General features: G+C 48.1%; 7 protein-coding genes, 1 long non-coding RNA gene and 2 other non-coding genes across 20 annotated transcripts; 5 read left to right on the top strand and 5 right to left on the bottom strand.

The window, feature by feature from the left end:
- Positions 1–95,675: 95,675 nt before the first annotated feature.
- Positions 95,676–109,459, top strand: ERRFI1 (ERBB receptor feedback inhibitor 1). 2 transcript variants are annotated; one of them, XM_032495107.1, is made up of 4 exons: positions 95,676–95,852; positions 105,718–105,911; positions 106,025–106,098; positions 106,866–109,459. In XM_032495107.1, the coding sequence occupies exons 2-4, from the start codon at positions 105,790–105,792 to the stop codon at positions 108,038–108,040; spliced, it is 1,371 nt and encodes a 456-aa protein (XP_032350998.1). In that variant the 5' UTR covers positions 95,676–95,852; positions 105,718–105,789; the 3' UTR covers positions 108,041–109,459. The 2 variants fall into 2 exon arrangements, with proteins under 2 accessions (XP_032350998.1, XP_032350997.1); XM_032495106.1 differs by having other exon boundaries at positions 95,677–95,852; positions 106,022–106,098.
- Positions 109,460–130,268: 20,809 nt separating this feature from the next.
- On the bottom strand, positions 130,269–145,944 carry PARK7 (Parkinsonism associated deglycase). 2 transcript variants are annotated; one of them, XM_032495108.1, is made up of 7 exons: positions 145,797–145,944; positions 144,664–144,781; positions 143,266–143,367; positions 141,347–141,406; positions 140,239–140,308; positions 136,766–136,852; positions 130,269–130,847 (listed from the first exon to the last, which is right to left on the bottom strand). In XM_032495108.1, the coding sequence occupies exons 2-7, from the start codon at positions 144,751–144,753 to the stop codon at positions 130,687–130,689; spliced, it is 570 nt and encodes a 189-aa protein (XP_032350999.1). In that variant the 5' UTR covers positions 144,754–144,781; positions 145,797–145,944; the 3' UTR covers positions 130,269–130,686. The 2 variants fall into 2 exon arrangements, with proteins under 2 accessions (XP_032350999.1, XP_032351000.1); XM_032495109.1 differs by having other exon boundaries at positions 145,889–145,911.
- A 24,065-nt stretch (positions 145,945–170,009) lies between these two features.
- TNFRSF9 (TNF receptor superfamily member 9) lies at positions 170,010–187,215 on the top strand. Of its 2 annotated transcripts, none has more exons than XM_032495105.1 (8): positions 170,010–170,059; positions 170,806–170,986; positions 171,683–171,790; positions 172,178–172,315; positions 173,015–173,081; positions 174,408–174,496; positions 175,070–175,204; positions 185,643–187,215. In XM_032495105.1, exons 2-8 carry the CDS (start codon positions 170,872–170,874, stop codon positions 185,729–185,731), a joined length of 741 nt encoding a protein of 246 aa, XP_032350996.1. In that variant the 5' UTR covers positions 170,010–170,059; positions 170,806–170,871; the 3' UTR covers positions 185,732–187,215. The 2 variants fall into 2 exon arrangements, with proteins under 2 accessions (XP_032350996.1, XP_006194844.2); XM_006194782.3 differs by having other exon boundaries at positions 174,408–174,538.
- Positions 187,216–227,876: 40,661 nt separating this feature from the next.
- On the top strand, positions 227,877–232,738 carry UTS2 (urotensin 2). The gene is made up of 4 exons (XM_006194781.3): positions 227,877–228,079; positions 229,938–230,045; positions 230,890–230,948; positions 232,599–232,738. Exons 1-4 carry the CDS (start codon positions 227,977–227,979, stop codon positions 232,710–232,712), a joined length of 384 nt encoding a protein of 127 aa, XP_006194843.1. The 5' UTR covers positions 227,877–227,976; the 3' UTR covers positions 232,713–232,738.
- Positions 232,739–234,726: 1,988 nt separating this feature from the next.
- PER3 (period circadian regulator 3) lies at positions 234,727–274,401 on the bottom strand. The gene is given in 32 exon segments (XM_032494792.1): positions 234,727–236,425; positions 237,539–237,622; positions 238,799–238,949; positions 239,513–239,584; positions 239,586–239,660; positions 248,273–248,321; positions 248,324–248,410; positions 248,413–248,601; positions 248,604–248,753; positions 248,755–248,925; positions 249,542–249,597; positions 249,599–249,649; positions 249,651–249,800; positions 250,554–250,653; positions 253,603–253,706; positions 254,144–254,276; positions 257,517–257,815; positions 258,093–258,157; positions 259,610–259,715; positions 260,457–260,618; positions 260,875–260,979; positions 261,136–261,140; positions 262,549–262,616; positions 268,065–268,115; positions 269,655–269,732; positions 270,485–270,526; positions 270,529–270,673; positions 271,935–272,009; positions 272,011–272,047; positions 273,082–273,252; positions 273,644–274,036; positions 274,189–274,401. Coding segments are annotated over 31 exon segments (3,246 nt in total). The 5' UTR covers positions 273,697–274,036; positions 274,189–274,401; the 3' UTR covers positions 234,727–236,263.
- A 4,473-nt stretch (positions 274,402–278,874) lies between these two features.
- VAMP3 (vesicle associated membrane protein 3) lies at positions 278,875–288,024 on the bottom strand. Its single transcript, XM_032495104.1, has 5 exons — positions 287,887–288,024; positions 285,738–285,819; positions 282,308–282,466; positions 281,462–281,513; positions 278,875–280,635 (listed from the first exon to the last, which is right to left on the bottom strand). Coding segments are annotated over exons 1-5 (315 nt in total). The 5' UTR covers positions 287,889–288,024; the 3' UTR covers positions 278,875–280,615.
- A 1,448-nt stretch (positions 288,025–289,472) lies between these two features.
- CAMTA1 (calmodulin binding transcription activator 1) lies at positions 289,473–1,117,502 on the bottom strand. 8 transcript variants are annotated; one of them, XM_032495095.1, is made up of 24 exons: positions 1,094,676–1,095,111; positions 1,090,269–1,090,338; positions 1,085,246–1,085,364; positions 855,906–855,973; positions 722,078–722,213; positions 533,339–533,410; positions 397,277–397,430; positions 380,820–380,960; positions 377,370–379,216; positions 371,446–371,572; positions 365,623–365,757; positions 321,106–321,257; positions 317,893–318,089; positions 317,413–317,491; positions 316,817–317,132; positions 315,858–316,381; positions 311,129–311,316; positions 309,890–310,136; positions 308,973–309,044; positions 307,304–307,324; positions 305,698–305,891; positions 304,651–304,725; positions 301,948–301,978; positions 289,473–292,770 (listed from the first exon to the last, which is right to left on the bottom strand). In XM_032495095.1, the coding sequence occupies exons 1-24, from the start codon at positions 1,094,757–1,094,759 to the stop codon at positions 292,738–292,740; spliced, it is 5,082 nt and encodes a 1,693-aa protein (XP_032350986.1). In that variant the 5' UTR covers positions 1,094,760–1,095,111; the 3' UTR covers positions 289,473–292,737. The 8 variants fall into 8 exon arrangements, with proteins under 8 accessions (XP_032350986.1, XP_032350987.1, XP_032350988.1 ...); XM_032495096.1 differs by lacking the exons at positions 301,948–301,978; positions 1,094,676–1,095,111 and adding an exon at positions 1,117,277–1,117,488; XM_032495097.1 differs by lacking the exons at positions 301,948–301,978; positions 1,090,269–1,090,338; positions 1,094,676–1,095,111 and adding an exon at positions 1,117,277–1,117,502.
- Positions 453,513–477,468, top strand: LOC116668241. The gene is made up of 3 exons (XR_004325317.1): positions 453,513–453,614; positions 461,466–461,471; positions 477,459–477,468. It is a non-coding gene; the product is annotated as an uncharacterized LOC116668241 (long non-coding RNA).
- Positions 768,171–768,244, top strand: TRNAD-AUC. Its single transcript has one exon. It is a non-coding gene; the product is annotated as a tRNA-Asp (tRNA).
- On the bottom strand, positions 860,091–860,162 carry TRNAA-AGC. The gene has a single exon. It is a non-coding gene; the product is annotated as a tRNA-Ala (tRNA).
- Positions 1,117,503–1,145,641: the final 28,139 nt, after the last annotated feature.

Here is a 1,145,641-nt window from a genome sequence, read left to right as displayed (position 1 = left end):
GTGTTTGTGCCAATAAATAGATTTTTGTGTGTGTGGAAAACAGGCCCATGTGGATGATTCACCCTCAGCTGTCTCACACTTGGGGTTTATGAAATATGTCTCCAGTCGGCGGACAACCAATGGCCCAGAACCTCCCTTATCAACTTCTGATAGGAGTTTGCAGCCCATAAAACCCAGCTCGCACACTCCCTGCAGAGAAAACACCCGCACCTGGGCTTCTTGGCCCAGAAGGTTGTTATTTAGTCACTTGTGAGTAAACTGGACCATTGTTCCTCCTCCCTTTGTCACTGGAGGAAAACAATCCAGCTCCGGCAGCAGGCGGCCTGCGGGGGACCCTGGCCGGGTGTGTGTTTCTCTGATAAATCCTGCAGCCCACAAGTGAAACCGCAGCGATGGTTTTCCTGGACAAGCAGTGAGTGAGGACTAATCACAGTGTTTTTCTGAAATCCTATCAACACCTCCATCCCGACACAGTTTTGGTAAATTAACTCAGACCAGGACTAAAATAACTCCTGTCATTATTTCTGAAGCATGAGACAAATGAAGTTACAGAAAACAGTGACGGGTGACCTGTGGTGTGAAAGGAACACGGAGCGCTTTACAAACTTCTGTGAAGAGCTCCAGCCCGGCTTCACCGGCGACCACTTTGGCTTTTAGGCAGAATACTGACCATGAGCCGCCATCACCCAGGCTCGGGCGTGGTGCTTTGGACAAGAACACAATTCGCTGTGAGAGGTCCTGACCGTTGTTACGTGAGTTGTGCTGCAGGACACCTGCTGTTTCCTCTTCTTTCACCTGCACGCCAGCATTGGGTACTTTTGTGATGGAGAGAGAGCAGAAATATTTTACACGTGGTTGGATCTGCTACAAAGTAAAATAAGATGCAGAATGAAGGACCAACCTGTGTTCACCCAAGAAGTATAATAAAATGTGTAATAATGGGATCTCTTCCTAGGGGGTACGTGGAAGCAGCTCTACCCCTGGGAGGAAAACAGAGGGAGTGTGGTCTTTGCAAGTAGCGATCTCAGCTGAAACTTGCCAGGGGGCAGCACATTGCCTCCTCAGACCTGCTCTGACTCTCACCCCCTGGCCCTCTGCCCGTCCCGGCCTTACCTGTCCTTCAGGACCTCGGTCCACCCCGCCTCGGACAGCAGCCACTCCACATCCTCTCTCGGACTGATTCCTGGACATGGGGTTCATATTGGTTAGGATGAGGGCTAGGTCAAGCCACGGTCCTGTATGACCTCCAAGTCCTACGTGATGTGTCCATCGTGGTCTGGAAAATTCTGATCTGCAGAGTCACCCAGGCAGAAGGAGGCCCCATTGGTCATGTGCTCCCATGGTCAGCACAGCCTGGAGCAGGAAACAATGCCCACTAGTCCTTAATGTTTCCGTTCCCAGTGATTCACATTGCTCTGTCCACATTCCACGGAGTCAAATGGCCACCCCCGCCACACAGCGGGGTGGGAAGTGCCTTCCTACCAAGAGCTTAGAAAGAGAAGAGCCACAAGGTTCTGGTAAAACATATGATGCAGCAATCCCACTCCTGGGTGTATATCCGGAAGGAACTCTAACTAAAATATACGTGCACCCCAATGTTCACAGCAGCGCTATTTACAATAGCCAAGACACGGAGGCAGCCTAAACGTCCATCAACAGATGACTGGATAAAGAAGTTATAGTATATATGGAATACTACTCAGCCATAAAAAAGAGTGAAGTAATGCCATTTACAGCAACATGGATGGGCCTGGAGATGATCATACTAAGTGAAGTGAGTCAGACAAAGACAAATACCGTATGATACTACTTATATGGAGAATCTAAAAAAGTGACACAAATGAACTTGTTTACAAAACAAACAGACTCACAGACATAGAAAACACACATAGTTACTAAAGGGGAAAGGTGGGGGGAGGGATATAAATTAGGAGTTTGGGATTTGCAGGTACACATGACTATATACAAAATGGATAAACAACAAGGATGTATGTCTGAATCGCTTTGCTGTACACCAGAAACTGACCCAACATTGTAAGTCAACAATACTTCAATTAAAAAAAAAAGATTCTGGGGGGAAGGTGTAGCTCCGTGGTAGAGTGCATGCCTAGCATGCAGGAAGTCCTGGGTTCAATCCTCAGTACCTTCATTTTAAAAAAAAAGATTCTGGTGAGGAACCCTAGTGACTGCCGTGGGCCCGGATCGTCATATGCGGCGCCGGCTTTGCACAGGGGACACCGCTATGTGAGTGCCCTCACCCAGAGAGCCTGGCTGGAGGCCGTGTATTCACGGCTGAGGCCGCACCGGGTGTGTTCAGTTCCACTGGGACTTGAAGGTTTCTTTTCTGTCTATGGTTGTGCCCCTGCCACCAGCACGGGGCCGGGAACGAATAGGCACTCAACAAACGTTGTGCGAGGAATGAACGTCTTGGCAGTTCACCACCGTCTTGTGATGCAAGTGGTGTCGCCCTGATTAGATGTTCAGCTTTCTGAGAGTAAAGGGTTAGTCTTGCCCTTCTGGGCTTTTGTTAATTCAATAAGCCTACATGGTGCTCAGCCCTCAACTTGGGGACAGAGATGAAACCAATCAACCCACCCCGGCCTCCGGCCTCAAGGGGCTTAGACGGGCTTGGTGGTGAAAACCACAAGTGATGTGCCGGATGGCAGCGTCCTGCCTGAGACAGGTGTTCCCAGAACGCACCAGGGCAAATGGGGGCACGGGGGCGACCACGAGTTTTCCCTGGAAATGAGATCACCTCCAGCCTTCAGGGAGAAGGCATCTAACCGGTAGAAAGGGGATTCACAGCCTTCACACTCGTCAGATCAGTGAGCAGAAACAGAGCTGGAGCACTTTTCTTTCCCACTCTGGGCGAGAAGGCTGCAGGGATGGCCAAGGTTACAGGGCAGACAGTAAAAGTTTAATTATGGCTTTGGGGGTCACATACCATCTCTGTCACATTATCTTCCTCCGTGTGTGTGTTATAACCCTTTAAAAATATAAAAACTATTCTTAGCTTTCAGGCCACACAAAAAAGGAAACAGGCTAAGTCATGCCCACAGGATGGCTAAAATCCCAAAGAATAACACATGCTGGTGAGGATGTGGAGAAGTGCGAGCCTCACGCCCTGCTGGCGGGGACGCAAAACGGGGCAGCTGCAGTGGAAAACAGCCCGCAGTTCCTCAAAAGGTTAAATATAGAGTTACCACAGGACCCGGAGATTCCACTCCGAGGTGTCCACCCGGGAGGCGTGAAAACGTATGTCCACACAAAAACCTGCACGTAAGTGCTCACAGCAGCATGACTCAGTAGCCAAAAAGTGGAAACATCCCAGTGTCCATCAGCTGGTGAGTGGACAGGTCACGCGGACCCTCTCTGCACAAGGGACTATTCAGACACACGCGACAACATGGGTGAACTTTGAAAACGTTGTACAAAGTTAAAGAAGCCAGACGCACGAAACCACGTACTGGGTGATTCCATTTATATAAAATGTCCAGAACGGGCAAATCCACAGAAACAGAAAATAGATCAGTGGCCACCTTGGGCTGGAGGGGTAAGGGAAGCAGAGAGGCACTACTAGTGAGAGGAGGGCCAATAGTGCTCAGAAACTCTTTTTCTAGATTGATTCACATTAACAGAACTCACAGCAAACACGTTACAAATTAATAAACCAGAATAAATACAACAATATAATTGCCAAGTGAACCGTTTTTGTTCACATCACCTCTGACATCAATTGTGTGTTTTTTTTCCTCACACCAGTACCGCCTGGGTGTCCAGGAATTCAGTTCAGTTCTGACATCACCTGTCAGACCCCACAATTGAGGGCTTGGTGCCACGTGACCGGCCTCACTTCCGTTGCCAATCTCACATCCCCAGGCCACTCCAGCTTCTTCTGATGCAAACAAATCAGGGGTTCTCATAACTCCCTCCTCAGGTTTGATAATTTGCTAGAACTAGCTCAGAGCACTGAGGACAGAGCTTTCCCTACTATTGCTGTTTTAGTATAAAGGATACAATTCAGGAAGAGTCAAGTGGAAGAGATGCCCAGGGCACAGGATGTTGGACAGGTGTGGTTCTGTGCCCTCCCCGGGTACGCCTCCCTCCCAGAACCGGGGTGTGTGCACCAACCTGGAGGCTCCCAAACCCTGTCGTCGAGGGGCTGTATGGAGTCTCATTACATAAGCAGAATTCACCAAATCTTTGGCCGTTGGTGATTAACTCACTCTCCGGTCCCTCTTCCCTTTCCAGAAGCTGGGGTTGGGGGTGGTGCTGATGGAAGCCTCCCCCTCTAGTCATGCCTGGGTGACCAGCCCCCACCCTGAGCTATCTAAGGGCCCCAGCCACAGGCCGTCTCATAGCATTCAAGAGACACCCATCATTCGAGGCATTCCAAGGGTTTGAGAAGCTGTGTACCAAGGACCGAAGACGGAGACCACGTATCTGTTTCACATTGTACGACACCAAGTAACCGAATATTTGTGTCAACCCGCCTGCACCTCCCTTCCCAGCGGGGAAAGCTTGCTCGGTTCATAGAAGAAAAGTACGAGACTCATGGAATAACAGGTGAAACCCTCCTCCACCAGAGAGGAACCCAGCCTGCAGGTAACACACCTCCGTTATTAACCCCCCAGAGCTTCTTTACAATGAAGTCGATTGTGCTTAAACAAAATAAAACTGCATCCATTGTAGAGGCCTGGTTGTAAACAGCTGGGGCCAAGCAGGCCAGCCATGAGGAAGAGGAGGAGGGGCAGCTGGTCTGAAGGCCACGGGCTGGAGGCAGAGCAGAGCGACCGGGAAGAGGAGCAAGGAGAGATTCTGGCCCTTGGAGGACCAACCGCAGCGCAGCGCCGGCCTCCAGGGACCGCCTCCCTGTCTTCCCTGCTCCGCCACCGGCCGCGCTCCCAGAGAGGCAGAGGCTGAAGCCAAGTGCTCCTGTCAGGACTGGGCAGCCGTGGCCATCGCCTTCAGCTCCCGGTTCCTCCAAGGCTTCCAGGAACCACAAAGGTCTGGCTGGGTGAACAGAGCTGATGCAGAGAAGACCACAGAAGCAGCAACTCATGGCGGGAGAGCATAGCTCAGTGGTAGAGCGTGTGCTTGGCATGCGCGAGATCCTGGGTTCAATCCCCAGTGCCTCCATTAAAAAAAGAAGAAAAGGAAAGAAAAAGAAACAACTCGTGAGTTAATTATGCCTCAGTCTCATTGCCAAAACCACATTGCTTTCAAAAAACGGTAAACCACGTGAACATAGTAAATTCCACTGAGGGACACAGGGTGGGTTCTTTCAAGGGCAGAATGAGGACCCGTTGATACTTGTCAGTGCGTAGGGTGCGAACCTCTCTGAACCTTGCCTTCCTAGGACGAGGGTTAGGCAAATGAGGTGATTTCTCCCTTTCTAATAATCAAGGATTATGTTTACTGCTTTTTCTCTTTTTACTCTGTTTTCCTTTTTTAAAACTTACTATTATTTCAAAAGTATTTCCATTTTTCAATAAGTCTGTAACTTAAAAAAATCTGGACTGTGCACATAGCTTAATTACATCTTTCCTTTTAAGAAAACATATCCTCTTCCCCAGATGTAGTACAAGAAATGTCTTCCTTCCTCTTCTACGGAAATGGGAGATCTCAAAGGGCAAAAGCAGAATCACGTCCATCTTTGTTTTTTTTTTTAGATAAAAATGCAGTTGATATTTATCACTTCTGACAACGGAATTATTTCCTATGGAGTGTGGATTTAGTCTTCACAAGGTGACATGTGTATATATGTAAGGTGGGATTTACCCTGGGCTGTCTGACCTCAGACAGAGTCGGCCGCTCCATTAATAATTCCCACACGGAGTCCGCGGGGCGGTCGGGTGGAGAAAGGCTGTCCAGTCGGCCCCGGCAGCTCAGTCCAGCAGCGGCCGGAGATGCTCCTGAACAAGCTCTTTGTCTTCGAGGGAGGAAGAAAGTGCAGGCGTCCGTTTACCCTGGAGCTGCCATCGGCATCGGAGCCCGCGGTCCGCACACCAGGGCAGGAAACCTACTGATGGAGAATGGACACGCTCGATCGGCTTGCTCCACTAGCCTAAAGGGTCACGTGAACAGCTTCGTCTTTGCCGCCCCTTAGTTACCCGAATCAACATTTCGCAGCAACAGCAAACCAGACGTGCCTCCTGCAGGGGTTCTCCCCAACCGGGGAAAACAAACACACCCACCAGGAATGTCAGCACAGGCCACCGACAGCAAAGACCAGGGCACGGCCCCTGGGGCTCTGCCGACGGGGCCATGGCCCTTCCTCGAGGCGCCCTCACGGGCTTCGAGCAGCAGGAGTGGGACAAGCTTGTCCTTTTAGGCTGAGGGCAGCTGCAGTTGTTCTGGTGAGGGGTGAAAAGTGTTGAGAGGCCTCTGATTTCCTGATCAGCGTTTCCCAGGCCTGTTCGCTGCTGATCTGTCAGCCAGGACCCATCTCTCCACATCTGGGTCAGCGGCCATCGTGTGAAACCGAGCTTTCTACGTGGCCGCTGGAAACCCTGCAAGGTCAAACAGCACACATTTTCTGAGAGGTGGGCAGTTGGCTGGAGGGGGACGCCCTGGCGTGTCAGTGGCAATCAGGCCGCCTGCTTGAGGGCAGTCACGTGCTCTCCTCCTTCTGGGCGTGTCCCTGCCGACATCACGATGAATGCCCTAGAATGTGGCCTGACCCAGAACAGTAATTTTATGTTAGCGGAAGGGTCAGGAATATTACTTAACTGATACCAGCCCGGGTCCTGGAACCAGCTCTGCTGTTAACCAGTCATGTGCCAATGAGCAGATCATTTACATCTGCCTGGATCCCTGCATCTGGACACGAGCAGGACCCCCTGGCCATCAAAGTCTCTTCAATTCTAACATCGATGGTATCATAATTTCCTTGGTTAATGCAAGGAAAGGAACAGAGGATTATATCCTAAAACACCGAATCTATCATAATAAGAACACTGCTTGTGCACTGATTTTTAAAGCAGCCCTTGAAAAGAAATTGAGCAGATGAGGAGATGGATAAGCATATAAAGCATGTCTGACCCAGACTTGACTCAACTTAGAAGCCGAGGGACAAATCAACATTCCGAAAACTGGATCACGGTAAACGCTCACCCAGGAGGAGGTTCCCACCCCCCGCTCCCCACCCTCCCACGGGTCTGCCTTGATTAACGACAACGTAGCATCAGACACTCCGGGATTTTTTCAATCAGCAGGTTAACACGAAATACCTAGTGAAAGTCCAAACAAGGTCATCCTCCATCATGCTGGCTGTCTCTTAGGAACAAAAACCGCGGGACAAATCCATCCCTGAGTCGGCCTGTCTCACCTGACAAACTGGTCTGCTTCCTTTCGGTGGACGATACACCGTGCAATCCATGCTCCGCGGACCTGCCGGCGGGAGAACTCAGAATAAAGGCCTGTGCTCAGCTGAGTCCTTTTCCTTACCCTGAGTTCTCTGTTGTGACGGTACCTGTCACTTCATTCTTATTTTAATGGATTTTGGTTTCCTGGAGGTACGGATTTTTTTTTTTAATGAATTAATTCATTCATGCATTCATTCATTCATTCATTCAAGCAGTTTTAGATTTATGGAAAAACTGAACAGAAAGTACAGGGAACTCCCATATATCCCTTTCCCCTCCTTGTATACAGTTTCCCCTACTATTAACCTCATGCATCAGTGTGGTACACTTGCTATAGTTCATGAGCAAGTATTAATGCGTTACTATTGACTAAAGCCTGTAGCGGACCTTAGGGTTCAATCTGTGTTGTGTTCTAAGGTTTTATTTTTAACTGAGGTATAGTCAGTTACCATGTGTCAGTTTCTGGTGTACAGCACACTGCTTCAGTCATACAGACACTTACATATATTTGTCTTCGTCTCCTTTTTCATTATAGGTTACTACAAGACACTGAATATAGTTCCCTGTGCTCTACAGAATAAATTTGTTTTTAATCTATTTCCTGTATAGTTGTTACCAAGGGTTTTGATGAACACATGATGTCATGTGTCCACCATGATGCACAGTACCATCCTGAATAGCTTCACTGCCCTAAGCATTCCCTGGTGCCAGGTATCCATCTCTCCTTGCCCATGAACCCCTGCAACCCTGATCTTTCTGCTGTCTCCATAGTTTTGCTTTTTCCAGAAGGTCGTATAGCTGGAATCATACAGGGTGTACATAGCGTTTTCGCACTGGCTTCTTCCACTTAGTAATATGTGTTTGAGGCTCCATCCTGTCCTTCTGTGGCTTGAGAGCTCGTTTCTTTTTATGGCTGAGTACTATTCCATTGTCTGGATGTGCCACAATTTGTTTATCCATGCACCTACCAAAGAACACCTGGATTGCTTCTCATTTTTAGCAGTTATGACCCAAAGCTAGGATTTATACTGATTTTCATTACTATTATTTTACTGTAATCTGCCTCAAAATTCTTTTGGAAGTAGATGGGAACACAAGTTAGTATTGAAATATGCTTAAAAGATAGATATCAGTTTTTAAAACCCTGCAGGTCTGGCTAACAGAATCAAATGTGTGGGAGTACTCTGTTACCTCTAGCTCTGGAAGCCCCATGCTTTCCACGTGCTTTCTACCTATGATATGAACCAAGCATCGCTGTGTTAGGTAAAGAACTCAGCGGGGTTACCTCCACAAAAATTACAGACCCCCAGATTCTCCTGTTTCCTAGCTGGAATCACACTCAAATTGCTACTTATCAGAAACAAGCAGAAAGAAATGCACTTTCCGTTATTAACGACACTCTGGAATTCTCCATATGTAGCTAATTGTTTTTGTTCCCAATGATACGTTCTGATTATGCACTGAGAGTGTGCACAGCTTGGTGATCTGCCAGAGATTAAAAAAGAGGGGGCAGAAGTTCTTCATGGGGTATATATTGGGTTACACTTGCCTTCTGACAGATCTGGGTGGGAGCTGAGAACTGAATACAAACCCAAGCTGGTTTTTTTTTTTTACTTTAAATTTTTATCAAAGTGAAACATGGGTGACTGGTTCCTTTCGGGGTTTTGTTTCCCTTTTTTGGTCAAGTAGTGTTAAAAGGCTTATTACAAAGCCCAAACAAAACAACAGAGCGATCTCCTGTCCTACTCAATTTCACTGGATACTTCCAGCTCTTAGCAGTTCTTCTGATAGTTATTTCCATATTTTTAAGTACAGTTATACCACTCTGTCTGTCTGGATTAATCCGTTTTAGACATTACTGCCTTCCTATGCCTTCCTATGGTATAATGTCTTCCTACCATAATAGGAAGACAGTAGATAATGTCTACACTGCATCCTAACATAGTTAATCAGTATTCACATACTATCAGTACCATTAGGACCATGTGAAATATTGTTCACTGCTGAGTCAGGTCATAAATGATGACTGTAGTTCCTTTCTTTTGCAACTTTTTGTTTGTCTCCAAGTTAATAGTTGCCTGAAATTTGGATCTGCTTCACTTTATTGGTACCTGTGCCGTCTCCCTCCACCCCTTAACATCCTCTCATCCTATCTGATAATCAGTTGGTTCCATTTTCCTTTCCAGGAGACTCCTTCCTGGGCCCTGGGCTTCCTGATTCTGGGTTAACTTCATTCCCACAGCAGCTGCAGTAAATTTGTCTTCGGACTTCCTGTCACCATCACCCTGGAAATCCCCCATGCTCCTTGAAGCCCTCTTTCCTGGGATTTCCTGTCTTCCTTGTTCTTGGCTGTTCTTGTTACGCCCTCACCCTGATGGACCACATCGTCCACTAGCGCTCTGAGAAAGCAGGTGGAGCTAGCTGAAAGATGGGTTCTGGAGTCAGACAGACGGGGATCAAAAAACCCCACCAGCTTTCTCACTGCAAGGGCTGTTTGGAGGAGGCAGCTCCTTGCCTGCTGGCCAAGGGAGCACCCACCCGCTACGCCCTAGAATTAAGTGCACCCACTCAGCTGTGCCGGAAAACGGTGGCCTCCCCAGATGGGCGAGAAGGACGGGACACCTGCTCTCTGCAGGCGGGCAGAGTCCAAAGAGAAACGGGGAGGGGCACCGGGTGGAGTCCACATCGTTCTCCTCCACGTCCCCAGTCACGTAAGTCACAGCTCCGGGGAGGTGGCGTGAGTGGAGGAGCGTGGCTGGCCTGAACATCCTCGTTTTTAATCAGCCCCTTAGTGACTGCACGAAGCTAGGGCGAGATCCCTGCTCGGGGCCTGACTTAAGCAGGAGACGTGAGCAGCAGGTGCAAACTGCTCCTGTGATGGCCCGCTGTCGCCGGGGCCGGGCCGCTGCTCGCCTCCCTCCCTCCCCTCCACAGCCTCTGGGCTGCTCCTCACCTCTGTCCGCTCTCTTGATCACCAATGACAGCTCCACTGTGCGACCCTCTCCTGTTTCATCCAGGACTGAGTCTGTGTTTCCGTTTCTCATTCTTCCTGTCTTGAGAGAGATTTCCATGCATTGATGGAGGGGGAGGAAGGCATTCTCTGCCATCTCAAAAGCAAACTGTGGGTTCAAAAAAATTCTGTGAACTATGGACACAGCCAAATGGAACGGCTTCTTTTACCAAGAGTTTCTCATACACTTTTTAGAAATGCCCCAGAGAGATAACAAATGGATCTATTTCTTTGAAAATATTTCTTGTTTTCAAAGAGAATCACAGATAAAGGGTCATCAGAGTCTGGATCCAAGAGTGGCCGGCTGTCAGTTCACACGTGAGGGAGGTGAGTGGGACCCAGACCTGCCCGCCCTGGCCTGGTTTCTCTCCTTAAGGAGCCTTTTTAATTTACATGATATAAATCAGTTTATCGGGGTGATTTCCCCCATGTCCCCGTCAGTCAGCATCACACAGCATCACCATTTATCTTCCCTACGTGAGCAGGGCATCCAGGGTCTGGCGTTCACCAGCAGCTATGCGATCTTGGCCAAGGCATCTAACACCCCTGTGCCTCAGTTTTACCATCTCTGAAATAGACACACTGGTATGTGCACTCTATGCCTCACAGAGTTAATATGAGGCACCGAGGTGATGACATCTGAGTAAGTGTTTGTGAACCCGAGGGCATTCATCAGCGGTGTCACTATTTTCATCCACCCGATCCTTTTCCTCCAAGTCAAACGGGCAGTATCAACTGATGGGCAGCCTTCTCTCAGGGCACAGCCTTCTGCATGGCCTAGATAAATAAATAAAAAGGTCCATTCTACTTTCACGTTCAAATACAATGATCAGGGGAAAGGAAAAAGCCCGTAAGTCCAAACGTGAAGTATCGTATATGGTTTTTAAAAATTATTATTATTTTAAATTTGTACTTGTTCATTTATTTTTAATGGAGGTCCTGGGGGTTGAAGCTGGGGCCTCAAGCATGCTAAGCATGCACTCTACTGCTAAGCTATACCCTCCCCAGAAATATCCTATATTTTCAAACAAGTGGTCCATCCTTATACAACATCCTGGGAAGGAGAAGTCTAGGGAAGCATGGACCAGGTTTAGATGAGAAATGAGCTCCTACCGCAGTGGTCTGCTCAAGCTGCCATGATAAAACCCCACAGACAGCAACAGAAATTTATTTTCTCATAGTTCGGGAAGCTGAAGGTCCACGATCAAGATCCAGTATGGTCAGGTTCTGGTGAGAGCTCTCTTCCCGGCTTGCAGATGGCCACCTTTTGGCTGTGCGCTCACATTTTGTTGAACAGTTTGTTCGCTTGATGGATAATTTTTGAAATTTGGACACAATATGAGGCCCCATTTGTACTCTTGCCCAGGCCCCACAAAGGTTAGGACAGGCCTACCCTCTACCACATGCCATTCCAGACTCCTTTTATCTTTCTGCTCCACCACCCTTAGCTTGTGACTTTTAGCTTCTTCTTTTTTTTTTTTTTTATTTACCTCATGGTCTCAAGATAGCTGCTGAAGCTCCAGTTTCATGGCCATTTTCCAAGCAGGAAGATGAAGACAAAAAGAAAGAGGATATGGTTGATGTTACAACACAAAAGCAAAATATTTCCAGAAATCCCTGGCAGACTGCCCACACAACTCAAAACCATGTCACCTGGCTACCCTTAGTGGCAAAGGTGGATGTTTTAAGCAGGTAGAGTGTGACCCTAAACAAAAGTGGGCTTCTGATAATTAGGGAAAGGGGGAGGATGGTTATCAAGCAGACAAGTAGCAGTGTCTGCCACACACAGGGCCAAGAACAGTGACTCTTAAGGATGCCTGGTCTCAGGGTTCATGGGTCACTTGAAGTCACCTGGGTCACATGATGCCTGCCAGTCACACCTGCATGACTGTCCACACCAAATGCTACTGGAAGGTTGAGGTTCTGATGGCCCTGAACGTGGAACCTGGAGTAGGGCTGAGACCACAGACGAGGGACCATCAGGGAGCCCAGCCTGGAATAGCTGCCAAAGGAAGAGGCCCACGGAAGGAGGCACAAGACTCCCAGAACTGTTCTGGAAGGCAACCGGGAGACTCATATCAAAAGCTTTGACAAAATGGGAACTCCCACTTCTGAAGAGCCTGTTTGTCTGTTCCCGGTACCCAGGTCCCTGGAGCTGTTCTGAGACCAGGTGACTCAGCTTCCCCACCCCCGACTCCACTGAGCTCCCTCACAACCACTTCACTTGTTTTTTTGTGCCTCCATCAGCCAGAATTGGTTTTATTGGCAGCCCCAGATCTTCCATACCATGGGCCAAAGGGGCAGCATTCTGGTGGGGAGTGAGGTAAAGAGACGTGGCAAATGTTGCCAGGCAGGGTTTGCATAGCGAGATGCTGGCATTTACAGACTATGGTTTATTTAGGTTGTTGGGGTGGAAGTGGGCGGATTGATGGTAAGTTTCTACTGCCACCCCCAAATCCCAACTTATGTAAACATATTTATTTCAACTCTATCACACTTAAGGAGAGACATATCCTCTTTAATTTACTTTAAATTAATTACATTAGGAAAATTACAAATTTTAAAGCAATATATTTTGTGACAAATGTAGATTCAAAGTTAAGTGTGTATTATGGCATCAGAAAAAAAAAAGATAAAAGCTGATTCTATGAATGGTTTGGAATTTTTGCATTTTTTTTTAAACTAAGTTTTAGTAACTGAGGGTTTTATAGATAGATAAATCTCACCATTTTGCTTGTAAATGAAAAATAAAGAAGGTTCCAGACTGCCCCTCAGCCAAACACAATGGGGTGTGGGTAATCTATTCCCAGCAATTGACAAGCAAGATTGGCCATCCTTGTCATTCTATTTTTAGCTTTTAATTTTGGAGAAATTTAACTTTGGTCTGATGAACACAACTAAGAAATCTGGGAAAACCTGTCTTATGGCCAATTTGTGGAAATTTTATCATTCTATTTTAGCCTTTATTTTCATCATCAGTGTTTCTTAAACTTTCTTTCATCTGAGATGCATTATGGATATAAATTTTAAAATGAAAATGATTTCTGTGTGTATCAGTTAAGGATCCAGACTAACAATCCGGGGTGTTAATTCCACTCACTGCTCAGAAGCAACCAACTGTTCCACTTGGAAGTTTGAAAGAAGTTTAGCCATCATTTTACTTTGAAAAGCTAGAAATGGAAGCAGACATTTTTCTGTCTGCAAGGATGTGAACCTTCGGGTCCACCATCATAAACTTCCTCTCCTCCCCAATCTCTTGCTGACATCTCGGATCTCTGAGCTGAGGGGCCGTCGGGCTGTTCCTCCGTCTGCCTCTGGTCAGCTGTCCTGAGCAATGAAGGCTGTAATTTCTGTGACCAGAGAGAACCACTCAGCCCTGCTGTCCCTTGGCCAAGATGAACTAAGCCTGTGGTCCCCAGAGAGCTGGTGAGACAGCAGCTGTAGAAACACACAGTTCTGTGTTTCAAAATGCAAATGACCACATTTCCCTGACCCCGGGTGTCCTCGGAAACATTCCCTACCAATGATTATAAACCCCGCTCTTGGAATGTGGTAAATTGAGAAATTAAACACAAATACTCCAATCCGATAGCTTTCCTTCTGGCCTTTCATGGTATTGTTTATGCTACCAAGATTTCAGGGTTTTGTTTTTTTTTTAGCCCAGAAACTCTTTTTTTCCCTAATAAGAGGAAGCTGGTCGTGTTCCTCTTGCTTTACGTAAAGGGAACGTGGATAGTGTCAGGTTTCAGTTGCCTGGTAACCATTCCCCCCATCCTGATGGCACCTGAATTTCCTTTTATTGAATTGCCTCTCCCCTTTAGGGCAATCTGATGGAGCTGAAAATCCTGGCATGTGCTTCCCACTGAGGGCATGAAGGGGGCAGTGCTTCACTTCCATCTCCAAACTCAGTTCCTTAATCGCACATCCCTTCCAAGCCCCTGAGTCCCTAACCCTTTGCTGAAACTAGATTCTAACTGGTGGCCCCAGTCTAAACCATCAGAACCCCTCTGTATCTTCTCCGATCAGCTCCCTGGGCAGAACCTAGTTTTATCTCAAATACATATTCTTCCGTCAAAGCACATGCGTATCAGTTAGCTGTGGATGAGAGTTTCTCACACTTCATGGAACTCTGGCCCAGAGATGCACTCTCACAGGCCCACAGTTCTTTACAAAAGTATTTTGTTTTCTTTTCAATGAATATCTTCAAAGGATTTATACTGTCTTCTTGTGGAGGGATTATGGGCCTCACATCAAACTCTGAAACAAATATTCATATTAAAGAGCATTAATGCAAGGGGAGTGGGTATAGCTCAGTGGTAGAATGCATGCTTAGTATGCCTGAGGTTCTGGGTTCAATCCCCAGTATCTCCATTAAAAAAAAAAAAATCATTGGACAGTTGTGGGAAATCATCCCCAATAAAGAGCATTAATGCAGAGTCTTAGGGCCAACAACTGTGGGAAATGGACTTTCCAGAACATTGGGGATCTGGAAGCAGAGATGGAGATCAGGGAAACACAAGGAGTTCAGGGAAACCCAGGCACCAACTCCAATTTCTCTTCCTCAGTGAAGAAGTGAGCTTGCTTGAAACTGAGTTTGGGTCAAGAAACAAGAGGGTCCAACGGTGATAAACATTCCTTGAGCAAAAGCATGACTCCTAAAGCAAGTGCTTCTTCTTGAATTGGGATGATGAGCCCAGAGTATGAAAGTTCAAGATCACAGCAAAAATCACAGGCAGCATTGGTCGCCCCGTTTGAGTCCGTGGAGGCGTCCACTTCGGTCCCTTGAAAGCTGTGAAATGTGTTGAATCTGCTGCCACCCCGGTGGGGGAGGGGCACCCTACCTTCTGTAAGCATCAGTGACCTTGGTTCAATAAATAGGGAATTTAACCTTATCTTCTGGGAAGGGGGGTGTGCAGGCTCTCCTAATAGATGATGGTCCAGCTGACATACTACAGCTGGTGTCAAAAATGAAATTCGCACCACTGTGCTGACAATATTCAGCAGGCTGGAGGAAGAGCCAGTGGGCTGACTGTGGCCAGGGGGAGACAGACTAGCCCACGGTGTGAGGCCAGGGGTGGTTGAGGGAATCACACCCGCGGAACTGATCCAGTTCCCTAAGTAAGACCATTCGGGCTCAGTAATGATGCGAAAGATGCTGACCTGGGGCAGGGTAGCCAGCTGACTGTTTCCTGGCTTCTCCCAGCCACACCAGCCTGAGATGTGTGGACAGCTCAGGATCCCCAAGGGAGTCGAAACGCTAAGAAGCCTCAGGTATTCTTGCCAAAACAGAACGACGACAACGGACGTCTAATCAGGCTTCCAGAGTTCACTGCCCTTGTACCAGGAGGACACAACTGGCCAGATTCGAAGTGCGGGGAATTTCTACAGGACAGACAACCCAGGTTGTCCGACAAACAAATGCCACAGAAGAGAAGGAGAGGGAGACCTAACAGGCAAATGCAATGTGTGGTTCTTGTCTGGACCCCAATTTGAACAAATTGACTGTAAAAACCCATCATGGAGGCCCCGGGGGACATGTGAACTTGGACTGGGTATCAGATGGTTGAGGTGGTTTCTACCGTGTCTCCTTGGCTAAGCTGGAGCTAGATTCTCCGAAATCCCTTTCCCAGGGTAATTCTGGGTTAGAAGAGGCCAAGCGTGGAGTTCTCACGAGACTTGGGAGGCGGAGGGGTGAAGCCATTGCTCTCCGAGGTTGCTGTAATTCTGAGGCGGGAAGCCCCATAAAAAGACCGGCAGGACCCCCCCAAGCAGGGCCACTACTCTCTTGCCAGCACCACCCGGTTCCCTGGCCCAGAGGCTCTATCTCACTTTTTGCCTCTGAAACGGCTTACTTACCGTTAAAATTCTATTGGTTCCCTGAGTTCGCTTCTGATTGGTTACTTCCTTCACTCCTGATTGGTTATTACTCTCACTTCTGATTGGTCCATTTGTAGTACTTTATTTGCATGGAGCTCACTTCTGATTGGCCCATTCCCCTCACTCCTGATTGGTTATTTCTGTCACTCCTGATCGGTCTATTTCTACAAAGCTTGTTCCTAGTTGGTCAACTTCTGTTATACTTTATTTGCATATGATGTTGCAAAGTGTAAAACTGGCAGCCTATAAAGGCCTGTGTAAACCAGCAGACAGGATTCAGAGCTTGGAGTGTTAACTCTTCTGGGCTGGCTGGAGTAAAAAACTTGGGTTCTCCAACTCTCCAAGTGCAGCTTGGTTTTTCACCCGGATCCAGGTTGCTGTCACAACTGAGCTGTAACACCAAGCTATAACATATTTTTCTGCAACGATTCGATGTGTGACAAACAGATAGACAGATACAGAGGAATCAGTGGATTCGGGCATGTCCTCCTCCTCCTCCTCTGTCCCTACCCCAACCCTCCTGCCCGGCTACCAACTCTGCTGACCACCAGCGGCCCTGAGCCAATCCCCAGATGCTGCGCTGTGGTGCACTCTCAACCCAAGCGGTAACTATTAAAGGAGTTTTGTTAATTGTGTTAAGTTGATAATGGTGTTGCATTTAGGTTAGAAAAAAAGAAAAAGCCTTCACCTGTCCCAGGTACACACTGAGGTATTTTTGGGGAGAATTATGTCCTGTTTGGAAGATGAAACAATTGAGAAAAGATGATGATGATTAAAGCTGGATGGCGGACACTGAAAAGGTTTGAAATCTTCATGACAAGTAGTGGGACCTGGGTGGAGGGGTAAGGTGTTCAGAAAGTGGAAAGGACCCTGAAGACTCCCTCAAGGCCCCCTCCTTCAGATGAACAAAGGGTAAGATGGAGGGGTGGGAGGGGTTGGAGGGGTTAGGGGGTGGGAGGGTGGGGGAAAGCCGGAAAATTCTTCAATTCTTCTTGAGAATGTGAGTTACAAAGAAGGAGGGGAAACTAAGGGTGACAGGCATCTGATTAACACACCCCCAAAGAAAAAAAGAAAACTAATTAAGTTTTACTATTACTTTTAACCGTGAGTAATGCATTTTAACGTGTGTGAGCTGGTCTTGCTGTTCTTACAAACAAGATTAAAGAAATCTGTGCCCTTGGAAATCTGAGACGTGTGTAAATGATTGAATTTTTTAAAATGATGTTTGGAGGACAGGATTTCAGATCCAAGTTTGTCTTTTTTAAAAGTTTCCTTTCTAAATTGAAATTTTAAATATTTGAGATGTAGAATTTTTTTTTTTTTTAGACAAAATGTAAAAATCCTCATCATCTCAGACATTGTTTTGGTTAGGAGAGAAGCTGGCGGCCTGGGACAGGGGCCAACCCAAACAGGAGGGCGGAGGATGGCCGGGGGCCCGCGGTTTTGTTCACGAACGTTCTTCTCCAAGGCTGAACTTCTTGGAAAGGATTGGTTTTATTTCACTCTCCCCTAGTTCCACTTTTGGGCCATTTTCAGCTTTTGAGGTTTTTAAGCGAAGCCTCTTTGCCCTTCCTTTATTTACTTTTTTTTTTAAAGGGGGGCACATTATTTAAGTAAGAAGATGTTATTTGGACAATATTAAACAGAAGAAAATATTTTGTCTTGGAAGAAGAATTACCAGTGTTCATAAAATGTGTAAACTCAGGGAATTCAGACAAAATGTTAATCGGACAGAAACAAAGTCAAGAGGGAAAATCCTGCCTGGTGTTTCATGTACATATGTATGTATGTGTGTATTTTTGACTAGTGTTTTAAAAGTGATCAGAATCATCCCTGGTGCTCCAGCTCAGGCTTCGAGAGTGGAGAGGGAAGACGTCAGAAAGTCAGACACTGGGGGTGCCCGAGGCAAGAGGAGGACCAGACTCAGATACACAGACGAGGACATACTCAAGATGCAAAATGTCAGCCCCAAAGGTGGCACCAGCTCAGTCCTCAAGGCTGGCACGAGGCTCTGTTACCTCCCTGCCCCACGATCAAGTAACAATAAAACCGCTGGGGAGCCGAGGCACAAAGTCTTCAAAATGGTTCGGTTCCTGGTGGTTTTCCCTGGGAAGGGGATTAGAATCCACCACCCCCAAATATGTCTTTTTGGCAGAAGGACTATTTTGAATTGAAAACAACAGAGACAATTTCTTGTAATAACATGTAATGGAAAAGAATCTGAAAGTAAAAAAAATATATGTATGCATGCATATGTATAACTGAATTGCTTTCCTGTACACCTGAAACTGACATTGTAGATCAGCTACACCTCAATAAAAAATAAAATAAAAAGAATAGAAAACAATTAAGAATCAACAAATGCAGCTCTCTGCCCTCCCCTTAACTGCCTAAGAGCAGGGCACGAATTCCTTCTTGTAAAGATGTCCCCTGCCCCTACCCCCCATTCCCCAGGTCCCACCCTCCCACCCAGGCCTGTAGCAGAAAGACGAGAGAACTCTTCTGACCCGAGTGCAGAGTGACACCAGGACGAGCCTGCATAACCAGACCTGGGTAGAAGGGCCCTTATCTTGCATGAGTTCCCTTCTATGGCACCCAGTTCCTCCCCGCTGGTTTATCGTCTCTGAAAGTCCAAACCCCCTTTCCTTTGTTAAAATGATATTCAATCCCCCAAATCTACTGCCCCTTTTAGTTCTTCTTTTTTGTGAACCCTCCTGAATCCTCCATGCATGTGTGTGTGTGTGTGTTTTTTTTTAATTGCATACTTTTTCTCCCTTTACACTTGTCTTTTAGTTTAATTTGAATGCCCTTGGTACTGAACCTAAGAGGACAGAGGAAACTTGCTTCCCTGACACCTGCGTGCAAAGACTAATGAATATTAAGACACAAAATGAAGCCCTTGGTTAATTACCAGCCCCCGTGCAAACAATTCCTTGAAGGCAGTTAAGACCGTGAGGCCAATATGACCTGTCAATAGAATTTATTTCCACAATAAATTACTGCCCCAGTTCCAAGCAGAAAGCACAATAAGAGGTTGACCTGTTCAGATTGTGACACAGTCGGCAATGATAATACTGGTTTTACTATTATTGTACACCATATTTTTAAAAAGACCTTTATTAACACATCAAATGAAACAGACGTAAAATAAACTGCACATTTCGAAGTGTACAATTAGATAAGGTTTGACATATACACACATCCGGGAAACCGTCACCCCAAACAAGACAGTAAACACAGCCGTTACTCCCCCAAAACTTCCTCACGCCCTTTGATACCAAAGCATTTTTTAGGTACCAAAATAGAAATATGTTTGTGGATGTGACACCGTTATTTTAGACTTTTGTGGACAATTTGTTTAGATTGCTGGCTCTTTAATCCTTTTCCCCTCTGTACGTGCCCCCCCCCCCCCCACCGACGTCTCTCAGTCCTGACACCGTCACCCAAGACCTCCCAACCCTCATCACCACTCACCTCTGGCAACTCCCCACCAGATGCTCTTGCCTCCATTTCCGAAACAAGCACCCTGCTCCCCGACTCAGGGGCCATGAGCTCACACGACTCCAAGGGCGACTGGGGGCAGGGGTCTGAGGTGAAGGGGACAGCAAAGCCAGGACAAAGCCAGACTCTGAGAGATGTAATGTTTAGGGAGTTTCAGTTTTGAGCTTCGGTTTCACCATTTCATGAATTTGAAAAGTTTTGAATAAAACTGTGATGTCATTAAAAATGGCATTTTGATACTGCTTGAATTAAGCACTAAAATTCCAGTTTTGTCATTTGGCTGTGATACTGGCAAAAGCACCTGTCATGGGGACTGAGCCACCAGGTTCCCCTAAGTAAGACAACTTTGATCTCGGAGGTGTCTGATGCCTTGGGTGCTCCTACAACCCATGCAAGGAGCTGGACGTTCATATGCGAGCTTTCTATAGTTGCCCTGGTCTTGCTTCGATTAAAAACAACAAACAAACCCTAAGATGTACCACTTCCCAAGGTAAACACAATGTAAAATTAAATTTTCAGCTGAAATATGTGATAGCTCCAATTGTTCTCAGGGCTCTTTGTTTTTGTTTATTAATTCATCCTAATGGAACCAGACGATACTGGTTCAAGCTTCATTTTGAAATATTACACTTAAATTTAGGGGGTACCTTTACATTCAAAGTCTCTAATAATTCTTAGTATTTACTTGGTTGTATTTTTCTGACGTTCTTAGTTCGCTTTAGGAAAGTTGAACTGATATAATGCTGAGGTAAGGAATATCTGTACTTAGTTAACTGAGAAAACTATCTGAATATCAGATAAACAATGGTGCTAATTTGCATTTTATAAGTGGGAAAAAAGGATCTGTCCTTACAAGGATGTATTTATCTGTCTTTTCCTTTTCAGAGCTATGATCTCATAATTGCATGGAATTACATCTGAGATATCAGGTGTCCCGTGCCTTCATTCTGCTTGCTAAATTCTTCATCCTTTTCAAACAACTGGTTCTTCAATGACACGGACAAACTGGATGTGCCAGAACGACACATTCTGGAGCGGATTCCGAGGTGGCTGAGACCAGGATGGTTGGATTATTGGGCACAGATAGGGAGATTGAAAGAGGAGTGGAGAGATGGCTGAACCAGGGGCACCTGTGCAGAGACATCCTTCTGATGTGATGATAGATAATATGAAACTTCAAAGGTGCAACCAAGAAAACAGAAGCTGAACAGTGTTAATGGTCCTTCCTGTCCTCCTTCACATCTGTCTTCCATTTCCTATGCTTTTTCTTTCCCTTTCTCCCTTTCTCCTTCCCTTAGCTTTCTCTTCCTTCCTCAACAATTAAGTCCTTGAGTCATGAAGGGTGATAGGGCAAGTGAAGTGTCTGCAAGGAGAGGCGGCCAGTGGGGGAATTCAGAGCTCAGGCTTCGGTGCATGTGATGGACCCAGATGGGGTGTCAGAGCTGGGAGAGGAGAGAGTCCACACAGAGGCGGGGGTGGTGGCAGAGATTGATTCAACACCGGACATGGGTCAAATAAGTAAGTTAGTATCCTTCGAAAAATGGGATTCAGGTTTCTCACTGTCAGAAAAAGGAGTTAACAAACACGGAAAGGGAGAAAACTACAATGAGCCCTGTGGTGTTGGGCTGGAATTGAAGGTGTTGGTGTGGACTCAAGGGTTTCTTTAAAGATACACATAGAAACAAATATGTGTATTTACAAATAAATTTATTGTCTAGCTCTGTCACCCAGAGGCCCTTGGAGCAGCAATAGCCCAACAGCAGTGAGCACACCCAGTGCCCAGATCTTGGTTTCTAAATACCACGTTCCACTAAAATCTCCTTGGAGAAGTAGCTGAAGAGCTAGGATGGCAACATAGAAGTTGAACCTAGAACATGTATGTGTGTCAGAGAAAAACAGAAATGCTCAAGGGGTGACTGGGATGTGTCACAAGGACAGGCGTCAGCTTGAAAGGGCAAGCAAATACAGGACAATTTGAGCATAAAAAAAGATTGTACAGATTACACCCCATGGAATAAAATATGAAATCATGAACTCATACTAAATTAAGTGTTTGGTAAGAAATGGGATGTTTTTCAGTTCCTACTTCAAAAGACATATTAATTCCAGAGGGCAAAAGAATGACTTCACAGGGAAGAAGCTTAGCTGATGCCACTTTCTCTAGTGACCCGTGACGGGACAACTCAAAAGTCCTGCACTGCCAGTTTCGGTGCAGTGGGGAACGCAACACCTCCTCCGATATGTTTCTGCTAAAGACACACAGCATAAATCTGACCACGAGGAAAGAACAGACAAATGAAAATTGAGGGACAGTCTGCAAAGTCACTGTCCCATTCTCTTCAAAAGTAGCAAGGTCACAAAGGTCAAGGAAGAACTTAGGAAGGGGAGATGGCAACCCAATCACTGTGTGACTGCGAGCTGGATCCTTTCACCATAAAGGCCATTCTTGAGACAACTGGCAGAACTGGAGTGGGGTCTGAGGCTACGATGGTGGCCGTGAGTCACAGCTGACTTCCTGATGCTGACGGCCCCATGGCCGTGATGAAACAGAATGTCCCTGTCTGTAGAGACACACACTAAGCATTTGGTTTTGTTGGCTCTCCAGGTTGGCAACTTACTCTTCAATGGCTCAGGAGGGGAAAAAAAAAAAGGTTTTTGTACTGTATTTGCAACTTTTCTGTAGGTTTGTGGTTGTTAGTAAAAATACAACAAAAATATAAATAAATAAGGCATCATATTATTTTCTGTTAAATATATGTCTTAAAGGAGTTTATTCACCACCTCAAAGAAGTCGGTCTAGAAGGAAGCAGACAGAAAGAAGGAGACCTTCCCTGGCCTGGATGAATCATCCCCTCATCTTGCCTTTCCCCGAAAGTCAAGGGCGGAGCCCTCCTGAGGGATGTCTGCATGCCCCTCGACTTGGCCCATCACAGCGCTGTCATTGTAACTGCCTGTTTCCTTATACATTCTATGAGATCGGGGATACTGTCTGACTTGGTCACCACTCTGTTCCCAGAGATTAGGACAATCCCATGTCTCTTAGGAAAAACACATTGTTTTTCTCTATCTCAAGTCTTCACTTCTGACACCAGATGAGGGGGGCGGATTTCCCACACCAAACAATTCTCCAGCCCTCCTGCAGACACATCTACGTGTCCTACAGTTAAACTCAACACTGACACTCTCGACCTGGAGCTAGCAGCACGTCCCACAGGGCGAGGGCTACGTCCCACAAGACTGGCCCCATTCCAGATGCCACTTGCGAATCCAGGTTGCCACCTGTGCTTCTGACCGACTGGCTGTAAGTCAGGATTCCTACAACCCCCTCCTTGGGCTCGAGCATGAGCTACAATGACTCACAGAACTCGGGAAAATGCTCACTTACATTTACCAGCTTATTACACAATAAAAGACAACCAGCTGAAGATGTACACAGGGTCCCAAGGGTCCTAAGCCCAGGAGCTCCTGTCCCCATGGAGTTGGGCTGTGTCACTCTCCTGGGACGTAGATGTATTTGCCAACCAGAAACTCTCTGAATCCTGTACTTTGGGGATTTTTATGGAGACCTCATCATGCAGGCAAGATCGATCATTAACTCATTTTTCCAGCTCCTCTGCCTTCTCTGGAGAATGGGGAGCGAGGCTGAAAGTTCCAAGCTTCTAATCATGTTTTGGTTTTCTGGTGACCAGCCCCACCCAGGAGCCATCCAGGAGTCACCGCATTAGAACAGAAGATGCTCTTTTTGCCCAGGAGCTCTGTGTCGAGAACCAGGGCCAAAGACCAAATATCAGAACGTGGGGCAGAAACATGTATGTACATTTCTTACTACTTCACACGGGTACATGCTAGTTCCTGAATAAGCATGAGCTGAATGAACAAAAGAATAGCTCACGCTGATCCCAAAGAAGGCTTTCCCTGTAGTTACGAAAGTCTTTAAGTCAAATAATTAAAAGCTAAAGGTCAAGGGACACGGCTGAGTGAAGAGTGTGTTCCCCAGTTTTGATGGCACCCTTTCCCCTCCATCAGGGAACCATCCCGAGGTGCTGCTCTCGACAGTTGAGTCTTTGCCGAGGAGGCATGGAAAGGTCTGGCATGAGTCACGGCTGCAGATCAACATGACCGTGTTCTGTGCAGGGCTCGCAGCGGGGAACCTAAAAAGGAAGAAAGTCAGGGAGCTGCCAAGGCTTCTGAGCAAGGGGTCTCGGATTACAGCCCGAGCTGCGGACTCTCAGTAAATGAGGTTATCAAGTGACGCAAACCTTTCGTCCCTTCTCCAGCTGGAGAGTTGATGCTGGGCCTTCTGAAGTGCTCGGAGTGCCTTCCTTCCAGGACCACTGTTCTAAGGAACCCAAGGACATTTCAGCTGAACCCTTGACAGTCTACAAGCTGCCCACGAAGCAAATCTCGCTGGATTTTCTCACCACAAAGCCGGGCGACTTCGACGGCCCTTGGCAGAGCTGACTTCTTCTGTTCAGCCTCTCCGCTGGGTAGAGTTTGCGTGAAAAGGAACAGAAACCAGTATTCATTCCACAATAGGGGCAATTGTTCTGAGCTGCCACATTCCCTTAAATGTTTACCTTTTTGTTTCGCAATCTCACAGGAAATGAGGGGGTCAAGAACTTTTGAGTCTCCACTTCCCCTCTGGTCAAGACTAAAGGAGATCCCTGTTTTTACAGTTGTTCAAACCGGAAGTGGTAACAGGTAGGAAACTAATGTAGCCCAAGACCCCACATGACAACTTTGGGTTTCAACCAAATTCTCCAGCCACTGCATGAAGCGTTTCCTTGGAATGACAGAGCGGGGGCCTTGGTCAGCCTTTCCCTGCTTTCGATGTCCGTCCGGGACGTTGACAAATGGGGCTGAGCATCTTACCCCTCCTCTTTCTGATCCCTTGGACATCGCCGACAACCTGGATGGAAAGCTGGCCAGAGAGATTAGGCTCCTTACTAACCAAGTGCAAGCCGGATAGTGACACAAAGCTGTGAAGAACCGGGAAGCGGCACGAGGGCCTCGCAGCAGCCTCCTCCTCCATTTCAGACTCGGTCTTCACGACCAGATCACCACCAGCTTTGACTTCTAGGCCAAGTCAGTACTCGCGTACAGATTCGCTGGTAGAATGGTCTAGCTGGGATGGAGATCTGACACGAGAATTCTAGCACCAGCTGAAAAGCAAGGGAAATCCGTGGGCTAGAGACTCCTAATGTGTAAGTTCAAGTCATAGAGTAGAATACCTTTCAGGACATTTCTAACTTTTTAATTGCCTTGAAAAACCAGCAAAAAATGATTTCAAAAAATTAAAAACCTGTGATTCAGTTTTAAACAATATTGTCATAACTGAATAAAATGAGTGGTCTTCAGTATTTCCACATTAAAAGTTCAGTGTCTAAACTTACAAAGCTTGTGTTCGAATTTTGTCGCTGCCACTAAAGAGCTGGGTAACCTCAGGGGAACTGTTTAACCTTTCTGTGCCTCAGTTTCCACATCTGTAAAATGGGGAAATGACAATATGTATTTCATAGGTTTTTATGAGGATGGAAAGAGTTAATATAAATAAAGTAGTATCTGGCACATACTAACGCTCAATAAATGCTCACATTTATAACTGTTGTGTTTCTATAACACTGTAAGAAAAAATTTGGGGGGAGGGGAAGAGATAGCTCAACTAGTAGAGCGCATGTTTAGCATACACAAGGTTCTTCGTTCAATCCCCAGTACCTCCTCTAAAAACAAAATAAATTAAAAAAAAAAACAAAACAAGTTTGTGTTTGGAAAAGAATGTGAATGTTAAAAAAAAAAAAACAACCAAAAACCTAAAATGGACAGATTCGCACACAGACCACAGATTTGCACTTTCAAATTTCAAATAATTTTTTATGAATGTTGAAGCTTAACATGCATTTTCTGATCACAAGGGGGAGTCCACTGCTTCTTTCCTACTGGTGCACATATTATCCTTCAAGACTCCTTCCATTGTAAATGATGCAAACTGGATTCAAACTAGCTCAGGCAAGAGGCTATAGGTGTAGGCAGGCCCGCGCAAGTACACTGCAGGAAGGCAAGGACGGAGTTTGCCTTAGGAGACAAACGGGACCCACGTCTCTCCGTGTCCCCTGAATGTCCCCTCACTCTCACCTACTAGTGCATCAGTCTGACTGACTGGGTTTGAAGCCACTTAAATCTTACTTGTCTCCAGACCCCCTCTTACCACAGAATGGCTGCCAGCACCTTCAGGTCCCACATCCTAATAATTCCAAGAACACGGAGGAAAGTCGGTTTTGTCTCTCAGACCCAACTTGAAAAAATCTTGAGGAAGAAGTGGGATTGGTGTGCTTTGGGTCCCCTAAACCCTACACCAAGTCCTAGCACTGGGCTCCGGGAGAGAGGAGAGCGGGCAGAGGAGGGAGACTGATCAAAATGAGGACAGAGAAGGAGTTGCATTAGGTGTCCACTGTGACATCCACTACTCTCGGAGGACACCAGGCCCACTTTTATAAGTGCTTTATAAGTCGGAGTGCCTATGGATTAAAAGGATTTTACAGCGGGCAATCGCGGTCACGGTCTATAACATGTATGAGGCTGTCCTCCGGACAAACTCGTTCATGACCATCCATCCATCCATTCATCATTCTCGAGAGGTCCTCCAGGCGTAAAGTTCTGTTTATCCAATAATCAAGGATGCTGCCCTCCCACCAGCCCCCAGGGCGGGCACTGGACGCAAAGGACCAGCCATCAAGTCGTCCCCTCCCGGAAGGGAGTCTCAAGAGACAGGGATGTGCAGAGAAGGGACGGCTGGCCCAGTCCTAAGGGCATGACTTCATTGCCAAGCTGGAGATTGATGAAAACAAGTGTTTCAGATCCACTTCAAACCCCCGGATTTCAGCGGACTTTGTGAAATTTCCACTATCTAGTGCAGTTGTAAAGTTGGGTTAAATACGTTTTTTGGGTCCAGCTCTGTTCTCTGACTTCCTCACACTTTCAAGTTCATTTCTAGTCCCTCAGGTCTGTCTGGAAGTTCTAAGAAAGATCTTTTTTTTAAAATAAATTCTGCTCAACGTTGCAGAGGAACTGTTTGTTTTTATTCGTCATGTACTGACACAGGCCCACCTCCAGGTCTCTGGGGGAACCGTATGAGGCATTTTCCAGAGTTATTTCCAGAATAAACAAGGCTTGAAAGGCCGGCCTCGCTTAACCACGGCCGCAGCTCCAGGCGGGTGGAGAAACTCCTTGACCTTCTGTAAATATTTCAACACAGCCAGTTCTCGAAGGAATTAGAATTGGTATTTTTCAGTCCACTCTGTAACGCCCACGAAAAAGGCATCTTTTTTTTTTATTGCCATGGGCAACTTTATTGACATTGCAAAGTTCCAAAGTGATATATTTTTACAGTTATTAACAAAGAAATTTTTAAAAATAAAATTAAATTTAAAAAAGAAATAATTGAGAACCTACTTCATTCCAAGCACTAATAAATACAACTTTCTTATTGTATTAAATGATTTTAAACATCCCAAACTCTAGGGCAAAAAGTGGACAAAAGAAGTAGCAAGGTTGGAGGGGCCGCGTTACCCAGTGTGGCGATGCAAAATGCTCAGAAACATTCTCTGTGATTGAGAAATATTTCTGGCCAATGGTGCCACCTACTATAAAACACCCAATGCCCTGAAAATGGAACTTAAAAAAAGAAAACACAATGATGGTATGAGGACAGAATGTTGCAAACATATTAAAAGTATTTAAACTACCCAATTTGTCATTGTCGCGTATACTGGGGGAAGGTTGTGACCTGTCTTCCAAAAGGGACTCCTAGACCTTCCGCTGGCCCTCTCTGTCCACACACAGCGGGGAAGAAGTCTTTACATTGATTATTACAGGAAAGAAACACCAAGGTATTTTGAGACTAGCAGTTAGCTCTGTGTGTTGCGAAACATGAGAACTTGAACTCACCTTTGCCTTCGATGCTTCTCAGTTGTAGAAACACGACAAACCTAGAGTAACGCAAACAAAGACCACGTGCAGGTGGCGGTCCTCTCCTGGGGCCGGGAAGGCTGCGTGCGGGGCATGGGGGGGACTGCGTTGAGCTGGAGAGGACACATCTGCCCCCAGACACAGCCCTGTTCACCTCTGGACAGTTGGTGCCGATGCACCTTTACCATGGCCCCTTCTAATTTTTTTAAGAGAAACCAGAAATCTCCAAGTTTTTAATATTGAAAACTAATTAAAATGTAAAAGGATGTGAGCTAACACTGACAGATTCTCAAGGTAGTCAACAAAGATCTGATCCTCCCATGATGACTTCTTAACTTCCTTGTCTGAAATCTCAAATAAAAAGTTTCTCTAAAGGATGCTGTGGTACCCTGCCTGGGTGTCATCCTCATCATCCCACGTGGGGCTGGTCATGGAATAAGCAGAGGTTCCAGAAGGCGCCTGTGGTATAACATGAATATATGTGGTCTTTGCCCCTTTCCTGGCCACAGAGCTCCTAAAACCCTTGGAATTTCCTGAGTGATGGGACTGCCTTTTGTTATTCCATATGAGCCCCTTTTGACCACACCTGAGTTGATGCTAATGAGGTAACAGGGTGGGAGCCCTAGGTGACCCCTGATGGGGCTGGTCACCAGAGGACCAGATGGTTAGAGTGTTGGAAATTTCAACCCCACTCACCAACCTCCAAAAAAGCAGGGGGGAGGATGGAGCTGAAGACTAAACTCTAAAAACTCAGGCACAACAAGCTTTGATGTGCATCCGAGTCGGTGAACACGGGGAGGAGCTGGGAGAGTCCTGTGCCCAGAAACACACCCCACCGTCTCCCATGCCTGGCCCTGTACAGCTCTTGCTTTCAGCTGTTCTTGAGTTCTGTCCCTTATAATAAACCAGCAAGCATAAATACAGCGCCCTCCTGAATTCTGTGTGCCATGCTAGCAAACGGTCAAAACTTAGAAGGGGTTAATGGGACCCCAGGTTTATAGCCAGTTGGTCAGAAGTACAGTAGTAGGTGGCACCTGGTGTCTGAAGTGGGGACAGTTTTGTGGGACTGAACCCTTAAGCTGTGGGGTCCACACTAACTCTAGGCAGTTAATGTCCAAATGGGATTGACTTGTAGGACTTCCGGTTGGTGCTGGAGAGTTAGAGAATATGTGGTCAGTGTTCACTCCAGAACACTCCAGAACACCCAAATCTCAAGACACAGGCCTCGGGATTTACAAGTCAGTGTATCTGGCATCCAGTTTTAAGGTCCCTAGTGTCATCTGTCATATCACAGTTTCATTGAAAATAATAGCATGGCCTTTTCTAGCCCTGTGAGGAATTGCAGGGAGGGTCTAGAAAGTGAGGGAGGTGCCCAGCAGGACTCTAGCAGGTGAAGACTGGAATCATGGCCTGACGGCCAGCTCAGGTGGATTGGTACACAAGTAAGTGGCCTCGGGGAGAAGAACCAGGTGACAAACAGGACAAACAGAACTTCCTATAGTCGGGCAGGTGCTGTTACCAAACTCAGGTTCAGCTGCTCACTGCTTGAAAGCCAGTACTCCAGAGGCAAGTGTTGGCTGGAAAGGAAAGTTTGCTTTATTCAGGAGGCCAGCAACCTGAGGAGATGGCAGACTCATGTCCAAAAACCAACTCTGAAGATTCTTCTCGACCATGAAAGTTTTTAAAGGAAGAGTCATTTGGGAAGGGGGTCAGAGTGTTCGTCATTGCCACTATGTGCAGACTGCCTTCTGATTGGCTGGTTGTGAGATGACAGGGCAGAGTTCCAGGAATCTTGTGCTCAGCCTGAAGTTACCATCTTCCACCTGGGTGGGGCCTTAGTTCCTGTGAAAGAGCTCAAAGATATCGTTATATATTCCTTGAGGAGGAACCAGGACCCTGCCCCTTGGCTGCACTATTGTTTCTTGGCTGCTCCTCCTTTGTCTCTGCACCCCCCCCCCCCTTCCCTGATTAGCAACTGTTTGAATCTGCCCTTTGGAACTCAGGGAAGATCAAGGGGGCTGAATGAAGCCTATGTCCTACTAACAAGAAATGGGGGACATAGACAGGGTTTGTATCCAGGAGGGCTGCCCGGGGTCTTGCTCTGTTTCAGTAGAAACTAGGGTGACTATAATTCCAGCATTAAAGAAAGTGTGGTGTCACAGAGGAGTAAACTCGGAACATTTGGGTTACGTGAAAAACCTGAAGACACACCATGCCATGCCAGGCCCATAGGCCAGCTCGGTTGTCCCTGTTCCCTTCTCCACTGTCTGTGTCCTTCTCATTCCCAACCTTGTCTCACCTGCCAGGGTCTCGCTCACTCCATCATGCTCTGGAATAGTTAGACATGTTGATGAATGAAGAATGCCACCCAAAACATCCTTAGTGCCTAAATGTGTATACCTTTTACCATTTCTGTGCTGTTTTCATTTTTCATTTTTAAAAATGAATAGACTTTTTTTAAAAATCAGTTTGAGGTTTATGGGGAAAAACTGAGCCAAAAGTGCAGAGTTCCCACAAACCTTCTTGCTTCTTCCAATTTCTCTACTCTTAACATCTTGCTTTGGTGTGGTGTATTTGTTACAAGTGATGAGTCAATACAGATACATTGGTATTAACTAAAGTTTGAAGCTGGAAGTTCTAGCTTCCATTAGGGTTCACTCCTGATGTTGCACATTCTAAGGGTTTTGATGAATGGAATGGCATCCATCCACCACTGTAGTATCGTACAGAGTAGTTTCACTGCCCTAAAATTCCTCCTCTTCATCCCTGCCACCCCCCACCCTTGGTAACCACCGAGATTTTAACTATCTCCATCGTTTTGCCTTTTTCAGAACATCACATAGTTGGAATTACACAGTATGGATATTTTTCAGATTGGCTTCTTTCACTTAGTAAGATGCATTTTAAGGTTCCTCCATGTCTTTTTTTTGTTTGTTTGTTTCTTATTTTATTTTATTTTTATTGAAGTATAGTCAGTTACAATGTGTCAATTTCTGGTGTACAGCATAATATCTCAGTCATGCATATATACATATAGATATTCATTTTCATATTATTTTTCAAGAAGGTTATTACAAGATATTGAATATAGTACTCTGTGCTATACAGAAGAAATTTGATTTTATCCATTTTTATATATAGTGGTTATCATTTGCAAATCTCAAACTCCCACCTCCATGTCTTTTGGTGGCTGATAGCTCATTCCTTTTCACTGCTGAATAATATTCCACTGTATGCATATACCACAGTTTGTTTATCCATACACTTATTGAGGAACAACTTGGTTGTTTCAAAGTTTTGTTGATTATGAGTAAAGCTGCTATAAACACTTGTATGCAAGTTTTTGTGTGGACATAAGTTTTCATTTCCTTTGGGTAAATACCAAGAAGTACAATTGCTGGCTCATGTGGTAAGAGTATGTTTAGTTTAGGAAGAAACTGCCAAACTGTCCTCAAAGTGACTACACTTTTTGCATTGTTTCTGTGCATCTTTAAAGCATATTGTTTTTTGGATTTATAAAATCAGCAAATATCTATATGTGGGTCTTTTTCTAGGGTTTGCTTATGTATGTATTCTAAGATATGGGTTAAGCTGTCTTGCTTTAAAACTTTGATAACTTTAGGTAAATTTCATGGCATACCCTCTCAGTCATTAACCTTATAGACCAAGCCATTCTCCTGACCATCTGAGCTCCAGTGCTTCCCTCCAGTGTGGGGGCTGTGAAAGGATTTCTTTCCTCAGCACCACCAGGTCCATAAACCCACTGTCTCCTCCCTGCAGTATCAGCAGGAGAAGTGACCCTCCACTTCTAGATCCTGGTCTCCTCCCATCTTTGACCCTTTGGTTAGCCTGCCTCTTCAGACTCATGCTCTCTCCAGGATCACACTCATCAGTAGTCCAGCCTTCTCTATTATTTCCTATCCTAAAACAAGAAGAACAAATAATACAACAAGATATCCTGGACCCTGTATCCTCTTTCAATTATTTTCTGATTCTGCTCCCTTTCATAGTCAAACTCCTCAAGAGTGGTCTATACATCTTTACTTGATAACTTCTTATTCACTTTTTAATACTATTTTTCAGTCTTCCCCGTAAGTACTCAATGCACCTCCCTTCACCTCCAATGCAAGCTTCCAAATATTGTAGATGAGTTTTTAACAAACCTGCAGTGACAGAAAAATCTCTGTTATGCAAGTTGTTTCAGTAAAAAAGAAAAAAGAAAAAAGAGGAAAAGAATGAGAAAAAAATTGAGAAAAAATCTGCTCAACAGATTTAATGAGATAAATATAACTTTTTTTTTTTTTTTAATGGAGGTACTGGGGATAAAGCCCAGGATGTTGTGCATTCTAAGCATGTGCTCTACCACTGAGCTACACCCTCCCTCCGCCAAAGATTAATATAACTTTGATTCTGAAACTGAAAACTGGATGAGAACATTAAAAGAAAAAAAAATAAGCCAATTTCACTTACAAACTGAGATGAGAAATTTGGCATTGGCAATGAATAAGTGAATTACAGAAGGAGAGGTTTAAAAACAAATGAAAATTTACTCCAACTCATTAGCATTCACATAAACTGAAGAGCATGTTTAAATTTTATTTAATTTTTTAAAATATTTATATAAAAAAACACTGTGGCCCATGAACATAAAGATGGTTTAACATCAGAAAACCCACCAACGTAATTCACGATATTGATGGTTTAATGGCAAAAATAATACTATTATTTAAAAAGATACAGAGAGAACATTTGATAATATTCAACAATTTATGGTTCAAAAACAACTTATTTAATAAGGCTTTATACCAAGAGCATAAAACAAACATTATGCTTAATAAAGAAATTTTAAATACAAAAAAAGGCAACATTGAACAATTGTGAAATGTATAGAAGCACACATATGTATAAATCCACCATCTCACTGTGGTGGACAGAATTCTAAGATGCAACCCCCACTGAAATTCCAGCCTCCTGGAACACACATACCTTCTTCCAGTTATCCAGTCAAACACTAATCTAGGTCCTGCCAGGAAGAGGATTTACAGATGTAATTAAGATATCTGTAATCAATTGACCTCAAAATAAGGAAAATATTCAGGTGGGCCTGACCTAAACACATGAGCCCTTTAAAAGCAGGATTTTCTCTGACTGAGCACAGAAAAGGAAGTCAGAGATCTGAAGCATAAGAAGGGTTTGCTGCACTATTGCTGGCTTGAAGACGGAGTGAACCCCATGGCAGTGAATGTGGGCAGCTTATAAGTACTGAGAACAGTCTTCAACTGACAGTCAGCAAGGAAACAGGACCTCAGTCCTACAACCCCAAGGAGCTGAATTTTGCCAACAAGGAAGAGCTTAGAAGCAGATGTTCTCACTGAGCCTCCAAACAAGAACTCACCCCAATCCACATCTTGATATTAGCTTTGTGATTTCCTGAGCAGAAAACTCAGACGTACCATGCGAGACCTCTGTTCTACAGAACCATGAGTTAATAAGTAGATGTTGTCTTAGACGGCTAAATCTGTGCTAATTTGTAACACAGCAATAGAAAGCAAACATTCCCTCCACCTGAATTTTTTTCCAGAGCATTTATGCATGCAGTGAATGTGCACATTGTCCTTTTACAAAATGAAATTTTCTTGTATGTACTATTTTACAACCAGTATAAGGTTTAGTTTGCCAGATTCCCTCAAACAAGACAAAACAGTGTGTTGGAATTTTTGTTGGAATAACATTAAATCTGCAGGTCAGTTGGGGGAGAATTGGTTTGTTTAAGAGGTTATGGAAATAAGGCAGACAGAGAAAGACAGATGCTGTATGATATTACTTAGTTCTGGAATCTAAAAAAGCCAAATTCATGGAAACAAAACAGAATGGTGGTTACCAAGGGCCAGGGGGTGGGGGAAATGGGAAGATGTTGATCAAACAGTGCAAACTTTCACTTAGAAAATGAATAAGATCTGGAGATCTAATGTACAGCATTGTGATTATAGGTAACCATGCTGACTATACACTTGAAAGTTGCTAAGAGACTAGATCTTAAATGTTCTCACCACAAAAAAAGAAACGGTAATTATGTGACATGATGGAGGTGTGAGGTAAGGCTTCAGTGGTAACCACAGTGCACTACATACGTGTATCAAACCAGCATGTTGTAGTTACACAACGTTATACGTCAATTATATCTCAGTAAAGTTGGAGGAGAAAAAAAAGCGAGTTGATATCTTCGAAAGCATAATGTAACTCTCCTTTTGTTTAAGTCTTCTAAATCTGTTGGGCAAATTTTATAACACTGTCTACAAAAGCCTTATTCATTATTATTATTTTATTCCCAAGTAGTATTGCAAATGGTATTGTTTTTATTACCTATTCTTCACTGTTGGTGGTGGTGGGGCAACACTGTAGAAATGATCTTCGGATTGTGACTTTGTAGTCGCCTTTCTAAAACCCTTTATTAATGTGCCTGTTGATTCCTTAGGATTCTCCAAGAAGCCGGTCAAATAAATCCTGAATGGTTTCTGTTGCACTTCTTCCTTTCCAGTTCCATACTGTTTCTTTTCCCCCCCTTGTCTTGCTGCATTGGCTAGCATCTCCATCACCACCACAAGTGGACCAGAAGAGGTAGGATTTGGTGTCATTGAGTTGTTCCTAATTTTAAAGAGAATGTTTTAATCTTTCATCATTAAGTTTGAGTTTTACTGTAGTTTTGTTTTTTCTTTCTCTCTTTTCAATCGTCTTCATTAAGTTAAAGATATTCTCGTCTACTTGTAGTCCATTAAGATTTTTTAAAAATCATGGATGACTATTAAATTTTATAACTTGCTTTTCTATATTGATTGGGGGCAATCACATCATTTTTCTCCTTTAATAGACTGAAGGGGCAAATTACAATAGATTTTCCCAGGATAAACTTTATCTTTCTCGTATATTCCTTGATTCTGTTTGCTAATAGTTTGATTTTACAGCTATCTTCATGAGTGAAATTGGTCAGGAATTCTCCTTTCTTGTACTGTCTTTGTCTGGTTTTAGCATTATAGCTGTACAAAATGATTTGAGCATCAATAAATTAGGTAAGTCATGTTCCCTCCAACTCTATTAGCTGGAAGAGTTTGTGCAAAATTGAACTTACCTTTCCCTTGACTGTCTGGCAAAAGTTATCTGCAGAATCATTTGGGCTTGACATTTCCTCGAAGGAAGACTTTATCTTGTGTTTCAATTTCTTTAATGGGTTTAGAACCAATCAGGTTTACTATTGCTTCCTGAGTCTCTGCGGATAAGTTATATTTTTCAAGGAATTTATCAATTTGTAGTCCTAAAGATGTCTATAATATTTTCTTATCATGTTAAACTCCCCTCCATCTGTATTTATGTGCCCCAATTTAGTCTCAGTACGGTTTATTTGCACCTTCTCTCTTCCTGTCTTGGATCAGCTTTATTGGTAAGCACAGTGCTCGGAATGAATAATAAATGTTTCTCCTATCACAGCATGTCTGTAATCCTCATGTGTATATTATAGTTATATACATATGGTTAGCTATGTTATAAACAATATGGCTAAAGTATTATTACATATTGTGCCAGTCATTAAATGTCTTATTTTAATCTACTATGCTGTTTGGGTGGGAGGTGGGAGGCGGGTACAAGCTACAAAAGGACCATATCGGTGATATAGAGACTACAGACCAATTCTTGTCATCACACAGGCCAAGGTGTAATTTCCGGATAAAAGATTAGGGAAAAAAACTTCCATGTTACTACATACCAGATGTTTACAACAGAGTTTCACTTTTTGCAAGGACACCTGATTCCTGAATCAAGAGGATAATCTAAATTTTAAAAGTCTCTGTACAGACCATGGGTCTCAAATCTATTTTAATTTTAAATAGGGGGAAAATCCCCCCCCCAAATTATCCATTTTCCTGACTTAACCTCATGCAAAATAGGTTATCACCACTGGACTAGTTAATTCACCCATTAGTCAATAATGGCCTAGAAACCCAAATCAAGAAGAGAGACTACATGGTCTGAGGGTTGTTAGTCCAGGGAAAAAGGAAAGGTATGCATTTTAAACAGGAAGGCCATTTTTGTGTTTGTCCTGAGGGCCAAGAAGACAAGTCATTGGCTAAATTTGTTCATTAATTCATTCATCCACCAGGTATTGATGAAATGGCATGATGATACCATTGTCTGTCTTCAACATCCCTCCGCATGACCCACAGCTCTGTTTGACTTGGCAACTACGATTTATAGATCTCCTTCCTGGGTTATAATCAACACCTTGAACTGCATCTCCAGCCTAAAGACAGTTTACGGTCTATTTCTTTAAACAGATGTACCACATACTTATACAGGATGCTCATCTCCTATTTGTCCCATCACATGGGCTGCCCTTGCAACTGGTCCCCATCACCTTGAAACTTCAAGTCACCATGGCCACATCGCTTCCCTGTGCTGCTCTGTTATTTGGTGATCATAATAAATGCTTAGCACATTAAGGTCCTCTATAAACATTGAAGTAATGACAGATTCTATCCTTGATAACCATTGACTTCAAAAAATTAATGAGGCAGCTGCCTTTGTACCTCAATATGGTCAATACAAACTATCATTACTTGCTGCTATGGAATCTGTCTGCAGAACATGTGTCTTAGACGCATGTCAAGCTGTGACTTCAAGCGTGCTGAGGTGTGTCAGAAAAAACAGACCAACTGGACACAGGAAGTGAGGGTCATTGTGTTCTTGAGGGTCTCAGGCGATGCCCTACATCTGGTCTCCTCCCTTTTGACTTTTCCCTTAATAAAAGGACTTCTGTTTCCCCTTTCTGCCTAATGGGAATTCTCTTCGCTGAATATGCTCTTTCTTCCCAATCTGTGGGTTTCACTATTTTGTAGCCAGCTTTAAACCCTGGGGGGACAAGGAAATATCCCCACTACAAGACAGTGATGGTAAAGCAAGGGTTGTGATGGTGATCCCAAGAAATGACAGGAGTGACAGCCAGCACCACAAAGAGTGCTGTCAATGAGACACTGGGAAGTGTGCAATGAGACCCAGGGCAATATGGCAGAGGTTTTGCGTGCTATAGGAAGCCACTGTCATGGATCCTCAAAAAGTCTATGAATGTATAAAACTTGGGGACATTATGCTAAGTGAAATAAACCAATTACAGAAAGACGAATAGCTTATAATTCCACTTACAGGAGGTACCTAGACTAGTCCAATTCATAGAGACAGAAAGTAGAACGGTGGCTGCCAGAGGGTGGAGGAGGGGAAGCGAGGAGCTGTTGTTTAACGGTGTATAGTTTCCGTTTTGCAAGATGAAAAGAGTTCTGGAGACTGAAACTCAACTTTACTAAGAAAGAATTTACATAAAATAAAATACATACACTTGAAATGTACAATTTGATGAGTTTTGACAAATGTACACATACACCCATGGACCCACCATCACACCTAATATATAGAACATTTCCATCACCATTAAAGTTTTCCTTGTGCCCCTTCCCAGTAAATCTGGACTGGCCACACCTGGCCCACGTCAACTGGAGATCTGCTTTTTAGAATCTATTTGTCCTTCCTAGCCTTTCATATGAATCGAATCAGACAGTAGTTATTCTTTTATGTCTGTCTTCCTTCATCTAGCTCATTTTTAAAAATTCATCCATGTGAGTCACTAATTTGTTCCTTTGGATTGCAAAATAGTATTTCATTGTGTAGATATATCACTATTCATCCGTACACCCATGGATGGACATTTTGGTTGCTTCTGGTTCTTTGGCAATTATTATTAATAAATACGCTGTGAACATTTGTGTATGAACAAGTCTTTGTATAGACCTACGTTTTCATTTACCTTGGATAAGTAACCAGGAGTGGAACTGATTCATATATATAACTTTATAAGAAACTGCCAAGCTGTTTTCCAAAGTAGTTGTACTAGCAATGCATGAGAGTTCCAAGTGTTCCACATTCTCATCGACACTGGTATTGTCATGTTCTTAAATTTTAGCCATTCCAAGGGGTGTGTGTGTTTCCATGATGCCAAGCATCTTTTCTTGTGCCTATTGTATTGCAAATACTCTCCGAGTCTGTGACTTACTTTTTAATTTTCTTAACAGTGTCTTTACCAAGAGCAAAAGTTTTTAATGCTGATGGAGTCCATTTAAAACATCCTTTGCGGCTTTTGGTTTTGTGTCCTAGTGAAGAAATTTTTGCCTATCCCAAGGTTTCAAAGATTTTTCTCCTATATATTCATCCTCAAGTTTTATGTGAAGGAATGTGATCCATTTCAAGTTAATTTTGGGTAGGATGCTAGATAAACATCAAGTTTCTTATTTTCCATGTGGACATCCAGTTTTTCCTGCACAATGTGCTGAAAAGATCCTCTTTTCTCCCAACTGAATTATCCTGGCCACTTTGTCACAAACCAATTGACTGAATATACATGTGTCTATTCTTAGTACACTATACTGTTTCATCAATCTATATGTCTACCTTTACACCAATACCACAATGTCTTGATTACTGTAGCTGAATATTGCATCCTGAAAAGATAATGTGAGTCTCCCAACTTTGTTCCTCACTTTCAAAATTTTTTTGGCTATTTCAGGTTCTTTGCATCTCCATATAAATTTAGGATCAGTTTGCCAACTTCTACAAAAAGCCTGCTGGAATTTTGATTAGGATTACAATGAATCTCTACATTTTTTAAATTACATTTTTTTAAAATTGAGTTTCCCATCCATGCACATGGTCTACCTACCCATTTATTTATATTTTTAAAATTGCTCTTGGCAATTTTTGGAATTTTCTGTGTATAAGTCTCATACATATTTTGTTAAGATGATCCCTGAGTACTTCATAATTTCAGAATCTATCATAAATGGTATTTTTACTTGAATTTTTAATTGTATATTGTTAGTATATAGAAATCCAATTGATTTTTGTATATTGACTTAGTATCCTATAACTGTACTAAACTCAGTTATATCTAATAACATTTCTGTATATTCCTCAAGATTTTCTATGTGCAAGATTGTACTGTCCATGAATAAAAGTGGTCTACATCTTCCCAATATGTATACTTTTAATTTCTTTTTCTTACTTTATTGCACAGACCAGCATCTCTAGTACAGTGTTGAAGAGGAAAAGTGAGAGTGGACATCCCTGTCTTTTTCCCAATCTCAGGGAAAAAAAAGGTTTTTTGTAGATGTTCTTTATTACACTGAGGCCTTTCCATTCCCAATTTGCCAACAGTTATAAATAGGCACTAAATTTTGTCAAAAGATTTCCCTGAGTGTGTGTAGGGGGTACATCTTTAGAGATACTATGCAGATGAGAGTTACCATGGCAGGCCTGAGACTGTCTGTGGTCCTTTGAAAGGCCTACTTGCGAGGTTGGCCTTTGGCTGCATCTGGGAATGTAGGTTTTGGGAGGTTTCCCGCCATTCCCAGAACTGATGAGTGGCTCATTGTGCCTAAACTGTTTGTACAAGCAATGTGGTTTTGCTGAACACCTGCTTTTGTTCTGGAAGTCTGGAATTTTGGTATGTACCCAGAAGATTGCCCACGTGATCAGCCCGCCAAGAAAAACCCTGGGCAGAGTCTCTACTGAGCTTCTCTGGTAAAGAGCATTTCCTGCGTGTTGTGACAACACAGTGCTGTGGGAATTAAGCACAGGGAGAGGACTTTGGGTTTGGCCTGATTTCTTCCAGATTTCACCTCATTGCTGGTTTTGGTTTATATATTTTGGCTGCAATAAGTCTTGGCCATGAGTATGACTATATGGTGAACCCTATGAGTCTTCGAGTGGTTTGGGGACCACCGACATAGATATCACATCCTTTTCTCCTTTATCCTCTGAGTCATATTAGTTGATTTTGAAAATTAAACTAATCTTGAATTTCTGGAATAAAGCCCATTTGGTGTATATCCTCTCTCTATATTATCTTTTCTGTCTCTCTCTTTCTCTCAGTATATACTTATATATGTTGAAAGAGAGATTTGTTAATGTGTTGTTAAAGATTTTGCCTTTATGTTAATCAGGAACATTGGTCTATAGTTTTATTTGTAATAATTTTGTCTGGTTTAAGTACCAGGGCCATCCTAGCCTCATGAAATGAGTTGGACAATGTTACTTCTATTTTCCAAAAGCTTGTGTAGGATGGACATTATTTCTTTCTGAAATATTTGATAGAATTCTCTGATGAAGTCATCTGAGCCCAGTGTCTTCTTTGTCAGAAGTTTTAAAATTACAAATTGAATTTCTTTAGTAGATATAAGATTTTCTGTTTCTTCTTGAGTCAGTTTCAGTCATTTGTATGTTTCATTTAAGTTATCAAATTTATTGGCATTGCGTTGCTCAAAGTACTCCCTCATAATCCTTTTGTTGTCTGTGGGACCCATGGTGACGTCCTTCTTACACTAATTCCTGCTATTGGGAATTTCCCCCCCACTTTTTATCTTGGTCATTTTGTCCAGAGGTTTATCGACTTTATTCATCTTTTCAAAGAACTAGCTATTACCTCCATTGATTTCTCTCTATTATGTTATTATTTTGTATTATTTTAATGTTATACACTTTATATTGTATATTATTTTAGTATATTTGTGTATATTTTAATATTTTATTTATTTTTATTTAATATACATTATTTCCTGTTTCATTTAGTTTCCACTCTTCTCTTTACTTATGCTTATGTTTGGTTTAATTTGCTCTTCTTTTTCTAGTCTCTTAAGGTGGAAGCTTAGATCATTAATTTTAGACACTTCTTTTTTTTTCCTAACATATGCATTTAATGCTGTAAGCTTCCCGCTAAGCACTGCTTTAGCTGCATGACACAAGTTTTGATTTATTTGTGTTTTCATTTTCATTTAGTTCAAAATATTTTCTAATTCCCCTTATGATTGTTTCTTTGACTCATGGGTTATTTAGAAATGTGTGTAATTTAGAAATTTTATTTTTCTAATATTTGGATATTTTTCAGAGATTTTTCTGTCCTTTGTTACTGTTGTTTGTTTACTTAATTTTAGCTAAGTTCCAGTGGCAGGGGATTGGTAGTAGTTGGTGCTGTCCCTTGGCTGAAAGCTTCTCAGACACTTAAACTCTTTAATTTATTTAGCCAAGAGTTTTTTTTTAGATGTGATTAACATTGGCGGGGGTGGGGGGCTGGGGGGGGGTGATAAACAAACTTTATCCTGTAAAAGCAACTCATTGAGAGATAAAACTGTTTTTAAATTTACATATATATACTGTTCATTGTTTCTAAGAACAGTTTAGAGCTTTAGCTTTTAAACTTAAATAGTTATCAAAGGAATAAAGCCAACCACAAAATAAGAATCAAAATAAAAATACAGTAATCCAATCCAAGAGATTTTTTTTCATGGCTACTGCAAAGGTAAATTTCAGACACATGTCTGAAGTAACATAATCTTAATATGAATGTTGACATTTAACACTTAATATTACATACTTTTAGTAAAAATACTAATGATTTTTTAACAACCACTACATTTGAGTTAAACCCTTGGGTTCTTGTGCTTAAAAAAATTGTTGAATTTTAACCCATTTAGATCATTAAATTTGAAACTAAAGCTTGGGAGGGGTGTAGCTCAGTGGTAGAGCACATGTTTAACCATGCATGAGGTCCTGGGTTCAATCCCCAGTACCTCCGTTGGGGGTGAAAAGAAAAAAGGTAAGTTGAACTTCATCAAAGATAAAAAACTAAAACAATAAAATAATTATACGATCTCTGAGTAGGCAGAGCACAGAGGTTTTTAGGGCAGAAAAACTACTCTGTGGTCTACTAAAACGGTGAGTATGTGTCTTTGTACATTTGTCCAAACCCACAGAATGTACACCACCAAGAGTGAACTCTAGTGTAAACTATGGACTTTGGGTGATTAAGATTTGTCAGTGTGGATTCATCGATTGTAGCAAAGGTACCACTCGGGTGGGGGATGCTGATAGTGGAGGAGGCTGTACATGTGAGGGGGGCAGGGGGCATATGGACTTTCTGTACTTTCTGCTCAATTCTACTGTGAACCTAAAACTCATGTAACAATAAAGTCTACTTTTAAAAAGTAATCATCAGACGCTCTCGTGACATTACAAATGCTGGATTCATGGTTAATATTTTTGCTTTTTTTTTTTTTTTTTTTTGCTGCTACTAAATCATTTCAATTTCTCTAATCCCATGTGGTTTCAAATGTGACTTTTAAAAAAATCCCCCTTAAACTTCAGAAAGCTTTGCCAGGGGTGACAGCAAAATTAGATTAAGCCTATGTTCATTTGGAAATGAAGTATTTTGAGGACTCAATCAAGTCGCTGGGACGTGAGTCAGCTGTTCAGTTAATGTGATCTTCAGGAAGAAGTACCCCCTTGACGGCTCACTCACAGCCTTCCTCGCTGAGAGTGTCAGATTAGCCCTGAGTTACGTGTGTGTTGCTTCCTCTCTCTGGAGCTCCGTGGAGCTTGGTAAATAATATCAGAACTGAGTCATTTATGGTCGAATGACACAGAATGAAAAATAAATGCCTTTCAGGCAGTTCCTGTTGCCTAATATGGAGTAAGAAGTAGACACTTTAACTGAACTGCCCCACCTGTGACCAAGTGAACCTTTCCCTATAAGGGTGTTGATCTGATTTCCTGATCAAAAAAGGAATCCAGAAAATACTGTAAATGATCTGTCTGGGCCTGAAAGCAGGCTTATTTTCTTTCCTCAAGGGCCTTGTCATCGTAAGTCTGTTATTCCTTGCCTAGCCGAGGGTATTTTGGGGTTTTTCCTTTCCTGGAAGAATTTCAGTTAAAGCTGTGTCTTTCATTCTAGTGAAAGGGCATGGGACCCAGGGCTCTGCGTGTGGCCAGAATTTATGGCATGGAGAGGCAGAAACAAGATAACTGAAAACAGAGAATTCATGTTTAGAACCTGGAAAACCAGGACTGGTATTTTTATAAGGTTTTTTTTTTTCTCCCCCAAAACAACTATCCATTCGATTGTGACTTATGAGCCCAGAACAGGGATGTTTCAGGTAATATTCACCACTCGTCCCTAAGCCTTCATACCTGCTAATAAAGGTGAAATTTCTTCAAGCAGCAGGACAGTTGAGGTTAAATTGACAGCTTTCAGAAAACTGAATGAAGCTTTAAAAAGCTATAAGGAAAGGGAACCCTTTTCTAAGGAAGTGACAACAGATTCATAAACGGAGTGACTCATAAGCTGCTTTCAAATTGCAAAACCGATTATGAATCACTGAAGAAAAACTTAAAATCGCCCCAAATCTGAGTTCTTGTTTAAAAAATCAACAAACATAGACTCTGCTGTTCATTTACATATTCTTATTCACCGACCTGAAATAACCTCTTGGTGACACTAAATTAGGTCAGCTTTTACAAAACACTGCTTAGAAATATTTGTTTAAAAGGTGGATTTGGCTCTGGATTTCTTTTGAATGAATCATAAGAGTCTGGAAGATACAAAGAATTAGGTTCAGAAAAACTTATTTGAAAAGAGGCATTGGATAAAATAACAGAAATTTCTTTCAGTGGAAATCTGTGTATTTCTGAATCTTCCTTCAGAAGGTAGTTCCCTTGAAGTAAGACCCTGGTTCAACAACAATGTGGTAAAGGAGGAAGTGGCTTTGACCGTCACGACTACCAGTGAGGAGGGGAGATGTCCAAAAGTGGAGACCAACAGGACGGTTCATTAGATGAAAAACCATCAGAATGGCCACCATTTAAAAATCCACAAATGGTAAGTGCTGGAGAGGGTGTGGAGAAAAGGGAGCCCTGCTACACTGTTGGTGGGAATGTAGTTTGATGCAGCCACTATGGAAAACAGCATGGAGATTCCTCAAAAAACTAAAAATAGACGTCCTATATGATCCAGCAATCCCACTCCTGGGCCTATATCCAGAGGGGACTCTGATTTGAAAAGATACCTGCACCCCAACATTCATAGCAGCACTATTTACAATAGCCAAGACATGGAAACAGCCTAAATGTCCATTGACAGATGACTGGATAAAGAAGTTGTGGTATATTTATACAATGGAATACTATTCAGCCATAAAAATAATAAAATAATGCCATTTGCAGCAACATGGATGGACCTGGAGATTGTCATTCTAAGTGAAGTAAGCCAGAAAGAGAAAGAAAAATATCATATGATATCACTTATATGTGGAATCTAAAACAAAAGAAAAGGAAAAAGGACACTAATGAACTCATCTATAAAACAGAAACAGACTCACAGACATAGTAAGCAATCTTACTGTTACTGGGGGGAAGAGGGTGGGAAGGGATAAATTTGGGAGTTTGAGATTTGCAAATGTTAACCACTGTATATAAAAATAGATTTTAAAAAATTTCTGTATAGCATAAGGAACTGTATTCAATATCTTGTAATAACCTTTCATGAAAAAGAATATGAAAATGAATACATGTATACATACTCATGACTGGGACACTGTGCTGTACACCAGAAATTGACACATTGTAACTGACTGTGCTTCAATTAAAAAAAACAAACCATCAGCAACAGGTGGGATTCTCAAGAGATCAGAGTCTATATCATGCTGTTCGGGAATCTACACAATGCTTTTTCAGAACTGGAAACTAATGGATGACCCAAGAGGGCTCCCAAGAAATGATGAATCATGACCACGCGGAGAAGACTTTAATCATTAACTTCAGAGCAACCTTAGACTGGTGTCCAATTTCAGGAACAAGCGAGGAAAGACAGAGGGAGCAAAGACGACTTATTATTTAACAGACGGGAAAGCTTAGAGACAGCGAAGGCAGATAACAAAAATATTAAGTGTTGAGAATTTTTTTTCATGTTTATATAAGGGCAGTTTTACTACCAGTAGTTAGGAAACTGAAATATACATAAACAATAAAGATTTATCTAGACCATGTAAACATTATGGGTTTTACGATTTGGCCTGAAAAATCTCCCTTAGGTTTGCTTGTTGGATTTCCACGTGATAGCCTCATTGAATATTAACCCCCGAAATGGGAACATGGGTGAGACGGGATCCTGAAACCAAACAGCCCTCAGCTCAGAAGCCTATTCCTCAAGAGGATTTTAAATTCCCTTCACTTCAGGGTATAGGCAGATTTTTTCCATCAGTCTAGGGATGAATCTGTTCTCAGTGCTTTTTCTTCTGGGATGGCTGTGGTTGAGTGGGAGGGCAGAGAATTTACAACCTGAACACCTGGGTTTCAGTTCTTTTTCTGTTGTTTACTAGTATGAGGTTAGGGAACTTATGCAACCTCTCTGAGCCTCAGTTTCCTCCTCTCTAAAATGGGGGTGATAAAACTATCTCACAAGGTGTCCGTGGTCCCCGAATAAGGTAAGATCTGGGAAAGTCTGGGGTGGGCACCCCGTGAATGTTTAGCCAATGTGAATCTTAAACCAAACGGGAATCAGTTACCTTATACTGGTAGCACTTTGTGGTTTAAATTATTTTAAAAATCGTGATTACTCAGAGAGAAATACTTTTTTTTAATCTAATTTTTTTGTTTTTATTTTTTACCTTTTTTTTATTGAGTTATAGTCATTTTACAATGCTGTGTCAAAGAGAAATATTTTCAGTGTCATCACCGAGGATACCAGTTTCAAAGCTGGTATTTGTGAAGACTGCATTGTGCATCAATAAAGCGTTCTAAATACTCCTCAGCAAACCCTTGGAATTACGTTAGAAACTATTATATGAAAATAAATGAGGGCGTTGTGTGTACAGAGTAGAAACTGTGTCTCCTTCATGCTGAAAACAATCTTCTAACCATAGTAAACACTCCACAAGTACCTGGGGAGACAAGTGTTTACAAGGAATTTGAAGGGATTCTGATGTTTTCTTGCCACCTCCACTTCAGCTCCCTCCCCTGTGGAAAATGTCACTTGGGCTGACCCCGGGGGAGCTGCCCGCCCCTTCTGATTTATAGCCCTTTCCTGTGAGCCGCCTCTCTCTGAGGCTTCATCCTGAAAGCAGGATGTTATGTTCATGTTTGTTTCACTTCTCCCCTCTGGCCTGGCGTTTAAATCAACTTAGATTAAGGAGCCCAAATCTCCACTATGCTTTTTGATCTTTGGGTGAAGTTCAGTGGGATAACCATACTGCTAAGGGCACCTTGCCCTTCTCCTCACCTCCAGGGGCGATGTGGAGGGGACCCTGGGTCTCAGAGGACCAGCTCCTGTTTGGGGAATGGCCGTGTCTGCCTAGGAGTCCTTGGAGGCACTCATGAGAGTGTGGCATCCAAACTTTTGGATTCCTTTCAAAAAAAAGAAAAAAAAATCATTAAATCTCTGCCAAGATTGAAAAAGTAAAGTGGATGAAGTGACTTCATATTCGAATGAAAGAAGCAGTTCATTGGGTGGAGTTAATAGGGGCAGAGGTGAGTCATGGAGCCCGGAGTTGTGAATATAATTACAGCCCATTTAGCAACGAGCACGTATGTACATGACCTTTATTCTCCACCAAAGCTGCACGAACGTTCACTTCCAGGCTGACACAGACAACCCGTGGACAGAAATCCAAACAGCAGGAACCAGACATCTGATCACGTTCACGGAGATTAGAGGCTCGGAGCGGATGAGGCGTCGGGAAACACTGTGCTTCCTTGATCACACACCTAGAGGGCTCCCGAGCCCACCTGGCCGCGGGCCGGACTCCGCGTCGCAGGTGGTTTGAGTTGATGATAATTCCCCGGGTTGAGATTACATCTCTAAACTTCCCTAATCTGTGTCACCATTTTCCAGCCAGGTTTTTCTCCTGGAACTCCCTGGCTCCAGGCTATCTGACGGCCACCCCTCCGTAACACACCCTTCGGGTTTCAGGCCAGGGTCTTGGCCTGGAATATCCTCCTCCTGGCTCCTCTGTGCCCATGAAGTCCCACCTGGCAGGTGCACCCCTGTGGGAGAAGTGGTACCCGACCGTCACTTGGCTTCTTTCTCCCTTCAACTCGAATGCACTGCCAGCTGCCTGCTCAGACATCAGCTCCTCCATAAAGTGTCCCTGACACTCGGAGCCGGAGGGGTTCTCGCCACCCGACTGCTTATGACACGCACCACAAACTGCCTGACTTGATAGTGATTTCCTTGTTAGATTCTAAGCTCATTGGCCACAAGGACTGTGTCTCACTTATCTTTTTCATGCCCTACGGCACTCATCACAGTATATTACCAAAAAGTATCTGTTGAATGAATAGACTAAGCAGTTAAAGGGTGCTGTCAGGGCAACAGACGTCTTGACCCCAATTGAGAAGTCCTTTAGTGCCCTTCTCATAGACCACTTACCCTGTGTCTTTAAGGAAGATCTACCATCTCACAGAAACAGGGCAGACAAAATCAGCTGGGAACAGTAGAGGTAATCCTCCAGATTCTTTGGACAGATCATCTTGCTTTAAAAGATAACAAAACAGAGTAAAGGCTTTCTGAATTGGAAGAAAGAAAGAAAGAATGGAAGAAAGGGAATGAGGGAAGGAAGGAAGGAAAGAAAGAAGAAAAAGAGAAAAAAGGAAAAAGAAAGAAAGAGAGAAAGAAACGAAGACAGAAAAAAAGACAGACCTACCATGGTCCACCTCATTATTCATCAGAAGTTGTGGCAAATTATATGAGATTTTACGGTTTCGTTCGAGAAATTAATGTGTAATGAGGAAAATAATTAGCACATATTCCAGTATGCCTACAATCATCCTTGGCATATGTGACAGAGGTCAGCCTTGCTGGCTCTTTGAACACACTGCTCAAAAATACAAGGTACCCTCGTCATACACAACAACGAAGCATTAAGAAGGGAGGAAGGCGTCACGTGTACCGAGTGCTGTAAATTGCCGTAATTTAACACACTGTCTCTTTTTCCCTCATCCTCCTCACGGGTCCACGTCTGTATAAGCAGCATTGCAAAATCCCTGGTCACATACAGGAATTAAATGTCATTCTCCCTCCCTCTCATCTCTTTCCAGATACACAGCAGTCTCCTCCTGATCGCCCACAGCTTTTCCTGTCTGTGATCCGTTTGGGTGCTAAAATGCCATGTGTTTCTTATAATAACGACACTAATTGGTCACCAACACAGTTCTATGTCATGCCGATTTCAAAGACACTCGGAGTGTTTTATGACCATCAGATGATTAACATGTTATTAATTGACATGGTAGTTCCATAAAGTAATTACCAATTCTGCTCTCCACTGAGGAAACTAAAGCTCAGAAAGATTAAGTAATCCGCCCTGGGTTATGACAAGGTCAAAGTGAGACCAAGCCTGGACGCAAGGTCTCTGAATTCAGGGCTAGACTTGGAGGGCTCTGCTTCCTTATCTTTCTCCACCGTGTGCTCTAGAAGAGGCAACAAGAAACCAGCAGCAGGCCATTTTTTAAAAATGCGAGCTTCTAAAAATACCATCACCCATTTAATCCCCAAGGGCTCAGTTATCTGAACAATGGCTGTGCGTTACTTTTGCTTGTCTGGGGAGACCTGACCTGAATGGAAACACGGGGAACAGTCTTTCCTGTCTTCAGAAGAATTTTTGAGCTTCCTTCTCTGGTTCAGTTGAGCCTCTCAGCCGCTCTCTCTGCTTCAGGTGCTAAGAGACAATTCCAATCATGTCATTCTCAGCTCAAAACCCTCCAGTGGCTTCCCGCATCACTCAGAGTAAAAGCGCAAATGCTCACCATGAGGCCTTTTGGGATGTGTTCCCTCTCTGTCCTCATCCCCAAATACTCTCTCTCTCATTCAGTGCATTCCGGCCAAGCCCATTTGTTCCTCAGGTGCACTCCTGCCCCAGGGCCTTTGCACACACTCTCCCCTTCAGCTGGAATGTTCTTCCCCAGATGTCCATATGACTCACATACTACAGAGATCTTTACTCAAATGTCACCTCCTCAGTGACGCCTTCCCTGATCACTGATCTATCATCTCAGTGGCCTCCCTTCCCCCACCCCAGCATGCTCGGCATCCTGTCCCCCCCTAATTTTTTTCCTCTAGCACTTGATCCTCTCCAACACGTTTTAACACGTTTTGCTGATTTATCTTGTTTGCTGTCACAACCCGGTCCACCCACCCAGTGAACACAGTAGAAGAGAAACACACATCTTTGCGTGGGGGTTACTACGTGCAAATGTGACTAATGCTGTCATAAACTGCGCTCCAGCCCTTTTTATGCTGCTGCTAGGCACTGTAGCAAAGTCGCTTGCGGTTGGAATTACTCGGAACACTTCTAGTTTCCGGCGAACAATTCCAAGAACATGGTACTTGGGGAAGAATGAAAATGTTTTCAGAACAGGCACAGAGAGCTGCCTGCCGTGGATCTGGGGGGAAGGACCGTCCTGCTGAAGTCATTTTCCTGTTTAGGAAACCACAGCAGGCCGCTCCGTGGATATTTTGAGATTTACTGTACTCTGATTCATTCCAAATGAGATTCCACATGATAATATGTGTCTTTAAAGTGTTTTGGAAGAAAGTCATTTCCACTTCAGTTCGTACTTCATTTAAAAAAAAAAAAAATTACCATTTCCAAGTTTAGAAATGGCTGTGTTATACCGAAAAGTTTTCTTACAGGTTATTCAAAACAATTTTTAAGAGAAAGAGAGAGGTTTAAATGGGCACAGTTATTCAACCAAATTCAGTGTTCACTGAGTGCCTTCCATGGTATGGCCCCGAGCAAATTATTTAGCCGCCTTTTGGCCTTATTTTGTGCACGTCTAAGAGCTGGAAGGGGCCTGTCACCTTAGACAGCTGCTGACAGCGCAGCCCCCCTCGACCCCACAAAACCAAGGTGGGCACCGTGCTTGGCTGCCACTTCAGCCCCTGGATCTGCCCCCGGACGCGTCGGCTGCGTCCAGAGGTGAGCTGGCACCAGCCAGCTGGAGACGCTTCCTGACGCCGTCGTCCCGCCTCCCATTTGGCAGCGCAGCTCTGGCCCCCGTGCTGGCCTCCGCTTTGGTCTCACTCGTTCCCTGCGCCTGCCCATCCCTGTCCACAGCCCTGAGCTCACCCGACAAAGCCAATGCTCGGTCGGACCGTCAGAACTGATAAAGGGGAACATGGGGCGCGAGAGGGTGGCCGTGTCCCAGGTCTCAGTTGAGCCCCAGGGATGTGCCCCGCCAAGTGAGGGTCCTTGGCTTCGTGCAGGAAGGAGTTCAAGAGTGAGCCACCGGTGAGTAAAGGAAGACTTATTCGGAGAGCTGTACACTCTGTAGACGGAGGGCAGGCCATCTCAGAAGGCAAGGGAAGGGCCTAGGAGACACGCAGTCCGCAGGCAGAATGCGGCCCCCTTACTCGGAAGGGGGAGCGCGGCCTCAGGGCACGGGGTCAGCTGGGAAAATGAGGCCGGCCCCGAGGGGTGTTTGGGGGGGTCGTTTTTATGGGCTCGGTGACTTCACATGCTAAAAGTGGGAGGATTATTCCAGCTACTTTGGGGAAGGGGTGGGGACTCCCATGGACTGGGCCATCACCCACATTTTGACCTTTGATGGTCACCTCGGAGCCTTCGTGGCGCCTGTGGGAGGGCCGTGTAGCAGCTGCTGCGTTACACTGAGCGTATATGGAAGGCCAGGGTCTGGTGGGAGCGGGGTCTCCCGCCATCTTGGAGCTAATGGCTGTGTCTCTCTTTTAATGGCTGTGCCCTGCCCCCTTCCCGCCTGTCTCAAAACTACTGGTTTGGAAGATCGCCGCACTTCTCGTGAGATTGGGAGGAAACAGGTGAGAAGATTGAGACTGTCACAGAACATTCTCTCTCTGACGCCATCCTCATGTATCTCGAATGCGCTAAAACATCCACCAAACAACCCTCTGTCTTCCTCATGCCTGGGTTCCCAAATGCCCAACACAGTAACTGGCATATAATAAATGTTCAAGAAATATTTACTGAACCAGGTTTTTGATGGGTGAATTTTTCAACATTAAATATCTTAAGGGACATTTATTGGTCTATATAGAGAATCTAATCATGTTTTAACACTGAGTTTTTTGAAAGAAAAGCACTCGGCATTTATGTAAAAGGCTGTATGAATAAAGCTGAGTTATTTAAAATAATTTAAATGCTCGTAGCCTGGCTGTTGTAACACCAGAAGAATTTGAAGCATCAGATGAAAAAAGGCTAACTGCACATACACGGAAAACCTTCATTTTTTATCGCTGCATTTCAAAAACCGATTACCAACACACTGTGGTATGTTCATACAGTGAAACTCTACAGGCAGTAATAGCAACACTGACCGCGACATGGATGTATTTCAAACCCTTGTGCTGGGTGAAAGGCTTTACACAAAAGAGTCCAATTGTATGGTTCCATTTATACAAAGTTCTAGAACAGGCCAAACCAACCAAGAGGGGGGAAAAATGAGATTACCAGTTGTCTCACGGGCTGGAGCAGGAAGTAACTGGATGGGAGTCTGAGGGGACGTTATGAGGTCATAGTGACATTCTACATTCTGTTGGTGTTTGCATTAAACAAGTGTATATATTTGTCAAAACTTAACTGATGGTATATTCAAGAGTCATGAATTTTATTGCATGTGAATTTTACCATAAAAGAAATAAAGGTAACCATTCGCAAAAACAGAACTCTACTTAGAGACGATCATGCTGAAGAGTCTAGGGGCAAGGGGGGCTGAGAGCTGCAACTGACTGTGAAGTGCGCCGAAAAAGGAAGATGCAGTTACGTGAGAAAGGAAGAGATACATGGAAATGTCTGCAAATCTGCTCATTTGTGTAAAAGAAATAGAGGAAGGCTAAACCGGAAACAAACGAGGTTGGGTGCCTGCAAGGAGTAGATGGAATTCAGTGGAAAGAGTTGGGGAAAGCGACGCTCCTCCGAACGTACATGTCTTTGTAGTCCTGACTTTAGAATCAGGGCAACATTTCTCAAAATGCCCTCCCTCACAAATAATAAACGCAAATATTTAAAATCAGTCACGACATGGAGGAAACCCAAAATGGAGTACAAATGGTAACAAAAGAACCTTATTATAAAGAAGTAACACAACCCCATTGAAGAGGGTGGGGGGAAAAAAAGAGCTAAGTAAGTTTGGAAAACACTTATTTTGGCTAGAAACGATAATGCTAAAGAAAAAAGAACTGTATACAGATATCGTACGCTAGTTAGTAAATTTACCTTCTTACAGACGTATGGGCTGGCCACTCTGAAACTGCTTGACGTGTGTGCTGGGATTGAACAAGTAAGTACATACGTTGCAGACAATGAGAACCAAAATTTTCACTGCTGGACAGAGAAGTGACTAACAAGAGGAAGTCCAGAAGGAGCCTATGGTACTGAGTTGGACTAAGGCATTGCTATAAACACATGATGTCATATAGATATAAATGTGTATATGCCCATATATACTCACACAGACAGATGGAGAAATACAGAACTACAGATGCATGTATAGATCTGTGCAGGTGTTAATAAACATACATGTATGTCCTAGCTCCACCTGCTGAGAGGGCCTGGAAGCAACGACACCCCCATAACAGTGAGCACAGTTAGTGCCCAGATCTTGGTTTCTAAACACCATTCTCCAGTTAAGGTACCCAGAATGCCTTAGAAAAGAAGGAAAATGCAAAATGAGCCTCTCACACCTTGTGGTGCCAGAAAGTAGGAAAATGCTCCCCTACATGCTGGACCGTGTCAAAGGGACTCGGGAGTTAATCTGAAGGGAGCAGCCAATGATCAAACTGGGACAACTTGAGCAATAGAATAATGGTAATACTGGATGATAACCCAAAGAGTAAAATAAATATCCCTGACTCCATCCTGATAGAAAGAAAGAAAAGAAAGAAGGAAAGAAGGAAGGAAGAAGGTAAAAGAGAAAGAAAGAAAGAGAAAGAAAGAGAGAAAGAAAGAAAGAGAGAAAGAGAGAAAGAAAGAGAGGAAGGAAGGAAGGAAGGAAGGAAGGAAACCAAAGGAAGAAAGAACATCTCTTCCTTACACATGAATTCCAGCAAAACATGTAGATAGAATGAGGGACACAGAAAATTGCCATTTGAAAACCACAGAATAATTGTTGCAGGCAAAATCCTGCCATGCTTGCTAAAATGAGTAGGTGAAAATTTAAACAGAAGCAAGATATTTGCCTGGTCTCAAACTATCTCCTCCAAAACGCGTGTTATTTACAGAGTGAGAAATTGTAACTTGACAGTGGAGAGTGATGAAGGCAGCATCAGTGATCAATACCTTTAGAGGGTGACACGTACCACCCCTCCCTCCCACCAAATAACCATGGCCCGAGAAAGGCATCATCACACTTCTGTGGTACTATTGTAAAAAGTGCATAGTCTCAATCTTATCATGAGAAACCTTCAGACAAGCCACACTGAGGGACATTCAACAAAATAAATGGCCAGTACACTTCGAAAAGGTCAAGGTTATTAAAGACAAACACCGAGGAACTATTATAGTTGGCGGAGCCTAAGGAGACACAAAAACTGAATGCGGCGTGGGATGCTGGATGGAGTTCTGCACCAGAAAAAGGACGTTAGTGGGAAGCTGGATGAAATTCAAATAAGATCTGTAGATTCATGAAGAGTGTTGTGTTAATGTTAATTTTTTTAGCTTTGATCATTCGTCTTACGGTTCTGCGAGATGCTAACATTAAGGGAAACTGGTGAGGGGTATATGGGAACCCTCTATTATTTTTGCAACTTTTCTATCAGTCTAACATTATTTCAAAATGAAAAATTTTTTTAAATAAGATGGATTGATGGATGAATAGACAGTTAAATGACAAATAAATATATTAAAATGCTCATTATAGACTTCAAGTGATGGGTACAGAGGTGTTCACTGTGCGATTTTCTCAACTTTCCTGTATATGTGAAACTTGTGAAAATAAAATGTTGTGAACATCCAATTTTTAATAAACTAAGTATAACTTTGATTTCAATTTAAATTTATCTATTCTTAATGGAACATAAAGAGCTTCGGAATCAGTAATTTGACATAAGCACAGTGCAATTACAATGGACTTGTGTGGATCAGGAGAACACAGGACAGGAGACCCAGGTTCTGGAGTTAGGAACCCGGACAATCTAATCTCGACAACAAAGGACCTAGTAAGCAAAAGCAAGGGAACACTCAAAACCTTAAAAGTAAAAGTGGAATTATTTACGGGAGAGAATTGCCTGTATTTTCAGGTTCATAGAATCCTCTTGTCCTGGACGTCCCTTAGTGGAGACACGGCTCTGTTAAGAAGCTCATGTTCCATCTCCCAGTCAAGGTCTATCCCTGGGAGTACAGATCCACTTTATCAAACTACTGATTACAGGAGGGAGGAGGAGGTGGAGTCAGCTACTCCAGGGCTGGTGTAAGTTGGTACAGTTGCCTTATTTACTATTATTTAATTGCTAAATAAACGGATTCGGTGAATCAGCCCTGCAGTAAAATGATATAAGAGGCAATAAATCTGTCCTGGTAACCTTTGGTGTCCTGTGTGGACATACACGCTGTAACCCACATATTTATCATTGAATGTGGGAAACGGTGGAGCTGTAATGAAATACACACGTGTTCCTCGGAGACTGAGCATCGAGAGATGATGAAGGGAAAAACATGATCTTCATGCTCTAAAGATTCACAGATCAGGAAACGTCCTATGAGATAATTCAGAAAGCTTCTGGTTCCCAGCATCGAGCAGGAAACGCCAAAGGTCCAACTCAGCCCTAGGAGGGGGTCATTCAGGGAGAATTCCAAACCTCCTGGTCCTCCTGGGGACCCAGAAAGGAGTCAGACCCAGGAGGTGGAGAGCTTCTTCGGCTGCTAAATGTATCTGGTTCTACAAGTGAACTGTGAGAGTTTGAAAACGCTGTAATACACAAGTCAGTTTCAAAGCTGGAGTGGAACTGAAAACAAGCTCTTTCCCAGTGATGAATGGCTGTCTTTGAACGTGTGTAGCATAAAAGTTGAGTATCTCGGTCTAGAACTGACAGATCGTATGTGTAGAGAAGGGACTCTGCCTGTGATCATGACCCTTTCAGATACAGTGCTGACGACAATTTCTCTAAACCCTCCTCCTTTTTAGGTGCACGTCGGAATCTTTCTTACACAAGGTTTAGTGTTTCTGATTAAATCCTAGGAAGTTAATAATAATTCTGACCAATCATATTTTCTTAAGGTTTCACTTTCTTTAAAGTTATTTTTTAATGCTTTAAAATTTTTATTTCTTTATTGGAGGCGGTAATTAGATTTATTTCTTTATTTAATAGAGGTACTGGGGATTGAACCCAGGACCTCATGCATGCTAAGGGTGCACTCTACCACTGAGCTACACCCTCCCCCAACCAATAATTTTTTAAAACAGGAATAACTAACATTCATTAAATGCTTAGAATGTACCAGGCCCTATGCTCTGGAATTAGATGTAGTACCTCCTTTAATAACAATAATTTCTTCCCAGAGTGCTCACTGAACCTCAGCAGGACACAGAGCTGACCTACAGTTTACTGGCAATTCTAGGAGATACAGTGATGACTGAGCATAGTCTTTGAGCCTCCTCCACAGCTTGCCTGCTTTTCTTTTTTTTTTTTTTTCCCCTGTACACTGAAGGCTTGCCAGGGGTTGAATGGAAGATGACTCCAGCTGCATTTATTTCAAAATTGGCGAGCAGGGCCAGTCCTCCAGCCAGTACTGCACTCCTCATTTCCAATTCAAAATGGCACGTTCCTACCACACTGCTTCCCTCTGATCTTCAAAGAATATGCCTTTTATAGACAAGAGTCATTTTGTGACAAGCTGCATTCAAACCTGGAAAAGAATAGGAAACGTCACAGATAAATGCAGATTCACTCAGAGATTCTGCAATTAGAATCTATGTTAAAAAAAAAATCAGAGCATATGCCATTCTAAAAGGTATTCCATAAGTATAGTTTCACAAAAAAGTACATTAATCCCTTCAGATAATTATTTAAAAGGCCCCACTTAACTAATTCTTTTTCTGAATTAGAACAGTAAATAAGCACCTTTGGTTTGACAGGTCTGACACACGATTTCTCATAATATCTTTCATTAAACTTAAAAACAAATGTATCTAGGGGAAGGGTACAGCTCAGTAGTAGAACGTGTGCTTAGCACGAACGAGGTCCTAGGTTCAGTCCCCAGTACCTCCATTAAATAAACAAACCTAATTACCTCCCCTCCAAAAAAAGAAAAAGAAAGAGAAAAAGAAAACACGTGAATGTGTCTGTCTTTAAAGAACAATCCGTGTCAGGGGTTTTCCGGCAGCTGGACTACGTTGTGAGCATTAAGCGCAAATTAACATGCCGTTTGAAATACAGACGTCTGTAGGTGCCTAGCCTGTACGAAAGTGAAAACGGCCCAGTTCTTCCAAGTGATAAGTCCATTCTCTTCCTCACTTTACTGTAACCACCCGACCAACCCCGCTCCCAACAGCAGAGCCAACCACCTCGTGGATTCAGGGAAAAAAAAAAAAGATTGCTTAATAGAGCTCCAGACATCTGTTTGGACATTTGGACGTATAAAACTCCCGGACTGTTTCCAGTTACAGAATTTCAACATGGACTTTGCAGGGGACTGAGGAGGGCCAGGCAAGGTTCGCGCACAGACACAGAGGGCAGCCACGCCCCTTCCATGTGCCCGCTGGGAGTGCCTCCATACCCTGTTGTTTTGGTGGCCGCAGCCTCACCCCAAAACACATGGGAGCCCCTCTTTGTGGATCCAGCCTTCAAGCCCCAGCTTGCCTCCTTTCTACCTAGAAACCTACCTATATGGTCTCCTCACCTTACAGATCAGTGTTTCTTTTATTTATTTACTTATTTATTTAAGTTTATATTTTATTGAACTGTAGTTGATTTACAGTGTTAGTTTCAGGTGTACAGCAAAGTGATTCAGTTATGCATATATATACATATATATATATATATATATATGTCTCCCTTGCCAGGATGCTGCCATTCTTTCTCACCTGGGCTCTTCTTCTTTGTTTCAAAATGCAAAACTGATTATGTTCCGCCATCCACGCGTTAGCAATTTCCTGATGGTTCCTAGACTCCAGTCCTCCCTACCGTTTACCAGACGCAGCATGTTACCCACTATGCTCTCTCGACCCTCTTTCCCCATTGCGTGCAACATTCTGCTCTCTGCTGCCGCCCCCCAACTATTTCACTCCTATTCTTCCTTCAGGTCTGAGCTCACACATTCTCAGGGAGCCTTCTTTGACCTCAGATTAGGTCACGTTCCATGTGGGGCACCATGTTTCTTCCCACCAAACCGCTGACTCCATGCACTTACTTTGGGTCATTATTTGATTAACGCCTCTCTCTCCACAAGACCATAGGATCCACAGGAACAAAGCTTAGGTCACGTTGCTCATGTCTACAATGAATGGTACAAGTCCCAGCCCTTCTCAGGAACTCAGCAAATACTCGCTTTTATCAAATGTCAACTTTCCAGGGAGAGAAGGCTAGACTTACCGTCCCTGCTCCCCGATCCCTGCTCTCTGTTTATCACCACGCCTCTTCCATTCACACTGCCTTCCTGAAACTGCTCTCAGGAAAGTCACTGATGATTCCCCAATGGTCAGTCCAATGTGTTCTTTTCATCCTGCCCAACTTCAATACACCATGCTCTCTGTGGCCTCCTGACTGACGTACTCCTGACCTCTGGGATGGATTTCTGCCCTCCTTATCTCTTTGGCCTCTTTGCATGGTTTCTCTCTGCTTCCTCCTTAAACGCTGATTTCCTCTCAGAGTCTGACCCTTTTCTCTTATCTATGCTTATCTATTCCCTTCTACATCACTGATTCATTAACCTTTGGATACCTCCAAGAAGCTGATCAAATCTGTGGAATTGACACACTCCATCCCAGCATGCCAAGTGGAAACTCCTTGACAACATTGCTTATAATTTCTGATGGTTATGAGACAGGAAGAAAGGGGGCAGGGCACAGCCATTCAAGGAGTGACACAGTAATTAACACCAAGATGGCGGGAGATTCAACTCCCAGTAGACCTTGAACCTCATCATATGCTGATTGTAATATATTAGTCTGGTGACTGGCACACCCACAGGCGCCAGGACAGTTCCGAGGCTGACTGTAAAAGGTCAAAAAGTGGGCAGTGACCCAATTCCTGGGAATCTCCACCACTTTCCCAAAGTAGTTGGAATAATCCTCCCACTTGTTAGCATATGAAGTTACCGAGCCCATAAAACTAACCACCTCGCACCTTGTGGCCTCTCTCCTTTCTGAGTGAAACAGACTGCACTCTGTCTATGGAGTGTGTATCTACTTTTACTTTAAACTAAACACACACCCCCACGCCTCGTGGCCTCTCTGGCCTTCTGAAACAGCCTGCACTCTGTCTATGGAGTGTGCACCTCTCTGAATAAATCTACCTTTACTCAACTGTGGCTCACTCTTGAATTCTTTCATGCATGAAGCCAAGGACCCTCACTTGACAGGGCGCATCCCAGGGACTCATCTGAGACCTGGGACACGGCCATCCACTTGCGCCCCATTTCTTCCTGTATCAGTTCCAGAGCCTTGAGTCCTAATCACTGAGCCACCAGGGATCCCAGCGGAGAAGCCCTTCCCACCTGCTCGCCTGGCATCCTGTTCCACTTCTAACTACTACGTGTGTCGGCTGAATCTCTTTCAGCTCCGACTTCTCTTGAACTCAAGCCCTGATGTCAAATGGCCATTTCTATTACTTCTGAGATGCCCCACAAGCATCAACAGGAGTCAACAGGAAAACTCATTTCTTTCCCTCAAATCTGCTATTTTTCCTACCTTCCCTATCTCCAGCCGTTGCCCGAAGTTAAATCTCTTTCTGATTTTAAAGAATATCTTTTTTTTTCATCCATGGCATCTCTAACAAAGTCAGGCAGGATTCTTCCAGAAAAAAAAAAAGAAAAAAAAGTAGAAGAAGAAAGAAGAAACTTTACTTTTCTCAGTCCAATTTTCAAATCAGTTTTTGAAAAGGCACCCAGCCTCTTCCCCGAAAACAAACCAATTCCAAAACAAACTAATAAATAAACAAAACATACACATTCCAAGAATGGAAGGATGAAATCATATTAACAGACCCCACCCACCCCTCAACACCACCAAAAACATAATAAATGTACTAAGGAACAATTGAAGAAGAAGAGAGCGTTCTGGGCACAAAATAGGGGAAAGGAGAAATGCCATTAACGCTACACCCATCGCAACCACGGCAACTCTGGGAGGCCCTCCTGCTTTATGTAGCCACCCGAATGCTCCAGTCACTCTCCAGCACATCTTGGCTGGCCTCCTCTTTGATCCCTTATTTTGTCAAACAAACACTCAGCTCTGCTGTGGTCATTCCACCAACCTAGCGGGAGTCCCCACTCTGTTTCGACTTTTCAAATTCTTCTCAAGGTCCAGGACAAATGACTCATATGTGGGCGGTGTGTTACCATCCAACGGCCCCCTCTCTGTCTAAAGCATAGTCCAAGCTCCACGTTCTCGAGAAAGCCTTACCCAATACAATTATGTCAGCAACCACTATGTGTAACGAGCTGCATTCCATGGCCGGGGAGGGAGCTGTCGCTGAATGTACTGGAGAAGACAGGGGATTGAAAGATGAAAATAATGTAGCCTCCAACACAAGGTGTTTACCATCCAGGAGAACCATTTTTCAAAAACAACACCAAAACCAAGTGAACCGCCAAGCTGAAAGGTACAGGCACTAGGCTACCAGCTGGGGCAAAACCAATTTCTCCTTTCTCTGCAACTGCATCTTCCTGTCTTTCTTTTTTATTGAAGTAGAGTTGATTTACACTGCTGTGTTTCAGGTGTGCAGCAAAGTGATTCAGTTATACATACACCTATGTACCTGTATTCTTTTTCAGATTCTTTTCCATTACAGGTTATTAGAGGATATGGAATATAGTTCCCTGTGCTCTGCGGTAGGTCCTTGTGGTTGATCTATTTTATATAGAGTAGTTTGTATACAAAATTGAACTTGCATCTTACTTGCACTCCTTTGTGGTTCTCTGAGTCTCCTGTGTTAACCCATATCCACAACTGGTTTGGAAGCTTTCTGAGGGCAGGAACGACACTTTTCCTTCTCTAAAGAAGACTCGATGCCATTTGCAGTGACACGGAGGAAGCTGAGACCATCACACTAAGTGAAGTAAGTCAGACAGAGAAAGACGAATAGCACAGGATGTCACTTGTATGTGGAATCTAAAAAAATGACGCAATGAACTTACTGACAAAACCAAAACAGACTCACAGACGTAGAGCACAAACTTACGGTTACCAAAGGGGAAAAAGGGTGGGAAGGGATAAATTAGGAGTTTGGGATTAACAGATACACACTACTATATACAAAATAGATAAACAACAAGGTCCTACTGTAGAGCACAGGGAACTATATTCAATATCTTGTAATAACCTATAATGAAAAAGAATACATATGTATAACTGAATCACTATGCTGTACACCAGAAACTAACACAACATTGTAAATCAACTATACTTCAATTGAAAAAAGTAAATAAAGGCATTGGAGAAGCCTTAGAAAAGGGAGGGGAAAAAAAAAAAAGCAGCCCTAAGACCTGGTCTTTGAGCAGAGGAGAGGCAAGTTAGAGGCTGAAGAAGAGGCCAGAGACCATCCCATTCACAGAACGAGTGCTTGTGAAGGTAGCTGACCGCAGGCTTATGAAACAGCAGCAGATAATAACCAAGCCTCAGACTCCCCACCCCCTTTATTTTTCAAGGCATTCATCATTTACGCGCCAAAGGACACGCATCAGAATTTTCAACAACGACACTGTGAATTGTGTTGGCGGAAAAACATCCTCAGCTGGAAGTTCAGATAAAAACGTGTCTTCCAAGATCTTTCAGCTGCGATGGAGAAGTACATTTGAGAAAAGGCGAGTCCAAGTATCTGTGTCGAAGCCCCACCGTTACTAAGGTAATACCAGCGGTCCTCAACAAAGCGAGCCGGGTTAAGCCAAGCAGAAGCGGCCGCGGGCGGCCGGCCTGGTACGTGTCCAGCTGGTACAGTAGGTGGTTTGCGCTTGCCTGTGAGTCACTCATGACAGAAACTGCATCCTTGACCAGTCCTGGAGGCGCTAAGATCCGGTATTTGCTTTTCGACTGTGGGAGCAAAGACTAATAAGGAAAATACACCAGAACAGCTGGGAAACAAATTCCCTTCTGACTGCACAAAACGCGCTACTTGCCAAGTCATCTTCCGTCCCAGAGACAGGGGAGGTCTACGCGGATGTGTGCTTTCCTGTCCTTCGAATCCATTTCTTTTGCTCATTTATTGCTTTACACTGCCCCCTCCCACCCCAAATGATACTGAGCTTCGACTCGGTTTTGTAATACGGAGCACCACCAAAACATACCGTTGGACAAGTACCTAAGAACATTTTCATTTGAGTGTCTTTCTTTCATCCTTTTGAATGTTGCATATTCAGCAATTTTAAGATTCCAGATATGGAATCTGTCAGTGTTAGTTTGTCTTGTGGCGTGATGTGACTTCTTCCTGCCGAGACAGTTTCCTCACTTTTTATAGTCTTGTCGTCTGTGCCACCGAAATGAATATTTGGACCTCATGAAAACACTACTGGACGGAGAGAGAATTCTGTAAGCCTGAGAGAATGCAAATGAACACTCACCCGCTCTCTTGATTTCAAGAGAGGGCGAACAGTCTTGTCAGGAAACCGCCAATTCTCTTGGAAAACCACTTGGATTCCAGCAAAACCCCTGAACAATCGAAATAAACCAGCTGTTGGAAGAATTCACGCATTTTAGGAACTATGGTTTATCATTCAAAGCTTAGAATTAAAAGTAAGTTTTTGGCCAGGCAGGTTTTTTTTTTTTTTTTTAATTTAGCTCAGGGATAAATCCATTTTTTCTGGCTACAAAGATCTCTAGCAACAAGATCTTCCTTTTTTGACATTAATTTTTGGAGCATACACAATCTTGAAGTTTCAGCAACACTTCCTCTGAGCTGGTTCTTCCCAGTGAGATGTTAGTTATCAACAGCGCGTATTGCGGCGTTCCTATATAAAGACTGCTATTCTTGTAGAGAACGTGCAAAATTTATCATCTACTTGAGAAAAAGTACACAAACTAATTATGCCTACATGGAAGTTATTTTTCATTCGCCAGCTCCGGATCTGATCAACTTGTAGCTTTCCGGCCCCATCCTAGCCCTGTGGCTTCCTTGGCCTCCAGCGAGGCTGAAATGAAGGAGTAAAGTTGCAGGAGAGAAAATACGAAGTTAGTAATATCTCACTTAACAGTAACACAGAGGGGACAAAACCAGTGTCATCCACTTGGAGGAGCAGACATGGAAAACAAGTGGTAACTACCTGGGGAGGAAAGAAACCTACTGGAACTACTGCAGAACAAGCCAGTTTGGAGGCAAAAAGTGCTAACGTTCTCAAGAGGCCTCACACGCCTATCCCTGTAACGGGGTAGAAAAAGCTGCCAGCATGAGGCGATGCTAATCGGAAAAGACACCTGCACCCCAGAGTTCACAGCAGCCCTATTTACAATAGCCAAGACACAGGAAGCAACCTAAGTGTCCATTGACAGATGACGGGATAAAGAAGCTGTGGTGCAATTACACAATGCAATACTACTCAGTCATAAAAAAGAATAAAATAATATCATTTGCAGCAACATGGATGGACCTGGAGATCATCATTCTAATGAAATAGGCTGGAAAGAGAAAGATAAACATCATGTGATATCACTTATATGTGGAATCTAAAAAAGGGACACAAATGAACTTATTTATAAAACAGAAAGAGACTCACAGACACAGAAAACAAACTTACGGTTACCAAAGGGGAAGGTGGGGAGGGATAAATTAGGAGTTTGGGATCAGCACGTACAAACTACTCTATATAAAATAGATAAACAACAAGGTCCCACTGTAGAGCACAGGGAACTATATTCAGTATCTTGTAATAACCTATAATGAAAAAGAATATATATGTATAACTGAATCACTGTGCTGTACATCAGAAATTAACACAACATTGTAAATCAACTGTATTTCACGAATAATATAGCCCATACCCTGCTAATTCAAATCTGAACAATTTGCATATTTGTTTCAGACTTCTTTTAAAGTAAGAAAGCTTTCTAGATACAGACGCAAAAAAAAAAAATTAGCAACCAGCACATAGGAGGCCCTTAGGATGCACCCAGCACATAGTAGGCCCTCAGGGTGTATTCACTGATGAATAATGGACAACAGTTGTTCTAAAAGATGACCCAAGACCTCAGCAATTAGATCATTGTAAATATGATTGTACTTAGGTATGACTAGAATTAGAATAACAGCTTTATAATTTTTTTTTCAAAAAGCTTTTTATATAATAAAGCACACATCAGAAGTGGACAATGGTTCTATTGGTTCTAAAACAGAATCTGGGTAGTCATCTAAGAGAAATGGAGTTCTGTCATGCTCCAGCAGGGAATGGCCTGGTGTAGAATTCTGTACAAAAGGGCAACTTTAATTTCCATTCCTCTTGGGCAATGTATGGCATTTCTTTCCTACACATGTAGATTAAAGACAATTGCCCTAAAGTAATCTCTGTATCACTTCAGAGTTCACAAACACACAGGATAACTAATAGGCATGTCATTTTTATGGAAGCTGAGCCCCTCATCTGTCCCCCAAAACGCGCTCTCCCCAAAGTCTCCTCGCCTCCTTGTTGGCAACCCAATCCTCTGGCCACCCAGGCCAAAACCCCAGGAACCATCGCTTCCCCTCGCCTCTCACACCCAATCGATCCACCAGCAAATCCTCTTGGCCCTTCCTTCAGAATAGATCTGGAATCTAACTGCTTCTCAGCACGCCCACTACCAACACTCTGGGGCAAACCACCTCCATCTTCTGCCTAGATTATTGCAAAGCCTCTCCACTAGCCTCCCTGCTCTCTGTCTTGCCTCCTTTGACTCAATTTTCCATGCAGAGGTCGGAGAGATCCTTTTACAATGTAAGTCAGATGTACCCCTCTCCGTAGCTCAGACCCTTCAATGGCCTCCTTCTCACACAGAATAAAATTCAAAATCCTTAGTTCCGCCTCCTGTTTTCCCAGCTCACTCTGCTCCAGGCTACCAGCCCTCTGAGTGCTCCTTGAAAATGCCTGCTTGGCACCGCTGTTCCCTCTTCTGGGATGTTCTCCCCCAAATATCCGTCTAGCTCACGCCTCGCCTCCTGCAGGTTCAGTCGCCTCTTCCATGAAGCCTTCCCTACTAACCTATTAAAAACAAAAACATACCTGCTGCCACCTCCCCTAATGTGCCCCATCCTCCTCTCCTGCTTGCTTATTCTCCAGCACTTGCTACCAGCTAAGACACTCCATATCTGACTTCATTTGTCATCAGTCTCTCCCTACTAGGATATAAACCCCACAAGGGCAAGAATCTGTGGCTGCACAGTTCACTGCTGTGTCCCCAGCCCCCAGAACAGTGCCCAGCACAGGGTATGGGGTCAATAACTGAATGAGCTAGTACCACGAGAAGTTAAATGTTAGATCTTTGGCTGGGTGGCCATAACACTTCCGTTTAAATGAACACATACCTGGCACCTCCCGTGTGAGGCCCATCCCGTGCTCTGCGGGGTCTGGAGGTGTAGAGGCGAACGGCAGAGGCGTGCCCCTGCCTTCGTGGAGCGGACAGTCGGGTCTGGAGAAGGAGACATCAGAGCGTAGCAAGTGGTACAAAGGGAGATATTCAGGAGGCACGTCACAAGGACTCTAGGGGGTCAGGAAAGCCGCTCCCCGCCCCCACTGAAGAAGTGACATTGAAACTGAGACCTGGTTGATAGCACAGTTGGCCAGATGCAAAGAAAGGAGTGAGTATTCCAGGCAGAGGAAGGAGCAGGGCAAGGTCTGGGCTTGAGAACTGGCTCTGGCTCACTGGAGGACGATGAGAGAGGACAACGGCAGAGAGAGAGAGAGAGAGAGAGAGGCAGACGGAGAGATGCAATGTGAAGCAGCAGCTCCAGCAGGCAACGAGGGACAAGCCTGGACTTACTCCCGGTCAGCGAGAGGCCAGGCTTTAAGTCAGGAGTGATAGGGTCAGCTTTGCGTGTTTTTAGCATTTGCTCTATATTATGGAAAGTGAATTGAGAGACAGGCACAGATGGCTTTGGGGAGCTAAGTTAGGCGGCCAGAGCTGGTAGGGGGTTGTACGAGGCTCGTGGTCACAGGTGGTCCGTACCAGGAACACAGTACTGGGTTTATGTAAAACCATCATCCCTACTCAGGTACTCTGTCTGCCTCACACCTTCCTGATTCAAATCATCCAACGGCCTGAACCAAAAGAGAGGCGTCGAGACTTGCAGATGAGTTAAAAGCGATTCTATCATTACAATGCTTTGTCTTATCTTAGAAATATATTGCCAAGTATTTCAGTATTATTTTGTTATTTATTTCGCAGAAATAGTCAAAACAAAAGTATCTTAGAGCCTTTGCCAAATTAAATGTGCCGTTGACAAAGAACAAAAATGGCTTCTTAATGTTGCGGAGAACGACAAAAGCCCAAGGAGGTGTTTTATTCCAGTTTACAAATGAGGAAATTGAAGCTCAGAGAGGTTAAGTCACTTCCCCAAGGTAACACAGCTAAGATGTGAGAATGCTAGGACTCACAGCTAGTCTTTTGGACACCAAGCCTGGTTTCAATCCACTGATTTTTCTGTACAGCATTAAATGTCCATCAGAGTCCTTTGATGTATGACCTTGTCTGATGTAATGCCTCCCTCAGGATTTTACTTATGAGAAATAGTTTTCACTTGTTTCTTAAGTGTGCACAATGCCAGGCTCTGTGGACACAATGATGGATAAGACCAGGTCCTGATCTCAAGGGACTTGGAGCCTCGTAATCAGACCATGGTAACACCATCTGCAAAACACAAAGGGCACAAGAGTACCGGTTGGCAGGGGAGCACCTGAGGAGCACAGACCTGGGTGTGGGAAAGGGTGGGGGCAGGGGAACTTCCTAGAGGAACTGTCGCCTGAATTACCCAAGGAGGACTCTTCTCAGTGCCCCCCACAGCCTCCCTCCAGAATGAATTCCCAGTGCAGAGGCACCTTCCTGCCTGTCTCTTACATTTTCTTTCCAAGATAATAATGACATGTTACTTACAGAAAGAGCTTTAGAAAGTGATTTTTACAAAGTGATTCTGCAGACAGTGTCTCATTGGATTTCCATAGCCATCCTAGGGAAACAGGTCCCAGGGGGGTTATCACTTCTGTTTTATAAGCAAAGAAAATGGACGCGAGAGGTTAGATGACATCATGCAATTCCACACAACCAGGCAGAGGGCTCAGCCTGGAACTCAGGTTTCCAGCCTTCTGGTCTAACCGCTCTTTCCAGGAACTCCCACCTTCCCCAGTGTAGTTTGCACTCTCTCCTTCCTGACCAGTTTCTCCCCACCTGTTTTCTTCCCTTCAGGCTCTGTATACAAACTGGACATCTGGAGCCTGTGAGCTGGCTGGTGAGAACGTTTACAGAAAAATTCACAAGTGAATGGAAGATAAGTTAGTGCTTAGTAGGTAAATTCCGAAAGGAACCAATCAATTTAATTCAAAATAAACATACACCAGGCTCCCCACAATTAGTTAAGAACTTTCCATCATGACTTTTGATGATAATTTTGAAGGAAGGGGAGGGAGAAAAAAATGACAGGAATGAACAGTGTAATCGACTCCTTTTTATCAGGACTGGAACAAGATGTACTCCTAAATTCTAGGAGTACATGTTGTTTTTATTTAACTAATTAGTCACAGGTTAAGTGAAACAACCAAAAAAAAAAAATGTAGCAAGAAGGAATCTACACACAGATGCCGGTCATCTGAGAAATATAAATAAACGAATTGCCATCTGCGAAAGTGGGAAATCAAAGTCATCTGAAATCAAAATGACGATTTCAAAGTCACTGTTACTTAGGGGGTAATGTCACGCTGAATGAGAAAGGAATCAACAGCTCTGAAAAGAGAGAGACCGATTTGCAGACTAGATCCCAGGGGTTTCCAGTTCGCAGGGGTGTGCCGTCGGCCTAGGCCTCGCAGGGTCAGTTATCGTGAATAACCTGAGGAAGTCAGGGATGCTGTCTTGGGTTTATGGGGTCAAGTCTGTTCGAGGCACTGAGGGGCCCTGGCCTCCCTTTCTGTTACTAGAAAGCTCCCCCCCCGCCGGTGCATCTTCTCCGTGTCCCATCTCAGAAAACTGCCAGGCCCAAGCACTTCTCTCTGGAACAAAGGAGCAGCCATTCCCAAAGCCCTGTCCAACCTGAAATACCAGATTTCCTAATGAGAAGTCAGCCCTGAGGCCTGTCCCAGCAACTTCCTACCGTGATTAACCCCTTCCTTCCCTCCCGCAGGTCCCCAGGAGTCTACCTTCAAATACCACGGAGATTATTTGGATTTAAACTATGTGTATGTCTCTGAAAACCCTCACATCTGACTCCTTTTCAGATGTAAGTACGCATGGCATTCCTGTACACAGACATCACCATTCCCAGCAGTGCCCATGGAGAACCCTGCCGGAGGTCACACATGGAACCACCAGTCACCACCAAGTCAGGTACTCATCGTTCTCATTCATGGACACTTTTGGATTAAAAATCAAATTAAATGAATAGCTCTGATTATTTTTCAAACTCGGTCAGCATGAAATTCTGAGTTGGTTCCCAAACAATATAGCTCAGATGTCACTGAAATCACCCGAAGTCTATTACTAAACTTAATATGCTCCCATCCAAGTCAGTGAAGACACTAAGTTCCAAACTGAGTTTCTTCGACTCCAATTGTTCAGATTCCTGTTTTCCTTTTTAAAAGTCAGTCTTGAGCTCCTGGAGTTGAAAGTGTTGTGATCTTTCTTAATCTGACTTAATATATGTAATGGCAACACCTAACAAGCTGTTTCTCCTCTTGTGTTCAACTTACGTAGGTTTTTTGTTTTTCACTTATTAGATAGGAAAAGTTTTGGTTGTTACAAATCCTGTGAACAAGAAAACAGTGGAATGTGAAGCATACATTTTTCATTAGAAACTAATCAAGAAATGGAAACGAGAGTGATGGCTTTCCTCTCCCGCAGGAGCGAGCGGAGCCTTCTTCATTCTTCCTGTCCCTCCCTCTCCTCCTCCCCCTTCTTCTTCGTTTTAATTTTGCTTATGATGTTAAGAAAAATAAAAAAACAGACAAATACTCTCTGATAGCAGAGATATGGAGGAAATGAACACTTTCAAATACTTTTGGTAAGAGTATAAATGAGTAAAAACCTATGTGGAAGATAAGCTAGCAATTAGCACACACAAACTCAGTCATTTCCTTTGACCTGATGGTTCCGTTTTGATCCACTTATTCTAAGGGAATAATTAAAGATGCACAAAAGTTTTGGGTAAAATATGTTCCTTTTAGCATCATTTATAATGGTGAAAATTGGAGGCATCCATAGGAGAGCTGAAAAACTAAACTGCAGCCCACCCCCCCCGCCCCCCCCATTACAGTGGCCCAGGAGCCAGCGGCAGAAGACTCAGTCTCACTTCTGGTTCTGCGGATGCATTAAAGGAACTTAATCCATGCCCTGGAGTCTTCAAACCAAGTAAATGAGTTCAATAAATTGTAGCTCATCAGTCAAGGCTCCGGCTAAAATTACTAAAATTCAAGAACTGTGTTCAACTTTTCTGCCAGAGCATATACAATTCTTTTACTTTAAAAGTTTTTCATAGCAGTTTGCTGCAACTGATTTTTAACCTGATCCAACTCTTCATCTTACAAATGAATACAGTAATATTTATTCATCATTTAATGAACGTAATTCAATGAATCATTTAAAAATAAAACATGTTTAAAGTACTTTCTCCATAAGACCTGTGCAATTCACATAATGGATTCCTCACAGAATGAGCAACGTGACAATTAGCTTGTCACAGTCAGTGAGTGTTCCAAGAGTTGGACATGCATCTATTCACTGAATCTTCAATCCAGCCCTAGGAAGTGGGAGCTCTTATGATGCCCATTTTACAGAGGAGGAAAGTGAAGGACAAGAGCTTAAGTAATTTGCCCAACAACCCAGCTAGGAAATGGTGAGGCTGCAGTCAGAATCCAGGCAGTCAAGCAGGCAGAGCTCAAGGTCTGAGCAGCCTGCCACATTGCTATTAAAATAAAATAGATACAAATGAAATAATTAAAACTTCTGTAACCTAGATTAATACTGAAAACAATTTGAGGTGGGTGGGTAGAGCTCAGGGATACAGTGCCTGCTTAGCATGCATGAGGTCCTGGGTTCAATCCCCAGTCCCTCCATTAAAAATAAATAAATAAGCTTAATTACCACCCTCCAACCAAAAGTAAAACAAACCAAAAAAAATTTTTTTTAATTAAAAAAAATTTTAAGAAAGGAAACACCTTGGGCTTTTGGTTTAATAGAAGCAAAGGAGGGAGGGAAGAGATAATCAGGGAAGGGTTATCAAGGAGGTGATGATGCCAAAACCTTCAGTGGGCCTCAGGGAGGGGAGGCAGCCTGGAGAAGAACATTGCAGACCAACAGCACATTGTGATCAAAAGGACAGACCCAGGAGTAATTGGCTTGTCCCTGAGGCTGGAATACCAGCGGAGGAAAAAGGAAGGGGGGGGGGAGGGGGCGAGGATTAGCAGGCAGGGCCGTGTGTTCTATCTTGTCTCTATCTTTATTTTGTGTCTATTTGAGTATGTATTTATTAGTTCTTAATTTTATCAGTCTTTGACAATGATTTGGACAACTTACTGAGTTAGAACCGAATTGCAGTTCAGATAAGACAAAAGACACACTTACTATCGACAAAGACATTCAAACTGGTCGTCTAATTATCCTCCAGAAGCTAAAGTTGTCACTGTAGCCCTTTAGAGGCATTTTAGAGAACTGAACTGACAACTTCAAGGATGACACTGGAGAGAGGTGAAGTGGAGATTTTTAGGGTACGGGGATTTCTACGTCAGAATCAGATCTAGACATTAAAAACAACTTTTATGTTTGAGAAAAGCAAGGATGCTAGGCATTATCTATCCAACTCTAACCGAATTCCGTCTCTCGGTTGTTGGTTTTTGTTTTTGTTTTTTTCTGTGAGAAGTGGAGATGGGAGGATTTTAAGTGGCAGGTGACAGGACCAGGTACGTGTTCGGAGGAGCCATCACTCGGGCAGGCCTGTGAACGGCGGGTGGGAGAATGGAAGATTTTGGGGTCAAGAAGACCAATTAAAAGGGAAGAAGTAAGGTAGCTGCTGGGCAGTGGGATCGGAGAGGAAGGGACAGATTAAGAGCTTAATTTAGCAGATAGAATTCAGGGCTTTGATCACCAATTAGACATGAGGGATCAAAGCAACGTAATGGGACAGAGAACGCTGACTAAAGAAAAATTACTTAAACACATCTATATGCATCTATTTTAGAGATAATAGCGCTGAGTAAACTACTTTTCAGCAGCCACTTAAGTTCCAGAGAGGGGAATTTTCTTTCTTCCTTGTATTTCCCCCTCCTTAACATAACATCCTGAATCACAATTGCTCTGTTTTCACTTTTGGTTACTGAATCACCTCAAAATGAACAGAACATGAAAGACAGGATTGGTTTCTCAACCATCTTTCCATAATCAGACCTCTTTTGAATTTGTTAAGGACTCAAGAACGCACATTGATTACAGACAATTCCTAGTAACCTTGTTTTTTCAAAAATAAAAGTTGTTTTTGACGTCTAGACCTGATTCTGACATAGAAATCCCCGTACCCTAAACATCTCCACTTCACCTCTCTCCAGTGTCATCCTTGAAGTCGTCAGTTCAGTTCTCTAAAATACCTCTAAAGGGCTACAGGGATAAATTTGTGTTCTGGAGGATAATTAGAAGACCAGTTTGAATGTCTTTGTCGATAGTAAATGTGTCTTTTGTCTTATCTGAACTGCAATTCGGTTGTAACTCAGTAAGTTGTCCGAATCATTGTCAAAGACTGATTAAGAACTAACAAATACATATTTCAATAAAATAATAAAAGTCTTTGAGAATGACTAAAAACATCAAAAAACAGTTATCCGCGGGGAACCAGAGAGCGGCATCTGAAAACCCCATACGAGGAACAATAAGGCTGACGCACCAGGGAGGCATGTAACCAATCGACTGTTCTCGGAGACAGGACGCAGATCTCTGTGAAAGCTGCCTGTTCCGACCTCCACGGCCGGGGGCCTGAATCACAGCCTAATTAGAGCCAAAGAAGAAGGCTTTGTCTCTCTTCTCCCAAGAGATGCAAAGGTAAAGCTGGAATTGCCATTTGCTGGGCGGCCTGGACTAAGCACTGTTTTGCACCATCCTCTGAAGTCAAAGCTGAGTGTCGCAAGGAAAAGCTTTCATGGAACTATAAGACATCAGAACCGTTACAAAGAAAGCTATTTCAGAAAAACGACGGAGTACCCGTATTTTCTAAACCCAGTAGCACTCCTTTTTAGCAATAGATTCTGTTACTTGGTAATAATGAAAATAAGATGAAGTACACCGGCTTTGAAGTCGGACAGACCGCCACCACTGAGCAGCTGTGTGACCTTGGGCAAGTTACTCAACCTCTCTGACACCTCATTTCCTCCATCTGCAAAAGGGTGGTAATTATACCTAAGACTATAGAACCTTTCGAGAGCTGGCATAAAGATGGAATGAAATGATACATGTAAATAAATAAAGCGTCTAGTACAATGCCTGGCACATAACAGGTTCCCATTAATGGTCATTGCATTAGTGTGCCTGACGGTTCTTCATTTTTTTTTTTACACTTTAAATTGCTGAATTTTACTGTATACAAATTATACCTTGGTAAATAGAATTAAAAATCAAGATAGCAATTATTTCAGGGTGGGAAGGTAGTCATGAGAACAGAGTAAGTAGGACTTCACAGTAACAGCTTTGCTAATTCCACTGTTGATTTGAATAGGCAGATTGTGGGCGTTCATATAAGATTTATTTCTCTTTTTTAAAATTTACATATATGTACTATTCATTGTTTCTAAGAACAATTTAGAGCTTTTGCTTTTTAAACTTACGTAGTTATCTGAAGTTTCTTCCCTGACTTTGTATTTCTAAAATAAAAATTGTCAGAGATTTTTTTTTCCTTTTTGGCACCAAGTGAACCAAAGTTGCCTCTTCTCCTCCTGCGTCATGGCAAAAACAAAACCAGTAAAACTCGAGTACCTTCTACAGGTGGCCCGTACCCTGCCAAGTGCTGTGGTAGATATGAAAGAAGAGAAAAGACAGTCTCTGTCCTCGTGGATCCTGACACAAAAACAAGAAAGTGAAACCTCCAGAGATGAAGCACCTAGAATAAAACTCAAAAAGTTTAAGGTCCAGCGCGAGATCACAGGGTCCCGACTGAATCACCATGGCGAGTCAGGCGGGAAGAAGTGATACAGGTTAGAGCAGTGATGCTCAAACTCTCTGCGGTGAGGGACCACTTTCGTCACATCTTAATTTCCAGTCCACCATGCGGCTCACCTCACGCTACATTCTGCTCACCCTGTGCCTTACTCACCCTGTGCCTTCGACAGCGCTCAGGGCTGCCCTCCGCCCTGTCCCCAGGACAAACTCGTCAGTCACAGTGCTCAGATGCTGGGGTAATGCTAAAATGCCAAAAAGGCTTTAAATGCTAGGCCCAACTTCTCGGCTCATCTTGTGGCTGACCGTAATAAACAGATTTTGAACTAGTCTTGAACTGGTAGTCCGTGGGCCGGTCTCCAAGTTGTCCTGAGCTGGATCCAAGGGGCAGGGTTTCTACTGTTCCAGAAGGAACAGTAGCAGGCAGACAAAGCAGAAGTCTGGGGGCCGGAATGAGCCCTGTATGTACTGGGATCATAATTTTTATCACAACTTGAAACAAATCAGTGGAATTTGGGGCAGGGTCTAACAAAGTATAGCAAGTAACTCTAGATCTCATAACTCAAGGGAACAACTCAGTCAGCAGTGAGCCCAAGAACAAGAAAGAAGGGAGCGGGGAGGGTGTAGCTCAAGTGGCAGAGCGCATGCTCGGCACGCGTGAGGTCCTGGGTTCAGTCCCCAGCACCTCCTCTGAAGATAAATAAATAAATAAACCTAACTACCCCCCCTAGAAAAAATTAAGAGAATAATAAAAGAACAAGAAAAAGGGGCAGGCCCACCGGAAGGGCGTCCCCCAGCCGCCGTCCGGTTGGCTTCTCAGCTACAGAGGCGCAGAATCCAGAGCACATTCCTCGGTGGGGACAGCCAGCGGTCCGTGTGTCTGCGCACACCTCGGGAATCCTCTCAGCCGTCAGAGGGAAAGGGGCAGGAATGAGCTCAAGGTCTGGGTCAAGCTGGTGCCTGTTGTGCACCCGTGAGCTCGGCCCCTCAAGCCGCAGTCTCAGGGTTCAAGCCCTGGCTCTTCCACGTCCCAGCTGTGCGACCTTGGCCCAGGGGCTCGGTCTTTCTTCGCTTCGGTTTCTTCAGCTGTCAAGTGGGGGTAACAGTAGCTCCTTCCTCAGAGGGTCACGGTGAGCACCGAGGGACGGAATGCGTGTGGGCCCCTCAGGAGAGCGCGGGCCGCTGCGAGGGTCAGCTGCCAGGATTATTATTCCTCCCCCGCCTCCTCCTCTTACTACTATTGTGAGACTTTTCTCCTCCAACCGGTTCATTCCCAAGGCCAGTTCTAGCGGAGACGTCTCCAACACCCTTGAACGCAGACTGTGACCCCTCGGCATTAAAAAGACGCCCGTCCAAGCAGAGCACTCGGGAAGTGTTCTTTCCTTGGTCCCCCTTTCCAGTTAGTAGCTACTCACATCCTTCAACACGCAGTTGACATGTCGCGTCCTCACGTAAGCCGTACTCGTGAAAAATTGCTTCCAGCTGCGTGAAGTGGAAACCTGTCTGCTGCGGCATCATGAAATAGGGGCTAATTGTTAGTGCCAAACATGAGATCAGAGTGTGGGAAACCCAGGGCTGGAGGAGCAGGTCCTCAGCATCACCAAGGCCCTGGGTGGGTTTTTTTTTTTTTTTTTACATCTTTCAGCTTTACCATCTTTAGCATGTGACCTCAGTCTGCCCATCACTCCATGAACACCTCCATCAGGCCAGAAGTGGAAGGAAGAGCTGAGGGAGGAGAGGTGGGGCCCATCCCTGGGAGGCAGCAACCCACCCAGCACTCTCCAGGCCACTTCCACCATCTCGCTGGTGGAGGCTGGGACGGGTGGACACCCCAAGTTGCGAGGGACATTCAAAAATGGAGTTCTTAAAGCTGGAGAGTTTGCTGATCCAAAAAAAATCGAGGTTCTGTTCATCGCACAGGTGGGAAGGGATAAAATGGGGGCTCAAGATTGGCAGATACCAACTACTATATAAAAAAATAGATCAACAACAAGGTCCTCCCGCACAGCACACGGAACTGTATTCAATATCTCACGGCAACCCGCAGTGAAAAAGCACATGAGAAGGAGTACATGTGGACACGTGCACGACTGAAACAGTATGCTGTGCCCCGAAACTGACGCAGCATCGTAAACTGACTCTACTTCAATAAAAAAATTAAAATTAAAAAAATTAAAAATTAATTTAAAAAGGAAAGAATGGTTATTGAAAAGGCAACAACAGAGATACCTTCCTTGCTGCTGAAGACTTGCAAGATGCTTTCATATCATCACCTATTCCTTCTTTGCGAGTCACTCACATGTACGCTTGTGATTCAGTAACGTCTTATGTAAATAACTTCTAATGTCTTTCTCACAACAGAACATAAGCTTTGGGAAGGTAGGAACCCTGTGTCTCCTGCTCGGCTAAGCCCAGGACCCCCAGGGCCTAGCCCAACGCCTTGTATACAGCAAGCACACAATAAATAATGCAGAATTGGCCCCCAAAAACCCACTTAATAAAAGCTAACTGATATATTTCTTAGCTGTAGACAATTAACTTCACATTTTTCTTGTTAAAACTCAGACTAGAAATATTTATATGCCTTATAAGGTTAATGTTATAAAGAATAGGGAAAAGAAAATCAAGAAACACTGGGAAAATATGCTGGGTCAAAATCTGATATATGTGGTAAGGGGAGAAAAACAGAGCCTTCGTTTTCATAAGGTATACACTGTCAGGTTGTGGGAACAGAGCAATGCCACACAGGAGAACGCCAGGAACAGAACTATATTATTTGGCAGGAAGGATGGGAGGCAGAGACAGATTCACAGGGCTTCCCTTTCCTTTTCTTCTCTTTCTTTCCTCACAGTAAAAGACAGACTTTTTTTTTTTAAAAAGCTGAATTAGACTATTTAGGGAAACTGATTTACTGGTAGAAGTTTATCTTTGTTCACTCACTTAACCAACACTTGTGGGAACATGAACCGTGTTAGGTCCTAGGAGAGCAACAGTCATCCAACAAACACTGTCTTGACCTACATGGCTCTTACTTGCCAGTTGGGGTCATAGGGCAAGACAATAAAGAAGTAGATTTACTGCTGGTGATAAATGCTATGAGGTGCTGTGACCCAGAATACTGAGAGGGAGGTGACATTGAAGCCACGACCCAAGAATGAGAAGGCAACCATTAGAACAGCCAGGGAAAGAACACCAGGTGGCCAGAACATCACAGGCCAGGGGAGAGCGGCTTGATATGGTCCATTTCTCTGATGGCATCCTTCACCCCTCACCTTGACTCAGTGGCCAACCCTGCTGTTACTTGAACATGCCTGAGCACGCTCTTGCCTCAGGCCCTTTGCATGTACTGACCTCCCACACTCTCCTTAAACCCTCTTCCCTGGAACCATCTTACTGTTCACTGATTCAGAGCTCTGCTCAGGGAAGTAGTAGGGAAATAGATGATGCTACTATGACATTCATTCTTGCATTAATTCAACACATATTTATTGAGCGCCTACAGGGCACCTGGGATGACTCCAGGCCCTGGGGATGTCATGATCAGATGCAGGAGTAACTTCCTGCTCTCACAGATACTACCTTCTGGTTGGGGAAATGTACAGCAAACAAAATAATGTCAGACAGTGATCCTTGTGAGCCAATGGGAGTTTCCGTTTCAGACAGGGTGGTCACAGGAGGCCCCTTTGAAGAGATCAGGTATAAGCAGATGGATGAATGGTCTACACAAGTCATGAGAAGACCGAGGGGAAAGAAGATTGAAGCAGAGACCCAGCAAATGCAAAGCCCTAAGGCAGAAACTCTTTCAAAAAACCGCAAGAGGATATCTCAACAGAGCTGTTTTATACAAATTCTATTAAAATGTTGTGTGCCCCCAAAAACACATGTTGAAGTCCCAGCGGCCAAGTACCTTACAATGTGAACTTATTAGGGAAAAGGGTCTTACAGACGTCATTAGCTAAGATGAGATCGTACTGGGGGTGGTTGGCCCTTAATCCAATAATATGATGAGAATGTCCTTACGTGAAGGTCATCACGTGACAAGGGGGACAGGATTGGAGTGAATCAGCTGCAGGTCAAGGAGCACCAAGGAAGGGTGGTCACCAGCAGAAACCAGAAGAGGCAAGGAAGAATTGTACCTTGAGTCCCAGGGACGATGGCCCTGCCAACACCTTGATTTTAGACTTCCGGCCTCCAGAGCTATGTGACCACACAGATCTGTTGTTTTAAGCCACCTGGTTTGTGGTGTGTTGTCATGGCAACCCTGGGACCCTAACACAGATGCCTACTAGACATCCAAGGTCTGGAGTTGAGGGGAGAGTCTGGGGCTAAAGATGTAAATATGGAGATATAATTATAAAACAACGAGCAAGTAGACTAGACTCCATGGTGGAGCAAAATCCAACTGTCTGCTACATGCAGACTACAGGAGTACACCCGCACAGATGTCAGCCTTTGAAGTCACAAGATGGTCTACATTCCAAGACATCTGCACAAGTGTAAGAGGTGTGGAGCAATCACCATAGTGTTGGATTAAATTAATGCCACCGCAGGACGCACGTGCTGGGAGGGGAGGGTATAGCTCACTGGTATAGGGCGTGCTTAGCAGGCATGAGGTACTGGGTTCAATCCCCAGTACCGCCTCTAAAAATAAGTAAATAATAGTGGAGGGTATAGCTCAAGTGGCAGAGCGCATGCTTAGCAGGCATGAGGTCCTGGGTTCAATCCCCAGCACCTCCTCTAAAGATAAATAAGCCTAATTAACTCCCCCCCACCAAAAATTAAAAGATAATAAAATAATAAATAAACAAAATATTAAAAAATAAGTAAATAATAAATAAGCCTGGTTACCTCCCCTACCAAATAAAACCAACAACAAAAAAAGTAATAAAAATTTTTTAAAAGAAGCATTAGCAGATAAAATCATCATATAATGGTAAACCATTAGACAATAAAAACATAATACTAAATCTGTGCGCCAGTGAATAGAATAAAAATGTCTTAAAATGGAGAAGTGCGGCAAATATATTTATCTTATGGTACCTGGTGACCTCTATACTTACCCAAGCGACAAAATTAAATATCAAAGAAAGCAGCCGCGGAGGAGATAAATAAATGTGGTAGAACTAGCAGGTATAAATGGAGAAAAGCTGCAGGTAAGCAGCCAGCTTCCTTTACGAGTATACGGGTCTCTCTGATAAAAATGTTCCAAGTCCTAGAACAGAATTTGGTTATAGTCTTGGATCCAAACCGCAATTAAAAACCAAAAAAAAAAAGAAGAACAAAAAAAAAAGAGGTTCCTTAAAGTAATCTAAACCTACAAAGGATGAAACAGCAGTCTGGAATGGGATAAAATTTAGGACACGTCACACTGTTCTCCAGTGATTAAGACGAACGTCGCAGCGGGGAGGGTGTAGCTCGGCGGTAGCGCGAGTGCTTAGCGTGCACTGAGGTCCTGGGTTCAATTCCCAGCATCCCTACTAAGAATAAATAAATAAACCTAATTACCCCCCCCCCCCAATTAAAGACAAATATCACAGCTCAATTTAGGAGATGCTGTCTTAAAAGTCTTGTCCATTAGGCTCTTGGGTGTGGGAGGAGCAGGCCTGGGAGCTCCGTCACACAGCCCCGGGACCGCGGCGGCGGGCTGGTGGGTCGGGCCCAGTGCGCCCCTACTCGGGGCTCAGGCCCCATCCGTCCCGAGGGGACAGGCTGGGCTTTTCATGGAGAAGCCGTTTTTTCCCTTTACAGGAACTTTACCAATTTTTCTCTTTCCTTTTCTTTCTCTAAAAAGCCCCTTAAGAGGCTCATTGTTAAAGAAATCGCATTGCCTCTGAACTTCAGGTCCACGTCTCTGTCCCAGCAGGCCTGATAATCAAATTAAAAACTGTGCAGAATCCGTTTTAACAAACAATGATCCTCAGACTCCAGTCAGTTCAAGTGGGTGTCTGGCAGCGGTAGGGATTTCCTGCCTCCTGTTTGATGAAATCTCTAGTTGACATTGTTATGTCACCAAGACGCGGAGCTTGCCAAACCTCATCTTAGACATTTATGTGGGTTTTCCCGAATTCCCTTCAGCCACTTAAATCCTCGATGTGATTGCCAGCTACCAGGGAAATGAAACAGGGAATATTCAGGAAATAGAAAGTGACTAACAGTTCGGGGTTGCACAACTCGTTCTCACGGGCAATTTCCACGGCTGGGAAACAATCTTGAGGGTGCAGTGGAACACAGTCCAATGCTCGCAGACCCTGAGGGTCAGAGTCTACAGACGTAGGCAGGCGTTCCCAGTCCTGTTCCTGGAAGGACAGTTTTCGTCGTGAAGGTCTCTGCCTGGGGCTTGTTCAGTTACGTCTTAGCAGTCGTGATTAAACACAGTTGGAACCCTGCAGGTTAGCGAGGGTCAGCGTCTAAAAGTTTTATAATTATATGATCGCCTTTCCCTCTTAAAAATAAGGGATCCACACTCGTCTGAAATCAAGAAGAACCATCTAAAGAAGCAGGATTTAGACCCTCCTATTCAAACTTAACAATCCACAGTCATTTGAAATTGTGCCTTTATACCTTCATGACACAAAACCCAGAAAACACGGAGGTGGGTATAGTTCAGTGGCAGAGCGTGTGCTTAGCGTGCACAAGGTCCTGGGTTCAACCCTTAGTAACTCCATTAAAAAAAAAAAACCCGAAACAGAAAATCTGAATAATAAGTGCTAATTTCTTATACAGAATGGGGGAAATGTTAGGAGTTGGCTAAACATGGACATTACCTAACAGTACCACAAGCCTTCTAGAGGCGAGGACGCCCAGGAAGGAAGTGTAATTCTTAGGGAAGTAAAGGAATGAGGTCAACGCCAGCTGTCTGAGCTCATATTCAAATATATGCAAACAGAACTGAAACCGGAAAATACAACACACGTGCCTGCTTGAAACGGACTGAAAAGATTCCTTCCACAAAACGGAAAACAGAATTTTTTCACCAGGATCCATGATATGTCTGAAATCCCCCCTATTCTTAGACAAAACCGTCAGGGAAAAATTCACTTTTATAGTTTTTATAATTTCTTTTCTCTTAGGTTTTTCTATGGCAGTTCATTTACATTTCTATTTAAACTTAATTATATATAAAGGTGCTTATTTGTGAAACGAATGGCATGTGCCTCTTCTGTCCCCACGCATCCTGTAACTAACAAAAAGAGGCGGGGAAACGCCGGACCTCTAAAAGCCTGCTTGCGTGAAGTGTTTTTATACCTACTGACCCACCTCACAAACCGATCAACTGTTTGACTCTGTGCTAGTCTGCCCTCCAGGATACACCCTGGAGCCAGATGGAAATTCCACTGACTAAATTAAAACACACTAATTGGGCATCAAATTTCTCCCGAAAATGTTCCTCCCCAGCGTCACAGATGAGGTAGCGTGTGGGTGTCGGATGTAAGACCAAGAGGAAATTCATTCTTTCTGTACAAATAAATCATTCAGATTCACTTTCCTAAACTTTCTTATTGGCTCCTGGAAATGATGAAATGTAGAGTGTGGGGATTTAACTGCTCAAACGTTCAAGAGGGTTTATTCAGTGAATGGAAACAAGACAGCTAAACCGTTTCTAGATAAGATGTGTTCCTTTGCAAAACAATGCCAGAAGGTCAGATGCTACATCTGGGACACAGACCCGTACAGGCGTTCTTATCTTTCCACGGACGCACGCAAGTATTTTTGCAGTTCACATAATACGCCCAATGTTTTGAAGAACTGATCTTAAAACTTTCTGTTCTGACATGAATTCCCAGTTGGTAGTACCACCAAAAAACACACTGTATAACATTAACCTTATAGCTAAGGAATTTCCATCAATATATTATTCAGGCCCATGAACTGCAATGAGTAGAACAGTTCTCTAGCTATTGGACAGTCTTCATGATGATGAAAAGATAGCTTGAACCTCGAAGTTTTGTTCAGGATAGTTGACTTGACCCAAATACCACAGGTGGTGTTTGTGCAGACCTGGAAGTCTGTCTTCCCCAGCTCAAGGTCAGTATCACCAGTGACAAATCATGCTAATAGTACATGTCCTTGACATGAAGTGATGAAAATGGCCCTTTACTTCCGTGGTCTTCCTCCCCCAAAATCGGTAACATCATGAGAAAAACATCAGGTAAATTCCAATAGAGAGACATTCGACAAAATACCTGGCCTCAAAACTCTCAAGGTCTTCAAGATCAAGAAGAGTCTGAGAAACTGTCCAGCCGAGAGGAACCTGAAGAGATACGATGAACAAATGCCACGTGGTGTCCTGAATGGAAAAAACAGGAAAAGGACAGTGGGTAAAAAGTAAGGAAGTCTTAATAAGTGATGGACTTGAGCTGATAACAGTGTATCGGTGTTGGTTCATTAATTGTAAGTACGATGTGAATCACAGGGCAACCTGTTTGTGGGGTAAATGGGAACTCCAGACTAGCCTCTCAATTCTTCCGTAAGTCTAAAACTATCTTTAAAAAAAAAAAGTCCATTTTAAACATTGTTATGGTTATTTTTTAAATGCCATAGCTTCATGTCTATAACTTATGGCTTGTATAAAAGTTATATAGATAGAGAAAACAGAAAGAAGAGACTAAGATGAAGGTAATAAAATGTTAACATTTGAAGATTCTGTGTGAAGGTACTAGAGAATTCTTTGTAATCTTGCAACTTTCCTCTAAGTCTGAAATTAAGTCAAAACTTTAAATAATTGTCATAAATAAAAAGGAGAGACATATACTAAAATGTATATTCTATATTTTTAATATATGTGATAGACAATGAATTAATTCCTCAAGGTATATATTTTTATTTTCTAATTATTTTTTATTTTTATATTTTTTACTATTTTTTTAATTTTTAAATTGAAGTTCAATATATTAATCATAAGAAAAAAACAAATGCCACAGTAAAAAAGATAAATGAACAAATGAGTCACAAAAGATGTGTAAGAGCCAATCAACACGTGTGTATTTATATATGTGTACATATGTGTACAGATATATATTCAACTTCAGGACCGATAAGAGAAATGCACATTTTCATTAAACTATGATAAAATTTTGCCTAATAAATTGACCTTCAAAAACAAATAAACAAACTAAGAAAAAAAAGATCTGAAACTAGCATCAAACTCCAAAGTTGGAGCGTGTATCGTTAATTGAGCATTTTAGTGCAGGTAGGTGTCCCAACACTCTGGTGGCAATTTGGCAACTGAAAAAATTTTTAAAGATGATCAGTAGCCTTGATCCAACGTTTCCTTTCCTTGGTAGAATTAATCCTGAGGAAATAAGCAGTGAGGTGAAAAATTACATACAAGGCAGTTCATGATAACATTATTTATAATAATATTATGTTAAAAGTCTAGTAGTCAGGACCGGTCAGACGTGAATCGTGCTATATCCGTATGATGGATTACTAAGTAGCTATGAAAAAATCATTGTGAAAGAGTGCTTACTGACAGTGGGAACAATATTGTAATGTTAACAACATGTACACTGTTAACGGCAGTTATCTCTGGGTGGTGTCATTACTTTGCGGGCAGTAACTTTCAGACACCTGTGAAAAGAGATTCTACCTGGATTCGATTCCTGATGGAAGGCAATGGCTCTAAGGGAGGCTGAGGAGCCTGAGGAAGACCTGAAGATCCACCTTTGAGAAATGGCATGGGCTTTGCAACCAAGCACTGGGTTTTCCCCCACTTTAAAAAATTCTATATATTCATCCATTTTACAAATATTTGAGTACCTGCTATATTCAAAACATTATGCTGGGGCTCCGTGAAGGAAAGAGACAAGTCTACAGAGTCAGGTAAGGGATGTTCTCTGTCCTAAATGAGCTTATAGTTTGGCAGGGATGAGCAAAACAAGCTTACAGAGAACCAGAATACAAGGCGGAATGCTGGAGGAGGGAGACAGTATATCCAACTGAGATGAAAATAAAGGGGACGGTACCTGAACTGACATCTGAAAAGAGTCATCTTTTACCTGCCTGTGTTGCCATGGGAACACCACGAGTGAAACGCGTCAGGGTGGTACAGGGAACAGCATGGAATGGGAGAGAGATGGGGGAAAGGCTTATTCAAGAAAGCGTGAGTATTCTGATTTGGCTGAAAACATGGTAATTGTAAGGCAGTAGAGGGAGCTAAGAATAAAGGTTAAAGACAGAGAATAAAAAGCCTTAAATGCCCACCCGAGAAGTTTGGATTTAATATGCTAAGCAAGCGTGATTATTAAAGGTCTCCTAGCAGTTTGAAAGTTTGAGAAAATCTTCGCCGATGAGACGAATCTGACTCTCACTGCTGACTTCGATCCAGAGAAATCCTCCCAGCGCAGAACAACTGACCTGCAAACAAAATATTTTAAAACATCTTTATAAATACATTGCTGGACCGGCAAAACCATTTAAGGGAAATCTTCAGAGACCTCACAAAGGAAAAAAGCGTGACTCCCAGTAGGTAAGAAAATGATGAAGTTGGCATCTGTTCTGAGGGCATCTGGCAATTCCCGGTGGCCTAGAGCAGAGGTCAGAAAACTATGGCCCAGGGGCTACAACCAGCTTATTGCCTGTTTTTGTACATAAAGTTTTATTGGAGCACAGCCCCACCCATTCATTTATGTACTGTCTGCGGCTGCTTTCATGCCACAACAACAGGGATGAGTAGCTGCCACAGAAACCATATGGTCTGCAAAGCCAAATATATTTACTATCTGGCCCTTTAGAGAAAAATCTTTGCTAACTCCTGGCCTTGAGTTTTAGTGGGTTGAGTTTATGGGATTTGGGAGACAAAGCCAGGCACCTATCTAGAGTGGGATGTCTTATGAAAGACTGCACAAAATTGGGACCCTAAAAGGTGACGCCTTTAGTAGATGAATTAGGAAAATGTTTGTCCTGAAGGGGGAGATGGAAAGGTTACTTGCTTGTTCGTATCTTCACTGTGGTGGAAAGGAAAATGTTTCTCCTGAGAATTCTTATCATAAGCCCATCCTCACACAGGTCAGAACCCACATTCTCTATGCAGTGGCCCCAAAAAGTTCTTAGTCAAGACTTCAGTTTATTCAAATGACCCTGGCTCGGCAGTGCCTAGCATAAACAAACACTAAACGTTGAATTCTCATGAAGTTCCAAAAAATTAAAGCTTCAAATCAAAAAGGACAAAATGCATGGTAAACAAGTTACTAAAAGTAAAACTAAGCAGAAAAAAAACAACAACAAGAGTAGACCCACAAAGACTGCAGATATTTGAATTATTAGGTACCAAATATAAAACATTATGTTGACTATAATTAAAGAAATAAAAGAAAATATCAGAGAAAGAAAAAGAGATTAAAAATGACCAAGCAGATTTAAAATAGAACCAAATACAACATCTAAAAATGACAAATATAATAACTGATATTTTAAAGGCAATTGATGTTAAGTAGCAGATACAGTTAAAGTGAGTAATAACAGATTAGAAGATAGGTTTGAAGAAATTACACAAAATCCAGCACAGAGAGGCAGAAATGGAAAACACAAAAGAGTTAAGAGACACAAAGGACAGAGTAAGACGGTCTATTGCTCACCAAGGTTACAGGAGATAAAAAGAATGGGGACGAGGTAATAGAAATAATGCCTTAACATTTTTCCAGAACTGATGAAACACAACATTCCTGAAATATAGATGAAAGAACCTCCACAAACCAACTGTCAATAAACTGCAATGATCAGTAAAGAGAAAGTCTTTAAAGACAGAGATAAAAAATAATACCTACAAGAAAGGAAAATTAAACTGACAATTAACTTTTAATCGATAATGGTAATATTAAAAGACAGTGAAATAATACTTTCAAAGTTCTGAGGAAAAAATTGTCAACTTGGAGTTGTATATACATGAAACTCTCTCTTGAGAAGAAGGGTGAAAAAAAGACATCTTTAAGCAAACAAAAATTGATAGAGTTTTCAATCAATATGTCACCCCCAAAGGAACTTTTTAAAGAAATATATTTCAGGAAGATAGAAAACTAACCCTAAAATATCATCTGAAGGACAGAAAGAAATGATGAACAACAACAAAAAGAGATATATAGTTAAATCTAAATAAATATTGACTGTATAAGCAATAATGATAATGTCCAATTAGTGGTGCTAAAGAGAGAAAAAATAAAAATCTGGACAAGCAAATGAAAAGAGGGAGGCAGTGATGTGAATTAACATGTCCCTAAAGTGTTTCTTGTATGTTTTAGGAGGATAAAGATACTCTCTTTAGACTTTGCTATGTCAAGTGTGCATTTTACAATCTATATAACTACTAAAAACGAGAAATTGAGGATATAACTTCTAAACTTAGGATGAGAAAAAAATAGAATGAGCACAAACAAAGCAAGAAAGAAGAAGAAAGAAACTCCTTATAAAGCAAGACAAATAGAAAGTTCAGAATAATATGGTAAAAATGAATTCTAATTATCAGTAAATACATCGGTAATCACAATAATTATTAGTAACTAAACTCTCCATTTAAAAGACAGAGTTTTTTTTTTAATCTAACCCCATATTCTTTACAAGATATACCTAAAACTTAAGGGAACTCAAAGATTAAGAAGAAAATTTAAAAAAAAAAAAAAAGATTCACCAACATACTAAGTAAAAGAAAGCCAATGTAACAATAGTAATATCGAACAAAACGAACTTTAAAGCAAAAATTATTATTAGAGGTAGAGGTTCATTGCATGTTAACAAAATGTTCAATTTACCAACAGGTTTAACAATTCTAAACTTGTATGCACCTAATAACATAGTCTCAAAATATCTAAGTAAAAACATCAACAGAACTACTAGGAGAATAGAAAGAGGAAGGGTAGGCTAAGAGCAGGGAGAACAAAATGAAGCTACTTTGATGAGCTATCCAGATTTTCCTTGAGGACTGAAAGTCTTACTTCTAGGATTAGTTTCCATCTTTCTAGGATTAGTCCCCATCCTTCTAGGATTTCTGGCAGAGAATGGCCCTTAGCTGTCAACTCTCTTTGCAGACTGCCCTAGCTGAAGAAAAGTATCTTGCCCAAGGTTACTCCTGCCCCCAAGGTTAACCCACATCCAATGACGGGCTGATAAGGCTGGAAGGAAGACAGGCCCAGCTCCCTCACCCGAGCTGGGACAGCTCTGAAGGGCCAGGCTGGTTGCAGAGTTTTCCATAGGATCACCTGAGGCCTACATTGGACCTGTATCACAGCTCAGCCTCTTCTGCCCAAGTCTGCTTCCTCCTCCTCCCTTCAACAGATCCCAAGAGCACATTCTAATAAACGTCCTCAGTCTCAGAGTCTGCTTCTTAAGGAAAGCAGTCTGCAACAAGTATCCCAGGGAAAAGCCCTGGAAAGAAATTGAAGATATGGAATTAAAGGTCAGGAAGGAAGATAGGGCTACAATTAGACTTTGGTGCAATTCATATAGAGGTGATAATAAAAGTTCAGGAATCGAATGAGACGGCTAAATCATAAACAAAGATGGCTTTGGAGGATGACAGCTCAACACCCAGGGAGGAGAAGCATAGGAGACCGAGGAGAGGCATCAAAAAGGTGTGACTTCAAGGTCAAAGAGCAGACGACATGAAGAAATGTGTAAGTTAACGTTAAATGCTTAACTTATCGATAAGAAAATTGTTACGTGCACTTGATATACACTGAAAGCATCCATTCCTCTTTTCTCCTCGACCATTATTTAATTTTACTGCAGGAAACTACCGCCCCCTCTGCTCTTAGCTGATGTGCTTGGAATGGTGCTGATTCTCCCCTCGGCTCCAAAGGTGGGCTCACGCTCAGGCCTGGCCAGACAGAGCGTGGTATTCGCTGGCCTTCAGTTTGAACTAGTGACACTAAGGCCCAGGGGTTTTGTTAGAACCAGTAAGCGAGCTCTTTTTTTTTTTTTTTTTTTTTTGGCTGACCTTAGGGTTTGCTGGCTGCTGTCATGCCATTGAGGAACCTCAAGATGGGGTCAGTACAAAAGAGAACAAAGCCACGAGTAAGATAAAGTCTTAAGCTGGCTGACAGTATTTGAGCACCTGAATAAAACAGTGCATGTGGCTACACATCCTTAGACTTTTCCATTACCGAACCACTGAATTACCTTTTGTCTTTTTTTACTCCAGCTTGAGTTGGGTTTTCTTTCACTAGCAGGTAAAAAAATCCCACATAATACCATGAGGGTAGCTATTCCATAATCAATTTGCATTCCACTTTTTTCACTGAACATGAAAAATGGAAGAATTTTTAGTGGTTAAAAGTAAATTAGCAACAAGTTTCTTCCATATATCACAGGGAACTATATTCAATATCTTGCAGTAACGTATAATGAGAAAAGAATATGAAAACAAATAACTGTGTGTATACATATGACTGATACGTGATGCTGTATACCAGAAACTGACACAACATTGTAAACTGACTATAGTTCCATAAAAAACATTTAAATAAATAATATCTTTTAAAAAGTAAATTAACTGCCTAGGTTTGAATCCACAGTTGCAAGCTGTGCATCCTTGGGCAGGTTACTGACCCTCAGTCATAACCTGGGTATAGTAACAGCATGTACCTCACAGAGTTGTGAAGTTTAAATTAATAGACTGTAAAACCCTAAGACTGTGTCTAATTCTTAGTAAGTGGTATAAAACTGTTAGCTATCATTAGTTACTAGTATTTCTAATCACAAAATCTTCATAAGCATCATTTTAACAGATGATTAGATACTCCACACTTTACTTAGCCAGCTGTCCTACTAACAGACCTGATTTTTCGCTCTTATAAATAACAATGCACTGAACATCTTTGGGCACAATGCGTACTCTATTTATGATCATTTCCTTAGTTTAGAGTACCAGTGCAAATACCGATGCAAAGAGTCTGAGTCTCAAAGATTTTTTAGGGAGGTCGAATCTACAGCCTTGCTCCAAAGATGCTTCTTTTGCATTTTCATATCAATTAGGCTGTCTGCTGTCATCCAAACCTTCCTTCCTATAATGTAAGCTTCTACCTATGACCAAGTCTGTTGACCAAGAGTCAACAGCGGTGCTACGTACTACGGGAGATACCAAATTCAGGCATACCTCGTTTTATTGGGCTTCACTTTACTGCCCTTCACAGATACTGTGTTTTACGTAAATTGAAGGCCTGTGGCCACCTCACATCAAGCAAGTCTATCCAGTGCTGTTTCTCTGACAGCATTTGCTCACTTCTTGTCTCTGTGTCACAGTTCGGTAATTCTCACAATATTGCAGACATTTTCTTTATATTTGTTATGGTGATTTGTGATGAGTGATTTTTTATTATTACCACTGCAAAAAGATTATGACTCACTGAAGGCCCAGATGATGGTTAGCATTTTTTAGCAAGAAAGTATTCTTAATGAAGGTATGTACACTGTTTTTTTTTGTTTGTTTGTTTGTTTTAGATATAATGCTATTGCACAGAATAGACTACAATAGAACGCAGATATATTTTTATATGTCCTGGGAAACCAAAAACTTCACGTGACTTGCTTTACTGGGATGTTCACTTGATTGCAGTAGTCTGGAACCAAACCTGCAATATCTTTGAGGTCAGCCTGTAAATAAGAGTCTTTACTAGGATCAGAGACTCTAATGAGACAGAGCAAATGCATATAACATATTGAAAATACTTTGGAATAGAGACGATCAGAAAGCTCAAATGACTGGAAATTTTTCTGAATTTTACTTTGGGAAAGTAGAAACAGCAGAAGTATACATAGTGGACACTCAGTAAATATTTATGGAGTGGATGTAATGCTGACCCTAGGTGCCCTGCCGTGCCTTCTGATGGGGGCATATGATAGTATGGATTAATAGGCGGTAGATTTTATTATATTTCTCAACCAGTGAAAACTAAGTTTTTTGTCACATTTTCGCCCAGTTTCATCAATGACGAGTCCCTAAAGTTAATGATATAATCACATGTTTTACCACATAAGGAACTAAGGAAAGGAATGGTGACTTGAGTTAATTACAAACTCAAATATGCCTTTTTCTAAAAATTGAAGTATAGTTGTTTTACAATGTTGTGTTAGTTTCTGGTGTACAGCACAGTGATTCAGTCATAAATATACACACTTACATATATATTCCTTTTCATTACAGGTTATTACAAGATATTGAATACAGTTCTCTGTGCTCTACCATAAGACCTTGTGTATCTATTTTGTATTTAGTGGTTTGTATCTACTAATTCTCCTAGTTTATCCCTCCCCTCCTTTTCCCCTTCGGTATCCCTAAGCTTGTTTTCTGTCTGTGAATTTGTTTCTGACACAAATTCATTTGTCATTTCTTTTAGATTCCACATGTAAGTGATGTCATATGATATGTGTCTTTCTTTGTCTGGCTTACTTCACTCAGAACGATCATCTCTAGGTCCATCTATGTTTCTGCAAATGGCATGATTTCACTCTTTTTTGTGGCTGGGTAGTATTCCACTATATATATATCTAACAACTTCTTTATCCAGTCATCTGCCCATAAACATTTAGTTTGCTTCCATGTCTTGGCTATTGTAAATAGTGCTGTTGTGAACACTGGGGTGCATCTATCTTTTTGAGTTGGAGTTTTCTCTGGATATATGCCCAGGAGGTGGAATTGCTGGATCATATGGTAACTCTATTTTTAGTTTTCTAAGGAATCTCCATACTGTTTTCCATAGTGGCTGCACCAAATTACATTCCCACCAGCCATGAAGGAGGGTTCTCTTTTCTCTACATCCTCTCCAGCATTTATCGTTTGTGGACATTCTGACCAGTAAGAGGTGATACCTCATTATAGTTCTGATTTGCATTTCTCTGATAATTAGTGACACTGAGCATTTTTTCATGTGCCTGTTGTCAAATATGCCTTTTTACAGCAAAAAGAAAAAATGCTGCCACTTTTAAAATATCAGTCATTCACAATCATTATTTTAAGAAAAGAATAATCTGGAAAGAAGATGACTTTATTCCACAGTCTTAAATTGACTAAGGGAGAGATCAGAAATGACTCAGAAGAAATGACAGTGGCAAATGTATTGGCAAATTTAACTGAAGTGTCAACTAACATTCATCCCACCTTCACAATAGATGTGAAGTTCATAGCCTGTCTTATAAAAGAACCATTGAACCTAAAGTCCTTACCTCCACTACAAGTGTGTGACTTCTGTGACGTTATAGACGCCGATGGGTTTATTATAAAATACTACGAAACACCAACTTGTATTCCCCTAAAGGGGGCCCCAGCCACAGATGACAGTCCCGTCACCCCAAATGGCTGAAAACCAAGGAGCTGACCACAGATCTGTGTATTTGTCTCTTTCTCTCGGTCCCCTTTCTCGTTTTCCATCTGCTCCATCACTGCTGCCAAGAACTGGTGCGGGTCCCCATGTCCTGGGGCCAGAAGGACTGATGCCCTGGTCAGAAGTGATAACTCAGAACTAAGAAGAGAACTCAGCAGCCCCCATTGTAACTCTTTTGGTCACACGATGCCTATGGCAATGAGAGTGACATCTCTAACGTGCAAATGCAAACGTTTCACTGTGCACTTTAATTAAGCCTTTCAAACACCAACACCCCCCTCCGCCCCCCCCACACGCTTTTAGCACAGTCTGACTTTCTCAACATGTACCTACACAGTCGGGTGGAATCCAGCCTCTCCTTGGCCTCTCCAACCTCCTCTGTAACCGTCTTGTCATTGAGAAGGAACTTGACCTCCTCAAACAACAACATTCTGAACATTTGCTGTCTGCCCTGTTCTTCCCCCTTCGTTTTCCCACTGCTGAAGCAGCCTTCAGTTCTCATGGAAGAGCTCACTCGGTTGGAAAAGCTGCCCCGACTCCTCCAGGTCTGGGGGAGGGGGGCGCCTGTCCTGCTAGCCCCACGGCACCCTGCCGCCCGGCACATCACCAGGGCCCGCGCGCGCCGGCCTGTAACCTCTTGCTCATGGATGGGTACCTAGTGTGGCCCAGGACGTAGGGGTTCAACAGACATTTATCGATGGATGAGTGAATAAATGTCTGAAAGGACAAAATGAGAAATACCTAGAGGGGTTAGCATTCGTTCCATTCTTAAAGGATCTAGTTACCAGGTACATCCCATTGTGTCTGCATTCCAGAGAAAATGGTAAAATTGTTCATATTAAAAAGTTCTCTAGGGACTTGAAGTTTATAGACAAACCAAATCTATTCTTTTTAAAAGAAACATGCTGATAGATGTTTGCTTTTTTACCTTTTCTTTTTTGAAGTATAGTCAGTTTACAACGTTGTGTCAGTTTCTGGTGTACAGCATCATGTTCGGTCATATGTATACATACATATATTCATTTTCATATTCTTTTTCACCATAAGCTACAACAAGATATCAAATACAGTTCCCTGTGCTACACAGTATTAACTTGTTTATCTGTTTTATACAGTACCAGTCAGTATCTGCAAATCCCAATAGATATTTATGAATACGGGCTTACAAGGAACTTCTCCTAGACGTACGAGCACAGGTAACCTTTGCTTTAGAGAGTCAAGGAAGATTCTCCCTGCCTGTAGTTTATCTCCCCGAGAAAGGTTGGTGCCTGAAATTTCACTGTGACAGGTCCCTTTCTTTGGCCTAAGGTTTTATAGCCTCTTACATAGAAATACAGCAAATACTGCAAATAAAGTAAGACATTTTATCTTATGAATCATTTATGCTCCTGGAATTTAACAAAACCACCTCCTGGATAAATTAAATCATGCATACTAAGAAGCCATAGAGAATTTTGGAATCTTGCAATAAAAGGTGCTCAAAAATCTTTCTCAAAGAATATATAAGAATATTGATTTTTTAAAAATTAGCTAACATTTACTGAACCCCGAACGGGGCCAGGCTGTGATCTAAATACTTTAACGTGGACAACGTCATTTGTCTGTGCAGTGACCCTACGGAGTAGGAAGCACTGTTACCCTCATCTTACAAGGTGTCGGAGAGGTTAAGTAACGAGCCTGAGTCACAGCTCTGGTGACAGAGCTGGGATCCCAGCCCAAACCCTCCGACTGCAGAGCCCGAGATCGCCGCCACTGCATCGTCTTCCTTCTTCTTCTTTCATCCAGGATGAAAGAAAGCATCTACTACCAAGGGACCAATTTGGTAAAATAACACCAAGTTAGTTTAGAATTAAATCCAAAGAAGTAACATCTCAAAGTTTTCTTGTTTCCACAGAACCAGTTAACATTCCATTACGTCGTGTTTGCCGAACCGTCTGCTGTGTCTGTTTAAACACATCTCATCTGTGTCAGTGACAATGAAGGAGTGAAATATATTTCTGAAAGCTCTTAATAAAGAGTTTACATTAAAATTTTTAATTAATTAATTTATTTGGCAAGGGACGAGAGCACACCCTACTGGTCAGCAAATGGGAAATACAGCATTTACTTGGAAGAAAATGTCATGTTAAATTTTGCAGATAAAATCAGATGAATGCTTAAAAGGAACCTGAAAACACTGTCTTGTAAACATCTATATATTAAATTAATGTCTTTATAAGACATTAAAAGATTTTTTAAAGGCTATAAGTTCTAGAAATGGGATAAAAGTAGAAATACAGTAACTACCATTAGCATCAGATTTTCGTTAAGGAAGTATTAGGTAAATTAAAGAGTGGCTCAATTAAAAAACTGTACAAATAGTCCTTCAAAAGTCATACTAAGCAAAAGCAGGGAAGCCCTGGTCCTAACACTTAAAACAGCAGATAGAGAAATTAAATCCAACTTCTTCAGTCTTTTCCCAGGCTGAGTACACTGCATTTTTTTTTTTTTAAGGGGGAAAGCGGAGAAGACGGAGTAACATCCCTAACTACATACGGGGAAAATGGAAATTGTAAAGAAATCTTTTTCTGCACAACTTCTCAAACAGCTGCTAAATTGGAAAGCTCAATAGAAACTTTGATGTGAGGAGACACTCTCTGCGGATGAATCTCTGCTTTTATCAGCATGTGTGTTTTAAAATAATCCACCAAGTTTATCGGAAATACTGTATCAATATATATACATATATGACCTGATGTTTCCAAAACAGAAAGTGGCAAGTAAACAAATGACCTATATGAAATGCAATTCTTTCATTGTCGTGTTTTTTTTTTATTGTGCACACCTAGAAATTAGTTTTTAAAAATGTGCAACTACATATACCGTGAACACAAAAGGAAAGGCTCTAGGACCTGGAGGGTAATTCAGAAAGTGTCTCACTTTAAAATATGTCTTTATGGGCACTGGGATGTATAGCTCAGTGGTACAGTGCATGGCTAGCATATGCAAGGTCCTCGGTTCAATCCACATTACCTCCATCAAAATAAATAAACCTAATTACCCACCCACCCCCAAAAGAAAAGACAAAATAAAATAAAATATGTCTTGATGAACATAGCCGTAACACAGAAAACATCTATAATCAAGCTGAATAAACATCAAATTGTGTATCCTCTTCTTCTGGATTCACATAGTATCACAACACAAATCTGACAGAATCGTGAGCTTCTACGTGCCTTCTGGGGCTTCTGGGAGAGGAGAGAAAGGAACAGTGTCCTTAGGAGAGCAGAGGCTGTGATTCTAAGGTTTCTGAGCCAGAACCTCCCTCTGTTCTCACTCCAAGGACGGCCTCTTCTTCCTCTGAAAAAGGGCAAGGGCAGAGTGACACTCTGGGTCAGTGTGATGTGAGCCTAACATTTCAGATGTTATGTTGAGGGGTTTTTATGTTAAATAACCACCAGCTAATATAAATTCCTCGGGAACTGGCCTCAAAATGAAATGATTGGGAGAGAAGGAAAAAAACATTGTCTGACTGTACATTTCTTTCTTACCGGAGATAATTTAAAACATGTTAGATTCAGTTCGAAGAGAGTATTTTTTTCCCTAAACCTCTAGACTAGAGTTCCAGTTACAAGTCAATAGACAATCACTTGATAAACACAATATGCTAATTTCAAGTTGCTTAGCATTTTCCTTGTAAACTCTTCCCCAATATTCTACAATATTATTGACATGTCAGTGTTATTACAAAATAGCACTAATAGACTCTTAGATAAAAGATCTGTGGGGTGTTGTCTTCTCGTGTACTTTATCCACAGCTGAGAAAGTTGCATTGTACCAGTATAACTGTCAGCAAAATTCAATACGCTATCAGCTGTAACTGGTTTTCCCCCAATAGAAATAAATCAGGATGTTTATTTTGCAAGTTTTAACTAGATCAGAAGAAAAAAAAATCAGATTAATCAAGAATTACTCATGTGATTTTTTTTTTTAAATTGAAGTACCATCAGTTACAATGTGCCAATTTCTGGTGTACAGCACAACGTCCCAGACATGCATGTACATACATATATTCGTTTCCATATTTTTTTCATTAAAGGTTATTACAAGATATTGAACATAGTTCCCTGTGCTACACAGCAGAAACTTTTAAAAAATCTATTTTTATATATAGTGGCTAACATTTGTAAATCTCAAAATCCCAAATTTATCCCTTCCCACCCCTTTTCCCTGGTAACCGTAAGATTTTTGATAATTTACCGAAACATTAGCACATCACACAGCTCCCAACCATATAGTGAGTATCCTGTTGATCTTCTTTCTCTAAAGAAGGGGTGTGTTTGATGGTTGCTCTGGTGATTATCACTGTTTAATGAATAGGGGAATGTAAAAGCACGCCAATAAGGCCAAAGCACAAATTACAGCTGTATTGTGGTGACTTGAAATAGTGAGACCAGGGTTCCTTTTGGATGCCACCTGAGCTCATCTAGGTCCCCATTCAGTAAATGCTGTACTGTGAGGTCTGAAAAGGTGTTCTCTGGCAAATTCTCAGGCTGATCTTTTTTTACACTGATAACAGTGTATGGGTAAGCCGTAAACATAAATGAAACCAAAATGGGAAAAGAATCTAGATGGATTCTCTGTGACTCAAAAAACAGAGTTAGTTTGGTACGAAAACTAGCCATGAGTTGTCACTAATTTTCATCATTCTAAAATAATACTAAATGAATGGCAAGAAGTAAGAAAAGATAACAGAAGGATGGAATAACTGAGTTGCTGGTAAGCAGCGCAGGCATGAAGATGACCCAGCAACCCCGTAGTCCAGAGGATAGAGTTTTTTCTGCTGGACATTTGTTTGTCTTGCAAATAAAAGAGGGCAAAAGGATCTTTCAGTTTTTTTGAGGTTTGGGTTTTTTGTTTTTTTGTTTGTGTGTGTGTGGGTTTTTTTTTTGTTTTGTTTTGTTTTAATGTTTAAGGCCTTGAATTCAAAATTAGGCCTTTGAATTAAATTTAAAAGAAATGCAAGCAAATAAGAGGGGAGAAAAGGCAAATCACTTCATGCGGTGCAAAGTTAATAGTTAACCTGATAATGAAGTCGGAATCTCATTCCATATGTTAAACTACCCCAATTAGGTAGTGCTAAATGTCTAACTATCGGGGCATTACTGCTGAAATGCAAGAAGGGCCTCTGAGGAGACCAAAGAGGTCAGCTGGAGGTCTCTGGCCTCTACTCAATAGAGAGTACCATTCAGGGGATTTGTTCTAGTTAAAACTGGAGGGTTTCTGTCTATTTGCTTTTTTTCTTACTTTAGTTACTCTTGGTTTGTTATCATTTGTATTATTTATTTTACGGTTAAACTATAAGCCTAAGTTGCATCACCGGCGCCCTGAGAAACCTCCTCCCGCGGCGCCTGCTGGTGTTTTGTCCTTGGGCATCAGTGGCTGCCCTGATGCCAAGAGATGTTGAGGTCAGCGTGGGTCCATTAAGTAAACACGGGACTGGGGACTCGAGCGGACGCCAAGATGAGGGTGGGGGCTCCTTCTGGAAGCCCGTGGGCGGCCCTATCGGGTCCAACTGCCACCAGTGCCTGACCTCCATCTGCAAACACGTGGTCAGAGAGGTGGCTGGGCACTCTCGTGAAAGGCCCTCACCAGCATGGCCTTGCCGCCACTCACCGTCCCACGCTGCCCTTCCCTCTCCCGCGCTGTCTCCTGATGTCCCACACTGTCCCGCATGTCCCTCCCTCTCCCGCGCTTTCCTTTGATGTCCCACACTGTCCCTCCCTCTCTCGCGCAGTTTCTTGATGTCCCTGACGTCCCCCGCCGTCCCTCCCACGCCCGCGGGCCTCGTGGTGAGCGCGGGGCCTGCAGGCGGCACACGCGGCCCCACGGAGGCCGCCCCCGGACACTCCGCTCGCCTTCTCCCGGTGCCCTCGACCCGCTCGTGCGGCGGCCGGCGGACAGAGGGAAACAAAACCCACCCCGGGGCTGGAAACGACGGAAACTTTGGTTCGTGCAGGAACCGCGGCCGAGGCCGGGCGGCCCGCACACTTTGGAGGAAAATTCAGGGTAAGGGGTTCCCAGAGCTCGGCAGCGGCCGCCCGGATCCGTTGGAGGTGGGGCGCGAAGACTGCGGCCGCCCAGAAACACGTCCGTCGGGAGACAAAGGCGGCTTCACCGCAGGGCCGCGCGTCGCGGGTGGACCCGCCGCGAGCGCCTCGGCCGCGACATCGCCCCTTTAAGCGGCTTGCGGCCGGGATTGGCTGCGCGGGGGAGGTGGGGCGGTGAGCGGCGACGTCACGGCCCCGCCCACTCTCTATATAGTGAGGCGGCGGCGGCAGAGGCGACGGCGGCCGAGTGCGAGCAGGGAGCGCGAGCGGCAGCGAACGGCCGGCGAGCGGGGAGGCGCCTGCGCGGTGGCCGGGCCCCTGAGCCCGCGGCGCTGAGCCAGCCGGGACGGACATGCGCGGGAGGGCGCCGTGGGGCAGCGGCAGCTCCGCGGGGGTAAGGGGCCTGCGGTCCGGGGGCGGGGAGGGTGGCGCCGCGCCCCTCGGGGCTCGGGGCGGCTCCCGACGCGGGGCGGGTCCCCAGGGCGCGGGGAGGGTCTCCCGACGCCGAGTCTCCCCGGGACGGAGGGACGGACGGAGGGAGGGGCCGGCCCGGGGCGCCCGGGACGCGGCTCCGGCAGCGAAGAGCCGGGGTCCTGCGCCCGCGGGCTGGCGGCGGCCTCGGGCTGTCTCCTCCCCACGGGGGCTGCGCTGCCCGGTCCACACCGCGCGCCCACCAGCCCGGTCCTGGAAGCTGCAGGCGGCCCGGGATCGGCACCGGCTCCGACCCGCGCAGTCCCTCTGCTTGGTCTCGGCGGCCACGGTCATCCCCAGTCAGTGTTCCTAATTCATCCGAGCAGCTCCGTGCCCTCCTCCTCCTCCTCCTCCCAGGAACGTGATTCTTGCTCTGAATGTCTTAAATACGGCCTCAAAGGGAAAGGAACTGCAGAATTCAATGTCGGAGACGTGAACGCTTATTGGATAGTTCTCGTGTGTGTGTATTTATACCTACATCATAGCCTTGTACAAATTAGATGACTCCTTTACCATGATTGGTACTGCACTGGTGCTTGCGAAGTCTTTATTAGGATTTCGTCATTGCTTGAAAGAAACCAGCCTCTTACCTGATAAAAAACATGAATAGATTGTTAGTCATAAACTTAAGTGCAGTCAGAATAGAGACTGTAGCTTTAAAAGAGATGTGTTGGTGACTTTAGGTACACCTGCAACACAGGTAGGGCAGGACTGGTTTCTAGGCAACTGTCAGAGGTGAAGAAAGGTGAGGTTAAAATGCCTTTTTTTTTTTTTTCCTCCTGGAGAACAAGTGTTCTGCAAAGTTTTAAGCTTTTATAAATCTGTTAAGAATGCAGTGGGCATAGGTTTGTTGAGACAGAAACATGTAAGTTAACCATACCTAGTGTTGCCTTTTTTTAACCACATTTCTTTTTTTTCTAATCTTTGTTATTTTATAGTTGTAAGTGAAGTTTTAGTTAAACAAAGGCATTTTTTGTTGTCTGTTTCAATAAATGACCCGATTTTGCGAAGACCAAAATAAAAGAAGTCGGTTTCTTGTTAACGTGCTATGATTGGTTATCAGTATGTTATCAACCAAGCTCTTTTCCAGATATCAGCAAATTTGAAGAGAAGTACATACAGGTTTTAGTGCAGTTTGGACACTCTTTGTCATTGCCCTCACTTCACAGAGAGGTTCATTTTCAGCTGTGTGTTCCCATAGATACTTACGGATAGATGGGAGAGATCTGGGGCTAACAATTTATAACCCAACAGATATTAGATTGTAAACTCCTTACGGGCAGGAACTCTGCCTCATACAGCTTCTGTCTTACACAGTTGATAATTGATGATTGATAAATGCAGGAAAGCATGTTTTACATTGTAAAGCTGAGCAGGATTGGACCAGTCACTGATAAGGATCGGACAGCAAATCTGGTTTTGTTTTGTTTTTTCAATGGCTCTTAGGAAATGTCTGAATTATTCATATTTTTGATAGGTAAAAATCAGTGTTTTGATGCATTGGGTTTACTGCTTTCAGTTCACAATAGATACAAGTCGCTCTCTTTCTGTGAGATTTAATTATACTTTGGCCTTGAGTTTTTGTGTGAAAATGACTCTTCACTGCTGCTTCTCAGAAGTTGAACCAGATACTACTTCCTTTCTGCTAATACTAATGGTAGCTTTTAAAAGCAAGTCACCTAAATTACAGGCACAGTCGAACATGCTTGAAACTGACCTGAATGTCTGCATACCATCGGGTTGCTTTAGGAAGATGAGCAGAGGAGGGAAAAGGTGGTGCCGAGGGTAATTCCAGGAATTTGAATGTTGCAGGCTCCCTCTGCCAGAGAAACAACTCTGCTCTTAATCTAAATACATTTGAATTGGTGCCTCACCATCAGGATTCCTTTAGCATCCTTCAGTGCTGGTGTTTGGCCATGCTTTATGAAAGCTAATGTATAACTCACTAGATGAATGAAATCCATTTGTGGCCTTCTGGTATTATTTACACAGTATGAACACACGCTTTGTAAAGACGCTTTGGTGAGTTTCAGGGTTCTGTATGTGAGTTACTAGCTGAATACAGAAATTCATTTTAAGGTAAGGGAAAGTTAGTGTGGGATTCAGATTTCAGAAAAGAAAAAAGATCCTGCAATTTGGAGTCATTGTTGGTACTCCAGTCTAACTCCTTATGCCATAAAATAGGGCAGTATTACTCAAAGGCCGTTGAATATATTTTTAAAATACAGGAGTGTGGCTGCATGAATGAGCCCTTTTCAATGCCAAAGTGCCACAATTCAATAAAACATTACCGTTTAATAGAGGAAACATTCAGGAGGTAAGCTTTAGAAGACATTGTCCAAAAGCTCTTGTTAGACCCCCAGAATATGAAACCTGACTAGTTACAGATTGATTTTTTAAAAAATACTCTAACCCCTCTGCAAGGAACACGCTTCTCCTGACCCCTCTTAGCACTGCCTTTCTTTCATCCTTTAGACTTGAATTTTAAAAGTCACCTGAGAGCCTTCCCTAACCGCCTGTGTAAATAGGTTCTCGTGTCCTCTCGCTGTTCTCCGCCCGTTTCCTTGGAAGTGGCCACCGTCCACGGTTGCCTGCTTGCTTGTTACCTCTCTCCTCGCTGGACTGAGACTTCCTCAGGCAGCATCCCGTCCCTTTCCCTTTCCCCTGGTGCCATGTCTGGTGCACAATCAGCATTTAATAACCATTTGTGAACATAGTTAAGCCTTCCCCCCTAAGAACCCCTAAGAATGCATGAGCCAAACACCCCAGGCTGAGTTCGTTTTTCATCTCTGCCATTGATTAGCGCTTGGGTCCTGTCCTCTGGGTCACTTTCCCCATTTGTGAACAAGAATGTTAGGAGGAGGACTGGGGCTGTTGCCTAAAATGAAGCTACTCTAGAAAGGAGAGGCAGTGAGAGTGTGGCGGGGAAGATGCCAGGCTTACAGCGCAGGAGAGCTGCGCTGGCCTCTTGCTGACAAACCTCACTTCATTTCCTCCTCTGCAAAGTGGGGATTATAATCCCTGCCTCTTCTTACAGGGATGTTTTGGGGATCAAGGGACATAACATGTTAGAAAGTGCTTTGTAATTTGTGGAGTGTGTTCCAAATACAAGATATTCTATTATTAAATCCTGGATTTTACAATAGAGCCTGGTTATAACTCCACCATCAGGATCCACGCTGCAAATGTATTCAGAGGAGGCCCGTTGGGTATATGTAGTGACGCCATTCTATAGGTGAACACAGACCTGTGTTATATTGAATACTACGTTGTAATGGGTTCTAGGACGGTGGGGCATCAGTGTGTCACTAAAGGTTGAGGGTTTCAAAGTAGTCTTAGAACATAGAGCTGATACCTTAACCCACCCTTTTTAGAGGATACATAGTGCAAATCTGCAGGTAATGACTCTTACAGGGGAATTTGAGGACTTTCATAGGCTAAGAGTGACCCAAGAAAAAGTATTACCAGGCAGCAAATCCCCAGAAAAGTCTGTCTGAGCCACCCTTAAAGCTTGAGCCTTGCAGTGGTCAAATCCTACCCCAGTTTAAGAGCCTAGAGGCGTGGAGAGCAGCATGGTGTGTGGGGAGAGCCTGGCGTCGCCTCGGCCCCACCACTGGCCAGGCGTGACCTGGAGCAGGTTACTTAACTCTGCGCCTCCAGCTCCTCCTCTGTAAATGAGGGTAATAGGAGTCCCCCACCTCTCAGGGTTGTTGAGAGGATTAAATAAGTTAATACACGTAGAGCACTTAGAACAATGCCTGCCACGTAAGTGTCCGATGAAGCAGCTATTACTCTTGCCGGGTTTGTGTTCCTGGTAACAATCCAGAGTTACCCATCGGGTGACTTAAACGCTCATTAAATGAATTTGAAGTTTTAAAGACTCGCTTCCCATCATCAGACTGTTGTGTCCATTGTCATTAAGGTTGGAATAGAAATCACGTCTCTTTTACAACTAGAAATCTATTGTGTGCATGTGTAAAACGACTAATATTTTCCATCCTGTGTGTGTGTGTGTGTGTGTGTGTGTGTTTGTGATGCCCATGGGAGTTACTCCGTAGGAAAAGGACCAGGGAGGTTCTGCCGTCACTGAAGACCTCCAGGAGACCAGGGGATCCAGAGGCCGGTGATGACCGGGTAGTCAGAGGAGTAGGTTTTTTGTTAGCTTGCCGTTTCTTAAAGTACTTAGCTAAAAAATATTCCAAATTTTTCAAGTCATCATGTCACTTAGCTTTGAGCGTGACGGCGTGAAGTTAAAATATTTTCCTTGCTGCCTCAGTTTTTACCACCTACAAATGGGCCATCAGGTGCCAGGCGCGGGCAAGGGGAGGAAGGCCCGGAGCCCCGTCCCCGCTGCGCTGGACCACACGCTCCTCCTGACTGAGACCTTGAGCTTAGCTGCATATTATTAACTTAATATAACACATTTTTAAGTCACCTATGCTTTTTTTTTTTTTAAATTGAAGTGTAGTTGATTTACAGTGTTGTGTTAGTTTCTGGTGTACGGCACAGTGATTCAGTTAATACTTGTACATGTATCTACTTTCTCATCACAGGCTATTACAGGCCATTGAATCTAGTCCCCTGCGCTGTGCGGTAGGACCTCACTGTTCTTCTGCTGCGTACGTGGCAGTTTGTATCTGCTGATGCTCTGATGCTCCCGGTGGAGCAGGACACGGACGGGGCGGGGGGCCTCCCCTCCCTCGCCACCACCCCATTCCTTTCCCGCATCATAGCTGTTAAAATGGAATCGGAGAAAAACTCCGAATGAGGGCCTGTGCCTTTTGAAGACTCTTTAGTTTTCAGGGAATAAACTTGGGTCACATGGCACTGTAATTAATAACTGTCATAAACACTGACACTGTGAGGTGCGTGTCAAATCGGTAAGTTCTCTCATATTGTTAATAAAAGTTAAAGTTCCACGAAACAGCTGAACTGAATCCTCAAGGCGAGTAGCTCGGCTCCGAGTGCTGTGGACACGAGTCACAGTCAAAGTGGCGAGGCCTTGGCTTCTTTTTTTGTTCTCCCAAAGGTGATTATTTTAGACATTTTGAAAATGAAGATAAGTTGATGTGGGGAGGGTCTAAAGTCATGGTGTTCACCATGTTCTCGAGTCAGTTTCTTTTCACAAATTTGGGCTCTAAATATAGTTACCTCCTGTCTCCCTGGACATTGGAAATAGTTATGTAGGTAATTGTTAAATGCAGCTGAAAAGACTATTTATCACCCTGAATAAACAGAAATCAGGTTCTTAAACCAGATTGAAAGAAGGAAATTACATCACACTTAAATAAGGAAGCACTGGGCAGAACTGGATGAGTTGTATGACAAAAATGTGCCCCTCCTCCTTGAGTGGATTGGTCCTCGGCTTATTCATGAGGTCTGGTGGCAAGGTGAGCATATCTAGGTTGCTGTCTTAAGGGAGCCTAGTCTTTTCAAGAACAGTTTCAAAGAGGCCGTCCTCAAGCAAAAAGCATGTGATTTCACCTTAATACTAAGAATGTGCAGTGTGCTTTCTTATGTAACTTTTTTTTCTTAAGGAACATGGCCTTAAATTTAGCAGCGAAAACACACAGTAGGTGCCTTATAACCCGGAAGAGAAGAGAAGGTGAAATTCCTTGTTTCTAGAAAGCACCATTGCTCTAAGTAAACATTGAGTAGCAGAAGCCAGTTTAGAAAGTTGCCTTGTTACCCGTTTAAGCTTCTGATTTTTGCCCAGTCTCAGACTGCCCAGTTTGAATTTGGGGAGTGAATTTAATGAAAGTTCCCTGCCTGCTCCAAATCCTAGACTTACTCTATTATCCCGGGGCAGTGTCCGCACACAGGAAGGTTTTCCCTCCACTGATTTATACTCTACTGTGAATCTTCCGTGTAATTACTTTTTTTTTTTAATGAGATGAATATTTTCTCAAAATTCGCATAAGTATGTATCAGAAAAGAATGAAGCCAGGATCTGCGGAGGGCTGGGGCTGGGGGCCAGGGTTGGGGGCCAGGGAGCCACCCTGGGAAATCAGGATGATGGACAGGGAACGGGGTGCAGCACAAAATAATCCGAGACCATCGAGACACTGCCCTGGCCTCTCAGAAGGGCGCGGGTCTGTGGAGACAGTGGCATAAGGGATGGTCCCGAAGGCCTCACTGATCTCTGACAGCATAGAGGAGCAAGGGCAGGAAGAAGGTGGAGCCAGACCGGGCAGCTTTCCCTTAGAAGCCCTCCAGGACCCTGGAGCGGTGGACGATCTTAATTCGAGCTGTAGTTTGGGAATACTGATCCGGCCAGTCGGGTGGAAGGGGGATTTTCAGACCCCAGGCAGATGGGTACCAGTGAACAGGAGGAAGGTCCATTAGAGAAATGACGCAGAAATAGGCACCGGAACTTGGGAGCTGAACGCAGATCTCCCGTAACTCAGGTGAAGAATGGTGCCTTGAGGAGTAGCATGGTCCTCTCAGAACACAAACTGGTCCGGCAGGGGGAGGGGGTGAAGTAAGTGACAGGAGGAGTTTGGTTTGCAGAGTTGGAGATGCCAGAGGGCCATCCAAGTGGAAAGATAATCACCAGACAATAGGAAATGCAAAGTGGAGGCTCGAGCCAGGGCTGGAGTCAAGATTCGGGAGCCGTCAGAGCCAGGCTCAGAAGTCCCCGCGGGGCCGGGTGGGAGGCAAAGAAAGGCAGGACGGCCTGGGGAAACACAGGGTTCTAGGGTTTGTTGTTTTTTAATTCCCCTTGAATTAAACAAAACCAAGTAATGTTAATGGGAAGCAGTAGTTCCCATCTGGAATGAGTACTTAACCACATTTTTGACAGACTCGGAGGCTGAAGAGTAGGTCATGTATTTGAAGAGTTACTGTGTCCAAAGTTCCTTAGATCCCAGTCTAGACCATGCTGCCCGGATGAACACTAGCTGTCATCTTTTTGCAGTTCCTCCCAGAATGCCGTCTCCTCCTTGGAGCTACTGATTTTCCCACATAGATACCTCTTTGCAGTCGGTTCCCTAATGAATTGTGAGGCAGAGCTAGCTTTAGCCACAGGAAACCAAATTCGAAACACCGCAGCGTTAGTTACGTTTCACTTGAAGACTGTGTTTCTTTTGAACATGAACTTGACCAAATGGATTGATTCCCACCCCTGACTCCAGGGAGTGCGCGTGCGTGCGTGCGTGCGTGCGTGCGTGCGTGTGTGTGTGTGTGTGTGTGTAGTATAAATATATATGTAATAGTTGCAGAGTTTGGGGAGAGGTGTAGAAGGATTTCAGGTGGTTCCAAAACCCTCAGTTTATAGTCTGAGGGACACCCTCTCGAAGTTTGCTCCCAGGCCCCCTGCAGGCTTGCCCTTTTGCGTCTGCAGTTGGACATTACTTTCCGAAAGGAGAGAGCGCACAGCGACCCAGCCCCGGGAGCTCCGCGCAAGCCAGTAGGAAGTGCGGCCGGTTTCATAACACGGCCCATTCACAATTCCCCATTGAAAGTGGAGGCAGGTCACCTGCTCTGAATGCACAAAGACACTATTGTGGCCACAAGGGAGCTGCCTTGGTGAACACAATTCTTTTTATACTACAGGATTTTTTTCCTCCAGAAAGCTAACAAGTCGGTGATGGAAACAATGACTAAAAAAAATAACTTTTTCTAGAACGCACAAATAATGTTAAGGGGCCATTGAAATGGAAGTTTAGGATTCCGAGGCAATCTCAGCCCAGGCGATAGTTACACAATCATCCTGTTGAAAGCTGAGATTTAGATGGCATTAGGAGGCTGACACACAGTAATTACTGGTCGTTCTCGTCAGCTTGCAGACAGGTGGGGGTTGGGCCTCCAGAATCCCCCGCAGCGTTTCCCTGTAATCGGGACGGGTGATCTTCAAACGTGTGCTTTCAAACCACTTAAATGCCATATTCTCCTTCCTATCTGGCCTTCCATTTTTGCATCACCACACTCCCTGCAGCCCTCCTGCCGGTGCTTGTAGATTGCTTTGAAAAAGCACCACAAACTGCAGGGCAGGGACAGGGAGGGAGGGTCTAGCAATTTTTTCGAAAACTTGGTATTTTACATTTTTCTTACAGCTTCCACCTGATTCTGGTGACGTAAAAATACATTGGTTTTGCTTCTCATCTAAAAACCCAACAGTGAGGAAGACGTCCCAGTAATTTAGATCTGAATTGATGGATTCTTCCCCCCTTTTCTTAATCCCATGTCTTTAGAGACTGACTAAAGAAGGATAATGCTTGACCATTTGAAATAATATTTTAAAGCTGTTTAAATCTCTGCCTAGTATATTGAAATAGCTGACTTGGGGAAAGTAAAAAGCTGAGAGAATAGGTCATTGGGCCCCTTCCTCCTTACTTTGTCACTGAAACATTACTCTCTCTCCATTCCTTCTTATGTGAAAAAAATGAATATTGCAAGTAGTTTTTTAGAGCCTTAGCTACAGAAGCCCTGTGCCTTCAGTGCTGTTCACGCCCAGGCGACACTGACGATGATAATAATCAGGCGGTATTGTCCAGAGCTTCATCCCCAAACGCCCGCTTACTGAGCACCTGCCAGTGCTCCAGGTATTGACAATGAATGACTGGGACATGACCCCTTTCCTGGGCTCACAGTATTGTTCTGGCAACAAAACGATGCCCTGTATGCCCCTCCCCGTGTCCCAGCACACGTCCCACTCATCTGTGTCATCCTCTGTCCTCAGCCCAGGGCCCCCAGCTCTCAGTCTGTGCAAAAATATTTGTCAAGAGAACACGAAAGCGTCATAAAGCATATAGACACATCGCCAGAGGGGTCAGTGTGACTCGGAGAAGTTGACAGACGATGTCCTGAATTTACTCTAAGCAGACATGACTATCTGAGATGGCAAAGACGGATGCGAATGAACACCTCTGTAATGAATATGGAAAGTTCACCAGAGGCAGTGGCGATGGGGGACTCCAGAACACCTGATGAGGGCATGGAGGGGCCCAAAACTGAGGAACCACTGGCTTAAAAAAAGTTGTACTTACCTCGCCCCTGTAACCTGTGCCTCGCAGCTAGGCGGGACAGAAAAGACGAGGCACTTCACGAGGGGGAATGCGGGGAATGCACTCTTAAGTTTGCCTTTAAAAGGGGGGAGGACGCTGTCCAGGCCTCCGCTGAAGCAGTCATCCTGCAGAACTTGATTTTTACGGGAGGATGGAAATTAGTGTCTTTGTATATAACTCTTTCTTCATTCTCGAACAAGTGATAATTGGAGACCTTGTCTTCCCGTGGCCCACCCTGAAATACAGAATCCAAAGAAATGCTAGGCTCCCGGGTAATCTGGGGCCGTCCACAGACTCTTGCTTAATCAAAGCGTTGGGTTCAGTGACTCTTAGTGCTGCAGTATTGAATATGGTAATTTCCGAAATTACCTTTTTATCCTGGGGGAGAAGGAGCCCCACGCCCTGCACAGCCACACTGGAAGGTCGCTTTCCCGGGAGGCTGGAGGAATACTTGTTTGCTTTGGCAAGTGAGCCTGGTTGGCTGTACAGCTGGTCAGCTCTGCAGCAGGTCTGCCGTAGCTGGCGACGGATTATTTCTCATTTGCTGAACACGTTTCAAATCTTGGATCAGTATTTACCCCCTCCCCAATTAATTATTTTTAATGTCTGCTTTTAAATACCCTCATGAAAAGGAAGAATCAGTGAATGTAAAAGTGTCAGAATTGAGTGAGAGTCCACAATTGAATGTTTCTATTCAGCAGCCCCCAGAATTACTCCTCTTCACTAGTCCGGCGTGTTTCTGAATCATTTCCTTTACTCGCTCTTCCTTGTCACACCCTCTAGGGAATGAAAGCAACTGGCTGACTACACATCCCTGGGCTTCACCAGTTTGAAGACATCCCCGAGTAAGGCACCATGTCCACGGCAGGAGTGGCTGCTCAGGAGGTCAGAGTCCCATTAAAAACCGGATTTCTGCACCATGGCCAAGCCATGGGGAGTCTGAAGGCCTGCTGGGGCAGCCGCAGCGAGTTTGAAAAGTAAGCTGAAGACAGGACGCCCCTGGGATCCATGGACGGCGGTGCTGGAAGGAGGGAGAGGAGGTGGCTCCTGCCTGTTTCTGACCAAGATGTCTCTCTTTTTCTTTCAGTAGCTTTTTAAATATTGACCCAATAACCATGGCCTACAGTCTGAACTCTGCCACCCCAGGCCACCTGACGTCCATCGGTAGGTGTTCCAAAAACCCCGGCGGAGCTGGCGCTCAGAGCAGAAGCTGGCAGCCGAGGGTGCTGGTTTGTGCTCCAGTGTCACTTTCTGCCTGAGGAAGTGACTGCGCTGGCTCCAGGAGGAGTCTGACCCCTAGTGGCAGCAGACTCCGCAGATGACCACGTCTTTAGACTTGTCTGCCCGCTCCTGAGTCACCCATTCTTCATGCCACTCATCTGTGGACGCGTGATTTTCTAAAATTAAGAATGAAGTTCTCATTTCCGTTCTGATCTCTACTTTTAGAAGCCTTGGACAGGGCCTCTCATCTTTCTCACTAGCACTGAATGCTTGTTTGAAAGTGGGAAAGTAAATGAGTCCCTTATTGCCGGGGGCCGCGTGTCGGCCTGCAGGCGAGGCCACCGGCCGGCAGCCCGCGTGGGGCAGGGTGAGCCCGGGCCTTCTCTGTCCTGCCCTGAGCGCGGCGCGGCCGCCGCGTAAATTACACGCTGCACACCTTCTGCCGGTTCTGCGCACGTCACCCGACCTGTCTGAGGCGTGGGGGTGTGCGCGTGCACATGTCCAAGGCAGAGAGAGGAGATAATTTGTTCTTTGAACCAGATCATGTGCGTTCCCAACCTCTGGGCTCTAATTACCCCCGCGGTTGTTGCCTGGGTGTTCCCCGCGCTCCAGTCTCTGAGAGCCACCGGGGCCTCCGGCGGCCGGGGTCTGGCCCCACGGTGGGTAGAGGGGCACGGTCGATCTTTGCTAACCTGTCGTGTTCCTCGTAGGGTCCGCGTCCAGATCCGCCCCGATGCACAGCAGCCACTTTGCAGAAAGTGGCCCCTCGCGGAAGCCCAGCCTGCCCCCTCTCATCATCCCCCCGAGTGAGGGCTGGGGGCGCCAGGAGGAGGAGCCGGTGGTCTGTGGTTTTAAGAAGCTCTCAGTGAACGGGGTGTGCGCGGCGACGCCTCCGCTCACCCCCATCAAGAACTCCCCGGCCCTCTTCCCCTGCGCCGGCCCCTGCGAGCGGGGCTCCAGGCCCCTGCCGCCGCTGCCCATCTCCGAGGACCTCTCCCTGGACGAGACCGACTGCGAGGTGGAGTTCCTGACCAGCTCGGACACGGACTTCCTGCTGGAGGACTGTGCGCCGGGTGACTTCAGGTCCGACGGCCCGGGCCGGCGCAGCTTCCGTGGGTGCGGGCAGATCAACTACGCCTACTTCGACACCCCGGCCGTTTCCGCGGCCGACCTCACCCAGGCGCCCGACCACGCCGCGGGGGTGCCGGGGGCAGACCCCGCTCCGCCCCAGGCCCACCGGAGACTGAGAAGGTCGCACTCGGGGCCGGCGGGCTCCTTTAACAAGCCAGCCATCAGGGTTTCCAGCTACGTCCACAGAGCCTCCCCGACCTCCGACGAAGACAAGCCTGAGGTGCCCCCGCGGGTCCCCCTCCCTCCCCGGCCGGTGAAGCCCGACTACAGGAGGTGGTCGGCCGAAGTGACGTCCAGCACCTACAGCGACGAGGACAGGCCTCCCAAAGTCCCGCCGAGAGAGCCTCTGTCCCGGAGTAACTCCCGCACCCCGAGCCCCAAAAGCCTCCCGTCTTACCTCAATGGGGTCATGCCCCCCACGCAGAGCTTTGCCCCAGACCCCAAGTACGTCAGCAGCAAGGCCCTGCAGAGACAGCACAGCGAGGGAGCGGCCAGCAAGGTTCCCTGCATCCTGCCCATCATCGAAAATGGAAAGAAGGTGAGTTCGACGCATTATTACCTGCTGCCCGAGCGGCCGCCCTACCTGGACAGATACGAGAAGTTTTTTCAGGAAGCAGAAGAAACACACGCCATCCAGCCGCTGCCCGCCGACTGCGGGGTCGTGTCAGGCACGGAAAAGCCAGACTCGAAACTAAAGACGGACATGGGGGGCCACGGGAAGCGCAAACATTTATCCTACGTGGTTTCTCCTTAGACTCTGGGGTCCGGGCTCGGCAGAGCTGCCGTAGGAGCAGACGGTCCCCCAGCAGGTGTCCAGCAGGATCGAGGCCCACAGGAGGGAGGAAAGAGCTGAACTCTCCGCCTGAAAGACGAGGGCTGGGAGCGTCGTGAGGCGCTGTCGCGTGAGGACCACGCTCGGTCGTGTGAGCATCAAGTCTGTGACTTAAAGATGTGATTCAGGGAGAGCAGGAGGGGGACTTCTGTGCACGCACGTTATATACCTATGTATTCACTTGTGGTGTAATCATAGACACTAGTTGCAAGTTAACCCCTTAGTTACTATCTTAGAGTAATATATATTCAGAATGAGAAAAGCTCAAGCTGGAGGATGGCTCCCAAAAGACTGAAAATAGAGCAAAGGGAAGCAAATACAGTATTGTTTAGATCAGAAACATTAAAAAAAATTTTTTTTGTTTAGTGTGAAGATTTCTGAGTCTGAGGCCTGTTATATTTTTGTTTCATTTATTTTTTACAGACAGTTCTTCACGGAGGGCAGGCCGTCCATCCTGCCTGTGATTTAACCTGCCTTGTTTAAAAATCGTCCCAAGACCCAGAGGCTTTAGGTCCTGCTCTCTGTTTTGTTGAGGGGAGGGATGGCAGCATGTTTGGTACCATAGTCCCACCTGTCTATGTCTCACATCTTGAAAAATGGGACAAGATAGAATTAGTAAATCATTTTTCCTTACAGTCCCTGCTTTACTCCCCCCATGGAAACTGTGGGGCGCATGGATGCCCAGGGGAGAGCAGACTCTTCACCAGGGTTGAGGATGTCAGCTGAGGTGATGAGGAAGGTCAGCCACGTGACTGGGGAGTATCCATGTGGGGGTGTGTGTTGTGTTTTTGGCTCTGGGTTTTTTCTCCCCCCTTTTTTAGACTGTCTGAATAAACAAATACAACACAAGCTGGCCTTGTGTTGCTGGTTCCTTTTCAGTATTTCCTGGGGATTGTTTGGTTTTTAAGTAAAACACTTCTGATCAAGAGCCCAGTAGGTCACATCAGCACCTGCTTGCAAGGCCCACGGCCGCTGCTTCCCTCGGATTCGGTGAGACACAGCACGTGCGCTGGGATTCTCACACCTCAGCTGTGTTTATCTCGTGCGCAGAAGCACAGAGCAGAGGCGCGCGCTCGCTCCCGGAGTCGCGCGCCGCTACAGTGTTCACAGGTAAACGACCTGTTTACGGTTGAAACTGCTGAGCGATACTGTTTGAGCTATTTAAAGCTTTTATTTTAGTATGAACTAAATGAAGGTTAAAACATGCTTTAGAAAAATGCACTGATTTCTGCATTCTCTGTACAGTATTGGACAAAGGATTTTATTCATTTTTGTTGCATTATTTTGAATATTGTCTTTCCATTTTAATAAAGTTATAATACTTATTTATGACACCATTAACAACGTTTCTTGCCTAAACTCTTATAAAATTTGATGTCTTGAGTAATAATGACACTGGCCAGTTTTAAGCACCAGGGAAGGTTCTGTGCAGTTTAATATACACTTGAAATGTACCGTCATTCCCTAAGATGACAGATAACTTGAGCAGTTTGTATTGAAATACACAAACACACAGTGAAAACGAACTGTTTGTATTTGCCTTTAACAACTAAGAAGGTGAACTTGGACTGGTGCTGGTCTGTTACTCTCAAAATAGGGTCCACCTGGGGAGGGGCGTCCCACCCCAGCGGCTGTCACAGGAAGGCTCTGGTGAGGGCCTGATGTGACTCATTTTGAGTTTTAGGACTGGGTCCCAGTTGCTCTCGGCCCTTGGGGAGGCTCTGCTTCTTGCTTGATGTGAGGCCCCCAAAGGAAGCCCAGCCTCCCTGGCCGCTCATGGAGACAGCGAGTCACACCCCCAGAAGGCGGGAGTGAGCTGGGATGCTGTTTGCCAGGGCATTTGTCCCGTGTCACCAGGCCCTTTGCTTTATTCTCTTCCGTTTCCTCTGTCCTGTCACTGAAATCCAGCTGCCCTGCCTCCTGCTCTCAACACGCCCCCGGTTCTCTGCGATCTGAACCGCACACCTGCCTGGGCTCGGTTCCCTCCAGAGTCGAGAGTGAGGCCTCAGAAGAAGTGGAAGATGTGGGCTGAAAGTGCCACTCCGCCTCTTTCTAGTTCGGTGTCAGGCGGACCCTTCGAAGTCTCTACCTCAGTTCTCCCACTGATGTAAGGGGAGGGGGCTGATACCTGCGAGTGGGAATTACCTGTGACAGCTGCACACAGACCAGTGATCGGTACATAGTGAGGGCCCCGTACAGGAGCTACGTGATTGGTACCCACCAGCACCCCGACAGTTTGCATGATTTCTGGCGTTTCACAGACGAAGAAATGGGCTTGCGGGGGTTCATTCAACAGACATTTGTTGAATAACAGCCACACGCTAGATCGTGGGAAACACACGTGCCCTTCTGGAATAGAAAGCAACACGTAATTACAATTTGTGGTAAATGCTAAGGAGTGCACGGCGGTGGGGACAGTGACAGAGGGGCTCTCACCTCTCCGAGGCCATCAGCTCTGAAGGGCTGGAACCAGAGCTGAAGGAGGCAGGAAACCAGGGTGTGTGAGCCCGGAGGCTGGAGGAAAGCTGTGCGTGCTCCAGGGGCCGGGGGCTGGAGGTTGTGCGGTGAGATGGACAGTGGGAGACCTCAGCGGGGAATCAGTGGGGCAGGATTTGTTTCCAAAAAGACAAGTGCTGTTGAATGGAGACCAGGCGGGGAGACTTCAGGGCGGAGGCTGTCAGAACTGAGATCCGCACGTCAGGTGCTGAGAGGGAGAAAAACTGGCTTGGAAGATACTTCGAGGTAGAAACAGGAGGTTCGAGGCCTCAGGGGAGGCAGGCCCGGGGTGCACGTGCTCCCAGGGACTCCCGATGGCGGCACCGCCTCTGCTCCACCTGCATCTCGGGTCCGCGTCTGTCGCCGCTTCGTCACCTCAATGCCTTGTCTTCGCACGGTGGTCAAAACTCCATGTTTGCTTTCCTCTCACCTTCGTGTTTTCCCTTGATTTTCCGAGAATGTTGTCTTTTCCTTCCTTCTTCCTGGCCAGCGCCCCACGACTAGAATGCTGTCACAGCACCGTTGGGTAGCTCCGTCCTTGGCCAGCACGCGGAGCAGACTGAATTCCAGTTCCCCTGGGCTGGGTCAGCCCTGGCCGGGCTCTCAGTGCTGCTGAGACCGTTATCAGTGGGGAGACAGTGGCTCTCAGCTGCCCCTGGGTGCCCCGTTGGGTCCTCTCTCGAAGACAGGCATTACCTAGTGACAGGGATCTGGCCTCAAGTCAGGACCTGCGGCCTCCAGGTTCAGCCTCCCACCTCCTCCATAAAGGATGCCCTGAGCTTCCCGGAGCCTCCCTTCCCCGTTCATGTGAGGCCACGGCAGAGGAGGGCCCGGTCCTGTACAAATGGAAGGACTTTATTAGGGACTGTTTCATAACAGAAGAAAACAGAAGCTAACTAAATTCAAGAGGATGTTTTTGTAAGTCAACCCCAGCCTGGCTAATACCTAACTCCAGGTCCTCCTGGGCTGCAGTCGTCAAGTGTGCGCTGCGGGTCTGCTTAAATTTCACGTGCTGATGGGCGTTTGATCTTGTTTATATGCTTATTTCTCTTTAGGACTCAAAGGATGTCTTAACTATGTTACGAAAAGAACTCTCTTCAAGAGGATGTTTCTTCCATGCTAGGGGCCCTAGTTGAAACCAGAGCCACAGATTTTTCTAAAGCAGCTCATAGTCAGAGAGAAGAGAACTAAATATGTCTACCGATTCAAGAATCCAAATGTATATTGAGCTGTTCTCTATTTCAGCTCTTAATTTCATCATATAGTTTATCGTTTTAGGGCATATGGAGACTTTCTCTTGAAAATAAGCTCCCAGCGTGGTTATTTTATATGCAGCTTTTTTTTTTTCCACTTTATTTTGAGATTACTTGTAGATTCATAAGTTTCAAAGACAGTACAGAGAGGCCCCTTGTACCTGTCACCCGGATTCCCCCAGTGACAATCATATAATCATAGTCCATTTATCAAAATGGGGAAATTGACGTCACAATGCTCATAGTGTTTTCATTAGCAGCAGTTACTATCAAAATGGACTTGGGTCATACTTTTTAAAATTAACTCAAACATTCATTTTGGCATTCTGTTAGGCATTTTGTGAAAAGCTAATAAAGCTTCAAAAATATGCTGCCACATAAAAACGTCTACATTATGGTAATGGCAAGTGAGAAGACCACAATGACACACGCTAACTTCTGGCCTGCCAAGGTTTTCCGCACGATTCGTTTGCATCAGCTCTAGTGAGGATATTTCTTCACTCTGAGGATTCGTGAGTGATCTTTCCCTTCTTGACGTTCCACATCTTAAATCCAAAACGGAGGCAAACCATGAATTTCTAAACCAGTGCTAACCCTCGGGGTATTCTTGTTCTTAAGTAAGTTTGGATCAAAATAAAATCCCCTCAGACACTTGCCTGCTCTGCAGACTAGATCGTGTGACCAGTGTTCTGGCCCTTTTCCTCTCCACGTTTGAATCCTACAACTTTTAAGACAAGTTTGGGGGTTTTATCTGAGGAAGTCGAGAGAGGAGAGGATAGGGTAGAAGGTTCAAAGGTGTCTGAACTTGGTCAACCTCTCTTTTTACTTCTTGCAAATAAGTGAGATCATGTAATTCAAGCATGTCTAATGCAGTCGGAGGGTGTTAATGTGCTGCTTTCTTTTCACATGAATGTATCAAACTTCAAGATACTTCTGCCTAAGCGGCTGAGATCTGTTACTAGAACGTGTTTAGACAAGCTCACCTCAGCCTTCCTGGGATCTGCCCAGAATTCAGTGGCAAATATACATGGCGTGTGTGTTTTCCTGCACCTGCAGGAACGTTTCACATCAGAGCAGGCCTGCTGGCCCTCTGCGCCTCAGGTCCACCACCACCTGGCAGGGCAGCAGGTGGGGTTTGGGATGGGGAGGGGTTGGGGATGGTCAGAAAGGCCCGGAAAGACAGCTGCTAGCAGACCGTTGGGCTTCCACGTGCCTCTCCTATGCTGTCATCCCTCACCCTGTGATCCCACAAAACTGCCAGGAACCCCAAGCAAGCCCACCCGTAACAAGTTCACGAAAACAGCATCCTTGACAAATGTCCGTCTGCTCCTTCCTCTACCCTACCCTCACCCAAACTACAAAGCAGGCAGTGGGGGCGATGGCTGCTTATCACCAAGGGGGCCAGTCCTTGGGAATGTCCGTGCATGAGTCAACTTGGCAGCACCTTCATTCCTCGGAAATAATGTTGGATCCAAGTCAAATAAACCTCTTCATCGCATACTTCGTGCATGTTTCTTCACTTCACCGTCAGGAGGGAGGGGCCAGTGCCTCCCCCGGGACTGCGTGACTTCGGTACACTCCCCTCTTGGGTAAGGCAGGCTGAGTCTGTCTGGCCTGGGCCTTGAGCTGCCTCGGGCGCAGCACGCAGGCAGCTGCACGTGCCAGCTCCCAGGGTACTCGCGGGCCCGCATGTCCTGTACGCCGTTTTCTGTTTAGTGATGGATCACAGTTCTTGGATAAGCAGAAGCCAGGGCCAGATCCCAAGGTTGCGGGAGGCCCCGGAGCCCGGCTCCAAGGCTCCAGGCTGCAGAGGGAACTCGAGCACCCACAGCAGCCCAGACACATGATAAGACTTGTCTGTGCATCATCCTGGCCCGGGAGCCTCTAATTACACGTCTGGGGCTTGCAGGAGCCCAGGTGGCCCGGCTCACATGATCCCAGAACCGTGAAGATAGCGCGGGCACGGTTCTCACTGCCCGCGCAGCCGGGTGGGGGAGGCACCTCCAATGCCCCGTGCGTCATTTCAATACAAATTTAATAACCGCACGCCAAAGACAGCAGATGTCCATTTAACCAGGCAGCTCTTCTCCAAGCCCCGCTACAGTTTTATCTTCCCACCAAGGCTCCAAGTCCTACCTTTTTAGTCTTTCCTTCTCAACTTGCCACCTGCCCGCTTGACCCAGCACAGCAGAAACCTGCTGAGCATCGCAGCAGAGTTAGTGCAAAAACACACAATCTCGGGTCCCCAGGCAGCCATGTGTTCCTCCACACAGTGTAGCTCTGGCCAGCGAGGTGGCCCCTGTGATGGAATTTTAGCTGATTGAACCTGTTCCCAGGTTTCCTTGACAGTATTCACAGCCACCAGTCATCAGAAACTTGCTGCAGGGGGAGGGGATAGCTCAGTGGTAGAGCACAGTGCTTAGCATGCACGAGGTCTGGGTTCAATTCCCTGGGACCTCCATTAAAAGTAAAAATACATAAATAAGCATAATTACCCACCACCAGCCCCCCCGCCCCCCGCCAAAAATGAATACTTGCTCTTTGCCAAGTGCTGTGCTGGACACACTGATGCCATCATCTTAGAACCAAGTGACCTGGACCAAAATTTCTACAGGCACATGCCCGTGGGCGCCTTATTGAGGAGAACCGTGCTGTGGGGCAGGTAACCCAGCAGGCGTTGGTCCTGTTGTTAATCAGCTGCGTAGGAGGGTTCTGAGGACAGCAGCCCAAAATCTGTTTTTGTTTTTGTTTTCGAAGCTGCAGTTTTTTTTTTTCCTTCCAAGCCTAGAGGCTGCTGAATCAGTTCAATTGTTCCTTTTGCAAGAATCCACAAACTTTCAGGAGGCAGACCCTACTTATCTGGTCACTGATAAGGATCTCAGAATGAAACTGATTTACCAAACTGAAATCCTCACTTTAAATGTTTTCCTCCAAAACCCGGAGTCTCGGTCTATAGAGACAACTTCTATTCATGCCATTTTTCTTTCTTAAATCATATTCTTCACGATTCTGTGTCTTCAGGAATCCTAAAAAGACAGCTTTTTGGATTACAGAGTTTTCTCTGAGCAGCCTTATAGGCATAAGCAAGTGTTACCATCCCACCCGGAGTGCATTATAATTCTGCCCTTGCTTAATCCCCACCCAAATGCCCATTTCCAGCTATACAAACTCATATTATTCTCTCTGAATCATACATAAATACCACACCCTGAGTTGCACATAAAACTTTGCCATGTTATTTATAATCAGTGTTACTGACACAAGTTATGGTTGACTTCTAAGTCCGTTTATGTTTTTTTTTATGTTTTTGGAATTATTTATCCCCTCACCTCCCCATAACTGGTTCTAGGTGGGAATTTCACTGAAAGATTTTCTTATAAAATTTTGTAGCCTAAAAGTTAAAAAAAAAAAAAAAACTGTTTAAACAAAAACAAAACAAAAAAATTAGCCAGAAAAAAGTTTTTAAAAAAAGAAATTCTGGAGCCTAATTTTGAGGCTATGTTTTCAATTCCTTTTCTGGTTATAAATCCTGATGTGGCAGGTCTGTTTCCTTTAAGGTTGAACTTCAACCAGGACCGGCTACACTGTATTATTCGGGGTGGTGTTGAGGTCCTGTTCTGTTGTTCATAGCCAGAAACGTATTGTTGGAAAGTTGTGGGGAGGCCTCCACAGCCTAACTCGTGGGGGCCTCCTGCCTCCCTGCTAAACATCTCCTACAATCTCCTGAAATTAAGACTAAATCTATAAGTAAAAACCGAAAATGTCTATTGGCACACAGGGCTGTCTCAGGAATTCATGGAAGATAATAGAGCAGAGAGGTGTGGTTTGACAGAGAAATAGGATCAAAGGAAAAGGAGGCCTAAAATATTCATAGGCAATGACTTCTATGAAAGCAATTCCAAGAGTTCTGAGAAAGCTCTGTGTTTATGGAAACAGGGCAAGAAGGAGCCCCAGGGTAGTAGACAGGGTGATTATCTGGGGAACCGCTTTCCGAGCATCTGCGGGCCAGCGGCTCCCACCCTCCACCCTTGTGCAAATCCGTGCCAGTGGGTGTGTGCCTCCTGGTGAGAGCACTGGTGTCAGAGAGAGGCCCCAGGTAGCAGGACCTCTCCGGGGGGGCTGGAAGGCCCTCCCTGATGAAGAGCACCCCTCCCCACTGCACACCCTGTCCAGAGCACAGACCCTTCCTCTTCCAAGTGCAGGTGATCCTGGGTCCACAGACAGCAGAAAGGGGGCTTTCCAACACAAATACTACAATTAAAAATCGCTGAACATCTGAGGAAAAGTAGTATCAATAAAAGCACAAAGCTCAACAAACAGAGACCAGCACCCACACAAACGCTGCACAAAGTAAAGAGACGTGAAAGTAATCCTGAGAGATTGGACACAATATTACACCCACGACGCAAAAACAAGGTATTACGGGGAAAAAAATCTAAGGAACAGATTATAGGAAGAAAAGTGAAGAGGCATTTAGAGTCTGAAAGGACAGAAATAGAGAGTGGCATAAAAGGAATCATCAAATCATAATAGAAGATAAAAATAGATAAATTTCTTCTGGAAAGCACAGGGAACTATATTCAATATCTTGTAATAATCTTTAATGAAAAAAGAATAAGAAAAGGAATATATGTATATGTAAGCATGGCTGGGACATTGTGCTGTACACCAGAAACTGACATATTGTAACTGACTATACTTCAGTAAAAAAAAAAAATTTTTTTTTAAACATAACAGAAAACAAGTTTCCCAGATTGGAAGAAAGATACAGGTCTTCACGTGGAAAGGGCCCTCAGATGCCAAATTATTTAGTTGAAAATAAGACACACACGGGCACATTTCCCAAAACTTCAAAATACCAAGGATTTTAAAAATTAATAAATAAACCTTCCAAAAGGAAAAACAAACAGAAAATTGCCTACAAAGAAGGAAGAACTCCATGAGCCCCAGCAACCAACACAGGATGCTGGAAGAAAATGGCGCAAGGTCATCAAGGTTCAAAGGGAGGATGATTTTGAACCCAGAGTCCTGTATTCAGCCGCATCAGCATTCAAGTGAAAGGTCACATGGGAATATTTGGGGCATACAAACCTCAGGAAGTCTGTCATGCTCAGATTTGCTCTCGGAAAGAATTTCTCAAGGATTGCAACACGGTGAGACAAGAGGAATCCAAGAAGGAGGCGGCTGTGGTATCCAATGGATAGTAACCAACAGAGCCGTCATTATAACTCAGGGAAGTTTAAACAGTTTTTATGCATTTTTATGCACAACTGAAAAACAGTCATAATAGAGAACTAAGACCCCGGATTAATTCAAGAAAAAGGAGAATGAAGATGGAAATAAAACCAGACTAAGATTTCTGTCTTTTTGGAGGAGAGGCTAGACTTGATTAATTCTGAACATTATTCAATGCTGTTAAGTATACATTAAAAATCTAGAAGATAAATGCCACTTCAGGTCATAGCACAGAAGCTTGTATCAGATTAACCATCCTGCCGATGACAATGAGAAACTCAGGGAAAAATATAAAAAACAACAATGTGAAGGTACTGGAGAGCAACCAGGGATCCGGAAGGAAAGAAACAAGGGGAGATCTGCGTGTAACCAGCCTCCCCCACCCCAGAGAGTGGTCCTTAATGCTCTCAGCACACAAGAAATAGATTTCAAACGGAAGTGGCCGTCTTACTGGGCTGGAAAGACGGACGTTGGCTTTCGGGGCTGCTAGGGTAGCTGGGAATCGAGGGAGGGCAGAACCTGAAAGGAGAAAGCCCCCAAACCCGTGTTCAAACACCCCTTAGTCCTTGGCTGACACCGGAGCTGTGCGTGTGCAGGTCACGCCCCCCAGGAGCCCGGCTGAAAGCGACAACTGGGGCAGGGATCTCAGGGGCTGCCCCACTGCGGACACAAGTTTGGAACTCGAGCACAGCCGAGTTCGAGGCGCCTGGTAAACCCGCTGGGCTTTCCACTAAAACCCCAGAAGGGCCATGTTTTAGAGGTGAGGGCCACATCCCAGACTGAGGGCAAAACCGAAATAAACCTACCGTGACAGAGCCTAGAGCTAAGTGGCCACAGGATCAGGGTTACAGGCCAGTAATTCAACTGCCTCCTAGGACAAAGCTCATCACTTTCCGAGGAAGACAACAGCAACCACGTACTACAGCGGATCGCCCATCACGCTCAGTGTATGATCACCATTTATGAGACACACAGAGGAGAATACACCCAGTACAAGAGAAAAAAAAGCGTCAACTGAAGCAGAGCCACAGAAGTGCCAGATGCTGGAATTAATGAAGACTCAAAAAAAGTATTACGAATATGTTACAGATTTGACAGGAAAAGAGGGATATAATGGGCGGGAAGATTCGCAGTGATATAGAAACTCTAAAAACAATCAATAAAAACAAGCACGTACTGTATACACAAGGAACTATATTCAATATCTTGTAATAACCTACAGTTGAAAAGAATCTGAAAAAGTCACACATAACTGAATCACTTTGCTGTATACCTGAAACTAACACAACATCGTAAATCAACTATAGCTTAATAAAAAATTGCCATACCAAAAATAAAATAAAATTAAATTAAACTTAAAAAGAATCAAGTGGAAAACTTAGACCTGAAAAATGCTGTATCTGAAAAAAATTAGTTTTAGGAGATTGACAGCAGACTGGATAGTGCAGAAGAAAGTACCGTAATGTGAACATAAAACCAGATAAGTAGAAGGTATTCAGACTACAACACAGAAAGAAAAAAGACTGGAAAATTGTCTCAGGTGAGACGGCAGAAATTGGCCAGCTTCTGAATCACTTGAAGAAAAAGAAATGAAACTTTGAGAAAATGATCAATTCAACAAACAGTAAGAAGGAGGGGAAATTAAACATGAAGAACCACGGCAAAGCGCAAACATAAAATAGCAAGTCAAAACATTTCAGTAATTATAAAAGAAGAAAGCATTAATGCCCATTTAAAAAGACAGACTCTTAGATTAAGTTAACAACAGCAACTAAATCAGTATGTTATTCACAGAAGACATATGTAAGAAGAAAGTTATATGTTGGTTGGAGTAAAAATAACAGAAACACCAACTAACAGAGGCTAACAAAGTGGGTTTAATTTTCTTGTACAAGTTTGGAAATATGTGGCTGCTGGGGCTGGTTCAGCAGAGGAGGGATGGTATCTCAGCAATTCTCTTGGCCTTTCCCTCATGGTCACAGAATGGCTGCCAAGGCTTCAGGCATTGCATTCACAGAGAAGGCAGGAAGGGGAGAAAAGCAATACTGGTCACTTGGCTTCCTTTCTCAGGAAGAGCAAAAACTTTCCCAGAGTTCTCCACAGACTTCTGCTTGGGTTTCAGTAATCAAAAATATTGTCAGCTGGCAGGAGAAGAGGTCACCCCCATCTTATTTAGTAAAAGTAGACAAGAGAGAAGGGAATTTGAAATGAGTGTTCAGTAGCCAGTGGTTCCAAATAAGGGGATGGAAAAGATACACCAGGCAAATGCTGACAGGAAGGTAACAACACCTGAGCAGCTGGGGAATGATGAGAAGCTACCAGGAGCTGTGTGCAGGGCACCATCGACAGGACCCAGCACCCCTTCCCAACTCCTGTGTTGCAGAGGCTGGAATAGGAAAGATGCCCTTTTGCAGCTAGGTTTTAGATGTAAAGTAAGTTCTGCCAATTGCACGGACCTGCATGAGATCTGACAGACGGAACTGAGGCAGAGGCAACCAAGGTCATGGAGACGAGTATGAAAGATTGGCAGGGGCCAGACTCAGCGTTTCGGGGTTTGTCAGCAGCTCTGTGGGTAGAGACGGTCGTCATGGTAACAGCGGCGGCAGCAGCGGCCTCCTAACCCTGGCTTCCTTGTGCCTGAATCAAAACTACAGGGATGTGGTCAACTCGGTAGTTCCAGGGGAGGCCTCCTGATTACCATGACTCCAGGTCTTCCAGAGATTTCATAAGCAACCAATTCCCTGCTTTAAACCCCTTTCTGCGTAAAGTACACTGAGTGGTTTCTATTTCCTGCACCGAACTCTGAAACTGATCTCTCTCTGTCTCTCTCTCACACACACACACACTCTCTCTCTCTCTCTCTCTCTCTCTCTCTCTCTCTCTCTCAGGTCTTAGAATGATAGCAGCTGATGTAAACCCTCTCTGGGAAGAAGTCAATCTCAGCCTGAACTTCAAAGAATTCCTCCAGAATGAAAAAATAAAGGAAAACGAACACTTCCCAAGCAAACCCCACAAAACACACAGAGAAACAAAGCATCACAAATAAAAGCTGCAGGAACCACAGACAGCAGAGACACAGCCGTGGAGACTTCAGGTTTTTAGGATTATCAGACACAGAACGTGAAGCACACCTGTCTGGTGTGTTTAAATAACCAAATATGTGCGTAAAAGAAACAGATTCAAAAAAGAATAAAACACTTCAAAACAAAATTAATATGTAATAATCAAAACGAATAATTTAAAGGATGTGTCAACCACCAGACTGGACGCTGCTGAAGAATTAATAAACTAAAATGACGGATCTGAAGAAATTACACAGAATGCAGTGCCGAAAGTCAAAAAGATGGAAAAAGAGAGGTTAAGAGATAGGAAAGACAGAATGAAAGGAGGCAAGCTACATTATCTGGAAGGAGAGACCAGAGGGAACGAGGGAGAAGCCGTATTTGAAAAGATAATGGATGAGAATTTGCCAGAAATTTTTGAAATAGCCTCAAACCCAGAAATCCTAGTGAATCCCAACAGATTAAAAGGAAGAAAGGAAGGAAGGAGGGTGGAAAGAAAGGAAGATAAAGGAGGGAGGGAAGGAAGGAGGAGATAAATCCACAAATTGTGGATTGGCGGTGAGACTGCAAAACACCAAAGGAAAGCAAAAGTTTCAGAAGCAGCCAGAGCAGGGGGAAAATCACTGCAAAGGAGCAACAATCGGACGACTCAAGTCTCACCTGCAACAATGGGAGTCAGAGGAAAACTGCTAGCGGAAAGAAGACATCGCTGGGCCAGACTTTATAATCCCTTTACATGCCATTCACAGGAGGTGCTTCCGAAACATAAGGACACTAAAATTTTTAAATATAGAAAACGATAAACTGGAAAGTAGTGGTCGTAAGAAAGCTGGAATAGCTTATTAAACATCAGACAAAACAGATATGAAAGCAAAAAGCAATAAGGAGGAAGGAACACATTACTACACAATGATTTTCAAAAATTCAGTTTAGCAGGAAGCAAATCTCAAAATTAATGAACCAAGCATCCAACTGGAGAGGTTGAAAATTCTGGAAAGGAAAGGTTAAGAAATTTCTGAAAAGTAGGGAAAACAAAATAGTATTATCAAAGCCAGAAGTTGATTCTTTGACAAGACTAAAAATAAAATAGACAAATCCTTTGCATGATTATTAATCAAGAAAAAGAAAAGAAGAAGGCATAAATAAACAATACTAAGAATGAGAAGGACAAAATCACAGATGGTGGTCAAGGTTAAAACTGTTCGAAGAGATTATAAACCAGCTGCTGCCAATAAATTTGAAAACTTAGATAACGTAGAAAAATTCCTAGGAAAAGATACGACTTAACCAAAACCATCTCAGGAAGATAAAAGAACCTGCATAAGCCCACTGCCTGTAATAATCCAAACAGTGGCTCTGCAAAAAGTTAAAACACAGTATCACCGAACCCATAGAAAACCCAGCAATTCCATTCCTAGGTACACAAACAGAATAACTGAAAAGAGGTGCTCGCATGGCTGTGCCTGGACTCTCACAGCAGCACTATGCGCCACCAGAAGGTGGGAACAGCCCAAAGGCCCATCAGTGGATGAGTGGATGAATGAAATGTGGTCCATCCATGCAATGGAATAGTATTCAGCCTTCAAAAGGAATGAAATTCTGACACGTGCTACATCAGTGAACCTTGAAACAGTGTGTTAAGTGCAAGAAGCCAGACCTAAAAGGTCACATATTATGTAATCCCTTTTACATGAAGTATCCAGAATAGGCAAATCCACAGAGATGGGATGTGGAATGGAGGTTAACAGGGCTTGAGGGGGGAGAGAAAGGGAGTGGCTGTTAATTGGTACAGGGTCTCCTTTGAGGGTGATGAAATGTTTTGGAATTAGATAGAGGGGACGCTTGCACAACAGTGTGAATGTCCTAAACGCCCCTGGATTGTATGCTGTAAAATGGCTGGTTTCATGTTATATGAATTTCGGTTCAATTAAAACAAAAATCTCACCACAAAGGAAATACCAGGTCTTGCTGGATTTAGAGGGGAATTGCATCAGATATTCAAAGAATACATAATTTTCACCACTCACAAGTACAGAAAAGAAACAAAGGGATATTCCCCAACTCGTTACAACCAAGGCATAATAGCCTTGATACCAAAAGTCATACAAGAAAGGAAAATTCCAGTTCTGCCTTACACGAGATGCAAAAATTCCTAAATTAAATACTTACCCAACAGAATCTGGTAAAGTATGAAAAAGATACCACATGATGACCAAGCTGGGTTTATCTCAGGCACGCAAGAGATCAGTAGATTAGGAAATCTACTCATGTAACTCATCACATTAACAGATTAAAGGAGAAAAACCATATAATCTCAAGTGACATGGAAAAGCAGTTAATAAATTTCAACATCCATTCATGACAAAAATTCAGCACACAAAGAATGGAAGAGTGTTTCCTTAAGCTAACAGAGAAGATTACCGTAGGCAGACTAACCCTCCTGACCCCGAGATGCCCCTGCTCTAAACTCCAGAACCTGTATGTTACCTTTCATGGCAAAAGAGTCTCAAGATCTGATTAAGGTTCAGGACCTTGAAATAGGAGATGATTTGGAGTTATCCAGGTGGGCCCAAACTAGTCATGTGAATCCTTAAAAGGGGAGAAACCTTCCTGGCTGCAGTCAGTCAGAGAGGGAGATGTGACCACAGAGAACAGACAGAGAGACGCAACACTGCTGGCTCTGAGGGTGGAGGAAGGGGCCACGAGCCAAGGCTTGCAGAGGCCCCTGCGAGCTGGACAAGGCAAACAGCTGACAATAGAAACCTAACAATATAACACAAACAAACAAATTTAAAACTCTACAGCAAATGTTATATTTCTTTCTCTTTAAAACCCGGCACCACCTAGGATGTCCACTGTGACCCCTGAATTTGGAATTGTACTGAGATGCTAACCAGGATAGAACAGCAAGAAAAAGTAAAACATTTAAGGGTTGGAAAGAGAGAGAAATAGTCATTCTTTGCTGATGATACGAATGTCTACATAAAAATTTGGTACAATTTATAGCTACATTATATTAGAATAAGAGAGAGTAAAAAGGCTGAGTAAATGATCAATATATAAAAGTATTTGCAACAATCAGAAGACAATTTTTAAAAGCACAGTATCACAAGAAAAGAAGGAAGGAAGGAAGGAAGAAAAAGAAAGGAGGGAGGGAGAAAAACCAAATAATAATTCTAACAAAAGATGTGCCAGCCCTTGATGGAGAAATTAGAAAAGTTAGAAAAGTTTATTAAAGACAGATATTAAAGAAGAAAATAGACAGACAGTGTATACTATGTTCTTGGGTAGGATCAATATCAGAACAATGTCAACTTTCCCTAAATTGCTCTACAGATTCAATTGCAATCCCAATTTAAAAAAATCCCAACAGTATGTTTTATGAGATTGATAAGCTGATTGTAACATTTATCTGGAAGAGCTGAGGCTACAAGTAGCCAAGGTACTTCCGGAGAAGTCTGAGGAATCGCCTCCACCAGGTAAAGAAATCAGCCTGTGTGATATCAACGCAGACACAGACCAACAGACTGATGAAACAGAAGAGAGCCCAGAATCAAAGACAAACTCTTATGGAAATTTGATTTAGGACAGAACTGAAATTGCAGATTAGTGGGGAAAAAGATGGACCATTCACCGATTGGTGCTGGGACAACTAATGAACCATTTGGGAAAAAAATGAAATCAGATCTCTACCTCACACATACGCAAGATTAATTCCAGATGGATTAAAGGCTTACTGTAAATAATTCAGCAAACAATGTAAGTGGGCATCTTTACAATCTCGAGATAGAAAAGAACTTAGCACAAACTACAAAGACAAATGCTGAGATCTACTATATTAAAATGAAGAATTTCTCTTTCTCACAGAGGCCATGAAGAGTGAAAAGGCAAGCCACAACCCAGAAGAATGTATCTGCAAAACAAATAAACAACAGGGTTTCTTTTGTTTTGTTTTTTTCTTCTTTATTTAAGCTAAAACCCGGGGAGGGTATAGCTCAAGTGGTAGAGTGCATGCTCTGGTCCTCGAGGTCCTGGGTTCAATCCCCTGTGCCTCCTCTAAAAAGAAAGAAAGAAATAAACCTAATTACCCCCCCCAAAACTAAACAAACTAAAACCAAAAACAGTTCAATCACATCTCCCCATAAAAATAATTACACTGGAATTTGACACAACATTGTAAAATGATTATAAATCAATAAAAAAAATTAAGTAAATAAAAGTTAAAAAATTAAAAAAAAAAACTAATAGTGATTAACATCCAGGATGCATGAAGAATTCCTACAAATCAAATAGAAAAAGACAAGAACCCCAACAGGAAAATGAGCAAAAGACAGTCATTACACAGAAGAAACAGTAGGAAAAATGCTTGCTGAGTAATCAGGAAAATAAACGCACATTAGAGCCGCAAGGAGATACCGTTTCACACCCACTGAACTGGCAGTAACTTAAGAACCAGACAGCAGCTAGTCACCGGTGACCGGCTCTGAAGCAGCGGTCAGCCTCACTCACCGCTCACGAAGTATGAACTGTCAGAAGCGCTTGGGAAGTGGCTTAGCGTTTCCGGGCGCAGGGGTTCTTCACGTGGGGAAGGCGGTTAGCACTCAGGGGGCCTGTGCTTGAACGGGAAAAAAACTGTCTGTGTTTTCACTCATCTCTAACTAAAACGTCTATTTCCTTCTTTTAGGAACCAAATCAAATTAGTGTTAGTAAAACTATGATTACCAAAGGGGACAAGGGATAAATTAGGAGTTTGGGATTAACAGAAACACAGTGCTATATATAAAATAATAAACAACAAGGTCCTACTGTACCGCACAGGGAACTATATTCAGTACTGTGTAATAACCTATCATGGAAAAGAATCTGAAAAAAAAAATGTATGTATGTGTATAACTGGATCGTTCTGCTGTACACCTGAAACTAACATTGTAAATCAACTACACATCAATAAAAAATAAAATTAAAACAACAACAATTAAAAAAAGCAGTGTTAGTGGTACTGATGACTTCTACCAACCAAGAGAACACAGATTCTGTGCATCACGCTCTCAGTATTGCTTAAGCTCACCACAACTTCAAAATTACGGTCGTTATGAGACCGATTGCTAAATATTACCATGTAATGGTAGAAGGAAATGTATTGCTTCACCACAAATCTGTATTTTTAATATTTTGAAAACTCTATTCCAATCCAATGGGTTCCCCTTGCAGTCCAATGTATTTTATTCTGTGTTTTAAAATGCTGTTCTAAGAAGTCACTCAAGACTTCACTACTGTGCCAAACGGGTCCACAAAACATACAAGTGCTACTAAAATAAAACGCGAATCGTTCACAACAAAGTGTCCAACCTGGAGGGACTCTTGTCCTCATGTATCAAGAGATACATGCAAATCTTGGAAGCTTGGAAAGCAGCCCAAATACTCACCAACAGTACAATGGATAAATTGTGGAATATGCCTGCCGTATAATTACATTTTTTAAAAAGTGTTTTAAGACTCAAGTGGCACTGAGCTAGCTGCCTCACGGACTAATGACATGGTATTATCCACAGTCCGGAGGTAATTTACTCTGTCGTAAGCACGCGGAGTGCCCGTCATTCTTGGGTGAGGGATGTCAAAGCGTAACCAAGTATTAAAACAGGGTGAGTGCATTCCTGCTTGCACTCCCGTGCATTATTCGTGCTTGATTCATTGCTTAAGGCAAACTGAAGGGACGGTCCAAGGCTCTGCTAAGCCCTGACTATCAGTTTCTGAACCATCACCTTCTACCTGCCTCTCACCTGGCCAGTCGTCCCTAACAAGACTGCCACCTCGTCACCTGACACCCGAGCCAGTCACTCAGCAAGGCCGGACGGGAGAAGTCTGCTTCTGGTGAAACTGACCACATATCACGTCGGGGGCCTGAGACCTGCACCCTACAGGCGGGAGGGGGCGGGAGCCGCGGGGACAAACCCTCAGGATGCAAGGATTCAGGACTGACGCTGGCTACGTTCCATTTGTCTTTTAAAACCAAGCACAACTGTCTCTTCAGTTAACTCTGTGAAATATTATTCTCCCCCTGAAAGAAGAAACCTGAGCCATACACACTCTGTAATGGCACACCCACCTCCACTTGGCTTTTTGAAAAACCTCTCAAGCAAAGCTGGGGCATCTTACTGAGGTCTGGCGCCCCGACCCCGGCGGCTCTCTCCTGCGAGGCAGCGCCTTGGACTCTGTCACCGCCAGCCCGGGGTCTGTGCCTGCCGATGGTTGCTCTGTTGCCCACAGCCTTTTTATTTTATTTTTTTCTTTTTTAAGACAATGAACTTTCCACTCTAACGTTATTTTTAAGCCAAGGAAAAATATCTCCAAGAGCAGGCTGAATCCAAAAACCAAAACAAAAAAAAAAATTTTTTTTTTAAGAGAAAAGCTGAGAACATGATCACACGCAAAACCGAAAAGGCAAAATAAAGCAGCTGTGTTGTGAGGCCCGGAGGGGAGATCGCATCTGATTCCACGATGGATTGCAGCTGGCCCAGGACTTGTTTGGGAACCTGATATGGCCCCTGCGGGCTGCAGGAAGTGAAGATGGTGATGGTGATGGGCATAATGATGGCGGTGGGGATGCGGGTGACAGTGACGGGGACTCCTTCCTCGGGGCTCGGCCTCATGAGAGCCCTGGCCCTGGGGGCCTTGAGGCTGGAGCTTCTCCTGAGGGGGAAGGGCTGGCTCGAGAAGGACCCCACACTAGGAGCAAGCAGCGTGTGTCCGGCTCAGATGCAAACAGGATTTCCTGAGCCCCTTCCTGGGCACCTCACTGACTGGATCCCACCCATGGGAGGGAAGAGGCTGGGGCAGGTGTGTGAGCGGCCCTGATCCGCTACCGCTCCTCGTGTACCCAGGTCCCCATACCAAGGGCAAAGGCAGAGGATTTTCAAAAAGAAAAAAAAAGCACTGTGAGATGATTCCTCAGGAAAACGTAATGTTCTCCTCACTCCTTAGCGAAGGAACAGCCTAGAGCGTAGAACCCACAACCAGACTCTGAGATGAGAGTCGGCTATGCTGTTTTAGTCTGAGAAATGTACTTCCCCCTCTGTCGCTGCCTTTGATACTCTGACAATCCCAGAGCACAGGACAGAGATGGCGGTTTTGTCTTCTTTTTACCGCAAATGATGACGACAGCCTGGATGCGGGGAGAACTGAGCTGCGCGACGCACTAGCACGTAAATCTCCCCCTGCCGGGAGAAAGTTCTCTAAGGTATAATCAGTGAAAAAGCAGGGGCAGAACAGTGACATAGATAACATGACCCTTCTGTACAACGTGTGAAAGACATTGGTCGCCAGCTGGGTGACTAGTACCCGGCAGGCGCTCTGTATGCCCTGGGCCTTCCCTGTTCTGCTACTTAGCGCCCGGGAACCCCACCTGCCTCCACTTACTCACCGGGTTTTCGCCGCGACATCTAAGTCACAGGCAGTAGCCCCCTTTGGAAAGAGCAGTTTGGCAGTCACTTCCCTGGAGGAACACTGACCAGGGCCTCACGGATAGGAGCCGGGCCTCCCCTGTCCAGTGCCGGGAAAGCCACGACCAAGAGCCGCTCGGTCCTGGGCTCTGAGCCACATCCTGCAAGGGGGTTTGGTCCTTTCGGTCAAGAGGGCTGGGCTTCGGGCGAGACCTGATTTCTAGGCCCCATCTCTCGCTGACTCTCTAAGCGGCCTTGGGCAGACACTGGGGCCCCAGAAACCCCAGCTAAGGTGAGAGTGACGGAAGTGATGTCCAAAGCGGGGGTGACCCCGGCTGAGGAGGAGGCCCGGTCAAGCTGGACCGGCCACACACCTAAATTCAAGTCCAAGTCGCTCTGAGATGTAGATGGCGCCCCTTCCCTCCTCAGTTCCCGAGTTTTCTTTGTTTGCACCCCCCAGCCCTTCACCCCTTACTTCCTAGAAGGAAGAGAGCAGGTGTGTTTAGCTTTAAAAAGAAGCCAGCAGATAGAGAGGGTGGAGGCTTTGAAATGTTATCGATGTGCCTAAAGCCAGTCATTCTTGACCTGGCCAGAAAAGGCCCACGGTTTAGATAAAGCAGGTCCTGGAACCCCAACCCCGAAACACTGTCAGGGAAAAAAATCTTCACTACATCACCGGGGCTCTGATAAACTGAGCCTCTGAGAAATGCTCTTCCCTTCTGTCCATCTGGAACCACCTTTTCCTGCTGCCCCAGGGCCACAAAAATTCAAAGAGCTAATCTAGTGAACAGTTCCCTTCCTGCCGATCACTCAGACTCCAGGGAGCTTAATCAGAGGTAGGGGATGCTGGTGAGACACCACGGTAACTTGCGAGAGGTTTTAAGGTTCGCTACTAACAATGAATTAGTCTCACGTCTGTGATTTGTGACTTCTAAAGTAACAGGCTCCGAGTTTTCCTTCCTTTATTAAAGGTATACTTTATAGATACCTTGAATTTGTCAAACTGAGGCTCTGAACTCACTCCTCCTGCCCCCAAGGTCTCCTTCTCCAGCTCAGGACGTGAACCCCCATTTGACCTTGTGTTCAAGCGAGAAATGTGGACGTTGTTCTCGCTGATTCTTCCTCCCACACCCCCTGGGGTCCCCTCAATAGAGCGAGCCTCTGAACCAAGAACGATCAGGACCTCCTCCGGGGGTTCCCATCTCCGCGTCAATTCCAAAGTCTCCGCTCAGCTACCTCCCCAGCTCCAGCCCTGCAAGGGCCCTCTGCACCCAGTGCTCCTGCCTCAGGGCCTTTGCTCTTCCTCTTTCTTCCTGGAATGCTCTGAGCAGATACCCGCCTCACCCCCAGCCAGATCGCTCCAGATTTTCCCTCCGGTCCCTTTTCAAAGAGGCCTCCACTACACACCCTGCAGAAAACATCTCATCACTGCCCTCTTACTCCACTTCTCTTACTAGGACACGGATATTTTCGTTTTTCTCTCTCTGAATCCCACAACACAAGCTCTAGGAGGACAGACCGTGTCTCTCAAAGGCTTCTTCCCAGCACCAGCACAGGGCTCGGCACACAGACGGCTCCCGAGGAAATCTAGTCCCATTCTCACCTCCCAGAGTCTCTCCTGTTCGCCCCTGGCGTCCTCTTTTTACCATCAGCGTGCTTATCAAAACCTGCAGTTACACTTGCATTTTCAACCATTAACACCTGCCTTGCCTTCCAATTCAGGGGTCGGCAAACCACAGCCCAGGGCCCCGCCCCCACGCCACCGCCTGGCTCCATAAGGCTCTGTGGCTGCACACAGCCACCCTCACTGCCTGATGGGGCGCAAACTGTGGCCCAGGGCCCGTCCCCACGCTGCCTGGCTCTGAAAGGCTGTGGCTGGACACGGCCACCCTCACTGCCTGATGCTCTTGTGTCACCAGGGCAGAGCTGAGTGTTTGTGACACTTTACGGCCCCCATGTCTAAAATACTTACCACCTGGCCTTTTCAGAAAGTTTACTGACGCAGGTACAGTACCCCAGGAGGGGAGGGAGGGAGGAACAGGAGGAGGGCGAGGAAGGGCGGGCAGCGACGAGCCCGCACCGCAGAGGCGTCTTCCGCAGCAGCTCAGCCCGCCCTCCGCAGAAGCCTGCCCACTGCGTAGTCCCTCTGATTCTTACCGGTCACTCATAAATGATGAAAAAACAAAACGCCGAGGGGATCTGCCGGCTCCTGCTCACAAGTGCAGAAGCTGCTCTGCTTCAGGGGTAGAGGGACTGGGGTCAGGAAAGTTTTCCACCTCTCGTGCTGGAGCCAGCCCTCAGGCCGGGCCAGGCCTCCCCTCCCAGCGCTCAGGTGGCTGCCAGCAGCGCCAGGTTCACTGCAGGTCCTCCTGACCGCCCGCCGGCAGGCCCGGCAGAGGCCCCAGGGCTGGAGCGCATGGGCTGACTGGTCTCACCCAGGCATGAGGCTCTGCCTGGCCGGGCCGGGTTGCCTGCCAAGCCCCGGTGTGCGACCTAGCCCCTGCACGTGGGCGCTGGGTGGTCACAGGGTGAAACAGCGGGGCGCTGTTAGCCGAGGAAGGGAAACGGGCTGGGCCAACCTGGAGAGGTTTTCAATTCCATCTGAGGACTTCTGCTATAACGTGAAAAGAGGAATTAGCTTACAAAGATTCACAGTACAGCCAACTTCACTGGGTTTTTTTTAATAGCACATTAGAGATACAGGTAATGAGTGGGAGAGAAATCGCACTTTTAAATCTTTGTTCTACGCTTTTCCTCCTGGCCGTGTAAGATGTGTTTGCTGTAGCAATATCAACAGTAGCAATATCAACAGTTTAATGAAGCTGATAATTTGGCTTCACACCAAACAACGGAGACCAGAGGGAAAAGAAGGAACAATCAACAGTTTGCTAAATGCACTATTTATTCTGCAGTCAAGGTTTAGAAATGTGGGGTCACAACTGGGGACACAAATGTGGGGACGCACCGCTGGGCTGCTGGCGGTGACCCCTGCACGGGGGTGGGGGTGGGGCACACTGACCCCGCTTTGTGTTTGGAGTGAACACAGTGAGAATGATTACGGACGGCCTACCCCTCCAGCCCTGCTAATCTCTCAGAACGAGAGGTGCCTTCACCTGCGCTGCCACCTCCTTGCCGGCCAGGGCCTCCACGATGGCGAGGGCAAACTCGAAGCTGGTTCCAGGCCCCCGGCTGGTGAGGATCAGCCCGTCCCTCTCCACTCGACTCTCTGAGTAGCTGTAATGATCTTGGAAACAAACACAGAAAACCGTCAGGTCCTAATGGGCTCTGCTGGACAGCCATGGACTCCACCTAGCAACGCCATTCCGTGACAGCAGCGGCTGGTCTCTCGCAAATTAAAAACCAACCAACAAGCAAACTGCTCCCCCCCACCCCCGCCGACTCTGCAGCGGGTCATTCAAAAATGCACTTGGCTCTCGGAGGCCTTCCAAGCACACCGTGAGGATATTAAAGGCGCCTGTACAGCAAAGAGGGGGCCACCGACAACTGCTGAAATGAAACATATAAATACACGTATGTTCAGCGCAGCCGTGTGAGACCTCGTAAACGTGAGATGTTGGAGCGAATGCTGACTGCTCACTTTCCAGTATACAACAAGTGCTCAAGTGTCAATTTCATAACCTGGAGGGCAGAGAATCTGCCACCCCAAAATATGCCGCTTCGGAATACTGTTCTGAGCTGTAGGTACCTGAATAACAGCACATGCCATGAGAGGCTTTCTCTAAACTCCCCTTTCCTGCCTGAAGACAGAGCATCCAAAAGGAACTCAGCTGTCATCAATCCCCTTCCGGGAGTTTCAACAACCAGGAGAGAAAACTGGAGGCTGACACCGCACCAGACTCTGTCACAAGCGGTCACTCCTCCGCCCTACTCTTCTAAAGACCCTCCACCTTTCCTTTTTAAAAGCCAATGACTCTCCCCTAGGAGGCCGATCTCCCCCTCCCCTTTCCCTATTAAGATGGCATTTAAGGGGGGGAGGGTATAGCTCAAGTGGCAGAGTGCATGCTCAGCATGCATGAGGTCCTGGGTTCAATCCCCAGCACCTCCTCTAATAAGTAAACCTAATTGCCTCCCTCCCACACACACAAAGATGGCACTTAAGCCGGATTTCTCAGCCATCTCAGGGAGCTACTCATTTTTCCCTGGGCATCTCCCATGCGTACAGATTAACAAGCTTTTTTGTTTTTCTCTTGCTAATCTGTCTTCTATTACAGGGGTTTCAGCCAAGAACTCAGAAAGGTGGAGGGGAAATTATTTTTCCTTCCCTACAAACCACTGGCAGGAAGGGGGTGAGGGTGAAGCCGTGTTGAAGGCAGAACCCCCATCACACTGACCACCTGCGTTTTGCACACATTCTCTGCTGCCTCAAGACAAACACGCAAAAACGATACACAACATGTCGGGAGTGGGGAGAGATGGAGGGAGAAGCCACCCTCTCTTGTCAGGGGCTCCTTTTCTTCTGCGTCCCTAACTGGCTATATTTTTGCAAATGTAATAACTAGAAACGTGCTTCTATATTTGCATGAAGTACCTCTGGGCAATGATACCACCTCCAGGCAAGTTCCAGGCCACAATGCTGGGCTTCCTGGTACCGGCTCGCCAAGTTCTCGCCCTCCACACCAGCCGTCAGCAAAGCCTCCCACTGCACACAGAGCCAGGCTCCAACTCCCCAGGTGCAGCAGCACCCCCATGGCCTGGCCCCACTGCCCCCCCAACTCGTCCCATCGCCCACTCTCCCACCTGGAACTGTCACCGAGCACCCCACACTCTCTGGCCCCAGGAAGAGCTGCCGGGCTGCCCACTCTGCCCAGAGAGCTCCCACCTCCTCCCCCTCCCAGGGTCAGCATTGGCCTCTCAGGGAGGCCACCTCTCCACACCGGGTCCCTGGGACCCGTTAGAGCACCCACTCAGCACTGCCGGACCCCGGGAACAACCTGTTTCCTTGCTCGTGGTCTATTCTGAAAACCACTGAGCGCTCACCTGCCCCAGCCCAGCCTTGATATGAACGGCCCCAAGGAGGCGCCCCAAGTACCAGTGAACAGAAGAATGAACACCCCCCACCTCCCCTCTGTGGGCAGCCCTCCCCACACTGCCCTCCCTCCACACTCAGCACCCCACGAAGATGCTCTTTCCAAAGTGCAAGTCAGAGCACACCCACCTGTCTCCCCTATGACAAGTCTTCCCCAACTTTCTCCAGCACCTAGAGGTGACCCTGAACTCCACATCACAGTGCGCAAGCCCTCAGGCCTGGTCTGCATGCAGAGACTGGACCAGAAGGAGCCAGGACAGAGACAGAAAAGAACCTGCGTCCAGGTGGGAGCCAATGGTGACCTGGGTGGGGACAGTGGCAATGGAGAGGAAACAAAGGTCTAAGGTGTGTTCTGCAGATAACATGCCCGGAACCTGGTGAAGGACCGGACGTGGGGAGGCACGCAGAATGATTCCTAGCCGTTTGTCCCGGCAACTGGGCAGGTGGTGGCGCCACTCAGCAGCATGGAACCCAAAGGACACAAGATTCAGGGCGGGGATTAACAGCCCACGAGGGTCCTCTGTGAAATCCTGCCACACGCTGTCCCTGCAGGCAGAGCCAAGCATGCAGCACACACTCCACCTCTGACCACCTTACCCCCGGCCCCAGCCAGTGTGGACCCATCTCCCACCCACCCGAGAACATCTGAGGACACGACTTCATCTTGTTCCTTTTTCTGTTCCCAGAGCCTGAGGAAGAGCTCAGGAAGTACTTGTTCAATGAACACATACAGAGAAAACGTCGCCTAAAAAGATGCTCCTGCTGTATTATGAGCTTTAGAGACAAGGTACTGACGCCCAGGTCCCTTCAGAGTGGGTTAACAACACCTGCAGTAACTCCTGTCTTCCTAGGCTCGTTACAAATCAAGTCACCGCTCAAGTACCTGACCACAGCGCGTGGAAGATTCCCCAGTTATGTTACTACAGAAAAGAGGAGCCCTACTTTGAGGAAGAGGGGTTTTCATAATGCGACCTCAATGACTGGTGGTTAAGCCAGGCCAAGCGCACTTTAAATGCTCAACTAGGAAACCGGCTGGGCCGAGCCTCCCAGAGCTGAGACGGCTGTCTAGATGGGGCAGCGGGAAGCACGATTCGACACGCTTCACTCAACAATCTCTTTGTGGGTAAAATACTACAAATACAGCTTAAACTGGTTAAAGATGTTTACAGGTTCCATGGTTCTCAAAACCTCAACCAGGAGCACAGGTCTGCTTGTCCACTAGCCCCACCTAGCGGCGAGCACGCAGAAGCACAGCACGCCTGGCCCTCGCCTGCAAGGGCGCGGGTGCACCAGCCCACGGGCACAGGACACCACATGCTCAGTCTGGCACAAGGCACTCACTTCTTTTCAACTTTAAGCAAACACCCCAAAGCCTCTCTCAAAGCCCAGACATAAAGCAACTGGGGAGGCTGGGGGCGAAGCGGTCAGCAACTGATGGCTGCTTTTACAGGCGACACCTCACCCAGGTGGTCTCAGAGCCTCGGACGTGAAGTCCCAGAGAGCCGGAAATATTTACTACCGGCCCTTCAAGGAAAAGCCGCTGGCCCCTGCGCACAGCAGCCCTGGGTTCCAGTCCTGGGTCTGCGGTTTAGGAGCTGCCTGACCTCCCTGGGCCTCCCTTTCCTCTTCTGCAGAACGGGGGCGATACCGAGCTAACAGGACTACCTTGGGAATCCAGTCGAACCAAAGGCCAGCAGGAGGCGGCGCAGTTACCCCAGCCTGTTCCCGGCTCCGCTCCCAGCGCTCAGCCCTGGGCCAGGCCTTCAGATGCTCACCACAACAACGGGCAAGCAAACGGCGAGGCCGCACCTTCATTTCAAAGCTGAGAAGCAGACTCTGTCCTTCAGACTGGACTGCCCATCTGAGTAAAACATTTCATACTGATCTGAATGGCGAGGTCGCGATGAGGACAAGCAGGAGGGCCTCACTGCAGGAGACGCCCAGGAAGTGCCTGTAGCTCCACTTCTCAGAATGTTCTTAAAGCGCAGAATTGCAAACATTTTTTTCTTACAATGGAACTGACTAAACCCAGCGCCTGGTAACAAACGTGTGTGGGAGCCTCACAGGGACAGAGGCAGGGCCGGAGTTCCGGCCTGCCTGGCCATGTGGCCTCGCCTCCCCCAGCCTGTTTCCTCACCTGTGAGGTCAATGCCTGCCTGCCTGCCTGGCCCTGGGGGCTGCGAGTGTGCCTGGAAATGCCCAAGAGTTAACAGCCTAATCTTCTACGTCTGATGGACCTCAGGTCTTGAGGTCTCACAAGGAAGGAGACAGAAAGGATGCACCTTCAGGTAACGGAGACTGTCTGACTCGAGCCCTCCTTCTCATGTGTTGCAACTACTAAATGAAGCCTGATTCTGTTCTTTCTGACCCTCCAAAATCCCCCCACTGGCTCAAAGTAAGTTAAATCCCTACATTAAAAAAATGCCCAGAAGCCAGAGCCTTGAAAAAAAAATCAACTTTCACACAGAGGGTTTTAATGACAACTTACTGTCTTTCTATCAACTAAAGTAAAATTATAGGTTTTAAGAAAATACTACTCTAGATGAAATTAAAAAACATGCAGAATGTCCAACACCAAGAGCGAACCCTGACGTAAACCACGGCGCTGGGTGACGGCGACGAGGCAGCTCAGGCTCACCGCCTGGTGGGGAGGGGGGCTGTGCGTGGGCGGACGGGGGTTCGCGGGAACTCTGTACTTTTTGCTTCATTTTGCTGTGAACCTAACACTCTTCTGAAAAATAAGGTCTATTAATTTAGAAAAACAAAGGCAATAAAATGAAAACTGCATCACTTTACTTTTCTATGAAAAGGGACTATAAGAAATGATGCTAACTGCCCTTTTAGTTCACAGTAAGCCCAGGGCAGGACTGACAGGCGGAAAATGTATCAGCTGCACAGCCATCTTCAAACCCGCCTTTGATGGTATCAGTCTTTTCATTTAGCCACCGTGTTTTGGTTGGCTGGTGTCACTCAGTGTCCCACCTGGTTGAATGCCAGTCGGATCACCTTGGCTTCTAAGTGGGAATTCTGATTCTCTTGCATTTGTCCTCTCTCTCTGCATGTTCCAAGGTCCCTGCCTCCCTGTGACATGCACTGCAGGGACAGGTGGCCGAGGAAGACCCTTCCTGTCTGACAGAAGACACTACTGCTTGGTGCCCTGAAAGCCACACTGAGCAGCAGCAGCTGGTACCGGGGAAGCAGTGGCCCTGGCACAGCCGCACGTTCAGGAACTGGGTTAATCATATATGCCTCGCACTTTAAAACCTGACACACACGTCTCTGCAAGCTGTTAAGAGACAACAACAACCTTTTTTTTTTAAAAATAATCTCCAAATAACAAGCAATATAAGAGAATTTAAAATTTTTTGATACATTATGAAGAAAAAGCGTAACGTTACGTTAAAAAAGCAAGCTGCAGGATGTATTTACGAGATTTCACTGGAGTAAAAATATTAAACCACAAAGGATAAGGGGGGTGTACAGAGACAATTCTAGGGTTACACAAAAAACTTTTAACAGAAATTACCTCTGTGAATTAGAGAAAGGGGTGGGGAAGTCAGTGAGGAAAGGAACATCTCTTTTTACGTCATCTCTTTCTGTGCTGTTTGCATTTTTAAAAACATGAATAGAAACTGTTTTTATAAAAATAAGTTAACAAAAGTTAAATATCTACTTGATATTTATAAAAGAAATCTGTCAGCCGAGGAACAGGCTTGGACCCAGGCCTCCTCAGAAGGACGGCGGAGCAATGTGCACTTCACATTGGACTGTGGGCAAAAGGGCACATTCTAAAATTGCTATCAAAGATTAAAATTTACCTTCAGATCACTGGCAAAGTATTTGGTAAAAATACTAATTAAACTGGCATTTTGCAACCGCTTCAGTCTGTGACGCTGGCCTTTGGCTTAGCTCCCACCCCTCCGGGATATACAGAGACTCGTAAGGTGAGCCCACCTCTCGTGTTAAAACACTTGCAAAGAAAGCAAGGGACATGTCAAACCTCAACCCCCACCGGGAACCCCTATGTGTCAACTATGTAGACCTGTGGGAGACAATGCCACATGGCCGCTTTTGAGAAGGTCTTTTTGTACATTAAAATACAAGCATACACTTACTTCCATTCATCATTTTGTCTTTAGCAAGTGGGTGCGTTGTAACTTTGCTTCCAAAACCTATTTCGTGAGCCAACAGAGCCGTAGGGCCTAAAAAGATAAATAAAAAGATGTAAGTGGAGATATAGAAAGACCCATACTTTAAAAACTGCAGCAGGAATTCTTCAAAATCAGGAGGATCTTACCTAAAAATATACTTACGATTCTGAAATTAAACGCCTCTCAGTATGAGAGCTGAAGTGTGTTTATAATAAACCACCTGAGCTAAGCACATACGGCAAAAGCATACAAACTCAAGATAACCATTTCATCAAAAAGACGTACCCTGACACCTGAGGAGCAAACAGGTAAAAGACCGTGCCCCCAGGAGGGACGGGCTGCAAGTGTAACAGGGGCACAGAGGAGGGGGAGCCCCCGGGGGCGACTCACCTTGCCTTACTCTTTTGCAAATGAAAGGTTCAGTTACACATTAAAGGCAGCTGGTATCTTTTGAACCTCTGGGCTTAACTGCTATTTTCCGGACTAAATTTTTTTTAATTGAAAATGAAAAATTAGCGCTCATCTGCCTATCCAAATATATCAGGTGGTAAGAATGATTAAAATGAACACAACACTGTCCCAGCCCCAAAGGAGACACCTCCGTGTCTGAGACATAAAGGCCTTTCTTACAGCTACGCACCAAGAAGAACCTTGCACGAATGCCAGCTGTGGACCCTCTCTGGGCCTCCCCTCTTAAAACGGAGTTTTAAAAAAATACACAGGTGCTGAGTTGAGATTTTTACCCAAATGTATTCACTGAAAACAGTCAACTTCACTGATAATCACAAGCATATTTCGCAGGTAACACTCCCCAAGTAGGGGAATGGTTGTTATCTTACCTTAAAACTTTAAAGAAAGTAGTTATTCTATTTTTTTTTTTGTCTAAGCCACCAAAAAATAACAAAAACAAACAGAAACTTTCTAAGGCCTCGTGTCATACCTAGAGAAACTTTAAAAGAGCACCATGACCTTCTAAATGGTCAGGCCACGGTGGGTAAGATCTCAGGTCAGAATCTGTACACTTCAGCTTCAGCAAACCCAAGCACTTTCTTACTGCCCTTTCATTTTTCAACACGGTTCCAAGAAAAAAGTTGTTATGTAACAGACCCACAGGCTTCTTAGACCTCAGCTGCTACTAACAGGAAGCGCAAACAAGCAACACGCAATTACATAAGCTTTCTGCCCAACGGAAGGTGTCGGTTTCAGACCAAGTCCTCACTTATACCTTAGGTCAAAAGCCTTTTAAATACACTTGACGTCTCCCTCCTCCTACTTGTATTCTACCCGCGAGAGAACCGTGTGTGGTAGCAAATTGCAAATGTCTGTAAAAACTGAGGGATTATCACTCAATTTTTATTTGAATGGATTCATGAATTACCTTTAATGCTTATTTTGTAAGATTTTAAGTAAATAATTTGCTGCATTTTCTTGTAAAGCAAACCTCAAGCGATGACTGACCTACAGTGAGGAGAGTGGTCACACGGTGAGCTGGGACTTTACAGGCTGCTCCCTCCAGGTGATAAAATTACTGCTTACAGTAACGTTAACAAACGTGCTGTAAACTCATAATTACTGCTTTCTGGGGCTTTAGGATCCTATTTGGAAAATTAGAGGCGATATCTAGCTACTTCTATTACTTGTGCTTCTGATGGATGAAGTGTGGCCGAGTCAGCAGCAGGGATCCAGCCCTGAGCACGGAGCAGAGGGTACAGTGGACTGAGTTGCCTTGGGAGGCCCAGAGGATCCAGCCAACAGCGCCACCGTGTGGTGACTTACACAGAGAGCACCACCGCCACCTCCTGGCCCCTCCGGGTGCCCCTGAGCCTGGGCAGTACTTGGAGCCCCACGTGGGCCAAGTGCTGGCTCCTTCCCCTGGAGGATTCCTTCCCCTGGAGGATTCCTTCCCCACCCCACCGCGCCGAGTGAATCTCCTTTCATTTTCTTCTCAAGATAGTCTCCCTTCCAATTTCTGTCTCTCGCATTCACTCAGTATTAGGGTTAAGTTAATGTTCCTCCTGTTCAATAAACAGATCCCAGTTCCTGACTGCAACGCTTAGCAATCTTCTTGTTTCCATCCACCGATTTAAAACCTCAGAATCTCTTCCACGGTTCACACCAGCCACTCTCTCACACTCGAACTACTGCTACTGCAGTCTCCTTGACACACGGGCATGCGCCTTCCCGTTTTTTGCAGCCCCAGAAGAGCAGGGCAGGAGATTGATCGCAGACAGATCATTAGCGCTGTGTACCTTATGAAGTCCATTTAAATGATTATCAGGTCTGCGCTCCTAAGGAGCGTGGTACCCAGGCCTGCCTGAGCCCAAAACAGTGAGCCAGATGGACCAACAATTTCCGTCTCAATGACACAGAACAAAAATGGACACATGGTTTTGACTTTCAGCAGAGTCCTAAGAGGACAAAGCCAGCCCAGACCCTTCCATTCTTCCTTTGGTTAAAGCACCTAAGGGCGAGGCAGACGTGAGGGGTGAGCAGAGTGGGGAGGGGATGGGCTGGACTAGGTCCTTATACACATAATAGGCCCTACGTCCGCCTCCTCAAAGACAGGTGCAGCTGCCTGTGCCGCAGTGTCCTTCAGCAGAGACAAATCCTTGGGCCCTGAGGGCAAGTCAGAGGTCAATGTCGACCAGAGGTCAAGGATAGGGCCCATCAGGCGGTTGCCTCTGCAGTCCTGCTCTAATGCAAAATGCCCAGAGCCCTAGCCTATGGATTCTTTTAAAAAGTCTACTGTATTGAACAAAATAACGTGTCATTTTATCTAACCATCCATACATCCACTAATTTATATACTCGCTCTTTTGACAGACAATAAAGACCTATAAACAAGAAAGGCACCTGCCAAAATTAATCAGAATATCATCTGATAGTAGAGCAAAAAGAATGGATTTTTAAAGCACTGTCAGAAAACAAAGTATTTCTAGGTTTCAAAGATGTGAGGACATCTATAAAGCCCCAAAAACCTGCCTCTGAAGCAGTTGGAGGTAGCACAGTGCCCGAGACGCAGCACTGAGCACCGATGTCGGGCAGAGGGCGCCGTGGGGCAAGCCCGGGGCAGAGCCGTCCTGTTTCGTCTGCCCGGTTCTTGCTGACAGTGAGCTGGCACAAATACCTTCTGGCACCAGGATTTGCTGCAACAAGCTGTTTACTGAATTCCAGAGGGGCCAGACTTTCCTCTGAGGTCCACCAAGCACAGAAAACACAAGGTTTCACAGAATGTAGACCAAAGGCACGGAGAAGCAGAGAGCGGAACGGCTGTAGTCATTTCTGAAATGACACTAACTTCATGCCACCAAACTAAACACACCAATACAGACGCCTTTCCTGCTTTACTGAAGGGGAAGAAGTCTTTGGAACCAAATCTTATAATCACAGACCACCCTGGCGCGTGGGTTCTGAAGCTTCCACGTGTTACACGTCACCTGCACAGATGGCAGCAATGAGGCCCTTGCTCTTCTCTTGTTCCTTCAGAACCTCTTTCACAGCAGCGGACTATTCAAAGAAAAGCAAAAACACATCAAGTTATGATCAAGCCACAGCCAGTCTCTGGCTAGAATCTGATTTTAGCTTAAACCACGAGATCTTCAATCTGACTACTTTTCAACAATATTGCTAAATCATCAATATAAAAATGACCAAATCTGTAATGTTTCTACATTCTTAAACCCAAGCACGGCATTTATTATATGAAAAAGGCACTCTTTTCTTAAGACGTTTAAAGCTGAGATGAGAAAAGCAAGTTCCCCTGGGCATGCGAACCCTCGCCGTGCTGTACTCCAGGGAGAGACACGGCAGGGAGGAAACGCGGTTCTGGGGGTGTTTTCAGGCAGCAGAGTCGGGAACAGGGCCCCGCAGTCCCCAGTATCTGATTCAACCTGCTTCGTGAGCTCTTGTCTGCCAGCCGCTCCTACTGCTGTCTCCTTGCTGCAGGCTGACTCCTCGCACAAGACAAAATGAAGAAGCAGTGGCCCCCATTTGGCCATTTCTCATTCCAGCTGGCAGCTGGCGCCCTCTGCACCCACCTAAGCCCCGTGTTGAGGAGACAGCCAATCTCTTATCTTCCTATGCCTGAGCTGTCCTAAGCCCCAAAGGAGATCGTTCTGCTGCTGCTGAGGGAAGAAAATAAGCAGTCTCACATTTGGACGGGATTCACAGCCGCTGTCATAACTGTCCCACCAATTCTGCTTACTTCTATCGTGAATGCTATTAGAAATGCTTTTGAAAATTTAAGCTATGGGGGGAGGGTACAGCTCAGTGGCAGAGCGCCTGTTTAGCATGCATGAGGTCCTGGGTTCAATCCCCAGTACCTCCATTAAAAAGAAATAAGTAGACCTAATTACCCTCCTCCCAAAAAAAGCTAAAAAAGAAAAACCCTTAAGCTAGAAGACCATTTTGTTAATCTCATCTTTCCCTATTTTATTCACAACCTCCCTCCTGAAATATTATAACAACAAAATCAACAGACTCTTATCAGGAGATGTTGAAGTAGCACTTATACCCATTTTTTTTTCTTCTTTACCCACTTTTTACCTCAGATAAATTCTGTGCGCCCAGGTTACCTCCTGGTAGAACCACTACATCATACGGTCCCTGTAACAGTTTTTAAAAAAAAAAAAAGTGAGAATGTTTCATCTGAAAAGTGCATTAAACAATAAACACTTTCATATTTTAAATGTGGGTCATAAGCAAAACACCGTTCACAGAAGAACACTTAAATAGAGCAAGATGTTTCTCTACAATGGAACACTGTTGTAACTAGTAAAAAATAGAGAACATCTGTATATAATAAAATGAAAGGATGTCCTTGAGGCAGAATTGCAGGGGTAGCACGACCTCATTCTTGTACAAAATACATACACATGCATGTGCATGCAGATGTGTCTGTATACACACTTATACACACACACGCTCACATGGACAGTATACAGATACTCACAGACAAAGGAGTGGGCCAACTGATATGGGATGAGGGGAGAGGGGGAATGAGAAAGGACGTTTAACATCTGACGTTGTGTTGGTCTATACTGCATGAGTTGTTTTTCAGCAGGAATGTACGAAGTAATACATAATTAAAAGGAAAATGTTAAAACGCAGAAAAAAAATTTTTAACCTTATGAAAAATGAAACTTGGGGGATAAAAATAATGCAAAATTTTAGTATCCCAGACATCAAAACATCCTAGAAATCTAATGATTTCAAACTTGCTGAAACTACAGAATAGAAGGTTTAACAATACTTTAAAATGTTAAGAAAGTTTTAAAAATTCAGTCATTCAGCAAATTATCAAATGAGAATTCTGTACATATTTAGTGCGTCATATGCAATTTAGAATTACCTTTAAAGACTATAAATCTCCTATGTTGTTTTAAAATGAAACAAAACTAAAAACAAAATTTGTGACGTATAGACTTTCTTTCACTTCTTTTAGATACAGAACTAAACAATAAATGGACACAAAATGTAACTACTGTTCTAAAAAAACCCAAACACCACAGGACAAAAAAGATCAGGGAAGAAATATTTACTTATCCTCTCTCATTTTTAACCTGCTATTTATAAAGTTTCAACAATTTATATGTAAATACCAGTATTCTTACACTCCACAATCTAGCACTTAAATACTTGAATTTATGAAAAAGGAGTAAAGTTTTTTTCTATGCACTTGAGGACAGCTAAGCACAGGGAATCACGCTCCCAGGTTCCACGCCAGGGCACAGGTGGCCATCCATGAGCTGGCTCTGTGTCCTTCTCTGCCACGTCTCTGCTCCCAGAGGGTGCTGCCCACACCCCTGTCACGCTGGCCCCTTCAGCCTGAGCCCTGTGAGAGTGTCCGCAAGAGTCTGAGCCTGTGTGGGCAGGCATGCTTCTGAGGAAAGGAACTATAGCTCTTGACAGATTCCCAAAAGTGTCAGTCCCCCTCAAAAATAAGAACCGCAATGCTAAAGATACTGAAAAAGTGACACAATTTAAGTAGAACTCTTGCTCCTCCCTTAATCCAACCACGAATGAAGCATGAGTTGTTCCCTGTAAAATGAATCACACAACCACGTCTGTGTCATTGAAAGAGGAAAGGCAGTAAGTAGTTTTCGAATAAAGAGTAAGAAATGACTAGGAAATACGGGACTGATTGTCTGGTATCAAGTAACAGAATTATAACAAGAGGCAAGGCTGCCTGGATGAGCCAGGATACTGGTCCAAGTGTCCCATCCATCCACCCATGTTGAGCACATGCAGGGTCATGGACCTGCCAGGCTCCAGCGATACAGATACAGAGCAGAGCAAAGCAAAAGTCCCCCACTTCCCAGGGCTTAATTTAGTGGCAAAGACAACCAAGCAAAGTAACTTTCCTGAAATAAGTTTGTGCTAACAACAGCCTCACATGTACTCCAAACAGCTCAAGAAATTGATAAAGAAGCCGCAGAAAGTAATTCCAAGTATGGACAACAAACCTCTTTTTTTGCATCTTCCAGACTGGCATCAGGACAAATGACAACGTCTCGGCTACACTGTACCGGGTCCTTTCCAGCCAGACCTGCGACGGTGACCTTAATCTAAGAGAAAGACGTCATCGTGATATTTAAGAACACTGAAACATAAATTTAGAGTAACATTTTCACAGCTGTCCTGTGTTTTAAAATAACTTGGCAGGAAATCCCGCAACAAAACCATGCTGACTTTAGGCTCATTAAGCTGGCTAGCTATCTTTTATCACTAGGTCTGTCCCAGTTTGCCCAGGACAGTATGAATTAAAGATGCTGTCCCAGCATGCTGCCTGCTGAGTGTTCTTTCTCCCACAAGGGTTCTGGTTTGGGGGATAAGCCATACGACCATCCTATCAATAATCATTCTCGCAAAGTTACTGCTGCCATTTAAACCTCATGATATTTTATTAAGGTAGGCATGCAAGTTAAAATAATAAAATACTACTTCACCTTGCAAAAATTTACAAAGTTGACAATACTGAGAGCTAGTGCTGGGAAAACAGGAATTTTCCTCATTGCTGGTGGCCCACATCTTAGTACTCTGGAAAGTCATTTGACAACATCTAGTAACATTGACCACGCAACCAGCTATTCCTTTCAGGCATAGATCCTAGAGAAACTTCCACATCTTTGAGCAAGGAAACCCGTAAGAGAGTATTACAGTATTATGATGCTGTGAAACAAGGCAACAGAAGAACGGGTAGACTGGGCATATTCCTACAGTGCAACACAAAGCAGCAGTTTTAAATAAACTGGATCTTTATCTTTTCTACAATATGTGCACTTTATTTACTTAAATATTTTGATTGATCGATTGTCTCTGCACCTGTTTCTTCAACAGCAAAATGAGAATGGCAATAACTCAGTGGGTTGTTGTAACACATAAAAAGGTTTACCTAAGTGCTGAGAATGACACCTAGCCCTCAGTAAATGCTACGTAGGTATTCATGATGGCTATATAGACACATACAGATTTATAATACAGATATGCAGAATGAAAACTACAATCTAACGTTACTTTAAAGACATGCATGGGCTGGATATACATCCATGTGAGGGGAGCAGTTATCTCTGGGGCCAGAAAGGGCACAGATCTGGGAAATTTACAAAGACGGCTTTGCCATGTTTTATTCTTTTAAAGCATTTGTTCTCCAAGAAACAGATCTGAAAGAAATATGGCAAAACATTCACAAGTATTAAATGTGGACAGCGGATAAACAGGTAATTATTATTATATCGTGCCTGTACTGCTGTGTATGCTTGAAATGTTTCATAAAGGACACTGGATACGACTTTATTCAAAATTCAGAAAAATTCAAAAATGTTTCAAAAGGGAGGAGGGCTAAAAAACCTTGGGGGACTTACTCCAGCTCGTCTCATGACATCTACAGGGATGACCGTCTCCATCTCTTCTGCTCCTTTAGCCAGGATGACCAGAGCTCTTTTTGAAGCCATTTTTATGTTGTATTTTTTAAAGACTTAACTAAAAAAAAAAAAAAAAAAAAAAAATTCAAAACACTTTCACTGCAACCCTGGAAAAGCCCCAAATTTTAAATTTAGGAACATTTTTAAGTAGAGTAACTACGTGCCTCCTAGGGAAAAGGTTTTGATAAGACAAACAACTGAACATGAAAAAAGCATTCTAGGTTAACATGGGTTTACTTAGTAGAATTTCAATTGCTGTTCTTTTTGAGATGAAAACCCAGTAAGGTTGCCAACACGTTAGTTTCGTTTAGATTTTTATATTTTTTAAAATCCAATTTCTAGTAATAAATTGCAAATGAAATTTTCCAAGACACAAGTACGTGGGTCTTGCATTTCACACAATTTGGGGAGATAAAAGGTCTTCTTTTCTTGAAGAACTATTTCGCAGAGAAACGACTAAATTTAACTTCATGGGTAAAAAAACCCATGAAATACACAGTCTTTAGCAAGTAGCCCCTGAGATTTTTGGAGGGAATTTTTTTTCTTAGTTCCAATAACTGCACTAAAAATTCAGGGTGGGGGAGGTTAACAGTGTCAACTATTTGAAGACACTTTTTTTTTTTTAAATGACGGAGACACATGGGAATTTCCCCTTACTCAATCCAGCTAGAATCTCTCTTTGCACTTGGCTCTCTCGTTGTAAAGGACAGATGCTAAGCCAGGGCCTTGAGTTTTGAGCCTATTCTCCTTCCGGAGAGTTTGGTTCTCCGTGCAACATAGATTTTAACAAAACGATGTCGACAAACACAGTTAGGTGGCTCCAAACTGGTGGGAAACTATGTACACAAATTCTGGAAGCTTCAGCGCTGCGACTACGCTTGGCTGCAGAAAGGCGCCATCTGCTTAAACAGGGAGGGCGCGCTCCTCAGACGCGGCGAGACGCCGGCCGGGTCCGCGCGGGTTGGGGGAACCCCTCTGAGGGCGCTCCCTTCGAGCCTCGCGACTGTCCAGCGCGCGGCCCCGCGCCCCCTCGCCGCCCGCAGCGCCACCGCCGTGCTCCCCAGGGCCCCGACCTGAACCTCGCCTCTCCTCCCACGGACGCGGCGCCTCGGATCGTTCGGCGACACTTCAGCGCCGGGGACGACAGAGCCAGAACCTGACTAACCGGGGACGCTCGCCAGGACGCACGCGCGCCGCCCGGCTCCGTCCTCAGCGCCGCACTGCGCAGACGCGCGCCGCCTGGCGTCTCATCGCTCCGCACTGCGCAGCCGCGCGCTGCTCGGCCCCAGGCGCTCAGCCCCTCACTGCGCAGACGCGCGCCGTCTGTCGTCTCACTGCCCTGCACTGCGCAGACGCGCGCTGTCAGGACCCTGGCGCTCAGCATCGGACTGCGCAGACGCACGTCGCTCGCATCACGTTACGTCACATCCGGCCAAACCATCTCGGAGAACCGGGGGCCGGCCTGCCCTTCCGTATCGCGATTGTGCATCTCGGACGATTCTATTTGGAACAGCCAGCACCAGGAGAATCCTGCGGACTCACACATTCTCTTGCAAGCCCCCCACCCAAGATTTGGTCCGGCCTGCCCGCCGCGCGCTCTGAATTTAACCCGCTCTTTGCCAAAGCCCAGCCGTGCAAGGCTCGTCTGCTTGCTTTAAACTCGCATCTTCACAAAATAGAATTGGTCCTTCACGCTTCCTCTGTGCACTCAGGCCTCCTTTTCATTGTTCCTGTTTCCTTGAGCGCCTTCCTGCGTCACCTCAGCCTTCGAATTCTCCCCAGTGACTAATTTGGTTCCCATGGCCAATTTCATATATATTAGAGTCTGAAAAGTTTTTTTTTATTTTTTATTTTTTTGAAGTTTCCAATGCTGCTTTTGCATCCACAGGCTTAGCGAGATACCCGAACATATAAGCAGACACCTACAGGCAGACCTCCGAGATTCTGCAGATTTGGTTCCAGACAATTGCATTGAAGTGGCTAGGCAGTGAAAAGAGACACATGAATTTTTGGTTTTCCAGCGCATATAAAAGTTATAATTACACTCTACTGTAGTCTATTTAGTGTGCAATAGCATTACGTCTAAAAAAGTACATACTTTATTTTTAAAAATACTTTATTCTTAAAAAATGCTAGCCATCACCTGAGCCTTCAACAAGTCATAACTTTTTTGTTGATGAAAGGGTTTTGCTGGTGGAGTCTGGGATGCTGAAGATTGGGGTGGCTGCCGCAATTTCTGATGCTCTCTCTCTTTAAATGGAGGCACTGGGGATAGAACCCAGGACCTTGTGCGTGCTAAGCACACTCTACCACTGAGCTATTACCCCTCAACCGCGTGGCAATTTACTGAATGAAATGAAATTTTCTTCAATCAAGCATGTGATGCTGTTTTAGCATTTTACCTACAGTAGAAATTATAAAAATTGGAGTCATTCTTCTCAAACCCAGCTGCTGCTGCTTTGTCAGCTAAGTTTATGTCATATTCTAAATCTCTTATGTCATTTCAGCAATTTCACAGCATCTTCACCAGGAGTAGATTTCATCTCAAGAAACCATTTACTTTGCTCATCCATAAGTGACTCCTCCTCGCGTCATGATAAAATTTTATCATGAGATGGCAGCAACTGAGTCACATCTTCAGGCTCCACTTCTAATTCTGTGAGCAAATGCCATTGGAAGAATGGCGCCAGTAGATTTGCTTGACGCAGGGTTACCACAAACTTTCAATCTGTAAAACAAGAAATGCGAAACACAATAAAGTGAAGTATAATAAAACGAGGTGTGTCTATACTTAGTTAATTCATTTATTGAAATGATAATCTTTCAAAGAGGCACAAAGGAAACCTAAATCAAAATGGAGCAGGGAAGCCATGAAGGGAGGGCTCTAACACATACATCACCACAGCTTACAGACCATGGAGGAAGAAAGATTTCTTCCTGACACGGCAACAAACAAGCTGCCCACAATTGTGGTCAATTAAAAAACCACCCAGCCCTCTCCAATTTCCTTCTAAAATCTGATACATGCTGACCTTCCCTTTGTCTCCTTGGACTTGCCTGTGGCTCGCTATATAGCTTGTTGGCTTGTCTTGAATTGCAACTCCTTTGCTATTCCAAGTAAACTCATCTCAGCTAGCTAAAGATCTTGTTATTTTTAAGGTCAATAATCTCAAATTTTATTTCTAAAATCTTTGATTTGTGATACTTTTAACTAGTTTCAAAAGCCATAATGATAATGGTTGCATTGAACAGAAGGCTCCTATCCCTGACCCCATCCAGTTCTATTCCCCTCTCCTAAGTAAACACCTTATTAGTTTCTTGGGCAGCCATCCAGTATTTCTTTTATTTGCACAAGCAAATACAAATATATACTATTATTTTCCTTCTTTCTCATAAAAATGTAGCTGACTCTATACCTTGTTCTGTACTTCCCCTCTGGCTGCCATCACCTTATTAAGAATATCCTGGAGACATTCCATATCAAAAATAAGTTCCTCATTTTTTTTTTCTCAGATAGATAGTGTGCCATCGTGGGCATGTTCTATAGATGACTTACTGGTGCCCTACTGTTAACACTTAGGTTATTTCCAGTCGTTTTCTGCCAACAGCACTGCATTGAATGACTGTATTTATATGTCCCACTTGTGGAAGTATAACTGGAGGGTAAATTCCCACAAACGGGAAATACATTTGAGCAGCCCCATATAAGTTAGCATTCTCAACAGTAATATATAAGATCAAAGAGTATATTTCAATGGCAGTATTTAAAGTTTCAATTTAGATATCAAAAGCACGTTTATTTTCAAGAAATCACGTGTTACTTTTCTTTGCTGGTTTGCAAAGCACTTTCATATAGTTCATGTTATACAATGATGGTGAGAGTGGTTTTATTGAATTTTTAAAATGGTAAATAGATTAATGTATGCAACACTCTGCACTCATGCAAAAAATGTAAATATCTTCAATCACCTCGCATTTTAAGAAGGAAACCTTCTGGGGAGCTCTGGTGTTGCAGCAAAGTGTGTTACAGCTCAGTGTTACAGCTCAGTTGTGACAGCAACCTGGACTGGGTGAGAGACCAAGCAACACTTGGAGGGTTGGAGAACTCAGGTTTATTACACCAGCAGGCCCAGAGGAGTTAACACTTCAAGCTCTGGACCCCATCTGTAGGCTTACACAGGCTTTTATAGGCTACCAGTCTAGACTTTGCAACATTTTGTAACATCATATGCAAATAATGTATAACAAAGTTGACTAATTAGGAACAAGCTTTGTAGAAATGGACCGATCAGGACTAAGGGGGATGGGCCAATCAGGAGTTAGCTCAAGGTACCAACAGAATTTTAGAGGTAAGTTCCACTTTCTTAGAAGTAAGCTGTTTCAGAGAAAAAAGCAATATAATGCCACCAGGCCAAGGAACAAGATGGTGCTGGCAGGGGAGTAGTGACCCTGCATGGGGGTCCTGCTGGTCTTTTTCGTGGGGCTTCCCACCTCATTCCCCCCTTTTGATTTTCTCTTTAATATCTATAGAGAGCATCAACCTTTAGAGTGGTGACCCTTACTCACAATCAGGCTCTTCCTGGTCCAGGGACCTGTACTGAGTAACCAGTAGTTGTAGCCTTAGTGACTCTATTTGTGGACTGATAAAATGAGTAATGAGATTAAGGATGCAGGGACCAAACAGCAGTGCTAGAAGGATCATAAGGAGGGGGCCTATTAGGGGGAGGAGCCAGGAGGCCCAACTCCAGAGGTTATTTCATTGTGCCCAGGAATTTGCTAATTCCTGTGCCCTGCATTCAGCTCGATCTCGTAGTTGTCAGACCATATTTCTGACAATTCGTGATAGATTTACATAGAAATAGCATTCCTCATTTAGGAAGAGACAGAGTCCCCCCTTTTCGGCAGTAAGCAAGTCTAAACCCCTCCTGTTCTGTAGGACTATTGCCACTAGGGAGTCTAACTGGTTTTGTAGTGTCATTAAGGACTCAGCCACTTGTTTTAAGTCTTTAGATAACTGCTGGTAATAGTAGGATGATAAGGCTATTCCTCCTACACCTGTGCCCACTCCAGTTGCTATTCCCAGCCCAATGAGTAGTGGTCTCAGTTGAATGGCCCTTATTTATCGAGTATGGGCCATCAGTGGTATGGGAAAGCACTGGTCATTAGGTTATTATGTCCATCTGAGGGGTAAGGAAGGCCAATGTGCAAGTACCTGTCCAATTGGCTGGCAGGCACTGGTAGGCATGTGTCCCGCATACTGTTGTGGAAAAATGTGTTACAGCTCGGTGTTACAGTTCAGTTGTGACAGCAGCCTGGATCTGGGCGAGAGACCTAAGCAGCACTCGGAGAGTTCGAGAACTCAGGTTTATTACGCCAGCGGGCCCAAAGGAGTTAACATTCCAAGCTCTGAACCCCAGCTGTCGGTTTACACCAACTTTTATAGGCTGCCAGTTTACACTTTGCAACATCATATGCAAATGAGGTATAACGCAAGTTGACTAATTAGGAACAAGCTTCGTAGAAATGGACCAATCAGGAGGGAGAGAAATAACCAATCAGGAGTGAGCTCCATGCAAATGAAGTACTACAAATGGGCCAATCAGAAGTTAGGAAATGAACCAATCAGGAGTAAAGGAAATAACCAATCAGGGGTGAGCTCAGGGAACCAATAAAATTTTAGGGGTAAGTAAGCCATTTCAGAGGGAAAAAGTGAGATAGAGCCTCTGGGCCAGGAAACCGGATGGTGCTGGCAGGAAAGTAATGGCCCTGCCTGGGGGTCCTGCTGATCTTTTTATGGGGCTTCCCACCTCAATACGAAAAAGGTTCCTGGGCTCGGTGTGCACCAGGGCTTGACAGGCATACAATCATAAACAGTTTTGCAGTTATGGGTTTGGCTACACTGGGCAATGGATAGATTTCCCATAGAATGTTTTGTCCCCAGGTCGTAGATGCAGTCAGGAGCTCTATGGGCCAACTATACATTAACTGACTTGGAGCTTACATCTGTGGAGTCCAGGGACCACCCAGAGAGGCCATTAAACTTGGTTAGATCTGAGAGACCTATCGGGCTGTCTACATGCTGGAGGGGGCTGGGACACAGGCAAAGCCAGCAATCACTTGCTAGTTGTGGGTTAGTCGCATTAAGAAGGTGATGGACCTTGCTTAATAAGGGATTTAATTGGGGGTCCCAGTTATAAGGCGTGGGCCTAGGTCTATTTTTCCCCCAGTCCTTACCAGGTCTATAGAAGAGCCCTGAGCGTGCGGGCTGGAGTTGGGGTGGGGGTGGGGTTCCTGGGAAGATGGTCCTTGCCAAATGCAAATCAGTGAATGGGTCCCATTGGAACCCCCATCACTGAGAGAGATATGTCAGCAAATACTTTTACAAGCAGCAGAAGGGTTTGGGATTTCATTTTTTGTTAACAGGGAGTTATGGTTACTACAGCAGACGCTGACTGACCATTAGGCTTCCCATTGTAAAGTGATAGAGTACAGCTAGTATTAGTTCCTGGCCTATGTTCCAATCCTGGGGGGCAGTGGCTGTCAGTCCTACAGCTAGCAATACAGCAACAATACTGATTAATAAAAAAAAAAGTAGGGATGGTAGAGAAAGATCATTTATGTCCTGATCGGTGGTTCCTCAGGCTTCCACCATGTGTTGACTAGCCAGCTTCCGAGTGTGGCTAGATCAAGGCTTGGTGCTCTCTGGCAGGTGAGGTGGGCGTTTCTGGATCCTGATTTTTAGTGGTTCCTTGAGGTCCTGGTTGATTCTCCAGACGTCGTCGTCTGGCGGTGGCGCTTCTCCCTTTACTCTGGTGTGATGAATCCATGGGGTGATACCTGCAACTTTAAGAGCTGTTGGGATGGTTAATATAACTGTGTAGGGGCCCCTCCAAGTGGGTTCAAGGGGCTCCTTTTCCCAATTCTTTACCTAGACTTGATCTCGAGGCTCGTATGGGTGTAACACTGTTCCCAATGAGACAGAGATCCTGTCAGTTACCCACCTACGGACTTTTTGCAGTCTTTTTGAGGTCCTGTACTTGCTTGTAAAGTTCTAAGCTTCCCACTTTAAAAAATATTTTTCCAGTCTAATTAAAGGAGGGGGGTCTCCCATACAGGATTTCAAAAGGGGAGAATCCTATCTTGGACCGAGGGGCACAGTGTACTTGCCGAAGAGCCAAGGGTAAAATGTCAGTCCAAAGTAGTTGAGTTTGTTGACTGAGTTTTGCCATAACCTGCTTTAGGGTTTGGTTTATGCGCTCTACTTTCCCTGAGCTCTGGGGCCTGTAGCCACATGTAGATTCTAGTGGATGTTTAGTGCTTTTGCCACTTGTATTATTTCTGCCACAAATGCAGGTCCGTTTTCTGATCCTATGGCTAATGGCATCCCAAATCTGGGAATAATGTCTCTGAGTAAGGCCTTTGTTACTTCTCTTGCCGTCTCAGTCCGTGTTGGGTATGCTTCCACCCATGCTGAAAAGGTGCAGATAAAAACCAGTAAGTACTTGTATCCTCTGCTAGGCCCTATTTCTGTGAAATCTACTTCCATATCTTCAAAAGGAGCCTGGCCACAGCGCTGGATTCCCTTTGGTCCAGTTGGCCCTTGTTTTGCATTGTTCTGGGCACATAGAAGGCAGCGCTGTGAGACCGAGGCACAGAGGGATGGAAGTCAAGCGATCAGAAAGTATCAATCCAGCAGGGTCTCAATCTAACAGTTTTTCCCAAGTGAGTAAGCTCCTGCCGCTGAAGGACCACGTGATGGGCTAATTTTTCAGGTATGTATATCCACTTGTCAGGCATCACCCATCATCCTTCCTTTTCTTTGGTCCCCCTTCAGTTTTGGCCCATAAGTTTTCCTCTCGGCTGTATTCTGGAAGTGTTGGCAGTTCGGGTGCTAGCAGAACTTTTGCAATGGTCCCAGGATCTCTGGCGTGGCCCAACTGCCTTGCTGCCTTCTGCGCAGACTGATCTGCCAGTCTGTTTCCTCTGCTTACAGGGTCATCTCCCTTCTGGTGTCCCTTGCAGTGGATGATTGACATCTCTGTGGGCTCCCAAATTGCCTCTCATAGAAGTCCATGGGGGATTATCCGGCTTTTGGATCATGGTGGTCTTAGACATGTTGGTGGGTTTCTTTGCCCTGGCTTGTAACCCATGTAGGAGGGCTCTCCGATGTGTCTGCAGAGCCTCCCGTTCAGCCTATGAGTTAGAGTTCCATTCTGGTCTTGCATCTTGGGCTGCATTCTGGGCCCACTCCTCCACATCCACGGTTCCCTCTGAGGCCTGCTCTTACAGCCATTTTCTGGTTTCTGTTATGATCTGCTTGCTTTCTTCAGCATTGAAGAGTGGCAGGAGCAGCTGTTGAATGGTGTCCCAGGTCGGCTGGTGGGTCTGGAAGATGGGCTCTAGGAGGTCAATCATGGCCTGGGGTTTTTCTGAATATGGTGGAGTGTGGTGTCACCAGTTCAGGAGGTCCGTTGTACTGAAAGGCTGGTAGTACAGGATGGAGTGGCCAGGCTGTACGGAGCCATCATCGTTAACTTGTTGGGGCCTTTGGGTCTTCCGGAGAGGCATCCAGAGGGTGGCTGCTGGCTGGGCAGCCTGCAGGGCTGAATGGAGTTTCCTCCCCTTGGGCTCCCGGCCCAGAGCCCAGGGCCACCGTGGCGGTACAGGCAGCGGTGGACAGTCCGGTGGAAGCAGCTGTGGTGGAGTTGCAGAAGCAGGAGGAACACATGGCAGGGGCACCATGGGCAGTTCTTCAGGGTTCCCCCGCAGGACTGGCCTCATTGCATCTTTTCTACCTTCAATCTCGGGACCATGAGGATCTTATATTGTCCCTGGCCATTTGTGTAGACCCGGACCCATGGAGGCAAAGTTTTGGGCAATCGTTAGCCAAGAGTCAATATATGGGAATTGGTCGCGGTGCCCTGGGGTTGTGGTGATTATCCAGTGTGTGGCCCCGACAGCTGACAGGTTGAGTGTGCCTTCTGGGGGCCATCCCACTCCAAAGGTGGGCCACTCTAACTCACACAATGTGCGCAATTTTCCTGGCAACAACTTAATCCCATAGTTTCCTGAGAAACACTTTTTGAAATGTTTAATCACGGCAGTCCAGAACTGTCGGCTTTGATTTTGATGCTCCCATTATTATTAGTTGACAGATTTTACGGCCTATAGGTGTGGGTCTGCTTCTGGCACCGCAGACTGTGACTCCAGTCTGTGTTTTTCCACTCCTCAAAACAGTGGAGTTCTCAAAAACCCTGCTGCCTCATGGGCCTAATATCTATCTGTTTAGCTGCAAGGGCTCTCAGTGAGTAATCGTTTTACATTAGGCAGCTGCCCTTGATGCTCTTCCGGGCCTGGACAAGGGGTCCCTGCATAGTCTTTTTATAGCCTGAACTGACAAAATATGAGGCAGGGATGGCCGGCCAGTGGCAGAATAAATGGACCAAAACGGGACCTCAGAAGAGGGTTCCAGCCAGTCCTGGGGTGGCTCCCTCTGGCTCAGGTCTTGCAGTTTTAATTTTAGACAGAGGGGTAGTATTGAGGCTGGTTTATTACTCACAACAGGATATTCTGGGGCACTGATGACAAGGTTGCATCTGAAACTTTTTAAAGTAGTCTCATTTTAGTCCCCAAAGGCACGGGGGTCTTTTACTTATAGTCTGTTCTATGTTCCTTTTCCTCCCAGTATAGCTACCCTGTGCCGGTGTCACAAACAAGACAAATGGAGGGTTTTCACTGCAGTCCACCTGGCCACTCCCTCGCTGGGATGAAGGTGACTCTTAGCTTTAGCAGGTGAGTATAAGCCGCTGACTCCGATCAATACCCCAAGGGGCTGACACCGCCATGAGCTGTATGAGGTCACCATGGAACCACAGGTTGGGACTCACTCGACCTCCATAGCAGAATGCCGCAGAGCTACAAACTCGAACCTGATCGCATGCTTTTCAGGACACACACACACACACACACACACAGATTATTCGCACATTCTCCTCCATATCACTGGGGCATCCCTAATCCAACCTAATCTAACTTGATCTCCCCATCTGGAATACTGTCAGACGGGGAGCCTGGAGGAGGTGATCAGTCTCCCCTTCTGTCCACTTGGACAGACTCTGAATACCCTAACAAAAATATGGACGCTTCCCGGGGTTCCTACCTTGTTCGGCCGTGTTGCTTGGTGAGTTGATCCATCCCTCCACTGAGTCCGGTTGGGGCACAGCCGCCCAGAGGACTGAATCAGCCACAAAGGAGGACCCAGAATACTGTCAAGTGGTGTGCCTCCTCATTCGCTTTCGGAGTTCCCGACCTCCAGGCGGTTGCTCCACAGACCCGCCGGCTCAAGGGGCCAGTGTGGTTGGATTCTCACTGGGGCCTCCATAAATGTTGCAGCAAAGTGTGTTACAGCTCAGTGTTACAGCTCAGTTGTGACAGCACCCTGGATCCAGGTGAGAGATCAAGCAGCACTCAGAGGGTTGGAGAGTTCAGGTTTACTACACCAGCAGCCCCAGAGGAGTTAACACTCCAAGTTCTGGACCCCATCTGTAGCTTTACACAGGCTTTTATAGGCTACCAGTCTAGACTTTGCAACATTTTGTAACATCATATGCGAATAAGGCATATCAAAGGTGACTAATTAGGAACAAGCTTTGTAGAAATGGACCAATCAGGAGTGAGAGAAATGGACCAATCAGGAGTGAGGGAAATAGGCCAATTAGGAGTGAGGGAAATGGACTGATGAGGAGTGAGCTCCATGCAAATGAAGTGCTACAAATGGACCAATCAGGAGTTAGTTCAGGGAACCAATAGAATTTTAGGGGTAAGTTCCACTTTCTTAGAAGTAAGCCATTTCAGAGGCAAAAAGCGAGATAATGCCACTGGGCCAGGAAACTAGATGGTGCTGGCAAAAGAGTAGTGGTCCTTCCTGGGGGTCCTGCTGGTCTTTTTCATGGGGCTTCCCACCTCACTGGAATGACTTCATCTTTGGCTATTTGCAAAGAAAGCAGGCAAAAGTCACCCCCTTTTAATTTGAAGGGGTGTGGGAAATAGACGAGACAGTGAGGGAGAGGAGGCAAGCGGTCAGACATGCTTCAAGAACCAAGGAAGGATTTAGGTACGCAGAAGGAAAGCCAAGACAGGCTGTTGTGCCCTGGTGCCCATAGTGAACTCTTATAAGGAGACAACTTTGCTGGAGGCCTGCTGCAGCATGAAACAAACACGACAGAATAAAAATAACAAGACGATGGTTCAGTGAGAGAGAGAGAAAGAATCTGAGTTAATGCTCCTGGGACATCCCTGTCCCCATCAGGATCTGAAATGGACCTGAGTCAGCATGAATTGTTATCAAATGAGTATTTTACATACAGTTTATTGCTTAGGGTAGATCGGATGATTTTTCAGAAATATTTACTCTTTCCTCTTCCACCTGCAGCCCCTTGACTTTGGGTTTGCCCTTGTTTTGGCTAACAGAATGTTAACAGACATGACCTGATCAAAGACTTGAAAAGCAGTGACCTGACGATTAATCTTGCTCTCTTGTAATTCTGCATTGCCATAGGAAGAACTTTTCCCCAGAGAACTGAATGTAGTACCCATATTTTGTTACACAGCAATAGCTCCCTGATACAGCCTTAAAGGCTCCTCATAAAAAACAGCAGCCTTCTAACTCAGCCCTTCATACGTCTCAGCCCTGTTCTCCAGAGGCAAATATTTTCAGCCCTTTAAATTATTTCTTCTGTTAATTACCTCTATTTTAAAACAATATGGGTAATACTGTTATTTCTCATGTATTGCTTACAGACACTATATATTGACTTCCTGGAGGGTATTAACACAGTTTTCATTTCACAGATGCAGAGGCTGAGGTCCAGAGGGGTGAAATGACTGTATAAGGTCCTGTGGAGTGGTCAAATTCACATATTCTGATGCCAGATTTCACACTCTGCCCACCATAGCCTCTATTAATATTACTTATTAATAAGTCAGCAGCATTCGTGACACTCTTTCAACCCTGGAATTCATACATATTTCTCATCACACATTTACAAAACAAAGGCCAAAAACTTAAACCATTTACCAAAAAGCATTGCTCTAGTACTGGAAATGAAGACACCCCCTAGTTCAGTCCCTTATTTCCAGGTAGAACAACTCCACTCCATCCACTACATTTTTTTATTCAATGTTTGACAAGTCTTTATGCAAGTGGCAAGTACAAACTAAAAGACTCTGTTTTCAAAACTGTCCCTTTTTTGCAACAGTTGTAACATTTACTTAAGAAATATTGACTTGCCTTATGAAGCTCACAATCCAACAACGGAGAAATGGTGTTGCTAATGTTAGGGAAGGACTTCAAGACGTGCCACCTCCAAATATGCCACTTTAGCATATTGATTATTTTGAGTTAAAGGTATATGGAAAACAATGGGAGACAGAAAGGCACTCATTCCCATTTTTTCTTCCTGAAAGCAGAGGATACTCTTTACTGTGGGAACTGCCCTCCCTATAACACGAGGGAAAAAACCATTTTTATCACCAGAGAGGGAGTTGAGTCTCATAGAATTTGCACAAAGACACCTTGTTAAAATAACTCTTATCTATCTTTAACTTCTCTATTTTACTTTCCCACAATTCCCTCTTTTTGCTCAACCCGGCATATATGCGTTTAAGTGTTGCCTCTTCTTTGGGTCTTCAATTCTTTACGAAGGCTTCAAGGTCGTGGTAAAGTTTATAGTAAATAAATTTGTATGCTTTTTCTCCTGTTACGTCTTATGCCAGTTTAATTCTCAGGTCCAGCCAGAGACCTTAAGAAAGTAGTTTTTGCCTACCCAACAGTAGCAACAGCCAGCCATGGCCCTTCTGATTCTGGTTCTAAAAAGAAACTCCCTAGAATTAGCCTGATGCCAGTAAATAGCAAAGAAACTGTTCTCAGGTTATTATTTCTTCATGAGTCATTTGTATCTTGGAACTGTTATTTTCTGAGTACATTTTATTTCATTGATAGCACTTATTGTCTGTCTCCCCTTAATCCTGGGAACGCCAAGATGGGTCCTTCTTGATTTGGTCACTGCTGAATCCCTAGTATCTATTGCAGCTCCTGGCACATAGCAGGTGTCCAATAAACACCTACTAAGTGTTATCCTAATTTCATCCTATAAAACATTCTTTTCTTCGATTATGGCTACAGATTAATACTTTAACATCTGTGGAACATCAGTTTACGATGTGTGTTCAATCAACTGCTTATTCCTATTCCAATCTTATTTCCCAAGTCAAATTCATTTCATCAGGACAGTGAATGGGAAATTTCATTTTCATCTGTTTTCTATTCACTGAAAGGTGCAGGAGCCGGGGAGCGGGGTTCTAACTGCAGTTACTGGGCATGAGGAAGCCATTTGGGGTATTAAATAAATGCTATTTCTCAACATCCAGTAAAGGCTGAGCTCAGGGCACGCCCTACAGAGGTCCGGCAGAAATGGCGAATTTCCCCTCCGAGCCCCCAAAAGGTTAGGTTGACGAGACCGGAGAAGAGTGGGCGAGCCCTGACATTTGAGGCGGCGCTGGCGCAAGGGGGGAAATTCTGACAGCGAGGTCTACAAGGGGCCCGGAGCACGGCTTCTCCTCTACTCCCACCCGTGTGAAAAGCCCCCCGAGCGTGGGCCACCCAGCACAACTCCCACGGCCGGCCGGGCGCCGGAAACGGGCCGGCCGACCCGCAGTGACGTAAGACCCACTTCCGTCGACCCAGACGCGCGGCGACCGGATTGGTCCAGGCGCACCGCAGTGGGCGGGGCGGCGCGGCGCGGCGCGGCGCGCGAGGGGGCGGGGCGCCGCGTGTTCTCAGCCGCCCGCGCGCGGTCGGGGGCCCTGGGTCCTCGGCCTCTGTGTCCTTCCTCGCAGCTGGGGGCGGCGTCCGCCAGGCCCCGGGGCCGCTTCCTTGTGGACGGCGAGAAGCATTTGAACGACCCGGCCAGTCACGTTGGGGTGGCCGCTCCCATGGGGTCCTTGCCCCTTAGCGACCCCGCGGGCTTCCGGAGAAGGTTGCGGCCTGGGAGGGGGAGGCAGGAAATCCACGTCGAAGCTGTCCCCGGTCCCAGGAGCCATGGGTGTTTTGAAGAATCAAAATCCAGGCTCTGCTGCATGCAGCGTGCTAATCTTTTGATGGCTTACTGGAAAACCGGCAGAGCCCTGCAGGGAGGGAAACAAGGCTGTGCCCCGGGCACCGTTTTTTGTTTCTTACTTCTCTCAAAAAATAGCTGCTGCCGGTCTCTGCTGTGCCTGGCATCTTACTTGTGGAAGTAGAGTAATACCTGATTAGGGTTTCAATCCGGGGTTATCACAAGCTTTAAAAAACCATTTTCGTTTGTAAAATGTGAATAGTGATGCCTCCCCAGAGCTTGGAGAGGACCTAGATCTCTCTTACCTAAAACACTAAGGCTCAAAGGAGTTGAAATGTTGAGTCCCTCCTCGTCATTTCCTACTGTGGTTCTCTATTCTGATTCTGCTTCAGTGATGTTTTAAAATAATCCAGGAGCCACACCAATGTTTCTCTCAGGGCGCAAAGTAATCAGTATTCCACCCAGCAGTACACATTTGAATCTAGCAGACTTCCTGACTCCCTGCCCTTACCCGTTGCCAGCATCGTCTATCCCTTTCTTTACTTGAGACCCGCTTACTCCGCAGATTGTTACACTGTGGCTGCACTAGGTTGCGAACAGAACATTTGGGGGACCGTTTGCACGTCTGCATAGTTCTGAGGATCTGCTGACTTTGGCAGTGCACTGCCATGTAGGGGATTAAAATCAATAGGGTTTTGCGAAGGACCTTGGAATCCCTCCACACTGTGGTTCAACATCTTTTCTTCCTTATCGTCCATATTCTTACCTCTTAATCTCCTTCACTCATTTTCTCTGTTCCTTGAACATACCCGGTATTTTGCCTTCTTCGTACTTGGGCATAGCAGTTCCCTTTAACTGGAATGCCCCTCTGCTTCCGTGCCACACTTTCAATGTATTATCCATCAATCAAAACCCAACCACAGTGCCAGTCCCTCCAGGAAACTTTCTGTATGTTCCCATAGTAATTTGTCCTCTTAATTTAGACTCTGTAAGCTGTGTAGCCTTAGTTAATGATGCCTATAAACATCTTCGTTACTCTTTAGGTTGTGAATGCTGTTGGGATGGTGCCTTATCTGTATACAACTCACCAAAACAGCGAAATGCATTCAAGAAGCGTTTATTGAGTGCCTGGCATGTGCCCAGCTCTACCCAGCCAGGGTGCCATGGATGCAGCAATGGAAAGACAGTGTTCTCTCTCACAGAGTTTATGTTCTAGTGGGGAGAAAACAAACTGGAAACACAGCCACAAAGAGCTCTCTGTGCCAAGTAGTAATAGATCCTATGAAGGAAAATGAAGGCGGAAAAGGAGATGAAAGACTGTGGGGAGGAGGTGCCCTTTTAGAGAGTGGTCAAGGAAGGCTTTTTTCTGAGGAGGAAACCTGAATAAGATGAGGGAGCTGTAATAGAAAAAAACAAATCTGACTCCATATTAGATCTGTTTCTTTGGCTTTAACCCTGTTCCCTGTTTTCTAGGCTTAGTCCTGCTGGCTCTGCACCTTTTGTAAAAGAACGTTGTCTTTAGCCTGAAATATACAGGAGAACCTAGTCTCAAGGCTCTGACCTTTAAGGATATTAACACTTTTGCACTTACATAAAGATAACAGAATAGAAAATAACATTTGTTTTGTTGGAGTTTTTACAGGGATAGCATGACCTGACCCAAGTGGACAGCTACAAGAACAGAGAATTCCTACACCAAGAATTTTACGACAACCAACCACACCCCCTCCCCTTTTTAGTATAAAACAAGCCTAAATTCTGACTTGAGGAATATGGTTCTCCAGGACATTAGTCTGCCATCTTCTCAGTCTGCTGGCTTTCCGAATAAAATCGCTATTCCTTGCCCCAACACCTTGTCTCCCAATTTATTGGCCTGTTGTGCGGCGAGCAGGATGAGGTTGGACTCAGAAACAAAACCAGTCATGTAGAGAGCAGAGGGAGAGATTTTAGATGAGGGAGCAGCAAAGTAAAGGCCCTGAAACAGGGGTGTGTTTACTGCTTTTTTGGGTGGGGAGTAATTAGGTTTATTTATTTATTTTGTAATAGAGGTGCTGGCAATTGAACCCAGGACCTCGTGTGTGCTAAGCACGTGCTCTACACCGAGCTTTACCTTCCCCCAACAGTGATGTGTCTGGCATATTGAAAAGACAGCAGGGGAGTCAGGCCAGAGGGGAGTGGCTGACGCAGTGCAGAAGGTGTGGGTCAGGCTGTGGACGCACTTGCATTAGACAGTCAATAAATGCTTGTGGAATGAATTGACTTGATAAGGGATGGAGAGTGAAGCTAGTGACCATGAAACTTGGACATGGTGTGAGCGGTATAGACCCAGGAGGCATAGATAAAGTTTTCACAACTTGCTCGTTGGAACTCTTATTTAGTGTGGCAACATTTAATTGAAAAAAATCTTAATGAAAACCAGTGCTTTATGCAGTGATCTTCCATTCTAATGGAAACCCAGAGGACGAGGAGGCAGATTTCATGGAGGAAGAAATGGATTGAGGCCATTCCAGTGAGTGGAATTGTTTGGTAGATAATACCAATCACTAAAAGTTCAGAAGGGAACAGAACCCATCTCCTGACGTTGTCTTGCCTTTTACCTGCAGGAAACATACGTGAATGTTAGCTGACCAAAGTTGAGTTTATGAAATAATCAGATAAATTTTAAAACCCCTACCTTCCCCAAAGCTAAAGTTAATGTGAGGGGTGAGGAGCTAGTACCCTGTAGGCAGATCTTGGCCTTCAGCACAAAGTCATAAGCTTCAAGGTAACGTTGCTTGTTGGAGTGATGTTGCTGTGGTAACAGTCGTCACTTGTAGACCAAAGATTTTTCTCCCTAGTGGCTCATGGCAACTTACCTCTCGCCAGTAGATTTAAAAAATACAAAACACTTGTTTGCTTAATCGTTTTTGGTTACAAGCTCTTAATTTTTTTAATTTTTAAATTTTATTATTATTATTTTAAAAGTTAGTTTGGCTCCCTCCCAAAAGTGGCTCCTATAGGCTATTGATTTCGCTCTTCGTAACATTTCTCAAAGTTTAAATGAATGTCAGTTTCTTGGCAATCATTCACGTAGATGAGATCGATTGTGGTTTTTAACTCAGCTCGCAAACCACTGAGTTGACAGTCTCACTCTTGGTTGCTGAGTCAACACATCTTTTTATTCATTCACAGAAATGAGTAGCTCCTGAATTAGTCACAACGGGTAGCCAAATGTTAACGTAGCCTCGGAACGAGACCTGGGTTCCATCCCTGGCTTCTTCATTCCTTAAGTGTGGCAGTGTGTGTGGTAGGAAAGTATTTACTCTGAGTATAGCCCAGGTCTGCCCCACGCTAGCTCAGTGGTCCTTAGCAAATCACTTATCCTTCATGTCTTAGGTTCCCCATCTATAAAACAGGGTGACTTCTGAGGGTTCTTGTGTGGATTAAAGGACTTAACAGAGACAAAGCTAGAACACTGGCCTATAGTAAATACTCAAATGCTGCCATTAATACTTTTTAAAAATTATTATTGAAGTATAGTCAGTTTGCAATGTTGTGTCAATTTCTGGTGTACAGCATAATGCTTCAGTCATACACATACATACATAACTTCCTTTTCATATTCTTTTTCATTACAGGTTACTACAAGATATTGAATATAGTTCCCTGTGCGATACAGTAGGACCTTGTTGTTCATCTATTTTATACAGAGTAGTTAGTATCTGCAAATCTCAAACTCCCCATTTATCCCTTCCCATCTGCTTTACCCTCTGGTTACCATGAATTTATTTTCTATGTCTGTGAGTCTGTTTCTGTTTTGTAAATAAGTTCATTTGTGCCTTTTTTTTTTCTTTTTTAGATTCCACATATGAGTGATACCATATGGTATTTTTCTTTCTCTTTCTTTCTCTTACTTAGAATGACTATCTTCAGGTCCATCCATGTTGCTGCACATGGCATTATTTCATTCTTTTTATGTCTGAGTAGTATTCCATTGTATAAATATACCACAGCTTCTTTATCCAGTCATCTGTCAATGGACTTAGGTTGTTTCCATGTCTTGGCTATTGTGAATAGTGCTGCTGTGAACATTGGGACGCATGTGTCTTTTTGAATTAGAGTCCCTTCCAGATATATGCCTAGGAGTGGGATTGCTGGATCATATGGTAAGTCTATTATTTGTTTTTTGAGGAATCTCCATACTCTTTTCCATAGTGGCTGCACCAAACTACATTCCCACCAGCAGTGTAAGAGGAGTCCCTTTTCACCACACCCTCTCCAGCATTTATTGTTTGTCTGCCGTTAATGCTTGATTGTTAACTGAACTCTGTCAGCTTCTGTTTCTCTAGTGTTAGAAGAGGAACAATAGTTCTTACCTCGTAGAACTGGTGAGAGACTAAAATATTTAGTGTGCTGAAGCACAGCATCTTGCACTGCAGGAAGCAACCCAAAACTACTGCTATTATTATGATTTAGAAAACATTGATTTATCAATAGTTGCAATCTGTTTAAACTCAGTGATGGAGTACAGTCCATAGGAAAGAACATAGAAAGTGATATACCACAGAGATGTACCATCTTGGTGAAGATGACGAGAGGTAGAAATTTTACATGTAATATTTGCCTTAAGGTACAGTGACAGGGTCTTATGTAAGGATGTGAAAAAAAAAAAAAAGTAATAAAGTGAAAGGCACTCTTCTTGGAGTAAGAGCAAATTCCCGGGACTGAAACTATCCAAGTGCTGAGTACCTGCCTCAAACCAACACATTTATCTCTGCGTGAAAGTCCCCAAGAGACTCGGTACAGGGGTTGTGATTCTAGAGTCCACAGATGCCCAAGGGGCACAGATAAAGTTCAGTTTGAATGGGGAAAATTACACCTTTTGTTTTCACTAATCTCTAACAGAAGTCTAGCCTTTCCTTCAATTTTGAATTTAAAATTTCACAAAGCATAGCCAAAGGAACAGAACCTGTGGTGTTGCACCAATGAAATCAGTTATTGTTATGTCACATTACAGTCCTTGCAGAGATCCCCAAATACCATTTATGCTCCAGATTAATTTGCAGTTGTGACAGGTCTGTAATAATGAAGCAGTGCATATATTATCCCACCACAAATCAGTTTTTAAATATTTGGTAAGTATATTTCAATACAATCAGTTTCTATCATAATCCTTTGTATTTATTATATTTAGAAACTTAAGAACATCATTTTGTGGGGCCCCATAAGCGTCAAGTTTACAAGATGAAAGGGTCAAGGGTCCCGGGCACAGAAAGGTTTAGAGTCTTTGGGAAGGCATTTGGGCTCTGGCCAGACAGCAGAGTCGGAACACTTCCTCGGCTCCTTTCCAGCCAGGGGGCTCCGGGCAGGCTGCCCAGCTTCCTGCACTCCGGGGATGAAGGCTTGTGAAGTATCACTGAGGACACTGTGTAAACGGAGAATTGTGCCTTACAAGTGGTAAACCCTCAGTAAATGTTAGCCATTTGCGGAAAAGCATCTTATGGAAGAAAGGAAAACGGTACAGCTTAGGTTGGAGTTTACACACCAGAATGAACTCCCAAGCAAGTGGGAAAGAAGTAAAGCATTGGGTGGTGAAAAAGTAGGCAGATTGAGTGCGAGTCAGTCATTCATTCATTCATTCATTCATTCATTCATTCATTCAATAAAGGTTTTTGGATGCCTACCGCTGCCTCTCAGCACATTCAGTGGCACTTGTGGGCCTGGGGTAAGTGTAGGAATGGCGCTCACACACTGCATGTCTAAATATTGAAAAGTGGCAAAACCAGCGAAAGCATGTGTTCTGTTCTCCTATTTCAACAGAGAAATCTTCCAAGGAACAAAATTTTAAAAATTATTGTTTTTATGTGACAAAGTTAGGAAAATATCGAAGATGATTAAATTTAATTATTAAAGATGTTTGAATGTTCTTTGATGGCCTGGAGATGTCTGAATGGGTGGTGAAGTCACAAAATTCATAAATTTGTGTATACTTGCTGCTTAAAATTTATTTTTCTTGCCTTCACTTTATTATAATTGAGAATTTCACATCATTTGTGTTTTGTTGACAGTACTGACTTAAAAGGATTAAAAAATGGAGTATAATTGTACTCAAAGTATACAGAAATTTTATGTATGTAACTGAAAATATAAATGTAGGTATGGAGAATTTTTAAATTCAAAAGTTTTTCATGTTTGTTTTAAAGCCATTTTTCTTCCAAAAGTTTCAAAATTTTCTATTAAAATTAAAATACTGTACTTGATAAATATCAGATATCTAGAATGATTTAAATATATCTGACTTTATTTTGTGATATTTAATTAAATTTTATTAAATATTTTTATAAAAATTAAAACTTTGCCATTTTGGGGGGTGGGGTAAATGTCCTTCTAGTTAATTCCAGTAAAGAACCTGTGTTACAGTTCCTATGCCACTTACTACCATAGGCAGATTTCAGAGTAAAATGAATCGTTTGTCATTGCAAAGCATTCCTCAGACTTCTTGGGCAACTGTTTTTGAATTCCATGGTAATTTCACAAGAACTTTCAGAACCACTAACAGGAACATCAATAGGATCAAGATAATAGGCACTTGGCACTTTTGGGAAGCTATGCTTTCCATCATATTCTTGCAAAATAACAAGTTGTGCAAGAATCTATTGCATCCTAGGTCTCTGAGAAGGATTTGACTAATTGATTCGCCTTTTCCCAGCCCCAGTACTTCTGTGGCTCCCACTCCCCATGCTCTGAGGCGCTAGCATAGCACAGAGACCCTGTCACCTTGTGATTCAGGATGTAGGAAGAGCTGCAGGGAGGTGTTTACCTGGGGAGTGACAGTGTCAGCTCCGCTGACAGCAGAGCTATGCATTCTCTGTGCCAGCATGAAATGCTAGGTTCCCAGTCACAGAGCCACCATGTGTTAATTGTGTGTGTTTGTGATTTTGTGGGGCCCTGCTCTGGACAGAACGTATTTTATTCAACAGTGTGTCTAGCTTGGTGTGTAACTTCTGAATATCTGGCATCTGCCACGCTGGTCTTCATTTGTACTCGTGCCCCAGGCGCTGCACAGTGTTGAAGGAGGTCTGACATTGGAGGTACACATTTATGAGTCATTAACACAGACATGGCTGTCACACAGAGAAAGTGTGAACTGGGAGGAAAAGGGAGTGAATTGGACAGCTGCTAACATTCCACTTTTCCTTACGATCTATGCTTCCTTCTTTCCCCCACTCCACCTTTTTCCTCTTCTCTGATTCCCCACCCATTTTCTTTTTTCGCAATTCCTTTTTAGCTTACTCCTTCCCATGTGTCAGAACTCACGTTAACATCACAATCGGCTATCTCCAACAGCGTCTGCTTGCCTGGGCTGGATAGATGCTTGGAGTAGCGGGTGGGGACGCTGAATCTTGAAAGGATCCATCGTTGGGGAAATGACGTCTTGACAGTGAACATTGCCCGGATGAGGTGGCCTCTATGATGTGTGCTGGCAGGACAGGAGCATGTTGTAGAGGACGCTCATTTTGAGGAGCTGTTTATCTTCCTAAGTATCATCCTTCTCTTGTTTAGAGTAGTTGAACCTTCATGCTGTTTAACCTCAAAGTATACCCACTCGAGATATCTGACCTGAGAGCCACTGCCAATCAAATGACAACGAAATCTCTTCCTTGGCTTAGAATGAGGTGTTTAGAATGGGATGAAATACATATTATTACTGGTACTGTAAAAGTGCTGTTGTTTCATGGGGGGTCATCTCTGATTTCGTTTGGGAAGACTTTTTTGGAAGAGATGATTTTTTTCTTGCCTCTGAATGATTAGAAGGCTAAATTGGAGAAAGCAATTTGATACGTATTTTTTTTTTTTTAACATTTCAACTGTGAATCTTTATTAATCTTTTTAAATAATATTTTCCACCTTTGTTGTTCTATTTACAGTGGCTTTCCCCATCCAAAGACTGGCCAGTTCTTTTACTTTTTCACTTTGGATATTTAATTTAGTTGTAATTTATTTTGGATTACACTTTGAAGTAAAGATCGAACTTCATTTTTTTCTTCCCGAAGAGCCAGCCAGTGTTCCCAAGATGTGATATGTATTTTAAAGCAAATGAAAGTTGTACTAAAAGAGTATTATGCTTTTGGCTAGCTTAAGTGCTATGTGCATCTAGTGAACAGAAGCATTTACCTTAGCTTCCTAGGATGATTTTATCAAACAAGAATGCAGTCACATGAACGTTATAAAACTCTTTCCACACCTGAATGAAGCTGTGCATAGCCGCCGGTAGAATAGTCCTGAAGTGGTTGATTTTGCTTCACTGTAGGCTGCTCATACTAATCTTGAGAATCTTTTAGCTCAGTCAAGACTTTTATGTCACTGACCCCACTTCAAAAAGTGAGCTAATTGTGGTGCTAGGAAACCACACACGTCGCTTTCAGGGGAGGTTATAGCTCTGCCCACCGAATATCCAGAACGTAGGCAGTAAGTAGCATTTAGTTAAATGAAAATTTAGTCCAGTTAAATGTCCTGCTGTCAAGTCACACCCGGAGCACCACATGTAAATGAGGAAGCCACTCGGTTAGATTGTGACTTTGAGAATGTTAGGAGGTTATCAGCCGCAGGGCAGTTTTCATGGTACTCCTCTGCTCAGCCAGCTCTGCTGAAGTCGGTGGAGGGGATCCCACAATTATCACAGGTAAAATGACACTCAGATGAATTTCAGAATTTGGGAATAAATTCTATAGATAGCCCATGCCTTCTTCTCCTTCTATGTTGCTACTTCCCCGGTGGCTTTACTGATGATCAGTGCGGGAAGCTAAGGAAGGACATTTTTGGAAGGCAGCTATGCTCACCACTGTACCACCAAGGCGAGAGGGAAATTTTTGAAACAGTAAGTCTCATGATAACAGTTACTATTTTCTTGAGAACTACGTGCCAGGTGTTGAAATGAATACTTCACAGTCGTTGTTTCATTTAACCCTCACTAAGTGAGCATGAGGAAAAGTGTTACTGTACCTGTAAAGTATGGTTGGAAAAGTGGAGCCTCAAGGAGGTTGAGAAATTTTCCCAAGGTTGCACGACCATCAGTGGCAGAGTAGCTTTAGATCAAACCTAGGGATCTAAATCAGCCTGGGAGCAAAGCTGGGGCCCTTAACCACGTGCCGTACTCTCCAGTCCCCATTGCATGGGGTTGATAAAATCAGACATGGGAGCAAATCCAAACCACGACGAGATACTTCACACCTACTAGAATGGCTATAATAAACATTTTTGTTGTTGTTGAAAAAAAAAAAAACCACAGAAAACTAAGAAGTGGTAGCCAGGATGTGGAGAAACTGAAACCCTTACACGGCTGGTGGGAATGTAAAATGCTGTGAGCTACTGTGGAAAACGGTTTGGTGATCCCTCAAAAAGAGGGACCAAGTGACCACACAGCAGAGCATTTCCACTCCTAGGTGGACACTGGACAGAACTGAAAACATGTGTTTGTACAAAAACTTGCACACGAGTCTTCATAGCCATATCATTGTGATAGTCAAAAAGTGGAAACAACTCAAATGTCCGTCAACTGACGAATGGATAAACACAATGGGGTAAATGTACACAATGGAATATCATTCAGTCACAAAAAAGGAATGAGGTATGGATACATGCTTCATCGTGGAAGAACCTCGAGAATATTATAGTAAGTCAAAGAAGCCCAATACAAAAGGCCAGATGTTGTATGGCTCTGTGTATCTGAAATGTCCAGAACTGGCAAATTCATCAAGACAGAAAGCAGATTAATGGTCACCAGGGGCTTGGAGATGGGGGCAAGGATTGGAGAGTGACTGCTAACAGGTCTGGGGATTCTTTTTGGATCGATGAAAATATTCTGCAATTATATACTGGTGGGGATTGCACAACACTGGTGAATATACTAAAATCCAGTGAAATGTACACTTTAAAATTATGACCTTTATGTGAACTCTATCTTTTTTTTTTTTAAAGGCAATTTCAGGTCAGATCCAAGAGGTCCTTGAATACTGGACTCTAGGGTCCCGGCTTTCTTTGGTGGACAACAAGGAGCCCCTGAAAGTTTCTAAGGAGGATGGAGGCACAGCAGAGTCACGGAGACATGTAACAGGCTTAGCACGTAACAAGTGTTTAATAAACAGTACCTCCCTCCTCCCCATTCTTTATCCCCCAATTCAAGACCAAGCCCCCCTTGGAAAAATAACTTTTTCTGTTTGGATCTTAATGGGAAACCATCTGTTTTGGTCCAAATCCCTTTGCTCTTAGCAGCCCTGGTTGTCTTCTTGAGAGGCCTTTAGCCACTCACTGCAGGACGCGTTCTTAGCGTCTTGAAAGATTCCTCCTCCTCTTCCTCTTCTCTCTCCTCCTCCTGTTCCTCCTTTTCTTTCTTTCTTTCTTTCTTTCTTTTTTTTTTTAATTGGAAACAACGGTTTTCTAAAATGCCCTCAGAGATCTCAACTTTACCCAACGGCGTCACCCTGCCATATACAGTCTGTGCTTCCTTTGTCTCCACTTCCCTCCCTCCACATCTTCCTCCTCCTCCCCACCTCTCACCTGCTCAGCATGGAGCACAGTCAGAAGGAGCCAGGTCACAGCTGGTTCTAATCCCGGCTCCCGGTCCTGCTGATAATCTGGCTAGACTCATAGCTCAGTGTTCTTATTTGCATAATGTCTTCATCATCATCATCGTCATCATCGTCATCATCATTGTCATATCAACTCCTGGGGTTCTTTTGAGGCTAGGATTCACTAAAGTGCTTATCTGATGCCTGGTACCCCAGCAGCCCTCAATAAATTACAGCGAGCGCATCGCTACTGCGATAGGGTTAAGGGGTTGGGTGTGGCAAGAGCGCTGATGTTTCTTCAGAAGGGGGTTTCATCCCTCAAATCCCAAATATTTTAAGGGCGCGTTGAAAGCTTTGACATGGAGAACTATTTAAGTGACAAAACTTGTTTGCCAAAGTCATCTGAACAACGTCTTAACAGCAGAAGGCTGCTTTTCATTTGAAGTGCGTTATCAAGTGGCGACAGAGGCTCTGGGGGACTTTAAGGTCAGCAAAGTACCAAGTGAGCTACCTCACAGCGCTGTCTCTGGGGATTTCCCACGAGGTCCCGCCCCCGGCTGAGTCACCACGCTCCCCTCTTTGAGTCTTTGACCTGCAGCCCTCCTTCAGCTGCAGAACCTCACTGCTCTGAAGATCAAGGAGAGGAAAGTTCTCCACCAGCCCTGAGATCTCAAGGTTTGTCAATTTGGGGCAGACGAGATTGGGGGTAGGGGAGGGACTGAATAGGAGTGAGGATGGAACCTTTGGTCCCTTGGTACATTTCTAGATTTTTTTCCCCCTCTAATTTCTAATAACTTTTATTCTATAGCCCATTAAATAAAGATCAAGGACTTGGTCTAGAGAGATTGATTCCTTAGTTCTGTTACTACAGGAGCTTCAAATAAAATAGACAAATATGTGTCTTTTAAGAAAATGTGCGAATGAGTTGAACAGAGAGGTGTTTCAACATTTGGGCAATTAGGTGCTGAAATTCCACCTGCTGTTCAGACAGAAGAGGAGCAGTAGTGATGAGGTGCCTTCTCACTGAGCTGAACTGCTGGATGCCATGGATGGAGTCTCTTTTTAAGGACTGTATTTCCAGGCAGCAAGCAACTGGCGTTGCTGAAATCTGAAGGCTAATGCTAAACATCTATGAAAGTCCCCAAAAGTTCTTGCTATTGTTGTCTCTCCATTTTGGCAAAACATGTTGGAAAGCGCACTGTTAGACTTTGGCACGTCTGCCCAAAGCTATGTGTTTAGTCCTGCTTGTCTGATCATAGAGGTTTCCGTGAATTTGCTACCTTTTCCATGGTATTTCATCATTAATTGTTTCTGAAAAACCCTGAGTATGGTCGTGTGAAATGGTGCAGGTAGTGGCTGTAATGTAGATGATTCTGAAGGGAGAAACCACCTGACTGTTGGAAACGGCTTACCTTTTACAGAGTGGTATTTGTGAAACCAGCTATTTGCATTAAAATTCTTTTGGAGTCGGCGTGGCTAATATATCTATGCAAGATTTCATCATGGGAAGTGGTTACTACAACATAGTGGCTACTGTGCTGTTGGTGCTGAATTTTGAGAGGACAAGATCAACGCAGGATTTCTGTAGTAACTGTTCAGCGGGTAAGGACCAAATTAACATGTGTTGGACCTGTTCTGTTGAAAACATGGTCCAGTCATTCTAGCAGCTGGGGCCATGAGCTCTGTTTCACTGATCTTTTATTCATTCATTTACAAAGACTTCTTGGATGCTGCTTCTTAGCTGTGTGAGCACAGCGTTGACACTTACCCTCTTGTGCCCCAGCTTCATCATCTGGGAATGATATAAGAACCTATCTCATAGGATCGCTGGGAGAATCACGTGATGGATGGGCTTAGAACAGTGCACAGCACAGGGAAAGACGTCAGGAAACATTAGCTTTGTATGTAAGAACCAGCAGGGACTAAGGTGACAGGAGGCTTAACAGAGTGAGAAAAGGCAGACTCATTTAAATTTTCGTGTGCCAGTAAAGGACATCGACCTCCTGAATCCAGTCACATTCATCTCCCAGATCAATCAAGAGAAATCATTCTGTTTTCTTCAATAGATAAAGGAAACTATTTTCTCTCTGTTGATTTATTTGTTGCAATATCTATATTTTGTTATTCTTAGTTCTGTGATTATGCTTAGGGAAACCTTGTGAATGGGTAATTTTAAACGGTCAGTGAACAAAATAACGTCTACCGCTGTGGCACCTAGAAAACGGATCTTTGTTTCAAGTGCTGTGGGTAATGACTGTCCATCATCAAGCATGTAAAGGCCTTGCCTATCCTTCTTAGGCACCTTCTGTGGGAAGACCAAGCAGGAGCCCTGCATTCCTTGCCCTTCAAATAGTTTCTCCAGCACAAGTGGACAAAAGGGCTGCGACATATGCAGGAAGTGCGAAGGTAAGATTTAAAAGATGTGTTCTTCATCCAGATGTGTTGGGAAGATAAGCTTTTATTCCCTTGTGTGCTGGTCTCTACTGAGAGTCTTATGTGTCACAGATGCCGATTCCTCTGTCAATAGGCAGGTCCAGTAAAATAATTTATTGTAACAGCAATCAGTTGTGGATTGAGCTTTGTAAATATTAGAGGAAACATTCATTTGACAAGAGAGAATTTTTTAAGTAGCAAAATATAAAAATGTCTTCTGTAGTTATTTTGCAGTAAACTTTATACTGTGAGGTCATTAGGACCGGTAGAAGTAGAGTGAGAATTGTCTTTATTGCAGAATATAAATTTGCTTCCTGGATTTGGGGGTCAAGTGTAATGTAACCCTGGGGGACTTTGTAGGTATTTTCAGGACGAAGAAGGCGTGTTCCCCCACCAGCAATGCAGAGTGTGAGTGTGTGTCAGGATTCCACTGCCAGGGGGCAGGGTGCACCATGTGTGAAGAGGACTGTATTCAAGGTCAAGAATTAACAGAAGAGGGTAGGTTTGCTCTCCTTCAATCTAGTGCAAATTTGTTATCTAAACATACGTCATTAGCTTAGGTCTTGGTCCTTCAAATAGAAAATACAACATGGTAGGGGAGGGATAAATTAGGAGTTTGGGATTAGCAGATACAAACCACTATATATAAAATAGATAAGCAACAAGGCCTTACTGTATAGCACATGGAACTATATTCAATATCTTGTAATAACCTATAATGAAAAAGAATATATATGTACAACTGAATCACTGTGCTGTACACCAGAAACTAACACAACATTGTACAACCTTAAAGTAATAAGTAATGAACCACTGAGTCAAGTATATGATATTTACAAAATTATTAACTAGAAATCCCAGCATTTGTTATTCACCAGAACCATGCATTTTCATACATCCTATACAACACTACAATTAGAATAAAACCTTTAGTCGTATTAGGGTTGCATTTCAAGAAAAACTGTTGACCAATCTGCATAGATTGTATTAAGCTAATGACTTAGTTATGTGATTATGTTTATCACATAATATTCCAGAATTGTTCATCACTAATAAAGTTCACGAGGCATTGTTGAACAAGTGTATAGATTGTATTACATTAATGACTTTATTATTATGGGATCGTGTACATCACGGGGAAAGTTACAAAATTATAAAAATGCTTCCTTTTTATTATTCCTTTCATTTTTACAAAAGGTTGTAAAGATTGTTCTTTCGGGACATTTAATGATCAGAAACATGGCGCCTGTCAACCTTGGACTGAGTATGTATAATTTCTTTCCACTCACAAAGGGTTAACTTTTTTAAGGGCAAAGAATGTTATCATTGATACTGTTTTACACCTAGCAGGTGTAGACATAGAATAATATGCTTCTAGGCAGAATGGAAACGGTATGAGGCAATCATGACTGGATACCCAAAGGGAGCATTTTCTCCAGAAATAATGCCCCAAACAACGAGCTCCGCTTTGCCAGGGGAACTCAGTGACTGTCTGCCCCAGGCAGCCACCGAGCTCCTGCTCACCTTCAGTGCTCAGTGCCGGCACTGACTGTGACACAGAGGAAGGGTAAAACGTTTCCTTCCTTCAGAAATGATGACATGTACTTGGATGAACACGGCCACCATAGGTACTAAAACAGCCAACAGCGCATTTTGTACGCCTTTGTTCTTTTTTCATTTGATTTTCTTACTAGAAAATCACTTTTTTTTTAAATCTACAGGGGGAAGGTAGTTAGGTTTACTTATTTATTTTGATGGAGGTACTGGGGATTGAACCCAGGACCTTGTGCACACTAGGCATGCGCTCCACCCCTGAGCTGTACCCTCCCCCTAGAAAATCATTTTTATTACTATTTTACACTTACATTCTTATTATGTTTTACAAAAGTATTAGTTCATAACAGATTGGAAAGTTTTTGTTTTAAAGTCTTTCAACACAAATCGTGCAGAGCAGCGAAGTGAGTCTGCATGGAAAGTGGTATTGAGCTGGGCTACGGAGAATGGCTGTGTTTGGGTTAGGGAAAGGGGCAAGGGGCAAGGCCTAGAACAATGATGACGGCTACCCTGTTTTTTGGAAGTGAATCCAAGCACGGAGAGTCATTTCTCTTAACAACAGTCCTGGGACTTGTATATCTTGCTTTTCAGGTGAGAAAACGGAGGCTTAGAGAGGTTTCCTTACTTGCCCAAGGTCATTCTGCAAAGGGACAGACCCAGGGCTCAAACCCTGGTCTGTTAAATGCCAACACATGATAGGGTTAGGAATTCCCTAGGTTACTGGGAGACTAACCAGGCAACAGCCTAGTGAAATAAGCTGTGATGGGACAGGGCTCCCAGCCTGGGAAGAGAGAAGAGTCCAGGTAGGTAGGTAGTGTAGGAAGAATTGTGGAGAGCCGTGAGAGCCAAGTGAACACTGGAGAAAGCCAGCCAGTCAAGCGGAAGTTTTTCAGAGTACCTTTGCTTTGCCTATGAACTCAAATCCACACATCTTTGTCTCTAGGCTGCTTTACTGGGTGGAGAATGTCAGTCTTTTTAATGAGAATGATGTGTACCTGAATTAATTATTTGAACTCTTTTCATTGAACTGTCTAAGCTGCTCTTTGGATGGGAAGTTGGTACTTGTGAACGGGACGAAGGAAAGTGATGTAGTGTGTGGCCCAACGTCGGCTGACTTCTCTCCAGGTACCCCCTCCACCACCGTGCCTGCCCTTGGGAGAGAGCCAGGTAGCTGGTTTGTTGCTGTTAAATCAAAGTGAATGTATCAAGGCTGTTTTGATTGGTACCTAAATCACTCCAGTATCATGATGTTTTGCATCTCTGCCTACAACAGTCACCTTCAACACTCCTTCCTCATTTTACGCTGGCGTCAAGGGACCCATCCATTTCCCCAGGTGTTTGTTTTTCAGTCTGAGCTCCACAGGAGCAAGCAGAGCAGGGTGGGACTTGATCCAAACAGACGCTGCATCTTTGATTATGCCAAGTAAAGGCAATTATAGAGTCCCATTTCTATATGCTAGAAAGGCCAAACCACTTAATTTTTGGAGGCCCCTAGGAAAATTCTTAAGGTTTTTAAAAAAGGTTTTCTTAACAAGCAGCCAAGTTTACAAAGTGAGCTAACTGGAGATGCCCAAGGCGCCTCTTCTCATGGTTACGAGCTTACAAATGCAAATATAAACACACGCAAATATAAACATTTGCAAAAAATGTATTTTTGCCTGAATTTCTCCTTTTGCTCTTTTTTTTTTCTTTTTTAAGGTCACACCTCCCAGGTCATCATCTTCTTTCTCGCACTGACATCAGCTGCATTGCTGTTCCTGGTGTCCTTTCTGATGCTCCGTTTCTCGGCTGTTAAACAGGGCAGAAAGAAACTCCTGTATATATTCAAACAACGTAAGACAAACATAAACATTTTAGATGTGAGCTTTTTGAGGCTAGGCTTTTTACAGTAGAAAGGAAAAGATGATTTTTTTTTAAGTTACAGAAGCTAAGTTACATGGTGGTTATCAAGAGGGACAATTTTGCTCCCAAGGGGACATCTGGCAATGTCTGGAGACAGTTCTGGTGGTAACTGTCTAAGGGATGCGGAGGGAGTGCTCCTGGCATCTAGTGAGTGGAGGCCAGCGATGCTGTGAAATATCCTATAATGCACAGGACAGCCCCCTCAACAAGGAGTTATCCAGCCCCAAATGTCAGTAGTGCCGAAGGAGAGAAAGCCTGGTGACAGCAGGACATAATCCAAGGGTTCCAGAAAAATGGCCATTTAAGTGCACTGCAGCCTCGGACTGTGTGTGTGTGTGGTGGGGGTGTGACCAGTCAGTTGTGGATACAGGATATTGACAAAGAGGAACCAGAAGATCACGTCTGCCCCATCTAGCACTACGCCTCTGGCTAAGGAACAGCCTTAACCTGAGCTAGACCCACACACACAAGAAGACCTAGAGAACTTGGCGGGAGATGGATTATTCTGACACAGATCTGGATTAAATGAGAAATTTCAGTGATGGATTCCATTCATTAAACAAGATACTATTTCTATAAGGAACTCTGCAAGTGCCTGGCACAGAGTCAACACTCATTAAGCAAAGGCTATTCATATTTATTCGAAAAGGCTTAGATGGGGACAACCTGCATTATGTCTTCATGGAAGTCAGAACCGTAAGATAACAACTCAGCTTACTAAGAGGGGTTCATATATAGGAGGAGCACTCTGAGCGGTCTGTGATATAACCCAAAACACCGTAGGAAGACGGGAGAGTGTCTCCTGTTGGGCTTTTAAAACTATATGAAGATATAGTAAAGGATTAGTTAGTCTTGTCTACAGATGCAATACACTAACTTGTAGAAAGGTTCTTTTTGAAAACAGTATCTTTTAACATTGTGAAATATAACATACAGAAAAAAAAAAACGTATACATGTCAAGTGTAACAGATCTTAAAGTGAACACCTGTGTAACTCTACCCAGGTCAAGAAATAGAACAGTGTCTGCCCCCCCCGGAAGCCTTTCTTGTGCTCCTTCCAGATGAAAACCTCCCTCCCCACTCGTGCTAACCACATCTAGATTTTAATGGTGTTCACTTCCTTGCTCTTATTTATAGTTTTGCTGCCTAAGAACATGGTTTAATTTGGCTGCCTGTGAACTTCATACAAGTGGAATCACACTGTGTCTATTCTGTATTTTCCCTCCCTTTTTCACGCAACATTTGATCTTTGTGATTTACCCACATGTTGCATTTATCTTGTGTTGGATATTCTTCTGTTGAATGACTATATCATAGGTTTGTTTATCCATTCTAATATTCACAGACACTTGGGTTGTTTCCAGTTTGGGGCTGTTACAAACAAGGATATTTGAATATTTTTGTCTGTGTATCTCAGTACGTATAAGCACGTCTTTTCTTTTCCTCCCCTCCTCTCCCCTCCCCTCCCCTCCTCTCCCCTCCCCTCCTCTCTTTTCTTCTCTTCTTTTCTTTGTTACCTAGGAATAAAATTGCTGGAATATGAGGAATGTGTATCTTGGTTCTTAGTACTAGATACACCAAACTGTCTTCCAAATGGTAGGACCCCGTTTACCTTTTCCCAGCAGCAGATTAGAGTTCTTTTTGCTCCAATCCCTGCTGACACTAAGTATCGGACTTAATTTTCTATCTGTTTGGTGGATGTGTAAGTAGTATCTCATGGTTTTAATTTGCATGTCCCCGATCACTGGTGAGATTAGACATCTTTTCATGTTCTACTGGTCATTTGGATTTCTTCTTTTGCAAAGTGCCTGATCTTTTGAGCATTTTCCCATTGGGTTGTTTGTCCTTTCCTTATTAATCTATAGGAATTTTTTAGTCTACTCTTTATGTGCTGCAAATGTATTTTCCCACTCTGTGGTTTGTTCTTCGATTCTCTTTTTGAGGTCTAAACCTGTGATTTAAACCTCTAAGCGCTCACTAAAACCTCTGAGTTCAACAACTAACCTCCTGGCTTCACCCCGCACTACAATAAAGGTCTTTATAAGATGATTTACAAAGGCATTTATGAGTAATTAGTGAGTTTCAATGGAACTAAAGTCCATTTTAAAAATTTTAGGTTATTTTTCAATACTTTCTATTTTGAAATAATTGTAGACTCACAGGAAGTTGTAAAGACAGTACAGAAAATTCTCATGTGCCATTCATGAGGTTCTATTTTATACAACTGCAATACAGTATCAAAATCGGGCTATTGACAATGGCACATTGTGTGTATTTAATTGTACGTCATTTTGTCACGTGAGTAAATTGGTGTAAGCACCAACACAGTCAAAATACAGAACTATTCCATCACCTCAAAGATCTCCCTTCTGCTAGTCCTTTAGATTCTCATCCAGTCCCTCTCCCCCACCATTCCCAACCCCTGGTAACTATGGATCTGTTTGGGATGATAAACGTGCAACCTTTGAAGACTGGCTTTTTTGCTTAGCTTAATGCCACTGAGATCCATCTGAGTAGTTGTTGTTTCAATAGTTCACCTTTTTTTTTTTTTAATTATTAACTAGTATTTCGTGGTGTGGCTGTACCACATTTCGCTTGACCATTCACCTACTGAGAGATGTTTTGGTTGTTTCCAGTTTTTGACCATGACATTAGAGCTGCTATGAATAATCCTGTACAGGTCTTGGGTGGACATAAGTTTTTGTAGCTCTATGATAAATGCCCAGGAAGGCAGATACTGGGTTGTAAATATATGTTTAGTTTTTTTTTTTTTTTAAAGAAACTGCTAAATTATTTTCCAGAGGAGCTAACATTTCACCAGCAATGTATGAGAAATCCAGTTTCTCCTCATCCTTACCAGCATTTTGTATTGTCCCAATTTTAAGTTTCAGCTCTTCTAATAGTTGTGTGGTGATATCTCATTGTGGTCTTAAGTTGCCTTTCCCTAAAGGTTGATCATCTTTTCGGGGTCTCATTTTCTATGTGCATATCTTCTTCAGTGAAATGTTACTTCACATCTTTTGCCCATTTTCTGATTGAATGCTTTGTTTTACTGCTCACATTAGAATATTCTTTTTATCTCCCAGACACGAACCCTTTGTCAGATATGAAGTTTGTAAGTATTTTCTCCCAGTCTGTGGCTTGCATTTTCATTCTCTTCACATGGTCTTCTGCAGAGAAAAAGCCTGTAATTTTAATGAAGCCCAATTGGCCAATTTAAAAAATCTATGGAATCATATCTAAGAATTCTTCACCAAGTCCTAGGTCCCAAAGATTTAGGCTTTCTGCTACGTTATCTTCTAAATGTTTTACCTTTATCTATGTTTCATTTTTAGTTAAGTTTTGTATAAGATGTAAGAGGTTTAGATCAAGTTTTTTTTTTTTTTTTTTTTTTTTGGCTTATGAGTGTCCAATGGCTTCACCATCATAATATCGAAAAGATGATCCTTCCTCCAGTGAATTGCTTTTGCACTTTTGTCAAAAATCAGTTGGTCATACTTGCATGAGAGCTATTTTTGGTTTCTCTCTTCTGTTCCACTGATTGATATGTTTTTCCTTCTGCCAATACCACACAGTCTTGGTTATTGTAACTGTAAAACAAGTCTTGAAATTGGATAGAGGGTATTGTGTTTCCTTCCACTTTAGTTTTTTTTCAAAATTGTTTTAGCTATTATAGTTCCTTTGCGTTTCCATATAAATTTTAGGACAATTTTATCTCTATCTGTAAAAAGTCAGCTGGGATTCTGATAGAAATTGTGTTAAATCTACATATCAATTTGGGGAGAATTAAAATCTTTACTATGTTAAGTATTCTAATCCATGAACTCTAATCCATGAATACAGTATGTATCTGCATTTCTGTGTGTTTTCTTTGATTTATTTTATCAGCATTTTGTAGTTTTCAGCATTCAAGTCCTGCACATGTTTTATTAAATTTAGGCCTTAGTATTTAAATTTAACAATTGCAAGTAATATTGTATCTTAAATTTTGGTTTTGACATGTTCATTGCTAATATATAGAAATACAATTGGCTTTTGTAGATTGATTTTGTATATCCTGTGATTTTTCTGAACTCATTTACTAGTTCTAGGGTATTTTGTAGATTCCTTGGAATTTTCTACATAGACCATAGGGTCATCTGAAAATAGGGACAGTTTTATTTTTTCCTTTCCAATCTGTATGCCTTTTATTTCTTTTTCTTGTCTTATTGTGCTGGCTAGAATGTCCAGTACTATGTTGAATGCGAGTGGTGGGAGTGAATGTCCTTGCCTTGCTTCTGATCCTAGGGGGAAAGCGTTCAGTCTTTCGCCAGTAATGTGATGTGAGCTGGAGATTTTAGCAGATATTCTTTACCAACTTGAGAAAGTTCCTCTACTTCTAGTGTTCTAAAGATTTTTTTTTTTAACACGAATGAGTGTTACATTTTGTCAGATGCTTTTTCCACAGCAATTCATTTGATTCTGTGATTTTTATAATTTATAAATTATATAGATTATATAAATTATAATAGATTAAATTATATAGATTCATTTTTGAATGTCAAACTCACCTTGCATCCCTGGACTAAACTCCACTTGGTCACAGTATGTAATTATTTTTATATATTGCTCAGTTCTTTCTGCTAATATCTTGTTAAGAATTTTTGCAACTCTAATCATGAGGGATGTTAGTCTGTGGGTTCCTTTTTTAGTACTGTCTTTGGTTTTGGTATCAGGGTAATATTGAATCCCTCAAGTGAGCGGGGACATGTTCTGTCTTCTATTTTCTGGAGAAGATTGTGTAGAATTGGTGTTAATTCTCCTTTAAATAGCTTACAGAATGATCTAGTGAAATTATCTGGGCCTGGAGATTTCTTTTCGGAGCTCTTCAATCACAAATTCAATTTCCTTAATAATTATAGGAATATTCAAATTATTTGATTCATATTGAGTGAACTGTGGTAGTTCACATTTTTTGAGGACTTGGTCCATTTTAGCTAAGTCGTCAAATATATGTGTTTTTATTTATACTATTCCCTTAGTATCCTTTTATGCCTTTTGTTGTATGTAGGTCTGTAGTGATATCATCTACTGATGTTGGTAATGTGTGTCTTCTCTCTTTTTTTTTTTTTCTGAATCAGTCTTGGTAGAGATTTGTCAATTTTACTGATCTTTTCAAAGAACCAGCTCTTTGTTTCATTAATTTTCTCTATTGTTTTTCTGTTTTTGATTTCACTAATTTCTGCTTTTACCTTTATTATTTCCTTTCTTCTACTTGCTTTGGATTTATTTTGTTCTTTTTCTATTCTAGTGGAAGCTTATGTTATTGGTTTGAGACTTTTCCTTTTTCTAATGTAAGAATTTCACATTATAAATTTCCTTCTCAATACTGAATGTGTCCACATATTTTGATACGTTGTTTTTCCATTTTCATTCAGTTCAATGTATGTTTTTTGTATTTCCCTTGAGACTTCCTCTTTAAACCATTGATTATTTAAAAGACTTTTTTTAGTTTTAGTTTAGTGTTTTTAAGTTTTTAAGTATTTGGTTTCCAATATTTGATTTTCCTGTTTTCTTTCTGTTGTTGACATCTATTTTATTTTATTTTATTTTTTAATTTAATTGAAGTACAGTCAGTTACAATGTGTCAATTTCTAGCATACAACACAATGTCCCAGTCATGGGTATATATACATATATTTGTTTTCATATTTTATTTCATTAAAGGCTATTACAAGATACTGAATATGGTTCCCTGTGCTATACAGAAGAAACTGTTTTTAAAAATCTATTTTTATATATAGTGGCTAACATTTGCAAATCTCAAACTCCCAAATTTATCCCTTCCCACCCCCTTTCCCCCGGTAACCATAAGATTGTTTATTATGTCTGCAACTCTTTCTGTTTTGTAGATGAGTTCATTAGTGTCCTTTTTTCCTTCTTATTTAGATTTCACATATGAGTGATAAATGGTATTTTTATTTTCCTTTCTGGCTTACTTCACTTAGAATGATGGTCTCCAGGTCCATCCATGTTGCTGCAAATGGCTTTGTTTTATTTTTTTATGGCTGAGTAGTATTCTGTTGTATAAATACACCACAATTTCTTTATCCAGTCATCTGTGGATGGACATTTAGGTTACTTCCATGTCTTGGCTATTGTAAATAGTGCTGCTATGAACATTGGGGTGCATGTATCTTTTCAAATAGAGTTTCCTTTGGATATATGCCCAGGAGAAGAATTGCTGAATCATATGGTAAGTCTATTTTTAGTTTTTTTGAGGAATCCCCATACTATTTCCCATAATGCCTGCACCAAAGATGTCTATTTTAATTCCAGTATAGTAAGAGGACACACTAGGTATGATTTCAGTTCTTTTAAATTGGTTGAGGTTTGGTTCATGGTCCAAGTTATGATCTATCTTGGTCTATGTTCTATAGACACTTGAAAAGAATGTATATTCTTCTGATGGGTGGAGTGTTCTATAAATACTGATTTGATCCTGTTGATTGATGATGTTGTTGAGTTCTTCTAAATCTTTGCTGATTTCCTGTCAAGTTGTTCTATCTAGTCTTGGGAGATGGCCATTTAATTCTTCAGATATAATTGTGGCTTTATATATTTCCCTTTTCAGTTTTATCAGTTTTTGCTTCACCTATTTTGCAACTCTGTTGTTTGTTGTATACGTATTTAGTATTTCCATGTATTCTAGGTGACCTGACTCTTTTATAATTATGTCCCTCTCTGTGATAGGTAATTTCTTTTGCTCTGAAGTCTATTTGATAGTAATGTAGCCACTCTTCCTTTTTTTAAATTAATATTTATGTGGTATATCTTTTTGCATCCTTTTACTTTCAACCTTGCTACATTTTTATATTTGAATTGAATTTCTTATAGACAACATAGTGTGGTCACGCTACTAATCTCTGTCTTTTAATTGGTATATTTAATGTAATTATTTGTATGTTAGGGCTTAAGATGTTATTTTATTTTTTGTTTTCTGTTTGTTTTCTCTGGCTTTTAGTTCTCTGTTTTCTTTTTTCTGTGTTCCTGTGGATTACTTGAAGATTTTTTAAAATTTCATTTTTATTTGTCTATATATATTTTTTAGTGTATCTCTTTGTATAGCTCTTGTAGTGGTTGCTGTTAGTATTACACATAACTTATCAAGTCTACTGGTATCAACATTTTAACGATTTGAATGAAGTATAGAAATTTCACCTCCCTTTATATACTTTTAACCTCCTCAAATTTGTACTATACTTGTTTTAAATATTTCCACTACATATTTTGAGAACCATATTAGACAGTATATTTTTGCTTTGATCATCAAACATAATTTAAAAATGCAAAAGAAGGAAAGTCCATTGTATTTACCCATCTATTTGCTCATTCTGTTGTTCTTTCTTCTTTCTTGATGGTTCAAGATTCATTCTTTAATCATTTATCTTCTGTTTAGAGAACTTCCTCTAGTCATTCTTTTAGGGTAGCTTTTCTGGTGACAAAGTGTCTTAGTTTTCTTTTGTCTGAGAATTTCTTAATTTCCCCTCATTCCTAGAAGATATTTTCACTGGATGTAGAATTTGGGGTTGAGAGTTGTTTTCTTTCAGCACTTGAAACATGTTGTGCCACTTCTTCTGGCCTACATGGTTTCTGATAAGAAATTCCCTGTCATTCAATTTGTTTTTTCCCTGAAGTAATATGTTGCTTCTCTCTGTCTGCCTTCAAGATTTCTCTCTCTCTCTTTCTTTCTTTCCTTCCTTCCTTCCTTCCTCTCTTTCTTCCTCTTTCTTTCTTTCTTTCTTTCTTTCTTTCTTTCTTTCTTTCTTTCTTTCTTTCTTTCTTTCTTTCCTTCTTTCTTTCCTTCCTTCTTTCCTTCCTTCTTTCCTTCCTTCCTTCCTTCCTTCCTTCCTTCCTTCCTTCTTTCTTTCTTTCTTTCTTTCTTTCTTTCTTTCTTTCTTTCTTTCTTTCTTTCTTTCTTTCTTTCTTTCTTTCTTTCTTTCTTTCTTGCTTCTTTCCTTCCTTCCTTCTTCCTTCCTTCCTTCCTTCCTTCCCTTCCTTCCTTCCTTTCTTGCCTTTTATTTTCAGAACTTAAACTAAGATGTGTCCTTTTTTTTTTTTTTTTTTTTTTGTACTACAGTGTGTCTTGATGTGGATTTCTTAGGAGTATCCTGTTTAAGATTTACTCAGCTTCCTGAATCTCTAGGTTTATGCCTTTTTCCAAATTTGGGAAATTTTCAGCCATTATTTCTTCAAATACTTTTTCAGCCCTACTCTTTTTCTCTTCTTCTTTGCAGACTCCAATGACATGAATATTAGGTATTTTGCTGTAAGCCCACATGTCCCTGAGGTTTTGTTCAATTTTTTCCCCAGTATTTTCTCTCTGTTGTCCAGATTGGGTAAGAAGTCTTTCCTTTGTCCTCTCCACTCTTATGCTGAGCCCATTCACTTATTTTTAAACTTTTTCAGTTCTAAAATTGCAACCTGATTCTTTTATTTTTTAATCTCCTATTTATTTCTCATTTGTTTCAAATACGTTCCCAGTTGCTTAGTGAACCATCTTTATGGTGGCTGCTCTAAAGTCCTCGCCACATCATTACAACATTTGTATCATCTAGATGCCAGGATCTGCTGTCTTTTCATAGTCACATTGAGATCTTCCTGATTCTTAGAATGACAAATGATTTTTGATCGAAACCTAAACATTTTGGATATGATGTTATCAGACTTTGGATATAATTGACAGCTTGTATTTGTTCAGGCTCCCCCTAACACCACTCCAGCAAAGGAGGGAGGATGCTGCCAGATGAGGGTGGAAGTCCAGGTTCTGCACTAGACCCCCTGGGGGTGAGGGGTTCCTGTTATTGCTAGACATGTGTCGGATTTCAGGCTCCCCACTAAGCCTCCATTGATATTACCCTGGCTGGGTTGAGGAAACGTACTTTGTTACTGCTCTCCACGTGGTTTCCACTGACATCGACTAGGGGTGGGATGAGGGTGGTAGTGCTGAGTGGTGGTGAAGTCCTAGCCTTCCACTAGGCCTCCTCTGACTACCCTGGTGAGGATGGAGAGATGAACCTTGACAGAGCTTAAGGGTACAAGTCTAGGCTCTCTACTGCATCTTTAGTGGTGGGCTTCAGTGTGAGGCCACAATTTTTTCTGTGGTGTTTTGCTAGACTAGAGTGATGATTATCTAAACCTCTTCAGTCTTGTTACTGATCCTTTCCTGTTTTCACAGCTAGAGAAAGCTGGGGTTTCTTAGGGCATTTTTTAAAATTAGTCTACACCCCATTGGTATTTCTAGGTTGCTGACTTCTCCAGTTCCCAGTCTGAGGCATAGAAAGCAGAAAGAATACTCAGGGAATGCAAGGCCATGTTTTCCCTTGGGTTCCAAGATCCTTAGCTGGTCTGCTCTCTTGCCACCTTTCAGATTCTTCTTACGTTTGTTACATATACAATATCGAGAGTTTTCAGCAATACTTATCAGGAAGAATAGGAAAAAACGTGACTACTCTATCTTTCTTGAAGCAGACTTACATTTTAAAATTAAACTTTCATGCTATTTCAAAAGAGAAAAGACATCTCATCAGTAGTTCTGAATGTCTTGCCACTTTTTCATAAGTTCTTGGAGATGGTATGCTTCTTGGGTTTTGGTTATTTTTTGTTTTTTATAGTAACAAGCATGTAGAATTGGGGTAGGGATTTTTTCTTTCTCAGGCTATAAAATACATCTGATTAGTATATATACATATTTACTGGTGGGCTTGGATGTAGGGCCACAGTTATACCTGTGTGTGTATATATATATGTATCATTTAATATGCTTTTTAGGATTGAAAGTCTGTCAGCAGTAACACAAATACTTTACAATAACATGTAAACAAAACCCCAGGAGCTGGTGCTGTCCTTATGAATTGTCAGTTCTTTATTTCCTAGTTGATGGAAGTAGTGGGAGTATCTTTAACATCTCAGCGCCGGAAGCATTTCATTCAAAAGAAACCATCTGAAATGTAATCTATGTAATCCTCAAGACTCGAACACGTGCTGCTGGATTGAAACTACTGTTATGTTTGGCACATGACTAATTTTATGCTATAGTGATTCATGCTCAAGATTGTTTTCAGCCTTTGGAGAAGATCAAGAAACTAGTTTTTCAGGACCAACAAAAAAGTATTTGGTAAAAAGCAAAAAAAAAAAAAAAAAAAAAAAAAAACCCTTAAATAATCCTGAAAAAAAATTTTTGTACTTGCTGTTACCTCTCATGCTGATGAGTTTGTCGAAATTAAAGTTGAGAATATTAGAGATGTTCTGCAAATGTGACTTATGGAAAGTGATTGCTAAATGAGTAAATCAGACAACAAAAGATAACTGTCTTCTAATTACTTTTTAGCGTTTATGAGACCAGTACAAACAGCCCAAGAGGAAGATGCCTGCAGTTGCCGATTTCCAGAAGAAGAAGAAGGAGAATGTGAACTATGAAGTGGAAACCCAAGGAGGGGCTGGGACTCTCCTGAGAAAAGTCACAGGAGAAATACAAGGGCTCCCACTATCATATCTTTCTAGATTCAAAAACGTCATCCCAGATAATACCCGAGATTACCTCAACAGGTTTCTTCTAACTGCTCATGAGTTGGCCTTTAAAAATGTATCACTTTTAACAGAACGGAAGAATGGGACAGAACTGGTGGTTAAAGGTGCATTTTCTGGATACTGCTTAAGAGGTTTGCACTAGTTTTTTGAAATCCAAAGAAAAATTTATTTTAAATTTAATCACAGGCCAATGATGCAGCTAAAATTATAGTCAAAGTCAATTCTATTTGGGGGGGGGGTGCTAATATGATATAGGGCAGTGAGCCATAGTTGCAGGGAATATCCCCAACCGAATTTTCCATGGGTTCAGTCATTCAGCACAATGACACCCTCACACTGTCAGGGGACAATGAGGACAGTTGTCATCATCGTCCAGGTTTGGGGTCAAGAGCAAAAAACAAACAAACAAAAAAAACCAACAAAAACAAAAACAAAAACAAAACAAAACAAATGAACAAAAATCTCAGACCTTGAAGAAGAGTTTTGGGGAAAAAAGAGTCACATGTCCCCCCATATTTTGTGGTCCTCTCCACTCTCACATCTTTTGCCTTTGTCCTCCTCCCCTCTGAGCCAGGGCATGCTTTTTTATTCTTAAAAACTTTAACAATAACGTCTGATACACATAAATTAATACGTGAAACAGGAGTGAAGATCCACCAACTCAGAGCCCAACCGGAGCACTTACAGCAGGAGTCGCCAAACTCCCACAGGTCAAGTCTGAGCTGCCTTTGTGTGGCTGATGAGCTCAGAATGGTTTTACGCATTTTAAATAGTTAAAAATAAATCGAAATAAGAATAGTATCTCATGACACGAAAAATTCTATGAAACTCAAATTTTAGAGTCTATAAATAGTTTTTTTGGAGCACACAGCCACCCTCAGGCCGGCCTTGGCATTACAACGGTAGAGTTGAGCATCTGGGACAGACTATGTGGCCCACAAAGCCTAGAATATTTAGTAACTGACCCTTTATGGAGTCAAAGTCAGGGTCAGAGCAGCCGTCTGTGCACTGCTTCCCTCCCACATCTCCTGCCTACCTCCCCACCCCAAGCCCAGACAATGATTCTCAGGAATGTCGAGTCTATCAGTCCCTTGCTTAAAAAAAATCATTTATCCTATAGATATGTATGCCACAAAAAAACTTTTATTTAGTTTTGTTTGTTTCTGAGCTTTATGAAAACGGTTCTGTGCCTGTGGAGACTTATTGTGCTTTAATCGCTCAAAAGTATATTTATAAGAGTCATTTATGTTATTGTGTGTAGCTAGAATGCATTCATTTTGACTGCTGTATAGTTTTACAAATATACTATTTTTTTTTATTAAAGTATAGTTGATTTACAATGTTGTGTTAGTTTCCGGTGCACAACATAGTGATTCAGCTCTCCATGTGTATGTATATATTCTTTCTCAAATTCTTTTTCATTATAGGTTATTACAAGATATTGAATACAGTGCCCTGTGCTCTGCAGTAGGACTTTGCTTATCTATTTCAAAACACACCAAGTGTTATCAGTCCATTCGGAACCAGAGGACATTTCAGTTGCTTCCAAGTGCTTTGCAATTATGGACAATGTTGCTATGAATGTTCTTTTTTTTTTTATATGTTTCTCATTTAAGAGTGTTTCTAAGGAAACTTCTTTAGAGTGAAACTTCTAGATCTTAGGGTATGTGAATGCTCAAATTTATGAGCTAGTCCCCGTATCAGTAAGGATATATTAAATTATGCGGAAAACAAATGACACCCCGCCTCACCCTGAATCTTAATGGATGACAACAAAACAACAGAGGTGCATTTCTGGCTGTCACTGCATGCCCACTGCAGGCTGGCTGTGGCTCTGCCCTGTGTCACTCCACACTGGGATTTGGGTGGAGGGAGCAGCTTCTACTTGGTCATCTTGTTGCAAAGGACTACATACAGGTCACTTTGCTTGTAGTTGGTTAGATTCTAATTTTTGGAAAAAGTCACATAGCCAGGCTGAGCATCCATAAGGCAGACAGTCTAACTGTCACACAGGGAGGGGCCACAAATATCTCTGAACAACGAGAAGTCTACCACTGGGCTGAACTGTTTTTCAAAGTGGTTGTTCTATTTTATGCTCCTGTCGGCCGCGTGTAAGTGTCCCACAAAGTCCCATCCTTGCTACCGTTGGGTATTTTCAGACTTAATTTTGCCAGTCGAGTGGTTTTAAGACGGCATCTCGCCGTGGTCTTACTTTGCATTTCCATGATTACTAATGGGCATCTTGTCACGTTTTTGTACCATTTGTGTTTCTTTTTTGAGAAATGTTTGCTCATGATATTTGCTCATTTTTTAAAACTTGGTTGTCTTTTTCTTAGTGAGTCATAGTTATAGTCTTAGTCTATAAGTCATAGACTTATAGGGTCATTCTTTATATAGCCTAGATGATAATCTTTGGTTACGTGTATGTGTTATAAATGTCTGCTTTGTTTGCAGTTTGATTTTTCTCTTTTTAATTGTGCCTTTCTTTGTCTTTGTTGTAAGAGGAAAAGCTTTCAATGTAATTTGGTTAAATTTACAGCTCTTTTCTTATATGGTTAACGTTTTTTTTGGTTTCCTAGTTAAAGAGATCCTTCCCTGCCCCAATATCATAAAGATATTTCCTCACATTTTTTCCTAAAAGTTTTAAGTTTTGTCTTTTGTATTTAATTCTAGTCTATCAGGAGTATTTTTTGTGTATGTTATAAGGTAATGATCCAATTCTGGGTTTTGAATATGGATCACCACTAATCTCAGTACCATTTATTCAATGGTCCATCTTTTCCCTACAGATCTTCAATACACTGCTGTCATTTACCAGATTTCCATATATCCATGGGTGGTTTCTGGGCTTTCTATCCTGTTCCGTTGTTCAATTGTCTGTCCTTGTGCCAAGACGCACTATCTTTGTTACAGCTGCTCAATCATAGCTGATCGGACAAGTCTTTAATGTCCTTCAGTGAAGTTTCTCCAGACATTGTACATCTTTTGTTAGACTTATTTCTACGTGTGTTGTTTTGCTTCTTAAATGGTTTTCTTCATTGTTGGAGTACAGAAATGTAGTTGATTTGCTTATATTACTTTATAGCCCACCTTTCCCCTAAACTTTCCCATTATTTCTAATAGTATGTATGTAGATTCTTTTGGATTTTCTATGCAGACAACCACATTATTTGTGATAATAACTTTTTTTTTTTCATTTCTAGTCCTTTGTCTTTTATCTCTTTTTCTTGGTGTACTGCTTGACTTATTGCCAGGACCTCCAGGACAATGTGATAGGCTGTTTTTAATCTTATTTATAGAGGACTCTTTCGGGGTTATTTTTGTGAATATACTTGCTCAAGTTAAGGAAGTTACCTTCTTTCCCTGGTTTGTGAAGATGGCTAGTCTTCATTTTGTCATCATGAAAAGGTGTTGAATTATATCAAGTGACTTTTTTTCTGAAAGAAAAACAAAGCATTTGATTGCAGACGACTCAGCCGATGGTTCTATCACATTGATTTGGATTTAAACTTCAGCCACATGCCAAGTAAATTACTCCCTGAAAGAAATTTAATGCAATCACAGGTATAATAGTAGGTATTCCTCCCCCTGCCCTTAAAGGACGCTTTGGTGTATGATATAATAACACGATGTTCAGAAAACACTTGTTGTTCTAATTTAAATAGATGAAGTACTTTCGTTTGGCTCTTTACTATTTTGATCAGAGTTTGTTATTTACAGGAAAAGATGAAGATAGTATTTATGGAGGATTTTTTTTAAACGTTCTAAGAAATCTCACCAAATGCATGAAAACACTCGTGTTGGGAGTAAGAATGGGCATGATTACTCTTCCAGATCAGCAACACCTGAGAACTGATTTGAGCACGTTGACCTGCTCTGAGTGGCTCATACATGGTCTCTGGGTGCAGCCGGCTGATATTTTTGAGAGCCTGACGAGGAGGCTTTAGGCAAGAATCCTGTTAAGCCAGTATGCTGGCAAGACTAAGAGAAGAATCAGTGGTGGTGCAGTCCTTTTAAAATAGGAAGCCCAGCAGAGCTGAGGAAATTTACCAGTCAGTGCTGCTTCAGAGCAGAGTCCGGTGTAACTTTTTCCCTCTTCCGAATCACAACCCTGAATTCCAAAATGGCTTTCACTCTTGACTTTGGCCACTGGTGTTTAATTCTCTGTTGTCCATTACTCACAAACACAAAGGGACCGGTCATACTCCACAGGCTTGGGCCACCCAAGATAACTCAACTGAGCTCACTTGTCCCGCTGATAAACACAAAAAATCCACGGGTTAGCCTGCTTATCTGACACAGGCTGTTTCTTATACAGACTGTACCGTACTTTTATCGTTGTATATTTTGGTATGATGTGTCAACGTTATAAATGAAAAACACAGGAACTTGGGGTATGAGTCATCTTTCCCCCTAGATGACAGTTAACGAAGAATGAAAATCAAGACAGAATTAAATGATCCTCTTTGGGGATGAATTTAGGAAATCCAAGAATTAAGTTTAATTGAAATAAATGGAAATTTCTACGATCAAAATCAATGAACATGTAGGGATGTAAAAGCTGGAAACGGTTTTCTAAATGCTTCAAAGCAAGCTTAGGTTACTCCCGAAACAAATTTTGACTTTCTTCTCTGGTGGAATATATCACTCTGATGGAAACTTTTGATATGAGGGGCCGCCAAAGTGGGCATCTCCCTCCTCTGCAGAGCAGATGTTTCCACTGTGGGTGGGATGTGCTCACAGACTACAGCTTGCATGAGTTATGTGTGGTCTGTGTGTGGTGGGGTTAGCAGGGCGATCGTTACCTATTTTTTAAAAGGAACTCTATAATAAAACACATGTCTATCATTTTCACAGGGAAAAAAGAATAGTTAAGGAAAAAGATGGCTTATTTTTTTTTTAAGATCTATGACTATAGCAATGTCAGATCATAAAGGCTAATAAGGAAATAACGTGCTATTCTTGGTAAACAACGGAAACAGATTTTAGTGCCAAGGTATGTGATTTAGAGCTTGGGATTTCTTTTGTTCCCAACTGACTTTTTAATTACATATAAAAATGAATGCTATTTTTTATATCAAGATTGATTCAGATAGCTATATTTCAAATTAAGTCATTGAAGCCTTTCGAAAAACACATCTTTTACAAATTCATTGAAGAGGCTGATTCTGACAAACCTATTGAAGGAGACTCTGAAATACAGTAACCTCTTCACTGGACTTCCAGTGCGTTGATCAGGACAAGGGACCACCTCTCATTTGAGGGTTTTGAGTCCAGCGGACCGGCAAGTGCAACCTGAGAAGAGACACAATGTTACCAGGACCTGCTGTGCGCCAGGAGCAGACGGTGAACTAGGAGGCAAGAGGGCTCAAGGCTGGTAAAGAGACAGCTGTGCGTTAGGGAGCCTGTGTGCTTGGTGGGGTTGGTGGAAAAACACACACCAACAGGGGCGGAGGGAGGGCTCCCTGGGGATGGTGAGGACGAGTGGGATGAGTAGCTGATCTCTACTCAGACTGTGTGTTTTCCAGAAGGAGCAAGGGGCCCAGGCAAACGGGAGGGAGGGTTGGGGTCGGGGGATGAAGGGGAGATAAAGGGAACTGCAGGGTCAGCAGGGACCAGACAGCCAGATTTTATAAACTAAGTTAAAAGGCTCAGATTTTTTTAAAAAATGCTTTGTCATTCATCATATTTTATTGATTCTAAAACTGACTTTTTACTTTTCACCTTAACATTTTTGAAATTAGGAGATATCTTACATTTTATGACATAATTGTAATTAGCAGAGTTTCCCCTGCCTCAGTGGTGCATAACATAATGGTGCATCTTAAAATTAATAAGATATGGTTCACATATTCTGTTCATTTATATTGCCTGTTAGGTGCCTTGCTTTCTTATTCCTTGTATTGATTCTACCCAAGAAGCTCGGATTTTGAACAGTGGACATTGACTAGAGAGCCAGGTAAGGGATTTGATGTGATCTGCATTTTAGAAAGATCTCACTGACTCCAGTGAGAAAAATGGATTAAAGAGATTGAGGGCCCCTCCAGGAGGGAGACTGATTTGGGGATGGGGCCTGAGGCCCTGGTTCCTGGCTTAAGCAGTTGGGAAGACAGAGGTACGATCAAGCAGAGCCAAGAAACCTTGGAGGAAGAAGGGGTAGATCCAGTGTCAGTCTCTCTGAATGGAGGGGCCCCATGGTGCGGGGGAGGGGGACGGGGGGCCGTGGCATCCCAGAGGCCCAGGGCTAGGTCTCCAGAATCCAACAGATGAGAGTAGAGTGAGAACCATCGAAGGCCACCAAGATGCCAGCAGAAGTGACAATAAAACATACACTGGGTTTAGCAACAAGACATTGACCTTAATGGAGGCCCTTTCGGGGGAGGGATAACCCTGAAAGCCAGACCGTGGCAACCTGGGAATGCAGGGTGAGTGACAGCAGGGGAGCTCAAACCCTCCAAAATTTAGACAGTGAACGAAAGGAGGTGGCGTGGGATCTGGGGACACACCGGGGGCCTGGGGTCAGGTAGTAGGATAAAACATGGGATGTCACGTTAAATTTGAACCTCAGACAAACAGTGAATAATTTCTCAGTATAAATAAGGCCCATGCAATGCTTGCGACATGCTTTTACTAAAAACTGTCTGGCATCTATCTGAAATTCAAATTTACCTGGGCATCCTATATTTTTATTTGCTAAATTTGGCAAACCTAGGTAAGGAGGAGTATTGGCTTCTCTTTGTTTGGAGAGACTTGAGCAAGGTGAGATGCAGATGTTAAAGAAAGAGTCTAGAGTGGGAATCATGGGGAGGGGGGCGATCAGTGCCTGGCGCGGGGACAGGACGGGGCCGAGGTGCACAGTGCAGGGAATGAGGACGGAAGTATCCAGTGAGGCCAGATGAATGCAGATGCTGGTTGGTTCCCAGGCTTGATGGAGGAAGGGGCTGGGGTGTGCCTGCCAGAAGGTTCTCTGGGGTTCTCTGCCTGCGTGGGGGATGTGGAGGAGGCTGGAGGATGGGGGCTAAAGAATTCATTTAATTGGAGGCTTGGAGAACTCATTCAGTTAAGAGCTTCACCCTGCAGGGGCGGCGGTCCAGGTCCACCAGGGTGGAGGTTCCTGAAAGGGCTCGGAGGATGCAGAGAGGACTGCCCCGCGGCCGGGGTTTTCCAGGAGGAAGTGACAGAGGTCAGTGGGAGAAGGAAGCTGAAGGTACTGTCGGGATAATGGCCAAAAAAAACAAAAAAACAAAAAAACCTAAGTACAGGTTTTACTCATTAACCATGTACTTATTATAAAGGCCCTTATATGACACCATTCAATCTTTCTGAAGACAGGTTACCAAAAACACTTAAACTCATGGGGTGATATTAGGGCACCAGCAACAGCGCCCTGCAAAGCGGCCTCTTCTGGCGCATGAGAATTTCAAGGAGGAAGTGGGCATCAGCAAGGCCAAGGTGTCCGCTGAAAAATGCTCCCTGCCTCCCGCCAGCCCCCACCTCCCTCCCCCACCTGTCCACCCCTCTGCGGGACGAGAAGAGCTCAGAGCCTTTGATTCCAGAAAATGGCCTTGACAGTGACAGACTGACGTATACCCTGTGTCCTGGAGACAGCTCACCGTATCCAGGCATCCTCATCCCAACCTGATATCACGTTGTATGTTTCTTTCTCCTTTATTGTCTGCCGACCACTGACACCTGCTATGACACCTGGAAAGTGCCAGTGACTGGGGGTTGAATGAGCGAGTGAATGAATGAGATCAAGAAGGCACACTGCAAGCCATCCACTTACAGTGGACTTGGCAAATAAACATTCCTGCAACACCAACTCTTTTCTCTTATTGTCATAAGATCCTACCAAGTTCTTTTCTACCCTTTTCCCAGTGAAGACAGAGGCTGGTGAATTGCTCACGTTGGTTGCTGAGAGTTCTAAGATTGATAGTGGCTGATTTTCTCCCAGCTTTAATCATGATTGCTGGTCACTCCAGGGAGACAGACTTGAAGAAGGCAGAGCAGCATATAAGCCTTCTTTTCTTCTCTGGGTGTAATTGGGGTTGGGGGGGAGTTAAAGATTTTACTTCAGTTTGGAAAGCACCTCAGTCCCTTTGCACTTGTACTTTGCTTCTGTTTATAGGATCTGAAACTTGGATGGAATTTCAGTTTCTGCTCTTGGTGTTGGCAGTATCCTGTGACATGAACACTTTGCCCCAATGTGGAAGAGACAATTTAACTTGTCAGACACAGAGAGTAAGATAAGGTGGTATTTGACCAGTACATGATGGCATACTTAAGAAATTCTGGATTGTACTTTTTCAAGATTTCTTTTTGCTACTTTTTTTTTAATTAAAAGCATATTAAAAAATATGATCCAGCAGTCCCACTCCTGGGCAGTATATTCGGAGGAAACTCTAATTTGAAAAGATACATGCACCCCAGTGTTCACAGCAGCACTAATTACAATAGCCAAGACATGGAAGCAAACTAAATGTCCATTGGCAGATGACTGGATAAAGAAGTTATGGTAACATTATTACAACGGAATACTACTCAGCCATCAAAAGGAATGAAATAGTGCCATGTGCAGCAACATGGATGGACCTGGAGATGGTCATTCCAAGTGAAGTAAGCCAGAAAGAGAAAGAAAAATACCATATATCACTTATATGTGGAATCTTAAAAAAAAAAAAAGGCCCTAATGAACTTATCTACAAAATAGAAACAGACTCACAGACATAGAAAACAAACTTATGGTTACCAGGTGGGAAAGGGATAAATTGGGAGTTTGAGATTTGTAGATACACACTACTATATACATAAAATAGATAGCCAACAAGCTTCTACTGTATAGCACAGGGAACTATATTCAATATCTTGTAGTCACCTATAATGAAAAAGAATATGAAAAGGAATATACATATGTATGGGTATGAGTAAAACATGATGCTGTACACCAGAAATTGACACAATGTTGTAAACTGACCATACTTCAATAATAATAATTTTAAAATGTGAATCACAAGGCAGAATCTGTTGAGAACACATCCATCTGATACACCTAATAAGACAGTCTGAGGCCATACGGTATTTGGGTTAGGTTCATGGGCGTTGGACTCAACCAGTTTGAGGTTTGATTACTGTCATCACCTCTTGTGGCTGAGTTTGCATAATCCTTGAAGCCTTGGTTTCCTCCTTTGTAGAATGACACAGGCCATAGCAAAGATGACATAAATAAGGCATTTGGCACCATGCCCCTTCCAAATCAAGGACTCAAGAAACAATCTTATCATTTTTTTATTAAACAAGCATGAAAAGCACGTTTGGCTGTGCTCGGTGCCCTAACACTCTATTAAGCAATTAAACATTCTGATTGCAGCAAATCCCGATAACCCACTGTGAGTATAATCACCCACCTTGCAACTGTGTCTCCAAATTATAGACCCTAGGCTAGTCTGGTTCTAAGAGGCCCCAGTAAATCAGTCCTAGCAAAGCTGCCCGATGTGAGGATGCGTGCTCACCTATGGTGGGACTTTGCCGTCTGATAACCAATGCTGTGTTCCAATTCTTCCTAACTTCACCGAGAAAATACAGGAAGTTGAAATAGCATGAGCTTCCCCTTAATGTAAAACATTCCATGTATTAAACTTTACAACTTAATTCTGCATATATGATTGACAGTGAAACAGTGTTCCCTTATTGTACAAGACAAATTCCGCATGGCTTGTGTAATGTTAACAAGTAAATGTGTTTGGCACGTGAAATTACACTGTACCATGTTTATTTCTGTGCCACAGAAGCACAGTTTGAAGAACATCTTTTTTTTAAATAGAATTCTTCTCTGGCCTAGAGATCTCAAATATGTGGCATTCTTAAAATAAATAAATGTAAATGTTCATAAAGAATACCATGGAAAAATAATGCTTTGTTAGAATTTTTTAGAATTTATATACTTAAATTGCTATAGATAATTAATAAACAATGTTTTCAATGATGTATTTGCAATGATATTTTAAAATTAGGCCATACCACACTTCTATATACACTATTAACTTTTAAATTGAATATTAATACAGCAATGAGTTTCTTCTTTCTTACTTATGAATAATTTTATAGAGCCCTGGAAGTGAAACTGCTGGACCGCAGGGTATGTGAATTTAAAATATTTATAGGTGTTGCAAAATTGTCCTTTGACAGAAGCTGAGGGGAAGGATAATAAAAAGGTTCTGGAAATAGTCATGATGGTTATGCAACAGTGAATTTTTTTCCCCTAAAGTTTTCTAATGACGAGTTTATAATACAGTATTCTATAATTCAGTAATATTCTTTTTTTCAATTGAAATATAGTTGACATACAATATTACGTTAGTTTCAGGTGCACTCCATAATGATTTGACATTTGCATACATTATGAAACGATCACCACAAGATGTCTAGTAACCGTCTGTCCCCATACAAAGTTATTACAGTATCACTGAGCATATTCCTTATGTTGTATGTTACAGCCTTGTTGCTTTATTATATAACAATCAGAAAGGTTTGTACCTCTTAATCCTCTTCACCTATTTTGCACCCCTACCCCTCTCCCTTCTGACAACCATCCATTTGTTCTCTGTATCTGTGAGTCTGTTTTGTTTTGTTTTGTTGTTTTAGATTCCACGTATAAGTGAGATCATGTGGTATTTGTCTTTGTCTGACTTATTTAACTTAGCATAGTACCCTCTGGATTCATCCATGTTGTTGCAAACGGCAACATTTTATTCTTTTTTATGGCTGAATAGTATTCCATTGTGTGTATGTATGTATGTGTATATATATATACACATGTATATATATATATTTACCACATCTTCATTGTTCTTTCATTTGTTGAAGAACACTCGGGTTGCTTCCATATCTTGGCAATTATGCTGCAATGAACATTGAGGGTGCTTATATCTTTTCAAATTAGTATTTTTGGGGTTTTTTTGGATATATATGCAAGAGTGGAATTGCTGGGTCATATGGTAGTTTTATTTTTAATTTTTTGAGAAACTTCCATACTGTTTTCCACAGTGGCTGCACCAATGTACCTTTCTACCAACAGTGCACAAGGGAGCCCTTTTCTCCACATACTTGCCAAGACTTGTTATTCGTTGTCTTTTTGATGATACCCATTCTGACAGGTGTAATGTGATATTTCATTTTGGTTTTGATTTGCATTTCCCTGATAATAGTGATGTTGATTGTCTTTTCATGTGTCTGTTGGACATCTGTATGTCTGCTTTGGAAAAAAAAGTCTATTCAGATCCTTTTAAGTTGGGTTTTTGTTGTTATTTTTGATGTTAAGTTGTATGAGCTCCTTGTATATTTTGGATATTAACCCCTTATCAGATATACTGTTTGCAAATATCTTCTCCAGTTCAATAAGCTGCCTTTTCCTTTTGTTGATAGTTTCTTTTGCTGTGTAAAGACTTTCTAGTTTGATGCAGTCTCATTTGTTTATATTTGCTTTTGTTTCCCTTGCCTGAGAGACATAACCAAAAAAACATTGTTAAGAAGAGACTGATGTCAAAGAGTGTTCTGCCTATGTTTTCTTCTAAGAGTTTTATGGTTTCAGGTCTATTTCTTCCTGATTCAGTCTTTGGATATCGCACATTTCTGGGAATTTACCCATTTCTCTAGGTTGTTCATTTTATTGGTGTATAATAGTAATCTCTTAATGATTCTTTGTATTTCTGTGGTATAATTATAACATCTCCTCTTTTGTTTCTTAATTTATTTAATTGGGGCTTATCTCTCTCTCTCTCTTTTTGATGAGTCTGACTAAGGGTTTACCAATGTTGTTTGTATTGTAAAGAATATCAGCTCTTAGTTTCATTAATCTTTTTCATTTCTTATCTCTATTTTATTTATCTGCTCTGGTCATTATTTTTTTCCTTCTATTAATTTGGAGTTTTGTTTTTTCTTCTTATTCTAGTTCCCTCAGGCCTAATGGTAGATTGTTTGAGCTTTTTCTTGAAGCTTTTTCTGAAGTAGATCTGTATAGCTATGAACTTCTCTCTCAGCACTGCTTTTGCTGTGTCCCATAGATTTTGGATGGTTGTGTTTCTGTTTTCATTTTTCTCAAGGCATTTTTTGATTTCCTCAGAGACCCACTGGCCATTTAATAGCATATTGTTCAGCCTCCATGTATTTGTGTTTTTTGCAGCTGTTCTCTTATAGTTGATTCCTGGTCTCATACCGTTGAGGTTGGAAAAGATGCTTGATGTGGTTTCAACGTTATTACATTTATTGAGATTTGTTTTGTGACCTAACATGTAGTTTAGCCTGGAGAATGTTCCATGTGCACTTGAAAACAAAGTGAATTCTGCTGCTTTTGCATGGAATATTCTGTTTATTACATCCATTAAGTATATCTGGTCTCATGTGTCATTTAAGGCCAGTGTTTCTTTATTCATTTTCTGTCTGGATGATCTGTCATTGATGTAAGTGGGGTGTTAAGTCCCCTACTGTTGTTGTGTTACTGTCAGTCTCTCCCTTTATGTCTGTTAACATTTGCTTTATGTTTTTAGGTGTTTCTATGTTGGGTGCATATATATTTACAATTGTTATGTCTTCTTCTTGACTTGATCCCTTGATCATTATGTAATGTTCTCCATTGTCTTTTGTTACAATCTTTGTTTGAAAGTCTATTTTGTCTGATAGAAATATTGTTACCCCAGCTTTCTTTTTGTTTCCATTGTATGGAATATGTTTTTCCATCCCCTCACTTTAAGTCTGTGTGTCTCTTTAGATCTGAAGTAAGACTCTTGAGGCAGCATATATATGGGTTTAGATATTTTTATGCATTCAACCATTCTGTATCTTTTGATTGGAGCATGTTTTCCATTCACATTTAAAATAATTATCAATAGGGTTGTTCTTCTTGCCATTTTATTAATTGTCTTTGTAATTCTTTTTTTTCCTTTCTTCTTTTGCTTCCTTCCCTTGTGATTTGATGACTGTCTTTAGTGTTGTGTTTGGATTCCTTTCTTGTTTGTGTTTGTGTATTTATTATAGAGTTTTGGCTTGTAGTTACCATGAATCCATATATATAATTATTTTATATTTATATATTCATATATATATATATATAATTATTTTATGTTGATGATCTGAAATTTGAACACAACCCGTATTTACTTCACTTTTCACATTTAATGTTTTTGACAGAGTATTTTACGTTTTTTGTTTTGTATATCCTTAACTACTTATTGCAGATATAGGTGATTTTTACTACTTTTATCTTTTAATTTTCCTACTAGCTATATAAGTTGTTGATCTTTACTATATGTTTGCCCTTACCAATGAGATTTTTTTCCTTTCATAGTTTTCATAATTCTAGTTGTGGTTTTCCACTTAGAGGAGTCCCTCTAACATTTCTTGTAAAGCCAGTTTAGTGGTGCTGAGCTTTTTTAGATTTCGCTTGTCTGTTAATCTCTTTATCTCTTCTTCAAATCTGGATGGCAGTCTTGCTGAGCTTAGTATTCTTGGTTGTAGGTTTTTCCCTTTCATCACTTTGAGTATATCGTGGCACTTTCTTCTTGCCTGCAGTTTCTTCCCTTGATTGTAACTAGTTGCTTTTCTCTTGCCGCTTTTAAGATTCTTCCTTCATCTTTAATTTTTGACATTTTAATTATAATGTGTCTTGGTGTGGACCTCTTTGGGTTCGTCGTGTTTGGGACTCTGTGTTTTCTGGACCTGGATGTCTGTTTTCTTTCCCAGGTTAGGGAAGTTTTCAGCTATTATTTCTTCAGATAAGTTCTTTGCCCTTTTCTCTCTTCTTTTTCTAGAATCCCTGTAATGTGAATGTTACTATGCTTGATGTTGTCCCAGAGGTCCCTTAAACCACCCTCATTTTTAAAAATTCTTTTTTCTGTTCAGCTTGAGTGATTTCCACCGCTCTGTCTTCCAGTTTGTTGATCTGTTCCTCTGTATCATCTAATCTACTGTTGATTCCTTCTAGTATATTTTTTATTTCAGTTATTATAGTCTTCAGCTCTGTTTGGTTCTTCTTTACATTTTCTAACCCTTTGTTAAACTTCTCCCTGTGTTCATCCACTCCTCTCCCAAGTTCATTGAGCATCTTTATGACCATTATCTTGAACTCTTTATCAGGTAGATTGCTTATCTCCACTTTGCTCAGTTCTTCTTCTCAGTTTTTGTCTTGTTCCTGTATTTGGAACATATTCCTGTGTCTTTTTTATTTTGCCTATTTGTCTGTGTTTATGTCTATGTTTTAGGTAGGTTGTTTACATTTCCCTGTCTTGGGTAAGTGGCTTCATGTAGGAGACAAGCTATGGGGCCCAGCAGCACACTCCTCTCTGGTCCCCAGAGCTACATGCTCCAGGGGTGCCCCTATGTGGTTGTGTGGGCCCTTCTGTTGTAGTGGAGTCAACAGCTGTGGGCGTGCTGGTATGTGGGGCTGGCCCGCAGGCTGATTGGCAGCTAGGCCCTGCCTCATGCAGTAGCTGCCGGTCCACTGGTGGCTGTGGCCACATCCAGGGGTAGCTAGCTGCAGGGTTTGGGAAGACTCAGGGCTGGTGCTGGCCTGCTGGTGGGCAGATAAGGCCCTGGCACTAAGAGGCTAGAAGGAGGATCCCAAAATGACATTTGCCAGAATCATTGTCCACGTGGTAGAATGAGTTCCAAAAAACAGCTGCCACCAGTGTCTGTGTCCCCGGGGGTGGGGGGGGTGTCTCAGTTACCTCCTGCCTCTCTGGACGCTCTCCAAGGTCAGCAAGTGGGTCTGGCCCAGTCTCCTTCCAAATTACTGCCTCTGCACTGGGACTGGAGTGCATGAGACTTCGCACACACCCTCTAAGGAGGCTCTCCTGTATGCAAGCCTGCTTTGGCCTTCAAAGCCAGATGTTGTGGGGGCTCAGCTTCCCGGTGCAGGATCCCCAGACTGGGGAGCTCAATGTGGGGCTCAGACCTCTCACTCCTTGGGAAGCACCTCTGCAGTTATGATCAGCCTCCCCTGTGTCAGTCACCTACCTGGGGGTGTGGTAATATTAAGTAAACTGTTTCCCTGAGTTCTATGAGGTTGTATAGCAGATTGGTGAACCTGGGGGGGGGGGTCACGGGGATCCCCTCAACTTCTAGCCCATCAGTCAGAAGTACTGGAGGCCTGGACCTGTGATGGGCATCTGAAGAGGGGGCAGCCTTGTGGGACTGAGCCCTTCGCCTGCAGTACTACTAACCCCAGAAATTTGGTGGCAGAACTGAACTGAATTGTAGGACCTCAGATGGTGTTTAGGGGGCTAGAGAATTGGCTGGTGGGGGAAAAAAAATCCTACAGATCTGGTGTCATAAGTATTCAAGTCCAGAGGAAAATGGCATTCTCCTTCACCTCCTGTCTTAGCTCTTCCTCAGACCCTTACGCTCCATGGCCTGTGTATCAGGCCTCAATCAGACCCAGGCTCCTAAAAATCACGAAACCCTAAAATTCTAACTGCAGCAGTTGCGGGCAACAAATTTCTCTTACCTAATCCTTGTGTGAAAAGTATATCAAAGAGGTGACAAAACACATGAAGTTCACTTTTCAAATCCAAATTTTGGGTACTAGTTCGGGAGAACACGGTATCCATGTGTAGATTTTTTTGAATCAGAGATTAAACCTGCTCAGATTCTATCAGGCTTGTTGGCTCTTTCTCTCTCCCTTCCTCCCTTCCTCCCTCTTTCCTTCCTCCTTCTCTTTTCTTTCTCCCTCCCTCCTGCCCTTTCTCTCCCTCCCTTCTCCCTTTTCTCTGGCTATGCTAAGCATGTCACTCCAATATAAATACATTAACACTTGTGCAGGTGTTTACTCTTGCAAAACTTCCGTCTTTTAGGTTTCATTAGAAACTTTTAAGTCAGACAGTAAACTGGAATGAACAAAAACCCTCTACCACCAGAGGGCAGTAATGACCACTCCTTGCAGACATCTGGCACGTGATCAAAGAGAAAGCAAGGGGTGGGGAAGGAACCATGAGATTACTGGATACTTGCCTCTCCTATGGTTGGGAAGAGGTTCATCAACTTGTCTGACATCATGGGACCAGTTGCCAGAGTCTGTTATCCTTAAAGGTTACCATGTCCCCAAATGAAAGAATGAAATAGAAGGTAACTTATTAAGGATGCCCTTCTTCAATAATTCAGTCTAAAGATAATGTACTACTCACTAGAAGAGAGAAAATACATGCTTATGGGCAGGAAATAAGAATAGGGGAAAAGCAACGAACCAAGGTCATTTTTAGGGCACATATGACATAATGTTAATGTAAATGATTCTCCAGGGTCTTTACCAAAATGGTAAAATTGTTGGGACTCACCCTGACTTACCCCTAACCCCAGAGGACAGTCCCTTCCCTATTAGCTGGCTGGACCCCTTGAGGAGACGGGCATCCTGCCTGGAGCCCGGAAGATAGTGTTTAACTTTCATTTGAAAAACACTGGTGGGACTGGAGTGGAGGCACATATTGGTTCCATCAGGACAGAACTCTACTTAAAGGAGTCAAGTCTTAACAACTGCATGTGGAGGGAGAAGCGAGTCTGAGGCACAAAGTCTCCCAGGCTGATCCCGGCCACTGCCACCTGCAGTGCTCTCTACCTGGAGGGCAGAGCCACCCATGGCCTTGGTCCCTCCACCCCATCCCACCTGCCGGTCTCTCCCATCTCACCTCTCACCTCTCCTTCTCATCCACTCTGCTCTGATATAACTGGCTTTCTATTCCTTGAACCCACTAAACTCTTTCCTGCTTTAGGGCACTTGAATTTGCTGTTCCTTCTGCCTGGAATGCCTTCCCCGAGACCTCACCCCCAAGCTCAGCCTCGTACAATCGATTAATCTGCGGGATGCATCCGCATGGGTCCTCACAGACATCTCACGCTCAAGACATTCCAAACTCGCCACGTGTTCTTTCTTTGAGTTTGACAGCACTGCCTTGACCCTGGTTCTTCCGCTAGGATGGCTGAATGGTCACCGCACCTCTCCGGCTCTGCTTCCTCGCTTGTAAAACGAAGACAGTAACAGCTACATTCCAGGTTTTTTGTGAGGGTTAAATGAGATTTTCTATCTATATCATGTGGCACAGTGCCTGATCCACAGACTATCCCACAGCGAATGGCAGCCTTCACAGCAAGTGACAGTGTCTTCCTCCCGGACCAGCTCCTCTCGCTTCCTCTCTCGAGGGAGGAAAGAGCCGAGCAGCCCTAGACTTGACTTCTCTTTCTGCATCTGCTTTAATAATCAGCAAATCCCAGTGTGTGTTCCGGAATCCAGTCCCTTCTTTCAGTCCCGACAACCACTATCCTAATTCATACCTTCGTTTTTTTTTTGCTTTTTTTTTTCCACTTGGATCACTGCCACAGCCTCCCAACAGCCTGCCCCTCATCCGTGGTCCACGCGACATCGAGAGTAATCTGTGTGACTTGGTCAGATGCAGGCGCACTCGTTTTATTGTGCTTTACATTATTGCGCTTTGCTGAAACTGGTTTTTACAAATTTGTTTGGTTGTAACCCTGCCTCAAGCAAGTCGATCAGACCTATTTTTCCCAAAAGTATTTGCGCACTTTGTGCCTTTGTGTCACATTTTGGTAATTCTGGCAATATTTCAAACTTCTTATTATTGTTTATTGTTGTGTTTGTTGTGATCTGTGATGCGTGGTCTTGGATGTTGCCATTGTGAAAAGATTATGACTTGCTGAAGGCTCAGATGATGGTTAGCACTTTTTAGCAAGAAAGTATTTCTTAAAGAATACGCATTATTTTTTTTAGACATAATGCTATTACACACTTGATAGACTGCAGTATAGTGTAAACATGACTTTTATATGCACTGGGAGACAAAGATATTCGTGAGACTAATTTTATTTGGATGTTTACTTTATTGCAGTGATCTGGAACTGAACCCGCAGTAAATCCAAAGTATGACTGTAATATGGATGGATTCCAAATTCTGTGGAACTGGGTTGTATAAGAGACTACTACGACAGCCTTACACCAGCACACCCAGCTGGATTTAGGGTCTAATGTGATGAAGTTTTTACCTCTGTTTCAATCAGTTCATCTAGAACTGACTTCTATGTTTGGTGTGAGGTAAGGGTTCCATTTCATTTTTTCTTTTACGTGGTTAACCAACCTTTCCCCACTTACCTGCAAGGTCACTTTTGAAAACTCAAGTATCTAATTGCAGGTGAAGTGCAAACACGGTTGGGGGGCTTAATTAACACGTTAAAGTTCAAATAAAGCCGAGACGAAGATTCCACTCGGCGCTCGGGATACTTCCCTTGGAAGGTGTGTTCAGAATGGACTGAAATTCGGACAGTGGCCTCCACGCCCCACTCTCCACCTCTTGTCTTGTCTGGATCACAGAGACTCAGAGTGTCATTTATTTTTAATTTTTTAATGTTTAATTTTTTATTTAGTTATGGTCAGTTTACACTGTTGTGTTAATTTCTCAGGTACAGCATAGTGATTCAGTTATTTGTATTTTTATATATATATTCCTTTTCATATTCTTTTTAATTATAGGCTATAACAAGGTATTGAATATAGTTCCAAGTGTGATACAGTAAGACCTTGTTGTTTATCTATTTTATATATAGTAGTGTGTACCTGCAAATCCTGAACTCCCAATTTATCCCTATACCCCCTCCTTCCCCCCAAGGTAACCGTAAGTTTGTTTTCTATGTCTGTGAGTCTGTTTCTGTTTTGTAAATAAGTTCATTCTATCATTTTTTTGATTCCATATGTAAGTGATATCATATGATATTTTTCTTTCTCTTTCTGACTTACTTCACCTAGAATGACAATCTCCAGGTCCATTCACGTTGCTGCAAATGACATTATTTCATTCTTTTTTATGGCTGAGTAGTATTCCATTATTTATATATGTATTACACAGTATATATACACACACACACACACACAAACACTATATCACAACTTCTTTATCCAGTCATCTGTTGATGGACATTTAGGTTGCTTCCATGTCTTGGCTATTGCAAATAGTGCTGCTGTGAGCATTGGGGTGCATGTATCTTTTCAAATTAGAGTTTCCTTCAGATATATGCCCAGGAGTGGGATGCCTGGATCACATGGTAACCCTATTTTTAGTTTTTAAGGAACCTCCATACTGTCCTCCACAGTGGCTGCACCAAGTTACATTCCCACCAACAGGGTAGGAGGCTTCCTCTTTCTCCACACCCTCTTGGGGAGCAATTTGAGGGTATTTAAAAAAATTTTCTTGTGGTTGGTTTTGTCTCTTTTCTTGCACTCTTAACAAAGTGCAGTGGGGGAGGTTGGGGAGAGGGGCTCTATGTTTAAAGACTGTATTTAATGGAGGATCTTTTGTATATTGAATTGAAACCTGCTTTCCTATGCCTTCCACTCATTGGACCCATTTGTGTTAGGATCTCTGGATCCGCTTTATAATCAAAAAGCCCATCGCCACCACCGCCACCATCACAGCTGTCACTTGTTGGGCCCTTCACTGTATTAACACCTTGAATCCCCACACCAGCCCTAGATGTGAGCACGGTTCTCATCACCGGGCTGTGCATGAAGGAACAGAGAAACAGAAGGAAGTAATGTGGCCAGAGGCAGGCAGGATTTCCACCCCAAAAGTCTGCCCCATGCCTCATGGATTAAACTCAGGCTGTTAGTAAATAGCCCTATGTCCCTTCAACCTTCCCACAGCCAACTGTCATCTCAATTATTTCTCAGCCCAAGAAGTGGTTTCCAGACACCCAGCCATCATCTGGACACAATTTCGTTTGTCAAAATTCATGCCTAAACCTCACCCTTCATGCGCGGTCTGATGGGGCCGGAGCTCAGCACTTTGACCTCCTTTGTTTTAGACATCATGTCTTGGAGGCGATGGCCAGGGGATTTTCAGCAGCCAGGCCCTCTGTTTGGGCCCTGCAGCTGATAGAGTCCTTGGAGTAGACACAGCTCTGAAAAGGGAGAAGAACTTAAGAGGAGAGTACAGATGTTTTTCGGGAAGAGCTGCCTCATCCTTGTTATTGAACGTGTTAGGCAGTCAGATAGAAATGAGCACTGGGCAGGGGGAGAGGAAGGGGAAGGAGCAACCCAGAAAATAATAGTACGTCTGCACTCAGGATAAGGGACTCCAGAAAGTTTTACTTTCTCTAAGTGAGGGCCGGCAAAAGAAGCCAGCTGAAACCAAAATGCTGCAGCTGTGTATACGCTTGGGTCAGCGTAACTTGACCCAGGGCTCATTATAATGTAATTACCATTGCAGTGTGAGCCGCCTCCCTAGGTTCTCTGTGTGGTTCCTGGGTAAGAACCTGCCCAAAGGGGGTGGTCGTGCCAGAGCACAAGGAGCTGTCAATCAGTCTGATCACTCAAAGAACCTGAGCCGTTAATCAATCAATCACAAACACGCCCCTCAGCCAGGATATAAGATGGAAAAACAAAGGAGAAGCGCCATCTTTCCTCTCTTGAATTGGCCGGCTCCCAGTTCTCAGGAGTGTACCATCTTTTCCTACCTTTTTACTTTACTAATAAAAATCTTGCTTTTATCACACTTTCTGTCTCTTGTTAAAAATTCTTTTTTTTTGGGTGACTAAGAACTGAAGTAATTCTTATTTCTCTTTTCCTGGTGACAAATGGATGCTGGCTCTGAAGAAGAGCAGTGACTCACAGAGGACACATCACAGGCCAACGCTGGCCCCTCTGGGTCGGGGTGGGGCTCGGGTGAGGGCACGAGGCCGAGCCGCCCGAGGCGTTGGGAGGAGAGAGCTGGAAGTGCTGCGTGCTCTGCTGCAAATTGCTGCCCTTCAGGGGAAATTGCCGCCTGCTCGGAAAGGAGCTGTGGGCTGGAAACACAGCTCAGGTGCGGAAAGGGATTAAAGAGACAGATGTGGATCATAAACACAGAGGGGTTAAACTTCTAGTCCTTCACGGCAATGAGTGACTCCAGGACGGGGCTGCTTTGGTCTCTTCACTTGATAGAGAGAAGCAAGTGTTTAACATTGGAAGCCCTTAAATCTGCTATTTCCTTGTTGATGCCGTAAAGTCCCAGGCCGTTATTGCGCTCGAGCCAGGGCCAGAAGTCTTAGCATCTTCTCCACACCCACTTTAGGGGGCTCCTGTGGAAGGTCACTTCTGCCTTTGGCCTTAACTGAACATCAACCATATAAAACATCAAAGTGACTTCATTTTACAATAACGATCACTGATGACGATCCCAATGTCACTTATAATCTGTTTTAAATTTCAGGTATTTTATAAATAATGCATTTATAAACCCAAAGTACAGTGAGGTACCACCTCACACTGGTCAGAATGGCCATCATTGAGAAACCTACAAACAATACATGTTGGAGGAAAGGAAACTCACTTGCACTGTTGGTGGGAATGTAAACTGGTGCAGGCCCCATGGAGAGCAGTATGGAGATTCCTTACAAAACTAAAAATAGGCGTATTATATGATCCAGCAGTCCCACTCCTGGGCATGTATCTGGAGAAACCTTTAACATGAAAAGACACCTGCACCCCAAGTTTCACGGCAGCACTATTTACTATAGCCAAGACATGGAAGCAACCTAAATGTCCATCAGCAGATGACTGGATAAAGAAGATGTGGTATATATACAATGGAATACTACTCAGCCATAACAAACAATGCCCTAATGCCATTTGCAGCAACATGAATGGACCCAGAGATCATCACAGTAAGTAAAGTAAGTAGACAGAGAAAGACAAATATCGTATGATATCACTCACATGTGGAACCTTAAAAAATGACACAAATGAACTTGTTTACAAAACAGAAACAGACTCATAGACATAGAAAACAAACTTATGGTTACCAAAGGGGAAAGGAAAGGGGTGGGGAGGGATAAAATGGGAGTTCAAGATTTGTAGATACTAACTACTATACATAAAATAGATAAATAAAAACGTCCTACTGTAGAGCACAGGGACTTGTATTCAGTATCTTGTAACAACCTATATTGAAAAGAATATGAAAAGGAAAATGTATGTATGTATAACTGAATCAGTATTCTGTACACCAGAAATTAACACAACATTGTAAATTGACTATACTGCACTTTTTAAAAAAATAATGCATTTATTGCTGCAGATAAATTTAATACTTAAATGATGCTATGTGTGATCATTGTTAGGAAGAAGAATTTCATTCTTCTGCTTTCTTAATCTCTGCTGTAGCCTCCAGATTTTAAATATGTCCCCAAGTCCAAATGTAATGTAGGGGTCCCTCTGGACATGGACACCATGCTGTGTGAGACCCTGTGCTTTGGAGAGAGACACACTGTGGGGTGTTGCCTGCCTGAAGGGCCACTGCAGTGTACCCCAAATGGAAAAGGCCACTCCAGCCCCTTAATGCCATATTGGAATCTCTCAAGAACTGGAAAAAACCAGACTGACGATTTTTGTGATATTGCCACGATCATGTTGACAGAATCCTCCCACCTGCTTCTCGGCAGAAAAGAACAGGAATAGCACAGAGAGAAAGAAATACAGGTCGTCAGCCTACAAGAATGGCCACACTTGAACTTTTAAAGCCGCAGAAGGGTTACTGTATAATGGGATGGCTGTATTGATGTATGGAACTGAAGCCCAAAGTGAGAGAAGCACTGAAGAGCCAGAAAAATGATGCTCTAGGGTTAGTGCCAAAGTCTTGAAGTCTTAATTCAGTATTTGGCAGCTGCGAGTAGCTCCTTTGTGAGACGTCAGTTCCTCTGCCCCTGGCAGGACCTGCTCCCAAGTCCATCAGTAAGTCCTGCCTTTGGATGGAGATGTGTAACTCTCCACTGCCGCCTGTAACTCCCAGATGCACCTGTCTCTTAAGGCACGCACTACCCTGCACGTGGAGCTCTGTCCATGCATGTGACTTCCCCATCAGGATGTGCTGCGGGGATTGTGTCTTATTCTGCCCGCTGATGCCAGAGCACTGCCTGTCCATAGACAGTGATGATGGTGAAGATCTGCACATCTAGGGGACAACACTAAGAGCTGACATTTGCCTGGTGCTCGCCACCTGCTACACACGGTGCTAAGCACTCTTCCACATCATCTCTCTTAATCCTTACCATGACGAGGATGCCTGCAATGAGAAGACTGGCACAGAGAGATTAAGAAATTGTCCATGTTACCTAGGTAGTGAAAGGGACACCTACCCACTCACAACACTCATCAGACCCCAGAACCTGAGCTTCTATCACAGTTCTATATTGAATTCTGTATGTTCAATCCAAACAAAATAAGTTCTAACAGTCAAGATTCTTAGAAAGAGATAATGCTTAAAGAAATAATGTCTCTAGGAATATAAATGATATTTTATTAATGTGTGCCATACTATTAAGTGGTAAAGAAGAGGACAGAAGAGAATAAAGCACAATGGAGTGATTTTTCATAACAGGTTTAGCTCATCTTAGGTAAAATGTTTGTACAAAAATTCAGCTGGAGATCAGTTTGGGAAACATTCTTTGAATGGTAAGACCTACTTACACTGAGAAACATACAGGCTCAATGAGTAGAAAAGAAACCATCAAATTCCCTCAGCTACAATCTGACACTTCTCATTTTCAAACCAGTGACTCTGTTTTTCCTGTTACAAAAGTTGGCCTCCAACCCTAACACTCGCACTGGAAAGACGTTAATACAGATCTCACATAATAGCAGGAGCTGTATTTAATGAAAATGGAATCTCCCATTGTAATGTAATTAACTACTGCCGGCAAAACGCTATTCTCTAAAATTCAATTCAATTCACATCGATTAAGTTATACTGCCCCATATATTTAGGCCAACAAAATGAGGAGGTATAAGATGCAGAATTAACGTGAGATTGATCTTGCAAAGGTCAAAAGAGCAGCAGGTTCTTTCTCCAGGCTTAATTGTTAAACAAACAAACAACAACAACAAAAAACCCCCCAGTTCACGTAAGGAAAGTTTTTCCTTGAGCATCCCTACTCAGGGGCTGAATCTGGTCTACACAATGGACAAAAGAGGTTAAGGACGTGTGTGGTGTACTCATTTGTGTTCTGAATGCAAATGTTACTATTTGAGGATTTGCACAGAATGTGACATTGAGACATCTATGAAGAAACAGGGGGAAAAAGATCAGTGTTCAGCCGAACAGGGCTGTTATTGAGAGTCTCAACCCCAGTGAATGTGATGCCCTCTTAACAAGCAGCCCATCTTGAAGGGAAGAAATCAACATCTGAAGAGCAACTCTTTGAGACTCAAAAATAAATGAAATAGTGGCTCACATTTGCAGATCTCAGACTCCCAAATGTATCCCTTCCCACCCCCTTCCCCACCGGTAGCCATAAGATTATTTTTTATGTCTGAGAGTCTGTTTCTCTTTTGTAGATGAGTTCATTAGTGTCCTCTTTTCTTCTTTTTTTGGATTCCACTGCATGAATGATATCATATGGTATTCTGCTTTCTCTTTTCAGCTTACTTCACTTAGAATGGCAGTCTCTAGGTCCATCCATGTTGCTGCAAATGGCATTATTTTATTCTTTTTAATGGCTGAGTAGCATTCCATTGTATAAATATGCCACAATTTCCTTATCCAGGCATCTATGGATGGGCATTTAGGTTGTTTCCATGTCTTGGCTATTGTAAATAGTGCTGCTATGAACATTGGGGTGCATGTATCTTTTCATGTTCAAGTTTTCTCCAGATATATGCCCAGGAGTGGGATTGCTGGATCTTATGGTAAGTCTATTTTTAGATTAAAAAAAACCCCAGCAAATTTCTTCTGTATAGCACCGGGAACTACAGTCAGTACCTTGTAATAACTTTTAATGAAAAAGAATATGTATGTACATGCATGACTGGGACACTGTGCTGTACACCAGAAATTGACACATTATAACTGACTGTACTTCAATTTAAAAAAATAATAAATGACAGTAGGTGGACTGGTAGGGAAGTCAAACTTGAAGGAGGGATGGGCAAGTGTCCAGTTGTTCTTCTTCTTTTCTTTCCTGGCTTTGGCCTGAAGGAAGCCCCCATCATCAAACAGTGCAGCTCTTTTCTGAGGGCCAGAGAACAGGAAAAGAGGGGAGCCCCGCAAACCAGAAAGTGTGGAGAATCATTGTTTGTTTTTCCTTTCTTCTCTCTCTTTTTTTTTTTTTTTCTCTCCAGGTCCTCCCCTAAGAGCACCCCCAGGTGCAGATCTACAAGAAAAGCAGCTACAACTTGGAGAGAAATTGTGGATTTCTGGCCAGAGGACTGGGAAAGGGGCCCACGGGAGCCATAGAATGTTCAAAGAATCATCACAGAGAGGAGAGAGCTGGAGAGGGGAGCTCCTCATTCTCTGTGTGAATGTGCTCAAGTCCTCAGCTTGCCCTTGAACTGTGTGTGCAGGAAAGACCTAGAGCAATGTAGCAAAGGCTTTGAGAACTGAGCTACAAACATAAACCAATGCCCGCATCTCAGGCTAAGCTCTGGATGGTACATGCGTGGGACAGACCCAAAGGAATACAGCAAAGATTTTGAAAACTGAAGTAACACTGGAACCATCTCTTATAGAAGGAAAAATAGAATTTGTAGTATGAACTTAACCAGGCGATTGCCTGCTAAACAAAACAACAACAACAAATTAACATTCCTTGGAGGATTTTAACAGGAGACAGAGTCTCATAAAAACATCATCAAAATGTCAAAAAGTGTTCAGCACAAAGAACCAGGAAAATGTGAACAATTCTCCGGGGAAAAGAAAACCAGCAGATACCAACCCTGAGCTGGTCCAGATACTGGAATTAACAAAGGCTTTAATTTGGATATTATAACTATGCTCCACAAGGTAAAAGTAATGAACTCCAAATGAATGGAAAAATACAGGTTCTCAGCAGAAAAGTAGAAACTATAAAAAAAGAAATGAGAACCAAATGGGAACTTTGAACTAAAAACACAATGCCTGATTATATCTTTATAAAGTTTGTAACTTTTACTTGAGTTGGTAAAACATTAAATCTGAGCAGACTGTGAAAAGTGAGGTATGTGTGTTATGATCGCTAGAGCAACTACTGAAAATTAATACTAAGAAATACGGACCAAAAATCAATAGATAAATTAAAATAAAGTATAAAAACATCAAATAACCCAAAAGGATGTTGGAAAGGGAGAGCAAAGAAATGAAAAACAGTAGGAACAAGCAAAAAACAAATTATAAAATGGGGGTGCCTAAATCCAACCACGTTGCTAGGCAGTTAGATAGAAATGAGCACTGGGCAGGGGGAGAGGAAGGGGAAGGAGCAACCCAGAAAATAATAGTATGTCTGCACTCAGGATAAGGGACTCCAGAAAGTTTTACTTTCTCTAAATGAGGGCCGGCAAAAGAAGCCAGCTGAAACCAAAATGCTGCAGCTGCCTCTAAGAGAAGGACCCGGCGTAACTTGACCCAGTGCTCATTGTAATGTAATTAACATTGCAGTGTGAGCCGCCTCCCTAGGTTCTCTGTGTGCTTCATGGGTAAGAATCCTGCCCAAAAGGGGATGGGCGTGCCAGAGCACAAGGAACCTGAGCTGTCAATCAGCCTGATCACTCAAAGAACCTGAGCCGTTAATCAATCAATCAATCACAAACACACACACACACACACGCACAAATGCCCCTAAGCCAGGATATAAGACAGAAAAACAAAGGAGCAATGCCATCTTTCCTCTCTTGGATTGGCCGGCTCCCAGTTCTCGGGATTGTACCATCTTTTCCTACCTTTTTACTTTACTAGTAAACATCTTGCTTATATCACACTTTCTGTCTCTTGTTAAAAATTCTTTTTTTGGGGGGTGACTAAGAACTGAGGTAATTCTTATTTCCCATTTCCCAGTAACAATATCAACAAATACATTAAATGTAAACAGTCTAAAAACACACAAGTTAGAAGAGATTGTCAGATATGGTTAAAAATACAAGACCCAAATGTATGTTATATTTAAAGAAATCCAGTTTAAACATGACAGAGATAGGTTAAAAGCAGGATGAAAATGCTAGTTAAAAAAAAGTGGAGTAGTGATATTAACACAGACAAAATAGATTTCAGAACAAGAAATAGAACCAAAGATGAAAAAGGACATTGCATAATAATAAAAGGGTCAATTTACCAAGAAGACACCCCATTCCTCAATGTACATGCACAGCAAAAGAGCTTCAAAATACATGAGGCAAAACATGATAGAAGTAAAAGGACAAATTCACAATTATTCCTGGAGGTTTCAACACTCCTCCCTCAATAATCAATAACAGAAAAATGCATAAAATCAGTAAAATCTACAAAGCTTGAACACTATCAATCAACTTGGTCTAACTGAGATTTATAAAATATTCCACCCCAAAACAATAGAATGCATATTCTTTCCAAATGCACATGGAACATTAATCAAAATAGACCATATTTTGGGTCATTAAACAGACATTAACAAGCTTAAAATAATTAAAATTATGCAAAGTACATTTCTGCACATAATGAAATTAAATTAGTAATTAATTATAGAAAGATACCTGGAAAATACCAAAAAATATTTTGAAATAAAAAATATACTTCTAAATAATGTATGAGTCCAAGAAAAATTCACAAGGAAAATCTGAAAACATTTTCAACTGAATGAAAAAAATACATAACATATCAAAATTTGTGGATTCCAGCGAGAGCAGTGCTTAGAAGTTATCTACAAGAGAGTTCTCAGAACTCACAAGTAAATTTGGTCAGGTCACAGAATATGAAGCAGTATAAAAAAAAAGCAAATTCATTTTGATATACTAGCAGTGGACAATTAGAAATAGGAATTACATAGACAGTGCCATTTCTAATAGCACCAAAAATATAATCCTACTCCCAAGTTAAAAAAACCAAAATTTAGACTGACAGAAAATCTGTAGGTTGGCATTTATAGTGGTATTACTCATAATTGCCAGAGATTGCCCTTCAAATGGTGCATGAATAAACGAATTTTGGCACACCAGGAAATGGAACGCTACAAAGTAAAAACAAGAACTGAAATATTAATTCAAATGACTCTCAAGTGCATTATGCTGAATGAAAGAAGCCAGGCTCAAAAGGTTATGTACTATATAATTCGTTTTATATGATACTCAGGCAAAGGCAAATTTTAGGGATGGAGAAACGATGTCAAGAATGTGGGTGGGGAGAAGCACTGACACAAAGGTTCAGCATGAAGGAATTTGGGGGGATGAGGATTGAACTATTCTGGATCTTGATTGTGGTGGTGGCTATACAGCTATCGACTTGTCAAAGCTCAATTTAGCAAAAGTGTACATTTCACTGCATGTTAATTTCAAATCAGATAAATGAAAAAAGGTTCAAATAAAGAAATCCACATTCATCTGAGTCCAATCTGAACTATCAGTCCAGTTCAAAAATGGTAAGATTGCAAAATAAAAGTTCTAAATCAACGAGGACACGAGAGGAATTTTGCTTTGGTTGCTGCTTTATTCTGATAAAATAGAATAAAAAGAGAAATGAACATGCTGTATCGTGTTACTAAAATAATAACATAGCCAACAACTCTCAATGGATATTTTTTTAAGCAGGAAGAATTTCCCTTCCGAAGAAAAATATTGGTGAGCTCAGTAAGTGACATTAGGCTTCCCATATTACATGCATAACCAATTTCTTCCTCCAGAATGCTCCCATCTTTGGATTATTCTCCCTATTTTTGGTTTATTCCAGGAGGCCTACTGAAATCCCTACATTCATTCCCTGTGCCTGAAATAAAAATATAAAGAGTAAAACGGAGGTCATGTGCAGAAATAAGATTTCCATATTGTCAGACAACTCCATCTTCAGCAGGCGATGACAATCACATCAAAGCATATTTCAGTTTTTTCTTTGAATGCCACACTGTTGGTAGATCGTCATTTTGTTCTGGAAGTTGTAGATTAGATGGATGTACATTTATTCGGGGGAGCATTGTGTATATAAGGCTTCCCAGCAGGGATGACCATTAATTGGCCTGCAGCTGTGTCCAACTGTGAGTGAAGACATAAGTCCATTGAATGGCATAGAACGTTAAGAACAAATATTTCTGTAAACGGGAATTTTTTTAAGTACCGTATATGTTTAAGTTATGTTATAACAATGCCCTTTACCAAAAAGTAAAACCATACAGTTTTCTTTAGCAATTTATCAAAAAGAATTTTTGTTCCCATGTGGTGACTCAAAAAATCTTAATTAGGTGCAAAAATACAACTAAATATCAATAAAAATTCTTTAATAAGGTAAAAGTACACCCCCCTGTAATTCTGACTTGAATTGATCCATTTTTGTTTACCTTTGATTATAGGAGCCATAGAGTACAATTATGACAATTCTTACCTTCTATTATAAAATGCAGAAATGGGCTTCAGAATTAGTTTCCTAAATAATATTGATTTAATTCCTTTTAAAAAGTGTATTTAAACTTTTGCTTAAAATCTGATGTAAGGAAATCCTATTAGAACCCATTTCTTTTGTTTTGGGTATTCTGGTATACGGCAGGTCATTTCGCAGCCCAAGATCTGATCCTAGCATTGACTGAGCCAGCGTGGGTCTGCATCCTATGAATTAACATTGAAAATAATTTCTGTTACATTTATTTAAATTTAATACTAGCCTGAAACTATCTTGAGCGTCCCCGTCTGAGTTGGAAAGGAATGGAAAAATACTTTGCTCCAATTTGGTAAATATTAGTCATTTGCGTCACTTGGGGCAAATCATCATCTGTTCCTTTGGCCGAGATGGGTCTGGAGTGAGTGATAGTAGTGGCAGGAAAGGGAAGGTCCAGGAGACTCGATGTGAGCAAGCACTTCCTGTCAGACCTGCGCGGGGTGGAGCGGGGTGGGTGGGGGGAGAACTTGCACCTGTGTACCTGGGATAGCTTATACCTGGGAACACATGCGGTGCAGGTGACTCCTCATGGGTAGAGAGACTAGATCCCTTGATCTCAGGGATGGAGCAAGAAACAGGGGCCAGCCCAGCCCCATCAGTCAGGGGCTTCAACCCCCCCCCCCCTACATCGCCCCGGAGCTCTGGCCAGACTAGCCCCTCCTTGCCTGGCCACGACGCCTGACTTCCCCATCCCACAGGTCAGGCTCCGCCGGCACAGTCCGGGGAGGCTTTGTCCTGCCTGGTCTAGGCATGCCTAGCTCCACCCCGCCCACCAAGACCACGCCCCTAACCAGCCCATTGTCCCTGCTTTGGCCCCGCCTCTTCCACACAGGCCACGCCCTCTCGCCACGCCACACCACTACTAATCGACCCAGCCTAGCCTTGGCCCCACCCCGTTTCTGCTCTCTGCTCCCCACCACTCCCAATGTCACCTAGACTGGGCTGCGCCTCGCCAGGCTCTGCCACGCCCAGCCGCCTCGACAGGCCCCCTGGACTCGCCCACCACAGGCCCCGCCCTTACTGTCACCGAGGAAAACCCGCGGTGGCGGGTGGCCAGGAGGTGGCGCCCATGCAGGCTCCAAGTCGCTCCTACCCGCTCTGTCCCCAAGGTCACCCTATGCCGGGCCTTCTCCTGCGCCTCCAGGGTGGCAGGACCTTGTACTTAGCGAAGGCCTGAGTGAAATCCAGTGTCGGGCCATCCGTGTCTGCTTCCCAGACCCACCTGCCCAACCCAGATGTTAGGCTGACAAAGCGGCTCTATGGACACACGGACCGCCAAGGCTGCGGACACACGGACAAAGAAGAAACAAGAAAGGAAAACTTAGCTTTGGGAAACTTTCCAAAGATGTTCACTTTCTGAATAAGAGTGATGTGCAAATCCAGAAAAGTTGCCAGTGAATGGATGGATGGGTGGATGTGTCAACCTTAAGTAAAATAATTGACGATTTATAGAAATAGAGTTGAGTTAATTCGGGAATAGCGGGGGAATTACAACTCGGACAAACAAGCTATGGTGAGCCATAGGCCAGTCCAGAGAGACAAAGGGAAGATTAGCTTTTATTAGGTTCTAAGGGGAAATAGTGGAGGGTTGCTTTGAACAAAAATTCATTGGTGATAAACAACAGTTCGAGGTTGTGGCAGTTTCTCACTTGCTACAGTCGGGCTGGAGCAGGGAGAGATCTCCCTTCCTTTGCTTAAAAGCAGATGAAATTCTTATGTGAAAAAATGTCCTTCTTTGTCAAAATAATTCTCATCTTCCTTTTCCTGCTAGTTATGTAGTTTGCCACGTGTGTAACTCTGTGAGAGCTCCCCATTCAAGACTTCCTGACTCCATCTTAAATGAGATTTCTCTTATTTTCACAGATGGATGGGGGAACTGATGGATGAATGGATGGTGGATGGATGGATGGGTAGGTGGATGGATGGGTGAGTGGATTGGTGCATGGGTGGGTGGAAAGTGGGTGGGTAAATGAATGAATGGATGGTGGGTGGGTGGATAGATGGATTGTTGACTGGGTGAGTGGATGGATGGATGGTGGATGGATGGTGGATGAATGAAGGATAGTATTTGGTTGGAGTGTTGGATGAGTAGGTGAGTGGACAGATGGATAGATACGTGGATGGATGGGTGATGGGTGGATGGATGATGGATGGATGGATAGATGAAGAGTGGGTATGTGTTTAGATGTGTGGCTGGCTGGATGGGTGGTGGGTGAGTGGATTGAAATACTAATAGTCTTTTGAAGACTGGCTCCAGGGATTAGGACTTTGGAACATTCTACTAGAAAAAGCCAGGTGTGATTTGGCCAGGTATGTATTTATCATACAGACATGTTATTTAACCAATGGTCAACATTGTCAACAAATGTTTACCGAGCACCTACTGTGTTCCAGGCAATGAGGATACAGCGATGGACAAAACAGAGAGCCCTGGCAGCCCTTATGGAGCTTACAGACACCAAGTAAACTACAGGTAAATGAACCTACAGCGTGTCAGAGGGCGGTGGAGAAGAGCTATAGCCGGGTGAGGGGCATGGGGGGTGAGGGAGGGTCCTAAGGCAGCATTTGATAAAGTGAGTTCCTGCCTGTTAATCACTGTGTCTCTGTCACAGAGACAGCAGACCGTATTATATGTTTGAGAAATGAGTCCATGGATGAATGGCAAGGGGAAAGCAGGTGGTGACAGTGGGGCTGGCCTGGCGCTCACAGCTGGGCCTTGGGGTTCTGCTGAACGTCGATGATTTCACGGAACACAATCAGGTGAGGGCATCCTGTGTCTATGCTGGACCAACACAAAAACCAGAGCACCTGGAAGTCACGTCTGCTCAGACAAAAGCAAGAACATTGTTCAAACCGCAAAAATGATCCAGCATCTCCTATCCTGGTTAATATGATAGACAGCTGGTTTTTCTTTTTTTCCCAGTTATGGGTTTAACCTCCCATGGCTCTTCTGATCTTCTGGATAAGAATGAGTGAGACAGCCAAGCACTGAGTGATCCCTGCTTCCTGACAGCATCCAATCCAGAGCAAAGCCCTGCTTCCTTGGACACCCCTCCACCTCTGTCACCCAACTCAAATCCTTAAAGTCCTTTCCAGTTCCCCAGGGTTCTCATGGTGTAGGGTTCTGTGAAATGAATCAAAACCCCAACGTCTTCTGGCTGCAGGTGTGTTCTTGGTTGTTGGCAAGAAGACACTGACAATAAAGAAGTAATAAAAATTAAATGATTAGAACAGAAACAATCGTTTGATATACTGTGTTTCATAAAACTTGAGGAGAGATCCTGTCCTGCTGTCTTTACACAGGAGGACTCAGGTAAACTGAATTCTGATCTTAGGACAGGCCTCCGGGAAACTTCAGGAGACCTTTGGAAATAAAACCTAGTGAATGTTCCAGGGAACAGGAGCGTTTTCTCTCCTGAAAAGGCTGGTACCTCTGCGAATCAGGGGCTCTGATGCACATGGAGAATTCGGTTTTGATGATTAGATTTGAAATACAGTGAAAATATCAAGGGTGTAGCCTGTCTTCCGTTACAGATAGAGTTAAAGATGGAAAGCAGAAATAGTAGCCATTAAATAAAATCGCCCAGTTGGCTCAGTCCCTCTCAGCACCAATTCTCCACGTAGACCCATCTGTCACCTGTGGCACCACTGTTTCTAAACTTTACATTTCCACTTAACTTCACCCCCAGCTCTCAGTCACAATTAACATTCTCTAGCTGAAAGTCTCCTCTCATATCAGAAATATGACCAAAATGCTGGCCGAAGCCCTTTGGGCATCATTCAGGTGACATTTGAGTCATTCCCTTGAACTTCTTCTAAATGAGCTTCCTGTGTAATTGGATGAATCAAATCAATAAATAGAGGGCATATTTGCCCGTCACCCTTCCTCTCCCGCCATCACCCACGGGCGTGACGCATCCCCTGGTGGATGGAATCCAGACCCAGAGCATCATTACTTTGGCAGCTCATCCTTCTTTGAGAAATAGTTTTCTAGGTCACAAGGAGGGAGATGGGCATCTCTGCTAGAACAATGATACCTGAAAGGGAAACCTCAGCCAGCCAGTCGCGCTGCCCATGGGGCCCCACAGAAATGCAGCACCTTCGAGGCAAACGTGTGGACTTGTTTCTCAAAGTGCTTTATAAACAATCTGGGCCCGTTGAATAGTGCTCTTATCACTCGGAATGTAGCCATTTTCTCACGCAGTCATCCCCGTTTGAGGGAAAGGGTGGGCGAGCCACACTGGTCCAGTCCCACAAAGCCAGTCTTCTCGGGCCGCCTGCAGTGGAGGGGAGCCCTGAACATCCAGAGTTCTCCTTGGAAGGGATTGGCCACATACCACCCCCTCTCCAACAATGTCAAGGATGAGACATTCAAGGGATGTCAAACAAAATGGAACAGCCCAGCCAGACCCAGGCTGACCAGCCGTGGGGACTTGGGCAGCCTCACTTCCAACATCCGAAAAGCAGGGCTGTCACCGTCGCTCTGTACCTCCCTCCTGGAGACTTGGGCACGTGCTGCCCACAGTCCACAGAGCCCGGGACACCTGCGTAAGCCTTGGCGTCATTATCACTATTCCACTTACAGAGAAAGTGCTGAGCCGCCCTCGGCTGTCCGCAGACGCGTGGGCTGGCCGGCTCTCACTGGGGGACACAAGCTTGTGGACGCTGCTGGGCTGGCTGGTCCCTCACTGCCCCACTCACCCAGACCCCTCACTCAGAGCAATGTCCAAACTACCCAAATGATGGGGCCAGGCACTCACATGCTGCCTTAACAGATGCCGGTGGAAGGGTGGAAGGACGTGAAAATTGCCTCCTCTGAGTCTGAAGGGAAATTATAACTAAAAAGCTCAAGATAATCTCCTGTAACTAGTTGGGGCTTCATCCACCAGCCTGATAGAATGTGTGTCCACGAGGGAGAGCCAGCGCCCCATTTGCAGTAAATCAATGGAGGGTATTAACATACTGCTGTCAAAGTAGAGATGGTACACTTTAGAAGATGCTCAATCCGGAAGGTGCCTTTGCTAAAAGACTTGCTGGAGCACGGAAGTACACAGGGAAGACTTCTCCTGGGAGACTTACTGGCAGAACTATGCACTTGTTTTCAGGTTGTAGAAGCCATTGTGCTGGGATGAAGTGAAATTTTGAACAGTTGGGTTATATTGTGCTAATTTCTCTTCTAAATATTTTTTAAATTTTTTTCTGAGTTGGGTGTAATACATCTTTCCTCTAATCAACCAACATCTAATTGTGTAATGTTATTCATCTTTTGAGGGTCTCCCTTTTTTTCCCCAACAGGAATTGATAATGTGTTTTGAACTTAATCTAATCATCTTTGACAGAGCCCCAGTTCTGTGCCTGGTACTGTGTTCAGCCCTCGGGAATGAAAAGTAATTTGTGGGATTGGATGGGATGACATGTGAAAACTCTGGCAGGGTGCCTGGTGTGGTTGGCCACTGCCTTCCATGAATGTCTAGAGTACCCTGGACAGGGCTGTTTAAACAACAGGTGCTCAGTTCTCACAGTTCTGGAGGCTGGAAGTCTACGATCAGGGTGCCAGCACGGTCAGGTTCGGGTGTGGGACCCTCCTCCTAGTTTGCAGGTGGCCGCCTTCTCACTGTGTCCTACACGGTGAAGAGAGACATGCTCTGTTTCATGTTTCTTCCTATGAGGGCACTGATTGCATTCAGGAGGGCTCCACCCTCATGACTTAACTACCTCCCGCAAAGGAGGTAACCCACCTCCCAGCACCATGCCCTTGGGGGTTAGGGCTTCAACATATGAATCTGGGGGAACACAAGCACTCAGTCCACAGCAGTGGAGGACACAGGCAGGTGCACCACTCAGTAAGTCTCCTTCCCATGGGCTCCCTGAGGAGGGATCAAGCACGGGGGTGCCTTCAGGCTGGGTCTTAGGGATGAGGTTGATTTCTACAAGGCAAAGAGCATCTTGAGCAAAGAAGAAACTACAGAGGCAAGGACAGGTGTCCAGCCAGGGGCCAGTCCCGAGTGGCTGGCGCTGTGGGAGGCGATCCTGAAAGCTGGGGTGAAAGCAGCTTAGGAGAGGGCGGGAGCCTCCTTTGCAAGGGGTTGTGGAAAGGACTTTCTCCTGAGGGCCATAAGCCTCTGGCTTCCTGATTTTGTTTGGTTGCTCCGTGCTGATCTGAAGTCCCCCCGGAGGTGTGGAACGGCAATACTTCCAAACCAGCCCCAGGGCTGACTTCCTGTCTACTCTGGGCTGAGAAGAGGCCCAGGAGGCAGACTTCTTGCTACGTTGGGCAAGTGGATGGAGGCCAATTGGGTAAGAGGGCGAATCGCAACAGTTCCTCCACCAAGAAGTGGGGTTTCTCTCCCCACTTGTTATGGGCTGAATTGTGTCCCCCACAGTTATGTGTTGAGGTCCTAAACCCCATACCTTAGGATGTGATGGTGTTTGGACTCTACTTTTACTTCCTTGGTGATTCATGTAGTCACCTGCCCTTAGATACCATCTGATGCCTCCCAAGCTGTAGCTGCAGCCCAGGTCTTCCTCCTGGTCCCTGCATGTCTCCAGCTGCCCTCTTGACTTGTCCCCTGGGTGTCTCACAGGCACCCCAAAACAAACATGCCCAAACCACTCCTGACACCCCCTGCAGACCTGCTCTACCCACAACCGCTTGCATTTTAGTTGCAGGTAACGCCACCCTTCCAGGTTCTCCAGGGTCATCCTCGATGCATATCTTTCTCTCACTCCCAATTCACTGGCAACTCCTGCTGGCTCTTCCTTCAAAATAGTTGCAGAATCTGTCCCTTCTCACCGCCCCTAGTTCCTGCCTCCTGTCCCCAGAGGGTGGTCTCTTTGCTTTCACCCTGTCCCCCTTGCAGTCTCCTCCCCACACAGCGGCCAGAGTGAGGCTTTTGAAACCTAATTCACATTGTGCCATCCCTTCGCTCCAAGTGGGCTTCCTATCCTACTCGCTTAAACTGCAGAACCTAGGTCTGTCCCTGTACCATCGTTCTGTGTTCGACTCCTACTTTCTCCCCCTTGGTCACTCTGCTCGAGCCACGCTGCCCTCCTGGGTGTTGCTCAAAGAGGCATAGCCCAGTCCTACCCCAGGGCCTTGCCTTTGCACTCGCTTTCCCCACTGCCAGGATTGCTCTTTTCCTCAGTGGGCCACATGGCATGCTCCCCATTTCCTTTTATGCTGACCCCCTACATAGAATAGTGCCTCCAACCCCTCACCCTTCTAGGCCACTTACTTCTTCACGGGACTCCGCACCATCTGACGCATTAAACGTAAAGTCTGAAGCTCTGTTTGTTTACAGTTGTATCATCAGGATCTTGACCAGTACCAGGGGCTCAATAAATACTGTTGAATGACGAAGTGCATGACGTGACTCCCTTGTTTAAACCCTTCATTGTCTCCTCATGGCTATTAAAGGACAATCCAAGTTCCTTGGCTTAGTGATGTGGTCCAGTCCCTCTAATCTCTCTAGTGTCAGCCAGCTGTGTCCAGCCTTTTGCAAACTTGCTGGGCATGTCCTCTAGGCCTTGGTTCAGGCTGTTCCCTCATCTGTTCCTTGTTCACCTCTCCTGCAAAGCTCTCCCAGGAAGCCTTTGATTCCCACAGCTTATTGCTGTAGTGCAACGGGCAAGGGAGGCATTCAGTAACCATTTGTATGGAATGGTTACCTGAGCTATAAATTAATACAAATTAAACCTGTAACTAATATAGATAAGGCTAAATTTTACATTACTGTAAGTTAAATCTACACCTGAGAGCCTATAACCTATGACTTTTACATGAATAGAAATAAGAGAGGACCCCTATGGCATCTGAAACAGCCTCAACACCAGCTGAATGTGAGCTGTGCTGGTTTCAGAGATTCTAAATGTCCACAGAGCAGGGAACTGCCTAAAAAATGGCCTGATGTTACAGTGTTTGAAGGGCACGAACACATTCTTGACGGCTCATCCTGAATTATGAGAATCGGTCATCACCAAGAAAGTACTGAACAGGCTTTAAACACTTGGCAAAGTCACTTCCCATCAATTTCTCCTCATGGAGCCCTGACAACTGGTGACAATCAATATCAATACTATATTCAAAAGTTATGACCGCACTATAAAAGGGTAAAGATGGCGGCAGAGAAGGTGAACTTTGATCAGTTTCAAAATGAAGCCCAAACAACAACAACAACAACAACAAACAAAGCCTAAAAAGAGCTTTGTGACTTTTGTACTTACCCAGTAGACGCTGCTGCTCCGTGGGCACGTCACCCAAAATTTGTCTTGTTAACTATTTGCTTCTATGTGACACACACAGAAACACCCCCTTGGTTAAAAAAGGCACTTTGCAACAAATTAAAGGAATTTCTCTGCTTATGAAAGGCGGTCATCATTCACATGTGCTCATAAACTTGAAGTTGTAGTACTGAACACAAGGACCATTAGGACTGAATGACGTGCTCAGGACATTTCTGGGACAAGGTGACATTGGCATTGACAGCCTGTTGAAGGAAAGAAGCTAATTTTCTTTTAAGCTTAAAGCTTTCGTAGTAACTTAATTAGGCCATGCTGTAAAATCATTACTAATAACGGTCAGAAGTACCCCTGAGTCACCAGAGAATGACAAAGCTTGGCGGACAGCCTCTTCCCCAGGGGACAGGAGCAGTCTGGACTTCACCCCGCCTCCCTGGAAGTCTTCAAGGGGCACCCACAACCCCCGAATCTCAGCCTGCCTGCTTCCCCACCTCTCAGCAGGACTTTACTTCCTGGGTGCTTCCACATACATACACAAGCATGCACGCACACACACACATAATACGTATATATTAACTATAATGTGTATACCTTTACACATATATTTTTACATACACTTGCAAATTTTTAAGGAAAAAGTCCTTAAAAGCATTCTAAGAAAAGAAGACAAATCCTTTACATTAACACAACTACTTTCAATTTTGTATTACGTAACAGTTCTTGTCCAGGCTCAACCTTTTTACGTAGTCTCAATCACATTATATTCTAATTCTTTAACATTATTCTATTGCCCAAGTTTCTATAACCATTTAGTTACTATTTTTATGATGACTAAAATGACATGTTGATAACCTCTATAATCTAACTCAATCGCTTATGTTGGGCATTTGGGCCAGAATTGGGCACATGTAGGTTGAGTTATGCTGTGGAGGTGTTTAACCGGAAACACGCAGTGTAAGCACGGGACTTGGTTGTTGTTGTTGTCGTTCTTAGTTTGAATTAGTTGCCAAGGGAACTCATGGTTAATCCTTAAAATTCAGATTTATAACATTAAGCTTGGCAGCTTAGTAGCTGTAGACCTCCTTCAGAGACAGAATGTGTTTTCCACTTTGCTGCAGGCCCCACCACTCCCTATTGTGATTCACCAAGCCTGCCTCACTCATTGACATCCTCATCTCTTGGTTCCTATATGCACTTGACTTTGCATCCTTTGATTTAATGTCTTTCCCACTCTCGATAAGGCTTCAGAGGATGCCTTCTGGTAATTTTTTGCTTCTGTTGTATTATTTCTAGGGTATATTTCTGAAAGCAAGTTTAATGGGCAGAAATATATTTTGGCACTTGCCATAATGTACATCGATTTGGGATGTCTGTTAAGGCCACTATCCTCTCTTTTGTAAATAGCTGCCCTGCATACTCTCCTCCAAGGGAGTTCAGCAAAGGCCCAGCTTGCTTTCTTTTTTTTCCAGCAGAACCCCTGTGGGGTTCTGGTTCCCATGACTGCACAGTCTCAGATCTTGGAAGCTATCCCCTATCTTTCCAAAACACTTTATTTTCTTAAGCTGGGTCTAGGTGATTTCTGTTGGCCCCATCCCAGCTGTCAAGATCTTGAGGGCCATTCTCTTTCCTTTTGGTCCAGGCCTGTGTCCCCACCTGGCAGTGCTGGCACGTGGTAGGGGCTAAGTGTCTGTGGAATGCATAGACGAGCTTGAAGTAAGAAGATCACCTTCCACCCCACCAGACACATATATGAACCTGCCTTGTCATTTCCCGGTCGAGGCACCAGTGACCCCTGTGCTGCCCTTCCCAGGGGTCCACGCTGGACAGTTTCCTAGCCTATCAGCAGCACACCCACCCCTCCCCTCTGCCAGTGCTGGGACTCCTCTTTGAGTGCTCTTCCTGCTTGTCTGATCACCCCTCCTCTGTAGCATCCTCCAAACTTACCGCTCCCACATTCTTGAGGGTCTCTGCTCAAATGTCTGCTTCCTAGGTGCCTCCCGCATCCCCTGACTGAAGTAACTGTCCCCAACCACCCACCGCCCTGTGTTCTGTTCCACTTCATGGCAATAAAATGTTATCACAGTATATGTTTATTGCGCTGTCTGTCTCCTTCAGTTAGGGAAGGTCACAAGCATAGAAACTTCTTCTCTTTTTGTTCATCACTCTTTACCCTAATCAAATCCTGACACGTGGTTGGTGCCTCATTCACTGATTGGACAAATATTTACTGAGTGCCTACTATGTATAATAACCACATAAAATATGTAATGTGCCAGCAGGAGCTCAGTGCTGTGGAAAAACAGAGCAAGGCAGGAGTGATGAGTAATGCTGCGGGTGGGTAGGTTGTAACTTTTAAATAGCAGAGTTGGGGGATGCCTCATGTAGGAGGTGATACATTAGCAAACACTTGAAGGAGGTGAGGAAGAGAGCCAGGCACCCATCTGGGGAAAGGGCATCCCGGGCACTGCAAATGCCCCAAGGCAGGGATGTGTTCAGGGGGTGGTACAGAAGCAGAAGGAGTGGAGTTGTCAGGGGAGATCAGCACGGGAAGAAGTGAGAATTGAAATCAGGAGCCAGTGTAGTTTTGATAACCATCAACTTTACGTAGGCGTCATTTACATAAGATAAAACACACTCACTTTAAGTGTGATTTGATGAGTTTTGACCAACGTATATATCCATGTAACCACTGCCTTGATCAAGATATAGAACATTTTCATTTTCTCCAAAAGTTCCCTTGTCTTCCTGCAATCAACCATCCATCTCCCATCAACCTGCTTTTTGACATGTGCTTTTCTGGGTCTGGCTTGCTTGAAACAGTGTCAAGGTTTTGAGATCTGTTCGCACTGTGTATCAGTTTTCCTTTGCTTTGCTGAGTAGAATTCCATTGCATGATGTAGCACAGCTTATTTATCCAGTCACCTGTTGATGGACATAGGGGTTATTTACAGTTATTTACAGCAACAGACATTCAGGTACAAGTGTTTGTTGGATGTATATTTTCATTTCGCCTGGGTATGTACCAGGGAGAGGGCTTTTGGGGTTGCATAATTTACTGTATGTTTAATTTTACAAGAAAGTTTCAAGCTGTTTTCTAGAAAGGTTGTACCATTTTACATTCCCGCCCCTCTTCTGCGCGGCTGAGGTGTTGTGCACCTTTGTCAACACTTGTAATTGTCGGTCTTTCCGACTGCAGCCGATGTGGTAGGTAGTTTCACCTCATTGTGATTTTAATTTGCATTTCTCTGATGAACAATGATGTGGAGTATTTTTTCACGTCCTTATTAGCTGCTCGTATACCTTCTCATGTGAAGAATTTGCTTGAGCCTTTTGCTCATTCTTTTAATTGAGTTGTTGGCTTACTGAGTTGGGGTTCTTCACACGTGTCTTGGGGAAGCCTTTTGTCTGACGCAGGTTTTGTATGTATTTTCTCACAGTCGTGGCTGGCGTTTTCATTTTCTTAACAGCATCTTTCAAAGAGCAGGTGTTTCTAATTTCAATGAAGTCTGATTTATCCTTTTTTTTTCAATTGGTGTTGTGTCTACGAAATATTCGCCTACCTGCAAGTTATGAAGGTGTTCATTTTTTTCAGTAATTCTTTAGTTTTAACTTTTATGTTCAGATCAACACAGGGTTTTCAGCAAAGAGCTGATATGACCTACTGCATGTGCTTGTAACATCTCTGTGCTCATTTTTGAGATCAGACTGATTGGTAGAACCCAGCCTTGAGGACAAGGAGTCCGCTGCAGAGATCCGGGCTGGGACCAGCTGGGCAGAGTCGGGGTGGGGCAGAGCAGTGAAATTCTGGAAATGCTTACTGGCGAGGTTTTTGGGCTTGTTCTTTGTCCTTCCTTGAAGAGTAATATCCGACTTTAAGGAAAGCTGTCTCCTGTCTCTGAAGACCCCGTGCTCATAGTTTTATACGAGGCCAAGTGTATGCACAGAACTTGCCTTGAGCCTGAATGTTTGCTGTGCATTTAACTTTTCTTCACTTTTAAGAAAGTAAACAACTGGTTTTAAGTTTTGATCCACACACTGTCATTCTTTGAGCATGGCAGCCCCACAGACAGCGTGATGATTCACCTATTCACTCACAAAAGATTGAAAAAAGGAAGCCACGACACCTCTGTTAGGTGGGGCTCATAAATTCCCGTCTGCCTCGGCCACTTCAACTCGTGTCTGATCCTTTAACTCATGATTTATTGCTCTCAGTTACTCCTTCTTGCCAGATTTATCAACGTAACTGTTCTCTCTTTATACAACGCCTATTTTGTACACTAGGCAATAAGACAGTAAATTTATTACCTATGAGTTGCTACTTTGAAAAATTACATCAATGCAAAGTGATCTGCAATGCAAAGTGATAGCCAATGAATGTATTTTTTTATTTTTGGTAGGGGATGAGATGAGGTCATAGGATAATATATATAATCGCTGATCACAGAACGAGAGGGAGAAAGTTGCAAGTTCCGACAGACAGAAGCCAAGGAAGACTTCCGTCTCTTGCCAGCCATGTATAAGCTGGCCTCCTGCTGTTTGCTCTTCATAGGATGCCTCAGCCCTCTCTTCTCTCTTCCTGTCCTTGACTCCATGGAAGAGTCCCTGCAGCTCTCAGGTGAGATGATTTTTTCCTCTTATTGTTAGTCTTGAAAGAGTCTTCGAGGGTCTTAAATGCAATGCTAGAGATAAAAATGAAAATTCTTTCTTAAAGGAGGCTTGTTAATTAATAGTCCTGGCTGTGAAAAGAACGCGAGGGGATCCTCACAGCACATCTCAGAGCCAGTCATGCATGCAATTTTTCTTTCCTTTCTCGAATGTAAAGTAGCATTGTTTATTTAATGGCACTTCTATAATTCTAAGTCATTTTGGTCAGCTCTTTTCAATTTTGAAAATGACATTAAATTTGAAACATCATTGCATTTAGTTTTTATTTTAAATGAACCGGTCGAATGTAGAATTTGGCTGTTCCCATTATAGATTTAAAATATTTTTATTTTCTATTAAGTTAAAGAGTAATCATCTGACATGTGTTATAGGAAACAAAAATGTTTATTAAAAAAATCAGAAAGTGATCAGCTGGAGCACAGATTTCCAAGGACATTTGCCATTCAGCTCAAGTCTAAGTTGAATTTTAAAAAGTGTATCCATCAAGCAGATACTTACTGTGCTGTTAGCTCTTAATGTAGTTTAAGAAATAAAAGGTTAAGGCTTGAATATTGGGTTCATGCACATTTCTACTGGATTTTATCTTGTCTTTAATTTTTGGGTACTTTCAGGCAATTTTTTTTTTATGTAAAGAAAAAACCACTCTCCTAAGCCACTGATTTTCTAATTTCTAGGCTCTAACATTCCTCCCAAGCAGCTTTCTGGTAGCGGTCAAGCACTTTAGTCATTCACGTGCTGACAGTCAGGTTCAAGACTCCCTGAGCTCGTATGTGCTGGTCACCTTATTGGTCGAAAACGGGCATTAACTTTATTGAATCGCTGCTATTTAAAAAAATAACAGTGAAAAGCATAAGATGAAACCAGGAACGACTATTCAGACATTACTGTCATCTTCAAAAATTTACAGATCATTAGTATTTTTTTAAAACTTAGATGTGTGTAGCATCTCAAATTCTTAACAGGTGGCAGCTTACCTTTGCGTTTTTGCCTGAATTTCCCCCCAATTATTTGTTTCTCCATAGATGATCTTTCAGGACGTAAACATTTATATGTGGCCTGACCTTATAGATTTTCATTAATATTCTTCAGAAGTACTGTGAATGTGCCCTGAAGCCTTTACAAGGGCTTGCTCACTGTTTTCCAGTCAAGGGGGTCTCTGAGTAGGCGGCAGCCCTGAACACGCGGACTGACAGGACCCCCAGAGTCTCCGATCTCGGCACAGCAGCCCCCCCACCCCCACCGGCCACGCGTGCTCTCTGGGGGTCCAGCCGCCACGCACTAGACCTGGCGTACACTTTCTGCCCACCTCTCACCCACTTCCCATACATCCTACCTGCCACTAAGCTGACCGAACTTCACATCGCAAATACTCTTTAAAGAGTATTTTAAAGTTCTTTTCTAACAACTGTACCTAAATCTTGGAGGCCAGAAAGAGAAGAGGTGATGTCATCCTGTTTGCTCTTTATAGGAAGAACATAAACAATCCTGTCTTTCAGAAAACCACTCCTTTATTTTTCCTCTCACTCCAGTTTCATCTCCCAAATAGCTCAAAGCAAAGGCAAAAGGCAGTAGGGGATAGAGAGAAACGAGGAAGGATGACTTTGCAAGTGGAAACCTTTCCCGTCCGCTCCGGTGGCTCAGCCCTACCCTGTTATTCGTATTCGAGGCAGTGAGTGCCAGCAGTCACACGGGCAGCGAGGGGAGTCAGCGAGGTTCTGTTCTGTCCCTGGTACCCACCCCCCAAAGACAACAGAGAATGGAAGTGAGGAATGAACTGGGTCACTGATACCTGTTCCTCCCCTGTGCAGCACCCGAAGATGTCAGATCAGCTTTGGATGAGCTGGAGAGAGCATCCCTTCTGCAGGCGCTGCCAGAGATGTCCGGTGCGGAGACGGGAGACGGTCTTAGGAAAGCAGGTAAAATGACTCTTGTGTTTACAGGCTGTCTGATTTTATTACCACTGGATTTACTCTCTAGTCCCATCAATCGGGTGAGGTAAAACCCTGTGTTGGAATATAAAGATCAGCTGTATAAAATGAGTACATTAATTCCCTGACACTCCTCTCCCGGAGTCCAGGCTTCCTCTGCGGTCTTGTAACCTTTTTCTCAGCAGCTCCTTGCAAGCATCCTGCTCTTCTTGGCATCTTGACATATTCTCTCTCTGTATGGACTGTTATTTTGGGGGGAAGGAGGGCATTATCCCAGTTTTCAACAAGTGCAATTTAAAATCCTGCTTTCCTCAAGTCTTAAGCAAACTACTTAATTGATCTGTACCCCCAGTTTCTTAAACCAGTGATCAGAAATGATAAAAATGCCCACCCTTGGGGTTATGTGAAGAGTCAATGAGAAACTGCAAGCAAAATGTTCAGCACAGTCGCACACAAAGTCATCAATAAAACATCAGCTTTTACTATGTATTCCTCCCAGCACTCATACAAATGCTCAGAACAGTCTAGAAACAAACTGGAGTCTTTTAATAAACATAAATAAGTTCATCTGTCACAAAACATTCGTGATAAACTTGTGAACTTGCTAGCTCACTGAGGAAAATGCAGTGCCCTTTTGTGAATTCCATCGGCAAGAAAGCGCCAGGGTGCCTGCCCACCTTCCTTCAAGTAAACCTCACTGCAGTGCGAAAAACGGACAGCCAGGAGCTAGACATGGTTTAGTAATATTCTATTTCGTGTGCTTTAAATTAGGAAAGCATAAAATGAAAGCAATAGATCTGATGATGAATGGTTTCAAAATACTGTTTTCCAGATGCCAGTACCAACATTTTTTACCCAAGAGGAAGTGTGAGAAAGGTAAGTAGTTTCATGGTGAGAATTAGGTTTAAAAAGGTGAACATTCTATGCCTTGATTTCAGGGGGAGGGTATAGCTCAAGTGGTAGAGCGCATGCTCAGCACCCACGGGGCCCTGGGTTCAATCCCCAGTACCTCCTCCAAGCAGAAATCAATGAAGGAACCTAATTACCTCCTCCTCATAAAACAAACAAGCCAAAAACGCGTGCTTTCATTTGGTCTCTGCCTTGATTTTAGAGGAGCCTAAATTTGTGAACCAGACAAGCATTCTTGGTAGGTATCAAACCTTAAAATAATGGGTCGGTCAGTATTATTTCAAAGGATTATTTTTTTCCAAATTTTGATTCATATAAAATCTAGATACAGCAAGAACTTAGCCAGTGCCCGTTTTGGATAAATTATTGTAATGAGCTGGAGAGAGTGAAAAATAGATAAGGTCCCTGCTCTCAAGTCTGTCATCCCCTCATGCTGTCTCATCTCTCGCCTTCTCGTGGTCCACGGACCAGCAGTACTGGCATCACTTGGAAGCTTGTGAGAAATGCAGAATCTCAGACCCCCCTCAGCCCCTACCCTCAGCACCTACTGAGTGAGAATCTGCATCTTCACAAGATTCCCCTGGTGATTCGTATGCACAGTAAAGTCTGACAAGCGCTGCAGTGTAACGCCCAGTGGAAGAAAGACACGGTCAGAACACAGACGGAGGATGTGCGAGAGAGGGCAGGCTTTGAAGACAATCATCTTGGATAGACTGCGATAGGGGTGATGAATGACAATTCTGAACAGTGAGAAACGGTGCAGAGTTAGTGGAGGACCTTACATGCTGAAAGAAACATCTGCATGATCATCATCAGCGTCTCAAACTCCAAGTCAGTGCTTCCTAAGTCTCTTCTGGGTGGACCAGTCTCACTAGCCAGCCCGCAGCGCCGCACGTGTTCCGGCCCCTCTCCCGCCCTGGCAATTCTTTTGTACGTGGTTAGCACCTTAAAGCCTCCAGGAAATGAGACAAACATACTTAACTTTAACCAAGCATTTCCCAAATATTTTGACCACAGACATCTTTTTTTTTTTTTTTTTTTTTTTTTCTGGTGTAGCGCCCATTCAGAGTTCTGTAAAAACATACCCTGGAAATCCTCAATCCTGAAGATGCCAGGCACTGCCTGAGGCCCCACGTGGGATAAACCCCCAGAAGGGGATGGGGTAGCTTCTACATTAAAAGTTATCATTCAGATGCTTATAGTCTTCTGAATAGAAAGATTACAGTGAAAGACTAAAATCATACAGGTGATTAGTAGGACTGGCTCATGAAATCCTAGAATAAAAAGAAAACTAAGGGTCCACACCTAAGGGAGTTAATTTCAAGACAAATAAAAAGCCTGCTTTACACAGGAGACAGCAAATGTATGGATTATTTGAATAGAAATAGGTCAAGGAGGGTTTGGGAAAATTCATGGCAGAGGGCGAAGAGCCTGGGAGGACTGTGGTTCAGGCACAAGGAGCCCTTACAGAGCCCACACGCCGGGCTCTCACTGCAGTTCTATCCCGCAGAACAGCAAGTGAACACTTTTTAAAGGTCCTACATCTTAACAGCTAAGGTTCTTTTTTTGTGTATGTAGGACTCAATTCATTGATAACTTGTTTTTTGTTTGTTTGGATTGTTTTAATTTCAGGCTTTCTCTGGACAAGATCCTACCGATTTACTGGGTCACCTTCTGGCCAGAATCAGGAAACAACATAAGAAGCGTGGACCTCCCTCTGAATGTTTCTGGAAATACTGTGTCTGAAGCGAAATGAACATCTACTGGTCAACTCAAAAGCCACCACCGTAGAAAATTTTAAACAAAGATGATTGATTTGAAAGCAGTATAGACGAAAAACTAGGCAAACTCTACCCTGTTCATTATTACTTGGAAAATAAATCCTCTATGTTTTGCAAATATCATGAGTGGTTATTTTACTTACAAACATATCCTGAAAATCTATACATTTTCTTTCCATCAATTTACCCTTAAAGAATGACCTGAAAGTTTAAAAGTAAACCTAATAAATAAACAAAAGCAGATACACAGGAGAAAAAGTCATCAAGTAAGGTTTAGTTAAAATACTTACAGCACAAATCAGTTCAACTACGTTATCTGAGTTACTACTTTTAAAAAATCAGTAGTCTTAGCTTGGAAAAATGTCTAAAGTGAAAGATGCCTGAGGAGGGTGGGACAGCCTGGATCCTTAGTGTCTGACGGAGAGGTTCACACACTCAGGTCCCCTCCCCCTCAGCTTGAAAACTTCAATCTCTTAACGCTGACGCTGGTTTGATCTCAGGTTCCGTGAACTCTAGGATCACAATACTAGAAAACCACCTTCATAATCTCAGAGAAGAAAGCTGAGGTGGCATTTAAGATTGTGGAACGGGAGAAACAGCCCGGTTTGCTCATTTTTAAAAACCGCGTGCGTGTGCACGTACAGGCTCACGTGTTCTACACGTATGTCCGCATCACCGCAGCTTAGCCGTCGCGGAGCGTGGAGCCCGAGGTCCCCGGAGCTCTGCGCGGCTTCCAGCATGGACCGCGCGCGCGGGAGAGCTGCGCTTCCAACGAGGAGCCCCAACTCCACTTCTTGGCTCCGCCGCCAAGCACTCCGCCTCGCCTCTCTGGAGGAACGAAGTGTCAGATCTGCCCCAAACAGCCACAGGATTGGAGCTGATCTTGTCAACAGACATCCAAAATCTCTTTAGAGCAGAGGTTAGATGCATCTTTCCTTTGCCTTATCTAAGACATCAAGAACAAATCAGGAGGGGTGTGTGTAGCTCAGTGCTAGGGTGTGTGCTAAGCAGGCACGAGGGCCTGGGTTCCATCCTCAGCACCTCTGCTAAAAAAAAGTAATAATAAAACCTAATTATCTTAACCCCTCAAAAAAAAAAAAACCTTGAAGCACAGATGCGTCATCTCGGGAACAGGTTGACAGCACACGAGCTAAGAGGATGCTGCGGCATGTCTCGCTGCGGAAGTTAAACTGATACCAGGTCTCCGACTTGATCTCTGGCACCACACACGACAGCAGAAAGGGTTAAGGTGGGGTTCCAACGCAGTACAGTCCCAATCCCGCCCTCGTTTTACTGACATTAGGCGACTGCTCGTATGGACGGGGCTCTGGGGTCAGGTCACCGTGTCCACTCCCTGCTCCCGCACAGCTGAGCCCTCGGCCAGGCCATTCGACCCCCTCCAGCCCCGTGTCCTTCTCCATAAAATGCGGGCAGTGCCACTGCTCACTTCGTGGGTGACTGCGAGCCAACACTGAAGGAGACGGCAGGCACCGGACAGTCCCTGCTGGAGGGGTCCACCCTCAGTCGACACTCAGCTGTCCTCCCTTCCCGTGCTGTGGTTTTGTCCCAGGAAGTGCCGACGGTGTGGCAGGTGTAGCGCTGAACCGGTCCTGCTGGCTTCAGGACCCCGTTCCGCGCTTTCATTCTGAGCGTCTCTTGTAGGTGCACGCTACAGAATCTGAAACTCTCATAACTCAATTTCATAAGTTAGGCATTAAAAATAGTGTTAAAAAATACCTATGTATGTTCAGAACCCATAAGCCCCCCTGCCAGTGCTGAGGGAGGACACCACCAGGGAGGGAAGCTGGAAAGGCCGTGTGCTCAGCAGGAGCTTGGGCACAGTGACAACGCAGAGTGACTCTAACCTGAGCACCTTTCTGTGTATGTCAATCTCAGCAAATATTTCTAAACGGTATAAAATATGCATTCAGGGCAAAGGTTTGTTGACTCACTGCAAGAAAATTTCTCAAGTTTTACATGCACACTGTTTATTGTTTTTGCTTAAAAACACACCAGATTAAAATAGTAATAACCATTAAAAACAAGTACATTCACACAGTTAATTATCAATTCAGTTGAAACAAAAATTTCAGCTGGGATTAAATTTCCCTTGTGAGTTATAATGAAGTTGCACTTGGTTGTAAAACGGTTCCATCCACACGGCGCTGTTCATAACCCCTGACCTCTTATCCAAGAAAATACAGCCTTTTGGGGTAACATTTATTTCAACACTGAAGCCAATAACATACATTTTTATTATCAACTTCTATAGTCATCAATACAAAGTTGATAAACTTGAACAACAGTTTACAATTGGGTAGAGCCCCCTGGGGGGCAGAGGGCGCCACTGCTAAGCCACCTCCGTCCGCCCTTGGCGGTGGAAGCATCCCCGTCCAACCTCTAAAATCACCAGCTCGGCCACTTGCCAGAACAAAAAACTATACATGAGCTTACAGACGGGCTCGCAACAAGCACCGGCTTTAAATCAAGCCTAAGTGTGCGGTAAGGCAAAGAAATAAGCAAAAGTCTCTGAAACAAATATCCATAAAGGATGGAAAGGGGGCTTATGTCGGAGAAGACAGGTTTACAACACGCAGACACAAGCGCAGCAATGCTCTGACGGCTCTGTGTCATTTCTGGTTCACGCAAATTAAAGACGTTATCGCTACAGAAGGTCACACCCAGTACCTCGATGCACAATATCCAGGCTGGTTAATTTTTTTTAATTTGTTTTTTCACCAATGGTAAAAATACCACCCAGCTTGGCCAACCACAATGAGGACTTCAGAGATCACTGAACAATTGAGATGGAGCAGAAGGGGAGAGTTCTCCGCTCTTAAGCCAGGAACGTGTACACGGAACGCTTAATGCCAGAAGTCCCAGGGAATGTCACGGACAGCACGTGGAAATGGTTCTGACACCTCAACAAGGAATCACCTTTCAGGAAACCACAGTCAGCCCTCCACACCGGCGGTGGGTAAAATCCGAGGACGCAGAAGCCGCAGGTAGAGGACTGACTCGACCACCATTTTGTGTGAGAGGCCTGAGCGCCGTGGAGTTCTGTAACTGCAGGGGGGGGGGCCTGGAACCAACCCCTGTGGACACCGAGCGCCGACTGTTCTACTTCAGAAAGTAAATCTGAGCTGCAGGGCTTGAGAACCAGGGTCCGGCAGCATCGTGGGTTAAGAAGGTCGGTTGCCCTTATTATGTTCAGGATGCATTTGATAAAAAGCTATAAAACTAGAAAGGAAGAAGTGTTTTCCTGGAACGAAACCCAGAAAAACACAACGACAACAATAAAAGTCAGCCAGTTTGCTGCACATTACGTGAAAAAGGAAGGGCTCCGCAGCCCGCACCTCCTCCCCTTCCCTGTCCTGATCTGCACAGACGTGAACTGCGCCTCCTTCCAAGTCTGAGGAGGAATCAGCCCTCCTCAAGGAGAGGGCGCTCACGCGCCACGTCAACAACCCACTCACTTTTATTTTTAACCCACTCACCTCTTAAAAGACACAGCTGTCACAGGCTTAGGAAGCCCTGATTAACAGCAGGCTCTGGATCCCCCTGGGCTAGGGGCCTCCCCGGGACCCCTTCCCCAGCCCCTTGGCAACACTTACCCCCATTTAAGGGCAAACAGAAGGCAGTGCCAATCAGACCTCCTGGGAGGCATGAAGAGACCTTCTTTTATGTCAATTGGGTGGAAAGAAAGAGTTAACTGTCAGCTTTGATAAGATGGCATTTAAACACATACCTATATAAGAATATTAATTTTTACATAACTTTTAAAACTTTTCACAATCATTATTTGAAAAGTTAAAGAGATGAGTCAGAAAATGGTTGAGCTAGAAGCTCTTTTGTTTTTTGGGAGGGAGGTAATTAGGTTTCTTTATGTATTTTTAAATTAATATTTTATTATTATTTTTTTTTCACTGGAGGTGCTGGGGATTGAACCCAGGACCTTGCGAATGCTAAGCACATGCTCTGCTGCTAAGCTATATATATACCCTCGCCCAAAGTTCCTTTGTTTTAACATCATACATGCAAAAGCTAATTCAAACCCTGCAGAGAACGAGCTCATTGTAAGCTGACTGATATGTAAGCTAAGACGTTCAGAATTTCAGTGGAAGGCAGAAAATCAAAAGGAAGAGCACCTTAAGAATAAAGGTCAAAATTCAACCCGAAAAACTAGGAATTTCCAGTATGCCCATGGGCGTTCTATTTTCATACTGGTAACACCAAAGTGACTTGTGTTATGACAAAATTGGAACATGGACCTTAACCGTGGAGGGACGTGTCTCTGTGCAAAGACCAGGTGAGGGCGCTGCGTTTAGGGAGACCGTTAGGAAAAGCACGTGGCCCGCAGGTGGGGCTTCTTCAAGAATCTAGCGGGGGAAAACATGTTCTGTAACAACAGAACAAAACAGACGAGGCCAAGGTTTGGGGCTTTTTCTAGCTATACTTGTAACTACAATTTATTTTGGGTGACACCTGAAATGAAGTTACTGCACACATACCTTGTCAGAGCACATCCAAACGCATCAGAACACGGTTAAACTAGAAAAAAGAAGTCTATCTGCCAGTTTCAATACATCAGGCAAAAAGAGAAGTAAAAGAGTCTCTGTACAATGTCTGCTTCAGAAAAGTGATGGCTATTAAAAAATCAAGGAGGGAAAACCTTAACATCTAATGAGAACGTCACAGCCAATTAAGACTCGGGGGTTTAGAGAAGTACAGAGAGGCCCAGCCACCCACAGGTGTGGACACGGGGGCCCGTTCCTCTTCGGAGCCACTCGCCTGCTGTCTGTCTCCGGCTGGACCCTGACCACAGCATCCGGCAGCATCACCAACCGCATCTTCGTTTCCACAAGTGACACAGCCCTCCGAAAAGGAACAAGCACAGGCAGGTTATTTAATGTAAAGTCACCTGAAAAGCTCTGAGCTCAGTAAAACGCTGGCCAAGTAACCAACTGCCCCGTTCATTCATGTCTGAGAATACCCGCTGACAGTCCGCTCCCGATGACCGGAAGGTAAGCGATGGCACCTGTTCGAACACCTTTGTGTGCGCTGTTTGGGGCTTCTGCTTCACGCGCTCTTCCCACAGACCCCCTGCTCTGCACGAATCCCACCTCTGGTGCGAACTTTACACACTGAGTTTTCACTCTTTCCAAGCATGCGTGTGTATTTACAATGCAACCCTTATACCTCTCCTCCCCCGCCAATCATACATCAAAGAAGATCTCTCTACTCCTAAATTGCCCCATAACATTCCAACTGGTAGAAGGAAAAAAAAAAAAAACACACTTGGCATCAAAAAGTCCTGCATTCAGGTCTGATCTGATGAACTGTGTGAACTTACACAGTTGTCCCTCAGTGTTGGCAGGGGGATCAGTTCCAGAACCCCAAGGACACCCAAATCTATGGATGCTCAAGTCCCTCATATAAAAAGACCTGGTACAGTCACCCTTCCGTAGCTGGGGGCCGTGCAGCCTTAGAGCCAATCAACCACAGGCTGACATCTGATCCGCGGTACGGAGGGCTGACCGCACAAAGTATTCAGTATCTGCGTGCCTTCCTTTGCCATGTGTCGGCGAGGCAGGGATAGTAACACCTACCACGGAAGCAGCTGTGAGGGTGAAACTTCAGTGGGATCGTGCAAAGCACAGTTGGCCCTCGGTGTCTGCAGGTTCCACCTCCACAGATTCAACCAACCACAGATCAAAAGTATCTGGGGAAGAACCATTCCAGAAAGTTCTAAAATGCAAAACTTGAGTTTGCCATGCACCAGCAACTACTGACATAGCGTGGACGCTGAAATGACAACTATTTAAACAGCATTTACACTGGAGATGATTTAAGGTGCACGGGCGGGGGTGCATAGGTAATATGCAAATACTAACTCCATTTCACGCAAGGGACTTGAGCATCCGTGATTCTGGCATCCGCGAGGCGTCCTGGAACTAACCCCCCGCAGAGGGACGACTGCACACTAAGCACCTAGAACACTACGTGGCACCAAGAACCTCGATCCATGACAGTGGTAAGCACTGTGCTTACTTGGACGTCTACTTCTTTAGGGACAGTCTGGCTCTGAATCCAAGAAGGCACGTTGGCCAGCTCCTCCCTTTGTCCCTGAGAAAACTGTGGCTGCCGCCACCTCATGCTCTCAAGCTTTGCGAGGGCTTCTTTCAGTACAATTTCTTTATCCCTGAAAACAAACAAACAAAGACCTTCCCAGTCTGAATAAGGCACAGGGTTCTTACCATATCTACTAAGAAAAGCACTTCTTTTGGGTTTGTAATACACTTTATGGCTCTTGCTGATATAGGACATACACATTAAACAAAACCAACTCATCTCTTTGTTAAGTTGGTAAAGCTACGCCTCCTTTTCCTGATGGGAAATATCTGCATAGAGTTTTAATGAGGCATATGGAAAAAACAGATTTCCTTTAATTCTTTTATTCTTTTAGAATGAGACAAAAAAAAAAAAAAAAAAAAGTCCAGACTCTGGAACATCTTGTCCCTGTGGGCCATCTTGGAAAGCACGGCCTGTCTTTGTTCCCTTGTTTCGTGACACGTGACGTATCTGTGTAGTTACTACCACCACAACCATTGTTTTAAGAAACACTTGACTTCAAATGAATGAATCTGAAAATACATTTCTCTAAGGATATGTATAAAGATATTAAAAAATCACTTTGTATTTAAAAGTACACTTAAGAAACCATAAGAACGCACATAAAAGTGGGTCTCCCCAGTGCCGTCTCACCCCTCAGGCACCCGATACGTCATGAGAACGCGCTCGGCCGTCTGCTCTGTCATCTTCCAGATGGACTCTTCCAGACTGCTGCCCATTTTGGGGGATTTCAGAAGAATGATCGCTGCTAGCAAAGTATATGGCCAAACCGGCCCTCGTTCTTCAGAGGCTTTGGCAACGAGCCGAGTCTCCTTCACCGCCCAGCCCAGCCGTCACCCCAGGTACCCACATCCCAGGTCCTTCACCTTCCCCAAATCTCCTTCTCAATCCCCCTGAGCTACCTGCCCCTCAAGGCCACACCTCGTGGCCACCCAGAACTGCTCCATCTCCAAGACCACCACCATCTCAGCTTCCCTTTCTTGTCTGCTTGTTCAGCTGCTCCAATGGCAAGTCAGGAACAGAGCCTCAGCAGTTCTGCTCGGAGCCTACTCTGCACCACCCGAGACTTCTTCTTCCCTCTAATTAATTGTTCAATTGTCAAAATGTCAACTCTGACAAAGCCACTTAGCAACTCCATTCTTATCTAAACCCAAGTAGCCAAAGTCAGAGAGAAAGGCAGATGTGACAGGGTCCATTGGTTCTACAGTAAATTCACCATCACCAAAGGATGTCTGTCTAACCATTTCTATTCAATACTGCGTTGGGGGTCCTAGCCAGTCCAACAAGGCAAGACAAATAAAGGAAGGAAGGAAGAAGTAAAACTATATTCACAGCCAACAAGACTGTCTATGTAGAAAGTCCTAGAGTCTATGAAAGAATTACTAAAACTAATAAATGAGCTTAGCAAGATTTCAGAATACAAGTTCAAATTACAAAATCTGATTGGCTTTCTGCATGCTAATAACACACCACTGGAAACTGAAATTTTAAAAGGCCGTTTACAACAGCATCAAAAATATGAAACCCTTAGTGATAAATTTAGCAAAGTAAGTATAAGATCTGTACACTGAAAGCGACAAAACATTGCTGAGAAAAATTAAGACCTTCATATACAGAGAAACATACCACATGCCTGCATCAGAAGACTTGTACTGTTAGGATAATAATTCTTCCCAACTTGGACTATAGATTCAACACGATGTCAATCAAAGTCCCAGCAGGCTTTTTTTTGCAGAAACTGAAACACTGATTCTACAATTTACTTATTTTTAAATCTTTTTTTTACTGAGCTAACACTGGTTTATAACATGTATAAGTTTCATGTGTACATTGTATTTCCACTTCTGTATACAATACAGCACTCTCACCACCAAAAATTTAGTTTCTGTTACCATACACTTGAGCTCCTTTATGCATTTAGCACCACTGCCCTTCCCTCTGGTAGCTGCTGCTCTATTCTCTGATTATCTTCAGAGTGGTTTTTTTTTCATGTTTTTGTCTCTTTGTTTTTTATGCTCCACATATGGATGAAATCATACACTATTTGTCTTTCTCCATCTGCCTTATTTCACCTAGGATAATACCGTCAAGGGCCATCCACCTTGTTGCAAATGACAAGATTTCGTCTTTTTCATGGCTGAGTATGTATTCCAATGCGCGCACGCAGACACGTATTTACTATGTACACATCCTCTGTATCCATCCACCTGCTGATGGGCACTTAGGTTGTTTCCGTATCTTGATCACTATAAATAATGTGTGATGAACAGAGGGATGTATGTGTCTTTCTGAATTAATGTTTTCATTTTCTTTGGATAAACACTCAGAAGTGAAGTAGCTGGACCATACAGCAGTTCTATTAATTTTTTGAGGAATCTCCACATTTTCCACAGTGGCAACACCAATTTACATTCCCACCAACAGCCTGTGAAGGTTTTCTTTTCTCCACATCCTTGTGAATATTTGCTGTTTCTTGACTTTTTGATACTAGCCATTCTAACAGGTATGAAGCGATAATCTCATGGTGGTTTTGATTTGCAGTTCCCATTAATTAGTGATGTTAAATATTTTTTCATGTGTTTGTTGGCCAACCATATACCTTCTTTGAAAAATGGTCTATTCAGCTCCTCTGCCCACTTTTTTAATCATCGGAGGTATGTTCCTTCTATCCTCATTTAATAGAGTTTTTACCATAAAAAGATGTTGAATCTTGTCAAACACTTTATCTGCATCTATTGAGATGATCATATGATCTTTCCCCTTCATTCTGTTAACATTGTTTCACATAGATTTGTGGATTGTTTCACACTGATTGATCTGTGGATGTTGAACCATCCTTGTATCAATGGAATAAACCCCACTTGATCATGATGTATGATCCTTTAAAGGTATTGTTATTATTTTTTGAGAAGTTTTGCACTTACGTTCATCAGAGATATTGGCCAGTAATTTTTTTTCTTTCTTTTTTTGTTAACCTTGTCTGATTTTGGCATCAGGGTAATGATGGCCTTGTAAAATGAGTTGGAAAGTGTTTTCCCCCATTCAGTTTTTTGAAAGAGTTTGAAAAGTATAGGTATTAAACCTTCTTCGAATGTTTGGTAGAATTCACCTGTGAAGCTGTGTGGTCCTGGACTTTCGTTCTGGGGAAGGTTTTGATTACTGCTTCATTCTCTCTACTAGTGACTGGTCTAATCAGATTTTCTATTTCTTCATGATTCAGTCTTAGTAGGCTGTGTGTGATTCTAAGAATCTGTCTACTTCTTCTGGGTTGTCCAGGTAGTTGGTATATGGCTGTTCATAATATTCTAATTCTTTGTATTTCTGTGGTATCATGTTATTTCCCCTATTTTGTTTCTGGTTTTATTTATCAGAGCTCTGTCTTCCTCTTACTCAATGAGTCTCGCTGAAGGTCTGTCAATTTTGTTCATCTTTTCTAAGAACCAGCTCTTAGTTTCATTGATGTTATCTACTGTCTTATTAGCCTCTATTTCCTTTACTCCCACTCTGATCTCTCTTACATCCTTCTTTCAACTGACTTTGGGCTTCATTTGTTCTTCCTTTCCTAGCTCCTTTAGGTGTAAAATTAGACTCACATTTTTCTTGTTTCTTGAGGCAGGCCTTGACTGCTACAATCGTTTCCCTTACTGTTTTTCTGCATCCCATAGATTCTGATGTCGTATTTTCATTTTCATTTGTCTTCAGGTATTTTTTAATTTTTCCTTTGATTTCTTCATTGACTCAGTATTTGTTCAGTAGCATGTTGTTCAGTCTCCACATATTTGTGAGTTTTCCAGCTTTCTTCCCATAGTTGATTTCTAGTTTCACATCACTGTGATCAGAAAACAATGCATGATATGGTTTCCATTTTCTTCAATGCACTGAGGCTTGTTTTGTGCCCCAACATATGATCTATCCCTGAGAAAGTTCTATATGAGCTTGAGAATATGTATTCTGCTGCATCTGGATAGACTGTTGTGTACAAATCTATAAATCCCTCTGGTCTAACATTTCATTTAAGGCCACTGTTTCCTTGCTGACTGTCTGGATGATCTATTCACTGATGTAAGTGAAGTTTTAAAGTCCCCTACTATCATTGTGTTGCCACAAATTTCTCTTTTTAGGTCTGTTAATAATTGCTTTATGTATTTTAGTTCTCCTATGCTAGGTGAATATATATTAATAACTATTATGTCTCCCTAATGTCTTGTCCCCCTTTATCATTATATAATGTCCATTTTTGTCTCTTGTTACCTTATTTGGCTTGAAGTCCATTTTGTCTGATAAAAGCATGGCTATACCACTCTTTCTGGTTACCATTTGCTTAGAGCATTGTCTTCAATCCTTTCTTTGAGTCTTATGTCTATTGAGCTGAGCTGAGTCTCCTGGAGGCAGCATGTAGTTGGGTCTTGTTTTGTAATCCAGCCAGCCACTCTGCGTCTTTTGCCAGTCAGCGAATTCATTTATACTTAGGGTGATCCTTGGCAAATGAGGACTTAATGCTGCCTTTTTGTCTTTTGTTTTCTGGTTGCTCTATTTCTCCACTGTTTCTTTTTCCTTGTGTTTCTGTCTGCCATTTTGGTTTGGTGGTTTTCTATGATGTTTTCTCAAGTTTCCTCTTTTTTTTTTTTTTTTTGTATTTCATGTCTCTGCTCTAGATTAAAGTTTGGTGGTTCCCATGAGTTTATATCAAGTATCTCATAGATAAAATCGTTCTTTTATGATGATAGCATCTTATCTTCACTTACCTATGCAAGTTCTGTTCTCTTCCTCTCCCCCCACCTTTTGTTTTGTCTCAAATTATCTCATTTTATGTTGTGAGTTTGCTACTGAATTGAAGTAGCTATTGTTATTCTACTGCTTTCCTTCCCTTCAATGTTTATGCTATAATAATGTGTTTACAAACCTATTCTGATTGAGTTGTGATTCTCTGATTCTGTCTGTCACAACCAATTCAAAGTTTTGTGTGCTTCTGCCTTTTTGTTTCTGGTAGAAGAGCTCCTTCCAACATTTCTTGTTAAGACAGGTCTAGTGTTGATGAACTCCCTCAGCTTTTGTTTGTCCAAGAAAGCCTTTATTTCTCCTTCATTTCTCAATGATAATTTTACTGGATAGAGTATTTCTGGCTGACAGTTTTTATCTTTGAGTATTTTGAGAATGTCATCCCACTCTTTCCTTGTCTGTAGAGTTCCTGTTGAGACATCTATGGATAGCATAATGAGGGTTTCTTTGTAGGTTACCATCCTTTTTCCCCTGGCTGTTGTTAAAATTCTTTGTCATTTACTCTTGACAGATTTAATACAGTGTGACTTGGAGAAGGCCTTTTTGCCTTAAGGTAATTAGGTGTTCTCTTAGTTTCATGAACTTGTGTATCCAAATCCTTCCCCATGTTTGAGAACTTCTTAGCTATTATTTCTTTATATTCTCTCATTACCTTTAATCTTTGCCACTTTAACTGCAATGTGCCTTGGCGTGGTCCTCTTTGGGTTGATCCTGTTTGGGACTCTCTGTTTTTCCTGGACTTGGATATGTTTCCTTTCCCAAGTTAGGGGTATTTTCAGCTATTATATCTTCAGATATGTTCTCTGCCCCTTTCTCTCTCCCTTCATTTTCTGGGACCCCTATAATGCAAACGTTAGTATGCTTGATATTGTCCCAGCTGTCTCAAACTGTCTTCACATCTTTTACTCCTTTTTCTGTTCTTCTCCGGTGATTTTTAGACTCCATCTTCCAGCTCACTGGCCCATTCCTCTGTATCACTGAGTCCACTGCTGACTCCTCGTGCATATCTCATTCCAGTTATTGTATGCCTCGTCTCTGTTTGGTTGAACTTTGTATTTTCTAACTCTTTTAAAAATATTTTAACCTCTATCCCTGTTCATCCAATATTCTCCCAAGTTCTTTGATCATCTTTATGATCACTACCTTGAACTCTTTCTTGGGTAGATTGCCTACCTCCACGTCACTCAGTTCTTCTGGGGTTTAATCTTGTTTCTTCATTGGGAACATCTTCCTCTATCCCCTAATTTTGCCCAACTTGCTGTTTTTATTTCTATGTACCTGGTAGGTTGGTGACATTTCCCAACCCTGGAGAAGTGGCTGCTGCGAGAGCACACTCCCTTCTGGTCACTAAGGCTGTATGCTCCAGGGGTGCCCCATGTGGGCTGTGGGGTCCTCCTGCTGCGGCAGACTGACCACGTGGGAGGTCTGATAGGCTTGGCAGGACCCCTAGTCTGGTTGGTTGTCAGGCCTGCCTTTTGTGGAGGCTGCAGGCTGCCGCTTGGCAGGGTGGATCACAAGGTGGCTGGCTGCAGAACCTGGGGGCCCGGGGTCAGGGCTGGCCCACTGGTGGGTGGATATTCTCCCATTTGTGGGTCACCCACTCGGGGGTGCGGGTGGTGGCTAAACTGTGGACTCTGCCCTCTCCTACTGGTCTCATGATTCCTTCTTTGTTGTCTCTGGTTGTAGAAGATCTTTTGTGGTCATTTCTGGCCTTTTTCACCGATAGATATTCTGTCTGTAAACAGCTATAATTCTGGTGTGCCTGTGAAAGGAGGTGAGTTCACACCATATATAAAAATTAACTAAAAGTGGATCACAGACTTAGCTAGAAAAGCTTAACCTCTAAAATTTCTAAGAGAAAATGGGAGACCATCTTAGCGACTTCTAGTTAGGCAAGTATTTCTTTAAAAAGTACAACCTATAAAAGAAAAAAATTGAGAAACTGAACTTCATCAAAATGTAAAAACATTTGCTCCTCAAAAAGTAGCCAAAAATAAAAAGATAAAATAAAAAGGTGAGACACACAGAGGCCAGAAATTTTTGCAAGACAAATATCTGATAACAGACTTGTATCCAGAATATACAGAGAACTCTTACAACTCAAGAAGAAAACTAACACCGCCACACCCCCCCCAAAAAACGGGCAACAGATGTGAACACACAGATGGCAAATAAGTACCTGAGAAGATAGTCAACACCATTCATCAATAGTCAAATGAAAAGTAAAACCACAATGAGGTATCACTACGTATCCACTGGAATAGCTAAAACTAAATGGTGGACAACACCGTGTTGGCCGGGGAGTGTTGCAAATCGGAGCTCTCATATGTTGCTGACAGGAAGGCAAACGGTACAGCCACTTTGGAAAACAGTTTGGCAATTCCTTACAAAGTTAGTCATATACCTACCACGTGACTTAGCAATTTCATTCCCAGTATTTACCCGAGAAGAATGAGAACATATGTTCACAGACTCCCACTCAAGTGTTCACAGCAGCATTATCCATAATATCCCCAAACTGGACACAACCAAATAACCATCAGCTGATGAATGGATAACGTAATTCCATTCAGCAATGAAAGGGAAAAAACTGTTGATACACACAATAAGGATGAATCTCACCACCACTATGCTAACTCAAAGGATCCTGACCCGAAGACTGCACGCTGGGTGATTAATTTCTATGAAATGACAGACAGAGCAGCAGTAAAGTGACAGCCAGCAGCTCAGCGCCTGCCGGGAGTGAGGACCAGGGCGAAGACTGACGGCAAAGGGTCACGGAAGAGCGCTTCTGGGTGACAGAAATGTTCTACATGGTGGCTGTGGTGGCGGTTATGCTGATGTATATGTTTGTCAGAATTCTTGTTTTTACACCTAAATTTGGTGAATTTATTGTATGCAAACATGCCCCAAGAGAGCTTACAAGAAGGAAGAAACACTTTACTTCCACACCAGTGCCCAAGCCAGACAGCCCACTGCGCCTGATCTCCTGACAACAGAGTTTGAAGGATCTGTCATTTCAAGCCACTAACTGCTGGCGCAGAACCAGTCCCAGGTGGAGACGCCCAGTGAGGTGACACTGTGGACAGTTCGCTGGCAGTAAAATGATTGTTCTTATTCCCACTGTTGCCTCCAACACACTGCGAGGAAGTCAGGACCCGAGACGAGACTTGAACATCTCAAGCATCATGTTACAAAATCACTGGCAGCTCTTCAAATTCACACATTAAACAGGGGAAAAATAAAAGCACGTATATAACTAAGAAGGAAAACATTTTCAAGTGAGAGGGGATGGCTCAAGCGGCAGAGGGCGTGCTTAGCATGCAGGGGTCCTGGGTTCAAGCCCCAGTACGTCCTCCGGAAATAGACTTAATTACCTTACCCACCTCGCCAAAAAAATAAAACAAATGAAATAAAAAACACTTTTCAGCCTTTCCCCAACAAGCAGTCAAAGCTCCTCTGTCCATAACATTGAAGACACTACTGCTTTTTGAGCACCCACTACATTCCAAGAATCAGAGGTACCTGCCCTATCATTACTTTTTGTCACTCAAAATACATGTATTGAATATTCCCAGCACTGTTCAAAACACTAGTAATATAATACTGAACAAAACAATGTCCCAGCTGCCCTGAGCTTACACTGCATGGGGAGGACTGTGTAAATACTGCGTAAATTAATCCGCAGAGAAAGCTACGAGGTATTAACCTTTTCATTCTTCAAATAAGGACACAAAGGCGAAGAAGGCATGTAACTCGTCCACACTAACCCACCTAACAGGGCACGGAGCCGGGCCTGGAAGCCAGGCCTGATTCCATGGCCCAGGCTTCGTATTAGGTTTCGAGCAAGTGTACTAACATCAAGCTTTCAAAACTGAGCATATTTTCTTGATCTGGGTCATCACACTTTGAACACTGGTTAAAAATGGGTATCATACTTTGAAGGGAAGACTGAAGAGAAACTGTGTAAATATTCACCCGTGTCTTGGATCCTGTACCTAAATATAGGAAAGTTTTATCCCAAAGTTTAACCTGACAAACAAATCTGAGAATGCCTTTTAAGGTAAAGACATGAAAAGTTAAAGGAAAGTGATCAAAAATTTTTCATTTCAAAAAATGACATGTGTAAGATGCAAATCTACACACCGCCTACTTCACTGATGAGTAATGACAGAGAGCGACTCCTACCCCGATGCATACACCTCTGCTGTCCTGCCACTGCACCCGAAAAAGTAAAACTGCCCGATTCAGGTCTTGTCAGTATGGCTTGTTCCTGACCAACTAGACCATGACCCCAGCTGTAAGCAAGAGAATGCATTTCACAGGCACGTTTCACATTTCAAGGCAGTGGGGAGACCCCCGTTCACGCTTTGGGAAAACGTCACAAAGTATCTAAGAACTCGGGACATAGCGGATTCTTTCACTCCAGCTTTTTAAGTGGAGTCAGGAGGATACGGTGCATGTTTCTGGAGAACAAAGTCTCAACTCAGCTGTAATGCAGATTGCCCACCGAGGCCATCAGTGCTGAGCCCCAGTGCAAAAACCGTAATTTTAACAAAAAGATGCCTATTTATTTTCCCACCCGTGTGTTGAAAGTCAGCATCACTTACATACTCGGCTTCTGGGCGGAGACCCCTTCTCATCTGCTCCGAGGAGTCACAGCACTGGGCACGTCTTCCGGCAGCAAGCTTAGCAGCAGCGGAGAGCTGCTCCTTGAGTTAATGAACGGGTGGTCCTCACTCTGCGTCTCCCCTTCGCCTCTCCTTCCCTGTGGTTGGTGACTGAAGACGGTGGTTCCAGGGTGGGAGTCATCGCTGATCCTGGGGGTGCTATTTCAGGAGAGTCTGTGGCTCCCCAGAACGGACATGGGGAGAATGATGGTGACAAGAGAGGACAGATGATGGGGTCATGCAGGAAAATGTTCACCAAAGTGTCTCTGTAAGCAGAGGGAGGGCTGGGAAAGACCGCAAGCCAGTGGACGCAGGCGGCTCAGGCGGACCCTGCAGAGCGGTGACTGAGGTGGCACCTTCCCTCCCCAGAGGGGGCACCGTCGGGCGGGGAGGGGCTGGAATGAGACGCGGGGCCTGGCCGGGAGCGACAGGCCAGAGGCGGGCGGCGAGGAGGAGAGCGAGGGCACCAGGGCCGTGCACTCTGGACCACCCCCCCCCGCCCCCGCCGCAGGCGGGGACAGGAGTGGCCCTTGGAGCTCGTGCTCTCCCACGACTCGAGCAGCTTCTTCCGCTTGTTTCCCCTCCTCCTGCAGCCAGCTGGCCTGGGGGCTCAGAGGGAGAGCCTCCTGACAGTTACGGAGCAAAACCCAGGAAAGAAGAGAAAGACGCCATTTATCGGTAATTATGATAGAAAACACCGAAGTCCTCCTGCACAGCGTGGGGAACCATGTCAGATACCTTACGCCAGCCCATACGGAAAGAGAGTCTGAAAAGGAGCATATGTGTGTATGGCTGAGTCACTGCGCTGTGCACCAGGAGCCAACACAGCCTGTAAACTGACTGGACTTCAGTCAAAAACAAGTAGACTACAAGGCAACAGACGTCCGCCAGTAAGCAAGTGGCTACTGCAGGGCTGACAAAAAGCAGCTCAACAAAGACGGGTAAGATCCTGGGTAAAAGCTGTTGCTATTAAATGCATTTATATCAGCATCTCTCAATTAGTTCCTCAGAAAATCAGCTTCTCAGATCCAGGGATCTTAGAAGGAGCCCAGATAGCAAATTATCGATACAAATTTATTTCAGCATCTCTCAATCACTTTCTTACAAGCAAAACTCCTCTAGTCTTCACTCCTCGTTGCCCAGTACTTACATATGATCTATAAATTTGAGGACTATGTTGATAAACGGAATATATTTGTGACAGTGTAACTACCGTGAACAGATGAATACTGAGCTTTGTGTCTGCTTTCCTGCTGAAGACAGGAGCGGTGACAGAATCTTGTTCCGGAATTTGTCAGCGTCACTCCGTTCTTCCTTCTGTGTGGGCTGACAGCACAGCACTGTGAGTCCTGCCTGTGCATATAAACTCTTCCGAGGGCGGCGGAGCTGGGTGTGGGCTTAGGGTCCAGGGCTCACAGGCTCGGGTGGCATCCTCTGCTGGAGTCAGTTCTGCGGGAGTGGAAGACGACAGACTTCACTTTAACTCCCACCAGCGATTTTGCATTTATTCATTTTCACTAATTTAACTGCCTTTCAATAAACTTTTACAATAATTATAGTAGCTGAACCATAAAAATTTCAATATATTTCAATAGTTAATTTATTAAATTTCAGTAAATTTTTACAATCATTACAATAGCTTCATCAGCCTAGCATATACATTTTTAATTTTTCTGCCTTTCTTCACACCCTTCATACACTTGGATATACATTTTACAGAGTTGTAATACTCAATGCGTATACTTATCTATTTATATCTTGATTTTACTGTAAATATTTTTCTATCTCTATCAGAATTGTTCAAAAAAATTTTATCTTTGAATTAATTTTTTTAAAATATATAATCTATACAGGTGGTTCAAAAAGCAACATGTATCAGAGAAAGACATTTAGTAGATTCTCCCCACCCCTGTCCACTATATGCCATTTATTCTCCCCACAGAAAACCACTCCTTTCATTTTCTTATGTATCTGTCTACTTTCTTTTTGCATCTACAAATAAGCATGAATGTAGATTCTTATTCTTCATCTCCACTTTTACCCAAAAGGCATATAATCTTGTATTCTAGCCTGTAATGTTTTTCCCATTTAATAATATCCCTCTCATCAGTACATCACACAGGATTCCATTTCATGGACATACCACAGTTTATTACATACAGTAAGCGTGTGTAGATGGACGCTGAGCTGCTTCTAAAACGTTACTTCTCCCAGGTACATGAGACTTTCCGGAGGACGCTGAGGGGTCCGTCCACTCCCTCTCCCCTGCTGTGGGGATGGAGCTGGCGTCGATGGGCTCGGCCCCACTCCACTCCCGGAAGTGGGCTGTGATTAAGTCAACACAAAGGACGGAGGGCTTCGGATTTTTTCATCTCTCCAGAGAAGCGACTTTTAGCTTTAATTTTCTCTATTGTCTGTTTCCTATTTTGTTGACGCCTGCTTTTCTCTCTGTTATTTCCCTCCTTCTGCCTGGGCTTACTTTGCTTTTTCTGGCTAGCTTCTTAAAGCAGGACTGTAGATGCCCATTTGAGGCTTTTTAATATTAGCATTTCAAGTTATTAATCGTTTCATAAACATCTCACTTTTATTGATTTCTAACTGAATGAACTCTAGCCAGAGTGTGGTTTGTACAACATCAATCATTTCAAACGTGAGACTTACCCAGCGGCCCAACCTGTCTCACGCCTCAGTGACCGCGCCACGCGCACCTGGAAGGGACGTGCACAATGAAGCTGTCGTGTGCTGTGCTCTCTAAGTATCAACCGGGTCAAGGCGGCTCACAGCCTTGGTCAGATCACCTACTTCTTGACTCATTTTTTGCCTAGATGTTTTATCATCTGCAGAGAGAGGGTGTTAAATTCTTCAACTCTGATTACATTAAGACTTTTCTTTGACTCTGTCAATTTTGCTTCGTACCTTTGAAGCTCTGTTATGAGTGAACACACACTGATGGCTGTTACATTGTCCCGATGACCTGACTGTTTCGTCTCAATGAAACATCTCTGGCGGGGCTCTGGGTTGAGGTCTGTTATCCGTACAGGCACTCAGCCTTCCTACATTCGTTGTTTGGGTTGTGCATTTTTCCCCATCCAATTCTTCTCAACCCATTTGAGAACTTATATTTAAATTGCACGTTGTAGAGAGCATACAGTTGGGTCTTGATTTATTCTTATCTGTTCTGACAACTTCTGCCTCCTAATTGGGATGTTTAGTCCATTTTATGTAATTACTGATTTAGTTGGATTTAGAGCTATTACTTTATCAGTCTGATAGGCCCCCTGCTTTCTTGTTGTTGTCGCTCTATTCCTCCTTTCCTGCCCTTCTTTTGGATTATTTGAGTATTTTTTAAAATTACATTTTAACTTTTCTCTTGGCTTTTTAGCTAATCTTTGTATCTCACGCTCCATCTTAATCAGACCCTGTTATCGATTCAAAAATATCAGTGATGGCAGTGGTTTCTGGAGACTCACGTCAGTGTCTGATTCCCTGCTCCACCGCTCGCTCCCCGTGTCACTCTGGGCAAGCTGTTACATAATCTGTTTGTCCCTTAACTGTTCCATTTATGAAATGGAAGAAATAACTTGTAGGAAAATGCATTTGTGGTCATGGTCCTCAGGCCCAACTCACTACTAGAATCAGGCTGTAAACAGCAGGAACACGGACTTTCCAAAGGCCGATGCAGGTCAAGAGCGTCTGGGCTCCGACTCTGCTTCCTCTCCTTCGGAGAGAGATGTGGACCTGCCGCCGCTCAGCTGCTTTGAGAGCAGGAGAAATGGCTATCAGTAAATGTTCCTTATACCTTAAACGAAAGCACACAGATTTTAAGTATAAATCCTTTCAAAAAAGCAGTATAAGATCACAGTATACAAAGTATAGTGGCATAGTCAAAAAAAAATAATAAAAGACCTTTCCATATTGGGTGAGACCCAACTTTGCATGGATGGTGTCGGTGACAGCTACAAGCACACACAGGTATCCCAAGTATTAAAAACAGGTAAAAACTAAAAAAAGCAACTGCTCCTATCCTGAGGGACGAGCTGAATCCCAACAACTCTATCTTTGGCTAATTAGAAGTATAATCTAATTTCACAGCAGTTGTGTCTCTGGATTTTCGTACCACCCCAGAGTCCACCAGTCAACAGAACACTCTCCACCTCAAAGGTGGTTCTGAGGATGAAATGAATTAATTTGTATGAAGAATTTAACAGCAGTGGAACATAGTAACAGCCCAACACATATTCACCTATACACCTCTGAAGACTAGCGAAGCTAAATTAGACACAATCTGAAAATCTGACTGAGCACATTTGTCACCATTTCTTCACTTATCAAATCCTTGTGAATAACGCAGAAGTCAAAGGGATGGGAGAGAGTGAAAAAGGAATAAAAAGAAGACATCAGAATAATTCACTAAATCATTATGTGAAAGGAAGAGTTTCAGATTCATTGTTATCAGACCAGCACAAAAATGTGTACTTACATATGATCCACCTCGTCACAACCACAGTCCAAGTTTGAAACCTTCTTTCAAGGTCAGCAACAAAGTGACCCAAGGTGGTCCCATCAATGACTGCATTAATGCCGGCTAACACTGATCGAGGGTTCACACGGATCACTACCAGGTACCAGGTACCGTTCTAGGTGCCGTGTGTGTGTCAAAAGAGTTGACTGGCAAATGACACGACCAAGAAATACAGTCCAAAACATGTAATCAACATACATATGATATTTCCAAAAATACTTTGACTGAATTAAAGAAAGAAAAAAGTATTTATAATTTAGAAGTCATTACTAAGTAAACGGCATTAATGGCTCGTTTTCTCACAGCGGCACATTTAACACTGAGAATATTTTAAAGCAGAGGGTAACGGGGTACCTGACTCTGGCGGTGGGACGTGAATGATGGAGCCCTGGCTCAGTGTCCAGGCTCAGGGCCGCCGTGCTCGGGGTCTGGGGGCTTCAGCGTCTGCAGACCGTCCGTTAGCTGACATTCCTGACGTAGGTACAGCTGGGGACATAAGAGTAACTGACAGTGAAGAGAAAACTTACCGACAGGAAACTCCTATTAAAAAGCCAAACGGCTTACGGGCATTTATAACTGACGAGTTAAAACCTACCGGCCGTAAAGAGGCATTGTGAAACTAGGATTATTTGTGATCACAAGAAAGTAATTAAAGGCAAAAAGTCAAAGAGATGACAGAGGGCGGCTCTGTGCTAATGCTTCTGATCTAGCTGTGAAAGGCGTCCTGTTGCCTGGCAGGGCTCGGCCGTCACCTGCTTTGTGGCTCTGGCTGCCTTCTTCGGAGGACGAGGAAGTTGTATCTGAACGGGATACACACTTCCTTTTCAAAGCTGGAAAGCTGCAGCTCTTCAGCTACCTGCGGCAACACAGTTTGGTCCCGTTTTCCCACCTGCCCCCCAACCGTGCCAGCCCCACCTTTCTGCTTTTCTCACGCCACGGCTCTTCGGGATGCTTCACTTTCTCCCTGGGGGATGTCTTCCCTGACCCTCCCAGCCTTCATCACGGGGCTGTTACATGTCCCTCACTATGGTCTTGAACTGATCTTCAAATCTTAATGTTTACGAGCACAGGTCTCGTCAACTACACCATAACTCCTTCAAAGAAAGGATGCACATTTTAACTTTTACATCCCCCAGAATTGTTCAGTTTATTATGAATTGTATATAGTAGATGCCGACTTTTTTATAGTGAAAAATCAAGACAACAGCTATTTTAAAATGATATAAAGGCTCCATGGTGACCAGTGTATGCTTTTGGAAAAGCTAACATGTTATCAAAACCCGTGTCTCATACCTGAGAATGCTATCAGTACAGTTTATCTGCTGACAGGCTGGGCTGGGCTGATCTTTTCTCAAATCCCCACAAGACTCAGTGTATATACTATTATTTTTCAGTGTCTGGAAGGAAGAGAAAGCCTTCTGCTCATCTGAAAGAGAATGAAAGGACGTGTAATTTAAAATATCATACACTTGAGAGCATGTATTTATTCAGCAGAATTAAATCATGGCACTTCAGGATATATACATTCAGTATTAGGTAGCTATTAAAAATGAGCTCAGATCTAAATGCACTGATACATTTGAAAGAGAAAGATCACATAGAGCAATCACATGAATAATTACATTTGTATTTTTCTAAAAACGGACTGGAACAAATGTTTCAGGCAAAGATTATCAAGGAATAAAACCATCCGATGAAAGGTTGATGGGGAATGTTACACTGACACTACCTGTACAACTGGTGGCTTCTGGCATCACTAAAAGGGGGACCAGAACACTGCTTCTTACGTGTTGTGATGGGAAGTGCACAGCACTGCTCGTGTTGAACTGGTGTCCAAGAGAAGTTTCTATGACAACAGAATTGTTCTTTCTCTGTGCTGCCAACAAGGTACCCACTAACACCACACAGACTAACTAAGCACTTGAAGTGTGAATAGAAGTGATTTTCAAATATCAAACCAGCCTTGCATTCCTATGATAAATAGTACTTGGCTGTGATATACTTGTCCTTCTTATACATGGCTGGATTCAATTTGCTAGTATACAATTGAGGATTTGGCAAACTTGTTTCTTTAAAATGTATGCTTATCTTGTTTCAGTATTAGGGTAATAATAAGCTCATAAAATGAGTTTGAAAGTTTCCTTTCCTCTTCAATTTTCTGCAAAAAGATTACGTAGAACTGGTATTATTACTTCTTAAATGTTTGAAAGAATTCTCTAGTGAAACCCTCTGAGCCTGGAGTTTTCTTTTTGGCAGGTTTTTAACTTCAAATTCAGTTTTTATGATAAATATAAGTCCATTCTAGTTACCTATTTTTTCTTCATTGAGTTCTGATAGTTTTTTTCTTTCAAGTGATTGCTTTATTTCTTCCAAGTTGTCAAACTTATGGTCACAGAGTTGTTTGTAGTCCCTTTAACATCTGTTGGGGTCTATCTTCCATTCCCAATACTGGCAATTTTTGTTCCCTTTTTGTTCAGTATAGCTAAAGGTTTGTTAATTTTATTAGCTCTTGATTTCATTAAGTTTTCTCTATTTTCTTCCTTTTTCAAATTCCACTGATATCTGATCTTTATTATTTCTTTCCTTCTGCTTACTTTGGATTTTATTTTCTCTTATTTCTCTAGATTCTTAAGGGGGAAGAGTAGATGACTAATTTGAGACTTTTTTTTTCTTTTTCCTATATAAATGCTGAATGCTCTACATTTCCCTTTAAGCACTGCTTTATCTGCATCCCACAAATTTTATGTTGTCTTTTCAGTTCATTTGATTCAAAATGTTTTTATTTTCTTTGAGAGTTCCTCTTTGATCTGTGGGTTATTTACAGGTGTGTTATTTAAGTTCCAAACGTCTGAGGACTTTCCAGATCCCTTTCTGTTGTTGATTTCTAGTTTAACCCATTAGGTTAGAGAATATACTTTGTATGATTTCCATCCTTTAAAAATTTTAAGGTTGTATTATGGCCCAGAACATGGTCTATCTTGATGGATGTTCCATGTGCCCTTGAAAAAAAAAAACACACATACTATGTTGTTGTTGGTTGGAATGTTCCATGAATGTTAATGATGATAGCTTTGTTTAGGTCTTCTCTATCTTTACTTTTTTTCTGTCCACTTGTTTTATCAATTATAGAAAGAGGTGTGCTGCAGTCTCCAGCTATCCCTGTGGATTTGTTTATTTCTCGTTGAAGTTTTTATCAGTTTTTGCTTCATATATGTTGAAGCTCCGATGTCAGATGCATAAATATTTAGGATTGTTACATGTTCTCAGAGAATCAAGCCTCTGTTCTTTATGCAATATATCTCTGAAATGCTGATAATGTCCTTGTTCTAAAGTCTACTGTGTCTGATCTTAATATTTCCAGCTTTCTTTTGATTCCTGTTAGCATGGCATATCTTTTCCAACCTTTTACTTTTAACCTATGTTTTCATTTTCAAAGTGGGTTTTTATAGATAATACATAGCTACATCTTGTTTTTTCATCCAGTTGGACAACTTGAGTCTTTTAACTGGTATACTGGGATCATTCACATTTAATGTGACTGATATCGTTGGATTAAAATGTACCTTGCTAGCTGTTTTCCATTTGTTCCATCTGGGTTTTTTTGTTTGTTTCTTTTTTTCCTCCTTTTCTGCCTCATTTTGGGTTAAGTGTTTTAAATTACAGCTTATTGCCTCTACTGACATTATTCATATTTCTTTAAAAACTTTCTCTAGTAATTATCCTAAAGTTTACAATATATCTTTTTTTTTACAATACACATATTTATGGAATTAGTTTCTATATCCAAATAAAATACTAGTTCAAGAACCATGTAAGGAATTTACAACAGTATTTTCCCAATACCTCACTCCCATCCTTTGCAGTATTTTTACATATGTTATAAACGCAGAATACTATTTTTGCTTTAGACAGTTATCTTTTAGAGTAATAAAAATAAGCAAAAAAAATTATTTTATCTTCATATATCCCATTTCCAGTGTTCCTCATTTCTTCGTATAGATACAAGTTTTACATCTGGCATCATACTCCTTCTACCTTTACAAATTCCTTTAGGATTCTGATAGAACACAACTGCTGGCAATAAATTCCTATAGTTTTTGTTAAAATCTTTTCATCTCCTTTATTTCTGAAAGGTATTTCCCCCTACGTGTATAATTCTGCATTGACAGTTTTTTTTATTTGAAGACTTTACTGTCTTCTAATGTTCATGGTTTCTGAAGAAACGTCTCTTGTAATTCTTATTCTTATCTTTGTCTCTCTGTTTGTAATCTGTCTTTTTTACCTCTGGCTTTCTTCAAGATATTCTCTCTGGTTTTATTTTAGTTTGAATACGATATGCCCAAGTGTGTGGTGTTTTTATTTTGTGATTTTTTTTTTCCCTTTCATCCTTAAGTATTTCTGGATTACCTACTGAGTCAGGCATTGTGCTCGACCCTGAGAATGAAGTTGGAGACAGAGCAGACATTCTCTTTGCCACTGTGACACTCACAGTGTATGGGAGAACGGAAAACACAAAGGCCCGGTGACCATGATTGTTATTATTACTATTACTTTGATCATCAGACATGTTAACCTGCAGGGCAGCGGCCCAGGCTCAGGGCTTCGTGCTCACACAGGCAGAAGAAGGCTGCACCTGCGAGAGGACAGGGCTGCCCTGCCGACTCACCCCCAGGCTGTCCAGTGAGGGTCTCTGTCACATGCCTGTCTGGAGATTTGGTCCTTGACTCGATGTAGAGCTGCTGACTGAGATTCTTGATTTTGTTTACACTGGCACAGACCTGCTGCAAAGTCAACTTAGGGAAAAGAATGATAAAACATGTTTCAAAAATTGTGAGAGTGTAAATTACAAGATACCCAAACAACATATGTGACTTCCGGTTCCCTGAAGACACAAGGACTGACAGCACAGCACTGACTCGGGCTCCCGCTGCCCCGCGGCACCCGGGCACGGACGGTGCTTCACGTCTACCTGTTCACAGCATGCTAATCTCCAGAAAGAACACAATTAGCCCAAATGTCCCCTTCTAGAGGTGATATTCTCTTTTTCTAGACATTTCCCCAAACTAACACGATGAGTGACCGGACCGGGTCTTCAAGTCAAGACAAGATACTGAGAAGCCACACGTGTTGGAGGATGGAACCAGCACCGACACACACGGAACACAGCAGGTGCACAGAAGCCCGCCCGCTTGCCGGGGACCTCTGCCCTTCCTCCAGGCCTCATGGAAGAGGCCGCGCTGACCGGCGCTCCTGGGACCCGCTGCTCCCCAGGCTCCCGCAGCCACTGGAAGCATCCACGCGGACCGGCTGCGGGACAGAGGGGCCACTTTAGTCACAGGCGGTGTGGCAGCTGGAGGAGAGGCCCAGCGTCACCGACCTCAGAGCCCACCTAGAATCACCACCAAAGGAAGACAGAAAGGTCTGAACTCCCAACGCAGGCGTGCGAAGGCTGTTCCTTTAACCCTGCTGCTGACGTGAAAGGCATTCCTCTCTCGTTTCAGTAATTCTCAAGGGCACAGCCTGCTTTTCTAGTCTAGGTGGGTATTTCTAGAACAGCACATTTTTAAAAAAGCCACTGTACATAAATTTAACAAAACATGAAAATAAACTCTACCTCTTCATGCCGAGTTTAGAACAGACAGAACAAATTAAATATATTCCCTACTTTCCCCCGAGAACGCGACAGGTATTTTTTGAACCCTAGAGATTTTATGAAAGACATTTTGAAAACTACTGGCCAACACTTTTCCCTGTGGCACCATCAGTAAATACTTAACAAGTTTACTGACTGAATCTCTTGGAGAAATCATTTTGGCATTTGTTTTCGACAGGTGGTTTTTCCTGCTTCTGCCTTATAATAACCAGACATGCTGAGACCTGCCACCCCGTTCCCGTTTTTAAAATTGGAATTATCTTAAAACTACCGAAGCCAAAACACTTGTATTTGGAATGCAAGGAGGATTCTCTCATTTAGAAATAGCTTCTCTGTCCTCCTTGGTTAACTTTATTTCTAGGTATTGTTTTTGGTGCAATGGAAATGTTTATGCCAGTTACAAAATTCTGATTTTTGAAGTGAAAAAAAAAAAGTGAATGAAGGGCTGTAAATGGCAAAATAGGTTTCTTTCTTATGAGTTTTATTCCATTACATATATACGCTGCATCTGCTTCATCCATTCATCCACTGATGTGCCTTTAGGATGCTTCCATATCTTGGCAATTATAAATAATTTTGCTGCTAATAGTGGGGTGTATACATTTTTTTGAATTCTTATTTTGTGTTTGGCTTTATTCCTTTGATAACTATGTAAGTTTAAAAAGCTAAAGCTCTAAATGTTCTTAGAAACAATGAACAGTACATATATGTAAATTAAAAAAAATAAGTGTAGTATATCGTGTATATGTATTTACATGCAATATATTGTTTATGTACAGTCAAACTGTAACAATTCTACCTAATAAAACTGAAAAATGAAAAAAAAAAAAAGTAACTTCTCTGTCTTACTGCTTCCTGTGACTCAGTTTGTTGTCTTAACATGGGTTCTTACAAAAATTTTCTTTGTATTTAACACAGAAAAAAGAACACAGGATTAATGAAACTTAATTTAAAATAAAGAGAAGAAGACAAAAATTCCTGGAGTGCAGAAGGTAAAGATTTCTCTCTCCTCACAGTTTAGTTTTGTGAAGTGACTTTACTAGGACTGAATGTTAAAACACAATTATGGGCATTTTGTGTTTGTTTTTAAAAACCTCTCACTTTACCTGCAAGAGAAGCTTCTGAATTTGTTCTTGCAATTCTGTTACGTCTTTGTCATTACGGTTCATCTTTTTTATTCTGGTGGCAAACACATCCTCCTTCAGTGGGTTCCTACAAAATGCCACGTGGAAGACTGAGTCAAGCAATTTAAAATCCATTTACAATGAAGTTCAAAGTGCTTTTTAATAGAATATTCAAACAATAAACCTATGTTTTCACGAAGCAACTCATCAACTCCAGATACAAAAAAAAACTAAGTGCAAATGCTCTTCAGGGAGGCCGAGGGGGTCTGAAGAAACAGATGTCAGCGGGCGACTTTGGTTTCTGTGTGGCTCTAATCTTCTCCAGTTGTCTCAGCACTAGATTTGGATAAACTTAAAATCAGTGACACGGGACCTCCTTAGCTGCTAAAATAGCCTCAACAACCACTGGTCCCAGAATTTCACGTTAGCTGAGGAGCTACTGTTAGCGAGAAATTTTAAGACCTTAAGTTTGCCAAACAACACTTAATGCTTAATGTACCTGATCACTCGAGAGAGTGAACTTCATAAACATGATGCTGCGACCCACCCCAGAGGTGAAAATGTGGCTGTCACAGCACCCCCAATTCCAGAGCATCTGACACCGACCCCCTGAACGCAGTGACAGGCAGGCGCGTGTACAGAAAGGGTGGCAAGGAGAGGACGCTGACATTTATCTAGGACCCTCTACGTGATAGCGATCTAACATACGTCAGGAATAACTGACGTTTCCTAAACCCTGTCCTTTGTTTAGTTCACATGTCAACTGACTCAAAGGGGAGTCAATGGGCTGGAAAAAAGATTTTTTTAGGCAACATGAGAGCTGACGGACTCACGTGCGAAATTCACGCTGGCGATGATGACGGAGACCTCCTGGCCCCAGGGGCTCACGAGGCTGGACCAGCTGGAATCCAGTATGAGGTAATCTCCGTTCTGAGAACAGAAACTCACGGGGGAGTGTGCGAAGGGAGGGTGGCCTGCGTACTTCAAGACCGTGTGAAATGATAAGACAAAGTCAGAATTTATTTAACACAGACATTTATTATGAGCATCCGTTTTTAGGCATGTATTTTTAAATGTTTCAGAAGGTCAAAATAGGAAAAAAAAACTGTTTTTAAAGTTTCAATACATTGCTCACCTGGTTAAAGGTTAAGCTCTCATGATTTAAGCTCTAGTAAGAAATGAAATGAAAAAAAATTTTAAAAACCAATGAAAAAAATTTACTCTTAGCAAGAAGTCAGTCCTCACCTTTCTGGTGTCTGGCAACCATCAGAGATTGATCCTCTGGGTGCAGATACGTCAGGACGGACGTTCCAATCAGGTCCTGAGGGAGATGCCCCAGCAGAGGCACTGCCCTGAGCGGGGACACAGCACAGGCAACGTGTCACACGCCTTGAGTGGTTGTCACATCTTACGTACCTTTAAAAATACTTTTTGACTTTAAATGTGAAAAAAGGGATGCAAAAGACGTTTGTTACAGCATTTATAAAAACCACAAGCATCCTAAACACCTGTACTGTGGGGAAACAGCCGCACACTCTAAGAAGTGTCGGTCACCTGGCACGTTGCATCAGAACCGTCTACGGAACTTCTGAACAGCGGACTCGCGGGGCTCACCGTAAGCTTACTAAATCAGAATTGTGCGGTCAGGCGAGGAGTCTGTATTTTTAACAAGCTCCTTGGGGGTCTCCCATGCCCTGCGTTTTGCTGTCTTTTAAAAAGTCTTTTAAAAAGCCCACAAAGATCACATTTTAACATAGAAGAATGTTTATGCTGTTAAATGACTTGCAGACTACAAACGTATACAGAATAATTGAAAGTATACAAAAATAATGTCTCCCAAAAGGTAATATCAAATACACAGACAACCAGTCACAAAGACATCTGCAGGATAAAGGTTAACAGGAAAATTATAATGACCGGACAAGACACTCAGGATTATTTGAAAGAACTGACTCTAAACATTTTCTATGTTTACATAGAAATACTTTCTAATGCAATAAATTTAAGCTATTTTCAGAGTATCTTCAGCTAAACTTTCTTACTTCCTACAGATTATATTATACAAAGTATCTCATCAATTACTATTCTGTTTCAAGGTAATTAAATGGCAATAAATGGGTAATAAACCCATTTTCAGATGTTAAGATTTTCTAAAATCAAAATCAATACCTATCGTTAACTGTGCCAGGTTTTTGACATTTTTGCTTTATGCTTGTGTGTGCTGTAAGGTGACTGGTTTTCAGATTGTCAGATTTCACAAATAAGTAAAACTTTTAAATAAATGTGGGGGGAAATAGAAGATACCGGTCAGGCGGAAAACAATGTTTTATTTTTCCAAATAAAGATATTAAAGAACAATAGTAAGCAACAACTACTATCACTACTCTTTAAATAAGAAAGATTAATAACCAAAAAAAAAGCAGGAAAGATGTAAGTTTAAAATAAGCAACAATTCTTTAAATGAAACAAAATGAGCTTTACCAAAAATAAATTTGCTTTGTTTTTCTTTCTCTCCCTGCCTGCCCCTCACTTCAGGTTAATAAAAATGTCACCATAAACTGTTTCAGAAGCACCTGTCAAACGGGAATAACACTGGATTAGGGCTAGGAGGCCAGTCTCGGCTTCATGCTGACCACATTCATATACTTTATGGCCCACTGTCCTCCTGCGCAAAATGGAACAATTCCTGACTTACCTAAAGTTGTGAAATCAAATATGACAACTTGTAAATCTTAGAAGCATAACATGCAAGATATTTATATTAAAAATTCAGACAACTCAAATAAATTTCAAACCAACAAAAATCAAATGGGTAAATGGGTCGATGTCAGTTATATAACGTGGAAGTATTAAACCGTTCAATATTTTTATTTATTTTCAGAAACAAATTTCTTTTAAAGAAGTACTTATCTTTCACCTACCTCAAGAAAAACACACCTGGGTGTGTGTGTTGCGGTAAAAATTATTTTATCCACTAGGATTTGAGGAGCTATGGAAAACAAACACCTGCTTAAAGGTAAATATCTAATTAAACATCCACTTAACTAACCGCTGATCATTATCAAAAAGGGAACAAACTCTCTATATGAAATGACAGAAATCTCACTTGGGGCCTGGCCTTTGTTAATTTTCATAATTAACTACATTTTAATTAGGTCAAAAACGTGATACCTACTAAAGATAACTTTAAACCAAAAGAGAACGTCTGTCTACGCTGAAGAGCTTACTCACCACAAATAATCTAACAGTCAAAGCTGGAGTGATTCAGAGCTCAGGGCAAAAACGTCTGCTCTATCTAGCGGCCTATGCAAACAGGATCTGAGATGTCAGTAGGATACGGGCATTTTTAATCTGTGCAGTAAAACTGGGATGGTCAGTGCTGGGGCAGCTTGCTTGAAAATGCAGCGATGAACACAGTCGGGACCATTTGGGCGCGATGCTAACTTCGCACTTGCTCATGCACGATCTCATTTGCAAGAGGCGTAAGATGAATGCAGAAAATAGCATCGAGTTGATGGGGTCACTGATGAGACTGGAGAAACACGCCCACTCCTGCAGCACGGACCTGCTGCCTCAATGCACCAGTGCGCTTTCTGAGCCACGCCCGGCCAACCTTCCTTCCCCTCCCACCGCAGCTCACCACTGCGGCCCTCCCAGCGCCCACGGCCACAGCAAACTGAGGCCCTTTCCACGGACCGGAGCTGTTATTTCTTGCTATCTTTTGTGCGTCTATGAACCCTTTAATGTGTGAAACTGTGTTATCATTTCTATCAGATTCCTGTCTTACTATGAGCATATGGTTACTTGAGTGCTGTTTCCCTAAACTCATTTTTCCCATGAGCCCTGTGGTTCTTTATTTTTTTTTTCACTTGAATCATCTGGATTTATTTTTAGGATGACGTTCTGACAGAAAGTGTTACTGAACTGGGATTTCACAGTACGTTATTTTATTCAACTGTACAAAAAGATGAGATACAAAATCGAGAGAAGGAAAACATCGTTTTTAAAATTTCTAACAAAATAACTGTTTAATATCTATTTTCTCAGCAATGTGGGGATACTGGTGATAGCATTTGTAAAACGTATTTTTTTTTTTCAATTTTAGGCCATTATATACTTTTTTTGTTTGAAACATTCTGGAAAAAGATGATACAAAATGATGACATAGAGAAGAAAAGTGAGTTATTTTCAAAGATAAAATTACTTTTAAATTTGAATTAAGTATAGAAAATCAAAAGAGCTAAATATTCTAATTTTTCAATAGTCAGTATAAAATACCTTATAAAATAAACTGGTAAAAACATATAATGAAATTGTGTTTTAGGATCTTTCCCTACCACTGGGTTAAATGTGAATCAATTATTTTGATTTTAATAGGCCCATTATCTAAAGGACAAGATCAGCCATTTGTTAAAAATATATTTAATTTTTTTAGAAACAATGAAATTAACAATGAGAAATAATTTTGTCCATAAGAGATAGGAAAATACAGTAAGTGTCTGTGCTTCTGTGCTCTATTCAGATCTTTGGAGAAAGCTTTTGAGGAGCGGTTACCAAAACTATTTACGCAATTGAAGCTTCCCGTGGTTTTCATTGTGCGAATTTTTTTGCATTGGATGGTAGTTTTTAGGAAAGTACTTGTCACATTACAGCAGAACTGACTGTAATTTCAAATAATAAATGGAAGCGGCTTCCATACGGAAGGTGGAAACTATACTTCTTATTCAGGGGCTCTCAAAACACTTTAGAAACAAAAATTCATCCTTGTGACCTCTCTGTGCAACCGCGTCAACGCTCTTACGTCACACGAGGCAGAAGCAAAGGCCGAAGGATGGTCACCGGTAGAGAAAGGACGGGAAGACCGCCTGTGCTCAGACCCCGAGGCTGCGTTGCCCCTGAAGGAGGCCACTGCACAAGAAGTCAAGCTCAGCAGACAGAGACGTCAGGGAAACCAGCTCAGGGCCAAGCTGGACTCGAGCATCCTTTTCTGGTCCTGCCCCTGCAGTAAACGGGCTTTCTCGGGCCCCTTTCTGATGTGCTGACATGTGACCCTCCATCTAAAAGCAGACGCTCCTGACTCACCTTCATAACCAGAATGAGTCTCCTCCACCAGACCAGACAGCAGGGCTCGGCCTCAGGGCAGGTGAGGCTGAGCACGAGAATCAAACGGGAAAATCCGGAAGGGGCGGGAAGGCTGCCCGCGCACCCTGGCTTCAGCTCCACTGCAGAGCACAGACACCATTAGTCCTGATGCGATGCGCTCACTGGGTCCACCACGAAGCAAGGCCTGGAAACGTGTTTTATAGCTGATTTCCAAGGGAGGCGTATCCAAGTCCAAAATGTTTAAACATACTGACTCTTAAAAGAAAGGAAATGTTGGTTTATGTTTTCAATACCCAAGGGCAATTATACTCGTTTGTTATTCAACGAGAGAGAGGTTTTCTGCAGAACTGGCTTACCACTGAGTGGAAGACGGAACAGGTCACCCAAATTCCCAGGCAACTTTCTGCTTCTACTGCGCAGAGGCACCGGCACTACCTGTCCTGTCCCGTGCATCTAAACCAAGCACCAAGTGACAGAAAACAGCGTCCCCTGTGACTGTGCTCCCAAAGCCAGCTCTCCGTCAGTCCTTCCTCCACCCTGTTTCAAAGGACTGCCTCAGTCCCACGGCTTCAGGTCTCCATCCTGTGCGATACCCGCGGCTGCCCGGAGGGTGGTTCTGCTCAGATGTGTGGTTATTCCCTTAACGTTCATACTCCCCAACCCTGCCGGCCACGCCCCTCCTCTCCCAGCAACGTTTAAACTCCTGCGCGCTGAGGGCCCATGGCCACTCTCGTTCCCACTCCCCGTGGCCTGAATTCCTGGCTCTAGCCAGGACTTCTCCCCTGAACCCCAGGCTCAGCACCAGCGCCCCATCAACGCCACGCTGTGGATTTCTAATCGACACTGCACACCTGCCTCACCTAAGACTAAGCAGCATGGCCTTTCCTCCGCGCTCCCCTATAATCTCCTGCACCCCAATAAAAGGCAAAGACTCGCCTGTCACCCGACCCTCTTCCTACTTCACAGCCCATACTAACCCATTAACATATCCTGGTAACTGTCCCTTACAAAAATATGCAGAGTATCCAGAATGTCCCCTGTCCACCACTTGGCCTGGTCCAGGCCCGGTCACCTCCCCACTGTCCTGCAAAACCCGTCTCCCTGCTTCCTTCCCCTCCTTCTGCAGGACCCTCAGCACAGCACCTAACACGAGCCTTTGATCATGTCAGTGATTTCTCCTTCTGAAAAATGAAAAAAATGCCCTATCTCTATCCCCTGAAACTTCCCACAGCAACCACCACCCGACAGCCCGGATTCGGCCTCCGGATGCGCAGTGCTGTTTCCCAGCACCAGGAGCGAGGGAGCCGCGAAGGAAGGACTGACCGGTCGTGGGTAGGAAACGTCGGGGCTGAGCCTGGGGTGGCAAGTCTGAAAGCACCCCGGGGTGCTCTCACTGGAAAGGACAGGAGCTAACCTAGTTAGCTAGTTAACCTAGTTAACCAGCAGCTCCTGCTGGCCAAAGAGGGATGGCTGGAGCATCACGGGGCGCACTGAGAACCTTATCTTTAGGATGACATCCTGAAATAGTGACGGAGATCTGAGATTTGTTTCAAAATAACGGGGGGTGGGGGGTGGGCGAGGAGTACGTGGTGGTGCAGATGGTACAAGACTGGCCACAGATGAGAGTTATCAATGCAGAATGATCACTACATATCAGTTTACTGTACTATCTTCTCTACTTTTACACTATTTTGAAAATCTCCAAAGCAAAGTCTTAAAAATAATTAAGCGGTTAACCTGAACAGAACATTTCATCAGAAGTCTAAGCTCCCTGTGGTTTGGGCCCTGCTTCCTCATCTTCTTCCACCCTCCCCTCTCCTTCCTCCCACAGGCCAGGCAGGCTCTGCCCCAGGGCCTTTGCACCTGCCTGAAGCCACTCTTCTCTCTGATAGGCATGTGTATGGCTTACTCCCTCACCTCCTTCAGGGCTTTGGTCCTAATTAGGCTTCTAATTGGAGAAGAGTTCCTTGGCCACCCTGAATTCACCAGCAATCTCTCCACTGCCCAGAATCCGCTGACTCTGCTTTACTGCTTTACCCAGAATGCAGCGCAAGCTACCCCACATATATTTAGATAGCCGTTTATTACTGGTCTCCCCCACTACACGTAAGGTCCATGAGGGCAGAACTTCGTTTTGATCCCAGCACCTATAACAGCACCTAGAAAGGTACCCCAAAACATTTACTAACGTGACAAACACACACAGCACTTACCACACGGCAGGCACTGCTCTCAGTAAACAACAGCTCATCTTTGAATGACTGAAAAAAGCAACAGCCTCCCACCCGCCCCGCCCGCCTCTCTGCAGAGGCTTCTTCCCCAGGCATTTACGTACTGTGAGCTCGAGCCCCCCGGCCCACGGGGTGTCTGAATAGTCCGTTACAAGGCTTTCTCTCCCCCAGATACCGCGGGCATTTAGTAACTCCAATACTGATGTTGCCCATCATGGCATTTAAAAAATATTTTTCTTTTTACTGTGAAAGTAACATTAACGTATCACAGTAAATTTTAGAAGAGAAAAAAAACACTAATAAATCTACCAGAAACCAACTACTGTTAAAATTTTGATCTCTTTTCTTCTATTTCTCTATCTCTGGACCTTTTCAGTCCTTCTCACAAAATATACCTATCTTGCTTTCTTTGAGGTTGTTCGAAATTTCAGAAATTAACTTTAAACGTGACTGAAAAACAAAAACAAAAGAGCCAAAGACAACGGTCATCTGAAAGTATACTTAGCGTCCAGTGACTCTAACATGCCCCTGGGTTAAGAAAGATCCTTCTGGTCTCTTCTCCTAGTGCACGGTTACCTTTTTTTCTCATGAGAACAGGTATCCTCTCCTCCATCAAAGTACAAACTTTTGTTTTAGCAAGAACCAAGTCTTGTCTTTCATGATCTCCCCGGATCTAGCTGAATACAAAAGAATCAAAACAAGTGCAAAATAAAACCAGAGCCTCATCCACCATGTCTGGCTTTCACGAGCCTCCAAACTCACCGGATTCTGCAGAAAAAGGATTTCACTGGAGCGAACTCGTACTGTGACGCTGCTGAAAACAAAGACAGGCGTCGGTGTCCTGCACCGCCCAGCGCCCCGCAAACGGCGTCCACCATCGCCCCCATTGCCGACTCTTTTCAGAGGGAGCTACTCGCGATCGAAGTCGGACTCTCGCCCTCACTCTGAGATCCAGTCGCATCCAGTGTCTCCCAAGGGCTTTCCTGTCCAAGCAACAACCCTCATCTGACTCGGGTTTTTCCCGACGACCGCCCACCATCCTTCCAGTACTGCCTCACCTGCCCGTACTCACTACTGCAGATATCAGGTGATAACCCTGCGACACAATCCTTTCGGTGCTGATTTTCTATTCCATCGCAGCACTCTGGGCGTGCCTTAAAAATTGGGAATCAGACTACTTGAGAACTTTGGGCCACAGGACATATACATTTCTTTCATGGTTTTTTCTTTCCCTGGATAAATTCCCCAAAGTTGTGTTTCTAGATTAGATAATACGATCGCCTCCTGACACTCATCACATATTGGCAAATTAATCTCCAGAAGATCGTACCAGTTCACGGTGTCACGGGTAACACTTTCTCACAAAGCCTCCATGCCAATAGTCTGCTTCAGGTTTGTTGACTTTTGCATTTATTTTATTGATCTGGGAGGTGGTAATTCAGAAACGTTTAAATTTGCCTATCTTAAGGGAAACCAGGAAATGGAACCAATCCCACATCTTTGCCGACTCCTTTTATCTCCCGGTAGAGCTCCCGGAATATGTATCTTTTGGGCACTTGCTCCCTGAAGTGAAAAGTCCTCAGTTATGGAAACCCAGGAAATGTTTAAAGTCAAGAAGATGTTTTTAGAAGAATACACTGAAGAAGCATAAACAACAGGAATTCTAAAGAAGCAGAACACTGAATGCGGTCCAGGTCTGTACTCCCAAGGACAGGATCACAGGAAGAATCAGACAATGTGCCTTGAACGATCAAGAAAAACATACATGATGTAAAAAGAAACCCCTCCACTCTGAAAGTGAAGTGAAAGAAGCAACTCCAGTTCAAACTCTCATATTTATAAAACTATGAAGGTCACCGCCCCAGAATTCTGAAACCAGAAGTCCTTACGGAATGTCTGCGAGAAATAAAGGACAGCACTTGATAAAGTAAGCTTAAGAAATGAATTACTCTAAGACATGCTCAAGTCTTAACACAGAAACTGCTTCAGGAAAGGCTTAGATAAATTCACGGAGGAATTAAGGCAAGATAAGGATGTTTCAAAAACACCCTTAGATTTTCTGAGATGATTTGTGCAGACGGGAACTGGACCCTGGTGCCACTTTCAAAGGCACGCCTTGGTCTGATGACAGCTCTCCTGCTTTAAGTTACAGCCCCAGCAGCCCTGCAGTCAGAGGGGCTCTGCATTCCCACTGCCACTTCCTGCCAGTGTCACCTTGGGCAAATCACTTAGCCCGGCGCCTCTGTGACTGGCAGCTAAGACAGGGCACAGCCCCAGGCTTCGGGGGACCTGACTGTGCACAGAGTGGGTCCCGAGGCAGGACCGTTCCGCAGAGATACTGGGCTCCCCCAGCACGCGGTGGGGCCGGGACTCCCCTCCGGCTGCCCGGCCCAGCTGCTCTCTGAGCTGCGCTGCAGGCCGAGACCCCTGCCCCCCACCATCCTCGCTCCTTCCAGCCAGACCAGCACTGGGAGTGCTCCCCTCACCACCCGCTCCCCAGTAAGTCTCTCGGGAGCTAACCCCGTCTTGGCACCTGCATCTCAGCACTCCCCCACTAACAGTTTCTGTATCTGTCCGCTGGAGATAATGACACTATCTATTGCTCACAAGGTTTTCATGAAGATTAACTTTGTTAATCCACTGAGGCATTAAGAAGGGTCCCTGGCAAACAGTGACCAGCCAGTAGAAGATACCAGTTAGGCGGAGCCTCCGTGCTGCAGAAGGCCTCGAGCGTCTCCAGTGCTCTCCTCGCCCGCAGCGCTGCGGTGAGCCTGTGTGAACAGGGGCGTCAGAAACGATGGCTCTTGCTTTACAGTGAGAAGCTAAGTGGCCTCCAAGGTTCGTGAAGGGACGGAATTCAATGGAAAACGCAGACTTTCAGCCCCCTAGCTTAAACTCAGCATGAAAACAACACCGCGACTCGACTGTAAGGGGGACTTGCCCGCACCACTTTTACATTACACCAGCCGCCTGAACTCCACGGCAGTCACCCGGGGGCCTGGAGCACGGGAAGCCCACCTGCGCCCCAGCGGGAGACCTGAGCCCTTCGCCACCTCCACGCAGCAGTTCAGAAGGAAAACAAAGCGATGAGATTCAAAACTTTCAGGGAGAAGAAAAACTGGAAAAGGGATCTAACCTAGAGAAGTTTACCTCCAGAGCAAAGCAGAGAAATAACAAAGACAGTGTAAGAGAGAAAACATCTAATTTTATTAACTTGAAAGAAACAGCCTTTGGAGCAATTAACTGCTGCGCAGCATGCTGTAATCAAACCATATTTACATACGTAGATCACATATGTAAACTCTGCAGCACTAACTTGACTGAATGAAAGCAAATTTGTTGGATCTTTATGTTACTAGAAGCCCTTAAAGTGCTATTTTCTCAGTCTGTCTTTTTAAATAAATAAGACAAATCATATCATCTGCACGTTCTTAATAATGCATTAATTTTTGGCACTATTTCTGGAAGAATGAAACCGATCTTTACCAGGCAAGATAAACAGCCGAAATATTGGTCTCATTACCTCTTTGGGTCCAGTTGTTCCAGAAAGGAAGCCGTGCGTGTCGAACACCTTCACATCTTGAGGGGCAAGCAGTTCCACAAAGCGACAGGACTCCAAGAAAGCCCCCTTACAGTTCAGGACCGCAGGAGGCTGTTCAGACGTGCGCACTAACCGTCCAGACAGAAACGAAAGAACTGCCACTAAGGTATCCTATGAAAAACACTTACAATAAATGCAAATATTAAGATACTTACTGGCAACGTTCCCTGAATAAATTTCCTCTAGACTTCTACCACGATCAATAGCTTAAAACACACACACAGTCACTAATATACACACTCACACACACACACACACACACACACACACACACATCCTTGCAAAGGCAACAAAACTCTCCAACATACTTCTTAGTTACCACTGTAAAACTACGTTTCCTCCCGAAGGTTTAAGTTCTATGCCAATAAATACACCAGCTCATTCCATACCCACTAAACACACAGACCTGGTGTCCACTTGGGATACCTTCTCCTTTGCAAACTGTGCCCTTCACCCGGAAGGCCTGTCTTCTCTTCACTAGTGCATCACCTAGGGTGCAAGACCAAGTTTAGGATTCACCTCCTTCAAGATGTTCTTTGACAGACCTCGTTACGTAAGAATCAGTTCTCTAATTTGTTCCATTAGAAACAAACATAACTGATGTGTAATCAGCCACTGTTTGTACCTGCTACCATTGACCTGTTTTCCTCTCTAGCTTTATTTTGAAGATCTTACAGGGAAAACGTTTTCTTAAACCTCCAGAGCAGCTGCTGCAGGACCATGAACACAGCTGTTAGTATCGTAAGTGCTGAAACATTAGGGGACAGCTCGTTACAAAATCTGTAAGTTACAATTACGTCGAGGTCTGAACATAAAGGAAGTCATCTCCACCACCTCAGCAATACATGCGGCTTCAATATTCTGTCAACATGAAGATTTGAAAAAGATACACTAAACGTCTCTTCCAAAATTTTACAAAAAAAAACGGCAGCATCTCAACTCACCTGTTCTATAAAATCCAGTTGTCACGACTTGAAGTTGTGGGTACTGGAACTAAGAAAGATATAAATCAAGACGAACAATTTGGAGATTAGAATCAGATGCAGGAAATGACTCTGCAGTGTCATTTTTTTTCCTTAGTTTGGGAGAACTCAGGGATGCTAAGGAGACGAGGCACTCCACGACGGAAGCAAAGCCAACTGGTACTAAAGCAAAGCAAACTGCTACTCATGTGTTGCTTCCTGTTTTTCGACATCTTCTTGGGCAAGGGCAGGAGAACCCCCACAATGCCTTGTGAGCAGTTTCCCCCTATCGGTTACCTCAAATAATGGTTACTGAAACACTCAGTGATTAACTTTAAAAAAATGCATGTCTCGATAAGGTCATTAGGAAAAGTCACCAGGCTGATACAGCAAAACTTGTGAAATCTTACTGAGTTTTTGGAAGTGTGTTCTGAAGCAATAGAGGCCAGCTCCTCAAGACTGAACCTGCTCACATCTGCCTGAGGGTGCTCCATTCTCACTGAGAATCTGGAAAAGCTCACTGCTTGGCTAAGAAACATAGAAAAATACATTGGTGACAACAATATCTTTAGGAAATAATTTTTATCACTATTCAAGTTGGCTTCTTTCTTAGGATGAGGACACCTCAGCACGTCTCCCTTAAAACCAGATCATTTTCTTCTTTCACCTAAAATACTGAGAGTCGTACAACTTAAGATTTCGAATTTTATGAATTCTGCGTGTTCTAGATCACAAGAACAAGATACATTTAAGGTACTGAAACAAAACAAAATTCCAAACACACACACACAGGAAAATTTTTTTTGATGGGGAGAGTAATTAGGTTTATTTATCTGTATATATATACTTTAAATTTTTAAAAAAAAATTTGGGAGGGGGAAGGTAAATAGGTATATTTATTTTTATTTATTTATTTTTTAACGAAGGTACCTGGGATTGAACCTAGGGCCTCGTGCATGCAAAGCACGTGCTCTACCACTGAACTATATCCTCCCCCTTACACAGGAAATTTTTATGGCAAAGGGCTCCAGTATTCAGGAACTAAATATCATATATGAAGCCAGAAAGGTTTGTGCTAGAGAATGCGCACTTTTAAAATCCCTCGAGAAGAAGTCAAAAAATTCTTAAGAAGAAGAAAGTGTTTAAAATCATTCGTTTTTAATTTGGTAAATTCCTGATACATCATGACTACATTTTAGAAGTACAACTGTGACAGGGAAAGATAAATGTATTTTTCCCCTAATAGTCACAAAAGACAATATACCTTCAAAAAGTGAATCTTCAAAATGGGCTTATGCCAAATTCTACACTCCTGAAACAAACCAGCAAAATCCTGCAGTTACTAAACTGTCACACATCACACCAATAAAGGCTCTCTGAGCGCTCATTTGCAAAACTCAGATGCTAACGGCATCAGTGCAGTTCTGCTCACCTTACATAAAGCAGCATTAAAAACTCAAAGCTTGTCTGAAACTAAAAACACGCGGACACCTCTGGCCTGGCTGGGGTTTATGGGCGGTGCTGTCCAAGCAGGGCTGGATTCTCTCTCCAGGTCGTTTACCTTGCTCGCTGTGTACACAAGGAAGGGCGCAGTTGAGGGCATCCAGAATGCTCAGTTTACTTTGACAGCGTCTCTCTGACCAGAAATAGTTTTTCATTTCTTGGACAACTGTTATAAGTTCTTCAGAAACTCTGTTTGGATCCTGCTGTTTCCTGCAAGATAAAAAACTACACATCCCCACTTGCTTGCAACTGTAATAAGTTAACTTTCACTGAACAGTGCTTTCGAGGTTTCTGCCTGCTTGTGAATTTGCCCATTTAATTCATAGATTTATTATCCCTGCTTTACAGGTGGGAATCCCAGGCACAGAAATTGGTCAACAGCAAACATCCTGCCACCTTCTCGCTCCCACTTCAGCCCGGAGTCAGCTAAAGCCCTCCACCACTTTTTATCTACTTTCCGTACTCTTGAGAAATTTTTTCAGTTTCTGCAATGTGTTTCATTCTAAGTTGTCTGAGTCTCCCCTTCAACTCTTTCCTAGGCGTACCAACAAAACATAAAATGATTTAAGCCCTCCTTTCCCTTCTGCTGCTCCAGCAAAGAACCAGATTATATCACCTGTTGCTGCTCCCCTTGTGTTTGCTCTGCAGTTGGGATTTCTGGCTCCACATCTCAGCAGATTCTTTCTCCAGGGCCTCGGTTCCGCTGGCCTGGGGTCCTTACAGTTCATGACGCTGGTTCCTTCTGGAGTCCTGAGATTCACCACGGGACATTTCCAGATCTTCACAAGGTTCCATCTTTCACCTGGCAGCCCTCCGTCTCTTGCCTGCTTCTTTTTTACTTTGCTACCAGTGACGGAAATTTATTTCTCATTTTGGTCCATGTCATCGCGTTAGAGAAAACTATCAGTCCTCACGAGCCAGCAATTCCTGATCCCTGCTCATCTGGAGGCACTTTTCTCCCCGGTATTTCCATACAGTCTTAGATTTCTCCGCTCCCAGGGGGTCCACCCTAGATAGAGGGGAGGGTGGATACAAAGGTGACTAGTGTCAAGAGAAGCACGGTTTTATGCCGGAGACTCAGCCCTGAGGGGGCACCCCGCCCCAGTCGTCGCAAAGCCAGGCTCGGACCCCCAACCCGCCCGCCCGCCGCTCGGCGCGCACCCAGAAACCGGACCGGGGAAGGGGCAACTTGCAGCGCAAAGTTCCAGGAACCCCGGGTTCCCGGCCCCACAGCGCAGGGCAGGCTCGGGGCGATCGCGGCTGGCGGGCTCCATGGCCTCCCCGCCGGGGCGAGAGTAAACACCTGCGGCCGCTCGCCCAGCCGTCGCCGCCCCTGCAATCTGGAGGCTCGTGGCTGGCCGGGCGGCCGCCGGCGCCGCGCCCCCAGCACGCCGTGTGTCGAGGCCCCGCCCCCGGGCTGCGCGATTGGTTGCCGCCGTGGGCTCTGCGGGCCCCATTGGCTCGGGGGCGGGGCTCGTGCCAGGGCGACAGGGTTACGTAATCGAAGGCGAGTGCGCTGGGGCGTAGGCTCCGGAGCACTTTACGTAACGCTGGCGGGGGTCGGCCGCAGGACGGCGCCTGGCCAATCCCGGCAGGCTGGCGCGTAGGCAGGGGGCGGAGGAGCCCTGAGGAGGCTCCGGCGCCAGCCACCAGCGTCAAGGGCCCCGCCCCTGTCACGGTGCCGTGGGGATGAGCCCCGGGAACCGCTGGAGCCAGCGGGGCAGTGATAGGGCGCTGGAGCCGCCAGTCATGAGGAGGCGGGACCTTGGTAGGGTGGGCGGGGCCCGGGCGGGCGGGGCCGGCGCGGCCTCCACGTGAGAGGCAGCTGCTCCCCGGAGCGCCGAGCAGGTGTCCTCCGCTGCCCCGCACGAGTTGCGCAGAGCCGTGGCAAGCGGCGGGCGGGGGACTCAGGTCGGGGTCCCGCTGAGCAGCAGGAGGAAGGTGCTGGATATCCTAGCGCTTTCTCTGCGTGTTCTCGGGTTCCTGTCATTTCCATCTTTCTTAACGACCTTCTTGCTCTCACTCCCGCGGACTCAGGTGAGGGGCTCGGAGGCCCCGGGCAGTATAACAGCGCTGTAAAAATCAAACCTGGCTTTCAGAAGCGGCATTCTGACGGGGAACTTAAACATGTCCCTGGTCGTCCCAGAGTTAAAGATTCATGTGTAACTGGAGGAAGACAAGTGTTTGTGAAAGACACTATTTCGGGAAAGGAAGGTGTAGGGAAGCCCTTAAAAAAAACACCAGTCTGGAGGCTGTCTAAAAATTGTATTTTCACTCATCCGAAATGGAAGGTACCGTGCAGAACTCCGCCCCTGTCCAGTGACGGGTACATCAGATATCTTCGCCATTAGTTTTATGAATGAAAAGAATTGTAAATAAAAGGGGGAGGGGGAGTGAAGTGTGGCAACTGTTCATATTACATATTGGATACAGCACCTTATTTTTCCAAATGAGATCTTACTATCCTCTGAAGCTCTGTTTTGTTAGACTGCATTCATTCAACAAATATTTATTGAGTGCCTATCTGGGCAGGGACGATTGTGGTCCCTGGTGACAGAATAGTGGCAAAAGCCCCCTGCCACTCAGGGAGTCTGCATTTGATTAAGGGGTAAAACACGAACGTCTCCGTAAAGTTCAGAAAGGAGAAAGAACCGTGTGGAACGTGAAACACCCTAACGTGGAGGGTGAAGGAGGCAAGAGGCGCATGGCCTCTTGGTGGCCAGGGAAGTTCTCTCTGAAAAGGTGAAGTTGAAACTCGGGTGAGGGGGGCTGGGGAAGCGCACCCATGGAGGGAACAGCACCTGCAGAGGCCCTGAAGCAGGGCAGCTTTATTGATGAGAAACAGAAAGGTGGGAGGAGGAAAGTGAGATGAGGTCAGGAAGTTCGGAAGGACCTGGTCACAGGTCACAGGTCACAGGTCACAGGTCACAGTGGGCCTTGTAATTGGGGAAAGCGATTTGGATTTTTTCCTAATGGTAGTGGAAAGAGGAGGGTTTTCAGCAAGATAGTGATCTGTACCTGTCAGATTGCTGCACAGGAAACAGGTTAAGTCAGGAGGCTGCTAATTACAAGAAGAGAGCTGAGGATAGCTTAGGCCAGAGTGATGCCAGTAAAGATGGTGAGAGAAGAGACTGGACTTGGGATACATTTGGGGGACACAGAGCATGGGGGATGAATTCAATATAAGGTGTGAGAAGAAGAGTGTGACCCAGGGGGACTCCTGGGGCACTGGTTTAAGCAGAGCTGCGTACGAGGGGATGGGCACTCAGACAGGCAAGTCTGGGGGTGGCAGGTTTTGGTGAAGAGAGAATAGAGAGTGGTTTTCTGCAATGTTATGTTTAAGACGTGCATTACACATCCAAGTAGGCAACTGGATTTGCCGGCTGGGAACTTAGAGAAGCCAGGGGTGGAGATACAGCTTACATCTGGGAGTCGTCAGAGTCTCCACGGAGTTTGCAGTGATGGGGGAAATGGTGTCAGTGAGAGAGTGCAGATGGAGAAAAAGGGCCAAAGGCCAAGATTTGGGGCACACGGAGATTCGGAGGTCAGGCAGAGAAGCAAGCGACAAGTAAGGAGCAGTAGCTGAGGCTGAAGGGAAGCCAGAGGAGTGTGGGGTCGGGGAAGCTAAATCATGAACTTATTTCAGGGAGGGCGCTGGCAACTGTATCAAATGCTGGTGACAAGCAGAGAGAAACTGTGGCGGAGGATTTCCTGTTGGTCTGCACCAAGATGGTGACCTTGGTTGGTCCTTGGTGACTTTGGTTAACGATGTCTCAGTGGCATGGACTGAAGAAAAAGTGGATGTGAGGCAGTGACTGCAGGGACCTGGAGGGAGGAATTTTTCTTTGAAGGGCTATAGACAAGTATTCGTTAGCTGAAGGGAGGGATGTGGACATCACTATTAAGGGACCAGGTGATCCAATAAGAAGGGAGAAGTGAATGATGTAGGAGGGAGGAGCTGCAGATGAGAGGCAGGTGCGGAGAGAAGCCCTTTGTCAGGCTGGGGACCCAGAGCCTTGGCCAGAGGCAGGTGCTTCTGCCAGCAGGGGACCGTCTGCAGTCTTGGCAGGATAAAGACAAGTAGATTTTTACATGCACTTAGCTTGCTATTTAAAGGATGAGAAAAAAATTATTATTTTCTAGTAAGTATGCCATAATTGGCTTATTTAGTAAATTCTAGTTTTACAGATTGAGTTTTCTGGTAGTATGAAAAGCAGCTTAGCTGTAAATATAAGGATGCTTCCTTTTAAATGCACTAAGCAGTCTGGTCAATTTGAAAGCAAATCATTAATCTTCATCCAAAAGCAATAAAAAAATTACCATACTTTAAAAAAGTTAATTGGTGATGCAAATATAAAAGTATCACACAATAATAATAGTAAGTTATAGGAAACACAACTTACTAGGAAAAACTTAACAAGACAACGGGACTCTGCCTCCCTTCTTTGACTAAAGTTGCTGACGCAAAGGAAGGTATTCACAAACATTTCATTTCTCCTTTGGGTGACGGACAGGATCCCCTTCCACCTCTGAGGTTAGCCACAGTCACCTGACTTGCTCTGGCTGATGAGATGTGAGCAGAGCTGCTGGCCCCACGTCGAGGTGGACGCTTGGAGGCCAGCGCACAACTCCTGATCTTCCTTTCCTTCTGCAGCCATAACCTGAGGCAGATGTTTACGGGAAGCTCCTCCTGGAGGGACTGAGGATAGAGCCTCCCTGCTGACTGACGGCGCTCGAGCCAGGACGGACTTGAAGCCACTGAGACTAGGGGGTGTTCGGTATGCAGCGTCCCTCCAGCATATCCCGAGTGATGCTTGTGGTGACGACAAGCGTCAGCAAGTCCGTGCACTTGTCTAGTGCCTAGCGTGGTCCCTGGGGGATGAGGCTGCCGTTCTCTGAACAGACGCTGTTTATGAGAGGGAGGGCAGAGGGAGAATGTTTCATTCTGTTTGGTGAACGCGAGTTTGAGAGGCTTCTGTCCAACAAGCCAGGAGTTATCAGTGGATTCATGAATAGAGATATCACGGGAATGGATCAGGCTGCCTGGGGAAAGAGAAGTCAGCGGGGGACGCAGCCCTGAGGAATCCTGACATTTAAGGGAAGAAAGAGGAGACTGTTTATGGTAATTTTCATCTAAAATCTTGAAAATGGCACCAAAAGTTCATACGTATTTCATTATATGAAGGTCCTGAACGAAAGGCACAATTCTAGTTAGTGCTCGTCCAGGGCACGGTCGTCTGCCGGACATGAGAAGCAGCGACCGTCTATTTGAGGCAATGGGAAAAGGTCAAGCTTTCTCCCACCAGGATTCTATTAACTGGCATTTTACTGTAAACACAAGCAAGTCTGCTTCCGCCCATTTCATACTGCTCCCCCGGGGTCGTGGAGTAAGAGGCGAGGTACATCCCAGGGGAAAGGGATGCAGCCTCGAAACAAGAGCCACGTGTCTGGAGGTGTCCCTCCCCCGCCCAAGTCAGCTTCCCCAGGCCCCGCACGGGCAGCCATCTGTTCTACCACAGAGGGGCCAGCTCCGCTCAACTCTTTTGAAAGACCATGTATTTAAGAAACTCAAACGCCACATCCTGAACATTTTGGTAATCACAAGCAAGCCAGTTCCCCACTCACCTCCTCTACTGAAAAAGCACTTTCCACGGGGGGAGCGGCATGCTTCTGCTCAGTAGGGTGTGCGAGGACATCGGAGTACTCAGGGAGGGGACCAGTGAGAAAGGAGAAGAGAGGGAGGAGTTTGGGGGTTTATAAGGGAGAGGTGGGGGAGTAGCAAGGAAGGCTGCTTGAGGACTAGGACCAGGTACAACCATTCCTCTACATGCGACACAGGTACCAGAGTTACGTTTACAAACACTTTATTCAGTTCATTATAGTGGGCAAGTTCCCAACTAAATGCACAGATACAAGCAGAGTATTCCTGGGTTAATGCAGGCATCAGGGGGTTACATGGGACGGAGCATCGAGGCCGAGGGGAGAGCACCAAGGTTACAGTCAGACCCGGCTGGGGACCCGAGCCGGGGTGAGCCAACGTCCCGACGCGGACGCTGCTCCTGTCTGGGCCGGGCACGCTGCGAGGCACGTCTTCAACGTCCCATCACTTCACTCACGTCAGGGGAACAGATACTACAGACAGGGAACCCGTGTCCCGGGGCACCTAACTGCTGTTGCTGTGTAAGCCATAAACTAGCATGTGAACAAGGCCATTTGTGTAACTTCTATCTCCCTCAGTGCCTCCTTGCCTGTTTCATTCCTGCCTGAATTCCTGCCCTTAACTCACACTCCCTGGTGTTGAATGTCTCATGTACACAACCAAAGTCTCTCAGATGACAACAGCTATTCCCAGCGTCTTATGCAGACTGTGACATCAAAGAAAGACGGTGGCTCTGGTTAGCTATCCTCTGTGAAAAAGTCAACCACCCGACCAATGCCTAATTGAAAGCGTAAGTTAGAAGACAGATTTAGGAAGTGGAATGTGGACAAAAATAGGAAACAAATTCCAAAAAGCTATAGTCCAGGGGCCTGGGCCAGAAAATGACCAGTTCACAGGTGGTCTCACTTGCAGGCTACAAAATTGTTGTTCACATAATTATTAGAAGCGTCCTGGCTCTACAGCTGATAATCTGCAAACTGCTGGGTGAAACTCTGCAAAGGATGAGACGGTCAGAGTGTAGCTCAAACGTTCTCTAGCCCCCAGGAAAAACGCGGAATTGGAACGGGAGTCGCAAGACCTATAGCATTTAAAGGGCAAGAAAGGCCTGTTGGGATGTTCACACACAGAGTTACAATTTTAATTCTGAAGGGCACCTTGAGTTCTACTGGTCACTTTTTTGAATTTATCTGATAGGAACAGACTTGACATTTGACTGGGATTTAACTTTTTGGCAAAACAGAAACTTTGGTCATAGCCACAGTTCTATAAAAATGTTTTAAAGAAATTATTATTTCTGATTAAAACAGTATTTTTAGAAAGTGATACATAACAGTAACAAGAAAGTAAACACCTTCATATCTAATGTAAGAGCAAAACCTCTTCCCCAGCATCTTATTTTACACACAGCGGGAGTGTCAGTAGTGTTTATGACCAGGAGAGAGTCCTCTTACAGGGAATCAGAAAAATAGCAAAACAAGGCACAGTCGGTTTTAGTCAGATTTGGGGCAGGCAGTAGTGTTCGTTCTGGAAGGCACACGCTGGAATCTGATTACCCAAAGGCTTAAATAAGGGTAACGTCGTATGACGAGGATAGCTACCTTGGAACAAACGTCCTTAGCTGGAATCAATGGCGATTAATCAGAGAATGTTGCGTCCAGGTTCTAACAGCCTGGAAGTCCAGAAGCCCCCCGCACCAGCCCACGTGCAAACCTGGGGAGGCACCGTGCAAAGCGGGGGCCGAGCTGGCTGCACTTCCAGTTTGGAGTGCATATTAAACAACAAAGGCACATTTCCTAGAAATCAAACTTTACATTAACTAACAGAAAATAATCATTTTAGACATAACAGTAGGTGAGCTTGAATCTAGCAGGTTCTAAGTCAAGAGTGTTGAAGAGGTTTCTCGAACAGCAGGCTGGGGTCTCAGGCTCTTCAGGAGGAAACACTCCACACTAGGGAGCAGGGGGATGAGAAAAAGCGGGGAAACAGCAGTTTAGTCTTTCAGTGCAAAGACAGAACTGACACTAAACACTGCAGCCTAACTGTGAACAGAAATTCAACTTCTGGCCAATTTCCTACTAGCGGCTTCTCTACGTTTTGTGGATGGCTGCAGGAGGCTGTCAGAAAAGAGGATCCAAGACGTGTTTCTTCAAATATTCACGTACTGGGCTAAAAATGGCACTGGTCATTCCAGGGTTACACATAATAATATACACATAGATGCTAAGATAGTAATGACAGCAACAATAGTTGTGTGTGCACACATACTTATTCATGTCATGATTATTATAAAATGCCAGGCACCATCCTAAACACTTTTTATACATTAAACAGTTTTGTCCTCATAACAAACACAGGAGGTAGGTATTGTTATTACCCCCATTTCATAAATGGGGAGACTGAGGTTCAGCGGTGTTAAATGACTTGCCCAGAGCCACACAGCTGGACGGCGGAGCTGGGTGGATCACAGGTGGTCCACTTTTAATCACTAGACTATATGATTTCTCATAAAAGGAAGTATCTGATGAAAATATATTGAGAGAAAACTTACAGGTCAGTGGAAACGAACAAAGTTTCTCTCATTTCAAAGGATTAATGTTTACATCAAAAATCTTATACTTTATTCATACAATACCCACGTATTTAAAATAATAAAACAAAAATGTTTGGCATAAACCAACACCTCTGAGGGAATTTTTATTCTGCGTTCTCACGTATGAAATCAAGTGTGAGCGGACAGAGAAGACCTTCCCATGAGTGTGGAGCAGGAGGACTCACCAATGATGATGATGACGATGATGACCACGATGGCAATCCCTATGGCCCACATCTGCAATGACACAGAGCCCCACCTCACACCTCAGAAACAGAGATTAACGTGCTTGCTGAAGAGCATCACATAATACCATTCTAGTCACAGAGAGAGAAATTAAGGTGCACTACAATCTGAAATACTCGTAATTTTTAAAGCCTAAATTTAATGTTCTCAGTGAGGGCCTGAAGATTACTTATCTGCTTTTTCAAACATGTGCAAATGACCTGTGGTCTCTAGAAAGGCATGTGTCTTTGTATACACATTTTCCACATAAGGAGGGGCTACTCAGCCTGTCCCACATACGAGAAAGTGCCACTTCCAGCCCAGGAAGGGGCGGGATGCAGCTGGGATCTGAAGGCAGCACTTCTCTCTGGGAGCTGCAGACATCTGCCTTGGGCCGTGCTCCTGCGGCTGCTTCCTGCTCTCTATGGAGCACACTGTGGCTTTCCAGTGGCTCTTTCCTTGGCTGCTGGAGCCATTCACAGCCACATGCAAACCGACTACCAGTTTCAGCCCACGCCTGTCAGTCTGTGTTCAGGACTCTGGAGGGCTGGAAGGGGCCGTGATTGATTTTGGACACTCCTGCTCTACATGCTTCTTAAGGTCAGCCACAGAGCATGGAGAATTTCTGGTTGTGGAGACAGGAAAAGGGTATGCAGTAGGGTACTGGATTCAGTCAATCCAAATTCCCACGTGTAGGAAGTTAAACTCACCTCCAAGATTCATGAAAGTCCAACATTTGCAGCCTTTGTCTGTCTGCTGAGAATACAGAGGGTGACCTCCTGTAAAGATGGTTAAAAGAGCATTACCTTGCAATTCTTCCACCAGTATTTTCTCTTCAACTTGGCAGCACTCGTTTCAAATTGGGAGGCTCCGGCCTGCAGTGCGTCTGCACGGTCGTCTAACTCAGAGAGCTTCTGATCTCTCTCCAGCACCTTATCCACGTTGACTCTCATGATGTCCACCACCTGATGAATGTGATCACACTAAGTTACACACAAAGGAACAAAAGAACAAAACTTCCCAATGAAGTTTACTGGCACATTTTTTTTTCAGGTTAGCACTTTACTACTCTGAGCCAAGCTTTCATTAAAAAAAAAACAACAAAAAAACCTCACCCTTTCATGATAAATACAGTCAGCAAACTAGGAACAGACGGGAACGTCCTTAACATGCTGAAGGGCGTCTATGGAAAAACCCACGACTAACATCCGTGCTCAGTGATGAAGGACCAGGAGGCCCGCCTTCACGACTGCTGTGTGGCCCGGCACCTGAAGTTCTGGCCGGAGGAGTCAGGGAAGTGAGAGAAGCAAAAGGCATCCAGATTGGAAAAGAAGTAAAATGATCTCTATTTGCAGATAATTCCATATACAGAAAATCCCGAAGAATCCATCAAAAAATCCTACTAGAGTTAGCAAACAAACTCAGTAGTTTTAAGGTACAAGATCAGCACCCGTAAGTCAGTGTGTTTCCACACACTAGCAGTGAAAAGGAAATGAAGAAAAGAATTCCATACAGTAGCATCCAAAAGAATAAAACACCCAGGAACAAATTAAACCAAGGAGGCTGAAGACTTGCACGATGACAACTACAAATCCCTGCTGAAAGGAGTTAAAGACCAACAGAACGAGAAGACACCTCATGTTCACACACTGAAAGGCTCAGTACGGTTAGGATCTGCCAGGATGGCAGTACTCAAAATGACGCACATATCTACAGATTCAACATAGTCTCTTTCTAAATTCCAAGGGCCTTTTTTGTTTGTCATTGTAGAAATGGAAAAGGCAAAACTCAAATTCATATGGGATTCCAAGGGGCCTGGAATACCCAAAACAATATTGAAAAAGAAAAACAAGACTAGAGGAGCCACACTTTCCAATTTCAAAACTTTTCACAAAGCTACAGTAATCAGAATAGTGCGGTTCTGGCCTCAGGACAGACATACAGACCAACGGAATAGAACTGAGAGTCCAGAAACCAACCTGAACATCTATAGCCAACTGATTTTTGGCAAGATTGCCAAGATCATCCTGTGGGGGAAAGAATAATCTCTTCAACAAATGGTGCTGGGACAACTGGATAACCACATGCAAAAGAATGAGGTTGGACCCTTACCTTACCCCTTATACAAAAATTAACTCAAAACGGATCAATGACCCAAGTATAAGAGCTAAAAGTATAAAACTCTTAGAAGTAAACATAAGAATAAACCTTTATAACTTCAGATTTGGCTGTGGATTTGACACCAAAAGAGCAACAAGAGAAAAAATAAATTGGATTTCATAAAAATTAAAACCTTTTTGCATCAAAAGACATTACGATGGATGTGAAAAGACAATCCACAAAATGGAAGAAAATATTTGCAAATCACATATCCAACAAGGATTTAAGATCTGGAATATATAAAGAATGCTTATCAATCACCATGAGAAATGAAGAGTACTCAAATTTAAAAAATGGGCAATGGACTTAAGTAGACATTTCTACAAAGAACATATACAAATGGCCAACAAGTGCATAAAAAGATATTCAGCATCATTGGTCATTAAGGAAATGCAAATCAAAACCACAATGATACTAACACATACTCATTAGGATGGCTATAACTGAAAAAAAAAAAAAAAAAAAGGAAAATAACCAGTGTTAGTGAGGGTGTGGAAAAACTTGGACATTGTGAGTAGTATGTAAAATGGTGCAGCCACTGTGGAAAAGTCTGGTAGTTACTCAAAAGGTTAAACATAGAATTACTGTGTGATCCAGCAATTCTACTCCTAGATGCATAACCAGGAGAAACGGAAACAGATGTCCACGGAGAAGCCTGTATGCTAATGTTTACAGCATCACTATTCATAATAGTCAAAAGGTGGAAACAACTCAAAAAATCCATGTACAGATGAATGGATAAACAAGTTAAGGTATACATATGCGACTGAATACAACTCAGCCATAAAAAGGAATGAGTTACTTATAGACACTACGACTTAGATGAATGTTGAACACATGATGCTAAGTGAAAGAAGCCAGACACAAAAGACCACATATTGTATGACCCCTTTTCTATGACACATACAGAAGAGGCAAAACCATAGAAACAGAGACAATTAGAGGTTACCAGGGAATGGGAGAAAGGGCGATGGGGAGTGATTACTGAATGCATAAGGGTGTTCCTCAGGGGTGGTGAAAAAACTGAAACTAGACAGAGGTAATAGTTGTACAACACTGTGAATACACCAAACACCATTGACTTGTACATTTTAAGATGGTTAATTGTATGTTATGTGAATTTCAGCTCAATTAAAAAAAAAAAAACACTCTCCTGAAAACTCCTTTGGTTAAGAAAAGGATCCAATTTGACTTTGTAAGTAAACAAAAGTTTCATGGAGGATGGAATTAGAATGGGACTCTTAGCATGAAAATATAAGAATTTCAGAATTAAGTTCAAAAAGAGACCCATCAGACCAAAATATTACCATATGATTTAACAGCTGAAGCAAACGTTAGCTGAACTCTGCTTTTTAAGGCAGCCAAAGCAGAAAAACCAAGATATCCTTGTTCATCAGTGACAGTTTTTAATAAGACTATGGAAATACTAGTCTGAATTTCTCAAACAACCTTCTGTTGTAGGTCTGCATATATAGGGCAGAACAAAAGATGCTGTGAGGGTCTTCTAACTCAAGAATTCCACAAATACAGATGAGCTGGGCTACAGCCGTTTGCCAGCATCTGCCTTTTGTACATCAACTGTCAACAACTGGAGCTGAATTCTACAGACTTGCCAGGCTGGGTAACTAGTAAGCTGGGCTACTGGAAAAAGCACTGTGATGAAAAATCTGGTCAGAAGGATTGGTCCTGGCTTGAGTGAGCTATAGGCCTAATCCTTAAAACATTACCACCTTATTTTATAAAATGGTTCTTTTTTCTTTTCTGATTTCTCGTTTACTGTGGCAAAATATATATTATAAAGTGATTCTTGGAGAAGTGTTCTGAGGGAGGAAGAGTCTACACGTTAGGTATGTGATTCGGCCACAGGAAAACAAACTTGAAACCAGAAGAACGTGACTTCTCAGAGGCTTAGATAAGGGCTTTCAAAACAGCAGGGAACACATTTTTGTTACATTTATGATAGCTGAAGTTTACTTTACATTCACACTTTAATGAGACTTTTTTTTACACAGGACTATTTCCAGAGTGTTCCCATGTTGGCTTAAAATTCACGTTTTCTTCATTTCAGAGCAATACCTCATCCACTTGATTTTGCGTCTGCTGAAGTCTCCTGTTACTGCCAGAGGCAGCGCTTGAACCTGCAGGCGCACTTGCAGACCTGAAACATGTAAAAGCACAAGCATGAGTAAATTATGCCTCCAAATACATTTCTGTAAGTATAAGGACGTATTCCAGGGCCCTCAGGGTCAGGAATTTCAGAACCAAAGCAGAAAAAGACAATCCTCCCTGCAGTAATGAACAAAGGTTCTCATGACATTTCTTCTAATTCCTCTATAATTTCAAAGATTCACCCACGTGTTAGAAGTGATCAGGGTCTAAAGTGAAGGTTTAACAGGACCTATTCTGTATCAATGAAGCACCTGATCCTAAGATAGGTAAACTCTACTTTCCCATTTTTTGTTTTAAGGCAAAAATCTACTTAAAGGCACTCAATACTCTTTTGACCTTTTCCCTGCAGCAAGAATTGTCTTCATAGTTATGAACAATTATAGAATGCCCTTTTTCCAGTATGAAGAAAGAAACAGACTGAGCTTAGAGAACACCAGGAACAAGATGCAGGGAAGGGGGCAGTGTGAGTCATAAAGGTAAGATGAAACAATGCTTCCTCTCTTAAAAGATACTTCTTTTAAAATCCTCATTAAATGCTTTATTTTCCCCCAGGGTCTGAAGTTCTGTAATTGTTTCTATTACTTGGTTGGCAATGCTTTGATTTTTCAGATTATACACATACATACATACACACACACACCCACCCACACACACAGCCTTGTCTTCTCTAATAGATCACAGACACCTATGTCTTAGAGGTCTTGTCCTTGTACCCAAGACAGCACTGAGCATGTATCTATTATTATTATTATTATTATTATTATTATTATTATTATATTATTGAAGTATAGTCAGTTATAATATGTCAATTTCTGGTGTACAGCATAATGTCCCACTCATGCATATATATACATATATTCATTTTCATATTCTTTTCAGTAAAGATTATTACAAGATACTGAATATAGTTCCCTGTGCTATACAGAAGAAATCTGTTTTTTAATCTATTTTTATATATAGTGGTTAACATTCGAGTCTGTCTTGCATACAGCAGCCACAGAAACGTTGATCCAACAGTTACTTTATACCTACTATGTATCAAAGACCAGAGCTGCAGCAGATCCCATCCCTGCCCGCAGAGAGTTTATTTATTGCCTGATACATAATAGCGAAGGGCCATATATTGTGCGATTTTTCCAAGCACTTTCTCACTTATTCCTCATAACTCTTTGACGGGGACACTACTATTAGCCTCATTTTATAGATGAGTAAAGCAAGGCTTAGAAAGTCAACATCACATTATTGCAGTGGAGACTGTTTAGACCAGGTTCTGTATAATTCTACGGATCTAAACTTTGACCACTGATATCTACCAGCGGAGCAGTCTCAAGCAGGAACACTCCAGAGTGGCGTCCCCAGTTCCTAGAAGGAACCCAGGGAAAGCACCCATTCCTTTCTCCTCTGTAGATGAGCAATGAGCAGGCTGGAGGGGAGACAAGAGGGTCCTTGTGATTCTTGACACTTTGCTTTCTCTGAATGTTACCAAGACAAACCCCACGTTTTCAAGGGCCATTGCATGAATGCTTCTGCTTAAAAAGAGAGACGGCCCACAACTGTGTGTGCGAGTCTACTCTGCCCGCAGGTGCCTCCAGACAGGGCCGAGTCCTTTCCCTCGCAACTTCCGGAGCCCAGCCCAACACCAGGCAGTGAGCAGGCTCTCCAGGACGAGGGCAGTGGTCACAGGTCCTCTCAGTTAACTTGAGACGCCAGGGGGAAGGAGCAGGAGAAAGGGGAAGAGAGGCGGGGACACGGTGGGGGGCTCTCATCACCTCTGGGAAACTCCGGCCGCCCCGCCCTCGCCCCTTCCGCTTTCGCCCGACGGCTGCCGGGCCCTCCAGGGCGGCCGGCCGCGCCTCGGCGCCGACTTGGCCCTTCTGCTGCCTGCACCCCCGGGGCTGCCGCCCACCCCCAGGCCTCGGGAGCCCCCGGACACAGCCGCGAGGCTCTGGCCCGCGTCTGAGAGGCGGCGGACGGCAGCCGGGTCGGGCGGGGGTCCTAGCCGCAGGCTGTCGCCCCCAGGGCCCAACGCGGCTCCGCGTCGCGTCGTGTCACTCACATTTTGGCGGCGGCGGCAGCGGGCGAGGATTCGGCGGAGGGGCGCAGGGGCGCAGCGGCGCAGCGGGACCCGAGTCCGGGGACCTGGGCGGGGCGGCGGCGGCGCAGGGTCGATGACGTCACCAGCAAGGGCCGACGGAGTAGGCGGGGCGAGCCGGAAGGGGGCGGGGCGTTTCGGGGGCGAGGCCACTCGACAGCGCTGGGGCGGGTCAGGGGCGTGAGCTCCGCCTCCCCACCGCCGCGGGTGCTGGCGCCAGGCGACGTGGTGCGTTAGGCACTGGGAAGGGACTGTGCAGGTAAATGAGGGTGGGGGCGTTTTACGTTATTCTGGGCCCGTGGATCGTTTCTCTGGTTCTGACAATATTGGAGACAGCCCATGGGTTAACGTGCCACATTAACCCAGTGGTCCTGGAGACACCACATTTTATAAAGAAACTTGCTAAAATAAGGGGGGATGTTCGTTTGGGATATTTGTCACAGGCAGTGATGGGGTTAGGGTCCCTCTCTTCGTGTATTCGTGACCCAAATATTTGTTATTGCACAGACCATACTGGAACTGTACTTTATATGTTCCTGTATTTCCGGGCCCTAGCACAGAGCGGGTCCTCAACTTTTGATTTCGGGTTGAGGCCGAGGCACAAATCTGAATGAGTGAGTTACTCTGCGAGGTATTTGATGCTGAAAGTATTCCTACCAACAAAGGCAACTCCAACAAAAGACAAAATACCACAGAACTTCAGCAGGTCAACTGGCAGATTAGATGAGAAATGAAAAAAAATGAACACCAAACTGTCTTTTCCAGCTCTAAGTAGAATAATTTGAAAAGGAAGTGTTAGTGTATGTTAGAATAGACAAGAGGGTGTCACAGAGGAGATGGGATTTGAGTTGAGTAAAATAGCTAAAAAGAGAACTTTCTAGGCATGGGAGGTGCAAACATCATGAACAAAGAAACAGTAGAAATGGACATGGTTTGCACAGACCAACCAGAAGGCGCAGGTTGGGGCATGGTGAAAATAAAACTGAATAAAGAGTGAAGATAAACAAGAAAGGAAAATGTCGTTTAAATGCAGGAGGCACTAGAAACCACTGAGGCCTCATGGACTTGGGAGATCTATCACGGAAAACTTGGTTAGCAGCAGTGCTGGGATGGATCAGATGGAAGAGGGCCCACCAGGGAGACAAGATGAGGCTCTGCAGTGGAAGGGAATGAGGCTGATGCCCGAGTTCTCAGAAAGGAAGGCTGCCAGTAGTAGCCAGCTGAAAAATGCCTTTTAAAAAATTGCAGAGGATTTCAACTGAAAAGGTAGATTTAGATCGGTGTCTTTATCTTTCCAATAACTGCACTTAGATGATTGATAGATTGAGAGGCGCCTGAGAAGGTAACTGACAAGCAAGTGTTCTAGGAACAGTGGCTCTACTATGAAATGTTGTTCTTTCCTGGACAGATCTGAAACTATATAACGATTGATGTCAAAACACTGTATCTGGATAGGAGGAAGTATCTGAAATGAGCTCACAGGGTTTGAAACATGCTGATCACCGTGGGATTTCAATATTAGCTAAAGTTAAAGCAAAACACACATAGTATGGGGAAATTTTCTTCATTTTTAATTTACAGCAGAAAGAATATAAAGCATTCAGAAAACATTTTCCATATTTTAAGGGCAATTCAAAACATTTTGCATGGTTTCCAGCAGCTGAGTTCTTCAACAGATCCATTGATTCAATGATGCTTTACATGCACAATTACAAAAATAAAACTTACAAAAAAGAAGACATCTAGACTAGTTTTACATGCAAGTCTCAGGGACCCCCCATTGGGCGCCAACTACTGTGTGGAACTGCCATAAGCGACCGTGCAGCCAGAGAGGGGTTCGAATTATTGTCTTTATTTCGTTCACACAGTACAGCTGATTTCAAATGGGTAACAAGAATAGCAATTAAATCTTCAGGAGACAGAATAAGATTAGCTATTAATTTTATAATGAAATCCTACTCCTGGCACTTGGGAATTCAGATTATCCAAGAAAGCTGCGCTTACCTATCATCTTATATTCAAAAGGAAGATTCACAACCAAGAAAAAGCGGTCAGAAATGTTTCGTCCGTACCCCCCCCCCCCAGGATTCACAGTTGTACTGGTAGGTTACACCCATAGGTTTTGAACCTACTTCCTATTCCCTCTGTAAGAACGTTCCTTCCTCTACATCAGTCTTTATCTTCCAGATTTTCTAACTTCCTCAGCTAATAATGTAGCATGTGAAACATAAAAAATACAAATTTTAAAAAAAAAGTGAAGGTTAAAGCAAATCCACTGAGGTCATTTACTCTTATCAAGAGATCGGTTATTTGTACCACAAGAGATGGAACAAAAATATCTAAATTCGGTATTAATATAGGATACTCTGAAAGAGCTGGCTTTCACATTCTCTTCCCGTTTATGAATGCAATTGCGTGTGTGTGTAAATTACTCAGTGTCCTCCTCTAGGTCAAACTGTGTAAAGTAATAGGTATCTGGGGGACGGCAACAGCTGCAACGTAAACCCACACATTTAAAAACAAAATTGAGTCAGGTCCGTTTACAAATGTACAGGTGGCTACTAGTTGTGGGGCTGCCATTGTTGTCGAAGCTGATCACAAGCAGTAAGACATATACTGTACAGTAATTCGAGGTTGGCAGTGAAAGGACGTAATTAAAAAACAAGTACGATTATAGAAAAGGCACCAAGAGCCCCGACCCCGGTTGTTACCACAATCTCTCTGTATCTGCCTTCCTTCAAAGACGCCAGTTTAAAAGCTTTGTGAGTATTTTTAGGCTTCACAACAAGCCTTGAGTTTTAACTTACAGTTGGCAGCCAGAACCAAGGGAAAAGAAAAAAAAAATTATCTCAGCTTTACACCAACTGATCCTGAAACATCACCTGGGAATTTTAAACTGGCATCAGCAAATGCAAACTTTATTCTCTCAATTTAACATTAGTAGTTTTTTAATTGTTTAAAAGCATCAGATTTCTTTGGCTCCTCATTATGTGGAAATAGTAAGACTATGACATCCCTACAAGACCAGTTTGCATCCTTTATAATTTTTAGTTATTTTTCTGTGGAATTTTTATTACATGTTCTGATTTCCAGCAGGAGATATGAAAACGTGAGACATGGTTCTGCTTTGCATACTATTTCTTTTGTCAGGTTTTGATCGTTCTAAGTGATCTTTGTTGGCGTGAGTGGATGGTGTTAAGCTATTATACGGATTCACCTTATGATTATCTGTTTAGCAAAAGTAACTTAATTTTCTTAAGCAATTATCAGCATTCACATTACTTGGCACCATTGGCAAAAAAATTTTTTTAAATAAAATAAAATAAACTCCTGGTAGCCAAAATTAAATGTAAACATATCCTTTTTTTTTTTAAGTAATGTTACTCTGCCTTTTTTTCCTAAGTCTTAATACAGTAGCTCTTTTTTTTTTTTGCTGTTTAGTCATGCTTTAGCAAAATGTTCTTCTAAAGAACATTTAAAATAAAGTACTCTTATAGTGAAATAAAGTTTTTTTTTGTTTCATTTTACAGACCATAGCCACGAATGCTTTGCTGTTGTTCATTTCTTTTTTTCTTGAATCATGCACATCTTTGTTTTACTATATACAATATATACAAACAATACATCCACATTTTTCTCGCTCATTCAGACAAAACTATACAAATAATTTTATCTCGCCATGTTATTGACCTTTGTGAATAAAATATTTAGCAATTAATATAATCCCTTTCAAATATTTTCTCACTTTCCATTTCTACCTTCTATATATACACAGAAACTGCTCAGTTTGGGTGATATAGCCAAAAATATGGAATTTACTGGCCAGAACGCAGCACCACACTGATCTTTTAGGTGGCAAGTGTCCAGGCAAGGTTTATGATTCCTTAGAATGACTACAGTTTCCAAGGTTACTAAAAAAGCTACATGCTTTACCAATTCTCTAAGTAATTCTCATTGCACATGAAAGTAAGGCCAAAAAATTAAAGTGCTGAACATGAGAAAAGGGACAAGATGATTACTATCCTCGCAGGTGCTTGGGAGGTGGTGGGGACAAGAAAATAAATTTAAACTCTGTACGCCGTTCCTCATCATTTCCCATGCATTACCCGTTTACCACGCACCCGCCCCTCTGCAAATTTCCACAAGGCATTGAAAACCTGCAGATTTTAAAAGTTGCATTAAGTGTGCTGTAGAGGTCGAAACAAAAACAAACAAACATCATTAAGATAAAAGAAAAACAGTGAAGGAAATGAGAACACACGGACCCAATAAAGATTTGTATGATCTAAGCCCTCCACTGAGAATCAATCCCAAAGATTCAGCTTCTTGGAAATAACTGACAGGTGCAGGAACAGCATTCTCTTTGTCGCTAGTGCATCCGCACCTTTTCTTATCTATATTTTTGGTATAAATATTTGTACAGTTCCACACGATGTTTGAATACAGCCCTATATGAGAAGGAAGACGGCTTCTTCCTAAGAAGAGGAAGCCTCTTTCAAATCCTCGTGGTGTCTTGTTTTCCCATGATCCAACAGAAGATTGAGTTCCAAGATGTCTTGCTGAATCAAATTAAAAGTTGTCCATGAAAGTGCAAATGCAATGACCAAAACATTCCTGTTAAAATCCTGCAGCTGATCTCCCCAAAACTGCAGAGGGATTATGTGTATGTGTGTGTGTGTGTGTGTGTGTGTGTGTGTGTGTGTGCATGTGCGTGCGTGCGTGTGTGTTGTTATTGTTGCATGTCTCTGCTAAAAACAGAAATGAAAACAGTCTGAAAAGCAGTGTCACATTGCTAAGGGGTGCTGCTGTATGTCTTCAAGTTCCTTGGCCTTTCTCAATTCTTTCACTCTGGAAGAAAAACAAAACAGAACACCAGGTGATAACTATATTACAGTGAAACTGTCACCAGACAAAGGGCAGGGCACTGCCATCCCCCCTGGAGGGAAAGACCAAGACAGAGGCCCTTCTGAGGACTGATGGCAAAGGAAACACCTGCAGAACCGCTGGGGAAAATATTTGAAGACAGAGACCCAAGCCTCCCTGAAACTGCTCTCCGTCGAGAGCTCTGAACACGAAGCAAAACCGAAGGTGACCGCCTGAAATCCAGTGAGGCAGTAACATGCTCATCTTAGAAAACGTTAACTGCTCAAGTAACTTTCTTTTTTAGCCTGGTGGACCGCCACTAATGCCCTGTAATTCCATATGATGCAAGTTAGGGAAACTGCACACACATTTATTTAGCTCTTGATACACCTAGGGAGTGAATTATTGCTTTGCTAATAGACTCAAGATGGGGATGAGCTATGTTGAATCTGCTCAGACAGTCTGCACAACTCTGATTTTGCTCATGTATCGTGCGGTCTTCTTGATTTTCCTAATTGCGTACTTTCCTCCCCATTCCACACTGTGGCTTTAAAAGATGCTCAGGTCATCCCCCCAGTGCTCCCGGATAGACAGGAGCCGGGGTGCAATACCAAGAAGGTACTTTGTTCTCAGACTCAAACATGTTGTAGTAAAGAGATTTAAACGCAACTGTTACAGAGTCAGGGAAACTTCACATCAGCAAATTCTTTGTTAGTGATCACTTTCAGTCTGTGTTTTTTGTAAAAATCGGCCTTGGATTTTGAATGTCACCACTGGGTACCCGGGAAGAAGGTGCAAGCTGTAAGAATATTTCTCTTTCTTGACAAATAATTCAGAGCTTGCCTAATGATCAGAATGATCAAATGCAAGTGTGACTTTAGGGTCTAACTTCTGAAGTCGTGTGTGGTATGTAAGTCACAGTTTGGAAGTACCACATACCATGTGATAACATTCATTTACTAAAAGTGGCTGTGCGACAATGACGTTAGCCAACAGAAGTGGCAGTTTCTCAGGAGGCATATACTCTACCTCGAGAGCATGACAAAACAAAACAAAACAAAACAAAAAAACTGACTTGTTTTCCTAACAAGGGCCTATACAGAGGGCAATAATCGCCAAATACAGTTTTCTGATTCTCTGAGAGCAGGGCCTCTCCTGTTACCTTAAGTTACACCAGTAAATTAAAATTTTATTTTAAAGCAAAAATGCTAGTCCACTTGCTAGATAACACTCAGGCAGAAAGAAAACATTTTGAAAAACCAGGAATAAGTCTTTGCCGTAGCACCTCAGCTGGCATTCAATGCAACGGCATATACGCTGTAATAGCAATTTAGGAAAGTTATATTTACCACCTCCGAGCAGAATCATTTCTGAGTATTCTGCAAAGTTGACACAATCTCTTCAAAGAGAAGATGCTCTCTTCCAGAAAAAAAAAAAAGCTTTATCATTTTATCATCAACACTAAAAAAAATGGTCATGTTTGAAAACGTTCTTATCTGTCTGATTTATTTACTAAATATACCAAGCCCATCGTGATCAAATAGTGTTACCTTCGAAACTATTAGATCCTTCTTTCTGAACAGGTGCATTCAGAATACACTGTTATATTCATAACTAGATCTAGGTTATTATTTAAACTCTATAGTTAAGTATACTACGGACTATTAAATTGGGGGGGGTAATTTGGATCATATTACAGTACATAATTGTGCATCATTATAGATCTCTAGTTTTGGACATGCATACTTGATAAATAAATGGCTTTTTAAAAATTGAAACATGCTATATTCTGTGTTCAATTTTTAAACATGCAACGTCTATACTAACAGCCCTCTGGCTGGAAGAATGCAAGGCATGCACTGATGCCACCTTTACCTCTGGGCATGCAACGTATCTGTGCTTGTGCAGACCTAGGTGCTGAATTGCTGCAAAGTGTGCATGCTACGTCAGGTACGGCACTTGATTTCTGCCCTAGTACAGGCCTCATTCACAGATGTGCAACAGAGACTCCATCGCTGACGAGACTGCTAGACTCTGAGGAATTCTGAACTCAAAATCTGACACCGTAAACACAAAGATATCCATTCACGATTTTTCTAGAGTGAACAGGAATGCTTTTAAAAAAAAAAATTAAGTTCATCATTGGGATGAAATAAAAAGGAGAAGGAATTACGAACCAGAAGTGTTTTATACGGTTTTATACCAAAGAATCTGCAATCAGCTGGTCACAGTGAATATAACTTAAAGTTGTCTGGGTTTTTTTTTTGTTGTTGTTGTTGTTAAAATGGTCACATTTGTTCCTACAGTTTTTTGAAGTTTCTTTCTGAACTGATTAAAAAGTCAACTAAGTTTTCATAAGGTTTAAAGTTCCCGTGTAAATAATCTGCTGTAAAACTAGTGAGAGCCTCACACACCACGAGGAGAGATGCTTGTTCACATACAGAATGACCACGACTGTCTTCGCGGGGAAGAATGAGACATTCCAATACTCAGATACCTTTGCCAGGCCTTTCATAACTCCTGAACTCAAGAATTTAGCTCTTAGTCTAATGATGAAGTTTTCAGTCTCTTAACATTATAATACAGTTTTGATAAATACATAATATTGGAATGAATCAAATGGCACAGGCTGGCTTGCTTTCTTTCTTTCTTTTTACAGAAAGTTGTTAAAGGAGAAGTTAGGGGGAAAAAGGAAGCGAACACATATTTCAATAGCTAGACAGGTGACTCAGGGTGTGTTACCTTACTTAGTCCTCACAAGATCACCATCATCTCCAATTTGTAAATGTGGACCTGAGATTCACAGGAATTGAGCAACCTACCACAAGTTATAGAGTTAATAAACAGCAGGGTGGGGATTTAAAGCCAGGTTTGTCTGACTTCACTACTCTCTGCTGCCTCTTCTGTCTGTCATCTCAAGACAACACCAACTGCAATTTTTTTAAACTCAATTCTTATTTTATTGGCTTTTCCCAAAGACCATAGAGAAAACATGTGTTTGGAAAGTGTTCATGGCATGAGATGAGTATGTTGTCGAAAACTGATGACCACTGACTACATTTTCTCAGTTCTAAGATGTCATTCTTCATAAGACCCAATGTTGATTTTTCTACAATGTTTTGGAGAAAAAAAATACCTCCACATAAAATGTGCTTAATGATTTTTAGGACTGAAACAGATGTGAAACGTGTGAAAAGAGAGTGTCTGAGAATCAAGGCAACAGAAGACGTTTAGCCTCATTCTCCAATTTTCAGGCCATGTTGATGTTAACTTACCTCTCAAAGTTTGGATGGAACTGAGAGACTTTTACTGTCGGCTCTGCTAAAATCACACATGGAGTCGTGTGTTACTCGAGGGCAGAGTATTAGGATAAGATAGAGGTGCCTAATTTTTTGTTTTGTTTTAAATCATGTCAACTGGATAAAATGTTTGATTGTTATACTGCCTCCAAAGAGAAAGAAAACAATTAATTATATTCATTGAAGTGAACTAGAATGACATCTGATACTAGAAATTTTGTTAATAAATTCTAAGAGGTAAACGTTTCAAACAGACACGGAAAGTTGTTGCTGCCTTGTCTCAGCCACTCAGGACATGGACGATCACTACAGGGCACAGGGTAACTAAAAACACCTCTGCCCTGAGAACCTGACACAACAAAAGTCTGCTATGATCTGCGGGTGATTTTCCTTGCTTATTTGTATTTCCAAAACGGACTACTACGAATATGTGCTTCTTACATAATAATCATTTCTGCTTGTCATTCTTTTAAAAAGTTTATGTTTTTCTATTCATCTGTTACTGCTACTGTGTCTCACAAATGTGGTATTCACATGACATATACACACACTGACAAAAGGCAGTAGAGGAAAAAAAAATCTGTGTTATAGACCAAAGCCAAACTCAACTGACCGAACTCGTTTCAGTGATATTACCTGTATTGTCAGCATATATTTTCAGTATGAAAACTTGGTAAATGTAGAGCAGAATTTTCGAAATCGGAATTATCCTTGAAAATTCAGTACCTGTCACTCACCTTATCTACGGAACTTAGAATACGGATGTCCAATCAACTTTTGTGACGTTATACACATACTCAGCTAAGGGTTACTGAGGTTTTGGTTCTCCTAAGGAATTGTAAGTATCAGACTCGTTTAGGGCTAAGACTGACTCTAAAAATGTCCAGGTTATCTATAAACAAGTCCCACGGTAATTACACTTCCTCTTGAATTTCATCACCCAGAAGACAGGCGTAGCCGTTCTCCTTGAGATTATAAAGACCATTAATACAAGATAGGAACTAGAGCCTCCGTGGGTACCAGGCGAGGGCCACCATGAGGAAAGCTGCAAGGACCGTGTTTCTGAACCTCGCATCAGTACCCTGGAGACCGGCACCCGTGTTACTGGCTTGGAGTTACGGGAATTGGAATAGTAAGACTTTGACCTGTGACCATCCAACTGTTGACATTAAAGATAATCCCAGGATTTCCGCCCCCTAAGCATTCTAGGCTGAAAACAATCACCACTCTGGGGTACCACTGCAGTCTTAACCAAAACCCAAAACAAAAAACACGTTGCATCAGAATGTACTGAAGTGATGTAATAAGCAACAGCACTGAAAGCCAGCAAAAGCCCACGGGGTTTATTTCCGTCAGACGTCCCATGATAACTTATGAATACATGAAGGAGGCCTGCTTCCGAAACTTGTAGCAAACAATGGCTCCATGGGAAAAGCATTAGGCAAAGCTGCTTCATTACATCTACTCAGTAATGCTCAGCCAGAGAAATGTGTCATGAGTCAGTGGATTTCAGCAGGTATAGTCTCGCGATGCTGGACGTCAGAAATGTACAGGGCAGCCAGACGCGGCTTTCTGATTAGTTACCTGTTGCTCTGAGAGCTGCAACAGCTCGTGGGGGGATTTAGGAAAAGAGAGGTCTTGCCATTTTCCAGAAATCTCATTTGGGTTGCAAAACAAAAAAGACAGAGAGGCCCAATAAGAATGACACAGAGCATGTTGTCTGCAATTTAACACACACCACTGTGTTCCAAAAATATTCATTTCCTAAAAGAGGCAAGTAAGACAGAGTTACTTTGGAGATTTAAATCACATCCACGATGACGCACCCCACATTCATTCCTCACTCCTCACTGAGCATACGGGGCCACTTGGAAACTAGACCTCAGGTCAGCTAAAGAAGTGTGACGTCCCGGTGGCTGACAGTGCACGGTTACTCCTCCCAGTTAAACAGGGCACTTGCAGGCATTGTTAGAGAACTGTCCCTCAGGTGGAAGCACACAGAACGATGCAGAAAGTCTAACTGTGACTTGCAGACTTTGCTAGCGACCCCCTGAAGATATTTTGCAGGGCTGCTCCCAAGAATCAGCGCTGTCATTGCTACTTACCAGATAACCGGCAGCATCTGACCAAGGTTAAGTGTTTAGAAACCCAGTTGTCAAATACAGACAAAATTCGTTGTTTAAAAATCTGTGACCAAAAAGTGTTTTCTTCCTCCCATCAGGGCTCTTTTATCTCGGTTGGATGGCTTCACCCACCTCTATCGAACAAGGGTAACTAGGCCAGCAATTTACAAGAAATAGATAATTTCTGGGGCAGAATTCCCACTGTTTACAATACCTGCAGTGACTGTTACAGGTTATAAAGCCCTCTCGCAAAAATCTGAGCTCATTAGGGTAAGAAGGAATTTGTCTAAGGCATTAGTCTCCATATCTTGAGGATAAATTTGTTAGGTAATTACTGACCATCTGAGGCATCTTGGTTTTCTGCTGTAAGACTGAACTAATGTCCTGTTCGCGATACTCAAAATCCAACTGGAAAGTAGTATTTCCAGCCCGTGCACTTGAAAAGTTTCTTTAACCTTAGAAACCCTTCAGTCATTTGCCAAAGTAGTGTAACACCTACATGATCTAAGAAAAACGGTCTCTCTCTGTGTACAATGTTTTAAATAGGCAGTTATTGTGTCCAAGACAAAACAAATCCCTCGGACAGCATTAGGAATCAGATAACTGTTTTGAGTTACTGGATAAATTAGAGGCTAAGTCTGGAGGCAAGAGTGAGTGAAAATCAGCTGGACTCAGTGAAGATTACTTGGTGCCTTTTCTTAACCTTTCCCCAAGTGAAGACTAAAAATCTGAAGACACAATTGTTATTTTCTGATTGCTGTGCTGCTGGAATTGGCCTACTGTGTCCTGATTCTGATGACAGACACCATCTACCTAAATAACCCTCTGCTTCTTTAACCTAGGAGTTGGGGTCAAATTGTGTTTTCCACACACTGTACCATAAAACTTAATTCTTTGAGTTTTCAAATATCTTTGGAAGTGTAAACCTTAAATATCTTAAATATGGTACACTTTATACACTAATAAAATAAGTATGTTATCATCTTTGACATAAATTCCAGGGATGTAAACCCTCCTCAGAGGATGCTCTGCCTCCCAAGAGTCACTTCAACTTGGGGACTATTAGTGGGAGTGCCACCGTGACTTCCCCGATGGACGAAGAGGAAGAGAGATCTTCCTGGGAATTAGACAAGACACAGATAAACTATTCTTCAATTCATATGTTAGAGAAATATGATCATCCTGGAAGGAACCTGAAAGCTGCTCAGTTCCTATCTTTCAAACTCCCTAAGGCTGAGAGGCATAAGAGATGTTATGAAATTCCAACCATGAGAAGTTTCAGGAACTCATAGCAGAATGCAGCAGGCACTCAAGAAACTAAGCTAGGGACTCTGACTGGCACTGAAAAGCACTTTTAGAAAATGTACTCCTGGAAATGATCATTAACATACCAGAAGCTGACAAGCTTGAAAAGTGCATAAGCAACCACTTTTACTAAAATGTTGGTTCCTTGCAGCAGACTATATAAATTGCATATAACATGCCAAGACACTACAACTTAAGATTAAACTGAATACTGAGGCATGCATCTGTTCTCTTGGAGGCTTCTGTTTTTAATGGGAAAAAAAAAAAATCTACGTATGCAGAGAGTGAGAGGGAATAGGGAGTCCCCACTTCCCTCTTTTTCTATTTATAGTTCTCTTTTTCTCTTGCATTTCAAACGCAGACATCTCTGAGCCAGCTCTACCACATGGGACCTGAAATATTTCAGTTGTAAACAACTGCCTAATTCTAGAGAGGTCTAACTAGTTAAATTTACCAAGGAGTGTAGCCGCATTATTATTTTTTTAAGCAAATCTCTCCTTCAGTGACTACTCAGTTTTAAATCGGTGAGACTTTAAATCTTTACAGGGATAAGGTCTTGATTTAGGAAGAACTTAGAAAAACTCAGTTCTCCTATCACACTAGGTTGACAAACTACGGCCCATGGACCAAACCTAGCATGATGCATTTCTGTGTAAATAAAGTTTTATTAGAACACAGCCGCAATCATTCGTTCACGGATTGCCTCTGGCTATTTTCAAGCTAGGATGGCAGAACTAAGTACGGTGGTCCCCTCTTATCCGTGGTTTTGCTTTCCAGGATTTCGGCTACCCACAATGAACTGAGGTCTGAAAATATTAACTGAAAAATTCCAGAAATAAACAATTCATAAGTTTTACAAAGTGTGTTATTCTGAATAGCATGATGAAATCTCGCCCTGTCCCACTCTGCCCTGCCCTGGAGGTTTCATCTTTGTCCAGCGCAGCATCCACGCTGTGTGTGCTACCTGTCTATCTATATAGGAGAAAATCTGGTATATACGTATATATAGGGTTCATTACAATCCACAGTTTCAGGCACCCACTGGGGGTCTCGGAACGTATCCCCCGTGGAGACAGGAGAACTTGCAACAGAGACCGCATGTCCCACAAAGCCTAAGACACTTAGGATCTGGCCTTTTAAGAAAACGTTTGTGGACCCTTGGCTTAAAATAGAGTGAATAAATATTAACATCAACATAAACGTAGTTAGGATGGGAGATAACACCTCCAGGGACATTAGAAGTTCTAGATTTTGTCAAGTATGGTCCTTCCCCAGCAATCCTGCAAATGGCTAGATCTGGTATGAGTGTAAGGTTAGGGACGGAGGTTGGTGGGCGTACTGATACAGGCAGCTGCCATGCTGTATCGTGAATGCAGCTTCCCTTAAGACTACCTATAGGACAGAAGTTGTCCAGTTCACCTAAATTCAAGTCTGATTTTGATGAATTCTATTCCTGGCCTAAAAAAAAAACAAACCAGTTTTCTGCTACTAAATCCTTTATTATATATTAAATATTTTATTATATATCCAATCCTGTATTACATATTACATCTTTTATTATATATTAAATCCTTTATTATATATTATGTATTTTATAACTTAAGATATGTGATCGTTGTGTCTGCATAGTTACAAATCAGCATCATATTCTAAAATCTCACAAACATTAACAGTGTCCATGGAACACCCATTCATTACCATTTCTTTAAAATACAAACTACTGGGAACATCCACTCTTAACTGCGAAATAGCATATACAGATTTAAGACACTCTGCACCACAATTTCCTTATCCGGCCCTGTCATTCAGTGCTGGAGGTCAGGCTTGCCCACTATTTGAAAATGAATGTCCTGGGTTGGTTCTGAAAGGGCAGCTCTGGGTACTGACTTACCTCAAAGCACTGGGGGGAAGGGAGATTTAGAAAATGAAACCACATAATTCTATGCAAGAGATACGTTAATAAAAAAAAAAAAGTCGGCAGCACCCAGTGAGCCTTCTTGCTTTAGAAGTTTCGACACCGCAACCGTTGAGACTTTCGGGTGGCAAATTATTTCCATTGCAAATAACCCCTTGCTTCGTGTTTTGTTTTAGTGCAGCCTCGTTTAGATTTAAAGTTGCACCACCAGCATTTTTTTTTTTTTAACGCCAAAGGCGTCTCCCACCAAGTTCTAAGCACGCCCTGTGGCCGTGTCAAAGGGCCTCCCTTTCACTTTCTCATGCACTAACAGGTCTGCTGTTGAACGTGACTGTTTTCACCTCTCATATAAAGTAGCAGTGTTAGTAATTCGGGTTAGTTTTTATTTTCTCTCATTTCATTCAAAATGGATGTGAAACTTACTGGCACACCTAGACTGCAGCCCCATGCAAGCAAGCAAAAAGCAAAATATTGAAAACGGAAGATAAAGATAAACTGGCTAGCAGGCAGCTAAACTCACCCTTTTGTACAGCCTATGGTCCACCAGGGGGCTTTAGACAGTAAAACAACACCAAAGAGCTATTAGCATGTGAGGGTCACGACAGAAATCTTATAAATAGCTTTATTTCAACCAAAAAGAAAAAGATCAAGTGGTTTCTTTTCTTTTCTTTGGAAAGAAAGGGAGGGTGGTGGTAGGGATGTGAAATGAGCAGGTAGAAAACTCACCAGCTTACTTTTAAGCTGGGGTCACATGACTCAGCAAAATCCTTAAGAAATGGGACCCTTCGTATTGATTCCTGAAGCCACTACCTACCTACCTTTTCTGAGAGGGTGTCCTGTGAGGTTTTCTATTTTTCTCTCTGCTTCTGAGGGACAATACAAATGGCAGTTTCTCTTAAAAGGATATTCAACAACCCAGGATGGCAACGGGGTTACCCTCGTCCTAGGGGAAATGAGTTCACACTTCCAGGATAGCCTGTTTCTTAACTGAACATACAGGAGCGGAAGTGAGCAGGGATCTCACGCGGTCGGCAGACAAAGGGTATTAAAGTCTGCCTGCATGGTTTTCTAACATCCGGGACATAAAAGGGCAAACACGGAAAAAAGCCAATAGGGGTGGTTGTTTAATCCCAAGTAACGAGCAGAACTTCAGACTCCATCATCTGACGCTCTCTTCCTAGCGAACCTCCTGGTTAGCCTTCTGAGGTTAATGCTCGTGAAAATGTAGACCTAAGGAAGGCACAGTCTTCATGAAATTCTTCTGCACCAGTTTACGACGGGACAATTCTAAAAGCACGAGTGAGATGATTCCTTTGTTCAGCTTCCTGGGGGAGCAGCATTCTATGCATCTATTTTTTGTTGAAATATCTTACCCTCTCAATTAATCCAGTGTCAGCAGGGTAGGGCTTTGGCCTCACCGCGCCCCCCCCCCAAAAGGAAATGAGCATAGGAACTGATACAGGTTTGCTCATAATCCCCAAGGTATCAGGATCTATACATGTGTTCAGAGTTTGAGAATAAGACCAGAAGAACCAAGGAAAATTTCACTTGTGAACATTCTGGTTTGTTCGAAGCGGCCTAAGAACAGTAACGGTAGGCAATTTCCTTGAGAATAAATCTGTTGGTAAGTGTTAACGACAGCTCAGCCGTGCTGGGCAGGGTCCTCCTGGGGTTTACATTTTGCACGTGGGAGAGGAAAAGGGGGAAGGGGTGTGAGCCCATGTGAGGATGTGCGGAAAAGGGCCCAGGTAAGTCCTGGATCTTTTGGTCAAAATGGGGAAAAATCAACTACTCTCTTGGGTCGCAGGTCCCCTAATGCTAAGTCAAAGGTGTGACTGCATAAGAATAGAGACTGACTTTGGTAAGGGTGGAGGCTTAATTTCTTTAGGTCACAGCCATGCCCCACATTTTGGTGTGCATTCCCTAACAAGACTTCCTATTTCAGAGTGTTGGTATTGAAATCTTGTTGGTTAACTAATCATGGGGAGAGCTCTGATCCCTGCGCGGTGGAGAGCAAATGAGTTTCTGAGAAATACGGTAAGGGGTACATTCTAGCTAGAGAACACCGTATATATATATACGGAAGGTTCCTTTCAAAGCTTTTATCTCTGTGCCCAAGTGGCTCTGTCCACGTTCTCTTCCACTGTCATGTAAATGAATTATTTTGTTAATTTAAGTAAAAGCACACACAAGTAGCCAGCTAAAGCCTATTGAGTCAAAACACTTTCAAAGTTAGCAAGCAGGCAATTTGAGGAAGAAGAAAAACTAAAGCGAAACCTCTGGGGAATCCAACTGAATCTGGACCCTCGGGCTTCAATTGGGCACAATTAAACATAAGACGTTAGAGAGCTTGCTTTTAAGTTCGGCTCTGTAAACTGCACATCTCCTGCTGCACAGGAAACCAACAAAACCACATGGAAAGTCATCTAAACACAGCTCAGATGGCCACTGTCACAAAGGTCAGGCTGGAATATTAACCCAAATAAAGAAAACCAAACGCTGCTCACCAGCCCCCCAAATCTAAGTAGAGGACCTCATCTTCACAAAGACATCTCAAACGTTGAGAAAACAAAGAGAAACTCCTCTGGATTAGCTCCAGGGAAGATGCGGGGGTCACTGGAGCCCACTTCTGGCTCCCAATGCCCCTACAATCGCAGAGTCCCTTCCTTCCCTGCACAGTTTCCACCCGATTCTCTCTCCTGGTCCTCACCGCAGACCAGCAGCAATGGGTCCTCTGACAGGGTGTGCTGGCTAGCGCGTGGCCAGCAGAGGGCGTCAGCTACTTAGTGGAAAACTTGGGCGGGCTGAGCGGTTTTCTGTCCTTTCCTTTGGAATAGTAACTTGTTTCTCTTCTGTTTGGACACACAGTAGCACAGTGATGGTGCAGAGTGAGGAATATATTGCAATGTGGCATGTCAATAACAGGTTAAAGAAAAATCTGGGATTAAGAGCTAGTCCAACTAAACTGTCTTTGCACCTGAATTGAAACAAATTCACTGGCCTGAGTCCCCATGATTCAACACATGTACAGTGTAGTCTGGGACAGGCACCAGGACTGTCACAGTCCCTAGTTAAAGAGTTCTGTGAGGCTAGTGTCCTTGGGGACGCTTACCCTGATTATTTGCGGGGGGTTAGCTTCACCTAGGAACTCAGGAGTGGTTAAGGAGACGAGGGTGGTTTTCTTACTCTGGATGAGTAAAGTGTAGAGAGAGGGTTAATGTACCTGTGGCGACAGCGGCGTAGAAACCTCATTATTTTTCGAGCAGCCTGGTCCTGCTTTTTGGTTAGCAAACTGCTCCTGGAAAAGCAGGAATATGAATTATTGTCACAAGAAGGGCGCTGTGTAGCTTAATGCGCACAGTTCAGCCAGCAAAGCCAACGGCAAAAGCGTACGCGTCTCATGGTACTGAGTCCGGGTGTCGCGGGGGGACAGGGAAGGACAGGGCACGTAAGCAGTTTCACCTTGCCTGAAGGGCGACAACATAAAGACCGAAAATAACACGTCCCAGAACTGTTCTTCCACGTCTTTTTTTTTTTTTAAGAATTTATTTCTTAAATTTATTTTTTCCTTTTTAAAAAAATTTGATGCAGAGGTGCTTTCTTTTTTATAACTTATTTTTTTTTAATCTTGAGGGTAATTAGGTTCATTTGTTTATTTACTTTTCTATTTAATGGAGGGACTGGGGGTCGAAGCCAGGGCCTCCTGCATGCTAGGCGTGCACTCTGCCACTGAGCCACGCCCTCCCCCGGCTGCCACCAAGCTCATTTTGCTGAAAAAGGCACTCTGGCACTAGACAGGCTTTCTCAGTTTTGAAGTCGATTCGCCTAGGTCTGCTGCTCAATCTGGGCTGTTGTTTGCTACACGTCTTTTGTCAGTGTGTTTTACTGTGTGAAAAGTTTTTATGACACTCCCCAGAATGGAACTGGCTGGTTTCTGCTTCCTCTTTCGGGGTCTTGTGTGTTGTGATTTCAATGACTCCATGAGAGTGCCACATTTTTTAGCAGAAACTGTGGTCCTGCCAAATTCTGATACAAGTTGAAACTGGGTGGTGACAGCCAAATAATTGGGTGGGTGGGGGGGGACAGGCAGGAGCAAGGAGACAAATGCTGGCAGCGAGTGCAGGTGCGACCACACGAAGCCCGACGTCTAGAGTGGTCTGGGAAGATGGTAGCTCCCAAGCGCTCCAGTCCCTGTGCAGACCCCCTGCCGGCACAGGGCAACTTCTTCAGCGAAGCTGGGGCTCTCGGGACCACCAGTGTCCCAACCCACCTGAGTTTCTGCTGGACGATGACAGCCGTCCGGCGCGCCTGCCGTCTCTTGCCGCACTTTTTATAACTCCGGTAGTACTTCTGGATCAGCACAGCAGCCCGCCGGCTCTGCTGAAACTTCTTTTGTTCATAGTAACTTCGGAATTTGCTCTGGATAAGGATGGCGGCCTGTGTCATCTTTTTATAAAGTGCGTACTGCAGGGGAGACAGGAAGAGGCAAGACAGTAACAACGGAGCCCCGGGGCCGGCATGAGCCCTGAGCCTACGGGCCGGGAGGGGAAGGAGGCAAACCGCTTTTTCCCTTTATGTCATTTTCTCAGCATCTGTTCACCTACCTTTCCAGAATGCAAAAGGTTACTTTAAGGGTCCCCTTCAAACAAAGTATTGCTTTCAATGTGATTTCCCCTCCCCATCAAAAAAAAAAAAAAAAAAATCAAACTCTTTTGCCCTTCTTGAAGAAAAGATTTTAAAAACCATCAAGGGAGGCACTTAAGACTCTAAAAAAAAAGTGCTTAGGAAGTAAGATTTTAAATGTTTAAGATTCATATTTCCTATCCAATTTGGAAACATTCTGAATCAACCTTTTCCACGCCTCCCAGTCCCTGCCAAACACAAGTCTACTCTGCAGTCAGCATCTGATTTCTAACTTTCCTTCCACGTGACACATTTCTGAGTTGCAAGGTCCCAAATACAAGGCTTATCGTGAAACGCTGACACCTTTAAGCTGCTTTAACCTGCAGAAGATTAACACTCATCAGACTGACACAAGGGTGAAGCCATGAAACTTGGGAAGCAGTCACAGAGCCAGGACCGCTGGCAGGCGGGACCGGCACCCCCGCCCAGCCGGCAGCAGAGCTGGGAGGTGAGGTGTGAGGCGGGGGGCGGTCTGGGCAGGATGCGTTCTCTTCCCTATCAGTCTCCAGGCACAAAAAAATGCAGCGCTCTCCAGATTTTTAAAAATGCTAGGTCCAGATTGCTCATGAAATAGAATATGACTCTGGGGACAAGATGTCACAATGAAGCACTTGGCTTACAAGAAGGGAACTTACCATCACGGGGACAAGTATTCCTCAGAGCCCTGGACCTAAGCGTCCCTCTGCTTCTACAAAGCAGAGTGAGGGAAGGGAACTGACTTCTCGGAAGGTTCAAGACACAGGGCCATTTGCAAGAATCCTCTTTAATCTTATCTGCCTCGCTTAACGTTTTCATCTGTCCCAAAGTCTTCTAAGACAAGCACGCTGCATCCTTCAGTGCTTCTGTGGTTGTTATTACATCGGTCTGTGCCCTCCGTACATTCAGAACCTACTGGGCCACAGCGAAGCGTATCGGGAAAAAGGTAAATTTATTTAGTGGCTCCCAGGTTCACGGTAATTGTCCTGGATGGGTTGTTTAGGCTGACCAATGACTGTTACTGCCAAAACCCACTCCAACGGCATAACCACACGGTCCCCAGAGGAGAGATGTGCTGTGGTTAGGTGGCCTGGCGAGGGGGGTATGCCTACTGAATGACCGTGCCATCTTAATGGCCCCTTCTTGCAGCTGGCGATGGGTGTGAAGTTTGTGACTCTGGTGGAATGGTTTGTGAGAGGACTTGGGTGCACCATTACCTTCAAGGCTATCCATGTCAGCTTGGGGGAGAAACAGAAAATACAAGATTAATGTTAGATTGCTGAATACAATGAAGCGAAAAGCCAGAACCAGAACCAATAAAACTCCCAACCAAAAAAAACCAAAAACCAAAAACCAAAAACCAAAAACCAAAAGGAAAAAAAAGGCAACCTGGCTATCTTCATGCCTTCCATCTTCCAAAATACTTGTCTTATATTTGTCAGTACTTAAAAAAAAAAAAAAAAAAAGCCTTCCATCTTCCTGGTTGTAGGCAACACTTCTTTGGGAGGGGGTTTAAAGAAAAAACAACAAAAAATCAAACTCACATTTTGGAATAAATACCTGTTATAACCACAGACTTGAAACTTTGATTCTGAGCATTGCCGTGCTCACAAGAAGCCTGCTCTCCAAACAGAGGCTGGGATGGTTCCCTGCCATGGGGCTACAGGGACCATGGTGTCAGCGTTTACACAGTAAACCTTCATTTTCTGGGATCATGAACTCAACTGGCTACAAGCTGAAGGCACCCTACCAACCCCCGCCACCCTCATCAGTAGGGCTTAATCCTAGAGAAACTTGAGAAAATGGCAACCCGTATCAGAAATCAAAGTGAGTCCTAGCTCAGATCAACAGGGCAGAACCCCGAATTTCTAAGTGGCTATTATACATCTCAGCATTTATTATTCCTTTAGTAAAAACTTAAGACCTACTGAAAGTACCACCTAATAAAAGGTTCGAGAATCTACTGACAGGTTATCATAGGATCGTACGAATCAGTCAAAACTCAGATCCACAATTTTTAACATTTGCCAACCACACCACCGGGGTGGTTAGAAAAGGTCTGGTGTGTACTGACTCTCTCTGAGCCTCAGCTTCTTCGTCTGTAAAATGGAACTGGAACTGTTCACTTCAAATATCTGCTAAGGAGGAATGAGATGGTAAGCCTAGAAGATGCAGGACATGCCAGGTGCTCCCCAACAGTTCCCTGTCCTGCCTGATGGAAGCCATGCAACCCTCTGGTCATCTGGGAAACAGTAACACCGCGTGGAAGAGTTCTCAGGTACTCCCCCCACCCCCCCCACTTGAAGCTCTTAACTAAGGAGAGCAAAACACTTTAAGATGCTCTGGGCTTCTCTAGAGTTTCGAAGATTTTCACAATTCTTCATTTTAAATTGGAGAAGAAGCTGAAAGGAAAAATGGCTGCTGACTGTGTAACTTATGTACCTCGAGGGCAAAGACGCCAGCCGGCCCTGTCACCGCATCAGTCTCTCCGATCACCGTAGCTAACCCCCTAGACGTTCTTTCATTGCTATTGAGTTTGCAGGTGAAACTGCTGGCACATCAATCCTCACTCCAAACACAAGTAAGTTCCTCTGTGCCAGACCGAGAGGCTGGGGATGCCACACAGAGGCCAACATTGTGCACAAACATTATTTTGTGGCGTATGTTTAGTTGCAGATGGCATTGTTTTGTTTCGTTTTGCTTCCCTCCTGCTCGGGAACACTTCCCTCCGGTTTTTAATCAAGGCGACTCCAAGTCAGTCTTTGAATCAGGTGTGGGGTGCTGTGCTCTTTGCCCAAACCCCGCCCGGGAATTCTCGGCAGTGGGGCCTGTCTGGATGCTGTGTGAATGAGGCGCGTTCCCATGGCGACCCAGAACGTGGCTCACCTGTTTATATTTTCTGTAGCAACGCTGAATGACAGCCGCAGCCACCTCCTGCTGTTCCCGCAAGGGTCGGCCCTGAATGGGCAAGCGAGCAAAGAAAAGGAAAAGCAATCCAGTGTAAGAAAGGTCGCTTTCCTAAGACTTAAATGAAATCACTGCTCGTTTCATTAACTTTCTCAGAACTGAGCCCTGACGTTTATCAAAACACAGTGATAGCTAATATCAGGATAAACCAAGAAAAGTGAATCTACAGAATCAGTCTCTGACTATTCTTGCTTCTAAACAGAACCATCACATTTGGATGTTAGGAGACCTAAAAAAATCTTCATTTTCAAAGAATTTAAAGAATTAGGTATTGTACTATTTGTCCCTATAAATTGCCACTCTCCACTGTCTTTCTTGGGAAACCTCAAGTCTTCTACTTGCGGATCAATGATTTACAGCTTTTAACACTCTTCAGGGAGGTCAAGACTCCTCGGAGAAAGTGTGCAAGGCCGTGGAGCCTCTCCCACCAAAGACACACATACAGACGTTTTACTATAAAATTTTAGGAGTTCATGGGCTGCCTACAGTCAGTCCCCAGGCCTCCAGCTAGAAACCCTTGCTCCAGGTCCCCAGTCCCTTGCAGCAGAAGTGTCAACATACTTCATGTTAACTAAACAGTAAATACCCATCGTTATCACCAACAGTAGGTTCCGATGGTGACGACCAGTGCACTGCTTGTTTTATTTCACTAAAGCTTCTGACAGTTCTTAATCATTTCATGTGACACAATTAACCATTTCAAATAAAAATGCTATCAACTCAGAGAAAAAAAAAAAAAAAAGAAGAAAGAAATGGCGTATGTCTTTAGCCAGAATGACTCCGGCTTTTCCCGGATTGTACGCACGTCACGACCTCAGGGCTCTGCTCGACTGTACCTTGTATTTCCGGAAAGCTGTCTGAACAAGCCTGGCAGCTTCATAGAGCTCTCTCTGTTCGTGATCGGACAGGGTGAGCTGAGCAAATTCATTCTCTACTTTCTCGCTGGAGGACGCGCTCAGGAATTCAGACCAGTCTGCTGCGGAGGGAAGGCTGGGTTTCTCGAAAGCTATTTCACTGACTGGTGAGCCTACAGGGCTCAAGCTGGTATTAGAAGAAGGGGTGAGAGGCTCGTTATATGTACTTCTGAAACAAGAGGAGACACAGGGAGAGAGACTGGTGATCGATTCGCATGATCCACCACACACCGATCAATGACACACGGCGGTATCCACCAGAAGCCACTGTGGACCGTGAAGAATATGCCTTCACTCAGTCAGGTGAGGTGCCAAGCGGACTCCCTAGGTCCTCTGGTTTGGAACCTCATACTGAGCACAGTAATACGCTAAGTACTTGTGGATGAAAAGCACTGCCAGCCATGTCAGTAAACAAAGGATGCTGTGGCCATAGAGTCATCAGTTGCTACGGGCACCATCCCCCGCCCAGACAGTGAGCAGAGGAACTCAGGATGCAGACGAGCAGGCAGCCTGGCCCCTGGAGCCACCCCGAACTGTGCTCCCTGAGGGACCTCAGACGGGAAGGAACAGAATACCAGCTATAGGTGCACATCAAAGCAATGACTTCAGTGAGCCCAGACCTGTGTACTTTCTCTCATACCTAGAAAAGAGCTAGATCCCTTAACTTGAGACATCTGCTTTTCTTAAATTAATAATAATCCTTTGATGTTCCCACCATCTGGTCTTTGTTGCAAAAATTCACATATCCTGGCTTCTACCTCGCCACTTTGGGACAGCCTCTTAGAGTGATCCGAGATGCTGCGTCCCGGGCTCAAGTCCCACGGAAATCCGCTGAATAAAACATTGCTCTCGACTTTTAGGCCATGCATTTTATTCCAGTTGACATACTAAACCCATGAAATACACGATCCTCCCTTCAATTGAATCTGAGGGAAAACATTCTGATAGGTTATCTCACACGCTCTGATATGGGGAGAAAAATCACAGAGAGGTGAGGACACAGGAGGACCTGGAGGTTGGCTGTGGAACTCGTGCTAATGCTTCCTTCTTTCCGGGATAAGGTCTTCCATTGCACAGAACTCCTCAGATCCAATGAGCCTCCCGTGCCTCCAGGGAAATCCAGGGACTTACCCTGGGTGGTGGCCCACAGACTTCACTGACCTGATCTGGGCAGCATTTGGCAGGTGGTCTACGTCAGCTAGGTAACCGGCCAGCCAGCTCATTGTGCTGCTGATGGTGGCAGCATCTGTCCTTTCCAAAGCTGGGGACTCCATGGGCACAAAATTCTCCTGCTTGATTCGGTCAGGGGTGGCTTCGATGATGTGTTCTGCCAAGGTCATCATGTTCACCTGGAACCCGGAGTTCCCAGAACACTCAGGTTAGAGTGGAACCTTGGAAAGTTATCACTTCCACACCCCCGCCCCTACCACCAACCTTAGAAAGAAAGAAAGTAGAGAGGGTGGGCTGACACCTCAATCCCGCGCACTACAGTATCGTAAGGTTTTACGCCATCACCTGAAGATGCGAAGATCCCAGGCCTGATTATCTCCAAGCCATAGTTCGGTCCCAAACCTTAAGTCTTTGAGAATGTCTGGTTTGTGCCTACTTTCCACTCTCAGCTAGGATCAACCAATTAATGATACAAGGACTGGGCAGTTCCACTGTATGGTGTCTTACTAATGCAGTGACACTGCTGGTTACCCCCACCCCATTTTGCCTTGCCTAGAGAACCCCAGTTTTGTAGAGAGCAGCAATGAGCCAAACCCCTGGGGCAGCCCATGACTGATAGAAGCCAACTGTCACAATCGTCTTCTTGGTGTCTCACCTTCCCGTGTACTGAGCGGAGGATCTGTGACCCACTTCTGGACAATGAGACTATACAGAAGTCTGCTGGGAGGGCCTGGGGCAAGGCTTTTGCTTTCCTGATGAAAGGTATCAATGCACCTGGCCCTTTCTCCTCTTGTTCCTGCTTTGACCACAGACAAGCTCAAGAAACCACATTATGACCATAAAGCAACCAACACAAAGAGGAAAGCCAAAGGAATAGAAAATGCAGGAAAAATCTCGGTCCCTGATGGCATTACTGAGCAACTGGCCTTTTGGACTTCTACAAGAGAAATGAATCATGTTCTCATTAAACCACTGTCGCTAGATTGAGGATACTTGCACCCAAAGTACGCTCCTAATGGATACATTTAGGAATCCTCAAAACTAGTCTAGGGTAGATATATTTCGTCAGAATCAGAGGTATGATCCTATTCTTAAAATTCTTCTTGCACGTCTCTTGAAAATAGAAGTTGAAATACAGCTATTTATGTTTTTAAGTGAATTGACAATGTTCTGAAAGGATCTATTCAAAAATGACAAAATGCTTATCTTACAATGAACATGAACCTCAAAAACATTATGCGAAGTGAAAGAAGCCAGACAGAGAATATGACAGTTTATGATTCCATTTATGTAAAATTTCTAGAAAAAGCAAAACTCTGGGGGAGAGAAATCAGATCAGTCACTGGTTGCCTAGGGCTGGGATGGGAACAGAGACTGAGTGGAAACGGGCACAGGGAACTTTTGAGGAGTGACGGAAGTGTTCTAAATTGGACTGTGATGATGGCACAGCTGGATAAATTAACAAAAGTTCATTGCACTGAACACTTAAAACGAGTGAATTGATGTATGTAAATTACATCTCAATAAAACTGTTAAAAACCCCTATCTTGGGTAATTTTCTAAATTTTCAACAAAGAACAAGAATTATTATTGTAATAGGAATGAAAATGAAAACATTTAGGGGGAAAAAAACCACAATTTTTTTATTGTGATAGCTACAGAAAGCAACGAAATTTAAATGACTTTTGGATATTTATTCATTTACTTCACGTAGGTTCTGGGGATGGAACCCAGGACCTCGTGCATGCTAAGCACACGCTCTGCCACTGAGCTACACTGACCCACACCACCCCCTCGGTTTTTTATTTAAATGATGCTGGGTTTTTATTCAAATTCTCTTTGAGTCCTAGTATATGGGCAGTTTTCATAAATGTGCTTGGATATCTAAAAAGAATACGGACATGGATGTTTCCTATGAGTATTCATACATCTGCATAGTTATATACAAGTATAGCATATATTAAATGCATATACTAAGTCAAACTTTCTAACTGTACTGTCAGTTTGCCCATATCCTTCTCATATCCACTTCAGCTGACAGATTCTTAGATAGCTGTTGTTACTCTCACACTATGATCATGGTTATGGTTCCACATTTCTTTGTATTTACTTGCTATACTATTTAGAAGCTATGTTGTTAGGTGCACAGTGGTTCATTACAATCATGCCTTCTTGATAAATTTTATGCACACACACACACACACAATTTGCTTTAAACTGTACTTTTTATCTCTTTTCTTTTTATATTCATTTGTCCAATCTATCCTTACCCATGACTTCCTTTTCATTTCATTTTAATTTTGCCTTTTACAAGCAGTAAATGGTATATTTTGCTTCCTTTGCTACCCAATCTGAGAATCTTTCCATAGAATTACCAGTTACCAAAGTGCACATGAGTCGTGTTTGAAAATATTTCTATAATGTTATGTCACTGCGTATTATTTCTGCTGTTGCTTTTTCCTTTGTTACCATTCCTGAACTGTTCCCACGTGGGCCAAGTTTTCTCTTTCCCCTTCAAAGGACTTAGAAATTCTGTAGTCTGTTTTTATGCTACCTACTGACATTTCTAACAAGCATATTTCTCCTCTACCTATCCATCAATATCACGATTGGAACAAACTGATTTTCCCTGAACAGAAGGGCTGCTTTAGTACACCTTTACCTTCAATCCACTACCTTCCTGAGTTTGTTAAAACAATTGAGAATCTTAGTTCTACGTTATTTTGAAACATTATTCCTCTTCTGTTTAAAGAACTGCTGAACATGCAACCACACTATCAATAACTACACAGAGATATCAGTATTACTGGTGTGGCTGTTCATTCCTCCATGGACTCTGCCTTTCCATTTCCTGAACTCTTTCATTAATTTTAACTGTTATTTTCTCATTTGGCTAAAATATTTCTTTAGACTGCTGCTTTTTCCATATGTATGTGCTCTTTATTTACCAAAATATTTATTTTCCAAAGGCTCAGTGAAAATATAAAGTAGATTTTTTTTCAGGTTATTTTCTATTTCCTGCATCAACTCCAAGTAAGGTCCAGCTGTTCTAAAGCTGTGCTACCCAATGGGTATTTAAACTTAAATAAAATTAGAAATTCAGTTCCTGAGTGACACCAGATACATTTCCAGTGCTCAGTACCACATGTGGCCACCAGCTACCATGCTGGGCAGTGCAGACACACAACATTTCCATCACCGCAGAAAGTTCTAGTGGACAGCACTGTTCTAGATGTTCAACTTGGTTCCCCTCTTTTGAGCTGATTTTCATAGTCTGGTGCTTTATTATTACACATTTATACTTATAAATATTATTCCAGATGGCTTAGTATTCGTATCTAGTATGGGTTCCATCGGAAATTGCTTAAAACGGGGTTTCGCAAACTATGGAGGGCCAAATCCAGCCAGTGACCTGCTTGTGTAAATCAAGTGTTACTGGCACCCATCCGTTTAATACTGTCTAAGGCTGCTTTTGTGCTTGAAAGGCAGACTGAACAGTCACGATGATGCCCCCAAAGCCTAAAATACTTACTATTTGGCCCTTTACAGGAAAAATTTGCCAACCTCTCATCTCAAATATTGTTTGATTTCCCGGGCAGGCCTCCCCACAACTGCAGAGGTCGGTAGATCAGTGGTGGAGTCCCCCACCGCCCACAAGGCGGGAAGCACACTGGTAAGCAGGCATGGTTCTCACGCTGCACTAGGAGGCGAGGGGGCTGCTAGGAAGGGTACCCTGGAGCGCAACGGACAGGAGTGCTTTTGCAATCAGACCTCTCCCTAGGAAGGCCGTCTGGGACACGAGAGCGCCATCCTTTCTACAGGCCTACTCAATTGCTTGCGGGAGTTTTATCCTTTTATATTTGTTTTGGGTTCTATCAGTGGGAAGGTGGAGAGAGAGGCAGTCAAACACGTGTTCTGAGGATGCTCACCTGGTCCTTCCCATGGAGTCCACTGTAACTAATGGAATGTGCTGGTTTAATAGCCTAACCTCGTTTACTTCAGTACGCATTCTCCTGATCTATAACAAGTTCATTGCACTAAAACGATCCTGAATTTTCTAGATTTAAGAGCAGTCACGTATCACCTTTAGGAATATCTCACTGCACCTCATGAGAGCCTCACACCCTTTACAATGACCTGGTGACAGTTGCGCTGATCAAATCACTTAGGTCGTTCGAAGCCTACCCGCAGGCCTCCTGTTCTCACTGTTATCCGCCTGTGACTCTATCATTGCCAGTACTGCAAACAGGGCGCTCAGTCCCCCTGGATGCAAGGAGGAGGCAGCAGTCTCCCTAGCGGTTCTGAGGAGCTGGTACAAGACAGAAGGCTCTGCTGAGACCTGGGTCCCTGGGGCTCAGGCCTGTCCCCAGGGCCGGATTTATGAATGCAAGCGTGGCCCAAGGAAAGAGGACAGCCTGACACCCTTATACATCAGCCCAGACTTCTTTTCTTTTAAATATTTTCTTTCCTTGTGGGGGGAGATAATTAGGTTTACTTATTTATTATTATCATTATTTTAACGGAGGTGCTGGGGATCGAACCCATGACCTCATGCGTGCTAAGCATGCGCTCTACCACTGAGCTCTCCCCGCACCCCTAGTCCAGACTTCTAACCCTCCGCTGGCGAGAGAATTGCGTGACCTCTGGAAATTGATGGTAAAGATCCAGGGAGCTGTGGTGGACGTAGCAGCCTCTGCGGGCTTACCTCCTCCGAGCTTACCTGTATGTCATCCATGGACTGCGAGCACTCCTCACTTTCTGCACTGTCCCGGAAGGACCCCAGCTCTGTATTCACCACCTCTCTGTTAGCCATCATCAGGACGCTCATTGGCTCCCGTGGACGCACCTGTGAAAGTGCTGTCTCCTTTCCTACACTGGTCCCCTTCGGGTTTCCCGTCACCTGTACTGTAGACACACCAATGTAAAGATCTTTGGAATTCCACTTTACTACAGGCTGAGATCCAGAGGCTTGGAATCCTGCAGTCTCTGGAGCGGGAGGGGAGGTGTCCGGGCTGTAGCCCCTCACGCCTTCACTGGGGCTGATTGTCTCGGGGACACACTGCTTAGAACTAGGGCTCTGCTTCCTGATATTTGGCTGTTCCAGACTCAGTGCAGTGGAAAGCAGCTTCTCCTGCCTTGCCTGGAAGTACTCAGGGTTCAATTTATGCTTTTTGGGAGCTGGATAATCTTTGTGGCTCTCACTGCTGTAGTAATTAGAGGGTTCAGACCGAGGTCTTCTCAGCTCTGAAAAGTACAGTAGAAAGGAGAGTCAGGAAAGGCGATAAGATTAGGAACCCTAAAGAATTAACACTTGCTCTATGCCTGAGAGACACGAAGTGCAAAGCCAGAACTCAAGACGCGTCCCTAACATTTAAATATTCCCCGGCAGCATATATTGTATTCAGATTATCCTCCTCCAAAATTTGCAGTTCTCTCTTGCATGAACACAGATATATATTTTCGCTACTTCCTGCAGTTTTGGGGGCGGGATGGGGGTGGGGGAAGCACTAGGCATTCTAACAGCTAAAAGGAAAATAAGAAACATTAAAAAAAAAAAAACAAAAAAAAACCAAACCCTTAAACATATGTGAATATCCTACGGACTTTTCTGAGGACAGCTGCACGAAAGCAAATGGGAAATCTGCCAAGCTCCGAGACATAGTAACTTTGGATTTTTACCTGGGTTGGTACTTGCAATAACGGTGACTCCTTTGGGTATTTCTGGGGAGCTGATGGCTTCGCTGTGCCACTGGGTCATCCAGCTCTCTGTACCAGGCTCTTCGCTCGGAGGACAGTGGATTCTGGGGTTCTGTCCAAGCTGAGCCTGCTCATCCCTCTGCAGGTGCTCCAGACACTCTGCTAATTTCACGTGACCCCGTGACCTGGCAATTCCCAAAGGCAGCCTTCCTAGAGAGTCAGGAATCGAGATGGCCCGACGGTCCCACTTGTACAGCACGACAGCGGCTTCTAAGTGTCCCAGAGCGCACGCCCACATCTAAGAGACAGAGAGACAAAGCAAGCTTTCTCAATATTGTTGTGTTTATATATATATATATGTATATGTATATATATATATATTTTTTTTACTTTTGCCATTGCTGCCAGTGGACAAATTAGTCCTTGACAGCAATCTCAATGGGGCTATAAAACATTACTGTTACAAGGTCGCTCGGATAAATGTCGTACATCAAGGAGGGATAATACAAAGGGAAGCAGGCAGACCCCGAGGCCAACCTAGAAAACCAGTACGAGGGATAGGTGAACCCATTTCTTACCAGCGGAGTACAGGAGAAGTGGTCCACATTCAAGGGGTCGACCTCCAGTTCCAAGTCAATGCTATCTGCATGCTTTGTGCTGGAAGGGACAGCACCAGAAATTACTGCGCAATTAATCAATGTTAAAAAAAAATAAAACAAAACATTATAAAACCCACAAAGATGAAACCACACTGGGCATCTAACATCCCTGATGTGAAGAAATGGAGGCCCAGATCTCACAGGGTGGATTGGATTCTCCGTTCTGCCAGGAGCCCGGAGGAAACAGAAAGTCCAACATTAGGTGAGCATCTCACTCAGCACTTCTTGGGCAGAAGATCACGGAACTCCTTAGACCCATCCTCCGAGAAAGCCCTCTGCTCTCAGGCCACCACACTCCCGGAATGGCCAGGTTTCTCTACACTAGTGGACAGGCTCGCGGGGGGTCCCTGTTGGGGTGTGAGGGAGCCCACCAGCCACCTGCATGTGCCGCGGCCTTACCGCCATTTGATGAGGGTCTGGATGAGGGTGGCGTAACCCTGGGCTGCAGCCAGGTGGAGGAGGGTCATTCCACGGAAAGTCTTGGAGTGGATCAGATGCTTCGACTTTGCCCAGCAGGCCCTGCTCATCATCTTCTCACACACGACAACCACGCGGCTCTCAAAGCAGCTCCCCAGTGTCCCGGGGCTAGACGCACACTAGGACGAAACGGCACGCGTTACCGCCCGGAGGGCCAGGTCAGCCTTCGGAAGTCGGGACAGGGGACAAGGGCTTATGATTAGCAGCTCAGAACGGGAAACACGAAACTGGACATCAGGAGACATCCTGAAACGAAGACCCGCGTGCCGTGTTCAGCTCAGCAATGCGCGTCCGCAGCCGGGCGCAAGGTCACTTTCCATCACGCCAAGGAAATGCCCATCTGTCTATTACAGCTGACACTCCGATGGTGGACTTCATGCTGGTCCATCTCGGGGACTGCTTTAAAGAAAAAAAAAAGTGGCCCCAGCCTCCCAGCTGAAGTGAGCACTGTGGGTAGAAAAGTGTGAGCAGGGAGCAAAGCTGGGTAACTTTTCCTGTAGCTTCCACCAGGGGCCGCCTGGACCACTGACGCCCCTGCTCCTTCTGAAGAAGAATTAAGTCGCTTCAGTGGGGGGTTTTCTCCCTTAAGAAGCACTTAAAAACATCCAGTAACACATCTGCCGCACATGGATGGATTCTGAGGGCATTATGTTAAGTGATGTAAGTCAGACAGAGAATCTTAAACAAAACCCAAAACACACACACACACACAAAACCCTGTATTCATAGATGCAGAGAACAGACTGGTGGCTGCCAGGGGCAAGGGGTAGGAGGTGGGAAAAATGGGTGAAAGGGGTCGAAAAGGCACAAACTTTCAGTTATAAAATAAGTCCCATGGGTGTAACACACAGCATGGTGACTGCGGTTACCTGTGCTGCGTTGTGCATTGGAAAGGGGTTAACACAATGGATCTTAAAAGCTCTCATCACAAGGAAAAAAAAGTTGTAACTCCGTGTGAAGATGGATGTTAACCAGACTTACTGCGGTGATCATTTCACAATGTGTACAAGTATCAAATCATGCTATACACCTGAAGCTAATGTAATGTTGTATGTCAATTACATCTCAATTGAAAAAAAATTTTAAAAATCCAGTGATAATCCAAAAATAAAGCAAAAAGGATACTAGGGAAAGCATTGGAGATCTTGAAATGAAGTGTTATTACTAACAACAGAGGCACACAGGAAAGAGAAATTCACAGATTTTAACCATGTGGCTTTCTTTCCTCTGTTGTAAGGAGGTTGTAAAGGAAGAAAAATGAAATCAAAGTTAGTAACCTCCTCAGCTCATCTGAGTCTCTGTGATGACAGTTTTATGTTTAATATTCTCCCCAAATAAATGGCCCTTCTAGTCTCATTCTCATCTCTGGTGTTATTGTAAAAGTATTTTGTTCAGCAACAAACCTCATGAAATTCAATTACAACAGAAATTCTGCTGCTCCTCATTTTTTTGTTGTTGTTTGCTTTTAAATTTAGAAAGAAAAATGCCTGCAAAAAATAAAAGGCAGATGATGGATATAATGTCATCCTCACTAGAACTGTCCTAACACCTGAAAGGAGCACCGTTGGACATTCCCGGCCTGCAGCGGGATGACCTTGACTCAGGAGGCCCAGGAGAGCCGCTCCGTCACCCCAGACATGTTCAGGGGCACATGGGAATCACCGGGTAGTGAACAAAGAGGGAATTTGTTTCTTACATTGACAAAAACAAGCACATCTCAATCCCATAAGGCAGACACAGATATTTATTGAAACCAACTTAAACTCGTTAAGAGTATTCAATAGCAGTTAATAGGGGACCAGATGATGACACACCAGTTGCCAAATGGTCGAGCTATAAAATGACATTATACTCCACTCTCTTCATGCAAACCTTGTTGGTGAAAGAAAAAGGATTTCATGGGAGTCTCTTATTTTAGCCGTGAGATACAGTAAGTAATGTTCGCTTCCTCTTATAAAATACAGTAGTATCAGGTGAACAGGAAGACTGCCTTGGCCTCAGTGATATTTCACTGTGTGTCACGTCTTTCTTCTTCCACTGATTTCTGAAGACAGGTGAGAAATAAGGAGAAAATTCGCCAAAAAAGGAGGGGAGTTTTGGGGGTGTGGTATATACAATTCTTTGCTTTCATCTATTATTAAAAATATTACTAACACTTGATATTTACAAGAATCATAAAACTCCAAATGTTCACTTAAGAATGTAATTGTTCAGAGGGAATCATCATTCATCTTGAAGAGAAAGGGGGGAATTATTTGAGGTTTTTAGGTAACTCAGTAGTGGAAGTAAGGAACACTAACAGTCCCTTTAAAATTTTTTTTTAATTTTAATTATAATTTTTGGTGGGGGAGGTAATTAGGTTTTATACATATATATACACACATATATGAAGGTACTGGAATTGAACCCAGGACCTCATGCATGCTAAGCATGCACTCTACCTTTAGTCCCTTTAAATTTACTCTAGAGCCTCCTGAAAAATAATTTCTGCCTAGGAGACTTTCCCAAAATGAAGCTCCTGAGTGAAATTTATATAAAGCCTTCAAAACTAATGGGACTCTAAAACAACATTTGGTAATGTCCCCGCACTTGACAATAATATTGCATTCTTCACTGAACTGATGAAAAAGCAATCTGTGATGATGGCAGGATGTACAACACTGTCCTCCACTGAAAAACCACAGAAACTGCTTCTCTGGGCTCCTGTCATATTGATCCTCTTGAGTTTATAAAAGGCTCATGAATGACTGAATTCAATTATGTTTTCTATTTATACTTAAAACAGAAATAGAATACAAAATACAAAAGAATTCTAACTGAACTCTGAGCCAAGCACATCTGAGTCATCACTTGGCCTCTGTGTTTTCACTGGATGCCCTCCCTCCCGCTGGCAGGTAACTGTAGTGCATTCTGAGATCAGCAACTGTGATTTCAGGCTTAAGGAGGTGAACACTGGAGAAGCCGGAGAATCCAAGGCTCCTCCCATATCTCACAGATTTCAATCCTCAGAAGCACAGGAACCACGACGCACGCCCTCCGCCTTTTGCCTCATCCAGGAACGGCACCAGCAGCAGCAGCGAGGGATCCATGAAACATGCAACCCCACCAAAGGCAATGGTCAGCCCAGACCCGTACCTGAGCTTGACTTCCTCCGTTCCCACTCCCGGCGCCCCCGCCACTGCTGCCTCCTCCGCTGCCCTGTTTGTGCTGCTGGGACCCCGTCATCTCAGCCATCCTCCTTTCCATCTGCTCCAGTCGCTCTAGGATGGACATCCTGAACTGGTTATCTAAGGCAGAACAAGGAAGAGTGATGCTGTGTTAGGTCAATTGCAAGATGAGCAATTAACATGTGGCCCAGTCAGGCCTGCAGGATGGGGGTCCAAAAGACAGTCACCGACTTAACCAGATCACAGAGGTTTGTCCAGACTGGATTTCTCCAGTGTGGTACTAACACTGACACCTCACACAAGACGGCAGCCTCCAGGGCAGCCCCAAGTTCTCAGCTAAAGCAACAGAAAACCTCTTTGTCAAAGTCCTGGTTTCAGGTTCCTGGACCCCATCTCTGTCAAATTCCCCAGTGGGAACTTTGAAGGGAGATCTGATTGACAGGCCCCTAGTGTAAATAAATGAAATGAATACAATTTAAATCAGTGGAAGAAAGCAATCGTTGTGGCAAAGAAAAATGCACACACACAAAGAGACATAGATTTTTTTTTTAAGTAGTATCTGTTTTACCCAAACACTGAAAAAAAATAAAATGATTTTATTTTCTGATCCAGGTTCTAGCCACATGCACGTACATATATTAGAGGTGGGGTGAGGTAGGAGCAAGTGCAAAGGCCCTGAGGCAGAACATTCAGGAGCAGAAGCCATGTGACTGGACCACAGCAGAGAGGAGAGAAGAAGATGGAGTTGGAGAGGTGAGTGAGGACCAGACAGCATACAGTGAAGCCCCCTGGCAGTGCCTCAAAATAGTCGTGGAACTTTGAATGAAATCTTGGTGTCTCAACTCTTAAATGGGGATGATAGTTGTGCTTGCCTCAGGGGGCTGTTGAGAGGATGTAGTGAATTAATGTTTGTAAATGCTCAGAACATGTAAGTTGCAAGTAAGTGTGCAAGTCACCTACATCATCCTCTTGAGGCAGATGAATGAAATGTCTTTGGAAATTGATCAAACCGCTGTGACAACATATTTCTCCCTCAAATTGCCAATGGCATAACTACTTTCAAAATACAGCCATCCTGATCATGAGAAAGAACAACCCGGAAAAGAAATGTTTCATCAGTGTTCCTTGCCATCCTGTAAAACGGTAAATCCTGACACTAGCGAATCAAGTGTGTCAGTTCTATGTGAGATAAAACCGTGGGCAGAGCTATCACAGACAGAACGCTCCCTATGTGCAGCCACTGTTTTTGTAACTTTACAGATATTAACTCATTGGCTCTCACAGTCATCATGTGAGGTGGGTGCTGTGGCTGTCCTCATTTTACAGATGAGGAAACTGAGGCACGAGAAGGTAACTAAAGCATCTGGCTCTGGGACCCGGAGCTCAGCCACCACGTGATAACAACCGAAAGGAAAAGTTATGAGAGGAGAAGATACACAAGAATTAGACAGTCCTACCTACGGGAACAGAACTTTCTTCCTCCAAGTAAAAAATGATAGTAAATATCTGTTTCACGGGGACATTTTCAATACTGAATGTCTGATTTCATTTTGCGAAACCACAAAAGCAAGAGGAGGAAGACTGCTTTTCAAGAATTGTGGTTTTATTTTCTCAGTAAGCTATTTCCAGGCACAACACTAAAGGAAAAAGCCTTCCTCTTTAAAGGGGAGAGGTAACATCCCTGCTCCAATTTTATCCACAGACCTGACAAAGTCTGGGGACCCTGCTAAGCACGGCACAGTCACCGACGTGGGAGCAACCCTGAATGAACCTGCCCGTGACGCACTGGACGTGGCCGCGGGCATCCAAAACAGAACGACGTGGGAGGTGTTTGAGAACTGCTGCTCCATGCCCTCTCCAGCAGAAAACGGAAGTTTTGCAGGACGCAAGGCTCCTCCATGTGGAGCCAACTGAAGGCTAAGAATGTTACCTTTCAGTTGGAGTGTGACCCCAAGGAGAACGGCAGTTATTTCTGGTGCTTTTATAAACTCTCCTCCGTTCATTCCTCACCACGCCAGCCAGACGGCCACTCATCTCTGAACCCACCCAGAGATCCTCGTGCATCCCACTCAAGCAGCTTAAGCCTCTGTGGCCACAGACTGATGACTTCCTCTGCAAGCCTACAGATCTTGCATCTTGTACAGGGAGCATCTGTAATCCGGTTCACTTGTCTTGGAGCCGGTTTGCACTTGTGTGGAGAGCAGTGGCCAAGACGAAGGTGCCCGGTGACCCCAGGGGGCAGGTGGGCACTGAGAGTGCCATGGCCGTCTTGTCCCCGCTCAGTCCCCTGCCGAGTGTGGACACTGCAGACAGCCCCACCCTGACATCACGGAGCCCATCTCCATGTTGACACTAAGGCCCCGTGACTCTGGGTCTGCCACCCAGGTCCCGGCTTCTGTTCCCAGGCTGTGTGAACACAGCTTGAATGTGCAATCAGCTCCTGCACCACATTCAGCTGCCTGGAGGAGCACTTTATGAAGACACTCAGAAACAGTTATTTGCCTCTTAAGAAAATTATATCCCACACAATGGCATCTCTGAGCCTCCCCCACAGAGGGAGGAGAGAGCGATGATTCAAATAAGGAATGGTCTCAGGTGGGAATGACTGAGCTGGCGTCCCAGAGAGTCAGGTCTGCGGTTGGTACCACGGGGACCACGTATCGGAGCCATCCTGCTGACCCTTCCTTTCCTCTCCGGGGCTACTCAGACGGGTGAGACCACCGTCTTCACGTCACCACGACTGGCATGTCAAAAGCAACTTTATGCTTGTTTTGGCTTTCCAGCTTTATTGGGATAATTAAAACATTACCATCAGATACTTGGCAAATTCAGAGCCCTGTCACCTTAACTGTATATTGTGTTTGATTACAGGTTAAAGAGAATATAATTACTTGGAAGCAAAAACCTTTTTTTCTGTTTTTACAAGAAGTTGAATATAGTTCCCTGTTATATATAGTACAGGTAGAGGTCCTTGTTGTTTATCTATTTTAAATATAGTAATGTGTAATTTTATATATAAGATCATGGAAAAGAACCTTAAAATATATACATATGTATATATGTATAATAGAATCACTTCGCTGTACACTTGGAACTAACACTGTAAATCAACTACACGTCAATTAAAAAAAATAAACCTTATTTCTGATCAGAGTGAAAAAAGTACACTTAAAGATTCATTTATTCATGCACAAGTATTTATTGAGCACCTACTGTGTGCCAGCACACAGTAGGAGGCGGGCAGGGAGGGGTTCCCTGAACACAGTGAAAAGACCTCCGTCCTCATCTGTTGGCCAACAAATTAATTTCCGCAGCCTGAATGAACCTGGGTTGTTAGACATGGGGAGGGGGGTTGGAGAGAGAAAATGCAGATACAGATAGAAGGGGCTGATGAATTTGGCTCCAGTCTCACCCAATGATGTTCAGACAGAGCCAACAGTGATTCAGCTTTGAGGGACAGCAAGTCCCTGACCTTAGGACAGTCTGAGTGAAAAGATGGACCGCTCCCTCGTGAGAACCTGGCTGCCCCGAAAGCCAGCCCAGAGGACACGTTTCCGCAAGCACGGGCACCTGCAGGCTCCCAGCAGAGGAAGCCGGCTGCTCTGCTCTCGCTCCCTCCTGGGGGTTCCGAGCCCCTAGTCCTTGTCTGGAAGCGCTTGGCTCCGTCCGGCTCACGGAGAGAACAAGTTACTGCTTGTGCAGAAAGGCTCTCCAACCCTTAAAGGCCCCTGGGTAAGTCACATTATAACTCACGAGGCACAGTGTGGTCCGATCGCTGCTTCCTTCTGGAGCAGAACCTGGGCGCGCACTGGGGCTCTCTCCCGTGGCGGTGTCTGCGTGCTCCCCCCGAGTGCTCGTGCCTGCTGCGGGCCCCGTGCCACCCGGAGCGGAGGCGTCTGCGCGTCCCAGGGGTTCTCAGGTGCTGGTGGGCATCAGAATCACCTGGGGGCATCTTCCACCACACTGGCGGGCTCGATGCCCAGGGTTTTTTGGTTCTGCTTTCGGTAGGCTTGAGTAAGCCCACAAGTTGCATTTCGAGTAAGTCCTCAGGTGATGCTGACGCTTCTGGTCCGGGGCCACATTTAAAGAACCACTGCTCTAAGGCCCCAGCCTCCTTCCACAAGAGGGAGCGCTCTCTCCACCCCAGTGTTTGTTAAACAATGACGCAGAGGCTCCTACCAGACGTGGACACCCTGAGACGTTACCTCCTGTGAATCACGCCAGGCCCCCCGACACTGGCCCTGCCAACAACACGGGGCTGCACATCCTCTCAAGCACATGACCAATTCAGACCTGATGACAGTCAGAAGCTATTTAAAACCCACCTCCTCGCACGGCTCTCCACAACTCACCAGGCACTACTCTCTCGTTCCCACCAGGTCTTACCTCTTTCGCTTTCTTCTTCTCTAACTGGGAACGTCTTTCCAGGTGTCTGTCTTTGCCTCCTGTTTTTGTCTAAAGCAGTTTATTTACCTGCACGATTTCAGGGAAAGAGATCTTTCAACTATCACGCGGCAATTTCCTCCCACGACACTGAAGGCACGTGCACACATGTACCTGACCCCAGACATAAGGTAAAGGACGCTGGTGGCTTTGCAGCAACAGTGATTAACCATTCCAAGCCTGCCTTACTCACACCCCTTCAGAAGCAGCATTTTGGGACGAGGCAGTGAAGAAAACAGTGGAAAGAACACCAGAGTTGAGGAAAAAGCTCCACGTTTAATCCTGACTCTAGAAAGATAACGACCACTTTGCACCTCAGTTTTCTCATCTGTAAAATGGGAATATCACCCTCTACCTTATTGTTGCCTGTGAGGATGAAATAAACTAATACGTGACGTTTTTTAAAGTGGTAAGACTCTCTTAAGTCTGAACTATTATTGGACTGGGACCTTCCACCCAGTCATACCTACGGGAGCATTTTTTTAAGAGTAAATTTTAAATAATTTAGATTTACAGATGAGCTATCACGATAGTAGAGTTCCCACATATCCTCCACCCAGTTTTCTCTAATATTAACATCTTACATAATCAGGGTGCATTTCTCAAAACTCAGAAACTAACATTAGTATATCACTACCAGTCACTAAATACCAGACCTGAGTTAGATTAGAAGTGAATTAGAATCAACGTGGGGTTTTTTTGGTTCCAGGACCCAACCAAGAAACCCATGTTGCATTTAGCTATTAAATCTCCTTTCTCTCCTCTGATGTGTGAGAGTCTTCAGTACCCCCTTATTTTTCACATCTTGAGCAGTTCTGAAGAATACTGGCCAGGCACTTTGCCGATGCCCCTGCGTTTAAGTTTGTCTGATGTGTTTTGTAAGGATTAGCCTGGGGCTGTGAGCTTTTAGGAAAAGTATCACAGAGCTGCCGTGCCGTGCCCTGCCCAGCACACAACTGGGGGTCAGCTGTGAGGTGCTGCTGACGGGGACCCTGACCATCTGCTCCATAAATCTAGACTGCTCGAGGACAAGTCACTACTTTCCTCTTTTCATAGTCTCTTCTTTCAAAGAGAGTCACTAAGTCTGGCCCGCCAAGGGGGAAGAGAGCTAAGCTCTACCTCATGGATGTAGGAATACCCACATTTATTATTTGAAGTTAACCTACAAGGAAGATTTGTTCTTCTTGTTTATTTACTTGGTCACTTATTTATATCAGTAGGAACTCATGTATATTTATTTTACACTTTGGTCATAATCCGATACTATGTTAATTGCTCAAACTGGCCCAGCTTGGGCCCTGGGAGCTCTTTTAAGCTGGAGCCTGTGTCCCTTGGACACACTCTCAGCCTCTTCCCTTCTTTTTCAAGCACTTCCTTACTTCCTGGCATTACAGGATGCTCCAGGCTCAACTTGTACTTCCCCTGTCCCAGACCTAGAGGCAGCAACTTCTCTAGGGAGCCCCGGTTTCATTTACAGGAGGATGGCATCTAGAAACCCAGATTGGGTGCTGGTTGTGCTCGCGGCTGCCAGAGGGTCGCTGCTCCCAGGCCCCCACAGTGCGCAGAGCTGGGTCCCAGTTGCAAGTGTAACCACCCACGTGTGCACACGTGTCTATCATTTAAATTCTCTAGGTTAATATAAACATGAGTTCACACTGATGTCTCCAACTCAAACCCAGCACTGCAGTGTTCATCCTGCCCTTCTAGGGAGCATTTTATTTATTCAGTTTTTTGCTTTTGGGGGGAGGGGCGGGGAATTAGGTTTATTTATTTACTTATTTACTTTGAAAGGAGGTACTGGGGATTGAACCCAGGACCTTGTGTGTGCTAAGCACGCGCTCTACTGCTTGAGCTATACCCACCCGCATCTAGGAGGCATTTTAAACACAGATAAAATGGTGAAAGTAACTGTGTTACCTGGATATAATAAATTGATATATTAAATGCTGAAAAGACATCTTACTGATGTATTAAAGTACAAAAAGAGAAGCCTAGTTTCTGTATCTCAAAAGTGCAGGTGGAGGAGACACCATGTGTATCCAACCACTCTGAAATACTCCAGTTCTAGAGTTTTCCAACAATATTAGAAAACATACAGAAAATAACACTCAGAGCCCTAAAACAGCCCTGAGCACTGTGGAGATCGAGAAGATGAAAAACACGTCCAGCCGTCAATGGCGGAAGAGTCAACGAACCTGGCTGGGGCTCACGTCCCCCCTTCTCTTGCTGGGCTCCCCATGCCCAAGCTTCCCCCTAGGGCTGTCACACAGCACAGCGGCAGTCCAGAGTCGTCTCTGCACCTCTCTCTGACAGGGATTCCTAAGCCCCAGAGGGACTCATTCAAAGAAAATGTCCCAAGTTAATATTTATCTCTAATTCCTGAGCAACACCAAGGTTTTAAACTCGGAGAAGATTTCATGAAGTCAGATGCCCACGGTATGTTCTAGGCAGGTCTGGGATTTGCTGCTGTGAAACAGGAGAGAATCCCAAGTGTTTGGGCATCTGATGAAAGGTGTGTGTGTCAGGAACCAGCGACCAGCCAGGCGTCGCAGGCCCCCGGGGTCCTGCTGCACCCAGCGTCTCCTCTACGTGACGTACAACTCGCTTTGTCTTGGAACCGGATTTTCATGGCCGTAGTGAGCAATACGATGTGAAGCAGTTCCTGACATTGTATCAGATAACCTAGTTTCAAAAACCCTTGACTCTCTCCCCCATGACCTACAAAATAAAAAGTATTAAGTGTTTGCTGTGGCCTGGAGTGCTTTAGCCAACAGCCTCGGGCTCCTTTTTGGGGGTCCTCTCCCATCTGCTGCTCTCCAAAGCCACCAGGAGTTTGACGTGCCTTTGGGCCTTGGGTCAGGCCAGCCTTTCCCCGTGTCCACCTTCTTCTCGTCAGTGTGGCTTGCACAGTATTATTACTCGCAGCTGTGCTGAGCCTCCAAGCAGGCGAGACGTTTCACGGCTTTTATTTCTAATCCTGAAAACAACTCTGATTTTCCTCTTCCTTTTCCAGACGAGGAAGCTGAGGCTCCGAAAACGTGCGACTTACCTGAGGTCCTAGGTACTGGGATGGGGGTTTGAGCCCAGGTTCGACTCCGGTGCACCTGGTAAACCTTCACGTCTTGCTCTGGGTCCTAACAGCACTAAGCAAACACATGCAGAGTCGTTCTCTTCCATGTGTCGTTTCTACCAGAGTGAGTTTCGGAAAGCAGGGACCCTGTCTTATGTCCCCCGTAAGGACAGAGTGGGTGCTCGGTCGATGAAAAGGAACATTGTTTTCTAATTCAAGCTTTTTCCGGAGCCAATTCATTTTTTATTTATTATTATTCACTGGATTGATGAGGTCATCCAAATGCTGGGGCAAGGGCTCTGAGTGACCTCTGCTCTCCACTGTGGGATCCACGTGGCTCCACACCATTTAGCCCGTTTCATCACTTGCTTGCCAAGGAGAGAAGAGTGGTCCACGTGATCAGGACCCAGGGGAGCCGAACTGAAAGCACGTGAGAAAGCTCCAGGAGTTTACCTGGCCAGCTGCCTTTTCCTCTGGGCTCAGGTAAGAAGATGATGGACCTACCAGGTACTGGTGCGAGACTCTGGCAGGAGAGCTGAGGGAGATCTGACTTCTTCAGAGGCAGGAGCTGGAATTTCACTGCAACGTCACTTTCCTTCATCCACTGAGCTTTGTATTAAAAATCTGGAACCTTCTCTTTTAAAGATTCCCACCTTCCCCTGGTGAAATGGGGTATTTGGAACCCAGGGGCTGGCGGCACACCTTTAAGTAAAGGAGTGCCTGTAACCAGTTACAAAAGTGCTTAATATGGGTAAGGGGTTAGCTTAGCGGTACAGCGTGTACTTAGCGTGCACAAGGTCCTGGGTTCAATCCCCAGTACCTCCATTTAAAAATATAAATAAACCTAATTACCTTCTCTCCCCACTAAAAGAACTTAAACAATAAAATAAACAAGTAAACAAAAAGTGCTTAATGAGTCAGCCAGGCTAAGCTGCTGTGGAAAAGCGACATTCTTGTGGCATTAGACACAAGAAAACACGTTCCCGAGCAGCCTCCGAAAATGTGCCTGGATTTGAACGGCCCGAAAACTGGCCAAGGAATCATTATCTGCAAACCCGGGCGCTTGTGGTTACAATCGCTTGACTTGAGCCACCTCGGCCTTGCTGCCAGAGCAGAAGAAACGGTTCTGCCCTGGCAGGTAAATGAATGAAGGAGCCGTCGTCAAATACCATCTGCTATTTTAAAACGTGTTATTTGGGGCTCGAGTGCACATGTGCACTCCTGTTGCTACTTGGATGGGGGACGAGAGGCCAGCTCTTGCTCCGTTTACAGCCCTTGGCCGCCCCGGCAGGAAGAGCTGACGAGGCAAAAGGAGGCATGACTCGAACTATTTCTGTAGAACACTGGAACTGGTCCCCAGGAGGTCTCCTGAATTTTTCAGGAAGCCCAGAAAGACAGGGAAAATGAAGTCACTTAATTCCTTCCTGGAATAAACGGGGCCGCCGGAGCGCACTTAGCTGCCGGCCGCTGAAGATGTCCAAGTGCCGAGGAGAGGCCAGGGCCGGCTGGAGATAAGTCACAAGCCGTGCCACCCTGATTTTCCAAAGCAATGGCTAAATTTAGCCTTCAGAAAAACTGCCCCACTCCACTTTTTAAAAACTCCCCCACTCCGTGGACCAAAACGCTAGAAATGGCCAGGAGTAGTGCTTTCTGAGAATTTCTTCACTGGCAAGGATTCTGGATTCGTGTTTCTTCTTGGTCTGTCTTGCACGCTATTCACAAATGAGTCTTAGGCAGGTTAGGAAAGAACATTTAAGCGGATGAACTGCGATGGGGGTGGGGGTGGGGGACAAAATGTTACCAGGGCTGCAAAGCAAACCTACACTGATTTCTCATGTGAAATCTTCCCATGCTAGAGCTTGAGGCACGTGGGGGCAAAAGTGTCCCACCTCTTCTCCGAGGACACGGAGGCTGAGGGGAGCCCAAGGAGCTGGACGGTGTGTCATAGCCCGGATTATGCAGGCGCCCGCTCCACTGTCAAGAAAGTGGTCACAAAGTAACTGCAGTTAAAACGAGTTAAAGTGCAGCTAATTATTGTGAGAGCAAAGGAAATGAGGAACGCCGACACGGATGCGACACCTACCTTCATCTCGTCTGCAAAAGAGGAGCCTGTTTTTAAGTCTGACAACTTTTCAAAAAGCAACAGCTTTGGAAGACAAGCCTCAGAAACCAGTGAGAACGAGAAATTCTGTTAGACGGAGCGAGCTGCTTCAGAGTTGCGGCAGTGAAGTGAGTAAAGCCCGCCCTGGGACCGACGGGGTCTCTGAAGGGGAAAAGTGGAGGTGAACCGACCGTCTAACCTGGATGTGAGCGTGGGATGATGGGAGGAAGTTTAAATGCCTGGCCCAGAGGAGAGGGAAAACAAAAACCCCGACTTTCAGAACTAAAGCTGCGAAGATGGAAACTACAGAACGCGCGGGAATTGTCAAGAGGCAGGAACGCGTTAATTAACGGCCCGCAGGTTGTTCTGGGAGGAACGAGGGAGAATCGGGGCCAGAACACACTCGTTCTGTGCCCATGAACTGCATGCCCACTGCTGGGACAGCGCTGCCTGGGGCTCCGGGGACGGACGGGGAACAGGACAGCTCATGCCGTGGAAGGAGCCGCTAGGAACACGAGACTCAGAGAAGGGAAGGTTCCAAGAACCTCAGCCTAATGTCAGTAAAGGTGAGAGGTCTTAGCTCCGTGGGGCAAGCATGTCTTCGCTCCAGCTCACTGCTACCTTCCTGAGGCCTGGCTCTTAGTAGGGCTTCAATAAATACTTACCCAACAAGGGGTTTAATCTGTTCAAAACAAAAAATGTGGATGTCAAGGAGGACAGGGTAGAGGAGACTGCATAGGACAGAATACTCATTTCCATTAGTCATTTCTATGATGCCCTCCAGCCAAGCTATTAAAGGCCATTCCCTTCCCTTCCCTTCTTGCCAGGCCACTCTCTTAATCCCATCAAATGGATGAGGGCGGGTGGGGGTGGGGGATGGACCAGGACCAGTTTGAAAACAACCAGTTGTGACTGGTGCGTGATGACTCTTCGACCTTAGAAGCTGGGCTCCACGAGGTTTGGGCAGAGACAACGAGGAGAAAAATCAAACACACGATGAAAAATTCTGCTGGTAAGATGTGTTCCAAGCTACGTGGGGCAAAGGTGTCCAAACAAACAAACAAATCCTGGCCGCTTCCAGCAAACACTTCTAATCACAGTTACGTTACTGGCCCTGAGCTCCCAGTGGTTTTCAGCATCTGCTGGGAAGCCGTGTGTTCGGGATGCTAGTTCAGAGAGCGCTTCTCCTGGCCGTTTCCGGCTCACCCTCCGCACATGACTGAGAGGCCTGCCGCTGGCCGCGCTGCTCTCCCAGGGCGAAGTGTCGGGGCGCCATCTGCGCAGGCGCTCCCGGCCCTCCTGCTACCTTGTGAGAGTTTAAGTCCAAGATGATCCATGAACGTGTATTTTGTAAACACTGCACTCCACATAGAACGCAAATGTTTACTAACTACAACACCATTTCTCACAGTGCCATAAGATTTTGAAAAAATCTGGAATAAATATGGGTGAAGAAATCCTTTCTGACTTACCAGACTGCAACGTGTATCTTTTCAAAGAAATAGTGGTATTACTTCCAAATACTGGACGTATTATAAAGGAGATCAAAACTGATAAAGTGATTTAAAGATACTATTTTACAATTTGTCATAAGCCTTCCTGACAAATTACAGACAAATATTCTTTTAAAAAAATCTAAGTTATACTACTTTAACCACTTTTTTCAGAAATAAAATATTTCTCCAAGGGAATTACCAGAATTTTAGAAAAATTTTAACCCTTAAGCCCCTTTTCAGTAGCGTCATGAACCCTGTGAGGACGATTTAGTGTCCCGGCTCCAGACGTCCCATCAAGGGCTGCCCTCCTGTGCCTGCAGGCCACTCACTCCCACACTGTGAGTTTGGGAGGCTGTAACTTGGTCCTGCATCTACCATTAGCACTCTACCCCAGGATCAGAGTAATCTTCAAATTCTTGAAAATTCCAAATCACTGAGGCCTGAATGAATGCATTAGCGAGGCTGCTATTACACACATCCACTGGATGAAGTGAAAAAGCTTCGGTGCTTTTCACTCCATGGGGATGTGATCTGATCTCATACAGCTGTGCGGCTGTCCTGTCTTGCTATCTTCACGGAAGTCTCCAAACTGGGCTTCTCTAATCATCCCACCCGGAGTGTGGTTGGTCTAAAGGTTCAGGAGGCCGTTAAATGATGGAATGAAAGGTCAATAACCAACGCAAACCGCAGCGGGCACTAACCCTGGGGGAAGCGTCCACCGCAAATCCCTGACACAGCCCCGGGTCCCTTTCTCGCCTCTTCCTCACTTCCCTCCATTTCCCTTCCCAGCCCTAATCCAGTCCCCGTCAACCCCTCTGCTTCACTCCCTTCCTTCATTTATTTAGCTGCTACCAACCCTGGATCCAGTATCTGTTTGAGGCGGCCGATAAAAACATTTAGGATTGGTAAGAGATCGGGTGAGATGGAGGTTCAAAAAAGGAGAAAGATAAAGCTGAGGTAACGCTGTCGTGCAGAGAATGCACACTAAGTCCTCCGAAATGGTTAACTGTGAGCTCCAGCTTTGGCTGCACTTAGCAAACAAAGCAAAAAGGGACGCAAGCAGCTTCGAGAGCTCTGTCAGCAGCTGGGGCAGCATGACTCTTCCAGGTACCGAGATCTGAAAGCAGTTTCTCCCACAGATGCTAATAAGGCTGTGACGTAATGGACTTCAGCATCCTCAGGATACAGGCAATACTGGGTTTCAAAAGACTGTGTAACTATGTAGGATCAGAGAACGCCAAAGCACCATTTCCTACTAGCAAGGCAACCAAGGTCCAACGTGGTCCAGCGTCTTACCCGCTGATGATTTAAGTCAAGGGCAAATTAGACTATTCAGAGGAATGTATATCTGTTCTTGACTGCTTACTCTTTATTGAACAGTATTTCATGACCCTGGTTTTTAAATCTAAAAGTAGGTCAGTTGAACGTTTTACATTTCTTGAAGGAAACATTTTCTCCATTTAGTTGGTTCTTAGCTGTTTATCATTAAGTCACTCAATGGAGTTCTCTTCCGCAGGCCCTTAACTTTTAACAAGTCTCTTTGCTGCAATGAAATAATGTTTTCTTCTTCTTTGTTTGGGAATAAATACATCTGGAGTGTCCTGTATAGGTAATTTCTTTCCACAATTCTAGATGGAAAGAGAGAAGTCATCAATGTTTTAATCTATTGATAAAAAACACAATAATCAAGTGGCCAGTCAGTGCTCTGTTTACAGCGTGGCCCCTCCCACGTCTCTGAGCACTCCTGAGTGACAGCCTGTCCCTCCACTGAAACAAAACAAACAGATGAGGGAGATTTAAGAGAAACCGGACTTGGACTTTCCTTGTTAGAAAAGAACCCATAACAAGCACTTACCCTTTGTGTCCGAGGGCTCTTGTGACAGTGATGAAAGCTACAAACGCTTTCCCAGAGAAATACACCCTATAGGGAGGGAGGGGTAGAGCTCAGTGGTAAAGCGTGTGCTTACCATGCATGATGAGGTCCCAGGTTCAATCCCCAGTACTTCCATTAAAAAAAAAAAAATCTTAAAATCCTGCATTTAATTTCAGGGGACTCAGATGCATAGGGCGTTCGTGAATTCCGGGATCAGGACCGTTCGTGGAGCAATCTCTCAGCAGACCACAGAAGCAAAATGTTGGGTCAAAGGTGTTTTGGAAACACTAGGTTCAACACAACCAAATCCACGTGCATTTCTTTAACATACTCTTCTAGATCCTATTATGCTAATGTGCACCACAAATTGCTGGTGGAGAGCTAATGGTAGGCGAGTTTCCTAAACTTTAATCTTTTTTTTTTTTTTTTTTTTGGTTGGGGGAGCTTCTTATAAGCAAGTTCTGTAACTAACTCCCACAGAAGAGTTTAGGAACTAAAATGGGTCCTAAAGGAAACCCTGATATTCAGTCTTGGAGGTGGGGAGTTCCTGGTCCGCTTCTGTATACCACAGACCTCAGCAAGGCTGCGTGGTTTGTAGCGAATGTCACCTAGGGACTAGTACGGGAGCCGTCCCAGCCCACGTCCCTTCTGACCGGCTTCTTTCTTCCTCGCGGGAAACTCCTCCTCTTGCTGCTCATGGTTCAGCCAAGTCCATTTCAGACAAACTCTGACATGTGCAACCCCCTCTTTAACCTACACTTTCCTTCCCTTCCCATTGTTTTAGCTCTTCACAACACCTCAGAAGGGTTCCTCTCATTCTCCTTTCTTTGTTCAACTTTAGAATAAAAATATGATTGTAATCATAACTGATAATAATAATGGCAGGGTTATGTTATCAGGAAACTGAAAGTTTCTGCTCTCTCTAGGTTCACTCTTCTTCTACAAAGTCTAGGTAGAGACTTTGTAATTTCAGAGAATCATTTTGAGTTCTATCCTATAAATTCAGAACCTTCACCAACAAGTTTCACCGACTGAAGTTATTTTATATGTACATTTATTTATTCAAGCAACATCACTTGATATTCAAACGTGAAGTTCACTTTTTCCATTTGCTTTGGAATATGTAAGTGTAAGCTGTGTATCTGTATATTAATGTAGGTAGGTTGTTCAATGTTTTACAGTATCTATGTGCTATATGCATGCAGACACATTACTTTAATTATTTTTCTCCTGTAAATTCAGGGTATCTATTATGGATTCAAAAGGTTTTTGTTCAGTCTCGCCTGGGAACCTACTTACCATTTGTTGCACTGCTTAGTTGGGAAATATTCTTCTACTGACCTATAAGTTTTCAGAACATCATTGGTTCTAGGCTGGGCACTTCCTGTTTTTTACATTATTAGGTAAAACATCCTTCACACACACACACACACACATGCCAGGGGCATTGATTCTGGCTAGAATGGGATGAATGGTCTCTTTCACTAGAAAAGACAAAAGGGTATTTAAATAAATTCTCTGTGGATGAATCCAAACCACAGAGTGTGCTATTAAGGACTTGAATCATATGTTCTGAAAATGGTCCTAGGAATTGTTAGTCAGCACCTATTTGAAGGTCTACTGAAAGGGGATGATTCTGCTGTCTCTTCCGTTAAAATGAGACCATGAAAATAAAATCATGGGGCGAGCCTTGTTGTGAGTGCCTGCTCATAAGAGAATTTCAGAACAAATGGTGCTTTCTCTGGGAGTATGACAGCCACGGGTGGAGCTCTGCAGAGCAGGTCTGCTAGTGGCCCCTCCCCGTCCCTGGCTGCGGCACCGCTTCTCCTTTGGGAGCTACTCCTGCCCTACGCTCAGCTCGGGTAGTTTGAATCTCGATTCCTGTCTGCAGGGGCGGGTGGGCTGGGCCTTGCTAGTGAGTGTGCTACCTCTCCTTATTCAAGAGAGTGGACACATGAGCCAAGCTGAGCCAGAAGAACAGAACATTTCCTGGAACTCTGGGGAAAGAAGTCTTGTCCTCCCAGACATATCTGCTAAACTGGCAAAAGGTAAGCCTGGAGCTTTGAGTGGGCCATCTCACTACCACTTTGGGACCCTCTGCCTGAGAATAAAATCAGCACAGAGGAGAGCAGAGCCAAGAGAGGGAGAGAGTTTCCTAGTGATATTACTTTGAGCATCTGGAACCAGCTATACCTGAGGACAACTCCAAACTTGGACTTCATAAGTATCAATAAATTCCCTTTTTCACAGAAGTCAGTTGGAGTTGGAGTTCTGTTACCTAAAGCTAAAAGAGGGGCCGAAGGTGAATCTATCAACTGAAATGTGGAGCCTTTCACTAAATAAATACTGGGAAAGATATGCTTTTACTTACAAATTAAAAAAATAAAATAAAATCATTCAATATACCTTAGAGGCAGTACGTAAGAACCATTCGAAGTTATCTACAAAATGTGGGACAGATACAGCAGAAATAAGCTGTCATGCTCATTTGAATCATTTTGATTACTCGAATAAATCAGGAAAACAGGGACAGGTACCCTGAGCTCCCTCCTAGCTGGTGACCTTCTGTTGTTGAATTACACACCTGTGGAAATATCTGGGCTCACTCAGGCCTTACGTTACTGGCAAGCTGATCGTAGTAACAATAGCCACATCCCACAGAAGAGTCACACCACAGAACACTCAGATTTAAAGAGAACTTAGGAATTATCTGGTCCAGGGGCTTTCAAAGGGTTTTGACTGTGGCCCACAGAAAAGAACAGAACCCAGCACACACACACACATACCCCTGAAACAAAAACTTCCCAAGCGGATACTTACTTGCACTATGGACAATGTATTCTGATTTAAAAAACTGATGACGCTGGCCGCTGAATTCATTTCCTGAACTGCTAGGAACAGGTTTAGAAAACAGGGCAGGCACTGATCCAGAGATGGAAGGTAACCTCTCTGAGATTTCTCATTTACTTACAGGCGGAGCTAAAACAGAACCACGTGCTCATCCTCCTACATGCCATTAAAGCAAACAGCTGTCCCCACTGCACTCTTAGACAGTAAGCTTCTGGCCAGTCTTAAGAAAGCCCGAAAGATGCCTTAGGTGTTAGACCCACCTACTTTGCACCAGCACAGGCCACGACTTTGAGGGCCACTTCAAGACCACTTAAATGGAAACCCACATCCACCGGGGACCTGGAACTGACCTGAGTGGGAGGGTCTGTGTGTGGACCATGTGCCTGAATTACCAACAGGCAAGACAGAACTGAATGCAGGAAATCCGATCAGAGTCAGGTTTCTTTCAGGCTTGAAGAAACACACTCTTGTTACAGGCTTATCACTCTATCCGAGGAGTCACAGCACGCATTTAATTTTTTTGGTCAACTAACAGTATTTAAGAAACTCCACTTCCCAGCTGTCACTACATCAGGTGCAGAAGGGGACGGTCTAGCCTCAGGGCCACCTTGCCCTGCAAAGAGCCGCTAGTCTAATCTGGGAGAGGAGGGGAGGGGGTTCATTAATGAGATGAGACTTGACCTAGGCTTGAGAATAAGGAGGCAGGATTTTAAATGGAGTGTGAGCAGTGGGGAAGAGCAACCCGCCTGCCATAGAGGGTTCATGCTGGGTGGCTGCTGGGGTCGGGGGAGGCTGGCTCACGGAGTGAGGTCTGATTTAGAGGGCGGGGGAAGTCAGAAGAAGAAGAAAAGTGAAAAAAAAATAGAGGGACTGGTTAATTTTGGTAGTTGATAAATGTTACTGTAATATATGGGGAGGAAGTTAGAGCAAAGAAAAGTTGGTCATTTGACTTCAGGGCAGTTTGCTCAGGAAGGATTAAGACCATGGTCTTAAGGGTAATCCTCATGGTCCCAGGCTCCAATATCCTTACGCAAGGTGTCATCCAGCAGGTTCCTAAGCACCTTCTAAATGTTAACAGTGACTAATATTAACATGCAGACTTTCATGTAATTCAGTGCATCTCACCTAGACTTCTCCCATCATCGCTCCAAGTTCTTCGATGGCTATCAGAATTTGCATGGAATATAAAAAATGTATTACATGTGAGGTGTAAGAAAGGCAGAATTCACCCTGTATCACTTCTTCTACAGTTGCCAGAAAGCCTAGAATGCCGTTTACATCCTGCCTCTAGAAAGTGCATGACTTCACGGAATGAATGTCGTTTGCTAACTTTGTCAGAACCCCCATCTCACCTTCCTGTACCTTCTCTTTCCTTTTGCCTCTTCCCTCTCTTTTTCGCCTTTTTTTTTTTTTTTTAATCTTGCTTCACTGTGTCCTGTGTATCTCTGGAAGCTCCCTTAAATCACTTTTGTAAAAAAAAAAAAAAAGGTGAGGTGTACACAAATAAGCCATGTCATGTGCAGATGCCAAATGCTTTTTGGCAAAGAAATACATCACTGAAATAAACTCCCAAATATTCGGCTTATATACTGTGACAGGATGCCACGGCTGATATTTAACAATGAAGACTTGGCACCACTCAGAGAGTCTTCTTTGGAACAGATCGATGGGATACAAATATTAAACCACTTGAAGTCAGTGAGAGCTAAGTCCTTTAAATGTGAGAGGATCCAGCAGGCACACAAAAACAAGCAGGGGTGGGGAAGCACGCGCTGCTGAGAGAGAACAAAGGGCCTCCAGGCACCACCGCACCGGCTAAAGAATGGTGCCAGTTTAACAAAACGGTTTTTGTTGAAGTTGAGTTTTAAATAAATGTATAAATGTAAAAATAAAACAGAAATAAAGTTTTCCTTAAACATTTTAAAAAAGGCAGCCTACAAGCACAGTACTGCAACTTCGGAAGTTCACAACAGCAAGGAGCAAAAACATCAGAAGAATCATGACGGTTCCCAAAGGAAATTCTAGATTACCAAACTGTCCATTTCCTGAGCTGTCAGAAGGCAAAGGGTCTTGAGCTGAGCATCTGAATCTCTGTCATCAGTAAGGGCTCCAGACCTTTCACTCGGGAAACTTTCAAGGTCAACTGATTCTCTAACTACACCATCTTTCCCACATGAAGTAAAAACCTCTCAGTTCCACCTGACTGCCACATTCTCTAGGACAGTCCAACAGGAAGACACTACAGCAGGGCCTGCTGCTGGAACCTACAGGGAGGCCCAGTGGAGCCCCAAATAGAGGACTGAAGAAAATAACGTGTCTGTGTGTGTTTATGATGAGAGCAGAAGAGTTAACAAGAATCCTTAAAGAATACAATGTTGTTATTAACTATTGCATTAAAAACTATGTTTCCACTTAGCTTATTTGGAATATAATTAATTAGAATGCCTGGATCGAGGTCCCTTAGGAATTCGAGGCTGTCCTCTGCTGGTTTTCCCCACTAAGCTGAATTTATTTGGAAACACATATCCTGTAATTAAATGCTATTTTTTTTAAACATTATTACTCCCTAAATTTAATACCAAAAAAAAAAAAAAGAGAGAGAGAGAGAGAGAGAAACATAAACTTCTTTGCTATTTCCTAATTCTGTTCTTAAAAGAATATTTTTCTATAAACATACGCCATGGAAAGTCCTACTGCTTAATGTGTTTCTCTTTATCAGGTTCCCAGACAAGTTTCTTCAGCGGACACAGATTCTGTAGGGAAACTCTCTGAACAATTCCTTTAAGCTGAGAGAGAAAAGGACTCCTTTATATACAGCCAGCCATTTTACCATATGTGACGAAACTTTAGGGGAACACAATTTTTAAATTTCAGGTTTTGGCCTCACTGATGGAAGAAATATAACGCATTCAAACAAATACAAGAGGCATTTGGTAATTATCTGAAAGCACCGCTCATGTTTACTGTACTGTACTGTTGCCAATTAGATCCTTCATGTCAACTAGCAGAAATCTTACCAAGCAATAGTGGACAAAATATACAACGGGCTTTAAAGCTGTCATCATTCCCTGTGGAAGCAATTGATTACGAAAATAAATTGCAGGAGGATTATATTCTCAAAAATTTGTTTTGATGCCTGCAGATGTCTACGGAGATTGCAAAAATAGTCTCAAACATGTGAACACCATCAAGGCCGCCTCAGACATTGTGCAATACCTAGGAAATCAAAGCAGGAGAGATCTCATAAATGCAAGAAGGCCACGCAGAGCATCTCTTCCAGCCCATGTGAGCCTGGCTGGGGAAGCAAGGGTCAGGGTGCCTCTCCAGCCCCTGGTCTGCAGGAGAGCAAAGCTCTCAGAAGTTCTTTCAAACCTTTAGTCTGAACTCACCCAACTTTCCCCGCCGCGTTCTACGCACGGATTAATAAAACGTTCATTCACTCCATTGGCCTGCGAGGAAAAGGCTGCCTCCAACCGCCTTGCCCCGCAGAGGCGCCTGCGGCCGAGCGCCAGGCCATCCCTGCCTCTCTTCCCACGGAGCGGGGCAAGACTCTCTCCCTCCTCCCCGCCGACCGAGCACCTGTGCCCGCCCCTCTGCCCGCGCCCCAGCGAGGGGGCACCTGTCCCCGCCCCTCTCCCGGCGCCCGGCCTCGAGAGCGAGCGCTCGATCCGAAAAGCCCGCCGCCGAGACGCGCCTCGCAAACAAAAACCAGCCAGCGGCTGCACGGGCGCCTGCGCCGCTCGCGCCCCGCCGCCCCCCGCGCCCGCCCCGCCGCGGCCACTCCCCGCACGCGCGTCCTCCGACCGCCACTCACCCAAACACTCCCACTCCGTCGCGCACACACGCGTGTTCTCACCCTCACCGCCCTGCAGCAACACGCACGCGCGCTCCGGCGCCGATCCTCCGGCTCCTGCACCCCACTCGCTCCACGAACACGCGTGGTCCCACCCCGAAACACTCGCTCGGTAAACAGACACCAGGCTCCACGCACACTCACGCGTCAAAACACTCTCCGTTCCCCCTCGCTCTCTCCATCAGCACGCGCGCCCCCTCCCTCGCCCACTCGCTCCGTAAACACTCGTGTTCGCACCCCCGCTCCTCAAACATGAGCACGACCCCGCCCTCGCTCCATCGACACGCGCCCCGCACACTCATCCAAAAACCCCCCTCCCTCACGCTCGCCCCGTAAACACGCACCGTGACCCACGCGCGCTCGCGTGTCCAAACACACTCCTCGCTCCCTCGCGTGAACATGCTTGCTCCCTCCCACTCGCCCCCCTGCAAACGAGCGCGTCCTCGCGCCCGCTCCTCCAACACACCCCTCCCCCCTCGAGTAAACACGCGCGCCCCCGCCGCGACCCGCGCCACGAGCACGCGTGCTCCCCACGCCCCGGCCGCAGCGCGCGCTCGCCCCCGGCCCCGCCCCCGCGCGCCCGGTGGCCCCGCGCGCCCCCGCCGGCCGCCGCCCTCGCCCCGCACGCGCCCGGCCGACTCTCCACTCGGCCGCACGCATACTCACTCGGCCTTGGTGAGCACGGCCACCGCTCGGTCGGGCTGGCGCCGAGCCGCCTCTGTCTTCCTCCTCCCGCGCGGCCCCGCCCGGCCCGGCCCGGCCCCGACAGCCCAGCCCTGCCCCGACCCGCTCAGCTCCGCACGCCGCAGCTGGAACGACTCGGGCTCCGGGTACCGCTGTCTCCCCGCCACAGCCCGAGTGCGCTGCCCGGGCCAATGGCGGGGCGCGGCGGTGAGCTCACCGGCTTTGGCCCCGCCCTCAGGGCCGCGCGGGCCAATCGGAGGGCGCTACGTCACCCGGAGCTGGGCAGAGGCAGGTGTGGGGCGCGGAGCCGCTCGGCGCGGGGACTGCGCCGGAACTGCGCCCGAGCCGCGCGGCGCCGCGCTGGACGGCGGCGGGCCCGGCCCGGAGGGTGCGGGCGGAGCGCGGCCCCGCGGCCCCCGGCGCGCCACGGCCCCTCGCGACGCCGCCGCCCGCCCCCCCGCCCAGATTCTGAGGGGCCTGCCAGTCCGGTGGCCGCGGTCCACTCGAGGGCAGGGACGACTCAGAGCCCGACGGCCGCGCCCGCTCCCCCGGGCCCACAGTCCCAGGCGACCTCCTCGGGGGCCCGCGGCGGGGGCGCTCCGGCCTCGTGTTCCCCGCCGGCGGAGCCGCCCCGCTCCCGACCTGCCGCCGACTCCCGGCCCCGCGGCGCCGTCGGGTCCGCCCGGGAGTCCCACACCCCGGGGCCCCACGTACCCCAGCCCGGGCTCCCGGCGCAGCCCCGGCGCACCCTGCGGCGGCGGCGTCTGCAATGCAGCCGCGGGAGGAGCCGGCGCTGCGCTGCGCCGCGAGCTGGGGAGCGCAGAGGGCTGGGCGGGAAGGAGGGGCGCGGGGCGCGGCGAGCCGGCCGACGGCTGCGGACGGGGCCAGCGCCCAGGAGGCCGCCAGAGCCCTGTGCGGGTCCCGGGACCGGAGTGCCTAGGGGTCTGGGGTGTCGGCCGGGGCGGAGCCCAGGATGTCTGGGAAGGGACGGTGAATGCCGGCTCCCGTGGGAGTTCGGGAGCATCCAAGCCGCCCATTCCGGCGGCGCAGGGCCCGACCTCCTTAGCTGGAATGCCAAGGCCTCCGCCCATTCCTAGGGTCCAATCCTGGTGTCCGAAAGTTCTGGCTTGGCCTTTCTCTCTTGCATACTTCTGCATAATATCCTCTGCCTCCCGCCTCAAGCGCAGGTCACACCTCTCCATCAAGACTCGTGTCTCCAAGCATCTTTCCCAGGCATCCCAAATGGACACCTACACCCCGTCTCCCTTCCCTGTAAACTTCCATAGTCCAGTGGTTCTTCAGTTGCCCCCCATCCCCATGGCCTCGCACATGGAGAGTGCTTGAGCCACTCAGACCTGTGATGAGCCCAGCTTCTCCTTTTCCTTCATATTGTCAATTATTTTAACAATTGGTCAAGTCTCCTTTCTGCCATCTGGGTTTAAGAGTCTCAAAAAATGGGGGCAGAGTCTCTATTTTTACCAAAACACAAACACAACCACAGAATTCTGCACAGACCTTAAGACTATACGACCAAAAGTGAATCGTTGTGTAGAGGCCAAGCCAAGGACGTCCCTGGTGAGGCTGGGTCCCATTCTGTGCCACCTCTGAGCCAGGAAAGCAAGCAAGTCGAGTATAGTCCCAGTCCTGGGGGCTGACCACTGATTCTAAACCTCAGCAAGTCCCTCACCTGCCTGGGCAAAGCCGGGCACTCAACACACAATCCTGCTCCAGCAAGTCCTTCCTACTCCCACCCCCACACCTTGCCTCTACCCTGTTTTCACCACCCTGGACCCCCGCAGGTCCCCACTCTGCTTAAGCACTGTCTCCCCTTTATCTGCTAGGGGCACTTTCATCCATTCATTAAAGCCTGGCTCAAATCCCCAGGCTGCTCTCGGCAGAGCAGACCTGGGAGCATCATTATACATTACCATTACAGCACACAGGGAACAGGTTCTATTTGTTTCCAAGGGAGACAATGTAAGGGTTGCACTCGGGGACAGTGTTAGATTCTCCCACTTGTTAGCTATGTGCCCCGGTCACTGTCCTTTCATATCTATGGGTGAGAATGAAATGAGCCAATAGATAAAAGTTGCTTATACCAGTGCCTGCGGCATAAGGTACACTCAACACAAGTTAGCTCCCACTGTTACTAGAATCAGGGTATCTTGGGTGGTGGCTAGTGACTGGAAAGGGGGATGGTTCTGGGTTTCTGGTAATGTTCTGTTCTTGACCTGGACACTGGTTTTACTTTGTGAAAACTCACTGAGCTGAGTTTCACATACTTCTGATACACGCAATTTCCATATGTATATTGCACGTTAATAAGAAGTGTCTTTAAAAAGTTAGTTGTTACTAGCTAAGACGGAGACACCTCTAATCTCCTCGAGAACAGCTACGGAGTCTTAATTTATCCTGTCACCTTGCACAATGCTGGGAGCACCGGAGGTTCCTGGCTAATGGTTGTTGAATTGCTCTGAGTGGATTGTGAGCAGCAGAGACCAGCTGGGGAGATGGGTATCACGAGGGGAAATGCCTGCCTTTAGACTCCGAACTGCTAGGAACTCAGGGTGACTGGGCCCACAGTCAACCACCTGGACTCCAGCTAAAGAGACGGAGCCTCCAGTTTTTTTCTATCTTTCACATGGGGGAAGTTCGGGTTTTTATTTCTTGGATTTGCTTTAAAAAGGCAGTTTAGTCTTGGGTTCAGACCTGGCCATCCCAGCTGCCTGGGGAGGGTTCTCAGGGGAACTCACAACCCTTCGGGGCACTGGCTGTACCCTGGTGGCAGAATTGGGGTCAACAGCCTGGCGCTCTCCTTTCAGGCTTCCTCAGGTGACATTTCTGCAGTAGGAAAGCCCTCTTACTGGTCCTCAGCTGGGGCCCTTCCCCTCCCGGAAGACCTGCCACTCTCATTCCCCACTGCACATTTGTCTTGGGGTAGAGGCCACGAGAGCAAGGGCCCTCCGGGAGCCCATGCATGGAAAGTCAGACGGAGTCGGGGTGGGGTGAGCTGGATGCTTCTGAAGCCAGTGCCGAGCTCGGGCGGCACGCTGGAACCACATAAGCCCGGGTTGTCTTTCCTCGTGGGTATTTGTGTTCCGCTCTTCCAGGTTAGGAAACGACAAGGTAAGGCAGGCATGTGCTTCAAGCAAATCCTTCCACTGGGTTTTTATGGGGCTTTGAGTCTACCTGGGTCATTTTTTAAAATAGCAAAGAAGAAAATTTGCTCAGTGATGCGTCCACTTGGCAGCCCCCAGACCAAGTGCAACTGTTGCACTTAAAGTGAGTCCTTATCCCAGCCCTAACCCCTGGCTGAGGGCCTCAGGATGAGCCAAGGGGGTGCATCTGGTTGCAGATGAGGACAAAGGGAACTGTGGTTTGTTGGGTACCTGACATCTGCCTTCTGCTGTGCTCAACACTCACATACACTGCTGCTGTCTCTCCTGCAAGTTGGATATCATAGAGACGAAAAAATGAGATGGGAAGTGGCTGCTCTGGGTTTCAAGTTCCCAACCTCAATCTGCCCCTAGAATGGTTCTCCAAGTGCCTAAAAACTCTTACCATCACTTAGATTTCAATTGTTAAAGAAAGCAAGCTGGGAGATTTTTAAGAACCAGGACTTGTCCACCATATTCTTTTCCTCAGCCCCAGCCACTGCGAAAATCTTGTTTATGGAAAGATGTAGACTCCACCAGGTCAGGTCCCTGAGTGGCTGTGATGAGTGGGGACCTCCCTATCAGCTGGCATTGGACTTGAGTGGGAGAGAGTAAGAAGTCATTGATACTGGGTTGTTTGCTACAGCAGCATAACCTCGCCTCTCCTATCTCATAAGAAATCAATTATGTTTCTGCATTTATCAACTTCTAACAAAACAATAATCAAATAGAAGTCCTCTCCAACTAAGTGGCAAGTTAAAAATAAGTGCAAGATGCATATTCAGTGTATCTTTAAGGCGTTAGGAAGTAAACGTGCTTTTAGAAACCACAGGTAAGAGTGACAAAATAATTCAATGGAGAACCAATAGTCTTTTCAACAAAGGACCGGGACAACCGAATAGCACCATGTAAAAGAGTGAAGCTGGGCCCTTACCTCACACCACATGCAACAGTTAACTCCAAATGGATCAAAGACGTAAATGTAAGGGCCAAATGATGAAACTCTTAGAAGAAAAACGTAGAGGTAAATCTTCACATCCTTGGATTTAGCAATGGTTTCTTAGATACGGCATCAAAACCTTAAGCAATCAATAAAAAAGAAAAGATACACTGGGCTTTATCAAAACTAAAAACACTTGTGCTTCAAAGGACACCATCAAGAAAGTGAAAAAGAATTCACTGAGTGGGAAAAGTATTTGTAAATCATATATGTGATAAGGAACTTGTGTCTCAAATATAAAAAGAATTCTTACAACTCAAGAATGAAATGACAACCTAATTAAAAAAAAAAAATGGGCAAAGGATCTGAAGAGATCGTTCTCCAAAGAAGATAAACAAATGGCCAATAGCCCATGAAGAGCAAGTGAAGCGACGCCCAGCATTATTAGCCACCGGGGAAGTGCAAATCAAAACCACAGCGAGGTACCGCTTCACATCCACCGGGATGTCTGCGATCAAGAAGATGGACAGTAGCAAGTGTTGGTGAGGGTGTGGAGAAGTTGAAACCCTCATACTCTGCTGGTGGGAATGGAAAATGGTGCAACCACTTTAGAAAAGATTCTGGAAGTGCCCCATGAGGCTAATCACAGAGTTACCACATGCCCCCACAATTCCACTCCCAGCTATATACCCAAAGACATGACAACGTATGTCCATACATATGGACATTTGCTTGGCAGTAAAAAGGGATAAAGGACTGACTACCTGCTACCCCATGGACGGACCTTGAAGACATTATGGCGAGTGAGAGAAGCCAGTCAGAAAGACCACAGATGGAATGATTCCAGGATAGGCAGATTTATAGAGATTGAAAGTAGATGAACTGTCGCCTTGGGTTCTGGGGAGGGAGCCTGGGACAAAGAGGGCACGACTGTTGCTGGGTAAAGGGAGGAATTTTTTTTTTTGAGGGATGAAAATGTTCAAAAATTGAGTTGTGGTAATGACCGCACAACCCTGTGAATATACTAAAAACTTTGAATTGTACACTTTAAATGGATGAAATCCATGGTATGTCAATTACATCTTCATAGACCTGTAAAACACACGCAATGAGAGGAAGACAAAAAGAACGAAGCCTCAAAGGTATCAATGGCTTTAGTTCAGAAAAGAAGCCCGAGTGGTAGGAAAAGGAAAGCCAAGGTCAGGAGGGTCTGACGGCTGGGCTTGGGCCGGTGGGCCCACCCACGCTCGCTCACGGAGCCCCCGCCTCGCGTGGGACATGGTGGCGGCCGGTGGAGAATGTGGATAGACAGGCCCTGCCGGGTGACCGCTCAGTAAGGAGACAGGACAGACGCGGGGGTGGGGGGAGGCGCCAAACCTGGTGATGCTGAGCCCCTGCGTACGAGGTCAGAAGAGGGCTCATTTCTAATTGTGCTTCTGGAGGATTGTGAAAAGGCCAGGGGGGAGTCTGACAATTCCTCCTTGCTGTGATCACCTCCTTGACAGCCAGGGATCCTGGCGAGAACAGTGTCCTGAACTTGGGCTTCCCCTTGGAGAGCTCCCTGATAGGCTGGGGTTCTCCATCACGTGGTTGGCTGATTTCAGAGGTGAGGGTGAGCTTTGCAGAGTGCCTCAGCCACCTCAGCTGAGCTGCAGATATCCTGATCGTGCCCTGAGCCTTCCACATGCAGGAGGTGCAGGGGTGGGGCCTGGGCTCGGCAGCCCGATTCCATCCAGTTCCAGCTCCACCGCTAACTACCTGTGCCAAGCTCCTCTCTCTTCCTGTGCCTCAGATTCCTCTTCTGCAAAATGAGGTCTCGGGCCACGGCGATGTGGTCCTGATGCAGGTCCAGTGTGACCTGACAGAGCAACCATCCCTGTGCTTTGGCTGCAGGGACCCTGGACTTGAAAGGATCAGCCCCGTGAATGCAAGCTGCGTGGGTGAGCCCAGGAAACCCACCACCTCAAGAGAACTCATGCATGCTTGGTGTTTTGAGCCATTAAGCTTTGGGGTGGCTTGTTACACAGCAATAGGTAACTGTAGGGGACAGTGGTGTAGGAGAAAAGGCGTTTGCTGCCAGGGCAAACTGTGCTGCAACAACTCATATCAGCCCAGGAAGGCTGTCAGCTCTAATGTGGAGGAGGAAGAGATACATTAGCCATCAGCCTGAGAACTTGGGGGTGTCTCTTAAGGACCATAATGCGGAAAGAGAATCCAAAGAAACTGGGTGAAAGAAACCATCTTCACTCACTCCCTCTGGTGGCTTACATAGGCCCAGCCATTCCCTCGGCCCACCCCCACCGCCCACCCCCAGGATTATACACATGCCAGCTGATAAAATACATGGCTAGTCACCTATTAGAGTCAAAGTTGAGATAATCCAAGATACACTTAGGAAGTGGTAATGTAAGTTGATAAAACACCCAGTGGGCTTTAGGGTCCGACAGCCCAGAGCTGTGTGACACAGGACAAGTCCCCTGATGAGATTCGGCTTCCTTGTCAGTAGAAGGGGGATGGAAGCATTTCCTGGAAGCAGGGAGAGGATGAAACTGGATAACGAATGTAAGGTGGGAGCTTGGGACCTGGCGTGGGGATCAGGACCAAGGCAAGGACGAGGGCTAGGATGGTCTTCATTGTAGTCTCCAAGGCCTTTTGTTTTGGCAGTTTCTCTCCCTCCACAGTTAACTTTCTCTGCTATTAAAATGAGCTGGCCATCCCCGAGTGCACGGTCACTGTGTGAGGGGGCTGGTCTGGATGCCTTAGGCACGGCCAGGAATCACACACAGATGGAGGAGAAGGTCCTCCAACCAAACCCTATATTCTAGTCATTTGGGAGAAACTGGGAGCAAGAGGACCCAGAGCCCTGAGTACATGTCAGTGTAGCTTATGGTCCCACCCAGGCCTGCCCCAGTCTATACGTCTTTCTACTTCACTGGGTCCCCTCTGCTCTAGGTCTCTGGGAAAAATGGTCCTCATGGACAAGGAGGTGCAACCTCCACAGACAGAAGGGTGAAGACAGCTCAATAAGTAGATGCCACCTGGAGAGGGAGAGACCTGGTTCTTCCTCTGAGGGTGGAGCTACCATCATCATCATCATCACCATCATCATCATCACCACTATCACCATGATCATCACCATCATCTCCATCATCACCATCATCACCACCACCATCATCCCCATCATCATCCGCATCATCACCACCATCACCATCATCTCCATCATCATCATCATCATTATTACCATAATAATCACCATCATCATCGAGATAATATTTTCTGAGTACAAACTATATTCTTTACACATGTTCATTTTTTTCATCCTCCCACCAAGCTTGTGCAGTGGGTATTCCTATAACTGTGGTTTTACAGAGGAGGAGACTGAGGCAAAGTAGGTTAAGTCCCTTGCCCTGGACTCTGCACTGGGGAGTAGCAGACCGCCGATATCCCACACGCCAGAGCTGGAGCTCTTGGCAGCTTTGCTCGGCCTCATGTGGGAGCTAGAGAAACACAGCTTCAGTGATGGTACAACCAGGTGAAGGGCCCCTCCTTGGCCAAAGGACAGGCCTGGCGGCTTGGCTGGCAGGGCCACTGCCCCTTCCTCCCCCAGCATTCTTCCTGAAGCTGTGCCTGTTAATGAATGCAAGGCCACCCTTTGGTACCAGGAGTCTGGGTGCCAGACTGCAGACGTACTCAGGGAGACAGGGTCATGTCTGGCCCGGCGCCCCTCTAGTCTGGGCTAGCCAAGCTAGTCTGTGCCTGGGCTTCCTTTGAATCAAAAGCCTAAATCCCCTAGAAGGCAGAGTAGCCAAGTGGGAAGCACCCTGCTCAGGCGTCCGAGGGCCTGGGCGCTGTTTCCAGCCCTGACACCTTGGGAAGGCTCTGTTCTCTGGGTCTCAGTGTACTTATCTGTAAAAGAGGCACGCATCACAGGGTCATCACAAAGACTCAGTGAGATGTTTGTGAAGCCTGCTGCCCAAAAGGTGTTAGCACCTCGTCTTAGCTAAACAGTAAGGCAAGGTGACTGGTCCACACCTTGGCCAAGATCACCAGAAAACTCAGACACAGATCAGCACAACTCCAGCTGAAGCCTCTAGTCTGGGGGTCTGAGTTGCAGGCCCTCCCTGGGGCCTCAGAGGGCAGGTCTGGGGTCTTGGCAAAGCCCTCTGGACAGTGAGGAAGTCCCCTTCGTACAGGACGCCTCATTTTGGGAGAATGGTCTGTTACGGACTGACAGCAAACTGATATATTGAAGCCGTAACCCTCACTACATCAGCATGTGGCTGTATTTGGAATCAGGGCCTTTAGAGAAGAGGTTAAATTAAAATGAGTCTGTTGGGGTGGACCCTGACCCAGTTTGACTGGTGTCTTTATACGAGGAGGAAACTCGGACACACAGAGACACACAGAGACCGTGCCCGCACCCGGAGGAAAGGCGCCGTCTGCAAGCCACGGAGAGACGCCTCGGGAGAAACCAGACCTGCCCACACCGTGGTCTCAAGCCAAACCTCTAGCCTGCGGAACTGGGAGGACATAAATGTCTGCTGTTTCAGCCGCCCGGTCTGTGGACTTTGTCATGGCGGCTCGAGCGTCTAAGCCTGGGTCCCCACACCTGCATGCAGCTCTTTACCCAGCTGAGGGCTCACACCTCCAAGGGCAGAACCTGATGGCTCATTGTTCGGGGCCACTCTTGCCAAATCCGAGCCCAACTTCCCTGTGCATCATTCCAGAAAGGATCTCAGGAAGCTCTAGTCTTGGGCATCTGAGGGGGCATCACAGGTACCCACTGGGCCTCTGTTGGCCTCTCCACGAGGCGGGAAAACCCAGTGAGCCTTCAAACAGGCTGCCGTGTGCCCTGTGGCCCAGGGGAGTCACGATCAAGAGCAAGCGTGTTTACCCAAAAGGTACACTGAAAATGCACTTACTACGCCTGCCGCGGTGTGCTTTCTGACGAAGTGGATACATTCATTTTTTTCTTTCTTGGGAATCTGACCAAAGAGAAATGGGTCTGCTCCCTTGAAGGTGGCCAGGAGCCAGAAGACCACTTTGATATCACCATCATGACTGTTACTCTGTCCACAGCCTGAAGCTTGCGCACTGGTGGAAACAAGCATGGAAATTGGCCTTTGTAGGGAAGCAGCCAGCAGCTTTATGGGAATGACCACTGTGAGGTCACGAGGGGAGGGGCTGTGCTGGCCTGTTGACTCTTGCTCTGCGTTACTGAAAGGAAAAATAAAGTGATCCAAAGGGAAGGCACAATTAGAGGCCGGTGCATTTTAAACTACAACCATCTCGTGGGCCTTGGAGAAGCTGAGCTGACATATTTAGTTCAGGAAGACACCTTAGGTGCTAAACGCCGTTACTGAGAAAAACAAAACAGTGGCCAAGGAAAAGCTTGGATGTGTTACGCACACACGTGAACCCCCACCCCCCGCTGGTCTCACTTTGACACCCTAGGTCTTGTATCCACGGTGGCCCCTGTCAGTGCAGCCTCATCCCCATCCAGGCCTGCAGCTCACGGGTTCTGGACCAGTGACGTCGAGTCAGCCCCTTGCCTCGGGCCTGGGAGCACCATCCAGTTCAAGGTGAAATTCCCAGGGATGCTCTCACAAGAAACGCAGCCCCACCCCAGCATCCTCTGGGCTTTAACTCTCTTTCAGTTCCCTTAAAACAAAGCCAGGGCCCTTCACCAAGTATAAAATAAGCCTCTGCTCACTTTCTTACTGGGAATTAGAACCCAGAACGCCGGGGGTAGGATGATGGCTGGAAGTGCAGTCCGGGGACCTAGCGTTTCATGCATCCCGCTGCACGACCGCTCTCTGCCCAGAGCTCGTTTTTCCCTGCTGCTTTCCCAGGAGCGGGCACGCAGACCCGTGACAAATGCATCAGCCATCTCCAGGTTCCAGAGCACCGAGGGCTTCCAGTGCATCAGGCCCAACCTCGTGGGGCCACGCTTGCAGCACTTCTGGGCAGGCCTTGCCCAGAGTTACGCACTGGAGCCTCTCCTGGCTTTAGCTATTCCCGGGGGGGCCCTGGCCAGGCCTTCTGATGTCATAAGAAACATCATTGGAGCTTATAAAATCAGAGCATTGATGCATTTTTTATGTCTTAGAATCACACCGTGTTGTTCACATCGCAGAGGATGGCAGAGTGCTGCGTCTGTGTCTCCCCTTTCTCTTAAAGGTGAATTATGAGCAGGGATGCTCTTTGCCCAGGCCCCCAGCCTGTCTCTGAGAGTCCCATCTGCACGCAGCTGATCACCATGTGCAAGGTCGGCTCCCTTCCCATCCATGTGGGGGGAAGGCAGAGGAGCACCGTAGGAGGAGGAGGCATGGGTGCTGGGGCTTCCTCTAGGCGCCCAGCCCCCAGCAGTGGAGAGGGAGACTGGGAAGAGAGGGTGGGAGGCAGGAGACTGAGAGGCAGCTCCAAACGGAGTTGCTCATAACCCTTCAGCAGCAAATGGAGCCATCAGGAGAACACTTTAGTGAGGAAAGAACACTGCGGGAGCCAGGGGTGCTGTCTGCGGGATGCAAACGAGATGCAGGTTCATTTATAGAGCATCATGGGCTGTGGCACAGGTGAGTAATTTAAAAGGGTAATTGCAATAATATGTTAGAATAATAACCCTTCGCTGTCAAAGGCTCTGAGAATTTCTCATTTGATTTCACATTTAGGTGGACCGATCTGTAATCTAGTTAATTTCACATCCCTGCCCAGGAAATCTTGAGCTTTGTACGGTAATCTCTGCAGAAGACAAAGGAGTCGCCCAAATCATTTTTCATAATAAAATATGTTCTCTGGCCCCAAAGAACTGCTGAGCACTACACATCTGTGTAGGGGTGACACGTTAAAAACAACAGAAATGCCAACAGCAAAAACCACATCAGGCACTCACCGTTTCCTCCCTCAACAAGAACAGCAAAAAGAAATCGGTCTGCTGGGGTGAGGAGTCGGGGAGACAGGGCAGGGCAGGTGGGAGTGGAGGAGGGCAGGTACAGTTCTGCACAGTAGAGAATTTAACCCAAAGAGAGGTCTGGCCTTTGTCCTTGCCTCCTGGGAGGTGATTGCTAAGTCCTTGCAATGTCATGCCTGATGGGAGTGGCTTAGCTCACCTGAGACACTAGATGTCCTCCAATAGGATTTAGGGTAGGGGCTGGGTACACTGGACAACAGGGATCTGCAGCCTAAAGCTAGGGTCTGTCAGCAGCGAGGATGATGGTCACGAAGACACCACTGCCCATCCCTCCATCCATAAATCCATCCATCCATTCATCTATCTCTTGAAGAAATATTTATTCAGCACCTACTATATTCCTGGCTCTTGGAGCATGACGATAATTAAGACAAAAGTCCTTGGCCTCAGGACTCAGCTATATTCTCACCTTGGTCAATTTCGTCCACACCTCTTGACCCATTTCTTCCAATGCCACCTCCATGCAGGCATGTCACAGACTTCTCTCTTCTCTTTCTTCCCTGAGCTCTGGAGCCTAATTCTATTCACTTGCTTTTAACTTTTCACGTGGATGTCCCAAAGGCCCTACAAATTCAGCCCAATTCGTGTCCAGTCCTCCTCCAGGATGAATGACACGGAGCCCTCCATGCTTAATCTGTCTACAAGTTCTTTGATGCTACCTCCTTATTATGTCTTGACTGTCCCCTTCTTTTCAGAACCACCAAGCCCAGCATCAGCTTGAGGCTGGAGGAGTAACTGGTCTACCCTGACCCTCTCTGGCCCCCTTTCAACCCGTCCTCGTTGCAGCAGCCAAGAGCACATCTCAAAATGCGAACCTGGTCATGTCACCGCCTCTCAAACCCTCAGTAGCTTTCCTGTCCTTGGGGATAAAGCCAGCACTCCTCAGCCTGACCTGTGCCTGGGTGCCCCTCTATCCTGTCTGGTCTGATCCCCACTTCCCTCTCCACCTCCCCAGCCTTCACATGCTCCCTTATATTCACGAGGCTCCCTCCCACCATGGGGCTTTCTGTGCATGCTCTTCCCCATGCTGTTCCTTCCCCTCTTCATGGAGTTAACTTCTGCTCCTCCTTCAGATCTCAGCTCAAGGGCCACTTCTTCAAGAAATCCCTCCCAGATCTCCTCCCTTTCATTACAAGCTCCCCAAACACTTGTTTGTGGAAAGGCTTGGTGGTCAGGCCTGATTTTTCCTCTACTGGGTGGTAAGCTGGGTGAGCCTAGGGACCGCATCTGGTTTTACTTGTCCATTTCTTTTGGTTCTAGCACTGGGCCCATTGCCTGGCACCTAAAGGGAGCTCCATTACCAGTTAGTGAATAAAAGATTACAAAGAAAGAACAGCTAACGGAGGAATTTACAAAGCATGATGGGAAAGCCAAAAAAAAAAAAAAAAAAAGGAAGTATCCTGTGTGTGTGTGGGAATGGGACGGGGTGGGAAGTCAGCTTTTATGCAGAGGGGCCTTAGAGTAGAAATTTTCAATACAGCAGGAGTTCTCTAAACTGACCACAGAGAAAAAACCCAAGGGGCGAGAAGGAACAGCATGTGGAAGGCTCAGAGGTGAGAAACAATATAGGGCGTTTGGGGAAATCTGGATATTGTGGTAGAGTAGAGGGTAAAGCATTGTGCAGGGACAGAGAGAGGGCTGCAGGTGAGCTGAGACAGGCAGACTGAGGTCAGCTTGTAAAGGGTTTTGTATTCATTCCACGCTGCAGAGCCAGAGTTGATCCTGACCTTCCCAAGGGACAGGTGACCCCTCCCAGCAAGCGCTCCTGGCAGGCAGCCCCGCCTCCCTCCCTAACACACAGTCCTGCACTGGGTTACAGTTGCTGCTCTTCTGGTCTGCCTCTCCCCTGGACGGCACCCTGTGCAGAGCCTGGCACCCAGTGCGTGCTCTGTCAGCCCTCTCTGAAGGCACCTGTGATACACGGAGTGGATGGGAGGGAAAGGAAGTGGCAGCGGGAAGGCTAGTTAGGAGGCTCCAGCCCCGGCACCTGATACTAAAGGCCTGAGATGGGAGATGGGAGAATGGCAGAGGATCCGGAGGAGGAAGCCCTGTGGGTTTTGAAGGTCCTAATTTGCAAACTGCTTGGCCGTGGGGAGAGGATGCTGGGGAAGGGAGAAGCAGGGACGAAGGCTACTTCTAGCTCTGAAGCCTCTGTCAGATGCAGCCCAAGCGCAGCAGAGAAACGAGGCTCAGAGGGAGACTCTCACTGTGTGGAGGTCAAGAACGGGCGATGGGGTCAGACCACCTGTGAATGACGCTCTCTGCGTCACCTGCTCACTGCTGTGTCTGGGTGTCCTCGTCTGTAGAAAGGGGACCTTGTGGGTCATTGGGAAGTTTGAGTGAGTCAATACACGTAAACGCTTCACGAACAGAGCCTGGCAGGCGGCGAGCAAGTGGATGTCAGCTGCTGTAACCCCTGGGTGGAGAGCTCTGTGCCAGGAGGCAGGTTATGCAGAAAGAGATAATGACGGTGGCTCAGAGGTCTGCCAGCTCTCCCTCGTTCTCAAGACCAAGGGATGCAGCTCTGGTGCCACTGGGGTGACACAAGACAACAGCAGCTCTTCTAAAAGTGGGTGTCGCCAAATGGGGTCAGGGCTGGCATAGATTCCCTGTTCACATCCCAGCACATCTTGGACTTGGACAGGAGAAAGGACACTTGGGGGACCTTCCCATCTGCTGGTGTCGGAACCGGTCCCTCAGCACCAGGGGCCTGGAGCACAGCGTGAGCCACGGGCTGTTCCCTCTCTTGCCAGTGGGGATGCTGGGAACGGTCACCTGCTCATTCCTCCAGGACACCTGGGGCGAACATCAACCTCGGTGAGGAAACCACGGTTCCCCACGTCGCCCAGGTTTCTCACCCGTCCTGTGTCCTGGCTTCCAGAGCCCGTGAGTCTGGCTGTGGGATGGCGAAGGGGAGGTGGGTGGAGGGAGGAGGGCACGCTGAAGTCATGAGAGGCTCTGTCTTGCTCCAGCAGTGGTTTGGAGAGAGGTCGCTGCTCTTCTGGGGACCCAGATTCGTCCCACAAGGACAAGAAGGTTGGATGACGTGACAACTGAGTTTCCTTCAAGTCCTAACCCTCTGAGACCCTCTGTTTCTGGCGTGTTGACTGTTTCCACTCTGCCACTGATGTTTTTAAATGTCTCCCATTGTTAAGTGTAGAGCTTCTGACACACACCTGCCTGTCACCTTTCTTCCCCTCAAACAAAGGACTCGGGGGTCACAAGTGGACGTGTCAGCAGGTTACCGCGTGGAGGGAGCTGCTTTTCAGCCTGAATGTTTTGAATGTCTTGTTGTCACAGAGGCAAGAGACAAGGTCGCCAGGCTGCTTGGAAGGGCTCAGACACATGTGTATTTTTAGGAGTTTTTAAAAGGAGAGGCCTTGGGCTTGGCCCCAGCCAGAGGCTGTTTTCCATCTGTGTCCTGTGAGGCGCTGGATTATTGGTGGGGGAGGTGGAGGCCCCCTCTCCCCTAGCTTGGGGACCTGCAGGACCTCGCTTCCTCCTGGACGCCACACCAGCCCCTACTCTGCCCCCAGCCCTCCTCCTCGCTCGCTCGCTGGTGATGTCCTGAGTCCCACAGCCTCAGGACCATTGTTCCCATGGCTGGGCAACAGAGCAGCACCTCCATTCTTTTCCAGGGAGGTGCATTCTGGAGGGTCCTAGGGAAGGCCAAGGTATCCCCACGCCTGCTGATCTTTCTGGGTCCCAGCCTTGTCAAGAGGCCTTTCTTCGAGGCCATGCCCCCTGGAGCACAGCTGAACAGCATCCAGATGACGTGGCAGGGTCACGGGAGTCCGATGTCATTGCTTTAGGAGCCGTCGGGTCTATCTGCAGGATCCTGCGTTCCAGCCACAGCCAGCACTAGGTGTGAGAGCCGTTCACAGGGTCTGACAACCACGCACCATGTGCAGGGGTGAGTCACAGTTTGTGCATGTTTTGGGGCTCGCCTCCAGACCCTGCACCCCAGTGGGGGACAACTGGGAGGGAGCCTGTCCCTGGGATCAGAGCAGGTGCAGGCTCTCCCCCAGAGCCCAGGGACGGGGAAGCCACCTCCCTGGGGCCGGCAGACCCTTCAGATGGTTTGCTGGACCAACATCCAAGGGCAAGGCAGGAAAAGCAGGGCTGGGTCCTTTACTCCCGCTGCACATGGAAGGATGGAGGCGCAGATCTCCTGGGCCAGGTGCATCTGAGAGGCTCCTGGTCCTTCCTTTCTTGTCCCAGACAGGGGAAGGTCGGGGCTCTGAGCTCAGAGACAGGCTGCTGGAGTTTCAGCCACTTCCCTGGGTCCTTTAAATTTACGGAGCTCCGTCTTGCCTTTGGGTCTTCCTACACGTGGCTTCCTCTGCCTAGAACGCTCTGCTCCCCTCCTCCGGGTGTTGACACGGCTGCCACATCCTTTTTCTTGAGTCACCCTTTTCTCCTGGCCTCCCTGTGATCACCTCCTCTCTGCCTTCCTCCTCTCGCTGGGCACTCCTTCTCATCTCTGTGCCAGGGGCTTTTCCGCTTGACATGCAAAACCCTGGGGGAGCCCCGGGCTGACCCTGTGCCCTCGCCTGTCCTTCACCTACACTCTTTCAGGGAGCAGCCGCATCTAGACCCACGACTTTAAAGTCCGTCGATGTGCTGATGACACTGAAATTTTACCTCCATTCTGGACCTCTCCTTGGCCTGCAAACTTTCAACCCAGTGGTCTACTCGGTGACTCTAAGAAGGCTGCCCACCATAATGGGATCAAAACCAACGCTAGATTCCCCTCTCTCCCACCTTGCTGCTTCTTCCGACTCCTCCATCTCAGGAAGTGGTCCCCTGCCCCCGAGTTGCTCAAGACCCACGTCTGGGCATTACCCAGCATTCTCTCTCTCATCCTTGGTCTTCAGACCATCAGCAGGACCCTTGATTCTACCCCCAAACGTTCCCAAACTGTGTCTCTTGGGATTCATCAGCACCAGCCTCGTCGGAGTCACCACCATCTCTTGCCCGCACTGACGCAGCATCACTCTGGGTGGTCCTCCTGCAGGTGAAGACATACTTCATGCCCCATGCACCAGTGGCGGGGAGTGGGCTCATGGAAACATAACGGAGTGTAGTCACTTCAGCTGCTTAAAACCCTCCCACTGTCCTCAGAATAAGATCCAGCTCCCAGCCTTGGCTGCTGGGCACCCCTGTGGCCCAGCCCCTTCCTATTCTGCTGCTTGCTACCGTGGCCTCCTCGATCCTCCAACACACTGGGCTTGCTCTGTCCCAGGGGACTTTGTTCCTGTGATCGCGCTGTCTGGAATGTGCTTCCAAGGACCCTAGCTTGGCTGGTTCCCTCCCGTCCTGTCACCTTCCCATAGAGGACCCCACTGACCCCCAACCTAAAGCAGCCACTCAGGCACCCTCTACCAGGCCGCCCGTTGTAAGGGCCCTGACCGTTCCTTTGTGATCTGTCCACTGTCTTTCTCCCCAACTAGAATATAAACACCATGAAAACGAAGGCTCCCCAGAGCCTAGAGCAGTGTCTGGTGAGGGAAGAAAGAATGACCCTAGCGGAAGGAGGCAAGATTAGAGGCCAGACGCCTGGTTAGGATGTGTGAGAACATTAGGGCTGAGTTCAGGTGGTGGTGGAGCAGACCAAGAGAAGGGAGAGCAGCGAGGGAGAGGAAGCCGCCAGGATGGCGATGGGCTGGGGGGCGGGGGGGGGCAGGAAGTCTCAGGGAGGACTTCCGGTTTCCTGGGGCGGACTGCCCACTGAGGTTGTAGGAGACCTAGGGTGGGGAAGGAGTGGGTCAAAAGAATAGTCGTGAGTAGCATTTGGGACACGTTGACTTGCCCAGGAAAATCGGAGCAGAGCTGTCCTCGGGGCAGCTAGATGGATGGTTCTGGATCTGGATCCGAGAAGAGGTACAAAGGAGGACACATCAGTGCACTTTTACCTTTGTGACCAGTAAAGAGAGTCCTGGGTGGGGCTGAGCCCTCAGGGAGAGTGGGCGGTGGAGGGGGGAGGGAGGGGCCCAGGAGAGAGCACCCGTGGCCTGTCTGGTCCTTAATCCACGTGAGGACTTTCAGCCCCTCTGACCTCGCCAGCCACACCCTTCTCCTCGGGGAGTCCTCTGACTCTAGGCTCTGAGGACCCCCGTCTTCTGTGTCCCTCCGACTCCCCAAGTGCTCCTTCTCAGTCTCCATCACTGGCTTCTCCTGGAATGTTCTGTTAACGTCCCTGTAGCCTGCTTTCTCCCGGGCCACTCTCTTCTCCCTCTGCCTTATCTGGCGAGCAGAATAAGGGATGGTGCAGTGGCATGAGGAGGGGCCAGGCGGCGGGGGGCCCGTCAGCCAAGGCAGGGGGCTGGATTTTATCCCGGGAACAGTGGGAGGGTTTTAAGCAGTTCGTGGTGACAGGTTCGGTTATGTTTCCAAGACCCCCAGCTGCTGTATGGAGAATGAATCGTGCCTCTGCCTGCAGGGGGACCACCCTGGATGCTCTTGCATGACTTGCAGACAAGAGGTGATGGCGGCTCTGACGAGGCTGGTGATGATGGATGTGACCTTATTAGGAAATAGGGTCTTTGTAATTAGTGAATTACAGACGTAACTAGTTAAGACAAGTTCATGGGTTCGGGTGGGCCCTAATCCAACGAGTGGCATCCTGGTAAGAAGAGAAGAGACAGGTGCAGAGACACACACAGAGGCAAGACTCCACATCGTCTTCCCTGCATTATGACAGAGGCAGAGGCTGGAGTTATGTTGCCACCAGCCAAGGAATGCCAAGGATCAGAAGCTGGGAGAGGTGGGAAGGATTCTCCCCAAGAGCCTCCGGAGGGAGTGTGGCCCTGCCTATACCCTGATTATGAATTTCCCGCCTCTAGACCTGGAAGAGGAGACATTTCTGTCTCAAGCCCCCGAGACTGTGGTCACTTGTATGGTAGCTGAGGAGACTGAGGCACGGTCAAGGGCAAGTCGGTTGACACGGACCATCGGAGGGTCTGAGCCTCTCCTCGTCCTGTCTCCAGCTGAGCTGCCTGCCCCCAGGTGGCCGGGAAGCTGACCCTGCAGGAACAGCCATGCTGCCCGGCGCTCCGGGGCTCCACCCTTGGGTTTTACTTTGCTTCCTGCCCCGACGGCCAGGACGCGGATGCGGAGGCTGCCTCCTCGGCCTCTGCGGGTGCTGGGCTTGCCGTTTCTCTGCAGGGCCCCATTTGTCACTGCTGCAGGGAGGCGGATGAGGCCAGCCCCAAGGTGACCCCCTCCTGCCAGACAGAGCACTCCACACAGATCCATTTGGTGTGGCCCCAGCTGCTAAGAGCAGGAGATCACGTCCACAGGAGGCATCTGAGGACCAGGTCCCTTGGTTTCTGCCTAAGGAGGGCTAAGGACAGACACTCACCCCAGCTGGTAATGATGCGGACCCTGCAGAGAACAGAGATGCCGAATGATGCCCGGGAAGCCTGTGCTTTGGGGCAAGGCTCTAGCTGGACAGCTGCGGCGCGGAGAGAAGGCCCTTCCTGCCGCTCAGCTTCAAGTCCCGAGTGTAAGACTGGCTCAAGCCTTATCTCCCAGGTCCCCACTATGCAAAGAAATACCCAGAGACCCGTGAGCCAACCGGCTTCAGCGTGCCCCAGACCCCACTTGAGGTGAAGGCCAGAAGGTTCTTGGCAGTGCCCCCTTTTACTTACAGGGCAAACCCCCGTGCCAGAGCTTCTGAAGCTCCTCCAAAGTGCTCCCAGAGGCAGGAGGGTGTGGGCCCCGGGCACTGACGATGCCTGTCATTCAAGGCAGCTCTCCAAAGGTCAAGACAATTCACTGATGCTGTCTGTCCGATCTGAAAAAACTCTCGTGAATTCTGTAGTCTATGCCATAAAACAAACCAAACTGTTTCAGCAAAACAGTGACGTTTAAAATGATTTACAGTAAAATTACTTAACCATTGCTCCTCCCCCCACATTATTTGGTAAAAGTGATGCCGTTGGTTGTTCCCACTTTCTGTCTGGCTCTGTGCACATGTTCTCTCATGTGGACAGTTTGCCACACAGTAGGCCCAGAGGAGGGTGACTGGAAGGCGGGCTGGGAGGAGGGGGTCTGCGGGAGGGAGGGAGCCAGGCCAGGAGGAGCCAGCAAGGTACACTCATCAGAATGCCCCAGACTGTCACCGTGGGAGGGAGAGACCATCCAGAAGCTTCCCAGGGGCGGGGCCAGCCTTACAGCTGGAATGGCCTCTCCTGCGGCCACGGCCACAGGGCTGCACCCGTGGCCTCTGGGTCAGTGTGTGGTCTCTCACTCCTGGTGGGTGGAGGCTGCTATTAAAAACCAGCCAGCAGGGGAGAGGCTGGCAGGAGCATGGCCACATACCAGGAACAGGCAGCGTGGAGGTGGGGGGAGGGGGACAGAGCTGGGACCATCCCAGCTTCAGGGCTTCCGTCTGTGAGCACAGAGGGTTTGGTCAGAGCAGAAGGCCAAGCCGGAGGCCAAATCTTGCTTTTCCTTCTCTCCACCCCCTTAGAGGGGAGCAAGGGTCTCAGTTTTCCGACACCTCTAACCTGGGGCCAGGCTGCCCCAGAGGCTGGCTTACCGGATACCCTCCTCTGGCTCTGGTGACCCAGAGGGTAGGCTGCCAGGGGTGTCCGACCTGCCCTGAGGCTCCCTACACCGAAGTAGGCACCTACGTGATGAGGGGAAGCTCCAGTCCCGGCTCCCCTCTTAGGCCTGCAATGACGAGGTCTCTCCCCCACCCAAGGGTCGGGAGGAGACCTGCCCAGGTGGCCAGCTGGCTGAGCCCAGGAAAGCTGCATCCACCGTCCCTCCAACCCTCCCACCCAAGTAGGAGGCTCAGCTGCCTGAGAGGCAATTCAAAATAGTCTAAGAATAAGCGGCTTAGCGGGGTTCGGAGAGGGGGCAGTGGGTGGGGGTGGGGCCAGGGGCCAGGGGAGCATCAGATGGCTTCAAGAGAAAGAACAGAACGGGCCACCTGGAAGTTCCACTCCTCTTCTCTTCCAGGGACAGGGGTCATTTAAAGGTGTCCCAGTGCCCTTGCCCAGATGTGAGCCCCACCCTGTGGGCTGCCACAGTGTCAAACGGCCTAGGTTTATTCTCTGCAAACGCAGGCCCGGGCCAGACTGGCTAAACACAGCACATCCTCTCCACGCTCAGCACAGCCCTGGGTGTTTGCATCCAGGGACTCAGAGCAGGCAGAAGTGACATACCCCAGAGGCCCTCAGAAAACGGTCTCGGGGGTAAACTGGCTGCTTTGACTGCCTCTTGCCCGGAAGAGGTCCCATTGCACCCCAAACGCACGGCTGGCCTGCCCCAGACCACTCGGGGGTCCTTGTGCAAACAGCCTGGGGAAGTATGTTTTGAACCTGGGCCTTTGAGGGGGCAGAAACGGTGAAAATGGGAGTTCCCAGAGTGCCCTGGCCAAAGGCCTGGCAGTTCCGCCACCTGGCGCCCCTACTGCTGCCTCTCCCTGGGCTACTTCTCATCCCTCTTAGCTTGGCTGTTGCCTGCCCAGGCTGGAGGTCTCAGCAGAGGGGGTCACCTCCTCCAGGAAGCCTTCCTGAACACTGGGCTGAATTAAGCTCTCTTGATGTGTCCCGTGAGAATTTATTCATTCATGCAATCATTCATAAAACAATTAGGTACAATGACCAGCAACCTGCCAGCTTGCTCTAGGCAGTGGGGGTCCAAGCAGACAGGGCCTGTGACCCCAAGACTTCACAATAGGGTGGGGTTGGCGAGGGGTGCCCCCTAGGTCTGGGGGAAGCGCTGCAGCTTCAGAGACCCAGAGAGCTGCGCTCCCCGAAGTCGGCCGGAGTGGGTAGACGGTGGCCGCAGCGCCCCCTCTTCTCTGCTCTCCCTCCTTCCCCCCATTTTCATGCTGCATCTCCGCCCGGATGGCTGTGTCCAGCTGAGATTTAGGGGACGTGGGGCGCCTGCGCCGATGTCTCTCCGCGGGGACGATCGCCTCCCACCCGGCGGGGCTGCTCAGACAAAGGCGGCGCCCAGGACAAAGGCAGCGCCACCTCTGCTGCAGCTACGCGCGCTCGCGCGGATTCGATGCCCGCATCCCCCACCCAGCCTGTAGTTTCGCAAACAAATTCGTTTTAAAAAAAAAAATGAAAGCAGAGAATTTCTCCCCAAACATTTCCCCCTGCTCTGGGATGGGGGAGGGGCAAGGAACGCCCCTAAGACTGCGAACTGGGCGACGGGTGGAGGCACAGGAACCGCGCACAGCGGGAGTCGGCCGCCGGCACGCGAGCGCGTAGCCCCGGCTGCGCGTCCCCGTCCTGTCCCCCGGGGCTGCCGGGGGCCGGCCTTCGGTGCGCGGAGCCCTGCCGCGGCCCATCCCGGCGGACGCGGGCGCGGGGCCCCCTGCATTGCAGCTGCGCCCAGCGTGCAAGCGTGCGTGTGTGCAGGCGTGTGTGTCCGTGCCCGGGTGTGTCTGTGCACGCGCGCCGCCGGGCCGCCGCGCCCCAGTTTGCTCGGCGCCGCAGTCCCCTCGCCCCCTCCCGTTCCACCGCCGCCCCTCCACCTCCCCGCAGCTCGAATTGAGAATTTGCCCGGTAACCGTGGGGGCGGGAGGGGCGGAGGTGAGGAGCTGCGGAGACGCGAGGGGAGAGGAGCGGAGAGGAAAGGAGGGCTTCTTACAGCCTGGCCACTGCAGCATCTTCTCCGACACACTTCTTCACTGCCAGACCACAGGGACGGCCAGAGCCCGGGGGACGCCCCCCCCCCCCGCCCGCCCCGGGCTGTCCCAGCTGCCTCCTCTGCACCGGGAGGACTGTGCTCCTGGCGCTGCGGCTGCAGTCCTGCTCCCCTCCCCCCACCGCTATTATTTATCAGGCTGGTGAAATGCTGCGAAAAGGATCCTTAGGTGAATAAGTCGCTTGTATTCGGTTCAGGATGGGGGCGCGGTGAGGGGCGAGAACTAGGAGAGAGGAAGTTTCCCCTCTACCCTGGAAGGGTGGGGCCTCACAGTTCCTCCGCCCTGGCCCCCTGTTCCCCTCCCACTACTTGAAAGGACATCTGGTCAAGCTCCTAGGGCAAGAGGTGCCTGGGCTCCTTCCCAGCCCCCATCTGCTCTCTGTAGGGGTAGCCCTGCCTCCTCTCCCCAACTCCTGTCATCTCTCTGGTGTATTCCGCCAGGGGCTGCGGGGCGGGTGGCGGGGGGAGCTTATTTCAGGGGGAGGCCTGTGGAGGGCAGAGCCCCCAGTCCCTGCGGAGGAGGCCGCTGCAGAGCATGCGTCCTGCCTGGCAGCAGGCCCACTGCCCGAAGGGCCTCATGTGGCCAGGGCCTCAGGGATGGGCTTGTCATGAAGCAGTTAAGGTGGCTTGCCTTCCCCAGGATCTCCATCACAGCATCCTCCCCTGCCGGCCACCACCTCCTGGTACAGCCTGCTCTCCAGGCTTCGGGGGGTGGGGTGGGGGTGGGGGGGCGCCGGCTGATGTTTCCTGTGCTCCCAGGCACTGCGGGGCTGGACTTGGCTCTCTGAAAGGCTGCACCTCCCCAGCAGGTCCTACACTGACTGGTCTCAGCATCCTTCAGTCCACCCTGCAGAGGTGACCTGGTCACTCAGGGAGAGCCGGGGCTCTGCAGAGTTCCCTGTTTCCTTTCCTATTTGTTCTGCAAAACGGAAACAGGATTTCCTGAACGGGAGCCCCTGGTCACCCTGCCCTTGTCTGTTACATCCTGTAGGTCATCATTACAGCTCTGGCTGGCTTCAGCCATGGTTGGGGTGGCTGCCAAGACCAGCCTGGTGCTCCCGGGCAACAACTGCCAGGGTGCGGATGCCTGTTGAGCCAGAGCCACTTCTGGGAATAGCTCAGAGGGTTTAGTGGCCAGGGTGGCTGCCAGGCACCCTGTCATTGCTGGGGCCGGGGCTGGGACGAGACCGACGTTTGCACCCTGGGTGGTTCAGGAAAGCTGCCCAGGGCATGTACCCAAGCCCAGAAATGGCCCGGCAGCCAGCAGCCAGGGGAAAGCTGAGAGGTGGGAAGGCAAAGGGCTGCTGTGGATGAGGGAGGGGAGCTTAAGTAAGTGAGCCCCACAGAGGGCCCAGGGTCAGCTTAGCCAAGACCCAACGCCTCGGGCTGACAAGATCTCCGGCGAGGTGTCCCACAGAGAGGCCCCTCTGCAGCTGCCCTGATGCTAAGGCCGTGTGTAGCCTCCCCTCCCACTCTGGCCCAGTGCAGAGAGCAGACTGATAGCTCAGCACCCTTCCCCTCCAGGCCAAGTCCAGGGCTCCCCTTAGGCGTGCCCAGGCCTGCAAGGGCAGCCTTGGACCATGGCACCCCCCGCCTGTCTTTGGCAGCTTCTCTTTGTAGAGCCTCTGGTTCCCCAAGGGGAGCAGCCAGCACTCAGCACCCCATGGACGAGGCCGGCTGCTCTCAGGGATGCATCCTTGGCTGGTACGTCCTGCCTCCTCCCTTGGAGCATGCAGGGACTCCTTGGCCCTCCACCCTCAGCCACGATCACAAGCCTGGGCTTGTGTCAGACGCTCTATAGGGCAGAGGCCAAAGGAAAAGCAGCCTAGAAGCAGAGGGTGGCGGCTGTTGGATGGCTTCCGGGAGAAGGTCTGACTTATTGTCCCTAACTGGCAGAAGCCCTCAACACAAAGTCCAGGTCTTGGAATCTGAAAGAAGCCCACTCTGCCCTTCTCCACTCCCCCACCCCCTCCCCTGCCCCAGAGGCTCAGGGCTTGATCATGGCCTCTAGGAAGTCCTCCTGCTTTGAGAAGCTGAGCCCCCGGGGGTGGGGGGTGGGGGCCAGGAAGCTGAGGATGCTTGGACCCTGCTCCTCCAGGTCTATCGAGAGAGCGGGTCCTCTCAGCAACTTGGGGGCTTGCCTGGCCCCTCAGAGCCCCCCAGCAGGCCCTGGACCCAAGCTCACATACTCACTCTGTCCCAGGGAGAGACAGAGATGAAGGATGGGGACCCAGTCTGTCCTCCTGAGGTGGAGACTTGTGCCTGGAGTGCAAGTTAGGAGACCTGGATGTGTCCTTTTTCACACCTTGTGCATAGGATTCCCAAGTAGTCCCTCTAGCGTAGGGCCTGGCAAGGTGACCCGAGCGCTGTTCTTACCGTCCAGTGACAGCCAGTCGTGCTGGGAGGAGGGGAGCGTGGGCAGGGCCCGAGCTTTGTACTCAAACACCACTGAGTTGGAGATGATCTGGTTGTTGAAGGCAACTTGCAGGGTCACAAGACCAGTGTCATGAGCTGAAAGCAAAAGGAAGAGGGGTCAGGGTAGGGGTGGGGGGCACCCTTTAGCTTGGGTACCACCCAACAGCCTGGAGTACACTGGCCTCTCCCCACGGCCCTTCGGGGTTGGCTCCTCTGCTCTGTGGTGAGGACAGGGACTGGGAGCCCTGTGTTGATCGGCCGAATGAATGGATGGGAGGCTGGTCCACCACCCTGCCCCGTGGCTGGCTGGCTCCTCGCCCTCCAGTCCATCCGAGCCAGGGTTCAGGCACAGCATTTGCGCTGGACCCCTTTGTGCTCATTTCTCTTTCACCTTTTCCTACGAGCCTATCCTGACTCTTAGCATGGCTCTCTGTGTATTTTTAGAAGCTCTTCTGCCTCCCTGGTGAGGGCAAGAGTTTCGGCTGTGCCCGCAACTCTGAGCCCAGTGGGGCTGGGCCGGGGGCTGGCATGAAACCTGCTCGTCCCTCTGATGCTTGAATGCGAAGCTTCAGGAAGACAGACCCTTGTGGGCCTCATGAGCTGCTCTGGCCCGCAATGTGGGGCTCAGCGAAAAGTATCGGTTGAATAAACGAATGGGGCATCCTCACTGTCAGCAAGAGGGAAGCCCGCCCCTGGCGGGGACCTGCTCACTTCTGAGCTTGAGGCGGATATTGAAGTCTTGGGGGCCGGTGCCGGTGGGGGTAGGCAGGCTGCTCCGCCCTGCCCGGCCTCGGACCCCGCAGACATCAGGGTTATGTGCTCTCTGCCCTGCTTTTCTGGAACACCAGACACCAGTGCTAGGGCCTCCCCGGGACAGATTTCCAGGGAGGACACACACAGGATCCTGTTACTGTTTGGGCTCTTGGTTTTCAGCAGCTTAGCCTCGAGGAAGCGGTCCAAGTCAGCTGCTCTCCGGGGCCGAGGAAAACTCTGGCTTCCCTCTGAGGATGTCTGATGGGAAAACCGACTCATTGACTCATGGCCTCTGTCCATCCCAGGTGGATGGGTTATGCCATTGTCCCCAGAGCAGGAGGTTGTTGTCCCAGGATGACCTGTGGTTTTTTGCCCTGTGCTTCCCCCTCGGTGGGGTCCCTCAGCACCAGATCACAAGCTGGCTCCATGGTGGGTGGGTCCCGTGGGAATTCCGGCAGCGCCTCTCTGGGCAGGGAGCCCCAGCCAAGTCCAGACCTCCCTGGGCTCTGACAGCATCCCTGGGCAGATCTCCAAGCTCGCGGTCACTTGCTTTCCCTGGAGACTTGCCTGGTTTACCAACAGGAAGGAAGGGCATCAGCGTGTGCCCCGTCTGAGCCCGCTCTGCTCTGCGCCTCTGAGCAAGCCTCTGCCTCTTGCTGGCCCCTGGGGCGCTCAAGGCTTCTCCGTACCAGATGTTCCAGCTGGAGGGTCCTCCTCACTGGCTGCTCGTCATGTATCACCTCCTGGCATGTGCGTAACTGGCGGTGATGCTGGAATGGTGGCAGATGCAAAGCCATCTCATCCTTCCCCAGGTGACGGAGCAGAGAGGACCTGTCACAGTCTACTGGGTCCCAGCCCAGCAGCTTGGTGCACGCAGGCCCAGGAAGTTTCCTGGAATCTCTTTTCCTCCCTGTGTTTAATTGATCAGCAAGTCCAGGTCCATGTACCTCTCTCCATCCCAATGACCAACACTCTGGCCCAAACTGCCATCATTTCTTGCCTAGATGCCTGGACTCCTGCACTAGCCTCCTGCTGAGGGCTATCCCAGCACACCCTGAGACCTACCTGTTCCTGCTGGGATGGGTCAGAAGGGCCACACCCCATGAAACCCGTGGAAGTGTGTTGCCCAAGGGAGCCCTTCTCCTTGAGTCGGGAAAGATCACTGCTCAGCTCCTTCCTATGGTTTCCCTGCTTTGTTCTTCCCTCCTACAATCCATTCTCCCACACACCCAGAATCGTCTTCTAGAGGCATAATTTAGATCAAATCACTCCCCACTAAAAACGAATGGCTTCCATAGCAAGTAAAACCAAATCAAACTCTTTCTTAAGATTTAGAAGGATGCACATGATTTGGTCCCTGCTGTCTTCTCCAACCTAGCCACGTTCCACTCCCCCACCACCCTTATATTTCTCCAACTTACCAAACCTGTTCCTGCCTCAGGGCCTTTGCACTTCCTTTGCCCTCTGCCTGGAGGCATTCCTCCCACTCTTCCCATGACTAGCTCCATTTCATCATTCAGGTTCCAGCCTAATATCCCAGACTGCCAGAGGCTTTCCCTCATCAGTCTGTCCACAGGAACCTCCCTTTTCCCAAGTGAGTTTATCACATCACCATATTCTAGTGTCTCGACGTGGTTCCCCCAGTTATCAGTGGTTATCTTTTTCTTTCCTTGTTTGTTTTTTGCCTCCTGCAGTAGAAGGTAAGCTCCGTGAGAGCAGGGAGACGGTCTGTCCTGGTCACCTCTTCATGCCCAGTACCAAGACCAATGCCTGGCCTGTTATGGCCTCTTAATACCTGTTTGTTGAGCAAATTGATTCAAAACACAGCACACCTGCCCATCTCATTTTGAATTGCATCATTTGCATGGGGGGCCTCAAGGGATCCAGCGTGGGGCTGCTTCTAGCAAAATCTTCCCATTGGGGGAATTCTTCCATCTTCTTCTGAGCTCAGGTTGCCTTTCCTAAGTCCAAAGTCCTCCACCGCTGCGCCGCCCGAGCTCAGTGGTCCGGCGTGGCCGTCCCCCTCCCGATCTTGCAGCACTTCTGGAATCTTGCAGGAGACAGATTCCATGACTCTGTGTCCTCTGTGGCCAGCGACAGAGGCGGAGCTGCCCAGAAGAACCATCTACTTGGCCAGGGTCAAGTCTCCCCATCTGTTTTGCCTGGGCAGGTGCACCAGGCCGGTGGGCGGTGGCCATTTTCACCCTCTGTGCCCCCTCCCATGTCATTCTAGCTCCTAATGTGTCCTGCCCTGTGCTCACAGACCTCCAAGGCCTCCTTTTTGGCACAGCTTGTTTGGTTCTGGCTTCAAGTGTTCTTTCTTTTAGATCAGCTCCAGTTTCCCTGAGCCTTTGGGAAACCCAGGGGAGATGTCCTTGAGCAGCCAGCCTCACCCCCTAGGATGTTGCTCATGTGCATGACCAACTCCTTCCTGGACTGAAAGCTCCCTGGGGTCAAGGGCAGTGTTAAGGGCTGGGATGTAGCTCCATTCCAGGTGCCTGGCAAACTGTTTGCTGAATGAAGAAATGAATGAGTGCCTGCTGTTCCACCCAGTGCCCCCTGCCAGAATGACATGTTTCAGTCAGGGCGTCAAAACATGGATAGTCCATAAGGGACCCGCATTTGCAGTTAGTGGTAGAACAGAGCAGAGCCCTGGTTCTCAACCTGCTGAGCCTCCCTGGGTCCAAAATGCAGGATGTTAGGGGAGCCTGAAGGGCTGGGAGATACAGTGACCTGGGCAGACTCTCCTGCCAGCTCTGGGGACCCAGAGATGCTCTGGGACCAGGAGACCCACCTGCTGAGATCTGAACAGCCCAGGGCCCCTCTTCCGGCTCCCCTCCAGGACAGGAGGGCAAGGCCCCACATGCCCAGTAGCTTCAAGAATTGAGCCTGCGAGCCAGGAGCTTCCTGGACCTTCCTCTTCTCAGCCTCCTGCCCATCTGGCAGGTGGTTTTGAAAGATGTAGAAACGGAAGCCCAGAGAGGTCAACCACCGGGCCCAAGTTGCCAGATGGTAACCGGCTGATGTGGGATGGGCGCGGTGTGACTGATCCAGCCCCCGGGATCTGCCAGGTCCTGGCCTGGGACACCATCCAGAGGGCACGCAAAGGCCGGTCTTTTTTTTTTTTTTTTTTGAGGGTTCAGATAACTCAGGACAGGCAAGGTCTGGGTCCTCAGCCAGGCCAGAACCAGGTACAGGAAGTGCATCTATTTATAGGCAAGGCGAGTCCTGTTCCAGCAGCAGGTGATAAGCGGACACTTTAATAACACGTTGCCCTCTCCCCCAGCTCACCCGCAGAGGTGGGCGGAGGGCTGCATTAGCCACACACAGCCCTGAGCTGGGATAGGCTGGCCCAGCCTGGCTGTCATCCATCCGGGGTGGCTGTGGTCCAGGCCCAGCAGGGCTGCTGGGAGCCAGGGAGCAGAGGGTGCTGAGTGGGTCCGGTGCAGCCAGCCAGGCGGCCAGTGGGGGCAGGACCAGCAGCCCTGGCTCCCTGGGCTGTTTGTGGGGACGTGGCTACTGGGATGAAGTGGAGGCCAAGCAGGTGAGCCCAGCCCTGGAGCAGAGGCATTCTGCTCCGGTGGGCTGCGTGGGGAGATGGAGGGAGAGAGAGAATGTTCCATGTCAGCTCAGGAGCCCCGGGCTGGGTGGACGCAGACAGCGGGGGCAGCCCTGGGTTCAAGCTGGATCACCCCGGGTGGAACCAGGCCCCTGGCACTGACTGGCTCTACTCTTGCCCCAGGACCCCTGCCCCCACTTCTCCTCCCTATCCTTGGCCCTCCACAGGGGGCTCTCTTTCTCACCTTTTGTAGATGCCCTAGCTTCAGATAACATGGACTGGGGCCCTCTGCTACCTGCCTCCTCGCCTGCCTCTCTGCTCACTGCCTGGGCAAGCTGGACGGGCCAAGCCTGGAGCTAACGATGCCCATGAGATGTCAGTCAAGGGGCCTTCCCAGCACCAGCCCCAGAAACAGAAAACATGTGCCCTAGAAACAGACTCCTTCACAAATATCCTCTCCCTTCTCATGACATGCCAGGCGCTTTTAAACTGTAATGGGTTTACAATGTGTTTCTGGGGTACAGCATAGTGATTCAGTCATACATATATATTCATATATTCTTTTTCATTATAGGTTATTACAAGCTACTGAATACAGTTCCCTGTGCTGTACAGGAGGTCCTTGTTGTTTATCTAGCCAGGCACTTTCTGAGCCCTGGGGACACAATGGTGACCTGAGAAAGACACAGTCCCTGTCCTCATGGAGCCAACATGCCACTGGCAGGTGGTAATGGCCAGAGGTCAAGGACAAGTTGACCAGATAAGGACGTGAAGCTACATGGATGACAATGATGAGTCTCAGTGGGAGGGAGAAGGCCAGAGCCACAGGGCAGCACTCAGGGGGCCCCTGTCCCTGAAAGTGGAGGCGGACGAGGAGCTGGTGCCTTTTTCTGGCCACGGGGTGGACGGCTTCACCAAATTCTCAAAGGAGGTTGTGCAGATATTCTCAATTTGACACCCCTTCTCCTCCAGACCTTCTCCATCCCCCTCTGACCTGCTCTGTGCCCCGGGGGACTGGTCCCATGAGCTCTCTTGTTCTTGTGGCTTCTGCTTGGCTTGGGCCGTGGGAGGCACGGGCCAGCGGAGAGAGGGAGGCCTCATGGCCCCGATGCCAGGCCCAGCTGGCAGCCCTCCGCCCGCCTGGCTCTCACCAGCTCTGGTCATCTTCAGGCGGAGGGTGGTCAGATCTTCCTGCTGCGGCCCGTCTTGGGTGTGTCAACCTGGCTCACTGGATACCTGAACAGTCCCCCATCAGGTTCTCTGCAAAATCCCAGCTGAGCACACCTGTGTCCCGCCTGCTAAGGGGGTCCACCAGCCCAGAACAGATGGCATCGTAATAGCGAATCCCTCACATCAGGGGATGCCGAGGCCCAGAGTAATGACCCAACTTCCCAGGGTCACCCCCTCCCCCAGGGTGACTGGCATCTGGTGCTCCGGAGCCCCACGCCTCTGCTGGGACACAGCCTTCTCACCTGGGCAGTAGCAGCGCAGCACCCCGGGCTGAATCAAGGACGCAGGCACTGAGATCTGGTCGAACAGGCAGCTGTAGTTATTGCTGGCTTCTTGCCACGGGCCTGTGATGAGAACCTTCACTCCTCCCTGGAGGGAACAGAGGCGAGCAGAGGGGGTCAGTCACACAGGGAGGGCGGAGGGACACGCCCTCCTTGGCGGCACCGCTCGGACAGTGGTCTGCACTCCCAGCCCTCGTGCAGATTCCCAGCTGCGGTACGTCCTGACTTTTGAGAACCGCTGTTTCAGGACTGCAGCAGGAGGAGGGACCCTAGCTGCCACCCCTGTCCCCAAGTCCCTGGTGGGGGAGGATCCCCCCCCAGATGCTCCTTGCCTTCCTCAGCTGGCATCCAACACAGGGCTAGCAGTCCTGACCCCTGACCCCCTTATGGAATCGGAACATCAAGTTCCAAGCAGCAGGGAGCACAGAGCTTTCCAAACCCTTCAGCCCATGATGCCCCTGCAAACCGGCCGGTGGGACCCCTGGAAGGAAATGGAGGGGGGGAGGGGGCTTTCTCTCTCATTGGCTGGTGGACAGATTGTGGGAACTCTGAGCTGTGGAAATAGGCCTGAGCATCTTGGTGGTCCCCCAGGGACTGGAAGTCCTGGTGAGGAGATGAGGGGAGACCCAGGATCCCAAGGGTGTGGTGAGGACAGCCAGGACATGGATGAAGCCAGGACATGGATGAAGAAGGCGAGAGAAAGACAGCAGAACAGAAAATTGGAAGGCCGGCTCAGAGCTGGAGGGGCTCGGAGGTTGCCTGGATTGGAGAGGGGCTCCCTGTTGGGCGCTGGGGATGGGGTGGGGCTGAACATCACCTCCTGGACTCTGTGCCGAGCCACAGAGGGCAACTGTCTGTGCCACTGCCCACACAGCCTGCTAGCCCCCTCGCTCTGCACACACGGTCCACTGACGTGCTTGCAGCCTGGCTGTGCGGGGCAGCTGCTCCCGTAGGCTGCGGAGTTGGGGTGGAGGGAGGGGACGGAGGAGAGGGGCTCAGATGACCTTGCTTAGCTGGAGGGGAGAGGGCCCTGCCCCCAAGGATCCCAGGAGATCCTGCCCAGGAGCAGTGGAGCAGAGGAAAAGGATGGGCACTCCCCGAACTCCCCCTGGAACCAGCCAGGGCAGCCACAGAGCAAAGAGGTAGCCTTATGTCTCAGTGCCCCGGGCAGTCCTGCTCTCAGGTCACTGTGCCCGCTTGGTGATGAACAGCACCCTGTCTTGCCTGATGTGGGCAATGAGGTGTAGGTGCCCTGCTCAGGGCTCAGACAGCCGAGGGGAAGGCTGGGTTACCGAGTTGTGGGAGAGCCTGCTCTGGGAATGCAGGGGGTAGGGTTGCTGGCCTCTGGCTCTCCTGGGGTGGGCTGACCTCAGGTTCCACTCACCTTTCCCAGCGAGGGGCCAAGAACGGCCCAGGACCGGGTGGAGAGCACCACCTAGTGTCCAGGCGGGAGAAGGTCGAGAGGTGCACCTGCTGGAGGCTGGGGTGACAGAAGGGTGCGGAGTGCGGCCTGAGACCCTCCTTCCTCCACCTCTCCAGGCCAGGAGACCAGACCCCAGCCCTCTCATTGTGGCCTAATGCCAGGAAGACGCTCATTCTTGGGTGACCCATCCTGGGCACTGGCCCATCCATGACCCGGAGGGACCCCAGCCTCAACCCGGGACTTGCTCCTGAGGCTCCCCGCGGTGTTCCTGGCAGCCTGGCCTGGCCCAGGGCTGCCTTGGGTATCAGCAGCAGGAGGGTGTGTTTCCAGGGATGAGGTGGAGGTGGGCCCCCCAGAGCCCAGCACAGAAGAGAGGTTCCACCACGGAAGGGGCTCTCCCGGACGGGAAGGTACAGCCCCTGTGCCCTTGGATGGGCCTACCTTCCTCTGGCTGCAGTGCCTGGAGAAGTCACTTTGCTGCTAGACAACCAGTGTTTGGAAGACACTGGAGAGAGCTCGGGACCAGGAGCCAAAGCAGGAAGTCTGCCCCTTAGAAGCTGTGTGTCCTCAGGCAAGTGGCCCAACCTCTCTGGGTGGCATATGAACCCTAGGGCCCACCTGGCCTCAACATTCTTCAATTCAGATATACAGCTACATAGAGAGATTTGGAGTTCTGCCTGCATGGCGGGACTGGGGCCAGCAACTTTGGGCCCACGGGCTGGGAGTGGGGGCTTGGCTGGGAGGTGTGCACACGTGGAACCTGACTTTGGGATTCCTGGGAGCACCAGAAGCCAGTTCAGGGCATGATCATCCCTGGATCCTGGGCAGTGGAAGAGCAGTGGCTTCAAAAGGCCACAGACAGTCACCATGTGAGAAGGAAAGAAAAATAAATAACCCCAATCAACAGCAGCTGGCATGACGCTGGAGCTGCTGTGAGGAACAAAGGGCTGCGGAAGTTACTGGAGCACATCAGGACCTTCTCCATGGAAACTGCTGTGGGAGGGGCTGGGCATCCATCAGTTCAGGCGATGGTCTCCATGGCAACACCGGCCTGACTGGGCTGAACCGCTGTGACGCGGGCACCTGACAGCTCTAATTGCAGCCTCCTGGGCCTGGTGTGGCAGGAGTTCAGTGGAGGGAGATGACGCAGAAGGCTTGGGGGAGGAGATCTGAGCTGTCTGAGGTCTCTGTGCCCTGGGAGCCCTGAGATAAAGGACCCGGACTTCTGATGCACCTAGGGCGGCCCTGGCCCAGGGACACCTCCCACGTGTGTGTGTGTGTGTGTGTGTGTGTGTGTGTGTGTGTGTGTTGGTGACCAGCTGCAGCTGGAGGTGAAGAGGTGGACAGAACTAAGGAGACATGGGAGCATCCTGTGGGAGGGAGGGATGCTCCAAGAAGAGACAGCAAGACCTTAGCATTCCTGCGAAAGTGGGTGCCGGGGCACCATCGAATTTCAGAGCTTGGTGGGGGCACTGGGTGACCGACCCCATATTTTCAGACTAGGAAGAGCCCCTGGGGCCTACGTGTCTTGCCACAGAGCCCTCCACCAGCTTGGCAGAGCCTGGCTAGAACCGGGCTCCTGTCAGAGGCAGCAAGGCAGGCTTCTTCTTGGCAGAGAAGGGGAGAGGGTGAGGGGGCACCACGCCCACCTAGGGGCTGTGAGGGGAGGGGCGGGGCAGGGGAGAGATGCCCTCTCCTGCAGAACTGGGAGTGGGGTGGCCCCTGCTGCTGGACTGGGAACAGTGGCCCGGGTAGGGGAGGACGGTGGGGAGCAAGGGGCGGGCAGAGGCCTCACTGAGCAGCCACGTTGGGCCCCAGGCCAGCATTTTCCAAATCAAACTGAATTTGACCTGCTCTTGTTCCTGGGTGGCTGGAAGCATGGGGAGCTTCTGGAAGAGCCGGGCTGTCCTGCTCCCTGCGCTCCCTCCCATTCCTTTCCCGTTCCCGTGCCGCCCTCGCGTGGCCAGCTGCTGAACTGACTTTCTCCGAGGTTCAGGTTAGGGACCCGACAGCCACTCCTTGGGTACAGGACCGAGAGGTCCAGGACTGCTCAGGGCCCCTGACTGGAGCCCGTAGGTCCCAGGGGCCGGAGTGAAGGCCTGGACCAGCCCAGGGATGGGCAGTCACAGCTCAAGGCTGAGCCCAGGGGAAAGAAACTCCTCTTCCCACAGGACTCGGGCTCCAGGGAGCCTCAGAGCATCCCGGGGACACAATCTCCAAGGTCCGAGGACTTGGCGGGCCTTGAGGCCACCCCTCTCAGCCACGTACAGATCAGGAAACCGAGGTCCAGAGAGGCAGGTCTCAGAGCCTGGCCAGAGAGGCAGAGCCCCAACCCCCAGCTCTGACCTCCCTGCACCCGAGTCCCAGGCCTCCCTTCAGACCCCTCTGAATTGCTTTCTTAAGCCCCATGGGGGTTAAGCTGCTGAGCTGAGCTGACCTTTCACCCCAGGGGGACAGGGTCATGCCAAGCCACACCAAGAGAAAACTGAGTCAGAATTTTCTGGAGTCTTGGGGGGCTGTGGGGGCTGGGGACCCTGTGGAGGTGGATGGAAGAGGCAGACACTTCGCTCAGTCCTCACAGCAACCCCGCGAGGAAATCATCGCCCTGATCTTAGATGCAGGAAGGCAGCGACCCTGCCCAAAGTCACCGGCTAGTCAGTGTGGGGCCAGGGTTTGAATCCAGATTGTCCAGTCTCAGCCCCGTGCTCCTTACCACGCAGGGCAGCCGCCCGTGGACACCCGAGGCTTTGACGAGCACGCTGCCTGCAGGCACTCACGCAGCGCGCGGGCGGAGCTGCCCTTCTGACTCCTGCCATAGTTCTAAGATGCTCCTGTCTGAGGGCGGGGCTGCTACCTGGGCTGAGAGCCAGGGACATCTGTATGCTGACTGTATCTCGGCCTTGCCGTAAAGGAAGGCGGCAGGGGAGGTGTGAGCCTCCTGGTCAAGACTGGGATGCTGAGATCCCCAGTATAGGTGACCCCTCTGAGGCCACCACGATCAACCAGTGAGCAGCCTCTTTGCCACGGCCACGGCAGGGGGACACAAAAAGGAGAACAGTGGGCCACGAGCTGTGATGCTCACAGAATAGTCACCAATGATATACTCATAAACTATTGATGACTTACTATGGGCCAAAGGCTTTACAAGCACTCCTGGCACCACACCTCGTGTGGAGGCGGGTGCCGGTGTCACAGGCAGGTGAAGTCACGGCACAGCCACGCTTGACGCCCAGGAGTGCCCCCCGAGACATGCCCTTCACCCTGGGCCTTGCTGTCCCCTTCACCAGGGCCTGGGGGAGACTCTGAAGCGGAGATGGGCTCTCAGAAATGCTTCACTTCTCACAGAACCCCATAACCACGTCCTGACTCAGGCACTGCCCTGGGAGCGCCTGCTAGCGCCTGGGTCTGTAATGTGCACGGGTTTCTGCGAGCATCCCTGCACCGCCCACGCTGAAAGAAAGTACCCCATGAGCTTCCAGGTCTTTCAGGAGCACCCCTCCCTTGGTGTCCTGGGTATCAGCCCCTGCCCTAGCGTCCAGGGAAGGTGGCAGTTCAAGTGGGCGCAAGGGAGCCGTGGGCAGCCAGCTCCTGGGGAGAGAGTGCCGATCTGGGCCCGGCAGTGAATATTCTCTCCCTGAGCACCTGGCAGGCAGGCTGGGAGGGGTCAGGGAGCCTGTCCTAGTGGGCAACCTGGGATTAGAGGAAGCTCAGGCCACGCTGTCCCCTCCTCACGCCACTCTATTTCGGAGGAAAAGGAAAGCTTCCTTCCTTAAACACTTGTGCCACCTTGGCAAGACTTGGGTTTTCCTGCGGGTCCTGGGCTTTGGAGCTCTGATTCTCAACGTCAGATCTCAGCCCCCCGGGAACTGAGGCAGGTGGGGGCTCGCGGGGGAGGAGGCCACAGGTGGGATCGTGTAAGATCCTGGGTCATATAACATGCCTTTGCTTTTAAAGAGGCTGGATATACCCCCCGAATCTCACAGATCACTATTTGGAAGCTGTACCCTCCCTCTCAATTTGATGGGAATTATTTGTTTTTGTTTTGTTTTGTGAAATAAATCAAGGGTAATGGATCCAGATGGTCTCTGGAGGTGATTTTTGAAATTTTTTTCAGCAGCCTTAGGACCCTCCCTCCCTCAAAAAAAAAGAAGCAAAGCAAAATATGAGTGGAATCTTAACACATAAGCCAGGTGACAGCAAACACTGTTCTGGCAGAGCTTGGAGGGGCCCTGGCCTCCAAGGGAGACCCCTGACTTTAAATCTACTTGCTCCAGTGAGGACAGAACACTGCTTGAGAGAGGACGGGGTAATCTGAGCACCTTGGGGACAGAGGGAGGGGACAGCTTGGTCTGCCTGGCCCAGAGCTTCCCAGAAAGGGCAGAGCCATGCAAACGAACTTCCCCTGGCTGTGTGCTGGCTGGTGGTGGGCAGGTGAGGCGGGCAGGGGAGGCGATGGTCTTACCTCCGGGTAAGACCACTCCGGGGAGTAGTCGGTCACCATGAACACCCGTCCGCTCTGCTGCAGCATGCCCAGGGTGCCCGGGCCCGAGGCGGCCGAGACCACCTCGGCGACGTGCATGTAGGCCATGGTGCTGGCCCCGGCCTCAGCACTGCTCAGCTGCAGGCTCCCCTGCTGGGGGCTGCAGCAGGGGATGCACATCTCTGCCTGGGTGAAGGGGGCACGGGCCCCGTCTTCCGACTGTGAGAGCGCCGCACTGTCCCCCGACACCAGCTGGTGCCCGTAGATGGTGCCGCTTCCCCCCTCCACGGAGATGAAGTCGTTGATCAGGTCGGAGAACTGGTTGCTGAAGGAGATGTCGAAGTGGTCCAGGCTGAGCTCCATGTTGGAGGCGTTGCCGAGGCCGGGCTGGGCCACGGGGTAGAGTCCCTGCACCACGTTGCCCGGGAGGATGGGGACGCCGCTGGCGCTGCGGATGACCCCGGTGGGCTCGGGTTGCAGGTAGTGCTCGGAGCTACAGGCCTGCAGCTCCCCAGACTTGATCAGGCCCTCGCCCCCTTCGGCCACCTGTGAGGTCTCCATGGTGACCTCCCCTTCCGCTGCCATGGCCTGGAAATTGGCCTGGAACTGCATGAGGTGGAGGGAGGAAGTGGACTCTATCCGCGTCTCCACGTGGCCGCTGCAGGAGCTGGTTTGGGATGAAGCCTCCGTTTTCACCGTGGGCATCACAAAGGTGCCCCCAGAGTCACTCAGGCTGCTGTGGGCATTCTGCTCGATGGGGAGGGGCTTGCTGGCGTCCTGCAGGAAGAAGCTCGGGGAAGGGGTCTGGTGGACATGGGGGCTGCGGCCCGTCTGGCTGAAGCTGGACGTGTAGTCCTTGTTGGAGTCTATTGCACTGAAGTCCATCTGCTCCAGGGTGGTGCTGGGGCTCAGGCCGCCGCCCGATGGCAGGAGGCTGGAGCCTGCGGTCAGCGTGAGGGAGCTGGACGCCGCGGCCGCTGCGGAGGAGGAGTACGCGTCTTTGGCCATCTGCTGCTCGAAGGAGGTGTCCTCGGTCTTGATCTCCTTGGTCAGGACGGTGGCGAAGCTGAAGCCCCTCTCCACTGGTGGCGAGTGCCGGACATTGGTGCTGACCATCTCGGCTTTCAGGCCCCCGCCCCCGTACGTCTGGCCCTGCTTTGGGTTGTTGAGGAAACAGTCGGGGTCAAAGTTCATGGTGGTTTCTGGAATCTTCCGGCCCCCGTCGAGGGTGGTGGAGAGGACCAGCTCTTCGGACACATTGGTGGGCAGCATCGCCAGGCTTTCCGAGCTGCCCGAGGTGGGGAAGGCGAACTTGTGGCCGTCGGAGCTCACGGCCAGGACGAGGCTCTGAGAGGCATCGGGGGAGAGGAGGTGGGGGTTGGGGCCGGTGGTGGGGGACATGGTGTACACGGCCTCGTTGGTGACCTCGGACATGAACACCGTGGCGCTCTGGGACAAGCTCCCCATCACAGAGGCCACCGCCATGCTGGATACACCTGTGACCACGGGGCTGTCCACCATGTCCGGGTCGCTGTTGAGCCCGCTGCTGATGGACACGGGGGAGCTCTGGGTGGTGTCGGGGACCTCCACCTGGTTGGTGGAGGAGACCTCGGTGCTGTTCTGGTGCAGGAGCACGGGCTTGGCCACCTTGCCATTCCTCTTCTCGCGGCTCGAGCCCTTGCCGTGGCTGTGCTCGTGTTTGCCCTCAGACACGTCGTTGTGCTGCACCTCCGAGTGGCCCCCGTACCCCCCGGTCCGCGGCTCCACCTTCGGCGAGATGATCCGGTGTTTGGCACTGTTACACTTGTGGTGCACGCTGCTGCCCGCTCCTGCGGAGATCGGAAGCCCAACACGCACCCGCGCACACACACGCCACACGGGCACACACGCGCGCACGCACACACGCAGAGAGTCAGAGCTGGGACCGCGGTGGACCCTGTCCCTGTGCGCTGGGGTCTGGCAAAGCCCAGCCTGGGAGTCCAGGCAGGCACCTGCCCACCGGGGCTGGCGTGGGACAGACACTCAGGGTCTCGGGTCCACTTATCCCACTCCGAGTTCTCATGTGTCCTATGGGGCTTTTCCCCTGAGGCCCTCTCCAAACAGTGATGGGCATGTCCCAGTGCACAGGAGGTGGGGAAGGAGAGGACGAGGAGAATGTTATCCTCCAGGAAAATCCTTCCCACCTCGGGAGGCAGACACCACTCACTGCAATGGCTCTCGCAGGCCAGAGGGGCTCAGTTTGGGATGGTGGCTAGAGCCCTCTCCCCTCCCATGAAACTTTCCACACCTGCTCAGGCCATAGCCGTACCCTTTCAAGAAGGCCCTTTAGGACTGGAAGTCAAAAGCTGACAGTTGAGGGGCAGGTATAGCTCAGTGGCAGAGCGCGTGCTTAGCATGCATGAGGTCCGGGGTTCACCCCCTCAGTACTTCCATTAGAAAAAGAAAAACAGCTCCTGGCAGAAGCTGACGGTGGGGTGGATGTTGAGTTTGGGGTGTGTGTGTGGGTGGAGAACAGTGCATCTCTCTGGATTAGCTCTTAGGCCCAGGACCAAAGGGGGTTCTAGACATTTCCTTTGCAGAAAGGTACCTGGGGTCACCACCCCGTGTTTAGCTAGGCCCAGCCTGTCCTTGGCTGGGCAAGGAGCTGAGCAAAGACAGAGCCCTAACCCCCAGTTCAGTGGCAGAGAAGAAAGAGCCTCAGGCTCTGAGTTTCTGAGCAAGTCTCCCTCAGGGCCCTGCCTCCAGGCCTCCGCTCCGAAGTAATTTTCATTCCATCTGATAAGGGTGACTTCTGCTTTTGATAAAAGGGTGAATTCTCCCCAGATCCTTTTACAGCCTCACCGAGATTCCTCTATGCATGAAGACTTTGCAGACAAGTGACATGACCCTCTAATGGAAATATCTAATTAAGGCAGCAGAAGGAGCGAAGATCCACATTTCAAAGAGCAAATACCATTATCAGAAGTGTAGACACATCAGGACAGAGGGTGCGGGGCACGGTACATTCTTGGAGACAGAGGTTAAAGCAAGAGGTTTAGCTTGAGTGGCCCCATTGACTCAGGGCTCATCTCCTGGAAAAGCCCATGTCTGCCCAGCGCCTGGGGATCTGGGCTCCGGCTGGGCTGATGATGCCCAGGATCCCGGGGCCTGGAGGGCACCGCTGTGGGTGGATGTGGATGTGTGCCCTGGAGGCCGCCTCCCAGCTATGCTGCCCAAATTCCTAGAGGGAGCCTGCCTGCCTGCCTCTCTGGAAACCACTCTTTCCTGCCCAAACCGGGCCTCACCACCAGCCCCGCCAGCCCCGCCAGCCCCACGGGGCAGGATCAGGGAGAGCCGCCCTGGCCCCGGGCCGACCCCCTGCCCTTAGTGCCCTCACACCTGCTGCCGGGAAGAGCCCTCTCTGCCCGCATGCCCGCCGGGGACCCCGCTCACCCAGGCCGCCGGTGCAGAGGCAGTTGTGGGTCCGAGGCTGCGGTTTGGCCTGGTGGCTGTCGAGGATCTGCTGCACCAGCTGCTCCACCGAGAAGCCCGAGCTGCTGCTGCCGTTGCTGCACGTCCACTTGATGCCGTGGACTGCGGGAGAGAGGCAGGCGGCGGTTAGGCGCCGCGGGAGTAGGGGGAGGCCCCGGGAGGGGCGGGGCCGGGGCCCCCCGGAGCACAGCCCCCTCTCCGCATCCGCAGAGTGATGCCTGTAAGGAGGGGAGGAAGGAGAAAAGAGAGGGGAGGAAGGAGGCCCAGGCTGTCCCACCAGAGCCCGCTCCTCGGGGGGCCTCTGCGCTCCCCCTCTGCCTCTCGTCCTCTTTTTCTATAGCACAGCATGGGGAGGGGCCGCCAAGAGACTTGCTTTTATTTTCCCAAAGTCCAAGTGCATCGGGCGGTGTTTCGAGGGGTTCTGGAGTGGAGTGGAAAGAGAGTGAGGACAGGGAAGGAGGGGCGCTGGATGCCGAGGGGCCTCCCCAGACCGCAGGTCATGGAGACTTGGAGAAGAGAAGGAGAAGGCGGAAGGGGTCGGCTCCGAGCAGGATGGACGCCCAAGCCTGGGTGGGGAAGGGCGGGGCGGGAACGATTCCGCTCCCCGCTCTCATCAGACTTCTTGGCCTCAAGGGGTTGCAGGTTAGGCCGGAGGAGAAGGGGACAGACTAAAGGGCCCACGTGGCCTGGACAGTGGGTGCCCCCTGATGACCGGCCACCTGCACAGCTGCCCTGGGGCTCTGGCTCGAGCCTCCTTGACCCTGGGCCTTGGCTCTTCCTGGTGTTGGAGTAGGGGGCCCCAGAATTGCTGAGGGTGGGCTCCTCGCCTGCCTGGCAGGATGGGGCTGGAAGTCTAAAATAAACGACTTGCCTGGCTGAGGGTGTAGACTGATGAGTTTTAGGCCTCTCACCCTGCTGTCTTTTCTCAGCTGGAGCAGACCTGGCCGAAAGGTGGCCAAGCCTGGGCTGGCCTGTCAGGCGCCTGGCACAGCCCAGCTCTTTCTGGTGGCTCTGGTGGGGCTGGGTCCAGAGGCAGTGTGTCCACAGCCCCGGGGCCGGAGCTGGTGCCCGGGGCTCCAGGAGGAACCCAGGTCCCTGTGAACAGGGGACAGTGGGAGCTGATGGTCTGGAAGGAGGAGCAGGGCACAGGGTTGGGATAGGGAGAGGCCGGGCACTTTGCAAATGCAAGAATTCCCTTTCCCCTTTGGCTGAGCTCATCTGGCGTGGACTCCAGGGGAAGAGCTGTCAAACCCTCAGGGCCTGCCTTTACTGTGAGGGGCACACGAGGACACACAAGGAGAGTCTACACAGCAGGTAGGAGGGGGGTTGGATTCAGACCTAGATTGGAGTCCAGGTTTTCATCTTTACTTGTGTGAATTTGGGCAAATCGCTAAGCCTCTCTGAGCCTCAGTGTTCTCGTCTGCAAAATGGGAAGATAACAGCAAGTGCCTCACAGTGGCCAGGAGGGACCCGGTCTCCTGTCTGGCACTTTGTGCTGAGCCAAGCGAGCATAGTGGTGGTCATAACTGCTAATGGTGACGATGGTGATGACAGCAGCGACGGCGATGGTGGCGGCACATGGCATGCGATGCTGGCCTTGCCCTGCAGCTTGGCTGATGCTATGGGAACAGGGCTTGGAGAACGGGGCTTCTTGCTGTGAAATCCACGGATGGGGTCAGCCTTGGAGCGTTCTGTGGCGCCATCTGTCTCACACCGCTGTTCCTTGTCAGCACCTTCGTGGAGAACTTCGGTGGTTTTCCCAAGAAAACTCCGGCGAGGGTTACAATCTGCTGGGAATCCCTCGAGGCTGCCGCTTCTCCTCTCGGTGCCCCTGCCCCAGGTGTTCATCCACCACCCTCGCCCTCCACTCCATTCTGATGAGGCTTCGGCTCCTCCGGAGGTCTTCCCGGCTCTGCCTCCTGTGCCTTGGGCAACACTGGGGCCATGGCCCCGCTCCCGGTGGGTCCTGAATTCTGGCGGGTCATTGAGAGGGGATGGCAGCTGAGTGACTTCTGCCCCAAACTAGCTCAGCTGCCTGATTTGAAGTCACGGGGGCCTGTTTGGGGCAGAGGTGATGGGCATGTGCAGGGGTGGGGGTGTGGGTGGGGTTTACAGACCCCCTTTCCACCAGCGGACAGCGCCACCTTGAGATACCTGGAAATTCTCCGGCAGCCCCCAGAGGCCTGGGCTCTTGCTGGCTCAAGCCTACCACCTGCCCGGCAGCTAGAAGGGAAGGCTCAGGCCAGGGGTCTGCAAGCCTCACCAAAGCCCTGGAGTACTTCTACCTGGAAATCCGACAGTGAAGACGGATAGCAGGGGATACCCGGCCCAGGTAGGAGTCGGGGTCAGGCCCTGTCCTCACACCCGGGCCCTCCTTGGCTGGGGACCTTTTCCAAATTCTTCATTTCAGAGATGAGAAAACAGAGGCTGGGGGGCGGGGCCGAGAGCAGGGCTCCAGGACCCCTTCTCTGAAACTGCTGTACACACAGATGGCCTGTCCCAGCCGGCCATCCCTCAGAGGTTCTGATGTCCTTGATAGGGAGGAGCGCATGTTTTAAAAACAGCCCCGCAGAAGTTCCTCATACGCAGTCAGGATGGTACACACGCAGCTCGTCCTGAGCCCAAAGTCGCGGGTACTGCACGTCCGGGAGCAGCAGCACCTCCAGGGCTCAACGTCAGTGCTCACTGCAAAACCAGACCAGACGTTCTCAGGGAAGACCTCACTGAGTCTGGACGCGGGTCTCTGGACAGGTGAGCTGGGCTCAGGCAGCCCCACCTCTGGCCACTTGGCCACACCCCGCGCAGAGGTCTGGGCTCCTGAGACCGGGCAGGGTTGCTGATGCCTGGACAGGCAGTCACCTCTGCCAGAGCATCCCGGCGTTTCTGACCAGGGACCCCCTGTGCTCGCCGCTGCCCCCCAGCCAGTCTCCTCCAGCCCCCATCGGGGGTGCGGCCCCTGCGTTCTTTCTGCCTCTTGCTCCTCAGCTTACGCCGTGAAGGTTATAAAATAAAAACCCAGCGAAGGGTGACAGATTGCAAGCAGAGAATTTCTGGGTGCTTAATGCAAATTACCTACTGTCTTAGCACATCCCGTATGCAGATTGTCTCCCTCTCCCTCTGGAGGGGGTGGGAGAGAAGCCCCCTCCTCTGAGGTGGTGAGCTGTTAGTACTGAATATCAAATACTATCAAGACGGCTTTTAACACGTCACGCTCTGCTTCTCGACACGTAATGAATCAGCGGGAAAGGAGATTTCTATGGGGAAAAGAGCGCTTCGTGAAGGAAGGCTCATAAACACGCACTGGCCTCCTCGCTCCCCTGCCCCGCCCTCTTTGTAAAAGCAGCAAAAAGGAAATGGCATGAAAAGTACACTTGATGAAACGCAGGGTCATGACCTGGGGTGGGGCACAGGAAGACAAAAGCGAATTCCCCCCCAAATAACCTCCCGGTGGCGCTGGGCCACGCAGTCGTCCCCTCTGCTCTCGTCCCGGTGGACGGCACCGGCCCTCTCGTTCCCAGGCCTCCGTCGGCGGCCTCGCCCGGGGTCAGGCGGCGTCCTGAGTGTTTTGTACAGAGTCACAGGCAGGGGACCCTCTACAGCTCCCCATGCACAGCGCCTGGACAGTGGTTCCAGGCTCCTTAGGTGATGGAGAGGGGCCTGTGTGCCCAGGAAGGCTGGGACAGGGTAGCAGAGTGGGAGCAGGTGGGCAAGGGTGGGCCAAGCTGGCTCCTGTCAGGCCTGCACAGGACAGGAGTGGCCAGGGGACCACGCTGACCACCGGAAAGTGGGGTGCCGAGGGGTCCTCCTGTGGCTCTGACCACAGTCCTGCTGCTACCCGGGGATCCCCGCTCCTGGGCTGGACACTGGCCCTGTGGGAGGACTGGTCTGCGGAGCCGAGGCCCGGGTGGTGCTGCAGGACCCCAGCCGCCCGCTCTGGTGCTGACCTGGCCTGTACGCGACGCTCACCCTAATGACCTCCTGCAGTCGGGCGGCCGCGCTGCCACTAATCTGAATAATCAAAACGAAATCAGTGACAACAGCATGGGGCCATGCTTTGGAGAGCATCTTCTGATGAACAATTCACCCAAGAGGCAGCCAACTGCCGGGAAGGGAGTAATTGAGATCCGGGGGAGGGGGCCGGGGAAGGTGTGGGGGGAGCACCCCCGGGGGCCGGCTGCCAGCCGAGCGCCTCTTCAGTTACGGCTGCTCCAACCCAGCCTTGCAGGGGAGGCGGAGAGCTTGGGCCCGGCAGGCTTAGCTTGACCCCAGGTCAGGCTGCCCTATCACCCTGTTATGGACAGAACTGTGGCCCCGCCCCCCTAAACTCTGAGGTTGAAGCCCTAGCCTCCAATGTGAGTCTGTTTGGAGGTGGGGCCTTTCAGGAGGTAATTAAGGTTAAGTGAGGTCATAAGGGTGGGTCCTAAACCAACAGGACTGGTGTCCTTTTAAGATGAGAAGGAGACACCAGGAGTGGGCACACAGAGAAGGGCCGTGTGCAGACACAGGGAGAAGGTAGTCATCTGCAAGCCAGGAGGAGAGGCCTCCCCGGAAACCAGCCCTGCCCACAGCTTGATCTTGGACTTCAGCCTCCAGAACTGTGAGAAATCAACCCCTATGGTTTAAGCCGCCCAGTCTGTGTACTCTGCTGTGGCAGCCCCAGCTGACTAATTAATATGGCCGCCAACAGGGTCAGGCCTCCCCCTCCCCAGGCTGCCTGGCTGGAGCCCTACGAGCCCCTGGGAGAGACCCCCTCTGCCCTTGGCACTGCACATGTGTGTGTGTTTGAGGGGCCTTGAGATCTTTCCAGAATGCCTCCCTCTCCTGCTGCTTTAAATCTCACCCTTCATCCAGCACACAGCATGGAGCCTCTCTTCCCCTGGGAAGACTTCCTGATTACCCCAGTTATTGTCCCCACTGGAGCCACAGTCTGAATCACAAGGACAGGATGTTGGGGAGGGGGTCCCTGCGCTCTGCCCCCATGCTTCCAGCGCTGCCTGGCTCCCAGCAGATGCTCAGTCAGGACTGCTGGAGGGAGCAAATGAACGGGCAGTTTCTCAGGCATCACACCCTCTCTAGCATCGCTCTCTTTCTGTTTCATCCATTCATGATTTTCCCCAGTGAGCTGTGAGCAGAGCTCACATCTCAGTAATAATAGCAAAAATAACATTTACTGCCCTTACACTGTGAGCCAGGCACTGTGCTAGGTTCTCTACATGTTGACTCCCTTATAAAAAGAAATAAATCACAACCCTCTCCAGCCCTGGTTGGGCGCCCACTGTGGAGGGGCCCTGGGCAGTGGCTCTCAAAGTGTGGTTCCAGCTGCAGTATAATCACCCGCAAATATGCTAGAAATGCGCATCCCCAGGCCCCGCCTGGCCTGGGGTGAATCAGAAGCTTTGGGGGTGGGCTCAGATCTGTGCCCTGCCCTCCAAGGGATTTGATGCTAGCTCAGATTTGAGACCCAAGGGCCTAGAGATTCCATCTCTCATCTCTCAGTGATCCTTTGAGACAGAATTTTTGTCCCATTTTATTCACCTGAGGACCAAGACTCAGGAAAGTCCTGTGACTCGCCCATGGTCACACGGCAGGTAAGTGGAGGTGGGGAGGGGTGGCCGTTTCCCACTGAGCCACCTGCCTCTCGGTCTCCCCAGCCTCTGTCCCTCCCAGGCTGATCAATGGCTCGACTGTTCATTAGGGCGGAGGAGGGAGAGCTACCCCACCAGGAGCTAGACTCCTTCCGTTCACTTTGCTTTCTCAAGCGGGTGATTCCAATTTCCTGGGGGGCTGGTGGCTGGGCAGGAAGCCCAGACCCCCTCCCCCCTAGGGCTGGCCCAGGTGCTGTTCCCCTGGCCTGCAGTGCCTCCACTGTCTCCTGCCCTCTCTGAGGATGGGGGTTGCCAGCTGCCTCAGAAGGGCCAGGTGGGCTCGGGGAGGGGAGGGGGCAGAAGTTCTAAAGTCCCTGGACCCTCCCTCATGACCTTCCTCAGCCGGGGCCGGGCCAGGTGGGCAGCCAGGACAGCCGTCTTGGGCCTCCCAGGGGCAGGACAGGAAGTGGGGGGCCGGGTCTGTTGTGGACCTGCTCTTGGAAGACCAGGAGTGAGAGAGGGAGGAAGGTCCCTGCAAGGAGTCTCAGCATCTCACCTGGGCTGCTGGGGTTCCTGGAGGGGTGCTGGCCTCCTTCATCATGGCCAACTGGGGTGAGGTTAGGGGAAATTTCCATAAAAGACAGGGAACCCGAAGAAAGACTCTTCCCGGAGAACGTGGGATTTGTGGGAGTAGCGTCTGGCCCCTCGCCTAGGTTGCTAGGCATTGGGGGTGCGGGGGGGTGGGGACAGGACCCACTTATTCACAGGCGGAGGTGCAGGGGTGGGAGGGGCCCAGAGGCAACCTTCTTGGTTGTCTGCAGAAGCCACAAATGTTTGTTCCCAATGTGGCTGCTTGAGGCCACGGTGGAACTTTCCCAAAGGGTAGGGAGAACCTCTGAGCTCAATGCCAGAGCCGGCTCCACAGGAAGGAGGGGCTGGGATTCAGAAACGTCCAGAGTCTGTGGGAGACAGACTGGTAGGACCACCCTGGCCGGGGGTCGCGGCTCCGGTGGCCACAGCTCTTTTCCTTGCACACGTGTGATCTTGGGAAGATCTTTGATTCCTCTTGGCCTCCGTTTCCTCACCTGTAAAATGGGTGCCTCCCACTGATTCATCTGACTACACGTCACTCTTCCTTAAGGTACTAGAAAGACACATGTGGGTCCTACACCCAGAACTCTGACTCGGTGGCGTCACAGGAGATCTGAGGCCAGACGGGGTCCAGGGCCCCAGGGGAGACGACCCTTTCTGCTCTGAAACATCATTCCTGGAACCCTTTGGCAAGGAATTAAAGTCAGAAGGGTATGATCTGGAAGGCCCCTCACCCTGCAGTGCCCTGGTTGCTGGTGAGGGCAAGCAGCTGACCCTTCTTTGCTCTGTGGGGCAGTGACTTCTGGAAAGATGACAGGGCACCTCTGGCTGGAGCTAGGGTCACAGCACGGGCGGCGCTGCTGGGATGGACGCTTGACGTCCTTTGCACAGGAAGAGATTTCTTGACGCCGTGGTGAGCAGGTGACAAGTGGCTTGCTGGTAACAAAGAAAATCCCTCCCACCTCCCAGCAGAGGTCTGTGGCAGGGGGCAGGGGGCGATTTCTCTTGACCCGTCAGCCTCGGCTCATCCAGGGCTCCCACTCGGGGACTCAGCTCTCTGTGAAGACCCAGACAGAGGTGACTGTTTAACTGCTGCCCCGACAGGTCACCTTGGAGACCAAGACGGCGCTGTGATGGTTTGTCTGGACAAGGGTGTCGCCCAGAGCCTTCCTAGGTAGCCCTGCAGTGCGGTCACCCTACTCAAGAGCCACATGACAGAGGCGGGCGGGAGAGGGGTCGCCGCGTGCCTCGCAGGGCCTGGATGAGCCCACTTGGCGTCTTCCCACTAGTGGACCCTCGAAGGCTGTCTCCATGGCAACAAGGTCAATGGGAAATGGCAGCTGCATTGGTTTAATTTTCGCTGTATTCTTGTTGACAGGAATAAAGGCCCTGCTTCTGGTTTCTTGGCTCAGCTGGATGGAATTTTCATTAGGTTTAACTTCTCATATCCAGACACCCACAGACTATTCAATCTCCCCGTCTCACCCTCGGCTCGCATTCTCCTGCTGGTCCTGAGGACAACGTACTCAGAAATCTCATTTCGAGGCGCACAGAGGCTGGGTGGTGACAGGGTGGCGCGCGTGTGTGGGGACACACAGGCTGTCCCGAGTGGGCCTGTAATTCCTGCTTCAGGATGTCTGGCGATGTGGGGCCCAAGACCCTCCTTTCCATCTGCTACCAGGAGGCACAGGCTTCATTCCATCCATGAACCAGCCCAGGAAAAGGCAAAGGACCTGAGGACTTCTTCCAGGAGGGAGGGACCTAGCACCTCAGAGGTGAGCAGCAGGGAGCGGGGCTTCCCAGTCAGGAGCTGATTTGGGCCGCTCAGGCCAGCACAGCTGCCGGGGCAGGAAATCCAGGCCATGTGGGGACGGTGCTCCCCGCTCCTCCGCGCTTGGCCTCACAGGCATCTCCTAGGGGCCCTGTGACATAAGAATTGGCCTTGGATGAGTGTTTCCTCTCCGGCTCTGCTAACTGGGCCAAGGACGTGGCATTGTGGAGCCATTCCGAGGCTCTCAGAATCTCCTCCTGATTTGCTAAGTGGCATTGTTACCGAGGCCGGGAATTCTCCGCGCCGTAGTAAGAGCGTGAACGTGCTTGAAGTTCTCTGATTGTCTAGTAATGTCGGAAGCCCAATTTGGCAGGGAGAGAAGCTTCAGCTGTTATCCCACATCCAAGGAACCATGTCGGCTCTGGAATCCTCTTCCCTTTGGGGCTTGATGGCAGCCTTTGCTCTCAGGCTCCGCCCAGGGGCAGGGATGGCAGCCCCTCCAGGTGGTGACTGCAGGGAGGCAGGTGCCCTTGAAAGGGGTAGCTGCCTCTTGGCTCCCAACTATGTGGGCCAGAACCTTTGATTTTCAAGGAAAAGCTGCAAATTTGGAGATTAAAATGTCAACAACACATTCTAAGTTCAAGAAAACCACTCCCCAGCGTGAGCAGGGCTGTGTTAGCCCTGGGAGGCAGTCGGGCACAGGCTGTGGTTGGCGGGGCTGCCGTGCCGGCAACACCAGCAGACGGGCGCTCTGTCAAAGCTCCCGGACGGAGCAGGGGATTCTGTGACTGCAGCCCTGAGTGGCAAGTAGCCAGCCGAGAGACAGGAAATCAAAAAAAGTATTTCTCTGTTAGTTCTCCTATTTGGGAGCCAAACCCGCTAAATAAGGTTTAGCCTGAGGGAGAAAGGCACACTTGCAAAACCAACCTGGATCCTCCCAGCAGAGCAGGGAAGGAAGTAAGCCTGGATTTCACATCAGACTTGCCTCTCTCTTGCCTCTGCTGGGAGATCCCGCAGGGCTGGGAGGAGCCGGCGGGGCGTTCTGGCAGGAGTGGGGACATGAGGAGACCCAGCCTGGCCGCTCCTCGTCTCAGCAGTTCCTCACCAAAGGGACAAGCAAGATGGGCAGGGAATTCCTCTCCAGGCCTGTCTACACTGAACCACCTCCCCCAGTGACTCCAAATCCAGCCGACACAGGCAGGGAGCAGGGACAGGACCTCTGGGCTTGGCAGGCCCCGTCCACTGATGAGTCCCTCTGCACTTAGGGACAGAGCTGTGGTCCTGGGGACACAGATGTGCTTCCATTTTTTTGCAGTCCAGGGTTTCTCATGACTTCAAGTCAATAAGTGTCTGGAAGACCCCGTTCTGTGTCTGGCACTAACATCGAACTTTCAACCCAAGGAAACTTCTAGGGTAGTGTGTCTCAGCCCAGAGTCTATGGGAAGAATTCATGGGGTCCTGAAACACCCAGAAATGATGTCCCGATTTTCTGTGCATGCTTGAGATCAGCACTGCCTCTGTGACCTGTCTCCCTTCTCAGATCTGAGAATCAGCTGATGCCCAAAGAGGCCTGTGGCCCCCCAAAAGGGCCAATCCTGATCTCCACGACAGGGATCCTTGGCCGGCCTCTCGCTGGAAACTGCATTAAGCTGGGATCTCTCAAAAAGTACAAGAATCTTGCTTGATAAAAAATTCAGTTTCCCAGGGCCCACTTCAGACCTGTGGAATCACGATGTCTTGAGGGGCAGGGTGGGGCCGGAGACAGGCGCCTGCCTGGTATCAACCTGCCCCGGAGGTTCCGACGTGGACCACAGCTTCCGGCACCGAGCAGACGTCTGTGCCCAGGCTCTGTGGGCCTTGGAGGACTGGCGGGGGGCCTGGGGGTGGGGTGGGGGAGGAACTGCAGCTTCTCTGCCTCCCCCGAGCCCTAGTGGTGGGTGGCCGGGATGTGTGCAAGCTCATTCCTGACTCCTGGTCCCTCACTCCTGTCCTGAGAGTCTAACTTCAGAGATGAGGACAATGGAAAATGCTGCCAATCAAACATTTCTGGCCAAAAAGAAATCCTCCGGCCCTTTGTAACAGCAGGGCGAAGCTGCCAGCCCCTCTACCTGCGCTGGCCAGATGCTGTCAGACCAGGTAGACCCAGGGCGAGAGGAGGCTCCTGAGGGCCCCCTTCGGTCTCTTCCAGCCCCACGCCAATCCCCACCGCTCCAGAATCACAGAGCAGGTCTCAGGCACCAGGTCCCCAGGCAGGGGCTGGACGTGCTCCCTGTGGGGTCGCCCCAGGCTGGGGAGTGGGGCTCCCCGCAGGGCTCGCGTGTCGGAGCCGCTCTGCTGCTGTGGGCCACAGGGTGGCGCTAATGGACCAGGAACGAGTTCGTGCAGGGCCCGGAAAGGAAGGCCTTTGTTGATTTTACTTCTTGATGTTCTATAATCACCAGGATTACAATCTAAGCAAAAAAGCAAAACAAATAAACACAGCCCCTCTTACTGGCTCTTTGGTCTTTGTCTGGAAAATCACGCGAAAACAACAGACGCACCGACTACACACCCCAAGGCTTGAGTGCTGCAACAGGGAGGTTGTGCCAGGCAGGTGGGGGGGGGGCCTCCGGAGACTGAAGGCTCTGTTGGCCTAACGTGTGGGGTGAGCAGCTCCTGGTAGAGGCACCTGTGACCCAGCCTCCTTCCTTCCAGTCTCTGCCGCATCAGCCTCGTCTCAGCCTAGATGGGGCTCCTGTCTCCAGCCACCCTGTCTTTGCCGGGTGCCGGGTGCCTTGCTGGCCCGTCCTGGTCATTGCTCAGAGGTTAGGAGCGCGCTTGTCCAGAGAGCACGTGGTGAGGGGCCGAGGTCCTGGCTCCTGGAAACACCAGCGGGCTGCAGGTGTCCAGGGGCCACAGGTGACTGGGGTAACTGAGGATTGCTGGGAGCTAGGAGAGCACCCTTGAACCCACCCGTGAAGCCCCAACGTGGGCTCCACCCCACTATCAACATGGTCTTCATCATCTCAAGCCTAGCATGGCCTCTGCCTGCCCCACCTACACTCAACATGGCCTCCATTCTCATACAGAATATGGACGGCCTCTACCCTATCAGCACAGCCTCCACCCGCCTCCACGCTCAACAGGGCCTCCATCCCACCATCAACGTGGACTTGATTACTTCATACTTGGCGTAACTTCCTCCCTCACACTCAACACGGCTTCCTTGACACAGCCTCCACTCAGCATGACTTCTGCCTCTTCCGCATCAACGTGACCTTTATTACTTCGCACTCAGCAGTGGCCTCTGTCCTCACTCTTTGCAGGGCTCGGCGCCCTCGGACTCACATGACCTTTGCCACCTCACGCTCCTCACCGACTCCATCACTTCGTATTCAACGTGGCTTTTAAGCCTCAGACGTGACACCACCTCAGGGCCACACCTGTGCTGGCCTCTGCCTGCTTCCTCCTCTGCGCGGCCCCACCCAGCCTGCCTGGGAGCACCTCTCTGCCTCCTGCCTGTTTCCGAGCCCCACACGTTGGTCCAGTCCAGGGCACTCTCAGGCCAGCTGCCTTGGCCTCCTCAGCGGCTACGGCCTCTTTGGTCTGTCTTCCTGAGGGCAGGGCCTGTGCTTTCTCCTACCGTGCAGCCTCCCCAGGGCTCTAGGAGCTTGTCCTGGTCCAGTGATGCTGGTCCAGAGTCCCCAAAGGGCCATCCAGCTGGCCTTGGCTGACCACCCTTAGCCCAGCGCTTGGCAGGGGCTGAGCGCTCCAACCTGGGAAAGAGGACTGACTTCCTGGCTCCGGAACCACCAGCTGGTCAGAGGAGGAGCCGGGCTCCCCCCATGTCTGTGCCTCCCTCACCAACATTCCTGGCAGCTCCTGGAAGTCCTTCTGCACATGCCTCCTCGCCCTCACTGCTGCTTGTACCCAGCTGGGGACCCCTGGGGGAAAGGCTATGAACATAGCTTAAAGCTCACTCCCTCATCCCTCACTCTGGATGGTCAACCTCACCAACTGCTAGCTGGGAAGCGGCTGGCACACCCGTCCCCTCCCGGGCTGCCACAGGGCAGAAAGCCACAGTGCTCTGAGTTGGTGATCCAATCCCAGGGAACTGGCTCCATCTGGCTCTCCGAGGGTGGAGAGTCTGGGCCACTGTGGTTCTGGGCGGCCAAGGATCACCGAGCAGGCTTGCCCGCCAGGTTGGCATGACCAAGGCTCAGGGCTCATCTGACCCATCATTCGTCCCACTCAAGGCTGACCCGGGAGGAGCAGATCCCCCGCCAGCCCCTGCAGACACCGTGGTGGTTTGCCGGGTCCAAAGCTGTGCTCTCTCAGACCAGCTGCATTGGAACAGACCCCAGAGTTTCCAGGATGAGACACGCTGATCTTTAGATCATGTTCTCTTGAGCTCTATAAACTCCAACCCTCTGACAGCCGGGACCTGAGGCAATCACCTTCAGGCCTTGAGCTGAGCTGAGCTGAACAATTCTCAGCTGAGGCCTTCCTGGAGGCCCCCAGGCTGAGAGCTCAGCTCTACTCAGCCTTGAGTAGGACTCACTTGAAGAACCCTATTCCCCAGAGTAAAAGTTAGGATGGTAGTCCTTAGCAAAAGACTACACTTCCCAGACTCCCTTGCAATGAGGGGGTGCCCTTATGACCAAATTCTGGCCAATGACATATGAGTGGAAGTATTGTGTGCAACTTCTCGGCCCTGTCCTTAAAGGGAAGAAGCTTGCCCTCCATTTCCTCTTCTCCCTTTCCCACTGGTTGGAATGCAGTTACGATGGCAGGAGCTGGAGCAGCCATCTTGGCCCACATAAAAGAGGACAATGCCCTAGGAATGGCAGAGCAGCCAGCTGGGAAGCACCTGGGTGGCTGATCCAATCCCTGACACCCTGAGGCTGCCCTTTCAACCCTGTATTGCTATGTGAAAGAGAAAGAAACGTTAAGTCACTGTTTCTTTTGTGTTATAGCAGTAGGACCCATATTCTAAATACCACAGAAGGGATTGCAAAAGTCACGAAGCATCGTGGGAAACATACTGGGAATTCCTAACAAACATCTTAATTTTTTCCCCTTGGTTTTTTGTTTTGTTTTATTTTGTTTTGTTTTGTTTGGTTTTGTTTTGTTTTAATCTGGAGGAGGCGTCCCTCAGTTTGCAGGTTGCGGGAAGACCCCATGGGACTAAAGGGCACAGCTGCAAGAATCAAGCTGGTGTTCTTGCAGTCGGTCTGGCACAGAAGCCGGGGTCTGTGAGATTCCTAAGGCTCCGAACAACTGAGCTCCCCGCCCGCCCTCCGCCCTACCCCGCCCTCCCCCCATCTTCAACAGGTGAGGCGAAGGCTGAGGAGCAGAGTTTCACTTCACCACCGATAAGCACAACATTTTGATTAAACCACTGACAACTCTGCTGCAGGGCAGAGGAATTTGGAAATATCAGGAAATCAAACTGTGAAGTCTTTGAAGGAATGTGATTTATGTGAAAATGTGATGAAGCTAATGTGTTTGGCTCCAGCACTGGGTGGCATGCCTGATGCTGGAACCACATCTGATGCCTTCCTGGCTCCCAGCGCATCCCTGCTTTCCCCGAACACGGTGAGCTGGTGCCCGGTGTGTGTTCCAAGCCTGATCGGCATCGAAAGCTTTTATTGGAGCCATATTTCCCGGGCTGTGTTTCCAGCCTGTGCGTCTGTAACCAGAACCCTGCACACACATGCACACTCTGAGCAACTGCACGGCTCTGCTCCCGCCCCCAGACACCAGAGAGCCAAATGTGATTAGATTTATGGGGAGTTTGGTGTAGTTTTACATAATGTTCTCGATGCGCTGCAGACTTTGGAACAGGCATTCACAGTTCCCTCTGGTTAAGCATCTGAGGCTGACCCAGGTCTGCTTTCCACCCACTGGAGTTCGTGAAGCTTCATCCCCTTGGTGGCCGTTGGGAGGTGACACTCCTGGCTGACTCTGACAGGCCCCTGTAGGGAAGGGTGACTTTTCCAGGATGGGGGCCCCTTCTGAGGATGGGGGGTGTGGTGAGGAGGTGAAGGCAACGAGGAGAGGAAAGGTAACGGGCTCAAATCAAAGAACGGGGAAGGTATGGGGAAGATGGCCATGGGGTGGCTTGCGGGAAAAGGGCTGTCTGTGTGTGTGAGAGGCATTGAGAGGGCCCAGGCCTGAGGCCTCTGGCCATGGTGGCCGCCCTGAAGGGTATCTCTTCCCTCGGGAGCATCCCCTTGGCTAATCTCTGGCTAACTAGGTCTCTGGAACCTTCCAGGAAATGGGATGAAACAGTGGCCTCGGCACCTTGGACCTGGGTCGACAGAGGCCCGGGAGCCAAGCCGGGCCCCGCGGAGCTGGCTGGATGTTTCTGATCTCGGAGCAAAGAGCTGCGAGATTCTTTTTCTTGCTTTACAGAGAGGGAACTAGGGAGCAGAGAGGGTGGGTGATTGGCCTGAGGTCACACAGTGGAGCAGTCACAGAGTCAGGACGTGTGTCCACCTCCTGGCTCCCCAGACCTGGCTTGGCTGGCCTGGCCGGGTGGCGTCAGCGCCCATGGTTACATCAGGGCTATTGCTCCAGCCCAGCCAAGGCTCTGCCAGAGAGGAAGTGCGGGCAGTCCTGGGGGAGGGAACCCAAGGTGACGTACAAACCCTGCACGTTTAGACACCACTGGATGGAAGGGGTGGGCAGGCGGGACTGAGAGCAGGGCCCCTGGCACCTTTGCCCCGCTCCCCGGTCCCCAGGCCTGGCCTTGGTGTGGGGGGCACCGGGCAGCTCCAGCTCCCAGGGCCTGGACACTGGGGGCCTTTGTCAGGGGCTCAGGCCCCTGTGGGCAGTGGGTCAAAGCGGGGCCCGGTCACTCTCCACTCAGCCGTGCCTCAGGTATTTACAGAGAGCCCTCCTGGAGCCCAGCACTGGGCGGGGCCCACGGCCCGGCAAACGGGAAAGATTGACGGGAATTAGCTGTGACATCTCCCAGTCTCCGGTGCTCTTTGGAGTTTTGAAGAGGTTTGTGTGGTCCCTTCTGGTTAAGTATGGGAGGCTGACTTCAGTCTGATGTCTCCCTGGGGGTCTTGAGAGGCCTGGGGGGCTGGGGGTGTGACGTCCCGGCTGGGAGGTCTGGGAGGGCCAGCGGAAGAGGCACTATTTCGGCTGAGGGGGAAGGGTGAGGTGGGTGAGCAGATGAGGGTTGGGGAGAGAGGCAGGCAGAGGAAAGAGAGACAGTGGCTCCGGCTGGGGGACTACACAGCGTGGAGCCCCGGGGGCAGGGGCAGCGGCCTGGGGCCCAAGCATGGAGGCCCTGCAGGCACACCCAGGCACGTGCTCCATCCTGAGGGCCCCAGGTGGCTTCAACAGGAGGACGTGGTCAGGGACGTGGCTAAGGAGGATTCCACTGGGCGCAGCCTGAGCCTGGACTGGCAGCAGCAGCAAGGCCAAGCTGGCCAGAGCCTCCCCGCGGGCACACGCCCATGTGCACGGGGCAGGGACGACCTCAGCCTTGGGGTCCCGCCCCTGGGCAGGCTGGACCATTGGCCTAGTGGGGGCTCTACCTCCCTGCACGGAAGCCTGGCCCTCCTGACCCCTCTCCAACCTTGTGGCTGGGGGCAGGAACCCTCTAATCTGAGCACTGAGGATTAGCTGGTCACTGCAGGTGTCCCCCAAGCCTCAGCTTGGACACTCAGTGACCGCACTGCTGCTGTCCCCTGCCACCCCCAGGAAAGGACATTCAGCTACTCCCTGTCTGTGGCGCCCAGCTCATCTTCCCCAAAGCCCTGCTTCCTAGGGTGGCACAGAGTCTGAGGGACCCGCTGACCGGCTCTCTGAGGTCCTGTATGACATCAGATTTTTGCTCTGAGCCTCAGAGATCAGCGCTCTGGGCCCTGTGCTCTGGGTGGCTCTTCTCAGGCCTGTCCTCCCTGAGCCCAGCCGCCCAGGCAGCAGGAGAGGCCACGGAGAGTCCCCTCCGGCGGCTGCCCATGGAAACCAGGCACCAGCCATGCCTGCCTCGTTCTGGACTCACTCGGTGTTTTGTATTCAGTGGTCTGCACCTGACAGATGCTTTGGAAAGAGTTGCTTTGCTGACAAAATGAAATCCAGCTCAATTGCCATCATCTGTGGGCCGCCCCGGCTGGGAGCGGAGGCAGGCCCCGTGTCCAGGAGCAGATGGGCTGAGGGCAGGAGGAGGCCAGCTCCGGCTAGCCTGTCCTCTCCCACCACCTCCCTCCCTGGACTGACACCGGGCTCCTGTCTACACCCGCAAGCACTCTTGGGTCTGCTCCTTATTGACGTGTTTTGTGCCTCTGAACCCACTTTTCTCATCTGTAATGTGGGCTGACATCCAGGTCCCGGCAGGTGTGTAGGGAGCGCGTGAGGACCGGGTGGGCGGGGTCCTTGTGAGAGCTAAGTTCACTGTCATCCGAGCGGGAAGGGGCTCCCTACCCGGGTCCCCAGGCTGCGAGGACCTGGGCCGGCCGGCCGAGCCTACTCACACATGGGCTTCAGCTGCCCGATGAGCTCCTCCTTCGTCCATTTGGCCCACTCCTTCTTGTCAGTGTTGATGGAGCAGAGGATGGGGCCGCAGGGCTTGCCGCAGTCCTCGATGGCGGGGACGTTCAGGTAGTGCACCAGGACGATGTCGGGGTTCTGGGGGGAGAGCACAGACACTGGCAGCGTGAGGCCGGCACGGGGCCCACCCAAGGTCGCCCCAGCAGTACACACGGGCTGCTGTCCCCACGCCGGACTTTCTCAGCCTTGGCACCACCGACCCCGGGAACCAGGTGCTTGTCAGTGGTGGGGCCGCCTGTGCACGGCGGGATGCTCAGCCGCGTCCCCGGCCTCCACCTGCTAGGTGCCATTAGTCCCCGCCCCTCCCCACTGGGACAACCAGACATGTCTCCTGACTTTGCTCATTCTCCCCCGGGGGACCACATTGCCCCCAGCTGAGACCCACTGCTGTACACGTGGACTGATTCTTGTGTCACCAAGGACCACGCAACAGGTCAAACATATCTCTGTCCCCACATCGCGGCCCTGCATCCACAGCTGCCCAGGAGCACCGGCCCCTGCTCCCTGCTTTACACGCATTTCCCCATTGCAGCTGGTTGGACGTCCCCACACAGGCGCCACTGCCACCCTCTTCCCAAGGGGACATGGACTTCCCAGAGTTTGAGGCACCCGCTGCTAAGGGCTGGACACCCCTGCCCTTCGGCTGGTGGTCTTCCTCCCACACAGGCAGCCCCTTCAGTACGCTCTAAGCATCACCCAGGAGGCAGCTGCCACTCAGAACCTCTGGAAACGCCTCCCTAGAAATCTCTTTGGAACTCAAGGATGGAAAGAACTCTCTGCTTGAAGACGTTGAAGGCACAGCTTTGTCCCCAAACGGTTTAATTGAACTGAGTCAGCCTCCTCCCATCAGAGTCCATTCAAAATGCCCTCTGTCACTCTCCGCTCACCACCAGCTCTGAGAGCGACACGCCCGGGGCAGCAGCTCCCTGCAAAGAGCCCAGGCCCTCCCGTGGCTTTCCGTGACCCCCCCCCGGAGGGTGAGAGATTGTTTATTGGGTCATGTCGGGCCTGACAAATTTGTTTTTTAAAAAAAGCAACCATGTCACTTTATAATGCACCTGAGTAATCCCAGAAAAACCTTCTCCCCCAGTCAGAAGTTATTTCGTGAACCATAAGGAAACATATGGTGACATATCAAGGTGCTGCAGGAGACAACGGGAAAACCACTCAGAAGGTCCCGTCCTGGGCGATTTCCCAGATCCGTCCCCTTGGCTTTTCCCACTTGGTACCGACCCCAAGTCCTGGGTGGCCAGGAGGACCCTGGGCACGGAGGAGGTGGCACTGGGTCTGCGATCACCTCTCTGCATGTGGTCAGAGCGAGAGTAATAAATGAATGTGCGACTCAATCAATGCATTCATAAAGAAAGACTCCAGGCTAAACCACGAACAGTGCAAGAAAGTACACTGGCATCATTTTAAAAGATTTTCAATCAGGGTGGAAACAGAGAGTTTTTTTTCTCGCCAACGCTTAGTTAACCAGGAAATTAAATCAACACGAACGGGAGCCTTCTCGTTAATGGCAGCTTTTCCGGATTGCGGTAATCACGCTCCTTAATAATAATGGTAATCCCTGACATCGGCGGCACCTTATTCTTCCCCAAGCACTTTCTAGCCATTATCTCACGTGGTACCCACGCGAGCCGGGGAAGCGGGCCGGGCCGGGCAGGATACCCTCCTCTGACAATGAGGCACAGTGAAGTTGTGACGCGCCCAAAGCCGGGTGCCTGGCGAGGCCCAGAGCTGGGGCCAGAAGCCAGGGTTCTGACTCTGCTTTTAGGTCCTGCCAAGACATCTGGTGGCCTCTTTTTGTTCGGTCTAAGTGCTTTCCCATCTCATATTTCACTTCCTCCTTGCGAGATGCCCAAGAGGCAGGTGGGTTGGGTAGATGTACTATGGTCATTGCCTGGGTGGGGTAGCCCAGGAGAGGTGGGTACGTACACCCGATTCCCAGCCTTGTGTTCCTTCTCAGCGACAGGCACACTGGCCTCCCTGAGAGGGAGCTCCTGCCTGAGCCTGTGGCAGTGCCAGCCACTGAGCAAGACAGAGTAAGAATCAAAGGCATGCAGGGACCAGCAGGCCACCCAGGGCTTCCTCTGATCCCAGCCCCAGGAGCTGGAGCCTGGCCCTGTGGCAGGGAGCCAGGATGTCAGCTGTCTGGGAGATGAAAGGTCTTCCGCGTCCGGCCCTACTGCCCCACAGAGCGCAGCCTGGGTGCCTGGGAAAGCTGTGGGAGGCCAGGGCAGTGGGAGGGCAGGTGGGGACCTGGGGAGCAGAGGGCAGCCCTCACCACGTACCAATACCTCCAGAACCTGAGTTCCTGCACCACAGCATCCGGACTGTCTGGTCTCAGGAAGCCCCATCCCTTCCTTCAGCTCCATTTCTGCATAACCAGCCTCCACCTACTCTTTCAGGACAGGCAAGAAGACAGGCACAAGGCTCGCCTCCTCCTCCAGGAAGCCTTTCTGGATACCTCACCCTCTATACCTCCACCACAGCAGGGTGGAGATTGGGTTTGTGTCTTAATAGTACGCCTCCTTTATCTGCTCATCCATGGGGGACAGAGCCCCGGAGCTATCACAGTGTCCGGCAATGCCTGCTGCTCATTCCTTGTCTGTAGAACTGAATTAGGTGGGCTTCAGATCTCCTGTCCTTACTCTTCCTAGACTTGTGCTGACCTGACAGCTGGTCTCCACTTTCCGTGCCTTTGAAGGGCAGGGCAGCTTCTTGGATCATGGGGTGTTCCTACGAGGCTAAGAGGCAAGACAGCTTCTTAACCTTTTCCGGGTCTAAGGCCTCTGAGAATTTGATGAAGGCTGTGACTTCTCCACTCCAAGCCCCCCAGATGCCCCAAGGCACATCAACGCCGCATTTCAGGACTTCACAGATCCAGCGCACATCTGCAGCCACTGACTTAGGGATTTGAGATCTACCGCTGCCCCCTTCAACTCAGGGTACGTGCCCGACATGTACATCCCCTTCCCGGGAGCCTCTGTTCCGGGCCTCGTGTTTTTGGTGGTCTTGTTACGATTAGGAGAAAGCCCCAGTCCCTGGTGGCCTCCAGGAGGCTGGGCTTGGGGTTAGGGAGTGCAGAAGCAGGCTGCATCATGGTTTATACCTGTAACGCAGATTATATCCCAAGGCTTGGAGTTCCTGCAGCTGAAACCCCTGAGGTGAATTTCAAGGAACAATTTCCTGGCTTGGGGCTGGTTTTAAGACACAGAGTGATTGAGGTATTTTTGGCAATTGGGGGAACCCATCACTTCTTGGCAACGTTGCAGTTTTATTCATTTGTTGTACATTTTATTGGGTGTTTCTGGCAGAAAAATATATTAGCCGGAGAGTCCCAATGTACCAGTTTCACGGAGCGCTCAGATCCTCAGGGAGCGCTGGGCTGCTGGCCGGGTGGGGCCGCCGGCTCCAGGGGACTCCACTGAGGACACGCTGTTCTGGACGTTGTCTGGAGCCAGCCTGCCTTCAGTGACCCTGGGCTGACATCCTCTGATGTTTCCCTGCGGTTTCCCACCCAGGTCAGACCTTGCGGGCTGTGGGGGTCTCATCCAGAATTTCCATGAGGACGCTAGAGGCCACCCCCTCGAAGAAAGCATGACTTTTGACATGACCACTCCCCACCTCCGAGTGTCCAGGAGGCCTGCCTAGTGTCCGGGAGGCCTGGGGGAACATCATGGGGTGGCTGTGGAGGGGAAGCTGAGGATAGATACATGCCTCAGAGAAGTTCCAGAACTTTCTAGAAAGAGCCATGAACTAGGAGACCCCCTCCTTTCCTTTTGCTGCTTTAAGCTCTTCATCTACAGATGGACACAGAGCCCCCGCCCTCCTCACCAGGCTGCCGCAGGGGCCACGACGGGGCCTTTGGGAGGTGCAAAGTCCTATGTGCACAGGGTCCTCTTCTAACCACCAGCTGCCACCAAACCCCACACCAGACAAAACCCTGGTGTTTTTCCGGAGAGAGTGGCCAGAGTTAGCTTCTAGTGGGCAGTATACCCACTGAAAACACACGCTTTCTCCGCTGACAGCCCTGTCTGTCCTGATTTTCTTCTTACTGCCGAAGGTACCCCTTCCTCTATAAACTTCGTGGCTGGGTCTTGGTCCCCCACCCGCTTGGGGCTTCATTCAGCCTCTAGGCCGTCAGCCCACCATGGTCCAAGGATTCCTCGATTTCTCTCTCCAGCCCCACCTCTCCGCTCTGCTCCCAGCTCAAGGGTCCCACTGCCCTCTGACAGCTCTCACTGGGGTCATGAAATGCCCCCCCGCTCACATGGCCAAGATTGATGTCCCCCCCGATGACCACCCCTCCACCCGGCCCACTGCAGGCTTTCCCCCAATGACAAAGGGCACCACCTCCTGCAGCAATCTGGGTCAAAGCCTTTCTTCTCTCTCTGTCTCCCTCCAATCCATCCATCACCAAGCTCCATCAGATCTCCCCACCAAGTAAGCCGGCCACCCCTCCCCTGCCCGCCCCAGACCACCCAGCCCGCGCCCCGTCCCCTGCCCTGTGGACCCTCACCTGGGTCTCCTTACTTCTTGTCTTCCCTCCCTCCCTGTCCATCTCCCAACACCAGCAGAAGTGACGCCATGGTTCCAGCAACGGCTCCCTGGCCTGCAGAGTTAAACCCACACTCCTGATGTGGCTGCAGGACCTGCCATCTGTTTCCCTCCAGTCACTCACACTCCCCTTGGCTCACCCAGCTCCAGCCACCCCCATTTCCCAAATCTGCCGTGTGCGTTCTCTCCTGAGCCGTTGTGCTCTGTGCCACCGGTTGGTGTGAGTCTCAATGCCACCCCCTCACAGACTGGGTGTTGAGAGACCCCTCAGACATGGTGCCTCCCTGCCCCCCTGCCCAGGCCCTACTGCCTTTCCATCCTTTATTTTATCTACAGCAAGCACTCACCCCCAGTTCTCACTTCTGAGCAGTTGCTAGATTTGGCCTGTTTGCCCACCCAGGACTGAGAGCTCCAGTGACCAGGTTCTGTCTTGTTCGGGGCTGGCTCTGCCCACCTGCTGAGTGCTGAGGGTGGTGACAGCTGAGCTGCCCCCAGGGCACAGGCCAATGAGCCTCCCTGGGGCACTGGCCTGGCTGGGGAGGTGGTTGGGGCAGCTGTCTCCTCTCTGGAGAACCCCCCTCCCCATCCCCAGGTGTCCTTCCTGAGGGACAGAGGGACTTGAGAGGAGAAGACCAGTGGCTGGGGGAGGAGGGGGTGTCCGCCCCCTCAGAAAGAGGGCCCAGGAGCCCTCGGTCCCTTTGTGGGAGGCTCAGCTGTTCCCTAACCCAGCTCGTCCTCAGGTCTCACCTGGCAATGTGAGGTTACATTTGCCCACCTAGTTTCAGGCCGCTGGGCCTGCCGGGCAGAGGACTGCGGGCCGGAGCTGGCGGGAGGGCATCTCCTGGAGCCTGAGTTAGAACCTGTCTCCTGAGACACCTTTTCTAGTCGGTGCTTTTCACCAGAGCCTCAGGGACAAACGGGATCCTGGGGAGCAAATGGGGGAACTTTATGTCCAGCAGCTCAGGAGGGGCTGAGAATGCTCACAGAGAGAGCGCCGGGCTGGAGTGAGACTGGCCGCCCGGCTGCAGGGCTCGGCAGGCGTGGCGGCGCCCCGCGCAGGAGGGCCTCTCAGTGCTTACCTGACCGTGAGTCTGAGCACCTCCTGGGACCTCAGTTATTCCCTGGAACACAGTTTGGGAACCACTGATAGAGCCAAGGGAAACCACCTCCCGCAGTTGCTGGAGGACAGGGGCCCACAAAGCTCCTGGGGCTCTGGGGCAGCAGGGCTCCCGGTGCCCAGGAACTGTGTCCCTTCCCCCTGGGGACCATCCCTGGCCTGGCCTGAGGCCCACTGGACGTAGAGCTGTTTACAGTGATCAGATTTGTACAGAAACCCCTGTGTTGATCAGATCCCCTGCCCCCAGGGCCCCCCCACCGAGTTTCCCTCTCCTAGCCCTGTGACCCATCCAGGGGTTGGTGGGGGGTCTTCCTTGAGGAAAGACTGGGGCTGAGGCTGAGAGGCCAGGGTGGGGGACTCTGTCTCCCCTTCCGGTGTGGGCTGTCCCTCCTGACCGGGTACCCCACGCTGCCGGGGCCCCCGTGGGAAGGCCTGGGCCCCAGGCAGCTTCCTGGTTCTGGGGCTGAGCTCGTGAAGGTGGGGGAGAGGCAGGCGGGCATGAGCGCTGGCGCTGGGGGGAGGGCAGAGGGTTTAATCTTCTTAATGACAGTGACAGGGATTTCAGGAGTGGGGACTGCTTTGAACAAGAAGCACCCCCGTTCTGCTCCTCCGCCCAGCGGTGGCGACTGTGTAGCGTCAGTGGCTGGGAAGGCAGCAGAGGAGGCGGCCGCTGCGAGGGAGAACCGATCTCAGCTCTCTGGGGGGTTAGAACCTGGGCCTGGAGGGCTGGGCCTCAGCGCAGGGCCAGGGCAGGCAGAGAGGTGGACGAAGAGCTGGAGGAGGGAGAGAAACAGACCAAGGGCTTCAGCAGAGAGACGTGGGAAGCCCAAGGGTGGGTGGGGGTGTTGCAGAGACTGGGGAGCAGTGGTGCCAAGATTGCCCCCAGGGGGCTCTGACTTCCAGCCTGAGGAGACGCCTGCGGGCCCTGTGGCTTTGGGCTCTGAGAGCTGAGGGCTGGGGTACAGGGGAGCTCACTGTGGGCAAACACCTGATCTGGCTGGGCCTCAGCGCCTTTAGGATGGGGAGACGAGGGCAAATGGCCTTAACCTTGTTGGGAGGGAGACGAGGCAGGTAAGGGGCTCGGGATGGGCCTGACCCACGGCCCACGCCCACGAGCAAGGCCACCGACATTGCCAAATTGAATGGGTCTTCACAAATTCATTTCTGGTTTGAGGATGGAGGCAGGGAGGCAGCCCAGCCTGCAGAGGGGGGAGCCGAGCACGCACCTCCCGCGAGTCAATCCCACTCCAAGGTTTGTCTGCAGAAGGTGTGGCAGTGTCACCAGAGGCCCAAGTGGCCCGGAGCAAGAGCCCTGGGACCCCATGTCCTCTTGGCCACTGCCAGCACCGGGTGCCAGGCAGCTGCATGCCGGGGGGCCCCACCGCCCCGGCCCCGGCTTCACCCCTCCATGTGGAAGGAGGGGGCGGCCCCCTTTTCTGTAGATTAAGCAGGACAGTGCCCCCAGAAGTGGCTAAAAATGCAAAAAGCTGTTGGTTTTGATAAAGAAAAATGCAGCTGCAACATCTGTTTGACTCTTGTTTGCAGCTTCATCAACGCTAAGTGTTCAATAAATCAGGGTGGCATGGCGCTCCGTTTCTTCCGTGGCTCAGTCATTAATCTCATGCCAGTTCTCATGAAAAATGAAGGAGAGAGGCTGTGTGATAGTGAAAATGTGTACATTACCCAGAAAGTCATAATAGCATGTAACAGTGCCACACACCTCCCCGCTTGCCACTGCAGGGCCCGGGGGCGGTCCTGCGCACCACCGGCCCGGGGGAGGGAGACCGAGTGGAAATCGGCATTGTTCGAGCCACAGGCCCATTCTGTGATTGCATTTGTTATATTAGCACCATTGATGCTGATCCTGAAAGCCCCACAAGCCTGAGCTTCGGAGGCAGAGCCGTCCCTGTACCTGGGTGCTTAATAAACGAGGGTAGGCACCTATAAAACAGGAGTGCAAGGCCGGCAGGAAGAAGGGCGGGATTATTAGGGAATGAATAAATGAGGAAGCCAGGCAGCTCAGGGCCGAGGGTGTCACCACACTGCAAGGCCGAGAAAAATCCTCTCGCGCGAGCTCCAGCCGCCCTGGGCGGCCTGGCACCTGTCTGTTGCCTTGGATAAAGGCATCCTGCAGGCTGCCGCCCACCTCCTGGTTTGCTCTTCCCCACCACAGACAGGAAGGGGGAACTCAGGTGCTCCCATGACCAACTGCTGCGTTTTGCCACCGTATCTGGGTGTGTGCTGGGGCTCCTGGGGCAGGGGCAGGGGCAGGACAGTGCCTGTACCCCCAGCACGCACCTCCCAGTGGGCCCTCTATTTGCAGAGGTCGCTCTCTGAGCATCAGCTGTGTGTGGGCCCCAGCTTCACGCCCCATGAAGGTTTCCTTATTTACTCCCTTCAACAACCCACGGACACAGGTGCTACTGTTACGCGTCCGAGGGATGCAGACTCACTGCTCAGGGCGCCACGGTTCAACCCAGCCCTGCGCACTAAGCCTGTGTCACCACGCCTCCCCTCCACTGGGGCCCTGGGGTCCAACGGCGGATGGGGGGTTGTGTGCCCAGTCTCGGTGCTCTGGGCAGTAGGGACCCAGAGCATCTGTGCCAGAAGGAAAACGGGTCTAGGGAGACTGGCCGGGTCATGTGGGGTGCAGGAGCTGATGGGAAGAGGGATGGGGCTGGCCTGTGATGTCCCTGTCCCCACATCTAGGGTCTGCGGTGGTCAGGACTCCCTCAGTGGTCAGGTGGGTCTGGGGGTGGGGGGTGGGGCAGCTGAGAGCTGAGCACCTGGCAATGCGGGCAGGGGATGGACCCAGGTCCCCAAAGTTGGGGACAGTTAAAGAAGCAAGAAGAGAGAGAAAGGAGGGAGAGTAGGAAGTTGAACGAGGGGCCCTGCGGCCCCCAGGATCAGGCAAAGCCAGCTGTCAGCTGCAAGCTTCCCGGCCGCCAGGCCCTGCATCACAGGCTGGGCACCCGATGCCCGCTGCAGTCCTGGGGGCAGGGGACCAGACAACCTCCCTGCTCCCTTGCCAGTGCTCAGCAGGGCAGGGAAACTGGGGTGATGCCAGGGAAAGGCTTGGGGGGCCCACGTGGGTACTCCCCTCCTGCTCCAAGGTGAGCAGATGCCGGCAGCCCTGGGGGAGCTCCCGCGGCCCCTTCAGCCGGGGGCCCTCATTAAGCCAGCGGTGGCTGGAGGGCGGCTGGGAGACTTAATTAGTTAATGTGGGTAAAGTGGTCTGAAGATGAAAAAGCCCGGGTACCTGCTGAGTGCTGCTGCTGCTGCTGTTACATAATTACCAGAATTTCCCCGTCCTGGGAATAGAGTTAAACAATTTCCACCTGGTGTGGGCTTCTGGGAACCTCCGGGAACCCCGCCGGCTTCGGGGCTGGCCTGCTCGGCCCTCTTTGGCCTACGGGTGATGAAAGGAAAACATACTAATTGCAGGGAATCATGCCCGGCACAGTCCTGGTCACCTGGGGACCGCTGAAGTGGTGGAGAATTTACTACTCTTTCCGAGCAGAGAAAGATGCCTGTGCTTAAAGAGACGCCAAGGATGCCCTTCATCCAGACTCTCTAGAAGCCTCCGAGCACATTCTCCCCAAAGGCCCCTGGCAGGCTGGGCCATCCCGGATGGATGCCGCTGGGGAGAATGTTTAATCCTGCAGCAAGACCCTGTGGCCCCAGCGCACCTGTGGGGCAGGTGTACAGACACGTTTCTGGACGGATACGTGGAAGCCATGAGATTCATGCAGGCTCAGGGCCAGGCCTTGCCTGACTTAAAACTGTTATAAATGATCTGGGGGAAGAAATGCACAATAAAATCTCCACGTTTGCAGAGGACACTAAACTTCCGTGGGCGACGAAGCGCCAAGTCATTTGTGATCAGTCTTGAGAGGATCTCGTGAGGTCGTATTTAGTGGGTGCAAAGTGACAGATGGAGCCCAGGGTGGGTGAGGCACAGAGCAAGGCGCTCGGGAAAAGTAAAACAAATTGCTCGTGGAGGCTGGCGGGCTTGAGTTGCCCCTGGTTAACTCAGGGAGCCCCCTGGGTTTCCCGGAAGCCACTGTCCAAAGTTGTTGCTGGGGCCAGGAAGCACCATGCCTGGAGACGGGGCACACTGACGGGAGGTGGAGGTGCGCTGCAGGGTGGGGGCGGCGGGGGGCTCTTCATCACAAATCTTGATCTGGCCTAGTGAGTGCCGGGGCAAGGCTGGGATCCGAGGAGGAGGGCTGGGTGGCCCTGGGGGAAAGTGTGATAAGGATTTTTCTGTCCAGAAAGACAAAGCTGGGAAGAAACGTGATTCAAGTCTTTCAAGTCAGAAAAAGGAGAAGGTGAATGGATGGTTTTTTTCTCTCCAGATCCCCGAATATTGAGACTGTGGGTCCCCACCTGGAGCTCAGGGAAGTAATTTTAGCACAAACTCTGAACAGCAGGCCGTTAACATATGAGATTCATTATCCCCAGGGAGACATGTGCTGAAAAATAGAAATCGTTTCTTTAAATGGGCGACATTAGTTCCCGGATGGCTGATGTGTAAGGAGTTACGGAAGGAGGTCAGGATGTCGGGGGCCATCTCTCTCTGGTACCCAGACCCAGGAGGGACCATGAATCTCAGTGCCCCTACTGGGCCAGCTCCAGGCTGGGAGTGTCGACGTGGGGTTCATTGCCTGTGTTACCTGCTTGCCAGGCACTTGCCAGGGATACAGGGGGCTGTCGCCCTGCTGTTGGCGGAGACTGAGCAGGGATGAGATCGCTGGTTTGTCTCCTGTTTGTCGTCTGCTCTCACCTTGAACTCATTTTTGACGTTAGAAATCACGGCAAGAGTGCTCAAAACAGCCCTGGGATGAGAAGCCTTGGACCTTCTGCTGGGACACAGCGCTCGGGATGGAATGAACTGTGCTGGGGGTGTACAGCCCTGGCCCCGCAGGATGGGGGGAGGCAGCTAGGGCTGGCGGCAAGGCACCTGGTGATTAGCTGTCAGAGGGCTGCAGCCCCACTCCCCATCCTCCTCTCCTCTCCTCTCCCAGGAGCCAAATCCACGGGCCACACCACGCCCTCTCACCAGCCTCAGAGAGGCCCTGCCTGTGGCTTAGACTGGCCATGTCCTCCTGGGAGGCTGGAGGCCAAGCCGCTGCCCTCCCGTCCCTGCCCCTCCCTCTCCAAGGATGGGCACCTTCGTCTTGCTCCCGGGCGGCTGTGCCTGTTCAGAGCCCTGCCCCATTAGGCAGTGAGTCAGCCCCATCAGATGCCAATGGCCCCAAACAGTCATCCAGGCGTCTCCAGAGTGACTGATGTGCTCTGGAACCTTTCCTGTCCATCTGCTCCTCACAACAGCTCTGGAGGAAGCTGGACCAGCACCCCCACCGGCCACACGAGCCCCCTCTGACTGGGGTGCCATGTGATCTGCTCTCTGCCACCCGGTTAACGGGAGGCAGAGCTGGATGTGACTCCAGTGCATTTGGTGCTCTTATGGTAAGAGGATCCAAACGTTCTTTAGGGAACAAACCAGTCCTCCTCGACTAGGTCCAAAGACGGAGCATGTGACTCAGGCTGGCCAATCAGGGCCCTCCGTTCTCTGGGCTATGGTGATTGGCTACGAGCCCCAACCAGAGGCAATCAGAGTTAATCCCTGGACTTGGCTGGAGACCCTGGGGGGCAGGGACGCTGTTTCCTGCTGGACCTGAATCTGGGATGGTGAAGCCTAGAGCTCTTGGAAGCCACCTCTTGCCAGCACATGGAGCCCAGCAAGGGAGCCACATGGAGGAGGCAGAGCTGAGGGAAGGAAGCCATAAGCCGCCACACCATTGGTTGAACCCCTGGATCCAGACACGCCTGAAGCCAGATACCTCGAGACTTTTCAGTAACTCGAACCCCCAAATCTCCTCGTATCCTGAAGCCAGTTCAAGTTGAATTTTCTGTTGCATCAACCAAGAGCCCTAACTCCTAAACGGACCATCTGTCTTCCTTTTGCTAAGCCAGTACTGTCTCCACGACATGATTCAGACTGTCCTCTGGTTACCACAACAACCACTATCACCATGGTTACTGAGAGCTACCATCTATTCAGCACCTGTGTGTTCTGGTGCTGGGTGCTGAGTGCTTCACAGACCTCAGCACATTTGACCCCCACGAGGTGGGACTGGTTGTCATCATCTCTACTTTCCACCTAAGGAACATAAAGTGAGAATTAAGCAGCCCGCACAGCCCCCTCCTGAGCCTAGGTCTGTCTGATGAGGAAAGTGATGGGGAGCAGGGTGGTCCAGAGCTGTGCTCTGGATTCAGCCATCTGGGCTTGAGTCTGGGTTCCACTGCTTCCCAGCTGCTGAGCCTCAGGCAAGCACACCTCTGTGCCTCAGTTTTCTCATCTGTAAAATGGAGAGAATAATAATACCCACCCAAGGAAGCTCTTGTGAAGACCGAATGAGATAAGGCGTTTGAACAGTGCCTGGCACATAGTAAACCTTCAGACCTGCCAGGGTTTACTCACGACTGACCTCTCAAACCAACGTTACTTTGTCTCACAACTTTGCTACAGATAAAGTTTCTCTAAGACCTCACAGAACTTGGGACAAAATCAAATTAATTCAGACATTGCTTATTTGGGAAGTATAATTTTTGCTGGGAGCCCACCGAGGCAAAGTTGAGGAATTCTTTTCAAACATTGAAGAAGCATCTTTACAACACTCAAGCCATCGGCAGGGGTTTGGATGCATGAACCCTAGTCATTCTTGTCCAGATCTCTGAGACAATTCTCACCTATCTTCTAAGTGCTGGAAGGAAACAAAACCACACCTCTCGACAAATATTTTGTCATGTAAGTGTCCATGAATTCAAAGAGATACCTGCCCCACCCCCATCCTGCCACATCGCTGGACTGTGTGGGATTCGCCTGGACCACCGGGGTCACGTCTAGTCCTCAGGCGCATGGTACAGGTGTCAGGTGACTGGCAGGTCCTTGGGGAGCCCCGGGCCTCTCAAACTCTTCCCTAATAATCACCGCTCACCTCCTCATCTGGATGCTGTACGTATTTTAATCTGTGCAGGAAAGATCCTCAAGGGTCCTGCAAATCATAGGCCTCCTAAGCTTGCCTGCATAGTCCTCTTAGAACAGGGGGTGATAGAGGTCGGGGGAACTTGGGGGTCATCCCGGCCAACTTATCCACCTACTTCCATTTCCAACTGGGAAAACTGAGCCAAAAGAGGACATAGCTTGTCTAGTGTCTCCCAGGGGACAGGGAAAAAGTGAGGTCAGGGAGCCCCACTCCCCCACTCTGCCGGCATCCCAGCTCTGCCCACTTCCAGGGGTTCAGATGCTCCTGAAGCATTCCCTTGCTGTGCAGAGAGGATGTGCAGAGGGGCAGAGTGGGCTGCTGTTCACCAGCGTGGCCCTCACAGTCAGGCTGGCTTCCGGCCACCGTCCCCTTTTGCAACCGCGAAGTGACTAGGCTCCCGAGATCTCAGTGGGCTCATTCAGCGTCCTCCTGGTGGTAGTGGGGGCGGGGCAAGTGCTCTAAGCAGGGAAGTCCAGGCCGCTGGGACCTGGGCCACCCTCCCGTGTTGTGCGGGAGCATCTGGGGAGCCCCTCCACTAAATCCTGGTAAAGACATAAACCCCAAAGCTCTCCCTTGACTGATGCACGGGCCACCGTGGGGGCAGCGGGGGACGACTGGCGCCTGGCCCTTCAAGCATCTATGGGATTTTCATGCCCTGGCAACTGTGACGGGGAGATTCGGGCAATTGTTTTAGAGGGAATCATGATTAAATTGGGCCGTATGTTTTTTTAATGTGTTCCCCAGTTCCTCTTTAATACCTTGGTGGGACAAGATAAAGTGTAATCACTGAAGTAATTGTGGCACTCAACAGTTTATGTCTTGAAAGAGTGACTGGGGGTTAACAAAGCCACGGCAGGGCGAGGTTTGGATTAGAAATTACAGTTTTTCTTTTTGTTATTTTCTTTTTAGAGTCCTCTTTATCTTCCTTCTTTCTCCAGTGGCTCCTGGAGCTCGCTGATAACCTGTGAGCCTCCTGGGGTGATAACTGGGCCTGCCGTATTAAGGACAGAGGCGAACTGCGGCCACCTTCTCTGCAGAGCTGCTGCGGCGGGGCACCCCGCTCTCCAGAGATGCCAACTTGTCCCTTGCAAGCAATGCCAACTTGTCCCCCAAACCCGCAGGGCCCCGGCACCCTGAATCCCAGCATCCATTAGGACCTGATCTCTGCAGCCGCGTCCTGAGACCACCGGCGGCAGCCAGGCGGTGGGCCTGACCAATGGTGCTGGCCCCTGGCACACAGCACAGGAATGTGAGCGCATCCCCTCCACAGCTCCTGGAATCGTCCCCTCTCCTGGCAGATGCTAAAGGCACCTTGAGGCAGAGGGCTGTGGCCCACAGGGTGCTGAGGACCCCCGTCCCTCTTTGGATGGCTTGATAGAGAGTCCTGGGGCCCTCCAGCTTCCTCTGGGCATCCCTACGCATCGTCCTTAGAGACCAGGACGCACATCTGTCAGTGGAGGCAGAATGGAACCACAGACCTGGGAAACACGAGCATGATGGCAGGTCCACGGCTCCCAGGGTGCTCCAGTCTGAGGCACCGCTAATGCCGGTGGAGCAGAGGGAAGGCAGAAACGTGGGCAGGGCGAGGCTTTTCTCTCTGCCCCCGAGACCCCTGCCCTGCTCTGGTCCTCATCGCCTGACCCATGCAACCTGGCAAAGCCTTCCAGCTGTCTCCGTGCCTCAGAGCCAGTCCCCCCCATCTGACTCTCAGAGCCATTTCCCCAAAACCCAGCTCTGATGGCGCCGTCCGCTGCTAAGCTGCATTGGCTCCTCATTTCCCGTGAATTCAACTCACTCCGGACAACAAGGCCTCCACCATCGGCCAGATCTCCCGAGTACCATCCTCACATCCTCTGGGTCAGTCCTCGGGCCCGCTCTGCCCACTCTGCTCCCGAGGAACAGGGTTCCCGCCCATCTCAGCAAGTTCCCACTCCACCCACTGGTGACCCTGCACTGACGCCACACTGTCCTTGAAGCTTCCCCTAAACCTTCCAACCAAAAATAACTCTGGACTCCCAGAGCAGCCCTCTACCTCTTTTTGGGGGGAGGGGGAGGTAACTAGGTTTATCTTATTTATTTATGTTTGGAGGTGGTACTGGGAATCGAACCCAGGACCTCATGCATGCTGAGCATGCGCTCTACCACTTGAGCTACACCCTCCCCATGGCCCCCTGCCTCTTGCAGCTGGTCCTGCCCCCTCTCTCTGATCTTCAGGCTGAGTCTACACTCTGGACACCAGGCTTATCTGCACCAACATGGATGGGCTTGGAGGGCATTCTGCTCAGTGAAATAAGTCAGACGGAGAAAGACAAACACTGCATGTTCTCACTTATACGTGAAACCTAAAACACCAACAAACTAGCGACTGTACCAAAAAAGCACCAGACTCACAGATACAGAGGACAAGCTAGTGGTTATTGGTGGGGGGAGGAGTGGGGGCAAAATAGGGGGAGGGGATTAAGAGGTACCAACTACTATGATAAAAATAAATAAGTTACAAGAATATATTGTTCAGCACAGGGAATACAGCCAGTATTTTACAATAACTATAAATGGAGTATAATCTTTAAAAATTGTGAATCACTATGTTGTACACCTGAAACTTATATAATATTATAAATCAACTATACCTCAGTTTAAAGCAAATAAACACCAGGCTTCCTGAGAGCAGAGTCTGCGACAGAAGGAAAGTCAGCCCCTGGTGGGCGGCCAACAGGTGTTGACTGACTCAACGGCTGGTTGACCACATCTGCCCCTGGGGTGGTGGCGGGTGGGGATGCGCAGCCTGGGCTGGTTGGGGGCGGGAGAGCCCCGTGTGCTGGGGCCGGCTGCGCCCTCGGGGCAGAGCGAGCACGTCAGTGGTGTGGCTCAGGCACCCACCGCCGCCGCTACCCTGTCCCTCATCGCTCCTGCCATTGCTGGGGCAGGTGCCGGCCTTCTGGCTACTTCTGCATGTGAGCGGATTTGCCTCTTCCTTTCAACGTGAAAGCAGAGCCACACCTGCCGACTTGTGCCCACCTCTACACAACCCCCCACCCCACCTTGGCCTTTGGACTGTCACACTAAACCGTGGTCACCCTCTCCCTATCAGCTCAGGGGGTCCCAGAAATCTAGAAGCAGAGTTCTGGGTCACCATTGCCAATGGACAAACAAGGCCATCACCTCTGGGGGTGCACACACACCCCCATACACACCACACACTACATACACCCCCACCCGCACACCCCCCCATCACACATATATACACACACCACACACACATATCACATACCACACACACACACACACACACACACACACACACACAGAGTCAGTTGTGAGGCCCGCGGCTCCCTCTCCTCGTTTGTTTTTAGGACTCACGGCTTCCTTGAAGCTGAGAAGACAGACGCTGGGCTGAGGAACCTGGCACCCGCCCAGGGAGACTGGGACGCCCATGTTTGCAAAGAAAGCAGTTTGTGAAGTGTGAAGAAATCAGAACAGCGCGGTTCAAAAACTGTGTTTAAATTTCACTCAAAATGTTCTATTTTGCGTGAGGGATGGAGTCCCTTTAGAAAAACACTGGCTGGCGTCCGTGAACACCGTTGCTATGGAGCCATTAAGAGGCGTTAGCTGCCCAGGGACGGCAATTAATTCTGGTGGTTGCAGGTAAGCCAAGCCAGTGGCTCCTTACGAAGAAAGCTGCCGGGAGGGGGAGGCTACAAGGCAAAAGCTGAAAAAGTGCCTCTTCTGATCCAGGGTTTCCGACTTACAGGAGCAAGTTGCCTTTCTTAGCAGTTTATTCAGGCTTCCTTGCTGTCTAGGGCAAAGGATGCACGTCCTTGGAGCCCACAGAAGACACGGCTCCTCTCCAGTTACTGTGAGAGGAGGAGGCCCCAGCTCCCCCAGGCCCCAGCTGGGTGCCCCAGGGGAGTTCCATCCCGAGAGGAACAGCTTCTCTCTCTACAGAATGGGGTGACCTCAGTGCTTACTTCAGTGTGTTCACGCCTTCATTTACTCACTCCTTCAACATATGTTTAACAAGAGTCATGACCTGCCCGGAGCTGGTCCTGGTTCGGAGTCCACGGGAGACAAGACTAAGTGTCTTGCTCTCAAAAAGCACGGGAAAGATAAACTAGAAATATTCGAAGAAAGGAGCGGTGCCTTTGAAGAGTGCCGGGTGCTATGCGCATAAAAAAAGACCCAGTGATGCGTGAGGGTGGCTGGTGGATGGGTGAGGGTGGCTGGGGAATTTGACCAGGAAACTCCCTCTGAGGAGTTGACCTGGGGCTGGGCCAGAAATGCTGAGAATCTAGCCATCAGAAGGTCTGGGGAAGCAAGGATTTAGGCACAGGGAGGTGTGGAAGGAAGAGCCTAGGGCAGCTCAGGCCCTTGGGGAGCAGTCAGGAAGAAAGCCTCTAGAAGATGAAATGGAAGTTCAGCCTGAGAGCAGAGCGTTGGACCCGGGGAGGGCCACCTTCCACGAGGGCGGCTCTGGGTCTGTCTGCTCCCCCGGGGTCCAGCCGGTGCCTGGCCCCGAGCTGGGCTTGGTTAATATCTGCTGATAAGCAACGCAGTCCAGGAGCATCCTAATGCTGAAGGAGCCTCCACCTTGAACTTAAGATTCAGTCTCTCAGTGAAAGAAAAACCTTCACATTTTGAGATCAAATCACCTGGAAAGGCTTATACCGGCAGCCAAGACTCAGCACAGGTGAAACATACCATTTTCCCCATTAGTAAGAAAGTTACCAAAGTTTACCTTGCTCAAGTCTTGTTCTGATAAAAATTTTGTTTTGTTGGCTATTTGTTGACTGAAGACATAAAAGATGGGTTATAATTAAGTCAGCTGGTTTCAGTAGCAGGTTATTAATTTTGGAGTTAAATTAAGATAGAAAAAGTGCAATCTGTTATCTTGCCGTCAGCCAGATGATAGAAGGAACTTGGATTTGGAATCAGATCTTGGCTCAAACCCCACCTGGGCCACTTTAAATGCTGTGTGATCCTGGGCAAGTTGCTTAACCTCTCTCAGCCTCATATCCCTCACCTGCAAAACAGCAATCACCCCGCCTTCCTGACAGGGTCGTGGTGGGAATCCAATGAGAAAATAACAAAGGGACCCCCACCTCAGTTCCCAGCAAGTAGAAGCCACTCAGTCACTGACGAACCAATCACAAGGAAACCAGTCTCCGCCCCTCTGCCTCCCACACCTCCAGGGTCATAACTGAAAGAGGCAGGTCTTTGCAGTGCGTCTTCAGAGGCAAATAACTTCCTATTTGACAGCTGCTTCTGTAAAACCAAAGCTTTACGTGACTCTAATGTCACACGAAGTCACCCCGCAGAAGGTGCCTTGCTTTGTCCTTAGCATATTCCCTCTAGAGGCGCAGAGGCGCCAAGATGTGGCAGAGCTGAACTGGTGCCTGGAATTTTGCAACAAACCGCGGCCAAGTGAAAAATCAAAGTGACCTTCTCAGAAGTGACGGTCCCATGCACGGCCAGCTTCCTGCCCGCTCCCCATTACTTAATGGCACAGACATCCCCTGCCTTTTCCAGGAGGCTTCCAGAAGGGCCAGCACAGCACGTGGCACCCCCACCCCACCCCCTCTCCCCTTGTTAAATACATTCCTGTGGATGGAGGGTGTGGAGCTGTCACTACTGGGCAGAGGCACCTGACAGGAAATTAATCTCTTAGTTTCTTATCCTCTTTGAGGAGAGCATCTCTACTCAGCAGTGTTGCCACAAGGTTGACCCGGGCTTCTAGCAATTTTAATACAGGAGATTGGCCCCAAAGCCTGATGCACCGTCTCTCTCGCCACCTTCTCAAGCTGCCACCTGGCTCAGCAAGTGTCTCTGGAGCGACTGAAAAATTCCTGGCACCCAAGACCGCAGCCCCCGATGAAGATTCTGATGCTGACAGGTGACAGTGACAAGAGATTCTGGCTGTGGTCTGTCACTCGGAAATGAAAGGGCCCTGGGGCTCTCCAGGGCCCGCCGTGGTGGTCCTCGCAGAGCCCTTGGCTGCTCTTGGACCGGCAGCCCCTCTCCTCATGGCCATCTCCCTCTGGCCGCCCCTGTAGAGAGCCTCGTTCCCTTGGTCGGCCCCTGCCCTGCCCCGTCGGTCCTCCAGCCCGAGTCAGGGCTCCACTGCCTCTTGTGGATTTTTGCTTCCTCCACTGGTCCTGCTCTTCCCATCATGAGACGGAACTTGACAGAATCCATTTCTGACCCTGACCTTTCTCTGGCTGCTTCGCTTCCCTCCCGCTCCACCTTCTCCAGCCCCATTCATCTTGCATCTGTCCTCAGGGTGCCTCCTCTGACCTTCCCACCTCCGCATCTCTCCTTCCCACCTTCTCTTGTCCAGGGACACTTTGGCTTGGTCTGTACAGTCAGGTTCAATTTCTTAAGCAAAACCTTTGAATCTCTCTGACCAGCTCTTGAATGTCTTTGTTCCCTGGCCGAGAATGAGCTGATCTCAGCCCCAGCCAAGGTTTGCCTGGAGGGCCTCAGGCTCTAAATCATCTTCTCTTCTCAGTCCCAGACCTTCCCTCCCACCCCCTCTCTCCTCGCTTTTACCTCTCTCCTTCCATTTATGGAGTACCTACCAGGTGAGGGCTGGGCATGGCTACAGGGAGGCTAAACAGGGCCCTGCTCTCCAAATGTTTATAGTCTCCCAGGGAGATACTCATGTGAAACAAGGCTGAGTGAAATATATTCTTTTTTTTTTTTTTTTTTTGCCAGAGGCAAGAGAAAGGTCTGTGGGAGAAGGGGAAAGAGAGGGTGATGACTGGTTCTGTGTTTCCCAGCTTCCTGTCATGTCTAGTTGGGAAGCCATCCTCCTTTCTCCCTTCCCCCAGGGAGCAAAGCAGCATGGGAATATCTGGATGCAAGCCGTATTTAAATACAGTTTCTCAACCTCACAAGTGGAGACATCGGGGACTGGAGAATTCTTTGTTATGGAGAGCTGTCCTGTGCACTGGAAAATATTTTAGCAGCATCCCTGGCCTCCAAGACTCAAGTCAGGAGCATCTCAGAATGGTGACAACCAAAAATGTCTCCAGACATTGCCAAATGTCCCCTGGAGAGCAAAACTGGCCCTGACTGAGAGTCCCTGGGCTACACAGTGACCCCAGGTCCAGCCCACTCTCCAGGTGCCACGTTGTTCAACTTTCAAGACTCCAAAAGGGATGCGGGAGAGTCAGACTTCCTTAGAGGGAACTTAGCAGTGTTAGGGCTAGTTCTGGTCTGTTCTGGGGTTTGTTTGAGTGTTACTTTTGGTTTCTTACACGTACATTTCCTTGTGTTTAACGGTTAATGAGTGTTAAGGAGCTTTACAGTGGATGCTGCTGGGTTATCGACTGGCATTTATTCCCCACCAAAATCCATTCCTCCCCAGCATAGCCAGCCACCATGAGCCTGGGGGAGGGGCCAAAGTGGGGGCAGGATGGGCCCTACCAGCCAAGTGCTTTCCCACTCCCCTCAATGCGGATTGTTATGAATGAGTATATGACCCAGTTCCAGCTAACAAGGCAAGAGGAGTGTGAGAGTTTCCAGGAGAGGGTTTCTCACCGGCAGCTGCTGCAGGAGACCCCATCCTTTTTTCCCTTCCAGCACATTTGTGGGTAGACGTGAACTTGAACTTGCTGCAGTCATCCTGCTGCCAGCAGGAGCACGATGCTAACCCTAAGCCCACACTCTCTCCGACCTTCCTTGTAGGTGACATCAGATTCCTTATTGCTGGCAGATTCCTCAAGCCAGTCTGAGCTGGGGCAATATCCCTGGGGTGGGAATATCTTGCTTGGCATCATTTGGTAGAGATGATAGAAGGCTGGGCGGAGGGGAGAGGCTGAATTGTGGCTTTCCTCCCAGAGAACCAGCTCTCACAGCCCACCTCTTCATGCAGCGAAGCCCGCTGCTTTGGGGGGCTGGGGAGGGTTGCAGCACACAGCCTCAGTTGCTCCCTCAGCTCCAGGCTCCCTAAAATCCGCTGCCACTGTCTGCATCAGCTTGAGATGCAAATTTCCTAAGCAAATTTGACTGAATCCTTTATTTCTCTTCCTGATGCCTAATCCAGGATCAGGTGAAGAGACAGGAAAATAAAACCCTTTCTAGAAGAAATGGATGGCTCTAAATTGGAGCCCAAATAACATAATAGCTTTTGAACCGACATTTGCAATTGGGCTGAGCAAATCTAATTCAGTATCAAAGGAAGAAGGAAGTATTTTAATTATCTCATTCTCATAATGGGAGAAGAAACTGGTTCCGTGGGAGGTAAACACCCTAAGCCACAAGGTTTCCCCGTAAATTACGATGCCCAACTTGAGCTGACAAGGAGAGGAGACGCTTCTTCCTGTTTGATGGCGTTCCCTGACGTGTGGCCTTTTACTATAGCCATAAAAAGGCAGTAAATTAGGAAGGCGCTATAAAATATCATCGGAACCAACTGGGATCAACCATGAGAAGCCAAATTTCCAGCCAAAGCCTTGAAAATGAGGGGAACATGAACAGCATAAAGCCAGGTCCCAGGGCAGAGAGAAAGCCGGACGTCACTTCCAAAGGCGCGGAGCTCTGAGTCTGGAGCCACACACAGAGCAGGATGAGAGGGGGTCACAGAACTGGGAGGAGAGGGCTACCCCCACCACCAGAAATGGTCCTCTCTGGGCGGGGGGAGCTGCTTAGGACTGAGAGGCAACTTGGGCTGAGATGCCATCTTCCTATTTACTGCTCAGCTAATGCTTTCCTGAGTTACTATGTGCCAGGTGCTGAAAGTGTTGAGATAGAAAAGAGAGTCCCTGTGCCCCACAGGGTCCAGTGGGGCAGATGGATGATGTGTCAACTGTACAGTCTGATAAGATGAAGGTTAGCTTAGAAGACAGTGAGGGATGATGGTGCTGATCCCGTTGGTGCTACAATGGAGCAATGCCTGGCTGCTCGGGGAGCCCCACATCTTGCAAGCAGCCTCAGGTCCATCTGAACAATTCAGGAACACCTACTCTGTAGCATGGGGTAGGGCTGAGTTCTTGCCTGGCCAGTGCTAGTGAGAGCGAATGTTTATCTGGGCCAGGCTCTGGGCTGCAGGCTTCATATGCCTTCCTGCACTGAACTCCACTTCACAGCTGAGGAGATGGGCTCAGGGAACCGAGGCAACCTGCTTCTGGTCACAGTTTCATGTTAGAGATACAAGACCTTGAACTCAGAGCAACCTTGTTTCGCTCTGACCAGCTGGGCTCCTACGCTGGGTGGGAGAATGGTGGAAACTCTTGGCTCTCCTCTTGTTGGACTATTTCACAATTAAGAAGACTTCAGACCTAAGAGTAAATTTCTCTGAGGAACACAGATTTTGGTTCTTTGGAAATAAGTGCCTTAGACATCTTAAATAGTGTGTGTGTGTGTGCGCGCGCGTGCATGCACGTACTGACCGACATTTTCAGGATGAACACTACCAGGGGGACAGTCACCACCCCTGCCTGTGTCCTCCTGGGTCTCTGAGTGCCTGATCAGCAGGGGAAGGTGCCACCCCAAGATCTGACAACCAGTCAGCTTTGAGGCCTTACTTGCTCTGCTGATAGGCTGGACTGAGGAGCTGAGGGTGGACTCAGGTCCTCCCAGGAATTTCCCCAAGCTCCTGATGTCTCCCCACCCTTCCCGAGGTTCCAGAAAGGATTGCCTTGATCCTCATCAGGGAGAAGGATGCCTATACTTTCAAAAGTCTATAAAGAGGAGGTTGATAACCCCTTGAAGTTTTCCTCTTGCATCAGTTGACTGCTGCCACACTTTTGTGTTGTCACCTCCTCGCCCATCGGAGGCGGAGAGGGTCCAAGTAGACACCCCTTCTGGATATTTAAAGACAGAATCTAGAGACTCCACAGCCAAGGCGGGCCCTCCATGACCCATGTTCTCGGTCGCCTGGATTCCAGGTCACCACACAGACCCATCAGCCTTCTGGCTGGAAACAGAGGTCAAGGCCACCAAAGCAGCCCACAGCTGAGCCCGCAGGAAGCCCGGGCCTCATGCCTGCCCCTTCTCCTGGCTCCTAACAGCCACACTTCCCCGTGGGAAGGACTATTTATAAAACAGAAAGAGCAGTTGCAGCCACATTTACCCTGAGAGCTCAATCCTCTGTGCCTTAGAGGGAAAACTTCACTGCTGCTGACACCTGTGGGATGGCAAGACTTATTCGAGAGACAGATTTATAATAAACAGCCTCATTTTATAGAGCCCCAAATATTTGCACAAAAATGAACCCTTTGTATAACTTGCTCCATTTATCTCCCCGCTGTCACCGGGTATATCTCTCTATTTTATTACTTTATTTTCCAGTTCCTCCAGCTTCTGCACTCACCTCCCTCTTCTTATTTCTACTGCAGCTGTCACTCTGGTGGCCCCGTCTCCCCTCCCCTTCATGCTTCTCCCCCTGCCAGCTAGTGCCCCACCCCCACCAGCTTAAGGGGCTTGGCCTCCCCAGGGCCACCCCTCCCTTCCTCCAGGATTCTAAGGAGCAACAAGGACTCCCTCCCATCACAGCCTGGGGCCATGCCTTCATTTTCAGCACTAAGGACAGCACCCCCAGAGGTTGTCCCTTTAACAGCCTGGAACTGGGCTGACCCCTTATGCAACCATTTGAGACACCTCCCTGCCTCATCTCTTAGCATTTCTAACATTATAATGTAAACCCAAATGGTTTCTGACCTCCTATTACCTGAAGACACAGGCTCAATAACAGAGTGAGAAGTGTATGAAAAAAAGAGCAATTTTAATTTCAAAGTTCTGCTGACATCCTAGTGCTCTCCAGGTTTATATAAACAGAACGCCCCGCTTGAAATATCACTTCGAATTCTGCTTGTGCAGGCGCGCCTCTCATGTGCTGCTGTTTGGGTTTCTCGCGGCAATGGGAGCCTTTGTGTTTTAATATTCAGAGGCACAAGGAAGCAGGAAAATTATAGCTGGGGATGCCCGGGCTTGGCTCTTCATTATCCAAGTTAAATTTGGCTGAATTGAAGGAAAACATCCCTTTAAAAGGGTGGTAAATGGGAATAATAATCTCCTACATTTACAAAACACTGGGTATTTTCAAAGCCCTCTCACATTCATTATCTTGCTAGATATTTTCCCAGCAATCCTGTTCCAATAGCTGTCAAATCCCATCCCACAAATACCTCTTGTAGGTGCCAGAGGGGAGGGACAAACTGAGGAGGCCTGCTTGGCAAAATGGAGAAACCAAGGCTGAGGATGTGCAAATGACTGGCCTGAGGCTACTGCCTGGTGGCCAAACTGGGCAGGGCTGGCCATGGCCAGGAGGCGGCAATGCCACCCGCCCCTTTGAGCAGGCTGCCTCCTCCCTGTGTCTCTCCCTTCTCCAAAGTGACCTTTCATCTCTTCTCTCGTCAAACACAGTCTCTCCAAATGGTGATGCCACTCCAACCCCTCACAGGGGCTTCTGTCTTTCTAGGAAGACTAAAGTCCAAATGCAGATGGAGAAAAATCCCTAAAATTAGTGATGATCTTTGTCTACTGAGAATTTACTTTGAGCCAAGAAATGTACTGCATCCTTGACAGGCATTATTCCATCTGACCTCATTAACAACTCTGAGAATGTTTTTAGTCCCATTGCACAGCTAAGAAAACTGATGTTCAGAAGATTGTGGCTAGTCAGTGTTTGGTCATATCCACACCCAGGCAGACTGTTCCAAAGCCTGAGCTCACCGTCTTCACACCATATGCTCCCTGTTTGTCTCTGGGGGCAGTTTATAGCACCAGCCACTGGGAGGACTTTGGTGGCGTAGAAGGTCTGCTTTGCCATTCCTGGGAGAGGCCAGCTTCTTTGACTCCCACAAGCCGCTCCCGGAGTGGGGACTGGAACGCCATGGGCTCTGACATCCCAGGTTCTGAGGCTGCCTCTCTGCCTGGCATTGCTCACATCCTTCAGGATGGGAAGTCACTGGACCACATCCTGGGCATGGCATGGTCAGACATGCAGCACTGCAATCATTTCAGAAAACAACTTGCCGCATGGGTGGATGAGTGAATGAGTGAATGAATGAGGAAGAGGGTCTGATCTTTGCAGGTGTGCAGAGTGGGGCTATGCAGTGGAAAGACAGTAGCAGTCAGGAAGTGTAACACCTGCGCTGGCTCAGAGCCCTCATCCTGAATGGAAGACCCACTGCCTCCCCTCCTCCCCCCAGTATCCTCCAGCAGTGTCAATAGCACCTGACGGCCCAGGGGAAGCAAATGCAGCCGGGCCTAGGCTTCCAGGGTTCAAGGTGAGTGAGGAGGGTGTGAGATCGGGTGGCAGTGGGGCCCGTCAGATAAGCCTGATGTGATGGTCACGGTCTAGCCGGGAACGGGCAGGTTGATGGCAGATTGTTCCGGGGCTGTCTCTGGGGGTGGTGTCATTTATAGTTCTGGAAATTTGTTACCGTTGATAACAGTGATGAGCCATAAACATCTCCAAGTGAGGAATGTTAATAACACGGGAGGCATTTTTTAAGTGGTGGCTTTGGGGAGCCTTCGATGTGTCAGCGCCAATGGGCGGCTGTTGTCACTGTCATATATCTGGGAAGTTACTCCGGGAAGGTCGTGCTGTGCCTCCATTGTCATTACGTGCAAAATATTTCAATTTTCCAGAACGGAGTCGGTTCTGGCGTCAATGAATCTTCATCTTTTCTCCTTTTTATGTCTCCCTGTTTGTCTCTGGGGTCTGGTTTTGTGTGAGCAGGAGAAAACAGGCATGAATAGGTGACTTCGGCTAGAAGGGGGTGCTCACAGCAGAGCTATGAAGGGAGGGGTCGGGGAAGCAGGATGAGCCCTCAAGGCCCTCTGGGAGGACTGGAGGGGGCAGATGGGCCAGCTCAGGGCTGGAAAGGCGCTTCCACCCCCCAGCTCATCCCTTCCAGCCAGACTGCTCGCCCACGTGGCCTGAACCTTCTGGCCTCGGGCTCTTGCTTCTGTGGCCACTTCTGCTAATGTGGCCTCTCTGTCCACCCACCTCCAGGTCCAGCCTGCCCCTGCCATCTGCTGCTCCCCTGCCAGCTGAAAGCCAGCGCGCTGGGTATGATTCATCGAGCACTAAATCACGTGCTTTCTGGTGCTGGGCTCCCATTAACTGCTTGGCAACGGAGCTCCACTTTGTTCTATTTAACTTGTCCCCAGTTTGTCACCACCTCTTTCTGGGCAAGGACCATATCATACAAGCCTCCAGTTCTCTAAATCGCCACTCTGGCTGGACCAGCTCCAGGGGTCACCCTGGGCTGGGCTGGGGCCCCTCCTGTGTGCTTTGGGACCAGCCAGGGCTGACTGTCTTTCAGCCCACACTCACTGCTCGGGACCCTTCTGCCTTCTGGTCTGTCCATCCCAGCACGGTGCTGTGCACACAGAGGGTCTTGACTAAATGAGCAGAGTAACGAGACGTTTGCAGAGCATCAGCTAGAACTCTGGGGCTGGGCTCTGTTTTCCAGTTCTGAGGGGGAAAAGCTGGCTGCATGGCTAGACACCAGAGTCCACACCCGGCCCCCCAGGTTATCCGTGGATTAGACACAGTTGCCCAGTGTCTTCATGCCCCTTCTCTCCTAGGTCATGGGTCTGGGTGGGCACCTGCCGACGCCATGGCGGGGAGGGGGACATAAAGATTTCTCAGCTGGGGTTCCCTTCTTCAGGAAACATACACTTGGAGGGGGAGACAAGGCTGGTGCTTGTGGAATGATCAACAAAAATTACAGGCTGTTTGGGGGAACAGAGCAGTCCGGGGACAAGGAGCTGGGAATCTCTGCTTCTGCAGGCCCAGATATCACTCCCACCGCCTTCCACTCTTCCTGAACTTTGACTTTGAAACGCCTTAAGCCACAAAGGATGGTCATATCCCCCAAGGGTCCCAGCAGGATGGCTCCAGCCCTTTTAGCGCTGGCCTGGCTCGGAGTCCAGCCTCCACATGGTCCACGGTCTCCAGAAATGTCAGAATGGCCGTGCCTGGCAGGCACCCCTCCACGAGCCCCCAGTGAGCTCTGAGCGGTGCAGGTCAGCATGGTCACAGGCTAAGGCAGAGCCATGAGGACCAGGCGGACACGCCAGGGCCAGCGTGGGGAGAGGCAGGGGCAAGGGGCAGCCCGAGGTGATAGTACCCCTGGCTCTGCCCCGGCGCCCGGTGCAGCAGGGAAGGAAAGGGGCCTGACAGGTGAGGCTGGAGCCAGCCTTCAGGCACACACGGCTCCTGTCAGGCTCTCGTTTGTGAGCTGAACACGTCTGTGGCCGGGCTGCCCCTGGGCCGCCTGTCACGTTCCACTGCCAGGCACAGCCAGCCTCCTTGCTCACAGTCACCCTGGACAGGCTCAGGCACCTGGGCTGGGCGGTCTTCCTGGTCCCCTGGACACCTGGGTCCGCAAGGGGACCAAAGCCCACTTTTGGCATCCTGCTCCCACGTCGCTTAGGGAGAAAGTAAAAACCCGCAGGCTTTCCACGCTGGGCCTGAATCCTGCTTCCAGGAGCAGAGGCCAGTTCTTGTCCGAGCAGGGGCTGTGGCTCCGAGTGCCTCCCCTCCTCGAGGTCTGGGTCTGTCCCTCTGCTCCCTGTGACCACTGCTGCCAGGCTCCCTGGGCGGGGCGGGGCGGGGGAGGGGGCGCTCAGCATCACTTTTGAACAGCAGAAAACAGAATGCTGGCCATGTTCAAGACCTAATCAGCTGGTGTACAGCCCTTCAGTCTACAGGAGAAACCAAGGCTGGGTGGGAGGCCTTAGCTAACTGTGCCAGAGCAGTCTGTTCACGGTTGTATCCCTGGAACTCAATACATAGCTGTAAATTCCGTTTGTTTGACCAATACTTATTAAGCGTGAATTTGGCGTCTGGAACCAGGTGTTCACGAGTGGCTGACCCCCCTCCTCCTGAGGGAGCCCTCCATGGGGAAGGGCAGATGGGACGGTGGCAGAGGAGGACCGGCTTCTGCTCGGAGCCCCTGCCTTTTAAGTTCTCTGTGCTGAACTAGCTCTGTGGGCATCGGGCAAGCCCTCCTGCTGCCTGTGGATGCTGTGTGTGTGCTGTGTGCATGTGCGTGTGTGTGTGTGCACGCGCGCTGTGTGTGTATACACAACTGTTCTCCCGGCTGTGCACTCCGGGAGGGCGGGGCTGGGTCTGTGCCTCCACCCCGACCCCTAGGCTCTCCATTGTGGTGTTTGTTAAGAAATGTCCCTGAGAATCTGCTTAGCAGAGTGAGGCCACCCTCCTCCCTTCTGTAACTCACTCACAGAACAAGCACAGACCTGTGTCATACTGGGGGGGGGGGGACAAGGGGGCGTCGGGACCACCTAGCTCAAGTCTCTCATTTTATAGCTAAGAGAAGAAAGGCAGGAGAGGCGAGGTAAATGTAGTGAATAATAATCACTACCATAGCAGCCTAAGTGTCCATCTACAGAGAACTGGATAAAGAAGCTGTGGTATATGTATACAACGGAATACTACTCAGCCATAAAAAAGAATGAAATAATGCCACGTGCAGCAACATGGATGGACCTAGAGATCATCATTCTAAGTGAAGTAACCCAGAAAGAGAAAGAAAAATACCACAGGATATCACTTATACATGGAATCTAGAAAAATGACACAAATGAACTTATTTATAAAATAAACGCAGACTCACAGATACAGAAAACAAACTTATGGTTCCCAGAGGGGATGGGCTGGGGGAAGGGATGAATTAGGAGCTTGGGATTAGCAGATACAAACTACTATACAAAACAGATTAACAATAAGGTCATACTGTGTGCCACATGGAACTATATTCAATAACCTATATTGAAAAAGAATATGGAAAGGAATATATATATATATATGAATGTATAACTGAATCACTATGCTGTAACCAGAAACTAACACAACATTGTAAATCAACTGTACTTCAATTAAAAAAACAATAGCCACCATGTTTTGAATTCGCACATGCCAGGAACCACATCCCCAGGAGTTCACTCAAGTTCACTGCCGCCCTGTGGGGGAGCCAGCTCCACTTGGCTTCATGGACAGGAGAGCGAGGCTTGGAGAAGCAAGTGACCTGCTCAAGGTCACAGAGGCTGTTGGTGGTGGAGGTCTGGCAGGAACTCGGAGCTTCAGCTCTGACATTCTCCACAAGGTTACTGGGCACAGGGTGACAGCAGGGTCCCAATCCCAGACCCCACTCCTAGAACCCTGCTCGTTTCCCTGCTGGTGCCATGGCCTGCTGGGTGGCAAGCTGGCTCCCGCAGGGCTGGGCGGGGGCTGGGGGAGAGGAGTCCTGAGGATAGGCCAGAGGGCCCTGAGCATCCCTGAGAGGCCTGGAGGCCACAGCCAGGGTGCCCTTCCCGCTGCCACCCGGCTCCCATGCTGAAGGGCTTTGATTCGCTGTTAACACCAAAAGTTGAGTGGAGCCTCATGAATCATTCATGAAGGTGCTCCGACGAGATCATTATTTTGAGTGCTGAGTGTCAGGAAAACAGTGTCTGACGGGTAAACATGAGGTCTGATGACAGAACAGCCGATGGGGTGACCTGGCAGCCGGGCACCTGCCATGCTGTTGGGAATGTTTAAACATTAAAAAAAAAAAAAAATCCGAGCCAGGCTCAGGGAAGAGCAGCAGACTCATCAGAAAGCTCTCGTCTGTCGCCGCCCAGGCCAGGAGAAGGGGGCGCGGGCTGGGCTGGGGAGGCCCCCGACATCCTCCGATAGGAAGTGACTCAGCCAGGCCCCCAGCCCTGCGGGGCCTCCTCTCCAAGACAGAAGGCAGGCTTCTTGTTCAAGCAGCTCCTGCCCTTACTTTCTCTTAGGATTCCCAACAGACTGTCCTTCCGGAAAAGGCCAGGGAGACCTCAGCTCCCCCCCGTCCACCTTGGACCAGGCCCCAGGCCCGGCCTCTGCTTGAAGGCCACTCAGCCACCTGGCTGGACTGGTGCTGGCAGAGGCCCTGGGGGCCTCCCAGGCATCTGGCCATGTCGGAGCCACTTTCTAGCAGATGACAGGTTGTCAATAGCCTCACTACCTGCATTATTTAAGCAGAACAAGGTGAACCTCGGCTGCACCCTTGAGCGCAGATCAAATTGATGGTCGGAGTGGAAGCTACAGGCAATTAGGTTTTCTAAAGAGAAAGAGACGCTGGGGGGACCAACACAGGCCGAGGGAATCTGCTGGCTCCCTTCCCCACTGCCAGCCTCTCCTGGAACCCTCTGCCCTCTGCCCGCCCCTGCCTTCCAGTCGTGTCCCCAGCTGCTCTCTCAAGTCCTCTCATCTCCTGCTCCTTTACCCTGGATTTTATGAGGGGAAAGGGAACATGTACATGCCTCTGGAAGAGGGCCCCCTGGACACTGAGAATTCCCCAGGAAGCAGGTCCAGGAGATGCTGCCCTCAGCCCATTCCTCCTGCCATCTTTGCAGGGGCCTCTGGCAGCCTCCTCCTTTCTCCCCCTCCATCTGCTGTACCTCACCTGTCTCAGGACCAGGCCTGCCTGACCATTCCATTATTAGAGCAGGCAGATAACTAGATCTAAGCAGAGAAAGGGGGATGTAGGCCAAAGGGCAGGAATTGAGCAAAAAGGAGGGGCACAGACGAAACGGAGGGAAACATACATCATGTAAACAACAGGGGTCCCTGGGCAGAGACAGAAAAGCAGGAACCTCTGGGCTGATAAGTGGTCACACATTTTGGGGTGACAAGTGGCCTAAAGGCTGACAAAGAAAGGTGGGAAAATGCAGGAAGCTCCAATGTTGAAATGTAACCTTATGCTCATTATGCCCTCATTTCAATAAAATTAGCCTTGCAGATTAGAAGACCCCATCATGCACTGATGCCACATCACTTCCAATCCAGACTAAATAAGGACAGAAATCCCTCCTCCCTTCAGGGAGATGGAGTTGGGATGAAAATCAGGAAGTACGACCCCAAACCCTTCCCTCCCCAGTGAATATTCCACCCATTCATTTTTACACCCTATGTAACCAACTTGCCAAAGAAACTCAGGGCAGCTGCTCACCTGAGTCTGCCCGCTCTCCCCTTGAGAGTGTATGGTCTATCACTTTGTAAATCCCCACTTTACTTAAACTGTGCATCTTGTCTCTGAATTCTTTCTGCGATGGGATAAGAACCTAGTCACTGGAAACACCATGCTTTCTCTTCTCTCTGTGGACCCCCTTTGACCAGGCCCGCTGAGGCAAGCACCAGGTGCAGCATCTGAGGAGCTGCTGGTGTGAGAGGAGCGGGCAGGAGCGCCGGCGCTGCAGCCGGGAGACAGCACCCCTGCCGTGGGGCAGCAGCAGCAAAGGCAAAGCACGGGCCCCTGCAGGGGCCACAGCCTGAGCCAGAAAAATCGGCTTTTTGATCCAGATAGAACTCGGGTTTAAGAGGAGTCATAGCACCTCGGAGCCGGAAAGGCCCCCAGAGGTCATCCCTCCCTGCCTCCCGCCGGCACAAAGCCACCTTCTCCTCTCCCGACAGGCTCCTTCTTCAGCACCTCCAGGGGCAGAGCTTTCTCCCGCTCCATGCCACCTACTCTACCAAAAGCAGTCTGAATCTTTATGAAGTTCTTCTTAACCTGAGGCCAACTCTGCTGCCCTAGGGAATCTGGGATGATTTTTGTCTTCTGGAACCACAGAGAATAGGAATACCACTCCTCAGAATGTGATGATCCTTCAAAGATTTGAAGAAGATTCATGTGACTCATCCATCGACACATCCATCCCACCCCCCCCCCCATCCACTCACCTATCCATCTACACATTTACCTACTACCCTGCCAGGAATTCATCTGTCCACCCATCTACCTACTCATCCATCCATCCATCCATCTATCCACCAACATACCCACGCACCATCCACTCACCTACTCACCCATCCACTCACCTATCCATCCATACATACACCTCGCCATCTACCGACTCACCCACCCTTCTTCCATCCATCCATCTACTCATCCATCCACCCATCTATTCATCCATCCACTTGTCCATCCACACATCCACTCACCCATCCCTTCTTCCATTTAACATGCATTGAGGACATGCTGATACCACTCTGGGTATTGAAAGATGCAGTCTCAGGCCTCATGGAGCTTACTGTCCTGGTGCTGAGGCAGAATCAGACACCTGAGTGCCTGAATAGAGGAACAAAACCAGCATTTAAGGCTTCTATAGCTCAACATTTCCAGTTTCCTCCCCCAATCATTTTGAGGACTTCAGACACCTCCTCACCCTGATCAACCTTCTCTTGTGACTCCTGGTCTAGACACAATAATCTTCAAGTCCAACACCTAGAATTGTGTGGGGCCTTGTCTGGTCTAGACCCGGCTCTCTCCCACTCGTTGTGGGCAGTCCAGGTCTGAGTCCAGGGAGTGGCTCTGCAGCTCGGAGGGTCTGGCTGGGCAGAGTCTGATGGTTTGAGCGTAGGGGTGGAACCCACCCTTGCACATTCTCATCCCCAGGAGAGGAGGAAATGTTTATGCCATTAACACGACACTCTCTTCCAGACTCCTTCATAGATCGCGTCTGGTTGCTTTCCGATGCACCAAAGAACATTTCAGATGAGTCCTTGGCGGGCTCAATTGGAAAGTTCTTTCAGCCACTTAAAATCTCAGCCTCTGAATGTAAGGCACGCTGGTGGTAATTGTTCAAGAAAATCAAATGAAAGCAGCTACAGCAAGTTTCTGGTTATTTATCAGCCATAGATACAGGCCACTTTTCATCATGCTGAGCCTCAAGAAAAGATAAAAGCAAGAGAATTGATCTGAACTTCTATTGTGGAAGTGTCGGGCACTGCTGGCGCCCAAGTTCTGTCTTAAAGGAACCATTTCCTGGCCTGTGATGTGTCTTGGGCAGCAGCTGTCTGGTCTCAGACCCTTCCCCAACCATTCCTCGGGAGAGGGCGCGATAGACTTTGACCTGTGGCATCCTTTTTGCTGCTTCCTAAGGGCCCCACAGAGGCACCAGTCAGCCTCAGCCCGGCTGGAGGGGCTGGGGGTCTGGACCTAAATGAGATCTTGCTTCAGGACCAAGCTTGGTGGGGGGCTGTCCCCTGCTCCACCGACAACGCTGGCATCTCCTCTCCCAGACCAGCCAGGGAAGCCTCCTTACTCTCTGCCCAGGGGCCTTGCCTGATCGCATGGCTCCGAGGGCACTGGGCTTCTGACGTGGTGCCTGTCCTTTCCGGAAGCCCTTGAACAAGCCACCCTGAGGACAGGAAGTCAGGGGTGGGAGAGTTGCAGACCAGGCAGGGGCCACCAGGGCTACCATGCGTGAGAGACCGCGGTGTCGGCAGAGGACGGCCCAGGGCACTTGGCTGTTTCCCGCTGCGATGGTTAATTTCATCCATCAACTTGTCGAGGTCACGGGACCGAGATATTTGGCCAAATACCAGCCTAGATATAACCGGGAATGTATTCCTTAGATCCTTTGGGTAAGCAGATTACCTCCATAATGTGAGTAGGAGGCCTCATCCAATCAGTTAAAGACCTTACGAGGAAAAGTCTCAGGGTCCCCAGGAAAAGGAAGAAGAAATCTGCCTTCAGACTTAAGACAGCAACATCAGCTCTTCCCTAAGCCTGCAGCCTGCCGTTCTGCCTTGCAGAAGTCAGACTCGGCAGCCCCACAATCGTGCGAACTAATTTCATAAGATAAATCTTCTCTCTCTCTCTCTCCGTATATATATTGTTTCTTCGGAGGACCCACCCACCCAGGAGGAAACTCATACTCTACCCCACTGACTCCATCAGAAGCTCAGGCCATGATCTCTCTTCTTCCCCCTGCAGCTCTTGGGACCGGAGTTAGCAATCAGTCAGCCGGTCAACAGGAAGAGAAAAATCGCGGTGCTTCCTGCTACTCACTGAGCACTTGTTCTGTGCTCAACCCAGCGCTAACCCGCCACGCCCACCACCTCGTGTCCTCCCACTAATCTAGGAGGCAGGACCCACCATCGCTCCCATCTGGGAGCAGAAGAAACGGAAGCTCAGAGAGGTCAAGCATCTTGCCCGAGGCCCAGTGCAGCCGGTAGCGGGAGCCCAGACTTGGACCCTGCTTTGTCCAAGGCCCTGGCCTGTGCGATGGGTCCTGGCAATGGTTATTTGTTGGGGTTGGTGGTGTGATGAACAAGCAGGCCAGCATCCCAGGGCCACGAAGAGGGAGATGGCAGCAAAGAAAGACACCTGGGGCTCCTGGGTCACGGGGGAACACGACCTACCCCAGGGGCATCAGCTCCGCTCGGAGTTGCTGAGGGCTGTCTCCACGTCACTCTCTCCTGCAGAGACAGACCTGCGTGGGGAGCGGGCGGGGGGAAATGAAATCTCAAAAGCCGTGGCATCTTGAGGGATTGTCCAGCAGCTGACTGCCCAAGAGAGGCAATAAAGCCAGAAGAACCTGTCAAAGCAGTGGCCTGGGGCTTGACAGATCTGGCCACCTGGCATGGCCCCACCCTCTCTGAACCCTCCTTTATGGACATCCAGACTCTGGTCACAGGCTTGGCTGTGACAGGGCAGGCCAGCCCCTCCATGCTGAGTTGACGCAGCAGCCAGCGGCTCCAGGCCCAGTCTCGGGTGGATGGTGGGACGGGGGCCACCAGCCTCCGTGGACTCAGCTCGCCCTCCTGCTTCCCTGCCCAGTGGCTCTGAGTGCCGTCAGCTCCATCTGCACTATCCGCTCAGCTCCGTCCCTTCCATCCCCACCTGCAGGCCTCCAGGCCTTATCACTTATTACAGTGGCCTGTCACAGACTTCCCGCCCATCTCTAGGGACAGAGGGAGGAGAGAGGGGCTGGGACAACATAGCTCTGAAACCCAGTGATGGCACGTGTGGAGGGGCAGGGTGGCAGGGCATCCCAAACTCCACTGAGTGTCAGAATCACCCAGGGAGTGCCCCAAGGATCTGCTCCCCTAAACCCCAGTTAGCTTAATGGCATGCTTACCAGGCACCCCGAGATACTGACCCTAACCCGTCTGAGCATCAGTGCAGTGAGGCTCCTGCGATGCGTCCAAACCTGACTGCACATCAGGCCCCACTATGAGTGAGTGTGAAATCAGAGCCGGGGGTCTCCTTGGGGGAATAAAAGCACAAGCTTTCAGGGTACAACAGGTCCCACTGATGCCTCCCAGCCCTAAGCTTCCTTCCTTTTCCTCATCTCTGAAGAACCTACTTACCTTCTTATTAAACAGTCTGGGCCTCAGTTTCCCCATCTCTAAAATGGGGGCACACACACCACTGGTTTCCCCTCATGGGGATGTTGTGAAGATGAAATGACTTAATGATGTAAAGTGTTGGCAGCTGCACCTTGCACAGGGCATCCCTGGAAATGTCCAGGCTCCATGGTGCCAAACCTCGAGAACCAGCCTCTCGATTCAGCAGAACCGAGGGAGGAAACTGCTTCCCACCTTTTTTTTGATGTTGTTTAAAGATGAGCCAAATTAAGGCACTACATTTATACATTAATTTTGCTACAGACGGGAGAATTTAAATAGCTTTCTAAAAGGTATTTTTAAAAACTGCTTTTCAATGCTTCATTAAAAGATTCTCTGCCTTGCCTTGGCATCTCTAGAGCTGCCAAAAATACTATGAAAATTACTAAAATGTAGTCTGCTTCGGACGGCTCTAAAGGAGTTTGCCAACTGGCTTCAAATAATCTAAAATCCGATCCCACTTGATCTGAAACACAGGCACTCGTTTTGCTCAATGTGATGATCCGGGAGCCTCACGGAAGCACTGTCCTTATTTAGAGACTTGCCCTGGACCCTGGGGGTCCCCTTCCTGAAAGACTCACTTCTTGGCTAATGGAACTCACACCAAACAGTTCTCTCCTGTGACCTCCAAATGTTGGGGCGTCTCCAGCCTCAGTCTCTGGCCCCGCTCTTTTCTTCCTGGGTTACCTGCCACAGCCTGACCCTTGACTCTCTTTCCTAATGCCTGGCTCAGGTTCTGACTTCTCCACCCAATTCCAAACCCACAGCATCCTCTGCCTATTTGAAATGTGCTATGGACTGAATGCTTGTGTCTCCCCGAAGTCCATGTGTTAAAGCCCCAACCCCAGCGTGATGGTATAGGAGGCGAGGTCTTTGGGGGTGATTAGGTTTAGATGAGGTCATGAGGGTGGGGCCCCCTAATGATGGGATTAGTGTCCTTAGAGGAAGATGATGAGACCAGAGCTCTCTCTCTGCCACTGGAGGACACAGGGAGAAGACAGCCCTCGGAACGAGGAAGCAGGTCCTCAGCAGACATCAAATCTCCCGGAGCCTTGATCCTGGAGTTCTAGTCTCCAGAACCGGGAGAAAGAAATATTTATTGTGTCAGCCGCCCTGGTCTGCGGTCCTCTGTGGTCGCAGCCCGACAGCATGCCTAGCAGGTGTCCACAGCCTCCTTGATCGCAATACGGCCAAAGTGGCCCTTGGGGTCCCCCCGGTCTTCTCTCCTGAGTCCACAGCACCACCACCCACTCAGCTCTTCCAGCCCTGAGTCCATCCGCCATCCTGTTCCTCTCTGCCTCAAACCTTACATCCAAACCATTGGCATGTTTTGTCGACCTCACCTCCAAATGGACCGCAGACCTCTGCCCTTCTCCCTTCCCCTCTCCTCCCATCCCCACCGCTCCTGTTCTGCCTCGCCTTGCCACCCTCGCACCTGGACCCGGCCAGGCCCTTCCGGCTGGTCTGTACGCCTCCACCCTGGACTCTTACAAACATCCATGTAGCCCTTCCCAGCCAGAGGAAGCTTTTAAAACACGTCAGTCAGGCCTTGTCACCACTCTGCCTGAAAGGCTTCAAAGGCTTCGTGGCAGTTGAGTGAAATCCACACTCCACCCTTCCTCTGGGCCCTTCTTTCTCCCTGTCCCCCGATTCTTTCTTTCCCCTCCTCTCAGCCCAGGTGCCTATGCACTGACTGGCTGCTCCCTCTGCCCGGATCCTTCTGTCACAGCCCAGGTGCCACCTCCTCAGAGTCCTTTCCTGACCCTGCTCAGCGAGACCAGACCTTACACACTAAGGTCCAGACTTCCTTGTTCACTTGCTCACTGTCTCTGCTGTTTCCCCGGCTCCGTGGGAGCAGGGACCCCAGGACTCCAAACCCCCAACCCCCGGGCACCGCACTCTTCCTGAGTGAACCCATGACAGGGGGGAAGCTGTGCCGAGCCACCTGCTGCCCACCCTCTGTGTGCTGGATGCCCACCACTTCTCTGCCTCCTGGTGGGGCCGGGGACCCAGGCCCCAGGCCTTCGCTGAGGGGCTGCTAGAGCAGGCGTTGGCTAGACGCCGCTGGCCCAGAGGCCGAGGGGCATTAAGGAGCCGTTAGAAGGGGCGGACTGCGGGACAGCCGGATGGATTCTGGGATGCAGCACCCACAGCCTAGCCCCACCACTTAGGTGCCGCCTGATTCAGACAAGTTCCTTACCCGCTGAGCGTCAGTCTGCGCCTGGGCCCCGCGGTCCCTACCTCATGGCCTATTGAGATCTAAAGGCAATACCACATTTCCTGGTGCTCTGCCCAGTGCTTCACAACAGTTGTACTATTATCTCGCTGTTACTATTGACCAGAGGCTGAGGTGTTCAGGATTGGGAGAGAACTCATGGAGAACCCTCATCCTCCAAGGAAAAGGCCCCAGGAGATGCTGGCTGGCCTCACGGAGGGCTCTCTGGGCCCTACAGAAAAGGCACAGACAAGAACCCTTCTGACCGGATTCAAAGCCCCCAAAAGCAGTCTGCCCTGCAACGCCCGGATGCCCACTGCCCATCCTGCACTGGACAGCGGCCCGCAGGACAGCCAGACCGCTTACCTGGTGGGTCCTGTGTCCTTAAGAGTCCCTGCCCTGGGCACCAGGGGCGACCCCCCACCCCAGGAGGGGGCCTGGCCTATTCCAATGGGATACTGCCCTTGTCTCCTGCCTGGAGCCTTTACCAATGCAATCACTCATCAAACATTCATGTTCCTGTTAGGAAGCGGGCACGCCCTTGTGCACTGTAGGGTACCGGGTGCCCAGGGGATGTGCCGCGGCGGGTCCATGGGCAAGAGAGGGCTGACTAAGGAAGGCTAGAGCTGCAGCTGGGCCTGCAGGCCGGAGTCAGCGGCGCTGGAGCTCGGGGACCAAAGGCAGAGAAGCAACGGAGGGGCTGGTGGAAGTCCGGTGTGCGGGGCGAATTGTGGCCAGAGTAGTAATTTGGATTTTTCCCCATGAGCAGAAGTCACAGGAGGGATTCCAGTGGCCACTGGCCCCTCGGACATCATAGCTGGGCCCCAGGTTCCCCCCTATTGTCAGCAGCCCTTTCCTGCCATGTGACTGCCTTAAACAATGAAGAACTGATTAGAAGTTTTAATTGCTTCTGGAAACTTTGAGGCCTTGGAGCTGTGTGAAAGGCCTACTTTAAATGTTTTACACTAACGGTCTGTTAACAAATTCCAGACTTAATTTATCCAAGAACTTGTTAAAATTCCCTCTGCGCTACCGCCAAAGGAATGCGCTTTTGAAGTCATTTACTTAACAATAAATTACAATGGTCTGAAATCATTAGCAGCAAAGTAAATTGTTTTAATTGATCTGAACTTCCTGACGACCCAGGGACTCCGTTTCTGTGCAGCTGCACTTTCTAAAGGTCTGAAATAACAAATTAATCTCTCTTGAATCTTGTCATCTCTGGAGTGGAACCTTCTCTCAGAGACCAGGAAGGGGGTGAGGAACTGACAGGGAGAGCAGGGTTTGCTGCAGGGCCCCGGGACCGCCCAGGTCTACTGCAGCCTTGGGGGAGCCCTAGTCCCGGGGGCAGCTTTCTGCTGTGGGGAAGGGGCCAGGCTCAGAGAACCAGCTGTGTGTATGTTCTCTCTCGTGTCCTGGGTTCTGGTCACGTGCTCTCCGATTATTGCTCCAGTGGTTTGCTTTTGTTTCCTGCGGTTTTCTGTGTGTACAGTAAGCATGGCAGTAAAAACAAAAGCAAACGCAGAAGTGAAAATATGAAAAGGCTTCGAAGTCCGCATCCAAGACCCAATTCCCAGACAGCTTCTGGGGAAGCCCTGGTGTGTGCGCTGAGCGCTCAGCACCGTGTACGCCCCTCTCTGGCCGCTTCCCCAGTGTGCCAGAGCCTGACCCCAGCGCCCACTCACTCGGTGTGGGTAAAGTTGCCGGCCGCTTCCAAAGCAGGACCGTAAGGTAAGCGGAGCTGTGTTTCAAAACTCCTCTGGGTCCTCTCCAAAATTCTCCCCGGCTGGTTGAGGGGAGGGCAGGGGGGATGCTCCGCGGCTGTCTGTCAGCTTCCCACCCCAAGGGTGGCCAGTGTGTGGGGTCACCTCTAGCCACAGCCCTCATAAATCCACCTCCAAGGCCAGACTGTCCCAGATCACGGTCCTGTGTGCAGAGACACCAGCTCTGGGGGCTGCTGCAGGGGTCCTGGGCTCCCTGGCCCTTAATTCTCCAGAAATAGGGATTATACTGGGGGGCCAGCGGCAGGGGTCCCAGCATGCATCCAAGCTGCCTCCTGCCTGTGCTCCAGCCCCTGCTCTGTCCTTGTGGAATATGCTGTTCTTTCTGCCTGGAATTTTCCTTTCTCTTAACTCACTGCTCCCATGTAAGGGGCTCAGGATGGGCCCTGGCCAGGCACCCACAGGGACGGCTGGGCTTGAGGACACCCAGCTGTGCGTGAGCCTACCCAGAGGCACCTCAGTTCCCAGAGCAGCAGTGGTGGCTTCTGTTGCAGAGAACCTCCCCCTTGTCCCTGCTCCCCAGGGAAGTGGGAGCCCTTGCACGGGCGCATGAGGATCTTAGGGTTCTGGGTGGAGACCTCCAGGACCAGAGTCCAAACTCAGTTGCTGTTTCCAGGGCAGGCACGGCGCTATCCCGCCCAGTGAGGTGTGCGGAGGGCTGGCAAATCCCATCTGCACACAGCCCGGCGTTGTGCAGCCAGCGACGGGGGAGGCAGATCAAACAAGATGAGGCCAGGGCTGAAACCACACGCTGGAGCCCCGGGCTCTGAGACTATCACAACAGTTTATCTTGCCGCATTGACTGATGGAGGGGCCTTGGGAGGTAACTGTTAAGTTTAAAGCAGAGAACCATTTACATCTCAGCAGCCACTCTCCTCCACTTACCATCCCTGGGATAAAAGCAGAGGCCAGGCCAGGGCTTTGGGGTCTGTCCCGAGGCCTCGCCTGCTTCCCCGTTGTCAACACCACCAGAGCAGAGATTTCTTTCCTACAATTCTGAGCAATCGTGACAGGACTAACCCGGTCGGTACTGAGCAGCGGGGCTGGCAGGGTGTCTGGGAGCTGGGCAGAGAGCCAGCACCAGCACCAGGGCACCAGGGGCCTGCCCACGAGCCTGGCCCCCCGATGACCGACAGAACGTGTCCCAGGCAGCTCCCCTCTGTCAAACCCATGAGCACTGACTCTGCACCCGTCAAGGTCCCTGCCTTCTCCTGGTCCCCAAGCATCCCCAAGTCAACCTCTCTTCCTCCACGGGAAGTGAATCAGAAAAGTCCCTGCACTGGAGAACCCCTGCCCCTCAAAGCCTGAACAAATGTGGGGGGTTGCAGGGAGCCCTGCGAGCTGGTGGGAGGTGCAAAGCCTGGGCACCCTCTCCCTGCTACATCTGAGGGCAGGGCTAGGTCCCCACCTCTGCAGGCACAGTGCTCAGGCCAGTGCCCGACTGGCTGACAAAGCCGGTGACCCAGGGATGAGCGGAAACGACGCAGGTGGCAGCTTTGCCAGGAGGAAGGGAGGTGACCCGGACACTCTTAACCTTAGCGGCCCTCAAAAAAGAGGCACCCGGAGGCAGGTCTTCTTTGTCCAGGGAGACGAGAACAAGATACCATCACTGCCAACACCTTCCTCCCGGAGCCAAACCCCAATCTCAGGCAGGAAACAAATGTCAATGGGAAGCACTTAAAATGGAAAGGGAGTCTATTTCTCCTTAACTGTCTCTGGCTGCACGAAATTCTGAGCAGCGATTGAAGGTAAATTGCTTGGTTTTCAATTTTAAGCTGCACTTATCCAAGCACGATCAGTCTTCCCTGATAGTGGCAGAAAATAATAAGTGTCTGATGCAGAGTTGCCCTGGTGCCCAATAACACGGGGGCATCGCATCCCCATTTCATTACGGGGAGACAGAGTGTGCCTTAAGCAAGTTTATTGAGATGATAAATTGGCCCGTCACTTCCCTTTGGGTGAATCTCCCGCCTAGAGGCTGTCGGTCTGGCTCTGGGGCAGCATCCAGTGGCCAGCCCGGGGGGGGGGGGCCCAGGTCACAGCAGCAGCGGCCAGGGGCTCCCTGAGGGGGAGTAAAGCACAGCTTTGACCAGGGCGGGCTCAGACCTGCCTGGCTGTGTGCCTGGGCTCAGACCCTGGCCCCACCCTGCGCTCTGATATGTGCCCTCGGGCGCAACCACCCTTTAACGCCCTCAACTGTAAAGTGCAGGTAGAGGAGGCGGCGGGGAGGGCTGTATAAAATACCAGTGCCGAGCCGCTCACGTAGCTCAGCGCCTGAACTCTGGAAGCCAGAAGGATTATGAAGCCGTCAGCCCTTCTTGGCTGGCAGCCGTTCCTCCTTCTGAGCCACAGAGCAGAGGGCTTAAACCCGACAGAGGCTCCTGTCCCCAAACCTATCAGAGCCTGGGTCCTATCGCAGGACCCGGCCAGCTGGGGATGCTGAGGGCAGCAGAGCTGGGGTGGGGCTGCCAGGCTGGTCCCTCCTTGCTCTGCCTCCTAGCCTGTGGCTTGATTTGGGGCTTGTCTGGGGTGAGGTTCCTCCTGGCTCAGAGGACAAGGCTCCCTTGCCAACAACAGAGCCCCAAATGGGCTGAGGCTGCGCCCTTCTAGGGGATCCCAGCCCCAGGGGCTACTCCCGATGCCCCAGGGCTCAGGGCAGCATCCTTGGCTATTGGCAGGCTGATCTAGGCCAACCTAGCACCTGTTACCCCTGGAGCTACAGATCCTGGGGCCGAGGGAGGATGCGTGCTGTGGGAGGGGCTGGTGCATTTTATGTTCTTTCCAGAAATAGTAAACATTTTAAATCTCTGAGCCTGACCTTCCGGCTCTGCTCTGTCTGAGGGCCTCTCTGCCCCCCACGACCCTTCCCTGGGGTGGGGGCATCTCCAGGTCCCAGCCAGCCTGGGATGTGACCCTGGCCAGACCTGCAGAAGCCGAGGGCTCGGGGATCCCAGGTGTCTGGAACCTGTCTGAGGTTCTCATCTCTAAACACTTAATGTGAAGATGAATGGAACTGAGAGAAGCATTTCCCCCTCAACCATGTAAACACGGAGCGGCAGACGAGGAAGTCACATTAGGTCTGACACGGGGAAGCTGTGCGGTATTACTCACCCTGATAAGTTTAATGTATAATTTAGAAACATATCATCAAAATGGGAAAAAAAGGGAAGAACCTCTTAAATAACTCTGAAAGATATTCAGCTCTGAAATCACGGGCGGTTAGAGTCGAGGGTGGGAGGCCGCCTCCCCGGCAGACGCGCCCCGCGCTTGGAGTAATTGGATTGAGATGGATCCCAGAGCAGAGCGCTTGAGGGAGGAAAGAGCCACCCTTTCCAGAAGTGGGGAGCAGGGCGGGGCTCCCCTGAGCCCCAGGGCTCTGCCCAGCACAGCAGGACTGCCTGCAGGGCTGAAAACTCCCGGGGGGGGGGTCACCGTGGCCCCAAGTTCAGAGCTCCAGCCTGGAGGCCGCCCAGAGCCCCTGGCCTGCAGGGCAGGGCGGGCTTCTTCTCAGGCCCCCGAAAGTCCAGATAAAGCTCCTTTTACAGCGAAGGGGAGGACCTGGAGTCTGAACAAAGGGTGCTTCCCTAGTTTCTGGGGTTTTATCTGCAGAGCATGTCACAGGCCGCACCTGCTCTGTTTGAACACAAGCAGCTGACACCTGCCGCTCGGGCCTTGGATGCTGCTACAGGAAAGAGCTGTCCATGCTGGGGGGGGGGGGGTCCAAGGGATGCGGGAGCCCCCCCCACCGAACGTCCCCCTTCACCTTCCAGACACCTCGGTCCTCATGCGGCTCCTTCGTTCAGGGCCCCGCTGTCTCCCTGGGAACTGCCTGACCACCCCTGCCTTTTCCAAGTGTCTTGAGGGTTTCTTGGCATGAACTCCATCCTGTCCTTGTGAGCACTTCTGAGGAGCAATGGCTGGGGCACTGGGAGATACAGGATTAAAGCTCAGCTCAGCTCGCCAGGCAGCTGCAGCCCAGCTGGGGAACTGCGCACATTTCCATCGGCAGATCTGGCTCACACAGGTGGTCCTACGGGGGTGGGGGCGGGGGCGGGGGGGGGAGAATGTTGGGGGTTAGATGGGGGCTGCCCTGAGCTTGGGCCTGGAGGCAGGAGGCCAGTGCTGATGAGAGCCCTGGGAGCTGGGGCTCCTGGCTTGTCTGAGGTTCAACACCGATCTGCTTCCCTCTTCCTCCCAGTGTGAGCCTCACACCAGGATTAATAAAACGGGGCCCCCACAGTTCTGGCGATCCCTGCTTTGTCCTTGGAGGGCACCTGCTCTTGCCTTCCTACAGCCCAGTCTCCACCCACAGCCAGCACGACCCCAAGTTCATACCCCTCCACTGGCCTCCCTCCTTGCTTACAGGGGAACCTTATGTCCTTCAAGGGCTGCAGTCTCGGGCCATCCACCTCTGCAGCCCCATGGCCTGCTTGTCTTCTCCTTGAATGTCTGATGGAGGTGCACGGGCCTCCTGGCTGTTCTCAAACACTGCAAGCTCACTCCCACCACAGGGCCTTTGCACATGCTCTTCTCTCTGCTGGGACTCAGGGTCCATTTCTCTGCTTCACGCACGTCCCCGCTCACATGTCACTTCCACCGAGGCCCCATCTTGGCCACTCTCTTTAAAACTCTGTTCTACTTCTTCTTTACCCTCCTTTGTTTTCATCACAGAATTTATCACGATCTGAAACTATATTACAGGCCCACAATCGAATCCCAAAATCCATAAAGCTCTGAAAACCAAAAGCTTGTTCATAGCTCATTTGGTGGCAAGACGTGATCTGAACTGACGTGAGGCTATTTATAGTCATGGTTCACCCCTCTTAGTGTGAATATTCATATATTTTGCTGCAGAAATATTAATACTTTTGATTACGGGGAGTTACTCCACACCCCACTGGGGACGTTACATAATATATGGTCTACGCACCATATCATGTTTCTCAAATGCAAAGTCTGAACGCCCAAGCCAGGCTTCTAAACCTCGGCGCTGTCGGCATCCTGTCCCTGATGATGTTTTGCTGTCGGGGCTGCCCTGCTCAGTGTAGGGTGCTGAGTGGCACCCCGGCCTCCAGCCACTGGATGCCAGCGCATCCCTCCCCTCCCAGAGCTGTGACCACCACGAACGTCTCTAGAAGTTGCCACATCGCCCCCAGTCAAGGACCACTGGCCAAAGTGCATCTGGCCCTTGGATTTTCAAGTGAGGGATTTCAGATCTCTCTCTACTGATTTGTTTACTTGCTTGGAATGTAAATTCCACAGGGGTGGAGATTATACCTGTTCTGTTCTCTGCTGTATCCATAGCACCTGGAGTGACGTCTATCGCAGAGCTGGCCCTTAATAAATAATTGTTGCCTAAAGGAATAAAGGATTCTGTGGTCCTCCCAGCGGGCTCGTGGGGTCCTCATCCCATGAGTTTATCAGAATGCCCTTCAAATGCCCCCCTCCTCAGGCAGAGAGCAGTGCACACACCCTGCCCTCCATCCCAACTCATCTCCAGGGAGGCATTAATACCCTGAAGGGTGTGGGGCCCTGGGCAGCTGCCCAGCTCCCTCATCTGACCCCACTGCCACTAGGAAGTCTGGACGTCGCTGACCTCAGCCTGCCCCTTTCTAGAGTGGGGACAACGACCCTTGCCCACTTCTCAGGAAATGAAGTCTTACAAATGACTACACACTCATTCACCACATGGAGTTGAACTTCCCTTATCTTCTTGTGCACCTGACACAGGTCTGGGTGCGTGGACGGGCCTTGTAGACAGGGGCTGACTTATGAAGGGACGGAGCCTTCGGATGACCCTGAGTGTGATCATGGACATGCTGAGTGGGGAGCGAGGGTCTGGGATGGAGGTCTTTGTTAAGCCTTGTTTTTTTATTTTTGCCCCAATAAAACGTGCTCAGGAAAGATTACAGGAGGTGGGAAAAGGTGCTAGGTCCCACACACATCTCTTCCAGTGATGCTTGCTTACGCATCTCTGCTTGCTTACTCCCAGGGGCGGGGCGCTCATCCCCACAGGTGGCAGCTCAGTCTACCAGAGGACAGCTCTAACAGTTAAAAACACCTTCCTTCCATCGAGCTGAAATCTGGTAGCTCCACCTTTTAGTCCCACCCCACTCTCTAGAGCTCAGAGCCCCAGCCCAATGCCCCTGGCACACCTCTGTGTTTCCGGCACCCCCAGGCTCCCTCATTTCAATACACATAGGGAGGCTGATGTTCTTGGTGTTCCCAGGCCAGGTGACTAAGCTCTGGCCAATGGGATATAAGTGAAAGGGGTGGGTACAAATTCCAGGAAGAGCTGTGCCTCTTTCCTTCCTGGCAGCTGGAATGCAGACACGATGGCTGGAGTTAGAGCAGCCATACTGGACCAGGAGCTGCTGGAGTGAATGGCAGAGCAACAGGATAGAAGGAGCCTGGGTCCCATGGAATTGTGGAGCTACCACACTAGCCCTCAACCACCTCTATTTACAGAGAGATCAGCCTTTATGCTCTGAGCCTCTGTTAGTTTAGGTTTTCTGTCCCTCCAGCTGAATCCAGAGCCCAGGCAGATCTTTCTGCTGGAGGTAATCACGGAAGACTCACTCATGGCCACACCCAAAGGTGTAGGACCAGGGGCTCGAGAAGGTCAGAGTGGTGAGGCCCTCAGGCGTGGGCTGGGGAGAGGATTCAGGAGATCAGGACTCCAGTTAGAGCACTGAATTATCGGAAGGACAGATAGCTTCTGACAGACCCACAGGAGGCAGTTCCTTCTCCGGCCGAGCAGCTGCCGCGTGGGCTGTCATTTATGGGAGTCGCCAGTTCCTTGTAAAGGAGGCCTCCGCTCTCTTTGGAGACAGACTCCTTGAGTAGGGGCTCCGATTTTGCGGGGAATCACAGCCAGCCCCTCCCAACGCTGAGAGTCACAGAAGCAACAGAGGTTGCCCTGGGTCCTCCAGGAGAAAGCATGGCCAGAAAGGCGGCAGTCACCGAGAGCCAAGGCGGCTGAGAGGAAGCCTGCCGGCAGGTGTGCTTGTCAGGGTGCTGACGCAGTCCCGAGCAGCACGCGGTCCAGCGAGGGTGGGAGCCGTCCCTGGGGCGCAGGGCGCTGGGAAGCCCATCCCTTCGGGACTTGTGGCCTTGCTTGCCTGTCCTGTCCCCAAGGGGCTGGCCCCTGGCCTGGCAGAGGACATGGGACCCTTTCTGCGGCCATCCCAGCATCAGCCTCGCCTAATGTTTTCTGGCGTCTGGCCCGGCCATTGTTTTCTGTACTTTCTCCAAATTAAAAAACCATCGCTGCCCCTTTCCTAGGTAAAAAGAGTGAATTTTCAATTGGAGTGTGTGGGAGGGTGTCCCTGGGGAACAGAGTAATGAAGCCGCTAGTGCTGGTTGCAAAACAAATAGATAAATCAATGTTTCAATTTTCTCCATGTGAGAGAGATGGCTGCGTTGCTTAGCAATTCAAAGAACATTACTGCCGGCTCTCTCGGAGGCAGCCGAGAACGCTACAAAAGTTGCTGGGGTTTGAGTCATCTTAGAACAACCAAACTTACATTCTCAGCACTGAAGCCAGTTGGAGCCAAGGATACAGGCTGCTTCCGGGAGAAACCCCTTCATACCCATCCTCTAGCTTCACAGCACCCAGCGGGGTGAAGGCAGAGCCCCCAGCTGCAGGCAGGCGAGGCTGACCCCGAGTCCCCACTGGACCAGCAGCACCAACAACACCCAGGTGAGGCCCCTCTGAACCTTCTGCGCCACCAGGGTGCCCCAGAGAAAGAAGGGAGCGCCTGCCCTTCTGGGACCCAGAAACCCCAGCCCAGCACAGTCCTGCCAAGGAGGGTGCTTCCATCCTCAGTCCTGCACAGGGAAACATAGCAAACTGCCTCCATCAGGCCCCTCCATCTGCTCCCACACCTCCCATGGCTCCCCAGCACCCTGAGCACAGAGGCACTGAGAACCACGTTCTGTGCGGTTGTACAAACACTGCACAGCATCCCATTTTCTCCACGACCTTTTGAGATAGCTTCCATTATCATCCCCATTTTATAGGTGAAGAAACTGAGGCTCCGCAAAGTTATGCGGCTGTCCTGGGGCCACATGGCCAGGACACAGGACTTCAAACTGCATCTCACTGAGCATCTCCATGCATGAGGCTCCACACGAAGGGCATGGGGTGGGGGAGATCTTGTTTGGGGAGGGGATACCTGGGCCCTCCCAAAGCCAAACCCCAAGTTTGCCTCTGACCAGCTGCCTAACCCAGGGACACAAAGCACAAGAGGGGCTTTGCCCCGTGCCTGGCAGAGTGAGTCCTCAGGCCTGGGTGCGGGGGACCTCGGACCTGCCGGCCGTGTAGACTTTGTGTCACGGAGAAGGAGTGACAGCATCGGTCCCCGACACGACTGTCCTAAAGCTAGTGTGAGGCTGCCTCCCGCCCCCGCCAGACCCAGCGTCAGCACAACGTGTGTTGAGGGCACTTTGGAGGCTGCTGGGTCCATGATGAATGGGGCAGAAAGCAGGGTCAAGAGACGAAGCCCAGATCCCTCAGCCTGGCACCTGGCTCCCCCTGTGGCCTGGGCCCCCATCTCTCCCTTCCCCTCCCTTGAACCCCTTCTCTCCTCATTCCCATCTCTGCTCACACTGTCCCATCCCTGCATATCCCCCAGCCTGGGCCTTCTGAGGTCCACCAGGAGCCCGTGTGACTCCCAAAGGCTTTTCTCACCAGCCAGCCAGGCTGTGTGACCCTCGTGGGCGGCTCCACGTGTGGGTGTCCTGTCTGCCACCTGGCCCACAGGAAGAGAGCCACGTGTCCCTTGTGGCATCTGCCCTTTCCAAGATGGGCCACACTTCCCATGGGACCCCACTGGGCTCCCCACGCCGATAAATCCGCTGCCATCAGCCCCTTTGCTGCCTCGCCCCCTCCTCCATTCCCGGGGCTCTCCATCTGGAAGGCTCCTCCCTCTTCCCCACACACGCCACCTCCAAAGCTCCCAAGGTCTAGCCCAATGTCACCTCCTGGCTCACACTCCCCCAGGCAGCCCCTGGGGGAAACATCCCTGTCCAGATGGAACAGACACACTTCTGCCGGAAATCCTCCTGCTGTCTCCGATCACACAGTTTCCTCTCTCAGACTGTCAGCCCCCTGAGGGCAGGGACAGTCTCTCCTGACTCCCAGCCCTGTGCCTGGCTTGGACATGAGCTGACTGGACACAGGTCGGATTTAGCTAAGCCACCCAAAGCTTGTGGTGCTGCAGCTTCTCACAGTAAATGCCACTTCTTGGGGTCACCGCCCAGACCCCCTAAACTGCACTACAGCAAGTAACACAAGAGAAGCCATATTTTTCCAAAGCTCTGTCCAGAAATGTGACAACAGACTTTGTAGTTAAACCAGCTAGAACTGAGGTCTTAGCTCCGCTACTGTGAGTGCTGAAGGCTTGGAAAATTCCTGAACCCTCCGTCCTCATTCCCCTGGTACACAATGGCAGGGAGTGACCACGCCTCCTCTGGGGCTGTCGGGAGGGCACGTGAATGCACGCCGGGACATCCAGGGTCCCCTTGATGCCACCATCACAATTACCATTGTGTGGTGCTGGCAAGATCCTCGTCCTTTCTGGAAGCCAGGCTGACTTCTCCAGGTCAGGAGAGGATCTCAACCATGTCACCGGTCTGAGGGCCCAAAGACTTGGGCCAGCTGCCTCGTCCCTGTCCTGTGGACCTGGAGGACTGACGGTCAGCCCGGGTGCCCCCGGCACATGCCCAGCTACCCCAGGGAAAGTCCCCTCTCAAGTCTTGCCCCAGGCCCTGCCCTCTCCTCCATGCAGCACCAGGTCTCAAGCTGGCCCTTCGATGGCAGAGGACAGCCCTTTCTCCCTGTCACTTCTTTCAGGAAACGAAGACTCTGAGTTCACAGAAGCGGGGAGGTTGGGCTAAATCTGCTGGCTGCGCTACAAGGGCAGGGGTGGTGGTGGGCGAGCCCGCACCGTGGAGATGGTCTGAACACCTCAGCCCCATCCCCTGGGGGCGTGGCCACCTGTTGCCATGGAAACGGGAGCAACTTGAGTCCCTGAGTCTGCGCTGGGTGCCTTGTCAGTGATGGTGTAGGACACGTGGATGGCCTTTCCCAGCAGTGGCTGTGGGACCCCAGGGCGTGGGCCAAGGAGCCTCCCTGAGACAGGCCACTGGGAGGGCCTGGGGCTGGGGACGCCGGGAGGCAGGCATGCTGGGCTCAGTTCCTGGTGTGCCCGGCTCCTTGGAGGACCCAGGGCCTTGGTTTTCTCTGTGAGAGAGGGAGTCACGGGATCGCCGACACACACAGCTCTGCAGCAGGCCACGCTGCAGGCCCCTTGTCACCCCCTCCTACAGGACTGGGGCTGGACAGCATCTGCGTGTGGCCACCTAGAACCTGCTAGTGATGTCTCCTCACCTGTTTCGAGAGAGATGTCGCAGCTGTGTGTGTAGGGAGATGAAAAAAAAAGTTGCCAGGTCTTTTTGGAAACAAGGGTTCCACAGTCAAGTGAGTTTGGGAAGCATGCCTACTACTTGCGTTTGAGATTCTCAACGTGATGTTAGCACATTTATAGGAAAATCCGTCATACTTTGTTTTATCCAGTGTTTCCCAAAGTCACCTGATCATGGAACCCTGTTTTGGTGGGACAGCAAACAACAGCGACCTTGAAACACAACAGTTGGAAATGATGGTCTGGACCAGGGGTTGGCGAACTACAGCCTCCAGGCCAAATCCGGCCCACCACCTGCTTTTCTAAATAAAGTTTTGTTGGAACGCAGCCAGCCCATCCACATAGGTGTCTACAGCCGGCATTCCCGCTGCAGCGTAGGGTGGAGTGGTTGTGACGGAGATCACCAGGCAGAAACTACTTACTATCTGACCCTTTATGAAAAGCCTTGATGACCTTTGCTTTATACCAAGGCCTTATGAGAGTATTTTAAAGAAATGAGGCTGGTGTGAGTATAAAGAATATAAACCTATTTTTATATTACCAGAAGCATCTCCAGCTAGGAAGGAAATCAGATGTTTAAAAAAAAAAAAGCATATTCCAAACAAAATCCTGGGGCCAACAGTGAGATCTCGCCGGAGCAGCCATCCTGCTGTGTCACAGCCGACCATTAGGGGGCGCCCTGGTCTGTGTCAGCGACAAGGCTCTGGGATGTAATGGCTGTGCTTGCTGGTGTCCCCCTAGGGGAGGCTGGTCAAGCTGAGTACAGGCTGGGTGAGGCTGAGGCTTCTCCTCAAAGTTCATAAATCTACAAATAAATAACAAACACCTACTGAAGGCACCTGGGAGCCTTTGGGCACACCTCACTCTATACACCAGTGTGCTCTGGGACACCTTGGGAGGCCACGGTCCTGGTCGGCCAGAGGGCCATCTCCTCCAGGCCTCTAAGCTCGCTGCCAAGGACACAGGGGATGGATGGCCCTGTTGATCATTCACGTTGATCGGTCCCGGAGCTGCTGCATTCTTGGTGCCCCTTAAATTCAGCCCCAGCCTCCACTTCCAGACCCTGATCAGCGAGTGCCCAATATTTGCACTGATAATCTTGCATCTACCTACCTCTATGCTCTGATGGGAGCTTACCTGCCCACACACCCCTGCCAGACCAACTCTACAATGTGACTCTCAAGGTGCCATGCTCCTTCTCAAGGACTATCGCTGGCTCCCCAGTGCAGCTCCTCTAAACTGCAGTGCCTGCTTTGAGTACTCTCCATAATACGGCCCCATTCTGCACCGTAAGGTGTGTAATGTACCACCGGACCCCAATGCTGAGCCTCCCTGAAGTTGGCCCCATCTCCTTGCTCCATTGCCTTGATATTTCTCCTCTGTCACCTACCACCCTGAAGTATTCAGGGAGGCAGGAGCTGGAAGGGCCCTTAGCAATCGTGGAGAATGGTCACGACAAATACTTGACAAGTGCGTCTCATCTTCCCCTGCCTACAACTGTGCCAGACATTGTTAATTGAACACAGTACTCTTTTTTTCTGAGCCAGAACTCAGACTCTTCCATTACAAATGTTATCAAAAGTGATGAATCCTATTTGTCATCATTTTGCTGGGGTGGAAGAATGAGGCTCTAGCAGGGGAGGTGACTGGCCCGGGATCACACGGCCATTTGAGGCAGGGCCAGGCTCAGACCTCTCCGTTCCCTCCTCCTGGTCCAGTGCTCTACACACGACAGGCCATCGGCAAACTCGAGATCCACATTCTGTAAACTGGATCCTGCTTCAGACCAGCAGGAGGTACTTAGCCCAGTACGGAGCCCGTGCGCCTGGGAGGAGACCCGCCTCACCTCCCTCCCTGTCTGCTTGGTGGGTGCAGCTTGAATGCACTAGGACTAGGGAGGTTGTTGGGGGCAGCGTGGGATGGAGGAGCCAAGTGCAGAAGCACAGCCCAGCTCCTGAGTCAGGCCACCTTGGGCCTGACTCTCAGCTCCCGAGGTTGTGAAGCTGCGCAAAGAATAACCGAAAGCGAGCTGGCACTTCCTGAGCACCTGCCCCTGAGAACGCCAAACCCTGCAGGCAAGTGATTTCCTGTGTTCCTCCCTGCCCACTGAGACAGCAAGGTGAGCCCATTTTACAGATGAGAATGTGGAGGCACACAGAGAGCAGAATCTTGCTGGCTGAGAGAGGCAGGGGATGTCCATGGAGCGGCAGCCAGCGAGAAGCACCTGGGGGCTGCTGGTGATATTATTAAGAGCTGGGTCTGCACTTACATCCCTCTCAGCGGCCCCAAAGCCCAGGCCTCAGGGTGAGGCAAGAGCTGGTGAGCCTGCGTTTGCGAAATGACACTGGCAGCCGGACACCAAGTTGGTTGGCGTGGGGGAGCCTGGAACTCCTGCCCCATTTCAGCCAAGCTGACCCGGAGCTCTCTCTGCTGACCCCCGAGAGTCTGCCAACCATTCCCAGGAAGGGGGAGAGGCCGAGGTGGGTGGGGTGGCTCGGGGAGAGGGGCAGAGCTGGTCGGGGAGGCTCATCCGCAGGGAGAGGGAGCTGAGTAAACCTCCCTTTCTGGAAAATGACCCTGCTGATCCCAGAGTTAAAAATAGCAGCAAGTATTGACCGGGGCCATGCCCAGCCCAAGTTATCAGAGCTTCATTGGCAAAATGACTGGCTTGAGTCAACCCCTCAGGCGATTTATTTTTCCACTCAGCTGCCCAGGGAGCACCCCACGCACATCCTGGGTGGCACACAGGAGGTCCGCGTGTGCCCGGCACCATGGCTCACGCACCAGGAGCCCCAGTGGGGAGGGGGCTGTCACTCCCTTCCGGTTCTGTTCAGACACAGCACTGATTCCGCTGTTATGAACCACACCTGGAAACATCTGCTTTGAAGGCTCCGTTCACAGGATCATGGGACCAGCTCTCAGCCCCCAGCCGGCGGCTCAAAGCCCGCCAGCAGCATTGCCTCCTGTCCTGTCATCACCTGCATGGCCCGCTCCTGCCTCCCGGGTGGACACGCGCACGGGCCCCCCGAGCCCTCTCTGGGCCCTGGCAGAGGTCGGACCTGGGCCCTGGCCTGGGTGGGCTCCCAGACCACGGGGATGGGTGTGGAGACACACCAGTGGCTCATCCACTGAAGTCACTTGGAATTACGTGGTTTCCCATCCTCAGGCAGCACCAGCCTTTTAGGGCCAAGTTCCCTCGCCAGGCCAATTCTCTTCAGCCTTCCTCATTCCCTGGTCTCTCCCCAACGGGAAGCCGATGTTAGCCGCAGGGGCAGGTTGAACAGCGTCCCCACAAGACTCACATCCACCTGGAACCTCAAGACACGATGGTTTTTTGGAAATAGGGTCTTTGCCAAAGTACTTAAGGTGAGGTCATTCTGGATTAGAGCGAGTCCTGGATCCAACGACTGGCGAACGTGTAAGAAGAGGGGAGACACACGGGGAGGGGGCCTTGTGAAGACTGGGGCCGAGCTGAGACAGAGGCACCAACAAGCCAAGTCACGCCGAGCAACGCCCGGCGCCACGGGAAGCCGGGACAGGCCTGGGAGGGACTCCCCCTCGGAGCTTCCGGAAGGAACCGACCCTGGCGACAACTCGATTTCAGACTTCTGGACTCCCGAACTGTGAAACAACGAGTTTTTGTTGTTTTAAACAAAAGAAACCACTCCTGCAGGGACTGCCAGCCTCCAGAAATGTGAAAAAATAAAATTTTGTGGTTTCAGCCGCCCTCTCCGCGGTATGTTGTCGCGGCAGTCTGCGAGGACTGAGACACATCCAGTGTGGTGTGGGGGCTGCCCTGCTCTGCAGCGGAGGAAAGTGAGGCTCCAGCGAAGGGTAGGGGCCTCCCTAAGTCCATGGGGAGCTGGGGCTGAACCCTCTTTTCTGCCTCCCAAGCTCTCTCTGCTCTCTGTACCCTGTGGCCTCCCCATCACAACAACGTTGATTTCCCTGCCCGGCAGGGGGTGGTGAGAACACAGGCACGGCCATCAAACCCGCTGACGACTGTGCCTGGGGATGTGGGGTCCCAGGCAGCGTCTGCACTGACCCTGACTTGGCATTGGTGAGTGGGGCAGTGCCAGGCTCAGAGGACAGACTGGATTAACCTATCATTAAAGGGCCCCCGCCTTTCATGCTCAGGACAAAGTTTAATGGTACTAAACAAATCTCCTTAACTAATAACTGATATCGGAACAGTTTCCAGGGCCCTGGCTGAGGCCCCTTGCAGCCAGGCTCCCACCACTACTGGTGACTTCCAGCATTCCGGGCCAGCCCTCAGCACGTGTGTGGACTGGCAAGTTTGCCCCCAGCTTCCCCTTCTCTGTGCTGCCCCTCTTCACCCTCCAGCCCCTAAGTACTAAGTTCTTCCAACACTCTCCAAAAGGGCCCTAACTCTTACTACAGTGTAAATGACCTGCGGTGGAATGTGGAAGCACTGTTAAGGAGGGTTACAGCTCACCAAGGATCAAAACCAGAAGCTGAGGGAAGGAAGCTCTCCTGGATGGATTTTAGGACTGAGTCAGAGGAAGGAGCCAGAGTGAGGGGCATCTAGTCCTGCAGGGAGCCTCAGAATCCACGTGGTGCTCCCTAGTGGAACCCTGTTCTCCCATCCAAGGGCTCAACAGGATTAAGCAAGGTGGCCCTGAGGCCTCCCAGGATCTCTAGTTACCAAAGCAAAAGCCATTTTTAATTGATATACTGCTTTTAATAAGGTAGAGAAATAGCCACATAATTTTAGAGACTTTTCCACTGAGTTAAAAAGATTAGGCCGGGCAGTTAGCTGAGTGGTAGAGCTCACTTCTGAGTGTTTCCTGACTGAGGGGACCTGGTCGTGGTGGCTGCAGGCACTGGGATCTGGGGCACATTGTCTGCACCTGGAAGGCACAATGGTGATGATGGTGGTGGTGATGATGATGGTGAAGATGGTGGTGGTGATGATAGTGAAGATGGTGGTGGTGGTGATGATGGTGAAGATGGTGGTGGTGGTGGTGATGATGGTGAAGTTGGTGGTGGTGGTGATGATGATGGTGAAGATTGGTGGTGGTGGTGATGATGATGGTGAAGAAGATGGTGGTGGTGATGATGATGGTGAAGATGATGGTGGTGGTGGTGACGATGATGGTGAAGATGGTGGTGGTGGTGATGATGATAGTGAAGATGGTGGTGGTGATGATGGTGATGATGAAGATGATAATGGTTGTGCTGATGATGGTGATGACAGTGGTAGTGGTGATGGCAGTGTTGATGGCAGTGATGATGCTGGTGGTGATGATGAGGATGGTGATGATGATGACGATGAGCATTTACTGATCACCTTTTATCTGACAGGCCATACTCTAAGAACTTTTCATATATTAATTCACTTCATCCTCGCAACAACACTATTAGGGCGATAATAGTATGTTCCCATTTTACAGATGTGGAAACAGACACTGAGAGGTTAGCAGTTGTACCTGAGGCTACATAGGGAAGGGTGACAGAGGTTGGCTATGATCCCAGATGGTTTGTTTGGGGCTGGATTCCTCCTCGTCACCTTTCAGTGGGTGTTGAGTGAGTCAGGGAAAATGCACGGCCCAGACTTGAGGCTCACAGACCTGACTGCCCACGGGAATCACCCAAGCAGCTTGTGAGAATACAGATTCCAAGGCCCCCACCAGTCTCTCTGGGGATGGGGCTGGGGATATGCATTTGTCATTAATTCCTTGGGTGATTCTGATGCAGCCAGCTCATGACCCTGGTGGGGAACCACGGGTGCCAACAACCCACTGGGACATCTAGTGGGGAGGTGTGGGGGCAGGGGGGCTATCAGTATATCTTCACAGCCCGTCTCCCATCCACCCTCTCCTTCCCTCTCATCCACCCCTGCTGTGTCCAGCTCTGCGGGGAGCTCTCGGCCCCAGTCCCCTGTCACAGCTTCTGCCTGGCACTCAGCAGCCGGCATGAGCTTTTGAAATTGCCCATCTAATTAGGTGACCCCCCCTTGTCCTTCTCACGCTGCCCACAGTCCTGCAGGTTCCCCCTGGGAGCTGGGCCTGTCGCCTCCATCCTCATTCCAGCCACGTCCCCTGTGGCCATCGCCATGCAGTTTCTGGAAGGTTCCAGCTTCCCGACCTCAGAGCCTGTCCCTTGGTGCTTCCAGCATGCGTGCCCTTCCCCAGTCAGTGCTGGCTGGCTCCTTGTCCTCCATCAGGTCACCTGGAATGTCACCTCCTCAGAGGGCCTTCTGTGACCACACAACCAGAAGGGGCCTCCGCCTCCTGCGTATCCGGTGCCCTCATGGGCCCCAGCAAACGGTCACTAGGCCGGCCTCATCCACTTGCTAACAGCTGTCTGCTCGGTGCCTCTTCTGTTCTGAGCCTGTCCTGGAACTGGACGGATATGGGGGTCACTTGATGGTTTCCAGTCTTTCCTGCCACACGTGAGATCCACGAAGACAGGCCCATTTTGACATCCCCAGTGCCAGGTCGCTGTGAGCAAGAGGGGCCCCGGAGACTCTGTCTGGGGGATGTCTGGGCATGTGAAGTGTTCCCCATAGCAACCATGCAGATCTGGGGCTTAGACTGATCTCACGTGCCCCCCCCCCAGCCTAGAGCAGAGCCCGCTGGACATGGAAGGACAAGTGTGTAGGTCGGAGGACAGGCTGAGAGAGGGGAAGAGACTGACTAAGAGTGACGCAGCCGGGGGCCTGGGGCGCCCATGGACGGCTCTGAGGCCGGGCTAGGCCGAGGTCTGGGGGTCACGCCGGTTTGACCAGGTGTGCAGAGCCGTGACCCTGAGCTCTTCCCGGAGCTGGGCCTGCCTGGTTGCTGTGCAGGCCTTGCCCTCTGCATGGGGAGGGAGGGTGGTAACGAGGGGGCTGGTGGGAAGCCTGGCGGGAGCCGGGCACGGGGCTCCGGCGCTCTGAGTGGCGCCTGGAACTCGGTGGCCGCTTAGGAAATGTTCACTCTTAATAAAACCAGCCTTATTTACACTAGGCTTGTCTCCAAAGACCACTTTACATATTTGGAAATAAACTTGATTGCTCTCCCAACATCCTCTGGAGGCAGGATTGACTCTTCTTGGTTTATAAATGGAAAGAAAGGCCCAGAGAGGGACAGCGAATGCCTGAGGTCACACAGAGGCCCAGCCAGTTTTGCCCCAGAGCCCCTGATCCAGCCTTGAGGGAGCACAGGATACAGGAAAACCTCCGTCTTTCTTGTAACAGTGATTTCAAGGGCAAAGAAAGGCCTAGAAAATACCCAGGAGCCCTTTACGGGAGGAGCTTCAGACCGTGGCTGAGGCCCCCGCGGCCGTCCCTGTGGCCACAGCACGCTGCTTTCCTGGGTCTCAGCCCAGAGGGTCCAAAGAACGTTTGAGGGAGAAGCTGGGTCCCCCGCTCTGCCGGCCTGCCCGGTCCCTACCACGATGGCGGTTTCTGCGCAGGTCCGGGCACCTCCTGGGGCAGCTCCAGTGCCCCGATGACGACGCCCAGCCCGGCCCTCTGCTCCTGGCCTCGTGATGCTCTGCCAGACGGCCTGGGAAGCAGGCTGTCCGAGGCAGGCCCCCCACCCCCAGCCTGGAGCCTCACTCCCACTGTCCCAAAGTGTCTTCACTCCACCCTGCAGGGCTCTGTGTGGTGGGTGAGGACAGACAGAAGGATGTCTCCTCCTTGTGTCCCAGTGATGTCCCTACTAGTCGGGGGAGGGGGGCAGGCCCCTGCCAACTAAAAACTGTCACTTGTCATCTGGTTCTTCGGGAATGAGTTCACTGGCCACTGTAGTCACTGACCTTCAACACTGCCTGAAAGGCGTTCAGGGCGGAGATCAGGAGTGAGGCGCTCTGTGCTCTGGCATAAACTGGCAGGACAGGCCTCTGGATAGCTAGAAATTCTCAGGAGAAAATTTGATGAAGCCAGTTTCTTGCATCTTCCCATACCTAGAAAAGCGCTAGAGTCCTTAACAGAGACGCCTGCTCCTCGTGACTAGCAGCGACCCTCTGCCAAAACGTGTGCGTGCACCCCGTTCACTAAAATCACATATGTACTGACCTCGCCTCCCACCCCTGCCCCGTCACCTCTTCAGAGCAGCTCCTCTGAGCCATCCGAGAGCCTGTCTCCTGGGCTAGTCCTCATTTTGTCCCAAATAAAACTTTACTACAACTCTCATGTCGTGCATTTTTTTCAGTCGACGCCTCCATCCCGGCGGCCCGGGGTCACCCTGCTCAGAGACTCGCCCTCCCTGAGACCCTGGCCCCCTGTGCTCCACAGGCGCCCACAGCCCCATCCTTCCCGGCCCTCCTCTTCCTCCATTTTCCTCTCCCCGTGTTTTAACCCCTGTCTCTGTCCTTGGCCACATCATTTTTCTTTGCTCCTTGTCTCCTGCTTGCTCCCTCTCCCAATTCTCCTTCTTACTGCCTCGGCCTCTTTTTCCTTCCCCTTCCTCCTTCTCGGCTCCTTGGACCTTCTGAGATTCCCTTGTCCTGGCCCCGTCCCTAAGCTCTCCCTCCACAGGAGACACAAAGGGCAGAGGGTCTGGAGAGCTGGCTGGGCACGGAGACCACACACACAGGCAGCTGTGTGCGCACACACACGCATGTGCGAACACCCCCGTGACTCGTGTATCTGCTCCATCTCACGTTTGGTGCGTGGGGCCCTCCCAGGAAACAGACAAAGAAGGACACTCCTCAGCTTGGCTGGGCGTCTAAAGAGTGTCTGAGTAAACAAGCTCGCCACCGCCTGCCCAGTGAAGACGCCACCCTCTCTGATTACTTTCCTGGAGTCCACGGTCAACCGTGGAATGGAAAACCCTAAAACTGGAGGCAGCTGTCCCCCCCCACCCCCCGGCCTCTAGGTGCCCCTACAAATCCCCGCAGGGTGCTGTCACTGGGAAGAGGACGATTAGAGCTGAGTTAGCCTCTCTGGCCTCGGAAGCTGGCCTGGCAGGGGGAGTGATGAAGGACGACCCTGCCCAGCACCCGGGCTCCCCTCTCCAGGAGGGCCCGGGAGGACCAGAGGGGAGGAACGCGCCCCGCGGGGAAGACGGGGCCAGGCCACCCTGAGAAGCCTCCGGGGCCAGCTGCCCGCCCACAGATAGAAGACATTCCTGCAGAGTAGGACCTAACTTCTTTCTGATTTTCCTCATTTGAATTCTAAACACTGCAAACTGAAAGGGACCGTGCCGGTCAGTCACGTGGCCCAGCGCCTCCCTCCTCACTGCTGCCTGCCCTCCCGCTTCCTTCTCCCTGGGCGCTCACCACCACCTGAGGTTCTTTCTCTGGAATGTCAGCTCCGTGGGGCAGGGGCTTGGGTCTGCTTTCTTCTCAGCGTCAAACACAATAAATATTTGTCGAGTGAGTGAGTGAGCCCCCATCTTTCAGAGCTATGGCATTTGGCGGGTCCCGGAATCTCTCTGCGCCTGTTTCCCTTGTGGGCATGATGAGGTGTGTGGTCCCAGGGTGCTGTGGTCTCTCCACGTGGGAGTGGCACGGCCACCCTGTAAACTCAGGTGACTTGGGGTGGCAGTGCCCTGGCTGCTGTCCACTCTCAGGATGGACTCTGAGCTAAACCCAGGCCAGCAGCTTTGACATCCTCTGTGGGGAAGACATAACCTGCTACAACCATCAGGGCCGGGCGCCTCCCCGTGTGAGGAGGCTGACTGGCCCTGGGTCCGGACAGCAAGCTGTCACGGGCCGGAGTGGGGACACAAGGCAGAGGGAGAAGGCACTGGCCGGCCCCTCGAGCTTGGCTGATCTCCTGGGTCCTGCCACCCTGCTGGCTTCAGTCCTGATCATTGCTTAGAACAGGCTTCTGAGGGAACAGCCCGGCCACCTGAACCAGCCCCCTCCCCTGAGCCTTGGTAAAGAGAGGCTGGAATGGGTTTGTTTCTAGCAGCCCAGGGGAAGGTCCCATGACAGGCTGTTTTGCACGGACTCAGCAGCCTGCTGGGTTCTGCCAGGCTCAGCGGCCGTCAGCGCACCTTCCCAGCCCCCACGTGCGAGGAAACGTCCAAGAGGGACAGCGGCTGCGTGTGCCCAGCTAGGCGGGGCAGGAACACTCCTGGGAGGTGACAGAGACACTCCAGCTGGGGGCTGGGGTCACGCTGGGCTGCGTCAGGGGTTGGGGGGGAGACAGGACATATTCAAAGGTCACAGCAGGACAGTGGGGGGGGGCACTCAGAAAATGTTCCTGCGATGGCCTGACAGCCTCAGAATCAGGATCTGAGTCCCAGCAGGGTGGGTGGTCCCTGAGTTCTGGCTAAGCGGGGACCCAGAGGCCCCCGGGAGATTTGGGAGGTGGATGTTCGAGCCTTCAAGTAAGTGGAAGGAAGGACCAGCCACTGCCTCGCTCAGACACGCAGGGGGACAGAAGACAAGAGCCAGGCGGGCAACTGGCTGGCCTGGAGAGGGTTAACGGCAGATGTAGAAAACACCTGCCCCTTCTCCGCATGAGGGGCCTGGTGCCAGCCTGAGCCAGATAAGCCATCTGAGCAACGTCGTGCGACAAGTCGCGTATCTTTTCAAACGGCACTGGGTGACATCCCTGAAAAAGAGGAGATAGCACTTCTGGGAAGCGCTGGGAGCCTGACAGCGGAGTCACGACAACCTGTCAGGGGGCCCAGGTAGCTGGGAAGCGGGGTAGGAGGGGCCCGGAGCAGAGGGGGCCGGCGGAGCAATTCAGCCCACGGGGATGCACTCAGAGAGGAAGGCAGAAGTTCCGCGTCGGTGGCGAACGAAGCTTAAATTACCCAAACTGCCTCGGCCCTTCCAGGCTGCTGCTTGGAGCCTCTGGTATCAAACTGAGTTATGCCGCCAAACTGTGCAGGAAAGCGCTGAATTAAACAGCTTAGCGCTCTTACATATTCAAACTGAGGCAAAACACCATAAAATATGCTGAGTAACAGTTGTCTAATGCACATTCTTTAAAGGTTTTTTCTTTTTGTTTTTGTTATAATAGCAGGATTTGGAGGGGCCGAAAGCCCTCCAAAGGACCTAAGGCCTAAGACCTGCTCATCTTAGCTTGGACAGCCAGGCTGGAGGCAGGCCGGCGTGTGGCGGGCAAGGTGACCTCCGGCGGCCTTTCCTGGGGCGCAAAAGCTTCCTCTGAGCCCCATTTCCGAGTCACCGTCTTGGCCATGACCCTTTGATGGGGGAAATCTAAATAGCCCTTCCCAGGGGCCGTCTCCAGAGACTCTTTGCAGCCTGTACACAGCACAGATGGGACGGAGAAGCCACGGAGCCTAGGGAGGTGGGAGGCTGACGACAGGTTCACCGACGGGGAACCCTCTGCCAGGCCGGGGCGGGCAGGGCTTGAGCGTATTCCCTCTGACCCGCAGCCATTTCTGCCCCGGGAAGCGGAGAGGAGTCGTCCCAGGACGGGGGCCTGGGGCTCCTGGGAAGGGGGCAGGTGGCCTTTGACGGGCAGCGACATCTGTGGGGCCCTGCGCGCAGCGCCAATGCCCCGTGGCGTCAGCTCTGCTTTCTAGAACATTCTGTGCCCGTGGGCTTGCTGTCTCAGTGCCCATGAATCATCCCCTCCCTGGGCCTGAGGGAGGGGCTTTGCTTCGCCTTCCAGATGCCCAGTGAGGTCCTGCCATTGGTGTGTGCCTGGCAGGGACTGGGACCCCAGCGCCTTCTGGTGCCAAGTGACTCCCAAGAGGAGGCCTCCTGCCCATCCGGCCTGCTGCCCGCCGGCCTTGCTGCCCGTCCCTCTGTCCCTCCATCACTCCAAAGGGCCTCTGGAGGCTCCTCTGACAGCCCCCAGTGGCTGAGCAGAAAGCAGAGGGGCCCGAGTGGATCACTAATCAGAAGCTGCTGGTGAAAGCGGGCTGGGCTCTTCCTGCCTGGGGTGGGGGCATGGGGGAGGGAGGCCCTTCACCCACCCACCCACCTGGCTCCTCTAGACCAGCACCTGGCTGTGCCTGACGTGTGCCTGGAAGGCACAGAGGTGAGGATCCTGCTGAAATACGAAACGCCTTGCCCAGTCACACCCCGAAAGTGGAGGGTGGGACTTTCAATGCCAATTCTGCCTCTCACAGCTTCCATTAGCCACAGTCCTGCCCCCGGGGCCTCTTGGGTAGCGCTGCTGCGATCAACACCCCAGCTTTCCTTCCAGCCACTTCCAGCCCCGCCTGGCTCTGCTTCTCCAGGCCCCTGACCCCAGACTCCCCTGTCCTCTCTTTCCAGCAAACTGCCCATCCTGGGTCCCACTCTCTCCTGACCTCTGGCTGCGGGCCCCGAGAGGCTGATCGGATGAAGCAATCCGAGTTCGTTTCGTGAGGGAGCTGACGGTTACCATGCGGTTGTCACTGGGTCTTAAACCAGCTGAAATGCGTGTCTGCCCTGCTGACCTTCAAATACGATCCATCAGGTCACACTCCTGCTTGCGGACCTCGGTCCAGCTAGCCCTGTGCGTCCAGAGAGACCTAATGGCTGTTTTCGGGGGCTCCCTGCCCACATCACCATGGTGACCTGCAGGCCTCCCCCCCGCCCCCGGGCTCAGTGCCAGGAGGCAGGGCTGTGCGCACCGTAACCCCATAGATGGCGAGGAAGAACCGCCCCCTGCCGCCGGACATCAGACCCTTACTCGGAGCCCCCTTCGGCCTGGGCCTCGGACCCCCAGTGTCACTGGTGACGCTGAAGGGAGTGTGCATTTATCTTACAACGAATCCCCCCAAGGACAGAAAAATCATGCTTGCCTGAGAAGAGCAGAGAACTGATCTCTCACCCAAGACCCCCAGCGTATTCCAAACCTCACTGGAGTCTGATTTGTGCTTCCTTCTAGAACTCTCTTCCAGCCAGGACCCCAGCCCCTGTCTGTCCCTTGACCTCCTGGGGGCTGGAGGCTCAGCCTAGACCCGGGGCAGGGTGCTTACCCTCTGGCCAGGGCCCTGAGCCCACAGACCCCTGCTCTGGACCCCCAGGGGGCTGGGGGTGCTCCTACACCCACATGTGGGAAGAGGCAGGCTCGCCCCCCTGACATCTCAGGAACACCCCAGCCCAGACCCCCGGTCTCCCCACACTGGTCTGTGGCTTTAACAGGCCCTTCTATGTAGCTCCAGGCTTTGCTCCGTGCAAAAATATGAATGCCAGCAGCTGGGCTCCCTGACTCCCTCTGCTCTCTGATCCTTTAATCTGAGACTATTAAAACTTCATTCCACTCCTATTGGTAAACCATCAATCACCGTCACCAAGCAGCCTCTGGCTTCGGGAGCGTGGCAGGGGAGGGCAGCAGGGGGAGGGGGACAGACAGCCACTGAGGGCTGGGAGGCAGGAGGGATGCCCCGCAAGTCCCCGCCCCTGGGCGCAGCCTCTGGCTCCAGAGCTGGTGTGACCTTGGGAAGGACAGGGCTGCTGGGCGATAGGAGGGAGGCAGGGGGCTGTGCCCGGGGGTGGAGAATGGCCCACGGCCCTCAAGATCTGGCGCTCAGGGCAGCTGGCGGTGGGGTGGTGGTAGTGCCCACGTCCGGCCTCCCAGGGCAGAAGGTGCCATCAGCACAGCTGCCTCCTCGTTTCTGAGCTGCAGAGGCGCCAGGAACCTCGGCCCTTCTCTCCAAGCGGTCTCCCAGCTCCTTTCCCAGATCCTGGGCCCCCTGGTGACCCTCTTCCCAAAGTGACCCTGGCCTCAGGCAGGAGGGATGGGGGTTCTGGGGCTCAGCCCATAAAGGTTAACTTCTGAAAAGGCAGCAGCAGCCCAGTGCTTAGAGGATTACGGGTCTTTTTCTTAATTAAAAAAAATCCAATTAAATTAAGATATCAGAACTAAATAACGCTCGAGTCATTACAGCGACTTTTATCTTAACGACTGCAGCTGCTGGCGCCCTTCTTCCTGACAGCCTCCTGCCAGAGCGGCGGGAAGGGCTCTTCCCGGGAGAGCGGCTGGCCTGCAGGTGCAGGCGGGCTGGGCGGTCCCGGGGCCCCTGCTTCCCCTCCGGGCCCCCACAGAGGGGCGTGGACGGGGGCTGGGGCGTCCCTCCCCATCTCAGGGGCTATGTTCGCTGCCGCTCAGCCTGGAGCACGTAAGGCCGTGCGGGCGGCTTTGGAGGGAGCAACCGTGGGCCCCTAAATACGTGTTGATAACTGTCCCCCAGGAAGGAGCAGGGTCCCCCCACGCTGTTCTGGGCCAGGGAGCAGCTGCCCAGACGCTGCGGGGTCTCCTGCTCTGGGTGGATGGACAGGGCTGGAGGGCTCCCTCCCGGGCCTCCCGGGCTTCCCTGGGGACAGCCCCATACAGGCGCTCCTGCCTGTCCCCCTCTTAACCCCCGGGGCCTCGGTGCCCCCTTCCTGCCACGTCCTAAGGGAAGTGCCGGCCATTCCAGCAGTGACCCCAGCCCTGGCTGGGACAGGAGCATCAGGCAGTGCCCAGGGACAGAGACCAGCCCAGCACAGGCCCCACGCGGCCCCCGGGGGAAGCAAGGTGAGGCTGGGCCAGCAGGGTTCAGGGAAGCCGGAGATAAGAGGCTGCTGGAGCCCGCTGGAGGGGGTCCGAGCTGCAGGAAGGTGGCCGGGGGAACGCAGGGAGCCCAGCACGGAGGAATCCTGGTTATCACTTTGCCCCAGGAATCCCCCTAAAGACAGGGAGGAGGATGGAGAGTCTGAGAGCTGGACACCCCATTGACACTGCGGCTCTGCCAGGGAGAAACACTCGTGGGGACGCTGATCAGGTCCGCACCCCCCGCCCTGCACTGCAGCCCCAGACGGTTCTGTCTCCTCCTTTCAGACGTTCACAGATAGAGAAGGCCCTTGCTGGCACCCCAGACTACCTCTTCCCTCCGTAACGATGTCAGAGTCTGTGGCTGCCAGCCCCCTAGGGCAGGGGCAGTGTTCATCTCATCTCCCCCATTCTTCCATGTCTAGGACAGAGTCCAGCACGTAGTAGGTGCTCAAGAGATGTGTGGCAAGACTGTGACTGAGCAGCCACAGTGAGAAATGGACCGAGTCTCCCTGCTGAGTTCTACCATCTTTCCAGAATGTGTATTACTGCCCTGATAATTTTAAGGAGCAATGACAATTACAGCTTTCATTTGCTTTTCCATTAAAAAGTAAAGACCTATAAAGAAAGAGGCTATTCTGGATCCTACAACATCACAGCTGGGAAAGCACGTGGTCCAGTCTTCACTGTTCACTGAGGAAGTGGAAGCTCAGGGAGCAGGGAGAGAGCTGGCCCTGCGTCTTATCAGGGCTCCGGACCCCTCCAGGCCGTTTACATGCTCTTACTTTCCTGTTTCGCACATGGTGGGATCTGATGGGGCCGCGTCAAGACCATTCAGGGTCCTGGGTCTTAGGGCACATTCTGGAGACAGGACATAAGGAGGAGAAACTCTCCCTGCATTGGCTGGAATTGTGTCCCCCCAAAATTCATGCCCACCTCAGAATGTGACTTTATTTGGAAATAAGATCTTTGCAGGTCTGATTGGTTAAACTGAGATGAGGTGATACTGAATCAGGGTGGGCCCTAAATTCGGTAGGAATTCTTCTTATAAGGTGTCCTTGTAAGAAGAAGGAAATTCGGATACGAACACAGACACACACACGGAGGCAGCCACATGCCGACAGAGGCAGCGACTGAAGTGACATGTCTACAAGCCAAGGAATTCCTGCAGCCGCCAGAGGCTGCAAGATGCAGCGAAACACCTGCCGTGGAGTCTTCGGAGGCAGCAGGGCCCTGCTGACCTTGCTTGAGAACTTTAAGCCTCCAGACTGGGAGACAATCCGTTTCTGTGGTTCTAGCCACTCAGTTCAAGGTACTTTGTTACAGCAGCGAGAAGATACTAACACACCCTTCAGCCAGCGTTGCAGCGGGAAAGCCTCTCCCCCCAGACCCCCCTCGCCGCCCCCCAGCTCGCCAACGTTGGTTCTCTTGCCCAAAATAGAGTACAGGAGGCCGGGAGGTGGGCTCAGTGCCAGCTAAGTCTCCGGGGGGCTGGGCCTTGATTGTCCCCTGAAAGGATGACTTCTGGGGGTGGGAGCAGCAGGGAGCAACTAACCTAGAGAGGTGCAGGCCTTTGGAGTAGCACCAGCCTCACTGGGGACGCTGGCTCTGTCCCTTTCTAACTGTGTCACCTGGAAGCCACTGAAATGCTCCAGACTTCACCTGTTCATCTGAAGAACGGGGATATGCAAGAATACGGGGCTCTTATGGTTGTCAAGAGGTTTAGAAACCCTTTTCCAAACCTTTACAGAGTGTCTGCTGCGAGCCGTGCCCTGTTATAAATGCTGGGGGTCCCCTGGTGAGTGCCGTCTGGTGGGGAGACGCTCAGGATCTGGGGCTCACACCAGCTGAGGACCACACTAAGAGAGGGAAGCCTGCTTTGGGGAGTATCCTTCTGCAGAGACTAGAAGGCTGGGCTGGTGGCCAGGCGGGATGCAGTGTATTTCCATGAAGCACGTGTGGATGTGCACCTCTCAGAGTGCATTTGAGAACCTGCAGGAGGCCAGGCTGTCTGGAGAGCAGGGAGGTGGTGCATGGGCCCAGATGAGGCTGAGACCAGGGAGGGCCCATGGTCTTCAGCCTTAGAAAAGATGAAAGCTTTTTTGTCATCAAGGAGGTTGTCTGTGTGTATTCCTGCATGAAATGATCAGATTAGCGTTTTTCTCCCCCCATTGTTGGCCATTGTGTGGGGAAGAGTTCAGAAGGGCCAGAGTTTAGCAAGTGTCTGGAGGAAGGTGTATTAATCATGCTTTTTTATTTTCAGTATTTCTGATGCTTTGACATCTGGGGCCTCGCGGACCCTGGAGCGAGAACTCCTCGCAGGGCCAGCCAGTTCCTGGTGATGGTAGGAGTCCGGCCTGGAGCACACCTTTCCTGTGCAAACCAACCACCGCCGAGCCCCCACGCACGCCCCCAGGCTCTCACACTCCAGCCACTAATCACCCAGGGCAGGTACCAGGCAACCAGGAACAGCCCCGATGCCCCGGAACCCGGTGAGGTCTTCCCAGCTAGCCGGCCCTTAGCCTGCTCACTCTGCCAGGGCTCGTCCTTCCCAAGGAACCTCAACAAAGGACTCTCGTCCATCTTCCCCTCAGCCTGCCCCCCGCCCTCTGCCTCCTGAATGGCCGTGGTACCTCCCGGTGTCCCTGTGCGCCATGCCTGTCCCCTGGCTGGGGAACTGTGAGCAACAAACTACCTTTACCATGGCAATCCTCTCCTGATCTGTTGGTCTCACCACTCCTGCCAAATGATAAAACCTACATTTTGAATTGGAAGGATCTCAGTGGCTTGGGTTGGGGCTGGCAGTGTCCAGGCGAGGGTGCTGGATTTGAGCTGTTAGGAGACAAGACGGACAGACCTGGCTGTGAGCTGCTGATGGGCAGTAAAGGAGGGGGTGGCCTGGTTTGGGGGGACACTTGCCAGGTGCTTGGCTGATGCACTGGGGCCCCGGCTCTGATCCCCTGAGGAAATGAGGAGGCGGTGAGCCTGCAGGAGGGTGCAGCCTGGGTCTCAGAAAGGAAAGAGCAGAAAGGCCACAGGCAGACAGAGGCCAGGGGGCCCCGCTGAGCCTGTGGAGCAGACGGGGTGGAGGCTCGGCTGGGTTCTGGTCCCAGCTGCCCTCCTGGGTCCAGCCCATGTGACTCCCAAGAAGCACGCCCCACTTCAAAAATGGAAACAAATGCTCCTTTGCTTTTGGGGGAAGTGTCTGTCAATCGAAGCTGTCAGTTTCCTCAGGCTTCTAAATAAGGGAAAGCTTCGTGGGTCCCATAAATAGATTTCCAAAGCCGCCTGCCAACCCAGCCCCCAGAACAGACCCTGCCCCACTGCGGGCCTCGCAGGCTGGGGTTGGGGGCTGCGGGCGCACAGCCCCCTTTGCTGGAGCCGGCAGGGCTGCAGGTGCTCAGGACTGTCTGGAGGCTCGCAGTTTACTGTGAGGTGCCAGCTTTCGCACCTCATTACCCAATGTTGACAGAGGCAGCTGATAACTGCGTGCCTCCTTCTCGCCTCCATTAGCAGATTGCTGGCACAAAAAAAAATCTGAAAAATTCAGCTCTCAGATGTAGGCCCCACCATCTGGCTTGGGAAGTCAGCTGGGTTTGGATTCTGCTTTGGGGGATGGAGCAAGCCAAGGAGAGGGGTCCCAGGAGCTGGGGTAACTCTGGAAGGTCATGGAAGCTTAAGTCCTGGGGGAGGAGGAAGACCCCAACTTGTGGTCAAAGGGGGCTGCCAACGAGGCGTTAGGAGGGACATGCTTGGCCTTTGTGTGAGGCTGAAAATGGGAGAAAGGGCAAAGGGCCAGAGGCTAGCAGGCTGGAGAGGGTGACCGGAGCAAGTGGGAGCAGGGAGGTCAATCGCTTCCATGTTACTGGCTGGCCTGGCAGCTGCAGGGCCAGGTTGCATGCAAGTTGAACAGCAAACAGTGCTGTGATCCATTAGTAATGTCTGCCCTGGGCTCGGTATGAGAAGGTGACAGCTGCTAGATTTGTCATCCCTGAGTTTAAGGCAAGTGGTTTAGAACTAAGATGAGGAAGAACCATGTCAACTTCTGGAGCATTCTTTCCAGGTGGCACCTGGAATGTGGGGCTGAAGTGACAGAAACTACTTGGAGAAACTATTGGGCTCTGAGTTTCTTCTTCAGAGCGTCCTCTCACCTCTGTGCCTAGGGGCTCCTGGAGGGCAGGCTATCTGCCCCGTTCACAGCGGTCTTAGCAGCACCTGGAACAGTGTCTGGCACATAACAGGTCTCCACGAATGGCTGTCACATCCCTGGCTGAGAGGGTGAGTGATGCAGGGTGGACAGGGTGTGGGTAGACCCCTCTGAGGAATTTCTGAGCCCCAGGCTAGCAACGGAGACACCATCTGGGCAGAGACGCGGTGTCCTTCTGTGGGATGAGATGGAGAGGTACGACTTCTGGCCCTTCCTTCTCTTAAGGTAATTTTTGGCTTCCAGCCCCAGGGCATCCCCCACATTTCCCTCTTTTCCTCCTCCCTGCAGTGTCTGAAGACAGAGCACATACCAGGGTGTGAGAGCGTGGAACCCACCACTGTGCACCTGGCAGTGGAGGGGGGGCCTGAGGATGCACCCCTACCCCAGACAGAGCACCAGGTGAGTCATGCTGGTCTCGGGGCTCACACAGGTCATGTCTAGGTTCAGCCCTGCCTCAGTGGCACTGGTTCAGACCTGGCTGTCACTCACCCATAACAGTGCCCTCCCCTCTCTGAATCCCACGCTCAGCTCTTGGTTGCAGGTGAGACTCTCTCCCTGGAGCCCTCCGGACCGGGGGTCCTGGCACTTTGCCCAGAGATTTCTGGGAAGCAGCCTTTCCCTTTCCTGGGGCTTAACCCAGGGAGGAAGGAGGAAAGGCCAGGTGGGAGAGGGTCAGGTGGGAGGGAGCCAGGTGGGGGGGGCCAGGTGGGAGGGGGTCAGGTGGGAGGGTCAGGTGGGAGGGGGCCAGGTGGGAGGGAGTCAGGAGGGAGGGGACCAGGTGGGAGGCACTGAGAATCCCCACTGAGTGTTCTAGGGCAGAGCCATGCTCTTAAGGTGAGAAGAATGAAGGAGGATCTTGGGGCTAACCCTCCCTCACCTGGAGTCCCAGGACCACTTCCTCTGCTCACAGCCCTGGGTCTCCTCAGAAGGATCTGCACTAACATCCTCCCCTGTGAACCCTTTGCCTCTGGCTTCTCTTCCTGTCACTCTGGATCTGTGAATTCAAAGTCAGCAGTAGGCTCAGTTCTCCTCCCCGGCCTCCAGGCACCCTCAGCCTCCCCTCAGCCCCCTCTGGAAGCTTATCCTCTTCTTGTTGACCAACACCATCTCTCCCTGATTCTCCTTCCCACACTCTCTTTCCCACCTTCAGTTTCCTCCGAGAGCCCTCTAGCTAGAAGGAACTCCTGCTCTTCTGAGCTCTGTGTCTGTCTTGTTCTTGTCTATCTCCCCCTAGTCTAGAAGCTGTGCCCCAAGATGGGGTGGTCCTTTCTCTGAGCCAGCCGAGGCTTCTCTTCACAGCACACATCATTTCTTGACGTGCTAGAGTTATTTATTTTTTGTTTTCTGATGCATTTGCTGACCACCATGTGTAGGGCTCAGGTTCTGAGGACAGCAACCTGGGGAATTAGGACAAGGGAGGTAGGCATGAGGGCTCTTTTTGGTGGCAGGAGATGGTCAAATACTGTCAGCTTCCTGTTGCCACCCAGGATCAACTCAGAAGGAAATAAAAAAGAACCCATGAACCCTGAGCAGAAGTCATAGCACCTTCATTCTTAAGGAGCCTTGTGAGGGACTTCCCCAGTCTACACCAGTGGGGCGGCAGGCCAGGAAGAAACTGGTGATGGAGCCACAGTGTGACCCTCTATAGAGCTATGAGTGTGACCCTGACGAAGAAGGACCAAGAGCACAAGAGCAGATCCAGAACTGTGCTCCCCCAGTGGCCAACACAGAGGATGACCAGATGACCTGGCTAGTGTCTGTTGTCCCAGTGTAATTATCATTCTTTATTCATTGTCATTGTTAATTATTATTTTTCTCTCTAAGTTATATGGCCATCTGATCAGTATAGATGATCCTACTGATTATCCTGACTCAGGGGGAGCGTATACATGGCAGGTTGTTCCACACTTCCTGTAACGCTCTCCATGGCAGACACTGCTAACCAATCACATTTCTCTTTCCTCTGATCCTGGAGACTCCCCCATGAGCTTCAGAATCCTTCTCGCAACAGTACTCAGGGCATATTGATGGGTGAAGACGGTACCCACGCTGGGGAGGGGATGGTGGCAGAAATGTGCGATTGGTTATATACAGGGAGATTGATCAAATGTGTAATTATATTTAAGGATAATGGGAGACAGGTTTCTCTTGGAGGAGACAGTTACACATGTGGAAAGGGAGAAAGTAAGAATGAATTCTCTGGAGGTGTATTGGTATTGGCTATATTGGGGTGAACTAATGGCTTTCAAAATATCTACCTCTCTATTGAGAAGTAAGATATAAATGTGTATCTCTATCTATCCATACACACACACTCTCTTACATATGATACATACATTCCCCAGCTCTACCCACTGAGAGGGCTTGGGAGCAGTGACATCCCAGTAACAGTGAGCACACTCACACCCAGATCTTGGCTTCTAAATACCATCCTCCACTAAGAGGAGCCAAGCTTCTTTGGAGAGATGGTTGATTCCAGGAAAGTACAAGATGTGCCTGGAACATCTTATTCAGGAAACAAGGGAGTGTTCAAAGATTGATGGGTCTTATACAATGTTGTACATCAACTACACTTCAATTAAAAAAAAAGAATGATGACCTTGTATGAAATGACATAGAAGCCAGCTTGAATGGACATTTACCAACAAAATCTGAGACCATCTGCATGTCAAAATAATGATAGCAAAGGACTATAACCCACTGAATAAGGAAATTATGAGTTCATCAAGTGATAAATGAATAAGTGAAAATTCTGAATGTTTGATGAAGAATAGTATATTTATATAGTCTTAACATATCTCCCCACAAAATACTTATTAACTACAAAAGGAAAAAAGAGTAACTTCATAGTGGAGAAGCCTTGTAGAAACCACCCTAATCAAGCAATCTGAGTGAACATCACCAGGACTGAAATTCCACACCACCTGACAGATCTTAGCATCTCGTCCGCGAGATTCCTGTCAAAGACGCACAACCTGAATCTAACCTTGTGAAACATCAGACAAATCCAAAGTGAGGGAAGTCTGTGAAATAACTGGACTGTACTTTTCAAAAGTGGCAAGATCACAGAAGTCAAGGACAGAGCCAAGAACTGCTCCAGACTGAAGTACATGACCATGAAAGGTGCCACGTGAGGCCAACGTGATCGGGGCAATTGGTAAAACTTACCGAGGATTAGGTGGTGATCATATATCAGTGTCAGTTGCCTGATTCTGAGATTTCTATGATGGTTATGTAGGAGAATATTCTTATTTAAAGGAAACACACAAAAAAGTATTTCAGGGTAAAAGGGCATCAGGTTGGTGACTTTCAAGCGGTTCAGAAAAAGTTTCTTATGACTGTACTTACAACTTTTTAGGTAGCTGGTGATTGTTCCCAACTTTTTTTTTTTAAAGATAATTTAGAAATTCCAAAAGACACAATCAAAATATCCCATAAGCAACTTATGGTTCAAATAAAAAGCAAGATAAAATGAAACACAGATGACCACAATAAGATGTACATTTTGGTGTTTCAAAGGTACACTTCAGCTCGGTGGAAATCTCGCTTTGTATGGCCATCCTCGGTCTTAGCAGAGCTGGGCATGTTTTCCCGGGAATGAAACAGTCAGAGCTGGCCTTGGCTCTTCCATGCCAGCAGGGAAGAGTGTTCCGTAACCCCGATTGGCTACATAATTTGTGGGGTCCTTTGTTAAAACATTATTATGAATGTTTAAAAAAGTATGAAGAAAATAAAGAGTGTAACAGCAGAGCCTGGAACCAGCGTGGGCCCCATGTGGCTGCATAGGTTACACACTTGAATTGGCCCCTGCAATCACTGGCCGTTGCTCAAAGAACTCGCTCTTCTGTAATGCCTGGCAATGAGATGAAAGATTTATGAATAAGGATGTTCACCAGAGTATTGTTTCTAATGCTGAACACCAGCAGCAGCATAAATGTCCAACAACAGGGAATGATCAAATAAATCACAGTGTATTTATAAGATGGAATATTATGCAGCCATTAAAAACTATGTTTTGAAGAATATTGAATGACAGGAGAAAATGACGTTACTATAACGGCAAGTGAAAAATACAAAACATTAAACTGCATATATGTCATATTACCAATTCTGTAAAAAAAAAATTATACACTTGAGTATAGCAAGAAAACTGGCAAGAAATAGACCCACATGTAAACAGGGGTTCTCTCTGGGTGATGAGCCCACAGGCGATTTTTATTATCTTTTTAATACCTTCCCACATCTTAGAAGTGTTCTACCCTGAGTATATCTAATTTTTATAACTAGAAAAAGATTTTTAATTATTTAAAAATAATATGCTCATTTGTTTGCTTTATAATTAAAAAATTTTAATAAAGATAAAAGTAAAATAATAAAAGGCCATTCATTCACATTTAACCAATAATTACGGAACATCTCTGGCCACACAGGATGCTTGATTCTAAAAAAACAGAGGAAATAGGAGAAGCACAGACTGTGTCTCATTCTACACATGAGCTTGTCATCTTGTTGGCGAGGAAAAATAGCAAACTAAAAAAGCACTCCCAGGCCTTCCACACACCTCTGCTCGGGACCCAGGAAGACCCGGAGGGGAGCAGGACCCCGGTGGGCATCCCCACACGCAGAGCCTGGAGGGGCAGGCACGTGCCCACGGGCCCCCCGGGACTCCCATGTGTTTCAATAGTGCACGTCAGGGAAGGTGTTTGCTAAGCACGTTTCCCTTTAATAAACTATAACTTTAAAAGCTATGGCAGGTTCTAAGTAATCAATACCACATTGTAATAATTTCAAGCAAACAGAGATTTACATTCTTTGCACCTTGGACAGCAGGCACTTTATTCTCCACGTATACCTGCGAACGCTGCTTTATTTTCACTGAAACCAATTTGCTTTATTGACCAAATCATGTCTGGTGCCCATAATGCCCACCTTTCTTCCATCCTCTAACTCAACGAACCCAGTTCGCATCAATAATTGTGACAAAGGTGGAGGTCCTTTCCTCCAGCGCCCAGGGCGCATCAGCGAGGTCTACCCAGAGGTTTCACTTTCCTGTGCAACCTTCTCCCAGCTGGGGAGGGATGGGCAGGGGGCTTGCCCACGTGGCAAGGCCAAGGGTCAGAAAGTACATTCCGAACTGTCAAGATGTGACGATGTGGAAAGGAAGGAGCAAGAAAACGAGGCAGGGAGGCAGGGAGGGAGGTGAGAGAAAGAACAGAAGAAAGAACGGGAGAAGAAAGAACAGAAAATCTGGATCACATGCAGCTGGGCAGCAAGGAGGTTCACCTTGTCCTTCAGCTCAGCCCCACGTCCTTTCTAGGTGACGGTCACTTTGTGGGGGGACCCTGCACCCCGCAGCTCTCCAGGTCGATGTGCCGGCGCGGTTGGAAGAGGCCCACTGGGGCATGTCATTAGCTAAAGACCAATGACCTCCTCCCTCCTTGTGGTGGCTAAGCAACTTAATGCAACTAATCAACTAATTCATTAAACTTCAGAGAGGTAGGTCAAAGCCTCTATGATTTAGTCGATTAATCAAGGACCAGAGTTGCACTTTGAGTTTGGTTCTTAGCAATAGTTTTCTTGACCTTTTTTTGACTGTATAACTATCCCTCAGAAGCCTTTAACTTACTGCATTTTTCATCCTCAACTGGCCCGTGGTTCCCACGCACACACTAAGAAGGGCCAGCAATTAGACCCCTGTATCCAGGTTGGTGACTGTGAGAAACAGAGGCAGGAGACAGGGGCTAGTCCAGCTGCCCTGCAATGACGAGGATGCACAGTATTTCCTGTATCAATTACACACGCCCCTGAGGAGTGGAAATTGGCCGAACTCACAGCTGGGGGACCAGGAAGCAAAGCAGGTGCTCGGGAGGCAGGACTGGTACCCTTCCAGCTGCTGGTCCCTCCAGTGGTGGAGACAAGAAACTCTCAGTCAGGAGCTCAGAGATTTAGTGGCAAGACTAGGGGTCAGTTCTGCTCTTACAGTGAAATCTGGTTCCAGAAATGAACTCAGCCCCATGAAGCCTGGCCTGCCCTCCAGTTCTAATGCTGGGCCCCAGCCTGAGCCTCAAGGCTGGAATTCCTGTATGTCCTCCCTACATCCATCCATCCATCCATCCACTTATTCATTTAATTATAATTATTCACTGAGTCTGGACGATGCACCAGGCAGTGTCCTAGGTGCTGGGAACATAATCGTGAACCCAGGAGATGAAACACACAGTGGGCCAGACCATGGTAACAATCACAGTGCCCAGAGTGACATGTATGATGTTCAGTGGGCGTGCACAGAGGAGCCCAGAGAAGGGCATGGCTAAAGATCTCTGGAAGGTAAAACTTCCTGGAGGAGGCGGCAGCCTCGCTGGGTTCTGTAGGAGGCACAGACGCTTGCCAGGCAGCCCAGGTCATAGTAAGGGTGCGCCCAGCACAGGGGGCTGCTTGGTTCCCTGCCCGGAATCTTGGCTCCAAGGTCAACCTTCTGCCAGCCTCCTAGGATTCCTCCGACACGGGTCTTGTCTACCAGGTCCTTCCCACGTGTCTGTGCAGGGATCTCCCACACTGGGGCCGTCGGTCTCTGGGCTCTGCCTTCCCATGTCCGCCCTCATCATGCCTTGTCAGAACTTCCCTGAGGCCTCGGAGGGTCTGCTCAGCCACTCAGACACACGCATGAGTGAAGTCGGCCCACGATGCGAACGAACAATAGCATTGTCTGCAGAATTACTTCAACACTGTTTCACTTTGCACATTAAGCACCTAAGAATCAGGCTGTGTAGACTGTGCAGGGCACAACTCCAGGAGGCGCCACTCCCACAAGCTGCGATGTGGGCGTGTCCCTGCAAATGGTGCAGCGCAGCAGCCCCAAGAGGAGTGCCCTTCATGCCCACAAAGAAATACCCTGTGCACAGGTATCTGAAACACATGGCCCGCTTGCCCTGGCTGCCATTCCCCACTTGTGAAAGCAACCTGGGGTAGAGGAAATATTTCTCTAAGAAAAGCCACAGCGCCGGCTCCGTGAGCGGTGACAAGGGCTCCTCGGCCCCGGCCTCGGGGGAGACCCCACAGAGGGCCGTGGCCTGGGGGCTGATGATCCCAGTCCTGTCTCGTGGAGCCGTGGCCATTCAGCAACTCCTGAATGGAGTTACCGGGGGGATTTAGGCCAAGGAAGCTAGGTCTTCTGGTTTCTCAAGAAAAGTCAGAAACCTGAATTTTTGTCTGAAATTTACAGAGATTTTTACGTTGGCTCAAATCTTTCTAAAATGCTGTGTCGGCTGAACACACTGGTGACCCTGGCCCCAGGCAGGTGCCGGCTCTGCGGGTTAGGAGGCTGTGATCCCCCAGAGGAGGTCTGAGCAGTGGGCAGGGGTGGGGGAAGGCGGGGGCCTAAGGCGGGCTGGGACCCAAGATTCAGGCTCCTCTAACTGGGACTTGCACGGAAGGGGTAGCAGTTCAGAGCTTTGGTATATTTGGGGGAGTTTCAAAAGACTAGAGGCCTGGGAACCCTGTTCTCCCCAAGTAGAGAAGAAAGCTGGGGTTCACCTGCACCGACAGCTCCGCGCTGCCTGGTCTGAGCCCCGCCTGGAGCCAGGGGGTCACACATCACGTCGTTAAGGAGCCTCAACTCTACATCGCGACCAGGGACAGACTCTGTTTCGGGGGTCTGAGGCTTACACAACTGGAGGGACCCTTGTTAAGGAAAAGAGCACATAATTTAGGATACAAAATACAGGTCCTGGGGGGACCTGTAACTGAGGAGGGCCGGTGTTGGCTTGGACAGACGCACGGGAGCCGATTACAAAGACCTCTTCCCAGCTCTGCTTCCAGTGACTTCATGGTGGGAGCTCGAAACGGGTCGCGGTGGGAGTGTTTACACCCACTGCAACTGGCAAATGTCACAAATCGGGCTCCCCCACCCACGGGAGCTGATGGTTAACCATTTACCAGCACACCACGGCACGTCCGAATCAGGACCCCTGCAGCGCAGGCCTCATTAGCTCCATGGAAATCTGCCTCTGATAAACATATATTTGTCAGGCAGGAATCCACTGAAGGAACAGAGGCGGGGAAAAGAAACAGAGCTGTGACACCTAGAAAGGAGGAAGGCCTTCTTCCCACAAAAGAAGGAAATTGGAAAAGAGTCTTCTGAGAGGAAGAGGTTTTCCCTTCTCAGTCTGAGCTGGGGGGGAGAAAAGAGAGAGAAGGAAAAAAAGTCTTTTTTCAATTCCCCAAACGCTCCACTGAACCTGGAGTTTCCCTTTGAAATGTACATGGTTTGGGGCATCGGCTGACTAAAAGCATCCCAAATTAAAATCTCATTTCTTTCAAGGGGCTGGAGAGTGTGTCTATTTGTCTGGGACTAAAGGATTTATTCGTTTTAAGGGAAGAGATTCATCACAGGGACAGGCTGCGAAGCTTCTGGGGAAAACGCTACTTGGCTCCCGAGCGCTTACGCATTTCAGCAGAGAGAGGGCCCCCCTGGGAAGCCAGGCTGGCGGCCAGCATGTCCCGACTGTGTCCCCAGCCTGGCTCCTGGGAGCCAGCCTTGCGGGCTCAGCCCTCTGTCCACGGCCCCTGACCCACGCCAGCTGGTGGAAGCCGATCTTGGACTAAGGAGTCGGGACGCCACGCTGCCTGCACAGGCGCCTTCGGGAAAAGGCTTGCTGGCATTGCTGCAGCCGGGGCTGGCTGCTCACCGCCAGGAGGGTCCCTCTGACCACGTCCGACCCTCCGAAGCCGAGGCTGAGGGGTTAGGCTTCAAAGCACCCTTCCACTGGGTGGTGGGAGGCAGTTCACTGGCTGCTGGGCTGGGGGCTCTGCTGGCCCCGGCCTGCTGCCCAACCAGCAAAGGGTCACAGGAAGAGTGTCCTCTCGAAGAGGGCCCCAGGCCCCTCCATCTCATCATGCTCCGCCCCACAAACCATGGGCGGCGTGTCCCTCCTGGTTAGGCCATGTGCCTCTGCGCTCCGAATGCTGCATTTCTCAGCCGGGGGGTGGCGTGGGGGAGGCGACGGCCACTGCAGACTGCAGCCGATGCTGGATGTCACCCCCTGCCTATTCCTGGGCACCTGTGGGCATCCGCTATCCTGCTGGATGAGGACCCTCTGCCCAAGCTGAGAGCCTGCAGGGAGGGAGGTCAGGGGCTGAGGGCCCCAACCCAGGTGTGGTCCTGGGGAGCTCCCTGGAGGAGGTGGTGTCTGAGATGACAGAGGAAACAAGAGGAACCCGGCAGGCAGAGGAGGGGTCAGAAGAGCACTGGGGTGGGCGTGGGGTTGAGGCCTGGGGTGAACAAGGCCCTGACGTGTGGGGGTCACTGGGAGTAGGTCAAGGGACCTTTAGGGATTTAGGGCTTCAAGCTGCAGGCCGAGGGGCAGCACCTGGGGGTTGAAGGCCTTGGGTGGACCTGCTGTTTAGAAAGAACATGTGGGCTGAGGCCCAGAAATCCGCACCTGGTGTGAGCACCACCCTGACACCCCACACCTGCCCTGCTGTCCCGTAGAGACCCCGTCACACATGCGGCTGGAGAAAAGCAAGACTAGGGGGACCAGGAACCTGCGTCCAGCCCACCCCCCCAACCCCAGCAGCCCTGCCCTCGGGGAACGTCGGGCCAGAGTCCCTCTCCGGGCCTGCCCAGCCCCAGAAAAAGCAGATCCTAATTCTGGCATCTCCAGCTGCATTTCTCTGGAACCGGATAGCCTCTGACGGAGAGTGAACGAGAAAGCAGAGGAACCAGAGCCGGAGCGAAGGCCTGGCCAGCGGGCATCGGAGCAAAGGGGCTCAGGAACCCTGACCTCTTCCCTCTCCTTCGATCGCGCCACAAAGCCCCTCCCCCCTCAAAGTGCTGAGTCAGATGCAGTTCTTTTTAATGAAAAGGCAGCACAATTTATTTTGCATGAGAATATCCAACGATCTGACCCATGGGAGCCAGGCTCCCTGTGGAGGGAGCCATGGGGTTTTACGAGTCCCGAACTCATCATTGAACACACAGATGTAATTGTTGGGGGCTGGAGGCTGAGCTCCAGGGCCGCCAGGGATGCTCAGCCCACCTCTGCCTTCGTCAGCGTTTACTTTCATACTGGGTGGAGGTTGTTCGCGGCCAAGTCTATAAATAAAGGATTTACGATTAAGGTTATTAGCATCAGGTGGAACTAAACTCAGTACCCCAGAGTAGTGTGTGCAGAAATCAAAGTGCGGCGCATTTTGTTCTGATTAAAAAAAAATAATGACCAGAGCAGGTGGGTGGCAAGCAGGTGGGCTTGCCAAGGAGTGGTGTTTGCACGTCTCCGGGCCTTGCCCGGGTTCCCAGGGGGGTAGTGCCTCTTTGAATGATGCCCCTGAGTCTCAAAGGACCAGTGGCTGGGGCGGTGGTGGGGAGCATCAGGTCCTGAGCCCAGGGCTGTGGCCAGAGGGAGGTGGCTGTGTCTAATCTCCAGGGTCAGTGTCCCCAGGCACTGTCTCCGGTCAGGCTCACACTTGTTTGCATCAACGACCCATCCTGAGGGGAGCCTGCAAACGGAGGCTCGCTGTACCCCAGGGAGCAGTGCTGCCCGCCTCTCGTGGATGACCGAGCCACCCCCAGATCCTAACTTTAGGATAACATCTCAGAGGCCCTGAGCCCGCACGCTCCTGGATGTAAAAATCAGCCTGCTGTTGCAAACCAGCAAGGACCGCAGTGGGGTGGGGGCGAGAGGTGGGGGCTGGCTCCTGCCAGAAGACAGTGCCAGCCAGCTAGAGCCCACTGTCACCCTGGCCATCCATTCACTTGTTCACTGAATTCAGGGAGCTCCTCCTTCGGACCCCGCCCCTGGCCCTGGCGTGGCCTGGAGGCCTAGGTGTCTTTAAGGCCTGAGCGGGCTGGCCTGTGGTCCCAGCCACCACCCTGTCACTTGACTCCCCCCTTTGGGTAGAATTTCCTCTCCTGCCTCCTCCCTTCTTTCTTTTATTCTCTCTCTCCCTCTCTCCCTCCCTCTCTCTGTCTCCTTGTCACTTTCTTCCCTCATCTTTTCCTAAACCGAGACAGAGCAGTTTGTAATGGGCAAGAGCAAGTCAGCTTTATGTGTCCCTGAGGCCACCACCAGGATGGGCTGTAAATAATACTTTCCGCTGACCTCTCTCTAAAGCTGAGGACTGTGGGAGCCCCAGGCGGGACCCCCTGACGCCCCAGCTCGGTGACCTGTGGCATCTGAGTCTTAGGGAGGTTGGAGGCGGAGGCCCCCGGGACCTCCACTCCTCTCTGCTGTTACTGGCCAGCTGCTGGCATTTTGCAGCCAGAGCTGGAAGCCGGGCATCCCTGGGTCAGCTCGGGGAGGGGCCGAGGGTGCCCGTGGGGCGAGGTGGGGGGTGCTGAGAGGGTGGGGAGCAGGCAGCAGCACCCCACGGGGCTGTGCCAGAGGTGGGCTTAGCTGCTTGGGGAGCTGGTGCCTGGAACTTGTTGAAGAGGAAATGGATTCTGCGTGAAACGTGACACAAATTTATTTGGACAATTAATACACCATGTTAAGCTGCTTCTCTTCCTGGGCGGCCTCCCCCTCCAGGGTCTGCAGCAAGCTCTCCTGATGTGGGCAGAGAAGGCACTGGGGTGTCAGGGAAGATTTAATTCCTCCCTCTCGAAAAGGAATGTTGGGAGCAGGATGTTGGTGCAGACTAAAAATAGCCCCGCAGCCCCCAGCCTCGGCCTCCAGCCAGCACGTGCTTTGCCCAAGATTATGATGATTCTCACGTAAAGGAAAGACTAATGGATTTCTTCCTTGAGGCAATTAAAAAGTGATTTGTCACACACCGAGATGTATGGCTTTGTATTGGCAGATGGGAGGCTGCGGGAGGGCGGGGTGTGGGGTGATGGGTGGTGGGGAGGGGTCCTCAGCCGCTGTGTGGCTGGGGGGTCCTGGGAGGGAGAGGCGCGGGGGTGGGCACAGGCTCCGGCCCAGCTCCGCTAGAGGCCCCTCCCCTGGCTTCAGACCGAGGGGGGTCTGAATGTTTTCCAGGTCCTCAGACCCTTGGAAAAGCCCAGGAGCCCAAGGCAGTGCCCCTATGCCTTCACACCCTCCCCATCTCTCTGGCCTCACCCACAGGCAGAAGGCTGGTCTCAGGCTGTTCCTGCCACCTCTGCACTCATTTTGGGGGGTCCTGGCTACCCCCTTGTGCTTTCTTTCTTGATGAGGAAGCTATAGAGGATGAAAGGGACCCTCAGGCCTCAGGAGGGAGTCCCCTGACTCTGTAGTCGGAGAGCAGTGCAGGTACACTCAGGTCACCCCCCCGCCCCACCCCCGCAGAGGGCTCGGCTGTCCTGCCTTCACCCCTGCCTGGAGCCGGGCGCGGGGCCTGTCCTGGAGGAAGGCTCGAAAGGGATCCATGGCAGCACAGGGAAGTCCTTCCCTGATTCTGGGGGCCTGGGTTGGAAGCCCACTGCTGCCCCATAACTGGGCCTTGCCCCTGCGTGGAGCCAGAGGGAGGCCCCCTGGGATGCAGCCTAGGGCTGGAGTAGGGTCCCCGCCAGTCACACTCCAGCACTTCAGTGAGGGCCCCCGAGCCTGCACTCTGCTGTCATGTGACCCCTTTTCCTCCACTCATGTCATTTCCTCTAGTTGCTTTCATGTCTTTCGTGGCACCAGGCATCTAAGAGAGTAGCATCATTTGAAGCCACATGAACGCCAGCAGTTTGGGGCATTTTGTAGTAGATTAAAAAAAAATTCCATCCATCCTGAAGCTAGCATCCAGTTCAACGTTTTGTGGCTGCCCTGGAGGGACACTCAGAAAAGAGGAGCAGGGACGGCTGATCGGCTCCCAGGGGACCCACCCCGTCAGGGACCACAGGCTCAGCGCGGAAGCACCGTGCTTATTCCAAGGAGCCCTTCGCTCTCAGAAGCAGCTCAGCTTCAGAACTTTCAGGAACACAGAGGGAGGCAGAGGGTGCTAGCATCAGAGTCTGTGTCCTGGGACCACTTCTGAGACCAGCTCTGGGGACCCGGACACGCCTCTGCCACACCCGCTTCTGGTCTGGAGCCCTGGTGGCCAGTGCTCATCCCCTGCCTGGACCTGTGGTTCCTCCCCCAGGGTCCCTGGACCGTGAGCCTCTGTGTGGATTTGCAGCATAGTGACGAGGGCTGCCATGATTGAGGGCTCGCTCCCCTGGCCCCACCCAGAGCACGTCTGCATGGATTGGCACACGGAGTCCTCCCAGCGGCCCTGTGAGGTGGGCGCTACAGTGACTCATCCCATTTTAAGGATGAGGAGTGTGAGGCATGGGGAGGTTGAAGAGCACAAAGACTTCGAGACTTTGGAAGACGCACAGAGGCATCAAGTCATAAAAGTGGATGAAGAAGATGTGGTAGATTTATACCATGGAATACCACTCAGCCATAAAAAAGAATAAAATGCCATTTGCGGCAACATGGATGGACCTAGAGATCGTCACTCTAAGTGAAGTAAGCCAGAAAGAGAAAGAAAAATACCATGTGATATCACTTATATGTGGACTCTAAAAAAAAAGGACACTATGAACTCATCTACAAAACAGACAGAGACTTGCAGACATAGTAAACAATCTTATGGTTGCCAGGGAAGGGGGGTGGAAAGGGATACATCTGGGAGTTTGAGATTTACAAATGTTAGCCGCTATATATAAAAATAGATTTAAAAAGTTTCTTCTGTACAGCACAGGGAACTATGTTCAATATCTTGTAATAACCTTTAATGAAAAAGATTATGAAAACGAATATATGTGTGTATATGCATGACTGGGACACAGTGCTGTACCCCAAAAACTGACACGTTGTAACTGACTGTACTTCAGTTAAAAAAAAAGACAGAAAAGTGATGACTCCCTTGTATCACACTATTCTTTGCTGGGTCCTTTGACAAGAAGTCCATCTCTCCCTCCCTCCCTCCCTCCTTCCTTCCTTTTTTCATTCATTCCATCCTTCCATCTAAATACTTACTGAGCATATTAAGAGTGCAGATTCTGCTGGAGATGCGTTAGTGAATTAACAAAACAGAACAAAACCCAAACCCATGTTTTGTTCTCATGGATACAGAGCTTACATTTGGGAGGAAATGATAATGCACATTTAACGAGTCCCTACTGCGTGCCCAGCACACAGCTTCAAAGACTTGACTCCAGTGGACCTGAGTTTGAATCCTGGTTTTGCAGCTTACCATCCGTATGGCCCTGGGCAATGTCCTTAACTTCTCCGACTCTCAAATGTTCATCTATAACATGCCCCCAGCACTGCTGGGAGGGTACCTGGGGACAGTAACAGCCGTGAGACCACAGAGCTCCCTGGAGCGGGCTCGGTTTCCATAAATCTGGGAAACGCACGCACGTCCCTAGCTGCTAGGGACCGTCCGGCGCGTGGCTCCACAGCAAATCAATAGACTTAATATATAATAATAATCCGCTGAAAGGCACTTCGGTCAGCTCACCGCATCAGTGCCACACTAATAACAAATTACTCCTTAAATTATTAGCCTTGGTTCCTTCATGAAGCTCTGGTTCGGTGTGTAACGGGGCGGGAGGAGGACAAGGGGGGCCCGCTACCGCCCAGGGGGCCGTGCCCGGATCTCTCTGCAGGCGGGCGGTGGCTGCAGGCGGGCAGGGGGCCGGGCAGAGCTGCTGAGCCCCCCGGCCCAGGAGAGTCCACCTCACTTCTGGGGTGGGTCCTGATCATAGCTGCCGTTTATCAAACACCCACTGTGCACCGGGCTCCATGTTGCGCCACTCCACGCAAACCTCTAACAGCATCTTCATGAAGGCATTGCTTCCCCGGCTTACAGAGACAGAAATTAAGGTTCCTCGTCTTAGGCCTATAGCTCGTAAGTAGCTGATCTGAGATTTACACCCAGGCTGGCAGGACCCACACGTGAACATCTGTCACCTTCGTGCAGAGGAAGTACTCAGAGCAGGGAGATCATGGACCCTGAACCCAGTCATACGGCTCCAATGCCAGCTCTTCCATGTACTCACTGTGTGATGTCAGGTACGTGACGTGAGTGCTCTGTGCTCTAAGTGCCTCATCTGTAAAATGGGGGTGACAGTGGTAGCACCTGCCTCAAAGAGTGCTGTGTGGACAGAGTGTGCGGACAGATCTAACCGGGCGGGCGCGAGGCCAGGATGAGCTGTCACAGCCCATCCAGGATGTGTGTCATGTACACACTTTCTGTCTCATGGCTTCCCAAGGAGACGGAGGGGACGGCTGCTGGACCTCGGCACACGCAGCTGAGGGAGGAGGGATCAGGCAGGGCCCCCCACACAGGGGAGCAGGTAGAGGCATGTCCAAGGTCACAGGTACCTTGGGCAGGACCATCCATGCTTATCCCAGCCCCCCACATCTCCACCAGGCTGGCTCCGGCCTGCCTGGTCCTCTCCGCCCCGAGTTCCAGAAGGCTTGGTGGAGGCTCTACGCATTCTGTGCCCACAACAATCCCAGGGCGGGCAGGACCTGGCACAGACGACCAGCAGGGAGGAAGCTGAGGCTTCGAGCTGACCTCCCTGCAGGTTACAGGTGCAACGGGGACCAGCCTTGTTCTCCTCCTATCCTGCACTCGGGGCGGGGAGCATGGGACATGCTCTCACAAGCACTGTCAGGTGTGTAGGGTGACGTGTGGTGCAGTCGGTCTCCATTTATTCACCCATTCGTTCCTCAGCCACCTGGTTTCTTAGGTCTGACTTCCGACCTGCTCACAAACCTGGTGCAAGTTTCCAGGCCTCAGTGTCCTCCTCTGTCAGTGGGGACAGGTGTGTCCTTGCCCCTTTCTGGGACCACTGTGAGGGCACCGGCCACATCCCACGCAAAAGCTCCTTGTCCAGACACGCAGGCGCTCGACGGCAAGACGTCAGATACAGATCAGACTCAGAGCTGAGCAACGGGGCTCTTGGAAAGGAAGCAAGCTCCCTGGGGCCCCAAGGGAGACCCTTCCTTGGACTTCTCTTTAGGAAGGAAGAATTTTTCCTGAAATATTAACTGTGACTACCTTTGAGCGCCAAGCTTTGAGACGACTGCAATTTAAAATTAGTTCTGCCTGTTCTAGTTGTAGTTTCTAAGTTTTCAGCAACGAGCATGGGTTACCACTGTCATGGAAGATACAACTCAGGGTGTGAAATATCTCCTGGCCATTTCCCTCGGGGGCGAAGCCCTAGACTTCTGCTTTGTGATGGCCAACAAGGAAGGAGACCCACGCGGAGATCCTTAGGAACCAGGCCAGTCTCCTGTGTAAATCCAAGGCGGAGTCCTGGATTCCTCCCTCCTTCCAGGTCAGGACCGTCCCTGCTGCGTCGTGGTGCCAGCAACTGGGAGGTTAGGGTGCGACTGTGTCCTACCCACTGTCCTCCGCCCCAGGGTGAGGCCAAGGGAGGGCGGGGAGACCTAGGCCAGGTCTTCTCTGGAGCTGGAAGAGTCGCCCTTGGCTCCGGGAAGCTCAGGGGTCCTGCTCTGCGCCCTGCAGTGCAGAGGGCTGGACAGCTCCCGCGAAACTTGGCAGCCACAGAGCAAGGGTTCCAGGAGGGGCGGAGACGCGGGCCACATATCTAGGGTGTGGGGTGCGTGGGTGGCGCTGCAGCAGGCGGTGGGCATGTGCCCGGCCTGGGCATTACCCTCTGGGGGCCGTATCTAGGGTAATAGTGTTGCTATTTGCCCCAGTCTCAGGCCATTTTCAGAAAGAAAGGGGTCTGGAGAGGAGTGGGTGAGATAAACAAGCACAGGCTGAAATCTGTGGGGCTGAGAAGCACCGTCAGCCGTGGGGCTCTCAAGTGAAGGGCCCTCTCCCCTCAGCTGACTGGCGCATGAAGCTCAGACCTGGACCCTCATCTCCTTGGTTCTGGGCCAAGATACCGTCTTCTAGTGATTTCTATGAGGAGTGCCTGGGCTGGACCAGATGAGCGTTCTGACTTCTTTTCTGCCCAAGAAAGCATCGCTCCAAGTCAACCATACTGTTCCCTTCTACCTCCCTCCCCCGTCTGGGGCGTCTCTCCAAGGTCATGCTCCAGGCTCTGCGGTGCCCTTGACTCTGGTCCCAGCACACTGTGTGGCTCCCCTGTCCCCAGAGTTTAGGTATCTCAGTGCCCCCAGCAGGGAAGCTTCTCTGTGTTGTGAGGCCAGAGGTTGACCTGGGGCCCATCTTGCAGCCCAAGGATGTACTGTTTGGGGGATGATGGCTCTTGGTTCCATTCAGATGCTGACACCTCCTTAACTGGCAAGTTAGGTCAACTTTCTGAGCCTCAGCCGCCTTCTCTGAAAACAGTCATACCGTCTTCACAGTGTTGCTGCGAGACTAACACGAGACCATCATCTACTGAGCTGATGTGGTGGCTGGAATCAGTGACGCAGGGTCAGGGCAGGCCTGGCACCCCGCTCCTCGCCGGAGGGAAGGGCTGGCTGGCCAGGGGCAGGAGGAGACAGGCCTGCCGGAGCCTGACGATAGTCTGGGGAGAGGACAAACTTTCCTGGCACTCAAAGTCCCTGTTTGAAAGGCTGGTTTCCGGGAAACAGAGGCCCCAGCAGCTGTGTGAGGTGGAAAGTGATTTGATGCCCAGTGATGCAAAAAGAGTCGATTATTCAAACAAAGCTCCTGGAGGCGGCTGGCTGAGGCTCCGGTGAGGCTGGAGCCCGGCCTCGCCTACTGTTGGAGTGCAGAGCCAGGAGAGCCAGAGCCCCCATTTGAGCTGGGCCCGAGGATGCCCAGATGGTCCACTTCCAGAACCCAGGCTGTTCTTTACAGTGAGTGGCTGATCCTGTCCTACCAGGCCAGGAAGCGTGTGGTCCTTGCTGCTGCAAATTGTACCCAGCGAGCCAGCCCAGGTGGAAAGGGCCCCCCAGCGGTCATGTGCTGGCCCTGTCCTGCCTCAGTTCATCGTATCTTGTCCAGCCCAGGGGCTTCCTCTTGGAAGCCACTAGAAGAAGGTATCTCCACTCAGAGCCAGGGTGCTGAGGCTCCCACTCCACTTTTGTATCCTAATCAGTTAAGGGGAGAAGGCTCTTTATTCGAGAATCCCCACAATTGGCTGGGGCTCCCAGGACACCTGGCCCAGGTGCTAGCTCCCTGGTTAGAAGAGTCAGGGAGGTGATGACTCAGATCTGGGGTGGAGTGGGGGGGCATTATTTGTCTCCATCCCAACCTTAACACTGAGTATGGCACCTCACACAGTAAAGGGGACAATGCAGATGGGATTACGTTAAGGACCTTGAGATGGGAGTTGATCCCAGACTATCCTGGGGGAGGGGCCCCTTGGAGTCACAAGGGTCCACACCAGAGGCAGCAGGAGGGTCAGGAGTGGAGAAGGTGATGCGACTGCAGACGCAGAGGTTGGAGTGAGGCGGAGCCACAAGCCGAGCAACGTGAGCGGTCTCTCTCTAGAGGCTGGAAGAGGCCAAGAAGCAGATTCTCCCTAGAACCTCCAGGAGGGGCGTGGACCTGCCCTCACCTTGCCCAGGCTGATTCGGGACTTCCGGCCTCCAGAGCTGTGAGATAACACAGGTGTGGTTTTTAAGTCACAGAATCCACGGTAGTTCGTTTCAACAGCCACAGGAAACTCAGAAGGGCACTTTCCTTGCAGGCATCACGTCTCAGGAGGCTGAGGAATCTGGAGGTTTTAGTTTCACTGCCACCGTGGGCTATTCTGACGACACTTTCAGCCGCTGCTGACGCGTGAATGTCTTGAGTCAGAGTCACACAGACATAGGCACTCAAACCACGGATGTCCCCATCTCTGTGACCTGGGACTGGAGTTGGGGCGGGAGGAGGCGATAACGGAAGAGGGGTGTCTGGCACACACACCACTCTTGTGAAATGCACCTGCCGGCCCCGCCCGGGCACCTTCATGAAGAATCGCAGGCGGCCTTGCCAGGACCTGGGGACAGGCGTCATCCGCTCCATTCACCAGATGAGCAAAGGCGTGTGAGAGACGCTGAGGGGCTTGCTCGGGTCAGGCAGCTGGGAAGCGCTGCAGGTGGGGCTCAGGGAGCCGCGCCTTTTCTAATCCCCCCGCCACCGGGTCCCACACGGTCTTGTGTATCAAGTTTGGCTTTGTGCAGACCAGGTACCAAAAGAGGCCCCGCTCACCTACACGGAGGACACAGGGACTCGTTTTTCAAGCATTCAAGTGCCCACTGAGGGCCAGGTGCCCTCCTGGGGCTCAGGGACAGGAGGGCTGGGACGGCAGAGGCGGAGGACCCAGAGTCTGCCGGGGGTCGGGCACATCCATCCAGAGCCGCCCTCCCATCTCTGGGCAGCCGGTGGGGGGAGGGTGAACCGGAGCCTGGGGTCACAGGTGGCTGTCACTCTTGTTCCTTCTCAAGCCTGTAGACGGAGCCCTGTGTGCTATGGTGGCCTCTGGACTTTCAGGACATGGCTCCCATAAGAAGAGTGAATAAGACATGGATAAGGTGTGAGCAGACGTCGAAAGCCGTGCCCTGGCGCAGGGGGCCTGTGCTGGCCGGCCAGCTCCATCTCCAGCTGAACGGTCCTCAGGCTCCAGGGAAGAGCAGGAGAGCCTAGTGCCTCAGCTAATGGCTTGAGGGCTTCCCTGCCGCCTGGCTCTCCAGATTCCTTTGGCAACTGGCCAAGCAGCAGGAGACCACACAGTCCAGGGCATCTTGTGTCTGGGGTCAGACAGACCAGGCTTGAATCTCGATTGTACACACACCCGCTGGGTAACCCAGGGCAAGTCCCTTCCCACCAGTTTCTCCCTCGGTAACATGGGCCTAGTGACACCCCCCCCCCCACCTCCACTAAGGGACTGCTGTACACACGACAGGACATCTCACCAGGCATTAGGTCCCTCCATGGATGGAGCCTGTTGGATGGAGCAGGACCTGGGGGCCAGGAGTTCCCCAGTGTAGGAGGGGGTTCCTCCCAGACTCTGCTTTACCCTCACTCCCTGAAGGGCCCAGACCTGACCCACACTGCCCTAGGGGCCCGCAGGAGCTCGGAATTTCACAAATCCCAGGAAAAAACGAGGTGTGGCCGCTGCTAGTCCAGGCTGGAACGGCGGGGGTATGGCCGTCGCTGACAGGGGTGGGGTGGATTCCGGTCTCTCTCCAGAGCATCCCCACCCCGACCAGTCCTTCCTGCTTTCTGACTGTGCCTTGGGCCATATCCAGTCTGAACGAAGCCACACTGACCTCTGTGTCCTCACAACCTCCCCTTTCCTCCTCCTCAGCACAGACATCAGGAGAATGAACCATAAACAGGCCCTTCCGGTGCAGGGCAGGCTCCTCCTGGGGCGTGGGGCCTTGGGACTGCTCCCTCACGGGGCTTCAGGGTGCCGAGCAGGGCTGGCCAGGGAAGCGGAAGAGGGTGGGGGCTAGTTCCCGCAGGGCCACTTCTTGGATGCAAACTCAGGCACTGGCTATTTCAGGCCATTGGGTCAGAAAGGGGTCTCCCGGGGCTGCCTGCTTGTCCCCTTCTCCTCCTCTGCCCCTTGTGACACTGGTCTCCCCAGGTGGCCAGGAGCCCTGGCAGGGTGAGGAACAAGGCAAGGCTGGCCCCTGTCCCCCCACTCCCCAGATCCTCTGCTGTCCCCTCTGCTCCGGGCCAGCCGCCCAGGGTTTCACCCCAGTCACCCTGGGCCTCCTCTGCCAGGGAACCCGGTCCTCACAGGCCCAGACGGGACACGCGCCTGCCCATCAGAGGCCCGGCGCTTCCCGCTGCCCCCGAAGCCCCTTCCTGTGTCTTTTCTCTCCTGTTTGTCCTTCTTCCGTTTTCAGGAGAGAATGTCTCTCCTCTGGGGAGCCTCCCCACAGAGTTCTGTCCGTACATAAACTCCTGATATTTGGTTCATCCTGGGTTTTCTGCCTTGATTTTGATTTTAAAAAATACTGTTTTGCCATATCACTTGGCCTGATCACTGAGGTTTCCTGCACCCCCTTAAATCTTGTACCCAAGGAGGGGCAAGTGCATGACCTTCTCTCACTCGAATCTGGGAGGGGGGACTCCCACAGGCCCTGGGCTGGTGGGGTGGTGGGACGGGCCATATGTCCTGCACTAGCCTGCCTGCCTCCCCTCTCAGACTGTGGCAGCCCCCACCATCCCTGCTGCGTCTCCCTGGCCTGGGCAGTAACTGGCCTGCAGGCAGTGGGTGCTCCGTAAGTTCTCGGGGGGGGGGGTGCCTGGCTCCGTCAGGGCCCTCCAAGCTTGACTGCAGCCTGAGCGGGAGGAGGGGCAGTGCGGGAGCAGGGGAGGGTGCTAGCCAGGTATCTCTGGGAATCTGCTCTCATCCTCCCGGCTGGGGCTGTTCAAGGGACAATGAGCCTCCCTCTGCTCCCAGGAGCCGGTGAGATGGTGCGCAGGACTGTGATGCTGAAAACCATGAACTCAGCCTCCTCCAATTTAGCCAGGCTTTGCCTGAGGCCACACTGATAATAATATTATTATTATTGAAGAAATTTGCATCTAGAGAAATTGTTCCCTTGATTAAAAAAAAAAAAAAAACAAGAACATCAGCAGCATTTCATCCTGCAGCTGCGGCTGCGGCTGCGGCTGCGCTGTGGCTGCGTCTGCGGCTGTGGCTACGGTTGCGGCTGTGGCTGTGGCTGTGGCTGTGGTTGCAGCTGTGGCTACGGGGAACGCAGCAGTTCACGGCTCTGGTGTCAGGCCTGGGACTGGGAGGGCATGAGGAGGTCGGTGGTACCGGGCTTGCCATGGGCTGCAGGCTCTGGTATGGGAGGGGGTGGTAAAACAGGGGCCGAGGGCCAGCTGGAGGGCAGCCAGTAGAGGGTGGGCTCTGGGAGGTTCTTTGTAAAACATGCTTCCTGGAAAAGAAGATGGTGGAGTGGTACCCAGGGCCCGGCCTGAAGGGATCAGGGCTTGCTGAATGAGCGAATGAACGAATGGGTCAATACGTGAATGAGGGTGTGGCCCGCACTGGTTCGCCAGAGCACATTTCCCTGGCTGTTGCTGGGAGTGTGACACAACAGAGGGGCCTCAGCAGAGGAGAGCAGGATGGATGGGAGAGAAGATAGGATTTTGAGTCCGAAACCTGAGCTGAGGGCCCTGGACGCCTCACCCGCCACTGTGGAACGCAGCCCTGGGGACAGGACAAACTGGTGATTCCCGAAGTTTCAGACTGTACGCACAGCAGAGTTTAACAAATGAGAGCGTCTCCGGCAAGTTAGAGACAGAGAGAAATGATCTCATCTCGATAAAAAGCACCTACAAAAAGCCTACAGCTAACATCACATTTAATGGTGAGACCGAATGCTTTTCCCCCAAAACAGGACGCTTGCTTTCTCAACTCTTCTGCAACATAGTGCAGTGAATTCAATCACAATCATAATAAGGCAAGAAAAAAAAGGCTTACAGATTGGCCAGAAGGAAATAAAACTGTCCCTATTTGCAGATACCATGATTGTCTACATAGAGAATCCCAAGGAACCTAAAAAATCTGCAAAAAAATAAAGTAGAGCTAATAAGTGAGTGCGTCCAAGTCACAGGCTGCAAGATCGACACAGAAGGAGCTACTGCATTTCTATATACGAATCACGAACATGTGGAAACTGAAATTAAAAGCACTATTTACAATAACTCCAAAGAAAATTAAAATTTTAAGTGTACAGTTCACACATGATCCATATGCTGAAAATTACAAAATGTTGATGGACGAAACCAAAGAAGACCCAATACGTGAGACACGTCTATACTTTGTTCATGGACTGTAAGACCCAACATAGTGAAGAGGTCAGTTATCTCCAAATTTATCGATACATTTAAGGCAATTTCTATTAAAATCACAGTAATATTTTTGATAGTCATAGACAAATGTATTCTATATTTTATAGGGAAAGACACGGGGTGTAGAATCACTAAAACAACACTGACAAATTAAAATAAAGTAGGAGAAACCACTTTACCTCATATTGGGGACTAACTACACACACACACACACACACACACACACATACACACACACACACACGGCAATCAGGACAGTTGGAAACACAGACACGTAGACTGATAGAACATAATGTGTAACCCAGACATGGCCCCAGACAAATAAACTCAAATTATTTTTGACCAAGTTACACAAACAATTCAGTGGAGGAAGAACACTCTTTTCCCCAAACGGTGCTAGAGTCATTGGACATCCAGAGGCAAAAAAAAAAAAAAACAAAAACCTGGACCTAAACCTCACACCTTATACAAAAAGTAACCGCACAGATATAATTGTAAAAAGTAAAACTACAAAACTTTTAGGAAAAAACATAGGAGAACATACTCAGGACCTAGGGCCGGGCAGAGCTCCCAGACAGGACATGGAAAGCCTGGTCCAAGAAGGGAAAGATGGATGCAGCGGACCTCATCAAAATGAGATTAAATTAATCTGTAAAAGCCCTTTGAAGGGGACGGAAAGGCAAGCTACAGTTTAGGAGGCAATGTCTGCGAACCACGTGTTCAACAGCGGACTAGCACTGAGGATGCATAAAGAAACTTTCAAAATGCAACAGTAAAAGCCAGCAAGCAATCCGATTAGAAAATGGGCAAAAGCCGTGAATAGAAGTTTCCTCGAAGCTGACACGCAGATGGTAAGTAAGCACATAAAAACATGTTCGCCATCATTAGCTTTCAAAGAAATGTAAATTAAAACCGTAATGAGACATTACAGCACACCCATCAGAAAGGCTCAGATTAAAGGTGGTGACGACCTCCGGCTCTGGTGAGGAGGTGGGAGAGGGAAGCCCACTCGCCCTGCTGGTGGGAAGGTCAAATGGCACAGCCCCTCCGGAGAAGAGTTTCTCACAAAGCTAAGCACGCAGCTATCTCTCACCCAGCAATCGTGCTCAGGCACTTATCACAGAGAAATAAGACTTAATTCACAAAATACCTGCACGTGATGTTCACAACAGCTTTATCTGCAGCCACAAAACGGAAACCCCAGAGATCTCTCACTGGGTGAATGGTTAAGCAACAGTGGTACCTCCACACCATGGAGCATTACTCAGCCACTGCAAAGAGCAAGCTATTGATACATGCAACAGCGTGAATGAACTTCCAGTCGACGTCTTGATTGCGGCGGTCGATACGCAAAAATGTACACATAATAAAACTGGACGGAAATAAACACACGCGTGGATGTGCAAATAAGAGCAAGTAGAAGTGGAGAGAGCCGTGCAGGATGGCTGATCGCCCCGGTGTCACTGTTCTCCTTGCGGCGCTGCAGCAGCGTCTTGCAAAACATTACCGTCGGAGGAAACTAGCTAAAGGGTAAATGGGATCTCTGCGCTCCTCCTTACAACTGCGTGTGAATCTACAATGATCTCAGTAAAAATTTTCAATTAAAGATGAGAGGGCTGCCAGGGATGTTGCCTTTTAATTGTGCCAAATAAGTCATTAAAAAATAATTACCCCATCTACTACTGCTGTCACCGCACTTTCATAAGAGAAAGGGCATTTTAAGCGTAAAAAAAAGAAGCAGGAAGGTCACAGTCTCAGAACAAAAGACGGTCTTTTAAAAAGGAACATTTAGCTTATGAAAAGCTCACCACATTTTTCGTATTTCTCTCATTTCTCCAAGGACTGATGAGAACTTGATCCTAAGCTAGAAAGGATTAAAGACAAGCGTTTGGGAGCCACTAATATTAAGTGCTGGCTCGTCAGGTGTTATTCGTGGGAAGGTGGTGAGTGTGTGTGTGTGCATTTGCCTGGAGGGGATTTGCAGGCTCCGGCTGTTCCCGGGATAGGCTGATCTGGATACAGGCCAGGATGCTCCAAAAGGCACCTGGGGGTCAGGAGTGAGGAAGGTGCCGGGGCTTTTCTTAGACTGGAGGCATGAGACAGGAATGTCCTCTTCCACATTCTGCAGCAAGATACAGAGGCTGCGTGGACCTTTGGGTCCTCAGTGTGGGAGCCCAGGATGGCTGGGAGCCCAGGACAGCTGGGACCAACCTCAGCAGCCAGAGCAGCCCGACACGGTGCCCGGTGAGATGCCCCTGCTGTCCTCTTGGGGGGCTGCCCCAGCCAGGCCGGCGGGCAGATCATGGGTCCCCACGGCTTCTATCCTGCCGCAGGGGGAGGCATCCCTTTCAGCTGGACCCTCTCGGGGGCAGGTCACCCCCTGACACTCGTGACTGATGGCTCGATGAGACTGGGATCCCAGGGGGTGCCCCGCTTGGCCCACCTCCCAGCCGAGAAGCTCCCACTCAGCACTTCTGAGAAGGGCCTCACCCCGGTGCCTGGCCACCAATTGAATAACTCTCAGCTTCAACTGATTCCATTTGGTCGGAAATTAGATTTCTCCCAGCCAGCTCCAGGCACTTCATGTAAGCAGAACTGCGCAGAGGAAAGTAAGTCCCCGGTGGAGGCCACTGTCAGCCTGTGTCTGCTCGAGGCGTGTGGGCAGACACCAGCCGCACACGCCGGCCACGCTCCCTTTGAACACAGAGAGTGCCTTTGCCGGAACTTTCCCTGAGTGGGCTGTTGCATGGTGGAGGGGCACCACAGGGGCTGAAATGACCGGAGAGGCCCACATCTCACCATCCTCAGGTGGGGTGATGGGAAAGCGGAGGACAGTGGTGGAGACTGAGGTGTCCAACCAGCAAGGGGCCTGCTTCCACACGCCCCTGTTAAAACAGCCATCGTGGAGGGGGTGATGTGTTTGGCCCAGAGCCCCAGACCCCCAGACCCAGAACTGGAGCTGGGCATGTTTCCTAAATGCAAACATGTGTTCCTCCATTCAAGCAAGTGGCCTTGCCATGAATTCATCCATCCATCCATCCAGGTATCCAGATGTCCATTCATCCATCGTCTACTGCATCCCAGGGCCTGGGAGGAATCCATCGGAATAGTTAAGAGCTCAGAGTTGGAACTACACTGTTTGGGTTCGAATCCCAGCTCCACCAGCTACTAGCTGTGAATTTACACAAGTCACTCAACTTCTCAGTGCCTCAGTTTCCTGAACCTCGACACAGAGATAGGAATAGCACGACCCTCTAGGGTGGTTTCCAAAGTGACATGATTCCACGCAGGTAAAGAGTTTAACACAATGCATGAGAGAAGAAGCCCTCAGAGGAGCTTAAACACACACACACACACCCTGCATCAGACGCTGGGACACCGAGAAGCCAAGGCGGCCTGCGGGCCCCAAAGAAATCTGTAGTCGATGCACATCCAGCAACAGCTTAGGACAGAGCTTTCTGAACTTGAATGTGGGGAGTGTTTGAAAGGCTGACCCCACAGGAACCAAGGTGGGCCCAGGACTCGGCGTCTCTAATAAGGTCCCGAGTGCTTCTGATGCAACGGTCCATGGGCCACGGGAGGCTGGGAGGGGTGGGTTCAGGGCTCCTTCCCAGAGTAGACTCTCAGTTTTGAGGTGATTTTTGAAAAAAAAAAAAAAAGGGAAGAGGAGGAGGTGGGCAGTCCAGGTGGGGGGCTGCAGCTGACAGGCAGCCTGGGGCTGTTGGGGAACCACAAGGTGGGTCTGTGAGCCCTGAGCCCCGTGTTCCTGGAGACAGAGCCGGGGTGCCCGCGCAGGGCAGTGGGAGTCCCCAGAGCGCGGGGGGCTCTGTGCAGGAGTTGCAAACCCCCACAGGGCAGATGAGGGTCCTTTGCAGGCTCCTGGGTGGGGAATGGCATGGAGTGGGACGGGTTGGAAAGATCACCGCTGTGGACTGTGGAGCAGAGAGGGACAAAGGACACTGATGTCCCCGAGACGAGCAGGACGTGAGGACAACAGCTGAGGGCAGAGGTGGCAAAGCGGGGAGGGCATGGCCTCACAGACAGAGGCGGGACGGACCGGGGAATGTTTAGGGTAGTACTGACAGGTGTGAGTGTCCAGGTTGGGGTGAAAGCAGTGGCAGAGGAGAGGCAGGTGGGAGGGGAGGGCGCGGATACCGAGCTCAGCGTCGCCCTCACCGAGTGGAGGGTCAGGGGCTGCCCGAGGGGCGTGTCCAACAGGTGCTGGATATGCAGGTCTGCAGAGTGGTGGTGGCTGGAGGCTGGACATGGAGGTGTGGGCATCATTGGCCCAGGTCCTGGGGGTGGTCCAGTGGCTCAAGTCAATATGCAGTGAGGCAGGGACAAGGAAGGTCCCGGCTGAGGAACATTCAAGAGAGACAGAGCTGGGAAGAAGCCTGTCTCCAGCTGCAAAGATCCCTGGACTGCTCGATGGGGCTTCTGGGCTGCCCTGCACACGAGGGCTCCGGGTGTGTGGGATTCCCTCCACAGGAGCCCCAGGGAGGCGCCTTCCCAACCTGACTGAAGACCTTACCTGCCCCTCCTGCCTCTCCCAGCTCCTGCCCACCTGCCGAGGCTGCAAGGAGACAGGTGGGTCCTCCCCCAAACTCCTCGCCCGCCAGCACAGAGCTCCACGCGGCACCCGCACAACTCTGATACCTCACCCTGCAAATGAGCTGTTGATGATTTGAAAAGACTTCTAATTAGAGCATCTGTTTATGATCTCAACTTCAGATGCATATTAGCATTTTCCTTCCTTCTCCTTTTTATCTGGAGCAGGGTGGCTGTGGTGGCGGGTGGGCAGGGAGGAAGGCCAGGAGATGTCCTTGGGGACTGTCTTCCTTTGGCAGCAGGGGGAGGGGGCTCTGCCCCCGCCCCTCCCCTCAGCGCCTGGGCCGCCATCCTCTCGCAGTGGCTGGCAGGCAAGCGGACATCCCAGGCAGTTTTTTCCAGAGAACTTAACAAGGGTGTTGCCAACTGTGACCTCAGAAGGGAGATTGGTATTCACCAGGCTCCCTCTGCCCACGGGATGTGTATTTTTGTTGTGTCCAAGGGTAGCCATGAGGTTTTGTTACATTTGGCTTCTGGAGAGCAGGCAGCAGAGAGTGGCGGGCACACCACGTTTCCGGAAGAGCTGACTAAGAGGGGCGTGAGGCTCGCCGTCCTCACCCAGCAGGGAGACCCTGGCTCCTTCACCAGAACCAGCTCTGGGTGGGCGAAGGGCCTGTCTCCTCTAGGGCCAGCGAGAGGCCCAGGCTCCCCGCCCACCAGGCTGGCCAGCCTTATGCTCTGTTCGCTTGGCTGACTTCTCTAAAGGGCAGGCTGGGGGTGCGTCACCTGCACGGACCCCTCACCTCTTGCATCCTGTCACCCAGCACTGGGGCTGTCACTCGGGCTCCTGATGAACTGGCGCAGGCGCAGATGAGGGTCCAGCCCAGGATGGAGGGGCCCACGGAGAGGGGAGAAGAGGCATGTAAGGAGCGGGGGTGGCTCAGCCTCTAGGAGGTCCAGCCCTGCCTCTGGAGGAGGATTCTAGAGGTCTGGGGCTCTAACTGCCAGCTCTGATTTACCAGGTGTTTCTTTCAAATTGCATAAGAAAGTCTGCAGCCAGCCCTGGGAAACGCTGCTAAGGTCCCCGCCCCAGACAGGTTCTTCCTAAACACGCCCCGCCACCCTGAGGCTGCCCAATGCCTTCCCACCCCCCCATCTCCGAAAAGCTTCTCTGTGGCCTGAGCCCTCTTCTCCAGGCCAGAAAATCAGGAATGTCTGATGGTTCTGTTGGTTGCTCAAGCTTCATAAGCAAGAGGCTTGACTTCAGAAACGGCTCCTGGGTCAGGCCAGAGTCACAGGCACTCAGAGCTGGGTGCAGAAGGTTTCCTCCAGGCCGCCTCGGGGGACCACCACCTACCACGACAGGACTTCTTTTTACGGGACCTCGGCTTGGACTTTGTTTGGCCCCCTTATCTGTTTCGGGATGGATCTCATCATCAGAAAGAAGGTCCCAGGACAGAAAAGACACCATACTTCTCTCTCTGCAGGCAGGAAGTGGGGCCGAGAGGGTGTATGGGAGCAGGGGTTGGTTGCCCTAGGCACCTCTGACCTTGAAGGTTCAAGGACAAACCCCATATATCACCCCCATCTCCCTACCAGCTCAGCTGGGGTTGCCCACCCAGGAATTTACAAGCCCTTCTGAAGCCTGCGTGTCCTTTTTACTTATTTTTCCCTTTGGAATAATATGAGTAGAGAAGATAATATGTTACCTCCACCCCCACCAAAAAAAAGAAGAGCTAATATGCACCAAAGAGCTTTGTAAGCTGAGAGTTAGCACAGACAACTGCAGAAAAGGAGGTGAGTTTTAGCAGCGCCCCCGAAGCGCCAGCCTCTGCGCCAGGTTCTGCCGCCCTCCCCACATCGCAGAAGAGCAGTATTACTACACCCATTTCACAGGTGGGGAACAGCTTCAGGGAAACCAAGACAGTTGGCCAAGTCACAGGCGGAACTGGACTCAAAGCTCCTCCTCCTACGAAGTCCCCCTGGGACCCAACAATTCCACCTCCAGGAATCTACCCTGTGGGTATAATCAGACATAAAAAGCATGTTCAGAAGAGTCCTGATAATTAGCTGTGAAGAATTATAAATAATCAAATGGCCAGCTACCGGAGGCTGGTTACGTAAATCATGGAGTATTTGTAGAAGGGAGTATAATGTGGCTCCTGAAAGAGAATGTGCGATCTACATCCCTTAGCCCGGAAAGATGCTCACGAGATGTTACGTAGTGAAAAAGAAAAAAAAAAGCAGTTTACAAGAGAGCAGGAAATTATATGAGTATATTTAAAGATAAAAGTCCACCTAGTTATGTGCCTAAAAATAGCCTGAAAGTTCATACACTAAAAATATTAAGAGTTATTATATCTGGAGGGCGGGATTTCATGTGATTTCTATTAGCTTTTTACTTTTCTGTATTGGATTTTAAAACATGGGCACAAGTGATTTTCATAATTAAAAAGGAATAATAGAGCAGTGTCCATTTCACAAAGAAGAGCTCACTAAATGCCCCGAGCATGGACTCCCTTCACTGCAGAGAGGACTTCCTTTCATTTCTCTAAAAATATGTGATCTCTCCCTCGGGGCCCCTTCCTGTGGACCCTGAGGAGGGAGCAGGTCTGTGACAATCAGTTGGTTTTCTGCCACGCCTTGGAGGGATCAAGGTCTTCCCAGCCTTGGTCCCTCCTCCCTTTCTATGTGGGGTTCTCCCTCCCATCTTGGGGTTAAAGAATGAGAAACACAAAATCCTGCAACATCTGAGCAGGAGGGAGCCTTGGGGAGCCATCTGGTCTACCCCTTACCCCAACTCCAGCTGCCCCTACCTTTAGCCTGGCCATTTTGGATGGTCCAGGTCTGCAGGGGCTGCATTGCAGCCACGAGGAAGCTTCTCCCAGGCCAGAGGAGGGCCGTATGGGCTCTGGACCCTGGCCAGCAAGCTGCCTAGCTGCCACTGGCCGCCCCTACGTCCCCTGCCTCTTCCCAGCCCCCATTCCACAGCATGACTCCAACAGGACAGCAGAACAATTTAATTCCTATTACAGTATAAAAATTAATAACATTAAAATGTCATGATCATCCCACACTAATTAAGCATCTAATGAATAATTAGCTGTGGACACATCTGACATTTTTGGTCATTAACTTGAGCAAGTGTTTAAAGTTCCCAACAAAACCCCTCTGTGGTGGAGCCTGTAACTCTGTGCTCAGCAGCAGAGACTACAGAAGCAACATGCATTTCCCAGTGTGCAGGGAGGCAGGGGTGCCAGGGGCTGGTCCCGGGGAGCCTGGTGCAGGGCCGGCCCTCTCTAACTTGGAAAGCTGTGCTGGGGAGAGCGTGACACAGGGTGGGGGCCCACGTCATGAAGCCTTGGGGGCCATCAGCAGCCTGAGCGCCTGGGTCTGGGCCACCAGGCGCCACAGTCCCTCGGCACCAGGCAGACTGTCTTACTGGGGCCTGTGCCCTCTGACCTGTCGCCCTCCTCACCTGTTAAAATTCAAGGAGAAGCAAGAACCTGGGGTCATCTAGCAGACCTGCCCATCCAGCAAAGTGAACTCTGGTGTCTGAGGCTTATGCAAGGTGTCTGCTGAGCAGGGGCTGAAGGGATAGTTGCCTGGGAGACCACTGGAGCCTGGACTCCCCTCCTGCCCTCTGGTGCCTCTCACTTCCAGATAAGCTGGGGCACAGGGGAGAAGTCACCCTGCCAAGGGACAGCCTGGCCTCCCAGCAAGAGCCCTGGACAGGGTTTAAACTGGAGGATGACAACCCCAGGTTGCAAGACCACTTTCGATCCAGCCCTTGAGATAGCTCTGTGCTCAGTACTCACATACTTAACCCCAGGAGAAAATGGGGCACAGAGAGGTTAAGTGACTCACCCAAAGTCACCCAGCAGGAAAGCACCAGTGCCTAGATAAGAATCAGGCCTTCTGGCGCCATAGTCTGCGATTTAGAGCCCTCTCTTTATGGTTCCTTTGTAACTTCTTAAGGAAGCCTCCCAAGGTTGCAAGAGCAAGGACCTGCCAGAGCCAGATGAAAATCGCCCCGAGGGAGTGATGCTGACAAGGGTTCACAATCTCAGGCGGAGGAAGACTTCACGGACCCCTCTGGGCTCTCAAGGCCAAGCAGAGAGCCACAGACACCTTGTCCTTTCGGTTTTCCTGGTTTTCCTCCAGGTCTGTCTTGAATCTCAGTCATACATCTCCGCTGGCGGGCTCTGCAGCTAATAAAGAGGGAGCCTCAGGGGTTCCGCGTGGAACAGCCTCAGCACCCCAGGATCACAGCTGTTGGATCTGCTCCCAAGGTGTCGCTGAGGGAGGATGGCGCCCCTCCCCCTGCCGTTCCTGGGTACCTCGGGGAACGTGACTGTCTTGGTCGGCTTGGGCTGCTAAGACAAAATATGGCAGGCTGGGCGGCTGAGACAACAGACGTTCACTTCTTAGAGTCTGGAGGCTGGAAGTCCGCGATCAAGGTGCTGGAGGACTTGGCTCCTGGTGAGGGCCCTCCTCCTGGGTTGCAGATGCCACGTCTCCCGTGGCAGTGACAGATCTCGGGTCTCCTCCTCTTCTTATGAGGACACATCCCATCCTGGGGGCCACTCTCATGACCTCATCTAACTCGAATCACTGGCAGAGGCCCCATTGGGAGCTAGGGCTTTAAGATATTTTGGGGGGGGGGACCAATCATTCAGTCCATGGCATAACCTTACTTGGAAATAGGGTCACTGCAGATGTAATGGGTTAAGATGAGGTCACACTGGAGTAGGGTGGCCCCTGCTCCAACATGACTGGTGTCCTTGTGAAAAGGGGAAATTTGGACACAGAGGCACATAGGGGGATGGGATGTGAAGAGGAAGGCAGAGGTGGGGGTGATCGTCACAAGCCCTGGAACCCCAGGATTATCAGCAAACCAGCAGCAGCTGGGAGAGACACCTGGACCAGGTCCTCCCTCAGCCCCATTTGGAACCAACCCTGCCATCACCTCGGTCTTGGTCTCCCAGTCTCCAGAACTGGGCGTCCGTAACTTTTGGTTGTTAAGCTGGGATGGGTGCCAGCAACTGTCATTTCTTTTATAGGCTCCCTGGCCTGAGGACTGCCAGTCTTCACTTTTCCACTTTCCAAAAAGGTGACTCTGACCAATGCTTTAATGAAAACAGGGAGCGTCATTTAAAGTCCTGTTGTGCCGAGCGTGGCAACTCTTTCTAGCGTGAGAATCGGTTGGAAAGGTGTGTCTGGTCCCTGGGCCCGTGTGCTTGGCCAAAGGGACCTATATTGCCTGGAGTGAAATGACTTAAGAATGACAGAGACTGTGGGCCGGGAGACTCACTGGTGAGCGGGGAGCCTTTTCCCCACTGGCGGCCCAGAGACCAGGAGGGGATCCAGGCAGCTTTGTGTGGTCCAGTCCTGGCCTCGGGCCTCAGTGCATTTTTTATGGCCAAGTTATAAACCTCTGAGAAATGGGGTTTATAATGGAAACTCTGACACCACCTAAGATATCGCAGCACTGCCGGGTGCGCGCGGAACACAGCCCTAATTCATACCCCACTCAGGGACCCCAGGCCATTCTGAAACTTACAGACAATAATCCAGAAAGAGAGTAAACCAGGAGGAGGAGAAACAGTGCCAGTGTCCGTGGACTATGAAGTCTGCTGAGGCCGACAGCTCAGAAATCAAGCCAGTGTAACAGGCTCTGGTCTCTACCCTGCGCTCTGGTGTCCCCCACCCACCCCCGCCGGGGACCTGGTGGAGACGTGCGGCCCCACCATCTGGCCAGATGCCACTCCGTTCATCTACCAGCTGTGTTCTTAGGGTGAGGACTGGAGAACGTGGAAGAGGGAAGAGAGGGGCCCAACCAGCTTTGATGGAACAGATGTGTTTATAAGAAGGTTCCAGATGGGGTGAAGGGGGCAAACCGTCTACTCACTGGAGACACAATTTATCCCTAAATGGGGGCAGAGGCAGCTGTGCCCACGCGGCTTGCCGCCCCCAGATCTTGGCTTTGCTGCCCCAGAGACAACCTTCCTTCCCAGGGGCCGCTCTCTTGCCCGCCTGCCTGGGAGGGATCGGCAGCAGCAGATGAGGGTGGGAGGCCCAGCCTGTCCTCCCTGCGTGGCAGGCAGGGCTTGGGGCACCTGTGATGGGCCGGGCACGGGCAGCCAGGCTCAGTCCCCACCCATTTAGCATTTAGCTCTGGGTCTCGGGCCACGGCCATCTTTTCACGTGTTTTCCAGCCCTCTGATGACCCTGACTTTCTTACTCCGTAGCTGAGTGTGTAGCAGAAACCAGGATGGAGACAAGGGCCCTGGAGGCAACTTCCTCCTCTCTCCTCAAGTGCTAGGTCTGGATATCCTTGGACACTCGCTCCCTGGTCCTGGGACCCTATCCCTCCTTCCACCCTTTCTTCCTTCTTCATTCATTCATTCCATTCAACAAATATTTTCTGGACATTTGCCGTGAGCTGGGCTCAGCGCTGGGTTCTGAGGATGCACAGAGGACTCGGGGAACCAAAGTTTGGTGGGGAGTCACTATGTTAGTGAACCCAGGCACTAAAGCAGGTCCCCATGCATTTTCATCCATGCCCCCATGTTCTGTTCTTCTTCACTGCTACGTGGAATTTCAAAGTGACTGTTACGACTAACAACAAGCAAAGCCACCAACACTTCGGGGAGGCTTTTTCAAAGCACACCAGCCCCACATCCAGCTTCCAGAGGACTCCTAACTGCCTCTTCTGCTGGAGAAGTAGTTCCCTCTCTTGGCCACTGGCATTCACAAGGGTCACCATGGCCAGGACAGGGTCTGCATAGCTGGTGACAGGGGACGGAAGCCATGGGCCTAACACGGTGTGGGCCACACGGCGGGCCCTGTGCTGCTGCAGAGCACGGGCTGAGTCAGAGACCAGGTCAAAGCCAGTTTCCCCACCTCTTAGATGAGTGGGGGGCCTCACTCCTCTGCGCTCCAGGTCCCCCAGCCGTACTCTACCTGGTAAGGGTGTTGGCAGGTTTTACAGGATAACAAGCAAAGGGCCGGCTCCCTGTCTGGAACACAGAGAGTGCTCAGTAAACCTCGCTGGTACTGGAACAATTTGTTGAAAGAACAAATGAGAGCGGGAACTGTGTGAGCAAAGGCCCTGAGGCAGGGTCCAGCATTCAGTCGACACACTCGTGTTGAATGGCTGCCGTGAGCTGGTGAAGGCGCCACCATGTGAACAGCAGGGAGACAATAACAGCCCTTCCTGGGGGGGTGGGGGGGTGGAGCTTGAGAGGAGGGGGCACACCTGCCGGTCAGGGCTCGGGGGCTCTTTGTAGGGTGTACATCAACGTTCTGAACTTGTCTGGGTGCAGCCGCCCCCGGGAGCCTTCTGGGGCCCGTGCCTCTGCAGCCGGGAACTCCGCGCCCACTCGGTGCTGGGCCTCGCGGCACGCCCAGCCCCTCCTCCCTCCCTCCTTCCTAGGAGCCAGGCTCTCTCAGCTCCTAGGAAAATGCAATTTGAGCCAAGCCACTTTCAATTACTGCGATGCCGTGCTCTGAGCCCACGAGGTAATCACAGGCCTGTTTTCGCTCCTGGGAATGTTTGGGGTTTTCCAGGAGCCAAAGGAGAGAGAAAAAGGAAGTGGAGCTAAGTGCTTCTTGGAGAAGCCAACGGCTCTGATAGACCCTGGGGCTGGGTTTGTACCCTGCAAGCTGCAGTCACCCCCACCCTCACGCAGGGACCGGCTCCCCAAAAGTGGAGAGGCCAGAGGGGTGTGACAGAGCTGGAGCCCTGGGGCCAGAGCAGGAGGCCCCCGAGAGCTGGGGATGATGGGGGTGTGAGTGTATGTGCAAGTCTGCGTGTGACCTGGGCAGGTGGGTGTGTGTGTGGGGTTGGGAGCGGGGTCGAGCGTGTGCAGACAGAGGCGGGTCTCTGCTGACGAGGCCCAGACCTCTGGCCTCACCCCTGGAGGCCTGGCTTGGCCTCTCAAGGCAGAGCTGGGAGCTCGGCGCTGCTGGGGGGCTTCCCTGCCCTCCTTGGGATGTTAGCTCAGGACCCTCATTCACCTGGACTCACCCCAGCCCCACTCTCCCTGGAAGCACCTGGAACATTCTTTGGTTTGGGGACATTCCTGCCCCAGATCTTGAAGCTGAAGCCTGATGGGTCCAGGGAGGCCGCAGCACACAGACGAGCCTCCCTCAGCTTCCTCTTCTGGGAATTGCTCCCCCTCCCTCCCTCCTGTGTGATCTCTTTTTCTCCCACTGACATGGACATGACTGGCCAGCCTCCTCCTCTGTTGGCAGGAGCACAGAGGCCGGCCAGGCCCCTGGCAGACCCTCTAAATCTCAGCTCACAGGTCATCTGAGAACCAGGCTAAGAAGCACCCTTCCTGGCTCAGGCGAAGTTGTGCCGGTGAGGCGCCCACGAGGTCCAGAGCGTCCGCTGGGACCTCAGCCTGCGTTTGATCCTGTCCTCCCAGCCGTCACCATCCTTATGCCCTGTCTCCTGCCTCCCACGGGGCCCTGGGGCTGGATGCCTGGTTCAGGATGCCTGGTTCAGGATGCTGCTGAGATATGCCTCCAGTCTGTTTTCGCCCCCGGAAACAGGTGTGGGGGCTGGTAGACAGAGCCATCCCCAGACCGAGAAGGAGGACTAGCTGGGCCCTACTCAGCAGGCTGTGGCATCCCCCTCGGGTACCCCAAGGACATTCCAAGGTTGTCTGTCAGCTTTCTCCTGGGCTTCATCCCAGGCCTGAATGTGCTGCCTTATTTTGGCTCCAGGTGGGCTGTCTTTTGGTCCAGCCCTCCCCCGCCAGGGCATCGTGGCTGCACCACAGCAGCCTGGCCCCTGGGCACAGCTGGTCCAGAGCAGATACAGCCCACGATGATGGGCGGTGGGCAATGACAGGCTTGCCTGGTTCCCTCCTGTCAATGGCAATGCCTGGGAAATGCCCCTTTCTTTACTACTTCCTTTATCAGGCAGCTCTGGGGCTGGGGACATGGAAAGGGGTCCACCCATCCATCACCCCTCCCCCAGAGTGTTATCCTTGGCCTGTCCTGGGGGTGACAAACCACCCTGGTTTGCTGCTCCTCAGGGAACTCAGGGACCACAGTATTCCCAGCAGCCCTCCGAGGCCAGACGGTGCCCCTACCTCTGCTAGGGTGGCCTGTGAGCCAAAGGACCCTGGACCACCCAGGGCTCCCTCACCTCCCACCAGCAGGCCCTGAGCTCCAGCAGCCCCAGGTGGACCAGGATGACAGAAGAGGCTGGGCTTCTGCTGCAGGGGAGGGCAGAGGCAGGTGTGAGCATCCGTCAGTGCAGGAGCCGTGTGTGGTTGCTGCGTGAGTGTGTGTGCACCGAGTGTGTCCCCATGTGTGTATCTGCTCTCCACGTGCATGTTATTGCAGCACGAGGTGCCCACAGGTGTGCACCCATGTGCACCAGTGACGGAGGCTGCGAACAACACTGACCCCCTGCCCTGGGGATTCTGATTCTGGGTGTGGGGGCAGGTGAGAAAGGCTGTCCATGTCCCTGGGGAGCACTTTTTGAAATGTGCACGTCCCCTAGGAGAGTCCAGCCTGTTCCCCGAAGTGACCAGTCTGGCTGTTCCTGCTGCCGCAGATCTCCTTCATTCTATGCGCTACTGCAGGAAAGAGATGAAGGACCAGTGCTCTGGAGTGTTCTTGGTGGTGCTCACCGTCTATTGCAGCAATGTGGACCGTCCTCCAGCGCATGCCCACTTCTCCCTCCTGCAGGTTGAGCGGGTGGTGGGGGGCCAGCCTCACACAACTCTGTGAAGAGCTGGAAGCCCAGGGCCTGTATCTCAGACAGACCAGGTGAATTTCTAAAGGAAACTGAAACTGCGGGGCCCAGGCTGTCTGACCATGGCTGAGCAGTCCTGTCTCGGCCCCTCCCTCCCTGACACACACCTGTCTGGCTGAGTCTGGGGATGCCGGGGGAAAGCAGAGCCCCATGCACCTGTGAACCCTACACCAAGCCCAGCTGACAAGGGTGCAGGACACCTGGGCACCAGGAGCCACCCCTGGTGGTTTCTCTCAGCCAAGACCGACTGTGGCCCCAGGGTCCTCGGCAGCGGAGCCTCGTGTGGGCCCCGGAGGCTGACAGCCTGGGCCCCTCGGGCAGCCTGTGCTGGTCTCTCTGTGGTTGGGTCCCTGGCGGCCATGTGTTTTGCCACCAAAAGTCCTGGGGTGGGGCTATTTCCCTAGCTTGCTGGATGGCAGTCCTGGCCGGATGTGGGTCTGGGGGAGCAGCTCTGTCCTGCCCAGAAGGTCCCCTCTGGCCATGCCTGGGAGTCCTCGAGCCCTCCGGGGTCAGGCCGTTCCTGTCACATCACCATCACCTGGTCATCTCCTTCCTGGCTCCCCAGCCCCTGCCTCCTCCCAGCCCCTTTCCCCAGATCATGACCCTGACCCGCTCCTGTCACAGTTCTGTCCCCACAGACACAAGGGGGCGCAGGCAGAGGTGCAAGGGGACATGAAAAGCTCCAGGTGGGTCACACCTGCGGGGAACGCAAACAGGAGGTGTTACCAGGACCGCAGCGAGCATCTTGTGTGATGCTCACCTGTGGGTTAACCAGGGAGAACTGCAGACGGGCTGGCCTCCCCAGCTTCTGAGGGCTGGGAGCCTCCTCTTGGAACGGGGAAAGCACCACGAGAGCAAGTTGGGACGGTTCCTCGGAGCCCACAGGGAAGCCTCAGAGGACCTACAGCTTTGGGTTTGGCCTCCCGCCCAGCACAGCTCACAGACCACAACCAGCAGGCACAGGAGCTATGCCGTGTGCCACGCCCCGGGTACGTCTTTATGAGCGCGATCCCACGGAATGTTTTCAGACGGGGAAATGGGCCACGGAAAGTCAGTTTCTTGCTGTGGGCTGCCCAGTGGACGCCGGATCTGAGACTGCAACCCATTTCCGCATCCTCACCACTGGTCGTCCTCAAGATCTGCCCGCTGGGACCAGTGGGTGAGGGTGGCGACCGTTCCCTCCCATGCAGTTAGGCATCTGCCAGCGGCCAGGCCAGAGGGAGACCCAGACCACCCCCCGGGCCTCTGCTGGGCCGGCGGTGCTTCTCCAGGACATGCAGGCTGGGCTCCGCAGGGAAGCGGTCGGTGCCCTGGGGCCTGGGAACTGTTTGGTGGGCACGCCCTCCCTTCCTATGCCCTGTCTCCAGCGACATCTTCTGCGTTTTCTGCAGCAGAGGCCCAGGCAGGGGGGCCCTCCACGCTGCAGACTTTTCTCGTGGTCCCAGCCCCGCCCTGCCGTCCACCAGAGGTCGGGGGCATTTTCCAATGACTGGGCATCACTTTATCAGAATGAAGGCCGGGGCTATGAGGATCTGGCATGGGGTTTCCTAATGAGCCAGAGGGTGATCAGCCAGCTCCCCGAACCTGTGGGGCCCACGGGTGGCCCTCCCTCCCCTCCTCCTCTGACACTCACTGGCCTCACCAGGCTTCAGCTAAGAGCCGAGAATAGAGGGGTGAGTGGAAGGCTGCCTCGCCTTCCAGCAGCTCAGCTTCCAGCATGACTTCCCCTCCAAGCTCATCCATGCCCAGTGTGACCCACAGGAGGCCGAGCAGGGACCATACACCTCTGCATTCCTGGAACTGCTTTTTTGAGTGCTGAGCTCCAAGAAGTGTTCAAAGATAAAAAACAAAAATTTATTACACTTCCCCACGATCCACAGTAAATTCATTTCTGTTCCTTCCCTGCCTTTCAGACCTTACACATCGGGTCCCCATGGAGTGTCCTGGGTCCTCATCTCGTTCTAAGGCCCCGGCTCCCTGAGCTCCCAGGGCCTGGGGCTTAGCTCCTCCTAGGAGAGGCTCCCCACATGCTGCCTCCCCAGAAGCATGCCTGCACCTCCTGGAGAAGCCAGGGGCTATGGGCCGGTCCCTGCTCCAAGGACCTCCAGCTAAAGAGGCCATTTGCAGACTGAGCTGGGCTCCCGCCCAAGCCCAGGACTGAGCAAATGCTTGGAATTCGTAAGGAGACTCTGCCGAGCTGCCGGAGCCCATCAAATTTTTATTGAATGCATTTCCTCTGGAGAACTTGTGTACTAAATCCTGCCGAGGCTGTGTTAGAGGAATAAAAATTCCACGCACAGACTCGACTGCAAATGTTTCTTCCCAGGGCAGAGGACACACTTTCTCAAAGGCTCTTTTTTTTTTTTGCACAAAGGCCGGGTTTGGGGTTGTCCTTGGCCAGGGCCTGGGGCCAGGGCCTGGGGGTAGCCTGAGAACCAGGGCTCCAGAAGGTTGGGCTTTCCCTGTCCACCTGGCAACGGGTAGGGTAGAGACCACCCTGGATCCAACCAAACCACACTGTAGGCTTCCGTGGACCTTGGACCCGTCCTGGCCACCTGCAGCCTGCTCACGGCCGCACCGCACGTCCCAGCCTGGAGTGAGACCCACCCGCCTCCTGCTGCTGCTCTTCTGCCAGGGGGCTGGGGATCACCCTCGTCCTCCTCCCAGCCCTCTCTGCGGCCTCCAGAGGCACAGGCTCGCTGCCAGCACAGGGGTCCAGATGCCCTTAACTGGAGGCCCTCGGGGCTCTGGGAAGATTCTGCGGAACATGAAGACCCCCATGGAGACACAGGCGACAGAGGAATTTGGGTACCTGTGGGTGTCCATTCATCTTATAATCATGGAACTCTATGCAGTGCTGAAACAGATGGGTAAGCAGGGAGAGGCAAAGAGAAAAGCCCCCACAGAGGGGTGGACAGCCAAGATAGAGAACGCCAGTTAAAGCTGAACTTCAGGCAGACGATGAACACATTTTAGCATAAGTATATCCCAAACATTGTGTGGGATATACTTATACTAATTTTAAAAAATTGGTTGTGTCCAAAATTCAAACTTATATTTGCTAAATCTGGCCACCCTACTCGCCAGCCTCCAGGGTTGACTGCACAATCTCCATTTCCTTGTCCCACCAAAACCCACACCCCACCAAGCACAAGGCCATAAAGGGATGTCTTCAGTGAGCCCTCTCTCTCCGGCGAGCTGAGAGGGCACCTCTGGTCTGGGGACGAATCACTGTTCCCAGGACTCTCCCTTTAGAGCCGAGGACCACACCTGTGATTTATCCCAGAAGACAATCTGTGTCCCCACCAGGCCTTCCGACAGGCTCTTTCTCAGACTGATGCCTGACTCTGGGACTAAGGGCTTTCCAGGGAGATCCTCTCTGGAGGGTCCCGGGAGGATGCTCTGGAATCTGCTAACTCAGTTGCCTCTCCCTTGGCTACAGGCCCAGCACACCAGCATCAAAGGCAAACACGGCGCATGTCGCAGGTGGGTGATACCCAGCTTCCTCCAGCAGTGTTCACTTTCCTGGGAGGCCTGGGTGAGGCAGTCCTGGCCCCGAGGCTCCTGCCGGCACCCCTGGGATGGCTCTGGATGGCTCTGGGTCTGGGCTATCGGTTTCCGGAATCTCCACCTGGGACTCCTCTTGTCAGCTAAGTCTGACCAGTGGAGTTGGGAGCCCTGATTCATCCTGGGGTCGGCAAAGACCCCGGACTCTCCGCTGGGCGGCAGCACCATCCAGACTGGCTGCTGTAAAGTGACAAAGAAAACAGATACCTGCTTCCTTCTCTCTGACGCTCACTGCAAACCCCAAGGGGAAGGGAAGCCAACAGGAGCCCTTGGTCTTCAGCGGAGCCGCTCTGACTCCAAGGCTGAGCTATCACGAGCATGAAGAAAGGCCCAGGAGGGGCTGCTGCCACGGCTGCTGCGGATGGAGGCCAGGGCCTGGGACGCCCACCCAGGGGACCAACCCACATCCTCCGGCTGGTGTGCCCGCCGGGGGGTGGGGGGTGGGCTGCTTTCAACCGTCTCTGCCTCAGCGTCTTGTCTGGGTACCTAAGGACTGACCCATTCTATGGAATGCTCTAGAATTAAAATGACCCCCCCCCCCATTAAGGTGTATTCCTGGCTATCTTCTGCCCTCATGGATGGGCTCTCTTAAAATTCTCTTCTGATTTTGTATGGCGATCTTCCCAAATAGATAAGTCCCTTGAGATAAGGTACATTTGGGAAAAATGAAGGAGCTGAAATTCATGGAAGTATTAGAAATACAGATGGCAGGCCGGCACCATGTGGGCGAGTGCTGGGCTGGCACCACACCGAGAACACGCTGGGATAACAGGCAAGGGGGATCTGCGGGCACCGTGCCGTGTGCCAGCAAGTGTGGAAGTTACGCAGGGCCGGGTTGTCATTCTTGTTCTCCGGATGGGCTGTGAGTGAGGATGGAGCAGTGGGTGGCTCAGAGGATCAGGGTGGGACCAGCCTGGGCTCTGGTCCCCATGTGAGCTGTTGACAGGCAGGGAGGGCTGGCTTCTAGCTCCAGGCCTCCTCGGGGACAAGGCAGTGCCCAGCATCATGGCTGGTGGGGTGGGGAGTGGGCCTGATGGAGGCTCCATATTTAGGGGGGCAGGGGTGCCAGAGCTATTCCAGCCTGGCAGTTCCCTCAGGCGCCCTCTAGGTGAGTGGCCTCGGGAGAAGCCGTGGCCACTTTTTTCTGTGTGTCTTGGGTGATGGATCTCACGTTTGGTGAGACTGAGAGGACAGTGGCCTTGGTGGGCTTGGCTCTTTGTCCGGGCCCCGCCTTCCCTGCGGGCGGCTCGACTTCTCATACTTTCTCCCCAGGCTGAGCCCAGGGAGCGAGCGTGTCTGTGTTTCTGCAGACCTCTGGGCTGAGCAGCCGACCACGTGGAAGACGGATGACGGGGGAGGGGTCGAGGCGGGAGGTGCCTCCTTCCGGCTGTGCTCGGGGCCAGTGTGCTGGGAGGAAGGCTGGCCCGCAGCCTTCTGGGAGGCAGAAGGACGGGTGGCATGACCTTTCAAGTGCCTGCCTCTAGCCAGGACGCCATACTCCCTCCGCCTTCGTTTCCTTAGGCACCCACATTGTAATCACAGCCCACACCAGGCAGGCAAGTCCTGACTTATAAGTTGATCAGTTCCCAGGGAAGTGTTGCAGTGGCCGTGACATTTCGGCACGGTGGCCATCACCAGGGTGTCAAGCAGATGCTGCCACCAGTGAGGCGCAACTCCCTGTCTGCTGCGCAGGGACACGGACGGACACAAACACATACGTGTAATCAAACGCACCGGAACTTGCAGGCTGTGATGGGTTCATGGTCACGGTCCCTGCACACGCCACCCCCACCCCTCCCCCCCGTCACCCCACACTCTTTGGGGCTGACACATCCCCACCCACGTGCTGGAGTCCCTGTCTGCCCGCCACCCCACACCCGGAAAGTCATGCATGTTCCACGTACAGTTCCATCCCAGACGGAGCCGGTGCCGGCTCACACACCCCTTTCTCTCTCCTATGTGCCTTCCCACATGTGGGCTGCTTTTCAAGTACAGAGAAGCCCCAGCCTATTCAGGCAGCCCGTCTGAGGCCGACCTCGTGCAAAGATGAGGTCATCGCGTTGCTCTGAGCTGTCCCTCTGGGTCCAGACAGTTCTGCTCGGGATGCTCCCCGCCGTTCCTGGGGGAAGCTCAGAGAACTGGCCCCAGCCCAGGGGAGAGAGAAAGTGCTTCCCCAGTTCTGAGGAGGAAGAAAGGAGCTTTCATCTACCTGAGATGAAATTATAGCCAGCAGGCACTTCTGAACCAGACCAAAATAGAAAACTGGAAACAAGCAGCCCGACTATAAATTCCCAGAATTTGTGATCTTTCCTGGGCTGGTTTCTCCTTGAGAAGCTCTGGGAGTAATTCTGTTTGAAAGAGATCTAGGGGGTTCCTCGTGCAAGAGTGTGGTCCTCGGGTTAACAGCAGCCGTGTTAGCAGAAACTTCCCCGACAGACACTCGAGCCTTCGCCTCGCACCTGCTGGGGGCTCATGGAGACTCCGGAGTGGATCCTACTTTGCTCGCTGGCCCTCGGAACGAGAAGCTGGCTGTCAAGGGCCAGACAGCCTTGGACTCGGGCCCTCCTTGTGCAGGCAAGGTGGACACTGGCTGGTTGTCAAAGCAAACCAGTTCCCTGAGGGGGAAACTGGGTCCCAAGACAAATGATCTTAGGAGGGGCTCTGACGTCCGAGGAATTCATTGCTCCCTCTCGCCTCCTCTCCCCACCTGTGTCCCGACTGGATCCTCCCTGGAAAGAACCCCGGGCACAGCTGCAGGGATCCAGGGAGTCCTAACAATGAGGACTGAGGAGTAACAGAGCCACGTGAGAAAGAGCGGCTGAGCAGCAGTTTGTAAGCACTGCAGCTCTCCCCTGTCCCCCGCCTCTCCCTAGGGTGCGGGCTTGCCGTCTGGGTGGAAACTATTAGATTTTCAATTATTTACGCGCTTGTGTCTCTTTCTCCTCTGCAGCAACCAGACTAGAGTCTGATAAGTTTAAAAGAGGGATGGCAGGTGGGGGAGCCCTTCTGGAGTGACAGTGTGCAGCTCAGCAGAAGCTGGGGTTCCTTCTCTCTGGTCAAGAAGCAGAAGTAGGGCTGGCCCGTCACCCACCATCCTTGGCCCCCCCGACCTGGCTCCAGGGGCACGCAAAGCAGGACAGGGTCATCGTTCTGCGTCCCAGGACTAAGTAAGCTCGATGGTCAAGGCTCCCGGGCCCTGGGACCCTCACCGTTGTCCTTTGTGGTTCCTGACTCCCTGGCTCCAGGGCCCCTAGACCCCTGGCCGGTACATCCGCAGACCCCAGCAGCCTCACTTGACCCCCTTCGCAGTTTCAATTCCCCAGAGACCTCCTGAGCGTGTTCCCCCGCCCCCTCCCCGCCCCTCAACCAATGACTTAGTCTTCCTGGCAGATGCCTGCAGCTCGAGAGATTGAATGCATTCTTATTTCCAGGTGCTATACATTCAGATGAAGTTCTTCTTTGGATCTTCTGCCCAGAAAAGGATAAATATTTCTGATCTATAGCAAATGTGTTTTCCTTTAGCTAACATCTTGGCAGGCAAGTACACTAATCTCCCAGGAAAATCTAGGGCCTGAATAGCAAGCAGATTTTTTTTTTCCCTGAGCAAATAGAAATTCTGAGTTGCTTTTTTAATGCTGCACTTTTTTTTTTTAAACAGCAGATCTGGAGAAAAATCACAGTCCATTAAATCTGCATCTCTTGAAAGAAAAACCCAGAAGGCCACCTCCCCATCAAAGGCAAAATGAACAGAGTTTGGAAGTGTGTTTAAAATGCACCAAGGGAGCAGCAGGCATCCTAAATTACCCCCGCTCAGCCTGTGGATAGAGGGGCTGGAGCCTCCCCTACGAGATGGGATGAGAGAGGCTGGGAGGCACTGCACGGCCTGGGAGATGGAAACCGGGCCCCCCTGCCCTGTGGAGGGCCCAGTAGCACCCACCCTGTGGGTGCCAGGTGACCCCGAAGCTGAGCGATGAACACATTCAGCAAGACCACAGACTCCCCCAAAATGTTCTCATTTCACATCCCTACGTTTTACGAGCCCCTCCTGCTGCCAGACTTAGGTCAGGAAGTGGCCCCCGACCTGCTCCCTGGGGGCGGGTAATAAAGGCAGGTCAGAGGAGGACCTAACACGTGCGGGTCCTGCCGTGCGCCGGGCACCAGCAGCGCCGAGGAGGAGGCCACTTCATCTCCGTTTTACTGTGGTGGAAACTCCTTTCCAAACCCACTTGGCTTCCTCCTGCCCTGCCTTGGGCGTCTGTGAGTGGGAGGCAGGTGGGTGGACCACTCCCGGCTCAGACGCGCGTCTGAACTGAGGATCTCCGGACTGCAAAAGGCTGACCCAGCTCTCCTGAGCCTCACGCCCGCTACCCACATAAGCCCTGCCTGGCCCAGGTTGAGGCAGAGCTTCTGGAACTTTCCCTTCATTCCTGCTCCCTGGACGGTTGGCTTGTCTGCCTCTTTCACTCTAAAAAGGGAGTCAGTTGCTCCAGCTCTACTCGCTTAGATGGCAGGAAACATCCCCACCCAGGAGGGAGCTTTGCACCTTCCCAACCGGGCGACGCACCACGTCGTCAGCGGGGTGGGCACCCCCCTGGCCAAGTGGGAGAGCACCCTCCCCCCCAGACAGAGTCCTGTGCAACCAGCTGGTTGCCTCTAGTTCAGAAGCTCAAACCAAGCTGGGGAAGGTCCAACCCCAACAAAGTCGACAGAGACTTCGCTGAAGACACGGGTTCGACCACAGCGTCCATCTGTTTGGTGGAAGCACTGAGCCCTCACAGCAGGGCGCGCGTTAAGCTGCATTTTCCATCGTGGAACCAGTAAACAAACCCCGAGGAAGTGCTGCCCATCACGGAGCTGGCTTCCCGACAGGAAATGGTATGAGTGACTTCGTTTTTAAACATTATTATCCTCTTGAAAGCAAAAGATAAAGGATGCCTTGAAGCAGCCAAATTGCTTTGGCTCAAAAATCATTTTAAATACCATTTCCTTTAACAAGCCTACTGCCTGGGCAACGGATCAACACTATTCATTTTAACCTTAGTCAGTAGGAAAAAAATCACTGAAGTGCTTGTAATTATTTAGCTCTCTCCCTTTCTCCCCACCCACATGTGTTAACTAATGACCAAAAGAACACACGCCCAGGTCCTGGTTTCAACAACTGAACCTGTCATGGGCCATTCAAGCCCGAACGTGGGGGAGTTGGGGCAATTTTTGGCCATTCCCAGAAAGTGCTAGAAATAGCCTTCACCTCTTGCTTGTTTGTGAAAGCACCAGGTTAGAGTCGGCGCTCACCTGTGCCCTGAAGGTGAGCGAGCACCAGGGAAGGCTCCCTGAGAAGTCCTCGTGAACAGAAGGGATGGCGGATGGAGCCAGGCTGCCTCTGCCTGGGGTGCGTCGGGTGTGGAACGACTCAAGCCAAGGCAGGGGCTGGACAGGGTGACCTCTCAGGATGCTGTGCAGATGGAAATGTCATTAAAAAAAAAAAAACTTGGAGGATTTCAGATGTGTGAGTGGAACATGGGCTATGGTCTCCTTTTTGTTTTGGAAAAAAAAAAAAAGGAGCTTCCATGAGGTTATTTGCAAACAAACAAGCAAAACACACAAAAGTTCAAAGCAAATGACAGTCACAGAGGAAAGGCTGGGTTGTGACATGGATCTGAGTTGATGGGTTCTCTCTTGTTTGAGTCAAGAGACACACGCACAGGAGGAAGTACCTTTGCTACTAAAACAGGAAGGCTTGACCTGCTCTGGGTCATGTCCTCGCCCGGAGGGGCTCAAGGTCTCCCCGGAGAAGTGTCCCACCTGGGCGGTGCCCTAGAAGTCTGTGTCCCTCTCCAAGGACCTGGCTCCGGATACTCTATCCTCACAACCAGATGGGAAGGCCCCTGGGGGAAGTAGCACCTTCCAGCACAGACTCCAACAGGAGATGGATGCACTTTGGTGCCAACGCCTGCAGTCCCGCTGGCCCCTCACCAGGTGGAGGGGCAGCTTTTAATCCTCTCTTGGTAATTACAGTCTTGGCTTCACTGAGGCCAAGTGTTGTGCTTCTCAGAGGATCGATGCCTGAAAGAGTGACGGCCCCTTATTAGCTGCATCTCTTACAGGAAATAAGCTCTCACAGCAGCCCGGGAAGCCCAGTGGGGGATGCTTGACGTCAGATTTAGGAGGAGAGTCTGACTCTGGGTCTGGGGGAAGAGCTGTTTACCACCACGACACTCTACGACATTAACCAGAACACCAGGTCCCTTGCAGAGGAGAAAGCAGCCCCCTGGGTGGAGAGGCCTGTGGGGCTGGCCCGTGAGGTCCAGCACGGACCATGTGAACACTTCCCCCGGGACCCCAGTGCCCTCCCCCAGCCGCTGAAAGTCACCCTGCGTGCTGAGCAGCCAGAAACCAGCTGATGTCGCCAATACCATCTTCCCTCCTGCTCAGGGGCCAGGCACGGAGGAGTGTGCAGGGACCTGTCCTCGTCTCTTCTAGGTCACAGATACCCAGTAAGGGTCCTTGGCGTGGAAGCTGCCCTATGTGGCTGTGCCTGGAGTGGAGAACCGAGCGGGTGGGGCAGGGGACCTGCCCCGCAGACACACCAGCCTCAGGGGATGCGTTCTGCTGCAGAGAGTCTCCATACATGAAAGGCCATGTCAGTGAAATGCACATCATCGAGGATGGGTCTTTGCCAATGGACTACCCCCGGGCTCCTGATAGCTTTGTGTGATCTGTGCTGGGCTGTGAGCATCCGAAGGCAGGGTAACGTCTGTCTGGTCATCCCTGTGTCCTCAGCACCTGGCACAGGGCACTGAGGCCTGAAGAGCGAGAGTCTCTGGTGCATTTAAAACAAGATCCCAGAGCCCAGCGGGCATCTTAGTGACCCTGTGCGGAGCTGACCTGCAGATTCTCCAGATACAGCCCTACCAGGCCCTGACAGCTCTGTCCTTCCCCCACAAAGACCTATGAAAAATCTCATGGCTGTGAGTTTGTCTGAGCCCTTCTGGAAAGTACTGGATCATGCATCATCTGGAGAGCTGAATAGGACAGATAGGAACCCAGCTGGAGGAATGGCAGGGTGCCATTGTCCCCCTCCCAGGCCAGATCTGCCGCTGAGGGGGGTCCCACAGAAAGGAGGGGACTTGCACAAGACCACACGGAAGGAGCCAATATGTACTATTGCCAAGCTTCACGTAGGCGGTTTCATGACATTTTTATAAGGTCCCTACAAAGCAAGTGCCCTAACACCGCTTATAGACACAGAAGCCAAAGGCCCAAGAGATCAAGAAACGTGCCCCAGGCCGTATGGCTGGGTGACCAGGGAGAAACATCAGTGATGGTGGAGCGAGGTTGGGAGCCCCCATGCGGCTTGGCACAGACGGCCACGCCCCCTACCTGCACCTGCAGTCTCCCGGCACCAGGGAAAGAAAGCAGCTCCTTGGCCAGCTCCACACCATGCAGACAGTGGGGAGCCCTCCGTCCTGTGCGCTCCGGGGGCACTTGGGGCAGGCAGACCAGCACTGGCAGGCAGAACACGGGCAGGTCTGATGTGTTTCCATGTGAGTGAAGGTGTGAATGAGTGAATGAATGAATGAGGCAGGTTTCCAGCTGGAGCCTCGGGAAAGCTCAGGCACCTTCTGGGCCTTTGCTGCTGGCCCGACCTGACTCCTCAAGTCCAGGGCTGCGAATACAGGGGATTTCCTAGGACAATTAATAAGTCCAAAGTGTGCACTTGGGCCTGATTTCCAGCAACCACAGGGGTGAGGAGAGCGGGCCATGTGTGTGAGGGACTGTCCAGGACCAACATTCCTGGGGGCCCTTTAGTCACTTATGAGGCTGCACACGCAGTGCTGGGTGAGTGTCAGGAAGGGGACAGCAGCACCGCAGGGCCCTGGGAGGCCCCCGCCCGGGGTCTGGGCCAGTGGGGTCTATTCCGGACCATGATTTCTAACCCCAGGGCCTCTGGCTTTAGGCTGTGAGTGTGGCCCTTGAGAGCGGCCATGCTCGGGGACGCAGCCTTGACAAGCACATGGAGCCCTTTGGTGTATGGACTGGAGAACTCACGCTCAACTGGGGAACGTCCTCTGGTTTTTGCAGCGGCATCGGCAGGAGGGGGCTTGGAGGGATTTGTGGCAGGACAGAGCAGAAGGCTGCTTAGGAAAACAAAAGCAGTCCGGACCCGGGAAGACGCCCCAGGCAGGCCCAGCGGGGATCGTGGCCTGGCCCGTTTTTCTTTTCCTGACCTCTTCCTGAGACAAGGCTCAGGACTTCACACGACCATGGCCAAGGGGGCTGGTCCACAGGACTGGGCACCAGACTGCGAGGCAGGCACTTGGGTCTAGACTTTGTCTGGCCGTGGGGAGGAGCTGTAGGAAGCTGGGCGGGTCCAGCCTCTCTGAGCCCCTGGTTTCCATCCCTCAGAGGGCAGGAAGGAGAAAAGGGGGGTGTCATTGCTTCTCCCAGGCTCCCCCGCAACAACTCGGCAGGCTCTGTGGCTCCTCCGTGAGACGCCCACAGATGATCTAGGGGGCTGGCAAGGAGGGGAGGCTTTCCTGCCCAAGCCAGACGCTCCCCACTGGCCGCGTCCTTCACCAGCCTCAGGCAGAGAGCTGAGCCGGGAGTCGGGTTAGGTGCCGGCATGATGCCCCCAAGGACCCTCTGCAGCCCTGGGGAGGCCCAGCTTCTCCGCAGCCGCCTGGCCTCTTCCTCCCCTGGGGCCCCCACACCGATTGTCTGCTGGCCACACCCCACCCCTCAGTCTGATTTTGCAAAGCTCGGTGGGCTTTCAACCCTTCAGAGCACCTTCCCTGCATCTGCACCTGCGGCTGGTGAATCTGTCTCCACCCTCAGGTGGCGGGAGCGCGCGGTGTGTCCTTTTGCTCGCAGCCACGTCTGTCTTCCACGGAGCAGCGCGCAGCCCACTATCAGCTCGGGTTCCCACGGAGAACCCGGCGGGGTCACGTTCATATGGAGCCACGGCCATGGCCCGCCTTACAACCTGCACCCCCCACCTGTACTAGCCTTTCGAGCCAGTTTCTGAGAGAAATGTAGCCTAAGTGTTAAAAAATAATGTACAAAAAACTCAGGGAGAAAACCCTCGTTCCGCGGAGCATTTTGGTCTTTGAGGCAGGAGATGCTGGATCAGCGGAGATGAGGTCGGGGCGATGCACCTGCAGCTGGTCCTTCGCAGGAGGAGAAGCTCCTCTGGGCGTGTGTGCGTGTGAGTGTATCTGTGTATGTGTGTGCATCTGTGTGTGTGTGTATGTGCATATCTGTGTGTCTGTATGTATATCTGTGCGTGTCCTTGTGTGTGTGTATATGTGTGAGTGTATCTGTGTGTATGTCTGTATGTGCGCGTGTATGTATGTATGTGTGTATCTGTGTATCAGAGTGTGTGTGTCTGTGTGATGAGATGGGCAGAAAGGCTGGGTGGACAAGGCTGAGTTGCAGTTTCTGGTTCCAACCCCCTCCCGCTCCCTTTGGTCCCCGAGGCTTGCAGAGCGAAGCTGGGTGTGATTGGAGCTCTCTGGAGGGGTTGCTGGAGACCAGGGTCTGCACTCTCCCCAGCTGCCCCTCCACCCTAGCTTGGCAGCGGCTCACCCAGCACCTGGGCCCAGTCTCTAGAGGGCTGCGGATCTCCAGATCTGCCTGCGGAAAGGCTCTGGTCACCTGGGCCAGGTTGAACTGTGGGGGTCTAGAGAGTCAGCCAGTGGATGGGCGGATCCCAGAACAAAAGGCAGGTTGTCATAGCACGACCTCCGTGGAGGAAGTGGGGGGAGGTGGCAGAAAGTGACCAGGGCTCTGGGAAATAGGTCAGAGACGGGTCTGCGGAACTGTGGTGTGTGGGCAGCTGAGAAGAGCCCAGCTGAATCTCAGCAAAGAACCCTGACAGGAGGGGAGCAGGAGTAACAGGGCTAGCACAGGCCAGGGGCCGGCGTCCCCATCCCGGGGGGCGGCTCTGAGTGTCCCAGAAAGCACAGCCTTTGGGACACTCTATAGCCCTTCGCTCCTTGACCCTCAGCTAGGGCTTGGACACCTGCCCTATCCTCTGGGCCACTCTGGGGCTGCTGTCTGAATGCGGTTCCTTTTCGAGCTTCCCCGAATCACCCCTTAGGAATGCTTGCGCTCACAGGCAGTCCTCAGTGGGCGCCCCCCACAGGGCTGGGACTAGGGTGAGGCCATGGTCGGGGCAGCGCCTCAGGTTGAAATGTAAGGAGGCGCCCCAAACACTCAAATGCTATTTTAATGCAACTTTTCAAAAAAAAATCAAAATTAATGCGAAAATCCTCAATGCACTGAATTCCAAAATTTTAAATAAAGACAGGATGAGCATCACTGATTTCTCCTTTTGCCTTAAAGCCTGGATATGGCTTAGCATGGCCCCCGAGCTGGGCGGCGGTGGCTCCACCCTGAGTGAAGGTTTATTACGCCAAGTGCTGGCCTCCTAGCTCCTCTTGGCGGCCACAAGCGCTTTGCTCCATGGGTTGACCCAGGAGATTACAGAGCCAATAATTGCTGAGGGGCCCTTGTGCACTTGCTACAGGAAGTGGGGAGGGCAGGAGGCGCAGGTGTCCATGCGTCAGAGCACAGTCATCAGCGGCACACGTTCCTGTTTACTGAGAATGTTCTACGTGCCACGCGGCTGCTGAGCGCTTCACACATGCTGGGGCTTTCCTTCCTCCCAACAACCTCCTGAAGTGGGTACTGTTATCATCTCCATTGTGCAAGTGAGGAAACCTGAGGCATGGAGAGGTTACGCTAGTTCCCAGGGGAGTAAGGGCAGGGCTGGGATTTGAACACAGAGCCTGGGTGTCCTGGGAAGGCAGGCAGGGAAGCCCCTGCTCCCGCCTCGGCTGAGAGAAGCAAAGGGATCTTGAGAGCAGGATGACGCCTGGGGAGGGGAGCCCCGGGGAGGGGGGGCCTTGGGGAGGATGGAACTTTGACCATCAAAGTGGAACCCAAAGGTGGCATTGCCTTCACTCTGATGAAAAGTACCTTCCAGGCATGGGAGACAGGGGGCTGGGGACAGGGTGGCCTGGAGTCTGGGGTTGGCATTCCTTTGGAAGGTCTGGGGAGCTGTGACAAACACGAAGGGGACAGAGACCACCTGGATGCAGGTCTCAGATGCCTGAAGTAGACCTCACTCGGCCTCAGAAATCTCTGTGGTGGCATCTTACTTGTCCCGGTGGGGACGCAAGCGGGAGCCCCTGCCTTCATTCCACAGGAGCCGGGAAGGGCTGGGGGCAAACAAGCCCTGGGGCGTGGGAGGTGGGCTCCTGTCTCCACGTCTGCTTCGCTGAGGGACAGGGCAGGGGTCGGGGAGCTGGCTTGTGAGAGCTGCTTGTTCAGTTTTCAAGAATGCTACAACCAGTGGACATCAAACTGGAATCCTGAAATCAGCTCTGGGGAAGTATTTACACCATGGAAACTGGCAAATGTTACCCATCAGGAGTCTGTCGTCCCCTCCAGCCCCAGAGAGCCGGCTGTCAGCCGTTTACCAGCACACCACTGCCCTATGGACAAACTCTCCACACTCACCGAAACCTGACCGTCTCTCAGTGGCCACACCAAGTGAGGGGCTTTTGCATGTCTCCTCCCAAAAGAGGCAATCATCGTGCCAAACATGTGGTTATGTTCCAACATCATTTCTGGGTCTGAAAACACGATCTGTTTCTGGCAACAGAATGTCTTTGATCTAATTAAGATCGACTTGGCCTGCCGCTGTGAGCGGCCTCCTCTGAGCAGGCACCAGCGGCGGAATCGCGTGCTGGGGCAGCCTGGGAGGCCGGCCTGGCCTCGCCGGTAGGATGCGGGGTTCTGGCCCAGCTCCTCCTCTAATTTGGGGTGCCCCAAGGTAGTCCCCCAACCTCCCTGGTGACCGCTTTCCCGAGCAAACAAGGGGTTGGGCCAGCTGGTCTCTGAGGCCCTCCGGCTCGGCTGCCGATGAAGCTGAAAGCTCCCAGGTCTGGGGGGCCTGGCCTGGTGCCAGGGGAGTAACTAGCTTGTGCCGAGGAACCTCTCCCACAGAGTCAAGGCTACTCCCCTGGACCCCTTTCCAGATGGCCACCCAGAGCCTCGCAGGGTCCAAGCAAAGCTGGATCCCGCCAGGATGCTGGCCAGAGACCTCAGGAGCCGGCCCGGCCTCCAGGCCCCCAGTTCCCGGGCCCCTCCCTCTGCTGCTGTTCTCTGCCCCCTGCCCCTACTGCTCCTCATTTCAGGAGCAGGGATTGGCTAACGAGGCGCCTGTGGATTCCCGGGCCTGGCTCCAACCCTCTCACCAACCCAGCCGCCGCCCAAGGCAGCTGCTCCCAGGAAGCAGAGAGCAGTGGTGTGTCAGGGAGCATCTCTGGGGCTGTCAGCACGGTGATGCCTGTCAGGAGGCGGGCCTCCTTCCCCCTCTCCCCTGGGGCAGTGGAGCTGACGGCTCTGACACACCCCGGAGAGAGGGAGTGTGGCGGAGACACAGGTGACACACCGCAGACTGCACCTGCCGGATGCATGCACACATGGCCTGGGGGTTGGGTTCCTGGGTCAGGGGACGCCAGGAAGAACTGGCCAGCAGAGGGTGGTGCCGAGCTGCAGGGGGCAGGACTCCTGAATCCTAGCCTCCTAGAGGCAACAGAAGGCTCTGGATCCAGGTCCAGGCAGCTCTGGGGACTTTGCTGCAACTGACTGGGCCAGCCAAGGGCTTCAGCTGTGAATGTCAGAAGCAGAGGGTGAAACTCTGGTGACGGTCAGGGAGGCAAGGACCCAAGCCCGGGGCTCTGTGGGGCCCAGCTGGGAGAGGGGGCCTCTGTCAGGCGAGTGCTGGGTTTGTAACAGTGGAACGGTCTGGGTAACAGTGGCCACCATTCTCGGAGTGCTGGCCTGTGATGGACCCGGTACAAAGCACTTTGGAATCTCTGCATCTTTACTGACAGCACGGCCTCACTCTGGGTGTAGAAACTGAGCCCCAGGTTCTGGGGTCATTGGCCCAAGGTGACAGCTCCATGCGGCTTCAGAAACGGGTAGAACCCAGGGCAGCAGGACCACCAAGCCCCCGGCCTTTAGAGCTGCTTCAGAGCTGGGCAACTGGCAGGCAGCCCCTTTCAGACCTCCCTGGGGCAGAGGCTTGGCCTCCTGGGGCTGTGGGCTGGCTCCAGTGAGCCTGGTGACTGGGGTCCCCCTGTGGGCAGGGCCTCTCCAGGGCTTCCCCACAACCATTAAAAGAATGACACAACAATTAGTACCAAGATGGCAGAAGATTCAATTCCTAGTGGACCTTGAACTTCAATACACACTCACTGAAATCTAATAGCACGCTAAGAGGCACTCCCGCAGGCGCCATGACAGTTTGAAGGCTGACCATAAAAGGTCAAAAAGTGGGTGATGGCCGGGTTCCTGGGAGTCCCCGCCCCTTCCCCAAAGTGGTTGGAATAATCCTCCCACTTGTTAGCATGTGAAGCTACCGAGCCCATAAAAATCAATAGCATGCCCCTCGTGGCCTCTCTGGCCTTCTAAGACAGGTCCGCACTCTCCGGGGTGTGTATCTCTGAATGAATCTACTTTTGCTCAGCTGTGGCTCATCTTGAATTCTTCCCTATGCGAAGTCAAGGACTCACTTGGCGGGGCGCATCCCAGGGACTCAGCTGAGACCTGGGACACGGTGCTCCTCTTGCCCCACGTTTTCCCGGGGCACTCGCCCTCCCTCTCACACAGGACCTGGTGTGGGACTGGGGACCCTGCGTGTCTCTCAGATGAGCATGGGGTGGCCCAGCACACCGGGCTCGGGGTCTTGGGGGGCTGGGCTTTCCCTCTCTTTACCTGCATCACATCTGAGATGTTTCGGCCCAGGAGTAGGCACCTACCACCCGTGAGGTGCTGGATCAGGCCTATCGGGAGCTGAGATGGGGCTCCCTGCCCCACCCCCCACCCCACCCTCTCTATCTGAGTGACTCCCCGGATAGGCGTGGTGACATCTTGCAGCTGCCGTGGGGTTGGCTCAACCTCAGAACAGAGAAGCCCTCTCAGGCTGTCCGAGGCCCCCCGATGGCCAGCAGGGCCTCTGTGCCCATCTTCCCCCCTAGGATGGCTGGAGTTGGGGCCCCTTATTTTTCCGATCAAATCACGCAGGTGACAGAGCAGCTCCCAGAGCAGCTGCATCCTGCCACTTGCCCTCAGGCTTTAACCTGAACTAGGGGCCTGAGCTGGACCCCACAGAGGCCTCCTGAAGCCCCCACCTCGCGCAGCAGAGAATCAGCACCAAGAGGGCAAATGAGCATTTCTTTGCAACTGACAGCGTTTTTCTAAGAACTTCGCCTCCAACTTATGAAATCTTTTAGGGGTACGGGACCAGCAAAACTTTCTACCCTGGATTTCCCTCTCAGACCTCCAGGCTAACGTCACGGAGAGTTCTCAAGCCTTGTGTCCCCAGGGTAACTTTCCTGCGCAAGCCAGAGGCCCTGTGCAGCCTCCTCTTCAAACTAAGACCATTCTGAAGAGCGAGCCTCCTCTCTCTTCAGGAGGGACGGGGGGAGGAGGGCTGAGGGGCATGCTGTAGGAAGAGCCCACTTCATGTCCTCACCCACTTCTGATGCTCACACTTGCGGGGTGCAGCTGGGGCCTGGGCACAGCCATAGGAGAGTCTGGGAGCATCCCCAGGAGGTGGGGACCCAGCCCCGCCCTCAGGAAGCCTGCCTTCCGGATGCAGAGAAACACTATTTGCACCCACCTGGCAAGTACAGACCCACACGCCAGGCATGGTTGGTTCTAGGCACCAAACACAACACGATGTCCCTGCCCTTGGGGAGGAAGCTTACTTCTGAAGGAGGGGGTGGGGTGGAAGGCTAGACCATTGCTGCAACAACGTGGATGAAGTACAGAGGTTTTGCTGAGTGAGAGTCCTCACCCAAGAGTCCACACTGTATGACAGCATTTCTATTAAGTTCTAGAACAGGAAGAACTAATCCACAGTGGAAAAACCAGAACAGTGGGAACCTCTAGGACGTGGATAAGGAGACAGACTGGGAAGGGCAGGAGGGGACTTTCTGGGATGATGATAATATTCCAGATCTCAATGTGGCCTTGGGTTCTGTTAGTGCATTTATCAATTAAAAGTCATCAGCTAGTACATCAACATTTGTGCGTTCGATTGTTCCACGGTGTGTGTAAGTTTTACTCCAAAGCAAAAAGAGAATTATATGTAAATATTGAACTCTGGTTACTGAAACGGGGGCTCCAGGAGTTGGGTGGGGAGGAGCACTGTTGTCTGCAACTTAATTTGAAATATAAGTAAGGCAGGTGCTGGAGAGATTGCCACGGAAAAAGGAAGATGTTAATGGTAGAGTCTGGGTGGTGGGGATAGGGGACTTGTGAAATTCTTTCAACTTGTCTGTATATCTTAGACACTTTGTAATAAAATGTTTGTTGGGGTTGGGCAGAGTGGTTTGCCAGAGAGTGAGGGCAAATTAGATGGGGCATCTGGAAGGCCTTACCTGAGATGCGCTCACAGAGGGAATCAAGACTTCTGCTTTGGCCAAGAGAAACCTGAGGGGCTGATTGCGGGTTCAGGGGGCACACTGTACAGACGGCTGGATTTAAGCACATGGTCCTGACTGGCTGGGTCAGGGTACAGGTAGGAACATGGCGTCATTAGCATGAGACTGGCACGTGAAGCCAGGGAACTGGGTGAGAGGACCCAGGGGCGACGTGGACAGAGAGGGAAGGTCTAGGGAACTCAGAGACCTTCCAAGGTCTAGGGCTCGAGGAAAAGGGGTGGGGTCTGCAGAGAATTGGCAGTGGGAAGAGAGACAGCAGCAGGAGAAGAGAACATTCTAGAAAGAGGGAAAGGCCAACCTTGGTAAATGCCACTCGGGGGGGGGGGTCAGGAAAAACAAGGATGGCAGTGAGGTGACCTTTGGGTTATTGCAATGCGGAGGTCACTGGTGAGATCCAGATGGCCCCGTCGTGGCGGAGGAGAAGGAAATCTGGAGGGTGAGGAAAGAAGCGGGGGTGTAAAGGGATGAAGACAACCAGATGCGTGTCTGAGGAGGAGCCTGGTGTGTCCGGAAAGGGGAGGAGAAGCTCCCAGGAAGTCCTGCCCACGGTGGGGGGTGGTGACAGGGGTGGCGAAAAGCCTTCTTTGGGACCCCGAGCCCTTTCCTGGGAAGAGAGCCGGAGAACTGAGAGGCCGAGAGAGGGAGCGATGTCTGTGTGCACCTGTGCTCACCTGCACACACCTGTGTGTACCTGTGTTTACCTGTATTCACTTCTGTATACTTTGCGTGCCTGTGTCTACCTGTGCACACCTGTGCACACCTGTGTATCCCTTGTGAATGAAACATCTTGCCAGCCACATCAGTATATAAAGAATGCTGTGGCCATCAAGTCATCAGCTGGTACCACCAACCCCTCCCTTCGCCCCAGCAGTGAGCGGAGGGAACTCAGGTTGCAGACAAGCAGGCAGCCCCCTCAGCAGCCACCCCGAACCGTGCCCCCCGAGGGGACCCAGGATGAGAAAGAACAGGACGCTGACCCTGGACAGCGAGGTGCACACCAAGGGAATGATTTCAATAAGCCCAGACCTTTGCACCTTCCCAGACATAGAAAAGCACTAAAGTCCTTAACCTGAGATACCTGGTTTCCTTTAATTCAGTAATCTTTTGATGTTATGACTACCTGGTCTTTGTTACAAAAAAACTCTCCTATATATCCTGGCTCCTCCCTTGCCTGGATGGAACAGACACTTAGGTGATCTGAGAGGCTGCCTCCCGGGCTCAAGTCCTCAGGCTCGAGTCCTCAGAAAGGCCACTTGATAAAACAGAACTCTCAGCTTTCAGGCTGTGCATTTCACGTCAGCATGATCACCTGTGTGTACCTGCGCGCCCCTGTGTTTGTCTGTGCGCATCTCTGCATACCTGTCCAGCTAAAAGCATTTGTCGTGAGTCTGGGGGGAGTGAAGTGTCTCACATGGGAACACCCGCGGCCTGGAGCCACAGGGACGTTAACGGTGGGAAAGCAGTCATGGCCCCGTGCGGTGGGCCCGGAGTCTCCAGCTCCCCCCAGGCAGACAGCTTCACGAGCCGGGTGCCGCCAGCAGGCCTGAGCGCGCAACCAGGTTCACTCAGGGAGCTCATCCCCAGACTCGCCTTCTCCGTGTCACTCCATCAAATTACATCTGAATCTCACTCTTGGCCCTTTGAGCTCTTTCAGAGGCAAAATAGAAAGTGTTTCCTTGAGGCAAACTTTTGTCTTTTGCTTTGGAAACCACACTTTCCCCTTTGCTCCAAAGAAGATTAGGATATTAGGGACAGGATGTCAGCTGAAGATTACATGAAAAGGATAATTAAACAAAAGCCCACATTATAAGCCATCTAGAAGGGAAATTAAGCCGCTTTTGCCTTCTCCCCATCTTTGAGGGATGTTCTGTTGAAGGGAAGCAGGAATTGTTTGGCTTGATAAATAAAGATAGTAACCAAACTGTATCGCCCATTGTTCTGCCTTTATATTAAAAGCAATCGCTTAGCCGAGCTGACAACACACACCACGGAGGCATAAAACCCTCTGCAGACGGAAGGATTAAGAGACTGACAAGTCCTGGATAATAAGACTAATTAATAATTTCCATCTCTAAGGAACTGCAGCTCTGGCAGCTTCATTCTTCCTCCGTCTCCCTGTCTGGCCCGGGACAGCTCCGTCCTCTAAGGAAAGGACAGAGGAGGCTTTGCAGGACAGGCCAGGATGGATGGCGCTCGGTCCCAGCGGGGCAGGGAGCCTAGGGGGCCCCAGGAGAGGGGCTGCAGCAGAGAGATGCTGGAACGTGGAGGTTCACTCACTCACTGAGCAGAGGTTACAGACTAAGTTAGCGAAGTGGGTTTGCCATCCCACAGTCGCATCTGATAGGCGGGTATTTTGCCATTTGAAAGGTGGTCTGAATGGGACCGTCTCAGGAGACCCTGCCTTTCCAACTACACCCATCCACCCAGTCCCCTGCAGCACAAACGGCCGGAAATAGTCACAGCAAAGGGATGAGCCAGCCACCCCTGCCTGGGGTCACCGTGTATTACCACGCCTGACACAAGACCTCCGTGGGCGCTGGCTCAATTCATCCTCCCAGTGACCCCACACCTCCCGGAGGGAGGTCTTTTATGCCTGTTGTACAAAGACACAAGATTCAAAGAGGTTAATGCACTTGCCAGAGTCACGTGGCTAGTATTCAAATTCAAACCACAGGGCCTGGAAGGACCATGGACCCAAAGGTCCCAGCAGGTGTCCAGCTGCTTCAAGGTCTCCCCCAATTCTGTACTTGGTACCCTCCTTGTCCACCAGGTGGGGGCAGGGGGTCCCGCTTCCCCTGGGGACTCCAGGAACACCGGCAGCTGCGATTTGCAAGGTGAAGTTCAAGCAGCTGAGACTTGATCACAGGAATGTCTCTGGGTTTCTCCCCCGGCTAGGTGACCAGGTAAAAACACCAGCCACCTGAGAGCGCCCCTGTCCCCAGAGAAGGGAACCAGGATGAAGGAATCTTCTGGAAATTCCCTGCGACTTTCCTTAGAGAGGATAAAGGCTGCTTTGGGAGGACGGCCGTATTTTCCCAGAGGCTTTAGGTGGTACAGCAGAGGCCTTGGCATCGTAAATTGCAATCAAGCAAAGATGTCTAAGAAGGAAATGATGTCGGCTCTGCCGCGCAGCCTTGGCACAGATCCTGAAATCTTAATGGAATTGAGCAGTTTTTTGCATAGCACCGTAAATTCCTCGTGTCTACCTTATCTTCTCATCACGTTATTCAAGGCACATTAAATGGAGAAAGAAGTGGAAGCCACTTGTCAGAATAAAACTGGAACAAGAAGGCAGCTCCAGAATGATCCGTCTGATACCGCAATTCATTCCCCAGCTCTCTGCCGACACCTGCACCTTCCCCGGTGGCCAAGGGCCTTCCCTGCTTACTGCCGGGCTGCTCCTGTCTCCCGGCTCAGAACCCTCCCGGTCGGTGGCTTATGCATCAGGGCTTGGGTCTAATTACCTGTCCCGCAGCCTTCCTCCACTTGCCCAGGTCTCTCCCCTGCAGGGGGCCGCCCTCCCCCCTCCTCCCCAACCTCAGCTCCACCCAGCTCCTGCCACTCCCAGACCCCATCCTCAGACCCCCAGCCCCTTATACATTTTTCCAGACCTGACTATCTCCGTAATTAACATTATTTTTTTTTAATTGAAGTACAGTCAGTTACAATGTGTCAATTTCTGGCGTGCAGCACAGTGTCCCAGTCACGCATACACACACATATATTGGTTTTTAACTTACGACACAACGGTTTATTGGAAGCGCCTCTTTCCTGCTTGACTGTAAGTGCCCTGAGGTCAGAGGCGGTGTCTGGGCCGGTAGTTCCTCGTGCATGTCATGTCACGGGCTGCTGACCGGATGGGGACCTGCTGACCTAAGGCACGTTCCCTAAGTGCCCCAGCCTCTGTTCCACATGGTGATAACAAAGTCCTGGGCTCACGAGGTATGCGCAGTGCTTTGTAGCACCTGGGGCGCAAGCCCTGACTAGGATGGTTATTGTTACTATTACTGATAATAATCATGATGATGATAAAAGGCCACTGCTCCACTTCAGCTTGGAGAGGCTTTCACAGCAGCATTGAATGTACAACCTCTGGTGGGCCAGGCCCCTCTCTCCTGCTCTCTTTCTCCTGGGCCCGGGCACATTCTCCCCTCGATGCTCCCTCCATGTCCCTTGACTGGCACCTGGGCCTGGGACACCTCTCCTGACAGCTTCTCCTGAGACAGAACTGTGCCTGGTCTGTGGAACCAGGGCCCATGGATCTGGGACCCCGCACATCCTTGTTCATCACCCAGTCACTGGACTCCATGGCCCAGGCCTGGCCTGTGTCAGAAAGAGCATGGAAGAATATTCCCCACCCTGTTCTTCTATCCTTGAGCTCACCTCCTCCTCCAGGAAGTCTTCCCTGACCACCAGCCCACTCTGCATCCCCGTCTCTGGACTCATCACATTCACACCTACCACGCACATAGATTCAGGGTCAGAAGTGACTTTGATGCTGCAGGGTCCTTCACCTGCCTCTCCACACAGGTGTTCTCCCCAAATGTTGGGGCCCAGCCGCTCCCTTCCCCACACTGCCCAGCCCCTGGAGGACTGGAGAGGGGTCATGGTCAGCTGGAGTCCGTCAGCCAAGGGTGTGGAACAGAGACGCGGCAGCAGACTCTCCTGCACTTCTTGCACTGAGACCCAATCCCTGGAGGTCGGTATGTCAAGACCTGTGAGCCACACTCCCTTCTCATCTCTGCTCACTGCCACTCCCATGCCCTCAGGCCTGGCCACCATGGCCTGTGGGCTCTGGAGGCTGGGACCCTGTGCCTTTAAAAGGTCTGGACCAAGCCCTGCTTGCCCTAGTCTTGGCGGGTCCCTTATTCTCCTAGACCCTTGTTTTCTTCTTCTGTGAAAATCAAGGCAAATTCACCCAGCCCTGACTCCCTCCCAGGGCAGCTGTGAGAACCCAAAGAGCTGGACCTGTGCTGAGGGCCACCCAGTACCAGGGCTGTGGTTTCCCTGAGCCATGCTCTCTCTGCCCCAGCCCAGCCCACACATAGCACCTGCCACGCCCTCCCCTCCCTGTGGCTGAGGGTCCAACACTGGGGCGGGGCCAAGCTGTTGCTTCTCCGTGGGGGAGTCTGCGGGATGGAGCACAGAGGGTCTGCCCTGGGCTGCCTTCCCCTCCCACCGACCTTAGGCACCAACTCACTTCTCTTCCCTGAACCAAGTGGGTCAGAAAGCCCCTTGGGGACAGAATCGGCCTGAAGGAAGCTCCTCCTGTTACACGAAGCCCCACCAGAGCCCCATCTGAGCCCCGTGTAGCACGAGCCTGTGGTGTGGTTCAAGGGCCCACGGACAGAGCGGGCTCTGGGATGCTTTATTTCCTGGCCACTTCGATTCACCCGAATGAAACATAAAAATGGTTACAGAGCAGGAAGCCTTGAGTACGTTTTATGAAGCTATAATATCTTCCATTAAAATAAAAAAAAGATGAAACAGGAAGAAGAAGGGAAGGGAAGGGAAGAAAGGAAGGAGGGAGGGGTGGAGGGAGGGGGCCTCTCTTCTGCAGGCCTGTCTCCTGCACCTCAGGGGACCTGCTGGCGGAGCCCAGCTGTCTGAGTGGAGACATCCCCACTGTTAGGATGAGCCTGGGGACCGAGGGTGAGCGCAGACGCCCTCTTCCAGCTGCCCCATGGGGGGTTCTGGTCCCACCTGCGACCTAGCTGCCCTGAGGGCCCCCTGAGGGCTGCAGGTTCCAGGGCAGGCCACGTTCCCAGGTAGGGGAGGAGAATGACGGGGGTTTGGGGGAGGCATTTGGGTTGCAAAAGAACTGATCGTTTCCCAGAAAGATTTCAAGTCACTTTTTGGGGGGAGGTTGGGGGAAGGGAGTCTAGGCTGTGACAGTGCCCCCACTGCAGAGGAGGGAGGTGGGAAGGGAGGAGGGGCGCCCTGGCCAGCTTGTCCTGAACAGCCTGTGCTTTGAGGGGCGCTGTGAGAGATGCAGGGTAGATGGGAGGTGAGGGAATCACAGAGCTTCCTGGGGCATCGGGATGCCCCCTTACAGGTCCAGCCTGGTGCTGGTCACCGTCTGTCCATTATCTGTGGAGTGCTTGCCACGGGCCAGGAGCTGGCCTACCATTTCATGTGCTCTGCGTTTCATCTCTAGGGAATTCTCGCAGCAGCCCTGAGCAGTCAATGCCCTCATCAACCCATTTTACTGAGGAGGAAATTGAGACTCAGAAATTAGATAAACTGTCCAGAGTCGCTAACGAGGGTTTCCCTGGGGGACCCCCTCCCTAAGCCCACAATTTTAAGAGACTAAAATAGACACCATGCCAAACATCCAACCACTCAGCACTCCAGGTGGGCACTAGACGGGCAGCCCCTGAGCCACGTGCAGAGGGCCAGGGCAGGCATTCCCCCCGCCTGAGCCCCCCATGCACCACAGATGAGCTCAGAGGACCCCTCTTGGAGAGCCAGAGGCAGTCAGCTCAGAGAGAGACCCTCACATTCCGCAGACAGGTCTGGTGTTGGTGGGCAGATGTATATACTGAAGCCCTGTGGGCGTGGTGTCGGACACGTCCCAGACCCCCTGGGGTGCCAGGCTGCTCCCTCCCTGCCCACTGCAGATGCCTGCAGCTTGACTGCCTTGTCAAAGGTGAGGCGGTCCCGGGGGCCTACGCAGGAGTGGGCCCCTGAAGGCAGGGCTCCCTTGGGACCTGCTGGGGTTGAGGCCTGTGTCTGGTGCATAGGCTGAAGCTGGGCCTTTCACTGCAGCTTCCTCAGAGGTGAGCAGAGGGGCTTCTCTGGGGCCCTGTCTGAGAAGGTCCAGAGCCCGGGCTCACCTGGGAGGCCACAGGCCACGACCCTTCTCAGCGGTGCCGTTTCAGCCCCCTCCTCCTGGCACGAGAAACGCCCTCCTCCCAGGGGCCCCACTCGGGGGTCCCCCGGAGTCCTGTCATTTCTGCCTCAGAGAAGCCTGCTCTCAGGACTGGGGTGGGCAGGAGTTGACCACGCTGAGGGTGAAATGCCCTTGGGGGGCTCACAATCCAGCAAAGAGATTTAGAGCCTCAGCTCGACCCCCGGGCCTCACCAGGCAGGTGGGGAAGCTGGATTCCCCTGGGCCCTCGTCAGGGGAGCCTTGGTGCTGCACCAGCAAGAACGGGCTCCCCCTCCTGTCCTGCAAGGCACTGAGTCTGTGGCTGAGGCCTCCCTCCAGTCCAGAGTGGGGGCCCTTGGGGGCCAGAACAGCCTGGAGTGAGCCCCCTTGGTGAGCCGGCACCACCACCCCTCCCCTGCACTCCTCTGGGCCGCCTCCGTGCTGCGGCATTTGGTGGAGATGAGGCCCCTGCACCCACTATTTCTAGGCGGCAGGGCTGGCCAAGTTCAAGGCCAATCAGGAAGCAGACAGCGTGGGGGCAAAGGGCAGGTGGCGCCTCTCTGGCCGCATGGCCTAGGATCAAGTACTCACTGCTGGCTGTCTCCAGCCCCTCCCTATAAGGAGAGTGACGATGGCTCCCTGGGGAGACAAAGGTGGGCGCCCTGGGAGCCTGGTCTTCTCCAGGGTGAAACGGGGGCCTGTGGTGAGGGTCCGGCGCACTGCCCGGCTGGGAGTCGGTACCCGTGGCGGCTGGCTGTGTGGTTACAGCTTCCAATGCTCATGGTCATGGGGGCAAAGCTAGAACCCAGCTCCTCGTAACCCAAATGTCCTAGAACTCAGAATCCAAGTGTCTGCCACTGTCAGTGCTCCAGGAGCCCCCAGTCCCGGGGTCCCTCCAAACCCCCAGGGTCCCTGTGTTTGCACAGTGGCACTCATGGGCCTGCAGGCCTCTGAGTGAGCAGCCCTGGTGGGCCGGGCAGGAGCCCCCTGCCACCTCTGCCCTGCGAGCGGTCTCAGCAGCCGAACAGCCCTGAAAGAACGGCGGTGGCAGACACACAGCAACACACCCCCTGCTTCACTTGAGCACAGAAAACATTCATTAAGCATTTTCGAGGACAAGGGCACAAAGAAAAACACTCATTAGAAGCAGAAATAGTTTCCAAATGAGCCAGACAGAATCTGCTGGTAAGTCTAGGCTGATGTGGGGGCCTGTCCTCAGGGAGTGGGCAGGGGGAGGGATGAACAAAAGTGGGAAATGGGAGGCCCAGGAAGGGGACGCAGAAGGAGGCAGAAGGCCTGAGCCAAAGCACTAGAAAATCCCAAATAGGAGAGACCACGGATGGAGGCCAAGGACCTTTGCCGTCCGGCCCCGCCTTGGAGCAGTCCAGCCAGCAGGAGGGGCTGCACCTCCTCCAGCCCCAGCAAGACCCAGGGCCTAGGTGCCTGCAGGTGCTCAGGCCGCAGGAAGCAGAGGCCAGAAGGAGCCAGGAGGCCTGATCCCAGCCCTGCTCCACTGCTGACCAGCTGGGTGACCGGGGGTATGGCCCTGCCCTCTCTGGGCCTCAGTGTCTATGGAGGAAATACAGCCGCTGAGCTGGGTGGAACCTCTAAGGGCCCTGTCTGCTAGGACGCATGGAGCTCTCCGCGGTGCTGATGCCGTGATGAGAGGCGGTGTGTGTGCTGGCCAGCAGCGGTGGCTTCTCAAGGTCCCAGGGCAGATAAGCTCGGGCCATCTGGGGTCTCGAGATGCTGCCCTGTGCAGGTGACCACATGGTGCCTGGGACATGACAATGATCTTATGTACCATGGCCTAAGCAGGCTGCAGTCCCCTCCACTTGAGGGGAAGGTTCTGGTTCCTCATTTGTCTCTGCTTACATCCTAGTAAAATATTTATTTGCAGTGGAGACAGAGAAAGAGAGAGAGGGGGGTAGGGTGGGGCGTGGGGGTAGCACCCTCTGCTGAAGCCAGGTCACTCGTAAACTCCAAGTGCCGCGCCAGCTCCTGCCCTCTCCTCCTCCCTGACCCTCTGCTTCAGCACAGCGGCCACCCCTGTGCTGGGTCTGACATGTCCTGGGCAGCAGAACAGGATCAGGAGAAGTGCTGGCCCCTCCCTCTCTTCCTGAGGCTCCAAGCTGGGTCTTGGGGAAGATCAAAGGGTGCAGGATGCTCCCTCAGGGAGATTACAGTCTGGTTAGAGAGGAAAATGAGGCCTGTATGGGCAGGGGTTCTGGCTGTGCTCAGCGGCCTTGGGTTCAGTTTGAGGATCTCAGAGGCAGGAGTGAGCTTGCTGGCTGGCAGGACACAGCCGCTCATCTGGGACAGAACCCCTCGCTCCTTCCCTCCTTCTTCCTCCAAGCCCTCTTACTTTCTAGGGTGGCTCCTCCTGCCCCATCCCATCCAGTCTGCTCACAGGACAGTGAGGTGTGAGGGGCATGGCCACCCACTGCACCCCCTGCTAGCAGTATGTCACATTTAGGGGACCGGTTGGCTTCTTTAGAGCCACGCTGGCACCTGAGTTGCCTCCCTTCTGAGCTCTCACCGCCATCACTGCCCCTGACACCTTCCCTCCCACCCCATCTTTTTGTCTCAGTAATTGGTGTCAGAGACAAACTTGGGCCAATTCCCATCTGGGCCAGTATCTCATGGCTTCCTTCCTATTTACTAACGGAGAAATTAAACCTGGCCACGCCGTCACTATACTGGTGTTGTAATTAGCACCAGAACAAATTGCCCCAAGTGGGGCAGTTGCTGGGCTCGCTCTGGGGCTCCGCGTGGGACGTGAACTGAGCTAATTGCTTTGGCCTTCGCTCCTTACCCTCTCACTGCCCAGGACTGACCGGGGAACAGGAACTCCTGCGCCCATGTACAACCCCACTTTGTCTTCTGCTCAGAGAAACAAGAAAACTGGAGGACACAGGGGAGGGGGTGTGGAGGGACCGAGGGAGGAAATGAAGACTCAGTTCAGCCCCCAAGAAGCCAGATCCTGTGATCCCAGCCTTTGGGGAGATTCAGGCTCCCCACCAGCTGGCAGGTAACAAACCCAGATGCACATGAGTCACCCCAGTTATGTCTCCAGCACACAGTGGCCAGGATCAGAGCACCAGGGAGGGGAGGGCTGGGGCAGAGGGGCAGGGCCCCTCCCACTCCTTGTGTGGCCCCAGAAACAAGGCGGTCAGGCTAAGTGGGACCTGGCTCAATGGGCCCAAGTGCGTGGCATCCAGTTTGGGGAGGAATTGGCTCAGACTCCAAAGCTGCCCGGTGGTGTCTGAGCCCAGGGAAGGAGATCTAATGAAATTAAAAAGCCACGGGAGCATGAGGGAATGAGAGGAGGCAGGCGGAGGCGTGGGTGCAGCAGAGCGGGCCTGGAGGAGAAGGAGCAGCCTTGAACGGCAGACAGCTGGGGCTGTGGGGAGGCTGGCTGGCAGGAGGCCAGGCTCCTGGGGAGCTGCTCCACCAGGGTGGCAGCGGCTGGGCTGGGCAGAGTGAGCAGAGGGAAGAGGTGTCCTGATGGGGCATGAAAGGCGAAAAACTCCAGCACAGGACCTGGGGGGCTGGAGGCCCAGGAGGGAGGTCACAAGGGCTAGGCGGGGTGAAAGTGGCCGCCAGAGTGCAGCCCTGGGGACACAGGGACATGCTCTAACTCCATGGCATCTCTGCTGTCAAGGAGGAGCCCACTCCCACCTCCTGCAGCCACATGGAGAGAAGGTCCTTCACCAAATGGCAAAATTCCTTGGATCCATTCTTACTAACAAAGCCTGGAAAGTATCACCCCAGAACCACACTGAAGGTCACCTTCACAAGGACACAGGGCCGAGCAACTAGAAAGCCAGGTGCTACCATGCCAGCCTCCGAGGGGGACAGACCCTCGGAGACTGACAATGGGCAGGGGATTGGGGAGCAGGGAGAAGCCACATCTTTGCAAATCAGCACCTCCTCAGACGGTCTCAGACCCCACCGCTGATAAACATGCTGAACCACAGACAATTAATTCAGGGAACTAAGAGAAAATGCAAAGGTCTTGGAGGTGCAGGGAGGAGGGCAGAGCTAATGGACAGAGGGCCTGGTCCAGGTGTGGATGCAGAGGCAGCTCTGTGCTCAGCAGGCACCTTCCAGGCACCCTTCCTGGGACCACTGGCCCTTCTGCAAAACATGGTGGGCGCAGCCCCGTTCTCTCAGAACCTGTGCCACGGGCACTGGGGTGGCTTGCTTTCCCATCGGCTGGGCCCCTCCAAACCACACCCCCAGGTCAGGGAGACGCCAAACCCCTGCAGCCCAGGCTAACTTCAACAACAGTGGATGCAGAAAGTGGGATTCACGGTGGGAAAGGCCAGAGGCAGCAACTGCTGGGCAGAGGCAGTAGGAAGAAGTTGGGGTGTTGCCGCTGGGCCTACCAGGTACAGGCTCTACAGAGAGTGGCTGCAAATCAGAGGACGAACTTTGGGAAGGACCCAGGTCCAGGCTGACTGGGCGGATCCCCCAGACCTCCCCACTCACACAGCAATACGTTCCACTAGGCAAGCGGACCACCAATAACCACCAATCGGCAAGAGGCTGAGTGGGCTCCAGGCAGAGCACCAGCACCATGGACAGAGATCCAGGCGCCAGGCCTCCCTGGGAGCTTTGGCAGCTGGGTGGCTCCCCCACCCCTTTCTCCATCCTCTGTGTCATCCACAGCAGACATCACAAATCGAATACAGAGCTCCTTTCCCGCTCTCCCAGCAACCATCCCAAGCCATTCGACTGCAACTGGCATGATTCCAGAAGCCGACTTTCCACACGTGCCAACACCAACCCGCGCGAGAAAGCAAATGTGTGGTTTTCAGCCAAAAGGCTTTTCTCAGTCAGGGGCAGAGTGCCCAGGCTTTTTTCCATCCTCACTCAGAGGAAACTGAGACACCCTGGAAGTACCTGGCGGGAGCTTATCCTCAGCAAGGACTCCCCCCGCCAGGCTTTCTCCCCTTCCTGGCACCTGACATCGCACCTGGCCAGCCACACAGCTGGCCTCAGTGCCACACGCCGACATCCCTAGGAAAGCTGGCCAGGGCGCCTTGGCCTGAGGCTGCCGCACGCAGGAGCCCCACCCCACTCAGCACCCTCCACAGACCCTTCCCCAGCACCGGAGACGGAAGAAGAATCCAGTTCCAGCCACCTACCTGAAGGAGCCAGTAGCACCTCCGGTGGAAGGTGGGGATGATGGAGGAATGGACATAGCAGCCGTACAAGCACTAGGGAGAGAGGAAAAACGAGAATTCAGTTGGAAAGAGGGAAGGAAGGGAGGAAGACGGCGCAACAGAGAAGGAGCAAGAAAGGGCCACGGACACTGCCACCACCCCGGGAGACAGAGGGGCAGCTGCCTCTGTGCCTGGCTCCAGGACCAGGGCTAGGGTCTGGGACACACCTGAGAAGCACAGTTGGGAAACGCCAGTGGGCAAACACAGATAGACAGCTGTGGGGCCATGGGGGCACGTGGGAACCCAGAAAAGCCAGGGACCACGGGAATGTACACATGGATACATTTTGCCTATAATTTTAGGGGCTGGGAATTACCCTGCAGTTCATTCATGGAACCTGGGTTAGGGCCCCTTGGTGTCGGGGGAGGAACTGACAGTTACAGAATTGATTCAAGCACACATACAACTCCAGACCTTTCTTGGCCAAGGAGAGTTGTCTGTGGCGGCCCTGGCTGTTAGGAGCTCTAAGGCTGGGGGGCCGGGGAGGGACATCTCGTCCTAGGACTGACCTCCAGAGCCTGGGACCCCGTGGGGACACCCCCACTTCCTGGTCCTCAGTTACAGTTTTCTATTCATATATGTGTTTGTTCCAAGTATAAACCTGCACTTTTGGCTGATGGATTTGGTTTTAGAAAACAGCCAGAGCCCAGTTGGAGAACAAGGTGGGTGGGGATTCAAGTTCAGGAACAGGATGTGGAGTGGACACGGGGGCGGGAAAGCTCTGGTGGAGCTTGTCACTTAGACCCAGGTGGGCGGAGCTGACGGGGGTGGGGGCCAAGTCAGGGCGGCACGTTGTGCTTCTGGGGCGCTGCCTGTGCACACAGCACCGCAGAGGTGGAGAAAGGGAGCTGATGAGAACTGTCAGGTCCCTCTTGAGACTGAATTCTGAAAGTCTGAGTGGCAGGAAACGTTGCCTTTTCTTTTGGAGCCTCCAATTCCAAATTAGAATGAGCTCCCTCTATTTCCTTCAGGGTCCCCAGCTTCCCAAAGCAAGCGTTCCAGAAGGGGTGGGGCAGAAAGAGAAGGCAGAGCCGCAGAGCCTCAGAGGATGAAGGACAGGCGAGGTCTCCCTTCCCTTCTCACTAGTCCCCCAACCGGACACCAGTTCTGCAGAGAGAAATGGCCAGCAGCACTGTGTTTACACCCCCGAAAAGACCAAGTGCAATTTGGTTCGACTAGGAGTCCATTTGAGCCCTGCCTGTCTGATTAGCAGCGTTGAAAGAGAAATCATTTTGGACTATGGGATTCTGGCTGCAAGAAAATCAGATTTCCAATATGTTAGAACTTTTACAGATTGCTGTCAGCTGGGACTTAAGCCCTGTACAAACCAAACAAACAAAGCGGAAATTAATTTAAACGGTTCCCTTGCAATTCTTGCCCACGAAATGTATTTATTATTAAGAAGGCAATATTCTACCCTGACTTTTCTGGTTTTCAATACACTGTGTCTGCCTATCTTTCTTTCTTTTTTAAATTTTTGATAGTGTAGTCCCTCCTGCCGAAGAAGACTGGTGTTTGGACGTTTTCTGTGAGCGTTTGGTTGCAATGGATGAGCAACCCACCTGCAACGTACATCAGCCCCTTTCCTTTGGAATTTGCATGTTCCCATGGGCAGCTTCATTGCTTTCACTTGTGCAGTGAGCCCAGTGCAGGAGACGTAAACTGTTAAGTCTTCCTTTGAAATAAAAGGCTTCTACCTGCACTTCCCTTCCCACTGTTCATCCCTCTTGAGGGTTTGCAATGACTCCCCCCCCCCCACTTCACCTGTCTCTTTCTCTCACCGCTGCTTTTTCCTGAACTTGAGAAGAATGTGGTTGACTTGCAGCACCTTTTCCCCTCCTCCACTCATGCTTGTCTGTCTGGGTGGGACTGCAGCATCCTTGAACCACGTGCTAAGGAATCACCGAGAACTTCCCGAACACCTACTGTGTGTCCCCTCCGTGAGCACCCAAGAGGACAGCACGGCCAGCTCTCCCCTGAGCCATCCCAGCACCCCTCTCTTGGGCACCCCTCCCTCCCCAGAACTGTCCAGAACCATCCAATAAACAGAATGATGTTAAAAAAGAAAACTCGCTGTTTCTACATCAAGGCTCATGCATTTTAATCAGAGGAACCCTCGGGGCCTCGCTCAGAACCTGGATACTCTATTTTTAGATATTACTCTAACCACCCTGGTGATCTGATGTCTCTGATCTCTGCAGATGAGAAGCATGATCTTCAGAAGGTGGGAGAGAGGGAAGCCCAACAAGAATGAGCCACGTCAAGCGGCGTCAGGGGAGGAAGCTCCCCAGGGAACCCCAAGGACTCGAGAAGCCCGAGGGCATGGGGCCCTCCCAGTGTTGCCTTGCCCAGCACACCGGTCACCTCATGGCTCATTTGTCCATCTCTATTCCCTGGACAGGGGCTCCTACAAGGCAGGACCTTAGAATGAAGATGGCCCACAGTCCCCCAACTCAGTATCCTCAGGACAATGGTCCCTACAGCCTGGTGCAGGGAAGGACTGGATATAGCACATGTTTAATTTCTGCTTGTGGAACTCTGAAGGCTCAGGTCTTCATAAAACAGACTGGGAAACCACACTGAAAAACAGCTCCACACTTAGCACTTAAAGGGTTAAATTTCAGTTTCAAAGAAAACTGGCAGTTGATGGGAGCTGGTTTTCCCTGTCTGGGAAGAGGCCTCTGCTATCCCCTCCAGGCAAGCTGGAGGCAGCAGGGGGCGGGGGCGGGTGGGATTTCTGAGCGGTAGATCCTGCTTGGGGTGAGAAGGCCCTTGTCCTGCCTGGTGCAAAATGGGCACCGTTTTCTGCCTTCTGGGTGGCTGTCAGGGTCAGGAACTGTGCTGGGCTAGTGAGAGAGGGGTTAGAGGAGGCTACGGGGGCATAAAGGGAGTCGGCCAAGGGAAGGGTGAAGGAGAGTGTTTCCAGCAGCAGGAAATACAGGCAGAGACGGGGCGGTGAGACAGGAGGGGCGGGGCTTGAGGAAGTGCGAGGACGCTGGGATGGGCTGGGGTGTCAAGTGAACAGCGGCGTGGGGAGAGGCAAGCTTCAGGGAGACACAGAGGGTTAGATCACGAAAGGCCATGGGTGTGACAGCAAGGAGCGTGGCTTCACCCTGGGGTGGCGGAGAGCAAAGGGAAGTCATGACCAGATCTGCATTCCGAAGCTCACTGCGGCGGCAGCCGGTGTGGCCAGGGAGCAGGGCGGAAGTGGGCTGGGGGCACCGGGACCAGTCCTGTGAGTCCAGGAGGCCCACTGGGATCGGACGGTGGCAGCAGCTGTGAGGGTGCAGAGAAATGGCTGTGTGGCCAGGTATAAGGATGACGCCCCCCCCCCCTTTCTGGCTGCATGGACAGGTACACGGTGGTCCCATCCACAGGAAACCCTGGGGGTGCAGCGGGCTGGTGGGCTGATTTCAGGTTTCTATTGGTGACATGTGAGGCACTTACAAGACCTCCACGTGGAGACACGCAGAGCACAGTAAGCTGCCGGATCTGGTGCTCAGTCTGGGCTGGCATTAGGAGTCGCCACGTCCCAGCAGAGGGGTGGCACTGGAGGCTAGCGGAGAGGGAGTGGGGTCCATCTACTCAGACTGGTTCCAGCCACAGGGAGCCACGCCTCTCAGGTGGACAGAGCAGGTGAGGAGTGAACTTGCCGGTGCTCCGAGCAGCAGGCACGTGGGGTGCCCGGTCTGCCTCACCATGTATCCCACCCCAGCCCTCCCCTTCCATATACCACACAACCCAAACCACCCCACGGCCCTGTCCTGATGCCAGGCTCTCTGGCCAGTTCCCCTTGTCACCACCGTCCTTACTCCGCAGCCTTTCCGCCCATTTCCAGGCCATACAACAGACAATGTCAACATCCAGCCAACTGGGGATTCATTGCACACGATTTCACGACGCAGCGTATCAAATCCATTCCCTTTACCCACTAATCAAAAAAGCAATCAAGTTTGTCTGTAGTGATCTGTGTTGTACAAACTCCTGGTGCTTTTTGATCAGTCTCTGGGGGTCCCCTGGGGGCTCTCTGGGTTGAGCTTTGCATCTGGGGGCCGTGATGTGCTGCGAGGAAGTCACACCCCCGGGCTGGCAGATAGAGCTCTGTGTGCACATGTGTAAGCGCGAGGTGTGCGTGCACGCCCGTGTAGGGGGTGTGCAAGGCAAAGCACGCCGTGGGTCCCTTGTTTCTGTGCATCACATAAAACGAAGAAAGGAAAGAAGAAAGCAACCAGCTATTTATAGGAAGCTGAGGAGAACTTCGCCTGCGGATGAAAGCAACGCGCAGATTAGTTGTATTCGGGACATCAAGGCCTGACAGCTTCCCTCTAACATGCCGGTTGAGCAAGGAAGATTTTTTTTTCTTAAATACTCAAAATTGCGTTTATGACACTATGGGGCTTTTTTTTTTTTCCTAAATAAAGAGGAAAGATAAAATTACACGGGAAACCAATAGCAAACAAGAGCTCCCTTCAGTTCAAAATATCTGCTTCCTACGAAGAAAGGGATGTTTCTGAAGAAAGCCTTGGCCTCAAACCTCCTCAAATGGATTTCTTCCCAACAGACTCGGCTGCCAGGGTCCCCCAGGTGCCAGAGGGCCCATCAGGGCTTGACATCCGATGGCCTCAGGGGGGCCAAGAAGGGGGAACCTCGGGTGGGGATGGCAGCTCATTGGTGGGATGTTGGGACTCAGTGGGGGGTGGTCTCCTCTCTGTCCAGCTCTCAGATGCTCTGTGAGATGCAGCTGCTTCTCCAGCTCAGTCTCTCTGTCCCTCTGTTTCTCTCTGGCATGAGCTCAGCCCTCCTGTCGTCCCTTCCACTCTTGGCTTCTGCTCTAGACAAGGCTGCCTCACTGTCCCCAGGCAGACCGGGTGCTTTGCACATCCATGATTTTCCTCATGGTGTCCCCTCCCCAGGGTGGGCTCCCATCCTCTCTGGTGCACATCCCCCCACCAGCCTGAGTCCATCACAGGTCCTTCCTCCTCCAAGAACCTGTCCTGGTCTGGCCAGTAGAAGGAGTCCCTGGAAATGACCCGTCCAGGGGGCCACAGGCCAGCACAGGAGGTGGACTCCACCTCGGGGTGTCATGCACACCGTCTGTGTCATTTACTTCCACATCCGCGGTCTTGCCCCACCTGTCACAGGGGCCGGCAGACTTTCTGTAAAGGGCCAGATGGTAGGAGTTTGGGGCCCTGTGGGTCAGACGGTCTCTGCTGTAACTGCTCAGCTCTGCCTTTGTGGGGCAAAAGCAGCTTCGAGGCCAGGTGACAAGTGGGCGTGGGTGGCCGTACCCCAGTAAGAATTCATTCATGGATGATGTAATTTGAATTTTGCCTGGTTTTCACCTATCACAGATATTTTTCTTCTTTTGATTTTCTTTCCCCCTCACCATCGAAAAAAAGGTAAAAACCATTCTGAGCTCACGAGCTTAGCTCAAAAACAGGCGGTGAGCCGGATCCGGCCCGTGGGCCAGAGTTTGCTAACCCTGACCCACTGGATTGGGAGGAATGGAAACTGTAGAGTCCTTTGTAACATTTCCCACAGCGATTTCCAAGTGGCAGATGCTCAGTAAACGCTGGTTGATCCCCACATGGAGTGAATACCTAACAGGGCAAGGAGGCAGCGGCCAAGGCTGACGCACACGCGAATCAGTAGCCGCGAGTTAACGAAAACACGTACGAGTGAGCACTGAGCACACGACATCCCACCACCGTCCACGGCAGCTTTCGGAGGACTTGGCTGTCGTTCGAATTGGACTTAGTGGTAAATGTTTGTTTTCTGGGCCTGAGTGTGACCCGCACCTTCCTAAATGCCTTGTGTGAGATTAGCGGACACTCGGGCCCCATCCTTGGGCTGGAGGACCTCCTGGCAAGTAGCAGGTGCTCAGCTTCCTCTTGCCAAGTGCCTCATTTTATTAAGTAAGTGGAATTCGGTGAGACAAGGTCAGGGCCGCGGACAGCAGCCTTGGGTGCAGGGCTGGGGCCATGAAGTCGCTTAACATCCCATGTCCCTGGTCGCCCGTGAAGTTTCTTCTCTAGGTAAGACCTTGCCATTCTGGTTTCTGGAGCCACCTCCCACAGGAGGCAGGGAGCCCCCAGAGCCAAGGTCTGCTGGTGCCCTCCTTCTCGGGAAAGCATGAGTCCAGCATCTCACTCCATGGACTGCGGGAACGGACAGCCCGAGTATTGCGGGACAGGCCTCTCTAGAGGAGGGACCAGCAACCACGAGCCACAGGAGGCTGCTCAGATTCAAACTCACATAATTCAAATTATGTAGAATGAAATAAAACAGAAATTTCAGGTCCTCGGTCACAGCAGGATCATTTCAAGGGCTCAACAGCCTCATGGGTCAGTTGCTACCCTGTTGCACAGTGTGGACCAACCCATCATCACGGAAAGGTCTACTGGACACTGTGACACCGGAGAACAAGAGTGGGGACCCAATTCAGAGATGTTCAGCTGGGCCTCTCGGAATCTGAGACCCCAGCGCCCAAGATTTGGGGAAGCTAGGGTTTGGGGGAAGAAGTGGAGGCTGGGACTTTTGGGCGGTGGCTCCACTGGGGGGAGTTAGAATGTCTGAAGGTTGGTACCTGTCATTCTGCCTGGGCCTGCTTGAGTCATTCTCCCCGAGTCTCCTGTTCTCTATAAACTCCCCCCTTCTCCCCACCAGAGCCTCCTTTAATGCGGGGATAAGACCTGCTCTATCCTCAGACTAGGTGTTTATAGCAAATCTCCATCCATAATCCTCTTTACGAGGGTCCCTCTGCTATGTCCTCTGCAAACAGATCTGCACCAGCCCCCGGAGCCAGGCCACCAGCGAGGACCGAGAGCTGGGTGGTGGCCCGCATGCTCCCTCAGTGGCCTGGCCCTGGCTCCTCCACTGGCCTCACCTCTCTCCCCCTGGGGAGGTGACTCTGCACAAAGGCAATCAGAGTGAAAATAGATTTTTTTTTTTTAGGATGCCTGGTTTATCTCACACACTTGAATCTGACGCACACACAGTAAAGATGAATAGGTTTTAAAATGTGTCATGGTATAAAGGTGACGAGAAAAAGAGATAACAGAAAGGAAGGGACAATCCACCGAGATGACGATTTAATCCTGCTCTGAAGTGATGGAGGGGCGGGGGCCATTTATTCCGAATACTCCAGGCAGGGCAGTTGAGAGCTAGTGCCAGGGTCAGATGGGGCAACAGCCACACTCTCCCAGGTAGGGCACCCTGGGTTGGGCTGGGTGCAAGGTGCCCCAGGAGGGGGTGTGATGCAGCCCCAAGAAGGGAAGAGTCCCCCTTTTCATCTGAAGGTCGGCAAAGTCACCTAAGAGGAAGTGGCTTTTGTGATGGGTCCACAAGGGTGGGCAGGAGTTGGCCAGGGGTCAACAGGTGGAAAAGGCCAGGCCAGGGGACCAGAAAGGGGTTTTAAGCAGAGGGATCAGCCTGGGCAAGGATGTCAGCCCTTCCCAGCTTCATCCTCTTTCCCATCCAAATCTCCCCCTGTGGGATGACACGGAGGGCCGCGTCCATGAATCCACCGAACGTTCTATCAAACCCCCGACGGGCCCCGATGAGGCGTGGCCAGCAGTCGGCTTTGCACTGGAAGCAAAGGCCCTTGGTTTTCATGGCTCTCCCTTCCCACCAGCCCAGGCCCTGCATGTTGAAGCAGATTTCCTAGGAGGACTGTGGGAAGCTCTGAGGGTTCAAGGAGTAAGTGTAGATGCGGGAATAGAACTCAGATCCGACCCCACGGCTTTCCCGCCTCCCTCCCTGCCTCCCTCCCTGTCCCCATCTCTGTCTGCATCTCCCACTTCTGTAGGTCCTCCCTGTGTTTCCTCCCTCTCACCACAGTCAAGCTGTCTCCACGTGGCAGGAAGCAGGAGCCCCCCCCCTTTCAGCTTTGTAGTGCCCCAACATTCCAGCCGTGACCCAAGAAGCAACAAAGCCCCTCCCTTTCAGCTTTGTGGGGACAACACCAGGGAGGGACCCTCACCCACTTGGGCTGTGAATCCAGCCCTGGGACCCTCAGTGGGGCAGGGCTGCAGGGCTCCCCCGCTGGGGTGAAGCACGGTTCCTTCCTGCCAAGGTTTGCCATCCCCTGGAGAAGCAGGTTCAGGGGGACGTGAAAACTCTCCAGCACCTTCCAGATACCCCCAAACCAGTGGCAGCTGCTGCAAGGGGCAGAAGTAGGGCCAAGCAGTCCTGTGGCGCCCCAGGCACCTGAAAGCCAGAGCAGATCGCATAGGTACTGAGAAGATCTCGCGCAGGGACGTGGTGGGGGTGGGGCACGGAGTTCCTCTTGCCTCTCCTGTCTAGCTCTACGTGCTTCCGGAACAGAGGCAACCACGGGCAAGGCCAAGGCTGAACAGCCTAGCAGTCTGTCCAAGGTCACGCGGCTAGGAAGAGGCAGAGGAGGACTCATATCCATCCTTCTCTGGCTCAAAGCCCTGGCTCCCTCTGCCCTGGCATGCCACACCCCTTACTCTGGCATCCACACCAATGGCCAAGGTCAGGCCATCTGCAAGGCCCGCCTTCATCAAAGACAGAGGGATAGAGTCCTAGGCTGCTTCCAGGACTGTCCTCAATGAAGGATTTGGTTCGTAATAATCTAAGATTAGACCAATGATTCCATTCGTGTGCTGCCTGCAAAAGCACTGGGGCCCAGAACCTGTTAAACAGTGAATTGCTTTAAAATTAGTTTGAGCCAAGTGGGCTGCAGTCTGATTCGGCCTCCGGGTTGGGTGACAGGTGAGACCTGGAATGTTAGATCTTCGGTGACCGGGCCTCCAGCCCCTCCTCTCTCCTGAGTCAGTCATGGACTGCATCTCCCAGAGCATGAACCCTTGTCTGCAGATGTGGGAGCAGGGGATCAGAGGTGTCAATACCTTGTCCCAGGTCACAGGGACGTGTCCTCAGAGCTGGAAGGACTGAGGGGCAGAGAGAAACCAACGTGGGGGCAGCAAACTTCCACCCTTCCCAGATGGGCAGCGTGCAAGGGGGGGGAGAGTCAGGAGAACAGGGCAGGGCCGGCAGGCCCAGGACACGTGTGTGCCCCCAACACTGTCTTGCAGGGAGTAGTTGTGGGTCACTAGCCTCTGGAGACAGCAGAGACGCCCCCACCTCAGCACCTACATTGGCAGGAGCTCAGAGGGGGGCACCCAGGCGTAGGGAGTGGCACCTTGGGAAAGCAGAAAGGGCCGGGGATACCCTCCAGGTGGGGGCTCTGTTGGTGGGGAAAGGAGGAGGAGGCACTGTCCCCGCACTCCACCAGGCTTCATGGCCCCTGGTCTGGGTGAGGAGTGGTAAGAAACACTGCAGGGTGGATCTTGGAGATGGATACTCTCAGTTCTTAGACTGGAGGTTCCCCCAACATCTCTATGGAAAATTCTAGGCCATCTTCAGAGCACAGGCCCTTTCAACAGCTTGAAAGGGACCTAGAGAGGGAATGAGGGGCAGAGGTAAGGGTCAAGGGGACAGTGTGAACTCGGAGAAGCCCCCTCCCTGCCAGCTCTGTCCAGGGACAGGGGAGGTGACAGTCCTGCCCCAGGGCCACTGCACAGCATCAAACCCACCTGGGTCTCAGCCCTAAGCAGATGCCCCCAGGGCCCCCACCTGCCTCCGCTCACCTGGGCCTCTTCCCAAGGGGGAGGCTGAGCATCTGCAGAAGCAGCACATCTAAGTAGGGCCGCTGCAGCCTAACCATGACGTGAGTGAGGAGGGCCATAAAAATTAAATGAATTTTTAGATAAAAAGGCATAAAAATCATGTTTAAAGATATAAATAAAATCCCTGGAGCTTCAGCTTTATTGTTTTTGGGGGGTTCCAGGATTAATAAATTAGCAGGCATAAAACGGAATAATAGCTAAAAATTGATAATAAGGTAAATTTAGATTTAGAGAGGGCGCTGATCCGAGTCATGAATCTCAAGCCAGAGGAGACCAGGGCCAGCGGGAGGGGCAGCGGGTTTAACCCTCTGTGCTCGCTCCCCGTGGCCGTTCCCATCCGCTCCGGCTCGGGCTCTGGCTCCGCGACCTCGGGGAGGAGGCCAGGTCCCTGGCCGCCCTCGCCTGCCCGCTTTCCCGTCACCTCGGGACCCTCAGCCAGGTCTATGTGGGCCTCTTTCCTTCTCCCCCGACCCCAGCATTTGCCAAACTGCTTTGGAGAACCAGGATGCTGGGTCATTTCTGAGCCTCAGAAATCTGTCCCAGGACCCAGCCCCTTGGGCCCCGCGAGGGCGCTCATTCACCTCTCCTCCTCTCTGCCCGGCGCGCAGGCAGCTCAGCCCAGCCTCGCGCGCCCCACCGCCGCTGCCGCCGCCGCCGCCGGCAGCAGGAGTTCCCCTCACCCCGCTACCCGCCCTCTCTCTCTGTATATGCTCTGATTCACTTGCCTCCCTACTCAGGTTCCTGTTCTTTTAGTCTATTTCAGTGTGTCTGGGCTGTTTATATCCCAGATAACTTCCTAAAAGTACTGGGCATAAATAATAAATAAATAAAGTGAAATTTCCTTTCTCTCATCAAAGCGTGTGGCTGAGACCTGTTTCCTGGAGTCCTGCCAAGTGGCTGGAGCTGATCTTGAAAGTGGTTTGTACCGATCGTGGCCTCCCTCTCCTGCTCTGTCACCCGCCCCCTTCCCCCTTCCTTCCACCAGTGGTTTCAGAGCCCCCGCGTGCTCCCCGGCCCCCTGCACCGAGGGCTCTGAGGAGGAAAACGGACCCCCACAGGTGCCTTTGATCTGTGTGGTTGGTGCTCCCCTTGCCAAGTGGCCTGTTTAGGCTGATGCACCGTAACAGGGCCTCGCACAGTTTAGCCTAAGTGGTGACTAACAGGGGGGACACTGAGCCTCTGTAGGCGGCTAGGGGCTGTGCCCTTGGGGCTAGGAGTTTTCGTGTACGTTCCCAGGTAGCGGCCTTGCCCTTCTCATCCTCTGTGCCTCGGTCCCCTGTTCCCAGAAGGGAGCAGGGGCTTGGAGATGTGGAAGATGCCAGAAACCCAGCCCAAAGTCCCCAAAGGCCATTCTGATGGCACGGAGGGCAAGTGCTGCCCAGAAGCTGGCTGGCTCTCTGATGGCTGCCCTGCTCAGCGCATGCGGGGCCGGCATTTCTGCCTGTAATTATTGCTTCGCTCCAGAGCCGGCTAGGACCCAGCTCCCAGCGCCGCCCCATCCAGGCACCCGTGACACCATGCAGGTGCCCACGGCACTCCTCAACTCACGCAGCTGCGAGCAGCAAGGGAGACCAGGAAAAGAATTCTTGCGTAAAACAGACGTTGGGTTTTGTTTATTAAGAAGCTGGAGGGAAACGCCGGGACCCGAGTCTGTGGCCATGTTAATGCAAGGCTGGGCTCCCGGCCAAGACATTAAGTGGAATCGAATTCCTGAAACCAGCTTTAATCAGCAGATTTTTAAGGTTAGAATTACTCTCTCCTCTCAAAGCCTTGCCAAGGTTAATTTGGGCCTGAGCATGCAGAATTAATGGGCTGGACAGAGGGAATCGGCCTTTTCCCGGTTTTTTCTCAAGTTCACGAAACATCCTTACAAAAGAGAGAGGGCAGTGGGGCAGAGCCAGCCTGTGAAAGGAGCGCCCGGTGTCAGGTGATCGATCGGAGGGCCATGTCAGAAACACACACAAATGGAATCACGCCGGCTCCGGCCCGAGAGAGACGTCAGGGTGGGCAGCAAGCCCGCTGCCCTGGGAAGCCGAGGGATGGACCAAGCGGTGTGTGCTCAGCCTCGCCCCAGCCCCTGAAGACAGGCATGCCGACACAGTGGACGTCCTGCCTCCGTGCCTCCTGGCGCATGAGCACCACCGGTCCTCCCCGCCCTGGTGGTATTTACAGACACATGAACCTTGAGTGAGTCACTGAGTCTCCCTGAGTCTCGGTTTTCCGATCTGATCCTGTCTTTCTAGGGCAGAGGGCCCGGTGCCCGGGGAGAGGGCGTGGGCATTGGAGCCGGACCTGGGATGGAAACCCGCCTGCACAACTGGAGTAGGAGCATGAAGACTCCGGGATGGGGGAGGTGGACTCGATGTCTTTGAATCTCAGCGTCCTAGTTAGGACGAGGCAGATGGACCATGGCCCCAGCCCTGCGGGGTTGTTGGACTAAAAGTGGATAAACTGAACGTGTTTTCGGGACTGGCATATAGGAATCCTTCCATAAACACAGGCTTCCTCAGAGCCCCCAGACACACCCTCCTCCTGGAATCGCAGGAGGCTATTCCACAGGGACACAACCTCACCTGCCCCCAACCCTGTGATCACGACGGTTTCCCTTCAGCCGCCCCTGACAGCTTGGTACAGCTGCCCATCCGGACCCCAGCTGTGTATGTGGCGCCTCTCCCACCCTTTCTCGGCAGCTTCCTCAAGTATCCAGGGCTCGTCTTCAAGTAAAAATAAGGAGCAGCTGCTGGGCTGCCTAGAACCCCACAGAATAGAGATGGAAGAGGGAGGGGAAGAGTCAGGAACCCCTGCTCCGACCTGGAGCCGGAAGTCCTCCGCCCGTGGAATGCGCTCAGGGACCCTCCTGTTGGGGGAAAAAGTCAGACCCTCCCGGATTCTGTCCCGGTTTCCCTTGAAGTTCCCAGCTTTCCTCTGGACCGGCCGGATTGATCTTGATTGAACAAACCTCACGCCAGGACACATTTGCTGGCCCCGGCCTGGCTGTGTGGGCCAGGTTGCAGGGTCGGGTGGAGGCCTGTAGGAGCAAAGGCCCCGCGGCAGTCCCTGGGTGAGGGAAAGCTCCTGTCCCCTCTCCTTCCCTCTTGCAAGGTGGGGGGCTTCTGTCTACCACAGTCAGCCCCTCTCTTCTGCATGGGAGTCTGCCCTGCAGGCATCGCCTCCTACTCTAGAGAGAGGAGGGAAGGCAGCCAGGTCCAGGCTGCTGGTCAGATCCCTGCCTGCAAATCCAGGACCACCTGTGGGGAAGAGGCAGTGCAGGGCCAGCGAGCCTCCAGGACATACCTGGAAATGGCCCCCACTGAAACCTCCTCACTCATCACTCTACCCTGAGAGCCTGCGAACAACCTCAGATCAACCCCTCTGCTCTGTCTGCTCTCCTCTCTTCACCTGGCTGGCTTCACGGCCCCCTGGCCCTGGCGTTCCCACTCAACAGCAAGGACGGTGTTTCACAGACAGGAGTCTGACCTCACCCCTTCCCCATCCTCGCGCCAGGATAAAGTGCCAACTCTCTGCCCGCTGTGGCCTGGCTCCCGCTTGCTCTGTCTCGTTCCTCAGGACAGAGCACCCCCACCCCACTCTGGCTCCTCAAATGGTGAGTGCCCTCTCTTTCCTCAGAACCTGGCAGTGCTGGGCAGTCAGAAGGCTATTCAAACATCTCTCTTGAACCCGGTAGGGAAACTGTGTGCCGTTCCTCAAGACCTAAAACGTAGAATTACCATGTGACCCAGCAGTTCCACTCATAGATACAAAGAATTCAAAAGGGACTCAAAAGAGCACAAATGCACTCACGTTCATGGCGACCCTCTTCACAAAAGATGGGAACAGCCACATGGCCCTCAACGAACCAACAGAAGAGCACAGTGGGGCCCAGCCACACAGAGGAATGACACATTCATACATGTTATGACTTGGATGAACCTGAAAACAGAGCTCTGAGTGAAAGAGACCAGACCCCAAAGGTCACATATCGTACGATTCCTTTTATATGAAAGGTCCAGAGTAGGCAAATCCATGGAGCCAGAAAGCAGACGGGTGTTTATCAGGGGCTGGGGAGAGCGGAACCGGGAGTGACTGCTAAAACTGCCAATGGGTAGGGGGTCTCCTTGGGGGCCGATGAAGATGTTTTGGAACTAGACAGAGGTGATGGCTGTATGACACTGTGAATATACTAGGTAACTTTGAACTGTTCACTTTAAAATGGTTAATTCTATGTTACATGGACTTCACCTCAATTAAAGAAACAAACCAAAACTGTGACCCAGGCACACACGAGGCACAGGCACCAGCTGCACCCAGTCCCCGGGGCAGCTGCCTTAGCTTTGGGACCTCGGAGGATGAGGGAAAACAGGTCCACCTGCGCAACCACCTGTTCAGTCAACACAGGAGCTCAGCACCTATGCGTGCTGGGCTCTTTTTACAAGGTGCTGGGAGTTCCCTGGGGGACCGGGCAAGGCTGACCCAGCCTCTGGGGCTCACGTCTAGGGGTGGGAGCCGGCCCGCCCTCCTTCCCTGGTTCCCTGCCCTGCGCCCGCTGCCCAGATCTCAGCCCTGAAGCTGGAGCTGTCCTGCCTCCCAGCTGCCCTTCTCCACCTGTTTCCAAGGGGCTCATCTTCTCAGTGAGGCTGTCCCCTCCTCCTGGGTGTGGTCTTGACCTCCCACTTCCCCTCTGCTGACCCCTCTCCCCCTGTGTCTGCACAGGCCTGGCACAGAGGAGCTACTGGGAACGGCTCGTTGCTGGGACCTTGCTGGGAGGAGAGCAGGGGTGCTGCGGGAGGGGCTGCGGGCCGTTCCGGTGGGCAGGCAGGCTCGGTGCCGCTGGGGCTCTGCGGGCAGAGGGTCTGCCCAGACTTAATCGTCTAGGCCAGGCCTTGCCAGGAACCTGCACAGAGAAGGAAGGACAGGAGGCCTTCCAACAGCTTCTCGAGGAGGTTTGGTCCCACGTTCCTCTACGCCTTCCAATCCTAGCACCGAATGTTCTGGAAAAGCTGTTGGGGCCAAGGACCAAAGGAGGAAATGTCACTCAGGAGAGACGGAGCCTGAGCTTCTGAGCCCAGAGAGGCTTACTGGTGTCTGCATCCCCAGGGCAGAGTCCAGACCCTGATGGGCAGCGCTGCGGTGCGGATGGCGGCCAGCTCATGCCAGTGGGGAAGGAGGCCCGGGCAGGGTGGAGTCCAGGGCTGAGCAGCTCTCGGGTGTCTGGGCAGCTGCCGCTGCTGCACACACTGTGCCCTGGAGCTCTGGATCTGGCCTCCCAAACCCACCTCTTAGACAGGTACAATCTGCAGAAGAGAAAATTCCATCGGTGGCTCTGCACTGGAGGTGGGCAGGGGGAGGGCGGTGGCTGGCTGGCTCCACGGTCCGAGGCAGGAGGGGTGGTCTCTCCAGAACCACGAGCCTGAGCATAGCGATGGGTGGGGGAGGCCTGGGGGCTCCGCAGTGTATATGTTAAGTCTAGCCGCGAATCCTACATCCATTAAAGCAGTGCCCTGCCTGGGCCTTTGTAATTACACCTGCCTCTCCCGGGCGAGTGAGAGCTGTCACCAGCCTCCCTGGGGAAATAACAGACTGTCCCACAGCCTGCAGGAGGGGAGCCTCCCTAGGGGTGGGGGCGGCGGGCTGGATTCCTCGTGGTGAGACGCAGACACCCTACATTTAACTGCTTCCTCTGGGCCCCACAGAGGGGGTCTCGTCCCCCTGGCCGTGCATCTTACCTGCCTTGTGATGGGGCTGCAGGTTCTAGAAAGACAGAATGCAATATTTTAAAGTGTGTAATGACATGCAGGCTGCATGTGGTACAGATTTCCTGGATGTATAAAATGGGAAAGGAGCAGGTTTTCTGTCGCCTGCAACTATTTGGCAGCGTTAAAATATGACTCTTCGGAATCCAATATTCTGCTAACCCGCGTGGGGCGGTACTGAATCCTGCAGGCAGAGCTGGGCAGGGGGAGGTGGGGAGGGGTGGGCTCGCAGCCCCGGGCCCCTGTGGATGATTCAATCCCACCTGTCCCCAGGTCTGCACCTGCGCTGCGTAGGAGGCCAGGGAGCTGCGGCAGCTCCCCTCCCCACCCCATCCTCACTCCTCCACACCAGAGGGGGGCTGAGGCCTGGGGGCCCTGCTTCCCCTCTTGCTGCTGCGGCCAACAGAAATCTCTTATGTGAAGTCACGCTTTCTGGGTTCTGTGTTCAGCTGGGTTCTGGGGTCATCTCCCTGGCCTTTTGTGTCTCTGGCTCCTGTTGCCAGAGAAAGTGTCCCTGCCTGCTGGCTGCCTGGCCCCCAGCCTCCCCCTGCGCTCACAACGGCCCCTCCGGGAGGGACTTAGCATCCCATTCAAAGGACAGCCCAAGCTTTAGAGAGGCCAGGACTTGTCAGGTTCCACAGGGATTCGGACCCGGGCATACTGGGTAGCCTCAAAGCTGGGGTCTGTGGCCCCTGGGCGGGCCGTATGCCCTCTGCATGGGATGGCAGGACGTCACCCTTATCCCCGTCTCCCCAGGCAGGACTCCGGCCTTAAGGGTAACGTGATGGCAAGGCCAGAACTTGGACCACTGCTCCATCTTACCCTCAAGACCTCCTCCATTTCAAAGGGCGGTGCTGGCGGCCTTTCTTGGCTGGGAGCTGCTTTGAGAGAGGAGCCCAGCTTTACCCAGGCCTGTTTTCTAGGAGAAGAAACTGCGGCCTCACAGTGAAGGGACAGGCTCAGGATCCCAGCGCTGAGTGGGGGCCTTGCCTGCCCCAGGAGTGCTCTGGCTGCATCCCTGCTCACCTCGGGTCGCCAGCCTGCCTCTCCGGGTGCTCCTGGGCTGTCTGACCTCCCCGCTGAGGGCCAGAGGCCTCCTGTCGGGGAAATGCCAGTGGGTCCCCACGCACACCGGCTGGGGTACAGTTTCAGGTTATGAAACCCGGGCCCCACCCTGACGAGGGATCCAGGTGTGTATCCCACCATTTCATCGTCCCCATGGCTTGTCCAGAGAACCCCCCATATCCCTGGGGTGACCTTCTTCACTGTTTTTCTTAAGAACCAGCCCGCCAGACATCCTCCCTGCTCTTCAGTGGCTTCCAGCAGCTGTCCTGAGCCTCCAGCCGAGCCCCCCCCACTGCCACCCACCCCCAGACAGGCCGCGCTGAGGTCAGCGTTGTTCACGGCGGGTTACTGTTTGCTTTGGGAAATCTTTTGATTCTCTACCTTAGAGCCATTTTCCACCCATGCGTGCAAAGCATCCCAGATGGGAGAGCAAGCAGGGCGGGCGAAGGCCTGCAAATGGCCCTGTCCCCACGTGGGACACAGAGCCCACTGCCTCTGCAGGGGACCTCAGCTGTGTGCCTGTCCCCCAGCCCCTGAAAGTCAGGCTCCCTCCCAGCATATGGTCCTCCCTCCAGGACATGGAGACTCAAGAACGTCCCAGACCCACTGAAGCATCAGCTCTTACACCTCCCTGTCTGTAGGCGGCAGGAGCTGGAGATGGGGTGCTCACAGCAGGAGTCCTGTATCAGCATTCTGCATAGGGGGGCCCAGCCCTGACCCCCACGCCAGCCGCTGGTGAGAAAGGCCCTTTAGTCCTTGCAGCCTCCTCCTCACCCTGAGTTTGCCCAGGGAAGGAGTGGCCTAGACTCCATGCAGACCCCACTCTGCACACGCCCGTGTGAGCAGGGGAGGGAGGAGAAGGCGGGTGGCACAGGCGGAGGTCTGCTCACCTGTTGGGGGACTTGGTGACCCAGGAAGTTGGTGGCGTATCTACTGAGAGCACGGGCTCTGGAGTCAGACTGGCCTGAGTGTGAACCTGGATTCACTGTGCCTGTGACCTTGGGACAATAGCTTAGCTTCTCTGAGCCCGAGTTTCTGTGTCGAGAGTCAGGGAGAGGGGTTGCTTCTACCTGGCACAGCGGTGCTCGCTGGTCTGGTGTCAGACGGCCGTCCCTCAAGTCTAGCACTGGGGTCCTGTATCAGCACCAGCCTTCGACCCGGGAGGCAGGAGATGGCGGACCCCTGCCCTCCAAGTGCTTCTTTCAAGTCAGAGAGGCTGCACGGACCCCAAACCACACAGGCGGCCGAGAGAACCTGGAGGCGAGCGGGCCCTTGGCACCTGCCAGGTGGGGGGGGGGGTCCTCGCTGTTCAGCTGAGGAGCGAGACCCAGGGCAGGGAAGGACCTGGCCTGTGTTCCTAGCGCGCCCGGTGGAGGTGAGCAGAGTCCAGGCCTCCAGGCCTCCAGCCCTTAGTCTGGCGCCCAGCCCACTGCTCTCATGCGTCTGGGAAGGGAGCTGGGGGGAGCCCAGGGCTGGGGAGGGGCTGCCGGGAGGCTGGGGAGCCTGGGAGCAGAGGGAGGCTCGACGTGGGCCTTGAGCGGGGGCACTGGCGGTGCTGGCAAGCAGTCGGGGCCCTGTGGCAGTGAGGTTGGGGCCGAGGCGGGGGGGCGTCCAGAGCGGGGCAGGGAGAGGGGCGGAGGCCCCCGGCCCCAAGGCCTGCAGGAAGGTACTGTGTGCGGAACCATGAGCACACACCCCCATTCAAAGACCCGCCCCACACCACGACTGGCGTGATTTCCCTCCCACCTCCACCGCTCCCTCCGGCCGGCAACCAGCCATCCATCCTCACGCAGCTCGCGTTCACTCAGTGCCCGCCTTGCAGAGCAAGAATCTCCACGGGGGCGCTTTGCGTCCTCAGGGACATTGGGTGATGTCTAGGGCCATTTTAGGTGGGCATGGCGGGTGGGGGGGGGGTGCTGCTTGTAGGTGGAGACCAGGGAAGCTGCTATACACGCTGCAGTGCTTGGAGGGGGGCACTACAAAGATGACACTATGATAGACCCCCCTGCAGACTGACACAGTGCCTGGGAGGCTGAAAACCAGGTGCTGCCCACAGAGAGCTGTTTATACCTGACTTGGGTAGACCAGATGCCCTTACAAGGAATGGCGGGGCCATGTGCACAGCTGGGGGATCCCTGGAGACATGTCCCCCCCCCCACAGTCCCCAGAAGGGACCCAAAGGGTTTTCCAGCCCAGCCACTGGCCTGACAAAGTGTTCCTTTTACAGCACCTCCCACAGTGGCTCACGCTGGGATCCCATTGCTGAAGGCAGACCCTTCTGTGGGAGAGTTTCTTTGGAACCTGCAAAGGCGCCCCCTAGAGGAGAGCCCCACCAACGTGGGCACAGAGCCCCCTGGACCACTAACCCTACAAGGCGTGGGACCCGTATGTCACTTCATCTCTCTCGGGCTCGTGCACCTCCCCAGCCAGCCTGCGTCACCCAGGCCCCTCCCTGCAGCGAGGCTCCTGCATCTGTCCCACTCCCCCAGCCTCCTCCCCGCGAGCAGGATTCCCGGGGCCCGTGGGAACCGAGCCCCAGACAGATTCTCACCCTTTCTGAGCCTCTGTCAGGCCATGCAGCTTTTGTGATCAAATATTGTTCTATTTACCTAAGGATCTGTTAGGAAGCAATTTTTGAGATGATGAATATTTAATATGATATTTAAATATTTAATAGGAACTTTTTCGAATCTGACTTAATAACCCATGTCATAGGGAGAGGAAAATGGGGGTTGTCTTTTAACATTTTCACTTTCTCTAGTACTCTCCATGTTTGCTGGGATTTTTTTTTTTTCATGGCAGAGTTTTAATTATACTCGATATTCCAGAGAGAAATTCTTTTCTCATTAAAACTTAACTCTCGCCGACAGCAAGGTGAGTGGGTGGGTGGAAGATGTATCGAGCTGGAAAACGTCTGGAGCTGAAAGGACTGGGGATTGTTGACTCACTAGCCCAGCTCGGTCATTTTCCAGATGTGGCCTCCAGTGGCCACAGCCAGATGGGAACCCAGGTCTTTGGAGCCCAGGATGCCAGGAGCCCCATTCATGACACAATCTTGATTCCTGAGTGTTTGCTCAAATCAATTCCGGGGGGCTGATGTCAGGTCACACCTTCCACCTTGGTCCCTCCACCCCTGGCAATCATTGTAGCAGCAGCAATTTGAGATATTGGTCACTACGAGGTAACTTAAGATCTCTTTGGAAGACTTGAAAAACTCAACCAAGTGCCAGACTCTTCTAACACAAGGTTGATGTGACCAAAGGCTGGGCCTTTGCTAAAGCCAAGTCCTTGCCGGGTCCGGAGCACCCCACCAGTGCCCTGGCTCCACCAGCATCAGGCAGACTTGGACTCACAGTCCAGAGAACAACTAAATCCTTCCACCATGTGGGGTCTTAGGCCTTGGGTCAAAGCCCTGACTCCAAGCAGAGCCTTTCCTGGGTCCAGGGTCACCTGGGCAGTTTGCTTTGTCTGGACACCCATAGCCTGCAGGCCACCTGGGCCAGCCTCCAGCTCCACCATGGGTGGTGGGTACCACTCTGCTGCCCAGCCCTTCAGACTGGGCTCCAACCCCAACTCCCGCCAGCTTCCTTCCATCAACTCTGCCACCATCTCATTTCTGGCCATCTCTTTCCAGAGCAGCAGCCCTCCCTGCATGGATCATTCCAAAAGGCTCCCTCTTTCCCCTGCACTCCTCAGCCCTTTCCCTGGATTCATTCAGTGAATTCCCCTCCACTCCACGTCTGTTTAGGTCAGACCAAGCTACACCACATTCTGAGTGAATTCAGGCATATCCCTCAAAACCTGCTCAGATGCTCCTACCTCCTGGAAGGTGTCCTTCCCACTTCCACCTGATGCACAGAAGTGATCGCTCCTCACTTTGTGCTACAGAGTTGGCCAGAACATGCTTTTATGAGGGCAGATTTTATTTCTAGTCTGTGTATTCTCAGGGGCTGGCATGGTTTCTAGCATACAGTAGGCGCTCATTTGTTTGTTGGTGGAATCTCTGAATGTGCTGTGTACTTCCAGCCCTCTGTGTCTTCGTACCTGCTTTGCTTTGCTTTTGAAGGGTTGGGGAAAGCCCTGTTTCTAGGCTCCATGAACTTGTATTTGTCCTTCAGGGTGCCATGCAAACACCTACTCCTCTGATCCAGCTCGGACTCCCAGGCAGAGCGAGGTGGTCCTTCCTGGGCACTCCCCGACCCCTGCGCTCACCGGCCATCACCGTGGGGCAGAGACCTAACTGCATCTCCAGTGGTCTACCCCTAACCTCCAGCCCCGTCTCCCTCCTCCCTAGCGAGGAGCTTCTCAGCAGCAGAAACTGGGCTCCTTAGCCTACCTGCCCCGTCCAGCCCGGTGCCCGGGGAGGAGGGAAGCAACACTGTCTGGAAAACAGATTACAGCCCACCCTGCTCCTCTGCTCTGTGTTTCCTGACACCAGCTCAGGCTGGCGGGGGCCTGATACGGGCAGAAACCGCCATAGCAGGAGAGACCTTGGCTGAGCTATCAGACGTCTACGTCTCTCCATTGCGGGGCCCACAGGGAGTCCTCAAAAATTTCTTAGGATGACCTTGGGTCCTGAGGCCAACGTTATCCTTGGCTGGGTGCTTGGACATGGCCCCAGGGCCGCACTCCAGAGGAAGGACATGACAGATGAAAAGCTGACATCTTTAAGATGGTAGCGCTTTTAATAAGGGGCCTTTAATTATTTAGCAAAACAGTGGAAGAGGCCAATTCAGCAAGGAGTGATAGTTTTAATCTCCCTGAGCACCAGTGGGTTTCCCTCCAAGAAGGAATCCGGCTTCTCCCTGCTCCACCTCCCCCCGCCAAACTCTTGCAGTCTGTTTGCGGAGGCCTGAAGGAGGGAGGGCTGAGTGGTTCACCAACTGATTGCCATGCATGAGTCCAGCCAGACCAAGAATGACGTTTCCTGGTCCTTGGGTCCAGGCAGAGGTGCAGGTGAGAGGCCGGGCCTCCTCCTTCTGGCCTGGGTACAGGGGCCCCTGCAGAGGCTGCCTTGAGACCCTGAACAAGATGTCCAGAGATGAAAGTAGACAGAAAGGGGGCAGGGACTTGAGGGGCAGGGGCAGTTTTATGTGCCCATCCCTCTGTCTGGAACTCCAGACCCCTTCTTTCCCAACTCCCACATCTCGTAAAAATCCAGCCCTGGAAATGGCTCATCCAGAAAGTTCCCCGACCCCTCCTCTGAGCTTCCATCTGCCTGGCACTGACCTCAGTGCATTGCAATGATCTCCTCATTCGCTCATCTCCCCTGTCCCACTGGAAGCCGCCAGAAGGCAAGAGCAGGTTCCAGTATCCTAGCACAGCCATGTGCCAAGCAGGAGCTTGGTCCCAATACCCAGAGGATGGGGATCTGGATGCCCGGAGCTGGGGCCTCTCTGCCCTGCCTGTTCCTTCCCTGCACAGCTACCACCATCTCTGTGATGCTTCCGAGCCTTCTCTACTCAGCATCCATGAACTCAACAAGTATTTGCTGAGGCTTGTCACGTGCCAGGCCCAACTTGGGGTCTGAGGATGCACTGGGGACCAGAAGAGACCTGGTTGCCTGCCTCCTGAGGCTACTTCCAGTGTGAGCAGGAAACAGGCGACAGGCAGACCATCACACGCATATCGAGGGCAAGCTGCATTGGCAGGTGGGTCATGAACAAGAGGCTGCAGTGCTCTGTGGGGCCGTCATGGTGAGGGTGGGCGAGGAGTGGGGAGAAGGCTTTGACCTGGGTGGGGAAGCAGTACACTTGAGCTGGAAGCTGACGTTCTATTGGCGTCAAGGAGGCCAGAAGTCAGGGGGAGTATGGGGTGGGGTGGAGGCAGGAACCACAGACAGGAAGAAGTGCTTCAAGACCAAGGACTGAACAGACATCATGTGTCTGGGTCCGGAAGGTCATCAGGGAACATGGCACCTGGGGAGGATGGGGTGGTGGGCAGGCCTGGGCTGGCAGGATGCTCCCTTCCAGTGCCTCAGTGGGGACATACTCCCCATTCCTGAGACACTCACAATCAAAGCTCCCACCTAGGCAGTGCTGATTCTTAAAACCCAGCTCCTCAGCGTGGCCAGAAGCCCCGAGGAACCTGGCTGCTGACACCTCCCAGCCTCGCCCAGGGATGCCGTCCTCCAGGCTTGCTTGTGTCGGGCCCTCCATGCCCTGCTCCTTACTCTTTCAGGGCCCCGTCCATGCCCCTCTCTCCCTCCGGATCAGTCCTTCAGCCTCCCCCCGCTGCCCCGCCTCCTTACATCGACTCAGCCCTAGGCTTTCCTAAGAGCTCAAACCAAATGTCCCTTCTTCCAGGAAGTCTCCCTGCCCCCGGAGGCCAGGCTCCTTGGCTACTACGCGCTCTCCCAGACCCTGTGCTTCCTTGCAGCCCCCTCCAGCACCGGGATCCGGCCATCAAGGAGGACCCGTGTTTAATGTCTGTTCTCCACTGAGGGGCAGAGACCACGCTCGCCTGATTCCTCGCAAATCTCTAAATACCAGCATGGTGCTGGCATACAGTAGGTGCTCAACAAGTATTTAAAGAGTGGATACAAAGTGCCTCACAGACATCACCTCATCTAATCTTAACGACCCTCTAACGAGGGAGGTGGCACTAACATCCATGTCTCACCAGGGGGGATGGAGGCTCGAGAGGCGAGCATCTTAGCCGAGGACCTAGTGTGTGAGGCACAGAGGCAGGAATTGAACCCAGGGCTGGACTGACTCCAAAACCCATATTGTCAACTGTGTACAGTTTCGACGTCCAGTCACTTCCCACTGGGAGCTGCTCCCCCCACCTCCGGGAACTCAGCCTGGACATTGGTATGCAGACCTGCACCCTTCCCCTCCCCAGGCTGCCTGCTCATCTATGCGTATTTCTTTATTAAAATAGGGATTCTTTAATCTCAGTCTAATTTTGTCTTCAGGGAAGCTGTGTCTCCAGGCTGCCTACGGCTCCTCGGGGGCAGGCGCCTACTTGTGATTCAGGCCGTCGCATCGATCTGTCAACACGTTGCCTCCTGTATCTGCCGTCTTTTATTTATAATCCCGCTCAGATTAATGAATGACAGTAGTTCTCATCACAGGAAATTTGATTAATCAATTTAAGTGCTTAATCACCCCAGCCCTGTTGAGTGCCGAACAGAAGGGTTCTCGCTTTGATGGAGATGAATTCCAGAAGGAGATGGGAGAGTGAAACTCCTCCGTGGAAACACAAGGGGTGAAGGCAGCTCTGGGGAAGTCCAGGGGGTCCCCAGGAGCCAGGGGCGGGGGGCTCTTGAGAAAGGACTGCTGGCTGACGCGGGCGTGAAGCAGCCCCTGAAACTTCTGGAATCGCGGTCCCCCGGGCCCTGATTCTGCTCAGAGTCTGCTCTTCCCTTTGGCTGGATGACAGACATGGGTGGGCAGTGCAGGCAGAAGCTGGGGAAGCGGGCACGGCCGGGCCACCACGCCTGGGGCAGAGGGGTCCTGCTGGCCACACCGCAGCACCTCATGGACTTAATGCCCAACGGATGAACAAGACGAGCACCAGCGTGGGCTCCTTCCTACCGGCCGCCCCTCAGCCAAGCTCGCCCCTACCTCGAGGCCTCGGTCGCAGTGTGACTCCACTTGCGAGGCTGCCCCTTCCTCTCAGCCAACCCTGATCCTGCCGTCTCGCGGCGCTCACCTCGGGATCCCGCCCTCCAGGGTGCTGAGTCGAACTACATCTTCCCTCTTCCAAGCTCCTGCGGCTCCTGGCCCACGGCCCGCCCGCATCAGTGCGTATGCCCTCTCTGCTGCACACTGGCCTTTGTCGTTTATCTCCTCCCCTCGAGACAGGGCTAAGGCGGCCCTGACCTTGCTCGTCAACCCTCCGCTGGCCCAGCTCGGGGCAGGGCACATGGCAGGCACTTCACGGAACACCAGCCGCTTTTACACGCACGGGTGGATTTTCGATTAGGAGTCAGGGCACACGGCCTTGGGGACGCAGATCAAGATGCAGGGCATGGCCCTAACCAAATGCAACACTACGCCAGGTATGATCTGGGGACATGCAGAAAGAACCTATTGTTCTGAATCACAAACAACAGAAATAGAAAACTCAACAACAGAAAATCTTGACGGGTAGGGAAACTCAGGAGCTCACGGATGGGGCCCCCAGGGGGGAACTTATTATGTTCATCCAAAAGGGACATGAGTTAAAAAAGCTTGGAAACCTGGCACCAACAGAACCAGTGAAACTGAGACAATCAGTTTCCAAAGCCGCCGGGAGGACATCTGAACGTTTACTGAATATCTACGTGTTCGAACTCTATTACCTATTTTAACCTCACAGAGCTCCATGAAATAATTATAACCACTGTCATTTTACAGCTGAGGAATCTGGGGTGCAGAGAGATGATGTCACCGGCCCCCACGCCTGGGGAGATGGGACACGAGGGGGCCCAGGGTCGGGCAGGCTGGGCCCCCTAAATCCCACCTGGCTAGGGAGCTCCAAGGTTGGGGGCAGATGCCCCCAGCTTCCTGGGCACTGGGACCCAGAGACCAGCCCCCTCATCAGCCTCTCTCTCAAAGGAAAACAAACATCTACCACTGCCAGGTAAAAAGAAAGATGCATCCTGTGCTGTATGTGATGACTGCTGTACAGAGAAAGGCTAACTTTAGAAACAGATTATTAAAAAATATATCCACTCTGAACGGCACAATCAATCAAAGCCTCAAGATGCAGATTCACTCCGTGCTCTGGGCCTTCCTGGCAACATATGGCTCCTTCCTGGATGAAGTCCAGTCTGGCCAGGCCTCCTTCCTGCTGGGGTCACCCTGGCTCTGTCCACCCCTCCCCAGACCTTTGCACCCGGCCTCCAGGCTCCAGTGACAACAGGGACTGGGACTCCCTTTGCTCACTCGTCTGGAGCGGCTGCGACGGTCAGGATTGAACCGCATCCCTGCTCCCCACCCCTGACAAGGCGGGGGGCTGCAGCGGCTCCCAGGCCTCGAGCTGCAAGCCTGTCTCTGCCAGGACGGGGGCTCAGAGAGTCTGAGATGTCCCGCAAGGGGTCTGGAGCCCGGTTCTCGCCTGTGCATCAGGAGCAGTGACTCCTGGGCTGGGCTGATGCTCAGGGTCCGTGCTGCACGTGCGGAGGCCCAGTGCGGGTGCCCACCTGCTTTCCTGGGCGCTGCCTCCCTCCCTCGCCACTGAGACCCGCCTGCTGGGCCCCACAAAGGCTCGTGGGGTACTAGAGATGATTCGGCCAAGGGACTTCGGAGTTCATTCAAGCCTCCTTGTTTTACAAATAGGGAAACCAAGGCCCAAGAGGGGAAGTGATTTGCCCACGCAGACAAGGCAGTGCACATGTCAGCTGCTCGGCACCTCGGAGACCCAAGACCCCCAGCCTTTGCCCCGTCAGTCTGGGTGCTCAGGGCTCTCCCTTCCTTCACCTGGCTCACCCACATCCTATGTGGGGGGGGGGGGTCAAGACCCCTGCGACCTGGAAGCCTCCCCATTCATGTTCCTGCCAGTACTCATGGTACGGGCAGTTCTAGCTGAAAACCAGGCTAGGGGGCGGCCCAGGTGAGGGCCTGGACTCAGGTGCCTAGCCCAGGAACGGGCCTCTGGATTCAGGGGGCTCTGCGAGATGGCTGGATGGGCCTGCGCCCCTAGGGCTGGCCGGGCCTGCGCACCAGCCCCCGGCGTGATGCAGAGGGGACTTCTGTGACACTTGCTCTGTGCGGGCACTGAGCTGAGGTTCCCACTGGGTCCAGACGAAAACACTGAGGCCGTCTCTGCATTTTCCAGATGAGGAAGTTGAGGCAGAGAGAAGGCCAGGACTTGTCCAAGCATCAGACCCTGGTCCGTGATAGGAATGACTCCAAAGTCCACGTTCTTTTGGCCCCACCAGGACATCTGGGGCCCTCTCAGTTTTAAAAGCTGTGGGACTCAGGGTGGCGGCCATATGCCAGGGATGGAGCCCACTCTCCTTGCTTCTGCCTGTCCCCTACCTTCCTTGGGGGTGAGCCAGAGGAAGCTGCAGGCCAGGCATTGACAAGACCTGAGGGGGGTGCCTGGCCGCCTCCCCGACAGTCTCCTCACAGGCTCCTGGGACACAGGGGCCAGTTGGGAACACTGGGACCGGGTTGACCAGGTTTAGGTCATTGGAGCAAGGTTGGGGACTCATGATCCCAGGCCCTAGGGGCACTCCTTCTGCCTCCACAGCCATGGTGGCCCAGAGGGACCAAGACAATCTCCTGTCACAGGTCTCCCAGCTCCGCATTCCCCGGTCACCCCACTGGCTCATCGCCTCTGCTTCTTTCCACATGTATTCGAAAGACTGCAAGGAAAGCTCCAGTAGGCTTTTCCCGGGAAAAAAGTCCTGCTCCACCATGACTCCATCGTCCAAACACGCCCCTTGGACAGTGTCTCACTGCCACAGAGTGTCCAGGGCTGCCCCTCGCCCAGAGCTGGAGGCCGCCGACCTGCCTAAGCCCCGCCCCCTGCCGGGCGGTGAGCTCCAAGGGCCACGCCCACGAGAGCTGGCGCCTCCTTCCTGTCCCCTCGCACCCTCTGCCCTGACGTCCCTCAAGGGCGTCGGCTCCCGCCTGGGCCTCTATCACCCCTGGGGTCTGTGACCCGCTTCTCATGGTTCTTTCTTCCAACTCTTCACTTGAACTTCAGCTCAGACATTCCGCTCTCAGCGAGGCCCTCCGCTATTTTCTGCCATCTCTCCATTTTATTTCATTCAAAGTTCTTATGCCCACTTGGGATTACTTTTCATACTTGTTGATTCTTTTTTTGGGTCTTACTCCACCTAGAAAGTAAGGCCCAGGGGCAGAACCTTGCCTGTCTCACTCCCTGCTGTGTGCCGAGGACAAGGACAGCGCCCTCTGGGGGTAGGTGCCGATGAATACTTGTTGAGTGAATGAATGAAAGGGTGGATACGTGAAAGAAGCCTGCTGGCCCCCCTGACTCACCCCACAGGGGTCCCTGGGGGTGCAGAGCCCCCTGTCAGGGCCCTGAAACCACCTACAGCCGCAACCAGAGGCTGAGATCTCCGAGGGGAAGGGTCTATTTGTTTGCCCAAAAGTCGGAGGTGCCCTCTTATGGGTGGAATTGTGCCCCTCCAAAATTCCTTAGGTTGAAGTCCCAACCTCTAGGACCTCAGAATGTGACCTTATTTGGAAGTAGGGTCATAGCAGACGTCACTGGTTGAGTTGTCGTGAAGGTGGGCTCGAATGCAGCGTGACTGGTGTCCTCACAAAAAGGGGAGATGTGGACACAGACACAGACACACACACACACAGGGAGAAGGCCACGTGAAGGGGAAGGCAGAGGTTGGGGTGATACTTCTAGAAGCCAAGATAGTTCTAGACCAAAGTCTCCAGCAAAACTCCAGAAGCTGGGGAGAAGCCTGCAACAGATTTCCCCTCAGGTCTCAGAAGGAACCAGTCCTGCCAACACCTTGATCTTGGACTTCCAGCCTCCAGAGCTGTGAGAGGTCACTCTGCTGTTCAAGGCCCCCTCCTCTGTGGTGCTTTGTCAGGCAGTCCAAGCTGACTGATACGTCCCTTTACATGGATAGATGGTGTCTGGAGGCTGCAGACCCGTGGCTTGCGAGGGGCCCCCTCTGCCCGGGCAGCCTCCCCTGCTCACCCGTAACTGCCTGCTTCCCCTTTCTGTTTGTGGCTCCACCTGGGCAAGCTGCCACCTGTGCCCCAGAGGGGCTGAGATTGGGATCCAGAGAGATGGTTCTAAATGCCATCTGTCCCGTCACTTCCCTGCCAGGAGGCAGGCTTCCCAGGCCGGTAGCGTGCACCCTGCCCTGAGGCTGGCATGTGGGGCCTCCAGCCTCCACCTTGTCCAGCTTCTGTGGCCTCTCTGTGTTCCCACCAAGACCCTCGGCTCCCTGCCACACTCTGCATCCCACACCACGTGTCTGCCCACAGGGATCCAGCCCCCGTGCCTTCCCAGCATCAAAACTGGGCTGTCTGCCCTGGAGTTAAGTCTTTATCATGTTGCAGGCCTGTGTGCAGAAGGACAAACCCCAGCAATTGGCACTAAACTGCCTGGACATTGGAGGGTATGGAGCTGGGGATACGGGGCCAGGCCCGGCCAGGAGGGCCCTGTGTCCTGCAGGTGAAGGAGGCCAGGAAGACACCAGCCTGCTGCCTGACAGCAAGTGTGTGCAGCCCAGGCCTCCACTAGGCCCATGAGATGGAACTTCAAGGCATCTTCAGGATGCTGTGGGATCCTGGGAGGGTTCCTACAGGTGGGCCCCAGAGAGAGGTCCTCACAACTGTGCACTAGCAATCAGCCTCCAGGCCATCATGTCATCTGGCCCTGAGGACAGGACTGCCTGGGTACCTCCAGCCCCAAGCACCCTCCTCTCCAAGGCATCTTCTCCCCTGTCTGGCCCCCTCACCTCTCTAACTGCTTGGAGGGCTCCCTGCAGGCCTGGGCCTGGGGGACGAAGGGAGGGCATTCCTCCAATCAGTATTCATATCAGGCTGCATCCTGAGCTGCTACAAAGCCAAGAATCTGCTCGATAAACAATGGGCTCAGAACCCCGAGCCTCCCTCTCCTGCCTGCAAACCCGCCAGTCTGCTGCGCGCTCCACTGCTGGGCCCCCCCCCCACTCACCCCCGCAGCTCCTTGTTGCCTTTGTGGGGTCTAGCACAGCCAGGACCCCAGCTGACCGCTGTGAGCATGGTTCCTTCCAGGAGCTATGGGGGCAGGAGGAGGGATGCAGCCCCTGAGGGAGGTCACCTGGGAGGGCTCCCGCGTGGCCCACCTCCACCCACCACAGGTCCGTCCCCAGGCCAGTCTGAGCATGCGCCCTGGGGGAGGGACAGCAGTCAGCGGCCCTGCGTTCACCAGGCTGGGTATGCTGCGGGCGTTCAGTCCACTGCTGGCTGCTTTCCCAGTGATGAGGGCTCCACTCTCGGGAAACCATAAACTTGTGCTCCAAACCATGAATGGCTGCAGGGCACAGGTCCAGCCGGGAGTCAGGGAGGGATCCTGTGGGGAGAGGCACTGCACCCCCAAATCTGGGGATTCTGGAACTTTGGGATTCTGAGCCTTAGATGTGCGGGATCCTGGCCTGAGCTGGTGCCTGACAGAGGAGGCCTAGGGCCTGGTCTCTCCACTAGACTCTCAGTTTCTTGGGCAGGCAAGCTGATGTCAGACTCACTTAGACCCCTGGTGCCTAGGGAGGGTCCTAGAACACAGTGGGGTCCAGGGGGCATTAGCCTCATGGATGAAAGGGTGAATGGTACCTTCCTCCCAGCCCCCCCCCCCCCCGGGGAGAGCGGTCCCCACACGTGGATCTGCCCGGCCGAGGCAGAGAAGGCAGATGTCCATGCCATGTGTCTGGGCTTAGCTGTGCTCCCATGGCTCCTGCATCCCTCCTGTCCTTTGAAGGGAGACAAGGTCACAGCTGCCACCGTGAGCCAGTCTCTGGGGCAAGAGCACAGAGCTCTGCAGATGCTCAGAGCTGTCCAGGGCAGGCTTCTCTGTTTTGAGAGCAAGTTTGTAAAGGAAAAGAGAGCAAGCAAGCTAAGGGTCAGGGACACTGGGGGAGGGGCAGGGAGGGGCCAGTCCACAGACTCCTGCGTCCCCTTCTGCCCGTGCCTTCGCTGTGAGGAGGGCTGCCTGCTGACCTGGGACCAGAGCCTCCCTTTGCTTCATAACCCAGACATTGACCTTGACATAGTCAAGACGCAGAACGCTCCCATCCCCACAAGGGTCCATCCTGGTGCCTTCTTTAGCCAACCCCTCCCCCCACCCCGCCCCCTTCTTAACAGCAGCCAGCCACTGATTCGTTCTACTTTTCTACAATTTTGTCATTTCAACAGTGTTAATAAGGAGGAGGAAGGGGTCTTGCTCAAGTGGCCAGAGGAAGGCTTGGGTGAAGTGGAAGGAGGAGGGGTGGGGGGCCTTCCTCCCACCCCTTCCTCCTTTTCTGACACAAACCCCGAGCCTGCTGGGGCAGCTACAAGCCTCAGGCTAGCCCGTGTCCTGGGGAGTTCCTCTTTCTAGGAGTTTAAGGGCAGGAGGAGGCAGCCTGGGGTCTCTGGGAGCATGGGAGCTGAGGGCTAGTACACGGCTCAGCCATTGGAGGGGCTTCATGCTCCTTTCTAGGGGGCTGATTTCCCCCAGGCTGGGGACCTGTTGGGTCTGGAGACCTTCTGGGGCTGGCCCTGGTGCAGAACCCTTAAACAACACATGGCAGGCCTGGTTGGGCCGCCCGCCCGCCCCACCACTACCTGTCTCCCCGTGGGGCCGGCCTGGACATTTCCTGCGGAGACTGAAATAAACAAGGCCATAAATAATTCTCTCCCAGTGAAGCTGGAAGACAGAAGGGCCCTGGATAGAGATAACAGGAGATGCAGGGCCACGAGGGGGACAGCAAATTTTGTTTGGCTGCTTGGAACTCAGACAACAGAAGCTGGCTGCTTTATGGAGAGGAGCCAGCTGCCCCTCCCAGGGCTGTGCTCAGGAGGGGCTGTCACTGCACCAAAGGGCTCCCTGCTCTTGACCCTGCAGCCTTGTCCTGGATGCAGGCAGAGCCGTGGCCCCAGCCCCCACCATCCTTGCCCAGTGGTGGCCCCACCAGGAGCCTTCCTCACCCAGGTGAGAGCCCTTGGCTGTCCTTCCCTGCTGGGAGTGGTCTGTGTGCCCCATCTCCTCCACCACTCCTGGGACTTGTTCCTTCCATCTCTGCTGGTCCTCCAGGTCATGTTAGACACAACCACAGAACTGCCCAAACTGAACTCCCTGGGACTCCAATTTGCAGTCAGGGTCCAAATCTTGGCTTCCATGCTCCTGGCTGTGTGAAGTTGGGGAGGTCTCTTTCCCTCTCTGGGCCTGTTTCGCAACTATGGATGTTAAGCTGAGCTCACAAGGTAAGGGTGAGGGTGGAAAGAGAGAGGAGACCCTTCTGGGGCCTGGCACATGCTCATCCAATAGTCGTTTCATGGTCCAGCTTTGCCCGGGGTCCCTTCGTCTCCCCACCGGTCAGCCTTCCTTCTGGTCTGGTAATGACGGCTATTCCATCATTTCCCCAGGTTTGCGTCTTGTTCTCCAGAACTGACTGCAGGCCTCTGAGGGCCAGGGGTGCCTTTGCCTGGCTCAGGGCTCAGGTATTTCCCTGACACCACCACCTGCAAATTGCCTAAATGCCCACTGCATGCTGGGTACTTTCTACCATCCATCCTGCCGTTGGAGGGAGATGGGCAACCAACACACAGGCACTGCCCACTGGGGTCTCAGAGTCTGGTGGGATGAAGAACGTGTGCTGAGGGGCCCTGCGCAGAAGACTCAGGGTTTTGGGGTGGGGGGTGGGGGTGGGCGAGGCGAGGGTGTCTCCAGGAGCTCAGCTATCAGGAAAGGCTCACAGAGTCGGGCCTCACAGATCAGGAGGGGCCAGCGCTATCCGAGGGGGAGGGAAGGGCATTCTGGGCAAGAGGGAGCTCTGCCCAGGGGCGCAGGGCTGGGAACTCACAGGGAGTCCTGGTCTGCTGGTGGGCTGGGGCCAGCTCGAGAGGTACCACGGCGGGGGGAAGTAGAGGCCACCAACAGACCGGACCAACTAGCAGCCACCCCAAAGTGGCCATCTGTCCAGCAAGAGCACTCGGGAAGGGCCCTTCCTCCATTTTCCCAGTGGGGCTGCCCAGCAGGGTGCCGAGTCCACTTCAGGGGCAGGCGAGGATCTAGGTCTCCCATGTGCCTGGGGCTGGAGCACTGTGGGGACTCGACTCCAGGTGGAAATGGAACTCTGTATGCCCAAGTGACTGGGCCCTCTGGGATCGGCTGTGATGGCCACCAGGGGACAGCCAGGCTCCATTAGAGGCCATGGCCAAGGGCTCCCACGTACCCGCTCTGGACCAAACTTCCTGACCAGGCTCCTCTTTGGGGACTCGGCTACTGACTGGTCCTGAAGGAGATGTCTGTGAGTTCTCAGAAATGGCCCAGGGGAAGGAGATCTCAGGTTATTGGAATGGTTCCCTCTCACCGGCTGAGATGGTACCTCTGAGTTGGCAGAAAGCTGCTCTCCCCGAATTCCCATAAAGTGTCCTGTGCTTCCACTAACTCATTGATCCACATGTTTTCCCAGGCCTGAAGATTTCTTAACTGTCATCACAAGGTTAGAAGAATTGTGCGTTGGAAAACCATGCAGCATATTAAAGTCAGGCTGAAATATTACCACAATACAGAGAAATATTTTATATTTATTCTGTTTTAGAAATTGTTATAAGGGAACATAATGAGAATGTTGCAGACGAGTGGAATATTTTCTTCTAACCTGACAATAAAAATATGTCAAAGGGATGCATGAAACTCTAATAGGAAATAGCTGATGGGCTCTGGAAGTGCAGGGTTTAGCAAAGATTTTACCTGGTGATTTACTGGCCCACAGGCCAGAAATAGAGGCTTCTAGAGCAGCTTATCCTGTGGGTAAATGCACAGAGGATGGGAGGGGAGAAGACAGGGTGTTCCATGTGCCTGATCAGGGCCTGGCACCGATCAAATATCAGACAGGCTTACAAAGACCTGAAGACATAGAGCCTTACTGAGCCTCAAAATGACAGAAGCATCACCACCACCCCCATCCCCAACATCCCCGTCCCCATCACCATCATCATCACCATCCCCTTCCTCCTTCTCATCCGCATCATTTCCACCATTCTTATCAAAATCACCAACAACTCCATCATTATCATCCCCATCCCCATCATCCCCATCTTAATCCCCACCATCATCATTACCATCACCATCATCAGTCACCATGACAACCAGCCTCATCACCACTATCACCACCATCATCACCATGCTAATAGTTCCAATCTGTTGAATGCTTATAATGTGCCATGCACTATGCTAAGGGCCTTACATAAATGATCACACTTCAACCTCACAACAACCACATGAACTACTCTCATGTTTACCAAATGTGGAAACCAATGTTCAGAGAGGTTTAGAACTTACTCAAGCTCATACACCTGTAGGTGGTGGAGGTCAAATTGGAACCTAGGTCATTCTGGCTCCAAAGTCTTCTCAAATGGAAGAGTCTTGCATGAAACCTGAAAGCAGTCCAGTAAGTCTCAGGACGGGGAGGAATCTTCTCCTCCAGAGGCCTCTGTGCTGGGTGTATATACACTACAGGCTGAGGTGACTCATGCCATCACTGTTGGCTACCAGGGGGAAGTCCATTTAGTAAACACCCATGAGTTCTTGCCATATGCCAGGCCCTGGGGCTAGCTGGGGAAATCAGACACACAGAGACAACCAGTTCTGAGTCAAAATGCAAAGGCCATGCACCACAAGACACAGACGAAGAGGATCATTCTGATTCAGCACAAGGGGGAGGGGAGTGGGGCAGCTTTTATGAAAAATGAGGCACGTGAACATGGTTTTGAAGGACCGATACAATTTTACCAGGTGAATATGGAAAAGGGAGACGTCATCTCAGTGTGGGAAAGCAGAGGACGAGACAAGAGCTCTGAGAGCCTTCAGAAAAGGATGAGGTGGAGACCCTGGGGGGAAGCGAGTCCAGGGGTTCCACTGCGGAGAGCCCTGACCTGTGCTATATGGGGAGGGGTGTGAGAATCACCCAAGGTGACTGAGCAGGCAGGGTCATAAGAGCCCCCCATTCCTTGGTTTTTGGTGATCTGCCCTTAGCAAAGTCCCAGCGGCAGCAAACTATGCCTTAAACACGCTTCTGCCTCCTCCCCTGTCTCTGAGTCCCACTCTGTAAAGAACCGGCTAACAGAACAGATGCTGCATCCGTGTGCCGCACTGGGCGCTGTCCGAGGTGCTGAAGTTGGAAGGGTGAAGAAGCCAGAAGAGGTTCTGCCTCCAGGGACCATCTCCCCCCACCCCTGCGCCCCCAGTGCAAGGGGACAACATTCCCAGGCCAGGCTGCCCTGATCCCCTGACCAGGGCCCTGCTCCCAGTCGTCCTTCCCAGTAGCACTGATGTCTCCACAACTCCCCAGCGTCTGATGGCTTCGCCGTCCCACCCTTTCCCCAGGTAGCAAACCTCTGTGCTAGTCAGAACTTTTCAGAGATGTGATTTTTTCCACAGACACAACTCTGATGCTGACTGTCTCAGGACCACGGCGAGTTGGAAAGGGAGGCTGTCTGTGATTGGGGGTGGGGTGCAGCATGACCCCCTCCCACGCTCTGCTTTGGATCCTTTCTCTAGGCCTCAGCTCATCTCCATAATGCCCGAGGAGGGTAGCCTCAGAAGAAAGGGCTGCACAGCAGAGAGCCTGGAGAATACTCAGGAGCCCAGAGCTAAAGTCAGCTAAGGGCTGATCTCAGAAGATGTGCAGTGTCCGAGGTGCTGACTGGCCAGCAGTAGCTCGCCCTCTCCCAGAGGATCTGCTGGGATTAGAACTCTTCTCTGGGTTGAGGAATGTGTGCAGAGGGCAGGAGGGGCCATCCTGGGGGAAGGCTTTCTCAAATTGACATTCAATTTCCCATTGCTAAAAATATATCTGAAGGCAAGCCACTCAGGATTACAAAAGAGACCCAAGATTGAACACTAAATACATATGCACTCAATGTTGGGAAGGGTTTGACCTTCAAAACTTCCTTTCAATGAATTCCCAAATAAAACACTATTTATACAGCTTAAAGCAAATGATTGTGTAGCCCGGCGCTCAATATTCACATTCTAATTTAGACTCCGCAGACCTTCCTGGAGCTCAGCTGTGAGGGCAGCACCACAACCAGTGAGGGCTTGAGAGGTCTTCCTTAACCCATTGCTGTAGAAATACTGAGTTTGGATCACTCACAATCAACTTATAAGTATTGCATTCATGTTTCCCAAACCCAAACAGGTGAGCATCCATCTCTTAAGTTTAGTGACTAAATGTGCACAAGCGGGAACGGAGCTTTTCTGACATTTGTGGGCCACTTCGGAAGCAGCCAAAAGGTTGACATTGTCCCAGTATTAATTTTTTATCAAAGATGGCCAAGCTCATTTTCTGGATTTTAATAAACAGCCTTCTTGGCTCAGACACCTTCTGTCCCCCATATGCTGGTGTCCTCCTTGTCCCTAGGGATGCGGATGCCACCTCCTCAAACCTCTAAATCACTGCTCTGCTTCTGGAAGATTCATCCAGAGCAGCTTATGAGGGGACGACAACTAAGAATGTTGAGTAAGGAAAACACGATCCTAAATGCCACCGCTGAGCAAAAAGGCCTTAGAGGTGCCCTGATAAATTACCAAAAACACAGGCCAGATTCAAGGAATAAATTTCATCTCAACCTGCCTCCAGGGAGGACAACTCCCAGGTCTTTCTGGTTTTGCAGCTTCATGATAACCCTTATTTTTAAGTCACGCAGAAGCAAATTCAGCACAAAATGATCCGACACAGAACTCCCACTTCTCTGAATCTCAGAACCCTCCTCCCCACATGTAGGTGAGTGAAGGAGTTTTTTCTACCCTTTTCACCGCCACCCACTTCTTTTTTGCAGACTTGTCACCAGTCCCCAATTACAGGAGCCCTGAGCCAGGCTGATTAATTATGGATTTGCCAAACCTTGAAGCTTTCACTAAAGTTAATCTTTTAAATGATCTCATGCAGATCAGGCCTTGCTCAGCCCCATCCAGGGCCCTCTGCTTTATCTAACAAACAGTATCAATCGAATCGATGTAGTTATTTAGCAGATAATGGGCTGCAGGCTGGAAAACCCAGGCTGGCAGTTCTTGGGGAAGACGGCTCCTGCTCATCGTGCATTAGCATGGAGACAGGGGTCCATGTGGGCCCCAGCCAACCTGCCCCTTCCTGGCCCCCTGCCCCCACCAGGCGAGGTACCCAGGGAACCTCTGAGTGGACAGAGCAAGGGAGCTGAGGGATGCCCAAGCTTTGGGCTGTGCAAATCTCTCGGGCCCCTGGGCACCGGAAATCAGTTAAAGGGCAAGGCCTACAGGAGATGCCTTCACCTTTTTCAACTTTTAAATGTCAGGCTAGAAAGGTGATCGACCTGTAGGTGCTTAGGGATGGGGCAGGGGGATGCGGGACTAGGGGAAGAAAGAAGTACTTTCCAGATGCCAAGAGCCCCCTTTCTCTGCTGTGTTTCCCCAGAGCCACAGCTTGCCCACGCTCCTGAGGACATGAAGGGACTTATATTCACCGCAGCCTCCCTCCCCATACCTGCCACCGTGCCCAGCCAGAGGGCACTCAGGACACAAATCCTTGTTGAATGACCTGAAGCAGAAGCACAAACCTTGGCTCTCCGTGAGTGCCCAAAGTTGCCCGCTCTGCCCAGAGGCTACCTGGGGTGGGGTGGGGTGGGGGTGCAGAGAGAAGATGGGGAACCTGCGGACACACTGTGGTACCTCTCACTGTAGAGTGAGACCGAAGGGCAAAGTGCTGGCGGCCATAGAGGGCAGGGGGGCCTGGTGCCCTCACTCAGGAGGCGAGCAGGCTGGATGGGACCCTGCCTGCCCCCGACCCTCCAGCAGAGTGAAGTGGGCAGGGACTGCCAGCCCCAGGGAGGCCCTTGGGCACATGGGAGCATCTTGGAGCGCAGAGGAGGGTGGCGGCGGGATGAGCTCTCAGCCCCGCTCTGTCCTTTCAAGCCTCTGCTCCTTTGATACCCGACCCATAGGCCACTGGCAGCTTCGGCCCACTCCCGGCTCTCCTGAGATCTTCAAGAATCAAAGGGCTGCTCCCTTTTCACCAAGATGCAGCCACTGGGGTGGCTCCCAAGGCCCCTGGCTGTGCGGTGTCCACACCAGAAAAGTCCCTCAGAGATCTGTCCTTACACCCACCACTAGGATTCACAGAGACGAGTGACTCAAGGTCAAGGAAGGCCATGGGCTCTCCCTGTGGTCAAGACGCCACCTCTGCATAATAACAACAATGCCAAGGGCCCTTCTCAGGCCCCTCGGAGCCCGTGCAGTCCCTCCTTAAGGTTCCTTGGAAGACCTAGCAGATGTGCCACCCGGCGAGTGAGTGGAGCCTCTGGCCAATCCCTCCAGTCGCCAGAGCCACAGGTCTGCACCCCTCGAGGCCCCATTCTTGTCTACTGCCATCTCTAGGGACTGGCTGGGCGCACAGAAGTCTGTTCAGCAAAAGTGGGCTGGAGGACTGGATGGCTCGGTGGGTTCCTGCTTCCAGGCTGTACCTCCCTCTTTGAGTAAAGTAGCACTTCCTTCTGATTACCTGGAGTTTCCTCTCCAAGTAGAAAGCCTTCTCCATGAGATATTCCGAAGGATCATTTTGTGCTTAGTTTCTGAAGCCTTGCAAACGTGTTTGTGCTGGGCTGGTGTGCATTTCTTTTTCCCTGGGGACCAGGTTTACGGCTTCAGCTCAGTTTTCAGATACATTCAAGTTCTCCCGGACGTAAACACACACTAAGGTCTCAGGGCTGAGATCTGATTCTCGAGCTCTCTTGGAAGTGACTCTGAAATAGGCTCCACTCTGTCCCCCACGCCTGTGCGGGGACACCCCTTCTTCTTTACCCCTGCCCCCACCCCACAGCTGGAACACAGCATCCCGAGGAAGATGCTACGGCCACATGCAGACCGACACATTCCTCTGTTCATTTCAGGGAAGAGCAGTTCATGGCTTCCCGTGGCAAGTCCCCAACAGTTGGGAGCTGACCACATGGCCATTCTGCTTCACCACCAGCTGCAACCTGACACCTCAGGCCATGATCCCTCAGTCCCTGAAGCCACCTCACACCTCCCAGGAGCCTGGACCATGACGCTGGAGAATTTAGCCCATGAGAAAGTCTTCACAGCACCCAGCAATGCCGATGGGGTCTGTTATCTCACCCCCAACTCGTCCGCTGCACCTGGAGGCCCAGCTTCAGGCCAGGACAAGGACAAGGCCGCCCAACCCCCACGCTGTGGGCTGTGCAATCACGCAGAGGCCCCTCAGGCCAGGGGAGCCCCACCTGTCTGCACTCCACACATCCTCCCAGCCCGTGCAGAAGCAGGACGTTGCTTCATGGAAGACTCCTCACCATGACTCACTATACAAAAAGTATGCTTTCAGAAAAGATCTGGCAAAGAGAATAAGAAAAATCAAAGTAGTTTAATTTACAGAGCAGGGGAAATGAGGGAGGGAGAGCTTTTCTTCTTGTTTCCTTCATAAGATTTCTATTAATGCTTACATGATAAATGACTGCTAAAAGTTTCTTCTTACAACAGGGACCTACTGTACAGCACAGGAAACTATATTCAATACCTTGTAATAACCTATAATGGAAAATAACCTGAAAAAGAATATATATATATATATATATGTATAACTGAATCACTTTGCTGTACACCTGAAACATTGTAAATCACCTATACTTCAATAAAAACAATTAAAAAATAAAAAATTTTAGAAGTCTCTTATCGATGCCAGAGAGAAGCTGCCTATGCACGGACAGTTGTCTCCGAGGGGTTGTCCCCTCCACCCCCCTGCACCATAGGGAGGAAGCGGACACCCAAGGGAGGGTGGCCACCACTGCTGAGAAGAGGGCCATTCAAGAGCCACCCAAGACCCCAAACCCCAAAGCCCAGTGAGGCTGCAGAGGTGAGGAGGGCAGAAAGGCACAGCCCTGGGCCGGGGCAGACGTGGTAACCCAACAGCACCGCGTACACCAAGTCTCTTCCATCACGATCTCCAGCACAGGGTTTTCAATTCATTTCATTTTTCTGTCTTTTTAAAGTGATGCTAGGGTAGAAAGCGCTATTTGCTCATTGTTTGAACTTACCTTTTATTGATTATAAGTGAAGTTGGATCTTTTCATACAATTGTTAACCAACCCCTTATTCTCCTTTTAAAAGAACAAATCATTTTCCTTTACCTATTTGTCTCCTGTCTTTAATTTTTCCTGTCCATTTGTAAAGCATTTTATATAGTATTTTAACAGAATTTATACCCTATGCTATTTTCCTTTAACTTTTCATTTGAATGTTTTTTGATAAATATACATTTTAAGACTTCTAAGTAGTCAAACCCATCAATACGGTTCACTTCCATTCTTTGTAAGCTGCTCCGTCAGAAATTTGAGAAACACCTACTTTTATATTTTTTAAAAATTTTTTATGGTTTAATTTTTAAAATTATTTTTTAATTGAAGTATGGTCAGTTTACAATGTTGTGTCAATTTCTGGTGTACAGCACAATGCTTCAGTCATACATGAATATACATATATTCTATGGTTTAATTTTTAATTAACTCGTCAATCCATCCAGAATTTATTTTGGATGTGGTAAAGATTTAGATTAACCTTCTCTAAATAGTTAACCATTGTTCCAAGACCACTTGTTGACTATATTAAATGTCTACATTTGCTGGAAGTATTTGGGATTACAAATTTACCTTGCAATATAGATTGTAGTTACATTATAATTTTTGAGATTTTTTCACTTTTGTTATTTCCTACAGAGTGTGTAATTATATTTTTAACTTCCTCTTTGACCAATAATTGCTTTAGGAGAATATTTTACAATTTCTACACATTTATAGTTTTTTGCATAAAACATCTTTTCTTACTGAGGTATAGTTGACATATAACATTATTTTCAGGTGTACAGCATAATGATTCAGTATTTGTATATATTGCAAAATGATCACCACAATAAATGTAGTTAATGTCCATCACCACATATAGCTGCAACTTTTTTTTTTTTTCATGTAATGAGAACTTTTAAGATTTACTCTCTTAGCAACTTTCAAATACAGAATGCAATACTGTTAACTAGAGTCACCGTGTTGTACATTATATCCCCGGCACTTAGTTTATAACTGGAAAGTTTGTACTTTTTGATCCCCTTCAACATATTTCACCTGCCTCCACCCCCACCTCTGGCAGCCACCAGTCTGTTCTCTGTATCTATGATCTTGTTTTGTTTTGTTTTTTAGATTCCACGTGTAAGTGAGATCTTATATTTGTCTTTCTCTGACTTTTTTCACTTAGCATAATGCCCTCAAGGTCCGTCAAGGATGGGGAACAAGGTCTTGAAGGATGAATAGGAGTTCACTTGGTGGGTAAAGATGAAATGCATCCAGAATTCCTTCCTTTCCTACCCTCATTACTTTCTCCCCACACACCTACTCTATTTTTATTCAGAATTCTTTTCTCCACCTGACATGTTATATATTGATTTGCCCAATACATGCATGAATGAAAAAAAGGGCACAAACAAAATCCTGAAGGCATAAAATACCTGGCTAAATAAAGCTCCCAACCCCATCAACACAGCTGACTCAAATCTTAGCCCTATGAAGTAGGCAAAGAAGGTAGCCGCTCATTTCATTGATAAGGAAATTGAGGCAGAGAGATTAAGACTTTGACCACTGTGGAATCCATGTTCACTGACAAAAGCGGGATAGAAAATTGAATACGCAGTGTCATCTCACAAAAAGAACAACAGGCACCAAATGAGGAAAATACCCCAAAATGGCAATGGCAGGCAGGCGAGCTCCTGGAGGGCGACTGTGGGTGTTTCCATGCGCCTTGCTACACTTCCAGGTGATTTCCACACAGCACATCAGCCGGGAGGGGGTGGGACCAGCCGGGAGAGGGTGGGTGTGTGTGGCCGGCACTCTTCTTGCACTGGCTCTAAACCTCTCAGGGAGGCTTGGTCCCTGGCCAGGTGCGATCCTGAGGCTCTTTCTCCCCGAGACTCTGCCTAAGTCACACTCTGTCATTAGCCTTATTGGCGGCCATTGGCTTCCAATCGAGATTAACAGAGAAAATATTTCTAAAACACTTAAACATGCACTTCCATTCATCTGTGTTCTGAAAATGAATCTTGTGGGGCAACCTGCGGAGAGGGTTAATTGCAGTTTCAGATGCAAATCCATGAAAAGCTTGCAGAGGGCCACTCACACCAGTTGGCCTGCCTCTGAGAGCCCCAGGGAACGTCTGCCCCCAGCTTGGCGCTGTGGACTCGGTGGCCCTGGCCTGGCAGGGTCAACGTGGGCGGCTGTGGGGGCTGCAGGCAGTGCTGACAGCCTGGTCTCGATCTTCCCCTCTCCAGCCCCGGCTTTCCTTGCCTATAAAAGGGGGATATTAAAACACTTATTTTCTTGTTTTTAATTGAACTACAGTCAATTACAATGTGTCCATTTCTGGTGTACAGCACAGTGTCCCAGTCACGCATAGACATACATATGCTTGTTTTCATATTCTTTTTCATTATAGGTTACTACAAGATATTGAATGTAGGTCCCTGTGCCATACAGAAGAAATTCGTAAAACACTCGTTTTTAAATTTTTTAATATTTTTTGTTCATTGTCTAAAAGACGTATCTGCATCGTGGCCACTGTGCCCTGCCTGCCTGCGGGGAGGAGCAGCACCGCCCACACGCAGAGGAGGTCAGCTGGCTGCGCTGTCGGCCCCCTTTGCCACGGTGCTCCTGCAGGTGGAAGCGTCCTTCCATCTGTCCTTAGAGGCAGCTGTGGACTTTCCGGAATTCCCGTCGAAGCCCCAGCCCTGGATGTGTGGTATTAGGAGGTGGGGCCTTCGGGAGCTGGTTAGGTTTAGGTGAGGGTGGGGGACCCCTACTGATGGATGAGTGCCCTTGGAAGAAGAGACACCAGAGCCCACCTCCAGCCCCCACGCAGCTCCACTTCAGAGAAGAGGCAGGCAGTAAACAGGCAAGCAGACGCAGAATACTCCAGACGACAACGAACGCCGTGGAGAAGACTGAGCCAGGGCAGGGGTGGGAAGCACGGATGGGCGGGTGGGGCGCTGGTCTGGCCCAGAGGCAGGAAGGTCTCTCCACTGAGGGGCTATCTGAGCAGGCCCAGGAAGGAAGAGGATGGGGGAAGAGCAGGCCTGGGACTCCAGACAGAGTAGCAAATGTGGAAGCCCCTAGGAGGGGTACGCCTGGGCAGTTCGCAGAGAAGACCAGACTGAAGACAGCAGGTGGGCCGGACGGTGGAGGGCCCCGCAGCCGCGGTGAAGGTCTGGGCCGGTGTTCTGAGCTGCCATCTCTGTTGGCTGTTGTATTACAACAGGCCGTGGGGGCCAGCAGTGGACACTGGAGCTGCTGTGAGGGTCCAGAGAAACCAGACAGTAGGGGGTTCCAGGGTGAAAAAAGTCATGGAGGTGGCGAGAAGTGGTGAGACTCTTTGAAGGAGCACCAGATTTGCTGATGGATTGGAGGCGGCGTGGAGAGGAAGAGCGGGTGTGAAGGATGGTACCTGTGTTTCTGGCCAAACAGCCGGATGATTACAGTGATCATTTCCTGATTCAGGGAAGACTGCGGTGGGCAGGGAGCTGGGGGTTCAGGGAGCGCTACGTTAGGTTTGATACACGGGTGTGCAGCAGGAAGGCTGAATGCACCCAGGTTTCTGAGTCTAGACTTTAGGGGTGGATCTCAGCCCTGCGTATAGGCTTGGGGGCCATCAGCTTACATGTGACGTTTAAACCCACGAGACTAAGTGAGCTGTCCCAGGGAGCGTGTGCAGATGGAGAGGAGGTCCGGGAGGGGGGCCCTGGGGGTCGAATGTTTACGAATCAAGAACAATTCGGTGAAACAAGCCAACAAGACTTAGAAGGGGTGACCAGCAGGGTAGGAGGACAGTCAGGACACCACGGAGTCAGGGAACCAAGTGAAGACAGCATTTCAAGGACGAGGACATGATGGGTCGTGTGGTGCGAAGCGGCAGATGGTGTGAGATGAGGGCTGCGGACTGAGTGCTGAGTGTGGGATCGGGGAGGCCACTGGGGACCGTGACAGGGGAGCCACTGCAGGGCTTCGAGCACAGCAGTGACCTAATCCGACCGACATTTGAAGATCAGTCTGGCTGCGGTGTTGAGAATTGTTGGGAGGGGCAGAGGACGGTGGGGCAGACCAGGTACCAGTGGCGGTGAAGAGCAGACAGGATTCACTGACACAGGGGAAGAGGGCGACAGAGGAGGGGAGTCAAGGATGGCGCCAAGATGCTTGGCCTGAGAGTCTGGGAGGATGGAGCCACCGCTGACCGAGATGGGAAGGCTGAGGCTGAGCAGGTGTGGAGGAGGGGAGGAGGACATACAGACACCTGAGACGTTTACTAGACAGCCAGGTGCAGCTGTGGAGCGAACAGCTGGATGATCAAATGGGCCTTCGGGAAAGAGGTCGGAGCGAGGGATTCAAAACTTGGGAGACGACAACACAGAGGTGGCGTTTCAAGTCCTGGGGCGGGAGGAGACCCCCAGGAAGTGAGTGTCGATGGAACCAGAAGTCTTTTAAGGCCAGGAAGTGGTCTCTGGGCATCCCGCCATCAAAGTGGGGAGAAAAACTCCTGAAAGAGAGCAGGCGGAGAGGCGGGAGCAAGGCCAGGAGAGGGCGGTGTCCTGGAGACCAAGTCAGGGCAGTGAGACAAGAGATGGGGGCAATGGACTGTGTCAGACTCCAAGATGGCTGAGAAACGACAAACGGCGCTGGGTGGGGGAGGGGCGCGAGGAAGGCCCTAGGTCTTCAGACTCGGTTTCCTAAACCGCAGTAAAAAGCTGGCTTTATTGTACGACAGTCTTCCACCGGGGTCTCTTCCTCTTCCCCTTCCCCTTTTCCTCTGTCTTCTTTCCCTTTGCAGAGAGTTTTTATGGTTCTTAAATGTCTGAAGACGGTGCTGGGCCTGCTCCAACACAAGGCCATCTGACCGCCTCTAAGGGTCACTCCACACCCCACGTGGACTCCTGGCCATCCAGAGGCTGGAGCCAGGGGGCTGTGGTGGCCACAACCCTCGCTCAGCGGCTGTCAGAGGCCACCTCCGCTGGCCACACGCCCCAGGGGTCTTCCAGGGGCCACTTCCGGGGGCTCTGTGTTCTCCCGTCCATTCTGTGCTGGGAAAAGAACCCCAGCCCTGTCCTGTCCTTGCCCGGCGCTGCCTGATGGAGGAAGCTGACTGTTTCCTGCTCACTTGAAAATCAATTGAAATGCATCTTTTCTACTCGCCTTCAAGGAGGAGAAAGCAGTGAGATAAAAAGCTCCAGCCACAGCCTCTGTCCTTTGTTGAGACACAAAGCTTCTAGTCACTGTCCCCTTCAAAGCTCCTTGTCCCGAGGCAGCGGCTGCGCTCCCACGGCGGGCGGCGGCTCCTTCCAGCTCAGGAGCCCACCCGTGCTGTTTCCCGCGGCCGGGCCCAGGCCTCAGCCCCGGATCCACAGGGACGCCTCCCTGAGCTTAGAATGCCAGGCAGTGATGTGTCTGATACCGAAAGGCTGGGGGGCCCCTCCCCAGGTGCTCTGGAGAGAAACCTGGGCAGGGGGCGTTGGGTGTCTTCCCTCTGAGAAGAAAACAAATGTATCTTCCATTTGAAGCTAAATGAGGTGTCCCGGTCTCCTGTTCCGGGCAAAATGCTTAACTGCTAGCTTTATACACTAGTGCATGATCTTGGGGAGCCCGTTTCTTCCCACAGAGACGGTAATCACTCTCCCCGACGGGATGGCTGGGAGGGCCGGTGCTGTCATGCCGAGCGCCGAGCACGCTACCTGGCACAGGTGACGGGCACGCGGTGTCAGCCTTCAGCATTACTGTGGCCTGGAGGTGCCTGGAACCCTGCGGGGGAGGGCCTCAGCAGATGAGGTCCTCATGCCAGTCCCTTCCCTCCAGGGAAGCCTGGGGTTCCTCCCCCAGCCTGTGGGGCTAAGAAACTAGGGGACTGCTGGCTGCAGGGTTAGGGCCGGCAGTCTTTCCCGAGGAAGGATGGGGAGGCCAGGCATCTCCAGATACCTTGGGCTGGTGGCTCTCTGCCCTGGAGGCAGAATCCCCCAGGGTCTTTGGCCCACTTCTAGTTGGTGTCACGATTTGTTAGGAACAGTGTGGTCCCCAGTGGGTAAGACAAGTCCTCCCCTAGGAGGTGGGGCCACCTGTCCTGAACACAGGGGGAGCCCAAGACAAAATGGGATGTGGACCAAGACAGCCCTGGCTCCCTCCCTCCTGTGGGTGCCGGCCCCTGTCCCCAATGGCCTCCCTACAAGGGCTCTGATGGCCCAGATCCGCACCTGCATCAGACTCCCTGGGGCCCCAGAGTCCAGCTCTGACGGCATCCGCTCCCTCTCCCAGAGCTACTGCCCCCGCAGCCCCGCCACTGACAGGTGCCCGAAGGGAACTAGGCAGAGTTCATCATTGAAAACCCACGCGCAGGACTGACTGCACAGCAATGTCACCAAAATCCATTTCAGAAGGGTTTGCTCGACCAGTCTGTCTTTAGTTACCAGATGGTGTTTGGTAACCATATAAAAACTGTCTCACTAAGCACCACTGCAGGCCCAGCTGGGCCGGGGCTCTTGGTTTAAAGTGTGACCACGTTCCCGTCCCAGGAGCGCCTGGTTGGGGTCTGAGATGTGGAACTGACAAGGGCTGCCCTCCCACGTGACACAGCCCAAACTTCCCCAATCTCGGGCCGGCGCACCTGCCTAGGGGGTAGTTTCTGCACGAATAACTCAGAAACTCAAGTGAGGTCGCCTGAAAGCCCAAAGACCTGCATCCGTCACCAGGCAGCAGCGGACATCCGGCTGCCCCCGTGTGGGTCTGGGCATGCGGCCGCACCGGCGAGCACCTGAAGGTGCAGAGGAGACGCAAAGCCAAAGGCACCGCTGGGACTCAAGGGCACCTGCCAAGGGCCCATTTTAAAGAGTCTTTCCGAACTCTCCCTGCTCCTGGGTGCCTGCCTCAGACTTGGAGAGTCGCCCTGCCTGATGGTGTCTGGCCTCACCAGCCGTCTCTTGGGAACACTCGGGGCTAGTTTGCTGCTGGGCAGACTGGCTCCACACACTCAGGGGTTTGGGGTTTGGGGAACCTGGTGCCCGGATGCCGTGGATGCTGGGCCACGCTCCTGGAGCCACTCTCGTCACGCCCCAGGTCTCTGCACGGACCCCTCCCTGGGGTCCCTCTTCCCATCCTCCTGGTCCAAAGGAATCTGGAGACTGGACAGGATCTACTCTTCATGGGAGGCAGAGGCACCACCGAGCCCAGGCGCCTGCAGAAGGCCCAGCTCCACCCTCAGGCAAGACCCGGACCCTACGGTTGCGCCTCTGTCCTGGTTGCTCTCCAAACCTCCCACCGCAGTTCTGGGGCCGGGGTGAGGAGGGCAGGTGGCAGAGATCACCATCAACCGCAAAGCACCCCCAACAGCAGGGAGCTGCGTACAGAACGATGCTCCCTCCCAGCCCCCACAGCTGGGATGTGCCGTCCCAGCCAGCACCCCGGTTCGCATCCACCCCGAGTCATGCTTGTTACGCCTCGGGGCCCCGGCTCCAGGGCTGGTGCCGCCCTGTGGTTCAAGGAAGCCCCGCATGTACCAAGTGTGGTGTCATCCCCGTTTACAGATCAGGAAATGGAGGCTCAGCAAAAATAAGTCACGCCTCCCAGGTCAGAGCTCTTTGTAAGGGAGGCACCAGGCTCCGCCTCCCAGGCTCCGCCTCCCAGGCTCCGAGGCTCATCTTGTGGACCCCAAGTCTGGTACTGTTCTGGGGACAACTGACTCCACTGTGGGGTCGGGAGATGGTGCTCACTGATGCAGAAGGAGGGCACCGCAGGAGGTGAGAGGAGAGGAGGACCCAGGGACTCCTTCTCCCGCAAAGACCGGCCCCCAACAGCAATTCTCCCCTCAGCCGCAGTGAGCACCAGGTCTGGCAGGTGCAAGGCCAGGGCCGCTCCATCTCCAGGACGTTTTTACCTGAGCTCAACTGTAAAATTAACGGATAACTTACTGTTACACTGAAAAGACTTTATTTTATGCTGCTCATTAACTAGGGAGGCCTCACGCTCCAGCCTGGTCACAGAGAGACCTGAAACTGCTTGTATCAGTCTCCTTGTTCTGCAGGGACTGACTTTCTCGAAATGTGTTTTAAATTGTTTTCCAGCTGCCCATTCAAAAGAAGGGAGGCCTGTGTAGGAAGGGGCCAGCAGCTGAGGGTGGCCCTCGATGTCTCAGAGCGTGGCTTCTGATGGGGAATCCTTGGCAAGATTCCCGGGAGACCTGGTGGGGAGCTGGGGCCCTCAGGCTAAGGATGGGGTCCCTGGAAATCCTGTGGCACAGACGTCTCCCCAACCAGACCACACAGAGGGTGCTGCCATCCCTCTGGCCCAAGAGGTCACGTTCTCGATCAGCTTCATGCTCAGCAACACGCTGACATGCTGCTGCTTCAGGGTGGCCACCATACTCTTGGGGAAACCCGAGTGTCATCAACACCAGGGGACTTTGGAAGCCAGTCTCTCATTCCACGTGGGATTGTTCGAAGTGCAGTGGGGGCACTGCAGGGGGGTTTGGAGAGGCACACGTGGAAGGGTGAGATCCACATGGCAAAAGTAAGAGAAGGGACTTCTGGGGACAGAAAGCAACCCAAGGATGGGCTCCGAAGTGGGACCAGAATGTGCTCACGGCCAGCAAGGCCACAGGCAGGATAAGGGCGCAGGGGGTGCAGGAAGAGGTAAAACACAACAGAGGTCAGAACTGCGACGTCAGGTAAGGCAGACGTCGGGTCACCAAGCAAGAAATGAGGCCAAGAAGACACTTCACGATGTTAAAGGGTGCAGTTCCCAGTGAAGATACAACTGTTAGAGACCAGATGAAAGAACAGCCTCCTTAACAAAGCAGAAATTAAAGAAGATGAGCAGAAAAGTAGAAGCATGCTGAAAGATAAAAGGCGTTAACTCCCCTTCGCAGTCCAAGATAGGTAAAGGAGCCGGAAACAGGTAAGGATACAGAAGACCTAAACAAGATAGGGCGTAAGTACTGAATAGAAAAATTACAAAGGCACAATTACCCCCTGACCCAGCAAGCCCGTTTCTGGAATTTATCCTACAGACATACTCACACAAGCACAGAGCGACGCACGCAGGAGGTTATTCCCCACAACAGATGTTTGCTACAGCAAAATGTTAGTATGGGAGTATGGAACACGTACACAGTGGAGTATTATGTGGTATTAGAATGAAAGGGGGAAAAAGAACAAGGAAGTTCTCTATGTACAATGGAGAACGTTTTCCGGGATATACCATTAAATGACAAAGCAGAGGTTTATCATTGTGACTAAACAAATAGGTAAGAAGTGGAGGAAAGGGGGGGTGTAAGAATAAGCACGGGCAGTCGTACCCGGAGATCCTGGGATGGCACAACGTGCACGGACGCAACCTCTGTCTTTTATAAAATACCACTTTGAACTTTGAACCATATGAATGTACTTACTGTGGTTGGCAGAACAATGACCATCCCCAAACACCCGTGTCCTAATCCCCAGACCCTGCGACTTCGTTACCTTCCTGGCAGAAGGGACTTTGCAGATGTGATTAGAGTTAAAGGCCTGGAAGTGGAAAGATTATCCCAGATTATCCAGGTGGGCCCCACGTGCATAACCTCACGCACCTTTACCTGGCTGTGGTGAGAAGGAGCGGCAACTACAGAGGAGACGTAACTCTGTTGGCTTTGAAGCTGCAGGATGGAGCCACCAGCCCCGGAATCCATGCCTCTAGAAGCTGGAAAAGGTAAGGCAACAGATTCTCTCCTAGAGCCTCCAGACGGAATGCAGCCCTGCCCACACCTGGCTCTTAGCCCATCAGATCCTTGTCAGACACCTGACCTCCAGAACTTTGGGTTAATAAGTGTAGGTGGCTGTAAGCCACTCCATTTTTGGTAATTTGTTACAGCAGCAATAAGAAACTAATATATACACAATGTTCACAGCAGCACTATTCACAATAGCCAGGACATGGAAACAACCTAAATGTCCACTGACAGATGACTGGGCAAAGAAGCTATGGTATGTTTATTCAATGGAATACTACTCAGTCACAAAAAAGAACACAATAATGCCATTTGCAGCAACATGGATGGACTTGGAGATTGTCATTCTAAGTTAAGTAGCCATAAAGTGAAAGAAAGATGCCATATGATATCACTTATATGTGTAATCTAAGGAAAAAAAACAAGCGAACTTATTTACAAAACAGAAGCAGACTCACAGACATAGAAAACAAACTTATGGTTACCAGTGGGGAAAGGGGGTGGGAAGGGATAAACTGGGAGTTTGAGATTTGCAGATACTAACTAATATATATATATAAAATAGATAAACAACAAGTTCGTACTGTATAGCACAGGGAACTATATTCAATATCTTATAGAAACTTATGGTTTAAAAGAACATGAAAACGAATATATGAATGTTCCTGTATGACTGAAGTATTGTGCTGTGCACCAGAAATTGACACAACATCGTAAACTGACTATACTTCAATAAAAATATATATATAAAAAAAGAAAAAAAGGAACTAATACAATTATCTTTTTTTAAGTTACACTGGAAACATCAAGAAGACATTGTGGGTTTGTCCTGCTGGTCTGGCTCGGACGTTGCTGATGGTAAGAGGTCCCTGGGTCAAGGCTGAGTAAGTCCACAGCCCGCTGGCATGTCCTCACCTCGCCAACCAGAAAGGCTCAACACGGGTCCACCCTAGGACCTGGGGACAGGTTGAGAGGGAGGGGTCCCGATACCCCTGCTAGGAGCTGCCCCTAGGCCCGGGAAACAACCTGGTCTTACTGACTGCTCTCAAACCCTCGGGCCACTGGGCAAGTGGGGCCAGACTTAATGGGGAGGCAAGTTTGTTTCTGCAGAGTTAGAAATGGTGCTTTGTTCAGCAAACAGCTTTTAAAAGTCTGCCTGGAGGGCCTGCTGACAACCAGGGACAGGATAGAGTAAGTGACTGACAGCCTGGCTGGGCCCAGAAGGTGCCCAGGGGGATGGTCCTGGCCAGACTCTCATTGGAAAAGCTGCAGTGGGAGAGTCACACAATGTGACCAGCCCTTCCAGGGAGGCTGGGACCCCAGGGGGGATGGGGCGCAGCCCTGGTCAGCACAGTGTCTGGAGTCAAGTCCATGGTTAGGGCAGGATGGCAACAGGCCCAGGTGAAGGGGTCAGCAGTGGAAGGGCCCAGGGCTGGGGAGGGATGTCAAAGCGCCCTGGCCGTGGGGAGGGGGGAAGAGCCTCACGGACTTCCAGGAAACCAGACCAATAAACACAATCATCCTCAGGGCTGACATGTGGCCCAGGTGGCAGCTCTGACAAAACACCATGACAAGGAGCCCTGGCCCCGCGGCCCTTACGTGATCGGGAGGTCACAGGCTGCATGTGACTGTGGACAGTCGTCCTCATGCAGAGGCCTTCTCTCTGTGAGCATAAGGGTCTGGCCAGATGACTTAGAGCTATGGGGTCATGATCAGCTCCTACTCATCCTTAAGGGCCTAATAATGTCACCTCCTCCAGGAAGCCTTCCCAGATACTTTCCTCTCTCCTATCCTCCTAGAGACATCTCTATCATTTGACTTATCCACATTGTTATTTTTATTTTTTCATCTGCCTCTCTCACTAGGTTGGGAGCTTCTGGAGGGTTAATACTATTTCCCATCCATCTTAGTATCCCAAATGCCTCGCATAGCACTGGGCACATAACACATAGTCATTCATTCATTTATTCAACAAATGTTCTTGAAGCACTTGCTCTGTGCCGGGGACTATTTTGTGAATGGAAGAATCATGAATGGGCACCCATTCGCTGCTCCATCCCCCTGGTGGACAACACTTTGAGAACAGCTCCTACTGACAGGATCTGCGCAAGGGTGCTGTCTGAGTGAGGGACCACTCACGAGGCTGGTGTGGTGTATTCTGGACTTTTTCTCTTCCAGTTTCAACAGTGACGTCCAGTGTGGTACCCCAACTCCCCCAGTTCCTGCTTCCCACCTCCCTGCAGGCTTTACCCACTGGTGCTCACTGCGCACCTGACCAAAGCGCCTCCCAAACCGACTGCAAACCTCAAAGAAAGGAGAAGAGGGAGGAGCTGGGGACCCTGAGGAAGGCAAGGCATCACTCAGCACAGGTGAGCCCTCCCCGTCGGCTGGGCATCTGGTGGGCCTGTGACCAGCCTCAGAAGGGAATTTGACCCCTCCTAATACCATGGTTTGGAGAATGGGACAATGGCCAACCCGAGTGAGGAGGGAGTACCAGCGGTCACCGCCGCAGGGAGGATGCCAGGTGCCAGGTGACGGTGCGCTGCAGCAGAGGGTGAGGAGGGAAGGCTCCCCAGGGTCTCCCAGGAGAGAAAGGTGAGGGGAGAGGGTGCTCTCAGGTGAGGGGCGGGGCACAAACAAGCGAAGTCCCTGGGGCCTGCTGAGCCCGTGTGAGGCGGGGTTGGGAGGCCCCGGGAGCCATGCGGAGGAAGACGAGCGGTCTCCTGATGCCACGGTCCACCCACCCACACCCGTTCTCCCCAAGATGCGAATGATACCGCCTGGATTGGAGACAAAAATAAAAATAACTGAATCTCAACCACGTCAGACCCCTTATGCCCGAGCGCTGAGGCCCCTGCCGCCTTAGTCACTCATCTTTACCGTTTCTGGGGGCGATGGGAGAGCAGGGGGCTTAATCCTGTTTTTAGGGAGAGGGAAATGACAGCCAGAGGGTGGTGACTCAGAGTCAGGCACTTGAATGAGAACCTAGTAACCCAGTTCCCAGACCCTGCTCCTCGTGCCAAGGAGACAAGGAGACAGCCTGGGGCGGGGCGGGGAGGGCTGCACATGGAGCCAAAAAGACCCAAACGCAGCTCAGTGCACAACAACCAGAAGTCAGTCACATTTCTGTGACCACAATGCACAATGGGAAATGGAAAAAACCCTAAACAGTATCACGTATGATAGCAACAAAAAATACCAAAAAAGTCAGCAGTAGATCTAACAACATAGTGTGTAACATCTGTGTGCTGAAAACTACACAACACTGGGGAAAGAAATAAAAAAAGATCTAAATAAATAAAGACATAGTCCATGTTGATGAATTGGAAGACGCAATAGTGTTTAAGATGTTAATTCTCCCCAAACGAATTTACAGATTCAACACAGTGTCCATCAAGATCCCAGGAGGATTTTTATTTTGGAGAAATCAACAAACTAATTCTAAAACTGCTATGGAAAGGCAAAAGAGGTGGAGTTGCTGAAACAATTCTGAAAAAGAACAAAGTTGGAAGACACTGCCTGATTTCAAGACTGACTATAAAGCTACAGGAATCAAGACAGCATGGAATTGGCAAAAGTACAGATATCAATAAATAGAGTCCAGAAATAGAACCATCCCTATGCGGTTAACTGATGTTCAACAAGAGTGCAGCCGCAATTCAGTGGGGAAAGGATAATCATTTCAATAAATGGGGCTGGAAAAATTGGATACCTATAAGCAAAAAAAAAAAAAAAGGAACTCTGATCCATACCTCGTACCATATACATATTTTAATGCAAAATAGATCATAGACATAAATGTAAAACCTCAAAGTAGAAAAACCACAAAAAATCCTTGTGATCTTGAGTTAGGCAAAGACTGCTTAGAAAAGATTTCAAAAGCATGATTCATAAAGGAACAAATTGATAAGTTTGACTTCATCAAAAATAAGAACGAACATCTGTTCTTTGAAAGATGCTGTTAAAAGAACAAAATGGCAGCCACAGGCTGCGGGAAAATATTTGCAAATCACATATATGATAAGCGAGGTGTATCTAGAAAACACAAAGAACTCTCAAAACTCAATAGTAAGAAATAACAGGAAAACAAACAACCCGATGAAAAATAGGTGATAAAACTTTGAAAAGCCGCCCCCCAAAGTAGGTACATGTACGGCCAATAAACACAAGAAAAAATGTCCAACATCACCACTCAGGAGGGACATGCAAATTAACATCGCAGTGAAATCCTACTAAACGCCTATCAGAGTATCTTAAAAAATGACAGAACCAAATGCTGGCAAGGATACGGAGCAGCCGGAACTCTGATACGCTGCTGATGGAGACGCGAAATGGTAGCCTTTTTGGAAAACAGTGGGCTGTTTCTTATAAAGTTAAACAAACTTACCAGATGACCCAGCAATCTCCCTCCTAGAAATTTGCCCAAGAGAAAGAAAAACTTACGTTTACACAGAAACCTGAATGCGGATGTCTATAGTCCTTTACCTGTTACAGCCCCAAACTGGGGACATCCTAGATGTCTTCCAACAGGCAGATGCGCTGCTGTGCACCCTCCATGCCACGGAACGCTGCTCACAGTAAAAGCAATCAGCTGCTGGTACGTGCAACCACATGCGTGAACGCACAACCGTTACGCTCAGCGAAAGAAGCCGGACCCTAAAGGCTACGCACTGGGTGGTTCCATGATGCTCTGGAAAAGGCAGAGCTATGGAGACTGGAAACAGATCAGGGGCTGGGATGTGGGGAGAGCTGGACTGCAAAGAGGTACAGGGACATTTCTGAGCTGGTGAAAAAGCCCTTTGTCTTGACTGTGGTGGTGATGCTACAACCGCATACATTTGCCAAAGCTCTCAGGACTGGACGCGGAAGAGGGGCTGGACTTTACTGTATGTTCATTGCTCCTCGAGAAGTCCTGGAGACCAAGCACTTCTCGGCCACATGACCTGGGGCAGGTGACTCCAGCCTCTCTGAGCAGCAATTTCCCTATCTGTAAAAAGGGGATAGTAGGAAAAAACTTAGGCTCTGCCAAGGATCAGCTGAAGGTGTGCCTGTGCTCCGTGTGAAGGGTCACACGGAACACCCAGATGCTTGGATGTAGGAAACTGTCCCAGCACTGGGGAACCAGCCAGACATGCCACCCAGCTGGTTCCCATGAGTGAGCACAGAAATGACCATCTTGAGAGCAATGGCCACCCTGTGCGGGCGCCCGGGCAGCGGCGAGATGCCCGGCCCAGGCCCAGGCAGAGGTTCTCATGTGCAGTGAGTGATGCCACAGGCTGCAGGCCACTCATTCCTTGTAGGAGCCCATGAGGCAGATCTGCTCTTTTTCTTTATAGAATTGGGGTGAGGTGTTCATTGGCATCTCTCATTCTTTCTTTGGTGCTGAGTGCTCACGCTAGCGTGGGGCTCCTGCCAGGAACTCGGCATGGACGGGTGTTTATAATAATCATGCTCTCTCATTTTCCATGTTCTTGAGGCTCTCACACCTGTGGCCTTGCTGATATGACCTGAGAGGGACCTTCCCCTCCAGGGCTAGCTAACTCGTAGACAGCATAAGACTTAGCCAGGAGTGCACCTCTCATGTGCAAACCACCCAATCCAGAGCCCACACTTAGAACCGCCTCCTCCATCTGGTTCCAGGAAGCAATATTCCTCTGCCCTAATCATCCCAGGGCCAGAGCCAGAAAGCCTGGACAGTTCCTACATCCCAGAGTCCTCTGAAATGATTCAAACTGGCCGATCCTATGCTTGCTTCTGTTGCCTTGCTGATTCCTTCTTGTGGAAACCACAATAAAGTTTCTTGCCCACATGTTCCTCCTGCTCCTTCCTCCTGACCAGCCCAGGTGCTTCCCCGCCTGGCCCCGCCCAGCATCCTGATTCCAGGGGTCTGCGAGGATGAGCTTCTCTGTGACATCGTTTCCGTGTCTGCGTGACTGCCATGCCTGATTCGAAAAGATCCAGGGGACACGTTCAAACAGAGTCTGAAAAATAACCTACCGACACTGGCATTCTCACTACCCCCATTTTACACCAGGGGAGACTGAGGCCCAGGGAGAAGAACTCCATGGCAGGGTCTCAGGGCTGGTAAGCAGCAGGGTCATTCTTGGAGCCTCGGTCTGTCTACTTCCCAGAGCTGGTACTGGCACTGGCAGCTACCCCCATGAGCAGCCGCAGCATGCATCATACGAGCTGTGCCCCCGCCACGTGGGTCCGGGTGGGTTCCCAGAAGGGGCTGCTCTGGAGTGTGGAGCTTGGGTCCCCAACCGCAGGGTCCCTGTGTGGTGCTGGATGCTCAGAGGAAGCAGACACCCGTGGCAGCTTCTGTCACTCTCCCACTCTGACCCAGTGAACCCTGACCTCCTGTTCTTAAGACACGGAAGACCAGTAGCTTCCAGAGGCCCAGGCCCTAGCCGAGTTTCTCCAGGGCCCTCAGAGTGTGCGCGGGGATGTGGCCAGACAGAAGTGGGAAGGGACCAGCCCTGCACTGTCCTCGGGCTCTTGGCTCTGCTCTGCCTCCTCTCCTGCACCCAGAGCTGCACCGCAGGTAAAGGCAGGTAAAGGTGGGTCACTAATTCAGGACTGCAGGCCAGGCAACAGGTAGGTCTACAAAGTTATGCCGATGCTAAAATAGCAGGTGGTGATAAAAAGTGCCCATGGGCTAAATCAGCTCCTCAGACTTGGAAAGCAAACCTCCCTGCAGCCATGGGGCCCGCAGCTGCAGCCTGGGCTGGCCCTGCCCTGACCACTCGCGTCTGGGCCAACCATCCTGTCTTCTCCTCCAAAGCCTGGGACGCTCCCAAGTCTCTCCTGTCTGCATCCTCCCTTCTCTTGGCCTCACCCCACTCCCTTGGGGACCCTAGGCTTAGATTCTACCCTTCCCTGCCTACACCACTGTGAGGGGCTTCCGTCAACTCCCAGAGAACAGGCTTTCTCACCCTGGGTCTCGCACCCCCGCACCGTGCTAACTCAGATAAATTACCCGCCCACAAGCCGCCCGCATGTATCTCACTGGAGCATCATTCAGCCTTGTGGCTGCCAATCTGTGTCTAAGAGACCAGTCAAGGGCAAATCAGAGAAGCCAGGACTGTGCTCAGCCAGAGGCACTCAGGTGGAGCCGCCCACCTGCCTTCCTGCTCAGCCTGGGACAGGTGGCGTCTGGAAGCCACTCCTTTCTGCCCTTCTCCCCAGTCTGGTCAGGAAGCCGGCTGCTTACAAGAGGTGCCAAGGGAACACATTGGATATGCTGGAGCAATGGTCTGGATACCCAACCCCTCCGGTGGCCAAAGAGACCTGGGGCTGCAAGAGGGAACGGGGGCAGAACCCAGAAGCAAAGGAAATGACCCTAAAGGGATAGGTTAGAAAGAGGGGAGCTGAGGAGCGACAGGTCAAAGGAGAGACCACTTGGGGCTGGGAGAGCATCTTCTTTGGGCATCTGAGGGACCATCTCATAACACAGAGTAGACGCCAGGGAAACTCTGAGAGACTGAGCCGGGCAACAAGGGGCAAGCATCCACACAGAGTTCCACCTTCCTGCCCCCGCATCGGGTCCTTCCCCCATTCTGTCTGCCCTCCCCTCCTTTTACCCAGGGAGCACCTGTCCAGCACCACGTGGCTCTGTGCCTGGCACTGGGCCCTGCCCTGGCCACACTTCTCCAGTGGGGAGACAGCCCCACGCAGAAAGAACAGCACGTGTCGAGGGCAGGCCTCCCGACCAAGGAAGAGGCAGGGCAGGAGCCCCGATCTGGCCGGAGTGGGGTGCGGACACTCGAGGCCCTCCAGCCCTGGTCCACGTGTCTGGTCCAGCCGAGGGACAGGCCTCTCTGGGTAGGAAAAGGGAGCTGCCAACAGAAGCAACTAAAGGCGCCACCGGCTGAACCCTGAGATGATCACACTAAGTGATGTAAGTCAGACAGAGAAAGACAAATGCCATATGACATCGCTTACACGTGGAATCTAAAATATGATACAAATGAACTTATTTACAAAACAGTAACAGACTTACAGATGTAGAAAACAATTTTATGGTTACCAAGTGGGAGAGGGGGTGGGAAGGGATAAATTAGGACTTTGAGATTTGCAAATACTAACTAGTATATATAAAACAGATAAACAACACGGTCCTACTATACAGCACAGGGAACTATATTTTTATCTCGTAATAACCTATAATAGAAAAGAATCTGAAAAAGAATCTGTATATGAATCACTTTGCTGTAGACCAGAAACTAGCACAACACTGTACATCAACTACGCTTCAATAAAGAAAAAACAAGAGAAAAAATGGCCCCACTAGACTCCCAGTTGTACCTGGAGAAGTGCTCCCAGCGGGCACATCCTCGCGGGGAGCCAGGTGCCCGCCTGAGCCCACGGCAGGGGGGGAGGCAGGCTGGGGCCAAGCCCGCTCCACCCAGAAGCCCAGGGCTGGGACATGCGGCAGGGTCCCCAAGGCAGTGGCTCCAACAAGTGCTAGACTCCTCGGCTGGGCCCCTGCCAGCTTCCCAGCAGCAACCCTCCCAGGACATTCCTTCCAGGAAGAGGGAGGCTGTTAACACTTCCCATCTGATTCCGTGAAAGCTCGAATTTTGAAAAGAGGGAGTCGGATGTGCGCATCCATCCCCGCCAGCCTGGTGCGCCCGAAGGCTGAGGGCCGGAGGGCTGCTCAGACTGACGCCAGGAGACGCCCTCTCCCGCTGGCCCCCCAAGGATGGAGATGTTCTCTGCCTCCTCCCCCAACAGCACCACAGCGATGGGGCTGGGTGAGCCCAGGGCGGCCCCCGACAGCATGGACCCAGAGTCGCTGAACCCTCGGCTCTGTGGCTCACGTTCGTGGTGACAGTGACAACAGGAGAAGCAGCAACATGAGATCCAGCACCTTCCAGAGCTACACGTTTCCTGCAGTCATTCTACCGAATTCTCACAACAACCTTATGGGAAAGGGATGAGATCCTCATTTTCCAGATGTGAGGACCTGATCCCCACAACGGCAAATTGTCCAAGGCCAGTGGTGGGGCTGGGGGCTGAACCCAGGCCCTCCAAGGTCAGCCGATCACAGACCAAGGCCGGCAGGTGCCCCCAGCCCGCAGGGGACAGAGGGGGCAGCACTGGGGGAGGAAACGGCAGGGACGCTGAAGGCCTCCCTCACAAATGGCTCCAACAACAGAAAACGGCTTTCCGTGCGTTATCTGCAAAAAAAAGCCAAGTGAGGGGAAGGGAGGAGAAAAGCAATAAAAGCAAAGATCAATTGTGTTGAAGACAATGTGGCAGGAAGACAGAGCTCGCTGGAAATTCCTTCTGACTGGACTCTGCCAGGATCAGGGTATTTTTCATTCCAAGATTAAGCAAAATTCTTTTCCGTCATAACCTCCTACCCATCTGTGTCCAATCTTCTGCTATCATTTTTATACTGTGCACATTTTAAAATCTATTTTGCAGCTTTCTCTCTGTGTGCGCTGGGTGAAGGACGCCGCCTCTAGCTTTAAGAGGAGCCAAGAAGCACAGAAGGACCCTGGAAGCAGGAGGGGAAACCTGGGCTGGACGGCGACAGGGGTCTGGGGTCAGGGGCGCTGGGACACTGCCTGCTGGCAGGGGGCGCTGCAGTCATGGAGTCCAGAGACCTCATGGCCTGGCTCAGGGGGAAACAGGGACCAGATGGGAGAGCAGAAGTGGGGGTTCGTAATAAAGGATTGGACTTGGGACATGGAGAGCAAGGAGAAATTAGGATTGTGAGGTCTCCTGGTTCGGGGCTGTGTGGATTGCTGTGTTACTGTAACTGTGCGAGAAAGAGAAGTCTTTCATTTGGTGGTGTTAGTGGTGGGGCTCGGGGATGAGAGGTAAGAGGCTCTGGTCTGAGCATGCTCAATGAGAGGGCCTGCAGCACACACCGGAGGCGGGGGGATGGAAGTCATGACAGTGGGTAAGGTCCCCCTGGAGGCAGGACATAGAGATGCTGGGAAGGAAGGAGACCGAGGGCAGGGCCCTAGGGGACTTGGATGTCCAGAAGATTCCAGAGAAGCCAGCAAAGGAGACTGGGAACCAAAAGGGTAGCAAGTTAAGAGGGACCCGAGAAGTAGCATCACGGAAACCATGGCAACGAGAGCTCCAGGCAGAAGTGCGCAGCACCAGCAAACATCTGGCGAGGACTGAAAAGCCACTGGGCGTGGCAGGAGGAACTTCTCAGAGCACCTGCAGTGGCCTGTGTGGGTTTGGAGAGGGAGGGAGGAGCCACATTAGCGGAAGCAGGGGTTTCAAACATTAGCTAATCGATTTCTCCACCTGATGCAACAGGGAACACTCTGTCCTGTTTCACTTGTTTTACTGGGGCCTTGGTGGAGGCTGGCTGAGATGGTTACCCGCTGCGGGGGGGAGCAGCTGGCAAGGGTGGGGCTGGGCCTCCAAACACGTCTCTCCCATGCCAACATGCACGCTCCTTGCAAGCAGGAGAGGGGCCGTCACTGAGCCGGAGGCTAGGGAGAATGGAGTCCAGGGAAGAGACGAGCAGGGGCCCGGGGAGCAGGGCTGAGGACCCAACCACAGGGGAAAACCACACAGCGGGGCTGGGCCCCGAGCAAGGCTGGCATCAGGGATGACTTAGAGGCTGCAGCCTCCCAGTCTTTGGATACTGCATCCCTCTCTCGTGCGGGGCAGCTCAGCCGGGTGGTGGCTGAGGTTCCTGAGTTCAAGGGTTCTGCATCTTGGGCCCGTGAAGTCAACTCAAAATCATTTGGGCGGATCAGGGCAGACTTGCCCCAGCTGGAAAGATGGGCTCAAAATCAGCTTCTGTGGCAACAGATCCTCTTCCAGCGTGCAGTGTGCCCCAGCCCATCCCGGGGCCGGCAGCAGCGTCTCTGCTTGATAACGGTCACTGTGAAACTAGCTTCCCCAAGGGGCCTGCCTTTAACTAGAACGCGGTGTGCAGGAGCCTTGGGGAGTGGGGACAGGCTCCTGAGGGGCTCTTCAGAGGGAACTGGGGTGCCCGGAGTCAGGAGTGGCCCAGAACCTTGGAGTGAATGAGGCTTGTGCATGTGGAAAGATGCTCAAACTGCATGGGATGCGGCAGAACTGCCAGCTAAGTGCTGGGTTTCCAGTCAGATGCTTGGAAAGCACCTGGAGCCAGAAGGGCCGGGTGTGGGTGGGAGTGGGGGGCAGGGTGGAGCCTGTGCTGAGCTCTGGGCTCGTTTTGGAAACCAGGCAGCACTGACTCCACAGGAGGCATGTGGCATCAGCCCCGCACATGTCCAAGTCACTGCCAGGCTAAGCTCCCTGGGAGGACACCTCCAGAAGCTGGCACGGCCTCACCAGCCCCTGCCCTCTGGTGTCTGCTGCACCCCCCGTAGGGCTGATTCTCCTCCCTGGCTCACTCAGGGGTGCAGAGGGACAGGTTCAGGAGCGTCCTCAGCCTGTCTGGTTCCCCTCACTGAAAGTACTGGCATGTGGGCAGGAAACTTAAACATCCCAGACATCCCCGCAGAGACGCGAGTCAAACAGCAAGGCTGAAATAAACATATTCAAGCTGAAACGTAAAACGCCTGGAGCAAACGTCTGCACAGCTTTATTTGTTCTGGAGATGCTGCTCGCTGCTGTCCAGCTAAAATCAAGTGTCCTGTTAACAGCAAACAGCCAAGACGGACAGAGGGACAGTAAGGGGATGGAGGGCAAGGCCTCACAGTCAGGGAGGCACTTGTGCCCTCTGACGCTGGGAGGCCCCGACGCTGGGTGGCGCACAGCCTCCTGCAGCCGGGGCTCATGGCTGGGGGTCCCGGGTGCATCCCCCCCAAGACCTGCAAGCCATCCCCAGACAGAGACCCCTGCTGGTGGCGGGAGGCAGACCCTGCCATGGCCTGGGAGGCGGTCAGGCGTATCCCTGGAGTCTTTTTACCTCTTGCCACTCATGTTGGGTCGTAAAAGATCCCGGCCCCACCTGCTCCATTCAGCCCCTTGAGATGCAACTTTAAGAGTCCAAGGACAGGTTCAGGACTCCGAGGAGGGTGTGGAGAAGGCTGGGGGCGGGCGGGCTGGAAGGGCTCCCATCGCAGGGCTGCGTGCGTGCGTGCTGTGGGCGTGCCCAGCCCCTTCTCCTTGGACCAAGAATTTTCTGTAGCTGGAGCTGGACTGGCAAACATCCCAGGGGCCGCCCTGTCCTGACAGCCCATGGACCGGTCTTCTGGCCAGCCTGCCTCACACGCAGGGCCTGGGGCAGCCCATCAGGCCCTGCGCTGGGAAGCAAGGCAGCAGCTTCTAAGGGAGGAGAGGCGGGTGGGGGGTCTGGAGCGTGAGGCCCCCGCACTGGGGAGGAAGCTCCCCTCCAACACAAAGGCTGCTTGGCCTCAGATCCCCTCGAGCCAGAACGGCTTTGAGAAGGGGACATTGCCACAGGACAGCAGGGGGCACTCCTTGGAGCACGGACAGCAGACGTCCTCAGAGGCCTGGGGCAGCAGAGAAGCTGCTCTCGAGGAGGCTGAGGCGGGGAGGGGAGGCAGGTGTGTGTCTGCTGGGGGCGGCTGGGAACTGGAGGACAGAGACTCGGCATCCCTGCCAGCAGCTGTCCCGAAGCCGCAGCCCCGCCCCGCCCGATGAACCGCGCCGCACACCCGCTCCATGCTGAAGTGATTTACGGAGTTTTCCGGGCTGTGATTTAGCACACCTAGACGCGACTGTCTCTATCCTAATTAAATTAACAAAAAATTAAGAGTGACAAAATGGCAAAGATCTGCTGATTTATCAAATATGTGCCCTTGCTGCCTAAATGGGCACAAACTCCTTTTAACTTTGAATGAAATAAAGAGAACTATCAGGTATTTGAGCAAATTGTTTGCTAAAAATTAACACTGGGTCAGGCAAGGCCTCCCACGGCCCACACCTGCACAGGGCTGGGGGCCGGGGTTGGGGGAGCTGCGCCACGGCGCAGAAGAACCAGACCTGGGCACTCGGGATGGGCAGCAGGTGAGGGTCTCAGCACCAGAGGACCCTGGCCACTTTCAAAGCTCCATGAGAAGCAATGAGTTCCCACTGTGTTGCAGGTGGGATTCTAGACTGCTGAATGGAGCCTGCCTGCCTTTCAATACATTGTCCCCTATGCCCACACACCTTGCATAGAAACCTTCCCGTGGAGGTTTCCAGAAAGGGAGACCACAGCTTCCCATGCCTCTTCTTCCTTTCCAGGCCCCATGTGGGGTGTGGGGGAGCAGACCAGCCCAGACCCCTTATGCTAATCCACTGCACTTACAATGCCCTGTGACACCCTTGGATGTGTTCACTCCCTGCTATACTGGGAGAATGGAGGCAGAGATTCTCTCTGCTCCTCTCTGCACGCCCAGCAGCTAGGATGGTGGCTGGCTCATGGTGGAGACTCAATAATCCTCTATATCCATCAGCATCACCATTCTCCCCCTCCTCCTCATCAGTGTCAGCACCACCATCTTCCTCCTTTTCCTCAATGTCATCATCACCACCACCATCACCACGCATCACCCTCATCATCATCATTCTTATCCTCTTCCTCCTCATAAATTTTATCATCATCAGCATCTTCATCGTCCTGAACCAGCACTTACACAGAGCTTACTCTGTGCCATATGTTATTTTTAGTGCTTTATATATAGTAACTTACTTTAATGCTCTCAACAACCCTATGAAGTAGATGTACTATTATTTACCCCCATTTTACAGATGGGAAGACTGAAGCACAAAGAAGTTAGCCCAAGTTGTACAGGATTAGTGACTGGGTTAGTAAGAGACAGAAGCAGGATTTTAACCAGTTTGCATTTGTCTCAAGGGTTCATGTCCTAGGTCACTATACTACACTGCGTTAAATGGGTGAGAAAGATTAAATGAATACGTAGGCATGTAAGTGCATGGGGGAATGTTCAGTGGAGGCCAAGGAGCCTTAGGGAATACAGGATGCTTTTCTCACTGTTTATATTTGGCAAAAAAAATGTCCTTCTTGGCCCTTCTTTTTCCTTTGCAGTGGCAAGGGTCTCAGTTTGTCAATGATGTAAGGTTGGGACCTATACTCTTGGGGCACCGTGCTCCTTCTGCCATGCCATTTATAAGTCAGCATGTCCTTGTTTTGTGATGATGTGGTGACCTTGCTTCTTTGCCCCAAAGGAAACGCCAAGCTCACACGAGCATAGAGATGGTCTGTGTGTTCATCCCTGTATCCCCCGTGCTTAGCACAATGCCGGGCACGTTGGAGGTGCTTGGTAAATAGAAACAGGTTGTATAAATAGACAAACTAACAGCCAAAAGAGAAGATTCACCTCAAATTTCTTACACTCAACCTTTGGAGATAGGGTCATTCCTATGTCCACGTGTCTGTCCTTGCCTCCGTGTGTGTGTGCGTGTGTCTGTGTGTGTGTGTGTGTCTTGGCTAATAAGTCACTGCAGCAAAGTGGCATATGCTTAATGTCTTACGTGAAATGTCATTTCCCTTTTACTCTCCCTGTGAGCTAAGAAGGGGCATCAGTGTAGGAGAAATGAAGGGAGCACTGGATTGGACATCAGAGGGAGGTCTTTGAGTTCTTGACCCAGCCTCTCTACTGTAGAGGCAAGAACACTAACACGCTGGGTTATTATGGAATTCAAATGCGGCCAGGTGTGTAGACATGCTGTGTAAACTACAAAGGGTAAAACAAGTTACACGGTTTACCAAGTCTCCTCCCTAGTGATGGAGCCTGGCCTCAGACTGAGGAGCCGGGGGCTGTGCTGGTCCTGGGAACGATGATGATTCTGCATGCCCAGCTTTTTTCTTGCTGCTGGAATGCAGGCACTATGGCTTGAGTTCAAGCAGCCACCTTGGGTCTGTATTAGAGCCGTGTATTAGAATGGGGATGCTGGGTTATGGGAAGCTGAGACTCTGATCAGCCACCAGCTGCCATGTTGGCTCTGGATTCCCTAACCAATCTTTTCCAAGGCAGGGAAATCAAACTATTCTGTTTAAGCCACTGCTGTATTGGGGTTTTGGTCACTTGCAGCTGAACTTATCCTGTCTAATGTGGTCTGTCTGACTCCAGGGCACATTTTCATAACCACTTTCTTTAGAAAGCAGCTTATCTTCATCACCCTGCCAAACCCTGGGACATTATGACAAACCTTTGGCACAGTGTCTGGCTCAGAGTGAGTGCCCGATAAATGCTAACTGGCCACTGTTCTCATTCCTCTGTGGCTACTGCTGCTGATATTTACAAACATGTCCCCCGACAGCTCTGCTTAGCAATCCAGACTACGCGGGCCAACTACGCGGGCAGGCAGGATAGTTGTCCTTAAGCCCAAAGTGCTCACCGCTGCCTGGCATCTGAACGGAGGAGTATCATTTCAGCTCCAGAAAGAGTCCTCAAACTCTCCGTACCAGTCATGAACTTATGCCAGAGTCTTACTTAGGCATTTTGGAATTAGGCTGTAAAGAGGGAGGATTTTTCAGCTCAGCAGCCCCAGTGGAAGTGTGGCCAGGAGTGGTGAAATCTGACCTAACTGGGTAATATTTTAAGGACATCCAAGGAGAGGGACATGCCAGGCAGATGGACAGTTACTTTTGAATCTGCAGGAAAACTAACCCAATGGTGTCTTGGGAAACCCTTTTGCAAAAGCCAGATTTGCATATAAATAATACACATGTCAGAACATATGATGTCTGGATTTTGGTATTTATCCTAAGAGTTGAATGTACACTCTGTAATAATTTCCTCAAATAGTAGAGTAGCTTCTGCAGACTCAGTCCTCAGCACCAGCATCGGGCGATTAATTAAATTGCCTTTTTATTTCCTGAAGTGGTGATGGCTGATCAAGAGTCATCCTCTCCCCCCTGCCCACTTTGATGGCTCTTTTTCAGCCTGGCCACAGCCTCATCAAGTCTCTGCGAGAGAACACAAGACAGACAGACGAGGATACACTCTCTCGGCTCCCAGATGCTATGCGGCTTGAACAGTGAAAACACCAGGAAAGATTTCCCGCGGAGGAGAGGTGAGGAGAGGCAAGCAGAAAAACTGAAGATCAAAGTGAAGACTCAGAAACAGAAAAAGTAAGAAGCTCGGTCCCTTTCAGTCCTGCCCGCGAGTGCAGACGGCCCCTGCCCCGCCTTCCAGGGGATTCTGCGGGTTGAAAGGTTCAGAAGCGCTCCAGAGCGCCGTGACACAGCCCAGCAGGAAGAGGACCACAGACAGAGGAAGTGCTTTGTTTTACAGGGTCCCGGGCACTGACACCTGCAGCCTCTTCTGCCACCAGCTCGAAATACGAGACGCCGCCGTTTGTCCGCGGCTCCTGAATTTACATGGCATCACCAAGGAAGAAACTTCCCAGAGGAAACGAATCTCTGTAGATAATGGTCCCTTACAATGGGCTTCAAATTTCATAAAAATATAACTTGAATGTTAAAGGTGAATTTCAATTAAGGATCCCATCACATGTTTTGCAGACCACAAGAAAACAACAACTTATTTCACTGCCAACAGCAAGTCTCCTGTGACATCTCTTTGAAAACCAACTATTTTTGAAAGCCAAGTTAGAAAAACACGTGTGCTCTAGGGTATAAAGAAAGCGGCATTGTGCATCAAATGTAACACTGAGAGGGAGATCTTAGTATATTGACATTATAAAAACCAGGGAGCAATGGGAAATAGTTTTACAAGGATGGCAAACATAAATGCCAAACCTGAAGGCAAATTTACAGACCCCGCCATGCATGGTGGCATTTCACCACCAGGGTGCTAAAGACGGGCAGGCGAGGAGGACGCCTGTGGTGACACCCGGGGCTGTAAGCCGTGAGCAGAGCACCTCTACGGGTCGGAGGCCAGGGCTGCCCGGGCACCAGGAACGCTGGCCAGGAGCCCGTGTGAGACGTGAGCCCAGGAAAAGTGGGAATGGAGTCCAGCCAGGAAGCCAGGTCTTGGCCCCGGGGCTCCTCCTCTGAACACCTACGGATCCACAAGCCTTCCCACCAGTTCAGTGCTGCCTCGGGCTCTGGTTTTATTTTTTCAATTGAGATCAAATTCACATAGCATAAAATTCACTGTTTTGAAGTGTGCGATTCACTGGCATTAAACACACTGGAATGGTGTGAAACCATTAGCCCTGTCTAGCTCCAAAACGGTTCCATCACCCACAAAGGGAACCCCGGAACTGTCTACCTGGCAGGCACCAGTCTGCCTTCCGTCTGTGAATGTCCCTATATCGGATACTTCATAGAAGTGGGACCATGTAATATACGACCTTTTGTGTCTGGCTTCTTGAGTCAGCATTGTGTGTTTGAGGCTCATCCACGTTGGAGCACATGTCAGTACCCCACTCCCTTGTGTGAGTGAATAATACTCCATTGTATGGATGGATCCCACTAATTTATCCCTTCTTCAGTTGAGGGACGTTTGGTTGCTTCCACTTTTAGGCTACTTCAGTTATTTAATGCAGCTTTTTTCTCTCTCCAAATCCAGCTCTCTCTGGCAGAGCAAAGGGAGTTAGTTCCATATAAGTCGACCAAATTTCATTTGCTGAATAAATAAATAAATAGAGGGTGACCTCCTTCCCAGCGTTTATGACACCCCCGCCCCACTGTGTCACAATCATAAGAGTTGGAGGGATTTCATAATATGGTCTTCCAGGATAGCCCCAGATGTATTCAAGCCAGGGATTGGTAAAAGCTAAGATAGTACATATTTTGAGTTTTGTGGGCAATACAGTCTCTGTTTACCTTCCTGATTCTCCAGTCATACATAATATGTCAACAAACAGACATGGCTGTATTCAATAAAATTTTATTTACAAAAAAAGAGGCAGGCTGGATTTGGTCCATGGGCCATGGTTTGTCAACCCTTTGTCTAAACCAGTTGCACCCTCTCAAACATAGGGATTGGTTGCAGGCGATCAGGTGACCTATACTGATCCAATCAGTCTGAAGCCCAGGACTTTTTGCTCAATGGTTTGCTCTTCTTTTGGACAGTGGAATGAGTGTTTGTGAGACCTGAAATGCCCACAGCCATTTTACTAATGTGAGGGAAGCCAGCCGAGGATACAGAAAACCCAAGGAAGAAGGAAGCATTGAGAGGATAACAGACAGCAGGACCAGAGTCTTGATCAAGCCATGCCTGAAGTCCTCTCTGTATCTGGACTTTCACTGCCTAACATAGTATTGCTTTTACACATTTATTACGTGTCTGTCTTCCTATCATGAGAATTTTCTTAATTGCTACATTCCCAATGCCTAGTACTTTTTAAATGCTTAGCAAAACTTTGCTGAATGAATGAATGCTTAGAGACTGGGTTAGAGGGTGACGGGGGGAAGGTAAATGAGCCAGAATAGCTCACATTGCCCTGTGAACCCGCCAGGTTGGTGCTCTCCACGTGCTGGGACAGGGGGCAGGGGCCTGCTGGAGCCGCCAGCAGAGCCCTTTCAGGATGGATGTGCAGCAGGGCTCGGCACCTCCAGATTGATGCCAACCTGTGATCCAACCTGTGACCGCATTCACAAGAACCGTCAGACTCAGGCTCAGGATCAAGCAGCCCCAGGGAGCAGCACCTGTCTGTGAGGTGGCTCCTTTCAAGTGGGCAGGTGGTAACTAAACCTGGGAAGACAGTGCATTGGCTTCCATCTCCAGGGCAAAAACAGGACCAGGTCTGGACAGCAGAGGACACCAACAGTCAGACGGACCTGGGGTCCAGTCCTAGCTCCACGGGGCTACAGTCCTCTCCTCTTCTCGCCCGTAGTATAAAGTGGGTCTGTTCATTCCTACATCTTGGAGGGGGGTCGTATCACCAAGAGTAGAGGTGGTGGGGGTGGGGGGTAGATTGAACCACAGCCCCCGTTCACCCCGTGTCCCCATGAGCTCACCGGCACGGGAGGGCCAGGGCGCCCCAGCATGCTGCCTGCCTCCCTCTGTTGGTCAGTACCTATGCCCCCGCTTGGTGGACTAGTTCCAGGTACCAGGCCAGGGCTGCCCAGTGGATGGCACACCCTGCCTCGCGCACTGGGCTCGTCACAGCACATGCTCCTCCTCAGCCCCTGGACCAGCTAGTTTGGTTCTCACAGGTGACGACGGAATGCAAAGCTCCCCAAGCAGGCAGGTGCTGACAAGACCGGACAAGCACACAGGACTGGCCAGAGCAGAGACACTTGCTGTCCAGTTATGCCCAAACCCAGGTGGGTGATGGAAGCCGCAAAAATAAATAAATTCATGATCAAAGAAATAAATAAAGGGCTGTGTTCTTGCCATTCACATGTCTGCAATTTGAAACATTTCTACACTGAGGTGGCCAGCATACTGTGAATAAACAAGACCCACGGGAGCCCTTGGATGACCTTGAAATATTTATTCAGTCTCCCCATGAGGGTTTTAAAAGCTAAGGGCTCATGGGATCTTGGTCCAAGGCAGGCAAGGGGGTGGTAGGGCTGCCCCCACAGGAGGGGCCCACCTGGGACAACAGAAGGTGGTCCCTGCCCTCGGTCCCTCCCCTCTATCCTACCTTTGCCTCCACCCAGTCTTTGCTGACAAAGCAGGGCTTAGAGGAAGCTGGCCCTATAAAGCTTTTCTATTTGCATTAAACAATTGAAAGGCCATAAGGATGGGAAATGTTTGAGTCACAAATTCACAAACCCAAGTCTCATGTCTGTTGCCTGGAACTGGGGCCCCAGCATTCATCACCATCCTCCAGTGCAGGTATGGTGACCATGGGGACAGGGGCTCCCTACCCGGAGGAACTGGAGCTGTGAACCGGGGCCTGGCCTGAGTGGGGAAAGGGCCCGGACACACCGGCTCGGGGAGGGGGAGAGGCACGGTGACGGCTCAACAGCTCAGCAAACTCGCCTGTCCTCCCCGGCATGCACTTCCCTTCTCCACCGGCACACTCGTTAGGTCCGTCTGCCTCAGACCCCCAGTGGCAACCAGGGAGTTCCCAGAGCCAGGTTGCCATAGCAACAGTTCCTCTCGGAAAGGGGATTTTGCCTCCGTTGGGTGAGGCGCCCCAGTGCCCAGCTGGGGTCAGCGGGATGTGGTCAATGGTGAGTGGAGGGCTGTGGGGGGCCCAGGACCGCACTGAGTGGCCCCTTGTTAGCTGGTTGGAGACCGAGGATCATGGCCCTGCTGGCCCCGATGTCCTCTCTGAATGTGCCCCAAAGTCCTCCTTGTCACAGGTCATCTCGGCTCTCTCAGCGCCCCCAGTGAAAATGACCCAGGCCACAAACTCACTAGTTCTCTGCTTCCAGAAACTTCCAGTCCCGCACAACTCCACCAAGGAGGCCCCTCCCTGAAAGCACCGTGTGGAAAACACGAGGAAGCAAGAAGGAAAGGAAACAGCTTCACGTCTCTGGTCCTCGCAGCTGGGCTGGCGGCTACCTGCCAGTTTCTCCGCATGAACGTGGGCGAGTGGCTGGGCCCAGAGAGCACCCTTCCCCTCCAAGAACCCTCAGTCGCCTGGCCTCGAGGGACATGCAGACGCACGGCTCAGGGACCCACATACACTCCCTCCCCTGCCGTTCGGCTCCTTCTAAAGGTTAACCTCGGAGCCATTGCACCCATATGCACAGAGCCTCTGTCCCAGAAATGCCCAAAGACTTCTGGAACCTTCCCCGCTCCGCCTGAGTGAGGCCGAGATGGAGCAAATTACTTCTGCGTTCGGGAGAAGCAGGCATCCAGGGTTTTCCCGTTGTCGTCCACGGCCTCTCCATCTCCCTCCATCCCCGCAGCCTCTGCTGAGCAGAGCCTCCTTCCCACTCTGCCCCGGGATTGCAACAATTCCCTTTTATGTTGAATGTGAAAATTCTACCATTTCCAGTTTGAGGCTATGACTCTGATTTCCCCTCTCTCAGCAGTCCATGAATTTTCTAATAGGAAGAAAACAAGGCGCTGGCACAAACACACACACGCACAGCCTGGCCCGGCCCCGGTGGTGGTACTGAATAGAGGCTCTGTTAGAACTGCATCTCCGAGCAGGAGCGAGCAGTTTGGACGGGTGCGCACTTGCTGTCTGTGCTGAGATGGGCGGTTTTCCATCAGGGACCCGGCTGCTTCCCGGGCAATTTGTCAATGCCACGTGCTAGCTCCGGGCTGCCACCAGAGGCCGCGGTTGCCGGCGCGGGCCGGGGCACGCTTGGACTGTCTCCCTTGCAGGGGCCACCGGTCGGGACCCCTTTCCGCTCTTCTTGACTTTGCCAGGCTCCGAGCAGCCAGTCACCCCTGTTCATCCCATCCGTGGGAGCATTCTTTATTACCCAAGGAAATTGAGGATGTCCAACAGTGAGGGAGGAATAAATCATTGTTCTCAGCTAAATAGAGTAGTGCGGATCTGCTGAAGATGCTGCCTTTTATCAACAGTGCAAATAATGAAGATTCCATGCGCTGAGGACAATGAAATGAGCCACCGCACTATTGATGGGCTATTTGTACAACTCTGTGAGTTATGTTTCAAAACCAGGCTCTATTAAAGATGCAGAACCCTTTTCAGAAGCAAAAAGACTAATATTGCTCTCCAAATAATTTATAAGTTTCCCCACAAGGCAGAAAAGCAAAGTTGTCTGGAAGCAGGCGATCGTTTTTTTGGGTTTCCTGCTGTCTTGGCTCCTGGGCCCTACTGGGCTTGGATGGAGTCTGGACGCAAGGCTCCCCACCCACGGTGCAGAGGGGAGGCGTGTGGCGCTGGGGAGGGGGGCGGATGGAGGCAGAGCACTCCCGGCTGCCTGCCTGCGCACCATGCCCACTCCGGGCCTCACTGTGGCCTACTGTGGCCGACTCGGGGGTCCGGGGGCGAGAACGAAATCCACAGCAATCAAATCCTGCCCCTGTCTCCTGCAAGATGGTCCTCAATCCCAGCAATTTTGCCCCCCAAGAACATCTGGAAAAGTCTAGAGACACTTCTGGTTGTCAGGACTTGGGGGGAGGGGAGTTGTCACCGGGTAGAAACACTCCAGTCGGTGGAGCCAGGCAGGAGGATGAACATCCTTCAACACACAGACAGCCTCCAATACAAAGAACCATCCTGCCCAAAAGGTTGAGTGTGCCAAGGTCGAGAAAGTCTAGACTAAAAGTCCCCGTTGTGTTTCCCCCTGCTGATCACATGTAGGGAGCCAGCAAGGACCCTCAGAGTGTCCACCTAGGATGCTAGGTTGGTTATGAAACCCTGGGGCCACCAAGGGCACTGCAGAAGAACCACCACGCTGGCCCAGGGCCACTTCAGTGGCATCTGGCCTCCTGGATACGAGGGGCCGCCACTGAAAACCAGAAGCCAGGAAGGGTGGTGGCCGAGAGGCCCGAATCTGGACGGCTACTCTGGTTCAGATCCTGGCCTGGCAGCCGACTGGCTCTGTGACCTAACGTCACCTGTTTCATCCCCCTGAGCTCCATCCCCACGCAGTGGGGGTGACACGCACACACCTGCCTTCCAGAGCAGCTGCGGGCGGTGAATTGGCTCCTACCCGCAAAGGGCTTACAAGAGGCGCGTGGAGGCGCCCAATAACTGTAGGTAGGGCCGTTATAATTATTAACATTGATGATGAGGAAGTTGATTGAGAAACACACAGACGAGTTCATGTTTAAGGCTAAGTAGGAAAATGAGACGTCAAATCATGTTCCCATTACTTCTGCAACTGCTCTGCCGTAAGCCTGCAGGAGACCCGGCCCAGGAAGGATGTGCACCCCACCCCTAGGTGGTGGGCCAGGGGTAGACTTCTGGATGTTCATTTTTGGAAAAAGAAATTAAATCCTAGTTAAATAAATAAAATAAAATGCCATAAGCACACCAACAGGAATCTTCATTTCCAAACCATCATTTTCAGCCCTAGAATGAGGTTTTGATTTTACCTGGCTGTGTGTTTATGGGCATAGAGCGGGTCAGCACATCCCCCTACAGAGCCTACAGTGGCCGGTGGATACCAGAAGGGAGGGCAGGGACGGACACAGGGAGAGGCCAGCACCCGGCAGAAACTGGCCCTGTGGGTGCTTAGGAATACAGGGCTGCTGAGAGGCATATAAGGTAGCAGAGAGCTGTGCGGCCAAACCGCATCATCAGCAGCAGAAACTTGGGGCCCCCAGAAAGAAGAGAGTTTCATGGTCAGCTCAGGATGTCCCCAGATTGGCAGCTCAGGTCTGGTCGAGATATGAAAACAACCCAGTAGACTCCAGGAGGTTCTTGTTTGCCTCCACCACTGGCTGGTTGTGTGATTGCAAAAGACGTGAAACCTTCCTGGATCTTAGATGCCACCAGATGCCAGGAACCCCTCCCCCCCCCAGGTGTGACAACCAGGAATGCTGGGACACGGCTAAGTGTCCCTAGGTGGGTAAAACCCCCTCCCCCCCACCCCTCAATGGAGAACCGCTGAACCAGTTACTCCATAGGATTTCTGCAGCCCTCAAATTTGAAGATCATGAAAACAGATCCACTTTTCAATTGCATTTCGATGACGTGAGCCGGTTTCTGCAAGTAACTGCTTTACGGCCAACAGAAGCAGGGCTGGTTCCCTGAGAATTCTTGGGCCATTTGCAGCTGCAGAAGCCATGAGCAGATTGAGTGAGGATGACCAGCGACATGAAAAGCCAGCGCAGTGCAAAATACGAAGTGGTACAGACCGTGGTACCCCGGGACTCAGAGCAAAGAAAACCGAGTGAGGCGGTGAGGACCACGATCCAGTGGGGCGGGGGGGGGGGGGGGGGAGACACATGTGAGCACCGGAACACGTTCTCGATGAAATGAATGGAAAACCGGCCTCATTTCTCAACTGATATGTTAATTTATGCGGCATGTGATTGAAAACACACGAGAAACACATTAATAAACAGCAAGAGGCTCAGCAAGGCTGAGGGGGAACCCCCCCGCCCCCCCTCGCTTGGCGGCGCATTAATCCTGGCGCAGTAACACGTGTCAATAAAGGACCGTCGGTGGGCCGGGAAATGTTAAAAGCATTTCCAGTAATGTGTGTCTTTCCTCGAATCCGACCTGGATCATAATGGATTATTTTACTCCATTTCGGGATATGTGTGTTTCTCAGGTATATTTTAAAACCCTTGGGTTCAAATGTACCTTATTACATTTTAAAGTCTTTGGGTTGTAGCAGAAAAATGTTCTGCGCGATAAAACATAGAGCATAGTTGAGGCTTGATGGGTTTGCTTCTATTTTCTACCCCACAAAACGCTTTCTAAATGCCATTAAAATTTAGCATACACCGTAATAACCAAGCTGCACTGGTTCCCTGTTTAAGTCAATGGGCTTCTGAGTTTTATTTCTTTCATATACATCAAACCAAATAAAGTTGTTGCCGCAGCCAGCGGTGAGGAGGACGATGCTGTTCCTGTGTAGACCAAGCCCCTACGCCCACACTGGGGGCTGAGTGGGTTTCAGAACCACTTATAGGGCACAGGATGGGCGGGGGGCTGCCACTGCCAGGAGCCCAGAAAAGAGAAGGGCTGTTACATAGAGTGTGCAGTTGGTGTTGGAAGTGATGGTGGTCTTGGGGAGGCTCCCGTAACTCTCACACATGGAAGCTGGGAAGTGGCGAGCACTAATTGGAAGTCTCAAGTTCAAGTCTCAACTCTGTCCCAGCCCTACCCAGTTAGGTAACTGTACACCCAGGGCTCAGATCGGCCGCAACTTAGTGCCATCCCAGCTTCCACCCAGGCCAGCATGACAAACAGGAGCCCCCTCTGTTCCTGCACCCCGGGTTAAGAGTCCAGTTCAGACCCCTCTCATGAAGGACATACCTCCCTACCTCCTCCGAGTCCCGGCGATGGGGGTGGAGGAGGGGCAGGAAGGAACTCGCCCAACCTGGGACCTGGCCAAACCTCCTTGGGCACCTGTGCCTCCAAACGTTCTCCCCTCTAGTCTTGGGAAACATGACAGGGTGGACCGAACCCCCCAAGCCAGAGGCAGAGGGCGAGGAGGTGAGGTACAGCGGGTGGAAATGCAGGGTGACAGTCATGGCGGGAGGGGAAGTGAGGTAACGCAGCGGGGCCTGCGCTTTGCCGTGGGACAGCGGGGCTCAAATCCAGCTGGGCCCCCGCGGGTAGGAATTCATCTCACTGCATCTCCATTCAATCATCGAACAAGAGCGCGTGGAGAGCCTGCCACGGGCTAGGTGCGGCGGCGGGCGCTGGGCTCCAGCGGCATTCTAGAAGAAACGGAGCTGCAGCTACTGAGGAGGGCAGCTGGGGAAAGGAGGACAGATGTACAGGTGACAAGTGCTACCCCAGGGGTAGATGGAGCCCCCGTCCTGGTGGAGGGAGGGGTTGGGGAAGGCTTCACCTGTAACCTTACTTTGCTTATCCATAAAATGGGCACACAGGGCTGCTTAGGGGCCCTGCTGTCTGGACCCAGTGAGACAATGGGTGCCAAGCACCTGTTCCAGGTCTGGGTCAGAGTGAGTGCTCAGTGAACAGAGTCCACTGCAGTGTTAGGTCCAAGGCTGCACACTCGGTCCACCCGCCCTCCTTGTAATGGCCCGGGAGACAGGGAGATGGCAGCTGGGGGCGGGGTGCACCAGACCTCTCCACGTTCCTCCAAAGGGGCCTCCCGGCCCCCACCCGGAGCCGAGGATGCAGAGGTGGTGTCGGCGGCGGGGCACTCAGCTCAATCTGCCAAGCCCGGCCTCGCCAAAGGAATGTGAAGCCGCCCTAATGTGTTATGACAGGCAGGAAGTACAAATAAACATAATAAATCTGGCGGGATGGTCGTTATGATGGAGAGTCTGAAGGGAAGCTGGGGACGGGGCAGTCGGGTCTCCTTTATGTCAAGGGAGCTTGCAGCCAGCTCTTCCGCTTTACCTGGGGCTCTGTTCTTTACAGCAAATTGGACCTTTCGCTCTGAAAGAAATAATTACTCTCCTAGGAGAAGAGCGCTGGCCGTGAATGCTGATATGACACAATGTCACCTTGCCAGTCAAAAGAGTTCCAACTCCTCAGCTTGGGTCCTGGCCAACAACCCGTTTCTTTCTCATAATGGAGGTCACCTCTCTATAGAATTTGTTGATGATCTCCAAAATGACAAGGAAGAAAGCTCCTGTCAGCAGGATTTTTTTCTAAGAGGAAAGAATAGAGCAGAGATGAAGGCAGCAGGCAGCGTGGGGTGAGGAGAAGGGAAAGGACCCAGAGACGGAGCCAAAGGTCAGGTTTTGCATCACCAGAAGGGAGACGTCGGTGGAGTTCCATCCAAAATTAACTCTGAGACTAGCGACCCAGACAGATGGGCTGTGTCAGAAATAGGGGGCTGCCCCTTCTCCATCCCAGGGAGGGAGGCTGCAGAGGGAGCTCGGGCAGCCCAGCCGGTGGGTCACTGCAGTCTTGTATCCACGCGGGAGGCTGGCGCTGGTGCCTCCAGCCCGTGGTCCGAGAGCCTTCATTGTAGATGCGGGTACTTGGGTGCCAACTCACCCAGGGAACTAAAAATATCCTCGGCCACGCCACTGAAGACACATCGGTGGGGAGGGCTTGCAGAATGTTATCATCAGCTCTCAGCAGGAGGAGAGGGTCTCCTTCACCTGCTGCACGTTGTCTGCAGAGCCAGGAAATCTCGGCCTTGGCGGTCGTAAATAATTCCATCTGCTGAGAGTCCAGAAAAGAATTCTTGCTGCGTGCGCACCCAGCCAGTGCCCGTGTGGGGCCGCAGAGCTGTTCTGAGTTCTCTCCAAGGCAGACCGTGGCCTTGGCGGGGCAGCCCCTGGGGAGGAAGGAGCCGCTTCCCCCTCCTCCTCCCTGGCTCCCCCCAGCCAGGGTCAAGCAGATCCTTTCTCGAGCGCAATCCCGGCCAGGGGGTCTCCGCCCCAAGCTGCATTGCTAGGACTTTGTACCCACGTGGAAACACACATCAAGGCTTAGATCAGTGGAGCCAGCCCAAAACAAATGGGAGCAATGAAGGAAGGAATTGACTGAGCAGGATGTCCTTGGCCGGGGGGACCCAACGTACAAAAAAAATCATCTCTGCCTGTCAGAATTCCTGAGGCCACTTCCCTCCCCAAACCCACTCGGCTTTCCGGATGCTGATGTTAATTCTGCTCCCGGTCAGACAAACATTTTCTGAGCACCACTGTGCCAGCAATGGTGTTGCATCCACCAGGCTCACAGCGAGAAGGCAGGGGCCAGAGGAGAAAGGATGCTGGGAGGTAAGCAGGTGATGGAGGCCTCTCGCACCCTGCAGGGCCTGGACCATCTCCCAGCTTGGAGACTCAGACCCAGGAAGCAGGACAGCTTTGTAGAGGTGGGAGCAATGGTTGGAGAGGAGAAGGAATCTTCTCAAGAGCTGCACTTTCCATCCTCCAGGGTGGACCTGACCTGACAGGGCCTGACCTCCCTCCGGGAGGCCAAGCAAGCTCCTCTGGGCTCATCAGTCAGTGGGAAGGCGAAACTCTGGACTGTACGGCCAGCTTTCCCAGAATTGCCTTGCTGGCAAATTACCCCAGAGCTGGCTCAAACCAAGTGGCCAGGGGAGCTATCATTTGGGCCAGAACTACAATGAGAATTTAGCATATAAATCGAATCTTAGCATATGATTATACAGTCTTATGAAGCAACCAAACCAGACGCAGGAACGGGGACCATCTTCAACAAGCAGGCGTCCTGGAAGGGGGCCCGCCATCCCATCCCAGCCCGGGTAGGGTGCTCTCTCTACCAGCCTACGCTGCTGAGGCCACACGCCAGCACGAGGCCCAGGCAGAGAGGCTTCATGCACGTTTACAATTTCAGGACCATAAAAAAAAAAGGAAGAAAGATCTGAAATTATTTTTTTAAATATGAACAGGAGGTTTTAATCAGAACAGGAGAGAGAAATTCCTTTCAAGTAATAGCTTGGTAATAGCACTTCCTAAAGTAATGAGATTTCAGTATTCAACAATAAAATGTGATCGACTCAGGATTTGAAGAAATAAAACTCGAAAGATAATTTTTAGGGTGATTTTCAGATGCCTGACTTGGTGTTACCGGTTCGGGTCATTAAGCCTCCCTGGGGGAGGGACACCAAGTGCGTGATGCTAGAGAGGCCTCTTCACAGAGCAGCGTCACCCCGAGACATCTGGGGACCACGACCCTGGGGTTAGTCCTCATGGGGCCTCAAGGCCAAGTGTGAGGCCAGCTAGACATCACAGCTGCTCCTTGAGGAGGTCAGTCTTTGGGCTGACCCCCAGTCGTTCGTCATCAGCCACCGAGACCAGAGGCCCTCCACCCTAGAGCCTACCACCGCCACCACCAGCCCTGACCCGCCTCATTGGAGAAGTCATGGTTGGCTCACTCACTCACTCAACCCACAGACGCACACTGAGCCTCTGCTTTGTGCTACAAGCTCCAGGGGCAATGTTTCCACTGGGCTTATCCACAGATAGGGGACCTCATCTCTGTCGCCTCAGCGCATGACCCACAGTGATGCCCTTGTCTCGTGGCCCCCAGAGCATCCTAATCTTGTTTGACGTCTCACTTCCAACATGCTGCCCTCGGGAGAGCCTCTCCCATAGCTGCCTGAGTGCCCTCCCCTCTCCCTTCATAGCACATATCAGAGCTGGGATGGTCACCAAATATTCTTTGGTCTAACAGGCATCGTCCTGGAGGGCAGGGACGCATATCTGCCTTGCTCTCTGCAGAGTCCCCAGGATGCTATGTAGCTCCTGCATCTGGTCAGTGCTCGATAAACACTGGTTTATGAACAAAAGAAGTGAATCTGGAGCTGTCGCATGATGGAGAGCACAGAAACAAAGGCCAGAGTTCAAGATCAAGTGGAAAGTCCGCTAGACCCCATGTGCGACCTTGGGAAAGGCCCTGGGCTTTTCTGAACTGGTTCCTCTCTGCAAACTGATCGGGCTGGACTAGAAAAACATCTTTTTTTTTTTTTTCCCTTTCTTTCTGATTTTAAACTTCAGTGACTTCACAGTTCGTGACTCTCCTCTGAGCTCTGGCCGCAGGTGTCAGGGTCCTTGTGATGCTCTGGCTTGCTTTGCCTTGGAGGGGGGCTAACAAGGTGCAGAAGCTTAGCAGAGAGACGCCCCCACCCAGCTGGCTGGCCGCATGGCTACCACGCTCCAGACACAGAGAGCACCTGCTGGGGTCAGTGGGGTCTCATTACCAACTTGGGGACACAGTCAAGAGACCTCCTCCCCCCGACTCTGGGTGGACCCCAAATAGACCTGCTCTCACAGGGCCTAAATCCTCCTAAGGTCCCAGAGAAAAACAATGTCCAGCGGCCCCCATCCTGTGGAAATACCACTCACCGGCAGGAAGCAAACTGCAAACTGCGTAGCCTGCAAGCCGGAGTCGGCATAAAAGAAAGGATAACGTGAAGTTTGGCTGACGGATGATGTTCTACAAAAGGTCACCCCCCAGATCATCCCTCCATTCATTATTTATTAACAAGCCCCAAGACGTGAGCATTACATCAAATGTCCAGCGTGGGGAAGATGATAAAGTAATATTTTATGGCTGGAGGCCTCTTAAAGGTGTTAACAGAAAGCTTACAAAGTGATTTCAATGTGCTACAAAATAATTTATTAAGAATTCACTGCAGCTGAACATTAAAAAAGGTATTAATCACCAAGTGAGACTGGAGATAAGAAAACAGCCCAGCCCACGTCCACGTGAGACACAATGACTGAACACCACGTCCGTGTTGATCTGACACTTGGGTCAGACAAGGGTGCGGTGCCTCCTACTCACAGCTCACACATTTTCCACTTGCCTTGTGTCTGCATTAAAGTTTCCCCCAAATCTTCCAACTTCTATAGACAGCCTCTCTCATCTGAGTGGGCTGTAAAATAGTCATGTTCTTCTAGTCATGTTCTATCAGGGGTCTTTGCCCCCAGGTACCCCAGTTCACCAAAACTACCCAAGCACACCAACTCCGCCCACACCCACCAACTCTACTCACACCCACCAACTCTACTCACACCCACCAACTCTATTCAAGCACCAACACCCACACCCAACGCGACTCACCACCCCAATCTACTCACCCCCCAACTCACCTAGCCACCAATCTACTACACCCCCAACACACCCACCCAACTCTACTCACCACCAACCACACCCAACTCTACTCACACCCCCCAACTCTACTCACAACCACCAAACTCCACCCACACCCCCTAACTCACGCACACCCACCAATCAGACCACACCACCAACGCCACCCAAGCCCACCAACTCCACCACACACCCACCAACTCTACTCACACCACCAACTCTACTCACACCACCAACTCCACCCAAGCCCACCAACTCCGCCGACACCACCCAACTCTACTCACACCCACCAACTCTACTCACACCACCAACTCTACTCACACCCCCCAACTCCACCCAAGCCCACCAACTCTACTCACACCCACCCACTCTACTCATACCCACAACTCTACCCAAGCCCACCAACTCTACTCACACCCACCAACTCTACCACACAACCACCAACTCTACTCACACCCACCAACTCTACTCACACCCACCAACTCCACCCAAGCCCACCAATTCTGCCCACACCCACCAACTCTACTCACACCCACCAACTCTACTCACACCCACACAACTCCACCCAAGCCCACCAATTCTGCGCACACCCACCAACTCTACTCACACCCACCAACTACTCACACCCACCAACTCCACCACACCACCAACTCTACTCATACCCACCAACTCCACCCAAGCCCACCAACTCTGCCCACACCCACCAACTCTACTCACACCCACCAACTCCACTCACACCCACCAACTCCACTCACACCCACCAACTCCACTCACACCCACCAACTCTACTCATACCCACCAACTCCACCCAAGCCCACCAACTCCACTCACACCCACCAACTCCACTCACACCCACCAACTCCACTCACACCCACCAACTCTACTCATACCCACCAACTCCACCCAAGCCCACCAACTCTACTCACACCACCACACCCACCAACTCTACCAACTCACACCACCCACCAACTCTACTCACACCCACCAACTCTACTCACACCCACCAACTCTACTCACACCCACCAACTCTACTCACACCCACCAACTCTACCCAAGCCCACCCACCAACTCTACTCACACCCACCAACTCCACCCAAGCCCACCAATTCTGCCCACACCCACCAACTCTACTCACACCCACCAACTCTACTCACACCCACCAACTCCACCCAAGCCCACCAACTCCGCCCACATCCACCAACTCTACCCAAGCCCACAAACTATAAGAAAAAGACCAAAACAGAATAAGTGTCTTAGTTCCAAAATCAGGTGTCTAGGATGCGAAGCAGGTCGGGGACAGGTGCTCTGGCTTTGTGAGTATGCTGAGTCATTTGGGAATAGCTGTGACTATTTGCAAGTGGGCCACCTGGCCCTGCCCAAATACAGAGAAATGTTTCACAGTTGATTTTCTAAGATAGATGGATTATGGTCTATTCATTTTAGGAATTTTCAACCCCTAGAGGGTAGATATCAAGGACTCTTCCTCAAAGAGGATCCAAGGCAGAGAGCAGCCCAGGCCACTGGGAATCAAGGCAGAGGTGCAGACAGGGAGGGGAGGCGATGGAGAATGAACGATGGTTCGTATGCTTGGGCCCTGCCCAGAGGAATGAGGAAGATGACTCTCACCAAAAGAGTTTTCACCCCAAACTCCTTTAACTAGTGGCAAGTCCTCTCTTGCATAAGAAATTGATTGTGATGTATAAAAGTTTAATGTACCCCAGCCTTCCAGGTTAATATTTATTGCATGAAATGAGATTCACCTTGACTTTTTAAAAAGTCAAGCTGTGGAAAAGTCACTTAGGTGACTGGATACATAGGACCTGAATATTCTGGTTCCTTCTATGCAGTAAACAAGAAGAATCACAGAAGTCCTTGAAGAAGGAGGATGCATTTCCTCAGGGGTCCCAGGCTCTGTGGCCTCCCTTTCTGGCCTGGCCAGCTCTGACTCACCTATCAAGTGTCAGCCAGAAGGCCACCTCCCCAGGGAAGCCTTTTCTGACTGCTCCCCTGACCCCAACCCCAAAGTTCTCTGCTTGACTTCAAGTTCCATGAAGCTGGGGACCAAATCTGCCCTGTTCTCCTTGGTATCCCCACTACCGGTGATGGGCTTGTCCCAAGCGAGGAGCTCAGGAGACACGCGTTGAACACATGAACGATCGTTCATTTGGAGAGAAACCAGAGGCCCAGCTGGTTTCTGTCAGCCCTGTGCTGGGCAGCTTGATAAGATGAGGGACCATTATTCTAAACAAACACGGCCTCCCTCCTATTTTTTGTCGAAGGCGACCCCTTGGCCAGGCTGGCAGGCAGCGCCTAAAAAGCCAAGCTGAGCTTCGATTACTGAATCTCCCCATGAGCTGTACCCCTTCCCTAGGAAGAAGCATCCAGAACGACACCCTAACACTCACAGCCCCGCTTTCCAGGGGCAAGTCCCATTAACAACGGCTGAGGCAGCAGCACGGGAGACCTCAGCCGAGCGCGGACAGATTTATGTGCTGCAGAAAATCACCCTATTAATTTCAGCAGTAAACTCCCTTCAGCCAAGCCGTGCTGTGCCCTGACTGCCAAGTGGCTGCAGACAGATCTGGTGGAGAGAAGGTGGCAGATGTGGCAGGAGGTGGGTGGCCTCTGACCTTCTTCCTTGCTGCAAATCCCCGCGTCTGCATTGGCCAACCCTGACCGACCAGGCCGTTCTAGGACATGGCGAAGGTGAATGGAAATACACAAAGCCCGCGAGCATTTAGCATGTCCCCAGCACAGGGTCAGTGCATGGACACTTTTCACCAGTTATTTCACTGGACCCCAGTTCCGCCTTCCAAGGTGAGTGTGGTACCGTTTACAAATAGGAAACTGAGCTTTGGAGAAGTGAAGTCATTGGACAGAGGTCACTCGCTGGTAAACAGTAGACCTGAGGTTTGAACCGAGGGCTAGGCAGCCTGTCTTCTCAGCCCCACTCTCCACCACCTCGGTGCCAGGGCCCCGTCCTGTCAGACACAGCCTTAGTGGGAGTCACCTCCTGAACCCACCTCTTCAGTGAATTCCAGCTTCGACGTCACTAGGCTGCACCTCTTCTTTCTGAGCGGGCATCAGTTAAGTTGTACCCCATCTAAAATCCGTATGTTAGGGCCCCAACCCCCAGTATCTCAGAATGTGATCTTTTTTGGAGAGAGGATCTTTTCAGAGGTGGTCAAGTTAAACTGAAGTCATTAGGGTGGGTCCTCACTTAATATGACTGGTATCCTTAGAAAAACAGTGAGATTTGGACACAGACATGCACGTGGGGAGAATGCCCAGCGAAGATGAAGGCAGACGTGGGGAGGATGAATCTACAGGCCAAGGGCCTCTGAGGATCGTCAGCAAAGCCCCAGAAGCCAGGAGAGAGTCACGGGCCAGGTTCCCCCTCAAAGACTCTGGAAGGAACAAACCCTGCCAGCTTCTTGATCGTGGACTTAAGACTCTGGAACTGGGAGAGGACAGAGGTCTGCTGTTTAAGCGCCCAGGCTGCGGTACTGGTACAGCCCTAGTCAGCTAGTACGCTAGCTCTGAAACACTCCGCCCAGACCCTGGTTCAGAAGAAGGCAGGTGTTTTATCTTCCCTGCTTACCTCAGCGGACGCCCTGCTCTCTCCCGCTTCAGAGTTCGTGCTCCAAGAACACAGCCGGAGCCCCTGCACCAGCTCTAAAGATGGCCCGGTGGTCCATCTGCAGGCCACTTCATCTCTGCACGTCACAGTGGTCAAAATGTTTCTTCCATCAATGAGCTAAAACTAACTGCCAAAGGACAGCAGGAAAGAGAAACGAATTCGAAGTAAAGTCTTCAAGAAGAGACGAACTTCGAGCTGAAGGGTGAGGATGGTTCTGACACTCACGGGGTCGGAGGACGGGCTGCCTGAGTCCTCCTCCCCCTGGTGGGAGGGACCGACTGCTGGGAGCACCGAGGGGGAGGGGGCTCCCCGGCCTCTTCCAGAGCACAGTTGGGTGAGGCCAGCCATGGTCTTCCCTGCCCTGGGAGCAGGGCCATCAGCTGCCCAGTCCTCTGTGAAGCACAAGACCCACCGTGGCCCCAACCCGGGGTGCCCTCCTTAGACCCCCCGGGCCCCCGCACACACATCACAGGAATGAGGAAAGGCTGGCCGCTCTCTGAGCCCCAGCGTCTCGTTGGAAAGCGGTCATCTGACCCCCACCACCGACAACAGGGCCGAACAGACGGAGCCAAGACGCTCTCAGCGAGCTCCCCTCGGGCCCACGGTGAGCCCACTCCACCCCAGGCCCCGCAGCGGGGCACGTCTCCCAGAGCTTTCTAGAAGAGAGGTTCCCAGTTCCCCATGTGCCTTCTGGGCTGCAGAAGGGCAAGACTTGACAGTGAAAGCCGCAGGGCTCCGGGTCCGGGGGGCGTGCCGTGCCCCCCTCTCTTTCCTGACTGTCAGCGCTGCCAATCAGAGACACGAGCTCTCGCCACGGGGCCGAGGGGACAAAGACGGGCGACCTGGCTGTCCACAAACAAGGCGCTGCACGGCCAGGAGCCCCGTTAACAAAGGCTCCGAGGCCTCATTTGGTCTGGAAACAGCAGCCCTTCCCCTGACCGTGCGCCTGCCGTGGTCCGCACGGTGCTGGCTAACCCAAGAAGGGACTGCACATCGCTTCCTCTTGTAGGAGGACGAAGGGAAGTACATCTACATTCAGCACCTAAGATTTATTTCTGCCTGAGGGGGCCAAGTCTGGAGAGGTGAGTCTGAGCGGGGAGGCGGAGGAGCAGCAGAGGCAAAGGGCAAGAGGGTGGCCCTGGGGTGCAGAGAGACCCCCCAGGTCCCCAGGAGTTAAAATAAAACCCCGTGCCATAAACGGCTGGCCGGAAGCGATGGCCACCTGAGCGTGACGACATCGATAAAAAATACAAACAGTGTAAAAAGTCATCAAGCGGAGATGAGCTTATTACTAATTATGAGGAGCTTGACATGCTCCGACTCCTCGTAAAATAAATGAAGTCTACTTTTAATCTCTGCTTCCATGACTCCCAGATAATAGGCAAATTTACTTCAAGGTCACGTCTCATTTATCAAGTCAAGGTTTTTAGCCACAGATTCAGAGAAGTAACTGGACGATCCCACCTCCTCCGCCAGAGGATAAGACCACCGGGCTTGTCGTTTCTTGGTCCCTGGGACCACTGACCACAGCCTTCCCGTCGCTGCTTTACTGACAAAGAGAGGAGCTCAGAGGAGCCTGGAAGAGGGGACATCTTCTGTGTCTATTAGTCCTTCAAACATCTGGGCTTGGACCTTCCTTTTGAAAATGAACCCAGACCCCCTTGCCCTCCAGCATACAGACAGCCTCAGCACAGCCCAGACCCCCTTCCCCTCCAGCACACAGACAGCCTCAGCACAGCCCAGACCCCCTGGGGCACTGTTTGCAGCCACCCAAAGCGTCGCCGAGGTGAGCACGGCCTTCCAGGGAAGACCGTGATGTCCCAGCTCCTTCCAAGGTGGGGAGGGGACCGGGGTTGGGGGTGGGTGAGGCATGCCAGGACACCTGTTCAGACTAAGTGGAAGCCTACCCAGGGGTTTCCCCAAATCAGAGGGAGCCACCACACAGAAAGGCCCAGGAGCGAAAGCTCACCACCTCCCAGGCGGCAGCACAGTCATCCAAAACAAAGCACGAGTCGCAGTTTGGCCATCAAGTGAAGCCACCAACAGAGGTGGGATAGAGACCCTCCCCGCTCCATGAAGCTACTTCTAAACAACAACATCTACCTTCACTGAGCAAGTGCCAGGTGCCAGACGTTTGACAGTGGATCCTCACGTCCAGAGGCAAATTCCCTCATTGTTACCATTTTCCGGGTGTGGAAAGCGATGGGTGCAGGTTACTTAACAGTAACGGGCCCAAAGTCACTGAGCTAACAGGTTGCAGAGTTGGAATTCAAGTAGGTCTAACCTGTGCATCATGCCTGAGCTGTTTCAGGGAGGGAGCGAGGGATGGAGAGACGGAGAGAGGGAGGGACAAAACAAAGTGAGAAACGAAGAGGAAAGGGAGGAAGGAGGGAGACAATGATTTTTTAAAAAGACAGAAAAGAAAAGAAAGCAGAAGGTTAGGAAGTAGCAGAAGATGGACAGATAGGAGGAGATAACACAAATGAGAGAATGATGACTTGCACCAAAAACAACTTTTTTTCAAAGTTTAGAAACAATGAGCTAAGAAATGAACCTAATAAATTTCAAATTCCCTTCCTGTGACTTCAAAATGCTCTAAGGTTGATTGTATTAAACTAAAACTGTAACGTACTGTATCTAAATACAATGAAAGTGCCAAGGATTGATTTTATTTTCTGAGCCCCGAGGCAGGCTTTCCTACCCTCAGGTAGATCAAGGCCTCCGAGCAGCTTTCAGGCCAGGATTGCCCCAGGATGCCTGTCCACCCGCTGCCAGGCACACACGGTCCCCAACCTCAGAGCAGCCCCACATTCCCCTCCACTCGACCAGGCACTGTTCCATGACACATCACTGGACCACAGTCCACTAGATAGAGGTGGCCCAAGGACCTACCATGGAAGATTCAGTCTATGTCCTTTTTTTTTTCCCCAAAACAAACAACTTTTCATTGAAGTGCAGTTGATTTGCAATGTTGTGTTAGGTTCTGGTGTACAGCAAAGTGATTCGGTCTTATATATTTTATATACATATTTGTTTTCAGATTCTTTTTCTTTATAGGTTATTACAAGGTATTGAATATAGTTCCCTGTGCTCTACAGTAGGTCCTTGTTGTTTATTTATTTTATATAAAGCAGTTTGTATCTGCTAATTCTAAACTTCTTATTTATCCCTCCTTCTCTTTCCCCTTTGGTAACCGTAAGTTTGTTTTCTATGTCTGTGAGTCTGCTTCTGGTTTGTAAATGAATTCATTTGTATTATTTTCTAGATTCCGTATATAAGTGACAGCATATGGTATTTGTCTTTCTCTTTCTGGCTGACTTCACTTAGAATGATGATCTCCATCCAGGTCCATCCATGTCGCTGCAAACATCAGCCCATGTCCTTTTATTTTAAATCATGCCTTGTTTTGTTTTGAAGAACACATGCATCTAATCTTTTTTTTTTTTTTAACATGACTTTCTTTTTCTTCTTTTTGCTGGTTTTTTTTTTTTTCTTTTTGGCAGGGAATGTAATTAGGTTAATTTATTTAATGGAGGTACTGGGGATTGAACCCAGGACCTCATGCATGCTAAGCGTGCACTCTACCACTGAGCTACACCCTCCCTACTGAGTCCACGTCCTCTGGAGCAGGGTTTCCTGAGCAGGTGCGCACAGCTCTCATTATGAAGAATGGCTGCTTGCCCAACCACCATCGCCATGGCGGATGTAACGGGAAGAGCTAGTGGTCCTGAGCACCTCCTATCCACCAGGCATGGAGCTGCCTGCTGTCCATGCATCTCACTTCATCCTCACAAATTTCAACTTCTTCCTCACCTGGAGTCAGCGCCGTCTTTTAAAAACACCAATTAATGATAGTCGCCTATTTAAAAATAATGCAAACAAACAAACCAACCCAAAACCCTTCTATGGCTTTCTTGAGCCCTTTAGATAAAGGATGAAGTCTTTAGGACTACGTGGACGACCCTGCACAAACCCATCCCTTTGAGCCACATCACTATCCCCCTCACACTTGTTAGAGCAATGAATGACTGAACAGCTCGGAGATGGGAATCATTCTCCCTGCTTTATCAACAAGGAAACAGGCCCAGAGAGGTTAAGCTACTGGCTGAAGGTTGCCCAGCTGAGAGGGGTAATGCCAGGGCTTGAGATCCTAGCATCTGGGCAGCTTAGTTCCTCTTCCTCACAGCTGCCCCTCCACTAGATCACTCCCTCCTCGCCAGGAGCCCTGGATGGCCCCTCATGAACCAAATGAACAAGGCTTAAGAAGGGGGCTTCGATCTTGGGTTCCTGGGAACCTGCAGCCTTAGGGAAGGTAGGAACAGTGGGGGCGAATCCATGGATGTGATCCCCCCTCCCTTGCTGGATGTTCCGTGACACAGGACAACGTCACAAGCCCCCTGTGAGTCAGAAAACCCCCCACAGCACCAATAGGGTCTGCCCAGAGCCACATCCTTCCCTGGACCCAGTACATGCTAGAACAGACGACTTCAGGGAGCCTCTGTGTCAACTGCGAGGTGGCTGCAGGCCCGTGCGGGGACAGGAGCAGGGAAGACTGTCACAGAGACCGTGGGTGATCACAGCAGCAGCTGCCGTGAGCTTGGGGCCCCGCTACGTCCTCAGCCCAGCCCCGGGGGGCTGGCACTGCTTTGCCCCGATCACAGAGGAGGAGACCGAGGGTCCGAGAAGTTAAGTAACTTGTTCTCAGTCACACAGTCAGTAGGTGGAAGAGGCAGGATTCGCAGCTGGGTCAACGTTACTCCAAAAGCCGCATTCTCAACCAGTATTATGTTTCCCTGTAAAAGCAGCCACTGGGAATGGGCTGGCCTCAATAAATGCAGAGCGGGGCCCGGGCACGCTGCAGGGACCCCCATGGACAAGCAGCCTGCTGGTAGCCCCCCCAGTTTAGAGCTCCCACTTCACCTAGACTTAGGGATTGGCAGAGGAGGAGGGAGAAGTCACTCCTGCACTTTTCCAAATCCCCTCCAACCAACCGTAGGTTCCACGTGCATCTCGGGGCAGAAGAGGCTCGGAGACTCTGAGAACGCATGTTTCAAGAGGCAGGTCTCACTCAAGATCTCTTAGTGTGGCTGCCTTAGGATGGAGCCAACATAGCCTCAGCAAAAGCCTGGAAAATGTCGCAGTGAGTGAGGGCTCGGGTGTGGGGCACACGTACCCCTGCCCAAAGACTCTACAGAGGCCCCGGGAACTGCCTGGAGGGTGCACCCACCTCTTTGGAGGCATGTCTACCCAGGATAGGGAAGCAGGGGAACTTGGGGCTCTGGGCATCCCCTAGTCCCGTGAGGACACCCCAACCAAAAAGAAAAAGCCTGCCGAAGTCAGATGCCCCTCGGGTCCTCAACCTGGCGGAGGATCCTGCCAACAGCAGCCCTGACGTGGAGTCTCCATTATTTCCATGGTCCCTGCTTCAGCTCTCTCCAGCCTTCTGGGTGAGGGGTGAAGTTTTCTGTCCCTATGCCATGCACAGTGATGCCACCCCCAAATCCTCCTGGGGAAGAAGATAGGACATTTGGGCCTAGCCCTGGATGAGTGGAGTCAGCTGTGCTTAATCTGGAATAAGAGTGTTCTAGGCAGTGGGGAGAGCACGTGCAAAGGCCCTGGGGTGTGGTCAGGTATGGCAACCCAGAGGGCTAGCAAGGGGGAGCCTGGTGTGAGACAAGGCTGGATGGCAGGCCTGACCAGGGATGGGTGGGAAGACCATGGTGTAGGGGAGTTTGGATTTCATTCTAGTCACAGTAGGATCCACTGGAGTATTTTAAGGAGGAAAATATGATTTGGTCCACATATTGGCTACTGAGTGGAAAATAAGTTGTGGGAGACTCAGAAGAGGGGCTCTGCCATTGAGGTGGAAAGAAGCTGATGGCCTTGAGCTGTATTTCAGGGATAGAGTTGTCAGGGTTGGCTGAGTGATTAAATGAAGGAGAGAGGGAAAGGCAGAAATTTAGGCTACCTCCTTGGCTTTTAGAGAAAAGGGATGGGTGGGTGGATGAGGAAGACGTGGGAGGAATGAGCTTGCTAGACATTTAGGCAGAGCTTCCATTTTGGTTGTATTAGGTTTGAGAGGCCTGTTAGACACCCAGGAGGAGACTCTGAGTAGGTACAGGAGTCTGGGGTTCAGGAGAGAGGTCAGAGTTGGAGAAATTAATTGGGGGATTATGGGCATAGAGAGAGCATTTAGTGCCTACTTTGGGCCAGGCACCATGCTAACAGTTGTGACCAGATGATGAAACTGTGGCTTTGAAAGGTTAGGTAACTTGACCAAGGTCACATCATGTCCCAGGCTGACCACCCAGGTTCCTGACCACTGAGTTCTCAATGTCACCAGGTGGTCAAGGATGGTGACCTCTGAGGGTCTCATACAGTGCCTGGAACTGACAGATGCTCTGTCCACATCTGTGCTCATATTGGCCTCCTGCATTGATCCCTAGGGGTGGAAGGGGTCCCTCTGGACCTCTCTCTCTGTGCCTTGGTGGGATGGCTTGCTTAGGGGGGAAGAGATTTTCACACGTTTCCTGGCTCAAGATTGGGTCTTTCCAAGAATCACAGGTCCAGCAGGGGAGGAGGGGGAGCTTTTGAAGGATCCAAGGTGAGGCACTTGGAAGGATGCTCCCTTCCCCAACGCTGGACCTTCTGTGCAGCCCCTCACTGAGACCCCAAAGCACTTCCCTCAAACCAGAAGGTCCACCGGCCTCCCAGGGCCCCCACAGGAGCTGGCCTGCCGGACCTGGGGCCAAGAGGCCCAGAAAGCATGAAGCTTGTTACAGGTTACTTTACAAATAACTTTCCTGGGAAGGGCTCCCTGGCCAATGTTCCAAGGACAGAAAATCAGGGAGTACAGATGTCTTCCAATACCAACACCACACACAACTCTTGGAGCCCAAAATAGTCTCCACCTTGGCCACTCTGTCCCCATTAACGATCCGGCAAGATGCTGACATCCCGGGGGCTTTTGCGAAGACACCAGGACCCATCTGTTTCTTGGAGTCCACAGCCTGAGGAAACTTCTCACTCATCCTTTTTAGGAGGTGTCAAGGCACACACTCCATCAAGACTCCTAGATGACAAAAGTAATGTCCCTTCCTGCGGAAGCAACGAACCAGGCAGCCCAGGTCGGCAGTAACTGGAGAGAAAAATCAACGCCGAGAGCAGTGACCACGGAAACCCTTTTCTCTGTCCGCCCTCTCCTCTGCTTTGGCCTCTTCTGAGTTTTTCCATCTTTCTCTCTCCTCCTTCTTGCTCTTCCTGCTTCCTGTCCCTTTGGTCCTCGTCTCCCTTCTCCCCTCCGCCTCCCCCTCTCCCAGAACCCCGCGATCCTGACCCTCGGAGGGGGCACTAGCCCCAGTTCCATCAGCATCGCCTCGTGTCTCGGCTGCCCCGGACCTGACACTTTCCTGACGGTTTCAATTTTCTGCTCTCCGCTTGCCTGCTTTATGGGGGAGTGTTAACAGCCGGAGCACATCACTTTGTTCTCTTTTGTATAAAAACTCCTCTCTGACTTGTGTACCCTCCACGCTCTGCCTTCGCCGAGCTCGGAGGCTCATGATCCGGTAGTAATAATGCTCTGTTTACACTTGCCATAAATGTCAACCAAATAATAAACTGCCCTCGCATCTTATCCTGCAACTCGGGGGCTCGGGCACAGCTTCACACGCAGTTAAAAGGCTTCCCAGATGACTCTCACTCCTTGAAGGCCCTCTGACCGACACACCCTGACCAGGGCAGGTTAGCAGAGATTCCTTCTTCAGCCCTGGACAGAAGATGGAACCCTCCCTGGTCTTGGTTTCTGAATTCACTTCCCTGACTGGCCTGCCTCCCCTGGAAGCCGGGCTCAGGGCACAGCCACGGGGCCGAACCATTGACCTGCAGACCAGGCAGAGGCCACGGTGATGTGCCTCTCCTGGGTGGCAGGACTTGCTCCCTCTCTGGCCAGACCTCTGAGTGTGGGGAGGTGCTGTGGCCCTTTCCACCAGAACAGTCTCATCGATCTATGTGCACTTCGGCCGGGGTGGGAGCCTGGAGGCGTTTCTGGCCTTCATCCTGCCAGAAGCTCCTACCTGGCTGTTTCCAGCTGCCCGCGCGCCTGGCGCTGCGCTAAGATTAGAAGGCAGCACGCTTCAGCAGCTCTGCGCCTTCCCCAAGTGAAAGTAATTCTTCAGCCATCAGGGTCGTGCCTGGGAAAAGCGCGAGGCCACTTGGACTCTTTCCCTGAGAAAATGCTCACTTTGGCAGGTGGCCCTGTCTGTGTCCAGTCCTGAGGTCACACTGCCCAGCCCCATGAGTCCGGGGTGTCTGAGACGGTGAGGTCCGCACTGCCAAAGTGCTCGTAGGGACCGCGGGGGACCACGGGGCTGGGGGGGAAGCCCTGCCCTCAGGCAGGCCTGGAGGACCCAGCCAGCGGCTTGGGCAGAGGGCACAAACAACACAGCAAACAGACTCACGTCTTCAAGCGGCAGCGGCTCCCTCCCCAACACCGAGAGAAAAGTCAGGCGCCTGGCAGGACTCGGTGGGACAGAGCCCAGTTCCAAGAAGTACTCTGTCTCGTACAACGTGCGTGTGTGCTGCAGACGCACCTGCACCCACATGTTCACACGTGCGCACTGCCACAGCACTAGGATTTGTTTGTATAAACCCCCCTATGATGCGCTTCTACACCAGCAGTTTAATATGCAGGCAGAAGTCCTGGGAGGTAGATTTGGGCTCAGTATAAAGAACAGAAATGAGAGCGTCTGACAGCTGGCACGCCCCACACAGGTGCAGGCGCAGTGGGCAAGGGGTCACAGGCATCTCATTACAGGAGGTTTCCAAAGGCCAAACCGCCGGCTTCCCTGGGTGACGCCACAGAGCCGACTGCACTGCGCCCGCCTCCAGGCCCCCCTCCTCCCAGGAACGGGAGAGGGTGAGAGGACCAACATAAAGGTAACATTTCAGGTGTCCCCCGAGCCTGGGAGTGTGGGCTTGGGCAGCTGGAGGGACTCGGGACCCGGGAGGGTCAGGAGGACCGGGTGTGGAAGAGCACTGTCCATTAACGCCCCTCAGGGTCCCTTGCCTGGGCTGCAGGATGCAGGCCGAGCAGGGCGCCCACAGCTCCTGAGGCCAGGTTGCACTCATTCTGGGGAGAGAGGTTGGGGGAGGAGGCTGGGCACCAGGACAGAGGGCATCAGGGAGCACCTGGGAGAGAGCTCCCCTCCCCAGGAGCTGGATGGGGCCTTGCCAAGGCACCTGTGTGCAGCCGGGGGGTTGGGGGGAGCTTCTGAAGGATCCACAGGTGAGGCACTTGGAAAGGTGTCCCCCCAGCCCCTGAGTCAGACCCCAGGGCAAGCCCCCGCTGAGACCTTACCGACTTCCCAGAAGGTCCACCTGCCCTCACAGGAGCGATCCTGCCTGCACTGAGGCCGGAAGACCTGGGAAGGGACGTGACTTATTACAGCTGGCTTTTCAGATGAGGTCCAGGTGCTGATACGTGGTGACTTTTGTCCCCCCCAAGACATGCTGAAGGCCTAACCTCCAGCATCTGTGAATGCGACCTTATTTGGGAATAAGGTCCTTGCCGACGACCCAGTTAAGGTGGCATCAGTAGGGCAGGCCTTAATCCAGCAAGGCCGGAAGCCTTACAAAAAGGGGGAATTTGGACACAGAAAGACACGCATAGGAAACACAACGTGAGGACACCAGGAGAGCACCCTCTGCAGCCAGGGAGCGTCTGAGGCACCAGAGGCGGGAGGGACAGGCTGCGGAAGGAGCCAATCCCACCGACACTCTGATTCAGACTTCCGGCCTCCAGGGCGGGGAGACAATAAATTCCTGTTGTTTAAGCCGCCCAAGTCATGGTGCTTGGTTACGGCAGCCCCAGGGGACTAAAAGAACCAGCATTACGAAGCGCCCGGCCTGACTCTGTCACCTTGGTTTGGTTTACGGGAAGGGAAGCCCAGGCGGCCTGGACAGGATAGTGGCTTTGTCTCAGGTTACTTAGGGGTCAGTGACGAATGTCGTGTGCTTTTGGAACTGAAAAACTCTGGGTTCAGATCCCACTTCGCCACAGCCAGCCTGTGTGACCTTAAGCGAGTTCCTCAACCCCTCTGAACTCTTGTTTCTACTTCGGAAAGAACAGTAATGGACACGGGGCCACCCTCCGGGTTGTGCAAGAACGCGTACATAAATGGTAGCACGGTGCCTGGCACATCACAGGGGGCCAGGTTTTCAGATTAAGAAAGAAATCTACTGCGCCCGGCTAGTGGCTGGCATGAAGTGCGGACACTCAACAGCCTCCCAAACCCCAGTGGCTTGGCCACTGCAGTGCCCCTGAGGGTTGGAAAAGTCACCTACAGGCCATCTGAGTCTCTCCAAACTCCACCCAAAAGGAGAAGGACCACGTGATGTATTATCCAAACCAGAGTACTTCTGACATGAAAGGCGGTGATCAGCAAGATGGAGGCACCCGACACAGACAACGGTGGCTCCACGGAGAATCTCAGTCGCTCAGAAAGGGCTGCTACCGGGCTCAGGGGAACTTGGTGTGTGTTACGGGCTGAACTGTCTCCCTCCCAAATGTGTATGTGGAAGTCCTAACCCCAAGTGCCACAGAGCATGGCTGTGTCTGGAGAGAGGGCCTTTAAAGAGGCAGCTAAGGCGAGGTCATTGGGGTGGGCTCTCTCCCAATATGACAGGTGTCTTTCTAAGAAGAGGAGCTTAGGATACAGACACAGACAGAGACAGCCATGGAAGGAGACAGGGTGTAGACGGCCGTCTGCAAACCAAGGAGAGAGGCCTCACGATGCCTCAGATATACTGTGTCCAGAACTGTGAGAAGATAAATTTCTGTGTTGAAGCCACCAAGGCCATGGTGCTTTGTTAGGGCAGCCCAAGCAGACAAATGCAGCCACTTCTGGTGACTGAGCAGAGGGCGAGCCACTGGGGTCCTGGGATGGGGGGGGGGGCAGAGAAAACAGACAGGAGGACCCCAGAAAGTGGCTGGAGGTGGAAGTGGGGACGAGCAAGCCCAAGAGGTGGCAATTAACAGTCGCAGGATGCTCCCTCGTCGGGCACTTTGGGATATTGCACAATTAACAGTCGCAGGATGCTCCCTCGTCAGGCACTTTGGGATATTGTACAAGTCTCCATTTTGCTGACTTTGGAGAAAGAAATGGCAATAAATAAATGTAAAGCACACTGGTGATGGTGTGAAATGATGCCTCATCTAATTATCACCATTCCGTGGTGTCATTAACATGTACTCGAGGAGAATGGTAATGACTTCTGCGTTTATATCGCAGCGCGGATTTGCCATCTTAAGCCCACAATCCAGGGACACGATATTCCCTAGGACGGAATCTCCTACGGACAAACGATAGGACTGTGCAACCAGGTGGGAGGAAGTGACTCACTGGCCGAACTGCAAGCGGCATCGTGATAACAGAGGAGTCCAGGAAAACCCACAGGAGACCCAGGACGTCGGGAAATGAGGCATGAGGAGCTTCGATGGTCACCCGGGGGTGTTGCTGGAGAATCTTCCCGCAGTCACAGATATCCTTTCCTGCCTAACAAGGGTCATGATACCGTGAATGTGGCTCCATCTTTCTCTGATGCTTAAAGGATCATGGCATCCCCGAAAGTCGCTGCTCTGAACCTCAGGGAAACGTGGACTGATGCTAGAACACTTCCCCGTGGTTGCTTTTTCCCAGGTTCCTATTATCTTTCTCTCTCTCCTCTCAAACAGGAATAAAACTGAAAATATTTCAGTTAGCTGACAATTGGACAATTCCACTCGGTTGGATCCTGGTCCCTTGGAGTTCTCCTGCGTGGAGCACATGGTCACCCTGTACTTGTGGGGGGAGGGGTCCTACCCTCCAGCACATGCCTGCTACCTTCCCGTCCCCTCCAAGGGGCAGGTGGAAATGCACACTTGGTACCACAGCCCCACCCTACATCAGCCTATGAGTGGACACACAACCCCATGACATCCAATTAGCATGCTGGCCTGGGAGGGGTCATCTGTGCGGCTGTGAAAAGATGGGTGTGGCGAATAGAATTTCCTCCCTTAGGAACCAGCCTGGGAAGCATCACAAGAATGAGGCAATTAGCAGCTAGCACTGGAGCAGAGATGTTGTTAGAAAAGCTGAAGTGGGACCATGAGGAATCAAGACAAGACATGAGGACGAGGAGGCAGACATCACAAGAGAAAACTGGGGGGAGAAAGCAGAGGCAGTGAAAAGACAGAGAAGCAGGCCTGCCAGGCAGAGGCACAGAGCTGGCCATGAGATGGGCTGAGTGAGCCAGCCTTCCCCATCCCTGGAGCTGCCTGTCCCCTGGTCTGGCCGTGAAGTCCAGCCCTCCATCCTGTTTGTCAAACCGCACTCCTCCTCAGGTGGTCGTGTGGGTTGAAAAAGATCCATCCATGTCCTGACTCTCAAAACCCTGACTGTGACCTTATTTGGAAATAGGGTCTTTGCAGATGTCATAAGGGGTCAAGATGGCGTCATACTGGACGAGGATAGTCCCTGATCCAATGAGAAGGTCCTACTGAGGGTCAGAAAAGGGTGCATGAAGACGCAGAGAAGTCAAGTGAAGATGGAGGCAGAGATTGGGGTGATGCACTTACAAGCCAAGGAACACCAGCCATTGCTGGCAGCCACCAGAAAGCCACGGACAGATTCTCCTTCAGAGCCTCTGGAAGGAAACCAACCCTTCTGGCCTCCTGAACTTCAAATGAATACACTTCTATTGTTTTAAATCACCCAGTTTGTGGAAATTTGTTATGGAAAATAATACAAGTTGTCTGAGCAAGTCCCAGTTCCTTGCAACCAAAAGGAGAACATTAAAAAAAATAATAACCAAAGCCATGCCCCGGGGCTTGGTGTGACAGCAGAGGGCTGTGGTGGCTTTGGGTGAGCCAGTCCCCTCAGTGGGGCTCGGGCTTCACTGTAGATTTCCATGGAAAAGGCAGAATGGGGACAGGTCACTGATTAGGGGACAAATCCTGAACTGTTTCTCAGAGCCGTTGGCCACTCTCCTCTCCAAGGACCGCTACTCGCACAGCAGGAGGGCGCGGTGGCTGACTACTTCCCTGCCCTAAATAGTCTGGAATCTCTTTAGCATCACGCAGCTGGAGAGGAGTGTGTGGGATCTTTCAGAGGCCGTCCCCACACAGCTGAGCTGCACGGGACAGGTCGCCCTGCAGAGCTGGAGGACAAACGCATCGATGCTGTCTGCCTGGTTCACTCTGTGCTTCAGTGCATGACTGGTCAGTGGGTGGAATCGGGACACAGGCTCTCAGCGGTTCCACTCGGCCTCACGGGGCTCCCAAGAAAACCTAGGGGGCAGGAGTCTGGCCTCCTCAGGTGAAGGGGTCTGGGGACCTGCCAGAGGTGCCTCACGCCTTCAGGCAAATTATCAACCCTCTTCAGACGTCAGAGCTCTGAGAAGCTGCCTCCTGCCCGGCCCCAGGGCTGGGAGGATGAGCTGCAACAGGGAAGAACAAACCTGACTCCACGTTAGATCTGTTCCTTTAGCTCTAACCCTGTGCTCTCTTTCCTGGGCTGAGTCACGCTGGTGCTGCACCTTTTGTAAAAGAATGTTGCCTCCAGCCTGAAATACACAGGACAGCCCGTTCTCAGGGCTCTGACCTTTAAGGGTGTAACACTTTTCCATTCATAGAGAGATAAAAAAGTTGCAGAGCAAGATTGTACTGTACAGCGCAGGGGAATATACACAAGATCTTATGGCCGCTCACAGAGGAAACAATGTGACAATGAGTATATGTATGCTCATGTGTAACTGAAAAATGGTGCTCTACACTGGAATCTGACACATTGTAAAATGATTATAAATCAATAAAAAAGGTTTTTAAAAAAGTTGCCGAACAGAGAACAATATTTATCTTGGAGGTCTTCAGGAACATCATGACCTGACCTACTGCTGACAGCTGCAAGAACAAAGGATTCCGACTCCAAGAAGTTTGCAACAACTAACCACTCCCCCCACCCCAGCCCCTTTAGTATAAAAGGAGCCTAAATTCTGACTTGGAGAAGATGGTTCTCCGGGACGTTGGTCTGCCGTCTTCTCAGTCTGCTGGCTTTCTGAATAAAGTCTTTGTTCCTTGCCCCAACACCTCATCTCCCAATTTATTGGCCTGTCGTGCGGCGAAGCAGAACGAGTCTGGACTCAGTAACAGAACCCTCCCCTGGAAGTGAGCCCACCTCCATTTCAGAGGCTCCAGCTTAACTTTCCATTCTCTTCTTCACCAGTTCATTTGAAAATAAATTAGGGTGGGGGAAACTGGGGAGATGCTGATCAAAGGGTACAAACTTTCAGTTATGAGATGAAAGTTCCAGGAATGTACCGCGTGGTGACTATGGTTAACAATGATGTATCCGTACGCTTGAAATTTGCTAAGAGTAGATCTGTAGTCTTCTCATCTTAAAAAAGTGATAATTATGTGAGTTGTTGAATGTGTTAATTAAATTGATTGTGGTAATCATGTCACAATAATATATACATATATCAAATCATGTTGTATCCTGTAAATATATACCATATTGATTTGTAAATGATACCTCAATAAAGCTGGGAAGAAATAAAAAATAAAAAACAACCCAAAACAAAGCACCCCAGATTTTCAAAATAATACAAGATGATTACTCTAATTCCTAAGGGAGGACATCTTATTGGCTGAGCCCATGTGTTCACATCAACCCACCCCCAGCCTGGTGATTTTAAACAATATGGAGGTATGCCATTATCTTTTGAAGTTTACCCAATTAAGAAGCAAGCTCCCAGCTGCTTACATTTAAAGCTAAATCTTGGGCTTTTCTTATTCCAGTTTCAATTCCTCAGCAGGAGGCAGGTCGGCATCATCAAATGCCATAGATCCGGAGATTATCAGCAAGAAGAGGGCGCTAAGAGACTGTCTAGGCCACTTACCGCCCTCCATTCTAAAGAAAACTAGCCTGAGGATCAGAGAGGGAGCGTGACCTGTCCAGGGTCACACAGCGAGCACAGGTGGAAGTGGGACAAGATCCAGGACTTTGGGGCCTGTTTGTCTTCTCAATCCCCAGTTTCCAAGGAAATATAGTCTGACTCTTGGATAAGAGATGGACTAACTCACCCCGGGGCTTTCAAACCCTAACACCGTTAACCTCAAAGCCAGCCCTGCGTTACCACTGCAAGCAGCCCTTCTTCAGCTTGACTCCCAATTGCAGCTGCCAGCTGGGCTGGTCCCTGGACTTTTCTGGCATTGAGGGATGCACCGTGGCTGACCACAAAAGGAAGGCCCCAGCAGGGAACCTCTCCGCACACCTGAAACGTCTGCTTAGGGTCCAGCAGTCCTGGAGTTTCCCACCCTACCCTCTGTCTTTCCACAGCTGTGCTGGGATTCTTTGTATATGTTTGGGAGCAGATGGCAGGTAGGTTCAGCTACAATATTTTAGCCACAATGACTGTAGCCCATGCTTTAAAAGTTAGCCTAGAGAGGACCCATCCCAGGCATTAAGCATTTGTCACAGGCCAGGCCCTGGACATAATGAACTGGATTTAATCTTCACAGTTGGGGACAGTGGGGCAAGCAGCTCACTCACACTGGGCATGGGCTTGAGCCAAGCCGTCGGACTGGGAAGACCTCATGGTGTGCCCTGCCCAGCTGGCTGACCACAGATCGAGCGAGGTGTAGAAAGTGAGTCTTGGGGTTTAAAAACAGTGTTCCCATGGCTGTGGCTCGGTCTTACCCAAATCACTCTTAAAAGCTTCTAGGCACAATGAAAGGACTTTCAGGATGTGCCCAACGTCGTCAACATCTCAGAAACAGCATGGCAGATCGTGGGAAAGGAGTTAGAAACACGGGTCATCCCCAAAGTGGAAAAAAATAAAAAGGAAATAAACTCCAGACAGATTCAGAATTAAACTGTTAACATCAAACTTTAAGAAAAATTGTGATGAGCCTCCTTCTGACTATGAGACAGGGAAGGATTTCTTAAAGAAGATTAAAAAGTGCTAAATGTAAAATAAGATATTGATAAATTTGCCTATATTAAAGTAAGAACTTCTGTTCATCAAAAGACATCTTAAGGAAAGTGAAAAGCTACAAACTAGAAAGTAAAAGATATCTGCAATATATAAAAGCGACAAAGGGTTGTATTAATAAAACATTTATAAAATTCTTACAATAAGAGACAACCAAATAGAAAAATGGACAAAAGACTGGAATGGGAGAAGAGGGAAGACATGGGTCTGATCACTGTATGAGGAGGTGCCCCACCTCCGCACGTTCAAGGAAATGCAAGTAAGACCGTGAACAGACCCCAGCTGACGCCCACTCCACTGACACCAACTAAGAACCTGACAGGGTCTGCAGAGGGCGGAGAACTTGGGAATCGCTTGTGTATTGCTAGGGGGCTATCGGTGATGCGGTCGCTTTGGAAGACAAGGTGGGCTGACTTGTAAAGCTGATGCAATCATCACCTTATGGGATCTAGTGAAGATAACTGCTTCTGCTACTCCTCTGAGGGATGAAATCCAGTCCCTCCACCCTTCAATCTGGTCTGCCCCTAGTGACCAGCTTCGTCAACAGAATGTGCTGGGAGTGACGTTCTGAGACTGTGGGGCTGACTGTAAGAAGCCTGCAGCTTCCACTGGCCATTAGGAAGACTCGCTCTGGGAGCCCTGAGTTGCCGTGCCGGGAAGGGCAAGGTATAAGGACCCTGTGGAGAGGTCTGGGAGAAGCAGCACCAGGCTGGCCCCAGTGTTCTGACCCCAACCACTCCAGCCATCCCCTATGAGCCCTGGGAGCAGAACCACAAGATGGGGTGGCATGTGTCACAGCAGAAGATGACCAGGCCCCCAGAAGGCCCACTCCCAGGAGAAACTCCCATCTAACTACACCAGGAGACACACAGATACACAAGGCAACTCTGGGCAATACTGTTCATAAAAGCAAAAAACTAGCTACAACTAAATGCCCACAGGCAGGAGAAGAGTTAACTGAACTGTGGCAAAGTGCCACACACAGTGGAATAGTACACAGCTCTGAACATGAGTGGACCATGGCTACACACCAACATAAATGGGTCTCAGTGACATGAAGTTCAAAAACGGGCAAAACCAAATGATGTATTACTGAGGGATACACGTATAAGTGATGACTGAAACAACAGGTCAGGAAATACAAGCATGCATTCAGGACTGTGATGATCTCCAGGAGATGGCAAGGAGAGGGAGGGACGGAGCATCCCCCGTGGAGCACAAAGGGAAGTGCATTAGCTGTCACAATGGTTGAAACAACCCTCTAAACTTAACAACACAGTATGTTGTGAATTAAAGATGATTACCAATCCAATGACTCTGATTCCCCGTCTGTTTTAAAAGCAAACTCCTCGCTGGACAGAGAACCAAGGCTCTCGTGGCCCACGACCGCAGGGGGACGGCCAACGTGACCCAGGCAGAAGCTTGCAGCTTTAGACTGGTAGAACATGATGTGTCATCAGTCACCCCACAGTCAGGCTGGGGCACAGGAAACATGCCACCAGGGGAGGCAGTCTTCCCTCACACACCCCGAGCCACTCGGAACCACCAGGCCTCAGTGCTTTATTTCACAATTGTGTGTCCTACCACTTGATGCAGAAAGATAGGACTTATAAAAGATGGCTCCTGGAAGGAGAGTTTGGGGTTTTATTATACCTCTGGGCTAGATTGGGCGATCTTGGAAGAAATAAGGTTGCACCCTTTTCATTTCCTCTCGGCAGGACAGTATTTTAGCAGCGCGCGGGGGTCAGGGAGAAGGAGCGGCGGAGGGCGCCGGCACCATGGAGCGCGGGGGCCTCAGGCCTTCACAGGAGAAGGAGACTGAGTCTGATCGATGATCCCAGGAAACACATCTCGAAGGACAGGCATGGGCTGGCGGGAAACCGTCAGGAAGGTGGACAGTCGGGCCTCTGGCCAGCCAGACCCGGGAGCGCTCAGGCTCTGGCCCAAGACGGCTCTGTGTTCAGCCGCTGGAGCTCCCAGTCCAGGCTGTGCAGGGACCTGCGGCAGGACTGAGACAGCATCTTCCCTTCCCTTTCCTTCCTCCCGAATCGCCTCCTGTGTCCAATACAGACGTCAAGCTGTGTGTTTCCTAAAGCGGCTCCAGCCCTACCTTCTAGGACTCCAAGGGCTGTAGGACTTTAAGAAGTGGGGGACATTCTCCCAGGCTTACCATGAACACCTGCTGTGAGCACCAGGGGTTGGGGGGTCATTTCTTCCCAACCCGAACCTCAGCGCCCTCCAGCCCCACCTCTTCCCCGGGCACAAGCTGAGCAGGAGACAAGTCAGTTCCCACGCAGGCAGGTCACCAGTTAGCAGAGAAAGAACTCAAATCCTGCCGCCCTGGCCGCGGGGAGGCTCACTAGGAGCCCCAGAACTGCAAGGGGAGTAGCCAGCGGGTTGGTGCCGGGAGAGTGGAGGGGGCCTGCCTCCCACCCCAGGAAGCCCACGTGGCCTCCTGGGCTCTGGATACGGCTCCGTGCCTCCAGACTGGCCGTAGGAGCCTGGATGACTTCTGAGGTCACTTGAGGGCGGCCCGCCCTGCCCTCTAGGCCATCTGAGACGTGCAGCCACTCCAGCGACAGCCCCAGTGTGGCTCGAAAAGCGCCTGGTGGGCAGATGTAGGATATTCCCTGCCCATTTTCCTGATGAAGGAACTGCTGTGCGCCTCAGTTTCCTCCTTCGTAAAACAGAGTTGATGGTGGTGTGTCTCCCAGGGTTAGTGAATGTGAAGATGAAACGGGATGTTGCGGGAACATGGCTCCCAGGACTGAGCAGCACGCGGGCAGCGAGGGCATCCCAGTAGCACGCAGCATCGCCCCTCCTGTGGCCCGCTGTCCAGCACTATGGCACCGTGGGCTGGAGGGAGCGCAGATGATGTCCAGGCTGGCCGCGCCTGCTCCCCCTTACAGCCCCCCGGGAGGCCAGCTCCGGAGCACCTTTGGAAATTTAATTCTGCCTCCCACCTGGGGTGGGCACACTGCATTTCATGTCTGCTGTGGAGACGAGACAGTCATGACTCTTGAGTTCCGGGGAGAGAGAAAGCGCTGGACCCTGGCCAAGCTGCCGCCCAGCCCGTCTGAAGAGAACGCACACACAGACGATGTTCACGGAGGAACAATCACGCAGACGTCAGGCTGGTGGCAGCCGCGGGAACCCCAGGCTGGTAAACACTTTCGTCATCATTTGCAGGGGAGCCAGCTCCAAACTGGGCAACAGCTCAATTCGGAGGGAGCCGTGGACCCCCCTAACGAGAGCTCAGCCTCATCTTCATGACCCAAATCAATCCCCAACCTGCTTTGTTTGCTCCCAGGTAACAAAGAGAAAGCAAATATTTTCAACTTGCTGGACATGAGGACGGCGGCTCCCCACCTCCTGGTGGGTGTCCTGCTCTGGTCAGTGTACCCAGGCTGGTCACCTGCTCTGTGGGCGGGAGGAGAGGTGATCTGGCTTTTCTTCCTCTCCTTTCCACCCCAAACCACAGGGCTGTGAAGGGCCTTGCACAGCTGAAAGGCAGGCCTCCACTTGCCCGGGACTGGGACCCAGAGCTAAGGGTGCAGGCTGGCCCGGAGCCCGATGGGAAAAGTTCCACCTCAGAGACCCTTTGAGCTCCAGGGGCTGGTGTCCTGAGAGAGCGTGATGGACAGCTGACAAGGGTGAGACCTGTCTTGGCCTAAGAAGGAAGGGCTTCCAGGGTGACAAGGACCCTGGCCGATGGCCCAGCCCACTCCTGCCATGTCTTCACCTCAGCATACTCCCTAGTTTATAGACTGTGTGTGGGATTGTTCATGGCAGGAGCTCCTTGAGAGCAGGGGCTGTGGACTGTTCCCCACCGAAGCCCTGTGGCTAATTCATGGCCTGGTGCAAAGTAGGACCTGAGAATGTTTGTGAATGAGGCAGTGCACAGACGGATGGATGGATGGATGGGAGACTGCATGTATGTTTACACGTATGTATGTATAGTTGGATGCATGGATGATGGACGGATGGACAGATGGATGGATGGACGGGTGACGGGTGGATGACAGCTCACTGGCTACCTATGGAAGAAAGTAACCGTCCATAAAGGGCTACTTCCAAGGTCTCTCCCTAGCCTTGGCCTCTCCACAGAGCTATGTCCTGTGTCTGGCAGGTCCTGCTTCATCCTGTCGCCCAGGGGAATCAAGCTGGTTGGAACACTTCATGTGCCTTCTCCTGGACACAGTTTAAGGGAGAGACAGGGGACACCAAGCCTCCCTCCAATCTCATCCTCTTTCAAAGGGATTTGCAGCAACATGGAGGGACCGAGAGATCATCACTGTAAGTGAAGTGAGCCAGAAAGAAAGAAAAATACCATATGACATCACTCATACGTGGAATCGAAAAGAAGAAAACAAGAGGACACTATGAACGCATCTACAAAACAGACACAGACTCGCAGACATAGTAAACAATCTATGGTTACTGGTGGGGGAGAGGGGTGGGAAGGGATAAATTTGGGAGTTTGAGATTTGCAAATGTTAGCCACTATATATAAAAATAGATTGAAAAACCAAATTTCTTCTATATAGCACAGGGAACTGTATTCAATATCTTGTAATAACTTTTAATGAAAAAGAGTATGAAAACAAATATATGTATGTATACACATGACTGGGACATTGTGCCATACACCAGAAATCAACACATTGTAACTGACTGTACTTCAATTAAAAAGGGAAAAAAAAAGGGGGGGGGAGTCTTTCCAGAGAAAAGAAAAGGACGAGCTAGAGCAAGAGTTGGCAAACTGTGGTCCCTGGGCCAAATCCAGCCTTCCGCCTGCTATTGTAAATAAAGTTTTATTGGAACACAGCCACTGCCATGTGTTTGCAATTCTGCTTTTGTGCCGTAACAGCAAAGCTGAAGAGTTGTAACAGAGCCCACCCAGCCCGCAGAGTCTGGAATATTTACTACCTGGCCCTTTGCAGAACAAGTGTGCTGACTCCCAGGGCAGAGCATTGTTTGGGGCCCTAGCACTGGCTTTGGGACCTGGGTCAGGCCCTGAACATCTGCTTCTCACAATGTCTGCTGGAAAAAGACATAAAATAGGAATGCCTGGAACAGAACCCAGTGAGATGATCAGTATGAAAGGCTCTGTGAAGGGGGAAAACAAAACAAAACTTGGAACAGGCAAACAGAGCCAGGCTGGGCTCGGGAGGCATCAGGCCAAGGCTTGTGTCTCAGACCTGTCACTGTGGGCAGGATGAAGCCACTCTGCAAGATGATGACAGCAATTCCCAACAAAGGCCACCTTCATGGACAGGTCTTCCCTGCCCGCTATTCTAGAATAGTCCACTCTCACCTGGCTCTATCACTCTTTCAAAACAACTTTATTGAAACAAACAACCCAATCCAAAAATGAGCAGAAGACCTAAATAGACATTCCTCCAGAAAAGATATACAGATGGCCAATAGGCACATGAAAAATGCTCAATATTGCTAATTATCAGAGAAATGCAAATAAAAACTACAATGAGGTGTCACCTCACACTGGTCAGAATGGCCATCATTAAAACGATAAATGCTGGAGAGGGTGTGGAGAAAAGGGAACCCTCCTACACTGCTGGTGGGAATGTAATTTGGTGCAGCCACTATGGAAAACGGTATGGAGGTTCCTTAAAAAAATAAAAATAGAGTTACCATATGATCCAGCAATCCCACTCCTGGGCATATATCCATAGAAAACTGTAATTTGAAAAGATGCGTGCACCCCAGTGTTCACAGCAGCACTATACACAATAGCCAAGACATGGAAACAGTCTAAATGTCCATCGACAGATGACTGGATGAAGAAGTTGTGGTATATGTATACAATGGAATACTACTTGGCCATAAAAAAGAATAAAACAATGCCATTTGCAGCAACATGGATGGACCTGGAGATGATCATACGAAGTGAAGTAAGTCAGACAGAGAAAGACAAATATCATATGATATTATATGCGGAATCTAAGAAAATGACACAAACAAACTTGTTTACAAAACAGAGACTCACAGACATTGAAAACAAACTTCTGGTTACCGGAGGGAAAGGAGGCAAGGATAAATTGGGAGTTTGGGACTAGCAGATACAACCTACTGTATATAAAATAAACATCAAAGTCTTACTGTATAGCACAGGGAACTATATTCAGTATCTTGTAATAACCTATCATGAAAAAGAATGTAAAAAAGAATATATGTGTATATATCTATAACTGAATCACTATGCTGTACACTAGAAACTAACATAACATTGTAAACCAACTATACTTCAATTAAAAAAAAAACAGTTTTATTGAAATACAGTTCACATACCACTCAACTCATCCATTTAAAACACAAAATTCAGTGGTTTGGGTTTATTCATAGCCTTGTGCAACCAACACTTTAGAACACTTTAAAAAGATTTTTTAAATTGTGGTAGAATGCACCTGCCATCAAATGTGCCGCCTTCTCCAGTTTAAATGTGCCGTCCAGGGGTATTAAGTACAGCCATGCTGTGTGAACCATCACCGCCACAGCACGTTTTGTCCAGCTTTATTTTTTTTTCCTCATGGCACTTACATCTACCCCCAAATACATCATTGCTTATGTTTCATTGTTTATTGTCTTTGCTGGGTAACCCCCATGAGGATGGGGCTGGGTCTTGTTGGAAGAGCATTAGGAATATGGCAGGTGCTCAACAGAGATTCAAGTACACGAATAAATAATGGGCCAGCTGAGCACGCTACTGTGCGCACAGCGTGCTTTATGTCAAGGCTTAGGGAGGTGCCTGGGCACAGTCCACACTCATGTAAAAGTAGCCGGTTCCAGACCCGCCAGACTTACACCGGTGCCTTTGTGCGGCATCCTTGGCCCCTGCGAGCAGCCTTCCTCACTTGTCACCCAGTGTGAACGGATAAGGAGTGTGGTCACTTACACACAATTGTTTCCACAGGATGGGGTGTGCTCTGTAGGTCTTCTGGGTCCTTCCTTCTGGGCCCTGACAGAGGGCTGGGGGCTGGCTGGGGGCTGGCTGGGTCTCAGAGCAGGAGGGTCTGGAGCAGAACCCCCCAAACTCCGGAGGAGACATGTCACTGTCATCTCTGTATTAGTCAGGGTTCTGCAGAGAAACAGAACGAGGATGGTATATATATAGAGAGAGATTTCTTTTAAGGAGTGGGGGCTGACAAGTCCAAAATTTGTAGGGCAGGCCAGGAGGCTAGAGATTCAGGTAAGAGTCGCTGTTGAGGTCTTGAGTCTGAATCCTTCAGGGCGCAGGCTCGAAGCTCAGCAGGGTTTGCATGTTGCCGTGTGGAGGCAGAATTCCTTCTTCTCCAGGAAACCTCAGTCTTTCTCCTAAAACCCTCAACTGACTAGATGAGGACCCCCCACGCTATGGAAGGGAGCTACTTTCCTCAAAGTCTCCTGATGTCAACATTTGTCACATCTGCAAAATACCTTCACAGCAACCGGTGTGCGACCCAAACCCGGGCACCACAGCCCAGCCGGGTTGACACACAAAATTAACCATCACGATCTCAATGCCACACACCCTGTCCCCACCGCGCAAGTCCTCAAATAAACAGCCCCTTGCAAACAAGGGGTAAAAACAGCCCCCTGCAAAGGAAAGAGGGCAATGTGCAGCCTGGGTGGACACCTGGTAAAGGCGCAGAGAGGACACAGGGCCACGGCGCCCACCCCGTCACAGGCCACAGGCGCCGGTCAGCCGCCGTAGGCCAGGCCTCCTGGAGCCGCCAGGTGACTGTGGGCTTGCCAACATTCTGCTCAAGAATCTGTCATCATCCACCTAGGCAGCTGCTCAGAGGTCAAACCCTTAGAAATTACATTCGAGTTATTCATTGGCTGTTGCTTCCACGGCCTCAAGAACATAAACCAAACAGAAACATGGCTTCTGGGCCCTGTTACCGCTGTTTCCTCTCTTCCTGGATGAGTCCCGGGAGCTATCACTCGAAGCAAGCTGTGAAAGGAGGCTTCTGTGTCCCCGGGACACACGTGAGGACTCAGGAGGATGGAAGGCAGGAGGATCCAGCTGACGCCTGCACTGTTCTGGGCGCTTCGTGAACCAGGCCCAGTGCTGAGCCTGGACGGACGTCCCCAGCCTCCCGGCTTTCCTCAGGACACGCAACGTGGAAACGTGATCCACCAAGGCCACCCATCAGGTGCCCAGCTCTGGCCGTGTTGATTGCAGTCTCTCTGCTGGTCACTTGTCAACGGAACCTCTTCACTGTTCCCAAGTGGTTTATGTCACGAGCCCTGTGCCCTTGAATTAACTAGCCTCTTCTATGTTCTGTGCTCATTCTAACAAGGCTGGCTCCCCCATGTCAGGAATCCAAGCCAGAGCCCCCCAGGCAGCTCTGGGCTGTGTGGACGGCCCACGCCTCTGGGCCCTGACACACACACACACACACACACACACACACACACACACACACACTCCTGTTCACAGTCCTGAGCTGCCAGCCGGCTGAGCTTCTCAGCCCCGCTTGGGGCTTCATGGAGGTAGGGCCAGCAAGGCTCACCCCCTTCCTGTGAACCAGATCATCCCAAGAATTCCAGCCCAACACCCAGTCCGGGTCGGCAATGGCCAGGCGATGGTGGGAGTGGCCACTGCAGGCGACCAGTCTGGGCCATTGTGTTGGGGGATCCCTTGGGAGAACCAATGAAGAGACATCACAGGCACTCACCAGAGGGCTGCTTCGAGGGCAAGAAAGCCCCGTTATCAGTCAGTGAACCAGTGGTTATGTTTTAATTAATTTGATAAATAATTATGCCCTTGAGACACCCAGTCTGCCTTACAGGCTCTCTTCTCCACCACACAGAGATTAATCTTATTTAACCACATTTTACTTTTTACGCAAACCCGGGTCTGCGTCTCAGCTACCAGGATGCAGAGGTCTTGTCTTCCACATTAGCTACGACCACACCTACTCGCACCGATTGGCAGAATTCCTGCACTGCGAGTCCACCAGGCAGCGCGCCCCCACCGCCCCGCTGCTGCCCTCTCGGGGAGGACACGCATCGCTAGCTGCCATCCTTTCTGAATCCAAACCCTGGCCTCTCTCTGCCTCTGTGTGAAAGCCAAGCCTTGGTTTGCTCCCCAGAGCGAGATGTTTATGACTCTCAGGTGCAGGGTCATCTTTTTATCCAAAGCACCAGGAAGCCTCAAGCTGGAGCCCAGCTCAGGGGCATCGGGCTGGTGATGAGCGGAGCTGAAAACGCTCAGCTGTGCTGATGGGCGTCTCGGGGACCGTCAGCATCCCGGGGAACTGACAGGTGGCTGCTGGGTAAACTGTGATTTAACCTACATGTTTACTTTGATAAATACGCCGATAGGAACGTGCTGCCTATAAATCTCAGTCCTCTGGAAAAGAGAGTCCTTCCCTTACCAACAATATGAATTCCTAGCACCACATTCCTTCTCTCTCAGCTCTGCAGGGCAAACCCAGACTGCACTAGGAGCCTGAGATCTCACTCACTTAGAACTGACTAGAAACTTCCACGGAGAAAAATCGAAACAAAACCCCAGAAGGGTGGCCGTGGGTCTGACTTGCCCCAGCCTCCCTGTGGGTCTCTTGTGCTGTGGGCACCTGACAATCCTTCTCGTCCACCGTGTTCAGGTCCAGTCACATCATGGCAGGTGCATCTCAGAGCCTGGATTCCATTTTTTGTTGTTTTTTTTAACGGTGTGTCCTAAAGGGAGCTGGACGCGCGTCAGCGAGCAGATTCATCAGTCTAAACTGTCTGCGGAGTGCAAAACTCAGAGCTTCCTCCTAAGCCACGCTAGGACATGTTCTAGTTAGGAGTGAGCCTCCTGCACTCCAGATGCCAGGTGATAAGAATTACTGATGCATTGCTTTCAAAGCAGTTGGTTTTATGGCTTGGAGGGGCTGGCTTGGAGATTCTGCCCGGCTTCATTTGCATACCGAATGACAGCGGAGGAGAAAGCTGCAGGGGGCCTCGCACGCGGTTAGCCTCTCCCATCTCTGCTGCCAGTTATAGGTCATTTTCAACTAACATCTGGTGAGTGTACTTTTAAACCGTATCTGTAGCTTTAATTAGGGATCTCCCGGGAATGTCAGGGGAGGAAAAAGAGAGACATCCCCAGGGGAAGATTAAGACCTCGCCACTTTCACTGATGCAAAGCCCGGAAACGGCCTTCGCCGGATTTCACTCGCCTGTGTGATCCACCGTGATAAGGGAGCCCTTTGCACAAGAGGATCTTAACATTGCCTCTACGCTGGGAGAAGCGGAAATTCTGTTTCCGCACCCAAAAACCCATGGCCTCCGGAAAGTGGCTTCTGTGCACCAAGATCCAAGAGGGGTTTCCCTTATGCAGTTGCAGAAACCAAATCTGTCCCTCAAATGCCCCCAAGCAGCTGAGGTCACTTCAGACTCTCTTGCCAAGACCATTTGCTACAAGGAACCAGTCAACAGGCTTCTCTGCCCTGCCAGGGAGGTTGTTTTTTTCCCCCTTTTTGGTGAAGACAATCTTAAATGGGACCTCATTCACTAAAACAGGTTTTACTTTCCACATTGGCCAATAAGATTTAATATTCTTTTTTTTTTTTAAATTGAAGTATGGTCAGTTACAATGTGTCAATTTCTGGTGTACAGCACCATGTCCCAGTCATATATATATACACACACACACATACTGAGATTTAATATTCTTAAGCATTTCACTTCTTTCAGCAATCTTTGAGATCTAAAGTACTATTTTAAAACTTTGCCAACTCTCAGGGATGTTTATTTTAAACCAAAATAAAAGTGGCTTTTCCCCTCCTTTCTGCTTGTCCAGCTAAATTGCACATTTCTCTCACATCAGGCTGTAGCCCACTGATGAAGACAGAAGCTGGTGGTCTGAAGAGAAGGCAGCCGCGCTGTTTGGCTGTTTCCATCCTCACCTTCTCTCCTGATAAATGTAAGTTATAAAAAAAAAATCCTCCATTTCACTGGAATGCCCATTAAAATGTAAACTCAGAGAGAGGATTTTGAGTAGGCTACAAAAATGCTTTATTCAAGAGACTGCAAAAGGCAAAGCAAATCTAAAGTTGATTTTTAAACCTAGTACATAGTATGTAAATATGCTGTGTGCCCTGTCCCTGAGAGGTACGCAGAGAATCTACGTTATTTATCGGAAAATCTGCACCATGGTGTTGGGGGGCTGTCAAGAACCCCTGCAGAGATGCAGGCCTGGCCTTCTCCCTTTGCAGTTGGCCTGTCTGAATCAGACACAAAGAATCTGACGCCCAGGGCTGCATGCAGCAAGGGCCCCAAGACATTTCTCACTGACAAAATATGGGCCCTCTGCCTAGAAACCTCCCATGAAAAGGGGGTTTCAGAGCAGAGAGAATAGCGTGTTCTTTCTGCATCCCCTCAGGATGCCTTTTTTCCAGGTGTGACCTTGGACAAAGGTGCGCCTCTGTGATGGACGAGGGCCACCCACAGGTCTGCTCCATCTACAGGACGGGCAAGTGGAGTCGGCTGGTGCCGATTTCCACGGCTCAGTAGTAACTGCCGGGAGCCCAGGCTCATCCGTGAAGCTCGTCATCCCGTTGAGCGGAATTCTGACACGCAGTTGCATCCCAGTCTGAAAACTGCGAAGGGGGCCACCCTGGAGTCTCCCATCAGTTCAGCTCCAGAAAGCCAATTAGCTGTTGGGTGCCCCACTGCTGGGACGAAGTGGGGTCCTGCTGCCAATACCATTTCGAACGAGCACAGGGAGGAGAGGTTGAGAAACGAGAGGGGCAGGCTGTCGAGGTCACCACACTGGCCTCCTCTCGTGGAATCGCCTGGTTCCCTCCAACTCTCCATAAGGGCGACACAGAGTCCACTGGAAACTTACAAAACACCGCGCCAGCTTTCCCAATTCATCGTGGAAGGGTAAGTTCATGTTCTGTGCAGTCAAGGGGGCGACAAGCTGCTAACAGGGTGCGTGTGCGTGTATCTACGGATTTGTGCCTATTTATATAATCTGTGAGCATATTCTTTATTTTTACTGCCTGCCTTGCTCAGACTGCAGACAGTACGAAGATCATCAGCGGCCTCCTAAATTATAGATTGGTGCACCAAGTACACTGTGTCACTCATTAGCTACATCATCTCGCAGCTCCGCACAACAATAAATTAAGTAACACCATCACTGCGGGGAAATTAGGTGAGTAATTCTCACATTAAACTAAAAAGTTTGGGAAGCCTTTCGTCTCTTCCGGGCTGCTCCTAAGACCATACAGCACCAAGAACAGACAAAAGACAGGACTCTAAATTCCAAGGGTGCCATTCTTCAGAGCAAGTTAGGTGTGGTTTACATTAAAAATAGAACAGGCTCCCGCAAACAGACTTGTATTTATATAGAATGTTGCGACAACTGTCATTTTACATTAGTCAGAGAAATCCCACAGGACCGGTGTAAGTATTAAATGTGGCAATTTTTTTTGTTTACCGACAAAACATAATAAAAAGAACACAGCCTCCTGGATGGCATTCTGGGTGATTTTTTTTTCCTCTTTCCCTGAAGTCATTCATAAAATAAACATGTGTTCCCAGTCCTGGCCGGGCTTCTTTATGAGCGCCTCCTGACAGTGAACTAGGAATGATGGGCAGAGTGGGCCCCCCGCCCCGAGACCCGAGACCAGCAGCTCCCACCCCAGGCTGTCTCGCTGCCTTTCCATTTGTCGTCCAAACAGCAACCACAAAGCACCGTTCCAGCATCTTCCTTGAATCATGTAGTAAGGACGGAGTTACGGGGTTTCGGAAGGGACATTTACAATGTGGGGAAAGCCAGGCTTTCTGCACAGATGAGTAGGGGAGAGGCATCTACATCATGAATCCCAGATAGCTCGCGATGTGCTTCTTGCTGAGTATGGAGACCTCCGAAAGCTCCCTGTGGAGCCACGCGGACAAGAGAAGGAAGGGCTGGGGGTGGGAAGCTGCTCGCGTGAAGCTGGACAGCCACCTGCCCAATCTGTTGCAGGTGAGAGGACCAAAGAGTGAGGAGGCTGGGAGGGACTGCTTACTGCCACGTGAGGTCACCTCTGGTCTTGCCGGGCACACGGTCAGCTCCCTCTGGCCGGTTCTCCAAGGGTGCGCTTAGCAGAGGTTCCCAAAGCATGGTCCGGGCTCCCACACTGTCCTCACAATCCCCCTGAGGCAAGATTCACCTCCAGTGGCAGCAGCGTTTTCCAGAGGCTGCATGACACAGTGATGAGGTGCTCTGACAGCTCATGGGATGGACAATGCTCTGGACCCTTCTATTTTAAAATTCCTCCAGTTTTAACTCAAAGACAGTGAATATTGATAGAAGTAACCCCCATAATCTAAAGCTCCCCGAGATCCTCGCTGAGTTCTAAGAGTGACATATGGATCAATGGATCAGAATAGAGAGCCCAGAAATGAACCCACAAACTTTTGTTCAATTAATCTTTGACAAAGGAGGCAAGAATTTACAATGGAATAAAGACAGTCTCTTCAGTAAATGGTGTTGGGAAAACTAAAGAGCTGCATGTAAATCAATAAAGCTAGAACACTCCCTCACAGCATACACAAAAATAAACTCAAAATGGATTAAAGACTTAAACATAAGACAAGACACAATAAACCTCCCAGAAGAAAACATAGGCAAAACATTATCTGACATACATCTCAGCAATGGTCTCCTAGGGCAGTCTACCCAAGAAATAGAAATAAAAGCAAAAATAAACAAATGGGACCTAATTAAACTTACAAGCTTTTGCACAGCAAAGGAAACCATAAGCAAAATAAAACAACAACCTACAGAATGGGAGAAAATATTTGCAAAAGATGAAACTGACAAAGGCTTGATCTCCAGAATATATGAACAGCTCATACAACAATAGGAAAAAAACAGATAACCCAGTCCAAAAATGGGCAGGAGACCTAAACAAGCAGTTCTCCAGGGAAGACATACAAATGACCAATAGGCACATGAAAATATGCTTAGTATCACTAATTATCAGAGAAATGCAAATCAAAACTACAATGAGGTATCAGCTCACACCAGTCAGAATGACCGTCATTCAAAAGTCCACAAATGATAAATGCTGGAGAGGGTACGGAGAAAAGGGAACCCTCCTACACCGCTGGTGGGAATGCAGTTTGGTGCAACCATTGTGGAAAACAGTATGGAGATTCCTCAGAAGACTGAAAAGAGACTTACCATATGACCCAGCAATTCCACACCTGGGCATATATCCAGAAGAAACCTTAATTCAAAAAGACACCTGCACCCCAATGTTCATAGCAGCACTATTTACAATAGCCAAGATATGGAAACAACTTAAATGTCCATCAACAAATGACTGGATAAAGAAGCTGTGGTGTATTTATACAGTGGAATACTATTCAGCCATAAAAACCTACAACATAACGCCATTTGCAGCAACATGGATGTCCTTGGAGAATGTCATTCTAAGTGAAGTTAGCCAGAAAGAGAAAGAAAAATACTATATGATATCACTCATACGTGGAATCAAAAAAAAAAAAAAAGAAGACAAATGAACTTAAACATAAAACAGAAACAGACTCACAGACATAGAATACAAACTTGTGATTGCCAGGGGGTAGGGGCTGGGAAGGGACAGACTGGGAGTTCGAGATTTGTAGATACTGACAGGCATATATAGTATAGATAAGCAAGTTTATACTGTATAGCACAGGGAAATATATTCGAGATCTTGTAGTAGCTCACGGTGAAAAAGAATATGAAAATGAACACATGTATATTCATGTATGACTGAAAAATTGTGCTGTGCACCAGAAATTGACACAACATTGGAAACCGACTATAACTCAACAACAACAAAAAAGAGGGAGCTGTTTGAGGACCACTGCTGTTGTCAGGGGGCACCGGCTGAACCAGCTTGGCTGGCATCGGGGGGCCTCGCAGAATTTTAACTCTGACCTCATGAGCCAAACGTGCTCTGCCTGCCAAATCCAAACCTGCCTTTGGCAGGTGCTTGTTTGCGTGACCACCCTGGCCTCTTCCCTCAGCCTCTGGCCGAGGGGACAAACACAGCCCCTGCCTGGCCAGCCTGGTCTGTACGGCCAAGTCCTTACATCAAAGAGAGAGAATAAACATAACGAAGCCTCTTGCTATTTAATATTTTTCTCTTTTAGCTTAACAGCCAATTAGTCCAAGTAAATGTGACTGAATCATTGCTTTGCACTTTCTACTGCATATTCACTTGTCCTGAGTGATGTCTTTGTTAGAATTCAGGTGCGCAAGATTGGGGTCATCTTAAATTTGCAAGGAAAGACCTGATTCAATGAGGCAAAATGCTCACCTCCTGTTGGGGTCACACGCAGGCACTACTGGTTGCACCTCAGGTGTCAACTCATGTCTGGGACCAGGGGGCCCTCAGAAGAGAGTGCACACCTCACCTCCCAGCCCAGGCGGAGGATGCCAAGGGACCAAGGGAGCTTGGGGCGGGGGGGCCTGCCTCTTCTGCACAGGCAGCTGCACCACGGGCCTCCTCCTGCAGGCATGGGTGTTCCTACTACCACCAGCCATGTGGCTGTGAGCTGGCCACCTGGTGTCTGGGGTCCTTGGTCATGTCACTGTAAAACGGGGATGAGACACCTACCTCTGGGGGCTGCTCTGAGGAGGAGAGGAGATCTCATGAGCCACCTCAGCCTCGCACCTGACAAACACTTGGTGCTCAGTCCACACGCGTCCCTCTCCTTCCCTCCCGGCAGTAATGGCCCAAGGCTGACCCTCATCACCTCCAGTCCTACCTCCCTGCCTGCCCCCTGCCTGGAAGCTGGAAGAGAAAGCATAGCGGGGAGGGGAGGGCAGGGCTGGGACACCCCCCACCAACAGCCTAAAACCATTCGTCATGACTGTCACCTCGGAGCATGATCACACATCCTTTTGTACTGCCTGTATTTTCATCAGGGGTGTGTGTAGTTTCACAATAATAAAAAGGAAAACTCACCTTCATATTGCAATAATCATCATTAAATGAGATTTCATTTCATTGTCTATTTAAAAAAATCTTTTTGTGGGGGAGGTTATTTATTTGTTTGTTTCTTTGTTTATTTTTAGAAGAGGTACTGGGGATTGAACCCAGGACCCCATGCATGCTAAGCACACGCTCTACCACTGAGCTGTATCCTCCCCACCATCATTGTCTATTAGAGGGATATTTCTGCAAGCCTTTGCCTTATAGAACTTCAGGAGCAATGAATTTGGGGTTGCACATGGAAGAGATGGTGCATCACTTCTGTAATCAAAGCCCCCCAACCCCGCATCCCAGTACCACCCCACACATACGGTGTATTTGTTAGAAAGACTTTTCCTGGATTTTGGTTCTCAGCTTTCAGGGCAAGATGGACGTCTCAGCCCCTTCATCTCTCAGGTTTATGATTCTAGAGAGATTAGCCAAGGTAGAAACATGAAAGGTGCTTTCCAACTGAGAAAATTAAAGCCTGAGAGCAAAACTTTATTGCTCAAAGGTAGAACAACTTGGCATAAAGTGGGAAAAAATTTTTTAAAGCAATCTGAGAATCTCTTGGTTCTAAATTTAGTTTAAAATTTTCAAAGTTCTTTCCATAAATGGAAACAGGTCTTACATGAAAGGGAAAAATAATTAATTATGAATGCAACTGCAATGTACTAACTATTAAAAATATTAGATTTAATTATTTAGACAACATTTAGTCACAGTTTATGTTCACCTAGGGAAAGAGATTTTAAAACCCCAATATAATTAGAAATTACATTAAGTTATTAATTTAGAGTTTGAGATTTTTTTCAAGATGTTACTTGAGCTTGTTGGATTTAATACCTCTGCAGCCTAGATTATGGGGAAGATAATCACACTGCTTGGATTTTAAGGGCATATTCGGAAAGGCTGGAGATGCATTAAGTGCAGTTAAGGGCACTTTGATTCTATCTCTGGTGCAGCTTTTGGAGCACAAGGTCATAAGAAAACATCACCAAGCACAAGAGGAAACAGTCTTCTATCAGCAAGAACCAGCATAGACCAAAAAAGTTAAGAATCAGAACTGCAAAGACTCAGATATTGTGATGATCAGAAATGGAATCTAAAATTAGTTTGTTTAATTTGTTTAAAAAAAGAGAAGGAAGAAAAGTAGGAGGAGGAAACAAGAGAATCTCAAAACTGACTAGGTGAATTTGAAGATAAAGGAAAACAGAACTTCTTGAAATAAAAATACAGTAATTAAAATTTTGAAACTCTATGTAAAGGAAATATTAGACAGTCACAGAGTGACGCTTGATATTACTAACAAGGCAAACAGTCAGGGAAAAATGTTGGAAAAGATGAATTAGAGGTAAAGATGGGGAGAGTAGGAGGCACTACACATGGTCTTGAGTTCAAGAGTGAGAAAGGAGGATAAGCCTGCAGGGATAACTCCATTTTTCTGAGTTTGCTTTTTTTTTAGAACTTGGAAGTTCTGAAAGGCATCAAGCCATCTATAGATTCAAGAAGCCCAATGAATCCCTATCAGAGGAAGCAAAAACAAGCCCTTGCCTGGTCCACTGTAGTGAAAACGCAGAACACAGAGATAAAGAAGCCACCTCAACTGCAGTCAGAAGGGAAATGACAATTAGAGCGAAAGCGGATTTCTCCACTGCAGCAATAAGTCCCAGGAGACGTTGGCTGAGATTTTCATGTGCTGAGAGAAAATAACTGTCAACCGAAGATCGCGTATCCAACAGAACAATCTTCCAAGAAGGAGGATGCAATGAAGATGTTTACAGCAATGGAGCAAAAACAAAACCTGAGCGTTCACTACCAATAAGGCTCTCTTAGGAAGCTTCTCAAGGATGTACTTCAGGAAGAGGGAAATGATCCCAAAAGGAAAGCGAAAGACTCGAGACTGAGCAGTGAGAAAGGAGGTGGTAAAATTGAGGGTAAATACAGGGGGTCCCTCCTCCCGTAAACAAGCCCTGCTCCTTCTCACCTACTCAGGGACATTCCTTCAGCAGTTCTCCCCCTCTGTCCCCCATGTTATCAATATTTCATTTCTTTGGGTGTTTTTAAATTAAAATTTTGTTTTTATCTTTTCCCTTAACAGAGGCACTGGGGATTGAACCTAGGACCTCAAGCATGCCAAGCACATGCTCTACCACTGAGCTATAGCCCCACCCCCCATTTTACCAATATTTCAGTGTCTACCAGATCACTCCCATTTGTATCCAAACATGCTGTTATTTCTTCCATTAAAAAAAAAATCTTGTCCCCATGTCTCCAACAGCTACGACCTCATTCTTTTGCTTTCCTTTGCAGTTATCCCTAAAAACAGCCACCTTCACTCCCTGCCTCCTGTTTCTCCCCTCCTAGTCTCTCTTCGATCAACTCCAAATAGCATTTCTCCCCCAACATCCCACCAAAGCTATTCTTGACAATGACCTCCTCAGAGCTGAACCCAGTGGTCAATGCTCAGTCCCCTGGAATGTGGCCTGGAAGTGGCATTTCACCCCTTCCTCCTTGATACTCTTAGTTCCTTGCCATCAGAACCCCACCCTCCTCTAGGTCCCTCCCCACTGTGTGGTCTTCTCCTCCTGCTCTCCTATAGCTGGTCTTCCCTGATGAGCCTCGGGGATGATCCTGCTGTTCTTTCTCATTCTCTCCCTCATTGAGTTAGTTTCCTAGGCTGATTGCATGGTTCTGGAGCCTACAAGTCTGAATTCAAGGTGTTGGCAGGGCCATGCTCTCTCTGAAGACTTAAGGGAGAATCCTTCCTTACTGCTTCTCAGTTTCTGGCAATTCTAGATGTACCTTTGCTTGAAGCTGCATCATTCCAAGCTTTGTCCCATCATGTCATGCCCTTCTCCCCTATGTGTCCATATCCAATTTTTCTTCTCTTATAAGGACAACAATCATATTGGCTTTAGGGCCCACCCTAATTCAATATGACCTCATCTTAATTTGATTATGTCTGAAAAGGCTCTATTTTCAAATAAGGACATGTTCATAGATGCTGGGGTTAGGACTTGAATGCGTACAATCTCATGACAAGAAATGCCACCTCTGTGCTGATGACACACACATTTATATTTCTGGCATGGACTTTTCCCCCAGCCCTCCCAAAGGCAGCTCTCTGGGCATCTCTTGTTACGTGATTTTTATGTAACCTTGCATTTTCTTCTTTAAAGAAGGCTCTTAAAATTGTATAAGCTTCAAGTCCACAGAACCTAGATCTACCTTTGAAACTCTAGACTTGGGTTTCCAACTGCCTATCTGAATTTTGACACAACTCAAATTCAGTGTACCTGAAACAGAACTGCCATTCTTCCCCCCAAACCTTCTCCTCCTCCAGCTTCCCCACCTCAGTTGATGGTCACTCCATTCTTCCAGTTGCTCAGGACAAGAACACTCAGGAACATGCTTGATTCTACCGAATACCTGATCCTTGAGGAAATCATTTGTGCCACCTTCAGACTACACCCAGCATTGGGCTCCTTATCACCATCTATCTACCTGGCTACATCTGGACCCAAGTCAGCATCACACCTTGCCTAGATTACTACATCAGCTTCCTAACTGGTCGCCCCATGCAATGGGATGGATGTTTATGTCCCCAACCCCTGCAAATTCATATACTGAAACCCTAAGCCCCAGTGTGATGGTGTTAGGAGGTAGGGCCTTTGGGAGGCGATTAGGTCATGAAGGTGGATCCCTCATGAACGGGACTGGTAAAGGGACCCCAGAGATCTCTCTCACTCTGTTTCCACCTTGTGATGATACAACAAGAAGTCAGCAGTGTGCAACCTGGAAGAGGAGTCCCACAGAACCCAACCATGATGATACCCTAATCTTGAACTTCCAGCCTCCAGAACGGCGAGAAAGAAACGTTTGTTGTTTAAAATCCAGCCAGTCCATGGTCTTTTGCTACAGCAGCTCTACTAACAAAGACACCCTATGTTGAGTCTCCTTTCTCCACCCGTGGTCTGTTCTCAACACAGCGGTGAGAGGGAGACTAAAAATATAAGGCAGATCCCATTGCTGTTATGCACAAAGCCCTCCAGCGCTCGCCACCACTCTCAGGGTGGAAGCAGAAGCCCTCACTAGACACAGCCTGCAGGCCCTTTGGAGCCTGGCCTCTACCCCCTCTCTGCTCTCATTCCCTCACCCAGTCTCCCCAGCCACACTGGCCTCTGTGCTGTCTTTGAACATGCCACGCATGCGCCCACCTTAACATTCTGCACGGCCGTCCCTCCTCCATGTTCCCGCCAGGTGGAAGTGGCCCCCTCCCCACTCCCTCTAGCCCTCACTCAGATCTCACCCCCTCACCCACAGAAAATTGCAACTTGCCCCCTCAGCCTCCCTCATCCTGTTCTACTATTTTCTCATAGTAGTCATCCCTTTCCAACATCTTACAAAATTTACTCATGGATTATGTTTCTTGTTTAGAACCTGTCACCCCTCCAGCAGAATACAAAGTCCACGAGGGTAGAGACCTTTGTCTGTCCCACTCATGGTGTATCCCAAGTGCCTACCACAGCACCTGGCACATCATAGTCAGTAAATACCTGTGGAAGGAAAGAATGAAACTACTAACTGTGAAAAAGATCAGGACAATGATATCTGTTTTGTAGGCTATAAAAAAATCAAGACACAATCAGCATCTTCACGGCAAGCACCTATTAGTCGGATGGGGAGGGTCTGGGTGGGGATTGGTCATGTTCAAGTTCCTTGTGTTGTCCCTTGTATTGTTTGAGGTGACGGTCAAACAGGTGATTACCTTTAGACTCTGTTAAGTTAAACATCTATGTCAAAACTTCTAAAGTAACCATAAAAAGATAGAAATAAGGGAGACAACTTCCAAACCATAGAAAAAAAATTTTAAATGGAAATGGGAAAAACACAAAGCTCAGGCAATTGAAAACGTGGCAAGAAAAGAGAAAAAACAGAAGAATCACACACAAAACCCCAGAACAGATGGACAGTATTAGATGGTAAAAATCAATTCAAACTGATCGATAATCATAGCCAATATAGACAGACTCAGTTCATAAGGTAAAGAAGAGATGGTCAGCCTGGGCTAAGAATACAGTCTTTCTACACACTCTTTAAACCTCGCATCACTAAAGCATAAGGAAATAAACTGCTGCGGGCAAAAGATGGAAAGAGATACACCAAGTGCTAATCAAGAAAACAGAAAAAATAGACTTTAAGGCCAAAGAATTACTAGAGATAAAGAGGATTGCTACATATTGATAAAATATTCAACTCAAGAGGGAGATTCAATTCCTGAGAAGGTGCACTTGGGGCAAAGCTCTGAAGGAGCAAACCATGTGGCTATCTGGAGTAAGAATTTTCTAGGATTTCTATTATGGAAGCCTTCACCCTCCCCATATATTTGGGAACTTAAGATACTCCAGACAAGCCATGAATTTTACAGAAGAAATAAAAGTGAAAATCAAACAATATGCTGAACTAAGTGGCAGTGGCAATGCTTCTGAGTAAAACCTACGGGTGCACCTAAAATAGCACTTAAAGAAAAAAAAATCATAGACCTCAAGGGCTGTTTTTTAAAAAAATTGAAGAAGGGCTGGAAAATAATAAGCTAATTAACGGAGAAAAATTAAAAAGTAAAATCAAAGAGAAAAATTGAATCATCACAAAGAAAGAAAAAATACAGACTAGAACTGAAATTAGGAAGTGGAAAATAAGCACACAATACAGAGGATCAATGAAGCCGAAAGTTGATTCTTTGAAAAATCTAATATTGACAAACCTCTGGCAATTTTTATCAAGAGAAAAGGAGGGAATACATTTAAGCGATATTAGGAGCAAAAAAGGGAAAAAAAGTTCAGATGAAACAAGGATTAAAGAGATAGGAGAATGTTATAAACACTTGTATGCCACCTAGTTTGAACTCAGGTGAAATGGATGAATCACTAGAAAAATGCAAATAACGAAGTGTGACTCAAAAAGAAACAGAAAGGGGCTCTACCATTTATATTCCCCCAGCAGTGTGCAAGTGGTCCAGTTGGGATGATGGGCTGGCATGGCTGTTGCCCCTGACGCTCTGCAGCTGGGACAGACAAACAACTGCCTGCAGGCAGCCTCCTGCATTTGTGAATAAAGTTTTATTGGCACACGGCCATACCCATTCACTTGCTCACATCTATGGCTGCTTTCACAAAGGGAGAGTTGAGGAGCTGCAGCGGAGACCGACTGTGTGGCCTGCAGGCTTAAAATATTTCCTATCTGTCCCTTTAAGGGAAAGTTTTCTGACCCCTGCTTTACAGGAAGGTAATGAAAAACTGAGGGCAAGCAATATGTGATTGAAAGCCAGATATGAAAGCCAGAGAGCCTTCCAGTTGCAGGGCAGACTGAACCTAGGATCTAACAGAGAAGTGACAAAACTGCAGACCAGGTTACGTGCCCAGCAATGCTCGCTCGTGCTACCAGGGCCAGGGACCAAGCAGGGAAAGTTGGAAACCCTGACACACGGAATGGAAGCATCCAGATGCCCCCAAAGATTTTGGTTCCCCAAGACAACTCGAAACCTTCCAAGCCTGCAGAAGTGCCCCCTCCTCCCTTCCCCCTGCCCCCTAGCTAGGGAAGAGCCAGCACCTCCTCTGTGCTGGAAACGAATGCAGAGGCCTCAACTCAGGAAACGTTCATCCCCACTTCCCCTACTAAATATCGGGGTAAGTAACAGCATAACCCAGGGGGCATGTGCTGGCCTGACAAGAAAGGAAAGAGGCTGCACCCCGAAGGAGCTGCACGTCCCGGGCAAAGGTACCAGCAGGATGGGGGAGAGATTTGCGGGATGGATTCTGAGGGTGCTTGATCAAGGGAACCTGACGTAGAACTAAACAGTAAATAATGCCACGGAGCAGAGGGGCTCTCTGTTGAGATCTAACACTCTGGCCCTGACCCGAGGAGCTGGTGGAAACCCTCTGCTGGGGTGACTCCTAGAAATATGCAAAAAGAGAAGTTTAAGTGCCAGGAATGCCCTGGCGGTGGCAGAGGAAGGAATGGAAGGGCCAGGGAAAGCAGCAGACTACGGCCAGAACACCTGCTGGTAAGGATGCTCTGTGGGAAGGACCAGAGGACACGCTGTTCTCTGAGGTCACAAGGAATGTGCCAGTGAAAGGGAGCCAGCATCACTGCAAGGTTCAGTGGTGGCCATGCCTCTGCTGTAGCCAGGGCTGGAAGGCTGACAGAAGGAGAGGCTGATGGAGAACCTGGCTTGGTGATAGGATGCCAAGGCAGTAGAGGTGATAACGCTTAACCACCAGAAGCAGGGGTCACAATTACTGAAACAAGCAGCAAAGCCAGAGTGGCAGCCAAGGACTGCAGAGAGTTACAGAGAAGGTCATTAGAACACAGGGCAAGAGAGAGGGGCAGCTGGCAAGCTTGCTCAGCAGAAGTCAAGGATGGACGCCTGGGAAGCTGTGGGTAGAGCAGTTACCCCAATAAACAGTCACAATCCCTTACCCAATTTCTGGACCTGAGCCAATTTTTATGCCTGGAACTCACGGGAAGAAGAGATGGCCAGGTGCCAGAGAAAAAGGACTCTATGATTCCACAGCAAGTGTATATGCTGGGATGATTTTCCAAGCTCTTCCTACTGCCATTTATTTAAGTATCTGTGCACATACTGTGTATACCCAGAAATTCTGAGGACTGTTAGACACAGAGATGACTTGAGATTCAGAGTTTCCTGAGTGTCACAAACATACCCCTGTTACAATGGAGGCCTGGTAATAAATGGAATTCTGCCCAAAGTCTATTTACAGTGGGTTGGCTGGATCTGTGGCCAACCATTCCATCTGATGATCGTTTTCCCCATCCTCAAATGTATAATTAGAATTAACCTACTTGGCAGTTGTCACGCCCCATATTGGGTCCTTGATCTACGTGGTAAAATGAGGGAAGACCAAGTGGAAATCTCTGAAATTACTCCCTTCCCCATGCTAAGACGGAACACTGAGAACAATGTCGCTTCCCAGGGGAGGCAGAGATGAGTGCATCTTTAAGGATCTAAAGGAAGCAGGGGTGGTGGCCCCCACTACGTTGTCACTCAATTCAGCAGTATAGATCGTGCAGAAAACAGATGGATCCTGAAGGACGAGTGTAGACTGCTGCAAACTCATCTGAGTGGCAACCTCAGCACCCCACAGCTTCCATGCCAGATGCCTTTCCTAGAGCAGACTTCTTCATCCTCAGGTACATGTCATAGGTGATCTATTTGATGACTGTGTTCTATTCTACCTCAGCCTGAAAGATCAGAAAAAGTTTTCATTCACATGGAACACATAACAATATTCACTGACAACAATCAGAAACCAAGCAAACTGGGAATAGAAGACACTCCCTTAATTTGATTTAAAAAATACAAACCTCAGAGCAAATATTATAATTAGACGACTTATTGAAAGTCTTCCCTCTGGTATCGGGAGCAAAACATAGATGCCTTCAATCACCATTCCTATTTAATATTGCACTGGAGGTCCTACCCAGTGTAACAAGGCAAGAAAAAGAAACCAAAGGTGTAAAGATTATAAAGAAAGGAATAAAACACTCATTATTTGCAGATGACATGACTATGTATGTAGAAATACAAAGGTTTCAGATTAGCTATTAGACTGAATAAAAGAATTTAGCAAAGATGCTGAATACAGAATCAACACACATAAATGAAATGTACTTCTCTACATGAGCAGCTGTAAAATACAAAACATAAATTTTGAAAGATAAGATTTAGTGTAGCATCAAGAATATCCACTCCCTAGGAATAAATCTAACAAAAGATGCAAAAAACCTTTTTATTTTGTGTTAAGATCATTGAGGGCAAGGACCATAGTTTGCTTACTGTTGAATTTCCCCAGCACTTGGAATATGCCTGGGACATAATGGGTGCTCAATAATTACTTGCTGAATGAATGAATGAACAAACAAATACATATGTATCCACATTAAATTTTCCCTCGTTACTATACAGTACTCATCATTCCTCTAGATCTTTGTGCAAATGTCACTTCCTCAGATAACCCTTCTATCATTCCTGTACCACATTAGGTCCCCATGTTTTCATGACTTCTCTTTTGAACTTTCCACCACAATTGCACTTCAGTAATTAATTGTATAAGTGCTCAATGTCTATCTTCTGCACTAAAATGTAGATTCCATGAGGACAGGAAATGTACCTGGTATAAGAAATTGCCCCCCAAATATTCTTTAACTAATTTAATGAATCAACATTGCCTGCAATTCAATGAGGTCTTTGAGGCTGTTTAATGGTCCCTTTCCACTCATCCAGCACACGTGACTTCATGCTGCCTCCACCTTCCCCTAGTTTTCCCTGCCAGGTGCATCCTCACCAGTCACTGCTCATTCATTCATTCAACAAGTGTATTCTGAGACAGCTGCATGTGCCAGGCTCTGTGCCAGGATCTAGGGATGCAGCAGGAAAGAAGACCTACCGTACTTGAGGGCTGGCCTTTGCTGTTAGCGGGTGGGGCCGCTGCACAGTAGGAAAGATCTTGGCTACAGAAGAGAAGGGTCCTCCCTTTTTACAACATTTTGTGTAACCCCCCAAAATAGCTCAGGAAAAACACTCCTCCTCTCCTATTTGTCACACCCAATAATCCTCTCCCATGGAATTCCAATTTGGTGGCTCTCTCGGCTGAGTAGTCATGGAAGGAAACCCCATTAATACAGTCAGAGCTCGTACTGGTTGTGATTCATTTAATGCCAAAATGGAGGAGAAAAATCAATAATACTTATCTCTGGTCACATTACATTTTTCTTTAACCAAGGTAAGTGTCTCTCATAAATATCTCCCCAAAATGGTAGTGAAACTCACCGCTCTCCCCTTCCCCATTAAGTTTGCCCAATGTTGCGTTTCATTCAGGCTATGCCAAAGACCCCTCAGGAGAGGCTCCCAGCCAAGTTGTCACGGATCAAGTTCACATCCCTCAGTGAAGACTTGCCTGACGCACTCAACATGACAAAGCCAGGAAACTACGGGGCCACCTGGTGCAGCGCTGTGCTTCCCTGTGTTGCTGCAGTGCAATTTCTGCCTCATTGGGAGGAACACAGCCTGTCTTTGAGTAGCAGTAAATTCTGAGCAGGGAAGGCACTCCCTGGCACTGCCTGGGAGCACTGGGCTCTGACATCGACTTTGCAATAGATCTTATTCTTTTTCCTTTCAACCACGCTAGCCCCACAAAACTTCCCATTTCCCCAAGGCTTCCTCCCACATTATGACAGGCATGTGGTGCATTAGTCAGCAGGACCTTGGTGGTAGGAAGGGCCTCCATGAGCAAAGCTCTTCCCAGGGCTCTAAAAGGATCAAGGAATATGCCGAAAGCAGGCAAAGACAGAGAAAAATCAGTGATACTTAGCTCTGGTCACATTACCTTCTCCTTTAAGCAAAGTAAGCATCTCTTTAAAATACCCCCCAAAGGGTTGTGAACCCATCTGCCTCTGCCTCCCTGTTCAGTCACCCAGTGTTGTGCTCCCTTCAGGACACACCAGTCAACCACCCAGAAGAGGCTCCCAGCCGACCATCCACTAACCAAGAGCATGAGCACGGGTACGACGTCTGCCCTATGGATGTCATTCAGCTCAACTGCTTCCAGGCCTTTGCTGTCTCCTCCACCTCCTGTGTTTGAAAGCATCCAAGCATGACGAAGACACACCATCAAAGAGTTGTTTCCAGCTGATTAAAAAACCCCTGTGATTGGGCAGTATGGTAGACAGCAATGTGAACAAACCCGTACCAGTTTACTATGTGTCAGATGTGTTCTAAGTGCTTACATGAATTAATTCATTCAACCGTCAGTGATGCTGCTGTCATCCCATTTTGCAGATGAGGACAGGCTGCTACAGAGAGGTTAAGTAACTTCCTCAAATTCACACAGACCAATCTGAGGTTATTCACCCTTTCAATAGGCACAGTCAACAGGTAACCCGGCATCTCCAAGGTTCTAGGCCCCAGGCTAAGAGATGGGGACAGCAGAGTGAACGGCCGCTCTGAGGTCAGCTTTCATGCGCCAAACACCTCCTCAGAACCCACCTTGGCTCCTTTTCTCCTCTCACAGGCCTGTTGTTGTCCTTTCCCCATCACAGACTTTTCTTCGCTGTGTCCCCTGGGCAAAGGGGTCCTTCCCTTCTCCCAGGATCAGTCCCTGGCAGTGGGGTTGGGGAAGAGGGCCATGCTCCCCGTGGAAGGATGTATGTTCAGTTCCAGGAATGTGGCCTACATCTTGGTCATTGGTTTCTCTACCACCTCTCTCACCCTCAGTGATGGCACAGAATCTGTCACAGAGTTGGGCCCCACACAGCAGGCAAGTGAACAAACAATGTTCTTTCCCTCCTCCCAGTTCTTTCACATGCTGCTACTCCCTCAGGTGTTTTGGGGTAACCCTTACTCTTCCTTGAGTCTCATCTGAGAAGCCACCTCCTCTGAGAATTTTCCTGGTTCCCCCAGGAGGCCTGAGAGCAGCGTCCCCACATGTCCTCCCCTTCCTCACTGCAGTTATCCTGTTACAGCATTATCAGTTATGTGCCTGCCTCTTCTCTAACTGTGTGCTCCTTGAGAACAAGAGGCCATGACTTTCAGCTCTGCATCCCCCAGCCTAGCAGAATGTCTGACATGTAAATGTCTGCAACTGAATGAATAAACAGAATTGTTATTAATATTTAGATGTAATAGTGAAACCACCTAGAAAGGGGTCTATAAAAGACCAAAGTAACAACAATAGATAACACTTATTGAGTACTCACTGTGTATTAGATCTTATGCTAAATACTTCTCGGTGTTATCTCATTTAATCTTCAGGCACCATACCCAGACAAGAGTCCTGAGCTGACAACAGAGATAAGATGACTGCAGCTCCACATCCTGGACGTCCCCCTCTTGGGTGGCTCAGAGTCCTAGGATGTGGGGGTAGATCCAACATGAACCTTGGCCCCAAAATGCTCTGTAAGGCAACAGCTGCCAATGGCTTTCCAGGAGAAGCAATGACACTGAACTTTTAAGCATCTTCTCATTCACTCCTTGTGCTCAATGACACCCATCACTGACCTACAGGTCCAAAACCCCTTCAACATCCTCACCCCGGCCTCTCTTTCTCTGAATCTAATCATTCCTGTTATAGATGCCTCAAAGGCGTGTTTGCCCTTCAGCTAGAGAGAGGCCCAAGATGATTAAAACTTAGAGATTCTCTGTGGGACCTGGAAGAAGGGTTAGATTCCTGGGGGTCAGAGGCTGATACTATCAGATCTCAGAAGTACAGCAAAGTACTGGGGGTGCACCTGAACCTCATCCCCATAAATTTAGAATTGGGGGTGGGTAGAACTAGTTATACCCCACAAGTAGAAATTTGTAACTGTCAGAAATGTGAAAGATTTGTCCATAACACATGGAATCAGTTACCTAAATTGTGAAACCTGTCACAAATTCATTTATTCTATGATAATTTAAAAGAACAACTCTGTTTCTCACTGTTCCCTTTTTACTCCCCTCACAGCCTATTCATTCATTTGGTTAAGAATTTTGGGGGGCTAACACCTAAAAGACACCTGGGTTCCATGATTAAAAGAAACAACAGTGCCCTATCTGGAAACTGTGGTTGAGAACCATGGACAGCGCCACAAATTGTGCTTGAGGACCATGGACAGCGCACAGTACTCTGTGCATAGGCCAATCTCCCAGTTCCCTGTCTCGTACTGGGAACCGTAATCTTTGACCCAGACAGGGTTCTGTCCAAAGCAGCACCAGCATCTGCCACCCTCTCCAGAGCTGGCACGTAAGGAGCTGCTGTTGGGAATGCCTTCTATTGAAACATTCTGGCTTCTAGTACAGGAACAGCTGCCATGCACGTGGAGAGAAAGATTCATGGGGCTCCCAACTAGAGAACAGCACCGGGGGACACAAGGAACTAGAAGGTAGATACCAGGTCTGTGTGAGACCTTGCCAGGAACCCCGCTGTCCAGCCCTGGGGATGGATCCCTCCCAAGGGAACAAAATTTCCGTCCTTACAATAATCCCCTCTCAGGAGTATTGGGGTCAGTTGCCCAGCCTGCCCTGAGTGGGAGTTCAGATTCCTGACCCAAAAATGCCTTCAGGACACAGAATACTTTAAGTGATCCTTGGATGCCTCCGACAGCTCTCTCCCCTCATATGACATGGTGCCCGGCTTCCTAACTGCCCATCCAAGGATGACGGATGGCTACAGCTAAGCAGCAAACTTTCCCAGCTTGCCTTCCTGCTCTTTCAAATTTACTGTCCCCCCACACATTTCTTCCCTAGTACATCAGGTTAAATTTATAAATAAAATTGTAAGGACATCTAAGACTCTTGAGGGCAATTTGATAATATGTATCAAAATTTGATACATATTTTGATAATATATACCCAAATGAGCCTACTCAAACTCTAGTTATAATCAGGTGGAGTAAATATGATGTCATCTCCTTCTTTTCTAGGAAATCATCCCCAAACACTAAGGAGAATAAGAGAAATACAAACTCTAAGCTTGATATCCAGAAAGTATCTCTACTCTCCTATAACAATGTCTCAAGAAGGGCTACCCAATGCAATAAGGTCCAACAGGGTTATGGGAAGATGCTTAAAGAGGATTAGGCAACGGCAGATCAGGCAAAGCCTGCAGAGCTCAGCTCATCACAGCAGAGAGCATATGCCCTCAGGTACAAAACCAGCACACTTGTGTTGGGACAATGGAAACAAGATACATACACAGACTGGCAGCAGAGAACTGCCAGCATTCAAGGCTGGTCCAGAGAATTAGATGTGAGAGAGGGTCACAGAAGAGGCTAGAAGAGACTGAATTGGTAGCATCCCTGCAGCTGCTTATTGCTTTTGGCTGCGAGAAGTAAATGTTCACAGAAACATTCAACTCCGTGTGGTAAGAACCTTGACTGTGATTCAAGGAAAATTCCTGCTAGCCAGAAACACGCCCAGGACCATTCTCCCTTGGAAAATGTCTTCAAAGAAAGACACGGAATAACAAGAAAGGGACCAAACTCAAACAATTACAAATATTTTTTTAAGTAGGAGCAAAATAGAAATAAATGAATTTAGAATATTCACCAGAAAACTGTCATGAAGCCACTAAAAATTGTTGAAAACATTACCACGAGCTCAAAAAAATTAATAAGACAAATGCCTCTTTAAAACAAAAACCCGAAGAAGAGATACAAAAGCTCAGGGAAGGTACAGCATGGCATCAAACAGGAATAAATCAGGAGTAGGCAGAGCTCAGGAAAGAAGTAGAAAAGCAAAATAGAGCCACTAAAGACATGAAGTTGTACTGGAAGCAGACCAAAGGAGAGCAGACCTGCTGAAAAGACAGTAAAGCACAAAAAAGATGGCCTCTGGAAAGTGAGCAAAAGGGAATGGAATTAGTTCTGGTTCTGGGCAAGATGGAATGACCACACAAGGAAGCTATAAAGCCCAGACAGATGCCGGACAGCAACTCGAGGACTCAGAAGAGGAAATAGTAGCAGACAGACTGGGGAGGAAGAACCAGAATTAGAAGTGCTACAGAAGCAGCCTGGACCTACCCATCTTTCCTCATGCTTGAGCCCGGACTCGGGGCAGCCTGAAACCAGGAATGGGGCACTACCACACGGAAAGAGAGAGCTCAGGAAAGCCTATCTAATTGGAGCTCAAGAAGGAAGCAAAGGGAGCCTCTGATACTCAGAGAGAGGAAAGGAAATGCCCCCCCCTTTCTTCTTCCTGTTCCCTTATACCCCAGCCTCTAGGCAATACTGTGGTAGTGATGGCAGCAAAGGCAGGGCCCATAGGTGCCTGAAACCATGAGGGAAGATAAACTTTATCACCAGTGGGAAGATCTGTGGTCCCATGAGGGTGAGGCAAACCCTTGGTGCTTTTTTTCTCTCTCTCTGACCTATGGCTGTAGCCTTTGATGTGGATGGCCATCAGAGCTGCACAACAGAGCAAGGTTAGGAAGGCCCCAGGTTTTGGGCCCAGGGAGATGGTGGAGATGGAGAATCCCATTAAGTTGTTCATGAATTCCTAGACTCACCCTCAAGCTCTGTACACATGGATCTCATCCAAAACAGCATGCCAAAGACTTTGAGAACTGAACTACTAGGTAGACTGTCCCACACTGACCACTGGACAGTGCACACACAGGACGGCTCCTGATAGGAAACAAAGTCAGTTCACAAAAAGTGGTTGGAACTTATAGCCTGAACCCAGCTGGGTTGATTGCCTGATAAAGCAAAAATATACAACATTCCCCTTGGGATTTAAACAAGATCCAGAGTCTTAAACCATAATAGTGGAAATGTACAAAATATAATCCAAAATTGACTGGTATAATAAGAACTAGAAAAATCTCAATTTTCATGGGAAAAGTTACATAGATGATGAAATTACCTGACAAAGACTTAAAAGAAGTTATTATAAAATTATACCTAGAAGTAAGGGTAAATGCTATTAAAATAAATAGAAGCATAGAAAGTACCAGAAAATAAATAGAGAATATGAAGAACTAAATTGAAATTTTAGAACTGAAAAGTAACATAAACCAGAACAGAAAACTCATTGGGTGGGTTAAATAGCAAAACAGAGGTTACAGAAAAAAAGAGTTAGTGATCTTGAAGATAGAAGAACTGGGATTATCTAATCTGAATGACAGAAAGGAAAAACATGAAAATAAACATAATCTCAGGGAACTGTAGGAAATACTAAAGGTCTACCTTTTGTGTCACTGAAGTCTCGGAACGAAATGAGAAAGACTGTGGTGCATAATATATGTATTTTAGTAAATAATGGCTGAAAATTCTCCAAATTTGGCAAAATCTATCAATGTACAGATTTGAGAAGCTGAATTAACTACAAACAGGATAAATCCAAGAGATTTATAATCAGACACACAATCAAACTGTTGACAAATAAAGACAAAGAAAAAAATATTGAAAGTGGCCAAATAAAAATGACAATTACTTATAGGGCAGGGGCCAGCAAAATCTGGCTCACTGTGGGTTTTGGTAAATAAAGTTTTATTGAAACATAACCATAACTAGCCCTTTATGTATTGTCTATAACTGCTTTAGTGTTACAACGGCAGACTTAAGTAGTTGTGCTATAAGCCATATGGTCAGCAAAGCCAAAAATATTTAATATCTGGCCCCTTGCAGAAAAAAAGTAGCTGACCCCTGTCATAGGAAACAGAAATTTGAATGATCCAGATTTCTCATCAGAAATCATGAAGACCTAAGTGAAATAACATGTTTTACATAATCAAATAAAGACCTAGCATCCCAATATTCTATATATAGCAAAAAAACACCCTTCAGGGATGAAGGAGAAATAAATTCAATATCAGATGAAGGAAAACCAGTTGAAGACAATTAGCTGCCAGCAGATCTGCTTTTAAAAAACTGCTTAAAAAAAAAAGTTCCTCAGATAGAAGGGAAATTATATACCAGGAGGAAATTTGAAACTTCAGTATTGAAGGGAGAGTAACAGTAATGGTAAACATCTGGGTAAATATAAAAGACCATTTTCCTCTTGAGTTCCTTAAAAATCTTTTGATGGTTGAAAGCAAAAATTATAATACTCTCTAGTGGGGTTTTCAATGTATGTAGATGTAGTACGTTAAAAAATTAAAATATAAAGAGAGGAGAAAAGGACCTATATGGTGGTAGGATTTTTATAGTCTACTTGAAATGGTAAAATATTGATTACAAGTAGATTGGTTCTAAGAAAGGTTAAAAATGTATATTGTGATCCACAGAGCAACCACTAAAAAACTATACAAAGAGACACAGTCAAAAAACACAACAGATAAAACAATATACAAAAAATTCAAATGACACAAAAGAAGGCAGGAAAAGGGAAACAAAAGGGCAAAATCATAAGAGACAAACAAAAATAATAATAAAACACATCAATAATTATATTAAATATGAATTGTTAAAATGGACAAATTTTAAAAAGGACATTGTCAGAATAGATAATAAAAAATAGGACCCACCAATATGTTGTTTACAAAAAACTCACTTCAGCTATAATGATATGGGCAGATTAAAAGTTAAAGGATGGACGAAGATATACTGTATATACACTAAGCAAAAGAAAGTTTGAGTGACTGTATTATATCAGAAAAAGTAGACTTCACAGCAAAGAGAATTATCAAGGATAAAGAGAAAGACTATGATAAAGGATCAATTCACCAAGAAGACATAAAAACCCCCAATGTGTATGCACCTAACAACAGAATGTCAAAATATATGAAGCAAAATCTGAAAGAACTGAAGGGGGAAATAGGCAAATAGACAACTCCAGTGGGAGACTTCAATACTTTTCTCTCACTAATAAACAGAATGAGCAGACAGAAAATCAACAAGAACATTAATAAAAACTAAATAACACATCAGCCAACTGAATCTAATTGATATTTAGAGAACATTCTACCCAACAACATCAGAACCTACATTCTGTTCAGGTGTACAGGGAATACTCACCAACAATGACCTCATGTTGGGTCATAAGACAAACCTTAAAAAGTAAAAGAACTGAAATAAAACTAAGTATGTTCCCTGATGGTAAGGGATTTAAGCCAGAAATCAATAAGAAACCGTAACAGGAACATCTCCAAATACTTGGAAGTTAAAAAGAAAACTCCTCTAAACAATCCACAGGTAAAGGGAAAGTCTCAAGAGGAATTAGAAAATATTTTCAATTAAATAAATGATTAAAACATAGCATATGAAAATCTGCAGGATGCCGCTAAAGCAGTACTTAAAGAGAAATATATAGCATTAAATAAATGCTTATAGTAGAAAAAAAGAAAGTTCTCAAATCAGTAATACAAGCTTCTACCTTAAGAAACCAGAAAAGTCAGAGCAAATTAAACCAAAGTAGGCCAAAAAAGGGAGATAATAAATATGAGCATGAATTACAAATGAAATTAAAAACAGGAAAACAATAGAGAAAATCAACTAAAGCAAAACCTGGTTTATTAAAAGATAAATAAAAGTAATAAAACTCTTGCAAACTTGACAAAGAAGGAAGATAAAAATTACCTATATCAGGAATGAGATAAGAAATAGATAACTTGAATAATTCTATATCTACTAAATAAATTGAATTGGTAGTTTAAAACCTCTGAAAAAGAACTCCCTAGGCCTAGATGGTTTCACTGGCAAATTCTACCACACATTTAAACATGAAATAATGTTGATTCTACACAATCTCCTCTTGAAAATAAAATAGGAGAGACCACTCCTCAACTCATTTTATAAGACCAGCACAGCACTACCTTGATAACAAAACCAGACAAAGGTAGTACAAGAAAGGAAACTTCTCATCAATGTCCCTTAGGAACACAGATGCAAAAACCCTCAATAGAATATTAGCAAATCAAATTCAGCAATGTGTAAAAAGGATAATATAACATGACCAGATGAATTTTATCCTGGGAATATAAAGCTGGTTCAATACCCATAAATCAATGTAATCCACTATATTAACAGTTTAAAGAAGAAAAGCCACATGATTATATCTATTGATGCAGAAATAACATTTGACAAAATTTAACATGCATTCATGAAAAAGGCTCAGCAAAACAGGAATAGAAAGGAACTTCCTCTCCTCAATGAAGGGCATTTATAAAAACCTACAACTAACATCATACTTAATGGTGAAAAACTGAAAGCTTTCCCTCTAAGACTGGGAACAACACAAGGATTCTCACAACTCTTACAACACCTATTCAGTATTATGTGAAAGTCCTAGCCAGTGCAATAAGGCAAAAAAAAAAAAAAAAAGTCATATAAATCAGAAAGGAAGAAGTAAAACTGTCACTATTTTCAAACAACCTTGTCACATAGAAAATCTCAGAAAAATACCCCCAAAATTAACACTCTTGGAGCTCAACTGAGCTAAACAAGCTCTCAGGTACAAGGTCAACACACAAAAATCAACTGTATTCCTATACACTAGCAATAAACAATTGGAAACCAAAACACAATTTTAAATATCATTTACAATAGTTCCAAACATTTGAAATACTTAGGTATAAATCTAACACATTTTTATAGGATCTGTATGTTGAAAACTACAAAATATTGGTGAAAGAAATCAAAGCAGGGGAGGGTATAGCCCAGTGGCAGAGTGTATGCCTAGCATGCACGAGGTTCTGGGCTCAATCCCCAGTAGCTCCATTAAAGATAAATAAATAAAACCTAATTAACGCCCTCCAAATTAAAAAAAATTTTTCATTAATTTAAAAAAGGAAATCAAAGCAGACTGAAATAAATGAAGATGTACCTCATAGTCACGGATTAGAAGAGTCAACATAGTAAAGATTTCAATTCTCCCCAAAAGGACGTAGAGATTGAATGAAATATCAATCAAAACCCAGCAGGAATTTTCATAGCTATAGACAAACTGATTCATAAACTTTTATCAAAGGCAAAGAGCTAGAATAAACAAAACAAGTTTGGAAAAGAAAAATCACATTGGAGAAATTTCATTATAGAATTTAAAAACTCATTTAAGCCTACAGTAATCAAGATAGTGTGGTATTGGTGAAATGATAGACATATGAATCAATGGGCAGAATATTAAGTCCAGAAATAGATCCTAATTGATTTTTGACAATGTGCAAATGCAATTCAATGGAGAAAGAATAGTTTTTTCAACAAGTGGTTTTGTAACAACTGGTAATCCATGTGAAAAAAAAAAGTGTCTTGACCTAAACCTTTATACAAAAATTAACTCAAAATGGATCCTAAATCTAGATGAAATATATAAAATCATATAATTTTAAGAAAGGAACATAGAGGGAAGTAATCGTGACCTAGGGCTAGGCAAAGATTTCCTAGACAAAACACCGAAAAGTAAGATGCACTTTAAAAATGATACATTGAATTTCATTGAAATTTAAAAACTTTTGTTCAGTGAAAGGCATTCTTAAGGTAATACAAAGTCAAGCTACAGGCTGGTTAAAAAAAATACTGGCAAATCACATTTCTGACTCAGAAAACACAATTAAAAATGGGCAAAAATCTTGAACAGAAGCCTCACTAAAGAGGCTATAGAAATGGAAAATACCATTTGAAAAGCTGTTCAACATCACCAGCCGTTAGAGAAGGGCAAATTAAAACTACAGTGAAGTACCAACATACATCTAGTAGAAGAACTGAAAAGAAAAAAAAAAAACAAGAAAAATGATTTCTCTGTTTCTTGTTAGATTAACCAAACATTTATCGTATCACACAACAATCTCACTCCTGGCTATTTACCCTAGAGAAATAAAAACATGTTCACACAAAAAACCTACACACAAAAGTTTGTGGCAGCTCTGTTCATAATCACCAAAAATGAGTTTATTCAGTGAATGGGTAAACAGCAGGGATACATCCACACAGTGGAATTCTACTGAGCATAATGACTTGGATGAATCATAGGGCATTAGGCAGAATGAAAGAAGCCAGTCTCAAAAGTTCCATCCTGTATAATTCCATCTATAAGACAGGGTTTCAGGGTGAGGTAAAGGTGTGACTCCAATGAAAATACCAGTCAGGGTTTGCTTTTAGGTCTGGATGCTCATTCTAAAGTTTATTAGAAAAATAAGCAAGCAAGAGTTGCCAAGAACATTTTGAAAGAGGTGAGTAATAATGGTGGACTTGTCCCATGAACATGGAAATGTATCGTACAAATACAATAATTAGGAATATAACTATAGCACATGAGTAAACAGACAAATGGTTGAAAAACTATAGACCATCCAAAAATAGACCCAAATACAATTGGAATTCCACCTATGACAGAGACAGCACATGCCCACCAGCAGATTAAAAACTGGATTAATCCAGTAAATAGTTTGGGGACACGAGTATCTCTCTCTAGGGGAGGAAAAACTGTATACTGACTTCGCTCCTTCTACCATAATAAATTTCAAATCAAAGATTTATATTAAGAGCAAGATAAAACCATTAAGTACTAGAATACATTTGGGGTGGGATTTTTTTTTTTTAATTTTGGAGTGAGAAAATGTTTTTTCACTCTGCCACTCACTTCTGGAATCCATCAAAGAAAAGACTAATAAATTGGACTACTTAAATTTTTTTTGAACAGGTAGGAAAAAAAGTTTTTAATCCAATAAAAACTTAGAAATTTAGAAAAAATGGACTTATTTCTATTACAGAAAAAGGACTAATTTCTGTAATATGTAGAGAACTTCTCTTCACCAATAAGAAAAAGACCAACAATCTAATACAGAATTTCATCTGTGAATACACAGACCACAGGAAAAGAAAGAATGCTCAACTTTCTTAGTAATAAGAGAAATACAAAGAAAAGCTGTAAGGTAACGACTTGTACACGCCAGAAACACACAAATGAAACAGTGAACACGATGTCTTGGTAAGACCGTGAGGAAACAAACCCTCTCATATGATGTTGCTCGGAATGTGATTTAAGTCAGCATCTATTCGTCGGCAGAGTGATGATTAAGTCAAGCGCGGTCCTTGCATTCTGTGGGATACCAGCTCCCAGCTCAAGGCCGTCTCCGTGCTGACGTAAAGGAAATCTTCTCCCCTGCAGTTCCACGGGGACCCCCGCTCTGTCAGCGCTTTGTTCTTGTGTCACCTTCTTAGTGGGTCTTTCCTGGTCTCCCATTTTAAAATTGCACCCACCTTCCTATGACTTTTTTCTGCTTTATTTTTCTTAATGATACACACCACCATCTGACACACTATAGATACTCTTCCATAATTTACTGTCTGTCTCTCCTCCCCAGGCTGTGTCAAAAGGGCTACTCCGCCGTCGGCACCCGGCACAACGCTAGGCACACAGTAGGTGCTCACAGCACTGCTTACTATGAATGAGGCGGCTCTATGTACTAACAGAAACCAGTCTGCAGGTTGTAGTGGGACACTGGACAAGCAGGACAACGGTGTGTGAAGTAGGCTACATTCGAGCAAGAGGAGAGAAAAGAAAAAATATCCTTTACCGGGAGGATCCGTGAAAACTGGTAACATGTGGGTGCCTGAGGAGCTGATGGAGGGCGGGGTGGGACGGTGGTTGGGGGAGGCACACATCTTCTACTGGGTAGTTTTTCACCTTTTCCATTCTTGTGTCATGTATTATTCCTCCAAAGTTTGCATGATTTATAGTTTAAAAATCCGTAACAATGTTAAAAATATGAACGTCCTCTAACCCACAACACCATCCCTAGAATTTAGTATCTTAAGTACATATAAAGATGTTCAAGGATAATCACAGAAGTGTGGACAGAAAAAATTCTGGAAACAACATTGCTATCCAATAGTCGGTTAAGTCTCTGCAACAAACCTGTATAGCTGTTAAAATGTATTTATTTGTGTTGATTTAAATAAAGCTCAAGGTATAGGGCTCGTTTAAAATGACCTTTTTTTTGAGTGTGTCTGAAACTGTGTGTTCACTGGATTAAGGAGGACTCTTTACTATCTATACATTTTTATACTGTTTGCATTTTTACAATAGATTACTTGTCGCATCAAAATCAAGACAATGAGAATATTTTCATGTTGGAGAAAATACAAGGTCTCTTTCATTCAAACCTTGCAGTGCTGAAGGCCCTGCTCTTCCACCAAGGAAGAAAGTGCTCTCACCATGATCTCAGCCATTAATTTGGGGCATAAGGCAGCAAGAAATCAAGTAATAATGAGTGTGGTTATAATAGTTAACATTTACTGCGTGCTTAATTTGTGCCAAGCCCGGCTCTAAATAAATGCGTTTATATACAGGCGCTCATAGAATTACCCCCAACAGCACCAAAAGGGAGGCGGGGATATGCCCCATTCACAGATGAGGAAGATGAGACACAGAGTTTGTTCAAAGTCATCCCAGCCCCCCCCCAACCCACCAGCCCCTGGGTCCCCTTCTCTCTGGGCATCACCACCCTGCACCACCACTACTTAATAATTTGTCTGTCTCCCCGAACAGACAATGCAAGTTTTCAAAGACTAACTCAACCGTGGATTTCCAGCTGATTGCCGCTCGGAAACACGGCAGGTGCAATTAAACCTATGTTTACTGAATCCATGTGAATGACAAACAAAGGAAAGGGCCCCAGCCAGGGCAGCCCAGCACCTGAGAGGGGGAAAGACCCTGAGGAAGGACTCCCGGGGGAGAAGCCCAACACGGACTCCAGGAAATAGCTGAAGTCCCCCTGCTCCCCCCAGTTTACGGCATGTGCCTACGGAACTACAAATCTTACAACTGCGGACATTATAGGTGCATACTTCATCGCTCTCAGCGTTGCGTATTTATAATTTAGCGGTGTGTAAAAATTTATAAAGGCACAACTAGTGGTTGGTTAATGACAGTCACTGTGGCAGCCCATATTTAGTGTATTTTTCATGTCACAAAAATCTGGCCTGGAACAGAATGCCACATGCATAAAACAGGTGATGGAAAGAGGGGGAAATGGGCTAGAGGCGTTATGACAAAAACGTTCCCAGACCCACAAAGGCTGCCCCCTCTGCTGTCAGTGGGAGGTGAGCTGCTCCAAAAAGGAGACGGAAGGGCAGATGCAGAGGGGGCCAGAATCTTCTCTCCATCAGTCTGACGCACGGAAGCCCACTGCCAGCCGGCTTCAAAGAGAAAAGCTTTCTGATTTCTGAGAATAATTAAGGTGCGAGACCCCAGAGGAAGCAGCCAATGCTGTTGCTGTATTGACAAATGCGTAATTTTATCTTGGACAGAGAAATCCCATGCCTTTCCAAAAGTGAGTCCTAAAATAGCTGCCTTTCAAGGACCAGCATCCTAATCGAGTTTTTATTCATCAGTGGCTGCGGATGAGTCAAAGCGAGTCCTGGAAGTTCACCCCCGAAGCCACGGCCCTCATCTCACAACTCATCAGTTCCAGGCATTGGACGACACAGGGCCGGGCCCAGGGGCTGGGAAAGCCTGCGGCCCAAGGTAGAGCTCAGAACAGCCCAGCTCCAATGGGGTGGGGATGGTGGAGGCCTGATGTCGCAGGAGATGAGAGCTGGCCCGGCAGCAGTGCTGCCCGGCTGTTCTCAGTAAAGAGGTCCAGAGGGAACGGTGTCTTTGCAGCAGACATCCCAGGAGCACGCCTCCCCGCCCCCAGTGCCCATCATCCCTGCCCTGCTCTCCAAAGATGATAAAAAGCTCTGGCATTTCCGGTCCTATCTACACTGTGGGGAAGAGGTGAGGGTTCTTCCAGGCAGATACCATTAAATCAATCCATCCGTGGGCTCCACACTGCCAGGCTCCTCTCAGGTCATCGGAGGGTCAGGCAGAGCCCAGCCTGCTGCCTGTCCAGGCTGAGAGGGACTCTCCCCAGACCCCACCTGGTGAACCCCCTACAGTTACCAACAAGGGCTGAGAAACCAGAAGACCCCCCCCCTCGTACTCCCCAAACACCAAGTCAAGGAATTTGATAAACACAGTCATCTATTTTCACTTAGCACAACAATTAAGGCAGATCCATATTTTTCAACCATCACCCTGAACAAGTCAAACCACACTACAAATCAAAAAAGAACAATTAAAACCTACACTTCACACAATACCACAGAGTAAGGCAATTACAAGGCACTTCTAATGAGCAATTTATGTAATTTTAAAAGTCAGACCCATAATATGCAAAGAACGCCTCAGTGAATTACTGCCAGCGACCAGCTGCACTTTGATCCTTGAGTCTGGCCCCTGCCCGCTGCGACTGCCCTGTCACCCTCTCCTCGTATTTCTGGGCCCTTGGATAATGGCCATGGAAGATTTTCTGCATAAGCTCAGACTGTGCCTCATACTTAGAAGGCACATTTAATACCGACTTGCATAAAGGATGGCGGGTAATTGCTGCTCGCATCCAGTGTGAGCACTGTAGCTCATCTATGATGTGCAATTTTGAAGCTATATTCTAGTAAGAGAACTTTACGACTTGCTGTCATGATAAATTAAAGTTTATGGCATAATGGAATTGATATTTACTTTGGGCGCAACACCGACCATTCAAATAAAGTTGCTCCCCAACCACTTCATACCAGGAGAGCTGGAAAATGTCGCCCACATTTGGGCATCGGATTCAAGACAACAGGACTTGAATTCATGCCTCCTTACTGTCTGCTGACGACGGACAACCTTTCACTTCTCCAGTTCAGTCTGTTTCTGTGCAGCTTTCTAGACAATTACTGCAGCTAAAAGCTCTGGCGTTGGGTGTGATGCGTTGGAAGGCGTCTGTTGAGCCGGCAGCACCAGCAGGGGTGGGGCGGGGGGGAGAGGAGGAGGAAGGGAGGGGGCTGATTCTGTGCCAGGGTCTGAGGGCGATGTCAGAGGCCTGAAGGCGGCCTCGGAAGAAGGAAAAGAACATTCTCTGAGTGAGTCCCTCTAATGCAGCTGTTCTCAGAAAGGCATTTGTGACTCATTGGACACTTGATCTGTCGCTTTAATGTGAAGGAAAAAATTTTTTTAAAAGAATACTATCTCAAATCTAAATTATGCAATGGCTGCTTGATACTAACATAAATATACAGCAAGCAATTCTCTTGATTTATTCTAAGTTAGAATTTACTGAAGGTGCAGGGGGCAGTTATCTCAGGTCTTAAGTGAGTGAGAACCACAGTCAGGTTTACCATGAAGCTCACAGCATTGAAGCTTCAGCTCCCCCCTAAACCATGCTGCACAGTCAGAGCCCTTCAAAGATGCCAGGCCTAACTTTGTGTTCATTATTTCGTATTTATACGGGATCCCCAAACTGTATCGGCTTCAGATCCCATAAAATTGGCAACTGCCCCGATCAGAAATAAAGTTACATTTCGAAGCAAAACAAAACAAACCCCTAAGAGGAGGGGGAAATCCTGTCCCCAGGTGGGGTTGGGACCTCTCAAGGTCCCTGGCACAGAATGTTCTGGATGGCGCACGTGGGGGCTGGGGTGGTGCTGCCTGAAGGTGATGGTGAGGGGTAGAGATGCAGGGCTTTATCTGAAGGATCCAGGCACCTGAGACACATGGGCAGCTTCTGAGTCAGGGGAGCCGCTGGCGAGGGTGAAATTGGAGGCTCTCCGAGCCTGAGTCATGCAGCAGCAGGAGGCAAGGTGCCCAGACTGTGAACAAGTGGAGAATTCCAGAGAAAGCGGGGATCAGTGCGGCGGGCCAGGCCACCCACCCTCCTCCCCTGCCTTAGTCCATATTGAGTCACAAGCAGGATTGTCATAAGTGGGGAGACCGCTGATAACGCTGTCATGGGAACAAAACGGAAGCTCTTGCCCAGAGGCTAAGATGATTTGAAGACTATTTCTAGATGTAAAAAGTGCCTTTAATAGAAAGTAATCAAGTCACTGTTTCATATACTGTTTTACTACAAAGAACAATTTTACTCTTGATTTTCTTAATGACCAATCCATGAACACACGGAATGGGCTGGATACATTCAGAACCCAAGTCTCTGTACCTCCAGCTCATATTTTGAAACAGAACTTTCAGATATTTTGAAGATGATGAACCAGGCCCAGAGAGGGGAAGGTACTTGCTTAAGGTCACACAGCAAGTCAGTGGAGAGGCAAGATGCAAACTCAAGACATCTGACTCTCTGACATTAGCCCCTTTGTTAAAGCCAGTGACCTCCTTCGGTCACTGCTGTAGGAGGATTACGCCAGCAGTGTATCCAGAACCCCTGAGCCTGGCTGGCAACGGAGCAGAGGGGAAGGGAGGCCCAAATACTAACTACTCAGGAGCGCCCGTCTTGAGTGCTTTGGTGTCCCTCAGCTCAGCACATTAGTCCAGACTCACCCATCTGTCTGCAGTGATCCCTGCGTGCATTTCTGAGGCCTTGGGTCAGGGATCTGGGAGCTTCAGAACCTAGCAAAAGGCCCAGCACATCTTAGGTGCTTAATAAAATTTTGCTAGATAAACAATTTGGTAAGTATCTATTACAGAACGTAGTGATAAATATATAAAAGATCCCCCAGATAGAAGTGATGAAATACACACAGACCCTGGTAACCCAGGGCGGGTCATTTGGGCACAAAGCTCTAAAACTTCTCCTGTAGCAAGTGACAGGAATCCTGAGCCTGCAGAGAAGGAATGCACCTGTGTAAACAGACTCCCAGGAGAGAGGGTGACATGCAGCAGGCCAGAGAGAGCTACAGGTTCTCGTTCAATTCGCAGTCAGAGAAAAGACAACTACTGTCCCCTCGTGCTGCAGGTCCATTCCTGGCAACCCCAGGGGCCCCGGGCAGAACCTGCCAGAGGCCTTTCTAGAGCGGAAAGTGTCCTTTATATAAGGAAGAGGGTAGCTGCCTTGCATGGGAGCACCCTGGGGAACCAGGCATCTCTGGGGAAGGCCGAAGAGGAACTCAGCCCCCATGGTTGCACCCAGGACCCTGCCATGCTTCCCTGGCTCTCGCCCTTCACTTCTCCTGCAGGAATTCCACCCAGCCCTCAGCTCTGGAGCTCTCTGTCCAACCACATCCCATTAAGTCTTCCCGGAGAACCCTTCCCTGGGAGTTCCCTGCAGACACCAGCCTAAAAGCACAACCACAGTCTTTATGATGGTCTTTGTTTATTTCAGATTACAAATTGTCTGACTTGATTTTATTTCAACAAAAGGACTGCTCTGTATCACACTACAAACACATAGAGAACTGTCACTGACAAGCTGATGATCTGGTGCAGGGGATGGGAAGAAACGGTCAACATTAAATCAAAGCAACTCGGCCTCCGGCCACAACGAAGTGACTGATGCTGGACCTGCCCCCCTGCTGGAAACAACCATAAAAAAAGATGAAAATATCTGAGGCTACTCTCTGCAGGCACTGGACAACAAGCAGTTCAGGACTGTGATCCTGTAAGAGGGAAAATACACAAGGTAAGCCCTTCATCTGCCAAGCTTTCTGGAACATTATGCAGGGAGATGGGGTCCAAGCTAGGCGTGACAGCATCCCTGATCAGGGAAGGCAAAAATCAGAGTTTGGGGCTGCTGAAGCAGATAGAATTTGCAGGTCTGGGCCCTGGAGAGAAGGAAGCTGTGTAGAAGGAAGTCTGAAGAAGTCTACTTGGAGGGTCCCTGGGGGCACCAGGTTGAAAGCAGAGCTGCCTGTAGGCAGGGCAAGACTCCAGTTGCTATAGCACTGAAAACTAGACAGAGATACTGGAGGCCATGCAGGGCTGGGGGACTTTCAAATTATGGCCCAGCTAGATGTGAGAACTCTCACTGGGTACCTGCAGCATTCACTTAAGACTCCAGAAAGTCCAGGTCTTTAGAGTAAGGACCGTGCCCTTGCATTAGTGGCAGAGCCTACAACAAAAGGCAAAACCAAAATACACCAACCCTAATAAACGAGTGAAACCAAGTCACCTGGCAGGACAAAAATCAACATGCTTTACAGAAAACAATACATTCCAGACTCTCTACAACATAAATTCTATAATGTCTAGAATATACCATGTTCATGGATTAAAATTGTTCTATGGATTTAATAATCATAACCTAAAAGAGCTTTTTTTATGCAAGGGGAATTGTTTTTTGCAAAATTAGGATCTTTCTGAATATATAGTTTTGCAATCTCTTTTCCCATTCGGTCCTCCATCCCCTCTCAGTCATATTCTCATCAGGCATTTGGCATAGCTCCCTCCTTCTTGGAAGTCCTCTTCACTTGGTCTCCAGGTCACCACACTTCCCTGGTTCTCCTCTGCCTCATGGGTACCTTAGTCTCCTTTTCTTCTGCAGGCTCTCCTTTTTCAGAGTGCTGGATGTTTCAAGTGTCATAGGCCTTCAGTCTTTGGCCATTTTCTCTTTTTCATACTCTCTTGATGGGTGGTAGGTAATTCATGGCTGATGCCTGCAAAAGTCTGTATCTCTAGTCTGACTCTGGACTTGTATATTCAGTAACCTGTCAACATTAACCCTTGGATGTTGTATTTTATGTGGCAAAACATACTTCTTGATTTTCTCCTGCAAACCTTCTCCTCTCCTATGATTCTCTATGTCAGTTATTGGCACCATGTTTCATCCAGTTTCTTAGGCTGTAAGTTGGGAAGTATCTTCATGTTTTTCTTTCCTGTTATCCTGCAACCAAGTTATCAAAGTGTTCTATCAACAACATCTTCAAAATGCATCCCATGTCAGCTCAATTCTCACCACCTCCACTGCTGCTAAAGTAAGTGAACCACCATCTCTCCTTGTCTGGAAGACTTAACAGTGGAGTGATGGTATAATGAGGTAGGTAAGGGGCAGAGGGACTGGAGCCAAACAGCACGAGCATCTGTAAACCCTGACACCCCCCCCCCCCCAGGCACTAGTTGCATAAACTTGGGCAAAATACTTACTCTCTCTGTGGCTCATTTTCCATCTGTAAGTGGAGTTCCTAAGAGGACCTACCTCACTCGGAAGACTGTACAAAAGACTTTGAGTCCAGCGTCCTAGAAGTCTCCCTCCCTTTGGCCCTTCTCACTTGCTCTGATGAAGCAGGCTGCTGTGTTGTGAGTGTGCTATGCAGAAGCCCACATGGCAGGGAACAGAGCTGCCAGCCAGCAAACAGCCAGTGAAGAATTGAAGCCCTTGGCCCAACAGCTCATGAGAAACTGAATTCTCCCAACAATCATGTGAGTGAGCTTGTAAGATCTGGGCCCGGTTAGACCTTAAGATGACCGCAGCCCTGGCCGTCACCCCGACTGCAGCCTTGGGAGAAATCCTAAGACGGAGGATCCAGCTAACCTGTGCCTGGACGCCCAGCCCACACACATGGTTAGGCAATAAACGTGGCTGTTGTAAGCCACTAAGTTCGGGAGTAATTTGTTACAGGAGATAGGTAACTAATACACCCCGCCTTCGCCAAGGCGCTGACCACCTCCTAGATTATATCTGTCCCTTGTCAGTCTCCCCTGCTGCCAGTAAGCTACACAAGAGCATGGATTTTATCTGACGATTCACTTCTGATTCTCTAGGAACTAGAACTGGGCCATGGCAAGCACTCAATAAATATTTGCTGAATAGATGAATAAATATCACACAGTGGGCCTTTTCCCGTGTGGCTGTGTGATGCTGAAATGACGAACACCTGGAAGTAATTTGGAATAGACTTCTTAATCTATACCAGCCAGATTCACACTATCACCAAGCATTCAGTGCGCCAGCGTGGATTCCCTGAGTCCTTGCAACGTGCCTAGGACTCTGCCAGGCGCCAGGCTGCAGTCCGGAAAGAAACACATAGCAAACCACCCCCTCAGGAGTTACAATCAGATTGAAACGAAAAAGTCAGTTCGTGAAAATGTTTAGCGGGATTTAGTTTTCAGTCCTGGGGCGCTGACGGAAAGATTTTACATGGAGATGTGTGGGTTCCCTGATGGTACTGAGCGCGCGCGTGAGCCACGAGCCGCTCCTCGCGTTGTACACATGCTGCCCCATCTGTGTAAACCTCCAACTCCCAGAAAGGTAGGTGCCACTAAGATCCCAATTTTACATATGGAAACCCAAAGCAGAAAGGGGTTAAATAGCTGCTCATGGTCACACGATGGGTAAATGCTGGTGTTGTGACACCAAAAGTCTGACTGCCCCAAGCACAAGCCGTAATTGGCCCATGCCCCGCCCACACCCGCTGATTGGCCTGTGCCCTGCGCACACCCGATGATTGGCCCATGACTCCGCCCATCAGCAATGATTGGCCTGTGCCTCTGCCCATTCATGAGCAGTGGCCAGGCAGCCAGGAGGAGGAGGGGTCTTCCTTCTGGGACCCCTTGCCGTGTTGGGGGAGGAAAGCGGACAGGAGAATGACCTTGGTGTCCGAGTCAAGGATGAAGGGAAGTTGTGGCCAAGCCTGTGACCTAAGCCTTGGCCTCAGAGGCCAATAGGGGAAGGACCCCCAGTCTCTGCCCAGCGACTTTACCCGGGCAGGGCTGTCCTCACCTGCAGAGTGTGATGGCAGAGACGGAGAGTGACCATCTTCCCTTTAATCAAGTTCATACGGCACAGGGATAAAATGAAAATACTCGTTTATTAATGTCTGACAAGAAATCACTACTCCGGGGACCAGAAAGTTGTATGATTTAGAGCACTGTCTCTGGGAAGCTGAAGGAGAACAGGTGGGTGGTTTCTATGTTTAAGGCTTGGGGCAGAAGAGGCCAAGGCAGCCCTTTCTCCACAGGGCTAGGTGCATCCCGGATCATGCCTGAGCTGGCTGCTGGCCAAGACTGCCTGTTCCTCTGACGCTCTCTCTTGTCCTGTGGACAGCTTCCATCAGACGCTGTCCAGTCCTGGGGGCCTGAGACCACTGTCCTTTAAAATGACTGCACATCTCTGCAGTTTCACAATGAATTATCAGACGTGTTGCATTTCCCTCCTTGCATGCTCTGGGGAGAAACTCAGTGTAGCCCCAAGTACTGACCTTCAGGAAGTGGTCAACAGTATAACCCCCTAGAGAGGTTAGACCTGGCTGAACAGCACAGCCCCATCCACAAACAGCCCCCCGCCACCTGGAATTCACCTCTGCCTGCCTCCCCAAGCACCCCAGGCACCTGCACGTCTGGGGAGAGCTTGTTCCAGGGTGGCCTCCTCTGGTGCCTCCTCCAACGGGCACCCAGGATTAATTGGTGCCCTCTGCACAGAAATGAGGGAAACCTGGATTGCTCTGGCCTTGTGGCACAACATATGTTTGCCCTGGGGAAACACCTGCTGATGGTGTCCTTGCAAGCTTTAACAGGTGGGAAGCGCAAGTCTGCTGGCATGGAGCAGAAAAAGAAATACAAAAGCCAAACAACCATTACTACTGAAATCTCCTGCAACTGGCTCCAAAGAGGCCCCCAGGGTGTTTCTGAGTTTTTGGAGAAAGGCGGGGGCTGAAAGAGCTGGGGGCCCTGCAGCAACATCACAAGCTATGCAAATTCCCCTCCCCCGGGAACCCCCATGCCTTGCGGCATTAAGCTGGGGCAACTCCTGCCCGGAGGGCCCCACTGAGAGTCCTGAGTGGCGTGAGATCCACTTCTACCCCGCTCCCCTTCAGTCGCATGGAAACAGGAGCGCTTCCTTGTAACAGATGAAAGCAGGCCACCGCATTATGAAAGCTGCAGCGATAAATACATTTCCCGGTGGATGGCGAGAAAGCAAATGACAAACACACCCAAACAGGAAGGCGCACATGGATCACAGAACAGCCTGGGCCCTCTCCCCACGACGCTCTGTGTGCTCTATAAATCGGCTCATCGTGACTCTTCTGTCTTGTCTGACAAACGACCGAATGGGCTCTGCTCACGCTGAGTGCCAGAGAAACGCCAGCCCAGGAACGGCCTCCAGGTGCAGGCCTGCATGATGCTCTCCGGCCGGCTGCCTGCCAGTGCATCATCCCCATCACAGCGGGCCTCAGGGCGGCAGCTTCTGGAGATGGGGGTCTCTGGTCACGGTGTTCTCCATCCTCTACCAGCTGCCACCCTCACCCTAGCTTCTCCAGCCCAGGCCCTTCCCTATCTGCTGGAAAGCAGTAAATAGATAGGATGCAGCCAAAAAATTACCATGGAAATCAGCTAGGACAGGAGAACTCCCAGCACCCAGTAGGAAGCAGGACACCATACCAAGCACTTGCTCCTTCTTAGGGTGGTTCTTCCCCAGGATTCCCAGGAGGGATGGGGTGAGGACTGGCTTTCCAAGAGATCACTCATGACATCTGTCTGTTTGGAGATGGGAGATGGGGCTGGGGTGGGAAATGCCCTGCAGGAACTCTTATGTAATTCCCAAAGGGGAAGCAAAACCACAGAAAACCCTTGGCTTTGAACTGGGAGTCCTCTGGAAGGGAGCTGGGGTCACAACAGCAGTCAGGCCACTCACTTGGGCAAAGTGGCTGAGCTTTACCCAGTCATCAGTAGAGCAGCTCAGCGCGCAAACGGCCACCAGGCTGCAGGCGCCCCGGGCAGGAGAAGGAAAGGACGCAGCCCTCAGGGGTTCTTAAGGGGTGGGAAGGAGTTTCTTCAGGAGGAATTCAATCAGGGATCAATTGGGATCAATCAGGGAGCGTGCGCATCTCTCTCCTGAGTATGAAGAACGGGGGACCTGGCATCCGGGCTGACAGGCCTAAGAGAAAGGCAGCACCTGTCTGTGTCACCTTTCAGAAGATAATCAGGTCCTCAGAACGGATGGCGAGGCTGGGGTAGCAGAGGTTGGGGGGTTTTAACAGCACCCCCCAGCCTCTCCAGTGTATTCAAGCTTCCCATCGAGATCCGAAAGAGACACGCGCTCGCTGGAGTGGGAACACGAGGTGGCTTCCACAAAACACGGAATATTGGGTCTGCCTGCTAAATAAGTTCTTGCAAATAACTTTTTTCCCTTTTCAAACCACCAGTTTGTAAGAGCAGTTCAGAACCGACCCCAGGAGAAGGCTCTGTCCAGCATAGCCGCCCTCCAGCCCACATCCCAGGAAGCCTCAAAACCGCCACCGCTTCAGCAATTCAATCTCCATATATTTTATTCTTAAAATATTTCATTGCTGGCCACCCGTCCTTAGATCTCCAATTTGATTTGGTTTCTATAAATGGATTTTTCCTAGTGTTGGTGGAAAGTAGATTTAATTTCAAATTTCTGCAAACTAAAATATTCAGTATAAGTATCAGAGGGTGTCTGCACGACGCATCCTCCCCGCGACGCACACGCCAGCTTTGAGACAAGCGTGCGCGCCCTTGGACTGCGTTCTCAGATGTTTCCATTTACAGAGCCCGGTCAAAACAGCGGGGGAGGCTGGCATCTGGTTTTCTTCCTTGCATCACTTTCTGTTTCCAGACAGTTGTTGGAAATGCGCCTCTACAGTTCCAACGAAGAAGCCGGATTTGGGCGACAACCAAAATCGTCTGACGCTAATGCCGCCGGTGGCACGCATCCAGGCTGCTGCCCCGCCCCTACTGGTTACCATTCCTGGGTCAAGTTCTCTGCTCTTCCACTTCTGCCAACACAGGAGAGCGAAGCAGAAAGCCCAGGGCAGGCTAGACCTGTTCAGGCAGCTGCAGCAGCCCCAGGAAGCATCCTTCCCGCGGCCGCTAATTCATCACTAGGAAATAACTCAGGTTCACACGACCAGGAGACCATTTGCTAGATGTGGCGGGGAGGGTGCACTTAGAGGAATGATCAGCCTACAGAGAGCAGGCACCTCACAAAAACCTTCTCTCAACAATTCCTAGGAGTCATGCATCGTTAACTCCATTTTAGAAGAGGAAACCGAGGTTCAGAGAGGCCCGCAGTTGTTGCATAACTACTCATGTCAGAATTGGGTTAGGCTGGCTCCATAGCCATGCTCTCCCAGCAGGGTGGCATTCTGTCAGGCACAGGTCTTCTGAGACTCCCCGTTCCAGGGCGAGGGGTGGTCCTGCCACAGCCCAGTTGCCCCTGTGTCTCTCTCCCTTTTTTCATCTCCACGTCTCCCAGCCGTGGGGTGCTGCTCCTAGAGGGAAGGCCCCCCGGGGCTTTCAGTGGGTGCAGACACCAAACCCTGCATTCCAAGCACCTTCCAGCACCTTCCATGGCCTGAGAACAGGAAAGTGGACATGGGAGCCTGTATCGTGCACTCAGCACCTGAGAACCAGGGGTCGCTTCCTGCCCTGCCATTGAGAGCTGAGCAATCCTGGGAGGCTCGTTCCACCTGTGAGCCTGTTGCCTCAGCTCCCAAATCAGAGGAAATTTCAGAACAGGAAGGTCACAAGGAGCCTCAGAGGACATGCCGGTAAAAGCACAAACTGAGGAAATGCTGGGGGTTTTCTAGTGAGTGGGGGTTTGATTCTACCGCTCAGGTCCGTCGGGAAGGGCAAGTGAGAGCCACTGGCCCCACCGCGCTGATGTCATCATGAAGAGGAAGATGATGACGATGACGATACGAAGTGCGCAAGAAGGACCTGCACTGACTCGAGTAAAGACGGGCTGTAGACGGCAGTCAGTTTAAATGTGGAGAAAATATTTCACACTGATCTCAACACGTATTGGGAGATTGAGGCAACAAGAGCTGTGGTGGTGGCTTCAGCAGGAGATGCAAAACGGCCCGACAGAGACCCCGGGCCTGGAACTTCCTCACAGACGCCCCGCGCCCCAGTCACCCTCGCCGAGGGAGGGCAGCCGAGGGGGTAACAGGCACCCCACCCCGGCTCTTCTGCCGTCCCACACCGAAGCTGATGAACTGCTCCTATGGAGACTGCAGGCCACCAGTAAGGGGGAAAAAACATGGGGTTTAAAAATCATCTAAAGCTGGAGAGTCTGCACATAATGCGGGAGAAAACCTCCAAGCCAAGGGAAAGCTCTTTCCTAGCTGGAAACTGAGCGCCTCGCATCCCGCCCTGCCCCCGCCAGCCCACGTCCGCGCCGCGCGGAGCCTTGGATGAAAGCGCAGCGCGCGCCGCAATCACTCACGCCTTTCCCGCTGCTTTCAAAGGCACCGGGTGTGCTCCCCGCTGCGTCGGCGTCCCGGGGCCCGCTGTACGAGGTACTGCGAACTGGGTGGCTGCGAACCACAGAAATGCACCCCCTCACAGCTCCGGAGGCCAGAAGTCCAAGGGCAAGGTGTCGGCAGGGCCAGCCCCTTGCCTGTCTCCACACCGTGCTTCCCTCTGCGTGTCTGTGTCCAAATGTCCCTCCTCTTATAAGGACACCAGTCACTGGGTTAGGGTCGCCCTCATCTAGCGTGACCTTGTCTTGACCTGACTGACCACATCTGCAAAGGCCCTGTTTCCAAGCAAGGTCACGTTCGGAGGTTCTGAGTGGAAATACCTCTGGGGGGAAGCTATATACCCCAGTACACCCGCGGTAACCCCGAAGGCTCGAGGTACAGGGAGAGGCTCCCTCGTTTCATGGCTGAGAGAACTGGGCTCGTGGTCCTCCTTTTCGCCCGTCTCAGGGGAAAGGGTGTTCCTTCCTCTGCAAGGTCAGCCCTCCACCTGTGACCTCAGCCTCTCGCTTTCCCCCGTCCTCTGGGACTGGTTCTCAGTACCAACCCCCTCCCCTGGCTCTTCACTCTTCACCACTTGTACTCACTTTCTCCCACACAGACACATGTAGGAGCCCCTCAGCCTCGCCCCAGCTTTGACTCTGCTGCCCCATCTCTCCCGTTAACACCCAGCATCTCATGAGAGCGGTCTGCTCTCACTGGCTCCACCTCCCCCCACTCCTCCCTCAGCCCCTGGCCTTCTGGCTTCTGTCCATCTTTGCTGGGCTTTCCAAGGTCACCAGGGACCTCTTGGTTACTGTTCTCTCCAATTTTCTTCCCCGCCACACTTCTGCTGCACGTAACGCTCTGAGCCAACTCCTCCTTCCCAAGCCTTGGGTGGCCCTTGGCCTTCCTGCACCAGCACATCGCCCTTCCTCTGGGTCTTCATCCAAATTCTTCTTTTCCTGCCTCTCTCTTCCATGCTCGTGACCCCAAACTCTCTGTTGGCTTAATGACCCACATCGTGGTTGTTCCATTCAGCTAGTGTTCGCTAAGTGCCTGTTAGGCTACGGACACCGCCGGGGTGCATACCTGACGTTGGTTCTGAAACTTAACGTCTAGTAGAGATGCTAAGCTGAATAACCACAGTGCAAAGCAAACGAGGGGGAGAGTGCTGTGTGGGGTTTCAGACAAAGAGCAACCCCTTCCTGCTGGAAGCACTTCAGGTGCGAAGCCCTGTGTGGGGGCCTCTCCCGTGTGGACCTGAGCGCCTGAAGCCCGGCTCCACCGCTTACCAGAGTGTCTCTCTGTCCTTCAGATTCCTCTTTCATAAACACGGATAACAAGAGCACCCAGTCCATGGGGTTCCCTAGGAGAGTAAGTGAGACCGTGCACACTCGGGAGGGGCTGGCCAGACGTCCACTGACGTCACTGTCTCCCCCGAGCAGGGAAAGACCAGGTTTCCCAGCCTCCCTTGCACGGAGATGGGCCACACGACTGAGTTCTGCCCAGTAAAGTGAGGGCACAGGTGACGCACAGCACCTCTGGGCCTGAGCTGTCTCACGTCCCTGTCCCCGGGGCTGTGAAGGAAGGACTCAGGGATGGTGGAGCCATACAGCGGCCGGACTGGGATCCGGGATCCCTGAGTCACTGCCTGGGGGAGAAGCACTCTGCACAGGTTCTACCAGGGTTGTAATTGTATTAAGCCTCCTGTATTACAGGGTTCATTTGTTACCAGTGTGTGGCCTACGCGATCCTGACCAATAAAACATGTGACATTGGCTATGACGATGACAAAGAAGGAGGGAATAAAGGAAGAGGGGGACCTTGGTGAGAAGGGCTCACCCCCGTTCTGTGCACACACATCAGAAATCTCATGAGACCAGGCCTGCCCAGAGGTCTCTGCCCCTAGACGACCACCCTGCCCCAAGTCCTCGCCATCACAATGAGGTAAGACCCCATTTGAATCCTAAAACAAATGAACAGGAATGATCATATCACTTACTCACAACAACGTGCATTCTGCAGACACACAGGTGCCCTTGCCAGGGTGCTGGGACCCCCACACGCAGGTGCCCTCGCCCTCCCCCAAGCGGCTCACTGAGCTGCAGCTGCTCCCGACTGCTGAAGTCCCCCTACTGGAGCGCCTCTCCCTGCACCCCAGGCCTGTTCTCCTCGCCAAGTGTTTTGTGGTGAAAGTCACTAACTTTCTCTCCTTCTCTGATCTCCCCCCGCCACCACCCCGCCCCCTCTCGAAGTGACTGTTTCTCAGGGCAGGCGGATCTCAGCCAGGTGGAATCCGATGGAGCTGATGTAACCTCACAGAGTGAGTCTCACAGGGATCCTCACAACCGTCTTGACACTTAGAGTAATAAGAACAAGACTAGCAGTTTCTTCTGACTGAGGGCCAGTCAGTGCCAAGCAGCAGGCTGAAGTCTACGCGCGCATCTGGGGTCCTGAGCGCGCCTCTGTCCCCAGGCTCAGAGGAGGAAACCGCCGCCAGCCTCAGGAAGGCTAGTGACCTCGCCCGCGGTCTCACTGCTGCTTGGAAACGCAGCCCCGGGGTTTTCACTCCCACCTATCCTCCTTCCATTCAGCCCCGAGAGCCCCCCGAATCTCTGACTTGTAGCCTGTCAGACAGAAATATTCGGGGTCACTTAAGACCCTTCGCACTCAGAGCCTCACATACTTGGAGGCTTGAGAGCCCGTCTCTAGTCTGATGGTTCCAGAAATCCTCACCCCATGTAGAAAAGCGTTGGCTACCAAAGCGCCACCACGATATACGATCACTTTCATCATCCAGCCGCCCTTCTCGGGATGACAGCGCTGTTACCGCTCCAAACGGGTGTAACTCTAGGCACAGAGAAGAGCTTGGACACTATGGCCGTGGCCACCCCTGATTACAGAAGGCCTCTGTTTGACCTTTTACAATGCTACAAACAGCTGCAGACCCCTATGATGATCTTCAGGGACCACCCAGAGCCCCCAGGTCTAGAATCACGAGGCACGCTCTGGCACACTCATCCCTACCCCTGGCCTGTCACCTCTGCCTGATGCCCGTCTCTGCTTGGCCCACTCCTCACCTCCAGAGCTCCAATCCCTGCTGATCTCCCTTGGGGGTCTCGGTTGTCCTTTCAAGTTCATCACCCCCTTACCACTCAGGCTGCAGGCGCCTGAGGGAGCAGACCAGGCGGCAGCGGTCCTCAGAGCCCAGGATGGCACTCGGTATGCAGTCGGTCCCATCGGCACGGTGGTGGGGACACCAGAAAGAGCCACTTGTGAGAACACATGATAAGAAGCAGGTCTCGTTCCCGGCCTTTCTGCTGTGAAAAGAGGACTCATGTGGCCTGTGAATTTGTAAAAGGTTTAGAAATGTGCATGGTCACCTGCTTCATGAGTCTCCTGCTGGTGCCAGTTTTTCATTGTATGGATCTCAGCCACCAGTGGGGCCTGGAACAACGGATGCACGGCTGTGGCAGCTGCCAGGTGCTGTAGTCACCAAGTGTCACTGGGGGGCTGTCGGAGCCTTTGGGGACCCTACTTTCACCCCAAAAGGAGGCTGTGTGAATCTCTGGTTTAGTTAAAAGAGATGGGGCCAATCTGGCAGCCAGTTCACTTGAGCACTGAGCTCCTTTCCTGTGATGTTTCAGGTTAGAGAGTTCTCTCGAACCAGATAAAATAACTCAGCTGTTCGTAAACTGTAGTACGTGTGGTCTGTGTTTCAGAAAGAAAACAAGCCTTTGGGTGTCTGTTCGGAAGAGCTGCTGTGATGTGGGCTAGGCGCTGGCGACTCCCCGCTAATGGCTCGGAGAGAACCATGGATGGTCCTTGAGTCCCAGGTCATAACACCACCAGCCAAAGCACTCCCGCAGGGCTGGGGTCAGCCCGCCAGTCACAGAGCTTCCCAAATCTGTATCAGAATAACCCACCACGGAACACGCTGTGAATCACAGCCTTGGCCAGAAAGTTACCCGACATGCTCCCCTCTGGGAGGTAATTATCTGACAAGGTCTGTCTGTCTTATCTCACATTAAAAGAAAACAAAGAATAGGAAATTGGCTCTTGCTGACCCCCATGGTCCATTTTCTCATCAGCAGCTGTGCCCACAGGGGATGGAGCTCACACAGAAGTGAGCTGCCTAAAAACTCCATCTGTCAGGTGCACTCATGGTGCACCCGGCTCAGGCCGGACAGCTCTTCTCCGGTACTCATGGCCACATGGGCCACCTGGCCAGAAGGAGCCTTGGGGTGGTGAGTCACCACCAGGGGCTACCAGGAACACTGGGAGAACTTTGCAGGCACAGTGAGTTTCCAAGAGGGCTGCTTGAGCTCTGTCTTTCCCCCACACCTGGGTCTAGAAAGCTGAGGGCTCCACTCCACTAAGCCATCCCTCCTTGGACAAGTTCCATGGATTCTTTAGGAAGGAGCACCCAACACCATGGAGATGTGGCCTAGTCAGCGAAGCCAGGAATTGGCGTTCAGCCAAGACCTGAGAACACATCAATTAGAGGAAGAGGAGAGGGAGTGTTCCAGGCAGAAGAATGGCATGTGCAAAGGCCCTGTGGTAGGTGGACACATGGGGAGCACAGGAACAGGAGCACATGGAGTGTGGGGACAGAAGCAGCGTTTGATGCAGGATGAGGCTGGAGGATCTGTAGAACCGTAAGCATTAACCAAGGGCTCACTCTGCTGTCAGGGATGGGATTAGAGATGATTTATTTTCTGTTTTGTCCTTCTTATGTTCTCCTATATAATCATCTATTCAAAAAATATTTGACCACCCTGATTTATTGAACTAGTTCCTATTGTCAGAAAGTTAGTTTCTTCCAAATTTCCTCTATTATCAATACTGTTGTAATGAACACCATTGTCCATCATTCTTGTGGACATGGGTCTTATTTCTATCCTGCTCAAAAACTTCACTGGTTCCCTACGGCCCAAGGCAACAAAACCAAACCACTCTGGGCCCCAGGATATCTAAACACCAGCCGAATCTTCCCTTCCTGTACCTCCTTCTCTAATTAGCCTTCAAGTAAAGTCAATCACTCTCAGACCAAAATCTGAATGAGAAAGGAGTGGTGAGAGAGGTCACCAAGCCCCAGATCCCTGGGTCGAGGACCCCAAGAAAAAAGGAGTTTCAAGAAGGGTGGGAGGAGTTGCTATCAAAAACTGCAGAGAATTCATCCGAGCTGAGGAATGATCAGCCTTCCATTGAGTGGAGGGGAGATCCCCGGTCACTGCTGGCCCCGCGGCTCTGGTCTCCCAGATCTCGGGGAAGGGATCGGGGAGGAAAGAGCCAGGGGGAACCAGGAGGAGGTTTTATGGGGGCTAGAGGAGGACAGACTCAGGCACAGGGGCAGGAGCTACGGGATGTGCAGAACAGAGCAGCCTCAGAGAGACTGGAGAGCCAGAAAAACGCTGTGTCAGGAGGCAAAGGGCGTTGGGACCAGAGGATCCTTGGAAAAGTATGCTGGACAACTACCATCTGGAGTTGCTCTCTAGTGCACTGCGTGTTTTATTGCCTCAGGGAATTCACAAGAAATGAGCCTCCCGGAAACTCCCTTCCTGTAATAATGGGGCAACTGTCTGCCCTGATTGCAACGTGCAGGGCGACCTGGATGCCTGCAAGGCCTTTCTGCTCCTAGACTTGCCCTCTGGAACTGCCCTGCCTCTTGTGAAACTGAGCGCTTCTCAAGAAGCCTCAGAGAGCTCCTTACTTGGAGACATGCTGATTCCTGGCACCACTGGCAAGAACGATGGATTGGTTCTTACCTGCTCTACAGAGTAGGAACTCGGCTTTAAACGCATCAAACACGCACACGCACACGCACACGCACACGCACACACACACACACACACACAAACGGACGTATTTCTCTCTTCCTCTTTGCATAAACAACAACAGAAACTACATGAATTCAGAAGATTTTGCAATGACAATTTAAAAGCCACTTAGTACCCCATGAAATTCAAGCTGGTAAATTGAATGGACAGCGTTATTAAAATATTTCATGAGATGCTTTTTATGCCAAATTAAGCTGCTGCAATTATATTGATATTCACAGTCTGCATTAATCTAAAACTATTTTAATACATTTTCTAATTTAGCATGATTAATTCTTTCACTTAAGAATACACTCATTTTCAAGTTTGTGATTGTTTTCCTATTTGGCTGCTTTGACTTCTCTTTGCTGGAATATTTAATCCATAGGGATTCATACTCAAGGGGCTGGAATCCAACTTTTCTGGGCATTTACTTACCTGGGAATGAGGTTTTACTCTTGTTTCTCCGACAATTATTTTCTCCGCGTGGCCAACCAGGCCTTTGACACGTTAACTGGAAAGCACTTCAGTTTATTAAATATATGTCTACAACCTTGAAGCCCAGAAGGCCATTTTTTAAAGAGATTCCTGAATTGGTTTGCAAGATTAATATTCTGCCTAGTTATAAATTAAAAAGTTACAAGTCTGTGTTTTAAGAACTGAACTAACGTCTTTAATATAATTTCTGCTGCCAGTAGGGGGCTAGAAATAGAGAAAACCTGTGTTCGGGGGAGAAACGGGTGATCAGGGGAGTGAAAAGAGAATGTCTCCATGTTTGCCAGTGCTAATAATTTTTCACTGGAAAGTTCATCAGTGGAATCATTAATTCTGTGTTTGTAAAGGATTTGGCTCTTTAAGTCAAAACAAATGTGTCACAATTTGGATTCTTGTTTACGAAATATTTGTTTTTGCTTTTCAGCAGTTCTCTCCTCATTTGGCTTTAATAATAATAATATAAAAAAAAGTGTACAAGTTACAGTGCCAATTTCTTTCTCCAAGATGCACCATGCCGTTGTATCAATTACTCAGACAATTTCAATCCACCCAGACACTAATGTCATTAGTCCATGGAGAACCTTTGGAAAGAATTTACATAGAAACTGCCTCTACATGCTCAATGAGAAGTGTGCAGCCACAGTCAGTGGAATTTGAATTACAATCCCACCACATGCAGGTCGGCTTCCTTCGTGCTATTTATTAAACAGGAAGAAGGTGATGCAGTCAATTACAAAGTAATTACCTGAACAGTTACCGCAAACCTGCACCACTCGGCAATTAGAGTGCGGCCTCCCCAAGAAGACTTTGCCCTTGATCACTCTTTTCGACGCACACCAGGCGCCCTGAGCTCAGCCTTACTGGGTGTGCTGCCGCCAAGAGTCCAGAGCCAGGCTGCTTCTGCAGAAACCCCCTCTTAAAGTCACAGACTTTGCTGACCCTGGCACTTCTGTCCTCAGGATGGAGGGTCTTATCACATAGGCAGAGAGGTTAGGAATCACTCCTGCACTCCTTCAAATGAAACCAGGGGAAGCTATTTTGATGAATCCTTCAGTTTTCTCCCCTGGTGGGGCCATTCAGAAAACCAGAGGGCTTCCAGCAGCCAGCCAGACAGACAGGGCGGAGGAAATTAGCAGGAGGCCCAGCGCGCAGATGGGCAAGAGGTTTGCCTCTGCCTGAAGCTGGGAGGAGCGTGGTTGCTGGTTTTGGTTTTGCTTTCCTTTTAAGGCCAGGCCGTTCTGACAGTTACAGGAATAGACAAATCCAAGGAGGGCTGAGTGGTCTCTGCAGGTGCTGCAAGGTCTCCACAGCAGCCAAGGCCCTCCTCCCCTGATGCAGGGCGCGCCTTCCCCTCTGGGCCCGCCTGCCACGGCGGGAAGGGCACTCCCTGCTCTCCCTTTCTGCGTGGGGGCTCTGGGATGATATGGACCCCGCTGGGCAAGTCCCTTCTCCCTGGGCCAGGACCCTCCATCAGTGACGGAGGCTGCGGCTCAGCCTTCCTCTCGTTGCTGTGAACAGATGCCCTGAGTCCTGCTCCTACCTTGGCCGGGATTTTAGCATGCAGGCTCTACAGCGTCCCCGAGCCCCACACTGAGGGCTTTGGAAGCACCAAAAACAGATGCTGGAAGAGAAATCCTGGCCCACGGTGGGGAAAAGTGGGGGTGGAGGGCAGGAGGTTATCTCTGCAGAAACCTGATCGTTTTGTTTATGGTGTTCTGACAACGCTCAGAGCCGCTCGGAGCAGCTGCTCCTCGTACCAAGCTGTTTGACATTCTGCCGGGAAGGTAGCTGCGGCTCTGGAAGGATGACTTGTATGACATATGACAGCTTTCGGGGCTGCCAGTCCCCTGGTCTCGCTGCTCTAAGACCTGAGCCATCTGTAGCCTCTCACTTCTGATGCTGGGGCCCAGAATGGGAAAACAGAAGCTGGAGAAGAAACTAACCAAAGGAGAAAGAGAAGAAGGAAGGAAAAAAGAAAGGAGGAGACAGACCCCCCACCCAGTTTTGAACAATGAGAAGAGTCCTTCCTATTTGACTCCTCATCCTACTCCTAGTCAACCCCCCTTATAGGAGCCTAAGTGATGTTGTTAAAACAAACAGAATAAATGATGCTACTCTCCTGTGTCAAATCTTGCAATGGTCCCTGTTGCTCCAAAGCTAAATTCTAAATGCCTTAACACAGCCCAGGAGCCTCTGCAGGGCTCAGTTTCGAGCCTCTGCAGGGCTCAGTTTCCAGCCTCTCCTCTCATTACCACCTGTTCATACTCTGCGCCCCAAGTACACCAACTGGCCTTTAAGCTTGTCCTCCAGCTCCCACCCTTCCTCATGCCTCAGGGCCTTTGCATATGCTTCCCCTTTGCCTGAATGCTTTTCCCCTTCTCATTGCCCTCCCCACCCCGCTCACTGGCAATCTCAGTGAAACATCACCTCTTCAGAGCTGCCTTTGCTGTTCCTCAGATTAGATCAGATCCTCCTGCCGTAAGATCTTAGAGTTCCGACATTTTTCCTTTACAGCATCAATCATAGTTCTTCTCACAACATTAGGTGATGAAATTATATCTCTACCAGACAGGAAGCTCCGTGGGGGTGGGGACCTTACCCACTATGTACTCTGCTGGTCCTTGGAAGGTGCTCAGTAAGTATTTCTGGAATGAATGACTGGATGGATGAACTCCAAAGCCAGGGCTATTAGGGAAAGGAAGACCCAAGTTAAAGTCAGAAATCCATGACTGGAGTTAGAGAATGGGTCTGCGTGTGGGAGTTAGGACATCTTGCTTATGAGTTAAACCCTGCTGCTCACTAGCTGAGCAACCTTGGCAATTATTCAACCTCCCTGAGCCTCAGTTTCCCATCTGTGAAACGTAGCAGGGTTGTTGTGAGATTAAGATAAGGAATGAAAAGCACTTAGCATAATCAATGGTAGCTTCCATGATTATTTGTATTATTGCTGTTATTATCACATTAAATGTCCGAATGGCAGGTTGGAAACCTTGCTCTGAACACTGAGCAGACACTGATGGCGGGCCCTTCCTTTCCCCTCTGTGAGCTGGAAGCATTACAAACACCCATAGCGATGCACCACAGATAGGCTTTGCTATACATTAGGTTTCACCCATTAATAAGTTAATAATATTAGGCACAGACTGTGTGCCCTGCCTTATGCCAAGCCGTGCGGGATGGGGCCTGTTTGCTAAGCAGCAGGATCTCAAAAACATTTAAAACCAACCCAGTCTTTCTACAGGACGATCTGGTCATATGTATCAAATTTGTAAGTGGACACACCCTTTGATCCAGCATTACTATTCCACTTCTAGGAATAAACTCAGGAAAAATCGGACAGCGGTAAAAATCCTGCCTCGTAGCAGTCCTTCAATATTTGTTGAAGGAATCCTGAGTATATGATTATATGTTAATATCCTTTGTTATTTTAATACGGTGAATAACACTGATTGGTCTTCAAATGTTAAGCCAAGCCTGCATATCAGCAATTAACCCCATTGATCATGGTATACTGTCCTTTTACACACAAGTGCATTCTGTTTGCTAATACTCTGTCAAGATTTGTACATCTGTGTCCATGAGAGCTACTGGTCTGTAGTTCTCTTTTCCTGTAATGTTTTTGTATAGTTTTGGTGCCAAAATAATATTTGTCTCATAAAGTTAACTGAGAAGTGTCCCACCTTCCTATATTTTCTGAAACTGTTTGGCAAGATTAGCATTATTTTTGTCCTTAAATGCTTGATAGCATTCACTATGAAGGAGTTTTCTTTATGGAAAGATTTTAAATTACAAATTCAATTTAGTAAACATAAAGCCATTCAGATTTTCCACTTTTTAATTGGGTCAATTTTAATAATTTTTGTCTTTCAAGAAATTTGTCCATTTCACCTAAGTTGCTAAACTTATTGCTGGAGAGTTGTTCACGGTACTCCTTTATTTTAACTTTCATGTGTGTAGTATCTGTAGTGATGCATCCTTTTTCACTCATGAGATTAATAATTTGTGTCTTTTCTCATTTGTTTCTTGATGACACTAGCTATGGGTTTATCATTTTATTGATCTTTGCAGGGAGCTAGCTTTTGTTTTGTTTGTCTATTTACAAATTGTCTATTAACTATTCCATTGATTTCACGTACTATAACATATTTCTACTTTGGTTTTCATTGGCTCTACTTCTTCCAGGTTCTTAATGTGAAAGCCTAGATCATTTTTTTAAACCTTTATTGATTTAAATTACATTTATTGATTTTAAATGTAAATATCATATAAGCAATTATTACAAGCATTTAAAACTGTAAATTTCCTTTTATGGTTTGCTTTAGCTGCATCACACAGATTTTATGTTATGTATAATCTTGATTTATTTAAAAATATTTTTAGTTTCCTCTGTGATTTTTAAAGTTTTACTCAGAGGTATATTGTTTAATTTTCAAATATTCGGAAATTTTTCAGATATAAAATTTATATCTGAAATTCTAAGTTAATTCAGTTACTGTCAGAGAAACAGGCAGTGATCCTCTTAGATATAATGAGACTTGTTTTACAGCATAGCACGAGGTCTAGATTAGCAAGCATTCTATGTGCAGTTGAAAAGGGGGTGTATTCTCCTATTGCTGGGTATTTTGTTTCAAAAATGCGAATTAGATCAAGTTGGTGGGTAGCGTTGTTCAAATTTTCCATGTCCTTACTAATTTCTTGTCTATTTTATTCATCCCTGAGAATGGAATGTTGATCTGTCCCACTATGATTGTGAATTTACCTGTTCCTCTTTTCAGTTCTGTCACTTCGGCATGTATTTTGAAGCTATGTAACTAAGTGCACACACATTTAGTAATGTTATGTCTTCTAGATGGACTGGGATTTTATCATTATGAAATGTCTCTCCTTATTTTTAGTAATAGTCCTTGTCTGGAAGTCTGCTTTGCTCAATAACATAATCATTTTAACTTTCTTATGGTTAGTGTTTACACACTATATCCTTTTTCTATCCTTTTACTTCTAAATCTAGCTGTGCCTTTATTATTAAAGTGTGTTTCTTATAGAAAGCATATAGTTGGTTTTTTCTATTTTTAAAAAAAATTGGGGGGGTGTTAATTAGGTTTATTTATTAAATTATTATTATTTTTTTTAGTAGAGGCGTGGGGATTGAACCCAGGACCTTGAGCATGCTAAGCAAACATTCTACCACAGAGCTATACTCTCCCCTGGATTTTGCTGTTTTTGTCCAGTCAGATGATCTCTAGTTTTTCATTGGAATATTTTAGCCATTTATGGTTGATGTAATTATTTATATAATCGGGTTTATCTTTATCATCGAACTACTTGTTCTCTATTTGTCTTGTTTTATTTTCCTCTTTTTCTGATCACATTTTTTTGAGTATTCCACTTTACCTCCACTATTGGCTAGCTGGCTATTTCTCTAATTTTTCAGTGGTTGCTCTAGGATTTGCAGTATGTATATTTAATCACAGTATTCCATCGTCAAATAATCATAGCACTTCATCAATGATGTAAGACTCTTTCAACAACCTAATTCCACTTCCCCATGCTTTCATTTGTATTTCTATTGTCGTGCATTCTGCTTCTACATATTGTTATTTTTGCTTTAGACAATCTTCTTCATATGTAATTTACATGCCATAAATTTCACCCATTTAAAGGGTACACTCAATATTTTTAGTATATTTACAGCCTTGTGCAACTGTCACCATAATCTAATTTTGGAACATTTGCATCACCCCAAAAAGAACCCAATTCCCATTAGCTGTCACTCTCCATCCAACACACACCCCTCCAGCCCTTGACAACTACTAATCTACTTTCTGTCTCTATAGATTGCCCTATTCTGGGCATTTAATATAAATGGTATCATGTAATATGCTGGCCTCTCTCACTTAGAATAATTTTAAGCAGTTCATCCATGTTGTAGCATGTGTTGGTGCCTCATTCTTTTTTATCACCAAAAACAGTTTCCTTGTATGTATATACCACATTTCGTTTGTCCGTTCATCAGTCAATCAACCTTTGAGTTGTTTCCACTTATTGGCTATTACGAATAATGCTGCTATGAGTTTTCATCTATTATCATTTTCCTTCAGCCTAAGGAACTTTCTTGAATACATCTTATATTTTTGTCTAAAAAGGTCTTTATTTCATCTTCAATTTTGAAGAATATGTTTACTGAATACAGAATTCTCGGTTGAGTCTTTCCTTTTAGCAATATAAAGATGTTTTATCGTCTTCTAGCTTGCCATGTTTATGATGAGAAATCAGTAAAAGCTCTTAATTTTGTGTCTTTTTTTCCCTCTGCCTGATTAAAAGATTTTCTCTTTGTTGCTGCTTTTCAATAATCTGATTATAGTGTTTCTTGACGTTCTTTTATTTATATGTATCCTGCTTGGTATTCAGGTTCACTGAACTTCGATCTTTTATAGTTTTCACCAAATTTGGAAAAATCTTAGCCATTGTTTCTTCCAATATTTCCTGCTAAGCCAGCCCATCCCTCCCCCCACCACGCCTGGGTCTCCACTTGATACTGCTTCACAGTCTGCTGTGCTTCTGTTGTTTTTCTTCTTTGGGTGCTTTAGTTTGAGCAGTTTCCATGGCTTATCTTCAAGCTCACTGATTTTTTTTTTCTGCTGTATCTAGTCTACTATTAAGCCCATTGTGATAGCTAGACTGTAAACATGACCCCAAGAATCTCAACCTCCCATTATTCATGCCCTTGTATGATCCCCACCTCTTCTTTGTGGGCATATTGGTGACTTGCTTCTAATCAAAAAGATACATCCAGATTTATGGAATGTCACTCTTGTGGTCAGGTTACAAGAGACTGTGAATTCTGTCTTTCTAGTAAACTCTCTCGATTGTCTTTTTGGCCCATATACTTTGATGAAACAAGCTTCCATTTTTGAGAGGCCAACATGGCAAGGATTTGAAGTGGCCTCTGGCTAAAAGCCAGCTAGAAACTGAAGCCCTCAGTCCACCATCTGCCAAGGAACTGAATTCTTACATAGCTCCTCCTCAGTTGAGCCTCCAGATGAGAACTCAGCCCTGCCTGACACATTGATTGCAGCCTGTGACAGACTCTGAAACAGAAGACCCAGTTGAACCACTTCTGTAGTCCTGACCCTCAGAAGCTGTGAGATCATAAGTGAGTGTTATTTTAAGCTGCTACATCTGTGGTAATTTTTTACACACCTGTCTTTACACATCTGTCTTTTACTCATGCACTCATCTGGTGAAATTTTCACTTTAGATATTGTATTTTCCAATTCTTAAAGTTCTCTTTGGTTCTCTTTTTCCCCTCTGATGGTTCTCTCCTCACACTGCCCCTCTCTTTTCCTTTAAATCATTAAGGATATTTATAACCATTTAAAAATCTTTGTCTTCTAATTCCATATCTGTGTTATTTGCAGCTGCATTTCCACTGACTGATTGTTACCCTGGATATGGGTCAGAATTTCCTGTTTCCTAACATATTTAATAATGTTTGATTGAATGCAGGGCATTGTGAATGATATTTTGTTGAGTGTGTATTTTGCTGTCTTACTTTAAAAAACACTAAATTACTTGCAGGTCAGCCTGATCATTTTGAAGTCTGTTTTTATGCTTTGCTAGGGTTGGTTTAGAGTAGTCTTAAATCCATGGAGAGTCTAGCCCTGTTATTAAGGTGTGAACCTTCTGGTGTCTCCATTGAATGCCCCAGGTGTTCAATAACATCTCTTTACACAGCCTCTTCCAAATTGAACATCTCCCAGTTCTCTGTGAGTTCTGAGAATTTTTAGTTTACAGCTTTCAGTGGTTTTCTTACCAACCTTGTGGAGTTTCACCTTATACACATTCAGCTTAATATTTAGCCAAAGACTCAAGGGGACCTACTATGCAGATTTCTGATCTCTTCCTCTGCTTACCTCCCTTCTTTCCAGTACGATGCTCTACAAATTCCAGTTGCCTTGGCCTCCCCAAGCTCTGGTCTCCATCTCCTCATCTCAGCTAGACCTCCGTGTTCTGCTTGCTCACCCCCAATCCCCATGCTGCTGGAAAAGGCTCCGGCCAGAAAGCCAGAGCTCCTCTTGTCTGTCCGCTCCCCTCAGGTATCCCAGTCCTGCACTGTCACCTGATGTTTGACAACCGTTGCTTCACATATTTCATCCAGGATTCTGGCTGAAAAGTTTGCTGCCAGGCTTTGTCACTGCCATTGGAGGTTTCTAGGCATTTTTAGAGATGAACAAGAGGAAATGGGATTGACACTTGGCTCCATCCTTGGGTTCTTAAGCTTTTTGCAGACACTCAACAGGCTTACTCATGGTGGGCAGGAGGATGAGGGCAGGAAGATGCATCAGAAATGCTCCTCACCGGCTGTGCCATAACCCCCAGATCCCAGATCCTCATTAGCAGCACTCCTGACAACCCATTCCTTTGCTTTCTCAGCAAATAACTTGTCAGTGTGAGACAAAAAAACTATCAGAAATGCCCTCAGTCCACCAGCCCATGGATTTGTTTATTCTGCAGGTTGCATCAGCTCCCCTTTGTAAAAAGTGATGTGATTATTTCTAAACTAAGGCCCTTGCTCTGATGGTAGCTCAAGGTATTTGAACTTGAGGGGGGCCAGGAGACCCTCTGTGTCTCAGGCACCTTGCTACAGGACCTCTCTCTGCCTCCTCACAGAGACCCAATCCCCAAGGGCTCTCCAAACAGGCTGACATGTGGAATCAAGCACTTGGGAAGCTTTTAAAAACGACAAATGCCCACGTTCCACCCCAGACTACAAATTAGAACCCTGGCAGCCCATGGCGATTCTGATGCATAGCCAAGGATCACTCTGTCTTCTTGTATCTTATGAAGCCAAAGAACTCACGAATATGAAAGCTGAAGACTTCACGGAAATGTCAGTGCCTGGCAAGCCATCCAGAGTCAGTCTGGCGGGGAACAAAGGTCACTCACTTGGCTTCAAGAAGGGGAAAGACTGATCTCCCTGAATCACAGCAACTTTAAGTAGGAAGGAAACTTCCTATTTGGAGGAGGTTCTGGCCAACTTCCCTTCCCCTCCCTCAGCCTTTCCATTTCATAGATGAAGAAACCAACACCCAGAGGGCTTAGGTGACATGCCCAGTGTTACTCGGCCCAGGGCCAAGTTACCCATCCAGGACTTTCCCCACTGCCTCCAGGACCCCTCCTAAAATCCCATGAGTGGCTTCTTAGGACCCTTTGGAAAAAATCCAGAATCCTCAGCACAGCTGAACCTCCACACAGCCTGGCTCCAGGCCCCTCCGGCTCATGCCCCCTCTCCTTGCCCCACTGCTCTCTGAGCACACTGGTCCCTTTCTCTCAGGAAAAAACCAAGCTCCTCCCAGCCTCGGGGTGTCGTGCTGTCCTATCAGGGAAAGCCCTGCCCCCAGCTCTTCACAGCGATGGCCCTTTGTGCCTGAAGTCACAGGCTGAATGTTCCTGCCTCATTTAGGGCCCTGGACCACCAAAGGCCAGTGCCTGGTGTCCTTCGTTATTCTCTGTCCAGCATGTGTCTGGTTTGTCGTCCCAACTCCTTCCTCAGGGGGTCCTGAGGTTCTTCCTGATTACCTCTGTTGTGTCTGTCCCACCCCCTGGGTTGGGAGCTCTCAGAAGGTAGAGGATGTCTCTGCTTTCCGCGTTACTGTGTCCCTAATCTTAGTCAACAGCCTGGCACGGTGGGCTTATAATAATGTTTCTTGAATGAATGGATGGGTGGAAGAATTATGCGATTACAACAACTGATGAGTGACAGAAATCACTTTGTCTCTAACCTCTCGAATGCTGTGAGGGCAAAGAGCACCACCTGGACCTGACAGGGCGTACCAAGGCTTCGGGGTCCCGGCTGTGCCTGCAGTGAACCCCGGGGGGCCTCTCTGCCAGAAGCCCTGCCAGTATTGGATTACCTTCTGAACGCACGGATGCCAAAAGTCCTGGTGCCTGGCAGGGCCCAGGTTTCCCCACGAATGAAACAATGTTTCCTCCCCTGGCAAGTGCACCTCAGTTCCACAGACGTCTGGGGGTGGGGGGCAGGCTCTTTCTCTTGCCATTCTAATGAGTCTGCACAAGCAAGGAAGGAGAATTTATGATTCGCCAGTTTCCACTCTGAAATAGTGTGGGAGTCGGACTCCTCCACTCACAGGCAAAGGCTTTAAGATTTAAGCTGGAAGCACCAGCCAAGCGCTACTGAAAGAAAACAGCTCAGTGTTCTTAGGTCTTGTTGTTCTTCTGTGTGCCCCTCAAATCTCCGGCCATGCCATCAAACAAGACCTACCCTTTCTCTTGCCTCGCATCCTAAGTTTCTGACTATGAGTCAGAGCCTGATGCAGGGCCTGCAGAAGAACTAGAATCAGAGTATAAATAATGAGCGTGCTTAAAAGGAGCCGAGGTCCCAGCCTCTTGGTTAGTGCAGCACCGTCCCAGCGCTGCCCAGTGGGAGTAAAATACGAGCACGTGTTAAACTTCCTACTAGCAATGACAGAGCAGTAAAAAGAAAGTGGTGAAACTAATTTTAATGATATATTTTATTTAGCCAATAGATTAAAAATACCACTTCAACATGTAATCAATAGAAATATTAATGGCTTATTTAACATGTTTTTTTTTAAATACTAAGTCTCAGAAATGCAGCATGTGTTTTACTCTTTCAGCAGATTGCAGGTGGGACCAGGCACATTTCAGGGGTTCAGGAGTGACACATGGCTCTTATTTTGGACAGCATACCTGGAAGGGTCTAACTGCTCACAGGTGGCGTGTTGGTACCTAACCCGAGGTGCCTGAGAACTTTCTCAGTGGAGAAGACAGGAAGGAGGCTTGGAAACCCTGCACCCTGGCCCCTGGTCCCCGAGCCCCTTCCCCACCCTGCAGAGGATCGGCACCCATGCAGGCAGCCAGCAAAGCCCGCAGAGGAAGCCGCATCTGCAGCTCAGGGCTCTCTCCGGATGCTTGGATTAATTCACTTGTGTTTATTTGGCTTTTTATAAACAAAAGTCAGACTTAATGCATTCCATTCATCATGAGGAAAGGGCAGTAATCCTAAAGGGATCTGTCAAACAGACGCTCTGTCTGTAAATAAATAAAAAGGTGACTATGCAGGAAAGGAAAATTACATTGAACTGAAATCTGGGAATTTTTCCCCCTTTTAGATCCATAAGTGAAAATATTGCTAAGGCTTTTTATAAACAAAGATAATGAGTTGTATAATTTATGTAAATTAACTAACGCTGCTGCATTTTCTAGAAGTAGAAACTGCATTATTTATTTGACGTGCCTTTTGGAGTAAAAATAATTCTAATTGGATATTATACCTAACAGGTTTCTCCCATTGTTTTCTTATTAGTATTTGTGGTTTTGAATGTAAAACATGGGATCGCTGAGTTCACCGCAGGTGTGGCTTTCCTTTTGCACGTATAAGACTAAGGATGATCTTTTGAAAAGACGGGAGTCAGGCCAGGGTCCTTGACCACAGCCCCTGTGCCAGGAGGAGGCTGCACGTGCCCTGTGCCCTGGGCGTGGCTCAGTCAGTAGGGGGCGGTTATTTTCAACTATGATGGTCCTAGATGGTCCTAGTTGATCAGCAGCTGGTGGGATATAGCCCATGTCATTTTCACTCCCTGATGTCTTTCCATCTTCACTCATCAAAGTATGATTTATCAAAACCACAGTGAGGAGTCATCCCACACCGGTCAGAATGGCCATCATTTTAAAAGTCCACAAAAAAATTAATGCTGGAGAGGGTGTGGAGAAAAGAGAACCCTCCTACACTGTTGGTGGGAATGTAGTTTGGTGCAGCCACTATGGAAAATTCCTCTGTATGGAGATTCCTCAAAAAACTAAGAATAGAGTTACGCTATGATCCAGCAATCCCACTCCTGGGCATATATCCGGAAGGAACTCTAATTCAAAAAGATATATGCACCCCAGTGTTCACAGCAGCACTGTTTACAATAGCCAGGACATGGAAGCAACCTAAATGTCCATCAACAGATAATTGGATAAAGAAGTTGTGGTGTATGTGTGTATATATATATACATACACACACACACAATGGAATACTAATGGGCCATAAAAAGAATAAAATAATGCCATTTGCAGCAACAAGGATGGACCTGGAGATGATCATACTAAGTGAAGTAAGTCAGACAGAGAAGAACAAATACCGTAGGATGTCACTTATATGTGGAATCTTAAAAAATCTTATTCACAAAACAGAAACAGGCTCACAAACATAGAAAACAAAACTATGGTTACCAGGGGAGTAAGGGGGGTGGGTGGACAGATAAATTAGGAGTTTGAGATTTGCAGATATTATTATATATAAAAAAGATAAACAAGAAGGTCCTACTGTATAGCACAGGGGACTATATTTGATACCTTATAACAGCCTATAATGAAAAAGAATATGAAAAGGAATATACATGTATGTGAATAACTGACTCACTATGCTATACACCAGAAACTAACACGACATTGCAAACCAACTAGACTTCTGTTAAAAAAAAGTATATTCATGACCAGCAGCATCAGCACCACCTGGGAACCTGCTCGGAATGCAGCATCTCAGGACCCGCCAAGAACAGCGGAATCAGAATCCCTGGGGCACGTGTACGCACATTAAAGTTTGAGAGACACTTTCCTCCATCATTTGCAGGGAAGACCCAGTCCCTTCCCAGACCCCTTCTGCAGGAGAAAGAGCTGCCCTCAGGAAGGCAGGGGGCTGGGTCCCCCAGTTCCATCTGCTCCTGTCATAAACCCCCATTCCCCCTCACATCTAGCATATATTAAAATGAGCAAGACATAATCACACACTGCAATTCTTAATATTATCATATTAGGAGCATTAAAAATGCAAGAAAGGATAATTAAGCAAAATAAATTAAACAAGGATCTTGAAATACACAGCCTTGGAAATACTTTTGCTGCCTAAATGCTGGCTCACAACTGTTAGCCTCTATTACGATCGCTAGCCTTTTCTGATATTCAAAGCACAAAACACAGTCGAATACCAAAAGTAAATCACGCTGATTCGCTGATTCGTAACCTTGTTTATGCAGCAAAAGGTGGCCCTAAGGCAGAGGAAGGAACTCTATGGAAAAGCCGTTGATCTTTGGAAGGACGATCTTGTTTGGGAACAGAGGTCAGGGGCCCGTGCTCCCCACACTGCCTGTGCCCCCTCATTCATTCAGCGCCAAGGGTGAGGAAAAACTAAACAAAAAGATCGCAGATCGAAAAGGGACGGAGGGTAATTTACTGAATTTATTTCATCTCATCTCCCTTAATCATGTAAAAACAAAACCCCAAAATGTTCTACATTCTGGTTTGTGTCCAACACAATGTGCAAACTAATTGAGTGTAAAAAGCGTGCCTTTGCATTCTATCGGTTAAAGTAAGTGTAACAATTGCTCTCCCTACCCTCAAGCTCTGTTTCATTTCTGTTTTTGTTATAATTCAGTCCATTCACAATATGTCATTGCAAGCACTATTTGCAAAAGAAAGTATAAAAAAAACAGATTCTTTATTTCTTAGCGCATTTATTTTCATTTCCCTTCTCGAGCTCTCCACATTTATCCCGCGCTTCCATCTGGAGGGCTTAAAAAAGTTATAGACGAAGTTACTATACATAATGAGGCACGCACTCATCTGGTATTTAGCCCGAACATTTTATTGCCAGGTGTTGCAAAAAGGAAAAAAAAAAAAAATACGGCCAAAATACCTCACCGCGTCCCGTTTTCAAACATATCATGTCTGAAAGTGTTCATTAATTTGGGAGGGAAGCTATTTCCTGGGGTTTATTTAACCACCGCCCAGGAAAAGGCAAGTGTGACGGGCTCCTCAAGCACCCGCACCTGACCCCCACCCCCTGCGAATGTCCGCATCGGCTCAGGCACCGGGGAGACCGCCGCCCGCACTGGGCACCTGAAACGGGTGGGCCCGCTCTCCCCGCATTCCTTCCGTGGCCCAGGAAGTATAAACGGAGCCCCCACAGTGCTCGGTGCTGGCGAGACAGAAGCCAGCAAGGCAAACAGGGGAAGGGGAGCATCGCCCACCGCGCCGTCCTCTTCAGGGCAGGAGACAGTTCAGTGTCCTGGGCCGCGCACCCGTGCGGACAGAGCGACCCAAGCCCAGCTCCCTGTGACGGCGCCGGGGGAGCCTCATTACGGCCACCCTGAGGCGGGGCTATAATTTAAGGCTCTCTCAACTATTTCACAGCAATTAAGGAATTAAAGGTCGGCAGCAAACCCACTTCCTCCTGGACTGATTAGTCCCGTGGAAAGCCAAGCAGATCCGCTTTGTGAGAAATAACTGCTGAACAGTTCAGTGTGGATTCTTTGGGGAAACTGAACTTAATACGGCATTATACTGACAATTAGGTCTAATTTTATGTAGAAAAACGCACAACAAAATGAGGGGGTTAACACTGTAGTTTTACCTGCTGATGCTGTCTGTTGGAGAATAAATTTTGAATCGTTCTTTTTCCCTCCCCCCCCCAAAAATGAAGGGGTTAAGTACAATATGAGAGTCTGGGTGTCACACCAGAGGAAGGGCTAGGCTGCCCTGCAGGACGTGGGCGTGTAGGGAAGGGGGGACGTGAGGAGTCTTAGGGTTTCCCAAGTTTGTTTCCCACAGGCTCCTGTGGAAAAGATGACGGTATTTAGCCGTCTGTCTCATATTTTGGAAAGAGGAAGAAGTCACGGAGCATTCTGAAACTCAAGCTAACAGACAATGCTAATACATCTGAAATGTCACCGTAAGGCACGTGGACGTGTCATTCGCTACACGTCCCCCGGGAGCTCCGCCGGCTGTGTCTGTCCCGCGGTGGCGGGCCGGACAGCCACACCTGCGCTGCCTTCAGCAGCAACTGCTAACCCTCCTGGCTCTCTGTCACCTGAGCAGGGGCCCAGCCCCAGAGCGGTCCTGCCTGCCGCCCTCTGGGCAGATGCAACTCACTGAATGAGCTTTGCTGCCTGTTGGCTTCTGCAAGAATGGGTTCAGGGTAACATCTCACATCCCATTGAAGTTCTGAGACTCAACAGTCATTCACAGCCCCCCCCCCAAGATTTAACAAATCTTTTAGAAAATTTCAAGCAAAAGGGATGCTATCCTGGTCTCCACCAGCATCCTAGGTGCTGAAATAACGTAGACCTCTGCCAAGCTTTGTAGCATTAAAAATTAGAAATGGGAAAACAAAGATATGGAGATTAAAGGACTGTGAACGCCAGACACAAAGTGACGGATAAAAGCGGCTCCTCCATAAGTAACGGATGTAAGAAGGCAAAGGGAGGGGAGACACCACAGCCGCTTGCTTAGAATTTGTTTCCATAAGTGGAACATAGGATTCTTGTACAGAGAAGAAATTATTGATACGTGTGTTCCCTTAAGGAAGGCTTCTCAAGAGGCCCATTCCGGATTTAATAATAATCCGTATTCTTCCCCTGAAATGGCAACCGAGTCTCTGATTTCCCTATCACCGCCGCAGATACATGAGTCATTAGGCTGCAGACCAGCGGCAGTTCACTTTATCACATGCCACCTCGAATATTTAATAAAATAAATTCTAAATAATCACTTCGTGAAGAGTCAACATTTCTCGCACTTTTGTAATAAATGTCTACCCCTTGCGTTCAAGATAAAACTGCACATAAATTGTGGCAGCAAAGATGAAGGGACAGTCCCCGGGTCTCTCGTGCTGTCGTGGGAAGACTTAAACGTGAACGAAGGACATCCGCACCCTCCCCACGGCCTCTGCCCTAGGGGAACACTGTCACATCAGACTCGTCCAGGCTGCTTTCAAAGCACTTCACGCCTTCAAGATGCACGTAGTTCTGCGTTCTCTCTTCCATGAGATCCTGATCCTTAACCCACCTGGTCTCAGCAAGGCCACGTGCCTTTGGCTCAGCTGTCCCTGGACAAGGGAGCTCAGGGCACACGATCAGGACTTGCCTGCACTCTTGGCAGAGCCAGGGCTCGTGGGAGAGACAGGTCGCTGCCCAGCTTCTACTTCAAAGCTTCTCTTTGCAAGAGACGTCGCCTAGTTTTTTGAGACAGAAGACAATTACCCTACACCACGTGGAATAACCTGTACTGCCACTAGAAGTCAAGAGAAAGAAGAGACCCTGTCCGTCAACAGATGACTGGATAAATAAGTTGTGATACACAGACACACAGACACACACACACACACACACACTGGAATAGTACTCAGCCGTAAGAAAGAATGAAATAATGCCATTAACTGCAACATGGTTGGACCTCGAGATGATCATACTAAGTGAAGTAAGTCAGACAAAGAAAGACAAATACCATATGATATCACTTATATGTGGAATCTAAAAAAAATGATACAGATTTTATTTACCAACCAAAAATATAGAAAAAAATATAGAAAAAAAACTATGATTACCACAGGGGAAAGGTGGGGGAGGGATAAATGAGGAGTTTGGGATTAACGGATACACACTACTATACATAAAATAGACAAACAACAAGGACCTATTTATAGCACAGGGAGCTGTATTCAATTTCTTGTAATAACCTATAATGAGAAATAATCCGAAAAAAGATATATGTGTTTGTATGTGTATAACTGAATTGCTTTGCTGTGCGCCTGAAACTAACATTGAAAACCAACTACACTTCAATAACAAATAAAATTTATCTAGGGAGAAGATGGCGGAGTAGAAGGACGCTCGCAGGTCACCCTCTCCCACAAATACACCAAGACCCACATCTACAGACCCACTCAGCCAACCAGAGCACCTGTGGAACTCCGACAGAACATCGCCCTCTTCAAAAGATAAGGACGCCAAAAATCTGGTAGGAGAAAAGGAAAAAAGAAAGAACAAAAGGCAAAGCAGCGCGGGACGGGTCCCGCGAGGAGGGAGCGGCAAAGGAGGACTGGCGCTCTCTTTCTGGGTCTCCCCTCTCCAACTGAGAGGCCAGCGGGACGGAGGGGGAGCCTCCGAGGCTCGGATCTGTACAGAGCAGCCCTTGACTAACAGAACTAAGTTAAACGGGCACAGAGCGTCCCCCCGACACCCAGCCTGAGACGCGGGCCGGCAGCCGCGGGCAGGGCCAGGCTGCCCAAGCCGGGCGGAGGACGAAGTGGCTGCACGGAGGCAGCCCCCGGGGAACGCAAGGGGCTGCGCGCCGTGGCTGTGGGTGCACAGGGCAGAACAACCTGGGCCCTCCATAAAACAGCAAGGTTGATGTGCTCTCGGGGGAAGGGTGCACACCCCCATCTCTGAAAACCCGCGGAAAGTTTTCGGGGGAAGAGAGGCGGGGCTCAGGCACAGCCGCCATATCCTCCGCGCTGAGCACTCAGGCGGGGGGGGGGGGGGGGGGGGGGGGGGGGACGAAACCTGCATCCGCACCGAAGGGCTTAGCAGCCTCAAAGGCCAGACTGAGACTGGCCTGCAGCCTGGGGCAGATAGGATCCTTCCATCCTGGTCCCTCAGAAAACTTGCTCCACAAAGACAAACAAGGAGCTGGGTTTTGGCTCGGAGCAGGGACAGGGCTGTCCCTCGGTCTTCCCCGAGCCCACCCGCGGAGCGCCGACCAGGGCGGAGCGCGCAGCCGCACAAAGAGAGCGGAACTACCGGCGGCGCAGGTAGAGCGAGAGCGCCCCCCCCCCCCCCCCCCGCCTTTCAGGCAGGAACACAGCCCCTGACCGAGGTGCTGGGAGGGGGCACGACCCGCCCTCCTACCCGGCCAGTCTGCAACGTCTGACTGCGGCATCCGGAGGGGCAGCGACCCGCCCGCCCACAGCAGAGAGCTGCACCTGACCCAGTGTTAGGAGGAGGCGCGATCGGCTTGCCGACAGGTGCTGGGAGCAGCACAGAAGAGGGCGCCAACGGAGGGCCTCTGAAAACAGCAAGCTGAGCTTCTAAAACAGGACGAAGACAGAAAGACTTCACATTAAAAGCACACAGACTCCAGGAGAACACCGACAAACCACCCCCCCCCTTTTTTTTAAATCTGTTTTTACCTGTTCTATTTTCTATTACTCTCTTAATCTTTACTTCTTAATTCATTTCTATTTCTCTTGGGTTTTGATGTCCTGCTATTGATTAGACACAGGTTTCAAATACATCTATTCATCTCCCCACCCCCTTTTTTTTGTAAAGGTTTTAAAAGGACGTCTCAACCCGATTAATACTCTGCTTCAACTCACTCTTCTATTATTCATTATACACTGTTTTCAAACCCTATTTCTCCCTTCTTTTAAAATTCTTTCTCTCTCTCTCTTATTTTTTTTTTCTTTTTTTCCTAAGTTCTATTCCTAAATAGGCATCAGATAGATAAAATCCTTAAGGACCAAAATAAACAACTGATACTCCATAAACCACAGTGCCAGAGAGGTATGAGCAAGATGAAGAAGCAGAAAAACCTTTCCCAATTAAAAGAACAAGAGAAATCCCCTGAAAGAAAGATCAACGAAATAGACATCGATAGCCTACTAGATCAAGATTTCAAAAAAGGAGTGATCGAATTGCTGAAGGAATTAAAAGAGATAGTGTTTAGAGATATAAAATATGTCAAAAATGAAATTGAAGCTATAAAGAAGAGCCAAGTAGAATGGGTAAACTCATTGACAGAGATGAGGAATGATCTAATAGCTGTGCAAAGCCGACTAGATAATGCAGAGGAACGAATTAGTGATCTAGAAGACAGGGCAATAGGAAAGCACCCATTCAGAAGAACTACAAGAGAAGCAAATAAAAAATAATGAAAATAGCATAAGGGACCTATGGGATAATATAAAGCGTCCCAATCTTTGCATAATAGGGGTCCCAGAAGGAGAAGAAAGATCAAAGGGGATTGAAAAGGTTTTTGAAGAAATCATGACTGAAAACTTCCCAAACTTAAAGAAGGAATCAGATATCCAAGTACAGGAAGCTCAGAGGGTCCCAAACAGGAAGAACCCAAATAGACCCACACCAAGACATCTCATAATCAAGATGGCCAGAGTCAAGGATAAAGAAATGATTCTAAAGGCAGCAAGAGAAAAGCAAAGAGTAAGTTACAAGGGAACCCCCATAAGGCTCTCAGCTGATTTCTCTACACAAACACTACAGGCCAGAAGGGAGTGGCAAGATATATTCAAAGCCCTGAATGAAAAAAAGATGCAGCCTAGGATCTTTTATCCAGCAAGGCTATCCTTGAGGATAGAAGGAGAAATAAAGAGTTTCACAGACAAAAAAAAGCTGCAGGAGTTTAGCAACACTAAACCCATGCTAAAAGAAATATTGAAAGGGCTATTCTAAATAGAAAAGCAGCAGGATGCTACAGAAATGAGAAACACACAACTGGAAAGGTGATAACTCATGAATTACAAATAAAGTAAACATGAAATTATAAAAGAAGACATACAAATCACTGAGAGTGGGAGAGGGAGGCAGGGAAATATAGAATATTTTTTCTTTCTTTTTTAAATTTTGTTAACAGTAGGATGGGTTTGAGATCATGTTACTATCAGTTTAATAAAAACAGTTATAGTAATGGGCTGATAGATTTACAAAAAAGGGTAACCACAAGCCAAAAATTTACAAAGGAGTCACAAAAATTAAATAAAATCCATGATAATACAAAGGAAAATTACCAAACCACAAAAGGAAGAAGAAAGGAACAAAGAGGATATACCAATTCAACTGCAAAGATAAGTTCAAAATGGCAATAAACACACATCTATCATTAATTACTGTAAATGTTAATGGACTAAATGCTCCAGTCAAAAGACACAGAGTGGCAGACTGGATAATAAAGCAAGAACCTTCAATATGCTGCATACAAGAGACCCACTTTAGGGAGAAGGACACATATAGATTGAGAGTGAAAGGATGGAAAAGGATATTCCATGCAAATGGAAAAGCCAAAAAAGCAGGTGTGGCAGTACTGATTTCAGACAAAATAGACTTTAAAACAAAGGCCATAAAGAAAGATAAAGAAGGACATTTTATAATGATTAAAGGAGTGATACAAGATGAGGATATTACACTCGTTAATATGTATGCACCAAATATAGGAGCACCTAAGTACATACAAGAATTACTAACAGAGATAAAGGGGGATATTGATGGGAATACAATCATAGTTGGAAATTTTAACACTGCATTAACATCACTAGACAGATCTTCCAGACAGAAAATAAACAAGGCAACAGAGAAATTAAATACTACAATAGGAAAACTAGATTTGGTGGGTATTTTCAGAGCATTACACCCCCCAAAAATAGGATATACATTCTTTTCAAGTGCACATGGAACATTTTCCAGGATTGATCATGTACTTGGGCACAAAAGAAACCTCAACAATTTTAAGAAGATAGAAATTATCTCAAGCATCTTTACTGACCACAATGCCATGAAACTGGAAATCAACAACAGAGAAACAAAGGAGAAAAAAAGGAAAGCATGGAGATTAAACAATATGTTATTGAAAAAACAATGGATCAATGAGGAAATCAAAGCTGAAATTACAAAATACCTTGAGACAAATGATAATGAAAGCACAACCACTCAAAACCTATGGGACACAGCAAAGGCAGTGCTAAGAGGGAAGTTTATAGCGATACAGGCCTTCCTCAAAAAAGAAGAACAATCTCAAATAAACAATTTAACCCACCACCTGAATGAATTAGAAAAAGAAGAACAAAAAGCCCCAAGAAGCAACAGAAGGAAGGAAATAATAAAGATCAGAGAAGAATTAAATACAATAGAGATTAACAAGACCATAGAAAAAATCAACCAAACCAAAAGCTGGTTTTTTGAAAAAGTAAATAAAATCGACAAACCTCTGGCCAAACTCACAAAGAAGAAAAAAGAGAGCACAAATTAGCAAAATAAGAAAGGAAAATGGAGAAATTACAACAAACAAAATAGAAATACAGAATATCATACAAGAATATTATGAAAAATTATATGGAACCAAACTGGATAACCTAGAGGAGATGGACAAGTTTCTGGAAACATACTGTCCACCAAAACTGAATCAAGAAGAATCTGAACACTTGAACAATCCGATCACTAGAAAGGAAATAGAAATAGCAATTAAAAACCTCCCTACAAATAAAAGTCCAGGACCGGACGGCTTCACCGGGGAATTCTACCAAACATACAAAGAAGAACTCATACCAGTCCTTCTCAAACTCTTCCAGACGATTGAAAAGGAGGGAATACTCCCAAACTCATTCTATGAAGCCACCATCACCCTGATACCAAAACCAGGCAAAGACACTACAAAAAAAGAGAATTATAGGCCAATATCACTGATGAACATAGACGCCAAAATCCTCACCAAAATTTTAGCAAATAGAATCCAACAACACATAAAAAAGATTATACATCATGACCAAGTGGGGTTCATCCCAGGGACACAAGGCTGGTTCAACATACACAAATCAATCAGTGTAATACATCACATCAACAAGAGAAAGGACAAAAACCACATGATCATCTCAATCGATGCAGAAAAAGCATTTGATAAAATTCAACACCCATTTATGATAAAAACTCTCGCCAAAGTGGGTATAGAGGGAACATATCTCAACATAATAAAAGCTATATATGACAAACCTACAGCCAGCATAGTACTCAACGGTGAAAAACTCAAAAGCTTCCCACTAAAATCTGGGACAAGACAAGGATGCCCACTATCACCACTCCTATTCAACATAGTCCTGGAAGTCCTAGCCACAGCAGTCAGGCAAGAGAAAGAAATAAAAGGGATCCAAATTGGAAAAGAAGAGGTAAAAGTGTCATTATATGCTGATGACATGTTACTATATATAGAAAACCCTAAAAGGTCCACACAAAAGCTACTAGAGCTGATCGAAGAATTCAGCAAGGTAGCAGGTTACAAAATTAACGTTCAAAAATCAGTTGCATTTCTTTACACTAACGATAAATCAACAGAAGAAGAAAGTAAAGAAACAATCCCCTTTAAAATAGCACCCAAAGTAATAAAATATCTGGGAATAAATCTAACCAAGGAGGTGAAAGAATTATACACAGAAAACTATAAACCATTGATGAAGGAAATTAAAGAAGACTTTAAAAAATGGAAAGATATTCCATGCTCTTGGATTGGAAGAATCAATATTGTTAAAATGGTCACACTGCCCAAGGCAATCTACAGATTTAATGCAATCCCTATCCAATTACCCAGGACATATTTCACAGAACTAGAACAAATCATAATAAAATTCATATGGAACCATCAAAGACCTAGAATTGCCAAAGAGTTACTGAAGAGAAAGAAAGAGGCTGGAGGAATAACTCTCCCAGACTTCAGACAATACTATAGAGCTACAGTCATCAAGACAGCATGGTATTGGTACCAAAACAGACATATAGACCAAAGGAACAGAATAGAGAGCCCAGAAATGAACCCACAAACTTTTGGTCAACTCATCTTTGACAAAGGAGGCAAGAATATACATTGGAATAAAGACAGTCTCTTCAGCAAATGGTGTTGGGAAAACTGGACAGCAGCATGTAAAACAATGAAGCTAGAACACTCCCTTACACCATATACAAAAATCAACTCAAAATGGATTAAAGACTTAAACATAAGACAAGATACAATAAACCTCCTAGAGGAAAACATAGGCAAAACATTATCTGACATACATCTCAAAAATTTTCTCCTAGAAGAAATAAAAGCAAGAATAAACAAATGGGACCTAATGAAACTTAGACAAGCTTCTGCACAGCAAAGGAAACCAGAAGTAAAACAAGAAGAAAACCTACGGAATGGGAGAAAATTTTTGCAAGTGAAACCGACAAAGGCTTGATCTCCAGAATATATAAGCAGCTCATACGACTCAATAAGAAAAAAATAAACAACCCAATCCAAAAATGGGCAGAAGACCTAAACAAGCAATTCTCCAAGGAAGACATACAAATGATCAAAAGCACATGAAAAAATGCTCAATATCACTAATTATCAGAGAAATGCAAATCAAAACTACAATGAGGTATCACCTCACACCAGTCAGAATGGCCGTCATTCAAAAATCCACAAATGACAAATGCTGGAGAGGCTGTGGAGAAAGGGGAACCCTCCTACACTGCTGGTGGGAATGCAGTTTGGTGCAGCCACTATGGAAAACAGTGTGGAGATTCCTCAAAAGACTAGGAATAGACTTACCATATGACCCAGGAATCCCACTCCTGGGCTTGTATCCAGAAGGAAATCTACTTCAGGATGACACCTGCACCCCAATGTTCATAGCAGCACTATTTACAATAGCCAAAACATGGAAACAGCCTAAATGTCCATCAACAGGTGACTGGATAAAGAAGATGTGGTATATTTATACAATGGAATACTACTCAGACATAAAAACCGACAACAGTAATGCCATTTGCAGCAACATGGATGCTCCTGGAGAATGTCATTCTAAGTGAAGTAAGCCAGAAAGAGAAAGAAAAATACCATATGAGATCGCTCATATGTGGAATCTAACAAACAAAAACAAAAACAAACAAACAAAAACAAAGCGTAAATAAAGGACAGAAATAGACTCACAGACAGAGAATACAGACTTGTGGTTACCAGCGGGGTGGAGGGTGGGAAGGGATAGACTGGGATTTCAAAATTGTAGAATAGACTACACTGTATAGCACAGGGAAATATACACAAAATGTTATGATAACTCACAGAAAAAAAAATGTGACAATGAGTGTGTATATGTCCATGAATAACTGAAAAATTGTGCTGAACACTGGAATTTGACACAACATTGTAAAATGATTATAAATCAATAAAAAATGTTAAAAAAATTTATCTAAAAAAAGAAGAGACTCTAACTTCACCAATACAAACACAGCTAACAACACTAATGTGACATTAGCATGTTGTGCAGAAAAGTGTTAATTCCTTGCAGAATTAGAGGCTGAGTGTAAACATCATCAGGTTGCAAACACGTGTTCCAGGACATACCGGTGCTCAGATTTAAGTCCGTAAGAGGGCAAGTCCTTGATCACCCCCCACCAATCTCTCACCAGTGCCCGTAACACCCTATTCCTTCTAGAACGTGCTCCATAACCTAGAACAGGGCAGGAAACTACATCCATGGTCCAAATCCGGCCCTTAGCTTGTCCTTGTCAATAAAGTTTTATTGGAACACAGTCACACTCATTCCTTCACTATAGTCTATGGCTGCTTTCGCACTGTAAGAGCTGTGATGGAGACCTCTGACTCACAAAACTGAAATTATTTACAGATTTCCCTGCTACCCGGAAGCAAAGCATTTCTGTGAAATCTTTCCTAAGTTGAAAAGGTGTAGAGAGAAGGAGCAATCACCTTAGACACATCTTGCTAACAGAGGCACAGAATAAACGGAGATAAAGCACAGGGGCCCACAGACACAGGTCACAGCTCTGGGGGCTGGATGCTGCGATGCTGAGTGTGGCTCCCGGGGAAGGAGCGTGGTGATGTCCCTCTCCCTGCTCGGCATGCTGCTGCCTCTGCCATGACGGCTGCAAAACAAACTATACAAATGCTATTTTCCCCTTTTTTCATAAAAGTGAAAATTGTCTTTGGATTCCTTTTGGTTAGCAAAAACAGGTGCTAACGTAGGTCTTTTTCGTAAAAGCGACAGGGTGTAAATCGAACTTTTGAAAAGAAAGGGACCCCTGTACTGTCCAGCCCTTCACAGAAGAAATCCATCATTTCATCCATTCATCCAAAAAGTGTTTATTGGGCCCCAGGTGTGGACCAGGGGCCACGCCAAGCGCTGGGCTACACTGAGGCCAGCGAAGCAACGCGAGGGTGGGGCTGCTTGTGCCGCTCGGTCGTCGCCAGCCAGTCCGCACGCTCTGCTTCCAGGAGCCTGCTGTTCTCTCCCCTCCACGGCCAAGGGAAGAACAAGGAACAACAGGCTCAAACCACAGCATCAGAGACTTCAGTGAGATATTTGTAAAAGATGCTAGAAGCCAAGTAATGAATTACTGGACTAACTTTGTAAAATTTTCCTTTGGACTTTTTAAAGATAAGATTAAAAAAAAACCCAACTGCCCAGGACGGAGCCACCAAGGGAGGACCCCACCAGCAGCAAGAGGATGGGGCGTGTCAGTCCTTTCCAAATGCATGTGCCTGTGAATCACAGGGGGTGGCGGGGTGGGGTCACACCAAAAGGCAGACCTGGATTCGGTAGATCCAGGGTGAGACTTGAGAGTGTGCCCTTCCAGTGGGCTCCCAGGTGGGCTGAGACTGCTGGCCAATGGACCACATGGCAGAGAGCAAGCAGCAATGTGACCACACGTGTCTGGTGGGTTTCAGCTTTTGCCAGAATGAGAAGTGAGTGTTTTGCAACAGGAAGTAAAGGCAGAGCCCGAAGGGCACAAAGCATTAACAAGTGTTGGAATTAAGATGAGCAAAAAGGAGATGCGAGGTCGTTTCATCTCTCCAGGAGGAAAACTCAAGAAGCAGGAAAGTGCTTTTTCAAGAAATCACCTGCTTCCTATCTATGGTTCCAGCGGGCAAGCGGCGGGCAAGCAGAGGGCAACTCAGCAGCCAGAAACCCCAACAGATGCGCACAAGACACCAGGCAACCAGAGCCAGGCGCCATCGAAGCGGCCCCTCCCCAGCAGCTGCATGAATAGCTCCATCTTTCATTGACGCGGTGGTACCTCCCTCTGCGCTCCTCCTGGGAGCACAAAAGCCCTTCATCTCACCTTTCTCCCACGGTTTTTGCTGGCCTGTGGGAAGCGGACAGACAAACTGATGTGGGTCTGGTTAGTCCGCAAGCCACATGCCTTCCCTGCATCAGGTGTCCACTCAAGAGGGCCAGGTGTGACTCTTCTGGGACAAGGCCCGAGAGTCACGCCCTCTGAGCACGGACAGCACACCCCCCGGAGACATGCCGTAGCCACCAATGACAAGAGTAAACTTCCCCAGCAATGTTAGGGAATTGAAAGATGGGGAAAAGATCAATAATTTACTATTCAGTCAAGCGAAGGCCAGAGATAGTCCCTACCCAATGCAAACGACCAGATCTGGCCACTTACCGGAGGTGGGGTGGCGGGCAGGCTATATTTTACTTTCTTAAAAGGCATCCCTGGCTTCCAGACCAGGCCGTAAATTATGTTCACAAGATCAAGGCTGGGTGGCCTGGTAACGCCTAGCTCTGGCCTGCTGTATGTTGAGGCCCAAGTAGAGAACGGCCCTTGGTGAATTTTGACAGAGGTGTTCAACGGTTTCCGCTGTAATTGAATACGCTAAAATTTCCATTCATGTCCTCGTGGGCTAATCTGCAATGATGTTAAGGGGCTGTTATGATAATAATGAAACACAAGCCCAGCATACCAAGTTGGCATTCTGCCGCTGCACCTTCACAGGGAGTTTCTAGCTCGATAAGGCTCAAATCAAGTTTAAAAAGGACAATTGCAAAATATTTTACATGCTGTAATCTACCAGAGATAGAAGGAAAGCAGAAACTGCAAACACTTTCCCTTCAGAGTCTTCCCGGCATCTCTCTCGCGAACAAGCTGCTTTCCAAACACCCTGGCAGGAGGCCTGGCTTCCTCGAGGTAGCAGCCTCTATCTAAGGGCATGGTCTACCTTCTAGTGTAGTCCTAGTGATGGGCACCCAGGACTCACTTCTCAGAATGAGATGATGCAGGGAGAGGGTTGGCGCAGGACCAGGTGCTCAGTAGCTGTTCACTAAATAACGCCGTCCTTCCTGTTGGCTGCGGCGGGGGTGGGGGTGCAGGGAGGGAGCCTTAAGAAGGAGAAGCAAGGGCAGAACCCTGCCCAGATCTCTGTGAGCTAGCAGAAGGTGAGGATAGTGCGGCTTGTGCCACACTTTCAAAACGTAGCTAGCTTACGTTATTTATTAGTTAAAAATTTAATTTCATGAATTGGGTAGGGATGTGTCACCAGGGATGCTGAGTAATTAGAAATTAAGGAAGGACTACGGATTTGAATTCCTGAATTGATTCCACCAAAACACATCCAGGTAACAGGAAATTAAGTTTTAACTTGTTTGCGTGCCAGCAGATCACTGCACAAAAATTCGGATGATTAAAAGTCAGAAGAGAGCACCGGGAGATGTGCTGTGCTGCCGCTAAACAGACCGGCTCCCTGCCCTGGAGACCATCGCGAGACCAGAGCACCTCGACCTCAGCACGCAGCACCAGACAGGAGGGGCGGCTAAGATCGGAGATGGAAGACCTGGGTTTAAGTCTCAGACGTGCAACCAGCGGGGATAAAAAATACCTGCCGTGGCCGAACAGCAGTGGGGGTGAGGCTCAGATGAGGGGGTGCCTGTGAAGGCAGGCGGTCCTGCAGCACGTCCCACTGCTCAGAACAAGTTCCCGTGGGTGACGGACCCAGACTCTGTCCTCGGAGAGGGAAACAAGTTTGTTCTGACACCCCACTCCTCTGTGGTGACCATATCAAAATGATCAATTTCACATTCCTGTCAGTTTCTCAAGCAGGATGCTCTGTCTTGCTTGCCTCTCTCTATCCTGAGCTTAACAGGTCACCTAGCATCTGGGTGCCACACAGAGGCTTTCTAGTATCTAGAAAATGCTAGGTACTTAATCTATGTTTATTGAACTGGAGAGAGCTCTTATGAAGTCCAAGAGAACACTCCCTCAACAAAGGTACAGACGGAGAGCTACAGCATTTAAAGACAGGGACTAACTTCTCCAAGCTGCAGAAGATGGGGCGAGATGCCCTGGAAGGTTCAGAAGTTACAAGGCTAACACAGTCTTGGCGTAGACGTGGGAAAGACAGGTTCTGAGCAAGGAACACCTTATACGGTGTAGACCAGTGGGTGCATGGAGAGTCTGAAGAGAGATGGGGTGATATAATCCATCCGCAGACCAAAGCCACACCATCGTTTACGAAGACCAAAAAATCTGTATTCTATTGAAAAACACAGAGTGGCGATGCGCAGACTCACTCACTGTCTTTCTGCCCCTCAGCTGTTTCATCAGCCGACTCGCTTCCTCCTTATCTATTCATTGCTGTTTTCCAAACTTGATTTGGGCACAATGCATGTTTGGGGCTGGCGATTTTAAATATTTCCCATCGGCTGCACGCAAGATACCTATTTATCTTACGGCTGCAAGCAGAGCTGAAATGATCTGGTATCGCCACGAGGCAGACAGCTATTTCATGCCCTGTTAATTCCTAATGCGGTAACTACAATATCGTTCCTACATTTAAAAGAGGTGTTTTTCTTCTTCTTCTTAATATGTGGCCTAAGTGTCCAAATAAAGAGCATCACTTCTAATGAGGCCAAGTCCAAAAACACAACCTTGCCCGCCGCTGCTGCCACGTTCAAGACGGGCTTCAGGTGTTCCAGCAGTTAGTGGAAAAGTCGAAGCAGCTTTTCATTCTCTTAGGCAGCACCAACAGGTCAGCAAAACTAAACTCTCTCTTCACTGCTGAAAATTCCAGTCAGAGGCGATGGCTGGCATTCCCACCGGGCAGATGGTCCAGGCCAGCAGGTACCCATCCACCTGGGAACAGGCACAGCAGGGAAGGATGCCTTTGCTCCTGCTGAGCCGACAGCCTCTGTGCAATGGCCACCCATTGGTTCCAAAGGCAGGATGTCCACGACAAGGCACGCCTTATGATCAGAGCAGGGAGAGCTTCATCCCCAGGGGGCTGAGGGTGGGGAGAAGGGAGAGCATCTGCTCTGCAAAGGGCTGGGAGAGATACCCACATGTCACAGTTCTGGCCACCTACTGCTTTAAATCATGTTAGCTCTTTTTCAGCAGCCTCTGTCTCTGCCCTTCACTAGCTCCCATCCTTGCTCAGGTACTGTCTAGTCCCCATCAGTATCTAGTTCTCAGTGCCTTTGTCATTTCTGAAGACCAAGTCTGCCTTAGGCACCCCTCCTATGTGTTCCACACGGGGCCGGGTAATGCTTCTCTCCCAGCCCCTACGACCGCACATGAGAGTTGCCTGCTTGATTTTTTGGTCTCTGCAAGATCGAGAGTGTTCTTTTTGGCATCAATGCATCCTCAGTACCTCTCGCAAGGCTGGTGGATAGAAAGCACTGAGAGCGGGCTGATGAATGAAGGGCACGTGGTGGACTTCATCTGAAAAACGACAAACCCTGCCTTATGCCCAGGACAGGTGCTCACACTGTAGAACCAGGCAGATCTAGGCTCACTTCCCAGCTCCACACTGATTTGTGGAGGGACATGGGGAAAGAGAAACCCTCTCAAGGCTCCATCTCTACCTGTGAAATGGGCACAACAATGTGTACCTGGCAAGGATGTTCTGAGAAGGATTGGATGAGACAGTGTACATGGTGCATAGGAGATTCGAAAGCCTATGGCTGCTGCTGTGGGAACGCAGCAGCGAAGGTGTCAGGAGGTAGACAGCCTGGATTCTGAGACACCCGGCACTTCCGGGAGAGCCAGCACGCGTGCGGACACAGCAGAAGACAGCCCTGCAAGTTCCTGGGGCCAGAGAAAAGCACCAGAAATTGAAAAGTACTCTGCCAGCTCAGCCCAAAGAACACCTTAGGCAGACTTCACCCCGCTCGTCCCCCCGCGGCTCGGCGATCCCGGAGGCACGGGGAGCTTAAGGTCTGCCTGCCTGCTCTCCCACCCCCAGGGCTCCTCTCCCCATTCCAGGCCCCAGGGAAGCAGGCGTAAATCTACCTGGGGGGCAGGACCCGCTCCAGGCCTGCTGAGATCTCATCTCATGAAATGTTGACACCACAACCACTTTCCTCTTCCTCTCTGCCAACCTTTGTCATCCCTGGAAACCTTATCGAGCTGCCTTCTCCTTGGCTTACAGACAAGACAACTAATCGTGGACCTAACAGCTCATCAGCTTCAAAAGCGGCCGCCCCCTTCCTGTGCCTGGATGAGAAAATCAATGTGTCTTTGAGAAGCTGTGTGTACCAAGGGCCCCAGCCTCCGAGAACAAAAGAAGCCAGACCGCTGAGCAGTCCCACGAACGGGCTGGAAGTCTTCCTGGCCTGAGGGAAGGCTTACAGCAAGTGATATGGTAAACGGCGGATCTTTACATGCCCTTGAACTGAGGAAACCGGAGTGGGCGGCAGAAAATCACAGCCCCAAGACCCTGAGCAGGACGCCCTGCCTCACCCCGCAGTTGGGGCGGCCGCTGGCACGTGCCTGGCATATCGGCACCGAGTCAGTGGGAACCACCTGACTGAATCTGCTGAAGGAGGAAGCAGGGTCCAAACTGGGAAGCCCCCTCCTCCTATGAGATGCAAAACCCCATAGGATATCTGCCTTGCAGTTTCCCAGAGGGGAAGGACGACCTGCCCACTGTCGCCTGCATGACCACTGGACTCCCCGCCACTGGTCCCATGTCAGTGACACCCACGATCCGACCCAAGTCTAAGAGCTCAGCTTGCAGCCCGTCTCAGCTAGGAGAAGCGTCATTGTTATTAGGTGTTTAGGTCACTCCCGCCCACTCTGAACTCCCAGCGCACGTCTTAAAAGCTCAGGCTTCTGTACATTGCAGCACGGCTAATGACTTTCAGATGTGAATCTGGCCACCTCCTCAGTTTAATGGTGAGTCCGTGGGGCAGAGAACTTGGCTCCTATTTTCTCTGTAGACACCACAGGGCCCTGCACAGAGTAGGGCCACAGTCAACGTTTGCTGATTGGCTCTACGGGACAACTCCCTAGGCTCAGTGCGAGAGGCCACCACACCTCACACCCACCGGAGGCGGAGGGGGCTCACTCTCACAGAACCTGGAAGCACACTCCTTGTGTTGCCGACAAGGCTTCTCTGAGCCCGCCTCCCGTTCCTACTGCCCCAGTGCCACTCATGCCCAGAAAGTTACGGAAACCCCTCACCACCTAAAGCACCCTCCTCCTTGGTGGTCTGAGGGTCCGGGCGGCCCCCGCACACGCGTCTACACAGGAGACTGCAAGAGAGCGAGCTGCAAATTACTCCTAACATAAATGTGGCCTAAAAATCACCATAAATCACTCTGACTCCATCCGGTGACATTTCTAATTTATAACACGAGGGGAAAGAATGAACACTGTGGCTTTTTTCCCTGGGCTTTGGCTGCCGCTAAGGGAGGATTCCACCCCGCTGTCACTTACAACCAGAAGTTCCTGATTTACACAGCACTGACATGAAGTGTACCAGAGGCTCGCGGGCACAGGGGCCAAGGGCCGTGGTCTGGGTGTGGCTCCCCACAGACCCTGGCAGTCCTGGTGTGAGTGTCCCCTCCCCTCTCCTCACTTTTGAACCATTCCTCCACTGAGGGAAGTAAGAACAAACCACACCTCCCTCAGGTCCCTGTAACGATGGCTAATCTGTTTGCACAAGCACTAGTCACCATCTGAGAGCTGGGTCCGGAGCAGCACATGCGGGGAATCTGCATTTAATGTCTTGTGTGGTCGCTCACACCGCGCTGTGCAAACACCGAGCACAGGAGAACGCAGGGGACTGGGGTTTTCTCCAATCTGGGCTTTTCTGTGTTCATCATCATAAAGCATTGTTATTAGGTGTTTAAAAAAAAAAAACGCAAAAGCATAAAACACAAGTTAGCTCTCTCCGGAGGGTAATATAGTAAAAGCCATTGGATGCTATTTTTAACAGCCATAAAAGCACGTGATTAATACAGAAAAAGTCATGATGACAAAGTGCGTCACAAAGCACGTCAGTGTGGAGGGTGAGCCGTTGAACTCGAGTGGGTCCTGGTGATCAATCCTGGCATGTTTGCTAGAGGACCGGACCCCGCACACCAGTGAACTCCAGGAGCCCCCTCTCTGACCAGTCTGAAATACCAGGTGGTCACAGCCAGCTTCTCCGCTCCTGGCCCATGACAGCGGCTGCCAGCAACCAGGGGAAGATCCCTTTCAAGGATCAGCCGGAAAAGCAGACGAGTGGGTGCTCACTGACCCAGAGTCCTCTCTCTACCACTGTGACAGCCGGCTCGGGCCTCAAGCAAGGGGAAGAGGAGAGGGGTGGGGGTGTGTGGGGATGTCTCCGTGGCTGCCCAAGGCTGAGAGCACGTGGCGTCACAGCAAAATAGCCAGGAAGCCAGACTGCACCCCGTCATCCCCCAGGACCCAAGCTGATGTCGGCACCACCTCTAGAGATGCTTCGTGCAGCGCCCACCTCCACCCCAGCCCCACAACACGCCTGGTTATCCTGAGGCTGCAGCATCCAGAGGGAAACGGAAGGGTTTGTCAGGAGAGGGTTCTGGTCGGGGCTCACCAGCCCCGACCACCCCAGGTGGGAGATGCCTTACACAGCTCCCCCTCTCCCCTCGCACCTGCAAACTCTCAAGGCACCAGAGGCTCCCTGTGACAAACACAGTGCGTGATTCTGCGGGAACCCTGCCAATCCCAGCTGTACACCAACGACCCCCGAGAAACGGGAGCGCTTTAGTCGGTAGAAAGAAAGAAAAAGAAAGAAAGAAAGAAAGAAAAACAACAGACAGGGTCTTGGCAACCAATAACACTTTTGACAGAGGCGACTGGCCTCAAATGACTCCAAAAGCAATTGCACCCTCCGCAGCCCGGAAACAACATTTGTGGAACACGAGCGTCTTTTCCGCTCTTTACCTCTACTCCCTGGACCTTCAGTTTCATGTGGTCCTCTCTGGTCGTTTTCCCATCTTTCCTCTTTTTCCAGCAATACCCATCTTTCCTGTATTTCACTTTCTTCCTGTTGTAGAGTATCATTGAGCCATTCTGTGGTCTGGAAACAACAAATGGTTAAGTTACCAAGAGAACCAAGCAGAAGAAAAAAATTTATGAAGAAAGATCGCGTAGCCCAGTAAAAGTCTCTACAGAAAAGCAATATTCCACATTTGCTGGAACATAATTTTTCACCTTTTATTGCAGCTCCCTGGATTAACCGTGTTTTATGGCCAGCCAAAATTTGCTTGTGGATTTGGTACCTAATGAATTAAATGTGTCAATGATAGTCTTAAAAAACATCCCTGTAGTAATATCCACCATCTAATCAGGATATACGACTGGGGGCCTGAGCTCCGCACCGAAAAGTAGGAAAAACAGAAAGGAAAGCAAAAGAGGCAGGGCCGGGGGTGGGGGTGGGGGGTTGTGGCAGGCTGCAGTATCTTATCTCTTGTAGAAAGATTTTCTACACATCTTTTAATCCATCACCCAACACTAGGAAATAAATAAGTTTAACGCAGACACTAGATGACTATGTTAAGAGCAGACCGATGGAGGAACTAGTCGCTGAGGCCAAACGTTCTTGATTCATTGCCTGTGTTTAGACGAGCGCGGGATACGGAGGAGCCGCTGTGGCCCTTCTTCTCCAGCAAGCTGAGGGCCTGATTCCCTCCCACCTGGGCTTCTGCTGTCAGAGGGCTCAGCACCGCCAGGTGAACTTGTTTATTCGGTCCACGACCACCGTACCTTAGGAAAACAGGTGCCTGTTTGCTACATGCTAAAGGTGGGGTGGCGGTCCTTGTGCCGCTTAGCAAAGAACAAGAGAACCTAGACTCTGCCTCAGAGACGCCGAGCGTCAACCGCAGAGCAGGAGGCTCGCGCTCGTCCCGGGAGCTGTTTCGCTCTGGAGAAAACAGGCGGACAAAGAGCTAAGCTCCTCTGGCAGCTGAGGGCGAGCGCTGAGGCGGGCTGCTTCCGGGATCAAGCCGCGGGAGGCGCGCGCGCGCAGCCCGGCCTTCAAGCAAGACCTCCCAGGCAGCTCCAGCCCGTGGCCCGCCCGGCCCGGCCCGGCCCGGCCCGGCCCGGCCGGCTCCGCGTCGCTGTGCGCCTGAAGGCTCGGCGCAGGAAAGGGAACGGCAAGGGGCCCGCGCCCCGCGAGGCCTGCCCCCGCAGGCTGTGCCAGCGCCCTCCCAGCCCGGCCGAGACAGCGCCTGACCCTGGCAAGGCAGAGCAAGTGGCCCTGCAAGGCCGCCGCAGAGCTGAGGGAGGAGGCAGCCCGCCTTCCCCGCGGCTGGGGCAGGAGCCTCCATCCTGTCCTCTTTCCCTTTGAACTGCGGGCCCTTTCACAACTGGGCACACAATGTCGCTGGCTATTGATGTCTTACTATTCTGGTGTCTGTAGGGGAAAGAAAATCACTCCGGGGTGACAGCAGCTAATTGTAGTCCCCACCCAGCCGGGCTGTGTCATTCAGCAGCAAGGTGGTGACTAAACAGCACTTCCGTTGGAAATTACAGACTTTCAACAGCGCCTCCCAACACTTCATTTTTTGCCGATCACGACGCAATTGGTTTGTGTCAGTGCTGGTTTCCTCCCTGAGTCTGCGTGACTAAAACAATCGGGAAACAGCTCCTGCGCTTGTCACAACCTGTCACCTGCCGGTATCTGTCTCTCGCACTTACAAGTCCGCGTTGGAAACCTCACCGTGCTCTTCCGTTTCTGAATGGCAGGTAGGCTCGAATACAGGCCCAGCTGTGCCAGCCTCTTTCCACTTCAGCCCCCGGTGCTCGCCCCCGATCTTCAGAGCACTGTGAGCCCTCGCACTTCCTGAAAGATCTACCAGAAGGGCCCCGAAGTCCAAGAGCTGCGCTTAAGCCACTGCCCAAGGAAAAAGCTAAGGAATACATCCGATCAAGCAGACGGGCTCTGGTTGACTCGCCTCCTCCAAACAGGAATGAAGACACAATGGGAGGGTAGCAGGGACCCCCTAGGTCCTAGAAAACTCATCTGTGAAAAGGACCCGACGTTAGCGCAGCCCTGCTTCTCATGAGCTAAGGCAGGAACAGTGATTTGCTCTTTCCCTTTCTAAACAGGATCCACGAACCCCAGCAGTGTCTCCAGGCCGACTTGTCCCCAGATTGTATCTGGTGTGACCCAGAGAGAACGGATCCCCCCCAGACACTGTCACGTCCACAGTCAGAATCACAGCTGCACCCACCGAAGGAAACCCGTCTTCCTCTGGTGACCGCCCTCTGCATTCTGGGAGTGCGGGACACCCTGTCATCCGACACTTTTAGCAGGACATAATCCCACAGGGACCCGAAGTGTCCAACTTAAATGGCTTTAATACACGGAGTCGTCATTTTAACTTGCAGTGATGAGCAACCTAGTAGTGTTTAATCCACTACTCTGATTTTCTTGTGACTTGCTCCGCTCTGCATGATGGTGGAAGGCCCCTCTCTCCATGGTCCATGGGTCCTAAGAATGGCCCAGGGAAAGCCAGATGGGCTGCAGAGGGGCCCACGTGCCCCACAGTCGAAGGAAGGGAGGCTGCAGTGCCATCCCAGGATACAACTGAGAGCAAGCAGAGCTGGTGGGAGGGCTCCGAGGAAGGTCGGGGGCGGGAGGGGTGCTGGAGCACTGCCCTGGGAAGAACGAGAGCGGGGTTAGACCCCCAGAGAGGGGGCCAGTCAGAGGAGAGCTTTAGTAAGTGTCACGACAGCACAAAAGGTAGCACCCATCTGAGAAAAGCAAAGAAGTGGGGAGTTGAGGACAGAGGGTGACAGTGACTGCAAGGAGGAGGCACGAAGTCCTGCTGTGTGACAGTGTCACCAACTCCCAGTTAGTGCCGGCGCTGGGAGGAGCACTCCACATGTAGCCTAAGTCTGCATCATCTCTGTCTGTCTATGCCTGTGTCTACATCGACATCTACATCTCTGTCCACATCTATGAATATTACCTATATACCTCCATCTATGTCTACGTCTACATCTGTATCTATACCTCCATCTGTGTCTACATCTACATCTGTACCTAGGTCTATATCTGCATCTACACCCACGTCTATACCTCCATCTATGTCTACATTTAAATCTATGTCTATGTCTCCCTCCGCGTCTGTGTCTGTGTCTCCCTCCACAGTCTGTGTCTGTGTCTCCCTCCACGTCTGTGTCTATGTCTACCTCTACGTCTTGGTCTACATCTCCATGTTCGTCTGGGTCTCATCTATGTCTCTATCTCCATCTGTGTCTATGTCTGCATCTACACCTATGTCTGTATCTTTATCTACATCTACCTCGACATCTCTATCTCTATCTGTCTCTTGTCTATCCTCTAAATCTTTTCATCCCCATGGCAACCCCAGGAGGTAGGTATTATTACCATCCCCAACATAAAGACGAGGCAATCAAGACTTTTGAGCCAGAAAGTGAGCAGAGTTCAGCCTTACTCCTGACTTCAGAGCCTCCTCCAAGGCACAGGCTGCGGGGCCAGTTCGGGTTTGAATCTCACTTCTGCTCTACTGGCTGAGTGGACTTTGACTCCCTGAAAGCACCCCTCACTCAGTGGACGGGGATTTGGTGGGTGGATTCCTAGCTTCCTTATGTCCTAGTCCAGCTGGGATACCACTGAGGCCATCCCAGACCGCCTTGCCCCAGTGGTTAGGATAACTGGGTGCTTTAGACGGTCTCCCGGAGCAGAAGGTGCAGGTGCCCACAGTGGTGACTTGCTGGGGGAAAGTACCCTTTATTTGTACTCCTCCCTTTCCTCTCTTGCTTTCATACTCCCCTGCTGGTGTCTCCTGGGACCACTTCTCAAATAAACTTCTTGTACTAAAATCCTCATCTCAGGCTCTCCTTCTGAGAGAAGCCAGGCTAAGGCTGACGGTCTAAGGAGCCTCAGGAAAATAATCTGAGACCTCCACTGCAGCAGTGAGAGGACCTTCGAGGCAAGAAGGTGAACAACCAGGGGCTTCATTCTACCCAGGGAAGTTTCTAGCCAAGACATCTTTTCATCTAAGAAACTAATAGCTAGCAAAACCAGTAACGCCCAGTGCAATGTGGTAAAAAAAGATCATGGATCAGTGGAAAATAGTGCTGCAAATTATAAAAGTAAAGAAACAGGTACAAAATTAAAACACATAATGAATAAAATATATATCCTTATATAATAGCTTATATGTGTGTGTGTGTCATATACACACACCCACATGTGCGCGCACACACACACACACAAAACAGACAGAAGGAATGATGGAAGACTTCACTCACTATAGAGAAAAAGAAAATTAAATACCTAGGCATAAATTTAAGAAGAAATTCCCAAAACCTAAGGAGAAAAATATCTAAAAGACACAGAAGTAGATTTCAATAAATGAAAAAGCATAACATGGTCTTGGTCAGGAAGAGTTAGGATCATAAAAACGTCAATCTTCCCAAAGCTAATTTATCAATGTAATGTAATGGCAACAAGAATCCCAACAGAATATTTTTTCTGCCTAGAAAAATTTATTATAAAATTTATTGAGAGGGATACAAACACCAAGGATAGCCAGAAAAACTCCAATAAAGAGGACCAAGTTGTAGAAGCTAGCCCTACCAGCTATCAACACGTTCTATAAGGTCTCTGTAGTTTTAAAGTATGGAACTGTCACACAGATAGCCCACGGAACAGAATAGGAAATCCAGAAATAGTCCCAATACAATAAAGGAGGTATCTCAAGTCAGTAGGGGACTGACTTTTCAATAAATGATTTTGGCCTGTGGAACAAGGACAAAACTGAATCTATCCTTCACGTCTTATAGAAGCATAAATTCCAAATGGACCAGAGATTTAAATGCAATAAATAAAATCATACATTACTCTGGAAGAAAATGCATATGAATTTCTCTAACCGGAAAGTGGAGAAAACTTTCCTAAACATGATCAAAAATCTAGCACCAGTGTGTGAAAGATAGGTACATCTGATTACATAAAAATAAAACTGCCAGACTGTTTTCCAAAATGGTTGCATGATTTTACATTCCCACTAGAAATATCTGAGGTTTGCAACGTTTCCACATCCTCCCCAACATTTGGCATTGTCTATCTCTTGGATTATTGCCATCCTAGTGGGTGTGTGGTAGGGTTTTAATTTGCATTTCCCTAATGACTAATGATGTTGAGCATCTTTTCATGTCCTTATTAGCAATTCATGTAATTTCTTTGGTGAAATGTCTATTTGAATCTTTTGCCCATTTTTAATTTAGTTGTTTGTCTTCTTCTTTTTGAGTTGTAAGAGTTATTTACATAAAATCTGGTTACAAGTTCTTTATCAGATACACGATTTGCAAATATTTTCTCTCAGTCCTCGACTTTTCTTTTTATTAATTGTTTCTTTTAAAGAGCAACAGGTTTCAATTTTAGTAAAGTTCAATTTCTCAATTTTTTTCTTTCGTGAATCATGCCTTTAGTGTCATTATCTAAGAATTTTTTGCCTAACCCAAGGTTGCAAAAATCTGCTCTTGCATTTTTTTCTAAGAAAACAATATTGACAATATTAATGATATTGAATCTTCCAATTGCTTCTGATCACAGAACATGGAATGTCTCTCCACTTATGTAAATCTTTAATTTCTCTCAGTAAGACTTTGTAGTACTGGTTTTACACTTTGTAAATTAAATTTATCTAAGTAATTTATTCTTTTTGGTGCTTTTGTGAATGAAACTGCTTTCTTAATTTCATTTTTGGATTGTTCATTTCCACTATATAGAAATACATTGATTTTTGTATATTGATCTTGTATCCTATGCCCTTGCTAAATTCATTTATGAGTTCTAGTAAATTTTTTTGCAGGTTCTTTAGGACTTCTACATATATAATCAAATCACTTGTGAATAAATATTGTTTTACTTCTTTGTTTCTATTCTAGACACTTTTCATTTCTTTTTCTTGCCTTATTGCACTGGCTAGAACCTCCAATACAATGTTGAATAGAAGTGGTAAGAATAAACATCCTTATCTTGTTCTTCATGTTGGGGGAAAACATTTAGTTTCACCATTAAGTATGAGGTGAACTGTATCAAAGACTTAAACATCATGTGTTTAAAAGGAACCAACTTGAAGAAGTTCCCACTAACCAAAGACGGGACAATTTGAACATCAATAAGAATAGTAACTGCAGTGGTTTAAAACACTAAATATGTTTAAATCCATATGTTCATAAATAATCATAAAGCACACAAACAAAAAACTAATTGATTATTGTTGGAGGATGCTAGTGACCCAATGCATTATTTTGAAAATGAAAGAAAGAAAGAAACAAACAAACAAACAAACAGGGTGGGAGGAAGAATCAGGCATTGATGCTACATTCCCTGTACAAACTAGTCCTTTGAGTTAACAAACAACAAAAGAAAGGACTTTCTCTGTAAAAGTATTCCAGCCAATAAAGGAAATGAGAGAATTAAAATATCACCATTTTGAAACCCCTAGTGAATTAATGGATTATTAACAGTGGCTGATATCACAGAAGAGAAAAAACCAGATAGTATGTGTCCCTGGTGGAAGGACATTTTGCTGGAACCAAACAAGGGAAGCCTGAAGTCATTCAGACCACTTGCTCTAACTGCCACTTTATACGATGCGCACAGGCGGAAGAACGCAGTACGAGGGACACCACGAGGACACAGACCGCAAAATTCAGACTGCAGGAAACTCTGCAGGACCAGTGACCTGGATTCTTCAACAAATTCAATGAGAAGGACAGAATAGAGTGGGAACAGTGGGAATACATAGATTAAAAGAGACAAAGATTTCTATCAACCCGTCACAACGTGTAAACCTTACTTGGATATTGGGTCAAACGAAGCATAAAAAAATATATATGTGGCATTTGTGAAACAATTGGAGTTTTGAACAGTGATTGGATATTTAATGATGTTTAGAATTATTAATTTTTAAGATACTTGTAGTGCAGAAGTATTTTTTAAAAGTGATCATATACATATATATAGAAAGAGAGAGATTGAGTTAAATGCATATATAAGATATATGCTGAAACATTCACCAATGAAATTATATAGTCTAAGGTGTACTTCAAAATAATGTGTGTAATAAAGTGTGATGTGTGGATATAAGACTGGCTGCCAACTGGCCACAGCTGAAAGTGAAGGGTGAGTATGTGGAGTTCCTTACACTAGCCGTTCTACATTTGTTAGTATTTGAAATTTTCCATAAGAAGCAGTTTTTAAACAGAAGATGAGATGGGATTTGGGGTGAGCTCTTGGTTACATCTTCAATCTGGACTCAGCTCATTATGAGCTGTGTGACCTTCAACAAACTGCCTGATCTCTCCGAGGCGGTAGACAATGTCTGCAAGGTGCCCAGCACGCTGCCTGCCATGTAATACATGTTCTCATGAGAATAATAAACTTGGCCCCCTTTTGTTGGGTTCCCTGTGGGAAACAATGATGGAAGCTCTTGGGAAGTAATGAAATGGCACATTGTCGGATGTAACTGCAAAACCCACCCATGGGACAGCCCACCCCCAAACCCTTGGGCTCATGCATACACATCCACCACTTCAGGGAGAGATGTATTTTTCAAATTAGGTAGATAGAGGACGATTAATAATGGAAAATCAGAGGAGTGATGTGTTGAGAGGTTTTGTGTGTGGATATTAAATAGGAATTTACAGCACCACTGGGGGTTGCATCCATGCATCCAAGACTAGGTTAATCCTACAAAAGAAATGATCTGGATACTCTTTCCAGGGCCTGAGTCTAACTTTAGATCAGTGTACCCCAAACAGCTCAGGTTCATGGTCCTTCCTCCTAGAACCCCTACTTTCCCTGTCACTAACCAATCACTTCCAGGACCTTGACAACCACCTCAAATTCCATGCAGACAACTGAGATCCCGCCCACCACTCCAGCAGTCCCTGGACTTCCTCAGGTGCTAGTCTGTTGTCTGTCTGTCATCAGTCCATCCTTCTGTCCTGGTCTAGACGCAGTGGGCTTTGTGCAGTAAATTCTGTTCTGGTGGACCAGCTATTGGTCCACTGAGTTCATAAGATCTGTTCCTTGTAGCTTCCCTTGGAGAACAGTGATGTCCTCGTTTCTAATAGGACTTCATGAACAATGTCTGGGAGGCTTCTAAACAGGGAACATCTCCAAAGAATTTCCCTTTTTCCAGCTGGAACCCAAGCCCTAGGCAAGCTCCTCTCTTTCCTTCCCTCCCACCATGGGTCATGGAAGGGCCCAGCGAGAGGAAAATGCTGTTCCTGCAGTTCCAGTGGCCTTCAAGCCCTGACCCCAAATGTGAAACAGGCCCCGATGACAAGGCACAAACCGCAGTGTCCTGGAGCTGTGGGTGCTGCTCCTGAGGCAGCGCTAAATCTCCGTTCCAGTGGGCAGCTGGGAAATGAGAAGTGCCACCCTTAATTGCAGCTCACATATTTATGTACCCACACCTTTCTCTCTGATCTCTCCAGCACGAAACGACCTGATTTAGATGCACCATTACAAGTACACAGCTTGGTTCAAAATGTCAACAATGAGCATGGCAACAATTACTATGACAACAACAAGAGGCCCCGTTTATCCAGCATTTACGGCGGCGCGGCAGACACAGGGGAGGGCCCTTTACACACTTGTCTCACCCTCACCCCACAGCATTGTCAGCAGGTGGGTACTGGATCCTCATTTTACAGAGAAGAAGGTCCGAGGCACAGAGAAGGGAATTCACTTTCCCAACGTCACACAGCTGCAAGCCACTCACTGCACCCCTTCCTGGCGCCTTGCTAGAAATCCCCCGCACATCCTGGGGACCCTTCACCTCTCACTAGCAACAGCCCAGGGCACTTTCAGAGCCCACGGGAACTGTTCATGTGGCAGAACGCTTCATATAAAGGAAGGATCACTGGAGCCTGATTTAAAGTGTTCTGATAGTTCTTCCCTTTGTTGCAAGGGGAGGAAAGAAATCTGGGGAAGGAATGTCTCCCCTGCTTATCTCCCTCACACACAAGCCCGGCAAGAGTGGTAATTGATGGCTAGAGCACAGCAAGGTTGTTGGGACACCAAACAGAGCCCCGTGACGCCCTGGCGACAGCCCAGATCTCGTGGGAAGGGGCTGGTTTATTAACTAGCCACCTGGTGTTTTCTTCTGCCTTGTTTAGAGGGTCTCCATGATTTGGGGGACAAGGAGCAAGGAAGTGGGTGGGGAGCACTCTGTGACCTCCCCTCTCCTCTGCCACCCGGGTCTGGCCACTCCGGGCTATTTATGGAATAATCGGGAAGTAAGGGCTGTCAGGCTGGGCCCGGGCTGCAATCTGCCAGATATGAAAACCAATTGCTTTTCATAATAAATTCCAGCTGGAGCCACAGGAATCATAAGGATGAGGAGAAGGTAACACCAATTTGCTTTATTTGATTAGCTCCGTCTTGGGCGGTCCAACCCTGGCTTCTTTTCATCAGAATAAGGGCAAATTGAAAATCATAAAAGAGCCTTTCTTATCTAGGAACAAACGACTGGGGAGATTCATATGCCTAAAAGCCCCCGCGAGCCACGCGGTGCGGGCCTGCCCGAGCTGTCTGCGGTGAGTAGGTCCCCAGGAGGCCCTCCCTGGAGCTCAGCGTGAGGACCCCCCGGCACCCACTGTCGCCTTCCCGACTCAACGCAGAGACGGCACCAGCCCATCCACGGCGAGGGCAGGTGTGGTCAGCCTTGTGCAGGCCTCCCCAGCCACTGCCCACTGCCCCGCAAGGGGATCCCACGGCGGGCAGCCCCCAGACCCTCGTCTCCACGGCCAGCGTGTCTTGCTGGAGGACTGAAAGCTCAGGCTTCCAGAACTCGGAGGCAGAAGCCAGTGTGTCTTTCCCAAGGATGATGACATGCAGGCTAGAACCGCCGTGCTGGTCATTTAAACTGTGGCCGGAGGTCACTGAAAAGAAAAGGCTGCCAGGCTGAGGGGACGGTCAGGACCAGGAATCACCCCTCCGGGACTCATTCATGGCTCCCGTACTAGAGCTCCCAGGGCACTCAGCTTGAAGTTCTATTATGACATTCGGTGATTTATTCAATTAATATTTATTGAGCAGCTATTATGGGCCAGGCATTCATGTAAGGCCACGCTAGGTGCTGGCGGGAGCAGAGGGGTACAAAGACCTGTCTTTGTAAAGCTCAGGGAGGAAGAGCTTGGAACTAGAGGAGGGACAGGAAACCCTCGGCGCTGCAGGAGCCCACGCTCTGGGGGGAGAGATGGGAGTCCTAGAACGGCTGGCGGTGACATGGTGACAGGCGGTGACATGGTGACAGACACCTCTCCCAGGATGGAGCATCAGAACCGAAGCCTGGATGGAGGCAGGGCCACAACTGGGAAGGCTCCCCAGGAAAGAGCTTTCTGGAGAGACAGCAGCAAAGCCAAGGTCGGGACCTGAGAAACACGCCTGGGGTGTAGCTGGAGGGCAGACAGCAAGTGTGGGGGCGTGATGCAGGCAGAAGATGAGGCCAGAGAGCTGGGCAGGCCTGCTTAGGGGTCTCGGGTGAGGATGGATTCTGTTCTAAGCGGGAGAAAGGCACAGGGGAAGCAGGTAACAACTGTGTTAACCACAGTGGAGAAGTGAGGAGTCTGGATTTTAATGCAGGGGTGACAACAAAACACAAGACGCCATGAACGGACTCTAGATATAATGCTGGTAAACGCAGGAAGGAAAAGCACAGGGTATCCTAAGCAGGTCTCGTCTAAGCTGGGGCAGGGGCTTGTGCCCCCTCCCCTTAGAATTCTGAGCTTCCCCCTCACGGGGTTGGAAAGCCACTGAAGGTGTTAAAGCAGAGAAGTGGGGTGATCATTTAGATCTGGCCGGTCTGCCTCACCCAGACTGCCTTATCCTTGTGCCTCTTCCCCTGTCATAAAAGACTTGTAAACAGCAAACACTCCATAAACACTCACCAAGTGAGGGAAGTAATCAAGCAACTCTGTGGCTGGAACAAAGGAAATCCTCTTACTTTTCTTGAAAGCCAGACAGAAAGCATCACTTACATTTAAAGTGTTTGGTCAATGAGGAAGCATAGAAAAAAGGTGAGTGAGAATAAAGGACATCACCTGTCTTTGGACCCAACAATATTGGGAAGAAAGCAGACCTTCCATTCCTGCTGCTGGCTGCAGCCCGGGTTCAGGAGCCTGAGCCCAGAGGAGCCAGAAGGACATCGCTCAAATGTCACTGAGCGTCTGGGTGACGTTCAACCCCACCGACATCTCATTTGGCCCTAAATAGAGCCCAGCACTTCCGTAGACCCTCACTGTCATATTCCAACACCGATATTTTATTAATAATCCAATGTAAATCTGAGGGAAAATTAATGTGTCACCTCCTAGCAGGAAGGACTGAACATCTCAATGTGATGGTCTGTTAGAGTTGTCATTTATCATTAGCATGCGATTCAAGGCAAGCTTCCCACATTCTGGTGGGAGCTTTCAAGACAATGAATCTCTGGGAATTAGCTTCTGGTCCAATTATTCCGGTTCCCCCACCCCCCACCTACCTCAGAGATAAATTCTGTCTCGGTGGGAGGAAAAAACAAGAAGAGGGAAAGGGGGAGGACGGAGTTCACTATTCTCCTTCTTGGCTGAAATCAATTTTTCTCAAGGAGACAAGGCAATATTCATTTTGTGAGAAGGGAATACAGCTATACGCTAAAGGCCAATAAATGGAGCCGTTCTGATGAAAACTTCCTCAAATCAAATGTAGGGGAACCTCTTAATGTGCTTTGTTCTTCTTTTCCATAATCCGTAACTATTAAGAGAAAGATGGGCAGAGAGGAGATACTGCCAAGGGGGAGCTGTGTAGACAGCAGGCAGGACCACCTTCCAGGACGACCCCGAGAGGTCACTGCAAACATTGGTCTCTCCATCCCATCTGCTCAGCACATCCTCCCTGCCGCTCCCTCCCCGCCAGGCGCCGCTGTGGGCTCCGGGGATGCAGCTCCTACAGGCAGGCACGTCGTGGCCCTTGGGGAGCTTAACGTCTAGCGAGGAAGTTTGTCAATAAAGAAACTAATAACAGATAAGTGCTATCAAGAAAATAAGCCAAGGTAGGAATTCTGTGCATTAAAATGGAACTGTTTTGTCTAGTAACTTTTTTTTTCTAAATCTTCAGTGAAAAACAGAAAAAGGGCAGTCTGGAGTAAATCCTGCTTCTGGTTCCAAAGCAAACAGGAGAGTCAAGATGAACAGTGGCCCCAGGGGCAGCTGCCTGTCCCTCCTGGCCGATGGGAACTGGCCTCGAGTACCTGGGAAGCCCAGGACGAGCCCTGCCCAGGCTCACCCCGCCGTCCACACAGACACAGCCAGGCCCGTGGGGGTCCGGGGGGCCTTCCACCACCGATGGAGCTCGGGGAGACCACCCTGCTGTGCAGAGGGCTGCAGGGCTCTGGGTCGGGGGCGGAGCACTGCAGCCCTGCTCCCTCTGCCGGGACCACCACCGTGCGGGAGGTGTCTCCCCTCGGTGCTGGACCCCACCACGTCCTCCGACGGCACCCAGTGCATCCCGCATCATGACACTTGGCCACTGAGCCGCCCCTGCTCCTGTAGCCTCGTGAGGGTGGGGACTCCGCTTGTTTTTTGGCACCAAAGGGATTTTCTCCTTCAACCCGCACCACCTCGTGAGATAGCTGCTGTTGGCTCCCATTTCACAGGGTGGGAAACGCATCTCAGAGGTGACAGGTGACTCAGAGTCACAGGGCTGCTGGGTGGAGCCTGAACTCAGCTCCCTGGCTGTCTGATGGGGAGGGGAGGGGAGGGATCCCTGCCTCCCCCACCCCCATCTCATGACTTCGGAGTCACACGGGCTTCCATTGAAAATCTCACAGCACGTGTGCCGTAGCCGAGTACCTGGAGAGCGCTGGGCCCCTCCCCGCCCGACGCACACCCCACCCAGCCAGCTTGTCCACCTCCTTCCTCTTCCTCCTTCTCCCGACATGGCCTAGGCGGCTTTTGGCTACTTCCTGACTTCAAACCACCATCACAGGGCAAAGACGTTGCCTAGGCAGAATCCTGAGGGCTCTGAGCCTGAGACCACTTGCCCAGCCCACCACGAGAGGCATCCACAGGCATTCTTATTTGACGTGCAGACTAAGGACTCCCCAAGTTGGGGGCCCCCCTTGCCATGTGAACAAATCTGCCTCCTTTTGCACACAAGTGCCTGGGGACACAGTGACGGCTCCTGTTCTGCCTGCCAGGTCCCGGGCACACAGAGGTCCCTCCTACTCTGGCTGCTGAAGGCTCCCACCAGCGGTGGGTGTGGAGCCGAGCTGTTCTGAGCTGGGGAGGGGGATGGACCCTCCAGAAGGAAACATGCTGTCTGCCCACAGTGGGACAGGCTTAACGGCCTAGGCCCTCAGCTCTTAGGGAAGCCAGGGCACCGGTTCCCTGTGCCCAACTGGCACGGTGCCCAGGGGCTGCAGGTTGTGTCCCTTCACCTGAGCCGAGAAATGATGCTTTCCCCCCAATCTCTTCGGGCTTGGGATCCTGGCAGGAAAGCCTGAGTGATCACCTCCACGGCCAGGACTTGCAGCCATCCCCTCCGACTTGACCTGAACAATGATTTTCTCCCAACAGAAGACTGCAAACCCCAGCAAACACTGCTGGGATTCTTAACAGGATCAGAGAAATGACCTTTGGTGCAGATGGAGGGGTGAAGAGGCAGAGAGATGCAGAGGGATGTTCCAGATGGCAGGAGACAGGGCAGAGGAGGAGTTTTACACGAGGAACGGCAGGCCTGGGGAGGGCGGTGGGGAAGCAGGGCAGCCTGGAGGAGGAGGCAGCCAGCAGGGCAGGCTGGGGGCGCTGAGGGGCCTTGGGAGCGTCGGGGCCAGAGAAACAGGGCAGAGAGCGCAGGGCCAGAGCTGAGAGCTGCCAGTCCCATCAAAGTCTTTTCTCTTCCCCCCAACTCCACATCCCCTGACTCCAACCTTCATTCCTGCTTCCTGGAAGGTCCCTTTCATTGCCAAGGGCTTGTTTACTTTTCCAGGAGAGTTTTGCAACCAAAGCCCAAAAGTATAGCTGTGAATCATTAAGCTGCTGCCTCAAACCCAGAGCTTTGGAGCCACGAGAGGACCAGGCGATGCTGTCCCTTGGCAGGGGGTGGGGACCTGGAACCCTCCTTTTTTGGTTCATAGCAGCAGCTCCAGAATCTTCCACCTTGGCCCCCTTGACCTGACCCAGGGACCATGTCTCCCACTGACACTGCCACTTGGTCCCCGAAGTTAAAGGACCCCTGGAAATTTTCACAAGGGTCTCAAAGTGCCATTCTTTGGGCTCAAACCAGACTTTCAAGACCCTCAAAGAAAACCTCTGGATGAGAGTAAGAAAAGAGTCCAGGCCCTGCGTCTTTGTCAATATTTCTCCTGGGACTTCTGGGTCTGTTTGCTTCCTCTTACCCACCTGGCTTCCAATTTTCTCTGATGAACATATACTATTTTATAAGAGGAAAGGGGAAGTTCTCTGCCATGGAAAAGCTGGATTCTCAGGGATGTGGAAGCTGATTCCCTGCCATCTGTACATGAGGTTTGCTCCCCTCCAGACCCAGCCCCCCACTCCTCCTCCTTACCCAGCCCCCTCCTCTGGTCCTCGCTCAGGGCTTGACAGACTGGCTCACCCTTCGTCACTTGAGGGTGTCACATGTCTAGTTCCTTGAGAACGGGGGCCAATGTCTTACAAGTCTCTGCAGACTTGCAAAAAAGTACTCCCATGCGAGTGTGAGGCCTTCAGGTGGTGATGGCGGCACGGACAGGGAGGTGACATTTTGATGGGACTGCTCAGAAAACCGCCCCAAGCGCCCGCCCCCTAGCCCGCATCTCCTGCCTCTGATCGGTCTTCCTTCTCCCCTAGACCCACGAGCTGCCTCACTCCCTCCTCCTGGACACTGAGAGCCCTGACATCATCTGCTCCAGGGTACAGTCCCCACAATCGGGGACACACTCAGGGACACACTTGGGGACACATGTCCCGACTCACACACTCTCAGTGCCACTGGGAACACAGCATTCCTTAGCCTGGCGCCCTAAGCCTTCCACCAGCTGGGCTCAGCCCACTCTGCCACCATTTTCCACATGGCCTTAAGTCCCAGTGACCCACTGGGTCACCAGCATAACCCATTCCCTCAGGCCTCCATATCTCTGTGCAGTGTGTCGCCTTAACCCAAAGTCCCTTTCTTCCTCCTCTGGCCAAAATCCAAAATCCTGTTTGGCTCTTCGGGGTCTGTTTCCTCCCTTCCCTTCACCAGCATGGGGTTAAATATGACTCCTCAACCCTCCCATAGGGTCTGGGCCCTCCCTGCACAGGCCCTTGTTTTATTCCAGCTAGTTCCACATGTCTGCCTCCCCAGGAGGCTGGGAACCCTTGGGTGAATGCCATATCCTTTTTGGGGGGGTCTTCTATAGACCTCAGTGATATCTTAACTATGGAAGTTCTCCAAAATATCTCCAATAGGTTCCTGACTGGGGCTGGGAGCAGAGGTGATCTGTAAGGACCCCCTCAAACCCCGACGGGAGGCAGTGTCTACCGAGCACTGAGTGAGTGTTGGGAACCGTGTGATGTACGTGCACCCCTTTGATTCAGGCGATGACCCTGTGTGGCAGGTAATACTGTCACCCATCTTCACAGACAGAGGCACCGAGGCTCATAGGAGGTCAGTCTGCCCAAGTCCACATGACAGTTGCAGGTGACACCAGGGCCCCGTACTCTGGGGATCCCAGTCCAGGCATACGTTTTGACCATTGTCCTGGGCTGTCTCCCTTGGAAGATAGTTACGATTTTCACGGAGACTCAAAATGCCCACCAGACCATCAGGGCGTTAGGAAAGGGTCTGGCCCACCCCGTCCCCGACCTGAATAGCACAAGTACCCTCAGTGCTAAGTCTCCCCACATCCAGTGCGCACTCCCTGAGATGAAACGCCCCGTCCAGACTCTTCAAAGATCCCTCAGCATCACCCTCGAGTTGCAGGGCTGCATTGTCAGAAAGGTGCGTCCCTGACTTTCCTTAATTACAACATGAATTGTATGAAGGTGTTTTGGTCAATAGAGACCTCTCTCCCCCTTCCTCCAGAGCTCGTAAATCAGAGCCCCATGGTCTAACAGCCATGATGTTCCCCTGATCATCTTACTGCAATATTAATAAGGCTGTTTAATGCAACCGGATCCTTCTAAATTGTCACATAAAAATTTGGTAAATGTCAGACACATCATTTGATAGAAAATGATGTTTTACTGCTGGGGGTGTGTGGAGGGGGTAGGTGGCTGAGAGGATGAGGTAAGAAGCCCTTAAGGTAAGAAGCAATGACCTTAAGGCAGGCTCAAGGCACAAAGCACTCTAGCCGGGGGCTCCTAACTTGGGTCCTTCCTGCCTGGCAGGCAGAAGTCGCCCTCAGAGTCCACTGTGTGCAGGACACTCGGCAAGGACTCGTGAAGGAGGGGCAGGGTTAGGGTTTGGCTCATAAAGAAACAGTACTTCCTGCGCCCGTGTGGCAGCCCATCTTGGTGGAGCCGAAGGGAAGTCCTCACCACCCCCAGCCCTAGCAGATGGTTACCCCCACTTTAGGAAGTTAAGGAAGTTCCCAGGGACACTGGCCCACATATCAGCAACTTGACATTTGCAAAAGGATGGGTTCCCAAAAGCAAATTGGCCACATGCCAACTGCTTATAAAGGGACGAGGAGTGGTCATACCACCTGGGGCAGACAGAGGCACAGCGATACACACACAGGGACGTTCGCCACAGCCTAGTTTATGTGGAGAAACTGCGGAAACCACCCATAAACTGCCTGTAGTGAACTGCCCTGGCAAGTAAATCACAGTATATTGGTATAAAGGAACGGTACGCAGTTATTAGAAAAGATGGTGTATACCTATATTTATTGATATGGAATGAGTTCTACGAGTTTAAGAAGAAAAAAAGCAAATTGCAAAACAACACGTATGGTTGGATCTCATTTATGTAAAACTACGCACCCAGCACCTGTATGTCCACACGCGCACACGGGGGAGCCAAGGGGTGAGTTTCTCCAAAAGGTCGAGCCTGGTTGTCCCCGGGGAACAGGGTAGCAGGAGGACTTGCGGGGGCTTTGTTATGCCTTTCCGTGGGGCATAGAATGCTCGCCAGTGAGCGATAAGAGGAAACTGCTCACCTAAATTAAGTGAAAGGAGAGGGATTACCACTGGCGGTAACAGAGCCCTCCCACCGCACCCGGTCTGAGCGACACAGAGATGGACGCAACTCCGTCTCTGCCCGGAAGGACGCACAGGCAAGTGGAATCACAAGCAACATGAAGATGGTTGAAATTCCTGCAGGGACAGGCGAGGACGGAGGACAGGACCCCATTACTGCAGGCGGAGGCAGTGAGCTCTGTGTCACCCCCCTTTCACGTGGAAGCCCACCCCGTGCAATCAGGTCCATAAGAGGTGGGTGTTTGGGCTGCAGGAAGGTTGTCATCGAGCGGTAATGTCAGGACAATGAGCTTTTTTGACGTCAGAGAAGGAAAGGTGCAGACGTTTACTGAGAGAGGGTCGCGGACTGGACTCGGGGTCGGGGGGCACCCCGTGCTCCTTATACTGTGCAATCCATCCCACAGACCCACGGTCAGGGGTGAGGACCCGGTTGTATTGCTGGCCACGGCTGTACAGGGGTGAGCGGTGGGGCCTCAGTCCAAAAGGTGAAGGAGCCCGTTTCTCCCCCAGCAGGGAACACGTGGCCTTCCTTGGGGAACGACGGACCCCAGACTCCTGTACTGACTGGAGAGGACTCTAGAGGGCCCACTCAAAGCCTGTGCGTCTGAGACTGGGACCTTTTCAGAGAGGAGACCCAGGCAGAGAAGTGAACCCCAGAAATCACGTTAACTGTCTCGGGGGTGCTCTGTGTTTTTCAAGGGTCTTTATCAGCCACCTGGCACATCATACTGGGGTGCCAACCTTGACACTCCCCCTGCATGGCCTGACTCCCCAGGAAGAGAAGTTCCAAACTCCAGAAATCCAATGCCACCGCTGTCAGAGAAGCTCCTGGGATATTGTTGGGGACATCGGAGGGCGATGGGGGAGGAGGGGACTACGTGGGGTCAAATACAAGATTTGACCTTTAGTGAGAACCTGCCCCAGTCTGGCGCGCCCGGTCCAGTGGGCACCCTTTGACGCCTTCCTGACACTTCTAGCCCCTCCTCCAACCTCCTCGAGGGTCATGGAGGTGGAGGCCCTTCCTGCAGTTCCGCTGGCCAAGGGCTGATGGAGGGGCTCCTGTGAATCAAGCTGTCACAGCAGCAGCCTGTGCAGAGATAGCCTGGTGGGCTCGGTGCCATCCATCCATCCAGAGGACGCGGGGTAGCTGTTACGCAGGGCCCAGGGCAGCTGGGCCAGCAGGAGAGGTACACCTGCCAAACACGCCCCTCCAGGAACCCAAAGGGTGCCTCAGCCAGTGCCTCCCCAGCCCTGGAGCCTTGCCCTTGACAGTCACCTGACACCTAGACAGAGGAGCTGTCCCTCTGTGCCTCCATCCTGCTTAGGGAGGCGTGGGGACCCCGCTGGAGCAGAGCAGGGAGGGGGCGGGAGAGCGCTCGAGTTCCCTGCCGCTGTCTGAGGTGATGATACTGTCTAACAATGAAACCAGTGCAGAGCAGGTTTCCTTCAACGCTCATTTTAGTAAGCGGCAATGGTTTTAGAAAACTGGCGCCCTGCGCCCCGCTGGCGGTGCAAACGCAGCCGCGGGGATTCCGCAGCACCTGGTTTCCCCCACCTGCTGGGCGGAAGCTCAGCCACCCCCGGCGATGCCCCTGCCCACAAGGGACGGGTCTTGCAGACAGGCGCAGTCAGGCCATTTAGGGGCAAGGTCACAAAGTGCCCCACCCCGGCTTACAGCCTGACCTTGAGCAGCTATTACATTTCCTAGTAAGCCGCAGTCTTTCCTGCTGTAAAATGAGGCCCGGAGACCTCAGGCCCCACCTGCAGGGAGCCTGCCTCTCTCCCACCAGGAGATATACAAGGAGTCTGAGCTCTCCGGCTTTACGTGAAGGTGTTGCACAAGTTAAGGAGCCACGCATGCAATCACACATCACGATGGTTTACGCTAGTGACCGTAATTATGGCTAGTCTGTGGTCATAAGAAGCCCAGCATCTCTCAGGTCAGTGGGGCTGATCAAGGTATTCAGGAATCTTCCACGCAGGACACCACCTGCTGGACCACCTGTCTACCCTCCACCCACCACACTGAAGATGGAATGATGCCTTTGTTAAATTTCTCAGAGATTCAAGTGAAAAACTGAGAGCTAATAAATAAATTAAAATATATCTAATAAAATAAAATTTGAGATTAAAAGGAAGCTTGCTTGCATATTCATGAACCAAGTGAATACTCAAATGAGCTCTTCTAAGCTCCTTATTCGTGGGGAGTCACAGATTTAACATGTGCTGAGAGTATTTCTTTGCAAATATAAGCCTGGCAAAGGCACATTCATCCATGAATTCATTGAGCAAGCATTTATTAACCAGTACTTTGCATCACTATTTACTGTGCATCTTCATCCTTCTTTGTAACCCTAGAAGCTCATAGAAATAGTAGGCACTCAACTGACTGAGTGCTGATGGCACTGGTTTTTCTCAGTCCCTGAGAAGCACAACCTCTGTCCTCAATTTGCTTGTATATAGTCAAAGAGGTAAGAGGCACGTCCTCCATGAAGTCCTCCTGACCCTGCTGGACCATGTTCGGTGACCCTGCAATGCACTTCCCAGCAGTTCTTACTCTCCCTGTTGAGCATCCACCCCCAGCACACACACACACATATGCACATGCACATGGACACACCTATTTCATTGTCTCTGTCCTCTCCTGGACTGCCAGCTTAGTGAAGGCAGAGACTCAATCGGCTTTGCTTCCCACAGCCTGTCATTTACATGGAGGAAGCATCTAATAAGTCACTGGAAGAATGAAGTTAGGCATGGACAGACGGATGGGGATAGACAGGTCAATGGGTGGTGGGTGAGTGAATGAGTGATTGATTCATCGATAGATGGATGGAGAAATAGATGGGTGGAGGGGTGGGGAGGTGGGTGGGTAGACGGATGACGGATGGGTGGGTGGATGGATGGATAAACAGGTAAAAGAAAAAAGGCAAGATAAAGGCCTAAGTTGTGGCCCATGATAAAATGTATTGAGGTGGTGGCCAGCAAGGCCAGGGAGGAGTGAGGATGTTGATTAGCAGGGAAAGATCTGGACGGAAATGACTCTGAGATCTTGGGAAAGTGAAAGATCTGGCTTCATCTGTTCCAGGTAGGGAGCTGGGCTTCTCATGAGCATCACTCTGCATCCTCATACCCCAGTGTGCAGCAGGAGTTCAGCCCACAGTGAGGAGGAAACTGGGTTCTGGGGATAAACCTGCACAACTGCAGAGCCAGCGTGTGGGTGGAGCCAAGACCAGAGACCGTGTGGTCTGCATGACATACAGGCAGTCCCAGTGGCTGGAAGACCAAAGGGCACTTCCTGGCCCTGCATGGGCCGGGGCCGGGAAGGAAGCGGTATCTGTAGGAACCTCTGCAGGTGGGCAGAGAAGAAGTTGCCAGAACGGCAGCCACGCTTCCCAGAACAAAGAGCAAGGACTCAGGCCTGTCCGGGGAGGGCCCGGGACGTGTGGCCCCTGCAGCCTACGGAAACTCACAAGCCCGTCTCCCTCCAGGCACAGCCACTGTGTCACGATGGGGGGTGGGGTCGGGTGGCCAGAGAGGCAATGCGACTGTCCCAAGTGATGTTCTGTAGTTGGCAGAGTCAGGAAACAGGAGGCAGAAAGGGAACGGGAGGGGTGGAAGGGGTCAGTGCGCAGAAAGGGTCAAGTGTTCCACACGGATCAGATCTCCGCTGCCCTCGCAAGTACGCTAAGATGTGACGGGCAGGTCCTCAGAGCCAGATGCGCCCAGGGAGCCAGCCCAGGCGATGCAGCAACCCCCGGGGTGAGGATGGAGGAAGACTGCCGCCCAGGGTCTCTCTGCCTGACATGACACTCAGGGATTTTCTCAAAAGCATCATCTATTTAGCTGATGGCCCTGAAGTGTTTCATTTAGCTGGAAACCATGCTTGGTCCATTTCCCAGATCTAACTGACATTATAAGAACCGTGCACATCGCATCTGGCAGGAAAGCAGTTGAATAACCCAGCGCGGTGAGTCAGAGTCCCTCCCAGTCCGAGGAGCCGACAGTGCAGACAACGTCTAGGAGGCAGAGCCACTGCGGCCTCCCAGCCAAGACCGTGGAAGCCCATGCTGTGTGTGTGTGTGCGTGTGTGCACCTGTGTGCATGCCTGGGACACTCTGAGGGGAGGCAGAGCTGCCCAGCACACAGCAGTCGCCGTCCCTCCTGCCCGTGGGTAAAACTTGCCAATTCCTTTACTTCTGTCATTCCTCGCACGGGGGCAGGAACCATAATCCCCAAACTACTTATGACAAAAGTGAAGCCAGTGAGGTTCAGGCAGCCCCGGTCCCAGAGCTGCGAGGAGCAGAGCTGGGCTTCTAACCCAGATCTGTCTGGACCCAAGTCCACACTCTTGCCTGTGACCCCGTGTTGTCCTGTTCATTGGACCGAAGAGGCGTTGCACAGCGTATTCGCGCTCTGCCCAGTACATGTAAGGGAGAAGAGAGTCCACGGTCAGAGAAATCTGCAAAATTTTCCGTTTTTCAAAATTGAACAGGCTGGATTCCGGGCGGACTCCCTTCTTCAAAGGCTAACACACACTGTACGTCCCCCAGGAGCCATGGAACCATGCTGCTCTTCAAAGCTCCCCGAGGGCCAGGGGCTCCAAGCCTCTCTCTGCCCCTCCGGGTCGAGCATTTCGGGGCACGCGGTAGAAGAACGAACTCTTAACCTGACCTGGCGTGCAGGATTCATGGGGACCCTGCCCAACTCAGCTTCAGATCGTCTCTTATGCTGCAAAGGCAGCTCCCTTCGGAGAGTCTGTCTGAGGCGCCCGGCCCTCCTCTGCAGCGGTCCGAAGCCATGGAGCTGGGGTGGCCCCTTTCCCTGGAACCCACAGAGAACAGAGAAGATGGGCAGCACCTTGAGGACACCAAGTGACCAAACCCACCAGCGGGTCCCCAGTGATGTGTGTGCTCTTTTGAACGCTCCCTGTGCCAGGAAGGAGGGTACTGACCCAGCGGGAAGACAGGCGGGCCAGGACCCATGAGCCCGCAGGAGAGTGAGGCAGCCCAACCCGCAGCAGAGCCGAAGCCCCCTTCGGAAGGTGGATCTGTAAATGGAGCTTTCCCACTGTGCTCTGCCTCTCTCTGCTGCTCCGGGGCCCGAAACAGATCCTCTGCAAGCTTCCCCTCTCCTTCCAGGGGCCTGGATTTTTCTACAATAACAGCTCATAGGTGGTCTATTTTAGGAACAAAGATGGTCAGTTCACTCCTTCCACAAACACTCTAAAGCTCCCGCAGTGGGTCAGGCACCGGGCCGCTTCTCCAGCCATGCGGAGCTGAAATCCAACTTCAGCTTTGGACCCTGCCTGAAAACGCTGTGAAAATATGATTGGATGGTGAGTAGTCCTTTCTTGATAAAAACCCACACACACGCATATGTCACAGCCACTAGATCACACGCTGGCCACAGAACAGCGCTGCTCCCACCAGTGTGCAGTGACAGCCTCATCGAGCCCAACCCTCCCCAAGAAACGCAGAGGTTGCCACTCTCCAGTATCCGCCTGAAGTATGAGAAAGGGCTGGCTATGTGAGAGTGCACGTGACCACCGGGGGGATACGCAGCCATTTTAAGAGAGCACACTTGTTCCACGTCTACCAAGTAACACTTGAGGAGAGAAAGTACTCGCCAACTGTCAACTATCCAGATTCCACCAGGGACACTTTTCGTTATTGAAAAACCACTCCTGGGTGGACATCCAAAAAAGGCAAAAACACTAATTCAAAAAGAGGTATGGACCCCAATGTTCATAGCAGCATTATTTACAATTGCTAAGATATGGAAGCAACCTAAGTGTCTATATATATATAATGGAATATTACTCAGCCATAAAAAAGAAAGAAATTTTGCCATTTGCAACAACATGGATGGACTTGAAGGGCATTATGTTAAGAGAAATAAGTCAGGCAGAAAAAGACAAATGCTGTATGATATCACTTACATGTGGAATCTAAAAAATACAGCAAATTATTTAATAGAGCAAGAAAGAAGCAGATCCACAGATGCAGAGAACAACCTAGTGGTTACCGGGGGGAGAGGGGAGGGAGAAGGGGAAAATAGGGGGGAGGGGCTTAAGAGGTAGAAACTCTTATGTATAAAATAAGCTGCAAGGATGTATTGTACAACACAGGGAATGTAGCCAATATTTCACAGCAACTATAAATGGAGTATAACTTTTAAAATTGTGAATCACTATATTGTACACTTGTAACTTATATAATATTGTACAGCAACTATATTTTAATTAAAAAAACAGTCAATAAAAAAAAAGAGAGCACACGTTTTCAAGGATGTCCTCAAGATTCATTTGTGTACAATTACATGAAAACACTTTGTTGATACCAGGCTTGAGGTACCTGGTACTTGAAACTGATGTAACTGTACGTCTCTCAGGGGTCCTCCCAGTAGCCATGGCATTGGTGGCCACAGAAATCCAAATCTCCCACCTTGTCCTCCAGAAACAACACAGAGCAACCAGAGAACAAATAAAACCACACGCAACCCACAACTTTAGCACAACTAGAAGACAGAGACGCTATAAATGTCAAATTACCTCTAAGTAGAAAAATAAACACCGGTTGCAGTGAAGCTACTTCTTGAACTCCCACCTAAAACCTTTGTAGAGAACAAAGGGGCAGGAAGGGATCCCAAAGCCACATTAAGAGAGGAACAGATGATGGAGAGCTTGGGAATAAGCCAAAATTACCTGGAGAAAGAGAAAGTACACCCTAAGTAGAAAAAAAAATGATAGAAAATGCAGATAGACCAGAACACTGACTAGAAGGAAGGGTTTTAATGGTGGATATGGGAAGAGGAGAAGGGCTGAGAGATGATAGGTGGGCACCATCCAGAAAGCGCATAATAAAGGGGGAGAAAGCAAGAGGTTGGCACTGACGAATCTGCAGAACCAAACTAATAAAATAAATCCAAGGACACACTCTTCTCCCCTCCCCCTCCCCCCACCAAAAGCCAACCATTGAAAACCTGCACTATGCTACACTGACAGAAGAGGGGGCTCTTGAACCAAAAATCACATGAACCGCTCAAAAAGTCTGTCACAGAGGCGGGAGCATTCTCTTCTGTATGCGGGCTACTCAGAGAAGGATGAAAAGAAGAATCCAAATGTCTCAGCTGATGAAAATTACTCCAAAGATTACAACAAGAAAGCAGGAGAAAAAAAAACTGAAACATAACACTGCAAAGGGAATTAAAAACCTCAAAGAAGCATTTGAGAAAATACTCTCACAGCCTGCAAACCGAAAGACCAAATAACTTACAAGGGCAGGGGATTCAGACTGTCATCAGGCTTCTCGACAGCAACCTACAAAGCAGAGCCGTGGTGGAGCAGCATTTTCATGAAACTCGAAGAAAGAAGGTGCGAATCGAAAAGTTTATATCCAGCAAAGCAGATCCTCAAAAATCAAAGGTATAAGAAAAGGGATTCAACCACACGAGGAGTGAGGAAATAACGTACCCGTGAACCAGCCCTTCTTAGAAATCTACTAGAGAATTAAATTCACCCAACTGGGAGACAGCAGGGGGACTCTTCAGCAAATGGACTTACAGGGACATTTAATATTTAGTTATAGATCTAAATTAAATATGGGAATAAGGGTAGAAGAATAATTTTACATGTTTGGTCTAAGTGAAAATAAGGCAACTACAAAATGGTAAACAGCAAAAGAAAGAAACACAAAACCAGAATGAGCTCAGTCCTGGTTGTATAGGAAATTAGATACAATATATACGCTGCACATACTGGTGGGTGTCTGGGGAGTCAAGGGATTCCTTCAGCAATGGAAAAACCAGGCAGCAAAAGTTTTCAGGGGACTGAAATATATTTTAAAGGTAGCAAGTACAAAGGTAATCATTAGAATAAAAACGAAAACCTTTTCTATATCAAAAGAAATTAAATAATAATCGAGCAAAGAAAATGTGTTATGGAGAGAAAGAAGGACCACGATGAGAACATAATACATAGTATTTATAACGTAAAATACTGTGGAAATGTTAAGACCAAGCATATCAGTCATATAAATATTGAACATCTAAGTAAATGTGAATAGCCCCATGAGAAGAAATAGATTTTTTTAATTTGGTTTAAAAAACAAGATCCAACTCATCTACAATACACTTTTAAAAAGGGGTTCAGAAGGCTGAAAATAAAAGGATAGTCCAAGATATATCAGGCAAATGGAAACAATAACGAAACAAGTATTGCAACCTTGACATTCAGGTAGAATGAGTAGAATTCAAGGAGAAAAGCGCTAACCGTGGCAGACACATTCTAGCACTAGAAAAAAAATCATGTCACAATGAAAACATAATAGAAATGAATATCAATGCACCAAACAAGAAACCCCTAAAACTACCTTTATTAGTAGAAACTGTAGGAAATGAAAGGAAAGACAGATGGTAACACGCTAATAATAGGACACTTTAAACAACCACTTTCGGCGCAGAAGAGATCAGGCAGACGAAAAGCAAGGATACAGAGTCCTAAACAATACAATCAACACAGTAGATCATACGGAGAGATTTATTTATCTGATTCTAGACAATACACCTTCTTATTAAGTGCACATAGAATATCCACAAAAATTGATAGTGTGTTAGGTGACAAATTAATAATAAGTCTGTCTCATAGTTTCAAAGATATGCAGAAGAAAATGGAAACAGAGATTGTTTGGTACAACTCTTTCATTTTACAAAGGAAAATTTGAGGCCCAGGGAAATAAAGCAACTTTTCTAAAGCCACACAACTCCAGAGGTAAATATAGTACCTTAACCAGGAAAAAAAATAATAAGTATGTCTCAAAAAGCAGAAAGATTTCAAAGAATATTTCCTGATCACAAATATATATGTAAATTCCAAATATATATAAGATAATTAAAACACTACATATCCGAGTTTATGGGATATGTTTAAAGCAGTGATCAGATAAAAATTCAAACTTTAAACACTTATTCCAATAAAAATGGAAGAATTAAAATCTTCTAAATGCCTCACTCAAAAATCTAGAAGAGGATGAAGAACAGCAAAAGCACAAGGAAGGGAAAACGTCAGACGTAGAAATTAAAGAGGTGGATCAAATTAATGTATCAAAACTCTGGATTTGTCCAATGAAATTAACAAATGGGATAACCATTAGCTAAACATACTCAAAGAATGAGAAAGTACAAATATACAAAATAAGGGTCACAACATGCATTGAAACAGGAGTCCTATAGCTACAGTTATCGAAACTGTGTGACAGTGTCAACAGAGGAAGGGACACAGACCAATGGAACAGAATTTAAAAAGTAGAGCTGCACAATCATGTCCAACTGATTTTTGGTAAAGGTACAAAATTAATTCAATGGAGGAAAGATAGCCTTTCAACAACTGGTGACAGAGCAATGGGACATCCATAAGGAAAAAAAAGAATGTCAACCTAAGTCCATTTAAAACCTACAAAAATTAACTCAGAATGGATGATGGACTTAAAACATAGAGGCAAATTTAGTATCTAAGGCTAGGCAAAGAATTCTTAAAATTAACACCAAAAGCACAATCCATAAAAGGAAAAATTAATAAACTGGACTTCATCAAAAGTAAAAACCTGTGTTCTGTGAAAGACTTTGCTAAGAGGATGAAAAGACAAGTTGCAGATTAGTTGTGGATACACATACACACACACATATATATGTAACTACATATAAAATATACAAATAATTAGCAATTATTTGTCAACCAGACAAATGAATAGTATCTAGAATATATAAAGAACTCACAAAACTCACCAGTAAAAAATAAAATGAAATAATCCAACTAGAAAATGGACAAAGGACGCAAACAAGATACTTCATCAAAGAGAAGACACAGATGGCAGACCAACACATGAAAAGGTGTTCAACTTCATTAACTATTATAGACATACAAATTAAAATCACAAGGAGATATCTTCACGCACCTATCAGGAAGGCTAAAATAAAAATTAGCTAAGACACCAAGTGCTGGTGAGGATATGGAGAAACTGGATCACTTGTGCATTGCTGGTGGAAATGTAAAGTATAGCTACTTTGAAAAATGCTTTGGCAGATTCTTCAAAAACTAAACATGTAACTACATATCACCCAGATATTAGACTCCTAGGCATTTATCCCAGAGAGGTAAAAATGTAAGGTCACATAAAAACCTATACACAAATGTTTATAGCAATTTTATACATAATAGCCCATAACTGGAAACACCCAGATGTCCTTCAACAAGTAAATGGCTGAGCAAACCATGGCCAACCCACACCGTGGAATAGTATGCGCCAATGAAAAGGAACAAATTCTTGCTCCACACAACAACCTGTGCAAGCCTCCAGGGACTTAAGCTGAGTGAAAATAGCCAGTCCCAAAAGCTTACTTACTGTATGGTCCCATTTATTTAACATTCTTGAAATAAGGTTACAGAAATGGAGACTAGCTTAATGGTTGCCAGGGGTTAAAAGGATTAGGAATGGGAAGGAAGTGGGTGTGGCTAAAAAAGGCCCCAGCGAGGATCTTTGTGGTGATAAAATGTTCTGTGTCTCGACTGTGTCAGTGCCAGCATCCTGGTTGAGATACTACACTTTTCAAGATGTTACCATTGGGGGAACTGTCTAAAGGGTACATGGGTTTGGATCATTCTGTATTATTTCTCACAACTATATGTGAATCAACAATTATCTCAAAATAAAGTAATAAGCAAAGGAGTATCTCCCTTTTGTGTAAGAGAAAAGGAGAGAATAAGAAAATATTAGCAAAAGAAACACAGGACAGATAAAGAGAAAATCATGAGATTGTTTACCTTCATGGTGGGAGGATGGAAGCAGGGGACACTTCTCTGGGTCTCCCTTTTTTGCATAGTTTTGACTTACGCAACATGTGAATGTTTTATGTACTGAAAAGAAGTCAACTAGGATAGGAAGGGACCATAAATTCGAACAGAAACAGACAAAAAAACCAAAAGAACCTGACAGTATTTTATTCCCAAGTATAATATAGCCAGAGTAAATGAGGGTGGGGAGGGAGAGTAACTCAAATAAATTTGAACAGAGTATTTCAACTACACGCCCTGAGACTAAAGACCAAAAGTGCTACAAGCAAATTTTGAACTCAAGTGCCGTGGAACGCATTCACTCTTATTTAACTACTTTATGTATGTTTTAGGATTTAGAAGATAAATATACTCAGGAAAATTTCTCCTTGTTGGAGAAGGCAGTTCCAGAAATGGAAGGATAAAAGGCTACAACGAACCCAAAGTAGGGGGTTATAATTGGTATCATTACAAACACGTGGTTTTACACACACACACACACACACACACACACACACAGACGCAAGCACGCACGCACACGCACGCATGAATGCATATGTATAGAAATAGGTGCAGGTGTATATGTGTGTTTGTGTCTTTGTGAGTGAGTGAATACCCACACAGATGTTTCTTAACTCTTTCTATTAAGAGAGAGCACCTAGAAGCAATGACATACCAGCAGCAATGAATACACCTAGAATCCAGAAATCATTCTCTACTGAAAGGAGCCAGGACTCCTTGAAGAGACAGCTAACCCCAGGACTGGCGCAAGGAATGTGCAAGGCACCCTTGGGACATTTCCTCGTGCCAGGAAATAAGGAAGTGCTCAAAAAATGAAAGGAATGAATGACTGATATCATCAACGGCATGAATGCATCTCAGAATCATTATGATGAGAAGAACTCTTACACAAAAGAATACATACTACACAAGCTCCATTTACATGAAATTCTGGAACAGGCAAAGCTAATCTTTGGTAGGAACAAAATCAGAGCAGCGGTGGCTCATGAGGAATATGGGGAGAAGGACTGATTGGAAAGGTTCAGGAATAAACTTTCTTGGGGGTGATAGCAATGCTTTATACCTTGATAAGGGTTTGACTTATGTAGGTGAATGCATTCACCAAAACACATCAAATGGTACCCTTACTATTTGTACATCACACTGTATGTAAGTTTCAGCTAATGAAAGAAACGTAAACAAATACTGAACTGTCGACAATATCATGTCTGCCAAGTGTTTAAGAATGAAGTGGACTGGTGTCTACAATTTACTTCAAAATGCAATTTAAAAATAAGATGGATTGCTGGATGGACAGGTGATAAGCAAGCATGGTAAAATGTTAAAGAATCCAGGTAATAGGTATACGGATGTCCACTGAAAAAAATCTATTAACTTTCTGTATGTCAGAAAATTTTCAAAATAAAATGTGAGAAATATTACAGGGATTTGTCAAAAGGACATAGTGGCCAAACTGAAGATGTTCCCACTGGCCAAATCTGTGACAATGTAACCATCAGAATAACTAGATTATAAACCATTGGACAAATATATAACCCACTGAATGTAACTTAGTCAATGTAACCCACTGAATGAAATCAGAATACGTGAATATGTGTGGGTATAAATAAATGAGTAAATAAATGTAAGAAAGCAAAAGCTCCTTGATACAGTAGAAGGAACTAAGCAATAACTAAATTTAGAAAAAAAAAAAAACACCATCTGGCAAACATTATAATTAATTCAGACAAGAATTATCAATGGATGCTGAAACAAGTGGGTAAAAGTCTAATGAAAACCAAGATATTTACATAGACCTAAACTATCTCCTCACAAAATACTAATTAATGACAAAGGGAAAAAAAGGAACTTAACACTGAGAAATGTAGCAGATACCATCTTAATCAACAGAGTTAACAACTCCAGTAACAGGACAGCTGGTAACACGTGCCTCTTAATAAGATACACTGGAAGGACCCAATATTACATCAGTGGTCTTCCTGCCTAAAATGCATATCCTGAATCTGATTATGAAGAAACATCAGGCAAACCCAAATTAAAGGACATTCTTCAAAATGACTGGCCTGTATTCTTTAAAACAATGCCAAGGTCATGAAAGACAAAGAAAGACTGAGGAACTGTCCTGGATTAATAGAGATTAAAGACACTGAAAACTAAATGTGTGAGATTTTAGATTGGATCTTGTACCAGATGATGATGGTGACGATGATGGTGATGATGGTGATGATGGTGATGATGATGGTGATGATGGTGATGATGATGATACTTTGCTAGAAAGGACTTAATTGGGACATAACTGATTACAGGGAAAAAAAAGTCTGAAGATTGGATAATGGTATTGTATCAATGCTATTTTCCTGACTTTGATCATTGTACTGGGTTACACAAGAGAATGCCCTAGTTCTTAGGAAATACACACTGAAGTTTTTAGGAGTAATGGGGCATCATGTCTGAAATTCACTTTCAAATGGTTCAGAAAAAATGCCTAGGCACACACGTGCAGAGAGAATGACAAGGCAAAATGATAACATGTTAACAATTGGAGAATATCGGTGAAAGTCATATAGGATTTCTTTGTACTCTTCCTATGACTTTTTAAAATTTCTTAAACTATTTCAAAGTTTAAAAGGTTTTACAATATAAAGTCAAAATAAAATGCTAGCTAATGTAGGTTATTCTCTAATTCTAACTAGTCTCTCCTGATCCAAAATGGTGAGGGGCCACTGATTCTAAAAGCTCTGAAGATGAGAGCTTCTGTGGCCATCCGAAACACCCTGAAGAGACACCATATTCAAGGCATGAACCAGAAGCTAACTAACCAGGGCGGCCTGTAGAGCAGATAGGCAATGCTCTAGGGTTGAAGAGTGGGGTTATTTCATCCATTACTCTGGCCAATTCCAACAGATTGTTGCTGACAGAGCCCTGAGTTCTCTCAGAGAGAGTGCCAAGGAACAGGCCTGACAGCTGCCCACCCTACCCACCCCACCCAGTTCTGGAACCACTATCAATGACGCAATTAATAATCCAAGGGCAAGGCTCCTCTATCTCATGCAGCCTCAGATACAAATCAACCCCAAAGTGTTAATAGATCAACAGTTATCTCTAATACCAAATACAATTTGCATTTGAGATGACATCTGCAATATTTTAAAAGCCAAAGCCTAAAACAACAAACTTGGCAGTTTTTTCTGAGTAGCAATTAACACAGTGACTAATCCTATCAAGGAGACAGTAATTGGCATGGAGATATCCTTCTCACACCAGCAGCAGGTTGAAAATCTTAATCCTAACCTCTTTTTAACAGCACAGACTCTAGAGCATCTCTGCTCATCCAGGAAACTAATGCAATTATTAAGGACAAGGGTAATTACCCAACAGCTTCAACAAAAACCAAAATAAAATAAAAGTGCTCAAACAGCAGCGACACGGGAGAAGAACGAGAGGCTTGACTCATGGTTGAAGGCTATTTCTGTGCCGTGGCCATCCCAAGGCTAGGCTATGCTACCTCCAGGCCCTGCCCAGGGCAGAGGGTCAACCACAGCCAGTCCTTCCCAGCACTGGCCAGCACTGGCCACCCCAGTACACCGCATCCTATAAAGGGGTCCCAAGTGCTAGTCTGCTGGGAGGTCCCAGGGATATGACATTTGAAACAGCTAACACGCACCATCAAAAGCTGGCCTTCTCTCTAGAATCCACTGTGCACATCCTGAGCCCTTAGTCGAGTTATTCTCCCCAAATGTGATGCCTTTCCCTGGAATCTGTCTAAAGTTTACCCATCCTTCAGAGCTCAGCTTAAGTTGAAGCAGTGCTAAACCACTCCAGCCCTCAGTGGACCCTGAGCAATTTAAGCCCCTCTTGTCCAAACCACCATAGCAAAAACAAACAGATGCAGTGTTCATTCATTACATCATGTGGGCTGGCTTGATTTGCACCCCCAAAAGATCCACATGATTTTCAAGAGTCAAGACCCTTCCCTATGCAGGGAACTAAATTCAATATCTTGTAATAATCTATAATGAAAAAGAATCTGAAAAAGAATAGATGATAGATAGATAGATAGATAGATAGATAGATAGATAGATAGATAGACAGACAGACAGATAGACAGACAGACAGATAGACAGATAGATAAATGAATCACTTTGCTGTACACCTGAAACTAATCCAATATTGTAAATCAACTATATTTCAATTTTTAAAACAATTTTAAAAGACTCTTCCCTGTGCAGTCTTTATGTCACCTAGCACAAGGCTAGAAAACAGGCAAAGTTCTGGCAACAAGCCCACAAACTCTCAGGTGCTCCGGCAGCCAATGCTCTGGGAGGAAAGAGAGAGGGAGGCTCGACAGGATAACTGTAGAACATTCGGTGAAGCCCACAATATGTATTTAATGTGTGATAAGGGAATCAAATGAACAAGTGAACAAACCAATAAGCCTGGGTCAATTTGCTTGGTAAGTTAGCAAGTGGACATGGTAAGGTCATGGCTGCAGACAAGATGTCTACACAAGCCACATGGCCTCCCTGAGAGCACTGCTTAGCCTAAGCCCCGTCCACCCCTGCAGTGCTACCCAGCTGCCTAGAGGGTCTGCTGTTGGCCACAAGAGGACCAGGAGACAGAGACACAGAGAGAGAGGCTTTCAAATCTGAAGGGACATGTCACCCTTATGTAAAGTGGAGGAGGTGGCATTTTATTGAGCATGGAAACCCTTACCCCTAAGCTATGACCAAACCGTACTCAACCCTGGTTCTGGCTGGTGGCAAATGAAGGAACTGGTAATTGAGGAACTACCTGGACTCCAGGTGCATGGGCACATGGCACTGAGAAGCCCAGGAGAAGTGGCAGGGCCACCAAGAGGAAGGAAAGAGCGCTGCTCTCAAGAAGGCTGGAGAGATTGAGGCGGGGCTCCATCCAACCTTGGAAGTACCAGGAGCTCAGTACAAACTATACGATTGGGAGAACCACAGGGCCAGCCAGCTGTGACCAGAAGCAAGGACGAAGCCCCTGGTGCTAGGTCACAGTTGGACCAGCCACCAGGTCTCATGACACAGGATCCTGAAATCTGCCCACTTCAGAATCAGGTTGATGAGGGGGAAAAGGGTGGGAAGGGATAGACTGGGGGTTCAAGATTTACAGATACTAACTACTATATACAAAACAGATAAACAACAAGTTCATACTGTATAGGCAAAGGGAACTATATTCAGTATCTTGTAGTAACTTATGGTGAAAAAGAATATGAAAACTAATACATGTATGTTCATGTATGACTGAAGCATTGTGCTGCACACCAGAAATTGGCACAACAGTGTAAACTGATAATACTCCAATAAAAATATATGTACGTATAAAAAAGAATAAGGCTGATTCTAGATTCACCCACCAGAGGTGAAACTCGGCTCAGAGGTGAGATTTAAGTTGCCAGTGATCGTACAGATTGGAAAGACTGAGGAGATGCTTTAGATGGTGTATACATTTTTACTAGGATAAATTTAGCCTGTTTAAAACAAGAAGAAAAAATTCATTGACAGATTTTCTTTCTGGATTTGTAATATGATATGAAGGTAGAGATACGCTCCTTTCTTTTTACATTCATTTTTACGTAGACTTTACTTCTGCATCAGTGACCTGGTGCTTTACATCCTCACAGGGTATCATTGGTGTCATCTCGCAGTATCTTCTAATATAAATTTATGTCTTCTCTCCCAATGAAGTTATAAGCCCCTTGAGGGTGGGAACTGGATCTAATTCATCACTAAATCTTGTGCGGAGCCTAGCAAAATGCCAGGTACCAGTTGTTAGTCAGTTAATGCTGATTGTTGGTAATTATATAGCAGTTACAGATGCAAGTAACTCAGCAAAGAAATTCCACTAGGAGGCCCAACCCGAGGCTGAACATTCCTCACCTAATAAAGGATACATTGAGTTTTTATAGAAGTGCTTTTCCCCCTCAGGGGTTAGGAGGCTTCACAGTTTCCAATTCCTATCAGCAGCCAAACATTTCTGAGAGAGCAGAGGGCACTTATAGGAAGAAGGTGTGGAGCTGTGCAACCCACAGAGACAGTCCTTATGGGAGGGATCACATGGTGCAGAATTTAGAACCAAGAACTTAAGAACAGTCATTTAAAACCACATTGCTCCACCATTTGCTACCCATCAGACTGACAAATTTTAAGGATTGACAGTAGCTAATGCTGGCAAAACTGTGAAGCAACAGGGAGTCCTAACTACAGATGGGAGTGTGAACTCATATAACCACTTTCAGAAACTACTTGGCAACTTTGATAAATAGGAAACAACCTAAATGACCATCCACATACAAACAGATAAATATACTGTGGTATATCACACAATGGAATACAATACAGTAGTTAAAATTAATAAACTAGAACTACAGGGATCCACATTGATGAATCTCATGAAAATATGTTAGAAAACTCCACATTTATAACTCAAATCCCCCCAAAAAGGAGGATTCGGTAAAGTAGCAGAATATAAAATTAACATCCAGAAATCAGTTCCAGAGAGAAACTCCCAACTTAGTAAGAGATGGACAAAACCACTTTGAGGAAATTTTAAAACACAAAACACAGAAGTATTCTTGAACAAATGGGAAGATGTAAGCTGATCTTGGGTGGGATGATTCAATAGTTATTAGGGTATAAGTTCTTCCAAAGCTAATTTGCAAAGTCAATGCCATTTGATGGAGCTAGACAAATTGATACTAAAGGTCATATGGAAAAATAAACTTTCAAGAACAACCAGACACTGAGAAAGAAAAGCCTCAATGGGAGAATAAGCCCTACAGGACATTAAAAATACTACAAAGCCCTCATAACTAAAACAGTGTGGTACGGGTGTATCAATAGACAGAGGCATAGAAGAAGAAGTTCAGATACAGAAGCAGCTGCATTTGGAAATTCTGCATATGGTAAAGATGATCTTTCAAATCACTGGGGCAAAAACTGACTTTTTGATAAACACCGCTGGGATAACCAGCTAACAATTTGGAAAAAGATAAAATTATATCCACACTTCACACCAAATACAAGAATAAGTTCAAAACGGATCAAAGATATAAATAAAAAGGCTAAAACCATACAAGTACTAAAAGGAAATGTAGATGATCTCTTTACAACCCGACTGTAGGTAAAGATTTTATCACTCTGATTCAAAAATACATAAGCAGTAAAAGATTGATAAATATGACTATATTATATAGTCTATATATAAAATAAAATTTTTATTATAAAATAAAAATATTTTGCACCTGAGACACATTTTCGATTCAAAGATATAAACAGATTGAAAAGAAAAGGATAGGCAAAGTATCATGCAAAGAGCAACCGCAAGAAAGCTGGAGTGGGAAATCTACACTAATATCAGACAAAATAGACTTTAAACAAAGACTGCTACTAAAGATAAAGAGGGACATTTCATAATGAAAAAAGTGTCAATGCATTGGGAAACAATTATAAACACATACGCACCCAACAACAGAGCACCAAAATAGATGAAGGAAATAATGGACAGAAATAACACAGAAATAAATAACTCTACAGTAGTATTCAGAGACTTCATATCCTACTTCCAATAATGGGTAGAAACACTGATAAAATATCAACAAGGAGATGGAAGACCTGAATAATGCCATAAACCAACTAACCTAACAGGCATCTTTAGAACACTCCACTCAACAACAGGATATATATTCTTCTCAAGGGCACACGGAATGGTCTCTAGAATAGATCATATTCTGGGCCATAAAACAAACCTCAGTAAATATAAAAGAATAGAAATAATGCAGAGTATGTTCTCCAAGCACAATAAAGTGAAATTATAAGAAAGTAGCAAAAAAGGGGAGAAACACACAAATATGTGTAAATTATAAAAGACACTGTTAAATAATCAATGAATTAAAGAATAATTTACATGGAAAATCAGATAATACAATGAGATAAGTGAAAATGAAAACAAGATACCAAAACTTACGGGAAACAGCAAAAACAGTGCTTAGAGGGAAACACACAGAGGGAAATATATAAAAGAAAAAAAAATCTCAAATCAATAACCTAATCTTCCACCTCAAGACTTGAAGAAGAAGAGCAAAGTAACCCTAAAGCAAACAGATGAAAAATATAATAAATAAGAAAGTGAAAATTAATAAAATAGAGAACAGAAAAACACAGAAAAAAAACAATGAAAAAAATCTAGTTTTTGAAAAGAGTAACAACATTGACAAATCATTAGCTTCATTGACCCAGGGAAAAAAGAGAGAAAAGTCAAAATGCTAGAGTCAGAAATGAAAGAGGGGACATTACCATGACCTTACAGAAATTAAAAAAAAAAAAAGATTATAAAGGAAAACACCAACAAATTAGATAACTTAGATGAAATGGACAAATTTTTAGAAAGGTACAAACTACTAACTAAAACTGACTCAAGAAGAAATAGACAATCTGAATGTACCTATAATAAGTAAAGAGATTGAATTAGTAATGAAAAACATACCCACAAAGGAAATCCCAGGCCTAGATGGCTTCACCACTGAATTCTACCAAACACTTAAAGAATAATTAATCTTTTACAATTCTTCACAAACTCTTCCAAAAATTGTAAGAGGCAAGAACATTTCCAAACTCACTTTATGATACCAGCATTACCCTGATACCAAAACCAGACAAAGGCATTACAAGAAAACTACTCACCAATGCCTCTTTGGAATATGCATGCAAAAATCCTCAACAAAGTATTAGCAAACTGAATCCAGCAACATATAAAAAGAATCATACACCATGACCAAGTGAAACTTACACCAGGAATTCAAGGTCAGTTCAGCATCTCAGTAATACATCAACTAAGTAATGCATTATATAAATAGACTAAAAAACAAAAATCACATGATCATCTCAATACACAGAAAAAGCATTTGACAAAATCCAACACCCTTCCATGATTTAAAAAAACATTCAACAAACTAGAAAGGAACTTCCTCAACCTGATAAAGGACATCTACAAAATATCTACAGTTAGCATCATACTTAATGGTAAAAGACTGGATACTTTCCCTCTAAGATCAAAAACAAAACAAGGACATCCACTATCATCACTTCTATTCAACACTGAACTGGAAGCTCTAGCCAGGGCACCTAGGCAAGGGAAAGAAACAAAAGGCATCTGGATTGGAAAGGAACAAAAAAAACTATACAGTATAATCTTGTTTATCTATTCTACAATTTTGAAATCCCAGTCTATCCCTTCCCACCCTCTGCCCCCTTGGCAACCACAAGTTTGTAGTCTATGTCTATGAGTCTATTTCTGTTTTGCATTTATGCTTTGTTTGTAGTTGTTTTTCTTTTTTTAGATTCCATATATGAGGGATCTCATATGGTATTTTTCTTTCTCTTTTGGGCTTACTTCACTTAGAATGACATTCTCCAGGAGCATCCATGTTGCTGCAAATGGCGTTATGTTGTCGGGTTTTATGGCTGAGTAGTATTCCATTGTATAAATATACCACATCTTCTTTATCCAGTCATCCGTTGATGGATATTTAGGCTGTCTCCATGTCCTTGGCTATTGTAAATAGTGCTGCTATGAACATTGGGGTGCAGGTGTCATCCTGAAGTAGGGTTCCTTCTGGATATATGCCCAGGAGCGGGATTCCTGGGTCACACAGTAAGTCTATTCCTAGTCTTTTGAGGAATCTCCATACTGTTTTCCACAGTGGCTGCACCAAACTGCATTCCCACCAGCAGTGTAGGAGGGCTCCCCTTTCTCCACAGCCTCTCCCGCATTTGTCATTTGTGTATTTTTGAATGATGGCCATTCTGACTGGTGTGAGGTGAAAAAAAACTATCACTATTTACAAAGGAGATGATCTTATATACAGAATATCCTAAAGAACCCACTAAAAGAACTTAATAGAACTAATGAACAACTTTAACAAAGTTGCAGGATACAAGGTCAATATACAAAAATCAATTGTATTTGTACATACTTGCAACAATCTGATAATAAAATTAAGAAAATAATTCCATTCACAATAACATCAAAAAGAATAAAGTACTTAGGAATAATTTTAGCAAGAAATACAAAACTATGAAAATTGGAAAACATCTTTGAAAGAAATTAAAGACCTAAATAATTGGAAAGACATTCATGTCTGTGAGTCAAAAAACTTAACATTAAGATGGCAATACTCTCTAAATTTCTGTACAGATTCAACAATCCCTATCAGAATTCTACCTTACTTCTTTGTAGACATTGACAACCTGTTTATAAAATTCATAAGGAATTGCAAGTGATGCAGAATAGCCAAAACAATCCTAAAAAAAAAAAAAAAAGAACAAAGTAAAAGGACTCATATCTCCCAAATAAAAAACTTACCACAAAGCAATGATAATCAAGACAGTGTAGTAACAGTCCAGGGATACACATACAGATCAATGGAGTAGAATTGAGAGTCCAGAAATAAATCCACACATCTATTGTCAATTTATTTTCAAAAAGAGTGCCAAGATCATTCAATCAGGGAAGAACAGTCTTTTCATCAAATGGTGCTAGGACAACTGGATAACTACATGCAAAAGAGTAAAACTGGACCCTTACCTCACACCACATACAAAAATTAACTCAAAATGAATGATTCAAAGACCTAAATGTAAGAGCTGAAACTATAAAACAGAAGTAAATCTTCATAACCTTGAATTCAGCAAAGCATTCTTAGATATGACACCAAAAGCATGAGCAACAAAAGAAAAAAATAAATCAGACTTCATCAAAATTTAAAACTTTTGTGACTTACATGACACCAAAACATACCCATGGAATGGGAAAAAATATTTGTAAACCACATATCTGGTAAGTGACTTGTATCTAGGATATATTAAGAACTCCTACAACTTAATAATAAAAAGACAAGGGGCTTAATTTTAAAATAGGCAAAGGATCTGAGTAGACATTTCCCCAAGGAAACTATACAAATGGAAGATACACAAATTTATACAACAACAGTAGTCAGGAATATGCACACCAAGACCACAATGAGATACCACTTCCCATCCACTATGATATCAAGAGTCAAAAAGTCAGCTATTAGCACGTGTTGCTGGAGAAATTGCTGCTGCTCGGAGTGTAAAATGGTGCTACCACTTTGGGAAAGTCTGTGTCTGACAGTTCCTTAAACAATTAAACATAGAGTTACCATATAATCCAGCAGTTTCTCTACTAGGTATACACCCAAGAGAAATGAAAAACATGTCTGCACAAAAATTGTATGCAAATGTTTATAGGATTGTTATTCATAAGAGCCGTAAGGTGGAAACAACTCAAATGTCCATCAATAGGTGAATGGATAAACAAAATGTATGGGGGAATGCCATCAGCCATAAAAAGAATGAAGTACTGACACTTGCTACAACTTGAATGAACTTTGAAAATATTACGCTAAGTCAAAGTCCACATGCTATGTGATTTCATTCACATAAAAGTCCAAAAGAGAGATAGGGAAAGACTGAAAGTAGATTCATGGTCACAAAAGACTGAGGGGTAAGGTGTGGGGGTGGAGAGGTAGTGGGCTAGTAGCTAAATGATATGGGTTTTCCTTTTGAGGTGATGAATATGTTTAAAATTACTATTGTGAATATACTAAAAGTCACTGAATTGTACACTTGAAATGGGTGATTTGTATGGTGTGTGAGTTATATCACAATAATGCTGTTGTTAAAATTTTTGTAATTGTAAGTTTGATGAAAAGATATTCACACAGTCTTCCAGTATTATCTCATGAGATACTTACTAATTACAAAAAGGAAAACCAGCAGACATCACCTTAGTCAAGTGATTAGGTAACACTGCCGTCAACGAGACAGACAGACACCGCGCACCTGGCAAGATGCCCTGAAAAGGACACGACATTACCTCTGTGGTATTTTGGACAGAACGGTGTAATCGAATCTAACCGTAAGCAAACATCAGACAAACCAGAACTAAAAGGGCATCTACAAACTATCATGTCAAACTCAAAAATGAAAGAAGAAAGACTGAGGAACAGTTCCAGATGAAGAGACTAAATGCCACTCATGACAGTTAAATGCAACCCGAGATCCTGGATTGGATCCTGAACCAAAATCAAACAACAACAACAACAACAATTTATCTTGCTTTTGCCATAACAAACATTCGTGGCACAATTGTTGAAATTTCTATAAGATCTGAGGATTAGATAATAGTATTGTATCAGAGCTAATTTCCTGATTTGGTAGCTGTCCTGTGCTGAGGCAGAAGAGCAGCCTTGGTCTTAGGAAACACACACTGCAGTGTTTGTAGGTGACAGAGCATCATGGCTACAACTTAAATGTTGCAGAAGAAAATTTAAATGTTACGTTTGGACACTATTCCATACGTGTGTGAACATATGTATGTACATATGTGCACACAGGGTGTGCATGTGTGTAGACAGAGAACGATTAAGCATATGTAGTAAAATAGTGACAATTGTGAAATTTGGTGAATGATATTTGTACTTTTTTTGCAATTTTTCAAAATTTGGAAATTGTTTTTAAAAGTTGTTAATTGAAAAAGTGTTTGCAACGGGTGGACCTAGAGATTATCATACTAAGTGAAGTCAGTCAGTCAAAGAAAGACAAATAGATGATATCACTTATATGTGGAGTCTGAAAAAATGATACCAACAAACTTATTTACCAAACAGAAAGAGATTCACAGACACAGATAACCACCTTATGGTTACAGCGGGGAGAGGGAAGGGGAGGGAGGGATAAATTGGGAGTTTGGGATTGGCAGACACAAACTGTTATGTACAGAATAGATAAACAACAGGGTTCTGCTACACAGCACAGAGAACCATATTCAATGACTTGTAGTAACCAGTAATGAAAAAGAACATGTATATATATCTATGTACGTATCACTGAATCACTGTGCTGTACACCAGAAACTAACACAACATTGTAAATCATCTATACTTCAATTTTTAAAAATGGGGGGAAATTTTTTAAAGTGTTTGCAGTACATGCAGTGATTTATATAAAGTTTAAAAACATACGAAAGGAAATTATTCATTGTTTAGGGACGCATATACATGTAGCCACAGTACAGAAATGCTCAGGATGATGGCTAGCCAGCCCTGGGAGGCTGGCGCAGAGCACAGTACCGTGTTTTATCCTCAAGCTCACAGTGGTGCAGGGCTAGGCATTTCATTATGATTTATATTTTTATATATCTGAAATACTGAAAAATATTTTTTAATTTAAAAAACTCCTCTTCTTTTATTAATTAATTTTTAATTTAACAAAAATGTGGTGTGAAGGTAATTAGGTTTTATCTATCTTTAATGGAGGTACTGGGGACTGAACCCAGGACCTCATGCATGCTAGGCACACTGCCCCATTGAGCTCTACCCTCCCCCCGTAAAATACTCCTCTTCTTTGTCCACCTCTCCCAGCTCCCCTTCCATCCACTTTCCCCGGCTCCTCCGATGATGCAGGATTTTATTCAGCAGCCAGTTCCCTCTCGCCCTCAGACATATTTCAACAGCATTGAGAAATTCTCAGTGCACACAGGGGATGGATTCCCTGGAGAAAGAGACTAAGGAGAGCGAGCACCACACACACATCGCTCTCCTGTGGAAAGGAAGACGTCTCGCCAGACAGCAGTTGGCTGCTTCTGCAAAGGACGGAGGAGGGGAAGGCTCTGCACCAAGACTGGGGGTGTCTGGGGCTGCAGAGGGAGGTGGCTTCCCAGTCTCAGGGGGGAGCTGGGCAGGGGGATACCCAGTACAGGGCAGAGGGGGGAATATCGGCTGGAACCCAAGGCCCAGGCTGGAGACGCGCCTCTGCCCGCCCTCTGAGCAGCACTGTGGAGAGCAGGGGCCAGTCAGCTGGTTGGAGAGGGCGCCTATGATGGGCTTTGCGGCACCCCCAGGCTTTAGGGAGAGAAGCAGAGAAAATCAACAGGAGTCCCCATCCTCCTGGGAGGACCGTGGAGCAAAGACGAGGCAATGAGGGAACCTGCCAGCACCTGAGAGTCCTGGCCAGGCCGGGAGTGCTGAGCAGGGGCCCTCGGGGGAAGTCCACACGCTCGAACAATTCTACCTCCCATGCCCGAGAAGAGCAAGGGCAGAAATTGGATTTCTGGGCTCCGGGGGAACCGGATCTCTCGCGTCCTGAAAAGGGGCGTGGCCTGGATGTCAACACTCTGTAACCTTCCTGCTGAGTGGGCTGGGGTGACATTTCCAACCTCTAGAATATGTCTTCTCACCCGTGAAAAGGGAGTCAAAAGTACCCTGGGGTGGGGAGGACTCAACAAAATAAGGAGCGCATGCCCAGGGTGTTCAGAAGCGACTGGACGCCACCATGAGTGTCCTTTGTCCCTGCCTCTCCTCCTCTCACCTCACCTCTCCCAGAAACATCCTAGAAAGACCAGTCATCTCTGAGTCCCAAGGAGCAGGAAGCTCACAGTTTCTCAGGAAATGGTGCTAAATCTTGGCATGAGAAATGCCCACGTGTGACAGAATCAGACATCTCCAGAACAGCCCAGCCTGGGCCCCTGGAGAGCCTCTCCTTGTCTTTGGGAGCTCTGAAAGTTCCTACCTGCATCCATCCACAGCTATCCCTCGTCCCCTTCTACCCATCCACAGCTACCTCCCCTTCCCCCGGCCAAGTCTGGCCAGAGCCTCCGGCCCCCACACCTCACCTCCTACCGGAAGCTATGTCAGAGTCTTCCAGCCCCCGGTGGCCCTCACACCCTCCCCTTTGGCAGGCGGTCACGTGCTGCTTGAGTTCTCAGTTTCATGGCTTAATCTTCCTGTGAAATTTACACTTCTGGAGTTCAAGAACCACATACATATTCTATTTTTTCCACATTCTCCAAGGCTGGCGGCACAAAGCCAGACTACCAGTATGTGAATAATAGGTACTTGTGGACTTGAGGTAATAAAACACATATTCATTTAAATTTTTTAATTGGAAGAAATGACTAAAATTAGATAATGAAAGTTCTGCCTCGTCTACCAAATTTGAACTTTTTCTAGAAACACTTTTTTTTATGGACTTTGCAGGGAACCAAGCAATTAATGCCTTTTCATTACAATTTAGGACTGAAACTGGAATATTAAAATTGCCATTCAGTGGGATGTGCATGAAATGCTAAAAGTCTCCTGGCGAATAATTCCTGGTTATAACAACATGCTGTATACTTAAATCTTACTCCTAGACATGAAAAAAGACAGTTAAATCAACTTTGTCCATTTAAATATCATTTTAAGATATCTAGAACCCATCTCTTTATTGCTCAACAACCCTTAGCAATTTCTTTTGCCCTCATTTATTTCTGGTTCCCAAGGGAATCCTGTCTGATTTATTGGAAATTAGTTCTTCCAGCTAGTTAATGCTTTAGATTGTTTTCATATAAATCACCCTGAAACCTGCTAGTGCACCAATGCCTGGTCACAGTGAACTCCTCCAGCAACGCTGAACACATCACATCCTCTGCCTTGTGAGAGGCACGTCTGCTCACTGGCAAGACGCTCCGGAAGCAGGTAGGCAGGTCTCTAAGGAAACTTGTGTTTTCTTCACACCACACGCACTACACCCTATGCACATACACACTTATCCTTTACCTCCTGCTTGTGGACAATGACTGGCTATCTGTCAGCAAGCCAGCTACTGCACGGAATCAGTTACCCCAGAACCGTCACAGTACGTGGATGAGTCACCGCTTAGGATGGAAGCACTCCCACCAGGGGGTTGTGTGTTTCAGTCCACCTGCGTCAGTCAGGGAAGGTTGGACCACACTGCAGTAACAGAGCAGGTCTATTTCCTGCCCACATCACATGGCTGTTATGGCCTAGCTGGGGTTCTGTCACACACGGTCCTCACCAGAGAACCCAGCTGATGGAAGCTCCTCTCCATGTGTCCTCCCAAAATTGCCATGGCAAAAAATGAATGTGGTGAACGGCTCTGGGCTGCTTAAAATGTGTGCCTTGATTTGCATTTCTCTGATAATTAGTGATAGACTTACCGTATGACCCAGGAATCCCGCTCCTGGGCATATATCCAGAAGGAACCCTACTTCAGGATGACACCTGCACCCCAATGTTCATAGCAGCACTATTTACAATAGCCAAGACATGGAGACAGCCTAAATGTCCATCAACGGATGACTGGATAAAGAAGATGTGGTATATTTATACAATGGAATACTACTCAGTCATAAAACCCGACAACATAACGCCATTTGCAGCAACATGGATGCTCCCGGAGAATGTCATTCTAAGTGAAGTAAGCCCAAAAGAGAAAGAAAAATACCATATGAGATCCCTCATATATGGAATCTAAAAAACAACAACAACAAAAAAGCATAAATACAAAACAGAAACAGACTCATAGGCATAGAATACAAACTTGTGGTTGCCAGGGGGGTGGAGGGTGGGAAGGGATAGACAGGATTTCAAAATTGTAGAATAGATAAACAAGATTGTACTGTATAGCACAGGGAAATATACACAAGATCTTATGGCAGCTCACAGAGAAAACAATGTGACAATGAATATATATATGTTCATGTATAACTGAAAATTTGTGTTCTACACTGGAATTTGACACAACATTGTAAAATGATTATAAATCAGTAAAAAATGTTATATTGTTGTTCAAAAAAAAGAAGTGTGCCTTGAAGGGACACGTGTCCTTTCCAATCACATTTCACTGGCCAAAGCAAGTGACATGATCACCCCAAACATCAAAAGCCCCGAGGAAAGGGAAGCTCACCATAAATGCCCCAAAAGTGGCCGGCACTAACGGCGGTCAAACTACCCAACTCTTCCTTCGCGTGCGCCAGACACGGCAATCCCTCCACCTTTTCTGTCTGTCTGTCTGTCTGTCTGTTTTCACCATAAAACCAGGAACCTTCAGCCTGGCCAGCAGGCCCCTTCCTACTCTAAAAAGTCTAACAGTCGGCCACATTTTAGCCCTTAAGAATCCTAATGTACTCTTTATAGGAATCAATTTTAAAAACAAATGGTTGTTATCTAGATAACAACTAGGCACAGAGAGAGAGCTCTTCAAATTGACAAAGAAGGAAGAGGGAGGGAGGGAGGGAGGCCTTGGAGGCATAAGTGGAAAATAAAAATCACAGGATTCTCAGGCTCTTCCGCAGAAGAGAAGAACCACTTCATTCTCATAGCCCGGAGCCGCTAGACAAGAGCTCAGGAAAGGCGGGGACGGGCTGGGGATGGCGTGGTCCCCGGCCCTCCTCCCCAGGCTTCCGGGAGATTAAACACATCCAGCTCCCCTTCCCTGCCCTCCCCCCTTTCAGCTTTCCACAAATACAGAGCTATTTTCAGAAGAAATCCTCCTGTAAAACGGCAGGATATAATGCTCACCACAATACAAATGTATGTAAAATATCATCTGCAGAAATCATTTCTAAGTTGAGATACCGTCCGAAGGCAAAGTGATCTATATGCGGGGAGACAGGGCTCGTGCATCTTTCGGAGAAATGATAGGGCCTTATTCGATGATTTAAAGAACAGCACCATAAAAAAAATTCCACATATTATAAATATTTAAATATAGTTTATTATACTCAATACCTGTCCCAATGCATCCTCCGTACAGATCTCTTCCAACTGCGCTCAAGGCGGAGAACTCAAAGAATGCTCGCAAGTATCCCCCCCAAAACCAAACCAACCATCAGCCAGAAAACTCTGCCATGCTTCTGGAAGACAGGGCTGACTCTTAAAACCGACTTACCAAAAAGCAGTAGCAGGAGTTTGACCGGATTTTGATGAGAGAACGGGGTTGCAAAGGCAAGGAACTGAGTGAAAGTATTTTTATTCATTTTCAGGTCATGCTTCTAAAGACCACATTTCATGAGCTAAAAATGCCTAATATTATTAGGTACAATTCTGTACTTTAAATGATTTTTTAAATTTAGGCCGCCCAAAGTGGGAGGGTACAGCTCAGTGGTAGAGTGCATGCCTATCATGCATGAGGTCCTGGGTTCAATCCCCAGCACCTCCATTAAAAAATAAATAAATAAATAAACCTAATTATCTTCCCACCCCCACGAAAAAAACCTTTAGGCCACCCATACTGGAACTCGTATGCATAAAATACTTCCATTCATGTGTATCCATCTCCGGATGATGAGATAGCATGCTAAGGGCAGGAAAGATTCTGAATAAAATATAGGTTCCCACTTGTTCTGTTGCTGTTTTCAAGGGTCCTGTCATTTCAGCATCAGAGATTGGGGAAATCGCTAATGGAAATCTGACAGCTGGTGACAACTTCAAACTGTGAGCCTCTCCTATAAAACCTACCCGAAAACCTGAAGAAGTGCCCAGAGAAAATCATTTTCCAAGCCTCGTATTCTTTTCCCACCGCCTGCTTATAGAAATCAGGTTGCCTGCAACACCCGCGTCCAGACAAGTGATGCGGTGTTCACCTGCGCGCTCTGCCCCGGGGCCCACGCTCATGCCCACTCTCCCTCACCCACCCGCACCCGCGGGTGTAATCCTGTGCCTCGGGGTCCACGTCCTTCACCCCCGCGCTCACATCCCATCTCCGGCAGCTCAACTTCAGTGGAACTTATCTCCTATTATCAGAAACGTCAACAGTTTTTGAGAAACAGATGCAGTTGGGCTGCAGTAACCTACTTAAGTGCCATAAATTCCAGAAGGCGTTTGGCTTTCGTTGCAGATGTGTGACTTGAAAAATGACGCTCTCTAGAGAGCAAATGACTATTTTTAAAGGGCCGGCAGAAGATGCTGGACTCCTCAAAAAGTTTTGGCACCTGTGGGGATCTATCATGTGATGTGGACTCTCTGCAAGATGAAATCAAGTGCCTTGGCTTTTAGTGTCTGATTTAGGATCTCAGTCCGGTGCTTACCCAACACAGATCACCCTCAGGCTCTCAGCTCCCTCTCCCTCTGCAGGTTCCACATTTACTGCCCACTCTTGGTTCAGATCCTAACCCTGCAAAGACTAGAGCTGTAACCCCACTAAGCCTCACTCCTCCATCTGTAGAACGGGGGTCATGTACCTCACCTGGAAGGGTCGTTAGAGGCCATAAGACCAGGGGGCTCGCAGCACCACGCCTGGCACGGAGCAAGTACTTGGACATGGTCTTTCCCACAGTCACCACCGCTCCAGCGCAGGGCACTCCATTCAGCGGTTAGCAATGGCCAAGAGCGCAGACGGTCCATCTGGGCTACCTCTGGCCCCGGTTCTAGCTCCACCTCAAGAATTCCGAATATGAGATCCGAGGGGCTCTTTCCTCCAATGACTGCATTTCCGCTGCCAGGCTCTTGGACCTCAGCCCCCTCTCACTTTGGGATTTGACCACAAAGGACTGGCACGTTCCTTGATGAGAAAATACACAAGCTCCTGGAGGATGCAGCCACTTGCGGTGAATCGAGCGGTGATGTCCCAGCTGAAGGCCAAGTGCCAAGGCCCCCGGCCAGGTTAGACACCCTCACAGCAAGGAGTGAGCTTCCAGGACTTGTCAAACCTTAGCCTCAAAGTGGAGAGGAGCAGGTGGAGGGGCTGGCTGCTAACACACTTCCAACATCACATCAGCATCAGGGTCTTACAGATCTCATCCTGCAACCCTACTAGAAAAGTGAGAGCGCCAGGAGGTTAGAAGCAAAGACACCAGACGCATATTGACATGTGATGATCCAGGTAACACCCCTTGGCTTTTTCTAACAGCTCCCAACAAAAGATGGCACTATTGCCCCCCGGCCCTGGAAACGTGCCGAAGGAACAGGACGTGGTGGATATCCACCCATTTCACAGATGAGAATGTCAAGGCACAGAGAAGCAGGAACATCTGTCCAAGGTGACACAGCGAGTACCCAGGCTTCTCAGGAAGTGAGCCCACCTGCCTGGACACCCAGCTGTTCGGTTATCACCCTTCTCACCGCAGGAAGAGAACGTTCTTGGAGAAATAACAAAGGGCCCAATGTTTCACCAGGAAGCTGATTCCTGGGGGTTTGCAAACTAGTGGTGCAGAGACCGTCAATAACAAAGTGCTTCCTCACCATCCGCTGCATTTGTTATCACTGCTTCTGTCCTCATCCCTTGTGCCTTGCAGCTGTACCAGATGTGGAGAAAATTACATGTTCCCTGAAATTTAATGACCAAATTTAAAGCAATTTCAAACTAATCAGGGTTCTGTTAAGCTGATTTTATTAATGTAACAGTTTTAAGAGTTTAACAAAATGAGGCACTTGGAAACCTTTGTTGTGGATGCTGCTCATTTAGGTGCAGAAGGCACAGTGCCACCCAAGAAATCCTCCTTCAAAAAGAAGGACGATGTGTGGGGCAATGGAATAAGGCTTCTCGAAAATACACGATTATCAATAACACCGTGCGTGGGAGGACCCCATACCCAGCACTTAGGCTATTAGGAGCAATTTATCCGTGGTGCTTCGGCAGAGGAAACTTCCTAAGACGCTTCTAGCCAGAACAGCAGGCTTCGGTAGTAACTTTAGAATCATCTGTCAAGTCTCCAGAACAAAGCTCTGAAGTGTCCTACCTACTAATTCTTTTTATTGAAAATAGAAGCATCGAACCTTTCGTTTCTCATGTAGACTGCGGACAAATTCCTGGCACCCTTCCCCTGATCAAGGGCGCTTATAAACGGAGCTGTATTCAAATGAAGCCAAACAACCACCACCACCACAAACCAGACCCTAATGGTCCTTGAATCTTGCAAGCACAATCTGCAGCATCTCATTATTTTTTAAAGATAAATCAGAAGCTAAAATCCAGATTTTAAAAAAATGACCTGTGCACCTGTCTAGAAGGAAGTTGTCTGGTCATTAAAGAACTAAATATGCACCCCTCACAAGCTGTGTGACTTTAAGTGAGTGATGTCACCTCTCTGAGCTTATTTCCTATCAGTAAAACATGGGTAGCCTCCTTCATCGTGAACTTTGGTGGAGGTAAATGAGTTAGTGCATTTGAAATAAATCGCCAGATCGGCTGATGCATCAGGGTTCACCAGACATGGCAGAGATCATAAAAACATTACCTCAGAAATACAGAAGGAAACTCATGTCTCAAAAGAAACAATTTACTCAATGTGAAAGTCCAGAATAATCACTGACAACTATTCTTCTGTCTGTTTGTTATCAGACAAAATAGTTTTTACAATAAGGAACTTCCAAAATGCCAAATGAGATGCTGTACATTTAACAACTTTAATAAATGTTTGATAAAAAATAAATAAAGTGCTTAAACCAGAGCCTGGCTCACAGAGAGCCCTTGAACCACACCCATCACCGCTCTGCGGATCTGAGGCACACGTGGTACCACATGGAAAGTCCATGCATCATGACAGACGCATCAGGTTTCCCGTGTTTGTTTTTTTCTTTGTTTCTATTTTTACCTTACAGAAGTGATACATTCTGGTAAAAAAAAAACAAAACAAAAAAACCCTCAAACAGTTGGACGCATCCCAAGTAAATAGTGAAGTTCCCCTCTCGCACTAACTTTATTGTCTTTCTCAGAAACAGTCACAGTCAACAGCCTCATGCACGGTTTTTCCAGAGCTTTCTATGCACGTGGCTGTAAAAGGTCTATACGTGTTTATATTACATGTCGTCTATGTTACGTATACATATATAGGAGTAATTTACATTACATGCAGTGCATCCCTCTGTACATTACATACAACCCCTGTGCACCTCCACACGTGTCTGTTCACACGGGTAGGTTTTACTATGTTATCCTCTGGCTTTCTCTTTTCACTTAACAATACATTATGGACCTCATCCTATGTCGGTACTTGCAGATATAACTCATTCTTTTTATTTTTTTTACTGTAATTTAATTTTATTTTTGATTGAAGTCTAGTCAGTTTCCACTATTGTGTCAATTTCTAGTGCACAGCATCGTGTTTCAGTCACACATACACACACGTATACTCCTTTTCATGTGTTTTTCCGCTACAGGTTACCGCAAGACATTGAATATAGTTTCCTGTGCTATACAGTAAAAACTTGTTGTTTATCAGTTTTATATATAGTAGTTAGTATCTGCAAATCTCGAACTACCAATTTATCCCTTCCCTCTCCCTTTCCCTCCGGTAACCATAAGTTTGTTTTCTATGTCTGTGAGTCTGTTTCTGTTTTGTAAATTAAGTTCATTTGTGTCTTTTTTTTTTTAGATTCCATATATAAGTGATATCATATGGTATTTTTCTTTCTCTTTCTGGCTTATTTCACTTAGAATGATGATCTTCAGGTCCATCCATGTTGCCGCAAATGACGTTATTTTATTCTTTTTTTCTGGCTGAGTAGTATTCCACTGTATAAATATACCACAGCTTTTTAGTCATCTGTTGATGGACATTTAGGTTGCTTCCATGTCTTGGCTATTGTAAACAGTCCTGCTATGAACATGGGGATGCATGCATCTTTTCGAATTAAAGTTCCCTGCAGATAAATGCCCAGGAGTGAGATTGCTGGATCATGTGGTATAGCTCATTCTTTTTAATTGCTGTGTGGTCATTCATGGTCTGCATGTGGTACACACCATTTAACCTTTCCTTTACTGTTGGCATTCAGGTTTTCTCCAGCGTTTCCCTATTAAAAAAAAAAAAACACCCTGCAGCAAGGACTAGTATCTTGTGTACAATTCTGCACACACAGCGACCCATGATGGGGAGAGATAAGGCCAAAAGAGGATGGCAGTCAGGGGTAGAGGATGGATGTCCAGTTTGCGTATCACTTGTTAATAAAAATACAGAGCTTAAAGGGTAATGCTTGATACTACTTTATACCCACCAGGTTGGCTATTATTTTTTAAAAATGGGAAAAAATAATTGGAGAATTAGAACTCTTGCTGTCAGTAGGAATATGAAATGGTACAGTCACTGTAGAAAACAGTGTGATGGTTCTTCAAAAAATTAAGTCTAGAATTACCATATGATTCAGGAATACCACTTCTGGGAATAGACCCAAGAGTACTAAAAACAGGCACTTGAACAAATATTTGTACAACCGTCTTCATGGCAGCATTATTCACAATAGCCAAAACTACCCAGACGTCTATAGACAGATGAATGGATAAACAGAATGTGGTGTGTGCATATAACAGAATATTATTCAGCCTTAAAAAGGAAAGAACTTCTGGCTTATGTTACAGCATGGAGGAACTTTGAAGACATTCTGCTAAATTAAATAAATCAGACACAAAAGGACAAACGCTGTATGATCCCACTTATGTGAGGTTCCTGGAATAGTCAAATTCCTAGAGACAGAACATACAAGAATGGGTGGCAGGGGCAGGGGGAGGGGAAGTAACCCGGCAGTATTTACTGGGGACAGAGCTTCATTTCGGGAAGATGAAAAAGTTCTGCAGATGGATGGTGGTGATGGTTGCACCACAGCGTGAATGTACTTAACGCCACTGAACCGTACACACAAAAGTGGTTAAAATGGCAAATGTTATATATATTTCACCACAATTTTTTTAAACATGTAATGTTTTGCTTTGTTGTAGGCTCAGCCCAAATGTCCCTGCATCCAAATAGCTGCCTCAAAGAAGCAGCTTCCAAAGAGCTCTAGGAAAAGAACTGTATTCATTATTATGTGTCTCAGAAGATCTGGCCCCTGCTTTCAAACGTGTTACACTAACAGGTTGCGTTAGGGAGGGGCAGGTAACCGAATCATCAATGACAGTAAAAATGCCAATAATCCTGCCCCTACCAAGGAGTGTGGGCTTTTCTGAAATCCAGAGGGCAGGCAAACCAATGTTCCTCTTCGTCTCTATAATTTTCTGCATGTTTAAAATATCTTATAATACTAATTTTTAAATAAATACTAACAATACTAACATTAAAAAAGACCTGAAAACGGCCATGAAATTCTATTCAGGAAGTCTAGAATGCCTGGGTTCCCAGATGTTTCAATTTTATGATCCAGCTTTTAAAAATGTAATGGAGACACAAATATAAAATTGACAACTTTTTATTTTGCTAAGCAAGGATGTTAAAAAAAAAAAAAAAGCCTGCCATCTGCTTTCAATATTATTAGTAAAAGAAGGTATATTTTATGTTAAAAAATGAACTTGGAGATACGAGACTGTCCTTCCCAAAAAAGAGGCGATGCATCCCTTCCCACCATGAGTGCTCAGATGCTTCACTGCCCCAGTTTCACACATTTTGCCAGAGATTAGGGTAAACTTCTCTGGAGGATGGCAATCCTTAGGGTTCCTGGATTTGGGACCCCCACCCCCAGCCGTCACCTGCAAACCCGGAGACATTTCCAATCTCAGCTCAAAGCCGCAAATGCTTCCCCTTGCCCCTGGTCACCCTGCCCTGTACTCCCCCTGCCCCCAGCTCCCCCTGCCCCAACCCTGTGCTCCCCCTGCCCTATTCTAGCCCCTCCCCCACACCGTTGCTGGTATAACTTCATCCCCTGACGTACATCCCTCTCTCACTGGGGACCATCGCCTGCCTCCTCCACACCCATGTGCATTACTCCTCTCCAGGGAGACTCTTGACTTACACCTGCTGGGAGACTCCTGAGCTACAGCCCCCAGGGAGACTCCTGACACCCACCAGAAAACTCTGAATTACACCCAGCAGGAAAATCCCAAATTACCCCACCAGGGGGATCCCAGATTATATCCACCAAGGGACCGTGAATACACCGGCCAGGAATATGCACCAGGAGGTGAATATTTCTCTACACTCTCTGTTCTGCATTTTTCTTTCCTTAAACGACTTTTTTCATTCCCTCAAAAGTGGTCTATTGTAAGGAATAGTGCCTGCTACCTCATTTCCAATAAATGATGTTTAATGAGTGAATAGATTAAATAATGAGTTACTAAGCCTCATACTAAGTAGGTCTAGCAAGATGATCACCTACAGAAAAATGATGGCTTGTGTGGGGACTGTATCGTCGTGCAGCGGGTGGGGTCAGAGCTGAGCCATACGTGAGGCTGCCATCTGTCAGCTCCCAACCGCAAAGGGACGTCTGACAGGTCAGCCTGTAAGCAGCGTCACCACACTGATAGCAGAGCTAACGTTTCCTCGGTGGTGCCCATGTCTGCGCCCCAGCACTATGCATTTGTACGCACCATCTCACTGTATCCTCCAGTGCGACTCGGGAGGGCACGTCACTAACCTTTTCTCATAGATGTTTACTTTGAAATACTTTAGGACTTCCAGAAAATTTGTAATAAAGAAATGGTGCAAATAGTTCTTGTAGATCCTTCATGCAGATTTCCCAATTGTTAACAGACCTCATTTGTGTTCTCTCTACACACACACACACACACACACACACACACGTTGTTTCTGAACCACGTGAGAGGGAGATGGAGCCGCAATGCCCCTTCATCTCTAAATATTGTGTATTCCCTGAAAATCAGATCCTTACCACTGACATAAAACTATTACCTAATGCATAGACCTTCACATTTCATCAACTGTCCTGTAATGTCCTTCAGAGCAAAGGAAAGAACCAAGGCTCACCTGGCCCAGGAGCCCACCCGGCACCACAGCCACGTCTAGTGTTTACATCTTAGTCTCCTTTAATCTGGAAGGGTTCCTCTGGGTTGTTTTGGGGTTTTTGTTTGTTTGTTTGTTTCGTGACCTTGACATTTTTCTTAGAGTACAGGCCAATGATTTTGTGGAAGTCCCTCAGTTTGGGTTTGTCTGATGCTTCCTCGTAATTAGGTTCAGGCTGTCCGTTTGGGCAGGAACGCCACAGAACTGGTGCCGCGCCCTCCTCAGTGCCCCGCGTCCGGAGGCACGGACGGCCACTGCCCTGTTAGTAGTGATGTTCCCTTGGTCACTTGATTAAGGTAGAGTTGGCCATATTTCTCCACTGTGAATTACAACTTCCCCCTTGAAATCTGAAGAATTTGGGGGGGAGTTATGCTGGGACTTTATAAATTCTTTCCACATTGGCAATCTACCACGGGGAAACCTTTCTTTCTTCCCCACTTATTTATGTTTCCTCACAGACGTGCAAATAGATGAGTTATCAAGCTTTTTAACTTTTGCCAATCGGACAGGTGAAAGACGATATCTCAGAGTCGTTTTAATTTGCATTTCTCTAATTATGAGTGAAGTTGAACATCTTTTCATATGTTTAAAGTCCATTTGTGTATCTTTTATGTGGATTACCTTTTCATGACTTCTGCACATTTTTCTATCTGGTTCCCCCTCTCCTCCAATTTCAACAGTTCTTCATAAATTAAGAATTTAATATGAAAAGGAATATATGTATGTATATGTATGACTGAAACATTATGCTGTGCACCAGAAATTGACACACTGTAAACTGACTATACTTCAATTTAAACAATGGTTAAAAATGTTTAAACATAGCACCCCACCAGAAAAAATTAACCCTTTATAGCTGATATATTTTGCGAATATTTTTTTCTCACTGTCAGTTGCATTTTTCGGTGGGGGTGGGGAGGTGAGAGAGGTAATTAGGTTTACTTATTTATGCATTTTGATTGTGCTAATGGTGGTGAGGTTTTTTTTGTTTGTATGTGTTTTTTGCCATGGCAAAAGTGTTTATGTAAAAGTGTTTAGTTTTATGTAATCAAATTAATCAATCTTTTCTTTTACTACATGTGGAGCCACAGTTAGAAAACTTCTCCTCACTCCCATGTTATAGGAAAACTCACCCACTTTTTCCTCTAGTCTTTTTATGATTTCATTTTTCATCTTTAGGTCTCAGATCCATTTGGAGTTTATTCTTATGCATGGTGTAAGATACACACCTAATTTTATCTTTTTTTCCCAAAGGGCCACCCAGGTGTCCCAGCACTGTGTACTGACAAGTTCATCTCTGCTCCCACGATTCGAGATGCCACCTTGATCTTATACTAAATTCCGTGTGTAGTTGGCTCTCCTGCTGCACTGTGTATTCAATTCCACTGCTCTTCTAGCTCCTCAACACCAATACTAGTTTAATTATAGAGGTTTAATTATATAATACTTCATTTTAAAGTCTGGCAGAGCTGTTCCCCCTAGTAACTTTATTTCTCAGGATTTTCCTGGTTATTTCATATTTGATTTTTCATAAGCACAAAAGTATCCGTTGTCTAGATCCACAAAAAACCTTATTGGTATTTTCACTGGGATCATGTTAGAGTCATAAATTAAATTTGGAAAAACTGGCTTTTTCCAAGGGATGTCTTTCTATTTGTTTGAGCCTACTTTTGTATCTTGTGGAAATCTTTTGAAGTCTTCCTCAGATAGGCTTTGCCCATTTCTTGCTGAGTTTATTATCTTGCTAAGTGTTTTCTCTTTGTTGGTGCTGTTGTGCTTTCTAATTGGTTTTTATTTGTGCAGAAGAAAGCTACTGACATCTATATGTCAGATTTTTATCCTGCTACTTTAATGATTTCTTTTATTGTTTGATTTAGTTTTATCATTGGTTATCTACAGTCTTCCATTTATTATTATTTATTATTTATTTATTATTCTAGTTTATTATCATGTCATGTGCAAATAAAGATAGTTTTGATTATTTTTTTCCTAGAATTCATGCTTCTAATTGATTTCTCTAATTGCTAATACCTCTAGTACAATTGTGGGATAGTAATGCTGACAGTGGGCATCCTTGTGCTGATCCTGATACTTGTGGAAATGCCTTCCCATCACGTAAGATGCTAACTTTAAGATTCAGGCATATAAAATATTTTATCATGTTAAGAAGTAACCATCCATTCCTGTTTACTTAACTGATAAATCAGGCATGGGTGTTGAATTCTATAAAAGGCCTTTCAGCATCTATGGAGATAACTATACGATTTTTTTCCCCTTAAGTGTATTATTATATTAATGGATTTTCTCATGTTGAACCAACCTTGCATTCCTGGGGAGAAACACCATTTGGCCATGGTGCATTGATTTCTTAATGTTGTATTGGATTCAGTTTATGAATAATTTATTTAGTACTTTTGCTTCAATATTTATAATTGATGTTGTTTTATAATTTCATTTTTTTGTACTTGCTTTGTGAGATTTAGATACCAATGTTATACTTACAAAAAGGAATTAGAATGTTCTCCTTTATTTTCAGCACTCTGAAACAATAAAGAAGGGAGACTAGCTGGTCTTTGAAAGTCTGATAGACTTCCCCTGTGAAACTACCCAGGCCTGATGCCTTTTTGTGGAGTAGCTCCTTCATGATTTTCTCTGGGCTTTTATGGAAATTGTTGCTTTAAGCTTCCTGTGTCAAACGCAGCTGATACCGGTCGTGTATTTCATCTAGGCTTTCATATCTATTTTCATGGAGGTCTCAAAATATCTCTTACGATTTATTCAGTTTTACCTGTTTCAATGGTTATGTTCCCCTCGTCATTTCTTATTTTATATATTTGTGCTTTCTCTTCACTTTTTATTATTAGCAAATGTTGTAGCCATATTGTTACTGTTTTAAAACCTATATCTTAGAGCTGTTAATTAGACCTATCACCCCTCTGTTCTCTTTCTGCTTTACCCCTCACTACTTTCTTCCTTGTGGTCTTTCAGTTTACTTTGTGGTTCTTTCCTGGCTTGCTGAGCTTGGAATTTAGTTTGTTTATTTTTATTTTTTTTAACATGTTTTATTGATTTATAATCATTTTACAATGTTGTGTCAAATTCCAGTGTTCAGCACAATTTTTCAGTCATTCATGGACATATACACACTCATTGGCACATTTTTTTCTCTGTGAGTTATCATAACATTTTGTGTATATTTCCCTGTGCTATACAGTGTAGTCTATTCTACAATTTTGAAATCCCAGTCTATCCCTTCCCACCCTCCACCCCCCTGGTAACCACAAGTCTGTATTCTCTGTCTGTGAGTCTATTTCTGTCCTGTATTTACGCTTTGTTTTTGTTTGTTTGTTTTTGTTTTTGTTTTTTAGATTCCACATATGAGCGATCTCATATGGTATTTTTCTTTCTCTTTCTGGCTTACTTCACTTAGAATGACATTCTCCAGGAGCATCCATGTTGCTGCAAATGGCATTATGTTGTCGGTTTTTATGGCTGAGTAGTATTCCATTGTATAAATATACCACATCTTCTTTATCCAGTAACCTGTTGATGGACTTTTTTTTATTTTTATTTTTACATTTATTTTTATCAGTATTGATTAAAGTGTTTAGGGATGTGTACTTCGCTCTGATCACTGCTTTAAATGTATCCTATAAATTCTGTTAGATAGTGTTCTCATTTAACTATCTCTTTTTCATTTTTAATTTGTTTGTTTTCTCCCTTTCATCCAAGGGTTGTTTAATAGAAGGTTCTTTAAATTTCCAGATGAAAAGGTCTTTTGTTGTTGTTTTTTTGTTTTCATTAATAATGTCCAGTCTTAGTACACTGCTATCAGAGTATTATTTATAATATTTCTACTTTATAGAACTTACTGAAGTTTTTCCTGTGACCTAATATATGATACATTTTTATAAATGTTCTATATGCACTTGAAAAGAAGGTAGATTCTATATTATTGTGACATAAATGTATACATATGTATTTAAATATATATCCATAATATCTACCTTGCTGATTTTGTTATGTTTTTGCCTGCTTGATTTGTCTTACACTGAGTGCAGTATCTCCCATTATTAGTGTGTTTCTATCTAAGTCTCCTCATTTCTTTATAGTTTCTGCTTTATAAAGGTGGCTCCCATGCTACTTAATACATAGCTATTCATAACTGTCCTTTAACTATTTTGGTTTGTTACTAGCCCCCCTTTTTTCCAAATGCATTAACTGAGCACTTCTATGTGCAAGGCAGTAGCCATAAACTGCCATTTATCCTTCCATGTATCTGGGAGCAGAGGCCACAGAGGGACACAGAGATGCCTTGCCTTGGTCATAGACACCTGTGGCTCTGGTACAAGTGTTGCTCACTTAGGGCACCAATTGTTCTAGAAAGAATTCATGACTCCTGGGATACTCCCATGTGTCCACCCTGCCAGCTTCCTAGAAAGCACCTCCAAGCCAAAGCCAAGCAACCTACTGCTGCTGAGAATAGATGCTTCCAATTCAATCATGTTTTTAAAAAACTTAACACAGCACAAACCAAGCAAATCCTCAAGGTTATGGATTCCTGACACAAAACCACGTTCTGTTTATCTGAATTATGCTGACTTCTTATGAGCAGACCGAGAAGGGCTTCATCTTGTATCCAGAATAACTGCAGGGAGCTCTCTGCACCCTGGTGATTCCACAGCACCCTTTCCCCACTGCCTCTTTATGGTACCCACTCCCAGCAACTCAGCGAGCCAGCAGAGAGGCACCCCTTTGAGCATTTTGGAACCAAAATCGGCATCCCTTGGCTAAGAGTCAAGTCAGGATGTAAATGCAAAGGGAGCCAGCTAGACTTCATTAATTAACAGAGTACCAGGTGGCCCCAAGTGAACTTGGGGTTAATCTGTAGGCTGGGGGAGGGGTGTGGCTTAGTTCAGTGCCATTAACACAAGCTCCCTCCTTGCCCCAACATACAGTCAAAAATATTATGTAAAATTCACCAGCCTAATTACAAATGCCGAGCTTTCATTTGGTAGGCAATTAATAATCACTAGAAACATAAATCAGGGCTGAGACACAAACTAGAGATAACTGTTCACAAATCTGTTAAAAATGTCAGCAGAGATACAGTCTGGCCAACTTTCACTTTATAAGGGCTGAAAACTTAGGGCCCAGAGTGATGAACGTATTTGCTATCTGGCCTTTTACAGAAAAATTTGTCAACCTCTGGACTAAGGAGCAAACAATATCTTTTTATTATGTGAAGCCCCTGATTTGGGGGTTGCTACCACAGTTAGCCTACCTATATTTACTCATTAATGTAATTTTCCTTTATAAAAAGTTTAAGAAAGAGTGGAAGCCACTTGGATCAGCTACCCAACAACAGTCCACCCAAGAGGGGTGGTAATATTACAGCCACTGTGATGGTTAAATTGGACTACGTGCACCCAGGTCTCAGTTTCTAATACTATTTTCCAAAAAAAGGAAACAGGGTTCCTTGGAGAAAAGGCTGATTTCTGCCTCAGAGTGTGGAAGATGAAGATGTTTGCCAGCTTCAGAATAACTCCAGATTCATAACTGTATATGTCATTCCTCAATTTGATTTTGAAGGGAAAAGTTGTCCCCTCCCCAAAAAATTGTTTAAATATTTTTCCTGCATTAAAAATAAAAATAATAGATAAAAATAATAAAAATAACAAAGAAATATTATGACAACAAAGTTGACAACCTAGATGAAACGGACCAGTTGCTTGAAAGACCCCGTCTGCCAAAAATCACACAAGAAGAAATAGATGCTCTGAATAGGATTTTAGCTATTAAAGACATTGAATCAAAAATTAATAACCTTTCAAAATGGAAAGCACCAGGCCCTGATGGGTTCACTGGTGAATTCTACCAAAAAGGGAGTCAGGAAATATACAAGATGAGCTAGGGCCTGTCACAAAGTAAAGAAGTACTAAAAAAAAAAAAAAATCCACACTGATGTAGCTATGTCAGTGTGGACACAGGGAACATCTGAAAGATGGCCCAAATTCAGGGAACATTTGAAAGAGCAATTTTAGCAATGAAAGGAAGAAAGTAGCATTGCAAGCTCAGTATCTAAGCATAAATATCCATCAATCCATATGTATATAAATAAATGACTGAATAAATAAATAGAGGAGAAGGGACAAATCTCCCACTCAGAAGAATTCTAGATAATTTATGTAGATACTCTGCCCTGAAGGGGTGGATCCTCCAATCTTCCAACAGGAGGATCCAGGACTTTAAGTGAGGGTTACCTAGTGACCTCCTTCCAAAAGGACAGTATGGAAGGAGGGCAGGAGACAAAGGGAACCCCTGGAGACACCTGGCAAACACTACCTCAGCCGGGTGACCTCGTCAACATCCACAACAGTAAGTCAGATGGACATCAGCTATCCTTGATATGATGAGAAGAGAATGGCACTGCACCTCTGTGGTCTTCCTTCCCCAAAATGCAGGAGCCCAGCCTAATCATGAGCAAAATAGCAGACAAATTCCAGCTGAGGGACAGTCAACAAAACACCTGACCAGTCCTCCTCAAAACTGTCAAGGTCATCAAAAACAAGGAAAATCTAAGAAACTGTAACAGCCTAGAGGAGCCTGAGGAAACATGGTGACTAAATGCCATGTGGAGTCCTGGATGAGATCTTGGAACAGAAAAATGACACTAGTTTTTCCTAAGGAAATCTGAATAAAGATTTTAGTTAATGATAATGTGTCAATATCGGTTCATTAATTGTAACAAATGTACCATTCTAATGCAAGATGTTAACAATGTGAGAAATGGAGTGGGTATATGCATGATCTTCACAACTCTTCTGTAAAGCTAAAACAGGTCTAAAAGTTTATTTCAAAAATTTTTTTCCTAAGTGCTCCATAGGCATCAGGCTCATGCTAAATACTGGACCCACAAATCTCACTCAACCCTGCAACCCTATGAGGTAAACACTTTTATGGAATGAGTTAGGAAGTGGTCCCACGGCTTCTATCTTTTGACAAGTATTGTAGAAAACTGGTATAATTTCTTCCTTAAATGTTTGGTAGAATTCACCAGTGAACCCATCTGGGCCTGGTGCCTTCTGTTTTGAAAGGTTATTAATATTTGATTCCATGTCTTTAATGGCTAAAAGCTTATTCAGAGTATCTCTTTCTTCTTGTGTGATTTTGGCAGACTGTCTTTCAAGGAAATGGTCCATTTCATCTATGTTGTCAACTTTGTGGTCATAATACTCCTTTATTATTCTTTTAATGTCCATAGAATCAATAGTGATGGCCCCTTTTTCTTTTCTGATATTAGTAATTTGAGTCATTTTTTCTTATTTTTTCTTAATCTGGACTAAGGTTTATCAATTCTATTGATCTCTTCAAGAACCAAGTTTTGATTTATTTGATTGTCTCTATTGATTTCCTGTTGTCAATTTCAGGTAAGAATTTTTATTATCTTCACCTTAAAGGTGAGGAGGCTAAGTCTGGGAGACCTCCAGGGAGATTCACGTTGGCCTGACCATCACTACAATTCACACTTTTTTCATTATACATGCTGCCTCCAGTTCATCTGCTCTTCCAAAACTTCTCGACTAAATAGTATATACCATGATCTGGTCTAGAAACCTACAATTGGGCCTAATACGCCAGAGCAGACACCCAGACAGGAGATCCCAGACAGTCAGCCTCTGGATCCATTTGTCCCCATCCCCAACCCAGGTGGAAGAGGAAGAAATACAAATGAGCTAGCAGGTCAGAAACAGCTGGAGCTGGTGCCCAGGACACTGGACTCGAGAGTACTTGGGCTCTACCATGCGTCCGCCCCCGTCCCTGAGGACACCCTCTAGACAACTGTGTGATGTTTCCAAAGGATTCCAGAAGGAGCACTTTGTCTCCTGATGCCACCCTAGCTCTTCCAGACACAAGAGCACCAACGCCTGGGAACAGGGCCCTCAAATAGACTCCAGGCAGGTGGCAGGTGTTAGCAGGCCCCCTCTGGGCTTCTCAGGGCTTTTGCAGACCCCAAAGTCCCCTGGGTGATCCCGGGAGCACACATCTGCCCCCCTGGCCAGGTAGAGATACTAAACTGCAGTGAGATGTCAAGGACATCTCACTTTAAGAGAATCCATGCTGCAAAAATGTCATCTTACAGAATGCAGCAGGGGTGGCTAACCATATTACAAAAGGATTCCAGACTTTAATAAGAATAGAAAGTTGTCCCCACCCCACTCCTGTGTCCAGTGGGGAGGAATCTGAGGTCAGAACGGACAAAGGAGGGTGTGCACTCAAGGCCAGGTGGAAGGGACCAAGGACCCAGGAGGCCAAGTGCAGGAGGCCCTGGAAGTGGCCTCTCAAGTCACTTCAGGGTTGGCCTAAAGAACATCAATTCCATATGACTGGGAGCAGAGAAACCAACACAAGGTGTGGGGAAGGGCTAACAAGATCATGAAAAGGGAAATAACATATCTGTGAAATCACAGTGTTTGTCGGCAGGAAAGAGCTTTCCCTGACACCCGGTCTTCTGAAACCATGTGGTCCAGAATGGCCAGAGGGACTCAAGGGGACCTCACCTGCTCCTCTCAGCTGGATGCTGCCAGAGCAAGCTCTGCACAAAGGTGGTGACAGACGGGTTTGCATTTTTGACTCTGAGCCCAGCCCGACTCCGGGACACATCCCTCACTTCTGGTGCCACAGGGTGGCTGGGACTTTCAAATTTCAGTTTAGCAATGGAGTCGCTTTTGCAGGCAAAAAAGAGAAATTCTCGAAAAGAGTATGAAAAAGAATATGTATCTATGTATAATGTATAACTGAATCACTATGCTGTACACCAGAAACTAACACAACATTGTAAATCAACCATACTTCAATTAAAAAAAAATAAATAAAATCTATGTAAGAAATTTAAAAACAGAAAAGAAGAGGAGGAGGAGGAGCCCTCTGGGCGGCACAGGGGCGGGCCCAGCGTCACGCCTCCGCCCCTCCCTTGCTCGGCGCCACACCAGCAGCACAGGGCGCGGCCGCCGAGCCCTGGCGGTCCTCAGACACCGAAACTACGGACTTGGTAGCAAGGGCACCTCTGACCAGGGAACGCGGGTCCGGGCCCAGCTTCTCCACTTACCAGTGTGAGCTTGAGAAACCTACTTCACCTGGGCAGGCTTCAGCTTTTTTCATGTTTAAAACCAGTGCCTCATACGTTTATATCCACCAACAAGGATTTATGAAGCGCCTACGATGTGATGAGCACCCTCCCCAAGCCAACACTGAGATGAATACATTGCAGACCAGGAAGTATCGACGACGACGAGAGGTCAGACAGCGGGAACCCAGGGAGGCAGGGCACCAGGGGTCAAGGAGCAGCAGGCCAGCGATGGTGGGGCCAGCGATGGTGGGGGGTGGGATCCAGGGCAGCGGGCAGGATTTTGCAGCAGCGAACCCTGCACACGCGCATGCGCGCACAGGCCCAGCGCTGAATCCTAGCTGGTGCTGAGGAGCAGGGGAACTGCAGCGTGGGAGGGGGTTCCCTCTTGAGGGGAGGGGGCCGCAGGTGGGCAGCAGGGCTCTGAGCAGCATCGTGGGCCCCGAGAGAAGAGCAGGGCAGCACCCCAGTGCACCCTACCTCGCACGCAGACGGACTGTGAGCACCCACGCGGGTAGGTCAGGCTGCCCGGCCCCACCCCGCCTCGGGCTTCCACGCCGTCCCTCCCCCAGCTGCTGCCCTCCACGCCTCCGACGCATTCAGCCTTGCAAAGGAAAGCACATTTTGGAAAGGTTGGGATTCCGCATTTTAATTCTGATTACGGCTTAATATGACACGTAGGCCATTTGGCTTTGTGCCTTTGTCCTGAATGCATGAACATTTTAATGGAATTGGGTTAGCATGCGAACGTGTGGCCAACTGTTCAAACAAGACACTCTATCTGGCTTTCTTGAAGAGCTAAAGCAGGTGATGGGAGAGCAGAAAACAGAAGAATAGTAATTCCAGAGCCAGACATTTATGCATCGAAAGGAATAGTCCCGTTGTTTTACTGACACGCACCTAATGTCTCCATCACATATTTCACCGCATTAAAACCGTCGCAAGCCTCACAGCCAGACGTCAACGACCCTGTCTGTTGTCCTTCCCAGAGTGTCCATGCGGACCAGAGGCGACACCTGGACACCTGAAAGGTGCCAACGGTTAGGCGTGTGCCTGTCTCATAATTTACGAAGTTTTTTTCCCTAAATTTCTACTTTTCTAACTAATCGTAGAGTTAGAATACTCAAAATTCTTTAGAATTTTCTAAATTATTTTCAAAAGGAATTTAGAAAAGCCCCCCCCCCCCACTAATCCTGGGGAGAGACAAGCTGGATGCCAGAGTCGGACAGAGGACACTGCCTGCCCACCATCCCTGGGGACTGCCCCTCCCCGGCGAGAAGAAGCTGTCCGCCCAAGACCTCCTGCTGCAAGGGCCCTGGAGGGCAGAGCTGCTCCCCCAGGGCTTCGCACCCAGCATCCCCAGCTTCTCCTGGCCTCCCAGGTCAGTGGGACACGCAGCAGAGAAACAGGCACAGAGGCCTAACTTCTCTCTGCTGGCCCCTGGCTGGGAGCAGAGGGAATCGTAAGCGGTGGGGTCCAAGGTCTTCCCCCCGCTTCCCCTAAGGCAGATTTCTTGGCATCTCCTTGGAAGTGGCCACCGGAGCTGGTGGCCAGGTGTCCTCACAGCTCCTGTATGGGCAGCACGTGCCCCTCACGCTCCAGTATGGGTGTAGGGAGCATGTTCTCAGCCTCGTCTCCTTCTGGAAACTTCCAGTCACACAAGAGCTCTTTGGGTTACTTCTTCCCTCATCCAAGGCACTTGTAAACAGTGACTTTTTGAAAAAGGGCTGTGTGTATTTTTATGCACCCACGATTTATGGAAATAATTAAGAAATTTGATTACAATTCCATTGTGGCTGTTTACTTGGAGAACAAACCTTTCATGTGAACACTTCCTTGCGCTGACTAATGCACGCGGGTTTCCTTTTATTTTTAAAGCATAAATTTTCCTTGTTGAGAGTGACTTGGTAGAGCGGCTGCAGCTGGGGCTGTTTCACTAAGTTTTTAATCTAAAAAGTCCTGCAGAAGAATAATACAGCCATTTTCTCTGCCTGGCAGAGCTGCTCATTCAGGGGACGGATGGCTTGGGGCGCTTTCTCTGCGCTGCTCCTTGCTTGGGTGGGGGCGGAGGGGAGGGGATGCCTCCAGTGTCAGGGGACGCAGGGTGTGACAGTTACGGGAACAAGGAAAGGGACAGGACAGAGCCTCCAGAGGCACTTTGGAGGGTAGGGATAGGGGAACCTCAGTGACAAGACGACCCACAGTAAATCCTGGGTCCTGATGGGCTCCACTGGGTCCCAATGGTTTCTGTTGGGCCCGACTGGGTTCTGCTAGGCTCCACTGGGGTCTGGTGGGCTTGGTGGGAAGGAAAGTCTGCTGTTGTCTTCCTCCTCACATCCTCCCCCAGCAAACCAAGGTATCACACAAAGATGTCTGGAGACAATTAGCTTTCAAAAACTCATTCTCTTGTTCCCTGCCCTGGTACAAAGATTTAAGAAGGGACCCAGCATTAATTAAGCACCTACAACTGCCAGGCGCTGAGCAGGTGCTGCTCCTTCTACATCTCATTTCATCTTCACGACTCCGCAAAGCAGGGACGTAACTCCTGGTTTGGGCAAACGTGCAGGACAGGGAAAGTGGAAGAACTGGGATTCAAACGCAGACATGTGGACCCTCAAGAGGCCGGAAGCAGCAAACTGCTGTTTCTGCAGCCTCTGAGAACGGCACGAGCTGGAGGGGACCTCGGGGGACCGGTGTCCAGAAGCCTGTGATGCTGAGTCTCGCCCCTGAGCCTCCACCCCCACAGACTGTCACCAGCCATGCTTTGGCACAGGATGGATGGACAGAGCTGGGCCCAGGGGAGGGAATCTAATTTTAGCTCGCAGAGACTCAAATTGCTGGTGCAGAAGAAGATCATTAAACACTTGGCTGTCCCCCACCGAGGGGCTCGCCGGCGGAGAGTCTGCAAAGACGCACGAGGTGAGGAGCCGCAGCGTCTGCGTCACCATCCCTCACGCCTCACTGCCCGGGGCCCCGGGGACGCCAGCCGCTTCCGGGCGCTGTCCCAGGAAGCAAATGTCCTTCCTGCTGCTGAGTACGTGTCCCCTGTCCCTCGCCCCCGCCCCTCCTCCCCCGCGCCTCCCAGGGGAAGGCCTGGCGGAGATGGAGACGTCGACGTCAGGCTGGCGGAGAGGCGGCAGCCTGGTGAGAAAGTGGCTTAAAAGTCAAGGAGCCTTCCTGAGGCTGGTTCTCACCGAAGGGACATGGGGAGAAATTCAGACTCCATGTGCTTACTCACTCCCTCGATGCCCTGCCGCCTGTGCGGGACACCGGGACAAGGCAAGTCCCGTGCTTCCTCCTCCCATGGGCCACTCAAGGACGCCCCGTACCCTGCCTCCCCAGAAGCTCTTCTGGATTGAGAAGCAGTGGGTGAAGATTTCCATTTCCACTGGCTTCAACCCAAACCTCCCTCCTGACAGTGAAAAACAAAATGTTGGGTGAGGGGCAGAGTGAGAGGGGAGAATTATGGGAAGGGAAACAACCCAAATGTCCATCAGCAGATTAACAGGTAAACAAAAGGTGGTCCATCCATCCAAAGGACTATCACTCAGTCTTAAAAAGGAAGGGAATTCTGACACATGCGACAACATGGATGACTTGAAAACGTGGTGGTAAGTGGAAGAAGTCAGACAGAAAAGGTCATGATTCCACTGATATGAACTGTTCAGAGAAGACAAATCCACAGAGACAGAAAAGAGATGAGTGTCTTCCAGGGGCTGGGGGGCGGGGACTCCTTAAAGTGCTCAGGGTTTTACTCTGGAGTCATGAAACTGCTTTGGAAGCAGATAGACATAGTTGCACAACATTGTGAATGCACTAAATGCCTCTGAATTATACACTTCAAATAAAAGGGCTAATTTTAGGTTATGTGAATTTCACCTCAATTTTTAAAAGTTTATAAGAGAAGGGTTTGGTTTGAGGGGAAATAATTCATAGGAGGGAGGTCCTTGAGGGCAGAAACTGTTTCAGTGCAGTCAATAATTGTTGACCACCTAGTCCTCATTGGTCCTGTGCTCCGTGGAGCTGACAGTGGAGCATGCGGAAGGAGAAAGAAATAATCATGATAGGAGGTAAGTGTTGAGCAGATCTTGGAAGATAAAAAGCTCACCAGGTAAACAAGGGGCAGAGAAAAGGGGACAGAGACGTTCTGGGGAGAGCGCACAGCACAGACAAAGGCACAGTTGTGAATGTGTGACCACATTTCTAGGTTGACACAACTGAACATATTCCTGACAGCTCACTGCTGCTGAAAAAGATAGATGTGACTCCAGCCTTCCCTAATCTGGCCACTGGACAAACGGAACCAGGAACAAGCTGTGTTTTCCTCCAGTTCCAGGAGAACAGGTCAAAAGCAAATTTATCAAGGAGTGAAGCAGTCAGGGAAGGAAAGCTGTGACAGAAAAGCATGGAGAGGCTGACAAACCCAGCACTATTAATGGGAGCATTTTTTAGCACAACTTTCTCGGTCATTTGTAGAACAAATAAAAACTAACATTGGTAAGGATAAATAAAATTTGAATGACACAATTAACAAGTTTGACCCAGAGAACACATTTAGAACATTGCACCCACCAAACTGAGGACACACATTCCATAGTCCACATGTACTGGAAACAATATTGGGTCTCAAAAATTTCAAAAGGACTAGCATCATACAGATCATGTTCTCCAAATAACTAATTATTAAACTAGAAATCAAAAATTAACTTAGAAACCAGTAACAAAAAGATGCTAGAAAAAGCCCTATTGAAGTGGAGCAGGACCCTACCGGGCCTTCCCAGAACAGACACCCACTCCCTTGCCCCAGCATGTCCTCCACCTGCCTCTTGTCTGTAGAAAACCGTTAGGCAGAGAATAAATTTAAACAGAGAAATAAGATACAGAAACAAAGGGAAATAGTCGAGGAAAACAAAGTAATAATAGTTAAGTCACTAAACAAAGTCAAGGACCTTTGGTTCCTCCTCAAGGGCTGTAGATAATATTCTAAGCCATGTCCTTTGATCCGTCTTGTAGATACTGAAACCCTCACCAGGTGGACAAAGTTAAGCACATGATGACCAGACTGTAGCCATGACATAAACTGCCACAATTCTGAGAACTGGCCTCAAAGAAATGGAAACAAACTGACCCCAGAACTGAAGATTAACTACACTTAAAGTAATCAAGATGACGCTGATCAGATCACCACATGACTAATTTCAAGATGACAGAGCTGACTGCTCTGCATGTAGTCCCCTCCCTCCAACTATATACCCAGAAATGCCCCTTTAAAAGCTCTTGCCCACTGATTGGCGGGGGCTGGTTGACCTCTGGACATGAGTCCACTCTCTTCCCCCAGCTGCTGGTCTCTGGGATTAAGCATACTTGCCTTTCCACCAACACTTGCCTCTCAAGTATTGGCTTTCAAGTGGCGAGTAGCCAGACTTGGAAATAGAAATTTCCAAAAGACTATATGTTTGGAAATTAAGAAATCAGTTTTAAACAACTCAAAAAATAGAATGGAAGTTATAAAATATTTAGAACTAAATGATGATCAAAATACTACATATTAAGAAACCTGGGACATAGCTAAAACATTTAGAGAGGAATTTATAAATTTAAATGCTTATCTGGAAAAGGGGGAAGGTTAAAAATCAATGTGGCAAGCTTCCAACTTAACACATTAGAGAAAGGAAAGCAGATAAACTCAAAGGATGAAGGAAGTAGGGAATGACTATAAAAGAGAAATTAATACAACAGGAAACAAACATGAATAGATATGAACAACAAGGCCAAAGGCAGCTCTGTGAGAATAACAATACAGTTGACAAAATTCTGATGAAAAAAGGGTAATGGTATCAGGACTGAAAAGAGCATAACCAGAGAAGCATCAAAAATTAAAACATTAACGGCGGGGGAGGGTGTAGCTCAGTCGTAAAGCACATGCCTAGCATGCATGAGGTCCTGGGTCCAATCCCCAGCACCTCCATTTAAATAAATGAATAAATAAATAAACCTAATTACCCCCTGAAAAAAAATTAAAGTTATTGAGTGGACATATGACAATAAACTGGAAACTAAAGTGAAATGGACAAATTCAAAGAAAAAAAAAGCTTATCAAAACTGCCCTAAGAAGATACAGACATCTGAATATTCTTAAGCAACCAAAAAAATTGAAGCAGTGAGTATCAGACTCAGATGGTTGTACTATGTAAATAGTTCTATGAAATATTAAGGTAACAAGTAATTCCGATCTTATGCAAATTATCCCAAAGCATAATTATTCCATAATCTCAGACTAACCCAGCCTCAGACTAACACCATGCCTGACAAGAACATCATAAGAAACACAAAGGCCAGCATTATTCATGAGCATCGACGCAAAGCTACACAAAATCTTAGAAAACCTAATCCAGCAATGTAGACAGCGAGGGCGTGCCATGAACAAGCTGGATTTGTTCTAGGATTAGCTAGCTTAACACTATAAAAGAAATAAATGTAACTCACCATGTTCACAGATTATAGGAGAAAAGTTATATGATCATTCTTAACAGCTGCATAAAGCATTCAGTAATATTCAACATCCATTTGTGATCAAAACTCTTAGCAAACCAGGAAGAGAAGACAACTTCCTTGACCTAACAAAGAGCTTATATCACACCAAAACCAAAACCAAAACCTACGGCAAATGGCACTCTTAATCGTGAAACATTAGCGGAATCACAGACATGGAATAGGAGTCCCTACCATTTCTGCTCAGCTTTGTACTGGAAATCCTAATCTGCCCAGTAATGCAAGAGCAAGGAATAAAAGATACAAGGTTTGAAAAGTAAGAAAGAATACTCAATTTTCACAGATGATGTGAATATCCACACAGAATCCAAAAGAATCTGTAGACAAAGAACTAAATTAACAAAAGATTTTATCAAAGTGGCTGAATATGATGTCAACATACAAAAGTAAATTTCATTTCTGCACAACAGCAACAAAAATATAATTTAAAAGATACCATTTGCAGTTGCCATTAAAAATATAAAGTTCCTAAGAATAAATGTATTCATAAAATATAAAACTGTATGGGAATTTGTTAAAGAAGGCTTACGTATGTGGAGAGGTATACTACTGAGATAGAGAACTCAGTATTATGAAGAGGTCAGTTATCACCAGGCTGATAAATAGATTCAATGTAATTCCAGTCAGAATCTCCATAGAAATTTGAGTATTTTGACAAGATTATCTTCCATAATGTTCATGAAACAGCAAAGGTTAAGAATAGGCAAGACACAGCTGATGAACATGTAACAGAGGAGGTGGGGGAGAACTTGACCTAACACTTACCAAGACATTTCAGTATGATCCAGCAATCCCACTCCTGGGCATATATCCAGAGGGAACCTTAATTCAAAAAGACACATGCACCCCAATGTTCATAGCAGCACCATTCACAATAGCCAAGACATGGAAACAACCTAAATGTCCATCGACAGATGACTGGATAAAGAAGTTGTGGTATATGTATACAATGGAATACTACTCGGCCATAAGAAGTATGAAATAATGCCATTTGCAGCCACATGGATGGACCCGGAGATTGTCATTCTAAGGGAAGTAAGCCAGAAAAATACCATATGATATCACTTATATGTGGAATCTAAAAAAAAGAGAGAGAGAGAGAGAGAAATGAACTTAATTACAAAACAGAAACAGACTCACAGACATGGAGAACAAACTTATGGTTACCCGGGGGCAAGGGGGTGGGAAGGGATAAATTGGGAGTTGGAGATTTGCAGATACTAACTACTACATATAAAATAGATAAGCAACAAGTTCATATTGTATAGCGCAGGGAACTATATTCAATATCTTGTAGTAACTTAGGGCAAAAAAGAATATGAAAAAGAATATGTGCATGTTCCTATATGACTGAAGTATTGTGCTGTACACCAGAAATTGGCACAACATTGTAAACTGACTGAACTTCAGTAAGAATATATATTTAAAAAGACATTTCAAGGCTTCAATAAACTATAGAAATTAAGACAATGATGTACTGTGACAGAAATAGACAAACTGACCACTGGAACGGAATAAGGAGTCTAAAGACAGACCTACCCACATAGGACTACTTGATCTAAGACAGAAGTCATACATGGAAACTTAATACATGCAGATCACAGGGGAAAGAACGAACCATTCAATAAATATGGGGACAACTGGTTTTCAACACAGAAAAAAATGAGAATTTTCCTACACGAAATGAACTTCAGATGGACTTAAAGTATAAAAGCCAAAAACACAAAACTTTTAGAAGATAATATCTATAGTCTGGGATAGGGGAAGAGTTATTAAACAAGAACAAAAAAGAAGCAACCACAAAATAAGATTGACAAAATTAAACTAGGCCAAAATTAAGAATTTCTAGCCACCAAAAGACATCATCAAAAATACTTTAAGTCTCAAAATAGAGACATTTGCCACACATACAGCTAACAAGGGGTCAGTACCTAGAAACTATAAAGAATCCTCAAAAAATCAACCGATTACTAAATGACAAACAATTCTCACTTATAATAATGTGGGATCTAAAAAGCCAAACACACGAATAACATAACAAAGCAGAAACAGACTCACAGATACAGAGAACAGATTAGTGGTTGCCCGAGGGGAGGAGAGGTGATGGGCTGGGCCAGATAGGTGAAGGGGATTAAGAAGTACAAACTTCCAGGTATAAAATAAATAAATCACAGGGATGGAGTGCACACACAGGGAATACAGTCAGTAACTGTAATAACTCTGTGTAGCGACAGACGGTCACTAGGCTTAGCACAGTGACCAGTCTGTAATGTACATAAATGTCATCACTGTGTCTTACACTCGAAACTAAAACAACGCTGTATATCAACTATACTCCAATAAAAAAAAGGAAAAAGAAAAGACAAACAGTTCAGTAGGGAAAACATAGGCAAAGAAAATGGATGGACAATTTACAGAAGAAGAAACCCAAATGGCCAATAATATATGCAGAGCAGCCCAACCTCCCGGGTAGTGTGGGAAATGGAAATTAAGACATAAGAGGATATTTCATGATCTTCAGGTTGGCAAAAATGTTGGAGTCTGCAATGGGAAAGCAGAGAAATGGGAACTCTCATACTGGTAGTTGGGAGTAAAAGTCAGTACCATCACTTTGGAGAGAAATTGGACAATCTCTGGCGCGTTGAAGATGTATGCAGTCTACCACCACGCAGTTCCAGCTTTAGGAACATGGGAACATCTGAAAACACACACACACAGTTTCTAGTTCACTTACCTTAACTGCTTTATGGAATGTCATTGCGTTAGCATATATGTGCTATGGTTTCTCTAAGGGGTGTGTGTGTGTCTGTAAGCAAGAGAGAGGAGGGGAAAGGATAAAACGAGAAAAATGTTGCAAGAGGGTGTTGGATGGAATATGAAAATGAATACATGTGTATGTATGCATAACTGGGACATTATGCTGTACACTAGAAATCAACATATTGTAACTGACTATATGCCAATTAAAAAATGAGGGTATTGGAATGGTCTCATTTATATCAAGTTATTAAATCTGCAAAACAATGCTATGTATTGTTAATGATGGCGTAAATATGTGAGAAAAGTATAAAAAATACATTGCAGTGAAAAATACGCATCAGAATAAACAATACTCTCCCTGGGGCAGGAGGGAGGGGAGTAGGACCAGGATGCCTATGTGTATGTTATGCTTTGTTTCTTTTAAAAAATATCAAATGAAAAGGGGCAAAGAGTAAGACTTGATTAAGCTGGGTGTTACATAAACAGGTGTAATTATAATATTCTCTATATTTGTCCATAGGTATCATTTTACAAAGTAATCAATAATCCATTTTCAATAAAGATCTCCAGCCACTAGTATATATATTGACCACTTTTGTCCAGCCCGGGGTGATTCTGTAATCTTAACCGATTTTAAGTGATTTGTCCAACTATGTTTTTGTTGTCTTTTTAAAAACTAGATCTTTTCTTTTAGCCAGCAATGTCTATTATTGTCATACGTTGAACATTTTTCAATTATGTTGTCTTTAAGCAGCTTTCCAAATGATTTTTCATAAAGACAAGTCATGGTTCCAAAAAGGTACGAAGGGACAACCAGTTTAATGTCGGACTGTCCTGAAAAGAACAATACCATTGCGGGTGATTCACCACTGACAAGGAGGGCGTGAGTGCTTGTCCGCGTCATTTCTCCTGGTGCTCCAGGAACCACAGGCACTACTGGCCCCTTTTCCCTAAATGCTCTCACACAATTAAACAGTGGAGCTAACTTCTATTAGCTCCATTAATCATCTTTTATAAAGCTGAAATAAACCTTACTGGCCAAAATGCTGCAGAAACAAGTAACAATTTTAATTTTCGAACAATCTGTCCATTTCCATTTCTCTCTGGCTTCCAAATGTGAGCTCAGCACTCCCCATGGGGCCTGACCTCCAGCCCAACCCAGCACGTGGCCGGACGGGCCAGTACTGGGCACGGGACCCGAGCGGATGCTACGCGTCACAGGCCCCACGGTTTTGGAATTAATAAAGCGCTAGGCGGCGTGAGGGGTGCCAGCTCAGACACAGGCCACGCTGGCAGCCAGCCGCCTGCCCATCAAAGCCCCAGCACTTCTCTAGAATCCTCAGATTAAATAAATATTTGGCAAAGCACCACTGGCGAAAAGGATAATAAATTCAACTCAATTCCCACCACCAACTGGCAAATTCCTTCCACAACCCAATCCAATCTGTCTGCCTCAACTTCCAAATAGCTGGTAATGGGGCCAGCTGGGGCCTGTGGGATCCTCGGAGCTCCGAGTCAGTGTCTTAGGCCTTGTTATTTGCCAAAAATTCTGAGATAAAATGCAGAACAGACTTGACTTCTACGCTAGGGTCATAATGAGGAGGAACTCAAGGAGTGGGGAACTGGAAAAGCTCTAACTTGAGGTACCCCTGGTCCGGGCCCCTCAGTGCTGCTCTGCGCACACAGTAACAGCATCGCAGGAAGAGTCTGGACTACCTCTCATTCATTCAACAGGCATCACCGAGCACACATGAGGTGCGAAGCCCAGTGCTAGAGACTGGAGATACGGCCGTGAATAATACAGACACGCTCCCTACAAAACAGAAAGTCCGGTCCAAGGGGAGGGCGGTTGTCCCAGCACCACCAGGTCTGGCCCCAGAGGAAACGCACACTCTCCCCAGGACCCTGTCTCCCTCTGTGGCCTTCCCAGATGCTACCCTTTCTCTAGTACCCCAAGTATCCCAGACCTTACATGTGAATGAAGCCGATGCCCTCCCTGTTCCCAGTTACCAGCTCCAAAACAGTTTTCCAGCTTCCTCCCCCAAACCCCAGTTCCTTTAAGGCTGGCGCCACTGCATGCTACGGCCGGTCCTCCCCTTCTCATTGCTGCCATTGCAGACAGACCTCCGGGCCACCCCGCTCACTCTGGTCTGTTATGCCCGGACCACTCTCCTCTTCTCCAGTCCTGTGTCCGCCGTCATTCTGGGTGAGCTGGACATCCATGTGGGGACCCTTCTCTCCCCCGGCCCCTCGGCTCCTCAACTTCCTTCTCCACCCCAACCCCGGCCACCCAGACACCAATAATGGCAACATCTCTGAAGCTGCCACACAAACTTTCTTTCTCTGACCAGTATCTCCTTCCCTCCAGTTCTCCAGTGTGAGGACTCACACCCAGTAATTCCTGGGTTAAGGAAGATTTCCAGCCTCACTGGTCCCCCACTCTCCATCACTAACCTCAGACTTTCACTGCTCTCTTCACCTGGATTTTAGGGTGTGCTGTTAAATTTCCTCCCAGACGTCATGTCCACCCTCCCCCTCTCCCTGCACTGAGAAGAGGAGGAGGAGGAGAAAAAGAAGAGGATGAAGAAGAGGAAAGAGAAGGAGGGGGAGGGTAGTGGGGGGGAGGCAGAGGGGAGAGAGAAAGAAGAAAAAGGAGGAGGAGAGGAAGGAAGGAAGGAAAGAAGGGAGGGAGGGAGGGAGGGGGCTGAGAGGGAGGGAGAGAGAAAGAACACACCAACCACTGGAACTCCGCTCCGTGTCCGGACAACGGCGCCTTGCTGCGAATGGTCCAGGCAACTCTGCTGATGAGTTTCAGGTAAAATCCAGGACCACCCACCCTCCTTCCTTTCTCTGTGAGTCCACTCAGATGACAATGTCACATGTCCTCACCCCTCAAACATCCAACATCACTTTTGTCCGCCACTGCCCATATGAGACTAGATTTGACATTTCTCCGAGAAAATAAGAAAATAACACTTCTCCATCGTGAACTCGCTCCCAGCACTGCGCCCCCTGCCCCCTAATCTTCTGTCCTGCCCACATCACCTGCCCTTCCCGGCCTTCTTTCTTGCCCCAGGAGGAACAGCATCCCTGCTCCTCTCAGAGGCTGCTGTCCTCTTGGGCTCTGCTCCAGCCCCTCCTCAAGGACTTTTCTTCTCCGACTGCCCTCTCTCTTCTGACTTCTCAGGTTCCATCTCTCTAATGAGTTCTTTCCATCAGTATTTACAGATTCTCTAGGGTCTCCATATTACTAAAAAAAAAAAAAAAAAAAGCCCTCCTTGACTTCATATCTCACTCCAGGTGCTGTCCCATTTCTCTGCTCACCTTCACCGCAGAACTGACCGAAGACGCTTCACTGTTACAACTGACTCCTCTTTCTGTCCTTCACTCACTCATGCCATTTCAACACGCTCTCCGTGCCACTGAAACTGGCATGTATGTGGCCACGTGTATGACCGCTTAGCCTTTAAATGACTGTGACTTTCAGTAGCATGTGACACTGGTGCCTAAGCCCTCCTCCTTAAAACATCTTCCTTTCCTGTTTCTGTGATGCTAGAGGTCACGTGTGGGCTCCTTTAGTGGATTCTTCTCCGCTTAACCCCTAAGTGTGGGAATACCCCATTGCTACAATCCTAGACCCACCTCTCTGCCTTCACCCCCTCCGTGGGTTAACCAACATCCTCTGACTTTAAATCTGTGTGTGTGCTGATGAGCCCAAATGTGGATCTCGCCCCCTGGCCTATAGACTCGTATATCAACTGCCTTCTTCCCATCGCTTCTTGGAAGGGCTAGGAGGCATCTGAAATTAATTTATCCCAGAGAGAGCACTTGCTTGAGTCCCAGCCCTCCCCACCTCACCAAATGGCACCATTCCCGCTGCACTACTCCAGGGAGAAGGCTTCCCGACTTCTCCTTCCCTCACTGTAATCCAGTCCCCCGGGAAGTCTGTCAGCTCTGCCGCCACGATGCCCCGCTCCCCATCCACCTCCCTCCGTCCTGGGGGCAGACCCCCCGCGCACGGCAGCGCCTCCTCCCGGAGTCCTGCCGCAGCCTCCCAGCACATCTCTTGCTTCTACTCTTGCCTCCTAAACTCCATTCTCTACAACCAAAACTTTTAAATGTTTAAAAGTAAATCTCTGGTGTGAAAACAAAATAGTGCAGCCCCTTTGGAAAACAGTCTGGCAGTTCCTCAAAAGACTGAGCGTAGAGTTTCCATCTGACCCAGGAACTCCACTCCGGCACTATGCCTACGAGAACTGAAACCGCGTGTCCGTGGAAACACTTGTACAGGAATGTTCACAGAGGCCAAAAGTGGAAACAACCCAAATGTCCATCAACTGATAAATGGATAAGCAAACTGGTCTATCCGTGCAACGGACTGTTACTCGGCCATAAAACAGAATGAAGTATCAACACATCAGTAAACCTTGAAAACATCATGCTAAGTAATAAAAAAAAAAAAAAAGCCACAAGAGACCACATGTTAGGTGATTCCATTTATATGAAATGTCCAGAACAAGAAGTAGATTCATGGTTATCTTGGGCTGGGTGGGTGGGGGGTTGTGGGAAAACAGGGAGTGACTGCTAATGGGAGGAGGGTTTCTTTTTAGGGTAATGAAAATTGATCGTGGTTCTAAAACTGATTGTGGTAATGGTTGCACGGCTCTGTGAATACACTAAAAAAATCATTAGAATGTGCACTTTACGTGAGTGAATGCACTGTATGTGAATTGTCTCAATAAAGCTGTTATATTTAAAAAAAAAAAAAAAACCTAAATCTGATTTTATCACTCCCTTGGTTAAAAACTTCCAATGGCTTCCACTGCACTAAAAATAAAACCTAGAACTCCTCACTGTGACCCACAATGAAATGTGTGGTCTTGCCCCAGCCAACCACTGGGATCCAAGATCTAACAACTCTCCCCAGGGCTTACTGTACGCCAGAAACCCTGGTCTTCTTTCTAGTCCTCAAACATATCAAGCATACCCCCCTTTGGGGCCTTTGGAGTTGTTCCTTCTGCCTGGGCTGTCCCTTCCCTCTGATCTTTGCTTGGCTGGTTTCTTCAGCTCCCTCAGGCAGAAGTTCAAAGCCACCAGCCGTGGGGTGGTCGATGCTCCAACACAGACACACACACCCGTGAACCGTATTGCATCACCTTGTTCTGTCTTCTTCACAACTATTGTTGCTGTTGGAACCTATCACATTAACCGTTTATTCACTTACTGTCTTTCCCGCAACAGAGGTCAGCTCTGTGAGTAAGAACCTTGCCTCTCTTCTCCGGCACTCCATCCTCAGCGCCTGGATGGAGGAAGCACTCAGTGAATAACTGCTGCGTGAACGAAGGAAAGAGATCAGAGGAGGCTTCCTAGGGGAGGTGACAGCGCAGCAGAGCGCCTGAGGATGAGTGGGAGTTACCCCAGAGGTCGGGTGGAGGAGTGCTGCAGGAAGTGCGAACAAGAAGTAAGAGCCCGCGGGGAGAGAGTGCATAGCGGTTAGAGGACCTGAAAGACGGACGGGATGGTCGGAGAAGGGCGGTCTGGGGCCAGACCAGGCACTGCCTCGTGAACCCAGTTCAGGAGGTTGGATCTTGTTAAAGAGTAGGGGGCAGGGACTATGACATGTTAAGTAGGGAATGACATCATTACAATGGAGCTTTAGAAAAATCATGCTGGTCTCAGTAGAGAGAATGAATTGAAGGTGGGCAGGAGAGGAGACAGGGAGACAAGGAAGAGGCTTTTGCACAATCCGGGAAGGAGATGACGGAAGCCTGAACTCGGGCGGGGCAGTAAGGGCAGAGAGAAGGAGTCTCAATCTGGGTATTTAGGAGGCAGGGTCGACAGGAGGGTGATGGACTGGGTGTGGGAGCTGAGAGACAGGAGAACTCAGATGGATGGAGCTGTGCACCGCGGAAGAGAACTCAGGCGAGCGCCCATGCGGGGCAGGGAGGAGTCCAAACAGAGCTGTCCAGCAGCTGAATTCCTGTTCTGAAACCTGGAGAGCTACCTGGGGTCATCATTAAAACGAAAGTCATAAAAACAGATGACACTTCCCAAGGGACGTTTTTAATGTGAGGAAACAGAGCCCGAGGCCACATCCTGCGGGCCACAGACATTTAAGGAATAAGCACAGAGGTGGGAGCTCGCTCGCCAAGAGAGAAAGAAGCCAGAAGTCAGAAGGAAAGACAGAGGGCGTGGTGTCGCAGAGGAGCCTGTTTGAGGAAGAAGCACCTGCTGAGATACACAGAGGGACGAGGACTGAGCAACGGTCTGATGGGGACCCGGAGGGCGCCGGTGAGAGCACTTCCAGGGCCAGGTTATAAGCTGGAGGAGACAGCCAGTGTGAGACAATGGCAAGACGTTTGGGGGAGGGGCAGAAGTGGAGGCAAGATTATACATACATTTTATAGAAAGATATAGAAAGGAGGTATAATGGGTGGAGCCAAGTCATTAAGAATCATAGCTAACAGAGAATAGTTGCTGAATTTGTATGGTGTGCCAGGCACCATCTAAGCACTTTAGAGATATTGATCATTTCACCTCTAGACAACACCACCATGGAGGAGGCACAGTGAGGCGAGGCCACGCCTCCATTTATCCAGTGATGGGGGGAGATGAGTGTGCAGAGCTCAGGGAGACGGAGATGCCCCGATTCTTAGATTTCCCAGGGGAGGCAGTCGGGAAGTTGAGGGTGGGGGCATAGCTGAGGACACCGGCTTCCTGTCTTCCGTCTCGGCCGGAGAAGCAGGGAGTGGGGTCGTTTGCTGAGAGTGAAGAGGGAAGGTTACTGGATTTGAGGCTTGCATTGCCAGAGTTTGAATTCCAGCTGTACTGGTTTATGTGTTTTCCTACTTACCTTTTAAAATAAGCATGTGGAAAATACCCATCACTTTTGCAACTAAGTAAAGCCAAAAGCTACAGAGCCACTTTCCAGAGTCATGAGAGCGTCACGTTTACCCCACGCTGGATCCCCACTGGTTCCCCGCCTGGACTCTGGCTCCCCCTGGAGATGAGGAGCAGCCCCTCCCAGACCCAAACTACGCAAATTCTATTTAAAACTGAATGGTCTCGTTATTTCCTCTAAAAAATATCTTCAGAGCCTTATCAATCCTTTAATATTTTTACTGCATAATATTTAACACATAGAAAGATATATACTCTGTATATGTAAATTACAAAGTTTAAACAAAAGACTCATTAACCCACCCAACTTGGAAACTAGAACATTCCACATAAAGCCTCTGTAGGCCTTTCTTTGGGATCAAAAGCCCAGAGAATCACTACCCTGATTTTTTTTAACCTTATTATTTTATTGTATTTTATTTAATTATTTGGGGGTGGTAATTAGGTATTTATTGATCTATTTATTTACTTATTTATTTAAATGGAAGTACTGGGGATTGAACCCAGGACCTCATGCCTGCTAAGCACGCACTCTACCACTGAGCTACACCCTCCCTGCCACCAGTCCTGATTTTTGTGTTTATAATTCCCTCAGATATTTTAATCTAGTTTTACCAGATACATATGAATCCATGAAAGATATATTGCTTAGTTTCTCTCCAACATTTTATTACGAAGACTATCAAACATACAGAGAAGCAGAAGAATTTCACAGAGAAAACCCTTGTTCCCACCGCCTAGATCCTACAGTTCACATTTTGCTATATTTGCTCTGTCTTGTAATTATCCATCCCTCTATGCATACATCAATCCTTTTTATTTTCTGATGCATTTCAAAGTAAACTGCAGACATTGCTACACTTCTGCAGGCGTATCATTAACTAGAGTTCAATATTAGTTTGCAGGGTTTTTTTTTTTAAGTAAAATTTACAGAGACTAAAATAAATGCACGGATCTTGAATATATCATGGGATGAATTTTGACAAATGCATGTATCTATGTAACCCCCAAATCTGTCAAGGTGTGGGGCATTGCAGTAATCCAAGAAAATGCTCTCACGTCTCCTCCCAGTAAATTGCAGACACCGTCATCCACGGTAGAGGCAACCACTGTCACGATTTCTATTCACCATAGATTAGTTTTGCCTAATCTAAAGGTTCATGTAAATGACGCATATGACATGTATTCTTTGCGTCTGGTTTCTTTCACCCACTGTAACGTCTTTGAGATTCACCTGTGTTGTGGTGTGGCTCGGTAACGTGTCCCTTTTAATGCTGAGTAGTATTCTCCTGTACAAATATACCTCTTTTTGTCCATTCATCTGTTGGTGGATACCTGAGCTGCCTTACGTATTTAGTTATTATGAATAAAATTGCCAAGAACATTCTTGTACAAGTGTTCTCGTGAACTTACACTTTCATTTCTCTTGGTAAATGTCCAAGAGTGAAACTGCTGAGTCATAGAGTAGATGTGTATTTAGTTGCGTTAATAAGCAGCCACAAGGCGGTCATAGCATTTTATATCTCCACCAATAATGTGTGAAACCCTCTACGATCCCACGATTTGCCAACATTGGTGTCCTCGGTCCGCTTACATTTTAACCAGTTGGTTAGGTGTGTTGTGTACCTCACTGTGGTCTCAATTTGCATTTTCCTCTCCTACAGATTTTGATACAGTTACCTTTCATCACACCAAGTAAAGGCCCTTCTATCCGTGACGTGTTGAGAGTTTTTATATTCATATGCGTTGATTTTTATCAAATACTCTTTTTTCTGCATAAGCACTCTTTCTGACTCATGATTTTCTCAGGGACAAGGGAGCTGATGGAGAATTTTTGCCTTAAACGCCTCTCACGGTCCCCGCTGCTCAGAAACTCGTGAATGGTGGTGGTGGTCTTATCGTAAAGGAATAGCACCAGCAATAAAGGAAATCGTGTCTAAAGTGTAGGAAGCATGACACGGTTCAGATAGTCGGAAATTGTAAATGATCTGCTTGTCATAAAATTATACACTGGCCTTGGGACCATGCAAAGGACAGACGTTACAGTCGCTGCCTGTACTTCTGAAGCCGTCTTGGTCTTGGTGTGAAAAATCTCAGTCAGGCGTAGCAAAGCTGCGGCAGTGTGTGTGTGGGGAAAAGCCTTACACTGTTTTATATTCATTCTGGGGCCTGCTCAGACTCTTGCCACATCTGTGGTACACCTGAGTGGTCAGTGTAGGCCCCAGGGAGCTCATCTGGAAGGGAATTCGGCTCAGATGTCCCCTCCCTGTTGAGATGCCCTCTCTGGCCATCGCAGGCCTGCTCAGCATCTTCCCTCTGTTCCCACATGTGTATTACTGTCAATATCCCTCCTGTATTACATTATATCCAGCCATTTACCTGTCTGCTTCCTCCACGAGACTCTGAGCTGTAAGACAGAGACAATCTCTTGTTTATCATTATGTCTCCTTTGGGGCACAGAGCTGGACCTGGAGGATGTGCCTGGCGCATGCGGAGCTGAGTGAACGGAGGAACTGCTGGAGAAACATGCGTCACCCACCCCCAGGCACATGCGGGGAAAATGACCCGGGAGACACGTGGGCTGGAGCTGGGGTCCACCAGGCTGTGGAACCGCAGCTCCTACAGATGAGAGTCTCAGTAGAGGGGTTACTCCCCAGGTTCAATCCATTTAACTTATGGCTCTAGGAAAGGATACCCCTACACTATGTTAGTGAGCAGACCCACTTCGGCATCTTCTGCATTTTCACTGCTCTCTCCTACAGGGACTTTTCAAAGTGCCTCCCAGAAGCCCAACCTAATTCTGTGTAGCGATGCTGCAGAGGAAACAAGGGCTGCTCACGGTGGGCAGAAGGCTCAGCATCCTGGTTAATGCTAGCCCAGCACCTCCAGGTACGCCTGGGGCACCTGGAACCCCAGGAGGGATCTGCTGGGTCCAGGATCATCTAGGAAGCCAGTGGCAGGATGGTGACAGAAGCCTAACCCTAGGGCTCCCGGTTCCTTCAGGCTTGTTCCATATCACCACCCCACACTTTAGGGGCTACCACTTACCTCCAGCCTTACAAAGGCACGTGCAGTGTCATCGATGAAGTGTACCCAGGATGCCTCCCTCTCCCCTGAGGGACCCCAAGACAAGGGGAGAGGAAGAGGGTCATGGAGCCCAGGCCCAAGAATGGACTGTCTTGTGCAGGGAGCCAGCAGGCTAAGGGGGACTCCAGTCCCCCCCCCCACCGCACACCTGACGTGGATGGTGCATTGGGAGGAAGAGGAGGCAGGCTGACCCCTCGCCATCTCCTACCCCTTCCCTCCCCTCCTGATCCAAGACCTTTCTCTTCACTCACTTGGCCCCTTTCCTTTGGTTTATGTTATTTCTTCAGAGGGTCACCTACAGCGGAGGGAAAACAGCCTCACTCCCCGATGGGCTGGGGGTCTGTCACTCCCCTCTCACCCCAGAAAATGATGCTTGTAAATGGGAAGTTCAAGTTGAACTGAGGTGTGTGCCTTTCACACAGGGGCCTAAAAGGCTTCCAATTCACTGTTGAATTTTTTTCCTTCCACCAAGTGACAGAGACCACGGCCCCTGATGTAGGTGCTGGGTTTTACACCGCAGCCAAGGTTCCTAAGTAGTGGGGATTTTGTCTTTTTCATGAATACAAAATATTTCCATTAAAATCTACCTTTTTTTTTTTCTCTCATTCCAAACACCGCAAGAGACAGGAGCGGGTTCAAGACATTCATTATGTGTCTCTCGTGGTACCTCCCACGGCAGAAGCCTGATGCACCACCGCGAGGCAATATCCCCGCATCCGCCTAACTTGCTTCAAGTGTCTGTGAAATGACCTGGAGGCACTTGCGGTTCCTGCTGCCGATGCAGTATGCAGATTTTACAAACAAGATTTAGGTTCACAGCTGGTTTTCAGAACAGCTTAGAGTCAAAGATTCAAGATACAGAATACGGCGAATGAGTTCTTATCAAAATGTCAAAATCAATTTTGCCTGAAACCTTGGCCTGAAACATCTGTGAAAGGTTAGGGGAGAGCCCCACTCCCTCTGGCTCCTCCAGACGCCAGATTAATCAGGGTGACTGGAACATGACAGAGCAGAGAGGGGGCTCCCGGGTTCTTCTGAGCCCACCCACCCTCTGTCCTGAGAGGGAGCTAGTCTCCGGCTTTGCAGCTCAAAGCGGCCCCCAGAGGCCCCCGGGGAGGCAGAGGAGCTGCTGGGGACTGAGCAGGGGGAGGACTCGAGCCCCGGGAGGGGCTTGGAAACCTCAGAGCAGGGACTGGACATCGCCACCCTTCTCAATTTTCCCCTTTTCCCCCATACAACTCAGGGATGGCCTCAACACAGGAAGAGGGGAAAAGTGAACATGCTTTAATGAAAAAGATTATGAAAACAAATATACGTTATATATGTGCATGACTGGGACACTGTGCTGTACACCAGAAATTGACACATTGTAACTGACTGTACTTCAATTAAAAAAAAAAAAAGTGGGTACACATTCTGCCAGCAAACACCATCATCTGTCAAAAAATACTGCTGGAGTCGAGGCTTCCGAGTGTCTGTTTGCATATGGGTGGAAATCACACCTGCCCTGTGTGTTTTCCTGGAGGGTTGCATGTATACATGAGACAGACGCTTTACATGGAGGGAACAGCTTTAAGCCCAGTCTAGGGAGAAGGGGAAAAATGAAGGTGCTGGAGAGAGAAATGCGCCACAGTCTGTCTCATTGCTGCTGAGACAAAGGCCTCACCGGAAGGTTCTTCAAATGCCAGGCGCTTTGAACCCGTAATCGGCATCATCTCCTGCACAGCGCAGGCTTGTGTTGAGGTCAGAGCTAATTACTGATTCTAATTTTTTTTTAACTTCAGACAGAATCATAACACTATTAAGACCTAATACATTTACGGCTGTGATTCTCAACCGGGCAGTATTAAAAACTTGTGAAAGTGACTTTGCAAATTACCAAACAGTCACCAAGCTAATGAAGCAGGGCTTTTAAAGTGACTGAGAAATAATTCCTATATTATAAAGACGGCAATCTGTGAAGGGAGATTTGGTTTAAAAAAAAACACATTATAACGTATAATGGAAAATGTTAATCTGGGGTGAATCCAATCAGAGCTGGTTGAAGAGAAAAACATAAGAAAAGCAAAAATACAAATGAAGTGTGTGCAGCTGAGCCCACAGGAGGAAAACTTCCCAGAAAGGAAGCCCCCCCCTGGGCCTCTCAGCAGTCACTGGGCACTGGACCAGCAGCCTGTGCCCTTCCCACTGGGAGACCCTCCTTAAAGCCAGAGGAGGAAGTGGAGGAGGCACCAGGGAGAAACACGGAGGTCCCTGTCTGTCTTGACCCCTGAGAAAATGCCCTGGACATGGCCAGGAATCGGCTATGCCTCCGTGGCTGTCTCTGTTGCTTGGCTTAGAGGCTCTGGCAAGAAAGAGGAGCTACATCCTGGAGGACGGTAACATCCTGAGATCTGTCCGAGCAGTGGACAGCAGGGACACGGCCAGAGTCAAGACAGGAGTCACCAGGAGGATCTCCCCCCCACCCCATCCAAGAACCAGGCAGGCTTCCTAGGCAACAGGGCTGCCCGCTGTAAAGAGAAGAACGGGAAGGGAGCAGGTGGACCCAGGCCGGCATCGGTGCTAATGATGAATAATTAAGCTGGGTGCTTCCTTTCAGAAGAAGTGCTCTCAATAATGAAAACACTTTAGAAGGTGCCCCATCAAAGCACAGGGCAGCGGAAAGCCAAGGAGACAGACGGGCGAGCGAACACTGGCCAGAAGGGAGAGAAGACCCGTGTTTCTTGTTAGCATTTGACAGCGAGCACCATGTGTTACTTAGTGAACCAAATCCTCCTTTATGCAAAAGTGTTTTTCTCATTCTTGGCCCAATGGTTTCAACAGTGGCTACCCCCACACCCTCCCCCCAACAGATTTCAAATCCTATTATACAGTAAACATCTGTGGCATTAATTTTCACCCTGTAAACAAATGCCGACAGCGAAGGCAGATCATTTGATGAGTCAATCAATATATGAACAGCACACAACGCCTGCTTTCTTCGCTCGGGCGAAATGAAATGCTTTCTAAGCCCGCCTGCAGCACCAGCCGGCAGCCGCCATATCGGGAGAGGAACAAACTTCCCACTTTTATGTCCAAACAGGACCCAGATCCTTTCCTTTCCCTCAGAGCATCCAGAAGGAATGAGCCCTGCCCCGGCTCAGGGCTCCATGCCCTGCCCTTTTGCACATGCCAGTATTCGATCCCCAAAGAACCTGTGTCTTCACACTGTACGGAGCACGGTCCTGCCATCCACAGAGAACACTGCACCCAGTGTGGTCTCCTGTTCTCAGTGGGCATCTGGGACCAGCCAGGGAATCTAGCCCAGTTTTCAGACTCAAACAAGAAGTAACTCACATTACTGACACTCTGCTTTCACAGACATTAACTCATTTGATCCTTAGATCAGCCCTAGGAGATGAATGTTATTATCCTAGGCTCAGAGAGGTTAAGGAACTGACCCAAGACCACACAGCAGTTAAGTAACCAAACTATCACCTGGACTGAAGTTGGTATTTCTACAACTGAAGGCTCTAGAAGGGAAAGCACATCTCTTGCTACATTCGATCACAATAGAGAGGCAGAAAATGAGCGAATTCCCTTAGGTGCGAGGCCCCTGGGTCTCAGGAGCTGTTTCCACAGTCAAGTTCTGCCTGGTTCCAGCTGCTGAGCCGCTGTTTGCCCTGTCAGAGACACTTCTGCAGCTCAGAAACAAAGGTCATGTGCTTAGACACACACGCTCCCCTCCTCCAGGGAGAAGCGCCCCCTGCCCCCTTCTGAGCCCAGAAGGAAGGCATCTGGGACCCCTGGTTCGCCCACAAGTCACCAGAGGAGCCCCTGCCCCCACCACTGCCACATCCCAGCCTCTGGGCAGCTGGTGGGGAGAGCATCATGTGAAGGTGCCAGGTCACTGGCTGAAGTGCCCGACAGCCCAGGCCACTTCCCTCCACCCTATTCCTCAGACGCGGGTCCGCAGGGTGGGAGGGCCCCACTACACCGGGCACACATGTCCTCTAGCATCTGCCAACAAGGCAACAGCATTTCTGTGCCCTTGTCTGTGCTGATGCTGGGGCCTAGGAACAAGCAAGCCAGGCTCTGACCACAGGGACCCTCAGTCAAGCTGGGCAGAGAAGCAAGTAAACAGACATCCTGACGGTGGGACAGGCAAGAGGGTGGCACTCATAGGGCAGCCGTGCAGGGGCCACCTTCTCAGTGCACTGGAAAGCAGCAGCCATGCTCAGAGGCCCCAGCCGCCCCCAGATAAAGGAGGGAGGACCTAGAGCCTGGTGGGTAGGGGACACACTGGACTCCTGGGTACTCCAGGACTGAATGGGCAGGCTGGCTGCATCCTAAACTTGAAAAGGAGAACCCTGGTTGTATACCCAGAAATGGGCAAAGCTGGGATTGGACCCACTCCACGCTCTGATGGGTAAAGATGCCCGGTGGTGAATGCTGGTGCCAGCCTATGGGAGGGGAGCTGAAAAGGCAGGGAAACACATCACTAGAGAAGACATGAAGACAGCAAGTGCACGCAAGATGCTCCACTCATAAGTCAGCAGGGAAATGCAAACTCAAACAACCATAAGAAGCCCCCATGCACCTATGAGAATGGCCAAAATCCAGACCACTGACAACACCAGATGCTGGTGGGATGTGGAGCAGCGGGAATTCCCATTCACGGCTGGTGGGAACACAACATGGTAGAGCCACTCCGGAAGATGGTTTGGCATTTTTGTACAAAACTAGACATACTCATACCATATGATCCAGAAATCAGAGTCCTAGGTATTTACTCAACGGAGTTAAAAATTTGCGTCCACACAAAAACCTTGCACATGGGTATTTTTAGCAGCAATATTCGTAATTGCCAAAATTTGGAAGCAACCAAGGTGTCCTTCAGTGGGCGAATGAATAAGTACACTGCGGCGCGTCCGAAAAGTGGGGCGCTATGCAGTGCTGAAAAGGAACCAGCGGTTAAGCCATGGCAAGACACGGAGGAAGCTTCAACACACATTACTCAGTGAAAGAACTCAATCTGAAAAGGCTACGTACTATATGATTTCAACTGTGTGACGTTCTAGAAAAGGCAGAACTATGGAGTCAGTGAAAAGATCGGTGGTTTCTAGGGGGTTGCAGGGACCGGGGGGATTAACAGGCCGAGCAGAGAGGACATTTAGGGCATGGCACGACAGTGATGGATACACGTCATTTCACGTGTGGCCAAACCCACGGAACACCCAACACAGAGAGTGAATCTGGTGTGAGCTACGGGCTTCGGGCGATTAGGTGTCAGTGCAGGTTCCTCGGTTCTAACAAAGGCCCCGCTCCAGTGAGGGTGAGGATAATGGAGGAGGCTGTGAGTTTGCGATGGCAGAGGGGATATGGGAATCTTTATACCTTCCCTTTACTTCTGCAGTGAAGCTAAATCTGCTCTAAAATAGTGATGTCTTAATTTTTCAACAAGTAGGGAAAGAAGCAGGATTGAGACGTGGAAGCCCCCAGGTCCCTGCTAGGAGCCCAGCAAAGCAGGAGAAGGCGCACCTGTGCGCGTGGGGGGGAGGGATGCCCCCGCGTGCCCTGCCCCTGCCCCTCCCCGCAGCGGCCCCCTGAGGACGCAGACCCGGGCAGGACAAGCCTTCACTCTGCAGGGACGGGTCTCCGGGACCTGCTCCGAGCTCCCTCCGGGAGGAGCCTTCAGGAAGCAGTGGGCTTCCCGCGTGGAGGGGAAGCAGCGCCAGGTGGGGGCCCGGCTCAGCAGCGCTCACACTGTGCAGAAGTCCAGCGGAGTTCCTTCTCATCAACCCGGTGCGATGATATTCCTAGACGAGAGTCCTGACAGGAAGAATTACTGCCTTTCTTAATTGAAAGATAACCTTCCTGCGCGTTCTTATCTCTCCACTTCTTTCATCCGTGCTTCCTCCCTGTGAAGATGGCCAAGGCAGGGACGCACTGGTGAGAGCTGGGGGCTGAGGGCCTGCCAAGCCTTGGTGCATGGGGCAGGCACCTCGGCGGGACGCGGGGCCCCTGGACCACTTCTGGAGTAACCTGCTGCCCAGGTCTAAGGGCAGGGAAGAAGGAACTGCCATGACTGCGGGTCCCCAGGTAAGATCCCCGCTGGGCCTTTAGAAACAGTGTCTCGTTGAAGACGAGGACCCAGTTCAAGCACTCGGCGCAGCACCAGGCACGGGCAAGTGCTCGGTAGGTGGAGGCGATGACTCACCCCCGCAGCAGCACCGAGAGAGGGTGCACACCCTCTCTGCCGAGAAGACCGACATTCAGGGCGATTCGCGAGCGGGCCAGAGGTCACACAGCTCGTGAACAGCAGAAGGCGGCTGAACCCAGGACTGTCCTAGTCCAGAGCTCTTTCCTCTTCACTGGAAGAACCCCCAGCCCTGCATCTCCCTCAAAGGCAGCCTCGCCCCGTGCGCAGGCAAAGGCTCCATCCACCCAGCCAGGAAGCCGCCGTTAAGCAGCTGACTGTGCGCAGACCATGGCACCTCAGGTGGCCCGGTGGCTGCACCGTCCTGGCCCCCGGGGGCTCACAGGCTCATAGGTTAACACTGCTCCGTCCTGTCAGCCCAAGCTCCGGGTCCGGCCACCAGCCAGGGCCACTGGATGCTCAGCTGCCATTTCCTGTGTCCTTCCTCCCCTAGGACCACCGTGGGCCTGAGGGGGCTTCACCAGGGCTCGGCTCCACCACGTCCCTGAATCGCCCTCCTCCAAGCCCAGTGGCTTCACTGCTCCTTCTCATCTCTATTTCCATTTACTCTTCAAGTTACAGAGCATCTCTGCTCCTCTGGTATTAAAAGCCCAATTTTCCCTGCACTATTAAACAAATTTCTTCAAAGATAGAACCTCACATTGAATTAAACCCTCTTTTGAAGTCTTTAGTGGTTTCCATAAATACAATAGATGAATAAGCTGGCAGCCCACTAAAACCCTTATTTAAGGCGAGATGAAGAGGGACCTGGAGTCCCTCAGAAGCCAGGAGCAGCTGAGGGGGCATCCTCACTGTCCCAGCCCAGGAAGGAGGAAGGCCAGACCTCAAGGGGTGGCCGCGGAAGAGAGGAGGCACCTCCGGCTCTTGGGGTTAATGTGGAGTTTCAGGAGTTGCAGTGGGAAAGGTCCTGGACACAGGACTCTCTCTGCTGAAAAATCTCGGCCGTGTCTTGGACCTCTCTTCCCTCCTGTTACTTGTCCCTGGAGCCTAGTGATGCAGCAAAAACAGAGACAGCTCTGGGAGAAAGACAAGCCATCCAGGTTCAAATGTGAGCCGGTGACTTGACCTGCCCGCATCTCCTTCTGCATCTGTGAGATGAGAGAATAACATGGCTTATTGGGAGGGACAAATGTCCAACTCGTTGCTGACTTCTTACAGTTGTTCCAATCATGGGGGACAGTCTCAACTGCTCTGCTTTGAATAATAAGACACTGTATGGCGAAGACACATTAGCTGAGACCTCATCAGTACTAATTTGGGATGCTTTTAGGGGTTACCCGACAGAACTGATAAAAGGAGGCAAATAAACTTGACACAGCTTTAGTAATGACTCTGAGTGTTCCAGCCTCACAATGCAAGCTCTGATGTCTGTCACAAGCCTTGCAAAGAGCTTGAAACAGGAGTAAGTCCTGACCATACGGAGATCACAAACATACACCTACAAAGCAAATTTTAAAACCCTGCCTAATGGTATATAGAATGAGCCTTGTGACATGACGCCACAGACTGAATTGTGTCCCCCTAAAATTTGTATCTTGAAGCTCTAACCCCCAGTGTGAGTATATGTGGAGACAGGGCTTTGAGCAGGTAATTAAGTTAAATGAGGTTGTGAGGTTAGGGTCCTTGGCCTTGTAAGAAGAGGGAGAGAGAGATCTTTCTTCCAAGAACTCATTGAGCACTCAGCAAGGAGGCAGCTGTCTGCAAGCCAGGAAGAGAGCTCTCATCAGAGCCTGACGCTTCCAGCTCCCTCCCAGAACTGTGAGAAATAAATCTCTGTTGTTTAAGCCACGCGGTCTACTGTATGTCACACGGCAGCCTGAGCTAAGACTCGTGGGATACAATTTCCGGTCTCCATCATACCTAGATTCAAAACACAGTGTATCTCAATCCACAGAGGGTCAAAATGTCCTGTGTCCAACAGCTTGCCGAGTGGTTCCACCAATGACAACGTGCACAAGAAGAATACAAATAAAAACTATTTCATAAAATGTCAGACTAGAAAAAAGCCACATTTCTACAAATAACTTAGTTAATACACGTCTGACTTTCTGCATGTCCGTACAATTAAATTAGTACAATGAGTAGTGTAAGTTGACATCTGACTACTTCATCTAAACCCCTAAAAGTCAATATTTCAAGTTAACCAAAAATGTGTTTTTTAATTCTGCCATGAGAACAAGGGGTGTTGCCTTACAGCTGGGGTCACCCACATTTAGGGATGTGCAGTAACTGCCCCGTGAGGACTCCTAGGGAAAGGTGAGGAGGAAGCATCTTGCTTCCTTTGGGAAAAGCTTCAGTGTCAGCTGTGGATGTGGGTTGTTGCCATGGAAACGGGCTGACACCTCCCTTCATAGGTGGTAACAGGAAAGCTCCCCCTAAGGCGCCAGTAGGAAATCCCACATTGACCAGAAAAATAATCAGACCAGAAAAGCCGGCTCCCTCCACAGACAGGAGGAAGCTGGCCGCTGGCACTGAGGGGCGGGATGAGGTGCGCTGAGTGCAGTTAACTTTGGCTTCACGCACATCTGAAGTGGCTCACAACAATGCTAGCTCTGCAACATCCAGAGATGTCTCCAGGAAGGTTTCTGCTTCTCGCGGTGACAAATCCTTGAGGATGGGATGGATATTCAAAATATGTAACAACCGATTAGAATGGAGACCGATGCCTGGGCACCATGTCTGACCATCCAGGGGCTCGGCCACCACCAACACCCCTCCCTGGAGCGGGTCTGAGACTTGGCCCAGCTCCCACCTGGAAGGTGTGGACCCTCAGAGCCAGCACCCCGGGCCCTTTTCTACATGGAAGCCTCTGGAAGGGTCAGCACATAGATCAGCAGCCTGTCTTCCTGTGCGGTCGCCTTGACAGGGAGAGGTCCAAGTCCAGTCCACCAAGTGGATCTTAGACTGGGAAACCAAGACCAGAGCAGATATGAAAACACCGGGTCAGAATGGACACTTGCAGCCTGAAAGCACCTGGAAAACCTGCTGGTCAGGGAAGGAACTCGAGGCCCAGGGAGGTGACGTCACCCACCCGGGATCACAGGCCGCGCTGGCCCCAGACCCTCTTCCCATCACCGCACACTGCCGGCCTTCATCATGCTGTCTCCCTAAAGTCATCCACCTCCCTACCGGGGATCTCTGCCCCCTCTTGACAAGGGTAACAACACAGCACCCTGATCGAAGTGACAGTGAGCATGAGAGGAGCCAGGAGGCCGCCCCCACCACGTCCCATCCTGACCGTGCATGGTCCTGACTCAAAGTGAGACATGAGCCTGTCACTGAAACTCAAACAGTATCACTTGTCCATTAACAGCCCGTCTGTCATCTTCCTCCTCCATCACTGTCTGCCTCACTCCCAGTTCCCAGTGCCCTGCGTGAGGCTGGGATACCACCCTGAACAGGCATGCCCACCCACCATCAGCCTTCCTGGGCCTCTCCCACCCTGACCTCAGGCTCGACCTCCTCCAGGAAGCCAGGCTGCTTCTGGAAGCATCCACAACACAATTTGGCCTGGGGTTACAGGCGATGCCTCACACCACCTGCCCTAGATTCATACACGTGCAGGCTGTTTCCCAGGCCACCAACTGCTAGTCCCTGGAGGGAGAGGACGCCTGGGGCCCCTGGGCCCCCTGAGCAAGTCACTTCAGGCTGAGCTCCAAGCAGAAGCCTTTTTCTCCCACAATCTGATCCCCTCCTGCAAACCTCCAGCGAACCTCCCGCAAACACCCTGTGTGTCTAGAGGGCTGGACCACTGCTTTCAAAGAGCATCATCAGCACCATGTTCCACCCGGAGCAGGGGAAGGACGCGGCACCACCTGGCGGGGGTGCGGACGGCACCGGACGCCCAGCGGGGCTGTGAGAGAGTAGAGTGGCTGCTGTTGAATAGGAAGATTCTTTACCGTTCGAGAAGCCCTCTGCGGTCAGCAGTCCTGCCCACAGCCTGGGAGAAGGGTGGCAGTGGGCAGGGCTCTCCATGACAGCAGGGGTCCCCAGGCATCATGCCAGCAAAGTAACTGAGCACCTTTTCCCGGGCTCTTCTTGGTACAAAGGAAGCTAAGGGGAAGCAGGCAAGCCAGAGGGAAGAACAGGGGACGTCAGGGACCCCGCCCCACCGCGGCTCACTGTGTGCACTGGGGGCGTCCCTTCTCCGCCCAGAGCGCTTGTCTCCTGTCCTGAAAGCACGGGGCCGGGTGACGTCCCCTCAGTTGCCGTCCACATCTGAGGGCCGACAGGTCCTCAGGGCCATGTAAGGAATGGCTTGTTTCCCTTCCTTCTACCCTTGGGCAGCTTCCAGAAAGATCCTAAAGAGGGCCTTCCAGGATCTGATTATAATTAGAACAATAAAATATTCATCATCTCAATAATAACCAATATTTATTTAGCAGCGTGTGCCGTGTGCCAGGCTCTGTCATAGATGCGTTCTGAGATTGATCTCATTTAAAAAGTAACACTGAATGTGTTTACAGCTGTTAATCAGCCCCAGCCAGAGCCAGGCTCGGGGAGGGCCCCAGTGCCCAGTCTGCCCTCTGTGTCCTCTGTCCTCTCCTCCCTGCAAAGGCCACTGCCTAGGCACCCATATCCCCTGTCTTCATGATTTTTCACAAAGGACCTGAGGACTTGAGCCTCAGCCAGGGGTCAGTGACTGGCGAGGAACCACTGCCTGCCAGCGCTCTCTATTTTAACAGAGAATGAAACATTACATTAAAGGGCTAATGATCCTTCCCCCCAAAATCAGAGACCAGAAAGTCAGTTAAAAAAAAAAAGATCTGGGGGGGAAACACAAGCAAAGGATCCTGTCCGTGCCAGTCTGAGGGCAGACACCTGAGCCACACTGGGCCGGGTCAGGAAGAGCCTGCAGGTGATGTCCCTCTGCCTTCCCAGGGTCCCGTCACCCTCTTCATTTCTGGAACCGTTTCTGGGAAGGTGTGACCAACCCAGATACTTGAGGGGCTGCCCTTTGGCCTGGAGAGGACCCAAGCCCAGCTGAAGAGCCACAAAAATTAATATTTAATTGCAAAGTGATTTCCTGCACAAACACCCCAAAGGCTCACAGAACAGTCATGCCCCTTCATCTTCTACCGGTACATTTTAAGAGAGAGGCGAAGAGGTAGCAGCGAGTGGGGATGGTGCAACTTTAAGGTACATTTTTAATTAAAAGAAAAAGATCAGAGCTGTGATGCGGCATCATATAGCAGATAATTTTACAGTTGGATGGGCTCCCTCTGATGTACTTGAAAACCATTTTCAAGCAACATAAAGTTTAACATACCGGTACATCTGCCTACCCACTAGATTCTACATGGAATTTAAAATTTAATTATATTAAAGCTTTGTTACAGTGTGCATTGCAAGCACACTAACCAAGTGGAACTTTAACAAAATCTCCGCAGACAGCTTTTTTTTTTTTTTAAACTAGGTTTTGTAGAACGCGGAGTTTGACAGACAGTTGATGATTCTGTCCGAAGCGTTTACTGCTTACATAACAAACCGCTTGGGACCTAAATGTTTATTCTCCTGGGTGAGAATTCATCTTCTCTTTGCTAAACAAGAAGCCGCCAAAGAAATTAAGCAGTCAGGGAGCCAGGGCTGACCCTCCAAAGCCGTGTAAGGTTCTGTTTTGTTCACTTTTTGGTGGGGAGAGGATGTTGGGAGAGAGTTACTCTGGAGAGAGACTTTCCACGACTAGTTTTATATGCAAATGAAAGGTTTCTGGGCTGGGGAGTGGGGAAGTTGGCCATATTGATCCATTCATCACAAGTTGGGTGCTTTCTGCAATTAAAAAGTGCAACCAGTTCCAACGGGAAGAAACAATTCCACGCAAACCTGGTTCTCATCAGAGAAGCGCAAGGTTGGGCTTACGAAGCTGGGCTGTGGATCAGGCAGCCGGCTCTGAGGCCCGGCCCTGCCCTGAGCCGGCTGTGTGTTCTCCAGCACTTCCTTGCCCTCCCCGCTACAGAGTGAAAATAATAATAGTATCTGATTCATATAGGTCGCTGGGAAATTAAAGAAGACAACGGACAGAAAGCACGTAAGCACCGGCCCCCACAGACAGAACACTCAGGTAGTGGTCCCCGGAAGTTTTACTGCTGTTACTGTTTCCGTTGTTATTTGTGTTAAAAAAGAAAATGCCGAAGCTAGCTCGTGGCTGAGCAAGGCAGCAGCTGCACCTGACAGGCTATGGACGAAAGCTCCTGCCCCGGCCAGCAGACCTGCACAGCTGACGCTCTGAAGCGTTTTGAGGTATCGCTTAGTCAGGGTTCAAAAAATGAAGATAAGTTGGTCTTTTCATTTTTTTCCCTTATCCATCCATCCATCCAAAAAGCATCCCACAACTATGGAAGACACAAAACCACAAAAGAGACACACTTCCTGGTCCCTAAGGAATCTGTAATCTAATGAATTAGACACAGAAGTAGCAACGCTCCAGGCAGAGAGAAGGCAGCAGAATCATGACGGGGCACCGTGCCCGGAGCTTCTGAAGCGGGAACAGTCACCCTTGAGTCAGAGAATCCAGGCTGGAGGGAGGGGGGAGGAGCAAATCGAGTCCCCAGGTGTCCCACTAGTCACCAAAGATGCAGAGGCACCCGCACAGAAAAATATCTTTGGTATATTTTTCAGCGGAAAGAAAAAGGTGAACTCTATAGTACAGAACAAGATACCATTTTTTTAAATGGCTGTGTGAGTGTGTATTATCTTTAGAGAGAAATGCTATGCACAGAACTGTCAGCAGAGGTGTACCACTGTGGGAAGTGTGACGGCAAGAAAGAGAGATGGGAGAAAAATGTGAAAGGGGCCATCTTTCACTTTTTATTATGCATTTCTGTACAGTTTGAATCTTTAAAAATTAGCATAAATTTTTTATAATAGTTATTAATGATAAAAATGCACATTCAAGTTTTAAGTGATTTTATTTCTTTTTGGTCATCATATTTAATTTCTGAAATTTAAATTCATATTAAAGGAGGGCATGGGATTTTTATGTTTATTAATTTAGGATCTGGATTGAAATTTATTCACTTTTAAAAATATCTGCTGAATCTCCATCATGAGTGGACTCTGGTCTAGGCACCAGGGAGCGCAGTGGATAAGGGGGTCGGAGTGCCTGCCCCTTGTGCCCAAGCAGGGGACACAGACAGTAACCAGTGTAATGCCAGGTGGTAGGAGAGAAAGGAGCCTGAGAGAAGGGATGGGGGTGGACAAGGAGAGCTTCCTTGAGAAGGGGACACTTGAGACAAGTGAGGGATATGAGGCCATCCAGGGAGAGTGCATTCCAAGCAGAGGAATAGAATGTGCAAAAGCTCTGAGGCAGGAATGTGCATTTAGGCAACGTGGCTGGAGCAGACCTGGGGACCAAGAGATGAGGTTGCAACACTGGCAAGAGCCAGATCCAGCAGGACTTTGTGTCCTTGGGTAGGACAGGAGCCACTGGGGGCTTTTGAGCAATGGGGTGACATGATTGAATTTCCTTTTAAAAGGAAACCCTGAAAGAGGGCTCTAGGGGTGGTACATGAGAAAGATGTGGGTGGTGTAGATGGCAATGAAAGTAGTGAGGGTGTTGAAGATGTCAATGGATTCAGCAGCGATTCTGAAGGTAGAGCCAACAGAATCTGGCTTGGATTGGATGCAGGAAGAGAGAGAAGACAGAGTCAAAGATGACTCACAGGCATTAGGGCAAGTTGGAGTTGCCATTTTCTGTGATGAGAAAGATCAGGGTGTGAGCATTTTAGGTGATAAATTGAGTCTTGTTTCAAACATTTTAAGTGTGAAACGCCTATATGACATCCAAGCAAACAGAGAAGTCTGAAGTTCATGGGACGGTCAGGGCTAGAATTATAAACTTGGGGTCATTCAGCATATAGATGGCGTGTAGAGCTAAGGACCTGGATGAGGTCGCTGGGGAGTGTTTGGTCAGAGACATGGAGCATGTGATAACAGAGCCCTGGGCCCCCCTAGCACTAACAGGGATAACGGAGCCCTGGGCCCCCCAGCACTGACAGGGATGACGGAGCCCTGGGCCCACCAGCACTGAGACTTGGGGGAGATAAGGAGACACTCAAGGGATACTGAAAAGGAGCAGAAGGAGAGAGCTGGGAAAGGGTGGTTTCATGAGGAACAGGTGACCAGTTATGTTAAATGCTAGTCAGAGGCCAGTGAGGTGAAGACAGAAACTTGACCTCTGGATTCAGTGTCCTTAATGAGAGCTTTTCCAGTGAAGTGGACAAGAGACTGGGAGAGCCGGGGGAGAGGAACTGGGAGAGAAGGAATAAGATGACCATCCAAGTCATTTTGCTGCAGAGCGAAGCCAAGGGAAGTTTCAGTAGTTTCAGAAGCTTGTGGTAGCTGCAAGGAGGCACTTTTTTTCTTTTAAGATAGGAGAGACTAGAGGCTGTTTTATGGTGATAAGGATGATCCCATAGGGAGGGGACGGTTGTAGGAACAACGTCCCTGAGTAGGTGAGTGGAATGGAATCGGCGCACAAGCAGAAGGCTGGCTGTGGCTGGCGGTGCAGGCTGGCCATCCACAGGAACAGGAGGGAAGGTTGCCCGTATGGATGTAGATACAGGTAGGTAGGTGGACAGGCTGATGGGAGCCTGCCAAAATTCCCTTCTGATTTGTTCTGTTCTTTTAGTGAAATAAGAACCAAGGCCAGGAGCTGAGACCGAGGAGGAGGAAGAGATGCTTTTGAGAGGGGAGAAGCTGGGACATGTTCTGCACAGGTGTGAACAGAGCAGTGTATCACATCTCTAGGTAGCACTGGGGCCTGGGGGGTGGCGGATTGCAAATTTTAAATGAAACCGTTAACATCAATATATATTTTTCTCCAGACTCTTTGGGCTGCTTGGATGCAAGTTTTCAGAAGGTACAAAGTTGTAATTAACCAGGCATGGGGTTTTCTCAGGTAAGTACCAAGGAAGTGTGATGGACTTGACATAAGCAAGAAATAACTTACTGGGTTAAGTAACTGAGATTTTGAGGTTTGTTGGTAACAGCAGAGAGCATTACTTATTGTAACCAATACTCCTGTGTTTTGAGAATATCTCCATGAGGATATTAAAAATCACCAAGAATTATTAAAAGTGGGATTTTGGAAAGAGACAGTGAGCAGGTCCTAAAACCTTCAAGGAATGAGAGAGACAGCCACTCAGGGAATCTGTAATAACTGCAGGAAGAAAGGATATTGGATGATAAGACCTTGAAGGCATGCGCTTCAAAGGTGAAGGAGGGTTTTCGGGGAAGATAGGATGACAATGGTCTGGGAGTGAAAATGAGGACCAGGGGAGACACCCATACAGCCTCCAGGTCCAGCAATACCAAGAGTGTGGGGGAGGGAACATCCACTGAAAGGCACGGATGGGGAGGAGTGACCTCAGACTAAACAACCAATACTCCTGTGAGAGCAGCCATTCTCCAGACTCCTTACCTCGGAACTCCTTTATACCCTTAAAAATTATTGATCACTTCTGCTGTCAGCCATGATGAAGTGACAAGAACTGCATTTACCCTCCCAACTTAAGAAATTTTTTAAAAGGACGTAATGTATAAGACAACACTTTTAAGATACTGACAGTGCAGGACAGTGATGCCAAGAAAAAAAAATCAATGGCTTTTTGAGAAGATCAATAAAATTGGCAAACCTCTAAACAAACCGATCCGGAGAAAAGAGACACAAATTACCAACATCAGGTATATGAGGGAGTACCCCACTACAGGTCCCATGGACATTATACACATTAAACGTATAATAAGGGAATACTATAATAATTTTATGACAATGAATTCAATAACTTGAATGAAATAAACAATTCCTTAAAAGACACAAAGTATCAAAGAAATAGATAGACCTTTACCTTTTAAATAAATAGACCTTTACCTATTAAAGAGATTAAATGTGTAGTTTGAAGTTTGCCCACAAAGAAAACTCCAGGCCCAGATGCCTCCATTGGTGAATACACAAAACAATTTTAAAAAGAAATATTACTAACTGAACATAAATTCTTCCAGAATATAAAACAGGGAACATTTCCTAACCAATTGTATGAATCTAGCATTACTCCAATAATAATACCAGAAAAAGACATTATAAGGAAAGATAACTATGACCAATATCCTTCATAACATATATGCTAGATACGTAAAAAAAAATGAACAAATGAAATCCAGCTGTATATAAAAACAGTGATACATTGTAGCGAAGTAAAAGTGTGGTTTCATATCTGAGAATCAATTAAATATTTGCCACACTAACAAACTAAAAGAGAAAAATCGTTAAGATCATCTTAATAGGTACCAAAACCACATTTGGCAAAATCCAAAATCCACTGATGATTAAAAACACACAACAGAAATACAAGGTCTGTAGTTTAGCTAATAGTATTGTTCCAATTTCAATTTTCTTGTTTTGATAACATCCTATAGCCCTATAGCTGTGTAATATGTTATCATTGGAGGAAGTTAGATAAAGAGTACAAGGAATCTCTTTGTACTATTTTTATTTCTTGGGAGTCTATAATTGTATCAAGATTCAAAGTCAATCTCCTCCCAAAAAAATACTCTCAGCAAACTAGAAATAGAAAGGAATTTCCTCAATCTAATAAAAGGCATCTATTTAAAAAAAAAAACAAACCATACAGTTAACATCATACTGAATGATAGAACACTGAATGCTTTCACCTCTAATATCAGAGGCAAGGAGTTCTGCTTCACTATTCCTTTTTCATATTGTTTTAGAGGGCCTAGCCAATGCAACAAAGCAAGAAAAAGAAATAAAAAGCATAAAGATTAGAATGGAAAAAAATAAAACTGTCTTTATTCACGGATGCATGATTCTTAGGTAGAAAATCCTGCGGAATTAACTAAAACTACAACTAATAAGTGAGTTTAGAAAGTTTAGGGATTACAAGGTCAATATACAAAAAAATCAATTATATTTCTGTATACTAGAATCAACAATAAATAGTTAAAAATTGAATGCCATTTGCAGTTGCATCAAAAAATATTAAATATTCAGGAATAAATTTGACCAAAATATGTACAAAACCTGTAGAATGAAAACAGTGAAACATTCCTAAAAGAAATTAAATAAAACATAAATAGAGAATACCATGTTCATGAAAAAGAATACTTAGTATGGTTAAGATGCCAATTCTCTCCAAATTTATCTACACATTCAGTGCAATCTTAATCAAAATCCAACCAGGCTTTTTGTAGAAGTTGAAAAGCCTATTCTAAAATGTGTATGGAAATTAAAATGACTTGGAAAAACCAAAATAAATTTTAAATGAACAAAATTGGAACATTTACACTACTTGATTTGGAGATATCATGCAAAGGTACATTAATAAAGTATGGTGTTGGTGCAAACACAAAGATACAGAAAAATGGAACAGGATAGAAAGTTTAGAAAATGACCCACATATTCATGGTCAATTGATTTTCAGCAAAGGGGCCAAGGCAATTCAATGAGAAAATGATCATCATTTTAAGAAACTGTACTAGGAGGGAAAAAAAGAATCTTGATCCTTATCTCACACTACATACAAAGACTAAGTGGAAAAGATGATAGACCTAAATATAAGGGGTAAGCTATAAAACTTCTAGAAGAAAACATAGGGGAAAATCTTAATGGTCTTGATTTTGACAAAGATTTCTTAAATATGACACAAAAGGCATGAACCATAAAAGAAAGTCAACAAATATGACTTCATCAAAATCAAAACCTTTTTATCTTCAAAAGATCCTGTTATGAAAATAAAAAGGTAAGTCACTAAGAAAATATTTTTAAGTGAAAATCCAGCAAAGAATCTGTATCTAGAATACACAAAAAACTCTTACAACTCAATAATAGGAACACTAGCCAATTTTAAATAGGCAAAATATTTGCATATAAAGTTCATCAGAGAAGATGTACAGATGGCAAATAGGAACATTTAAAGATTATCAATATTATTAGTCATTACAGATACAAATATACATCCAGTAGATTTGCTTTTAAAATGTCTAAATAAATAAATAAACTGACTATAACAAGGGTTGGCAAGGATGTGGAGCAACTGGAACTCACACACATCTGGTGGGATGCAAAATGATACAACCATTTTGGTGGTTTCCCATAAAGTCAAACACACACCTACCATACGATCCAACTGCTCCACTTCTAGCTTCTTAACTCAGAAGAAACAAAAGCATACGTCCACACAAAGAATTGTATATGAATGCTTATAGCAATTGTTTGTAAAAGCCCAAAGTTAGAAACAAGCCCATGCATCAACAGGTGACTAAATAGAAAAAAATAACTGAGGTAAAAAAAAGAAATGATACAAGTGGGCTTATTGACAAAACAGCAAGAGACTCACAGACACAGAAAACAAACTTACGGTTACCAAAGAGGAAAGGGGGCAGGGAGGGCTAAATAAGGAGCCTGGGATTTGCAGATACAAACTACTATGTGTAATAAAGATAAATAACAAGGTCCTAATGTATAGCACAAGGAACTACCTTCAATATCTTGTAATAACCTATAATAAAAAAGAATATACACACACAGCTGAATCACTACACTGTACACCAGAAACTAATCCAACACTGTAAATCAACTGTACTTCACACATACAAAAATACTGTGGCATATCTAGAAAATGGACTGCTACTCAGTAATTTAAAAAGACATGAATTATTGACCCACGCAACAACACGGGTGAATCTCAAAATAATTATGTTGAGTATAAAAAGACAGATCTAAAAGAGTAAGTACTGTATGACAATTCTTTTAAATTTCAGCTTTACTGAGGTAAATTGATATGTAAGACACAATTTGTACAAAATTCTAGAAAGTACAAACTAACGGATAGGGACAGAAAACAGATCAACGTTTGCCTCGCAATTGGAAACAGGCAGAAGAGATGGATTACAAAAGGGCACTGGGAAACTTTTTGAGTGATAACTATGTTCATTATCTTGATTTTTTTTTCATTTTCATTTCTTCTTTTCTTTTTTTTAAATGGAGGCACTGGGAATCAAACCAAGGACCTCGTGCACGCTCAGCATGCGCTCTACCGAGCTATGCCCTCCCCTCATTATCTTGATTATGACGATGGTTTAATGAGTGTATACACTTGTCAAAACCCAACCAGACTGCATGCTTTCGACGTGCAGAGTTAAATGTGTACAGTTACATGGACCTCAAACTCGAAATGAATAAGCCCAATGACTGAGCACTACTGTCCCCATTTTACAAATACAGAAACTGAGGCAAAAAGGAACGAAACACATTGCCTGAGGCAGAAGCCTCACGCAGCTGGGATCCAGCCCACATCAGCCTCACACAGGACTCTTCGTCTCACAGTTCTCCGCGCCCCCAGGGGTGGCCGTACACAGCACTCCTCTAAAGCAGTGAGCCCTGGAGAGGTGGCACGCCCCCAGCACCATTTCCCCCGTCAGCACGTTCAAGTCCTGCCCTCTCCTGTACCAAGGATCTGATGGAAAGAACCCAGGGTTTCTAGAAACCAACAACCTCAATTCACGGCAAGCTCTGTCTCATACCGGCTGGAGACTGGGCAAGTGACTTTATTTTCTTTCTCTTTAAAAATGGGGCTAATCTTTTCTAACCTGTTTCAGGTCCTACCTTAGGACCTTTGCACAGGCTCTTGGGTTTGCCTAGAGTGCTTTTCAACACACTTTGTCTCCTCTCTACAGTTCCTTAAGGCCTTGGCTAAATGTCACCTCATAAGGAGGCCTCCCCTGACTCCCTGTGTCAGGGGACTCCAAGACCACTCCCAGGTTGGGTGATTCCCTAACAGGACTCACAGGACACAACATACATGGTCATACTCATGGTTGAGATTTATTACAGCAAAAGGATACAGAGCAGAATCAGCAAAGGTGCATGGGGCGAAGATTAGGGGAAACGAGGTGCGAGCTTCCAAGAGTCCTCTCCCTGGGAATCCCACCGGACACACTCAGCTCCTCCAGGAACAGGGTGTGACAACCCATCCAAGTGCTGCTCACCAGGGCGGCTCATTAGAGCCCCACACCCAGGGCTATCACTGGGAGCTGCTCACACAGGCCCCCGCTGCTCAGCACGTATCAAAATTCCAGACGCCAAGAAGGAGCGTTGGCACACACCACGCTGTTTGTATAAACAGTTTAGACACCATGAGTCATTCTTAACTGTTTAGGGGAAGTTTAATATCAGAAGAGAGAACTGTTTACCAGTTAAGCCCCCAGACAGCAGCCAAGGGCTGACACTGCCAGCAGGCCTCTCCAAGGGCATGTTTGGTGACCTCTTTCCTGCACGCCGCCCCAGACGAGGCTCCCTCCCCTTGAACGTTTTCTGGGTAGCTTCTGTCACACTTGGAATGAACTGAGTCATGCATTAACTACTTGTGCAAATCACTTGTTTAATGTCTGCCTCCCTTCTAGGCTGGAAGTCCCATCAGAGCAGGTGTGGTGCCTGCTTGGCACAGAGCTGACATTTAATTAATACATGTTGAATGAATGAAGAATGAATGATCGTAAAGAGTCTAGCAAAGTGGCTGTCAGTAATGGACACGAGCACATGGCAGCTCTTCTCTCTTAAATGCTCGATTCTTGAGTATCTGGGTGGAAGATGGGTAGCCACGAGCAAAGAAAGTCAGAACTGTAGCCTGGTGGACATAGAGACAGCCTGGAAACGTTAAGACCTCATGGTCAAAAGCCTCAACAAGACGGACGAAGGTGAGTTCAAGGACTGGGAGCAGGGCTCCTGGACTCAATAGCAAAGATGAACCAGCTCGGACCCCAAGGGAACAATTTCAAGCTCAACACAATGAAAAACAAAACAACCCCATCCCTCTCTGGCCTGTCTTTTACCCCCAGATCCACGAGCACCCAAGAAAAGCTGAACCATCTAAGAATTCCCCTGGGGTGCCCACAGCATCCAGCTGCTGGGGTAACCCCACAAGCAAGAGGCTCCCACACACAAGGAAGCCACCTGTCTCCCAAGACCCCAGACTGCCAAGCCCCCCAAAAAGCAGCAGTCCTAAGGGACAACAGAAGGAAAGAGTGCAGATGGGCAGATATAAGAATTTCAAAAACTTGTTCCAAGTTATGGTTTGGTTGGATCTTCAGCCATTAGGAGAAACAAAATTTTTAAAGGATACTGAGGTGTAAGGATGACTCTATTATTTTAATACAGTCAGATACTTCATGGCCAATATGAATCCTTGTATTTTTAATGTGAATTATTATTCAAAATATGTCACTGCTCAATCAATACAAAAGTTAAAACTCATCAATATTTAAATTTTGCCAATTGACATCTTATCATTCTATCCAGGAAAGAGCTCGGCAGATCACAAAATCCATTATTTAATCTTTCAAGTTTGCAAAGTTCAGAATTAAACACCACAGCGTGTCATTAGCTGCCTGCACAGAGGCCAGGGGCAGAGCAAACTGGAAAGGGGGGCAGGGGGAGTGGGTGGGGAAACCTGCACCAGGGCCCTCAGTCTGATGTGGCCTCAGAAGATGGGAAGGCACTCGTCCAGCTTCTGTGGGTGGCTGGGCTTTGGGGAGGGCGCGGGGGCCTGAGGCCTCTGCCACGTGACCCAGCTTGGGGCCAAAGGCAAAATTACTCAGTTTGGGTGACAGATGAGGCCGTCTAGAGCCTATGTGCTCAACTTCCAGCCCCCTCCAACCCTACCCTCCCGTCCTACTGAACCCCACACCCTCCAACCACCCCAGGCCAGCTCTCTTGTCTCTAGATATCTCAATGCTATTTCAGCCCAAAGTGTGATTTGTCCTCCTCCCCTTCCCATTGGCCTGGCTAATTCCTCCTCCTGGTTGGGATTTCAACATCACTCCAGGAAGGCATCCGTCTGGGATGGGTAAGTGGCTGCCATATGCTCCACGCAGGACTCTGTGCTGACCTTGAACATAATACCAGTCTGGCTGTATCTCTGTCACTCTCAACTTTCCTGTCACAGAGACTGGTCCTACCTGGGAACACCCAGGATGGTGCCTGGGACACAGGTGGGGCTCAGTCAGCATCAGATTGATGGATGGATGGATGGATGGATGGATGGATGGGTGGATGGGTGAATGGTCAGCACCCTAGACCCAGCAGCTTTCCTCATGTCCCCGAGTCTGACTTGGAGGAGAGAGGCCTGGGGGAGGCGCAGGCCCTTGCAGGTGGTCAGAGGGTGACTCCCATACCTGGCTCAACCTTCTAAACAGGTATACACCTCCATCCTGAGGGAGTGTGGGAGCAGAGGAGTTGCGTCCTGGGGACTCCACCCAGGGGAGCTGGTGCAGTTTGGGGTGGAGAATGGAAGACCGATGGGGACTTTTCATTCTGAATCCAAGTATTCAATCTGATGAGAAGAACCAGGCTCAGAGCTCCTGAGGGCTCACGGGTAAGAGGACAAAGGTGCAGACAGCACTCTGAGTAGATTTAAGGGCACCAGGAAAACTCCCCACACAAAAATCTCCTCCCTTTTCCCTGGTCAACTGGTCGACCCCACTTCTCTAGGCTTCCACAAATAAAAAGTCATTTCTTTTGAGCCTGAGGGTCTTGGTTCTCTCAGAGTTCACCACTAAACTGCACAAAACCTGGGGAAGCAGACGTTACAACTTCTCAGATACAGATTCACTCATTCCACACACACCTGCAGAGCTCGCCACCCCTTCCAGTCATCATCATGCTCCCCGACAAGGACTCAAGGCTGAGATGCAGGGGATCTGCTTAACAACTTCTGCTGGCAAAGCCTGAAAAACCAGTCAGCAACTATTGGGAATCCCCCATTTGCCACATAAAGTATTGACTCACACATCATCCCTGCCTTCAAGGAATCTATAGTCAAGTTAGGGAGAGCTAGAGAATAAATGTCCACTGAACAAGTTACCACTGCTCAGGTGCCGTCCACACACCACATGAAGTTTTCTTAAAAGAAAGAGCGACTGAATGGCGCTGAGGATGTGGAAGAGGCACAGGGAGGAGGGGCATTCAAGCCAAGCCCAAAAGGATGAGTAGGACGTTCCAGGCGTGGAACTTGCACCAACAGGAGGGAGCAGGAGCTGGCCTCGTCACATGTCCCCGTGGTGGAGGGAAGATTGCAGCAGAGCAGAGGTGACCGGAGGGAGGGGGTCCATTCCAGGAGGAGGAAAAGGAGCACAGAAAGAGGGAGGAGGATTCTAGAACCTGTGTGAAGGCACATGTGCCACAGGGAAGAGCTTGGCCCACCCAAGGAACAGAGAGCGAATGGGCAGAGAATGGGGAGTTCACAGCACACACGGCATCTTCAGCAGGCTGAATTGTGTTGCCTGAAAGGTGCTGGCGTCCTAAACCCCAGTCCCTGTGAATGTGGTCTTATTTGGAAACTGAGTCTTTGCAGATGATCATTATAAGATGAGGTCATTCATAGAAGCAACTTAAATGTCCATCAACAGATGAATGGATAAAGATGTGGTATACATATATACACACTGGAATATTACTCAGCCATAAAAAAGAATGAAATAATGCCATTTGCAGCAACATGGATGGACTTAGAGATTATCATATTAAGTGAAGTAAGTCAGATGCAGAAAGACAAATATATGATATCACCTATATGTGGAATACAAGAAAAATGATACAAATAAACTTATTTACAAACTGGAAATAGACTCACAGATAGGAAACAAACCATGGCTACAAAAGGGGAAAGGGGTGGGGGGAAGGATAAATTAGGAGTTTGGGATTAACATATACACACTACTATATATAAAATAGATAAACAACAAGGCTCCACTGTATAGCACAGGGAACTCTATTCAATAGCTTGTAATAACCTATAATGGAAAAGAAGCTGAAAAGAATATATATGTGTGTGTATATGTATAATTAAATCACTTTGCTGTACGCCTGAAACTAACACATTTTCAATCAACTATACTTCAATAAAAAATTTTTTTTAAAAAAGATGAGGTCATTAGGGTGGGCCCCAATCCAAGATGACCAGCGTCCTGATAGACATGGGACAGACACTCTTAGAGGGAGAAGGTGGCCACCTGCAAGCCAAGGAGTCCTGAGGCCCCAGAAGCTACGAAAGAAGGAACAGCTCCTCCTGCACAGCCCTCAGGGGGAGCCAGGCCTCGAGACAATGAACCTCTCTTGTTTAAGCCGCCCAGTCTGTGCTGCTTTGGTTCAACTGCCCCAAGAAAGTAACTCAGTGTCTATCTCACCACACAGGGGGCGGGGGACCAGCTGGGGTCGAGCGATGCAGGGCTTGCTGGCCACATCAGGGTCTCCAGTTCTGTCCTGGGGAGACCTGGAAGCTATATGGGGTCTTGACAGAAAAGTGACCGTCAGACTTGAGCTTTTACATAGTCGCCCTGGCTTTCGTGGGGACAGGGGCCGGGGTGGGGTGGGGCAGAAGGCAGACCAGTAGGGGACCACTGCTGTGTCCAGTGGGGACAAGGGCAGGAGAGGGGTCTCAGGGAAGGGCCAGGCTCTGGCTTTAGCATCGGAAGGCGGTGGAGCTGAGGGTGGGCGAGCTGGGAAGTGTTGCTTTCAGCGTCAGCCTCGGAGCTGCTCGTCTCCAGCACAAAAGCCCCCGAGGGAGGAGCCCCCCAGCTCCTACCAGCCGCTCACTTCACACGCCTTCCTGAGAGCTGATGAGGACAGAAAACGAGTGGGAGCTTTCTGCACCCCTCGTGGTGAAGGGAGTGGTGTCTCCGCAGGAGTGTTAGATGGAGAGGAAGAAAGAAAGCTCCCGTCCCCTCTGTGCCTTGACAGGTGCTGTCCCTCGGCCACACGCGCCCTTCTACCACCCGCCGAGGAGCCTGGACAGATTCTGCAGGGATCATTCGAGCATCCTCTAAAGAGCACCTGCCGGCTCCCAGGCTGGTCCTTACAAGTATGCACCCCCTTCTTACATTCAGCCTCGCGAGGTCTGTTAGCTTTCATTCCATAGACCTTGAACCCCTTGGGGGGCGTGTGTCTGACTCATCTGTGGGTGTGGATCACTGGGTACACATAGTCTGGCACATTCTAGTGAACCCTAAGGTCAGGGAGCAAGGGGCAGGCAGGGACGACAGGGAGAGTTTTTATGGCCCTTAGGAGAGAGCAAGATGCAAGACTGGAGGAGGAGGAAGATACAAGGAATTCAGCTCCTTTAGGGGAAGCGGGCGGAGCCTGCATCCACTGCCCACATAGAGCCACTCTTTCAAAGCATTTCCCTCGAAGGGCCTCTTGGAGCTTCCTGCTCCGCTGGCCGCGTTCCCACCCGTCCTTCCTGGAGCAATCCTGAGGACGCAGGTGAATGCCTGGCAAGCCACAGAATAAGCCTTGTCGCCAGGAGAAGGCAACATCAGTGAGGGGACCAAAGGACCAAAGCAGCATCTTCCCTAGACAGAGCCTCTCACCCCATCAACCCCCCGCGAGACTCAGGGACACAGAGTGACTCCCAAAGGGCCACCAGGCATCCACCCCATGGCTCTCTTCCCTCCACTGGGGGTCACTCACCACACCTGAGACCAACAAACCAAGTACAAGGAGTCCGCCTGGAAAGGGGCTTCCAGAACCCAGTGTGCGGACTCTCCTGTCTCAGGCTGGGAACCCCAACCCCACGAGCAGAGAGGAGGAGCAGGATTGTGTCTTGCTCTTTCCAGCAGCCCCTTCAGGACGGAGTTGACCCAACATCCCAACACCCCCAGAGTGCACTTTCTCAAATCTTCAACAACGCAGCCCAGTGATCAGGGCCCGCCTACCAGTGCCCGTGCAGCAGCAGGGGGCAGTCAGTTCACCGTCGGCGGCTGTGGCTTTCATGTACCTTCTCACGCACGAGCGACACCCACAGCCTCAAGGACATCCTCGTTCTCTCAGCACTGACTGCTGCTCTGGGGGAATGCACGGCGCCTCCAGGCACCAGGACGCTCCATCACCAGGAGCATCTCGTTCCTGACCACCATGCAGCTTTATTTAATCCACCTTAACCACCTACTACATGTCGGAAATCGTGGCCTTTGTTTTATGCCTCCCTACGGTTTCTATCAGGATGTCCTACTGGTCCCCACTGGGTCTCTTTCAACACACACACACACACACACACACACACACACACACACACACAGAGCTCATCGTGTTCTTTTCCATTTAAACCCAGCCCTGGGCCAGCAGAGCCAGGGTGACTCAGTGGCACAGAAATGCATGGAGACCTTTGCTTCCCGCTTCACTCAATTCTCCAGTCACTATGCTCAACTCTTGGAAGACAGTTTATTCCTCCAGTTGTGGGCACCAGGCCCGTAGCAGGCCGTCTGGATGCTGACCACCCGGCAGAATCAAGGGTTTTTCTTAGCTGCCAAAAGTGAGTGAGCTTCTACAGAACAACACATGCCCTTGACATCTCTCCTGAAAGCAGGTTCACTTTCTTTGAAAGATAATTTTATGCAATGTGTATATTGCATCTCATATATTAATCAAAAGTGTGGTTCTGAGATTGTGATTCTGTCCTGGATAACATCAGAGATGTAGAAAACACTGTATCTGCTAAAAAAGACCATCCAAGTAAACCTGCGGGCCTGGGAAGGGTGTCTGCAAACCGTCACCAGGTCTGGCCTCCACTTTGCAAAGGGGCAGTGGGGCCTGGGCTGGCCTTTGGAGTCTGTGGTGGACAGATTCTAAGACGTCCGCAGTCACCCTCACTGCCTGGTGCTCAGACCCTCCTGGAATCCCCTCCCCTCAAGTGGGAGGAGAGCATGTGCTTTGCTCCTAACCAACAGAATACGGCAAAGGGGATGGGACAGCACTTCTGTGATTAATTTACTTAACTTTGGAATCTCTGCCTTGCTAGAAGACTCTCTGCTGCCTTCGTGATTGACAGGCTTTGAGGAACAAGCAGCGACGTGGGAGAGAACCAAGTGGCAAGGGGCCGAGCGCCTCCGGCCCACAGCCTGAGAGGAATCGAATCCCAACAACTACGTGAGCTTGGACGCAGGGCGTGCCCCAGCGGAGCCTTCATGTGAGACTGCAGCTCCTCGTGAAAGACCTTGAAACAGAGGAAGAACCCAAGCTGGCCCGGAACTGCTGACCCATAGAAACCAATGAATATGCTCACTTAAGCCGCAAGGTGTGTGGTAATTTTTTATGCAGCAGCAGAAAACTAACATCATCAGACAGGTCTGGGTCCAGTCCTCAGTCCACCATTTACCATCTGTGATCTTAAACTAGTCACTCAATCCCTGTGAGCCTCAGTTTCTTCATCTGTAAAATGGTGCTAATTGTACCTACCTCAGGGGATGGCTGTAAGGATTACATGGGAGAACGTATCAAAAAGGCTTAGAATTCCTTAAGTCAGATGTTCTCCGGGTTCCCCGAGGGAGCAAGCCTAATGCATACAGGGAGTGCATGAAATTAAACGCTCTCCTGGAATATGTGCATGCAGGTACGCACGACTGGGACACTGTGCTGTGCACCAGAAATCGACACATTGTAACTGACTACTCTTCAATAAAAAACACAAACAAAAGAAGAAAAATTAAGGTGAAAATTTAAAAAAATTTATCTCCTGGGAATCATAATGGTACCAGCTAGGTACCCTCCTTGAAAGAACTGAGAAAAATCCACACAGGGCACTCTCTGGATAGCTTAACCCTCTTGTGGACCCCAGGTAAGAAAGGCTGCAAGTAAGTATCAATGAACGGTCGCTGCATCTTTTATCACTGTTATGTGTTACACCAGCTGCCCTGATTCTCCAAAGGTAGAACAGTAACGTCTGTTCTAGAATCAAGGGGCCTCTTCTGAGCCCCCTTTCTTGTGCTACAGAAGCAGTTGCCTACTTTTTCCCCGAATTAGCCCAGAGGACCCCCAGAAGACAGACCTCAGAGTGAGTTAATGACAACAGCAGCTCTTGCCAATGAAGAGCATTCCTCACTATGTTTTGGGCCCAGGGGTTCTTCCCAGCTGACTCTCTAGGACCCAAATTTGGCAGGGCAGAAACAAAAATAAGCTGCTGTTGCCTCTGTTAACGGCAATGCTTTCTGAAGGATTACATTGGTTTGGATGGGAAAGCAGGAGTGGAGAGGCTCAGGGTTCCGGCGGTTTGTGGCGCCCAAGTTTAACGCTTTGAGTTTATGCGTGTGTGCTTCTGAGACATCTCACCGACACCTCCTGTGCTGGTTTTCATCTGGGGCTCAGCACAGATGACAGCTGGACCTAAAGGGAGGGGCAGGGGTCTCAGCAGTGCCACCGCGGCCCTTCATTGGTTTTGGGGGGGATTCACTGCACCCAAGGAGTCATTTTAATGAAAGAGATCAAGTGCTAGCCAGTCTTCAGAGAAAACAGAAAGCATTTAATCCTTTAATTTCTGAAATTTGAACTGACATCAGGGGTCCTTCAAGAGCTCTGTGAAGTAAGGCGATTTCCTGCGCTCTGGACCCCAGGCTGCGCGGGAACTGCACAGGAATCTGGGAAATACAGAAGTTCCCAGCTTAGCAAATTATGTCTCATTACACACCAAGATAAACTCTGTTCATTATACATGCCGCACTCTGCTCTCCAGCGTGAAAATCAGCTTCTGAAGTCAGCTCACCTTCCAACAAACACGGCTTGTTATACAAATGGGTCTGCATTCACCCAGTCTGAATAGCAGGCTCTGCATTATGTCAGCTCCTGCCGTCAAGGTCTCCCGCCTCAGACCCTGACACGCAGATGGTCCTGGTGCCGCCAAACCACAACCCCCGCTTCTGATGTTCAGTGCACGTTTGCAAAAGCCAACCAAGCGCCATTTATCTAACGCACGGGGACGTGCCTTCTTTCACAAGGAAAAATTTCCAACAGTGTGTGAAAACACAGTCATCAACATTTCTGACTCCAGTAAACCACATTTGGATTAGAGTCAAAAGCATCAAAGACCAAAGGGGGATGCTAAGAATTTGAAGGCTGACTCAGACCCATTACTCCTGGACAAGGAGAACCTGGTTCAGTCAGTACCCTCAGGTGACAGGAGGGACCCTGAACATGTGGCTCAGCCATCAGAGATGGCTGCATGCATCCACAGAGATGATCGCGGTCATGTGGCATTTGGAGCAACGCTCTGGGACCAGTCGGCTCTCGTCCAGGCATGGAAGCCCACGAAGCTAGTTAGGGCAACACCCGGGCTGAAAGTGCTGGTTAAATTAGCTGAATGCCTAGTGAGACCCTGAGGGGCTGGGATGCAGATGGAGACACCGAGACACTTAGCAGGAAGAGGAAAGAGCCACCTGAGGAGGGTACACCCAGCAGGGATGAGGACAGAAAGGCAGCGCGTGAAGGGCCTGGAGGACAGGACACAGGAAGGAGGCATGGCTGTGAAGAAGTGGGGAGGGTCTGGGATCAGGAGCAGGTGAAGATGAATGAGGGCAGAGATACGCAGATTTTTCAGTGCAGTTCAAGCCAGATGAAGCACCTCCCCCACTCCCTGTATTAAACCCAAAGCCTAAGGCCCACCCCTGCCCAGGACCGGAGGGCGGTCGGTCAGCAATGTGTGCCTGGGTCCATTAGCGCCTGCTCAGGAGAGCCAGCTGCCACTTTTTCAGGAAGTTTTTGAGCTGGTTGGGTTTTTTAACTGTTGGGAACTTGAAATCAGCCTGGGGAGTGTTTACACCATGGAAATTGGCAAATGCTACAAGCTGGCAACCCCGCCCCACCTCCACCCGTTGAGGATGTACCAGCACCTCGTCCTCAGGTAGTAACGACCCTAGGAGGGCATTGTGACCCTAGGAGGTTGTGACTGTGTGTGGACCAAGAGCCCAGTTATGCTTATTCTCAAACCTGTTTGGGCTGGCTGCGTTTTTTTCTTGTTATTCTGTAAGTAAATAATGTATAGAAAAATGAAAGATGAGTATAAAAGGAAGGCTGGTTACTTCTGTGAAAACGAAGTCCAGTACTTAGAAAGAGCCAATACAAGTGAGTTGCTTAAAGAATGCTGCCAAGCTGGGGGCTTGCTTCAACTCTAAAATATTGGTCAGAAAACTCTAGACGGATCCTGTGCTCAGACTGCTTCACAAGTGTCCTGAGGAGTCCCCTCCAGTGTGAAGATATCTAAATTGGAAACAGTCGACAGGGTATTATAAGGTGACCTGCGAAAAAAGATGGAACTCACCCTCAAACAACAGGCCTGCCCTCGGGGAAACCAAGAAAAAAAAAAAAAGAGCTTGGCCCCAAGTCAAAAGACACTAAGTCAATACCTATTCATAGGTTTTAAGTTAAAATTCTTAAGCCCTGCACCCAACCTGATTCTCTAAGTGATTCTTTTTTAACAAACTGATTAAAACCAGCTGAGTCAGTGGTCAAACACCGGACATGATGGAGGAAGGATGGGGGTGAGAGGCAAGAACGAGCCAGCAAGTGTGACCAGGGAAGAGGACTCTGGAAGCAGGAGGCTGTGATGGCTCCTTTTCTGTGTCAACTTAATCAGGCCATGGAGAGCCCAGAGATCTGGTCAAACATTCTGAGTGTGTCTGTGAGGGCATTTTTTTGGAATGAGATTAACACTTGAATTGCAGACCAAGTAAAGCAGATGGGTCCCCAGAGTGTGGGTGGGCCTCACCCAATCAGTCGAAGAATGAATGACTAGAATGAAAACCTGACCCTCCCACGAGTAAGGAGGAACTCCTCCCATCTGCCTGCCTGCCTTGATCGGGGGCACCAGTTGCTTCCTGGCTTCTCTCTTTCCTGGCTTCGCTTTTCCTGATGGCTTTCCAACTGGAACTTACGCCATCAGCTGTCCTGGGTCTCCAGCTGGCCGACTGCAGATCTTGGGACATGTCAGCCTCCGTAGTCACGTGAGCCAACTCCTTATAATAAATAAATTCATACACGCACACACACACACACACTGCTGGTTCTGCTTCTCTGGAGACCCCTGGGCCACAGCAGAGAAGCCTTCCCTGACAGCTCCCGGAGATGGCCACACTCCTTCTCCTATGACCCCCTCCCACCTTCAGCATGGCACTGTCCTGTCCCCTCTGTCACCGTGGTCTGTGTATCTGCAATTCCCACTAGACCTGGGCTCTATTCACAGAGCTGGGCCCCAGAGAACCAACGAGAGAGGACTTGACAAAGGGTCGATCAGTCTGTGGGGTCAAATATTGCACAGGTCCAGGGGAGTCAGGGCAGAGGGAAGGTCCCACCCTGGGCACTTGGCTTGGTTCTGGCCATGCTGGGCGGGGCTGGGAGGAGCGAGGCTCACGACTGATCAAAAGAAAGGCCCCTGCAGCCACCGGGCCAAGGTCTCCCGTGGTTCTGTCACTATTTCACCCTCCCAGACAGCCTCTGACCCAGAGTACAGAGAAGTAGAAACTGCATCAAAGTGACTTCACTTTTGCCAGGCATTTGGATGCAGAAAGCACTCACCTCTTTTTGTCTGTTACATTTTCGAAGCATAAAATATATTGCTAAAGCGAGAGAATATCATTAAAGGTTAATTATGAGATACTTAAAGGTTATTTTTGCATATCTCACCTCTTGGACAAAAGCTGCTTCCTCATTACCATGTTAGAATATAAATTAATCCGAAAAGCATTTAAAATGCCACAAACTCCCTAACTTTATCAGGATGTGAAATACCATGAATACGTATGTGAGGCCCTGGTCTGGCTGTAGTGGGAGGTCAGCTCGAGACCCTCCTTCCTCTCTCCACTCTGGGGTGCTCAGACCTGAAGCCACTCGGGCCCCAACCCTTCTCCACACCCAGAGAGTTGGGTCAGGATGGTCCTTCCGGAAGGGAGGGAGTGAGGGAGCGTCTCACGCTCCTCTCTCCAGCCAGCCCCGTCTGCTTAAAGGGGCCACGCAGGCTGGTTTGAGCCCAAGGCCAAGGGCACAGGTGGGACTCCCAGCCCGAGCCCCAAGCTGGTGCTCAGCCCTCGGCAGCCACAGTGCTCGGGCCCCAGGGCCTCCATCCATCCTGTCCCGTCTCTGGCTTCTGATAGAAAAGGATGGTTCCGGCTTTAATAAAGTGAGACTGAGTTTCACTGAATAATTTATCTGCACACATTGCATTTCAGAAGGTTGCTGCTTCTCTTGCTGATGCTACACTTTCCTGAACCGGGAGCCCCGTGGAAGGCCCAGGAGAGAGAGGGCTAGGGTACCCCAAGGGGAAGGCATGAGGCTCCCTGGAAAGGCTTAATGAATGCGGGCAAAGGGAGAAATACGCGGGAAATGGACCAATGCCTTCAACGGGGTGGCCACACGAGGGTAAGAGGTCTGAACCCAGGGTCCACTGCCCCTGCCAGGAAGTGAGTCCTGGGAAGTGGGAGAAATAACCAAATGGCCCCTGCGATCTAGCCCCACAGCCCGATCTTTCCAAGACAGCAAGGGGAAAAGGACCCTGGAGAAGTGGTCTCCCTGGGAAACACTGGGCCAAAGGGGACAATTCAGCTCCGTGCGCTCGCTGCCCTGCCCTTCATGTGTCAAGGACAAGAGTGGAAGGGTTGGGGAGAGGATACTCGGAGATGTGGGGAGACGCATGCTGGGAGCGGGTACGGATGCTCCACTGTCTCCCCGTGTCTTGCCCTGTGCTTCTCTTCCAACTGGCTGCTCCCAAGCTGTGTTTTTTTCAATAAGCTGATAATCTAGGAAGTTAAAAAAAAAATGAGAGTGAACTGGGGACTGTTGGCCCCCAAAATGTGCTGCCACAGAGGGAGACAGAAATGAGAGGGGGAGCGGGGGGGGCCCCAAAACTTATCAAGAGCAGCCAACATCTGCAGGCATATGAGGAGAGAAGGAACTAGAACCCAAAGGAACACCTGACCTTGATCAGAAGATCTTGGGGTAGCATAGGGCTGGTCAGCCAGCTGGCCTTGGGCAGCTGTGAAATGGAGGTGACAGCCTCTGCCTCCACCAGCCATCAGGAGGAGACACAAGCTGGTGGAGCTGCTCCTGGAAGGATCAGAGAACCAACCAAAAATGACTCTTAGGAAGATTATCAATAGGCACCTTGAGAGAGACAGAGGGAAAGGTCAGTCTGTGACTCTCAGGGGCACACAGTCCCGGCTCCTAAAAGTAAGAGGATGGGTTTGAATGAAGCCAGACGTGAGAGGTGACCAGAGGCACCAGCAATCCTGCAGCAAATGCACGGGTTCCCGAATCAGACAGAGGCCCCCAGAAACCCTGCCCAGCATCCCCTGCACAGAGCTCAGCTAACGAGTTAATGAGACACAAACACCTCCCGACAGAGAGATGCCCACACACTCAGCCCAAAAATGAAGGTACATGAGGATCGTAGATCACAGGACCCACTGCTGGCTTTGGAGGGCTCGGCCACATGGTGTCCCACTGAATCTTGGCAGCAGCCCTGGGAGATGGGTGCTCGTAAGTCAGTTTTACCGGAGCAGCGGGGTGGTGGCTGAGGGGAGGCGTGAGGTGGGACTCAGGGATGAAGCGACTTGCCCACTGGTCATCTGCTGCCACAGAACTGAGACGGGCCCAGGTCTGCCCGTCTCTAACACCCACGAGGCTGCCTGCCCAGGAAAGCTCTCAGAAGTCTTCTTCTCAATAAAAAGTTCCATCAAACCAGCAACAATGAAGCCAGGGCCACAGGAGGGGTGGGAGGCAGAATGATGCCCCACCAAAGACATCCACTTTCTGATGTCTGGAACCAGTGACTACATTAGGTCACACGGTAAAGGGGAGTTAGGTTGCTAATCGGCTGACTTTATTGGAAGAATAGTACTGTGGGTTATCTGGGTGGGCCCAGTGTAATCATAAGGACCCTTAAAAGTGGAAGAGGGAGGCAGGACAGGAGAGCAGAGACAGAGAGAGGGTCCTGGAGATGCTACCTTGCTGGCTCTTAAGATGAAGGAAGGAACCAGGAACCAAGGAGGGTGGCGCCCCTAGCGGCTGGAAAGGGCAAGGAAAGGGATTCCTCCCCAGAGCCTGCAGGAGGAGCCAGCCCGGCTGACACCTCGATGTTAGCCCTGCGAGCCCCGCGCCACGTGTCTAACCCGCAGACTGTAAGGTACCAGATGTGGGTCGTCTTAAGCTACGTTTGTGGCAACTGGTTACAGAGACAACAGGACACCACTGCAGTAGGGATGCAGGTGGGGGACAGGAGCCTCCCGAGAGGCCCCAGGCTGGGAGGGACCTGGGGTTACTTTCTGCTGGCATGGGAAGAGGACCGACCAAAAGGGAGCATGGACAAGCCCGAAGCTCAGTGCTGTCCCTCTGGGGTCAGAGGACAAACCAACCTCCTGGAAAAGGCAGAATCTGAGCCTTCTTCTAACAGCGCGCACTCACGGGCCCTAGGTGAGCAGCAGCTGTCTGTGAAAATGGCCTCCCAGGTTGCTGACTAGATATTACAACAAGAAGACCCGCTCACCCCTGCAGCAGGGCTGAATAATTCATAGCGGACTTATTTGAATGAAGCAGCAGAAGGCAAGATGCTGAACTGGGTCACGCCGGCCCAGCCTGCTTGAGCAATTCAGCTATTAGGTCATTTTAAAACAAAAGGGATGAGCTGTTGAAAGGATTAATTATTGGCTTCTCAAGTCTCCCGAAGCACAGTGGCGAAAAATCATTGCAAATCGATGTCTATTAAACTGCCTCTGAATATTCCAGCCCTTCAGGAAAAGAAACTTTTAAAAAGGAAGCGGGCCGGGGGTGTTGAAAATTCTAATGGGTGGGGATAAAGGGTTACTCGGTCCAGAAAATGCGCTCTGCTCCTTGTTAACAGAAGGCCCCAGTAGCTCCTGGAAGCAATGAACGCATGGTATCGAGACCTCAGAAGCAAATTAAGCCAAACCTGGAGCCCAGGAACATGACCCAGGAAGGAACGAAATGCATCACTTGAGAGTCAGATAAACTGGATGCAGGAACACCTCAGGCTGCCTCAAGCCCATTTCAGAGTGACTGAGGCTCCGTTTCCGGGCGGCCACAGGCGGAAGAGTCCCTGGAGCCCCCATGAGGAATCAGACAGAAGCCCACCCACCAGTGACAAGGCCAGGCCAAGCCAACCCCACGCTAGGCTTCAGACCCCACAGCGGCTCGGCCAGAGGCCCCTTGAATCACCCTATCTGGGGTCCGTATGAGGAGGGAGGGTAGGGCTGCAGTGCGGGGCCAGCTGGGATTCACACACACACACACACACACACACACACACACACACACACACACACACGAGGCAGTCAGCCTTCTCACTCTGACCAACAGGAGGGCCGTCGTCTGCCCTTTTTTACAGTAACATCTTTTTTTTTCTTTTTTGGTTTTTTTTTGGGGGGGGGGATGGCGGGGCAGGAGAGGTAATTCGATTTATTTAATTATTTTTAATGGAGGTACCGGGGATTGAACCCAGGACCTTGTGCACGCTAAGCAGGCACTCTACACTGAGCTGTACCCTCCCCTCCTTTACCGAAACATCTTGATTCTGGGGTGCCATGACCACAGAATGTCCCTTTGTCGAGATAGCTCAGAGAGAGCAAATTAGTGTCAAAGCAACTAGGAGTGGCCGCCTGGAACGAGCACCGTGTTAGGAAGGCTTCTGAGGCTGGATCCAGCTCTCAGGAATGCGGTATCATGATTTGTGATGTCTACCCTGAGCACTGATGGATTTTTTTTTTTTTTTTTTTTTTTTTTTTGCATCCGGGAATCCAACTCAGCCATTTAAGAAGAAGGAAACTTGAGTCCCAGAGAGGCAACGGTGCTTTGCCAAGGCCGAACAGAGTGGGTGTTGATGCCATGATTAGCTCTGCGGTTACACTTGGCCTGTCTCACCAGTCTCCTCGTGACACCTGAGTGTGCCAAGCAGCCTCCAGGTTGGCCCCCAGTGGCCCCTGCCTCCTGGAATTCACACCCTGGTGTGATCTCCTCCCCTCGGTGTCGGCTGGACCTAGTGCCTCACTTTTAAGAAAACAGATTTCAGCAAAAGCAATAGGATGTGATTTATGAGATCAGATTCCAAAAAGACTCCTGTCCTCTCCTGCTAACCTGCGCTCATGAAGTAGGCTGCCATACTGAAGAGGCCTGTGCAGTCAGGGGCCGGGGTGACCTCCGGCCAACAGCCAGGAGTTACTGAAACCTCCAACACCCCTGCACATTGGGTTGGAAGTGGGTCTTCAGATGCGTCTGCAAGAGACCCTAAGGCAGAGGCATCCAGCTGAGCGGTCCTGGATTCTCGACCCACAGAAACGGTGACATGATAAATACTTGTTATTGTAAACCACTAAATTTACAAGTAAATTGTTATACAGTGACAAATAACTAACACAGTGATCAATACGTCATTTTTGCGTGCATAAATTAGTGAGTTTGGGGCTCTGAGCTTGGCCTGGGCAATGTTTGACTATCTTGACAACCACCTCCTATTTGAAATCCTCTCCTCTGCTGCTTGTGGTGACGTGAGCTCCCATAGTTCTCTCTCCCCTTTCGTCTCTGAACTTGTTTAGCCCAAGGATCCTTTAGGTAGTTGAGAATGACATGAGACCTCAGGCCACCCCTCTGCACAACCGCAGAGACAGAAGTGGGGAAGCATCGGGCTGTGTGCGCACAGAGTCCAGGGACACCTGGGTCATCTGAATGGATTCCTGGTGAGAGAATCATAATAAGTTCACCAATAACACACTCCACTCATTTATTCCTCACAACAATAGGAGTTTCCCTATTATCATTCCTATTATACAGATGAGGAAACTGAGGCGCAGAGAGTAGGTAACTAGCTGCTAATAAACAGCAGAACTGGGATCCAAATCCAGCCTGGCTCATGACCACCGTGCACTTCAGCGTGGAATCTCTGAATTCCAGAGGCTGGAATGGGCTGGATGGGCTCTGCGTCCTCATCCAGCCTCTGCCGGCCCCGCGCGCTACGCACAGGCGAGGACATCCCCGGGGCGACGCTGTTCTCTCCGGGAGACTCCCTTCCTTGTGCATCCTGTGGCCTCCAGAGCCTTAGCATCATTTACGCCAAAGCCACCAATTAACTGCCCCTCCCTGATTTCAGGACAGGAAAAGTCCCAGTGTCATCTCCTCTGTCCCCATCAGGGTGCACCACCCCCCACCAAAGTTCACGGTTTTCTGATTGAAATTCACCCTTACAAATGCTGCTGTGCTGTTTTCCCCAATGAAATCAATTGAATCCAATTGATCTTGGCCCCGTTTTGCATTCTTCCTACAGCTCTGTGTGTGCGTGAGCACAGGCGTGCGCACTACATACACACACACACACACACACACACACACACACACACACCAGGCTCTCCTGTGCGCGGTCTGGGAATTACTCCCTAGTTATCTCAGATACACGTGACTTGTCTCTCCGATTGGATTAGGGGCCACGTTTTCCACTGCCTTTGCACCTGCACGGTGCCTAGTACAACCCGTGCTCGCAGAGGGCACGCAGTAGAGGCTGGTGGATGGATGCTAGACATCACGGAATTGCATTTCAACGCCCCCTCTCCTCGCCCCACCTGCCACCCAGCATCTGTGATGAGACAGGCCGTCCCTGGTGGCTTCCACGCCACCTCCCCTGAGGCAGCTCTTCAATCTGCGCGTGATAAGGATCCTGCCCTTGGAGTTAACAAGACCACTGTCCCAAACCAGATCAAACCCTGGTGCCTCCCTGCGTCACATCCAGAAAGTAGAAATATTAAGCCAGCTGTCTGTTGGAAGCCACTTTCCAAGCCAATTAGGGATAATTTTTGGAGAGCAGGTTCATGAGATGCAACGTTAAATGCTCTCCTCTGAAATGAAGGTTTACCATAGGATCAAATTCTTCAGAGCAAAAAATTTCCGTGGGAAATTGTAATGAACACTTGGCGGTGCAGTGAAAACTGCTCCACTGAGTTATAAATACTCCCAAGTGCCCGGCTACTCGGGGCGGTTAAAAAGTTATTTTAAAGCACTAAGATACCTAAGTGAGGAAGAGCACTCAAATGTGAGTCAGAAAGACCTGGGCGCTAGTCCCAGCTTCCGTGGCTAATTAGCTGAGCGACCTTGGGCAGGTAACAGAATGTCTTAGACTCAGTTTCCTCACCCTTGAGCGGAGGGAAGTGACTGGACGGCTGGACAGGAGAAAAAAGGCTGTTTAGTAACTCGCTCTCTCTCTCTGCCTCAGTATCCCACTGACTTTTGCCCACTTTGCAGAACTGTTATGAGGATTAAGATCCCAGATTTAAAGGGTTTTGCAAGTTATCTACAGCCTGTGAGGTACCAAGATACCTTCAGTACCAATTCATGAGTCAGCGCTCTAAGCAGTTTTACAAATTAACATGACATAAAAGGAATCAGATAGCTAGAAAATACAAATAAAAATTGAAGCTGCAGTTAACCCTTGGCTGAGATCATTTATAGATAGGAGATCAAGCATCTCCTAAAACTCCATGGGAAAACCCAAAGTGATTTTAAAATCGACTTTGAAGCACATGCATTTATCATTCTTTTACCAGGATGGATACCCTCATCACCTTTTGTGTGGGCTGATATTAAATCCTGAACAAACAACAAACAGCTCAGAGCCACAGCCCGAGCGTGAAAGGACCCCAGATGTGCCGTCCCTGCACGCCCAGTGCACCACTGGGAACCGGGAACGCCGTAGGAGAAATCCCTACGGATTCCCGTGGAATCTTCCTAAACTAATGGCAATGTGACTTCTGTGAATTCAGACACTTATCCGGATGATGAAGCCCTAACTTTCTGGTAGGGGGTAAATTCACAAAGCAATGACCTTAACTTAGTAAATTAATTCCAAAGCACAATTGTTTTCAATCTTCATTTAAAATCAGCCTTCGTTAATCTAGATTTAATGACATAGGAAATGGAAATTCCCTTAATAAAATAAGTTATGAATATTTATTATCCCATTTTACCTGAAAAATTGAATAATTCATCAATTAACTTTACTATTAATTATTTAACGCAAAATTAATAAACTGCAAAACTCTTACGCATCCTTGCAAACCCTCCGGCGCTGGGAAAGGAAATTAAGCACCAGAGAAATGGTGTAACTCTGGATAATTCCAGACACACTGCCGATGGGATACATGGGGTTAAGGGTGGCATTTTTCTTCAAGAGGCAGAACCAAACATCTCACTCATGAAGTGAAGGGAGAGATTTTTTTTCTCACCTTGGAATTTTGTACCACAGCCAAAAAAGAACTCAAAGTTTGGCAATGATGGCAAGAGAATATTTCATTCGTGCATCCTCCCTGTCATCCAGCCCCATCACCAGCATCCTCAACATTTTTCTCACACGTACATGGGCCATGATGGGAGGCGATCACGGCCAGCCGATCCCGCACCCTGGAGGTCACGTCCTTCCCAAAGGACCCCATGTGAAGGGGTGGACTGAGCACACAGACGTGAGAGCAGGAGCCAGCAGTGAGTGCAGGGGGGCAGAGGGGTGGGTGGCATGTGGCATCAGCCAAATGCTGAGCAGTTAACCTTCAGGGGAACCAAAGCCTTGAGCGCCGAGCCACAGAGCACCCAGTTCACCAGAGCGGAACTGTGAGTTCCTCAGACTCTGCAAACTCAGAAGTTCAGTCCTGCAGTAACAGCACGCAGACACCTTCAGACAAATGGTGCCTCAGTCTTTCCATCACTGAAGTGGGTATCTGCAGAGGCCAGCGAGAGCGCGCTCCTGTTCCTCTGTCCTTCCAGTTCATTCTCCACCTCCAGGGCCACCAGGACAAGGCTGTTCATCGCATCTGCTCATTTAACTGCCCACCTCAAAACCCTCCAGTGGGCGTCCCCTCATCCAGCACTATCCCTGAATCCTTGGCATGGTCTCCACGGCCTTCCCTAACCTCAGCCCTGCCTGCTTCTCTCCACTTGCACTGCCTCTGGCTGCCAGGACTTTGTCTGCTCCCACACTCTCCTGACGCCCTCCTGCCTCAGATCTGCACAGGCTCCCACAGCACAGCTGAGAACCACATGCTTTCCTCCCGCCTGGCTCATCCCACCCCCAACACACACTCACTCACACACACTCACTCACACACACACACGCACACACACTTGTCCTGCAGGTCTCTGTCCAAAGCTCAGCCCCTCAGGAAGGCAGCCTGATCGCCCCGCCTGCCCTGCCTGCTGAAGGCACAGCCCTCACCGCAGGGTCCCATGCAGCCCTCGGCAGTACCGCCATTCTTGTCAATTCTCTGTCTTGCTCACTGTGACATCCGCGAAGCCCAGCACAGCGCCTGGCAAGTCACGAGCAATCAACAAGTGTTCACTGAATAAACAGACCAACAGAAGCAGACTACCAACACAGGCAGGGACAATGTGGTTCGGGAGGAAAAGACACACACGTCACCCCTCCAGGAGAAGACGATGCGCCTTCCCCACACAGCGCCGCCAACCCCCAGATTCGGGGGCTGCATCTCCCAACGTCGGTGGAGCAAATTAATTACTGTGAGCCTGTGACTTGGGGGCAGGAGAGCCGTGGGTTTGTGTGTGTGTGAAAACGTATGGAAATGGCACATTTCACGGTGACACTGCGCTCCGGGGGAGAGGCAGACGTGGCTCATCCTCGTTTGCTCCTGAATCGTTGCACCTGTGTTGTGCTTTCCCTAATTTCTTCGCCTTCCTTTACAACTAGCCCCTTAAACTTGGCAGTGGTCTGATCTCCCTGACACCTCAGCCCAGGTGCCAGCTGCCCTTTTATGTACAAATCCAATGCCACCACAGACAGAAAGTTCTTGTGCCTAAAGAATTCTCCAAAAAAAAAAAAAAAAATTGGTCTCCAATTCCTACAGCCCTTGTTAGAGCAGTGGTGAGAATCACAAAGCAGCCAGCCCAGAAGCACCCCGGCGAGTCCCCTGCCCTCGGCACAGCCGGGACCCTCCCCCCGCCTGGTGTGCAGCTTCCGGGGCCCCAGACTCCGGCCCCACCCAGCCCCCCAGAGTCACCTCAAACGAAACAGCACAGTCAACCGTAAGTCCCCTACCGGACAGGGTTGGGGCTACAGGTATAGAAGGATTTGTCTCTTCCAGGAGAGCTCTTCCTCTACCCAAAATGTCCCAGCCTTCCTCCTTATTACATCATGGACTGAAAAGAAGGAAATTTTTCCCAGAAATTTTTTCTTAAAAAACAGGTATGACATGTAGTGTGGGGGGAATATAGTTGATAATTATTTGTCTTCGTATGAAGGCATATAGTAACTGGACTTACTGTGGTGATGAGTTTGAAATGGAGAGAAATCCTGAATCCTGCGTTGCTGTAGGTCAATTACACTCGGAAAACAAAGAAACAAACTTACAGAAAACGAGGTCAGATTTGTGGTCACCAGAAGCGGGGGCTTGGCCGGGGTGGGGGGTTGGATGAAGGCAGTCAAAGGTACCACCTTCCAGTCACCAGGTAAATAAGTACTAGGGACGCCGTGTACAAATGACAGAGTTAACACTGCTGCCTGTTATACGTGCAAATCGTTCAGAGGGGAAATCCTGAGTTAGCACAAGAAAAAAATTTTTTCCATTTCTTTAATTTTGTATCTCTTTGAGATGATGGATGTCCACTGAAGTGACCGTGATGATCACTTCATGATGTATGGACATCGAATCGTCCTGCCAGCACATGTTAAGCTCAACACGGTGCTGTGTGTCGACTGTACCTCAAAAAACTGGAAGAAAAAAAGGAAACAATGACTGAAGTGGCAGAGTACGTGTTGGGGGGGTGTTATGTATTTGTATCTGTTGTGTATTTCTGTATATGTGTAAAAGTGTACTTGAGTGTACCGTGTATTTCTGAATGTGTGTGAGCCCTGTGCACACACGTGTACGTCTGTACTTGTGTGCCATGTGTGTATGGTACGCGTGTCTGTGAGTGTGCCTGTATGTGCTTGTGTGGACGTGCACTTCTGTGGACGTGTGCCCATGTGTGTGTTGCGCACTTGTACCTGTGTGTGTGTGAACACACACCATACAAAGTAAATGCTCACCTGGCAAGTGAGAAATGCAGCAGAACTAGAGAACCAGGAGAGGTTTCATTCCTTTGTTTTTGGCTTATTTTGAATTTTTTAAGTCCCATAATAGAAGACTAGACAACCTAAGAATAGCAAACACTGCACTGCCTCTGAGCCAGACGGGGAACAGAATTTCCAGCTGATTTGAGAACTACTCATTTCACAGAAAAGTATGAAGTGCAGAAAGCGGTCTGTTCCGAGTTCCGAGAATGTGCCTTCAAGCCTCGCGACGCCACCAGGCACGCGGGCAGCCCTGCAGCGAGCACCGATTTATTAGAGCAGAATGGATCCAGAGGAAAGACCACAGATGCCAATCCGGACCAGCTACAGAAGTACCAGATGATCCTAATTTTCCAAATTCGGGAGAAGGGAGTGAAGACGCTAAGAATAAACCTGTCGGCAGGGGAACGGAAGTGAGATTACAGCCTGTGGACTCTGACAGGGGAGGTGCCCATCTACTGGGTGAGCACGATCGATGCCAGTGTGCTGTTTCATTCTCAGAAACGGTCTTTGCTGCCAGCAGGCGTCCCCCGGGCGAGCAGTCTCTGGTCGGCGTGCCTGTACCCCAGCCACACTGCAAGGTGCCCTGATGGGAAGCAGCCTGCCAGGAGACTTGAACGATCGTGGAACACACCTTTGTGGCCAGGCAGAGACAAAAGGCATCGAGGTACCCGTGTCAGGTGACGTGCCTGGCATACTGGATGGCCCTGGCAGCACCCCAGGACCCCCAAAATTCTGCCCAGGGAGAAGCCATGCCTCTTGCACCAATGCCAGGTAAAGCTCTGAGCCGGGGGTGCTGCACTGAAGAGGGCGGGGGCCCGGGGGCGTGGTGTCACCAGAGCTGCTCGCTTTTCGGGCCCCATCCCTACGTCCAAGAAGCGTCAGCATCCTGGCGACAGGGTTTCCTGGGCCCGGAGCTGCTGTGCGTTTAGAAACCTCAAAACTGCGTTGTGAAGCGTTTCTTTCTGCAGACTGAAAACAAGAGAAAGAGAAAAAGGCAAGAGAGTGAAACGGCAAGTAAGACTGAGAGTGAGCCTACGAAGAGGAGAGAGGAAGAGAAAACAGGGGAGGAGGTCCCAGCCGGCCTGGCTCCAGTGGTGGCCAGCGAGAGGACAGGGCCGCTTGGCGTGAAGCGCTGAGCCCCGGGCCTCCGGTCCAGTGACAGTAGAGGGATGACAACGGGTATAAACCCACAAGGACAGAGCAAGGGGAACAGATATGAGAGAGGGCCGAGGATGTCAGCACATTCTAGAGAGATGGAAGGCAGGCACCGTGCTGAGATGACAGAGTAGAAGCAGCTAAAACCCACGTGTCCTCGACGGGGCATCAGGGAAAACAAGCCAATTCGCCTGCAGATCCCCGGGAAGATCTGTGAATTGGAAGCCTCAGGTACCAGCAAAGCAGAGGCTTGGGAAGGGTGGGAGGCAGGGGAAGGCTGCAGGTCTGTGTAGGGAACAGTCAGACACTCCAAGGGCCCCACATACCTCCAGGCACTGGGCAACCACCCAGCCTCTGCCCCTACTGGATACACGTTTATTCTCTGGAGAAAGGGACCCCAAAAGACTCTGAACTTGGAGTCAGCAGAGAAGAGGCAGGAAACACGGATGCAAACCAGGAGGACCCACTAATTACTGGTGAAATTCCAGCCCCTCCCTGCCTGGCTCCCGACCGCCAGCAGCCAAGCCAGCCCCAACCACCAGGCAGCACTAGACACTCTTCTCTGAAAATCCGAACGGCATATCCAGACGTCAGCATCCAGAGATGCTGAATCTCAGACTCCCCCAACCAGACGCTGGCTACCTCCCCCAGGTAAGAGAAGCAGAGGAGATGGCAGAGTGAGAGAATAAAGCCTCATTTAGCACACAGGGATGGACGTCAAATGATAACATCTGAAATTGACAAATCAGGAAATAACAGAATAAACATACTGAGAAGTCTGGAGGTAAATATCAGACCTAAAAGAATTGACAGTGGGCACCCCCGAGAAATAGAATTGAGCTGTAGGGCAGAGGGCTGCTATTTCTTCTTACAAACCTTTTAGGACCATTTGACTGATTCAATCATGTGCACATATATTTTGGATAAAAATGAAAATAGTCAACAAAAGTGGAGCTTGGAGCCAGAAACCGGCAGCTGCCTAACCCAGTGAGATACGAGACACAAACATCCACTGCCCTCCCCTGGCTGCTTCCCAGGAGGGAGGCCCTGGACCGGCACTCCTGGCTCAGAGAAGTGCGGGGGATGTGATGAAAGCTGGCACGGCCAGCGGAGCCACTTCAGCAAGCGGCTGAGCACAGCAGAGGACACACAAAACCCGCAAGTGTGACAGTCTCCCCGTGCCCACTCACAAAGAGGCAGCCACTTACAGTCTGTGCAGCCCGAGACCTAAAGACAGCCCGGGTCTGCTCCCAGGGGCACGAGGGACAGCCAGTGCCTTCCTGCGCACAGAGGGGAACTGGTGAAGTGGCCTCCACCGTCTCCTCCGGCTGTGACACTCTGCATTCTCTGATTCTGGAAAATGAACTGGAATCTGGGACAGACCCACTTTGATACGGAGGCTGGGGATTTCCCCACCACCACAGAGACACCAGACGCTTTATCAGGATCTGGGTCACAGCTAACTCCCCACCTCACCCAGAAACATATCCCATCCACAGGACCCCCGAGGCAGATGTCCTCCGGGGTGGGGGGAGCCCAGGGCAGCTGGGGATCCTCGTGGGCCCTGAGCCAGCAGCCACCCCCCACCCCTGCTACCTTTGCTCTTTGGTTAATGATAATAGTATGGACTTCGTCAAGAATTTGCTCAACGCATTCAGAAATGCTGAAATGGATGTAACATGACACATCGTTTTGTTAATTTAATAGCAGGTCCCCAATTCAGCATAATGCAGAGGTCACCACGTTGAAATCATTGGTGACCTGGTTTATTTCTTCTTTTGCAGCGCCAAAGAACAGAGCCCCTGAGATGATCTTGGTAGAAAGCTGCCCTCCCAAACTCTGTCCCCCAATAGCACCCCCTGCACATATGCGTACGCGCGCGCACACACACACACACACATACACAGCATCCCCTCTGCCCTTGCTCTGCCCAGCTGCACATAGCTAGAGACAGCTCTGGGAATCTTTTTTTTTAATTGTTGTAAAATATATGTGACATATAAACTTTTCCAAGTGTGCTGTCCGCTGGTAATTCACATCGCTGCACAGCCATCACCAGCCCCGTCCATCTCTAGCACATCTTCATCTTCCCAAATCGAAATTCTGTCCCATCAAACATTCACTCCTCTCCCTTTCCCTCCAGCCCCTGGCAACCTCCACTTCACTCTCTGCCTCCGAGATTCTGACTGTTCTCAGTGCCTCATATAAATGGAATTGCACGGCATCTGTCCTCTTGTGACTGGCTTGTTTCACCCAGCACAGTGTCCTCAGAGTTCACCTATGTTGTGGCATGTGTTAGAACTTCATACCTTTTTAGTTCTGGGAACTTTTTAATCCTCCAAATGGGATCCCCACATGATTTGTGTCATTCTCTTCTGGCCACTCCAGCAGGCTCCCCAGGAATAGAGGCTTCCTTAGCAAAGTCCTGTAACTGTCCCAAGGAGCAGATGCCCTGGAGGTGGTCAGCAGGTCACTCCTGTGTGCCACTTACAGAGGACCTGCCCAGGGACCAGGCTGGTGCCCGACGAGGTTGGCTTCCTTGGGGGACCACTGTGCCCACACCCTGGCACCACCACCCGGCCCCTCTCCGCTGGTCTGTGCAGGTGTGAAACTGCCGCTCAGCCACAAGCCCGCACACCACCGTGCACCCCCATCAGCACTCCCCTTCCTCTGTGCACGAGACCGCCACGCCTGTGACCACTAAATCATCAGACGACTGACGGCAAAGAGCGTGGGCTGCGGAACCTGACAGTGAAGATGGCTCCCTGTCAGTCGGTCTGTCTGGGGGGCTCCCAGGAAGAGGTGAGATCCAACAGACGGGCAGATTGGGCTGGACAGGGGCATTCAAGGGGAAGTCAGTGGCTGAGTGAAAGAGGAAGTTGGGGACATGGGAGGTGTGTTTGGAGAGCAGTAAGCCGCCCCCTAAGAGTAGAAGCTACTTTGCAGTGGGGAGTCAAGGAAAAAGATCGAAAGGAGTGGGGGTGCTGAGTCAGAACAAGGGCCTGAACACAACACTAGACTTCATCTCGTAGGAAGTCTCAGAGCGTTTCAAAGAGAACAATGAGGTAACCAACGGAGCGTTTTAGGGAAACCAGCAGGAGGAAAGGAGCCCAGGCTGGAGAGTGGGGGGAAGCTGTCAGAACTGTTTCAGTAACTCAAGCACGAGGCAGGCGGTGAGGGCCAAAGCTGGGGGGGGGGGGGCAGGAAAGTAAGGATGTGAGTGACCGCTGGAAACACTGGCAGAACCAGTAACTAATTCCCTTCAGGGGACAAAAGTGAAAGAGGGGTCGTGAAGGATGCCAGGTGTGAGCTTCGGAGTCTTTAAAATGACGTGGCTCTTCTGAGAACCAGGGAAGTTAGAGGACAGGAACAGAGCAGAAGTGGGGGCAGGGGGACGAGGAAGCGTGATGCATTTGAGATAAGATGACATCCAGGTGCCCAGGAGAGAGGTTCCGAATTGGGGAAGGTCCCTAGAGAGTTAACAGTCAAACCCTGGAGTCCTTGGAGTCCTGGGAGGGAGCGCTTTGGAGGAAAGAGCAGAAGACCCAAGACCTGGTCTGGTCACCAGGGTGGGAAAGACCCAGCATGGAAGACACAATGGACCTGTGGGGTCCCGAGAGCCCGGAGAGCGAGGGTGGGGCTCTTGCTGAGTCTCCTTGAAACTCAGGCCTTGCTTTTCCTCTCCTTTCCTTCCAGACCCCTCCCTCTACTTGACTCTTACTGCTTACTGACCAAGAAGCATTTGATGATCATTACAGGAAAATTCTATCACTAGACCTGTAGTGTTTCAGCTTGAAGGTGCTACCTACATAAATTCAATTACTTAATTAGATAATTGACAGCATTTCCTGCCTCTTTGTAACTGACACACACAGGGCTCCTGGGAAGGAAGTGCTCCCAACTCCCTGCTGAGCATTGCCCTGCTCCCAGCTTCCAAGGAAGGCTGCACGTTTCCCAGGGGAGGAGAGAGAAATTACTGGAATTGCTACATTTTGCAGCCCACCTGCCTATGCTCTGCTGGACTCAGCTCTGCCCTGTGGGGGAGTGTGCAGCTCTCCAGACTGCCTGCAACTCGGGGGCTAAATCCAACTCAGGAGGCCAGCAAGGAACCCAGCCGGTTGACCTATTCAGGCCAAGCTCACCAGCAAAGGGAGGCTGGGTCTCCCAGGTGGCTCAGAATTCAGGGAGATGGGAGGTGGGAAAGCAGAGTGGAACGATCTATGGGGCCACTTTCAAATCTCACACCTGCTATGTGCAGGAGAGTTAGAGTATCAAAGCTAAGAATGTGTGCTTTGCAGTAAGACCTTCCTGTTCTGGGTTCAAATTCCAGTTCAAACACTGGCTGTACAATCTTAGACAGAGAACACACCCTCTCTGCATGTCAGTGCTGGCAGTGCTGTTGAAAGGACTGAAAAGCAGCGCCAGGCCCACAGAAGTGTCCCAGAGCCCAGCACTAGGCCAAGCCGTACAAGACAAAAATAAAGTAGAACAAACCCAGAGCTCTTTCTTCACAACCTTCAGGCTCACGTTTTCTACTGCTGACTCGTTTCACAAATACACACTGAGCACCTACTATGCATCCAGCAGGCACTGGGGACGCCCCAGGAACAAGCAGACCGAAACTCCCTCTCCTCGTGGTGCTTCCACTTCATGGGGGAGGAGGTCGGATAATGAAGAAGTGAATCGAACAGAATAAATAGGTGAGACACACCGTGTGTCCGAAGGAGCTAAGCGCTCTAGAGAAACAGGAAACAAGAAAAGAGGAAAGGGAGTCTGGCTGGCTGGGAGGCGTGCGATCTTCAGTTGTGTGTCCAGGGAAGGCCCCACAGAGAAAGTGACACCCAAATCCAGGCCAGAAGGAGGAGCTGGAAGAACATTCTAGACAGAGGGAGGAAGCTCTTAATTCCAAGTTTCTAAATTTACCCTGGAGGGGTCGGGAGCGGGGAGTTCCCCGGGGTCTCCAAATGTTGCGGTTCTAGTGCTGAGCACAAAGCAAGTGCCAAATAAAGACGTTCTGAAGGGTGATTTTTCAAGCTGCCATTTCCAGAAGGTCCCAGTTGCTGATAACACAACATGCGCTGTTTAAACATTCAGCCCTCAGCCCTGTCGTGGTGCCGCGCCGCCCCCGGGGCCCCCAACCCTGGGAGCCTCTGGGTAGCACACCTCATTATTAGACAGGTGAGCGGGGCTCCCGGGACCGTCTCTGTAATTAGGGCAGGATCTGAGCAAGGGCTCTATTTATAACCCCCAGCCATCAGCAAGCTGCGGAGACCAGGGGTAGGTCCCTCTGCAGCTCCTATACCAACATCTATATGTGAACTGATTACAACAATTAATTTAATAGGGATTCCTCCACACAAACAATGTATCATTTTATTAGGAAACTCTATAAATGTCAGTGGTGCAATTCATTTTTATTAATTTTCTAAAATGAAATTAACAGTGGCGGCGGCAGCGGCAAACAGAAGTTGTATTGCCTTCTTGTTCAGCGGAGTATTGGTGTCATTAATTCCTTAATACCAGGAGGCCGGTTTGTATGAACTCAGCAGTTAACCGCACCAATTAATTTCAATACAAGAGATGGAAGGGGGAGGGGGAGAGATCCGAATTCAACTCAACAACTAATTTAGGAAGGTCCTTGAACAACCACAGCAACTTTTCCTCCTCCTGGGACGAGAAGCTTTCAAGTGTAAACACGGGTTGGATATTATAATACTAACAGGAAACGTTCTGTCTTCACCCTCTGTCTTTAGGAAAGAAATTCGTCCTTTCGAAGCCTTGGAGATATTGTGGCAGGTGCCTCCAGCAGGCGAAGCTTCCTGCAGGCCCAGGGACTGCCCGTTGCAGACAAGAGGGACGATGACATCCCCGTGCGTGGACACAGACTCTCAGAGCATGCAAAGCGAGATCACAAACATTATCTCATTCAACCCCCAGAATGACCCTGTGAGGACAGGACGGGCATTGGTTCCGATTCGTGCATGAAGAAGACAAAGGGGAGCTTTTAAAGGGGCAAAAATGACTTGCTTAAGTCTCAGAGCTATGGGCCAAGGCTCAGACCTGAATTTGTCAATATGGAAACCCACGTGACTTCTCTTCTGCCAGGTGCACCCCTAGTGCCTTGGGACGGAAGCCTCTTGGCTCTATTTATACTCCAAGAAGGCGTGACCGTGAGTGACATTCACTTCTCGATGGAAACCTGAATTCAGACTGAACCACAAGGCAGAGTCCCCACCCTGAAATGTCCTTCCGTGGGTCGTGCAGTCAGAGGGCAGCTGGAGCAGGACATGTGCCTGCATATCTGAAATCAGATGTCTGGCCTGGGACGCGTTCCAGAGAATCTCACTCTCCGGCTAAAGAGAAGCTCTTTCTTTCCACTTATATTCAAGGAGTGTTTGGCTGAGGAGTGAAGGGCGTGTAGAGAGGCTGGAAGCTGCTTGAGATGAGAACCGCTTGTTGGGAGTCAGGAAATGGTGCCGAGGCAGAAATCAGACAGAGTCCCTCCGCCCAGAGAAACTAGGGCAGCCAGCGGTACCCAAAGTGAGGTCCCAGACCAGCCGCATCCCATCCCCTAGGAACTGGTGGGAAGTAACGGGGGCTCGGGTCCCGCAGCAGACACACTGAATCAGAAACGGGGGTGGGGCGCAGCAGACTACTTCAACAAGGCTTCCCGCTGACTCTGATGCCTGCTCAAGTCTGGGGATCCTGCCCTGGAAGATGCCCCCAGAAGAAAGGAGACAGGGGTGTGCCAGGCTTTCCATCATGCGGGGCAAAGCTGTGCTCGCCAAATAGTACACTGCACCCCATTCATTCTCGCCTCCCCCACTCCGACCCCACTCTAGTGAAGAATGTTCTTCTTGGTCTCATTCTCACCGGGCCTGGCCGGGGGAATTGCTTTGGCTAAAGGATTTGTGACCGGGTGTGACATAGGATGCCACATCCAGCATCCTATCAAGGGGGCTTCACTGTGCCTGCATGGAGTGCCTTGGGCTTTAAACCTCTAGGATCTGCCATGAGATGTCCCAGATGGGGAAGGGGAGTGGGCGGGGGGGGGGAGGGTTCTCAGCCTAGGTCCTACAACAGAAATTCACATTGAGTGGTCCTGAACCCAACTCAACACCGCAGCCAATCCATAGACCCATGAGCAGGAACTTATTGTTTGTTATAAGTCACTTAGTTTGGAGATTGTTTCTTACAAAGCATTGTCACATCAAAAGCTGACTGATACAAACCATTTGATTTTACAGCAAAGGAAATCATGGCCCCAGAAGGCTGAGGAGTTGAAGACATCCTACAGAGGGATTCAGGATGAAAGGTAAAAGGATCAGAGTCAAACTCTACTCCCACCTGGGGGTGCAAATCTCAGGAACTAATCTTTCTTTCCTCAGTATCCTCTGACTTCCTTCAGTATAGAAATTTTTGTTCTCATCTAATGAATGCTAACCAGTAAAAACCTAAGCCTTGTAAAGAAATATTTTAAAGAAACTTCTAGACCGAGTAAACATCTTTCCTCCATGGCTCAGGAAGGATGAACAGGTCACACTGATGGCCAAGGAGGCAGAGGACATACTCCCCACCCCTTTCCCTGCTCTCAGTGAACAAACTTGGAAAATTTGATGCTTCTGGCCAAAGTGCACAGACGGAGCTTTCTGCCTCTCAAATTCAAACCCGCAGCCCAGTGATCCCGGAAGCTGCACTCCGGCTAACCCTGCTCAGACTATTAAACACCTGGCCCCTTCATCACTGCTAACAGAAAAACTGTGGCAGTTGGAAGGGAGAGGCCATGTACTTCCAAAGCTCTAGGATATAACAAACCAAAAACGAACGAATGAGAGCTGAGGAGGAAAGAAGAGGTGCCTTTAAAATAAATGTTCAACCCCAACTTCACCATTCTTCATGAAATAGCATCGCTTGCTCTGGCAGACCGCAAGTCAGCTGACTCCTCACCAGGTTGCCCCGCTCCCAGTGGGGAGAGGAGTTCAGAGGCCATGGCGGTCGGCTGGCTCACAGACATTTACTGAATAACAAACTGCAGACTCAGCCAGTGCTTCTGATCTGGGAGCTCATACCACCGTCGAGAACGACTTTACTTTCAGTTTGGACAACAGGCAGCGATGCAAGTGGACAGTTTAGGTAGTTTCCCTATTTAGAAAGTAAGTTTCTGGAGAACACTGGTGACAGGTGGGCACTTTCCCAAAATAAACTCCCCCTGACCGTCCTGCCTGCTTGCCCAAGCCTTCCCAAGCCCCCCACTGAAGGACCCAGCGTTGAGCTAGCGGGTGGAAATGTCCAGGGTCCATGATGGCAGCTGAACTTTTAATCCATCCGACTGCATTCAGTACCACGGGCGTAGGTCAGTGAGTGAGACCTCAGTGTCACAAGCTATCAGGCACAACATGGCATTTTGAACTTGGTGGTGAATTGACTGGCCAAATCAGATCATCAATGAAAATCAATCCATTTACATATTTGAAAAACTATGAGAGCTGGGACATTACCTGGTCTTAGGGGATGTGGTTAGCCATTCTTCGTGTTTCTCAAATGTTATTAAATAAGCTGCAATTTCCTGAAACAGAAGAATAGAAAGATAATAGCAACAATTAGCTCACGTTGGCTCCTGAGAGGTCAGAAAGTCTTTTCGTTGTTTCCCAGCTGCTGCCCTCTTTCGAGAGGCTGGAACCCCATCCCTGGTGGAGAAACGCTTGACTTGGACTGTATTTCTATTCTTTTTTTTTTTTTTAAGACCTTGCCATTCAACCTGCCATACGATAATCATCAAAGTGTTGGGTTTCAAAAGATGAGTCAGTGGCAAGGACAAAGGGATTTCTCTGCGGGAAGAAAACATCAGACACCATTTCTGATTCTAAATGTCATTAATTCGGAGGAGGGGAAAACACACGCCAACACCAGTGCCCACTCGTGCAAGGTCACAATCGGAAAGTTTAGCCGGTCTTCTTCTGAAGCTGGACTCATCTTTCATCCTCGTCCCAAGAAACGCTGCATTCTCTCAGCTTGAGCCCCAATCCCCGAGCCAAATCGCACAAAGATTAAAAAGAAAAGAAAAAGGCCTATTACAGGGAGAGAGAGAGTGAACCTTTCCCACTACCGATCACTGCCAAGCAGAGCTTCAGAAAGAACAGCGGTGTCAGCAGAGTTTAAGGCAAAGATGGAGGAAATGTGGGCACCTGAAGGTAAATTAAATATTTATCAACACAACAACATCACTGCAGATGGAATTACTGATTTATTAATAATTTCCATAAAAAGCCAGCGGGTGACACCAATGTAAGTCATTGCTCCAGCTCTGAGGCAGGATACGGCCCATTACTTCCAGCTCCAACTGGATCTGCTAACATGAAATTGGCAGGGGTTTTAAGTTCAGTTAAGACGGGACTAGCACACGGTTCCCTGGATCTTGGTGACAATACAGCACCGATCTGCAGCCCTTGACGACCAGAGAAACGTGGAGAAGGGATCTCCCTGCTCAACCTCCTCAGCAGCTGGGGTCGCTGGAGGCTTCCGGTGATGAAGCGGCCCAGCCCCCTCGAGGCCTCGCAGCCTCCCTCTGCAGTTAGCCTCCTCTGGCCTTGGACAGAGCGGAGTGGACACCTGTGACCAGAGGTGCTAAACTGGGCCTTGAAGAAAAAGAAGGGACTGTCACCCAAACCTGGTAAGCAGAGCAGGTCAGGGTAGAAAACACCACCCAGGCCACATGGTATGAAGGCCACGGGTCCAGGTGGGGGTCGGGGGCCTCACATAACCACGGAAACCGGCCACCACCACGGGGCAGCCGGTGACTAGTAACCAGAGCCCAAGCCACCTCAGTGTGGAAGCCTGGACCTTCCACCAAGAACCTGGGAAGCAGAAACCTATGGCAAAAATAGAGCTGCCTCATTGTACGGATTTCTGTTGTTGGTGGCAGCTGAAGACGCTGATCAACTGGAACATCCCCGAGAGAGAACACATTCCATTTCCCTCTCCTTCCGAGATGTTTCCCCTAAGGTCTCACTGGAGACAGATGCCACCTCCTCTGGCTGGCCCTCCTAACTATTCACGGCAGAGTTGGTCGCCCATCCTCGGTGCTCCCATGGCACCTGGCACCTTCCTCCAAGTGTGTAGGATTGATCACTCTGCATCCTAATTGCTTGTCTACTTGGATAGCATCCCCACTGGTCCATGTACTCCTCAAGGGCAAGGAATATCTCATCACTGATGTATCCCCAGGACCTAACAGTGTCCTGATAAATGTTTGTGAGACAAATGAATGGGTGGGAGGGAGGGCCTTACAGAGAGAAAAGCACATATAAGTATGGGGGTCTGAGTGTGCGTCCTGAGAGGGTTGTGTGTTTGTATGTGTTTATTACTGAAGATAGTTCGAGCTAGTGCTTAAAATCGGCCAAACCCAGCAGCTCCTGGATAAACCTTTACCAGCGACTTAATCAACCCTGAGTCATTGTGGGGAGGTGACAGAGTGGCACAGCTGGGAGCACCTGCTTCGGAAGCAAACGGACCTGGCTTGGGGCGCTGGCTGTGCCACTCACGAGCTGCCTGGCCCTGAGCACATCGCCGGGCTGCCGAGACCTCGGTTCGCGGGCAGGTACAGGGAGCAAAACTTCTTAACACCCTGACTGGCGCGCAGCCACGACCGCGGTCACAGCCACCGTGACTACCGCTGCGAGGTCTCTGTGGTGCGAGCCGCCGGCAGCGAGGCCCCTGACGACACAGCAGGTACCAAACGGCCCAGCTCAGAACCTGCTGGCACTGCTGGGACCTGCCTTCATCTACTCCCGCCCTCCGCCCACTCTGCCCACGACAAACCATAACATCACAGCGACCCCTCAGGGTTAGAGGCAGTCAGCCCCTCCCTTTATCCATCGGTGCCCATTTGGTTGCACAAAGCACTGGGTGCAGACAGTGGCTGGAGGCAGTAAGTACATTAACTTTGCCACTAATTAGGTGCCTCAGCCCGTCTACCTGAACTTCAGGAGACCTGTCATCCAGAGGAACAGTCGATGCCAGTGGGAACCCCTCGCCTATGCCCTTGCCCAGGGTCATGCTGAGAGCCAAGTGACCCTGATGGCCCAGAAGGACTGGAGGCAGAGCATACCAGCCACCTCTGTGTGTACCACAGTGTTCCAAAGAGCCAGACTCCCAAAGAAGACCTTCATGAACATCCCCCGGGCAACACTTGCCCCAACCTCAGGGGGCCCCCTCTACAGCTACTGTCCTTCAAAGAGAAAAACTCCCTGGACCATGTATTGCATTCAGTATTTACTCTACAAATATGTATTGAGCACCTACTATGACCAGAGAATAAGACCACTAGGAAGCCTGCCCTTCACAAGGCAGAGTAGGGGACAGAGACAAGGTACCATAATAGTGCAACGTTGAAGCTATCCTATCACAGGGTCACCTGTCCCATCAGCTCTACAGCCAGACCCAGCAGGTCATCTCAGGCCTACTGAGCTCCATGCAAGCAACCAGAGGCCCCAGGAAACCATACTCATTTGGAAACTGAGCACCGGCTGCTCCCTTCTCCGCTCTCAAGGTAACGAGGACTCCTCCACCACACAGCCCCCTTGCTGGAGCGCCCACCCCACCTAAGAGCAGGCTTTCTGAGCAAAGGACATGGAATGCTCCCTTCTTTGTCACGTTCGAGTGGGCCAGGCCCCCGGAGCTGGACTGGACCACCCGGAAATGCCGCCATGCGGCCTGGCTCCCAGCCGGACTCGGAGTGTCTGGGGCACCTGTCTACTCCCAGACCCGTGCTCGCAGGCTGCCAGTCCATTTCCCTTAGGCAGGTCTTGGTGTGTCTCATCATCAGACCCTGCCAGGCCCTGCCTCCCCAAAGCTTCAGAACTTGCTGAGGAGATGGCTAGACACATACCAAAGAACTATATAGCATGGTAGCTGCTAAGCAGTGTGGTGCAAAGTGAGAACCATCAAAATTCAGAGGGAGGAGAGTCATCTGGGCTATGGGGGAAGAGGGACTTCACCACCTGTGTCATCGTTACCAGTCATAACGTTGGTGGAGTGAGGTCCAAGGCCAGCCGCTGCTCTGGGACTTCATGAGGGATAGTCTCACTTCATCTCCATCACAAACTAGGAGGTAGGAACCATGCCCACGGTACAGGTCGGGGAACTGAGGCACAGAGCATTTAAGTGGCTTGCCCAAGGTCACATGGCTAATCTCTGTAGAACCAGAAGCCAAACCCACGCAGAGTCCACACTCTCCACTATGGATCTGAATTTCTTAAAGAACTGCTACAATGTGCTCAGATGCAGAAAAGGAGAACCTGAGTGTGGACAACCATGCTTTCCCAACCCACTACCAGCCTCCTGCTCCCCGACCCTGATCCAGGGTCCCAGCATTGCCCTGCTTCCCTGCAGGGGACAAGGAGGAAGCCAGAGTGAGCATCTGTCAGCGGGAGTCCCTCCTTCCAGCAGGATCAAGCTCATCTCCACCCAAAAACCCTTGTATGAGTCATGGGGTCACCTACTTCAGTGATAGGAAAAATTTATTATATCCAGGAACCATTTGCTTTATTTTTTTAATTATTTTATTTGGACTTCTTTTTCTAATTTCTGTCCTTCCAGTTTCATTGAGATATAGTTGATGTATAGTACTACATACTTTTGGGGTGGGAGGTAATTAGGTTTTATTTATTTCTTTATTTATCTAATGCAGGTACTGGGGATTGAACCCAGGACCTTGTGCATGCTAGGCACACACTCTACCACTGAGCTATACCCCCCTACTCCCCAGGAACCATTTGCTTTAAGTGTCTTACAATGTAGACAAAACAGCAGAGAGAGAGCAATCTATAAAGAAAAAGAATATGAAAAGGAATATATATGTATAAATGAATCACTGTGCTCTACATGAGAAATTAACATAACATTGTAAGTCAAATATTCTTCAATTTTAAAAAAAGAAGAGGAGGAGAAAGAGAGAGAGCCGCTCAAGCTGAAGAGGGAAAGAGGTTTTGAAAAAAACATCTTCAGTCCAACTGTCTGTACTCCCCACCTCTTCCCCCGAAGCTCCACCAACCTAGGGCTCTGAGGAAGGCAGATGGAAACACAGATCGGGGCCACCTCAGTTTCACAGAGCAGGAAACTGAGGGACAGAGAAAGTGAGGGACTTGTCCAAGGTCACGGGCTTGCGGCTGAGCCAAGCTGGTACCTGGGACTCCGGACCCCCAGTGCGTGATGATCTTTCCCGCTGGCTTGTTGCCTCTCAAACTCAAGTCTGGCCCAGGAAGTTCACAGAGAGCTCAAACAAAAAGGGAAGTGAAAACTGGGACTCAACAAAAACCGTGACACGAATGTTCACAGCAGCGCTGTTCACCATCGCCACAAGGTAGAAGAACCCCAAGTGTTCGTCCACAGACGGAGAGATGGACAAACGGAGTGTGGCTTTCCACACAATAGACGGTTACTCAGCCACAGGAAAGGAATGAAGGTCTGACACAGGTTACAACACAGGTGAACCTTGCAAACATGCTGAGTGAGAGAAGCCAGGCACACGAGGCCGTTATAAGATCGGTATAAGATCTTATAACGTTATAAGATAAGGCCGTTATAAGATCTTATAACCTCGTGTTATAAGATCCCGTTCATGTGACATGTCCAGAACACATAAATCTGTAGAGATAGAAGGTAGACTGCTGGTTGCCCAGGGCTGGTGAAGGGGACCCCGGGGAGTGACTGCTAATGCATATGGAGTTTCCTTTCGAGGGGATGAAAACGTCTGGGAACTGGATCATGGTGACAGTTATACAACATCGAGGATGTATGAAGTGCCACTAATGGTAAGTTTTATGTTATGTGTATTTCACCATGATAAAGAACAAGAAGAGAGTGTAGACCTCCAGCTAGGTGCAGCACTGGGGTGAAGGAAACGCCAGCCTTCCCCTCCTACAAGGTTGGACCCTAAACCCAAAGGGCCACCCTGCGTGCCTGCAAGCCTCCTCCAGCTCCCTGGCACCCTTAGCATCTCTCTTTCTGGATCCTAAACACTACATCGATGCTGAGAGGAACGACTCGACTGTCAAGATGAAGGAATTCACTGCAGGATCCAAAGCAAAGACTGTCCAGCTTGCAGATTTTAGATGTTCAGTTTGCCCTTTGGATGTTCAAACAGAAAAACTGCCGCCAAGGTAGGATGTCTCTGTGTGGCAAGGGCTCGAGGCACAGAAGGTGAGAGAATCCCCCAGGCCCTTTGGATCTGCCTGGCATCGGGTTTGGGATCTGCAGGCCAGGGAGATGGGTGGGCCCCTCCCCGTGGGCCCTCCCCTCCCCAAGGCACTGACCCAGCCCCGCCTAGAAGGACAGAGCGGGCAGGGCTGTTGAGGGTCATTGCCCCCCCCTACGCTGTGTCCTCGTGCGTCTCTGCCGTCAAAGTCATGCCGACCATTCACCAGCCAATTACCAGGTGGGGCTGGCCCTGTCTGCTCCCAGGCGGATGGGGTCTGACAGAGGACCACAAAGCCCATCTCGGTGGTGAGCCAGTTTGGGTCAGTGAGGCTCAGGGTCATCCTGGGAAGGCTGCCCCCGGGAGTGGCGGGTGGGAATGCTCGTACCAACCTGGCTCTTCCTGCCTGTTCCCACTTCGGCCCCGATGCCCTGATACTCCCCATGTAACCTGCCTGGCCTTGTTCACAGTCCACCTCCTCCAAGGAGCCCTCCCTGCTGTCTCACTCCACCATGAACTGCAGCTTCCAGAACCTTCTCAGCAGTGGTTGCACCACTCCTGGACTAACAGCACGCAGTGCTTTCTGTTGCTAGCGCTTCTGTGCATGGTGGTTCTCCATTCCCAGTTTTGCAGTGTCTGGGGAGGGTCTGAGTCTCAGTTCCTACAGCCCTGTACAGCCCTGAGCGGTTCTGTATCCGGAGATGACTGTTGGCACAGTAGTGGCTGCGTGAACAAATACAAAGTTCTCTTCTAAAGGATGCAAACAGAAAGAGTCCACATCTGAGCCAACTCTTGCTACAAGCTGGGAGGTTGTTGAGGGGGGACACATATGGGTATAGTCGCCATTAAACCTCAATGCCCCATGTGAAGAGGCTCTTCAGAAATGTTCTGCTAAATGCTCCACATTCTGAAAGGCAGCCCCTGGCCAGCCCATCAGCACCAAGGCAGCGCTGTCCAGTAGAAACATACCATGAGCCACAAATACAAGCCACAGGGGTGATGGGCAAATTTCCAGGAGCTGTATTTTTTTAAAAAGTAGAAAGAAACAGGAGAAATCAATTTTAATAATAAATTTTCCAATATATTTTCTATTTTAACCCAATATGTCCAAAAGATTACAATGTCACTAATTTGTTAAAAAGTAGTCATGAGCATAGTAAACAGTCTCATGGTTACGGGGGGAAAGGGGGTGGGAAGGGATAAGTTTGGGAGTTTAAGATTTGCAAACATTAGCCACTATATATAAAAACAGATTTTAAAAAATTTTCTTCTGTATAGCACAGGGAACTATATTCAGTATCTTGTAATACACTTTAATGAGAAAGAATATGAAAACAAATATATGTATGTACATGCATGACTGGGACATTGTGCTGTACCCCAGAAACTGACACATTGTAATTGACTGCACTTCAATTTAAAAAAATAATAAGATAAAATAAATTTTAAAGCAGTCATGAGCTATTTCACATTCTTTTTCATACTCAGTTTTCAAACCCTAATGAGTATCTTCCGTGCCTGGACCACCCCTATTTTGAGCAGCCGTATTTCAGGAGCGGGACAGCCACCTGCAGCTGCCACAGCGGACAGCGCAGCTCCGGATACAGGCACCGCAGGAGCCTGCAGAACACAGCATGCCTGCGGGAGCCACGCCCTCTGCATCCTCAGGGCTGATGTGTGAGTGAGGATGTTGCTGCCGCAGACACTTCCTTTGAAGCAGGCCCACTGCCCCACAGGTCCACCCCCGAGGTGCGGAGCTGTGTCCTGCCTCTGCAGTGTGGACAGCTGTCCCCATTTGGAAGAGGATACAGGACTCTCAGAGGGCCGAATTCACCTCCATCTCTCAGCCCACGCTCACCGTCACTTCCATTCCCTTTCCAGAAGGAGCCCCCCACTGAGGACACCCCATAGAATCGTCCAGCCCGGAGAAACTGGCTTCCCCCTCAGCAATGTCCCCCGAAGTGGCCCTCAGAAAAAGGACAGGTCCCTCCCAGGCCTCCCGTTGGCTGCCCCTGGGACAGTCCATTCTTGATTTGGGAGTCCAATGTCAGTGAGACAGAAAGGTCAAACCCAAGTTTTTTAGTGCTTCTTGGGACAAATTAAACACACAAACAAAAACAACAACAAACTATATACAGACATGTTCTGTTTCTTATTCTCCCGAGTCCAAGAAATGAAAATATCTGTGGTCTATAATCTCAGATATTCTGCACACACACACAAAATAGATCTTTCAACCAAGGGGTAATTTTTTAAAGTTTGTTTTTTATGAGAGTTCTGCACAAGGGTTTTATCTGTAAGGGACCGAAGCTGAGCGGGGAAAAAAGAGCTAGGGCTCTCCCAGCAGCTGGCCCCAGCATCTGCTACAGCCGCAAAATGCAATTATATTACTCCCAAACGAGAAGTAAAAATATCTCGTTTCCAATACTCTTGGTTTTAAGACTCATACTTAATGTCCTCTGGGTATTTCAATGGTGCCAGATCCCTGTGTTATGTGCTTTATTAGCTATGTGTGAATGTCATATTAATGACTTCTAACCCGCATGTTTACAGTGGAAGCAAATTCTCCCAGAACCCACCACTCACTGCACTTTACAGAAAATAATTGGCCTTAATTTAAATAAATAAATAGCCATTTCATACCCTACTCCCGCGTCCCTCACCGGCTCTCTCCAAGGAACCCCATGTACGGAGCTGGTGGGTCTCCTGCCCCATGATGAATATTCCAGCCCTGGGTCCAAGAGCACCATGGCCCCTCTTTATACATCCTGTCTCCGTCCACTGACATACTTCCCGAGAGCCCAGCTGGCCAGGCCAACACCCTCTGCGGGATGTTCTGAGTCCCCACCCTCAGGTCTAAACAAACACCCCAAATCATGCCTTCCAAATGACCAGCTCTCGTTCTAAACAACAGCAGAGAGAATAAGGGTTTATGTTTTTTATTTATTAAGGGGTGGCACAGCCCCCGGCAATTTATAAGGGTGGTGGCAACTAAGATCTCAGGGAATCCAAGGGTGTCTGGAGGACTTTCTACGAAACATCGCGCAGCAATTCAGGAGAAGGTCCTAACAGCCCAGACTTGTGGAAGAAGGGCCGGCTCAGTTGGCTGTCAGTTATGTAAACGTGCTGAAGCATCCTCACGACCATCAAAGTGCCAGTCAGAGCAGAAACAACGAGCTCTCATAAAAACAGTCAGAGGAAGATTCAGTGAAGAAGTAATTAATCCAGTCCTCCCTTCATTTCATTATCCACTCATTGCTTCAGTCATTCGATGAATTATTGAGCACCTACTATACGCCAGGCACTACGCAGGGCCCTAATGATACAAAGACCTATGAGTAATGGCCCCAGGGAAGACAAGTGGGAAGACAGACAGAGATGCAGGATCCAGGGCTGTTGTGCTGGCTGCAAAACAGACGAGGGGCGGCGAATTAGCAGCACGAATACTGTGCTCAAGCCGGAAAGAGAAGGGAAGGTTTCGCCAAGGAGCCAACATTCAAACTGGGTCTTGAAGAAGGAGTAGGAGGTTGTCAGGCTGACAAATGGTAACGGCATTAGGGAAAGGAAACAGCAGGTGCAGAAACAGGGAAGTGGGGAAAGGAAATGTGTTTGGGAGGTTTTGAGTCGCATACAGTAGTGGAGTTGGCAGGGCACGGGGACAGCAGAGCCCAGCGATGGGAGGGTGGAGGGCACCAGACTGCGCAGGAGCTCGAACGCCAGGCAAGAAGAGCTTAATCCACAAGGGCCTGGGGAGCCCTGGGGACGCTTTTTGGTGGAGGAGAGTGTGCTTTAGAAACCACTCTGATGGTGCCCCGGCAGAGACGGCTGACCACAGACTATGATTACAGCCCAGAAGGAGAGGGTGAGATCCTGAACTACGACGGTGGGGCTGCATACGGTGGAACCAAGTTGAAGTTTTTCCAAACTGAGTAAGTAGGGCTTGAAAGTAACTGGCTGGAGAAAATGAGGGAGAATGAGGCAGCGAGGACGTCTACAAAGCAGAGGAAGCCCAGGGCCGGAACGTGCCCAGAGACGTGCCTGCTTGGTGAGCACGGCATGTGTTCCCATTTGGTTTATTTGCTAATATTTAAAGATTGGGAGATGAAGACTTGCAAAATGAAAAATGAGGTCTGGCCTCCAGCCTTGAAAAATAAGTTCTGGCCACTCTGGGCCCACATCCCTGGAGAGCATCCACGGGCTGAAGCTGAGGAACAGCTGCCCTTTGGATGACAATGAGCTCTCAGATGGTCGCTGTCCCCACCTGGCCAGCTGTCTTCACTCACAACACATGCCTGGACCTATCTGGGGCTCCCACTCTGATGTTCCTGACGTTGGAAGTTGAGTGGGTGGTAGGACCATGAACCTTATAGGCTACTCAGAAAGAAATACATTTAGAGCAATAGACTTTAGAAGAGAGATGGAGAGATGTGTTCATCAGAATACTCATTGCCTCTTAATACAGTGACTTCTGCTGATTAATCTGGACCCCAGACTGTCCCAACTTCTATTTCAATATTGTGCCAGTTGTCGATTTATTACCTCTTAGCTTCAGTCTCACCCTTATGTGTCCTGCTTTGTGACACTGAAGACGGGCCCTATAAACACGTTTCCCTGCGGGCTTGGCAGAATATTAAGCTTCCTTAATAGAGTAATGAAATAACCCTGCAGGAGGACAGTGGCAAGACATCCCCCTGGTTTCTGCCTGGGTCACTGTTATTATCAGATCATCATCACCACTCAGAGCGGGAGCACGCCCTGCAGGTGAGCTCCGGCTGCGCGCTCAGGGCACCCTCCCTCTGCCGGCAGGCTGCAGCTCTGGTCCACCCGACATCCTCAAGCGACAATGAGCCCCTCCCGCAGACCAGCCCTTTGGCAGCCGGCACGTCCCTGTGGTGGCCCCGTGCTCTGACGAGGTCCGGATGTCAGCATATAGCATGGGGGGACTCTTCGTGTCCTTGGTTTGTTTGCTGCCTTCTCTTCCTCAGCCTGCAGGCAGCAGCTGCCGTCCCGGAAGTACCTGGACCTTCCAGCGCCCTTACAAGTCTCTTTTATCCTTATTAGTAGTCTATCACCTTTTCCTAGTTAGCAATTCTTTATATTAAATTTTCTCTGTTCAAATAACCAACATGGCTTCTGTGTGCTGCCTAGACCCTGACTGATGCAAGAATCCCCCTCAGCCCTGAGGGTCCTTGTGATCTCACTGCTGGCCCGTCTTAGAAGGCGTACTGAAACGCACAGGGGAACAAAGAGATATGTAGAGGAAAAGAAGCACACGTTGAGAGAAACACATAAATCAGCCCAGTGAGGATTCCGTGCCGTGTCTCCTAGATGCCAGCCACGCAGTATCTTGAAAGGCATTGGAACAATGCGTGTCCTACACTTCCATTTGTGAGAGTTTTGACTCTGCCTATTTGGGGAGATAAAAAGCATTTCTTGCAGAGTAGAAAAATGTTACTCTGTCTCCCTTTGGCTGCATGATCTGGGGTCAGTCACTGACATCCGCTCACCTGAAGTGTGGGATAACACAGCCCTGTTACGTGAGGTAACAGACGTGGGTTCTTGGCACACTGGGTTAAAACGGCCTAAAATCAGCTCCACTGAGGTATAATTCACAGACAGTAATATGCAACTCATTTTAAATGTACAAAGTTCAATGAATGCAAACCAATAAATGTATTATGTACCTATCCCGACATTCAAGATACAAAACATTTCCAGCACCAGGAAAACTCCCTTCACACCCTTTTTCAGTTAATCTCCCTCAAATCTGCAGCCTCAAGCAAGCATTGATCTGCTGTCACTGCAGATTACTTTTGCCCGTTCTCAGATATTATATAAATGAAATCGTACAGTATGTACTCTCTCTGTTTCTGGCTTCTTTCATTGAAGATAATGTTTTTGAGATTCATCCATGTTGTTGTGTGTATCAATAGTAAGCCGTTCTTTTTTACTGTAGAGTTTCTATTCCATTGTATGGATATGTTATAACCTCTTGATTCATTCAAGTGCTGATGAACATTTGTGTTGGTCCCAGTTTGGGGATGTTATAAATAAACTATTATTGACATTCATTTACAAGTCTTGGTGTGGACATATGTTTTCGTTTCTCTCTGGTAAAAACCGAGGCATGAAATTTGCTCAGTCATATGGGAAATAGGTGTTTCACTGTACGTGAAACTGCCGAATTGTTTTCCAAAGTGGTTGCACTATTTTATTCCTCCATCAGGAACGTATAGGAGTTCAAGTTGCCTCACATCTTTGCCAATAGTCGGCACCTTCCGTCTTTCCAAGTTTAGCCACTGTCGTGGGTGTGTAGTTATCCCATTGCTGCTCCACTTTGCTTGTCCGCAACAGCTAATAATACGTAACATTCATTCACATGCCTGTGGGCCATTTACCTACCTTCTTTTGTAAAGTCTGTTTTAACATTTGCCCAACTTTTAATTGGGTTGTTTGTCTTTCTATGTATAAAGTTTCTTTTTGTAATTTGGATCTGAGTCCTTCATCCAGTTTATGCATTCTGAACACATTCTTCCAGTCTCTGGCTTACTTTTTCATTTTCCTAAAGATACATTTCAAACAGCAGGAGTTTTTAATTTTGGTTAAGTTCAATTTATCATTTTTTTTCTTCTACCAAATTTAAGAAATCTTTGTCTACTCCAAGGTGTCTGCTTTTTATTTGGAATGTTGAGACAGTTTGCATTAGTGTCATTATTGTTATGGCTGAGTTTGCATTTACCAGCTTCCTATTTGTTTTCTATTTGTTCCATTTGTCTTTATTTGATTTTCCTCATTCTCTTGACTTCCGTTGGATTAACTGCTTTTTTTTTTTTTTTTTTTTTTTTTTTTAGTATTCCATTTTATCTCCACTGTTGGCTTACTGGGTTTGCTGCTGTTTTATTTGTGGTTGCTCTAGGATTTACATTATGTGTCTTTAATTGAACAGAATCTACTTTCAAATAATATTCCTCCACTGACGGGTACCATAAGGACAACGATGTGTTCCATTCTGCCCCTCCCTTCATTCCTTTACTGTTTGTTGTCACAGTTTACATCTATCTCTGTTCGAGTCCCGTGATGCAGTGATGTAAGCAATTCATTATCTTTTAAAGAAATTAAAAATGAAGAAAAATATCTTAAATTTACCTGTGCATTGCCCATTTTCAGCACTCCTCCTTGTTTTTCAGAGCTCCAAGCTCTCATTTCGAGTCATTCTGTTTCACATGAAGACAGGAGTCATTCTTTAACATTTCCTACAGTGCGTGTCTCCAAGCGGTGAATTCTCTGAAATGTCTGTCTGTCTGCCTGTGTGCCTGTCTGTTGAAAAACATCTTTACTTCACTTTCATTTTTTTAAGGATAATTTCACTGAATATAGAATTCTAGGTTGACAGGGTTTTTACCTTTCAGCACTTACGAGATTTCATTCCATTGCTTTCTGGCTTACACGGCTCTGACGAGGAGTCAGCAGAAATTGTCTGCCCTGCCCTGACTCTGGTTGATTTGGGGATTTCCTCTTTGTCACTGATCTGCAGCAGTGTGATGATGCTGTTCCTTGCTGTGATTTTCTTTGTATTTATCCTGCTTGGGGTGTGTTGAGTTTCTTGGACCTTCGGGTTTATAGTATTCATCAAATTTGGAAAACTGTCAGGCATCACATCTTTAAACAAAGACTGTTAGGCTTTGCTCTGGGCGGCATGTGAGTTACTCATGGATCAATCTGAAGCTTTCTAGACTTACTTTCAACGTTTGCAAAGGTGGGTCTGCAGTACCTCTTATTCTAGAAATGTTTTAGCCCTAGTTTTATTTTATTTTTTTCCTTTTGTACTGAATGTCCCATTTATTCAAGGCAACTCTACAATCTGGTCGGTCAGATTGTATGACTTCTGGAAATTTTTCATCTTACAGCGCCTAGGTGCTTTAGCTCAGCTTTGCAGAGTTTATCCTTATACATCAATTTTTTAGAATCCAGCAGAACTTTCCAGGGGGCCTGCGCGGATTTCTGGAATACTTTCTCTGCAAGGCCCTCTCTTCTCTGATATGCTGCCTTCTGATGTCTGGCCAATCTCAGCCTCCCCAAACTCTAATATGTCTCCTCAACTCAGCAAGATGACTGTATTTTGCATGGGGTACCTCCCTGAAACCAATCTTGAAATGCCTCCAAGCAGAAAAACAGAGTGACTGTCAAACTCACAATCTCCCCTCGGGAACCAGAATCCTATCCTGACTATCGTACAGCATCTGAGAACATATACCTCACCTATTCTGTCCAGTTTTATCATTGTTGATGGCAAGAGGACAAATCTGGTCCCAGCTACCCCACCAGTGGACAGCAGCAAAAGCCTAACCGTGATTCTTTAGATTTTCATTTTATCCCTTGAGAACTCAGCTATCTGTGGATGAAAGACACTGCCAGCCTGAGGCAAAAGGGTTAAAACTCTGAGGGTGTCTTTGTTGCCTCAGAGAGAGGCTTCCATGAAGCCCATGCAGATCCAGGCTTTCTCAAACACAAAAGTGGGAAGGAGAGGTGGTGTCCAGGGATGAGAGAATACTGCTTTAACAACACCCACCCTTCACCTCTATCCCTGGATGAAGACGTAGACTTGCTGATCTGACAGATTCAGTTCAAGAATCAGAGGAGCCTAAAAGAGCACAGATTGTTGTTGTAAGTCCTTCCAGAAGAGCGATATAAGCCTGAATATAAAACAGAAGTAGTGTTGCAAGAATTTGGCTTCTTTTTCAACCTTGGCAGGATTCTATCTGCACAGAAAGTGTCACTGACAGCCACACGCTGCCAACTCCGATTAAGAACTAGGGACAAGGGACAAGCTATGTAAAAATAGCCCACATCCACTTGGTTTTTGTATAGATACCTCCCTTTGAGACAAATCCTGAATCCTGGCTAAATAAATCAGGAATTTATATCAGGGGGTGTGTGTCTCTTCCTGTCAATAGATAACCCCACCCACAATGCCCAAAGGCTCTACCTCTGATCTAACATATTAACCAGTGGAGCCCTTTGGAAATGGGTCTTAAATCATTCAAAGAGATCAGAAAAGGCTGTGAAGGTAGCAGGCGGTGGCTCTGGTGCCCATGGGGACAGAGTGGAGGTGGGCATCTTGCCTTGCTCCAGGCCCTTCCTGCCTCCGAGCGCAGCAGAGCCACCTAAGTCTGAGCAACTAAATTTCCTTGCCAAACAAACACCAACATTAATCCTAAACCCTCCCAACCCCAAACCCAATGAAACTAATAATAGCAGAGCAAGCCATCTTAAAATTAACACATCCAAGATACAAGCAGAAACCATTGATCAAAACCTCCTAGCTTCCTTCACAGCCGACAGCTCCAGAGCAGCCCTAACACCCCATGATGGAATCCTATTATCTACAAAAGAAACTTGCTCCAGAGGAGAGCCACAAACAAAGAGAGAACCAAAGGCGGCGGGCAGAGGGGGAGGCTCCAAAGCTCGCCTCTGCTCCCGCAGAAGGGGTGCCACCCTCAAGCTGAGAGAGCCATTAGAACAGCAGCAATGAAGAGGCACTTCCCGCAAGTTACGAAACTGAGAATGAAATTAAGGAAGAGTCCAGTGGGGAAGGAAAGCTGAGAGCCCACTTCTTCCCATCTGTGCAAAAGCAAAACAGGCTGATTTCATGTCGGAAGAAAAGAGAATCAACAAATATCTCTTCTTAAATTCTAGAACTGCCTGAATTCAGAAAATACAGGGATTCCAGCTAAAGTCAGGAGTAAGATTCATTGGCAAATGGCTCAAACCCTTAATTCACACTTCAAAAACACAAGTTAATTGTGTAACTAACAGAGTGTGACTTGATTATAAGCCACTGGGGGCCGTTAATAGATGAAAGGTGTTTGGATTTCAATGGTGTTTGGATTTCATAACCCGCCTTCACAGGAGAAGTTAAGCTTAGTCACCAGCCCCATCTGCAACACCTGTGATCATGAATCCCACATGGCAAGCAAGCACCCCAGCTTTGAGCTTTTAGAATTGAAGAGTAAACAGGAGGAGAATTCATGAATTTTCTAGAGGTAATTGTTCTATCCTGCTTTGAAGAGCAGTTGAGTTTGGTCTCAGAAGACCCTAACATATGCATGAACACAGGCTTTCTAGCTGACACACAGCTCAAAGGCCCACTGCTATGCTGCTTCAGCAGGAATCCCATTGAGAAAGCTGGATAGGACCACACTCCAATCCTCAGGTATTATTGATCAATTGATCAAAGACGCCCTTTTCCCAAAGACACAAGCCGAGGACCATGTGAGGCCTTAATTAAAACAATGAAGAGTAGGTGCATCAAAAAACTGACCAAATCTATATCAGGTTTTCCTTTGACCTGGTGGGCCCTGTCCTCAGAATTTACAATTCCATTAAAAGGGAAAAAAGAGATCTCCCTCTTTTCTTGCTCCTTGATGACGTCAAGTGGTAATACGAAAGATGAAGAGCCCAAAAGCATCACGTTGTGTTATCTGCAGAGCACCAGGTGCTGCAGGGTGGAAAACGCAGTCAACGAAATCTATTTTCCTGAGAACCCTGTGAGACGATGATGCAGGTAACGTCAAAAGTTTTATAAAAAGGGACTTTGCTTTTCAAAGGGTCACAATAGGGCAAATCAATAGTAGGAGGGCTGAACTGGTCCTTTTTTTTTTTTTTTTTCTGGTCATGTGAAAAAGGAGGCCCTCCTTGCCCAATGTGATGACCATCTACAAAGTAAACCCCAGTCTGCAGTCAGCTGCACCCCCAGGAGAGCAGCCTAGATGCAATCCTCTTATCCTCACCTGTTGAGCTCCATTAATTGTTTGAGGATCTGGGTTAGGCATTATGGGGGATATAAGTCAAGGAGAAGATCTAGTTAGCTTTCTCTTCAGGAAGCTTATGATCTTTGAAATCTAGGCACCAAAATTAAGGAGTGACACGAGATCCTAAGCCCATTAAGATCCAGAGTGGGCCATGGGAAGTCCAGGAAGAGATAGGTCAACACAGGCTGAAGGAGTCAGAGTAAGAAATCAAAACGTGACCTCAGGGGAAGGAGAAGGGTGGCTGTCCTTGGTCCTGAAGCAACTTGTGTTCAAGGGCAGCAATTTCTTACTGCCTGTTGTAACCCATTAACCTATTAATGAGTCCTGAAATCACTCCAGTGTTGTAATTGTTTTTTTCTTTAAAGAATAGGATGGGATGGGATGGGAAAGGATGGGGTGGGATGGAGTGGAGTGGAAGATGCCAGACTGCACTACAGGTAGTATTGTTTCTTGAAACTTCTGTTCAGATATTTCACCACAGATAAATATATATATATGTGTTCTGGGTCATGACATGAAATGCATTTCTGGATGGCAAGGACAAAGGGCTGGAAAATCACTGCTCCAGGGTACAGGTACAAAGTCCTCCCAGCGGCCCACCATCCCTGAACACTGAAGACTCCTGTCGCCAGGAATTCTGACTAAAGTTCCAGCTAGGAGGCAGTGGCAGGAAAGAACAGGGTGAAAATCAAGAGAAACAAATATTTTACTCTCCACAAATATTAAGAGATTATAAAGGGAGAGATGAGGGGAGATTTTTATTTTTACAACACAGTTACCAAAATGGTTGGGACTCTTTTCTGAAAATTTGAAGTAGGAAGCATATCTCCAACCTCTGCTCCCAACACTACAGGGGTTTCAGGAGGAAAGTGGCTGAGTAGCAAATCCAGGCTACACTGGCTGTTAAGGGATGGTCAGTTCCCCTCAACCTTTGGTCTTCACATTCAAAGAAGGGCTTTAACTCATCATTAAAGGCTTTTCTGTAAACTGGGAATAATGCTTGCACCTGTGTCAGAAGGTGGTAATGAGAATTAAATGAGTTAATTTATGGAAAGTACTTAAAACATGGCCTGGAACTCAGTAAATGCTACATAAGGGTTAACTATTATTATCATTTTACTTTGATATAAATTTAGGTGGCAAACTCACAGTCCATATTACACAGTCGTTCAAAACATTCATAAGAATTTAATGCTTATAATACTGTGTTGAGGAGGAAAAAAACCAAGAAGCAAAGCGATGTAACAGTATGCAATTTCAAATATGTTTTAAACATATAAACAGTATAACAATCTCAAATATGTTTTCAAAGAGTTCATAAAAAATGCTGGGAGAAAATTTACTGAAATGTTAACAGCAGCTGGATTTGGGCGTGAGGCCCTAGATAAGCTTCTCTTTTGTACCTTTTCTTCAACTTTCCAATTTTTTTCTCTACAATTAGTATGTGGTTTTATAATCAGAAAAGAAAAACCTAGACTTCAAAGACTCTAACTCGAAGCCCAAATGGCTTTCATCTTGAAATGTGCCACTTTGCAAAGCAGGCAATAAAACTGAATGTAGGAAGGAGGAGGAAGCAGATAAGCCATCCACATAGCAGGAATGTGCCGCTTCTGACTTTCTGATCTTTCTTCGGCATTTCACGACTCCTGGAAAAGGGGAATTTACCTTAAACAACCCAGGATCCAGACACACCAGCTTGGGTCCTCCTGCTAACATCTCAACCACAAAGGATAGTACTGGGGAGCATGTGTAAGCCCCCACTACGTGCCAAACACTGAGTTTCCAACAACACCTCATTTGGTCCTTGACAATAACTCTACGATGTAGGTATTGTCACTGTCCGGTTTCACAGATCAGGAAACTGAGAATTTAAAAAGGTAAATATCTTGACCATTCCACCTGGATGCTCCCCTTCAGAGCACGTGTCCTTTAAAGAGCATCCCCACTGCTGCCTCCAGCTTCTCCCCTCTCATCCTCTCTTAAGCCCACTCTTATCAGGTTTTCAGTCCCACTGTTCCATCAGGACAACTCTTGTCATGGTCACCAATGGTATCCACGTGGCCAAAGCCAGTGGTAAATTCTCAGTCTCCCTCCCACCTGCCCCATCAGCATCTTTTGACATTGGTCCCCACTTTGTTGAAATACTACCTTCCCTCAGCCCCCAAGACTCCCTGCTCTCTCTTGGTCTGCTGCTTCCCTGGCTGTTACCTCTCAGTGGTGGCCTGCTCCTCCTCACACTCCTTTCTTCCCTCTAAACATTGGACCACCCCAAAGCTCGGTCCCTGAACCACCTCTCCACCCCCACGCACTTCCTCTCGAGACACACAACTCTAAACATCCTCTCTACACTTTTGACTAGCTCAAAATGTGTATTTTCAGCCTGAACTTCTACCCTGAATGGCCAGGAAGTAATTCCACCTGGATACCTGCTAGGCATCTTAAACTTCACATGTATGACCTGTGAACTCTCGCACACACACGCACATACACATGCACACACATACCCCTCTTCCTCTAGTTTCCCCATCTCAGCCAATAGTACCTCTGCCCCAGTGGCTCAGGTCGGACGTCTGAGAGCCATTCTTGTCCCCTCTACTTCTCAAGAATTCATGAGCAAATTCTGTTTGTTCCACCTTCAATATGTGCAAAATCTAACACTTCTGCCACCTTCCTTGCTGCTCCCTTCGTTCAAGCCACCAGCACCTCCCACCTGGAGGACTACAATGACCTCCTATCTGGTTTCCCTATTTACGCTCCTGCTCCGCACACACCAGTGAGGGGCATCCTTTAAGGTGGCTCCCACCTCACTCCAAGTCAAAGAAGCCAGGGTCCTCTGGGCAGCCCTCCAGCCCTGCCTGCTCGGGCCCCACACTCCTCTGATCTATTCCCTACCACTTTGCTCCAGCCACACAGTCCCTTGTTGGACCCCGAACAGATCAACATATTCCTGCCCCCGGACCTTTGCATTTGCATCTCCCGGTGTCTAGAAGAGCCTCTTCTCTCGGATTCCCACTTGGCTCACATCCTCACTTGCTTTGGGTCTCAGCCCAAATGTCCCCTTAGGAGTAAGGTCTTCCCTAATCACTGCAGAAAATAGCAACAACCTCTTACACGCTCCCTGTCCCCCGCACCCACGTGACTTTTTTCTCCATAGCATATACCCCACCTGATATCCTGCAATATACTCCACACATCACTACCCTATTCTTTTATTGTCCCTCTCTGTTCCTTACCACCAGCCCCACTGGAAGGCAGAGGTTTTGTCCATTTGATCACAGCTTCTAGAACAATGCTTGACCCAGATTCAATAAATATTTATTGAATGAATAAATAAACAAGTACGCCTGTTCAAGGCCATGGCTAACAAATTCCGGTGGTAGGTTTCAGCCTCGACCTTGTGTCTCCAGAGCCCACACACCTCCCATCTACACCCTCCTGACTCTGGTTGCCAAGACGTGTTGCCTGACAGTCTTGCAAAGTCAGAAATATCCAACCAGCGTGCAGCCAGGGGGGAAGCTGGGGTGATCCCCCACGTGGTTAATGGGCCCAAGTAATTGAAATAAGAGGTTTATACTGGGACATTTAGGATATATGGTTATGACACCAATAGCACGTATCATGCAGTGCAGCTCAGAGGAGTCCAGTGTTGACAGAGTGGTCAGGGATCCAGTCTCCATGTAGACCAGTCTGCACACAAAGCCCCAACAAGCATGTAACAAGGATTTGCCCTTGACCTCAGGAAGGCGCAGAAGACCACAGTGCAGATCGGCCAGCACAGTCCATCTTTACCACCACAGAAATAGCCCCAAAGCCTGACCCTACCGGATCCCACCGACAGAGCCACTAGTCTCCACGTCATCCTTCAAAGACAGTGCGGACAGTCCCCTCCAGCCTCTCCACTCATCTCAATAACCATCCTCCAGGCAGGATGCCACAGCGTATTTTCAGCACATTGTGGCCCAAATCCTTTGTTTTAATTGGTCCCAGGCATTTCCACGTTTAGCTCTTCCTTCACTTATTTGGTTTAAAGAGTCAGTCTCCGCTTAGTCCAACAGGGATCCAGAGACTAGATAAAATCGTGAGACTGATCTACAGCATTTGTGTTTAATGGTTAGATATTAATTGGCTTCTTTAAAAGTGCGTAAATTGGCCCATCTTCAGTCTTTGTAATCTGCTCCTCCTCATCACTGCAGGAGCCATCCTCATCACCAGCTCTGCTCCACGTCTCACCTTGTAAAACTACAGTTCGTTTATTTAAGAAAAATAAAATAGATTTATCACAATTTGAAATACAGAAAGTCATTAAAGCAATAATTAAAAACACAACTACAAGCACCATCAAAGTTCCATGATAATAAACTACATTTTATTGTGTACTAATTCGCCTCATGATTTACTGTATACATCTTACAGGGTCAAATCAATGTCTGCACCGAAAAAAAAAATTCAATTAAATTCTATTCACTGTATCTTTCAAGTGAGTCTATTGTTTGCTTTTGTTTCCTATCAGGCCCTTTGTCAGCTGTTCCAGCTCAAGATTACAAAGAGAAGGGACAGGGCCCCACCAAGGTCAGGAGAAACACGTCCAAATCCTACCCAGTCCACCTTCGCCATCTCCTGTTCACCTGTCATTTAGGACCTTGTTCGAGGAGGAGGAGGGGAGTGGGGCAAGCCCTGGGCCCGCGGGCTCTGACGCACCCTCCCCGCTCCTGCGCAGCCGGCATGAGCCCCTCCCTGCAGCAGCCTGCGGGGGCCCCGCCGATAACCCGGCGCACACACGGTCCCTCTTTAAACGTCCTCTCGCCTAGAAACACGCACGAGATCGGTCCTGCCTTCTGCAGTGTCCCTCGCCCAGGTGTTCAGAACCAGAACAAGCACATCTGGATCCAGTACCTCCCACTAAAGCAAGTTACTCACCAGGCCTTTACCCTGCCCAAGTGATTTTTCCAGAATTAAAACACACATACACAGAGATGATTTCTATGCTTAGAAAAAATTGCCTGCTACTGACAGTTTGATGAGATGGAGGAATAGATGGTGGAGACAACTGGGCAGGAGTCTCTTCCTGTCCCCTCCCTGCCACCAACAGAGAATGGCACTGCCCAGGGAGGCACCAGAGCCAGCATGAAGTCCAGGCCTGGGTCTGAATTGACCCCTCCCTAGTCGCCACCTCTAGGGGTCACTAGGCGTAACCGGCATGTCAGGGAGAAAGCTGGGTTCTCAAAAGGCCTCTGTTTTGCAAAGCCCAAGGTTCTTCAGAATATGGAAAGGGAAGTGAATGACCCCAGAGCCTCACTCTACAATAACCAGGAGCCAGCAGTGACTACCAGGGGCACCGATTCCAAGCCTATTTTCCAAGGGAGAGAAAACAAGCTACAGAATGAAAGATTACTTCAGAACCCAACAGGAATCAGTGATGAAGCTGAAATAAAGCCAGAAGTGGCTGTCCATACCCATGCTCTTTCTTGAAAGCCTAGCACGTCCAGCACAGCACACACATCCCCTTTCTGGCCCCTTCCTGGCTGTGACGTCAGGAGGCTTGGGAGCCTCCCTGAGATGGCCCCTCTCCACTGAGCTGCCCTGATTTCGCTCTGAGAGATGCCTGCACCCCGAAGACTCCACACCCAGGGGGCCAGCAGCTCCAGGCACTTCCAGGCCCTGCCTCTCAGCAGAGCCCTCCTTCCTCCAGAGAGCACAGGACACACCCTTCCAAGGAGCCGCGCTTGGACCCGAAGGACCAAGAGCATCAGAAGAGGATGGGCAAGCAGGACCAGGGGGAGGCCAAGGAAACGAGCAGGAAGCGGCGAGCTTCTCATTAACCAAGACAGCCTCATGCTGGGGCCAGGCTTTATAAGTCTCAACTGCACAATGCTTTTTAAAATATAGATGCAATTTGGGCCTGTGGTTAATACTGTTTAATTTTATTTTGTACCGTGTAATATCTTCCCAGGCTGGGCCTAGAGTGAGTCTTGAGTCTCAGCTCCAGACCTGGCTGGCTTGGCCAAGATCACCCTCGGTAAGTGTGTGTGCCCGTGGCCGCCCCACTGCCCACCCGTCTCCCCGAGCCACAGTCAAGTCCCACAGCAACAGCAGAACTCTCGGCTCTCCTCTGCTGCCCCCCCCCCAGCCCACCCTCCAAACAGGGGAGACAGACCTGGTGGCCTCTGAGACCAGATGGCCCAGAACAGTCCATTGACGCAAGATCTATCCTGTCTATGCCGTGCCCCATTCATTTGTCTATTCCTTCAGTAACTATTTATGGCTGCCTTACTCTGCGCAGGGAAGTCTGCATCCCATCATTGGTTTGGAAAATGTGATCCTGTGGTGTCAGTGGAAGGAGACGAGGCTCCAAAAAAAGAACTTGCAGATTCTAATCCCTGTTCCACTGCTTCCAAGCTGTGTGACCCTGGGCAAGACGCTCAACCTCTGAGTCTCCTTCTTGTCCTCCGAGCATCTCTGGAGACAAAGCAGGGAAAGCCTGGCAAAGAGCATGGCATGAAGCAGGAGCTCGCGATGTAATAGCTGCTCCTTCATGGCTAATGACAGTCGTTCCCAGTCGCCTGTGGGTCACGGGAACGACCATAAAATAAAGATGTTACGTGAAACAGGAAAACATCTCTAAGACGCCAGGGGCCTAGCGGGGTCAACGGGTGAAAGAGGGCCCGTGAGGGCGGCGGGTGTCCAGACCCACCTTTCCTGCTTTACAGCCCTGCAGAGCCCAGACCTGCGTCCAGCTCCGGCCAGTCCTCCCGCTGCCCCGGGGGTTCTCCCGCAGGAAAATGGAGAAGACTCTGTGCACCTGCACGAAAACACATCAATAACTCTGCTCGGCCAAACAGCCCCGAAATGCCAGTGCGCAAAAAGAGAGAGAAAGGAGATGTCCGTGCCCAGCACGCTAGAAAACAAGAGAGGACTCAGGCTCGAGGCAGCCCCGGAGCAGCCAGGAGGGCCCCTCGGGACAGAGAGAGGCGCGGGCAGCTGACCAGGAGCTGGGGAGCTTGATCGGGCCGATGTTCGGCAGCCATGAATTTTTCTCAATCCCAATAAAGTGCCTTTTCCTTCATTTGTCCAGATTATTTATAAATGGATTTTTCAATAAAACACAGAGCTCAGGACACCGTGATGGATTTTCCCTGGCACCTCGGGGGGGCCCATTCACCCCAACAGCCGTCAGCCCGGCCCAGTGGTACCGGCCTGGGTCAGCCCGTCCTCCCTTCAGGCCACTGACTGGCTTTCAGTAATTTCTCAGAAGCCCATGGGTGGTCACTAAATTTAAACTCCTGTCCTAAAAACTCACATTCAACTCAGTAAGCGTTTATCGATATTCTACGACGTGCAGGACTTGAGGCTGGCCAGGCGCTGTGCCGGGAGAGGGAATGGAAGAGGGGAGCCAAGATGACCTTAAGCACCTGACAGTTTAGGAAAAAATACGCTTGTGCAAAAACTGGGCTCAACACAAGAAGCCTCGATAAGGATTAAAACGGGGGCTGTGGTGACAGCGGAGACTTCCGACTGCAAAAAAACTTTACAGAAATCCAACCTAAACCTTAAACAAGAAGGCAAGCGAGCATCTCGCGTCCCAGGAGGCCTGGAGGCAGGGCTGGCATCAGTGATGTCACTGGGAACCAGGGCTCTTCCTGCAGCTCAGTGGTCCTCTGACTGTGGCCGGGAACTCTACGGCTGCAGGGCGACCACAACAGCGCCCTCCCAACCATCACATTTTCCAAAGCCCAGAAGACACAACTCTCATACTCCTTTTTAAGAGGCAGTGCATTTCTCCAGGAGCTCCTACACAGCTCAGTGGCAATAACTGAGTCACAGGCGGCCCCTAAACTAACTAGTGCCACAAGGGGCTGAGACTGATCCGAATTTACTCCCCGGGACTGCAGAGGGGCCTGGCCGTGCCTGAAGAATCTGGCCCCTGAGACCTGTGGGCAGGAAAGAAGGGGGGTTGCTGTTGGGCAAACAATCAAAAGTTGCCCTGCCTGGGGAAACAGATACTCTCCAAAGAGGTTTTGTGTTAAACTAGTAAAATGTACAAACAAAAAAGGCAGAGAACTGGTCTGTTTTGTTCTTTGTTGTACCCTGTGCAAGTAGCCCAGTGCCCAGCTTACAGTAGACATGCAAATACTTACTGAGTGAAAGGAAGAAGGAGGGAGGAAGGAAGGGAGGAAGGAAGGAAGGAAGGAAGGAAGGAAGCAAGGAAGGAAGGGAGGAAGGCAGGGAGGAAGGGAGGGAGGAAGGGAGGGAGGGAGAAGGAAAAGAAGAGAGAGAGAGAGAGAGAAAGAAAGCTGGCATTAAGCCAAGAGACAGAGAGCATCCAAACCTCAAATCCCAGGTCCCAGGGAGTCAAAAGAGCAAAGAAGATAATGTAGGGGAAGGATGCCGACCTCTAAACTGGGGGTACTTTACGGAGGAAAAGTAGTCCAGCAAGGAAGCGAAACTTTCCTTCTCTTGATTTCTCTTGTTACCCAGGTACTGTCCAGCCCAGACGCTCCCCTGAGACATGGCAGGGCTAACACAGCCATTTGGGAAGCTGCCTGTCACATGTCCTTTGTTGTCGGCATCAACAAAGGAGGCAACCATTTATTCAAGCAGACAAATGACCTTAGCCCACTGGCTCTTCCTCTGACCAAGACTTCAGCTTCAACTTCCTACACACATCCTCTGATGCAAGTTCTACCAAATCCATCAGATCATGGGAAGCCAGTAAATTATACCATTTTTAGAGGCTACTGGTGATGCGTACCAAAAGTAAGCAGGTTTACCTTGAAAGCAGTACAGTTGGATCTACAGGTAACTAAGACAAAGTTTGTTCAGAGACCAGAAAAATCTACCTCGATTTTTAAAAATGACACGAACTGTTTATTACACACACACAGACAGATGTGCCTTTCACACTCCACAGGGCCAGGGTAGCTCACAGACAGCCCACCTAATATGAGACTCTGGGGGTGGAAGGGCCCTAAGCATCGGGCAGGGCAACCAGCTGAAGCCACAGGGGCTAAGGGGCTAAGGATGCGGCTGGTAAGGCTGCCACCCGCGCTGGGAGAGGAGGGAACCACTGGGAAGATGACTGTGGAGCAGCCAAAAGGCAAGAAAGAGAAGACCTCTGGGCAAGGGTGGGGCCCAGAGGAGGTGGGCTGGACAGGAAGCTGATAGGACAGGAGCAGTGTGAAGTCAAGGTCAGGTAACTGCAGATCCACAGCTCAGCTCCATCCCTCCCACGAAAGCCACTCGGTGCTGGGGTGAGCACTGTGCACGGTGCAGGGTGCGCGACGCAGAGCCACCCCAGTGAGTGCGGATGCCCCAGTCGGGGTGAAACAAGGGCTGTGCTCTTTGCTACTTCCTCTTCCTCAATCTAAACACTACAGCGCTTTCAAATGCAGCAGGGGGTGGACACTGATAAACATGCCTGGGGCCACCTGCTCTGTGAAACAAGGAAAATCCTTCACCAGGTTGGAAGAAAGATTATTTCCCTCATTGGTCTTTCCTACAATCAGACGTTGCAACTTAGGGCTCCCACCTAACCAGCAGCCCATCTTCCTTTTCTGGATCCCTCCCATCAGCTGACATGGAATCCCACAGGAAGATGCCCCATCTCCTCCACTTTCCCTCCTGCTGCAGCGAAGCAGCCCTGCCCGTGCAAGTCAAATCCGTCAAGTTTGCGCTATATCCCGTCTTCTCTCATTTTCCCAAGGACCTCACTCCTAAGGTTTCCTTTCCTCTGCATCGTCCATTGATCAGAATTCATTTCTCCCCTGTCCTCCCTCCAACCCTCCCTCCGTTGGTCCCCTCCACACTCACTACGAAACTTCTCCATGGCCACGCGCCACCTCTAGACACCAAATCCAGTGCCCTTTTCTCTCATCTCAGTGGCCTCCCACAGAGCCGGCAGCCCCTTACCCCTCCCCCCTCCCCACTGGGCTTCTGTGAAACCATCCAGACCTGCTTCTCTGGGCAGCACTGGGAGCCTCCCCATCTCCAGCACCATCTCCTCCCCCTCCCCCATCTGAGCACTGCAGGACCCCACTCGGGCCCCCTCGCTCTTCCCTCTGCCCTTTCTCCAGTGGTGGGGTCCTCTCCTGGGTCATGACTTTACACACCGACTCCTTGTTGATGACACAACACACTTACTCCTCTGAGCTCCTGGCTCCAGCATCCAGCTGCCGACCTGGCTCTCCATGGGGACAAATGACAGACATCTCACATTAAACATGTCCAAGATAGACTACAGCTCCCAGCTTGTCCCTTCTCACCCCCTTCCCCACCTGGTGATCATAAGTTTGTTTTCTGGGGTGGGAAGGGATAAACTGAGAGTTCGAGATTTGCAGATACACACTACTATATATAAGATAGATAAACAACAAGTTTCTTCTGTAGAGCACAGGGAACTATATTCAATATCTTGAAGTAACCTATAATGAAAAAGAATATGAAAGGAAAATATGTATATATGTGACTGAAGCATTATGCTGTGCACCAGAAATTGATGCAACATTGTAACTGACTATACTTCAATTTAAAAAAAAGAGTAACTATATAGAAGAAATAAAAACATGTAGAACATTAAAAAAAAAAAAAAAGAGCAAGGGTTGGGTTCGGTCACTGGTCTTCGCAGCACCTGGGAAGTCTTACATTGTATAGGTGCTCAGAAAATGTCTGTTGAATGAATGAATAAATGAATTTCCAAAGAAAAAAAATATGTCCAAGATAGATTTGGGGGGTTTTTTGGCCTCTGTAAACCTCTTTCTCCTCTGGTTCGGGCTTTACCTTCTCCACATACTGCTCTGCTGACCACCTGGCTGCTCAAGTTGAAAACCTACAAAACCCAGGGTTCTGACTCTAAGGGAAATCTTAGAGCTGTCCTCTTGGCTCCACCTTTAGGGCCGGGCCCCCTCCCGTCCCACCTGGACAACTAGCACAGTCGCCCGGCCGCCCCCCGACCACGCTCGGGACGCTGTCCTCGAGGAAGAACCTGTAATCCACCCCATCACTCCCTGGGCCTCCGTGGCTCCCACCAGCCCTGGGTGCCCCCTAACCTCTCTGTGACCTCAGACCCAGAACACACAGAGCTCCTTCCATCCTTCGCAATTGCCACTCTCCTGGCAGCTACTTTCTCCCTCTCCTGCCCCAGAAGATAAACCGCAAGAGGCAGAGAGCATCTTGGACTTGCTCACCACGTGCCCCCCAATCTGGCAGGATGCTCAGACACGTGCCCCCCAAAAGTGTGATGCCCAACCTTGTTCCTGCTTCGTCTCTACAACTTGCTGGGTTTTGTAAGAAGAAAAATTGTCTAATGCTCGAAATCTGAATGCAAATACAAATTAGAACCAGGGAAGATCATTCAGATCCAAAATAGATTTAAAATCAAAAAAAAAAAAGAAAAGAAAAGAAAACCAGGCAGGGCGGGGCGTTGGAGGCAGGCATGGACACGCAGCAGTATTTCTTAAGAAGAAATCTTTCATTTCAAGAGTTGGAAGGTCTGTCTGTCCCTGCCACCAACCTGCAGTGCAGCTAAGCTAGCGCTCCCCGCGGTGCGTGGGCCCCAGGGCTGCTCCCCGCAGAAGCTCTCCCAAAATAAAGGGGTGGGAGGCGAGGGGCGGAAAGTGCCCAGGGTCAACAAGTCGGCGGGATGATAGCCCAGGAGGCGTCCCTCTGGGGAAGCTGCGGATCCGCACATCGACGTGTCTGCGAGGCGCTGCGTTTTCATTTCTTTCCATTGGCACTTCTGGACCCGATGTGACCTGCTGTGATGGGTTCCACTCTGTTCCCCAGAACCAGTACTTTGAAGTCCTAACCCCAGTACCTGTGAATGTGACCTCGTTTGGAAATAGGGCCATCGCAGATGTAATCAAGGTGAGGTTGCCCAGGGGTGGGTGGGCCCACGTGGGTGGTCCCTGGGTGGGCCCTCATCCACGTGACTGGTGTCTGGCAGGTGAGGACAGATGCACAGGGAGAAGGCCCTGGAGGCAGAGGCTGGGGGGACGCGGCTGCACGCCAGGAGCCCCAAGGATGGACATCCACCACCCAATGTGAGGAAGAGGCAAGGAAAGGTCCTCCTCACAGTCTCAGAGGCTCAGATGGCCCTGCCAGCACCTCGACTGCCGACTTCTAGCCTCGGGCACCGGGAGAGAATCAATTTCTATTGTATGAAGCTGCCCGGTTTGTGGTGTTTTGTTACAGTGGCTACAGGAAACTAATACACCTGCCAGCCTTGGAGCAAAGACGCCCGGGCTCCATAGCCCCCTTCCCCCCCAGCGCCTGCACACTTGCCACCGCACCCTCAACTGGCTGTGGCCCCAAGGCCGTGAGTCCACTCGGTGAAGAGCCTCTCCCCTTTCTCAACAACCTCCCTTGATCCTCGACCATGATTTCTTCCCTGCACAAGATGATCAAAACAGGCAACCACATCTGATGGACAGTGACAGGTCCCACATTCTGTGTTGCAATCTTGTCTTATCTTCAATTTCTTCTCCTCATTTTTTGCACCAAAAAATGTTTAACTGACTGTATTACAGGTCTCTTTACAATTCACTGTAAATGTACCACTGAGTGCCCAGCTATTTACTGAGCCTCAGCTGTGTATCAGGAACCTAAATCCTTGCTGGAACCAGGGAGTATATAAATAAATGTATACATTTTTAAAATACTGTGGGACTGGTCATCAAAATAAGCCCTTCACTCGCCCCTCCTCCTGGCCCTTGGCATTCCGACCCCTGTGTCCTCTGAGTCCTGTCCTTTTTCCAGTTCCTCCTTCTAAGATTGCTACCACTGTGCACCCAGGCTCAGCCCACCCACTCCATCCCCACCAGTCCAGCCTGGTGTTCTCTCCTCTCATCTCCCCACCACCCCACTCTGTCACCACTTTACCAAAATCACCATGCTGTTTCCTGCCTCAGTGCCTTTGCACAGTCCAGATCCTCTCCTTAGAATGGCCTTCCCCCTGCTCTTCCCTGGTCTGGTCTGCTGAACTCTCACTCAGAATTTGGCCTTGCCTTGACCTCCTCCAAAAGGTCTTTCCCAACCCTTGACACTCAATCCAACCCTGCTCATCCATGTGCCCTCCACATTGGTAACATTCAGAAGATTTAACAACCGGTCTGGCTCAGACAGCATGACTCCAGATGGACAGGGGCCAGAGCAGCCGGGGCACTCAAGGAGCTCAGGGAGGCACCTTCTTATCAGCAGTTCTGACATTTTTTCGATGGGTCCACAGCCTGGGAGCCCAGGTGGTGAGCAGCCCCTCCAGGTACGCATTCTGGGGCCCGGATAAGCGTGTGTCTGCGTCTCTGCACGTCTGCCTCGCTCCGTACGGGGCTGGGCTGTCCCCAGCCTTGGAGCTCTGGCACCTGACATGGTACCTGGCACGAGGGAGGCACTCAATTAATATTTGTCCAACTGAACCGAACTCTTTCAGGCAAAGACAAGCTGGAAAGGCTGGGGATTTTCCCGGACTGTCACATCGACTCGGGGAGCCAAATAAAACCTGTTCCTGGACAGTCTGTTTGCTCAGATGGTGAGTCTGTCAGATTTCACAGCTTCAGCGACCTCCTGAAGCCCTGACCTGAAAATAAATTGAGAGGGAATAAAAAAAGAAGGAGGAAGAATAAGAGAAAGCAATCCGCTCCTTCTGAGGCCGCCCTTTTGGCGGGCACACTCCAGTCAGTTCCAAGAAACAAAGGGAGAGCTTCGTTCTGTCAGAAAAACCGACATAAATCTCCAACAATTCTGCTTTCCTGGCAACACTTTACGTGCTCCTGGGAAACTGGAACCTGACTTGTGAGCAATTTCAGTGCAGAAGGCTTCTCGCGTGTTGTAGAAGACAGCCACAGAACTGTCCACAGTCTGAAGAAAAAGGACACTGCTCTGGATGGAAAATAAAGTCAGAGGCCGAGGGGACAGTGGCCGTGACCACCTCCCACCCACCCTCAACCTGCAGCTCCGGGCTCACTCGGGCCCCTGGTGGCCTGAAGACATGTGCACAGGTAGAAAGAGGATCCCAACACACACCAAGGAGACCCCTCCAATGTAAAGCCAAAGTCCTTGTTATAGCCTGACCTGTGCCCCCTCCTCAGAGTCATATGCTTAAGTCTTACGCTGCAGGACCTCAGTGTGTGACTGTATTTGGAGTCAGGGCCTTGAATGATGTGATTAAGTTAAAATACAGTCACTGGGCCCTAACCCAGTGTGACTGATGCCCCGAGAAGACATTCGGACACGCAGAGGGACGCCAGGGGTGCGTGCACAGAGGAAAGGCCATGTAAGGACACAGCGAGAAGGAGACCACCCGCAAGCCAAGGAGAGAGGCCTCGGGAGACGCTGGACCTGCCAGCACCTTGATCTTGGACTCCACTCCAGGACTGTGAGGGAATAAATGTCTGTGGTTGAAGCCTCCCGTCGGCAGTATTTCATCGCGGTGGCCTGAGCAGACACATACAGCCCCTGAGAAGGGGAACTGACCCATCTCAAGGTTCTCAACTCACAGATCGGCCACAGCAGACGTGCGGGCACCGGAGCTGGTGCGCATAAAGGCACAGCCGCAAGCCCGGCGGTCCCGGGGCCCGGCCAGGGGCGGCCGCAGCTGCTGCACGGACCGGAGCTCGGGACTCGGCTCCAGGTATCGGTAGCTACTCCTTAGTGTTTTTGTGAGATTGAGCTCCAATCATGTCTTTAAAGTACTGCACATAAGTACCCAGCAGAATGGCAAGTTCAGTGAATCCCACTCGTGATGCTCTGTGCCCCATCGCTCCTCAACACACACGACTCCACTCTGATCGCCTCGGTGTGAGGACGGGGAGGACGTTCCCTTGAGAATAAAACAGGAGGAAAAGAGGGTGTCGTTGGAACAAGGGAGAACACAAGGGGACCGGGATGGTCATCAGATCATAAGATTTTTTAAACTCTCCTAACTTCTCCAGATCTGCCACCATCACCCTGTCCAACCCACCCTCTATTCGACAACATTCTTAAACTGAGCCAGAGTGAGACTCTGGAGTCCGTGAAGGGGTAGGGAGTTCAGTGGGGTTCTCCTCCCAAGCCTTTCTAGAGAGACAGAAATCTCTAGGGATGGGACGGGGGTGGCGACCTGAGATGGAAGGGATGGCGGGATAACCTGGGGAGGCCCAGGGGGCAGGGGGAAAGGACAGCCCGGGCACCAGGCAGTGATGCTGGATGCGGAATCTGCCAGAGGCCCAGGGAAGACCCACACGTGTGACTCTCCCGCCCGGAAATTCACTTCCCCGAGCCTAGAAGAATTCACCCTACAGAGCTTACAGAAGTGGTCTGGGAGCACACAACTGGAAAGTAAGAGGCGGGGTGTGTGTGCGTTTTAGCCATTGGAAGTGGTCTGATTTATCAGAAAAGTTTTTCATCCTTCCACGGGCCAGGATGACACCTAGAATATGCTAGTTTAGGGAGAGGAGGGGATTTTCCTAAGCCCTGGCTGTATTCAGACCCCAGAACTCTGGACCAGTCTATCAGTCCAGATGCCAACTTCTTGGACTCGGTGGCACCCAGAGCTCCGAGGCCCCTCGGAGGTGCGATCACCTCTCTGTTGGCTGAGCTCCACTCATCACCCTTCCTTGTTCATTCACTGCGGGAAACACCTGCCGGGCATCACCCTCACAGAGGAACTACGTTAATGCCGGCCCCAGCCTTTCAAGCGGTACCACCTCTACAGCAAAGAACTTTATGTCATTTCTGCCAGCCCAGACACGAGAATCCATGTGAGGGTTCCCCAGACAGGTCAGTGGCCCATGAACGAGGTGCCTAAATATCCTTCTCGACTTTTCCCCGCAAAGAGATCAGGCCTAGGACAGAAATGAGAAAACCCAAGCCACTCCTGGTTAAGGAACGCACGCTGAGCATGAAACAAATCAGCAAAGCCAGGGACTTTCTCTTCCAGGCCCAGAGGAAAGAAGGTGGAGACACCAGATACTGGAGTGCAGGGGAATCCAGTCCTGGAAGCAATCAAGGTGTCGTGCTGGAGAACCCGGCCAAAGAGCCCCAAGCAGGCAAAGCTGGATGTCCGCAGGGCTATTTCCATCCGGTGTGAGGGGGAAGGGAGGGGGGCTGCTCCCCCACACTCCTGCCTGGGGGCAGCCTCCTGGGAATGACATCAGCCAAGGGTCAAGGAATCAGACGCTGGGTAATGCTGACCTGCACGACACGGGGTCGCCCACGGGGAAACCTGGTCTTGCGGGAAGTGTCCCCTCCCTACCTCTGGAGTAGAAAGGCGCCTTTAGTCCCCCTGATTATCTGTGACCAAATGGCCTGGCCTGGCTCAGCCTCCAGGATCTGGGGCCCAGTGAAGGAGTGTCCTCAGGCGGGAAAACTCCATCCTAGCCCTGCCTCTGAGAAGTCATTGAGTTGCTTCCGGCTCAGAGGCCCCACCTGCAGGATGGATGACAAACCGTGACTCCCCTGGGGCCAGGGACCTGCACACGAAAATCCTCTGCACGTCAGTCAGGATGCTGTCGGGACCAACCAGCACCAGTGGTTTCAAGAAAGGCCCCACGTACGAGTCAACCTGATGGATTTCACCCTCACAGGTCCCACTAGTCCAGGGGCAGCCGGACACCTTTGCGGGCTCCTAAGGAGGCCCCAGAAATTGTGGCCCTCCTCTGGGTGGGAGGAAGGGAGACACGGCCTGAGCAGAGCGTGACCTGAGTACAGCCAGTGCCATCCGGCCAACTGAGAATCTGCCAAGCCCGCTGCATAGACCTGTCGTAAAACCCACTTTAAAGCTACGTTGAAATACCTGCAATGTTGGCCTTTTTAAATACGCTGTCCTGGCAGGGGTACAAGCTCTTCCAGAGATGGATACCCGGGCCACTCCGGCCACAGCAGCCAGCACGTGGGGTAGGTTAACACACACCGCAAGGACCCAGGAGCTGGGCTGGGGGCCCCCAGCGCAGTTCCATCTCCAGCTGAGAAACCCAAAAGCAAGAATGGAGCTTGTGTTCATCTTTCAAACAAGTGAACTCCCAGAAGGACCTCGGATGGCAGAGAGACCGGAAGAAGAGCCCAGAGCCGCAGCCCGGGCCCAGTCTCTCCCCGCTTTCACCCCTCCCCCAGCCCTGGGGTCTCTGCCGCCCCAGGAAGGGGCCAGCCCAGGGCCAGGAGGATGCCAAGGAGGGGAAAGCAAGGCCCAGAAAGGAAAACGTGGACAGAAAAGAGAACAGTGTGAGCCAGTGTACTGGCTCTGGGAGCGTAACAAACAGCCCTTGGGCGGGGCTCCCTGCAGAACCTCATGGCTCCCCGTGGAAGGACGCACTTCCGCCCTGGGCCACTCCCCTGAGATGCCTCCCCAGGCTTCTCCACTCCCCCCACCATCCTCCCACTCACACCTCCTTGGCAGCACCTGCCAGGTGTTGCTCAGGGACCTGCAGACTCTGAGCTCCTCCCTCAGGGGGTCCAGTCACACTCCTGTCTGCATCCCCGGCACCAGAGACAGGGCTCAGATTTAAAAGGCATTCAGGAAGCACCGGCTCCGTCCACCCTCCCCAGGTGCCTGTGTCTGGTCTTCTGGAGCAGTGTTTTCAGTGGCTCTGTTTTAACAGGGAACGTTTATAATTTTCTAAAATAAAAAGGACTAGAAAAAAAAATTACTCCAAAACACCTTGCAGATAATCACACACAAGCAAATAGGTCAGACCATGGTCCCGTTTCCCACCTGGCGGCGGCGGGTTCTAATTGCAGGTTCAGCTCTTTAAGTAGTTAAAAATTATCGAAACCATAAATTTAAATATTCAAAAGCACCAGGGTAACATCCAAAGGGGTCACCAACAGCGCACATCTGAGACGTGCCGTTTTCCTGGCTGGCTCCAGGTGAGGGGCCAGCCTAAGGAGGTGTGGGGACAGCTCGGCGTCGTTAGGTGCTGATACTCGGCCTCCACCCTGACTAAAGCGATGGAGGGGCCGCAGGACTCCCATGGGATCGTGCAGACAGGAGCAGCAGGGACAGAAACCGGGGGTGAGAACTAACACAGCCCTCTTCATGCAGCGTGAGGAGTGGGGCCGTGACCTAATTTGGAGGGCTCCCTGGGAAGGCACCTCAGACCGGAAGTTGTTCTCCACTGGGTTGCTTAGCCCCAAAATCCTTCCAGTCAGGACTCGCAGTGGAGGGAGAAAAACACGGCCTCTGAGAGCCCGCGTGCCCCAGCAGGTAAGCCCCCTCGTGGGAGAGACTGAGCAAATGGCCTGGGGCCTCCCACTGGGAAGCGGCCGCAGCCCGCAGGTGAGGACGAGGCCATACAGGCAAAGGAGCCAGGGGTCCTTCAGCCACTGCACAGGCTCTGTACTCGGGGCCACCACCTCCCACAGCATCGGACACGGAAAGGGACAATGACAGTTTGCTGTGTAAGTAAAGATGAACAGATCACAGTCCCTAAAAGGTGAACTGTGCAGTAGGGTTGAGAGTCCCTTCCCGTGAGCTCTCCCATCTGTGTCCCTCTTCATGCGAGAGGAGGGGGTTCAGGGACCCTACGTCCCACGGGAGCCACCGAGAGGCAGAGCTGAACCAACCCAGGGCTTTGAGGAGCTGCATGCAGATACTTAACACTGTCGCAAAGGGAAGTCCCTGCTTCTCAATTTAAGGCTTAAAATAAGAAGGGCTAACAGCTAAGGCTTACTGTGCCCTAGTCCCACGTTCTCACTTAATTTCATAACCCCCCAACGAGCGAGGTGCTGTCACAGTCCCATCCTGCAGAGGACAACGCAGGCCACAGGGGCTGCCTTTCCCGAGTGCTCAGAAGTAGGCAGTGCCAGGCTGTAAGTCAGGTTTAGGCTGGCCTGACCCCGAAGGCCACACCGCGATCTGCTCTGCCTGGCGGCCTCCCAGTGGGGATGGGTCCCCCTGCAAACTCCCTCACTATCAGCACAGACCACCTACACTTGGCTGGGCCAGTTCAGAAAGACCTGGAAAAACAGGGGGCTGACCCTGCCTCCTGCCACCGCTGGCCCCGCCCGGCCCCTCCTCAAGAGGAGGGGAGTCGCCACTTGGCCTCATTCGTTGCTTCTGACAAACCACACAAACGTGAAAGGGAAACAAAGAATTAGAAGATGAAGTTGTATATAATGTGCTCTGGCAGGAAGAAGACCCCCAAATGGTCCATCAGTTTTGCCAGCCGTCCTCCAACTCAGGAAAAAACCCAGGAGGCATGCTCTCTGCCGTAGGAACCAAGAGATACGGGACAGCTGGCCTCTCCTCCCACCCTTCCTCCTGGGGGAAGGGGGAGCTGTCCGTGAGCCAGCGGGAAGCCTCTGGTCCCCACCCCACAGCTTGTGGTGTTAAACTTGCGGTGAGAACTGCAGGAAAAGAAGCGAGCTGCCCCGGAAGGCCCCTGCCTGTGGGGCCCCCGTGCCAGCAGTGACCACCCAGAGGAGCTGAACAAACCCCGGTACCCCCCAGGGACTCACTGCAGCCAAGGCAGTGGGAGCACACAACCAGTAGGGAGCAGGTCCCCAAGATGAGTGAGAATAGAGGCTCAGAGGGACCAAGGGACCAGAGAGCAGCAGCAAGATCAAAACCTGAGGCCAAGCCAGGGTGGCCGACAGGGGAGGAGACTGCTGGGACATTGCATCGCTAAGAGCCATCTCTCATCAGGAAGACTCGGTGTTCCTGGAGGGAGCATTCATTCATTCATTCATTCCACAAATGTATATGGCACATCAAACACTTGCCAGGCCTTGTTGTAGGTGTTGAGGACACAGCAAAACGATCAAAGTCTCTGTCTGCAGGAGTGAGAGGGACTGGCACTTGAGGCAAGATTAGCCAGTGCAAAGGCCCTGGGGTGAGAAATGGCAAAGGGGCCCACGTTCCTGGAGCAGAGTGAGCAAGGAGACAGTTGAGGGTGAGCTCAGAGGGATGCACGTGGGCAGGTCCTATCAGGGTTTGTTGGTTGTGCCAAGGGCTCTGGCTTCTACTTCAAGTGAGAATGGACACAGGAAGGCTCTGAGCAAAGAAGTGACATGATCTGGTGTATGTTTTAACAAGACCTCTTGGGCAGCTGTGCTGAGAATGGACCACAGGACAGCAGGGGAGAAGGAGGGAGATGTACTGCAGGAAAGTGGACAGGAGGCTGGTGTATCTAAACTCGAGGTGGTGGAGAAGCTGGAGAGAGAGAGTACACAACTTCTCCTTTGAGGTCAGTTATAAAGGGGAAAACGGAAATGGAGTCAGAGCTGGAGGGGAAAGGAGTGGAGAGGGAACCTCTCGTGAAGGAAGCCTCTCTGGATACTGGTGGGAAAGAGGCAGGAAGGAAGGAAAGGGGCGGAGAAGGGCAGTCGAGGAAATTGCCAACGCCAGAGGGAGAAAGGGGAATGGCAGAATAGACAAAGGGCACAGGGTCAAGGTCACCAGAGAAAACTGTCCTTGGCAAAGAGCATGACAAGCCCATTTCCCTTGTGTACAATATCGGGGAGCTACTAGTTACTGAAGCCACGCACCGTACTTGCCCCAGTCGAATAGGGACTAGGGAGATTTGGCCTGTCTGTAACTTCCATTTTAAACTAATGCCTAAAGCTGGAGGAGATTTGCAACACAGGTTATGGCTCATCTTAAAGTCTCGAAAGTCCTGTGAACAGTTTCAAGTGCATCTGGGGAAGGCCGCGTCGCACAGCTCAGCCTCCAGCAGTGGTCCCCGCCGGGGAAGACACAGAGACGGGTTAAAGACGGTTTGGGGCATCGCGTCAGCACACGCCCACGGAGCCACCTGCACAGACGCGAGCCACTACCCCAGTGACAGATGAAGCCCCCCTTCTGACCTCAGAATGAAAGGAAGGCAAGGGTTTGGTAAGGGAACCCCTCAAGACTCTTGGGAGGAACACTGGGTTTCTTGCAGAGCTTAATGGGACGCCGCACAGCAATTTCAAAGCAAACCCCAGGCTCTCCCTTCTCTCAGGAAGACCCATTCCTGCAACTCTTGATTTACTAGTTCCACCAAGTGCTACACTTTAAATTGTATTTTGTTTTTCAGACGACCCCCACTGTGCCTCTCCAGCTCGTGCTTGTCTCACTCCGTTAATCACCTGGACTTTCCAATTGCAGTGGTTTATTTTACCTTGGAGTGACTCTCTCTTCCTTTTTGCCACACTGCAAAAATTTCTCCTTGTCACAATAATTAATAGGTTCTGTTCCTACAGTGATTATATTCAGGTTATCTTAATAAAGCACAGTTCTGAGTGCCATCCAGCGAAAGTCTTATCCTCACGAGGCCAGATAGACTCCACCTTCCCCCAAACAAAAAAACTTCTCTGAGTCCCAGGCCCCCAGGAAGGCTGCACAATGATGACCAGCAGACTTCCCTGATCTCAGGATGGCTTGGCTTGGAATTCACTAAGTGTCTAAGTGGAATTAACTGGAGGGTAGAGGTGGGTGAAGTCCTAAAATCTCTTCTTTGTCAATGAAAACTAGAAAGTCACCTGGCAATAGAAATTCCCAGGTTTATACAGAATCTACCCAAGTCACAAGAGCCATTTACCTGGGGAGTCATTAAATTTAGGTAGATGCCCTTCAAACACATCTCTAGCATGACTGACACTTTAGCCAGTAGAGAATTTGCACCTATCAGCTTCACTATTTAATCCTCGTAACCTCGGGAAAACGGGACAGCAACAAGAAACCCAGGGAACGGGAGACAATGATGCTGCCAAGAGCTTTGAGATAAACTCTCTGGGGATCAGGCCAGTTAGATGACAACTTCCAGGATCACCCAAGCCTCAGGACACCTGGCAAGAGAAGAGAGCAGAGGGAGGAGACAGGAGTTGGGAGGAGAGAAAGAGAAAGGTAGATGGAAGAGAGGAGGGAGAGGCAGACAAAAAAGAAACAGAGACCTTTGCGAGGGAGCCCGAGACGCCCCACACACAACCCAGCCAGGCCTCAGTGCTCGCCCCTCCACCTGGAGTGCACTTTGCTCCTTTTGCACCTGCAAAATGCTGCATCCCGATTTCAGACTATGCTCAAAGTTACCCTTCTCTGTGGAGCACCGCCCTCTTCACCGAAGCAAGAAAACGTATCCTCTTGAAAGCATAGTCAGTATATGCAAGTTAGGCTGCAGTAACAATCAACCCAGAAATTTCAGTGGCTGAAAACAAAAACAGTGTTTCTTCCTCAGAGCACAGATCCAATGCATGATGTGAGGGAGGGGACTCTGCCCCTCGTGGTCACCCAGGGATCCAGGCTGATGGAGGCGCTAAGTCCAGGGAAGGGCATGTAGCAAACAACATACTGGCTTTTAAAGCTTCTGCCCAGAAGAGACCCACATCACTGCTCACGCTGCATCGGCCAAAGCTGGTCAAGCACCCACCCATAACCGCACAGAGGAGAGGGAATAGGGAGGTGCAGTCCCACCATGCGCCCCCAGGAGGAAATGCAGAAATACTGATGACCAGCACGAGGCCACCGCCCACGTCGGCCCCGGGCCCATGGCCGTGATGGCCACTGCCCCATGACAGCTGTTACACATTGGCTTTTACAGTTCATCCTTTTAACAAGCCTGAAAGAAAAGCAAGACTATGTGCATTTTTTACGGATGAAGAAACCAAGCCTGAAAGACGTTAAATATCTTTACTAGTTGGGCTGTCTAATAAGAAAAGAGCAGCACCAAAGGCTGTCCTGTGCGAGCCAAACAGGCACAGTCCTGCCCCACCCCGCTCTCTCTCCTAGACTGAACATCGCTCTCTCCGCCCTACCGCTGTGCGGGATGCTGTGGCCCTGCCCCGCGCTCGGGCCGGGAACCCTGGACAGCTCCCGCGGGGCGGGCACCTGGAGACAGGCCATGCGGGAGTTCTGAATTTCTGCTGTCCTGGCCTCCTGCTGCTGCCGACCACGCTCAGACCCATCCAGACCAGCCAGAAAAATCTGCGGGGTGATAAACAGCACCCCTCCCCCATGCAGTGTGGGCTCAACCACATTGGCTGCCAGCTTATTAAATAAAGAAAATTAGGTTTCAATTATTTGCTTGCACACCAGGCAGGAAAAAATGAAAATTTCCATCTAAAAGTAATATTTCTATTAATATGCAGAAGTGATTCTGAAACTGGGCTTTCTGTGCACCTCTGCCAAGAGAGGTCGGAAGTGAGAGATTCCACGAAGGAGTCTCCTCCGCATCAAGGCGCCCGGTCGGGAGGCGTCCAAGGCGCTTTCAGAGGAGCTGGGCTCTGGGCACCTGGAAAAGCAGTTTGGGCAGGAACCGCAGCACCGAAGCCATTAACTTAATCTTCTCTTTCCCTTTCCTCGGGTTTAAGTTCCGCATCGCTGCCGAACGCCCTGATTAGCACTGCCTTTCAGGATCGAAAAATCTAAACCAGGCACATTCAAGGCCTCTGAATTTACATTTTTTAATGGAAAGGGAGAACCGGTATCAGGTAAAGGTGTGTTAACGCCAAGCTCTTATCAGCCACACGATCCAAGAGCAGACGTCGGAGGACATCTTCAGAGAGGAAAGTCCTGAAACCCACTCATGCCGCTTTCCTCTGGCTGCATCAGCACCGTGCACTCGGAATCCCGTGTCCTGAATTGAAAGGACCAGGATGCAGTAACGTCACTCACTTTCTAGGTTCCCCCCTTGCAGAAACCCTCTTTCCTCAAGGGCATCTACAGTAAGCACGTAATGGTTCCAGTGGAATAAAAATAATCTTTCAAATGTAGATATATTTAAAAGTTTAAAGAGTTTGAGGTTGGCCTGGGGGCAACTTAATGACTAGTCAGACATACACGAAGGGGGATTTTGTGCAGGATGGAGATCAGCTGGTTTCTATTTCAGCTGAGGACAGGAAAGATGCTTTCGACTGCAGCAGAAGGAAGGCAGACAGGCAGGTGTGGCTAGCAACAGCCAGGACCTTCCCGGGAGAGGTTGACCATGGCCCCGAAGGCAAGGTGTCAGAGGTGGAGAGGACAGTCTCCAGGCTTCTGCCACCTTTCAGCTGGGTGACCTCAGAAAAGTTATCTTTTAAATGCCCTGAACTTCTGTTCTGTATCTAAAAAATGAGGACAGCCCTAGCACCGGCTTCTTGGGGATTCTAGGAGGATTAAAAAGATAAGCATCTAAAACATTTGCTTGGTGTCTGGTTACAAACAGGCTGGACTCATCTGTGCAGTTTGGGGGGATAGGTTCTACTCTGCCAGGTCTCTTTGTGTGGAAGTTATCGCCAACGGAAGAGATTGATTCATCAGGTTTATAAAGAGGGCTGCTTCCCCAAAGCTCCAGACTTTATATAGAAGCCCCTCACATATATGGGCTTAGGGTTTTGTTTTAAGTCAAAATGATGGGATGAGACAGAGAGAGGAGATACGGCTGGCAGACAGGAATAGAAAAGAGAAACGCAGGAGGGAGGAGGAGGGAGCAGGCGGGTGGAGATAAGGAGGAAAGACACACCAGGCAGGATGCAAAGGGGACGCCATGCAGGGAGAAGCTCCCTCTCCAGAGCAAGCGAAGGGCGAAGGGCGGATGCTTCAGAAGGTCACCCGGAGAGGGGAGGGCCGAGAACTTCCTGCCTCGGGCTCCTTCAGGCTCTAAATGCCGAGTCTTCAAGGTCAGAGGGCAGGTCTCCTCCCTCAGCCCCTCTACAGCATCTGCACGCTCGAGGCCCAACATCATTTGCTGATCATGCCAGTGTCTTTCCAGCCGGAGACTTCTGGACCCTGCCGAAGCCCCAAAGTTCATGCCCATCACACCAGAAGGCATGTTGCAAGCACCAGGGTCCCCAGGAGGGCCACTCTGTCTCTCTGGTCTCCTGCCCCGCCTGCCAGTCAGGGTACGACCCCGTGGCCAGTCCGCAGGCTTCAGTTCACAGGCCAGCAGCTGCAGCCCCACGGTCAGTGGTGCCGGGTGCCTGCTCTGCAGCAGCCCTGGTGATTTTCTGTACGTGTGGGGGGGGGGGCACCTCCGCAGAGACATCCAGGGGAAATTACCACTGAAGGCAGATGGCAGCAGCATGTTCTGTAGATCACTGCTCCTGGCCTCCTCCACTGGCAGCCCAAACGGCCCTCCAGAGGCCCCAGGTAATGCATCCTCCTTCCCTAAGACCCATATATCCTCCAAATGTTCCCGGTGAGGGACGTGAGCACCTGCATCCAAAACCGCCCTCTCCACACGCTGCCTGGCTCCTCGCAGAGATTCGCACACGTCTCTAATCCCACTGCATGCAGGCAACTCGGGCATTTAGAACTGGAGGAGAAATGTGGGCATGTGAAGCCTCACAAAGGCTCCAGCCATGGGGACCCCAGTGCAGGCCCCCTGACCTCCTCCTCAGAGCCCTCAAGTCCTCCTGCCAGCCACCCGCCAAGGATGATGACGCCTTCCCTGGAACAAACATTTAGGAACTGCTGCCAGTAAAGGGTGGCATTTCTTACTTTGACCAACGGCATCAACCTTTAAGGAAGATCACCAAGGAGGGCAGGGAGGGTGGCCTCGTGACTCTGAGAAAGAGTCCAAGCCACTACTGGGGGGTGGGGGGAACACTTCCATCGCTCCTCCCCTTAGGAGAGCATTATCATGACTAACACACATCAGGCACCCGCTAGGGGCCGAGCCTGCTCTTCAGCCCTTACATCATACATCATCTCTTTTCAACACCGAACAGCTCTAGGTGGACAGTGCCATCACCGAGCCCATGTTCCAGAGAGGGGAGCGCGCACACGCACGCATGCACATACACACTCCTGAGAGAGCCTGGCCCCCAGGATTGCTGCAAGAAATGGGTTGTGAGGACGAAGCTCAGGGTGTGTGCTTGGTGGGGAAGGAGGAGAGCCCCTCCCGCCGGATGCGGGCCTCTGGTGCCCCAGAGAGCGGGGCTGCACAGGCCTGCGCAGGGCCTTGGGAGTCAGATGTTCCCTAAGCAGGCCACTCACCCGGGTCCCACAGGCTTTGCCGCTCAGGAGATCTTCCACAGAGGAGAAGAAAGAGAGGCTGCAGGTCCACACCCCAGAATACACTGCAGCACACCCAGGCCAGTCAGGAAACTTAGGGGGTTTGTTGGTTTCTTTTTTTTTTTTTTTTTTTTTTTTTTTTGAGCTAACTACCAACTTAAGTCTCTCTGAAACACCTGCTTTCTACCTTATTACAGTGACCTCTGGTGGTCAAGAGCCAGACATTGCAGGGCCAAATTAGAATTACTTAAATTGCTTAATTTCAAGCAACTCTAAGTAACAAAAGGCCCTGAGGTCCTTTAAAAGCTTCCAGGAAAAGTAGGAGAAAAGGGAGTGAGAGATGGATGCTACCGCCTGCCCCGTTTAAGACGTGAGCTGGCTGCCACCTGACCCTGAGTGTGACCAGCCCGGGGCTTCTCAAATGATGCTCCCCGCACCAACGCCAATGTCCTCTGAGCTCCAACCCAGGGTGCAGGCTCAGCCTCTGTGCCCCTCCCCCCACAGCTGGTGGCGTCTCAGTGCCAGGCTCAGAGGGCACTGGCTCCAGGAGGGTTTTGGAAAAGCTTCAACCCTGCCAGAGCCTGCTAGGAGGTTAGGGATGGAGGCTGGGGGGAGCGCAGTTTTCTAGAAGGCTTGTGATCTCGCTGCTGCCAGCCAGCTCTGCTCCAGACTCCCTGGACCTCTTGCCGGCAGGCAGAGGCCGGAAATGAATCGGGGAGGCAGGGAAACAGCTCTCCCCTCCACCCCAGAATCACAACCCCAGCCAAAGGAAGGTCTGCAGGAACAAGATGGGGAACAGGGCTTCAACCCAGAGCCCACGGGTGCCCAGGGGCCAGGGGGGCCCAGGCGAGGGGTGAGGGGGTAAGAAAAGAAGCATTTGCTCTAGGAGTCATTTCGGAGACTGGAGCTGCAGACTTGCAGGCAGGAGGAAGGAAGGACAAACCCCAGGGGTGTGACAAATAACCTTGTAGACCTAAGCCAGGTCAGTGGGAGTCTAGGGGTGAGGTCTTCAATGGGAAACAAGGCTGAGTAGGGTCTCCTGTGGGGTAGAGAGCAATGGGCATATAAAACACAGCCCTGCCCCCCAGAAATCAATAAAGCTTAGTCCAAGCTAAGTGTATCACCCTGTCCCTAAGGCCACCCCAAACCATCCTAGACAGATACTTGTAAATCCTAAAAACTCTTCAGAAAAAAGGATCTGACAACTCAGTCATTCAATTCAGAATCTTCCAGGCCAGAGCACCCAGAAGGCAATGTTTCTGGTCCACCCATGGTGTGCAGGCTTCGGCCAAATCCCCAACACAAGGGGCAGGCTCTCCCAAGGCCCCGGCGAGCATCGGTTTGGGCAGGCCAGGCCTTGGTGTTTGGAATTTGAAAACAGGCTGGGTCACTCTGCTGGTATTCTGTGAGCCTCAGAATGGATGTAGAATATCAATATTGTCTCAATTTCCTTTTATCTGCGAGGAGACGTCAGCAAACCTTTCTGCCAAGGATTGTACAAGGATCATTAAAAGGAAAATGTCCATGGTAATTGTGGCTCTATGCATATTTCTTCACTCCAATATTCTATAACATAATAATGTTTCACATTTCTACAGAACTGTCTTTTCAGCATGTTTTCGCATTATGCTTAATTTTGTAAGAGTTTCTCAGCCCTACATAACGACACAGTTCAATGCAAAATCAGATATAAATCTCGCTTAAGAGACTCTCAACAGGAATTTCATTTAAAACTGTAAATGTTAAAAGATTCTGGCTCTGATTTATGTTATGTTGTGTAGTGTGTGTGTGTGTGTTTCAAAGGGAGAGCTTAACCGGCCCTCTTAAACAATAGATGCACGTGAAATCGGAGCCACGCCACCGCCAGGCCTTCGCGGGGCTAATCCGACCCGTCATGCAGGGAGGAGGGCAGACAGGCCAGCCTGTGGGCAGGGTGCCAGCGCGCAGGCCCGCCAGGGCCACGAGTGGAAAGTGAGCTCCTCCTCCGAGCACCAGGGCACCACACAAAGGCCCTCGGTGTCTCTGCTCCCACTTGGCCCCGTCTTTAGAAAACACAGAGAGAGGTACCACAAGGAGAGGCAGAAAGTCCTGGTGCCGATTTCCACCTGCACTCCCCTGGCTGTGTCCGTGACCCTGCATGATGAATCCAGCCCTGCTCCCAAATACACCTGCGAGATGGGAGAATGGACAGTCCCGGAAGCTGTTTGAGAGGAAGCAGCCCAAGCCTTCAGGGGCTGCAAACTGCAAAATTCCATGAGGAATTCATGAATCTGGGGAAGGCGCTCACATCCATTGCCTCAGCACATTCAAGACAATTTTAAAATGCAGATTATTTATATACTGCGCCCTAATGACTGAAGCAACTATTACAGGCCGTCATGTCAAATCACATCCAGGCAATTTTATTGTAGCCTATCACACGCGTGCCGTGTTTGGACAACTTATAATACGCAAAATATTTACATCGTGAAAACATCTCTGTGGCCCTGGCATTCTGCTACCAACGAGAGACAACACAGCGGCAGCAGATTAAATTGAAATCTGCTGGCGGCTTCTGAAACTTTCAGCTCTATTCCAAAATGCTGAAAGCCAACCAATTCCCAGTTAGGGCTTTGGAACCCACTGGACCTAAAATTTCACTTGAAAGGTGGAGCTATTGTGAGTTGCAACTCAAAAAAAGAGTAAGCCCCCACCCTGCAAGTGTAAAATCCACTTATTTTAAGCAGATTGAGAAATCCAAACCCTCTGATAGCGCTTAACATATTAAAAAATATGCACTGCAAAGCTCTAAAAGTTCCTGAATTCCTCCAAAAAGATGTATTTTTGCCACTTCTAATGGACTCCACCCAACTCCAGGCGGGATCTGTGGGATACACGCCCCCAGAAGAAAAGCAATTGAAACGACTTGACTCTATATCTTTCCAGGAAAGTAAATTATATATAGGTCTGTATTCACACCCCCCACGCCCCTATAGTTTCCCCCCTTTTCCTCCCACACTCCACGGCCCACAGAAACGAAGAGAAAATTATCAAGTGGGTTTAAGCACCTGGATACCTAATTGCAACCCATCTCAGAGCCCCATCCTTCCGCCTTCTAGAACTTCAGTTTCAGACTTTAAAGTGAGTCCTATTAGCCAAGCTGACACATGCCAATTAGCTTCATGCATTTCACAGAATAAAACGCCCCTTGAGATAAATCACCCCACATACCTACACGGTTTCCACCTAGCGCCGCTGGTTTCTTTCAGTGTTGCGTTAAAATCAGGTTTTGACATGATGATGCAGGTGTTTGCAGAGTGAGATTCGTTCTAATTCAGGGTCCTCATACAAAGGTATCGGCTCAATTAAAGACAAAACAAGTGCCTCCGGTCAGAATGGTGCCCCCATTTTTGTTCCTTTTTTCATATGAAATGCAGGGGATGCCTGTGTGTTTTGTATCTTTACAACAGAAGCAAAGCTTTCTGTAACTGTGCTTGTGATGATGACGGAGGAAGGAGGAGGAGGAGGAGGAGGAGAAGACACAGTGCCAGGCTCCAAAATGGTACAACTCACACTTTATCTACTTACCAAGCGAAATCACATTGCTCATAACCCTGCTCCTAACAGATGACCATCCAAAGCCATTTATTTACTATGATCCATGTAGGCCCACATATACAAACATGTTTTTTACATAAATGGGTTCATATAATACCTGTATTGCTATAAAACTAATTTTTCAGAAGAACCATAAACAAGTGATGAATTCTAATGAATATATGTGTGCTGAAGTATTTGGGGGGAAAGTGTATTGATGTCTGCAACTTTCTCTGAAATGAATCAAAATCTTACACGGATGGGTGGATGGATGGACAGATAGGTATGTGGTAAAGAATGTAGAATAAAATGTTAATGGTGGAAGTGAGTTGGTGGGCATCCAGGTTCCACTGCAAAATTATTTCAACTTTACTGTATATTTTAAATTTTCAAACTGAAATGGCAAAACCCCCTAATTTTTAGCTTAATAATATGGCATTGATCTCTTTCCATGTCAATACATACAAATCTCTTTATTCTTTTAAATGACTGCACAAGATTCTATTTCATTTCAGGAATGCACCACGAAGGCGTAACCAAGCCCTCACTGATGGACACTCAGGTTACTTTACAATGATAATGCCATGTAAATATGTCTTTGAATACTTTGGATGGCTTTTCCATGAGATACATTCCTAAATGTGGAATTGCTGACTCAAAGAGAATATAATTGTTCTTACTTTTGCTAGATCACAATAACAAGAGCTAACGGCTACTGACTCTGTGCCAGGGCAGGTTAAGAACTTCTCACAGGCTGCCGCTTGACGCTCTTCACAATAACCCAGATAAGTAGGTGCCCTCTGGTCTCATTTTATAGTGGAGGAAACTGAGGCACAAAGAAATCAAATGACCCGCCCCGGGTCTCACAGCCAGAAAGTGGCCGTGTGACTTCAGAGCTGCTGCTCGTCTCCATCACGCCTACAAATGATGGTCAAAAAGATTAAACCAATGTACACATTCCCACCAACAGTGCTGGGGAGTCACTGCTTCCCCGGGTTGTACTGTTTTCAAATTTATCTAAAACATGTAGAAAACACTGTCCATATTTCCAGAGACCATGAAGACAGATGAGAAGACCACAACACACAGAGAAAGCACAGACTGCATAAGCCAGGGATGGATGCCTTGTTAATCAGAGCAAGGGCACAGGGGAGTGGGTACCACGGTTCTGCCTCCATGTGGGGTTCTCTCTGTGCTCACCTCACCGCCTCTCTGCAGTATGTAGGCTCTCCGGGTTCAGCAGTAACACTGGCAGGTAAGCATACCTACGAAACTCTCAAACTTCTATTTTTAAACTGTATAAATCCCCAATCCATCTTCCTAGATGAATTAATGTGATCTCAAGTATTCTGCCTCCATTTTGCTTTATCGGTCAGCTGCAAGCAGAAAGGACTGCATGAGTATGTGTATCACCTCTTTTACCATCATCTACTCAATTAATTCAAATAAATCTTTAGATGATGCTTGATGTGCCAATGGGACATTACTATCAACAACCTCAAAAGGTTCTTTTGTTTTATTACCTAAAACATTATAAATGATCCCATTATGAATCTGATTAAGAAGTCTTCCCATAGCAGGCGATAGTACCAGCCCCCAACTTCCAAGATCCCACCAAAACACAGCGTGGATGCAATCAGCTTCAAAGACAAGAATGCTACAGCCCGTGGAAAGAGCCCTCTGCAGATAGCAGGGCTTCAGCCTAGCTGAATGGTGCAACACAATGAAACAGTCATAATACCTAATAATACCGCCACTTCATTGTTGCTGTAGGAACAGACACAACATCATGGATACTGCTGGCTCACTTAGAAACGTAACAAACTACCCAAGGCTTGGGTTCCAGTAATGAATTCACAATGACTCACTTCGGGACCTTAGGCAAGTTATGTACTTCGCTCTTGAGAACGCAAGGGTCTCAGCTGCAGAACTAGGTCAATAATTCCCACTTCACAGATGATCACAAAGCCGAGTGTGAAGCTAGATGGAGTCCCTGCCGGATCACGGCGTCTCCACACATGGCAGCTGCTGGCACCAGGATAACACACGGTAAACTTGCCAACAAGAACTCGCCGAGCACTTTTCACACAGAACTGGGGATCTATCTTGTGTCAACCCATTTTTCTCTTTTTGGTATATTAACTGAGGAGGGAGAGAAGGAATGTGAAGGATTTCAAACTTTCCAAAAACAATAGAGACTAATATGATAAAACCCCACCTGCCAGCCAACCATATTTTCGAGTCTTACTGTTTTGCTAGATTTCCACAGATTTATTTTTTAGAAATAAAAAATAAGAATTACAGATACAACCTGTTACCGATTCCATCTCATTCTCTTTCCTCCTAGAGGTAGGCACTATTTTTCACTTAGTTTTATTTACTACATATGTAAGTATCCAAAAACAACATTTTTTTACATTTAGGCTTATGTAAGTGGTACCAGACAATATATCTCTTGCTGCAACTTGTCTTTTTTCCACTCAGCTGTTTTGATCTCTATACATAAAGATAGATATCGCTTTAGCCTATCAATTCTTTTTTGTTAAAGTATAGCTGATTTACAGTGTTGTGTTAGTTTCTGGTGTACAGCACAGTGATTCAGTTACACATATATATTTATGCATATATTCTTTTTCATTATAGGTTATTTGTCTATTTGTTGTTTATCTATTTTATAGACAGTAGTTTGTATCTGCTATTGTTGGACTTTGTTGTTTAGCTCTTTTATATATAGTAGTTTGTATCTGCTAATCCCAGACTCCTAATTTGTCCCTCCTTCCCCCTTTCCCCTTTGGAAATCATGAGTTTGTTTTCTTTGTCTGCAAGTCTCTTTCTTTTTTGTAAATAAATTGTATCATTATTCGTATTTTTTTTTAGATTCCACATATAAGTGATATCATTAGCTTATCCGTTCTAACTGCTACATACTGTTCTTCATATGAATATAGTACAATTTATCTATCCATTCTACAACTGATGACCATTTAGTGGTTTCCAAATTTGTATTATTGTATAAATAATGCCACAAAGAACATCTTGTATATATCTCTATGCACAGATACAAGAGTGTCTGGAAGGTAGCAACTCTCACAGTTTGGTCTTTGGACCCTTGGAGCATCCCCAAGACCCTGTTAGAGCACCATGAGGTCAAAACAATTTTTTTAAAATACTAAGAAGTCATTTGCCTTTTTTGCTGTGTTGATGTTTGCACTCCTGGGGCAAAAGTAACAGTGGGTGAAACTGCGAGGCCTCAGCACAAATTAAGGCAGCAGCAACAGACTGTACTGGGAGCCATGTATCTTCATCACCATGTACTTATAGAAACACAAACCAGTCTTATTCAAGGATTCCTTAATAAAGCAGTACAAATTATTGACTTTATTAAATCTCAACCTCTGATTAGATGTCCTTTCCACATTCAGTGTGACAAGGTAGAAGTATCCACAAAGCACTCCTGCTGCAAACGGAAGTATGACAACCACCTTGAGGAGGAGTGCTGTGTGACTGAGCTGCAAGCTCACTGGCCACTTTTTCCAAGAGTGACTGACAAACGGGTTATTCAGACTTGGTTGTTTGGCAGGACTTCTTCTTCTGGCCAAGACAGAGTAATAACTAGGGGCTGGATGTAACCTCCTGCTTGGAACAACTTAAAAGCTGGACAACATTTAGGAAACATTGGTTTTCTAGAAATTGGACATCAGGCAGTGAAGGACAATGAAGGACAGTGATTCTGGAGAGACAGGAAATAAACTAAGCGAGACTTATGACTGCCCCAGCTTCTTGCTAGAGAAAGTTTCCAGGCTGTGGCACAGGAAGGGGACCCAGGCAGAGCCCAGCAATCTCCCTTAGTTGAGAAGGAACTAGAAGTCCCAGGAGGTCAAGGCAATTAGCTGGTGGTCGTAGGGCAGAGTACCAGAGAAAGCAGCACAGAGAACTCCAGAGTGCTACAGAGGGTCTCCCTCAAGTATTCAAATAAATATGGATCAGTGCATGTGTGTAATGAAGACACTATCTGAAGCTGTGAAATGAATCAACCGAAAGAATTAGAGAGTACAATCACCATCATTCACATTTGTGCCTGTAAAGTGTCTGTTCCTATCAAAATGTCATAACATATAGGGCTCAGGGTAGAGTGTTCAACAGAATATTACATCAGTTTTGGGGTAAAATTAGCTCTAGATCTAATGCTGCTGTGGACCCACTAAACAAGTGTAAAAGCAAGACCTGAGCAGATCAAACTGATTCCAAATAATGTAACTGCAATCCAGGACAAAGCTCAAGAACATTTATAGGAAGAGAAAATGTATACAGTACCCAACATGGTGAAATTCATAACATCTGGGATCAAACAGAAACGCTCCAGGCATGCAAAGAAGTATGAATCACAATGAGAAGAAAAATCAATCACAACCAAACCAAAAATTATATGACACTAATATTAGTAGAGAAGAAGATTGAACACGTTAAGAAGAGACATGGAACTTTGAACAGACACAAGTAAAAATTCTAAAGAAGAAAACTGCTGTGAAAACCTGAGATGCAATCTGAGATGAAAAACACACTAAGTAGGACTAACAGAAAATCAGACATTGCAAAAGGAAAATATCAGTGAACGTAAACACATAGCAATAGAAACTATCCAAAATGAAACACAGAGGGAAAAAAGAACAGTGACAACTTCAAGCAGTCTGATATATACATAAAGTTCCCAAAGAAGAAGACAGAAAAATTTTTGAAAAAAATAATGGCCAAAACTTTCCAAAGGTGATAATAGCTATAAAGTCACAGATCCAAGAAGTTCAATAAGCCCCAAGCACAAGAAAGGAAAGGAAAGGAAAGGAAGAAAAGAAGAAAGAAAGAAAGAAAGGAAGAAAGGAGGAAAGGAAGGAAGGAAGGAAGGAAGGAAGGAAGGAAGGAAGGAAGGAAGAAAGAAAGAAAGAAAGAAAGAAAGAAAGAAAGAAAGAAAGAAAGAAAGAAAGAAAGAAAGAAAGAAAGAAAGAAAGAAAGAAAGAAAGGAAAAGAAAGGAAAAGAAAAGAAAAGAAAAGAGGGAAGGCAGGCAGGCAGGCAATCTACACCAAGGCACATCATAATCAATTTACTTACAACCAGTGATAAAGAGAAAATCTTCAAAGCAGCCACAGAAAAAAGGATACATCATATCCAGAGAAACAAAAATATGAAAAACTTCAGATTTCTCATCAGAAATAATGCAAGCAAGCCAGAAGACATAGATCAACTTTTTTAAAGTTCTGAAAGGAAAAGCTACCAACTTATAATTCTTCCCCACTGAAAATGCCTTTTAAATATAAAAGGTTTTTTCTCAGAGACACCCAAGCTGAAAGAGTCCATGACCAGCAGACGTGCAGGACATGAAATGTTAGGGGAAGTCGTTCAGGTAGAAGGAAAAGGATACCAGATGGAAATCTGGGTCCACAAAAGGAAATGAAGAGCGTTGAAAATGGTAAATATGTGGGCAAACATAAAGACTTTTCCATTATTTAAATCTCTTTAAAACATAATCAACTATTTAAAGCAAAAATAGTAAAAGTGAATTGTGGGATTTATAACATATCTAGAAATAAAACATGTGAAAAGAACAGAAAAAGGATGGAAGGGAGAAATGGAACAATAATACTGTAAGGTTCTTACCTGCACTATATGTGAAGTGGTATAGTATCACCTGAAAGTAGACTGTGATAACTTAAAGGTGTTACTAAAAACTCTAAAATAACCACTAAAATAACAGAGTTATAGCTAACAAGCCATCAAAGGAGATGAAATGGAATCATAAAAACTCTCAGTTAATCCAAAAGAAGGTAGAAAAAAAGAAAAGGGGGAAAACAGCAAATGGAAAAAATAGAAATCAGATGGAAAGTCAGCCACATTGATAATCACATTAAATGTAAATCATATCTAACTACTTCAAATAAAAGACAGAGATTATAAAACTGGCTTACAAAGCAAGATTCAACCACATATGTCTTCAAGCCCACTTTAAATATAAAGATAGAAAGTAGGTTGAAAGTAAGGGAATGGAAGAAACTACAGCATACCAATGCTAATCAAAAAAATCTGGAGTGGCTTTATTAATACGACACAAAATAGATTTCAGAATAACAAAAAAAATACTACCAAGGATAAAAAAGATCATTCATAATGATAAAGGAGTCATATAATTAAAAATACCTAACAGTCATAAATGTTTAGGCACCAAACAAGAGAGCTTCAACATATATGAAGCAAAAACTGACAGAAATACAAGGAGAAATAGACAAATTCACAATTCTAGTCAGAGATTTCCACACTCCTCCCTTAATAATTGACAAAAGAAGCAGACACAAAAACAGTACAGATGTAGAACACATGAACAACACTATCGACCAAATTGACCTAGTTGATACTTACAGAACATTCCAACTAACAACAGAAGAATACACATTCTTTTCAAGTGCATATGATATTTACCAAGATATATCATATTCTGAGCCATGAAATAAGTCTTGATAAATTTAAAAGAATTTAAAGAACTCAAGTCATACAAAGTATGTTCTCTGACCACAATAGAATAAAATCAGAAAATAATAGCACACAACTATTTGGGAGACATTTTTTTTAATAAACAGTAAGACTATCACTTCAGCTGAGCATATTTTCTGCAAAAGACAAGATCTGGGTTTTCAAGTAAAAATTAGAATTGGGGAAAACTTGTATTCACCACCATGAACTTGACAGCGTGCAAAACTTAAAAACTTTTCTGATGACATCTGTTGGTAATGACAAAAAGAGAATTTCAGTTCTCTAACAGAGATAATTTTTTGGTATTGTATAATGAAATATGTCAACATTTGGCAGGTCTGCATAACTGAATAAATCAATATTCTCAAAATGACCAGTATGATTTTACAAAACCATGCCTGGGTAGAATATTGTTTCAAAGAGTCGTATTAAAAGATACCTCCCCCAATTAAAAAAAAAAAAAAGATAGGCCAATGGGTTTTAACATAATGGGGCACCAAAACATTCATTGATATAATTTCAGATTGCACGTTGCAACTAACATCTAAGAAAGTACCACTTGTCAAGGTTTGGTGTGGTATCAAAGAAGAATATTCACAATTCTCTGAAAAAGCAATTACAATATTACTTCCTTTTCTAAGTGCATACATGTATGTGTAAGGCTCGATTTCTTCATCTATTTCAAATATTGCAACAGATTAAAGGCAGAAGCAGATATAAAAATTCAATTGTCTTTTATTAAGTGAGACATTAAGGAGATTTATAAAAATGTAAGACCATGTTACTATTCTCACTAAATTTTATTTTGTTTTGGAAAATGCAGTTACTTTTCATTAAATAGTATGCTATTTATGTGAACATGAAATGAGTTTACTGCCATTAAGTTCTAATGAATTAATACAGATTTTAATACTTTCTCGGTTTTAATTTCTAATGCAGTAAATATTACAGCTGTCTCCCATAAAGATCGTTGGGTTCCCAATCGGTTTTAAGGGTGTAGGTACTGAAACCAGAAAGCTGGGGAACTGTTGCTCCAAAGAGGTTGAGTTTTGCTCAGTCACAGGCCATGCAAAAAAGGAGGTGTTTCTTGATACCTGCAAAATCACTGGGAGATTCCCAGCTAAGCCGCAGGCAGTTCAATGGGGTAGCTAACACAGCCGGCCCTTGACTTTAGACTAACAGTAACAGTGGTGGTCCCATGTATTAAACTGTTACTGTGTGCCCCTCAAACTGAAATCCTTGTCATCCTCAACAACCCTGGAAAATGAGTATTATTCACAAACTGTGGATAAGTAGACTGAGGTTCAGAGAGGTTAAATTAGTTGCCCTAGAGGATGAGGGGCAGGATCTGAGTCCATTTCTGTCTGATTCCAAACCAATGACACCTTCCACGCTGAAACTTCTCTGAAACTGCACCATGACACTCTTTTTTCTCAGCTGTGTTTTCCTTCTTAGCACCTGCCTGACATGTCACACAGCATCTGTGTATTGTCTCTCCGCCCCGTTAGAACGTAACTCAATGAGGTCAGCAGAGATTTTTGTCTGCTCTCCGACATTCCAAGGTCTACAGCAGTACCTGGGGCATCAGAGCAGCTGGCCAGTAAATATTTGCTGAATGCGTGAACGAGTGAATCCTCATGGTAACAGACAACTCTGTCATCTGTGGGGCTTAGAGCTCTAGTGGCATTAACATTTGTTTTAGTCCTCATCAATTTTTTTAAATGAAAAAATTCTATACGCCTTCCTTTACGCAGACCACGTATTCATACAATGGATAAGGGCAAGGATCAATTTCGTGTTTTATGGGAAGAGAACTCAAGCTCCAGATGCTTGTTTGCTCCAGGTCCTGCAGGCTTTAGGAGAAACTCCCTGGCTTCAGATTAGTGTTCAGTCCCTGGATCTTAGGATAGGAACTAGGCATTCAGTCTTTAATCTGTTTTTGGTTATTTAAAGTAATTAAAAAATCCTAACTTCAGGATACTGTGAGGGCCAGCCAGGTCAGAAAGAACAAGAGTGCACGTTTATTCACCTCCGACAGTCCGAACACTTACTGAGCATGTGCAGAGTACCATGTGATGCTCTGGGTGAGCAAACAGAGAAGATGGACCTCAAAGCCGGTTGCGGGGACAAGGCACACAGACATGAACACACACGCACATGCGACAATGAATGACAATACCAGAGGCCTCTCTAAGCCCATGGGCATGCTGATGGACAAGTTCTGCAGGGAGTCCAGAGCCAAGCATGGTGGCCAAGGGTCAGGATGATCAGCAAAAGTCAGGAGAAAGGAAAACCCTGAGAGCAGGACTTAGATTCGTGGGCAGGAGCAAGAAGGAAGAGATGTAGGAAATCAAACTGTAGTTTCAAAGACCGATCGGGGACCTGCCTGGAGAGGATAGCTGTGCCTAAAACAGACTTAAGTTGGAGGATCCAGGCAGCTGAATGTGTTTGGCAGTTCTCATTGGCTCATCCTGTGATCTCTGGCTATAGGTCCACTCTGACCAGCAGCTCTACCAACCAGAAATTCCTGTGCTCTAGAAGACAGTGCAATGGCTGACGGCCTTCTCACTGCTTGCTGGTCCACATTACACACTTTTCCTCTTCAGTTTTGCTCCTGCCATAAACTTGGGTGCGGAAAAGTGTCAGAAAGAAAAATGCTAAAGAATATTTCTGGTTGACAGCAAATGCCCATCCAGGCCTTACCACAGAAGGGAACCAATAAAAAGTCACAGAGTCACCGCATCTGCCACCAAAAACACCAAGCTGACTTAGGACACTAAAAATATGGGCCCAAGGGAGGATCAAGATTTAAAGAACAGATAAGAAAATGCAACCTGGCACATATTGATCTCTAGGTCATTGAAATATATAACTAAGGTTCAAGTCATCGCCTCCCCCAGGTCCAGTGGGCCTCCCAGGAGTCGCGCTTTCAGGCTTCGACCTTAATTGCTGATATTTAAATGCAGCGCGTGTGTTGCTATTGATCCTCAAAGCAGCCTTTTAATGCTGATATCCGTGATGTTGTCGTGACTCTCAGCAGCTGCTGAGTGATGTGCGTCTGTGTCTGTGTGTGTGTCTGTGTGTGCACGCGCACGCGCAGGCATGTGTATCCAAATACAGGCTGGACAGGTGGGGTTTTTGTTTGCTTTTGACTTTATCCCCCAAAGGTGAGAAGAGAATGCTGTGCTTCAGCTGTTTTCCACCCCCTTCTCCAGCCACCAGAGGCGCAAGCTTCCTGAAGACGCCAACCGCAGCTCAAAAGAATCCCAGGACCAGGGATCCACCCCAAACCTGGCTCTGCCACCCCTCAGAGGAAGTCCTCTGGAGGAGGTAAGACCAGGGGACAGTGCACTCCAGGGAAGGGAGATGGACAGCTGTGGACATGCCTAGCCCTTAACTTCTGGGTCAAAGTTCCGAGAAATGCCCCCCACTCAGCCTCGATTTTCCTGTTATAGGAAACCACCCATTAAAGGTCATTAAAATCTTTTGAAACCAACTGTATGGTTTTTAGCTTACACCCAGTTTCTGGCAAGAGGTGCCGCAAGGCAAAGAAGACGTGGAACTGCTATGCTGAGTACCTGTCCTTTGTCCTCCTGACTCCCACCCTCCAAAACTCGTTCCCCTGAACCCGTGAACGCATGCCTGCCTACACATAAACCAAGGAAGAGTGTGATCAAGCCCAGGAATCCCGAGGTCTGAGCAGCAGCCCGGCTCCCAGTTCTTTGCTGGTCCCACCTCCATCCGCCTCAGGCTCTCGCCACCGCCAACCGCGTCCTCACAGCCGCAATGGCAGCTCTCCCTTCCGGGCCTTTGCCCACATGTCCCCTCCTCTCCTGCCCTTGGTCAAATCTGAATTAGATCTCACTCAGACACCACCTCTCCAAGAAGCCTCCCCAAATCCAGGCCCCCTCTTCCACCTCCAAAGGGGGTGAGCAGTAGTCATCTGTGCAATGATCTGACCCCCACCACTTCACCCGTCTGGTTCACTGAAATCATCTGTTTGGGTCTCTGCCTTTCTGGCCCCCCTGGGAGCCTCCTGGAGGCAGAGGCCATGTCTTAGTTATGTAGGTGTCTCCCCAGCACCTGGCCCGGAGGCTGGCACAGAGGGCACGCAAATTCCTGATGAATGCAGTCATGCCCACCCTCCTCGACCACCCCCACCTGGCTGAGGCCACAGGGACTGACCAGAAGGACCCAGAAACAGCTGGCAAACCCTACACCCCACCTCCATCCCTCCAACATCCTGCAGGCCTTTAATTTAAGAGACCCCAGCTATTCGCCCATGCCCCCTGGAGGTGTGAACACGCAGACATGCGTGGCCGGGGCCCCCGGGCCTCCAGAGCCAGCCCTCCCGTCCTGCGGCATCAACTCCCACAGCGGAAAGTCATTGCATTCAGCTCAGCTGCCGCGGCAATAGGTCAGACTTCCAGAAGCCTCCCCCAAACGCTGATTAATGGGCAGGAGCGGCTCCTGCGCATCTCATTACGCACATAGCTGCAATGAAACCATCTTTGCTTTACAGTTTTGTGCAGGACATAAAAGCGGGAAATATCCCAGCCTTCAGAGGGAACAGGCTATGAATATTGAAGCAGCCCCGGGTTATTAATCCAGCACCATTAGTCTTAGGGAGTCACCCTAGCACTGACCCCCTAGAAGGAAATTTCTCTTGCTGTCCATTTCTCACTTCAAATTATCCACATAGCCACCCTACCTACCACCTGTGAATTATTTGATATTTTGGAGAGGAAAGTAAACAATATAAAAAATCAGCAGAACTTAGGGGATCTATAAATTCTTAGCAAGTTATTTTCAGAGTGAGGAAAGCTGATTCATAGGGCACTTTACTTCCCAAGATTAATTTAGTTTGCTTTTTTCTTTTATTAATAGGACGTAAGCACCCTGGAAAGATCACATTTTCATTCTTGGCAGCACCTGTCAAGGGGGGTCCCAGGCCCACAGCCCATATTTGAAGGTTTATCCCCAAAAGGTCTTCACAGAGCAGACGCGGCACCAGCAACACGCCAGGTGAACCGTGCTTCACAAAGCACCAAGGACAGACGCACGTGATGCTTTTGTTTTTAAAGGCCAGCATTACATGGCCAGCGCAGACCAACTGAAGAACCAAAAGTATACATTTTCCTATGATTTTCCCGACAAGACATATTAAAATATAGGATGCAGCCCCTATTCTGCGTTTTCCCCACTTTGGATTTGTCCAAGTTAATATGGTCTTCCTGCGGTTGTTTTCCAGGGGGGTTTAAGCTATTGCCATATCTTTGGCGTTCACTCCTTCCCCCAGGATGTATCCACACAAGGATTTTTGCTCAAAAAACAAAAATCAACCCATGTCCAACTTCATTCAGAGGACTTGTGCCTTTTTTATTCCTTCAGCTCTATTTCTTTCAAATAGAGGTCCTGGGGAGGTGGGGCCACATCTCCTGCACGAAACTGGGAGCAAGCAGGGCCCATCCTTTCTGTCGATAGAAACTAGAAAGATTCTGTCCACTGGTGCCTTCTGTCTTCTCCCTCGCTCTGTCTTCTCCTTCTGAGACTCCCACTAGATAGGTGCCGGACACTCGCACTCATGCTTCCCGTCTACACTTCCCTGAGCTGCGGCCTGGACGGCCTCCTCCGGGCTGTCTCACCGTTTGCCAGCTCTCCCTCTACATGGGCGGCTGTTCTTCTGTTTACCCCACCCATTAGGCGTGGTTTTCTTTTTCATTTCAAATATTATATTTTTTATTTCTAGAATAATTAATTGATTCTTTAAAAAAAAACTGCTCCATTATCTCCTATTCGAGTCTCACAGATTTTATTTCTTGTTTCATCGCAAACATTGTAGACCTCTGAGGTCTAATATTCTTCTGGGAATGCTGTGTTCTCTACAGATCCTGACTCATAATCCTCCTTCCTCAGCATCTGCTGACTATCTCTTATGCTGGTAGATTTTTTTGTTTGCTTTATAATTTTTGTCTAAGAGCTCATCTACATTGGGAATCTCCCATTTTCCCACGGGAGTCCCATGGGACTCCCCATGTTGAGGAAGCATCTCCACAGGGCAGTTTTACACTTATGGCTGACAAAGCCCTAGGGCCCCACTAGTACTGGACCAAACTGTGTGTTCAGTCCTCAGCTGAGGGTTTCTGCCCTGCAGGGACAGTGCATTGATTTGGTCTCCTATCTGCATACGCTGTAAGCTTGCTTTCCCTTTCTTGTAGGATACTCTTTACAGCTACAGGTTGGGGCGGGGGCATACCATGCCCCTGGGTCAACAGGCAGAACCTTTCTAGTTTTTACTGACAGAAAGAAAGGCCCCCTCTTGCTCCCAGTTTCATTAGGAGAGCTAGTTCCACCTCCCAGGACCTGTGAAAATCCAGCCCTTAAGGGATTTACTGTGAAAACCCCAGCAGGACGACTCAACTTCAATTCTGAATTTCATCTTCAGTTTCTGACACCTGGAAATCTCCCACTCTCGCCTTTCAATTCAATTATGTCTTTGCTGCTATTATATCCAACCCAACATTTCCATGGGTTTTGAGTTAGAGGAGAAATTCCCACATGCGCATGGTCTGTGTCTTGATTGGAAGTTCTTCTATAATCCCTCCACCCTGAGGAATTATGCTCTTGCCTCACATTCACCAAGAACATACTAAACCATAGACATAGCTAGCCCTCCTTCAAATACCTCAGGCACGTAGCCAATAAATGTCATCCAATTCAACAAAGAAAAGATAATGGCAAAAAAACAAAAAACTTCTACCCAACACTTCAGGCCCCCATACCTCTCTAGGATTTCAGAAGTTGCCATGGCAATTCTGCCTGGATATTCCAAAACTTGGAACCAAGATCTGACCAAATTTGACTTTTTTTAAAAGAGGCTGTTTCATGTCATCCTAGACTCATCAGGGAGGCCAGACCAAGATAAAAACCTCTCTCCTCGCGTGCTGCACAGCCAGCCACACAACACCGGCTCCACTCAGAGCTCACGTCAGGGCCATCCTGTGCCCTTTCCAGGAGCCTCTCTCCACAGCCAGCCAGACAACGCCAGGTCAAAGGGATGAAAGGAGCCCCTCCCCGAGTACCACGGCCCACAGCTGGGGACAGGGACGCTGCAGAGAGAGGCAAAGGGCAACGCCCATGAGCAAGAGAAGCAGAGACCATCTTCTCTGCAGACTCACGCCTAATCTCAAGGCCAGAGGAAGGCAATTTCCAATGCTCTCCCTGCTGATGGTTCTGAGTGGCATTTTTGTCTCATCCCATGACTGGTGGTGGAGGAGAGGTCACACTCTGGAGACCTGGGCGTGACACGGAATTTTGCAATGGACCTGCTGTGTGACTCAGGGCAGGTCACTTCACTTCCCCTCTTGAATCTCTGACAACAGACTTGTCGTGCAGACGCGACCTCTACCCACATGCAGGAGTTGTGGGCGCCGTGAATACTGATGGCAGAGCACCCAGCCCAGGCTGGGTCCCATTCTCCCTCTGATTCACAGGGAAGCAGAATACAGGCTTTTCGAATAGTCAAGTATTCAAAAACATTTCTTCAAGGCTCTTCTACTCCAGAGGGGAGGGTATAGCTCAGTGGTAGAGCACATGGTTGGCATGCAAAAGGTCCTGGGTTCAATCCCCAGTACCTCCATTTAAATAAATATTTTTTAAAGCCTCTCCTACTCCAAATGGGTGAGGATTTTAAAAAACAGAACTGAAGTAAAACTGACATACAATAAGCTGCATATATTTGAGGGCTCCGAGTGATGAGATCTGACAGGTGTCCACACCTGTGAAACCATCACCAAGTCAGGACAGTGAACCTAATTGTCTTCCCCAAATTTCCCTTGTGTCCTTGTCACCCCTCCCTCCTGCCCCTGCTCACTCCGTCCAGCAGGCGGGGTTTGAGTATAATAGAAAAGTCTAGTAAGAAAGAAGGAAAGAAGAAGGTGGGAAGGGAGAGAGATGAGGGGGCGCGAGCAAGCAGGGAGAACGTGTTGACGGCCCCATGATGGGGGGTAGATAGAGGAAGACACAGAAAGACGATGTACGTGCAGGGAACTGAGAGCGAAGAGAGAAGCTGAGGACAGGCGTGTACATCTGTCCGCGTCCCCTCCAGGGCCAGAGGAGGCACCCACGGCTTCCAGAGGCTCGAGGCACCCCCTCCGCAGGGACCCCGCGCCGTCACACCCCATCGCACGGCCCCATTTTTCACTGTCAAGGCCATGCTAGCACACAATTCATCACCTCCGCGTTCGGAAACTACCCATGTAAATGCGGAGTGATTCCACCTGGCAAGGGCTTGGTTGCCCTAAAGGGGGTTTCTCCAAGCATCTCCGACACCCTTGTCTGGTCTGCATCTGCCATGACAGCCCCTGGCATCTGGGCGGGTCCATGGACTTGCTTCTGAGCCCGAGCACAGAGAAGGGTTAACAGCAGGGGATGAGCAGCTCCCCAGGGTGGTCCGCACCCCTGCAGGGGATGCAACAACTGTAGCCTGAGCCTGGAATCCGAGAGGCTGATCCAGGGCTGGTGAGGGCCACGGGGGACCAGAGCAGGAGATCACCCCAGCTCCATGCAGCAGCCTGTGAGAGTGAGCCTGGAGCTCAGGTCCCAGCAAAGGAGGACAGCCCGGCTGCTTCCTACAGCCTTGGGTCAGCCCCCACCCCTGTCCCAGCCCCCACCTCTGCCCTGACCCTCCTGCTGCCTGTGTGACGGTTCAAGGCCAGGCGCACAGTTTGCAGCCCAAGCTCTTAGCCCCCCACCGCTGAGACAGAAGCAGGGAGCACATCCCACACGAGTCCTCGGAGGGTCCTGACCCTAAGCCTTGGGCATCAGGTGGTAGGAAATTATTTCTTTAGCTCCTTCTTTATTTGTTGCTTGTACATGTTGTGGAATACACTCTTCGCCCTAATTGACTCCGATTCACCCTCCTGATTACAGCACAAACTCCAGGGCTCAGAACAGAACTGCCTGTTGGAAAACACAGGATATCTTCCAGCAGGTGACAGTGACACGCACGTGCCACCCTGGCGTTTCCAGAACAGCAGGCAGCCAGTCATGCCCACGTCGGCTTCCATCAAACCCCAGGGAGTCCCTGGATGAGGAACCATCAACGCCTGTTACTCTGGAGTTTGAGCCTAAATCGTTTCTGGAATCACAAAGCCCATAATTGGGAAAGGGGAGGAAAGAAGCCATTCACCTTTGAGACTGTGTTTCCACAGGAGCTGGAGTGGGGTGGGTCCAGGGGAGGGGAGAGCCGGCCACAGGTGCCTGGGTTTCTCCAGGAAATACTTGGGTTTCAGGGTGGAAGGCAGAGGGCTCACAGTGTTCTGCACCCTTGTTTTCTACGCTGATGAAAATTTTTACCTTGTTTACACAATAGCAGAACAAACAGACTCCAGCTTGTGGTCTCATCACTTCTGTTGCTGATTTCTTGTACTCGGACAGATCTACGGCATTTCTAATGGTGAAACTGTCCCCTCTGGGAAGCCAGGAGGGCATCCGATGCCATACCCAAGGGGTTCCTAAGAGGGGCTGCCCTGCACCACTTCACTCCTCACTTCAGGCTTTGTCACTGCAGTCCCACGCTGCCCGGAGCTGCCCCAACCCATGTGTCTCCTCGCAGTGAGAGTCCTGTTGAGGTTACACGCCCAGCCTAGACGCCCATTCCCAGCCGTAGCTAACTCCTTTGGAAGGTCTGGCGAGCCAACAAGCAGGCTGTTGTTCAGACGGAACTGTTTCCAAATGTCCCCAACACACCTTCCCAAAAATTGTTCAAACCAACAACAGAGGCTTAGACCATAAAGAGACCACTGGGGAGGTTGCCCAGCCCACGTGGGGCCAGCCAACTCCTCAACATTCCAGCAAGAGAACCCGCCCAATTCCACGGGTTCAGGGGAGCACTGAGCCGTGACCCCAAGAAACATCAGCAGTTCCAAGGAGCGGGCCTGGAACTGGGCCTCCACCTGCTCCCAGGCCAGTCCACCTCTGCCAGGCACAAAAGTGGTGCAGCATCCGCTCTGCCCACCACGGCCCTCTGGCCAGGATGGCAGTCGTGGAGCCAGAGCTGGAACAGACACCCGGACACCAGGAGTGTCTGTGCCCCAGTTCCCTCTCTGCTGGGTCCCCAGCTGCTTCCCTGATGCTGAGCAGAGAAAGCAGAGCCAGGGTACTGGGGTCAAGCCCACTTCTCTCCGGGTGAAATGATGCAGGAGGAGATGAGAAGATTTAATGGTTGGGAGGGGATAGCATGGGCTGGAAAACCAAGAAATGACTCCAAAAATGGCTTCGATCTCAACGACAGGAAATGTTCCCTCGCACCTACACCCTCCACGATCACCACAGTACGCGGCTGGAAGAGGGGTGGAGTCTAGCACGTGATACTGAAAAGACACCTAGAAAAGTGGCCTTTTTCCCCCTCGGAGAGCTTCCTTTTGCGAGTCTAGTGTAATTGGCAGTATAAATTTGGGTGGGGAGTTGGGAGGAGGGTTGGAAAGAGAGGGAATGTTTGTAAAATTCCCGCAGAGTTCTCCAGATGGGGAAAAGAGTCCTCCGTGAATCCCACCCCTACCTGTTCTTTCTGGGATAAAGATTATAGTAAAATGTCGTCCCCACTCAGGGCAAGCCCACAGGGGACGGAAAACAGCTGCACTCCCTCCGCACGAGCAGGACTAACCACAGGCAGATCCAACACGCTCCTGCTGTCGCCTTCAGCCTCCACATCTTGGTAAACCCACTTGAGACCATTAAAAAAATGTGCTCAGTGGAGCGACTTTCTGATGTCGGAGTCAAGAGATGGGTCCTAACCCACAGATCCACCCACCGCCAGCATCGCCTGGACGAGCCCAGGCAGCAGTCAGTGCAGAGACAAGAGACCACCGAGGGCGAGCAGAGGAAGGATGCCATTGTAGGAATCCTCAACCAAGGAGGCCCCCGGGACTCTAAGCAATCAAGGCCAGGAGGAGCCAGCCCTGACACGCCCATGAAGGACCCCAATGCAGCCACTTCTGCACCGAATCCCTGTTGGAGAAAAAGCAACTGCCAGGGGCCCTTCACCCTGCTCTCTCACTGGGGGAAGTGAAGGATGCCCAGGGAGCAGCCGGGCCGGGCTCAGGCACGAACCCCCGTAACCCACGTTTCTGGCGCACTTGGACATTCAGTCCCTGGGAGGGTCATCTGAAGGACACCAACCTGAATCAGGTCATCCCAGGAAAGGAGGCAGGAGGAAAGAGAATGGTCCATAAAAATTAGATGGGGCCACGACAGCACAGACCTACCATTTTCCTGTCCTCTCTTCATTTGAAGAAATCTAAAGACATACAACGGTTTTTCCAAATCCTACAGACACTAAAAATCTCAAGTTAAGAAAATAAAAATTAAATTAAATTAAACTCTCAAGTTCAAACCGGCACATAGTAGGGACCTAATAAACACTTGCTGAGTGAGTGTGTGCACCCACAAGCAAGGAATGTACGCGCCACAAAGAACGAAGCCACTTGGTTAGAGAATCCTGTTTGTTGCTGCTGGGCTGTCTGCGTGAGGGTGTGCACGGAAGTCATCTCGTCCCCAAATTACATCCTTTCAGAGCTTGGGAGACCACAGAAATCATCTGTTTCGGTTTCATCATTTAACAGATGTGTATAAAATAAGGAAAAGGAAGATGGAGACCAGAGTGAGGAAGAACCTAAGCAAGGTCACACAGCGGGGCCAGACCGCAGCCAGGGGTCTTGACTTGCAGGCTGAGCCCCCCTCGTCCTGCTGCTGGGAGGTTCAAAGGAGTGAAGCGACTCAGACTGCGGCCTGTTCAGGCCCTTCCAGGAGTTCGACCTTCTATATTTCAGTTGCTGAAGACTATGAACAGTGGGGCCTAAGATTATAGATCCCGCGACACCGTCGGGAAGAAGCTCGCCCCACGAAGGAGATGGAAGGGCGCATAAGCAGGCAGAAAGGCATCCCTGTTATCAGGCCAGCTTGATTTCTTTTCTCCTGTCTCTCCCGCTAACAGAACATAGGGGAAAAGTAATTGTTTTTAATTCAGGAAATCGAAGGTTATGTTTATTAGAGGATTTTTTTAGGCAGAGGAAATACCAAAGTTCTGTAAAATGAATTTCACATTCATGTCACTTGCTGGGCCTCATTCATTGATCCATTCAACAGCCAAGTCCCTACTATGTGCACAGCGCTTGGAAGGTTGTCAAAATGAATGAGACACCGACTCTGCCTCCCGGCTCTGGCGACACAGGACATACACAAAAGAAGGTAGAGTCACCTAGAGAAGGTGCAGGTGCACGGTGGGAATGGATTCGTACCCGGCAACCAAGACAGCAACGCCTGAGACACACAACTGGGGTGAACGTCAGAGGCACTGGGTGGAGGAAGAAGGCAGCCTCCACGTGACATTCTCAAAGAGATCAGACAACGGGGTGGAGGACAGCTCGGTGACTGTGGGGTTGGACGGGGGCAGGACAGGGTACCAAGGATCCAGCGGCACCAGGGGGTGTTTGAGGTGACAGGGCTGTTCTGCACACTGATTGCAGTGGTAGTGACAGGAGTTAAAGTTCATAGAACCACACCCTTCCCCCCAAAAACTCAATTTTACATGATGAGGATTTTAAAATACAATTTTAAAAATGGAAAAATCATAACACGATAGGCACTCAGAGGAGAGGCAGACCACGTCTAGCTGCGGCCACACTGGGAGACATCTGATCAGACCCTGAAATTTGGTAGGACTGGGATCCGGGGAGCAGAACACTCCAGGCCCAGAGGACAAGCCAAGAGGAGGCGCTGGGTGGGCCGCGTGGCAGACACACTGCGGGGGCAGGGCTGTCAGGCCAGGGCGGGAGAAACCGGGGGTGGCTGGCATTCAACTGTCTCCACTCAGTCCAACAAAACAGTTCTGGTTACTGCGCCAGGAGGGCAATGCAGCTCGCCGAAGCAGGAGATGAGAGCCTCTTTGAAGATCAGAAATCTTAAAAACCCCAAGGGGCAGGTCCGTCCAGCAAAACCCCATGAGGCACTAGGAGTGGAAACTTCCCACTGCCTAGCATCTGCTCTGAGAGGGAATTCTCTTGTATAACTTTCAAAATCTCCTGACTTGGAATAATAGGACCAGCGGCTCTCAGAGCTGGAAGAAAATTTACAGCTCATTTCATCCGTGTCTGTTGAGTCAGGGAGCCTCAAAAAATCAGGAAGAAAAGCTCCACACTCTTTCTCCAGAAAAGGACCCGCAGAAATGGAGTCTGGATTTTCAGACAGCCCTAAACTCCCTGACGCTTGCCTCTGGGTACACGAGGAGGGGCTGGCTGTCTACAAGTCCCAGATTAAGATTCCCAGACACGACCCCAAAAGGCCTACGCTTCCCCGGATCCCACATCTCACACCGAGTGTGGAATCTCCAGCTCACCTGAGCCAGCCCGGTCCCACCGACGACATGGAACCTGGACATGGCACCAGAGGGAAGATGGTTCCTTTCGGAATTGAGTCAGATGTTGAGTTACGAGAAGTAAATTGAGGCAGGGAGGCAAGGGACGGTGCTCCCACACCGTCCTGCTGCATGAAAACAGGAGCTGGGATATTTCTACCTGCAGTTGGCTTGGGCGTCAGTTACAGAAGAACCAGTCCCCACCGCCATGGGCTCTGTCCCCGCAGTGGCGGGGGCAGGGGGCTGGCACAGGGAGCCAAGATGAACTCACATTTCTAGAGGGCATTGGGATTCCCAGGAAAGGAGCCTGTCTCCAGCTTGTTCACAGTTGACTGCATCTCCAGCCCCCTCAGGCCTCCTGGGCTATATATAGCCTCACACCCAAAATACAAACTGTTGTTTGCAGCTTTTCCAAGGTCTAGCCCAAGGAAATCCACTTCAGTTCAGATTTCCATATGTATACACATCCAGCAGGTAATGGGGACTGCCTCCTGATGGGGTTCCAAGAACAAGGACGAGGCCACCCCAGAAAGTGAGCCCCTGGAACAGTACCTGGGCCTCGCCCTCACCAAGCCGGCCACAGGCGCCTTCCCAGGGCACAGCTGCCCAGCTCACAGGCCACCCAGCAGGCTCCATCCCCTAGGTGCAGAGGCCCCACAGAGCCTACAGGCTGGGCAGGCTCCCCCCTCCCATGCGGACAGGTCTATTTTAAGAGCTGTATTTTTAGGACAAGCAAATGCGCCATGTTCCTATATTCCAAGACCACGGCCTCGCCTCTGGCGGCAGCTGCACTGCCAGGCCTTGTCTTTGACTTTGGAGGATGCTTTCAGCTGGCCGTCTGTGGTCTGGGCTTAAGGAGAGGATTCTCGAGAAGGGAGGCGTTCTGGGGTGGTTCTGGCCTGGAAGAGTAGAGACAACATGGGACGGAAAATTCCACCAGCCCCTGGAAGCTGAGAAGGGCAAAGGCATCCTTGCTCTCACCGCCGAGAACATACCGGAAACCAACAGGCTGTGGAGGGCCCCATCCACACCCGGGAGGTGGCAAGTCAGGCACCCAAAGTTCAGCTTCTGCTTCCACCAGACTACCTCTGTCACCTGCAGCCAGGAGCAGAGCACTGCTGAGCCACACTTGCTCCCCTGAGCCCTGAGGTGAGACCAGCCAGGCCCACCCGGGGTGGGGGGGTCACTGTGAACGAGGGAGAGGAGGCAGCCAAGCTTGAGTCCCAATGACTTACCATAGAAATGGGTCTTCCGCTGTGATGCCCTTGGGCTCACTTCACTGTGGGAGGAGCTTGGGGCCTCCAGGAAGACATCCTCTTGGCTTTCTCCTTCATGCCAGCAGGCCTGGTGATGCTGTCCAGGGTGCGGCCCTAGCTGTGGTCCTCCCTTCAGCATCTCCACACCTTCAGTGGGGCTATCCCTGCCCATCACCTGACACTCATCCCTGCCTCACACCTCTACAAGGGCTGGTCCATCCCGCACCATGCCAGCTGGGTGAGTGTGTCCCTCCTCTGCCCAGAAACCTTCTGTTTCTCCCATGCTCCCTGGGATAAAATGCAATGTCTTTAGGCCTCGTAGGCAACTGGGCTCATTCAAAAGCTCATCCAACTTAACAACAACAACAACAACAACAAAACAAACAACCCAACTCAAAAGCGAGCCAAGGACTTGAACAGACTTTTCTCCAAAGCAGACACACAAATGGCCAACAGGCACAGGAAAAGGTGCCCAGCATCACTAGCTGTTAGGAAAATGCCAGTCAAAGCCACCACGAGATACCACTCCACACACATTAAGGGGGCTACGATAAAATAAAAAAATAATAATAACAAGTGCTGGCGAGGACACGGAGAAGTTGGAACCCTTGTGAAGTGCTGTTGGGATGTAAAATGCTGGCTGTGGAAAGCAGTCTGGCTGTTCCTCAAAAATACTAAACAGAATTCCTGTATGATTGAGCAGCCCCACTCCTGGGTATATACACAAAAGGACTGAAAGCGGGGACTCAACCAGATACCCGTCACAGCAAAGTTCAGAGTGGCATCATTCACAAAGCCAAAAGGTGGAATGGACAGCCCAGACCCAAACTGTCGTCCACTGACGGATGAATGGATACACAAAAGGTGGTCTATACACACAACAACACAGTATTCGGCCTTAAAAAGCAATGAAATTGTGATTTATGCCACAATGTGGCTGAACCTTGAAGACATTTTGACAGTGTGAAACAGGCCAGACAAAATGGGACAAATATTGTGTAATTCCACATGTATGAGGCCCCTTGAATAGACAAATTCATAGAGACTGCAAGGAGAAGGTGGGGGCCAGGGGCGGGGGGAGGGGAGAATGGGGAGCTGGTGTTTAATGGGACAGAGCTTCAGTTTGGGAAGGTAAAACTTTCGGTGGTGATATTTGCACGACAGTATGAATGTACTTAAGGCCACCGAACAGCACACTTAAAAATGGTTAAAATGGTAGATTTCATGTTATGTATGTTTTACCACAATTTTTTTTAAAAAGACAACCTTTTTCAAGGCTGTTATTCCCAGTCTCACCTCAAAACTGGGCTCTCCAGGAACCACCAAAATGTCTGCTAGACGTCACACTGTGTATTTTTTTTTTATCTATTTCTGTGCCTTTGCTCAGATGCTGACTCTGCCGGGTTCGGGGGCAGGGTGGGGGAGGAAGGACTTCCAAAACGCATCAGTTCAACAAATTCATTAAAATATTTATCAAACACCTGACACGTGTAAGCCAGTGATCGAGGCGCTGGGGACCCTGTGACGGAAAAAAGGACACAGTCCCTGCGCTGGCACAGCCCCCATCCTGACGGGGAGAAAGAGAACAAACAAGGCAAGAACACAAGCACCACGGGCGGGTCATCAGACGGCGATCGTGTGATGGAGAAAAGTATCGGGGAGAGATGGCAGGTGTCTGAGAGGAGGGGTGAAAACTGTCACCGTGGCCAGGAAAGGGCTCCCTGGAGAGGTGACACTTTGGGGGAGGACATGTAATAGCTCGCATGGAAAGAGCATCTATTCAGAGTGAGGTCCATCCTAGGAGCCTTCCACGCACTGTCTCGTGGGCTCTTGGGTCACATTTTCTCCATTTTGCAGGTAATGACACAGGGTCTTGTGTTAAGCAACTAAAATGAAGTGGAAGCTGGCAATGCAAGAGGAGGGAAGGGCACATCCTTCCAGAAGGAAAAGAATGGCAAATGCAAATTTAGGTGGGCTTGGCCACCCTGATGCAGGAAGAGTGAGCTGGAACAGAGGGCGGGAGGGGAAGGTAAGCCAGGCGGGTGGGGGAGCAAGGGGCCCAGGGCCCTGGGGGTCAGTAGAAGGGCTCGGTCCCTGACTCTTGCTGAGATGGGAACCACTGGGGGTTCTGAGCACGGAGTGATCTTCACCTTACCACAGCTGCTCTGGCTCGGGGGTGTAGGGTGGGGCAGGGACTGAAGAGGGACAAAGGCGGAAGGGAGCAGGGAGGAGGCGGCTGCAACCATCCACATGAGAGATGCTGGGGACGTGGGCGTGTCAAAGGGCAGTGAGACAGGGCGCGGGAGAAGGTAGAGCCGGTGGGATGGAAACGGAGAGACGTCCCCGAGGCATCTGGCTTGAGACACCAGAAGGATGAAGCTGGCATTAGCTGGGAGGTGAGAGTCAGAAGAGCAGATCTGGGGAGAAATCAGGGAGTTGGGTTTTGGAATGCTGACAAGTGTAGGCATCAGAAAAGCGGCTGGACCGGCGAGGCTGGAGTTCAGGAGGGACCCGGGGCACAGACCCCTGTGGGGTCAGGTGTAGAAGCAGGAGCCGGGGTGAGAGTGGTAAATTCAGGGACTCCAAGGGCAGAGCCTGGGGCTACAACATTTACAAGAGGGGAGACGAGGAGGAGCTGGCAAAGGAAACAAAGGGGAGGAGCCCAAGAGGTGGGCGGAAACTAAGCAAGTCCCTGTGGCGGCCTGGGGGCGGGGAAGGGAGCGCCAGACGAGCCCAGAGCCCAGCGATGCGGCGATGCAGTGGGAAGGAGGCGACAGAGAACAGGCTGCGGGCCAACCACGCGCCAGGGTGGGAGGCGAGGGCGGAGGGCTCCGGGGAGGACAGGCCGAGCCGGCGCTGCAGGTGCGGGAACCCGCTCCCCGAGTCTCACCTGCAAACACAAGGAGAGTGATGGGCAGTCGCCAGAGGGGGCGGGGTCAAGAGGGGGCGTGTGTATTTTTATTTCCTTCTTCACAACGCTCTAAACTTTCCAAGCCTTAATACTACTTTTTTAAATTCTTAATTGCCACAAGCACACGCAACATGCTCTTTACCACCTTAGCCACTTCAAGTATAGAATTCAGTGGCGTCAAGTCCGTGCCTATTGTAGTGCAGCCATCACCGCCATCCATCCCCAAGGCTCCTTCCGCCTTACAAAACTGTCCCCATTAAACAATAACTCCCATTCTCCTACCCCCAGCCCCTGGCAGCCACCATTCTACTTTGGATCTCTGTGACTTTTGACTGGTCTCAGTAACTCCGCTAAGAGGAATCAAACAGGATTGGTCCTTCTGTGACCAGGTTATTTCACTGAGCACAATGTCCTCCAGGCTCATTCATGTTGTAGCAGGTGTTGGAATTTCATCCCTTTTCAAGACTGAATACTATTCCACTGTGTGGATCTACCACATTTTGTTCTCTGTTCATCCCTTGATGGACATCTGTGCTGTTTCCACCTCTTGGCTATTGTGAATAACTCTGCTGTGAACATGGGTGTGCAAATATCTCTTTGAGACTCTGCTTTCAGTTCTTTTGGGTCTGTACCCAGAAGTGGAATTACAGGATCATATGGTAATTCTATTTTTAATTGTTCGAGGAACAGTCATACTGTTTTCCGTAGCAGCTGCACCATTTTACATCCCCGCCAGCCGTGCACAAGGGTTCCAATTTCTCCACATCGAGAGGGATATTTTTAAGATGGGAGGAATCATGGCATGTTTGTATGCTGATGGGAAGATCCAGGAAAGAGAGAAAAATAGATGCTTGGGAGGACCAGGACAAGGATGGAGAAGAGCAGCGAGGACAGGGCCAGGGCCGCCCATACCCGCGGGGAAGGCCGCTGGCGGGTGCAGGTGCAGGAGCTGGCAGTTTTGGCAGGAATCTGAGGAAGTTTTTTGTTATGATCTCTGATTAGCAAGGTAGTCAGCCAAGAGAGGGCAGGAGGAGTGTTGGGGCTGGAGGAGAGGGAGTGGGTGTCTAAGAGTTGGCCTGGAGCGCAGGAGGAGGCACAGACAAGGGACCCTAGGGAGCCTCTGGGCAACGTCACCAGGATGCCACAGCACAGGGGGCAGGCAGGGCTTTCCCTTGGGCCACTGAGCTGTACCCTGCTCCCGGAACCAAACAGCCCCGAGTAGGACCCCTGCCCGTTCGCCGCCTGCCCGTTCACGATGCCTTGCCACCAGGGAGCCTGTTCCCTGACTGACCTCTGGCCCCTCTCTCCAGGCGCTGATGGGCAGCGGAAGAAGGAGGGTGAGGAAAGCAGTAGCCTCACGCTGGCCCCTCAGAGCCAGAGTGGACCCCCAGTCCCCCACACTGAGGCTCAAGGAGCCCCAGGAGCCTGGGGACAGGCTGCTCTGTGCTGAGGGGCCATCGGAGGCCTGGGGAGGGGCAGGAGGTGCTCCCAACTCCGAGCTCTCCGAGGGTTGAGGGCTGAGGTCACTGCTAACTCCAGGCCCTACACACAGGGCTGGTGAGGCCCCCAGATCTGCAACTTCTTCAGGCCATCCAGGTAACTCTGCTGCAACCAGCTGGTACCACGGCTAAGGGGCGGGGCTCATGGGCCCCAGGGAAAGGGAGGGCAGCTTCAGTTGATCCATTTGTCACCTGCTTGCTTCTCTCTCTCTCTCACACACACACACACACACACTTGCAAGCTCTGGCCTGTCCCTGCAGACAGACCAGCCTGCCCTCAAGAGGCCACCAGAGCTCCCATGCGCCCTCCTGCCCCAGCCCCCTCCAACCCCAACACCTGCCACCCCACTGGGTCCTGGGGACACAGTCCTGGCCCAACCCCAGGGCTGCCTAGGCAACAGAGTGGCTCCCAGACAAGTAGGGAAACAGGAAGGTCTCCTCCCCCGTCCTGGCCAAGCCCCGCCTCCCTCCACCAGCAGGACCAGTGCTGAACTGGGGGAGGAAAAAGCAGGAAGTATAGGGAATAAGAGGAAAAGGAGCAAAGCCAGCCAGGAAAGATGCGGCAGAAATTCCCCCAGCTCTGAATTCCCCCAGAATCGCCCTGTCCCTACTCGGCCTTGAGAGCAGAGGACCCAGGCAGGGAACTCGGAGGGTGGCACCCCCGTACGGCGGTCAGCGAGCCAAGGGCTGTGTCCAGGTTATGCAGTCGCATCTCTGCACAGTCCCAAGGAATAAGGATTGTCACACCAGGTTGAAGATGGGGAGTCTGAAACTCAGTGAGGGATGTGACCTTGACCTTGACCAAGGTCACATTGCCAAAAGTGACCTGCCAGCCTCCTTGCTCCCTCCCACCGTGAACAGCCACCACTGGAGAGCAGGCAGAACCACGGTGAAGGGGGCGGGACCTGGGCTCCCTTGCCAAGGGTCAGTGGATGAGCGGCCCTGCTGACCCAGTGAGGCGCAGAAAGGTGCCGAGCCTCCCAAGGGCTCTTCACTCAGGAGAGCTGGCAGGAGGCCTGAAGCATCTGTTTATTTCCCTTGGTCTCATCTCCAGCATTAAGCCATAACATTTATCTTTAGGTCACTTAAAGCATGTAAATTAGGTTAAATATTTCATTCACTAAATAGCTCGGATAGTTATGGGTTCTACATAAATGAGCAGAAAGTTAATTCTTTCTGCACTTACTCAATAATATGAAATAACCATCTTAAAGGAATATTTTACAGTTTGCACTAATTAGCAATCCAAACCCTTTCAGAGCCCCTTGTAAGGGGTCCCAATGCCTTAGGAAGTTGAAACCATCAAGACAAAGCCATCAACTTGTACAAATTCTATGGGTTTGGTATAGGTATGGGGTTAGACCGTGGCCTCTGGTCCTCAGAGCCACCTCCTGGTCCTTCTCCAGGGAACTTCCAGCTGAGACAGGCAGGTCTCCTGCCTCACACAGAGCCAAGCTCACCCCTGACCTATCTGGATTCTCCCAACTGGTGTCTTGTTCATGTCAAAACAAGAAACCAACAAGCCACTGAAGCTTTATTCAGCGCATACTCTGTGCAAAGGGCAGTGTGTGCCTGTCCCCACGACCCTCCGGTCACCATTCAGGCCCCCTCAAACCTCTGCCGACAGCTCCAGCTCAGAGTTCCTTCCGCCTCCACTCACTTCTGTGCACCCTGACTCTCTGCATCACTCACCCAGTGCTTATCTCGGATCCCCACGGTTGGCTCTAGGAGAATCTCACTGGAGTAAATATGAAGCCCCAGATAGGAATTAAAGGTTCCTTAAGAGGGTGGCTCACTCTGCAGCTCCCTCCTACTCCCTGAGGGTCGCAGACAGCACTGAGCATGGGGCGACCCTCCATCGCCTCCCTGCTTTCCAAATCCCACTATCAGAAAAATGCACAGATGGAGACAAGGTTCCACGTCTTCCCTTTCAAAGCCCTTCTTTCCTCCTCCCGAGTGAGGAAGGGGCGCCCACCCAGGCCTCCCTCTTGTCCACTGAGTGTCCATGCGCACTCAGGACTTTGTGTACGCAGTCACGTGGGATGCTGTTTTTCACGTCTTACCAACTCTAGGCGCTTTGTGGGTCAATTCAGTTAACAGTCATTAAGTGCCTATTAAGTGCAAAGGCCTGGGGGAAGGAAAGCAATTGGAAAGAGCCACAGCCACTCTCCCGTGGAGTTTACAACCTGGTAAGAGGGTCCAGCGGACAAGCACAGAGGCACTGCAGGCATTTGTGCTGTAAGGGCAGAAGCAGGATGGGGGCCCAGCAAGGGGCCTTTGGGAAGGATGCAGAGCCGGGCATCCCAGGGCAGCAGCACTGAAGCAGCAGGTGGCCTGAAGAGTTACCAGCCAGAGCCGGAACCAAACTCAGGTTCAGCTGCTCGTCGCCCAAAGGTCAACATTCAGAGGCAAGGGTTGATGGAAAAAGAAAGATGCTTTATTCAGGAAGCTGGCAAGGAGAGATGGTTTTGGGGATGCTAGTCCCCCGGTTGTCCTGAATTAGGTTCCAGCTCTGGCTGGTAACAAATTTTGGCAAGCCAGCCAGGAGACTGTCACCCAAAAGTCTCCTCTGGTCTCTCTCCAGGGGCTTCCCGCAGCTGGATGATCACTGGAACCCGAGGACACCTGTCAGCTGCTCATGGCTAGCTGACCCTGGGACAGCGATTTGCAGGACAGTCTCAAGCAGCTGCCAAGGCTATTTGGCCCCAGGAGTGAAGGGTGGGGTGAGGAGGCAGGTTAGAGCTAAAGGCAGGAAGGTAAACTGAGTCCCGACCATCAGGACTATGAAAGGCGTCCTGAGGAACTTGAACTAGTTCCCCTGGTGGGAAGGGAAACACCCCCAGGGGTCTTGAACAAAGGAAGGAACTTAGAGTGATGCTCCGTCTCCCCCACTGGACTGGAAGCTTCATCAGCACAGCCGAGTGTTCCTGCTCATGGCTACTCGCCGTGGACACTCAGCACACTGGTGTCCCTTGCGGGGGTCCCTGTTTTCAGACCCCTTACATCCCAAGTCCTGTTCTGTTAGGCCTCTGCTCATCAAGAGGTGGTTACAGGAAACGCACATACTCTTAAGCCACGTAAGGCCCAGCGTGGACCTTCCTCCTGGTTCATGTCCATCAGGTGAGATCCTGGGCAGTCACCTCCTTGGAGGACTTAGTGACAGACTGGCCCTCTGCTCAGATGGGCCTGTTTCCTTCCGAACAAATAATCATGCACCCCATCGTCTTTCCCTCCTGCCCCCCACTACCGGGGCACTCGTAGGTAAACATAAAGCCAATCACAACAGTTAGGGATACTGGGCTTTTCCCCTTGGGGTTTTTACTTCTATCCTGCAGCCTTGTTGAAAAGTGAATTTTATTACAAGCCATCCCAAATCTTTCTGGAAGCAAATGGGATGTAAACTGAAGGAAATAAGTAAGTCCTCCAACTGGAAGAGGGAAAAAAAAGACCTAAAAATTATACAACGTTTCCAATGTTTGATTTCATAAAGAGGTTGAAGGAGAAATCGTAGAACGTGAGTGTGGGAGGGGAAGGAAAGAGAAATCTTCCTGCTCAGGTGGAGACAGGCCCCTGCTCACCGCGCCAGAGGTGAGCTCAGACACACCAGGGGCAGACTGTCCTCCGTGACCCGTGATCTGAGCTCAGTCGCAGCGAGTGCCTGGCGCTAGCGGCAGCCCGCCGGGGGCTCGCCAGCTCCAGGCTTTGTAGAAGGTCGTCACATCTCGTCCCCCCACAGCTGTGTTCTTGAACTTGCCTTAGGACTGGGGGAGCTTCTTCTCAGCTGTATGATTGTCCTTATAATTATGAAGCTAATTTTCTATGCCTAGGCCTCAGCATAATTCTGAAAGGAGTACAGAGTTTGGCTTTTGGTTTTGGTTTTGTTTTCCATCAAATAAGCAATAAAGGAATAAAGCCTGCCATCTTCCACTCAATACAATTTCCAGAACTAATATCACACTCCAGTAAAATACAGCCACTTATTTTTTTCTTTCTACTTTTCTGTACTTTCTGAATTCTCTATAATAAGAATATATTAGTTTAGGATGGGTAGAAGTCAACTTGATTCTTAAAAATCTCTTTGCTCACCAGATCTTACTATCCAGGGTTTTAAGAACAGAGTTAGGAGAATCAGAGGGCATCCTACTGCCCAAGGAAAGACTAGATTTAAATTTGCGAAGTTTCCAAACTCAAACACTGTGAGTGGGTCCAAGAAGCAGATCTCAGTTTTCCTCCAAGTCTAGCTAAGCCCAGAACCCAGCGCCGGCATGTCCCCACCCCGACCCACTTCTCCATCCTTCCAGGTGCTTCAGGCCAGCCTCAGTCACTGCTCCTCTAATGTGCACTGGCCTTCCGGGAAGGTGCTCCTTCCTGTGCGCTTCCTGCCTCACACTCCCTACCCTTGTCTGCTCCGCACCGTCTCCCGCTCAGCCAGCCCTTACAGCGCCCGCTTCACCAGGGGTGCGGCCTTCTCCAGACCCTGTGTCCGGTTGTGTGGACTCTGCGAATGGCTCTGTGCATCTGAGTGCTCAGTGCACCTGTCAGAATGGCTTGCAGTGCTCTGAGTACATCGGGCTCATAGTAGCCCTGGCTGGGAACACCTTCTCCCCTTTCCAGCCTGCATGATGCCATCAGTCTTAGATGGCTCCAGCTGCTGGAAAAACATAGACCAAGTGGCTTAAACAACAGAAATTAATTTTATCACAGTTCTGGAGACTGGAAAGTTCAAGATCAAGGTGTGGCAGGGTTCAGTGTCTGGTGAAGCTCCCATCCTACAGACGCTGCCTTCTCACTGGGTCCTCACCTGGCGGAGAGACAGGGAACTCTGGACTCTTCCTCTTCTTATAAAGGCACTAATCCCATCATAAAGGCCCCACCCTCACAACCTCATCTCACCTGAATTACCCCCCAAAGGTCTCACCTCCAAATACACCTGCAGTTAGGGCTTCAAAGTATGAATCTGTGGGAACACAATTCATTCCAAAGCACAGCCTCACCCTTCTGTTTCGAGGTTCCTGGCTGCAGGGAGTCTCTGAGGCCCTCCTGGACTGGCTGGTCCCCTTCCTATCTCACCTGCACTCACTGTATTCCACTTGGTGCCGTTATCTGTAAATTGACCAGGCTTCCCCTCGCACACCCAGCAGATAAGACCCATGAAGGCGAAGACCAGAACCATCTTGCCTATCTTGGACCTTAGCACCTGAACACCTAACTGTGTGCAGGAAGTACCTGCTGGAAGGAACAAGAAAGGAGAGAACAAGGAAGAAGAAAGAGAGTGAGAGGAGAGAATTTAATGAATTAATTCCTTGCTGGCTTGATTGGTCATTTTTCCCAGATAACTGAACCTGGACTCCTGGGGGCTTCAAAGGGACCCCGACCTCCCCGTTTCACCAGGAGCCTGCAAATGGACACTCAGCACTGGTCAGACTTCAGCAGATGTCTGGGAAACCGGCCCAAGTGTAATCGGATGACCCAGAAGCCTGGCTCCAAGATTGGCATCTAAGAATTTCTCAGATGAGAAAAAGCAAAATGGTCATAATCCGTCCATCGAGGTGCAGGGTGGGCAGGTCTTCATTATATTCCTCCCACAACATCTCTGCAAGTGTAAAACTATTCAAGCTCAAAACATTGAGAAAACAGACAAAACTAAATTATAGTGTTAGAAATCAGGGTAGCGGTTGTCTTTTAAGGAGGGGCTGACTGGGGAGCAGGCTTCTGAGTTGTTGGCACGTTATACTCTTGAGATAAACGCTTTTCATACTTTCAGTGATCTGCATAGTTCTGCTTACCACACTTTTTTGTGTACATGCTTAATGTCACAATAAAAAAGATTAACGATTTTTTAAAAAAGTAAATGAAACACACATATTTCTGAAGGCTCCGTGGGATCATGAGAACCTTCTGGCAGGGGGTGGGACCGCCTGAGCTCTGCCCAGCTGACTGACCAAGCCCCAGGTCGGATTCCAGAAGCCGGTCCCGGGCAGCTGCCTCCCCTTCCAGGCCCAGTTTTGGGTTCCTACCCAAGTTCTCCAGCTGAAGTTTCAGCTGCCTCCTACAAAAGTCCAAAAGCAATTGATGTCAAACCCCCATTTGGGGAGAGAAAAAAAAACAAACAGACTTGGCCTCTCTGCTTCTTGGCAATTACTCTCTTCAAAGAGACAATTTTTCACCATTAAACTGGACGATGGAACTTTAGTTGGTAAGGTGATCCATCTAGAAAATAATGTAGTGTCCACCATAATTCCCATTTCTTAAGCATGCTGGGCCATTTTTTATTTCAAGAAAAGCTAGGGAAATCATTTCCTGTAACCGGACGCATTCCTCTGCTCAGATCGCCTCAAAACAGCTTACATTTTAAAGTGGAAGTCCCCCTTCGAGAGGCCAAGCACAGCCTGGCCCCTTTGGGGAGTAAATTTTCAAAATAAAAATAATAACGATGAATAACCTCTTGTCTGGCAGGCAGCGGCAGACTTTGCCTCGCCTCTCATAGCTGCTGTTACCTCCCGGGGCATAAACCAGACACTTCTGTAAAGTTGGGGATTTCAGCCCGTGATCACATGGGTTTATTCTTGCTGGTATATGAAAATCATTACTCTTTCTAACGGAAACAATAACTTCGGAACAAAGTACCCGTGTGGCCTCCCCTGACCACCAACCTACCTGCATGAGTGATTGCTTAAAACCAGAGAAACTTAAGAGATCCCCCTTTATTGGGTTTTGCTGCCTCAGACCACAGAAATGAAGTCCCGGTGCTCCTGTGCCTCCGGCACGCCCTGGTGAGATCTGGGGTCCCATCAGCAGCTCCTCCAGGACTCACGTCTGACTGGTTGTTGGCACGTGGATCACCCACTTAGCCCATCATCGAGGCCCCGGAAATTCATCTCAGTCTCATTCCCCTGACCCCAGTCACCAAGCAGGCTTCTGGACCACATTACTCGATGTAGACAGAGCAAAATCAAAGCGTTCAAAATCTCTCAATACTGACCTTTGCCAAAGACAATTAGGACAGCAAACCTGTGTGGTTCTGAAAGAAAGTCCAGGAAACATGGTGGTCATGCTTGATATCACTGTTCTAAATACTTCTGTTCTCTCTCCTTTAGTTAAACCCATGGTTCTCAACAGGGGCAGTTCTCCGCCCCCTTCCCCAAAGGACACATGACAATGCTGGGAGGCGTTTTGTTTGACACAGCTGGAGGTGAGCGCCCCTGGTGTCTAGTGGGTAGAGGCCAGGGACACTGCTAAACATCCTATGATGCACAGGACAACCCCCCGCCCCAGCAAAGAGTTACCCAGCCCAAAATGTTGGTAGTGCCGGGGTGAGAGACCTCGAGCTAGATCGCCAGCAACATACCATGGTCTTTACCATGTGCCTTCAGGGAGTTGCTGAGGCTTGTGTGTTGCATCCACTGTGATGGAATGCTGGGGATCACAGGTCTGGGGAGCACTTAGACGCTGTGACCCCAGGGAGAAGATCAGCATCATCAGAGTGAGTCCTGACAGACCACCTCAGCCCCCAATGAGGGCTCCCATTCTGTACATCTCAGTGCCTCCAGACTTCAGCAAGGCAGCCAGCAAGGTCCCTCACGTTATCCTTGTAAATTAGATGGTGGTACAGGCGGGCAGATGCATCACTGATTGAATGACCAGACTTGCAAAGTATGGAGTAATGGATCCCAGTCACCCCAGAAGAAGGCCTTTGCCCTCAACTCTACCACGTGGGACATTTCTATCTACTCTTCAATGTGATCATAGAGAAAGGATTCTGATGAAACCCCATGAACACCGAGAATAACATTGGGAAGGACGCTGACATCCTGATAGGCTGGGACGCAATTCAAACAGACCTCAATGGATCTATGCTAGAATAAACCAGCTCCACAGCAGTAATAGGCAGCCTTGGATGTCTTTATGGCTTTCAAAGCACTTTCTCACCAGGCTATTTCATTTGATCATCATCACCAGTCCATAATGGGGGTGGGTCTCTTGACCCCCAGCCCAGAGTCCATCCTGTACCCCACCTGGCTGAGGGGCCAAGAGCCTGTACCTCTCCTGGTTGGAGTCCAGGACCGGGAAAGAGTCCTTTGGAAAAGGGTTTTAGTTGAGCATCAACTTGAAAGGCGTTAGCTTGGCTGGGTTAATGGGAGGATGAAGTCAAGGAAAAGAAGGTGGCAACGCCACTCCTCTGCTCTGAAGCCACATTTGTGGTTTGGTATTGGTTTGGTCACCACGTTTCAAAGCAGAAATGAACACAAGAGCTTGCTCAGAGGAGGCTGGTTAAGAGCGAGGAGAGCACCAACACCAAGACCCAGGATGAAGACAGAAAGAGCGACACTGTTCATTAGAGACGCCCTAGGGGGCCCACGGTGGCTGTCGTCAAAGGCAGAGGTGCTGTCATGGACAAGATGGATTCAAGGTACTCTCTTGACAGACGCAGGACAAATGTATGTTCAGGGGGAATAATTTAAGCACAATAGATGGAAGGACTTCCTGACCATTTGTACCACTCAGAAATGGCAGGCAGGTCAGCGTGCCATGTGGTGGGCTCCCAGCCTTGAAAATGTTCAAGCTCAGGATGGAGCAAAGAGAAAGGCTTAGAGGACAGGTTACAAACTACGTCACTGGTTCGTTCAGCAAGTAACGCGTTGAAAGCATGGCCTCAGGAGCTGGAGGGGACAGCAGTGAACAGAAGATGAAATCCTCTTCTCCCATAGGTCAGAGGGGCGGCAATTATGAGGGGGAGAGCAGTGCTGTGAACACACAGGGCTTTTGTGACAACTAAGAACTTCCCACCACATTATCACCCAGCACTACTCCTCCAATACTCGGGTCCTTAAAACTTAAAGAAACCAGAAATGAAACGACAAATCACTGTAAACATTCAAGTGTGCAGCTAGAAAACAGTGTGAGGGTTTTCCCATCAGCAGGGGATCCGGGGTCCTAAAATGAGTCATTAGTGAGTCAAATACCAGATAATCTGAGATCAACAAGACCTGTCACCTCCAAAGTCCCTTCCTGCCCAAAGACGCTGGGATTCTATAAAAACATGTCTGTGGCTTCCCACAAAGCCTCTTCCTGAAACAAGCCTGACCACTGACCAATTTACAACAGTGAGCTGAGAACTGGGACTAGGCAGACAGCCTATTAGGCAAAAGAGGAGCAGGAATTGGGGGAGGTTAACAAAAAAGGGTGGGAAAGTGGAAAAATCAAGTTTGCAAGTAATCGGGTCAAAAGCACCAAGGTCACAGCCGAGAGAAGCCACGTGACCCAGACCCCCAGGCGGCAAGGGGAAGAGACCCAGGAAAAGGCCCGCAGCCCCTCCGCTCCCTCCGCTCCCTGGCAGGACTGTGGCCCCTAGGCCAGGCCTGCTCCATGGGATCTGGGGGGCCTTCCGGCCGGTTCCTCTGCTTGCTCTCCTCAGGTCCTCACTGTCTCTCCCCTGCCACTCCCACCAAGCTCAGCCGTTTGGGACCCACTCCCTGCCCCAACCGTCTTCAGAACAAAGCAGCCTCAGAGACAGAGGCAGCTCACCAGAAGCGAGGCAGGTGGCGGCTTCCCGTGCTTTGGAGGTACCCCTGAGCAAGACGTAGAACTGTGGGTGCTTCTTGGGGGAAAGAAGGATCACTCGGTCCCATGCAGGCGTTAGCTAGACTGGGAGGTGGGAGAGGAGCCAGCTCCAGGCTGAGTAGGGCTGCAAGCAAGCTTTCCAGAGACCCAGGTCTGGACTCCATCTTGCCCTGACGGCCATTCCCATCGCACCACTAGGCTGGCGCGGCCAACAGGCACCAGCCCCTCACCCGGGACCAGCTGTGGGGGTGGAGGTGGGGCGGTGAAGGTGGGGAGCCTGTGACCAGGGGCAACGGCAGCGGGGGGCCTCTGAGCGCCCCGCCCCACAGGCGAGGGGATGGTCACAAAGGCTGGCAGCTTTTAGAAAAGGGCCAGGTTGGCCAGGTACAGGCAGAGGGCACCTGAAATCAGGGAACGAGCAGGCCCAGCTTTACCATCCAGTTCTCCACCCTGAGGGCTCCCCCTGCTCCCGCCCATTCTCTAAAATTCACCAGGCAAAGCCCAAGTGTGGGGCTGGCACTACCTCTCCCCGTCCTCATGGCCATCCCAGGTGGCTGGGGCTCCCAGGGAAAAGCAAGCTCTATGGAGAGCAGCCACCCTAAGAGAAAAACAGGAGGTACCTCTGTCCGTCCACGAAGCAGGGTAAACAGACAAGACACAACGAGGACCCAAGCTAAGCAAATAAATGTCCTCCAAGAGATAAGGAAAATCATTGCAGATAGAAGGTAGTTATAAAGAACCAGCTGGAAACACTGGGTATGAAATACGAAAGAGCTTTGTTTCATGGGGACGGAGTTCCAGTCTGAGGAGATGAAAAGTCTGAAGGGGGATGGTAGTGACAGCTGCTTGACAACATGCTCAATGCCAGTGAAATGTCCGCCAAAAAAGGGTTGAAACAGTGACTTCTACATTACGCGTATTTTTGCACAATGAGAATATATAGAAACTAATTAATTAATATTTAAATAATACCATGAATATAAATAGCCTAGCACTGTTTCTGCCACAAAGAAGCTATCCAAGAAAAGGCAGCTCTAAAAACTGAATAAATAAATAATAATAATAGGTGAAACAAGTAAAGAATATAGTACAGGCACTGATTCACTCAGCAAATATTTCCTGATGTTGGGGAAAGATTCGAGAATGAAATAGACAAGCAATGCTGCCTTCCTGGCCCTTAAACTTGGGCAGGAGAAATCAAACAAGACAAAGAAATAATGCAGTCTATACTGGATGGTGACAGGTGTGATGGAGAAGTAAGGAGGATGGCAGTGGGTTCCCAAGGGAACAGAGAGGAACTGTCTCCCTAGGGAGGAGTCCTTGGAGTCCAGCTCCTTATGGTGACTGATGATGAGGGGCAGGTGGTAGTGAGGGGACACAGGAGGCATGGGAGGGGTGGGGACAGTGCCAAGAGCTTACAGAGTCCCAGGCATCCCTCTGGACTCACATGAGGGGGATGAAGGCTGCCAGAGGTGTAGACGTCTATTCTATTCCTAAATAAAGCACCCAATAACAGCCAAAGAATAATTTAGTGAGCTAGAAGATCACATCGGGGAACCTTCCCAGAAAGCATCAGGAAAAGGTAAAGAGATGGAAAATGTTTCTTAAATAAGTAAGTAAAAGGCAATTTGGAGAATAGACGTTGACCTGTCAATATCCATATTGTAGGATGCCCAGAAGGACAGAGGCGTAAATGGAAAAGGAAATAAATGAAGAATGAATAATCAGAAATTTCCCAGAATTAAAGAGAGATGTATTGACTTACCATATGATCCAGCAATCCCACTCCTGGGCATATATCCAGAGGGAAACTTAATTCAAGATACATGCACCCCAACGTTCACAGCAGCACTATTTACAATAGCCAAGACATGGAAACAACCTAAATATTCATAGACAGGTGACTGGATAAAAAAGATGTGGTATATTTATATAATGGAGTACTACTCAGCCATGAAAAATAATAAAATAATGCCATTTGCAGCAACATGGATGGACCTGGAGATTGTCATTCTAAGTGAAGTAAGCCAGAAAGAGAAAGAAAAATACCGCATGATATCACTTGTATGTGGAATCTAAAAAAAAAAAAAAAAAAAGACAAACTTATTTACAAAACAGAAACAGACTCACAGACACAGAAAACAAATTTATGGTTACCAGAGGGGGAAGGGGGTAGGAAGGGATAAATTGGGAGTTCAAGATTTGCAGATACTAATATATATAAAATAGATTTAAAAACCAAGTTCATACTGTATAGCATAGGGAACTATATTCAGTATCTTATAGTAGCTTATGGTGGAAAAGAATATGAAAATGAATATATGTATGTTCCTATATAACTAAAGTATTGTGCTGTACATCAGAAATTGACACAACATTGCAAACTGACTATACTTCAGTAAAAAAAAAAATTTATATATATATATATATATGTGTACATGTGTATACACAGACACAGACACACACACACACACACACACACACCAAAAAAAAGAGAGAGAGAGATATGAAAACCTCACACTGAAAGGATGTACAGAGTGCCAGAGGATGGAGAAGAGAGAGAGACAGACATTAGATGCTTCTGAAAGGAGCAATAACTCAAGAAGATATAATGATCGTGCAAAGAAATGAGACCTAAGGATTGGGCCTCTAAAAAAAAATCAGAGTAACAACTGACAGAGCTACAAAAAGAAGGAAATAAATCAAGAGATTTGGCTGGAGACTCTAACACACCCCTCTTGGAAATTGGTGGCTTAAAAACACAAAAAGCAAAAAACAAAGATAAAGAGATTTATTAAGTTTAAAGTACTAAATATATGGAGACTTCACCTAATAGAGACTACACATCCTTTTTGAGTGCATACAGAGCATTCACAAAAATTAAATGTGCACTAGGCCATAAAGGAAGATTGAGTAAATGCCAGAGAATCAACATCACACAAACCATGTTTGAGACCATAACATAATAAATTTTAAAAATATTATGAAAGCATTGCTTGTAAATCCAATGTATCTGGGAACTAAGAAACATTCTATTGATCCCTGTTAAAGGAAAAATCATAAGGGAAATTTTTATATGTTTAGAATATCTAGTAAAATCACTATATGTCAAAATTTATAGAACACACAAAAATTCCTCTTCCAATAATGGAGGAGTAGCTAATATTAGACCAACCTTCCAAGTTTAAAATGTGTATTTTTTAATCTGAAGATACCTAGAGACCAAAAGCAGGCAGAAACTGAAGAGATTTGGACACTTAGAAGAAGGTGATAGTACTGGGTGAGTTTCTGAGTTTTTTTTTTCTTTATAGCTTTTTCCTGAGGCAGACCCCAGTCAGTATCAGGGAGCAACAAATACTCAGATAGAAACCTGCAGTTCACTGGTTGCAGTCAGAGGACACGTGTGGGTGACCACAACAGCCAGAAAATGAAAGAGGAATTCCCCAAAAGGAGACAGCCACAGAGCCAGAGTTCCAAATTCTGTGGGTAAAGTCTGCCCAAATCTCTGGCTGATCCCTGAATTACATAGGCATGGAGCAGGCTCTCAGCACCCCAGCTAAGGCTACAGACCTGAGCAGGGATTTCTACAGCTGCCCAACTCAAGAGGGATAGATTAGAGTTTGAATTTGGCAAAGTTAAATGTCTGCTAAAATAGAAACTCAATACTATTCAGAATAACAGAACAGAATCCCAAGTCCTTGCACATTAGCATTCACAGGGTCCAGAATACAATCCCAAATTACACTATATACAAGCAAGAAAATGTGACCCACACTCAAGAGAAAAAGCAACCACTAAAGACTGACTCTGAGATGACACAAATGTCTGTATTAAGCTAGTCTTTTTATTCTGCTGCATTGACATCTTGGGAACTTGCTGACACTGGAAGGGACTGTCCCTCAGAAGGATAGCTAATTCCTAGATAGTAAATAACTTACCCAGGAGAGCACATTTCATATGCAAACCCACCAGTCTGAACTGGACGAACAACTGTATGAACAGTTTGACATTCTGTGCCCCTTCCTCCTGGGAACTGTGAATAACAAATTGTATTTTCAATGGCAATCATCTCCTGATCAGCTGGCCTCACCATTTCTGAATAATAGTGAGACTTACATTTTAAAACAATGTTAAAATTAGAAGGCAAAGATTTTTAAAGGAACTATTACAACTATGCTCAAGTGAGTAAAAGAAAATATGTTTGTAATGAATGTACAGATAAGTCATCTCTTTAGAGAAGGAGAGACTACAAAAAAGAACCAAATGAAAATTCTACAGCTAAAAGAGAAAATATCTAATATACATTCACTGGATTGGAAATAACAGAGGAAGAGTTAATGAACTTGAAGACTGGACAATGTCTGTTGATTATTTCAGTGATTTTCAACTGGAGGTGATTTTGTCCCCCAAGCGATATTTGGAAAAGTCTGGAGACATTTCTGTTTGTCACAAGTGGGAGGCTATGCTACCAGCATCTAGTGGAGAGGCCAGGAACACTGCTAACACCTCACAGTACACGGAAAACCCTTCCCACACACAGCAGCTAATGATCTGGCCCAAGATGTCAAATCGTCCTGGGGTTGATAAATCCTAATCTATCTGGAAAGCAAAAATGTTTTTAAAAAGTGAACGAGCCTCAGTGATTTGTGAAAAAATAATGCAAGGTCAAAAATACATATAATTGAAGTCCCAGAAGAAGTGACTGAGAATAGGGCAGAAAAAAAATTTGAGAAAATAATGAACCAAATGTCCCAAATGTGTTGAAAGACATAGATTTTGAGGTGTAAGAAGCTCAGCAAACCCCAAACAAAATGAGCAAATCAAAGCAGAAAATACTTCAGCACATCATGGTTAAAGTTAGTAACATCAAAGACAAAGAGAAAATCCGGAGGGCACCCAGGGACAACATATCACATAAAGCAGAAGAATAAATAAATGCTGAGTAACTTCTTATCAAGAAAAAGAGGACAGAAGAGAGGAGAACATCATCTTTAATGTGTTAAAAGGAAAAACTGTCAACAAGAACTCCATACACAATGAAAATATCATATTCAGAAAAATAAAATACAAGAAAATTTACCACCATAAAACCTTCCCTATGAAAAAAGTTAAATGAAATTCCTTAGGCTGAAGAGAAGTGACACAGATGGGAATTATGATTTCAGGAAGGAACAAAAATCCTCAGAAATGTGAGCAATTATAAAAGACATCATTTTGCTCTTTTATTTTGCTAAAATATATATGACTATTTATAGCAAAAAAAAAAGTGCATTACAAGGTTTATAGCAACTATTGATGTAATACATATAACAAGTATGAAGGAGTAGAGAAACATTAAACTATATTTTTGCAAGATTCTTACAATGAAATATTCTTACAATGAAGTGGGATGAATGCTAACTGTAAGTAGACTATGAAAAGTTAAGAATATATACTCTATTACCTAGTGCAACCACCTAAAAATGCAAAACATGCAAAGAACATAGCTAAAAAGAGAAATTAAAATGAATCTCTTTTTTAAATATTCAAGTAACCCAAAGAGAAATAAAGAACAGATGAGACAAACAAAAAATTCTTACCAGCATTGTAGACTTAAATCCAACCATATCAATGATTACATTATATGTAAATAGACTAAACAGTCCAATTAAAAAGCAGAGATTGTCAGATGAAAAAACAAGACCCAACCATACACAGTCTACAAGAAAAATACTTTAAAGACAAAGAAAGTAATACATGAAAACAGATAAACCATGCAAACCGTAAGCATAAGAAGGCTGGAGTGGCTACATAATCTTCAGGATAAAGAGTATTACCAGAAATAGAGATATTCCATAATGATAAACGGGGTAATTAATCAGGGGGACATTTCTATCATAAATTTGGATGTGCCCGATAATAAGGCTTGAGACAAGAAGCAAAAATTGACAGATATAAAGAAAGAAATAGATAAATCCATTGTCTTAATTGGAGATTTTTAACAATACTGCCCAAAACACATTAAGTGCCTAGAAATAAATTAACAAATGATGTGCAAAACCTCTACACTGAAAACTACAAAACATGACTGAGGACATTTAAAGGAGACCTAAATAAATGGTGAGATATACCATATTTATCGATTGGAAAATTCAGTATTTTAAAGATGACAATTGTCTCCAAATTGATCTATATATGTAACACCACCCCCTTGAAAATACCTGCAGGATTTTTTTTTTTATATATTGACAAAGTAATTCCAAAATTTAAAAGGAAAATGCAAAGGAAGTAGAACAGCCAAAGCTATTTTTATAAAGACCAGAGTTGGAGGCCTGCCTTCAAGACTTACTATAAAGGTACAGCCATCAGGATAGTAAGGTACTGACACAGGAGAGACAAATAGATTAGTGGAACACAAGAGAGCTCAGAACAGACCCGCTCTTATGTGGTCAACTAATTTTAGGTGCCAGAGCAATCCAATGGGGAAAGAAAAGTCTTTTCAACAAATTATGGTGACACAACTAGATATCAGTACAAAAATTAACAAATGTCTCTGACCTTACACCATACACAAAAATTAATTTGAGATGGATAATAGGCCTATATGTAAAAGCTAAAACTATAAAGTTTCCAGAAGAAAACATAGGAGAATATCTTCACAATGAGGAGGCAAGCAAAGATTTCTTCAAAAGGATATGAAAAGCAATAACCATAAAAGGGAAAAGAATAATAAATTAAACTTCAGCAAAATTTAAAACTGCTCCTGAAAAGACATCATTATAAAAATAAATAAGCAGTCCACATCCTAGGGGGAAATATTTGCAAAACATACAGCTTACTAAGGACTTGTATCCAGACTAGATAAAGAACTGCTACCAGCCAATGATAAAAAGAAAATCCAAAAAATTTAATGGGCAAAGGATTGGAACAGACACTTCATAAAGGAAAATATGTGAATGGCCAATAAGAACATCAAAAATATTGTTAGTCATCAGGGAGCTGGAAATTGAAACTATAATGAGATCCACCATACACCCACCAGAATGGCTAAAATTAAAAAGACTGACAACATTAAATGTTGGCAAGCAAGTGGAGCAACTGGAACCGTCATACACTGTTGGTGGAAATGTGAGATGGTCCAATCACGTTAGGGGAAAAGTCTGCTAGTATCTTTTAAAAGAAAAAATAGCACCCAACAATTCTCTCCTGGGCATTCATTCCAGAGACATAAAAACACAAATCCAAAAAAGAGATCTGTACAAAATATTCGCAGTAGTTTTGTTCATAATAGCCAAAAACTGGAAACACACCAGATGCCCATTAACAAATGGATAAACAAACTCTGGTACATTCATACAACAGATTACTACTCATCAATTAAAAAGGGAAAAAAAAGCGACTGATACTTGCAACAGTATAGATGAATCACAAAAACATGCTGAGTGAAGGAAGACTTATCCCAAAAAGTACCTATCATATGAATTCATTTATATGGAGTTCTAGAACAGGCAAAAACAACCTATGGTGAAAAAACAATCAGAACAGTGGTTGCCCATGGGAGGGGCATGCTGACTGGGGAGAGGCAAAAGGGAATTTTTGGAATGCCAGAAATGTCTGTAGACATGTTATGTGAGTGTATGCATTTGTCAAAGCTCATCAAAAGGCACACTTAAGATTGTGTATTTCACAATATTTAAATTTTAGCTTTAAAAAGTAAATAAACAATTCATAAAATGCATTCTGAAATATTTAGGAGTGACATGTACCGTCATCTGCAGTTCACTATGAAATGCATCCACAGCTGAGATGGATGGATGAACAGATACATGAATGGATATGTGACCAAGCAAATAGAGCAAAATGTTAAAGAGATGGCTATAAGGACGTTGGCTACAATTCTTTCATCTTTTCTTTATGTTTGAAATTTTTCATAATAGAACATTGGGGGGAAAACCAAAAAAAAATTGTGGAACACAACTTAAGCAGTATTTAGGGGAATTTTACTATTTAAATGCACTTAACAAAAAACAAGAAAGATCAAAAATAAACGTACTAAGCATGTGTGCTAGAGACCACTGGTGGCCTGCCAATCTGCATTTTCCCCTTCTTCCCAAACAATACATCCCGATCTCATCACTGGCGGAGGGTACTGAGTAAAAGACGACCCATCCCAGCTCCCTTCACAGATGGAGTTGGCCAATGAGATGTTACCAGCAGTGGCTGGGACTTCCAGGAAAGCTCCTTAAGAGGTCAACAGAGAGTAGATGGACTCTCTTCTGTTCACTACCTGCCTGGAATCCAGAAGTCCGGTGGCCACTCTGGTCCTGCACCCTCCTCTGCTCTCGTCCAGCTCTTTCCCTGTATTCCTCAAGCCCAGGGCCAACCCACCAACTCTAGCGTCAGTAAACGATGATGACAAAATAAATTTGAATTTTTTTTAAAAACCCATACAGGTGGTGGAACTATTTAAACCTCTTTTAGTCGTTAGCAAACAAATGATGTGACCTTCCAGAGTCAAAAGGCTCTCCTCTCTGAGTAAACTCTTCCCATGGAAACAGCAGCATCCCAACCCAGGACTCTCCCCATGGGAGCTCCAGCATCCCAACCCAGGCCTGGCCAGGGCGATGACTCTGAAACCTGAGGACGCCACCCAAATGAAGAGGTTTGCTGCCTCACTTATGAGCAATAACAGAGCAGATACCTTGAACCACAGGTTCTCATAAATCTTGTTTGCGGGAAGGAAAAAAAAACCCTTTCCATTCCCAGTGGAAATATGCAAAACAGCCTCCACACTGTAAATCTTCCTTTTCAGTTCTAAGGAGATAAGCCGGACCTATTAACCTTCCGTGCTATTTTCAACTTCATTACTTGAGCCGGCACGACAGGAGAGCAGTGACGGCTCTTTCTGGCAGAGTGCATGTAAATCGCTTTCTCAAAGGAAATTACTTCTCCGGCCTGAATGTTATTAATCTAAGTTCTCCGTTAGTCAAATTGTTGCCCATAATAAATATGGAACAGGTTGTGATACTTATCGAGTGTGGCTATCGTGGCGGATGCCACATTCGTCCCATGGAACTGTCCCTGGGGAAGAGGTCCGCCCCGTACAGCTCCCCAGGCATTAGGCCCCTGATGGTAAGAGGCGGGAGGTGGCTCACCCCAGGGGCGGTCCTTGGCTCAGCTCTGCCCAAGGGACCTCCATCCTTCCTGTCCCTCCTCCTGCCTCATCAGGGGGGAAGGCCACTCCTGGCCTGGTGGCCTCCCACACTGGAACATCATCTTTCAAGGAAAACTACCAGAAGGAGGCTTGAGTCACCAGCCGAGGATGAGCTCAGTCTAGACTCTGTCTGCCCCGCGCTTCAAAAACCACGTCTCCCTGATCCCCCGGGCAGCCAGCCAGATAATCTGCAGGCTGACACTGGGGTTATGGGTAAAACTCTTCACAATACCACTTAAGTCACATTCTGTTCAGCACCAAAGTCTTTGCAAATCACTCTATTCTCAGACTCTGGGGCAGGGGAGGGAGCTGCCTAATTTGCATGTGGCCCGACCCAACCCGCTGGCCAGGCCCCGAAGAACTCTTCATATAAAGATGCTCATTTCCGACAAGGCAATCTTAAAGATGGAGAAAACCGGCTGCCGTGAAGCAGGGTGGGGTAATACAAAAAGCTTTTTTTGGTTTCTACTGGGGTTTTTTCCAGGGTAATTACAAGAAGTTTAGGATCCATTCAGGGACTTGTAGTTCATTAAATGAATTTCCATCTGTGTATCCACCACCTAAGAAGTATCACTTGGTACAATACTCGGGTTTTTATTGTATATAAGTCAGATTGTTAATTTGCAGCAGGCAGCACTGGAAGGATCATTTCAATAGCGCCTGATTATGCAAAACGAGACTGGGTTTTCATTAGCTTTGGCTCCTGTGCTCCTGAATGCTGGGTGGGGTGCCGGGATGTAGGGATGCTGTGCAAGGAAGGAAGCCCAGCACCAGCTTTTGGAGCATGCCGGGCCCTTTCCCAGCAGGGCCATCCCGCACAACACCCCCACGCCACCCCTCCGCCACAGAGGGACCCTCTCTGAGCCCCCGCCTCTGCACTCACTCCCCCAGCCGTGCATAGCCCAGTGACAGGAAAACAGAACTTGTGAAAGAGTAGCTTCTAGATTCCAAGCATGTCCTGGGTCTATTGATTTTAGTTAAGGGATAATGTTCCCAGGGAGGGGGGATGGGAGGCAGAGCAGCCCCTGCCTATGGTTCAGCACCGGAGTCAAACAGAGCCAGCTGAGCCCCACAGAGTTACAGGAGGAGATCAAAGATTCCAGAAGCCAGCTCTCGCTGCAGATGATGCTCGCCCAGGGACCACGAGGCTGGGGTGGGGACCACGTGGCCTGGGCCAGGAATGGAGGAGGGAAGGAAGGAGCCACTGAGGAGGAAGAGAAACCTGGATTCCTGGGACCACAGGCAAGGGGATCCTTTCCACACCCACTGACAGGATTTGGTCCCGAGCATCCGACATCGCATCTGATGGCAACGAGTATCTGTAGGTGGTCAAAGGAGAGAAAGGAAGACCGAGGGGCTCTAAAAACATCCCTGCTTGTCCACAGCTGGACTGTTTGCTCTACTCAGACCTGTATTCTTCCAGCGAACGCACCAGCTCACCTGCCTTAATAGTCAGGAGGGGTCCTCAACCTGGGCTGAACATCAGAATCTTTGGAGCCTCTGAGCCCCACCCAGACCATTTTAAACAAAGTCCCTGAGGTTCCCTGGCACTAGTTTTTTTTTTTTTTTTAAACTAGTGCCCCTAAGTGATGAGAATGTGCAGACAGTGCTGAGAAGGCCTGGCTCAGATCATCTTTGAAAAGTTTGTCAAAATACTCACCTGAAGTCAGAGACACACAAAGGAATGCTGGAGTGAACTGACCCCAGGGTCTCATATGCCATTTGAGGCCCAACCAAATCACAGTATCTGCCCAAGAGCCAGTTTATAAAATATTGATCCCCAAGTCAGCAAGGGTTCATGTCCCAAAAGAAACTGGCAAGGGTACTTCAGCAGGAAGTTTGGGCCGAACCCTCACATCCACTGCTCCAAAGGCTCACGGGGTTCTCCCTGCATTAACTCTCATCCTCAGCGTTTTTCTATTCCACTTGGTGCCAGGTACAGGCAGTACACCAGGAACCACCTCCCCGGAGACTCAGCACTTACAGACTCCTCCGGGAAGCCTCCCCTGATTAACAGAGTGACCGTAGACGCCATATGTCGATGTGCCCCAGCACTCCCTCTTGCGGTTTGTATGTACCCACTGATGACTGATTGTTGGCAGATGACCTAGGAACACTGTCCCTTCCTCCACATTCTCGAGACTGTAAGTCCCTCTGGGGCAGGCACTGTGGTATGTATCTCTGTGGTGTCTAAGTCCTTTGTAGAAGAGCCCTTCCCAAGACAAGAATGTCCACATGGGCAGTCAGTCCATCCTGACCCTGACCAGAGTCCACTCTCTGCCACGTGCTCTGCCCAGCAAGCCCTCTTCAAAACGCCCTATGTCACCTCTGGGCTGTGCTCCCCGCCTCGGCTGGGGATAGAAGGCTGCTTTCCTCTTGCTAAGAGGAGATCTAGAACTTTCCATCAAAAGATCGTCCCCTGATCCTGAGAGGACCCACACCTCAACCTGGCAACCCAAGCACCTGCACAGGGACTGTCTCGGGGGGAGCACACCCTGTGGGGTGGCGAGTGGCAGCAGAGCCCAGGCCTGTCCTGACCTGCTCCCTCAGACCCTCCATCCTCGGATAGCCACCCGCGGGTACCAACAGGGAAATGCAGAGAAAGTCCCAGGACGGCTGGACCCAGGAGCGACCCCTCACACGTCTAAGAGTTCAGAAGCCTGCGTTTCCAGAATGTTCTCCCATCCCTGAAGGAAACGGGTCAGCCCAGGAAGAGTTAATCCTCCCATAGTCAGAGGTTAGAAGATGGAGCTCTTGCCCACACAGAGGTGCGGAGAGGACCTGGAGCACGATAAATCCAAGAGTCCAGGGGCCTCTCTCCTCATTTGTTAGCCAGCGATGTGTGAAAATGTTAATGAAGGGAGTTATAATCTGGGAGAATTTCACTATTAGAATGTCGTTCACGTCTGAAGGCTTCTGCTTACAGGCAGCCCACTACATCAATCCTTCCTGGGCGCTGCTAATAATAGATGTAATTGCCTCACTCTGTCTAGCCGCCTTCACCCTGGCAATCCGAAGATTGGCTACAACTGTTATTGTAGAAATTATTTTCATGCTATTAACTTGGAGTTTTATTATATGTGTTCTTAAAAGAAAATAAATGCAGAAAGATTGTAAGTGTATATCGGGCCCCCGATGAAAGTATTTTTAAAAATACAACGTAATGACAAGAAGCACTGAAGTAGGGTGATACAATGGTCCCTTCCCTTATTGGAACCTAAATTAGCTTCTGCATTGTAAAAGCGCAGAAGGAGGTTTCTTTCTTTTCATGGAGAACATTTCTGTTCTGAGATGGCAGCACATTGCCTGATGCAAAACTAGGCTGGGGAGGAGGGCGGGGCTGGAGTGAAGAACCCAGACACCGGCTCGTCCCGGTCCTGTTTCACAGTGGGTGTTTGACGCATCCCGTGGCAAAGCCGTGAAGACCTTACTGGATGGGTTGGGGGGCACTGTAGCCTCAGCCCAGTGCTCTTCCCAAATCCAGGCTGGGCCTGGCTGGGCCGACCTTCTCAGCTCTGCAGGTCAGCCCCACTTCCCTTGTGCTCCCAGCTCCAAAGGGGAGAGCCTCACAATTAGTGCAGGCTTCCAGGCCTGGGACCCCACAGGCATCAAATGGGATGTAAGAACTTCAGCCAAAACTGGAAATCAGAGCCACAGGACAGCCTCTGATCCCTTTCTCTGGGAAGTGACCCCTGCAGTCCAGATGTTTGACTCGCCCCACCCCCAGCAGCAGATGACTCCAGCCTCTCTTCCCCAGGAATCTGGGGTTAGATTTGAGGGCCTGCCATTTGCCCCCTTGTGTGGCTGACCTGATAATGTATAAACACAGGACTCAGAGCATCCACATCCTTCCATGGAACTGAGGGCAGAACCAAGCCTGTCTCCTGAGAGACAAAACAAAGCAACGTGCAGAGAGACCCGAGATGGAGAGGGCGAGTCTGGATGGCCTTCCAATCCCCTGTTCCAGTTTCTACCTCAGCCTACTTCTCCTCGTGAGATATTCCTATACCCTCACAATAAGTTCCATTTTTTCTCAAGCTGACTTAAGTTTTTTTTCTGTAATGTGTGACTAAAAGAGTTAGAATATAGTTGGTTAATGTAGGATGGGTTTAGAGACATTTTGAGATGCTTAGCTTAATTTTCATGGAATGCCCCAAAAGTACTTGGTATTGCCATCTGTCTATCCATCCAACTATCCACTCATCCACTAATCCAACCATCCACCCATCCACCCATCCACCCATCCACCCACCCATCCATCCATCCATCCATCCAACTATCCATCCATCCATCTATCCATCCACTTTCCTATCCATACATACACCCACCCTTCCACACATCCATCCATCTACCCATCCATCCACTCTCCTATCCATACATCCATCCATCTACCCATACACCCACCCTCCCATCCGTCCATTCTATTGGTCTATCCTTCCATTTCATTTACCCAGTCATCCATCCATCTATCCATCTAGCCATCCATCCATCCATCCATCCATCCATTCAATAGATCCATTTATTGAGTGCCTACCATATGCCAGGCACTGGGCTAGAGCAGTGAACAAATTATTTAATGGAACCTGGTTCTATGGAGCTTTGTAGAGAAGGTAAATATGAAATAAAACAAAACACTAAAATAAATGCATAAAGACATGATGTGATAGTATTTTGAAGGAAAAGCTCATAGTGTGATGGCAGATTATGACACGGGTGCCTGGTAGGTTTGGTGGGGGTTGAGATTTAAGCTGAGACTTAGTGAAAGTTAGCAAATGAGGAAGGAGAGGAAGAGGGGGAGTGGGCACCTGAGGCCGGAACAGCATCAGTGCCTCGGGAACCGGAAAGCAGCCAGCACAGCTGGAACGTGGATGGGGGGAATGGGGGGGACCTGGCTGAGGGGGAAACACAGGGCCTAAAAACTAGCTCTTTCTGAAAGCAGGTATATTTCCTAAGAACATCAAGCTAGGAAGGGTTTCCAGGAACACAGGTTTTCCAACACACACTCTGGGTTTCTTTCTGGAATTCACATTTCAACGACCCGTCCCAGGGGAGAGGAACACAGGATAAAGACAGCAGATAGGACGCAAACACTCAGCACACTCCGTAAGCCCCAGTACCTCTTCCCAGACCCAGACAGAGCTTTGGAGGATGAGCATCTAGAAAAGTGTTAACAGGGCAGCTCCGAGGCTCCCCGACCCAGAAAGGACTTCAAAGCCGTGTAGTCCGAAGCCCTCACCTCCAGGAAGCCTGCGAGCCGGGACCCGTGGTCTCCAGTGGCCTGCTTCCCATTAAGCCCAGAGTTGGGGGGGGGGCGGGGGGAGTGTGAGGGGGCGGGGCCACCCTTGCCCCGCCCCCTCCGGCCCTCCCAGGCCAGCGCCTGCCGGTGAGGACCAAGGTCCTGGAGCCACTCTCTGCTACCTCCCTAGGGACAGGGAGCCAGCACCAGGGACATGCTGACTGCGACCTTGAGGAGGGGCCCCGGATGGTGGGAGAGGTACTTGGCACCCTGAGGAACAAACAAGGAGCTCTTGTGTGTGAAATGCAGGCAGGAATCACTTGCTCCAGGGGCTGTTCCTCCCACTCCGCCTCTCCTTCCAACCCCTACAGGTGCAGACAAACAGAGAGCCGTCTCTCCAGGACCTGCCCTCGTGGTCCAGGCTGACGGGATTCCCAGCTGCCTGCGGCTAGCACGGACAGGTCACCATTCTGGAAACAGCCCCTACGTTCTGCCCCAGAAGACTGTTCCCATCCCACCGAAAGCTCCGGGAGGCCTCAGCCAGGGCTGTTCCCAAGGGGACTCCCAGATGCTGGAGAATGTCCTGGGAGCTGGGAGGATGCTCTGGGCTGGGGTGCTGGGTGAGTAATAGTCTGACTGGTGGACAAGCAGTCGGGGCTGAAGGAGAGAAGCTCCGGGCGAGAGTCAAGACACCGGCTTCCAACTCTGTACACTTCAAGAAGACTTAAGAGGTCAAAAACATAGAAAAGTGTCTATTATGTAAAAATGAAGTGAAAAAAGCAGGGTAAAAATTGTACAGAGTAAGAACACAGCCAGATACAAGCACATAGGCAAAAGTCAAGATATTGGTCAAACTGAGGGCAAATGGCCATCTTCTTCTAAAGGTACTTGTTTGTAACCTTTCTATACTTTTTCCTCAAGGAGCACATATAACTACCAGACAGGGATGGCCACAACCTTTATGGGGAGTTCTGAAATCCCAGAAGCTCAGGGAACCCAGTTTTCTTCTTAAACTGGGCAGCGCAAGGCAGCACGCCTTCGTCTGAACTGACACAGTCCTAACCCTTACTTCTCCTGCTCGGGCTGAGCACGCATTAGTTTCGCTGCAGAAATATCAGTGTGTTTGCTTACAGGGCTTTGCTCCAAAAGCCACTGGGGTCGTGCCAGCACTTGCACTGGTGACTCTAGCAAAATCCAGAGGATTCTGAATTCCACAAACAACTGACCCGAGTGTTCCTGATAGGGAACAGACATTTAAGACAGGCACCCAGTGGCAGAAAGGAAGCCCCAGGTTTTAGCCCGAGTCTCGCGTCTATTACCACAGCTTGTGCCATCTTACAGGAGTTACGTCCCTCTGGACCACAGTTTCCGGATTTGCATCACAAAAGAGGAAGATCTTGAGTCTCTCCTGGGTCTGCCTTTCCACACTCTTGTGATTCCTGGTGCCATCATGATGCAATGGGAAGAGTCCACAAAGGAGGCCCATCCCTTCAGCCCACCTAATGCCCCATGCATCCTAGATGGCCAGAGGAGCCCCATCCCTGTGGGAGGAGAGGAGGGCTTCCAGATGCCTGGTGGTCTGGTGGTAGCAGGATGGTAACCACCCATCAGGGAAGGCAGAGCCTGCCCTTGACCCCACCCTGAACTTGCAGGCTCCCAGTGAGCAAGCCCTAAGCAGTGACCTTCTTCTCCAGGGAGTGCTTCCACCAAATTACCAGTAAGGGGCAGTGGGGAGGGGGGAGCCAGCAAGCTGCCTCTCCAAGGGGCTCCCTCCAAGGGTGCTCCTCTCTGGAAGAAAAGCCAAAGGGAGTCAAGCCCCAAGGGTGGGATTTTAGGGACTTGAATGACAGGATGGGGGGGGTGGGAGGCACTCCTCAACCCCCTTCTCCACGTGCGCTCAGTGGGCCCTTCCCACACCTGGAGCGTGCAAAGGAAGCACAGTGAATGCAAGAGGGATGGAGAAGGTATCCCCAGCCTCAGGGGCCCTCTCCCCCAAAGTATACCACTACCACCACAGCTTTGTGATTTTTAATTTTCTTCTAATTTTAGGATGGTGGCAGCGTTCTAAGAACCCCTCTAAGTGTTTTAGGGAGATGGTAATGGTCCTACACTAAAATAATTCAACCAACACTATAATTTTAGTGCCACCATCAAAATGAAATAATGGCTGTTTACTATGTTACACCTTTCAAATGACCTTCATTTGAATACAAATTGTGGCTTGAAATTCTAAAAGCTGTTCTGTTCCAAAAGGCTGCAAAATGCAGGAACTCAGTGAGGGCTCCTCCACCCAAGCCTCCTCCCTAGGACCCGCAGTTTAAATGGATCTCTTTCTCTCCAGCTGCTGGGGACCCATTTCACGACTCCATGCAGAACAGAACGGCCCTGCCTGAGCAAAGCAGGTGGCTGGGGAGGTGACAGAGCAGGTGGGGGCGTGATCTGGGAAGCCCCACCATGCTGAGACTGGCGGGCAAGGGGTAAGGAAGGTTCAGGAAGCTTCTCAGAGGACACAGATGCTGCTCTTTATCGCTGGTCCACTCACCCCTCACCTGCTTCTTCCTGAGGCATCCCAGCTCATCCCCCTGCGTGCCCCTCACGCTGCCCTCCCCCAGCCACCCCAAACCCCTTGCCCAGCGGTCCCACCATATGCTTTCTACCCCTGTGTCTTTGCTCAGACACACACGCATCAAGTGGAAGAAGGCAGGAGCTCCCTGGGCCATGTATTTATGCATTAGTTCGACAAGCGGTTTCTGCACAGCTGGGAGGTGGAGGGAAGTGAGCAGGTCATGTGTGTGAGCGTGTCCTTTCTCTGATCATCCAGGACACCCAGGGTCAGCAGTGTGGCCTTCTCAGCTTCGAATCCCAAGTGCTAGCCCTCCAGTAGTATTCCTTGAACTGAAATCTCATCTCTAGAAGCTTCTGCTACATCTATCCAGTCTAAAACACACAGACATTGTTACTGCCTTTTGTTTACACCCAAGTGAAAGCTTTTTAAGAACCCAGGTTCTGCAATTTTCAGGTATGTGACTGAGGGTAAGCACTTAATTTCTCTTAAATCTTAGTTTCCACATCTGTAGAGTTGTAATAATAATAAAACACACCCTGTAGGTTGTTGTCAAGAGTAACACAAAGAGTTTAACCCGGTGCTCAGCGCTTAGCGCGTGCTCTGTTTACTGGCTGTGTTGACACCAAGCCACCTGCCCTGCTGGTTCTCTGAGGTTCTCTGTGGGGTACAGGTTCCAGCCTAGGGCTGGACCCACATTCCCTCTCTCCCTTTCAGTGCCCCTGCTTCTGCTATGTGCCTGGCTTAGATCCAGAATATTCCCTTCCCTCCTCTCTGCCTGTTCATGGCTTATCCATCCTTTGGGTAGAGCTTGGCTCGTGCCTCCTAGAAATTTCCCAGAATTAAAGAGAGATGTATGGACTTACCATATGATCCAGCAATCCCACTCCTGGGCATATATCCAGAGAAAACTGTAACTCAAAAAGATACATGCACCCCAATATTTACAGCAGCACTATTTACAATAGCCAAAACATGGAAACAACCTGACTGTCCATCGACAGATGACTGGGTAAAGAAGCTGTGGTACATTTATACAATGGAATACTACTCAGCCATAAAAAATGAAACCATGCCATTTGCAGCAACATGGATGGACCTAGAGATTATCATGCTAAGTGAAGTCAGAAAGAGAAAGACAAATAACATATATGACTTATATGTGAAATCTTAAAAAAATGACATAAATGAACTTATTTACAAAACAGAAACAGATTCACAGACATAGAAAACAAGCATATGGTTACCAAAGGGGAAATGGGGGAGAGGGATAAATTAGGAGTTTGGGATTAGCAGATACACATTACTATATATAAAACAGATAAACAACAAAGTCCTACTGTGTAGCACAGGGAACTATAGTTAATATCTTGTAATAGCCTATAATGGAAAAGAATCTGAAATGAATATATATATATATATCTGAATCACTATGCTGTACACCAGAAACTAACACATTGTAAATCAACAATACTTCAATTTAAAAAACAAAATAAAATTGATTGTAATGATGAGTGCACAACTCTGTGAATATACTAAAAGCCACTGAATTGTACATCTTAAATTGGTGAATGCCCCTATCAGACTCTACCTCCTTTTTCTCCCACCAACTCCTCTAGCAGCCTGAACTGGGATCTGTCATTCCATCCAACCTATGAGAAAAATATCCATCCTTCAAGGCCTAGCTCCTCAAATTCCTATGCACTCATTCATTCATTCATTCTTTTACTTACTCACTCACTCACGCATGCATCTGACCAATGATGACTGTGCACCCACCAGGAATTCAAGAGCACCCACAGACTAATGACAAACAAACCAACAACAGCAACAAACACAGAAGCAGGCCGAAGGAGGGTTACAGTGCTGCGGCGCTCACCATACCATTCTCTTGGTCCTTAACATTCTTACTCAACTTTCCAGGTTTCTCTGGTTCCTCCTGAGAAGATCCTGAGCCCCCAAGGACAAGAACAATGTTCTGTGCGTCTCCCTCTCCCCCGAAGCGCACACTGCTCCTGATGGGTGGAGAGAGCCCAGAACTGACTTCCGAAGAACCGGGGTCAGCCTTCAGCTCCATCGACTTCTCTGCCCGCCCTGTCCCCCTAAAAACAATGGCGCGCCTCCTTCACGAGAAAAGCCACCAAAAGGTGATTTGGTGAGATAATCTGTTGAAAAATTAACTTGTATCTTGTAGACTCATCAGAAATGAAAGATATTCTCCCCTTCTGCAGGGAAGATGGCAAGCATTTTGTTCATTCCAGCAAGTACTTGGTATTTGTTGGATGAATGGATGATGTTTTTCTCTTATTATTTACCCGCAAGGGGAAGGTTTCAGGGCTGGAAGCAGAAGTTTTTGGGCTGCCCTGGGGGACTATCCCTGAGCAGAGGTCGCTGTACTTCCAAGGTCTCTAAGATGACCCCTGAGATGGGAGGGGGCTGAGGCTCCACCCATAGGAGGCCCTATCCTGGGGCATCAGCTAGTACATGATTTGGAGAGGACCCAGGTGGAGGGTCTCAGGGTTCGGGGACCTAAATGTGATCAGGACCTCAGAAATAGGGGGGGTGGGAGGAGACCAGGCGCCTAAGGAAGGCTCACGGTGACCCCACGTGGCAAGGCCACCAGAGGGGCCACCCCCAATGTCCTCTGCTTTCCTCTGCTGGCCTCCGCAGGGCTGGGCAAGCCACACACAGAGGGGTTCCTCTGGGCTCTCCTGCAAACCCTGAGAACTCTGGACGTGGGACCAACCCTGACTCATAGCAGATGGGGCCTTGAACTGGATTTCACTGGATTCAAGCAAAGAAATGTACCCTTGCCTGCACTCCCAGCATCCTGGAACAGTTCCAACCTGACATTTAGGGGGATTCTCAGAGATGATTAATTCACAACCACCTCACCAGCCAAGCACAATTCCTAGACTGGGAAACAACTGATGTTTTATTCTTTGAGGCAGTGACCAGAGAACGGGGGGAGAGAGGAAAGCGAGGTCTCTTCAAATTTCCTGCTGGTTGGGGGATCCCAGTGAAGTAAGAAAAAATAAAAAGCTTAAAAAGATCACAAGAAGGCTTCCAAACCCCAGGACAGGTAGACATTGAACAGGCGATAGCATATTCAGGGGGAGAAAGGGGCCGGGAAAAGAAGAGCGTGGATACCTTGTCGAAAATGAAAAAGAAGAGCCTGCAATTCCTCACGTGCCTGGAGTCAGAGTGAGTCGCTCAGTAATGATTTTCCGATTAATGACATTGAAACCTCAGGCAATCCTGAGGACAGCCTGTGGCTGGGGTCCCTGTTGGCAGGGGTCCCAAGGACACCTCATTTCAGTTGCCAGGGCGTAGGCAGGTGGCTGGGAATCTCAGTGGGAGAACCTTTTTCCAAAACTAATAGGTTCCAGACGGCAGAGGTAGGGCTGTAAACCCACGGGAGATGGACAAAGAAAAATATCTCCATTCGATGTGGCTCAGAGCTTGCCCCCGGTCCTGCTTGAAGCCAGTCTGCAGATCACAGCCCTCGCTTGCCAAAATGAAGCCTTCTCTGCCCAGTTCCAAAAAGCCAAGAAACCACAGTCCCTGAGGCCCGGATGATTCTCCAGGACATCTGGCCACATGAAAGGAGTCCAGCTTCCTCAGAGTCTCCCCTCTCAGAGCCCCCCTGCCCTCTGGGGCCCGGGCAAGACATTTGCTGGCCTGGAGGATGGAGCCCGCAGGAGGCCGTCGGACAAGCTTCCCCTTCCATCTCCCCGGCCACCACCCAACTCTCCAATTCACAGAGAGCCCTTTGCTCTGGGACAGAACCCAACACAGCAGCCATCTCTCCATCAGTCTCCCAGCTTATCTAAGAAAAATGGCTTGCCTATGATTGGGGCCACCATGCTGCGTGCCACCCCATTTAGAGTTTATTTTACATTAAATCTCCAAGCCAGAGACCCTCCAGTTGGTCTGCATAAAGCAGAGTTATTGGTCCAAGTGTTTTTAAAAATAGATGCAACTCCAGACCCCAAGAAACTGAAGGGATATTATGGGAATACGCAACTGTACTGTTGTGTTACTGTGTGAAAAATTGAATTCTCAGCTCCTCGGTTTCCCTTCCTTCTCCTCCCACTCCTGGTGCCTCACCTGAGATGCTGTAGCTCCTGGCATCCAGAACAGTATATGTGACAAACCAGCTCCGGTGGGAACAGCCCAGACCCAGCCGCAGGGGCTGAGCTGCCCTGTGCGCTGGGGGCAGGCGGAGGGATGCTCCATAAGCCCCAGCTTCTGTCTTTCTTCAGACCAGAATGCCATTCAAGGCCACATTTTAAATAATGACAACCCCTCAACAAATCAGCCACAGCTTCAAGCTGGATTCGGGAATCACATTTCACCGAGGGCCTCCCAGGCCAGCTGGTCCTGACAGGGGACGTCCATGTTGGCTTTGAGATTTGGAGATGTGAATGTCCCCCCCTCCCCGGGCCAGACATCCTGGATGTGGAAGCAGCCTCTCCAGCCACAGGGGAAGTAAGAGGAGGGGGCTCCTTTATTCACGCCAATGGCCACAGAAACGGCCAACACTCACAAGCAGTTGGCACAGTCCATACATAGATCAGGCTGTGTGTGGATACAGAAAATAGTCTACCCCAACTTGACTTCCCTCCACTTTCAGCCTCTGCTATAAACTGAATATTTGTTTCCCCAAAAACTCATACGATGAAATCCTAACCACTAGTGTGATAGAATTGGGGGTGGGGCTTTGGGAGGTGATGAGGTCATGATGGTGGGGCCTTCACAAATGGGATTAGTGCCCTGATAAAAGCAACCCCAGAGAGCAACTTCCCAGCCTTTAGAATCATGAGAAATAAATGTCTATTGTGTAGGAGACACCAGGTCTATGGCATTTTGTTATCATAACGCAAATGGACAAAGTTCCCTTAACCGAGATTTTCCTGGCCAATCGCCAGCCCCTAAGGTAGCTGGATAGGACCTCCTTCTTCCCCTCGATAGCACTCTTCTTGGAATATGAGCTCAGTGAGGGCAGACAGCAAGCTTGCCTGGTTAGCCACCCTAATGCCCAGAAAGGGCGGCCGGGCACACAGCAGGCATTCAATGGAGTCAGCCAGAATGAATGCAAGTTCACGGCAGACACTGGCACAAGAAAGTGCTTACTAAACATGGAGCCTCGCTCCACATGCAGAAAGAGTAAAAATTCAAACACTTGTCGAATGTCAAATCAATATTAATTTACTCAAAGGCACAAGTAAATGTCTTAAACGAGGCTTTTTGGTCTTTATTAAAGACAAGTGGCCAGGGTGTCACTAAGAGTACACACAGGACTTTCTTTAAGTTGCTTATTATTCTTCCCTGCAATTTACAGAAGCTTCCAATCTTTCAATACTCTGGAAACCAAGTTCCCTCCCTTCCAGGGAAAAGGACCTCCTCTTCGTGAGACCCTGCCTTAGCGGACCTTCTCTGTGCGCACGCTCCAGGTCGGGAAGGAGGGAGGAGGCCAGGGCTCCTCCCAGAGCCCTCAGTCTGCACCTCCTGCTCTTCTTCCCAGCACTGCCAAATGCAAAGCCGGCGCAGAGCTGTCCGTGCCCTTAGGCACCGCGCTAAGACACCCACCTCCTGCTCACAGCCTGTCAAGGGCACACGAGGCCTCCCCTCCCAGGAGCAGCCAGCAGCCCCACCAGGAGGCTGAGGGGCTGGGCGGAGAGCCCACGCCAAGCACAGAGTGTGCCAAGTCACACCTGGGTGGCAGCGATGATGCCGTGAGGGGACCCAGGGGCCCGAGCAGACAAGGCTGCCTGCTTCTCCAGCACAGCCCCATCCTCTTCTTCCTTCCCTCCTTCCTCAGAAAGCAGGAACTCCATCCCCACCACCTACCTGATATCGAAGGGGAACAGTCACGGGTGTTTTTATCCTGGCCACAGACACCATTATCCTGCACCAAATCGGCTCTAATGCAATGAAGATTTTAAAGTTATTAAATGCCTCTCCATAAAAGGCCTGCCTGTGGATCTGACCTTCAGTTCGGAATCTACCCAGGAGGCACTTTCGTCACCATGCAGCTTAAGAGAGAACTGCGAGCTTCGAGGTAAGGGTGGAGGGGAACCACTCCACCCCTGGCTGGTGTGCATACAAACTCTCTGAGATCTTACGATTTCAAGTTTTCTGTTTTCTGTTTATTTGTAATCCTACTTGAACTTGCAGCAGAATGACACAGTGCTACTGCACATTCTGCTATTTGGTTACTTTTTCATAAGCATAGCGACACAAAGAAGAAATTTCGACCCTCCAGCAAAAGAGGCGTTGCTTTAAATACTCCCACTCCCAGACACCTACGTGCAATTACTTATAAAGAGTGAGGAGGATGAGGACAGAGCGAGGACCCGGGATGTGCTTTTTTTCTTCAGGAACTTCTTGTGCTTGCTCTATTAACTACTTTCAAGGTTTACTGCATCCCTGCTTTCTGCTCCTTGAGAGGTCCGAGGCTGACCGCGAACCAGCCGCTGGGTGATGGAGAATCAGGCCACTCTGGAAGGCAAAGGGGCTTCAGGGCCGCAGGAGGACGGCAGGCTTGGCTGAGGGAGGCCCCCATCGCCTCTCCTCCGATGCCTGGTCCCTCCCCCCGCCCCCGCTCTCCTGCAGCATCCTGGTCCCCGCCATCCGCATCCCCATCCTGGGATGCTATTTGCGTCTCCCCGGCACGTATGGAGAACGCATATGGTATGTCAGGCAGAAAAAGCAGACTATAAAATCCTATCTACAGGAGGATTACAAATCCATTAAATAGATGGATACGTACAAAAGAAGGCACAGTGGATGTGCGTCGAAATGACCACAGCAGCTGTGTGTGGGGCAAAGTAACGGAAGTATTTCCTCTTCACGTTCCTAAACTTCTGGAAGATTACTACTATATATTATTATAGTAAAAATGAACAAATTTATTATTTTAAATGACCTTACAGATACGGAGAATGCACTGGGGGTTGATTGGGGCTAGAGATATCAGGAGCAGAGGGTGGGTTGACTATGAAGGGTTGCGGGAGATCTCTGTGCTGATGGACCAGTTCAGGATGGTGACTATGGTGGAGGTTACACAGATCTACACACGTGACACGAAGTGACTAGACATACAGGCTCACTGCGTCACGCCAGGCTCCTGCTGGTGACATGGCACTACAGTTGGGTGGGATACAGCCACTGTGGGGAGGGCCTGGGTGAAGGGTACTTGGGTCTCTCTGCACCATCTTGGCAACTTCCTGCAATTTTATAATGATTTCAAAATAAAAAATTTTGAAGTAGATCTAACTATGGTCCACATCTAATGCAGAGGAGGACGGATGAAGCCTCAACCTTGGGTCTACACTAGCTTTCAAGGCCAGTCAACACCCAGCCGACCTTCATCTGGTAAACACAGAAAGGCCAAGAGCACACTTTCCAGTTGTACTCAGCCCTCCAAGAAACCCAAAAGGTACGTCCCCCACTGAGGCAGGAAATGTGCACAGAGCTTGAATAAGCCTGTCCCATCTGCCCACAGGCTGCATCCCAAAGTTCATCTCCTGGGGGGACCACTTATATCAGCACATCATTCAGTCTCAGCACAGTTTCAGGTAAGGAGCCCGACCGCCCCCCTGCCACACCCCCGTCACGAGGTAAGAAACAGCACAGCGACTGAGTCCAGGGCTCTGCCTGCACCGCGGGCGTGTCCCCCACCTGGCCGCCTCTCTTCTGCCCCCACCCCAGTCTGGCTCCACTCAGGTCACAGGCATCCCGCTGCCGTTTCCACAGACCACCAGCACCACTTCCTTCCTGCCCAGACTCCAAGCTCAGACCTGTAACCTGTGTCCTGTTCATCAGCTGCCTAGTTTAGTCCGGCTCGGGCTGAAGGGACAGTGCACTTGGCAGTGGATGAGACAGCTGGCTTATTTTAGCTCACACATGGAGGCTGAGCAAGGACCCCCCACACACACATTCCATGCCCCCAGCCCCAGTGTATCTCAGCTGTCAGCCTTGGCTCTTTGGTCCACTCACCAAGAAGCAGCCAGGAACTTTCCAAGGCAAGACAGGTGCCCTCCTCAGTGGCAGCTCTCTTATTTCGGATAAAACCCAAACTCTTCAAATGTCCCCCAACCCTTGGAGACAGGCCCTTGCCCACCATGCCTCTCCCCCCTCGCTCCATGCTGCAGCCACACATAAACCCTGCATTCTCCCCTCCAACCCACTGCACATTCGGTTCCCTCTGTCTAGCATGCTCTTCCCTGTACGCCAAGCACCATCTCCACCCTCTGTCCACCTCCTTCTCCAATTCAACCTCAGTACTTCCTGCGGGACTCTTCCCTGACCCTAAACAAGTGCCCCAAGAACCCCCCACGCTTCTGATACACACATTGATCACATTCTGCATTGCTGACCACGTGCTTGTCTGTCACCCCCAGACTGTCAGCTCCAAGACAGCGAGGACCATATACACTGCTTAGCACAGGCCCGGCACACAGGAGGTACCGAGCAAACATCTGTCAAATTACTCTATTTGGGGGTCAGGGGTATAGCATGTGCTTAGCATGCATGAGGTCCTGGGTTCAGTCCCCAGGACCTCCATTAAAAAAATACGTAAATAAAGCTAACTATGTCGCCCTCAAATTTAAAGAAAAAAAATTTTTAATAAATAAATAAATTTCAGACAAATAAGCTGACCTGACTCTCCAAGGCCATGTTCCCAGGAGGGGAGCTGGGACAGGTACTTAGGTAATGTCTACCCTGGGGGCCATGACTCTTCCAACTGAACCAAGGATGAGGAGAAGGACACGGCCCACCCCTTCGGCCTTGATTTCTGCTCTCGTCCCAGCCAAGACAGAAGCAGGGGGCAGGCCAGGCCACCACCCTGCCCGTTGTCCTCAGGAGAGATCTGGGGCTGGAGAACACAGCCAGAGCCTCATTACGAGCAGCGCCCAGGGCACATGAAGAGGCAGCCGGCTGGTCCTGGGGGTGCCGTCTGGGACAGGGTGAGCCGTGGGAATTCTGGGGTCCATGATGCAGGGTGTGGGGGTGGTCTCGGCAGCCAAGAGAACAAGCTGTCTATCGATGTTCCTGGATTAATGCATTATTATTAGCTTGCATATTCACAATGTGCCCTCTAGTTATTAACGGTGATCTAATGCCAACCGAGAAAACCAAGAGGCCTCAGAAATATTTACACAGAAGCATAATTAAGACTAAAAGCTGAGTCACCCAGGGATCCTACTGATTTTTCTGGGAGAGGAAAAAATAGGACATTCTGACTTCACCTAAGACCCTCCCTAAGACCCTCCCTAATTCCGTGCCAGGCAGAAACCCCCTTTGCCTCCCCTGTGATCACCCTCTGATGTCAGCAGAAGATGGACCATCTATGAAATGCCTAACTGTTGCCCGTCCCCAGCGTCTCAGCCCAGACCTTCAAAGTGGTGGCTACACCACGCCCACCACATAGCTGGAGTTTGTGAGGAGGAGGGGGCCAAGGCAGGAACATGAGGCCCCCAACCCAACCCAAGCTGCTCCAGAGCCCTCTCCACACTGACATCCCCCAGGGAATCCTTGAACGTAGAGCCTGAGGGTCCCCTTCAACACAGAAAGCTCTCTGAATGGCCAGCAGCAAAACCCTCCAGGACTCCAACATCAATACTGGGGTCAGAGGCTGCAGGCCTCCCACTGAGTGAGCCCCTGGGCCAAGTCAGATGGCAAAGAATCAGCTCCATCTTTTCAAGAAAAAACCCATCACCCAGCCCCTTCCCACATTCTCTGCTTCTCCCTCCATCCAGAACTCCACTTTCCATCAGAAAAACTCAGGTTTGTTCCAATGAGCTCAGCCATGATTTCTTCATGAGTATCTTTAAAAAAAAAAAAAAAAAAGAAAAAAAAAAAGAAAGGAAATAGGTTTTAAAAGCGAGGGAAATCAACTGATGAAAACATAAACAAAAAGTGGTCCATCCATACAGTGGAATATTACTCAGCCACAAAAAGGAATGAAGCACTGATGCATGCGACCATGTGGCTGAACCTTGAAACATGATGCTCAATGAAAGAAGGCAGACACAAAAAATCACATACCATATGATTCTATAAATAAGTAAAGCCCAGAGTAGGCAACTCCACAGAGACAGAGGGTAGATTAGTGATCATTTAGAGCTGGAAGGGATTAGGGGATTGGGGGTGATGGCAAGCAGGGAGGGGCTTCTTTTGTGGATGATGAAAACCTCCTATAATTGATTGTGGTGATGGTTACACAATTCTGGGAATATACTAAAAGCCATTGAATTTTATACTTTAAATGGGTGAATTGTTTAGTATGTGAATGTAGACATAGAAAAAAACTATGATTACCAGGGGGAAAGGGAGTGGGAAGGGATAAATCAGGAGTTTGAGATTTGCAGATACGGACTACTACACATAAAATAGATAAACAACAAATTTCTTCTGTACAGCACAGGGAACTATATTCAATATCTTTTAGTAACCTATAATGAAAAAGAAAAGGAAAAGGAATATATGTATGTATATGTATGTCTGAAACATTATGCTGTGTACCAGAAATTGACACATCATTGTAAACTGACTAACTTCAAGTAAAAATACTAATACAAAATAAAGTTGTTCAGTATGTGAATGTTATCTCAATTTTTAAAAAAAGCATCTGGAAGAAATTCCTGTTTCTCCTAGCATGGGACCTGATCCTTATAATGGCAGTGTCCCCCAGGTCAGCCTCAGACAGAAGCCTACCAAAACGTAACACCCCCTCCCCTGTCCAGAGGCTGCCCCTCTCCCCAGCCTGGCTCCCCTCCAAAAGCTCTAACGTGCACTTGACAACAGGAAGCTCTTGCGACCCTCCCAGGAAGATCCTGAGACTGAAAATCTACATTCCACAGGACAGGACAAGCAGTAACTAATGCCAGACACGCGGCATCGAGCTTGCAATAAATGTCATCCTGTTTGGCTTCTGAAAGGGTCTCTGATATGCAGTTAATGCCGCATTCAGGCTCCATCCAGTCTCCAGCACGGGCGGTATGCAAATGCGGCTTTTGTCACAACCGGCACTAACTCTAATAACTCCCAAAGTGAAAATGTTCCCATAAAAACCACCATAAAAAGCCCCTTATTTTATTGCCAGCTAAGTTTTCTTTACTTGTTGTCAGGACTTTCTCCTCACTGTTGATTAGCCAACAGGCGGCATGTCACTTTTTTTTCCTTTAGCGAAACCAGAGCTCACAATCGCCAGCCTGTCCCCTCCCTCCATCTGGAACACACCTGGCTTCAGCCTGAGCCAGAGGGGCTTATCAACATTTACCTTCCCCAACTGACGGGCGGCTGAAATGCATTCCCTTTGGTCTGCTGGTTACACTCCCGGGTCAATGGGGAATCTGAAAATCAGCCTGATTTATAACCACAGAATGTTCAGCTCCCCCAGCTGGACCTGGCCCCGCCATATACACTCACACACACGCACACACAGGGCACACACATGCACACAACACACACACAAGCATAAAACACCATGCACATTTGCCCACATGCACACACGCTCACAGATTACGCTGCTTCTCCCAAAGCCACATACGTCACATACATGCCCCAAGACAGGGCCTGGCCGGCCCTCCCAGCCGGGCCCTGCCTCTCTGAGCCTCGGTGGAGAAACCTGCGTCTCCCCCCACCCCGGCACTACGTGTCCAGGTAAGAGAGGACAGGCAGCTCGCCAAGACAAGACCCTCCCTCTCTGAGTGAGAATGCAACTAAATCTCCACCTGCTGCTCTGAGATCCTTGGAGGAGGGCCTCAACCCCCCAGGAGCCAGCTCTTTCCCGGGCTGACCCCGCCTCCCTCCTGAGCCCCTCCAGAAGATGACATGATGGAAGACAGTCCCCCGCTTTCAGCTACAAAGGCCCACGACTGACTCATCTTTGCAGAGAAACCTCCTGGTCCTCCTTCCAGAGAATTCCTGGTGGTATCCCACAAGCAAGACACACTAACTGCTTCCATCAAGAGCTCCCGTGGAAAGGAGAATCCAGACACCCCGCTACTCCCTGCACAGGGGCCGAAGCAAAACAGTGTCTGCATAGGTTTCTTGCAAAAATGTAGAAAGGAGTGAGTGAGTCAGTGCGCGACCACCGCCTATGCGAGCAGGAGAGTGAGGAAATGTAGCCCCTCAGTGTGAAGTGCCATGTGGACCACGGAGCGGCCACTGTCAAGGGTGCATGCACTCCATGGTGTGGGGGGAGCAGCCACCACCACCACATTTTCTACCCAAGTGACAAAGACCCAAGATCTCAGGTGACATGCAGGACAGAGGTACAGTGATTCTCCCAGGCTCTATGCCAGTCCCAGGTGTCACTGCAGAAAGGCACCCAGAGTTCCCAGGACACTGCACCCCTGTCCTGGGCAGTCTCCACTAAGTTCAGATAGCATTGCGATGAAGCAGGACACCCAGCTTTCATAAGCAGGACGCCCAGCCTTCATAAGCAGGAGTCCCCACCCCATCCTCATCCCCCAGGGACCCTCTTTCCCCACTAACAACATCAGGGGCCCAGACAGTGATCAGGAACGTCTCTCATATTCACTCGCTTTCCCCCAGGCTTGGTGACCACTCACAGGACCTGGCATAAGGTCACGACCTCTCATCCCCCAATGAAGCCCCAGTGCCCCTAGCTCCTCCACTCCGCTGGGAACCGCATCCCCCCTCAACCCGGTCAGGGTTGGGGGAGGGGTCATAGACCCCATGGGCAGGTGAGGCCACTTCAAGAGCGCCCCATTCTTCTCCTGCAGCTCGGATTCCTTTACTTGAGGTTTTAAAGGTCATGTTCTCCGTCAGCGGAAACATTCTACATGACACTTCTGAGGCAGAGGCTCCTTTCAGAGGCATTTAATCCAAGAGCAGGCACCCTCTAAAGAAAAGGGTTTATAGGTCACCACCTAGACAGCCTTATAAATCACGCAGGCTCCTGCCGGGGGATGCGGGTGGGGGAGTTGCCAGGCCTGGGGGCGGTGGAGGAGGGGGGGGACAGGAGGGGGAGGGGCCAGACGGGGAAGGGCCAAAGACGAGGTGGGAGAGGCCGGAGTTGGAGAGGTGAGGCCATGAGGGGCGGGGCCAGAGAGGCAAAACCATACAGGAAAAGAGAGAAGGGGCCAGAGAGGGAGGGGAGGAGTCAAACGGCAGGAGGGAAGAAGCCAAAGGGGAGGGGCCTAACCAGGATGGGGGAAAAGGGGAGGAGAAGGGCGGGACCATGTAGGCAAGGAGGGGCGGGGCGCCCTGGCCACCCACTCTATAGCCTGGGATCGAGCCCTCACACCGAGACCCGCCTCCCAGCTAGGGCGAGCTGACTTTGACCGGAAGCAAGGCAGGATCAGAGGAGAGGCTGGAGGAAGTGTGGGCATCTGGGCCAGGCAGACAGTGGGGAAATGGGCTGTTTGTCTGGGAGCAGTGACCACGCCTGCCCCCTTCCCACTGTGCTCTGTGCCCAACCCAGAGTAGACAAAAAATGCTTATTTGTGCAATGACTAAATAAAGGCGCCTCGGAGAGGCATGAAGGCCATCAGACCAGCAGGCGCTGATGCTCCAGTACCGTGGACACCCAGGAGACACAGCCGGCACCCGGGTCAGGGTCAAGGGAGGCACATTAGTGGGGCAGTCGGGAGGAACAGCAGAGCCTGGGGACTTGGGTTTGACAGAACAGGACAGATGATTCCATCCCAGAAGACCCTGCACTGTGCAATTCACAGCCACCCGCTGCTACTACCCCTGGAAATGGGTCCCCCACAACCCGCCCTGGACCAGGGCAACAACTTGCAACAACCTCTGAGAAAGGTCTGTTCTGTCTAACCACGGCCCCTGGGACACTCAGCCTGACCCCACCTTCCCCTGCCTTAGAGGCTGGTGCCATCCCAGTGGGAGAGACTCCATCTAACCCTGGTTTGTACCGGTTTCCAAACCCCCTAAGCTGGCTGGCCCTGTGGTGCTCCTGTCCTTTGGAGGCTGAGAACGAATGGGCTTGGATCAATTCAATCAATCCCCTCAAAATGTTAAAAACCTAAGAAAGGTCACTGCCAGTGAATAGTCCATTTAGGGAGAATCACCCTGCCCACCCCCCAACTCCAGAACTATGTCCCAAGGAAACATGACTGTGAGCCTTTGGCGCTTGGGCCCCTGGGCCCCGGGACCACAGCGGGTGGACATGGGCGGGTAGGACGAAGCAGCTCCCATCCATGGTCATGGTCTTAACAGAACCCTTAACACTTCAGGTCCTCGCTGCTTCACCATGTAGGCACAACAGTGACGGGTCACCAGGCCAAGAATCCAAATGAGGATAGGGGAGTGGGGACATTAGGACTGCAGAGGGGTGGCTGCACCCCAGCAAGTCTGTCCTCAGTTCCTGCTAGGAGGTCTGCCTGGCCTTCCCAAAGCCCTTCCTTCCAGTATGTCCTCTCTGCGAGCTACCCAGATCCTTACAGTAAATCCACTTTTACTTAATTTAGCTAAAGATGGTTTCTGTAGCTTACAACAAAGGAACCTTAACTGTATCACAGCCTAAACCCTCCTAAATTCAGGCTTTTTTTTTTCTTTTGGGGGGGGGCATAGTTTAATTTATTTATTTATTCACTGGAGGTACTGGGGACTGAACCCAGGACCTCATGCATGCTAAGTGCACATTCTACCACTGAGCTGTACCCTCCCCTATTTTTTTTTTAAGTAAAATAAGGATTAATTCCAGAGAGTTCCCTAGTAAGAATCACAATCAGAATGGGCTTATCTGCAACTTGGCTTTAAGCAGAAGCATCCACCCCAGACTGCCTGGGGTTTAATCCCAGCACTTCCACTTACTAGCTGTATGATAGGGAGAAGTTACTTAACCTCTCTGGGCCTCAGTCTCATCACCTGTAAAATGGAGATGATGAGAGAACTGATCTCACAGGGCTGGCACAAAGACTAGTAAGTTCATCCATGTAAACAGCTCAGGGCAGGACCTGCACATAAGTGTCTATTGAATTAAGTCAAATTCAATCACCTCTCGGTCTGTCATTTACCCACTCATCGTTTATTTAGTGCCCACTGCATGCACAGCACTGCTCCAGGCATGAGGACACAAGAGCCGAGTGACAGGGGACCTGCCCTCTGGAAGCTCCTGGGAGCTGGAGGGAGACTGGTAAACACATAAATCCGAGTCCGATGTGATAAGACTATTCTGCAGGTATCAACAGAGCTGTGGGAGCAGAGAGGAGGGGTGATTAATTTCGCTTCAGGGGTTGGGGGAGTCTTTGCAGAGGAGGTGACATTTGAGCTGGACTTTGAAAGACGAGCTCTCCACTGAACTAAATCTGGACCCGGTGCCAAGAGAGTCATCTTGGAAAATCAACCCAGCCGCCAGGTGGAGGGGCGATCGGCTGCAGGCCGGCTTCCCAGGGGCTCCCTGCCCTGAGGATGGCTGAGGCCTGGCTATCCCAGGAGGCCGAACCAGGCCTCTGTTGACACCTGCTGTGCTTTCCAACCACCCGGCCATCCCCTCACCTCCAGCTAAGGGCTCTCTGTTCTAGGCAAGCCCACCTGATCTCCTCCCCTTGAATGCAACGTGCACTTTCTTCCTCCAAGAATGAAAACCATCGTGATAGATTCTAAATTACATCCTTCCTCCGTAGAATGCTTTACAGATTTCCAGAGAAGAAATATAGAATACTAGTCAAGGACAAAGCTTACTCCCAGCTCTGCAGCCAGCTACTTGGTGACCTTGGGCTGGTTATTTGACTACTGATGCCTCAGTTTCCACATCTGTAAAACGGAGTCACTGGGTTGCTATGGGGATGAAATGATTCATAGACATGAAGTTTCCAGAAGGGTATCAGCCCAAGAGTGGGCACTCAGTGAGTTCTGGTAGGTTCCTGTGTACTTTCTCCCATCCCAGGTAGCACCCCAGCTACTTTGTGATCCAGTGCGGGGGTTCTGGAGGAGAAACAACCTGGATTTGAATCCTGGCTCAGCTACACATGGATTCTGTGACTTTAGTCAAGTGCCTTAACCTTCCCCCAAGGAAGATGGGACAGTCAGGGCCACGCCCTGTCCCTGGGAGAGGGACAAAGATAACGTGCCACACGCTTCACACCTGGTGGGCAGGACGCACTCAGTCAACATTAGCTATTTTTGTGAATAATACATACTTTCCTGACACATGACTTTTTTGTGCCTTGTCTCCCCAATGAGACTGTGACCTTCTGGAAGTCTGGGACACAGCTCCCTGGCACTTGCATTGCTGATGGTCTGATTGTCAGTATCCCTGGGCCTGCTCTGAGCAAGTGGCTTCATCCAACCTTCATCCATCCTCTGGGGACCCTCCCCGCCTACACACACTCGTCTTCCCTTCGTGTTATTTGAACTGCCTGTTCAGAGCGGATTTGGGTTACCCTTTCTCCCAGCTCACACTGTGTACAAATCTGTGATTTCCCCTGGATATCTGTATTTTTTTTCAGCACAAACTGAACCGAGGATGAACGTGTTCTCAGGACTCTCTGAAGAACTCTGACGTTATTTTCCAGTTGTTGGCAGCAAGGACTCTGCCAAAATACTCAAGGTCAAGAGACCAGCATGGTTCTAGGCAATCTGTACCTCTTAAAACAGTGACAAATATGTTATTTAATTTTAATGAGCCTTTTTGCATCTCAAATCTAATTACAGCATTATCAAGTACTGCTTTGAACTGCAGGTGGCTTCTCATTACGTGTGCGATGCCTGCCACGAGCATTTTTCGTGAATACTAATAACTGCTTAATTTTACTATCTGCTTAAAAAAAAAACTTTCAGCCACTTATAAGGCTGGGCTTTATAAGGCATCTGTGGAGGGTGGGCCACACCACAACACAACTTAATTAAAAAAAATAAATATTGTATGTGGCCACCCTCATGGATGACAGCTTGGGAAACTACAGCAGCGCAGTCCTTGGGCTGCGAGGAGATGCGCCTCGTGCACTTCTTGGAGGCTCTGTTTTTATTGCAGGCTTATTGCATCACATTCAAATTTCCCAATTTGCTTGCAGTTCAGAGAGAACGGTTCCGTCAACAGATTTTCTGGGTGACAGACTTCAGTAACAGGCCCAGAGCTGGAGGTCCCTGAGGACATGCTCCAGAAATCTGTTGTGTGGACAGGTCTAGAGAGATGCCTGCAAATCATCATGAAAGCTGTCCAAGAGGAGAGCCCAGCTGCCTCCTATCCAGGCTGGGCTGGGAGAGAGTGGAGGCAGCCTGATGGTTCTCGATTATGGGTGAAAAGCTTTGTGGTCCCAGAATGGTGAGTTACCAAGCCCATGGACCATGACTCCCACCAGTGAGTCTACGCCACTTCGGGGGCTTATGTGTGTTCATTTATTTTGAAAGTTGTTAACACAGAACTTCATCTTTCAAAGCCAGCTTCCTGACTTGCACCTTCTCCAGAGAGGTGGTCCTGGAGGGAAAGGTTGCCACTGATGCCCCCCACTTTGGGATTTTCATTCAGGAAGATTCCAGCATAGTCTGTGACATGGTGGGTTACGCTGCTCCTGGGTTTTGTTCATGCAAGTTCACACTGCATCTTTGACCAGGAGTTCCTGGGCAATGCAAGTCACATATGCAGCACAGATGCTCCCCTGCACAGACAGGTCATGCTGTTAATCCAGCCCCACTTCCTTCTCTCTGATTTCCTGCAAGACCAGCTCATTTATATCTGCCTCAAATCCAAGCCCTGACTGTACAGAGCTCAGGGGACACAGAAGTCAAACTGGCCAAGGCCCTGCTCTCCTGCTAACTCTGGTCAGGAGAATACCATCCCCCTAAAGATGGCCACGTCATAATCCTCAAAACCTGTAAATATGTCATGTTACATGGCAAAAGGAAATTAAGATTGTAATGCAATTACTTTGCTAATCAGCTGATCCCTAGATGGGAAGATTATCCCATGTACAATGTAATCACATGAATCCTGAAGAACAGGAGAGAAGAAGGCAGAAGAGAGAGTCAGAGAGAGATGACATGAGAAGGACTCCACCCGCCTCTGCTGGCCTTGAAGGTAGAGGAAAGGGCCATAAGCCAAGGGATGCCTGCGGCCCCTAGAAGCTGTCCCGCCCACACCTTGATTTTAGCCCCATGAAACCCATGTCAGACTTCTGACTTCGGAGCTGTTAGACAACAAATTTGTGTTGTTTTAAGCCACCGATTCCATAGGCAGTGAATGCACTGCTGGGGGCTCTGTGGAGACAGAGTAGGGTGGAGCAAAACATTCTCACCAGCCTATTGGTCTTCACCTTGGATTTGAGCTGTACAACTTTGGCTTCCGAATAACAGACTAGAAGCAAGCCTCCATCGTCCCGCGTTGGACCCCGCAGACTTGTGGCTCCCAGACCCACATCCACAGCACCTGCCTCAGGGCTGCGTCTTTAAGCGCGTTGTTAACCTGCAGAGTGGCGGGCCTTGCTGGTCTGCCTGGAGGACCGCAGAAGCTCGCCTGGGCCCCCGCGGAGACCATGCTTGCTGCCCGCCACTCACTAATTACTGAATTCCACTCAGGCCTCTTGCTGGTCCTGCCTCCATGTGAGGCTCAAAGATGGCCACACCTCAAGGCAGGAGAGGGTCCCTGATGTCAGCTTGTCAAACGGAGGCTCTGCCACCATGGTCCCTCACAGACAGAGGGAGTTAATGGGCCAACACTGAGCCCTTTGTTTTTATAAGAGAACAAGTAGTTTATGACAAAGAACAAAGTTTCCTTCTTTACGAGGCCATCCTCGGCGCTCCCTCTCCAAGCCCATTAAGCCTAGTTATCTCCCGCACAACACTGCCACACAGGTACCGTTGCCACCGACAAGTTCATTTAAGAGAATTTATTGCCTAATTGTGCAGCTGTTGCCTTCTGAGTCAGTTTTAAGAGATTGTTACACAAGCAGTGTCATAATTTAGTCATGTTTTCATCTCACAACTATACTGTAATTACTGTTGTTAACGGCGAATGGTAAACAAGAGAGTGAGGCGGACCAGCCGACGAGAGCATGAACAAATCACGGATCAGGCAGGGCAGCGGGAGGGAGTACACGGGGACCCTGCGGAGCTCTCCAGGAAGCCCATGCAGCCCCGCAGCCCCTCACCTTGGCCGTGAACTTCAAGCACATGGCGTGCACCTGAGGAGGCACCTGGCCGAGGTGAGAGGTGGAATACTGCCTGCCTCCCAAATTCCTACTTGGGGCTGGGGCACCGATCGGGCTGCCAGGGCCAGAAGGTGGCAGGACCCGGATGGTTCTGCACCTGGGGGTGGGGAGCCCCAGGCAGTGTGCCTGGAACAGAATAGACGCTCCAGATGTATCTGTCCAGAGGGAAAGATGAACTGCGGCTCCAAAATGAGCCCCGCCGCAGCGCCTGCTCAAGCAGAAAGTGCTGGAAAACACTGCTGCAAAGGCGCGGAGGGCACCGCAGAAGCGGCCCTGAAATCGCTTCCTCTGATGCATGCGCTTCCCTCCCAGCTCTGCCCGAGGATTATTTATTTGCACAGAAACACTCAGTGGAGGAAACCTCTCTTTGCTAAGTCTTCCTCCACCCCCAGCCACAGGGCAGGATGGACGGCAGATCCCAGGTCCTCGCAGCAACTCCCACCCAATCCTAACCCCGTCTACCCAACAGGCAGCAAAATGGGGGGGCCCCAAGCCCCAGCCAGAGTGCAGCCAGGCTCAGTGAACCATAAACCAGACGCAGAGCAAGGTGGGGGGGATGCACATGGTCCAGGCAGGGCCCTCGGGGGAAACCAGGTCCCCCTCCTCCACCACCACGACAATATCATAGTCCTCAGTGCCCCCACCTTCAGCAGTGCCAGCCCCAGGGCTCTTACCTCCCCACGTACAGATAGATAAGGCAGAGCCTCCTCCCCTCAGATCTACGGACCCCGCAGCCCTGGCTCTGTCCCATGTGCCATCTCCGGATCTGATCTTCAGGCTCTCAACAAGCAGCAGCCCCCTCCTAGACTGTGAGTCTGACTCTGAACCTCCGCAGACCCCAACATATTAAGGGCCGGGGCCTTGGACCCCTGGGGGGAGGAGGAGTGGAGGTGATGGGAGAGGTGGTGAGCGGGCAGCAGGCATGTTGCCCCTGCCTGGTGGGGGTGGCGTGGGGGCCTCCAGGCAGCCCCTGGCACCGCGGCCCCCACCCTCCTCCCCAGCTTATTCGAAGCCACTGGCCATGACTAGTTGGAGCTGATTAGGGAAAGGTCGGATGCTCTTCAGTGGCTAACGAGGCTAGAAGACTCATTTTCAGATTGCAGGAGCTGCAGAGAAAAATTGAAGGTCCGGAGACAAGAATCAATAAACATGAAGCCCTTCTAAGGGAGGAGAATAAAGAGTGTGACGTGAAGAGGAGTCGAAACAGTGACCTGGAAGCAGGTGCAGACTGAGAAAGGTCAGGGTGGTCCTGAGAGGGGGCGACTGCAGCCCAGATGGAGGCTGGCAGGTGTCAGTCCACCTGGCTTCCTGCCCTGCCCACCTTAGCCAGGGGGCCATCTGCCCTGGGCCAGGAGAGGGAGGGAGCATCCCAGGAGCTGCAGAGTCGAAGCCAGCCCCATCTGCTCAGAAACAAGCACCCACTGGCGCTGTTCCAATACCCAGTTGCCCGGGGACCTGGCTGGGCTTTCAAAGGGACTCATGATCCTTGGGGGTTGGTCTTGGAACCAGGCTGCTCTGAGCTCAGGATCTGTCGCCTGTGCAGCCTTGGGCAAGTGACTTAACCTCTCTAAGTCTCTTATGGTCTCGTTGGTAGAGTCCCCACCCCTGGGGCTGCTATGCACCAGATACGAGGCAGGTGCAGGGTGGCCACGCCATGAACAGGAAGGCTTCTTCCTGTTCTGCAAAGCAAAATTCAGACCTCACTATCTGACAAAATAATTGTGTGCAACTGGGGGGTTTGAGAGGTGATCCGGAAGGTCCACTCTGGATAGTGAAATACTGGAACTCACAGGATGGGAGGACAGTTCTGTGGTATATGAGGATAAACAGAAAAGTGAGGCTATGAGGATTCATGAAACTGGAGCCTCCCCCACCCGCACCCAACGTGGGCTGGAGCGGAGGTGCGTGCTACCCGGCCCTGGCGCCACGTCAGCCTGGGGCCTCAGGTGTAAGTGTCCTCGCCCAACAGCGGTCTACGATCTGTGGCCAAGCTGGCTCCAGTCTCCCCAGTTCTGCTGACAGCTGTCACCCCTTACCAGCCTATGAAGCCACCATCCAGGGGCAACATTACAAAAGCCACGACAAGGGATTGGCTTCCCAAGCCTGGCTCACAAAAGCATGGCAAACTTCACAGATGATGAGAACGTGGACAAACACAAGACCTTTGACCCCCAGGTTCCAGCCACATCAGTCAATCCCCAAGGTCTCGACCACCCAAGTGCTGCCCTCAGGGTCAGCGAGGGCCAGCCTCACCTTGAACCCGGAACCCCCGCAGGACTGAAAAGCTGCGGCTTCTCCCACGGAAGCGGACCCACAGCCTCACAAACTTTCATGTCGGCACTGGGTTTTTACACCGGTGTGGTGCTCAGCCACTCTATGTGGGATTATGTGCTGTGTGTACCAAAAAGCTCATAAAAAAAAAAAAGAAAAGAAAAAAAATTGAATGAACATTGTTTTTAAAGGCCCTTAAAAGGCTATAAAGTGCAGTGACTTTCATACCCTTGGGTTTTTTCCATCTTGCATGAGAGAGGTTCCTCAATCAAAGCTGACTCTGGGCAGAAGGAGGTAACAAGGAGGTAAGGAAAGTGGGTTCCAAGGTCAGGGAGATGGGAAATTCCGAGCAGGCCAGCTCCCCATGGGGACGGGCTTAGGTCCTAAGCCCGTCCTCAATGAGGAAGTCAGCCCTGAGCCAGGAAAGGCACGCAGCCTCTCCAGGAATGTGGGTGTGACGCTGAGGGTGCCCCTCCAGGGCTGAGAGGGCATGCCTAGGGGAGGGGAGCAAAGCAGGGTCTGGACTGCAGGCACGGAGTACAGGAACACAGGGATGGACCCTGGCCCCTCCGCATTGTTCTGGTCTGTGCACAGCTCACACTGGCCGGGGCGTGTGCAGTCTCTACAGTTTCCGGAATCTTCCTGTCTCAGACAGGAAGGGACTCCACAAGGGGAATCTACACTGAATTCCTCAAAGCTAGAACAGCAATGCAGAGAGAAAATGATGGGATGGCCACAGGCTGGGCTAGCAGGCAAACATTAAAAATCACATTTGCAAAGAATATTTAATGACAAGGCCAAGTGCGCACAATATGTTGTTAAATGAGAAAGTAAGCTCCCCAAATACCATCCCGATTTTATGAAACGAAACAATGCAAACACAGGCCTAAATTGACAGAAGGGGGCTGGAAGGAAATCAACCACGAGGTCAAGTTGTGACCTCAGGGTGGTGAGTCCTGGGGTGAGCCCCATTTTCCTCTTAAATCTCTTCTGTATTTTCCAAATTCCCTGTAATGAATAATTGTTTCTATAATGGGGATTGGTTGTGGGAAAACGAATTAATATTTAAATAAGATTTCTTCCCAAAGGAAACTGTTCCCCATTTATCCCCATTGGATGCCAGAAATATCTGAAGAACTTAATGTTATGTTTTCTTTTCTATACAATTGTCACCGTGGACAGAAGGCACCAGAGGGTGCAAACAGCAGGCCGACAAGGGGGAATCCTCTGGACAGAGGCAGAATGGGAGGGAGATGGGGGCTGGGCTGTGGCTGAAGAGAGAAGCAAGGGGCCACAAGAGTGCAGGGTGGGGGCACGGGCAATGACATACACTGACCGAAGTTGTCACCCTCACCCGGGACCATCCCAGGCTGACGGCAGTGGAAGGGGCATTTTCTAGCACAGGGCCAGGCTCTCACTACTCCAGCCATGGGATGAAAGGGCAGGGCCCAGGAAGGCTGTGGTGAGCTTTAGCTAGACTAGAAAGGAGGAGGGAGGACGGTCCCCTCCAGAGCCCCCACCCCAAAACACCAGCAGGAGACTAAGGTCTCCCAGGTGCCTGTGCTGGTCTGGGGCTTTACAGCATTTTGGTCTTCCCAATAGTCCCGTGAGGTAAAGATGCTTCTTATAATACCCATTTTACAGACAAGAAAACTATGACATTTGCTCCTTCAACTGGAAACCATGCATTCAGTGTGTGCCAGGCCCAGACCAGGGCCTTTCCATATACATCCCACCTGATCCTCACAGTACTTCCAAGGGAATAGTTTTCCAGTTTTAGAGATACACTAAGGCTCAGAGAGCACACAGCTAGTAAGATGCAAAAGTAGCATTCAATAACTATTGGACAGATGGAGGGATGGATGGAGGAATGGAGGGAGGGATGGATGGGTGGGTGGGTGGGTGGAGACCTGGATGGAAGGGGGATGGATGAGTGGGGGGGGGGGAATGGATGATGGGGGGATGGATGGGTGAGGGGGGAGATGGACGGATGGATGGACGGATGGATAAATGAAGTCCATCTGATCCAGATCCCAGTCCTGCGGCCTCCCCAGCAGGCAGCCATCACACTTCTGTCTTCATTCATTGTGTCTCCTGAGCCCCACCATTGCTTGACCCCACAGAATAGTGGGAACAAACATGTTTCCTTCCTCTGGGACCTTGTCCATAGGCACCATTGGGATCCCTGACCCCAGAGCGGCTACAGAAAGTTTATCTGCAATTCCCAGCTCAACACTACAAGGAGAAACAAAATGGAGTTCATTCTGCAGCCTCCTCCTTCTGCTCCAGGACAAAAGCCGGGCCCCTGTTTGCAGTCTCTCCCAGAGCAGACAATGCAGACCCCTGCAGGAGGCCAGCACGGGCCTCAGGGACACCCAGTGGACAGCCTGCTTGCTGGACAGCCCACGGCAGGCGGCACCCCCACATCTTGCAGAGCCTTTGCCCCCCTCCTCCCCCGTGGTGGGCATTACTGCTGTGACCCGATCGCGCCCTCACAGCATGTGGCAGGACTGCCCCTCTGTCCCACCCTGGTTGGGGTCAGGGGGATGGGACCAGTTCCGGCCAATGACCTGGGAAGTAGCACATCACTTCTGGCTGGAACATTTCACAACCAGGTCAAGACCCCAGGGCTCTCGCTTTCCCTCTGGCACAGTGATCGACGTGCCTGCGATAGGGGCTGCCCCATCAGCCAGGTCCCTGAGTGGCCACAGTGAGCCTGGCCCCTGCCACCTGCAGTGGCATGAGGCAGGAGTGAGCAATCATATGCCGCTGTTTCAAGTCACCAAGGCTTGGGGGCAGCTGTTTCCAGTCCTTCCTGACATGCAGCGTGGAGAAAGCATGGCACAAAGGCACCTGGGTTCCTTTTCCAAACTCTCAGCCCTGGATGCCAAGGGAACACCCCAACTGTCTGTAATTTAAACATATAATGTACAATACCCCATCAAGATATTGCCAAGCATTGCAGGAGCCAACGGCCCCCACAGGCCCCAGGCTCCTCTTAGCAACCAGGCTCATGTGCCAAGGGAGAGCGCGTGGGGTGGTTTAGGGGCAGGAGAAGGCCATCCCCTTCCTCATCGCCTCCTCCCCAGGCTCACCCAGGTGACATGTCCCCCGCCCCAGCCAGATGAGGCCCCTGCTCAGCATCCAAGAGGCAGTGGTGATGGCTGAGTCGAGAGCCAGCAGCAAAGAGAAAGGTCCAAGGACGCATCCATCCTTGGTATCGTGGGACCCACGTGGGGCCTGGAGTCAGGCACACGTGGATTGCAGTCCGGCTCTGCCCGGTTTTTGCTGGGTGGCCCTGGCAGAGCAACCCACCTGTCCGAGCCTCCTTCCCCTTTCTTGTCAAATGGGGTAACGCCAGCACTTCCAAGGCTGGGTGTGAGCACCGGATGAGACAACGGACCCAGGTGTGCCTGCACACCGGGGGCCAGCAATACAAGTCACTGCCAGTCCCTTCTGTCATTTGTTGCATGGCTTTGAGGACGATTCCAAAATTCAGTGCCTTCCTTTGAAAAATGAACTTAGACATGAGCTTGGACTAAGTGAGCTCTAAAATGAGAAAACTGAGGATCAAAAATACTAAATTATGTGCTCAGGGCCACACAGATAGCGGGTTGCCCAGGGGCCTGACTCCAACGTCCAGGTCCAACCTACTCCAGTCCGGGTCTCCAGGCGGCAAGGGTCTGCAGGGCGGGCTGGATGGGTGGATTCCTGGCCAGCGGCCTCTCTACAGGACTTCACAGTGTTGTCAACTGCGTCCCTGACTTCAAGGAGTTTTATAATCTTGGAGCAGAATACTGGCTCTTGGAATAAGATGGGAAGGGAAAATCACAGAGAGACCAGTGTCGTCTTCCCAGAATTCTCACCCACAGCATCATCCACGTGGTCTGTAAAAGGGGGACCACTCTGCCTATGTCTGTCCCCCTGGTATCTGGTGCTGTCCTGAGCATCCAAATGGAATCACCTGTGATGTCAGCAGAAGAGGCTGCAATTCCCACGTGGGATCTGGCTCCAGGCCTGTCTGCTGGAAACTTTGAGATCCCAGTGGTTCAAAGACCCCCAGGCACCGAGGCCATGATTGCCCTCCTCCCCTAATCCCACTTCTCCCAGGGAACAGCCAGGTGTGGGGGCTGAAATGGGACCGACTTAACTCATTTCAATTAATCATCAGTTCTAAAGATAAAGTCGAGGAGTAGATTAGTCACAGGGACTGGATTAGCCAGACTTCTCTGGGAAAAAGCAGGAGTTCATGTGAACAGGTTTCTGCTTTTCCCTGAAAGATTATCCAGCCACTCTTGACAGCAGCTAAACCAAAGCTGGGGGGTGACACAGTGAGGGGACACATCTCAGGAAGGCAGAACCTGGCAAGGCTGGCCTTCTGGGGATTGTTCTATTTCCGTGTTTGTTTCCCTTTAATGAATTTCCTTAATCATCTTGGGCCTCAGGCATGCACGGAGTCACTCACTTGGCCCCTCTAACCATCAATTTTCTGAGCAGTAGCAAGGGAATAGTGATGTTGAATGGGGATTAAGTAGGAATTGTATGTAAATTGTCCAGTGGAGTGTCTGGCACATGGGAGATGTTCAGTCCACATCACTTCCTACCCTATCCCTGCCATGGCAACACTTCCCAGAAGCTGGGCAAGGCACCAAACCTTTCTGAGCATCAGTCCCTCATTAGTAAAATGGGGACAATGAGACTCATCCCTCTGATCTGACAGGGTTGTGAGAGGGTGAAACAAGATACGGAAGAGGAAGCCTTCAGTAGAACACAGTGTTACTGACTCCATTTCACTCTGGTGCCAACACGGGTACATAGGGGAGGTATCCAGCCACACAGAGAGCAGCTTAGCACTGCAAGTGAGACTTTCTGAGCTTGTCATCAAACCCAATGACTGCCATCAACCAGGTTGGCCTTGGTCTCTCCCCAGGTCCCCACCATTTATAGAGATGGCACAGCTGGAGGAGAAGGCATGTCAACAAGTAAACTGTGGGTAGTTGTTCTGGGCTGGCCCCATCGCTCTACCTCTTGCCAGTTGTGTATCCTCAGACAGCTTACTTAACCTCTCTAAGCCTCAGCTTGGCTATTGGTCAAATGGGAATAAAATTTATAATTACTTCTCTGGGATGATGTGAGGATTCATTAAAATTCACTTATTCCTTCCATTCAATGCTTGAGGTTCTAGCCAAGGAAATCAGGCAATAAAACAAAAAGAATTTATCCAGATTGGGAAGGAAGAAATAAAACTACCCCTATTCACAGATGAGATGATCTCATACATAGAAAATTCTAAAGAATCCATACATGCACACACACAAAAAAAAAAACTATTAGAACTAATAAATTCAGCAAGGTTGCAGGATACAAGATCAAAACACAAAAAGCAGTTGTATTTGTATACACTTGCAATGAACAAGTCTAAAAATGAAATTAAGAAAATAGTCCCATTCATAATAGCATCAGAAGGATAAAATATTTAGGAATAAGCTTAACAAAAGGAGGGCAAAACCTATATTCCAAAAACTGCAAAACTTTGTTAAAAAGAAATTTAAGATCTAAACAAATGGAAAGATGTCCCATGCTCATGGATCAGAAGCCTTAATAGTGTTAAGGTGACAAGATTCCCCCAAAATGATCTACAAATTCAACACAGTCTCTATTCAGCTGGCTTCTTTGCAGAAATTGACAAGATGATTCTAAAATTCATATGGGAAATAGAAGGGACCCAGAACAGCCAAACAATCTTTAGTAGAACAAAGTTGGAGGCTTCACATTTCCCAGTTTCAAAATTTACTACAAAGCTATAATAACCAAATGTGGAACTGACATAAAGATTGACATATAGCTCAATGGACTAGAACAGAGTTCAGAAATAAACCCTCAGAGCATTGATGGTCAATTGATTCTCAACAAGGATGCCAAAACCAATCAATGAGGAAAGAACCATCTTTTTAACAAATAGTGCTGGGACAACTAGAGAGTCACAAAAGAATGAAGTTGGACCCCTACCTCACACCCATATACAAAAATAAATCAAAATGGGTCAAAGACCTAAATGTAAGAGCTAAAACTATAAAACCCTTAAGATAAAATTTTATGAGTTTGTACTTGGCAGTGCTTTCGTATATACGATATTTCTTATGTCAAAAGCACAGGCAATGAAAGAAAAAACAGATAAATTGAACTTCATCAAACTTTAAAACTTTTATGCTTCAAGGAATAGCATCAAGAAAGTGAAAAGACAACCTACAGAATAGGACAGAATGTTTCAAATCATAAGGAAGTTGTAACTAAAATACATTTTAAAACTCTTACAACAACAATAAAAAAAAAAAGACAGATAATTTTAAAATGGGCAAAGAATGTGAACTGACATTTCTCCAAAAAAGATAGACAAATGGAAAATATACAAAATATACAAATGGAAAGTTCTCAGAATCATTAGTCATCAGGGAAATGCAAATCAAAACCACCTCACACCCAGTAGGATGGCTATAATCAAAAAGAATGATACTGTTGGTGAGGACATGGAGAAACTGGAATCCTCATATACAGCTGGTAGGAATGTGAAATAGGGCAGCCACTTTGGAAAACAATCTGGCAGTTCTTCTAAACACAAAGTTTCCATATGACCCAGCGATTCCACTCTTAGATACATACCCAAGAGAAATGAAAATGTGTGTCCACACAAAAGGGATCATGCATGAATGGTCAGAGCAGCATTATTCACAACAGCCAAAAAGTGGAAACAACCCAAATGTCCATCAACTAATGAATGGATGAACCAAATATGATTTATCCATAAGATGGAATATTACCCAGCAGTAGGAAGGACTGAAGTACTGATATGTGCTAAGATATGGATGAACCTTGGAAACATTGTGCTCAAGGAAAGAAGCCAGACATAAAAGACCACCAATTATATGATTCCATTTATATGAAATGTCCAGAATAGAATAATCAATAGAGACAGAAGGTAGATTAGAATTTGTCTAAGGCTAGAGAGACTGAGAACTGACAGCTAAAGGGTTTCTTTTGAGGATAATGAAAATGCTCAACAGTTGGCTGTGCTGAGGATAGTACAACTCTGTGAATATACTAAGCCCACTGAATTGTACGCTTTAATGGGTGAATCATATGCTGTATGAATTACATCACAATAAAACTGTTACAAAAAAAGGATCAACTATTCATTCAACGAGTATTTATTGAATTCCTATTATATACCAAGCACTGTCCCAGGTGCTCAGGATACATCAGTGAACAAAACAGAAAAGATTTCTGCCCTCTACGAGTAGGAGACAGAAAATCAACATAATACAAAAGTAAGTTATACAATATGCTAGAAAGTGATGGATGCTATTTTAAGAAGGAGAACCAGGTCAGGAGGACTTGAAGTGCAGAGGAGCAGGGTATGACACCAGGTTAACTAGGGTGATCAGGTGTAACGCTGGAAAGAAGACTTGAGGGAGATGAAGGAGGAAGCCAAGCCCTCAGGGAGGGGTGTTGAGGCGGAGGGCACAGAGGGCAGGGATTGTGCCTGAGCCAGCCAGCAGGAGTGAGCCCGTGTGTCTGAGGAGGAACAGGGGCTCCGCGTGGCTAGGGTGGCGGGAGGTGGGGTAGTGAGGGCAGGAGTGAATGAGGTAGGAAGGCGTCATGCAGGCATGGGCTTCTCCATGGGGAGAACTGGGAGGCCACATTGTCTGACTCGTGCTTTTTTTTAACTGCAGTATAGTTGATGTATGATACTATCTAAGTTATAGGTATACAGTATAGTGATTCACATTTTTTAACAGTTATACTCCATTTATAGTTATTATAAAATATTGGCTATATTCCCTGCATTGTACAATATATTGTCGTAACCTATTTTATACATAACACCTTGGATAAACTCTTGCCCCCCTCACTGGTAACCACTAATTTGTCCTCTATATTTGTGAGTCTGTTTCTTTTGTGTTATATTTACTAGTTTGTTGTATTTTTTAGATTTCATATATAAGTGATATCATATAGTATTCGTCTTTCTCTGTCTGGCTTATTTCACTTAACATAATACCCTTCAAGTCCATCCATGTTGTTGCAAATTGCAAAATTTTGTTCTTTTTTTACGGCTGAGTAATATTCTGTTGTGTATATATGCCACATCCTCTTTATCCATTCATCTGTTGACGGGCACTTAGGTTGCTTCTGTACCTTTGCAATTGCTGCTGTGAACATTGGGGTACATGTGTCTTTTTGAATTTGTGTTTTTGTGTTTTTGAATATACACCAGGAGTGGAACTGCTGGGTCATACAGTAGTCTGACTTGTGCTTCAAAGAATCACTCTGTATCTGTGCACCCACGTTCACAGAACATCATTCACAAGAGCTGAACAGTGGAAACAACCCAAGTGTCCACGCACAGATGACTGGATAAACAAAACGTGGTCCATCCATACAATGGAATGTTATTCAGTCTTAAAAAGGAAGGAAATTGACATCTGCTACCACATGGATGAAACTTAAAGACAATATGCTCAGTGAAATAAGCCTGTCACAGAAGGACAAATACAATTCCACTTAGATGAGGAACCTGGAGTAGTGAGAATCATAGAGACAAGAAGTAGACGCTGGGGCCAGGAACTGGGGGAGGCGGACACGGGGAGTCAGTGTTTAATGGGGACAGAGTTTCAGTTTTGCAAGATGAAAAGAGCTTTGGAGAGGGATGGTGGTGATGGGTGTACAATAGAATGGACTTAATGCTACTGAACTCTACACTTAAAATGGTTAAAACAGTAAACTTTACAGTACGAGTATTTTACCACCATTATAAATAATTTAAAATTAAAAAAAAAACAAAAACTCTTGCTGCCAAATCAAGAAGAGGCTGAGAGAGGGGAGGCGAGGGCACAAGCAGGGGGTGAGTTGGGAGGCTGGCAGTCCTTAGTGGCGTCCACCACCTGTCTCTGACACCTCCTGGCCCTCGGGGTTTACCAGCATGTGATACCCCTTAAATTCTTTCCCTCCATTTTGGGAGCAGCAACTCCCCAAGGGAGTCAGTGGGAGGAAAGAGGACCAGAGCTGAGCCCTGAGGCTTCCAGAAGAGACCGAAAGCAGCCGCCACTGAGGAAGGAGGAAACCAGGAAACCCTGGGGTCCTGATGCCAGGTGGACCGCTCCAGAGAGGAGGAGGAATGAGCCATGTTAAATGCTGCTGGCAATCAAGTGACATGAGACCTGACCATTGCATCAGCCACCGGCAGGTCACTGTGACCCTGGTGAGGGGTCACACCTGCAAGTGGTCAGCACTGTCTCCAGCACAATCTGGAGGAGGCCCTCAGAAATGACTGGGAGCTGGGAGGGCCAGGCCTCCTACCTGAACATTCTCATTCAGCCCCAAGACAGCGCCTCGTGCCCTTCCCAGCACCCAGCAGGCTGCCCTGGTGTGCGCTGGCCATGGCAGCACCGAGTCAGGGCGTGCTCAAGGCCACCGGGCTGCAGTCCCACCTGCCGGCACACACAGCCCTGCCCAGTGCAGCCCCGAGCTGGCCATGCAGGCTGGACTCGTCGGGGGAGGGGCGCAGCCCCAGGCCGCTGGGTGTCTGGGGACGGCCTGGCCCGCAAGCTGCCCTCTGCCTTCTGAGCTCTCTCCCTCCTCTGCTGGTTGCACCGCAAGCCCCTGGTTTTAACTCCAGGGTTGATCCACCAGCCAAATGAACAGGAATATTTTACAAAATTGTAATACTGTATGAAATTGCTAAGTACATATATAAGGCTAATGTCATTGTAATATTAAAATACTAAATTCATCTATATACTTTTTATTTAAATTGCTGGGGCAACTTGCCATAGTCGATTAAAAATTCTGAACAGGGTGTATTGTGTGGGCCAATTACGAAACCGGGTGCAAGCGCTGCGAGCAGCTCTCGTAATACGCAGAGAGCCGCTTGTAAAACGAGAGTTCTTTTAAAAAAAAAAAGGTGGGGGGAAATGAGTGTACTGAGTTGAGGCAGGCTTGTGTGTAGCCAGGTAGTCACTAGGGGCACGGGTCCCCACGCTGAACCCCGTGGACGGGGCTCCCCCGGTGACAGTGGCACAGCCCCACGTGCACCCCCGGCCAGGCTGCTCCAGCAAGGCCAACTTCTACGTCCATCACTCACACGTCTCCCCTCCTCTTCAGACTCTTTGGGGGCCGAATTTATCATGACTCAAGCCTCCCACCTCTCCTCCTAGAGTTCTGGGAAAGAGCCCTGGCCACACCTGGAGTGGCCTTCCCCAGAGAGGCCACATCTGGTTTCTGCTCGTCCCAGGAACTGCCTGGCTGGGCAAGGTCACAGAGTGGTCCAGTCCACCTGTACTGCCTCCACCTGTCCAGGGGTCACCCCAGACCACTCTGAGCATCCGACCAGTGCTCTCAGGCTAGACTCAGTCGGCCTGGAGGGCTGCCCAGAAGTGCTGTGCCACTAGGAGTGATCCTCAGCCCATGGGGGACAGGAGCTGATGGACAAAGGCCCCAGCTTCATCATCCCCACTCCGCAGCATGCTCCAGCTATCTCTTGAGCCCACAGTGCTAACTGCTCATTGATTCCTGCTGGGTCACCTCCAAAACAAGGCAGTAGCCCCCAAATATGTGCCTCAGGGTGACCTCAGGGAGACACAAGGCCCTGTACTCTCCAGGTCAAGGCTTCCTGGCTATTGAATGCAAACACCAGCATCTGACCTCTGAGGGACTGGGATCGGGAAAGAGCTGCTGGAAAGGTGGGAACATGTGAGATCTAAGATGGCAGGGTGCTGGTGGGTGTCCTTCTCTTGGGGTCTCCCCATGGTGCCCTGTGGCTTCAAGACATCAGTGCCTGGTGTCTGTGGATAACAACTGAAGCTGACTTAAGAGCCGCTGCTGGGAGCCCACGTGCAGTTGTGAGATACCTCCTGCGGGTGTGCCCAGAGAGGCAGTGGCAGACGCAGGAAGGAGAGGGTCCCTGCCCCGCACACACTGGCTGTGCGGGCTCCTCGGCAGAAAGAGGCTAACCACGCCCACCTTTCAGGATGCCCCAAAATGCCACAAACAAGTCGGGCTCATGCTGGCCTGGCCCTGGCATGGGAAGAAGTGGGTGATGACGGTGACCACGATGGAGACAAAGGTGATGATGACACCTGCAGAGTGGACACCAGCCTTCTCTGTCCTCCCTACCATGCCCCAGGTCACACCCCCGCACCCCTGGTTCTGCCATCCCCAGGGTCCTCAGATTATTACTCATTTTGAACTCTTGGCTGCCCAGAGAGCTCAGAAATCTCTTTTCTACGCTGAACAATCCACAGCCCCTAACCCAGAACTGGTTCCCCACCAGGGGCTCCGCCCCAGCCTCCTGCCTGGACTGTTCAAGTCTCCCTAGAGATGCAGGCGGAGACACTGGGAGCCTGGAGCTGCCCTTGAGGCGCTCACAGTCCAGGGGAAGAGACGCACATTCATTCATTCATTCATCCAATAAATAGCTGTTACATGCCCACTAGGTGCTGTGCGCTGGTCTTGGTGCTAGAGAGGCTGGGATGGACAGATCAGGTCCCTGATCTCCTGGAGCCCAGATGGCAGCAAGCAGACAAATGCTAAGCAAAAACCCTCCAAGAGCAAATCAGCGCCATGATCAAAACAGACCCTGTGCTGTGATGAAGAGTGACTGAGTTACTTGGTTTGAGCAGGGAGGAAGGCTTCTGGAGGGCACGCCGAGCAGCAAGAAGGACCTGTGTGATGTGCCCAGCGACGGAGTAGGAAGGGGTACCGGCGGAGGGAACAGGGCTGAGCAGAAGCCCTGCAGCAGAGACGAGGGGCCGGGAGGCTGCCCCAGGAGGCTGGGCGGACACCGCTTTCCCGGGCACCGGGCGGCACTGGCTCCTGAGCCCAGCCCTTGGGCGGTGTCGGTGGCTCCAAGGCCTGTCCCCGCCATCACCATGGTGATTCCCTTCTATTGGGAAACAATCATGTTTATTTTCTTTTCTATATTCTGGACTGAGGCCATGTGATAATTACAAAACGCACAACCCATGATGTGTTCTGAACGGTCTCTGCATCCTCTGGATCCTCTGTGGTATGGAACGATACATAAAAGGCTTAATAAAAGCTAATATGGAAAGGAGAGTCATCAGCCTCACTTGGAAATAAAATCGGTATTAATGTCTTGTCCGTAGTTACCCTGATGAGCTAGTCACACCGCGTCCTCTCTCCTCGACCTTTGACAACCCATGTAGGAGACGCCTGCTCCTCTGGCCGCAGCCTCAAATCCCGATGGCCCCAGGGTCCGGTAACGACAATGTGAATGTGGGGGATAGTCCTGTGGGCTATCACAACCCCCTGCGTTTTCCCGAGCCTCGGGTCCCCCACACCTGGCAGACAGCAGACACACGGCTAGTATTTGCTGAAAGCTGTTCCCTGAGAGACTTGAATCAGTCAGCTGTGTGGTCGTGGGGAGCAGGTATAAACCCCCAGATCCTGCTGTGAGTGTGGATCCAGCAGAAGAGTATGCAGGACGCCCCTCAGTCTCTGGTGGCTGCAGTCCTGTCGCATGTCCTGCCAGCTCAGCCTTGCTCCTGGAACAGGATGGGGACGGGGCCCTCGGTGGCTGGCCTGGAGGGCCTGGGCGTGGCCACTCCGCCTACACTACAGTCAAGCATCAAACCCAGAGTTCCTGGTGGGCCAGCCCCCGGGAGCCACCGGCTATCACAAGAGGCCAGAAATGCAAAGGTCAAGCCTCCTGAAAGCCATGCGGCCAACAGGGAGGGGTCAGACTGCCGGCCACTCAGCTGGGCCCACCTGCTCCGACTTACTGACAAAAACAAGTGACACCAACAAGACAAACACACACTAGAGACGGGGCCATGCAGCTCGTGAGGGATGGCAGAGGCCACTTAGGAGACCTGGGAGGACAGCATGGTTGAGTGGCCACGCCCAGGCCCTCCAAGCCAGCCACCAAGGGCCCCGTCCCCGTCCTGTTCCAGGAGCAATGGCCCCAACACTGCCAGGGTGGAGCAGAGACCCCCTACTGGCTGCGCCCCTCCCAAGTGCCTGGGGCTGGGACCCCACAGCTCCTCCTCCAGGGGTCCAAGTCCCCAGAGCTGCTGAGGTGTCAGCCACAAGAGAACAGAAATCCCCAAGCATCAGTCTCAAACTCACAATTGTTGAAAGCCTTAAACTTTTCTCTTGAAAAAGAGCAGAGTTGGCTTTTTCTTTAACATTTAACCTTTCTCTTCTTTTAACCTTTAAAACTAAATTTATATATATATATATATAAAAATATATATATATATATATTTCCTATATATATGTGTGTGTATGTATATATATATTTATTTAAATTTCCTAAATGAAAAGGTACAGTTTGGAGCGTGGGCCCCAGCACCCAGCTTCAGGTCCTAGCTCTGCCACCACCCGAACTTCAGTTTTCTCATCTGTAAAATGAGCAGAATAATATCTGCCTCATGAGATCAAAGGAGACAACAAATGTAAGACTTAGCCAAAGGCCCGGTACGTGACCAGTGGTGCTGGCGACGATGATGGTGATGAACATAGCGATGAGGACCGGGAAGACAGTGGTGAGAGGAGGGACTCTGGTTTACAGGCAAAATCTGATCAATACACGAGAGTTCAGTGGCTTGGAGCTCTGCTCACAGCACAAATCCATAAGCCAGAGCTCTCCTTCCTCCCCCAAGCCCCAGTCCTGCAGGCTCAGCAGATGCAATCTTGCATCCTTATTCATCAAAGAGAAGGTCAGAGGAAACAAGCCCCTCCCTGTGCCAGCTCACAGGCACAGAAACCTCATCCCCTCCTGCCCCCATCCACAGGCATCCGCCTCCGGCCACCACTGGCACCACCAGGCACTCAGCATCACCTCTCCCTGTATCCCAATTGCTAATCCAGTTACTGTGTTTTACTTTCAGTGGAAATTCCATCACTTTGTACTAAATCCCACCACACACAAAACATTGAGTGGCTTCTCCTGATAAGAAGAGATACAGCCGGAAGGAATATTGCCACATTGTGTGCTGCCTATTATCTGGGCTATTTTTGTTGAAAACTGCCTCATCTTAGGCGCGGGCTAATGGCACAGACTCCCAACAGCCAATCCAGAGTCCCCATGGCCTTCATTCCACGAAATCTGAGACGTTCCACCCAAGTTGGAGCACTGCTGCCTGGCCCAGGGTTTCACTGTCCAGGAGGCTGGAACAGAAGACAAGCAGGAGGGCAATTCTGTGGGTCATCCTCAAGGCTCAGGCTCACCACCCCAAACGGCTGGACCTCTCACAGACACAAGTCACAAGAACCCAGACCTCCTGCCCCCACTGCCCCTGCACCGGCCCTCTGGACTCTGTCCCCATCTGGTGAAGTGTGGGTCCAGCCAGGGGCTCTCCAGGGCTCCTTCCATCTGAGATGCAACCAACAGTCACTGCCACATTTCCAGCATCCACTGTCAGCTGGCAACCTACAATCCAGGAAGGAAAATCATTCATGTCAGCTGAGAAAGGCCATGGAAAAGTTTCCTTCTTGCAAATGTTTTCTGTACAAAAGCCAAATCCCAGAGCTGATATGACGTGGGGCGGCTTAGACAATTAAAGCAGGCCCACGGAATACAAATCTGCATTTGTTCAGCCGGGTCTGGAGGAGATCGCCCTCCTTTCCTCCCACAACTCAATTTACTCAGAGCAAGCAGCCTTCGCTCCAGATAAGCACTTTGACTTTAAAATAAAGTGTGTGCCAACAGCTGCAGCCCTGTGACTGGAGCAGACAGAGACGTGGCATAGAATGATAATTAAATATATTTTCATCATCCGTCTTTTTTTTTTTTTTTTTTTTTTTTTTGCTGCAGGTGCCAGGGTAATAAATCTGGACTCGCCTCCTTTGTCAGCTGGCAGTGAACACATTTTAACGTGAAATCTCCTGGGAGGAATTAAGAGTCACTTGGCCTTGTAAAGGAGAAAGGGTTTTACTTCCAAACTGCCAAGTGGGGAGCTCACAGCTGATTGGTTTCATAATACTTTATTATTTGACAATATATATGCCCTGGGTTGTATTTCAGAACACCACATCCACGGGATAACCAGGCCTCCGGCAGGTCTGTCATCACATTCTAGAATAAAAACTTATTTGGGGAGATTTTCACCACTATTTCTTTTTATGAATCCCCAAATTTAATGTATTATTGACTAGGTAGATTCCAATATTTTAAAACTTTTCCTCCATTCTTTAAGTTCCCCCACAGCTTTTTTCTCCCCCACAACACATTGCAGGGAAATCTGTTGCCTTTGCCGCCTGTCGTCTGAGTTAAGTGCTTTCGATTGGCCTAAGGAGTTTGGTTGACTTTTTATTTTGACAGTTTTACAGCCCCTTTTCCCCAGGGGCAGCCTCTAGTGCACAGTCCTCAGCAAAGCCCACTGAAATGGCACCTCAGAGCTTCCTTACTTCCTTCCTCTCCAACAATGTCCCCTGCAGAACACCCTCCCTGAAAGGCTGGTCCAGGGGAGGCAGAGGAATCAGGGTACCTGCCGTGGGGCCTCCGCCGACTCCCACCGGCCACACACCACCCCGGGAGGAGGTGAGGGATTCCACAGCACATGTTAAGGCCAGGAACACACAGACACACTGGCCAGCCTAGCAGGGCTGCAATTACCGAGTATCCTCCCTCCTCCTCCTCAAAGGAATGTTCTAGAAGGAAAGCCCTGCCCAGTGCCCACTCGCACACAGGTCAGCATACGTTCACACCAGTGCTAAGGCCTGAGGCAGGTTAGCTGGGCAGATTAAAGAAGGAGGGCCCTGTACGCACTTTGCAAAAGGAAGAGCAGTTTCCTTGCCAAGCCTTGACTCAGGACCATGAGTGATGGAAACTTCCACAAGCATGTTTGAATTTGTCCCTCAGCAGGGACTCCCATTCAGCCAAAAAAAAAAAAAAATCATATCCTGACACCCTAAGGTCAATGCAAAGTGTCCTCCAAAAATGCTTTAAAAATACTGACACCCTCTTCTTTTACCGACTGAGGCACCCTCCCACCCAGCTGCTCATCTGACTCCAAAGCTGTCCCACACGGGGGGCACCAGGTGACAACTCTGGAGGAGAGGACCCACAGAGAAGACAATGTGAGGCTCGATCCCAATCAGAATCCCAGCAGGCTTTGTTTTAGAAACAGAAGCCAATTCTAAAATCCATATGGAAGTGCAAAGGACCCGGAGCTGCCAAAACGATCTGAAAAAGAAGAACAGAGCTGGAGAGCTAAGACGGCTTTGATTCAAAGGGTTTCAAGACTCGTTATAAGGCTACGGTAGTCAAAACAGCATGTTAATGGCACAACGATAGACAACCAGATGGCTGAAACAGAGCGATCAGAAATAGACCCTCATACATGTGGACATATGATCTTCTATAAAGCAGCAAAAGGCAACTCAGTGGAGAAGAGGGAGACTTTTCAACAAATAGTGCTGGAATAACCGAACATCCGCATGCAAAAAAAAAGAAAAATGGACCTCACCCCCTACCTCACACCATATACAAAAATGAACTCAAAATGGATTCGAGACCTATGTTGAAATCTATAAAACTTTGGGAAGGAAATACAGGAGAAAATATTTGTGACCTTGGGTTAGGCAAAGATTACTTAGATACAACACCAAAAGCATGGGCTATAAAAATTAAAAAATCAATAAATTGGACTTCATCACAATTAATTTCTGTTCTTCAAAAGACACTGTTAAGAGAATGAAGAGAATTTAGAGATTGAAAGAGAATCTTTGTAAAGCCTATATCTGCTAAAAGACTTTTTCTAGACTGTATATAAAGAACTCTCAAAACTCAGTAAGATATGACCTAGCAATCTCACTCTTGGGCATATATCCAGAAAAACTCTCATCTGAAAAGATACATGCACCCGAGTGTTCACAGCAGCACTATATGCAATAGGCAAGACATGAAAGCAACCTAAATGTCCATCAACAGATGACTACATAAAGAAGTTTATCTCATGGACTACTACTCAGCCATAAAGAAGAATGAAATAATGCCATGTGCAGCAACATGGATGGACCTAGAGATTATCATACTAAGTGTAGTAAGTCAGACAAAGACAAATACATATGATACCACTTACACGTGGAATCTAAAAAAGGTACAAATGAACTTATTTACAAAACAGAAACAGACTCACAGACACAGAAAATAAACATGGTTACCAAAGGGGGAAGGGAGGGCATAAATGAGGAGTTTGGGATTAGCAGATACAGAATACTGTATGTAAAATAGATAAACAACAAGTTCCTACTGTATAACACAGGGAATTATATTCAATACTGCAAGATAAAAAAGAATATGAAAAAGATTATAAACATACGTATAACTGAATCACTATGCTGTACACCAGAAACAACACAACGTTGTGAACCAACTATACTTAAACTTTAAAAAAGGCTTAGGTCTGATACTAAAGATCTGAATTGCCTCTTGGCATTAAGTATGATGATAGCTATAGCTTTTCAGTATACAGCCTTTGTAAGGTTAAAAAAGTTGCACTCTACTTCAAGTTTGGGGAAGTTTTTTAACTCATGAATGGATCCTGAAGTTTGTCAAATAAATTTTTGTACTTATTAACATATTTATACGGGGGGGGGAGTCTCATTAAGAACATAGCTAACCCAATTTTTTTTGAAATGGACAAAAGATTTGAACAGATATTTCACCAAGAAGACATAGGGGTGGCAATTAAGAGCATGAACACTATCAGTTATTAGGGAAATGTAAATTAAAACCACAACCAGTGCCACCAATCACCTATTAGAATGGCAAAAATTAAAAGCAATGACCATACAAAGGGCTGGCGAGGACGCAGAGGACCTGGGACTCTCACGCCCTCCTCCTGGGAATGTAAGATGGTGCGGCCCCTTTGGAAGGCAGCTTGGCAGTTTCCATATGACCTGGACATTCCACTCCGAGGTATTTACCCAAGAGAAAAGAAAGCATATGACCATGCAAAGACCCGCACATGAATGTTCACAGCAGCTTTATTTGTCACAGTCGAAAACTGGAAACAAGCCGAAGGTCCACCAGCAAGTGAGTGGACAAGGTGGCTCCTATCCACACGTGGAACACGGCTCATCGATAAAAAGACAAACTGACACCTGCAAAGTGAACAATCCGCAAGTAAGTGTGTGGAGTGAAAGACGGCAAACCCAAAAAAGAGTAAAGACTGCCTGATTCCATTTCTATAAAATTCTAGAAAATGCAAACTAACTATGGGGACAGAAAGCAGAACAGCAGGGCTGGGAGGGAGGAGGGGCGGGCCTGCAGCGAGAATGGAAAGGGGCTCCAGGACACTTCGGGGGTGCTGGACACTTCGTCCTGTTGATCCGGTGCTGGTGATGCCAAAACCCACCAAGGTGTATGTTTTAAATATGTGCAGTTTGCCATATGTCAATTATGCCTCAACAATGCTGTTTTTAGGTAAAGACTACAGAACAAAGGGTGCCCCTGGAGCTGTGTGAGGAGGCTCCGGGATGTGCAGGTGCTGAGAGCGGGGAAAGGAAAGAAAAATCAACAGAAGGAAGAGAAATTTGCCCGTGACTAGTGGAGGAAAAGCTTGCATCAGAATTCAAAGCATCCCCTCTCGTTCGTCCATTCACTCATTCCTTCATTCAGTAAATTGGTGTTCTGAGCCCTGAGGACACAGAGGAAGATATCACTGGTTACTCTCCTCAAAGAAATGAGGACAAGAACCCTGAGTGGGGGGCGGGGAGGAGTGTCACTGTTGTATACATCTTGGCGGTAAACTCGCAGCCTGGATGCAGGTGTGCGGTGAGTGCACAGACAGGCTGCCCAGCTGATGAGTTTAGGCAAATTACACCAACACTTTGTGCCTCGACGTCGTTCTCTGTAAAACGTGGGTGACCGTCGAATCCACCTCACAGGGACTCTGATTTAATCAGTTAATATCTATGTGATTCAAATGATGCTCTCAAAAAGAGAGCCATAGTTGGTGCTGGAATGATCACTGCCTTTATCACCAAACTGTCTGGAGACAAGATAGTTCCCAAGATGGGAAGGTAAATCCAGGTGCCGAGATAAATGACCCTTGATTCTATTTGTTTTTCTGTATTCCTTGCTTTTCCTCATTAAACATGTATTACTTATAAACTGAAAGTTTTAACTTAATACAAATACACAAAAGAGCAATTAATCCAAGGCCCCTAACCGCTTCAGTACGAACTGGCCCACATGCTGGGAGGCAGGCGTGGGTGTAGACAAGCTCCCTGTAGGTGGTCAGCCTGCACCTTCCCTCCCCTTTCCTCAGATCGCCTGGAAGTCTCCCCGCAAAAGCCGAGGTCAGAACCTTTACCTGCAGCAGGTGAACATGTCAGAGGTGTGAACAGAGGTTTCTCTTGACCCCCCATTCCTGGTAGCCTTTTATTCTAACCAGACGGAGGGCATCCTCGCCCCAGGCCAGCTGGTACATGAACAGAAAATAGAAGCACCAGAGCCCCGTGGGGCGTGGTCCCACCTGCTCCCACCCCGGGATGGGTGATGTGAGAACCGCAGAGGCCCAGGCTCCCAAGCAGGGGCTGGTTCCTCCCATGGAGCCCACAGAATCCACCCAGCACCCCAGAGCCCAGAGACGGCTGCTGGAGGTCAGGGGCAGCCAAAGGGTCCCTCACCCCTCCACCCCAAGAGAAGTGTAGAAGCAGCTGAGAAAAACTTGGCCCCGGAGAGGCCTTGTGTGGGGACGGAGGGGAACAGCAGTGACCTGTGTGGGGTGACAGCCAGGGATCTGGGGAAAAGGCAGTAACTGAGAGCCAGAGCCCTCACTCGCCCTGCTTCTCACACACCGACAGACCCCGCGGTGGGCCAGGGGAAGCTTTAAATGGACTGAGAAGCCCCAGAGTTAAGTGAGACTGTTTCTGCAGCCAGATGGAAGGAAGGATTGAAATCCAAATTAAATTCAGTAATCGAAAGAGAGAGAGACAGAGAGAGAGCTCTGGGTCATGTGCCCTGAGCTGTGGCCTGAGGCTGGTCCCTGCTACCTACTCAGTTGCTACCAGCCCACGGTTCCTCTTTGGGGAACTGAGGCAGTGTGGGGCACAGGGAGGCACAGAACAGAGGGACCCCTGGATCCTATCCTGGGTGCTGGCCTCCCCCAGGGGGACAGGCATGTAGGACGGATGATGACAAGTCACCAAGGAGCAAAGGGAGGTGAGGTCAGCTCACAGCCTCAGGAGAGGGCGTCTGGGCAGATCTAGAAGCTTCCAGAGACCAACAAGGGCATGTGAAGCCCAGCAAAGGCAAGTTAAGTGTAAACTGTGGCTCCCCCACCAGGGGTTTCAGCCGAGTGAAGGGGGCAAGCATCGAGAGAACAAAACGAGGACGGCCTTGGGAGGGAGAAGGCGGAGCCTCCCAAGTGCTCACTGGCTGACCAGGTTATTCCATGAGGGTTTCCGTCCATCCTTCTCCTCGAGATGAGAAAAGGGCGCCTGCAGCACATCCTCAATAAAGCGAAATGTATTCCATTTCAAGAACTGTCCTTTATTCCCAGATTATGTCCTTCCAACTTTTCTTTTATGAAACCATGATGATATGTGGATGCAGGAATTTTTTGAAGCCTTACTTGGCAAAATTAAAAGTTGCCGACCCTGTAAGTCCCTTCCATTAAAAACAAATGCCCTGCTCCGTGAAAGCGCTCACTCCTCGGGCCCACGGGGGCCAGGCACAGCGCGAGGTGCCAAGAAAACAGACAATGCAGACTTTGTCTCTGGCTGGGCGAAGCTCGCGTGTGAACGGAGGGGCCGGGAGCCTTCTTTAGGTGGGGGCTCACAGACGACCTCTTTGGGAAGCAACATTGAAAGTGAGACATGGAACATGAACTGGGGGAGCCTGGGAGCGGCTGAAGACAGAGAGGCCAGGGGGAGGGGAACGGCAAGAGCAAAGGTCCCGAGCGAGCAGGAGCCAAGGGAGCCCCTGGAACTGACAGCAGGCTGCGGTGGAACCACAGGTAAGGGCATCTGGGAAAAGGCAGCCGGGGGCATCTTCCCAGGGAGATGGAGGTAATCAGCTCTCCCCTGGGGCGGGTAAGGCAGATGGGAGTAAAGGTAAAGAGGAGGTGCTATGAGAGCAAGAACAACACGAGCAAAGGCCCTGGGGCGAAGCACCTGTTTAACAAGATGCAGCCCAGCCCGCCTGGTTTACCATCCACCTGCACCTAAGATGTAGGCACCTGCTGAACAAGAAGGTACAGACACCTGGCTCCCCCTCTGACACTTCCATAGCGGGCACGGCATCTTAGAAATCTTTTCAGACTCCCTGTCTTGTAAACTGAATAGTTTGGGGAGCTCCCTGCCTGTGGATGCAAAGGATTTCAGTACCTAGGGCAGAGGAGAGGACACTTACCCACTGGAACAACGAAGGGAATTCCCAGCTCGGAACAGCAAGTGTGACTTGTTAGCGTCAACAGCGTGGCTGCAAATTGGGAAGTATTTTGTTGGGAGGAAGTTTTTCTGGATCCGTACGCCAGAGGGTTCAGGTCATCTTCCACGACTGTGGAGAAGATGCCTTTCCACGACCCCACCCGCTGGCTGATGCCCAGGCACGAGGAGAATGAAATGCAGAGGGAGGAAGAGCATGGAGGGACAGAGGGAGGAAGGAGGCGGGACACGAGATCCTGGTCAACTCTCCCACACCACCACCCCCCGCCTCCAGATGGGGACGTAGGAGTCTGACAGCCTGAAGGCCAATTATCCGCTTCCAGGGTAACTGGGAGAAGCCAAGGTCCCGGGAACATGGTTCCCAATCTGCACACCAAGGCATCCTGGAGAGCCTCAGGAAAGTGATGAGACCACAGGATGTTTTAAGTTATTGAGGAAAACAAACAATTCTAAGTGTCTGTCGGACCCCTGTTAGATGCCACCTGGGACAACAGGCTTGGGGTAGTTTACAGCCTCACCGTTGGCTCGATCAGCCTACGTCCCTTCTGAGGACGTCATGTCCTTGTGAAGCCGGCTTTCCAGTGGTTGCTGAGGCAACAAGCGGGTACCTGGGAAGAATCAGTACTGAGCAGGAAACGAGGGGAGCAGCACCCAGTCTGACTCCCGGATGTGAAAAGTTGTCCAGCGCCCGACGGGCACATATATCCCATTAGTGAGTAATTTGGTAATTTAAGAATGAAATAAAAAATTATGAGTATGATATTTTCAAGCGGCCATTAAGTTGTTAGGATAAATATTTATTAAGGTGTTTGGATCTAACTGCTTAATACATGGAACTGTTAAGTATTCTCTGGGCCCAGGGACACCATAAAAAATCACTGAGTCACTCTGGGCGCCAAGAACCAAGAAAGTTTGAGAACTTCTGCTCTGGGGAAAATGGCCCAAGGACAGCCAACGTGGGGCAGGCAGACAGACGAGCACGAGAGCCACCATGGCTGATGGACATGTTTTGAGCTCACACTCAGGACCACCTGGTACTGCCTGAGCAACTGACTTGGAACGATGTGTTGCACCCCCAACAATCCTACCTGGGACAGAACAAACACCGCTCGGCATAGAATAAGCCATCAGTGTGAGATGACGGTGGTTACTATTATTATTGTTACCTTTGTCATCAACGTGATACCCAGAGGCGGGACACAGAGAGGAAGTCAGGCCCCTACGTTTGTGCACCTGGTGGGGGAGGAGCCATCTACCACCTGCCTCTTACCCACCCCGCCCCACAATGCCCCCTCGTGGACATCCCCTGAGGCGGCTTACTGCCCTACAAGCTGCGGGCCCCAGGGCCTTGGTGAGAGGCGGGAGGAGGCAGAAAGGCTGAGACTTCTGATGGTCAGGACTGAGGGGTCTCTTTGGAAGGTACCTCGGATCACTGAGAACATAACAGGGACTCCTCCCCCAAAGTCTAGATGGGCCTGTGGCTCCCGGAGCCTGACAGCCCAGCAACTCTGCAAGCAGTTACCCCTCAACCTCAGCTATCACCAGGTCATGAGGACACCCCCCTCCACACACCCCGAGGGGCCAGGGGAGTGGGGGATGGGCATCGGAGAGACTGAACAGGGACCTAAAAGCCAGACGGAGACAGAGTTACCTTAAGCCACTCGACTAACCTCGCCAGAGTGGACCTAAACCCAGGAGCCCAGCCCTCCTCTCTGGAAAGCAGGCCACTCAGAATAAACGAGCGAAGCTACATTCTTTCTGCACACATGGGGCGCAGTGTGAGTGAATGGGTGACCCCACAACACACGGGTCAGGGCGTCAGAGACAGGACGCAGGAGAAGGTCACCCATGGGCCGAGCCATCAGGACCCGCCATGGAGAGGGCTGTTGCCCCGTTCCACTGGGCAATGGATGAACGATTCCAAAATAGCTTCGCCAAGTCCCCAGGCTCTGGGCACCGGCCTCCCCGGGACCTGCACCCGCAGAGGGCCCCGTGGGTTCAGGGTCGGTGCGTGAGCCATCGCGCAATCCCCCCAGCACACCCGGGAAAGCTAGACTAGGCCTCATGAAGGAATCACCCAGAGAAATCAGACCACGAGGCAAACTCAGGCTGCCAGAGTTCATCAACATCACTGTTTGCAAGGTTTCTATCTGCCCTACTTGACTCGCTTCAAATCCGTGGCGCCAGAGTCTGCAGGATAGTAATAGGAAGGGTATCATAGGCACTCTGGCTTCCAGGAAGATGTGAAAACTCAGCTCACATTTTTAAAAGTTTATAAATAGCCTCGGAAAAGGAGCTGGAACACACTTCTTAGTAAATACAGTTGACCCATTTTCCTCATTCTTCACCAGGAATAAAGCGACTGTTACCACGGAAAGTACAGAAGAGTCTAAATATATATTTCTCCTCCCAGGCACCCAGATCAGAAGAGCAGAGCCGACACCCAGGAGGTGAAGGAGGGAGAGGCCAGGTCCCCAGTTGCCTCCCTGCACTTCCGAGGGCCAGGGCGGGAGCGGGCGGCCCCCAAGGAGCCCAGGTCCCAGGCCCACCTCCTGGCTCCTGCGGCCCTGCTCAAAGTCAGGGAGCTCAGCGCTCAGCCAGGCTTTCCCCAGCCTGCCCGTCCCCAGCAGCCTCTGCCACCCTACTGTCTGTCTCCCCATCTAGGAGGAAAGCTCCAGAATGGGACTCTGCCCTGGGGGTTCACTGTTTATACCCATTCCTGGACTGGTGCCCGCCACATGGTAAGTCAACACTGTGAACTGAACAAGGAGGGGACAGCGTGGCCAGGCCGGGTCAGCCTGGCTCCCAGGGCTGTTTCTCATCCAGTTGAACTTCCATCTTTCCACCTGTGAACACACCCAGGTCATCCCTTCCCTTAGGAAGCTGCAGACCAGCCTGCCTGATAGCCTGGGAGGGAGCCCTTGTTTCTGGTGAATTCCATGCCTTGGGGAATTGCTTCCCCTCTTCCTTTTGACAAGAGTTACGGTCTAAAACAACCCACCAACCCAGCAGCTCTCAGTGACTCAGAAAAAAGGTGGCCTCCGGGCCTTCCGTGGGGAAGGGAAGTGTGTCTGTTTGTCCACTGCTGTCTCTGGTGCCTGGAAGCGAGCCTGGCGCCCGGCAAGCACATAATCACTACACATGGACAGGCACCTCCGAGGGCCCACGGGTGGGCATCTGGGCAGCTTCCCGAGGATCCGGACACGGCCTCTGTGCTCCGTCCAGCACTGGCAACAGAGTCACTTCTGAAGAGTGTTCTCAGAAGGGGCTGCAGGCAGGACAGAATGGAAAAGCCTCCTGCACTGTCTTCCCAGGGATTCGCAGGGGCCACAGAGGAGGGGCGGGTACGTGGTGGGACCAGCTCTGCAGGACCCCCTGGGGATGGGGTCTGTCACACTGGGGGACGGGAAGGTTCCCCTTCAGGGTTGCAAAGGACTGAAGTCTCTGGGCTGTCTGCCACCCAAGCAGGGAGACACAGGAGGGGCGCAGCCTGTGGGCAGAGGCCAGGAAGGCTCCAGGAGGCTCTCAAGGGAGCTGAGGTCCCCATGGAGGCAGGACACTGGGCCAGACCCAGGGGAGAGCACTGGGATTCCTGTTGCTAGGGGACAGGATGGACATGTACCCCTGCTCTTCTTCCTGCCCCAGCTGACCCTGAAACACCCACTCTGACCAGCTCATCACCATGGAAAGCAACCATATGAGACCCTCCCAAGACTGGTGGAAACCTGTTTTCTGGCCCACCCACCCACCTCCACGTCACACAACAGGGCTTGAACCGGCTGCCAGCCCTGTGATGGGGGCCGGGCCACGGGCATCCCCATAGGGCTTGCTGGGTAGCTGTGGGTTATTGCACCTCAACTTTCCGAGACTCTGCACCAGCCTCCTTGAACGGGAAACTGCAGAGCGCCTCGGCTCCGAGAGCTGAAAGCCTGCCGCCCACTAGCCCACACCAAGCAGACGGATTTCACAAGGGCCCGCTGTCACCCCTTCCCACACTCTGGTCCTGATGGAGAGACACGGGGACGCCCCCAATCTGATCACGGATGTTTGGGAGCTCAAGCTTGTACCCCCTCACCTCTGCACACCACTGCCCCACCCGCATGGTATTAGCCCAGTGCCTTGCACACAGCAGGTGCTCAACCAGGGCGGAAGGCTGCCTGCTTATAGAAAGGGTGAGTGAGTGCTTGGAATTCTACCAGTCTACACTGTATTCCTGAAGCCTCCGTTCTTTATCCGTTCTTACTCTATTGACTTTAATTCATCATCTCGCTGGTGATCATAAAAGAGCTTAATTGACACTTATTTGATGGAATCTACCTTATTCATGAAATTTATTACTTCATACAAGTGCAAGCAACGACCAGCAAGCAGAGCCCGCCACCCATCACTAGAGAGCCACCTGCTTTATCCCCCACCAGACTCATTCCTGGAACAGGTAAGGGCATGGGGGAGCCCAAAATCTCAGCTCCCCAATTAAAACTGGCTCTCCGAGGAGCTTGGGAGCCACGTGGTGGTTTCAGAGCATGTCAGCAAAGCCTCTGGCATCCCTCCCATCGAGAAGGGAGGGTAATCCCTCGCTCCTTGAGTCCAGGCTCACAGGAGCGGGGTGCTGTGTGACTTCACAAAGGCACCACGGCTTCCCCTGGTTCTCTGTCAGCACACACACTCCCGGAGCCCACATGAGATACCCGGGGGTCCTGAAGCCACCAAGGAGACCACGTAGAAGGAATGGGGCCCAAGAGCCCTCGCCGCTCTGCCCCCAGTGGCTTGCGTCTTTCCAGACATGGAGCGAGGGGCCCTCCGATGACTCAGCTCAGCACTGTCATCAACAGCACTGGGACCCCGAGTGCGAGCCGCCTGGCCCAGCCCAGGCAGCCCCCAGAACCAGGAGACGTGATGATAATGAGTGATTTTGCTAAGTCGGGGGTGATTTGTTATGAAGCCAGAAAGGGCTGGAACAATACACAAGCTTTGCCGGCTGTGGGGCCCTGGCCAGACAGCTTCTCACCTTTTGCTCACTGAGGAACCAGCAAATGAGGGGACTGGGAACCAGGAACAGATTTCAGCCAGCCTTTTAAAAACATGAGAGGAAAAGGGGGAAAAAACAAAAACAGGTGCAAAGGAACAAATTCTTCACAAAGCTAAATTTATTCCGTTTGAAGAACTATTCTTTATCTTGAACTATCTCTCTTGTACTGTCAGTCTTAGAATGCTCTTCCCTTTACGAAACAATGCCGTAGTAGCTGGCAGCTGACTTTTAATGGCCTCACTTGGTCAAATTACAGTTTTTTAAATTCGACCAGTCGGCGACATCCAAATTCGGGGAACCACCTGGTTAGACGGCCTCAGACCATATCCACATCCGACAGGCCATGATTTATGAAATGCCCGACAGGAAAGGGGAGCTACCTCCTCTCCCACCAAATATACTCTACAAAGCCCTGCCCCGGTTTATCAGCTCAGACACCTGGGCTCCAGGTGAATTCAGCTCGTTGGTCACGCAGAGTCACTCCTAAGCAGGTGTGCAGTGCTCCCACCGCAGGCCCACCCAGCAGCTGGTGCCCACTCCTCCGGCCAGGCCTTGCTGGTCTCTGGGAACACTGAAAGGATGGAGAGCTGGAGGCTCAAGCAGAACAAATTCCTTCAAACCCCAGCAAAAAATGCCTTGCTTCCTAAGGCCAGTGCCTCCTCCGGCAGCATCTGGCCCGGCCGAGGCAGAACGGCTCGCCATGGAGAAACGCGCAGACCTCCAGAAAAGAGTGTCAGCAGATCTGCACTTTCCAAAAACAGGGTGTTTTCAGGTCACCGAACAGAAAGACGCCGGCCAAAAAACGCTGTGGACCTGATTTCTAAAATGGGGAAGTGGCCTGGAAGCGTCTGGCTCTTGGCTTGCCCCGTCTCCCGACTTCTCTGTTCCCCTTCGGAGCCACTGCACCCGGCAGCCCAGCCAGGTTCACGTCCTTTCCTCCCCTGCATCAAGAGGTCTGTGGCTGTGGAGCGGGAGGGTGAGGATCCCTCCGGCCACAGGATGCCAACCCAGGGTATCACTGGGCTCGGAGAGTGTACTGTGGCCCCAGGCTGAGGACCCTGGAGGGGAGTCCCGGCCTCCTCAGGAGAGGCTGTGAGCAGGACAAGCTAGTGTTGATGGCTTCCTGAGGCCAGATAAATACCATTCTGAAGCCACCACAGTATTTCTCGAGCACAAACAGTACAGTAAAGCCGAGACATTTATATGCAATTGGGAGACATTTATCCTGTGACAACATTCTATTCCAATGACTTTTCTATTACCACCAATGATTAATGATGTAAATTCTGTCACTTGGGATGATGGATGCAGGCAGCGGAGGGGCCTTGCATAGATTACCCAAACCCCGGCTTCCCATTGGCTCCCCAGACAAATGTGGTCCGTGCTTCAGTCAAGCATAAATGTAAAGTTCTTTTAGATTAAAAAAATATTCTTCTCCTCCAGAAGCAGCCGGTTCAGGACTGGGGGAAAGGTTCCTCCCCCTCAAACGTGTTTTCTCTTTTCGGCAGCGGGGCTGCTGACGTGCGCTCCATTTAAGCGTAATTGCATAATTCTTCTCCAGCAGGAGCTGCGAAGGCCTTTCACCACAGCAGGAAGGTTAGAGACCGGCCAGCAAGGCCCGAGGGCTTAGGTGTTCAGGGCCCCTGGGTGCTGGGTCTGATGCAGCCCCACCCACCGGCCTAGGTCCCAGGCAAACCCGGAGCCTCCCTCCTTCTCTGCCACGGTCCTGCTGGTCCAGTGACCTGACATCTTCTCCCAGGGCCGCAGAGTCTCCACTGGCTGAGGCACCACCACTGTTCTGCACCAAAGAGGGCGTGCAAACGTCCCCCTTACGACCCGGCTGGTACTGCTTTGCGCTGTGTCTCCAGGGCTCCAAGGCTCTCCTGCCCTCTCACTCCACCTCGCCCCTCGGGAGCTCTGCCTACCCCAGGCTTGAGTGTGGACTCCCGAGTCTGTATTTCCCAGGCCCTCCCTGAGTCTGAGCTTTATACTTATGGACCCGACTGCACACCGGTACCTCCTAGGGCCTCCAAATGCAGGCTCTGGACGCCCCGAGCCCCGCGCGGCAGTGAACAGATCTCCTCCAGCCCAGCAGGCCAAGACAGAAACCTTGGAGCTGTCCTGGCTCCTCTCTGGTTCTCACCCTCCATGCCCGAATGATGACCAAGTCCTTTAGACTCCCTTCCTTAACAAGGTCTTGAATCAGTCATTTCTCTCCCCTCTCTGGTCCAATTGTCATTTAGATTAATGACAGCAAGTTCATGGTCTCTAATCAGTTTTCCTCACAGGCAGTCTCCCATGCTGGCCTTCTCCTCCAGCAAGGAAATCTCATCAGCCGCCCCTCTCCTGGGCCCTCCGGTGCCTTCCCGGCGCACCCTACAGACTGCCCAGCGCAGCTGTCTGGGCTGCCCCCAGTACCTGAGACAGCTCCAGCACCCTGAGCCTCAACCTCGCTCCCACGCTGCAGCTCTCTGGACTTCCTGCACTTTCTTGGACACACTATCCTCTCTCTGGATGCCTCATCTTCACAGGACAACTCACCCTGCCTGAAGCCATTTCTTCCCCCAAGTCCTCTGCGCCTGGCTAACTCCAGCTCACCCTCCAGGTCTCAACTTAAACAGCACTGACTCAGAGAAGTCTTCCCTGATCCACCCACCCAGACCACACAGGCTCCAGGAGCGGCCTGTAATTCTGCCCTCCTTCCTCCTGACACCCCACCCCCACCCCGCAGGGTGCGCTCAGGGTCCATGTCGGTCTGGTCGGTCACCCGGGCAGCCTAAGGACTTCACATGGTGTCAGCACAGAATAACATCCCTTACAGGGCTGCTTGGCAGGGACACCAAGTCGAGACCTTCTCTGCCTGCTGGGTTTCTCCCCACCTCTCCCTGGAATGCAAACTCCTTGAAGCCCAGAACTGTGATGAGTTCATCTCTAGTCCCCTGGGGAGCCTGTCACAGGTCCTGCACAGAGCAGGTGTTCCAAACATGTTCCTGGAGAAACTAGGAGAGCAGAAAGGAGAAAAAACTCACATAAAAGCCCAGGGAACCTAGAAAATCAGTGGCCTCATTCATAAGGCAAAGGCTTAAAAGTTTAAAGAAGGAGAGAGAATTGATGTGAAGTGTGCAGCAAACATGTGGGCCTGTAAATCAAGCTGTTGTAAATGCCACGGGGCGAGCGGCTTGGTTTCCCTGCAGAAACGCGGAAAGCAGCTCTAATTCAGAGGCAGGGCGGGCCTTACAGGAACTCGTGGATCTGGATTCCTGGCACTCCTAACTCAATTTGGCCATCTCTCTCAGCGTCCTTTCTTGGAAAACGGATGAGCTTTCCACTCTGTGATTCTGGGGGAAGGCCTAGCTCTGCGCTGACAGGTGGGGGAGCCCCAGCCGGGGGACACCCGGAGATCTGTGTTGTCCTGGGGATTCCCACCTGGTGGCAGGAGAAAGCACGGAGAAGAACACAGAGGCACTGGTGCCCTGGATAACCTTTTCGATTCCTTCCCTGGCAGTGTGGTCACCTGGAAGGGCATCTGGGCCTGGTAACGGGAGATGTGCCCTGTAGATTTGGGGGCTCCACTGCCCACACTCGGCGTGAGGGACCCACCAGAGAGCAACCAGGCCCCTGCAAAGCCCCCGACCACACAGCAGCATGAGGAGTGGTCCCACTGGGAGTGGCCTGAAGGTGGGACCAAATCTTGGCTGGGGCTGGGGGGGCGCGTGTGGAGGGCCACAGCACCTCCAGGCCCCAACCTAAGGGACAGGCTTGGTCAGCAACAGGACCGCCTGCTCCCTTTCTCAGCAGTTATGAACATCACCAATTCTGTCTTCCTCCCTAAACCAACACCTCCACCATGCCAGTGGCTGTGGCCGCTGGAGCTGGAGGCCAGAGGCCCGCTGCTGCTTCTCACTCAAGTCACCAGGTCAGCCCACACACCTGCCACAGCACAGCACCTCATCCTGCCCCCAGGCTCTGCCCTCTGCCCCAGGGACCCTCCTCCAGCGAGCCTCTCAGTGGAGACCACTCCCTCGAGCCCACCCTCGCCCTCCAGGCCGCACTGGGATCCCCCTTCTTGAAAAGCAATGTTCACCCGGCTCTACCAAGCCCCTCCCCACTGGACTGCTCCTCCCCTCCCTGTGAAACTGCAGCTGGCACTGACGCCTCCGAACCAGGAGGCTGGGCGGGAAGAGAACGCAAGCCCAAAAGCCCAAGAAGGCAGGACAAAGAAATCACGAAACGCGGAAATGCAGAGACCTAAAACGGCTGAATTTCTTGGTTGAGTGAATGCACATCCCCCACTACAAAAATTATTTTCCAAGTTTGGTTTTTAGGTTCCTGCGGTAAAAGGAATGAAAAATCTAATTTCTGAAACCTTCATAAATATATGCATTTTTTTTTTATAAAACTACTTAAATGAATCCACTTTGGCCTGACAAAGTAGAGGAATCCAAAGTGCCTGGATTTTAAAAGCTTCCATTAAATCAGCTTTTCTTTTTTCAAAAAATAATGAATTGAAAAATAAATCAGAAGGCTTAATTAAGCCCAAGGCCAATAGGAGACAGCCAGGACGAGGCTCCCTGACAAGTCCAGGAGGCCGGAGCAGGGCTGTGTCCCCTGCTTTTCTTATTTCTGAAGCAGCTCCAACCAAAGGCCTGCCTTTGACTCGTACAGAATTAGAAATTCTGCTGTGTTTTTTTCAGGCAGTACAGTATGTCTTCATTGGTGCTACAGCAGGCTCGTAAATTAAGATAAAAAGCTGGTGAGATGGAGACAAGAATGTGCTCCTGAGGAGGGGAGAGAAAGCCGCAGAGCAGTGCCCCCGCGTTTGTGGCTCCTGGCACCTACCCGTTTCCTCAGACCTGACGAACTAAAAACCCCGACTTTCTCAAGCCAGGCCTAGGCTGGCTGCATCTCAAAGAGGGAAAATCTGTGACCCGACCATGCACATGTGCCACCCTCCCCAAGGGTCTGCCGTGGACCACGATCTAAGGAAGGGCAGACAGCGCCCATGCAGTCTACAACTGGTACCACTGGTCAGAGGCCACAATAAATGGCCATGGATGGCTACTAGCTAGGCACTCCGTAGCTCTGTGTGTGTGTGTGGATCTGCTTTGCCTTAATTCACGTGCACATTCATTCCCTTAAGAACTTATGCAGTACCTGTTAAATATACCAGGTGCTGCCCTAACACCAGAGATACAACAGTGAAAAAGAGAGTAAAAAAAGTCCTTTTTGCAATGTACATTCAACTAGGGGAGGCAGGTAGCAACCAGAACCCTCAGAAATAATCAGCTATAATTATGCTCAGCACCTCAAAAGGCAGTTTGAGACCATGTGAACAGGGACCTCTGCTCTAGTGCAGGCTCTCTGCCCCATCTCAGGATGCTGGCATGAACCCTGTGCTCCAGACAAGATGGACTATTCATTTGCCTCCAAATCCGTCCTTGCCTGCTCCCATGCCCACACTCGTGTGTTCCTTACACCAGGAAGGGCTCTGTCTTTACCTCTCAAACATCCTACTCTGCCTTCAGAACCCAAATCCATGCCACCTCCTCTGTGAGCCTCTCCTGGTCCTCTCCCCACCATCTCCCTCCCCTGCACGGTCTCCAGCATGGAGTGCAGAGTGTGGCTGAGCACAGTTTGAGGAGAACACACAGAAATGCTCATCCACAGAGCAATTGGAGAACACCCAGGAAGAGAAAGAACAGAATTCAGGGCAGGAAATGATTAGTGGAAGCTTCCAGGAAGAAGCTGACCTGAGTCCCTGCTGGGGGAAGCTGAGTGGGGGAAGGGAAGAGCTAGGTATCCTAGGCAGGGGCCAGGACCTGGCCAAAAGCTCACAGGGATCAAGCTGGGTGCTGGCCACCAAGGACAGAATGCTTCCCCTGCCATGACGGCATGACACTGGGATGCACCCCAACAATGCCAAAGGAGCAGGGAACCCCAAAGGCAAGTAGCTCTGGGAGGTCCCCACAGGCTCCCCAGCAGAGCACTGAGCAACCTGATGGAGCTGCTGCCCAGCCGTGTGGGACTCACAGGTATGGGGGTGGGAGAAGAACTCAACTTCCCCGAGCATCCCGGCCGGAGCAAAGTTGAGGGCATGGATCTAGAGCCCAGTGGAAGAAACTGGCCGCAGAAATCTGAGCCATCCATGGCCTTTGTCCCCAGGAATGTTCACACACAGAAGAGGGGAACCGAAGACAGATAATGTGACTCACTCAAGGTCACAGCACATTGTCAGCAGCCTGGGGAGGTCAAGCCTGTGGCCGAACAGGGGTGCTGGCATCATGGTGCGAGGGCTGGGTTCAAATCTGCCTCTGTGACTTACCAGCGGTGTGCCTTTGGGCAGGTCACACAGCCTCACTGAGCCCAAGCTTCCTTCCCTGCAAGTGGGAGCAGAAACGCCTCCCTGGCCGCCCAGCGGGGTGGTTGGGAGGATTCTGTGACACAGGCACGGTGGCTGGCAGTGGGCCTGGCTCAGCCCGAAGCAGCTACAGCAGTGCATCCCCTGTGAAGTGAGGTCGTCTTCCCTTGAGAGGGAGGCAGAGGTGGATCATAAGAGGGCTGGGAGAAGGTGTCAGCCTGGAGGACAGATGCTGGGCAGACCGACCAAAGCGGTCCTCCCCAGGCACGTTCGTCCCCTGCCCCCGCCCCCGCCCCCGCCCCCGGCAGAGGGAGAGAGCCTCACCGCAGCCAGTCACACAGTGCAAGAGATGAACTTGTCTACTACGGCAGCAGAACACCAAGGTTATTCTGGAAAGTACTAAGAAATGCTAACTCCCTGGGGCTCTTTATGTAAAGGCAGACTAAAATCAAGAGGATAAAGTGGCCCCCAGCAGACTGACAGGAAGAGAGACGCACTTTAATGTTTCATTAGTGTCCCATTAGCAAGATAACACACATTTTCACACTTGGTGACTTCTTGGGAATAATGTCTCATTCAGAAACACACGGGGACGCCACTGCCGCTTACCCCGCTGGCCTGCTAAGCATCCTGAAGCAGCCAATCGGAAAGGACTTGACCTTCAGGGTTGTGTCTACCCAAGCCAATGAACTCAACAGTGCAAGGCTTCCTGGGAGGCTCCTCAAAACCTGCTAATCCGGAGGAGAGCCAAGCAATTGAGCTGAAAAAATAAGGAGGCCAAGCCTTCTCAAGCCAGGCTCATACTGCTCACCCCTCCAGGCCTGTCACAGTAGAGCCACCCACCAATTAGGGGATCCTAAAATCCCACAATTAGGGGACCCAAAGATCTGGGCCTTCAACACTCACCCTTCAGTTATAGCTACAGTGGAGGGCAGGGACTCAGGAGGACTAGGGGAGGGCTGTCCTCAGCTACCATCATGCAAATCCTTGTCACGCTCACTGCTCCGCAAACACGCGCCAGGCACCTAGCGTGCGCCAGGAGCGAGCACAGGGCAGGAAGCATGCGGGCGGCAAGCATGGAAGCCGAGAGGAACAACGGTGTTGCGGATTTACGCTTCACAACAGACCCAAGAGGCAGTCTCGGTGTTCCCATTTTTCAGATGATGCAAACAACCCAGGGAAGTTAAGTGCCCTCAGCACCTCAGGTCACAGACTGGGCCGAGCTGCCGGTCCTTGCTGCCGGAGGCAGGGACGTGCTAAAGGGAGGGACAGGGAGGGGCTCTGGGTTCTGGACCTGCTCCGCCCTCGGGCCAGGGAGGAGCCACCCTGCTGTCAGTCTACCAGACAGAGTATTCAGAGATGACAAAAGACACAGGAAGACATGGCAGATGGGCTTGTTTCCTGGCTTTCAGATGAGCCGCTAATGTCTCGTTTTCTGGATGGACGATAATTGCCCACAGGCAGGAGGCTTGCTCAGTTCCTCCCCCTTGTCCCACACGAGGGCACAGGGAGCCAGAGGAAATGACAACAGGCTGCGCCCTCTCAGCTCAAATGAGCCACCTTCATACAAGCAGCCCCCTGGGCGCCTGAACTCCCTCCCGGACTGCCTTACAGACGTGTATCCCGGTCCCAAGCAGAAGTCATCATCCACGTCCGAGGAGCAGAGGGCATCCGGCCTCCAGGGACACCCTACCCAATTCCCTCTAATTTGGTCTGTTAATTTAAGGCAAGGGAAGCTGGTCAGGAGTGGTTAGGCACAGGGGATGTCTGAGAGAATGTAATTAATGCAGCTGCTCCAAATGGAAGGTAACGCCTTGTCTCCTCATTAGCAGGTGTGCCGCAGTTTAGGATGACATCCTGGAGGACAGCCATAGGGACACACAGCTCCCTTTAGGTCTGCGCCTCACCCACCGTTTCCGCTTCCTCACTGTTGAGCAATTACAAACAAAGCACTCCCAGCAGAAGGCTCCGAGCTGCTGGAAGCCCAGCGAAGGGGTTCTGGAGCTGGAAAGGCCAGGTAGACCCCGGTCCCAGCAACCACGGGTTCCCACGGAGACCTGTCAGGTGACAGAAGAACATACTTCTGTCTTTTAAATATTTCCCCGATAAAGCTTCAGTGTGGGTCCCTGACCCTGCTCTCTGCACTGTCAACACAGAAGGCACGAGATGGACTGGAGGATGGGGTGACCTTCCCAAATCGCGACGTGGAGGGACACAGGGTAAGCAGAGAGCTGTCTCCCAATAGCACACACTCACATCAAGTCATTTTAGCATTTTCCCTTCAAGAAGCAAGACCAGCACCCCCCACCCCAAACCCCCAAAATGTGCTGGCTTCATTTTGTAAGCCTCAAATGCAGCAGAAACATTTTGAGAGGCTTAACCCTGTACAGTTCCGCTTCGGCCTGGCTCAAAAGAGACACACACAGGTCCAGGTCCACCCAGATGACTACTTACGCAGAAGCTGTAAGACAACTGGGGAAGAAAGAAGAAAAGCTGCCATATTGGTGTCTTGAGATTACAAGTCTTCTTTCTTTCCCAGCAGGTCCCCCAGGTAAAGCCCATGGCAGTTTTGGAATCATCTGGAATGTGAACTTTAATTATGACCCAGAAGAAGGAAGATACACAAAGTGCCCCTTTGATCACTGAGCAGCCACCTGGGCCCAAAAGAGGTAGCAATGCCCCAGCACATCCGCTCCACAAGGGCAGCAGGGCGATACGCGGGTAAAGCCAAGAGCCAACGAGGGATGGCTGCAGACTCCACGATGGGACCTTGTGAGAGAGGCCCATTGATATGGGGGCCGGTGAGCTGGAAAAGGTTGGCTGCTCAGAGCACCATACAGGCTGAGCCGCCCTCAGGGGGTGCAGGAAGTCTTCCTCGGCATTAGGGTAGCACCAGAGCAGGGAAATCCAACAGTCACCGTCCCCTCTTAAGGCTGAGCCTGAAAGACGAGGCCTGGGAAGTCCACTCAGGGGAGGTTTATACAAGTCTGACTGTGCACACGTTTCAGTTCTTCCTGGGTCACACTCAAGATCAGAGTCCGGCCTAAGGCAGCCGGGGAGTACACCCAGGCCTCACCTGCCATGGGACTGCCGCCTATGGGCCACCCCACCTGCTGCACAAACGGACAGCCCCACTGCCTCACCAGCGACCTGGATAACTAGCGCCTTCTCCACCTCCCAGGCTGGCTCCCTCTCGCACACAGCTGCACCTCTGCCAGGTGCGCTCCACTCCTAAGCCCTGTCAACCTGCTCAGGGTCTGCTCTAGAGCCCGCCCCAGGGTGGAGACCCCAATCCCCTGGGAACTGCGCCCCCTGCTGGAGAGGCCCTGAGGCCCAGCAGCCCTGAGAAGAGCTCTTCCAGGCTATGAATTTCCAGCCTGTTGCCAACCCACCCCCAGCAACATTTCTTTGTGTCATTTTAAGGAGTTCCCAAGAGTGAAACAACTACGATTTTGCTTAGAAATAACAGGGTTTTTTTCCCCAAATGCAGCTGGAACAGGGAGGCAAAACTGACCTTTCACGTGTATTTTGAGTTAATTCAGAAATACTCTATCCAAATACAGAATATTAGGTGACTTTACTTCATGCACACTTTCATCTAAATGATTAGAAGTCCCAAGGATTCTCCACTCTGTATACAACACTTCAGATGATCAAAGCAGACAAGAAATTTTTTTTCTTTAAGGAAAGGAAATCCTCATTTTCCTAGAAAGTAAGAGAGAATGTGCTAAGCCAGCCTGCTGAATCCCACCTGCCTCCATTGAAAAAACAGAAAAAGGATTATGATATAAAATGACCAGGATGCTTGTGGTTATTATTGTACTTCACCATGTTATTCTTTGATTCGATGCCTTTTAATTAAATTTAAATTGATCTAGCAGTTTCAGCAATGATTTCTCAATACTCCTGTGTGATTCTGAAGATGCCAGAATCTGGCTAAATTAATACTGCACACTCACTTGTCAATAACAACTCCTGGTGAAAAATTGCACGTTCAGGAGCCTGGCAACGCCTGTCCCGCTAAGCAGTGCCGGGAGGGGGCGAAGCAAGGCACACTTCAGCCGTTCCTGGCTACCGGCAGACTTTGGTCTCACAACACCGTACACAGTGCCTCATGAGTAGTATTTTATCACACTTGAGTCAAAGTGTATTTTTTAAAATTGTATGTCCATCTTTCCAAGTCCACTCCAAGAAAATAAAGTGAATGCAGACCATGGTTCACGACTATGAACTCGGACAGACCGTGACAGACTGCAGAGGGGTGACAGGGCCACTGTCCTAAGAGGCTTGAATTTATGGGGAGAATCGGGAGGTGAGCAAGTTGCCCATTCGCACAAAAACCTAATCTGGGGAGAAGACTGCTGAACTTTATGTCTGCTTCTCGAATATTCTAGCTTAGCAGAGAACAGTGTGCCAGGAAACAGACAAGCTGTGGGTAGAGGGGCTACACCCTGAAAGCAAGACAAGCCCTGGCCGTCAGCCCGCTGAGTGCGGAGAGCAGCGGGGCACCCTCCCTGGACACTGGGTACCACTCTGCGCCAAACTCAGCAGTAACCCCACTTCCCATGCCTTAGCCCCCAGGGGGACAGGTGAGATACAGACAAGCAGATGGTGCACATCGAGCAGCCGAAGTGCCTGGAGGAGAACCAGCAGGCACGCAGGGTAAGAGATGCTCTCCAGCTGGGGTGACTAGGGAAGCCATGGGATAGGGGCGTCTGAGCCAAGCTGAGGGGAGCAGGTGTGGTGAGAACTGTCTGGGGTGGCAGGCAGAAGGAACAGCAAGTGCAGCGGCCTTGAGAACAGGGCAGCTGGGAGCCGGCCACCTGCAGCCTGGAGGTCACGGGAGAGCTCTGGATTTCAGGGCAAGTGATGGCTCTGAGCTAGGTTTGAGAAGGACCATGCTGGCTCCTGCCCCAGGCCAAGAGCAGAGGGGCTGGCTGGCTCTCTGACAGATCAGGGCCACAACCTCTGGCTGGGTGGCTCCAGCCCCTGGGATGGTGGCCTGTACGTATTCCCCGTCAGGCTGGCCGGGTACCTGCTGATCCACCCCCAGAGTTTTCAGTGTCTCACAGGGGAAGGGACTGTCAACCCAGGCACCAGTGCGAGCTCGCTATTGGCAAGAGTCACATGAGCCCCAGAACATGTCACAGCTTATGAAGGTCATGGAGCAGCAGTTTGGACAAAGCCCAGGACTCCTCACTTGCCTTTATTTGAAGCTCACCCAGCAGCAGGCCTTGCCCAGGAAGAGCTGAATTACGCTGCACTCACTCTTGTCCTTGAAAACCTCCGCCCCCCTCCCAGGAATATGGGAACCGGGGGAGGCAGGCCGCCGGGAGGGCAGCAGCTGAGGCCGCAAGTGAGTTTGTCACGTCTCCTTACAGCGAGAGTTCCCAGAGGTCAGGGACTGTGTCCCTTTATCCGTCCCAGAGCCCAGATGTCTGGCGACTCAGCAAATAGTGAATGTTGACGCTGCTGCTCAGGCTCCAGGACATCCCATAACTCTCACTGTTTCACCAACTCAAGGACACCGTGGAAACCGCACACCGGATTTTTAAAAAGCAAACAAACTGAAAAGCAATTAGAACAGATAAATCACAAATATTTAAATATTGAAGGCCAAAAATTGATGTCTATCTGGAAGACAGGTCTCCATTTCCTCTTAAAACCCAAGGGATGCTGCTGGAGCCCAGCAAGGCCATGTCGCCACACAGAGGCCACCAGCTCCCTCCTCTTGGCTGGTCACCTCGCTCTGCCTCAGTCATCCCACGGTGGCTCCGGGCACTGAGGTTTTAAATTTCATTAAAATGCATTTTGATGCACTGAAGAAACCTGCACTGGCCCCAGGCAAATAATAACTTTACAAAAATATTTCACAAAGCACCTTCCTCCCTCGCTCCCTTTAGGGAAAAGAGCGCTGCGCTCAAAAAATGAGGGGGAGGGAAAATTAAATAAAAAATACGTTGAAATAACAGCCCCAGCGCCGGGAGGGAAGGCACAGATTTCTGAGCCAACTTCCAAACTCGAACTGTACTGATTTGCCTTTGAAACAATCTCACTTTGCCTTCTGTTGCTTACACAGTAATTATCAAAGGCATCAGTGAAAAAAGCCCACTCCACCACTGCCGTGCCCACAGGCCTGGCCCAGCCCACCTGCGGCACCTGCCAGCACCCTGCATGCTGTGTCAGTCGGGTAAAACCACCTCTAGAACAGAGCCTCCTCTGTGGTCCACGTGCCCGCTTATCTAATGCCAGAAGATGGACCATGGCCACCCACAGCGCTGCCCAGCGTGAGGATGGGGGACCGACACGACATGGGCCTGCTCTGCTGGCTCTAATTAGCACCAGTAGCCCAGACACAGCACCTGAGGTCGGCCTGGGAGGCATTCCTTTGTTAGGAGACCAGCATGCCCACCTCCTGTGGAGAGACTCTAGGCAGTGGTTTTCTCCCCATCCCTCCTGCCCCTTCCCGGGAAGAGAAGCCTGGCAGAGTCACGCTGCCAGGACCACTTGGACATGACATGGAACAGGCAATCCCTCTTCTTAGCATCAGTGCTGGAAAGCTTCCAGATCAGAGTCCCTCTGGGAGGTCAGAGGAGATGGTGGGCGACTCGGAGGGCTCATGCTCCCACGGCCAGAGCGTAGACACTCAGAACAGAAGGTGCAGCGCCAGCTCCGCATCCCCGGGGCATCTGGAGGAGCAGGGAGGGTCCTAGGAAGCACAGGAGCCTTTCCAGGGAGGGTGGGCAGGCGCTTCCATCAGGCTGCACCAGCTGCCAGCGATGCACTTCGATAACCCTTCTTCAAGCACCTCTGTGTACGAGGCCGTGTCAGGCCCAGAATACATGAGTGAGAGAGCCAGGTACCACCTCCAACGTGTGTAAGGCAGACACACTCACAGATTACTAACAGAGAAATATGGAAAGTGCCACACAAACCCAAAGCAGGGAACAATTCATTCTGCTGAGAGCCGAGGACAACACAGGAGGGAAAACTTAACTGAAACTTTCAGTGTGCCCATCACCCACGTGCAGAAGAGACAGGCCCTGCATGGACCAAGGGTGTCAGTGTCATTCTAAGGAGCTGAGGTTTTATCTTGCGGAGTGGGGGTCACTGAAGACAAAAGTAGGTTATAGAGAAAGGCAGAACAAGGCAGGGAAACCCCAGAACAGGTCAGGGGGTCACGGGGGCCCACTCTGGGGCAGTGGTGGGAGAGATGGAGAAGACGGAAGCGGGTAGGGACACAAAGAAATACAGGCAAGACCTCCAGACGTTCATTCGCTGACTCCAGAGAGCACGAAGGCACCAGGGGCGGTGAGCCTGGGCCACTGGGCTCAGGGAACACCCTGGACGCAAGAAAGGAGCAGCAGGGGAGAAATGATGGGTTCCCTGAAGCTGAGAAAGGAGCAGCAGAGGAGAAATGGGTTGGGTTTGGACAGTGAGTTTGAAATGTTCGATACACGACTGAAATAAAGACTTGAACTCAGGAGAGAGGTAGGGACTAAAGATACAGATGTGGCGTCATGAGTGTACAAATGGAAATTTAAACCATCAGAAAGACACAGTTTCTTTTAAGCCAGAGCCCTCTTAGAAGAGAGCAGAGGGCCAAGGACACAATCAAGGCCCCACAAGCACAAAGGGAAGCCAGGGAAAAGGCAGGGTCTGCGCAGTGAGCAGGAGAGAGAATGATGTCCCAGCACCAAGGGAGAGAACGATTTTTCTTCAAGAAAAAAAAGACAATTAGCATCAACACATGCTGCAGAGAAGCCAGAAAGGATAAGGGCTGAAACTAGCTGGGGATTTAGTAATGAAGAGTCCTCAGCGAATCCTACAACGAGAAGGTTCTATTGAACGTCTGGGGAGGCAGACGCCCGACTTAGAGGGTCAAGGAGAGGATGGGAAGGGAAGCGGAGAGATAAAATGGCAGCAGGAAAGGCTTGAGAGAAACTTGACATAAAATGAGAATAACAGCACATCTGTGAGCAGAGGGGAGAGTGGGCGATTCAGAGCAGGTACATAGAGATAAACTAGCCTCAGCTCAGAAGAGAAGCATGAACAGCAGATAATTTGGGAATCTTCATGGCGATGGTTGAAGCCATGCCCAAGGACCACTGCTCATGGAGAGCACAGAGAAAAAACAAAGACTAAAGCAAGGGCCCTGGTGTTTGAAAGGAGCTGGAGCAAGAGCTTCTCTTCCAATCCCCGCCACCCACATCCAACTCCATCCATAAGCCTGGAATTTCCAGCCACATTTTCTTCTAGAAGGGGTTGCCCATATGATTAAGGCACATGAGGGCCTTCAAGTTCTGGGTAACACTGAGGTTCTGTGAATGGTGAGCTGGTAAATAAAGGCAGAGCTTATAGGATCCAGAATCAAAAACACAGGTTACTCACCTGACCCTTCGATATTCAGAAGCTTTGAGCCACGTCAAATCAATCAATCAGAAGTTGAGCCTTTCCTCTTGCTCCAGTAGAATACTGGCTAACATCAACACCCGTACCGAGTAGAAATGTGGGTTATGCAAAATGCATGTAATGATAACCGAACAGAATAAACGGCTAAACAAGTTAGGATTCAACAAAATGTTTCCCAAGTGAGTCTTTAGGACACTTTCATTAAAGTACAGTTAACATACAATAAAAGGTACAGACCTTAATCTGTTTGATGAGTTTTAACAGCCATCTATCCCCATGTAATCACAGCCCCAAACGAGATTCAGTGTATTTCCATCACCCAGAAAGCTTCCTTGCTCTTTCCAGTCACTTCCCCTCCCTGCCCTCAAGTAACCACTTTAGACCACCAGAGATTAGTTTCGCAAAGTATGTACTTCTTTTGTTTTCTAGATCCATCCATATGGTTGTATCAGTAATTCATTCTTTCTATTGCTCAGTGGTATTCTATTGTGATAACAATTTATTTACTCACTTTTCAGATGGTAGCTATTTGGGCTGTTTCCAGTTGGAGGCTCTATATAAACATTCTTGTACAAGTCCTTTCATGATCATGTTCTTTCTTCTCTCTAAACACTTAGAGCGGAATTGCTGGATCAGAGTGTAGATGTTCAATTTTGTAAGAAGTGCCCAGCAGGTCTCCAGAGAAGTCACACCACTCAATGCACCTACCAGCCGCTCCACAAGCGCACCGATGGTTGACGCTGGCGGTCTTTCTTATCTGAGCCATTCTAACAGGTGGAGTCTCACGGCGGTTTTGATTTGTATCCCCTGACGAGTGAGATGCCGAGCACCCTTCCACGTGTTTGCTGGCCATTCGGGTATCTTCTTTTGTGAAGTACCTGCTCCAAGTGCCCGGGTCTATTCATTCTGACAACGATACAGTTGTGTAACCACAACCACAGCCAAAATATAGACAATGTCTACCACTCCCAAAAGTTCCCTTGTGCCCTTCTCAGTCAGCTCACCTCCACCTCCGATCCCCAGCAACCACTGATCTGTTTTCTTTCCAGAGAGTTTTACCAGTGTCCGGGACGTCATAAAAATGGAATCAGACAGTATGTAGTCTGTGAGTCTGGCTTCTGTACACTACACATAATGCGCCTGTGAGACGTGGCCACGTTGTATCAGTTTGTTTCTTTTCGTTGCAGAGTATATTCGGTGAAGCTGCTGATTCATTCACCAGTTGAATGAGTGACAATTGGGTTTTCAGCTTTTCGAAATCATGAATAAAGTCACTGTACACACTCACACTCAAGTTTTTGGATGAAGGTAACTTCTCATCCTCTTAGGTAAATACCTAGAAGTGGGGTTGCTGGGTCATATTTTAAGTGCAGATTTAAGATTTTAAGTGTAGATGTGTAAGAAACTCTCAAACTTCTTCCCAAAATGGCCGTACCACTCTGCCTTCCCCGCAGCAAGGTGTGAGAGTTGGTATTACCCGGTTTTGTTTTTGTTTGGAAGGCATTCTAACAGGCATGTACCAGCATCTCATTGTGGTTTTTAGCTCCATCCCCCTGATAATGAGGCTGAACATCTTTCGCGTGCTTTATTGCTCTCTGTATATCTTAACTTGTCTATTCAAACCTCCTGCGCATTTTTAAATGGGTTGTTTCCATGTTACTGAATTTTAAGAGTTCTTCATATATCCTGGATATAAGCCCTTGATTAGACATATGCTTTGCAAAAGTTTCCTCCCAGTCTGTGGCTTGTCTGATCATTGTCTTAACAGTATGTTTGGAAGAAGAGAATTCTAAAATGTCGGTGAAGTCTGGGCTCCATTTTTTTTGTCTTGCAGATTGTGCTTTTGGTATCTAAGAAATCTTTGCTTGTTTCAAGGTTACAAAAAACTTTCTCCTTTTAATTCTGGAAGCTTTATAGTTTTAGAATCTAAACTTAGGCCTATACTCCATTTTGAGTTAATTTTTGCGTATGGTCCAAGGTATGGGCGAGGTTCACGTTTTCTGCATATGATGTCTACCTGGTCCCCGACGATTTGTTGAGAAGACTATCCTTTCTCCATTGAACTGCCTTCACACCTCTGTCAGAAGTCAATTGACCATGTATGGCTGGGTCTATTTCTGGACGGTCCCTTCTGTCCCATTGATCTATGTACGTCTCTCCTTTTGCAATACCACCCTGTCTTGATTACTGTAGCTTTACAGGAAGTCTCCAAAATCAGGCAATACAATCTTCTAAATAGATTCGGTTTTTCTAGGTCCTTTGCATTTTCATATAAAACTTTACAATCAGTTTGTCTGAATTTTGACTAGGATGGCACAGAATCCATGAATCAATTTAGGGAAAATAGGCATCTTAACAATATTGAGTCTCTCAATCCACAGTATCACCCTCCTTTCTCTCAGCAACATTTTATAGTTTTCAGTGTAGAAGTCTTACACAGATTTACTTAGTTTTAGTCTAAAGTATTTGATGGTTTTGAAGTAACTGGGACTGATTTTTAAATTTCTTTTTTTCCCTAATATATAGAAATACAATTGACCTTGTATCTTGTAGCCTTGTTAATAAATTCACTCATTCTTTCATGTGGCGGATATATATATACACACACACATACACATACACATACACATACACATACACATACACATATGTATCTGGAGTTACTTTGTCTGAAACTACAAAAGATGGGTGCTTTTCAACAATCAGAATGTGTACAAAGTTTCAGGAAAAAAAAAATTGGAGAAAATTCAGTTTAATTGCATGAGTTGAGATGGCAACATTTTTACCTCCGAGATTTACTCCCTTCTCTTGTTAGACAAACACCCTCTTAAAACAACGGGACACCGCCATCAGGGAATTTGGGTGGCTGTGCTAACTTACACACAGCTTCAAAGTCATTCCTTCCACAATCACTTCTTTCTCCTGGGCAGTGTCAGTGCTAGAAACAAGGCTGAAGAACATTAGCGTTACAGGGAACGAATGGATGTCTCAGGGCATCTCCACCGTCTACTATCCGGATATTTACTGTAAGTCTGGCAATATGATCCTTCTGGGGCTGGTAAACAAATTCTGGATTTCACGTGTGACTTTTCAAAGAGCTCCAGGGAGTGGGGCTGTTAATAGCATTTCTTCCACCAGCACAAGAGGCACATGATAAGGTCTCAATTACAGGTAACTGACAGTCCAACAATAACAAACACACAGCAGTGTTTGAAATGCAAAGACCCCGGTTTAACAGGGAGGCAGCATCGAGTTTACCAAGTTTATGGCTCAATTACTGAAGTACACAGAAACAAGGAAATGGATCAACTGACCAAAGACTTGACAAGGGACTGGGTTTAAAACTTATTTCTGCTGCCATCTGATTTTTTTCCATCTTGCAACCTTATATAATTTGACTACAGTCCTCAGTCACATCTATGGTATCAACTGCTAACATCTGTCTGAAGTTAATTACTGCCTCCATCACAAAAGTCAAGTAATTATTTATCACACTAGTGTTTTTACCCAATAGTTTCAGACGTGCCTTCTTTATTACGAGGCAGTGAGACTATATGTGTGTGTGCATTTGCGTGTGTGTTCTATATATAATTTTTTAACAGAGAAATAACTCTAGAGCACTCCGCTGCCATTCTATCAAATGCAAGGCAAGTGATTGCTGAGTTCCCAATTATGTTCAACCTTAAATCACACGGTTTGGTCTGGTTGTATATCCAGCCCTACAGGGAGTTGTGCAAAGGCATATATTTGGCCAGCTTTCAAACCACGGCTACAAAACATGTGCTGAAGAAAATGATTCAAAATATTAAGAAAGCAGTCATTTATTTTAGAAAGCCTGTTCACGTGAGACAATAAGCTGCTTCCCAGAATAGGCACCATCCATCAGGAACACACCACAGCCCAGCGCACACTGGCTGGAGCCTGCCTCTCAGCCACCGCATGGCAGCGATTACCCTTTATCATCCATGGCGCATCTGAGATGGATAAGCAGGCTGCCAGGACAGCCCCCTGGCACAGATGACCTCACGGGAGCACGCGGTGGCACTGACACAGAAAGGGGATGCGAGGCAGGAGCACCTCGGGGCAAGGTCTACGTCATCCACTTCTCCGCTAAAAACAACAGTTCAAACAAAACCACCAGAGGCTCACGTCAACCAGGAGGCCTCCGTGTGATAAGAGGCTAGTGGTCCCTCCGGGCTTGGGCCAGCTGGGCCAGCTAAGCTTGGTCAACTGAAGCAAAGGAGATGCCATTTGAGGTGAGACTCGGGAAAATCTCTTTCCAGTGTCTTTCTGAACTCCCCGCTGGAAACCTTCCGGGACATCCTGAGGGGCCCACTCACAAGCCAGCTCCACCCAGAGTAACTGTTCCCAATCACGAGCCCATCTCTCATCGTCCCCCGGGCTTTAGCTTATGTGCTGGAAAGACAGAACTTAGGTCCTCTCCTTCCATCACTACCGCCCAAGGAAGGGGCAGCAGATAAATCCTGGAAGGCATATGTAATAATTAGTTTTCCCTAAATCAGGGCACTCTAACATTTAATAAATATTTAAGTTTTTCAGTCATCTCTAAGAAACATTTAATGAGCCAACCATGGTACCAAGACAAAGAACATAAAACTGTATTTTATTAACTAAACCACTGGAATCTCAATTTTCCTGAGGCAACAATTTGAATTTGTGGGGGTTTTCCTTTTCAGAAAATACCACTAAACACAGCCAGCATCTGCAATGAAGAGGAAAGTTCTGGACCAGTGGTTAGCAGACATTTCTGCAAATATCTAAGACAAGAGAGGACGTCCTGGAAAAAGACAGCCAGACCGTGTGTGAGCAGGAAATCATGTGGGCTCCTTTAAGGCTGAGAAAGGAGAGATGGAAGATGGTGAACGCGTTCTTCTCCCCGTGCTAACATTCACGGCCAGTGAAACACAGCCAGGTGTCCACCCAGAAGGGCCAACCTCACTTCTCCAGGCTGGAAGGGAGGGCCCTGTCTGTTTCATTTTCAAACAACTGAACAACAAGGACCATATATACCAAATGTGTGTCAAGCACACTGTCAAGTGTCCGTACACACTAATTTCTAATAGACCACATGGGAAAGTCACTGCCCTTTAGATACTTAATGGGATTTCTGACCACTAGCAGGCAGGAATGTGCAGGATCATGTGTAAACACTTGATGACAAGCCAGCATATTAACTTCAAAAGCAATCAACCAAAGGGTCGAAGTGAGACACTTCAGGGGTGGGCAGCACATGGTTTCTCCATGTTAAAGAGGAAAACAGCTCCAGTAAAGACAGTTCTGGGGTTTTCCATGACCAGGAAACCAATGGCTCTCCCAGCTACCAGCTGACCCCAGACTCACCCCAGCTCATCACCACCTTTGTGCTGTCCACTTCTGACATGCGAGACCCTCCATAAACTGGTCAAAACCCATTTTCCAGCCCTATCTCCCCACCTTCATTGCACAGCCCTCAATCCTGCACAAGGCCAGGCCCTTTCTCCACTCTGCCTGTCCTCACCCCGTTTGTCTCCGCCAGCCTGAACCTGTCCTCCAGTCGGGCATGGGGGGACCAGGCAGTCGAGCACCCTGACTTGGGTGGCATCAGGTTCCGGTCACACACAGAAGGGAGAGATTGTCTTAAATTGAGTCTAATGAGCTGATGCTCAGCCCAGAGAAACTTGACTTAACTCTGCTACAGGGCCTTATCCATCGGTCTCAGTTCTAAAAAAGCCAGCACATCACTATAAATTAACTGAGAAGTTACTGCTTTAGTCACACACCCCACCCTCTGTAGTGACGCGCTGATACAGGCAGCAACAAGAGCGGGAAGCTGCACAGGGGGTGTCTGCCCAGCAGACGGGCCCCCCGAGTTCTCCAGCCCAGTTCCCAACTGGCACATTTGAGACCAAAGAAAATGCTTTGACAGACAGCGGGGAGTGGCACAGTATATTTGAGATTCGGTGAGTTGGAAATACGATTCTTTTCTCCCTAACGAAGTTGAACGTGAAGGGTTTAATTAACTACTCCCAAGCACTGTCACCAACTTTCTGGGCATCAGCAGACTTAGCACATTTTCCTCTGAAAAATCTGAGATGTCCCCAGAAGATAAACCAAGGAAGCTAAAAGATACCCCCCAGCGTTCAGATTCCCACAAATCTCAGCATCTTAGCAGATCTGTCCCCTCACCCGCAGGATGAATGCTGAACACAGAGAGCATCCCTGTCACGCTCGCAAGAAAGAAGCCACGGAAGTCACAGGAAATGAGGCTGGGTGCGAGTGAGTTCAAACTCAGTCTCCAGCAGGGAGGCTGTGCTGGCCTGTCCCACTGCCCCCCCAGGGAGGCAGACCACCACTGGTGGGCTCCCATGAGCCAAGAACACCGTGAGCCAAGAATGCCAGCGACCCTAACTTTTCATGGGGGTGGTGGCCAAGTTCACATCCTTTGCAGGACAAGGGCTGATTCTGTTTAAGGAGAGCCATTCTGTGAATCCCCAAATGTCAACTTTTGATGCCTAAAGGCAAGGCTTAAGCAGTTTCCTAATCGGTTCCCCAAGCCACCTGGGGACACGGACTGCAGGGCTGTCCTTCTCCTTGTGTCAGGTCATAGCTCCCCGGACGTCAGCGATCTCCAGGGCTCCTCTCCAGCAGTCACTTCATCCGTGGTGATCTGTGCACTTACAGGCACTTCTAGCCGCTGGGACTACAGCTGAGGAGACAAGGTTCCCGCCATAAGAGCGCTTGCATTCTTGTAGGGTGGGGAGGAGTGGAGAAATAAGAAAAAGGAAGACAAGGAAAAATTTCCAAGGGTAATAACTGCTATTCAGACAAACAAAACCAGCCATGTGACAGAGTGAGGAGGGACTATGCTAGATCGGGCAGTCCAGGGAGCTCTGGGGAGAGGTGGGATCTGGAGAAGTCTGAGGTGGGATCTGGAGAAGCCAGCAGAGCAGGAGGAAGGGGGAGAGCATCCACGTAGAGGAACAGCCAGCGCGAGAGCAGCGTGCGGGGTGTGCTGGGCTGCGGGAGAGGGAGGGTACCCGGAGGAGCCAGCGGTGGGAAGTGAGCTGCGGCGGGGACCCGACCACACGGGCCGACTGGACGCCAAACAGATGGAAGTCACTGCAGGGTGCAAGCAAGCTAGTGACCTCGTCCCAGAAACATTCTGAACAGCCCGCTCTGCCCCCGCACAGGGAGACACAGAGTCCACCCAGGAAAGGTGAGATCGGAGGCCGCCAGGCCTCAGGAGGGACCAGAGGAGATGAGCAGCATGGACCCCGTCCATCCTGGAAGGTGGACAAGAGAACTGAGAGAAGGAGTCTATGTGTGAGTTGGGAAAAAAGGCAGAATCAAAGACGCCTTGAGCTTCTGGCTTGCAGGGCTGAGTTTGTCTGTCAGCCCTCGAATTCCTTGTTCCAAATACTCTCCACGCTCTTCTCAGCAACAGTGCACATCAGCCCTCACCAGACAACTTTTAACCGTGGGCAGAGAACATGCACCCTCTCCAAAACGGAAAGGCAGATTTCGGAACTAACAGTCATGCTTCAGAATGAAAGATGAGTCAGGTCCAGCCCAAGCGAGAGGTCCAGCCCAAGAAGAAGCTGCCTGAGATGCCACCGGCCTCTGCCCGCCTCCGCCCACACCACTGCCCTCCCCACTGGAGACTCAGTTTCCCTGCCCTCCAAAGGCCCTCCAGAGCGACTGCTGCTCACTAAGCACTCTCAGCTCCTTTAACCGCGCTTTTTAAAACAGTTCATTTTTCTACACTAAGTTTGTCACCATTTAAAATGTGCTGGTTAGCGGTAATTATGTTAATGCAAGCAGCCATGTCTATTTTTAAAAGGAAACCCCATTTTTGCATTCGTACATCCTGGAATGTTTAAAATAAGCTAATCCAGTGATGTTTTCACTTAACTCGAACTGTTTGTGCGGATTTAAATACAGGTTCAGCAGAAACCAAAGCAAGTCAAACATTTACTTTCTGTTAAATATCTAAATCAGAAGATTAAAAACCTATTTTATATTTAACAGAAAGAAGTCGTCAAATCAGCACAGCAACAGCCTCACCATATTTACCGCCAAGCAGAGCTGAGGTTTGCGAGGTTATCAATTTAGGGAAGGAGGGATGGGTTTCTTTAAACACTTCAAAAAGGGAAAAAAATTTGTGCAAACCTTTAATTATAGTATCTTCCAAAGAACCTACAAAGCCTTTATTCTTTCCAAACCTAATGCTATTTAAAGGCAACTCTTGCCCCTTAATTCCACATGAAATACTCAGCATAGCGTAATTAAGTTTTATTCCATGCTGTTTTCGTTCGGTTCACAGAAAGAGAGGGTGGTATTATCTTTGAAACTAACTTCCCAGCAACTTCGCTCTCACAGTGAATGGCTGGTGCTCAAAATTGAACTTAAAACGCAAAACCTGCTTCAAATGCGTTATTTCCGTCCAGGACAGATGGGTGGGCATTCACATGTCACACCCAGCCTGCAAGGAGACAACTGCCTCAGTTCTCCGCTCACCTAACTGTGCTCGCCACAGGCACCTCTGGACACAGATCTTCATTTTCAATATGTAAATTCGGGGGCCTGTTTTAGTTTTAATGTGACTCTACCTGGTGGGTAAAGAAAACAGAAAGGACAAAGACAGGGAAAGAAGTGCCCATCCATGGCTGAAAGACGCATAACATGACTAAGGATTTGCGTAACTGGATCATTTGCAGGGACTGGGCTTGATGTTTTGGGTCATTCTTGTAAGTTATGTAACTAAAATCTTAAATCTCTTTTCCAGTCAGTGTCAGTGAGCTACAAGTGAACACAAGATCCTCCCTCTCAGACTGGCGACCCAGATTACAGGACTCAACACTCAAAGACAAGAAGGGGTAACACACTTCTCAAGTGATTCACCGCGAAGTCTCCTAGCAGGAAGCCAATGGCCCCATCTAGCATGACCTTCTTGGGATCAGTCCCATGGGATTCCCCCTCCCATAGTCCTATTAGAACACACATCTCCCCCACAATGCGCACGGGGAGCTGACGTCTTCACTTTAAATTCTACAAACATATCAATAGAGACGATCTCAGATGAATGGTTGTCCAACCTCTTGGTCCAGCCAGTCAGTTCCAACTGTTTCATAACTTCCTAAAAAGGCATCAGACCTAAAAGGGCAACCAAAACACCAACAACAGCAAAGGTGTTTTATTAAGTGACACCCGACACTGCTGTAAGGGAGCGGCACACCCCCCTCGCCAGAGGCCATTCGAAGGGCCGCCAGGGATTTACCCTGGATGCTGCTCCAGAATTTTGAGCTGCCAGGCTAGAATCGGGAGAACACTTGGATGCGCTGGCAGCTAAACAAACAAACAAATAAATAAATAAATAGACAGACAGATGGATAAACAAACAAACAAACAAATAAATAAATAAATAAATAAATAAATAAGAATGTTCCTTAATGAGACTGCTAGAACTTCAAAAGATTAGAATGTGTCTTAATTCTTACACTTGACTTTGCCTTTGTAGATTCGTCTGTCATTGATTAAAGAAAAGCCACCCACCAAACTCAGCAAAGTGGTCAATGAGAACTTAAGAGCCTGGGAAAAGCTGGCATTACAGCCACCAGCAGGCGGGCTCCTCTGAACTCATGATTCCAGAAGGGTCAAATGAGCGGCTGTTAAAAACAGAGCCCTAACCCAAACCAAACAAATGTGACACACTAAATTTTTATACCACAGAAACAGGTATTAGAATTTACCCCACCATATGTGCAAAAAATTTTTTCTGAGACTCATTTTTGTTTTCTATTTAGATCTAAATGAGTAAGATGTTCTTCTAGCTTCTCAAGAACCTGGCCCATTTATCACTTTTTCAAACCACATCATCTTCTCATTCCAGTATCTCAGTGGCTCTTATAGAAAAGATGTCACTCGTGTCTCTAATGTCAAGGTGTTTCTCCAGCACAGTATCCTCCCAAAGATCACACACAGGATGTCGCCTCAGAAGAGGCTGCATTTGAGACTGGGGCCTGCAGGGCTCCGTGTCGGCCCAGACTGTGATTTCCCCTGAAGGCACAGGTTGGTGGGATTCTGTTAAATCCAGCCTAATAAAGCTGATCTCATAACATTCAGTAAGGGTCTGGGCTGAAACAAAACACATAAATTGTCAATTAAGTATTGAATATTTGTATGCATATTCAAAGCATAGATATGATCACTAGGGTAGAAGTCGGCCCATTTATAAGAGGGGGAGAGGAGGCATTTTCGCAGCCACATCACTGCAGGACTGCTGGGCAGGTGTGGGCTGGAGTCTCACTCTGTGTCTGCAGGACCCCTCCAGGGGGCTTGAGCTCTAACTGTTGCTCTGTGGCCTCAACCAGGTCGCTCCCTGGCCTCCCCTACTTCATCCAAGTTCACAAGGTAGGGGGGTTGTGTGACAAAGCCCTCCTTGCCCATCTCTCAGGGCTCCTAAGACACCAAATGACGTGTCTGTGAAATCATTTTCTTGAACTGTAAAGGCACATAAAATGTGAGTTGCTACTATTTTTGGTTTATATAATAACATTAATTATAGGTTGTTGGTGAATTAAAATTAGTCAGTGGACTTTTAATTGGGAAACCTAGTAAGCTTCTTTCTGTATTTCTGAATATTAGAAATGTTTGGGGATTTGGGGGGGGGGGTGGCGATTGAAAACACATGTGCTTCTACCTTGACTTAAATTGTGATGCCGTGAGAAGGAGCTATGAGACTGTAAAAATGCCGAGCGGAAATAATGACACAAACTGCCTGTTTCGTCTTCCCTTTGGTTGCACAGCTCATTAATCACATAAACAGGGAATCTAGGTGTTAAGATCTTGGTAAATCAAAGAAGGTTATTCTAATGTCAAATGGTCACAGGCATGGGCCAAGGTAAAAACAGAAAGATGGTGTGGAAGCAAATGCCACAGCTACAGCAAAATTCAGGTATTCAAGGCAATCATTTCAGTCTCAGCAAAGCACTAAATTGGCACTTTAAGCTTAATTTGATCAAAGTTCATAGGGATTATACATGAAAAGTTACCAGGAAAACTCCACAGTATAAAAGTGACGCTTAAAACAAAAGTGAAGCTTACAGGAAAAACTAGGTGAGGAGTAGGTAGGAACTCTACCATTTTTGCAACTTTGCTGTAAATATGAAATGACTGCAAAATAAAAATTTCATTCTCTAAAACAACCTTTTTAAATTTAAAAGAGGGGAGCAGCTTGCTTTTGAGGAAGAGAAGGAAACTAACATGTATTTAATAACATTCTGCAGTTTCATTTAAAACTGTTTCACATATCAACTCACTTAACCTAACAACCATCTCTCGACATAGGTTAGAATCAGCAGTGCCATCTCACAGCTAAAGAAACTCATCAAAGAACGATTCTCCCCAGGGCCCCACAGCTTCAGAGGTGGAGGTGGGATCCAGCCCCTGGGCTGCCTGAACCCAGAGCCCGAAGTGTAACTAAGTCTGGCCAAAGGACCCGGGTGGGAAAGGCGCGGCTGCGCTCTAGGGGAGGTGGAGACGGGACAGGGATGTCCACCTAATGCTAACCCACAGGGCGAGCTCATCAAGCAGTAGCAGGGAGTCCCCCGCAGGCCGTCACTCCAGGAGGTGATGTGGTCCCCTCCACCAAAAAGGCAAGTTAAGAGACGCATCTAAAGACGGACGTCCTGGTCCCCCCTGGGAAGTCTTACTGCTGTTCACACTGAGAAACACTGAGAACTCTTTCACCCGGAAACCCACTCACAGTCTACGCTCCTAAAGAAGACTCCCTGTAAGACTGTGCCCTGAGTTACTAGTCAACTCAGGATCATAGCTCCACGGAGTAGGAGACTGACAAGCACCAAACACGTGAAAGATAGTAAATTACAGGTGAGCTTAAACCAGCCACCATGCGACCTTTCAAAATCCACCAAAAAGAAAAGCTCAGGAAGAACCAATTATAAGGTGGCTCCTCCCTTTTAGAGGAGCTGCCCAGAGGCTCCCCGTCGGTCCCTCCTTGCCTGAAGTCCTCTGTGCGCCACCAGAGGGCACTAACTCATGTAATCGCTCTTGAAAATCTTAGGTCACACATTTTAAATGGCAGGGATATTGAATGAAAACTAGACTTCAAATCAATGAAATAATAAATCTGACAGGGGCTTTAAGCACTTGGTAGCCATAAATTTCAATGTAATTCCATAAAACTTAGCAGTACACACATGAAGTGGCGGGGTATGCTAAAAGCGGTAAGTTAATCAAATCTTCAGATTTATGAAAATAATGTATTTCAAAACAAAACTAAGAGTTATACATTTGCCCCAGGATCTTTTGTCACTGAGGTTGTCATCTGGATCACATGTCCCAGCACCTTTCACACGTACACACAAAAGAGCACAAAGAAAAGCATTTCAGTTTCTTCTCTGCTTTAAAAAGCCACTCTTTTGAATTACAAGTGGACATTTACCATTATAAAATTATGGAACAGTTTATTATGCATGATTAAAACATGATTTAATCTTTTGTACTAAAATCCCTGTAAGGGCAAATAGAACATTTACTAGTGCTCATTACGCCCTAGGTTGCTATTCTGAGCACATTACACTTATTTAATACTCACAACATCCCTCCGAGAGGCTGTAAAATTCTATTTCGGTAAAAAGTTCAACCTTGCATTTCTTGAAGGCAATCAAGAATTTTTCTTTTCGTTTGTATCTTCCTCTGATGATTTATTTGTCCACAAGACTACAAATGCAGATTTGTGAGTTCTGCCTCATTAGCTACCTTCTGTAATTATTTCTTCACTCCAGAATTCACACTTCTCATACTTCCATGGGAGGATTAGATTACATAATCAAAATAGTTCAGTGATAAGTTTAATGAAAAATGCATTATGCCCTGAAAGGGGTTTTGTTTTTGTTTTGCTTTGTGGTACATGAAAATCTAATCTTTGCTTTTCACACTTAATTTAAAAGGAACTGAAACATTTACTGTTTGATCAGAAATGTTGGGTTACTTCTCCATATGCAATAAAATTCAAGTTCAGTTGGGCCTGCTTCTCCTGGTTTTAGTTGATTCCTTCAGTGTGCAATAAATACCTGAAGTTTACACTGAAATGAACAAAATCTGACAAATAAAATACACTATACCTTAAAAGTTTCAGCTCTTTAAACAATTCGTCACAAGTTAGTGCCACAAATAAACTCACCTTGAGATAACAGCCTACATCAGAGGATACTGTCTCCTTGGTTTTGTTTTTGCTCTTTGTATTTAAAAAAAGAAAAGGAAAAAAAAAAAAAAAAACACACAACCTCCTCAAAGAACAGTATCTTCACGGAGAGTATCGGTGCCCCGGCCTACACCCACACACAGGACACGGATGGAGAGGGTGGCCACTCACGGAGGGGACCTGGGACGAAGTACTTAGCTACTATCATCTACATAATTGCCTCCAAGTTCCCTTCCTATCTTGCTAATGCCCATTGACCTAGGAAATACTTTGGTTTATCTTGTTCACTTGATGCCAAATTTCATTATTTCAAATTATTAAACATTCAGAAACAATCTTAATGTCTGCCTATTTTCTACCTCCTGGTTTTTATTCTTCAATGTTTCTTTCCAGACTCTCACTAGATGTCTTGATACTAAAATATTCCAGAGACATAACCCTTGTTTCTCCTCCATTTATTTCTTCTACTTCTTCATCAGGGGCATGGGTACCGTGACACACAGTAAAGTTTCATCATTCATAATTTCAAAGACCTGATATGCTCTGGTCTCTTATAAACACTCTCTACTAAGTTGCTGGTCATTTCAATCACAAAAAAATTCTTGTATTTATCCCCAAATATCACTGCTTTATCATTTTTAAAAGTCATACACAAAAGGCAAATTAAAAGGAAAATGTTCAGAAAGGATGCGATGTCATGTGCCCCATTCACACATTCGCCACGTTTATTTAGGCTCCATGCTGTGCCCGCCACTGCCCTACGTGCTGGAGACACAGGGCGGACGAGACAGAGGCCCTGCCCTCGGGGAGCTGCCATTCTCCCGGATTTGGACAGTAACCCACAAGCAGGTCATCGCTCCCATTAAAAGAGCAGCCTGTCAAGGGGATCGAGAAGTGGCATCTGGGCATATGGATGGTCACACAGGCCTCTGTGACCGGGTGGCACGCAGACAGAGACCCGCTCTCCCCGAGCTAGGTCAGGCTGGAGATCTCCTTCACAATAACTCTGGATGAGGCGAGACTGGGTTACTTTAATCTATTTCATTTTTAGTAACATTCGGTTCAAATTAATTTTGGGTTCTGAGTACAATTAATTCACTAATAGAATTGTCTTGACGCCAGATATGGAGCTGGCGGGACGGCAGAGCTCTCCCTGCGAGTCCTGCCAGCTCCCACTCCGGTGTGTCAGCCCTCACGGCTCCAGCTCCGTGGATCCCTCTTCTTGCTGCACCCGTGAACAAGTGTGTGCTGAGAGCCTGAAATAAATAAGCGTAAAGTGGGTCAAGACCATTGCTTCTATTTCCGTTTTTAACTGAAGAAAATTTGCCCCATTTCCAGAGGCAGAGAGAGAAGACATCTGGATAAAGGCAAACTAAAGTACATATTGAACACATACATATGTCTGTGCACATACATGCACGAATGTACTGCATGCACAACTACATACAAACATATTCCCACACATCTGACTGACTTCCCTGCGGGAACTCAAAATCAGTTCTTTTACAATCGATCTTTTTGTAATCAATACAGCGTAACTTTTACTGGGTTGTAGGTTGTGTCTTTAAGAGGCCACAAAACTTTTTAAAGGATCAAATTAAAAATTAAAGGTTGGAAGATGATCAAGGTTCAGATTCAATTAACACTAATTCAGGAGAATTTTTTACTGACTGTGCATATTCAGTAAACCACTTAAGTTTTTGTTTTGTTTTTTCTAACAGCGTCCCAGGGGAGTCATTATGTACAATCAGCTCTCTAATTCAGATTAACGCGTCTAAGTACATATTGATAGAACAGAACACAATGTTTCGAGAGGCTCCCCTGCTAGAGACTATTAGTTGAAGCACAGGATGACAAAGGTGAACTTCTTAAATTGAATTCCCAGCATTTCCAATCATTACTTCCTAGGTCAGTTTCACAGGTTAGAAAAATATGGTATTTCAAAGGGTTACTGAATAAGGAAAAGGACTAAGAGTTCCTAATTATGTAAGAGCCTAATGGTAAGCTGTGGGTGACCTCTGCGGTGCCCTTAAAACTACCAAATTCACACGGACGCTGACGCAAGCTCAGAAGACCCATCTCCTCTAACCTCTCACGTACCCCCCCTTGCTTAGCTACTATCTAAGGGGGAAGCCATAAAGTGCGTGACGTGGGGTAAAACACTGAATGCTGTGCTACCGAGTCTTAAAGGGCACGCAGGGAGCAAGCCGTGCTGCAGGTGGGGGCAGTGATGCTGTCTAATTTGTTTTTCCAATTTGGAGCTGATTTCCAACCAAACCTCAAACTGACTGACAATAAGCTTAACTATTCAATTCCAGTGAAGCAAGGTTAGTAAAAAAAGAACTGTCATATTCAGGCACGTGTCCAAGGCTCAGAGGCCAATTTCACAAGTCCTGAAGACAGTTCTTTTTAAAAAGGACACATTACAAAAAGAAAAAAGCTTCTTACAAGGGAAGTTCTCATGACATTTACAATCTATTTCCTTAGGCATTATTCAATTAAATAATTAACTAAGACACCAGAACAACAAATGGAAGGTTTCAAGGCGATCAAATGTAAATTATATATACATATTTTTTTACATAAAATGTGACTGTCTCCATGAAATCAGGCAACAGCTTCTGATTTATTTTCCATTGCTCTTAGCACATTTGCTTTCTGCTACCAAATTTTAAGATTTATATAAACAAAAACAGTATTTATTCTCTTTCCCCCAAACAGTTACTAAGTTTATCTCTTTGGCTTGAAGGTGCACAACCCCATCCATCAATCATCACTTCCCCATTCGTCCACCCACATTCATTCACCCACAACCACATGCAGATACTGGGCTGGGTGCAACAGAAACAGAAACAGGTGAGGCCCAGCCCCTGCTCCAAAGAGTGCACAGATTACTGAATTAAAGACATCAATAAAGAGAGAAACAACAGTAAGACTGTGCCCAGGGCCCTAGAGGGGTGTGGAAAGCAGTGTCCATGATGACAGGGAACCAACCGGGCTGGCTGTGCAGGAAGGGTGCACGAGGAGGGACACCCAGGCTGGTCCCTGGGAGCACCTGCCAGAATCGGCAGCACTGGGGGGAAGGGCTGGCGCAGAGAAGGAAACAGCATGTGTGAAAGGACAGAAGTGCAAGAGGACACATGTGTGTGTTGGGGGTGGTGAATGTGGCTGGCGGAGATGTGCCATGTTTGCTCATGAAGGGCTGGGGGCTGGTACTTCTCTACCTGCACCTACACCTGCATCCAGAGATGCAACTGTCGGGTTAACGAATACCTTATTAGTAAAGGTAAATCCAGGTGACAATACACAGAGCCATCCAGAGAGCTGCACGTGCGTGGGTTCTAGGTACCCTGAGGATGCGGGCAGGGAAGCGCTTGCCTACTACAGGCCAAACAGCTGCCTTGGTTAAGGTTACACAGGCTACGTCACTTAAAGTTTAAATTCTAGCACTAAATCTCTGAAGAAATAAATTACAAATTTAAATGTTATGCTTTAGATTTTTTGAGGCAAGAATTAAAACAAGAGCATGCTAGCCATCCAGGTCTAATTTTTTTTTAAATGAGCAAATATCCAAATGCTCACTTCCTAGTCTCCTAGACACGCTGACCTTCACTTTCAAAGAAACTAGAATTGTGTGTGTACCAAATTAAGTAATTACGCTAACACTTTTAAAAAGTTAATCCCTTGGTTCTCTTACATGATGTGTTATAATTCACAAGTGGCGTCAAAACACAGCTCTTCTTTTGCTGGGATACATTCCAGTCCATTTGTCATAAAGACTTACGTGCACAGGAGTGACTTTCTAAGCAACACACCATGTAGTGGGGAGAAAAACCTCAAAACAAACACCAATAAAGTCATTAACGTTCTTTTAATTTCTTGCTAAATTTCTAGTTCTTGCCATTCATAAACTTTCCCATCAGATGGAAACATTTTAATTAGAATAAAGAGAGTTTAAGAAAACTTATGAAATGGGTAAGCTTTCATTATTACTAAGTTGTGTTTACTGAGTTTTTTCTTCCGTGTGAATGAATACAACATGTGAGAAGGAGTCTATATTTAAAAGCTAAACATAAAATATAAAAGCACAGAGTCAGGGACCAAGGGGACTCTCTCCGATGCTCAGGGGATTACTGAGCTCTGGACGCTGAAAACACGCGGTAGACCTGAATTCTCGAGACTTCAGTTTACACGAAACCAACAAGCAGTTATGCCTTCAACGCGAGGTCATCCAAGGACGGAAGGTTCACAAACGCCTGGCTCCAAGTGGGCGCCTCATAATTTGGGGGCTGGCAGGACTTTTGAGGATTTGGGGGTTAATCTTAAACACAGAGAATAAACTAAAGCAATTTAAACTTGGTAAAGGTACAGAATGGGGGATCTGTTCCCTACCCCCCAGGGTTCCTTACTGGTACAGGGGGTAGGAGAGCATGTGGACTGCTGTTCCTGTCGACCCTTTCAAAACGTTCACTTTCCCTGGCCTGCAAGGCTAAAACACAGCTCTCTGACCTCACCATCCATGTTTCCTAATCTTTAAACACACATTGTGGAGCAAAGCAACACACATACACACACACACACACACCACTTTGCTTTACTGTGCTTCACAGATCCTGCATTTTTTACAAACTGCAGGTCGGTGGCAGCCACGTGTCCAGCAAGTCTATCAGCGCCATTTTCCCAGCAGCATTTGCTTACTGAGCGTCTGTGTTGCATTTTGGTAATTCTCACAGTATTTTGCACTTTTCATTATTATTCTGCTTGTTATGATGATCTGTGATCAGTGATCTCTGATGTTACTATTGCAAAAAGATTACGACTTGCTGAAGGCTCCATGATGGTTAACATTTTTTAGCAATAAAGTATGTTTTTAATTAAGTTTTGTAAGTTACATACATTTTAGATAATGCTATTGCACACTCAACGGATTAGAGTATAGTGTAAACATAATTTTTAAATGCACTGGGAAACCAAAAATATTCATGTGACTCGCTTTATGGCATTATGTAATTTATTGCAGTGGGGGTGTGTGTGTGTGTGTGTGTGCATGTGTGTGTGTTCTGTAAGCTGTATCACCTGGGACTGCCTCAAAGCTACTGAACGTGGGCTTCCGCAGGGATTCAAACACATTCAGGATTGTTAAGCACAACTAATAGAATCTGAGGAATTTGGAGATCATGCCAAAATAAGGACAGGAATCTAAAGATATGACAAATAAAGGTAAGAATCTAAAGGATAAAAGTAAAAACCCAAGTGAAGTTGCCCTTTTTAGAAGATCTGTCAAAATTATGGATTTGTGTTCTGATGTTTTACTGTGACTCAGAAATCTCACCTCAAGCCCCTAATTTCAAGGAGTTACCACTTGGATTTGACTTGAGGCAAGAGCCATCCACCAGAACCTCATAGATGCTTTGAGAAATGTGACAGGACCTGGGGAAGGAAATGCTCCAGGGCGGGGAGAAGGTCAGAGCAGTGGCCCCTGCAGCAGCCCAGGCCTCCCTCTCCTTCCTCTCCAACCCTGCTCATCTCATCAGGAGTCATAAGTGGTTTCAGATCCACACTGACAAGCCTTCAGAAACCCTGGTCTCTCTGCTCCTTCACCCACTCCCCTCCGCCAGCCCTGGACTGCATTTCCATGCTCATTCCCAAGACCTGCGCCGTCCAGTGTGGGAGCCACAAGCCACCGGAGGCTACTGAGCACCTAAAATGTGCCTAAGTCTGAATTAAGATGTGCTGGAAGTATAAAATCCATGTCAGATTTCAAAGGTGGAGTACAAAATAAAGGGAAAATATCTCAATAATGTTTATACTGATTACATGTGCACATTACATTTTAGATACATCAGGCTTTATAAAATGTTAGTAAAATTAATTTCATTTGTTTATACTTTTTAAAAATATGGCTACTGGAACGTTACAAATTACACATGTGGCTCACATTACACTTCTACTGGACGAACCGCCCTAGAACTTGATGTTAACCACAACTGCACCCCTTCATAACATCACTTTTAAAAGCACCCTACTCTTTGACTATACCAACTCCAACAATTTCTTGGCCCTACCCCTTGAATCTAGTGACCCCAGGGCCTCTTGCTGCCCCTCATCTCCCTCCTGCTTCACTTGTGCTCCCTGCCTGGCTTAGAGCTCCGTAGCACTCCCCTCACAAGATCCCAATTCCGGGTTAGATCCAGCTCCCTGCCCTCTCCTGGACTGCCCTGGGGCAGCAGAAAACACAGCTCCTTGAAAGTGCCTGCTCAATGCCCTATCCTCCCATTTTTGCTTGAACCAGCTAGAATCAGTGACATCCTTACCCTTTCACTCGTCCAGCTCTTATCAGTCACCAGGGACCTCCGTGCTGCCGGACCCAAGGTCAGTTCTCAGCAGTATTTGACACAGAGGATCACGCTCTCTGCTTTGAAACACTCCTCCCAGACACCCTGCTCTCCCGGCTTCCTTCCCTGGTGTTCCTTCTCATCTTCTGCCCTTTCTTCTCCTCCCTCCTCTTATCACTGGGTATCCCGTGCTCTGTGTTTGAACTTCTCTCTCCATCCACTCTTCCTACAGGATTTCATCTAGCCCAGAGCTTCAAGAACCTTCAATATGCTGAAAACGCTAAAGGGTCTAAACTGTGACTGCCTACTTGACACCTCCACTTGGCATATTAAAGTTAACATATCCAAGAGCTCTCTCCTCACCCATCTCCCCAACCTGCTGCTCCCCGGGTCTGAGATCAGTGAACGGGAATTTCATCCTTCCAGTCGCTCAGCGCAAAAACACTGGCTTCATCCCCAACTCCTCATATTTACAGACAACCAATCAGCTCTTCCTTTGAAACACATCCAGCATTTGCCCACTTGCTGCCCTGGTGCAAGCCACACCAGCCCTTGCAACAGTCTCCTCACCGGTCTCCCTGTCTCTATCCCTATCCCCCTAAACCAGTGCCCAGTAAACTTTATCTTAAAGAGCCAGATAGTAAATATTTTAGGTTCTGTGGGCCAGATGGTCTCTGTTGCAACTACTCAACTTGGCTGTTACAGCTTGAAAGCAGCCTCAGACAATACGCAGACGAATGAGCATGGCTCTGTGCCAGTAAACTGGAACTTAAACGGACACTGGAATCTGAATTTCATGCAAGTTTCATGTGCCACAAACTATTATTATTCATCTTACCTTTTTCCAACCATTTTAAAATGTAAAAAGCATTCATAGTTAGCTGGCTGTACAAAAACAGGCAGCAGGCTGGATCTGGCCCTCGGGCCATAGTATGCCAACCCCTGCCCTAGGCTACTCTCTGCACTGCATTCAGAGTGATCCTTTTAATCACGTCATTTTCCTGCTCAGAAAATCCTGCAGGGCTCCCCTTCTCATTCAGTAAAATCAAAGAACTTAGCTCGACCTACAGGGCGGTATGGGCTCTTGCTCCTGACCACCTCATATGCTCCTCCCCTGCCTCGTACCCCTCAGCGCGACCACAGTGGCCTGCCCACTTCTTTTGCTATGGCCAAACCCACATCTGCCCCGGGGCCTTGGCTTTTGCTATTGCCTCTGCTTGAAATACTCTTACCCCAGATATCTACATGAATCATGTGTCACTTCCTCCAAATCACCTGAGGAGAGACACCTGCTAGTCGAGCCAAACCAGGGCACGCCGACACCCAGGAACCCTTAAAACGGTCTGCCGTGCTTCGCTATTCTTCGTCACACTTACTCTCATATGATGTTTATTTCTTCATTTAGTTAGAGATTAACTGATTCGGCAGTTTTTCAACAGGGAAACAACAGCATGGCGTCTGAGGGCATGACACCTGGAGGGAGACGACCGGGGCTGGAACGCCGGCAGCCCCCAGGACCAGCCGCGCGCACCGAGGAGTTATTTTTACCTCTGTACCTCAGTGTCCTCATCTGTGAAATGAGGACACGAAAAGCACCTCCGTCCTCAGTGCTCTGAGGCCTGGCGAGTTAATGAATGTAACTGGCACACAGAACACTCAATTCGTGTTACTTGCTTTCTGTTTATTGTTTATTACCCCTCCTCGCCAACCAGAAGACAGGCTCTTTGTGAGAAATGGCTTTGTTTTGTTTACTACTTTATTCTCCTCACCTAGGACAGTGCATTCCGTAAGTACGTACTGAACAAATGAATAAATGTTTGAATATGTCAGTCTCGGAGAAGACAGAACACTCCACCACCCCCACCACCACACAGATAACAGGGAGGGCAAAAGCTTTCCGGACACCCACCACAGAAAGAGAAACAAAAACCCTGCGGTTCTAGGGGGGTCTGCTGATGTTTCTGTGCAGAACGCTGAAGGAGGCACACCCGCCACCCTCTGAGCAGCAATAGGGTCACTTCACGAGAAACCTCCCATAATTCAAACCTGTGCTGTATACTCAGAGGTTACATGTTCAGGTCTCTAACTGAATCAGAGAAGAAGCAGATTGCATAGTCAGGTTCAAATTCCGCATGTAAAATGCCAACTTAATACCTTAGCAGCGCAGTTCCACATGGGCCTGACAGTATCTCCTGGACACACGCATGAAAGACGGCGTACTCAAAGTAGCTTACATTTAACTGACTTCTAAAAACAAAGAACATCTCCTCAAATGAAAGTCTTTCCCGGGCAAAAAAGGTGGTAAAAACACTTCCATCTACGCATCACACATACTCATCACTCACAACCATCACGAGGATCAAGGACTTGACAACTCTCCTAAGGCGACGGAGTTTTGATTTATAAATGGTATTAAGATGACTTAAAGCACCTCTGAGTTCCACCATTCTGTGAATTGGTCTTTAATGTGAAGATGCTTATACATGGCCTGGTGTAACATGGGCTCTCCTTCCAGTGAGAAACCCTTCCTCCTTTAAAGAAACAGGGACGATAAGGTCCCCCCACCATTAAGCAAAGTAGACAACTTCCCTCCTGATCCTCTAGACTAAGATGTTTGACTGTGAAATAAGAAACGAGCATCTTCAGTGCTGGTTTGACCAGAGAATAAATGAGTGAGACACAGGTGGTGAAAACACACCTTTATCAACCACCACAGAATGCGGGTGTGTAAGTGCCCACCTGCACTGAATGCCAGGAAGTCATGTGCTTGGGTAAGTAAACGATCATGACGAAGGGTAAGAAACTGGGGGTCAAGGAGCGGGTGAACCACACGAGGTTAAAGTGAACTGCCTGCCCCCTCCTGCTGACAGTGACACCACAGGGCAAGTGGCAGGGACTCACTGGGGGAGGTTTTTCGCAGAAGAGCTAAGTCCTGAGATTCGTCTTTTCCTGTCATCCCGCCCAGCGGCTGCTTTGTTTTTTAATTCTGCAGTTGGTTGGTCACTGAGGTCACGGTGACACAGCACAGAGGACACGCATGAGCTGGACAGCACACGTCCCACCTCTGTCCTGAGCTGCTACACAGGGGCAGAACCTGAAAGTCAGGATGACAGCGCTCTAACTTAATACCGTATTTAGCCGACGATCCTAAATAACCCTTGGTCAGCTTTTGTGATCTAGCACAAAACCACATGCCTTGTGATACACCAGCTGGGCTGCGGTAATGCCCTTGACTTGAGGCTTAAAAGCTTTGGTTGGGACATAACTTTGATGTATTGAATTTCCATTTCAAACTGCAATGATTATCCCTGGATTTGGCATCATAGAAGGTGCTACCAAAATTAGATTATGGCTGGTCAGTAAGACTACCTCTCCCCTCTGGGCACTCCTAGGAGGGCTGCTACTCTGCTTTGCTTGTTTGCAAGATCGAAAAGCCATGGCTGTTTGGTTTACAGGATGCAGGGATAAGAACCATCTGCCTGGTCTGGTGTTTCTTTAATTAAAACTTTAATTACAGATATATCTCTGCACAGATACGTGCAGTCTATCAGCTCCTGTTCTTAATTACCTGTGCTAATGAGAGCTGAAAGGAGAGAGAATGTTTGCTGGGTGTCTCCTACATGCCAGCACCTGTGACAGACGCTGGACTGCACCAGAGGAGGTCACGGAACCCAGTGTCAAACAGCCGCCACAGGCTGCAACCCGCCCTGCCGGGCCTCTTCCCATCGCTACAGAAGAACACAGAAGGCCTTCGGGCTTCTCCCTTGGGAACATGAAGGGCTAAGGGGTAAAACGCTCTCAAGGACCAGCAAGAAGAGCGCCGAGGGCTGGTATCAGGCTGACTAGTCCGAGTCCTGTGCGGGCAAGTGTGCTGTTGGCCTAGCATGTGGTCCCTTCCTGAACCCGCCCACAGACACGCGTGGAAAGTCTGGTCTAAGTCCTATGACTCTGAGGCGTGTCGCCCGGAGCCACGTTAACCAGAGCGGCGGTCTCCCAGCGACAGGAAAGGCACAGATGAAAACAAACAGCAGGTGCATCCCGTGCACTAGCCCGCAGCCACCGTCTGCCTCAGCACCGCCCCCGCTGCCAGGGCAGGCTGTCACTGAAGGGCAAAAATTTCTTTCCATACTCAGACCCTGTGTCTCAGTCTCCTTACTGCCTCCACAGGACCTGCTCAATGCCAGCCAGCCCGACCCACTGGGCGGGGGCCACACACAGCTGCTGGCCGCCTCAAAGCGTGCTAACCTTCCATCATTCGTTCATTGAGAGGGGAGGTGACGGAAGAAATGCAGAAGGGGGGAGACTGGCTATTTCTCCGTCATCTCCCAAGGCCACAGGCACCAATGACATCCACGTGCTCCGGCACTGGATCTGCGCCCCTCCCCGGGCAGCAGGTCTGGACCGGCTGAGGGCCTCCAGAAAGGGCCTGCCCCTCTCAGGAGCGGCTCCGCCATCACCAAAATGACTTCAGACTTCCCAGCTCCACAAGCTACGCAGCAGATACACTAAAAGCCAGATGCAAGCACCTCTAGCATGGCCAAGCCCATCACATGGCCCAGATCCCATCCTGGTCAGTGATGGCGTCTCAAACTGTTATGCCAAATTAGCTACATTTTAAAGATAAAAACCACTCCACTTAAGAGTTGTGGACCACACAAAATCTGGCAATTTTCAGAGTGATTTGGGGTAGTGCCTCCACCTCTGAAAGACAGATCCTGAGACAAATCAACACATGTCAACTGCTGGGGACACCCACGACATGGTGCCAGGTTCCTTGCAGGATCTCGAGTATGTTACAGTCTGATGATAGATACACCCAAAGCATGTGGTAGACGATGGAGAAAAAGAGAAACAGAGGAAGAGGGGGTTGGGGAGGAGAGGGAAGGAGGCACGGAGAAATAAATGCATACAAGAGGGGGAGAGAAAAGGAAGTGAAAAAGCGAAGCAGAAAGGAGGCTGCCTGTCTGCTGCCTCATTTTGCCCCACAAGCACTCTCAAACCTGGTGTTTGTGGTGGTCAAATGCCCACTCCCAGAGGCTATATTCTATGGACAGGACAGCTGGACTCTTCCCATAGAAAGGGTGCTGGTTACTTGTGGGTGAACTACCAAGCTGGCCCACAAAGGCCTACTTTAACTTACAGTGAAGCTAACTATAGAATTAACAGCATTGGCCCATGTTCTGGAAGCATGGGTCCCCATGTGCACGCATTATTTATACTTTTTTCTTGCTTATAACATAAATGCCCTGTATTTCTGCACCTACTAATCAGGGGCTCTATGCTAAAAAAGCCAGCCGAGTCTGGGATGGGACCAGTGCCCCGTATTTTAAGTGATCCTGATGTGTAGCTGAGATCAAGGAAGGGCTGCCATGAGCCCCTCAAAGCGCCACATGAAGGATGGGCCATCCTGGTGATGGTGGCGGGGCGTCGCTGGAGGCTGAGGGATAGGAATGAGTGCAGCTGAGGCCCCCGCAACCAAATGGCAGAACTTCCTGCCGGGGTGTGGCCAACTTTGCCGGCAAACAGAAGGCAGCAGGGGGTTAAAGCCCCAATTCTGCAGTTTACTCGGGCTGTGACCCTGTGAGAGCGGGTTTAACCTACCCGAGCGTCAGTGTCCTCGGCTGTAACACAGGGTTAGCAAACACCACCAACCTCACAGGTAAACCCAGACGATGATGTGGAAAGCACCGGGGGAAACCTGACACGTGACAGCGACTCCCCTCCCACTTCCACCGAAGACAAGGCACTGCAGCCTCTTCACACAAGGTAAAAATCCCCCAACAGTTCAACGCTTTCTGCCTCCTTGAAAGCTTGCCAGACAGCTTACTGATGCTAAGAGAGACTCAGTAAGTGCTGACTAAGTAAAAGATGGGGCCTCTCCCACGGGGCTTTCTTGGGGCTCCGTAGCCAAAAACAGCTAAAACAACAGAACCTATCAGCAAAGGGTTAAGTTAACTCTCAAGCACCCAAACTTTTCTTCCTAAAAAGTTAGGAACCCGGATGCATTGCATTGTTTAAGAGGCGCTTAATTGCCATAAACTATCCGGCTCCTCCCTCTGTAAGCAAGCCTGCCTGGGTCTCCGAGACAATGCTGGAAGGCTAACAGGGAAACTCTTCAAAGTTTAATTTTCTGCAAGGTTCCTCTCAGAATTCCATTTCACAGAAAGCCCCATTCTGCTTGGGTTGCTCCTGGTGCGCAGGGTCCTGCCTGAAGCACACGGCCACACTGCACGCCGGCTGCCGCTCTAAGTACGGACTTCCTATGCAGCAACTCACCCCAGACTCTCCATGCCCCTCGGAGTAGGCACTGGTATTATCAACCCCATTTTAAAGAGGGGGAAACTGAGGCACAGAGAAGCGAGGTAACTGTCTTGGGGGGGAGGGATTCGACGCAAGGCAGCCCGACCCCAGCCCACGCCCCCCGCCTTCACCAGAGGACACAGCACCGTGGCCTCTCAGCAGGAAAATGCAGCTGCTGCGTGTGCCCTTTCTTCTGGGCTCCAGGGTATCCGTCACGCGGTTTCACTTATCCTCCCAACAACCCTGACAAGCGAGTAGGAGACACACAATACCTATGTTTCACATCCGATAAAACTCAAATCGAATCAATGACATGTTTTACAAACTCCTGAACGTGAAGCCGAACAACTGATTTCGCTGTTTTCACCCCCAACATGAAAGCCTTTTGAAGTCTTTCTATGTGAGGTTTTTAGTTTTTTGTGTCACTACCTTACGAGATACCAAGAGCACATCCAGAGACCCTGCTGGTCAAAAGCAGGTTTTCTGCCTCTCAGACTAGGATTTTCTCACCAAATCATGCTTATAAAAATTATATCTATGTGCCTTACAACTTATTACAAATAAGCAATGCTCATTGAAAATAGGTAATAAATGTGTCCATATACCAGCTCTCTTTGACCTAATTGCAAAGTAACATTATCACAATAAAAACATTTCTCTTGGGTGCCTACTCACATCTCTTTAGCTCCGACCAGACTTACGAATAAAGTAACTGACCACCTCTAAAGGACACGGCAGCCCACAGGCAGGTGCTAAGAAGCCCTGGTTCTGTCAACAGGGAGCTTGTGACTCTAGGACCACCAGCCAGCTGGCCCTCGGGGGCCAGGCAGGTACAGGGCTGCTTAAGCAAGAGTGGGCAGACACCACTCAACGGCCCGTCTCAGCCCTGTGACCATCTGCTCAGTCAACTCCCAGCTACGCACCACTCCCTCAGTGCTGGAAGGATGCAGCACCAGAGGGACCGACACAGGATGGGATCTGGAAAACATTCCTACACAACTCTGAAAACATCATTTAAAAAATCACCTTAAAATGCATGTCTGGATAAAGTAGCGGCTCCCAAGTGGTAGAACACTCGTTCCACGTGCTTTCTGGCTTTGTAATCACAGGATGTTTTACCTACTTGTACTTCTCAGCTCTGACAGTTTGCCATTCTGTGAAAAGATGCCCAATAGGCTAAAGGCAGTTTCCCAGGCATATAAGTGTAGCAGACAAAGATGAGCCAGTAAGCCTGCAGAAGTGTCCGTGAGAGTTCCAATCTCCAATCAACAGCTCACTACAACTAATTTTAATTTGTGGTTCTAATGAATGACATAAACTTTTATAGGTATCAACAAAGCTCAGAGAGGACTTAAATCCATTTCCATGCTCATTTAGCAGCTTCAGCTGTGTGCAATTAAAGCATCAGCATTAAATGTTGGAGAATAAAATAATGAGACTCTTAAAAAATAATCTGTGCTTCAGCAGGCCAAGCTAAGAGATTTCACATTTTTTTTTAAAGAACATGATTTCTCAAGAATATCTTGCCAGTTCAAAGAATTAAGTCAAATCTGATTTTTGTTTTTAGATTGTAGGGTTTTTTTTTTTTTTGCTTTGAAGGAGAATACTCTGAAAAGTGGAAAACAATTAAAAAATGCATTGTCTGAAAAACAGTCATGAAATAGCATACGCATAAAGCAATCTGGTATATGGACCATCACAGTGGACTGATCAGGTTTCAGCAGAGACAAAAGGGCACTTCTGATCAGGTTTAAAATGTTGCTTGTTCTTAACTTATACCTTAGATAAAGAATAAAATACTGAAGGAAGGGGAAAGGTGAATTTTGGAAAGGAGACAACTTTCTTATCTTCCAGCCCATATGTGGAATTAAAGGGTCAAACCTTTTCTCCCATCAATACTTGAGAATATAAAATGTAATCTGAGGTTGTAGAATGTGGCAGCTAAGATGAGTAATTCAAGTTGCCACTATTTCTGGAAAAAAGATGAGTTAATCTGCAAAGGAAGGGGTGTGTGGTGTGGTGATGGTGAGAGAAGGGAAGGGGCGGTGGCGTGGGGGTGGGGTGGGACCCCGGGTGTCTGGGATGGGTGTGCGTGTGCGAGAGAGAGAGAGAGAGAGAGAGAGAGAGAGAGAGAGAGAGAGAGAGAGAGAGAGAGAGAGAGAGAGAGAGAGAGAGAGAGAGAGGGAGGGAGGGAGGGAGGGAGGGAGGGAGGGAGGGAGGGAGGGAGGGAGCGCGCGCTACGTGTGAACATCAAGTTAATTTAGCTACTGCAAAACATGAATCAAGAAGGAGATATACTGTATGGGGAAATGCACTCATTAAACTTAAATTTTTTAAGGATGAAAACACAGATTACACTTTATTTTTAAAACTGAAATGAATTTTAATACAGAAAATGAAGACAGCATTTTGCAAATTTATCGCTCAAAGGGGTATCTCTATTTGAAGAAATCAGCGTGTTACACTTTGAGAGATGAAATGTTACAGCTTGTACAGCAAAATTAAAAAATGAAATTAAATTAAAAAATGAAATGGTTACCAAGGTAATGCAGGTCAGGGGATCAAAGGTGAAGGGTCACACATTATTAAAAAGAAATCCAAAAGGACGGCTGCATCATGATCTCTGCAAAACAAAGGAGCTCCAGTAAGTAAAACTGATATCTCCGAAAATTTAAAATCAAGTTCTTGAAAAGAAGACTCCCCTGTAATTGAACACAGTCATTCCTGATTCCATGTAAAGCCATTTTTATTTAGGCACAAAACCAAATTTCAATTACCTGTTACCAACAAAATTTTTGTGAAGATTTAACCATTCAATCATATTAAAACCCCAAAATACCTCCAACTATAAATGTCTGAGAAGGACTGACATTTCCACCGGACCCCACACCCTGTCTTCCAGAATTGACAGTGTTTGATAAGCTGGCAACATATCAGAAATCTAATTTGGTCACAGCGTGGTGAGTTTTTTTCCGTTTCCTCAAGGAATGAGTTCCAGAATTGAGTTTTTGCAAATTTGTTTCATTTGAAGTAGCTGCATAAAATTTCCATTATTGGAACACTTAGTATAACAATGTTCTAGAAGACAGTAATAAAGTGATACAGGATAAAATAAACTGTGCAACTATATCTATTAAGATCTGTTCTCACACTCAACTCTCACTGCACCAGGGGAAAAAGACATTTTAGGCAAAATAACTTGCTATTTCTCCTGGAATTACACAGAATTAATAGAAACTTGACAGAAAGACTATCTCAACAATGGAAAAAAACTATATGACAGGTTAGGCCTCAATTTCTCGTTATTATTTACTTGTCTTCCTCATTAACAAACTAAAAAGGACATTAGTAAACCATAAAAGGACACAGCTAAGGTTTTGTTTTGCCTCATGTAGCTACCACGTAACCCATGGCATACTTAACTCTGCAGCAAAAGCAAGCATGACAATTAGCGGTGACAGTAAATCATTCCCATAGTCCTTTCACTAGTAAATAAAATGACTACTGTTTTATTTCTCATGATCTTTAGTCTCCACTCTACAACTAAACTTGAGCAGGCTACATGCTCGGATCGCAGGATCCAAGTTCCCTACTTCTTGCTGGACGGCAGGTTCAAACAGGCAATGCAAATGATGCCTCCCCAGCTCTGAGGGAAAATGAGAGCATGACTAGCAGAAAAGAACTTTCAGTCCTGTTCCTTCTTCCAGTCTCCTCATTTAGCTTCAGTCCTACAATATCTAACATTTGAGTTTGCCTTGTTAAAAATCAAATTCCAAAAATACTTAATATTAAAATATAGACAACTGCCCAGAGGATTTTATTAAAAGGAACAGGATATTCTTTCTGGTGGCTTAGAGCAATCAATAAACAAACAAACTCCATAAAGATTTTGTTCCCCCTGATTAGGTTTTGTTAAAAATATCTTGCAGAGCCTCATGCACTAGATACAAGCGTGTTAGTGCCTCAAGGCCACATTTCTAAAAGCATGATTTTTTTTAAGTTCCACAGCTACTGAAAAGTAAACTAGCATTTCATTCATCTGGGATGCTCATCTCTTGCAACGTCTGTCACCTATGTACGTGTTGCTGGGAGGCATGTAAACAATTCTGCACACGACAGAAGGAATCAATCCCCCATCAAAACAAAGCGCACGTTGTTTCGGTGGCGCTGTTATTCAGGCCACTTCAGCACGTTCCTGAGAAATGGCAAGAAGCCAGCAGTACACCGTTAGCCAAGTTTTGTTTTATTACAATATTTCCTATTTAAAATGAGAAAAAGTATATTCAGATCAAATATCTATGTGTACCTCCCCTTCATTACCAAAATATATACATTTATTTAAAAATTTCTTCATGACAAGAGGATAAAGTAGTTATAGATGCTTTTTATAAGTCTTCTAAACCATTTCTAAAACTCGCCAACTCTGAAAAATGTGTTAGCCCCAACTGTTCTACCAGCGTAACCCCTGCCAGCAGTTGCACACCTCAGCCTCCTCCAACTTGATGTAACCCCCAACAGTAAGGAACTGCTCTTTGAGGACTTGAAAGCATTACAACCAACCAACCACATTGCCACAAATTCCATGGAAATGAATACAATCTAAGAAACAAACACAGACAGACAGAACCCTCCCTACCTAAGCACTTAGAAATTCTGACAAACGAGTAGCTTTGAGTAAATTTGTGCCAGTAATGCTAACATTCTAGGTGATTTATGAAAATCTACGAAGGATTTTAGCTAATGTTTTTCAAATGTGTTTGCTATTTGGGGTAAAAGCTACCAGGAGTTTCCCACATCCCTAACAGTTAAGGATCCTGGAATCAAATTTAATAAGTAAAAAGAGGCCTAGAGACAGCAAGGGGCCAGCACAGCCAGGGGGCACCCAATTCAGCCCCAACACCAAGGAGCCGAGGCCAGAGCCCTCTGCTGAGGCTGGGAATCTGGAAACATCCATTTCCCCACAGAAACCCCCTGACACCTGCCCACTCAACCTGAAGTCTGTTGAAGCGATAGTTTTGCTCCACATTCTAGAAGCTGTGGGCTTTGTGGAAACAAAACAGTCTCCAAGTCCCCTTCCTGGACCCCAGACAGAGTGCCTTGAGGACCAAAGTTATCCCCTTCCTTCCTCCTCCAGAAGCCTCTCTTCTCTTCAGTAAGGCCCGGGCGTTAGCTGACTGAGAACAGACTGAACCAATACACACCAGGACAGGCAGACTCAGGGGGTCTCTTCCACCCAAAACAAATCCCTAAGTGGGGAAACAAGCATTTTTATGTCCAGGGGCAGAGGAGGAGAATCCTCTTCCGGATGACGAGCAGTAAATGAATAAACAGGGAAGACTCCCAAATCCTACTAACTCCTAAAACTTCATGGGCATAACTAGCCCACACATTATCCTCAGCCTGAAAGTGGAAAGCTATACAACCACACTGGTGAGCTACGTTACTGAAGAAACACACCAAGTCTCATTTTCAAGGACCATCAAATCATGAGAGTTCTGGCAAAGAAGACTTTTCCAGGGAAATTCTCACCCCTGTTAAGCTCTCACACTGTCTGGACAACTTTTTGCAGGATATGTTTTCCAACACACTCAACTGTACTCTATGTTTTGGGGAGTTTTTTGTTTTGTTGTGTTGTGTTGTGTTGTGATGCCAAGGACTAGCCAGCAGTTCTAAGCACAGAGAACGGGTTCATTTCTCAACTAAACACACAAAGAACAAAGAATGTCATTCCTAGTAAGGTTAACCACGACAGAAGGGCTGCCGTTTTCACCTCAAGCATATTACTCGCAAAACAAAACAAAAATAAGAACCAGAGAGAAATGATAAATAATGAGCTGAGAAAATTCAGAGTCAGAGAAGCTAGGAGATAGTTGAAGGAATCCATTAAAATAGAGCCCTATTTTACTAATCTTTTACAAAATGGCTATTAACTCAACACTATGATGCTTTCTGCAGCAGAATCTAATCTCAGCAAGTATATTCGGAGATTAAAAGGAGCAAGGTCCAGCCAAAAGTTTATCACACTGATGGGGCATTAAAAAATAATCTATAAATATAAATAAATAAGTCACTGAAATGTCACTCAATAAAACAGACAATTCACTAGAATAAAATGCACTTGAGCTAAGTATATCCTTCAGTTAAGTGGGGATTATATTTCTATTACCCTTTCATGTTAGAATTTATGTTAGTTTTTTCAGCATGTTAGAAATACTGCCTGCTTGAAAAACCAAGAAAATGAAAGCATTTGGTATCCACGTCTGTGGCTCCTCCAAGTGCGGCCCAGCAAGGCCCTGCCAGCAGGAGGCGTTCCCACCTCCCTCCTCCCACCTACCTCCCAGCTTCAACATTTCTACCATTTTTTCAACCTTTCTGAAAATACATTTCCTCTGTCAAGCCTCTCAAAGATAGTCTGTTCTAAAACATGTCCCTGTTTCTCAAAATTTTTTATAAATGATACAGAAACCTACACCTACAACCATCACATTATTTCCACCACAATCCTCAAAAAGAAAACAAAAGCTAAAACTACAAGTTAGAATACCTTTCTACCTAGGGCTTAACCCTCAACAATGTGATTTTTCCCTAATAGCTTCAAAAGGAGTAAGAGAGTGGAAGGAAGGGACAGTCATGAGCAGGAGGGAACTTTTAAGAGTGAGGGATGTGTTCATCCTGGTGGAGTGCTGATGGCCAAGTGGTGTGTGCACATGCACAGTTCTCAAAAGTGCATGCAATTTATTATACGCCAATTATGCCTCAAAAAAGCTGTTTAAGAATGGGAGGTGGAGACTGAAAACCTCTAAATTCTCCAGGCACTGGGCAGAGTACTCAAGCATTGTGTAGAAGGCCTCAGAGTGGGGGGAAATTAGCCTTAGACCAAGCACTGCAGCAGACTCACCTAATAAATCATAAAATGCAAGACCTGAAAGGATCAAACTATTTAAAAGAAACTTAGTTGCATCCCAGAACAAAGTTCAAGAAGAATGAGAGGGTCCTGCTTTCTTCAATCTAGTCTATCAATTTCCACCTTTTAATCAGGATATTTAGTCCATTTACAGTTAATATAATTATAGATATGGCTGGGTCTTAGTTAATCCTCCTGTCATTTGTTTTCTATTTATTCCGTGTGTTCTTTGTTCCTTTATTCTTCCTCTTCTGCCTTCTTTTGGATTAATCAAGTATTTTTAGTTAAAAAAAAAATTTTTTTTAAAGAATGAGGGGCAGGTGGGCAAAGGCAGGGACTTCGCCCTCTCCCTGCACACAGTAAGCCACACAGCCACGCTGCAGCCACCGTGCAGAGAAAGCCAGGAGTCATGGCGGAGCCACCTTCCAAGCCTGAACCACCAGCTCTGGAGGCACCTGCTGCAGGTCTTCTTGGGTGAAAGAGTAAAAGTATCCTTGTTGTTTAAAGTAAATAAATAACTACTGTGCATTTAAAACGTTTGATACTGATCACTAACTTTCATATTAGCCACAAGTCGAAATTACCAGAGTTTCTAAATTGAAAATCAGCATACAGTCTAACAGTTTCCCTAAGACACTTGAAAAATCAGCTTTAGACATACTCTTAGCTTTGCCAAGATATGCAAATTCATCAGATATTTTAAAATTTTTTCCTCAGATTTAGCATTTATATTATGTCAACTTTATCACATTCCTTTCAGGTATTATCCCCACTAGGGAAAAAGAATAATACATGCCAAATTCCCCCAAACACAAATTTATAAGAAATAAAACAAAAGGAAACAGGTTCGTCCACTGTTGACTTTATTTCTATGTGATTTGTTTTTAAGTTTACTAACCTGCACACCAGTGCTCATTTTAATTGCCCTACTGGCTTCCGACATGACAGTCAGGACCATTAAGACTCTTAAATTTCCCATTTCCTCTAGTCATTGATTTTCAAACTTCAGACTGAGTAAGAATCCCCTATTTAAACCAAGTCATTCGTAAAAACAGTTTCCCAAGTCCTTCCCCTAAGAGACTGTAATTTAGCACATCAAAAGGGGAGCTAACAATCTGCATTTTTCAGTAAAACCCACAGGTGAGCCCACTAGAACAGTCCACAATCCTCATTTTAATAAAAAGTGCCCGGGTGGGTCCACCCGACCCTCCAGTCCCCACACACACCTGCCTCCCGCCGGCACCCAGTCACAGATGTCAAAGCTGCCGAAGTGTAAAGTAAGACACAAATGCCAGCTCATAACACCTTCGGGCGGTGCTTCAGTTTTTAAATGCCAATTGATGCCTAGAAAGTCTTTAAAGCCCCAAAGAATAAAGCTATACTAATAGACAGGGTGGCTATATAAGACACGGGGAAGGCATTACCACTTACTGCTTCTCTGAACTCAAACAAATTGTTTACATTTTAAACTAAGCTCCACTTTCTTCACTTATAGCATACCTCATAGGGTTGCTGGGAGAATTAATGAAAATAAGTAATACAAACTGAGTAGCATGGTGCTCAGGACCTAAAAAGCGATAACCATTGTGATTACTGTGATTAAGACATTGGTCACCTTCCAGTCTCTCTCTCACCCAATTCTTCCCATGGTTTACAAGAGGGATACTGCTATCCCCATTCCTCAGATGGGCTAAGGTTAAAGTGCAGAGCTGGAATTCAACCTCCATCTGTCCAGAGCTGTCCTACTCCACGGCTTAGCCCTGACAGGTATGAAAGGTGTTTAACAGTCTCACACGAGCACGCTGTGCACATCGAGGCCCCCAACACGTGTTTGGGGAGTAAGGCAATGAATGAATGGTTAGGGCCTCAAGTAGCGCAGGTGAATGTCCACATCTGTACCCATCGCAGCACCTCACACAAGGCATTCAGAAGGACACATGTGGGACTTCCACCAGTGGAATCACAGGAAGTAAGTTCAAGGACTTATTTGCATGCAAACAAAGGACGAGTAATTACTTTCTATTCTGCAGTTCTACTCAATAATTTAAAGACACACTCCTTGATTCAAATATTTGCTGCACGCCTAGCTATGGAGCAGGCTCGGCTATAGGTGCCTGGATGCGTGGTAAAGAGCAGAGAAAAGTCTCAGTTTTGTCTATCTGAGGCACCGAGGTGAGGATCCCCACACAGAACAAGTCACTTCAAGCAGCATGAAGAAGTGCAGGACACCACAGAAATATATGGTACCGATTCTGCAAGGGGCCAGGCAATCTCCCCTGGGGAAATAACATGAAGCTGCGACCTGAAGGATGACACGGTGGAGAGTGACCATCTTCTAAGCAGAAGAAATGACATGTAAAAAAAGGCAATGTGGCAAGAAGGCCCTGGGAGTGCAGAAGGCACTCGGGGAAGAAGATAGTGGTTGGAACAGAGAACAAGGGGAGAGGTGCCTGGCAGGAGGCCGGAGGGGTGACAGACAAGATTACACACGCCTCGTGGACCATGCTGAGAAGCTGGGATGGCACCTTCAGTATGACGGAAAAGTATTCAAAGGACTGAGAAAAGAGGCACCATAATCCAACTAGCATTTTTGAAAAACCACTCGCATCTGGGTGGAGACTGGGTTGGGAGGGGGCAAGAGTCCAAGCAGGGACGGGGTCTGGAGATCTCTAGAAGCAGTCTGGGCACAGGTAATAGTGGCCTGGCCTGGAGGGGTGGCTGTAAAGAGTGATTTAGACAGAATGGAAATTCATTTGGAAACAGAACTGATAGGTTTGGATTCAATACGTAAAAGATGAAAGAGGTGTCAAAAATTCTAAGAAGTAACTTTCGAGTGGAGAAACCTGATAAACTCTGCCCCAGCCGGGGGACCAGGGTTGACGTCGTCATCAGTGATCGGTCCTGTTGCTGGCAGGCGCCCTGGATGAGATGAGATGAGGGGCACTCCACCTGTGTGGTCTTCCCCCCAAAACCCAGAACCCAGCCTGATCACGAGCAAAACGGCAGACAAGCCCAAATCAAAGGGCATCACACCAATACCTGACCTATCAAGGTCAACAAAAACAAGGAGAGTCGGAGAAACCATCACAGTCCAGAGGAGCCCAAGGAGACATGATGACTAAGTGTCATGTGGCCTCCTGGATGCGGTCCTGGAACAGAAGGGGACATCAGGGGAAAACTAAGGCAATCTGATGGGTGGCGTGTGGCTTATGCTAATGCCTCAGTACTGGTTATGAGTTGGGACGAACCGCCACATTACTGCTATGAGGGGAGACTGGGTGTGGGGCGCACAGGAACGCTCTGTAATATTCTTGCAACCTTCCTATAAATCCAAAACTTTCTAAATGTAAAAGTTTATCTTAAAACTGACCCCCAGGTCTGACCTGAGCCCCTGGGAGGTGCCCTTCAATGAGACAGGAGAGACAGAGGAAGACCAGTAGCTCATTTCAGACATGCTGAACAGAACCAGCCCCTCAGATCTGCCAGCGGAGACACCAGGTGGGTGGCTCTGAGGTGGCACTCGGCAGAGCAGAGTTCAAACCACAAATTTAGGAGCCCTCGGCAGGCTGAATCTGTGGAAGCGGGTAGGGTCACCAAGAGTAAAAATGGATTATCAAGAGGTGAAGGGCCTCGGTCCAAATACCCACTTTAACCAGTCACGCAGAGAAGGCTGAGTGTCAAGCCCCGAAGAAATTTCACCTTTAAGCTGGTGCATAGAAGAGATCAAGACAGGACACCCAACACGTGGGAGAAAAACCGGGGGTGTTGCCATCCCAGAGGCCAAAGGGAAAGACCTGCCTGAATACATTTGAGAAGCCAAATAAAATAAGCACTGAAAAATGCTCCTTATATTTTAACAATTTTGAGATCACTAGTGATCTAAGAAAGAGGTTTCAGCACAACAATGGAAACTAAATTCAGACTGGACTAGTTGAATAAGAGGTGGAAAAAATGAGGAAAAAACCAGCTCTCACAAAAAGTCTGGTTCTCAATACACCCGTGCTCACAGCAACATTACTCACAATGCCCAAAGGTGGACGCAACCCTGGTGTCCATTTTTGATAGATCTTTAAGGATGGAAAAGGAGCAACAATTTTCTCTTCACAACATATCAGATTGACGAAAACTAAATCAGTGTGTAAGGAAAAAAGAAAAAAGAAAGAACTACGTGGTGCTGATGCAAGCATGAGATAAAAAGATGAATGAACAGAGAGCTTCAGGTACAAAACCATGTATCTGTCGAAATTTAGCACAAGGTAAAGGCAACCTTTCAAATCAGTAGGAAAGGATCAATGACTCGATAATAAGCATCTATTTGGGGAGGAAAAAAAACAAATAAGAGGCTCTACCTCACTCTGCCCATATATACAAAATGTCTGTGTGTATTAAACGTCTAAGAACAAAAATTCAAAACAAAGATGAAAGTCCAGGGAGAAATACTAGCACCTGGGGTAAAGGAGACTTTCTGCGGTATGCTACCAAGGGCAGGACGGTTCCCAGTTTGAGTGCATGACCCACAGGACCGCCAGAGGGACAAAAAAGGGAAAATTAAGGCTGAAATACAGGTGTCTAGCCAGGAAAAAAATCATACGTACTTTTTTAAAAAGAAAAACACATAGAAATCAGAAATAAAAAGGATGAAGAACCTACTAGAAAAAAAGGGCAAAGGAATGAATAGTCAAAAAAGTAACATAAGTGACCAAAACATCTCAGAAATAAAGAAATGCAAATTAAAAGGGGACATAATTTTTCACCTATTGGACCAAGAAAGATTTTAAAAATTGGTAATCCTTGGCGTTGGTCAGGGTTTAGAGAACTGAACGTTCTCACGTTCAGCTATTGAGAGTACAGATCGGTATCTTTCTGGAGGGCATATGACAAATGTTTACACTCTCTAATGAGCAGTTATGTTGGTGGGCCTCTCTCCTTAGAAAATAACTGGAGAAGTGTGCAAAATACTGGGATAATCAATAAGGGACTGGTTTAAATTTGTATAGAAAATCGATGCTCTGCAGTTATGCACATCCACAGCCACATCTATGCACCGGCAAGCACAATGGTTAGGGAAGAGGTGTCCGTGATGCTGTGTGTGTGTTGGGGGAGGTGGGGGTGGTAACACACACACACACACACACACACACACACACACACACACACAAACTCATACAGATTTACATATGCATTTTTAAAGTCCAGAGGACCTCAGTCAAATTGTTGATGATTATCTCCTAAGGTGTACAATTTTAAGAAAAAGTTTCCAATTTAACCTCTACTGTCCTATGTTGTTAGCATTTTTCCAATGACCATTTATTACTTTTATAAATTAAATGTTTGTATAGTTTTATAATAAAAATATAGTAAAGCAATTGCTATGGGAAGGGATAGACTCCCTGGGACAGAAAAAGATGTAGGTGATTTTCCATGCTTCCTTTTCCTCATTAATAGGTAAAGTCCGTCAATATAAGCCAACTTCCAGCTATGACTGAATGGCCTTAAAACACCTGTATCAAATTCTTTTCAACAAAGGAATGCCCTATGCAGTCCTTAGCAGTCAGAAGATGTTAGATATTCTTGAGCTATGACAAAATTATACATGGCACCAGATCCTCAAATAAAAAGCGTAAGACTCAGCAAATAAAGGACAATCTTCTTCGTGAATGCCTAAATTAGAAGGAGTTATGTGGCCTCCTTCTAATGGTTAACATGGTTTCAAGCAACAAGAAGATCATCACACAGCTAAACTTAGGATAAGGCCATACAAAACATTCTACAGGATCAGCCCAATTAACAAGTCAGAAGAGTAACTGCAAAGAGTATAACTTTAAACCTAATATCTGACCACTGCAGTTGAACTCCAGCTAAACTAGTTCAACTGGCATAAAACAACCATACCCCTGCCACATGTACAAACATACACACACACACACACACACACCCCACCCCACCACTTTAAGGCAGTATAACGCTTAAAGCAAGACAGGCTGGAAAAGAATTTCAATATATAAATCAATATATAATTCCAATTGGATTTTAAAATTACTAAAAACAGTCACCTCTCAATTGGGTAATTCCCGGAAAGATAAATAGATCTGTAAATTATATTAACACAACTGAGAAACATACAGTGGACAAAACTAATGCCGTGAAACAAAGCTAACTCAAAGAATCTAAAATATAATTGAATAATTAAATTTTAAAAGCAAATATAATTGCAATTTGAATTGGGGATATCAGTATTAATATCCCTACAATACCCAGACCCTCCCTACAATAAGTCTTCATCTACCACTAATCTCATTTTAGTCTCTCAGTAAGAGACAAAAGAAAATATATACTGGTCTATGGCCTCAGTTCCTGGCAGAGAACTCCTAAAACTCTTGTAATCGCCCAAGTGATAAGAGCATCTTTTGTTCCAATATTTGGTCTTTGACCTCTTCCCTGACACAGGCCTCCTGAATCCCTTGTAAACTCCAAGTGATAAAAGCACTAAGAGCATCTTTGTTCTAGTGAGGCAACTCTGGGTTGGCTCCTGGATGGCTCCTGGATGGAGGCTGGTCACCACAAAGACCAAGCCACCAATGGAAGCTTGGAAATTTCAGGCCCATGTCCCATTCTTCAGAGATGGAGAGAGGCTGGAAATGGGATTAATAATTGATCATGAAGAAGCCTCCATAAAATCCCAACAGTACAGGATTCAGAAAGCTTCCAGACTATGAAAGTGAACACATCCACACGGGGAGAGCTCCTGCACTCTGGACCCTCCCAAAACCTCAGCTTATGTCTCCCTTTGTCAGGGTGCTCATCTGTACCCTTTATCAGATCCTTCAATAAAGTGGTCAAAGTAAGTACTTCCTTGAGCTCTGTGAGCGGCTCTGGCAAATGAATGGAATCTGAGGGACGAGGTCACAGAACCTCCAATCTATAGCCAATCAGTCAGCACAGGTGACAACCTGGACTTGCAACTGGTAACAGAAGTGGGGTGGGACTGGGCCTTAACCTGTGCGATCTGACACTACTGCTGGTATACAGTGACAGAATTGAGTTGAGTTGTAGGATACCCAGCTGGTGTCACAGAGGATTGCTTGGTAGGGGAAAGTTCCCACACGTCTGTGAAGCGTTGTGAGTGTGGCAGTGGTGTCAGAAGAGGAGACATACAGGAGGAGAGCTGGGTTTTCCCAATACACTTGGTATTCCACAACTCACTCCTTCCCATCCCTGGGATCCTGTGCCATTAATTCATTTATACAAGAATTATTTATCAAGCACCTACCAGTGCCAGGCACCATTCCAAACTCTGGGGATAGAGCAGCAAATAAAAATCTCTGCACTGGTGTATCTTGAATTCTAATGCATCAAACCCATCAATGCCAACCACCACTTAAAATTATATCCCACTGCCCACCCCTCACCTCCTATATCTCCCATAAATAGACTCTTTTTTTAATAATGCATTTGGCACCTTATTTTATTTTTAAGCTCCCTGTACACAGGGATTTATGTTTTGTGTATTCTAAGAGTTTAGAAAAGTGTCTGGCACAGAGACACTTGAATATTTGTTGAGTTAATGACAGCCTTCTCTTCTCTCTGTGGCCTCCCTCTTAACAGACCTGATCTGTAAAACAAAACCCGATACCTGCTCTACACTCAGACCCCAGCCTCCGGCCTTCCAGCTCCTTTGGAGAAGGCGCAGAACCTGCTGTCTGCACTGTTCCTGGCACCCCTGCTCCTCCCACGTCCTCAGCCGCGCCAAGCTCCTCCCCCACTGGAAAGCCTTCCCACAAGCCTCCCTCTGCCTGTAACACCTCCCTGATCAGTGATCTAACTCCTCCCTGTCCCTCATGTCATAAAAATCTCACTTCCTAAGACTCTTTGCCCAGTCTCTGATCTATATTGTACCCTCCTCTCTTGCGGCTGTATTTTTCCTTCATAACCTTTATTACCTGCTTAACAGCCATTTCCCTTTAATGGCAAACTGTTTTGCTCACCACTGTCATCCCCAGGGGGCTGGAACACTGCCTGAAAAAAGGAGCTCGACTGACCAACTGAATGGGTGGCTGTCCTACTGGACCAAAGACTCTGCAAAGGCAAGTTCAGCACCTATTTTGTCCACTCTTATGAATCTGGTGACAAATACGTTGTCTGGCACAGAGAAAATGTTCAACAGCACTTATTAATAAAATCCTAAATGAGTACAAGAGGGGCAGGCACCATAATCCTACTCCCAGGGAGGAAAAAAAAACACTGCTACCATCCTGACATCTTGAGCCTTCCAGAGGGTCTTACTTGAGTGTGCCATTCTACAGCACCCCTCCTACAAGCCAGGCGGCCTCTCCAGCTCGTGCAGTCCCCCGGTGTCTGGCTCCTGAGATGCATGCAGCTTCCCGGGCCTCTGCAGACTGGAGCACAGAGCCCAGCAACACCCAGCAGCTTCCCCCAGCAACCCCACTTCCGGTGAAGAACCTTCCTCCAGCACACCAGGAAGTGGCTTATGGCAAGTTCCAGAGTGCGGGTCCCCATCCAGTTCCACCAGCGGAACACCCTGCGGGAAGCCACAGCCTGCCCTCAGGATCAGGGCTGGGTGTCGGCCATGGGCACAGCGGGGCTCTTCCCTGGGGGCTCTGCCTCGGCCCAGGAGGATGCACTACCCTGTACATCTTATATTCTTTAGAGTTCTCTTCACTTATTACTTCAATTCCCTCTTACAGTTAAAAATGTTCATATTAAACTTTTTCTCTCAATTTACTGTTTGGTTTTTCTCTCTTGATTGGATCCAGACTAATACAGATTTGGAATTAATTTACATGTGTGTAGTGTAAGGGGCCATGTTTCTTTTCCCCCCACCAAATGAATATCTAATTAACTTTTATTAATACATTTATTGAGAAGATTGTTCTTTCTCTACTATTCTGCAGAGCTTCCTGTGTGATAAACCAAGAGTCCAGATAAGAGTGGATCTGTGTCTGGGCTGTTTTGATTTACTGGTCTACTTGTCTAGCCTTTTACTAAAACCATGTTATTTTAATTACTATAGCTTTAAAATAAGTTTTATCCAGTAGAGTAAGTCTGCTCAGTTGGCTGTTTTTCAAAATTATTGTGGCTATCCCTTGCTGTTTACATTTCTAAGTACATGTTAATGTCAGTTTGTCATATTTCATCAAAAAAATCTGCTGGCATTTTGACTGGTACCATATTGAAGGCACAGATTAACTTGGAATCAACATCGGAGAACACTGAGTCTTCTAACCCATAAACATGGTATATCCATCTATTAATTTAGATCTTTAACTCCTCTCAATGTTTATTTTTTCCTGTATAGATGCCTTAACATTTCTTAAGACATACTCTGAAAAATCCAACTGTTTATGTTATTTGTATTTCACTTTCTACTTGTTGATATACAAAGTTGCCATTGTGTCAGGAGTTACTTTGAATCTTGCAATCTCGTTTATTAATTACAATAAGTTACAAGGAGATTTTTAAAGTTTCCTGCATACACAGTCAGGTCATCTACAAATCAGTTTTATTCTTCCCTTTCTGATCCTTGTGCCTTTTATTTTCCTTGTCTTATTGAAGTGGGGCCTCTAGTAAAATAATGAACATAAGTGATAACAATCAAAGTAACTTACTTCTACTCCCAGTCTCAGGAGGAAAGCTTCCAACACTTCACCATTAAACATGATATTTGCTATAGGATTTTTCTATGTAATCTCTATCAAATTAAGGAAGTTACCTTTTACTCATAATGTGTTATGGGATTTCATTTTGAGTGGATGCTGAATTTTACCAAAGGCAACTTTTACATCTATTGACATTATCACGTTTTTTTCTGCTTTACCCTATTAACTCAGTGATTTCTATTAATAATTAATGTAATAAGTCTGATACTCTAATTTAAATCCTTTGAAACTTGTCAACGCTTGCTTTACACATCAGCAACTTTGATCAATGTTCCACTTGCATATAAAAAGCATGAAGGTATAACCTATAATTACTGGGTACAATGTCCTATTTATTTCGTATTTCATTTTATTCTCTATTTCATTTTCAATATTTATTATTTTCAATCTCCTAGTTCTCTCTCCTACTGTATCTAATCCACAGGTAAATCAATTATGATCTCAAGTAGGTCAAGTTTGTTACGTGTGTTACTGAGATCTTCTATATCCTTAGTGATTCTTCACTTCTTTACTCCATCAGTTAATAAAGTGTATGACAACCTCCCACTATGATTGTGGATCTGTCTGTTCTTTCTTAGTTTTTCCAATTTTTTGCATATTTTGAGGCCATGTTTTTAGGCTCATACAGATACAGAACTACTGAATTGAGTATTTTATCATTACGAAATGTCTCTATCTCTAATAATGCTTTTCTGCCCTAAATTTCACTTTATTAATAGAGGTATGCCAGTTTTCTTTTGCTTAGTGTTTGAGTCATTTATCTTTTTCTACCATTTTATTTTCCACTTTTATGCACACTTGTATGCAGTAGAGTTGTGGTCCACATTTTTTTAATCTCCCAATCTTTGTCTTTTAACTGGAAATTTTAGTTCATTTTCATTTAATATAATTACTGATATCCTGGGTATAAATCTCTCATCTTACCGTTTGCTTCCTATTTTTCCCACATGCTGTATGTTCCTTTTTCTGTCTTCCAGCTTTCTTTTGAATTAAGTTTTCCTTGATTACTACAACTATTATTCCTCCTCCTTTTCCTCTATATTTCCCTTCTATTAGTTTGGTAGATACATATTCTTTTCACTGTTCTTTTAATGAATATCCTAGGGATTACAACATGCACCCTTGACTTACCAAAGACTCAAGTAAATTAATAATGTTACTACTTCCAGGACAATGCAAAGACCACAGGATACTAATCCCATTTACATTCCCACAACTTATGTGCTATTATTGTATTTTGGGGTTTTTTTAATATTTTTAAATTTCATATACATTTTAAACCACACAAGACATTATCATCACTGCTGTTTTATATACATCAATATTCATTTGCATTTACCCTCTCTTTGGTCTTCACTTTTTAATATATCTTAAAACTGCCATCCAGGATCATTTTCCTTCTGCCCAAAGACGAAGCTTTATTATTACTTCCCTTTAGTGCAGGTCTCATGTGATTAATTCTTTCCATTTTGTTGATTTAAAAAGATGATATTTTGCCTCCACTTTTGAAGGATGTTTGCTGGCTACAGAATTCCAGTCTGACAGTTTATCTTCTTGTTTACATTCTGAAAATACTGTTCCATTGTCTTTTGACTTCTACTGCTTGCGCTGTGAAATCAGCTGTCAGTCTTATTTCTCTTTTGAATATAATGTGTAATTTTTCCCTAAGCATTTAAGATTTTCTCATTATCTTTAAGCATCAGCATTCTTATGTTTCAGTGAGATTTCATTTGAATTTACCTAGTGTGGAATCTACAGTAATTCTTGAATCTGTGATTTCAGGCTTATCTGTTATAGACAATTCTCGGCCATTTTCTTTCCAAATCTGCTTCTGCATCATTCCTCCTTCCTTCCCCACTGGGATTTCAATTGCACATCTGTTAAACATTTTCACTGAATCCTGAGTCTTTCATAATCTTTTATGTATTTCCCATCCATTTTTCTCTCCATATTTTATCATTCTGAGTATTTATTTTCACTTTATTACTATTGTTAATATACTATTATATATGTCTATTGAGATCTTAATCTCCTTGAGAAATTTCACCTGTACTGTCAGTTTCTTCCAGCTCTCCTGAGTTCCCAGGTCCATATCCAATCATCTTCCAAGATCTCTACCAAATGTTCCACAGGCAGTCTCTAAGCTCAATTATACAAATCTAACTTCTATGTCTCCTCAAACCTACTTTTCTTTCTGTATTTCATTGCCTACATATCACCATCATTCAAGCCAGAATCTCAGTAACTCCTCCTCTTCTCCACCACCAAATCTTAGAGGTCATGATAAATCACTGATTCTAGCTCTCTGGTCAGATCCTTTTCTACCACCACTGTGTAAAAATAGGTCTTAATTGGGGAGAGGGTATAGCTCAACTGGTACAGCACATGCTTACATTAGCATGCATGAGGTGCCAGTACCTCCTCTAAGAATAAATAAATAAACCTAATAACCTCCCCACATGAAAAAAAATTTTTTTAAAAAAAACAGGTCTTAATTATCTCTGGTGCATTCCCCCTACTTTCCAACTTCCCTCCAAACTATTCTCTAAACTGCCCAGAGTGACTGTGTAAAGCGAAAATCTGATCATTCCACTTTTCTGATTAGAATCTTTCAACTAATCTCTATCACTTAAGAGATAAAAACGTAAACCCAAAATGGCATACGAAGCTTTCTGTGAGCAGTTTGCTGCCTACCTCACTAACCTTAACTCATCTCTCTCTCTCCTTAAACCCTAACCCAGCAAGACCTCGTTACTCAAGCAAGACACATTACTGCCTTCTTCCACTCCTTTGCACCTGTGATTCCTTCATCCTGGAAAGATTCTTGCTGATTCTCTTTGCCCAGCAAACTCACAGTCATCTTCAAAACAGGGCTTTAGTGTCTTTTTTTAAATAAAACACCCACTACTTACATGCTTCAAACTTATCTTGTACATATGTACATCACAATTCCATTATACCCCTTATCATACCACATTGCAACTATTTTTATGTCTGTCTTCCCTACATGACTGTAACCACCTTTTATTTACTTACAAGTGGCCAAGCTTACCTCAGGGCTTGGGTACAAAGTAGGCATTCAAAATGGTTACAGAACAAAAAGATTAACAGACATTATGCTTAATTAACAAACTGGTTTATAAAAATTATCAAAAATGTATTTCTTAACAGAAAACTGTAAAGAGTGACATTTGACTCAAATTGTAATCTCATTATGTAACAAACCCACCTCTGGACTCCTACAAACAGCTTAGAAGCACTGTAAGTAATACTAATGAGGCTGTTATAAATTTAATCCATGCAGAAATCACTTGTTCAAGGGCTCCCGTCAGTCAAGGAGTTAAATCATCTCATTCAAAAAAACATGCCTTGTATCTGTATTTCTACACCCAGAGAAGCTAAAAGTCTACATAACTACAGCAAAAATTTTTCCAGTCTTTGCATATAAATGGTACCAGACAGTCTTTGTTTTTGAACTTTTGTAAAAAACCTTCACATCCACTTCCTAACGACGGTACAACTACAGCCCTAGGCAGGAAAGCTGCATGTCTTTCTTTATTTGGGCAATTGCTTCCTCATTACAAAGAGAATAAAAGAGCCATAACAAACATTCAAATGAAAAGTGGCTCCATGTAAAAGGAGAGTAGGTGAGGGCACTTCCAGTAAGTTTTAGACGATGAGAATGTTTTGATTTCTCAGATTATCAAAACAGATCTGACATGAAAGTTTTAATCAATCTGTAAAATCTACTTTTAAGCACAAAGAAATCATAGCTCAAATTTTAAAATCAAAAATGTAAGTGAAAAGTGACAGAAATAGCCCATTAACCTATTTTCAAAACTCGCTCACAGACCCATCAGAACTGGTTAAAAAATGGACTACAGGTCCTATCCTCCAGTTAAGAGAGACACAGAGACAGACTGATAGGGAGCAATGACTACTGGAACTTCCAGATCTCAAGAAGGAGCACTTGAATCAGCCATGTTAACATCTTCCAATCATCAAAGAGCTAGAAAACAAAGACTGCAGCACACTGTGCCCTGTAACTTATAAACCGCACTGACATCACCGCCCATCACATTGGCCTTTCCTGTGTCTTTCAAGACGTATTTACAGAAGATTACATGATAATAAAACAAACACTTGCGGAACCCCCACCCACCCACCCATAACAAGGGGGAAAGTTCTTTAACACCCAAAACTCCTTTCACAACCCCTCCTCTTTCCCAAAGGTAACCACTATCCTGACTTTTGTACCAATTATTTCCTTGCTTTTCTTTAGAGTTTTCAACCTGTGGCAGTTTTGCTTAAATAACAGCTTTATTCAGATATAATTCACAAACCATCAAGAGTACTTTTAAGATAGTGTCACAGACTTGTGCAACCACCACTGTGGCAGTTATCTCTATAGATGTGGTTAAGCTGGAATTTCCCAGAATCCCCTTCCCTGAGCCTGCCCAGTATTGAAAAGGTGGTCTGGAACAGCCTCCACTCTCTGAAGACCTGTGGTGACAGACAGAAACTGAGGTACAGAGTTCCAGCATGCCTACATGTTTCCTCTTCGGACATTAGCTTTATTCCCCACCTCAGCCCTCCACCCAGCACTAGAAGCCATGGGGGTGTGGGGCGGGGGGGAGGGGGTGCGGGGGGTGGAAGACCTATGAAAGGGTAGCCTGCCAGACACCTCCTTCCAGACCCAGGCAGGCTGATGAGGGGGCCAACCCCACCAGTGTTTCAGGAGGCGGTTCATGACCCTTTTCTGACCTTCTAATTCCTCCTCTGGGCTCTATCTTTCCAGCTTCTCCCATGATTGTACACAGACCTATTACTGTAATAAATAAACCCCTTATTCCACAATGCTCGCAGTGGTTCTGCTTCCCTGACTGAATCGTGACTGATACACACCAGCCACTTCTATTTCCCTAAACAAAAGCTCAGCACTGACTTTCTGAACTTTATAAAAATAGAATCAAACACTGCATTTGGTGCGATTCCTCCATGCTGTTGCATGCAGCTGTCTTCGCTCACTACTTGTTGTACTTTAATGATCTATGTTATGCTATACACCCTTTTAATGAGCTTTTTAATGAAATGTAATATACCAGTAGAACACAAATCATAAGCATTATCTGTGTGTCTACAACACCTACAATCAAGAAATAGGATGTTACTGGCACCCCAGAAGCCCCACTAATACACCCTCCCTATTCCCGCTAAGGTAACTACTCCTGATTTCGACCATAAATTATTTTTCCTGTTTTTGAACTATTTTGAACTTGTATCCAGATCATATAACATATAAATTTGACAGTCTGGTTTCTTTCACACCATATTATGTTTGTGAGAGTTATTCGTTCCTTGGACATACAATCAGTTCATTCATTTTCATGGTTGTCCAGTTCACAGTATATTAATGTATCATAATTAATTTTTCCCTTTTGTTGGTGGTGAGCACTTGGGCTGTTTCTAGTTTTTTTGTTTTTTTTTTTTTACTGAAGTATAGTCAGTTTACAATGTTGTGTCAATTTCTGGTGTACAGCACAATGTTTCAGCCATACATAAACATACATATATTCGTTTTCATATTCTTTTTCACCATAAGTTACTGCAAGATACTGAATATAGTTCCCTGTGCTATACAGTACGAACTTGTTGTTTATCTATTTTATATGTATTAGTTAGTATCTGCAAATCTCAGACTCCCAATTTATCCCTTCCCACCTGCTTCCCCCGTTGGTAACCATAAGTTTGTTTTCTACGTCTGTGAGTCTGTTTCTGTTTCGTAAATAAGTTCATTTGCCTTTTTTTTTTAGATTCCACATGTAAGTGATATCATACGGTATTTTTCTTCCTTTCTGGTTTACTTCACTTAGAATGACAATCTCCAGGTCCATCCATGTTGCTGCAAGTGGCATTATTTTATTCCTTTTTATGGGTCAGTAGTATTCCATTGTATAAATATACCACAGCTTCTTTACCCAGTCATCTGTTGATGGACATTTAGGTTTTTTCCATGTCTTGACTATTGTAAACAGCGCTGCTATGAATAGGCTGTTTCCAGTTTTGAGGAATCTGAAGTTACACTCCTGAGAATATTCTTGCACATGTCTTTGGTACATACATGCACATACTTCTGTTGGGAACACACATAAGGACTGGAACTGCTGAGACACATGGTGCAGACAATTCTAGATTTCCCACACTGATGAAGATGACCCTCAGTGGTGCATGAAAGCCCCCACTGCTGTGTTCTTGCCAGCACTGACTGTCTCTTTTAACTCAGTCCCCTGGGTGTATGATGGCATCTTGCTGTGGTCTTACTCTGTACTTCCCTGATGACTGATGAGGTTCAGCACCCTCTCCTATGTTTACTGACCATCTGTGAAGTACAAGTTCAAGTCTCTCGCTCATTTTTCTATTGGACTTGTCTGTTTTTTTCTTACTAACTTGCAGGGCTTCTCAAAATATTCTGATTATAAGCCTCTGTTGGCCAATCTCTCACTCTATGACTTGACTTTTCAGTCACTTAATAGTATCTTTTGATAAACAGAAGTTCTTTTCATGTAATCCAACATGTCCTCCTTTTACTTTATATAAAGTTAGTGCTTTTGGTGTCTTATTTACTTACTACCAATGTGGGCAGGTGAACTAACGTTTGTTACGTATTACGTTAGGTGTTGTGCACAAGGACTCATGGACTCCTCCCCACCATCCTAAAGAAGTAAGAATGATTGTCCCGGAGGCAGAGTGCTGCAGGTGCACCGAACAGAAGAAGGGGAGGCTGCCAGACCCAGCAAACAGACTCCGGCTACCCCAGTGCTGTGCAGTGAGATGTGTTCACTGGTGGGGGCATACCCTCCTCCTAACAGTGCTCTCACAGCCACACCTCAGCCTCCCCCACAGACACAGAACATAGACTCGCATACACACAACATAACATTTACTCACATACATAGGGTACTTTCATGCCACATTTCAAAACTCTAAGAAGTCAACCTGACTAAAGATTAAATTGTATTTCCAATGCAATCTCATAAAAGAGTGAAAAGATAGAGCGCTAAGCCATTAAGACTGGCATCAATTTACTGAGAATCACAAGCAGATAATTCAATAGTACTGATGAATAATGCAAAAAAAACCTAAACACTAAGAAAATCAAAAATTAATGAGTGGGCTTGGAGGAAAACAACTACTTTGGTAAAAATTAGAAAACAAAGTAAGATTAACCTTCATCACATATTTGTGAAGTATTTTTAAAACCACACTAAATTTGCTGCCATGTAAGATTATGTCAGTGTCAGACAGGAACGGTACAATGAAGAAGTAAGGAAATGTACAATGAAGATGCTTAAAATAAGACTGTCCTCAATGGAGAGTTATCAGAGACCGTCAGTAATCAACATCTACCTGACAGCTCCCTCCATGAGGTCTGATCTAACCTCTTGATCATTTTTCTGGGCGTTTCCCTGACTAAGGCAACAATATAAAGGTTTATAACAACTGAAGCTTCTCAGAAACTGATCATCTTGTAAAGTATGGTGTCTTTCCAAACTGGATGGCCATGCTACCAGAAATGCTCACTGTCACAGTGTTTTGGGGCTAGGTGGGAGATGGAACACACATGAAAGAACCTTAATATATGGATAGAGAGGAACACCTAACTGATGCGGGCAGACTATGGGAAGAAAAGAAAAAATGATTTGCTGCAAACAGGTGCTTCACCATACCGGGCTGAAACATTCAGAAAGGAAAAAAAGGGTAAAAAAAGTTACGGAAAAAACAGAAACAGAAAACCTCTGCCCTCGCAGACACCACACTCTGAATGTTACTCACGGCTTAAGAGTTTTAATTCAAATTCCAAAGTTTCAGTTCGTTCCAATGATCTGCGTTCTAATAATGTAATTGTACATTTAATAAAGCCCACTTGTCTATTACAAATGTTCCCCTCCAGACTTCCTTTTGCTTACTTTCAACCACAATTTGTTTAATTACAGTGAAGACTTCTTCTGAAAGCAGTCAAGAGAAGATTTAAGGCAGTGATTCTCAACCTGACTGCACTTTAGAATCTCCCAGAGAGGCTTTAAAACCCTAAGCCTGGGCCCCTCCTCAGAGACTTCAGTTTAATTGCTCAGGGGTGAGGCTCAGGCCCAGGCACGTTTAAAAAGCTGTCCAGGTGATTCTAATACGCAGCCAGACTAAGAACCACCCACATAGCACTAGGCTGGGAGCAGGAAACCCAGGCACTGTTTTCTCCAAGCTTCCCAAGCAGGGCATTTTTACCATTTTGCACAATCACACAACACTCACAGACACACTCTCACTATGACACCCCAGAAGTGCTCCCACCTGTTTCTAAACACCCTCTTAAAGGGTCAGTATCAGCCCCATTTGAGAGCCACTGGCCCAGAGGATGGAAGGGTCTGGTCTGCACTAACTTGGTCTTCCGCCTGTCTGGGTAGCAGCCTCCTGGGTTCCAGGCTTGGTGTGGACTACAGCAGTCAGGTTCTAACCCTGCTTCCTCACACCCAGGGTCAAGGGCTCTCTGTGGTAGTTGCCTCTGGAGGAGGTCCGAGGCCCAAACAGGCAGAAATGGCCCCACTCTCCAGCTTCAACCAAAGCATCTCCACTTTTGTCTGTTTCATAGACTTAAGTTATTCACAAGTTTATGTTTGAAAAGAATGGTTCAAAAATGCAAAATAAAAGAATTTTTAAGTTTGAAAACTACCAGAACTTCCAGTTCACAAATACATGTATCCAACTGAGAAACACAGAGGTCCAAATTGCAAGTTCCTGCCGTGTTCACCCTGCTTCTAACCCCAGCACTAAGCACGTGGCAGTAATCGTGTAAATGATGTTGAAGGAAAGGAAGAAAAAGAGGAATGAGAAGAAACCTGCGAAAGTCATTTCCTCCCCTGTTTCAATCTACCACTTGGAAAACTCCCCATCCATGTCTCTAGGACTGCAAATTTGTTAACACTGTGCACTGTCTGGCACATGGCGACCTGACCACAGGGCGTTCTGTCTGTGATGCATTTCTCCGGAGAGGCATGTGGAAATTTGTTTCTTCTTTTAAGGAGACACACAAGTACAGAGGTGTGGGATGGGAGGGGCTGACCGGCTGTAAGACAGCAGCCATGCTCCCGGCCTCCTGGGTAAACCCCTCCCCTTGAATAATGGTGGGGGGGAGGCTGTGAGTCGACTCTAACCATCAGAACACAACCAAGTGATGGGATGTGGGTGATTCCATCACATAAGAGCATCTTTCTTGCTAGGACTCTCTCCCTTGCTGGCTTGGAGCCAAGTAGCCATGCTGGGAAGGCACAAGGAAGGTGGAGCTGAGGGCTGCCTTCAGCTGATAACCAGCGAGAAATTGAAGGGCACAGTCCAACGGCTCCCCTGGAAAGAGATGCTGCCAACAACCCCCCTAGCTACAAAGAGGATCCTTCTCCAGTCAAGCCTTCAGATAAGAATCTGCCCTGCTGGACAGCCTGGCTGCAGCCTTGTTAAGACCTTAAGGCAGACAGCCCCACTAATCCACGCCTAGACACCAGACCCATAAAAACTGTGCAATAAACACATGGTGTTTAAAGCTGCTACGCTGACGGCAATGCAGTCACGCAATAGATCACGGTGTCCAACAAAGGCTGGAAATAGCACGTCCCAGGGCCCTGAGGTGGGGAGGAGTGCGGAGCTGGAAGAGGGGTGGCTGGAGCTCGGCAGGGGTAGGTGGGAGGGCCTGAGGTGAGGCTAGAGAGGGCAGGCCAGAGTCTGGCGTGTTTGAATTTGTATCCAGAGAACAGTGAAAACAACTGAAGAGGGCAAAGCTGGGAAAAAGCAGGACTTCATTCGCATTTTACTATTTTAAAAAGATAACCCTGGCTGCTGAAGGGAGAACAAACCAGAGCAGAGGCAAGGAAGTCACAAAGGAGGCTCCTGGGGCCGTGCAGGTGAGCAGTGGTGACAGTGACCACAGGGAAGTGGAAAATGAACGGTGAAGACAGAACAGGGGCCGTGAACTTGGATGAGAAAGTACTACATCCTTATTTCACTAACTTTCCAGTGAAACATAGTCTTCTGTTTAATTGTGAATACAGGCAACTACTCAGCACCTGCGACGTAGGAATCTCAGAGTCTTATCCCAATTACTATGACGGATCACCGTGTTTACCGTTACCTCACATTTATGGTACTTACAGACCACCACTAGATCTGTTATTTAAGAACGTTCAAGAAGTATATATAGCTTCGTACCACAAATCTGTGTTTTATTAAGATTTTTATAACTGTTTCGATACAACTGGTTTGCTTTACGTCTGATTCTGAAAAGTTCTCACAGGCTTCTTCAATTGGATGCAAAAGGGCCCAAGAAATCCTGTGACGAGAGGAGGGCGTCTCGGTAAGGTCTGGTGCTGCCCTGGACCCTGGGGGTGAGAGAGAAATAAAACAGAAGGACAGCAGTAGGGGCAGCAGATCTGGGGAAGGACCCAGAGTTTAGTGTGGGCTGATTATGCCTCAGGTGCAAGTAAGGCAACTGAGTAAATGTTTGAGGAAAAGACAGTGCTGAATCCGAAACATGTAACAGTGCTCTGAGCTACGTGAGTAGATGAAATTAAAGACAGCGTGCTGTGTGACCAGAGACGTGGAGGGCGGAAGCCCCAAGGAACCTTATGCCTGAAAGACTGGACCGAGAATGAGGTCTGACTGCGGGGCCGAGGGGGGTGGCCCGAGAGGAAGGAGGGCATTATCACCCGGAAGTATCTCAGGAGGAAGGAAAGGGCAACTAGTTGAAAGCTGTTAAGAGGCTGCATAAGGTGAGGATGGTGTCCACTGGGTTTGGCAATTTGTATGCTAGAAAAGACGAGTAGTTTCGGGGAGAGAAGGGGCAGAAATATGTGAAGAGTAACTGGAAACTGAGAAAGCCGAGGAGATATGTGGATTACTTTCTTGGGGAGTTCTGATGTTGAGGATTTTTTAAATGGGGCTATTGATGGAGAGGGAGGTTGTTTATTTTTTGCTGCAAGATGGGCATACCCCAAAAACCTCGCACATTAGTCTGAATGAGCTGGTAAAAACAGAGGGACTAAAGATGGAGGAGAACACAAAACAAGCACCAGACTGGAGCTGCCGGGAGGAGAGAGGGGCTGGGGTCGGGAGCTCATGAGAACAGACTGGCCTCTGACGGAAGGAGGGAAGACAGTCACGGTTTGGCGGTGGAAGATCCTGAGCGGCCACTGACTTGTGTTTTCCAGACGTGAGTGAGGTCAGCAGCTGGAGGCAGGTGTGGTGGTCATGGCAAAGGCGTGGTTCAGCGTGAAGGAGCAAAGGCTGCAATGTGGCCTTGGGGACTGAGAACACGCTGAGCTGGAGAGAATCCTTCAAAACTGTGGGCCGTGGCGGGTGATCAAGAATTTAGAGAGACAAAGTCTGATTCTTGATCTTGTTTTTCTCCAGCAACACTGAGCTGCTTGGGCGAAGGCACAGAGAAGCCAGGAGACAGGGCTCATTCAGGACCGGGATTTGTGCAGCTGGATGTGACAGGAGGAAAGGAGGGTAGGAAAGCTGAGGTACGAGGAAGGGAGTGATAATGTACTGTGATCTCCGAAATGGACGCTGGGAGGTAGGGAGGGAGATGCTCCCTAAGGAAGGGCATGAGTAGCAACTGGGGAATTAAGCCAGTGAAGCTTGGGGAGCTGGGGGCATCTGGGTTAAGGAACATGAGCTCTGCCAGTGGCAGGAAACACCTGCTGGGGCTGACCACAAGAGCTCCAGAAGAGAGAGGACCTCACACACGTAATGCCCCGCCTCCTGGGAGGCGACAGCTTTGGATGCACCTATTAGGCTAAAACGGGCCCTCTAGAAGGCAACCTCCACAGAGCAGGAATCTGCTGGGTTCGCCCATTTTCCCCAGAGCCTAGTGTTCAATGAATTCTGTTCAGTATGAATGCGATGACACGGTAAGGAAGCAAAGGATAGGAGAGGACTGCAGCTCTGCAGTGCACGTGGGACACACGCCCACAGCAGCCCCAAGCTGAGACCACATCTGGTCCCAAAAGAATAAAAGGCAGAAGCCCTACACTGACGTCAAAAACTCGGCCAGCCACTCTCGGGACGATGAGAGCTCTGCCTGGTGAGGCCGCGTGGTATCAGCTGCTGATACGGATTCTGTCCACTGCCTGGGGCAAGCAGAGTCATCAGTGCGCTCTGCTTCCTATTTCAAAATAGCCGTATTAATTATTTCTTTGGTACCACCATCCCTAGAAACCACTTCTTGATTTGACTCTGGGTTCTTCATTCAGGAAACCTATTCCAAGAGACATGACACTCATGCCCTTCCTTAGAGAGGCCGCCCCAAACCTCGGCGCTACGTTAGGGCTCCTATTTCGCACTTTTCCTGTGTAATTCATGGCACAATTTTCTCCTTCACAGGAAAGCTCCTGGAGGAATCCTTAACACATGCAGTCCCCAAGTCCTCGCTTCATTAGCTCTTCAACCCACATTCTACTGAAACCATTCATCAGGGCAACAAAGAGCCTCCAGGTGCCCAAATCTGGTGGTGACATCTCCATCCACATTTGACTAGACTTCTCAGTCACCTTTAACTAAACCCTCTGTGGTGGAAAGAACAGCGCCCCCCACCCAAGACAGCCACGTTCTAATCGCCAGAACCTGTAAATACGGGAGAATCCAGGTTGCTAATCAACTGACCTTAAAACAGGGAAAGGATCCTGGGTGATCTGGGTGGACCCGATGTAACCGTAAGGGTCCTTAAAACTGGAAGAGGGAGGCAGGAAGGGTCAGAGTTGGAGAAAGAGGTGTGACGACACAAGAAGGGTCAGAGGCTCCAGGCTGACGGCTCTGGAGGGGGAGGCAGGGGCCACAAGCCAAGGAGTGAGAGCGGCTTCTAAAAGGCGACAGTCCAGGCGACAGCCTCCCCTGGAGCCTCCACTGCGGAACGCAGCCCTGCCGACACCTTGCCTTTAGCCCAGGGAGACCCAAGTCAGCTGTCTGACCTACAGAACTCTGATAATAAATAATAACTCTAACAAGAAGTGTGTGCTGTCTTAAGCCACTAAGTTTGTGGTAATTTGTTACAGCAGCAAACAGAAAGCTGATACGGCCTCCGTGAAGCACAGCTTCTCTAGGCTGCCATCCCCTCACCCGGCTCTCCGCAGCCTCTTGGGCCGCCGCCTTCTGCTCCTGGCTGGCTGAGCTCATCTCTCCTCATCCATCTTCTGCCCCAGAGTGATCTCACCCTGTCTCACAGCTCTCCAATTTACGTCTCCAGACAGGACCTCTCTCAGACTTCTAGACAGCTGCCTACTCAACACAGCCACTTCAGTGTCTAAGAGACATCTCCAAATCAATATATCCCAGAGGAGCACTCACGACCCACCCCCCTCCCCGCCGCTGGCCGTCTTTGTCTCGGTTATGGGCACAAGCACCAGTGCAGTAGTAGGCCGCAAACTTGGAATCATTCTTGATTTCTCCTCTCCCTCACCCCACATCCAACCCCACAAGTTCTGACACCTCTACCTCCAAAATATGTCCCACTGTCACCCTCTCCACTGCTTCCATCATCTCTTACCAAGATTGCCAATTACTGCAACAGCCTCTAATTGGTCTCTCTGCTTCCCGTGTTGGCCACAGAGCAGCCAGTGAATGGCTTTGAAAACAAAAAGTCCATATTAGGCCACTCACTTCCTGATAGTTAGTTCATCCACCAATGACTTCCTGTTACTCTTATAATTCCAAGTCTCTATGCCTACAGGCTCCTCGAGGGCTAGCCCCTGCCTGCCTTGCCTACCTCATTTTCCAGAAGTTCACGCAGCTCCAGCAACAATGTTGTATATATTATTCCTCAAACCAAATGCATTCCTGCCTCAGGACATTTGCACTTGCTACTCCCTCTGCCTAAAACAATCCTCCTCAGCAGCTAGCCCTCTTTTATAATTCAGATCTCAGCTCAAGTGCCTGTAAGAAAGGCCTTCCATAACCAACCCACCCAAAGGGCTCACACTTCAGTATTCTGTTCTATTTTCTTCTGAGCACTCTCTGACATCCTTCTCTACTTACCTGCTTATGTATTGCCTTTCCTGCTAAACTATAAGCTCCATGATAACAGGAACCTTGTCTGCCTGGTATCCTCGGCATCCTCAACCAGGGCCTGGCACATGTTAGCCCTCAAAACTATTGCTGAATGCATAAATCAAGACAGGAAACACAATGGAAAACTAATACGCAGTCAAAAAACCACGATGCTGTGGATCACTGTCAAAAAAGGCCTAAGACAGACAAAACATCTTAAGGGGAAAGCCAGGCTACAAAACTACATGTCCTGTAAACCCATTCTGAGTTCACAGATAAATAAAATATATGCCCACATCAGCACAGGAAAATGTCTGAAGAGACATACATTAAAAAGTCAACGGTTTCTTTTTGACAGGCTCTGGGGTGATCTGGCCACCTTTCCATCGGTGCTGCACGGTGTGAACTGGAGGGTGGGCAAAGTCCTCCCTACCCACCAAGTGGCTTACCTGACTGCTGAGTCTGAGTGAATGTGCTGCCTCAAACCTGCCTCCCGGGCTGCGGGGACCCCGCTCCCTATGGGAAGCACGTGTTTTGCTCCTGTCCTCCACGTCTCCAGGTTTTCAGGGGAGTGCCCACAGATTTGTCTGGCGACACCCATGACTGCCAGCACTAAACTGGGTTATCTAACACAGGGACAGCGCACTAGCAGCACGCAGCACTCGAGCGGCAGACCTAACCTGTACCTGCTGTTGGATTCTTCACGTGTTCATTCATTCAGTAACAGTCACTGGACACCCTCTTTGTGCCACACATAATTCTAAGCTCTAGGACCCATCAGTAAACAGGATAGATGAGGATTCCTATCTACCTGGACCTTACAGTCTAGCAGGGGCAGTCAGACAAGACACAAGAAAAAGAAGCCAATTCTGCACTATCTCAGACGATGATAAATGCTAATTCCAAAACACTTATGTCTCACTATCCTCATTTATGAAATAAAACATACATAATCACCACACAGCAGGTTCTCTGAACTGCTTGAGAAATGAATTGTTAAAAATTACTGGAAAATGCTTAAATATAAAATTTTGATTGGTAATAATTAAAGCATTTAACAAAAATGATTCTTAAATAAAACGATTAGAGTTAGGAAGTCTAAATTTTGTTCAACAGAACAAAAATAAAATAAAATTTTAACATGCACATTAACAACTGTCTTCTGATGCCGGGAAAGGGGAGCCTGTCATGACACAGTTTAAGGACATGTCAGGAAAAATGGAAAATGACTACACTCTGACCTCAGTTTTATACATCCTGCTTAATTTCAAGCTATTTTAATGTATCCTTTCTCAGAAATGGGAAGCAGACAGCACTTTTCCTTTCTTTCAATTTTTTCTAAACTTCTAAAAAGGTAAATATATTGAAGTGGTTTTTTCCCCTTCTCTCTGTGAAAAAGCAGCCTTTTCTAATTAAGAACCCCCAGATCCAATGGGAAAGCCTCCCTTTCGGCCAGATCTCTGAGTAGCTCCTGTCCCCCACACAGAGCACTAACAGGGTGTGACCTCTCAACACTCTGTCCTTGGCCATCTGTGCTGGGACCCCCACCTTGCCCTGCAGTGCTACCCACTGACCTCTTTAAAAGAGAACTGCTTCAGGCATGAGCTACACATACAATGATGGTGTCTTTTTTGGGGAGTCTGGCTTTTTGAAAAGTTCCTGGCCCTAATAAGCAACTATTCAAGATGAATATACAAAGCCTATCACTTTCCTGTACACCAGTAATGAACAAGTGGAATCTGAAATGTCAAACACAATTCTACTTACATTAGCAACCCTCCCCTCAAAAAAACAAAACAAAGCAATAAAGGTATAAAACTAAAAAAAAAAAAAAAAAGTACAAAATTTGTATAAGGAAAATTACAAAACTCTGATAAATTAAATCAAAGAACTAAATAAATGGAGAGACATTCCAATGTTCATGCATAGAAGACTCAATACTGTCAGTTCTTCACAACTTGACCTATAGATTCAACACAATCCCAATCAAAATCCCAGCAACAAACTAATTCTAAAGGTTACAAGGAAAGGGCAAAAAACCCAGAATAACCAAGTCAACATTGAATGGAGGAACAAAATCAGAGCACTGACACCACCTGACTTCAAAACTTACTACAAAGCTACAACAATCAAGACAGTGTGGTACTGTCGAAAGAATGGACAGACAGACCGATGAAACAGACTAGAAAGCAAAGATACAGACCCACATAAATATGATCAACTTATCTTCGACAAAGGAGCAAAGGTACACAATGGAGTAAAAACAGTCTTTTCAACACTTCCAGATAGTGCTAGACTGGATATCCACATGCCAAAAAAAATGAATTTAGCTACAGACCTTAAGTCCTTCACAAAAATCAACTCAGACCTAAGTGTAAAATGCCCAACTACAAAACTCCTAATTAGATCACACAGGAGAAAAACCTTGGGTATAGTGTTACAACGCCAAAGCACAATCCATGAAAGAAATAATTGATAAACTGGACTTAATTAAAATTAAAAAGTCCCACCCTGTGAAAGGTAATCTCAAGGAAATGAGAAGACAAGCCACAGACTGGGAGAAAATATTTGCAAAACATACCTCTGATAAAGGCTGTTGGCTAAGATATACAAAGAACTCTTAAAGCTCAACAATAAGAAAACGAATGGGCCAAAGACCTTGACAGACACCTCATCAAAGAAGACATACAGATGGCAAGTAAGTATATGAAAAGATGCTTCACATGGTATGTCATTTAAAAAATGCAAATTAAGACAACAACGAGATACCAACTATATACCCACCAGAATGGTCAAAATCCAGAGCACAGACAACACCAAACATTGTTGAGGACACAGGGCAAAAGGAACTCTCATTTATCGCTGGTGGGAATACAAAACAGCACAGCCACTTTGGAAGACAGTTTGGCAGTTTCTTACAAAACTAAACATAGTCTTACCATACGATCCAGCAACTGCACTCCTTGGTAGTTACCCAAAGGAGTTGAAAACTTCTGTCTATGCAAAATCCTGCACATGAATGTTTATATCAGTTTTATTCATAATTGCCAAAACCTGGAAGTAAGCAAGATGTCCCTCCGTAGGTGAATGGATAAATAAACTGCAGTGTATACAGACAATGGAATATTATTGAGCGCTAAAAAGAAATGAGTTACCAAGCCATAAAAAGACGTGGAGGGGCCAGAGTGCATGTGACTAAATGAAAGAAGCCCATCTGAAAAGGCTCCATGCTGTATGATTCCAACTATCTGGCATTCTGGAAAATGCAGAACTATGGAGATAATAAAAGGATCAGCAGGGACTGCAGGGATAAACAGGCAGAGCACAGGACTGTTAGGGCAGTGAAACCCACCTGTATGAGGCTGCAAGGAGGGAGGCAAGTTCAATGACTATAAAAAGGGACCACTCGGTGGGGGATGTTGATAGTGGAGAGGTGGAGCAGGTGAGGGGGCAGGGGGGGACATGGGAACTCTCTGTACCTTCCCCTCAATTTTGCTGTGAACCTTAAACTGCTCTAAAACTTACATCATCATCATCATCATCATCATCATCATCATCATAATAATAATAAAAAGTCAGCAGCAAAAAACAGAAGGCGTGGCCTTGGTTCAAGTGTTTGGGCTGTGACAGTACCTGGAGCCAACTCTTCGGTCACCTGCTCCCTCTAACTTCAGGCTCAGGTGGCTCTACTTTCCAGCCCAGCTCAAGCTACTTTTCAGCTTCCTAGTTTCGTAGACACAGGAACCTTTCCCTTTTTTCCATAAGCTCCTTTGGAATCACAGTAAAGTGAATTCAATGCTCAACCAAGCTTGCCTCAGAGTTCCACCTGGACGCGGGCACACACCCACCTGCCAAATCCTCCTGAACTCCCCAGAGTTGCAGCTTCTCCCACTTTCCTCATTTCTCCCCAAACGTAAACTGCAGCTTTTTAAATGTTACATTTATCTCAACTCTACACCCTTCACCAGACCAGAAAACACACAAGCACGGAAGCATACGAGGAAGCTACATGAAATCCACACACCCTGCCCATGACATTCTCCCTAACAGAGATAACACTTTCCCAAACACATATTTATCTTCACATTCACCCCAGCCCATCTCTGGTTTCTCATCCATGTAGAAAGGAGTTTTTTTTTGCCTTTTTTCTTTTTTTTCCCCAGCCTTCCAAAAGCATTAAAACTGGAAAACAGGTTATACTTTAGGAACTTTTTTAAAATCTCCGACAGAACCTCATAATTACTGAGATAACAGAATTTATCATTAGAAACATTTGGTAAGCAGTATTAAAAAGACTGGTAGGTGGGCAGGTAGGTAAGTGGGTAAGTAGGTAGATACTGACTGTCAGCTTTAGGGGCTGCTGTTTTCAGCTACTGGGCCAAATGGAGATGGAAGGGGGTGGGGGAGTGGGGTATGGGGTAGAGACTCCTTCACGCTACCTCTTCAAAACAAAAGTCACAAAAATTAGAATATGCCTCCACATACTCCTACCATTGCCACCTGTAGTTTAAAAAGGCCTCCTATATAACAAGACAGTAACAATTATTTTATGTAAGTACCAAAAAAACAATTTTGCATCCCCTGACTTCTAGACACACGTGAGAAAGAAACTCTAGAATGTGCAACTGCATCCTGTGCAGCCAAAGCACACCAAAGCACACCTGAGTGGTTGAGGGGAGGCAAAGTGAGACCAAAGTCAAGTGAAGTTCATTACAACACAGGTCTAGGAGGCTGGGATTCCTCCTCTCGGTGGGTTTACCTAGAACCCGTTAGACATGCCCCACCTTCCACCTTCTGGAGCAGAAATGCTGAGAGTGGGGAGCCCAGCCACCTGGGTTTCAACAAGCCCTCCAGGTAATTCTGATGCCACCTCAGCTTGAAAACCACTAAGCTAAGGAATGCCAGCCTTTCCAAGTATTCTTTCCGTCCCAGCTAACCTTTCAGCAGGGCTCAGCTCCTCCTTGTGGGAAGTCACCACCACCAAGGTCTGCCACATTTATGGGCCATCGATGAAGAGTCTGCAGAGTACACAGTTTTAATGCATCAAGTCCTCCTTGTCCAACTTAGAAAAATGTGGGCCCAAAACACTTCCTAATTTGTACTTTAACATTTAAAAAAAAAAACAATCTCAGGAAACAGCACTATATGTTAAGACCTTGGCAAAAGCACAATCCGTTCAAATTTCAACTCCATTGCTAGACAGGTACAAAAACGTGAAGAAGACACCAAAGGAGAACACGTGGCCCCCTGAAGAGAGGCTGCCTGCCCCCGAGGGTATCCAGTCCACCACGGCCAGAGGGACAGAAAGCCCTCCAAGCTGCTGGCGATGAGAATGTCTTGGAATCACATGGCAGTGATGGCTGCACAACTTTGTGTACATACTAAAAGCCCCTGAATTGTACGCTTCAAAAATAAAAATTAATGAAAGGATGATTAAGAGTTAAAAAGAGAAAAGTAAACCCCTAAGCTGGCATTCCCAAGCAACCGTGAAAGCAACAGTGATCCACCCTCAAAAACTGGCTAACTGGGCTTGAGATAAATCTTCAAAGGTCTTAAAGCACAACCTAGCACAACCACCAGACTCAAAAAGAGGTTAAGCAGGTGTCTTACTTCAACACTCCGCTGACTGGTGGCAGAGCCAAGACTATCCCTGTTTCTGACTGCCAGTTCCGTATCCTTTCCACAGTACCACTGATCCTTGGGTTCACTAACAAAATTTCAATTTCACATCTTAATTTAATTTATAATCTGAGAAAGTAAAACCTATAACAAATATATCCTGACACACAGATTCATTGCTTAAGTTTGTGATTGGTAATTACAGCTTCATGGGTACCCAGTAGTGTCATTTAAGTTGTTCCTGGACTAATGAGAAAAACCAGAAGTGAACTTAAGACTAAATGATACATTTGTGCCAAGGCTTAACCACAGGCTTAGAGAAATGCTTGCTGAGCAAAACACAGTTTCAGAGTAGTTCAATGGGAGAGAAGGGTGGGATGCCTGCAGGGCACACAGTAGTGCCACCTGCCCAATTCAAAAGAACCTGCCTGAGAACAGTCAGTATTATATGCATGTTGCAAGAGACAGTTTAGTTTTGGCAAAATATCATCCATCCCATTTAACTGATGTTGTGAATATAAGTTTTATTAGTTTTGTGGTTTCTTTTTATGTAATGTATATATCTATTTGAGTTTTATATTCACAGAACTCTAAGAATAAAGAAATTTATGCTGAGTTTTTTGTGTTTTCACATATTTCATTCATTCAAACAAATGTTTACTGAACACTGGGTATGGGCCAAATTATCATCTAAGTGCTAAGTAATATAACAAAAATAGTTTAGGTCAAACTAATCTGGGTCTACAGGAATCTTCTTCCTTTAAAGAAAAACTGCTTTAAGATCGTATTTGAATTTTATAAACATTACTCTTCTCCCTGCAGGGAAGATCTGCTCCTTTGACAGGTCCCAGAGCTAAGCCCATCTGTACTGATCTCTCCTCCCCAGCCTCCCCTCACTGGGACGCACACTCTGCCCCCAGCACTCTGCACACCTGACCCACCTCTGCTGCTGCTGCCCGAGCGATGCGGGCTGTCTGACAAGCAGACATGTGCTCGTGTGCTCAGTATCCATTTACCTCATTTCATACTAAGTTAAACAGAAGAATTACAGTTAACCCAACTGCTACAAAATTACCACATTTAATTTCAAATTCGGTACCATATACTGTATTCAAAACTCAAATGGTGTCACTCTCAAAACCTGGCTCTCTGCTGGTCGTATCTGCATTCTCCTGTTTGTGATTTTACCAGAAAAGTCCTGCCTGGCCTCAGAGAATGATCTGGAACCAAATGCTGCCAAAATATCTCACTCACCTTTATAATCAGAGTATTCCGTTTAGCTTACATTTTGGAAATTTGAAGAGCCTTAAAAGATCCCCAAAAAATGTGGGTCTATGTTTCAAAAAGCTAATCTATAAATACACCAGCAAAACCAACCATTGGAAAAAAAAAAAGCTCTGAATCTATGACTTTGTAAGTTATATAGAGAAAAATAAAAAATACAAAAGTACTCAAGAATATATGCCTCTACAAGAAACAATATAAAATTTTTTCAAAGTAAGGTGGCTTCTTGTTGTTAAAACAAAATAACTGAAATAAAATACAACTTAATAATTTTCACAATCTTAAAGTTCATTTTCCTTCCCTGAATATAAAAAGTTGGGGGGGGAAAAAGTCTTCAGGATTTAAAAGGGTAATTCTCTCCCTATAAAAAGCATTACTCTCAGGGATTTTTCTTCTGCGGGCTAACACAGCTGAGAATGTATCAGGCTATATGTGTGCTGCTCCCTACGTAGACATTTTTACCATTAAAAAATGCATTTAATATGAAAATCTCCAAAGCTACTACCAGCTACAAACCTTTGATGCAACTTTCTTTAAGATCAATACAAACCAGAACTTTACTTTGTTTGCTTACTCTGGAGAAACTTTGTATTAGAGGGAAAGCAAACAAATGAAAGAGCATTAATAGTTCAAAAACAGCACACAAAAATGACTTGAACGGGTTTAAGGAGAATATTTTCATTATAAAAGGTTCACGGTGCTGCATTAGTTTGGCTCTGGAAGAATGCCATTTTAAATCCAGATCCAGCAAGCAGGGACTGCAGTAGTTACATTTTAAGTCAAACAGCTAATTAATGACTAAACAAAAGAAATTTCAGTCTGGACAACATATATGGAGTACTAATATGTGTAATTACGAAGCAGTCATTTGGGCAATCAGAAAGCTGCATTAGCATAATTATTTCTGGCTCTGGGCCTTAAAAATATTAACTTAAAATGCAGAAACCTTGTAACAGTGCACCTAATGAAGATGCGAATATCAAACTGATTATGAAATAAGAGTTGGTTCTTTAACAAATATGCTGTGTTTAATACATTCTTTCTCTCCTGCCCACGATATAAAAATCAATCCTAACCCTTGAGCTACACACAGGTACAAAGTTTCTATGTTTAATGTATTTTCTTCCTCATCCAGAGCTCACATATTAATATTCATTATTAAGAATCAAAACTACTTCCCTAAGAAATGAATGTTTTTACTTAAAAAAAAATCTTCAGACAAAAATACATTAAGTTTATGTATAAAACTTGAAAATGCAAAATAAAGAAGCAAATGAATAAAACAAAAGGATCAGAAGTCACTAAATAGTGCAAGACCTTGGGAAAGTCTATTTGACATTTTTCTCTGGGACAGAACTGTAGCAAGTACGGACTCCAAAATCAGACGGTGGGCCTGGACTCCCCAGGTCACCACTTTCAGGGGCTTTAACATCTCTGTGGCTCACGTTCCCTCATCTACAACGTGTGGATATCACACAGCCTACTTCACAGGATTAATTTAAGGAGTAAAAGTGATTATTCACGTAAAGGACTCCACAGTGCCTAACACAGAGCAGATGTTCAACAAATGGCAGCCCTGGTAACACTGCTGTCCTCATCCTTCCCTCATTCTCAGAACCTACAACAAGGGTGTTTGTGGCTGAGAACGAATCATCTAAAATTGATTTGTTTTTAGATACAGCATTCATTTTGCAATTGCAAATAACATTCAAGAAGGGCAGCAGATTTTACCTATTCTGATGAGTTAGAAAAGGTTAAAAGCAGCTTAAATAGGCCCTAAAGTCTCTCTTCTCTTCTAATAGTCTTTTTAGTGACTTTCAGTTTTACCAAATTTGCATATGAAACCACAATCCTAATCCTGTACTAACTCTTTTTAATCTAAAACTAAATTACAGAATAGATTTGCCAAGTACACTAATGTGGTTCAGGGCTATGGGTCTTTCATTAAAAGCCTAGACAACACACAGCAGAATGATGTTCCTAAGAATTAGTAAGTAACACAAAAGGAATTAAGCTCGGACAGAGACAAGTCCTAGGCAGGGTGCTATCTTGACCAAATTATTTCACTACTTTTTACCACCACTCACTCATCCGTCAGAGGAAACATTACACATCTCATCATGTTTCTGTGGGGCTCAGAAATAACTACATACAGCGCCAGGCACCAGAGAGGAAGAGGAGCTCACTGAATGGCAGAATCTGAGCGGGCACACGGTCTCACTGTCCTTCAAACGCACACACAGGGTAAGAGCTGGGTTTTCTCAAGAAATCACAAACATTACAACACAGGTTGAGTAAGGGAATTTCTCAAAAGTACTGAGGAATCAGATTATGCCCAGAACTCAACTGTACACACCCAGCAGAGGGAGCGAGACCACTGGCGACAGAGAAGATGACAGCTGACGTCTCATCCAGGCAACATGGGCGCCGGCCTACTTCTGGAACATGTGCTGTGCGGAGGGAGATGGATACATGCATGGGCTGTGCTCTCAACCCTCTCGAGCCCGCAAGCCTCTCCCAGGAAGAGCGCTCATCCCCGAACGTGCCATCTACAGAAATGTATTTTTTGTCCATCCCAGCTCCAAAATACAGGCCGACTGCTTCGTGTGGTCCTCCCCCAGAACACAGCGATCTATCCCAATTCCAGAGGGAAATCGGGCCCCGCATAACGGTGCTGGGACTAACCTCTACGAGCGATTCGAGAGATTTCGCCGGCAGTTCTCACTGAGCGTGAAGCCGCCCCACACGGGGCCACAGAGCCCCCACAAGGGACGCACCCCCGAAGCACATTTCCTTCGGGTCTTGGTGGCAACAGGAAGGAGGGCAGGCTGAAGGACGCGGGGACAGGCCAACACCCGGAAAAGCAACGAGCAGGAGTGCTAACTGTTTTATTCCTATTATTCATGAAAGTTTAAGAAAAAAAGATGACAGGGAACCATCACCACGTAACACCCCAAAGAATTAACAACTACTGCTGTCGCTCTAAGATTCCCCTATTTTTCCTAAAGCCAAAAACAAACAAGAAAAAAAGCCAAAGTCCTCTACACAGAAATATGGGCCAATCTTTAAATTCAGTTTTGCCGTAAGTTTTTGTCGGTGCTGAGATGACAAATGTTGGAAAGAACCGCCCCGACACAAGGGAAGAGGGCAGATGCCGTCCCCTCTGCCGGCTGAGCGGCCCCTGCTGCCTGCAGCCCCAAAGGAGCAACATGTTCTTCTACCCAAGTTTTCAGCAGTAGTGACAGCTTGTGAAACACGGGCAGTCCCCGTTTCCCAGACCCCAGCTTCACACTGCATGGGTCAGAAAGGGATGCGGTTCCCCTCTCGGGCCTTGGGCTTCTGCAACACCGGGACCTAAACCAGGGGTCTCCGAGGGCTTTGTGTACTGGGCCCTAGCAGAAAACGCAGAACAACTTCTCTCCCTATGAAGCCTGGCCTCCGTAAAAATTCCTTACCGGGTGTTTTATAATTTATCTAAAATATTAATAAAATGGTAAATAAATGTTTTAGAGGTGAATAAATATGTGTAAGCTGAAGGGCTGTACTTAAAAATTGCAAGTTTTGAAAGCACTGATCTAAATAATCTACCAACTAAATTTCTGGCACTGTTAACTTCCAGCATTATATGACTCTTAAGACCTCTAATTTTAATTCACTAAGCAATTGCTGTTTTCAAATATAATTTCAAATCATAATTAAAATAAATTGTCATTTATGTAAAATATTAAAAAATTGAAAAAAACTGTATGTTTTGTTACATTTATAAATAAACTGGAACTAATGTATAATAATGTGGTATCAAATCTGTATTTCAGGAAATACTAAGAAATGTACTGAGTCTTAATATTTCATGACCTAGTTCTGACGTACTGAATGGCTCCCAAATTTAAGAATCTATGATTAAGACTAATTTTCAGCATATTTTTTTGTTTTCAGGTCTAAAACATCTGAAACAGTTAACAGATGACTGTTTAAAACAACAGGCCTCTAAACTACCTAATGTTTGTCAAAGCAAAAGTATTCCGTTTGAAGCGGAAATGTAATCTATGCAAATAATCAAAACATACATACCTTATAAAAATTTAAATCAGTAGAGACAAGGCAACAAAACTATGAGCTTTTAGTGAGTATTTAAATCTGTAAACTAGGTAAGTAAAGGGACTTTCATCCATATAACCTCTTATAACTCAGAAGCATTCTAAGAATTTGAGCAAAACAATTTTTTAAAAAAAGGATAAATAGGCAGCACTATTTTCTTCTTGTGTCTTAACAAAACTGAGTGCCCAAGACAGGGTTAGGTGTTAAAAATTCAACCTAACTTGGAAGTAAATGTTGAAGCAGCAACATCAATTGATTTACACCGACTTTGCAATACCAATAACCCCAGCCGTTTGAATTAAGGGACTGTAGTTCCCAGCTTGATGGGCACAGACCCAAGTCTCACCACCACACTGAATGGGTATCACCCTAAATTGAAATATTCAGATTTCAAAATAAAAGTAAGATGAAGCAATCCACCCCTAATACTAAGACTCTCAGATTAAGATTTACCAAAAAAGGAAACATCACCCAAGAAGACACACTTGGATTCACTGGACTTCATCAATCTTCTTTCTCACCATATGACAAATAAGCAACCTACTACACAGACTTCACTCCTAACACAACTTCCTATCGTTAAGGTAAAGCGATTAATTCTCCACGCAAACTTCCTTCATCAGCGAGGACAAGAGCTACTCTGCTGGTAAGAAGCCTGCCCTTCCCAGTTCTACAGGAACTTCATTGTCAGGACCCCGCACGTTCTGTGCAACATTGAGGCTGTATCTTTATTAATTCATGACAATGTTAAGAACTAAGGTTTAATTGAGATGCAGCGTTAACCACCAAATGCAAGACACCAAAATGTAAGAAAAGACAAAGACAGAAACTCATGCTACCTTGTAAGTCAGCGTGCACATTTTATATTTTTCAATGCAAGCCAAGCAGATGAGAGAGAGTTCAAAAAACACAATGGTTTCTGTCAAATCCAGATTGAGCATTCTTCCCATTTACCATTTCCTAGTTCAATATTTTGAATTTAAAGCTAATATAAAGTACCACACTGCAAAATGACCTAACAAGTTTGCCCTTAAAAAAATTATACCCCTAAAAATAGAAATTTATCTACCTCATTAGTGTTCCAACGGTGCCTCTCTTTGGGTAAACTTGAACATTTCGGCAGACATTCAAGCAGCTTTTTCGGTAAAAAGATTTTTACATGACTACTATTGCTGTTCCCATGATCATCTATAAAGAAGAAAACAGTAAATTCAGAGAAAATAATAGAGAAAATCTCCTTTTAAGTATACTGGCAAGGTCAGAAACAGAAGCTCAGTTTAGTCACTGTGAAACCAAGAGCATCACTCCTCTTGGTTAACAATACTCATTTACACACTTATCAGATAGATGGCAGCAGGAATCTGGCCAAGAGGATTTAAAATAAGATTGAGCTTTTTGCTCCATGGCAAGCAAGTGAACAGGGACTATCCCAGCAGCTGCCCATAACCAGAACACTGCTTTTAAAGGTCCTTTCACCAGGTTTCCAGGAAGTACATCAAAAATACAAAATGACTTGACCTCACAAAACCCAGAAATCTTCTGTTAACCAGTTGAAAAGGTTTTAATTTTAGGGAAGAATTATAATAAAATATGACCACTTACTTTATTAATAAACTATTACTACTTCATCCCCTAGAATACAAATGAGACTTACCCTTCCAAAAGAAAATTACAAATCTTTTAAATATAAGGAATTTAAACCTGCAGTTAGCTACCTAGGCAAGACAGAGGCGGCTTTCTAGCCTAAATCTAAAAGCATATCATTTTAATTAACTTGACTTACATATACATACCTATATGATTAATGTTATTTCATCAAAACGTAACTTCTCTGAATTAGTGAGAGAAAAGGTCACTACTCTCGGACTGGAATGTTATGTCTGACTGCCTGATAATCAGTCTCCCTGATACTTTCTAAGAGAGAGCATCTCCTTTATGTAATATTTCATTCACTTATTTACTTACATATCATTTCTTGTTTCATTCCTATAACAAAATCCCTTTGCCTGGCTCAAAATTTCTTGCCAGTTTTGACACATTCAGGTCAAAGTTTCAAATTACCCACTCCAATTTTTTTTTAATGCCAAATGGAAGCCGCAATATCTAACAGGTGTAATGCATAACTGGGTACTAAGGAGCAACACAGTAAAATACTGAAGACTGAATTTGCTCCAGAAAGTCACAGCTGAAATAATTTATTCTGATATGAGTAAGGTATAACGAAACACTGACTCCAAGTCAAGAGTCCCGGGTTCTGGCCCAGTTCTGCTACTTTCTAATTGTGTGACCTTGGGTAAGTTACTTAATATTTTCAGTTTTCCCATATCAAGGAGGAGTAGATAATCTCTACCTCTCCTCCAGGCATAGATCCCTAGAGAATTTATTGTCACATTCAGTAATTTTGAATGTCTTAGAATTAAACAACCTTATATAGGCATACAGGTATTAGTTAAGAATGCTGAAAGTGAAATACAGCAGCGTATTTTTCCAGTCATCTACTGTAACTCTGTTTAGCAGAGTCTATTTTCTGAATATGTGAAAAACATAAAATAATAAAAAATATTTTCTACAGTCATAATAAAATCCTCCCCAAACATTTTTCATCTGATTAACACATTTCTTCTCAGGGAAAAAAATCTTAACAGGAAAATATTGGGCATAGAAATGAAGTCTAAAAAAATTTACTACATCATATGGAAATATTTTATAGGGAGGAACTTAAGAGAGTTTCAGCGTACTAAATCTTTTTTGGTCCATGAACTACACAACCAATTGAATTATAACACCTATCTTCTCTTTCTATAAGCAGTATAAAAACTTGAAAAGCTTAAGAACTGATTGCTTTTAAGAATTCAAATTTTTAATAGCAAAATAAAATTAAACTTTTTAAAAAATCTTGCTATGAAACCAAAAAAGAAAGTATTTAACAGAAAGAAAGTTCACAGGAAGTTCTGTATTAATGACACACTATAAAACCTCTGTAATTTTATGTGCTTATGCATGCTCCCTGCACTTCATCCTCCCGAGGGAGGTACCATGGGCCATAAAATTCTAAAGCACAGAAGACCAAATCACATGAGCCTTTACCTCCCTTCTCTCTTCCCCTAAAGTGATTTTACTCTGCTTTTTAAAAAATCTCCCGTGATGTGTATAATTCTGAAAGTAGAGGTGAAATTCTAAAATCTATACTCAATTCTGATATTTATCAATTACAGGGTACCTTTTATGAAAACAGTACTAAGCTAGATGCTGAATCAATTGGCTTACTTTGAATTGTATATGACTAGTCATATCTCTGAAAAAACTAAGTATAATTTTTGACAACGAACAGAATATTAAACCCCAACTCCTATTTCTATGTTTGTGATCACAACCTGACATGAATTATCTGTCCTTTTAGCCTCCTTGAAGAACCCAGCTGTCCTGGGGCATACAAAACACACGCACGCGCGCGCGCTTGTGTGTAGAGAGGGAGAGAGAAAGAGAACTCTTCTCGACAGCACAACTAACTGCTACAGGAAAGGCGTCTGTCTTCCACTCTGATACCAAATCAGGCAGTGGTGAATCGGCCCAAAGGCTTTTAAAGAGGAAAAGGAGAATGACTGTGTAAGCACAGTCTCAATCAAGTTTCTAAATTTAGCACTTTATGGGGATGTGCAGCCATGGGTTCAAAAGGAAGAGAAGTATGACAGGCCAATGGGTTCCCCTTAATCAGTTTTTAAACTGTGCTATTTCCAGAATTTTCGGTTCATCCTGAATATAAATTGGGTCTTTTTAAGAAACATAACAATAGGTAAATTTTCCCACTGTGCATTATGAAGATGGCAATTTTAATACTGGGAAAAGAATACCAGGAACTCAAATAGCCAAAATGTTAAAACGTACATGTTCATATTTCAGTTTCTCTAGTTACAGTGTGATAAAGAGTAACTCAGCTTTTACACTAGAAAAGAACTGCTCACATGGATATACTGTATAAAACTGTGTTTTTAATTAAACACTGCTTTCTAATGTTTTTGGAGTAACTATAAATGAGATAATAATTAGACAAAATAGGTACCAGTTTTTAAATCCTTGTCTCTGTACAAGGATTCTAACAGTATCTTGAGTTAATATTCAAAGTAAGGTATACACTGATTTCAATTACATCTCAGTATTTAATCCAAATAGTTAAACTCTGACACTGCAAAATGGAAGTGCCAACCAAACACAGTAAAACATTTCATTATCATTATCTAGCAAAATATGCATGTATGATATATGACTTTACAAAATAATTTTATAACTTACTTCACAATAAAAATAACTAGAGATGCTCTTGAAATTGACAGATTATTTGTTTGGCGGACAGCTATAATTCTAGAGAATGAGCCATCCTTTCCAGTCAACCTTCAAATATTTTCCAAATAATAATTTCAGAGACATACTATAACTTAACTAAAACTTTCCAAAAGTACAAAAATGCTCATTCACTTAGTTAACTAGGCAAAAAACAGAATTCTTATTTTCATGTTTTATTTATAAATTTGAGATTTCACATTACCAAATCCTCTATTTATATCCAAAGAAGTGTATACAACCTTTTCCTTGGAACACACTGTTGACTTTGGCAAGGTAAATCATAACTATATTAACTCTACCCTAGAAAATGATGCATTCATTTTATTTCAATTCATAATTAATAAAAATTAAATGATTTTGGTTTTGTGAGTAATTACAAACACTGTTATTCAATCAAGTTGATTATCATTAAACTCTCAACCTCTAGAACAAACTGTTCAAAATAAGTTGGTCTAACAGTGTATCAAGTTGCTAAATCTTACTGGGAATATATTTGATCAACAACTTGGAGTGGTAAAATTAAAAGGAAGTTCTACAATTTTCTGTTTAGCTCTAATTATTATGTGCTTAGATTTAATTAGTAGGATAGGAACTGATTCAGGAAAACATAAGCGCATATTGTTATATTCAAGTCGGCAGAGTGCTCACAGCAGCAAATACTGTCATTACTAACCTAAGACCCCAAATCGCTATTCATCCAAAATAAATTATTAATTAAGCATCAACTATGTGCCAAGCATTGGTATGATTTCTTCTCATTCTTTCCCACAGAAAGTCTCCAAAATGAATTAAACTCAGTTGTAATTATCCAAACGATGTTTAAAGGCTAAAAAATTTTTTTAATTTAATACAAAAATATAACTAGTTTTGCTATTTCACAACCCCTTTCCTCCTCTTAGAGTGTGATCATCAAATCTTACCCTTTCTGTTTTTAGGTGACCCAGATTTACCCTCTCCCTGTCAATCGTATTACTAAATCTCTCACCCGAGTTTAAATGAACTCATACTCAGATTCAATAAACTTCTATTTATCGGCACTTACATTTTCAGTCTAGAAACATGTAGGCGGGGCAGATAAAGGGGGGAGGCCCAGAAGCCTTGCAATCAATCAGTTGCTTCGATTTGGGTTTGGGGGCATTCGCTCTTGCTTCATTCCGTTCAATTTCAATTTGAGCTACATGTAATCAAGTAAATTTATTTTCTACTACTTATGAAGGAGCAGACATTTGTGGGACTCTAGATCAAGCATCCAGAAAGGATTCTACATTGCACTCTCTCATTAAATTCTCACAATAACCCATCTGGGCATAATTGCCCCCAATTTACAGATGAAGGACCTGAGGTTAAGATTAATTTGCCCAAGATTTACAGCTAGTAAGTGGCTCAGATGGGATTCAAACATGACCTCTGGTTTTTCCCACAATGCCACAGGCCCTTACTCTCAGTCACCTGGAATTTGACACTAGAAATACAGAATTATTGTTTTAGTATACTTAACATTTGCAGAGTGCTTTGAATTTTCCATGTGATTAAACTCTTTGCCTTTTTAATCCTCACAGAAACTTTACAAAGGGAGCATTATTTTGCTACCCCAGAAGGATTAAGTAACTCATCTAAGATCACACAGCAAGTTAAGGCAGAACTCAGGTCTTCTCGGTGCTGACCACAGGCTATTTCCTGCACTGAATGATGGAATTACTCTCGCTGCCAAGCCCACCCCTTCCTGTAAGTCAAAAGCTTTCGAATCCTACCTTCTATAGGTGGCACGGTGTTGAGAACACAGTAGGTGCTAGTTCCGCAGAATACACTTTGGGAAACGCTCTAAGGAAACAGAAAATAAAATGTAAAACTAATCTTTGAAAAAGATAAATACTGGCTCTTCTGTGATATTCCTGCCAAAGGTGCAAAACCTGAATCTAATCATGAGGACACATCAGACAAATTCAACCTGAGTAACATGCCACAGAGTGACTGGCCTGTAATCTTCAAGAGCATCAGGTCATGAAAGTCAGAAAGGACCAAGAACTGCTGTGGGTTAAAGGGAGGTGAGGAGACAACCAAGTGCCACCCAGGGTCCCCGCCAGGCCTTTCTCTACAAGGTCACCACTGGGTCAACCGGCACCACCGGAGTAGCTCTGAGGATTCGATGGCAGAAATGTCTGGGTGTTCATTTCCTGATTCTTGTACCATGGTGATGGAAGAGAATGTTCTCGTTTGTAGGAAACACATAATCAAGTACCTGAGAGTGATGAAACATACCGGCAACTTGCTCTCGTACAGTTCAAGGAAAAAAAAGTACTGTGCTCTACACCTGCAATTCTTCTGTAGGCTTAAAAGCGTTTCAAAATTTAAAACATACGTGTGTGAAAAAAGATATATGTTGGTGAACCTATATTACCTGTATAATTTTTTTAATGGGGAGCCTATGTGCTTTACCCACAGTAAACTGTTCCTAAAAAGAACCAATGACATTTCATTTTGCAGCTCAGTCAACATTCAACGACATTATTAACCAACTTCCAACAGTAAGCCCAAAACCCAACTCATTCAAAAGAACCTACAGAGTGCCAACTAACAGTATGGCGGGTGGGGTAAGTCAGGAAGAAGTTAGAAGACCAGGTCTCTGCTCTCAGGCTGCTTCATGTAGATAAAATTAAAATTTTCTTATAAAAACCTACACAATGGCAACTTTTTAAAAAGGACAGAAAATTTCTTTGAGTCTTGCCAGACAATTATTTTTGGTCCTAAGAATATCCTTTTTTGTTCAGTTGCAGTATTAAATAAAACTTTAGATTACTCCTCCAGCATTATAAACCATTTATTTATATACCTAGAAAACCAAAGATAGCTTACAAGTTCAATAATCACGCTCAACATTTTATATTTAAAATATAAAAAGCTCAGTTCTCTCCCTTCCTAACTGTCCTTGGGAAAGTAACTTAGCCTCTCTGTATTATCTCATCAAAAAAGGTGGAGATGATACCTCTCTCTCCTAGCTCAGGGTTGCTAGGAAGACTGGATGGGTTGATGCACACAAAGGTACTCAGATTCAAAAGTACCACTCAGATATAGAATGCTACTGTTACTTTGGTTAATAAGGATAATCTTCAACAATGTTCACATTTTCTGAGAACAAACTGATGACTGCCTGGGTTTTTTGGTGCCACAAAAAGTGCTGAAATCTGACTAAACCTGCTTCTACGAATTTTTTACTTTCCTCTCCCTTATATCCCTGATAACTGCTCCAGCACAGAATAAGTCTTTATCCACAGGGTGACTCCTAGCTACCAGGATAACCATCAGTTCCCTAATTATTTACTTCCTATGTCTAGAAAATTCTTGTACCAGGACTTTTAACTGTCCTTCTACTTGACTCAGTCAATAGTGGTAACTACTGATTGGCAATCTGGGCCCCAAAATTTTCCCTGTGAACTATGGACTAACCTCAGAATTCATGTTCCTTTGTAAAATTCAACATTACTTTCTTCCCCTTACCTCGACTGTGGAATTCTAGCGGCTGATGTGAAGTCAGCAGTGCCCAACTTCAGGTAACGTCTGCCAGAGTCACCAGCAACAGCCTTCTCACCACAGTAACACAAAACATCTCATCTCAACGTGGTTTCCAAATTGAAACTAGAAATTTTACGACGTTAAAAAGAATGTTTTATGTTCAAGACTGAACGTTTTCTGGCTTCCTATTACCAAAAAAAAAAAAAAAAAAGATAGATTCACCTCCTATCAAGACATCTTAATAATGGTCTCATCAAAAGTTTTAAAAATCACTAATGTACAGTGGAGCACATTAATGAATGACTTCATAAAAAAGGACTTTTTACACCTGACCTCAGAGTTTGATGACAGGAAAATCAGTGGTAAAATATACCAAATAACAAATCGAAAGAATTAAACTCTAAAAACAATACATGTGACAGAAATATCTTGAACAACTAACCATGACTTGTCAATAGCACAAGTATAATAAACAAAGTCTGAATAGTTCATTTAAAGGGGCAAGAAACTCACATAAATTGAGAGTGAAATCAAATGTCACTCACAAACACCAGGTTCTCAAAGCACTTATGATAAAACTCCAGAAAACTCACGTAAGCAATGGCTATCTTGTATTAACTACCCAGGAGCCAGACTCTGTGCTGGGGTCTTTCCCAGGATCCCTTGATATCCACTGCTACAAGCCAGACATGGCTCTCGAGTGGAGGGAGAAGCAATGGTCTGAGGGTCCGAGAAGCTCGAGTCCTGGACCCAGTCCATCCCCCTGCTGCCAAGTCTCCTGGCGACAGGACAAGGTGCGGAGCGGGAAAAGCACACGCTCTAACGTCAGATCGGGGTTCAAGTCCTCACGCTAACCTCCCTGGCTGCCCCTCAGGTCTGGCTTACACTTCTCAGTCTCTCCGGAGCCTCTGCTGACGGAGGTGGGCAGCCCCTGGTACGTCTGAATGCCTGTATCTTGCCTTCTCTTCATCGTAACTCCTCCCATTTGTTCTAGGTATATTAAAGGGGCACCTCACGTGTGCCAGACACTGTCCCAGGAGCTGGGACTCAGCCATGAACAAGTCAAAGGTCCTACACTCATGGGGCACCTGCCAGTGGGGAGGCAGGGGGTGAGTGGGATAAATGCTGTGAAGGGCCTAAGACAGAGGGGTGCTCTAAGAGGAAAAATCAGGGAAGGAGAGCTCTGTTTTTGAAAGTCTACCCCTGTGTGGAGCATAGGGACGACTTGATTAGAGCATCAGGAAACCTGGATTCTCTCATTAACTAGGTGAAGTGGCTCTCAGCATGTCTGCACTTGAGCCATCCAGGGAGATTTTCCAAAGTCTAATGCACAGGCTGCAATCCTGACCATTTCAGCAAATGTATGGGGATGAAACAGGCATCAGTATTTTTTAAAGGTTCCTAGGTGATCCCAAGATGTATCCAAGGATGGGAACCACTGAAATAAACAGTCGTGTGACTGGCAACTCTGACCTTCCCAGTGTTCTCTAGAGGAGAATGGAAGGCCGACCTTGAGCAGTGCACCTCCAACTTTAATGTGCACGTGGGTCATCTGAGGATCTGGTGGGTCTGAATTGTGCCCGAGCCTGTGCCTCTAAGAAGCTCAGGGCCAGGTAATGTCTGTGCCATGACTCATGGCCACACATCAGGTATCAGGAATTAGATGATCTAAAAGATCAGGAATTCAATTTTAAAAAGATCCTTCCAGTCCCAACATTCCTGATTGCACAATTCCATGAATTCCTAACAGACTGAGAAAATACTTCTGTCTGTTAACACAAACTGTCATACAGAACTATGCCAGGATAGCCAAGCAAGGAAAGCAAAGGAAACTACAGGGACGGTTACTCAATTAAGCACGGTGTTCAGTGCTGGCTATAAATGCCCAAGAGAGGACGCAGAAGCTCTTCAAAATATATTCCCTGCTTTCAAACAGCACATCTAATTGGAGACAATACTAAAAAAAAAAAAAAAAGTAATGAAGAAATACTACATGATTTATTGGGCTGAAGTGAGGAGAGGACAGCAGTGTGGAGGCTCAGTAGCTGTGCCCCGAGCACGGCCTCTCTGCAGGTCCACACGGACCGAGTTTTACTCATTTTGTCTCCCTTCAGAACTTAGGTCAGTGTTACACATAGCCACATTCATTTTAACACACATACACGCACATATACACAGTTTTTGGATGATGGAATAAATGAAACAAAACGCTAAATAAGGAGAAATGACTACCAGCTTTTGAACAGAGAAGCTGCATGATGAAAACTGTATTTCCAGTTCTCTGACATAAGGACTGACAATGTTTCAGTCTCCACAGAGTCCCTTTAAAGCTAACTGAGGACCCACACAGCTTATTAAAACAAAGACTGAGAGAGGCCACGCTGAATGTAATAAACCAGTTAGTTGCACCAATTAGAAGTGATATATTAAAAAGACTGTTGTCGCATAGTTTTACATTGATTCTTGAAATTCACTGATCATTACATATAACGTGACATATAAATAATCAAAACTAAGGCAGAGTCCGAAATTCTCAGCACCTCTACTAAACTCACCAGTTTTGCCTAGCATTCTAGGCATCGTGCCTAGTTAGGGAGGCTAACTCTTAGAATAAACTGTATCATGGCTCAAATACCATAAATATTTACTTCTTGCTCGTGTAAAGTCCAAAATAGTAGATCAGGAGACGGCTCTTCTCCAAGCAGCGGCTCTGGCACCACATCTCCTTCCATCTCATGGCAGGAGCCTCCCTAGGTCTCTGGGCTTGCCGGCATTAGCCAGCAGAGGGAAAGGGCACAGATAACCATGCCCGGAGGGCTCTAAGGGCCAGCCCTAGAAGTGGCACACTTCTCTGATCTCGCTCCATTGGCTAGAAAATGGCCACAAAGCCACACCTAATTGCAAAGGAGGTTGGGAAATGCAATCTGGCTACCTGCCCAGGAAGAGGAGATAGGTTTTGTGATCAGCTAGCAGTCTCTGCCACAATGCCATTTGTAGCTGTTTTGTTTTCTTTTGTTTTAAATTACAGAAAAGTCATTCCTTTCATAAATGTCTTCCGTTAACCTACAGCCTCCACCTTTAATCCCTGAGGCCATTCAGCATCTAAACCCAACCTAGCAGTTTTTCTTCTCCAATAAGTATTTTTCTAACACACTCAAAATAAGACTATATCAAGGGCATCCTTGAAGGGATGTCTGGCTTTTCACCACTGAATCTCCAGTACCCAATACTTAATGTGTGACACATAACAGGAGTGCAAGTATTTGCTGAAGTCATGGACAAACGACATTCCCAGAGGTTCATGGAAAGGAGAAAGAGTGGTCCCATCTCTTGCTCTGGTGATGGTGGGATTTACATAAGACCATTCACCTTTTTAAAAACCTCTCCCCCTCCTAAGGCCACCTGAGTTGCCACCCATCTTCTGGTCCCTGAACAATCAAACAGTAAGACAAAAGCCACTTTCGACCCACTAAGAACAACTAAGGGGGTGAAAATTCCACAGGGTCCATGGACACCAGCAGAGCCAGCGCCGCCACCTGCGGCAAGAGCACAGGCCTGTGCGACAAAGAGGAGCAGAGTCGGTCCTAGAGCAGGCCCGGGGGCCTCCAGGAAAGCAGGCTAATGACTTCTGAGACTAGAGAGCCAACATGTACCCCAAACACAAATCACCAAAGGTTACTGGGGGAAAAAATTATGTGGTATGGTACAAAAATATTTTGTGCTCACGTATCACCTCTTTTCAAGAAGTTTAAAATATACCATTTTAAGTGCTAACGTAATAACCCTCACAACACTCCTATGGGATAGAGACAAAATTAAAGTATGTGCTCAAGTTAAAAGGAAAAATGTCTGATAGGTGGCTGACTTCCTACCGCTGGGCAGGTGCCACAAGAAAGTGAAGCAGGAACCTCTGAGGTAATTGGGGCGCAAACCATTTGAGGCTCTCAAATTGAGTTCAACACCTAGAATTGAGTTCAAAAGCAAACAAGTTGCTAAAACAGACCACAAAACAGTTGAAGGTCTAAGAAGCTTACACAGGAACTAATACTACAGTATATGATTTATGACCTGAGAAATCACATTAATTGATTCACTATTACCAGAGATTCATGTAAAGCATATCTAAAGTGATTTCAGAAAGAAAAAATTCTTTCTAGATATGAATCACAGTATCATTAGAATTTTCATAAATTCAATTTGGCTAGGAAGCCAGTATATGCAATATTCTGACAATAATCAAAGAGCACTTATTAAATGTCCTCATTTGTATAAATAGATTCTAGTAGAATATATTCAGAAAAACTATATAAAATTTAAAATTACAGTGTTTTAGTGGCACTTACTAGTACTCATTACTAGCACTAAGGATGACAACTTTTTTAACAGAGCGCTGTAAGGTGTCAGCCTAACAAGCAAGGCATTTTATTTGGTATTATGTACACAGAACAAGCTTTTTCATATATAAAATCTTATTTTGGCTCCAGCGGGCAGCAGAGCAGACATTACGTCTGCTCTAGGAAAGGAGACACCAAGGCTCAGGCACAGACGCTTGCCAAGGGCCACAGGCGAGGAGGGAGCAGAGCGAGGCCCAGAGCAGGTCTTCCTACGTGACTCCTGGGCTATTTCCCAGGAACACAGGTTCTCTCCCTAATAATGTAATAATGTTTCTCCAGGAAGAAACAATACAGAAGTTTGTGCGGAAAAAGTCCACAAGCTGCCCTGAGAGAGCAGCCAGAGCACGCGCAGACACTGAGCAGCGCCGAAGCGCACGCGGGGATCCGGGCTGGGAGCTCAGCATCCCGCGGGGAAGGCCGGCAACGTGACGCCGCACACAAGCCTGGATGCTGGCCTGGTGGGAAGACTTCCTGTGCTTCTCAAACATTCTTTGGCCCATGAACCACGGACAACCCATCACCTATCTACTTGCCACTGCCCCAAAACTAAAACCTCATCAAAACCAAAGGAGAGGAAGACACTGTCTCTTCACAGCAGAACAACGAGGCGCCCACCAAGACAACGGCGGCCGCGCTTCCCTGAATGGAACAGGCGGTGGGGGCACTCACCAAATCTGGACACAGCCAGGACCAGGAAGGAAGCCAAGACGTGTTCTGGGGCCAAAAGGGATTTGTCCACGCACAAAAGCTCACATGTGTCACTGTGGGGAGGGCTCTCGGACCCACAGTCCTGGCCTGATTACTACTGAACTACTCCCAGCTCTAACGAGTTTAGTTATCAGGTTGCCAAGCCCAGAGATCAGAAGCAACAAATCAGAAGGGGAAAGGATGGCTAGAGACTGGCAGATAAGGAGAAGCAAGAGTGACAAGGGACAGCAAGGACAGATTTTTAAAAAACAGTAAAACTGGATACAAGGAAGTGAAAGGCGCAGCAGTTTGGGGTCATTTTTCATAAAAGCAAAGTCTACTCCAAACGTCCTAAAATACCACAGCATTAAAGAAAGCCCAGGTCCACAGCTCAGGTACAACATAATGAACCCAAGTTACCAAGTAAATGTACGCTACAGCCCATGTGTTCTACTGAATCTGGGGGAAAGTAGTACAGTTGACACCTTTTGTTTGCAATCACTTTACACTCCATAAAATGCTTCCACTTGAATCTCCTCATCTGACCCTCAGCAACAACCTAAGGCAAACAGGAGAGATACAACCATCGGCCAAGAATCTGCTGATAAATAATTCAACTTTAGCAAGGCAGAAGGGTTTATCAACTGCAGTTATACTACAGGCTGTTAATCTATCCAGCAGGAGCGAGCACTTCAAGAGGCACCTATCCTCCTTGTCAGGGGACAAGGAGAGAAGGCAGGGAAGGCTTCCTGAGAAGGGTCATGAACACCACGTATCTGAACCTTCACCTGGAACTTCACCTCCAAAACTGCCCTCTCTAAAAGTTCCCATCCCACCATCTGCACCCTGCAGGGCCTCTGAAGAACTGTCCTATGCCTTCCAGTGCCATCACCCCTCCCCACTGTGGTGGACAAACACCATGGCAGACCACCCACGACCCCCACCTCCTGATGTCAACACACACCCTGTATAATAACTTCCTTCCCTTCAGCATGCACTGAACCCACGGGAATTGCTTCTAACAACAGAATATGGCAATGGAACATCACCTCCGTGATTAGGCAAAGTGCATCAAGCCTTCTGTCTTGCTAGCAGACTCTCCTTTCCTGGCTCTGATGAAGCAAGCTACCATGTTGGAGAGGCCCACATGGCAAAGAACTGTCATATGAGCTTAGAAGAATATGCTTCCCCAGACAGTCCAATGAGACCCCAGACCCTGCCAACATCTTGACTGCAGGCTTGTGAGGCCCTGAGCAGCAGACCTAGCAAAGCTCTGCCTGAATGCCCAACCCACAGGACCAAATAATACTTAAGTCCTTTTCTAAACCTCTAACTTTGTGGTAATTTGTTACAGCAGCAGAGATAACTAAGACACCCATCAGGGTGCAGTGACTTCTTCTCTCAGCTTGGACTTGATCATCATTTCACTGCCATTTCACCAGCACTCTGCATTTACCACCAAAATCCTTGAAAGAATGATCTACCCTCTCACTACCCCTTTCTCATCCTCTCAACTCCCTATCAAATTGACAAAAAAATCAGTACCTTCTTCTCAGTCTTCATTGTACTCAAACTCTCCTTAGCATTGCAACTGATAACCAACCTCCTTACAACCATCTGCACTTAAGCATCCCTGACTTTATGTTCTTCTTGTTCTATTTCCTCTCTGACCATTCCTTCTCAGTCTCCACTGGGCCCCTCCTGTCTGGTGACACTTACATGGAAGCATTCACCACATGTCTGCCCTCAAGTCCTTTCTCTTCTCCCATGACAATTTCACCCATTACTATGATTTCCACGCCTGATTCATCTGAACTGATTCAATCTTTCAACCAACAGGCACTGTTCTGGGCACAGAGATGTAACAATGAGCAAGGCAAACAAGGTCTGTACTTCCAAGAAACTTACATTCTTTCCCAGAGGCTCCATCTGCCCCTCCAGATCCACTCACCACCCTTCTGCATCCTGCCTGTGACAAAGATGCTGACCTCTAAGTCTCCGTCACCAGGGCTCCCCTGCCCTCTGAAAGTTCAATGATGAAGAAAAAACAAGGTGATAGGAATGACTCCCCAGTCACTGACCCACATTTCCAATGACAGACAGTATGCATACATGCTAACACTACCCCAATTACACCTAAAACAGAATCAATACATTTGCACCCAGTCTCCCCAAACATGCCCCTCCTGTAGTCCCCATCTTAGTTAATGGCCTCACCTAACTCCAGCTGTTGAGGTTCAGAAGGCAGGCATCACCTTCAGCTCTTCTCATCCCTCAAGGCCCAAGGTCAGTCAGTCACAAAATTGTGTCTCTCTCATACGTACACATACAACTCAGTCACACCAGCTCCTTTATCCAACCCACTGCTACAGACATTCTTGCCAATCGCTTCTCGGCCTTCTGGCTAAGATCAAGTGCAGACATTCTTGCCAGGAGCTATTTTCTCCCAACTCTAGTCCTTCCTCTTTGCTCATTCATTCATTCATTCATCCAACAGTCATTTACTAAGTCCATCCCAGGCACCAGGTACTCAAGCCTCTGACCACTAGACATGCAGATCTATTTGAAGGAGAAAGAGAAGTAACAAGCAATTTCAACACAGTTAAAATGTGCTATGACAGGAAAATCAGAGTGCTATGGATGCACCAGGGAAGGGCACACAATCCAATCTGGAAAGAGAGGCAAGGTCAAGAAGGCTTCTCCAACAAGAGTCATTCAAGCAGAAACCCAGAGGTCAAGCAGAGTTAGCAAAACAGAGCCTCTGTGTGAGTGTGTGTGCATTTGTTTTTGAGGAAGGTGCACCTTCTAAGCCAAGGCAATGGCAGTGTGCAAAGCTTAAAACCAGGAGGAAGCATGGTGCCTGGGACCATCAGAATCTAACATGGCTGGAGAGTGGAGAGGAAGCTGGAGCAGTAAAAGGGGGCCCTTTTTAGAACCTTAAAGGAGAACTGGCTTTATCCAATCAATCTTACTCCTCTGCTGGAAACCAGAAACAATCCTCCAAAAGCCTCTCCCAGAGCAGGAAGAATAACAGCCAGACTCCTCAGTCTGACTTTCCAGGCCCCTACAACCTGACCCCTACCTGTTTTCCAGGCTCACCTACCCACATGCACCAGGAATCCCAGCCTACCCCACACGCCTTGCTCTGTTCCTTGGCTCCATTTCCTCTGCTTGGGATTTCTCCTCCAACCATCATGTTTCCCTGTCAGTGATGCCAGGTCAAAATCTACCTCTTCCAAGAAGCCTTCCCGGTTCCCCCCAGTGCCTGATTACAGTACTCACTATGGCCTGCCTGGGCTCCATTGCATCTGTATCTGCTCCTCTGCAGACTGGACGTTTCTGGAGTGTTATGAATAGAAGTAAACCCTAATTTCAAAGACTAGGAAGAATGTTCCAAAAAACAGTCAATTTACCAGCATTGTACTCCTAAGTAAACAACCATAAGAAGGTCACAAAAAAATAATTATTTTAAATACAATCAGTCAAAAGCCTTGATTTCTGTATGTTTTCAATAAGTATCTCAAATAAAAATGGTTACACAACGCCTCATAAGATTAAAAAAACAATAAGTAAAAAAGCTCAGGAAGGTGACGTTACTTGCTTAAAGTCACACGGCACTTAAGGAGTAAAGACCAGAGTCAAGTCTTCAGATATTCCTCAAAAGCTATAAACAGCCAGATATAACCAGAGTATTCCCACATATCTCACTAACCAGTCACCCGATTACCTAAAACTTCCTTCCCTCACTCTTCCCTCAGTTAATTCCCATTTTCCTTCAGAGTTCAGCTCAAGAAGTCTCCTCCAACCTTGCAGGTTAGCCACATCCCTTTATGATACACTACCCTCGCCGTCAGAGTATCATCTGACACAGTGCTGGGAAGGTGAGTGAGGTGTATCAGCTGTAACTGCACATGGCACCTTGATTAATGTTGGTTTCCCCATTAGCTACGTGAGGACAGGGACTGTCTCTGTCCTTCTCTGTGCCTGGCACTTTATTAGTATTTGTTGAGTAAATGAACTGCCTTACGAGTAAAACAATAACCGATAGTCACAGGGCCCAGACAGGATGACAAGATCCTAAAATATTTTCCAATACCTCCAATAATAATAATAACAATTACATAAATTTTAAAGTCATAATATAATTGGGACATATTCTAACTCTTTAATAACTAAATATTCATATATGGAATCTGTTTATTCTCTATTAATCAGAATGGGTGTCAATCAAAATACCACATTTTTTCCTAAACATGCAAGACATCAGCAAACTTTCACATCCAAAGAACACACCACAAGAAGCCAACCTATACAGGCGACAGGAATAACTATTTGCTCTCTCAGAATCTGAAAAGTCCAATTCCAGCCTAACAGTGGATTGCAGTTTTTCAACAAGGCAGTCTGCTATATTAATAAATTAAAACAACATCTATTATTTTAAAGGCAAGATGCTTGGGTACTTGAGTCACCCAGTACTAGTTCCCAAATAGCAAATCCATAAAAAGGATTTAAACTCCCCAAACTGACCCACAGATTTAATATAATCCTTATCAATATCAAAACTGCCTTTTCTGTAGAAACTGACAAGCTGATCCTAATATTCATATAGAAATTCAGGGAACCCAGAAGAGCCAAAACAATCTCGAAAAAGAAGAAGAGTTGGAGGACAAAACTTTCTAATTTCAAAATTTAACTACAAAGCTACAGTAATCAAGACAGTGTGGTACTGGCCTAAGGACAGACACATAGACCAATGGAGTAGAACTGAAATTCCAAAATTAAACCCACACATTTACGGTCAACTGACTTTTGACAAGGGTGCTAAGATACTTCGATGGGGAAAGAATGGTCTTTTCAACAAATTGTATTGAGACAACTGGATATCCACATGCAAAAGAATGAAGTTGGAAGCGTACCTACCTCACAACACACAAAAATTAACTCAAAATGAATCAGAGACCTATATGTAAAAGCTAAAACTATAAAACCCTGACAAGAAAACATACATGTAACTCTTCATGACCTTGGATTAGGCAATGGTTTAATTATGACAGCCAAAGCATAAACTACAAAAGAAAAAAACAGATAAACTGAACTCAATCAAAATTCAAAATCTTTGTGCTTCAAAGGACATCAACAAGAAAGTGAAAAGACAATCCACAGAATGGGAGAAAATATGTGCAAACTGTACATCTGATAAGGGGCTGATATCCAGAGTATATCAAGAAGGCCTACAACTTAAAAGCCAAAAACCAAACAACTCCATTCAAAAATGGGCAGAGGCCTAAAAGAGACATTTCTTCACAGCAGACATACAAATGGCCAATAAGCATGTGATGAGATGCTCAACATTGTCAGCCTTTAGGAATGCAAATCAAAACCACAAGAAGATACCACTTCACATCCACAAGAATGGCCATAACCAAAAAGACAGATAATAACAAGTGCTGGCAAGGATGTGGAGACACTGGAACAATCAAACATTGCTGGTGGGACTGTAATATGATGCGGCCACTTTGGAAAACAGTCTGGCAGTTCCTCAAAAGTTAAACACACAATTACCACATGACCCAGCAATTCTACTCCTCAGTACACACCCAAGAGAACTGAAAACGTCTGTCCACACAAAAACACGTACCCAAATGCTCACAGCAGCATTATTCATTGTAGCCAAAAAAGTGGAAATAACTCAAAAGTCCATCAACTGGTGAACAGATAAATAAAATGCAATATATTTATACAATAGAGTATTATTCCACCATAAAAGGAATGAAGTTCTGATATATACTATAATGTAGATGAAAACATTATGCTAAGGGAAAGAAGCCAGTCACAAAAGGCCACATACTGTAGGGATTCCATCTACATGAAATGTCCAGAATAGGCAAATCTATAAAGACAGAGAACAATTACTAACTGCCTAGAGCAGAGAGGAGGGAGGAAAGGAGAGTGGTTATTAACGGGGAGAGGCTTCTTTTTGGAGTGATGGAGATGTTCTGGAATTAGATAGTGGTGATACTTTTACAACTGTGTAAATATACTAAAAACCACTTAATTGTATATTTTTAAAGGGTGAGTTCTATGGTATATGAATTATACCTCAATAAAGCTGTTATTAAAAAAGGAATCAAATCCTTTTAACTACTAAAACCACTCTGATGATTATGTTTCTTTAAAACATTATATGCACTCTCCTCTTTTGTTAGGCAAAGCATACTAAGTACCGCTCTTGTGAACATACTCAAGGTCATCACTATGAAACATCAATTACTAAGCAGCTGTATATTCCCAGACTTCAGTGGTGTGCTGGCTTCCAGCCTTTCACACAGACCTCCAAACTACTGCGCTTTCAGCCTTCTGCCTGTCTACTATAATTCTGTTTCCTCCTTCTGCGATGAGAAATCAAGAAAAACCTGAGATTAGACGCTGGAAGGATATACGAAGGAAAAGTCAAACAAGTGTGCATACAGGTGGCCACACGTGCTTAAAACAGAGGCTGTTTCCTGTTTCCTCCCCACGCCCCGCCTTCAGAGGCACCATATCCCTCTGTTACTCAGGATGCCCATCTCCGGCCTTTCAGGTTTAGTGGTCCACAAGGGGAAAGACAAGGAAGCCCAGCCAAGTACCTGAACCACGGGAAACCTCAGAAGACACTGGCATCTCCCAAACCACCAGGGCACAGACTGCACAGACCGTCGGGTTCCAGCAGGTCCTGCCTGCTTCCCCACCGTTCCAAGCACAAGCCCTGGGTCAGTGACCGCCCCCACTGCTGCCTCAGGCCACTCACAGCCAGGCTGGCTGGCTGAGGCTCATCAGCCTCATGTCTGTAGCTACAGTGAATATTTTCTCCACAAAAAGCATACTCGCCCTAGCAAGTGAACATAAGAAATCCATTTTGGAGTCAACTTTCTTTCTTTTACACTGTTCAGTGGACACAGAGGTTGAGGTGTCAGGACACCCTGCTACATCCTCCTTCTCATAACATCTCCTTCACCTAAGCCCTTCTATGCGATCAGCAGTCCAGCGGATCCTGACCAACCCTCCTTCAGCATCCACCAGACCAGGGCAGGCACCCGACCTATGGGAACAGAGCAACCGGCTGACAGGAGTCACTCCAACTCTCCGCCTTGAACACCTTCAACACAAGCCACAAAGACCAGAGTCTGCTGACAGTGGGCGCTGGAACTAGTCAGGACAGGCAAGAGCCACCCACAACTACGCGCAGACTACGGGGCGGCAAGGAAGCTACGTGGAGGTGAGAAAGCTCGTCTGCGAGGAGAACCAGAGGGACGGCAGAGATGGGGGCTGTCAGAGTCATCCCAGCTCAGCTCCGGGGTCCCTGGAGGAGGGGTCTGCTCCAGGATCCCCAGGTCCAGCTTCCAGACTGTCCAGCCGCACTTCAGTGTCTGTCCTGGGAGGTGAGATTGCTTCTGTCCCTCTTACACAAAAACCACCTCACTTAACCTGACTTGAGTGGCTTGTGTTTCCTGCAATAAAAACTGCTCTACCTAAAGTGGGGCCTGCTGCCCCTCCCTGACATCAAGCGTCCTAGTGTCCACGTTCTGTGCAGACAAACCTCAGAGCCTGGTTACCGTCCTTCATTTAGCGTGTGTGTCTGTGTGTGCGTGTGTGTATGATAGAGAGAGAAATTTTGATGATTTAAGGCACAACTGAGGAGGGAGAGGAAGAGAGAGAAATTTTGATGCTTTATTTAAGGCACAACCTGTCAACTAGGAGTAATGAAAATACTGCCATGTATTTACTTTCGGATCCCTACATCTACTTTTCTCACTGGGTTTTGAATCCATCTGGAAGGTTTTTTTAAATTGTGGTAAAATACACATAACCTAAAATTTACCATTTTAACCCTTTCTATGTTTACAACTTAGCAGCATTAAGTACATTCACTCTGCTGTGCACCATCACCACTCACTACTGTGTATTTTTTCAAAGCATCCTGAAAATCATGACTCTTTCATTCTTATTAAACAAATGATTTCCATCTAAGCTCCTTCATCAAATGACAAGGCCAAAGAACCTTCGGAGAGCCAGTGCTGTGGAGTCTGGGGAAGGAGGGGCCAGAGCACACCCGCAACAACTTGGAGCAGCCCCAGCACAGCTAAATTCATCCTCAGTTCCTCCAGACATGGCCACAGAGGCTAGAGACTAAAAATACCTGGAGAGGACAGATAACAGCTGTCAAGGATATTCAGCCCAGTTAGAAAGGTTGCCACTATCACCAGATTTGCATCAGAAGACACCCGTCAGGGCAGTAATGGGTCATTTGTAGAATAATCAGATTCAGGAGAGAAAGACTGATGTTCCTCACCTCCCAGAATGCCTGGAATAAACCTTCGGGCCTTGAATTTGGTCAAGTAATCTATGATCAATTTCTGGAGGACCCCTAGGAGGAGAAACAAGTACTTCAAAACTGTTGAGTACCCACTCACCTCCTTCTGCTTGTTATGGCTTTCTTCTTAAGCACAACAGCCTGTATCAATAAAATTAAATGAGGAAGAGACCTCCATCAGAAGCTCTGTCAAAGCAAATGATTCAGCCGGCGCATTTCACAACAGCAGAGACAGAAAGGATGAGGCAGAGGATGCTGACAAGAACACCGGGAACTTTTAATGTAACCCTCAGTATCTTTAAATATGAAAGAAACTTCCAAAAAATAAATTACGTTCAAGGCCTCTCCAAATGCCAGGCCTGCAGCAGCACTGGGAGTATACCCGAGTGAAGATCCTGCATGATCGATGACAGCGGACCCACCGAAACTCCCCAACCCATACGAGTTTCTTAGTAGGAAGAGTCTAGCAATCGATACATCTTAACAGTTATATTCATCAACTTCAGGAAATAAAACTAAATGAATATAAATAATACTACCTTAAACATAAAAAGTCTGAGGTTAGCAGACACTTTTGCATCTGTAATCATACATTATTTAAGTCTATTTTTCCAAAACTATAAACTCTCATCCACATCAGAATACAGACTTGAGATGTGTCACAGGGAATAACGAAGCAGCATGAATATTTCTGTCTGTGCATCTTTAACAACTTCAATGAGTTTTCACAGGTTTTAACTTGCCATATGTTAGACCTAAAATATTCAGCCTTCTCTGTACCCCAGAAAGGGGGCACCTCAGTGACCATAATTTAAATTCCTCCTACACAGATGGCTTGAGCCAACATATTAATTCTTGACCTGGAGCAAGCACCTTAAAAGGAACAGTCTTTAGGATAGCTGTGCACCAGCAAAGCAAGCCATTAAAGTGAAATCCCACATATCCAACTTCATTTTCTTATAATCATAAGTCAGAATGGGAAGGAACTTTGGAGGTCATCACTAGGACAACCCTTTACCCAACACATGAACCCTCAAAGTGATTACCAACTCACTCACTGCACAAGAGCTGAGGTCTGGGAAAAGCTGGAGGGGACACTGCTCCAGACTCAAGACTGATGACTTAGGACCTGGTAAGGAAGAGAAGGCTGCAGAGGCCAGAGAAAGAGGCTTCAAGCACCTGGCCTACAGAAGTGGCAGCAAAGACAGCAGAAATCACACGTCTAGCTGGGGTCCTTGGTTCCATTCGCCAGTGTTCCTGGCTATTGAAAGAGAAAAGTACACACTGGAATCACAGTGGGCTCCTTCTAAAAGCCACACAGGAAACCTCAGCCTTCATGGCCAGAGGACACACCCAGCACTGCTCAGTTCAGGGTGAAACAAAAATGATAATGCTGACCTGACAGCGAGACTTCCCAGCATTTTGAAATCTGATATCAAAACCCGTAATTCTTCATAAATCCTACAGCAGTACACAGTAAGGAGTTCACGGGTTTGACAGGGAGTGTTTACGGAAACCCTCTACCATTAAACATTCCTTTCTTCAAAGTATTTACAATTAGAGTCCTCCTTGGAAATTACATCTATATAATTTTAAAATGATTAAGTTCTTAGTGAAAATAATAAATGTCATTTAAGTCATCTTCAAATGCTTATTCATGTCCACTTGCTCTTCTTTTTTTCCGTCAGACTACTAAGCATCTACTCAAAGAGAGCTAAATAACAGACCACAAATCTCTGTTCCCCATCAGAGAACTCGGCTCAGCCTAAAAGAACACAAAGCTCTCATCTCACTCAGGCTAGGAGAAGACAGCATCTCTGAGTTGTCATGAGGTTTAAACAGTCATCTCAGGACTAACACTGGGCATCAATCAAAATGGCTGCAGTTCAAATCATCTCCAACCATAAATCGTAAAGGAGCTAAAATGATTTCTAAATATAACACATTTTATTTCTAGATGTTTCTTGGCAATTAAATAACCAGAAAGTCGACAGACCCCCAACAAAGCAGAGAAAATGAACTTTTTTTTTAAAGCTCACCATTCATCAACTACAGGAGGTTCAAAAGATGTCACACGGCAGAGGCTCAGCCTCAAACGTGGCCCTGCAGAGGAAAACGCCAAGCAAGATTTCTTCAAGAACTGCTCTCACACAGTACTGAATTACAAGCAGTGACCTCCCTGGAGGAGAAACTGGAGGCAACAGCTACAGGAATGTGTGATCTGGGAAGATGAAACTTAACTCCAACACACTGGCCAGCATGCTAGTTACATAATAATAATCACAACATATTCAGAATCTAAGTAGCAAACAATAGCTATTTTAAATATTTCAATAGCAACAGAATGTAAAAAAGAAAAATTCAAATGCATTCCAGAAGTAATCTGAATAGAATATAATTTAATGTGCAGGCCTAACCTCTCTGAAACAAAGTAGAATCCTCCGATTTAATCCCATTACAACAGAAATGCTACTTTGTAACGAAGGAGCTACAGCGTAACACTCTGAACTTCGTGGGAGAACAAAAATGTAGTGTCAATATGCTCACAACACAGCTCAATCCACAAAATCATGAGATAATTAAACTGACTGTTTTTAGGTTTCAATCTGTTTCGCCAGAAACCTTGTCCAAACTACACTGATGCAAATCAGCATGAGAAACTATGGCTCTATTGAAACAACTCCAGCGTCTTATCTTTTGTTTTACCTTTTATCACTGATTTACGGGCTGACGGTAAACTGATCTGTGCATGTGCCAGAAGTCAGCTCAGGAACACAGAACAAGAAACGAGATTTAGAAGAATCAAATACATGAATGAAAACACTGACGTCATAGTTCAGCTCCCAGCAGAGCTCAGGGTAGTCTGTGAAGAAACAGTGTATCTTTGGGGATGTTAAATCACTAGTCATTGAGTAAAGGATGTAAGATAGAAATAGGCCTTGCTCAAAACAAGGGAAGGAAAAAAAGAGGGGAGCAGGAGAGAGAGAATGAGAGGGAAAAGGGGAGAGGCGAGAAAGAGAGAGAGAAGCTATGTTAACAACTTTACCCTAGACCAAACATGGAAAAATACACAATGTATACACCATGAACAATCATAACTTCTAAACCATGAAAGTGTTTCACATTATTGTGAAGAGTACTATTTTTAAAAGATGGTTAGCTGTGTCTCTAAACTAAATAAGCAGAACACAGTCCCATCCCCACCTTAAATCCTTCTCCCACCATGGGCCATCACATTCAAGCACATTTTAGTTTGTCACTAAAACTACCTGGCACTGCCACACCATGCCTAATTTTTAAGCAATTCTGAATCCTCAGGCAAGCTACTGGAATTTTTATGTGAGAGGAAAAAAAAAATGCTTTTATCTAATGATGTAATATAAACTAATAAAAAAGAGATTATAAAAATTTGATTTACTTAGAACCATTAAAAGCAGCTAGTGGTATGGACTATTCACATTTTTCATCTCTTGACATAACTAAAAACACAACTAGTAATACAAACTTCTGTGAAGTTTAGACACAATTTACTAAAATGCTTCTATTCAAGACACTTAAGTAACTGATTTCCTAGATCCCTAATGTTTCCCAGGAAATTTAAGATTATTACATTCTTAGGAAATAAGTGACCCTCAGATCCTTGGTAGCCTCTCCAGAACACTACAAGGACATTCTCTCTTCTTTACCATTCACATGGATTAAAACAGCCATTCACCCAAAATGGATTTTTTTTTAATTTAAGCTATAAACAATTGTGCCAATAAACATTTTAAAAAGATGATCTTATTAAGTTAAAATGCAAACATACTGGTTTTATCTGTAAATCTAAAATGTTAAAAAGAGATCATCTCACATTTCCACCACAAATATCTTTGATAGAACATCACTACCCCCTTGTGGATTCACAATAAAAAATCCTTATCTTCAATCTTCACTTTTTAAATGTTTCATTCTGCTGAACTTCCATTAAAGTTTACAGTTTCTTCACTAAGGGTTATTTTATTTCAATTACTTTTTAAAAGAGAAAAAAACACTCAACATTGTAAAATAATCAAGCCCATCATCTTCTTTATCTTTCCAGCATCCCCATTTGGGGGACTGTTCTTTATACAGTAAGTATATGTGCCAATTTCAACATGGCAACCACACCAACACTGTTTCCTTAGCATAACTGAATTTATACTTACAAAGCTCACTTTGAGGTTATTTTTAACAATAAATGGGTAATTTCTTCACCATCATATCTATTTTCTTTCTATTTGATAATTTCACACTTTGTACCAATAGCTTTTTATTGCTTTCCAAATGGCTTGATACCCACATGCCCCAGAAAACCAGTGGGGCACACACATCCTCAAGAATAACTTTTCAGATAAGAATTAAAAACCAAAACTAAGTTTTAAAAAGACTAATTCTTGACTGTATCGCTATACCTTCAGAAATGCTTTCTGGCAATCTAAATCAACCTCAATGAAGGAAAAAAAGCTAATACCTGTTTTTCAAAACTAGAAAAAAAAAAAAAGCCTTCGTGGGTTTTCTTCTTTCTTAAACTTTTTTTTTTTTGGCTGCAGGATCACCTCCTGCAATTTTGTATCTGCATATCACAGACACAGCTTATGAAACGTATATTATAAAAAAAAATTAAATAAACTTAAATATCTCGTTTACCAGTTGTTACAGACACAGATTTAGCTGAAAGTATAAATCATCTCCGCAGTGATATGCAGGCTACAGAGGGAAAGTCTGAGTCCTGACTGGTGGCACTGCTGCCTTGAGGAGTGAGCTCCTCATTTTCTCACAGATGTTGAACACAAAAGTAGGGACACAGGAATTCACTATTACCATGAGAAGACAAATTCCAGTATTCATTCCAGTGGGTAGGTGGAATAAAGGACAGAAAATAATCCACTTTCCAGTGTTTTTAAGTGACTGCAGACATAATCTTACCTTGCAGTGACTGCTAAGGAAAGACGGAAGAGACGGGGCGTGGTCTGTGAAATGACTGAACGCTGTGCCACCTGCCAACCCCACTGAAGACTGTCTATACAAAACGGAGCTAATTAACAACGTGTAAAAACTAGCAGCTGGACTGCAGAGGCGTTATAGCTGGCCTTCAAGGTTTGTTTTGGGGGGATTTTGTTATGATTGTTGTTTTCAGATTTTTTTTTTTTTTTGAGAGATAGTTTGGATGACATTAGGAAGTGAGATCAGTGGTGAGAGTAATGTCACTTAATTAGTCTCCAGGTAGTAACATGTTTAAAACTGTTAAGAACTCAATTCCAAACATTTATTTCAAGGCATGTCACTCTGTGCACTTTTAACTACAAAACCATACTGCAGAGCGCCCAGTGAGGACTACAGCCCCAAACCAGCACATCTCCCTCGCAGCCACCCTCTGCTACAGTCTCAGAAAGGGATACGTTACATGTTTTGAAGGGTCTGGCTAAATCTGAAAAATTAAAATGTGACTGTACTTTTCCAAATAAGCAAAGGACTGGTGTATAAGAGAACATGCAACTCTATCAAGAATGAGCAAAACACTGGGGTGACTGTAGAAGAACCATTTGAAAAATATCTCTGGTCATTCCATCTTATACGTTTATCAGTAAAAAGTAAATGAACAACCCTCTAAAAAACAGTGAAAAGGGAAGTAATGCGGCTGACACTTGGCCTCTCTTTGCAGTGGGGTACATAGTATTTCTTTTTTAGTCCAGGGTAATGAGCTAACAAATGCTCAGGAAGCATTACCAATCTTTACACAAGGAGGCCCATGACCTTCTACAAGCAATGGCATTCAAAGCAAAAAGATGCAACAGAAACTTAGAAATACACAGCCAGCATACTGATGGGTGGAAAAAACCTTTACTTTGTCCCACTATGTGAAAAATTGAGGACTGCTGTCCATTGTCAACATATACAGAGGAACACTTTCCTTAAAAATACATGACAAATATCATGGGATGGAAGGCCATCTGCAAGTTTACCAGTCCCCCTTTCTAAAGACAGGATGGGAACACAACTTCATTGCAGGACTGATGGACACTACATCCAGACGTGGCACAAAATACAAGGATCTGACAGTGCCTGATCAATTTCTATCCTGAACCTGATTAGGTATTCAAAAAAAGCAAACAAAAAGAAAAGAATGACAGATTACACACTATAATCTGGAACACAGGGCAAATGACCATGCACTCTTTTTTCACATTCTATGGAGAGAGCTAGACAGCCAGAACACGTCTTACTCTAACCCTTAGACACACCAAAGACTGAAGACAGTACTATATTAGGCAAAGTAACACTAGAAGACCTCACACCACCTTGTGAATGAAGGCCCCAAATGAAGCAGTATACTTGTTGGCTCTGCCCGAAGAAATTTATTGTTATGAAGCCAAACAGACAGAAGGAAGCTGGCTTAATGCAGCAAAAAAAATTTCCAAAATCCTACATGGGGAGGCCCAGTTGCCCGAAGGACACAGTGTTTCACCTAGGATGCTCTCCAGTTACAAACACTGCCATCACCCGTTGCCTTGTGGCTTACATCCCACCCACTCCATCTCCCTATCCTTAGGGAAACAAGAAGTGACATTGCCTCGTACTACAGGACAAAAAGAATGGTGGGCACCCCTCTTCACTGAATGACAGAAAGGCTATAAATACAGTCAATCTACAAACACTTTTTTATAATAATGATGACAAAGGCAGTAAAGAAACCTCTTTATGTGTGAAAGAAAGGGAGGTACGATTTAAGTCATCTAGGATATGAAAAAAAGAGGTGGCATGGTAAGTGATTCTAGAAGATACAGACATTTTAGAAAATGATCTGTTATAACGAAAATACAAAAGAAACACATTATCTCCTGTCACCACAAAAAATATTGTCACATATTCACATGAATAAAGGACAATGCCAAACCCCATACTACAACAATCCTAAACCAGAGTTCTTAAGAGTGAAATACTAAGAAAACTGGTTTCTACCGACACGGTGGAGGGGAAATCTGATTCGGTATAGGAGGAAAAGAAAAAGTGCTTATGAGGTGAGTTCTTCATTATTACTGTCATCATTATGTATACCAAACCTACACCCAAAAATAACCTGAGGCTATTTACCCAAAAAAACTCCACAAATAACAGTGCCATTAAAAAGTGTAAAGAACTAAAAGTCACATAATAAACTAAAGCAGTGATAATTATACCAGATACCTAGCCTAAGAATGGTCCCCACAACTAAGCATTAAATTTAGATACAACACTTTCCGGCAGTGGAAATGTAACAGCAGCTCATATAGTCCTTACTATGTGACAATATGAAATATACCAGTTATTTATAAGAAAAAATTATTTTTCTACCATTTCCTTCTATAAAGGATGTATATGATTTTATGCTTTACACAGTACCTATATGATGCTATTCAAATCAGCCACACATCCCAACCAACCAGAGATCTAAATGGCCTAAAAGTTATACCTAGACATTTAGAAAGAAGGTTAACTACTTTTTTTTACACACACAGTCTGAAGGAAAGCCGTTACATGCCTCTCCCAGGACGCCCTCCACCCTCTCCACCACCCCCACTCCTGCAGTGATGCAGGAAAGCTCAATGGGAGGGTATACTTTGAGTATCTTTTTGTAAGATTATAATCCAAACAATTAAAGTTCATGAAAGAATTCCTTACAGGAATATATAAAAAGGCAAGTACAAGAGACACTGAAGTGTCACTCCAACTAAAAGGCTAACAAGACCCCTTCGGTCTCAGGCCAAGTCACAGAAGCCCGCAGATTCCACACATAACACAGGCTCAGGGAGAGTCCCAGTGATGGACGTGCTGCAATGGGGCTACAGATGTCAAAACAACCTCTCTCTCAAGGCCACATTCAAAGGTCCCACAGAGGGGGCCACAGGCACAACCAGGCAGGGAAAGGAAGAGAACACAGAGTCACCTTCTGTCGCCTCTTCCAGGAGGAAATCAGGAAGAAGTACAACTGCACACAGGTACCGTCCCGAACCTCAGGAGACGGGGACGGAGGGCGGCCCAGGGGAAGGAAGAAGGGAAAAAAATGTCAAGCCACAAGATGGGCTACCTGAGAAGCAGTCAGAAAGAAACAGAACCTAGCCGGGCACAGGGGCCACACCCGGCGTAACCGAGAACTAAAATAATGCCACCTGACTCTACAGAATAGGTTATTTTAGGGAGAAAACCTAAAAACTAAATAAATGGAAAAATGCAGATAAGTAGGATGTATAAATATGTCGCAAAGAGCAAGCCAGAGCAACTCTACTCTTCTGGAAAGGAAAACCTGACCCAGGCTGACCTTGAGTAGAGGTTGCTGTGTACACATCACCATTCTGAATCCACTTCACAATGAGATGGAGAAACTCAACATTTCCCAGATGCAGGATAAGTCAGGTCTTCAAAAAGACTAGGGAAAAGATGTCCCATGGGTCACCCAACCTTGCCCAAAAAGCTGGTGGGTGGGTAAGAGATGAAGGGAGGAAACAGTGATGCTCTAACAGAAAGATGTGAAAAAGAAAATTCTTTAGGAAAACAGAAGCCGTCTAGCCTGACTGTGCAATGGAAGAGCAAGAGGAAAAGCTGATCTCCAATAACCCACAGGGACAGGTGACACAGAAAGGAGCCTTACTTCTGAGCACACTGACCTCACGTGTGTTCCTCTAACCTTTACCATTCTCCTTCTACTGCCTGCTGTAGGGAGCACCCCAGCTGGCAGGGGAAACTCCGAAAGGCTGCCGGAGGCACAGGGAGGGGCAGGAGACGTCCACCACTGGAGGTGAGGTGACTGCTGGGAGCACTCCAACACAACAGCAGAGTTCAACGCTTGTCTTCCAAGGGTCATTAATACTACGCCCTAAAAATACACAATTCCATCAAGCTGAATGCAGATACAGACAAAATCTGAACAGAATAAAAACTTAAAAAAAAAAAAAAAAGGAAACTGAGGTCAAAAGTGCAACTTGCAGACAATGGGTATTACACCCACTAGATAACTCAACATTGACTGAGGGGCAACATCCTGAAGTCAGCGACTAAGGCTGAGCAAGCCCGCTCCCGACTCAGTCCTCCAGGTGGGAGAATCTCCTCGCTAGAAAAGCACTTAAAGGTCCCAAAGCGCAGTCCTGACAGAGCCTGTGGGGGAGGATGAGGCCCCACACTCAGCCCGTCCAAAAGTAAGACTTTCCTGCTGGGTGACAGTAGCCAGTAACCAGGAGGCGAGTAGGGGAGGGGCCCCGGAGGAGGGGAAACAGCCAAAGACACAAACTGTGACACTCAGAGAACCCATGGGGCATTATCGCTCCCACCCTTTCACAAAGTGTCACCGGCTTTCCCAAAGGTACCTCTTCCTAATGTGCACAAACTCTCTCAATTATTTAAATGGCCAAAATAAAACAGCGACATATTTATGGCCATTCATTTCTGTTCTGTCACAGAAACACATATTCTTCTCACCCTCTCCTATCCTTTGCCCAAAATACATGAAATCTCTCTCCTTTACACAGCAATAAAGAAGTCAAGATGAGAACTTTTCACCCTGTGAGGAATCAAGCAGAGACTACCACCCCTAAATTCAGAATGCCTAAGTTTTGGTGCACAGCGGCAGGCACTCCACACTTTGTGCATCAGGGACTTGGTGAACACTCAGGATGTCTTCCTGCTTATTCAGTACAGTACAAATGACAAAGGAAAGAGCGGTAAGAATTGGCCATTTGTCAGTGAGTCTTCTGATTCTTCTAAGCCTGAAGAACGGTGTCCCAACAACGGTGATATACACCTATGGTTTTACACACCAAAGTCCCCATATACACCCAAAATGTATAGATAGTCGTCTAACTCTTCCAACTTCCTGTATATACTGTAATGGCTGTGATTTCACCTATAAATATATGACTATACATGTGTGTATGGAGATAAATATTTAAACAAATGCATGGCATCATTTTTTTTTGCCAAAAGAGAACCAGAGCAACAAAAAAAATAGAAAGCATCCAAATTTCTCCTTCACCTGAAACCTGCAAGATCGAAAGAAGTGTTTGGATCCCACGAGACACAACACCGGGGCCAAAGGAAGGTTCTAGGACCACAAGGAGCACACTAGCAACCTCTTCCCGAACGGCACGTGGGCGACATGGGTGTCTACACTCCCTTTTCTGGATGAAAAGGCATATGGCTTCTGCTTACCCAGCCAACATGAATACAATTTAAGAAAATTAGAAAAAGTCAAGGTAACAGGCTCACTAAATATGGCTGACTGGGAAACAGAAGCCATAAGGAGGATATGAGTTCTCTTAAAAAAGAAATGGGAAGTTTATTTCCAGGGAAGGTTCAAAGACTCTTGAATGTAGGATGTACAAAGTCTGGTTCCTACTGCACAGAAGACAGTCACCGGAACACTAAAAAACAAGGGCACGTGAACCTCTTTCTGTGGGATAGTGTCAACTGATGAATGATGCCCCCACGAAGAGCAGGAGTAAACTGGAAGCAAAAAACTGACCTCTGTTTCTCTCAGACACAGGAGTCATTATGGTGTCCCCTTCTTGCTCAAGTACTAAGCACAATGGAAGCCCTGCCCTACATTGGATGGGGCAACAACCATCACCCAGGCAAGGAACTCCAAGGAGAGAGACGTGTTAAGGCAGATAGACATACGGGGAAAGGAGCACTGGAATGTCCAGTTTCTCCCAAAGAAACAGAGGACAACTCAAAGGGTATTCAGGAAATGAGCTCACTATGACCCAGGAAAGTGTGCGGAGAGTATGCCTAATCTGTAAGAAGTATCTGCTTTCCTATTTAGAAATGACTTCAGAGCTGCACAGGCCCCCACTATCCACTGGGTGAGGGAAGAAGAATACGGGTGGCCCGAGTCCCCTTGTCCTGGCGAAAGGGTCAATAGATGGTGTGCAGAGGCCCCACAAGATTCCACAGAACAGGAGAGGATGAGACGGACCCCTCTGCCAAAGGAGATCAGGGTCACAGAAGGTAAAGGGCAAGGGAGTATGGAGATCCTCACTTGCCATAGAAAAGGAGACCCCACCCTCTTGGCTGCGAGGGGTGCAAGGGCAAGAGTAGGATGGGAGCGACTGCTAGGGGCGGGGATGCTGCGCAGGCCCCCTCCCAGGAAGGGAAGGGGGAGGGGTCACACGAGGCCCTCTGCCCGGGGACGCTCAGCAGGAGTGGGTCCCCCTGGTGGGGAGAAGCGCGGGGACCCCTGCCGGCTCTGGGAGGCGCCCACGGGGCTCGCGGGTGAGGCTGGACAGAGTCCGCCTGGCCCCGCCGCCGAGAGCCAGGGACGGCGAGGCTGAGCGCCGGCCGTGCCCCGACGGGGACCGGCCCGGGGCAGCGGGGCGCGGGGCCGGAGGAGGCCTGAGGTGGATAAACTTTCCGCCCCGTGGCCCCCACCGGGGCCCGCGCGAGGGGCGGGGGGCGGGGGCCGCGCCGGGCCCGGGAGCGGCGGGGATGCCCGGTCCGGGTGGGGGAGGCGCCGGCCCTCCCTCCGCGGCTCCTCCTCCTCGCTGGGCCCGGCCCCCGCCCGCCGGCCCCCCGCCCCTCCGGCCCCAGCCCGCCCCCGGGTGGGGGTGTGCGGCGCCGCGCTCCGCCGCCCCGCGAGTCACCTCAGGACCCGGCCGCGCTCCGCCCCCCCACCCGCCGCCCCCTCCCCGGCCCGGGGCGCCCGCCCGCCCGCCCGCCGCCGCCGCGCCCCCGCGCTCCCGCCCGGCGCCGCCGATGCCCGGGATGTCCGGCGGGGCCGGGTCCCGCCGCCCGCCACGCCGCCCCCGGCCCCTCACGCTCCAGCTCTTACCTTCCGGCTTGTTTTCGGCAGCCATTTCCCCTCCGCGCGCCACATCCTCCTCCTCCTCGCGACCGGGACCCCGAGCGCGCGCCTCGTACCGCCGCCGCCGCCGGCCCAGCCACCCCGCCGCCGCCGCGCACCCGCCCTGGCCCCGCCCCACGGCCCACGCACTGCGCCCGTTGGGTCGTGCGGCTGCCACTCATCGCTTCCGCCACCAATCGCCCCGCACCAAGGGTCTCACTACTCTCCGGGAGGAGCGTCCTATCCATCCGGCCCATTGGCTGGTCACCACCCAACGGGATGAAAGGATTGGTCAAGAATCAACGCCCCCTCCCCACCCACTCCCAGGAAAGCCCGCCTTCCAGACCTAAACAAAGCTTCCCAGTGGCCAGAGCCCGAAAGAACTGCCCAATCAGGAATGGGCCGGCACGGAATATTTCCTCGAGGCCGAGACGTGGCGTTTTGATTGGGCGTTACTGCAGTGTTTCCCAGGCCGTCCAGACCAATCAAAGGGGGTTCCCGGAACTCGGGAGCGGCGAAGGGAAGCCCCGCCCCCGAGCGTGACCGTCATGAGGAAGGCGCTCGCTCATTGGCGAGCTGGGGCTTTTCCCGCGTGCTCCCGGGGCTGAAGGACGTTCCCGGGGAAGCCGCTGCCGGAGAGTGGGGTCCCGGTGGCAGTGGAGGAAGCGGCGGGATCTCCGGGATCCCGCAGCCTGCCGCTTCCGGGGCTCAGCGGGGACCAGGGGGCCTCGGGACTGGTGTCCGCCGGACACCGCGCTCGGGAGCCGGCCGGCCCGGGTGTCCGGGCGTCGCTGCCGGCATTGGGGGAGGGGCGCGCCTCCCGCCAAGCCCCGCCCCTTCCCCTCCCCCTGCCCCCGGCGCCCCGCCCCCTCGGCCCGCGCCGCCGCGGCCCCTCGCGCGGGTGCCCGGCCCGCCCGTGCCCGCCGTTGCCCGCCCCCGGTGTGCTCCGTTGTCCCCTTTTCTAGCGGCTTAAAATACTGAAACTTTATTTTGGTCACGTTGGCCATGTGACCCACAGAGCCGATGACTCATAAATGCCTGTCCCAGGATGAGGCCGCTGAACGAAATCTTAGAGAAACGCTGAGCCTCGGCGAGCCTGCTCTGAGGGCGAGGCGAACCGAGTTTCCTTCAATCCTGGGCTCACGTTCGTGTCTTTTGCGAACAAATCTTCAAGCGTCCACTGAACTCATGCCCCGTGCAAGGTGGGGAGTCCAGCTGGGTGTCAGTCGGGGAGCGGGAGCCTGGAAGCGGGTTAGGATCCATCCTGTAGGGTACGGACACACCGCTGCAGCTTTTCTGGAAAGCCGTCCACACCTCGTGGACCAGCGCACACTGTACAGAGGAGCCTAAAGCCAGATGAGATGGCAAAGCTGAAAATTCCCCCTCGCAGAGAAATTCCGGAATTGTGCACTTGGGCAGGTAATACCGAAAACAAAGGAGAGGGCTATAATCTCAAAGTTTATTTAAAAAAAGGAAGAAAAGTTGAATGAAAAGCGGAGCTCCAACCCCTCGGTGTGGATCTTGTACGGTTTGCAGTGAGAACATTTCATTTCTGTAGGTTTTATTTTGTCCTTTGCTGCCGTTGATGACAACCAGAAGCATCAGCGAAAGGTCCTCCAGTATTTTGACATCAAGACTGATTGTCAAAGTGGATTTTGTGCCAGTCCTAACAACATGTGTTCTTTTTCTGGTCTTCACATGTGAAAATTTCTTAAGTTTTCCAGAAATAAAAATGTCCCCCCAAAATGTTTTGTATTATACTCTCGTTCTTTAACAAAGTTTAATTTTATGAGGATCCAAAAATGCAAAATTTTGACAACTAGGGTACAATATTTTATCAGTTAGCATTCTTAATAGCACCTATGCTGACGATTTGTGTGGTGAAACATACTCCTAAAAGGGCAAGTGGCATTGAAAATTAATATAACCCTTTTGAAAAGCAATTTTACAGTATGTATTAAAAGCCATAAAAAAAAGTCTGCATCTTTTGGCCCAGTAATCTTACTTCTGGGAATCTGTTCTAAGGAAATAACACTAAATGCCGAAAGAGCTGTATGTGTGAAGGTATTCTTCACAGGATCACTGTATTTATTACAACAAAAAAATTGGAAGCATCCTAAATGTGCTAATGTTGGATATTTTAAAAGTAAATTGTGCTATATCTACACAATGGAACATTATAGTAGTCACAGACATTAGAAACAAAAAAGTTTAGTAAAAAAAGTTGCTAGTTGGGGGAAAAGTTTTTTTTAATTATAGTGTGCATTTCTTATATATGATGTGATTTGCGGTATAAAAAACTGCATTTTGTAAAAAGACTGATTTAATTCATGCATCCAGGAAATGACATTTGGAGGATTATGAGTGGTTTTTCTTATTGTCTCTATTTTCTATAATACAGCCATAGTATAGCTGTACTGCTTTTAAAATTAATATATGTATTAAATTTAAAAATAATTTTATCCAGTGCATTCTAGAGACCAGACTGTATTAGAGCCTGAGGATGTAAAGGTGAGTAAAGTTATCTCCCTCCAAGGGGCTCACAGCCTCGCAGGATTAACAAACATAGACAACAGCAGGTCAAAGTGCAGTGGGACACGGGAGAAGGTAATGAATATCACCTGGGCCTCAAGCGCAGCCTGGAAAACTGTAAAACAATGCTGCTTTTATCGCCAATTTTTTCGTTTTGGAAAATGTTATTGATCATAAAAATATATATGTTAACATGTAATGGTTTTTTTTTTTAATGAACTAGTACAATTTCTATACAACACATAAACTGTTGATAAACCAATCACAAAACAAAAGCTATTTGGAGTCCTGTGTTTTTAAGAGGGCAGGGAGACCAGTAAGTTTGAAAGGCTCTAGGCTAGAGGATGAGATGGTTTGAGAGGACTGGTGGGCTGGTGTCAGACCATTTGGGCTGTTGTAACAAATTACCATGGACTGGGAGGCTTATGGCAACAGAAATTTACTTCCCACGGTTCTGGAGGCTAGAAGTCAAAGATCAGGGTGCATCCTCACAAGGCAGAGAGCAGAGAGGGGAAGTGACCTGTCTCATGACTCAGATTAAACCTAATCACCTCCCAAAGGCCCCACCTCCCAATACCATCACATGGGAGGGTAAGGTTTCAACACAGGAATAGGGGGGTACACAAACACTCAGTCCAGAACAGCTGGTGCTTGTCTTTGCTTGGGAGGGTAACCAAGAGGTGGGTCTTTCCAATAAGTGACGGGGCTTGAGTTGCTGAAAGAGCCCAGTTAGAAAGCAGAAGAGTCAGAAGATGTGCCGGACCCCCCAGCCTCGGGTCCTTGCCCATTTTGGCCTTCACGTTCTTTAAGGAAAGAATGTTACTGTCAAGGACCAGATGGAGCTGGGTAAATACTGGGAATATTAAATTGTTCATTTTTTACTTCAAAAATACTTGTCAAAGAGTGTTCTTTTCTGTCAGCTTTCAGAAGTAATTAAAGTGACTATTTATTATTACTGCCGATGATAATAACAAAAGTGTGTAGACTTGCTTCCTTGAACTGCAAGTTACTAAAGCTCCTTGTTACTGGACTGAGAGAGGAAAGTCTCGACGGATCTGAACCCTTTTGCAAGCTTAGATTTTCAGAAGGGAAACTCCACCCAAAACAGGACAAGAAATAAAGAATTATTCTTTTTAAAAAAAAATTTAATTGAAGTACAGTCAGTTACAATATGTCCATTTCTGGTGTACAGCACAATGTCCCAGTTATGTACATACACACATATATTCATTTTCAGATTTTTTGACAGAATTATTCTACTTCTGCTTTCCTTAGCTTGGAAAGGGTTGCACTGTTAAAAATAATGATATCCAAAAGTCCTGCTTCCGAAAAGTTTCTCCCTTTGCCTTCCCTTTAATTAATTTTTGTAATTTTGAGATCATTGTACTTTCACATGTAGTTGTAGGAAATAATACAGAGAGATCCCACATCTTGCCTTGTCAAGATAAAACATAATGAAAACTTGGGAGCTGCTCAGAACAAACCTTTCACTGATAGTCCTTGTTTCCCTATCCTGCAAACCCTCATCTTTCCTCCTCTCCCACCTCTGTTCAGCCGTTACATCATCCATGGCAACCTTGGGATGTCTACCATTAGGATGCAAGAGTAAAGACTTGTCTGACACCCCCTAATATAAGGAGATATCTGGGCCTAGTAGACCTGAATTTCAGCTCACTTGAAATATAATTTGAACATAAAAGGCCTGATTTTGCAGACCAGGAATCTATCGAAATTTTGAAATGAATAAGTGGTTTCACTTGTTCAATATTTTTTAACTTACTCTTTTTTTTTTCTTTTAGTTTTTTTTTATTTGAGGGAAGGTAATTAGGTTTATTTATTTATTTACTTTTAGAGGAGGTACTGGGGATTGAACACAGGACCTTGTGCATGCTAAGCACGTGCTCTACCACTTGGAGCTATACCCTCCCCCCAGCTTGTTCCATATTTGCTAAAGGGGAGCCAAGGTGGAATGGACAGGAAGTCCAAGGACCAACTACACCACCTCTGGCGGTTTTGTTTTCCTTTTAATATTAAAACCCAGAACTGAACGCTATCCTTGGGGATAAGGGTTTCAAAAGATATTGTTTAAACAATACTTCCAATCATAAAATCTTTCCACATCGCCCAACAAATGCATAAAACATACCTGACTGCACCTGCTCCCCAGGGACCTTCCTTGGCGTTACAGTTAAATGCTTTTGACTACATGTATCTCACCTACATACCCTATTTAAAGAGTCAACCTGGTTTTTTCTAGACTTTCCCTTTAAGACTGGAGTCTCTCCCCTCCCTCATGAGCCTTCTGGTATTACAGCCTGATAGTTTCTTTTATTCAAGTGAACTCGCGACTAAAGAAATGGGGTGTATATATATAGATATATAGAGAGAGAGAGAGAGAGAGAGAGAGAGAAGAGGTTGAAGAGATAGGGCTTTGTTGATTCAGATGGGCACTTCCAAAGTTAACAGATTTAGGAAACCAGGATGCCACCTCTGTTTCCTGGGACCCAAAGAGATGTCAGTGGAGCCCCCAAAATCTCCATAGAACGAGGACTTATGGGCAGCAGTGTAATTGGAGGGAGGGGGCAAGGGATTTAGCATTTACATAGCAAGGCCCAGCTTGCACATCCATTGTCTGTTTATTTAGGGTGGTTCCAGGAGCTGATGGGATGATAAGGCTGCTCAAGTCACCCCCAGCCACTGATATTGAATATAGTTCCCTGTGCTCTACAGTAGGTCCTGCTTGCTGATCTATTTTATATATAGTAGTGTGTATCTGTTAATCCCAAACTCCTGATTTATCCCTCCCTGCTTCCCCTTTGGTAACCATGTTTGTTTTCAGTGTCTGTGAGTCTATTTCTATTTTGTAAATAAATTCATTTGTATCATATTTTAGATTCCACATATAGGTAATATCATAAGATATTTGTCTTAGTATGATCATCTCTAGGTCTATCCATGTTGCTGCAAATGGCATTGTTTTGTCCTTTTTTATGGCTGAGTCATATTCCAAATACACACACACACACACACACACACACACACACACATATACACCACACCACATCTTCTTTATCCAATCATCTGTTGATGGACATTTAGGTTGCCTCCATGTCTTGGCTATTATAAATAGTGCAGCTATGAACATTGGGGTGCATGTATCTATTTGAACTAGAGTTTTTGTCTTTTCTGGATATATCCCCAGGAGTGGAATTGCTGGATCATATGGTAAATCTATTTTTAATTTTTTAAGGAACCTTTATACTGTTCTCCATAGTGGCTGCACCCTTGCACGTTCCCACCAGCAATGTAGGAAGGCTCCCTTCTCTCCACAGCCTCTCCAGCATGTATTATTTGTAGACTTTTTGATGATGGCCATTCTGACTGGTATGAGGTGATACCTCATTGTAGTTTTGATTTGCATTTCTCTGATAATTAGTGATGCTGAGCATCTTATCAGTGCCTGGGGGCTCATAGGTTTGTTTTGTCTATTTCCTTACCTGTTTACCTCAACACTTTCCAATGTAATTTATGTCAACTCTCAGTCTTCAAGGAAACTTGGTTTAGTTGTTGAAAGTAAAATGACCTGTCAAAACACCTGAAGGAAAAAGCTGCTGATCTATCAACACTATTGTCTTTGACGGTCACCGAGGAGTCAGTGCCTGAGAAGAATGAGACCAACCAGAGAAAATAAAGAGGGTGAAGACTCAGAGGCATTTCATTGTCATCAGCTTTTCCATTTTCCAAATAAAGTGAGTGATTTATTTTTCTTTGCATATTATGCTATGCTGTATCACACAGCCATTAAAAAAAATGGGGGTTGGACGGGAGGGTACAGCTCAGTGATAGCATGTGGGCTTAGCATGTGTGAGGTCCTGGGTTCAATCTCCAGCATCTCCATTAAAACAAACAAATACAATTAAGAATAAATAAATAAAAGGCATACTATTTTTTTTCAAAAGCAGGCTGTCTGGAAAAAAAAGATGGGAGTTAATGAATATGTGATGCTATGGAAGATTCTTCAGCTTAAATGTTTAACTGAAAAAAAGGAAGGTACAGAGCATAATGAATACTATTCTCCTGCATATATAGATACAACGTTCATTGCGTGTATAGATATTCTTGTATATACAGAAAACGTTTCTAGATGAACAGCAAGAAATGTATTACCTGTAGTTACCTTTGAGGGTGGAGTAGAAAAAAAGTAAGGCATACACTTCATTTGATATGGTTTAGTTTTTTTTGCCATGTGCGTTCTTCCAATAAACGTTTGTTAGATGCCTCTGATGTACCAGAGACAGGTTTCAGATACAAGAGTGAACAGAACAAACAAAATCCCTGCCCGCAGGGAGCTTCATGGAAGTGTGAGATGATACACAAGCAAATGTGTGATCGCAGGTTAGAAAAGGGTAAATGCTTGAAGAAAAATAACATCAGAGAAGAGGGTGGAGTGACGAGGGTGCCCTCTTAGGTAAGGTGAGGTCTCAGACCTGAAGGAGGTAGGAGGGAACCATGCAGCTGTAGTGGGTGGAAGAGCCTTCTGGGCAGACGGAGAGGAAACAGCACGTGCAAAAGCTCTGAGGCAGATGCACAGCCGGTGTAATAGGAACTGCAATGAAACCATTCCGAAGGATCTCTGGGACAGGAATACAAAGAGGAATCTAAGGCCAGATCATATGGGACTTTGAATTCCGTGATGAAATCTTTGGATTTTATTCTGAGGCTTCACAGAAGCTGATGGGGTTATTGAGCTGAGAGTATTATCTCAGTGATGTTCTAAAAGGATTAAAAGGGTCTCTCTGCCATGATGAGGGGAATAGGGAGCTGTGAGGGAGCAAGAGAGGATGCAGAGACACGTGTCAGAAGACTCTTGAAGTCATCAAGACCTGATGGTGCCTTAAGATGCATTCACTTCCTGTGGCTGCGATAACTAATGACCTCCATGGTTTAAAACAACAGAAATTCATTCTCTTATGATTCTACAGGCCAGAAGTCTGAAATCAGTTTCACCGGGCCAAAATCAACGTGTTGACCGGACTGTGCTCTCTCTGGAGGCTCCAAGGACTACCTGTTCCTTGCCTCTTCCAGCTTCTAGTAGCTGCCGGCATTCCTTGGCATGTGGCCACCACAGGCATCTTCAAGACCAGCATCTTCACGTACCTCTGTCCCATCTTCACGTTGCCTGCTCCTGTGTGTCTGTGTTCAGAAGCTTCCTCTGCTTCTCGCTTGTGATGGCACTTACAGACCACCCAGAAAATCCAGGACAATCTCTCTCATCTCAAGATCCTTAATCACATCTGCAAAGACTCTTGCTCCAAATAAGGTACCATTTAGGGTTCCTGAGATTATGACCAGTTATCTTTGGGAGCTATTATTCAGTCTCCCATACCTGGGGTTGGCAGATTTTTTTTCAGGAAAGGACCAGATAGCAAATATTTAAGCTTTGCAGACCCTGTAGTCTCTGTCACAACTGCCATCACAGTGCAAGTGCAACCACAAACAATATATTAAAAAAAAAAAAAAAAAGAAAAGAAAACTTTATAAAAACAGGCAGCAGGTTTTAGACCAAAGTGGAGATCTTAAGAGGTACACAGATTTGGAATCTGTATTGAAGGTAGAGTTATTGCTCAGGTTTTGCTGATGTATCGGATGTTAAGTATATGAGAAAGAAATACTTTGAGCCAAGGCTTGACTCTCAGGATTTTGCCTAAGCAATTGAGTTAACGGTGTTGCCACTTAAAGACTGGGCAGAGCAAGCTGAGGACAATAATTCCACTTGGGACTCATTAACTCTTAAATGTCTATTAGAGATCCAAGTGAAGATACCACAAAGGCAACTGGATATGTGCATCTGATACACAGAGAGGCTGTGGACAGAGATAGAAATACAAGAATAATCAGCATTCAGTGGAACCTACAACTATGAGACCGGATATTGTTTCCTACAGAAGGGAGTGTAATTTACTCAATCATAATTTTCAAAAAATGTCCTAAATCATAACTCTCATAAAAACATAAAGCGAATATGTATTGAGAATTTCCTTTAGCTCTTTAATTAACGAGGAAACTAGCAAGGCATTGAAACCAGTTCAAAATTTGAAGAACAGAGGTGGATTTATAGACGAGGAAGAGTGCCTGCTAAAAGATGCAACATTGGTTCACATCCTGTAGGGCAATAAAGTGTCATGTTTGGGGTTATCTTTTCTAGAGGACAAAAATTAGTTGCATCCATGGGCAAGAATCATTTGTATTACTCTCAGTTTTCTACTTCTACTGAATCCATAGAAAGACAATTAAAAATGGTCACTCCTGAAAAATCAGAGCCTTCCCAGAGGCTCCACCAGGCCATGCCCAACACTTTGCAGAAAGAACACTTGCTTATTTCCAAATCTCAGGCAATTTTTCCTGACATTGTCATTTGGCATTTATTGAGCATCTATTAACAGATAAGCATCCTTCATGTATAACTGAAAAATTGTGCTCTACACTGGAATTTGACACAACATTGTAAAATGATTATAACTCAATAAAAAATGTTTTAAAAAAGATTACGTCACTGAGCAAATGCAGATCTCTGGTCTCATGGTGCTTACCTTCTCGTGGGCGACGAGAAACGTAAGAAAGAAAGAAATTCTGTAGTGTATGAGAAGGCCGTAAGTGGTTTGGAAAAAATAGAAAGTGAAGCAGGTAGAAGGGGATCAGGAGTACCCACGTTGGGAAGATGCGATGTTTTGATCAACGTCGATGTCATTAAGAAATTGATATTTGGGCCAAGACTCGAAGGAGGTCAGGGAGATAGTCATGTGGCTATTGGCAAGAAAAATGCTTAAAATATAAAAAAGAGTTTGGAATTTTTGAAAGAAGGTTAATTTTGTTTTTAATTAGTGAAGGAAAAAAATGTAAGCAGTAAAATTTGAATCATAGATTGCGTCAAAACCATTTGTTTTCCTGCCTACAACTCATTCTTTCAAATTCTAAGCAGACTGATGCTGGGAGTACAAGATAAATGTGAAATCAGAAGAATAGTTGTAACAGTCCTGATCTTTTCCCCTCTCAGAATAAAAATTGGCTCTTCCTTTTTATTGGAGGAGAGACCCATCGGCCTTGTTATCCCACCCACAAAGAATTAGACTGTGTGTGTGACAATACTTAAAGGAAAATTAAAATTTAGTAATAAATAGCAATTCAAAAATAAGTTTCTTGAAAGAGAATATTTGCTAGTTAATGGAAGTACTGCTCTGGAGTAGACCTGGAACTCTGATTTGATTTCCCAGCTCTGCTGTAGTAAACGTGGGAAAATTAAGTTTTGTTTCTCTGCTCTTTATTTGGAGAGGAAGAGGGGTTGGGATTATTTCCATTTTAATTCAAACTGTGTAAAGCAGAGCCTTAAGACTTGTGCAAAGATTTCTCAAAGCACAATTTTCTTCGGTGACAAAAGATTTCTTTCTTTTTCATCTTGTCAAACATAATCACTCACAGATAAAGTCAATTTGCTCTTTTTGCCTTCGTGTTGGGCTATTTCCTTTTGCCAGCTGACTAACGTTTTCTAGGGCAAGTTGGAATTAATCATTCAGCACCCTGAGATTTTTCAGGCCAGCCAGGGCTGAGGATTAGAAACAATAAAACCACAGTTTGCCCTCTAACAAAAGACCTCACACCTGGCAAGGAGTGGACCGTAGACCACCTGAGAAAGGACAGTTTGGGCAATTTTACCAAAAAGCCCGATCCTGAGTCTCCACATCTGGGAAGATGCGTTAATTTGTCACCCTAACTAGAAGTTATTTGTGCTAATTACTGCAGAACTAGCGGCCGTTTTCTGCTTTCCCTAGAGGCCTCACCATCAGATGCAAGCACACTTTACTGTTTTTATCTCTGAATCCCCTTCAACCCTCTGGGGACTTCACTGAAAAACCCCAAGCCCGGCTTGCATTTTCACCCCCGTGGCTCAAAGCCCTGAGTGTTGATTCTCCATCCGGCATCTTCAAGTGACCTGAAATGCCTGGAATATTCTTTCCACCAGGGTGGCTTCTTAACTGGCCCCTTCTGCAGAGCCAACCTCAGTCTGCTTGTGCTCAAAAAAAAAAAAAAAAAAAAAAAAATGGGCCACTTGCCTGTCTCACGTCTGGTGCTTCAAGACCAAAAGGCAGAACATGGTCCCCGGAACCCAGGCGCCGGAGGCGGGGACCAGCCAGCACTTTTAGGCCGGCTGGACAGGGTGCTAGAACAAATGTCAAGGGATATTTGCTGCAAAGAGGCTCCAGAAATAATGTAAAATTGTTCTGTCCTTTTAAAAATGGAAAATGCCTTGGCAGGGTGATATATTATTTGCCTGGCTGCATTTTCTCTCTGTCTCTGTCAAGGCTTGAAAAGTACTGGCACTTCTGCCTTTTCAAGCGGAGCTCAGTGTAACTGGACCACATCTAATGCCTGTACGATGCAAATGAAGATTGAAACTGTTGTTTCCTCTGATGTGTGTGACTAAATGCTCAGAGGGGATATTTTCCTTTCGATCCTCCAGTGGGTAGAGCCTCTTTAAAAATACCTGTTGGCTCCCTCTTCCCATTGGCAATTGAAGTAATTCCTGCACTGGAGACAGAGGCTGAGTATGGTGGTGATGAATGTCTTCCTCTGCGAAGAATACCCAGCCCATGTTGGCGATGATTGTTAAAGTTCTGGAGGGAATTAAGAAGCGTGAAAGGCACGTTAATGATGAGTGTCTGCAAGGAGCCACTCAGGCTTGCCTGAAAAAGTCCGGAGAGCACATTTTGAGAGCAAAAGTTGGGAAGGCAGATGAGTCATGGCCAGATTTTCTAGCGCTTTCTGGCGCCCAGTAGCATAAAGGGCCCGGGAAGCAGGTGGAGCTGCTGATGGGGAGAGAAACCGACCGCAGGCTGGCCATTCCATCTCATCCCTCATCTTCCCTGCCAGGAGGGGAACCGATCCTAAACAGCGCTGGGAGAATCCAGGCTCTTCGCTGATCTGGGTGGTCTCCGGAAACACACGCAAGGAAATCGATAGCTCTGAGCGGTGTCAGAGCTGCCAGCCTCCAAATTGGCTGCACTGGGCGCCTCGAACCACTTTCATAATGAGGAGAAGCGTGATTATAATCTACCTCAGTCACTTTTCCTTGCACACCCACATTCAGCAAGGCAATCTATAAGCAAAGCTTCCATTTAAAGGCAAAAACAACAGAAACATTTGGAACCATCTATGAATCATGATTTGGATCATTTAATTTACTTTTAATGTCGCTTCTTGCCCCCGTTTTCCCTGGTAACTGTGTGCAGTGTCTCACTCGAGAAGGACAATGGAGAGCAAGTCATTTTGGAGGTGGGGTGTCAGATGGATAACAGGGACTCTGTCACAGTCACTACTGTGCACCCAGCACTGTGGACCCGGCACAGGACAGTGTAATAAATACTGAATGAATGAGTGAGCCAAGGCTCAGCCCAGTCCTGTCCCAAGGGACCAAACTGTTGCGGGGGCAGGAGATTCACATAGATGAAAATTCAAGATGGCCCTGAGATGGACATGCTATTAATCTGCTCAGGCCACCAAAACAAAGTACCACGGACAGGATGGCACAAACAACAGAAATGTATGTTCTCACGGCTCTGGGGGCTAAAGTCCAAGATCAAGTCAAGATCAATCTGTTGGCAGGTTTGGTTTCTCCCGAGGCCTTTCTCCGGGGTTTGTCGACAGCCGTCTTCGCTCAGTGTCTTCATACGCTCTTTCCTCTGCATACAAGCTTTCGCGGTGTCTCCCTCCACGTCCAAATTTCCACTTCTGATAAGGACACCAGGTATATCGAATCAGGGCCCACCCTAATGACCTCATTTTAACATAATGACCTCTTTTGAGGCCCCAATCTCCAAGTATAATCACATTCTAAAATACCCAGGGTTACTGCTTCAACGTACGAATGTGGGGGGAACACAGTTCAGCCCATAACTTACATGGACTGGTCTCACACTAAAAGTCAACGCTTCAGTGCTTCTTAAAACCAAGAGCACTAGTCTCATTTCCTGCCATACTGAATAAGGCTACATTCCCCAGGTCTTTCATCCCACACTCAGGAAAACATGTTCCGTAAGTTTCCCTTCAATGTAAACCCTGCTGCACTTTGTCTTTTAAGATTCTGGTTTTCAATCATCTTTCATCTGCATCCTGAGAGGCAATGTGACATGTTCTCAGGGGCTGGGGCCTTCCTGGCTGTGCTCTCAGAGACTAGGGCGGGTCCCTGGGACACTTTGCTGACCCCTAGTCACCACATCTTCAGAAAACGCATAGTAATTCCTGCCCTGCCTGCCTTACAATACCACCGTGATGGTCCCTCAGTGTCATGTTTCCATGTCACACTGGGTATGTGGGCCTGCAGAGGTGTATAAAACTCAGAATAAACAAACCCATCTTTCTAGAGTATCTGTTTTGAAATACAATCTTTATATTAAAATAAGCACAGATGCACTAGGTAGCAGAATGGAAAATTGACGGGAAAGGCAAACAAAACTGAAGATTTCAAATAAATTGCGTCCTTGCTCTAGCCTATGTGTTTCTGCCATCCCAGGTACTTTCGTAAGAAAAGCTTAAACAATGCTGGTGATGCCCGTGAAGATATATGAGGCTGCTCTCCGTGCGTGGACATGAAACAATTGTCCAGATACATTAAGAAGTGAAAAAAATCGAGGTGCAGAACAAGGTGCTACCATTTGTTTAAAAAAGAAAGATGGGGAGTGGGGTGGGCATTTATAAATTCTCTTGAATCCTGAGCATCCTTTGGAGTGATATCCAGGAAACCAGTAACATGGGGCTACCTCTGAGATAAAGGCCTGGGGTCCAGACACAAGAGTCGGGAGGAGACATACCCTCGTAAACCCTTCCACAAGGTCTGATTTGTTTTTTTAAACACATACACGCTACCTATTTTTAAAATGCGTTGTTTTGAAAAGCAACAGTTCTGCCTTTAAAACAAATTCACTATCATTATTCAAATGATAGTTACCTCCTGCAGAAAAACAAAATACTGGACAATAATTATTAAGTATATTGAGTTACCTAATAGTGAAATTAAACATTTAAATTCCCTCTCTCCTTGGCATCTGTGAATTATTTCTGTACTATTTCTTCCCTTATCCAAGAAAAAGAAAATTGCGTCCAAACTTGCATCCTGTGAGATTCTCCCTAGGAGTAACGTTTAATCATAAAAGTATAGCTCTGATTCATTTTGTTTTGGTTTTTTTGGTGCGAGGGAGGTAATTAGGTTTACTTATTTATTTATTTATTTATTTATTTTAATGGAGGTACTGAGGATTGAACCCAGGACCTCATGCATGCTAAGCATGCATCCTACCACTGAGCTGTTCCCTCCCCCCCATGAAAGCATAGCTTTGAAACTACAAAAAAAAAAACTTGAATTTTTTTTTTTTTTTTTTTTTGGTGGGAAGAGGGAGGTGATTAGATTTGTTTATTTATTTATTTATTTATTTATTTATTTATTCATTTAATGGAGGGACTGGGGATTGAACCCAGGACCTTGTGCGTGCTAAGCACATGCTCTACCACTGAGCTGTACCCTCCCCCCATGAATCATTTAATTTCTTTGGAGGTCTATGCAACGTGTATGTGTATCAGGGACGTCAGTGTTAGGCGATCATGAGTTAAATATAGTATAAGGTGCATGCTGTCCGCTCATTCATTCTTATACTAAACAAACACCAGTCGGGCACATACTCTGACACCAAGCACTATGGACCTGGGAATCCAGACGTATATAAACTTTTTAAATAAAAAATTTTGTCCCTGTCCTTACACATTCTAGTCCAGTCATAGAAACAGGTGAAAACACACGGTTGTATCTCAGGGTAAGAAATGTTTGCTCTAAAGAGTCTAGAGTAGCCAGTAATGGTCAAATGGGGGCCACAGTGAAAAATATGGACTTGGAAATAGAGTGACTTGAAGTTACTTCTCTACGCCTCAGTTTCCTAAATGGCCATTTGGGGTTAATGAGAGGGTTGGTAAGTGTCGAATGGTTAAAAACAACATTTAAAGGACAAAGTGCTGACCACCCACTCACCCCTGTGCCTGACACAAATACTAGATTTTCAATTTTTTTTTAACTTCTGTTTTTAGTAGCTGGTTGGACATACAAGTCCGGAGCTCACGTAGCTCAGGAAAATCTGGATTTGAGAATCCACACCATCTAAGCGGGAGGTGAAGTCAGGGTACCATGGACAACACTAACATTGTGAGGTGGTTGGAGACTGAGGGAAAAAACTAACCAGAGAAGGAGAAAAGAAAACCCAGAAAACATGAAGGAAAGGAGGAAAGGGAGTTTTGAGAAGGAAGTGTCTGTAGAGAAAAATGCCACAGAAAATTCAAGTTCGAACCACTTCACATCCACTGGAAGGACTGTCATAAAAAGAGGAAAACAGAGTAACAGGCGTTGGCAAGAACGTGGAGGAGCTGGAACCCTTGCAGATTCCTGGGAGTGTGAAGTGACGCAGCCGCTGTGGAAGGTCGTGTGGGGAGTCCTCAAACAATCAGACTGTGGAACGACCACACGGTGCAGCAACTCCACTTCTGGGCACAGACCCCAAAGGCTTGAAAGCAGGGACTCAAACAAATAGCACCCATATTCACAGCAGCTCTATTCACAACAGACAAGAGGTACAAGCAACCCAAGTGTCCCACGATGGATGAATAGATAAACAGAACATGGTAGCCACACAATGGAATATTCGACTGCCATAAAAAGGTATGAAATTCTGACACTACGGTAATGTGGATGAAACTGGAGGACGTTAGGCTAAGTCACAAATAAGCCAGTAACAAAAGGACAGATATTGTAGGATTCTACTTATAGGAGGTCCCGAGGGCAGTCAGATTCAGAGAGAGGGAGAATAGAATGGTGCTTGCCAGAGGGTGGGGAGAGGGGAAGGTGAGGAGCGAGTTTCAATCAGGGAAGATGGAGCGTTCTGGAGATGGACAGTGGTGATGGTCCCACAACAATGTGAATGTGCTTAATTCCACTGACATGGATGCTTTAAAATGGTAAATTTCAAGTTATGTATATTTTACCACAATTGAAAATATCTATCAAGTTAGAGGGTGGATGTGAATCCAACCTGGAAGTTACTGGAGATTCTGATGAGCAGTTTCTATGCAGGCACAAGGGCAGGAGCCAATCTACAGAGACGGAAGGAAAGCAGGAAGGAAAACTCTGCCCCAGGTGGTGCGGAGGCAGGGGAAGGTGGGGTGGCAGCTGCGGGAGGCGGGGGGAGCACATTCTCAGACATCCCTGGGCCTTTCCCGTCCCCTAGTCCTGCCCAGGTTCCAGGCATGAGGGGGAGGTGCCCCAAGCCCCTCCCAGGGGACCCTCTTGCTTCTTCTAAGCCACTCTGCACCTGCCTTTCCTTTCACCTCTGCTGTGAACGTTCTTCCGTATTCTTAAGGCTTTAGGCTCTCAGAAACAAGAGCTGGAGTCTTGCAGCTGCCCCTGCAGTCTGCCAGTCCCAGAGCTTGTCAGAGGCACTGGGAGGCAGAGCCAGCTACCCACCTGGAGGAGGGGGAGGAAAAGAGAAAATACAAGGTGGGCAGAGGGGCTCGCAGAGGACAGTACCACGAGCTCATGCTTCCTGGGTTCTGTGCAATTTCTTGCCCTCTGAGAACAAGTTGAATGTTTTGATCAATGCCCAACCCCCCACCCCCGCCCAACCACCTTCCCAGACCTTCCCTTCCATCCTCCTCTCATTCCGTAGCCCGCTACCCTTACCCTTGACATCGGAGCTCACTCAGCAGGTATTTATTGCACCTACGATGTGGCAGACCCTGCAACAAAACTGCCCTTACGGATTTTAAAATTCTTATAGTGGGAGATAGACGGTAAAGTTTAAACATTAAGTACACATGTCGGATAGTAGTAGGTGCTATGGGGAAAAATTTAAGGCCGGAAAAGGGGATGAACAAGAGTGAGGGATGGAACTGCAATTTCAAGAAGGGCAGTCAGGGAAGGCAGCCCTCAGGTGATAGTTGAGCAAAGATCTGAGCAGGTGAGAAGGAGCTTTGTGGGTCTCAGGGAAATGCATCCCAGGTGGGGGAGATGCCAGAGCAAAGACCCTCCGGCAAGTACTTCCCTTGTGGATAGAGGTGAAGCAGGGAGGTTAAACTACAGTAATGGAGTGAGCACAGGAGAACACAATGGGGGTGTGAGTTTCAAGGAGGAGCGGGCAAATCTGAAGAGGTGGGGCTTTGCTAGCCATGTGAAGCTTTCCTTCTGAGTTCAGTGGGAAGTCATCAGAGAGGATGGCAGTGCCGTGATCTGACACAGGAACTGGAATCTGGCTGCGGTGTGGAGAATAGACACTCAGGGGCCAGGAGATGTGGCAATGGGAAAAGCAGGGGGACCAGTTACAAAGTAGTTGCACAGTCATGGCAGAAAGTGGTGGTGGGATGAGGCAGACTGGGAGCAGCGGGGGTCGCAGGAGGGAGTCGGGCTCTGGCTCCACACTGAAAGCAGAGCAGTTGGGATCTGCTGGCGGATTGCAGGTGGAGAGAGAAAGAGGGCAAGTCAAGAGTGATGGAATCTGACCCAAAGTAATAAAATACCTAGGAATAAATCTAACCAAGGAGGTGAAAGACTTATACATGGAGAACTATAAAACACTGATTAAGGAAATTAAAGAAGACTTAGAACAATGGGAAGATATCCCATGCTCCTGGATTGGAAGAATCAATATTGTTAAAATGGTCACACTGCCCAAGGCAATCTACAGATTTAATGCAATCCCTATCAAATTACCCAGGACATATTTCACAGAACTAGAACAAATCATAATAAAATTTATATGGAACCCCACAAAAGACCTAGAATTGCCAAAGCATTACTGAAGAAAAAGAAAGAGACTGGAGGAATAACTCTCCCAGACTTCAGACAATACTATAGGGCTATAGTAATCAAAACAGCATGGTATTGGTACAAAAACAGACATATGGACCAATGGAACAGAATAGAGAGCCCAGAAATGAACCCACAAACTTTTGGTTAACTAATCTTTGACAAAGGAGGCAAGAATATACAATGGAATAAAGACAGTCTCTTCAGCAAATGGTGTTGGGAAAACTGGACAGCAGCATGTAAACCAGTGAAGCTAGAACACTCCCTTACACCATACACAAAAATAAACTCAAAATGGATCAAAGACTTAAACATAAGACACGATACAATAAACCTCCTAGAAGAAAATATAGGCAAAACATTATCTCACATACATCTCAAAAATGTTCTCCTAAGGCAGTCTACCCAAGCAATAGAAATAAAAGCAAGAATAAACAAATGGGGCTTAATTAAACTTACAAGCTTCTGCACAGCAAAGGAAACCATAAGTAAAACAAAATGACAACCTATGGAATGGGAGAAAATTTTTGCAAACGATGAAACCGACAAAGGCTTGACCTCCAGAATATATAAGCAGCTCATATGACTTAATAAGAAAAAAACAAACAACCCAATCCAAAAATGGGCCAAAGACCTAAACAAGCAATTCTCCAAGGAAGACATACAAATGATCAATAGGCACATGAAAAAATGCTCAGTATCACTAATTATCAGAGAAATGCAAATCAAAACTACAATGAGGTATCACTTCACACCAGTCAGAATGGCCAACATTCAAAAGTCCACAAACGACAAATGCTGGAGAGGCTGTGGAGAAAGGGAACCCTCCTACACTGCTGGTGGGAATGCAGTTTGGTGCAGCCACTGCGGAAAACAGTATGGAGATTCCTCAGAAGACTAGGAATAGACTTACTGTATGACCCAGGAATCCCACTCCTGGAAGTATATCCAGAAGAAACCCTACTTCAAAAAGACACCTGCACCCCAATGTTCATAGCAGCACTATTTACAATAGCCAAGACATGGAAACAGCCTAAATGTTCATCAACAGATGACTGGATAAAGAAGATATGGTATATTTATACAATGGAATACTATTCAGCCATAAAAATGACAACAGAACACCATTTGCAGCAACATGGATGTCCCTGGAGAATGTCATTCTAAGTGAAGTAAGCCAGAAAGAGAAAGAAAAATATCACATGAGACCGCTCATATGTGGAATCTAAGAAAAAAAAAACAAAAACATAAATACAAAACAGAAACAGACTCATAGAGATGGAATACAAACTTGTGGTTACCAGGGGGAAGGGGAGGTGGGAAAGGACAGACTGGGAGTTCGAAATTTGTAGATACTGACAGGCATATGTAGAATAGATAAACAAAATTACACTGTATAGTACAGGGAAATATATACAAGATCTTGTGGTAGCTCACAGCGAAAAAAAATGTGACAGTGAATATATGTATGTTCATGAATAACTGAAAAATGGTGCTCTGCACTGGAAATTGACACAACAATGTAAAATGACTAATTGAGTAAAAAAAAAGTTAAATAAATAAATAAATAAATAAGAGTGATGGAATCTGGGGGAGGGTATAGCTCAGTGGTAGAGCACATGCTTAGAAAGAACGAGATCCTGGGTTCAATCCCCAGTACTTCTATGAACAAGTAAATAAGTAAATAAGCCTAATTACCTCCCCCTGCAAAAAATTTTTTTAAATAAATTTTAAAAAAAAGAGTGATGGAATCTAAAAAAGTGACACAAATGAACCTATTGACCAAACAGAAACAGGCTCACAGACACAGAAAACAAACTTATGGTTACCAAAGGGGAAAGGCAGGGGGAGGGATAAATCAGGAGTCTGGGATTAGCAGATACACACTACTACATATAAAATAGGTCAACAACAAGGGCCTACTGTATAGCACAGGGAACGATATTCAATATCTTGCAATAACTTAGAAAAGAATCTGAAAAACAATATATATAAATATATGTATAACTGAATCACTTTGCTGTACACCGAAAATTAACACAATGTTGTGAATCAGCCATACTTCAATTAAAAAAAAAAAAGAATGATTCCAAGAAGGGGAAGCGTGTTTTGCGGGGAGGATTAAGCTCACCGCCAGACGGCTGTACGGTCCTCTGGGTCAGTTCTCACCCCGGGCAAGCTAACCCCTGGGCACCCTTCCTCCAGCTTCACTCAGGAGATGTGACCTTGCAGTCACAAAGTTCATAATCAAGAGTTCACTTTCCATTTAAGCTGCCACTTGTAGGTCAAGAACAAACCTGTTGTCAATGTCAATAATTTAAGAACAAAATGTTACTAATTAAGAAGAGTTAAGAGTAAAATGTTAATGCTTTCCTAGCCAGTGTCTTTTCTTCGAGAACTAGAATGCAGCCAAAACACAGCCGCATCATTTCTCGACCATGAGAATTCACATCCGTGTGGCTTAGGTGCCCGGAGGGAGGGAAGGATTGATCTCAGGTTTTCTTTTGTTAAATGTGGACAGTTCTGTAAATACTCATCTACCTTCAGAATACTATGGAATCAGATGTGTCAGAAGTGGAGGGGCAGGGGTGTGCCTACACCCTTTTCTGGTGGGATGTGCCTCTGGATCAGTGGTTCTCAAAGTGGGGTCCCAGGATTAGCTGCAGCGGCATTTTCCAGGAAATTGTGAGAAAGGCAGAGCCTGCGGTCCCTCTCCAGACCTACTGAATCAGTAACTCCTGCGGAACAGGAGCCCCACACTCTGGGTCTTCACAAATCGTCCAGGTGGTTTCTGACGCGGACTCCAGTTTGAGAAGCGCTGTTTCAGATCATCAGCCCCTACACCTTTTAATGCTCACCTTTGGGAGGGGTTAATATTAGAAAGTTGGAGGGTATGGTTGGAAGGGATTGTTCTTTATGCCTTTATCTCCTAGGCACCCTATCCGGAGCTTAATTTATAGATTGGCTGTGCTGAATTAAAAGGCACACTAACGGGCACTCACTATTATGGATAAAATAGATAAACAACAAGGACCTACTGTACAGCACAGGGAACTCTCTTCAGTTTCTTGTAATAAATTATAATGGAAAAGAATCTGAAAAATATACATATATATATATATATGTCTGTATATGTATAACTGAATTGCTTTGCTGTACACCTGAAACTAACATTGTAAATCAACTACAGTTCAATAGAAAGTAAAATTTTTAAAATATATTATTAAAAAATAAAATAAAATAGATTAAACAAAGAGTTAGCATATAGCACAGGGAACTATATTCAATTCACGTGTTAATCTATAGTGGAAAAGAATCTGGAAAAATATATATATATAAAAAACTGAATCACTTTGCTGTAGACCTGAAACTAACACAACATTATACATTAACTATGGTTCAATGAAAAAAGAAAGAAAAGGGGGGAAATTAAAAAATAAAATGCACACACGTGAGGCAGGGTGACACATCCAAGCATTTTGTTGTGGGCACCCAACCAATGACACACACATGTCCGGTGACTCTGGCAAACGGGACGGAGCCAGACAATTTACACGATCCCTCGTGATAAGAATGACAATATGGAAACCCTTTGCCTCTTGTGCCAGTTGCAAAGTTTCTCTGCAGAGGAAAACAGTGGTAAAAATGCCAAGTGTTTTTGTTTTAAACACTCATCAAACACGAGGCTCACTTTTTCAATGTTTGTGTGATCGAGATAAAACCAACTGTTCTTTTGGCGTGGCGTCTTTTCATACATCAGTCTTCCTAACAGGGTATAGGGGAAACCCTTCTAAGCTAGCTAGCCTTACAATTTGAAATGCATGAAAATTCAGGCTTTTTTTTTTTTTTTGCAACAAAAAAGTTTGATTTCTTTACAGCAGTCCAGCTGTATGCTTAATGTGACACTGCCAAACATCTCCAGATCTGGGTTCAGAACCATGTGGAGTTATCTGTCCCTTCTTACAGCCCCCACGGTCTGGTGGCCCATCCATCTAACGTGACTGTCTTGCAGTCATTGTTACGTTCTTGGGCTATGAAGGAAAACAGCTATGCCAGGAATTTCATATGAGCAGTGGGTGCTGAGTCAGCACTGATTTGGCCTATAATATTTTCTTATCAGTCTGAGGAGACAGGTCACCAGACTGTTTCCCACCTTCCAGAGCTGCAAACCCTGAATCAGAAAGAGAAACTGCCTGCCCCCATGCACACAGGGACTCCGAGTCAAGGGCAGGGAGTGAATTCCCTCATTTTCTACGCCATTCCTCAGAAGCCACTTTTTCTGGGTGGAGATAGTTCTGAGTCACAGGACAGGCTCTGGGAAGGGGGAGGGAAAGCCTGTCGGAGCTGTCCCTCATCAGCGGATAAACAAACCCAGTCCGCTCCCAGACAGAGGATCGGGTTAGCATGGCCTGAACATAAAAGGAAAAAAGACTTGGCCCACACTGAGGGGCAACGCCAGTGAGCCACCCAGAGCCCAAGATGCTCAACTCATGCAACACTCTCCCTCCCAGCATTCCCACCCCCCAGCAGCAGGCTTGGTGGGCAACCAGGGTCAGAGCCGGAGTTGGGGGGAGGCAGAAGAGGTGCCCACCCAGCCTGTGCACGACCCCAGGATCAAGCGCCTCCTTATAGTCCATACTCAGGCTCCCCAAAGACACCATGAAACGCCGCAGCGGATGATTTAACGAGCCCCTGGCATCCTCATCAGACCATCGCTCAGTCAGCAGTGAATACGCAAGATGGAAAAGGAAATGGAGAGGGAATCCAAGGGCGTTTGCATCCCAGCCCCTATTTGGCCGTGGGTATCGTGGCGTCAGCGCTTCCTTCGCTGTTGTTCCCTGCGTTCCTCTGTGATTCCGGAGCATCAGTGCTGGACCGATGGGCGTGCCTGTGTCCTATCCTGCCTCTGCCGGAGTCACTGTGAGACCAGGCTGGGCCCTGGGGCCAGGACCCTTTCCTGCAGGGCTTGCACCTGGACAAACGTCTCCTCCAGCAACAGAAAACCGAAACACTGTGAAGAACTACAGACAACTGCGCGCGCGCGCGCAACTGGGGCAAATCACGCACAGTAAGATGCACAAAGGCCAAAACCCAACTGTCACTTCTGAGGTGCCGGGAGCAAAAGCAGGGTACTGAGCGTGATCCCTGCACACAGCGCCACCAAGGGGGTGGGGCAGACCACCTAAGCCACCCCTCCGGCCCCACCCACTGGCCCACCCCCTCCCCTATTTAAGGGATCCAGCTCTCCTCCCCTCCAGGAGCGAGCAAAGGAACTTGCTACTTGTCTCCACGCCCTCCTGCTGAAGCACCAGCCCCGGTAAAGCCTTGCCTAAATTTCTCTCCGGCCTCTTATCAATTTCTATTGATTAAAGAATCCAAGAACCCAGGTTCCGTCACAACTGGGTGGCCAGTCATTGCCCTGCTTCCGTGGGCTTTGAGCACCTCACGTGAAAACGTGTGTCATTCCTACTGTGACCTATCACAAGCCATTCTGTATAGCAGAATACCTATAAAAGTTCTCTTGAAAATGCAAAATGTGCTAAAACGGAAGGCATAACAATTGCTATTTGCTGTTTATCACTTACAAGTCGGCAGCAACCCTCTCTCATCTGGCCAGTCATTTCCATTTTCCAGTGCAGTACCTTTGTCTGAGGTTGTAAGAATTAAGAAAGCAAGCCCTGGAGGCTTAAATGGAGACTTTCAAACCATATTTTGCTTGTTTGTTTGTTCTATGTTATTTCCTGTTTGTGTTCACAAAGCTCGTTTAAGCCATCATACTAAACTAATAGAACTTGGCCGCCTTCATTCTGGGTTCCGAAAGCAAGGAGGAAATGCAGGCTTCATACATGTGAATTTGGGGGTAAAGGGTACATCAAACCAGAGCCAATGATACTGTCAAGATTTGTGAGGAGCAAACAATAAATAAATGAGAAAGTGTGGAGAAAAGGGAACCCTCCTATACTGGAAATGTTATTTGGTGCAGCCACTACGGAAAGCAGTATGGAGACTCCTTTAAAAACTAAAAATAGAGTTACCATATGAGCCACCAACCCCACTCCTGGGCATATTTCCCAAGAAAACTCTAATTCGAAAAGATATATGCACCCCAATGTTCATAATGGTCCACTGACTTGATTGCTAATCTCACTCAGAAACACTCTCACAGGCACACTTGGAAATAGTTTAATCTGGGCATCCCACGGCCACTGAAGTTGACACAGAAAATTAACTATCGTAGTAACCACACAGTTATAACTGCACAGTTACATGACATTCCAAGAAATGTCGTAAAAGTGCTGGGGAGACATTGGGGCAGCTTCACAGGAGAGGGTTGATCAAGATGGGCCTTGAAGACCAGATGGGCATAACCATCCCATAGCATCGAGATTGCTTGCAAAACAGTTGCCTTCCTCTTTATTCATTCACTGACCCCACAAATACTTGTATTTGGGTACCCACTCAGGCTCTGTTCCTGGCCCTGGGAATACGGTGAGAAAAGACAGAGACAAGACAATGCCCTTACAGAGCAGACAGACAACAAGAGGGAATACAAATAAATAGGCTGGCATCCTACATGAAACATACTTTGAAGTCAGCAAAGCAGAGTAATGGGATAGGGCTTTCCTCGCTGGGCACCTGGGCTGGTGGGTGGGATGCTGTTTTAGCTGGATCTGTGGGAATATCTGGGGGAAATGCATATCAGGCACAGGGAACAGCCTGTACAATGGCCCTGGGGATGGAATGAGCTTGGTCTGAGGAGCTGGTATGACCACCAGATGGGGAAGGAAAGAGCCAGAACTCAAGGGGACTTGTTGGCCCAGATAAGAAGTTTGGATTTTATTACACATGTAGTAGAAGTCCATTTGTAGGATATTCAGCACGGGAAATCACATGATTTATACGTTTGGAACACCAAGACTCTGGTTTCCAACCGTTTATTGAAATTAAGTTGACTTTCATCCACTCCACCAATAGCAGTCGTATGACCTTGGCCAGATCCCTTCACCGGCAACTCTCCTACAGGGCCATCTTTGCACTCAGTAGGCACGAGCCCTGTGTTTGCTGGATGAAGGCTTTCAGTCGCCCCACTGTAGCAGGAAGGCAGTGGCTGATAGCTTGGGTGCTTCCCAGCTCCAGCGTTTGCTTGAGCCTGTGACCTCAAACTGCTGAAATGGTCTGGAGTTATCCAAGCTTCCCCTAGAGCTCGGTTCCAATTGGGTTATTACAGCCCATTTCTCTCCAGAATGACCCAAACCCCTCCCTCAACTCTCAGCCACAAAGGGAAAATTAACAGTAACATAAAAAGTTAAGAAGGCGAGAGAACATTATCACTCTCGTCAACAATAAAATCCGCTGCTGATCTTCAGTGGTGAAGACAGGCACATCTATTATTTATAGAATACAGATTGTTAAATATTAAATACTTGAGCCCGGGACAGTGTGAGGGTAAAACCAGGTGTGTGAACTTGTCAAAATCGTAAAAACGGTAACTCTTTGCAAGGGTGGAGTGCGCCTACCTGTATTACCACTTTTATAGCACTATAAATTAAGGGGGGAATCCTATGATGTGTCAGTTTCAAGTTCTTAGTGACATGCATTATCTTGGGATGGCATCTGTTTAACTCTGCTTCACAAATAGAGACTAGCCCACTTGCCTAAACTACTATGTCGGCTGGAAAGGTGGTAAAAGATAAGGTTTTCTTCTTTCTTTACCGCAGGAGGAAATGACAGACAAGTAAAACACTTTACAAGCTGGCAGTTTTTCTCGTAGTTCCTTGCACATGTGATCTAAGGTTTGCCTAAAGGTCTGCATTGATGAAGGCAAAAATACTTCTTAAAAATCTTAAGAGTCACATGTGATGCCAGACATCTGAATTTTTATATGACTTTTGACATCCTTCAATTTACCCTTATGTATTTCTGGCCTGAATTTTTTCATGCAAATTAAACAATTTGAATCACAGCCATTTTCTCCATAATATGAAGAAGGATGCCATGAGATCTGTCAGCATCTGAGGAACCACTCAGCCTGCCCATAAAGCTTATAGGTGCAAAAGCTTGATTTCCTGATTTACTGCTCATAATAAAATGATTTTTCCCTCTTCTTACAAAGATTTGCACATCCAGCTTGTTCTTCCCTTTTAAAAAAAAAAATGTGTTGAATTTAGCCAAAAAATTCCCAGTGAAGTACCTGATTCAAACACAGATTCTGCCCACTAAAGTAGACTGTCTTCTGTTTACTAAGTGCTCAGCAGGGATTAGGCATTAAATTATCTTCCTCAAAAACTTGCTGATACACTTATCAATATTTGGATTTGTTTTAGCATTAAAGAAGTAAATTCTTAACATTCCTATTTTAGGAGGAAAGGAAACCTACGACTTAATTGTATAACCATTTTAACCTTGATTATCCCTTTTTCTGATTGAATGCTATACAATGATATTAAATTCAAAAATTAATCTAGCCTGCAGGATGGATAATTAGTCAAAACCAGGGGAAAGTCACAAGAAATTAACAATGAAATCAATTCCTTGGTTTCGTGTCACACTTCTTTCTCCTGGGCATTTTGAGGCAGATTTCGATACGGGCTCATTGCCTTCTTCTAATTCTGCTGAAGTTATATTCCAGAATGATCTAAACTTTTCCTTTTAGAGATGAGAAAACAGAGGTAGAGCAAAGTTCCATGGTGATAGAAAGAAGGCACAGAAGAAGAAATAATTCAGAAAGAGAACATCGAGGGAGGGGGGAAGAACCAGTGCTCAGAGGAGCTGAGATGGCTCGGCCAAGGAGAGAGTGAGGGCCAGGTGGTTAGTGATGGAGCAGAGAGCAATGGGAATTGGCTGGGAATCCAGCAAGCAACTGTCCAGGTAAACCAGGAAAGGAGAGAGCTCCAGGAGGACGGACTCTGGCCAGAAGAGATAGAAAAATTGAGAGCTTGAAAAAGAAGGGAGAATAGGATTAAGGCAAGTCATGCTAAAAAAAAAAAAAAAAAAAAGGAAGGAAGGAAGGAAGGAAAGAAAGGCGATTAGACCTTCTAGGAAAAACAATAAAAATTATACATGAAATAGAGATCCAAAAGTGAAATAAACAAAATGCGTCATCATTTTAAGCAATCAATTTTTTTTATATTTCGGGAAAATGGCACAGAGTTCACTCTTGAGACAGACAACAAACCCTCCTGAGGATGTCAGTAGAAAGTAAAGCCATTCATTGGTTTTCAACTTTTAATTCAAACTCTGGACATAGCACCCAAGACTTGCTTGTGTTGTCAGGACAGAAGGCAAATGTTACCAACTCTGATGTCGTCAAAGTGTAGTGAAAAGATGCTATAACAAGGAAGGGGGAGAGGAAAGGTGGGGTATGAATATCCTTATATGACAAACTAGAGGGTGAAATGAAATTGTGAACAGCTGATGTACAAGAAATCGAGAGATAAGCCCATTATTTGAAGTTAGATAAATGACTGATAGAAGAATTTGAAATAATAATGTAAATACCAAGCATTAGGAGAAGAAGGAAAACTCAAGAAGGGACTTGAGAAGAAATACAGGGGAGGGTACAGCTCAGTGGTAGAGCGCCTGCTTAGCATGCACGAGGTCCTGGGTTCAATCCCCAGTACTTCCATCAAGAAATAAATAAACCTAGTTACCTGCCCCCCTCAAATTAATTAATTAACTTAAAAAAAGAAGAAATAGAAAATATGAAGACCTATAATAAGTAAAGAGACCAAAGCAGTGATCAAAACACTTTCCCTCCGCATACACAAGAAAGCCCAGCCTACATGGCTTCACTGGTGAATTCTGCCACATGTTTAAAGAAAAGTTGATATCCATCCCATCCCTTACAAACTCTTCCTAAAAAATAAAGCAGGTGAGAACACTTCCCAACTCATTCTATGAGACCAGTATTCCCAAAACTGACTAAAACTGATACCAAAAATGGGTAAAGACATCACCAAAAAAAAAAAAAAAATCACTTACCAATATCCCTTTTGAATGTAGTAGATGCAAAAATCCTCAACAAAATACTAGCAAATCAAATCCAGCAACATATAAAAAGGATTATATGACCAAGTGGGATTTATACTAAGAATGCAATGTTGGTTTAACATATGAAAATCAATCAATGTAATACACTGTATTATGAGACCAAATGACCAAAACTATTCAATCATCTCATAGATGCAAAGAAAGCTTTTAACAAAATACAGCACTCTTTCACATTAATCGCAGTTAAGCTAGGACTAAAAGGGGACCTCCTCAACCTGATAAAGGCCATCTATGGAAAGCCCACAGTTAACAGCATCCTTAAATGGTGAGAGACTGAATATTCTCCCCCTAAGATTGGTAATAAGACAAAAATAGCCATTCTGACCACTTCTATTCAACATTGCACTGGAAGTTCTTTCCAAGGAGGGGAAAGGCCATCTATATTGGAATAGAGGAAGCAAAACAGTCTAACCAGAGATGACATGACCTCATATATAGAAAACCCTAAGGAGTACACACATACAAACACACACACGCACACACAAACTATTAGCACTAATAAACCAGTTCAGCAAGGCTGCAGGATACAAAATCAATACACAAAAATCAATTGCACCTCTACATGCTAGCAATGACCAATCTGAAAATGAAATTAAGAAAACAATTCCGTGTACAACAACAAGATGAGAAACTGAAAACAACAAAAAAACGAAAGAAATTAAAGAAGACTTTAGTAAATGAAATCCATGTTCATGGACTGGAAAACAATATTGTTAGGACACAACTCCCCAGAATTGCTCCACAGATTCAACATAATCCCCATCAGAGACCTAAATGTCAAAGCCAAGACTATACAAGTCTGAGAAAAAACAGGAGCCGACCTTCGTGACCTTGGATTGGGCAATGGTTCCCTAGATACAATACCAAAAGTGTAAGTGACC

The sequence above is a fragment of the Camelus ferus genome, chromosome 13 (genome assembly GCF_009834535.1).
Source record: "Camelus ferus isolate YT-003-E chromosome 13, BCGSAC_Cfer_1.0, whole genome shotgun sequence".
In the NCBI taxonomy this organism is placed as follows: domain Eukaryota; kingdom Metazoa; phylum Chordata; class Mammalia; order Artiodactyla; family Camelidae; genus Camelus; species Camelus ferus.
Note: the sequence above shows the minus strand (reverse complement) of the source record. Positions and strands in the feature narration are given on the sequence as shown.

Excerpts from the sequence above, each read along its gene's own strand:
- UTS2 (XM_006194781.3), top strand. The coding sequence starts at position 227,977 with ATGTATAAGCTGGCCTCCTGCTGTTTGCTCTTCATAGGATGCCTCAGC. Across the intron at positions 228,080-229,937 it reads AGAGTCCCTGCAGCTCTCAG|CACCCGAAGATGTCAGATCA; the intron begins GTGAGATGATTT and ends TCCCCTGTGCAG. Across the intron at positions 230,949-232,598 it reads GAAAGGTAAGTAGTTTCATG|GCTTTCTCTGGACAAGATCC; the intron begins GTGAGAATTAGG and ends TTTTAATTTCAG.
- TNFRSF9 (XM_006194782.3), top strand. The coding sequence starts at position 170,872 with ATGCAAGATTTCATCATGGGAAGTGGTTACTACAACATAGTGGCTACT. Across the intron at positions 171,791-172,177 it reads CATATGCAGGAAGTGCGAAG|GTATTTTCAGGACGAAGAAG; the intron begins GTAAGATTTAAA and ends GGGACTTTGTAG. Across the intron at positions 173,082-174,407 it reads GCCTGTCAACCTTGGACTGA|CTGCTCTTTGGATGGGAAGT; the intron begins GTATGTATAATT and ends GAACTGTCTAAG.
- PARK7 (XM_032495108.1), bottom strand. The coding sequence starts at position 144,753 with ATGGCTTCAAAAAGAGCTCTGGTCATCCTGGCTAAAGGAGCAGAAGAG. Across the intron at positions 141,407-143,265 it reads TGGAAGATGCAAAAAAAGAG|GGACCGTATGATGTAGTGGT; the intron begins GTTTGTTGTCCA and ends AAACTGTTACAG. Across the intron at positions 140,309-141,346 it reads GCGCACAGAATTTATCTGAG|TCCGCTGCTGTGAAAGAGGT; the intron begins GTAAAAAGTGGG and ends TTCTTTGAATAG.
- VAMP3 (XM_032495104.1), bottom strand. Across the intron at positions 281,514-282,307 it reads ACTGGTGGAAGAATTGCAAG|ATGTGGGCCATAGGGATTGC; the intron begins GTAATGCTCTTT and ends GTGTCATTGCAG. Across the intron at positions 280,636-281,461 it reads CATCGTCATCATCATCATTG|TGTGGAGTGTTTCCTCCTGA; the intron begins GTGAGTCCTCCT and ends CCTGCTCCCTAG.
- CAMTA1 (XM_032495095.1), bottom strand. The coding sequence starts at position 1,094,759 with ATGGAAGGAGATGTGGTGCCAGAGCCGCTGCTTGGAGAAGAGCCGTCT. Across the intron at positions 379,217-380,819 it reads CCTCTGCACCGGCGGCCTGG|GAGCGGGCAGCAGCGTGCAC; the intron begins GTGAGCGGGGTC and ends CGATCTCCGCAG. Across the intron at positions 310,137-311,128 it reads CCAAATGCTGCCCAGATCAG|AAGTACATATAACGAGCCTC; the intron begins GTCAGTGAAGTC and ends CTCTTGTTTCAG.
- ERRFI1 (XM_032495106.1), top strand. The coding sequence starts at position 105,790 with ATGTCCACGGCAGGAGTGGCTGCTCAGGAGGTCAGAGTCCCATTAAAA. Across the intron at positions 105,912-106,021 it reads AGCCGCAGCGAGTTTGAAAA|TAGCTTTTTAAATATTGACC; the intron begins GTAAGCTGAAGA and ends TTTTTCTTTCAG. Across the intron at positions 106,099-106,865 it reads AGGCCACCTGACGTCCATCG|GGTCCGCGTCCAGATCCGCC; the intron begins GTAGGTGTTCCA and ends TGTTCCTCGTAG.